Source organism: Hypanus sabinus, chromosome 19 (assembly GCF_030144855.1).
Source record: "Hypanus sabinus isolate sHypSab1 chromosome 19, sHypSab1.hap1, whole genome shotgun sequence".
Classification (NCBI taxonomy): Eukaryota; Metazoa; Chordata; class Chondrichthyes; order Myliobatiformes; family Dasyatidae; genus Hypanus; species Hypanus sabinus.
Window position 1 is genome coordinate 60,834,710 of NC_082724.1, and position 955,987 is coordinate 61,790,696.

General features: G+C 42.4%; 8 protein-coding genes and 2 long non-coding RNA genes across 33 annotated transcripts; 3 read left to right on the plus strand and 7 right to left on the minus strand.

Moving 5' to 3' along the window:
• Positions 1 to 15,774: 15,774 nt before the first annotated feature.
• Positions 15,775 to 71,440, minus strand: LOC132377963 (aminoacylase-1-like). Of its 3 annotated transcripts, none has more exons than XM_059944512.1 (15): positions 71,257 to 71,440; positions 70,930 to 71,021; positions 67,137 to 67,201; positions 54,398 to 54,502; positions 54,218 to 54,312; positions 52,635 to 52,711; positions 47,743 to 47,832; positions 46,411 to 46,467; positions 37,055 to 37,128; positions 36,436 to 36,485; positions 28,947 to 29,091; positions 28,711 to 28,779; positions 27,213 to 27,292; positions 25,166 to 25,226; positions 15,775 to 17,236 (listed from the first exon to the last, which is right to left on the minus strand). In XM_059944512.1, the coding sequence occupies exons 2-15, from the start codon at positions 71,018 to 71,020 to the stop codon at positions 17,072 to 17,074; spliced, it is 1,224 nt and encodes a 407-aa protein (XP_059800495.1). In that variant the 5' UTR covers position 71,021; positions 71,257 to 71,440; the 3' UTR covers positions 15,775 to 17,071. The 3 variants fall into 3 exon arrangements, with proteins under 3 accessions (XP_059800495.1, XP_059800496.1, XP_059800494.1); XM_059944513.1 differs by having other exon boundaries at positions 71,253 to 71,390; XM_059944511.1 differs by lacking the exon at positions 28,711 to 28,779 and having other exon boundaries at positions 71,257 to 71,409.
• A 36,794-nt stretch (positions 71,441 to 108,234) lies between these two features.
• ip6k1 (inositol hexakisphosphate kinase 1) lies at positions 108,235 to 225,288 on the plus strand. 2 transcript variants are annotated; one of them, XM_059944527.1, is made up of 6 exons: positions 108,235 to 108,369; positions 152,767 to 153,148; positions 181,763 to 181,967; positions 198,936 to 199,117; positions 209,803 to 209,978; positions 223,686 to 225,288. In XM_059944527.1, exons 2-6 carry the CDS (start codon positions 152,926 to 152,928, stop codon positions 224,190 to 224,192), a joined length of 1,293 nt encoding a protein of 430 aa, XP_059800510.1. In that variant the 5' UTR covers positions 108,235 to 108,369; positions 152,767 to 152,925; the 3' UTR covers positions 224,193 to 225,288. The 2 variants fall into 2 exon arrangements, 1 of the variants encoding a protein (XP_059800510.1); XR_009506857.1 differs by lacking the exons at positions 108,235 to 108,369; positions 152,767 to 153,148; positions 181,763 to 181,967; positions 198,936 to 199,117; positions 209,803 to 209,978 and adding exons at positions 214,314 to 222,291; positions 223,142 to 223,362 and having other exon boundaries at positions 223,686 to 223,822.
• Positions 225,289 to 253,129: 27,841 nt separating this feature from the next.
• LOC132377967 (E3 ubiquitin-protein ligase RNF123) lies at positions 253,130 to 682,016 on the plus strand. Of its 2 annotated transcripts, XM_059944516.1 has the most exons (39): positions 253,130 to 253,272; positions 253,818 to 253,924; positions 258,843 to 258,927; positions 279,303 to 279,382; positions 297,223 to 297,320; positions 300,490 to 300,544; positions 306,583 to 306,668; positions 318,632 to 318,718; positions 319,707 to 319,774; positions 343,268 to 343,393; positions 346,063 to 346,177; positions 348,203 to 348,307; positions 349,088 to 349,213; positions 349,717 to 349,809; positions 350,005 to 350,078; positions 355,792 to 355,909; positions 356,024 to 356,114; positions 370,765 to 370,826; positions 379,615 to 379,686; positions 386,832 to 386,952; positions 388,920 to 389,021; positions 412,706 to 412,806; positions 416,841 to 417,033; positions 423,450 to 423,595; positions 429,452 to 429,535; positions 436,267 to 436,374; positions 436,744 to 436,921; positions 449,321 to 449,395; positions 453,185 to 453,272; positions 455,218 to 455,305; positions 466,715 to 466,799; positions 490,598 to 490,737; positions 502,166 to 502,354; positions 514,128 to 514,203; positions 528,302 to 528,386; positions 639,968 to 640,104; positions 651,223 to 651,317; positions 673,444 to 673,529; positions 676,800 to 682,016. In XM_059944516.1, exons 2-39 carry the CDS (start codon positions 253,840 to 253,842, stop codon positions 676,897 to 676,899), a joined length of 3,903 nt encoding a protein of 1,300 aa, XP_059800499.1. In that variant the 5' UTR covers positions 253,130 to 253,272; positions 253,818 to 253,839; the 3' UTR covers positions 676,900 to 682,016. The 2 variants fall into 2 exon arrangements, with proteins under 2 accessions (XP_059800499.1, XP_059800498.1); XM_059944515.1 differs by lacking the exon at positions 253,130 to 253,272 and having other exon boundaries at positions 253,568 to 253,924.
• amigo3 (adhesion molecule with Ig-like domain 3) lies at positions 596,598 to 598,891 on the minus strand. The gene has a single exon (XM_059944514.1). It carries the CDS (start codon positions 598,618 to 598,620, stop codon positions 597,118 to 597,120), a length of 1,503 nt encoding a protein of 500 aa, XP_059800497.1. The 5' UTR covers positions 598,621 to 598,891; the 3' UTR covers positions 596,598 to 597,117.
• Positions 596,598 to 600,377, minus strand: LOC132377966 (uncharacterized). The gene is made up of 2 exons (XR_009506856.1): positions 598,881 to 600,377; positions 596,598 to 596,885 (listed from the first exon to the last, which is right to left on the minus strand). It is a non-coding gene; the product is annotated as an uncharacterized LOC132377966 (long non-coding RNA).
• Positions 682,017 to 682,169: 153 nt separating the features above from the next.
• On the minus strand, positions 682,170 to 709,938 carry gmppb (GDP-mannose pyrophosphorylase B). Of its 12 annotated transcripts, none has more exons than XM_059944529.1 (12): positions 709,859 to 709,938; positions 707,316 to 707,401; positions 706,336 to 706,470; positions 705,269 to 705,349; positions 704,359 to 704,407; positions 703,637 to 703,779; positions 702,613 to 702,771; positions 695,705 to 695,800; positions 694,230 to 694,308; positions 690,903 to 691,030; positions 685,645 to 685,827; positions 682,170 to 683,311 (listed from the first exon to the last, which is right to left on the minus strand). In XM_059944529.1, exons 3-12 carry the CDS (start codon positions 706,462 to 706,464, stop codon positions 683,180 to 683,182), a joined length of 1,179 nt encoding a protein of 392 aa, XP_059800512.1. In that variant the 5' UTR covers positions 706,465 to 706,470; positions 707,316 to 707,401; positions 709,859 to 709,938; the 3' UTR covers positions 682,170 to 683,179. The 12 variants fall into 12 exon arrangements, with proteins under 12 accessions (XP_059800512.1, XP_059800514.1, XP_059800516.1 ...); XM_059944531.1 differs by lacking the exon at positions 709,859 to 709,938 and adding an exon at positions 709,813 to 709,837; XM_059944533.1 differs by lacking the exon at positions 709,859 to 709,938 and adding an exon at positions 709,745 to 709,767.
• A 3,955-nt stretch (positions 709,939 to 713,893) lies between these two features.
• abhd14b (abhydrolase domain containing 14B) lies at positions 713,894 to 745,207 on the minus strand. 4 transcript variants are annotated; one of them, XM_059944544.1, is made up of 6 exons: positions 745,081 to 745,156; positions 725,814 to 725,929; positions 725,079 to 725,255; positions 723,750 to 723,984; positions 717,709 to 717,950; positions 713,894 to 715,737 (listed from the first exon to the last, which is right to left on the minus strand). In XM_059944544.1, the coding sequence occupies exons 4-6, from the start codon at positions 723,958 to 723,960 to the stop codon at positions 715,555 to 715,557; spliced, it is 636 nt and encodes a 211-aa protein (XP_059800527.1). In that variant the 5' UTR covers positions 723,961 to 723,984; positions 725,079 to 725,255; positions 725,814 to 725,929; positions 745,081 to 745,156; the 3' UTR covers positions 713,894 to 715,554. The 4 variants fall into 4 exon arrangements, with proteins under 4 accessions (XP_059800527.1, XP_059800526.1, XP_059800528.1 ...); XM_059944543.1 differs by lacking the exon at positions 725,814 to 725,929 and having other exon boundaries at positions 745,081 to 745,183; XM_059944545.1 differs by lacking the exon at positions 725,079 to 725,255.
• Positions 745,208 to 775,980: 30,773 nt separating this feature from the next.
• mst1 (macrophage stimulating 1) lies at positions 775,981 to 948,126 on the plus strand. Of its 6 annotated transcripts, none has more exons than XM_059944517.1 (20): positions 775,981 to 776,893; positions 782,367 to 782,451; positions 784,900 to 785,003; positions 842,975 to 843,107; positions 848,910 to 849,022; positions 852,764 to 852,878; positions 865,761 to 865,903; positions 883,826 to 883,946; positions 888,616 to 888,734; positions 893,790 to 893,958; positions 895,708 to 895,838; positions 896,297 to 896,399; positions 904,629 to 904,765; positions 907,230 to 907,265; positions 917,078 to 917,192; positions 918,635 to 918,712; positions 920,361 to 920,507; positions 939,933 to 940,039; positions 941,931 to 942,070; positions 945,716 to 948,126. In XM_059944517.1, exons 1-20 carry the CDS (start codon positions 776,884 to 776,886, stop codon positions 945,872 to 945,874), a joined length of 2,265 nt encoding a protein of 754 aa, XP_059800500.1. In that variant the 5' UTR covers positions 775,981 to 776,883; the 3' UTR covers positions 945,875 to 948,126. The 6 variants fall into 6 exon arrangements, with proteins under 6 accessions (XP_059800500.1, XP_059800505.1, XP_059800502.1 ...); XM_059944519.1 differs by lacking the exon at positions 775,981 to 776,893 and adding an exon at positions 783,564 to 783,738; XM_059944522.1 differs by lacking the exon at positions 784,900 to 785,003 and having other exon boundaries at positions 945,716 to 948,107.
• Positions 788,466 to 811,772, minus strand: terf2ip (telomeric repeat binding factor 2, interacting protein). The gene is made up of 3 exons (XM_059944526.1): positions 810,618 to 811,772; positions 805,751 to 805,893; positions 788,466 to 797,495 (listed from the first exon to the last, which is right to left on the minus strand). Exons 1-3 carry the CDS (start codon positions 811,315 to 811,317, stop codon positions 796,809 to 796,811), a joined length of 1,530 nt encoding a protein of 509 aa, XP_059800509.1. The 5' UTR covers positions 811,318 to 811,772; the 3' UTR covers positions 788,466 to 796,808.
• Positions 893,161 to 895,825, minus strand: LOC132377978 (uncharacterized). The gene is made up of 3 exons (XR_009506859.1): positions 895,696 to 895,825; positions 894,164 to 894,249; positions 893,161 to 893,326 (listed from the first exon to the last, which is right to left on the minus strand). It is a non-coding gene; the product is annotated as an uncharacterized LOC132377978 (long non-coding RNA).
• Positions 948,127 to 955,987: the final 7,861 nt, after the last annotated feature.

Consider the following 955,987-nt stretch of genomic DNA (forward strand, 5'->3'; position numbering starts at 1 on the left):
GTGGGAAGGCCCATTCCAGGTGCTACTGACCACCGAAGCCGCAGTAAGGACAAAAGAAAAAGGGTGGACCCACGCCGCGAGAATCAAGGGACCCGTAAAGCCCGAAGAAGGTGCAGAATGGACTTGCGTCCAGGGAGAAGACCCGATGGTGCTAAAGCTCAAAAGACGGACAGAATGAACTTTGGGACTGTAATGTATATACTGCTATTGTTGAGAAGCGCTGAAGGGGGATGTGATAAGTGCAGGACGACGGTAAGGGTGGGCATGACGGTTTTTCCAGGGTCCTTTGTATCACACTCGCATGTAAACGAGAAATGTTATGACTACAACAAAAAGGAGGATAATGTGGAAAGTTTAATCTAACCAACTGCTGCTTAAAGATAGATGACAACGGAAAGGTGGTTCAAAAAATATCAGATAAAATAAGGAAACTGGCCCACGTGCCGGTACAGACCTGGAAGCCGCTGGGGTATTGGGACTGGCTGGACGGATGGTTGAAAGGAGGCTGGTGGCGAACCGCTTTAGGGGTTATAGGAGGGGGATTGATGGTCCTCCTTCTGCTACCATGTCTGATCCCCTGCTTGCGGGAGCTAGTAGCTCGGGTGGCAAGACAAGTCATGCAACCAGGGGCCCCAGCTGATCCTGTTCAGGTACTCCTACAAAGGGAAATAGAGCTAGAGGAAGAAGCCTATGTAAACCCGTGGCAAAAGCCCAACTGATAGCACATTCTAAAAAGAAAAAGGGTGGATTGAGAGAAATGATTCTTAAGGAGTCCATTTAGAATGTGCTGACACAGAAAGAACGTGCAAAGCAACTTGCAGGGCAACGTATAAACCAATTTGCAAAATCAGGATGAAACAATAGCTTGCTGATTAAAGAAGCGATACAGGTAACGGGAAGACATGCTTAACGATTGAACAATAACGGTGTTAATGCGCTGAGGCTGATAAGTGGGCCAAAGGGTAGTCACATTTGTAATTTTGTAATGAGATTAAGGAAGAATGTCTGCACCTCACATGGGTGCAACTCACAAAATTGTAAACAAGTAGGGTATAAAAAACTGTGCAAAGTGTAATTCGGCACTCAATCTAGCAGGAGCTGGTTGGGTCCGACTCTGCAGACTCGAAAAATAAAGTTTACCGTTCTGCAAATTGCTGAGACTCAGTGTGTTTCTGACAGTTATCATGCTACCCCCGGTCACCTCGCTTAATGTAAACTCAAAGTTAGATCCACGTTTCGGACTCCCTAGTCTTCATTTGAATTAGTTTAATGCTTTGAAGTTACAAACCATAACAGCGAGAGAGTGGAACGGACTTGATGGGCCAGAAGGCCTAATTCTGCTCCTAGGTCTTAAGGTCTTATGGAATGATCGGAATTGGTGGATGTAGGCTTGACTTGAACTCTGAAGAGAAATTTGGATTATTAACACATACAAAATGCTGAAGGAACTCGGCAGGTTAGGCAGCATCTCTGGAGAGGAATAAACAGACAACGTTTCAAGCTGAGACGCTTCATCAGGACTGTTGACTCTCCCAAGATGCTTCTGAAGCCACGGAGGACACACCTAGAAAACATTTATGCTGATTCTGAATTACAATTTGGTATTTAACACTATGGTCTCACAGACCTTGGTGAACAAACTCCTACTCCAGTGCTCCACAGTGCAACCGGGGATTTGATTTCCTAAGCAGGAGACCTCAGATAGCCAGGATGCACAACTGCTTCTTCCGCCCCATCGCATGCCCCCACCTGTTGCTGTGTGCTGAGTCCACTGTTTGTACATGACTGCACAGCCAAACACCCAAGTAATCACAGAGTCAAGTGTGCCGCCGATGATACACCAGTGGTGGGGCTCATCACCAACAACAATGAAATGGTCTCCCATGCAGGACCTTGTCAAATGCTTTACTAAAGTCCATGTAGACAGCATCCACTGCTTCCACACTTGTTTTTATCCACTTTCCTGCTAACTTCCTTGAAAAACTCTGTAAGATTGGCTAGACATGACCAACCACCCACGAAGCCATGCAAAGGGTTTGAGGCTTGGTGGAAGGCAAATAACCTCTTGCTCAATGTCAACAGGTCCAAGGAGATAGTTATTGACTTCAGGAGAACTCGTACCACTACCACCTCATTGCTGGCGCAGCAGTTTCAAACTTCTGGGAGTGTACATCTTATGGTCCCGGGAAAAGGTCAGCAGTACCATGAAGGCCCCTGCCCACCTTGTTGGTCCCAGTCCTATCAGGGAGGAAGCTACATAGCTTCTGCACCAGGACCACCAGACTCAGAAACAGTTACTTTCCCCAAGCATTAAGACAGATCATCTCCATTATCCTATCCCTCCCACCCTAACCATGACTATCCGATTTTAGCAGTTTTCTGTAAAAACAGTATGTTCTGCTGGTAAGAGTGCTTTGGCTAAAGATAAGGAGTCATGTTGTGCAAGTTAGGAATGTTGCGTCAGCAAATTAGGAAGGGAACATTCTGGAGAGTGGGGTGGGAAGAGTTTTCTGAAGGACAGAAGTCTGATTTGGAGAGACGCCTGGAGGCTCTCATCTGAAGGGGAGTGCTGCACGAGGCGGAGGATTCCAAAAAGGGAAGTTCTTCCTGCAGCTGACGATGAGAACTCAGCACCGTGAGTGAAGTGATACACCCAACTGCTACAGAAATGAGTTCCAATGTTTATGTGCACATTTAGACTGGTTTAACTGTAATGGGCCCTTTTATCTTTCTCTGTTAGCTGTTTGATTACATTGGGCCCTTTTATCTTTCTCTGTTAGCTGTTTGATTACATTGAAAATTGGCAAATATATTTCCTCTATAGTTCTATGCTGGTGTACAATCTGTCAGTTCTGGGCTACTGATAACTGTGTATGAGCAGTATTTACACAGCATTTGCTCAAATCGAGGTTCCTATATTTGGATGTTCCTGTCTGTTTGAACCCCAAATCATTCCGAGCCATTGCTCATGAAAGATGTCCTTCTCACTGCTGAGTCACATGGCTGTCGACGGAGTCGGCTAACGAGCTACGTTGGTGTATGAGCCTCAGTGTGAGGGTTTCAATGAGATCTACTCTTATGCTTCTAAACTCCAGTGGGTACAGGTCCAAAGGCATCAAAGCTTCTTCATATGTTATCTCTTCCATTCCCAGAATCAGTCTCATGAACCTCCTCTGGACCCTCTCCAATGCCAGTACATCCTTCCTTAGATAAAGGGTTCAAACTGCTTACAATGCTCCATTCCAGGTCTGACCAATGCCTTATAAAGACTCAGCATTACATCTGTACTTTTATATTCTAATCCTCTGGAAACGAATGCTAACATTGCATTTGTCTTTCTTACCACCAACTCAACCTGCAAGTTAACTTTTGGGGAATCCTGCACTAGGAATCCCAAGTCTTTTTGCACCTCTGATTTCTAATTTGTTCCTGTTAAGTTTTGTAACTCCAAAACATAAAAGGTGTCTGAAATGTGTGTATGTTAGTTTAAGCAAGGCACATTGGTGTGATGACATGTGCCATTCACATACTTTTACATATAACCTGGAATTAACTATTTAAATATACCAGAATGCTTAATCATACAATATATTTACAATATTTCTCAAACATTAGCTATGAACTCCAGCTCAATATAGAAAGTATCACAACTCTAAATATCTATACAGTAAACAAGATAATGCAACTTACTACATAGACATCCACATCATATAAATTTGAAATTGTCCCATTCAGGCCTAAAGATTTAATCACTGTGGAGGATTTCTTAGTCTTGTGTGATAACATCTTTCCTGATGGTGGGGGAGAAGGGATCACTCTGCTTGGCCTGTGAGACTTATGGCTGTGAAACAATCTCAGGTTCTGGGGCTGGTAGGAATTCTGACTGCAAGAAGTGGTTCTGACAGTTCTGGATACCTTTCTTCTGGATTTATAGGCATCTCAAACAGCTCCACTGACAAGCCTAACTGGACAATGTGAGTACAGAGTCTGACATCACAATTTCCTTTGTCTTGGAAAGCCACCCCACACTGCTTTGTCCATTGCCATTTATTCCCAATCTGTAGCAATGAGTTCAAGGGAGGAACAAAGTAACCAAGGTTGACAGAACTCTGTTATAGTAATTGACAAATCCTATATATGATGCACTGCGACACATCCTTCGGCCTTGGGGCATCCACCACTGTGGAATGACTGAAACAGCCAAGGCAGTGTCCAATTCCATTTTAATTAACTTGCAGTTCACTTCTGATATAAACCACATTGCTTGGCTATCATTAGTTTTCATGTTGCAAATCTCAAGGCCACTCAGTCCTGTGTCACTCTCATCATTACCAGATTTTTCATCAAAAATATGTAGTTTAGTGCTCTTTTTGAAACTGCAACTTGACTTACTATTGTTCGGCCAGGCTGGTTTGTGTTTAGACTTACACCTGTGTAATCCCTGTGTGTTGCTGTTTGATCACAATAAGTGTGGCTTGGTTTAAAGAATTCACACTTGTGTCATGCTTTGAGCTCAAAATCTTTTTATCTTTTTTGTCTTTCTATGTTAACACTGTTCTGAGATTTTGGATATGTTTCTTGTCATACAGTAAAAATGATCTCATTCAGGTAACACTGACTGCCTGGGCAGCCTTGCAGCACCTGGTCCATGGCTTTCTGCCAGAGTGCAGGTGCAGATGCTACTCCAAAAATAATCCTATTATAGTGATAAAGCCCTTTTTTAATCATTAGACAGGAGTGTCTGTACATAATGTGACTGACAGGAACTGATAAAATAGTCATGGTTAGGGCTTTGAGGGGTAGGTTAAGGGTGGCCAATTTTGTTCACATGTACTTTCATTCCTGGCTGCTACTCAATTGTGTCTGTACCTGCTGTTTCCATTGATACAGCTATTTCAACTGCTCTTTAAAATGTAAGTTGTGCTTCAGTTAGGAGCTGGTGCTTTTGTGTAAGATAACACAAACTAAACAATCTCTCAATGCATCATTAATCCCATTACCAAACTAACAATGCTCAGGCAACTTCTTCAATGCAGCCATGTATGGTGAAACAGATTTCCATTCCCTTTGATTCTGCTATTCCAGCCCCTGAGGAAAACCACTAGTCACTGGTAGCCAACAAGACCTTTATTCCCACTCTTTGCCTCCTGCCAATCAGCCTCGTGTGTGGCACCTTGTCAAAGGCCTTCTGAAAATCCAAGTAAATGACATGCACTAACTGTCTATCCTGCCTGTTATTTCCTCAAAAATTTCCAACATATTTGTCCATCAGGATGTCCCTTTAAGGAAACCATGCTGACTTTGATGTGTTTTATCATGCACCCCTAAATAACCTGAAACCTTATCCTTAATGATGGACTCCAACATCTTACCAACCACTGAGGTCAGGCTAACTGGCTTATAATTTGCTGTCTTTTGCCTCCCTCCCTTCTTAAAGAGTGGAGTGAATCTGCAATTTTCCAGTCCTCCAGAAAGTAGTGATTCTTGAAAGATCATTATTAAAGCCTCCACAGTCTCATCATTTTTTTGTGTGTGCCATACTCTGCCAGAGCCTCGGCAACCACTTTTTTTTCAAGTTGTTGTCTTGGAGGAAAGATTCTGTGAGTGGTCCCCCACGTCCTTCTCACAGCACAGTGTTGCTGTTTTTTTACGAGGCCGAGTTGCGAGCTCAACACTCAACCTGGCACAAATGGAAAGCGTGTCTGGGACCAGTCCTACTGGATTCGAACTTGGGAACCTTCGCATCGGAGTCCAGCGCTGATGTCACCGCGCCACCAGCTGGCCTTCATCTCATCATTACCTCTTTTAAAACCCTGGTGTGTAGTTCATCTGGTGCAGACCTCTCAGCTTCCCAAACACCTTCTCCTTAGTAATAGCAACTACACTCAATTCTGCCCCCAACACAAAGTACTTATTGAGTTTGTCCTCCATTTCTTTGTCCCCCATTACTACCTCTCCAGTGTCATTTTCCAACGGTCCGCGTTTAAGGTAAGGGGTGAAGGATTTAAAAGGGACCTGAAAGCTAACTTTTTCATGCAGAGGGTGGTACGCCTATGGAACAAGATGGCAGAGTATATGGTGGAGGCAAGGACAATGATGACATGTGAGAGATATAGATAGGAAAATTTTAGGTCATATTAGGTTGACCAGTTCAAGAAGAGGGCCGAGGAGTGGCAAATGGATTTCAATACAGGTAAGTGTGTGGTGAGGCACTTTGGGAAGGCAAACCAGTGTAGGACTTTTACTATGAATGGTAGAGCACTAGGGGCTACAATGAACAGAGGGACTGAGGTGGAGTAGTCGTTAGTTCATTGAATGTAGTGTCACGGGTAGACAAGGTGGTGACTAAGTCATTTAGCAATTCAGCAGTCAGGATACTGAGTGTAGGAGTTAAGACATAATCTTTCAATCTTACAGTCAATGGCAAGGCTACAGTTGGAGGACTGTGTATAGTTATGGTCCATAAGACCAAAAGGTGCAGGAGCAGAATTAGGCCATTCAGCCCATCAGTTCTGCTCCACCATTCTATCATGGCTGATCCTGGATCCTGCTCAACCCCATACACCTGCCTTCTCACCATATCTTTTGATACCCTGACTGATCAGGAAATGATTAAATTCCACCTTAAATACACCTACAGACTTAGCCTCCACCACAGTCTGTGGCAGAGCATTCCACAGATTCACCACTCTCTGGCTAAAAAAAATTCCTCCTTGCCTCTGTTCTAAAGGGTCACCCCTCAGTTTTGAAGCTGTACCCTCTAGTTCTGGACACCCCCACCATATGAAACATCCTCTCCACATCCACCCTATCTTGTCCTTTCAACATTTGGAAGGTTTCAATGAGATCCCCATACATTCTAAACTCCAGTGAGTACAGGCCCAAAGCTGCCAAACGCTACTCATATGTTAACCCCTTCATTACCAGAGTCATCCTCATGAACCTCCTCTGGACTCTCTCCAATGACAACACATCCTTGCTGAGATATGGGGTCTAAAACTGTTGACAATACTCCAAGTGTGGCCTAACTAGTGTCTTATAAAACCCCAGCATTATCTCCTTATTTTATATTCTATTCTCCCTGAAATAAATGTCAACATAGCATTTGCCTTCTTTACCACAGACTCAAATAAATTAACCTTCTGGAAGTCTTGCATGAAGACTCCCAAGTCCTTCTGCACAGCTGATGTTCGAACCTTCTCCCCATTTAAATAATAGTCTGCACTATTGTTCCTTTTACGAGAGGACATGGCTTTAAGGTAAGGGGAGGGAAGTGCAAGGGGGATATTAGAGGAAGGTTTTTTACTCAGAGAGTGGTCGGTGTGTGGAATACACTGCCTGAGTCAGTGGTGGAGGCAGATACACTAGTGAAGTTTAAGAGACTACTAGACAGGTATATGGAGGAATTTAAGGTGGGGGTTATATGGGAGGCAGGGTTTGAGGGTCGGTATAACATTGTGGGCCGAAGGGCCTGTAATGCGCTGTACTATTCTATGTATGTTCTGTGTATGTTCTTCTTTATCCACCCTGCTTGTTACTTCTTCGAAGAACTCTAAAAGATTTGTCAGGCAAGATTTCCCTTCACAGAAACTATGCTGACCTTGGCTTATTTTATCATTGGTCTCCATGTGCCTCGAAACCTCATCCTTAATAATAGACTCCAACATTTTCCAACCACTGGGGTCAGGCTGACTGGCCAATAATTTCCTTTCTTTTGCTTTCCTCCCTTCTTAAAGTGTGGGGTGACATTTGGAAATTTCCAGTCCTCCAGGACCATGCCAGAATCAAGTGATTCTTGAAAGATCATGACCAATGTATCAACTATCTCTTCAGCAACCTCTCTCAGGACTCTGGGATGTAGTCCATCGGTCCAGGTGACTTATCCACCTTAAGACCAGCACTTTCTTAAGGTCCTAGTTAGCCTCGCACTTTCTCCTTTGCAATAGCAGTGGCACTTGGGGAGGCGGAGTGAAGTTAAGATGGCGCTAAGTGGCAACTCCTTTGTTTGCATCTTCAGAAACAGCTCTATTTCCATCTTTAATTTCTCTATTTTTCCCTTTCAGGGTTATTTTGAAGACCCTGACCTGGAGTTACACACTGACTACGGTTCTTTGCGAGAATGGGACCAGTTCTCAGGACTGGCCGTTGTTCGGCACGCCGAGGGTTCGGCCTGAGGGTCTGGCTTGGGTTCAGAAGCCTAGGATCTCGGAGCTCTGGAGACAGGTGGATCGAGGGTCAGTGTCACGGCAGGAGACCCGTGTGTCATTGGGACAGTCGGAAAATCCACTGCTGTGGGCCTGAAGACCCGGGATCTTTGCGATTTTCAGGCACAGAGCTTGAGAAAAGTGATGTAATGGACTTTTAACATTGTAAACCAGCGAGTTGTTTGTTATGTCTCTCCACTCGCTGGGAAAATGGAGACTTCTCCTTCTCTTTTATTAAGGAGAGAGAACCTGCGGTATGTTGAATACCAGGTGAAACACTAAGTCTCCGTGGTAACTGCAAGTCTGTGTCTTTGCTATAGCTTTGCCCATGCTGAGTGCTCAGTGGCAGTGCTGATGCTTGTTTCTTTTGCCAGTGGGGGAGGGGGGGGATTGTTGCTCGCTGCCGCCTATGCACGAGAGGGAGGGGAACTGGAGGGACTTCCCTGTTTTTACATTTAACTGTCATTCATTCTTTGGGGCACCCCTCTGTTTTCGTGGATGTTTGCGAAGAAAAAGCATTTCAGGATGTATATAGTATACATTTCTCTGACATTAAATTGGATCTTTGACCTTTGAACTTACTCCTGCTCCCTGACACACAGACCTCTGGTACACTGCTAGTGTCTTCCACAGTGAAGATAGATGCAAAGCACCCATTAAGTTCATTTGCCATATCTTTGTCCTCCATTACTACCTCACTTGCATTATTTTCCAGTATCACCACCCTTTTATTCATTACATAACTGAAAAAAACTTTTAGATCCTGCTATTTTATTATTGGCTAGGCTGCCCTCATATTTTACCTTTTCCCTTTTTTAGTTTTTTAGTTGCCTTTTGTTGGATTTTAAAAGCTTCCCAATCATCCACCTTCCTACTCACTTTTGCTACCTTTATATGTGCTTTCCTTGGCTTTTACACAGTCCTTAACTTCCTTTGTCAGCTGCAGATGTCTACCCCTGCCAATTGAGAAATTCTCTGGGACATATCTATCTCGCATCTTGTGAACTATTCCCAGAATCTTCAGGCTCCTCTACTTTGCTGTCATCTCTGCTGGTATCCTCCTCCAATCCACCTGGGCAAGCTCCTCTCTCATGCCTCTGTAATTCCCTTTGTTCCATCGTGATACTGACACATGTGTTATGCTCCTCCCTCTCAAATTGCAGTATGAATTCAATGATATTATGGTCACTGCCTCCTAAGGGTTGTTTTACATTAAGTTCCCTAATAAGATCTGGATTATTACACAACACGCAATCTAAGATAGTCTTTCTCCGAGTAAGCTCAAGCACAAGCTGCTCTAAGTGCTATCTCATAGGCATTCAACACCAGCTTGATTTTCCCAACCCCCTTGCGTATTGAACTCCCCCATTACAATTGTGGCATTATTCTTATTAATGCCTTTTCCAGCTCCATTTGCGATCTCACCCTGACATCTTGGCTACTATTTGGAGGCCTATATATGATTCCCACATTGTTTATTTTTAACCCTCGCAGTTTCTTAACTCCACCCACAAAGATTCAACATTCTCTGACCCTGTCACCTCTTTCTAACTCCATCTCTTAACAACAGAGCCACACCACCTTGCTCATCATTTTAAATTGAAAAAAATGTTCACGAGCATGTTTCCAGGACTAAAGGTCTTGAGTTAAGGGAGAGGTTGGCTGGGCTCGGTCTTTACTCCTTGGAGTGGATGTTGTCTGAAGGAGGTGTCGAGTTTAGTGTCATGTGCATAAGCACATATATGCACAGGTGCAATGTAAAATTTACTTCACCTACAAATACCATCACAACAGCAACATTTACAAAAAAGGCATCAATTAAACATAAATTAGACATAATTTTTACCAGAAAAAACACAATGAGAACAAAAAATCAATGTCCATTTTGGTGCAAATTGTTCAAAGTGGTCAAAGTTCTGCTAAACTGGAATGATTAGGTTTGTGCCTGTTGGTTCATGAGCCAAATGGTGAAAGAGAAGCTGCTGGCGGTGTCAGATGGTGGCTATGCAAAGGTGACGTGACCCAGATGATGGGGATCTTTGATGATCAATGTTGCCTTCCTGTGGCCATGCCTCATACAGATACTACCGACATGTCCACCACTTTCTGCAACTTCTTATGCTCCTGTAGATTTGAATTGTGTGTGAGACCTACGTTTAATAAGGTTGTACAGTGGTGTCCATGGCTTTACCATCTATGTCCTGGCTAATGAAGTCAAATATCACATGTGCCTTATTCAGCAGATTACCTATCTATCTATCTATCTATACTGTCAGGGAAATGTGCATCAAGCCCCCTCGATGCTTCTAGGGACCTACCGTTCTTATTGTAGTCCTCCCACATCCAATTCTCAGGATTAAACTGCATCTACCATTTCAATTGTTCTATCTGATTTCTCCAATTCATTGATAACATCCTGTAGCCTAAGACTACACTCCTTGTTATCAACAACATCAGGCAACACATGTAAAATGCTGGTGGAACGCAGCAGGCCAGGCGGTATCTATAGGGAGGAGCACTGTCAACGTTTCGGGCCGAGACCCTTCGCCAGGACTGACAACATCATCATCTTTTTATCATAATTAGACAATAAGGGATAGGAGCAGAACGAGGCCATTGAGCCCATCATGTCTTCTTTACTGTCTCATCATGGTTGATTTATTGTTCCTCACAACCTGATTCTCCAGCCTTCTCCACATAACATTTGAAGCCCTTACTAATCAAGAACCTACAGACCTCCATTTTAAATTCACCCAATGACTTGGTGTAATGTTGAACCAGGATTGCAGGTCCAGCAAGTGAAAATGAAAACACTGACTGCGAATAAGTATATTAATCATTTATTTACAAACAGTAAAATTTCGACCAAACATTCATGTTCACCAAGTTAGAGAAGTATACCAGAGCATACCTTCCACCGCTTGCCTTATACCTCCCACACGAGCTGTCTACATACCCAGGGTATTTGAAACCACTCTACCCTCCAGGCAGCCAACCAATGGGGAAAGCAGCTGCAGTGTCTAAACTAACCAATCACAAGAGAAGTGATCTTTGACAATCAGAATAAGCCACTCCCCCCGCAGGACACTTGGCCGACACTTACATCCACGTTGTTAATATGTATCATCAACATCAGGGATGCCAACACCAATCCTTGTGGAACCTCACAGGTTTTCAATCAGAAAGGCAACCACCAGCCTCCTATGACCAAGCATATTTTGGATCTAGTTTGCTTGGAATTCATCAGCTCTAACCTGGAGTTCTGTCAAAGTCTGTACTATGAATTGCATCAACCACTCTACCCTCATCACTACAAAATGAGAGGTGACCACTACATTGCTGCCTCTTCAAAATGTTCATTCAGGTGAGTCAAACTGGATCTTCTCCTAACAGACCCGTTGACTACCAAGTGTGATCTTGTTCCTCAGAAACTTTCATGGTACGTGAGTGATCTGCTTGAGGTTGAAACACCCACAGTATGACGATGTCTCATGAAAAACTCGCCCCACCCAGGACATGGCTCATTACTACCATCAGAGCTCCTCACGAGTAAAGCCCTCCTTACCACTGAGCATATCTACAAGGAGTGCAGCATCCATTATCAAGGACCCCCACCATCCAGGCCAGGCTCTCTTCTCGCTGCTGCATTGGGAAGGGGGTACAGGAGTCTCAGGTCCCACTCCACCAGGTTCAGGAGCAGGTAACCATCAGGCTCCTGAACCAGCATGGATAAATTCACTCACCTCAACGCTGAACTGATTCCACAACCTACAAACTCACTTTCAAGAACTGTACAACTCACACCCTCAGTGTTATTTATCTGTTTTCTTTCATATTTGCACCATTCGTCTTTATTTGCATGTTGGTCAGTCTCTGAGTGGATTTTTCATTGCTTCTGTTGTATTCTTTATTCTACTGTGAATGACAGCAAGAAAGTGTATCTTGGGGTAGTATTTGGTGACACCTACGTACTTTGATAATTAATTTACTTTGAGAGAGGAGGTACAGGAAGCTGAAGGCATACTCTCAACGTTTTCAAATCAGCTTCTTCCCCTCCGCCATCAAGTGTCTGTTCAGAAGATGAGCTCCAGAACATGGTCTCACTATTTCTGCTCTTTAGATATACAGTGTGTGTACTATAGACACTCGGTGGCCACTTCATTAGGTACCTCAGAGATGCTCTTCTGCACACCACTGTTGTAACATGGTTATCTGAGTCACTGTCCCTTCCTGTCAGTTTGAACCAGTTTGGCCATTCTCCTCTCACCTCTCTCATTAACAAGGCATTTTTGCTCACAGAACAGCTGCTCACTGGATTTTTTTTTGTTGTTTTTCATGTAATTCTCTGGTTAAGAACTTGTTTTATTGTATTACTAGAGTTATGCTGTTGGTTATTTTATTTTCTTCAGCTTTTCTATTAGTCAGACTTTACAATCCTGAATCCGGGTTTCTGTTAAGATAAGCAGTCATTTGATCAGTTTAGGAATGCAGTATCAGCCAATCAGGTTTGTCTTGATAACATTCTGTCCAGTGGGATGCCATGGAGCATTCAAGAGAAATTGGTTGCATCAAATTTCTAGGAGAACGTGGGTTTCTTTCGGCTCTTTTGCTCGGGTTGGAGAAGTGAAGTGCGGCAAGGAGCACAATTGGAAGGCGCTCGCTGAACCCTGCCCAATGGACAGACACCGTTGTAAGAAGTTCTTTATGCAGACAAATGGTTCCATGCAGGAAGTGTAAATACTTCTGAGTTAGCCAGTTAGTTTGTAACAGAATTTGAGGAAAGCTTGAATTGTGATTGGTGTCTTTCACACAGAACATGGGTTCAACACTGTGAATAGTTAAAGCAAAGCACCCAACTACTTTGATGTTATGTGTACATTATAGACTGGTCGAACTTTTTTTGTTAACCGTGTTGAAGTTGAACTATTTGTAAATACACTTCCACTTTGTGTAAGCTCCATTATTTCCTGATGAATGATAAGTTTTTCATAGGGCTGTATTTATACAGCTTTCACCATAACTTCCGGTCCCTCAATGGAGTATCCCAACTTTCCTGTTCAGTTGCACCCAAATCATACTGATCCCAGATGTATGTTGTTGATTGGAGATGCCCATCTCACCATTACCCATGCATTGCTGAGTCACATGGCTGTTAGGCAGAGGTAGCTAGCGAGCCTAATTTGTTATGAGCCATGGTGACAGAATTACATTCACACATTTCTCTGTAAGCTCCAGAGCTGGGGTTCCTCACCTGGGGTCCACAGAGCCCTCACTCAATGGCGTTGGTCCATGGCATCAAAAGGTTGGGAAACCCTGCACTAGACTGTTGTGCGTGAAAATCACAAGAGATCAGCAATTTCCAAGATACTCAAACCACTCCGTCCGGCACCAACGATCATTCCACGGTCAAAGTCACTTCAACCACATTTCTTCCCCATTCTGGTGTTTGGTCTGGATGATGACTGAACCTCTTGACCATGTCTGCATGCTTTTATGCACTGAGTTGCTGGCACATGATTGGCTGATTAGATACTTGCATTACCAAGCAGGTTTAAGGTGTAACAAAGAAAATGCCCATGAGTGCATAATCTAAGTAATAGATTTACTTAGAAACTTTGTAACCATAAACTTCCTATCTCCAGTCATTTCATTCTTTTAATCTCACTCACCATTTGACATCTGGTCCTTGTCCATCTACATAAAGTATTTTTAATCACAATTGGTAGTATGTTTTATGTATTGGACTGTACTGCTGTGCAAAACAACAAACTTTACGGCAATGTCAGTGATAAAGTAAAACCTGGTCCCGATTCTGATGCAGACAGACTGTGTTTCACAGCAGTGCTCTGTCCACTCGGTCTGCCAGTGCCTGTGCGCCCCCTGCTGGGGTTGCAGTAACATGCAGGCTTGCTGCTCTAAGGACTGCAGACTGGCTGCTCCTGTTCTTGGGGTGTCAGTTCCCTTCACCCTGTGCTCAATGCCAGGACAGTGCACTGCACGCTGCCTTCTCACAGTGACAGCAGGATCTATAGGATCCACTGGGCAAAGCAAAGTAATACTGCCACCTTCTGTGACACAGTACACATTTCCTCTGATTCTGTAAAACAGCACCGTTGAAAGAGAGATGGAATTTGACACCCTGCTGTAAATAGTACAACATACTCCTGGAGCTGGCAGCTGCTGGATATCGAGACTGCACAGCTGGGCAAGTCCCTTTGTGATTTTATATACATACCTCAATAAGGCCATCCCTCGGTCCCATCGCGGGAGGCATTGTTTCAGACCGAGTTAAGTCCCTTTGTGATTTTATATACATACCTCAATAAGGCCATCCCTCGGTCCCATCGCGGGAGGCATTGTTTCAGACCGAGTTAAGTCCCTTTGTGATTTTATATACATACCTCAATAAGGCCATCCCTCGGTCCCATCGCGGGAGGCATTGTTTCAGACCGAGATAAGGATGATGAAAGCCTTTTCCCTGGGACCGGGGGAGTCCAAAGCTAAGGGGGCATAGGCAGAGGGTAAAGGTTTCAAAGGGACCCTGAGGGCATTGCTTTTTTACGTGGTGAGTATATGGAATGGTTGAGAAAGGTACGGTTGCATCAAATAAGAAGCAACACACACAAACTGGAGGAACTCAGTAGGTCAGGCAACACTTTCAGAGGGAACTGAACAGTAAACACCTGGGGCCAAGAGGGTTGGGGTACCCAGGCTGGGCATTTAAGGACTTGCACAGGTACATGGAGGAGTAGGGCTTAGAGGGATATGGGCTGAAGAGGAAATTGGGACACGGTGGGAGGTCAGTCTGGACTGGTTGGGCCGAAGGGCCTGTATCCTTTGTGAAGAGATTTCCTGTCAGAGCCGGCACTACACCTTTGGAATTCCCATCCTCAGAAAACTGAGGGTATGGAGCCAGTGAACATGCTCATTGTGAATAAATAGGCATCTGTTAGTCTCGAGAGACCATGGATTTGCACCTTGGATAGTTTCCAGGGTGTAGGCCTGGGCAGGGTTGCATGGGAGACCAGCAGCTGGCTATGCTGCAAGTCTCCCCTCTCACGCCACTGATGTTGACTGAGGGAAGCCCACTAGGCCGATACAGCTCGGCACTGGTGTCATAGCAGAGCAATGTGTGGTTAAGTGCCTTGTTCAAGGACACAACATGCTGCCTTAGCTGAGGCTTGAACTAGCAACTGTTAGGTCACTAGACCAATGCTTTAACCACTTGCTAGAACTAGGCAACACACACAAACAAAATGCTGGAGGAGCTCAGCAGGCCAGGCAGCATCTAGGGAAAAGAGTACAGGCGACATTTTGGGCCGGGACCCTTTCTGGCATCTGCAGATCTTGTTCTAGACTTTAGAACTACAAGTGATTTGAGAGTTTTGGAGAGAGAGAGTGGGGAAGTGGTACAGAGGGCAAGATTGGACTGGCAGATCATGGTCCAAGGAAAGAAGAGCCTCCTGTTCCTCTTCCTTATGATCTTCTGTTTAGTCACATTCTGTGCTATAAATATTTTATACTTCTTCAGTAACATCAGAGCAATAACAACCAAGAGACAGCCAGGCTATATGGTGTATACGCTGCATAATGCTTCATTTTGGAAGAACACAATGTTTATTTATTTCCACGGCCTTGAGAACATACATTTATCCTTCAGAGTTTTGCAACTCCACTCGTCTCTGGGAGCCACCCCTTTCCCTCCAGGCACTGTCAGCGGGACCTGCATCCCGGCTCTCTGCGAGGGACTCTTTGGGAACCACCGCTGCCCTCTGGCTGAAGGTATTCCCAGTGCTGTCAGGGAGGGAAACCCAGGAGCGTGTGACAAGGACGGGTCCTGCAGGGGTGGACGGGAATCCCACAAGCTGGGTTTGCGAGGCGCAGTCGGACTAGCTAGGGTGAACAATTCCACTGCAAGCTGAAAATGGTGCCCATTGCAGTCTTGGTGGAGGGAGGGAACGTGAAGGTTAGTGGATGGGGAGTCACTCGAATGACTGTTGAGCCTGAATGGTGTTGAGCGTTTTGGGTACGCAAGTGGGGAGTGTCCAGTCCCATTCCTGACGTGCCTAGTGGATGGAGGAGAGGCCTAAGGCATCAACTCAGTCATTGACAATGATGCACCTGCCTCCATTGGCTGAATTGTGAGGGTCCAAGAATCCCATAGACCCAGCCCTCTTCCTCTCCGGGAGGGGGGAACACAGACCCAGCCCTCTTCCTCTCCAGGGGGAGGGGACACAGACCCAGCCCTCTTCTCTGGGAGGTTCACAAATTCCTCTCTCCCCAGACACGGTCCTCCCTTCAGGAATGTATAAAAAGATGGGGTAGGGATGGCTATAGACCAGTTACACCAACCCCACCTGCAAAATGTGGAGTAGCCCCAATTCTTGGGGTTTTCCTGGCACTCCACCCCGATCCAGAGCCCTCACTGGACTAGGAGGGTGGCTGCTCTGCCAGAGAGGGAGCCTGTGGTAAAGGCACAGCCTCTTGCGCCAAGCTAGGGCCTTGGCACCTGTTGGAGGCCTGGTGTTACCTGGGTCACGTGAAAACTTGCTGGAGGAGCCTGGTGGTAGTTTCAGCTTCAAAATGTATAAAGGTATCCCTGAGCTCAAGGCAGCCGACTGGACAGAGGGAAAAAGTTGGAGACAAGTCATGGGCCAGAGGAGGGCCTAAAGGTAAATCTAATCAGCCTGAGAGTGTCAAAGTGAGGTAATAGAGTGTGCAGCGTTTGCTCAGGAGAATGGGGTAGTAGGAGGGGAGGAGGAGTGGGGTAGGAGGAGGAGGAGGAGCAGTGGGATAGGAGACTAGGGGGAGGAGGAGGAGGGGTGAACAGCAAGGGTGGAGCAGAGTGTGTAGTGGCCCTTGCTCCCTCAGGCCTCCCCTGCGAGGGTTGGGACCTGGGCAAGGGCAGAGATGAGGTTGGAGTAGATGTCGACCCCTTTGAGGAAGACCTTCTCATTGAGGTGCTCGTTGTGGTCATGCAGCAGGATCGGCGTGTGGTTCATGGGTGAGAATCCAATCACTGGGTACCCCATCTGTGAGAGAGAGACCAGGGTCACAGATAACCTCCACACCATCCAGCTCACCACACACACAGCCAGTGGAAGCAATCTCAGTTAATCAGGATAGCCAGAAAGGAAAACTCAATTAAACTGCATGAGGCATGACAGCTCAGGCTGATGAACACAGTGTGGATTGATTCTGAGGGCTGGGATGTGGTAACCATAACAGAAACATGGCTGAAAGACGGGATACTGATGTTACAGGCACGGCAGAGGGACAGATAAGCGAGGAGCGGGTTGATAAGGGTGGAAGTAACAGCAGTGACATTCTTGGGGGATCGTCCAGTGAGGCCAAATGGATAGAAATTAGAAAGAAGAAAAATGGAGTTGCTCCAGAGGGGCTGCATTATAGACCCCCTACCCCTCTCACCAAACAGTGGCAATTTAAAGAGCAGGTGTGTAGAAAAAAATTACTAATAATTTTAAGAATAACAGTATTAGTATTAGTGAGAGATTTTAATTTCCCCAGGAAGCCACCCAGAGAGTTGAGGTCTTATTGGGTCCGAGTTTATGAAATGTGTCCAGGACATTCCCCTGAGTCAATATCTGGACAGCTCCGTTCATGAGGGCCCAAAACAGGGCCTTCTCTAACAGGGCGAGGCAGAGACAGTGACAGTCAGGGACACTTCAGAGCACCATAATTCTATCAGTTTCAAGGTAGTGATGGAGAAAGATAGACCCAATCCACAGGTTAGGGTGAAGGCTAAACTTGGCAAGTTTAGAGAAGGGTGAATGATGAGAGATATTGAAGCTCTGGTCAAAAAAAGGTTAAGAATAAATTTAAGAGAGAAATCAGGAGGGCAAAGAAAGGGCATGAGATGGATCTGGCAGGTAAGGTTAAGGAAAAGCTCAAGAGGTTCAATAGCAATATTACAAGTAAAAAGCTAGCTAAGGAGAGAGTAGGCACCCTTAAGATCAGTAGGGCAGCCCATGTCTCCAGCTGCATATTTCTTATTGGCATTGGAGAAAATCCTGGTTGCTCAAGACATAAGACAAACAAGGGCAGATGTTTTGAAGGATACATCATATCTATTACCAGGAAGGAGTTATTCACAACCTTACAGTGCATTAAGGTGGATAAATCCCAGGGCCTGGCTGAGTGCATCCCCAGAATTTGTGGGTAGCTAGAGAGGAAGTTGCAGAGGTCCTTGCAGAGATATTGGAAGACAGTATACAATGTACTGTGCATGTTAATCAAAATGGCTTCTTTGATTTGCTAGAGTAGGAATGCTTTTATGTTTGATAAGTGTTTTCTCTCGCAGTTGTTTAGCTTTGGACTTGCTGATATGGGGATTGTATTCATTTTTTAACCAATGGGAAATGTTATTTTGTCTTGTGAGGCTGGGAGCTTGGGGTTTTCGCGGTCTTTTGAGGGGAGTCGGGAAGAAGATGCCGAGGAAGGTGGACATGTGCTGCACTGCTCGGTCGACCACCCGGGTGGTCCCAGGTGCGAGGACGTGGAGGTCGGAGGAAAGTGACGAGGGGTCGAATGGTTCGATGGTTGAGCTCCAACGATGTGCACTAAACTGACTGAACTCTGATAAGTTGGCGCCTTTTACTTTATTTTCTTTTCTTTCATATATACTGCATTGCATAGTACTCCTTTAGTTTTAGTAAAATCTTTAAAGTGTATTCCATAACGATATCTGGTGTGAGTTTGATATTGTGTGCGGGCACGCAGCATAAACTTGATTCTCACAGCACCTGCGTATACGGGAGGTGGGGTTGGTGAGTGGCTGGATCTCCTCTTCCCCTAGACATATACCAGCCTGTTGGGTAAGTGTTACAACAGCTGATGTTGTTCTGCTGTTTAGAAAAGGCTCTAAACATAAACCAGGAAATTATAGATCGGTGAGTCTGACATCGGTTGTGGGAAAGTTATTGGAAGGTGTTCTAAGAGACTGATATACTGTATAAGTATTTGGACAGACATGGACTGAATAAAGATAGTCAGCATGGTAGACTAAATCTTGCAGTTTTTCAAGGAAGTTAGCAGGAAAGTGGATAAAGGCAAGGCAGCAGATGTTGTCTACATGGACTTTTAAGGCATTTGACAAGGTCCCACATGGGAGGTTGGTCAATAAGGTTCAGTCGCTTGGCATTCAAGAAGGGACAGTAAACTGGATTAGACATTGGCTTTGTGGGAGAAGCCAGAGAGCGGCAGTAGATGGTGGGCTCTCTGACTGAAGGCCTGTGATTAGTGAAGTGCCTCAGGGATCGGTGCTGGGTCCACTGTTGTTTGTCATCTGCAGCAATGATCTTGATGATAATATGGTTAACTGGATCAGTAAATTTGCAGATGACACCAAGGTTTGGGGTGTACTGGACAGCAAGGAAGACTTGCAGCGGGATCTGGATCAGATGGAAAAGTAGGCTGAAACATGACAGATGGAATTTAATGCAGACAAACGTGAGGTGTTGCACTTCAGTAGGACCAACCAGGGTAGGTCATGCACAGTGAATGGTGGCCCTGAGGAGTGTCGTAGAACAAAGGGATCTGGAAATACAGATCCATAATTCATTGAGAGTGGCATCACAGGTAGATAGGATCATATAAAGAACTTTCGGCACATGGGCCTTCATAAATCAAAGTACTGCGTACAAGAGTTGGGGCTTTATGTTGAAGTTGTATGAGACACTGGTAAAGCCTAATTTGGAGTATTTTGTGCAGTTTTGGTCACCTACCTACAGGAAAGATGTAAACAAGGTTGAAAGAGCACAGAGAAAATTTACAAGGATGTTGCTGGGTCTGGAGAACCTGCGTTATAAGGAAAGATTGGATAGGTTAGGATTGTGTTCTTTAGAATGTAGACGATTGAGAGGAGATTTGATTGAGATTACAAAATTATGAGGGGTATAGACAGGGTAAATGCAAGCAGGCTTTTTCCACTGAGGTAGGGTGGGACTACAGCCAGAGGTCCTGGGTTAAGTGTGAAAGGTGAAAAGTTTAAGGGGAACATGAGGGGAAACTTCGCCCAGAGGGTTCTGAGAGTGCGGAATGAACTGCCAGCACAAGAGGTGCATGCAAGCTCAATTTCAGTGTTTAAGAGAAGTTTGGATAGGTACATGGATGGTGGAGGTATTATGGAGGGCTATGGTCCCAGTGCAGGTTGATGGGAGTAGGCAGTTTAAATGGTTTCAGCATGGACTAGATGGGCTGGCCTGTTTGTGTGCTATACTACTCTATGAGTGTATTCGCTTCAACATTAGCACTGGAAAGGTTCCTGAAGACTGGAATATGGGTCCTGTTGCTCTGTTGTTTACAACCAGACCGGGTGTTGCAATGACAACCACGCACTCTGTCAGCAAGACCAAGCAATTGATCGTGGGAGACAAAGGGGAAGTTGGGAGAAGGCACGTCTATCCTCATCGGTGGAAAAGCTGAGCAGCTTCTAGTTCCTGGGTGCCAGCATCTCAGTAAATCTACCACAACAATGCAATCATGAAGGAGACACAGCAGAGGCTCTTCGTTAGGAGCTGGTACGCCACCAAAGACTCTATGCATGGTTAGAGGTGACCGGTTGCTCCACCATCGGGTATGGAGGCTCCGACGCACAGGGATGCAGGAAGTAGCAAACTCGGCCAGTAGAAGCATCCCCACCGTGAAGATATCTTCAAAGGTCAGTGCCTCAAGACGGCCCCTTCTCATTACTACTGTCAGGGAGGAGGTAGGGGAGCCCGAAGACCCAAATTTAATGATTCTGAAATCGCTTTTACACTCAGCCATCAGATTTCTGACAGACTATAAACCCATGAACACTACCTCATTATTACTGTTTCTACACTATTCATTACTTTGTGATATTTGGGTCATTTTATGTCTTTACACTGTACTGCTGCTGCAAGACTACTGATTTCACAACACACCATATGTCGCTGTTAATAAACCAGATCTTGTTCTGCCCATTCACATCAAGCAGAAGATCTGAAAACCTGACGGCACATACCTCCAGGTTCAAGGACAGCATCTATCCCACTGTTATAAGACAATTGAACACCTCACTAGGGCAACAAGATGAACTTTGACCTCACCCTTCACCTTGATTATGACCTTGCACCTTCTTTGTAATGTAACACTTTCCTCTGCGCCTGTTACTGCAATAGCCAGAAAGCATGAAGCACAGAAATAGGCAAGGTGTCCACCTCGTCCATGGTGACCTATTATCCTGCCTTGTCCTATCAGCCCTCCATTCCCCTCCCTTCCACGTACACACTTCACTTAAATGTTGAACCAAACCCGAATCAACCACTTCTGCGGGCAGCTCGTTCCACCCTGAGTGAGGAAACTCCCCTTGGGTTCTCCTTAAATAGCTAACATCTTGTATCAATGCCCTACTGAACTAATTTGATATGTATGAACAGATTTCTCACTGTACCTCTCTGCATTTGATAATAATAAACTAACTTACACACACACACTCACATACACACACACGTACCATGCCTATAAAAAGTATTTAGCCCCCCCCCCCCTTAGAATTTTTCATGTTTTATTGTTTTACAACATTGAATCACAGTGAATTTAATTTGGCTTTTATGACATTGATCAACAGAAAAAGACTCTTTTGTGTCAAAGTGAAAACAAATCTCTACAAACTAGAGAAAATCTACAGATGCTGGAAATCCGAGCAACACACACAAAATGCTGGAGGAACTCAACAGGCTGGGCAGCATCTATGGAAAAGAGCATCAATGTTTTGGGTCGAAACTCTTTAGCAGGACTCACTGACAGATTTCTACAAAGTGATCTAAATTAATCACAAATATAAAACACAAAATAAATGATTGCATAAGTATTCACCCCCTTTAATACTCCACACCAAATCATCACTGTGCAGCTGATTGGTTTTAGAAGCCACATAATTAGTTAAATGGGAGATCACCTGTGTGCAGTTGAGGTGTTTCCATTGTCGTAAGAATACTCCTATATCTGGAAGGTCCAATTAGAGAGTCAGTATCCTGGCAAAAACTATACCATGAAGACTAAAGAACACTCCAAGCCTCTCTGTGTAAAGGTTATTGAAAAGCACAGGTCAGGAGATGGATACAAGAACATTTCCAAGTCACTGAATATCCCTTGGAGTTAAGTCAATCATCAAGAAATGGCTCAGCTGTAAATCTGTCCAGAGCAAGCTGTCCTCAAAAACTGAGTGACCGTGCAAGAAGGGGACTAGTGAGGGAGGCCAACAAGAGACCTATAACAACTCTGGAGGAGTTACAAGCTTCAGTGACTGAGATGGGAGAGACTGTGCGTACAACTGTTGTCCGGGTGCTTCACCAATCACAGCTTTATGACAGAGTGGCAAAGAGAAAGCCACTGTTGGGGAAAAAAAACTCACATGAAATCCCAGCTAGAGTTTGCCGGAAAAAGAGACTGAAGTCAGCTGGATGAAGGTTCAATAATGTGATTAAACAAATTTGAGCTTTTTGGCTATCAGTCTAAATGCTATGTTTGGCATAAGCCAAAACACCACATGCACATCATCAAAAACACACCATCTCTACTGTGAAACATGGTGGTGGCTGCATCATGCTGTGGGGATGTTTCACTGCAGAAGCCCCTGGAAGGCTTGTGAAGGTAGAGGGAAAAATGAATGCAGCAAAATACAGGGAAATCCTGGAGGAAAACCTGATGCAGTCTGCAAGAGAACTGCAAACTGGGAGAAGATTTGTTTTCCAGCAAGACAATGACCCCCAAGTACAAAGCCAAAGCTACACAGGAATGGCTTAAAAACAACAAAGTTAATGTCCTGGAGTGGCCAAGTCAGAGTCCAGACCTCAATCCAATTGAGAATTTGTGGTTGGACTTGCAAATGGGTGTTTATTCACAATCCCCATGCAATCTGACAGAACTTGAGCAGTTTTGTAAAGAAGAATGGGAAGAAATTTGCAGTGTCCAGATGTACAAAGCTGATAGAGACCTATCCACATGGACTCGGCTGTAATTGCTGCCAAAGGTGCATCTACTAAATACTGACTTGGAGGGGGTGAATACTTATGCAATCAATTATTTTGTGTTTTACATTTCTAATTAATTTAGATCACTTGTAAAGATCTGTTTTCATTTTGACACAAAATTGTCTTTTTCTGTTGATCAGTGTCACAAAAAGCCAAATTATTTAATAGTCAAGTTATTCAATGGCGTAAAACAATAAAACATGAAAAATTCCAAGGGGGTTGAATACTTCTTATAGGTACTGTATATGTACACTACATACACGCTATTTATGCCCTTTGCACACCCTATATATGGGAACACCAATACTCTGGGCAAAAAATCCTACAAATGGTAGTGAATTCAGCCCAGTACATCACAGGTAAAACCCTCCCAACCATTAAGCACATCTACATGAAACATTGCCATAAAAAATGCAGCATCCATCATGAAAGATCCTCATCACCCAGGCCATTCTCTTTTCTCACTGCTGCCAACAGGTCAAAGGTACAAGAGCGTCAGGACTTGCACCACCAGGTTCAAGAACAGTTACTACCCCTCAACCATCAGGCCCTTGAACAAAAAGAGATAACTACACTCAAAGGCAACACGAGTAAATCTGCAGATGCTGGAAATAAATACAAAATACAAAATGCTGGCTGAACTCAGCAGGCCAGACAGCATCTATGGAGGAGGTAGTGACGATGTTTCGGGCCGAAACCCTTCATCAGGAATCATTACCTCCTCCCATAGATGCTCTCTGGCCTGCTGAGTTCTGCCAGCATTTTGTGTTTTGTATAACTACACTCATTCTAATTCTGATGTTCCCACAACCAATAATCTCACATTAATGCCTCTTTATCTCATTATTTATTTACATTTGCATTTGCAGCTTGTAGTTTTCTATGCTCTACTCGCTCTTTCATTGATCCCGTGGAGATGGGGCAAAGTCAAGATGGCGCTAAACGACGACTCCTTTGCTTGCATCTTTGGAAACAGCTCTATTTCTATCTCTTTTTTCCATTTTCAGGATTCTTTTGAAGATCCTGTCCTGGAGTTACACAGTGACTTCAATTCTTTGCAGGAATGGGACCATTCTCAGGGCCTCACGACCAGCCGCTTTTTGATATCCCAAGGACACGGCCTGGAAGACTAACCTTCAGGGTGCCAGATTTTCATGGCTCTGGAGACGGGCTGATTCAAGGCTGGTGCCCCTGACTGAGGCATCGTGGGAGAACACGGAACATCGGGAGCAGAGTGTTAGCTGCCGGGGGCTGTGTGTCCAGGGACCAGAGCCCTGGGTCAGACTCTCTGGCGCAGAGCTCGAGAAAAGTAGCGCAACAGACTTTTAACATCATAAATCAGTGAGTTGTTTGTTATGTCCCCCCCCCCTCACTGTGAAATGGGGCACCTCTTTCTCCCTTATTAGGGAGAGAGAGCCTGTGGTATGTCAAATTACCGGGTGAATGAGTAGTCTTTGGGGTACTGCAAGTCTGAGTCTTTATTGATGCTTTGCTGCACGCTGGAGTGCTCGGTGGGGGGTGCTGATGCTTTTTTTTTGCTGGTGGGGAAGGGGTTTGTTGCTTTGCTGCTGCTTACGTGTGGGGGGGGAAGCTGGGGGTGGAATCTGGTGTTCTAACATTTAATTGTCATTCATTCTTTGGAGCACTCTGTTTTCGTGGATGTCAGTGAAGAAAAAGAATTTCAGGATGTGTATTGTAAACATTTCTCTGACATTAAATGTACCTATTGCCACATATTGATCCTGCTTATAGCTACTGTTCTCCTGATTTGTTGAGTATGTCCTCAGGAAAAAGAATCTCAGGGTGGCATGTATGTACTCTGGTAATAAATTTTACTTTGGGTTTTGATCCCATGACACATACACACGCCCCACACAATGGTGGTACACTTTATCCATGTTCCCCAGCGATGGGTGAATTCTGGGCTGCCACAATGGCACTTACCTCCCGAATAAATCGGCTGTCGGTGCCTGCAGAGAAGATCTCAGTCTGCACAGTCATGCCCCTGGAACAGAGGAAGTGTGAGTGAATGTGGGCTCACGATCAGCAGGTGAGGACATCCCTGACCCAGGCACAGGAACCCATAGCTCGCCACACACCCAGACACAGGAACCCACAGCTCGCCACACACCCAGACACAGGAACCCATAGCTCGCCACACACCCAGACACAGGAACCCATAGCTCGCCACACACCCAGACACAGGAACCCACAGCTCGCCACACACCCAGACACAGGAACCCACAGCTCGCCACACACCCAGACACAGGAACACATAGCTCGCCACACACCCAGACACAGGAACCCACAGCTCGCCACACACCCAGACACAGGAACCCACAGCTCGCCACACACCCAGACACAGGAACACATAGCTCGCCACACACCCAGACACAGGAACCCACAGCTCGCCATACACCCAGACACAGGAACCCATAGCTCGCCATACACCCAGACACAGGAACCCATAGCTCGCCACACACCCAGACACAGGAACCCACAGCTCGCCACACACCCAGACACAGGAACCCACAGCTCGCCATACACCCAGACACAGGAACCCATAGCTCGCCACACACCCAGACACAGGAACCCATAGCTCGCCATACACCCAGACACAGGAACCCATAGCTCGCCACACACCCAGACACAGGAACCCATAGCTCGCCACACACCCAGACACAGGAACCCACAGCTCGCCACACACCCAGACACAGGAACCCACAGCTCGCCACACACCCAGACACAGGAACCCACAGCTCGCCACACACCCAGACACAGGAACCCACAGCTCGCCACACACCCAGACACAGGAACCCACAGCTCGCCACACACCCAGACACAGGAACACACAGCTCGCCACACACCCAGACACAGGAACCCACAGCTCGCCACACACCCAGACACAGGAACCCATAGCTCGCCACACACCCAGACACAGGAACCCACAGCTCGCCACACACCCAGACACAGGAACCCACAGCTCGCCACACACCCAGACACAGGAACCCATATCTCGCCACACACCCAGACACAGGAACCCACAGCTCGCCACACACCCAGACACAGGAACCCACAGCTCGCCACACACCCAGACACAGGAACCCACAGCTCGCCACACACCCAGACACAGGAACCCACAGCTCGCCACACACCCAGACACAGGAACCCATATCTCGCCACACACCCAGACACAGGAACCCATAGCTCGCCACACACCCATACACAGGAACCCATAGCTCGCCATACACCCAGACACAGGAACCCATAGCTCGCCACACACCCAGACACAGGAACCCATAGCTCGCCACACACCCAGACACAGGAACCCATATCTTGCCATACACCCAGACACAGGAACCCATATCTCGCCACACACCCAGACACAGGAACCCACAGCTCACCACACACCCAGACACAGGAACTCATAGCTCGCCATACACCCAGACACAGGTCAATATGCAGACCCCTACTGGAACGCAGATCTGAGACTGTATACAGCCCCTACAGTGCCAAAGAGTTCAGCAGTGCATACCCTCAGGGTCAGGGGTCAGAGGGCACGAGGCAGTTACCCAAATATGCAGAACAATGGGGCTGGATCTGAGTACATCCTCCTCAGTGAGGGGATGAGTGGGGTGAGGGGAGTGAGTGAAGAGGGCTTGTGGAGGGACAAGGGATTAAGAAGCTGGGAATGAGGGGTGGGAGTAAGTGCAAAACGGATGTGGTATGAGGGCAGTGTGAGAGGTGGACTGTGTTAGAGGAGTGGATTCAGGCAAGAGTGAGAGGGTCACGTCAAAGGTAGAGGAAGGGGAAACACAAAAAAGCTGAGGGAGGGAGAGTGGGAGGAAGGCAGCCAGAAAGTAGAGATAGGGGGGGACAAGAGTGACGGGAAGGAGAGGGAAGATGATGCGGCACGGTGCTGCGTCGAAGGAATGCCGAGATCCGGACTTTGCCCCCCACTCCCCCCCCCCCCCCCCGTACACCCACGCACATCTGGACACAGGCATTACTGAAGGTGCTCCACCACGGATCCGACTGGTCGATAGAAGTCAGCTCCTTGTTCATGCTTTTCTGGGAGGGAAATTCAGAGCAGTGAGTATCCAAAAACACAGCCCGGTACACAGACCAGTATGCAAACTCAGTACACACACTCAGTACACGGTCCACATTGCTACACAACACAGACCCATCACTAAGCACAGTACAATACCTCTGTTACTAACCCCAGTGTACACCGTCCCCATCAGTGACTCCCATTCCAAACCCAGCTACTGAATGTAACTCATTGCAAACATCCTGAGTGGTTTCTGGGCCCAAACTTCTGATTCCTCCCCCCCTCAAATCAAACTTCCTCAGTTGTGGAAGTGACCCTGCTGGCATTGTGAAGCCAACCACCAGCTCTCTGTTGCCTCAGACATCAACATATCAAGCTTTCGTCATCTCCTGCAGGGTATCTGCTGATCGGCTCTTGGTGTTTTGTTGTATTGTTGACCTGTTGTTGTTTTGCTCAACACTGTGGTCATGCTCTGTTGGTGCCCGAATGTGTGGCGACACTTGTGGGCTGCCCCTTGCTGGCCATTAATGCAAACGGCATGTCTCTCTGTACGTTTCGATGTAACCTAATAAATGAATCTGAATCTGTACCTGGGCTCATGGGGAGTGGAACAACACGAGGGCCAGTCCAGACACCCCAGTAATATCCAGCATCACAGTCTAGACAAGAGCCAGTCCAGACACCCCAGTGATGTCCAGCATCACAGTCTAGACAAGAGCCAGTCCAGACACCCCAGTAATGTCCAGCATCACAGTCTAGACAAGAGCCAGTCCAGACACCCCAGTGATGTCCAGCATCACAGTCTAGACAAGAGCCAGTCCAGACACCCCAGTAATGTCCAGCATCACAGTCTAGACAAAAGCCAGTCCAGACACCCCAGTAATGACCAGCATCACAGTCTAGACAAGAGCCAGTCCAGACACCCCAGTAATGTGCAGCATCACAGTCTAGACAAGAGCCAGTCCAGACACCCCAGTAATGTGCAGCGTCACAGTCTAGACAAGAGCCAGTCCAGACACCCCTGTAATGTGCAGCATCACAGTCTAGACAAGAGCCAGTCCAGACACCCCAGTAATGTGCAGCATCACAGTCTAGACAAAAGCCAGTCCAGATACCCCAGTAATGTGCAGCATCACAGTCTAGATAGAGGAGTGACTAGGCTGACAAACTGCGTTAGTACAGGAGGCAATATTTGTAGACACGTCACCCAGAGCAATGTAGGTGTGTGTGTGTGTCATACAGAGTGGGATCAGTCCTAACATACTGTCTCTGCATGTACAGACGGCTGTCTAGACACATCACTCAGCAGAGCAGCAGTGGGGAGAGTTACACAGTACACAAGTTCCGAGCTGAAAGATGCACTCCACACAAACCACCATGTTGTTCTAGGTGACCACATGCCATCAGAGTAATAAACACAGATGTCAACCATTACCTGTATAAACTCACAGTAAACGCCTTCCCCTGCGTTCTGACACCACTCCATCATCTGCTCCTCAAATGCCTAAAACAAGACAGAAGGTGACATTGCTCTCATCCACGGACGTACAAGATTAGACTCTCCATCACAGGCCAGTGAAGAACAGGTCTTTCTCTGCCCTCTAATAGACACACGCACAGCACTTCCCTTTCCTTCTGGTATTGTAGACCACTTAACAGACCACGACATACCTTGAGGTCTACACTAGGAGGAATCCGGATGTCAAAGCTGGCCGTTAGCTCATCAGGGACAACGTTGTAGGCCACGCCTCCTTTTAAGGAGGTCAGGTTGATGGTGGTGACATCTCCCAGGGTCAGGCACACACTCTGATTGAGCCTAGAAACACACAACAGTATGGTTACACTCAGAGCCAGGGCCTGTGTCGATGCAGCCACTTTCTCCACTCTCGGTGCCATGCCGAGCCCCATTAGCCGGAGCTCTCTGTGCTGCTGCCATTGGCTGGCTGGGTAGTTCACCCTGGTTGTTCACTGGCCAGTGCTGCAGCTGTCAGCACAACGTCCCGCCCACAGTGCTGACTCACCTTTCATTACCATTACCGTGCGCTTTTCGTTCCTTTATTTGTGGCCACACAGTGACCATCCTCCGGTCTCTGTCCTCTGACCTTGTGTTTATCTCTCAGTGGTGAATCATTGCCACAGACGGCTGTGAAGGCCAAGTCACTGGATATATTTAAAGCAGAGGTTGATATGTTGTTGATTAGTAAAGGGTTATGTGGAAAAGCGGGAGAATATGGGGTTGGAAGTGATAACAGCCATAATGGAATGGCAGAGTAGACTCGATGGGCTGATTCTACTCCCATATCTTACGATCTTCTCCTGTGTCTTCTCTGCATGTCTCTTGGTCCTGTGGTTGACTCCTGTGACCCTGCACCTATTGTCAGGTGTGATTATAAAAACGTCACTCCTTGAGCCCGAATGAGCAATCAATCCTACCCTGGGTTTGTACAACTTCGACAGGGGTCGGATAGATTGCTGTGAGTTCTCTTCACAAACTACCGTCCTCTGCACCTGTCACCTACTCTAGGCCCACCTCCCTAAATCTAGAGAATGCCTTTTTGTGTTGTTAACCTCCTTTCTCAGTATGTTACAATCATTCATTATTCCAGTTGTACAAGATATCAACAGAACACCCATTTGGAGTGCAGCAGACTGTGCTGCTCGTCCTGCAATAGGAAGAGTACATAATACTGGAGAGGGCACGAGAAAAGTTTCGGGAGGATGTGCCAGGGACTGGGTTACAAAGAAGAACAAATAGGCTGAGACTTTTTTCTCTCCTGAAGTGGAGGACGCTAGAGAGGCTTATAAAATCATGAGGGGCTTTATCTCATCTCTGGTCAGTCTTTTCTCCAGGGTAGGAGGGTCCAAGCCTAGAGAGCATAGATCGAGGGTGAGAGGAAAAGAGGGAAAGACTGAAGATGGTGGGCAGGTGGAACCTGTTGCCAGAGGAGGGTGCAATTACAACAGTTTGTACAGATCCATGGATCTGAAAGGTTTACAGGGATATGGGCCACACGCAGTCAAATGAAACTAGTTCAAATGGGCAAGCATGGCCGAGTTGGGCCAAAAGGCCTGAGTCCCTGTTAGATCACTCTACAGCCAGAGCACGGACAGGCTGATCAGAGTTAAATTACATTCATTACAAAGCGATGAAGGGACTCGGCCCGAAATGGCAACTGTTTGTTCCTTTCCATAGGCGCAGCCCGACCTGCTGAGTTACTCCAGCACTGTGTTCAGGTGTGGTGCTTCATTACCAGGAGGGACATCTACTCTAAAATGCTAAAGCATACTGAAACCCTTTTGCTTGGCATTCATCTCTACACAACGGCACAAGGTTAGCAAGATGGCTTTGGCAGTCAGAGTGGTTGCTCTGGGTCGATGGCACTCTTCAGCATCTCGCAGATACATACAGAGCAATATAGCATCGAGACAGGCTCTGTGGCCCAATGAGAGCATGCTGACTACAAATCCCACCCAGCCCGTCCCAATTTCCTTCCTTCGGCCCATGCCCCTCTGTGCCTTGTACTGGACAGTGAGAAAAACTATCGAAGCTGCAGCAAGGTCTGGACCAGCCGGAAAAATGGGCTGATCAATGGTAGATGGAACTTAATGCAGGCAAGTGCCAGTCTCAACTACTTTCCCTGCAATCTCATTCTACATGCCCTTTAATTTTACCAGCTGTCACAAGAAGTCCATTCTCTGCCGAGCCTTTTTGTTAACGAGGGGTTATGAGGTCCTGAGAAGTAACAATGCTCAGCAAACTGAATGTTGAAACAATGCTAGCTGCAGAGTTGTTTGTTAACGATGAGTATGTAGACATACCCCTCAAGTCGATACGCACCTCCACAGTTTTGAGGGCATTTAGCTCCTTGACACAAACTTGCTTACTTCCTAGTGCTATTTGCATTTGTCATCTGCAGCCTTCACTGATGGATCACTGGAGGTGCTGTCATAGGTATATAGAGACCACACCAGGATATAGAGATGTGCTTCCCACTCTCACACTCTGCCTCTTGTCAGAGAAGTTGTTTGTATGGAACCTGGTACATCATGTTTCTGTTGCAGAGCTCAGATGATGGTATTGAATGCAGAACTGAAAGGGAATCGAGCAGCTGTAGTATGAAGCCCAGACCGATGTTAACTGCATCATCTACACCTCTGCTGGTTCTGTAGGTGAACTGCCACTGATGTAGAAAATCTGTGAGTAATGGATTTGAGACACGGCATGACCAGCCTTTCAAGAAGTCTTCATTATGTGAGTGCATCTGGCCGGTAGTCACTGAGCACAGTAATCGTAGATATTTTTAGGAATTAATAATATCAGGTTGTTTGAGCTGCGCGTAGTTTAAAATACTGATAGGGAACGTCTGTAAAGACTGTAGACAGTTGGTTAGCACAGTGTTTAAGGCTGGCAGGGGAGAAAGAGTAAGGTTCAGCTCCCTGCTTGATATTTTGCTTCCTGCACAGCTTCCTCACCTCCTCTTCCTTGACAACAAAGGTGTGGGGTACTGGCAAAGGTATGGCTGAATGGGTCTTTGACATGTGATCTGTGAGTCACATCTGCAGTCAAGCTCATTTAGGGAGGTGGGGGGTGTGCCTTCTTTATGTGGCTGGTGTTGGCCTTTCCAGACTGAAGAACAGCCATCTGCAGAAAACCGGCTTTCCAGTTTGACTGAACAATGGTAATCGGCAGCTCTGAATGGTTCCTCCAGCATGTACATAGAACCTGGAATCTACGGCACATTCCAGCCCTTCGGCCCACAATGTTGTGCCTACTATGTAACCTACTCTAGAAACTGCCTAGAATTCCCTTACTGGATAGCCGTCTAAGCTCCATGTACCTATCTAAGACCCTATCGTATCCAGCTCCACCACCATCACTGGCAGTGCATTCCACACACTCACCACTCTGTGTGAAAAAACTTACCCCTGACAAACCCTCGGTACTTATGTCCAAACACCTTAAAACTATGCCCCCTCATGTTAGCCACCAGCCCTGGGAAAAGCCTCTGGCTATCCACACGATCAATGCCTCTCATCATCTTGTACACCTCTATCAGGTCACCTCTCATCCTCTGTCACTCCAAGGAGAAAAGGCCAAGTTCACCTAACCTATTCTCATAAGGTACACCCTCCAATCCAGGCAACATCCTTGTAAATCTCCTCTGCACCCTCTCTATAGCATCCATATCCTTCCTGTAGTGAGGTGACCAGAACTGAGCACAGTGGGGTCTGACCAAGGTGTACTTGACCTTTCTGAATTCCCCTTTACACTCCTGTTGGCCTCCTCCTCCTTCAAACAAAGTTGTCCAAGCTCTGCGTTGAACCAGGGTTTATTATTGCAGAAGTGGGGATGCAGGCACATTCAACAAAAGCTGATATAGGAGGTAACTATGTCAGTGCTTTCATCAAAGGTGTCGATACTAGTTCAAATCAGTGGAATCAGAGCGGTCTCCTAGAATCTCAAGCAACTCACACAAACTGCTGGGGGAACGCAGCAGGCCATGCAGCATCTACAGGAATGTTCAACTGTCGACGTTTCAACAGCGCTTCTTCCTATAGATGCTGCCAGGCCTGCTGTGTTCCACCAGCATTCTGTGTGTGCTTGAATTTCCAGCACCTGCAGATTGCCTCGTGTTTGCTCCTAGAATCTCTGTGGCTCTAATATTTTACATGGTATGTGCCCTCTAATCCAGTCAAATCAAACAGGGCCCTTGGGGATTTTAAGGAAGTTAAAAATGAAGTTGGGAAGGGAATTCAGAAAGCCCATTAAGAATCGTTGGCTCATAGGATTAAAGGAAATTCCATAGCATTTCACACCTACATTAAGTGCAAAAGGAAAACTATGGAAAGGGGAAACCACTGAGGGATAAAAGAGGGGACGTGTAGCTGGAGGAGCAAGGTCCTAAATAAGTACTTGGCATCCAAGGAGAAGGACTGGAGGGTAGTGATATCAGTGTGGAGGATGCCAATATGTAGGGCTTTTGAGACGAAGGAAGAGCTAGTGTTGGGTCTCACTAAGGTAAACAGGCCTGACGGGATATACTCCACATTACTGAGAGGCAAGACTGTCGGGTCGGGCCCGTAACCACACAGGTTTCCTCCCAACAGTGAAACAAGTCCCAGATTGGTAATAACATCTCCTGGCTGACAACCAACACAGGTGCAACGGATGTGCTGTTAGCACTCTGCTCTACTCTCTCTACACTCGTGACTGTGTGGCTGAGAACAGCTCAACTGGCATTTATAAATCCATTGATGACACCACAGTCGTTGCACAAGTCTCAGGAGAGGTACAGGGGCGAGTTAGGTGGGCTGATGGAGTAGTGTGACAACTGCAATTTCACAGCCGATGTTAGGGAGGAACTGATTCAGGAAGAGGAATTCATGGGAACACACACCAGCCTTTACAGACCACACACAAGCAAGTATACAGTTTAAATCTGGTAACTGCTCTGCCCAAGATCGCAAGAGTTTGCAGAATTGTGACTGTGACCCAGTCTATCACAGAAATCAGTCTACACCTCCCACTGCCTTGGTAAAGCAGCCAAGGGCCCCTCCCACCCTGGTCATTCTCTGATTTCCCCTCCCGTCAGACAGAAGGTACAAAAGCTTGAAAGCACGAAACACTGGGCTCAAGGACAGCTTCTGAACAGACTTTGTATGCCTTGAGATGAACATTGATCTCCAGATATGTCTCACTTTGCACCATGCACTTCACTTGCCGGTAACTTTCTCTGTAAATTTCATACTACCATACAAGGACAATGGGAGAAAGGGGAGAAGGAGGGGCAGGGGAGGAGGCAAGAGGCCAGGGTGGGGAATAGGAGAAGAGAGAAGGGGGAGGTAAAAAGAAAGAGGATAAAAATTACCAGAAGGAGAAACTGATGTTCTTGTCATCAGGTTGGAGGCTGCTTAGATGGAATATGAGGTGTTGCTTCTTCACCGTGAGAGAGGCACAACAGGAAGCTGTGGACCAACATGTCGGTACAGGGATGGGACAGGAATCAAAATGGTTGGCCACCAGGATTTTGGCGGGAGGAGTGGAGGTGCTTGACAAAGAGGTCCCCCAATTTACATCAAGCCTCATCAATGTGGAGGAGGCTGCATCAGGAGCATCGGACACAGTAGACAACCACTGCAGATTCCCAAGTGAAGTGTTGCCTCACCTGGAAGGACTGTTTGCAGGTGAGAGAGAAGGTGAATGGGCAGGTGTAGCATTTCTCTCACTTGCAGGGACATGTGGCAGGAGGAAGATTAGTGGGGAGGGACAATCAAGGGAATCAGAGAGGGAATGATGCCTGCAGAAAGCAGAGAGGGGAGGGGACGAGTCTGGTGGCAGGACCCCTTTGGAGATGGCGAAAGTTGTGGAGAAAGATGTGTTGGATGCGGAGGCTCATTGGGTGGTAGGTAAGGGCACGAGGAATTATGTTACTGTTAAGGCAGTGGAAAGATAGAGTGAAGGTGGATGTTGAGGAAATGGAGGAGATGCTGGTGAAGGAAAGGAAACCCCATCTTTTGAAAAAGGACATTGCTGATATTCTGGAAAGGAAAGCCTCATCCTGGTTTCTGATGTGGTGGAGTAAAGGGACTGAGAAAAGGGAATGGCATTTTTACAGTTATCAGGATGTGAAGAGATAATCAAGGTTGCCATGGGGATCGGTAGGTTTATAAAAGATGTCAGTAGGCAGTTTGTCACCAGAGATGGAGACAGAGAGCTTGATGAAACCGACAAGCTCAGGGTGGGTGCATGAAGCAGCACCAATGCAGTCATCAATCTAGCAGAGGAGGAGTTGGAGGCATTACCAGGAAAGGCTGGAAACAATCTGTTCTGCACAGCCAATGAAAAGACAGGCATAGCTGAGCCCCATGGCTACCCCGTCAGCAGGGTTAGTGAGTTGTGGCCGTGTTACATTGGTGCCAGAAACATGGCAACATTGGCAGCCTGTCCCAGCACATTCTCAGGCTGTGATGGTCATTAATGCAAAAACAAGACATTCCACAGTTAGCTTTGATGATAAATCAAGCTAATCTTTAAGTATTCTAAACTCTCGGTGAACCAACAAGTGACCTATTTTCTCAGATTATGAAGGACAATTAACAATCACTTGAGAGTACTTTTAAAGAATTACAACAGAAACATCCCCTCTACTATTCAACCCTGTCCTTATCTCCCACCCCTGCCCAACAGCCTGAAGCAGTTCCACCAGGGCAGCACATCCATGAAGGGTCTTGTCTTGAGACATCGACTCATTATTCCTCTCCATAGATGCTGACCGACCTGCTGTGTCCCTCCAGCATTTTGTGTGTGTTAATCTGGATTTCCACCATCTGCAGAATCTTATATCCATTTTTAAACGTGCTGTTTGTTTTAAGACCCTCCTTTCTATCTCCTCCATCCCATCAGTTCTACACTCTTCACACTCTTTCTATCTCCTCCATCCCATCAGTTCTACACTCTTCACACTCTTTCTATCTCCTCCATCCCATCAGTTCTACACTCTTCACACTCTTTCTATCTCCTCCATCCCATCAGTTCTACACTCTTCACACCCTTTCTATCTCCTCCATCCCATCAGTTCTACACTCTTCACACTCTTTCTATCTCCTCCATCCCATCAGTTCTACACTCTTCACACTCTTTCTATCTCCTCCATCCCATCAGTTCTACACTCTTCACACTCTTTCCTGTGCTTTTGGTCACTGTCTCTCTGCATAGCTCAGTGTCAGCCAGGTTGGAGGGTCTTGGCTTAAACGTCAACCAGTTATTCCTCTTCATGGGCGCTACCTGAGTTCCTCCATTTTGTGTGTGTGTTGCTCTGGAATTCCAGCATCTGCAAAACTTCTTGTGTTTTTTTCAGTTCCTTGAAAGAGATGCCCATTAATTTAGCTCCAAGATCCTTAACAAGAGTCTACTTTTGTGGCTTAATAGCCAGCTAAGTCCCAGAATAACTCACTGTTCACCTTGAAACATATCTGATGTTACCAAGATCGGCAGGTGCTTTGTAATTTGGCATCTCCCAAAAGATGACACACTCACCCCTACACAAGCATGCCAGTCGTATCGATGCAATGTCTGGGGTGAATGGCCAGAAGGAGATACATTTTGTTCTGGATAAAAAGCAATATTTGCTCCAAACTAAACAGAGATACAGAGCCTCACCTCTTCTTCTCTTTCTCCCGGAAGTCCAAGAACGAATTGAGAACTCGACGCTTTGATGTTTAAAAATAAGAGAAAGAATTAATCTTAAACTTGTTTATGTTCAGCTACCCAACATGAAATCCATGCCCTCCACATCCCTAGCCCTTCTCCTTAACCCTTGGAATCATATTTCCAGATGACCTAGTCCACACCCACTGAGTCTGGAGACTCTCACCTTCCCAATCTATGATCTCACCAAACTCTTGCCTTGGGGATCCTCACACATCCTCACTGTAACATTTCATCTCTCCTTTATCCCCATAAACCACCCCAACTTCACCCTTACCAACAACCCGCACTGCAACACTGTCTTTGTCCTCTCAGAAGGATGCGAAGGAATAGGCATGGAGACAACAAATGGATGGTCATAAAGAGTCTAAAGATCTGCAGGTGAGGGGACAGGTTAGGAAGGAATGATGGAAAGGTCAGGCGGGGAGGACTCAAGAGGAACAGAAGGTTATAAAATTGAAGAGGATTTGGCTGCAGGGATGAAGCAGGAGGTTTAAGCAGGTGGAAAAGGAGGTGTCTCTGAAGGTACAGAGAGAGGCCTGGAGACCTTCTGCTTTAATGCAACACTTACCAACTTTTCTCCTGCTGTGTTCTCGATGAAGCGAGACCCATGTCCTGGACTACCTGAACACCTCACTGTCACCCCTGAGCAGACAAACACAAGATGGTGCAGATTAACAATCAGTTCTCCTTTGCTTGCACCCTATCCTTCAGGGTTCCAGCTCAGTCACAATGCATTACCTCTGGCAGCTGATCCCCTAATCCAGATACCGGGCCCGTACTCTTTTCCACAGATGCTGCCTGGCCTGCTGAGTTCCCCCGGCATTTCAAGTGTGTTGCTTTGGATTTCAATCATCTGCAGACTTTCTCGTGTTTGTGGACCTAATCCAGATATCTAGATACCATATCTAGTGCACGGTACAACTTCTGCTGTAGCAGGCCAAAGTGTTTGCCACACAGTGTGTTCGAGGGTCTGTGTTGAGGAATCTCCATAGATCAAAGTACAGAGGAGGCACAACACACTGTAGATGTTGTAAACTGAAGCAAAAAATAAGGAGGTGGAAGACCTCATCAGGTCAGGCAGCATCTGTGTGGGGAGGGAATGGGCAGTCAACATGTTGGGTCAAGACATTTCATCGCAGCTGAAAGAGAAACAAAAGATAGCCGGTGATAAAGCCTAGCACCCCACCTCACTTGGATCCACCTATTACCTGCCACCTTTTCCTCCACCTCTTCTTTTTACCAATTTATACCGGCTATATCTCTCAGTGCTGATGAAGGAGCTTGACCCGAAGGGTCAACTGTCCATTTCCCTGCATAGATGCTGCCTGACCTGTTGATTGCTCTACTTCCCTGATTATTGCTACACATTGGAATACCGTCCACATTTACGGAAGATACAGATCGGAATACTGTCCATGTTTATGGGAATATCCTCCCCATTTACAGAAGATACTGATCGGAATACCATCCACATTTACAGAAGATACAGATTGGAATACCCTCCATGTTTGTGGGAATACCCTCCACAATTACAGAAGATGCAGATCGGAATACTGTCCATGTTTATGGAAGATGCTTCCTGATCTGCTGAATATTTCCAACATTTTCTACTGTAGAAGGCAGAATAGTACAGCACAAAAAAAGGCTATTCAACCCACAATGTTGTGTTGAAATAATTAAATTAGTAATCAAGTACAGTTATAGAAAAGCACCACACAGTAACAGACCCTTCGGCCCAGCTCATCCATGCCAAACCATTTAAACTGTCTACTCCCACTGACCTGCACCGGGACCAGAGCCCTCCATAACCCTACCACCCACGTACCAACCCAAACTTCTCTTAAACATTGACATCAAGCTCACATGCATGCACCACTTGCATTGGAAGCTTGTTCCAAACTCTCAAGACCCTCTGGGTGAAGAAGTTTTCCCTCATGCTCCCCTTAAACTTTTCACCTTTCACCCATAACCCATAACCTCTAGTTGTAGTCCCACCCAACCTCAGTGGAAAAAACCTATTTGCATTTACCCTACCTATACCCTTCATAATTTTGTACATCTCAATCAAAACTCCCCTCAATCTTTGATGTTCTGAAGAATAAAGTCCTAATCTATTCAATCTTTCCTGATAACCCAGGTTCTCAAGTCCCAGCAACGTTCTTGCAAATTTCCTCAGAACTCCTTCAACCTTATTTACGTCTTTCTTGTAGGAAGGTGACCAAAACTGCACACAATATCAAAATTAGACCTCACCAATGTCTTATACAACTTCAACATAACATCCCATCTCCTGCACTCCGTACTTCGATTTATGAAGGCCAATGAACTAGATGAACTGCACCCTAGGGTTCCGAAAGAACCACAAAGCAATGTCAACAACAACCACCGTTTACCTTCTGTGGGCAAGCCAGTTCTGGATCCACAAAGCAATGTCCCCTTGGATCCCATGCATCCTTACTTTCTCAATAAACCTTGCATGGGATACCTTATCAAATGCCTTGCTGAAATCCATATACACTACATCTACTGCTCTACCTTCATCAATGTGTTTAGTCACATCCTCAAAAAATATAAGGATGTATTGGATAGGCTGGGTTTATTCTCATAGGAACATAGGAGGATGAGGGCTGACGTTATGGAGAGTTATACAATTATGACGAGCTCTGGTCAGATAGATGTTTGGAATCTATTTCCCAGGACGAAAGGGTCTGGAACCAGAGTGTACAGGTTTAAAATAAGAGGTGATTAAAGATTAAAGATGAAAGATTTGTTTTATTTTGCACTTGCGCATCGAAACACAGTGAAATATTTTGTTTGTATCAAATCAAATCAGCGAGGATTGTGCTGGGCAGCCCACAAGTGTCTCCACACTTCCAGTGTCAGTGTAGTGTGCCCACAACTCACTGATCTTACCAGTACACCTTTAGAATGTGGGAGGAAACCAGAGCACCCAAAGATGCTCACAGGGAGCGCATATAAACTCCTTACGGACAGCGGCAGAAATCAAACTCTTGATTTACTGTTGGTGCTGTAACTATCCTAAGGAGATCTGAGGGGTAAGGTTTTCATACAGGCAGTGGTGGATATCTACAACAAGCTGCCAGAGGAGGTGGTGGGGATGAATATAATTACAATACTTAGAAGGTGTTGGGACAGATACATAAATAGAAATTGAGTAGGGGGACGTATGCCTAGCCTGATCAAATGGGGTTAACAGACCAAGGCGTCACTGTCTACGTGGATGAGACAGGCCTGCTCTGTATGATTCTGTGATTACAATGAACATTGACAAATGCTTGGAACCCTTCCACCTGCATTTTGGTGTCAAGAGGAAGGGGATGTATCAAGATCAAAATCATGACTTCTTATCATGTGTACATCAAAAACTACTTGGGCTGGGTAACAACACCTTATATTCCATTTGGGTACCCTCCAACCTGATAGCATGAACATTGATTTCTCAAGCTTCCGGTAATGCCTCCACCCCCTCCTCTCTTCACCATTTCCCATCTCCTTATCCTTCTCTTATTTTATCTCCTTGCCTGGCCATCACTTCCCTGTCTGAACTCACTAGTCTGAACTGCGGTACAGGAAGTAGGTAGAATAAATTATTCAGGAAACGGTCTTGGAAAATCAAAGGAGAATTAAGTAGAATCAGCCTGGGTGAGCAATAGGGAAATTAACTATGGGGATGCATGTGGTGCATTTAGTTTCCAAGAGGCATTTGATTATTGGTAATTGGTTCGACATTGTCACATGTACCAAGGTAGAGTGAAAACTTTGGGTTTGCATGCCATCCCCACAGATCATTTCACAACATGGATACATTGAGATAGCACATTCTTCCACTCACTGACACATCAGCACCTCTTTAGTGTGTGAGAGGAAACTCGTATCACATGCAAGCTCCACAGAGAGAGCTCCTGGGCTTCGGCTTGAAGCCAAGTTTCTGGCACCGTGGTTCCAACAGAATGCAGCAAACAGTGTCACAGTTCCAGGAAAATGCAGTGCAACCAACAGTAATGTACAAGTGCCATCAGGTAGATTGTGAAGTTTTGAGCTCATCTTTATTGTACATGAGATCTATTCGATAGACATAATAACGTGATAGAAGCCCATAAGGTACTAGATCTGGATGAGTGTGATGGCTCACTACAGTTAACTAAAATGAAATAGCAAGGTTAACCTGGGTACTGTGATTTTGAAAGATGTAACTGTTTGAGTGCCTTTTAAACATGTATTTAATGATGGCATGCAGTAAATTCAGATTCAGAGATTGGGAGGCCTTGGAGTGGCTTCAAATCAGCTAAAAGAAGAGCAGATACAGTATGAAGAGGGCAATTTAAAATAATTTGGGTGGGCAAATGGATAGGAAAGACTTAGAGGGTGGAATAAAGGCAGATGGACAAACTCGGATAAGCATCTCGGTCAGCATGGAAGGGCCAGTTTCTTTGTAGTATAACCAAATGACCATAAAATATAGGAGCAGAATTAGATCATTCAACCCACTGAGTCTACTCCACCTTTTTATTATGGCTGATCCATTTTCCCTCTCAACCCCATTTTCCTGCCTCTTCTCCATAAGCTTTCCTTATTAACCGCCACCTTAAATACACCCAATGACCTGGCCTCCACAGCTGCCTGTGGCAGTGAATTCCACAGATTCTCCACCCCCGACTGAAGAAATTCCTCCTCATCTCTGTTCTTAGTTGGCATCCCAAAATTCTAAGGCTGTGCCCTCTGGTCCTAGAGTCCCTTATTATAGGAATCATCCTCTCCACACCTGCCCTATCACAGCCTTTCGACATTTAATAGGTTTCAAGATCCAACCTAATTCTACTTAACTGAATAAATACAGGCCTAAAGCTCCTCATATGATAAACCTTACATTCCTGGTGAACCTCCTCTAAACCCTCTCCACATCCTCTCTTGGATAACTGCTCCCAATACTCCAAATGAAGCCTCACCAGTGCCTTATAAAACCTCAGCATGACATCCTTGTTTTTAGGTTCTAGTCCTTTCAAAATGAATGCTAACATTGCATTTGCCTTCCACACCACTGACTTAACTTACAAGCTAACATTTACAGAATCCTGCACGAGGACACCCAAGTCCCATTGCATCTTGGGTTTTTATTTTTCTGCCTGCTAAGAAAATAGTCTACACTGTTGTTCCTTCTACGAAAGCTCATGACCATACACTTCCCAACACTGTATTCTATCTGCCATTTCTTTGTCCATTCTCCTAATCAACCTGAATCCTTCCTCAACACTACCTGTTCTTTTACTGATCTTCGTATCATCAGCAAACTTGGCCACAAAGTCATCAATTCCATCATGCAAATTATTGACATACAATGGAAAAAGAAGCAGTCCCAACACCAATCCCTGCAGAACACCACTGGTCACAGGCAGCCGACCAGAAAAGGCTCCCTTTATTCCCAATCTTTGCTTCCTGTCAATCACCCAATGCTCTATCCATGCTAGTATCCTATCTTGTTAAACAGCCTCATGTGCAGCAAAAGCCTCTGAGAACCCAAGTACAAATTGTCCTTTTCTCTCTCCTATTTCATATATCCTTAAATAATTACAACAGATTTGTCCGTCAAGATGTTCCCTAAAGGAAACCATACTGACTTTGGTCTATATTATCATGTGCCTCCAAGTGCCCCAAAATCTCATCCTTAACAGTTGACTCTGAGGTTAGACTAACTGGCCTATAATTTCCTTTCTTCTGTCTCCCTCCCTTCTTGAAGAGTGGAGTGACATTTGCAATTTTCCAGTCTTCTGGAACCATTCCAGAATCTAGTGATTCTTGAAAGATCATTACCAATGCCCCCACAATCTCTACCCCCATCTCTTTCAGAACCCTGGGGTGTAATCCACCTGATCCAGGTGACTTATCTACCTTCAGACCTTTCAGCTTCCCAAGCACCTTCTCCCCAGGACTAGTAACTGCACTCACTTCTGCTCCTTGACACTCTCAAACTTGCAGCATACTCTGCTCATGACTTCCACAGTGAAGATGGATGCAGCACACTTCTATTTAGTTCATCCACCATTCCCCATTACTTCCTCTCCAGCATCATTTTCCAGCCTCTGATATCTACTCTCACCTCTTTTACTCTTTACATATCTGAAAAAAAACTGTTGGTATCCTTTTTTGGTATTTTGGCTAGCTTACCTTCATATTTCATCTTTTTCTCCTTATGGTTTTTTAGTTGACGTCTGTTGGTTTTTAAAAGCTTCCCGATCCTCTCCCTTCCTAGTAATTTTTGCTCTATTTTGCTTTTCTGTTGTTTTTGACTTCCCTTGTCAACACAGTTGCATCAATCTTCAATTAGAATACTTTCTGTTTAGGCTGCTTAACAAGATAAAATCCTACAGCATTACAGGAAAGATACTGACATGGATAGAGGAATGGCTGACAGGCAGGAGACTGTGAGTAAGAATAAAGGGGGCCTTTTCTGCATGGCTGCCAGTGACTAGTGGTGTTCCTCAGGGGTCGGTATTGGGATCGCTGCTTTTCACATTGTTTGTCAATGATTTACATAATGGAATTGATGGCCTGTGGCACAGTTTGCAGATGATACAAAGATAGGTGGAGGGGTAGGTAGTGCTGAGGAAGTAATGCGATTGTAGCAGAACTTAGACAAATTGGAAGAATGGGCAAAAAAGTGGCAGATGGAATACAGTGTTAGGAAATGTATAATAATGCATTCTGGTAAAAGGAACAAAAGTGCAGACTGTTGACTAAATGGGGGGAAGGTTCAAACATAAGAGGTGCAGAGGGACTGAGGAGTCCTTGTGCAAGACTCCCAGAAGGTTAATTTACAGGTTGAGTCTGCGGTGAAAAAGACAAATGCAACGTTGGCATTTATTTCAAGGGGAATAGAATATAAAGGCAAGGAGATAATGCTGAGGCTTTATAAGACACTAGTCAGGCCGCACTTGGAGTATTGTCAATAGTGGAGCATGCCTTATGAGAATAGGTTGAGTGAACGCAGCCTTCTCTCCTTGGAGTGACAGACACCTTGGACACCTCCTTGGAGGTGACCTGATAGAGGTGGACAAGATGATGAGAGGCATTGATCGTGTGGATAGTCAGAGGCTTTTTCCCAGGGCTGAAATGGCTAGACAAGAGGGTATAGTTTTCAGGTACTTGGAAGTAGGTACAGAGGAGATGTCAGGAGTAAGATTGTTTGTTTGTGTTTTTTTTTGTTTACACAGAGAGTGGTGAGTGCATGGAATGGGCTGCCGGTGGCGGTGGTGGAGGTGGATATGATAGGGTCTTTTAAGAGACTCCTGGATGGCTACGTGGAGCTTAGGAAAGTAGAGGGTTATGGGTAAAGCCTAGGTAGTTCTAAGGTTAAGACATGTTTGGCACAGCTTTGTGGGCTGAAGGGCCTGTATTGTGCTGTAGGTTTTCTATGTTTCTACCTACAGCCCTCCATTCCAGGTGATACCCCGGTGAATCTCTTCTGCATTGTCTCTTGTTACCGAGTGCTTCCCACAGTGCAGCAAGAAGAACTGTACACAATACTCTATGTCCATCCTAGCCACTGTGTTGTAAAGCTGCATCATGATATCCCAAGTCTTAGACTCAATACATTGGCCTACAAAGACAAGCAGCATGGTGAATGCCTTCAGTCTGCCCGTGTCATCTTAGTTAGCAAGCTCATTGGTTTGCCGTAGAACATTTGACCTGGCTTGTCTTTATATCTACTATTTTTAATACAGCTGTAGTTTTTTGTACTGCCTTTCCTACTTTTCCAATCTTTCTTTTAGAAGTTTTCCAGTTACAGACCCCGAGTCAATCAATTTGCAGGAGACTGTGAAAACGGCCAAATATCTTCTGCCCTGACAAAGAGCCACTGTTCAGTATCTCAAAGAAAGTGGCATCGAGCTTGAAGGACCCCTCAACCGAGGACATACCCTCTTCCCATTACTGCCATCAGGGAGGAGGTACAGAAGCCTGAAGACACACACTCAATATTTCAGGAGCAGTTTCTTTTCCTCCGCCATCAGATTTCTGAACGTACAATGAACCCATGAACACTACCCTACTATTTTTGCTCTCTTTTGCACTGATATAATTCTTTATAAATATTTCATATTGTGAGTGAGTGAGGCGTCCACCTCCATCGGTCAGGGTTGACTGTGGATGTCACGTCCTAGCTGTCTAAATACGCAAGCCTGGGCAGTATGATTTGGAGAGCAAGCTGTTGCCCGTGTAACAGGCTCCCCCCTCTTCATGCATCTGATGAATCCAAAGGAATGACAGAGACTGACACAGTTTGGTACCTGAAGTGTTGCAGGAGTTGCCACCGGCATTGCACTCAATGTCGGACTGCCTTACGGACTTCAGCTCTGGATTTTCCCTCAGGGTTTACTCCTGAAGATTCCCCATGAGTAGGTAGAGCCGCAAGGCAGTGGTGGTTTGAGATCAGAGTTTTCCTTCTCCTAGATGAGCTGCCAACCTCAGCTGATGAGCCCCATCTGCCTGAAGCGACTGGTTTTAAGGTGCCAATAACCTGCCTTTGCCCCTTCTCCTGTCAGTAGAAACAGTGCTAGTGGGCTAAGCCCCACGTGAAGGCCAGGAGCTGGACCCGGTTGTCAGAGGCTATTTGAGATGTACAGCATATTGTAAATCATAGAATGTTTTATGTATTGCAAAGTACTGCTACAAAGCAACATACTTCATGACATTTGTCAGTGATAGTGGTCGGCTCAGCCTTATTACAGAGTTCAATTCCAGTGCTGTTCTGTGGATTTCCTGTACATTCTCCCCATGGAATGTGTGGCTTTTCCCTGGATGCTCTGCTTCCCTCCCAGATGTACTGGGTAGGTTAATTGGTCGATATAAATTGTCCCGTGATGAGGTGAGTGTAATTAGGGTTGGTGGTTTAGTTGACTCTACGTTGTATTGTTAAATAAATTCATCATGAGCCCGATTCTGACAACCATCTCTTGCCCTTATGAAGGAGCCGCAGTTTTGTCCATCTCTCTTCCTACAGAAAACCCCCAACGCAGTGAAATCTCCTTCGCTCTTGGGCTGAAACTCACTCCCTCCTTTCCTCCCCACATCTGCTGTCTGGCCCACTGAGTACTTTTACCACAGCCTGAAGTATTTTCCTTTCTTGCTCCCCACGCGCCCCCCCCCCCGGTAGTTTGCCATCCTTTGGAAAGTCAAGTACTGGACAGACCACTGGGCACAACATCAGCGATCTCAGTCACAGGGAATGGGTGCAGCGTGATACTGAACTGTCCCAACCCCTCGACTACAGTTCAGCATTCAACACGAGTGGCATTACGGGGTAACATAGTGACTGACAGTCAGCGTTCAATACGAGTGGTATTATGTGGTAACAGGGTGACTGACAATCAGCGTTCAACGCGAGTGGCGTTACGGGGTAACATAGTGACTGACGGTCAATGTTCAATACGAGTGGTATTATGGAGTAACATAGTGACTGACGGTCAGTGGTCAACGCGAGTGGCGTTACGGGGTAACGTAATGACTGACGGTCAGCGTGCAACGCGAGTGGCGTTACGGGGTAACGTAGTGACTGACGGTCAGTGGTCAACACTTTATAGCAGCCAGCTGTAAGATTAGGGTTTGATTCACAACAGCCTGTAATGGCTTTGTATGTTCTCCCAGTGACCATGTTGGTTTCCTCAGGGTGCTCTGGTCTCTTCCCACATTCCAAAGGTTAGGGTTAGGGCTAGCGGGTTGTTGGCATGTTATGTTGGCGGTGGAAGCGTGGCGACTCGTGGGCTGCCCCGCACAGTCCTCGCTGATTTCATTTGACACAAAACAACACAGTACACTGTACGTTTCAATGTACATGTGACAAATAAAGCTGATCTTTAATCAACAGCTACTATAACAAGCAGCCAATGCCAAAAGTGCACAGTTACTCACACCACACCCTTCTTTCGCCGTAGAATGCTGTGAAGGCATCACCAGGGTTGGCCAAACCTGTAGACACAAAGGTCAGAATTCCAGTGACAGTGCTCAGAATTCCATAATTAAATGTGGTTTAGATGTTTGAGGCAGAGGGGCACGTGGGTAAATCTGTGGCAGGAATGAATAAACAAGGGGTACAAAATCGATGTCTGGCCTGCACTATGGGGCTCAAATGAAGAAAGATCCTAAGAAGCACGAGTGTAAGAGAGCGAAATAATGTTAATGCACTGAACTGCAGCCCAGCAAACGGAGACATGACTTCTGGATCATCAGAGGCCTAAAAAGCAGCTTAATCCAGCACAGACCTTTACGTTTTAAATAGATTACATGCAGCCTTTGAGGATAGTGCAGCCACAGTCCTAAGGCCTGAGAAACAGAGCAGCCACAAGCCCAGGGGCTCTACTGACAGGCAACGCACAGAGAATCTTGAGGCCTCCAAGATCTGTCTGCAGTGAGGTAAAGTTCAAGGGTCAACACTGCTACTGGACAAAATAAAACCCCTCCCTTGCTAATCCTGTGGTAGACAGTTTGGGTGAGGCAACAAGGGAGATGGGTAACAAGGGAAGGATTGAGATTTAGATTTATTTATCACGCCAGACGAACTTCAGGTTCAAACTCCATGTGCGCAGACCGACTAGACCTTGTGCTTCCCACTCCCATGGACTCCTAGTTGTAGAGCAGAGGACTGCGGATGTCCTGTGGGGTTGAGGACTACGTGACAGGGATTGAGAGGGAGTGACCGGAGGAGGAACTAGCATGTATTTGACAAGTACAGAAGGCAGGCAGTGTGGGGTAGGTGAAGATGACACAGGTGAGTGAACCAGGATACCTCAGGGTAGAGCAGAGTGTGCTGTGGGAGAGGACCACCATCACTGAGGTGTGATTTGTTGGGCCCCAGTCAGTGCTGGTGCAGACATGTGCAAAGGTCTGGCACCAGGGCTGGGCTGGCAAAGAGAGAATGATTAACTCCAGCCTGGAGGAACCTGAGGGGTCACAAAGGAGGGGCTGGTTTCCTCGCCATGCCGTGTGATGGGAGCAATGAGCAGCTAGTCCTTTAAAGCTGCATCTCCCAAAGGAAAAAGAGACACAGGTACTTCATGGAGAAGTGGAATAGCCTGGATTCTGGTTGGAAGGGATTTCTGCTTACAAGCAGACAAGCGCAGGGAGATGGCTAGATGATGGCGGGGAGGTGTGTACAGAGAACATAGAGAGGTCTTGATGAAACGCCCAAGAGTTTAAAAACAGAATGATAAACAGAAATCTGAAGCGGAAAGAAACAGTTCTTACCTTCATCAAGCGCAAACCCAATATTCAACGCCTGGAACTCTTCACGCTTAACCAACTTTTCCATTCCAGTGTAACCCCCAATCTCCTCATCTAAAGCAAAGGAAACTTTTGTCAACAAAGTGCTCTACCACCAACTAACCCCCCACCCCCCCACCAAGCTCTTAGAATGCCTAATCCTATTTCCTACCCATCCCTGTCAGGGGGTACAGTGGTGGGGAGGGGAGGTGCCCTTCTGATCCCGATCTCTCCTGTTCACCCCACCAAAAGGTTGTGGGTTCAAGACCTGGCCCTGGAACCAGCACCTAATGCAGTCACTGTGTGCTGAGGGAGTGCTGTCTTCCAGACGGCACATTGAACCAACCTCCAACATGTGAATCAACCCAGGACATCATCTGAAGATGAATGGTGGAGGGTAATCTCCTGAAGTACAGCAGTGATGCCGATTTATTAATCTGTTTTGTCTGCACAAGCTCCATATACAGTACCTCCATTCTCTCCAAGATTCTCGTGCCTCCAGCACTGGCCTTTCAGCCTGTTCTAGGTACCCACCACCCTCTGCATAAAAACACTTGCCTCTGTATATCTCCTTTGAACTACCCCTCTGGCATTGAACAGTTCAACCTTAGGAAGAGGATACTGAAGCTACATCCACACTACACCAGATAAATCCATAACCGAAGCTTTTTCTCTTCGTTTTTACCCTCCGTACACACTAAAGCGGCGTTTTCCTCCCCCAAAAATGGAGCTTTGCAGAAACACTCTCCAAAGTGTGTAATTTTGAATATGTCCCTCAGGCAGATCAGTGTGGATGGAGTAACCAGAGAAATCTGAAAACACTGTCATGACAGATGGTGACGGCAGCGCGGCATTTCATTGTTTTCCTGAACGCAACCTAACAATTTCAGAACAGACAGCAACGAGACTGAAGCCAGAAGAGTTAGAAATGTACTCACCAAATACTTTAACCCATAACTTACTGAATAAATAAGTATACTCACTTTGCCCTGTTTTCTGTCCTTGCTCGTATGTAGGTAGTTTACCTATTTATGCAAGTACTTCTCTGACAATAGATGTGTAACAGCCAAATGTAACATTGTTTAGAAATACAAGATAACACTGATGCAGACATGTTTTATACATTTAACAAGCTGCTTTGTTAATGCAACAGATTTAGTCAGTTTCTCAATGCTCGTCGTCAGCCGAGTCGTACTGTCCGTGAACTCCCTGTCGGTTGCCTCTGTACCCTCCAGTATTTGTTTTTTTATTTCACTTTTAAGTTCTCCTGCGCGACAGCCAACAGCTGTCTGTCCTTTAAGTTTTTCTAGTCTGTAACTACACAAACGCACACTTTTACAGCGAGATTCAACACCAAACATGTTGCTTGTTTTCGGTAGATATGTCCTGTGTATGTGTAGTAGGAGGAGATTCGCCGAAATCTCCGTTTCAATGTGGACGGAGATATTTTTAATAACGCATAGTGTGGACGCCTATCATTTTTACGTGAAACTGGCATTTTCAAAATTATGCGGTCTAGTGTGGACGTAGCCTGACTGTCTTCTGTATCTGTGACTGAACAGTCTCATGACTCTAGTTTAGTAGTCAGAAGAGCATCTGGTAACCCAGGCAACACTCCCTGCTGAAGCTGCAGGCCGTGCTAACAACCTGCTCAGAGACTACGGTCATGGATTGAAAAATTAACTTCAGTGCCTCAGGAAAGCAGCCAACATAATGAAGGATATCTTCTCCCTCTCCTCTTCTCCCCTTTCCATCAGGCAAAAGCTAGAAAACACACACCACCAAGGTGACTACAGGACAAATCATTGTGGACCCTACCCACCCTGCAAATTGCCTTTTCCAAAACCTCCCTTCTGCCCCCTGGTTAAAGATGCTCAAACATTCCTATTGCAAATTAAAGACAAAGTCCTGATCTCCCAATCTACTTGATGATAGCTCTTGCCCCTCTTTGTCTGCCTGCACGGAACCAGTAACGACGTTTTATATTTGTTACTGCCTCCCCTTCTCTCTACTGCAATGTGCTTCTGTTTGTAGTGACTGTCTGGATGACACAAATACAGGCAAAAGGTTTTCACTGCAGCTCGGGACATGTGACAATAATAAACCAATTACCAGTTATCCATTAATCACACTGAGCTGAGCTGAGAGAGAAAAATAAATATAAATCATACAAACAGACATCAGGTGAAAACGGGGACAACCACATCAATGAAATCATTATAATCGTGCACCTTATTGTCTATCTGCACTGCACTTGCTCTGCGGCTGGCACTCTTTATTCCACATTCTGTATTGTTCGACCTTGCGTAATGAGTTGATCTGCATGAACAGCATGCAAGGAAACCTTTCCACTGTACAATAAGCCAGTTCCAGTTCCAGTTCCAGCCTCACATGAAGCAACAAGCTATGGTGTTGTGCTTTTGGAAGTCAGTCAGTGCCCCAGGACTGATAGATGGAAAGGAAGGCACTCCTTCACAAATACAAACAGCAAACTCTGGAAACTCTCCCTCGGTCACAGTAATGACTTTGGAAAGAGAAACAGAATCAATGATCCAGTCAGGGACCCTTTGTCAGACTTCCGATGAAGGGTTTTCAACTCAAAACCTTATCTGTTTCCATGTCAGACGCAGCCTTTTTTTTATTTTTGGCTTTCCTCCATGGCTCTCGCAAACAGCTTGATAACATTTAGATTATTTATTTCAATGACACTGTATCTTGACAGACTGCAGGGTATACTATCTCTTTTCTTCCAAAAGAATGCTGCAGAGGTTTTCAAATCCAGATAGAGCCTTAGTATGATGACACCAAAACATAGGCAGCAAACTCTAACTACTGCACAGGTTTGTGCCACGCCACTCCCGACACAGTCTGACCGCCATCACCGAGACCTCACTGATCTCTCTGGCAGCTCATTTCAGTGAACAGAGACAAGGTTACATGGACAGGCAGCATCTCATCCAATGGCAGGATAAAGTCTGAAGCTGTAAAACAGTTCGAGGTATTTGAGAGAAGCCGTTGCCCAAACTCACAGCATTCCAGAGCCTCTGTTGTGTAATCCTGTTCACCCCGGTCTATGCTTCACAACTCTACAGTTAGCTCCGTTTCAACATGTTCCATGTGGGAAAAGCATATCTCTTTCCTTAACAAAAAGGCTCGGCAGAAAACGTACTTCTTGCGTCAGTGGATAAAATCCCAACTTCCCCAGAACATACTGGTGTAATTCTACACTGCCATCATAGAGAGCATCCTCACATCAGCCATTACTGTCTGCTTTCGTGCAATATACAACACACAAAAACTACAACAAATTGTCCGGTCAGCAGAAAAGGTCATCGGTTACAGTCTACTATCACTACGGGGCTTTTACGTGTCCAGGACAAAAAAAATATTGTAGACTCTACCCACTCTGCAAACTGCCTTTTCCAAAAGCTCCCTTCTGTAAAATGCTATTGGGCTATTAAAACAAAATCTTCACACCATCTTTCTACCCCCAGTCAATCTGATTAACCATTCTAGTTAGACCAGCCCCCACTCCCCTCTGTCTATTACACCCACCCCTGCACTGTCAACACTTTAAATTGATGTTATTTACATTGTAAGCACACACTGCTATTTATGTATTTATTCCAAATCTGTTTAACCTCTAACTTTATTTTTATATAATTGTTTATTCTTTGTATTTGTTGCAAGTTGTTTTTTGTTGCATGTCGCAGCCTGACCAACACACCACAGTAAATTTCTAATGCATCTAAATGTACATGGCAAATGAGTCAACATTTGCTTTCACTCTTGAATTTCCACTCAAATTTTAAATTTCAACTCACCTGAGGGAACAAAATGAAATAATCTTTTCACAGGAACAGGACTTGCTCTTGGGTTTATCTTCCTCTGTTTCTCCTCTCTGGTTTTTCACTAAACTCAGATTTAGCAAGCGGGAACAACGAGTGCACTTCCAATCCCAGCCGCATCCTCCACCTGTAATCCTTCTGCCCACCATCACTTCCAGTTCAACTCCTGAATTTCTCCTACATCCTTCTCCAGCTCACCTCTCCCTCTTCTACCTCTCTTCAACTGCTCCTTGGAAATATCTACCCAAGCTTTTGTCCAGGTCTTAAAATTTTGTTCTGTCCAATAGTGAGATAAAGTCATACCACATGGAAACCGGCCCTTCGGCCCAACTCATTCATGCTAACAAAGGTGCCTACATCCTTCCTATAATGAGGTGACCAGAAGTGAGCACAATATTCCCAGTCTGGTCTAACCAAGGCATTACCTCACGGCTCCTGAACTCAGTCCCTGACTAATGAAGACCAACTTGCACAGCAATTTTGAGGTCTATGGAGGTGGACACCTAGATCCCTCTGTTCCTCCACACTGTTAATAATCCTGCCATTAACCCTGCATTCTACCTTCCAAAGTAAATAACTTCACACTTTTCCAGGTTGAACCATTTCTCAGCCCAGCTCTTCACTCTGTCAGTGTCCCATTGTAACCTACAACATTCTAACCACAACTCCAACAACCTTACTGTGACCATTCACTTTATCTTATCCAGGTCCCCAATGTCCAGTTATGTCTGTTCATTCAACAAAACGTTCTAGAACATTTTGTCAAAGTGCTGCTAGATAGAAAACAGTTGGAATAAGTGGTGAGATTACTCCTGGAATCAAAGGTTCCTGATGTAACTAAAGCAACATCTTTGCCATTTTAGGATGGCTACAGATTCAGGCAGAAACTCTTCGAGACTCCAAATCTGCTGTCACAGAATTCTGGGAGCACCACATTCCACAATCAGACAGCATGTTTTATCATTTTCAGATTCACCATCACAATTATTAGAAATCATGGCATCAGAAATTCTGAACTATATCTCGTACCAGGAACCATCGACAGGTGAATTGTCCGTGGAAACCTTCTGCCCTCTGATTTCAACCTTCGAATGGCCTCAATGTACCTGGAAGAAACAGGTGATAAGTGATTCAGAAATCTACTGGACTTGAAGCAAGATCAGAGTATTGTCTAAGCCACAACAAATGATGCCAGGGGTACCGCTGTACGAATTTGGTGTGGGAAGGTGAAGGCATCAAAGTGGGAGGGGCCAGTGTACCTAAGGTCCATCATCATTCCCGGGACAGGTAGAGTTTGGACTAGATGCCCATGCACTCTCCCTCCCACTCCTGTCCAATCTTGTCAACATACTCAGGTCAAAGGACATTCTAACTGGATGCATTGTCCTTAGGTGTGAAGGAGTCACAGCACAAGATCAGAAAAAGCTACAGAGGATTGGAAACCCAACCAGCTCCATCACAGGCACCATTGAGGACATCTTCAAAAGACGATGCCTCAAAAAAGCAACATCCGTCATGAAGAAACCCACCCACCCAGAACGTACCTTCTTCTCATTACTACCATCAGGGAGGAGGCACAGGAGCCTCAAGACACACACTCAACATTTTAGGAACAGCTTCTTCCCCTCTGACACGAGATTTCTGAATGGACTAGGAGCCTATGAACACTACCTCAATTTTTTGTTCTTTTTGCACTATTATTTTTTTTAATATATTTCTTATTATAATTTATAGTAAATTTTATGTATTCCATTGTACTGGTGCTCCAAAACAACAAATTTCATGACATATGTCAGTGATAATAAACCTGATTCTAATTCAAGGGTCCCAAAAGACAGCAGTAACCTTCATCCTATCCGTCCATCTCTTCCATGGCTTTTCAGTTATACTGTATGTTGAAAAGGCTGTGGAAAATGCCTGTATTCAAACCGGATCACCACTGACCAATAAGCCAACAGCAGCTTAGCCCAAAATTAACATTGAAAACACTGAAAAGCTCTGGAGAAAGAAACAGACTGTTCTGATGAAAGGTATTCAACATGAAACATTGTTTCTTGCTCTACAGATGCTGCCTAACCTTTTGAGTATTTAGAGCATGATCAGTTTTACATCAGGTTTGCAGCATTTACAGCTGAGGTTTGAATTCTCAAGTTGCTTTATCCAACTTCATTGCACGTTACAGAACTGGATCACAGCTGCTTACCAAACAGCTCAGAACTCATTTCCCATTTACAACCATGAATCAGCAATCAAGACTCGGAGGCCCAGCTGATTTTGCCCTCCTACCAATACAGCAACTTGATCTGCTCATTAGACAGAAAGGTTTGCATGAGCTCAGTCTGAGAATCCAACAAGGAGCCCCAAGAACGGAGAATGCTTGACTTGAATTACTCAGCAAGTGGGACAGCGCCCATTCTAATGAAACATCACTGACCTTAAACATTAATTGCTTCTCTTCCCACAGCTGCAGACTACCCTGATGAACTATTCCAGCATTTTCTATTTTAATTTCAGATGTCCATCATCTGCAGCTTTTTGCTTCTCCACTACGAGGGACCCCTTCGTTTGCTTACATCACTACTAGTGCAGAGCAGTCTGGTTGCTGAACTCACTGAATGGTCACACACTTCATGTCCTGAGTTCCTCGGCCATATATATTCCCTTCTTCATCCTTCTGGGCTGAAAACGGATCAAACTTCCAGTGCTCCTGTACATACAAGAGAGGAATAAGGTCAGCTCGTCACACCTTCCCACCCCCGCGCAGACCCTATCTCTCTTCCCAGGTCATTCACCTCGAACACTGGAACCACGTCCATGTGGGAGTTGAGGAGGATAGATTTCAGCTTGGGGTCAGTCCCTTCCCAGGTAAGAATGAGGACTCTGCGGCCAGGACTAACCTGCGGAAGAAGAACAAGAACATTAGTGCTGGCTGTGCCCAGTAACAAGAACTTAACATAGCACCTCTGACATAATCAAACAGAATAGGAACTTTGTCAAGAGTTCGGTAAGGTGGCAGTGGCTTCTCTGGAGTCAACAAAAGGAGCCATCGTCCCTCTTATGGTCACATGATCCTGCTAGGCACTAGAACTTAAAAGTATCAGGTCTACCCCCATCAGCAAGTTGCTCATTGGTGGAGAAAATGAAGCAGGTGCACGTCATGCTACTGCCTGCATTGAAGGAGGTGTACAGTCCAATATCAAGTGACCATCTTGGCTGCTTTTCTTGTGCTTGCAAGACTCCTTTGGACATTGTTAATGTGGTTCGATTCACTGACGTATTGGCAGTGTGCAGGGGTGGATGGCAGGGGAGCTGCGAGGCCTCGGTCGTACCAATGACTAGGCCTCAAGCCACTGTGTAGCCTGTTTACAGCTGCCAGGACAGAAGCATCAAAGTCAGTGTGCACCACGGGGGGCAATGTGGTGTGGTATCCGGGCTGGAGAGAGTGCTGCCCCCCCCCCCAGTGTTTGCTTGGCAGAAGACAAGCTAGATTAGGGTCAACTGCGGATTTCTGTGGTTCAGGTCTGGACTATTTTCTTGTGTGGCTCTATCTTATTGATATCTTACATGTGCTTACTACCTTGTCTGTGCTGTGTGTTCTTTGTACTGTGTGATTGTTCGTCCTGTGTCTTACACCTTGGTCCCAGAGTAACACTGTCTCGTTTGGCTGTTTTCATGGATATTCGTGTCCAGTTGAATGACAACTAAATTTGAATTGAATTGAAGAAAGGTACAGAGGTTTTGATGTACAGAGGGATCCCGAGGTCCGAGTCCATAGCTCCCTACAAGTGGTTGTACGGAAGGGGTGATAAAAAAGGCACGAAGTGGAGACGATTGGCAGGTAAGGAGAAGTGATAAGGGGGAGCTTGAGTAGGTAATTGAAGAAGAGGGATAGGGAGGGGTAAGGAGGAAAATTTACTGGACTTTGGAAAAATCAATGTTCATGCCATCAGGTTGGAAACAATATGAGGTGTTGCTTCTCCAACATGAGAGTGGACTCATCATGGCAGAAGAGAAGGCCATGGACCAACTTCCTGCAAGTGGAAGAGGTGTTACACCTGCCCGTTCACCTTCTCCCTCAGCTCATTCAGAGCCCCAGACAGTCCTTCCTAGTAAGGCAACACTTCACCTGGGAATCTGTTGGGGCCATCTACTGTATGCGGAGCTCCTCTTCCCTGGCATCCTCTCTGCTTCCCCCTGGTGTCCCAACCCTTCCCTTTCTCCCATTGTTCACATTCCTCTCCTATCAGATTCCTTCTTCTCCAGCCTTTGAGTTTTTCCACCTATCACCTCCAAAATTAATATTTCACACCTCCCCCTCACCTATCACCTTTTAATTTGTACTCTATTCCCTCCACCCAGCTCTAAATGCCTCTAATATATCTGACTCTACCACCACTCCCGGAGGGCATTTCACACACCAACCAATATCTCTATAAGGAACTTACCTCTAACATTCCCCCCTATATTTTCCTCCAGTCACCTTAAAATATGGCCCCTTTGATAACTCATTTCCACCCTGGGGAAGGGTCTCAGGCTATCCACTCTATCCATGTCTCTATCATCTTGTATGCCTCTATCAGGTCACCTCTCATCTTCTTTCACTCTAAAGAGAAAAGTCCTTGCTCACTCAACCAATCTGACTGACTGGCAGGAGGCAAAGAGTGGGAAAAAAAGGGACTTTTTCTAGTTGGCTGCCGGTGACTAGTGGTGTTCCGCAGGGGTTGGGATTGTTTCTTTTCACACTATCTGTCGATAGTGGGGATCATAGAATTGATGACTTTGTGGCCAAGCTTGTAGACGAGGAAGCAGAAGGACTTGGACAGATTAGGAGAATGGTGGAAGGTGGAACACAGTCCCGGGAAGAGTACGGTCATGTACTTTGGTTCCTCACTTCCTCCCTTGTGGAGTCAGTGCAGATTGGCAACAACATTTTCTTCAGAGGATCAGAGTCAGCAACTTTACATTCTTCAGTGTTATCATTTCAGAGACCTGTCCCAGGCCCAGACATAAGTGCAACTACGAAGAAAGCATGACAGCACCTCTACTTCCTCGGGAATTATGAAGATTTGGCATGACATCTAAAACTCTGACAAACTTCTACAGATGTGTGGTGGAGAGTACATTGACTGGCTGCATCACAGCCTGGTATGGAAACACCAATGCCCTTGAATGGAAAATCTTACAAAAGTTGTGGATACAGTCCAGTCCATCATGGGTAAAGCCCTTCCCACCATTGAGCACACCTACACAGAGCCTTGTCACAGAAAAGCAGTGTCCACCAGTCGGGACCCTCACCACACAGGGCATGCTCCCTTCTTGCAGCTGCCATCAGGAAGATGGTACAGGGTCCTCAAGAACACCAGGTTCAGGAACAGTTATCACCCCCCAACCAAAGGGGATAACTTCACTCAACTTCACTTGCCCCATCATTGAACTGTTCCCACAACCTATGGACTCACTTTCAAAGACTTTAAATCTCATGTTCTCAATATTTATTGCATATTTATTAATTATTATTATTTATTTTTGTATTTGTACAGTTTTACACATTGGTTGAAAGCTCAAGTTGTTGTGGTGTTTCATAGATTCTGGTTAATTGTTATGCTATTATGGATTTATCAGGTATGCCCACAAGTAAACGAATCTCAGGGCTGTGTATGTACTTTGAATATAAATTTAAGGGGGGGACGTCATGTGATGACGTAGGATCGAGATGCTGGAACCCAGCCCTCCCGTAAAAAAATCAATAAATTAATGTTTAAGTGAAGAAAAGTTAGTCAATATTTTCTTAAGGTTACTTATAAACTACTCCGGATTGTTTTAAGCTATGCCTCATAAACAGAGGATGAAGAAAATTACTACCGCGAAGACAACTCAGGTTGGAACAGAATCAAGGCCTACTTCTACTGAAGAACCGCGGACTCAGGTACAACACACCACCGGTGAAACAGAACAGGAGACTGCGACAGCATCGGCCATTTCTAAAGGAAAAGATCAACGAGAACTGCGCAAGCGTAAAGGAACGAGCATGCGCAAAAGAGAGCAACCAGAACTACAAAACCCAGCAGCGACTGAAACCGACAGTGAAAGTGAATCTGAGAGAGAGCCGGACTCTCTGGAAAAATCAGACGAAGATGGAGATGAAAGTTCCTCTGAAAATACAAAAAAACTTTGAGGCAAATAATGCATAAATTAGAAAAATTAAATGCATTAAAAGTAATTAAAGAAAAAATAATAAATATGGAGACTATGTTTGATAAAATGACAAAGAAACAAGAAAAAATGGAAAAGAAAATTACAGATTTGGAAACTAAAATGGAAGAAATGGATGGAAGAATGAAGGAAATGGAAGATGATAATAATGCCTGAACATCAGAAAGAAAACAACTCGTGGAAAAAATTGATAAGCTTGAAAATTTTAGTAGACGCAATAATATTAAAATTGTTGGACTTAAAGAAGATACTGAAGGAGAAGACCCAACAAATTTTTTTCAAAAATGGATTCTGAAAAATTGGAAATGGGAGAAGAAACTTCAATTGAGATTGAAAGGGTGCACAGAGCCTTAAGGCCAAGATCTCAAGATGATCAAAATCTGCGATCAATTTTGATAAGATGTTTAAGATACCAGGATAAAGAAAAGATTCTGAGGGCGGCTGCCCAAGGTGCCAAAAGAAGAAAGGGTCCATTGATGATAGCAGAGAAACCAGTTCTTTTTTATCCTGATATAAGTTATAACCTTTTGAAGAGGAAGAAAGAATTTAATTCAGCTAAAAAATTCTTACGGGAAAAAGGTTATAAATTTTTAATGCGTCACCCAGCAACACTGATAATTTTTTTGGAGGAGGGAAAAAGATTTTATTCCGATTATCAAGATGCGGAGGTGTTCGCACAAAAACTTCCATCTATCCGCTAATTAAACTTAGAGACTTCTAAATGTAATGGTTAAAGACGAAGACAGAGATAGCGAATGGAACTGATGGACATTTAAGGATGATACAAGGGAGAAAAGTAAAATTTTAGAAATATTAATTGAGAATAATATGTTTTTTTCTTTTCTTATATATGCTTTTTATGTTGCGGGGGGGCTGGGGAGCTTTGAATCGGTTACTACGGGATTCACCTGTGTAATCATGGCGATTGCCATGACCCGTACAATAGAGGGGGGTAATGTTGTGTTCTTTTTTCACAACAGTAGTAGGGGGGTATTTTGTTTTTTTTCTTTCTATTCTATTTTTCTTCTATTCTTTTGCCTGGATGATTGGTGGGGACACACATAGCAACATGGAGACTTCTAAAAAGATTTCCCAGGATACCACAAAAGTTGAAAGATTAGGCATTATTATAGATTGGAGTAACGTAATTAAAAACAATGACTAATATATTGAATTTTTTAAGTTTTAATGTTAATGGGCTTAATGGACCAGTAAAAAGAAAAAGAATTTTAACATATATTAAAAAAATGAAAATAGATATAGCTTTCTTACAAGAAACTCATTTAACGGACATAGAACATCAGAAATTAAAAAGAGATTGGGTTGGAAATGTTATTGCAGCTTCATTTAACTCAAAGGTGAGAGGAGTTGCAATTTTGGTTAATAAAAATTTACCAATTAAAATACAAAATGTATTAATTGATTCAGCAGGAAGATATTTAATTATACATTGTCAAATTTTTTCAGAACTATGGACTGTTATGAATATTTATGCACCAAATGAAAATGATGTAAAATTTATACAGGAGGTCTTTTTGAATTTAGCTAATGCACTTGACAAAATATTAATAGGTGGAGATTTTAATTTTTGTCTAGATCCAGTTTTAGATAGATCAACAACGTCTGTTACAAAATCAAAAGTAGTAAAATTAACTCTATCATTGATGAAAGATTTAAATTTGATTGATATATGGGGAAGAATCAATCCAAAAGAAAGAGATTATTCATTTTATTCAAATAGACATAAAACATACTCAAGGATAGTTTTCCTATCATCAACGAATATACAAGATAGAGTGAAAAATGTGGAATATAAAGCAAGAATATTGTCTGATCACTCTCCTTTAATAATGACAATGACAGATAAAGAAGAATCAATTTATAGATGGAGATTTAATTCAATTCTACTAAAACATCAAGATTTTTGTGATTTTATGAAAAAACAGATTCAGTTCTTTTTAGATACAAATTTACATTCAGTTGATGATAAATTTATATTGTGGGAAGCAATGAAGGCATATTTGAGAGGTCAGATAATAAGTTATACTTCTAAAATTAAGAAGGAATATATGATAGAAGTAGTTCAATTGGAAAAAGAGATTATAAAATTAGAAAAAGAATCTCAAAGAAATATGACAGAAGAAAAAGGAAGACAACTTATTAACAAGAAGTTAAAATATAATACACTCCAGACATATCGAACAGAAAAAGCAATTATGAGAACTAAACAGAGATATTATGAACTAGGTGAAAGATCACATAAGGTCCTTGCATGGCAGTTGAAAACAGATCAGACTTCTAAAGCAATAAATGCAATTCGAACAAAAGTAAATAAAATTACTTATAAGCCTCTAGAAATTAATGAAGCTTTTAATAATTTTTATTCTGAGTTGTATAAATCAGAATCAAAAAATGATGACATCAAGATAGAAAGATTTTTATCACAAATAACTCTTCCAAAATTAAATACGGAAGAACAGAAGGGATTAGGTATGCCTTTTACATTGAAGGAGGTTGAAGAAGCTCTGGGATCACTTCAAAGTAATAAATCTCCAGGAGAAGATGGTTTTCCGCCTGAATTTTATTTAAAAATTAAAGATTTATTAATTCCTCCTTTTATGGAGTTAATACATCAAGCGGAAAGAATGCATAAACTTCCAGAATCTTTTTCAACAGCTATTTTAATAGTATTGCCAAAAAAAGATAGAGACCTTTTAAAACCAGCATCATATAGACCCATTTCTTTATTAAACACTGATTATAAAATAATAGCAAAACTCTTATCTAATAGATTATCTAAATGCTTACCAAAATTAGTACATATGGATCAAACAGGATTTATTAAAAATAGACAATCGGCAGATAATGTAACCCGGTTACTTAGTATAATCCATTTAGCGCAAAAGAGGGAGGAAACGAGTGTGGCAGTTGCTTTAGATGCAGAAAAAGCATTTGATAGATTGGAATGGGATTTTTTATTTAAGGTATTGGAAAAATATGGATTAGGAACATCATTTAGAAAATGGATTAAAACCTTAAATACTAATCCCAAAGCTAAAGTAGAGACAAATGGTCAAATTTCAACATCATTTCAGTTAACAAGGTCAACTAGGCAAGGTTGTCCATTATCACCTGCTTTATTTGTGTTGGCAATAGAGCCATTAGCTGAATTAATTAGAATGGACCCAGATATTAAGGGTTTCAGAGTTAATCAGGAAGAATACAAGATTAACTTATTTGTTGATGATGTTTTACTTTATTTAACAGATCCATTACATTCATTACACAAATTATCTTATAGATTAGAAGAATATGGGAAAATATCAGGTTATAAAATAAATTGGGATAAAAGTGAAATTTTACCTCTTACTAATGGAGACTATAGTCAATGTTGATTAATAACTCAATTTAGATGGCCGGCAAATGGTATAGAATATTTAGGTATAAGAGTTGATAATGACATAAAAAACTTATACAAATTAAATTATTCACTTTTAAAAAAATTCAGGAAGATCTTGATAAATGGATGGCACTACCAATAACATTAGTAGGTAGAGTAAATACTATAAAAATGAATATATTCCCTAGACTACAATATTTATTTCAATCATTGCCAATACAATTACCCAAGAAGTTTTTTCAAGAGTTAAACAAATATGTGAGAAAGTTTCTCTGGAAAGGTAAAATGTCAAGAATATCGTTGGAAAAATTGACATGGAAATTTGATCTAGAAGGGTTACAACTTCCAAATTTTAAGAATTATTATAAAGCAAATCAACTTAGATTTATTGCATCTTTTTTCGAGAAAGATAAACCGGCATGGATTAGAATAGAACTAGATAAAATAGGAGAAAATGTACCAGAAGATTTTATATATAAATGGGAATCTAAATGGATACGGGAAAAGAAAGAATCTCTTATATTAAAACATTTGATTGACCTATGGAATAAGATAAATGCTGATGATGAGACAAAAAAATCTTTACTAGCAAAGAGATCTTTAATTCAAAATAGACTTATTCCTTTTACAATGGACAATCAACTTTTATATAATTGGTTTCAAAAAGGGATTAGATATATAGGAGATTGTTTTGAAGGAGGTATATTAATGTCATTTGATCAATTAAAGAATAACTGTAAAGTATCAAATAACACTTTATTTTGTTACTTTCAACTAAGGGCTTATTTAAGAGAAAAATTAGGTCAAACAACGTTATTGCCGAAATCTAATGAAATAGAAATTTTAATTCAAAAAGGAAAGATTAAAAAATTTATATCTTGTATGTATAATTTGATTCAAAAACAGGCAATTAAACAAGGAGTCCATAAGTCAAGACAAAAATGGGAAAGTGAGTTGAATATTAAAATTGAAGAAACAAATTGGTCAAGACTATGTCTTGATAGTATGACAAATACAATAAATGTTCAGTTAAGATTAGTGCAATATAATTTTCTACATCAATTATATATTACACCACAAAAAAATAAATAAATTAAACCCAAATTTATCTGATCAGTGTTTTCGATGTAACCAAGAAACTGGTACTTTTTTACATTCTACATGGTCTTGTTCTAAAATTCAACCTTTTTGGACAAATTTAAGACTTTTACTGGAATAAATTACAGGAACACAACTTCCTCATAATCTAATATTACTCTTACTAGAAGATATTGAAGGGATAAAACCGAAATTCAAACTAAATAAATATCAGAAAGAATTCATAAAAATTGCACTGGCAGTAGCCAAAAAGGCTATTGCAGTTACTTGGAAATCGGATACATACTTAAGTATAGATCGTTGGAAGAAGGAAATTTATGGCTGTATTCCACTTGAAAAAATTACTTACAATTTAAGAGATAAATATGAAACATTTTTGAAAATTTGGCGCCCTTATTTACAAAAGACAGGATTAAATATATAGGTGCTCCGAAGATGAAATAATTGGTTATTTGGGGAAATAAATAAATATATATACTTAAGTTATTACGAACTCCATGGAGCATGTGGGGATCTTCCGATATCCAGGCACTCCTTTTTTTTCCCTTTCTTTCTTTTTTTTATATATAGGGATGTTGGGGGGGAAGGGGTTAAGGGGAGGGGGGAAGGGTATTTATATTTTTTTCATATATTTCTGTAACTATTTGAAAACTCAATAAAAAAAGTTTATATAAAAAAGTCTGGCAACCCTTTATTCAATATTTTCAAAAGATTTAATATATTTTTATTTATTTATTTTCTTTATCCTCTTTGGGGAAAATCCTGATCCGCGAAGGTTCGGAGGTGACTGGAGGGATGTTTTCTCTTCCAATTTTATCCTCAAATGGACTGCCCAATCTTTCTTTCTTTTTTTCCCCAATTTAGTTTAGGGTTTTTTTTTCCTTCATATAACTAAAATTTTTCTATCTTTTTTTTACAACTTGTTAAGAAGAGTTGTGATATTTTGATTATACTGTATATACAACAGCGTAACATTATACCTATTTGATTTTGACAATATATACTTTTCTTTATTGCTGTTTATATGTCTTCTGTATTATCTGTCTGGTAAACTTCTCCTCTGACTTTTATTTTTGACTGGAAATCAATAAAAAGATTTAAAAAACGAATATAAATTTAATTTGAACTTTGGTAGAAGGAATGGCAACTGTAGAACCTACTACCAGTCTTTAACACAAAACATCCAAATTCCTTTGCCCACAGATGCTACTTTACCTCTGAGTTCCTTTGGCAGATTGTTTGTTCCACTAGTCTTTTAAGATTCTGTGTGTGATCAGCACTGTTCACCTGTTTAGGATTCTTTAAGTATATGGAGCACTGCAACTGATAGTGTAGCCATTTGTGGCAGGTATATTGTGCCAGGACTGGACGGCATGCTAACAGACAGACAGACAGACAGACATACTTTACTGATCCCGAGGGAAATTGACCGAAGACCATGGGACATGGGCAGGATCAGCACGCGGTGGGTTTTGGGTTATTCAAAACCCAGTGGTGTCAGAAAGTAGCTGCTTCTGAACCTGGTGGTGTGGCACCTTAAGACTTCTGTACCTCACACCCAACGACAGCAGTGATAACAGGACATGACCCAGAACGAGAAGACCCACCCAGAGCTGACAGCCAGGTAGCCGAAGGCACTTGTTTGTGTTTTACTGAGCAGGAGGCCATTCAGCACCTCAGAGTAATGCCAGCTCTCAGCTGAGCAATTCCATCAGTGCTGTTCCCCTCTCCTTATTTCTTTTCACACCTTCCCATCAATTCCCTTTTGATCCCTTTGCTACTTAATCTACAATAACCAACCCGGAGGTCTTTGGGATGTGGGAGGAGACCGAAGCACCCTGAATTGTCACAGGAAAGCAATGCAAATTCCAGATAGACAGCACTGGAGGCTGGTACTGAACCCGGGTCAGTGGACCTGGGGCTGTGAGGGCTGCAGTTGTACTAGCTGCACCCCTCTGTTATTCACCATCAACAGAAGACAGGTGAAAATCAGTAACTACCAGAAAGGAAACAACAGAAAGAATTATCAGGAAGTCACGGAGATTGTGGAGATAAATCTATGTTGGCCAGGTGATGAAAAGTTTTAAACGTCAGGAGGACAATTTAGAGTTGGAGATGCTGATAGACTCCGTGCCGCATTCAAAGCCCAGGAATCGTAAGACATAGAGTGACATGGACGGGTGAGGAAGTCCAGGCCTCCGCACTGTGCTCAAAGGCCACATGAGACCAGATAATTGGCACACTCGGAGTTTGTCTGGAGTCACAGTTTCATCATTATCTAGACCGGGAGTTGATCCTACAGACCAGAGCCTGACGGTTGATCTGAAGTCCGTAAACCCAATTGCGATGTCTAAAGCCTGGAGGCCTGTCCTGGAGTTGGAAGTCTGCCACATGTGCGTACGCAGGAGGGAGGAAACGGGCTGATTTTGCTACTGCTCATTGCGTTCTGTGTTGTTCTGCCAAGAATTGTAGGTATGTTATGTTGGCACTGGAATGTGTGGCAAAACTCGCAGGCTGCCCTAGCACACCCGAGGTTCTGCTGATTGTTAATGTAAATGATGTATTTGACTGTGTGTTCCAACGTGCACGTAACAAACAAAATCCAAATCTGAACCTGGCTGGACTGGGTAAAGATAGTAGAGTTTCCTCTCCTCAGGAAGTTAACGGGCCCGATGAAATTTATCTCTATCAGATCATCATTTCTAATGGAATTTAAATTCTACAGCTGCCTTGGTGGAATTTGAACACAAATTTGCAGATTGTTAGTTCAGGTTTCTAAGTTATTGGTGTAAAAAGTGATTGGTATTCCTGAGGAGAACAGAAAGTTGTATTTTACACAATTATACGTGGTTATATAATTATGCATAATAATACATAACCCTCGGGAAGCCACGTCTAAAGTACTGACTAAGGTTGAGGTGATAGGCACATTGTGATAAAAATGACTTATACTGAAGTATCTTTCCTAAAAAAGTATGTATTGGCTACGGTAGAAGTCCAGCAAAGATTAACCAGACTGGTTCCTGGAGTGGCAGGCCTATCAATAGAGAAGTTGAGTGGAGTCGGTTTCTAAACTGAAAGGTATAGAACGTTGAGAGGTAACCTCACTGAAGGTGGCACCATGGTACATAACTTTTGGCATGTTGGTCACCATCAGTCTGGGCTTTACATATAGGAGTTCAAAGTAACATATGTGTCAGCATATACAACCCTGAGATTAAGTTGGGACGTTACAGTTACACAAGATGTTGGTGAGGCATATTGTGTTCAGTTTTTGTTATGTTGCTATTGTGAAAATGTTATTAAACGAGAAAGAATACAGAAAAACTTTACCAGGAAGTTGCTAGGATTCAAGGGACCAATTGATGGCAAGACGTTGAGCAGGCTAGGACTAATCCTGAGCAAAGAGTGGGCAGTGATCTTCTAAATGTATAAACTCATGAAGGGCATAGATAGGGTTAATGCACAGTCTTCTCTCTCCAGTTGAAGTGTTACATACCTCGTGGGTATCTTGTGACTGTCTCATGACCATGATGTAATTGAGTATCTGGTGAGCATGATGTAATGGTCTTGTGGTGGTGGGGTGACGTAATTTCCTGCCAGTGTGAGGTCACGTGATGTAATTTTCCCACCAGTGAGAGGTCGTGTGATGGCCTGTTTTCAACAGGTATAAAACGGGAAAGCCTTGCTGTGATGCAGATTAGTTCGTTGTTTAATTCATTAGTTACTCCATTATGCTGCGTATTTGTCTCATGACGCATTTTTGTTTTAAAGTGGAGTTTTACTTTCTATCTTAAGTCTCAAAGGTTATTGACGGCAGTTTCGCCACAACGCTGCCAGTTTTAGTCCAGTTGGAGAGTGAAGAATTTACTGAAGTACGAAAACCCGAAGGATCGAGAAAAGTTGGTGTTGTCGGCAGTAATACAGGATCGACCTTATTTCATCTTCGTTCAAGGAGGTAGTAACCTGCATCCGAGATAGCCCGTGCATTGTGAAAGCAGAAAGGGCTGGGCACAGCGTTATTCACCAAGACAAAGGTCGGTGCCTTTAAGCCGTTTTTATTTCCTTCGGGCAAGGCATATTTCAGCTGGGATCAGCAGTAATGTCACGTCATCGAGGAATTCATTACTTCAGGAAAGTTTCTCCTAATTCACTTCGTAAATCACTTGGACTTTTGCATTTACCACTTTAAGAACTGTTCGAGATGTCATATAGCAGTTAACTTCCGGTTTAGTCATTTGTTTACTTTTCATTTTTAATGAGCAGAGTTTAATAAATGTTTTATTTGTTTATAAAAAAACATGTCTCAATTCTATATTCATTGTTACCATATCATAACAGAAGAATCAACAACTAGAAGCCACGGGTTAAAGGGGAGGAGAGCTTTAACAGGAACCTGAGAGGTAACTTTTTCACTCAGTGGTCTGAATATGGAACGAGCTGACAGAAGAAGCGGCTGAGTGGTAGAGTACTACAGCACAAAAACTTCAGCCCATCCGGTCTGTGCTAATCTACTAATCCCATCAACCTGCATCTGAACCATAGCCTGCCATACCCATCCCATCTATGCATTCCTCTTAAATGTTGAAATCAAACCCATAACCCCGACTTCTGCTGAGGCAGATTGGTGACTGACGGTGGAGAAAGCTCAAAGAGCAGATGGATTACTCCTGCTCCTATTCCATATGTTACCTCCAATAGTTGTAACACATCACCTTTCCCTTCCCTTCCCAAAATACGTGCATGAACACAATCAAAATTCAGTCTTGTAAATCTGCTTTACAGTGATGGGTGGGGACAGTTAAAGAAAAATCTCTCACCCCAATCTTCGTACAGGGAAGACCCAGCTCTGTACCAAGCTTCTCAAGGAATTCAATGGCACCATCTGGAAAAAAACAGAGTACACAGTCTGTCCGGCAGTGCTCACAGACACAGTGCTTAACATGAAATGAGCTGCTCAGATGCTGACTATCCTGACCCACCTCCTGACAGTCCAAGGTCGTGTCAACACCTACAAAGACAGGAATACTCTCCTGTAAGGTGAAGCTCGAAACCAAGGCACAGCACTGCACTGAACGTTCACTCTGCAACATCTACAAGTTCAGTACATTCACTTATACAACACCAGCAGCCTGACCACCCGGAACAAAAGCAGCTTCATCCTCCAGTGTCCAACAACCCACACTCGGAATATCGTGTTCAGTTCTGGCTGCCGCATTACAAGAAGGATGTGGAAATTTTAGAGAGAGTGCAAAGGCTATTTACCAGGGAGTTGCTTGGAACAGCATGCATATCTTTTGAGGATAGGTTAAGCAAGCTAGAGTTCTGCTCTCTGGAGTAAAGGAGAATGAGAGGTGACATGATAGAGCTGTACATGAATGATAGATCACTGGGTAGCTGGAGACTTTTTCCCAAGGTGGAAATGGCCAATACAAGGGGCATAACTTTGAGGTGATCAGAGGAAAGTAAACGGCTGGGGGGGGAGGGGAATGTCAGAGGTATGTTTTTTTTGGTGTTTTTTTTTACACAGAGAACACATTACCAGGGGTTTTGGTAGAGGCAGACACGTGCGTGTTTGATAGAAAAATGGAGGGTTACGTAGGAGGGAAGTGTTAGAGTGGGTTAAAAGCTTGGCACAACGTGGTGGACCAAAGTACCTTTACTGGGCAGTAATGTTCAGTCAGCTCAAGCTGGATCTAGAGGCTGGGCTTCTGTAAAAACCATCAGCCACAATGATTCACAGAGTGTGAGAGTGAGTGTGAGAGAGCGAGAGCAAGAGCGTGAGTGAATGAGTGAGTGTGAGAGTGCGAGAGAGTGCAAGAGAGCGTGAGACAGAGACAGAGCATTTGGAATCAGCAGTCTGCTGCTGTTCACAGTCAAAGGATGGCATCCATGCCAAATGCCACTTTTGTCAACAAAAGTGAAAGATTATTTCAGACAGGGACACTGTGAATTTGGCCCAAACATTTCCAGCAAATAAATCTGGGCCATCAGATCCTAAACAAATTCAAAGTACATTTATTATCAAAGAACATATAATGCTGACTTCGAATAAAAACAAGGAGGAGTGCCAATGTTTAATTGCATTTGGCTGCCAGCACTGAGCTCTTACACAACTCATCCATTAATGTTCCACTACTAGCTTTGGTACATCTTGCATGAATTTGACCATTTGCCAGTTAACAAACAGAGCCAAAAATGAAAGTTCGAGCTGTGACTAAGCCTCTTTCCTCTTCAATGGCTTAACATGCTCCCCTTACTCCCAGGCAGGGTCAATTCTTGCCACAGAGCCTCACTGCTTCCTTCGAAGACTTCAGTCACACCTGAACCTCTCGACATTCGAACTCCATCCAACACAACAATTTTCCAACCTCATTCATACTTGCTTCTTGAACACAATACGCTTGTACTCTTTCCCTACACCACTGCCAGTGTCCAAATGCACCCCTCACTCCTGCTCCACCAACTCTAATGGATGCAAGCTTAAACTAAAGTGGCAGACAATGGCTTTACCAATCCACATCAGATCTGACGACTATGACAGTGAAGCTGCAGATGCTGAAAATAAACTGAGCAGAGTACATGGAACAGTACAGGCCCTTCAGCCCACAATGCTGTGCCAACCTTTTAACCTACTCTAAGATCAATCTAACACTTCCCTCCTACGTAGCCCACCATTTTTCTATCATCCATGTGCCTAAGAACTCCTTAAATGCCTGTAATATATTTGATCATGTCTATAAGATATAGGAGCAGAATCAGGCCATTTGGTCCATCGAGTCTGCTCTGCCATTTCATTACAGCTGATCCATTTCCCTCAGCCCCAATCTCCTGCCTGCTCCCCGTATGCATGTCCCGGCCAATCAAGAGTCTATCAACCACTGCCTTAGATGTACCCAATGACGGCCTCCACAACCGCCTGTGGCAATGACTTCCACAGGCCCTCTAACACCTTGTCCATACTGCACCAACCTCCGCCACTGCGCCATAAAAACATGCAGGAGCAGTGTGTGGTTAAGTGCTGGACACACACGCTGCCTCGGCTGAGGCTCGAACTAATGACCTTCAGATCGCTAGCCCAAAGCCTTAACCACTTGGCCACGCACCATCACCCTTGATGGGGCATTCCACTCACTGCTGGTCAGATAGTATCTGTGGAGATAGAAGTTCAGGGGGATGGTAATTAGCTCAGGTCAAGATCCTGAATCAGACTGAGAGTGTAGGAGCCTTTGTGTGCTTCCATCTACCACTTCCACCTGCCATGACCCACAGCTCCAGCCACTCCCCTCCCCTACTGTAATCCAAGCTGTCTGTCACCCTTCAATTCCAACCTCTGCTTCCCAGGTCACCAACCTCCTCTTGTCCCTGTCCCACTCCAACAAGCTCTCCTCATTGTACCGTTTTTCTCTGAATCCAAGCTCTCAACCCTGACAAAGGGGTTCCATCCTAAAGGTAGATAACATCTTTAACCTGACAGACACTCCACCTGGTGGGTTTCTCTCAGTCCCACCATCTGGAGTCTCTTGTGCCTCCCTCCTCTGAAGAGAATGTTCCAGACTCCAGGTAAATCCTTCCCATCACCCCCACCCACTTTGAATCTTGGATATCTCGGCTTAATTTAATGCTAGCAGGATCCCTCTGCTGAAGTTAAAACACCCTGCAGATTTGCTACATCGACTCTGAAGTTCTGTTTGGAAAGGCCACTGCTGAAGGCTCTCTCCAGTTGCACAGGCTGAAACTAGAACATGCAAAAAAATCCCTCAGACTAATCAGGGATGTAAACCAACTAATGTTTTGCTGTAAATAGAAGAGAATATTTTTCACTATAAATTAATTCAGAAAAACTGCAAACACTTTGCCAGAGTAAGTAAAAGAAGGATAATACACACAAAATCCTGGAGGGACTCAGCAAGTCTGGTGGCATCTATGGAGGGGATACAGAGACTCTTCATCAGAACTGCAAAGGAAGGAGGCAAAAGCCAGAAGAAGCAGGTAGGTGGAGGGGTAGGAGCACACGCTGTCAGGTGATGGGGTAGGTGGAGGGGTAGGAGCACACGCTGTCAGGTGATGGGGTAGGTGGAGGGATAGGAGCACACGCTGTCAGGTGATGGGGTAGGTGGAGGGGTAGGAGCACACGCTGTCAGGTGATGGGGTAGGTGGAGGGGTAGGAGCACACGCTGTCAGGTGATGGGGTAGGTGGAGGGGTAGGAGCACACGCTGTCAGGTGATGGGGTAGGTGGAGGGGTAGGAGCACACGCTGTCAGGTGATGGGGTAGGTGGAGGGGTAGGAGCACACGCTGTCAGGTGATGGGTGAAACCAGGGGAGAGAGAAGGTGGGTGAATGGCGGGGCTGGAGGGTGAAGTACCAAGCTGGGAGGGGGCGGTTGGAAGTGGTGAAGGGGTGAAGAAGGAATCTAATAGGAGACGGCAGTGGAAGAACCGCAGGGAGATGAGGGGTGAGAGGGGAATAGAATGGAAAAGGGGGCAATATTACGTTTAGTTGGAGAAATCAATGTTCATGCCATCAGTAAAAGGGTAGTTGGGCAGGAGGCGGGCACGTTTGCAGGGTGCGCTTGGACCTGTGACATTCTAGAGCTGCAGGCTAGTCCTTACTGTAATCCGGCTGAGGGTGCACCGTCCTGATCCTCAGATACTCCCGGAACAAACCAACAGCGGGATGCTCCTCGTCCTGTGCGCCACCCATCCTGCAGACAGACAACAGGTGCGGGTTACAGCAGCACAAACTCAACAGCCGCGACCGACCAAACTACAAACAATATTATCCCTCTCCCCCACTCCCCACATCCCTCACCCCCACTCCCCACATCCCTCACCCCCACTCCCCACGTCCCTCACCCCCACTCCCCACGTCCCTCACCCCCACTCCCCACGTCCCTCACCCCCATTCCCGACCCTTCACTACTTAGCTGCCTCACTCACTCAGCCGGTCCTCTCCGCTGCTCGGCTCCCGTGCACTGGGCCCGACCCAGACTGCGATCGAACAGAAATAGACACTTAAGGCGGAAGCGTCCGGATTTTCGCTCCGCCCCGAGGTGGAGCGGGGAAGGGGAAGTTCCTATAGACCTCGAACTGTGAGCACCGTGACTATGTGCAATAATCCCGGGCTATGACACTCACTATCCGGTACCCAACTATCACACATAAGCGGTCTGAATGCTGGCATGACAGAGATTGAGTGTTCCACAAGTAACATCTTGTCGGTGACCGGTTTCTGCAACACCCTGAATAATGGTCTCTCAACCCAAAAACAATTTCTTTATTGCCACTGTTTGCTTTCGGTTCAGAACTAGTTCTCAGTCGCTGTGAGTATATTACCTGAGCGCTGTATGCTCTAACTCAGATGAGTGTGACACCTGGGGAGTGTAATACCTGAGTGTGTGACACCTGGGGAGTGTAATACCTGAGTGTGTGACACCTGGAGAGTGTAATACCTGAGTGTGTGACACCTGGGGAGTGTAATACCTGAGTGTGTGACACCTGGGGAGTGTAATACCTGAGTGTGTGACACCTGGGGAGTGTAATACCTGAGTGTGTGACACCTGGGGAGTGTAATACCTGACTGTGTGACACCTGGGGAGTGTAATACCTGAGAGTGTGACACCTGGGGAGTGTAATACCTGAGTGTGTGACACCTGGGGAGTGTAATACCTGACTGTGTGACACCTGGGGAGTGTAATACCTGAGTGTGTGACACCTGGAGAGTGTAATACCTGAGTGTGTGACACCTGGGGAGTGTAATACCTGAGTGTGTGACACCTGGAGAGTGTAATACCTGAGTGTGTGACACCTGGGGAGTGTAATACCTGAGTGTGTGACACCTGGGTACCACACACCACCTCCACAAGACGCACTGCCGGAGGAAAGCAGCACCATCATCAGCGACCCCCACCATCCAGGCCACAGTCCCTTCTCGTTACTGTTACGTACCCCGTAACTGGGTGTCTAACCAGCAGAGAAAGAAGAATCCATTGGAGTCTGGTGATACTATATTTATAAGTGTTTATTAATAAAATAAGCAAATCAATATCAATAATGCAAATATATAGATAATACACATTAGTAATAATAAACCTAAAAGTGTGGGAATAATAATAAGCAATAATAAACAAGCTCTATCGATGTCTAGGGGATAATGAATTGTCATAGAAAAGTATAAAGTTCAGTTCAGTTCATACATGCTGAGGTAGATATGGTTGTGGCGTTGTAATCAGTGGAGAGAGAGAGAGAGAGAGAGAGAGAGAGCAGTAACAGCTACAGTCAGGCAAACCTTCCTTTGCGTTCTTGATCCGTCGTGTCGTTGTTGTGGCCATTCAGTTTATGACCCCTCTGTCCTTCAGCTAGACCGTTCTTCTGTAGTGGACTCGTCACTCTGGCATGAGTGGACACACACACAAGTCCCCACCGGCCCTGCTATAACACTGTGAGTTTAACTGACCGATCTCCGATGCCCCACACCTTCCCGTGGGTTCCAACAGTCAATCAGTGTCCACTAGTGTGTCTCCTGGTGTGTCTGAAGGGTGTCTCTCCAGACCTCACTATAATCCCTACTCACGGGGTCTCAGTTGTCAATCAATTTTGAATGGCTGTGTCTATCAAACCAGCCCACTCCGGCTGTCCACTGAGGAATGTTAATGAACAGAATGGTATAAGATGAATAACCCTCTCAGAAGTCATAATACAGTGAATCAACAAGTCTCTCTTCTCTCTCTTATCTCTCTCTGATCTGTAGCAGATGTTCTTGCATCTCTCTCTCATGAGCAGCATAGCAACAGTAACAGTTTTTGATTCTCCCGGGGGGGGGGGGGGACACATGGGCAACTCTGCACCCTTCTGCCCATCAGAGCTGTTCATCCTTCATAACACTGCCATCATCGGGCAGGAAGTACAGCAGTCTCAGGCCCCACGCTACCAGCCTTTAGGAAAAAATATTAGAAACATAGAAAACCTACAGCACAATACAGGCCCTTCAGCTCACAAAGTTGTGCCGAACATGTCCCTACCTTAGAAATTACTAGGCTTACACATAGCCCTCTCTTTTTCTAAGCTCCATGTACCTATCCAAAAGTCTCTTAAAAGATCCTGTCGTATCCGCCACCACCACCGCCAGCAGCCCATTCCATGCACTCACCACTCTCTGCGTAAAAAACTTACCCCTGACATCTCCTCTGTACCTACTCCCCAGCACCTTAAAACTGTGCCCTCTTGTGGCAGCCATTTCGGCCCTGGGAAAAAGCCTCTGACTATCCACACGATCAATGCCTCTCATCATCTTATGCACCTCTATCAGGTCACCTCTCATCCTCCATCGCTCCAAGGAGAAAAGGCCGAGTTCACTCAACCTATTCTCATAAGGCATGCTCCCCAATCCAGGCAACATCCTTGTAAATCTCCTCTGCACCCTTTCTATGGCTTCCACATCTTTCCTGTAGTGAGGTGACCAGAACTGAGCACAGTACTCCAAGTGGGGTCTGACCAGGGTCCCATATAGCCGTAACATTACCTCTTGGTTCCTAAATTCAAATCCATGATTGTTGAAGGCCAATACACCGTACGACTTCTTAACTACAGAGTCAACCAGCGCAGCTGCTTTGAGTGTCCTATGGACTCAGACCCCAAAATCCATCTGATCCTTCACACTGCCAAGAGTCTTACCATTAATACTATATTGTGCCATCATATTTGACCTACCAAAATGAACCACTTCACATTTATCTGCATTGAACACCATGGTGCCACTTCTCAGCCCAGTTTTGCATCCTATCAATGTCCCACTGTAACCTCTGACAGCCCTCCACACTATCCACAACTTCTCCAACCTTTGTGTCATCAGCAAACTCACTAACCCATTCCTCCACTTCCTCATCCAGGTCATTTATAAAAATTACGAAGAGTAAGGGTCCCAGAACAAATCCCTGAGGGACACCACTGGTCACCAACCTTCATGCAGAATATGACCCGTCTACAACCACTCTTTGCCTTCTGTGGGCAAGCCAGTTTTGGATCCACAAAGCAATGTCCCCCTGGATCCCATGCCTCCTTACTTTCTCAATAAGCCTTGCATGGGGCACCTTATCAAATGCCTTGCTGAAATCCATATACACTACACCTACTGCTTTTCCTTCATCAATATATTTAGTCACATCCTCAAAAAGTTCAATCAGGCTTGTAAGGCACAACCTGCCCTTGACAAAGCCATGCTGACTACTCCTAATCATATTATACCTCTCCAAATGTTCATAAATCCTGCCTTTCAGGATCTTCTCCATCAACTTACCAACCACTGAGATAAAACTCACTGGTCTATAATTTACTGGGCTATCTCTGTGCCCTTTCTTGAATAAAGGAACAACACTCACAACACTCCAATGCTTCAGAACCTCTCCTGTCCCCATTGATGATGCAAAGATCATTGCCAGAGGCTCAGCAATCTCCTCCCTCACCTCCCTTAGTAGCCTGGGGTACATCTCATCCGGGCCTAGTGACTTATCCAACTTGATGCTTTCCAAAAGCTCCAGCACATCCTATTTCTTAATAACTACATGCTCAAGCTTTTCAATCTGCTGCAAGTCATCACTATTATCACCAAGAGCCTTTTCCATAGTGAATACTGAAGTAAAGTATTCATAAAGTACCTCTGCTATTTCCTCCGGTTCCATACACACTTTCCCACTGTCACACTTGATAGGTCCTATTCTTTCACGTCTTATCCTCTTGCTCTTCACATACTTGTAGAATGCCTTGGGGTTTTCCTTAATCCTGCCCGCCAAGGCCTTCTCATGGCCCCTTCTGGCTCTCCTGATTTCCTTCTTAAGCTCCTTCCTGTTAGCCCTATAATCTTCTAGTTCTCTAACATTACCTAGCTCTCTGAATCTTTTGTAAGTTTTTCTTTTCTTCTTGACCAGATTTATTACAGCCTTTGTACACCATGGTTCCTGTACCCTATCATAACTTCCCTGTTTCATTGGAACATACCTATGCAGAACTTCACACAAATATTAACTGAACATTCACCACATTTCTTCCGTACTTTTCATTGAGTACATCTGTTTCCAATTTAAGCTTCCAATTTCCTGCCTGATAGCCTCATAATTCCCCTTACTCCAATTAAACGCTTTTCTAACTTGTCTGTTCCTATCTCTCTCCAATGCTATTGTAAAGGAGATAGAATTATGATCACTATCTCCAAAATTCTCCCCCACTGAGAGATCTGACACCTGACCAGGTTCATTTCCCAATACCAAATCAAGTACAGCCTCTCCTCTTGTAGGCTTATCTACATTTTGTGTCAAGAAACCTTCCTGTCACACCTAACAAATTCCACCCCATCTAAACCGCTTGCTCTACGGAGATGCCAATCTATATTTGGGAAATTAAAATCTCCCATCACAACAACTCTTATTATTACACCTTTCCACGATCTGTTTCCCTATCTGCTCCTCAAAAAACACCCAGTAAAGTTATTGACCCCTTCCTGTTCCTAACCTCCACACACAGAGATTCTGTAGACAATCCCTCCATGATGTCCATCTTTTCTGCAGCCGTGACACTATCTCTGATCAACAGTGCCACGCTCCCACCTCTTTTGCCTCCCTCCCTGTCCTTCCTGAAACATTTAAAACCCAGCACTTGAAGTAACCATTCCTGTCCCTGAGCCATTGAAGTCTCTGTAATGGGCACCACATCATATTTCCAAGTACTGATCCACGCTCTAAGCTCATCCGCTTTGTTCACAACACTCCTTGCATTAAAATAGACACATCTCAAATCTTCGGTCTGAGCGCATCCCTTCTCTATCACCTGCCTATCCTCCCTCAACACGCTGTCTCCTATCTTTCTCTATTTGAGAGCCAGACGCCTCTTCCACAGTCTCTTCAGTTTGGCACCTGAGAACATTTCTATCACATACAAACCTTTGATTTCTGTCCACACAAGCAGTGCTTGCATGACCTTTATCCTCCTCCACCTCACTATCTGCTCTAACACTCTACAAATCTAGTTTTAACCCCCGGATCAGCACTAGCAAACCTACCCGCAAGGATGTTCGTCCCTCTCCAGTTCAGGTGCAAACCGTTCCATCAGAACAGGTCCCACCTCCCCTGGAACAAGGCCCAATTGTCCAGAAACATGAAGCCCTCCCTCCTGCACCAACTCCTTAGCCACGTATTTAGCTGCAGTATCTTCCTATTTCTAGCCTCACTGGCACGTGGCACAGGTAGCAATCCTGAATTGCAACCCTGGAGGTCCTGTCCTTCAACTTTGCACCTAACTCCCTAAAATCTCTTTGCAGAACCTCCTCCTTCTGCCTATCCACGTCGTTGGTCCCTACATGACATCTGGGTGTTCACCCTCCATCCTGAGAATACTGAGAACTGGATCCGAGATAACGCAGACCCTGGCACCAGGGAGGCAACAGACCATCCGAGATTCTCAATCTCTCCAACAGAACCTCTTATTTGTCCCCCTAACTATCGAATTCCCTATCACTACTGCTCTCTTCTTTTCCCTCCTTCCTTTCTGAGCTGAGGGTCCAGACTCGGTGCCAGAGACATGACCACTACAACTTGTCCCTGGTAGGTTGTCCCCACCAACGGTATCCAAAATGGTATACTTACTGATGATGGGAATGGCCACAGGGGTGCTCTGCTCTTCCTGTCTATTCCCCTTCCCTTTCTTGACAGTCACCCAACTACTTGCCTCCTGACTTTTAGTGGTGACTATCTCCCTGAAGCTCCTGTCTATTTCTGCATCTGCCTCCGGAATGATCCGAAATTCATCCAGCTCCAGCTCCAGTTCCCTAACATGGTTTGTCAGGAGCTGCAGCTGGATGCACTTTTTGCAGGTGTAGTCATCAGGGACAACAGTGCTGTCCCTGCCCTCCCACAGACTGCAAACAGAGCCTGCTCTAACTGCTGCCTCCATTACCTACTTCTAAGTTGATTAAATTAATTAAAGGAACTTACCCGGCCTTACCTCACTTGGAGCAAACTCATCCTCAGCCTCTGCTCACTGAAGCCTTTCGAGCCAAAGCCTCAAGACTCCTCTCCTACCCTAAGCCACTCACACCACTGGCTGCTCCTCTTCAGTTACCCATCTTTTGATTTGTCCCTGCCAATTACCTCACGAGACCTTCACTCATCCTGTTCCTGCTGCAGTGGTTTCTCGATCACACTGTCCCGAGTACCCACTACGCGCGTCTTTTTAAAATACTGCTTCCCAGTGCTCAGCGCTCAGCACTATCATGAGCCTTTCGCTCATCCTCTTCGTCCTGCAATGGTTTCTCAATCACATTGCCCTAAATCCATCAGGCTCCTGAACCAGTGAGGATAACATCATTCACCACAACCTACAAGTTCACTTTCAAGGACTCTACATCTCATGTTCTCTGTATTATTTATTTATTTATACACCTGGTCTTCTTTTGAACATTAGTTGCTTGTTAGTCTTGGTTTATCTATAGTTTTCTCATGAATGTTATTGCATTCCTTTATTTTCCTGTAAACACCCGCAAGAAAATGAATCTCAAGGCAGTCAATGGTGACATGACATATATACACACTTTGATAATAAATTTCACCGTACCACCTGCACCTTGGCGGGTCCAATAATTTGACTGAACTGTTTCTGACATATGGCCAGAGACAGAAGCCTGCAGCCCAGTGGTGATGACGGTGAAGGAGTATTTACTGTACTGCTTTGAATTGGTAAACTGGCCATATTCCAGTATTCATCATCAAAGCCATCAACAACTTCAACAAGAACTGTGTGTATGACTGTTTGCCTTCTGGAACATTCAAAGTCTTCCCAAATCATTGCCCTGGATGAACCAGAAGATTTGCAGTCTGCTGAGGGCTAGCCCTGTGGCATTCAATACTGGCAATCTAGAACCTTCAGGAAGTCCAGTTACAATGTACAGAAGTCCGTAATGAAAGTGGAATTGGTGTGTTCTTCTTACATACATTTCTGGCCACTCTATTCACAGGATTGGAATCTGTTCTGGTCTTCTGCTGCTGTAGCCCATCCACTTCAAGATTTGACATGTTGTGCATTCAGAGATGCTCTTCTAAACAGCACTGCTGTTATTTGAGTTACTGTGCTTTCCTGTCAGATTGAACCAATCTGGCCACTCTGCTCTGACTGCTCTCATTAACAAGGTATTTTTGCCCACAGAACCCCTGCTCATTGGATGGTTTTTGTTTTTCTCACTATTAACTGTAAATTATAGAGACTTTTGCATGTGAAAATGCCAGGATCAGCAGACTCTGAAATCCTCGAAACCCATCTGGCACCAACAATCATGGCACTATCAAAGTAACTTAGATCAAATTTCTTCCCTGATTCGGTGTTTGGTCTGAACAACTGAACCTCTTGACCATGTCAACATGCTTTTATGCATTGAGTTGCAGCCACATGATTGGCTGATTAGAAACATGCATTAATGAGCAAGTACACAGTGACCAATTGGTATTTGGGATTGATAAGCAAGATCAAGTTAAAGGAAGGCAGGGGCAAGTGCAGTCTGAGTGGACAGAGTCAGAGTGGCGATCTTGAGGCTTTAGCTCTTCGAGACTTCAGTGAAGAGAGGCTTCAGTCAGAGAAAGCAAAGGAAATAAAAGCTCAAGTTTGTTTTCCTTCCCTTCTTTATATCTGCTCAATTAGGACAGTAGCAATGGCAGGCAGGATGGTTGAATGCTCCTCGTGTGGGATGTGAGAAGGCAGCGGGACCTCCAGTGTCCCTGATGGCTACAACTTTGAGAAGTTCATCAAGCTGCAGCTTCTAACAATCCGTGTTCAGGAGCTGGAGAAGGAACTGGATGAAATCCAGATCATTCGGGAGGCAGAGGGGTGACCAATAGGACATATACTGAGATAGTAACACCCAAGGTGCAGAGCATAGGAAACTGGGTGACAGTCCAGAAGGGGAACGGGGTTAAGGAGCCAGTGCTATGAAGAAAAGTCAAAGACAGCATAAAAGCTAAAGAGTAATAGAGCAATGTAATAGAGCAAAAATCAGGGGGAAGTTAGAGAACTAAATAAATCATTGAGATGGAATAAGTTAGCCAATAATATTAAAGAGCACGCCAGAAGTTTCTTAAGATACATAAAGTGTAAAAGAGAGGTGAGAGTGGATCTCGGACCACTGGAAAACAATGCTGGAGAGGTAGTAATGGGGGACAACAAAATGGCTGATGAACTGATTAAGTATTTAGCATCATTCTTCACTGTGGAAGACACTAGTAGTATGATGGAAATTCCAGGTGTCAGGGGTCATGAAGTGTGTAATATTACCATAGCTAGAGAGAAGGTTCTTGGGAAACTGAAAGGTCTGAAGGTAGATAAGTTACCTGGACCAAATGGTATACACAGCAGAGTTCTGAAAGAGGTGGCTAAAGAGATTGTGGGGGCATTAGTAATGATCTTCAAAGAATCATTAGATCCTGGAATGGTTCTGGAAGACTGGAAAATAGCAAATGTCACTCCGTTCTTCAAGAAGGGAGAGGCTGAAGAGGAGACTATAGGCCAGTTAATCTGACTTCAGTGGATGTTGGAGTCAATTATTAAGGATGAGGTCTCAGGGTATTTGGAGGCACACAATAAAATAAGCCACAGTCAGCATGGGAAAACCTTGCCTGACAAATCTATTGGAATTCTTTGAAGAAATAACAAGCGTGATAAACGAAAGAGAATTGGTTGATGTTCTGTACTTGGATTTTCAGAAGGTCTTTGACTAAGTGCCACACATGAAGCTGTTCAACAAGCTATGAGCCCATGGTATTACAGGGAAAGATTCTAGCATGGATAAAGCAGTGGGTGATTGGCAAGAGGCAAAGAGTAGGAATAAAAAGAGCCTTTTCTTATTGGCTGCCAGTGACTAGTGATGTTCCACAGGGGTCTGTGTTGGGATTGATTCTTTTTACAGTATATGTCAATGATCTGGATTTTGGAATTGATGGCTTTGTAGACGATTTTTACGGTGACGTCATCGTCGAGAACAGCAGCTTAAGTCACTAGCTCCTCCGGAAAAACGCGTATTAAGCCCCGTTAACCCATCGAATATAGTATTTTTTGAAAAATATTTGAACTGAGAAGAGGGGCAAGAATGGGGAAAAGGAATGGAAATAAAAAAAGTGACAATGCGGAGCCTGCAGCCAAGAGGAGTGCAGCAAGCGGCTCTCCTACCCAACCACGTGCTAGCGAGGCGGACACTGGGCCTCGTTCAGGTGAAGCGGTGAATATGATCGAAATCCTGAAAGAGATAAGGGAGTTCCAGAAAGAAATAAAGCAGCAGCTCCGTGATATTGAGTCACAGCTCACCAGCGTCAATCAAAAAATAGCGGTGGCAGAGACTTGAATTGATAAGGTGGAAGATCATGTTCAAAACGTGGAACGGATACAGAGCAAGACAATAAAAATATTAAATCACCAAGAAGGTAAACTGCTTGACCTGGAGGGAAGATCACAGTGGAAAAATATCCGAATCTACAACGTTCCCGAAGGAGCTGAGGGCTCGTCTATGACGGAGTTTGTCGGAAAGTTACTGAGGGACGTGCTGGAGCTTCCCTTGGATATGGAGCTGGAAGTCGAAAGAGCCCACCGCGTGTTAGTCCTGAAGTCTACCCAAGATAAGCCACGTTCAATAACAATTACACACAAAATGCTGGTGGAACACAGCAGGCCAGGCAGCATCTATAGGAAGAAGCACTGTCGACGTTTCGGGCCGAGTCCCTTAGTCAGGATTTTGGCCCGAAACGTCGACAGTGCTTCTTCCTATAGATGCTGCCTGGCCTGCTGTGTTCCACCAGCATTTTGTGTGTGTTGTTTGTATTTCCAGCATCTGCAGATTTCCTCATGTTTGTTCAATAATAATTAAATTCCTTTGGTACAGCACCAAGGCGGAGATTCTACGAAGGACCTGGGGTAAGAAGAGAGTGTTTTTAGATGATAAATTAATATATTTCGACCAAGATTACCCCCCCCCCGTGGTCCTGCAGAAATGCAAAGAATGCTCTGAAGTAAAGTGAGTACTAAAGTAAAAAAGATTAGATTTCAAACTCTGTACCCTGCAAAACTTTGAGTGTTTTATGACGATGGGACGCGGTTGTACCAGGCAGTGGAAGAGGCGACTACAGACATGAAGGTCAGAGGGTTGCCGTCAGCGTGACCAAAACGAGGGAAAGCCTGGCTGAGGAATTATCCTGCTCCGTTTGGGAAATAGCATGAGAATCGAGAAGGCAGGAGACGGGAGGAGGCCGAGAGAAATATATCAGGAAGAGACCGGGAGTTTCCCAAAGACAGTCCTCACCCCCTTCAGAAGAGCCATAAGGTTTGGCTAACTGTAAAAATGTTGAGAAGCAAAATGGAAGCAAAAGTAGATGGTGATATACCTATCTCAAGAAATACTTATTATAATGTGGATTTTATATTACTTAGTTGTTATTCTTTATTCACTCACTTACTCCCTTTTCCCCACCAAAATAAGAATATATATATATATATGTGTGTGTGTGTGCATATATTTGTATGTATGTAATATATATATATATATATATATATATATATATATATATATTTGTGTGTGTGTGTGTGTGTGTGTGTGTGTGTGTATAGGAGTACATAGGGAAATCTTTTCTGTGTACTGACTTTTATGAATACTGCAATGGGGGCCCTCAACTCACAAGTAGGAGGGGTTATCCCCCACAGCTAGACCTTTCCTCTAGCTCAACGCAGGGTCATCTACTCAAGACCTCAGCCTTGGAATCACATGTCCTTTGCCATTTTTGATCTTATTTGCTCAGGGAGTAGATCGATTAAGTTTTATTCTAATTTCAATGATACATTGACAGATAAATACAGATGGCTAAGGACAAGGTAAAATTCATTTCTTTTAATGTCAAAGGACTATTAAATCCAATCAAACGTAAGAGAATTTTATCCAAAATGAAAAAACAACAAGCCCATGTAGTATATTTACAGGAAACTCATTTAAGCGATAATGAGCATAAAAAACTAAAGAGAATGGGCTTCACTAATTTGTTTTTCTCCTCATATAAATCAGGACATAGGAAAGGAGTTGCTATTCTTATCACAAGTAAGCTAAATTTTAAAAAGTATTCGAAATGGGAGATAAAGAGGGCAGATATATTCTGGTAAGGGGGAATATAGACAGAAATTCAGTTACTCTATTGAATATATATGCACCCCTGGGAAGTGATATTGGTTTCTTTCAGAAAATTACTGATATGGTAATGGAAACAGAATGTCTTCTGATATGTGGGGGAGACTTAAATTTACAATTACAACCAAACTTAGACTCTTCCAATAGAAAAATCTATGAAAAAAAATCTTTACCTAAGAAAGTTAATACACTTTTTGAGGATGTTGGTTTAATTGATATATGAAGGGTCCTTTTCCCCAACAGAAGGGATTACACTCATTATTCTGCTCCCAATTTTGTATATAGAAGAATAGACTATTTCATAACATTTGGAAAAGACAGAGACAAAATAAACACCTGTGGAATTGGGACAATAGATGTAAGTGACCATGCACCTTTATATTTATCTGTTGATTTTGACCTACAACCAAAGAATACTATTTGGAAATTAAATTCAAGTCTACTCAATGATCTGTACTTTAAGGAACAAATTAAAAAAGAAATTGGTCTCTGCTTAGAATTTAATGATAATGGAGAGGTTTCACCTCCCATTTTATGGGATACTCTGAAGGTGGTCTTAAGAGGGAAAATTATAGCGATATCTTCATATAAGAAAAAATAAGGAATAAAACATTAGAGGAATTACAAAATAGGCTGAAGGAACTAGAAAAAAACACAAATTGAATTTGGCACAGGATACATTAGGGGAAATTAAAAGAATTAGGAATGAAATAAATAATTTGCTATGCAGGAAATCAGGAAAAGCTTAATGTTTCTGAAACAGAGACATTATGAAAGTGGATCGAAATCTATGAAAATACTGGCGTGGAAACTGAAAAAAAAGATAGCAGAAAATACAATTCATAGAATTAGGGACCCAAGACAGAAAATGATAAAAAATAAGCTAAGTGAAATTCAAGAAGCTTTTGAAGTGCTTTGCAAACTCTATATTCCAAAGTTCCAGGGGGAAGCATAACCCAAATTGACACCTTCTTGAATTCTCTACAGTTACCCACTTTAAGTGAAGAACAAAATAGAAGGATGACTGCTGACATAACTGATGTTGAATTAAAAGCTGCAATTAGTAGGCTTAAATTAAGCAAGTCACCAGGATCAGAGTGGTACAAAGAATTTAAAAATGAGTTAATTCCTGTTTTTCTCCCCACACTGAACTGGGCTCTAAAAAAGGCACAAATGCCACTCAGTTGGAAGGAAGCGATAATCTCAGCTATACTGAAAGAAGGCAAGGATAAAATGGAATGCAGGTCATTTAGACCAATATCCATTCTTAATGTAGATTATAGATTATTTACCTCCATCATGGCCAGACGATTAGAGGAGTTTCTACCCATACTGATATGTAATGATCAGACAGGTTTTATACGACAATGCCAGTCACTAGACAATATACAAAGGACGCTTCACATTATGGATCATATACAAAAAAATAAAATGGAAGCAATAGTGATTAAAAAAAAGCTGAAAAAGCATTTGATTCAGTTAATTGGAATTTTCTTTACAGAGTTTTACATAGATTTGGTTTCCAAGACACAATTATTAAAACTATACAGACACTATATGACAATCCTACTGCTAGGATTAAAATCAATGGATATTTATCAAATAGTCTTACCCTAGAAAGGGACATGAGACAGGGTTGTGCATGGTCACCACTACTCTTCGCGTTATACCTGGAACCATTAGCTCAATCCATCAGACAAAATGAAGATATCAGGGGAATTACTATTAAAGGGACAGAGCATAAATTGGCTTGTTATGCGGATGACATTTTGATCTATCTAGGGCAACCAACTACTCTTTACCTAAATTGATGCATTCCTTTGAACAATATGGTCAATTATCAGAATACAAGATCAACATAGATAAAACCCAATTACTTTCATATTACAATAGCCCACCAAGAGAAATTGAAAGTCAACACCCCTGGGCATGGCACACAGGGTCTTTCAAATATTTGGGCATCATTATGCCAAAAGATCTGGCAAAATTATCAGAACGTAATTATCAGCTTTTATATAAAAAAATTAAGGAAGATGTGGCAAGATGGAAACTGATTCCTTTTTTCAGTCTCAGTTCAAGGATTGAGTCTATTAAAATGAATATATTGCCCAGACTGTTATATCTCTTTCAGACCCTACCAATAGAGATTAATCAAAATCAATTCAATGAATGGAACAAGATGCTATTAAGGTATATTTGGCAGGATAAAAGGGCTAGAGTTTGTCTCAAAACTTTGCAATTAGCAAAGGAAAGGGGGGGAATGGGGCCTACCTTCTCTTAAAGATTATTATTTTGCAGCACAGTTGAGAGCTGTGATATGTTGGTGCAACCCATCATATGATGCTCAATGGAAAAACATTGAGGAGCGGGTACTTCCCATCCCCATACAAGCAATTTTGGCTGATAACAACTTGCAAAGGTACATAAATACTATTGATAACCCATGGATGAAATTGACTCTTAAAATATGGAAAACTACTATAAAAGAATATAATCTAGAGGGAGATATTGCAATTCTTAAATGGTGTGCATATGACTCGGATTTTACACCAAATAAATCGGATGCCAGATTTAAGGATTGGACAGCTAAAGGAATTACAGTTCTTTGCAACATAATGAAAGAAGGAACACTGTTCAGTTTTGAAATGCTTAAAGAGAAACACTTATTAGAAAAACAAGATTTTTATCAGTATTTACAGATGAGACAATATGTTAATAAGACGCTTAAAAATGTAACCAAGGCAAGTACATGCTTGATAGAGCTCTTTAAAAAAGCATATAATTCAGATAATGGTGGTAGAATAATTTCAAGCACGTATAAGGGATTGTCAATTCTTAAAACACATTCTACTTCATACATTATAACAAAATGGGAGAAGGAAGGAGGGATAATTATATCTGAGGAAGAATGGACAACAATATGGAGGTATCAATGGAAGTGTACCAGTTCACAGAAATGGAGGGAGTTTGGATGGAAAAACTTGATAAGATATTTTATTACACCCTCTCAGAAATCCCATTATGATAGTAACCTCCCTGTTTGCTAGAGAAATTGCGGAAATCAAAATGCAAATCATCATATTTTTTGGGACTGCCTTGTTATCAAAAACTATTGGAGGGGGATACACAATGTCCTACAAGACATCTTTAAATGCAAAATACCCTTAGAGAGTGAGACCATATATTTTGGATATATACCTCAAGAATGGTTGAAAAGAGATAAATATTTAATGAATATACTGTTGGTGGCTGGTAAAAAGACTCTTACTAGGAAATGGTTATCACAGGAGAGCCCAACTTTAAATACATGGATGGAAATTACAATGGACATTTACAAAATGGAGAAGATAACAGCATCTGTTAATCATAAGCTGGAACAATTTGATTCATACTGGGGAAAATGGTTTAACTACATAATGCCTCATAGGCCTGATTTTATTCTCACAAATCAATGGATCTGTTGTAAAAAGAGATCACTCCCTACTTGTACATAGTTCTTTCCTTTTGTTTGGTTTCTCTTTCCGCTCTTTTCTATGTGTATACCTCAGATAAATACTTTGTGGAGATTTGTGATATATACGATTATATGATACATATGTACAATGTCTGAAATACATCTTATGGAAATGTTTGTTTGATGATGAACTTCAATAAAAAAAATTACAAAAAAAAAGAAAAGTTTGTAGACGATATGAAGCTAGGTGGAGGGACAGATAGTTTTGAGGAAGTAGAGAGGCTACAGAAGAACTGGTACAGATTAGGAGAATGGGCAAAGAAACAGCAGATAGAATAGAATGTCGGGAAATGTACGGTCATGCAGTTTGGTATAAGAAATTAAATGGTTGACTATTTTCTAAATAATGAGAAATATTTCAAAAAACTGAAGCACAGAAGGACTTGGATTGGATCCTTGTACAGGATTCTCTAAAGGTTAATTTGCAGATTGAGTCTGTGATGAGGAAGCCAAATGTGATGTTAGGATTCATTTCAAGAGGACTAGAATATAAATGCAAGAATGTAATGTTGTGATGTTGAGACTCTATAAAGCATTGGTGAGGCCTCACTTGGAGTATTGTGAACAGTTTTGGGCCCCATATCTTAGAAAGGTTGTGCTGAAACTGGAGAGGGTTCAAGGGGGGTTCATGAAAATTATTTCAGGATTGGATGGCTTGTCATGTGAAGACCATTTTTTAAATGGCTCTGGGCCTATATTCACTAGAATTTAGAAGAATGAGGGATGACCTCATTGAAATCTATCAAATAGTGAAAGGCCTTGATAGAGTGGATGTGGAGAGGATGTTTCCTGTGGTAGGAGAGTCTAAGACCAGAAGACACAGCCTCAGAATAGAGGGGCGTCCTTTTAGCCAGGAAGTGGTGAATCTGTGGAATTCTTTGCCACAGGCAGCTGTGGAGGCAAAGTTTTTATGTACAGTTAAGGCAGAAATTGATAGATCCTTGATTGGTCAGGGCATGAAGAGATACAGGGAGAAGATAGGAGATTGAGGATGAGAGGAAAATTGGATCAGCCATAATGAAATGGTGGAGCAGACTTGATGAGCGATATGACTTAATTCTGCTCCTATACCTCATGGTCTTGTAACATGGCCACTGACTGTACACTGATTGGAAAGATTGTCTTCCATATTCTTCATGCTGATGAAATCATTACATAGTGCACCAAGGTAGTCGAAGGTAAAACAATATGAATACATAATAAAACGTAACAGCTTAGGAGGAAGAGCAATGCAGGTAAACAATAAGCGCAAGGTCATGACAAGATAGATTGTGAGGTCAAGGGTTCATCTCTTCATCCTAGGGAATTATTGAGTAGTGCTAGATCAGGGTAGAAGCTGTGCTCGAGCATGGTGCTCTCAGGATTCTGTATCTTCTACTCAAAGAAAGAAGGGGGAGAATGTCTGGGGTAGGTGGGGGTATTTTATTACACTGGCTGCTTTCCTGAGGTAACAAGAAGTTTAGAAAGAGTCCATGGAGGGGAGGCTGGTTCCTGTGATGTGCTGAGCTGTATCTACAGCTCTCTGAAATTTATTGTGGTCACGCGCAGATCAGTTGCTATACCAAGGTGTTATGCATCCAGATAGGATGTTTTCTATGGTGCACAGATAAAAATGATAAAGGTTGATGGAGGCATGGCAAATTTCATTAGTCTCCTGAGGATGTAGAGGCATGGGTGAGCTTTCTCGTCCACGGCACCTACATGGATAGACCAGGAAAGGCTACTGATGATTTTCACTTCTAGGAACTTGAAACTCTCAACCCTCTTAACCTCAACAGCTTGGATATAGATAGGAGCTGGTACACTCCCCCCCTTACTGAAGTCAATGACCTGCTCTTTTGTTTTGCTTAAATTGAGAGAATTATCTTTGTCATGACATGCTATCACGAAGCCCCCAGTCTCCTTCCTGTACTCTGACTCATTGTTATTTGAGATATGGCCCTCTACAGAGGTATAATCTGCGGATGGAGATGGAGCAGAATCTGGCCATGCAATCATGAGTGTACATAGTGTTATTAGGACATAGCCCATAGTAACAATGATCAGAGAAGCACAGAGGGAATCTGTATTTACTGACAAGTAACCTTAATTATCCCAACTAAAGGCACATGGATTCACAAACAAACTACCTGTGTGCACCCCGTTAGAGTCCCTGACCCTGCATGAATTGTCAATGAAAAGAAAAGGTATTCCCTGGGAAAGGAGTCTATACCGGCCAGGTGTTCCTTGTGATCCCGATCTCCACGTGTCCATGGATTTTTCCCATCCACAATATTTGCTGAGGAGTAATCACTGCTACATACTTGGAGCTCCTGACTCTTATGATGTTCCTGATCAGTTGAACTGATCTCCATTTCACATTGGCTCAAGATCACCTTACTGGTTCTGGTCCAGGGCTACAACCGGCATTGTTCCATGTTTCTGCCCTGCCCCCATCCTTGTACATTTCTTCTTTTCAATTCTGACTGGTTCAAACCCCTTAAACTATGTGACCCAGACACTGAGTCTAATGAGATTACAGATTGCTTCTCTGGTAGGTCTGTCACTTTAATAATAAATAGCTGCTCACCTGAGAATGGTCTCAGGTTTAGCAGGTCATTAGTTGAAGCCCCCTGTGTCCACATTCAATTGCTCTGATTAGATTACCCCAGAGGAAAAATGTTGAAAAAATGGGGGGGGGGGAATGAACTGCAAGGACAAAGTCTCACAAAATACCTATGTCCATCTCCTTTGACCTCATGGCAAGAACAAAGACAATTGGTTTGTCTACTCCACTGTCCTTGAGTCATCTGAAACCACTGACTGCAGTTCTTTCTGGCCAACAACAGAGTAGAGCAGTGGGGCCGACAAGTGTGGACCACCAGTGTTTAAAGTAATTGTGGCAGACATGGTGCTGTCTATGCTAACTGATTGTGGTCTATTGCTCAGAAAGTCAGGGATCCGGTTACAGAGGGAGCTTGTGACTTCCAGGGTCCGGATTTTGGTAATGAGTCTGTTTGGAATTATGGTATTGAAAGTGGAAATATAAACTATACGCTAACATAGATATCTTTGTCTTTACTGTTCAGATGTTCCAGAGGAGAATGTGAAGCTGAGGAGATGGCATCTGCTCTCTGGTTAAAGCAACTCAAGTCAAGTCAACTTTTATTGTCATTTTGACCATAATTGCTAGTACAGTGCACAGTAAAAATGAGTCAACGTTTTTCAGGACCATGGTTTACATGACACAGTACAAAAAACAAGACTGAACTACGTAATAAAAAAAAACATAGAGAAAGCTACACAGGACTGCATAAAGTGCACAAAAACAGTACCGGCATTACAATAAATAATAAACAGGACAGTAGGGCAAGGTGTCAGTCCAGGCTTCGGGTATTGAGGAGTCTGATAGCTTGGGGGAAGAAACTGTTATATGATCTGGTCGTAAGAGCCCGAATGTCTCGGAGCCTTTTCCCAGACAGCAGGAGGGAGAAGAGATTGTATGAGGGGTGCATGGGGTCCTTCATAATGCTGTTTCCTTTGCGGATGCAGTGTGTAGTGTAAATGTCCGTGATGGCAGGAAGAGAGACCCCGATGATCTTCTCAGCTGACCTCACTATCCGCTGCAGGGTCTTACGATCCAAGATGGTACAATTTCCGAACCAGGCAGTGATGCTGTTGCTCAGGATGCTCTCAATACAACCCCTGTAGAATGTGATGAGGATGGGGGGTGGGAGATGGACTTTCCTCAGCCTTCGCAAAAAGTAGAGACGCTGCTGGGCTTTCTTTGCTATGGAGCTGGTGTTGAGGGACTAGGTGAGATTTTCCGTCAGGTGAACACCAAGAAATTTGGTGCTCTTTACGATCTCTACCGAGGAGTCTTCGATGTTCAGAGGGGAGTGGTTGCTCCGTGCCCTCCTGAAGTCAACCATCTCTTTTGTTTTGTTCACATTAAGAGACAGGTTGTTGGCTCTGCACCAGTCCGTTAGCCGCTGCACCTCCTCTCTGTAAGCTGACTCGTCATTCTTGCTGATGAGACCAACCACAGTCGTGTCATCGGCGAACTTGATGATGTGGTTCGAGCTGTGAGTTGCAGCACAGTCGTGGGTCAGCAGAGTGAACAGCAGTGGACTGAGCACGCAACCCTGGGGAGCCCCCGTGCTCAGTGTGATGGTGTTGGAGATGCTGCTCCCAATCCGGACTGACTGAGATCTCCCAATCAGGAAGTCTAGGATCCAGTTGCAGAGGGAGGTGTTCAGGCCCAGTAGGCCCAGCTTTCTAATCAGTTTCTGAGGGATGATTGTGTTGAATGCTGAACTAAAGTCTATGAACACCATCCGAACATATATGTCTTTTTTGTCCAGGTGGGTTTGGGCCAGGTGGAGGGTGGTGGCAATGGCGTCATCTGGGATGGTACGCAAACTGCAGGGGTACAGTGAGGGGGGCAGCAGGGTCTTGATATGCCTCATGACGAGCCTCTCGAAACACTTCATGATGATGGATGTAAGTGCATTTAGGCAGGACACTGAAGACTTCTTCGGCACAGGGACAATGGTGGCGGCCTTGAAGCACATTGGAATGGTGGTGCTGCTCAGGGAGATGTTGAAGATATCAGTGAGAACATCTGCTAGCTGATCTGCACATCCTCTGAGCACTCTACCAGGGATGTTGTCTGGTCCAGCAGCCTTCCATGGATTGACCCTGCACATGGTTCTTCTCATGTCAGCCACGGTGAGACACAGCACCTGGTCATTCGTAGGAGGGGTGGACTTCCTCGCCACCACGTCATTTTCTACCTCAAACCGGGCGTAGAAGTTACTCAGTGCATCTGGGAGGGAGGCATCACCCACACAGTCAGGTGATGTTGTCCTGTAATTGGTGATGTCCTGGATGCCCTTCCATATGCGCGGCGTGTCGCTGCTGTCCTGGAAGTGGCTGTGGATTCACTGGGCATGTGCACGCTTTGCCCCTCTGATGGCCCAGGACAGTTTGACCCTTGCTGTTGTTAGAACTGCCTTGTCGCCTGTTCTGAAGGCGGAGTCACGGGACCTCAGCAGCGCACACACCTCCGCGGTCATCCATGGCTTCTGGTTCGCACGTATAGTGATGGTCTTGGACAGAGTAACATCATCAATGCACTTGCTGATGTAGATGGTCACTGATGCTGTGTACTCCTCTAAGTTGGTAGAGTCGCCATCGGTTGCAGCCTCCCTGAACATGTGCCAGTCAGTGTGCTCAAAGCAGTCTTGAAGAGCAGAGATGTCTCCTGTTGGCCAGGTTTTCAGCTGCTTCTGAACTGGTCTGGAGCACCTGACGAGAGGTCTGTATGCTGGGATTAGCATAACAGAGATACGGTCTGAGTAATCGAGGTGGGGCGGGGCTCTGCCCCGGTACGCGTCGGGAATGTTTGTGTAAACCAGGTCCAATGTGTTCTCCCCTCTTTCTCCTTCTCTATTCTAAACGTATGTCCTTGTTCTGAGGCTGTGACCTCTGATCTTATACTCCCCCCCCCCCCGCAGGAAACATCTTCATCCATCTAGGGCTTTCAATATTTGTTAGGTTTTGATGAGAATCTCCCCTCATTCTTCTAAACTCCCAGAGCACAAACCCAGGGCCCTCATTTGTTAACTCTTTTGGTCACAGGATTATTGTTGTGAACCTCCTCTTGACCTTCTCCACTGCTGGCTCATCTGTTCTTGGATAAGGAGCCAAAACTGCTCACAAGACTCCCGGCTCAGAGTTACATCATAGAAACACAGAAATCTACCAACATATTACAGACCCTTCACCCCAAAATGTTGTACCAACCACGTAACCTACTCTAGAAACTGCCTAGAATTTCCCTACTGCATAGCCCTCTATTTTTCTAAGCTCCATCTTCCTATCTAAGAGTCTCTTAAAAGACCCTATTGTATCCGGCTCCACCACCATCACCAGCAGTGTATTCCACGCACCCACCACTCTCTTTGTGAAAAACTTATCCCTGACATCCCCCTTGTACCCACTTCCAAGCACCTTAAAACTATGCCCCCTTGTGTTAGCCACTTCAGCCTTGGGAAAAAGCCTCTGGGTATCCACACGATCAATGCCCCTCATCATCTTATACACCTCTATCAGGTCAGCTCTCATCTTCCACCACTCTAAGGAGAAAAGGCCAAGTTCACTCAACCTGTTCTCATAAGGCATGCTCCCCAATCCAGACAACATCCTTGTAAATCTCCTCTGTACTCTCACTATAGTATCCACATCCTTCCTTTAATGAGGTGACCAGAACTGAAAGCAGTATTCCAAGTGGGGTCTAAGATCTTATATAGCTGCAACATTACCTCACAGCTCTTGAACTCAATCCCATGATTGATGAAGGCCAACGCACCATACCCCTTCTTAACAACACGTCAACCTGTTCAGCAGCTTTGAGTGTCCTATGGACACAGACCCCAAGATCTCATTGACCCTCCACACTGCCAAGAGCCTTACCATTAATATTATATTCTGTCTTCAAATCTGACCTACCAAAATGAAGCACTTCACATTTATCTAGATTGAACTCCATCTGCCCCTTCTCAGCCCAGTTCTGCATCCTATCAATGTCATGCTGTACCCCCTGACAACCCTCCAGTCTATTGACAAACCCCCCAACTTTTATGTCATCAGCAAACTTACTAACCCACCCTTCTACTTCCTCATCCAGATCTTTTATAAGAATCACAAAGAGGAGGGGTCCCAGAATAGATCCCTGTGGAACATCACTGGTCATTGTCCTCCATGCAGAAAACAGACCATCTTCAACCATCCTTTGCCTTCTGTAGGTAAGCTAATTCTGGATCCACAAAGCAAGGTCTCCTTGAATCCTATGGCTCATTACTTTCTGAATGAGCCTTGCATGGGGAACCTTATCAAAAGCCTTACTGAAATCCATGTACACTACATCCACTGCTCTAACTTCATCAATGTGCTTTGTTATATCCTCAAAGAATTCAATCAGGTTTGTAAGGCATGAACTGCCCTTGACAAAGCCATGTTGACTATCCCTAATCAGATTATGTCTCTCCAAATGCTCATAAATCTTGCCTCTTAGAATCTACTCCAACAACTTCCCTACCACTGAAGTAAGACTCACTGGTCTATAATTTCCTGGGTTATCTCTACTCCCTTACTTGAACAAGGAAACAACGTTTGCAACCTTCCAATCCTCTGATACTTCTCCTGCCCCTATTGATGATGCAAAGATCATTGCCAGAGGCTCAGCAATCTCCTCCCTTGCTTCGCACAGTAGCCTGGGGTATATCTCATCTGGTCCTGGTGACATATCTAAATTAATACCTTTCAAAAGCTCCAGCACATCCTCTTTTTTAATTTTTATGCACTGAAACGTTTCAGTCCACTGTAAATCATCCCCACAATTGCCAAGGTCCTTTTCTCTAGTGAATACTGAAGCAAAGTATTCATTAAGTACTTCCACTACCTCCTCCAGCTCTATGCACATGTTTCCACTCTCAGTCCTATTCTCACACAACTCATCCTCTTATTCTTCACTTGTAAAATGCCTTGGAACTTTCCTTAATCCTGTTCATCAAGGCCTTCTCATAGCCCCTTCTAGTTCTCCTAATTTCATTCTTGAGCTTCTTCCTGGCATCCTTGAAATTCTCTAGACCTCTAGCATTACCTAGTTTCTTGAATCTTCAATAAAGTTTTCTTTTCTTCTTATCTAGATTTTCCACATCCTTTGTACACTATGGTTGTTTTACCCTCCCATCCTTTCCCTGCCTCAATGGAACATACCGATACAGAACTCCATGCAAATGTTCCCTGAACATTTGCCACACTTCTGTCGTGTGTTTCCCTGAGAACATCTGCTCCCAATTTATGTTCCCAAGTTCCTGCCTAATATTTCCCCCTACCCAAATTGTCTGCTCCTATCCCTCTCCAGCGCTATGGTAAAGGAGATAGAGTTGTAATCACTATTTCCAAAATGCTCTCCCACCAGGAGATCTGACACCTGACCAGGTTCATTTCCCATCAAGCACATCAATCATTTCCCAATCAACCAGATCAAGCACATCCTTTCTTTTACACTCTTGTCCTTTTGAAGTGAATGCTAAAATTGAATTTGCCTTCCTTACCACAGAGTACATGCAAATATAAGTATTGTTTGCATATTGAAGCTCAATAATGGAGGAGATATTTATGTCATTCGCGTCAGACTATAGCTGATCAGTCTACAATCAAACCCTCAGTTCTAATCAACAAGCTCCAAAACCTGGGCCTCTGAACCTCCCTCGGCTTCCACATCAGGAGACCTCAGTCAGTGCAGAATGTAATAGCATCCTCCTTGCTGATGGTTAACACAGGTGAGCCTTAATGATGTGTGTTTAGCCCACTGCTCTACTCTGTCATCACTCATGAGTGTGTGGCCAGGCTCAGGTCAAATGCCATCTACAAATTTGCTGATACAACCACCATTGTTAAAATCTCAAAGGTGACAAAGAGGCATATAGGAGTGAGAGAGATCAGCTGGTTGAGTGATGCTGCAACACCAACCTCATACTCAATGTCAGCAGACCAAGGAATTGATTGTGGACGTCAGGAAGGGGAAATCGGAGAACACATCAGTTCTCACTGAAGGTTCAGCAGTTTCAAGTTCTGAGGATCAACATCTCAGAGGATCTACCCTGAACCAAACAAATAGATGTGATCACCAGTGGCTGTACTTCATTAGGAGTTGGGGGAGATTTATTATGTCACCAAAAGATGTACTGTGATGAGCGTTTAGACTGCTTGGAGCCTCTAACGTACAGGTTTGCAAGAGGCTGTGGTGGATTGCAGACCAACATTCTCTCTCATTCTCTTTTACAGCTGCACAGTCCAGCCATTGTACTGAGTTGGAAATACCTACACAGCCTGAAAACTGCACAGCACCATAAATGCTTTTTTTTGTAATATGTAAACCATGAATATTTATAATGAAAATTGGAAAAACTGCATACTTTTGATTTTGTTTATTAATTGAAGGGTATAATGAAATATATTACAATAAAGAAAATCTTCCAAGTTATAATTTTTTTTCATGTCTTCGTTACAAATCCACTGTCTATAAACACTGTCCAGATTAATTTCATATCCAAATGAAAGATGCATCATAATCCTCATTAGATCATCCAAATATTCCACTTCTAGTCTGTTTCTGGATTTATTTTGATTTAATTCATGAGACTGAATCTATGTTTGCAGTCAGAATTAGAAGCTTGAAATGTTCCAATGATGCCAAGAAGTCACAAATTTTTCACATCGAACAAACACAAACCATAACTAACACAAGTAAACAATATCATACAGTAAAAGCAACTGAGAGGCATAATGGCAAAAGTAAAATGTTTTGACTAGATTGTATCAGCATTCAGCAGGCCGGCGGTTTATTAACAATAAGCTACCAACTTTCGTTCTGTGTTTATTGTTATGATTTGTAACAATGTTGTAGCTTGAAATACTAACACTGTAAATAGATTGAAGCTCTAAAATGTTTCAAAGTAAAGGTACCTTACCAAAGTAAAGTACATTTATTATTTTGAAAATTTACAGATTATATTAATTAACATAATTAATTACAGGGTGTTTCACATTTATATTTAAATAAATGTCATAATTATATTAACATTATATAAAAGAAAGTTCCAGCCGAGTGGCAACAAAGGATGTGTGTACAGGAATGTTTCATTTACTGCACCACCATGCACCTACACAGCTTGGAGGAAACAGTGTTGCAGACTTAGCCAACTCCATTATAAGTACAACCCTCCCTGTCATCTAACACATCATCAAGAGACAATGACTCAAGAAAAAAACACCACTCATGATAGATCCTCGTCATCTGGAAACAGATAGGAAAGACAAATAGAGCAAGGGTCAACCCATCAGAATGTATTAACATTTCTATCAGAGAGAAGTGGTTGAAACAAGAAGGGGACGGGCAGCTTAGGGCTCCAGGACATAGAGAGTTTAGCATGTAATTTAGGAGGGAGTATCACAATGCTGCTTAGAAGAACACTGGAGAACATAGAGAGTACAGAACAGGCAGCTTGGCCCATGATATCTGGCCGTCAATTTAAACTGCACATGGCCAAGATCCCTCCATTTCTTGTCTGTTCAGATGCTTGTCTCCTCACCTTTTAGACCTTGTTATCTCTTATCCACTTTGACAACCACACTCCATGTAAAAAAGTTTCCCCACTCATCTTCTTTAAACTTTCCCCCTCTGATATCCTCTAGTATATGATATTTCTACACTGGGAAAAAGACTCTGACTGTCTACCATATCTGTACCTCTCATAGTTTTAGATAAAGTACACATGGATTTGCTATGTTTGCACTGGAAGCATAGCAACACTTGTGGGCTGCCCCAACACATCACAAACAATGATGCAAACAATGTGTTTTACTGCGTCTTTTCTACATGTGACAAGTGAAGCTAATCTAATCTCTTTTGTTAATCAATAATGCCCTCATTTCAGATGTGTCAACATTACTTTTGAACTTATATAAAGTCTATCATATTGTCATCATTCTATCTAGGGGCCTTCTTTACAACAAAATGAATTAACTCTTACTCCATACAGTTTTAGATCTTAAACACTCCATTCCCAAGTACATTCCTGAACTGTAGTTGAGCCAGCGCTCACTGTATTTTCTCCACTTCTCAAACTCCTGATCTTGTCCTCATTTCCCCCAGACAGAACAGAGATACAGTTCACTCCACTGGAAACCACATCTAGAAAATCATCCTTTGTCATTTACGCCTACTGAAACGCGATCGAATTATCACGCAACCTTTCCCCATGCTCCCCCTGCCTTTCTGCTTTCCGTGCGGACCACTCTGTCTGACCCCCTGGTTCACTAATCCCTGAACACTGGCACTTTTCCTTAAAACTGTAGGAGGTGTAAAGCTAGGCCTCCTAGTTCCTCCCTCACCACCATTCGGGGAATTAGACAGCCCTTGCAGAGAGACAAAGATTCGTGTTCACCTCCTTCAACGTTATCTATTGAATTCAGTGCTGATGATGTGAAGTTTGGATGGGTACATGGATGGGAAGAGCAAGGAGGGCCATGGTCCCAGTGCAGATCAATGGAAGAAAGCAGTTTAATTGGTTTTGGTGTGGACTTGATGGGCTGAAGGGCCTGTATCTGTGCTGTACTTGTCTATGACTCTATGTGGCCTCCTCTACATTAGTGTGCAAGTGTAGGCTGAGTGACTGGCTCACAACAGCCATCTTGAGCTTCCAGTTGCATTCCATCTCCCCTTCCCATTCTCACACCACCCTGTCTATAATTGTCCCTCTCTACTGCCAGGGTGAGGTCAAATTTAAGTTAAAAGAACAGCACCACATATTCCACTTGGGTAGCCAACAACTCAATAGTGAGAACAATTAATTTATGAATTTTCAGCAGCCCTGTGTTCCCTGCCCACCTCCACCAGTTCACCCAATGTCTCTTTCCCTTTGTTCATCTTTTCCATCCATCCCTCCACATTACCTAGATCGCTACTTGTCCACACCTGGTTCCATTTGCCAATCACCCTGTTGGATCCTGATAATGTTTTAATCATGTTCTCATTTCACTGCTGCCATCAGGAAAAAGGTTGAGAGTATTGGGACTCACCCCATCAGGTCCAAGAACAGTTTAACCCCTCAATCATCAGGCTCTTGCCCCATTACTGAAATGTATCCACAACCAAGGGCTCACTTTCAAGGACTCTTCATCTCATGTTCTTGATATTTATGGCTTAATTATTTATTATTACATTGTAATTTTTTTTCTCAGCTTAAGCTTGTAAAACCTGAGGTATGAGCATAGCCGAACACACTCATTTCTCAATTGCTAGGAATTTTCTGGCTATTCTAGTGGTGTTTAGTATTGTGGCTTTCTGAAGGTTTACACAGATATTACTGTGTAGCCATAATTGTTTAATGCTGTTGTGTAGTGACTTTGGGATGCTACCAGTTGTAGACATTACTATTGGGACATGTTCATGTTCCATAGTTTTTCAATTTCCTCTTTTAACTCAGCTTATTTCAGGTGTTTTTTCATTTATTGATTTCTGGATGTTATGTGTGTTTGGGATGACTATATCCATTAAATAACTTCTTGCTTATTTACCCTGTAATATTATATCCAGATATTTATTATGGATTGTCCTATTTCTAATAATATAATTTGTGTCACTCTGTCCCTAAAGCTGGATCCAACTTGCAAGGTGTGGTTTATTTTATGAGTTTGTATTTTAAAGAAAGATTTTGATGAATGATGTTTGCAACTTGATTGTGCCTATGTAAGTGTAACCCCCTGGGTCACCTCAGGCTCACTCAGCTCGTTCTCGTCTAGGGGGAGCCGCCTTCGGCCCCGCCAAACTGGGTAATCAGCTGGTGTGGATGCTGCGTGATGTCCCCGCCTCGCCCAAAAACAGACAATACACCATAAGCGATTAAATGAGTACAATTTATAAAGGTTACTATAACAAAGTGATTAGTAACGATACAGTATATATGAAGAGAAAAAAATAAAGAAAAGGCGCTAAACTTATCAAAATCCAAACCACTTCATGCACAACCGTTGGAGCTCAATTACTGAAGTCTTCTGGCCACCATTCGATCACCTCCGAACTCCTCGACTCGCAGCTCAGGACCCTCCGACTGGTCAACCAAGCACATCTAGCTTCATCCCCCCCCCTCCTCAGAGTACCTCCTGGCCTCAGACCCCCGCTTGGGGTCCGTTCCTCGCCCAGCTTACAGCATTGCGTCCTCTCTCTCTCCCCCTCGCGCCGATCTGCCCAAGAGCCCGTCAACAAAAGCTTACAGACTCAGAAGAAAGAACATTAATCCCCATTTGGTTTACAAAGGAATACAATTCTCCCAGCACTCTCTCGCAACAAAGAAACATTCCTGCTTTTAACAAAACAAAGAAGCCCTTTCCCAACAGTAACAAAGAAAAAAGAAGAAACCCCCTTTATACTCTCCCCCCACCAAATAAAAGTCATGTCCTCATGACTATTAAATAACTCGCCACCTTTCCTGCCAACACACCGTAACCCAAGCACAAACAGTGACATCTCCTCCCCACATAGTAAACCTCACGCCCTGTTCCTCAGGCGCTACTTAGGCCAACTATCTGGGAGTTCCCTAACCCTTCTGAGACCTCCGTACCCCCTTACCTAAACCCTTCAGGCTCGGACACAACTGGGGATACCTTGGGCCCACTACCAACTCCTCTCTCAACCTCTCACTCATGCCCCACACTGCACACAGCTATCCCTCCCCGCTACACCTGATTCAGTGGGAGAAGGGCCAAAGGTCTCTTCCTCAATCGAGGGAAAGTCAGCAAGAGGCAGCATGTACCACACATCCAGCACATCATCCATCGAATCTGTATTCTTCCTCATTTCTGCGATCGGTAGCTGCTGTTTGATCTTCTCCAAATGGAAACATGTGGCCTGCACTGCTCCTGCAGTCTCTTCAGCCTTCTGTTCAGTATTCACTGCACTTCATTTGAACTGTCGATGGTCATCTTCAGGTTCCCTTCAAGCTTCCACTTCTCTCTTCTGAGATTTGTCTGTAATTTCTTCACCTCTGCAAACTCCCCTCTCCAGGTTCTCAGTTTGCTATTGCCCCCAGTCAGACAACTTTCTTCATTCTCTCCAACTTGTAAGTCTTCCGAATGGTTCCAGATCACTTTCTCCAGTCTCTCCGTCTTCATTTCAAACTTGATTCCGTAGAGACAGTCTCTCACGAGCTGCGACCTTCGCCAGCCCTGGCACGTGTCCAGAAAACACTTTAACTCTGAAATTCTCAGCCGCTCCTGCAACGACCTCTCTTCATATTCTCCTGAGGCAAATCCAAATACCAAGAGATCATCCACATACACCAAAACTCCAAACGCCTCCACATCCCCTATGGTCTTCCACCTGCCCAGCAGGAAGGTTCCAAGGGCTCCAGATATGCCCTGTGGCATCTTTTCGGACCCGAAGACTCCTAGGGAATGTATAACGGCCATCTTCTCCTTGTCGGCCCCACTCATCGGGATCTGGCAACATCCACTCCTCAGATCCAGCACCTTAAACCACATCACACCACTCAGATAGGCCATCGCCTCTTCGGCCCTCAGGGCCATATTCTGGTCACTGACAGTGCGCCTCTTCAGCGCAATATAATCCACACACACGCTGCCTACGTCTTCCACGGCTTCAGGGGCCAGTCGCCGCAACCTCTCTCTCCCCGAGGTGTCTTCAGCAGTCAACTCCCCTCCCTCGTAGTATTTCACAGCGTCCACTAAGAGGGTCTCACCCTCAGATACTTTCCCTAGGCCGTACCACCACTGGCTTTTGTTTGAATTCGGTATCGGCCCAATGCTGCTACACACGTCCGCACAAGCAGCTCGAAACTCTGGGTGCATCGACAATGCCTCCAAACAGCGCTCACCCGCCTCCTCCGAGCAGGCCCCCAAGCTCACCAGCAGGATATTGGTTCTCTCTAGAACAGAAACGCTGCCCGTCTCAACAGGGTCCGGACACATCAGCATTAACGATTCATGAACCTCAGTCTCCTCCACATTTGCCTCTAAGAACTCCATTTTCACTGACCAACAACCGTCGTCTGGATAATCACCGGCACTGGTACCCCGAAACTCCAGTGTCCTCAATGTCGTCAAGGGTAAATGCTTCCAATAACGGTTATAAAACAAACTGTACAGCAACTTAACTGACACCCCGGTGCCGAGGATGGCTTTAACTTGACTTCCATCCATCCGTAACAACACCTGTGCGCTTGGTCCCTCTAAGCCTTCAGGAATAGGGTCTGTTGCTTTCGGGAGTTCCTTAGTACATTGCTGGGAACGTGCTCCCCCAGAGACCCCAAGCCGTTCCCCCACTGGGCCTCCTCTAAGTTTCCCAACACCTCTCGAATCAACGGAACAACTGATCCCTTTGGCACCACAAGCAATTTATCTGCCCCCCTAGGCAAAAGGGATACCCTAAAAACTTTCCACCAATCTCCTGCCACGGATGTGGTAAGCCCCCCAGCTGCGGCATTTGACTTCCAGTCGAACCACATGCATTCTTCCACACTCCCAGAACTGGCAGCTGTCACTTCGAGGTAATTGTGCCCGACAGTTCTAACAACGTCACCAGCCCGCCTACTCAAACTTTCAACCCGTCCCTGTCGCTTTTCCTCAGCCAAGCACTGCCACTCACCCAACAACTGAGGGGTCTGCTCCGCCCACGCCTCCGCCCCTTTAGGGCTGGACATTATTCCAACAACCGGGCGGAGCCCACCACTGCTGAAGCATCCCAACCTGTCACTCCTCACTCTCCAAACAGTATGGACAACCCATGGTCCCACCACCATTTCGTCAGCACTAGTCGGAACTCGAACAACGACCTCCAGGCTACCAACAGCAGCCACCCCACCCAACACACATGCAGTGATAACCAGCAATCGCACACCCACAAAGGCACACCAGCTCTTCGCCGCAGACACAATCCAAAGAGGGTGATCACACAGCTTCCACAGAAATCAATCCCGGACGAGCACCTCACAATGTAACCCCCTGGGTCACCTCAGGCTCGCTCAGCTCGTTCTCGTCTAGGGGGAGCAGCCTTCGGCCCCGCCAAACTGGGTAATCAGCTGGTGTGGATGCTGTGTGATGTCCCCGCCTCGCCCAAAAACAGACAGTACACCATATGCGATTAAATGAGTACAATTTATAAAGGTTACTATAACTAAGTGATTAATAACGATAAGTATATATGAAGAGAAAAAAATAAAGAAAAGGCGCCAAACTTATCAAAGTCCAAACCACTTCGTGCACAACCATTGGAGCTCAATTACTGAAGTCTTCTGGCCACCATTTGATCCCCTCCGAACTCCTCGACTCGCAGCTCAGGACCCTCCGACTGGTCAACCAAGCACATCTAGCTTCATCCCCTCCCTCCTCGGAGTACCTCCTGGCCTCGGACCCCCGCTTGGGGTCCGTTCCTCGCCCAGCTTACAGCATTGCGTCCTCTCTCTCTCACCCCCTCGCGCCGATCTGCCCAAAAGCCCGTCAACAAAAGCTTACAGACTCAGAAGAAAGAACATTAATCCCCATTTGGTTTACAATGGAATACAATTCTCCCAGCACTCTCTCGCAACAAAGAAGCATTCCTGCTTTTAACAAAACAAAGAAGCCCTTTCCCAACAGTAACAAAGAAAAAAGAAGAAACCCCCTTTACATAAGTAATCAGATTGAGTTAAACCGCTGCAGAGACAAGGAACCCTTCTGTTTCAGGGAAGAGGTCTCCAACTCTGAGCCAGGCATTCAACACCTCCTTGCTGACATCTAGACTGCTTCTGTTTGTGAGCTATTTTTATTCCTTTCCTCATTTCCACACCAACATGCCTGTCCTCTGCCTTTTCCACCGCAATGGTGAAGCTAAACATGAACTAGAGGAATGGCACCTCACATTCTGCCTGAGTAGTCTACAATATTGAATTCCGCAACATCTGCTAAACTGCTCTCCCTTTCCATTTTGCTTCTCCTCCTATTTACCGAGTTCCTCATACCCCCGCACTAGTCCCATCACTCTATCTCTTCTATCTCCTTTACCCACACTCCTCCCTCATCTCCACTGTTGCCATCTGCCTCCTCGCTGACAGGTGCACCTCAAGGACGTGTGCTTATCCCACTGCTCTACTTTTTCAGCAGCCATGATGGTGTGGATAGGCACACACAAACACGATCTATAAATTTGTTGATGACACCACTGTTGTCAGCACAATCTCAGGAGGCAACAAGAAGGTGTACAGGAGTGTTACAGATCAGCTACTTGAGTGGTGTTGCAACAACAATGTCAGTAAGACTAAGGAACTGATTGTGGACTTCAGGAAAGAGAAGTCACACCAGTCCTCATGGAGGGATCAGCAGTGGAAAGGGTGAGCAGTTTCACGTTATTGAGGATCCATCCTGGGCCCAGCATATCGATGGCAAACCAGCGGCTATATTTCATTAGGAGTTTGAGGACATTTGTTTCGTCACCAAAGACTCTACGGATGTACTGTGGAGAGCATTCTGAATGGTTGCATCACCACCTGGTATGGAGGGGCCATTTCACAGGATTGGAAAAAGATACAGAGAGATGTAAACTCAGACCGCTCCATCATGGGCATTAGCCTCCCCACCATTGAGGACATCTTCAAAAGGTGATGCCTCAGAAAGGTGGCATCCATCATTAAGAACTCCCACCATCCAGGCCATGGCCTCTTCTCATTACTATGATCAGGAGCCTGAAGACATACACTCAAGATTTTAGGAACAGCTTCTTCCCCTCCACCGTCAGATTTCTGAACAGACAATGAATCCATAAACAATACCTCACTATCTTTTACTCTCTTTTTGTACCTCTTATTTTATTTTTTGCATATATTTTTATTATAATTTATAGTATATTTTATGTATTGCTCTGTACTGCTGCTGCAACACAACAAATTTCATGACATATGTCAGTGATAATAAACCTGATTTGCTCACCACTCCTCCCTTATTTGATACCATGCTCCACCTTCCTCTCATAGTAGATTGCATCATCTTCATTCCTTTGTAGCCTCCATCCAACACCTCCCAATCTCTATCACTCCTCCCTCCTCACAAGGGATCCACCAATTGCTTTCCAGCTTTTGCTCTTCTCCTTCCTCTCAGCTCACTCTACCACCTCCGTTCTACCTTTCAGTCGAGATGAAGGCTCGTGATCTGAAATTCCTCCAGTAGTGGGGAGGGACCACTGAATCAGGATCTACTGCTGCCGGAGAGGGTGAGGAAGCCCTTCCATTATTGTAGTAGACTACCACTGGCAGCAGTCCTCACTGACTATGAATCTAAGAATGAAAAGGCATTGTGCAGTTTTTTTGTGTGTAAATAATGGTGTAATTATATAAAAAGTTTATACTTACAGTGGATTGTATTTAATCAGGACACATCTGAACCAGATATTTGACCCAAATAAGCAGTTGCTCCAATTTGCCCAAGTTTCGTGGAAATCATTAAAAAGTTACAAAAAAGACAAACTACTGTTTAACCTAATAACATATTACGTATTTAAATTAAATACAGAACAAATTAGAACACTACCAGTATTTCTGGTGATGGTCTATCGTATCTGATGATGACAGAAACCTGTGCAGGAGAGTTTTTAAAGTGGAAAAGCTGTTGCATTGGGGCAGTTCCACTCTCTCGTCCTCAGAAGTCTGGGTCTAGTGGGATGAGTAGACATCACAACTGGGTCTTCCCTGGTTGCAGTGGATAACCATGACTACTCCTGTGCCTTGTCATGTCCTTCACTCCCCACACAGTGCTGCAGAACCGCCTTCCTGGCTGATGGATCTCACTATAGATCTCATCTGCCCAGTCTGCTGGAGCTAACTTTGCATGCTAGGACCGGCATGTTCCCATCTTATGAGACCTGTTATGAACCCACAGGTTTTGTTTACTGTGGACTGTCGCTTTAAGTGCCTGAGTGAGGCGGGACTATGATGTCATTCATGGGCTGAAGCAGTTTGTTTTGGAATTTTACACAGATAGAGAGAGAGGGGGACCTTCAGTCATAGTAGAGGAAGAGAGAGGAGACCAGCTGCCGGAATTTCGGCTGGTCACTGCAATGGTTTGGAACCCTTTTAAGCTCAAAAGATTAGGTTAAACATCGGCACACGGTGCACAATGAATGTGTGACTATCACTTCACATAATCCATAGAGCAGATTTTGGGGATATCTTTTGGGACCACTTGGGTAGCCCTTGCCTGGGTATGTTGTATGTTAATCATTGGAAGATGATATTCCTGCGACAGGTCACTTTCAGTGATAATTCATATGTGTATTTGGAACGTCGTGATGGACAAGATCTACGGTGACTATTACCTCGTTTTACCAAGTGGAACCTGTGGAATACTTCGTGCTTACCTTCTCTCTCCATTACAACGTGGATTACAGATAATTTATTTCGTGGATTACTGAACTTTCCTACTTTACCGTCTCAAGACTCTAAGCCTTGTTCCCCCAAGCTCAATAGTTTGGGAGTTATATTTACGCACATAATACTGTTAAATTTTGTTTATCTTGGTTGACTTACTATATTATAAGTAGATACTAATAAAGACAGTGGTTTTAACATCAAAACCAGACTCCATGTGAAATCTATTGCTGCTGGTTCATTTCTAAAACGTTGCAGTTCATAACAGACCCACCGGCTACCCTATCGTGGTTTAGCCCACTTGTTGAAATGGTGTACCAAAGTGTGGCCAAAGTCACATGCTAACAGATAACTTGGAGCCATTGGTAAGAGCTGAGAGTCTGGTGGGGACCGAGAGTAACATTCAATATGATTGTCAATGCCTTACAATTCTTTGTACAATAATTCTTAACTTGTTGAAGCAGTGAAATAATTTTATTTTCGTCCCAGCTAGTTTTGTCATTTCCAAGTCTGAATCCCAGAAAACGGTGAGCAAAACAGTTCCAAATTGTCTTACTGCTTATTTCTCTTCGACTATCAGTGAGAAAAATCACTACTTTTTCAACACAAACACATTCAACTGGTGCAATTTAAAAACTGTTCACTTTAAACTCATTGTAGTGTTTAATGGCCACATGTGCATGTGACTGACCAGTTAGAGAATGTTCAGCAACAGTCTCCAGCCTCAATTAAGTGGCATAGTGTCCCAAATAAACAAAGGCTTTTCATTCTAGAATGAAGGAGATGTCCCCCTTCTTCAAAGAAAGATGGTTTCCCTTCCTCCACCATCAACGCTGCCCTCAACTGCATCTCTTCCACTTCATGAACATCACCCCATCCTCCTGCCAACGTACCAGGGATTGGCTTCCTCTTGTCCTCACCCCACCAGCCTCCAGGTCCAGCACATAATTCTCCGAAACCTCTGCCACCTCCAACAGGATCCCACCACAACTTTCTGCTGTCTGCAGGGATTTCTCCCTACGTGACTCCCTTGTCTATTCGTCCCTCCCCACTGATCTCCCTCCTGGCACGTAACCTCGCAAGTGGAACAAATGTTGCATTTGCCCCTGCATTTTCTCCCTCACTACCATTCAGGGCTCCAAACAGTCCTTCCAGGTGAGGTGATATTTCACCTGTGAGTCTGTTGGGATCATCTACTGCATCCGGTGCTCCCGGTGTGGCCTCCTGTATATCAGTGAGACCGGATTGGGAGACCACTTCACTGAGCACCTACACTCCGTCCACCAGAAAAAAGTGGGATCTCCTGGTGGCCACTCATTTTATTTCCACTTCCCATTCCGACAAGTCAGTCCATGGTCTCCTCTGCTGTCATGATGAGGCCACTCTCAGGTTGGAGGAACAACACCTTATATTCCATTTGGGTAGCCTCCAGCCTGATGGCATGAACATCGATTTCTCAAACTTCTGGTAATGCTCCCCTCCCTTTGCCATTCCCCATCCCCTTCACCCTCTCTCACCTTATCTCCTTACCTGCCTGTCTTCCCCCTCTGCTCCTACCCTTTTCTTTCTTCCATGGCCTCTGTCCTCTCCTATCAGACTCCCCCTTCTCCAGCCCTGTACCTCTTCCTCCAGTCAATTTCCCAGCTCTTTACTTCACCCCTCCCTCTCCCAGTTTCACCTATCACCTTATGGTTCTTCCTCCCCTCCTCCACTTTCTTACTCTGATTCCTCATGTTTTTTCTCCCATCCTGATGAGGGGACTCAGCCTGAAGCCACGACTGTACTCTTTTCCACAGAAGCTGCCTGGCCTGCCGAGTTCCTCCAGCCATTTTGTGTGTTGCTTGGATTTACAGCATCTGCGGATTTTCTCTTGTTTGTGGAGGGAATCCTGATTATTTTCTCAATTAGTTTTTGATCCTTAAGAGTTGTCCCAAATAAGTGACTGTCCCGATTGACTGATGGCCCAATTCACCAGACTATATACTGTTTCGTTAAGGTTGTCGTATCCAGGGCCCGTAGTGGTGATAAGCTCCAACTACGTGTTCAAAGCTCCTAATAACTTCTGTCTCAAATAGCCTCTGGCAACCAAGTCCAGCTCCTGACTTTCGCTTGTGGCTTTGCTACTAGGACTGGCAGAACCGTTTCAGGACAGAAGGGGCAAGGGCAGGTTACGGGCAGCTGAAAACCAGTCACTTCGGGAAGACCGCAACTCATCTAGGAGAAGGAAAACTCTGATCTCAAACCTCCCCTGCCTTGAGGCTGTACCCTCTCATGGGGAAGGTGTTTGGGAGTAAACCCAGGGATAAAATCCAGAGGCTGTGTCCCCTATATCGAGTTCAACACAGACCGGCAATGTTCGCAACGTCGCTGGTGCCAAACTGTATCGGTCTCTGCCGTTCCTTTGGATTTATCAGTTGTGAGAAGAGGGGGAACCTGCCGCGTGGGCAACAGCTTGCTCTCCGTATTGTGCTGCCACGGCTGGCGTATCCATGGTCGACCTCTGTACAAGTATCCCAAAAATGGTGTTATACTTTTAAAAGTGGTAACACGACTGAATAACACCAAATGACACCAAGAATGTAAAGGTTTTTGCACTGTATTTTTCTACATGTATTTTATTATGAACAAAGTTTATTTTCGAAATTAAAAGTTTCCTTTCATATTGGCAAAAACGTTGAATTCCCCCGGCAGCTTGTTTTTGCTCTAGTTTACAGCATTTGCAGTCTCCACGTACTGATTAAAAAACCCATCTCCGTTGTTAGCAAAGTTTGATTTGCAGAGCCTGCAGGTAGTTGGCCCGCGAGTCGTGTATAACGTGAACAATTCTTGTTGAATTCTTCACCCGAGCTCAAACCTTTCACCGGCAGGCATTCCCTGGAATGGAGGTGCACTGAACTCCTAGTATAGCAAACGGAGCCTTCTCTAGGAAAACACAGTTCTGCCAGCATTTTGTGTTTTTATTTATTTCCAGCATCTGCAGATTCATTCGTGTTGCCTTCTCTAGGAAGTATGAGAGAAGCAAAGGTGGGAGGGGAAGAGACTTGGAACAGAGAATAAATAGACTCATTCAGGACTGGAATGAATGGGGTTAGACTCGTTTAGGGACTGCGGTGTGGAGGCGGTACCATAGGGCCAGCCTATGAATATTCATAACAGTAAAGCGATTTCCCCCTCTCTCCTCCAATCAGAGGACGTCTGACTGCATATTGATGAACGTGATTACGTCAGGAGGAAGCATGCGCGGGTCGTTGAACGTGATGAGGTGGCCGCGCGGATTTGGCCACCATCTTGTTTGTTTGTGTCTGGGTTTCCAGGCGGCGGTGGGCGGGCGCCCGTTGTCCTGTGGCCGAGTGAGGGAGGCCGGGAGCCGGCCCCTCGGCACGGTAAGTGCACCTGGCATGGTTCCACCCCGGTCTCGGCAGTAATGGAGTTACCGTTGGGGGAAGAGTCAGTGAGAGCCTTGCGGCCTGTTCGGGGTGGAGGTCCTTTGGGGAGTAGGGTTTATCCCGGGGACAGGGGTTTGGCTGGAATGGGCGGGGGGGGGGGAGGTGAACCGAGAGAGGGACATTAAGTTTGGATTGTACCGGAGAGGGGTGAGCAGATGGAGGATAGGGAGGGAGTAGGGGAGGTTGGGGAATGTGGATATCGCGGGGTCCCTCGGGAAGATGGGGTTAAGGGGGTGGGTGCCCCGGGTAGAGGTTGCGTGATGGCTAGGGAATGAGGGTTTGGGTGAGTGTGGCTGGTATCCGGGTGAGGGACGCTTAGTGAGGGGATAGTGGATGGTGTTCCAGGAAAGGGCCGGGGGGGGGGCGGGTTGTGGCTACAGTCTAGGGAACAGGGGGTTTGGGATAGAGGGAGTGGATAGCATCCTGGGTAGAAGGAATTTGTGGGCTGGGAAGTGGATGGTGTCTCGGGTAGAGGGGTTTTGTGGGGGTGGCTTGGGGCTGGGCGAGTGGCTGTGTCCTGGCGGTTTGGGTGGAGAGCTTCCGGGACAGCGAGGGGAATGGAAAACGGCCAGGGAGCAAGGCCAGTGGTCCCACGCAGAGGAGGAGTATGGTGAAAAGTGTGGTCTTCGTGAGAGTCGTCCTTCTGGCTAGCCCACGAGGAACATCCTTTAAGTAGAAGGAAGAGATTGCAGCGACAACACTGGTGTTTATGGCCTTACTAGCTGCTAATAAGCATTTGGATACTTGGATTTTGAGGCACGTGGAGTTACTTCAGAAAAGTGACGCTCAGATGAAAGACTGGCTATGTATGATCTTATTGAATAGTAGAGAATGTATAGTGGAGCAATAAAATTTGAGGATACTTAAAAGACAAATTTGCGGTAAAAAGTGATGGGATGTAGTGGCAAGAAACCATTTGACAATTTTAGCAATAATTTTTCAGCCCAGACATTTGTTTTGCAGGGAATAGAGCATTAATAGTAGTTGTAGGAGTATGTTCGTCAGTTCCTGTGGCCGTCTGCCTTTCAGATGGGTCCTGACTAGTCCAGTCTTGAACTCTTAATGTTGTCCCCCTGATCCTATCCTAATTTAAGTCTCTGTTAATGTAACGCAGTAATACATAGTTTCACTCTTTAAATAGTTTTTCATTATTTCTTCCAAAGTGGATAGTCTCATATTGTCCCACATACTCCATTTGCCAACTTTTGCGACCCCCCCCCCCACTTTGAGTCATCAGCAAATTTGGTTCTTCATTCTAATCATCAGTGTAGATTCTAAATAATTAAGACCCTACAATGCCCTATTAGTTACTGTTACATTGACATGAGTTTAATGTCAGACATGTGAGATTTAAAAGGGACAGCTTCATGCAAAGCATAGTTGGTATTTGGAAACAGTTGCTGGAAATAGTTGCTTGCAGTGGGCACGTGAGCAACATTTAGAAGCCATCTAGGTAAGTACAGTGGATAGGAGATCGGCCAAATGCGGGGACATGGAACAACTCGGTGTGTAATACAACATGATGAGTTGTGCCAAAGGGCTCTTACTCTGATTACTAATATGGTGTCAACCCATTTATTCCAACTCTTCTGTTTGTTAGCCCCTCCCCCTTCCATGCCAAGATATATTCACCCCAGCCTTGTGTTCATGAGCAGTAATCTTTGACATAGCACCTTGTGCCTTCTGAGAAACCAAACACAAAAATGCTTTCTTCTAGTTTATTCTATTTTCAACTATTTCTATCTTCAACTTTGATGGCGGGGGGGGGGGGGGGGGGGAAGCAGTGATGAGCTGATACAAAGCCATTCTGGCCATGTTGCATTTGTGACATTTTGGATATGAACTCTAAATTTAACATTGTAAAATATGGCAGTGATTACATGCATAGTTTGGATCAGTGTCAAGATACAGATTGGTTAAACATTTTGGCAGAGGAATAGCTGATGGAAATTAATCCCACAAGTAAAAATGTATTTTGGGGATGCAGGTGCAACAGGAAATTATACAGCAAATGGCAGAGTCTTAGGAACTTTCTACAGAGGGATCTTGGGTTGACAAGTAGTTTCAGCTGTAATGATAGGAAATGGAGGACTATGTAGGAGGGGAGAGTTAGATTGATAAGAGTAGGTCATAGGATTGGGAGATGTAGAATCCTTCTTAGAGTTAAGAAACTGTAAAGGGTAAAAAAAAAACCCTGATGGGAGTTATATACAGGCCTCTGAAGAGAAGCCAGGATATGGGATACAAGTTATGACAGAAGATAGAAAATGCAGGTTAAAAAAAGTTATGATAAGCATGGGAATTTCAATTTGCAGGTTGATTGGGAAAATCAGTTTGCTGGGTGCCGAGAGGGAATTTGTAGAATGCCAACAAGATAGCTTTTTAGGGTAGCTTGTGGTTAAGCCCGCTAGAGGAATGGCAATTCTGTTAGGGTATGACCCAGTTTCGATTAGGACGCTTAAGGTAAAGGAGACCTTAGGAGATAGTGATCCTAACATAGAATTCACTCTGCAGTTTAAGAAGGAGAAACTAAAATTTAATGTATCAGTATTACAGTGGAGTAAAGGGAACTACAATGGCTGGAGTTTCTAGGACAATTAGAAGGTGCAGGAAAGATGCACTCTAAAGATGAAGTATTCTAAAGAGAAGATGAGACAACATGGCTGACAAAGGAAGTCAAAGAGAGGGCATGTATAGCAAATATTAGTGGGAAGGTAGAGGATTGGGAAGCCTTTAAAAATCAACAGAAGGCAACTAAAAAGTCTTAAAGAGACGAAATATGGTAAGCTATCCAATAACATAAGAGGATGCGAACAGCTTTTTCAGATATATAAAGACTGAAACAGAGACAACAGTGAACAACACCGGACTGCTGGAAAATGATGCTGAAGAGGTAGTCACGGGGGAACAAAGAAATGGCAGAGGAACTTAGGAGGTATCTTCTGTCAGTGTTCACTGTGGAAGACTATAGCAGAATGTGAGAATGTCAGGAGGCAGAAGTGAATGTCATTGGTACAACCAAGGAGAAGGTACTTAGGAAACTGAACTGTCTGAAGGTAGATAAGTCACCTGGTGGACCAGATGGACTATGAAAGAGGTAGCTGGAGAGATTGTGCAAGCATTAATAATGATCTTTTAAGAATTGCGAGGTTCAGGAGGACTGGAGAATTGCAGATGTGACACCACTCCTCAAAGGGAGGGAGGCAGAAGAAAGGAAATTGTAACATAGGCCAGTTAGCCTGACTTCAGTAACTGGAAAGGTTTTAGAGTCTATTGTTGAGGATAAAGTTTCAATGTACCTTGAGGCACATGATAAAGTAGACCAAAGTCAGCATGGTTTTCTAAAGGGGAAATCTTGCCTGACAAACCTTCTGGAATTCTTTTGAGAAAATAACAGGCATATTAGACAAAGGAAAGTCAGTGACTTCTTATTTTAAGTTTTCACAAAGATGCTGCATGTGAGGCTGCCTAACAAAATAGGAGCCCATGATATTATGGAAAATGTACTAGAGTCGATAGCAGATTGGCTAACTGGCAGGAAGCAAAGAGTGGGAATAAAGGGGTCTTTTCTGATTGGCTGCTGGTGACTTGTGGTGTTCCACAGGGGTCAGTGTTGGGACTGCTTGTTCTGCATTTATGTCAATGATTTGGATGAAGGATTTAATGGATGGTGGATGATATGAAGATGGGTGGAAGGTCAAGTGTTGAAGAAGCAGGGTGTCCTCAGAAGGACTTGGATTGGAGAAATGAACAAAGAAGTGGCAAATGGAATATAATGTAAGGAGGTGCATGGTCATGCACTTTGGCAGAAGGAATAAAGGCATGGACTATTTTGTAAATGGGGAGAAAATTCTAGTAAGGAAGGCAAGTGCAATGTTGGCATCATTTCGAGAGGACTAGAATATAAAAGGGAGGATGTAATGCTAAGGCATTGACCAGACCATATTTGTAGAGAGCAGTGTTGAGTCCCTTATCTAAGAAAGGATGTTCTGGCATTGGAGAAATCCAGAGGAGGTTCTCAAGAATGATCCCAGAAATTAAATAGTTAACATATGAGGAGTGTTTGATAGCTCTGGCTGAAGTTTAGAAGACTGAGGAGCATCTCATTGAAACCTGTTGAATACACTGGACAGCAAATTTTTTTGGAAGTGTTGCTTCCTCAAAAATTTCTTGTTTATTATAAATCACTTGAAGCTGAACACATCATTTCAGACTACTTGTATCACACAGGAATTTGGAGAAATAAGGAATGAATTTTTATTGCATATAGTGCATTTAATTGCATAACGGTATTGACGCTTTGCAATACCTGTAGTTCAACTAAGCTAAAAGTTATTCAATTACAGTTAGTTATAGCTATGTTGCCAGATTGTGTCGTAAACCTGAGGATTGAGTTTAGTTGATTTTCATTTGTTCTCCATGTCTGAGGCTTCTCGCAGAATTCAGCCAGCATTGATGGATTCTAGTTGCATGAAAAACCATTCAGTAACCATGATGTCCTGGTGCTCGTCACTGACAGCGCCAGAATTTGCAGGGAAGGATTCTAAATAACAATCTTTCTACAGTCAAAGACATTTGGATCACATTTCTTCCTCATTTTGGTGTTTGATCTGAACAGCAATTGAACCTCTTGAGCATACCTATGTACTTTGATGTATTCAGTTGCTGCTGCATGATTAGCTGAAAAAATATTTGCATTAACAAGTGGTTATACCTAATAAAGTGGCCACACAGTGTACATGATAGTGTCTTTATTTCCTCTGGATCTGGACTCAGCTGCACATGAAAGTACTTCGCTACAACCTAAGTGGCAAATAGGAATGCACTAATACACTAATCCCTTACATTGATTTTACTACAAACTGGGGGTGATTGTGGCTAGATCCATGTAGAACACTAGAGTGCATGAAGCGAAGCCATTGCTTTGTGTCTGGGTACATCTGGTCACAGGGCTAGCTACTGGAGAGCCTCTTACTGTCTTTCAGTTAGTCCTGACGAAGGGTCTCTGCCCAAAACGTCGATTGTGCTTCTTCCTATAAATGCTGCCTGGCCTGTTGCGTTCCACCAGCATTTTGTGTTATGTTGCTTGAACTTCCAGCATCTGCAGATTTCCTCGTGTTTATTGGAGAGCAATGCTGGGACCATTTTCTGAAAGAGTATGTTGTGGAAACGAGTTAAATTGCTAAGCTTATTGTAAGGAATCCTCTGGGAAAATATGGAATAATTTTATATGCATTTTGAGAGCTGAAGAATTTAAGGATATTATTCAATTGCAGTTAGCTATAGCTATGTTGCCAGATTGTGTTGTAAGGCTGAGGATTGAGATAAACAAGCTGCTGAATAACTCATCAGGGTAGAGCTGCATCTATTGGGAGTGAAGGTTGGGAGGGAGTTGTTAACATTTTGGGTCAAAACACTGCATGAAGAGGAGAGATAGCCAGTACAAAGAGGAGAGTAACTGTGTTGAGACAGGAACCAGGGTGATTGATGACTGAGAAGAAGTGAAATATGTGGATTGGATGCTTTAGGAAGCACGATTGCGGCTTCAGTAGAACAGAGTGATCTAGGAATGATGGTGCATTGTTCCCTGAAGGTGGAATCTCATGTGGACAGGGTGGTGGTGAAAGCTTTTGGTATGCTGGCCTTTATAAATCAGAGCATTGAGTATAGGAGTTGGGATGTAATGTTAAAATTGTACAAGGCATTGGTAGGGCTGAATTTGGAGTATTGTGTACAGTTCTGGTCACTGAATTATAGGAAAGATGTCAACAAAATAGAGAGAGTACACAGAAGATTTACTAGAATGTTACCTGGGTTTCAGCACCCTAAGTTACAGGGAAAGGTTGAACAAGTTAGGTCTTTATTCTTTGGAGATCAGAAGGTTGAAAGGGGACTTGATAGAGATATTTAAAATTATGAGGGGGATAGATAGAGTTGACGTGGATAGGCTTTTTCAATTGAGAGTAGGGGAGATTCAAACAAGAGGACATGAGTTGAGAGGGGGCAAAAGTTTAAGGGTAACACGAGGGGGAATTTCTTTACTCAAGAGTGGTAGCTGTGTGGAATGAGCTTCCAGTAGAAGTGGTAGAGGCAGGTTCGATATTGTTATTTAGTGTAAAATTGGATAGGTATATGGACAGGAAAGGAATGGAGGGTTATGGGCTGAGTGCGGGCCAGTGGGACTAGGTGAGAGTAAGAGTTCGGCACGGACTAGAAGGGCCGAGATGGCCTGTTTCCATGCTGTAATTGTTATATGGTTATATATGGCTTAGCTGAAATCATGTACATCAGGGTTCTAAAACAGGTTTGCAAGGTCAAGATGCCACAGTTAGGCTGCTGCCTCATAGTCAAGTTTGGTATTGACCTAGGGCGCAGTGTTTGTACATTAATAACAAGGAGAACCAAAGAGGAATTGGTAGGCATTTGTGTGAGAAAATTGATTACAGGGATACAGAGAATAATGCACAGGGAATTGGCTTGAGGGGATTTCATGCCAGGCTCTGGCAAGGAGACTGCGGGGAAAAATTAACCACCTTCAGTAAAATTATGTAATAATTCAACAGTTTTTTGGATTCTGATCAGTCCTGGTACATTGGATGTTGGAAACTGTAATGCATTAAGAAAAGGGGACAAAAAGGACCATCAGGTGGCTTGACATTAGCTGTTGGAAGGTGCTGAGCCATTTTTAATGAACTGGTAATGACATTTCATAATATGATTAGGTAGAATCAAAGGGAAAATTGCATTTGACAAATTTAATAGCTTTTGATAGATAACGGCTGCTACATCGTGCTCAGGAGTTGTGTATTGTTAGAAGATGAGTTAAATCAACAATAGGAATAAAGGGTTGTGGTACAACAGTCAAGGTTTTGCTTCTCAACTGTCAATTGATACTAATAATTTAGATGAAAAGGTAGTGTAGTGCATACAAGTTTGCAGATGATACGTTGCTTAAATGGATGCATGAGCTGAGGAAGACACAGCACATAAAGTGACTTAGATGAGTAACCAATAGGGCAGGACAATGGCAGATGGATAAAATGGAGGAAAATAATAAGTATAATTGAGAGAATGGAAAGCAATGCTTTATTAATAATATGCAAAGGTGTATTAGTTCATAAGATGTAGAAAGTCAATTTCTAAGTAAGGTAATTAGTTTAGGAAGTTAAGAAAATGTTGGATTTTCCATACCAAGGAGGTTGCATGGTAGAAGTATAGAAATTGCTAATATTGTACAAGTCTTTGAACTGGAGAGCTGAGTGTGGCTTTGATCTCTAAAAGTGATTAGGAGTCAGTGCAGCACAGATTCATGAGATTGGTTTAAGAGCTGAGGGGTCTGTCCTGTGAAGGACAAGTAAGTTTATAAGAATGAGATGATATCATTGAAGTGCAAAATGTTTTGGCGGATTGATAGGTGAAATGTAAAGCAATTTTCTTTTTTCAGCCCTGAAATTAGGGGCTGAGAAGTTGGCTGTTTTTGGTAAGGATAAGAAGGGTTTTTTTTAACAAAAGATTAGAAACGTTCAAAATATTCTACCTTGGATGCCTCAGTTGAGTATATTCAGTTTAGAATTTTGACTTGTTTCACCTGTTTCCTTTGATTCCCATCAGGAGTATGATACAGTGATTGTCTGTTTCACTGTGTTCAATTCCAAGTTTATATTTTGCAGAGGTACTGCGTGTCAACAGGCCTTTCTGGCCCATCGAGCCTGTGCTATCCAATTACACCTATGTGACCAGTTAACCTCCTCATCTGTGGGAGGAAACCAGAGCGCCCAGAGAAAATCCACGCAGTCATGGTGAAACTCCTTAGAGATAGTGGCAGAATTGAACCCGGGTCATTGGTGCTATAATAGTGTCACACTATTAATTACTCTACTGTGCTGTCTAAATATTGTATATTATTTGCTACATACTTGAAATAACTTGTATAGGCTAAAGGACTGATAGGCCAGCTGTTCACTCCACTCAGTTAATAATGGAGGACTGAGAAATGCTGCATGAGCTCCCAGTACATTGTGACATTCTGTAACTGCCACACGGTAGCATAGCATGATACTATTCCAGTACCAACGACCTGTGTTCAACTCAGCCACTACCTGCAAGGAGTTTATAGATTTTCCTTTGACTCTGTGCTTTTAAGATTTTAAATAATGATGATGAGAAATTTCAGAGTTAATCCAGGAATTTAACCTTTATATCTCCTGTATTTGAGGACAGATGATACAGTTTAATGTTCACATTCTCAATCAGTAGTGTGCCTGAGGATAAACTATAAAAGTTTATTTATAACACATGCACAAAGGTACAGACAAACAATATAAGATAGTAGTTACACTCAAATTGCAATATGGCTACTACAGTCAATACTGTGGACTGCTCACAGAAATCCCCTGATGTGCCCATCGAGGCCACATTCTCTGTCCAAGATCAGCCTGCCAGGGACATATCCTCGGAAAAGGGGCAGGCATTTGGCCTGGGCAGCACCCTCCACTTTCTGCTGCCTTGACCCGTGGATAGCCATCTTGGCCAGGCCCAGGACCAAGCCCACCAGGGTTCTCCTCATGTTCCGAGCTGGGTGCCTGTAGATGAGGAGCGCGGGGCTAAAGTGCAGCCAGAACCTCAGCAGCAGCCCCTTGAGAAATTCAAAGAGCGGCTGCAACCTCTTGCACTCTGTGTATGTGTGGTATACAGTCTCCTCCCACCCGCAGAATGGACAGGTGGACAATGAACCTGCTCAGGAATTTGCTATACGGGATTGCCTGGTGCAACACATCCCACTCCAGGTCCCCAATGTACGGGGGAGGGGGGGGGGAAATCCCTGCGTAAAGTGACTTCCACTGGGGACCTCCTCCGCTGCCAGACGGTAACACGAGCTGCCTAGGTGAGTCCAGTCGGCAGACGAAGGTGAGGAAGGGAAAGGTGTGCAGGAGCAGCCACACAAGAAATGTTTCGGAGCATCATGGTGGGCAACCCTGCGAGATGGCTCACGTTATGTGGGACCCTCTCTTGTGTGGTCTCCCAAGGCCTGGGTCCGAGGAACACCTCCAGTGATGGTGCAGCCAGAACCCCTCCACTTCCCCGTGCCCTCCCGACATCCACTGTAATAGGATCGGGACCAGTCCGTCCAGCAGCCAGAGCACCCTGCCTGGATGAGGCCAGACCCCAAAACCTCCACATTTCCTAGTAGAAGCAGGGTAGGTCCCACAGAGTGGCACGGCCAATGCCATCTGCCGGGATCCACTTGCCCTCCTGTAGGTGGCGTCCCCAGCGGAGAAAGTGCATCGCCAGCATGTTATCTCGGTGGCTGGTCGCAGTACATGCGTCTCTGCAGGGTCCTGAGGCAGAGCTGCTAGCTGGGTGTGCACACACACTAAGGACTGGCTGCCCTCTGCGATTGTAAGACTCAGGACTGCTGCGGGGACCCAACGCCTCCTATTTTGCCAGAAGTCGTCCACCAGCTTCTTCTGGGTCCTGGACATGAATGCCATGGGTGGGATCAATGCAGACTGCAGGTACCACACCATGGAGGTGACCAGCTGATTAATGACTAAAGCCCTCCCCGGAATGAGATTGCACGAAGGAGGCCCAACCAGCGCCCCAGACGGGCAGAGATATGCAACTCCAAATCCTGACAGTTCACCAGTCAGGCTTCCTCAGTTGAGCTCGGGCAGACCCCCAAGTAGGAGGTGTGTGGTGTTCCACGCAAGTGACCTTAACCCTTCTGGTAGGGAGTCCAGCAAGAGGCCCACACTCTTCTCCCTGTTGACCCTTGCAGAGGACGCTGCTGAGAAGACCTGTTGGCATTCTCGCATCCTCTGCAGGTCAACTGGGTTGGTGAGCATAAGGAGAGTGTTGTCAGCATAAGTCAAGAGGATGACCATGTCAGGTTTGCACAGAACCAAACCCATTAACCTGTTGCAGAGAAGACACAGGGATGGCTCCACCCAAACTGAATAAACTGTGCCGACATGAGCAGTGACGCCCCTCTCCCCCCCCCCCCCCCCCCCAAATCACGAGGTGCTGTCAAGGACCCGTTGACCTTCACTGGGCTCTCTGCAGCAGTCGGATGCAGGCCAAAAAATGTGTTCTGTGCCTGAATGCTCGCACAGTCCGAGAAAGGTAATTGTCCACCCTATCAAACGCCTTCTCAGCATAGTAACACTAGTAAGGAGGATCGACATGAAATTTCTCAGCAGTGAACCTCATGTATGTTACCTTTGCACTGAACAGTTACATTGTTGGAAGAGCTTACTACACAGAGGTTATAGAGAAACGTCTCCAATCGGAGCACCCCAAGTAACCTATATTAAAAAAGAGCAAGGTAGCTTTACCTATTACACAAATCTATATACAGCATTCTTAAAACAATATAACTGAAATTATTTTAATGCAGTTTGTGAGGGCTTGCTGTCTGCAACATGGTGTCACATTTGTTTGAAAACAACATGGGCCAAACAAGTACTTCATTGAATGTGAAAGATATTCTGTAAACATTAAAGGCTACAGGTGGTACCTGGACTTCCAAAGCTGAGTACCCAATATTTCTTGCCACTTAACTACCCTGTATTTTGCTTGCCAGCCTTGGACCTAATATGATCATTGACTTAGTAGCCATTGTGGTTATGTTTTGTATGATTTTTTTTAAAGATGGCTTTGTTCAATGCTAGCCTTTGGAAGCATTGCAACAGAATTTGCATTTTCAATGTTCCATGGCATAGTTACCTTTCCATTTTTGAGGTCACATCTTGCAGTATAGCTGAATGAATGATGGTCTTGTATATTTTCCCACAAAAGCTGTTGGGAGGCTCAGCTTCTAGTTCCTAAGAGCTTGAGGAATTCTGCCCCCAGGCTACGGCCATACTAGACCGGATAAATCTGTAACCGAAGCTTTTTCTCTTCGTTTTAACTCTCCGTCCACATTGAAACAGCGTTTTTCTCCTCCGAAAATGGAGCTTTTCTAAAACGCCCTCCAGAGTGTGTAAATTTGAAAACGCCAGTTGGGCAGAGTAATATGGTCAGGGTAGCCGGATATTTTAAAAAATGTGGTCATGACATGCTAGAACAGATGGTGACGGCAGTGCGGCATTTCGTTGTTTTCCTGAACGCAACCTAACAGTTTCAGAACAGACGACAACGAGACTGAAGCCAGATGAGTTAGAAATATACTCACCAAATGCTTTGACCCATAGCTTACTGAATAAATAAGTATACTCACTTTGCCCTGTTTTCTGTCCTTGCTCGTATGAAGGTGGTTTACCTATTTATGCAAGTACTTCTCTGACAATAGATGTGTAACAGCCAAATGTAACATTGTTTAGAAATACAAGGTAACACAGATGCAGACATGTTTTATACATTTAACAAGGTGCTTTATTAAAACAACAGAGTTAGTCAGTTTTTCAGTGTTCGTTGTCAGCTGGTTCATACTGTCCGTGAACTCCCTGTCGGTTGCCTCAGTAAGCTCCAGTATTTTAATTTTAAGTCCTTCTGCGCAAGAGCTGGTCCATCACGTGGTAATTTCCTTTTAAGTTTTAAGTTTTTCTAGTCTGGAACTGCACAAATGAATACTTTCACAGTGAGATGCGACTCCAAGCTTGTTTTCTATAGATGTGTCCTGCACATGCCCAGTAGGAGGAGATTTGCCCAAATACCTGTTTTACTATGGAGGGAGGTATTTTCAAAAACGCTTGGTGTGGATGCCTATCGTTTTTATGCAAAACCAGCGTTTTCAAAATTACCCGGTTTAGTGTGGACGTAGCCCCAGCTACATTGAATAATAATGGAAGGTGGCATTTTATAAACATTTTGGATTTTTTCCTTAGTTTGCAAAATACTAAAAGTCTTTTACAGGATTTTATGTAAAGCTGACTTCTAGATCAAATAGTACCTGGATGAAGATTATTAAATGTTGCCCTTTCCAGTTTCATGTGGGAGTTGTAATGGGCAATTACTAATCATGCATGTGGATTATTCAGCCAATCCTCTCACATCTGAAATGGCATCTACCTTTCAACACTGCCTGAATTTACAACATAAAATATATAAAGAATGTGACTTTGTTAAATGTACCCTTATAGAATTCAGTCATGTGTTTGTGACAGAATCTGTTTCACTTTTTCTTTTAATTTTCTTCTCTGTGCTTAAAGAAATGTTGACAAATGCAGGTCTTTGCTGTTGAATTATTATCTGTTTCTGCTAATGCTTCCTTTCCTGTCTCCCCTACACCCCACAAGTTCCCAGAGGGGTGTGCAGTACTTGAAAGTTCCTTCTATGCCTGTTGCCTTTTGATCAACAATGCACTGATTTTTCTTGCTAAACATCAGATTAGATGGAGACAAATTGATGTGGGTAGAAGGGGAGGAAAGAAATTGGTCAGTATGTTGATGGGGTAACTTGAAGGAAGAATGCTAAGTATAAACACCATCTCTGTTCACAATGTACAAATTGGCCAGAGTAGAATGGTTTTCCTTTTTTTCTTGTAGATGGGTCATACCTGGGCAATTCTCCATTATGTTGGTCTCATGTCGGTGTTCTATCTGTACAGGAAGGAACCTGAACATACCCATCTTTGATGTTGAGAATGTTTCCCGAGTTGCCTACTTATCAACTGTTCAATTGTACATGACCATTCATGGCAGGTTTGCAGAGTTGCAGTTGGATTCATTGATAGTGACCCTTAGTGAGTTACGTGCTGTTCCCATGGTATTGATCGTGGCCATTAGTGGGTTACGTGCTGTTCCCATGGTACTGATTGTGGCCTTTAGTGGGTTACGTGCTGTTCCCATGGTGTTGATAGTGACCCGTGGTGGGTTACGTGCTGTTCCCATGGTATTGATCGTGGCCTTTAGTGGGTTACGTGCTGTTCCCATGGTGTTGATAGTGACCCGTGGTGGGTTATGTGCTGTACCTATGGTATTGATCGTACCCTTTAGTGGGTTACGTGCTGTTCCCATGGTATTGATCGTGGCCCTTAGTGGGTTACGTGCTGATCCCATGGTATTGACCGTGGCCATTAGTGGGTTACGTGCTGTTCCCATGGTATTGATAGTGACCCTTAGTGGGTTACGTGCTGTTCCCATGGTATTGATCATTGCCTTTAGTGGGTTACATGCTGTTCCCATGGTATTGATAGTGACCTGTGGTGGGTTACATGCTGTTCCCATGGTATTGATAGTTACCCTTAGTGGATTACGTGCTGTTCCCATAGTATTGATCGTGGCATTGAGTGGGTTACGTGCTGTTCCCATGATATTGATCGTGGCCTTTAGTGGGTTACGTGCTGTTCCCATGGTATTGACCGTGGCCCTTCGTGGGTTACATGCTGTTCCGATGGTATTGATCGTGGCCTTTAGTGGGTTACGTGTTGTTCCCATGGTATTGATCGTGGCCTTTAGTGGGTTACGTGCTGTTCCCATGGTATTGATCGTGGCACTAAGTCGGTTACGTGCTGTTCCCATGGTATTGATCGTGGCCTTTAGTGGGTTACATGCTGTTAGCATGGTATTGATAGTGACCCTTAGTGGGTTACGTGCTGTTCCCATGGTATTGATAGTGACCTTTAGTGGGTTACATGCTGTTCCCATGGTATTGATAGTGACCCGTGGCGGGTGACTTGCTGTTCCCATGGTATTGATCGTGGCCCTTAATTGGTTACGTGCTGTTCCCATGGTATTGATGGTGTCCTTTAGTGGGTTACATGCTGTTGCCATGGTATTGATAGTGACCTGTGGTGGGTTACATACTGTTCCCATGGTATTGACCGTGGCCCTTAGTGGGTTACGTGCTGTTCCCATGGTATTGATCGTGGCCTTTAGTGGGTTACATGCTGTTCCCATGCTATTGATCATGGCCTTTAGTGTGCTACGTGCTGTTCCCATGGTATTGATCGTGGCCCTTAGTGGGTTACGTGCTGTTCCCATGGTATTGATCATGGCCTTTAGTGGTTTACATGCTGTTCCCATGGTATTGATAGTGACCCGTGGCGGGTGACTTGCTGTTCCCATGGTATTGATCGTGGCCCTTAATTGGTTACGTGCTGTTCCCATGGTATTGATTGTGGCCTTTAGTGGGTTACGTGCTGTTCCCATGGTATTGATGGTGGCCTTTAGTGGGTTACATGCTGTTGCCATGGTATTGATAGTGACCTGTGGTGGGTTACATACTGTTCCCATGGTATTGACCGTGGCCCTTAGTGGGTTACGTGCTGTTCCCATGGTATTGATCGTGGCCTTTAGTGGGTTACGTGCTGTTCCCATGGTATCGATGGTGACCCTTAGTGGGTTACGTGCTGTTCCCATGGTATTGATCGTGGCCTTTAGTGGGTTACGTGCTGTTCCCATGGTATCGATGGTGACCCTTAGTGGGTTACGTGCTGGTCCCATGGTATTGATCATGGCCTTTAGTGGGTTACGTGCTGTTCCCATGGTATTGATTGTGGCCGTTAGTGGGTTACCTGTTGTTCCCATGGTATTGATCGTGGCCTTTAGTGGTTTACGTGCTGTTCCCATGGTATTGATCATGGCCTTTAGTGGATTACGTGCTGTTCCCATGGTATTGATCGTGGCCTTTAGTGGGTTACGTGCTGTTCCCATGGTATTGATTGTGGCCTTTAGTGGGTTACAAGCTGTTCCCATGGTATTGATCGTGGCTTTTAGTGGGTTACCTGTTGTTCCCATGGTATTGATCGTGGCATTTAGTGGTTTACGTGCTGTTCCCATGGTATTGATCGTGGCCTTTAGTGGGTTACGTGTTGTTCCCATGGTATTGATCGTGGTCTTTAGTAGGTTACATGCTGTTCCCATGGTATTGATAGTGACCTGTGGTGGGTTACGTGCTGTTCCCATGGTATTGATTGTGGCCTTTAGTTGGTTACGTGCTGTTCCCATGGTATTGATTGTTACCCTTAGTGGGTTACGTGCTGTTCCCATGGTATTGATCGTGGCCTTTAGTGGGTTACGTGCTGTTCCCATGGTGTTGATAGTGACCCGTGGTGGGTTATGTGCTGTACCTATGGTATTGATCGTACCCTTTAGTGGGTTACGTGCTGTTCCCATGGTATTGATCGTGGCCCTTAGTGGGTTACGTGCTGATCCCATGGTATTGACCGTGGCCATTAGTGGGTTACGTGCTGTTCCCATGGTATTGATAGTGACCCTTAGTGGGTTACGTGCTGTTCCCATGGTATTGATCATTGCCTTTAGTGGGTTACATGCTGTTCCCATGGTATTGATAGTGACCTGTGGTGGGTTACGTGCTGTTCCCATGGTATTGATTGTGGCCTTTAGTTGGTTACGTGCTGTTCCCATGGTATTGATGGTGGCCTTTAGTGGGTTACATGCTGTTGCCATGGTATTGACAGTGACCTGTGGTGGGTTACATACTGTTCCCATGGTATTGACCGTGGCCCTTAGTGGGTTACGTGCTGTTCCCATGGTATTGATCGTGGCCTTTAGTGGGTTACGTGCTGTTCCCATGGTATCGATGGTGACCCTTAGTGGGTTACGTGCTGGTCCCATGGTATTGATCATGGCCTTTAGTGGGTTACGTGCTGTTCCCATGGTATTGATTGTGGCCGTTAGTGGGTTACGTGCTGTTCCCATGGTATTGTTAGTGACCTGTGGTGGGTTATGTGCTGTTCCCATGGTATTGATCATGGCCTTTAGTGGGTTACATGCTGTTCCCATGGTATTGATAGTGACCCGTGGCGGGTGACTTGCTGTTCCCATGGTATTGATCGTGGCCTTTAGTGGGTTACGTGCTGTTCCCATGGTATTGATCGTGGCACTAAGTCGGTTACGTGCTGTTCCCATGGTATTGATCGTGGCCTTTAGTGGGTTACATGCTGTTAGCATGGTATTGATAGTGACCCTTAGTGGGTTACGTGCTGTTCCCATGGTATTGATAGTGACCTTTAGTGGGTTACATGCTGTTCCCATGGTATTGATAGTGACCCGTGGCGGGTGACTTGCTGTTCCCATGGTATTGATCGTGGCCCTTAATTGGTTACGTGCTGTTCCCATGGTATTGATTGTGGCCTTTAGTGGGTTACGTGCTGTTCCCATGGTATTGATGGTGGCCTTTAGTGGGTTACATGCTGTTGCCATGGTATTGATAGTGACCTGTGGTGGGTTACATACTGTTCCCATGGTATTGACCGTGGCCCTTAGTGGGTTACGTGCTGTTCCCATGGTATTGATCGTGGCCTTTAGTGGGTTACATGCTGTTCCCATGCTATTGATCATGGCCTTTAGTGTGCTACGTGCTGTTCCCATGGTATTGATCGTGGCCCTTAGTGGGTTACGTGCTGTTCCCATGGTATTGATCGTGGCCTTTAGTGGTTTACATGCTGTTCCCATGGTATTGATAGTGACCCGTGGCGGGTGACTTGCTGTTCCCATGGTATTGATCGTGGCCCTTAATTGGTTACGTGCTGTTCCCATGGTATTGATTGTGGCCTTTAGTGGGTTACGTGCTGTTCCCATGGTATTGATGGTGGCCTTTAGTGGGTTACATGCTGTTGCCATGGTATTGATAGTGACCTGTGGTGGGTTACATACTGTTCCCATGGTATTGACCGTGGCCCTTAGTGGGTTACGTGCTGTTCCCATGGTATTGATCGTGGCTTTCAGTGGGTTACGTGCTGTTCCCATGGCATTGATCGTGGCCTTTAGTGGGTTACTTGCTGTTCCCATTGTTTTGATCATGGCCTTTAGTGGGTTACATGCTGTTCCCATGGTATTGATCGTGGCCTTTAGTGGGTTACCTGTTGTTCCCATGGTATTGATCGTGGCCTTTAGTGGTTTACGTGCTGTTCCATGGTATTGATCATGGCCTTTAGTGGATTACGTGCTGTTCCCATGGTATTGATCGTGGCCTTTAGTGGGTTACGTGCTGTTCCCATTGTTTTGATCATGGCCTTTAGTGGGTTACATGCTGTTCCCATGGTATTGATCGTGGCCTTTAGTGGGTTACCTGTTGTTCCCATGGTATTGATCGTGGCCTTTAGTGGTTTACGTGCTGTTCCCATGGTATTGATCATGGCCTTTAGTGGATTACGTGCTGTTCCCATGGTATTGATCGTGGCCTTTAGTGGGTTACGTGCTGTTCCCATGGTATTGATCGTGGCCTTTAGTGGGTTACAAGCTGTTCCCATGGTATTGATCGTGGCCTTTAGTGGGTTACCTGTTGTTCCCATGGTATTGATCGTGGCATTTAGTGGTTTACGTGCTGTTCCCATGGTATTGATCGTGGCCTTTAGTGGGTTACGTGTTGTTCCCATGGTATTGATCGTGGTCTTTAGTAGGTTACATGCTGTTCCCATGGTATTGATAGTGACCTGTGGTGGGTTACGTGCTGTTCCCATGGTATTGATTGTGGCCTTTAGTTGGTTACGTGCTGTTCCCATGGTATTGATTGTTACCCTTAGTGGATTACGTGCTGTTCCCATGGTATTGATCGTGGCCCTTAGTGGGTTACGTGCTGTTCCCATGGTATTGACCGTGGCCCTTCGTGGGTCACATGCTGTTCCGATGGTATTGATCGTGACCTTTAGTGGGTTACGTGTTGTTCCCATGGTATTGATCGTGGCCTTTAGTGGGTTACGTGCTGTTCCCATGGTATTGATTGTGGCCCTAAGTCGGTTACGTGCTGTTCCCATGGTATTGATCGTGGCCTTTAGTGGGTTACGTGCTGTTCCCATGGTTTTGATTGTGACCCTTAGTGGGTTACGTGCTGTTCCCATGGTTTTGATTGTGACCCTTAGTGGGTTACGTGCTGTTCCCATGGTATTGATCGTGGCCCTTAGCTGGTTACGTGCTGTTCCCATGGTATTGATAGAGACCCTTAGTGGGTTACGTGCTGTTCCCATGGTATTGATAGTGACCCTTAATGGGTTACGTGCTGTTCCCATGGTATTGATCGTGGCCTTTAGTGGGTTATGTGCTGTTCCCATGGTATCGATGGTGACCCTTAGTGGGTTACGTGCTGGTCCCATGGTATTGATCATGGCCTTTAGTGGGTTACGTGCTGTTCCCATGGTATTGATTGTGGCCGTTAGTGGGTTACGTGCTGTTCCCAAGGTATTGTTAGTGACCTGTGGTGGGTTATGTGCTGTTCCCATGGTATTGATCATGGCCTTTAGTGGGTTACATGCTGTTCCCATGGTATTGATAGTGACCCGTGGCGGGTGACTTGCTGTTCCCATGGTATTGATCGTGGCCTTTAGTGGGTTATGTGCTGTTCCCATTGTTTTGATCATGGCCTTTAGTGGGTGACATGCAGTTCCCATGCTATTGATCATGGCCTTTAGTGTGCTACGTGCTGTTCCCATGGTGTTGATAGTGACCCGTGGTGGGTTACGTGCTGTTCCCATGGTATTGATCATGGCCTTTAGTGGATTATGTGCTGTTCCCATGGTATTGATCGTGGCCTTTAGTGGGTTACGTGCTGTTCCCATGGTATTGATCGTGGCCTTTAGTGGGTTACATGCTGTTCCCATGGTATTGATCGTGGCCTTTAGTGGGTTACCTGTTGTTCCCATGGTATTGATCGTGGCCCTTAGTGGTTTACGTGCTGTTCCCATGGTATTGATCATGGCCGTTAGAGGGTTACATGCTGTTCCCATGGTATTGATCGTGGCATTTAGTTGATTACGTGTTGTTCCCATGGTATTGATCGTGGTCTTTAGTAGGTTACATGCTGTTCCCATGGTATTGATAGTGACCTGTGGTGGGTTACGTGCTGTTCCCATGGTATTGATTGTGGCCTTTAGTTGGTTACGTGCTGTTCCCATGGTATTGATAGTTACCCTTAGTGGATTACGTGCTGTTCCCATGGTATAGATCGTGGCCCTTAGTGGGTTACGTGCTGTTCCCATGGTATTGATCGTGGCCTTTAGTGGGTTACGTGCTGTTCCCATGGTATTGACCGTGGCCCTTCGTGGGTCACATGCTGTTCCGATGGTACTGATCGTGACCTTTAGTGGGTTACGTGTTGTTCCCTTGGTATTGATCGTGGCCTTTAGTGGGTTACGTGCTGTTCCCATGGTATTGATAGTGACCCTTAATGGGTTACGTGCTGTTCCCATGGTATTGATCGTGGCCTTTAGTGGGTTACGTGTTGTTCCCATGGTATTGATCGTGGTCTTTAGTAGGTTACATGCTGTTCCCATGGTATTGATAGTGACCTGTGGTGGGTTACGTGCTGTTCCCATGGTATTGATTGTGGCCTTTAGTTGGTTACGTGCTGTTCCCATGGTATTGATCGTGGCCTTTAGTGGGTTACCTGTTGTTCCCATGGTATTGATCGTGGCCTTTAGTGGTTTACGTGCTGTTCCCATGGTATTGATCATGGCCTTTAGTGGTTTACGTGCTGTTCCCATGGTATTGATCATGGCCTTTAGTGGATTACGTGCTGTTCCCATGGTATTGATCGTGGCCTTTAGTGGGTTACGTGCTGTTCCCATGGTATTGATCGTGGCCTTTAGTGGGTTTCAAGCTGTTCCCATGGTATTGATCGTGGCCTTTAGTGGGTTACCTGTTGTTCCGATGGTATTGATCGTGGCATTTAGTGGTTTACGTGCTGTTCCCATGGTATTGATCGTGGCCTTTAGTGGGTTACGTGTTGTTCCCATGGTATTGATCGTGGTCTTTAGTAGGTTACATGCTGTTCCCATGGTATTGATAGTGACTTGTGGTGGGTTACGTGCTGTTCCCATGGTATTGATAGTTACCCTTAGTGGATTACGTGCTGTTCCCATGGTATTGATCGTGGCCCTTAGTGGGTTACGTGCTGTTCCCATGGTATTGACCGTGGCCCTTCGTGGGTCACATGCTGTTCCGATGGTATTGATCGTGACCTTTAGTGGGTTACGTGTTGTTCCCATGGTATTGATCGTGGCCTTTAGTGGGTTACGTGTTGTTCCCATGGTATTGATCGTGGCCTTTAGTGGGTTACGTGCTGTTCCCATGGTATTGATTGTGGTCCTAAGTCGGTTACGTGCTGTTCCCATGGTATTGATCGTGGCCTTTAGTGGGTTACGTGCTGTTCCCATGGTTTTGATTGTGACCCTTAGTGGGTTACGTGCTGTTCCCATGGTATTGATCGTGGCCCTTAGCTGGTTACGTGCTGTTCCCATGGTATTGATAGTGACCCTTAGTGGGTTACGTGCTGTTCCCATGGTATTGATAGTGACCCGTGGCGGGTGACTTGCTGTTCCCATGGTATTGATCGTGGCCTTTAGTGGGTTACGTGCTGTTCCCATTGTTTTGATCATGGCCTTTAGTGGGTGACATGCAGTTCCCATGCTATTGATCATGGCCTTTAGTGTGCTACGTGCTGTTCCCATGGTGTTGATAGTGACCCGTGGTGGGTTACGTGCTGTTCCCATGGTATTGATCGTGGCCTTTAGTGGGTTACGTGCTGTTCCCATGGTATTGATCGTGGCCTTTAGTGGGTTACATGCTGTTCCCATGGTATTGATCGTGGCCCTTAGTGGTTTACGTGCTGTTCCCATGGTATTGATCATGGCCGTTAGTGGGTTACATGCTGTTCCCATGGTATTGATCGTGGCATTTAGTGGGTTACGTGTTGTTCCCATGGTATTGATCGTGGTCTTTAGTAGGTTACATGCTGTTCCCATGGTATTGATAGTGACCTGTGGTGGGTTACGTGCTGTTCCCATGGTATTGATTGTGGCCTTTAGTTGGTTACGTGCTGTTCCCATGGTATTGATAGTTACCCTTAGTGGATTACGTGCTGTTCCCATGGTATTGATCGTGGCCCTTAGTGGGTTACGTGCTGTTCCCATGGTATTGATCGTGGCCTTTAGTGGGTTACGTGCTGTTCCCATGGTATTGACCGTGGCCCTTCGTGGGTCACATGCTGTTCCGATGGTACTGATCGTGACCTTTAGTGGGTTACGTGTTGTTCCCATGGTATTGATCGTGGCCTTTAGTGGGTTACGTGCTGTTCCCATGGTATTGATAGTGACCCTTAATGGGTTACGTGCTGTTCCCATGGTATTGATCGTGGCCTTTAGTGGGTTATGTGCTGTTCCCATGGTATCGATGGTGACCCTTAGTGGGTTACGTGCTGGTCCCATGGTATTGATCATGGCCTTTAGTGGGTTACGTGCTGTTCCCATGGTATTGATTGTGGCCGTTAGTGGGTTACGTGCTGTTCCCATGGTATTGACCGTGGCCCTTCGTGGGTCACATGCTGTTCCGATGGTACTGATTGTGACCTTTAGTGGGTTACGTGTTGTTCCCATGGTATTGATCGTGGCCTTTAGTGGGTTACGTGCTGTTCCCATGGTATTGATAGTGACCCTTAATGGGTTACGTGCTGTTCCCATGGTATTGATCGTGGCCTTTAGTGGGTTATGTGCTGTTCCCATGGTATCGATGGTGACCCTTAGTGGGTTACGTGCTGGTCCCATGGTATTGATCATGGCCTTTAGTGAGTTACGTGCTGTTCCCATGGTATTGATTGTGGCCGTTAGTGGGTTACGTGCTGTTCCCATGGTATTGTTAGTGACCTGTGGTAGGTTATGTGCTGTTCCCATGGTATTGATCATGGCCTTTAGTGGGTTACATGCTGTTCCCATGGTATTGATCATGGCCTTTAGTGGGTTACATGCTGTTCCCATGGTATTGATAGTGACCCGTGGCGGGTGACTTGCTGTTCCCATGGTATTGATCGTGGCATTTAGTGGGTTACGTGTTGTTCCCATGGTATTGATCGTGGTCTTTAGTAGGTTACATGCTGTTCCCATGGTATTGATAGTGACCTGTGGTGGGTTACGTGCTGTTCCCATGGTATTGATCGTGGCCTTTAGTGGGTTACATGCTGTTCCCATGGTATTGATCGTGGCCTTTAGTGGGTTACCTGTTGTTCCCATGGTATTGATCGTGGCCCTTAGTGGTTTACGTGCTGTTCCCATGGTATTGATCATGGCCGTTAGAGGGTTACATGCTGTTCCCATGGTATTGATCGTGGCATTTAGTTGATTACGTGTTGTTCCCATGGTATTGATCGTGGTCTTTAGTAGGTTACATGCTGTTCCCATGGTATTGATAGTGACCTGTGGTGGGTTACGTGCTGTTCCCATGGTATTGATTGTGGCCTTTAGTTGGTTACGTGCTGTTCCCATGGTATTGATAGTTACCCTTAGTGGATTACGTGCTGTTCCCATGGTATTGATCGTGGCCCTTAGTGGGTTACGTGCTGTTCCCATGGTATTGATCGTGGCCTTTAGTGGGTTACGTGCTGTTCCCATGGTATTGACCGTGGCCCTTCGTGGGTCACATGCTGTTCCGATGGTACTGATCGTGACCTTTAGTGGGTTACGTGTTGTTCCCTTGGTATTGATCGTGGCCTTTAGTGGGTTACGTGCTGTTCCCATGGTATTGATAGTGACCCTTAATGGGTTACGTGCTGTTCCCATGGTATTGATCGTGGCCTTTAGTGGGTTACGTGTTGTTCCCATGGTATTGATCGTGGTCTTTAGTAGGTTACATGCTGTTCCCATGGTATTGATAGTGACCTGTGGTGGGTTACGTGCTGTTCCCATGGTATTGATTGTGGCCTTTAGTTGGTTACGTGCTGTTCCCATGGTATTGATCGTGGCCTTTAGTGGGTTACCTGTTGTTCCCATGGTATTGATCGTGGCCTTTAGTGGTTTACGTGCTGTTCCCATGGTATTGATCATGGCCTTTAGTGGTTTACGTGCTGTTCCCATGGTATTGATCATGGCCTTTAGTGGATTACGTGCTGTTCCCATGGTATTGATCGTGGCCTTTAGTGGGTTACGTGCTGTTCCCATGGTATTGATCGTGGCCTTTAGTGGGTTTCAAGCTGTTCCCATGGTATTGATCGTGGCCTTTAGTGGGTTACCTGTTGTTCCGATGGTATTGATCGTGGCATTTAGTGGTTTACGTGCTGTTCCCATGGTATTGATCGTGGCCTTTAGTGGGTTACGTGTTGTTCCCATGGTATTGATCGTGGTCTTTAGTAGGTTACATGCTGTTCCCATGGTATTGATAGTGACCTGTGGTGGGTTACGTGCTGTTCCCATGGTATTGATTGTGGCCTTTAGTTGGTTACGTGCTGTTCCCATGGTATTGATAGTTACCCTTAGTGGATTACGTGCTGTTCCCATGGTATTGATCGTGGCCCTTAGTGGGTTACGTGCTGTTCCCATGGTATTGACCGTGGCCCTTCGTGGGTCACATGCTGTTCCGATGGTATTGATCGTGACCTTTAGTGGGTTACGTGTTGTTCCCATGGTATTGATCGTGGCCTTTAGTGGGTTACGTGTTGTTCCCATGGTATTGATCGTGGCCTTTAGTGGGTTACGTGCTGTTCCCATGGTATTGATTGTGGTCCTAAGTCGGTTACGTGCTGTTCCCATGGTATTGATCGTGGCCTTTAGTGGGTTACGTGCTGTTCCCATGGTTTTGATTGTGACCCTTAGTGGGTTACGTGCTGTTCCCATGGTATTGATCGTGGCCCTTAGCTGGTTACGTGCTGTTCCCATGGTATTGATAGTGACCCTTAGTGGGTTACGTGCTGTTCCCATGGTATTGATAGTGACCCGTGGCGGGTGACTTGCTGTTCCCATGGTATTGATCGTGGCCTTTAGTGGGTTACGTGCTGTTCCCATTGTTTTGATCATGGCCTTTAGTGGGTGACATGCAGTTCCCATGCTATTGATCATGGCCTTTAGTGTGCTACGTGCTGTTCCCATGGTGTTGATAGTGACCCGTGGTGGGTTACGTGCTGTTCCCATGGTATTGATCGTGGCCTTTAGTGGGTTACGTGCTGTTCCCATGGTATTGATCGTGGCCTTTAGTGGGTTACATGCTGTTCCCATGGTATTGATCGTGGCCCTTAGTGGTTTACGTGCTGTTCCCATGGTATTGATCATGGCCGTTAGTGGGTTACATGCTGTTCCCATGGTATTGATCGTGGCATTTAGTGGGTTACGTGTTGTTCCCATGGTATTGATCGTGGTCTTTAGTAGGTTACATGCTGTTCCCATGGTATTGATAGTGACCTGTGGTGGGTTACGTGCTGTTCCCATGGTATTGATTGTGGCCTTTAGTTGGTTACGTGCTGTTCCCATGGTATTGATAGTTACCCTTAGTGGATTACGTGCTGTTCCCATGGTATTGATCGTGGCCCTTAGTGGGTTACGTGCTGTTCCCATGGTATTGATCGTGGCCTTTAGTGGGTTACGTGCTGTTCCCATGGTATTGACCGTGGCCCTTCGTGGGTCACATGCTGTTCCGATGGTACTGATCGTGACCTTTAGTGGGTTACGTGTTGTTCCCATGGTATTGATCATGGCCTTTAGTGGGTTACGTGCTGTTCCCATGGTATTGATAGTGACCCTTAATGGGTTACGTGCTGTTCCCATGGTATTGATCGTGGCCTTTAGTGGGTTATGTGCTGTTCCCATGGTATCGATGGTGACCCTTAGTGGGTTACGTGCTGGTCCCATGGTATTGATCATGGCCTTTAGTGAGTTACGTGCTGTTCCCATGGTATTGATTGTGGCCGTTAGTGGGTTACGTGCTGTTCCCATGGTATTGTTAGTGACCTGTGGTAGGTTATGTGCTGTTCCCATGGTATTGATCATGGCCTTTAGTGGGTTACATGCTGTTCCCATGGTATTGATCATGGCCTTTAGTGGGTTACATGCTGTTCCCATGGTATTGATAGTGACCCGTGGCGGGTGACTTGCTGTTCCCATGGTATTGATCGTGGCCTTTAGTGGCTTACGTGGTGTTGCCATGGTATTGATAGTTACCCTTAGTGGGTTACGTGCTGTTCCCATGGTATTGATCGTGGCCCTTAATTGGTTACGTGCTGTTCCCATGGTATTGATTGTGGCCTTTAGTGGGTTACGTGCTGTTCCCATGGTATTGATCGTGGCCCTTAATTGGTTACGTGCTGTTCCCATGGTATTGATTGTGACCTTTAGTGGGTTACGTGTTCCAATGGTATTGATCATTGCTTTAGTGGGTTACGTGTTGTTCCCATGGTATTGATCGTGGCCCTTAGTTGGTTATGTGCTGTTCCCATGGCATTGATAGTGACCTGTGGTGGGTTACATACTGTTCCCATGGTATTGACTGTGGCCCTTAGTGGATTACGTGCTGTTCCGATGGTATTGATCGTGGCCTTTAGTGGGTTACGTGCTGTTCCCATGGTATTGATCGTGGCCTTCAGTGGGTTACGTGTTCCAATGGTATTGATCATTGCTTTAGTGGGTTACGTGTTGTTCCCATGGTATTGATCGTGGCCTTTAGTGGGTTACGTGTTCCAATGGTATTGATCATTGCTTTAGTGGGTTACGTGTTGTTCCCATGGTATTGATCGTGGCCTTTAGTGGGTTACGTGTTCCAATGGTATTGATCATTGCTTTAGTGGGTTACGTGTTGTTCCCATGGTATTGATCGTGGCCTTTAGTGGGTTACGTGCTGTTCCCATGGTATTGATCGTGGCCTTTAGTGGGTTACGTGTTCCAATGGTATTGATCATTGCTTTAGTGGGTTACGTGTTGTTCCCATGGTATTGAACGTGGCCCTTAGTTGGTTATGTGCTGTTCCCATGGTATTGATCGTGGCCTTTAGTGGGTTACCTGTTGTTCCCATGGTATTGATCGTGGCCTTTAGTGGGTTACGTTACATTACAGTATAACAACTATTTACATAGCATTTACATTGTATTAGGTATTATAAATAATCTAGAGATGATTTAAAGCATACGGGAGGATGTGCGTAGCTTATATGCAAATATTATGCCATTTTATATAAGGGACTTGAGCATCCACGGAATTTGGTATCTGTGGGGGGGAGGGGTCCCGGAACCAAACTCCCTCCGATATTGAGGGCCAACTGTACAACGTATGCCTTCATAACACTGTCAACCTGCACAGCAGCTTTGAGTGTCCTATGGATATGGACCGCAAGATCTCTCTGATCCTCCACGCTACCAAGAATGTTAGCATTCAAATTTGACCTATCAAAATGAACCACTTCGCACTTATCTGGATTGAAGTCCATCTCTCACTTCTCAGCCCAGTTCTGCATCCTATTGATGACCCACTGTAACCTCTGATAATCCTCCAGACTATCCACAACACCCCCAACCTTTGTGTCATCAGCAAACTTACTAACTCACCCCCACTTCTAGTTCTTCATCCAGATCATTTATAAAAATCACAGAGGAGAGATCCCAAAACAGATCCCTGAGGCACACCACTGGTCACCGACCTCTGTGCAGAATACGAACCATCTACAACCACCCTTTGCCTTCTGTGGGCAAACCAATTCTGGATCTACAAAGCAAGGTCTTGGATCCCTTGCCGCCTCACTTTCTGAAGGAGCCTTACATGGGGAACCTTATCAAATACCTTACTGAATTCCGTATACAGTTGTCCCTCAGTATCCGCGGGGTATTGGTTCCAGGACCCCCCCCCCCCCCCCTGGATTCCAAAATCTGTGGATGCTCAAGTCCCTTATATAAAATGGCATAGTATTTCCATATAACCTACGCACATCCTCCCGTATACTTGTTAAGTCATCTCTAGGTTACTTATAATACCTAATACAATGTTATACTGTATTGTTTAGAGAATAATAACAAGAAAAAAAATGCCTGTACATGTTCAGTACAGACTCAACCATCGTAGCTCTTCTGGGAACACTGATGCTGGATCGGCATTAGCCGATGCTGATTCTCCCATGATCTTTAAATTCTTGAGGCTGTAGTGCTTTACATAGCTAGCCAGCCATCCCTTACTAGCTTTAAACTCCTTCCTCTCACTCACAACACAAATAGCAAATGAACAATGCTCAAAAATGCTCAAACTATGAATGCTGGAGAGAGACTTGAGGATCTGTGAAATGGCAGGAGGCTACAGTAGGGTATTCCTACACATCACTTCATTCGCGTGGATTCAGCATGGTGTTTGGCACGCGGCAAATTCAAGTTCTGCTTTTTGGAATTTTTTTTGAATGTTTTCGATCCGCTGATGCAGAACCCGTGGATACAGAGGGCTGACTGTACACTACATCCACTGCTCTACCTTCATCAATGTGTTTTGTAACATCCTGAAAGATTCTGGCATTGTACCAGATGACTGGAAAATTGCAAATGATACTCTGCTATTTAAGAAGGGTGGGAGGCAGCAGAAAGGAAACTATAGAACTATTAGCCTGACATCAGTGGTTGGGAAGTTGTTGAAAACGATTGTTAGGAATAAGATTGCGGAATACCTGGAGGCACATGACAAGATAGGCCAAAGCCAGCATGGTTTCCTGAAAGGAAAATCCTGCCTGACTAACCTACTGCAATTGTTTTTGGAATTTACAAGCAGAGTAGACAAAGGAGTTGCAGTAGATGTGGTGTACTTGGATTTTCAGAAGTCCTTTGACAAGGTGTCGCACATGAGGCTGCTTAGCAAGATGACAGCCCATGGAGTTACTAGCATGGGTGGAACATTAGCTGATCGGCAAAAAGCAGAGAGTGGGAATAAAGGGATCTTATTCTGGCTGGCTACCAGTTACCAGTTGAGTTCCACAGGGGTTGGTGTTGGAACTGCACGGTATGTAAATGATTTGGACTATGGGATTAATGAATTTATAGCTAAATTTGCCAATGGTACAAAGACAGGTGGAGGAGCAGGTAGTGTTGAGGAAACAGAGACTTAGGTAGTTTAGGGGAATGGGCAAAGAACTGGCAAATGAAATACAATGTTGGAAAATGTATGGTCATGCACTTTGGTGGAAGAAATAAACGAGCAGACTATTACTTAGATGGGGAGAGAATTTAAAATGCAGAGATGCAAAGGGTCTTGGGAGTTGTGCAGGATACCCTGAAGGTTAACCTCCAGCTTGAGTTGGTGAAAAAGACAAATGCAATGATGGCATTGTTTCTAGAGGTATAGAATATAAGAGCGGGGAAGTGATGTTGAGGCTCTATAAGGCACTCATGAGACTGTAGCGGTGTGCTACACGCAGCGCTAAAATTACGACACAGAGTCGGTAACTGCAGTCGAAGGAAAAAACTTTATTCGAAATCTTCAGCCTCACTTTTAAGCCTCCCTCAACCTGCCCCCCATGGCGCAGAGGCTCCAAAGCTCTGTGCTCGCAAACCCCCGTAGGCTATCTAATTGTGAGTCGGTTCGGATGTGCCAGGAAATGGGTCGCCACATAACCCCCCCCCCCAGAACCAATGTCCACAGTCTGGGCCAGAACCTGCTTGGGAGGTCGGCCTCTGCGCCGAGGTGCCGGAAACTCGGCCGGTTGCGCCAGGTCCACATGGGCCGGTTTGAGGCGGTCCACTGTGAAAACCTCCTCTTTCCCCCCAACGTCCAGCACGAACGTGGACCCGTTGTTCCAGAGCACCATAAACGGCCCCTCGTATGGCCGCTGCAGCGGTGGCCGATGCCCGCCCCTTCGTACAAACACAAACTTACAGTTCTGTAGGTCTTTGGGTACGCAGGTCGGGTGCCGCCCGTGCTGTGAAGTGGGTATGGGGGCCAGGTTACCGAGCTTCTCGCGTAGTCTGCCCAGGACTGCTGCGGGATCTTCCTCTTGCCCCCTTGGGGCTGGTAGGAACTCCCCGGGGACGACCAGGGGCGCTCTGTATACCAACTCGGCCGACGAGGCGTGCAGGTCGTCCTTGGGCGCTGTGCGGATGCCGAGTAGGACCCAGGGAAGCTCGTCCGCCCAGTTGGCTCCTCGCAGGCGGGCCATGAGGGCCGACTTCAGGTGACGGTGGAAACGCTCCACTAGCCCGTGGGTGGTAGGCAGTGGTGTGGTGTGGTGCAGCTGAGTCCCCAAAAGGCTGGCCACAGCTGACCATAGGCTGGAGGTGAACTGGGCGCCTCTGTCGGAGGTAATGTGGGCTGGTACACCAAAGCGAGATATCCAGGTGGCGATCAGGGCTTGACGCAAGATTCGGAGGTGGTGTCGGTGAGCGGGACCGCCTCTGGCCATCTTGTGAACCGGTCCACAATAGTCAGGAGGTGCCGCGCTCTGCGCGACACTGGCAGGGGGCCCACAATATCCACATGAATGTGGTCGAAACGCCGGTGGGCGGGATGGAACTGCTGCGGTGGGGCTTTGGTGTGCCGCTGCACCTTGGCCGTCTGGCAGTGCATGCACGTTTTGGCCCATTCACTGACCTGTTTGCGGAGTCCGTGCCAAACGAACCTGCTGGAAACCATCCGGACAGTCGTCCGGATGGAGGGATGCGCCAAGTTATGAATGGAGTCGAAAACGCGGCGGCGCCAGGCTGTCGGGACGACGGGACGGGGCTGGCCGGTGGCGACGTCACAGAGTAGGGTCCTCTCACCCGGGCCCACGGGGAGGTCCTGGAGCTGCAAACCGGAGACTGCGGTTCTGTAACTCGGAATCTCCTCATCCGCCTGCTGTGCCTCTGCCAGTGCCTCAAAGTCTGCCCCTTGGGAAAGGGCATGAACGGTGGGGTGAGAGAGCGCATCCGCCACAACATTGTCCTTACCCGAGACGTGCCGGATATCCGTCGTGTATTCAGAGATGTAGGACAGGTGGCGTTGCTGGCGGGACGACCAGGGGTCGGATGCTTTCGTAAACGCAAAGGTAAGCGGTTTGTGGTCCGTGAACGTGGTGAAGGGCCGACCTTCTAGGAAGTACCTGAAATGCCGGATTGCCAGGTAGAGCGCCAACAGTTCCCGGTCGAAAGCACTGTATTTGAGCTCGGGTGGTCGCAGGTGTTTGCTGAAAAACGCCAGGGGTTGCCAGCGACCTGCGATGAGTTGCTCCAGCACCCCACCGACTGCCGTGTTTGATGTGTCCACTGTGAGGGCGTTAGGGGCGTCCATTCAGGGATGTACTAGCATTGCGGCGTTCGCCAAAGCTTCCAAAGCGGCGGCGGACTCCTCGTCCCAGGTAATGTCCTTGATCGGACCCGACATCAGGGCGAACAGGGGGCGCATGATCCGGGCAGCTGAAGGGAGGAAGCGGCGGTAGAAATTGACCATACCTACGAATTCCTGAAGGCCTTTGATCGTGGTGGGTCGGGGAAAGAGGCGGACCGCATCTACCTTAGCGGGCAGAGGGATTGCCCTGTCTTTAGTAATCCTGTGGCCCAGGAAGTCAATGGTATCGAGTCCGAACTGGCATTTGGCAGGGTTGATTGTAAGACCGTACTCACTCAGTCGGGCGCAGAGTTGACGGAAGTGGGACAGATGCTCCTGATGACTGCTGCTGGCTATGAGGATGTCATCCAAATAGATGAATGTGAAGTCCAGGTCCCGTCCCACCGCGTCCATTAACCGCTGGAACGTCTGTGCGGCATTCTTCAGGCCGAATGGCTTGCGGAGGAACTCGAAAAGGCCAAACGGGGTGATGAGAGCCGTTTTGGGGACGTCGTCAGGATGCATCGGGATTTGATGGTACCCTCGGACGAGGTCTACCTTGGAGAAGATCCGTGCGCCGTGCAGGTTTGCTGCGAAGTCCTGAATGTGCGGCACAGGGTAGCGGTCCGGTGTGGTAGCCTCGTTCAGCCTGCGGTAGTCGCCGCACGGTCTCCAGCCCCCCGTCGCTTTGGGCACCATGTGCAGGGGGGAGGCCCATGGGCTGTCGGACCGCCGGATGATCCCCAATTCCTCCATCCTCTGGAACTCCTCCTTCGCCAGTCGGAGCTTATCCGGGGGAAGCCGCCGAGCGCGGGCGTGGAGGGGTGGTCCCTGGATCGGGATGTGGTGCTGTACGCCGTGCCTGGGCATGGCCGCTGTGAACTGCGGTGCCAGAACCGATGGGAAATCCGCCAGTCATTGTCGGACAGCGTGATGGAGCCGAGGTGAGGGGCTGGCAACTGGGCTGCACCCAGGGAGAACGTCTGAAACGTCTCGGCGTGGACCAGTCTCTTCCTGGGCAGGTTGACCAGTAGGCTGTGAGCCCGCAAAAAATCCGCACCCAGAAGCGGTTGGGCTACGGCGGCCAGTGTGAAGTCCCACGTGAACTGGCTGGAGCCGAACTGTAGCTGCACCTGACGGGTGCCATAGGTCCTTACTGTGCTGCCATTCACGGCCCTCGGGGGGGGCCCGGTGCCCTGCTGCGGGTGTCGTAACTCGTCGGGGGTAAAACGCTGATCTCAGCCCCAGTATTATCCAAAAACCGGCGTCCCGACCTTCTATCCCACACATACAGGAGGCTATCCCGATGGCCAGCCGCTGTAGCCATCAGCGGCGGCTGGCCCTGGCGTTTCCCGGGAACTTGCAGGGCGGGCGACAACGGCGGGCTTCTGCGCCCCACCGCTGGTGGTAGAAGCACCAGTGTTCATTGGGCCGGGGGTTGGCGGGCTCTGCGGCCGGGCCTGGACTGGTTTGCTGCCGGGAGCGTGGCTGGGAGATCTGTGCGATGGACGCCCCGCTCACCTTTTTGGCGTTCCACAGCAAGTCCGCCCGGGCTGCCACCTTCCGGGGGTCACTGAAATCCGCGTCGGACAGCAGCAGGCGTATGTCCTCGGGCAGCTGCTCCAGGAATGCCTGCTCAAACATGAGGCAGGGTGTGTGTTCGTCGGCGAGAGACAACATCTCATTCATTAAAGCCGATGGAGGTCTGTCGCCCAAGCCATCCAGGTGCAGTAAACGGGCAGCCCGCTCGCGCCGTGAGAGTCCGAAAGTCCTGAGGAGCAGGGCTTTGAATTCCGTGTACTTGCCGTCTGCCGGGGGCGACTGTACGAACTCCGTGACCTGGGCCGCTGTGTCCTGGTCGAGGGAGCTCACCACATAGTAGTAGCGGGAGTCTTCTGAGGTGATCTGGCGAACGTGGAATTGGGCTTCGGCTTGCTGGAACCATAGGTTCGGGCGCTGTGTCCAGAAACCCGGCAGTTTCAACGAAACCGCATGAACAGAGGCGGCGTCGGTCATTTCTGGTCCAAAAATCGTTTGGACTGTCGGGGTCACCAATTGTAGCGGTGTGCTACACGCAGCGCTAAAATTACGACACGGAGTCGGTAACTGCAGTCGAAGGAAAAAACTTTATTCGAAATCTTCAGCCTCACTTTTAAGCCTCCCTCAACCTGCCCCCATGGCGCAGAGGCTCCAAAGCTCTGTGCTCGCAAACCCCCGTAGGCTATCTAATTGTGAGTCGGTTCGGATGTGCCAGGAAATGGGTCGCCACAAGACCACACTTGCAGTATTGTGTGCAGTTTTGGGTTCCTTAGTTTAGAAAGGATATACTGACATTGTAGAGGGTTCAGCGAAGATTCATGAGAATGATTAAGGAATGAAAGAGTTACTGTATGAAGAATGTCTGGCAGCTCTTGGGCTGTATTCCCTGGCGTTCAGGAGAATGGGGGGGTGGGGGGAATCTCATAGAAACATTTCAAATGTTAAAAGTCCTGAACAGATTAGATATGGCAAAGTTATTTCCCATGGTAGGAGAGTCTTGGAGAAGAGGGCACGACTTCAGGACTGAAGGACGTCCATTTAGAACAGAGATACGGAGAAATTACTTTAGTCAGAGGGTGGTAAATCTGTGAATTTGTTGCCACAAGCGGCTGTGGAGGCCAAATCATTGGATACATTTCAGGCAAAGATAGATAGGTTCTTGATTAGCCAGAGCATTAAAGGGTATGGGGTGAGGGCAGGGGAGTGGGGATGACTGGACGAATTGCATCAGCCCATCATGATTGAATGGCAGAGCAAACTCTTATTAATACCGAATGGCCTACTGCTGCTCCTATATCTTATGGAATTCAATCAGGTTCCTAAGGCATGACTTGCTCTTGACAAATCCATGCTGACTATCCAGAATCAGATTATGTCTCTCCAAGTGCTCATAAGTCCTACCTCTTAGGATCTTCTCCAACAAACTTGTCCACCACATGAAATCAGACTCACTGGCCAACATTTCCTGGGTTACCTCTGCTCCCTTTCTTGAACAAGGGAACAACATTTGCAACTCTCCAATCCTTCGGTATTTCTCCCATCCCTATTGATATGAAGATCGTCACCAGTCGTTCAGCAGTCTCCTTCGTCGCTTCCCATGCTAGCCTGGGGTATATCTCGTCTGGCTCCAGTGAGTTATCTAACTTAGTGCTTTTCAAAAACTCCAGCACATCCTCTTCCATAATGTCTATATGCTCAAGTGTTTCACTCTGCTGAGATAGAGTGGATGTGGGAGGATGCTTCCTATGGTGGGGTAGTCTAGGACCACAGGGCACAATCTCAGAATAGAGAACATTTGTTTGGAATGGAGATGAATGTGGAATTTGTTGCTGCAAGGGCTGTAAGAGCCAGCTCATTGGGTATATTTAATTTGGAGGCCAGTGGGTTCTTGATCAGTCAGGGCATGAAAGGTTACAAGGAGAATGGGGCATAGAGGGAAGTGTATCGACCATGGTGAAAGGGCAGAGCAGACTCGATTGGCCACATGGGACTAATTTTGCCCCTATTTCTGGTCTTCTCTGAGGAGGATGAGATGTACATACACAGGCCTTGTGGTTTCTGTGTGTATTGAATATAATGTGACTGGTAGTGGCCTGCAGTGTCAGATGGCATATGTGGGAAGAGGAAAATGCTTGTTTCAGCTTGAAGACTTCATCTTTCTACAGATTTTACCTGATCTTGTTTTACTTCAGGTTTCTGGTATCTGCATTTTTAAAATGTTTTCTATTAAATGGAGATCAGCTGATGTTGAGAAACACTTAAGTCACTTTGTACATCATGTAATATGCATGTACGGAAAGAAATTAGGATAGTGTATATAATAATGTTGGACTTCATTGCAAAAGGTTTAGATGACAAGATTAAGAAGTTACTGCAATGTGACCAACTTGGAAGTGGTGCATTAAAGGTTCCAAGTGCTAATTACTGGGGTGAGAATAATTAAATGAGCTCATGTTCTTCAAAGTTTGAGAGTTGAAAGTAAAGTACAAAGTTAAAACAACTTTGTAGTATGAATATTGAAAGGTTTCAATCAGCCAGAGAGTATATAACTGAGGAGGAGTAGAAATTTATCACTGTGGTTATAGAATGACTTCGTTCATTGGTTAACAAATCTTGCCTTTTTCTACCCCCAAAGAGGTTAGCACATTCAAGTTTCAGATTGAGAGACATTAGAATGCAAGGGAGTAGAGTTAAGGGGATCAAACAGGGAAGCTGTGTTGGTAAATCAGCCATATTATGAATGCTATGAAGGTCAAAGTGGCATGATAACTAGTCCTGCTATTTATTTTGCACTCGTGTTTCCTAGAATCTATGAAACACGTTGTAAGAGATAAGGGGATCGACTGACAAATTATTTTCTGGGGTAAACTTGGGCGGTTGTGAAATATTTTGGCCACGCTACAGTAGATGCATGTTCACTCACTTGCTTACTCAAGATTTCATTTTCATCAAGCCCTACATAGTCAGGAGCATGTGTATCCTTCCAGAAGTGGGTAGGGAGATGAAACAGGAAATATATTGGCAGTTGTCATTTTATTTATAAGCTTGTCTTGTGATCTGACCATCAGTCTTGAGATATCAATGCTCTTTACCTGTTCCGAAATTTTACATTTGAAGGCCTTCAATGTCAAAATTCCATCCTAAAACCTCTCCAACTTTTGCCTTTATAATCACCTCTTCCTCACCAAGTTTATGTTCACCTGTTCTGATATATTTTTTCATTTGATAGCTGTCTTATGAAGCCCATTGGGGTGTTTTTGCTATGATTAAGACACTATACAAATCAAAAATATTGTTGAGCAAGGGAAGGCATTGAAAAGTAGAAGGATCAGCAGTAATGGAAAAGATTTAAAGTGGGTAGAGCTTCTTCAGCAAAGCACTTAATCTATAGCAGCTAGTTTATCTGAGCAATAAAGCCTCTCAATCAGGTCACCTTTGTATTCTTTTGAATCAAGTGATTGATTCAATGGGCATGTTTTCCTTGAGTCGATTTGTATTATTTCCAAGCAATGGACATGCCTAATTAGAGAGGTGGTCTTTTAGTGTGTGTTTATGACTGGCGTGCTCAATACCACAGTTGAAATGAGTTCATTGTAGTAGTCACCTTCACAGTGACAGCTTCACTCTGAAGTGGCCTGATTGACTGTTTCGATCTGTCAACAGCTGCTGTATCTGGATGCATCTGCAAGTAAGTAGATTGTGGTCTTACTGACATTTCATGAAAGTAACTTGTAATAATAGCCTATTACTCAGCTGAAATTTTCTCTGGAATCAGAAGCAGTGTTAGCATTGTAGTTATGTTGGGACCCAGAGTGGTTTGAAGGTTCTTGGATAGTATTGCCTGGTGTATTTATAGTGTTATGGAGCAGTATGGCAAAGAAACAGGCCCTTTAGCTTATCAAGTCCGTGCTGACCTATTCTGCTTAGATTCTGAAGAAGACATCGGGATGCTACTAAGAATATAGAGTTAATGTGAGAAAACTCAAACTCTTTTAAAACTCTTTTTAAAAGAAAAATTAAAAACAAAATGAAGGATTGTAGAGCTGAAAAATCTGGGGCAGGGCAGGGCAGCACAGTTAGTAGAGCTGCAGTCTCACAGCACTATTAAACGGGTTCAGTTCTGACCTTCATTGGTGTTTTTGTGGAATAGTGATCCCTCTGACCTGGTGAGTTTTCTGAGTGCTTTGAGTTCCTCCCAAGTTCTAGTTTGGTAGGTAAATTGGCCACTGTATGTTTCCCATGGGAATATAGTTGGTGATCAGTAGAATGTGGGGCTGGAGGGGGAAAATTGATTGGAATATGGAAAAAATGAGCTACGGGGGGCAAATTTATAGGGGACTATAATTGCTGTGAATCAATATAGACTTTGGCTGAATGTGGTATATAGAATGGAAGTCTGAAGTATGGGCTAAATGCACAAAGGGATCAAGGTATCCTGCGATGCCCTGATCATGATTTGCCAAAGACCAGTAATCAGTGCAAGTAATTAGGCAAGCTGACTATATATTGTTTTCATCATTCATCAAAGGACATAGATGTGTTGTCAGCAGTTCAGTGATAGTTTCTTAATCTATTACGTGGAATAAGCAGGTTGTCTTACAAAGATTGAGCAGACTAGGCTTGTATCTGCTAGAGTTTAATGTAATTAGTTCTATTGTTTCTCAGCTCTGGACACCCAACTTGATCCTGACCTTGGGAGCTACCTGTGTGTTTCCTTTCTGAATGTTTCTCTGGGTGCACTCCAACATCCCAAGACATGGGTGGCATGTTAATTACCACTTAGATTAATGGCAAAAAGATTCAAAGGGGTGTTGCCCAATATGTGAGAGTGAATAATTTGCAGGAGATCAGTGAACTACATGAAAGTATGGCTCTTCCTGATGAAAGGGTTAGGCCTAAAATGTTGGCTGTTTATTTCCTTCCATAGATACTGCCTTACCAGCTGAGTTCTTCCAACATTTTGTGTGTGTGTTGCTTAAGTTGCAGTGATACAGTAATGTAATGATGACTAATAGGATTGTTTCTTTGGTCCTGATGGGTTCAGCAGATTCCTTCCATGTCATTAGAAGTATAAAATAAGATTAGAGGGGTGAAAGACACCTTGATCTGGTCATGCCTTGTTCTCATTGCTGCCATCAGGAAGGATGTAATTGAATTGTTGAATGAGTGCCTTCAGGCTTCTGTACCTGTTCCTTCCCCTCTGCCATCCAGTTTCTGAATGGACATTGAATCCATGAGCACTAACTCACTATTTCTATGTTTGCTCTTTTTTAAATTGAACTATTTATCTAAGAATGTATAAATTATGCAACTTTGAGACTTGTCTGCTTGAGGCCACTGCAAAGCAAAAAAACCCAAATAACCCAATTATATTAAAAGATAAAGACCAGTACCTAATGTTCAGAGAAAGAGGGGAAAAATACAAATGATGCAAATGATGTGTGCCTGTTAAATAAAAAGTGACGTTAACGGACTTTTAACATCATAAACCAGCAAGTTGTTATGTCTCCCTGCTTGCTGGGAGAATGGAGACACCTCCTTCTCCCTTATTAGGGAGAGAGAGAACCTGTGGTATGTCGAATGCTGGGTGAAATGCGAAGTCTTAGTGGTCTGCTGATGCTTTGCTCGCGCTTGAGTGCTTTTTTTGCCAGTGGGGGGAGGGATGATTGTTGTTCGCTGCTGTTTACAAGCTGTGGGGGGGACTTTGGGGTTCTAACATTTAACTGTCATTCATTCTTTGGGATACTCCTCTGTTTTTGTGGATGGTTGCAAAGAAAAAGCATTTCAGAATGTATATTGTATACATTCCTCAGACGTTAAATTGTACCTTTGAACAGTAGAAGCGAGTGAGCAGCAACATCAGCATTCTGAACCAAATGGAGTCCTTAAATCTAAATCCCTAGAGCAGCCCAGAGTAGGCCCAAAGCCTTGGTATCAGTTCATTATATTAGCAGAGCAAATTGTCACAAAGTTTTGCAGACATAAAGCACAGCAGCCGAGGGCAGTCTCACAGCCTCACCGTTCAGAGAGAGGAGTCCCTAGTCTATCAGGGCCAGCATTTAAATTGTCTTAACCAGTGGATTGTGACTCACATTAGGACTGGGCTGTGCCACGGCGAATTGCTGCAGGCCTGGAACATGCCAGCTAGTGATTCATTTTGGGCCTAAGTTTCACTGCCGAAGAACCCATTCTCGACCTCTCCAAAACAGCCTGACTCATCGTGATCCACCCTCAGACCTGTGTTAGTTGAACAGGCATGGGAAATCCACTGCCTCACCTTCTCTCCAAATCCTTCACTTCAATCAGCACTGCTTCAGCTCCAAGTGCATCGGGTTTGCAGCGCACCAGCATGGCACGTCTCTTGAATTCACTTCATCTTCGCTCACCTCTTCATTGTTTGCGATAATAGTGTACCACAATTTACTTCCTTCAAAAAATTATTTATGTTTTTAATTGAATTTTGGAAGAAGACAGCGAGGCTTTGAGAAGAAGTGTGGCAGCGGCCATTTTCAAATTGCTTCTCAGATCGGAGTTCTGAGAGGCGGGACTGCGCAGGCGCGCGAAGGAGGCCTGGGAAGGAGGGAAGGTATAAAAAGAACGCAGCCCTAAGAAGCGGGCAGCGGAGTGAGCCGGGAGCAGAGTGTAGGGCTTGGGCTCAGAGGGCTTAGGCGGATGAGGGCACAGTAGGCTTATCTTTTAGTTCTCCTTGTTATTTTCAGTTATTTGGGAAGTATGAGTGTGAGGGCAGCTTGTTGTTCTCGGTTTCGGATGTGGGAGACTCTGGAGTCTCCGAGCCTCCCGGACGTCCACATCTGCGCCAGGTGCGCCGAACTGCAGCTCCTGAGGGACCGAGTTAGGGAACTGGAGCTGCATGCAGCTCAATGACCTTCGCCTGGTCAGGGAGAGTGAGGAAGTGATAGGGAGGGGTTACAGGCAGGTGGTCACTCCGGGGCCACGGGAGGCAGATAGGTGGGTCACGGTCCGGAAGGGGAAGAGGCAGGTACTAGAGAGTACCCCAGTGGCTGTACCCCTTGACAATAAGTACTCATGTTTGAGTACTGTTGGGGGGGGGGGGGGGGGGGACAGCCTACCTGGAGGAAGTGACAGTGGCCGGGCCTCCGGCACAGAGGACGGCCTTGTAGCTCAGAAGGGTAGGGATAGAAAAAAGAGGACCATAGTAATAGGGGATTCGATAGTCAGGGGTTCAGACAGGCAGTTCTGTGGAGGTGATTGGGAGTCCCGGATGGTAGTTTGCCTCCCTGGTGCCAGGGTTCGGGATGTTTCTGATCGCGTCCAAGATATCCTGAAGTGTGACGGTGAGGAGCCAGAGGTCGTGGTACATGTAGGTACCAATGACATAGGTAGGAAAGGGGAAGAGGTCCTGAAACGAGAGTACAGGGAGTTAGGAAGGCAGTTAAGAAGAAGGACCGCAAAGATAGTAATCTCGGGATTACTGCCTGTGCCACGCGACAGTGAGAGTGGGAATGGAATTAGGTGGAGGATGAATGTGTGGCTGAGGGATTGGAGCAGGGGGCAGGGATTCAAGTTTCTGGATCATTGGGACCTATTCAGGGGCAGGCGTGACCTGTTCAAGAAGGACGGGTTACACTTGAATCCTGGGGGGACCAATATCCTAGCAGGGAGGCTTGCTAGGGCTACAGGGCAGACTTTAAATTAGTAAGATGGGAGGGCGGGAATCAATTTAAGGAAACTTTGGGAGAGGAGGTTAGTTCACCAGTCGAGCAAGTAAGTAGACTGTGTGTGAGGGAGGAAAGGCAGGTGATGGAGAAGGGATGCACTCAGCCCAAAGATGTAGGGGAGAAGAAAGAAAAGGATAATAAATTTGAATGCATTGTTAGGGATAAAAAGAGAGGAGGAGGTGGAGAATATCTTAAACGTATCTATCTTAATGCTCGGAGCATTGTAAGAAAGGTGGATGAGCTTGAAGCGTGGATTGATACCTGGAATTATGATGTTGTAGCTATTAGTGAAACATGGTTGCAGGAAGGGTGTGATTGGCAACTAAATATTCCTGGATTTAGTTGCTTCAGGTGTGATAGAGTAGGAGGGGCTAGAGGAGGAGGTGTTGCATTGCTTGTCCGAGAAAATCTTATGGCGGTGCTTTGGAAGGATAGATTAGAGAGCTCCTCTAGGGAGACTATTTGGGTGGAATTGAGGAATGGGAAAGGTGTAGTAACACTGATAGGAGTGTTTTATAGGCCACCTAATGGGGAGCGTGAGTTGGAAGAGCAAATGTGTAAGGAGATAGCAGATATTTGTAGTAAACACAAGGTGGTGATTTTGGGAGATTTTAATTTTCCACACGTAGATTGGGAAGCTCATTCTGTAAAAGGGCTGGATGGTTTAGAGTTTGTGGAATGTGTGCAGGATAGGTTTTTTGCAACAATACATGGAAGTACCGACAAGAGATGGGGCAATGTTGGATCTCCTGTTAGGGAATGCGATAGGTCAGCTGACAGATGTATGTGTTGGGGAGCACTTTGGGTCCAGTGATCACAATAGCATTAGCTTCAATATAATTATGGAGAAGGACAGGACTGGACCTGGAGTTGAGATTTTTGATTGGAGAAAGGCTAACTTTGAGGAGATGCGAAGGGATTTAGAGAGAGTGGATTGGGTCAAGTTGTTTTATGGGAAGGATGTAATAAAGAAATGGACGTCATTTAAGGGTGAAATTATGAGGGTACAGAATCTTTATGTTGCTGTTAGGTTGAAAGGAAAGGTTAAAGGTTTGAAAGCACCATGGTTTTCAAGGGATATTAGAAATTTGGTTTGGAAAAAGAGGGATGTCTACAATAGATATAGGCAGCATGGAGTAAAGGAATTGCTCGAGGAGTATAAAGAATGTAAAAGGAATCTTAAGAAAGAGATTAGAAAAGCTAAGAGAAGATACGAGGTTGGTTTGGCAAATAAGGTGAAAGTAAATCCGAAAGGTTTCTACAGTTATATTAAAAGCAAGAGGATCATGAGGGATAAAATTGGTCCCTTAGAGAATCAGGGTGGTCAGCTATGTGTGGAGCCGAGGGAGATGGAGAGATTTTGAACGATTTCTTCTCTTCGGTATTCACTAAGGAGAAGGATATTGAATTGTGTAAGGTGTGGGAAACAAGTAAGGAAGTTATGGAACCTATGGCAATTAAAGAGGTGGAAGTACTGGTGCTTTTAAGAATTTAAAAGTCGATATATCTCTGGGTCCTGACAGGATATTCCCCAGGACCTTGAGGGAAGTTTGTGTAGAGATAGCAGGAGCTCTGATGGAGATCTTTCGGATGTCATTAGAAACGGGGATTGTGCCGGAGGATTGGCGTATTGCTCATGTGATTCCATTGTTTAAAAGGGGTTCTAGAAGTAAGCCTAGCAATTATAGACCTGTCAGTTTGACATCAGTGGTGGGTAAATTAATGGAAAGTATTCTTAGAGATAGTATTAATAATTATCTGGATAGACAGGATCTGATTAGGAGTAGCCAGCATGGATTTGTGCGTGGAAGGTCATGTTTGACAAACCTTATTGAATTTTTTGAAGAAGTTACGAGGAATGTTGACGAGGGTAAGGCAGTGGATGTAGTCTGTATGGACTTCAGCAAGGCCTTTGACAAAGTTCCACATGGAAGGTTAGTTAAGAAGTTTCAGTCGTTAGGTATTAATGCTGGAGTAATAAAATGGATTCAACAGTGGCTGGATGGGAGATGCCAGAGAGTAGTGGTGGATAATTGTTTATCAGGATGGAGGCCGGTGACTAGCGGGGTGCCTCAGGGATCTGTTTTGGGCCCAATGTTGTTTGTAATATACATAAATGATCTGGATGATGGGGTGGTAAATTGGATTAGTAAGTATGCCGATGATACTAAGGTAGGAGGTGTTGTGGATAATGAGGTGGGTTTTCAAAGCTTGTAGGGAGATTTATGCCGGTTAGAAGAATGGGCTGAATGTTGGCAGATGGAGTTTAATGCTGAGAAGTGTGAGGTTCTACAGTTTGGCAGGAATAATCCAAATAGAACATACAGGGTAAATGGTAGGGCATTGAGGAATGCAGAGGAACAGTGAGATCTAGGAATAACAGTGCATAGTTCCCTGAAGGTGGAATCTCATGTAGATAGGGTGATGAAGAAGGCTTTTGGAACGCTGGCCTTTATAAATCAGAGTATTGAGTACAGAAGTTGGGATGTAATGTTAAAATTGTACAAGGCATTGGTAAGGCCAAATTTGGAACATTGTGTACAGTTCTGGTCACCGAATTATAGGAAAGATATCAATAAATTAGAGAGAGTGCAGAGACGATTTACTAGGATGTTACCTCGGTTTCAGCACTTAAGTTACAGAGAAAGGTTGAACAAGTTATGTCTCTATTCATTGGAGTGTAGAAGGTTGAGGGGGGATTTGATCGAGGTATTTAAAATTTTGAGAGGGATAGATAGAGTTGACGTGAATAGGCTGTTTCCATTGAGAGTAGGGGAGATTCAAACGAGAGGACATGATTTGAGAGTTAGGGGGCAAAAGTTTAAGGGAAACACGAGGGGGTATTTCTTTACTCAGAGAGTGATAGCTGTGTGGAATGAGCTTCCTGGAGAAGCAGTAGAGGCCAGTTCAGTTGTGTCATTTAAGGTAAAATTGGATAGGTATATGGACAGGAAAGGAGTGGAGGGTTATGGGCTGAGTGCGGGTAGGTGGGACTAGGTGAGATTAAGAGTTCGGCACGGACTAGGAGGGCCAAGATGACCTGTTTCCGTGCTGTGATTGTTATATGGTTATATATGGAATTCCTTTGCTTTTGAACTACTAGTAGGCTGTTGCACACCTTCAGTAGCACCATCTTAAATGGGAAGATTCTGTATGTTCATACAGATGGATGTGGCCCGGGAATTATAAAGAGCTGAAGCGTGTAACAGCCAAGAGCGCATTGTGAACAGCGCCACACACCATAGAATGTGTGAGTGTAGCTGCCAATGTCTGTCATAATAATCATCTGTCTACCTTAATCATTATAGCATCGAAAGCCTGCATTCTAACCCACCAAGTGACCCTTCCATTAAGTAAATACACAGGAGTCATTGTAATTCAGTGATTTGAGAGAGATGAATGGCAAAGCAAAACTGCAGTTCCTGACTGCTTATATGTTCAATCTATGCACCACAAAGGCAGTTGCTAGTTCATATTCTGGACTCTGCCAGTTTGATTAACCTCAACCACAGCAGCATTTGGAAAGTTCTGTTGAAGAAACTGATCAGAAATCAGGTAATTTTGGTTGGAATATGGGGCTTTTGTAATATTGAAACATCCAAGATTGAATTTTCTAGTGATATTTGGATTTTCTAAAGGAAACTTTTGGTTAACCACATTACCCTACAGTTTCTACTTTTTCTCGTCCAAGTTTCATTTAACCCTTCGTTCCTTTGTTCTCGTAACTGGTTCTCATAAGCTTTTGCACTCTCTTGAATTTTTTTTCTCTTTGCCAGTCTGGTACACTGTCTGTTCAACCTTGTCAGTAAGCATTGGTATGAACTTGATCAGTTCTCAGCTGAATTTTGCAGTCTTTGACCTGAATAGCAATTAGATTCAGAATGACTCCTCTGGTTTTCATTTCCTCCTCCATGGTCAGAAGCTTTAACAAATACAGTATGTGGTTTCACAGCACCCAGTTTTTTTGGACCTTTTTATCCTACTACTGTAATCTCAATAGCATTTTGCTCAATAATACATTTTTCAACAGTTTAATGAATTGTGCTTGGTAATAATTTCTGAAAATACATACCACATCTTGGTTCTGAAGAACATCAAGTGGCCTCACACTTAGGAATATGGAAAACTGTGGGCAGGCTAGGTGTGCCATTCCTTAAATGTTGCTCGTTAAAAATGGACTACCTAGCACATTGAATCAGAACCGAAGTTCCAGCAACTGATTAGTGATGAGGAGTGAGCTGAGAGCTCTTCCAGCAAGATTCAGGATTTCAAGTTTAATTTATTGAGCAAAAGCTGATGGAGGAGGATTTTTTGTTTTAAAAAAAGCACTGATTTCAAGAAACAATGATATTTTATGTTAAGCTGGAGAAAATTGCTTCGTTGAAGACTTGGAATGCAATTTAATTGGACCACTTAATTGCAACATCCATCAGTCCCTCCTCAGAATAAATCTCATACCACTCTCACTATTTTAAGCTGTTGCATTATCTGCCTTTCTATAGGAGAGTTCCTGTTTGTAAAAATAGACGACTTGTTTGTTTGAAGAGCTGTTGTATTTTCAGTAGTCTTTCTAAGGAGCTTACATCATCACTTGCCTTGCTAGTCACAATGTCCTGCTTGTCATTTTCAGGCCTTCATACACTAGCTGCTTTAAAATTCTGTTAGAAATGGAAACATTGCCACAAGAGGAACAGATCGAATATTCCTAATGTGCATTGGGCGGAACTTCTGTTTGGTTTAAGCGAGTGACTTTTCAAATAGTACATGTGTTGCAGGGTTAATGGTGATTGCACTGATTTCTTGTTCATATCCTTTTGTTGTCTGCCTACTTGTACTAGTATTGACTTTTGTATGAAAATGTTTAGAAAAAGCTAGAGATATTGAATGTTCATTTTCCATTTCAAAAATTAGAATTTAAGCATCTTGGTATTCTGAGTAAAATTAGAATTTAAGTTGCTTGGTATTCTGAGTAAAATTCATTTTACTTCATCAGTTCCAAATTTATGAAAGGTATGAGGCTGTCTTGCAGCCTCTCTGAGGATTGTATTAGTTTTAGGGCTGCTGGAAGCTGATTAAGACTTTTCAGTGACTAGTTAGTTGAAGGCAATGCAAACACTTTAGAAGTGAGGTTCCAGACAGTGGTATCTGAGTTTATATTTTTAATTTTCCTTTTCTTTTTAGAAGCAAACGCTGAGCAGGACTTCTGTGGAATTTGGAACTGCTCATCCCTGAAGATATTGGTCCTGGCTGCTGGTCCTGTGACCTATACATCTGCAGCCAGTGTAGCCAGGCCTATGTGCTGTGCTCCATGTCTCCTCTGAGTAGTGGCTCAGTAACGCAATGTGCCTTTTGGACACCATGGAAGTGGGGAAATATAGTAACAACGCAGTTCCAGAGAGAAGCAAAGGAGTTCTCTTGGAGCCCTTCAATCATCAGGTTGGTGGGCATACCAGTATGATGCGCTATGATGACCATACTGTTTGTAAGCCCCTCATCAGCCGGGAGCAGCGCTTCTATGAGTCACTGCCACCAGAAATGAAAGAATTTACTCCAGAGTACAAAGGTGAGATGTCAAAATTCCTTTAACATAAATTAATAGTAATCCTGTGGAGTTTTTCTAATTCTTTTTTATCTGTCAAATGATTTTAAGTGCAAATCCCAAGGTAAGATTGAATGATATTTGCTACTCAGATGAAAGAACAATTTGGCAGGATTTTTGGCTGTTCTTACATCTTCGATTGAAAATCAATTAATGAAAACCAGATGTGATTTTTATATACATAGTGATAAATCGGGTAAACTGTTAGCTAACCAATTGAAGAATGCTTCGGTTAAATGTCAGATTATTAAGATTCGTCAACAGAATGGTGAATTGACAGTTAACCATGATGAGATAAACAAATCTTTTCAAGATTTTTGTACCTCCCTGTATCATTCTGAATTCCCTCATGATCATAATATCATGCATGATTTTCTTGGGAAATTGAATTTTCCAAAATTATCATTAGATGATCTTTCAATATTAGAAACTTTTATTGCAGATGCAGAAATTAAAGGGGTTGTTTCCTCTATGAATTCTGGGAAAGCACCAGGTCCAGATGGGTTTACAGTGGAATTTTTAAAGTGTTTTTCCTCTACTCTTTCTCCTTGGTTATGCAGGGTTTTTGAAGAAACAATTAGATTAGGTAAACTGCCACAATCTTTTTATAGAGCTTCCATTTCTTTAATATTGAAAAAAGATAGACCCCACTGACTGTGCATCCTATAGACCAATATCCTTATTGAATGTGGATTCCAAGATCTTTTACAAGTTACTGGCGTCCAGGCTGGAGAAGGTATTACCTCAAATTATCTTGGAAGATTAAACTGGTTTTATTAAAAATCGCTATTCTTTTTTCAATATTAGGAGATTATTGAATATTGTTTATACTCCTTCACCTAACACCTCAGAAGGTGTCATTTCATTAGGTGCGGAAAAAGCATTTGATAGAGTTGAATGGCCATACTTATTTGCGGTGCTTGAGAAGTTTAATTTTAGTTCGACATTCATATCCTGAATTAAACTGATATATCATACTCCAGTAGCCTCAGTCTTTACTAACAATCAAAGATCTCCCTTTTTTCGTTTATTTCAGTGTACCAGGCAAGGCTGTCCTCTTAGTCCATTATTATTTGATATTGCTTTAGAACCTTTGGCAATTGCTATTAGAGACTCACCGAACATTTTTGGCATTACTCGTGGGATGGATACACATAAGTTATCATTATACGCAGATAACTTGTTGTTATATATTTCTGATCCTGAGATATCCATTCCTGTAGTTATATCATTGTTGGCTCAATTTAGTAATTTTTCCGGGTATAAATTAAATCTTAATAAGAGTGAATTGTTTCCGTTAAATAGACAGGTTCCAATTTATGAAAATTTACCTTTTAAATTAGTTAATGATTCTTTTATATACTTAGGGATTAAAATTACAAAAAATCATAAGGAGTTATTTAAGGTTAATTTTTTACCCTTAATTGATCAGATTAAATGTTTGTTCACTAAATGGTCACCATTATCTTTATCTCTGATAGGTCGGATTAATGCTATTAAGATGATTATTTTACCTAAGTTTTTATATATATTTCAAGCGGTACCAATTTTTATTCTGAAATCTTTTTTTGACAATGTTGATTCAAAAATTTCCTCATATATATGGCAGAATAAAAATCCTAGATTAGGTAAAAAAAAATATTTACAGAAGGCAAGGAGGGAAGGTGGATTGGCATTGCCTAATTTTAGATTTTATTATTGGGCAATTAATATCTGATATTTGATATGTTGGTTAAAGGATTGGTATTTATCTTTTAGCCCTCATTGGGTAAACCTGGAAACTAAATCTGTACAAGGATTTTCATTGGCTTCCATTTTAGGGACTTCCCTTCGCTCTTTCTAAATTGCAGAAACGAATTGACAATCCGATAGTTAAACATACTTTATGTATATGGTTTCAATTTCAGAAATTTTTTGGGTTGAATCAATTTGTTTTAACTATTCCTATTGTATCCAATTTCTTTTTTCATCCTTCTATTATAGACCAAGCTTATTCAGCTTGGAAGACCAAAGGATTACTACGATTTTCAGACTTATTTTTGGATAATTGTTTTATGTCTTTTGAACAATTATCTAATAAATATAATTTGCCTAGATTTAATTTTTTTTAGATATTTACAGATTAGGAATTTCTTAAATACTGTACTTCCTACCTTTCCAAATCTTGAGTCTTTGGGTATTTTGGAGAATTTGTTAGAACTAAATCCTTCTCAGAGAGAAACTTTATAATATAATTAGGAAAATACGTTCAGAGGCCTTTTATAGGATTAAAGATGATTGGGAAAGAGAACTTAACCTTACTATCCCTATTGAGAATTGGGATAAAATTCTTCAATTAGTTAACTTATCATCTATATGTGCTAAACATTCATTAATATAGTTTAAAGTTGTGCACAGGGCTCATATGTTCAAGGATAAATTGGCTCGTTTTTATTCCCATATAAATCCTATATGTGACAGATGTCATTCTGAGATAGCGTCTTTAACTCATATGTTTTGGTCATGTCCGCTTTTGAAAAAGTATTGGAAAGACATGTTCGATATTATTTCCACGGTACTGAACGTTGATTTACAACCTCATCCTATTACTGCAATCTTTTGTTTACCAATGATGGACTCATCCATTTATCTTCTTCTGCTTGTCGAATGATTGCATTTCTTACATTAATGGCTAGAAGGCCTATTTTGTTGAATTGGAAAGAAATTAATCCCCCTACCGTATTTCATTGGCTTTCTCAAACTATGTTATGTCTAAATTTGGAGAAAATTAGAAGTGTTGTATTTGACCCTTCTATTAAATTTGAAAAGACATGGAGACCATTTATTCAATATTTTCATATGATGTAATTTGACCCTGTTCCAAGCCTATTCGTTTTTTCCGATTTTGATTTTGTATATATGTGTTGAGAGGATCAGAGTTGGCGACACTGATGATTTTGTACTTTTTTTTATATACACTATAAACAGCCCTTTATTCAATTTTTTTTTCTTTTTTTCTCTTTAATAGTTAGTGTTAGGTTGTTAGATTAGTTTTTCTTAGGGTTAATTTTTTTTTCTTTTTCTTTTCTTTTTTTAAATAAATATATATGATACACCTAGTTTTGTTTTGTTTATATGATATTTGTATCATTCATGATTTGGGAAGACTTAACTACATTGTAACTACTGCTTGTGTATCCTTTTATGTTCAGTTTAACTTTGTAAGTTTGTAATCCCACTATTTATGTACTAATCTTATGTTGATAATAATAAAAAGATTGAAAAGATGAGGATTTTTGACTGTTCAATGAATCTGTTGATCTCAGAAGTATTAAATGGATGTATGTATGACCACATAAAGTAGTCTTAACACTAGAGAACAGGATTGTTAAAAAACTCATCCTTAAAGTTTAAGTCAAGCTCCAGGTTTTATTAGTGGATGTATATTGTACTCACCAAACTTGTAATATTGGTTCTAGCATATTCTCCATAAAAATAAGAAATGTAGTCCAGAGTAGAGCATTGAGCTTGTCGTGCCTGCGCTGCCATTCAACATGATCAATATTGAAAGGCCATGGATTCAGTGCCACCTACCTGCCTTTCCCCTTTTACCTTTGTTTTCTTTACTGTGCAAAAATGCCTTAAATATATTTAATGAACTAAACTTTACTGCTTCCCTGGGCAGAGAATTCCATAGATTCTTTGCAAAAGCAGTCCATTCTCATCTGCATATAAAATCTATCCCCTCAATCCTAATGCTAAGTTACCTACCAGTGGAAACAGCTTTCCTGCCTCTATTACTTATGACTTACATAATTTTATGTTTCTATATGATTGCTTCTCATTTCTCTGAATTCTTCTGAGTATAGTGCCATGTACTCAGCCTCTTCCCTTACCTCAACGTGGTAAACCTCCTCTGCACCACCTCCAAAGCTGGTATAGGTTGACTACCATTTATCCAAAATCCAAAAGTTGCTGAAATCTGACCTCACATGTAATGAACAGAGATGAATGAAAAATAGAATAACACTGCATAAAGTGAGAAATGAAGATCTTGATCATGTATCATTAGTGTCAGAGTGAAGGGTGCGCTGATCATGAAATAAGCAAAAATCTATCACAATGAGCTGAAAATTGAAGGTACACTGTGAATGTTCTGCAGGCTGGTTGCAGAAATTTATGAAAAGGCATGGCATTAAATTTTTAAATAATCTACTGATCATCTGTCATCAGAACAAGTCTACGATGCTGATTGTTTTTATGCCTTGCATAAAACATAAGAAAAATAAAATGCAGATACAGTGTACCATAACCTTTTAATCAAAACACAGCATTGTACGTGGAGACTGAAAGCCTGCCATTATTTGTTGTTCAAGAGCTGATTCAGGTATTCTCCCAATGTTGCTGTGCTGCTTCTGTTACCCTACACACATTATACTTTCATTATTTTAATGGTATGTAATTTTTACTAAGTGCATATATGTGATAAACAAGTGTAAGACAAAGACTGCTTACTGGGAGCACGTAAATTCCAAGTCAGAATGGATAGCAATTCCAAGCTATCTCAATATATATTCCAAAATCCGAAACACTTTCGCCCCCAAACATTTTGTATGAGGTACTCAAACTGTACGTCTTTTCTCAAGAAGTCGACCAGGTATGTCGTCACCAATATTCTCTACAATTACAGCATGACCTCCTGCTCTCTCTAGTAAAGAAGGATAGTATTCCATTTGTCTTGATAACCTGCTGCACCTGCTAGCCAATCTTTTGTAATTCATTCACCAGCATTTCTGACTCCCTTAGCACAATAGCATGCTGCAGTCTTTCACATTTTAAATTAGTGGTCACCAACCTTTTTAAGCCCAAGATCTCCTACCTTGGCCTAAGTGAAAGGCAAGATCGACCCCAAATCAATTAGTTATACGCATGCGCACCGGGGCAGAATAGACCAGGAGTAAAACCCTGCAACCCGGAAGTAGAAATAATGTACAAACCCCATTTCCAGAAAAGTTGGGATATTTTCCAAAATGCAATAAAAACAAAAATCTGTGATATGTTAATTCACGTGAACCTTTATTTAACTGACAAAAGTACAAAGAAAAGATTTTCAATAGTTTTATTGACCAACTTAATTGTATTTTGTAAATATACACAAATTTAGAATTTGATGGCTGCAACACATTCAACAAAAGTTAGGACAGAGGTATGTTTACCATTGTGTTACATCACCTTTCCTTTTAATAACACTTTTTAATCATTTTGGAACTGAGGATACTAATTGTCGTAGATTTGCAATTGGAAATTTTGTCCATTCTTGCTTGATATAAGACTTCAGCTGCTCAATAGTCCGTGGTCTCCGTTGTCTGATTCTCCTCTTCATGATGTGCCATACATTTTCAATAAGAGATAGATCTGGACTGACAGCAGGCCGGTCAAGCACACGCACTCTGTGCCTACAAAGCCATGCTGTTGTAGCCTGTGCAGGATGTCTGCCATTGTCCTGCTGAAATAAGCATGGACGTCCCAGCAAGAGACATCGCCTTGATGGCAACATATGTCTCTCTAAAATCCTAATATACGCCTTAGAGTCAATGGTACCTTCACATACATGCAACTCACCCATGCTGTGGGCACTGATGCACCCTCATACCATCACAGATGCTGGCTTTTGCATCTTTTGCTGATAACAATCAGGATGGTCATTTTCATCTTTGGCACGGAGAACTCAACACCCGTTTTTTCCGAAAACCAGCTGAAACGTGGACTCATCTGACCACAGCACACAGTTCCACAGTCTTTCAGTCCATCTGAGATGAGCTCGGGCCCAGAGAACTCGCCGGCGTTTCTGCATAGAGTTGATGTGTGGCTTCCTCCTTACGTAATACAGTTTCAAGCTGCATTTCTGGATGCAGCGACGGACTGTGTTAAGTGACAATGGTTTTCCGAAGTACTCCTGAGCCCAGGTGGCTATAATTGTCACAGTAGCATGACAGTTTCTTAGGAAATGCCGCCTGAGGGCTCGAAGATCACGCACGTTCAACAGTGGTTTCCGATCTTGCCCTTTATGCACTGAGATGTCTCTGAATTCTCTGAATCTTTTCATAATATTATGTACTGTAGATGTTGAAAGACCTAAATTCTCTGTAATCTTGCGTTGGGAAATGTTCCTTTTGAACTGACTAACAATTCTCTCACGAATTTTGGCACAAAGGGGTGAGCCACAACCCATCCTTGCTTGCAAAGACTGAGCCTTTGATGGACGCTGCTTTTATACCCAGTCATGATACCTCACCTGCTACCAATTAGCCTGCTTAATGTGGAGTCTTCCAAAATGGTGTTACTTGAATATTCTGTGCACTTTTCAATCTTATTTTAACTCTGTCCCAACTTTTGTTGAGTGTGTTGCAGCCATCAAATTCTAAATTTGTGTATATTTACAAAATACGGTTAAGTTGGTCAGTAAAACTATTGTAAATCTTTTCTTTGTACTTTTGTCAGTTAAATAAAGGTTCACGTGAATTAACATATCACAGATTTTTGTTTTTATTGCATTTTGGAAAATATCCCAACTTTTCTGGAAATGGGGTTTGTATGAACACTAGGGGTCGCCACCCATTTTTGCACCACGGACCGGTTTAATATTGACAATATTCTTGCGGTCCGGCTGAGAGTGGAGGGTATTAAACACGATCGGAATAGACTCAAAGCGATACTCGAAGCAGGTTCCTTATGTCCAGTCTATTCCGCAATTTAGTTTTCGTGGCTCTCAGCACTTCGCTGCTGTCCTGCTTGCTCACGTTTTTTCCGCTTGGAAAAAACTCAAACGGGTTTGTTTTTAATGCAGGGTGCTTGGACTCAAGGTTCCGAAGCAGTTTTGAGTGCTTCATTGCCTCATTAGACAGCCGCCCTTTGCCAGATGCCTTGGCCAGGTGCGGCTGTTCCCATGCCGGGGCAGTGGCAATCGCAATCCGGAGAGTGCGACAGGGCGTGTGCCTGCACCCCCCTTTTAGGATCTATCGGCTGACAAAAGTTCGTCTCAGGATGACTTTCAGTAGATCGCAGTGAGGTAGTGGCTCTGCTACTTATGAAACCCTGAGTCCAAATTAGGTTGTCTGTGAATATTTTAGCACCGTGTTCCCCACGAACATTCGGTGTGCTAAACAGGTTTAGAGGCAGCACCCTAGTCCGCGCTCTAGTTCAGAAGTAACGGCACTTCCCGTCAGCTGTGTGAGGTGGCCAGTTACCCGAGGCCAACCAGTGATCCCTGGCGCTAGGGTATCATTGCGTTTAGGCAACTGATGACCTTGCATGTATTCAAGTTCACCAGTGGGCGTGACGGGGAATGAGGAAAAGTACAGCTGTCTCATATTGTTTCATATTGCCAAATCATCGTTTCCTCACTGAAGTAAGGGACCACTGAAGTAACCATATAACAATCACAGCACAGAAACAGGTCATCTCGGCCCTCCTAGTCCGTGCCGAACTCTTAATCTCACCTAGTCCCACTTACCCGCACTCAGCCCATAACCCTCCACTCCTTTCCTGTCCATATACCTATCCAATTTTAACTTAAATGACACAACTGAAATGGCCTCTACTACTTCTACAGGAAGCTCATTCCACACAACTAGCACTCTCTGAGTAAAGAAATACCCCCTCGTGTTTCCCTTAAACTTCTGCTTCCTAACTCTCAAATCATGTCCTCTCGTTGAGTACACTCTGTAGTGCGTGGCAGAGGAGCTACACGCATGCGCACTGGGCAGAATGAATGGAACTAAAACCCCACAATCCGGAAACAATCTCTCAAAATTATTTGTATATTTTCATTTTTTCCCAGGATCTACTGGGAAAATCTCAAAGACAGACCAGTTGATCGCAATCGACGGGTTGGCGACTATTTTAAATAATAGCTTGCTATGCTTGGTTTCCTGTTCTGAAGTAATACAATAATCCAATCGTGCTTGCAGCATTCTGGTTTGAGTAAGTGTACGCAAGTGTAAGGCTGTCTTTCATTAATGTGGAAAATGCTGGTTTTGGCTACTAGTTAAAATTCGGAATTTAAAAGTTTGAAATAACTCATCAAAGTACATATGTCACCATTTACAACCCAAGATTAATTTTCTTGTGGACATTCACAGTAAATACAAAGAATCAATGAACAAAATACAACAGTGGACAGGCAACCAATGTGCAAAAGACGACAAACTGCAAACACAAAAAGAAAAAAGAAAAATAATAGATAAGCAATAACTATCGGACATGAGATGAGGAGCCCTTGGAAGTGAGTCCATAGGTTGTGGGAATAGTCCATTGATGGGGTGATGATTTGAAGTTGAGTGAAGTGATCTCCTCTGGTTCAAGAGGAGTAATAACTGTTCCTGAACCTGGGGATGTGGATCCTGAGGCTTCTGAACCTCCTTCCTGAAGGCAGCAGCAAGAAGAAAACATGGACTGTATGGTTAGGTCCTTGATGTTGCTTTCCTGTGACAGCATTCCTTGTAGATGTGCTCAGTTTTGGTGAGGGCTTTACGCGTGATGGGCTGGGCTGTATCCACTACTTTTTGTGGGCTTTTATTGAGAAGTCAGATAAGCAGGCCCCAGAACTAAGACCCACATGGCACCTAGCAATGGAGTTTGCTTGTACTGTGGTGTGGGGTGGAAAAGCTGTGTGTTTGGGATTCATGGCAATTAGGTTTCAGAGTTTGTCATTTTTACATTTATTTTAATAACTTGCATAATTTTTTAGTATTTCACTTTTTAATTCTTGTAGTTTGTTAATTTTTACTTCATTTAAATATATCTAAATTTAAAATGTCACATTAGATTCATTTAAATGTTTTACAAAGCAACTGGCTGTTACCCAGATTTGCATCTTCTCAAACGCTGTTCCCTGAGCTTACTTGCTTCTGAGGCTTTATTGAATATTTCCTGGGTGCTTGATTGGTCTTTGGCATCCAAACAAATGAGAAAAAAATTACAAGTGTTGTGTCCTGGCAGTGGATTAATCCAGCTTCCTTTGGTCCACTAAAGTAATTGATACTAGCACGATTGGGATTCCTGATCACGAAATCAGGTATTCTTTGAATTATGGGTGTGACACACCGTCTAGTATCTAATGAAAATGGCTGCTCCTCGTCTGAGTTTTTATCTTGATTTTTTTTAACTGAATTACTATGTCTAGAAGGTGATGAGATTTGGTTGTCATGCTATTCTGGAATAGACTTTTATCAAAATATGCATTGCACAAGGAATGGAATGGAGAGGCCATGGCTGTTTGTGGTACTATGTGTATAATTGGTGAACACAGACCCACCAGCCTGAGATGTTGGCAGCACTCACTATATTTGCTGGTTTGAAAGCTCAAGAATGTACTTGTATTATAGAAACAGGAACTTGGGTTTGTGTTCCACAAGCGTCAAAGATAGAGGCTATCTAAAGGCAATGGGCAAATCATCTTGATGGGGTAGATTTGACTAAAGACTTCCTTAATCTGAGGATTCAAGAAATCTCAAATTCTACCCAAAATGTTATGGTGCTGAAAATCAACTGAAATATTCAAAGTAGGTTAGAGCTGAGAGCATGATCAGATTGATGGCTTAATAATTAAGAGGTTAACTGACCAACCATTGGTCCAGTAAGCAAATATTATCTCTGGTTGCACATCCAATGGCTTATCAGTCACCATTGTGTGCTCGATGGTCATCTTTTGTAATTCCCACTTAAATGAGGTTTTTTTTTATATACATTCAGTCATCATGAGCTTTTCAGGCTGAGCCAGTATTTAATTGCACATCCCAAGCTGTCCTGAGAAGGTAGTGTGTTGCCTTCTTAAATTACTGCAGTCCTTGAGGTGTGCGAAAACTCACTGATATGGTAGCTGTTATATATATCCACAGCAATATATTTCCAAGTCAGGATGGTGTTGGCTTGGGCGATTTCCAAGTAAAGGTGTTCTGTTTTTTGATTTCAGATTTCCAACGTCTGCATTTTTAAAATTGTAAAACACTACTTAGTGTTTCTAAGTCTGTACTGTGCTCAGTAATATCAAATGTGCTAACAGTCTGACATTTGTAATGAATGCATTATTTCATTTATTTGTTCGTACAATCACAAGGAAATTAATCAGTCCCTTGGTGCTGCTCCATAATTTAATTCATAATGAATCAACATCTTAACTCCACTTAACTCTATTTGTTTTTGTAACCTTTAATACCCATGCTTAACAAAATTCTTAACAAATTTCAGTTTATAAATTTTCATTTGACTGACAACCTCAAAATCTACTTGTGGATATTTCCGAATTTACACCCATGTTTTGTGGATAGTGCTTGATATTGCAATCAAATGACCTAACTCTAAATTTAGGGTTTTGGTTCCCAGTTCTCAGTCCTTCCATAAGAGGAAATTTTTCAGCTACAAAAACAAGTGGCTGGGAACACTCAAGTACTGTGCATGGTGGAAGGGAGTAGAGAGGGAGAAAAACAGGCAATCTTTCAAATCAATGAACATTGATAAGAACTGTAGTAGTAAGAAAGCAACCCTGGTTTATGTTGAGAGATATGGGATGGGTGATACCTTGGTTGCCTTTATGAAACTTCTTAATAATCTCAAATATACTCATTCTATCATTTTTTTTCTGAAGACAAGGTAAGTCTTGCAAATCTGCAGCTTTATTATTTATCATTTTGGTCTAAGTATCATTCCTGTTCCAAGAATAGAGGTTATTTTCTGAATTCAGTGTGATTCTCTGTATGGTAGGGTGGGTGCAGAGGGAGTTGAACTGAAAGCTCTAGTAACCATGATATAAAACATAGGACAATGCAGATATGAACAGGCCTTTTGGCTCTCAATATTCTGATGTATGATTAAACCAGTTGTTCCTGTCTGAACATGTTCCATATCCGCACATTCTCTTAATTGTCTAGCTTTGTTTTCTCTCTGCTCCTTCTTTCTTATTCCCTCTTTCTCCTTTCTCCCACCTGTTTGTTCTACTCCCCTAAGTGGTCCACCATAGTTAATGAAGTGCAAGTTTGAATTTGGAAAAGTATTTACTCTATTTCCTACTTATACTGGCCTTTTGCACTCAGTTTCTGTAACTCCTTTGAATCTTGATTATGCTTAGTACTATTTCATTGTGTTGATAATTATTTTATATTGATACTGAAAATATTAGACTATAGAATTAAGACTCTTCGCAGAGTTAAGCCATTGAAAGCTTTTGAACTTATAGTCCTTTAACGTCTTTTGACTATTTTTACTGTGCCCATAGACTTTTTTTTATCAATTATGCTATTGTTTGCACTGTTGTAACTGTGTGGTTTTGTGCAGGTCTTGTAGCTTTAGTTTTTGGTCTTGTTTGTCTGGTGGATTTGGAGCTCCTTTCCGGGGAAAGTGCTAAGACGGTGGCGTGATATTAATATGCAGCAGCCTTTCTGGACTCTGGATTGGGGATTGCTAAACGTTATGTGGATTTTCTAGTGTAGTCTGTTTTGTCATATGCTTTTGTGATATCATTCTGGAGGAACGTTGTCTCATTTTTTAACTGCATTGCATTTGTGGTTTCTAAATGACAATAAACTGAATCTGAATCTGAGTCTGCTCTGCCATTCCACCATGACTGATCTTTTATTCCTCTCAACCCCATTCTTCTGTCCTCTCCCTGTAATCTTTGATACCCTTACTAATCAAGAAACTATTATTCTCTGCTTTAAATTTGCTCAATCATTTGACCATGGCAATGAATTTTCATCACTTACTGGCTAAAGAAATTCCTCTATTCTAAAGGGGCATCTTCTATTCTGAGGCTGTGCCCTCTGGTCCTAAACTCTCCTACTATAGGAAACATATCTCCACGTCAACTGTATCTCGGCCTTTAAATATTAAATAAGTTTAAGTGAGATTTTGCGCCCGCATCCCATTTTTATAAATTCCAGTGATTACGGGCTCAGAGCAATCAAAAACTTTTCATACAATACTTTAACCCCTTCACTCCTGGACTAATTCTTGTGGATGTCCTCTAGACCTTCTCCAGTGCTTTCTCTGAACTATTCTTTCTTAGATGAGGGGCCCATAACTGCACACAAAACTCCAAAGATGATCTGACCAATGCCAAAAAAGTGCTTCAGCATTACATCATTGCTTTTATATTCCAGTCCTCTTGAAATTAATTCTAACATTGCATTTATCTCCAGCTATTCTGGCATGGATATTGTGTAATGATCCTGAATTGGTTAGGGAGTTTAAGTTAAAATAATTCTTAGGGGCAAGTTTCACCCTGAAATATGAGAAGGAGGAGCTAAAGTGAGATGTTTCAGTATTACAGTGGAGTAAGGGAATTGCAGAGGCATGAGAGAGTAGTTGGTCAGAATTGATTGGAAAAGAACACTGGCAGGGATGATGGCAGACCAGCAACAACTGAAATTTCTGGAAGTAATTCGGAAAGCACAGGATATATACATCCCAAAGAGGAAGTGGTATTATAAAGGAAAGACGACATAACAGTAGCTAACAAGACAAGTCAAAGCCAACATAAAATCCAAAAAGAGGACATTAGAGCAAAAGTTAGTGGGAAGTTAGAACATTTGGGAGCTTTTTAAAAACCAACTGAACACAATTTTAAAAAATCATTAAGAAGTTCAAGATGGAATGTGAAAGTAAGCTAGCCAATAATATTAGAGGATACCAAAAGTTTCTTCAGGTACCTAAAGTTTAAGAGAGGTGAGAGTGGATATCGGACTGCTGGAAAACAAATAATGGGAGACAAGGAAGTGGCAGACCAACTGAGTAAGTATTTTGCATCTGTTTTCACTGTGCAGGATATGGTGGAAGTTCCACCTGTCATGGGTCATGAAGTGTGTGAAGTTACCATAACTAGTGAGAAGATTCTTGAAAAACTGAAAGGTCTGAAGGTAGACAAGTCACCTGTTCCAGATGGTGTACACCACAGAGTTCTGAAAGAGGTGGCTGAGTTCACTAGATTTTGGAATGGTTCTGGAAGACTGGAAAATTGCAAATGTCACTCAGCTTTTCAAGAAGGGAGAGAGGCAGAAGAAAGGAAACTATATGGTTAGTCTGACCTCAGTGTTTGGGAAAATGTTGGAGTCGATTATTAAGGATGAGGTCTCAGTTCTTGGAGGCATATAATAAATAGGTTGTAGTCAGCATGTTTTCCTCGACGGAAAATCTTCTCTGACAAATCTATTGGAATTCTATTAAGAAATAGCATGCAGGATAGACAAAGGAGAATCAGTGGAAATTGTGTACTTGGATTTCCAGAAGGCCTTTGACAAGGTGCTACACATGAGGCTGCTTAACAAGCCCCAAGCATAGAGTGTTACAGAAAAGATTCTAGCATGGATAAAACAGTGGCTGTTTGGCAGGAGGCAAAGAGTGGGAATGAAAGGAGCCTTGTTGGCTTCCGGTGACTGTTCTGTGTTGGAAGCAATTCTTTTTATGTTATATGTCAGTGATTTGGATGATGGAATTGATTGCCTTGTGGCCAAATTTGCAGACAATATGAAGTAGAGAGGCAAGTAGTTTTGAGGAAGTGGAGTGAGTACAAAAATATTAGGAGAATGGGCAAAGAAGTGACAGATGGAATGCAGTGTCTGACATGCACTTTGGTAGAAGAAATTAAAGGGTTCACTATTTTCAAACTGGAGAGACAATACGTAAAGAGACTGGGGATTCCTTGTGCAGATTTCCCTAAAGATTAATTTGCAGGTTGAGTGGGTGGCAAAGAAGGCAAGTACACTGTTAGCATTCATTTCAAGAGAACTAGAATATAAATTAAGAATGTAATGTTGAGACTTTATAGCACTGGTGAGGCCTCACTTGGAATATTGTGAGCAGTTTTGGGCCCCTTAGAAAGGATGTGCTGAAACTGGAGTGGGTTCAAAGGAGGTTTACGGAAATTATTCCAGGATTGAATAGCTTGTTAAATGAAGGGCATTTGATGGCTGTGGACCTGAATTCACTGGAGTAGAGAAGAATGAGGGGTGACCTGATTGAAACCTGTCGAATGGTGAAAGGCTTTGAGAACGTGAGTGGGGAAAAGATATTTCCTATGGTGGGAGAGTCTAAGACCAGAGGACGTAGCCTCAGAATAGAGGTGTGTCCTTTTAGAACAGAATTGAGGAGGAATTTCTTTAGCCAGAGAGTGGTGAATCTATGGAATTCTTTGCCACAGGCAGCTGTGAAGGCAAAGTCGTTGGTTATATTTGAAGCTTTCTTGACAATACCTGCCCCTCCTGCAGTTTTTGTGTTATCTGCGAAGTTGGCCACAAACCTATTAATTCATTCATCCAAATCATTAATGTATAATGTGAAAAGAAGCAATCCTAAAGCCGACCCTGTGCACTCATCACCTGCAGCCAACCAGAAATTGACCCTTTATTCCTACTCTTTGCCTCGTCAGACAGCTAATCTTCAATACATGATAGTATCTTTCCTGCAAAACAAAGTGCTCTTATTGTTGCAACTAAGAGTCAGTCCAGCAACAATTTGCATAACTCATAAAGGATAATTTTGTATTAGCTTTGAGTCAAAGTCCAGTATCTGCAGATGCTACAATCTGAAATAGAAATTGGAAATATTGGGAATGCACCTTCAACTTGAAATGTTAAGCTTCCACAGCAGCTGCTTGGCTTGCAGAGTGGTTCCAGCATTCTCTGTATATATTCAATTTACATGTTAATTAGTCAGCATGTGTTTTCACACATTTCATTGGAGCAGCTATTAAATGAAAATATGCTGGGCTGGCTAATAGCAGGTTAAGTAAACTAAAACTGAGTGAGCTGCAACATGTTCCCAATGTCCCTATGTAGATGCAGCTTAATACAAGTGAGATAATTTCCAAAGTGGTGACGGTGCTACTGCAATCAAACAGTAGTCTTCTCTGGGTTCTGATACCTGTATCACATTCTAATGCTAAAATAAGACGGCCTATATTTACTTTGAAAGCTTGATGGATTTAGTAATGTTATTTTAAGAACATTTATGCTAGTTACTCAGCCATATGGAGACGTTTGTAGCATTGATTCTCCCTGAGGGCAGAGGTTGTCCCTATTCTCAATTTCTCAAGAGTTAAAGTAGGAAAGTCAAAACTTATTTTTTTTATCTCCTCTTGTGCTATCACCTCCCCCAGTCCCCCAAAGATTAAGGATGTCTAGCATTTGGGTTCTGCAGGAATTTGAGGCCACTATGGGAATGATATTGATGGGTTTGAGAGATAGAAACTTATAATGCTTCATATGATTACTTCTGTGTGCTCCTCATTTGAGGTTTTCAATATTATTCCAAATTGTTTAATTTGAGTGTTCATGGGGGAGATGTTCCCAGGAGTCGGTAGAAGTTGTATTTAAAAGGAGCATGTAAATTGAGTATATTGAGTATATATCATCCCTGTCCACCGTGACAGCTTGGAATGAAGTGTCTGCTTCAGGGATCTGGGGTCAGGCATGCAAATCATGCAACTTTTGAACATGCCAGGCATGGAAAAGAGTCACAGTCAACATTTTGGGCAGAGACCCTTCATAGAACTCTGCCTGAAACGTTGACTATAGATGCTTCCTCCAGCATTTTGTGTGTATTGCTTGGATTTACAGCATCTGCAGATTTTCTCTTGTTTGTGGAAGGACAACCAATGTCAGCTGCTTCTCTCAAGCCAATACACCCAAATACATTGGTTATCCTTTCATTGGATTTGAAAGATTTTGGAGCAGTGGGATTTATATTTTTCCAGAATGTCTCTGCAGTAAGTTATCTTGGTCTCTGAAGCATGCGGGAGGACAGAATCACTGCTACTTGGGTTTTGTATTACATATGAGGTGTTTATAGTCCTCCTCAATCCCAATTGAAGGTCCAGGTAAATTCCGTCATTGACATTTGCCTTTGCTGAGAGTTGGCTCCTAAGAATGTGTTGAGATGGGCGTTTTCCAGATCCTCGCTGTGAGCCTTAATTGCTCAGTGATGCAGTAAGAGCAGGTTGGAAGTTTATCTGTGCTTTGGTGAAGGAGTTGATAATGCTTTGATGTCTGTTCTCTGAATAAAACCGTAGGAGCAGAGTTAAGCCTTTTGACCCATCAAGTCTGCTTTGCCATTTCATCAAGGCTGATTTATTTCCCCCAACCCCATTTTCCTGCCTTCTCATAATGTTTGACTCTGACAAATCAACCTCCCCTTTAAATATACCCATTACATGTTCTCAATAGCTACCTGTGGTAATGAATTCCACAGATTTCCCTCCCTCTGGTTAAAGAAATTCTTCCTCTCTTTCTAAAGATACGTCCTTGTATTCGGAGGCTGTGCCCTCTAGTCCTGTGCTCCCCTCCCCACACACACAAAAGGAAACCACATCTACCCTATCTAGGCCTTTCAATATTTGCTAGTTTTCAATGAGATCCCATCCCCCTTCATTCTTCTAAACTCCAGTGAGTACAAGCCCAGAGGCCTCAAAAACTCTTCATATGTTAACCCTTTATTCCCTGGATCATTCTTGTGAACCACCTCTAGACTGTCTCTAATGCATCAGATAATTTGGATAAGAGGCCAAAACTGCTATTGGTACTCCAAGTGTGTTTTGACCGCTGCCTTGGCTCAGAATTACATCCTTGCTTTTATGTTCTCGTTGTCTTGAAATGAATGCTAACTTTGTATTTGCCTTCCTTGCCACCAAGTACATACAAATATAAGTATTCTTTACATCATTCTCATCAGACCAGATGAGTTCAGAATCATGCCGTCAGTTCTAATCAACAAGCTCCAAAACCTGGGCTTCTGTAGCTTCCTCTGCAACTGGATTTTTGACTTCCTCAGTCTGTACGGATGAAAAATTACATTTTCTCTTTGCTGACAATCAGCACTGGCGCACCTTAAGGATGTGTGCTCAGCCCACTGCTCTATTCCTTCTACAACCATGATTATGTGGCTAGGCACAGCTCAAATGCCATCTATTTATTTGCTGATGACACAACTATTATTGGCAGAATTTCAGATGATAGCAAGGAGGCCTACAGGAGCACGATAGATAGCTAGTTGAGTGGTGTCACAGCAACAACCTTCCACACAACATCAGTAAGACCAAAGAATTGATTGTGGACCTCAGGAAGAGGAAGTCAAGAGAACACACACCAGTTCTCATCGAGGAATTGGAAGTGGAATGAGTAAGTGGTTTCAAGTTCCTGGTGTCAACATCTGACGATCTAGCCTGGGCTCAACATATTGATGCATAGAACATAGAAATCTACAGCATATTACAGGCCCCCTAGCCCACAATGTTGTGTCGACCATGTAACCTACTCTAAAATTGCCTAGAATTTCCCTACCACATAGCCCTCTACTAAGTTCCATGTACTTATCTAAGAGTCTCTTAAAAGACCCTATTGTATCTGCTTCCACCACCGTTGCCAGCAGTGCATTCTATGCATCCAGCACTCTGTGTGTGGAAAAACTTGCCCCTGACATCCCGTCCTGTACCTGCTTCCAAGTATCTTAAAGCTATCTTCCCTCAGGTTAGCCATTTCAGTTTTGGGACTGCCATAGGGTCTCTGCCCTAAATGTCGACTGTACTCTTTTTTATAGATATTGCCTAGCCTGTTGAGCCCCTCCAGCATTTTGTGTGTATTGCCACAGATGAGATACCTTCCTTCTAAACTGGAAGATGTCTGTCACTGCTCTCAGCTCTAAATTCACAGAAACCACTGCACTTAAATGCTCCCCTCTACAGTTAAAGTCTTGTCAGAAGTGCTGTTCATGGAAGAGTTGCTGTGAAAAGGCCATCCCTTTAAGGTGGCAACAAAGCCAATTGACTCACCTACAAACAAAATCGAGGACTGGGGTGCTAAGCAATGTCAATAAGTGCTCAGGACTAATGAGTCAAAATTTGAAAGTTTTGGCTCAAACAGGAGGCAGTTTGTTCATAGAAGAGCTGGAGAGTGCTACATGGAAGAGTGTCTACAGCCAGTAGTGAAGCATAGCAGAGGTTCCATGAAGGTTTGGAGTTGCATTTTTGCAAATGGAGTTGGTGATCTGGCCAGAATTAATGGAATCTCCAATACCGAGAAGTACAAGCATATACTCATCCATCACGCGAAACCATCAGGAAGGCATCTGATCAGTCCCAACTTCATCCTGCAGCAGGACAATGACCCCATGCACATGGTCAAGGTCATAAAGGGCCATCTTCAGCAGAAAGAACAAGGAGTTCTGCAACAGGTGGTACGGCCTCCACAGAGCCCTGATCTCAACATCATTGAGGCTGTTTGGGATTACCTGGAGAGGCAGAAGCAATGTCTACAGAACTGTGACAAGTTCTTCATGCTTGGAGCAACCTACCAGCCAATTTTCTTATAAAACTGCACAACAGTGAACCTGTGAGTTTGAAGCAGTTTTAAAGGCAAAGGGACAGGACTGTGTATATATGTGATATTAAAACTGATTTTATTTCATTTGTTTGGTAGAGGAGGTGAGAGTCTCTTCATGGGTGCCAATTATAATATACTTCAGAGTAGTCCATTATCTGTAGGCACTGCTGCACCTATTGGCTCTTGAAGAAATCTGTGAGGTGCTGTCTGAGAAGAGCTGTTTTTGTGAACTTTGACATAGAACTATTTGCTGCATTGTTTCTGATGTTTTTGGACTTGGTTGATGGCAATGATTGTGTAGTCAGTGTTCAGTCTGGGAGTGACGTCATCCTGATGGCATGATGTGCACACCTTGCATCATTAGACCACAAAATAAAGGAGCAGAATTAGGCCACTTGGCCCATCAAGTCTGCTCTGCCATTTCATCATGGCTGATCCAATTTTTCTCTCAGCCCCCATTTCCTGGTTTCTTCTCACTTCCCTTCATGCTCTGACCATTCAAGAATCCATTAACCTCTGCTTTAAATATACATATAGACTTGGCCTCCACAGCTGCCTGTGGCAAAGAATTCCACAGATTCTCCACTCTCTTGTTAAAGAAATTCCTCCTCATCTCTGTTCTGAAAGGATGCCCCTCTATTCTGAGGCTGTGTCTTCTGGTCTTAAACTCTTCCACCATAGAAAACATCTGCTCTATACAGTCAGCCCTCCTTATCTGAGGGGGATTGGTTCTGGGACCCCTCACATATACCAAAATTTGCAGATGCTCAAGTCCCTTATGCAACCTGTCTCTATCCAGTGGACCTTAGGACCCAGCGGAACCCCAGACCTTACTTAACCTGTCTCAGTGAGTTGGACATTAGGACCAAGTGCCAGTGCTCTGAATGCGCAGTGTTTCTGTTCACGAAAATAATCATGATCACGACTGAAAATAAATTGGAAATAATAAAGCGTTTGGAAAGAGTAAAACACCATCGGTCATTGGAAAAGCATTAGGCTACAGTTGGTCAACGATTGGAACAATTTTAAAGATAAAGTGAGAAAGGCCCTGCCCCAATGAAAGCTACAATTATTACTAAGCGAAGTAGTGGTTTAATTATTGGGTTTTGGGTTTTTGATCCTCCACATCAACCCTGCACAGTGGAAAGCACACTCGGGAGCGATTTGTCCCGAGTCCCGAGAATTTCTGTTACCAAGCCCGGCACTGAAACATGCGCTCTTAAGTGTTTTATATGCATAGAAAGGTAAAATATATACCATATACTAAGACAGACGTTTGACTAACTGACGCTAAATAATACCGGATGTACCTGCTCCGACTTAGTAAGAGAACTTCCTATTTTTTTTTATCCTGATCCACAATAACCCACACAAGTCCTCCCATATACTTTAAATCATGTCTAGATTACTTATATTACCTAATACAATGTAAATGCTATGTAAAATAGTTGTTATGCTGCATTGTTTAGGGAATAATAACAAGAAAAAAAAGTCTGTACATGCTGGAACAACAATTGTTGGAAGAGCACTTCTGGGTTTTCGCGATCCGCGGTTGGTTGAATTCGCGCGTGCGGAATCTGCAGATAAGGAGGGCCGACTGTAATTCGATAGGTTGCTATTAGGTCACCCCTCTTCCTTCTGAATTCTAGTGAATGCAATCCAAGAGACATCAAATGTTCTTTGTATGACAAGCCATTTACTCCTGGAATCATTTTCATGAATCTCTTGAACCCTCTGCAGTTTCAGCACGCCCTTTCTAAGACAAGGGGCCTAAAACTTCCCTCAATACTCTGTGAGGCATCACTAGTGCTTTATAAATTCTCACAATTATATCCTTTTATGTTCTGGTCCTCTTGAAATGAATGCTAACATTGTATTTGCCTTCCTCACCTCAGATTCAATCTGCAAATTAATCTTTAGGGAATCCTCCACAAGGACTCCTGAGTCCCTGTGTGGCTCTGTTTTTTTTGTATTTTCTCACCATTTAGATAATTGTCAACCCTTTTATTTCTTCTACCAAAGAACATGACCATATACTTCCTGACACTGTGTTCCATCTGCCACTACTTTACCCATTCTCCCAATCTAAGTCTTTCTGTAGTCTTTTTTACTTCCTCAAAACTACCTGCCCCTTAGCCTATCTTCATATTGTCTGCAAATTTAGCCACAAAGCCATTGATTCCATCATCCAAATCATTGATGTGTAAAAAGAAGCACTCCCAGCATAGAACCCTGTGGAATACCACTAGTCTCTGGCAGAAAATGCTGCCTTTATTCCCACTTTTTGCCTCTTGTTAAACAGCCTCATGTGTGACACCTTGTTAAAAGCCTTCTGAAAACCCAAATACAGAGCATCAACTGATTCGCCTTGTCTATGCTGCTTGTTATTTCTTCAAAGAATTCCAACAGATTTGTGAGGAAAGATTTTCCCTTAAAGAAACTATGCAGACTTCGGCCTGTTTTAGCTTTTGCCTCCAAATACTCTGAGACCTCATCTTTTAATAATCGACTACAACATCTTCCCAACCATTGAGGTCAGACTAACTAGCCTATGGTTTCCTTCTGCCTCTCTCCCTTCTTGAGGAGGAGTAAAATGAGCAATTTTCAAGTCTTCTGGGACCATACCGGAATCTAGTGATTCTTGAAAGATCTTTACTAATACCCCCACGATCTCCTCAGCCAACTCTTTCAGAACCCTAGGATGTACACCATCTGGTCCTAGTGATTTTATCTATCTTCAGACCTTTCAGTTTCCCAAGAACCTTCTCTCTAGTAATGGTAACTTCACACATCTCGTGACCCCTGACACCTGGAGCTTCCACCAAACTGCTAATGTCTTCCATAGTGAAGCCTGATGAAAAATGCTTATTCAATTCATCTGCCATTTCCTTGCCCCTCATTATTACCTCCAGCATTGTTTTCAATGGTCTGATATCCACTCTTGCCTCTTTTATACTTTATGTATCTGAAGAAACTTTTGCCATCCTCTTTAATATTATCACCCAGCTTTCACATTGCATCTTTACCTCAATGATTTTTTAATTGTCTTCTGTTGGCTTATAATTGCTTCCCATCCCCTAACTTCCCCTAACTTTTGCTCTATTATTTCCCCTTTCTTTGGCTTTTATGTTTGCTTAGAATTTTCTTGTTTGCCATGGTTGTGTCATCTTTCCTTTAGAAACTTCCTCTTTAGAATGTTTATATCCTTTGCCTTCCGAATTTCTTCCAGAAATTCTAACCATTACTGCTCTGCTGTCATCCCTGCCAGTGTTCTTTTCCAATCAATTCTGGCCAACTGCTCTCACAGAGCTCTGTAGTTCCCTTATCCACTGACCTTAGCTTCTCCTCCTCAAATTTCAGGGTGAATTAGATCATGTTATGATCACTTACCCCTCACTGTTCTTTTACCTTAAGCTTTTGCATCAGTCTGGTTCATTGCACAACACCCAATCCAGAATAGCTGGTCCCCTAATAGGCTCAATCATGAGCTATTCTACAAAGCCATCTTGTAGGCATTCTCGAAATTCCCCTCCTTGTAATCCAGCATCATCATTATTTTTCCAATCTATTTGCACCGTAAAATCCCCCATGACAATTGTAATGTTGCCCTTTTGACATGCATTTTCTATCCTCTGGTGTAATTTGTAGACCACATCCTTACTGCTGTTTGGGAGTGTCGATACAACTCTCATTAGCATCTTTTTACCTTTGCAGTTCCTTAGCTTCATCCTCAATGATTCAACACCTTCTGACTCTATCTCACCTCTTTCTAATGATTTGATTTCATTTTTTTAACCAATGGAGCAAAGCCACTCCCTCTGCCTTCTGCCTGACCTTTTGATACAATGCGTATCCTTGGACATTAAGCTCCCAGTTACAATTTTCTTTCAGACATGATTCAGTGATGCCTACATCATACATGCCTATCTCTAACTGTGCTACAAGTTCATCTACCTTATTCCATATACTGCACGTATTAAGATATAACACATTCAGTCCTGTACTCGTTCTTTTCGATTTTGTTCACCTTATACGTTGCATCTCATCTTGTTGACTGCAATTTTGCCATTTCAAAAGCCTCTTCTCACCGCACATTGTCCCTATTCGTAAAGCAGCTACCTCTTCAGCTCTAGCTCTTTGGTTCCCATTCCTCTGCCAAATTAGTTTTAAACCCCCGCCCCCCCCCCCCAATAACTCTAGCCAAGTATATTAGAACCCCCATTAGTTCAGATGTAGCCTGTATCTTTTGTGTAAGTTATATCTTCCCCAGAAGAGACCCCACTGATCCATAAATCTGTACCCCTGTACCAGGTCCTCAGCCATGCATTCACCTGCCAAATCATCCTATTCCTACCCTCACTGGCACATGGCACAGGCAGCAGTCCAGAGGTTACTACTCTGGAAGTCCTATTTCTTAGCTTGCTACCTACCTCCCTCAGATCTCTCTTCCGAACCTCCTTACTTTGTCTACTTATGTATGCCCTTGGTGCCAATATACAGCAAGACTTATTGCTCACCCTCACTCTTGAGAATGCCATGGATCCGAGATGTCTCTGATCTAGGAAACAGGTAGGCTACATACTATTCAGGTGTTTCTGTCGCACCCACAGATGCTCGCCTATGTTCCTCTAACTAGGGAATCTCCTATCAACACTGCTGTCCTCTTCACTTCTGTGCTCGCCTGAGCCACAACACCAGACTCAGTACCAGAGATCTTTTCATTGTGGATCCTCCCGATAGGTCATGCCTCTCGATAGTATCTAAAGTTATACATTTATTATTGAGGGGAACAGCCACAGGTATACTCTGCACTGCCTGTGCAATTCTTCTCCCCCTCTTGACAGTCACCCAATTACCTGTCCCCTGCAATTTAGGGGTGACTTCCTCCCTGTAGCCCCAGTCTTTCACCACCTCATTCTCCCGAATGAGTCGAAGGTCACTGAGCTGCAGCTCCAGTTCTGTGATAGATTCTTTCAGGAGCTATAGCTCATTGCACTTGGTACAGATGTGTTTATCTGGGGACTGGAGGTCTCCTAGACTTCCCACATCCCCCACACAGTATAAAACACTGCCCTTGCAGCCATGCACACTACACCACTGTGACCTATAAACAAATAAATACAGAGAAGGCGAAAGTAACTTTCAAGACAATTTACCCCTCCCAAGCCTGATAGCCAAAGCCACTCTTAAGACTGGCACACTCAAAGGAAAGGCTGCTTCAAGACTGACTGCTCCACTTGCACAAATTATTTTTATTGGTCTTTTCTAATAAATCTCTCTTGCTGATGGTTATCTTGTGCACAAATGATGGGACAATACAGCAGCTGCCTGTGCTTGGTCCTGGTATGTTGCCATGTTGTCCTGTGCTTTACATCTGACAAAATGGGCTCATCATGACACAGCAACATTACAATAATTTTGTCAAGAGCCTTTGCCAAAAACAGCCTGCCAGAGGGTTAGATCCCTTCTCAGCCTAAGCACTGAGGTGCTTAGGATGAATTCTCCTCCCTCCGTTTTCTCAAGGTTTATGTAGTGGTCCAAGCAGCACACAAAGTGCTGGAGGAATTCAACAGGCCAGGCAGCATCTATGGAAAAGAATAAATTGCTGATATTTTGGTCTAAGATCCTTCAGATGAAAGCCATGTTGGCAGAGTCTAATGAAGACACATTTAAAAAGACTTTCAAAAGTGGAGGGAAATTATTGTGCTGTGCAATTTCATCCTTGCAGGTAAATGATGAAGAAATGCCTGAGGAGTCAGGCACTGAAGCCTGGCAAATGAAGGCAAAGTCTTTGAAAATGCCCTTAATGTGTTACCCAATCAGTGTGAGGGTAACTTTCTATGACATCAAGGCAACATTTGGCAGTATGTCAATAGTGGAACAGATCATTTGAAAATGCGGGTCAGAAGCACACCATTGACTGGAGTTTTACCTAGCAGTAGTTCAAGGGAGTCCATATTTCAATATGATGTAGAAGGAAGCATCAAGTGGATGTTCAGGAGGGTTTAAACTAGTTTGGCAAGGGGCAGCACCACGTCAGGAAAGTGGAGGAGTTGAAAGGAAGGTAGATATCATGACTGGTTGAAACATGTAGGAGCAGGATTATATACACAATAGGATGGACAGATGAAGTGTGTATATATTAATGTTAAGAGTATTATAGGTAAGGCTGATGAACTTGGAGCTTATGTCAGTGTATGGTACTATTATGTTGTGGCCATAACAAAGACTTGGTTAGAGAGGGGCAAGAATTCTAGTATTTTGATGGTTTGGAAATGTTAGTGGAGGTAAGGGGGATGGGGTAGAGGAGAGTTGTGCTGTTAATCAGGGACAATAGCATGTCTGCACTTATGAGGGGCTTGCTCATCCACTAAGAACTCAAAAATAAGGTGTAATAATTCTATGTTTATACTACAGATCCCCCAACAGCCTCCAGGATATTGTAGCACGCAGGCAGGTTAGGGACAGGTGTAGTAACAACAGGGTTATTGGAGGGGGTGACTTCAAATTTCCCCATGCAAGCTCAGTCAACCTTAGTGCAAGAGGTTTAGACAGCAGAATTTGTTAGGTCCATCCAGGATGGACAGACAACATGTCTTTGTGCAGGGCAAGTTGTGTCTTACTAACTTGATTGAGTATTTCTAGCAAGTGATGAAGGTAGATTGGGTCTACCTTGAGGTCGGTTCATCCAGAAGATTAAGATGTATTGGATCTAAGGTGAATTGGTCGTTGTGGTTCAGAATTGGCTTCTTCTTAAAAGACAGGACTTATTCTGGCTGGATATTTGTGACTAGTCTTGTTCCACAGAGACCTGTACTAGAACCTCAGCTGTTTGTGATAAATATAAATGACCTAGATGAAAATGTAGTTGAGTGATCAGTAAGTTTACAGATAATATGAAGATTGGTGGTGGTGTGGATAGCATGGAAGACTGCCAAAAAAGCAGATATAGATCAGTTGCAAATATGGGCAGAGAAATGGCAGATGGAGTTTAATCTGGTCAAACGTGCGGTATTGCATTTTGGCAGAACAAATATAAAGGGACAGTATGCTATTAATGGCAGACTGTTAGGAGTGTTGCTATACCGAGCAATCTTGGGGTCCAAGTCCATAGCTCCCTGAAAGCAGAGAGTTAGGATGTGATGTTTCACCTTTATAGAACTCTCTAGGATGCATCTGTTATAGGAAGAATGTGGAGGTTTTGATTGCCCCATTATAGGAAGAATGTGGGGTTTTGGAAGGATGCAGAAATGGTTTACCAGGATGCTGCCTGGATTAAAGGGTATGTTCTACAAGGACAAGCTTGGATTTTCTCCGGAGTGGTGGAGGCTGAGACAAGAACTGACAGTTGTATAAGATTATGATAAGCATAGATGGGGTAGATGACTGGTATCTTTTTCCCAACGTTGAAATGTCTTACAGCAGATGACATGCATTTAAGGTGAGAGAGAGCCAGTAAGACAAAGCAGATGTGCAGGGAATGTGTTGCATGGAGTGGTGGTGGAGACAAATATGATAGAGGTATTCAAGAGCCTCTTAGAAAGGCACATGAATGTGCAAGAAATTGTAACTGTCCAGCCTATCACTGGCACCATTCTACCTGCTATCAGGGGCATGTATACAGAAAGGTGCTGGAACAGGGTTAGTAACATTATGAAGGATCTTACAAACTGTTCCTCCCATTCCCATCAGGGAGGGGGCTACATAGCATCCATGCCAGGACCACCAGACTCAAGAATAGTTAATTTCCCCAAGCAGCAGGGCTGATCAACATTTCTACCCACAACCCATCCCACCATACCTCAACCAGCACTACTTTATCATTTCCTGTCAGTTACCTTATGCACAGACACTCCTGTACCTACAATCAATCCGTGTATGTAATCTATCCTGTGTATATACATATATATATAAACACATATATATGTATTGTTTTTAATTGTGTTCTTTATTGTTGTTTTGTGCTGCATTGGATCTGGAGTAACAATTATTTTGTTCTTTGCAGTTGTGTACAGGAAATAATATTAAACAATCTTGAATATCCCAAGTCTAGAAAAATGAGATCGGAGAAAATGCGATTGAATACTCTCCACTTACCTGGAAGAGTGCAGCTCCAATGATGCTTGTGAATGTGCACATCATGGGGATGAAGTAGCCTGCTTGATTGGCAAGCTATTCACAACATTTTCTGTGTTCTCTCGTTGGCTGTTTTATGTACCTTTTCTAAAATGTGCTGCATAATATCCTTTTCCCAAAAATGCATTGCAGTTTAGCCACTTTCAACAAAACAATGGTATTACCCAATGGAAAAGTAATTATTTCCAAATGGTACAAAAGCAGAATGCTGGAAGAACTTAGGTCAAGCAACAGCTATGGAAGCAAAATGTTTCATGTTGAGGCCCTGCATCTGATCCTGATGCAGAGTTAGAGCCAGAAATGTCAAAATGCAGATGCTATTTTGCCTGTCTTGTTTCTGTAGAGTTCTAGATTGCAGCATCTGCAATCGATTTTTGTCATCTCCACATGATACTATAACCTAACTTGGGAAGGGATTGCAGTTCTTTCATCATGGCAAAATCCTGTAGCCGCCTTCCTTAATAAGCATATAGTACTAGTTTACCACAGGAATCGAAGCAATTCAAGGCTGCTGTTCACATATGCGAATGAGTAATACAAAAGGTATTGATCTTATCTCAAACAACATGCTGCTTATTTATTATATCAGTCAGTATTATGAAAATTCCGATCAGCACAGCTTTGCAGAATTTGTGCCAATTTCTAGCCTCTAATTCCTTTGGGTTTCATAATTCATTACTGCCTGCAGGGCTTCAAGACTAAGATAAAAATAGTGGAAAGAATCAACACCACGTGATGTTATCAGTTGTTTACACCCTTCCCACCTCCCTCCCCACCTGAACTAGTTGTTGACATTACTGTGTGTGTTGATGAATGATTTTGGGAGTTAGGTGGATGAACTGAGACTGATAAAACTGTGACCTTTCCAGTCCAGACTCTGTCTGTGAATGCTAAAGCCTTGTATAAACTGTGGTATTAATAGCTCTCTTTATGCATGGGATTGATAATAACAGTAACTCTTCAGATCATGCAGCTACCCATGACTGCATAGAGCATTATCAGAAAATGTCAGGTTGTTCATGCCATACAATTGCTTTTGCAATATCCAATAGCAGAGAGTAAACATCTCTCCCTGACATTCAAAAGCAAAACTGTTCAGTGCCCTCACTGAAAAGTCATAATTAGCCCGCCATCATAACTACTGTAATGCTGAGTCATGTTTTAATTTCCCTGAAGTCTTTTCATTTACAAAACTCTACTTAGAATAGTAGCATGATTTATTTCCCTAGAAGATTGCAGCTCCAACAACATGTAATCTCAAAGTTATCCAAGCAAAGCAGCCAGTTTGATTGCCACCCGATGCACCATTCCGAGCTTTCATTTCCTCCATTCCACTCAGCTTTATCTACAGTTAGTGGCAAACACACCATGTAGAAGAGTTATTCACCAAACATCTTTTGACATTAATCTGCATAGAATCTTCTCTAACTTCCTCTAAGATTTATACAATCCTAATTTGGAATCTATTGTGAATTCCTAATTGTCACGAGATTAAAAGCTTGGCAATCCTTGACTATATTTAGTCAGCCGGTGTTGTTGTAGCATTAGCACCAGACTTTGAGTTGAATGGTCCTGAATTCAAATCTGGCTGGCTCCTTGCACGTTTTCCATCGTGCTGGGTTGTGCGTTAAGCTAGGAACTCTGCCGCCTACAAAAAAAAAGTCAAATGCTACAGAAATAGCAAAAGTGCTGCCCGAAACACCACAAGGCGCAAAAAGGAACAACAATCCTTGCCAATAGTTCAGGAAGTCAGATAGCTACTGTCTTTAGAGCAATTAGGATGTGTCTATATTTAATAAATCAAATAACCTGTTATTAATATATTTTTATAGCAACTGTCCAATTTGAATCAGAATCAACTTTATCACTTATACGATGTGAAATTTTTCTCTTTATGGGTGCTGATTGACCCAAGTGTTTAATAGCAATTTTTAAGTTTCAGATTTGAGATTACTATCTTGTGCTTTAGTAATGCGAGGACCATCTGCTGTTGCAAATACATACATGTACTTAATTTACAATGAGTTTCTCAAGAAAATTAAGAAACAAAATTCACTTAAAGCAAATTTGCTAGTTTTTTAATGTTCTTCCCGTCCAGGTGTTGTGTCAGTGTGTTTCGAAGGAGGTCGTGATGGTTACATCAACTTAGTCGCATACCCATACATGGAAAGTGAAAATTTGGAGCAGGAAGACATTCAAGAGAGAGAACAACCTCGCAGGAAACATTCACGAAGAAGCCTTTACCGGTCAGCTAGTAGCAATGAACATCTGATCCAGATAGACAATTCTGACAGCGCAGAGAGGTAGGTGGAGTGGTTTCAGGATGTTTGAGTATGCTACTTTTGGATTGTGTTAGTGATCATATCAAGAGCCCAAATTCCATCAAAAGCTTTGCTCAGAGTACTCCAAATAAGCTCTAAAACTAATCTAAGGCCAGACCTGTACTTGTTATTTATTCATAAGTTGTGCTTCTGGTCTCAGCCAGATCACAGAGTAAATTTGTCATGAGGCAATGCAGAAAGGTGACAGCAGGACTAACAGTGACAATTTCAGTGGCCTGTTGTATTTATGTAATGGATGTTAGGAAGAGCTTGGATTCTCAAAAGCCTATCCTAGAGTGAGTAATTCAGAGTGAGCAATGAACTGACTTGAAGTATATCAAGAGGGCAACTGGATCCAGGCTGCATTTGAGTGTCTCTATTATGTAAACCTTATCATATTTGGTTATTTAAATGTGTGATATATCAACCTTCTGAAGGTTCAGGCCTAGAGGTCTGACCAGGACTTACTTGAGGTTGTAACGGGCAGTACAGATTTGAAGCAAGTGGGTGCATGTATTTGAACGTTAGAAAGCCTTTAGTAAATATCGTGTATCAAATAAAGATTTGGGAACCATTTATAGACAGTAACGAAAGCAGGAATCATTTATGATCAATGCTTCCTAAGGGTTAGTGGATAACATTATAATGGATGCACTGGTCATTACTTCTCTTTAAGAGTTTCTCAGCTTTGACAAGATGCTGCACATAAGGCTGTTTCACAAGATAAGAGCCCATGCTATTACAGGAAAGGTACTAGAACTGTGAGAAGATTGATTGACTGGTAGAAGACAGAATGGAAATAAAAGAGGCCTTTTCTGGTTGGTTGCTCAGGTCCAGAGGTATTCTTCAAGGGTCTGTGTTGAGAATGCCTTTTTTTATGGTGTATGAGATGCTTGGATAACAGAATTGATGGTTTTGGGGCCAAGTTGCAGATGATACAAAAGATTGTGGAGGAACAAATAGGGTTGAGGAAACGGAGTCTGCTAAAGGACATAACAGGTTGGAGGAATTGGCAAAGAAGTGGTAGATGGAATGTAGTGTAGGGAAGTGTATGGCCATGCACTTTAGTTGAAGGAATAAAGGTGTAGACTAGTTTCTAAATATAGAAAATTTTAAAATCGGACTCCCAAGTCCCTTTTCATTTTAAAATGAAAAGGGACTTGGGAATCATTGTGCAGGTTTCCCTAAAGGTCAGTTTGCAGATTGAGTTGGTGGTAAGGAAGGCAAATGCAACGTTAACATTCATTTCAAGAGGGCTAGAATACAAGAACAAGGATGTAATACTGAGGCTTTATAAGGCATTGGTCAGACTGCACTTGGAGTATTAAGCACAGTTTTGAGCCCCTTATCTAAGAAAAGATGCACTGGCATTGGAGAGAGTCCAGAGGAGGTTCACAAGAATCATAGGGTTAATGTATGAGGAGTGTCAGATAGCACTGGGTCTTTACTCGCCAGAGTTCAGAAGAATAATTGGAGGGATCTCATTGAAACCTATTGAATACCGAAAGGTTTGGATAAAGTGGATGTTGGGAGGATGTTTGTTATATTGAGTGAGTATAAAACTTTAGGGCACAGCCTCAGACTACAGGGGCATCCATTTAGAGCAGATGAAGAGTTTCTTTAGCCAGAATCTGTGGAATTCATTGTGGAGGCCAAGTTGGAGTATATTTAAAGTAGAGGTTGATCGGTTCTTGATCAGTCAGGGTGTCAAAAGTTACAGCAAGGAGATTGGGGTTGAGAGGGATAATAAATCAGCCTTGATGGAATTGCAGAGTAGATTCAATGGGTTAGATGGCTTAGTTGTGCTCCTATTATCTCTGCAGCCAATCCTTTTAACAATCTTGGATACAAATCACTAGGTCCAAGGGACTTGTCTATTTTTAGTTCCATTAATTTTCTTTGTAGAGATGGATAAAGCATAGATCCTTTAGCCAATCAGGTCTACGCTGATTACCAGCCAACCACGCCAATCTTGCATTAGTCCTGTAAACTCACCCCAGCCCGCTCTCAATTAGATTCTGATTTTACTGTTCATCTATACACTAGGGATAACTTACAGTGACTATCCTGCAAACTGGCTTGCTTTTGGATGAGGGAAGGAAGTGGAGCACCCAAAGGAAATCTGCATGGTCACGAGAGCTTGTGCAGATTTTACATGGGGAGTACGTGAAGTCAGGTTTGAGGCAGGTCTTTGGTGTTGTGAAGAAGCTCTTCTAGCTGTACCACGGTGCCACCCACTGTTTTCCTCTTGTAGAAATTTGTAGAGTATTTCCCGTTAACTCTAGCTTCATCCTCCCAGGGACCAATAACTATTCTTTACATACTTTTAGAAACTGTTGTCAGTATTTTGCATTTATTCTTACACTCATGATCTAATTTCTCCCTGTTTATTATTTTTAATCATTTGCAAGTGCCTAGTATTCAATAGCAGCTTTGTTTCTTCAGTTATGGATGGATTCTCCTCGTGGAGTTTTTATTTCCAGTGGATTGTATCTGGGGATTCTTAAGTGCCTGTTACAGCTTTTAATTTAACTTTTAATCTATTTTTTTTCTCAATCAGCTTTAACCAACTTAGTTGACCGTAGATTCCGGACTAGAGAGCGCACCTGATTAAAAGCCGCACGCTCTAATTTTAGAAAGAAAATCAATTATGTACTTGTACAGGCCGCACCGGATTTTAAGCCGCAGGTGTCCCACGTTGTAATATGAGATACTTACACAGAAAGATATTACTCGTGAGGATTTTTTAACTTTTAATTAAATCCGTATGGTAACATAAACAAACACATATTGCAAATGCTTTTTTTCGAACAGTGCCTGTAACACAGCTATTTTTAAATATACATACGTTTCGGTAACACACAAATTACGTTGCGTATACTTTTTTACTGAACAGTGCACGAACAACATTCCAATATCTCCTAACGACTGGTAAAAAAAATATATATATACTGCAGCCTACCAGGAAAAGTTATTGATCGCCTTCTTCATCTTCCTCCTGCGCACTAAAACCATCAAAGTCCTCTTCTTCAGTGTCCGAATTGAACAACCTCAGGATCTCGTCACTCACTTCAGTCTCTTCGTTGTCGCTCTCACTTGAGCGCATGCGGTCCTCTTCATCATGCAGCAGTCCAGCCTTTCGAAACCCGTTGGTGATGGTGGATGTTATGAAACGGCTCCACGCATTTAGGATCCACTGGCAGACTTGAGTTAAAGATGCTCTTCGCATGCGTCCTGTTTTGGTAAAGGATTTCTCACCGCTCGTCATCCAAGCCTCCCACTCAACGCGCAGCGCCGTTTTTTTCTGTGAAAAAATCCCCCTGGTCGCTTGGCGTAGCACTCTCTCAGCAAATCCTTCATTAGACTCTCCATCATCCAACCTTTCTTATTGACTTTCACCATGATTTCTTTTGGGAATTTTTCCTTTGGCGTTGTCAGCCGCTTAAAAATCACCATTAGTGGAAGCTTTAGTCCGGATGCTGTGCAGCTCAGAACACAAAGTAAAATGCGTTCTCTCATGGCCACTTGTTTTTAGTGTGATGGACGAGTCACCTTTTTTATTAACAGTCCGAGTGAGAGGCAGGTCAAACGTCAAAGGTACTTCATCCATATTTATGATATCATCTGGCCCGATGGAATTCTCCGCTATCTTTGTTTGAGTGAATGTGCGGAAGTTAGCAAGTTTTTCCTCGTGGTCGGGAGGGAGCTGCTGACACAGAGTCGTGCGTACCCTGACGGACAGGCCTTTTCGTCTCATAAATCTAAAACACCACAATGGCCCACCTCTAAAATTTTCGATTTTCATTTTGGTGGCGATTGCTTTAGCCTTCAATCTGATCTGCACGGTGGAAACACCACGACCGCCTGCTCTCTGTATGTTAACCCAGTCTTCAAGAAAGTTTTCAAGTTCGGGCCATCTGCTTTGATTACCTCTGAAAGCTTTTGTCGGCTTTTTGCATTGACTCAGTTCTTCACGCTGGTGTCTCCACCGTCTCACCATCGATTTATTTATACCAAGATTATGTGCAGCAGCTCGATTTCCTTCTTCAACTGCCAGATTGATCGCCTTTAACTTAAAAGCTGCATCATATGCTTTTCTTCGAGTGTTTTCCATGTTGATGAAGGTGAGTACAAATAACTGATTTACAATAATTTAATTGTGAAAGTGCGCTTGATTTATCATACAATTTCATTGGACCTCTGTTAACTACTCATCAATTTTATTGGTCTACTGTTACGAGGCAAAATGTTTTTGGCGGCATGAAAAAAAAACATGCATTAGTATAGGCCGCAGTGTTCAAAGCGTGGGAAAAAAGTAGCGGCTTATAGTCCGGAATTTACGGTAGTTGTCTTCATTTCTTTTTAAACTGCACTGAAGCTCAATTTTGAGCAAGGCCCAAATTAAACCATAACATTATAAGACACGAGCAGAATATGTTTTTTTTCCCTGAGTGAATGTGCTTCTTTGCTTGCTATTTTGAATCGTGTTACTCACTATTTTGAATGTTTTGCACCTTGGTCTTGTGGAATGCTGTCTTGTTTGGCTGTATCTATGTATGGTTGGAATGATTAAACTTGATTTGATTTTGATTTGGTTTGGCCCATTTAGTCTGCTCCACCATTCCATCACGGCTGATTTATTATCTCTATTAACCCCATTCTTGTGCCTTCCTATAGCCTTTGATGCCCTGATTAATCAAGAACCTATCATTCTCCTGAAATGTATGTAATGACTGGGCCTGCACAGCAGTCTGTGGCAATGAATTGCAGGGATTTGTCATCCTCTGGCTAAAGAAATTTTTCCTCATACCTGTTTTACATGGGCGTCTCTCAATTCTGAGGGTGTGCCCTCTGGTCCTAGACACCCCTGCTATAGGAAACATACTCTCCACATCCATTCAGTGAGAGGTGAGGGGAGTAATGAATTAAAAGTATTATATATGAATGCACAAAGTATAAGAAATAAAGTGGATGAGCTTGAGGCTCAGTTGGAAGTTGGTAAGTATGATGTCGCAGGAATAAGAGACATGGCTGCAAGAGGACTAGGGCTGAGAAATGAATATTCATGGGTGTACATCCTATCGAAAGGACAGAAAAGTGGGCAGAGGGGGTGGGGTGGCTCTGTTGGTGAGGAATGAAATTCAGTCCCTTGTGGGGTGTAACATAGAATCAGGAGATGTAGTTAGTATGGATAGAACTGAGAAATTATAAGGGCAAAAAGAACCAAATGGGAGTTATCTACAGGCCCCTAAGTAGTAGCCTGGATATAGGGTGCAAGTTGAATCAAGAGTTAAAATTGGCATGTCACAAAGGTAATGCTACAGTTGTAATGGGGGATTTCAACATGCAGGTAGACTGGAAAAATTAGGTCAGTACTGGACCCCCAAGAAAGGGAGTTTGTGGAGTGTCTCCGAGATGGATTCTTAGAACAGCTTGTACTGGAGCCTACCAGGGAGAAGGCAATACTGGATTTATTGTTGTGCAATGAACCGGGTTTGATAAGGGAACTCGAGGTAAAGGAGCCATTAGGAGATAGTGACCATAATATGATAAGCTTTATTCTACAATTTGAGAGGGAGAAGGGAAAATTGGAAGTGTCAGTATTACAGTTGAACAAAGGGGACATTGGAGCCATGAGGGAGGAGCTGGCCAAAGTTGACTGGAAGGATACCCTAGCAGGGATGACAGTGGAACAACAATGGCTGGTATTTCTGGGAATAATACAGAAGATGCAGGATCTGTTCATTCCAAAGAGGAAGGAAGATTCTCAGGGGAGTAAGGGGTGCCTGTGGCTGACAAGGGAAGTCAAGGACAGTATAAAAATAAAAGAGAAGTATAACTTAGCAAAGATAAGTGGGAAACCAGAGGATTGGGAAACTTTTAAAGAGCAACAGAAGATAACTAAAAAAGCAATACGGGGTCAAAAGGTGAGGTACGAAGGTAAGCTCGCCAAGAATATAAAGGAGGATAGTAAAAGCTTTAGGTATGTGAAGAGGAAAAAAATAGTTAAGACCAAAGTTGGGCCCTTGAAGGCAGAAACAGGTGAATTTATTATGGGGAACAAGGAATGGCAGACGATTTGAACAGGGACTTTGGATCTGTCTTCACTAGGGAAGACACAGACATTCTCCCAGATGTAATAGTGGCCAGAGGACCTAGGGTAATGGAGGAACTGAAGGAAATTCACATTAGGCAGAAAATGATGTTGGGTAGACTGAAGGCTGATAAATCCCCAGGACCTGATGGTCTGCATCCCAGGGTCCTTAAGGAGGTGGCTCTAGAAATCGTGGACGCATTGGTAATCATTTTCCAGTGTTTTGTAGATTCAGGATCAGTTCCTGAGGTTTGGAGGGTAGTTAATGTTATCCCACTTTTTAAGAAAGAAAACAGAGAATTATAGACCAGTTAGCCTGACATCAATGATGGGAAGATGCTGGAGTCAATTATAAAAGATGAAATAGCGGCACACTTATATAGCAGTAACAGGATCGGTCTGAGTCAGCATGGATTTACAAAGGGGGAAATCATGCTTAACTAATCTGGAATTTTTTGAGGATGTAACTTTGAAAGTGGACAAGGGAGACCCAGTGGATGTTGTGTACCTGGATTTTCAGAAAGCCTTTTATAAGGTCCCACATAGGAGATTAGTGGGCAAAATTAGAGACATGGTTTTGGGGGTAGGGTACTGACATGGATAGAAAATTGGTTGGCAGACAGAAAACAAAGTAGGGATTAACAGGTCCTTTTCAGAATGGTAGTCAGTGACTAGTGGGGTACCGCAAGGTTCAGTGCTAGGACCGCAGTTGTTTACAATATATATTAATGATTTAGATGAAGGGATTAAAAGTAACACTAGCAAATTTGCAGATGACACAAAGCTGGGTGGCAGTGTGAAATGTGAGGAGGATGCTATGAGAATGCAGGATGACTTGGACAGGTTGGGTGAGTGGGCAGATGCAGTTTAATGTGGATTAATGTGAGGCTATCCACTTTGGTGGCAAGAACAGGAAGGCAGATTACTATCTGAATGGTGTCAAGTTAGGAAAAGGGGAAGTACATTGAGATCTAGGTGTCCTTGTTCATCAGTCACTGAAAGTAAGCATGCAGGTACAGCAGGCAGTGAAGAAAGCTAATGGCATGTTGGCCTTCATAACAAGGGAAGTTGAGTATAGGAGCAAAGAGGTCCTTCTGCAGTTGTACAAGGCCCTGGTGAGACCACACCTGGAGTATTGTGTGCAGTTTTGGTCTCCAAATTTGAGGAAGGATATTCGTACTATTGAGGGAGTGCAGCGTAGGTTCACAAGGTTAATTCCCAGAATGGCGGGACTGTCATATGTTGAAAGATTGGAGCTTGTATACTCTGGAATTTAGAAGGATGGGAGGGGATCTGATTGAAACATATAAGATGATTAAGGGAGCAGTCACGCTAGAGGCAGAAAACATGTTCCCGACGTTGGGGGAGTCCAGAACCAGAGGCCACAGTTTAAGAATAAGGGGTAGGCCATTTAGAATGGAGTTGAGGAAAAACATTTTCACCCGGAGTTGTGGATCTGTGGAATGCTCTGCCTCAGAAGGCAGTGGAGGCCAATTCTCTGGATGCTTTCAAGAAAGAGTTAAATAGAGCTCTTATAGATAGTGGAGTCGAGGGATATGGGGAGAAGGCAGGAACGGGTTACCGATTGTGGATGATCAGCCATGATCACAGTGAATGGCGGTGCTGGCTTGAATGGCCTCCTGCACCTATTGTCTATTGTCTATAGGTCTTTCAATATTTGATAGGTTTTAATGAGATACCCCCCCCCCCCCCCCATTCTGCTAAACTCCAGTGAGTACAGGCCCGTAGCCATCAAATGGTCCTCATGTTAGCTCTTTCATTCCTGGGATCATTCTCATGAACCTCCTCTGGACCCTCTCCAATGCCAGCACATCTTTTGGTAGATAAATGGCCATACATCCTTGCTTTTATATTCTAGTTCTCTTGAAATGAAGCTTTGCCTCTCTTTCCACCTGCAAGTTAATCCTGAATGTGAATTCCATATTCTCCTCATTTAGAAAATAGTCAATGCTTTTATTCCTTCTGGTAAAGTGCATGACCATACACTTCCCTACACTAATATTCTATCTGCCACTTCTTTACCCATTTCCCCCAGTCTGTGTAAGTCCTTCTGCAGACACCCAGATTCCTCAACACTACCTGCCCCTTTACCTTATTCATATCTTCCACAAACTTGGCATCAATTACTTCATCCAAATCATTGACATATAATGTTGAAAAGAAGCAGTCCTAACACTAACCCCTAAGACAGACAAACATACTTTATTGATCCCGAGGGAAATTGAGTACCACTACTTACTGGTAGCTAACCTGAAAAGCCCCCTTTATTCACACACTTGGTCTCCTGCCAGTCAGCTGGCCTTCTATCCATGTTAGTGCTTTTCTGTAATACCCCATTGGTTCTTATCTTATTAAGCAGCCTCGTGTTGCACTTTTTTAAAGTCCTTCTGAAAATCCAAATAAACAGCATCCACTGACCCTTCTTTATCTCTGTTATTTCCTTAAAAAATTCCAACAGATTTGTCAGGCAAGATTACCCCTTTTGAAAGCCTTGCTGACTTTGGCCTATTTTATCATGTGCCTCCAAGTACTCCAAAACCTCATCCTTAATAATAAACTCCAGTTTCTTTCCAACCTCTGAGGTTAGGCTTACTGGCATATAATTTCCTTTCTTCTACCTTCCTCCCTTCTTAAAGAGTGGAGTGACATTTGTAATTTTTTGTCCCTGGAACCACTCCTGAATTTAGTGATTCTTGAAAGATTATTAAGCGATGCTTCCACAATCTCTTCAGCTACCTTTTTTCCAAACCCTAGGGTATAGTCCATCTGGTCCAGGTGATTTACCTACCTTCCTTCCAACTTTTCAGCTTCCCAAGCACCACCGTCTTAATAATATTGACATATAATGTTGACATTCATTTCCACCTCCTGATATACTCGTATTTCTGGCATTCTGTTTGTCTTCCAGAGTGTAGGCTAATGCCAAATACTTAATCAGCTTGTCTGCCACTTCTTTGTCCCCATTACCACCTCTTCAGCACCATTTTCCCTCGGTCTAATATCCACTCTCTTTCACTCTTTATATATCTATTGTTTTGTACCTTTTATGGTATTGACTAGCTTACCTTCATATTTCATTTTTTTTAAGTTGCCTTCTGTTAGTCTTTAAAAGCTTCCCACTCCTCCACTTTCCCACTAATTTTTGCTATATTAGATGTCCTCTGTTTAGCTTTTATGCTGTCATTGACTTGACAGCCATGGTTGCCTCATCCTCCCTTTATTTTACTGCATCTTCTGAATTTCCCCAGAAATGCCACATAATTTAGAACTGTTGTTCTGATAGTGGGCTCAACCATAAATTGCTCCAAAAAGCAAATACATAGGCATTCTAAGTTCCCTCTCTTAGAATCCAGCACCAACCTGATTTTTCTAATCTATCTATATAGTGAAATCCCCCATGATTATCATTATATTGCCCTTTTTACATGCCTTTTCTATCTACCCATTGTAATTCTATAGCCCACATCCTGGCTACTGTTCAAAGGCCTGAATCATTGTACCTTTGCAGTTTCTCAACTTTACCCACAAGGATTCTACATCTTTAGAATTTACAGTGTCTATAAGAGGTATTCACCCACCCCCCCCCCTCAAGTTTTCATGTTTTATTGTTTTATGACATTGAGTCACAGTGGATTTAATTTAGCTTTTTTAACACTGATCAACAGAAAAAGACTTTTTTTGTGTCAAAGTGAAAACAGATCTCTACGAAGTTTGCCAAAAGGCATGTGGGAGACTCTAAAGTCAGCTGGAAGAAGGTTCTATGGCCTGATGAAACCAAAAATTGTGGCCATTAGACTAAACACTGTTTGGGATAAGCCAAACACTGCACATCATCAAAAACACACCATCCCTACTGTGAAGTATGATGGTGAATGCATCATGCTGTGGGGATGCTTCAAAGCCCTGGAAAGCCTGTAAGGGTAAAAAAGAGAACTGTGACTTGGGAGAATTGTTTTCCAGCAAACGTGACTCCAAGCATAATCCAAAGCTGCACAGGAATGGCTTAAAACAAAGTTAACGTCCAGGAGTGGCTACGTTAGAGTCTGAACTTCAATCCAATTGAGAATTTGTGGCTGGACTTGAAAAAGACTGTTCACTCACAATCCCCCATGCAATCTGACAGAGCTTGAGCAGCTTTGTAAAGAAGGATAGGGAAATATTGCAGTGTCCAGATGTGCAAGCCTGTTGGAGACCTATCCACACAGACTCAAGGCTGTAATTGCCTCAAAAGGTGCATCTGCTAAATACTGACTTGAAAGGGGTGAATGTTTGTAGTGTCAATTATTTTGTTTTATATTTGTAACTAATGTCACCTTTCTAAGTATTTGGTTTCGTTTTTTTTTAATCAACATAGCTACACCATCCCTTCTGCCTACCTGCCTGTCCTTTTAATACTAGAATATAAAAAGCAAAGAGACTTTATAAAGCAATGTTGAAGCCCCACTTTGAGTATCATGAGTAGTTCTGGACCCTTTATTTTAGAAAGTATATGCTGAAAATGGAGATGGTTCAAAGGAGGTTCACAAAATGATTAGAGGATTGAACTGCTTGTTATAGGAAGAGTGTTTGATGGTTCTGGACCAGTATTCACTAGAATTCAGAAGAATGAGGGGTGACCTAATCAAAAACTATTGAATGGTAAAAGGCCTTGATAGAGTGAATGTGGAGCGGGTGTTGCCTGTGGTTGCTTATGGACACGGCCTCAGAATAGAGCGTAGTCCTTTTGGAGCAGTGATGAAGAGGAATTTCTTTAGCCAGAGAGTGCTGAATCTGTGGAATTTGTTACCACAGGCAGCTATGGAGGCCAGATCTGTTTGTTTAGGCAGAGGTTGATAGATTCTTGATTGGTTGATTGATGAGGACATGAATGGATACATTGGGTTGGGGGTGGGGGAGAGGAGATTGGGGCTGAGAGAAATGATGGATCAGCCACAATGAAATAGTGGAGCAGTATTGATGGACCAAATTTCCTAATTCTGCTCCTATATATTATCATGTTAATACAATGTGTATCCTTGGATGTTAAGCTCCCAACTATTATCTTCTTTCAGCCACAACTCACTGATGCTCACAACGTGATATTTACCAATCTCTAACCGCACTGCAAGATCATCTACCTTATTCCATTTACTGCATGCATTCAAATATAACACTTTCAGTCCTGTATTCATCACTCTTAGATTTTGCCCCCCTGTTATGCTGTAGCTTGTGCCACTAACTGCAATTTTCCCCTGTCATCTGCCTGTCCTTCCTCACAGTTTCACTACATACTGCATCTTGTTGTACACCAACTACCCCATCCTCAGCCCTTTCACTCCAGTTCCTATATCCTTGCCAAATTAGTTTAAGTCCTTCCTAACTGATCTAGGAAACTTGTCTGCAAGGATACAGGTCATCTCTGGTTCAGGTATAATCCATCCTCTAAGTATAGGTCATAGCTTCCCCTGAAGGGATCTCAGTGATGCAGAAATCTGAAACCCAGTCCCCAGCACCAATATTTCAGCCATGCATTTATCTGCCAAATCATATTCACTGGCACTTAGCACAGGCAGTACTCTGGAGATTACTACTCTGCTGGTCTTGCTTTTTGTCTTTCTACCTAACTCCCTATATTATTTCTTCAGTACCTCCTACCGTTTCCTACCTATGTCATTAGAACCAATATGTACCATGACTTCTAGCTGTTCACCCTGCCCCCCCCCCACCCCTTTAGAATGACTTAGACCCAATCAAGTCATCCCTGACCTTGGCACCTGGGGAACAGTGTACCAGCTGGGTGTCTCTTTCTCATCCACAAAATTTCTTCCTTTTAAACACAAAGTATACTGCAGATGCTGTGGTCAGATCAACACGTACAAACAAGCTGGATGAACTCAGCAGGTCGGGCAGCATCAACTGAGATGAGCAGTCAACGTTTCAGGCTGAGACCCTTCGTTAGATTTCTTCCCTGTGTTCCTTTAATTATGGAATCTCCTATCTCCTATCACTATTGCACTCTTCTCTCCCCTTCCCTTTTGAGCCACAGCCAGACTCTGTTCCAGAGATCTGGTTGCTGCATCTTCCCCCAGTAGGTCATTAACCCACTCTCAACAGGGTCCAAAGCAGGATGCTAAATGGCCTCAGAGTTGCTCTGCACTAACTGCCTATTTCCTTTCCCTCTTCTGACAGTCACCCAAGTACCTGCCTCCTACAACGTGGGGGTGACTATCTCCTGTAGCTCCAATCTAATACGACCTCATCTTCCAGTATGAGCCAAAGGCTAGTGAGGTACAGCACCAGTTCCCTAATGGTCTCTAAGGAATTGCAGCTTGATGCACGGTGCTGATTTAGTTACCAGGGAGACTGGAGTTCTCCCAGAGTTGCTACATTTCATACAAAAAACATACCACTACCTCCATTCTCAGTACACTAGCCACCTATTAACAAAAAACAACTTTGTAGAAGTTTGTTTAACCTCTGCCTGTGCTTGGCCCAAGTTTGTTCTCGCCTAAGTCTGTTGGGCAAAAGCTGAACCACTAACACTATCCGCTCACTCAATGGCCGGCCCACAATTACAGCCTGCTGAGAAAGAGTAAAAAAAGCACCTTATGCTGCGTCAACTACGGATGATGCCTCACGTTGATTGAGGCTCACCTATTAAGTTGTCTCTCAAATGTTTTTATGGGGGGGGGGGGAGACACAAAATTTTGTAAAAACAATATGATTCTACTTTTGTGTTCTGGGAAAAATTGGTCTGAGCCCGATCTTGTGGAGGCAGCTGAATTCAATTGCAGTGCAAACGGTAATACCCTAAGAACAAATTGCATGGAGAGGGTTCAGGGAAAGCAATTCCTTGCTAATAATGATGACTGAACTTGATTTGTAGTGCTCATTGCCATCTCCAAGAACTCTGCATCTTGAACATGAAGATGCAACATTAAGCATTTTCTTAGATTCATTTGTTGCCAAATGCTTTACATGCTTGTTTGGCTCTGCTATGTTTAGTTCCAACCTTTAAATAGCTGTCTTCTGATTTGTCATTGTTTATCATCACCATTTTTGCAACTTACCTGTAGTGAATGCTATTTCATAAATCACTTTTGTCCCATTGATTTCTTTCAGTTCCATTGTACTCCCAAAGTCCCTTTATAACAAAAAGAAAAATGATTAATATAAAGCAGGCATTGTGCTAGGTCAGAGCTCAATCATGCCTAAACAAGAACACTTTTGTCTAAGATAACTCCCTCATTATTGAGTTCAGGTAACAGAAAGTTACCCTTGGGGAATTCAGAAATCACTAACAAAAAATTTGGGTGCACATTTAAAGTATTACTCCTACAAAATTAATGAGAGGAGGGAAAAGAAGTACATAATTCCTTAATTTACATTTCCTGATGCAAGTGCAGATGGCATAGCTTCTATTACAGAAAGTGGCAATATGGACAGTTTTCTAGAATGTAACATTGGGTTGCTATATTTAGTTTCTTTTAATATTTGTAGAATGAAGTTTTAATACCGATTTTAATAGCCACATGAAATATGAAAGCTATTTTGTTACATTGCTGAGAGATTCACAAAACTTATTTTTTTAAAGTTTATAACAAAACGTTTTTAGCTAGGCAACAGTTATGTTGCTGAATATGATAGGTTTGCACTTCAGTTTGAATCATTATTGCCAATTGGGGCGCGAAGCTAGCATAGTGATCAGTGCAATGCTATTACAGCTTGGGGTGTTAGAGTTCAGAGTTCGATTTTCAGCATCCTCTGTAAGAAAGTTTATACCTTCTTACTGTTTGCGCATGGATTTTCTGCACGTGATCCGGTTTCCTCCAATAGTCCAAAGTGGTACAGGTTAAGTAGGTTAATTGATCATTGTAAATTGTTCCAAATATTCCAAAATCCGAAAAAATTCGAAACACCTCTGGCCCCAAGCATTTACAATAGGAGTACTCAACCGGTAGTATATCCAGTTCTGTTTGCTTGACTATAGGGAAGACATGATTGCCCTAGAGAGGATGCAGAAGAGATTCGCCAAGATGTTGCATGGGTAAGCTGGGCTTGTTTCAGAGCTGAGAAGTTTGAGGGGAACCTGAGGTAAACAAAATTGAGGGGCATAGATGAGATGGAAACACTCACTTTAAGTGTTTCTGCATCCATCATCGTAACATTGATTCTCTCTCCCATTGGTACACTCTGGCTGAAGTGCACCATTTATAAAATGCCACTAGGTGCCTAGGCTAATTCAGCTGTACCTTCCAAATCCAAGCTATTTTCAGCAAGAAGACAAGCACAGCAATTCCATGGGAACATAAACAATCTCCACACTTTGCTATATCATAAACCATCCCAACTTGGTAAAATATAAGTATTCTTTTTCTAATCTTGAAAGTATCTGCATAACAAAAACAAGATAACAGAAGGGCTTGAGCTGTTGAAGGTGTTTTGCCACTACGTTACCGAGAGCATTTTCGATAGCAGCAAAAGTTGGTCTTGCCAGTGATGCTCATACCCCAAACCAAGTTTTTAAAAGTGTGAAAAAAGTGATGTATGAAGATAGGTCATTAAAGGACACGATTAAAAGCTTAACAGTATCGGGGAGTCTGTTACAGAGGGACATTGTGGTAAAATGGTGGAGGCCATCAGGCTGTTATTTGTACCAGGTTGCGTTACTGTCACTATGATATTAGTAGGGTACAGTGTGGATGCAGACATAAGGCTCAGTAGAAGCTGCTACTAACACTGGGATTACTTAGGTGGTACTGTATTAATATTTATGAGGTTAATGAAATATGTTTGTAACGTTGCATTGATTTGTGATTGTCCTGCGCATTCTCCAGTATTTAATATTTGTTAATCCTTTTATAGTTCCTCTATGACTGTATCTATAGTACTTCTGACACACAAGAATGGTGGGGCAATTGGCTTTCAATGCAATGAATGTTCCTTTGTATTTCTTCATATATGAAGAAATGAGCTATTTAGTGAAGAGAGGTTTTAAATCTGTTAGTTGTTAATTGGTGCACTTTAGAGAAATGCTAGGAACACTAGACTGAAGTTTGAGGAGGATGATGGTATTCCATTTGTGAAAGAATGTCTGTACTTAGTATCTCCAATTGAGACAGGTGGTGCAGATACACTCAGTGGCCATTTTATTGGGTACATGAGTGGAACCCAGTATCATCTTTTACTGCAGTAGCCCATCCACTTCAAAGGTCAACTTGTTTTGTATTCAGAGATGCTCCTCTGCACAACATTGTTGGAATGCATGGTTATTTGAGTTGCTGTTGCTCTCTTGTCAGCTTGAATCAGTCTGGCCTCTCTCCTCTGACCTGTCATTCATGAGTTATTTTTGCCCACAGAACTGCCACTTGATTTTTTGGGGGGATTTTTTCACTATTCCCTGTAAACTGTTGTGCGTGAAAGTCTCAGGAGAGAGCAGTTTCTGAGGTACTCAAACCCCATCAGGCACAGTCAGTCCCTTAGTTTACGTTTCCTCCCCATTCTGTTTGGCCTGAACAGCAACTGAACCTTTTGACCATGTTTTTTTTTGCATTGAGTTGCTGTGATATTTTGGGCTGATTAGATAGTTGTATTTATGAGCAGGTGTACCAAATAAAGTGACCACAGTGTGTATTTAAAGGATCTAGGTAAGCAGATGGAGAAGGCAGTCCAAGGGAATACCATAACATACAGCTTGGCCAGAGGGCTATATGACATTTCTGTGCCTTAGCCACAATAGTTAAAACTCTCAGTACAGAAAACCCCAGCTGTTAGAGCAAATCTGCTAGTAGGCATTGGCTTTGAGAATTTGGGGTTGATGGGAAGTGAATTTGCATGTCATGGGGCAGCATGGCTTGTGGTCATTGCTCAGAAAGACAGCAAAGTTTCTGCTTTAATGAAAAGAATTCTGACAGTGGTTGCATGAATAAGTAATAGAATCAAGGTGTTGTTCTGAATTCTGTTTGAAATTGTTTACTTCCACAGCTGCATGTGGACAGTAACTTTCAGCATGTGACACCATTTGCTATCATTGTGAAGGTAATTGAAACTTAAGGCAAACATTTGAAGAAATTAAGACTCCCATAGCATACTTGACAGTGTGTTGGTATTGTCCTGAACACATGAAGATGAGTTGCAAAGATTATGTAAGTAGTTGCAAGGCATGTAAATTAGTTCAATTCAGCTGCCTTGATGCACAGTAAGTAAGGCAGCAGGCCTTACAGTTAAGGAGGCTGACATGAAGTGAATACTACTCAGGCATTGGGTGTGACCAATTCGAGTTGCCATTAACTTGGCATTTAAGATGCACATTCTTCACAGAGCAGCTAAAGTATTTAAACTTTTGGTGCAATAAATGTGCATTTAATAAAGAAAAACAGTAATCCAAGTATGGAATGATGTGAATTATTGTAGTGTGGGATGTCATTTCTTATCTAGGATGCCACAGTAGCATAATGGTTAGTGCAACGCTATTATAGCTCGGGGCATCGGAGTTCAGGGTTCAATCCTGGCATCTTCTGTAAGGAGTTAATACCTCACTGTGGAATATATGTGGTTTTCTCCCACAATCCAGACATACTAGTTACTAGGTTAATTAGTCTTTTTTTTAATTGTTTTGTGATTAGGCTGGGGTTGCTGGGCAATGTAGCTTAAAGGGCCAAAAGGCCCAATTCAATGCTGTATCATTTAAGTTAAAAATTAATAACTCATTGCAGTGATTCCATTAGATCAACATATCTAGAAAGATCCCAGTCCCATGTTTAATTAATGTGTAGAAGTGTTGGTTAAATTGTCGGATAAATGAATCACTGTCTCCTCACTTTACGATGTTAATAGCTCTCTGGTTTTTCCCATAGCTCTCAGGAGATGAAGAGTCCAAAGATGGAATTACAGATTTCATCTGACATTCCCTTCCAGATGCTGGACAGCAATAGTACACTGATTTCAGAGAAGATCAGCTTCAACCCTTGGAGCTTGCGCTGCCACAAACAACAGCTAAATCGCATGCGATCTGAATCCAAGGAACGGAAATTGTATAGTATCCTCTGCTCAAATACACGTGTGTAATATGCCAGGGTCAATGTTGTGATATCCTAGTTACCATTCCATGCAAATTCCTCTTGCTACAACTTAATATAACTGCAGTACCTCAAAAGGTCTAGTCATTCAAGCACACTACATCTACATCTGAATGCACTTAAGGTACTAGTGCAACAATTCCAAGACATGATAAAAGTTTGCATCAATGTAATGTACATTAACAGAAAGTGTCCAATGGCTAAAGACAGTTGGCAGGTCAAGACAGTAACCAGAGGTCTGGTGAACAAGATGAGTTTTGAAGAAGAGGCATAAAGGTGTAAGGAGGAATACCAGAGTGTGGTGCAGGAAACAGAAGGCATGGTGGCTATCGATCCACAAGAGGGAAGTCATGTGAGAGGAAGATGGGGTGGATAAATGTTGCTGAATGTGCTAAATGTGTTCCCTCCAAGAAAGGAATAGGGATGAAAGGATAATTGGAGATTCAAGCAGGTCAACATGGGTGGGTGATTGACAGGTTAAGTATAGGGTTAACTCATGGGGAATAGCATTTTGGATATTGAAACCTGTGAAGGATGAGAAGCTGCTGGGCAAATTTTGGAATTGTTGGGTTCAGAGATGATGTTATTTAGTTTTGGAAAGGGATGTCCCATGCAGAGAATACTGAAGAAATATTCCTTTAAGATGTTGGAAAAGATCTGTAGCTCGGGTTGAGGATGTTACTGTTGAGTGCCTTGCGAGCTGGCTTTTTAGCTTGCAGACGTTTCATTACCCAGCTAGGCAACTTCATCAGTGCAACTTCGAATGAAATATAGGTGGTCTACATTGCTCGTCTTTTATGTGTCCTGTTATGAGTCCATTTGTGTGTGTGTGTATATGGGTATATGTGCCATTTCTGTTGGTTACTGATTATGTAATCTACGATTGGTTTGTTAAAAATTCAGTTAGGAGATCATTGTTAGTTGACAGTGTTAACTATTAACATTGTTAGTTGTGTTAGTTGACCATTATGTAGGATTAACGTCGTTCTCATTGACAGACACGTGTAATCAGGTGCGAATAGGCACTTGGCTCTAGACTGACAACTTGACACCGAAGTGGGATGTAAACTGGGTTCATTTCAACATGCTTGTTGATAGATTTCTGTGTGGACAACAAAACCTGAAAGAATTCTTGGGCTTGGCCTAGGATAGGCAATAGGTGCAGGAGTAGGCCATTCGGCCCTTTGAGCCAGCACTGCCATTCACTGTGGTCATGGCTGATCATCCACAATCAGTACCCCGTTCCTGCCTGCTCCCCATATACCTTGACTCCGCTATCTTTAAGAGCTCTATCTAACTCTTTCTTGAAAGCATCCAGAGAATTGGCCTCCACTGCCTTCTGAGGCAGAGCATTCCACAGATCCACAACTCTCTGGGTGAAAAAGTTTTTCTTCAACTCTGTTCTAAAAATAGCCTACCCCTTATTCTTAAACTATGGCCTCTGGTTCTGGACTCCCCCAACATCGGGAACATGTTTCCTGCCTCTAGCGTGTCCAATCCCTTAATAATCTTATGTTTCAATCAGATTCCCTCTCATCCTTCCAAATTCCAGTGTATACAAGCCCAGTCACTCCAATTTTTCAACATATGACAGTCCTGCCATCCCGGGAATTAACCTTGTGAATCTACGCTGCACCTCCTCAATAGTAAGAATGTCCTTCCTCAAATTTGGAGACCAAAACTGCACACAGTACTCCAGGTGTGGTCTCACCAGGGCCTTGTACATCTGCAGAAGGACCTCTTTGCTCCTATACTCAACTTCCCTTGTTATGAAGGCCCACATGCCATTAGCTTTTTTCATTGCCTGCTGTACCTGCATGCTTACTTTCAGTGACTGATGAACAAGGACACCTAGATCTCATTGTACTTCTCCCTTTCCTAGCTTGACTCTATTCAGATAGTAATCTGCCTTCCTGTTCTTGCCACCAAAGTGGATAACCTCACATTAATCCACAGTAAACTGCATCTGCCATGCATCTGCCCACTTACCCAACCTGTCAAAGTCACCCTGCATTCTCAAACATCCTCCTCACATTTCACACTGCTACCCAGCTGTGTGTCAGGATAGTGACATTGGTCCAGTCAAATTGATGCGCTTTGCTGTCGCAATGTTTTTCGAACATTCACTTTATGACACCTCGTTGTTATGAAAGACCTACATTAGTTACCTGTTTTCACCAACAGAAGGTGTTTTCACTGTTACGAAAAAACGTAGTGTGCGAAAAGGGGCAGCATGCACGCCGAGCAGCCAACCTCCTCCCCCGGAGCTGCATTCTGGCCGGCATTGCTTAAACACAGCCTGAGCGGCATCTGTGCTTTATGTCGATTTATTTTGTACATCCATTAGCAAGATGAGTTCTAAGGTATCAGAAAAGCCTAAAAGAGCGTGTAAGGGTGTTACACTTAGTGTAAAACCAAACATAATAAAATGTTTTGATTGTGGTGAACAAAGTAAGGATACAGTGAGTTTGGCTAAGGGTTTGTGGAAGTTGACAAAGATGATGTTGAAGGGGTTTTGGCATCCCATGACCAAGAACTGACAAATGAAGAGCTGATGAAGAGGAAAGGATAACAATTGAAACCAAACGCAGTAGCAAACGGCCCGAAAGTGAAGTCATCCAGGAACTGAACGTGAAGCAATTTTGTGAGATTTTCGCTGCGATTGACAATGCTCCAATGATTGCAGAAAAATGTGACTTTAATTTTGAAAGGGTATGTAGGTTTAGGGCAGGTTTGCAGGATGGTTTGAGTGCTTACAAAGAACTGTATGATAGAAAAATGAGCGAGGCTAAGCAGTCAAGCATACTGTCATTTTTCAAGCCTTCCACATCAGCCACAGCAGACAACGAAAGTCGACCTTCAACATCGAGGCAGGCAGACATAGAAGGAGATGACCTGCCTGCCCTGATGGAAACAGACAACGATGAGATCACACCCCAGTCTCCCATCACCCCAACCTCCGATGACTCAGCCTAACATACCATCAGTGTGCTCACTGTCTTCCCAATTCTGGTAAGTGAAACTGCACTGGACGTACATTATTTCTAGTTTATATAGGCTGTGTATTTTTATGTTATTTGGTATGATTTGGCAGCTTCATAGCTTAAAGGTTACTGGAAAGAGTGCTTCTGCCGAGAGCACTTGCGCCGAGTGTTTTTGCCGCGAGCACTGCTGAGAGCGCTTGCGTGAGATTTTCACTATGGTGGACAGTGCAGCAATAATTGCAGAAAAGTATTCCTACTTTATGTAGGCTGTGTATTTATCAGAACATTCCTGCTTTTACTATATATTACTATTATTTTAGGTTTTATGTGTTATTTGGCATGATTTGGTAGGTTATTTTTTGGGTTTGCGAACGCTCACAAATTTTTGCCATATAAATAAATGGTAATTGCTTCTTCACTTTACGACATTCCGGCTTACAAACCATTTCATAGGAATGCTCTACCTTCGAATAGTGGGGGAAACCGGTATAGATATAAGGGAAAGTTGATCATGACGGTTTACAGCCAGTTGGTGTTCATGTACCCTTGTTGATAGCTTCCTACCAGTCTGTCCAATATAATACTTGTTGCAGTTGGCGCATAGAATTTTGTATATGGTGTTCATTCTGTGCGTTGTAGGTAAAGGGGGGGATCTTTTATTACTGATAGACACTGGCGTAGTGTGGCTGTAGGTTTGTGTGCTACTATGATGTAATATTCCTTATTACCATTTCTGCAGAGCCACAAACTGCGTCTACCTGAAGATTACAAAGCAAGGTTGGTTAATGGTATGTAAGAATGGTGTGAGATTAATTATGACATGCAAATTGGGTTGTAAAATCAGTGTTTTGTTATAGCCAGTATATTTCTATTTGACGAACATAAGAGTTCAAGGTTCATGTGATAGGGGAGGTCCCTTAGAATGAAGGCGAAGGATGATGACCTGGGGCTTAGTACTTATCTGGAATAACTGTCCAGTTCTCTAATACCCTTAAGATGCCGTGGTTTTCTTTTCTCCTTTCCTCTTGTCTGCCTGTGTACCTGAGAAATGAAGTTGGCAGTTTGCTGCTCTGTAGTTTACATTTTAGAACATTATTCATATCCCTTTCAGGGCATTATTAAGTAGTTTTAAAGTGCAGTTGTTAATGCATAGGAAATACAGCAGGCAATTTGCACACAAGCTTCCACAAACAGAGTTAATCTCCTCCATGATTGTAATTCGCAGATCTCTGAAGCAGTAATCTCTGCTTCAGTGGAGGCAGTCCAGTTTTCTTGTTTGTCACCTGGCTCCATTGTGAAATGAATGAGCATTTAGTTATTGCTGGACTTCAGACTGGGATTCTAATGCAGCAAGTAGGCCAAAATTATACTGGTTTAGACAAATTCACTTAGTCATAATGAATTCTTTAAGGACCCAAGTTCAACTTTTGTTGAGTGTGTTGCAGCCATCAAATTCTAAATTTGTGTATATTTACAAAATACAGTTAAGTTGGTCAGTAAAACTATTGAAAATCTTTTCTTTGTACTTTTGTCAGTTAAATAAAGGTTCACGTGAATTAACATATCACAGATTTTTTTAATTGCATTTTGGAAAATATCCCAACTTTTCTGGAAATGGGGTTTGTAGATTAAAAATCATGCAAAAACAAATAATATATTTTTTTCAAAAAGTTCACGGATTCAATGGCCACTTAGGAATCAGATGGCAGAGGGGAAGAAGCTGTTACTGAATCGCTGAGTGTGTGCCTTTAGGCTTCTGTACCTCCTACCTGATGGTAACAGTGAGTAAAGGGCATGCCCTGGGTGCTGGAGGTCTTTAATAATGGACACTGCCTTTCTGAGACACCACTCCTTGAAGATGTCCTGGCTGCATTGTAGGCTAGTACCCAAGATGGAGCCGACTAAATTTGCGACCCTCTGCAGCTTCTTTTGGTCCTGTACAGTAGGCACCCTCCCCGCCCCCATACCAGACAGTGATGCATCCTGTCAGGATGTTCTCTACGGTACATCTATGGAAGTTTTTGAATGTATTTGTTGACAGGTCATATCTCTTCAAGCTCCTAATGAAGTATAGTTGCTGTCTTGCCTTTTTTTATAACTGAGTTGATACATTGGGACCAGGTTAGGTCCTCAGAGATCTTGACACCTAGGAACTTGAAGCTGCACAGTACAGGCCCTTCTGTCCTCCATGTTGTGCTGACCCATATAATCCTTTTTTAAAAAAAAAGTACTAAACCCACACTACCCCATAACCCTCCATTTTTCTTTCATCCATGTGCCTGCCCAAGAGGTTCTTAAATACCCCTAATGTTTTAGCCTCCACCACCATCCCTGGCAAGTCATTCCAGGCACTCAGAACCCTTTGTGTTTTTTAAAAAAAACCCTGATGTCTCCCCTAAACTTCCCTCTAATTCTGAAATGTTAGTTCATTGGTACTTAGCTTGCAACAAAAGTAGAAAGCTATGATGAAAAGTTATTTGAAAATTATTTACTTGATTATAAGGACATAAGAAGTAAGAGTGATAGCACCCATCCCAGCCCCTTAATCGAATAATCGGGGGAGCAGACAGAGAGAGAAGAGCACCCCTGTGGCTGTTCCCATCAAAAATAAGTATACCGTTTTTGATACTGTTGGTGGGGATGACCTACCAGGAACAAGCTGCAGTGATCCTGTCTCTGGCACTGAGGTTGGACCCTCGACTAGGAAGGGGAGGAGGGAAGAGAAGAGAGCAGTATTGATAGGGGATTCTATAGTCAGGAGGGCGGATAGGAGATTTTGTGGGGAAGATCGGGAGTCTCGGATGGTATGTTGCTTCCCTGGTGCCAGGGTCCGAGACATCTCAGATCGGGTGCAGGTTATTCTCGAGAGGGAGGGCAAGAATCCAGATGTTGTGGTCCATGTAGGGACCAATGACATGGATAGGATGAGTGAGGGGGTCCTGCGTAGGGAGTTCAGGGAGTTAGGTGCGAAGCTGAAGAGCAGGACCTCCAGGGTAACAATCTCAGGATTGCTACCTGTGCCACGTGCGAGTGAGGCAAGGAACAGAAAAATTATAAAGATTAATACGTGGCTGAGAGGATGGTGCAGGAGGGAGGGCTTCAGGTTTGTAGATAATTGGGCTTTGTTCCAGGGAAGGTGGGATCTGTTCCGAAGGGATGGTTTATACCTGAACTGGAGCGGTACTAACATTTGTTTGCTAGTGTTTGCTAGTGTTTCTTGGGGGTGGGGGGGGGGTTAAACTAAATTTTCAGGGGGCGGGGATCCAGAATGTGAGAGAGGATAGTAAGATGAAGAATAAAGGACAGGTGGGGACTACATGGTTCCAGAATATTAAGTGTGTAGTAGAGAAAGGTGAGGCAGAACAAGTGATAAGGAGGACTCCTGTACAGAGGGATGGTCTGACGGAACATGGAGTTAAATGTATTGAAAGAATAAGTAAATTTAGGAAGGACAACAAAATTCTAGGGGCGTATAGCCTGATGGGAGTTCGGGGAGCTGGGTTAAGCACAATAGGCAGCGATTCAAACAGAGAGAGGAGAAATGGGCTAAAAATTCTATATCTGAATGCACTAAGTGTCAGAAATAAGGCGGATGAGCTTGAAGCCCAGGTGCGAATGGGTAACTATGATGTTGGGATAACGGAGACATGGCTGCATGGAGATCAGACCTGGGAAATGAATGTACAAGGTTATACGTGCTATCGTAGGGACAGAAATGTGGGCAGAGGGGGTGGGGTGGCCCTGTTGGTGTGGAATGAGATTCAGTCCTTTGCAAAGGGGGACATAGGGTCAGGAGAAGTAGAGTCTGTGTGGATAGAACTGAGGAACAGTAAGGGCAAAAGGACCCAAATGGGTGTTGTCTACAGGCCACCAGACAGTAGCATGGATATTGGGTGCAAGTTGAATAGGGAGTTAACATTGGCATGTGGCAAAGGTAATGTCGCAGTAGTTATGGGGGATTTCAACATGCAGGTGAACTGGGAGAATCAGGTTGGTGCTGGACCCCAGGATAGGGAGTTTGTAGAGTGCCTACGGGATGCATTCTTGGAACAGCTTGTATGAGAGCAGACCAGGGACAAGACTATTCTGGATTTAGTGTTATGTAATGAACAGGATTTGATAAGCGATCTTGCAGTAAAGGAGCCATTAGGAGGTAGTGATCATAATATGATAAGTTTTTATCTGCAATTTGAGAAGGATAAGGGCAGCTCGGAGGTGTCAGTGTTGCAGTTGAACAGGGGGAGCTATGGAGCCATGAGGGGGGAGCTGGCCAAAGTTGACTGGACAGATAGCCTAGCAGAAAAGACAGTGGAACAGCAATGTATTCTTGGGAATAATGCACAAGGTGCAATATCGGTTCATCCCCCAGAGAAGGAAAGATTTGGGGGGGGAGGGGCCACAGTGGTTGACAAAGGAAGTCAGAGATTGCATAGTATTAAAAAAAAGGAAGTATGACAGAGCTAAGGTGAGTGGGAGGACAGATGATTGGGAAGTTTTTAAGTAACAACAGAACTTAACTAAAAAGACATTACGGGGAGAAAAAATGAGGTACGAACGCAAGCTGGCCAGGAATATAAAGGAAGATAGCAAAAGCTTTTTTAGGTATGTGAAGAGAAAGAAAATAGTTAAGAACAATGTTGGGCCCTTGAAGAATGAATTGGGTGAAATTGTTATGGGAAACAGAGAAATGGCAGAAGAACTTAATGAGTACTTTAGATCTGTTTTCATGAAGGAAGACACGAGCAATCTCGCAGATGTATGGATGGGCAAAGGACATGAAAGGAGATGAGCAAATGGGCAAATGGGAGATGGGCAAAGGAGATGAAACAGATTGACATTAGGAAGGAAACGGTGATGAGAAGACTGATGGGACTGAAGGCTGACAAATCCTCAGGTCCAGATGGTCTGTATCCTAGGGTACTAAAGGAGGTGGCCCTGGAAATTGCGGATGCATTGGTAATCATTTTCCAATGTTCCTTAGATTCAGGATCAGTTCCTGAGGATTGGAGAATGGCTAATGTTATCCCACTTTTTAAGAAAGGAGGGAGGGAGAAAACAATTGACCTGTCAGCCTGACATCGGTGGTGGGGAAGATGCTAGAGTCCATTATTAAGGATGAAATAGTGGCATATCTAGATAGCAGTGATAGGATTGGGCCGAGCTAGCATGGATTTACCAAGGGTAAATCATGCTTGACTATTATGTTGGGAGTTTTTCGAGGATGTAACCAGGAAGTTAGACGGGGGAGATCCAGTGGATGTAGTGTACCTCGATTTTCAGAAGGCATTTGAAAAGGTCCCACATAGGAGATTGGTGGGTAAAATCAAAGCTCATGGCATTGGGGGGAAGACATTGACATGGATAGAAAACTGTTTGGCAGATAGAAAGCAAAGGGTGGTGGTGAATGGGTGTTTCTCGGGTGGTGACTAGTGGGGTGCCACAGGGCTCGGTATTGGGACCACAGCTGTTTACAGTTTGGATGAAAGCATTGAAAAATTGCTGATGATACTAAGCTGGGTGGCAGTGTGACATGTGATGAGGATGTTAGGAGAATTCAGGGTGACTTGGATAGGCTGGGTGAGTGGGCAGATACTTGGCAGATGATGTTTAATGTGAATAAGTGTGAGGTTATCCACTTTGGGAGTAAGAACAGGAAGGCAGATTATTATCTGAACGGTGTAGAGTTAGGTAAGAGAGAAATACAAAGATCTAGGAGTCCTTGTTCATCAGTCACTGAAGGTGAATGAGCAAGTGCAGTAAGTAGGCAGTGAAGAAGGCTAATGGAATGTTGGCCTTTATTACAAAGGGAATTGAGTACAAGAGCAAGGAAATCCTCTTGCATTTGTACAGGGCCCTGGTAAGACCACACCTGGAGTATTGTGTACAGTTTTGGTCTCCAGGGTTAAGGAAGGACATCCTGGCTGTAGAAGAAGTGCAGCGTAGATTCACAAGTTTAATTCCTGGGATGTCCGGACTGTCTTATGCAGAGAGGTTAGAGAGACTGGGCTTGTACACACTGGAATTAAGGAGATTGAGAGGGGATCTGATTGAAACATCTAAGATTATTAAGGGATTGGACCAGATAGAGGCAGGAAATAAGTTCCAGATGCTGGGAGAGTCCAGTACCAGAGGGCATGGTTTGAGAATAAGGGGTAGGTCATTTAGGACAGAGTTAAGGAGAAACTTCTCCCAGAGAGTTGTGGGGGTCTGGAATGCACTGCCTCGGAAGGTAGTGGAGGCCAATTCTCTGGAAGCTTTCAAGAAGGAGGTAGATAGGTATCTTATGGATAGGGGAATCAAGGGATATGGGGACAAGGCGGGAACCGGGTATTGATAGTAGATGATCAGCCATGATCTCAAAATGGCGGTGCAGGCTCGAAGGGCTGAATGGTCTACTTCTGCACCAATTGTCTATTGAATAAGGCCTCAGTGAATCCAATTTTGGCCTTGACTCTCCTTCCCTGCCTTTTCCTCAGAGTTCTCAACTGTATAGGCCAAAACACAGCCTGCATTAGTGTGAATGTATTCATTAATTTTGCCTCCACAGCTCTCGAGGTTGAGAACTCCAGTCTGATCGACAAAGAATTTCTCCTCATCTGAAATGGGCAACACATTCTGAATCTTTCCTCATTCCAACCCAATTTTGAGATTTCTCAACTATCACTTGTTGATAGTTAATTCATTAAGCTTCCTCAAAATCTTGCATGTTTTAGTTCATATCTTATAAATGCTCAGCCTTTCTGCATTGTCAGCTTTATCTCAAAAATCAACCTAACAAAACTTTCTGAACTGCATCCCACATGAGCATATTCTTTATAAAAGGGGGGAAATTGTGTACAGGTGTGCTCTTACCACACAACTAATTATTTACTTCATCTCCATTCCAGTAAAGACCACATTGTTTTCCCTTTATGTATGCAGACTTTGTTTTATGTGCAAGGAACCCAGATTCTGTCTAGAGCATCATTCTGTAATCTCATTGTACATTATGCCCATTGGGTTACAGAAATTTACTTTTATAGAATTCACAAATCAGTCCCCAAAGAATTAAAGTGCAGAATAAAATTCAGTCTTATAGAATTTATCGGGGGTGGGGGGGGAGGAATGTAAATATAAAATTTGTTCTTAGCTCTCATTTCTTGATGTGTACTAGTGATGTAGCTTCACATTACAGAGTAATGTTATACTATTTTCTAGGAAGCCTCCTCTCCCCAATCACTAATGTTGGCGGTCATCTGTATATAACCAATGTTCTACTCATTGATTCTTTATTCCGAAGTAGATAACCTTGAACCTCCCCACATATTTTATCATGTAGTTTGACCTTTTGTAAATTATTTATCATTGCATTTTTTTCAGAAACTTTCAGTGCAACTTACAAATGAATTAAAAAAAAATATTTGGTGTTTCTGAAGATCAGATGAGTTTATATATCACAACGTTTCTACTAAGATAGAAAGAGTTTCCAGTTTCTCTGAGATCAGTTCAGGAGTAATAGTTCAGGGTTGCTACTTGTAGTTTGATGTTTTAAAAACATACGTGTATTTTTTTTTGGTTGATGAGTAGTATCCTAATAAGAACCGTGGTTTTTGGGATATCTTGTAATAGAATAAGCTCAAACTTCCTTGTCAGGGATTTTCCTTAACAAAGCTTCCTCCTAGAGTTCCTGCTGTTGGAGAATGTGGTTCATCACTTTGGGTATCCTTGCATTCTTGATCTAAAGATGGGGACCAGGCAGCATGGAGATGATGCATCCGAGGAAAAAGCAGCACGTCAGATAAAGAAGTGTGAACTGAGCACATCAGGAGCACTGGGTGTGCGTGTCTGTGGGATGCAGGTCAGTGGCTGATTTAAGCTTTAAAATCCCTGCCATTCACTTCAACCTAGTCTTCTCAAGCAAGGTGAATTATTTTTTTTTTAAATCTACTAAAAATAATTCTAACTATTGTAGTCATTCTTTTGGTTATGACAGTCTTCCAAATAGATCCAAATTATCATGTTATTCAAGGAGACCAAAACCCGAAAGAATTTCCCACAATGGAACTTAATTTTGGTTACAGTGGGGATGGGTGAGAAAGCCATTCAAATTTGATGTAGAATCCTGCTATTGAATTGATTTCATTATTCACAAAATGGACACATTTTGCGCATTTTGCTTCAGTTCAAAACCTGAGGGTCGGACACCTGGCCTAAGAATGAGAAGAGCCAATTACTTAAGGAAGTTGCAATAGATTTGATTGGGGTGGAGGCTGCTGGGAAGAGGATATGCCAAATGAGGTACTGCAGAGTTTTGCTCTTCAGACCTCTGCCACCTTTCTGTACTTCTGGGCAAATTAAGATGGTTAATAATGCAAACTTGTCAAATCTGCAGCCTCTACTAAAAAAGTGAACTTTAATTTTCAGCTCAGTCATGACTTGACTTCAGCATCAATTTCCTGCTCTTTACTAATGTTCTTGTGATTCCTCTAATATCTAGAAGCATATTCTGTATTTTGACTACAGTAATTGATAACTTTAGCCCTTTGTGTAGAGAATTACAAAAACTCTCTCCTAATCTCATATTTAAATTGCCAGTTTTGGAATTGTGACCTCTGGTACCTGTGTTTGCTATATAAGCCCTTCATTACAACCCTGGAAGCAATCTGGTGAACCTTGGCTGCACTTCTAGAAACATAGAAAACCTACAGGACAATACAGGCCCTTCAGCTGACAAAGTTGTGCCAAGCATGTCCTTTCCTTTAGAAATTACCTAGGGTTACCCAGAGCCCTCTATTTTTTTGTGCTCCATGTACCTGTCCAGGAGTCTCTTAAAAGACTCTATCGTATCCACCTCCACGACAGTCACCGGCAGCCTAGTCCATACACTCACCAATCTCTGCGTTTTTTTTATAAAAACAACTTACCCCTGACATCTCTGTACCTACTTCCAAGCACCTTAAAACTGTGTCTTCTTGTGCTAGTCATTTCCGCCCTGGGAAAAAGCCTCTGACTATCTGCATGATGAATGCCTCTCATCATCTTGTACACCTCTATCAGGTCACCGCTCATCCTCTGTCACTCCAAGGAAAAAAGGCCGAGTTCACTCAACCTATTCTCATAAGGCATGCTCCCCAATCCAGGTAACATCTTGTAAATCTCCTCTGAACCCTTTCTATGGTTTTCACATCCTTCCTGAAGTGAGCACAGTACTCCCAAGTGAGGTCTGACCACGGCCCTATATAGCTGCAACATTACCTCTCGGCTCCTAAACTCAATCCCACGATGGATGAAGGCTAATGCACCATATGCTGCCTTAACCACAAGAGTCAACCTGCATAGCAGCTTTGAGTGTCCTATGGACTAGGACCCCAAGATCCCTCTTATCCTTCAAACTGCCAAGAGACTTACCATTAATATTATATTCTGCCATCATATTTGACCTACCAAAATGAACCACCTCACTCTTATCTGGTTTGAACTCCATCTGCTACTTCTCAAACCAGTTTTACATCCTAGTAAAATCTCACTGTAACCTCAGACAGCCCTCCACAATATCCACAACACCTCCAACCTTTGTGTCATCAGCAAATTTACTAACCCATCTCTCCATTTCCTTATCTGGTCATTTATAAAAATCATGAAGAGTATGGGTCCCAGAACAGATCTGAGGCTCACCACTGGTCATTGACCGCCATGCAGAATATGACCTGTCTGCAGCTACTCTTTGCCTTCTGTGGGCAAGCCAGTTCTGGATCCACAAAGCAATGTCCCCTTAGATCCTATGCCTTCTTACTTTCTCAATAAGCATTGCATGGAGTACCTTGTCAAATGCCTCACTGAAATCCATATACACTACATCTACTGCTCTACCTTCATCAATGTGTTTAGTCACATTCTCAAAAAATTCAGTCAAGCTTGTCAGGCATTACCTGCCTTTGACAAAGCCATGCTGACTATTCCTAATCATATTATGCCTCTCCAAATGTTCATAAATTCTGCCTCTCAGGATCTTCTCCAACAACTTAGCAACCACTTGAAGTAAGACTCACTGGTCTATAATTTCCTGGGCTATCTCTACTCCCTTTCTTGAATATTGGAAAAACATCCGCAACCCTCCAATCCTCTGGAACCTCTCCAGTCCCCATTGATGCAGCAAAGATCATTGCCAGAGGCTTAGCAATCACCTCTCTTGCCTCCCACAGTAGCCTGGGGTACATCTTGACCAGTCCCAGTGACTTATCCAGCTTGATGCTTTCCAAAAGCTCCAGCACATCCTCTTTCTTAATATTTTAATACATGCTCAAGCTTTTCACTCCACTGTAAGTCATCTCTACAATTGCCAAGATATTTTTCTGTAGTGAATACTGAAGCAAAGTATTCGTTAAGTACCTCTGCTATCTCCTCCGGTTCCATACACACTTTTCCACTGTCACACTTGATTGGTCCTCTTCTCTCACATCTTATTCTCTTGCTCTTCACATACTTGTAAAATATCTTGGTTTTCTTTAATCCTACTTGCCAAGGTACCCTTCCTGGTAGCCTTGTCTTCTAGCTCTCTATTGTTACCTAGCTTTTTGAACCATTCGTAAGCTCTTTTCTTCTTGACTAGATTTACAACAGTCTTTGTACACCATGTTTTTGTACACCATGGGTACCCTCCCATCCTTACCCTGTCTCATTGGAACTATGCTGAACTCCACACAAATATCCCCTGAACATTTGCCACATTTCTTCCGTACATTTCCCAGAGAGCGTTTGTTCCCAGTTTATCCTTCCAAGTTCCTCCCTGATAGCCTCATATTTCCCCTTACTCCAATTAAATGCTTTAAAAACTTTTCTGTTCCTATCCCTCTCCAATGCTATGGTAAAGGAGATAGGAAGTTATTCTCGACACTGAACAATAACAGGTGTGGTCTCACCAAGGCATTGTGTAATTGTTGGAAGGTATTTTTACCGTCATCCTCAAATCCTTTTGCAATAAAGGCCAGTATATAATTTGTCTTCTGTAGTACTTGATGTAACTTAGATTTCAGTAATTCACGTACAAGTGCATCCACTGTGTCCCTGAATGTCAACTCTTAGACATGTAAATATGACTCAGTACATCTGTATTTTTCTGCCAGTGATGACTGCACTTTTCCACATTGTTCTCATTTGTTATATCATTGCCAAGGATTCAACCCATCTGCTCCTCTCAAAGCCTCTTTGTATCTTTATCACTCTGACCCCATTTAGTTTTGTGCCATCAGTAACCCTGGGAATGTTTTATTTGTTACCCTCTGCCAAGTTATTGATATCAGTGGTTGGGGCCCAAGCACCAATCCCTATTCAAAGCTGTACTATCCTGGCAAGTTCTTGTTTGTTTCTCTTTTCTTTCTGTTAATAAATTTCAATCTACTAAAATAATTGCCCTCAATTCCATATGCTCTAATGTCATTTGCCAAGCTAGAAAGGATCTTAGAGAAATTTTGTGACGGTCCAAAGCCACATCAGGTGATTTCCATTAAGAATATAGAAAAGTACAACACAGAAACAGGCCATTTAGCCCATGATGTATGGTGACCATGGTGCCAAATTAAATTAATTGCATATTAAATTAATTTAATATCCCTCTATCCGTATGCCTGTTCATGTGCCTCTTAAATGTCACTACTGTGAGTGTCCATCACCATCCTTAGCAGTGCATTTCAGGCATCTGCCATCTCAAAGTTGAAATAAAACTTGCCCCATACCTTACATTATTGAAACTTTTCCCTCTTTAAACTTGTGTCCTCTGGCATTTGACATTTCTGTCTACCTAGTGAGTGTGAATTTTATACTCGCACCCATCCAATGAAGGCGAGCCTCTCATTTTATAACCTCCAATCAGGAATCCCCTCAGACTCTGACATTCCGGAGAAAACTATCCAAGTTTGTCTAAACTCTTCTTAAGCTAGGCCACATCTTGATGAACCTGTTCTTTACCTTCTCCAAAGCCTGGATATCTTTTCTGTAATACGGCAACCAGAAAAATACACAATACTCGGAATATGGCTGAACCATATTTTTTTACAGTTCCAACATGACTTCCTGACCTTTATAACTCATACCCCATCCAGTGAAGGTAAGCATGCTGTATGCCTTTACCATCCTATCTACTGTTGCTACTTTAATGGAGCAGGAACTTGCACCCCAACTGTACACCCCACTCTGTACATCAATTCTCCTATTTACTGTATACAGGTAGTCCCCGAGTTACGAACGTCCGACTTACAGACAACTCGTACTTATGAACCAAAGAGGAGAATGTCCTCTTTTGGAAGAGGACAGCGAGGCTTTGAGAGGAAGTGCGGCGGCGGCCATTTTCAAATTGTCCAATTGCGTCTCAGATCGGAGTTCTGAGAGACGGGACTGCGCAGGCGCATGAAGGAGGCCTGGGAAGGAGGGAAGATATAAAAAGAACACAGCCTTAAGAAGCGGGCAGCTTCGTTTGCGGGCAGCGGAGTGCGCTGGGAGCAGAGTGTAGGGCTTGGGCTCGGGGCTTAGGCGGAAGAGGGCACAGTAGGCTTATCTTTTAGTTGTTATTTTCAGTTATTCGGGAAGTATGAGTGTGAGGGCAGGTTGCTGTTCTCGGTGTCGGATGTGGGAGGTCCTGGAGTCTCCGAGCTTCCCAGACGTTCACATCTGCACCAGGTGCACCGAACTGCAGCTCCTGACGGACCGAGTTAGGGAACTGGAGCTGCAGCTCGATGGCCTTCGCCTGGTCAGGGAGAGTGAGGAGGTGATAGCGGGGAGTTGCAGGCAGGTGGTCACTCCGGGGCCACGGGAGGCAGATAGGTGGGTCACGGTCAGGAAGGGGAAGAGGCAGGTACTAGAGAGTACCCCAGTGGCTGTACCCCTTGACAATTAGTACTCATGTTTGAGTACTGTTGGGTGGAACAGCCTACCTGGTGGAAGTGACAGTGGCCGGGCTTCTGGCACAGAGGACAACCCTGTAGCTCAGAAGGGTAGGGATAGAAAAAAGAGGATCATAGTAATAGGGGACTTGATAGTCAGGGGTTCAGACAGGCGGTTCTGTGGAGGTGATTGGGAGTGCCGGATGGTAATTTGCCTTCCTGGTGTCAGGGTTCGGGACGTTTCTGATCGCGTCCAAGATATCCTGAAGTGGGATGGTGAGGAGCCAGAGGTCGTGGTACATGTGGGTACCAATGACATAGGTAGTAAAGGGGAAGAGGTCCTGAAATGAGAGTACAGGGAGTTAGGAAGGCAGTTAAGAAGAAGGACTGCAAAGGTAGTAATCTCGGGATTACTGCCTGTGCCACGCGACAATGAGAGTAGGAATGGAATTAGGTGGAGGATGAATGCGTGGCTGTGGGATTGGAGCAGGGGGCAGGGATTCAAGTTTCTGGATCATTGGGACCTATTCTGGGGCAGGCGTGACCTGTTCAAGAAGGACAGGTTACACTTGAATCCTGGGGGGACCAATATCCTAGCGGGGAGGTTTGCTAGGGCTACAGGGCAGACTTTAAACTAGTAAGATGGGGGGGGAATCAATTTGAGGAAACTATGGGAGAGGAAGTTAGTTCACCAGTAGAGCAAGTAAATAGACAGTGTGTGAGGGAGGAAAGGCAGGTGATGGAGAAGGGATGCGCTCAGCCTGAAGATGTAGGGGAGAAGAAAGAAAAGGATAATAAATTTGAATGCATTGTTAAGGATGAAAAGAGAGGAGGAGGTGGAGAGTATCTTAAATGTATCTATTTTAATGCTAGGAGCATTGTAAGAAAGGTGGATGAGCTTAAAGCGTGGATTGATACCTGGTATTATGATGTTGTAGCTATTAGTGAAACATGGTTGCAGGAAGGGTGTGATTGGCAAGTAAATATTCCTGGATTTAGTTGCTTCAGGTGTGATAGAGTAGGAGGGGCCAGAGGAGGAGGTGTTGCATTGCTTGTCCGAGAAAATCTTATGGCAGTGCTTTGGAAGGATAGATTAGAGAGCTCCTCTAGGGAGACTATTTGGGTGGAATTGAGGAATGGGAAAGGTGTAGTAACACTGATAGGAGTGTATTATAGGCCACATAATGGGGAGCGTGAGTTGGAAGAGCAAATGTGTAAGGAGATAGCAGATATTTGTAGTAAAAACAAGGTGGTGATTGTGGGAGATTTTAATTTTCCACACGTAGATTGGGAAGCTCATTCTGTAAAAGGGCTGGATGGTTTAGAGTTTGTGAAATGTGTGCAGGATAGTTTTTTGCAACAATACATAGAAGTACCGATAAGAGATGGGGCAGTGTTGGATCTCCTGTTAGGGAATGCGATAGGTCAGCTGACAGATGTATGTGTTGGGGAGCACTTTGGGTCCAGTGATCACAATAGCATTAGCTTCAATATAATTATGGAGAAGGACAGGACTGGACCTGGAGTTGAGATTTTTGATTGGAGAAAGGCAAACTTTGAGGAGATGCGAAGGGATTTAGAGAGAGTGGATTGGGTCAAGTTGTTTTATGGGAAGGATGTAATAGAGAAATGGAGGTCATTTAAGGGTGAAATTATGAGGGTACAGAATCTTTATGTTGCTGTTAGGTTGAAAGGAAAGGTTAAAGGTTTAAAAGCACCATGGTTTTCAAGGGATATTAGAAACTTGGTTCGGAAAAAGAGGGATGTCTACAATAGATATAGGCAGCATGGAGTAAAGGAATTGCTCGAAGAATATAAAGAATGTAAAAGGAATCTTAAGAAAGAGATTAGAAAAGCTAAGAGAAGATACGAGGTTGGTTTGGCAAATAAGGTGAAAGTAAATCCGAAAGGTTTCTACAGTTATATTAAAAGCAAGAGGATAGTGAGGGATAAAATTGGCCCCTTAGAGAATCAGTGGTCAGCTATGTGTGGAGCCGAGGGAGATGGGAGAGATTTTGAATGATTTCTTCTCTTCAGTATTCACTAAGGAGAAGGATATTGAATTGTGTAAGGTGTGGGAAACAAGTAAGGAAGTTATGGAATCTATGACAATTAAAGAGGTGGAAGTACTGGCGCTTTTAAGAAATTTAAAAATGGATAAATCTCTGGGTCCTGACAGGATATTTCCCAGGACCTTGAGGGAAGTTTGTGTAGAAATAGCAGGAGCTCTGATGGAGATCTTTAAGATGTCATTAGAAACGGGGATTGTGCCGGAGGATTGGCGTATTGCTCATGTGGTTCCATTGTTTAAAAAGGGTTCTAGAAGTAAGCCTAGCAATTATAGACCTGTCAGTTTGACATCAGTGGTGGGTAAATTAATGGAAAGTATTCTTAGAGATAGTATTAATAATTATCTGGATAGACAGGAACTGATTAGGAGTAGCCAGCATGGATTTGTGCGTGGAAGGTCATGTTTGACAAACCTTATTGAATTTTTTGAAGAAGTTACGAGGAATGTTGACGAGGGTAAGGCAGTGGATGTAGTCTATAAAGACTTCAAGCAAAGCCTTTGACAAAGTTCCACATGGAAGGTTAGTTAAGAAACTTCAGTCGTTAGGTATTAATGCTGGAGTAATAAAATAGATTCAACAGTGGCTAGATGGGAGATGCCAGAGAGTAGTGGTGGATAATTGTTTATCAGGATGGAGGCCGGTGACTAGCGGGGTGCCTCAGGGATCTGTTTTGGGCCCAATGTTGTTTGTAATATACATAAATGATCTGGATGATGGGGTGGTAAATTGGATTAGTAAGTATGCCGATGATACTAAGGTAGGAGGTGTTGTGGATAATGAGATGGGTTTTCAAAGCTTGCAGGGAGATTTATGCCGGTTAGAAGAATGGGCTGAACGTTGGCAGATGGAGTTTAATGCTGAGAAGCGTGAGGTTCTACATTTTGGCAGGAATAATCCAAATAGAACATACAGGGTAAATGGTAGGGAATTGAGGAATGCAGAGGAACAGAGAGATCTAGGAATAACAGTGCATAGTTCCCTGAAGGTGAAGTCTCATGTAGATAGGGTGGTGAAGAAGGCTTTTAGAACACTGGCCTTTATAAATCAAAGTATTGAATACAGAAGTTGGGATGTAATGTTAAAATTGTACAAGGCATTGGTAAGGCCAAATTTGGAATATTGTGTACAGTTCTGGTCACCGAATTATAGGAAAGATATCAATAAATTAGAGTGCAGAGACGATTTACTAGGATGTTACCTGGGTTTCAGCACTAAGTTACAGAGAAAGGTTGAACAAGTTATGTCTCTATTCATTGGAGCGTAGAAGGTTGAGGGGGGATTTGATCGAGATATTTAAAATTTTGAGAGGGATAGATAGAGTTGATGTGAATAGGCTGTGTCCATTGAGAGTAGGGGAGATTCAAACGAGAGGACATGATTTGAGAGTTAGGGGGCAGAAGTTTAAGGGAAATACGAGGGGGTATTTCTTTACTCAGAGAGTGATAGCTGTGTGGAATGAGCTTCCTGTAGAAGTAGTAGGGGCCAGTTCAGTTGTGTCATTTAAGGTAAAATTGGATAGGTATATGGACAGGAAAGGAGTGGAGGGTTATGGGCTGAGTGCGGGTAGGTGGGACTAGGTGAGATTAAGAGTTCGGCACGGACTAGGAGGGCCGAGATGGCCTGTTTCCGTGCTGTGATTGTTAAATGGTTATATGGTTATAATGCCATCCGCCATTTTAAGTTGTTGCCGTTGACACTGTGTTGAGTGTTTAACTTTGTATTTGGCTTAAATTTTTCTTAGTAAAATTTACCCTACCCCCCCACCCCAGTCTGGTCGGCTGATAGTGCAGTCAGATCAGCACCGGGCTAGAGAACGGAGGTTCCCGAGTTCAATTTAGTGACAGATCGCTCCCGTGCCGGGTTGATGTCAATCCAGTGACTCCCGTACCATCCGTACCGGGTTGATGTTGACCTCACAATTCAACCTCGTTTAAAAAAAAACATTGCTACCTCCAGTTTAAATTCCCACGTGGAATATTGTGGAGGATCAAATACCCAAACCCAGCACAACCCCGACTTGTCCCATTTAACCTGTCTCAGTGTGGCACAGTTCAGGACCTGGGGAATTCAGTGTTGTGGTCCTTGGGACCCAGCGGACCTCAGGAGGTGGCGCAGGTAAGGACCTGCTGCCCGCAGTGTTTCTGTTCCATTGGTGTGAAGCGATCGCGATTGAAAATAAAATGGAAATAATAAAGCGTTTGGAAAGAGGTGAAATGCCATTGGTCATTGGAAAGGCATTAGGCTACAGTCGGTCAACAATCGGAACAATTTTAAAGGATAACGGGTAAAGTGAGAATAATGGAGCATGTGAAAGTTCCTGCCCCGATGAAAGCTACAATTATTACTAAGCAATGTAATGGTTTAATTATTGGAATACATGTTTCTTAAGTGTTTTATATGCATAGAAAGGTAAAATATATACTATATACTAAGACAAACATTTGACTAACTGATGCTAAATAATACCGGATGTACTTGTTCCGACTTAAAGACGACTCCGGAACGGAACTCGTACATAACCCGGGGACTGCCTGAACTTCCCCTTGACGTTTGACCTCCCACAGTTCATTCTCTTACATTTGTCTGGTTTAAACTCTTGTCATTTCTCCACCTACAAATCTGTTACATTCTTTGACAACCTTTATAGTCAACAACTCCTCCAATTTTCCTTCATTTAATCTGCTAATTACGTCCCTGAAGAACTCAATAGATTGTCCAAAGCTGATTTCCTTAAGTCAGTGTTGACTCTGAGTCATTTCTACCTTTTCTAGTTAACTTTAATCTATTCTTTAACATCAATTACAGCATTTTCTCAGCTACCAGTATCTGGTGAACGTGTGGTAGTTCTCCATTATCTCTGCCCTTTTGCTGTCCTCCAATCTGCCAGTAAAACCATATTGTTATTTAAATGGTAAAAATTGCAGCATGCTGCTGTGCAGAGGGACTTTGGAGTGCTTGTGCATGAATCACAAAAGTTTGGTTTGCAGGTGCAGCATGCTATCAAGAAAGCAAATGGATAGTTGGCCTTCATTGCTAAAGGGATTGAATTTAAGAGCAGGGAAGTTATGCTGCAACTGTACAGGGTACTGGTGAGGCCACACCTGGAGAACTGCTTGCAATTCTGATCTCCTTACTTGAGGAGGTTCAGTAAATATATTTAAGACAAGGTTAGATAGATTTTTGCATTGTAGGGGAATTAAGGGCTATGGGGAAAAGGAAGGTAGGTGGAGATGAGTCCTTGGCCAGATAATGGTGGAACAGGCTCGATGGACCAGATGGCCTACTCCTACTCTATTTCTTATGTTCTTATAAGAACCATTCTAGAATAGGTGTTGTATGAGGGTCTGGGAGGCTGTCATAGTTTGGAATGCTATGTTCAAAAACTGAGATTTAGGCCCGATTTGTAACAAATATACATTGCTTTTAAGGCTTAAAGACCAAACAGGAAAAAAATTTCAACCATGATTTAGAGTATTAAATCTCAAGGAAAAAGCTTATAAAATGATTGGAAGTCTCAGAATTGGATAACAGATGATCAATAATTTGATAAAGGAAAAGGATATGGGAATAAACTAGCAACAAACCAAAAACAGACTAAAAGTTCTGATAGGGATGTATAAAGGAAAAGATCATCAAGGTGAAATGTAGGTTCCTTATGCAAATGGAAAATTTTTTAGCAGGGATGTGTAAATGGCAGAGGAATTAAATACATTGTCTTCAGGTAAGACATGAAAGTCCTGCCAGAACCGGGGTCCTGGAGAGCTGATAGTGTAGTACAAATGTGCAAGTGGTGCAGAAATCTAACATAAAAACAGAAAATACTGAAACATTCAGCAAGATGAGGTAGCATCTGCAGAGAGAGATATAGTTAATGTTTCCAGTGTGACCATTCTCATGAGTCTCAGGCCTGGAGCATCAACTATATTTCTCATACGGATAAGAATGTCTGCAATTGACAATATAATTAAACACCACTTATCCTATTCATTCCATCTAGAGTTTGTGGAAATGTGTATCTGCACAGCTGGTTTGACAAGCATATTTGTTCTGTACCTAACCAGCCAGATTGTAGTTTGCATCCAATTTGGTAATTAATGCAGTAATGACACAGCTAGGAAAAAGTGTGTACTGACTTTTAAGTGATATCTACCTTCCACACTCTGTGTCACTCACTAACATCTCTATGTTACTGCCTCTGCCTTCACTGATATTCCAGTTACCTTACATTGTCCGCCCTAAATTATACAGAATGATATTGCATAGGAAACCATGTTTGAAAAGTGGATCAGAATCAGATTTATTATCACCTGCATGCGACATGAAATTTTTTAACAGTAGCAGCAGTTAAATGCAATACATAATATAGAAGAAAAAAATAAATCAGTATACATTACGCAGCATATATATATTGAATAGATTAAAAATCGTGCAAAAAAACAGAAATACTGTATATTTTTTAAAAAGTGAGGTAGTATCCAAAGCTTCAATGTCCACTTAGGAATCGGGTGGCAGGGGGAAAGAAGCTGTTCCTGAATCACTGAGTGTGTGCTTTCGGGCTTCTGTACCTCCTACCTCATAGTAACAGTGAGAAAAGGGCATGCCCTGGGTGCTGGAGGTCCTTAATCATGGACACTGCCTTTCTGAGACACCGCTCCCTGAAGATGTCCTTTGTAGGTTTTTGTAGGTTTTTTTTTGTAGGTTTTTGTAAGTTATTGCCCAAGATGGAGCCGACTAAATTTACAACCCTCTGCAGCTTTTGGTCCTGTGCAGTAGCGCCCCTCCCCTCACCCCCATACCAGACAGTGATACAGTCTGCTCCACGTTGTTCCATCATCCTCTGCCCATTGCATGCAAATACTTCCCTGAAATGTTCCCATTTGCAGCAAACCATTAAATTTGCTTAAACACATTTTTAAGGCACATGTTCCAGGTAATTCTAAGTGCACTTAAAAATATTATCCCCTCATGACAGTAGTGAATCTTCTGATAATTCAGCACCTGTCAAGGCTCTTAGTAAACACCCTGTTACTGCCTGTGTCTCTACCAAATCTTAACCTTTGAATTTACAGCAGTGGAGACCATTCAGCCCATTGTACTTTTGCATTCAAAAATGGAGCAATTCCCATTATTTATACATTCACTGTATAACTTTTTCAGTTCTTCATCTCATCCAGGTACCTTTTAGAGTGACTCAGGACTTCTGCTTCCATCATATTTTCAAATGGTTAGTCTCAGATCCGTTCTTTGATTAAAATATTTCCTCAACTTCCTTTTAATCAATCCACCAATTAATGTCCCCTAATGGACACCCACTTTGCCAAAGTAAATATGTCTTTTCTGTTTCTCACTCTCACATTTGTATATTTTTGTCCACCTCAATAAATTGCCTTTCCTCGAAACAGCCCTGATGTAGTTTGACTTTTCTTAATAACTCAACGTCTTAATTTTCTTATTTTCTCAACGTCCTTGGAAATCTCCCCTGCGGCTACTTTAATGTTGTAACATCCTTTCTATAGTGCATCACCCTAAGCTGCTGAGAGCTCCATCTGTGATTTAATTGATTATTCTTACCTTTCTGTTGGATGTTCTTCCAAATGCTCCCTTAACCATGTCATTTATTTATCCCACTACCTTAAGTGACCTATGAGTTTCTTTCTTTGCACTGGATGGTATTCTTCTATTTATTGTTTATTCCTTTGTCTTGTTTGTCCTCTTCAATTGATAATTTCATGGTTCTCTAGTTAGAACTCCTTTTGATACTTCCATGCCCACCTAACCAGTCTGTTACTTCCTGCTGCCAAGAATTTGCTTCACTTTTAGCTACGTTCCCTATCTTGGTATTATCAGCAAATATTCAAATTAGTTATAAATACTAAAACCAATAAATACTCTAACTTTTGTTTTCTTGTACTGAACCAATTTTTTTTCCTTTTACTTGCAATTTTTCCTTGGATCCCATTCCTGATTAATCTAGTTTACAGATTTCATCAAGTGCCTTGCTAAAGTCTTTTTGTAAGTTGCAGGTCTTTGTTGATGGACTCCTTTCTCATACCATTTGTGGAATTGCTCATTAGCTCCAACTTGCCTGATGCCAAGGAGAACTGGAAAATGATAGGAGTTCGTCTCCTCCTTTGCACTGTCATTCCAAAGAGGATTTGGATTACATCTGCTACTTGTGCAGTTACTGCCCTGAACATTTCTTTATATGAAGTGCTTGCTTCCTCACTCAGAAACTACTTCCTAACAATATCACTTAACCTTGTAAGAACAGAAGGAACTGGAATTATTTCAGTAGGTCAGGTCAAAACTCATTCATTGTTATGCCTCTGAAATTATCCAAACTAATTGTAATCATCAGAACTAACATTCTTCCCCACTCTTCTCCTTAAATCAGCAGAACTCCTAAAAATCATTGGAGTAAATTGTAATTCTTTGCAGCTAATTTATTTTTAATGTTGTGAAATTTATAGCTATGTATAATTCACTGTGGTGGGAATTTGCTCATCCTGAATGCAAATGTTAAAATCAAATATAGAGTATTTAAAGTTGCCATTTGTTTGTGTTAATAATTGGTCATCTCAAATGCCAAACTGAGCAGTATTTTTTGTTTTTTTTCAGGTATATCAGTTAGACTCAGGGCATTATGTGTGTAGGAACAAGTACTATGGTCGTAGCCTTTCTATTGAAGGGTTTGGGAATGCTCTGTACGAGTTCCTGCACAATGGCAGGTACCTGCGAAAAGACTTGTTTGATCCAATTCTGCAGAAACTTCGAAGTCTGAAAGAGGTTCTAGAGAAGCAGGCTTCTTATCGCTTCTACTCCAGCTCCTTACTGATCATCTACGATGGAAAGGAAGAGAATCTGGAAATGCAGCAGAACTCTGCAGAGGTACTGAGCCAGGGCAACATCCAGGAAGACAGCAGCTCCTTGCCATCTTCATCTTTCTCCTCGCCAAATACTGGGAGCCTGCCCAAAGTCGATGTGAGGATGATAGACTTTGCCCACAGTACATACAAGGGGTTCCGGGACGACCAAACTGTGCATGACGGCCCAGACCGAGGCTACATCTTTGGACTAGAGAATCTCATTAATATCCTAGAAAATATTCAACTTCAGAATCAGTAGCATATTCGATATCTTTCCTATTTCTTTATCTTTTACTCTGGGGAGGGGTGTGACCTTGCCTCTTAAGCACACTTTGCTCATCGTAGCGATGAGATAACATCACAGAAAAAAAAACAACTCCTGTCGATTTCTGGCAGGTTATTAGACAAAAAATGGAGTTTGTTGTTTGAGCTGTTTGTTATACCCCAGTGTATAAATAAAATTGTTATATAGTCGTGTGAAGCAGCACTGCCTGTATTGACACTAGTGCAAGGGAGCAATGCCATCGCCGAGTCTTGCAGTAGAGTTGCCTGTGTGAGGGTAGCCACTCAGTACCAAAGTAGCAAGCAGGCCAGGTAATTCCTGTATGGTTCCCAAAGACTGAGGCTGCATGAATAGCTGTATATTTGTAAATGCTGGGACAAACTTCCTCATTTACGACCACCTGAATGTGAGAAAAGAACTCCATAATCTAGCACTCAGGTTCTTTAGCTGACAGGTGTGTGGGTTTGTTTCGTCTTTTACTTTTCCCTTGAATATATTATTCCCTTCAGTACTTTGCCAGGGGTTAATGTTTAATTTGCCTGTAATTTAATGCATAGAGCCTGTGGCTCACCTGCTTTTTCAAAGACGTTGCATGTTCTTCAGAAGACAGATCAGAGTATCGTTCCAAGAGTTGGATCATGGACCAACATCATTTTACTGCAAAGGACTGTTTGTGTCACAATGTCAGAGCTTTACAGTGGTTATATAAATGTTCCAATGCAAGAGATTTTTGCTGATTAGCACAAACTTGTCAATACTGGCTATGTAAACAGACAAAAATAAACTCAATTCTGTTGCAGGTTTCCTGTGAATCTTACTGGGTGTGGTATAAATGTAGATATACTTCCCATTGTTCATTACATGGAATTAACTTTCACCTGTTATTTGTGTTACTGTATTTATACATCTCGATGTTATAGAGGAAACATCTAGTCATTTGACAGAAAGCACATTGCCCTGTACCTTAATATAAAGCACTTGTCATCCTCTTGTTTAGAGTATGTTTATTTTATACATCTTTGTGTACAAATATTTCCAATATTTAATGAATTTTGCTGTGTAATTTTTAAAATGCTGTTATTGCTATATTATCCTAGATCTTTATTTTTGTCTTTGTGCATGTTTCAGAGTTTAGATCATGGTGTACTGAAGAGCCCTGCCTTGCAGAATGCTGTCCATCCCCTTGCTGTGGTGTGTATAAGAACGGTTGAGGGTGGGAGAGTGGCAGTGGCTTGTTCCAGAATGAGGCATGGATTGGCTCAGCTCAGTTTGCTCCAGTATTAAAGTCCTGATGCCTGACAGCTAAGAACACTGCCCAAGTAGCTGAGGTGGGAGAGCATACTGTGAAACAAGTCTGATGAAGATGGATAACTGCCTGCTTAAATTCTAGGCCCATGAGTGTTTTGCCCTAAGTCCAGGGCAGGTTCAGACCTGTTTAAATGTCTATTGTACTCAAGAATGTCATTACTTTTTGGATCTGCCTGTTTAGCTCTTTCCCATCATTGGGCTACTTCATGTCACCAAAGGGAAAGCTGTGTTAACTTCACAATCCTATTTCTTGGGTTGCTTGTGACCAATGTTTTACTGCAAACTTATGAGACTTTTCTAGCTCTGCCATTTGCTCAGGTTTGATAGGTTTCTACCTACAACCAATCTCATTTTGGGGTTATATTCTGTGATAGGGACTGAATTGTCCCTTTGTATGGAGCGTCCCTTTGTAAGGATAATGGAACAGGTATGGATGAGTCTGCACCATTTGCTAGGGAGAGCTATGGACAGTTCTAAACAGTTGACACATTTTTGCTGACTTGTTTGAGCAGGTGATACCTCCAGTGAATTCAGTAACTATGAGTTGGTCTCTTGGGCTTGCGGTTAGAATGGAGCATGAGTCATGGACCATTATGTTGTACATAACAACATGAATATTAGTTTGACTGTTTACATCCCCTTTGCCCTATAGACAGATTAGATGGTTTCCCATATTTTGCAAGCACATAATCAAAGATTTGTCCTTTTGATGTTCAATAGGGAACATAATCCTAGATTCTGAGATGTCTTTGAATGCTGCTCAGCAACTCAACATGAATTTCAGTTTGACTCATAGATCAGTTTGTCTTTCCTTGTGCCTGTCCCATATCAGAGTTTCTACTTTCCGCAGGAATTAATACTCAGGAGCATAACTGTCATTGTAGTGTCTAGGTCAATTTGATAAGAGCTGACAGAAAAGGCATGGTGACCCAATTTCAGGGAAAATGACACTGTCTTACATCAGTGGAGCCCCAAAAGAAGCAAGGAACGAAGGAAACTTAATCCATTGCCCTCAAGATGTGTAACCCACTGCATTCAGCAACAGCACTGTATTCAGTGCTGAGAAGTTAAAACCTTGTTTGGGATCTTTGTATGTAGTGATATGCTGGAAGCATTTCTGAGGTTAGGACTGAGCACTGATGCAGAGGTCTCAATTCACTGAGGCACAGGAAACCAACGATCCAAAAGCTGGAAATGGGTGATAAACTGGAGAGCATGGAAAAGAGCAAAGATCCTTTTCTAGGCTACTGGTGATTTCTAAAACCTAGCACTGCTTTTCCAGTATATTTTACTTTCAGGTGTAACTGGATATGTCTGGGCCAGTGCAACCACCGGAAGTTTGGTAACATCTGAGGCATCTTTGGCTTTCTTCAGAAGCAACTGCTGGTTGCTATACTTGGCTGATTATTGGAAGTCTTTTATTGTGCAGCATAGAAGACAGGCACAACTTATTGGTAAGGTCATAATGCTGAGTCACTACTTTGACCTCCTGTAGGAAAAATTACATTATGTTGTTAAAATGGTGTTGCAATCCTCAGGACAATTAACGCACAGACAATATATCGGTTAAGAAACCTTACACAAATCTACATCTGGCAGGTGGATTTGAACAGGCCTGGAACCAAGTCATAGGCAGTGAATGAAATATGTTGGAATAGTGTAGCCTGTATGTTAGCTTAAATCATTTCTTTAAAAGAATTGCAAGTAAGCTAGAAGTGCTTGACTTACGAGCTGTGCCCACCTTTCTGATTTAGAAGCTGTGTGTTATAGAAGGGAAAGCACGCAAGTGTTAACGTGGCATTGTACATATGACATCCTCATCACCCACAACCATCTTTAAAAAAAAAAGTCAATTTTTCTTATCAGTTACTCGCTCAAGGAAGAAATGAAGGTAGATTAGCTCTCTGACCAAAAAAAAAACATCAATTTAAACTCGGGAAGTGAAGGAATACAATATCATAAGGCTTGATTTTGGAACAGTGTTGTGGATTGCTGTCTTTTCTCATCCTGGAACAATTGCCAAGGAAGAACTGGTTATTCCAAGATTTGTAAGTGCCAGAGTTGAAGTTTCATGTATGAGTGTGTGTGTGTACTTAGCTCGAAGGTAAAGTATGGTTAAATGTCTTTGAGGTTTGCAGATGTAATCGTTGTGACAGTACAGCCCAATCCAGGTATTCTGTCCAGCTCAATTAGGTTTCTCAGACTTGGGTGTGTTTTCAGTTGTTTCAAGCAAAAGCGACAAATGTAGAGAATCGAAGAGCTGAGAAGCACTGGTAGAATTTCGCAGTACCTGGTTATTAATCATTTCCAAACCAGGTGGGTTTCAAAGTGCACACATCTATTACTTGAAAGCTGATGTTTTCCCCAGACTCTGCTGGCAAATACATTTTCTTAATCAGTATAAAATTTACCTTTTGTGACATTGCAACAGGTAACTTTCTCTTAATATTCACTGTTATCCCTGGAGACTGACATTTAAATCACTGCACTGAGAAAAGGTGGGGCTAGCTGTGATATCTTTGCCTTTTTCTTTACCCAACTAAGACCTGAACCTGCCTAACAAGAAGGGATGCTGTTTTAATATAATGCTTGCTATTGATAAGTGGAGAGAATGTGGGAAAGACGAGGCTAAAAAACATTATTCTTGTCCCATAAAGTTGCTAAAGTTAAGGCTTCTGAAAGTCATGCTAAATCATTTGTTGATATAGGGAAATGTTAATATTCTGCAACCCAAGGTAAAGCCCCTCGATGCCAGCAAGGTATGGGATTTGTTTTATACGTGACTAATTTATTCAGTGTTTCTCTAGTTTCTTACGTTGTATTTCTGTTGCGCATCTATATCTTTAACGCTAATCTATCTTCAGGAATCCGTGAGCATGAGCATACTGTATTCCTGTGATCTGTGTTTGATAGTATTACCTCCAAGTTGTCACTGTATGAAATAAATACATTTAGGAGTCATATAATTCTGCCTGATTTTTCATTGGTTATTTTGTCTGGTAGATAGATAATTCCAGGAAAAGATGGGTAATATATAGGTTCTGGCTAACAAATAAGTATCGTATATGCAGCATAAGCAATGTAATGACCATTTTAACATGGAATATAGCTTGATAGTCATGAGGAAGGACAGGAGATCAGGTAAGCTCTTCTGCACAGTCGCTGAAACTAGTGATGTTCCATAGGTAGTTAGGAATGGAGTGTTGAGTAAGGAGGCTGTTGGTCTCTAGGTTCCAATTGGGCCTGACCCTGGTATCACTGAGGTTCCAATCTCTTTCAGTGGGAGAGAAGGTTAAAGTACATTCACCTATACAATGTCAGTCCTGCAATTTTTACTTTAAGATGGGGGGATTTCCTTGAGATATACAGTGCTGTGCAAAAGCTTTAGACGCATATACAGAATATAGCTAGGGTGCTAATACTTTTGCACAGTACTGTAGTAATTGTATGTGTTGCACTATATCACTGCCACAAAAAAAACAATTTCATGACATGAGTGTTTTTTTTTCTTAAACATAGCAGAAATTAGGCCATTTGGCTCATCAAGTCTGCTCCACCATTCAATCAAGGCTGATCCTTTTCTTTCCCCCTCCTTAGCCGCACTCCCCAGCTTTCTCCCTATAATCTTTGATGCTGTGTCCAATCAAGAACCTATTAAGCAAGCTCTTCCTTAAATACACCCAACGACCTGGCCTCCACAGCTGCCTGTAGTAATAAATTCCACAATTTCACCTCCCTCTGGCTGAAGAAATTTCTCTGTATATTTGTTGTTCCTTTATTCTGAGGCTGTGCCCTCTTGTGCTAGACTCTCCCACTGTGGGAAACATCCTTTCCACATCAACTGTCTAGGTCTTTCAACATTCGAAAGGTTTCAATGTGATTCTTCCCTCATCATTCTAGATTCCAGTGAGTACAGACCCAGAGCCATCAAACATTCCTCGTTTGATAACCCTTTCATTCCTGGAATCATCTTTGTGAACCTCCTCTGAACCCTCTCTAATGCCAGCACATCTTCTCTTAAATGAGGAACCCAAAACTGTACACAATACTCAAGGTGAGGCCTCATCAGTGCCTTATAAACCCTCAGCAACACATCCATGCTCTCGTATTCTAGACCTCATGGCATTTGAATTCCACATCACTGACTCCACCTGCAAGTTAACTTTTAGGGTGTTCTGCACATGGACTCCCAAGTCCCTTTGCATCTCAGATTTTTGGATTTTCTCCCCACTTAGAAAACAGTCTGCACATTTATTTCTACTGCAAAAGTGCATGACCATGCATTTTCCAACATAGTATTTCATTGTACAGTCGACATTTCAGGCAAAATCCCTTTATCAGGACTAACTGAAGGAATACAACACCTTATATTCCGTTTGGGTAGCCTCTAACCTGATGGCATGAACATTGATTTCTCTAACTTCTGTTAAAGCCCCTCCTTCCCTTCTTATCCCATCCCTTATTTATTATTTTTTCTTTTTTCTCTCTGTCCCTCTCACAATCACTCCTTGCCTGCTCTCCATCTTCCTCTGGTGCTCCTCTCCCCCTTTCTTTCTCCCTAGGAACCATAGAACATTACAGCATAGAAACAGGCCTTTTGGCCTTTCTTGGCTGTGCTGAACTATTTTTCTGCCTAGTCCCACTGACCTGCACCCCCCCCCCATCCCATGATCCTCTCCCTTCTCCTGGTCTGTATCCCTTTTGCCAATCAACTTTCCAGTTCTTAGCTTCATCCCTCCCCCTCCTGTCTTCTATCATTTCGGATCTCCCACTTTCAAATCTCTTACTGTCTCTTCTTTCAGTTAGCCCTGACAAAGGGTCTTGGCCTGAAACGTCAACTGTACTACCTATAGATGCTGCCTGGCTTGCTGCATTCCACCGGCATTTTGTGTGTGTTGTTTGAATTTCCAGCATCTGCAGATTTCCTCGTAATTGTATTTCATTTGCCACTTTTTCCTAATCTGTCTAAGTGCCCCTACAACTGATCTGTTTCCTCAACACTACATGCCCCTTCACCAGTCTTTGTATCATCTGCAAAATTGGCAACAAAGCCATCTATTCCATTATCTAAATCATTGATATACAGCATAAAAAGAAGTGGTCCCAACACTGACCCCTGCAGAACATCAGTAGTCACTGGCAGCAAACTAGAAAAGGATCATTTTATTCCCACTCGCTGCCCCTTACCAATCAGCCAATACTCTATAACTATGCTAGTAAATTTTCTTGAACGTAATGGGCTGTTAACTTGATAAGCTGCCTCTTGTGTGGCAGCTTGTTAAAAGCCTTCTGAAAGTCCAAATATACAACATCCACTGCATCCCCTTTATCTATCCTATGTGTAATGTCAACGGTTTCTAATAGGTTTGTCAGGCAAGATTTTTCCTTAAGTAAACCATGATGTTCTATCTTGTCCTGTGTCACAAAGTACTCTATAACCTCATCCTTAACGTTGACTCCAACATTTTCCCAACAACTGAGGTCAGGCTGACAGCTCTATAATTTCCATTCTGCTGCCTTTCTCCTTTCTTAGAGTGGAGTGACATTTGGAATTTTTCAGTCCTCTGGCACTATGCCAGAGTCCAATGATTTTTGAAAGATCATTACTAATGCCTTGTGTTGGCGCGTGGCCTAGTGGATAAGGCATCGGTCTAGTGATCTGAAGGTCACTGGTTCAAGCCTCAGCTGAGGCAGCGTGTTGTGTCCTTGAGCACTTAACAACATTATTCTGCGATGACACCGGTGCCAAGCTGCTTGGGCCCTTGGGTGACTGCTGGTCTCCCACACAACCCTGCCCAGGCCTGTGCCCTGGAAACCTTCCAAGGTGCAAATCCATGGTCTCACGAGACTAACAGATGCCTATGAGACTAATATCTCCACAATCTACTGCTACATCTTTCAGAACCTTTGGGTGCATTCATCTGGCAGGTCTTTCAGCTTTTTGAGCATCTTCTCCCTTGTAATAGTAGCTGAACTCACTTCTCTTCCCTCACACCCTTCAACATCTGGCACACTGTTGGTGTCTTCCGCAGTGAAGACTGATGCTAAATACTCTTAGTTTATCTGCCATCTCCTTGTGCCCCCCCCCCCCATTATTTCTCTGGACTCATTTTCTAGCAGTCCTATATCCACTCTCATCTCTTTTATTTTTTACATACTTAAAAAAAGCTTTTACTATCCACTTTGATATAGTTTGCAAAATTTTCCTCCTTTTCCCTCCTAATAATTACTTTAGTTACTCTCTAAAAGCTTTCTAATCCCCTTTCTTCCCACTGATTTTTGCTTTGTTGTATGCCCTCTCTTTTGCTTCTACATTAGCTTTGACTTCCTTTGTCAGCCATGGTGTACTATTTTGCCACCTGAGTTTGTTTTTGGAATGCATCTATACTCCACCTTCCTTATTTTTCTTAGAAACTCATGCTATTGCTTCTCTGCTGTCACCCCTGCCAGCATCTTCCAATTTATTTTAGCCATCTCCTCTTTCATACTATTGTAATTTCCTTCAATACTGCTACATCACACTTTCTCCCTATCAAATTTCAGGTTGAACTCAATCATACTGTGATCACTGTGTCCTAAGGTCTCTTTTACCTTAAGCTCCCTAATCACCTCCAGTTCATTACAATCCAGTATAAATTATCCCCGACTAGGCTCAACGACAAACTGCTCTAAAAAGCCGTCTCACAGGCATTCAACAAACTCTCTCTCTTGTGATCCATTTCCAACCTGGTTTTCCCAATCGACCTGCATGTTGAAATCTCACATGACTGACTAAGGTGTGCCCTTTTGACACATTTTCTTTTTCTCTGTTGTAATCTGTGGTCCACATCCCAGCCAGTGTTGAGAGGCCTGTATATAACGGCCATAAACGTCCTTTTACTTTTGCAGTTTTTTAACTCAAGCAACAAGGATTCAACATCTTCTGGTGCTTTGATACATCTTTCTATTGATTTGATGCTATTCTTTACTAGCAGAGATAAATCTGGTTCCTATACGGGTCTCTATTGTGGACTGAGAGTGGACATGGCTGGGAAAAGGGAGTGGGAAGTAACAGAAACTTTGTAATGATCAATAAACCAATTGTTTGGAATCAATTGTCTCGGGGCTGGCTGTATCAGCAAGCTTGCCACCCCTCACCCTTGGCACTCCGCTGCCATCTGTTCCGTACCCCTCCCACCCACACCATTTAAAACTTGCTTTGTTCTCACCAGATTTACAAACACGTTGACATGTACAAGGATCGGAAGATCGTCCGCATACAGACCACCGAACCTGCTGATTCTGGAAGACTGCCATCCCTGCTGCTGACCTCAACGCCTCTAACAATCCAGATGAGAATCAAAACGCGGACTCCACCGCCATCGATGCAGTTTCCAACTACCTCGGACAGCGCCAGGGTGCCGATGGCGCAATCTCCAGGCTAGGTTCTCACTCGCAGCCGCTGGAAACCCCGTCTCCGATTCCCCCACCACCACTCCACGATTTCTTCCCCACACTCCCACCCCAAATCAGCCGTGATTGAATGGTGGACCGGACTTGATGAGCCAAATTAACAAATTTTTGCATCTATGTTTAAGAAAAAAATCACGTCATGAAATTTTTTTTGTGGCAGTAATATAGTGCAATACATAGAATTACTACCACACTGCGCAAAATAGCAAAGACGGGTACCAGTTAAACAGTACGTACTTAAACCCACAAAATATATTCAACAACCTGCCACTTTTGAGCACCAGAACTCATGGTGCCTGCTGTATTCCTTTGCATCACACTTGTAAAACGTACACCCCCGTACTCTGGCGTCTCGATCCCGAACCATCGGTTACCACCTTTCGCAACTGGTGGCTCCGTCTCCCCACGTTAACACGCAGTTTCCACACTTGTATAAAGACACTTGCACACGCACACACCACTTTCATATCTAGCAGTTCAGTTCTCCGCGTTCGTGATACCTCGTGTTCCCGTGTGATCTAAGTGTGAGTGCTATTTTAGAAAAAGTACTCACCCATTGAGACTACTAGAATTGCTGGCCACACGATGGGTCACGAAGGTATCCCTTTCCTGACACCGAATGCTGTACCGTGAATGAAGTCACCTGACAGACAGTTACTGGTAGGTACAAAGCAGCAGCTTTATTCGACACAACAAGGTACAGCAAGCATCATACGGAGACCCTTTGGTGGAAAAGGTCTGCTAGCCCAATGTGGGCTCGATATTTATTTGCTGAATACAAAGGTCAATTCATATTTACAAGTATAGACAATCCATTCTTTTGAAGCCTTACGCTTTCTGACTTCATCCATTCCTCCCGACGCCCACATGTCCGGGCTGGTATTCACGGCCTTTAGGAATACAAGTTAAATCCACAATACATTTATTTGGTATTTTACCTGCTAATATAAAGGAGAATTCATATTTACAATCTTCAAAACTACCTGTAAACTACACACTTCCATCCGCAGCATCTGGGCTAGTATTCCAGTATTCACAGCTTTTAGGAAATGTATTGTTATGAACTCAATCCGCAGTGACGGGAGCCATTTACTAAGTGTGAATGTCCTAAACCCAAAAATTCTCACTAACATCCAAATCTTTCCGGTAGTGAGGTAACCAGAACTGAGTGCAGTACTCCAAGTGGGGTCTGACCAGGGTCCTATATAGCTGCAACATTACCTCTCGGCTCCTAAATTCAATTCCACGATTGATGAAGGCCAACATACCATATGCCTTCTTAACCACAGAGTCAACCTGCGCAGCTGCTTTGAGCGTCCTATGGACTCGGATCCAAGGTCCTTCTGATCCTCCACACTGCCAAGAGTCTTACCATAGAACTGAGAAATTGTAAGGGCAAAAAGATCCTAATGGGAGTTATCTACAGGCCCCCAAGCAGTAGCCTGGATATAGGGTGCAAGTAGAATCAAGAGTTAAAATTGGCATGTCGTAAAAGTAATGCTATGGTTGTTATGGGGGATTTCAACATGCAGGTAGACTGGGAAAATCAGGTTGGTACTGGACCCCCAGAAAGGGAAGTTTGTGGAGTGTCTCCGAGATGGATTCTTAGAGCAGCTTGTACTGGAGCCTACCAGGGAGAAGGCAATTCTGGATTTAGTGTTGTGCAATGAACCGGGTTTGATAAGGGAACTCGAGGTAAAACAGCCATTAGGAGATAGTGACCATAATATAAGCTTTAATCTACAATTTGAGAGGGAGAAGGGAAAATTGGAAGTGTCAGTATTGCAGTTGAACAAAGGGGACTGTGCAGCCATGAGGGAGGAGCTGGCCAAAGTTGACTGGAAGGATACCCTAGCAGTGGAACAACAATGGCAAGTATTTCTGGGAATAATACAGAAGATGCAGGATCAGTTCATTCCAAAGAGGAAGAAAGATTCTCAGGGGAGTAGGGGCAGACCATGGCTGACAAGGGAAGTCAAGGACAGTATAAAAATAAAAGAGAAGTATAACATAGCAAAGATGTGCAGGAAGCTAGAGAATTGGGATACTTTTAAGGAGCAACAGAAGATAACTAAAAAGGCAATAAGAGGAGAAAAGATGAGGTATGAAGGTAAGTTAGCTAAGAATATAAAGGATAGTAAAAGCTTCTTTAGGTATGTGAAGAGGAAAAAATTAGTCAAGACCAAAGTTGGGCCCTTGTAGGCAGAAATGGGTGAATTTATTATGGGGAACAAGGAATGGCAGACAAGTTGAACAGGGACTTTGGATCTGTCTTCACTAGGGAAGACACAGACATTCTCCCAGATGTAATAGTGGCCAGAGGACCTAGGGTAACAGAGGAAATGAAGGAAATTCACATTGGGCAGAAAATGCTGGTGGGTAGACTGATGGGACTGAAGGTTGATAAATCCCCAGGGCCTGATGGTCTGCATCCCAGGGTACTTAAGGAGGTGGCTCTAGAAATTGTGGACTCATAGTTGTGAAATCATAGTCATTTTTCAATGTTCTAAAGATTCAGGATCAGTTCTTGAGGATTGGAGGGTAGCTAATGTTATCCCACTTTTTAAGAAAGGAGGGAGAGAGAAAACAGGGAATTATAACCAGTTAGCCTGACATCAGTGGTGGGGAAGATGCTGGAGTCAATTATATAAGTTGAAATAACGGCACATTTAGATAGCAGTAACAGGAACGGTCCCAGTCAGCATGGATTTACGAAGGTGGAAATCATGCTTGACTAATCTTATGGAATTTTTTGAGGATGTAACTTTGAAAGTGGACAAGGGAGAGCCAGTGGATGTTGTGTGCCTGAATTTTCAGAAAGCCTTTGATAAGATCCCACATAGGAGATTAGTGGGCAAAATTAGAGCACATGGTTTTGAGGGTAGGGCACTGACATGGATAGAAAATTGGTTGGCAGACAGGAAACAAAGAGTAGGGATTAACAGATCCCTTTCAGAATGGCAGGCAGTGACTAGTGGGGTACCACAAGGCTCGGTACTGGGACCATAGCTACTTACATTATAAATTAATGATTTAGATGAAGGGATTAAAAGTAACACTAGCAAATTTGCAGATGATACAAAGCTGGGTGGCAGTGTGAAATGTGAGGAGGATGTTATGAGAATACAGGGTGACTTTGACCAGTTGGGTGAGTGGGCAAATGCATAGCAGATGCAGTTTAATGTGGATAAATGTGAGGTTATCCACTTTGGTGGCAAGAACAGGAAGGCAGATTACTATCTGAATGGTGTCAAGTTAGGCAGTACAATGAGGTCTACGTGTCCTTGTTCATTAGTCACTGAAAGTGAGCATGCAGGTACAGCAGGTAGTGAAGAAAGCTAATGTCATGTTGGCCTTCATAACAAGGGGAGTTGAGTATAGGAGCAAAGAGGTCCTTCTGCAGTTGTACAAGGCCCTGGTGAGACCACACCTGGAGTACTGCGTGCAGTTTTGGTCTCCAAATTTGAGGATGGACATTCTTGCTATTCAGCGTAGGTTCGCGAGGTTAATTCCCAGGATGGCAGGACTGTCATATGTTGAAAGATTGGAGTGACTGGGCTTGTATATGCTGGAATTTAGAAGGATGAGAGGGGATCTGATTGAAACATATATTAAGGGATTGGACATGCTAGAGGCAGGAAACATGTTCCCGATGTTGGGAGAGTCCAGAACCAGAGGCCACAGTTTAAGGGGTAGGCCATTTAGAAGATAGCTAAGGAAAAATGTTTTCACCCAGAGAGTTGTGGCTCTGCCTCAGAAGGCAGTGGAGACCAATTCTCTGGATGTTTTCAAAAAAGAGTTAGATAGAGCTCTTAAAGATAGTGGAGTCAAGGGATATGGGAAGAAGGCAGGAATGGGGCACTGATTGTGGATGATTAGCCATGATCACAGTAAATGGTGGTGCTGGCTCGAAGGGCCAAATGTCCTCCTTCTGCACCTATTGTCTGTTAATACTATATTCTGCCATCATACTTGACCTACCAAAATGAACCACTTTACACTTATCTGGGTTGAACTCCATCTGCCACTTCTCAGCCCAGTTTTGCATCCCATCAATGTCCCGCGGTAACCTCTGTCAGCCTTCCACACTATCCACAACACCCCCAACCTTTGTGTCATCAGCAAACTTACTAACCCATCCCTCCATTTCCTCATCCAGGTCATTTTGCTGTGGATGTCCAGCCCCTACACACCTCCATCCCCCAGCAGCAAGACCTGAAATCTCTCAATTTTTTTCTAGAAACCAGACCCAACCAACTTCCCCCCCCCCACCACCGCCTAGCAGAACCTATCCCAATTCTAAATAATTTCTCCTTTGGCTCCCCCCCACTTCCTTCAAAAAGGGGTAGCCATGGGCACTCGCATGGGTCCTAGTTATGCCTGCCTATATGTTGGCTACGTGGAACAGTCTATGTTCCAAGCCTACATTGGTGACCGTCCTGCACTTTTCCTATACTTCATCGATGACTGCATTGGTGGCCTCCTGTAGATTGGGAGACTGCTTCACTGAGCCTGTACACTCTGTCAGCTGGAACAAGCGGGATCTCCCGGTGGCCACCCATTTTAATTCCACTTCCTATTCCCATTCCGATATGTCCATGCATGACCTCCTCCACTGTCAGAATAAGGCCACACTCAGGTTGGAGGGACAATGCCTTATATAAGCCCCCAGCCTGATGGCATGAATGTCGATTTCTCAGACTTCTGGTAATGCTCCCCCACTCTCTCTCTCACCTCATCTCCTTGGCCGCCCATCACCTCCCTATGGTGCACCTTCCCGCTTTTTCTTTCTCTCAATCAACCTCCAGCACTTTACTTCATCCCTCCCCTTCCAGGGTTCACCTATCACCGGGTGGTTCTCTCTCCTCTCTCCCTTAACTGTTAAATCTACTCCTCAGCCTATTTTTTTCCAGTCCTGCCAAAGGGTTTCTGCCCGAAGCGTTGACTGTACTCTTTCCCAGAGATGCTGCCTGGCCTGCTGAGTTCCTCCAGCATGTTGTGTGTGATTCTTGACAAGTACAGTACTGTATTAAAGTCTTGAGCACCCTCACCGTATAAATATGCTTAAGACTTTTGCACAGTACCATACTGCTTAAATCTTACGTCTAAATATTGTTTCCACTGGGTGAATTGTTTTTTTTTCCATTCCTTGTGAAGGGTTGGACATTTTCCTTCATGTTTTATTGAAGGTAAACTAGTAGAGAAATGGCGCAGACAATAAAAATGTAAATAAATGTCTTGAACCGCAGAGTCTGTGAAATTAAGTCCTCAGTCACACAGCCGATCCAGGGCTGAGGTGAGCGAAGCCTGTCCAGAAGCCCAGTGAACCAGTTCAGCGCTGAAACGTGTTCTTCTCACAGTTGAATATAGGCTCAAATCGCTCAGATTGTAAGGAAAAAAAAACAAAAACACGCTGAACTGCAGAGTCCTGAAAGTGAGTCCACAGCTGCGGAGCCCGCTCAAGGCTGAGACGAGTGAAGCCCGCCCGGGAGCCTGGTGGTTGCAGGGTGACAACTGCTCCAGAAGACCAAGACTTCCGCTCCTTCCGCCTGACAGTAGTAGCGAGAAGAGAGGCAGTCCGGTCAAAACCAGACAGATTGTACTGAATACCGCTCTCATCCTCGAACATTTTAATCTTGTTCAGTGTGGAGTAATAGAGGTGACCAGGGGTTGGTCTGCCGTCAGGCCTTGATGCAGTACACACCCCCAGGGATGGTCACCGCACTCACACCTCCACTCCTGAGAGTCTAATTCACGAAAATGCAAGATTGTTTTGTCAGTTCAAAAGTACCTCCTTGAAAGAAATTACAAAGCACAGCGATCATAATTCAGTAATATATCTACCGGATTATTGACTAGCTATTTACCACTGTTTTGATTACAGCAGATCTCACAATACTAGACAAATTTCTACATAACTAGTGCTGGAAGTACATATAACACTCAAAATGGATGATTGAATTGGTGCTTAGCAGGACTATGTGATGACATACAATAGTCAAAGGATATTTGAAGTACAACACTGGGGGAAATGAGCCTTCTGAATCTCTCTCTCTCTGGGTCCTTCATAATTTTATGTACCTCAGTTACGTTTCTCCCCCTCCAAAATAACACAATCTTTAATAATATGTTTTTCATTCCAGCCAACACTTGTAAATCCCTTCTACAACCTCCCCTGTGCATCTTGTATACCGTTCATGCAATGGCCTAACTGGTGTTGTTCCAACATAAACTCAGCCTCTGTGCCTCAATTAAAAGCAACAATCCCCATGCCTTCCGACTGACTGTTTCAACCTTTTACAAGCTGACATCATTTACAGCTGGTGCCCCTCCCCTTTCCCTTTCTCTATTGGTCTACTCTTCTGGTGAAGGGTTTTGTCCTGAAATGTCAACTCTTCATTCCTCTCCACAGATGCTGCCTGATGTGCTGGGTTCCTCCAAGCATATTTTGTGTGTTACTCTGGATTTCCAGCATTTGCAAAATCTCTTGTGTTTATCCTCTCCCATCAGTTTCCTTCTGGAGAGCTGGAATGATATGAGGCTCCACTTCTGCCACAATAAGGCCAAATTCAGGTTAGAGGACAACAGGTTTGGGTAGCCTCCAACTTGATGGTATGAAGTTGATTTTTGTAACTTCTGGTAATCACTCCCCCCACCTCCCCTTCACTCTTCTAGTCACAGTGAGGTAACAACTGAGCAATTTTATTGCCCATTTTAGGGAATCAAGCTGGGAGGTAGAAGGAACATCAAAAAGAGAGCAATGAAAGAGATCATAATTTAGTAACACCTTATTTACCAATAGGTAGCTATCCTCTCAGCCCTTCTCATCTCCTCGCCTGCCCATCACTTCCCTCTGGTTCTCCCCCTCCTTCCTTTCTTCCATGGTCCATTCTCCTCCCCTATTAGATTCTTTCTTCTTCAGCTCTTCACCTCTTCCACCTTTCACCTCCCAACTTCTCACTTCATTCCCCACCTTCCCACTCACATGGTTTCACCAATTACCTTCCAGCTTATTATTCTGGCTTCTGCCTCCTTTCTTTCCAGTCCTGATGTAGTGTCTCGGCCTGAAACATTGCTTATTTCCCTCCATAGATGTTGCCTGCCCTGCTGAGTTCTTCCAGCATTTTGTGTGTGCTGCTCTTCCTCTGGTAGCTGGTTCCATTTATCTACCACCTGCTGTGTGTAAAAAAAAAACAGGCTCTTCATTCAACCCTGGAATATTTGGACAACAAAAATGACATACAGTACTTCAGGATGCTCCTTATTGACTACATGCAATACCATCATCCCCTCAAAACTAATCAATAAGCTTTAAGACCTTGGCCTCAATACCTCCTTGTACAACTGGATCCTCAATTGCAGACCCTGGGTGGTTCAAATTGGCAACAATATCTCCATTTACACAGATGCAGTACAAGGCTCTGTGCTTAGCCCCCTGCTCTACTCGCTTCACACTGTGTATCTAAGCACAGCTACAATGCCATATTCAGGTTTGCTATCAACACCATTGTTGTAGCCTGAATCAAAGGTGGTGATGAATCAGCATGTAGGAGGGAGATTGAAAATCTGTCTGTGTGGTGTCACAATAACCTCTCAATGTCAGCAAGACCAAGGGGCTGGTTATTGACTTCAGGAGAAGGAAACCAGAGGTCCGTGAGCCAGTCCTCACTGGAGGATCAAAGGTGAAGAGGGTCAGCAACTTTAAATCCCTCAGTGTCATCATTTCAGAGGACCTGTCCTGGGCCCAGCAAGTAAGGACAATTACAGAGAAAGCACAACAGCACCCCTACTTCCTTGGGAGTTTGTAAGGATTTGGCATGACATCTAAAACTTTGACAACTTCTTTAAATGTGTGTTGGAGAGTATATTGACTGGCTACATCACTGTATGGAAACACCAATGCCCTCGAATGGAAAATCTTACAGAAAGTAGTGGATACAGCCCAGTCCATCACGGGTAAAGCCCTCCCCACCATTAAGCACATCTACACAGAGCATTATCACATGAAAGCAGCATCTGTCATCAGGGATCCACACCAGCAGGTCATGCTCTCTTCTTGCTGCTGCCATCAGGGAGAAGCTACAAGAGTCTCAAAACCCACACTACCAGGTTCAGGAACAGTTAATACCCCACAACCATCAGCATCCAGAACCAGAGGGGATAGCTTCACTTGCCCCATCATTAGAATGTTCCCACAACCAATAAGGACTCACTTCCAATGACTCTTCCTTTCATGTTCTCTACCTATAGCTTATTTATTTATTATTATTCTTCCTTTCTTTATATATGTACTTTGATGATAACTTTACTTTGAACTTTGAAAGGCTGCCTGGGCATCACACTGATCTGGAGAACTGTAGCACTCAACTGCCATCTGGTGGCTCTGAGACTGTCAATTTCCCCATAAGATTGCCAGGCTGAGTACTCCGACGTCAACACTTCCCTCATCTAGGCTGCAGTCCCTACATCAGCCACCATCAACACTGTACCAAAGTAATAGGTATGAGGGAATGGAGAGTTTGAAATGTGTGTATTTTAATGCTAGGTGTATCATGGGTAAAGGTGATGTACTTAGAGCATGGATCAGTCCATGGAACAATGATATTGTGGCCATTATTGGTTAAGAGTGGGACAGGAATGGGTGCTTCATGTTCCAGGGTTTTGACGTTTTAGAAAAGATAGGGAGGTAAAGGGGGGAGAGGTGTGAGTTTCACTGCTCAGGGACAATACCACAGCTGCAGTTTGAGGGGACATATTGGAGGGCTTGTCTAATGAGTCTATGGGTAGAACTCAAAAATCAGGAAGGGTGCAATCACACTGATGGATTGTACTACCAGGACACTAGGACACTGAAGAACAAATAAGCAGGCAGATTAAGGAAAGGTGTAAAAACAATAAGGTTTTGTCATGGAGTCTTCAACTTTTCTAATATAAACCGGGACCCTCTTACTGCAAATGGATTAGATGGGGCAGAATTTGTTAGGTGCATCCAGGGGTGTTTCTCTAATCAAAATGTAGACAGTCCAACAAGAGGAGGGTCTGTACTGGACCTGGTGTTGAATAATGAGCCTGGACAGATGACCGACCTTTCAGTGGGTGAGCAGTTAGGGAACAGTGACCACAACTCCTTACATTTTAAGATAGCTGTCGATAAGGAGAAGCATGGATCCTGAAGGAGAGTATTAAACTGGAGCAGGGCAGATTATGAGAGCATTAGGCAGGAAGCAGGGAGAGCCAATTGGAAACAGCAGTTTTTGGACAGGTCCACTTCAGACATGTGGAGGCTTTTTTTTTAGATCAGCTGCTCAGTACAGGACAGGTATGTTCCCGACAGAACGAAGGACGAGCATGGCAAGGTTAGAGAACTTTAGATGTCGAGAGAGGTAATGAGTTAAGTCAATTAGAGAAAGGAAAAGTATGTAAAGCTAAAGAAAGTAAAATCAAACACAGCCCTGGAGAATCATAAAGAAGCCAGGGAATTAGGAATTAGGAAAGCCAGGAGGGGCCATGAAAAGCCCTTGGCAAGGATTAAAGAGAATCCAAGGCATTCTATACATCCATCAAGAGCAAGAAGATAACAAGGGAGGGGGAACCACTCAAGAATAAAGGGGGGAATATTTGCTTGGATGTGGGTGAAGTCTTTAGTAAGTACTTTATATCAGTCTTTACCTAGGAGAAGGGCTTGGAGGATAGGAGATCAATGCTAAGAGTATTAATATTCTAAGGAATTTTGAGATAAAGGAGGAGGTAGCATTGGGTCTCTTAAAGAGCATTAAGATGGATAAGCCCCCAGGGGCTGATAGGGTATACCCGAGGTTATTGAGAGACACGTGAGGAGATTGCAAGTACCTTGACCAAGATGTTTATGCCCTCTCGAGCTACAGATGAAGTCCTGGAGGACTGATGAGTACCTAATGTTGTTCAATTATTCAAGAAGGGAACCAGGGATAATCCTGGAAATTATAGACCAGTGAAACTCATGTCAGTGGTAGGAAGTTATTAGAGAGAATTCCTGGGGGATAGGATTTACGAACATTTGGAAAACCATGACCTAATTAGGGAGAGCCAACATGGCTTCGTACAGGGCAAGTCGTGTTTGACTAACTTGATTGAGTTTTTGATGAGGTTGATTTAGGTAGAACTGTGGATGTTGGCTACATGGGTTTTAGAAAGGTCCCTCATGAGAGGTTCATCCAAAGGCAGACGGAGATTAACTCAGCCAAATGTGAAGTATTGTACCTTGGTAGGTCCAATGTAAAGAGACAGTACACTGAAGGCAGGATCCTTAATAGTGTTGATGAGGAGAGGGATCTTGGGGTCCAAGTTCACAGCTCCCTGAAAGTGGCTATGCAGATTGATGGGGTGGTTAAGAAGCCTTTACTAGTTGAGGCATTGAGTTCAAAAGTCAGGAAGCTATGTTGCAGCTTCATAAAACTTGAGTTAGGTTGCATCTGGGGTATTGCCTACAGTTCTGCACACCCAATTACAAGGACGCCGAGGCTTTGGAGAGGGTGCAGAAAAGTTTTACTAGGATGTTGCCTAGATTAGAGGACATGTGTTATAATGACAGATTGGACAAACTTGTGTTCTTTTCTCTGGAGTGGGGGAGAGTGGTGGGAGATCTGATAGAAGTTTATAAGATTACGAGAGGCATAGATGGAGTAGACAGACAGTATCTTCCCCTGAGGATTGGCCCTAAATAGTGACTATGGCACTAAATGGCAACTCCTTTGCTTGTATCTTCAGAAACAGCTCTACTTCCAACTTTAATATCTTTATTTTTCCCTTTCAGGGTTCTTTTGAAGACCCTGACCTGGAGTTGACCTGGCTGATGGCATAGTGGTAACAGTGCTGGACTTTGGGACGAAAGATCTGGAGTTCAAATCCAGCCGGCTCCCCTGCATGCTTTCCATCCGTACTGGGTTACGAGCTGGTGATCTCTTTGGAAACTCACCCAGCAGAAGGCAATGGCAAGCCACTGCTGTAACTTTCCTTGTATGTGACGTTTGTCTACATCAGCAGAAGTCATCCGCTAACTGGAGAAATTCCGGATGCGACGTACCTTTCTTTCTGACCTGGAGCTACTTGCTGACTTTGGTTCTTTGCGGGAATGGGACCCGTTCTTGGGATTCCATAACTGGCCGTTGTTCAGCACACCAAAGGCTTGGCCTAAGAGTCCATCTTGAATTCGAAAGCCTAGGATCTCGGGGCTTTGGAGATGGGCGGATCGAGGGTCGGTGTCACGGCAGGAGACCCGTGTGTCGTTGGGAGAGTTGGAATACCTGCTGTGTGCTTGGAGACCTGGGATCTTTGCAATCTTCAGGCAGAGCTTGAAAAAGTGACATAACGGACTTTTAACATCGTAAATCAACAAGTTGTTTGTTATGTCTCCCTGCTCACTGTGAAAATGGAGACATCTCTTTCTCCCTTATTAGGGAGAGAGAACCTGTGGTATGTGAAACATGAAGTCTGGGATAACTGAAAGTCTGTGTCTTTGCTACTGCTTTGCTCACACTTGAGTGCTTGGTGGTGGGTGCTGATGTTTTTTTTTGCCAGTGGGGGGAGGGAGGATTGTTGCTCGCTGCCGCTTATGCGCGGGGGGGGGAGAGCTGGGGGGGACTTTGGGGTTCTAACATTTGACTGTTGTTCATTCTTTGGGGCACTTCTGTTTTTGTGGATGGTTGTGAAGAAAAAGCATTTCAGTGTATATTGTATATGTTTCTCTGACATTAAATTGTACCTTTGAACCTTTGAAATGCCATATAACAGAGGCATGTATTTAAAGTGAGCAGGGGTAATTCTAAAGGAGATGTGAGAGACAAGATTTTTAATTGGTTTGGCCCAATATTATAGGCTAAAAGGCCTATTCCTGTGCTGTACTGGTCCATGTTCTATGTTCTAAAGAACTCTACACCTTCAGAACTAAACAACTATTGCCCAGTGGTACATCATGAAGTGATTTGAACGGCTGGCAATGGCATATATCAAAAACTCCAATTCCTGCCACATTGGACTCTCACCCAAAATGCTTACTGGCAGAACTGTTCTACAACAGATGCCAAAGCATTTATAATGAACCCAGTCCTGATACACCCAGAAAACAAGGATGCTTATGTCAGAATGCTGTTTCTGGATTTCAGTTCACCTTCAACACTGTTGTCCCACAGACCTTGGTGAACCAAACACAAAATACTCTGCAGATGCTGGGGTCAAAGCAACATGCACAACACGCTGGAGGAACTCAGCAGGTCGGGCGGCATCTGTGGAAATGACCAGTCAACGTTTTGGGCCGAGACCTGACGAAGGGACTTCCTAACCAACAGACCTCAGATAATCAGGATGCACCACTGCTCCTCCTTCCCCATCAGCCTCAACACTGAGCCCACTGCTGCTTATACCTGTTTGCTCAGCTAAGCAATCACATTGTCCAGTTGACTGATGGTGGTGGGGCTCATCAACAATGATGAGATTGTCTACAGAGAGCAGGGGGAAGAACTCAAGGCCTGGTGCCAGGGAAGTAACCTCTTCCTCAACGTGAACAAGACCAAGGAGATGGTTATTGACTTCAGGAGAACTCACACCTCTTTTCAAATCAGTGGCACAGCAGCGGAAACTGCAGGCAGTTTCAAATTCCTTGGGGTGCACATCACACACAGCCTCTCATGGTCCCAGAACACACACAATCAGGAAAGCTCATCCATGCTTCTACTTTCTGAGGAGGCTGGAGAGAGCTGGACTGTGCACATCCATACTTGTGACATTCTACAGATGCACAGAGGAGAGCATCCTGACAAGCTGCATCACTGCATAGTACAGAAAATGTATTGCGGCAGGCTGGAAGGCTCTACAATGTGTAATCAAAACTATCCAATGCATCACGGCACCAGCCTACCCATCATTAAGGATATATACAGAAAAGGGCAAATAACATTGTGTAAGATCCCACCCACCCTGCTCATGGACTGTTTGTCCCACTCCCATCACAGAGGAGGCTCCACAGCATCTACACCAGGACCACCAGACTCAAAAACAGTTACTCTCCCCAAGCAGTAAGGCCGATCAACAACCCCGCCCACCCCTCCACAACTACCTTACCACTTCCTGTCAGTCACCTTAATTACAGACACTCCAGTGCCTAGAGTCACTTTATGTACACAAATTCAATCTCCATATGTAAGCTAAAGTATCTTTTGTATTTATATTCATTGTTTTTCTATTATTGTGTTCCTTATCTTATTGTGTTTCTTTTTGTGCTGCATTGGATCCAGAGTAACAATTTCCCATTACATTTGTGTCCTGGAAATGACATCGAATGATTTTGAATCCTCTGCTCAAGGTTGTCAAAGTCATTGATGGTCACACATTAAAGAGATTTAGATGTAACAATTCTACATGGATTCCCTAATTTCACTGCAAATCCAGCACATCAGCAAGTACAAGCAGATGTTAAAGTGCAATAATTTTATCCTTCTGAAAAAGTAGGTGTAATTTACAGACAGAAGCACCACATCCAGCCCCAAATGATTACCAGACCTGGTGAAGGGTGAGTTGGAGTGTCAGGTAAGGGAAATGTACCTTTCTCAAAAAAGGATACAGGAAATTACAATCTTTAGTTTGGGACCCATCCACTGAGGTGGAACCAAAGCTTCAGTGATATCGCCCTTCAGGTGGTGAAAAAAAAACTGTTGGAGGAACTCAGTGGGTTGAGCTGCATCTGTGAGGGAAGAGGAGTTGTTGGTATTTCAGAACTGAGTGCGGAGGGGTGAAACGGGCTGAATGAACAACGAACAAGGGTTAAAAATGAAGGTGGAGATAGCTAGATAGGTGATTAGAGGGTCACAAAGAACTACCTGTGGTGGAATCTAATCAGTAAGGAAGAGGATAATGGGAACAATTAGGGTAGAGAGGAAGAACAGGGGATAGGACCCATTCAGTGAGGGGTCCGGGTGTAGGTGGATGGAGCCAGCAAGTGGGGGAAAACATGAAATCAAAAAAGAAAATACTTAGCAGACCAGGCAGCATCCATGGTGAAACAAAGTTTATACTGTATTTCAGTTTAAAGACCTTGGTCAGGACTGAGAAAGAGGGAGGAACATTCAATTTAAGAAGGTAAATTGGGGGGAGGGGTGTGAACGTTTGGAGGAGGATGTACAGCTGGACAAAGGGAATTTCATTGGTAGGTCAAGGCAAATCTACCATCACCGTTGATAAAGTAATCGATTGGGATAAGGACACTTCATCCAGTTCATTCAGCTTGTTGTATGGTAGTAGGCTGCTTAGCTTTTTAAGCTATTTCAAACCAATTGGTTCACAACTAAACTCTACCACTAAGTCAATTATTTATCCTCTATGGCCTTACTTATAAAAATCTCTTGATTTCACAATGGACGAGTCCAGTGTCTCCCCGCCACCCTCCAGCCACTCCAGCTTCTGCAGAGATTCAGACTAGAGCCCCAACTTCTGACAGACTGTGAAATATTCTTCCTGCTTTCACTGCTGAAAGCAGAAATGCATGTTGAGAATGTTGCCCCTTCATGTGGATTCCACAACAGAAGGAAGTCACATTCAGATCAATTTGTCTTTCAGATTACAAACGATTCATTGAGAAAATCTCAATTCTTAAAAAAGTCATGTTTGAATACCAGGGGAGACTCAATGGACTGAAAGGCTTAATTCTGTTCCTACATCTTGTGGATTTAATACTTCTCGGCCTCCTAAATCCAAATTAATACAGCCCAAATTATGTTTGTACCTGCAAGCCAAGGTCCTCCTGACCCTTCACCTCACCTACAGGCCTTCCATTCACTGCTCAAAAGTGAAATCTTCATTGTTTTCTACTTCGCATCTCTCCCTATAGATAGGAATGAGGAAAGACAGCACAAGAATTTAGGAACAAATTTTGTCCTTCAAACCTGTCCTGCCATTCAATTAGATGATACATCTCTGTATTATAAATTCAGCTGTAGGGTCTGGGTGTAGGTGGATGGAACCAACTGAGAAAGACTTGACTATTTCCACTGAACTTCATGTGAAGAACTATTTCTATTTCTCGGGGAGTCTAGGGCCAAATGGCACAGATTCAGAATAGAGGGATGTCCCTTTGGAACGGAGATGAGGAGGAATTTCTTTAGCCAGAAGGTGGTGAATCTGTGGAATCAACTGCCACAGATGGCTGTGGAGGGCAAGTCATCTGGTATATTTAAAGCACAGCTTGATGGGTTCTCAATTAGTAAAAGTTATGGGGAGAAGGCAGAAGGATGGGTTTGAGAGGGATAATAAATCATGATGGAATGGCAGAGAAGATTCGATGGGCTGGTTAGCCTAATTTTGCCTCTGCCTTATGGTTTTACAACATCCCTTTTCAAGGTTATGTCATCAAAGAGTGAGTGTGGGTATAAGAACTGAGTAGATCAGGAGGTAAAAGGGATTGGTGGGGTTGGGGGGAGGGGGAGATAAAGATCAGCTTTATTTGTCAAAACATACAGTGAAATAGGTCCCTTGTGTCGAGGATGTGCAGAGGGCAGCCCACAAGTGTCACTGTGCTTATGGAGTTGTATGTCCACAACTCCATAACCCTAACCCATCATCTTTGGAAATGGGAGCACCTGGGGGAAACACGTGGACATGGAGAGAACATACAAAATTCCTTATGGACAGCGGTGGGAGTAGAACCACAGGTCACTGCCACTTTGACAGCATTCTGCTAACCTTTCAGGAAGTAGATTACCACAATTATCCAGTTTGCCACAGTTCAAAGCAAGGGCTGTAGAAACAGCGGAGTCCATTGCTCAATGATCTGGTATTTGCTGTTCAAAGTGAGGTGGCCGATCCCTCATCAGCTTCAAATTGAAAGGTCAACAGACTGTCAGGAAAGTAACGTTGATTCACAGACTATTATCTGAGGGAAATAAAAAAGCAAATTTCTGACCAATGCAAAAGTATTCATGTAGTATTAATAAGGAATTTAAATTACCCATATTAACTATTCAAATTTATTCAGAAGAGAACTCTTTTAACCAGTATAGAGCAGATCTAACACCATAGTGGTGTGAATTTGTTCATTTATTATGCGCCATGTCATATGATGTGGGCGATCGTGGTCTTTCCGTGACCATGATTGTTCTTGGCAAATTTTTCTACAGAAGTGGTTTCCCATTGCCTTTTTCTGGGCAGTATCTTTACAAGGTTCAAAGGTTATTGTCGCTGTTTTCTTCTGTGAGTAAGTGGGTCGGGGACTGTTATTGTTACTTTTTTCCTGTGGGGAAGGGGGGATTTTGGGGCCTGTGAGTTTTGTTTCTTTTCTTTTTTGTGCCAGTGGGGGGGTCAGAGTTGATGTCTTTTCTTTCACCAATGCCCATGGTCTTTCTGTATTTAATGGCTACCTGGAGAAGACAAGTATCAGAGCTGTATTGTACATGCAAACTTTGACAATAAAATGAACCTTTGAGTTTGTGCTGATGTCACGTGCATCAATCCCATGTTATCCTCCTCATGCTCTCATCAACCCTCTCCAACTTCCAACACCCACTTTCACACCAGAGGCAATTTACATCACTTTGTTAAGCTACCAACCTGCAAGCTTTGGGGAACCCCAGGATGAACGTGCAAACTCTGAACAGGTGGTGAGGACTGAAGATGGACACAGTTCTATCAGCTGCAGGCCCTGTTGGGCAACCCAGCTGGGACATGGAAGGATCATCAATGGGAGTGCAGCAGCGGTCTCAGCTACTCTCAAGGAGCTGGTTCCGACTTGTGCTTTGTAAATTCATTTTGCTGTCCTTAGCCTAATTTAGAACTTTTCAAACTACCTTACAGCATTAGTTGTTCTAAGTTTCAGACCAGTGTCAGTCATTTGAGGAAAAGATTCAGAGGGTCGGGGTAGAAGTTCCCACAAAGGACAGAACTGTCAAATCTAATGCCCCAGATGACAAGATGCACAGTAGGTAGGATAAGGCAAGATGGGGAAGCTTCCCTCTCATGACAACAATTTCAGTGCCAGAGACCCCAATTCAGGCTCGACCTCTGATGTTGTCTGTGCAGAGTCTGTACATTTTCCCTGTGAATGTATTTTCTCCCATGCCAAAGATATGTTGATTGGTGTGTGGGCGATAGAATTTCAAAGCTTTCAAAGTACATTTATCATCAAAGAATGTAAAAATTGTACAGCCTTGAGGTTGTTTGCTCACAGCAGCCACAAAACAAGAAACTGGAAATAACCCAATGGAAAAAAAAGATAAAGACCAATACGCAATGTGCAGAGAAAGAGGAAAAACAAACACAAATTATGTAAACAAAAGAAGTGAGCAACAACAACAGCATTCCAAACCAAAATGAGCCCTTAGCTCTGAACCCCGGAGTAGGCCCAAAGCCTCAGTATTAGTTCATCATGTTAGCAGGCATGGAGCACAGCGGCTGGGGCCAGCCTCAGCGCCACAGAGAGAGCAGTGAGAGAACGAGTGAAATCAGCTCTCGCCTCTGGTCCTGATGCCCTGTCTTTCCAGTCTATTGTTTAAATCGTCCCAACAGTGTATTGTACCTCACAGTAGGAGCCGAGCTCCACTACCGTGAAAAAGTTTGGGCCTAGAGCAGGCTGCACGGTGACTTGCTCCGTGCCCAGATTTTGCCGCCCAACCCAAAGCTGCTCTTGATTTCTCCAAATTGGCTTGGCGCCCACAGCAATCCAACATCGCTCGCAGGGGCATCGGGATTCCACTGCTTCGGCTTCTGCTATCCGAATGGCTCACTCCATCTGTGTCAATTCTGCAACGTACCAGCACGGTTCAATAGACAGTAGTTGCAGGAGTAGGCCATTTGGCCCTTCTAGCCAGCACCGCCATTCACTGTGATCATGGCTGATCATACACAATCAGTACCCTGTCCCTGCCCTCTCCCCATATCACTTGACCCCACTATCTATAAGAGCTCTATCTAATTCTCTCTTGAAAGCATCCAGAGACTTGGCCTCCACTGCCTTCTGGGGCAGAGCATTCCACTCTCTGGGTGAAAACATTTTTCCGCATCTCTGTTCTAAATGGCCTACCCCTTATTCTTAAACTGTGGCCTCTAGTGCTGGACTCACCCATCAGCGGAAACATGTTTCCTGCCTCCAGCATGTCCAATCCCTTAATAATCTTATATGTTTCAATCAGATCCCCTCTCATCCTTCTAAATTCCAGTGTATACAAGCCCAGTCACTCCAATCTTTCAACATATGACAGTCCCGCCATTCCGGGAATTAACCTTGTGAACCTACGCTGCACTCCCTCAATAGCAAGAATGTCCTTCCTCAAATTTGGAGATGAAAACTGCACACAATACTCCAGGTGGGGTCTCACCAGGGCCCTGTACAGCTGCAGAAGGACCTCTTTACTCCTATACTCAATTCATCCCTTGAATGAGTTTCGCCTTCCCTCGCCTCCTCATTGTTTGTGTGATAATTTACCACAATTTACTTCAGAAAAGGTGTTATTAGTAATGTTTTTAGCGAGCTGTCACACACGTTTGATAGCACCATCTTAAACGGGAATCCCAGGGGAATCAACAGGAATCCGGGGGTGGGGGGGTAGGAATAAAATGGGATTGGAGTCAATGGGTAGTAGATGGTTGGTGTGGATTCAGTGGGCTAAAGGACCAGATTCAATATTGAATAACTATGGCATGGCAGAAAGCCTGGAAGTAATGAGAATTTACAGGGATAACTTCAAAAGGCAAATTAGGAAAGCAAAGGGGAGATATAGGCTGATAAATGAAAATGTATAGATGGTTCATGTACATAAAGATCCAAGGAAAGAGCAGAGCTTTTAGGGGATAAAATTGTAATGTGTTTGTGCAGGAGGAGGATGTGAGTTGAGTTTTGATAAATAGACTGTTGCTGTTTCACTAAGGGGATAAAGATAACATTGCAGTGAGTACTGGTCACTAGATATGATAAAGAACAAACAAGCAGGGGTTTTCAGCTATGAAATCACATCCCAGGCTATTAAGAAGGCAAGAAGTGGCAAAAACTCAAGTACAATTTTTTGACCATCTTTGACTACACCTGGAATGGCAGAAAATTGGAGAATTTCTCATATTGTACCATGATTTGAAAAGAGAGGACATAAACAAAGTAATTGGTTCAGCTTCAGTGGTGAGAAAATTATTGGAGTCAATTCTAAGTGACAGGAAGTTACAGACAGAAGTAGGACCTTCACACAAAATGCTTGAAGAACTCAGCTGACCAGGCAGCATGCAGAAGTGTTGCTTGTGTTACCCCAGGTTCCAGCATCTGCAGCCTCTCGAGGCTCAAAGGTAGGACTTCCACAGTGAACAGAGGAGTGTTGGACACGGCTCACAGGTGCATAAGATGGTGAATTAATCTCTTATTGTAACTCAAGCTCTCCAGTTTTGGCAATACCCTTGTGAACCTTTTCCACACCCTTTTCATCCCTCACTTTTGTTATCTTCATTAATAATACTGAAGTGCAGGAGATGGTACAACATTTTACAGGTGAAACAAAAACTAAACGTAGAATACAGAACACTACAGTACAGGCCTTCGATGTTGTGCTGACCTTCAAACCTACTCCAAGATCAATCTAGCTCTTCCCTCCTCCATAGCCCTTATTCACGTGCCTATCTGAGTTTCTAAATAGCCCTAATGTATCTGTTTCTGACACTACACCAGGCCTCCACTCACCAACACACTCTATATCAAGAATTTACCCCGGCGTCCCCCTCTCATCATCTTAAACGGATGCCACCTTGTATTACTCACTTCGATCAATCAATTGGATTTACAGCACTTATCATCTTGTACAATTCTGTCAAATCACCTCTCATTCTCCTTTGTTCCAAAGATATAAACCCTAGCTCACTCAACTGATAAGACGTGATTTCTATTTCAGACAGCATCCCGGTAAATCTCTGCACCACATCCTTTCACCGAGGCGACCAAAACTAAAGACAATATCCCTGATAGCCAGAGGTGTAACATTGACTCACGGCTCTTGAAGTCAGTGACCAACATTAATGAAGGGTAACGCACTATACACATTCTTAACAACGCTATCAGCTCGCTTCTGGCATGAGAATCAGTGACTCTTGGATGCGCACGCATGCTCGTGGTCGAAGCTGCGCGCCCACGGCTACAGCAGTGCGCGCGCGGTGGCTGATCGCGTTTTGAATTTACGGCCAAGGCGGCCACCGTACGGCATCATGGCGGTGCAGCCGGCGCCTTGAGTCGAGCGGGTGGGACGTTACCTGGGAGACGAGCGGGTGCGGGATCGGGACTGGGACTGGTCGGCCGGCGAGGCAGGTAAGGAGACCAGGACACGGGCAGAAAGAGAGTGGGACCCACGGTTGGGGCCGCAGCTGGGCGCTTGGTGGGGCAGATGTGGGGGCCGATACATGAACAAGAAGTGTGCGGTTGTCGAGATCTCCCCTAAACGGTACCAACCCCCTCCCACCCCATTCTCCCATTTCCCTCCACCCACACCCTACTGCCCTCCTCCCATCCACTCTCCTACAACTTCCCACAACCACCTCCACTCACTCTCCCCTCCTCCCCGTCTCCTCCTCACCTCTCAACCACCTTCCTCAAACCCCCCCTCTTCAACCTCCTCACACCTCATCCCCCTCACCGCCAATCCCCCCCCCACAGCCAACCCCCCCTCCTCACCGGCGCCACACCCCCCTCACACTCACCCCTCCATCTCAACACCCCCAATCTCACCAACCCCTCCCTCTTACACACACTTTTCCGTTTTATTGTTTGTTGCTCAGTGTAATTTGTCATCCGGAATTGCGTCCACCTATCACAGTACAATACTTGTAGTTGCCCCTCATGCTCCATTTGTTCAGTCTAGAGTCGTCTAGGTGGAAAATGACATCGAAAGGAGGAACCAGTGCAGCATACTCCCGGAAGAGTTATCGGCTGCCCACCGACAATGAAAAGTCAAAGGTCACGGGTATGTTTGGGTCCATATACTGTTGTTGGTTGAGAGAGTGAAGATGCTGTTTGGAGTGTGCATTGCTGTTTTGTATAAAATTTTTTCCTTAATGGGATGAAGTTTTGACTGTCTGGTGCCCAAAAAAGGATATCAAGTTCTCTCAAAATGCTGGTGGAGCACAGCAGGTTAGGCAGCATCTACAGGAAAAAGTACAGTCAATGTTTCAGGCTGAGACCTTTCGTCAGGACTAAGTTAGTCCTGACGAAGGGTCTCGGCATGAAATGTTGACTGTACTTCTTCCTATAGATGTTGCCTGACCTGCTGTGTTCCACCAGCATTTTGTGTGTGTTGCTTGAATTTCCAGTATCTGCAGATTTCTTCGTGTTGGCAAATTCTCTTTCCAATTTAGTAAAAGACTGAAATGTAGGTAGCACCAAGTGTATTTACACTTCATCAGGATGAAGGGTCTTGGCCCGAAGCGTCGACAGTGCTTCTGCTTATAGATGCTGCCTGGCCTGCTGTGTTCCACCAGCATTTTGTGTGTGTTGTTTGAATTTCCAGCATCTGCAGATTTCCTCGTGTTTGACCTTTTGGGTATGTCAGTTTCCAAGAAGCTTAAGTCACGAATTGAGATGTAAATCATGCAAGACCTGTTAAACTTTAGTAGCTGAAGTGCTGATGTACTTGTGTGGTATGATATGACTGTAAGTTTCCTGAATCATTGATTTGAATATTACTATAGGACGGTGTTCACAGTTGGTTTCTGTAATTCGAGTATAATGCTGAGGTTGTTACAAGAATGGGACCTCTGTCCTTGTCTCACTTATCCGTGATTCCACTCAGTTAATAGCCCTGCAGTAAGGTGTTCAATGCATTTTCCATGGGCAGTCAGCACATTTTGGTGCTCTGATGTCCTTGTTCAAATTCAGATAGATTTCTTCCTCTTTTAATTATGCTTTTTGTTACTAGGAATTTTTAGTGATTCTGAGAGCTGTTAAATTGCAAAAAGGCATGCAGCCCAGATGCAGGCCTTTAAGCCCAACCAATCCATGTTACTGACCATGCTCTTGGTGGAAAAAGTTATCCCAAAGGTTCCTATTTAAACTCTCTCCTCTCAACTTAAATATTATAATGGGACATTGATAGGATGCAAAATTGGGCTGAGAAGTGGCAGATGGAGTTCAACCCAGATAAGTGCGAGATGGTTCATTTTGGTAGGTGAAATATGATGGCATAATATAGCTATAATGGTAAGACTCTTGACAGTGTGGAGGATCAGAGGGATCTTGGGGTCCGAGTCCATAGGACGCCCAAAGCCACTACGCAGATTGACTCTGTGGTTAAGAAGGCATACGGTGCATTGGCCTTCATCAATCGTAGGACTGAGTTTAAGAGCTAAGAGGTAATGTTGCAGCTATATAGGATCCTGGTCAGACCCCACTTGGAGTACTGTGCTCAACTTTGGTCGCCTCACTATAGAAAAGACAGGGAAACCATAGAAAGGGTGCAGAGGAGATTTACAAGGATGTTGCCTGGATTAGCATGCCTTATGAGAATAGGTTGAGTTAACTTGGTCTTTTCTTCTTGGAGTGACAGAGGATGAGAGGTGACCTGATAGAGGTGTACAAGATAATGAGAGATTTTGATCGTGTGGATAGTCAGAGGCTATTTTCCCAGGGCTGAAATGGCTAGAATGAGAGGGCATAGTTTTCAGTTGCTTGGAAGAAGGTACAGGGGAGATGTCAGGGGTAAGTTTTTTTTACGCTGAGAGTGGTGAGTGTGTGGAATGGGCTGCTGGCGGTGGAGGTGGAAATGATAGGGTCTTTTAAGAGACTCCTGGATAGCTACGTGGAGCTTAGGAAAATAGAGGGCTATGGGTAAAGCCTAGGTGGTTCTAAGGTGGGGACATGTTCGGCACAGCATTGTGGGACGAAGGGCCTGTATTATGCTGTATGTTTTCTGTGTTTCTGTTTGTCCTTTAGTTCTTAATTCCCTCATGCCAGGAAAATGATGTGCACATTTACCCCATCTATGCCCTTTTGTAAGACCACCTCTCTAAAAGTCCCAACCTACTCAATCTGCCTCCATAATTCAGTCCCACAGTCTTGTCAACATCCTTGTAAATATTCTCCACACTCTTTCCATTTAATGGCATCTTTCCTATAAGAGTTACCAAAACGAAACACAATATTGCAAATGCAGTATGACCAATGTCTTGTATAACTGCAACATAACATCACAACTTCTGTACTCAATGTCCTGCCCAGTGAAGATCATCATGCTAAACCCATATTAATCACTCTCTGATGCCATTTTCAGGAATCCATGTACTTGAATTCCCATCATTTCTCAGGGGCCTACTATTCATTGTAAATTAAACTATTTGCCATTTCTCAGCCCACTTACCAACTGATCAAGATCCCTCTGTAAATTACGATAACCATAACACTACCTATTATCTGCAAACATACTAACTGTGCTTTGTACATTCCCATTCACAGGTCTATATCAAATATCACATTTCATCACATCTCACAACTCATCCACATCAAATTCAAGCTAGTGCTGGGAAACACAGCAATGCAGAATTAGTACTTGTAATTGTTTTCAATAAAGGGATCAAAACATTAGTTATTCAAGTGGAAGTGTGGACAGATTGGGAAGAGAGGTTTGTGGATTTGGTGCAAGGCTGGTGCAACCTTTCACCCCGTCACCCAAATATCGTGGTTACAGTGAGTCACCTCCTGCACCCTAAAATCTTTCCATCAACACAATTCAAGAATATGAGGAGATCTCTCCCCACTTGTCCAGCTGAGTCCACCTTGCTAACTCTCAAACATGAAATTCTGCAGATGCTGAAAAGCTTGAGTAACACACAAAAGTGCTGGAGGTGGTCAGTAAGTCAGGCAGCATCAACGAGGTGAATAAACAGCTGAGACCTCTCATCAGGACTGGAAAAGAAGGGGGGCAGAAGCCATAATAAGAAGGTGGCAGGTGATAGGTGATGGGAAAGGTGGGTGAGGTAGGGGCATGACATAAGGAGCTGAGAGGTGATAGGTGGAAAAGGTAAAAGGCTGAATAAGAAAGAATCTGATAGGAGAGGAGAGTGGACAATATGAGAAAGGGAAGGAGGGGGGCCACTGGAGGGAGGTGATAGGGAAGGAGAAGGATTGAGAGGATAACCAGAATGTGGAATAAAAAAAAGAAGAGGAAGTATTTATCAGAAGTTAAAGAAATTGATGCTCATGCTATCAGGTTGGAGGCCACACAGACAGAAAATGAGGTGTTGCTCCTTGTGTTTGGCCTCATCATACCAGATCTTGATACTGTTCAGGCAGAATTTTTGGCTTGATTGGCAACCCATCCAGCAACCCCCTCTCTACCATGAGTACACAATGGCTTTAGGGCATACCATCGCTGTTATTCTCACAGGGCTATTCCAACACACTTCCCAAACCAGTCAGATATACCATCAAAGGTAGCAGGGGTGAGCAGCATCATCTCCTGGTTTGACTGCACATTGCACATAATTCTGATTTGGAAATTAATTTATTTAGCGATACAGCATGAGTAGGCCTTTCTGGTCATTCAAGGCATGCTGCTCCAGCAACTCCCAACAAACCCTGTTAACACGAACCTAATCATGGGGCAATTTATAATGACTAATTCACCTGCCCAGTATATCTTTTGGGCTGGGAGGAAACCCGAGAACCTGGAGAATACCTGTGCATGGGGAGGATGTACAGAGGCTCCTCACAGAATCGTGCTGGAATTGAATCCTGAACTCCAGCACACCCTGAGCTGTAATAGCATCACACTAACTTCTATACTATAGTGGCGCCCAAATATGAGATGTGTAAAACATAGAAATATAATGCTCATCTTTCACTGCCAGGTCTAATTCTGGAACTCTTTCAACATTATGGGAGTATCTCATAGGCTCAAGGTGTTGGCTCACCATCACTTTTTCAAGTATAGGTAGGGATGGGCAATAAATGCTGGATTTGATAGTGACTCCCACATTCTTGGAAGATGAATAAATGAGAAAAGAGAACCATTAGCTGGATGGTTGTAGAGATGAGCATCAGCTCTCCCACTTCGTTACCTGTGCTGAGGTCATCTTGCACTGTGCTACTGCAAAAATGAGAGCTAGCAATGTGCTGGTGTTCACATGAGGTCCTTCGTTGGTTGGGGTCAGCTGTGGATATTGTGTCCATAGAGGGGAGGTTGGTTTCCAGTGTGGTACACACAACTCTCTGCAGTTTCTTGCGGTCACATGTAGAGCAGTTACCACAGCATGCCGTTGTGCTTTCTGTAGTGCATCATAAAAATTGATTAGGTTTGACAGCCTCCTGGGGAATTAGAGGCATTGGTGAAACTTGCTTTCTGTGGCTAGATTTATTGCTTTGTTCTTGGGTGAAATCTTCACACGTTGTGTTCCTGAGTCACATGGGCTAATGGGAAAGCACTTTAATTTGCAAGCTGTTCCTATTTCATCTAACCTTGAGGGATAGTGAAGATGATGGTATATTGACATTGATGTCCCTCGTGCCAGAGAATGATCAAGAACTTAATTCTGATCATTGTCAATGAATGAAGTTAAAAAGAGTACATCAGAATGAGCAGTCTGTCGATAATTAAATAGCTCTTAAGGATTTGGGTATGTAGTGAGTTATTGGTTAGTAGTCAGCATTTATCATACTGTCCACTTCTGATTGGGCACAATAAAGTAGAAACATCAAAAATATTACATTTAGGGAATTGAGATTGAGGGGTTGAAAGACAAGGAGCTGATTTCGAATGGAATGGAAAATGACTTTTTTATACAAAAAGTGCATTTAAGTAACACAACAGAAATGAATATTATTAGAATGAATAGTATTAGGTATCATAATTCAGGAGAATGTATCTGATTTAATAATTTTATTTTTGGCAGGATTTGTGAATGACAGATTCCTCAGCAACTACCTCCACCATGTATTCCCTTCCTCTGAGAATGCTCAGTTGTCTGCTACATCCAGGTACACAATGTTTGATAAAGTGCTTCTGTACACTGTTTCGACAGACTTGGCTACTGAGGTGTGTAGATGTGTGATGTCCAATTTCTGGCTGCAATTTGCAGTTTCTGACTAAGGTGGCCTAAAGGTTCCTGTTAGCTTGCAATCTTGTGCTCTGTTCGATGGCTAATTTTGTTGAGACTCTCCAATGTTGACCCTGTACATCAGTGTTTCCCAACCTGTTTTAGCCTAACACCCCCACCAAAGTGCTTTTGTACTTACCAATGCTCCTACTTTCTGACATCCCCCATACTGTAAAAACATGTCTACCATATGCTAACATGAGAAAAATGATTCTGCTTTAAATTTTTATTTGTCTTTAAACCTAGCTTACACAGTACCTGTGTGCTTTATAGCAGCTTCGATATCAATGTGATCCTTGAGCTTGTTGGTCTTTAGCAAGAGTTGGTTCGAGTCGTGATAGCAAAAACCTTAAGTCCCCATGTGTAACAATATTCAGGCTGTTTCTGTTTTTTGTATGTTGTTCACTGCACTGAGTCTCTCTCAACAAGGTAGGAGAATGGAAATACAACGAAGAGCAGTTTGACTCTTCTCCAAAGACCAGGAAACTTTTTTATGACTGTGTAGCTACACACCACAAAAGCCGACAGTTTTGAAAAGCATTTTTGCTTCATCATCATTCTGAATTTTGATAATTTCCTCTTGCAATCTCTCTTCCTTGCAAAGGAATGGGTTAATTAACCAGTCTGGAATTTCCAGATCATTTAAATCCTTGAATTGATTCTGAAAATCTTTTTTCAATGACTGAAGTACTCTTGCAAATCACTGACTATGAAAGTGAGTGCCATACTTTTCATGCAGGAAAACTGAGAACATTCTTATCCCAATGTTTTGCTTATCTATTTCCAATTTTCTGATTAAAAGTAGAGACTGCACTTTTTGCTTGGATTAAACAGAAATTTTCACCATGTAGTTTCATATTTAGAATGTTCATTTTGTCACACTGATTGGCTAAGTATGCTACATCTCCACGTAGAAGTTCAATCTTGTTTCCCAAGCTCTTGTCGACTTTGAGCAAAAATTCAACCACAGTGTCAAAAAGATCAAATAAACATTTTAAGCAGCAGCCTTTTGACAGCCAATACGTTTCAATGTGAAGAAGCAAGTGTGCAATCTCTTCATCATTATCTTGGCATTACTGAGGAAATATTCTGCTTTTAATAGATGAGCTTTAATTTTGTTGATAGCAGATATTACAAGAATCATGCTTGAAAAAAGTTGCTGGCTGAGGTTTTTGGCTGCGAAATGTTGACAATGTATTACACAATGGATTGCAAACAGACTTGGAATTTCTTTTTTCATAAATGCCACTAAACCAGCATGGCAATCTGTCATATATGGTGCTCCATCTGTTGCACAAGAAATCATATTCCTAATCAGAATACTTTTATTGTCAATATTCATTTTGAGATTGTTGTAGATGGATTCACCATTGATATTTGTTTTTAACTTTTTACAAAAGAAAATCTCTTCATAAGCTTTTCCATTTTTGATTAACTGTACACATGTCATTAGCAATGCCTGTCTCGCACAGTTGACTCATCCAGTTGTATCCCAAATTCTGCTTTTTGTATTTCTGTGCAGAGTTGATATTCAGTATCTTCACTCATTTTGTCAGTACGACAAGCTACAGAGTTATTACTCGGAGGAATTGATTTTAAAATACTGGTATCTACTTTGAGAACACTGGTGAGCACTTCTGATACAGCAAGCATTATTAATCTTTTGCCAGTTATATGAGGTTTTCCACACTTTGCTGTCATTTTGGAAATGTGATAAGGAGCAATGAGACTATTATCAACAAACAGGAGAAAATCTGCAGATGCTGGAAATCCAAACAACACACACAAAATGCTGGAGGAACTCAGCAGGTCAGACAGCATCTATGGAAAAGAGTACAGTCGACGTTTCGGGCCGAGACCCTTCAGCAGGACTGGAGAAAAAAAGATGAGTAGATTTAATAGGTGGGGTGAGCAGAGGGAGAAACACAAGGTGATAGGTGAAACTGGAGGGGGAGGGGTGAAGTAAGGAGTTGGGAAGTGGATTGGTGAAAGAGATACAGGGCTGGAGAAGGGAGAATCTAGTAGGAGAGGACAGAAGGCCGTGGAAGAAAAAAAAGGGGGGGTGAGGAGCACCAGTGGGAGGCGATGGGCAGGCAAGGAGTTAAGGTGAGAGAGGGAAAAGGGGATGGGAAATGGTGAAGGGGGTGGGTGCAGGGCATTACTGGAAGTTTGAGAATTGATGTTCATGCCGACATCTGGAGGCTATCCAGACAGAATATAAGGTGTTGTTCCTCCAAACTGATTGTGGCCTCATCGTGACAGTATAGGAAGCCATGGATGGACAAATCAGAATGGGAATGAGAAGTGGAACTGAAATGGATGGCCATTGGGAGATCCCGCATCTACTGACGGACAGAGTATAGGTGCTTGGCTAAGCAATCTCCCAATCTACGTCAGATCTGACCGATACACAGGAGGCCTCACCAGGAGCATCAGATGCACTATATGACTCCAGCAGACTCGCAAGTGAATCACTTCACCTGGAGGGACTGTTTCGGGTCTGAATGGTAGTGATGGAGGAGGTGTAGGGGCAGGTGTAGCACATGTTCCACTTGCAGGAGGGAGATCAGTGGAGAGGGATGAATGGACGAGGGAATAGTGTAGGGAGCGATCTCTGAAGAAAGTGGGAGGAGGGAAAGATGTGCTTGGTGGTGGGATCCTGTTGGAGATGTTAGAAGTTGCAGAGAATTATGTGCTGGATCTATCAAGGTCAATTTAGTTTTCTTGGCAAATGAATCTAATGTATAACACTTTTCAAATGTTTCTTTTATCTACTGGAACTGAGTAATACCATAAATAGCCTTTTGAGGGTGTCTTTTATGGAAATGTTCTGGAATCTTGATGGCTTCATGTCTTCATTAGATGGTACAGTATTACAAATAAGACACACAGGGTGTCACTTATCTGACGGGAACGGAATAAAACCATACTCCATGTATGTAAGATAGTAATGACACATTTTCTGTAGTTTCTATTTCTTAGCAGGATTAGAATTCAAAGCTTCACCGCCTTCAGACTCTGAGATCAAGGCATATATATTTATCCATCATTAATGGGGCTAAATTAAAATTAAAAATTAACACAAACTGGGATTGCCTGTCGGATGTTGACAATGGCAGCGAGTTGGCACAGTTGGTCAGGTCTCATGCCTCGAGTTAGCGTGCTGCCTACTGCCCCCTCCCCCCAAGAAACTTGAATGCCACCCCCCCCCCCCCCGACTTCTGTTTCACCTGGTGCCCCCTTAGGACACACAACCGCCCCTGCTGGGAATAACTGTTGTACATTATTTTGGGGATAAAGTGCGTGATCAGTTTTGGAGTTTGTGTTTGGATGCACTCCATTGTGCACTATGATCACCTAGTTTCATGTAGTAGATAGATATTTCATTGATCCCAAAAGAAATTAATGCCTCAGTTGATGTGAGACATTGACTAATGCTTCCGTACTTTATTCCATTGAAACTCAATGAAATTGTATTATAGCAAAACAATTCAAGTTCCCTATCTAGACTAGCTGTAGTAGTACCTGCAAAAGGACTCTGGTAAACACAGAGTACACGGCAGATGCTGTGGTCAAAGCAACGTGTACAACACGCTGGAGGAACTCAGCAGGTTGGGCAGAAATGTGGCTCGTTTCCACGGATGCTGCCTGACCTGCTGAGTTCCTCCAGCGTGTTGTACGTGTTGCAAAGGACTCTGGTATTTGTTTAAAACAGCCTCAAATCGTGGCAAAATTGATCTCAAGTAGTAAAATTTAAAAGACCAAATGGCTTATTGTCACTGAGCTGGAGAGCACCCTGTGTGTGAACAACAGACTTGAAAAGGACAAGATTAGGACTGTTTGAACTTGCAGGTGATAGCTGTTGGTTAGATTTGCCCATTATACTTGGGCATGAGCTCAAAGGCTGTTAATATCTTTGAGTCATTTCTAGAGGGAATTGTGAATGTACAGTTCAGCATATTGATGAATCTTTTAATCAATATAAACATTTGTTCTGAATGTAACATAGTGTATCTATGCACTATGGATGTTAAGCTAACATTCTCTGATTTAAGTCTGTTTCTCAGTATTCAGATTTTAGTCTGTATGATGGAAGATCATAAGGTGTCAGGGTGTATGTATAAGGAAGCTAATGTATCCTGTGAACATCTTACAGAGTGTGTAAACTGCTTGACTTTTCTGTGTACCTGCCTCGGACTTTGTGAGTCTACATTCACTAATAATAGCTTGACAGTGCAACTGGATGATCCAGCTCACATTACAAAGCACTGACGGTGCAGATCTTTTCCAGTGAGATTCCAATCAATCCCTTAGCTTGATCTATTTGTGTTTTTCAAGTTGACATTTATTAAAGTTTAAAATACAAACCTAGATGGTAATTTTGTTTAAAAAGATGAATAAAAAAATACCCTTTTTGTTATGTGTTAGTAGTGGCAACTAAGGCAATTCCTGTAGAATGTTGAATGCAATATTTTCCTTACATTTTAACTCTTTCTTTAACTCTATGCTCCTTTTATTTCAATTTCATTCTAATTTTTTTTCTTGTTAGCATCCCTAATTCTCTTGGACCTGCATACTACTCAATCATCTGCAAACTAGGAACAAAGCTTTGGAATTCCCTTTCTAAGAATCGTACCTTTGTATCCTTCTGTTATTTATGGCCTACTTTTTTTTCCAAACCTTTGGTCATTTGTTCAAAAATCTTCTCTTGTGACTCTCATATTTTGCCTGAAGTTCCTGGGGGTACCTTGGGATGATTTGCTATGTAGTTGGCACAGACATTGTGGGCTTGTTCCTGTCTAGTACTGTTCTATTTCTTTCCTATTTAAGACAATTTATAAATGTAAGTGTTACTTTCCGTATTTCTGTGAGGCTTAGGAGTACCCCTATGAGATCAGAAGTCCCAGAATTGAATTGCATATTGTGGATGGGTAGGTAGTAGCTTCTGGATGTAAGGCTGAGAAGTTGAAGGGTGAATTCAATATGGGTGGTGGAAGTTAGATTGGGTTGAGGAGGTTGGATTGGCCTCAAGCAAAGAAGATGTAGGAAACTGGGTGATTTCAAAAGCAAAATTGTATGTTACTTGAAACAAAAGTATAAGCTGATGTACTGCATAGGTCAGACAGCATCTATGGAGGCAGAGGAATGATTGATGTTTCTGCATTGGAGTGATCACCAGTATAAAGAAATGAGAGGAAGGGGTGAGGTGAGATAGGAGCTGCCGGTTGATAGTTGGGACTAGTTGAAGTGGCGGATGATGGACGGATGGAGCTGATGGGGGAGAGAGGTGGAGTCAGGGGACTGGCTGTTGGAGGCAGACTTTGAGAGAGAAAATGGAGCATTTGGGGTCAGGTAGGGGTGGAGGAGAGGTAGAGAGAAGCTGGGAAAAGATGTAGAGACGAGGCTGCTGAGGTTGGAATCAGGTAAGGAAGGAAGTTAATAACTGGATCCAGACAAGGGAGGGATAATGGGCTTATGATAATGAGATAATGGGATCTTATGATAATGAGATAATGGGATCTTATGATAATGGGATAATGAGTTAGTTGGAGGAGGAGAACAGAACTGGCTGATGGAGACCTTGTGGAGGATTTGGAAACAAGTGGAGTGGGGGAGGTAAAAGAACCTGGGTGGATCAGAGCGAGAGAGCTTGGAACACAGAGAATCTGGTTACCTGGAATCAGTGAAATCCGTGTTCTTCCCACTGGGTTAGAGACTACCCAGGTGGAAATAAGCTGCTCTTCCTGAAGTGTGTTTCTGGTGTTCGTGTGGCAGTGGAGATAGCTGAGGACTGATAGGTCAGAGTTGAAGTGGGAAAGGGAGTTGAAATGACATGCAACTTGGAGTTCAAGATGACCTTGGTGTTTGTCATAAGCATAAACTGCACTTGATCTTGCTGATGTAGAGGAGGCTGCACCAAGAGCACTGAATATTCTAGGTAGGGTGGGAGGAGGGCCATGTGAATCTTTGCCTTACCTAAAAGAATTTATTAGCTCCCTGGATAGTGGGGGAGGAGGAGGAGACCATAAGATAAAAGAGCAAATTTAGGCCATTCAGCCTATCAAGTCTGCTCTGACATTCCTCCTTGGCTGACTTTATCCCTCTCAACCCCATTCTTTAGCTTTCTCTCGTTAACCTTTGATTCGCTGATTAATCAAGAACCTATCAACTTCCACTCTAAATATATCCAATGACTTGCCTCCACAGTTGTCTGTGGCAATGAATTCCACAGATTCGCCACCCTCTGGCTAAAGAAATTCCTCCTCTTTGTTCTAAATGGGCGTCCCTCTATTTTGACTATAGGAAACATCCTTTCTGCATGCACTCTATCTAGGTCTTTCAGTCTTTGAGATCAATGAGATCGCCCCCCCCCCCCGTTCTTCTAAACCCCAGCAAATACAGGTCCAGAGCCAATAAATGATGCTGATATATTAATCCTTTCATTCCCAGAATTGTTCTTGTGAATCTCCTGTAGATCCTCTCCAATGCCAGTATGTCTTTTCTTAGATAAAGGGCCCAGAACTGCTCACAATGCTACCAAGTTCACTCTGACCAATGCCGTATAAAGCCTCTGCATTACATCTTTGCTTTTATATTCTGGTCCCCTCAAAATGAATGCTAACATTGCTTTTCCCATCCTTACCACCAACTTGCTCTGCAAGTTTACCTTAGGGCAGGAATTTCCAACCTTTTTTATGCCATGGACCAATACCATTAAGCAAGGGGTCTGTATACCCCAGGTGGGGAACCCCTGCATGAGGACTTCCAAGTCCACTTTGTGCATCAGCTTTTTAAATTTTCTCCTTGTTTATTCTTTCTAACGAAGTGCAAGATCATATACTTCTCAACACAATCTGCTCTATCTTCCCTACACATCTTTGCCCATTCTCCTAATCTGTCTGTACTTCTACAGGCCCCTCAATAATACCTGCCCCTCTGCCTATTTTCATATCATCTGCAAGCTTGGCGGCAAAGCCATCAATTCTATCATCTAAAGCATTGACGTATAATGTGAAAAGAAGTGGCTTCAACACTGGCCCTTGTGGAACTCCACTAGTTGCTGGCAGCCAACCAGAAAAGGTCCCTTTTTTTTCACACTCTGCCTTCTACCAGAATGCCAATCTTTTATCCATGCTAGTATCTTTCTTGTAATACAATGGGCTCCTGTCATGTTAAGCAGCATCATGTTTTGCACCTCGTCAAAGGCCTTCTGAAAATCAAGTAAACAATATCCACTGACTCGCCTTTGTCTATCTTGTCTGTTTCAACAGGTTTGTCAGGCAAGATTTTTCTTTAAGGACACCATGCTGGCTGAAGCCTACTGTATCATTTGCTTCCAAGTACTCCAAAACCTCATCCTTAATAATGGATTCCAAGATCTTCCCAACCACTAAAGTCAGACTATAATTTCCTTTCTTCAGCCTCCCTACATTCTTAAAGATTGGGGTAACATTTGCAATTTTCCAGTCCTCTGGAACTATTCCAGAATCTAGTTGAAGGACCATTACCAATGCTTCAACAATTCAGCTATCTATTTCAGAAACCTGTGGTGTAGCCCATCTGGTTCAGTCCTTTCAGGTTCCTAAGCACCTTCTCCTAAGTAATAGAGGCTGCATTCACTTCTGGCTCCTGACACTCCTGAATTTCTGGCATACTACTAGTTTCTTCCACAGTGAAGTCTGATGCAAGATATTTATTAAGTTCGTATGTCATTATTTTGTTCTCCATTACTACCTCTCCAGCATCACTTTACAGTGGTCCGATATCCACTCTTCCCTCTTCTTTACTTCATATCTTTGGAAAAAAAACTTGTATTATGCCCCTGGTGTCATAGAAAAGTACAGCACAGAAATAGGCCCTTTGGCCTATGTAGGCCATACAGAACCATTCCAACTACCTATTACAGCTGACCTGCAGCGGGTCCATAGTATCTTTAGAACATAGAACAGCACAAAACAGTGTTGTGGCGAACCAGCAAAAAAAGCAAATCAAAAACACCCCAACTTTAATCCCTCCTACCTACACTATGTCCATATCCACCTTACATCTGCCTATCTAAGCATCCCTTAAAAGCCTCTAATGTAATAATTCTTTGATATAACTGGCTAGTTTACTTTAACATTTCACCTTTTCTCTCCTTATGTTTTTTTTCAGTTATCTTAAATTGTTTTTTAAAAGCTTCCCAGTCTCTTACTTCCCACTAATTTTAGCTCTATTATACGCCCTCTGTTTTGCTTTTATGCTGTCTTTGACTTTCCTTTTTTGCCATGGTTGCCTCAGCTTCACATTAGAATACTAATACTTTGGGATGTGTCTATTCTGTGCCTTCTGAATGCTCGCAGAATCTCCAGCCATTGGTGTCTGCTGTCATCCCTGCTAGTGCCTCCTTCCAGTCAACTTTGGCACGCTGCTCTCATGCCCCTGTAATTTCCCTTACTTCACTGATTTACTGATAAATCTGACTTTAGCTTCTTCCTCTAAAACTGCAGAGCGAATCCGATCATGTTAAGATCCCTGACTCCTAAAGTTTCTTTTACCTTAAGCTTTCTAATCAAATCTGTTTCATTACACAATCCCCAATCCAGAATTGTTTTTTTCCTAGTGGGCTTAAATAGAAGCTGCTCTAAAAAGTCATTTCACAGGCATTCTACAAATTCCCTCTCTTGGGAAGCAACACCAACATGATTTTCCCAATTTATCTGCATATTGAAATCTCCCACGGCTATTGGAATTTTGTCCTTTTTACATGCCTTTTCTATTTCCCATTGTAATTTGTACCCACATCTTGGATCTTGTTTGGATTCTTAACTTCACCATTGGGAGACCACGGTAATTGCAGATCGGATCTAACACCTCTTCCTTGCTGACAAAAACACTGGTGCACCTCAAGTATGTGTGTTAACCCACTGCTGTATCTACACCCACAACTCTGTGGTTGGGCAGAACTCAAATTTCATCTATAAATTTGCCCATGATGCAACTATTGTTGGCAGAATTTCAGGTGGTGATGAAGGTATACAGGAGTGAGATAGATCAGCTGGTTGATGTCAAAAGAATAACCTTACACTCAACATCAGTAAGACCAGGGGATTGTTTGTGAACTTCAGGAAGGGGAAGTCAAGGGAATGCACATCAGTCCTCACCGAGGGTTCAACAGTGGAAAGGGAGGGCAGTTTCAAGTTCCTGGGTGCCAACATCTCTGAAGATCTAACCTGGGCCCAACATATTGACACAGTTACAAAGAAGGGACAACAGTGGCTATATTTCATCAGGAGTTTGAGGAGACTTGGTATGTCACCAAAAACTCTCGCAAATTTATACAGATGTACAGTGGAAAGCATTCTGATTGGTTGCATCACTGATTGGTATGGAGAGGGCACTGTGCATGATTGCAAAAAGCTGCAGAAAGTTTCAAATTCAGCCAGCTCCATCATGGGGACTAACCACCTCAGCATTGAGGACACATTCAAAAGCAGCTGCCAATAAAAACTCTCATCATACCCCCTTCTCATTGCTACCATCAAGAAGGAGGTACAAGACCTTAAAAGAGACACTCAACATTTTTAGGAGCAGCTTCTCCTCCTCCCCCCCAACCCCCCAAACAATCCGTCATCAGATTTCTGAATGGACAATGAATCTATGTACACTACAGCACCATTTTTTTTGCTCTTTTTGCACTATTAATTTATAGATGTTGTAAATTATATTTTTTTATTGTTATGCATTGTAAAGTACTGCTGCCACAAAACAATATATTTCACAACATATTTCACAACAGTGATATTAAACTTGATTCTGACTTGTTTACAACTCCCATCTGGGTCTTTCACACTCTCAATTTCTCTCTGTGCTACAAGGTCATTTACCTCATTCTGTATACAGCGTTAATTTAAATATAACACCCTCAGTCCTGTTTTCATCACTGTTTTCGATTTTGCCCCCCCCCATGACTACAATTTTACATTGTCATCTGTTTGTCCTTTCTCACAGTCTCACTACACACTGCATCTACTTGTATACCAACTGCCCATCCTCAGCCCTATGATTCCAGTTCCCATCCCTCTACCGATGCATTGGTGGATTATTTTTCCAGTCAGTTTCAATACGGTGTCAATATTCTTGTGTAGTATTATCAAAACATATTGAAAAAAATTTAGCAGGTCTGTCTGTGGCTATAGAGAGAAGCAAAATTGTTTCAGATTGAAGACCATTTTTCACTAATGTGTGTTAGGATTAGGCCTACAATAGATTAATTTAGAGTGAGTTCTGCTTTGAGACAGAATTTAAATTCACACTGCACCACTTGAGTTCATATTAAAAATCTCAAGGTTCTATTGAAACTTCTTTTTAATTAATGCAATATTCAACATTCAGCTGAAGTTGGCCAGTGCTGACAATACAAGCACTCAGAAGGAAGTATCTATCTCCCTCTTCCTTTCTCTTGATTGCATAAGTGAAAAAGATATCCATCCCAGCTATTTTCCATACTAGGAAAGCATTGTGCTGACACTTGTATACAAAACAGGAGATACAAGTGTAAAATCCTTGCACTTTTCTGCAATCAGAAGTTTGGTGAATGATGAAAATTTGGATTACACTGATGAAAGCAGAAAAGTCGTCAACTATAAAAGAGAAAGTGGTAAGCTATTTTGATAGAAACGGCTAATATATCTCAGTGCATGAATTGATATTTAAACACTAATTTACGTTACTCCAATTTAACTTTAATTAGTGGGATCAGAACTGATTGAAATAATAAAACATTAGAATAGCTAGAAATAGGAAATATTGTTAAGTGAGTATATGATAAAATACATACACATTAAGGTGATTCACAGGGAGGTGTAAGAATAAGTGTTGCGTCTCCTGCGGTTGCAGGGTAAATATCAGGAGATTTGGAGGGGTGAGGAAACCAGGAGTCACAGAAAATGTGGTTCTTGTGGAAGGCAGAAAGGAATGGGAGGAGACGATGTGACTGCTGGTGGGATCCATTTGCTGTTGGTTAAAATGATGAAGAATGACTTGCCAGATGAGAAGGCTAATGGGGTGAAAGCTAAAGATTAAGGTAACTCTATTTATGTTCTGTTGGCAAGGTGGTAGATGGGTTGAGAGCAGACATATGCGAAACAGAAGAAAGATGAGAGAGGTGTCTATTAATGATCAACTTTATTCATCATTTACGTTTACATGTATTAGGAAATTGCATTCAGCACTTAATTATAAAGAATTATATAAAAAATAAAGTTAGGGTTTAAAATATGAATATGAAATAAAATGTGCGTATTTGCATAAATACCAGCATGTTTTTACAATGTAAACAGCTTGGGACATCGGAGTTCGGTGTTCAATTCTGGCGTTCTCTATAGGAAAGTTTGTACGTTCTTCCTCTGTGCGTGTGGATTTCCTTCGGGTGCTCCAGTTTCCTCCCACAGTGCAAAGAGGTATGGATTAAGTAGGTTAATTGGTTATAGAGTCATAGAACACTACAGCACAGAAACAGGTCCTACAGCCCATCTAGTCTCTGCTGAACCATTGATTTGCCTAGTCCCATTGACCTACACCTGGGCCATAGCTTTTCATACCACTCTCATCCAGGTACCAATACAAATTTCTCTTAGGTATTGAAATTGAACCCTTATTTGCTACTTATGCTGGCAGCTCATTCCACACTCTGAGTGGGAAAAGTTCCCCTTAAAGTTCCTGTTAAAATTTCGCCTTCCCTCCCTTAACCCATGACCTCTAATTGTTGTCTCACCCAATCTCAGTGGAAAAAGCCTGCTTGCATTTACCTTATCTATGCCCCTCATAATTTTATATTCCTCTATCAAATCTCCCCTCAATCTTCTATGTTCTAGGGTCCTAATTTATTCAATCCTTAGTTAAAACTCAGGTCCTGGCAACGTCCTTGTACATTTTCTCTGCGTATTTTCAATCTTATTTACATTTTTCCTATAGGTAGATGACCAAAACTGCACACAATATTCCAGGTTAGGCCTCATCAACATCTTATACACTTCAGCATAACATCCCAACTCCTAAACTTAATACATTGATTTATGAAGGCCAATGTGCCTTCATATGGTTCCTGTACAACCATATCTACCTGTGATATCTCTTTCAAGATGGATCTGTATTCCCAGATTTCTTTGTTCTTCCGCACTCCTCAGTACCCTGACACTCACCATGTAAGACTTACTCTGCTTGGTTCTCCCAAAGTGCATCGCCTCACATGCCTGCATTAAATTCCATCTGCCATTTTTCAACCCATTTTTCCAACTGGTTCAAATTCCATTACAGGCTTTCACAGTCTTCCTTGATGTATGCTACACCCCCAATCTTGGTGTCATCCACAAATTTGCTAATCCAGTTAACAGCAATGCACCCAGGATCGATCTCTGCGGCACAGTTGTACTTACAGACTTCCAGTCAGAGAGGCAATAATCTACAATAACTCTCTGGCTTCTCCTGTGAAGTCAATGTCTAATCCAATTTATTATGAATGCCAAGAGACTGGACCTTCTTGGCCAACCTCCCACATGGGATTTTGTCAAAGCTTTTGCTAAAAGTTTTCCTTGTAGACACCATCTACTGCCTTGCCTTCATCAACTTTCCTGGTAACCTTTTCAGAAACTCTTATGAGATTATTTAGACATGACCTACCATGCACAAAGTCGTGCTGACTATCCCTTATCAGTCCCTGTCTACCCAAATACTCGTATATCCAGTCCCTTCGAACACTTCCAATAACTTTCCCACTGCTGATGTCAGGCTCACTAGCCAATGTTTTACAGGTTTATTCTGAACACCTTTCTTGAACAGCAGAGCAACATTAGCTATCCTGCAATCCTCTGGCACCTCACCTGTGGCTAAGGATTTTTAAATATTTCTGCTAGGGCCCTGCAATTTATGCACAAGCCTCCCACAGGCTTCAAGTGAACACCTTTTCAGGCTCTGGGAATTTATCCATAGAACATTACAGCACAGAAACAGGCCTTTTGGCCCTTCTTGGCTGTGCCGAACCGTTCTTCTGCTTAGTCCCGCTGACCTGCACCTGGCCCATATCCCTCCATACACCTCTCATCCATGTACCTGTCCAAGTTTTTCTTAAATGTTAAAAGTGAGCCTGCATTTACAACTTCATCTGGCAGCTCATTCCACACTCCCACCACTGTCTGTGTGAAGAAGCACCCCCTAATGTTCCCTTTAAACTTTTCCCCCTTCACCCTTAACCCATGTCCTCTGGTTTTTTTTCTCCCCTAGCCTCAGTGGAAAAAGCCTGCTTGCATTCACTCTATCTATACCCATCATAATTTTATATACCTCTATCAAGTCTCCCCTCATTCTTCAACCTTTCTCTGTAACTCAGTTTCTCAAGTCCCGGCAACATCCTTATAAACCTTCTCTGCACTCTTTCAACCTTATTAATATCCTTCCTGTAATTCAGTGACCAAAACTTCACACAATACTCCAAATCTGGCCTCACTAATGCCTTATACAACCTCACCATAACATTCCAACTCTTATACTCAATACTTTGATTTATAAAGGCCAATGTACCAAAAGCTCCCTTTACTACCCTATCTACTTGTGACACCACTTTTAGGAAATTATGTATCCGTACTCCCAGATCCCTCTGTTCTACTGCACTCCTCAGTGTCCTACCATTTACCTTGTATGTTCTACCTTGGTTTGACCTTCCGAAGTGCAATACCTCACACTTGTCCGCATTAAACTCCATCTGCCATTTTTCAGCCCATTCCTCCAACTGGTCCAAATCCCTCTGCAAGCTTTGAAAACCTTCCTCACTGTCCACTACACCTCCAATCTTATTTTTGTAATTTTTTTTATTGAAGTTCATCATCAAACAAACATTTCCATAAGATGTATTTTAGGCATTGGACATGTATATCATATAATCATATATATCACAAATCTCCACAAAGTATTTATCTTTGTATCATCAACAAATTTGCTGATCCAATTTGCCACATTATAATGCAGATCATTGATATAGATGACAAATAACAATGGACCCAGCACTGATCCCTGTGGCACACCACTAGTCACAGGCCTCCACTCAGAGAAGCAATCCTCCTCTACCACTCTCTGACTTCTCCCATTGAGCCAATGTCTAATCCAATTTACTATCTCACCATGTATACCTAGCGACTGAATCTTCCTAACTAACCTCCCATGTGGGACCTTGTCAAAGGCCTTGCTGAAGTCCATGTAAGGGCCTTCCCTTCATCCACTTTCCTGGTAACTTCCTCAAAAAACTCTAATAGATTGGTTAAACATGACCTACCACGCACAAAGCCATGCTGACTTTTTCCAATAAGTCCCTGTCTGTCCAAGTACTTGTAGATCCTATCTCTTAGTATTCCTTCCAATAATTTACCTACTACCAATGTCAAACTTACCGGCCTATAATTTCCTGGCTTTTTGAGCCTTTTTTAAACAACGGAACTACATGAGCTATCCTCCAATCCTCTGGCACCTGACCCATGGATATTGACATTTTAAAAATCTCTGTCGGGGCCCCTGCAATTTCAACACTAGTCTCCTTCAAGGTTTGAGGGAATACCATGTCAGTTCCTGGGGATTTATCTACTCTGATATGCCTCAAGACAGTAAGCACCTCCTCCTCTTTAATCTGTATAAGTTCCATGACCTCCCTACTTGTTTGCCTTGTTTCCATAAGATCCATTCTAGTTTCCTTAGTAAATACAGATGCAAAAATCCATTTAATATCTCTCGCATTTCTTTTGCTTCCATTAATAGCTGACCACTCTGATCTTCAAGAGGACCTATTTTATCCCTCACTATCCTTTTGCTCTTCACATACCTGTAGAAGCTCTTTGGATTATCCTTCACCCTGACTGCCAAAGCAACCTCATGTCTTCTTTTAGCCTTCCTGATTTCTTTCTTATCTTCTTACTCTTTTTATACTCCTTAAGCATCTTATTTCCTCCCTGTTGCCTATATGTGTTATACATCTCTCTCTCTCCTTCTTTATCAGAGTTCCAATATCCCTCGAGAACCAGGGTTCCTTGTTCTTATTCATTTTGCCTTTAACCCTGACAGGAACATACAAACTCTGCACTCTCAAGATTTCTCCTTTGAAGGCCTCCCACTTACCAATCACATCCTTGCCAGAGAAAAACCTGTCCCAATTTACACTTTTTATATCCTTCCTCATTTCTTCAAATTTGGCCTTTTTCCGGTTTAGAACTTCAACCCGAGGACCAAATCTATCTTTATCCATGATCAAGTTGAAACTAATGGTGTTATAATCACTGGAACCAAAGTGTTCCCCTACACACACTTCCATCACCTGCCCTAACTCATTTCCTAATAAGAGATCTAATATTGCATCCTCCCTAGTTGGTACATTAATATATTGATTTAGAAAACTTTCCTGAACACATTTTACATATTCTAACCCATCTAGACCTTTAACAGTATGGGAGTCTCAATCAATGTGTGGAAAATTAAAATCCCCTACAATCACAACTTTGTGTCTCCTGCAGTTGTCTGTTATCTCTCTGCAGATTTGCTCCTCCAATTCTCACTGACTATTGGGTGGTCTATAATACAACCCTATTAATGTGGTCATACCTTTCCTGTTTCTCAGCTCCACCGATATGGCCTCAGTAGACAAGCTCTCTAATCTGTCCTGCCGAAGCACTGCTGTAGTATTTTCCCTGACTAGCAAAGCCATCCCTCACCTATAATACTGCATTGAAATATATACAGCTCAGAATATTAATCCCATCGTACTCAAATTTTTGATTCCTGTCCTACTGTGTAGCTTTAAAAACACCTTTCTCCACAACCATTCCACTATTTGTTTTTGCACTCTTGATTCCCATCCTAGTAAACTCTAGTAAACTGGTCACTGTAAATTGTCGTGTAATCAGGCTAGGGTTAAAAAAGTGCATTAGTTACTGTGCTGGAAGGGCCTGTTCCATGCTGTATCAGTAAATAAAAATAAATAAAATAAATTATAAAAAGTGATTAGAAGTGTTTACAGTGTAGTGATATGGGTAATACAGGGTGGTGGCAGAGGAGCTAAAATGAATGATTGATCAGATTAACTGCCTGGTGGAAGCATTATAATGCTCTCTTGAATGGAGCTTTTGGTAAAAGCAGCTTTTAGGGTGGGTATTATTCGCAATCAGCCACAGTAGGGGGGAAGCTACATTTCTTGAAAAAGGAGGATATTTGAGCTGCCCTGGAATAGAAGGCCTCATTCTGAGTGTAGACATGGTGGAGATGGAGAAACTGAGAGAGGGCTGACAGGATGGGGGATTCAGTCGGTGTATTTAAAGTAAATGTTAGTGGATCGTTTGTCTTCTGAGATGGAGTAAGAGATACAGAAAATGGAGAAAACTATCAGAAACGGTCCAAGTGATTAGAATGAAGGTGATAAAATTGAGTTCTGTGTGAATTAAGGAGGCTGCACCAATGCAGTAGTTGATGTTGTCGGGTAGTGCCAGTGTTGGTTTGGAACGAGGATTTTCCCACATAGCCAGTGAAATGATGAGAGAAGTTATGGCCTACTCCCATTCTTTCTCTCCCTCGATGTTTTAACCTAGCACCTACCAGCTGTTGTCTCCCAGCTTCAACCCTCACTGCTACCTGATTCCATCTGCCCATCATCTTCCTAATCACCTAGTTCTATGCATGACCCACCAGCTCCTCCTTCACTCCTTCCCTTTCTCCCATGTTTTTAAATTGCACACAAGGCAGAAAATGATGGAACAGTAGTTGGGTCCTGGAAGGTCAGATTTGAAGGCATATGGTGGTATTGAAGGAACAGTAGTTGGGTCCTGGAAGGTCAGATTTGAAGGCATATGGTGGCATTGAGGGAACAGTAGTTGGGTCCTGGAAGGTCAGATTTGAAGGCATATGGTGGTATTGAGGGAACAGTAGTTGGGTCCTGGAAGGTCAGATTTGAAGGCATATGGTGGTATTGAGGGAACAGTAGTTGGGTCCTGGAAGGTCAGATTTGAAGGCATATGGTGGTATTGAGGGCAGTGAAACTAAAAACAGACATTAGCAACAAGCCATCTGTTGGAGGAACTCAACGGACTGAACAGCATGTATTGCTGAGACAGAATCATTGTGCTTTGGGTCAAAATTCTTTATAGGACCTCTAGAGCATTGTTCCCAAGTTCCTGAAAAACAGCCAGGCCAGTAAGAGTAGCAAAGCAGTAAGGATGGATGGGCATTTTCCCTCCAAAAGATTTGTGCTCACACAATGCAGAAAATGATTGTGGAGGATGATAGTGATGTCAGGGCAGCAACATGTATCCTTTTGCACCAGGTTTAATACATCATTGTTTTGATGGCTTTTTTGGCAATTCAGTCAGTTTGCAGTAGTAAAATACATTTTAGTGTGCCATTTTAATGCTTTGTTGTCTTCGAACAATGTATAGTTCCCTCCTATTCTCACACGTGGAGCAATTTGAAGCAAATAGCATGTGAAAGTTGCATAGAAACTTGAAGGAAAAAAGAACACCCCTTAAGAGAAATTAAGGGAGGAAATATCCAGAGAATAATCAACAGCACAGACTACTTGGCTAAATGTCTTTTTTAAAAAATTATATTTTGCTAAGTAGAGTTGAAATAGACAAAATATTTGGATCTCTTTGAGCAATTTTTCATTACCTCTCTTTTCCAACCGACTGGTTACCTTTGTCACATTCCTTATGTTTGCTTGGTTTTTTAAGCATGCCCTCCCAAGCTGCTGTGTGTTGAATTATTGCTATCGTGCCAATGCAGTTTTGGATTTATTTTCTGTGTGTAACCCCCTGGGTCACCTCAGGCTCGCTCAACTCATTCTCGTCTAGGGGGAGCCGCCTTCGGCCCCGCCAAACTGGGTAATCAGCTGGTGTGGATGCTGTGTGATGTCCCCGCCTCGCCCAAAAACAGACAGTACACCATATGCGATTAAATGAGTACAATTTATAAAGGTTACTAAAACTAAGTGATTAATAACAATACAGTACATATGAAGAAAAAAACTAAAGAAAAAGGTGCCAAACTTATCAAAGTCCAAACCACTTTGTGCACAACCGTTGGAGCTCAATTACTGAAGTCTTCTGGTCACCATTCGATCCCCTCTGAACTCCTCGACTCGTAGCTTAGGACCATCTGAAGTGGTCATCCAAGCACATTTAGCTTCATCTCCTCTCCTCGGAGTACCTCCTGGCCTCGGACCCCCGCTTGGGGTCCGTTCCTCACCCAGCTTACAGCATTACGTCCTCTCTCTCTCAACTCCTCGCGCCGATCTCCCCAAAAGCCCGCCAACAATAGCTTATAGACTCAGAAGAAAGAACAACATTAATCCCAATTGGTTTACAAAGGAATACAATTCTCATTGTCAGTAAATTTTAACCCAAACAAGTTTCCAGCACTCTCTCGCAACAAAGAAGCATTCCTGCTTTTAACAAAACAAAGAAGCCATTTTGATTACATACACTGTAATAAAGAAAAAAGAAGAAACCCCCTTTACATGTGTTTTATGTAGTATTTATTATTTCTGATGTACTGGGCATTGAATGATTAAATCTTTGGGAATCAGTGTCTGAATTCAGTTCTGTTCCTCAAATAGCTGTGTCTCAAAAGTTGAAACCTTTTGTTTTTCTTTTCCTGTTCTCATCAGGTGATGGCTCAGACTGCCTCACTATATCTGTGTTGCTTCATAGTGTTCCATCACTCACTTCTTCAAAACCAGGCTGAACTCCATGAATTTCTGTTTGACCCTGGGACACCTTTTTTTTAAATTCCGGAACACTTTTTTCCCTCTGGAACACTGATGCCAATTATATGGAATCCAGAAAACTGGAGTACAAACAAGTCCTCCTCGATCCTGAAGGACTGCTGGAGGAAGATACACTGCTGCAATCTCATGGACCAGACTCTGTTGTCAAAATCCAGCCAAAAGTCTACACTGGTTCAATGAGGGATGTGACTTTCTCCACAAATCCCCACTGTCACAGTAACAACCAGTTGAGCTCATTCCAGGTGGTATCAAGAAAAAGCTGAACGTATTCGATGCAGCAAGAAAATATACTGTCTGAAGTAATTAAGACCTGCTCTCCAGAGACAGCCACATCTCCCACAAGCTGATAGAACTTTGGAATCTACAGGGCATTGTGGAATATTGCCAAGTTGTATCTGTTCACAGGAAATAGGGCAAATCCAGTCCAGCTAATTACTATTCAATATGTCACTAGTGCTGGTAATATCTTTCCCGAGCAGTGGAAAGATATTACCAACACTGTCCCTGCATAATCCTCAAAATCCACAGGCAGAATCAGTGAATCTTTGTCAGTGTCTTGTCCCAGGCTGACATCTCTAGCAGTGAGTCCCACATTACATTGGTTTGGCTCTGTTGGACAGTTCCCGTCTTTTATGGGTCTGACACCAGACTCCTGAAACAGACACTTTATTCAAAGCTCCAACACAGCAAAAAATTTCCAGACAGACAGAGGAAATGTTTCAAGGATGTTCTCACTAGGTCACATGATCCCTGGCCTTTTGAAGCAGAGAAGAAACATCCAGGATAAAATTGAGAATGTCAAATCATGTAGGAGCACACAGAAGCTTAGCATAAGCACTGGAAGGAGTACACTACCTCCAAAAATGCCCACCCATCTTTCCCACTTTTGCCTCAATGTTCACCTTGGAACCCACAGAACTGTTGTGGAACAGAGTCATCCTCGACCTGCTTTAAGGCGGTGCTGGAGAGACACAGCGACGCCTTACTGGCAGCAAACTGCTAACTACTCTATTTAATCACACTTTCTCTGGGAAAAAGATCACAGCAATCAATAGCCTGTAACTTCCCTTTCAAAGTTATGAACTTTTGAACTGCCAGTACATGGGAACACCACCAGCAATGGATTCCCCTCTAACTTCCTGACTTGGAAACACAGTCATTCCTTCTTCTTTGCTGGGTCTTAAATTTTGAACCCCTCCCCAACAATACTGTGGGAGCATCTTCACCAAAAGGGTGTAAGAGGCTCAGCCCTATTCTCATGGGGTAATTAGGGGAAGTGCAAGGATAAGAAATACTGTTTTTCACCCCCTGATTGGGATCTGGTACAAACCGTGTATCTAAAATAAAACTGAGTTACTTAAAAGGTTTTAAGGTTACAAATTTATTCTGTAGTTTAGTTTAAACTAGAGGAAATACTATTTTTGTTATTTTTATTCTATTGTCATTATTTTGTACATTTGTTTCAGAAAGCCATTGAACTTTCAGAATCTGAATGAACATTTGGATCGACTACTGACTGAAGGACTGGACACTCAGGCAGACAAGGGTAGGAAAATTGTGTCAATGAAGTGGCATCATGTTTTTTGAGAGTGAGGTTGATAAATCCAGGCTTGTGTGCTGGTGAGGTTATTTATTTTACTGAATGCTGCTGTATTTCATAACCATTTATCATCTTGGAATAATATGGCGTGATGCCTCATTCTCTTCCTCCTCTTGTCTACAGTCTTTGACATAGTTGAAGTTACTATTGTATAATAAAGCCTCTCCTCCGTTGTTTAGCTGCCTTCATCATTTCCATTCTTACCTGATCCATTATGGCTATAGTATCTCCTGCAAAGGTTTTTCTGCTGCTCCTGCTCTGCACTTCTCTGATCCTCAAGCATCTGTCCATGGAGCTCTCATATTTTTCATCTATCCTTTAGGAAAAGCTGAGTGTATCATGCTGACTTCCATCTGTATACTGAGGCCATACAACCCTTCTAGATGAAAATATCTTTTCTCATCTCTGTTTTTACTTCTTGCATGAATTAGTTTAAATATTCCCCCACCCCCAATTCCCATGGTTTTCTCATCTGGTATGAGAAAAAATTCTACCCTTTTTTCTCCATCTAGGCCTTTCACAGTTTTATACACTTAAATTTTCCCTGAGCCTCATTGTTTCAAATAAATTGGCCTGTCCATCTTTCCTTAGAGTTATAATTTTCTGGTCCTGTCAGCAGCATCTTCCACCTATCCACTCCCACCTTCTTACTTCATTTCCCTCCTTCCCCTTCACCTGGTCTCGCCTATCATCTGCCAACTTGTACTTCTTCCCCTCCCCACCTTATTCTGGGTTCTGCACTGGAACTGCACTATCTCCTGTCAATCAATCCTTCGGCCTTCTAAATGGTTCAGAGTTCATCTGATTCCATGTCCAGTTATCTATCGTCTGTAAGAAGCTTGCTGCATGTAGTTGTCAGGGACCCTGGAGATCTCCCCACCTTCCAACATCCTGCAAGAAAAGCAATCCACTATCCTGCCTGGCATTCCCACTCCTCTAATTTTACAATAAGAATTCTTTCTTATTAACAAAACTTAAACAAAACTTAACAAAAACCTACCTTAGCCTCCACCTCTCCTTGCCGAAGCCTTATGCTCTCCAGGCTAACACTGACCATTCATACAATTGCCACAGAGCCAGACTCAGTGCCAAGGACCCAACTGCTGTGGCTTTCTTCTGCTTGATCACCAACCTCCCCCCCCCTCAACTGCATCCAAAGTGATATACTTGTTATTGAGGGACACAACCTCAGGGTTATCCTGTACTGACTGCCTATCCCCTTTCCTTCTCCTAATGGTCACCCTGTTACCCATATCCTGCACCATTAGGTGGAATTTGTAAGTTTGATCACTTTGTAGAGATCAGTTTTGACTTTGACATGAAAGAGTCTTTTTCCTTTGATCAGTCTCAAAAAAAAGCCAAATTAAATCCACTGTGATTCAATATTGCAAAACAATAAAACATAATAACTTACAAAGGGGGTGAATACACTTTATAGGCACTGTATATGGAGTTCTTAACTAAAGAAAATGTGTACTGGATCTCTTATTAGGGAACAAGAAAGAACAGGTGACAGAAGTTTGTGTAGGGGAACACTTGCATCTAGTGATCATAATGCCATTAGTTTCAAAGTTCAGAGTAAATTTATTATCAAAGTACATGTATGTCTTGTGGGTATACTCAATTATGAAAAAGGAAATGTCTGATCCTTGGGTTGTAGTTCTAAATTGGTGAATTGTGTGATGGTAAGTATGTATTGGGGTGGGTTGCTTTCTGTCAAACGAATGACCGATAGGTGGGAGTGAAATTTTGTGTGTAGAGTTTGTATGTTTTTGTCAGAATAAAGACAAGGCTAACAGGTTAGGAAACCTTGGTTTTTGAGAGATATTGAGAACCTGGTTTAAAAAAAAGTGTATAGCAGGTATAGGCAGCAAGGAACAAATGAGGTACCTGAACATAAAAAGTGTAAGAGAACAGTTAATAAGGAAACCAGGAGAGCAAAAAGAGGCATGAGGTTGCTCTGGCAGAAAAGATGAAGGAGAATCTCGAGGGCTTCTACAGATATATTTAGAGCAAAAGAAGAGCAAAGAACAAAATTGGTCCTTCTGAAGATGAACATGGTCATCTATGCATGGAGCCGAAAGAGGTGGGGGAGATTTTAAACGGATTTTATTGCATGTGTAATTACTTGGGAGATGGACACAGTCTATACAACTGAAGCAAAACAGTATTGAGATCATGGATCATATGCAGATTACAGAGGAGAAAGTGCTTGTTGTCTTGAGGCAAACTAGGGTAGATAAATCCCCAAGGCCTGACAGGGTGCTATCTCAGACCTTGTGGAAGCCCCAGCAAAACATCCTTAGCTGTGGGTGAGGTCTAGAGGATTGGAGAATAACTATTGTTGCTTAAGAAAGGTTTTAAGAATAAGACGGGAAATTAGAGGCCAGTGAGACTGACATCAATAGTGGGTAAGTTATTGGCAGGTATTCTAAGGGACAGGATATATAAGTATTTGGATATACAGGTCTGATGAAGGATAGTCTATTATAATTTTTCAAGGAGGTTGCCAGGAACGTTAATGAAGAGAAGGCAATGGATGTTGTTCACATGGATTTTAGCAAGGCCTTTGACAAAACAGTACATGGTAATTGGTCTGTCACTTGGCATCCAGGATGCGATAGTAAATTAGATTTAACATTGGCTTCGTAGGGGAAGACAGAGTGATAGTAGATGGTTACAGTTCTGAATGGAGGCCTGTTTTGTGGTGTGCCGCAGGGATCAGTGTTTGCTACTCAGTATCCTGCATTTTTGTATTAATAGTGCAAGCCTTATGCTGAAGGTTCTTTGACTTCCATAGGTGATGCTTGAAGTAATGCACTGCAGTCCTGCAGGTTCTGTATCCTGTAACTTTGTCGTAGTGGCTGTACTCAGGTCCAGATATTTAGATTAATTCTGAGCAAGTCCAAGCATGTCTTCCACAGACTGACCTGACCTGCTTGTATTTGATATAGTCAGTACATCGTAATTGAGAAGCAAGTGAATGTTGGTGTAAAGAATCTGGTCATGAAATGCAGGAACAGAAAAAAATTAGGAAAACATGCTGTAAAGGCATTGCAGTATAGAAGGAACAAAATCTAACTTCAAGGACATTGATGGGGCTAGACCTGGAGCACTGGCTGTGTTTCAGCCTTGACCTGAAGAAGACTATACCTGTGGGGAATCCACTGAGGCTTTACTAGATTGATTCCTAACTGATGTTCTAAAAGGAACAATGAACTACACTCACTGATGTTTCAAAGAATGAGACAATATTATTGAAATACCTGATTCTGAAAGGGACTGACAGTAAATGCTAAGAGTCTAGATTGGAGACAAGATCTCAAGAAGAGAGAGGAACATTTTTTGGATTAAGTAGAGCAGTTCCCCCACTCGGTGTTTAAATCATCGGAATTCCCTGCCTCTTTAGGCTCTGAATGTTTAACACAAGAACATGTTGCACCAAGATAGCGTAGTGTTTAGCATGACGCTGTTACAAGAGGAGTTTGCACATTCTCCCCATGGAATGCTGAGGTTTTCTCTGCATTGTCTGGTTTCCTCCCACAGTCCAAAGATGTACCAGGTAGATTAACTGGTCGTTGTAAATTGTCCCATGGTTAGGTTAGGGTTAAGTTGAGGTTGTCAGGTTTTGCTGGGCCAGATGGGCTGTATCACTAAATTAAAAATAGAATGTTTGGCACGAATTCCAAGAGATAAGAAAGGAATGTTGGAGAATATATCAATCAAGAGAGTGAGTTTGAAATTTCAGGTAATTCAAGATATTCAATGACAACACAGATTTAGAAGTTCACGTCTAACTCTATCATTTACTTTTAAAAGATTGCTATATTTCCATTCTGGCCTGTTCTGTGATGCCCGTATGAAGTACTGCATTAGTGAATTTTTTTTTACCAGCACTGAACTCTAGAAATCCCTGCTCAGGTATTTCTTCCTCTCATTTTCTACTATGTATCTATATAACCATATAACAATTACAGCACGAAAACAGGCCATCTCGGCCCTTCTAGTCCGTGCCGACGCTTACACTCACGTAGTCCCATTGGCCCACACTCAGCCCATAACCCTCCATTCGTTTCCTATCTATATACCTATCCAATTTTACTTTAAATGTCAATACCAAACCTGCCTCTACCACTTCTACTGGAAGCTCATTCCACACAGCTACCACTCTCTGAGTAAAGAAATTACCCCTCATGTTACCCTTAAACTTGTGCCCCCAACTCTCAAATCATGTCCTCTTGTTTGAATCTCCCCTACTCTCAATGGAAAAAGCCTATCCACGTCAACTCGTTCTATCCCCCTCATTATTTTAAATACCTCTATCAAGTCTACTCTCAACCTTCTACGCTCCAAAGAATAATGACCTAACTTGTTCAACCTTTCCCTGTAACTTAGGTGCTGAAACTCAGCTAACATTCTAGTAAATCTTCTCTGTACTCTCTCTATTTTGTTGATATCTTTCCTATAATTTGGTGACCAGAACTGTACACAACACTCCAAATTTGGCCTTACCAATGCCTTGTACAATTTTAACATTACATCCCAACTCCTATACTCAATGCTCTGGTTTATAAAGACCAGCATACCAAAAGCTTTCTTCACCACCCTATCCAAATGAGATTCCACCTTCAGGGAACTACGCACCATTATTCCTAGATCACTCTGTTCTACTGCATTCTTCAATGCCCTACCATTTACCATGTATGTCCTATTTGGATTATTCTTACCAAAATGTAGCACCTCACACTTATCAGCATTAAACTCCATCTGCCTTTGTTCAGCCCACTCTTCTAACTGGCCTAAATCTCTCTGCAAGCTTTGAAAACCTACTTCATTATCCACAACGCCTCCTGCCTTAGTATCATCTGCATACTTACTAATCCAATTTACCACTCCATCATCCAGATCATTAACGTATATAACAAACAACATTGGACCCAATACAAATCCCTGAGGCACAACCCTAGTCACTGGCTTCGAACCTGACAAACAGTTATCCACCACTACTCTCTGGCATCTCCCATCTGGGCACTGCTGAATCCAATTTACTACTGTTCAAATCTGCCCTTAACCATTACTTTGGTTACTTGCTATAATGGTGCCAGTCTTTCTGTGAGCAGTGAGTGGTCTGAGCATTCTGTTTTTCTGCCCTTGGAGCACAATGTGTCTTCTAGCATGGCCTGGTGCTTGAGCTTTCCTTTGGAGGGAGCTGCCAGCTGTTTGGTGAGGACCTGTACAGTGCAGGAAGTCTTTAAGTGCAGCAAGCTGGCTCCTCTCTTGAATGATCTTTGATAGTTGCTGCGGGTCTGCCTGTAATCTCATTGGCTGCCAAACTGCTGCTGGCTTGTGATGAGGTGCACACTTTTGATTGGGCTTCTAAAATTAACCCAAGTTTTCTTGGCAAAGAAATTGGAATTCTAAAATTAAATCGAAAATCAGTTGTAGCTCTCAGTCCTAACTGTGAATTCCAAGTCCTTTGCCATAAAGTATCAACACGTCATTGGTGAGTGTGACCAGATCTGCTTTTGACTGTGTTATCCCCCAGTGTTTGTGTACATTTTGACCCATGTGATAATTATCCCAGTGCTTCAAATTCAGATTTATTTATTTATCACGTGTTCATGGAAATGTATACTGTAGTGAAATGCGCTGTTTGCATTAACAACCAGCCCAACTACGGATGTGCTGGAGGCAGCCCACAGGTATCGCCACACATTCCAATGCCTACAGAGCATGGCCACTGTGTTCAGCGGTGAGTGCTTTTCTTAAAGACATTGGAAAAGCAATTGAGTTTCATTTTACAAAAGAGGCAACATCAATCAAAAACAAGGAAATCGTATGCAGTTTTGAAATTCAAACTAAATTTATTGTCACTGTATCCAACTCTGAGATCCATTTTCTTGTGGGTATTCACTGTAAATACAAGAACCCCAACAGAATCAATGAAAGACCGCCCAGCCAATGTGCAAAGAACAACAAACTGTCCAAATACAACAAGAAAAAAAGAAATAATGATAAATAAGCATTAGTTATTGAGAACGAGATGAAGAGTCTTTGAAAGTGAATCCATAGGTTATGGGACAGTTAAGTGATGGGGTGAGTGAAGTGATCGCCTCTGGTTGAAGAGCCTGATGGTTGAGGGATAATAACCTAGTGGTACAGGTCCTGAGGGTGCAGCCTTCCTCGTGGCATCAGGAAGAAGAGAGCACAGCGTGGATGGTGGGGGTCCTTGATGGATGTTACTTTCCTGCCACAGTGCTCGTGCTTAATGGTTGGGAGGGCTTTACCCCTGATGGACTGGGTCGTATCCGCAACTTTTTGCAAGCTCTTCTGTTTAAGGGCATTAGTGTTTCCATACCACGCCATGATGCAACCAGTCAATATACTCTCCACCATACATCCATAGACATTTGTCAAAGTTTTAGATGCTCATTGGCGGAGGAACTGGACTTGTTGCAGAATGTGTTGCTGCTTGCTACAGAAAGCCATTGGAGATGGTGCTCAAAAGCAGAGTGCAGTCTAACAGCGAGTAATTGTCTAGGATGTTGTTGTTGCGATCGCAAGGCTTGGTTGGACATTAGGAATGTAAAGTACTGCAAGTCCAGTTCGCTGGTTTATTGGCGAGACCGATGGTGGGAGAGCTGGATAGTCGAGGTTTTAGCCTTATGCCTTCGGATTGCCTGTGGCAGCGGACCAGGAGGGGAGACAGCTGGAGGCGGTGTGGCGCAGTGTCCATGCTGGATTGGGGGCTGGCCTGCTCTCTATTGTTTGCTCGGTGGAGGGTGAGCTGAATTATGTCTGTGCGTACATTTGTCTGCAGACTGCTGAGATGCTTGTTCTTGCTGAGAACACCTTTGCACCATCAATTTGCAGGATATGTCACTCAGGGACTTGGGGTATACTGTGTGACCGTATGTTTACTGCATTCTACCAGTGCTTTATGTGCCTTGTGCTGTGTGTGACTGCAGGTACTGTATTTTGCACCTTGGCCCTGGAGGAACATTATTTTGTTTGGCTGTATTCATCAGTATTCATAGACATAATAAGCCAGAGTCATAGAACACTACAGCATAGAAACAGGCCCATTGACCCAACTAGTTTGTGCTGAACTGTTAACTCCATCTCTTTTGACTTCATGCATAGAAGATCTGGTGATTCCAGAGGACAAATTTTGTTACTTGCTATCCTTTTGCTTTTTATATATCTGTAGAAGCTCTTTGGTTTTTGCTTCATCTTGTCTGCTTGAGCACCCTGATGCTGCCTTTTCGCCCTCATAATTTTCTTCTCAAGTGTTCTCTTGCATTTCATATACTCTGCAAGTATCTAATTTGTTCCTGTTTGCCTAGGCCACAGTTGGAGCTTAACATCAAAGGATATACTTTGTATAGAAAGGACAGGCAGGAAGGCATAGGCAGTGATGTGGTTCTATTGGTAAGAGATGGAATTACATTTTTTGAAAGAGGTAAGATAGGGTGAGATACTGTCAAATCTTTGAGGGTGGAGTTAAGCAACTGCAAGGGCAAAAAAATACCATTATAGGTATCCAATTATCCAAAAAGTAGCCAGGATGTGGTGTTTTGATTGCAAAGGGAGCTGAAAAGGTTATATAATAAGGTTAATGATACAATTGTAATGGGGGACTTTAATATGGAAGGGATTGGAAAAAACCAGGTTGGTGTAAGATTGCAAGAGGGGGAATTTGTTGAATGCCTACAAGATGGCTGTTCAGTGCAGTTTGCGCTCGACCCTACGAGGGGAAAGGCTATCTTAGATTGGGTGCTATGTAATAATTCAGATCTTATTAGGGAGTTTAACATAAAGGAACCCTTAGGAGGCAGTGATCATCAAATAATTGAATTCATACTGCAAATTGAGAGAAAGAAGCACAAGTCACATGTATCAGTATCGCAGTGGAACAAAGGGAATTACAGAGGCATGAGAGAGGAGCTTGTCCAGGTGGATTGGAGGAGGATACTGGCAGGGATGACGGCAGAACAGAGGTGGCAGAAGTTTCTGGGAATAGTTCACAAGGCGCAGGAAAGATATGTCCCACAGAAGTTGTTGCAGGAGTGGGCACCTGTGGTTGATAAGGAAAGTTAAGCACTGTATAAAAGCCAAGGAAAGGGCTTATAAGGTAGCAAAAGTGAGTGGGAAGCTTTTAAAATCCAACAAAAGGCAACTAAAAAAGCTGTAAGAAGGGAAAAGATGAAATATGAGGGCAAACTAACTGATAATATAAAGTAGGATCTGAAAGATTTTTCGGTTACAAAAGGGAGTTGAGAGTTGATATTAGACCACTAGAAAATTATGCTGGTGAGGTCGTAATGGGGGCAAAGAAATGGCAGATGAACTTTGCTTCAGTCTTTACTGTGTAGACACTAGCTTTATGCCAGAGGTCTGTGAGTGTCAGGGAGCAGGAGTGAGTGCCATTGCTATTACAAAGGAAAAATTGTGAGACAAGCTCTTAACGTGGATAAGTAACCTAGAATGGAGGGACTGGAGTGTTCTGAGAGAGGCTGCTGAAGAGCTAATGATGCATTGGTCGTGTTCTTTAAAGAATTACTTGAAATTATGGTCCCAGGGTACTAGAAGATTGCAAATGTCATTCCACTCTTTAAGAAGTGGGGGGAAGGAAAAGAAAGGAAATTATAGGCCAGTTAGCTTGACCTCAGTGGTTGGGGAAGAGTTGGAGTCCATTATTAAGGATGAGGTTTCGAGGTAGGTTGGAGACTAGTGATAAAATAAGTCAAAGTCAGCGTGGTTTCTGTAAAGGGAAATCTTATCTGACAAATCTGTTAGAGGACTTTGCAGAAGTAACAAGCAGGGTGGACAAAAAAGAGGAAGTGGATGTAATTTACTAGGATTTTCAGAAGGCATTTGAGAATGTGCCACACATGAGACTGCTTAACAAGATAAACTCCTATGGTGTCACAGGAAATATACTGGCATGGATAAGAGGAATGGCTGCCAGTGACACGTGGTGTTCCATTGGGGTCAGTTTTGTCAATGATTTAGATGATGCAATTGATGGCTTTGTGACAAAGTTTGAAGATACGAAGATAGGTGGAAGGGTAAGTAATGCTGAGGAAGCAATGAGATTGCAGCAGGACTTAGACAAATTGGAAGAATAGGCAAAAAATTGGCAGATGGAATTCAGTGTTGGGAAATGTATGATAATGCATTTTAGTAAAAGGAACAAAAGAGCAGTTGATTATCTAAATGGGGAGAAAATTCAAGCATCAGAGGTGCAAAGAGACTTAGGAATCCTAATGCAAGACTCCCAGAAGGTTAGTTCCCAGGTTGAGTCTGTGGTAAAGAAGGCAAATGCAATGTTGGCCTTTATTTCAAGGGGAATAGAATATAAAAGCAAGCAGATAATGCTGAAGCTTTACAAGGCACTTGTCAGGCTGCACTTGGAAGTATTGTCAACTGTTTTGGGCCCCATATCACAGAAAGGATGTATTGTCATTGGAGAGAGTCCAGAGAAGGTTCACGAGGATGATTCTGGGAATGAATGGGTTAACATATGAGGAATGTTTAGTAGCTTTGGGCCTGTACTCACTGGAGTTTAGAAGAATGTACAGTGATCTAATTGAAACCTACCGATTGTTGAAAGGATGTTTCCTATGGTGGATGTGCCCAGAACTAAAGGGCACAGCCTCAAAATTGAGGGGCAAGTCTGTGAGTATATTTAAAGTGCAAGTTGATAGATTCCTGATTGGTCAGGGCATCAAGGGATATGATGAGAGGGCAGGTGTATGGGGTTGAATGGGATCTGCAATCATCCATGATGAAATGGCGGAGCAGACTCAATGGGCTGAATGACCTAATTCTGCTCCAATGTCTTATGGTCTTGTACCTGTGCACATCTTTTTCTTAACCAGGGCCTCAATATCTTTTGAAAATCCAGGTGCCCTAAACAACATACAAACTCTGAATTCTCAGAATTTCACAAGCTTCTGCCACCTACTCTATCATTCAGAGTCTTCCCCAATCAGAAGGTCCTGGATCCGCAATCTGCTGAGATCCAGATCAGAGGCATTCAAGTCTGGTAACCAAGAAAGTTACAAGAGGTGCAGGTACAATCTTTGGAAAGCCATCTTAAGGGTGAAGTCGCAATTCCTGACCAAACTTGAATCAATGAAGGATGCTTGACATTCGTGGCAGGGCTTGAATACTATCACCTCTTATAAAGTTAAATCAACCGACATAGGGGACAGCAGGGCTTCACTTCCAGATAAGCTCAATGCCTTCTCTTCAAGTGTCTTATGTGCCACAATTTTCTGCCCTGGAACCAATTGTTTATGGAGTGGCCAATCCTTTTTAATGTAATGAGATTCCTTAGCACTCTGAAGTCAATGCCATTTGCTGTCCTGACAATATGGCAAGAGCAGGATTATGTGACAGACTACCACTTCTTTCTGACCAGTGAGTCTGTTTGCTCTGCTAAAGCCAAGAATCCATTGAATACCCCAATATCCCTTCAGGCATGAGACCTGTGCTGCATGACCATCGTCTTTCTGTACCAAGACCACCAGACACATGGAGTCTAGAGGAGGCAGACGAAGATGCCATGATTCCTACCAGGTATCACCTGCTGTTTCATTTACAAATGGGGCAGCCAGTGATGTATTGCTTTGAGATTTGCACTATTTGCCAATGACACAACTGTGGTTGGCAAAATCTCAGACGGTGATGAGGAAGTGTATACGGGTGAGATAGATCGGGTGATTGAGTAGTGTTGCAACAACGATGTTGCATTCAACATCAGTTAGACCAAAGAATTGGTTGTGGTCTTCAAGAAGAGGAAATCTAGGAAATATAAGTCCTTACTGAGGACTGCAGCTGGAAGAGTGAGCAGTTTCAAGTTCCTGGGTGTCAACTTCTCTGAAGATCTATATCCTAAGCCCAATATATTGATGCAATTACAAAGAAGGCACACCAGTGGCTATGTCTTGCTAGGGACGAGGAGATTTGGTATGTCACCAAAGACACTAGAAAATTTCTAGATATATCATGGAGAGTATTCTAACTGGTTGCATCATCATCTGGTATGGAGGAGCCACTGCACAGGATTGGAGAAAGCTGCAGAGGGGTGTAAACTCAGCCAGCTCCATCATGGGTGCAAGCCTCTACACCAATGAGGACATCTTCAAGGCGATGCCTCAAATAGGTGGCATCCATCATTAAGGACCCACACCACCCAGGATATGTCCTCTACTCATTCCTACCTTAAGGGAGGAGGTCCAGCAGTAAGAAGAGACCCACTCAATGTTTTAGGAATAACTTGTTGAATTGAATTGAATTTCGGTTTATTGTCATTTAGAAACCACAACTGCAATGCAATTAAAAAATGAATCAACGTTCCTCCAGAATGATATCACAAAAGCACATGATAAAACAGACTATACCAGAAAATCCACATAACGTTTGGCAATCCCCAAATCCAGAGTCCGGAGAGGCTGCTGCGTATTAACATTGTGCTACCATCTTAGCGCGTTTCCCAGAAAGGAGGTCCAAACCCACCAGACAAAACAAGACTACCCAGACACACCAAGTCAGGAGACCAACTCTACCACCCAACAAACCAAAAACTAAAGCTACAAGGCCTACACAAAACTACATAGTTACAACATATAGTTACAACAGTGCAAACAATACCATAATTGATAAAAAATGGGCACAGTAAAAATAGTTGAAAGATGTTAAAAGACTATAAGTTCGAAAGAAACCACCACACAGTTTCCACAAGTCCTCAGGGTCCCTATAGACTCATCATCCCATGCAGGTGGCAGAAGGGAATACCCCTGCTATGGACTTCCACAGCGCCGCCAGACTCAGCCTCGCAGACGCAGCACACAGTGAAAGCACCCCAATTACAGCGGACTCTGAGTCCATCGAACCTCCGACCATCCCCTCCTGCACAGCCTCTCTGAGTACCATCCTCTGCCAAGTGCACTACGACGCCCCCGCCACCGACAACGCGACCCCGAGGACTGGGGGCCTGTTCTTCCCAGCAGAGACAACAGTAGCAGCAACGAAGAAGGCCTTCCTGGAGATTTCCAGATGTTCCTCCATGCTCCCACGTTCATTTTTCATCAGATTAAGATTGTGCATGGCACCTGGCTTGACAAATAACAGATATCAACACTGGAGAGGCCGCTGCAAACTGCGTTGTGCCACCATCTTGAAGCACTATATTGTATGGACAATATCTCTTAAAATATATATAATATTTTAAGTATTGCTCTGCACTGCTGCTGAAAACCAACAGATTTCATGACATATATTACTGATAATTATCCTGATTCTGATGTGGATATTTGTTAACTTCATTGCTGTTGGATCAAAAGCCTGGACCTTTGTACTGTACCTGATAGAGTTGTAGAAACTGATGAGTTGAAAAGGTATTTGCCTTGCTCAAAACCCCTAAATTCTAGGATTAAATAATAAAAAAGTGAGCAAATTTACTGGAAAAATATACTGGAGGAACAGTAGATGACATTACATGCATACTAGGATAGTTGGGAGTGTTTTTCACCAGTGCTGTATAATCCTATGCATCTTGAAACATTCTTCTCTTAACCATCACTCACTGCAAGTGGATTTTCACTCTGCTTTTCTGTCTCCTGTGTGGCTGAGTTGTGTTGTTCTTCAACCACAAATCTAAGACCAAAGCTATTGTTTTCAGCTTCTTCCCCAACCTCCTGCTACTGATTCTGTTTCCATTATTTGCTGTTGTCTCAGATGAAATCAGATTCTTCGGAAGTGTCAGCATTCTGCAGTCCTCCGCTTTTAGTCCCATATTTTCTCCATGACGAATTTCAACTGTTACTCTAATCCAACCTTAATCAATTAAGCCCTGAATTTGAATGTTCTATGTATGCTTGTAAACTGTCACTGTAACCCAACAATTACTGGTGCATAAACTTGGAGGTGGTGTTGTGGATAGTGAGGCAGGTTGTCAAAGGTTACAGTAGATCATTTAGAAAGCTGGGTGGAAAGATGGAATTTAATCCTAACAAGTGCAAAGTAACTTTCAGGAAGCCTTTGATAAGGTCCCGCATAGGAGATTAATGGGCAAAATTAGAGCACATGGTATTGGGAGTAGGATATTAACATGGATAGAAAATTGGTTGGCAGACAGGAAACAAAGAGTAGGGATTAACGGGTCCTTTTCAGAATGGCAAGCAGTCACTAGTGGGGTACCGCAAGGCTCAGTGCTAGGACCGCAGCTATTTACAATATACATTAATGATTTAGATGAAGGGATTAAAAGTAACATTAGCAAATTTGCAGATGACGCAAAACTGGGTGGCAGTGTGAAATGTGAGGAGGATGTTATGAGAATGCAGGGTGACTTGGACACGTTGGGTGAGCGCGCAGATGCATGACAGATGCAGTTTAATGTGGATAAATGTGAGGTTATCCACTTTGGTGGCAAGAACAGGAAGGCAGATTACTATCTGAATGGTGTCAAGTTAGGAAAAGGGGAAGTACAACGAGATCTAGGTGTCCTTGTTCATCAGTCACTGAAAGTAAGCATGCAGGTACAGCAGGCAGTGAAGCAAGCTAATGGCATGTTGGCCTTCATAACAAGGGGAGTTGAGTATAGGAGCAAAGAGGTCCTTCTGCAGTTGTACAAGGCCCTGGTGAGACCACACCTGGAGTATTGTGTTCAGTTTTGGTCTCCAAATTTGAGGAAGGACATTCTTGCTATTGAGGGAGTGCAGTGTAAGTTCATGAGGTTAAATCCCAGGATGGCGGGACTGTCATATGTTGAAAGATTGGAGCGACTGGACTTGTATACTCTGGAATTTGGAAGGATGGGAGGGGATCTGATTGAAACATATAAGATGATTAAGGGAGCGGTCACGCTAGAGGCAGAAAACATGTTCCCGATGTTGGGGGAGTCCAGAACCAGAGGCCACAGTTTAAGAATAAGGGCTAGGCCATTTAGAATGGAGTTGAGGAAAAACATTTTCACCCAGAATTGTGGATCTGTGGATTGCTCTGCCTCAGAAGGCAGTGGAGGCCAATTCTCTGGATGCTTTCAAGAAAGAGTTAGATAGAGCTCTTAAAGATAGCGATGTCAAGGGATATGGGGAGAAGGCAGGAACGGGGCACTGATTGTGGATAATCAGTCATGATCACATTGAATAGCGGTGCTGGCTCAAAGGGCGGAATGGCCTACTCCTGCACCTATTGTATATTGTCTATTGTAACTAATGCACTTTGGGAAATTCAATTGGTCTAGAACATATACAGGAAATGATAGCTTCCTAAGACATATTGAGACAGCTAGGAGTTCAAGTCCACAGTTTTCTAAAAATGACATTTCAGATGAAGAAGTCATGTGGCATGCCTGCCTTTGTAAACTAAGGATTCTGTGAATTACGAGTATTTAGTGGCTGCAACACTAAAAGACACATGTGTTTGTGCAAAAGACCATGCTGAGGAGAATTGCCAGGGTGTTTTCTGGATTGAAGGACTTTGGTTATGGCAAGAGATTGGATAGACTGGGCTTGTACTAGAAGACTGAGGTGTAATCTGATAGAAATATTTCAGTTTATAGTAAACATAGATAGGGTGAGTAATCAAAATCATTTTCCTGCAATAGGGGTATCAAACACAACAAGGCATAGTTTTAAGGTGAGAGACAAGACTTCGAGGGGATCTGAGTGGTAAGCTTTTTTAAATGCTGTTTTAATATCTGGAACTCATTACCAAAGGAGGTGCTGGAATCTATGTTTCAGAAGCGTTTAGATAGACGCTTAAATTGGCAAGGCATAGAAGGATGTGGTCTTAATGGAAGCAAATAGGTTTGTATATGGCAGATCCCTCAGAGTTATAGTCAGTATTTTTTTGTGTTTGTCTGCCATTTCCTACTTCCCTATACCTCACTTTCTTCAGTTTATAAAGAACCCCTCCCTGACCTCTGTGACTTGTTGCCTGCAGTCCATGCACTGGTTCTTAAATCAATCTTTCTCTTCGTGAGTCCATGCTGACTACAGTGTGCGTTCAGCTAGCCCCAATTTCCTGTGTTTGGCCCTTATTCCTTTAAAGCCCTGCCCTTCCATGTACCTATCCAAGTGCTTCTTAAATGACACTATTGTACCTGTCTCAACCACTTCCGCTAGCATACTTTCCACCCCCTGCATGAAAGTGTTTCTCCTCAGGTCTCTTTTAAACCTTTTCTTCTCTCACCCTGAGCCTATGCTCCCCTACCCTTGGGGAAAAGACTGTTATCATCCACCTTTCATTATCTTAAATATTCCTCTAAGGTTGCTGCATTCACCCAAGTTCCCAGGAATAAAGACAGCCTACCAAACTCTCCTTACAATCAGGCCCTCTAGTCCTGGCAACATCTTGTAAATCTTTTATTCCATTCTTTCCAGTTTAACCGCATCTTTCCTGTAACAGTATTCCAAGTGCAGCATTACCAAAGACTCATAGACTGTAGCATAATGTCCCAACTCTGAGCCCTGACTGATGGAGTCCAATGTGCTAAATGCCGTTGTCAACCTATGATGTCGCTTTCGACTAACTTTGCACACATGCTTCTAGGTCTCTCTGTTCCTTTACGCTCCCTAGTGCCCTACTATTCATGGTATATGGTTTGACTTTCCAAAATGCATCTAGTCACACTTAACTTCATTAAAATTTATTTGCCGCTCCTTGGGCTACTTTCCTGACCTGCTCAATATCCCTCTGTAAACTACAATAATATTCACTATGCAGGACATCTAATTTCATGTCATCTGCAAAGTTGCTGATCAAGCCTTGTATATTTGAATCCAAATCATTAATATAAATGACAAATAACAGGGTCCCACACTGACCCCTATGGCACATCACTAGTCACCAGCCTCCATTCCAAGAAACAAACCTCCACCACCACCCTCTGTTTCTTAGCTCTGAGCCAATTAACTGCCGTTTCAGTTACCTGTCCTGCCTCCTTCCCTAAACTCTCCTGAGTAGGGCCCTGTGTATGTTGATTCAGAAAACTACTGAACACATTTTACATATTTCACCTCATTCAGGCCTTTAACACTCTGGGCAGTCCAGTCAATGCTGAGGAAATTGAAATCTCTGACTAATACAATCCTATTATTCTTACAATTGAGCAACTTCTCAAGCACATCTGCTTGTCAGGTTCCCACTGACTATTGGGGGTTCTATAATATAGCTGCATGAGGGTGACCCTTCCCTTTTTGTTTCTAATACTCTCCTTAAACTTTATCTTCTTTTCTTCAGCAATTCTAAGAAGACAACCGCTCTGCTGAAGGACAGATTCCTGAATGAATGATCTCTATTAAAATTTAACCCCCAACATGACAACTGTGAAATTAAATTCAACTCATTAAATAAATCTGGAATGAATTGCTATTATCAGTAGTGGTGATAAAAGTGAATGTAGTGAAAGTCCATCTGTTTTAGTATTGTCCTTCAAGCGAGGAAATATGCAGTCCTGAACAGAGTTTGGCTCAGTGTGACTCTGGGTTGAGAGCAAGCTGGTTGAGTATTAATGATTATTTGAAGTGCATTAGTAAAGTTGGTTAAAGATGGGTAAACATTATGACCTTGTCAATAGTGGAAAAAAAATCTTATTTCGCCCTATTCATTTTTTATTACACTTTCCCATTGTAATTAAAAGCAGTTCTTTCTTGAAGGCTATCTGTGGACAATAAAATCTCAGTTACCATTTTGATAGTTGTCTGGTTCTTTCTTTCCCATGTATCTCAGCCAAAACTAGACTGACTTTTGATATTAAAAAAATAAGTGGTCACCTGTTGAAGAGAGTCAGTTTCAGGGTAGAAAGGTTGGTTAATCTTGATTTGAAACAGTTTCCCAAATGTGTGCCAGGATTAGGTTAGTACATTAAAAGCCAAATGAGCACAAACTTCCTATTCCTTAACAATTGGTTTGTTGGACAGGGCGTCAGCAGCTGTTACTGGAGGCAATGTAATTGGCATGGAAAGCTGCTTCAGTTTAGCTTACAGAATGGTGGAGCACACACAATGGGCTGATAGCCTAATTCTGCTCATATATTTTGGTATCTTTGATCTAGTTTCTTGAGTTTATCTATTCTTGAGCAACCAGGCTTAGAAAGATGGAGTGCCAACTTGGAAGACAAGCTCATGAGATGAGAAATTTTGATGAGCCAGAATTATGACATGGATTTAGTGAAGCCTTCTAATGACGAGTGGTCCTCCACTCCCTAGCAGCAGAGTAATTCACAGATCTCACATGGTATTGTACTTAATAATCAAAGTTACTGTGAAGCCTGTATACACAGCCGACTAAAAGGAATCAAGCGCATTTTAAAGCCAGTGACTGATGCCAGAGATGTACAGATATTTCTAAATCATTCAGTCAGCACAATCCTGCCTTTCTCCGCCTTAGTTAGAATGAGGAATCTCTTTGACTGTAATTAGGTATGTAAGTAATCTCTGTGTCTGGTACATCAGGAAGCGAGGTTTTTTGGGAATGCCAAGAATTGAGTTATTATCCTTTTGTTTTAATTATTGCTTATCTTGAGTATAATTTTAAATATTTTCAGGGTCAGATTTTATGGTCCCTACTACATGTGCATGACCAGAATCCCAAAAGACTGGACCCATCCCTGAGTATTTGTTCTACCTTGCACTCAAACTGCTTATCAGATAGCAATGCTAATTCATTTTCAGATATCTATGCTCTACCCATCTCTATATTTTGTATTTTTGTAATTAGTGTCAATTGACTGAATTGCTGACAGTTGGATTGTTGGTTCTATATTTCAGATCAAAATGTGGACGGGCGTCTTGGCCCAGACACAGTGGTCCTGGATCACACCAGTGGGTTTGAGGGATTGCTGCTTGTGGATGATGATTTGCTCGGGGTAAGTACTCAAAAGAATTATTTCAAGAATACTTCCTAATTTTAAGTACAAGTTATGAAGCCAATTTCTTCCATTTCATCATGTTTTCTTCTTTAAATTCTACATGAACATGATGGGCCAAGAGGCCCAATTCTATGTTCTGTGGGAGAGAGGAAAGGTGTTTGTTTTATTTTTGTTTTGCTGAACATGTTATGTTGGCACTGGAATGTATGATGACACATAAGGGCTGCCCTCAGCAAATCCTTGAGTATGTTGGTCAAGTGACACGTTTCACTATTTTTCAATAAACACATCTGAATTGTAAGCATAGAAGCGTGCCCTTTGGGCCCACCATGTCTGAGCTTACCATTATGCCTGTCTATACCAATCCTATTTGTCTACGTATCCTCTATGTCCTGTCCAGGTACCTCATATGTTGGCGTTCCCTCCACTAGCTGCAAGTCATTCCAAGTTCTAGCTACTCTGTGAAAAATTAATCTTCTTTAAAGATGGTCTTTAAACCCATGATCTTAAGTTTAAAACATCCATATCATGTGAAACAGACATTGGCTGTCTACCCCATCTATAATTTTTATAAATTTATATACTTCTATCACATCACTTCACAGCTTCCTTCCCTTTAGTGAAAACATTTTCTCCTGATATTCAAGCAATACCCTGTGAATCATTTCTCCATCTTCTAAAATGGGTTTTCTTATACGTTCCTGAAAGCAGTTTTATTGAGTAGTTTAATTATTAGAAATTGCATTCCCCTTTTTGGTTTGGGGATTAAAATAAATAAACAGACACCTGTGTTATAATTATCTATCAAATACTGTTTTCTGTGATCTAATATTGGTTACTGAGCTTGACAGGTGATTTGCATCCATTATGTTTTCCATAAGATCATATAACTCTCCCTAACTAAAATCCTTGCCCATATTTTCATTACCCCAAAGCTTGGTCATGTCTTTCTTCTAATATGGTGATCAGAGCAACATACCTTAAATGGGCCCAACCAACATATTGTGCAAATGGAGCTGGACGTTGCTATTCTTGTATTTCGTGCTTTGAAACACGCCATATGCCTTCTTTATCACCCTGTCTACCTGTGTTTCCATCTTCAAGGAATATGCATTTGTACCCCCAAGATCTCTTTGTTCTATGGAATTCCCCAGGCCCCCAATATATACGCCCTGCTGTAGCTTAACTTCCAAAATGCATAAATGCATTAGTGCACACTTGCCTGAGTTAAATTCTTTCTGCCATTCCTTTGCCTACTTTGCCAGTTGATCTGTTATACATTAGATAATTTCATCAATGTTCATCCCCCCCCCATCCAAATTTGAGTGCATTTGCAAACTTACAAACCAAATCACTTACTTTCTCATCCAAATCATTAATATACATGACAAACCTCAAAGAACCCTGCACTGATTTTGTGGCATACCATTGATCACAGGCCTCCAATCTGAAAAAATGACCTTTCACTATCACCCCCTGACTCCTTCCACTAAACTAAGTTTGTAACTAGTTAGCTAGCTGACCCTGGATCACCTTGCCATGCAAAATCTTATCAAAAGCCTTGTTAAACTTCAAGTAGTTGATGTGGACAGTCTTGCCCTGATCAATCCTCTTGATAAGCTCTTCAAAAACAAACTTGATCCAACTTCTGAGACACCATTTCCCAGGCACAAGCCCAATAATTTTGTATCCGTCCTAGCCTTTCCAAATGCAAATTAATCCTGTCTGTCAAAATTCCCTGCCGTAACTTCCCCATTACCCATGATAATGGCTCTCTGGCCTGTAGTTCTTTGGCTTAAAAGAGGCAGAGCATTAGTTATGCAATGATTTGTTAATTTTCCCTCTGATGGACTTGAATTTCTTGTTGAGGTCATGTGCAGCAGCATGGTGGTGTGGCAGGTATTGCTGCTGCCTCAACTATATTGACCTATCTGACCTGATCTACTGTCTTGTGGAAATTGCATGCTCCCCTTATGGAGGCAGGAATTTCATCTGGGTGCTCTGGTTTCCTCCCCAATCCTGAAGATGTGTGCGTTACTAGTTCAACACACACAAAATGCTGGAGGAGATCAGCAGGCCAGGCAACATCTATGGGGAAAAAAGTATATTTTTCATAGATGCTGCCTGGCTTGCTGAGTTCCTCCAGCATTTTGTTTGTGTGTTGCTCGGATTTCCAGCATCTGCAGATTTTCTCTTGATTGTGGGTTACTAGATCAATTGGTTACATAAATTACAATTACTGTACATGGCTGGTAGGAGAATCAGGCTGGAGGCAGTGGGAATATGAGGTAGAATAGGTTACAGAGAAATAAGTTGTGGAGCGAGACTGATAGCATTGGTCTGACCACCAGTGCATACTTGTACAGCTGTCTCCCCTGTCATGAGAAAAAATAAGTTTCACAGGTAGTGAATGTGCCTGTTATTCCTCCATCCGATTTGGCAGCAAATGGTATGCTCTTTGAATATGCTGCAGATCATGTTGAGTAAAATCTGGCTCTCCTCCAGGGTTCACATGCTTGTGTTTTGGGGAGGATGCGGAGGAGAGGTTTATAGTTGCTGAGTAGAAATGGCACTGGCACTGGCTGAGATTAGCTGACTCAACATGGAGTGACTTTGAAGATGTTTTTCATGGTCTGAGCTAATAACATAGCTCAGATGAGACCTTTATTTAAATTTTACTGCATTTGATGGCCTTGGTCATTCTTGGTCATGCTTGCTGAGATTTCTACCTCCCATTCTTTTGCACTGAATCTTTGAAGGAGCAGAATTAGGCCATTTTGACCAATTGAGTCTGCTCCACCATTCAAACATGACTGATGTTTTCTATAACCCCATTTTTCTGCCTTCTCCCCATAACCCTTAACCCTCTTACCAATTAAGAACCTGTCTGCTTTAAATGCACCTAATGATTGTCCTCCATAGCCCTCTATAGCAATGATTTCCACTGATTCACCACCCTCTGGCTGAAGGAATCCCTTTATTCTGAGGCCATGCCCTCTGATCCAGACTGGCCACACTGCTACTCCTTCACTGCCACTTTCGATGTTTCCCTGAGTGTTCCTGCATTTTATTTCATGAATGTGAAGTTACTTTGAGATTACTGTAACCCTCCCTTTTGTAGCTGAGGAATAATTATGGCACTCACTCTGCTTTTCTCCCTTTTTAGGTTGTTGGCCACAGTAATTTTAGCTCAATCAGAGCCACCTCGTGTGTGTACAAAGGTGAGTGATGGTTCTGCCTTGCTGTCAAAATGATGTGACACTGGATTACTGTAGTGAGTCCATAGGTTGTGGGTTGTGAGTATACAGAATGAGTTACCAGATACAGTGTTTGAGGCAAATACAATAACAATGCTTAAAAGACATTTGGAAAAGTACAGGAGTAAGAGCGGCTTAGAGGGATAGGGCCAAATACAAACAAATTGGACTGACTTGAAGGCTGGTATGGACAAATTGGGCCAAAGGGCCTGTTTGCATGCTGTGTTACACAATGACCATAAACTCAGCTACCTAGCTAGAGTGGCTAATTACTCTGTTCCAATTTCGATGTTCTTATCTGATTCTGAAGAGAGTTCAACAGATCCATGATATTGCTGAGACCTCCAATCTCCACCACTATAAGACCATTTAATTCCCCCCTCCCCCCCAACTCATCAGCTGCTAAAATTCTTGCCCATACTTTAATTACCTCAGGTTGATTTTATCTAATGTATCTCTGGCCAAAAAAATCCCTTTCTACAAACTAGATGATCTTTAAACAATATCATCCAAGTTCTGCTATCCATGTCCATACTACCCATCGTACTCACTCGTTAAGACTTCCCTTTGCCGATTTACACTGTTTCTCATTTAAATAGTATTTTGGTTGTAAAATTCTCGTCCTTCTTTTCCATTGCCTTGCCCTCATCTACTGCAGTAAAATGTACCAACATTATAACTCACTGCGATAAATACTTCCTCAGTCTGTCCTCTGAGCATCTCTGAATTTACTGGCTGATGACATAAGAGATGTGAGTATCTGGTCTGGCACTCATCAAGATCATATTGGATAATTCTCCTCAGTTCCACTTTCTATTCTAATTCTCACATGTTCTTAAATTAAAAACAACTGTCATTATATGCATTTCTCAAGGATTCCCAAGACTAGCAGTCTTTTAGTATGTTCATGTTCCTTGTGGGCCCAGCAGGAGTGCAGTTACAAAGAAAGCATGGCAGCGCCTTGATTTCTTTTGGAGTTTGCGAAGATTCAGCATGTCATCTAAAACCTTGTTAAACTTCAACAGATATGTGTTGGAGAGTATATTGACCGGCTGCATAACAGCCTAGTATGGAAACACTAATGCCCTTGAACGGAAAATCTTACATATAAAGTAGAGATACAGCCTAGTTCACCACTGGTAAAGGCCTCATCTACACAACGTGTTGTTGCAGGAAAGCAGCATCCATCATCAGGGACGTCCACCATGCTCTCTTCTTGCTGCTGTCATTAGGAAGAAGGTACAGGAGCCTCAGCACTCACACCACCAGGTTCAAGAATAGTTATTACCCCTCAGCCATCATGTTTGGAACCAAAGGAGATAATTTCACTTGTCCTCATCATTGAAACGTTCCCACAACCTATGGACTCACTTCCAAGGACTCATCTCATATTCTCAATATTTATTGCTTACATATTTATTATTATTATTATTTCTTTTTGTATTTACAGTCTGTTGTCATTTGCTCACTGATTGAACATCCAAATTAGTGTGCTCTTTCAGTAGTTCTATTATGGATTTATCGAGTATGTTTCGCAAGAAAATGAATGTCAGAGTTGTGTATGGTGACATATATGTACTTTGATAATAAATTTACTTTGAACTTTGAGTCTTAGACCTGAAAGACCTCTTGAAACTCTATGGCCCTTATTTCTGGAATACAATTTAAGGAAAATTATATTGTAGTACAGACCCAGTATAGCCCCTTAGTTATATCTTTCTTTCTTCTAAGACCCAGCCACATTTTCCTTTGTACTTGATTGTTCTTAATTGGCTTTTCTACTCCCCAGAAATCAACCTAATAAATCTTACCTCTGCCTCAGAGTAAATATGTATTCCCAAGTGTAGTCTCACATAAGTCCTGTATAACAGGGTTTCCTTCATCTTGTTTATTTGCTCCTTGCATTAAAAACTGCAGCTGTATTTGTGGTGTGTATGCAGGGAGCACTTGAAACTCATTCAATGCCAATGTTTAATAGTTGCCCTTTAATAGAGTCTTTCTGTTCTTCCTCCCAATATGAGTGTATTGTCCATAAGCAACATTATATTTGTGTGTCAATTCCTTGCCTTTTTTCTTAATCTCCCTTTACCCCTTTGTATCCTCTGTAATTTCTAATTCATTTAAGTCTGGATGGCAGGACAACAGCACATCAAAATTATAAATATAGATTTTAAATAATCACAAGTTTCCAACCATCTTGGAAACCAGTCGCCGTTCAATTTTATTCACTCCCTGTGAATTCAGTATAAAGTTGTTAGCACCAATGCTGCAAAGATTATGAAGCATCCTAGCCGTGGTAATGAAGATTTGTATTCCAGATCTGGCTGCATTTTCACCTAGGCTGTTCTAGTACAGATATAGTGTTGACATCCACTTGACAATGTGCAGAATTGCCGAGGTACATCTTGTTCACACAAAGCAGGACAAATCCATTCCAGCTCCCCACCATCAATGTCCTGTGAGTTATTACTTACTAGGAACTCAACTGGATGTTGGTATTCCACAGGGGTTGGTGTTGGGACTGCTTCTTTTTATGCCGTATATCAATGATTTAGATTATTGAATAGATGGCTTTGTTACCAAGTTTGCAGATGATACGACAAGTGGTGGAGGGGCAGGTAGTGTTGAGGAACCAGGTAGGCTGCAGAAGGACTTAGACAGATTAGGAGAATGGGTAAGAAAATGGCAAATGAAATACAATGTTGGAAAATGCATGGTCAAGCACTTTGGTAGTAGAAATAAATGTGCAGACTATTTTCTAAATGGGGAGAAAATCCAAAAATCTGAGATGCAAAGGGTCCTGGGAGTCCTTGTGCAGAACACGCTAAAGGTTAACCTGCAAGTTGAGTCGGTAGTGAGGAAGGCAGCTGCAATGTTAGGATTCATTTCAAGAGGTCCTGAATATGAGCAAGGATGTGATGCTGAGGCTTTATAAGGCACTGGCGAGGCTTCACCTTGAGTATTGTGAACAGTTTTGGGCTCCTCATCTCAGAAATGATGTGCTGGCATTGGAGAAGGTTCAGAGGAGGTTCACAAGGATGATAAGAAACGCTTGATAGCTCTGGGTCTGTACTCGCTGGAAATTAGAAGGATAAGGAGGGAATCTCATTGAAACCTTTCAAATGTTGAATGGCCTAGACAGAGTAAAGATGAAAGGATGTTTCCCATGCTTGGGGAGTCTAGGACAAGATTTACAGCTTCAGGATGCAGCAAGTGGGAATAAAAGGGGCCTTTTTTGGTTGTAAACACAAAGTACACTGTAGATGCTGTGGTCAAAGCAACACGTACGACACGCTGGAGGAACTCAGCAGGTCGGGCAGCATTCGTGGAAACGAACAGTCAACATCTCAGCCTGAAACGTTGCCCGACCTGCTGAGTTCCTCCAGCGTGTTGTACGTGTTCCTTTTCTGGTTGGCTGCCTGTGACAAGTGGTGTTCCTCAGGGGTCAGTATTGAGACTGCTGCTTTTCACATGGTTTGTCAATGTTTTAGATAATGGAATTGATGGCTTTGTAGCAAAGTTTGCAGGTGATACAAAGGTAGGTGGAGGGGTAGATAGGACTGAGGGAGCAATATGATTGCAACAAGATTTAGACAAATTGGAAGAATGGACAAAAAAGTGGCAGATGGAAACAGTGTTGGGAAATGTACAATAAAACATTTTGGTGCAAACTATTATCTAAATGGGAAGAAGCTTCAAATATCAGAGGTGCAAAGGGACTTGGGAGTCCTTGTGCAAGACTCCCAGAAGATTAATTTGCAGGTTGAGTCTGTGATAAAGAAGGCAAATGCTGTAGTATTTCAAGGGGAATAGAATATAAAAGGAAGCAGGTAATGCTGAGGCTTTACAAGACACTAGTCAGGCCACACTTGAAGTATTGTCAACAGTTTTGAGCCCCTATCTCCGAAAGGATGTGTTGTCATCAGTGGATGACTCTGGGAACGAAGGGATTAACGTGTGAGGAGCGTTTGGCAGCTTTGGGCCTGTACTCACTGGAACTTAGAAGAATATGGGGGATCTCATTGAAACCTACGGAATGTTGAAAGGACAAGATAGGGTTGATGTGGAGAAGATGTTTCATATGGTGGGGGTATTCAGAACTAGAAAGCACAGCCTCAGAATTGAAGGGCAACCCTTTAGAACAGAGGTAAGGAGGAATATTTTTAGCCAGAGAGTGGTGAATCTGTGCAATGCTCTGCCACAGACTGTGTTGGAGGCTAAGTCTGTGTGTATATTTAAGGTGGAAGTTGATCGTTTTCTGATCATTCGGGGTATCAAAGGATATGGGGAAATGGCAGGTAAATAGAGTTGAATGGGATCTGGGATCAGCATGATGGAATGGTGGAGCAGACTTGATGGCTGAATGGCCTAATTCTGCTCCTACATCTTATGGAGGGGTGTCCATTTAAAACAGAGATGTAGTGAAATATCTTTAGCCAGAGGCTGGTGAAATTGTGGAATTTGTTACCACAGGCAGTTGTGGAGGCCAGATCATTGGGTGTATTTAGGGCAGAGTTTGATGGGTTCTTGATTGGACATGGCATCAAAGGTTATGGGGAGGCCGGGGAGTGGGGCTGAGGAGGGGAAAAATGGATCAGCCATGATTGAATGGCAGAGCAGACTCGATGGACCAAGTGGCCTCATTCTCTTCCTATGCCTTATGGTCTTGTGGATCAATCTCACTGTGGCTGCAAAAGCAGGTTGAGATCTCCATCATCCCCAAGCCTTTTCACCATCAACAACACAAACCAGGTACTCAGAGGAACATGCTTCTTTAATGAATGCAGTTCCAATAGTACTCAAAGGTTGATGCCATCAACAACGAATCAACTTCTCGATTGGTACAAATGTGCTAGAAGTAGTTGGGCAGTTAAGCAAAATCTATGAAATGAGAAACCAGTCAATACTTTGGGATCAGTGACTTTCTTCAAACTGTGGGAAAAGTGTAGGAGTTACAGTTCTCATTGTAGAGCTAAAGGGGAGGGGTAATGTGCAAGGTAAAGACTATATGGCAGTAAGTTAAGACAGATCAGCTAATAAGACCCATGAGTAATGAGTAAGGCATTTAAAAGAATGGGGTGAGAATTGGTTGGAGAGCAGTTTGCCTGAAGTCAGAGAATTAAAAGTTTGTTGCAAAAAGTTTCAATTGCCAAGATAGAAAACAGGACATTTTTTTCTTGTTGGGCCTGATTATGGCAGTGGAAAAGACCACAGACAGACAGACAGATAGAAGGGGAGTGAGACTGAGAACTAAGGTGGCACGTAACAGGAAGCTCTGCATCACCCCTGCGGACTGAACTCAGGTGCTCTGTGAAGTGATCCCGTAATTTGTGTTTGGCTTCTCCAGTGTAGAGGTGATCCTACTGTGTACAGTGACTGCAGTACACTAGGTTGGAAGAAGTGCTAGTGCATCACTGTTGTAACTGGAGTGATTGTTGGGCTCATTGGATGGTCCGAAAGGAAGAACTGAAAGGGCAGGTGTTACATCTCCTCCAGCTACATGGGAAAGTGCTGTGGGTTTCAGGAAGTGGTGGGGGAATGCAGGCCAGGGAGTCACAAAGTGAGTGGTTTCCGCATAAAGTGATGGCAAGAGGAAGGTATGGCTGATGGTTTTTAGGTCAGTGAACTTTAATCAGCACAGGGAAATAGAGAGTGAACTGCAGCGAGCTAAATAAAAATGAATATCATTTGTTTTGAATCAAATTTTTCATTTTTACCTGCTATTACCCTACATTGTAACTTCGTGTTAGGAAAATAAAGAAATTAATTGTCTAGATAGGAATTCAGTTTATCAATTTTCTCGTTCCAGTTTTCAGTTACAACATCTACATTGATTCCACGTTTTTGAGTCATTTACAGACAGCTGTTATTCTACGGTTTGAGATTATGATGCAAAGGTCTGATACATATGTGTGACTTGTGAGAAGATGTAAATCCTGCATGCTTTATTTGCTGATGTTATGATATCCAGCTCACCTTGTCCTTTGATTTTTGTATCACAGGCAAGTGGATGTATGAAGTTCTGATCTCCTCTCAGGGGCTTATGCAGATCGGTTGGTGTACCTTGAACTGCAAGTTCAATCAGGAGGTGAGGCGATATTTTACTCTCATGTCAATGCAAGGTGGGTGGTGATATCGTTTGACACACTTGCCTCTATGTAGTTACTTCAACACCAAATGTACTGGAGTCCTTTGCAGGAGATTTAACAAGTAAATTTGACATTGAGCTACATAAGCATGATGTGGTTGGGTGAACAAAAATGTAGTCAGAGATTAGTTTGAGTGATCATTTCAAAAACAGCTGGAGAGATTAGGGGAGCAATTCCAGAGCTCTTGAGGTCAGCCAAAGGCTCAGTGCTAATTTTAGGGCACGCAGACTTTGTGAGGCAGAGGAGAACAGGTTCTGAGGTTTATGGGTCTGTGCAGAATACAGAGGGGAAGGACTGGGCTTGAACATTTTTAACAAATCAAATATGAATAAAGCACCCTGAGGGCCTACTTTGAAAATAAGTTTAGATTTTTTCTCCCACTGTTAAAGCTCCCTACCTGGAGTATATGTCAACCATGCAGACCTCACGTTTTGCTTTAAAATGTTGAATATGCCTTATGAGACATGCACAGAGACTTCTCACCATTCCCATTTGGCTGTGTGATGTGCTAGGTGGTTACCTGAAGATGATGGGGGTGGTGGGAAAGCATGGGCAGAAATGGAGCAGAAACCAAAAGATGTGTGGAGTATGTGAAAGAAAGTAAAGATTTTGCAGAGGAATTGAAGATGACATTGAACACTACAGCACACTACAAGTTGTTTGAATGACAGTATCAACATTTTAACCTAGTAACCAGATTAATCTAACACTTCCCTCCTGCATAGCTCTCCTTTTTCAGTCCATAAGACCATTAGGTCCCTCAAATTTGTTCCATCATTCCATCATGACTGATCTATTATTCCCATCAACCCCATTCTCCTGCCTTCTCCCTATAACTTTTGATGCCCTGACTAATCAGGAACCTATCAACTTCTGCTTTAAGTATATCCAATGACTTTCCTCCACAGATGTCTGTGGCAATAAATTCCATAAATTCACCATCGTCTGGCTAAAAAAATTATTCCTCATCTCTGTTCTAAATGGTGGCTCCTCTATTTCTGAGGCTGTGCTCTCTGGTCCTAGACTCACCCACTATAGGAAACATCCTCTCAGCACCCACTCTACCTAGGCCTTTTAATATTTGATTGGTTTCAGTGAGATTCCCCCTCATTCTGCTAAACTCCAGGGAGTAGAGGCCCAGATCTGTTAATCTCTAAATATGTTAACCCTTTCATTCACAGAATCATTCTTGTGAATCTCTTCTGGACCCTCTCCAATGCTGGCACATGTTTTCTAAGACAAGGGACCCAAAACTCCAAGTGCAGTCTGACCAATGCCTTATAAAGTCTTAGCATTACAGCCTTGCTTTTACAATTTAGTTCTGTCAACATTTTATTTGCCTTCCTTATCAGACAGACAGACAGACATACTTTATTGATCCTGAGGGAAATTGAGTTTTGTTACAGCTGCACCAACCAAGAATAGTGAAAAAATATAGCAATATAAACCCATAAATAATTAAATAATAATATAATCATGCCAAGTGGAAATAAAGTCCAGGACCAGCCTATTGGCTCAGGGTGTCTGACACTCCGAGGGAGGAGTTGTAAACTTTGATGGCCACAGGTAGGAATGACTTCCTATGACACTTAGTGTTACATCTCGGTGGAATGAGTCTGGCCGAATGTACTCCTGTGCCTAACCAGTACATTATGGAGTGGATGGGAGTCATTGTCCAAGATGGCATGCAACTTGGACAGCATCCTCTTTTCAGATTCAACCTGCCCTTTTGGAGAAAAACAGGACTGGTCCTTGGATTGAGATTCTAGCTTGGAGAAAGGCTAATTTTGATGGCATCTTGGTAAGTGGGAGGCTTTCAAAAGTGAAATTTTGAGAGTTCAAAGTTTGTATGTTCCTGTCAGAATAAAAGGCTAACAGGTTCAGGTATAGACAGGGAGGAACAAGTGAGATCCTTGAGGAGTATAAGAAATGCAAGAGAATACTTAAGAGGGAAATCAAGAACTCTAAAAGAAGGCATGAGGGGCTCGAGCAGATAAGGGGAAGGAGAATCCCAAGGGCTTCTACAGACATATTACAAGCAAAAGGGCAGAAAGGGACAACATTGGTCCTCCTGAAACAGAATGATCATCTATGCATGATGCTGAAAGAGATGGGGGAGATCTTAAAGGATTTTTTTTGCATCTGTATTTACTTGGGAGATGGCACAGAGTCTAAGAACTGAGGCAAAGCAGCATTAGGGTCATGAACCATATATGGAATACAGAAGAAGAGGTGCTTACGTTCTTGAAGCAAATTAAGGTGGATACATCACAGGACCTAATAAGGTGACCCCTTGAAGCTTGTGGGAAGCTGGTACAGAAATTGCAGTGGTATTTAAAATGTCCTAGTCCATGGGAGAGGTGGCAGAGGATTGCAGCATGGCTAGTGTTGTTTCATTGTTCAACAAAGGCTCTAAGAATAGGCCAGTGAGCCTGGCATCAGTAGTGGGAAAGTTATTGGAAGGTATATTTAGGAACTGGATGTACAAGTACAGTGGATTCTGGTTAATTGGGCCATTGGTAAATCGGGGGCAGCCACTTAATTGAGTTAATGTTTAAAGAACAATACTGATTAGAAAGTAGACAGGATCCCCTTCATTTATTTGGAACACTGGGACAGGAGACTGTTATTAGATAGTTTCTAACCAGCATCAGTTGTGTGGCCTTTAGATACTACACATGTTTAGAGTGAATAATTTTTAAATAGCGTTAGTTGCATGTGTTAGTGTTCAAAAAGCAGTGATTTTTGTCACTGGTAGTTAATAAATAAGCAGAGAGACAATTCAGAACTGTTTTGCATACTGCAATTTCAAGCATTCAGGTTTGGAGATGCTAGAAATGAGCGAGAGTGAAAATAAAACAATTTCACCTATTCAGCAAGTTAGGAACCATGACAAATATGAAGGTAATGACAATCATCTTGACTGTTACAATGAAAATGAAAATTTGGAGGATGCAATCATCGAAAGCATTGTATGAATGTAGTCATTATCTGCACCAGTCAGTCAAATGAACGCTGCAGTGTACCCTGTGGCTAAGCACAGCTCCAACACCATATACAAATTTTTTGTTGACACCACTGTTGTGGACTGTATCAAAGGTGGTGATGAATCAGCATACAGGAGTGAGATTGAAAACCTGTCTCAGTGGAGTAATAACAACAATGTGTCAATAAGACTAAGGATCTGATTGTAGACTTCAGGAGAGGGAAACCAGAGGTCCATGAGCCAGTAATCATCAGAGATGGAGAGGGTCAGTAACTTTAAATTCCTGGGTGTCACTGTCTCAAAGAACCTGTCCTGGACCCATCATATAAATATTGTTGCGAAGCAACCTGACAACACCTCTACTTCCTCAGGAGTCTACGGAGGTTTGGCATGTCATTGAAAACCGTGGCCAATTTTAATAGATGTGTGGTGGAAAGTGTCCTTGGTGGCTGCATCACGGCCTGGTATGGGAACCCCAATGCCTTTGAGCTGAAAATCCTACAAAATGTAGTGGATTTGGCTCAGCACATCACAAGTAAAGCTCTCCCAACCACTGAGCACATCTTCATGAAATAGTTCCATAGGCAAGCAACATCCATCATCAAAGATCCTCACCACCCAGGCCATGCTTGTTTTTCGCTGCTGCCATCAGGTAGAAGGAACAGGTACCTCAGGACTTGCAGAAGCAGGTTCGAGAGCAGTTACAACCCCTCAATCATCAAGGTCATGAACAAAAGGGGATAGCTACTCTCATTTAAAGACTCAGTTATATTGTTATTTCATGCTCGTTATTTATTGCTATTTATTTATTATCTGCATTTGCACAGTTTGTTTACAGTTACTAATCTATAGATTTGTTAAGTATGCCTACAGGAAAAAGAATCTCAGTGTTGTATGTGGTAACATGTAAGTACTCTGATAATAAATTTTACTTTAAAACTTGAACTTTGAATTCCATAGTTGATAGCTATTTGAAACAAATACACATTTTTATACTGTAGTGATATTGGTAGTGTTCTAATTGTTCTGTTTTTCATTTAAGTATAGTTAAATGGTAGTTTGTATTTTTATACCCTTTTAACTATTTCCATGAATCTCTAGCTAATTGGGGCAGCCACTTAATTGGTTCAGAATGTACTGACCCCCATGTGTCCCAGTTAATTGGAATCCACTGTATTTCAATACAGGGTTTGATTAAGGATAGTCATTGTGACTTTGTACATTTTCGGTTATGTCTAGCCAATCTTATAGAGTTTTTCAAAGAGATTACCAGGAGAGTTGATGAAGGAAAGGCAGTGGATGTTGTCTACAAATTCTTTAAAAAGGCCTTTGACCAAATCCCACGTGGGAGGTTGGTCAAGAAGGTACAGTCATTTGCCATTCAGGATGAGGTAATATATTTGATTCAACATTGGCTTTGTGGGAGAATCTAGCAAGTGGTAGGAGATAGTTCCCTCTCTGACTTGAAGCTTGTGACTAATAGTGTGTTGCAGAGAGCTGTCCTGCATGCCTATTGTTGTTAATCATCTGTATCAACAATCTAGATGATTATGTTTTTATTTTGTTTTATTTAGTGATTTCTATTGATCAGTAAAATTTCCCCAAATTGTAGTAAAAAGTACTTTAAATTAAAGCCCATTTTATACTTCAATAATTTTAAATTTTATATGTTGAAGAATAGAAATAAGATTAGATTGGCATTACAGGACTGGCATGCACGTCAGTGAGGTAGGCCATGGAAGGCAGTTTTGATGCCTGTTAATTCAGTTAATTAATTTTCTTTTCCAGAAGATGTCTCTGGATGTCCATGCTGTTGATGTTCATTAGAACATAATTGTGCAGATGTGATTAAAAACAATTATTAATCTGTGGAAGGGGCACATCAGGGTCAGATCTGTTGTTTGAACAGTTCCGAATACAGCTTGGAGATCATCGTAGCTTAATATGGACTTCCCATGATGCTGTGCTTCCCCCGCTTCATTAATCTGGATGTTACTGACATCGTCGACCTCCAGCTGAAAATTTGCTTACCCAGGCAATCACAGTATCTATTTCAGTAGAGCAGTTGGTGTTTGCACTGAGAGCCCAACCCAGCAAAGTATGTTTGCTTGAACTTTCACCAAACCAGTGTGAAGCAGTAATAGAACTGCAGTTGGGAAAGTAAATTACCATGATAGCTGCCCAGGTTGACTTGTAAGTGCACTGGCTCTGAGCTTCACGTATGTGGGGACTGTTGCTAGAAAATTGTAAGACCCAACATAAATAAGCTACCTGGTATTAGGGATACAGAGATTACACATTATGTGCAGTTGAGGTTGATAGGTTCTTGATTAGTAAAGTCATCAAAGGCAGGAGAACAGGGTAGAGGGGGAAAAGAAATCAGCCATGATCAAATGCAGGAGCAGACACAATGGACCAAAATGCCTAACTCTGCTCCTACATCTTATGGATTGACTTGGCAGGTTGTTATTTCAACATAATAACGATAGGGACAAACCTAGCGTGGGTTTGTTGTGTACAGTTTCTGTTATATTTATATTAAGATGGCATTTGAGGCAAGGGACATTTACATGCACCAATAACCATCAGCTGTAAGCCTCAGCACAAGCAAGACCAGATGTATTGTGTCATTTAACTGGATGACAACCAGAAATGTAGAGAGGCTGCTGGCTGAACTGTCAACTGTATTCAGCTGCTGAAAATGCAAGCATCAGCACAACTGCCCATAATGTCTGCTCCTGCATTTGATCATGGCTGATTTCTTTTCCCCCTCTATCCTGTTCTCCTGCTTTTGATGCCTTTACTAATTAAGAACCTATCAACCTCCAATTTAAATATACCAAATGCTTGGCATCCACAGCCATGTGTGGCAATGAATTCCACAGAAACACCATCTTCTAGCTATAGAAATTCTTCCTTTGTTCTAAAGGGATGTTTTTATATTTTGAGGCTGTGAACTTATATAGGGAACAGATCAAAAGCTGCTAGCTGAAAATCTTCACCACAAGTGGAGAAGCCACATCTCTCTGGCTTCTTTGTCTAGCATTGAGTTACATCAACTTCATATGGATAACCTTACGTACACAGTGGGAGATTATGGATACAACTGCAGAATGGAAAATCAAATATTTCAAAACTTTATGTAGAATTCCCCTATTCATGGGATACAGCTAATAATTTTAATATTTTGTTATACATGTAGAATCTGGATTAGTGGGCATGTGCTATAAGGAAAAATTAGGTAAATTGGTTGTTTCCTGAAGTGATGGTGGCTGAGCAGTGATTTGATAGAAGTTATAAGGTTATGAGAGGCATATAATAGAGTCAGTATATTTTTCTTAGGGCTGAAATGCATTTAAGGTGAAAGGGGCTAAATTCAAATAGATGAGTGGGGCAAGAATTTTTATTTTTACAGAGACTGGTGGGTGTCTGGAATGCGCTGCCAGGGAGGTAATGGAGGCAAATATGATAGAAGCAGTTAAGAAGCTCTAAAGTAGGCACAGAATGTGCAGAAAGCAGAGGAATAGGCACAATGTGTAAGCAGATGGAATAGTTTATTTAATTAGGCATTTAGTTACTAGTTTAATTAGTTTGGCACAATATTGTAGGCCAAAGGGCCTGTTCCTGTGGTGTACTGTTGTATATTCTACATTTGATCGTTTGCTGACAAGAATCAAATATTCAATGCTTGTTCTCACTGAGTTGAAGGATAGAAAACTTCATTTCAATTTATGCTACCCTCATTAATTTAGCTTGGGAAATGTGGGAGGAAGTGGAATTTCTCCTTGGGTATTCAGAATCAGGTTTATTATCACCGGCATGTGACATGAAATTTGTTAACTTAGCAGCAGCAGTTCAATTCAATACGTAATCTAGCAGAGAGAAAAAAATAATAATATATAAAATAAAACATAATAATAAATAAACAAGTAACTCAATTACATATATTGAATAGATTTAAAAAATCGTGCAAAAACAAATACTCTATATTTTAAAAAAATGAGCTAGTGTCCAAAGCTTCACTGTCCATTTATAAATTGGATGGAAGAGGTGAAGAAGCTATTCCTGAATCGCTGAGTGTGTGCCTTCAGGCTTCTGTACCTCCTACCTGAAGGTAACAGTGAGAAAAGGGCATACCCTGGGTTCTGGAGATTCTTCATAATGGATGCTGCTTTTCTGAGACACCACTCCCTGAAGATGTCCTGGGTACTTTGTAGGCTAGTGCCCAAGATGGAGCTGACTAGATTTACAACCTTCTTCAGCTTGCTTTGGTCCTGTGCAGTAGCCTCTCCATACCAGACAGTGATGCAGTCTGTCAGAATGCTCTCCACAGTACAACTTTAGAAGTTTTTGAGTGCATTTGTTGACATGCCAAATCTCCTTAAACTCCTATTAAAGTATAGCCACTGTCTTGCCTTCTTTATAACTACATTGACATGATGGGACCAGGTTAGATCCACAGAGATCTTATCACCCAAGAACTTGAAGCTGCTCACTCTCTCCACTTCTGCTCCCTCTATGAGGATTGGTATGTGTTCCTTCATCTTACCCTTCCTGAAGTCCACAATCAGCTCTTTGGTCTTACTGACTTTGAGTGCTAGGTTGTTGCTGCAACTCCACTCCACTAGTTGGCATATCTCACTCCTGTACGCCCTTTTGTCACCACCTGAGATTCTGCCAACAATGGTTGTATCGTCAGCAAATTTATAGATGATATTTGAGCTATGCCTAGCCACACAGTCATGGGTATAGAGAGAGTATACATAGGCATATATTTATTGTTGAATAGTTGCAAATGAGTTTCTGTGAGTAACATGAGTTGCTGTGTTTGACTTCGATTAACTCTGTTTTTGCAGGCATCACTGGGATAAATGTATTACAGAAAATTGAGAGATGTGGCTGATTGTGGCTAATGTAGAGGTGATTGATGAGGGTGATTAATTCATGGGGGAACAGCAGCGTAATTATTAAAGAATTGAATAGGTACTCAAAGACTTGTCTGGTAGCAATAGTTCATAGGCATCTGGCACCGTACTGAACCAAATTAGGGCCACGTTTGAAGACGGGCTGGGCGGTGCATCACAAAGCCAGGACCAACGTGTTCAAGATGGGTTTGCAGGTGGAGTTGGTGCTGCTCTTGGAGATGGAGAGAGTGATTTGGAGAGGAGTCGATGTGGAAGAGTTTCAATGCCTGTCCACCTAACCCAGGTGTAAGGTTGGATCACTCCAAGCACTGAGCCGATTTGGTTTGATCGAGAATGGCTTAAGGCTGTGCAGCCCAAACGTGTCGCTGCTCTGGGATCTGGGTCCTAGAGTGAGAGACTGCCTGATGCTTGGACAATTTAAATGCTGGTCCAGCTAGACTGGGAAGCTTGGATGTTAGGACCAGAGGCGAGGATCAGGTTGTTTTTGCTTGCTCTCCAGCAATGTTCATTCCTCTCTCTGCGGTGCCAAGGCTGTGAACTGCTCCAGTGGCTGTCGTCTCTGCGGGTTTTGTGAACTGAGATTGAGGCTTGAGCCTACTCTGGCTGCTCTGGGAGCAAATCTAAGGACTCATTCTAGTTCAGAATAATCTTATTTGCTCCTTTTGTTTGCATGATGTGTGTGTAGCTTGTTTCCCTCTATCCCTGTGCAGTGGTTATGGTTTTTTTTAAAAATTGGGTTCTTTTGGGTTTCTTGCTTTGTGGCTGCCTGTAAGAAACACAAAAAACTCCAGCACATTACAGGCCCTCGGCCCACAATGTTGTGCTGACCATGTAACCTATTCCAGAAACTGCCTAGGATTTCCATACCTGTATAGCTCTCTATTTTTCTAAGCTCCATGTACCTATCTAAGAATCTCTTAAAAGACCCTATCGTATCCGCCTCCACCACCACCACCAGCTGTGGAAAAACTTGCCCTTGACATCTCCTTGGTATCTGTTTCCAAGTACCTTAAAACTACATGCCCTCATGTTAGCCATTTCGGCCCTGGGAGAAAGCCTCTGGCTATCCAGATGATCAATACCCCTCATCATCTTATACAACTTTATCAGGTCACCTCTCATTCTCCATCGCTCCAAGGAGAAAAGGCCAAGTTCACTCAACCTATTTTCATAAGGTACACCCTCCAATCCAGGCAACATCCTTGTAAATCTCCTCTGCAATCTCTCTATAGTATTCACATCCTTTCTGTAGTGAGGACCTGCAGTGTAGTAATAAATCTCAGGGTATATAATTTATACATTCCTTGATAATAAATGTACTTTGTATCCTTGTAAGTGTATTAGTGAGTACGTCTGTGAGAACAACAGACAATTTAAAAATAATTACTCGAGGAAAGCGGTCAAAATAGCAAAGATGTAGTAAACCAAGCACAGACAATGGTGAAGAGAAAGCTATTAATATGGGAAATGATAAAATGGAATAGGTAGAGAGCAAAAGTCTGAGTAATATTTTGGGTGGCATGGTAGTACAGCAGTTAGTGTAACTCTATTGCAGTGCCAGCAACCTCAGTTCGATTACCACTGCCTTTTTTGAGGAGTTTGTTCATTCTGCCCTTAACCACATATGTTTACGTACCACCAAAGGCTGATGTTAGGCATGCACTTGAGTTATTGAATGCAACGATTAGCAAACAAGAAACCACCTACTCTGATGCCTTTCAGATCATTGTAGAAGACTTCAATCAGGCTTGTTGGAAGAAATATATGCCCAGTTGTCATCTGCATATCACCTGCAGCACCAGGGCCCCAACACATTTGACTACAATTAGGAATGCCTACCATTCCATCCCTAGACTGCGTTTCAGAAAATCTGACATCTGGCTGTCCTCCTCCTACCTGCATACAGGCAGAAGCTGAAGAGCAAGACTCCAGAAATAAGGGCAACAAAGAAGGTGGTCACAGGAGGCAGAGGAGTAGCTACGGGATTGCTTTCAGTTGGTGGACTGGACCCTATTCAAGGGCTCGTCATAGGATTGAATGAATGCGCCACAGTTGTCATGGACTTTATAAAAGCAGTTATAGACTAATCCACGTGTGAAAGTATCATGATATCTACCCTGTCAAGCTCCGTTGGTTTCTTTCATCTTTCAATAAGATCACCCTTCATTTGTCTAAATTCCAAAGACCTATCCTCTCATCCCAGGAATTAGCCTGGTGAATCTCTAAAGTGAATAAGGTGACCAGAGTTGTGTGCGGTACTTCAGACCTCAACAACACCCTGAGCAGTTGTGACAAAGCTTTCCTATTTCTAAGCTCTATCCTTTTTTACTATAAAGGTCAATATACCATTTGGCCTCTTGTTTCTGTACCTGCCTGATAATCTTTTACAATTCATGCAGAAGAACAACTAGATCCCTCTGTGCTTCAATAATTTGCAGTCTTCTTCCACTTATTCGATCTGCCTTTTGATTTGTCGAGTGCCAGATAATGTTAAGATCCTACAAGAGGGATTTTAGCCACTACCCCTGGACAGACAATGATGTTACCACCATTAGCTTCCTGACCACCATTGTCCTAGGAATAGAAACTTATTGGATTAGCCATGTTAATGTTAAGATATCAGGAACATCTGAGAGACTAAGAAGCCTGTAGTACCTGTTTTGCTTGACTCCTCAAATTCTGTCCACCATCTGCATGGTGTAATTTGCCTGGATGTGTGTAAGTAACAACATGAAGTGCAGTGCCAAGAAGCACAAAGTGACCCACTTAACTGCTACCGGATCCACTTTCTTAAGTATACTCAACCGCAAGTACAGGTGTATTGTGGTGGCAGTTAAAGCACTGGAATACCTTAATCACAGAGAAAGCAGTGGAATGTGTCCAGCACACATCATCCTTCTCAAGGACAATCAGGGATGGATGTTACATTCTGGCCTTTCCAGCCAAGCTCATGTGTTGAGAATGAAGTGTTACTGAAACAAAAAATTTTAAAAAACACTAAAAAACCTCAGCAGACCAGGCAGTTGTAGAAGGAGAAGCTGTTAACATGCTGGGTCTGCAGCTCTTTGTCAGACCATAGACTTGAATTGTTGACTGTTTCTCTTTCTACAGATGCTGTCTGACTGGCTGTGGTTTTGAGCCAGGTTCCAGGTTGTTTGTTTTTGTTCCAGGTTTCCAGCCTCTGCAGTATTTTTGAAGTTTAAAGATTATTGAAATCGATGAGATTAATTTTCACACTGTTTTACAGAGGTTGTTCATAGCTATTTGACTATGGTTAATTTATTTCATTTTATTTATTTAGGAATTCAGCACAATAACAGGCCCTTTGGGCCTAATGAGCCTACATCACCCAATTACACCCATATGAGCAATTACTGTACTAAATTGTACATCTTTTTTGAAATGTGGGAGAAGCCAGAACATGCAGACGAAACTCACAGTCATGGGTAGAATGTACAAACTCCTTACAGACAGTGGCACAATTGAACTGTGTCATTAGCGCTGTTATGCTAACTGCTATGCTACTGTGCTTCTATTATTTCACAACAACCACTGGGGAATGTGTTTGATTATGATTAAAGCACACACGTACTAATTAATTAACAATTGAATTGCACTGTTGTGAGATTTGCTTGACTGACATATGCGATGCATCTGGAAATATATAAATGCCGCTGATAGGTGTAGCATTCCTGGAACACTAAGCTATGGTAAGTAAATCAGAGGAAATTTCAGGTACTTCACAATATGGTTATGGGTAATTCAGTGTAAAATCTGGAATTAAAGGTGGGAACTGAAAGGTTAGTGGCAGTATTTGCAAGCTTTACTCTGTACTCTTTCTGTAGTCAGGATGCTTATTTATTTGTCACAGTACATTAAGATGCTCAGACTACAACAAAATGTGTGTATAAAGCAGTTTTGTTTGACAGTTTTCTTGCTGCTTCAGAAATTGCCAGTATATGTTGTTGATGCTTGCTTGTCTACTCAACAGGAGGGGGTCGGTGACACCTCAGATTCTTATGCATATGATGGAAATAGAGTTCGCAAGTGGAATGTTACCACCACTAATTATGGGAAAGTAAGTGACTTGTGGATTTAGAGTTCAGTATGTGTCAGCGTTAAGATAAATAAATTTGTCATATTTTTTGTTTTTTTACTTCCATAAATGTGCATGCTATCTCTTTCTACTTCTGCAGGTGTGCACTCTTGTGCTCACTCTATCTTCTTTTCTACATCCAATCCTTTTACTTTCTTTTAGTTACCAAATATTGTCTATTCTCTCTTCATCCTCATTTTTGCCTTCATCTTTCTCCAGGTTCTGGAAGCTTATGGGAGGGTGGGAGTGTGTTGACCATTGCTGCCCAGTAGACAATGAGTTTGCTGTCATAATCTCTAAACATTTCCACCCCCCCCCCCCCCCAAGATTGGCAGAGATTGTGCTTGGTGTACTGAAGAATGTGGTGAATTGTTTTCAGGGTTACATTGCTTGCTTGATAAAATATTTGTTTTACAGATATTCTCTGTGATGCACACTCTCTTGTAAACTACAGAGGAGGAGTCAATGATCACTTGCAGCTCAGACTCTGAGTGTGCTTATGTGCTTCACATACTGCACCTCACTACTGTAGCGTAGTGGTTAGTGTGACACTACTACAGTTCGTGGCATTGGAGTTTGGAGTTCCTTCTCAGTGTCTTCTGTAACCTTCTCCCGGTGGAATGCCTGGGTTTTCTCTGGGCCCTCCACTGTCCTTCCCCAGTCTAAAGGTGTACCAAATAGGTTAACTGGTCATTGTAAATTGTCTCTTGATTAGGTTATGGTTAAATTGGGGTTGTCGGGGGTTGCTGGATGTTGGGGTTCAAAGAGCCGGATAAATGACTGAGCTTGGCGTGACCTTGGTTCTAGTGTGCTGATGACCAAGGCTGAGCAATTTCCTGCTCAGCCTGTACCTTTGCCACACTCAATCATGATATGGCGAGATGATTGACATCTAGTATCTGACAATGGAATGTTAAAGCAAATTTAGTTTTCTTTGCAAACTATTGTCTATACTTCATTTTTTTTTCAGGCTTGGGCAGCTGGAGATATTGTGACTTGTGTGATAGACCTGGACGAAGGGAAGATTGGCTTTTGCCTGTGAGTAGAGTGTTTAATATTCATTGCTTAATTGGGTACTGAATCTGAAGCCGGTATTCAAGAACAACAAGGAACCCTGTTCCAAAATGTTGATATTCAATGGTTTTTGCAGATGATGTTCAGGAATGGGTATTTTGGGTATGGTCCCTTATTCTTGCACTCGTCAGTTATTCTGATGAAGGCGATGAAGTTGATGAAAATGGCATTAAAATAAATTGTCTAAGATTGTTGCTTCCTAAGGATCCAGTGGTTTCTGTTGAATTTTATTGCACCAAAGTACTGTCACTTTTAATATTTGTGAGAACCATGCAATTGCAGACAACTATTTGACATAAATATTCTCCAGTACTTAGATATGCTACTCTGGATGGAAATGCCAATCCTTTTTGTTTGTGTATTAATGTCATGTTTGATGCCAATGCATGTTGAACTCCTTTAAGTTAAGGTGATAATTTTCTGAAGAGCCACCAAACTTCTCACCCTTTAATTTTTTTCATATCAAGATTGCCAACAAGGTCGTCAACTTTGGAACTGCCTCTCACATAAGACCAGTGTCCACATGGTTTCATCTTTTCCTGCTTTGACTCACTTCAAATCCATAGAAATTAGATACAACACGTCAAGTACAAGGAATTGTTGTTGAACTAACTCAATGCATTCACATTATTCACAATTCCTGTTGTCTGCATTTAAAGCAATGCACTGAAATTCTGAAATCAAAAGCAGAAGCTGAATGTACGCAGTAGGTCAGTATAAGACCATAGGATATAGGGGCAGAATTAGGCTATTTGGTCCATTGAGTCTGCTCGGCCATTTCATCATGGCTGATCCTTTTTCCTCTCAGCCCCAATTTCCTGCCTTCTCCCCATATCCCTTCATGCCTTGACCAATCAGTAATCTATCATCTTCTGCCTAAATATTCTGAAAGACTTGACCTTCACAGCTGCCCATGGCAACGAATTCCACAGATTCACCACTCTCTGGCTAAAGAAATTCCTTTCCAACATTCTAAAAGGACATCTTTGTATTCTTCCTTTGCTCCTGTCACTTTCTTACTCCGACTCCTCATCTTTTAGCTAGTCCTGATGAATGGTTTCAACCCGGAAAGTCAACTCTACTCTTTTTCATAGATGCTACCTGGCCTGCTGAATTCCTCCAGCATTTTCTGTGTGTCCCCTGTGTTCTGAGGCTGTGTCCTCTGGTCCTAGATTCTCTCACCATAGGAAGTAACCTCTCCACATCCATTTTATCAAGCCCTTTCACTATTTGTTAAGTTTCAATGAGGTCACCTCTCATTCTATTGAATTCTAGCGAATACAGGCCCAGAGCCATCAATTGCTGTATATATGCAAACTGTTCAATCCTGGAATCATTTTTGTGAACCCTTTAGAACTCTCTCCAGTGTCAGCACATCCTTTCTAAGATTAGAGGCCCAAAACTGCTCACAATACTCTAAAGAGAGGCCTCACTTGTCATTTATAAAGCCTCAACCCTCATCTTTGCATTTATATTTTTAGTCTTCTTGAAATGAATACAAACATCGCACTTGCCTTCCTCACCACAGACTCAGCCCGCAAATTAACCATTAGGGAGTCTTGCATGAGAACTCCCAAGTCCATTTGCACCTCAACTTTTTGAATTTTTTCTTCTTTTGGAAAATAGTCTTGCCTTTTATTTCTTCTACCAAACTGCATGACCATACACTTCCCGACACTGTATTCCATCTGCCACTTTTTTGCCAATTCTCCTTATCTGTTTAAGCCCTTCTGTAGTCTCTCTACTTCCTCATAACTACCTGTCCTTCCACTGAAAACCTTGCCACAAAGCTATCAATCCATCATCCAAGGCAGTGACATGTAATGTAAAAAGAAGTGGTCCCAACATCACTGGTTACTGGCAGCCAACCAAAAAAGGCTCCTGCCAATCAACCACTGCTTTATCCTTGCTGGGATCTTTCCTGTAATACCATGGGCTCTTAACTTGTTAAGCAGCCTCATGTGTGGCACCTTGTCAAAAGTCTTCTGAAAATCCAAGTGCTCTACATCAACTGATTCTCCTTTGTCCTACATAGAACATAGAACAATTCAGCACAGTAAAGTCCCTTTGGCCCACAATGTTGTGCTGACCCTTAAACCCTGCCTCCCATATATCACCCACTTTAAATTCCTCCATATACCTGTCTAGTAGTCTCTTAAATTTCACTGGTGTATCTGCCTCCACCAGTGACTCAGGCAGTACATTCCACGCATCAAACACTCTCTGAGTAAAAAACATTCCTCTAATATCCCCCTTGAACTTTCCACCCCTGACCTTAAAGCCATGTCCTCTTGTATTCAGCAGTGGTGCCCTGGGGAAGAGGCGCTGGCTGTCCACTCTATCTATTCCTCTTAATATCTTGTATACCTCTATCATGTCTCCCCTCATCCTCCTCACCAGAGAGTAAAGTCCTAGCTCCCTTAATCTCTGATTATAATGCACACTCTCTAAACCAGGCAGCATCCTGGTAAATCTCCTCTGTACCCTTTCCAGTGCTTCCATATCCTTCCTATAGTGAGGCGACCAGAACTGGGCACAGTACTCCAAGTGTGGCCTGAACAAACTTTTATAGAGCTGCATCATTACCCCGCGACTCTTAAACTCTATCCCTCGACTTATGAAAGCTAACACTCCATAAGCTTTCTTAACCACCCTATCTACCTGTGAGGCAACTTTCAGTGATCTGTGGACATATACCCCCAGATCCCTCTGCTCCTCCCCGCTCCCAAGTATCCTGCCATTTACTTTGTATTCTGCCTTGTAGATTGTCCTTCCAAAGTGTACCATCTCACACTTCTCCGGGTTGAACTCCATCTGCCACTTCTCAGCCCACTTCTGCATCCTATCAATGTCTCTCTGCAAACTTAGACAATCCTCTACACCATCCACAACACCACCAACCTTTGTGTCGTCTGCAAACTTGCCATTCCACCCTTCCACCCCCACATCCAGGGCATTACTAAAAATCACGAAAATTAGAGGTCCCAGAACCGATCCTTGTGGACACCACTAGTCACAACCCTCCAATCTGAATGTACTCCCTCTGCCACGATCCTCTGCTTTCTGCAGGCAAGCCAATTCTGAATCCACCTGGACAAACCTCCCTGGATCCCATGCCTTCTGACTTTCTTAATAAGCCTACCGTGTGGAACCTTATCAAATGCCTTACTAAAATCCATGTAGGTCACATACACTGCACAACCCTCATCTATATGCCTGGTCAGCTCCTCAAAGCACTCTATCAGGCTTGTTAGACATGATCTGCCCTTCACAAAGCCATGCTGACTGTCCCTGATCAGACCATGATTCTCTAAATGTCCATGGATTCTATCTCTAAGAATGTTTTCCAACAGCTTTCCCACCACAGACATAAGGCTCACTGGTCTATAGTTACCCAGACTATCCCTGCTACCTTTTTTGAACAAGGGGACAACATTCATCTCCCTCCATTCCTCCAGTACCATTCCCGTGGACAACAAGGACATAAAAATCCTAGCCAGAGGCTCAGCAGTCTCTTCCCTCACCTCGTGGAGCAGCCTGGGAAATATTCCGTCAGCCCCGGGGACTTATCTGTCTTAATGTATTTTAACAACTCTAACACCTCTTCGGCCTTAATATCAACATGCTCCAGAACATCAACCTCACTCATATTGTCCTCACCATCATCAAGTTCCCTCTCAGTGGTGAATACCGAAGAGAAGCATTCATTGAGGACCTTGCTCACTTCCACAGCCTCCAGGCACATCTTACCATCTTTATCTTTAATCAGTCCTATCTTAACTCCTGCCAACCTTTTGTTCTCCACATAATTGAAGAATGTCTTGGGGTTTTCCTTTATCCTGCTCGCCAAGGCCTTCTCATGCCCCCTTCTTGCTCTCCTCAGCCCCTTCTTAAGCTCCTTTCTTGCTACCCTATATTCCTCAATAGACCCATCTGATCCTTGCTTCCTAAACCTCACGTATGCTGCCTTCTTCCATCTGACTAGATTCTCCATCTCACCTGTCACCCATGGTTCCTTCACCCTACCATTCTTTATCTTCCTCACCGGGACAAATTTATCCCTAACATCCTGCAAGAGATCCCTAAACATCGACCATATGTCCATAGTACATCTCCTTGCAAAAACATCATCCCAATTCACACCCGCAAGTTCTAGTCTTATAGCCTCATAATTTGCCCTTCTCCAGTTAAAAATTTTCCTGTCCTCTCTGATTCCATCCTTTTCCATGATGGTCACTGTCCCCCAGATGCTCACCCACTGAGAGATCTGTGACCTGACCCGGTTCGTTATCTAATACTAGATCTAGTATGGCATTCCTCCTAGTCAGCCTGTCAACATATTGTGACAGGAATCCGTCCTGGACGCACTTAACAAACTCTGCCCCGTCTAAACCATTGGGACTAATCAGGTGCCAGTCAATATTAGGGACGTTAAAGTCACCCATGATAACAACTCTGTTATTTTTGCACCTTTCCAAAATCTGCCTCCCAATGTGCTCCTCAGTATCTCTGCTGCTACCAGGGGGCCTATAGAATACTCCCAATAGAGTAACTGCTCCCTTCCTGTTCCTGACTTCCACCCATACTGACTCAAAAGAGAATCCTGCTACATTACCCAACCTTTCTGTAGCTGTAATAGTATCCCTGACCAGTAATGCCACCCTCCTCCCCCTCCCCCCCGTCTCTATCCCTTTTAAAGCACTGAAATCCAGGAATATTGAGAATCCATTCCTGCTCAGGTGCCAGCCATGTCTCTGTAGTGGCCACTACATCATAATTCTATGTATGTATCCAAGCTCTCAGTTCATCATCTTTGTTCCTAATGCTTCTTGCATTGAAGTACACACACTTTAGCCCTTCTACCTTACTACCTTTACACCCTTTATTCTGTTTCTCTTTCCTCAAAGCCTCCTTATATGTTAGATTGGGCTTTACTCCATGCACTATACTTGCAGCTCTTACATGACCTTTATCCTCCTCCACTTCACCATCTGCTCTAACACTCTGGTTCCCCTCCCCCTGCAGAACTAGTTTAACCCCCCCCCCCCCCCCCCCCCGGAGCAGCACTAACAAACCTTCCTGCAAGGACGTTTGTTGCCCTCCAGTTCAGGTGCAACCTGTCCCGTCGGAAAAGGTCCCGCCTTCCCGGGAACAAAAGACTAGTGTCTTTTCTGTTTGTTGTTTCTTCGAAGAATTCCAAAAGATTTGTCAGGCAAGATTTTCTCTTGAGAAACCATCCTGACTATGGCCTATTTTATCATATGCCTCCAAATACACTGAAACCAGATCTTTGATAATTGACTCCAGCATCTTCTCAACCACTGAGGTCAGACTTGCTGGCCTATAGTTTCCTTTCTCTTGCCCCTCTCCCTGCTTGAAGAGTGGAGTCACGTACACAATTTTCTAGTCTTTTGCAACCATTCCAGAATCCAGTCTTTCTTGAAAGATTATTAATACCTCCACAATCTCTTCAGCCACCTCTTTCAAAATTCTGAGGTGTACACCTTCTCGTCCTGGTATTTATGTACAAACGTTTGTACCTGCAGACCTTTCAGTTTTCCAAGAACCTTCTTTCTAGTAATGGTAACTTTACATTCAGTCTGACCCTTGATACCTGGAGATTCCACCATACTGCTAGTGTCTTAAGACACTAGTGTGAATAAGAGACAAACTACTTATTCAGTTTGTCCAATATTTCCTTATCCCCTATTACTACCTCTCCAGCATCGTTTTCCAGTGGTCTGATTTCCACTCTCGCCTCTCTTTTATATTTTATGTATCTGAAGAAACTTTGGGTATCTTCTTTAATATTATTGGCCAGCTTACTTTTGTATTCCATCTTTTCTTAATTAGTTTTTTTGTTGCCTTCCATTGGTGTTTAAAATCTTCCCAGTACTCTAACTTTCTAGTAATTTTCGCTCTATTTTATGCCCTCTGTTTGGCTTTTATGTTGGCTTTGACTTCTCTTCTTTGCCATGGTTGTGTCATCTTGCCTTTTGAATACTCCTTCCTTTTTGGGATGCAATACTTCTTCCGAATTGTTTCCAGGAATTTCAGCCATAGCTCCTCCGCCATCATCCCTGCTGGTGTTCTTTTCCAATTGTTCGTGCCTCTGTAATTCCCTTTACTCCATTGCAATATGGATAAATCTGACTTAAGCTTCTCCTTCTCAATTTTCAGGGTGAATTTGATCATATTATGATCACTTTCCCCAAGGGTTCTTTTACCTTGAGCTTTCTAATCGATTCTGCTTCATTGCACAACACCCAATCCAGAGCAGCTGGTCCACCAGTGGGCTCAACCTCAATGTTCTAAAAAGCCATCTTGTAGGCATTCTAGAAACAACCCCTTTTGGGATCCAGCAACAACCTTTTTTTTTCCCCCAATCTACCTGCATATTGAAAACCCTCATGACTATTGTAACATTGCAACTTTTGTAACTATTTGATATGTATTTTCTAACTCCCATTGTAATTTGTAAGCCACATCCTTGTTATTGTTTGAAGTTTGTATACCACTCCCATCAGGCTCTTTTTGTCCTTGCAGTTCCTTTGATCTACTCACGATTCAATATCCTCTAACCCATCTCTTACTAATGATTTGATGTAACTTTTTACCAACAGGGCCATGCCACCCCCGCTACATACCTGTTGTCCTTTCGATACAGTATGTGTCCTTGGACGTTAAGCCTCCGGTTATGGTTTTCCTTCAGTCGTGATTCAGTGATGCCTACAACGTCATGCATGCCAATCCTCAACTGTGTCACGAGTTCATTTACCTCGTTCTGTATACTGTGTGCATTCAAATGTAGCACATTCAGTCCTGTATTCACTCTTTTTGATTTTTGTCTGTCCTGTTGACTGCAATGTTGCCTTACCAGACACTCCTTGCCAGGAGTCTCCCTGTAGACTGCTTTTGTTTGTAAACCAACTACCTCCTTCCTCAGCACTATCACTCCAGTTCCAGTAAATTAAAAAGCAGAACCAAAAGGTGGTAATTTCTGGATTACTACCTGAGCCACATGCAAATTGGCTTACGGTCAAGAAAATTAGGGAGTTAAATGCGTAGCTCAAGGATTGATGTGGGAGAAGTGGGTTTGAGTTCATGAGAAATTGGCACCAGGAAGGAGCTGTACCAGTGGGACGGGCTCCACCTGAACTGTGATGGGATCTGGATCCTAGTGAATCACAAAATTAAGGCTGTGGATAGGGCTTTAAACTAAATAGTAGGAGGTGGGTTCAACAGATTGGAGAAGTATGGTTAAAATAAAAAAGTGTGGATAGAGGTAAAATAAAAGCAAAAGATAAAAAAGAGAAAATTAAGAGCGGAGTGAAGTAAAGTCAAGTGCAAAAGAGTAAAAGATTACAAGATTTTAAAAGCACAATGAGTGTAAGATCACATTATCTGAATGCCTGTGGTATTTGAAACAAGGTCAGTGAAATTGTGGCACAAATCAGTACAAAAAGGGGTATGATTTTAAAGAGACGTCGTTGCAGGATCGAGAGGTTTGGGTACTAAATATCCAAGTATATCAGGTAGTACAGAAGGATAGGCAGGAAGGTAAGGGAGGTGGGGTTGTGCTCTGAAATAAAGGTGACATCAGGGTGATAGTGAGAGACAGTATAAGATCTAAGGAGCAGAATGTTGAATCCATCTGGGTAGCGATCAGGAATAGTAAAGGGAAAAAAAATCACTGTTGGGAGTTCAAGCAACACACACAAAAACCTGGTGGAATGGGGCAGGCCAGGCAGCATCTATAAGAAGAAGTACAGTTGAGGTTTCGGGCTGAGACTCTTCGTCAGGACTAACTGAAAGAAGAGATAGTAAGAGATTTGAAAGTGGGAGGGAGAGATCCGAAATGATAGGCGAAGACAGGAGGGGGAGGGATGAAGCTAAGAGCTGGAAAGTTGATTGGCAAAAGGGAATCACAGCTGGAGAAGGGAGAGAGTCATGGGACGGGAGGCCTTGGGAGAAAGAAAAGCGGAGGAGAGCACCAGAGGGAGATGGAGAGCAGGCAAGGAATGATTGTGAGGTGGACAGAGAGAGAAAAGAACAAAAAGGGGAAATAAATAAATAAATAAATGAGGGATGGGGTAAGAAGGGGAGGGGGTCATTAACAGGAGTTAGAGAAATCAATGTTCATGCCATCAGGTTGGAGGCTACCCAGACGGAATATAAGGTGGTGTTCCTCCAACCTGAGTGTGGCTTCATCTTGACAGTAGAGGAGGCAATGGATAGACATATCAGAATGGGAATGAGACATGGAATTAAAATATGTGGCCACTGGGAGATCCTGCTTTCTCTGGCGGACAGAGCATAGGTGTTCAGCGAAACGCTCCCAGTGTGTGTCGGGTCTCACCAATATATAAAAGGCCACACCGGGAGCACCAGCTGACTCACAGGTGAAGTGTTGCCTCATCTGGAAGGACTGTCTGGGGCCCTGAATGGTGGTGAGGGAGGAAGTGTAAGGGCAGGTATAGCACTTGTTCCACTTACAAGGATAAGTGCCAGGAAGGAGATCGGTGGGAAGGGATGGGGGGGTTGAATGGACGAGGGAGTCGCGTAGGGAGCGATCCCTGTGGAATGCAGAAAGAAGGGTGGAGGGAAAGATGTGCTTGGTGGTGGGATCCTGTTGGAGGTGGCGGAAGTTACGGAGAATTGTATGTTGGACCTGGAGGCTGGTGGGGTGGTAGGTGAGGACAAGGGGAACCCTATCCCAAGTGGGGTGACGGGAGGATGGGGTGAGAGCAGATGTGTGTGAAATGGGAGAGATGCATTTGACAGCGGAGTTGATGGTGGAGGAAGGGAAGCTCCTTTCTTTAAGAAAGGAAGACATCTCCTTCGTCCTGGAATGAAAAGCCTCAACCTGAGAGCAGATGCGATAGAGACAGAGGAACTGCGAGAAGGGGATGGCATTTTTACAAGAGAAAGGGTGGGAAGAGGAATAGTCCAGATAGCTGTGAGAGTCCGTAGGCTTATAGTAGGTATCAGTAAATAAGCTGTCTCCAGAGATAGAGACAGAAAGATCAAGAAAGGGGAGGGAGGTGTCGGAGATGGACCAGATAAATTTGAGGGCAGGGTGAAAGTTGGAGGCAACGTTAATGAAGTCAACGAGCTCAGCATGCGTGCAGGAAGCAGCGCCAAAGCAGTTGTCGATGTAGCGAAGGAAAAGTGGGGGACAGATACCCGTATAGGCTTGGAACGTGGACTGTTCCACGAAGCCAACAAAAAGGCTGACATAGCTGGGACCCATATGGGTACCCATGGCTATACCTTTGGTTTGGAGGAAGTGGGAGGAGCCAAAAGAGAAATTATTAAGAGTAAGGACTAATTCCACTAGACGGAGGAGAGACTAGGTGGTAGAGCGGAACTGGAATCCAAAAAGAAGTGGAGAGCTTCCTGGTGGGGGATGGAGGTATATAGGGACTGGCCACCAAATAATAACATTACAGTGGCGCAGGCAATAAACAAAAATATTTGAGGCATGTAAAAATGGAAAAGCAGTTATCATGGGGGACTTTAACTTGCTCATAAATTGGGTGAATCAAGTTGGTCAGGCCAGTCTTAAGGAGGACTTCATAGAATGCATCCGTGATGGCTTTCTTGAACATGTTACTGAACCTACAAGGAAATGTGCTGTCTTAGATTTGGTCCTGTGTAATGAGACTGGTAAAATTAGTGATCTTGTAGTTAGGGATCCTCTTGGAAAGATTGATTACAGTATGATTTAGTTTAAACCACTCCCAACAGCTCTAGCATTGCAGAGAGAGATCAAACAAATCAGTTTTCCAGAACTATACTTGCTGGGGTGAGGTCATATGACTTCACCCCATCAAGTCATATGACTTGCATTTAGATTGTGCCTCTTCTGTTTGATTTACGTGGTGTTAGTAGCAAGGCTCTAGGTCATGCTTAACTGACCAGGCTCTTTTGATAGCAAGTAAAAAAGACTGAGCTAGTATTACAGATGAATGACTGGTAGAAATGACCAGGTATGATACTGACAGAAAGAAAGAAAAAGACTTTGCAGTTAAAATCTATTCTGATATAGTCCCTTTGTATCTCTGTAATCTCTTCCATCTTAAATCCTTTGAGATATCTGCTATCTTAATATCTTACTGGCATTATGGTATCATTTTCAACTGACATGATAATGTCAGTTTCTCTAATCTGTGTAATTTCATCCTGAAACCTTTATGCTTGTCAACCTCTCAATTGTCCTTAAATCTACTTCTGAACAAACCTTTGGTCATCTGCCTTCTACATAGCTCAGTCTGCAGCTAATATGTTAATATTCTCACGAAGTACCCGATGGCAAAGATGTTAATGGAGGCATTGTTGCTGTTTGTTTTCTCACAGATTATGAAAAGTAGAAAGTGCTCATTCTGCTGACCTTCCCACCATTTTCCTCTGCCCCACCCCCACGACCTGCTCACCATCACCCTCCAGTTTCTCACTTACTTCCTTATAACTCCACTGTCCTATCAGATTCCTTCTTTGCACTGTCTACCTCTTCCACCTCTCAAATCCCAGTTATTCACATCATGCAGTCCTCCCCTAGTTAACTACCCACCTATCTCTTAATTGGTGTCACCTATCACCTGCCAACTTGTACTCCTCCCCCCACCCCATTTTTAAAATTCTGGCTTCTGCCCCCTTTCTTTCCGGTTCTGATAAGGGGTCTCAGCCTGAAACGTAGACTGTTTCTTCGTCTTCATAGATGCTGCCTGACCTGCCAAGTTTCTCCAGCATTTGTGTGTTGCTCAAAATTTACACCTGCAGAATCTCTTGTGTTTAAAATGTTTTTCAGTTATTTTCTGATTACTTTGGGTGTGGATGATCAATTTCACAGGAAATTTAAAAGGAAAAATACATTGAAAGCATTTCAGTGCTTTCATAGCTTCTGAATTTTGGATTGTGTATTATGACAGTTCTATACCTAGACATTGCAATAATGATTGGATCGTACCCCTACCAATCAAATTTTGCTGCCACTTTGCCACAAATAACTGAGATTTTATTTCATTATACAGTTTTAAAAAAACATTCCTCACTCAATGCAGTTTCAAAGGTACATTTAGTATCAGAGAAATGTATACAAAATATACATGCTGAAATGTTTTTTCTTTGCAACCATCCACAAAACAAGAGGAGTGCCCCCAAAATGAGTGATAGTTAAATGTTAGATCCCCAAAGACCCTCCCCCCAGCTGCCCTCCCTCCTGCATGTATGTGGCAGCTGAGAAGCATCGGCACCCACCACCCGAGCACTCAAGTGTGAGCAAAGCAACATCAAAGACACAGACTTGCAGTACTCCAAAGACTACTCATTCACCTGGTATTCGACACACTACAAGCTCTGTCTCTCTCCCTGATAAGGGTAAAAGAACTCACTTAACAAATAACTCACTGGTTTACGATGTTAAAAGTCTGTTGTGTTGCTTTTTCCGAGCTCTGTGCCCAAAGATCTTGGGTCTCTGGGCACACAGCCTTAGATCTTCCATTTCCCACAACACATCGATCTCCTGCAACCTCTGATTCTCCCCATCTCCAGAGCCCAAAATCTTGGACCTCCAAAGGCAAGAAAAGCTCTTAGGCTGCACTCTTGGCATACTAAATAGCAGCAGTTGTGAAACCCCGACAACGGGTCCCATTCCTGCAAAGAACCGTAGTCAGCGTATATGCAGGTCAAGGTCTTCAAAAGAACTCTGAAAGGGGGGAAAAAGGGAAAAATAGAGATACTAAAGGTGGATGTAGAGCAGTTTCTGAAGATTCAAACAAAGGAGTTGCCGTTCGGCGCCATTGATTCTCCTAAGCTCTTCTAACTCTTCTAAGCTTCTGGTGATATTAGCCAAGTAAATTATATTCTTTCTCATTTGGAGAGGCTGTTTGTTCTCAACGTGTTTAGACAGAATTTGTTTTATGAGTAGATTGGCTTTACGCAATCAGCTATTTACTGTGTGTCCAGACATACACTTTGTTTTATTTACAGTTTATTGACTGACAGTAAATTGTAGACCCTCTGTAATTTTTAAAACTTTTTTCAGAGATTTCCAAGTAAGTGCAATTAGTAAAAACAACCAGTGATTATAAAGTCACCTGAGGTAATGTCTGGTATTGTAGGCCTGTTTCTTGTATAATGTCTTTAAAACCATTTCAAGAGGTTATGGAAAATATAGTACCAGTAAATACAATTTTCTCTTAAAATCTATTATCAGTTGATTTTGAATAGATTATGATGGAATCATGAGGTAAGGTATATTCTTTGGAGAAGGCATGCAATATAGCAAAAATTAATGGGAAGTTAGACGATTGGGAAGTATTTAAAAACAGCAAAGGGCAACTGAAAATGCAACAAGGAGAAAAAAGATAAAATATGAAGGTAAGCTAGCCAACAATATAAAAAAGGATATCAACATTTTTTTCAGGTACATAAAGTGTAGAAGAGAGCTGAGAGTATGGTCAGTGTTAAGGATGGCAAATGCAGTGTGAGCATTCATTTTGGGAGGATTTGAATATAACTGCAAGGATATAATGCTGAGACTTTATAAGGTATTGGTCTGACTGCATTTTGAGCAATTTTGTGTCCGTATCTACGAAAGAATATGCTGGCAATGGAGGGATCCAGAGGAGGTTCACGAGAATGATCTCAGGAATGAAAGGGTTTATGCCTGAGGAGCGTTTGATTTCTCTGGGCCTGTGCTCTCTGGAATTTGGAGGAATGATTGGGGGGGGGGGGGATCTCCTTGAAACATATTGAATATGGAAAATGCTAATTAGTTTGGACATGGAGTGGATGTTTCCTTTTGTGGGTAAATCTAGGTGTAGAGGGCACAGCAGAATAGAAGAACATCTCTTTAGAATGGAGATGAGGAGGAATTTCTTTAGCCAGAGTGTGCTGAATCTGTTGAATTAATTGCCGCAGATGGAAGTGAGAGAGAGGCCAAGTTAGTGGTATATATTTAAAGCGGAGGTTGATAGGTTCTTGATTTGTTGGGGTGTTAATGGTTATGGGGAGAGGGCAGGAGAATGTTTTGAAAGCAATAATAAATCATCTCTGATTGAAGGAGTGGACTCGTTGGGCCAAATGGCCTGATTCTGCTCCTGTGTCTTCTGATCTCTCGTATTTTTAGTTCAGACCTTAATGTATGTGCGACAGAGCTGAAAATCTTGATTATTTTCCTTTATGTGTAAAACCATTCAGGGAAGTACGCAGACCTTCCTGGCAATCTAGTTATATAGCAAAATTGCATAATGAAAATATAACATAAGGAATACCATTGGGATTTTAGGACTAATCAAAATAAATCAGGACTAAATCAGAACATTGAGTTTAGGAGTTGGGATGCAATGTTAAAATTGTACAAGTCATTGGTAAGACCAAATTTGGAGTATTGTGTACAGTTCTGGTTACCGAATTATAGGAAAGATGTCAACAAAATGCAGAGAGTACAGAGGAGATTTACTAGAATGTTACCTGGGTTTCAGCACCTAAGTTACAGAGAAAGGTTGAACAAGTTAGGTCTTTATTCTTTGGAGCGTAGAAGGTATGAGGGGGATAGATTGAGTTGATGTGGATAGGCTTTTTCCATTGAGAGTAGGGGAGATTCAAACAAGAGGACATGAGTTGAGAGTTAGGGGGCAAAAGTTTAAGGGTAACATGAGGGGGAATTTCTTTACTCAGAGAGTGGTAGCTTTGTGGAACGAGCTTCCGGTAGAAGTGGTAGAGGCAGGTTCGAAATTGTCATTTAAAAAAAAATTGGATAGGTATATGGACAGGAAAGGAATGGAGGGTTATGGGCTGAGTGCAGGTCGGTGGGACTAGGTGAGAGTAAGTGTTCGGCAAGGACTAGAAGGGCCGAGATGGCCTGTTTCCGTGCTGTAATTGTTATATGGGATGCTGACATTGTTGTTCAGTTCCATTGCGTGTGGAAGAATATGCCTGCTAGAAGAATTGCTGTTCACCGTGGCTGGCAGTACATGACGAGTGAAGAGGCAGCATAGTGATTGTGATATGAGAGGTAGGTCCTTGTATATTTGGGAGGGGCCATCTGGGAAGAAGTAGTATATGAATGTCTGTCCACAGTCTGCTTTGAGGAGATTCATTCAGATACTGGTTCAGAGAGCAGCTGTTGTCAATGTGCAGCAGCATTACCGCTAACTTGCAGTGGCAACTAACGTGTATTTTGAGTCAGTATGAGACTGTGAAGCTACTGGATTGTTATTGGTTCACTGATATTCTTCGGGGAAGGAATCATCTACATGTCACTCTAAATATATACTGTGGCTGACGCTTATTTAGCTGTTTTCAGGAGGTACCAGAGATCAACATTAAATTCCAGACAAAGATGGCCTTATCTATAAAATCTCACAGAGACATACCGTATAGCACAGAAACGGACTCTTGACAAGCCATTGTTGGATTAGAGTGTAGGATTATTACTTTTCTTGTAGTTTACCTTTCTTATGTTTGTTTGTATTTTTATGTAATTACTTATATATGTAACTTCAGTGAATTTCACCATTGAGATTCATTTTCTTGCAGGCTTTTACAGGAAAATAAAGAAATACAATAGAATTTATGAAAAACTATGCACGAAGACTGACAACCAAGCAAAAGAAACGAGGAGAAACAAACACAATGGTTTCTGCAATTTAATCAGAAAACATTTTTCTTTTAGCCCTACTTTTCCTTTGTTGATTGAATGAGATTACCTGAATGAACACTTATTTATGTTCAGTTCATGGTCAATAATAGCATCCATTTTTGCCTGTGTTCTTAAATTGCTTCCAAATTTTGATTTCAATTACAAATCTTGTAGCTTGTTTAGTTCCAAAGGTAAATCCACAATGACGCTTTCTAGTTATTTACCAACCATCTGTGAAGTAATGTTTGGTGTTTCAAAGTGCAGTGAAGTTGTGGATTAAGATTAAAACAATTTCAGTGGCAGCTGGATGATTTTTGGCTTTTCAATCAGTGGTGAATGTATGTGAAAGCCATTTCCTCAATGTCATACCTAGGTTGTGGTCCATTTAAAGCAAGTTATTTGATTATCTTTATGATTTAAATGGCATAGTGCAGGAGTACTTTCATTAAATATACTGCATGTTAATAAGGAAAACAGAGAAACCATAAGATAAATGATGCGCAGAATCCTTACTGGAGATGTACTCTATACTCATTAAAAGTGCAGCATCATTCAAATAAACTGTAGTATGAAATATAAGATGCAGGCAGTCATAAAGTTTAACTCTTGGCAAACCAGGAAAAAGTATATTGGTGTATATATCATTCCAAGGAATATTAGGAGCAGCTTAGGCAAATTACACCACACAAGTCTCAGGCAATAACAATATCCAATAAGAGAGAATCTAGCTATCATTCCCAGACATTTAACGGTATTAACACTGAATTCCCTCACGGGGTAGGAAACTGGACTGGAGTAGCCATATACACAAATGGCTGCAAGAACAGTTTAGAGATTATGAATCCTGTGGTGAGTAACTCACCTCCTACTTCCCAAAGCCTCTCCCTTCCTCTTTTCCCAACCATGATTCCCCTCTCCTGCTGTCAGTCCACAATAGAGACACGTTTATCATCACTCACACATCATAAAATTTGTTTTATTTTGCGGCAGCAGAACAGTACAATACATAAAATTACTACAGTATTGTGTGAAAGTCTTAGGCACCTTCGCTACATATATGTGCCTTAGACTTTTGCACAGTACTGTATGTGCTAGTCCCAGGGCAGATCCTCTGATATAATAATTTCAAGAATTTAAAGCCATCGACCCTCTCCACTTCTGATCCCCTAATGAAGGTGGCTCATGGATCTCTAGCAGCTTCATCCTGTAATTGGTAATCAACCCTTTGGTTTTGAGTGAGAGGTTGTTGTGGCACCGTTCAACCAGATTTTCAACCTTCCTCCTATTTGCCATTTGTCACCAGCCTTGATTCAGGCAATAACATTTGTGTTGTCAGCAAGCTTAAATATGGCATTGATGCTTTACTTAGATTCACAGTCTTAAGTATTAAGTGAGTACAGCAGGGGACTAAGCACACAGCCTGTGCTAATGGTGATTGTGAAGGAGATGTTGTCAATCTGTACTAACTGGGGTCTGCCAGTAAGGAAATTGAGGATCCAGTTGCACAGGGAGGTATCGAGCCTAGAACTTGGAGCTCAGTGATGTGTTTTGATTGGATTATAGTGATAAATGCTGAGCTGTAAACAATGAGGAGCATCCTGGTGAATGCATCTTCGTTGTCCAGGTGTTTCAGAACTGAATGAAGAGCAAATCAAATTCAAGATCCAAGATTGTTTATGTCAGTCTTCAGTACACAAGTGTAAAGGAGAAGGAAAGGATTGTTGCTCTGGATCCAATGCAGCATAAAAAAAAGCACAGTAAGCATTAAAAACATATTAAGTATAAATGTAAAAACTATCCTGTAAAACACTATGTACAATTAACTGATCAGTTTGGCTGTATATTCATAAAGTTAGCTTATATTCATAGAATGATTGTATGTACATAGGTTTGTTAGCTGTAAAAGTATCTAATCATAAAGTGACTCTGACAGGAAATGATAATGTGACAAAGTTACTCTTGGCAAGAGGAACACTTCTAGGTAGCAGCAGGACATATGTAAACAAGGATATGAAATCACATCTGCTGTTAACTTATTGTGAAGGTAGGCACATTAAAGTGGATCCAGGTCACTCCTCAGGTAGGAGTTGATATAAGATGAAATAAGTGTTACTAGACAATAGTCATTAAGGCAGGTTACCACGTTCTTCTTGGGCATCAGTATGCTTGATGTCTGCTTGAAGCAGCTGGGTACCTCTTAATGCTGAAGTTAGACATTGAAGATGTCTGAAAACTCAACAAGTTGTTTCGCACAGGACTTCACTACTTGGCCAGGTACACGGTCTGGGTTAGATGCTTTCACCTCAGAGACCGCAATCACAGGGTTGTTGGGGCTGTGGGGGTTCGTGAGGGTTCTTCAATGTTCTGTTGGTCAATATGAGCGTAAAAGTCTTTGAGAGAAACCTTGTTGCCATTTATATTGCTTGGTTTTGCTTTGTAGGAGGTGATGGCATTCAAGCCCTGCCAGAGTTGTTGAGCGTATCTGTATGATTCAAGTTTAGTCTGGAATAGCATGTGAGATCCAGAAATCATGCTTGGACCTTTTGTACTATCCTGGATCGCAGTGTAAACTTAAATTTGCCAACCTCTCTCCCCCTCTCTCTCTCCCCCCCCCCCTCCCTAATTTATAGGACTAGTGAAACAAAAAGCACTTACAGAAACTGGTATTCTTCACCAGGCCTTAATTACTTAGATAAGAGAGTCCACTAAATCAGAGCTTTAATTAAAAAAGGAATGTTCTGTCCAGTCTTTATCAGTTATTTCCTTTCGTTAGAAACAAGGAGGGAGCTTAGATCAGTGGTGCAAACTGTGAGACATGGTGAGAGTGACCTTGTGAACTCAGCCCTCATGTCCCAAAGGGACAGCTGTGAGTCATTAATCTAAACAAGCTGAAGGCAGATTTCTCAGGGAAGGACAAACTCTGCACACTATCCAGAACAGAGGACACATAAGCTGCCACTTAATTTTACCTGTTATTTACAAGAGTCCAAGAATCATTTCTTACGTCCCCCAATTCCCTTAGAACTTCATCAGCAGTCCTAAACATCACTAATCTAGCACTCAGCAGATGGTAAATCCTTTGGTTCATCCAGGGCATCTGGTTGGGGAGGATTCTGAATAATTTTGTGGAGACACTCATGTTCATGCATATCTGTATAAATTCCGTGACAACTCATATTATTGTTATCTACGTGCGTGGAATATGACAACTGCATCTTTCCATTCCTCAGATCTTTTCCAGCCTTGAGTAAATTCTGTCAGCCTTAGGGCTGAGACGCACAGCAGTAGAAAACAATGGCAAATAAGATTAAGGAAAACTCCAAAAGGCAATCTCAACATTTATAAAGAACAGGAGAATGATTGAGTAAGGGTAGGACCAATTTGGATTAATGACAATGTGTCTGGAGTCAGAGGAGTAGGGAGGTCCTTAATGAATACTTTGCTTCAGTATTCATCAGTGAGAGGGACCTTGACAAATGAGAGGACAGCTAAAAACAGGCTAATATGCTGGCACATGTCAACATTAAGGAAGAAGATGTGCTGACCTTTTGCACAACATTAGGATAGATATGTCCCCAGGGCCAGACAGGATATATTCCAGGTTACTATGGGAACCAAGGAGAGATTGCTGTGCCTTTGGCATGGTCATTGTGTCCGCATTAGATGCAGGAGTAGCACCAGAAGATTGGAGGATGGCAAATGTATACCTTTGTTCAAGAAATGTAACAGGGATAATCCTGAAAATTATAGACCAGTCAGTCTTACATCAGTGGTGGGTTAACTACTGGAGAGGATAATGAGCACTTGAAGAAACATTGTCTGATTAGGGATAATCAGCATGGATTTGTTAGGGGCAGGTCATGCCTCACAAATCCAATTGAATTATTTGAGGAAGTGACAAAACTAATTGAAAATAGTGTATGGAGGTGGTGTTTATGGATTTTAGTAAGATGTTTGATGAGATCCCCTCAGGCTCATTCATAATCTCAGCAGAGGGATCCAAGGAAACATGACTGCGTGGATTCGGATTTGGCTTGCCCACAGAAGGCAGAGAGTCATACTAGATGGTGCATATTTTTTCCCAGGAGGTTTGTGATCTGTTCTGGTACCCTGCTCTTTGGAACTTTTATAAAGGATTTGTATTAGGAAGTGGAAGGATGCATTAGTAAGTTTGCAGATGACATGAAAGTTGATGGTATTGTGGATAGTATAGAAGGTTATTGTAGGTGTAACCCTCAGTTTTGGCTAATGGCTTAATCTAGGGGAAGACGGCCTCCAGCCAGGCCAAACTTGAGAAATCTTGTTTGGGTGGATGCTGCATGATGTGTTCCACTGTTACTAATAAGTACCATGAAATAACAAACAGTACATGAATGCAATTAAACAATTGAGCTTTATAATTCTTAGTTTGACTATAGGGTTAGTAATAAAACAAAATGAAAAAGGGCCTATTCTCATGAAACACTGTAATGCGCAACATTGGAGCTCACTGTTTTCCTGTCTGCTTGTTCTCCATCGATTTCCCCCCAGGAGTCAACTCCTGACCCCATTCCAAGTCCACTCTGTCCTGCAGTCTACGACTTCCCTGTTCTGGCATTTTCTCTCTCCATCTTCCTCCAAACAAAAGACCGTGAAACCTTCTTTTGGGCACACAAGAAAGAAAACCATCTCCCCTCATTGGCCAGAGCACATTCCAAAGTCCCCGGTATCTCTTGTCATAACCCAAACACTTCGCTACAGAGAAACCATTACATTAGCAGTGAAACCTTTCCCAGGTCATTACGTAGGTTTCAGTTGATAGGATGCAGAGATGAACTGAGAAGTGGGAGATGTTCAATCCAGAAAAGAGTGAAGTGATATTGCTTGGAAGGCAGAGTGCAGGGTTCTGAGGAGTTAGAGGAACAGGGATCTTGTCATTACACTCTCCCCCCCACCCCCCACCAAACTTAGTCATATCCTCGTGACTTTGAGATAATTTGCCAATCCTTCCCTCAAAACACAAAGTCCAACCCAGGTGTAAAAGGCAGTGACATAGCACCCCAAAATGGTAGGGGACACACTCTGTTCCCCCAGTGCTACATAGGCCAGCCTATCCAGTGGTCTGATTCTGTGAGACCTCCATACCCCTTCATCTACCGCTTCATGTTCCGACACTACTGGGGATACTTCTGGTCTACTGGGCGAGGCTTCTCCTGGTCCATCACTCTTGCCCAACTGCAACTTGGACCCCTCTGTCCCTTGGCTAACCCTGCTTCATCCCTTGCGGGGTCCCGCTGCAACCCAGGCTGTCCACAGATAGCCCCCCTGATTTCACGTGACTCAGCGGGAAAAGGGCTCTTCTTCAATCTCTTCTTCAATCAATGGGCAGTTAGCAAAAGGCAGCTCCTCCAGGTCCTCATCCTCCGAATAAGCATACCTGTCAGGGGTGGGGGTCGGTCTAATCTCTCCTGCTGCTGGTCCTGCAGTCGCCCTGCATCGGGCTCTGAGTCAACCTGCACCTCTTGACCCTGAGGCAGAAGGTGGTTCCGATGGAGAATCTTGACAAGCCCATTCCCATCCTCTGATCAGCCAACTTATGCTTCCCAGGTAGCCCCAAATGACTTATGAGGATTCAGTCTCCCGGCAGGAGTTGGCAGAACCTCACTTTTTGATCATACTCCTCTTATTTCCTTGATTCTGCTTGGCAGATGTGACCTCAGTTAATTCATAAACCCTTTTCAACTCTGGTCTCAAATCAGACATGTACTTCAGATAAGTCTTCGGAGTTAAGTCACCCTTGTCAGTCCCAAAACAAAGGTCACTGGGCAACCTCGCTTCATGCCCAAACATCAGATAGTATGGTAAGTACCCAATAGCTTCATTTTGGGTACAGTTGTAACTGTTGAACAGATGTCCAATATGTTGACTCCACCTGCTCCTGACGTATGTTCTGAAATCCTGCCATGAGCTCCATTGTGCTTCCTAGTCGTGCCAATGGCATTTTCCAGTGCTTTCATGTAATCAACAGCTTTAGCTACGGGGTTGCATAATCTGACGGCTCTCACAATGTCAGCAGCCCGTCCACTCAAACTTTCAACCAGTCTCTGTCACTTTATGTCATCAGAGCATTGCCACTCATCTAACAACTGAGAGGTCTGCTCTGCCCAAGTCTCATGCTCCTCTTCCCCTTTAGGGGTGGCATTGTTCCAGAGAATAGGCGGAGCTTGTCATAGCTGGGACTTTGGACTGGGGCATTTTTGCATTTACTCGCCAAAGAGGTAAGGGCATATACTACCTCAGAATTTTCACTCTCCCCTGGAGATGGGGACTAATTAGACATTCCAGATCCAGAATTCATTCCAGAATTAGACACTCCTTCCCCTCATTTCTTGGAAACAATAGAACCCTGTCTTTGGGAAACCCGACTTGTGATTGGCCTGCCCTGCTGCCGCTACATCAGTGCTACATTAAAACGAGAGCTGTGCCTGTGCCTGCCATTTTATCAAACCTCCGCCTCGCAATTGCCACTTTAACAGTACTTAACACTTCATCTGGAGTACGAGTATCTACCCTACTGGTTCAATGCTCAGGATAATCACACAGCATCCAACAGAATCAATCCCGGACATGCACCCACAATTGTAACCCTCAGGTTCAGCTAGCGGCTTAATCGAGGGGAAGACAACCTCTGGCTTGGCCCAACTTGAGAAATTTTGTTTGGGTGGATGCTGCGTGATGTGTTTCCCTGTTAGAAATCAGTACCACAAGATAACAAACAGTACACAATATGCAATTAACAATTGAGCTTTACAATTGTTAATTTGACTATAGGGTTAGTAAGGAAAACAAAAAAGAAAAAGGGCCCATTCTCATGAAACACTGTAATGCACAATGTTGGAGCTCACTGTTTTCCCATCTCTTTGTTCTCCCATCGATTTTCTGTCCCCCACCCCACCCAGGCATCATTGACTTCTGACCCCATTCCAAGTCCACTCTGTCCTGCAGTCTACGACTTACCTGTTCTGGCATCTTCTCTCTCCATCTTCTGCTGAACAAAAGACCGTGAAACCTTTTGGGCACACAAGAAAGAAAAACACCTCTCCTCATTGGCCAGTGCACATTCCAAAGTCCCCAGTATCTCTAGTCATAACCCAAACACTTCGCTACAGAGAAACTATTACATTATCAGTGAAACCTTTCCCAGGTCGTTACGTAGGTTTCAATTTTTAGGATGCAGAGATGAACTGAGAAGTGGGAGATGTTCAATCCAGAAAAGTGTGAAGTGATATTGCTTGGAAGGCAGAGTGTAGAGTTCTGAAGAGTTAGAGGAACAGAGGGATCTTGGGGTCTACATGCATAGATCCCTCAATGTTGTTAAGAAGGCATATGGTGTACTAGCCTTCATTAGTCAGTGAATTGAGTTCAAGACTCATGAGGTAATGTTCTTCTTCTTGCCCTCATAACCCCTGGTGGAGTTGTTGGGCTGCCATCATGACAAGCTTTCTGGTGTGCTCATCATGCGACGTGTCTTGAGCATCTGAAACCTGGTGGAGCCCATCCCTCTCCAGGTTTGACCACGGCCGATTTCCTCCAACTAGGTGGCTCACCTTGGTCGTGAACATGTGGCTGTTATAGTTCATCTGAGAACCTTTCCGCCCCGGCCAGTGACTTCATCATGGAAGTTATTCGCCCAGTGGTGTCGTGTTAGCAACACCCCCTCACGTGGTTTAGCCCGCCAGCTGAAGTGATTCACCAGGCTATGGTGCTTGGAGCCAACACGTGAGAAATTTAGGGGATGGGTGAGGACCAGTGCTGCCTGTCCACCCTGTCTGGTAGGGTGCATGCCAGACATCAAGGTTGCTACCTCTATCCAGAGCCCCTATACCCCTATCCAGGTAATGTTGCAACACTATAAAAGCCTGGTGAGATCACAATTGGAGTATTCAGTTCAATCCTGGTGTTCTAATTTATAGAAAGGATGTGGAAGCTTTAGAAAGGGTGCAGAGGAGATTTATCAGGATGCTGAGTGGATTAGAGAGCATATTTATTGAGGAAAGGTTGAGTAAGTTAAGACTTTTCTCTTTGGAGCGAAGGGGAATGAGAGGAGAGTTGATAGAGGTGCATAAGATAATGAGGCATAAATAGATTGGATAGCCAGTGCCTTTTTCGCAGGGCGGAAATGGCTAACGCCAGACGGCATAATTTTTGAATGATTGGAGGAAAATATGAGGGGGAGGATGTCCAGAGGTAGGATTTTTACACAGAGAATGGTGGGTGTGAGGAACATTCTGCCTGGGGTGATAGTAAAGACAGATACATTAGGAATAGTTAAAAGACTCTTGGATAAGCACATGGATGGAAGGAAATGGAGGACTAAGTGAAAGGGAAGGATTGGACTAATCTTGGAGTAGGTGTAAAGGTCGGCACAATATCGTGGGACGAAGGGCTTGTACTGTGCTGTAGTATTCTACATTCAAACCTTCTCACTCTGGTTGCTCTTCCTCTACCACCCATTCTGCTCTGTTTCTCCCAGGTGCTCCTTCCCGTGATATATTCTCACCTTCCGCAATGTTACTCTGTTACTGATGTATCTAACTTCAATTTTAAACCAGCCTATGTGTTTGCCCAGGTCACCATTGTGGTGGGTATTGGAATACAGGTTATCATTTTAACCTCTTGAGCATTGCTGTGGAAATTTTGTTTGCTTAATTTTTCTGAAATGGACTGCAACTTTGTGTAATTCATAACTGTAGACCACAACATTAAGTTATGCTAATCAGATGGAATCAGTGGTGTCCCACTGAGAATAATCAGTGTTTTTCCTTTTCCAGAAATGGAATATCCTTGGGAATTGCGTTCGAAGACATAAGATCAGGCCCTGGTGTAGCCTACTTCCCAGCAATCAGCTTATCCTTCAAAGAGTCAGTGGCTTTCAACTTTGGCAGCCGGCCTATTCGATATCCTTTTTAGGTTGTCCAGCATAGATGTAGAACCCATATTATTGGTAACTGTGTGGAATGTGACAACTCGATTTTTTTCTTGTTGCTACCATTGAGAAGGAGGTATAGGAGCTTTAGGTCCCACACCACCTGGTTCAGGTAGAGTTATTATTCTTCAACTATCATTCTCCTCAACCACTGCAGATAACTACACTTACCTCAATACTAAGCTGATTCCACAACCTCTGGACTCACTTTCAAGGGCTCTTTGGGGGGGTCCTTGATGATGGGGAGGGCTTTTCCTGTTTTGTACTGGTTTGTACCACTTCTTGTGGGCTTTTCTGTTCTCGGGCTTGATGTTTCCATGCTAGGACATAATGCATCCACTGTACATCTATAGAAGTTTGGCAACATTTTAAATGACATGCATAATCTGTGCAAACTTCTGAGACAGTACAGGCATTGTCTCGTCTTCTGTGTAATCGCACTTGCTTGCTGGAGCTGAGACAGAACCTCTGAAATGATACTGATGCTCTCCACCTTCAATCCCCTTAAGATGGACTGGCTTATGGACCTCTGATTTTTTCCTCAATAATCAGCTCCTTGGTTTTGCTGACATTGAGAGTTTATTTATGTGGCACTATTGAACCAGATTTTCAGTCTCCCTCCTATATGCCAGTTCAGACCAGAGTGAGGTGTGCAAATCAGTGCAACTTCAAAGTTCCTCATTTGTGATTCAAGGTCAAAGTTGAATTTGTTGCCATATGCACAGGTGTGACAAAAAGAATATCTGCAGCAGCATCACAGGTACAGAGCATCAGATCAGCAGCATTCACAAAATGCAAATTCAACATAAATTTGTTAAATGGAATAATTTATGGCAAAGTGATTAGAGTGGTCATAGTGTTGCTAAAGTTTAGTGATTAATGTTATGCTAGTTTGTTCGAGAACAGAATGCCTGATGGGGCGTAGCTGTTCTTGAACCTGGGACTTCAGGCTTCTGTACCTCCTGCCCGATGGTAGCTAGAAGAAGATGGTATGATCCAGATGATGGGGATCTTTGATAGATCTTGCTTCCCTGAGGCAATGCCTCCTATGCATGCTACAGGTGGTGGGAGGGATGTGCTTGTGATGTATTGGGCAGAGAGTCCACTACACTCTGCAACTTCTTGTGTTCCTGCGCATTTGAATTGCTTGCAGCACACCATAATGTAAAACATTCAGGGTGCTTTCAACAGTACATCCATTGAAGTGATTAGCTGAACCACCTTAACCTCCTAAGGATCAGAATCAGGTTTGATATCACTAGCATATATCTTGAAATTTGTTGTTATGCAGCAGTACAATGCAATACATAATGATAAAACATGTAAATTTCCATTAGTATATATATTTAACAAGTTAAATAAATAGTGCAAAAAGAGAAAAAAGAAGTAGTGAGGTAGTATTCATGGGTCCATTGTTCATTCAGAAATCTGATGACAGATGGAAAGAATCTATTCCTGAATTGTTGAGTGTATGCCTTCAGGCTTCTGTGCCTCTTTCCTGATGGTAGCAATGAGAAGAGGGCATGTCCTGGGTGATGGGGGTCCTTAATGATGCATGCCATCCTTTTGAGGCACCGCTCCTTGAAGATGTCCAGGATGCTGGAGAGACTAGTGCCCATGATGGAGCTGGCTGAGTTCACAACTTTCTGAAGCTTATTTCAGTCCAGTGCAGCAAGATGATTGCTGCGACACCACTCTACTAGCTGATCTATCTCGCTCCTGTATGCCTTTTTGTCACCTTCTGAAATTCTGCCAACAATAGTTGTGTCATCAGCAAATTTATAGATGGCATTTGAACTGTATCTAGCCACGTAGACGTGGGTGTAGAGTCAGTAGAATGGTGGTCAGGCACACATGCCTGTGTTGATCAGAGAGGTAGAGACGTTATTAACAATTTGAACAGACTGTGATCTTCCAGTGAGGAAGTCATGGATCGATTTGCAGAGGGAGGTACAGAAGCTCAGGGTTCTGATCAGACCTGTAAGAATGATTGTGTTAAGTGCTGAGCTGTAGTTAATAAACAGCATCCTGACACAAGTATTAATATTGTTCAGGTGATCCAAGGCCACACAAAGAGCCATGGAAGTTGCATCCACTGTCGACATATTGTGGTGATAGGCAAAATGCAGTGGGTCCAGGTCCTTGATCAAGCAGGAGTTGACTCTAGCTGTAACCACTCTACTCATGTGAATGCTACTGGATGAGAGTCATTAAGACAGCTCACCCTGCTCTTCTCGAACACTGGCATGATTGTAAAGTAAAGATGCTAGTGCAATTTCCTTGTGCTGAGTCCAAGACATATCACCCTGATATGTTAAAACTGCTGATTCCACTGTCAATCCCCCAATGTAGAATGGCATACTTTTGTCTTCCTTCCCCATCCAAAAATTAATAATCAGCTCTTTAGTTTTGCTGAAGTTGTCCAATAGGTAATTTTTGTTGTAGTACTCAACCAGTTGTTGCTTGGGTTAACTAACTCATTGCTTCTGAAATTGCATACTAATCCTGATACAGCAAATTGAGATTGCATTATGTCACACTGGTTCTACCATCAGTCATGCCAGCAGCCTGCGGTTTGCCAAAGCTCTACCATTTACTGTTTGAACAAATTGGCATTATTTTCTTTTAACCTATTTACACATACCCAATAGAAGGCTATCGCCCCATGCAAGACCCACCAGAGGCAGATCTTGTGAAGGCACACAAGCTGTTGGGGTACCTGAAGAATGTGTTCACAATCGGCTTAGATATCCAAGTAAGGAAATTGGTTTTACTTCATTAATATTTTGCTTAGTTTTACCACTGTGAGCCATGATTATCTATGTGCCTGGAGTCCTGGAAAGGCAATGTGTTAGGTGTCGGAATGGATATTATGATATCTCCACTGTGTTTGAATGCACTATGCATAATCCTTCACGAGGAAATCTGCAGATGCTGGAAATTCAAACATCACGCACAAAATGCTGGTGGAACACAGCAGGCACGGCAGCATCTCTAAGGAGAACCACTGTCGACGTTTCGGGCCGAGACCCTTTGTCAGGACTAACTAAAAGGAAAGATACTAAGAGATTTGAAAGTAGTGGGAGGAAAGGGAAATGTGAAATGATAGGAGAAGACCGGAGGGGGTGGGATGAAGCTAAGAGCTGGAAAGGTGATTGGCGAAAGTGATACAGAGCTGGAGAAGGGAAAGGATCGTGGGATGGGAGGCTTTGGGAGAAAGAAAGGGGGGGGGAGCACCAGAGGGAGATGGAGAACAGGTAGAGTGATGGGCAGAGAGAGAGAAAAAAAACAAACAACTGAATATGTCAGGGATGGAGTAAGAAGGGGAGGAGGGGCATTAACGGAAGTTAGAGAAGTCAGTGTTCATGCCATCAGGTTGGAGGCTACCCAGTCGGTATATAAGGTGTTGTTCCTCCAACCTGAGTGTGGCTTCATCTTGACAATAGAGGAGGCCATGGATAGACATATTAGAAAGGGAATGGGACGTGGAATTAAAATGTGTGGCCACTGGGAGATCCTGCTTTCTCTGGCAGACCGAGCGTAGGTGTTCAGCGAAACGGTTTCCCAGTCTGCATCGGGTCTCACCAATATATAAAAGTCCGGACGCAGTATACCCCACTAGCCAACTCACAGGTGAAGTGTTGCCTCACCTGGAAGGACTGTCTGGGGCCCTGAATGGTGATGAGGGAGGAAGTGTAAGGGCAGGTGTAGCACTTGTTCCGCTTACAAGGATAAGTGCCAGGAGGGAGATTGGTGGGAAGGGATGGGGGGGACGAGTGGACAAGGGAGTCGCGTAGGGAGTGATCCCTGCGGAAAGCAGAAAGATGGGGGAGGGAATGATGTGCTTGGTAGTGGGATCCCGTTGGAGGTGGCGGAAGTTACGGAGAATTATACGTTGGACCTGGAGGCTGGTGGGGTGATAGGTGAGGTCAAGGGGAACCCTATCCCGAGTGGGGTGAGGACAGATGTGCGGGAAATGGAAGAGATGCGTTTGAGAGTAGAGTTGATGGTGGAAGAAGGGAAGCCCCATTGTTTAAAAAAGGAAAACATCTCCTTTGTCCTGGAATGAAAAGCCTCATCCTGAGAGCAGATGTGGCGAAGACGGAGGAATTGTGAGAAGGGGATAGCATTTTTGCAAGAGACAGGGTGGGAAGAGGAATAGTTCAGGTAGCTGTGAGAGTCTGTAGGCTTATAGTAGATATCAGTAGATAAGCCATCTCCAGAGATGGAGACAGAAAGATCAAGAAAGGGGAGGGAGGTGTCGGAAGTGGGCCAGGTAAATTTGAGGGCAGGGTGAAAGTTGGAGATAATGTTAATGAAGTCAATGAGCTCAGCATGCGTGCAGGAGGCAGCGCCAATGCAGTCATTGATGTAGCGAAGGAAAAGAGGGGGACGGATGCATAATCCTTAGTGGAGGATTTGGTAAATCTTCCTGGTGCTAGCCTGTATTTGCAAAAGGGCTTCACGTTCACCTTTTGAGTTAGTGTGTTAGATTTGTAACCTGGAGATAGTCAAAGGAAAATTAAGTTTGAGAAAACAATTGGGTATATTGCCAGCCTGTGAGCAGTAACCACACTTCATTCATTCATGGGATCTGGGCTTTGATAGAAAGACCATCATTATTGCTCATCTGTAGTTGCTGTTGAGAATATGGTAGTGACTTGGAGGGGGAGTAAATGCTCGGAAGATGCTCAGTATAGAATTGCTGCAGAGCACCTAGCAGCTAGTACATCATGGAGCAACAGTGGAGGAGGTGATAACATTGCTCATTTATTTAAAGGAAGGAAAGCTGATGGAGAAGGACCCTGCATCGTGGCAAGCTGAGGGAGAACCGACTGTGCTTGTTACTCTTGCACACATCTTCAACTACTTCGCACCCCTAATGGCAAGTACCAGTTAGGAATTCATAGCTGTCAAACGTGTTGGAGAGAGTTAATAACCCTTGGATGACCAAGGTCAACCATACTGACTCTAGCATGATATGCTGAAGGATAGTATCTTCACATTTCAGAGAAACCCAGAGAACCTGCCAACACAGATGTCAATCAGGGATTGCACTGTATTTTCATCAAATATTAAAGTAATGTGTAGTGATCTTTGAGTGAAGATGATTTTGACATATAATCATAGTATAGGCACAATACTATTATGGCACAATACAGCCCCTTTGGCCAATGGTGTTGTGCTGACTTTTTAATCTACAGTGTAAGATCAATTTTAACCCTTCCCTCCTACATAATCCTTTATTTTTCAATTGTTCACATACCTATCTAAGAATCCCTTAAAAGTCCCTGGTGTATTTGCTGGTGTTCCATGCATCCAGCACACTCTGTGCAAAAACTTATCTCTGGTATTCCCCCTTTACTTCCCTCTAATCACCTTAAAATTCTGCCCCCCCCCCCCCCCCCCCGTGTATTAGCCATTTCCACCCTGGCTTATTTTCTGCAATTATGTTATATAAATTATTCTTGCCATTTTTCACTGTTGATTCTTTTTTTTCCATCCCCGCTTTGGCCACTGATCTCTTACGTTGCCATCTCTATCCTCCTTGTATCTATCATTGCTGTCTCTGGAAGTACTTTCACAACTCACAGTAGATGTTCATAGTACTGACAAGGTCAGAGGTGTTTTTTCTCTTTAATTCATATTTCCTTGTTATAAACAGTGTAAAGTTTACCTTGTGGAAGAAGTACTGATGTCCTATTTTCTGACTATGTTGGAGAAGGGTGGGTCAATAGATGAGCACCCATTGATCCAACGCTTGCTGGACCTGATGTGGCTTCTTATGGAGGTGAGTGTGAATAATGAAAGACTTACCAAATGGTTCAAACAAAAGTTGGGAGGGCAGATGGGATGGGCTGTATGGAGCAGAGTGCAATACAGCTTGTCCATTTTGTTGTGCTAAGTGCACAGTAACAATTTGTGGCCTCCATTGGATTAATGCAGAGTGTGCAATTTCACTCACCATGGGGATATATGCACCTGTCATTAGTAAGTTGCCTTGTTTGTATCTGCTGTTCTCTATGAGATCAGTGTACCAATCTGTGTTGTTCTATCTAATTAGTGGTTTGACCAGTCTGCATTTGAATCATGTAGTGTATTGCTAGGTCTATACTGCTGCTTTTTCATTGGCTATTGGTACTCCTGAGACTGTATTGTGTCTTAACTACCATTAAGTTAATAGACTGTATTTGGGCTCTTTCAAGAGGTAAATCATTGTGATGTGTTTTATTCATCATCTTTCTTGTTTGTTGCCTGGACCCAATTTTGAGTATATTTTATCATCTGTTGCAGGACTATGAAGTACAGGAATGTTTGAAACAGCTGATGATGTCACTACTTCGTGCCTACAGGTTTTCTCCAATTATTCCTGACTTAGGGCTGCAGGTGAGGCCTTCCCGTCCTGTATGGCAATACCATCTGAACTTAATAGAACACTACTGATTGCATTGACTGTGAATGTAGAAATGAAAAGGCTTGCATGGTTTATTCTTGAAAATAACTTTTTATTATGAATAAAGTTTATTTTGTTATAAAAGGAACTTTGTTGTACTAACTTTCTTCATTTGTATTTCTTTTCAGATCCACTACTTGCGCCTTACCATAGCTATTCTGAAGCACGAGAAAACCAGGAAATATTTGCTCAGCAATGTCTTATATCCTTTGAACATCTCCTGTGGTTAATAAGTGCTAGGCTAGAACCTCTGCTCAATTATCCCATGATGTGAGGTCTAATCGTTCTAGTGGAAGGTTATATTGTATTCAGGCCTTTGCTCGTGTTATAATGGCAAATAGAAGACGTAAAATGTCATTGCCTGTTTTTTCAGGAAATGTTTGGCTACCCTCCAATGAAGTGGCTACAGTCCATTCAAATCTGAGAGGATTTGGTGGTGTTGATTGTGGTGAGTTAATGTTTCTGCATTACCATGCAACTGCTGCTGGGATTTGGGTCTATCGAGGATGGGGAGAAAGTTTATATAATTGTCTTCCGTTGATTCCTCTATATTGTTCACTGCAACTGTTGATCATTGAAAGTATTGCAGCTTTCCATCAGAAGTTATACTTAGAAAAAAAATTAAAATGTGTTCCTTTTTCAGAACGTGAGTATTGTTAGCAAGGTAAGCATTTATTGCCCATCCGTAATTGCCCTAGAGAAGACAGTGACCTACCACCTCAAACAGTTATGGTTCTGGAGAAGTGTTTCCACAGTACTCTTGGGTAAGGAGTTCTTAAATTGTGATCTAACAACATTGAAGTACTGCAGTATATCATCAATAGATGGAAATGTGAGTAAACCCAGGATTATAAATGGATTGGTTAGACGAGATTTATTATTTGTTTAGTTTTAGACTTGTTGACAATCCACTTCTCTCCATGGAGGTGGGGTAGGGTGGCACAGTGGCTGTTGTTTTTAATATTAGAATGTGGAGAGTGGGACCTGCGAGTAGGGGTGTTTTCATGCACTTACTATTCTTCACCCGTTTCAAGTTCCTGGCTGTCAAGATCTCTGAGGATCTAACCTGGTCCCAACTTATTGATGTAATCATATACTTTATTAGGAGTTTGAAGAGATTTGGCATGTCAACAAATACACTCAAAAGCTTCTATAGTTGTACCGTGGAGAGAATTCTGACAGGCTGCATCACTGTCTGGTATGGAGGAACCGAAAGCATAGGACCGAAAGAAGCTGAAGAAGGTTGTAAATCTAGTCAGCTCTATCTTGGGTACCAGCCTACAAAGTAGCCAGGACATCTTCAGGGAGTGGTGTCTCAGAAAGGCAGCATCCATTATTAAGGACCTCCAGCACCTAGGGCATGACCTTTTCTCATTGTTACTATCAGGTAGGAGGTACAGAAGCCTGAAGGCACACACTCAACAATTCAGGAAGAGGTTCTTCCCCTCTGCCATCCGATTCCTAAATGAACTGAATCTTTGGACACTACCTCACTTTTTTTAATATACAGTATTTCTGTTTTTGTACTTTTTAAAAATCTATTCAATATGCGTACAACATAATTGATTTACTTATTATTTCTTTTCTCTGCTAAATAATGTATGGCATGGAACTGCTGCTGCTAAGTTAACAAATTTCATGTCTTGTGCTGGTGATAATAAACCTGATTCTGATACCTTTCTGGTGACTGAAGCAGGTGATTTGGGAGTTGCTTAGATGAGCAACTGAATTGCATTTTACAGATGGATTATTCTGCATGTACAGTATGTCAGTGTTGGAGGAAGTTAATGTTCAAGTTGGTAAACTGGTTTATTATTGTTAGATATACAGAGGTACAGTCAAAAGACTTTTCTCGCAGATCAATTCATTGTGATAGTGCACTGAGGTAGTACAAGTTAAAGCAATAACAAAATGGAAAATAAAGTGTTATCGTTACAGAGAAAGTGCAATGCAGACAGATAATGTGGTGAAAGGTCATAACGAGGTAGATTGTAAGGTCAGGAGTCCATCTCATTGTAACTGTCCAATAGTCTTGTGCAAGCGGATAGAAGCCATCCTTGAGCCTGATTGTATGTCCATTCAGGTTTTTGTATCTTTTGCCCATTGGGAATGGGCGAGAAGAGAGAATTCTAATGGGTAGCAAACTATCATCAACATGTCCCCTGCAGAATCAGAGGAGCCAACAGGCTCGATCAAGAACACTTACCATGTCATAAGGTAAGAAAGAAAATCACCTGGCTGTAATTCTGCACTTATGGTGAAGGCGGTGGAGGGGCATTTACATAATGCTTTGATTTGGTCAACTGGACTGTATTCAGGGATGCATCTTGGGATTTGAATCAGTCTACCACAATCGTCATTGACTTCATAAAGGTCTGTGTGGATAAGAGTATGCTGCCTTATTGATGGCTAGATCAGTAGTGTCAAGACTGCTGATCCAGAACAAGGCCAAAGTGAAAACAAAAGGGCAATTCCGTGTGAAGTTAGATGCACAATCAGATGCATAACAGCTGTGAGTGTATGCATGCTGTTACTTCCTTTATCCATACTTTGAAAGAGAGAATTCAATATGCCTGTGCAAATCCCCACTGTGAGCTCTGTTTCAGAAGCCAACATCAGAACATCCTTCAAAAAGGAGAATCCTTGTCGGACCCTGATGGTGTACCCGGTAGGGTACTGAAAACCTGGGCTAACTAATTGGCTGGTGTTCATGGACATCTTTAACCTCTCATTGTTGCAATTCCATTTACTTCAAAAAAGAAGAGCAGGGTGAGCTGCCACAACGACTATTGGCCTGTAGCACTCACATCTATTGTGATGAAGTGCTTTGAGAGTTTGGTCACAGCTAGTATTAACTCCTGCCTGAGCAATGACCTGGGGCCGTTGCAGTTTGCCTGCTGCCACAAGAAGTTTACAGCGGATGCAATCTCACTGGCTTTTCATTTGGCCTTGGACCACCTGGATAGCAGCAAATTGTGTCAGGCTGTTGTTTGTCGATTCGAGTAGTTGAGTCCGCTAGGGATCAGCAATTCTGGATTGGGCGTTATGTAATAAACCGGGTATGATTCAGGAGCTTAAAGTAAAGGAACCGTTAGGAAACAGTGATCATAATATTGGAAATGAGAAATTAGAAAAGGGGAAGCTAAAGTCAGCTGTATCAGTATTACAGAGGCATGAGAGAGGAGCTGGCCAAAGTAGATTGGAGGGGGACACTAGAGGGATGATCAAAGAATAGTAATGGCTAGAGTTTCTGGGAGTAATTCGGAAGGTGCAGGATAGATACATCTCAAAGAGGTATCTTAAAGGCAAGATGTTGCAGCTATGTCTGACAAGGGAAGTCAAAGCCACCATGAAAGCAAAAGAGAAGCCATATAATAGAGCAAGAATTAGGGTGAAGTTAGAGGATTGGAAAATGTTTAAAAACTACAGAATGCAACTAATAAAACAATAAGTGGGTGGGGACAAGATGAAATATGAAGGTAAACTTGCCAATAATATCAAAATTTATCCTAAAGTTTTTCTTTCAGATATTTACAGTGTAAAAGAAAGATGAAAGAAGTTATTGGACCATTGGAAAATGGTGCTGGAGAGATAGTAATGGGGGACCAGGAAATGTTGGACGAAATGAATAAGTATTTTGCCTCAGTCTTCTCTGTGGAAAACACTAGCAATATGGTGGAAGTTCATGAGTGTCAAGCAGCAGAAGTGAGTGCTGTTGCTATTACTATGGAGATGTTGCATAGGAAACTGAAAGGTCTGAAGGTAGATAAGTCACCTGGATCAAATGGAGCTCTGTGTTTTAAAGAGGTAGCTGAAGAGGTTGTGGAGGCATTAGTAATGATCTTCGTTAGTAATGAGGACTGGAAAATTGCAAATGTCAGTGCCTGGGAAGATGTTGGAGTCGATTGTTAAGGATGCTATTTCTGGGTAATTGGATGCATATGACAAAATAGGCCAAAGTCAGCATGGTTTCCTTAAGGGAAAATCTAGTGTGACAAAGAAAAACCGGTGGATGTTGTGTAATTGGATTTTCAGAAAGCCCTTGACAAGGTGCTGTACATGAGACTGCTAAAAAAGATAAGGGTCCAGGGTATTACAGAGAGTGGGAAATCTGTGGAATTTGTTGCTGTGAGTGGCTGTGGAGGCCAAGTCTGCCATTTAAGGCAGAGATAGATATGTTCTTGTTTAGCCAGGGCACCAAAGGGTATGGGGAGAAGTTAGGGGAGTGGGGATGACTGGATGAATTGATTGAATGGCAGAGCAGACTTGATGGGCTGAATAGCCTACTTTTGCTCCTATTTCTTATGATTTTCGAAATCCCCTCGCACATTGAAGTCCCCCATTACAATTGTATCATTATTGTTATTACATGCCTTTTGCAGCTACCTTTGCAATCTCAACCCCACATCTTGGCTACTATTTGGAGGCCTATATATGATTCCCATAATTTTTTTTACCCTTGCAGTTTCTTAACTCCACCCACAAAGGTTCAACATTCTCTGACCCTATGCCACCTCTTTCTAAAGATGTAATTCCATCTCTTATCAACAGATCCACATCACCACTTATGCCTTCCTTCCTGCCTGTCCTTTCTACCCAACGTATATCCTTTGAGATTAAACCCCCAAATATGGCCTTCTTTCAGCCATGATTCAGTGATGCCCACAATGTCAGTCTCTAATTGCGCCAGGAGTTTGTCCATCTTATTCCGAATACTATGTGCATTTAAATACAGCACCTTCAGTTCTGCATTCTTTGCCCTTTTGAATTTTGTGTCTGTGGTACAATTTAACTCTTTGCTCAGTGTGCATTTGTATCCAAGCATTGGCTTGTCAGAAGGGTCGGTTACCATGCTGTATCTCGAAATGAAAATAAATAAAATTACAAAGCCTCAGCATGACAGCATTGTTTTTATATTCTAGTCCTTTCGAAATGAATATTAACATTGCATTGGCCTTTCCTTACTATCAGTTCAGCCTGTTAGTTAACCTTTCAGGAATCCTGCACTAGGACTCAAGTCCCTTTGCACTTCTGATTTCTGAATTTGGTCCCTATTTAGAAAGCAGTCTACACCTTTATTCCTTCTACCAAAGTGCATGACTATACGCTTCCCTATACTGGATTCCATCTGCCAATTGTCTGAATTTACACAAGTCCTTCTGCAACTTCCTGCCTTCTCAACACTACCTGACCCAGCAACTATTTTTATATCATCCACAAACTTGGCCACAAAACCATCAATTCATTCATCCAAATCATTAATCTTTCACGGGAAAATTAGTGGATCTAACACCAACCCCTGCAGAATACCACTAGACACCGGAAGCCAACCAGAAAAGCCCCCATTATTCATTCTCTTTGTTTGCCTCCTGCCAGTCAGCCAATTCTCTATCTCTGCTAGTGTTTTTCCAGTAATAGGATGGATTCTTGTTTGGTGGTCTCATGTGTGGTACCTTGTCAAAGGCCTTCTGAAAATCCAAGCAAACAACATTCAATAATTTACATTTGTCTTTTGGAGTTGGACAAAGAGTTGTATGGCTGCTCTGGATTTGGAAATGATCTAGACTCTTGTCATTCTTCACAGTCTGTTTGCTGTGATGTAATGTTCAGCAACAGATGAATTCGCCACTGGAAAATGCTTCCACAGTCAGTTCTAGCTGAGTAGCAGAACTGAGGTCAAGTGCTCTTTTTGTGCTCTTCTTGTTCTTTTTAAAGATTGACCCTTTGCTTTTAACCTTGTCTCTAAAAACCTGGCAAGACTGCAATATTCTTTCCCTTTTTCTGTTTGAGATGAGTGAAATAAATTAGGAAAATGTTGGGGTATTGGAGTTGGAGATATTGTAAACAATAGGGAAGATGGTTGAAAATTTTTAAAGTAATAATCATTGTCCTAATGACCCTTAACTTGAAACTACATTTGATGTGCTTCGATCAGTTGTGTTTTTTTATATTAAAACTCCTCTTCGAGTGGAAGAAGCAGGATTAGAGGAGCTCATTCCCACTACTTGGTGGCCAACCAGGTTTGATAAAGAGGTAGGATCCTTTGTTTAACCTTCATGCTCTTTGTGAATGAGGAGAAGTTGGGGACAGCAAAAATTTCCAAATAATTTTATCATTTTAACAGAAGCTGGATTTATTTCACTTCAGGGCAAGGAGATAAAGGAAGAAAGTGCTGAGGAGCGACTGAGACGACGTGCTTATGAACGTGGTTGTCAGCGATTGAAGAAGCGAATTGAAGGTAAATACTTACTGACTGAAGGATTCTGATGGCTGGAGTTGTATCCTTTATTGAGCCTGCTAGGGGATCAGCTATACTGGATTGAGTGTTACGTATTGAACCAGAGGTGATTAGGGAGCTTAAGGTAAAAGAGCCTTTAGAAGGCAATGATCACAATATAATTGAGTTCAACTTGAAATGTGATAGGGAGAAAGTAAAGTCTGATGTAGCAGTATTTCAGTGGAGTAAAGGGAATTACAGTGGTATGAGAGAGGAAAATTGGAAGGAACTGCTGTCAGGGATGACAGCAGGGCAGCAATGGTGTGAGTTTCTGGGAAAAATGAGGAAGGTGCAGGATAGATGTGTTCCAAAAACAAAGAAATGCTCAAATGCAAAATTGTACGAATATGGCTGACAAGGGAAGTCAAAGCAAATGTAAAAGCAAAAGAGAGGGCATACAACAAAGCAAAATTTAGCAGGAAGATAGAGGTTTTGGAAGATTTTAAAAACCTACAGAGAGCAACTGAAGAAATCATTAGGAGTGAAAAGATAAAAAATGAAAGCAAGCTACCAAACAATATCAAGGTGAATAGTAAAAGCTTTTTCAAACATGTAAAAATACTTGAGAAGTAACTTTGAGAGATGAAAGTGGATGTAGGACGGCTAGAAAAAAGGGCAGAGAAATAATAATGGGGCACAAGGAGATGGCAGAGGAACTAAATGAATATTTTGCATTATTCTTGTTACGAACCCCGTAACTGGGTCACTTACCAGCAAAGATAGGAGTGTCCGTTGAAGTCTGATGGTACTATTTTTAACAGTATTTATTGATAAAAATACACAAAAATAATATCAATGCAAACATACAGATAATATACGTTGTCAATACTAAATCTAAAAGTGCAGGTATAATAATAATCAATAAGAAATAAGGTCTATCATTGTCTAGGGCAGGGGTCAGCAACCTTTACCACTGAAAGAGCCACTTGGACCCGTTTCCCACAGAAAAGAAAACACTGGGAGCCGCAAAACCCGCTTGACATTTAAAATGAAATAACACTGCATACAACGTTTTGTTTTGCCTTTATGCTATGTATAAACAAACTATAATGTGTTGCATTTATGAAATTGATGAACTCCTGCAGAGAAAATGAAATTACATTTCTGCATGCAACAAAAACATTTTGAACTCCGAAAAAAAGACGTTGGGTTGAAGGTTACTTTTAAGTAAAATACTCAACGTCTATTTGAGTCCTTCTTGTATTTATGAAAAACGCCAAACTTAAATTTGCCGCCAGCAGCAAACCAAAAATAACGTCAGCCAGCTGTCAACCTGAAAAATAAAAGGACTATTTCACTGAACAATGAAAACATATGAATATACGTAAAATAATAGGCAATTAAAATATTTATCATACTTGTTCAGGTTGACTCACACCTGACAATGCAGTCGTATTTAGTAGGGATGGATCGATGCTTAGGGGAGTGACCGGGAAGGATAATGTGTTTTTTTCCTCTCTGAACTCACAGAAGCGTTTCCCAAACGATGTTTGCATTGCGATGATTGCAGAATGTAAATACTCCGAATTTATCATGTCGTGACCTTGTTTGAACTCTCTCAAATTGGGGAAGTGAGACAATGTGCCTTTCTGTAAATCTCTGGCAAGCAACGTCAACTTGCGCTCGAATGCCAAAACATCCTCCAACATGTGCAGGGCTGTACGTCCTTACCCCGTTGAAGAGCTGTGTTCAGCGTGTTCAGGTGCGCTGTCATGTCTACCATGAAGTGTAGCTTTTCCAGCCACTCTGGCTGTTCCAGCTCAGGAAAGTTGAGCCCTTTGCTGCCCAGGAAAGTTTTCACTTCTTCCAGACACGCGACAAAGCGTTTCAGCACCTCCCCTTTGGACAGCCACCGGACTTTGTTGTGCAGCAGGAGATCAGAATATGCGCTTTCCAGCTCGTCCAGTAACAAACGGAATTGACGGTGATTTAAACTTTTTGCCATTATTTTATTGACAATCTGAATGACAACATCCATTACTTCTGTGCATTCCGGAGGAAATGTTTGAGCGCACAGTGCCTCTTGGTGCAAGATGCAGTGAAAAGTCAGCAGCTTTCTGTCCAGCGACTTCTGCAGTAAAGCCACAAATCCCTTGTGCGTTCCCGTCATATTCGGTGCCCCATCAGTAGCTACTGACACCAGATGGGTGGTCTTTATTCCTTTGGCTCTTAAACAATTCAAGACAGCCTCACAGATGTCCTCCCCCCGTGTTTGGTCTTTTAGAGGTATCAACTCAATCAGTTCTTCCTGTGGCCCGGCAGAGTTTACATACCGGCAGAACAACGCTATTTGTTCAATATCACCTTTGTCTTTAGACTCGTCACAGGCAATCGAGTAGGCCACAGCTGAATTGATGTCTTTAATTTGCTGTCTTGTGATGTCTTCTGCCATTTTTATGGTTCTGTCTTTGACAGTCTTTGCAGAGAGGGGCATATCCCTGATTTTCTGCACAATTTCACTCTTGTTTTTAAAGTCCGTGAATAGATGTTCTGAAATCTTAATGAAAGATTCTTTTATATATTCACCATCTGTAAACTGCTTCCCGTGCCTGACTATTTCCTGAGCGGCAATATAACTGGCGTATGTCGTTGATTTTCCAGACTTCATCCATTTCTGGAAATGATTTTTGCTCAGATCAACCTTCCGCATCAGTTCCGAAACGGCTTTTTTTCTCTCATCTCCATCCGGATATTTTTGAGCAAAGGCTGCGTGTTTATTCTGGAAATGCCTTGCGACATTTGACTTTTTGTTGTTTGCTAGTTTCTCATTGCATATTAAGCATACCGGTAAACCAGTCTCGTCAACAGTGAAAGCAAATGAATCTGTCCACATATCATTAAACGTTCTGTTTTCTTCAGTCACTTTTCTTTTTTTAGAATTCTCCATAGTTGGCTTACCTTGGATCGAAAAATTAAAGAAATCGCGCACTGGCGGGTGTCAGGTATTGGCAGTGGTGACGTATATTAATAGCGATAAAAACACGTTGTAGCGGTGTGCTCAGGCAGTCAGTAAACTGCAGTCGAATAACTTTATTCGAACTAAACAGCCTTGCTTTTAAGCCTCCCTCAACCCAGCCCCCATGGACGCAGATGCTGCAAAAGACGCGTACTCACAAACCCCCGTAGGCTATCTCCCTTAGCCTGAATGCTGGCTAATTGTGAGCCGTTTCGGATGTGCCAGGAAATGTGTCGCCACACTTAGATTGTACAAGATCACCATAATCTTCAAATTTAGAATTACATTTCAAAAGCTAACAAACTAACATAAAATACATTTTAATTAAATACTGACCAATTATTTCCCAAAGCCACAGGGAGCCGCAGCACAGAGGTGAAAGAGCCACAAATGGCTCGGGAGCCGCAGGTTGCCGACCCCCGGTCTAGGGGATAATGTATTGTCTGATGGAAATATAAAAGTCACTCAGTTCATTCAGGCTGCAGCTTTTTGGTTGGGGAGAGAGAGAGAGAGATTTTTGAAACTTGCCGGCTTTTCCTTTCATCCGATCTTGATCCGCATTCACCCTTTAGCGAGGCCATTCCGTGGAAGACCTGTCATCCAGGCAAGGATGGACACACACAAGTCCCCACCGGTCTCATACATTTCTCCTGGTGCGTCTGAAGGGCTTGTTCCCCAGACCCTCTTTTATCCTTACTCCCGGGGTCTCAGATGTCAATCAGGTTGGGATGATACAAACCCTCAACCAGCCCACTCTGGTCATGGCCTGAGGGCTTCAATGAATAGTACAGTACTCAATACACAATTCCGTCTCCAAGAGACAATGGCCGTTATCCGTGTCTTTGTATCACTGAGGCCAGGACCCACATTCCAAACCCTTGTGGATCCTGCATGTCTCTCTCTCATTTTCTGGGACCCAGACCCGAATTAATAGCGATCTTGCGATTCTCACAAAGGAGGGGGCTACTTTGTACCCTTCGGCCCCTCAGAGTTGTGGCACATTCGTAACACCCCCTTCCTTCAACACAATATAAAAGTTTTTTTTTCACTACAGAGTAATACAGTTATACCTTAAATTCAGCATCTAAACAGTTAACGATTACATTGTCACTTCCTTTAATATCTCAACATCTTGTACCTTACTAAAGTCTTGTAGCATCAGGCTTCAGTTTAATAACCACCTATTTGTATTTCTTTCCGCAAACAAAAACTAAAGAGTTGTGATCTTAGCTTACGTGTATACTACAAAAGTTCATGCAAAGACTAATCTTTATTTTACTTTCAAACTGAACAGTCAAACTTCATGGGGGTTGTCTTTATTATTCACATGCTTTGTTGAAATCCCTTAAAACCGGATCCTGCTATTTAAAATGGCAGCCTGTCAACCCTCGCCCCTTTTCCAGTTAACTCCCACATGATGAGCTTGTGCAACCATGGTGAAATAGGCTTTCGCCCGCTCCTTTCATGGAAGTTATTTTATCAACAATGTGTTCCAAACTTAGACCATTTTCCGAAGTTCCACACAATTCTTTAAGTTTAAGCAAGTTGCTAGTTTTCTCTTCAGGACCCTTCATGCTATTAGTTCTCAATTTAAGATCTGAAAGCAATCCCCCTTTATTCAAACAGCATTTCGAATTCTGCTTTTTCACACCACACTCTTGAATAACAATAGCGTGTGGGGTACCTTTACATTCCAACCCAACCTGTAATTGATTCGCAGGCACTGCGTTACCAAGCCATTGTCTCTGTAGCCTGGTGGCTGCTTCTGACATCAATCCAGACTTTAAATTTTCTTCATTCAATTTGGGAACTACACTTTTCCCTTTTCCTTCAATAATAATATTCACCTCACCACCTTTTATCTCCTCACTAACTTTTTAACACACCTTCGAGCACAAACAACTGGGAATTCTCACTTCCCACTATTACCAAGGTTAACCCTTTCTTCACTGAACCAAGTCCATCTGACCCACAAGGACTGCATTCCTTTTCAACTGAATCAAATACCTCAGTCTTTTTCTGAGCTCCATTACTAAGTTCAGTACCACGTGCATCCACATCTTGGACACACTCAAACGGGACATTTGCCTCTTCCAGGCTTTCAATACCTGTACCCTTTTCAAATTCTAAATTCCCCTGATCCTCTCAGTTACTCTCTGGGCAACTCCCTTCCAGAGTAAACTCAACCCCGGGGGCTGAAACAACCTCATCTGCCAACCCAGCAGACTTCTTCAAGGTAATGGCATCCTTTTCATCTAGGGCTGCCCTCATTTCATTATTGGGAACACCTTTAGAATTTTCAACTTCTTCAAACAGTTCTGCCAAACCAGACAGATCATCCATGTCCAACCCTGGACCTTTTAACAGCTTTATCTGTTTCTCATATTTACTTCGTGCCTCTATAAATTTTCTCCTGGCTAAGGGCAGGTCTACCTCCTCTCCCTTACTCTCTTTCACTTTACTACTCTCCGTTTTACCACCCTTTAAACCCTTGTGGTACAGGGTCGGTAAAAATGTCTCAGCCAAATCGATACTGGCATTTAAACTGCTCTCGTTCTCAGCTGCCTTTCTCGACATGCTGTGAGTGATCATGCATGTGGGATAGATCTTGGAATCTGGGGCGGGACTTCAACACTCACAGGCTGGCTCGTCAGCTTCATTGCTGACCAAACCTTACCGTTGGCTAAATCGTTACCAAGAAGGACGTCCGCGTCAGTTCTCGGGAATTCTGATCACATCCCTATTTCAACTGGTCCAGATACCAGCTCACAATTTATAATGATCCTATGCAAGGGCACCGTTTCTTTCCCTTTTCCTATTCCTTTCAAAGCTACCATTCCCGTCTTGCGACCAAAATCCAGTACCTTACTGCTAATCAATGACAGTTCAGCTTCCGTGTCTCTCCAGATCCACACTGGAACTGGTGTGTCTCCCTCTCTCACAGACACAGTTCCTTTTGACATACATGTCTCAGACCCTTCTCATACTCTGTCTACCTGGGACTCTCTTGTCGATTTTCTGATTACCACAGCACATCCTATAGGGACTGCTGCTTTCCATTTCCCTGTCTCCTTCCTCGGAGCAAGGCACCTAGATGCAATATGTCCCCCCTTTCCACAATTAAAACAGGTCAAGCCAGGAACTCTCCTGGCTTCTTGCCTCTTCTCCTCAATCTTACCACTAGCTCCCAGTGGGATCTCTGACTCAGCCGGCAGGCTTTCTCTACCATTCCCATGGTCTCTCTGGTAACTTTTATTCGAGGAAAACTTTGTCTTGTGGGTTAGGGCGTATTCATCTGCGAACCTAGCAAATTCGGAGATGGACTTATTCGGCTTCTCATTCAAATACATTCGGATATCCTCCGAAACACAACCTTTAAATTCCTCAATCAGAATTAACTCCCTGAGATGCCAAAAATCTTCTTCCACTATTTCTGCTGCACACCAACGATCCAAGAGCACACCCTTCTCATAGGCAAACTCGGTATACGTCTGATTCCACCCTTTCTTTAAATCTCTGAACTTTTGTCTATACGCTTCAGGTACCAATTCGTATGTCCGGAGAATGGCCTCCTTTACTTTTTCATAATTCTCAGACTCTTCCTCCTCCATGGACAACGCCGTATATGCCTGTTGTGCCTTCCCTTTTAACACACTTTGTAACAACGCCACCCACTGCTCTTTGGGCCACTTCTGATTCACTGCCACCTTTTCAAAATGCAAGAAATATCTATCAACATCCGTTTCCTCGAACAGAGGTACTAACCTCAACTCCCGACTAACATTAAACCGCTCCTCTCGGTCTGACCCTTGAACTCTTTGCTCCTTCCTTAACTTCTCCATATCCAAGTCATGTTGCCTCTGTTTCTCTTTCTCCTCATACTCTCTCTCCTTCTCGGCTCTCTCCTCTTTCTTGGCCCTTTCTCTCTCCTTTTCAGCTGCTTCCAGCTGTTTTAACTGAATTTCATGCTCCCTTTGTTTCTCAGCTCTTTCCTGCTCTTTTTCTTTCTCAGCTCTTTCTTCTTCCTTTTCAGCTGCTTCCAGCTGCTTTAGCTGGAGCTCATGCTCCCTCTTCCTCTGTTCCACGTCCAGCCTCAATTTCTCCAACTCTAACTGAGCCGTCCCACTAGCTGGTACCTTTTCAGGGATATTTTCCAATACCTCAGCTGAAAACACATTCTTCACAATATAATACTGAGTTATGGCCCTCCGCACCTCCCGCTTTTTCATTGACAACCTCACCTCTGCGAGGTTTAGTCCTTTTGCGATATTTATCAAGTCCGACTTTGTGGACCCCTCTAGCGCCTCCAGAGTCGGGTTTTCTATAAATTCCTCCAAGTCCATCTTTGCTGGTTTCCCGTCTGGCTACCCGCGCAACCAGATCCAAGTTTGGACTTACAAGCCCGATTCACTGGCCCTCCAATTTGGTATCAGATCTCGAGACGAGATCCCCAAGTTGTTACGAACCCCATAACTGGGTCACTTACCAGCAAAGATAGAGAGGTCCGCTGAAGTCTGATGGTACTATTTTTAACAGTATTTATTGATAAAAATGCACAAAAATAATATCAATGCAAACATACAGATAATATACGTTGTCAATACTAAATCTAAAAGTGCAGGTATAATAATAATCAATAAGAAATAGGTTCTATTGTTGTCTAGGGCAAGGTTCGGCAACCCGCTGCTCCGGAGCCGCAAGCGACTCTTTGATCTCTGTGCTGCGGCTCCCCGTAGTTTGTTAGTTTTTGAAATGTAATTCGAAATTTGAAGATTATGGTGATCTTGTACAATCTAAAAACGTTGTGGAGACCCCATTTCCTGGCACATCCGAACCGGCTCACAATTAGGCACCGTTCCGGCTAAGGGAGATAGCCTACGGGGGTTTGTGAGTACGTGTCTTTTGGAGCATCCGCGCCCACTGGGACGGGTTGAGGGAGGCTTTAAATCAAGGCTGTTTAGTTCGAATAAAGTTACCTTTGACTGCAGTGTCTTTATTTTAGACACCGCTACAACGTGTTTTTTATCGCTATTAATATACATCACCACTGCCAATGCCTGACACCTGCCAGTGCGCGCTTTCTTTTAATTCTTCAATCCAAGGTAGGCTACCTATGGAGTAACCTTCAACCCAACGTCTTTTTTTCGGAGTTCAAAATGTTTTTGTTGCATGCAGAAATGTAATTTCGTTTTCGCTGCAGGAGTTCATCAATTTCATAAATGCAACACATTATAGTTTGTTTATACATAGCATAAAGGCAAAAACAACCGTTGTATGCAGTGTTATTTCATTTTAAATGTCAAACGGGTTTTGTGGCTCCCAGTGTTTTCTTTTCTGTGGGAAATGGGTCCATATTGGCTCTTTCAGTGGTAAACGTTGCCGACCCCTGGTCTAGGGGATAATGTATTGTCCGATGGAAATATAAAAGTCACTCAGTTCATTCAGGCTGCAGCTTTTTGGTTGGGGGGAGAGAGAGAGAGATTTTTGAAATTTGCCGGCTTTTCCTTTCATCCGATCTTGATCCGCATTCGTCCTTTAGCGAGGCCATTCAGTGGAAGACCTGTCATCCGGGCAAGGATGGACACACACAAGTCCCCACCGGTCTCATACGTTTCTCCTGGTGTGTCTGAAGGGCTTGTTCCCCAGACCCTCTTTTATCCTTACTCCCGGGGTCTCAGGTTGGAATGATACAATCCCTCAACCAGCCCACTCTGGTCATTCCCTGAGGGCTTCAATGAATAGTACAGTACTCAATACACAATTCCGTCTCCAAGAGACAATGGCAGTTATCCGTGGCTTTGTATCGCTGAGGCCAGGACCGACATTCCAAACCCTTGTGGATCCTGCGTGTCTCTCTCTCATTTCCTGGGACCCAGACCCAAATTAATAGCGATCTTGTGATTCTCAAAAAGGAGGGGGCTACTTTGTACCCTTTGGCCCCTCAGAGTGGTGGGACATTCGTAACATTCTTCACTGTGGAAGGCATGAGCATTGTGCCAAAAGTTGAGGGGTGTTAGGGAAGAGAAGTGGGTGCAGCTACTATTAGAAGGGAGAAGGTGCTCAAAAAGCTGAAAGATCTAAGTGTATATAAGTCACCTGGACCAGATGAACTGCACCTTTGGGCTCTGAAAGAGGTAGTGGTGGAGATTGTGGAGACATTAGTTATGTTCTTTCAAAATTCATTTGGAGCCATGAGTTGACAATGATCTGGAGCTCAGCCTTCCAGTCTGTGCAAGCATGTGGATTGACTGCATTCTGCAGCTCATTCACTAAGGTTTGGATGACCTTGGTTTTGGAAGGTAGTTGCTGTAGGTTGCACCTTCCTATTAGTTCTGAATGTCTTTGGTGCTGCTAGAATGTTGGGGGCAAAGCAAAATAATGCAGCAAAAAGGTTAAGTTGCAATACAGTAATGACAGAGTCAGTTTTTGCTGAGAGTAGCTCTGTGGTAGAGCTGTTTGTAAATATTACAGTCTCTCCTGATTCATGGACTCAAAGGCTTTGGTGAGCTTGAAAGAGATCATGGTGGTGATTCCTGTACTCTAAAGAGTTGCTGGTCAGTGAAAATCATGTCCACTGAACCTGCAGGTGGATAGAACTCATACGGTGTAGTTATTCAGCCACTGAGTCAGGAAGATTTAGAAGGACCCTGGGGATGACTTTGCTGTGGTAGATAGATATAACTCTCTCTAGTTATAACAGCCTGATATTTTCTTGCTTGAAGATGATCATGATTACATCATCACTAAGGTTTCCTGGTATGCTTTGCTTGTCCTAGACATAACTGATGATTTGTGAGTGGAGCTTTTCACCTCTGAGTATGTTGCTGTGAGATGGAGTCAAGAGTACTCACTTTAAGGGCAGGGGATCCTGAGGTCTTCAAAATGTTCTTTCCAGCATTCTTTAACTGCGTCACTGTTCCTGATCTGTTCACCTCCGCTCTCATAGCTTGGTCGGGTAGGGTCTTGAGTGTTGGGTTTATAGATTGCTGTTACAGCTCTGAAAACTCATGCTTGTCATTAGCCTCTCCTGTTTCCTTGACAGAATGTCTGTCCCTTCCAACTTCTACATTTTCATATTATTTACATTTTCTCGGGTTATGGAAAGATATCATTCGGAGTATTGTCTCAATGTTAGTCTCAAAGCCTCCCTATTAGTTTAATTCCTCCTCTTCCCTTTAACCTATTGTTTCACGTATGCCCATCAACTAGACTAGACTGAATTCCTGCCTCAGCAAAGTCCTGGACCTATTGCAATTTTCCTATCACCACAATAGGTCAATGGCAGATGCAATCTCAACAACTCTTCACACAGCTTTAGACCACCCGGAGAACACAAACACCTATGTCAGGATACTGTTCATTGACTATAGCTCAGTATTTAATACCATCATTCCCACAATCCTGATTGAGAAATTGCAGAACCTGGGCCTCTGTATCTCCCTCTGCAGTTGGATCCTCGACTTCCTAACCAGAAGACCACAATCTGTGTGGATTGGTGATATCATCTCCCTCTCACTGATGATCAACACTGGTGCACCCCGGGTGTGTGCATAGCCCTCTCTCTATATACACGTGACTGTGTGGCTAGGCATAGCTCAAATACCATCTATAAACTTGCTGATGATACAGCCATTGTTGGTAGAATCTCAGGTGGTGACGAGAGGGCGTACTGGAGTGAGATATGCCAACTAGTGGAGTGGTGTCGTAGCAACAACCTGGCACTCAACATCAGTAAGCTGAAAGAGCTGATTGTGGATTTCAGGAAGGGTAAGACAAAGGAACACGTACCAATCCTCAAAAAGGGATCAGAAGTGGAAAGAGTGAGCAGCTTCAAGTTTCTGGGTGTCAAGATCACTGAGGATCTAACCTGGATATTAGTTAGGGACAGATCCATGGATACTGGAGATTGGTGAGGGATAAATCCATGGACACTGGATGTTGGTGAGGGTTAGATCCATGGACACTGGATATTGTTGAGGGATAAATCCACGGACACTGGATGTTGGTGAGGGATAGATCCACGGACACTGGAGATTGGTGAGGGATAGATCCAGGGACACTGGAGATTGTTGAGGGATAAATCTATGGACACTGGATATTGGTGAGAGATAGATCCACGGACACTGGAGATTGGTGAGGGATAGATCCAGGGACACTGGATGTTGGTGAGGGATACATCCACGGACATGGATGTTGGTGAGGGATAGATCCACGGACACTGGAGATTGGTGAGGGATAGATCCACGGACACTGGATGTTGGTGAGGGATAGATCCACGGACACTGGAGATTGGTGAGGGATAGATCCACGGACACTGGATGTTGGTGAGGGATAGATCCACGGACACTGGAGATTGGTGAGGGATAAATCTACGGACACTGGATATTGGTGAGAGATAAATCCACAGACACTGGATGTTGGTGAGGGATAGATCCACGGACACTGGAGATTGGTGAGGGATAGATCCACGGACACTGGAGATTGGTGAGGGATAGATCCACGGACACTGGATGTTGGTGAGGGATAGATCCACGGACACTGGATATTGGTGAGGGATAAATCCACGGACACTGGATGTTGGTGAGGGATAGATCCACGGACACTGGATATTGGTGAGGGATAGATCCACGGACACTGGAGATTGGTGAGGGATAAATCTACGGACACTGGATATTGGTGAGGGATAGATCCACGGACACTGGATGTTGGTGAGGGATAAATCTACGGACACTGGAGATTGGTGAGGGATAGATCCACGGACACTGGATGTTGGTGAGGGATAAATCTACGGACACTGGAGATTGGTGAGGGATAGATCCACGGACACTGGATATTGGTGAGGGATAAATCCACCGACACTGGAGATTGGTGAGGGATAGATCCAGGGACACTGGATGTTGGTGAGGGATAGATCCACGGACACTGGAGATTGGTGAGGGATAAATCCACGGACACTGGATATTGGTGAGAGATAGATCCACGGACACTGGATATTGGTGAGGGATAGATCCACGGACACTGGAGATTGGTGAGGGATAGATCCATGGTTACGAGATTGGTGAGGGATAGATTCACGGACACTGGATATTGGTGAGGGATAGATCCACGGACACTGGAGATTGGTGAGGGATAGATCCATGGTTACGAGATTGGTGAGGGATAAATCCACGGGTATTGGTGAGGGATAGATCCACGGACACTGGATATTGGTGAGAGATAGATCCACGGACACTGGAGATTGGTGAGGGATAGATCCACGGGTATTGGTGAGAGATAGATCCACAGACACTGGATGTTGGTGAGGGATAGATCCACGGACACTGGATATTGGTGAGAGATAGATCCACCGACACTGGAGATTGGTGAGGGATAGATCCACTGACACTGGATGTTGGTGAGGGATAGATCCACGGACACTGGATGTTGGTGAGGGTTAGATCCACCGACACTGGAGATTGGTGAGGGATAGATCCACGGACACTGGAGATTGGTGAGGGATAGATCCACGGACACTGGATGTTGGTGAGGGATAGATCCACTGACACTGGATGTTGGTGAGGGATAGATCCACGGACACTGGATGTTGGTGAGGGTTAGATCCACCGACACTGGAGATTGGTGAGGGATAGATCCACGGACACTGGAGATTGGTGAGGGATAGATCCACGGACACTGGATGTTGGTGAGGGTTAGATCCATGGACACTGGATATTGGTGAGGGATAGATCCACGGACACTGGAGATTGGTGAGGGATAGATCCAGGGACACTGGATATTGGTGAGGGTTAGATCCATGGACACTGGATATTGGTGAGGGATAGATCCACGGACACTGGATGTTGGTGAGGGTTAGATCCATGGACACTGGATATTGGTGAGGGATAGATCCACGGACACTGGAGATTGGTGAGGGATAGATCCATGGTTACGAAATTGGTGAGAGATAGATCCACCGACACTGGATATTGGTGAGGGATAGATCCACGGACAGGAGATTGGTGAGGGATAGATTCATGGGCACTGGATATTGGTGAGGCACAGATCCAATGATAATGGATATTGTTGAAGGACAGTTAATATTGGCATTGGTGATTGGTTAAGTTCAGTTTGCTAGGCACTGGTTATTGGTAAAGTACAGCTCCAATGTGCTCCATTTATATTGGATATGGAGAGAATAAGAATCAGGTTTATTATAATTGCCTTCTAAGATGTGAAATTTATTGTTTTGTGATAGTATAGTGCTAAGACATACATTTCTAAATAAACAAAGTGAAATGAAGGAATGATGACATAGGGCTCATGGACCATTCAGATATGTATCCGCTGGAGGCACCAGAGAATGCAGATGCTGGAATCTGGAGTTAAACACAATCTGCTGCAAGAACCCTGCAGTTAAGCAGCATCTGTGGGGTGGTGGGGGGAAGGAGTTGTCGATATTTCATTCCCCTTCCTCAGGACTGAGGGTGAAGAGGTGAAATGGTTAGCATGGAGAAGGGAAGGGGAGTGGTGGCTGGTAAACTGAGGAGTGGTGATAGATGACAGGCAGGTTGTGCCAGGTAGGGGAGTGGAGCTTGGAGACCGTGACATGTGGGTGATGATGGAGGCAGACAAAGACAGAGCGAAAATTGTTTGGGAGTCAGTGGGAGCAAGTGTGGGGAAAGGAATGTGAAGATATGAGATAGCTGCTGGAGAAAGATAAGCAGGAATACAAAGGGCTACCAGTGTTGGACTCTTAAAGCAAGGAGGTGATCATGAAAATCATTAGGGGAGAAGTGAATGGCAGGTGAGTCCAAAACCAGATAGGGGAGGGAGTCTGGTGGGGTAAAACCATGAGGGGATTGGGGACAAAGCTAGGCGATGGGGAGCTGTAGAGGTGGTGGAAGATTTGAGGAAAAGAGAGCAAAATGGGGAGGACTGAAGGAAGATCAGAAGGAGAGGGGGGGAAGGGAGGATGGAAATAACCCACGGAAATCCCAGTATCCATGCTATTGGGATGCAGAATATGAGGAACTTTTCCTCAGTGCCACTTGCACTGGCTGTTGGTGATGGACAACTCCACAAAGGTTGATAACTGATAAGATACAAATCTACTGCCACTGATCATTCTGATCTTTACCTCAGGAATGGTTTCTTCTTTAGGATTCTGCTACAAAAGAATGGTGATAAAGTTCTATTTGAATGAGTGTCACTCAGAGGCTTTTCCCTGAGTAACACGCATAAAATGCTGGAGAAACTCAGCAGATCAGGCAGCATCTGTGGAAAGGTTTGAACAGTCAGTGTTTTGGTAGAGACCCTTTATCAGTCTTGGTGATGCTGCCTGACCTGCTGAGTTCCTCCAGCATTTTGTATGTGTACCTCAAGACTTCCAGCATTTGCAAAACCTCTTGTATTTATGATGTGCCTTTGCTGGCTCACTCTATACCTGTTTCTGTGCCCATTTTTGCCCTGGCTGGCAGATAGTTGAATACAAAGTCGGGCTTTGTACCTTGTAATGGGCAATGTCATCAGTCAGTTGATGTCCTTTTGATACAAGTTTCATGTTGTGCAGTTTATTGTGAAATTCTGTGAGAATGCAATTGAAGGATTGGTGTGAAATATAGAACTACATTGTGATGGGCAGAAATCATTGATAACCTGCAATGTTTTGTTTTGTAGTTGTGGAAGAACTACAGATTCAAATACTGAAATTACTTCTCAACAACAGAGACAGGGGAGTGGTGAGTAAACCTACAGGAAGAGCTTACACTATTGACTACTAACTGCATTCTTGATTAAGAAATCACCACAGAGGGTCTTATCTTAAGTGCAAAATCATACTCCCCATATTGCAGTTTCGGATACACTATGAACTGTCTGGAACTCACGGCATGTTTCCACATTTTTGTATCGAACTTCATGCATGATATCTATATTTACGTCTGAATCTCGCTTTCTTCAGCTCTTCAAAAGGTGACGCCTCAAAAATGTGCCATCTATCATTAAGGACCCCCATCACCCAAGACATCTGTCTTCCTACTATAACCATCAGAAAGGAGGTACAGGAGCCTAAAGACAGACATGCACACACCATTTCAGAAACAGCTACTTTCCCCTCCCCCCTGCCATTTCTGAACTGACAATCAACCAACCCATGAACATTACCTCACTACTTTTGCTCTTTTTACACTACTTATTTAATTTAATTTTTAAAATATATTTCTTAGTGTAATTTATAGTTTTTAATGTATTGCACTGGACTACTGCCACAAAACAACAAATTCCAAGACGTATCAGTTATATTACAGACAGACAGACTTTATTGATCCCAAGGGAAATTGGGTTTCGTTACAGCCGCACCAACAAAGAATAGTGAAGAAATATAGCAATATAAAACTATAAATAATTAAATAATAATAAATTAGTCATGCCATGTGGAAACAAGTCCAGAACCAGCCTATTGGCTCAAGGTGTCTGACACTCCGAGGGAGGAGTTGTAACGTTTGATGGCTACAGGCAGGAATGACTTCCTATGACGCTCAGTGTTACATCTCGGTGGAATGAGTCTGGCTGAATGTACTCCTGTGCCTAACCAGTACATTATGGAGTGGATGGGAGTCATTGTCTAAGATGGCATGAAACTTGGACAGCATCCTCTTTTCAGACACCACCGTCAGAGAGTCCAGTTCCACCCCCACAACATCACTGGCTTTACGAATGAGTTTGTTGATTCTGTTGGTGTCTGCTACCCTCAGCCTGCTGCCCCAGCACACAACAGCAAACATGATGACACTGACCACCACAGCCTCGTAGAACATCCTCAGCATCATCCGGCAGATGTTAAAGGACGTCAGTCTCCTCAGGAAATAGAGACGACTCTGATCTTTCTTGTATACAGCCTCAGTGTTCTTTGACCAGTCCAGTTTATTGTCCATTCGTATCCCCAGTTATTTGTAATCCTCCACTATGTCCACACTGACCCTTTGGATGGAAACAGGGGTCACCGGTGCCTTAGCCCTCCTCAGGTCAACCACCAGCTCCTTAGTCTTTTTCACATTAAGTGGCGGATGATTCTGCTCGCACCATGTGACAAAATTTCCCACCGCAGCCCTGTACTCAGCCTCATCTCCCTTGCTGATGCATCCAACTTCTGAAGATGGCAGGACTCTGTGTTGTAGTTGAAGTCCAAGGTGTAGAAGGTGAAGAGAAAGGGAGACAGGACAGTCCCCTGTGGAGCCCCAGTGCTGTTGATCACTCTGTCTGACACACAGTGTTGCAAGTGCACGTACTGTGGTCTGCCAGTCAGGTAATCAATAATCCATAACACCAGGGAAGCATCCACCTGCATCACTGAAAACTTCAACTGTCAACTTAATCTGATTCAAATTCTATATTTCTGTGTAGAACATAATGCCTGCTCTGTAAATTCCTATCTGAAACTCACTGCACTGTTTTTATATTGGTGTGTAGAACAGGCCAACCACTGTCAGTACTATATTTGGAATCCACTGTACTATCTCTATTCTTTCTAAGCACAACTGCAGACTCTTTGCATGCATGATATTTTTCTTCCCTCTCCCCTTTTATAATGTACGGATTTCTTCTGTCTCCTCCCAAATAACACCTGGTTTAGACACAGCTTAGTTAATGCGCTAGCTTTTATAGCCACCTCTCTCATTTCATCTCTCTAGACTGCTGACCTATTGGACACCTTCCTGCCTCTCCCCAATTTCTGTCAACTTAAAACTACCTTTTTAACTAAATACACCCAATTTTGTTGGAAGGTATTTGACCTGAAAAGTTAACTGTTTCTTTCTGACTGGTGCTACCTAAGCTGCACAGTATTTCTAGCAGTTTCTGCTTTTATATCCTATGTCAATAAACATATGTCAGTGAAGTACCTGCTGTAGATATAGTGGTAGCAAAAGCAGGACTGTAGACAATTCCTACTCTAAATGCATATGATTTCAGATTCATTTCCAGCTCCTGCTCTAAACTCAAATTGGAACTGATTACTCTTGATTCTGTTCATTCTTTTCCCATTTTGGTAGATTATGGTTTAGTGCTTTGCATCTTAATATTGCTTTCTAAGTGCTATGTGCTTTGTTACAGGTTAATGTTCTTAGTGTTATGAATGTTCTTCTCTGAGTTTGCACTGTGTTTGAGCTAGAATGGCCAGTATTCTCTGATTTAAATAAGCTGTGTTTACATGTTTTTTGTTGATGCTCCTCAGGAGTTTGTGATAAAGTGTTGCACGTTCATTACATTTTTATTTTTGGTACTTGGCTTTGCACTGTAGCACTTAAACTGACAGATAAGTTGCCTTTGTCTCTGTAAAATTCTGCAAAGTGTACTAGAGGCCCAAGTTGAACTGCACTTGGCAGCAGAAAAAGCATTGGGTGAGGTGACCAAAATGCAGAATCAAATTCAGAATCAAGTTTATCATCACTGACATATGTCGTGAATTTTGTTGCTTTGTGGCAGCTGTACAGTGGAAGACATAAAAACTGCTATATGTTACAATAAGAAATATTTCAAAAAAGCAGTGCTAAAAGGGAGCAAAATAGTAAGGTAAGAGGCTAAAGCAGTGAGGTCACTTTTCAGAGAGCTTCTTTATGAATAGATTTTTAAAGGAAGAGGAAAATTTATTAATGAGTTTGAGTGAAAGGACAAACGTTATTAACTCTTGGGATCTCCCATCTATTGCTACCAACCTCATAGTTCCCTCACCCTGCACCTCCCATTTCTACCTCCTACACAAGATTCACAAACCTACCTGTCCAGGTAGACCCATTGTTTCTGCTTGTTCGTGTCTCACTGAACTCAAATCTGCATACCTTGACTCAGTTTTATCCCCCCGGTTCAGTCCCTTTCTACCTACATCTGTCTCACTTCACACACTCTTGATCTTTTCAATGATTTCAAGCTCCCTGGCCCCGAGCATCTTATTTTCACTATGGATGTCTAGTCCCTGTGAACCTCCATCCCCACCAGAACATAAGAACATAAGAAATAGGAGCAGGAGTAGGCCATCTGGCCCATTGAGCCTGCCCCGCCATTCAATAAGATCCGGCATTCAATAAGATACGGCTGATCTGTCCGTAAACTCAGCTCCATCTACCTGCCTTTTCCCCATAACCCTTAACTCCCTTACTATGTAAAAACCTATCTTAATTGTTTCTTAAATATATTTAGTGAGGAGGCCTCAACTGCCTCCCTGGACAGAGAATTCCACAGATTCACCACTCTCTGGGAAAAACAGTTTCTCCTCATCTCCATCCTAAATCTTCTCCCCTGAATCTTGAGACAATGTCCATTAGTTCTTTCCTACTTCTATCTTATCTATCCCTTTCAAAATTTTGTATGTTTCTATAAGATCCCCTCTCATTCTTCTGAATTCCAGAGAGTATAGTCCCAGGCGACTCAATCTCTCCTCATAGGTTAACCCCTTCATCCGTGGTATCAACCTGGTGAACCTCCACAGCCCTGCCTCCAAAGCCAGTATATCCTTCCTCGAGTACGGGGACCAGAACTGCACACAGTACTCCAGGTGCGGCCTCACCAGTACCCTGTATAGTTGCAGCATGACCTCCCTGCTCTTGAATTCAATCCCTCTCGCAATGAAGGCCAACATTCCGTTTGCCTTCTTAATAACCTGTTGTACCTGCAAGCCAAACTTTCGCGATTCATGAACCACTCCCAAGTGCCTCTGCATGCTGCAATTTTTCACTAGTTAAATAATAATCTGCTCTTCTATTACTCCTTCTAAAGTGGATGATCTCACATTTGCCAACATTGTATTCCATCTGCCAGACCTTGGCTACTCACTTAACCTATCTATATCCCTCTGCTGACTCTCCACATCCTCTGTACAATTTGCTTTTCCACACAGTTTAGTGTCGTCAGCAAATTTTGCTACGCTACACTCAGTCCCCCTCTTCCAAATCATCAATGTAAATGGTAAACAGCTGCCAGCATCAACCCCTGCAGCACCCCACTCACCACGGACTGCCAACCAGAGAAACACTCATTTATACCAGCTCTCTGCCATCTATTGGTTAACCAATCCTCTATCCATGCCAATACACTTCCTCCGACTCCATGCATCAGTATCTTATTTATAAGTCTCTTGTGCAGCACCTTATCAAATGCCTTCTGGAAATCCAAGTATACAACATCCACTTGTTCCCCCCTATCCACTGCACTCATCATGTCCTCAAAGAACTCCAGTAAGTTTGTCAAACAGGACCTGCCCTTTCTGAATCAATGCTGTGTCTGTCTAATGTCTCCTTTCTAAATGTTTCACTATTTCTTTCTTAATGACAGCTTCAAGCATTTTTCCGACTACAGATGTTAAGCCTATAGTTGCCTGTCTTTTGCCTACATCCTTTTTTAAAAAGTGGCATAACATTTGCTGTCTTCCAATCTGCTGGGACCTGCCCAGAGACTAGAGAGTTTTGATAAATGATTACCAATGCATCTACTGTAACCTCCGCCAGTTCCTTCAGCACCCTTGGATGCATCCCATTAGGACCAGGGAACTTATCTACCTTCAGGCCCTCTAGTTTGCTCATCACTATATCTTTAGTGACAGTGATTTTATCAAGGTCCTCACCTCCCATTTCGTCTATAACATCTTTTTTTGGCATGTTAGACGTGTCCTCCACTGTGAAAACCGACACAAAATAATCGTTAAATGCCTCAGCCATTTCCTTAATCACCCAATTTCCAGGGTGGCCTCAAAGCTCTCCTTTCTTTCTAGACACCAGATTCAGCCAGATCCCCTCCACTACCACTCTCCTACATTTGCCAGAACTTGTCCTCACTCTCAATGATTTCTCCTTTGGTTCCTCCCACTTCCTTTAAACAAAAGGTGTAGCCATGGGCACTCGCATGGGTCCCAGCTATGTCTGACTTTTTGTCAGCTATGTTTTAAGCCTACACTGGTGACCATCCTGCACTTTTCCTACACTACATCAATGACTGCATTGTTGCTTCTTCCTGCACCCATGCAGAGCTCATTGATTTCATCCACTTTGCTTCCAACTTCCATCCTGTCCTCTTATTTACCTGGTCCATTTCTAACACTTCCTCCCTCTTTTTTGTTCTGTCTCTTTCTTTAGAGACAGCTTATCTACTGATTTCTATTATAGATGTACTGACGTTACCTGAACTATACCTCTTCCCACCCTGGTATTTGTAGAACTGCCATCCCCTTCTCTCAATTCTTCTGTCTTTGCCACGTCTGCTCTCAGGATGAAGCTTTTCATTCTGGAACGAAGGAGATGTCCTCCTCCTTCAAAGAAAGGATAGGAAGTATGAGCATTTGGAGAAGTACAGTCTACTCATGGATAGTCAACATGGCTTTGTGAAGGGAAGATCGTGCCTCAAGAGCCTGATAGAGTTTTTTGAAGAGGTAACAAAAGAAATTGATGAGAGTAGGGCAGTGGATGTGGTCTACATGGACTTTAGCAAAACATTTGGCAAGGTCCCTCATGAGAGACTCATCCAGAAAGTCATGAGGCATGGGATAAGTGGAACCTTGGCTGTTTGGATAAAAAAAAATTGGCTTAAAGGAAAAAAGCAGAGCGTAGTTGTGGAAGGAAAGTATTCTGCCTGGAGGTTGGTGACTAGTGGAGTGACGCAGGGATCTGTCCTGGGACCCCTGCTGTTTGTGATTTTTATAAATGACCTGGATGTAGAGGCGGAAGGATAGGTGAGTACGTTTATGAATGACACGAAGATTGGAGGAGTTTTGGATGGAACTATAGGTGGTCGAAGGTTAGAAGAGGATATAGTCAGGCTGCAGAGTTGGGCAGAAAAATGGCAGATGGAGTTAAATCCGGACAAGTGTGAGGTGATGCATTGTGGAAGGACAAACCAAAAGACTGAGTACAGGATTAATAGTCAGTTACTTAAGAGTGTGAATGAACAAAGGGACCTTGGGGTTCAAATCCATATATCCTTCAAGGTCACTGCACAGGTTGATAGGGTAGTTAAGAAGGCCTATGGGATGCTAGGCTTCATTAACAGGGGGATTGAGTTCAAGAGTAGAGAGGTCATGTTGCAACTCTACAAATCTCTGGTGAGCCCGCACTTAGAGTATTGTGTTCAATTCTGGTCACCTCATTATAGGAAGGATGTGGAAGCTGTGGAGAGGGTGCAGAGGAGATTTACCAGGATGTTGCCTGGATTGGAAAACAAGTCATATGAAGCAAAGTTAGCAGAGCTGGGACTTTTCTCTTTGGAGTGTAGAAGAATGAGAGGGGACATGATGGAGGTCTACAAGATTATGAGAGGCATAGATAGGGTGGATAGTCAGTACCTGTTTCCCAGGGCACCAATAGCAAACACCAGAGGGCATATGTACAAAATTAAGGGAGGTAAGTTTAGGGGAGACATCAGGGATAAGTTTTTTACACAGAGGGTTGTGAGCGCCTAGAATGACTTGCCAGGGATGATGGTGGAGGCTAAAACATTAGGGGTATTTAAGAGCCTCTTGGACAGGCACATGGATGGAAGAAAAATGGAAGGTTATGGGGTAGTGTGGGTTTAGTACTTTTTAAAAAGGATTATATGGGCAGCACAACATGGAGGGCTGAAGGGCCTGTACTGTGCTGTAGTGTTCTATGGTTCTGAAGCGGCCTGTCTTCCACCACCATCAACGCTGCCTTCAACCGTATTTCTTCCATTTTGTCCATGTCTGCCCTCACCATGTCTTCCCACCACCAACGTCCCTAGGGATAGGGTTCTTCTTGTCCTCACCTATCATCCCACCAACCTCTGTGTCCAGCACTTAATTTTCCACAATCTCCACCATCTCCAATGGGATGCCACCACCAAGCGCATCTTCCACTCTGTTCCCCCCCCCACCCCCGGCTTTCTGCAGGGATCGCACCCTTTGCATCTCCCTAGACCATTCATCCCTCCCCACTGATCTCCCTCCTGGCACTTATCCATGCAAGCGGAACAAGTGCTACACTTGCTTCTACACCACCTTCCTCACTACCATTCAGGGCCCCAAGCAGTCCTTCCAGGTGAGGTGACACTTCACTTGTGAGTCTTTTGGGGTCATCTAGTGCATCTGGTGAGCGGGCTGGTGGCGTAGCGGCATCAGCGCCAGACTTCGGAGCAAAGGCTCCCAAGTGCGAATCCAGTATGCTCCCTTGCACACTTTCCATCCGTGCTGGGTTGAGCATTGAACTTGCAACTCAGCCTTGTAAAAGCAAGAAAGCTTGCTAAAAAATCGCTGTCACGACGGCGTCTCGGTGACTCCACTTAGAATTAGGGCTTTCTTCTACTTCTCAGTGCATCTGGTTTTCCCGGTGTGACCTCCTGTATATCAGTGAGACCCAACGTAGACTGGGAGATTGCTTCGACGAGCACCTACACTCCATCCACCAGAAAAGGCGGATTCTCCCAGTGGCCACCTATTTTAATACCACTTCCCATTCCCATTCCTATGTGAATGTCCATGGCCTCCTTTACTGTCGTGATGAGGCCACACTCAGATTGGAGGAGCAATACCTTATATTCAGTTTGGGTAGCCTCCAACCTAATGGCATGAACATTGATTTCAGGAACTTTCAATAATGTCCCCTTGTCCACTCTACAACATTCCCCATCTCCTCTCACCTTATCTCCTTACCTGCCTGCCTCTGGTGCTTCTCCACCTTTTCTTTCTTCCATGGCCTTCTATCCTCTCCTATCAGATTCCCCCTTCCCCAGCCCTTTATTTCTTTCACTAATCAACTTTCCAGCTCTTTTCTTCACCCCTACTCTCCTCCTGGTTTCACCTATCACCTTGCGTTCTTCTTTCCCTCCCTCCCCCTAACCCCCACCTTCTTACTCTGACTCTTCATTTTTTTTCCCCTCCAGTCCTGATGAACCTGAAACGTTGACTATACTCCTTTCCATGGATGATGTCTGGCCTGATGAGTTTCTCCAACATTTTGTGTGTTGTCTACATTATTAAGGATTCCTATTCCAGTCAAAACAATTCCCTCTTCCTTATTAAATATTTTCTTCATTTTAAACATTTTATTTGAAACAATGTTATTCAACAACCCCTCAACCTTTTAAGAAGCTGATATTAATCTTAAAAGTCTTTACTGTACCAAAAAACTTAATATCTCCCACTTGAAGTCTGGTACCTAAACTGCTTGTGTCAGAAGCATGTCTTATCCTTGTATTTAAGCTTATTGCAATGCAGGTCAACAATAGCTTAGTCTCTTCTATCTGGCCGCTAGTCTTTAATGTTAGTTTTTAATGCTGTTAGTAGGATGCAGGTCGGGTTTTACTGTTGATAGGTCCACCTCAGTTGTAGGAAGTGCTGGTGGTGGACAAGTTGCAGAGAAGCAAAGAGGCTTTAGTGGTGATTGTTAACAGGTTGAGTCTGAAACTTTCAATGAAAATCTCCCATCATGGAATCTGATGTTCCATCTAATTGGAAGATGAGACTATAGCCAAATGTTCAAATGATAAATGACAAATTCAACACTCAAACATGTTTAACTCTTTTCATTTCAGGGCGAAGCATCCAGATACATTTTTCTGAATAAATTCAGAAAATTTTTACAGGAGAATGCCAGCAATCGTGGAGTGAGTACTCATTAGCACCTTGTTGTTTGTCCGAGATTTCTAACCAAATCTGTATAAGGTGTTCTGTGATATTTTAGTGTTACTTCTGGAGTCCGTTAAAGATCCATCCTTCCTGTTTCTAATCTTAAATCCTGATCTTCCACAGCATCAATAATACTTATTACTTGCTTTGAGTCCTAAGCTCCTTGTTTGGTGTTTCAGATTGGATGAGCACAAATTTCCACCATCTGGAAGACAAAGGGAAATACAAGTCCTGTTTCTAGCCACTATATTACTGCATTGTTATCCTAAGCTAACATCTAGGTCTGAACCAGGCCACTCACAGTCTTGGTTCCCCATGTAACATTGAGCCAAGTTCTGACCATGTATTCTCTTTATCATTCTACATTCATTTCCACAATACTGACCAAGTCTAATGTTGCTCCTTTCTGAGTTTATCTCAGAATCACATTCTAGTTGGCATGGGGTGAGTAAGATCAAGGAGTTGAATCCGTGGTTCAAAGACTGTGCCTAGGTTTCAATTCATAGGATGCTGACGATAGTATCAGGGAAAGAGGAAAATTCATGGTTGTTTATCTGAATCCATACAGCATTTGATACAGGGTAAGTGGATTAATTGTGTGTGTGGAAATGAATGTATATGAGCCATTATTAGCCAAGGTTTTAAATGATCAAATTGGGAAACAAATATTCCATGACTCTTAGCTTTCACGCATGTTATAAAAATAAAAAGAGGAAATTTGGTCTTGATAGGGTATTGATAATGACAAATGGAATAAACACGGTTGTGAAAGAAGATCTTTCCCTGGAAAATCAAAAAGTAGAGTTAGTTTTGGGTGGAGCTAAGAACTATAATGAGGCATTGGTGAAATATAACATTAGATCAAAGGAACCTGGTTAAAATGAACAAGAAGCCTGCGGATAGAAAAGAATTCCAGAATTCACCAAAGGATCATGACTTTGATAAGAAATGGGAAAGCAGAGTATCTGATGAGAAGAGTTAGAGGGTGTGCATTTAAAGCAAGAGGAGAGAGGTCAAAGGTGTGCAGGTCAATTATCTTTACGCAGAGTGGTGAGTGCCCAAAATGAACTGCAAGAGGCAGATAGGAAACCCAAAGCATTGAAACTTCCTCTTTAAATTCTTCTGCCTCTCTTTCTTGCCCTTTCAAACAATTTTTATGAACTCTCATCTACCTCTGAAACCAAGGTTCTGCTATCCTGTCTTAAAGTTTCTCAGTGTTGATCATCTTTAATGAGTCTACAGCAAAGTCAGAGAGTCCTAACGTAATACAGCACAGAAACAGGCTCTTCGGCTTAACTCATTCAAGCTGATCAAGCTGTCCATTTAAGCGAGTCACATTCGCCCATTTCCCTCTAAGCTTATATGCATGTATATATCCAAATGTCTTGTGTCTTGCGACCATTCTTTTGTCCTGAAAGTATTAAATAAATTCAAGTTTCAGCAGCACATTGGCATAGCTGGTAGAGTCCCTGCCTAGCAGCACCAGAGGCTTGGGTTCATTCCTGACCCGGGGTGCTGCCTACATGGAGACTGTACATTCTCCTCGTGACTGATTTAGTTTCCTCCAGCTGCTTCGGTTTTGCTCTAAATCTCAAAGGTGTGTGCTTGGTAGTTAATTGGTCTTTGTAAAGTTCTAGTGTAGTAGAATCATGGGGGAGTTCAAGTCAAGTCAAATTTATTGTCATTTAACCATATGCATGTATATAACGTATATAACCATATAATGTATATAGAAATGAGACAACATTTCTTTGAACTAGGTTGTACAGCATAGTAGTACACATAACACACGATAACTTATGAAGGTAAAGATAAAATCTACAGGTGAATCACAATAATTAACAAACTGAAGTCCATTAATATTAAATATTGTAAGGCATGGAACAGATTAACCAGTGATACTTTGAATATGATGTGCAGGGAGCTCAGAGGCCCAGTGGCCTGGGGGAAGAAACCATTTATCATCCTGACCATTCTTGTTTTCTATGATTTATACTGTCCTGCCTGATGGTAGAAAGTCAAAGAGGATGCTGGATGAATGGCTGGGATCCTTAATGGTACTAATGGCCCTGCGTATACAGCGCTCCTGAAAAATGTCCCTGATGGATGGTAGGGTGACCCTATGATCCTTTCAGTTGTTCTTACAATCCTTTGGAGGGACTTCTGGTCCGATGCTCAACTGGTCTCTTACCAGATAGAGGTGGAACTTGTCAGGATGCTCTCAATGGTGCTCCTTTACAACACAGTTAAGATGGGGTGGGTGGGGAGTGTGGGGGAAGCCTCGTTTGCCTCAATCTTCTTAGAAAGTGGTGGTGCTGCTGCTGTGCATTCTTGCTCAAGGGGGTGATATTAAGCTGTTGTTGGCATTAGCCTTCCTACCTCTACACAGACATTCAATTCCATGGGGAGGGGACAGACTGAGTAGGATATACTGAAAGAAGGTAGCATGAATATGAGGTCAGAGTTTGAGACTTAGCTGGCAAGTGAATGGGTAGGTCAAATATTGCTGGACATTTGATTGAGGGCTTGATTGCAGGACTCCTGCTGCTGGTGGTGGGGGCCGGGGAAGTATGATGCAATATTCTTAAAGTTATTGGGTTGGAGAGGATGAAAGTTTGTAATTTACAGAATCTCTCCTGGTTTTGAATGATCTGAGATAAGGAAATCCAACTTCATAAATTCTCCCAAGCATTTTTTAAAACATTTTCAAGCTACTAATAACAATAAAGATAAAAGGTTTCATAGTGTTCATTACTGAATGGATATAGTATATGCTGTATTAGTTTACTCATGCATAGCATTTATAATGAAAAGAAAGAGTTTTGGCAATTATATGATATGGTATTCATAAAAATCAGATTTCTACCATGGATAAATCGGCAAGGACTGTTCTCAGATAAGAACTCTCACATGAATCAGGAACTATTTGTATTTAAATTCTGAGGAGATTTGGGGGTGTTGGAAGATGGAAGTTAATGAATTGATGACTGAAAACTGGAATTTTAGGGTAAAGGCGGAATCTGAATTCATAAGACCATTGGTAGGCTGGTGAGTGTGTGGTAATGGGTGAAGTTCAAGGAGGAAGAGAATATTGGGGATGAAGATACCTGGATAGAAGGAAACCAGAAGCAGAAGTAATGTAGTGGTCATTCCCTTGGAGAACCACGCTTAGAAACTCAGAATTATGAAGAGTGGAGGAAAGGGAGATTAGGTTGTTAGGTGTCTCTTTTCAATTTAGAAGCATGAGGGGGGAGATCTTATTGAAGTCTATTGAATAATTAAAGGCTTAGGTAGAATAGATGAGCCCTATTCTCACTGGAGTATGGAAGAGTAGGGAGTGACCTTCAAGGGGCTATTAGTTGCAAATGTGGAGTGGAAGCAGCTAGTTGAGTGTGAGTCTTACAGCAAAGGGAGATAGATAAGAAGAAGATTTATTGAGATTAGTATAGACAGGGAAAGGTATGCATCATAAAGGAGGTACTAACAGAGAAGCTTATGGTACTTTCTTCAGTGCAAACTGAGGGATTATGACTGCATTTCCAAGGTGAATATCAGTGGGTTGTAGGATTATTGATGGCTTAAATGAGAAAATTGTGGTATCAGGCACTTCCTACCAGTTGGTTGTAAATTATTTATCTAGTTTTGTATTGCACTTTGACATGCAAGGAATTCAAGTTACCAGCAGTTACTGTTGGAAGTTTCTCCTCTCCTGGTCCCCAGTCACTCAACTGTCAAGGTTTCTGCCAACACTCTTCTTCACCTCCCACTTCCAATGCCTTGGCTGGACCTTTTACTCTTTTGTTTAATCCTTCACTACCCAGCTGGTCTTCCATCTGATTGAGTTTATTCACAGTAAATACAAGAAATGCAATAGAATCAATGAAAGGTTGCCCCAACAGGACAGACAAGCAATCAATGTGCCAAAGCAAAAAAACTATCCAAATACAAAATGAGTAAATAAATAAATATGCAGTAAATTCGAGAAAGTGAGTTACAGAGTCCTTGAAAGTGAGTCCATAGGTTGTGGGAGCAATACGATGCTGGGACAAGTGAAGTTGAATGAAGTTATCCCATCTAGTTCAAGAGCCTGACAGTTGTGGGTAATAACTGTTTCTGAACCTAGTAGTGTGGGTCCTGAGGGTCCTGTACCACTTTCCTGATGCCATCCGATTCCTACATGGACATTGAACCCCTGAACACTACCTCATTTTTCCAAGATGGCGGTGTGATGCAGCTTGCAGCGGCCACTCTGGAGCTGATTATCTGTTATTTGTGAAGTGGGGAGCCATGCGCAATCATAATTGATTGAAAACGGATGTGGGAGCATGGAGGAACATCGAGAAATCTCCAGGAAGATCTTCTTCGTTGCTGCTGCTGCTGTGAGGTCCGGGACTCTGCTGGGAAGAACAGGCCCCCAGTCCTCGGGGTCGTGTTGCCGAAGGCCGTTGGTGGTGCTGTCTTAATACGCTCGGCAGAGGATGGTGCTCGGAGAAGCTGTGCCAGAGGGAATGGTTGTCAGCTCGGAGGCTTGACGGACTCAGAGTCCGCTGCGGTCAGGTCACTTTTGGTGTATGTTGCGTCTGTGAGGCTGGGTTCGACAGAGCTTTCATTGTGTGCTGCGTCTGCGAGGCTGAGTTGGGCGGCGCTGTGGAAGTCCATAGCAGGGGTATTCCCTTCTGCTGCCGGCATGGGATGGCGAGTCTGTCGGGACCCTGGGGACTTGTGGAAACTGTGTGGTGATTTCTTTTGAACTTATAGTCCTTTAACATCTTTGGACTATTTTTACTGTGCCCATGGTCTGTTTTTTATCCATTATGCTATTGTTTGAACTGTTGTAACTATATGTTGTAACTATGTGGTTTTGTGCAGGTCTTGTAGCTTTAGTTTTTGGTCTTGTTTGTCTGGTGGATTTGGAGCTCCTTTCCGGGGAACATGCTAAGACGGTAGTGCGATATTAATACGCAGCAGCCTCTCCGGACTCTGGATTGGTGATTGCCAAACATTATGTGGATTTTCTGGTGTAGTCTGTTTTGTCATATGCTTTTGTGATATCATTCTGGAGGAATATTGTCTCATTTTTTAATTGCATTGCATTTGTGGTTTCTAAATGACAATAAACTGAATCTGAACTTTTTAATATATATTATTTCTGTTTTTGCATGGTTTTTAATCTATTCAATATACATACAGGTAGTCACTGAGTTAGGAACGTCCGACTCGTACTTACGAGCCGAGGAAGGAGAACGTCGTCCGTCATTTTAAATCATTGCTGTTGACACTGTGTCAAGTGTTTAACTTTGTATTTGGCTTAAATTTTTCTTAGCAAGATTCGCCCTGACCCCCCCCCCCCCCCTTTTAATGGTTGGCTGATGGCGCAGTGAGATCAGTGCCGGGCTTGAGAAGGAGGTTCCCCAGTTCAATCCAGTGACAGACTTCTCCTGAGCATGCCGGGTTGATGTTGAGCTCGCAACTCGACCTCGTTTAAAAAAAACACTGCCACCTCCAGTTTAAATTCCCACGCGGAATATTGAGGAGGATTAAATACCCAAACTGAGCATAGGCCCCACTTGTCCCATTTAACCTGTGGTGGAGTTTAGGGCCCGGGGAATTCAGTCCCAGTAGACCTCGGAAGCTGGCGGAGGTTGGGACCTGCCGCCTGCAGTGTTTCTGTTCCATTGACGGGAAGCAATCGCAATTGAAAATAAAGTGGAAATAATAAAGCATTTGGAAAGAGATGAAACGTTATTGGTCATTGAAAAAGCGTTGGGCTGCAGTCAGTCAACGATCGGAACAATTTTAAAGGATAAAGTGAGAGTAATGGAGCATGTGAAAGGCCCTGCCCGGATGAAAGCTACAATTATTACTAAGCAATGCAGTGGTTTAATTATTGGAATGCATACATTTTTTAAGTGTTTTATATGCATAGAAAGGTTAAATATATACTATATGCTAACTGACGCTAAATAACACTGATGTACTTGTTCTGACTTACGTACAAATCCGACTTAAAGATGGACTCAGGAACGGAACTTGTTCGTAACCCGGGGACTGCCTGTATACTGTAATTGATTTACTTATTTATTTATACACTAGAAGACACTAGAATACTACAGCACAGTACAGGCCCTTCAGCCCTTGATGCTGTGCTGACCCATATATTCCTTAAAAGAAGTACTAAACCCACACTACACTGTAACTCTCTATTTTTCTTTCATCCAGGTGGCTGTCCAAGAGGCTCTTAAATACCCCTAATGTTTTAGCCTCCACCACCATCCCTGCCTCTGCCACCCGCAACCCTCTGTGTAAATAAAAAACTTACCCCTGATGTCTCCCCTAAATTTCCCTCCCTTAACTTTGTACATATGCCCTCTGGTGTTTGCTATTCATGCCTTGGGAAATAGGTACTGGCTATCCACCATATCTATGCCTCTCATAATCTTGTAGACCTCTATAAAGTCCCGTCTCATCCATCTACGCTCCAAAGAGAAAAGTCCCAGCTCTGCTAACCTTGCCTCATAAGACTTGTTTTCCAATCCAGGCAACGTCCTGGTAAATCTCCTCTGCACCCTCTCCATAGCTTCCACATCCTTCCTACAATGAGGTGACCAGAACTGAACACAGTGTGATCTCACTAGAGATTTGTAGAGTTGCAACATGACCTCTCTACTCTTGAACTCTATCCCCCTATTAATGAAGCCTAGCATCCCATAGGCCTTCTTAACTATCTTATCAAGCTGTGCAGCAACCTTGAGGGATGTATGGATTTGAACCCCAAGGTCCCTTTGTTCATCCACACTTTTAAGTAACCAACCATTAACTCTGTACTCAGCCTTCTGGTTGAACTGCTGCTACTAAGTTTACAAATTTCATGACACATATCAGTGATAATAAATCTGATTCTGAATGTTCCTGTCTGTCTCCAAGCCCTACTCTGCCCACCTTTGGTCTCAATCTTGCTGGATCTCTGGAATGGCTTGCTGGATCTCTGTTTGCGATCCAATGTTATGAAGAAAATGTAGCAATATTTTCACTTCAGGAGGTCATCTTGCCTTCATTTTGCTAGCTATCATTTGTTGCTCAAATGCTACTGTACTAAGTCAGAAACATTTCTCTGCCTTTACAGAATCCAACAATTCTTTGTCCTCCTGAATATATGGTCTGCTTCTTGCACCGACTAATTGCTGCTTTGCGAAGTTACTGGGATGAGTACAGATTGAGAAGTTCATCAGCAATCCCCAGTGAAGGTATAGATCAGTGTTTAATCGTGTGTGCATTTGGGTCAGTAACTGACTTATATGTGGGAAATAAGGCAACTGAAATTTATCCTGAAACATGAACTTCCTTCTAAAACCTGTTAAATGTTTCTTCTGTGATACAAGAATAATGAAAGGATCCAGAGAAGATTCTTGAGAATGGTCCCAGAAATATAAGGGTTTGGGCCTGCACTTAATAGAGTTTAGAAGAATGAGGGAGGATCTTATTGAAACCTATCCAATATTGAATGGTCAAGGTAGAGTGGATGTGGAGAGGATGTTTCTTATAGTTGGAGTAGGGCACAGCTTCAGAGTAGAAGGACATCTCTTTAGAACAGAGATGAGGAGATATTTCTATAGCCATAAAGTGGTGCAACTGTGGAATTCATTGTCACAGACAGCTTTGGAGGGCAAGTCATTAGGTATTTTTATAGCCAAGGTTGATAGGTTTCTGATTTGTAAAGATGTCAACGGTGACGGAGATATAGGGACAATAAGTCATCAGCCATGATGGAATGGAAGAGCAGACTCAATGGGCTGAATGACCCAGTTCTGCTCCTATGTCTTATGGATCTAGATGAGCCTATTCTCACTGGAGTATGGAAGAGTGGGGAGTGACTATACAGGGGCATAATGTTCTGAACCTGTTGACCATTTGGCTGCTAGGAATATATTTCTTGTGGGGGAGAGTCTAATTTTAGAGTATACTCTCAGAATAAGGGTTGTCGTTTAACACTGTTGTGAATTTTTGGAATTGTCCAGCCTGGAGTTCTGTGACTGCTGATTAACTATTTGTATTCAAGAATATGATGGACTATTGGATTTTAAGGGAATTAAGTGCAATGGGAACTGGATGGGAACATGAAGCTGAAATCAAAGTTCAAGCCAGCCATGACTTCATTGAGTGGTGACCTGAATCATTGACTACACGTGTTAAATGAATAGTGTCCCATTGACTGGGGTGTGTGCTGGCTGAATGACAATCCACTAAAAACAGGTGTATGATGACTCGTGACCCCTTGAGTGAGGCGTCTGTGATAAACAGAAGCTATTTAACTGGGTAGTGTGTTGAATTATCATTTGGTATGTGTTATTGAATGTGGTTGTGTGCTGAGCACTGGCCCATCGATTGTGAGTGTGTGCTGAGCAGTGACCCATTGATTGAGGGTGTGTTCTAATCACTGAGCCGTTGATTATGGGTACACAAACAAATATTCTTGATTCTTTGTTTGATACGTAGAAAATTTTAATTATAAATAGATTTTCCAGCTCTGTGAGAATTGGGCAGTTAGCTGCTCTAGTTGGAGATGTTTGGTGCTCTTTTGTTTTGCAGAGGTGGGATGTTTGATAGGAGTGGAAAGCAGTTCAATTTTCCTGAACACTTTTAATTGCTTTATTGAGTTGTGGGTTAAGCAGTTTAAACTCCTTGGAGACCATGAGTACAAGGTTTCAGCAGCTAGGAAATTTCTTGTTTATAGATTGCAGATGAGACACTTGTCAACTGCTCTTTTAGTGTCCATGGAAAGATAAGCTGAGGTAGCTTTATTGTCACTTACATTGGAATGTTTGAAATAAAGGGTCCACCAGACTGTTTACGCTCCTAATTGAAGTAAAAAGTCACCACCACAAAACCAGAAGATGGCTGTTTCCTTGTGTGATGTAACCCATTATCCATAAGTTGTGACCCCTTTTCCATGATTGGTGATCCATTGAAAGGGTTTGTTCAGATGAGATCTACTGACTGTGTGCTTGTGTGTCTGGAGTGGTGATCTGTTGACAGGGTGTGTATGGAGCAATGATTCATTGTGTGTGTGTGTGTGTGTGTGTGTGTGTGTGTGTGTGTGTGTGTTCACATACAGTGATGATCCATTGACTGTGTCTGCGTGTGGAATGGCATTTCATTGTTCCAAGGTGAACCGTTATCCATGTTGTTGGTTACTCTGTTCTTGTGCTTGCAGATGCATACGTCCCCCCTCAGCTCTTCTTCAATGGGAAGGTGGATTACTTCGACCAGCAGAGACTTGGTGGTCTTCTTTCCCATTTAAAGAAAACTCTAAAAGGTGAGGCAACAGTCTGCATCCTTCTTGGCATTCAGTTACCAGTGCTAACAGATACTTTATCAGAAATGGAACTCATCATGGTTTAAAAAAACATCATGTCTGCTTGGTGCAGTGTGATATCTCTTATTTATTATACATGGGACATCTATCCAGATTCCAATGGTACTTTTGTTGAACAAATTAGTTGATAGGTTGAATGTACTGGATGTATTTGTATTGCAACAAGTTAATCCTGTCCTTTACTGCATAAATTCTCAATGTTCTTTGCACAACAAAGTAGCCATGCACGAGAGTGCAAAACGATCACAAATACTGTTGAATGCAAGCATGGAAAAGCTCGCCACCACATCACCTTATATCAACATCAAATGAACTGTTCTAAGTTATGAGGGGAATTAAGTGAAAAAAACAATTGCAACCACTATAAGCACACAAAGAAGGGTGAGCCAAAGCTAAAGACCAGAGAAGGGATAGGGATGAGGCAAGTCATCTGGATTTACTTAAATACCTATAAATTCTATCTGACCTATAAGCTGAGGCAGTAAAATGCTGCAGTGTGACTGATGGCTTGCAAGAAGGCTGGAAAAAAACAAGTTCATCAGAGAAATATCAAACCACTTTTCCTTCAGAGTGGAAGATGAAATACAGAGTTGGGAAATATATGATAATGCAGTTTGGTAAAAAGAACAATAGTGCGAACTGTTATCTAAATGGGGAGAAGGTTCAAACATCAGAAGTGCAGAAGGACTTGGGAGTCCTTATGCAAGACTCCCAAAAGGTTAATTTACAGGTTGAGTCTGTAGTAAAGAAGGCAAATGCAATGTTGGCATTTATTTCAAGGGAAATAGAATATAAAAGCTGGGAGGTGAAGCCGAGCCTTTATAAGACACTAGCCAGGCTGCGCATGAAATATTGTCAACAGTTTTGGGTCGCATATCTCAAAGGATAGAACCATAGAACGCTACAGCACATAAAAGCTTTATTCTGCTATCCCATTGACCTGTACCTAGTCCATAACCCTCCAGACCTCTCCCATCCATGTATCTATCTAATTTATTCTTAAACCTTAAGAGTGAGCCTGCATTTCTATGTCAGATTGCAGCTCGTTCCACACTCCCACCACTCTCTGAGTGAAGCTCCCCCTAATGTCCCCCCTAAACCTTTCCCCTTTCACCCTAAAGCCATGTCCTCTCGTACTTATCTCTCCTAATCTAAGTGGAAAGAGTCTACTCACATGTACTCTGTCTATACCCCTCATAATTTTGTAAATCTCTATCAAATCCCCCCTCATTCTTTTACGCTCCAAAGAATAAAGTCCTAACCTGTTCAATCTTTCCCTGTAACTCAACTCCTGAAGACCCAGCAACATCTTAGTAAATCTTGTTACACTCTTTCAATCTTACTGATATCCTTCCTGTAATTCAGTGACCAGAACTGCGCACAATAGTCCAAATTTGGCCTCACCAATGTCTTATACAACCTCACCATAACATCCAACTCCTATACTCAATACTTTGATTTATGAATGCCAGGATGCCACAAGCCTTCTTTACAACCCTGTCTACCTGTGATGCCACTTTCAGGGAATTATGTATCTGAACTCCCATATCCCTTTGTTCCTCCGCACCATTCAGTACCCTATCATTTACTGTGTATGTCCTACCTTGATTTGTCCTTCCAAAGTACAACACCTCAAACTTGACTGTATTAAATGCCATTTTCTGGCCTATTTTTCCAGTTGGTCCAGATCCCTCTGCAAGCTTTGAAAGCATTGCTTGCTGATCCAATTTACCACATTATCACCTAGATCATTGATTTAGACAGCAAACAAGAATGGTCCCAGCAGAAATCCCTGAGACACACCACTAGTCACAGTCTGAGAAACAATCATCCACTACCGCTCTCTGTCTTCTCCCACAGAGCCAATTTTGAATCCAGTTTACAATCTCTCCATGGATACTTAGTGTCTAAACCTTCTGAACTAACCTCCCATGTGGGACCTTGTTAGATGCCTTAATAAAGTCCATGTATACAACATCTACAGCCTTTCCTTCATCTACTTTCTTGGTAACCACCTCAAAAAACTCTACAAGATTCGTTAAACCTGATCTACCACGCACAAAGCCATGCTGATTATCCTTAATCACCCCTTGGCTGTCCAAATATTTGTATATCCGATCTCTCAGAACACCGTCTAATAATTTACCTACTACTGATGTCAGGCTCAGCAGCCTGTAATTGCCTGGTTTACTTTTGGTGCCTTTTTTAAACAACGGAACAATATGAGCAACCCTCCAATCCTCCGGCACCGCACCCGTGGCTAAGGACATTTTAAGTACTTCTGCCAGGGCCCCTGCAGTTTCTACACTAGTCTCTCTTAAGGACCAAGGAAATATCATGTCAGGCCCGGGGGAATTTATCTACCTTTATTCGCTGTAAGGCAGCAAGCACCTCCTCCTCTTTAATCTCTGTATGTTCCATGACACTATTGTTTGTTTCTGTTCCTTCCATTTATGCTATGCCAGTTTCCTGAGTAAATACTGATGCGAAAAAACTGTTTAAGATCTCCCCCATCTCATGAGGCTCCACGCATAGATGTGATCTTCTGATCTTCTAGGGGACCAATTTTGTCCCTTACTATCTTTTTACTCTTAATATACTTGTAGAAACCCTTTGGGTTTATCTTCACATTATCTGCCAAAGCAACCTCATGTCTTCTTTTTGCCTTCCTGATTTCCTTCTTTAGTATTTTCTTACATCTTTTATACTCTTCAAGTACCTCACTTGTTCCTTGTTGCCTATACCTGCTATACACCTTTCTCTTTTTCTTAACCAGGTTGGCAATATCCCTTGAAAAGCAAGGTATCCTATACCTGTTAACTTTGCCTTTAATCCTGGCAGGAACATGAAAACTGCACTCTCAAAATTTCACCTTTGAAGGCCTTCCACTTACTGAACACATCCTTGCCAGAAAACAACTTATCCCAATCCACTCTTCCTCGAACCTTTTTCATTTCCACAAAATTGGCCCTTCTCCAATTTAGAACCTCAACTCACTAGACCTATCCTTATCCATAATTAACTTGAAACTGATGACATTATGGTCACTGGACCCAAAATGTTCACCTACACATACCTCTGTCACCTGAACTGTCTGGTTCCCTAATAGGAGATCAAGTATTCCATCCTCTCTCGTAGGTACCTCTATATATAGATTTAGAAGACTTTCCTGAACACATTTGACAAACTCCAAGCCATCTAGCCCTTTCACAGTGTGGGAGTCCCAGTCAATATGTGGAAAGTTAAAATCCCCTACTATTACAACTTTCTGTTTCTTATATTGATCTGCTATCTCTCTACAGTTTTGCTCCTCCAATTCTCTCTGACTATTGGGCGGTCTATAATACAACTCTATTAGTGTGGTCCACCTTTCCTGTTCCTCAGCTCCACCCATATGACCTCTGTAGACAAGCCCTCCGGGCTGTCCTATGTATGCACAGCTGTGATATTTTCCCTGACTAGTAATGCCATTCCTCTCCCTTTTATCCCTCCCCCTGTATCACATCTGAAACAGTGGAACCCTGGAACATTAAACTGCCCCTCCTGCAACCAAGTCTCACTAATAGCAATAATGTTGTAATCCCATGTGCCAATCCACACCCTAAACTCATCTGCCTTACCTACAATACTCCTTGCATTGAAATAGATGTACCTGAGAACATTTTTATAATGTACAAACCTTTGATTTCTGTCTATACATGCAGTCCTCGCATGACCTTTATCCTCCTCCACCTTACTACCTGCTCTAACACGCTGGTTCCCCTCTCCCTGCAAATCTAGTTTAAACCCCCTGGAGCAGCACTAGCAAATCTACCCGCAAGGATGTCAGTCCCCCTCCAGTTCAGGTGCAAACCGTCCCGTCGGAAAAGGTCCCACCTTCCCTGGAAGAAGCCCCATTTGTCCAGAAACATGAAGCCCTCACTCCTGCACCATCTCTTTAGCCACGTATTTAGCTGCATTATCTTCCTATTTCTAGCCTCACTGGCACGTGGCACGGGTAGCAATCCTGAAATTGCAACCCTGGAGGTCTTGTCCTTCAACTTCGCACCAACTCCCTAAACTCTCTTTGCAGGACCTCCTCCTCCTTCCTATCCATGTCATTGGTTCCTACATGGACCACGACTCTTGCTGCTCACCCTCCCTCCTGAGAATACTGAGAACTCTATCTGAGATATCGCGGACCCTGGCACCAGGGACGCAACAGACCATACGGGATTCTCGATCTCTCCCACAGAACCTCTTATCTATCCCCCTAACTATTGAATCCCCTATCACTACTACTTTCCTCTTTTCCCTCCTCCCTTTCTGAGCTGAGGGTCCAGTCTCGGTGCCAGAGACATGACCACTACAACTTGTCCCTGGTAGGTTGTCCCCACCAACAGTATCCAAAATGGTATACTTATTGTTGATGGGGACAGCCACAGGGGTGCTCTGCTCTTTCTGTCTATTCCCCTTCCCTGTCCTGACAGTCACCCAGCTACCTGCCTCATGATTTTTCTCCCTGAAACTCCTGTCTATTTCTATTTCTGCGTCTGCCTCACAAATGATCCGAAGTTCATCCAGCTCCAGCTCCAGTTCCCTAACTCAGTTTGTTAGAGCTGCAGCTGGATGCACCTTTTGCAGGTGTAGTCATCAGGGACAACAGTGCTATCCCTGACTTCCCACATACTGCATATAGAGCACTCTACTGCCCTAACTGCTGCCTCCATTACCTACTCCTAAGTTAATTAAATTAATTAAAGGAACTTACCTGGATTTGCCTCACTGGGTGCAAGCTTGTCCTCAGCCTCTGCTTGCCGAAGCCTCTCGAGCCAAAGCCTCAAATCACCACTCCTACCCTGAGCCAGTCACACACCGGCCGATACAGAGCTAGAGAAGGGAAAGGATCATGGGACAGGAGGCCTAGGGAGAAAGAAAGTGGGAGGGGAGCACCAGAGGGAGATGGAGAACAGGCAGAGAGGGAAAAAAAACTATATATATCAGGGATGGGGGTAAGAATGGGAGGAGGGGCATTAACGGAAGTTAGAGAAGTCAATGTTCATACCATCAAGTTGGAGGCTACCCAGCCAGTATATAAGGTAGTGTTCCTCCAACCTGAGTGCGGCTTCATCTTGACAGTAGAGGAGGTCATGGATAGACATATCAGAATGGGAATGGGATGTGGAATTAAAATGTGTGGCCACTGGGAGATCCTGCTTTCTCTGGCGAACAGAGCGTAGGTGTTCAGCGAAACGGTTTCTGGCTCGCAGCTTCACCCCACCCCCTCCGGTCTTCTCCTATCATTTTGCATTTCCCCTCCCCCTCCTACTTCCAAAAATCTTACTCTCTTACCTTTCAGTTAGTCCTGACGAAGGGTCTCGGCCTGAAACGTCGACAGTGCTTCTTCCTATAGATGCTGCCTGGCCTGCAGCGTTCCATCAGCATTTTGTGTGTGTTGCTTGAATTTCCAGCATCTGCAGATTTCCTAGTGTTTGCCTTAAAGAAAAGGGTGACAGTTTGTGAAGAGTGTATATTTATATTCTCTAATGTGGGTACAGGGGCCGATGCTGTGTAGTCAGTTCAGTGGGAAAGGAATTGTGAAGTAGGTGAGTGTTTTTGTGAAGTTTTGGGGGGAAGTTTGGGTCGTGCCTTTAGCGTAAGGGAATGGAGGTCATCGGTAATTCCATTCTTTATACAAAAGAAGTCCATGAGCTCCTTGTTCTTGTAGGCAGGGGAAGAGGTTGGCTTGCATTTTAACAAGGGAAAGAAAACTAAGTTACTTTTGAATTCATATTGGAAAGTAGATGGAATTATAAGTGATGAAGTATAAAAGGAAGGAAGTTATTTAGAATAGATAGTTCTTTCCCCCGGGGTAGAGGGCCTAGAAAGAGGTTTAATGTAAGAGAAGAGAAATTAAAGATTTGGCAGGTAAGTTTTTCATATAGTGTGTGGTGATTATCTTGAACAAGCTGCCAAACAGCGAGGTATAGTCGATACACTTACAGTATTTAGAAGGTATTTGGATGGGCACTTAGATAAGAAAATAAAGGGATATGGGGCTAATACAGGCAAATGGGATAAGTGTAGTTCAGCAATATTGTCAACACAAAACATTGGGCTGAAAGGACTTGTTTCTGTGCTATATGATTCAATGAAATCTTGCTTCAACTTTATAGGACATTGATAAGAACATGTCTTGAGCATGTACAGTTTTGGTCTCTGGTTTGTGGCGCTGGGGAGGGAACAATACACTTGCTTTGGACACAGGCAGTGGATTGATTCCCGGAATTAAAGCATTGTCATATGAAGAATGATTGAGGTGTGTGTGTGTGTGTGTATATGCATTGAAATGTAGAAGAAGTGCTTTCATTGAAGAATAAAGGATTCTGGGGGTGGGGTGGTACTGGAAAGGATAGATGCTTAGAAGACATTCTACCTCAAAGGAATCTAGAACTTGGGATCTAGTTTCAAAATAAGGGTTTATCTATTTCAGACAGATAAGGAATTTATGCTTATTTAAGATTATTGTGAATCTTTGGGATATATAACCCAGAGAGCTGTGAAGACAAATATATTTAATATGTTTACAATTGTGATCCGGCTTTAGTATTACAGGGGGTTCAGGATCATTGGGAACAAACAGGAAAGTGAAGTTGACACTCATATGAGGCTGTGATCAAAATAAATTATTGTGTGCAATTTTGGTCTCCCTTTTTAAGGAAGATTGTGGAAATTTTGGAAATGGTGCAGAAATAGTTTACCAGGTTGTTGTCTGGAATAGAGGATATGAGCTATAAAATGAGGTGGGATAAATTTGGATTGTTTTTGGAAGCAGATATGGTAGTGGCTTTTAAGATAGACATGAATATACAGGGAGTGGAGGGCTATGAATCATGTACAGATGTAGTGTGATTCAGCTTCATGTCCAGTGAAGATACTGTGGTTTGAAGGGCTGTTCCTGTGCTGCGCTGTTCTACGTTCTATGGCTGGAGGGGCAACACTGGGCCTGTCTTTTCTATGCTTGTGTAGAGAAATGTTCTGTGGAATATTGTGTCCAGAAACTGATTAGAATCTGGTTTTCTAAAATGGAACGTATTTAAAAGTTAAATCAAGGCCTTCCTGTGTTGTTTTTTTAATGTTTCTTTCTCTCCTGTACTCCCTTCTCTTTACACATCCACCAGGCGCGTTAGCTGGCATTAACAAGGCTTTGCCAGCTTCTTTCAGTGGACAACAGCTTGTGTCATTTGCTCTCCATCACTGATGTCCCCACTGTTCTCCCTATCCCTCCCACTTCTCTGAATCTGAACACATTCCTCTTTTCCAATTTTCATAGCACTTCTCTTGACACAGGTATTGCTTCACCTGTTGGGAACATTGTTTTTGGTTCAGATTTATAGCATTTACTTTTTTATTGCTTTTTGAATGCTTTAAGATGAGTTTAGATAGCTGCTTGACAATTGAAGAATGGGAATAGCTGGTTCTTGTGATTTAAAAAAAACTCTGAGACTGGATTGATCTAAAAACATTAGATTCAATGGGGCAATTTTAACTAAGCAAAGTTCTTTGATTTTTGTTTTATGAAGGCTGATAGCCTCACTAGACAGTCATCAACAGTTACTTATTATTTTTGTCACAATTAATCCCAAAGGGAATTTTAAAGCAAACCTTTTCCCCATTTAATGTGTGGATTTTGAACTCGTATGAATTGTACCACTGTCAGTAGGGGCCACTGTAGCAGCGGGAGCAATCCATAATATTCAGTACTGAGTTCAAAATAAATTTATTATCAAAAGTACATTAATGTCACCATATACAACCTAGCAATTCATTTTCTTGCAGACAATTGCAGTAAATCCACATTAACTACAAGAAACAGACTAGAATCAATGAAAGATCACACCTAACAGGATGGATATCTGTTTAAAACCTGTCCCAAGCCTTTTAAAATGTATGCTTCAAATAAAATTATATGAATGGCTAAACCAATCAGATTTTTATGATGGTAGCAATTTTGTGTAGCCACTGAGTGAATGATGATATGTGGAGCAACACACATAACATTCTGGAGGAGTTCAGCAGCTCATCTATGGAAACAAGCTGTTGATGTTTGGGGTTGATACCTTCTTCAGGACTGAAGTGGAAGGGGGAAGATGCCAAAATAAGAAGGTGAAGGGAGGGGAAGGAGGACAAGCTAGAGGGTGATAGGTGAAGCCCGGTAGGTGGGAAGGGGGGATGAAGTAAGAAGCTGGGAGATAAGTGGAAAAGGCAAAAGGCAAGAGACAAAGGAATCCGATAGGAGAGGAGAGTATTTCATGGGAGTAAGGGAAGGATGAGAGACACCATGTGGAGGTGATAGGTGAGGGGAAAAAGGTAAGAGACTAGAGTGAGGAAAGGAGGAGTGGGTTGGAGAAATCAATGTTGGTGCCATCAGCTTGGGTGTTACCTGGTCAGAATATAAAGTGTTGCTCCTCCAACCTGAGAGTGGCCTCATCATGGCAGTAGTGGAAGTCCTGGACTGACCTGATGGAACGGGAATGGGGATCAGAATTGAAATAGTTGGCCACTGGGAAATTCATCTTTTGCAGATGGAGCTGAAGTACTCAACAAAGCAGTCCCTCAGTCTAGGTTTGTACGTCTACTGTATGCTGCCTCCTCTACATTGGAGAGATCCATATAGATTGGGGGAATCAAGCTAGATTCAGATTCAGTTTATTGTCATTTAAAAACCACAAATGCAATGCAGTTAAAAAAAATGAGACAACATTCCTCCAGAATGATATCAACAAAGCACATGACAAAATAAACTACACCAGAAAATCCACATAACGTTTGGCAATCCCGATCCAGAGTCCGGAGAGGCTGCTGCTTATTAATATCGTGCTACCATCTTAGCGCGTTCCCCGGAAAGGAGCTCCAAACTTACCAGACAAACAAGACCAAAATCTAAAGCTACAAGACCTGCACAAAAACCACATAGTTACAACATATAGTAACAACAGTGCAAACAATACCGTCAATGATAAAAAAACAGATCACGGGGCACGGTAAAAATAGTCCAAAGATGTTAAAAGACTATAAGTTCGAAAGAAACCACCACACAGTTTCCACAAGTCCTCAGGGTCCCGACAGACCCGTCATTCCACGCTGGCGGCAGAAGGGAATACCCCTGCTATGGACTTCCATGGCGCTGCCCGACTCAGCCTCGCAAACGCAGCACACAATGAAAGCTCTGTCGAACCCAGCCTTGCAGACACAGCACACATTGAAAGCGACCTGACCACAGCGGACTCTGAGTTCGTCGAACCTCTGAGCCGACAACCATCCCCTCCGGCACAGCTTCTGCGAGCACCATCCTCTGCCGAGCGTATTAAGATGCCCCCGCCACCAGCCACTGGCAATGCGACCCCGAGGACTGGGGGCCTGTTCTTCTCAGTAGGGACCCGGACCGCACAGCAGCAGCAGCAGCAACAACAAAGAAGGCCTTCCTGGAGATTTCCAGATTTCAAGATGTTCCTCCGTGCTCCCACGTCTGTTTTTCATCAGATTAGGATTGTGCACGGCACTCTGCTTGACAAATAACAGATATCAACTCCAGAGAGGCCGCTGCAGACTGCGTCGCGCCGCCATCTTGAACAACAACAAGAATGTTGTTGGGACTGGAGAGTTTGAGTTATAAAGAGTAACTAGACTGGCTGGGACTGTTTTCCCTGTAGAAGAGGTGAATGGTGACAGTATTTTTTTTTCCTGGTAGAGGGGGGTATCCAAAACTAGAGGTCATAGGTTTGTGTGAGAGGAAAGTTTTAAGGAGAACCTGTGGGCTGAGGTTTTCATACTGAGGGTGGAGGGCATAGGGGAATGGTAGAGACAGACACAATTAAATGTTTAGAAGACATTTGGATAGGTTTGTGGCTTGGAGGGAGGGACATGGCCCAAATGCAAGCAAATGGGACTAGCTCAAGGTGGTGCCTTGGTTAGCAAAATAGATGAGTTGGGCCAACGAGCCAGTTTCTATGCTGTATATATTCATGCATGGTTCAGGAATCATTAGTTCTTAATCAGGACCTAAAATTACATCATCTTTCTATGCAACTTTTAGTAGTATACTCAAGCAACTGCATATGCTGAACTAACTCTGTATAGTGCCAAGACCAGTGCTAGGAATGTCTGGAATATTCTTTTCCATACCACCTGGGAGCTGTTCCCTGTGTTTCACCTCCCATATTTTAGCATCTCTGCTTTTGTTAGTTGCATTCTCTGCACATTAGAAAGTGGAGTGTTTATTGAAGCTGAACCTCTAGTATTTCAAAAAAGATACAGCCAAAATTATTGGAAATTGTGGTTAGGCAGCATCTGTGGAGAATGAAATAAACATATACAATAGTTTCTAGTTGGTGAGAGAAAGCAGCTATTTAAGTTTTAACCTCTTACAAGAATGTCAGCACCATGATGATCATTTAGGCTATCGTAACTGTGGTGAATATGTCAACACAAGCTATTCTTAAGTGCTTCTCTGTAAACTTCCTTTTAAATGTTCACATCACATAACAACTTGAAATGAAACAGCAGGAAATCCCTAAGGAATATAAGAGAGGTAGGAGTACACTTAAGAAGGAAATCAGGAGGGTATACAAAAGGGAGATGAGAGATATCCTTGGTAGACAAGGTAAAGGAGAATTTTAAAAGATTCTATAATTATATGTTAAGAGTAAAAGGATAACCAGAGAGAGAATAGACCCTCTTGAAGATCATTGTGGTCATCTGTGTGGAGCCATGGAAGATGTGTGAGATCTTAAATAAATAGTTCTGGTCTGTATTTAGACTAAAAGAAGGCATGGAAATCAGAGAAAAGAACAGTGATATTCTGAAACGTATTAATATTCTGAAGGAGTTATTGGTGGTCTGAGGCATATGAAATGTGGATGAGACTTAACCAAGTGTATCACTGGATGTTGTGGCAAAAACAGGAACAAGTTCCAGGGCCCTGTTGAGAGATTTTTGTGTCTTTTTTAGTGACTGGAGTGTGGCTGATGTTGTGCCTTTATTCAGAAAAGGCTCAAGGACAAGCCAAAGAACTACAGGCTGGTTAGCCTAACATCAGTGGTGGAAGAGTTAATAGACATGGTTCTAAATCTACCTGCATTTGGAAAGGCAAGGAATAATTAGGGGTAGTCAGCATGCCCTTTGTGTGTGGGAAATTGTGTCTGACCAATTTGATTGAGATTTTTGAAGAGGTAACCAAGGAGATTGCTGAGAACAAAGCAGTAACAAGGCTTTTGACAAGATCCTGCATGGTAGACTGGCCTGGTAGGTAACATGAGATGTGATCCATGGATTGAAAATTAGTTGATGGAACGAGACAGAGGATAGTAGTGGAGGATTTTACAAATTGGAGGTCTATGACCAGTATTGTGCAGATGACAAACAACAGGGTCCCTGTTGTTTGTCATCTATGTTAATGATGTGGATGTGAATGGTTAGTAAGTTTGTGGATGACACCAAAATTGGTGATCTGGTGGTGAGTGAAGAAAGTTGTGTAAGGGTCTGGAATCTCGATCAATTGGGAAAATGGACAAAGGAACAACAAATAGATTTAAACTTAGACTCATGTGAAGTGTTGCATGTTGGGAAATTAAAACAGGGTAGGATATGCACAGAGCCTTGGGAGGTGTCAGAGAACAGAGAGATCTAGGTGTGCAAATACATAGTTCCCTGAAGGTGATAGTTTAGGTAGAATGGTAAAGAAGGCATACAGCAGTGCACTGAGTACAAGTGTTGAGATGTCATGTTGCAGCTATACAAGATGTTGGTGAAACCACATTTGGAGTATTTTGTGCAATTCTTGTTGCCATGTTATAGGAAGGATGTGGTTAAACTGGAGAGTGTGCAGAAAAATTCACAAAGCTGTTACTGAGAATGGAGGACTTGAGTTATAAGGAGAAACTAGATAGGCAGGGAGTGGAGCAAAGGAGACTGAGGGGTGACCTTTTAGAAGTTTCTAATCCATGAGGGGCATAGATAAGGTGGATGTTGAAGTCTTTGCCCCAGGTAGGGGATTCTAAGACTTAAAAAGCATATGTTTAATGTGAGAAGAGAAAAATGTAAAAGGAACCTGAGGGGAAGCACTTTTCCACAGAGCAGAAGATGGGTATATGGAATGAGCTGCCAGAAGAAGTGCTAGAGGCAGTTACAATTATAATGTTTGAAAAGCATGTGGACAGCTGCATGGGTAGGAAGGGTTTGAAAGATACTGGCCAAATGAAGGCAATTGTGACTAGCTCAGGTAGGCAATGTTGTTGATGTGGGCAAATCAAGCCAAAGAGCTGCACAACTCTGAGTAATGAAAGGTTTGCTCGGTTTCCCTCTCCATGGATGCTGTATGACTTTTCAAATATACATTTTCTTTTTTTTTTCAGATTTCAAGCAGCTATATATATTTTTTTCTTTTTGAGCATTATGAGCCTTGGTTAAATAACAGTACAAGCTATATTCTAAATTTTAATGTAATAATTATTCCATTTGAGGATAACAAATTCAATGTTGTTGATGGTTTCTGTTTTTGGCTAAATAAATACCTAATTTGGTGTGGTGGTATTTTACCGCATTTTGCCCTTAGTTGTGGCAATGCAGCATAGACAGCAGGATACAATAATAGCTTAATAAATGCTAACTTAGGGTAGACTGAGAGAAGGCTCCCGAGTCAAGAGAAACATTGAAAATGGAAAAAAATGAAATGATTTTTAATATATTTTCTTATCGTAACTTATATGTTTTATGTATTACACTGTACTGCTGCTGCAAAACAACAAACTTCAGGACAAATGTCAGTGATAATAAACTTGATTCTGATTTATATGACTGGCAAGCAACTTTTCCAATATTGCAAATTGTTATAATTGTGGCAGATACAGTCAATCTGACCATTTAAGTAGCCTCAGTGGTTCTAGGGGTGATTCAAGTTGCATGGTCATTGGATATGGCCATTGGGAAGTTTATTATAACATCTAGGGAACATTATAATACTTGGGAAGTTTATTATAATAAACTTTCCTAAGCACTTAACCATTTGTCTTGATATTAAACCTTGAAAATATGAGCGGGGTAGATAACCAAGAGCTTGGTTAAAGTTATAGGTACTTAGATAGTGGTACTGAGAAGCTGAAGAAACAGGGAACAAAGAAGCTGATGTACAGCCTTTATTGGTGGAACAGTTAAATTAATTATTTGTCTTGATGTTGGCAAGTCTGAAGGCCTATCTCCACCACATGCTGTTCCTTACTCCTGCCGTAGATATTCAATCTGAAAAAAAGCAATGTCCAATCTGTCATCAAGATCAACTGTTTTCACCATGAAAATCAAATTCTCATCTCTACCTCTTTCCAATGAAGTCTTCTTTTGTATCATGACACCACATTATCATTGTTCTAAATCTTATCCCACAAACCCAACACACAAAATGTCACCTCCCTGTTCTTGCCAGAATCCAATAGCTGCCTTTACAAAGCTGAAACTATCTACAAAGGTTAAACGTAGAAACATAGAAAGCCTACAGCACAATACAGGTCTTTCAGCCCACAATGTTGTGCCGAACTTGTCCCTACCTTAGAAATTACTAGGCTTACCTATAGCCCTCTATTTTATTAAGCGCCATGTACCTACCTAAAAATCTCTTAAAAGACCCTATCATCCGCCTCCACCACTGTTGCTGGCAGCCCATTCCACGCACTCACCACTCTCTGAGTAAAAAACATACCCCTGACATCTCCTCTGTACCTATTCCCCAGCACCTTAAACCTGTGTCCTCTTGTGGCAACCACTTCAGCCCTGGGAAAAAGCCTCTGACTATCCACACGATCAATGCCTGTCATCATCTTGTACACCTCTATCAGATCACCTCTCATCCTCCATCGCTCCAAGGAGAAAAGGCCGAGTTCACTCAACCTGTTCTCATAAGGCATGCTCCCCAATCCAGGCAACATCCTTGTAAATCTCCTCTATGGCTTCCACATCCTTCCTGTAGTTAGGCGACCAGAACTGAGCACAGTGGGGTCTGACCAGAGTCCTACATAGCTGCAACATTACCTCTCGGGTCCTAAACTCAATTCCACGATTGATGAAGGCCAATACACCACATGCCTTCTTAACAACAGAGTCAACCTGCACAGGTGCTTTGAGTGTCCTATGGACTCGGACCCCAAGATCCCTCTGATCCTCCACACTGCCAAGAGTCTTACCATTAATAATATATTCTGCCATCATATTTGACCTACCAAAATGAACCAGTTAATTTTGGATTGAACTCTACTATTTCTCAACCCAGTTTTGTATCCTTTCCTCATTATTACCATCAGAGAGGGGATATAGGAGTCTGTAGACACACAGTTAGCATTTTTGAAACAGCTTCTTCCCCTCTTATCAGACTTCTGAATGGACAATGAACTCATGAACAGAACCTCATTATTTTTGTTCTTTTTTGTACTACTTATTTGATTTTATATATATATATACACACACACACACACACACACATACATATATATATACACACACACAATATATGTATATATACTATATTTCTTACTGTAATTTATAGTATTTTTTATGTATTGCACTGTACTTGTGCCGCAAAAGAGCAAATTTCATGGTGTACAGTATGTCAGTGACAATAAACCTGCTTCTGAAGGGATACTTTTCCCTAGTACATTTGATGACTATTTCCATAAACAGGCTCATTGGCATTTGCCTGGCTCTGGTTCAGTTTACCAATATTGATGATTAGGAGTGCAAGCGCCCTGGTGAATTTGAGCTTTTAAGTCGTTTAGTCTGCTGGACTGTTAGTGAATCTAATTTTGCCGAGTTGCAGCTATTTTGCTGGAACTCTGTATAATTTGGAAAGATTTCACAGCCTATTTTTATTTTATTAGGCTGACATATTTGAGTCCATTTGGGAACAAGAGGCACTTTGCAAAATAAGCCATAAATTTGAGGTAATTAAAAGGCAAATGAAGTTATGTCTTGACATACACTCTGCTTTTCAATGGAGCAAGATGAACTTTGCTTAGGCTACCTGACTTCTACTAATTTTTACCTGCTGCAAATAAAATGTTTTCTTTAGTTGTTTGCCCTCCATCTTAACCATTAACCATCTTTTCTCCGCAACCCCACTCATGCGGAAAAGCACACGCACACAAATACATGCACAAAAATTGAATTTTTTGAAGAGGTTACCAGAAAAGTTGTCGAGTGTAAAGCAGTGTATGTTGTCTCTATCAACTTCAGTAAGGTCTTTGACAAGATTCAGCACGGAATGTTAGTTAGGAAGGTTCATTTGTTAGGTATTAATATTGAAGTAGTAAAATAGATTCAACAGTGGCTGGTTGGGAAATGCCAGAGAGTAGTGGTGAATAACTGTTTGTCAGGTTGGAGGCAGGTGACTAGTGGTGTACCTCAAAGATCTGTATTGGGTCCACTGTTGTTTGTCATATACATTAATGATCTGGATGATGGGGTGGTAAATTGGATTAGTAAGTATGCAGATGATACTTAGGAGGCGTTGTGGATAATGAAGTAGGTTTTCAAAGCTTGCAGAGAGATTTAGGCCAGTTAGAAGAGTGGGCTGAACTATGGCAGATGGAGTTTAATGCTGATAAGTGTGAGGTGCTAGCTTTTGGTAGGAATAATCCAAATAGGACATACATGGTAAATGGTAGGGCATTGAAGAATGCAGTAGGACAGAGTGATCTAGGAATAATGGTGCATAGTTCCCTGAAGGTGGAATCTCAAGTGGATAGGGTGGTGAAGACAGCTTTCGGTATGCTGGCCTTTATAAATCAGAGCATTGAGTATAGGAGTTGGGATGTGATGTTAAAATTGTACAAGGCATTGGTAAGGCCGAATTTGGAGTATTGTGTACAGTTCTGGTCACCAAATTATAGGAAAGATATCAACAGAATAGAGAGAGTACAGAGAAGATTTACTAGAATGTTACCTGGGTTTCAGCACCTAAGTTACAGAGAAAGGTTAAACAAGTTAGGTCTTTATTTTTTGGAGTGTAGAAGGTTGAGGGGGCACTTGATAGAGATATTTAAAATAATGAGAGGGATAGATCGAGTTGACGTGGATAGGCATTTTTCATTGAGAGTAGGGGAGATTCAAACAAGAGGACATGAGTTGAGGGTTAGGGGGCAAAGGTTTAAGGGTAACACGAGGAGGAATTTCTTTACTCAGAGAGTGGTCGCTGTGTGGAATGAACTTTCAGTAGAAGTGGTAGAGGCAGGTTTGGTATTGTCATTTAAAGTAAAATTGGATAGGTATATGGATAGGAAACGAATGGAGGGTTATGGGCTGAGTGCGGGTCAGTGGGACTAGGTGAGTGTAAGCGTCGGCACGGACTAGAAGGGCCGAGATGGCCTGTTTTCGTGCTGTAATTGTTATATGGTTATATAGATACATAGTAGAAAATGAGAGGAAGAAATACTTGAGCAGGGATTTCTAGAGTTCAGTGCAGGTAAAAAAAAATTCACTAACGCAGTACTTCATACGGGCATCACAGAACAGGCCAGAATGGAAATATAGCAATCTTTTAAAAGTAAATGAGAGTTAGACGTGAACTTCTAAATCTGTGTTGTCATTGAATATCTTGAATTACCTGAAATTTCAAACTCACTCTCTTGATTGATTTATTCTCCAACATTCCTTTCTTATCTCTTGGAATTCGTGCCAAACATTCTATTTTTAATTTAGTGATACTGCCCATCTGGCCCAGCAAAACCTGACAACCTCAACTTAACCCTAACCTAACCATGGGACAATTTACAATGACCAGTTAATCTACCTGGTACATCTTTGGACTGTGGGAGGAAACCAGACAATGCAGAGAAAACCTCAGCATTCCATGGGGAGAATGTGCAAACTCCTCTTGTAACAGCGTCATGCTAAACACTACGCTATCTTGGTGCAACATGTTCTTGTGTTAAACATTCAGAGCCTAAAGAGGCAGGGAATTCCGATGATTTAAACACCGAGTGGGGGAACTGCTCTACTTAATCCAAAAAATGTTCCTCTCTCTTCTTGAGATCTTGTCTCCAATCTAGACTCTTAGCATTTACTGTCAGTCCCTTTCAGAATCAGGTATTTCAATAATATTGTCTCATTTTTTGAAACATCAGTGAGTGTAGTTCATTGTTCCTTTTAGAACATCAGTTAGGAATCAATCTAGTAAAGCCTCAGTGGATTCCCCACAGGTATAGTCTTCTTCAGGTCAAGGCTGAAACACAGCCAGTGCTCCAGGTCTAGCCTCATCAATGTCCTTGAAGTTAGATTTTGTTCCTTCTATACTGCAATGCCTTTACAGCATGTTTTCCTAATTTTTTTCTGTTCCTACATTTCATGAACCAGATTCTTTACACCAACATTCACTTGCTTCTCAATTACGATGTACTGACTATATCAAATACAAGCAGGTCAGGTCAGTCTATGGAAGAGATGCATATACTTGCTCAGAATTAATCTAAATATCTGGACCTGAGTACAGCCACTACGACAAAGTTACAGGATACAGAACCTGCAGGACTGCAGTGCATTACTTCAAGCATCACCTATGGATGTCAAAGAACCTTCAGCATGAGGCTTGCACTATTAATACAAAAATGCAGGATACTGAGTAGCAAACACTGATTCCTGCAGCACACCACAAAACAGGCCTCCATTCAGAACTGTAACCATCTACTATCACGCTGTCTTCCCCCACAAAGCCAATGTTAAATCTAATTTACTTTCGCATCCTGATTGCCAAGTGACAGACCAATTACCATGTACTGTTTTGTCAAAGGCCTTGCTAAAATCCATGTGAACAACATTCATTGCCTTCTCTTCATTAACGTTCCTGGCAACCTCCTTGAAAAATTATAATAGACTATCCTTCATCAGGCCTGTATATCCAAATACTTATATATCCTGTCCCTTAGAATACCTGCCAATAATTTACCCACTATTGATGTCAGTCTCACTGGCCTCTAATTTCCCATCTTATTCTTAAAACCTTTCTTGAACAACAATAGTTATTCTCCAATCCTCTAGACCTCACCCACAGCTAAGGATGTTTTGCAGGGGCTTCCACAAGGTCTGAGATAGCACCCTGTCAGGCTTTAGGGATTTATCTACCCTAGTTTGCCTCAAGACAACAAGCACTTTCTCCTCTGTAATCTGCATATGATCCATGATCTCAATACTGTTTTGCTTCAGTTGTATAGACTGTGTCCATCTCCCAAATAATTACACATGCAATAAAATCCGTTTAAAATCTCCCCCACCTCTTTCGGCTCCATGCATAGATGACCATGTTCATCTTCAGAAGGACCAATTTTGTTCTTTGCTCTTCTTTTGCTCTAAATATATCTGTAGAAGCCCTCGAGATTCTCCATCTTTTCTGCCAGAGCAACCTCATGCCTCTTTTTGCTCTCCTGGTTTCCTTATTAACTGTTCTCTTACACTTTTTATGCTCAGGTACCTCATTTGTTCCTTGCTGCCTATACCTGCTATACACTTTTTTTTAAACCAGGTTCTCAATATCTCTCAAAAACCAAGGTTTCCTAACCTGTTAGCCTTGTCTTTATTCTGACAAAAACATACAAACTCTATACGCAAAATTTCACTCCCACCTATCGGTCATTCGTTTGACAGAAAGCAACCCACCCCAATACATACTTACCATCACACAATTCACCAATTTAGAATTTCAACCCAAGGATCAGACATTTCCTTTTTCATAATTGAGTATACCCACAAGACATACATGTACTTTGATAATAAATTTACTCTGAACTTTGAAACTAATGGCATTATGATCACTAGATGCAAGTGTTCCCCTACACAAACTTCTGTCACCTGTTCTTTCTTGTTCCCTAATAAGAGATCCAGTACACACTTTCTTTAGTTAAGAACTCCATATACAGTGCCTATAAAGAGTATTCACCCCCTTTGTAAGTTATTATGTTTTATTGTTTTGCAATATTGAATCACAGTGGATTTAATTTGGCTTTTTTTTGAGACTGATCAAAAGAAAAAGACTCTTTCATGTCAAAGTAAAAACTGATCTCTACAATGTGATCAAACTTACAAATTCCACCTAATGGTGCAGGATATGGGTATCAGGGTGACCATTAGGAGAATTAAAGGGGATAGGCAGTCAGTACAGGATAACCCTGAGGTTGTGCCCCTCAATAACAAGTATATCACTTTGGATGCAGTTGACGGGGGGAGGTTGGTGATCAAGCAGAAGAAAGCCACAGCAGTCAGGTCCTTGGCACTGAGTCTGGCTCTGTGGCAATTGTATGAATGGTCAGTGTTAGCCTGGAGAGCATAAGGCTTCGGCAAGGAGAGGTGGAGGCTAAGGTAGGTTTTTGGTAACATTGAGAGTAGGGGAGATTCAAACAAGAGGACATGAGTTGAGAGTTAGGGGGCAAAAGTTTAAGGGTAACACGAGGGGGAATTTCTTTACTCAGAGAGTGGTAGCTGTGTGGAATGAGCTTCCAGTAGAAGTGGCAGAGGCAGGTTTGGTATTGACATTTAAAGTAAAATTGGATAGGTATATGGACAGGAAAGGAATGGAAGGTTATGGGCTGAGTGTGGGTCAGTGGGATTAGGTGAGAGAAAGCGTTCGTCCACAGATGATATCTCCTTCGGAACACTTTGGGACACTTTTAAAGCGTATATACGTGGACAGATTATCTCTTACTCTGTCAGTTTGAGAAAACGTACTAAGATGGAAACTCTTTTATTGGTCGATAAAATTAAAGAGATTGATAAGAAATATTCGATTGCTCCTAGTAAGGAGCTTTACAAACAAAGGGTTGAACTTCAAATGGAACATAGTTTATTACTTACATCTTCTATTGAAAATCAATTAATGAAAACTAGATCTGATTTTTACATACATAGTGATAAATCTGGTAAACTGTTAGCTAGTCAATTGAAGAATGCTTTGGTTAAACGTCAAATCACTAAGATTTGTCAGCAGAATGGGAATTTGACAGTTAATCGTGATGAGATAAATAAGGCATTTCAAGACTTCTATACCTCCCTGTATCAATCTGAATTTCCTCAGGATCGTAATACCATGTGTGATTTTCTTGGGAAATTAAATTTTCCAAGATTATCATCTGATGATCTTTCAATATTGGATACTCCTATTCCTGATGTAGAAATTAAAAGGGCTATTTCCTCAATGAATTCTGGGAAAGCACTGGGTCCAGATGGTTATACAGTTGAATTTTTAAAAAATTTTTCCGCTACTCTTTCCCCTTGGTTATCTAAGGTTTTTGAGGAAGCAATTAGATTGGAGAATTTGCCACAATCTTTTTATAGAGCTTCCATTTCTCTAATATTGAAGAAAGATAACTAACTATGCATACTAACTATGCATACTAACTATGCATCCTATAGACCAATATCTTTATTGAATGTAGACTCCAAAATTTTTTCCAAGTTACTGGCATCCAGATTGGAGAAGGTATTACCCAAAATTATTTCAGAAGATCAAACCGGTTTTATTAAAAATCGCTATTCTTTTTTCAACATTAGGAGATTATTGAATATTGTTTATACTCCCTCACATGACATTTCAGAATGCGTGATTTCATTAGATGCGGAGAAAGCATTTGATAGAGTTGAATGGCCTTACTTGTTTAATGTGTTGGAGAAGTTTAATTTTAGTCCGATATTCATATCGTGGATTAAATTGATTTATCATACTCCAGTAGCCTCAGTGTTTACCAATAATCAAAGATCACCCTTTTTTCGCCTATTTCGGGGCACTAGACAAGGATGTCCTCCTAGTCCATTACTACCTAACATTGCCTTAGAACCTTTGGCAGTTGCCATCAGACAATCACAGGATATTTTGGGTATTAATCGTGGGACAGACATTCATAAGTTATCTTTGTATGCAGATGATTTATTACTATTCATTTCTAACCCTGAGAAATCTATCCCAGCAGTTTTATCATTATTGGCTCAATTTAGTGAGTTTTCTGGGTATGTTAAATCTTAATAAAAGTGAATTGTTTCCTTTGAATAGACAGGTCCCAATTTATGGAAATTTACCTTTTAAATTAGTTAATGATTCTTTTATTTATTTAGGGATCAAAATCACAAAAAAACCATAAAGATTTGTTTAGATTTAATTTTTTACCCTTAATTGATCAGATTAAAGTTTTGTTTACTAAGTGGTCACCATTATCTTTATCTCTAATAGGTAGGATTAATGCTATTAAGATGGTTATTTTACCTAAGTTTTTATATATTTTTCAAGCAATACCAATTTTTATTCCGAAATCTTTTTTTACTAATGTTGATTCAAAAATTTCCTCCTATATATGGCAGAATGAAAATCCCAGGTTAGGTAAAATATATTTATAGAAGACAAAGAAGGAAGGTGGGCTAGCATTACCTAATTTCAGATTTTATTATTGGGCAGTTAATGTTAGATACTTGTTATGTTGGTTGAAAGATTGGTGTGGATTTTTCGGCCCTCGGGTGAGTTTAGAAATTAAATCTGTATCAGCTTATGGTCTGGGTTCTATTTTAGGGACTTCTCTCCCTTTTGCTCTTTCTAAATTGCCGAAACGAATTGACAACCCGATAGTTAAACATACTTTACGTATATGGTTTCAATTTCGGAAATTTTTCGGGTTGACTCAATTCGTTTTAAATAGTCCTATTGTATCTAATTGTTTTTTCCACCCTTCCATTATAGATCAAGCTTATTCGACTTGGAAAACTAAGGGATTACTAAGATTTTCTGATCTATTTTTGGACAATTGTTTTATGTCTTTTGAGCAATTATCCAACAAATATAACTTGCCTAGATTTCATTTTTTTAGATATTTACAGATTAGACATTTTTTTAAGTTCTGTACTCCCTACGTTTCCAAATTTTGTGCCTTCAGATATTTTGGAGAGTTTGTTTGAATTAGACCCTTTTCAAAAAGGGCTTATTTCAAAACTTTATAATATAATTATGAAGATACGTTCAGAACCCCTTTATAAGACCAAAAAGGATTGGGAAAGAGAGCTTAACCTTATTATTTCTAGTGAGAATTGGGATAGAATTCTTCAATTAGTTAATACATCATCGATATGTGCCAAACATTCATTAATACAATTTAAGGTCGTACATAGGGCCCATATGTCCAAGGATAAATTAGCTCATTTTTATTCTTATATTAATCCTATCTGTGATAGATGTTAATCTGAAATCGCGTCTTTAACTCATATGTTTTGATCTTGTTCATTTTTGAAAAAATATTGGAAAGATATTTTTGATATTATTTCTGCAGTTTTGAATATTGATTTACAACCTCATCCTATTACCACAATTTTTGGTTTACCAATGTTAGACTCACTGCATTTATCTTCTTCTGCCCGTCGAATGATTGCATTTCTAACTCTGATGGCTAGAAGATCTATATTGTTGAATTGGAAGGAAATTAATCCTCCCACTGTTTTTAATTGGTTCTCTCAAACTATGTTATGTTTAAATTTAGAAAAAATTAGAAGTGGTGTTTTTGAGACTTCTATTAAATTTGAAAAGTTATGGAGACCATTTATTCAACATTTTCATATGATGTAATATGACCCTGTTCCAAGTTCATTTGATTTCCCAGCTTTTAGCTTATGTATGTTGAGAGGACCGGAAGTGACAGCATTGATGAATATTTATTCTTGTGAGATATTTTTTTTCTTTCTTTTTCCAATGTTTCTTTTTTTTCTTTTTTTGCTTCTTTTTTTCTTCTTTATTAGTTATTAGATTAGTAGATTAGCTAATTTTGCATTATATTTTTTTCTTTTTTTCTTTTTTCTGTTTTTTTTATATCATATATTATGAAATATTTAGACATACCATGTTCATACATATACTGTATGGTTTATGTCTTGGTAAACTCATTTATATTGTAACTATTGTTTATGTCTTTTTTCATCTGTAATGGAATTTGTATGTTTGTAATTTCTTTATTAATATATCATTTGTATTCTGTCCATATTACTAATAATAATAAAAAGATTTAAAAAGAAAGAAAGAAAGCGTTCGGCCCAGACTAGAAGGGCTGAGATGGCCTGTTTCCATGCTGTAATTGTTAAATGGGTTATAAAAAAATACACGTACAGACACAGACTGTTGCAACAAACATAAGGTTGTTATATAAGGTTATTTTAACTTTGCACATATTGACTGGGAAAAGGACTAGATGGGATGGAGTATGTCATGTCAGGGATTCAGGTTTCTGGATCATTGGGACCTCTTTTGAGGCAGGGAGATGGGATGAGGTGTGTGCCTTACTTGGGGGAAGGAAATGACAAATGAAGAATGTGTTGGGTTATTGTTTAGATAGTTTTGCAGATATTCACCTGAGTGTGTTAGACACATGGGCTCATTCAGACTCAGCTCTAATCATACGGCAAACTTAGAAGGAGTGATAGAGTGGTTCTCAGCATAATAATAGGAAGGGAATACAGATGGTTGAGGAAGGGAGATATGATGAGCTATAATAATAAGGCACCACAGCAGTTTCAATTGCCTAATGTCTGTTATTGGGGCATTAGCGCATGCGTGACATTGCAGGCTCTAACATTTGCTGTATTTTTCATAGATGATCTTGCATCAAAGGCCAACATTATCATTGATCCTGCAGAGATCTCCGCCATCTCAATGGATGACTTGGATGAGGATGATGAGAGTTTAACTCAACAGGTACAGAACTATTGTGTAGCTTTGTTTGATTTTGCACAGTTTGCTGTAGTTGTTAGATTCCAAAGGAAGTGGTGATGTAATTACTACTAACTAAGAATACCGTAAAAAATGTGGACAATCTATTGTTGATATTCTGACATCAACTGAGTGAAAAGTAATACATTAGCTGATATTCTAGTGGGTACAACATCTTATTCTTAGATTCACAAATACTCTTTGTGACTTATATTGATTGCAGAATCTGAAGCCACTCATCATGTTAAGTAGCTTTTTCTGGAAATTATGCTATCTTTATATGGTTGTGCTTCACTTAAGCTTTGTGATAACAAGAATATTTTAATACTACGCAATGTTTACATAGAACATAGAATAGTACAGCACAGTACAGACCCTTCGGCCCACAATTTTGTGCCAACCCTCAAACCCTGCCTCCCATATAAGCCTCAACTTAAATTCCTCCATATGCCTGTCTAGCAGTCTCTTAAATTTCACTAGTGTATCTGCCTCCACCACTGATTCAAGCAGTGGATTCCACGCACCAACCACTCTCTGAGTAAAAAACCTTCCTCTAATATCCCCCTTGCACTTCCCACCCCTTACCTTAAAGCCATGTCCTCTTGTTTTGAGCAGTGATGCCCTGGGGAAGAGGCGCTGGTTGTCCACTCTATCTGTTCCTCTTAATATCTTGTATACCTCTATCATGTCTCTTCTCATCCTCCTTCTCTCCGAAGAGTAAAGCCCTAGATCCCTTAATCTCTGATCGTAATGCATACTCTCTAAACCAGGCAGCATCCTGGTAAATCTCCTCTGAACCCTTTCCAATGCTTCCACATCCTTCCTACAGTGAGGCGACCAGAACAAATGTGGCCTAACCAGAATTTTATAGAGCTGCATCATTACCTCGTGACTCCTAAACTCTATCCCTTGACTTATGAAAACTAACACCCTATAAACTTTCTTAACTACCCTATCTACCTGTGAGGCAACTTTCAGGGATCTGGGACATGTACCCCCCCCCCCCCCCCAGATCCCTCTGCTCCTCCACACTACCAAGTATTCTGCCATTTACTTTGTACTCTGCCTTGGAGTTTGTCCTTTCAAAGTGTGCCACCTCACACTTCTCTGGGTTGAATTCAGCATCTGCCACATCTCAGCCCACTTCTGCATCCTATCAATATCTCTCTGCAATCTTTGACAATCTGTTACAGTATCCACAACACCACCAAACTTTGTGTTGTCTGAAAATTTGCTAACCCACCCTTCTACCCCCACATTCAGGTCGTTAATAAAAATCACAAAAAGTAGAGGTCCCAGAACCAATCCTTGTGGGACACCACTACTCACAACCCTCCAATCTGAATGTATTCCCTCCACCACAAGCCTCTGCCTTCTGCAGGCAAACTAATTCTGAATCCACCTGGTCAAACTTCCCTGGATCCCATGCCTTCTGACTTTCTGAATAAGCCTACCGTGTGGAACCTCATCAAATGCCTTACTAAAATCCATATAGATCACATCCACTGCACTACCCTCATCTATATGCCTGGACACGATCTGCCCTTCACAAAGCCATCTCCCTGATCAGACCATAGTTCTCTAAATGCCCATAGATCTTATCTCTAAGAATCTTTTCCATCAGCTTTCCCATCACAGATGTAAGGCTCACTGTCTATAATTACTTGGACTATCCCTACTACCTTTTTTGAACAAGGAGACAACATTTGCCGCCCTCCAATCCTCTGGTATCATTCCCATGGACAAGTAGGGCATAAAGATCCTAGCCAAAGGCTCAACAATCTCGTCCCTCACCTCATGGAGCAGCCTGAGGAATATTCCATCAGGCCCTGGGGACTTATCCGTCCTAATGTATTTTAACAACTCCAACACCTCCTCTCCCTTAATATCAACATGCTCCAGAACATCAGCCTCACTCATATTGTCCTCACTGTTACCAAGTTCCGTCTCATTGGTGATTACCGAAGATAAGTATTCATTAAGGACCTCGCTCACTTCCACAGCCTCCAGGCACATCTTCCCACCTCCTAAAGTAGTTTATTGCTACTCTAGGAGGATTCTGTAGGGAAGAAGACCTCATAGAGTATTAATCCAGCCATATGAACAGTATTCAAACTGAAATACATAGATGCTATCTTCATGATCCAGCAAGTCATGGAAGCCCGGAGAGATCTTGCAAGAACATTTCAAACATACATGATTCATATTATTGATTGCTGAAATACTAAATTATCAATTTTAACAAAGACCAATAATAACTAAAAACAAAATATTAAGGGAATGTCAAAAGCATATAAGCCAGAGTAGAAGAAAGTGATTGAAACACCTTTTAAAAGAAACATTGCCAAGCATGTAGGGCAGACATTTAAACAAAGTCAGTAAGTTCATTCTAAACAAGAGTAACTCTAGAGGTTTAATAACAATATAAAGAGGAAAACATTACTTTCAAACATCCTGTGAGGGCAAAAACAAAGGTGAATTTAATTCAATTCAAGATTAATTGTCATTCAACCATATGTGAATACCCCTGAATACAGCAAAACGAGACAGCGTTACTTTGGGGCCAAGGTGCAAAACACAGTACCAACAATCACACGGAGCACATACAAGATAGGAAAATCCAGGTGTGTCCACAAATATGTTGTAAGACACAAGAGGAGAGCTATGATAAATCTAGAAAAGTACATAGGAATGGAGGAAAAGTGTAACTATTTCACAGTGAAAGCTATGAAAAATGTGAAAGTACTAAATCAAAATGAAAACAAAATCAGAAATATTTTGAATGTTGTTCATATGTTCTTTAGGGAAGGCAATAAGAAGAGGTAAATAAAGTGGCAATCTCTTTAAGATGAGAATCTTACCAAACTAAATATTTTTTTCAGTGGTAGTCTGATACAACGCAGTTTTGAGAAGGATGTTGGTGAGGTGAGGTGCTGGATAGAAGTGAGGTATTTGTTAATTAGAACTGTTCATTATGGTATCCATATTCTGAATGGGAGACTAAATAAAACCAGACAGCTATTAACATTGGTCTTCTTCCAATTCCATGTGTACTAATGGAATTTCATAAGTAAACTTGTATGTTTTCTGTAAGAATAACCCTTTGGTAATCCAGTTTAAATTTTGGGAATGAACAGCAAATCTGTAGTTGTGAAGTTAATCAACTTTTTTCAGAGCAGCTTCTTTCCTTCAGCCATCGGATTTCTGAATGGTCCATGAACACTACCTCACTATTTTTGCTCTTTTTTTGTACTACTTTTTGCACTAATTTTGAAGCATATTTTTATTGTAATTTATAGTGTATTTTATGCCTTGCACTGCTGCTACAAAACAACAAATTTCATGATAATAAGCCTGATTTTTATTCTGATTCTAAAGTCATCTGGGCATACTGTGAGGCCACTGCTGCAACTCATATAAACCAATGACTTAGATTCTGGACAATAAAAGTTAGTTACATTTTAAAATAGTGATACTAATGGAATTGAAGAGAGTAGTTCAGAGATTACATGGTCTTTTCACAAGATTTCAAAGAATTAATCTATCAACCTTGTGACTGCCAGATTTTCTGGACCGTGTGATCAAACTAGTATCAATGCACAAATAATTCACTTTTGTTCAGACCAAACATCAGAATGGGGAAGCAAAGCAATCTGCGTGACTTTATTTTTTTTTGCACCCTTCTTTGTAAACTCTGGAGGCTGTTGTGTGTGAAAACCCCAGGGGATCTACAGTTTCTGAGACACTCAAACCACCACCACAATTGTTCCACAGTCAAAGTCACTTAAATCGCTTTTCTTCCCCATTCTGATGTATGGTCTGAACAATAACAGAACCTCTTGACCATGTTTGCATGCTTTTTATGCATTGAGTTGCTGCCACATGATTGGCCAATTATATATATTTGCATTAATGAGCAGATGTACAGGTGTACCTAATACAGTGGTTGTTGAGGGTCATGCTTTGCATGTAACTTCAGTCTCTTGTTCCATTTTTGAATTTGGATTCTGCCTTGACAGAGGTTGGGTGGTGCTACCGCTGGAGGTGGAGCTCTTGCCAGGCCAAGCTGGTTGAGTTCTCCAACATTAGGCCGAGCCAATAGGTTCCTAAGTACAGCAGCAGTGAGTCTGATGAATCCCCGCCGATCCCTGGCTACTGTGGAAAAGGTGAAGGTTCGTACTCTGAGTGTGGAGCAGAGGACAGAGGAAGACAGTAAGTATTCATTCAGTAGGTAGTTAGTTGCATATACATAGAAAAACTGTAGTTTTTGCATCAAAATGATAACATATCCTGATTGATTTTAAATCTGCAAAGTATTAGCTTGTGAAAAGTAAGTGATTTTGGGGAATAAAACGACAAAATGCGGTAAAACATTTGTTAGATTGGGCAGTTTTCTAGTGGGATAAATAAAGTTTTCTGAAGATGACAGAGCGGGAGGGATTAAAGTCACTAGTCAGGGAAAATTTCACAGCAGAGCTCCATCAGGACAAACTGGAGAAATCGATTACTGAGGTGTTATGTGTGGAACTGAGAAATAAGAAAGGTATGACCACGTTAATAGGGATGTATTATAGACCCCACCCAACAGACCATGGGATTCAGAGGAACAAATTTGTAAAGAGATCGCAGACTGTTGCAAGAAACATAAGGTCGTTATAGTAGGTGATTTTAACTTCCCAGCTATTGACTGGGAAAAGGACTAGATGGGATAGTGTATGTCATGGATCGTTGGGATCTCTTTTGGGGCAAGCATGACCTGTACAAAAAGAATGGGTTGCCCTTGAATCCGAGGGGGACCAATATCCTGGCAGGTAGGTTTGCTAAGGCTGTTGGGGAGAGTTTAAATTAGAATTGCTGGGGAGTGGGAACCGAATTAAAGAGATGGAGGAAGGGGTGGTTGGCTCAAAAATAGAGAAAGCTTGGAGACAATGCGAGAGGGAGGATAGGCAGGTGATAGAGAAGGGATATGCTCCGAATGATGGTTTGAGATGTGTCTATTTTAATGCAAGAAGCATCATGAACAAAGCGGATGAGCTTAGAGCATGGATCAATACTTGGAGCTATGACATTGTGGCCATTACAGAGACTTGGATGGCTCAATGGTTACTTCGAGTACCAGGCTTTAGATGTTTCAGAAAGAACAGGGAGAGAGGCAAAAGAGGTGGGGACGTGGCACTGTTGATCAGAAATAGTGTCACGTCTGCAGTAAAGGAGGAAGTCATGGAGGGATTGTCTACTGAGTCTCTGTGGGTGGAAGTTAGAAACAGGAAGGGGTTAATAACTGTACTGGGTGTTTTTTTTATAGACCATCCAATAGTAACAGGGACATCGAGGAGCAGATAGGGAGACAGATTCTGGAAAGGTGTGATAATAACAGGGTAGTTGTTTCCCAAATATTTCCCAGATATTGATTGGCATCTTCCTAGAGCAAAGAGTTTAGATGGGGCAGGGTTTGTTAAGTGTGTTCAGGAAGGTTTCCTGACACAATATGTAGATAAGCCTACAAGAGGAGAGGCTGTACTTGATCTGGTATTGGGAAATGAACCTGGTCAGGTGTTAGGTCTCTCAGTGGGAGAGCATTTTGGAGATAGTGATCATAATTCTTTCTTATTTACCATACTATTGGAGAGGGATAGGAACAGACAAGTTAGGAAAGCGTTTAGTTGGAGTAAGGGGAAATATGAGGCTATCAGGCAGGAACTTGGAACATAAATTGGGAACAGATGTTCTTAGGGAAATATACGGCAGAAATGTGGCAAATGTTCAGGGGATATTTGCATGGTGTTCTACATAAGTTTGTTCCAATGAGACAGGGAAAGGATGGTAGGGTACAGGAACCATGGTGTACAAAGGCTGTTGTAAATCTATCAATAAGAAAAAAGCTTACAAAAGGTTCAAAAAAACTAAGTAATGTTAGAGATCTAGAAGATTATAAGGCTAGCAGGAAGGAGCTTAAGAATGAAATTAGGAGAGCCGGAAGGGGCCATGAGAAGGCCTTGGCAAGCAGGATTAAAGAAAACCCTCAGGCATTCTAGAGTCACGTGAGGAGCACAGGGATAGGACATGAGAGCATAGGACCAAACATCAGGTTAGATAAGTCTCCAGGTCCGGATGAGATGTACCCCAGGCTACTGTGAGAGGTGAGGGAGGAGATTGCTGAGCCTCTGGCATCATCTTTGCATCATCAATGGGACAAGAGAGGTTCCAGAGGATTGGAGAGTTGCAGATGTTGTTCCCTTATTCAAGATAGGGAGTAGAGATAGCGCAGGAAATTATAGACCAATGAGTCTTACTTCAGTGGTTGGTAAGTTGATGGAAAAGATCTTGTGAGGCAGGATTACTGAACATTTGGAGAGGCATGATATGATTAGGAATAGTCAGCATGGCTTTATCAAAGGCAGGTCGTGCCTTAGGAGTCTGATTTAATTTTTTGAGGATGTGACTAAACATGTTGATGAAGGTAGAACAGTAGATGTAGTGTTTATGGATTTCAGCAAGGCATTTGATAAGGTATCCCACACAAGGCTTATTGAGTAGGTAAGGAGACATGGGATCCATGGGAGTCTTGCTTTGTAGATCCAGAATTAACTTGCCCAAAGAAGGCAAAGGTGGGCCATATTCTGCATGGAGGTCAGTGACCAGTGGGGTGCCTCAGGGATGTGTTCTGGGACCCCTGCTCCTCGTGATTTTTATAAATGACCTGGATGAGGAAGTGGTGGGATGGGTAGTAAATTTGCTGATGACACTAAGTTTGGGATGTTGTGGATAGTGTGGAGGGCTGTCAGAAGTTACAGCAGGATATTGATAGGATGCAAAACTGGGCTGCGAAGTGGCAGATGGAGTTCAACCCAGATAAGAGTGAGGTGGTTCATTTTGGTAGGACAAATATGATGGCAAAATATAATATTAATGGTAAGACTCTTGGCAGTGTGGAGGATCAGTGGGATCTTGGGGTCTGAGTCCCTAGGACACTCAAAGCTGCTATGCAGGTTGACTCTGTGGCTAAGAAGGCATATGGTGCATTAACTTTCATTAAGTGTGGGATTGAGTTTAAGAGCCAAGAGGTAATGTTACAGCTACGTAGGACCCTGGTCAGATCCCACTTGGAGTACTGTGCTTAATTGTGGTTGCCTCACTACAGGAAGGACGTGAAAACTATAGAAAGGGTACAGAGGAGATTTACAAGAATGTTGCCTGGATTGGAAGGCATGCCTTATGAGAATAGGTTGAGTGAACTCGACCTTTTCTCCTTGAAGTGGTGGAGGATGACAGGTGACCTAATCTGTGTATAAGATGATGAGATGCATTGATCATGTGGACGGCCAGAGGCTTTTTCCCAGGGCTGAAATGGTTAACATGAGAGGACACAGTTTTAAGGTGCTTGGAAGTAGGTACAGAGGAGATGTTGGGGTAAGTTTTTTACGCAGAGTGGTGAGTGCATGAAATAGGCTGCCAGCAACAGTGTTGGGGGCGGATATGATAAGGCCTTTTAAGGGACTCCTGGACAGTTTCATGGAGCTTAGAAAAATAGAGGCCTATGGGTAAGCCTAGTAATTTCTAAGGTTGGGACAAAGTTGTGCCGAAGGTCCTGGATTGTGCTGTAGGTTTTCTGTGTTTCTATGTGTTCAGGGAAGTTTCCTTCATCTGTTCGTAGAAGTCTCAAAAAGAGAGTGTGCAAGACTGGATCTGCTGTTAGGGAATGAGACAGGGCATGTGATAGAAGTCTGTGTAGGGGAGCACTTTGCATTGAATGACCACAATGCAATTAGTTTCAAAGTAAATAAACAAAGAGAAAGGTCTGGTCTGTGGGTTGGGATTGTAAATTGAAGAAAGGCCAATTTTAATGTTATCGGAAATAATCTGGCAAGTGTGGACGGGGACCAGTCATTTCTTGGCAAAGGTGTACTTTCAAAGTGGAAGACCTTCAAAAATGAAATTTTGAGAGTACAGGCAGTCCCCAGGTTACGAACGGGTTCCGTTCCTGAGTCCGTCTTTAAGTCGGATTTGTACACAAGTCAGAACAGGTACATCTGGTATTATTTAGCGCCAGTTAGTCAAATGTTTGTCTTAGTATACAGTATATATTTTACCTTTCTATGCATATAAAACACTTAAGAAACGTATGTATTTCAATAATTAAACCACTGCTTTGCTTAGTAATAATTGTAGCTTTCATCTGGGCAGGGCCTTTCACATGCTCCATTGTTCTTTACCTGTATCCTTTAAAATTGTTCCGATCGTTGACTGATTGTAGCCTAACGCTTTTTCAATGACTGATGGCGTTTCACCTCTTTCCGATCGCTTTATTGTTTCACTTCATTTTCAATCGCGATCGTTTTCTGTCAACAGAACAGAAAACTGTAGGTTCAGCTGCAGCCGTGGGTCCTCTGCTCCTCCAGGTCCTAAAGTCCACCCGCACTGAGATAGGTTAAATGGGACAAGGGGGGGCCGTGCTGACTGGAAAAGCGGGGGGATCAGGGTGAATCTTGCTAAGAAATATTTAAGCCAAATACAAAGTTACACACTCAACACAGTGTTAATGGCAACGACTTAAAACGGCGCCGTGATCTGACTTAAAATGGTGGACGGAGTCATGATCTGACTTGAAATGGTGGACGCCGTTCTCCTCCCTCCATTCGTAGGTACGAGTTGTTCGTAAGTCAGACATTCATAACTCGGGACTGCCTGTACAAAGCTTGTATATGCCTGTCATAAAAAGCAAAGTTAACATTTATCGGGAACCTTGGTTTTCAAGAGATGTTGAGGCCCTGGTTAAGAGAATAGCATAGCAAGTCTAGGCAGGTAGGAACAAATGAGGTGATAAGAGTGCAAGAGGTCACTTAAGAAACAAATTGGGCTAAAAGAAGGCATGAAGTTGCTCAAGTGGACAAGGTGAAGGAGTATCCTGAGCAATATGTGAAAAACAAAAGGATTGCTAGAGACAAAATTGGTCCTCTGGAAGATCGGAATGGTAATCTATGTGTGGAGCCAAAACAAGTGAGATCTTAAGTGCATTCTTTGCATCTGTATTTACTCGGGAGACTGATACAGATTCTATGGAAGTGAGGCAAAGTGGCATCAACTGCATGGACCCTGTACAGAAGCGTTTGCTACCCTGAGGTGTGTAGTGAGCAGTGAGGGATAGAGCTCATGGCTTGCAGAGGGTTAGAGCTGAGCTGCATCAACTGGAAAAACAGACTGAAAAATAGCAGATGGAACTTAATATTGACAAGTGTGAGATTTTGCACTTTGGTAGGACCAACCAGGATAGGTCTTACACAGTGAGCAATGTAAGAGTGTGGAGTGTGGTAGAACAAAGGGATCTGGGAATACAGGACTATAATTCATTGAAAGTGACAGCACAGGTAGATTCATAAAGAAAGCATTTGGCACATTGGCCATCATACATCAATGTGTTGAGTACAACGGATGTGATGTTGAAGTTGTAAAAGTTGTTGTTATGACCTAATTTGGAGGATTTTGTACAGTTTTGGTCACCTACCTACAAGAAAGATGTAAATAAAATTGAAAGAATACAGAGGAAGTTTACAAGGGTTGCTGGGTCTGGAGGACCTGAGTTATAAGGAAAGGTTTAATAGATAAGGACTGTATTCTTTAGAACGTAGAAGATTGAGAGGAGATTTAATAGAGGTATACAAAATTATGAGTGTTATAGATAGGGTAAATGCCAGCAGGTTTTTTCCACTGAGGTTGTGGTACTACAAGCAGAGGTCATGGCTTAATGTTGAAAGGTGAAATGTTTAAGGGGAACATGAGGAGAAACGTCTTCATTCAGAGGGTTGTGAGAGTGTGGGATGAGCTGCCAGCACAAGTGGTCCACGCGAGCTCGGTTTCAACCTTTGTGAGAAATTTGGATAGCTACATGAATAGTAGGGATATGGAGGCTATGGTCCCTATGCAGGTCATTGGGTATATGCAGCTTAAATGGTTTTGGCATGAACTGATCTGTATTTCTTTATCACTTTAAGACTTTATGACCTTTAAGGTTGGGGCAGTAAGGGACAATTAAGGCTCACAATGAGACAGATCAGAACTGGAATGGTGAAGAAGGCATGAAGTGACAGTATTAGACTACATGAGGGGAAGAATGGTCCATCCCATGTAAGTGGTTTCAGCGGACTCTGGATAAATTACAGAATCTAAAGCTGCAACAATATTGTGTGCCATTTTCTCCTTACAGAATACCTACAGTGATCCCTGCACTAACTCCATCTAAATAAATCCTTTCATAAAACTATACTTGTGCACTGTATTTTTACAGTATGGAAACCTCCTTAAGGATTTAAAAACACAAGGTCATTGCCAATTGATGAGAATGTTTAAGTAGCTGCAATATAGTCACCATTCATAAATATAATACATGTGATATTTTGTACTCTGTGCAGTTGAGCAATGGAATGATTATTAATATGTTTGTAATATTGTTATCTAAAATATTTAGGCAGTTACAGGTGAGTTACAGTGACATGTTAACATCCATATAACACTTGTAGAGGTAACTTTGTATTTTGCTGGACTCTCTTCAGCATTTGTACTCAAATGGATGATAGTACCTTTTCCATCAAGAGTGATGGGATGTGATGTAATGTGGTAACTTCTCATTGCAGTTGAAGGAACACACGGAAGTGATGGATTGTTATTAGGGCGCCCTCCTGATGAACCAGAGCACCCAATCACAGAGAAATCTCTGCTGGAAATCCTAGATGGAGCTATCATGATGTACAACCTCAGTGTGCACCAGCAGCTTGGCAAGGTAACACCATAGTTAGTTGGAGAATTGTTGTGAGTGCCCAGAACAGTCCTGCTCCTCTTAAAAGTATCATCATTTAACTTAACATTTGGAAAGCAAATTGGTTGATTCAGCACTCTTCCAGAGCCAATACTTCCAACATACAGCACTGTCCAGTACTCAGCTGAGGCCGTAGCTTTATTTGTTCTCTCCCTGTCATTCAGCCAGTGTATGCTGGGATTTCAAAGCATCACAGTCTGCTATGGTTCAAGCAATCCTGAGAAGTCCTCTCACTCTATAGTAAAAGTAGAAGGAGCTGAAACCAGCCTGCATTCAAAGTATTACCAAAAGCTAACAGAAATATTAGAAATACCTTGTTTGGCATTCTGAAATTGTGGATGTGTCAATTTCTGTACAATTTTATATTATTCCTGCATAGCTTTTTCTTTTAACAATAAAATAAGTGTTACAATCCAGTGAGCAGTCCAAGGATTTTATTCTTTTTCTTTGCTCTTACTTTTCTCCTGACATTGATTTGAGATTGTCTTTCAGTGTCATGCTCTGTAATATACAGATAGTTAAAATTAAAACTATTTAGTTGAAAACTGACTGCATTTAGTAACAAATTTGAATAGTTACCACTTCAGCACTCTATGGCACAATGAAACCTTGTTGTTTTGTAATCCTGAGACTTGGCAGCTTCTTTGCAAGTAATTAAATTTTAATTTATTTGCTAGTTGATTATCCTTGAAATTAGTCATGATAGAATCAAAACCATATGTAGTACTAAAGTGATCTGGAGTTGGATGATGGGAATACCGGCACCAGATGTACTGTACGTACTTAATTTAATCTCTATTTTTAAAGGTGTTCCGACCATACTTTTTGATTATTACCACTATTATTATTACATGTCTAGTGGGAATGACCTTGTGAAATTATTAGCAGTAACAACACCCACTCACTCACCGGTAACCTCACTGGAATCGTGGGTCCATCTTCAACTGATGCTTACATGCAACTTCATTATTAATAGAAACAAACAAGATATAACCTAAAAAAATTTGTAGGAACTGCATGCAGATACAAGATTCCTAATATTGAGAAATTTCTCTGCATCACTGCAATTTTCAGTTATTATTGGGTTATATTTTTAATAGGAAACAAAGTTCAAAGAAAATTTACTATCAACATATTACAGAGATTCATTTTCTTGCAAATATTTACAGGGAAAAAAGAAATAAGTAGAATTTTATATTAAAAAAGTATACATAAACAAAGACTTCCAAACAGTGCAAATAAAAATAATACTGAGAACATGAGTTGCAAAGAGTCCTTGAAAGTGAGTCTAGATTGTAGGATGAGTTCAAAGTAATAGTGAATGGAGGTATCCATGTTGGTTCAGGAACTTTGATGGTTGTAGGGTAATAACTGTCCTTAAAGCTGGTGGTGCGGGACCTAAGGCTTCTGTGCCTCTTGCCTGATGTTAGTAGAGAGAAGAGGGTATGGCCTGGATGGTGGAGATCTTTGTTTTTGGATTCCGCTTTGTTGTGGCAGTGCTCCATGTAAATGTGCTCAGTGGTGGAGAGAGTTTTGCATATTATAGACCCCCTTAAAGATCAACATGGCTGTCTTGAGTTTGAAATCAAAGGAAAAAAGCAGGATTTTTAATGCACAATTCTCTTAAATTTTTACTATGGAATAAACAATTGAAATTAAGGAAATAGAGGAAATGAGTGGTGTTGTCTTGTGCCACATACGAATCAGTTGAAAGGAGGTATTGGAGGCCGTAGAGTACATTAGGCTTTATTAGAAGCTAGAGAAGAGTTTGCAGAGGCCCTTTCAGAGATTTTTCCGTCACTCTGATAAGGTCCAGAGGACTGGAGAGTGGCTAATATGGTACCAATGTTTAAAAAGGGCAGCAAATACAAGCTATGAATCTAAAGGCTACTGAGACTAACATCAATGGTTGATCATATGCTAGAGGGGATTCTGAGGGACGTGATCTACATTTGGAGAGGCAGGGAGATTCTTTTTCTGGAGATTCAGAAAAGTCAGCATGACTGTGCATGGTGGGAAGTCGTGTTTGACATATCTCCTGCTTTTTTCAGATGGTAACAAACAGGATAGATGAGGGTAAGGTGGTAGATGTTATATATATGAACTTGACAAGGTCCTCCTTTATGGCAGGCTAGGTTACATGGAATCCATGGGTAGATAGATTGGATTGTATTGGATTGGATTCATAATTGACTTGCTGGTAGGAAGCAGATGGCAGTGGTCAAGGATTCTTTCTCGGGCTGAAGGCCTGTGACTAGTGGTGTGCCATAGGAGTGTGCTGGGACCTTTGTTTGCAATTTAAATGATTTGGATGTGAGTATACAAGGCATTTAGTAAGTTTGTGGATGAAAGTAAAATAGGTGATGTTGTAGGTAGCATAGGAGGTTATGAAAAGTTGCAAGGGGATTTTGAAATGCTGGGTATGTGGACAGAGGAGTGAAAAATAGTTTTTAATCCAGATATCTGAGGTTTGAGCTTTGGAAGATGAAACCAGGTTAGGACATATGAGTGTTATGGAGCAGAGGACCTGGGAGTGGGAGTGCAGAATTCGCTGAAAGCAGTATCTCAGGTAAATAGGGCGGTGAAGACTGGCCTTCATCAGTCAGATTACTGAGTATAGTAGATGGGAGTTATGTTGCAGTTATATAAAGGCATTGGTGAGGCTACACTTACAGTGTTGTGTACAGTTTGGTCACCCTGTTATAGGAAAGATGTTATAAGAAAAAGAATGCAGAAAAGATTTATCAGGATTTTATCTGGACTTGGCTGCCTGAGATGTTATGGGAAGCTTGAGTAGACTGCAACTTTATTTTCTGAAGCATAGCGGAACGATGGGGTGATCTGATAGTGGTAAATAAGATCTTGAGGGGCATATACAGGGTGAAAATATGTAGTCTTTTCCCCAGTGAGGTGTTACTAAAAACAAGAAGGCATAGGTGTAAGATAAGAGGCATGTAATTTAAAAGAGGCATTAGGGCAGTTTCGTTCCACAAAGCGTGCTGAGTATTTGTAATGAGCTGCCAGAAATAGGCAGGGGGTGGGTGGTGGGAATATTTAAAAGCCATCCAGGTAAGTACACGGACAGGAGAGGTTTAGAGGGCTATAGGCCAAAAGCGGACAAATGGGATTAGCTCCCTGAGCAACACAATGGATGTGTTGGGCCAAAGGACCTGTTTCCTTGCTTGTGTGTTGTTATGACCTTACCAATGTTATGTCCGTGGCCTCCTCCTTTTTGAGAATCGCAAGATCACTATTAAGTCAGGTCAGGAAGACCCAGGAAATGAGAGAAAGACATGCAGAATCCACAAAGAGTTTGGAATGTGTCCTGGCCTCCAAAAGGCAGAACCATTGATAACGGCTATTTTCTCTTGGAGACGGAATTGTGTATTGAATACTGTACGATGCATCGGCCCCCAGGCAATGAACCGGGGGGGGGGGGGGTTGGTGGAGTGATTGCATCATCCCAACCTGATTGACATCTGAGACCCTGTGAGTCAGGATAAAAGAGGGTCTGGGGAACAGCCCCTTTAGACACACCAGAAGAAACGCTAGAACTCCTGTAACAGCGTAATAGCGAAAGCCGGTGGAAAAGCCCACGTGCATCCTTTCCATTTGCCTCGGAAATTGGTGAGTCTTTACCACTGAAGCACGGCTTTAGCTAACCACAAAAGGGGAAATCCGCCCCCAACGACTCTGGAAGGATTGACATCATAAAAGGAATGGGCAAGTTAAACCTCCGTCTTTCTCTCCAACCAAAAAGCTGCAGCTTGAATGAACTTGAGTGACTTTTATATTTCCATCGGACAATACATTATCCCCTAGACAACGATAGAGCTATTTCTTATTATTATTATACCTGCGCTTTTAGATTTAGTATTGACAACGTATATTATCTGTATGTTTGCATTGATATTATTTTTGTGTATTTTTATCAATAAATACTGTTAAAAATAGTACCATCAGACTTCAATGGACCTCTCTATCTTTGCTGGTAAGTGACCCAGTTACGGGGTACGTAACACTAATCAGAAGATTTTTTTTTATTTAGTGATACAGTGTGGAACAGGCCCTTCGAGCCACACTGCCCCAGCAGCCTCTCAACCCCGGTTAACCCTAATCTGATTTACTATGACTAATTAGCCTAATCAGTACACCTTTGGACTGTGGGAGGAAACCGGAGCACCGGGGAAAAACCAAGCATTCAACAGGGAGGACATGCAGAGACTCCTCATAGAATGGTGCAGGAGTTGTAGGCTCAGTTCCATTCTAAACAATGAAGTACAGATAAACAGCATGACATATAGGTACACATCTGCACCTGCTTATTAATTCAAATTTAAATAATCGGCCTATCAGGTAGACATGGTCAAGAGGTTCATTTGTTGTTCAGACCAAATATCAGGATGGGGACGAAATGTGATCTAAGTGACTTTTACTGTGGAATGATTTTTGATGGGGTGGTTGAGTATCAAATTGCTAATCTCTTGGCTTTTCCACACACAACGGTCTCTAGAGTTAGAGAGTGGTGTGAAAAACAAAATATATCCAGTGAGCGGTGGTGCTGTAATGAGAGAGATCAGAGGAGAATGGCCAGACTGGTTTAAGCTGACAGGAAGACAACAGTAACCCAAATAACCACGAGCTACAATAGTGTAATACAACAGAATGAATCTTGAAGTGGCTGAGCTACAGCAGCACGAGAACACAAACATGCACTCAGTGGCCACTTCATTAGGTACTGGAGGTACGTTCTCCCTGTGATCATGTGAGTTCCCCTGGGTACTCTAGTTTCCTCCTACAGTCCAAAGATGTACCAGTTAGTAGATTAGTTGATCATTGTAAATTGTCCTGTGATCAGGCTAGCATTAAATGGGTAAGTTGCAGTGCAGTGCATCTTATTGGGCCAGAAGGGCCTGTTGAAGTTCCAAGTACATTTATTATCAGTATATAAACTAGATACAACTTTGAGGTTCATCTTCTTGCAGGCAGCCAGAAAACAAAGGAACAATAGAACCCATTAAAAAAAATCCACATAGCAAAGACCATCAAACACCCAATGTGTGGAAAAAAAGAACAAATTATGCAGACAATAAAAAAGTAAACAAATGACAGAGAATCCCTGAATGCAAGTCCACAGTTACGGAGCCAGTTCAGTGTTAATGTGAGTGAGGCCAGTCCAAGAGTCCAGTGGCTTCAGGGCAACAACTGCTCCTGAACCTGGTGACCACTGATATATAACCATTCCTCAATACGTGATCCTGTCAAGATGAATAAGGCAGATGATCTAGTTATTTATGGTGTTATCTGCTGTGTGATGCAAGGCTCATCAATTATTGTTTTCCTACTTTATCTTTAATGCAGCAAAATCTCTTAAAATTGTACCTGCAAATAGACAGAGAGAGGAAAGCAGAGAATTTGGCAATATCTCAAAACATGTTTGTAATAGAACGTTTTTTTAAGGGAGGAAGTGAAGTTGCAAAGTAGAAAGTTCAAGGAGATACTTCTTCCTTCGAATGAAGTGCAAGAGGAACCTATCAGTTATAAGGACTGGAGAACAGTATGAAATGGAATGGTGAATGGGGCTATCAGATCCAAAGCTCAGCAAATACCAAGCAAGGCTCTGGCATGTGGTTCAGCGAAAATTGACTGATGAGTAGCTGGTTGAAGTCAAAGAGACGATGGGATTTTTATTAATTAAACTCCTGATAAGTTTGGTGTGATTTTTTTTTTGGTGTAGCATGTTCTTATGCAAACCTTGATTTTGTGTCTGTTGCTTGGTTGGTTAAGTCGTGCTCAGCTCAACTTTCTCTCTGTTTGCAGATGGTGGGTGTGTCCGATGATGTCCATGAGTATGCAGTGGCCTTGAAAGACACTGAAGATAAAATTGCACGCTGCCCTGCAAAGGTAAATAAATGAACCGTTTTTTCTAGTGACACACAGTGATCTGTGATGATGCACATATGACTAAAGAAATTACTCCTCGTATTTGTTCTAAATGTATGTCCCTCTATGCTGAGGTTATGCTCTCTGGTCCTAGACTTCCCCAACATAGGAAACATCCTCTCCACATCCCTCTATCTAGGTCTTCCAACATTTGATAGGTTTTGATGAGATCATCTTTCATTCTTAATTCTAGCAAGTAAAGATCCAGACTCATCAATCTCTCCTCATGCAATAAGCCTTTCATTTCTGGAATCATTCTTGTGAACCTCCTCTGAAACCTCTTCGATGTCAGCATATCCTTTCTTAAATAAGAGGCCCAAAACTGCTCACAATACTCCAAGTGAGGCCTCACCAGTGCCTTATAAAGCCTCAGCATTACATCCTTGCTTCTATATACTAGTCTCTCTCTTGAAATGAATCCTAACATTGTCTTCCTCACCACCAATTCAACCTGCAAATTAATGTCAGGGAATCTTGCAAGAGAGCTCCCAAGACCCTGTTCTCCCCATTTACAAAATGGCTTATGCTTTTATTCCTTCTACAAAGTGCATGACCATACACTTCTTAACACTGAATTCCATTTGCTTCTTCTTTTCCCATTCTCCTAATCTGTCCAAGTCCTCCTACAGCTTCCCTGCTTCCTCAACACTACCAGCCCCTCCACCTATCTTTGTATTGTCTGTAACCTTAGTCACAGAGCCATCTATCCCATCATCCAAATCATTGATATACAAATTAAAAAGAAGTGGTCCCAGCACTGACCCCTGTGGAACACCATTAATCACTGACAGCCAGTCAGAAAAGGCTCCTTTTATTCCCCCTCTTTGCCTGCTGTCAATCAGCAAATGTTTTATCCATGCTAGTATCTTTCCTGTAATACCATGGGCTCTTATCCTCTCTATGCAGCCTCATGTATGGCATCTTGTCAAAGGCCTCTGAAAATCCAGGTACAAAACATCCACTCATTACCTTTTGTCTATCCTGCTTGTTATTCCCTCAAAGAATTCTTACAGATTTGACAGGCAAAATTTTCCCTTAAAGAGGCCATGCTGACTTTGGCCTATTTTGTCATGTGCCACCAAGTACTCTGAAACCACACCCTTAAATGACTCCAAAATCTTCCCATCCACTAAAGTCAGGGTAACTAGCCAATAATTTTGTTTCTTCTCCCTCTCTCAATTCTTGAAGTGTCGAGTGACATTTGCAATTTTACAGTCCTCCAGAACCCATGGATTCTAGAAGGAGAATCACTAATGTCTCCACAATCTCTTCAGCGGCCTCTTTCAAAATCATCTGGTCCAGGTGACTTATCTACCTTCAGACCTTTGAGTTTCTAAGGCATCTTCTCTCGAGTAATGGCAACTGCACTCATTTCTGCCACTTGACAATCTCGAACTTATGGCATGCTACTGGTATCTTCTACAGTGAAGACTAATGATTCAGTTCATCTGTGTCCTCCATTACTATCTCGCCAACGTCATTTTCCAGTGGTCCAATATCTACTCTCACCTCTCTTTTTACACTTCATACATTTGAAAAAACTTTTGGTATGCTCTTTGATATTATTGGTTAGCTTATCTTCATACCTTGACTCTGTTTTATACCCCCTAGTTCAGTCCCTTTCTACTTATATCCGTGACACTTCACATGCTCTCGATCTTTTCAATGATTTCAGGTTCCCTGGCCCCCTTCATCTTTTTTTCACTATTGATGTCCAGGCCCTGTACACCTCCATCCCCCACCAGGATGGCCTCAAAGCTCTCCGTTTTCTTCGGGACACCAGACCTAATCAGTTACCCTCCGCCGCCACACTCCACTGCCTAGCAGAACTTCTCCTCATTTCAGCCTCAAGTCAGTGCCCCCCAAATTCCATCAGTATGTGGACTTTGCAACAAGAGGGGAGAACGCGTTGGACCTTGTTTACACAAATGTCCCTGACGCATACTGGGTGGAGCCCTGCCCCCACCTCGGTTGCTCAGACCACATCTCTGTTATGCTAATCCCAGCATATAGACTGCTTGCAGGCACTCCAGACCAGTTCAGAAGAGGACATTTAGGCAGGACACTGAAGACTTCTTTGGCACGGGGACGATGGTGGTGCCCTTGAAGCACGTTGGAACGATGGAAGTTTGCGTACCGTCCCGACCGTTCAACAGACGACGCCATTGCCATCGCCCTCCACCTGGCCCTAACCCACCTGGACAAAAAAGACACATACATTCGAATGCTGTTCATAGACTTCAGTTCAGCATTCAACACAATTATCCCTCAGAAACTGATTGGAAAGCTGAGCCTACTGGGCCTGAATACCTCCCTCTGCAACTGGATCCTAGACTTCCTGACTGGGAGACCTCAGTCAGTCCGGGTTGGGAGCAGCATCTCCAACACCATCACACTGAGCACGGGGGCCCCACAGGGCTGTGTGCTCAGTCCACTGCTGTTCACTCTGCTGACCCACGACTGTGCTGCAACACACAGCTGGAACCACATCATCAAGTTCACTGATGGCATGACCATGGTGGGTTTCATCAGTAAGAATGCCGAGTCAGCATACAGAAAGTAGGTGCAGTGGCTAATGGACTGGTGCAGAGCCAACAACCTGTCTCTGAATGTGAACAAAACAAAGGAGATGGTTGTTGACTTCAGGAGGGCACGGAGCGACCACTCTCCGCTGAACATCGATGGCTCCTCCATAGAGATCGTTAAGAGCAGCAAATTTCTTGGTGTTCACCTGGCAGAGAATCTCACCTGGTCCCTCAACACCAGCTCCATAGCAAAGAAAGCCCAGCAGTGTCTCTACTTTCTGCGAAGGGTGAGGAGAGTTCATCTCCCACACCCCCTCATCCTCATCACATTCTACAGGGGTTGTGTTGAGAGCATCCTGAGCAGCTGCATCACTGCCTGGTTCGGAAATTGCACCATCTCAGATCGCAAGATCCTGCAGCGGATGGTGAGGTCAGCTGAGAAGATCATCGGGGTCTCCCTTCCCACCATTACAGACATTTACACTACACGCTGCATACGCAAATCAAACAGCATTATGAAGGACCCCACACACCCCTCATACAAACTCTTCTCCCTCCTGCCATCTGGGAAAAGGCACTGAAGCATTCGGGCTCTCACGACCAGACTATGTAACAGTTTCGTCCCCCAAGCCATCAGACTCCTCAATACCCATAGCCTGGACTGGCAGCAACTTACTGCCCTCTACTGTGCCTATTGTCTTGCTTATTATTTATTGTAATGCCGGCACTAGGTCTGTAATCTAGTGTAGTTTTTTCTGTGTTTTATGTAGTTCAGTGTAGTTTTTGTATTGTTTCATGTAGCACCATAGTCCATGGTCTCATTTTTACTGTGTACTGTACCAGCAGTTATGGTCGAAATGACAATAAAAAGTGACTTGACTTGAAATAATTTCTCATTGGCTCCTCCCACTTCTTTCAAACAAAAGGGGTAGCCAAGGGTATTTGTCTGAGTCCCAGCTATGCCTGCCTGTTTGTTGGCTACATGGAACAGACTATGTTCCAAGCCTACACTGGTGACCATCCCGCATTTTTCCTATGCTTCATCGAAGACTGGGTTGGTGTTGCTTCCCGCACCCAGGCTAAACTTGTCGACTTTATCCACATTACCACCAACTTCCACCCTGCCCTAAAATTTACCTAGTCCATTTCCAATATCTCCCTTTCTCGATCTCACTGTCTCTATCTTCGGAGACAGCTTATCCACCAATATCTATTATAAACCCACAGACTCTCACAGCTACCTGGACTATACTTCGTCCTACCCCTATCACTTTGCCAAGCATCTACACTCCTTCTGCCAGAAAAAGCAGATTCTCCCAGTGGCTACTTATTTTAGTTCCACATCCCATTCCCATTCCAATATGTCCATCCATGGCTTTCTCCCCTGTCGTGATGGAGCCGTACTTAGGCTGGAGGGTGGCCTCCAACCCGATGGTATGAACATTAATTTCTCAAACTTCTAGTAATGCTGCCCACCCTCCCCCCTGCACCCACTTCACCATTTCCCATACTTTCTTTATCTACTTACCCGCCTATTGCCTCCCTGTGGTCTGGTGCACCTCCCCCCAGCTCTTTACTTCATCCCTCCCCTTCCAGGTTTAACCTGTCACCTTGTCTGTCTCTTTCCCCTTCCCCCACCTTTAAAATCTACTCCTTAGGTTTTTTTTCTCCAGACCCACCAAAGGGTTTCAGCCGAAACATCGACTGTACTCTTCTAGTTGCTGCCTGGCCTGCTGAATTCCTCCTGCATTTTGTGTGTGTTGCTTGCATTTCCCACATCTGCAGATTTTCTTTTGTTTACCTTGCCTTATCTTTTCCCCTCTTATGGGTTTTTTAGTTCCCTTATGTTTTTTTTTAAAGTTTCTCAATCCTCTAACTTCCCTTTAATTTTTGCTCTTTTATATGCCCTCTCTTTTGCTTTATGTTGGTTTTGACTTCCTTGTCAGCCACAGTTGCATCATCCTGTCTTTAGAATACTTATTTGGGATGTATCTATATGTACCCTCAAATTAAAGTAAAGTCAAATCAAATCACGTTAAATTATCATTCAACCATACATGGATATAGCTGAACGACGCACTGTTTCTCTGGGGCAAAGGTGCAAAACATTCAAAATAGCAAGCAAATATTCAAAATACTGAGCAAAGAAACATATTCACTCGGGAAAAAAAAATATGTATATAGTCCAGGACCCTGAGTGCCAGTGTCCAAGAATTGATAGTACAATCTCCCAGTAGTGTGCAGACACAGTACATACACACCAGTCTGTCATTCCACCACTCGAACACTGGGGGGCAGCACCAACAGGAGAGGCCAGCCCCCACCAAGTGTGGATGCCATGTTGTAACATTTCACTATCTTCTCACCTGGTCTGCTGCAACAGGCAAGCTTGAGGCTTAGTCCTAACTAGAACCGAAGCTACACAGCTACCATGTGATCTGTCCCTCTACCAGGCAAGAGTAACAGGCCTGCAGCAAGTGAAATGTCCGAGACAATCTCCCATGGTTATTCTGCACAAACTCCGATGTTTCTGAGTAGTGAGCAGCAACACTGTCTGCAGCCAGGTCTGCTCCTCCGAACCCAAACCAGCTTCTCCGAGATCCCGACCACCTCCTTTCCTGATATCCCTCTAACACCCCAGCCAGTCTCTTCAATACCTTGGCTGGCTTCTTCTCCAACATTCTGGCTGACCGCTTACCTAGCTCCCTAAATTCTGTCTTCAGGACCTCCTCATTTTTCCTTATCGGTGTCAGTAAAACTTCATGGACACAGTCTGAGACATTTCTGTCCCTGGCACCTGGGAGGCAATGTTCCATTTGGGTGTTTCTATCACATCCATGTCTCGTATGGAATCCCCTATCATTACTCTTCCTCTTTTTCTCTCTCTTCCCCCCCCCCCCCACTTCTGAGCCACAGCACCAGACTCAATACCAGAGACCCAGTCGCTTCCCCCCCCAAGGGAAGTCATCCTCTTCAGCAGTATCCAAAGCAGTGTACTTACTATTGAGGGGAATGTCCATAGTACTAGTTGCCCATTTCCCTTCCCCCTCCTGACAGTCACCCATTTTCCAGCCTTCCTGTAACTTTGAGGTTACTCACTGTAGCTACTATCTGTCATCTCCTCAGCTTCCTATATGAGCCAGTCATTGAGCTGCTGCTCCAGTTCCTTAACAAGTTCCTTGAAGAGTAGCAGCTCAGTCCACCTGTTGCAGATGTGGTCGTCTGGGAGATCTCCCAGAATTCCCACACCTCTCAGGAAAAAAAACATAATACAGCCTCTGGAGCCAATCTTACTGCTCGAACTATGTACTGACAGACAAAGATTGAAGAATGAATAAGAAGACACTTAGCAGATACTTACCTTGCACAAACCTGTTTCTACCAAAGCTTAATGTGCCAAGGCCTCCCCACTCTAACCCTGGTCCACTCACACAGTGGCCCCTCTACTTTTTCCTGCCTTATTTTTATTTGCTGTTGCTAACAAATCATGACTTCACTGCCGAAAAAGGCCAAAATGCCCCAAAAGCTCCTTTATTTGAATCTTTTTCTCCCTGATCTGTGTGAAGACTACTGCACATATTTGACTGTGATTGCACCACTGAGAAAAGCCCAGTTATAATTATAAAATTATAATATCAGTTATAATCCTTTTGAATGGCAGAGCAGAAATGTTGGACATGGTGTTGCTCATTCTTCATATGCTCTAGTGCATGTGAGGTTGCTGTGTTATACAAGGGTTGGAAAGTCAGGTAGAGATTTGTGTCAGTGAACCAACTCTATATTAAGGGTGGATTTAGTGGGCAAGCGATCAATGAGTGTGGATGGCAAGCTTTTTCTGCAGAAGATCTGGGCTTTCTTATAAAATGGAGACTAGTTCTGTTGGTTTATCACAAGTTGAATCAGAAGGAGAGAAATATACACAAAATGCAGGAACAACTCGGGTCAGGCTGCATCTATTGAAAGGAATAAAGATTTGACATTTTGGGCTGAGGCTCTTCATTGGGACATCAGGAGAGAATACCTTCAGCACAGAAGGAAGCCATTCTACCATCAGGATGTTGTTATGTTAACATAAATCCCTTTTATGTCCTTGAGCTTTTTTTCCTTTTGTATCCCATTCAGTTAGTCAATTCCAGTATTAATTTGTACCTTTTTTCTTCCTTTCAGAGGAAGGATATTCTAGATGAATTAACAAAGAGTCAGAAGGTTTTCTCTGAGAAGCTGAATCATCTGAGCCGCCGGCTAGCTTGGATAAATGCCACTATCTACTCCAAGGTAAAGTGAGTCTTAGAGTTGTGAATGTTGATGCAAAGAGCCATTCTCCTTTTGCATGAAGTCTTGACTTGGGTAACACCAGTCGCTGGTTTGATTTGAGTTGGTCAGAGTGAAATGCTCAACTACACATAACTGGATGATTTTTTTTGTTTGCGGAAGTGCTGTCAGTGGGAAAGAGAACCCCACTGGAACACTCGTAACTTCAGTATATTGTCACCGCCAAATGAGTCACATTAACTTTAATAGTTTTATTTAAAACAAAAGTCGAGCAAATAATTTGCCAAAAGATTAGGCTAGGTAGAATTTAGGCAGTTTTCAAAATGTTAACTTTCTTTGTCCGTGGTTGAATGAAATTATTACTTGTTTCAGGAGAAGATGTTGGACATCTACTGGCTACTGCAGGTGTGCATAAGAGTAATTGAACACAGCGACCAGACTAAGACATTATTTGCATTCATGCCAGAGTTCTACATGAATGTTGCCATGAACAGCTACAGTGCTCTGAAAAATTACTTCAGTCCAGTCAACAGCATGGATGAGCTGCCTGGTAAGTGCAGTGGGTAGCACCACTGGCTTTGTTCTACGACTTGGAAAAGAGTGCCTGTCCTTGGAGGATTTGTCTAAGTTCACTATAAACTTCCTTGCACAGTTGGATATTTTTCGGACATTAGAACATGGAAAATAAAATACTACAGCGCAGTACAAGCCCTTCAGTTCACAATGTTGTTAACTTTTTCATCTTTTGACCTACTCTAAGATCAATCAACCCTTCCCTCCTATATAGCCCTTTATATTTTGATCATCCATGTGCCGAAGAGTTTATTACAGTGCCTATAAAAAGTATTCCCCGCCCCCCTCCCCCCCCCCCCCACCTTGGATATTTTCCTGTTTTACTGTTTTACATACGAATCACAGTGGATTTAATTTGGCTTTTTTGAGACTGATCAACAGAAAAGACTTTTGTGTTCAAACAAATCTCTACAAATTGAGTTTATTACAATTATTAAACACAAAATAACTGATTGCATAATTACTCATCCCCTTCAAGTCAGTGTTTAGTAGGTGCACCTTTGGCAGCAATTACAGTTTTGAGTCTGTGTGGATAGCTCTCTATCAGCTATGCACATCTGCAATTTTTCCCCATTCTTTCTTACAAACCTACTCACTCTCTGTCAGATTGCATGGGGATTGTGAGTGAACAGCCCTTTTCAAGTCCAGCCACAAATTCTCAATTGGATTGAGGTCTGGCCTATGACTTGGCCATTCCAGGACATTAACATTGTTGTTTTTAAGCCATTCCTGTATAGCTTTGACTTTATGCTTGGTGTCATTGTCTTGCTGGAAAAGAAATCTTCCTAGTCCTGACGAAGGGTCTCGGCCCAAAACGTCGACAGTGCTTCTCCTTATAGATGCTGCCAGGCCTGCTGTGTTCCACCAGCATTTTGTGTGTGTTGTTTGAATTTCCAGCATCTGCAGATTTCCTCGTGTCTTCTCCCAAGTTGCCATTCTCTTGTAGACTGCATCAGGTTTTCCACCACGATTTCCCTGTATTTGTTGCATTCATTTTAACCTCTACCTTCACAAGCCTTCTGACTGCAGTGAAGCATCCGCACACCACTGTGTTCCACGGTAGGGATGGTGCGGTTTTGATAATGTGCAGCATTTGGTCTGATGGCCAGTTTGTTTTCATCAGACCATAGATTCACCTTCTAGCTGACTTCAGAGTCTCCCACATGCTTTCTGGCAAACTCTAGCTGAGATTTCATGTGTATTTTTTCCAATATTGGATTCTCTTTGCCACTTTCCAATAAAGCTGCGACTGATGAAGCACCTGGGCAATAGTTGTTGTATGCGCAGTCTCTCCCATCTCAGCCATTGAACCTTGTAACTCCTCCAAAGTTGTCATAAGTCCCTACTATAGTCAAAACTGTTGACTATAGTCCAGGTGTGGCCTGACTGGTGTCTTATAAAGGCTCAGCATTATCTCCTTGCTTTTATATTCTATTCCCCTGAAATAAATGGCAAACTTGCATTTGCTTTCTTTGCCACAGACTCAACTTGTAACGTAACCTTCTGGGAGTCTTGCACTCCATTGCATTCTCCATTGCAGCCATTGCATATTAAACTAAATGGAGTTGCTGAACATAAGGCAGCTGTAACTCAACACTAGTTCAGAAGACATGTACCCCAGTCTCAGTGCTCTTCAATACTGGATACCAGTGCTTCTCTTTGGTCTACATATGCTACCTAGTGGCAATGCATGGTAGCAAAGCACAGCAACAAGTACAAACTTTGTACATCAAACACATTTCTGAGAAAACCTCAAGATTCCAGACAATTGTGTAGATAAGTCATAGATTCCATGTGTATTTTTGGAGTTAGGTGTGAAGCTGAAGGGCAGGACCTCCAGGGTAACAATCTCAGGATTGCTACCTGTGCCACGTGCGAGTGAGGCAAGGAACAGAAGGATTATACAGATTAATACGTGGCTGAGAGGATGGTGCAGGAGGGAGGGCTTCAGGTTTTTAGATAATTGGGCTTTGTTCCAGGGAAGGTGGGATCTGTTCCGATGGGACGGTTTACACCTGAACTGGAGCGGTACTAACACTCTTGCAGGAAAGTTTGCCAGTGCTGCTCGGGGGGAGGGTTTAAACTAAATTTGCAGGAGGCAGGGATCCAGAATGTGAGAGAGGATAGCGAAATGAAGAATAAAGGACAGGTGGGGACTACACAATTCCGGAATATTAAGTGTGTAGTAGAGAAAAGTGAGGTGGAACAAGTGATAAGGAGGACTCATGTACAGAGGGATGGTCTGACGGAACATGGAGTTAAATGTATTGAAAGAATAAGTAAATTTAGGAAGGACAACAAAATTCAAGGGGCATATAGCCCGATGGGAGTTCGGGGAGCTGGGTTAAGCACAATAGGCAGCGATTTAAACAGAGAGAGGAGAAATGGGCTAAAAGTTCTATACCTGAATGCACGAAGTGTCAGAAATAAGGCAGATGAGCTTGAAGCTCAGGTGCGAATGGGTAACTATGATGTTGTTGGGATAACAGAGACATGGCTGCAGGGAGATCAGACCTGGGAAATGAATGTACAAGGGTATACGTGCTATCGTAGGGCAGAGGGGGTGGGGAGGCCCTGTTGGTGAGGAATGAGATTCAGTCCTTTGCAAGGGGGGGCATAGGATCAGGAGAAGTAGAGTCTGTGTGGCTTGAACTGAGGAACAGTACGGGCAAAAGGACCCTAATGGGTGTTGTCTACAGGCCCCCAAACAGTAGCATGGCTATTGGGTGCAAGTTGAATTGGGAGTTAACATTGGCATGTGGCAATGTCGCAGTAGTTATGGGGGATTTCAACATGCAGGTGAACTGGGAGAATCAGGTTGGTGCTGGACCCCAGGATAGGGAGTTTGTAGAGTGCCTACGGGATGCATTCTTGGAACAGCTTGTACGAGAGCCGACCAGGGACAAGACTATTCTGGATTTAGTGTTATGTAATGAACAGGATTTGATAAGCGACCTTGCAGTAAAGGAGCTATTAGGAGGTAGTGATCATAATATGGTAAGTTTTTGTCTGCAATTTGGGAAGGATAAGGGCAGCTCGGAGGTGTCAGTGTTGCAGTTGAGCAAAGGAGACTATGGAGCCATGAGGGAGGAGCTGGCCAAAGTTGACTGGACGGATAGCCTAGCAGAAAAGACAGTGGAACAGCAATGGCAGGTATTCTTGGGAATAATGCACAAGGTGCAAAATCAGTTCATCCCCCGGAGAAGGAAGGATTCAAAAGGGGGAAAGGGGCCACAGTGGTTGACAAAGGAAGTCAGAGATTGCATAGCATTTAAAAAAAAAGAAGTATGACAGCTAAGGTGATTGGGAAGACAGATGATTGGGAAATTTTTAAGGAACAACAGAACTTAACTAAAAAGGCAATACAGGGAGAAAAAATGAGATAAGAACGCAAGCTAGCCAGGAATATAAGGGAGGATAGCAAAAGCTTTTTTAGGTATGTGAAGAGAAAGAAGATAGTTAAGAACAATGTTGGGCCCTTGAAGAATGAATTGGGTGAAATTGTTATGGGAAACAGAGAAATGGCAGAAGAATTTAATAAGTACTTTAAATCTGTCTTCACTAGGGATGACACAAGCAATCTCCCAGATGAATGGATGGGCCAAGGACATAGGGTAACAGAGGAAATGAAACAGATTGACATTAGGAAGGAAACGGTGATGAGTAGACTATGGGACTGAAGGCTAACAAATCCCCAGGTCCAGATGGTCTGCATCCTAGGGTACTAAGGGAGGTGGCTCTGGAAATTGCGGATGCATTGGTAATCATTTTCCAATGTTCCTTAGATTCAGGATCAGTTCCTGAGGATTGGAGAATGGCTAATGTTATCCCACTTTTTAAGAAAGGAGGGAGGGAGAAAACAGAGAACTATCGTCCTGTCAGCCTAACATCAGTAGTGGAGAAGATGCTAGAGTCCATTATTAAAGATGAAATAGTGGCATATCTAGATAGCAGTGATAGGATTGGGCCAAGCCAGCATGGATTTACCAAGGGCAAATCATGCTTGACTAATCTATTGGAGTTTTTTGAGGATGTAACCAGGAAGTTAGACAAGGGAGATCCAGTGGATGTAGTGTACCTCGATTTTCAGAAGGCATTTGATAAGGTCCCACATAGGAGATTGGTGGATAAAATCAAAGCTCATGGCATTGGGGGGAAGACATTGACATGGATAGAAAACTGTTTGGCAGATAGAAAGCAAAGGGTAGCGGTGAATGGGTGTTTCTCAGAATGGCAGGTTGTGACTAGTGGGGTGCCACGGGGCTCGGTATTGGGACCACAGCTGTTTACAATTTACATCAATGATTTAGATGAAGGCATTGAGAATAACATCAGCAAGTTTGCTGATGATACAAAGCTGGGTGACAGTGTGACATGTGATGAGGATGTTAGGAGAATTCAGGGTGACTTGGATAGGCTGGGTGTGTGGGCAGATACTTGGCAGATGATGTTTAATGTGAATAAGTGTGAGGTTATCCACTTTGGGAGTAAGAACAGGAAGGCAAATTATTATTTAAACAATGTAGAGTTAGGTAAGGGAGAAATACAAAGAGATCTAGGAGTCCTTGTTCATCAGTCACTGAAGGTGAATGAGCAAGTGCAGCAGGCAGTGAAGAAGGCTAATGGAATGTTGGCCTTTATTACAAAGGGAATTGAGTACAAGAGCAAGGAAATTCTTTTGCATTTGTACAGGGCCCTGGTGAGACCACACCTGGAGTATTGTGTACAGTTTTGGTCTCCAGGGTTAAGGAAGGACATCCTGGCTGTAGAGGAAGTGCAGCGTAGATTCACAAGGTTAATTCCTGGGATGTCCGGACTGTCTTATGCAGAGAGGTTAGAGAGACTGGGCTTGTACATGCTGGAATTAAGGAGATTGAGAGGGGATCTGATTGCAACATATAAGATTATTAAGGGATTGGACAAGATAGAGGCAGGAAATATGTTCCAGATGCTGGGGGAGTCCAGTACCAGAGGGCAAGGTTTGAGAATAAGGGGTTGGTCATTTAGGACAGAGTTAAGGAAAAACTTCTTCTCCCAGAGAGTTGTGGGGGTGTGGAATGCATTGCCTCAGAAGGCAGTGGAGGCCAATTCTCTGGATGCTTTCAAGAAGGAGCTAGATAGGTATCTTATGGATAGGGGAATCAAGGGATATGGGGACAAGGCAGGAACCGGGCATTGATAGTAGATGATCAGCCATGATCTCAGAATGGCAGTGCAGGCTCGAAGGGCTGAATGGTCTACTTCTGCACCTATTGTCTATTGAAAGTTCAGTATATTATGTTCATATTGGTCAAGTGCAGTAGCTGATTGTATGAAATAGATGGGTCATGCAGGCCATGCTCTCTTCTCATTACTACCGGCAAGAACATACAAGGTAAATGGTAGGACACTGAGGAGTGCAGTAGAACAGAGGAATCTGGGAGTACAGATACATAATTCCCTAAAAGTGGCGTCACAGGTGGATAGGGTCGTAAAGAGAGCTTTTGGTACATTGGCCTTTATAAATCAAGGTATTGAGTGTAAGAGTTGGAATGTAATGGTGAGGTTGTGTAAGACAATGGTGAGACTGAATTTGGAGAATTGTGTGCAGTTTTGCTCACCTAATTACAGGAAGGATATTAATGAGGTTGAAAGAGTGCAGAGAAGCTTTACAAGGATGTTGCCAGGACTTGAAAAACTGAGTTACAGAGAAAAGTTGAATAGGTTAGGACTTTATTCCCTGGAGTGTAGGAGAATGAGGGGTGATTTGATAGAAGTATATAAAATTATGATGGGTATAGATAGAGTGAATGCAAGCAGACTTTTTCCACTGAGGCCAGGGGAGAAAAAAACCAGAGGTAATGTGTTAAGGGTGAAGGGGGAAAAGTTTAAAGGGAACATTGGGGGGGCTTCTTCATTCAGAGAGTGGTGGGAGTGTGGAATGAGCTGCCAGATGAAGTTGTGAATGTGGGACATTTAAGAAAAACTTGGACAGGTATATGAATGAGAGGGGTTTGGAGGGATATGGCCCAGGTGCAGGTTAGTGGGACTAGGCAGAAAAATGGTTCGGCACAGCCAAGAAGGGCCAAAAGGCCTGTTTCTGTGCTGTAATATTCTATGGTTCTATGGTGATAAACCTGATTTTGATGTAATTTGATGATGTTATCAAAGTTGCTTCATAGTGATCAGAGTATTGCTTGTTCAGATAGACAATAGACAATAGGTGCAAAAGTAGACCATTCGGCCCTTCGAGCCTGCACCGCAATTCTGAGATCATGGCTGATCATCTACTATCAATACCCAGTTCCTGCCTTGTCCCCATATCCCTTGATTCACTTATCCATAAGATACCTATCTAGCTCCTTCTTGAAAGCATCCAGAGAATTGGCCTCCACTGCCTTCTGAGGCAATGCATTCCACACCCCCACAACTCTCTGGGAGAAGAAGTTTTTCCTTAACTCTGTCCTAAATGACCTACCCCTTATTCTCAAACCATGCCCTCTGGTACTGGACTCCCCCTGCATCTGGAACATATTTCCTGCCTCTATCTTGTCCAATCCCTTAATAATCTTATATGTTGCAATCAGATCCCCTCTCAATCTTCTTAAGGATAAGGATAGGTTACAGTGAGCAAGATCTGGAAAAATCAAGACAGTCAGTGTTATATCTTCAATAACAGATTTTAAGCTGGATAATATGATTGGTAGCATTCTAGATGGCTCTCATCCCCTCTACTGGACAGAGTAAGAGAAGAGTTCCTTGGGCCTCATTTTCCAACCATTCAGCCTCTGGATTCAGTGGATCACCCTTTGCAATTTGGTGAAACTTGATATCTGATTTTTTGGAATGCCTCTTCAATCCATTGGGATGACTCAATACTTCCTGGTGCTTACCACTTTAAATCTCCACCCCATATGCCCTCTGATGCCTTTGTGACCTCCTGTCCAATGTAAGCTGGAAGGATAGCATCTTGAATTTTGTCTGAGCTTGATACCCAAACCTCCAGAAACAATAACAAATCCAAGAGTTTCAAATAACTTGCCTTTTCAGTTGTATTAGATCCTGCAATTCTGCTAAAGGCCATCCATTTGTAACATTGGCTCACTTTTTCTCTCTTACTAGCATGGATTGACCTGGGCCTTTCCTACAACCAGCATTTCACAGTTTTTACATTACTTTATGTTCTCTCCTTCTAATGGCCCCAAGTAACTTAGCAATAAAATAACTTTGTGTTTATCCCAGCAGCCAGAGTCCTTAACTCTCTCCACCACGCTCTTTGCATCATAAAACTAACTTGCTTCATCTCTTAACCAATAAAGTATTGAATAAAGTTTTTCTCCCCAAATGATTGAATTCATTCTGCAGTTTGAGAGGGAGAAGCTTAAGTCACATGAATCAGCATCACAATGGTATAAAAGGAATTACAGAGGCATGAGAAAGGAGTTTACAGGGGGATTGCAGGAGGATACTGGCAGGGTTGACGGCAGAGCAGAGATGGCTGGTTTCTGAGAATAGTTCACAAGGGACAGGATAGATATGACCCACAGAGGAAGAAGTTCTCAAATGGTAGGAGTAGGCAACTGTGGCTGACAAAGGGTATACAGTATCAAAAGAAGTGGTCCCAACACTGACCCCTGTGGAACATCACCAGTAGCTGGTAGACAACCAGAAAAGGATCCTTTTATTCCCTCTCACTGCCTCCTACCAATCAGCCAATGTACTAACCATGTTAGTAACTTTCCTATAATACCATGGGCTCTTGGTAAGCAGTCTCTTATGTGGCACCTTGTCATAAGGCCTTCTGAAAGTCCAAATATACAACATCCACTGTATCCCCTTTATCTATCCTACTTGTAATCTCCTCAAAGAATTCGAACATCTGGCAAGATTTTCCCTTAAGAAAACCATGCTGACATTGTCCTATCTTGTCCTGTGTCACCATGTACTCCATCACCTCATCCTTAACAATTGACTCTTAACATCTTCCCAACCACTGAGATCAGGCTAACTGGTCTATAGTTTTCTTTCTGCTGCCTTCCTTCATTCTTAAAGAGTGGAGTGGGATTTGCAATTTTCCAGTGCCATGGCATGATGTCAAATTTCAATGACTTTTGAAAGACCATTACTAATGCCTCCACAATCTCTACAGCTACTTCTTTCAGAACCCTAGGGTGCAGTTAATCTGGTCTGGGTGACTTATGTACCCTGAGGTCTTTCAGCTTTTTGAGCATCTTCTCCCCGTAATAATAATTGAACTCACTTCTCTTCCCTCATACCCTTCAATATCTGGCACACTGCTAATGTCTTCCATAGTAAAGACTGATGCAAAATGCTCATTTAGTTCATCTGCCATCTCCTTGTCCCCTGTTATTATTTCTCTGGTCTCATTTTCCAGTGATCCTATATCCTCTTCAATCTTTATTTTTTTTACATACTTGAAAAAACTTTTACTATCCACTTTGATATTGTTTGCTAGCTTACTTTCATATATCAGCTTTTCCCTCCTATTGATTCTTTTAGATTCTTTCTGTAGGTTTTTAAAAGCTTCCCAAACCTCTATATTGCCATTTTTTTTATATACTCTCTCTTTTGCTTTTACATTAGGTTTGACTTCCCTTGTCAGCCACAGTTATACTATTTTGTCGTTGGAGTATTTCTTTGTTTTTGGAATACATCTGTCCTGCATCTTCCTCACTTTTCCCAGAAGCTCACATCGTTGCTCTCTGCTGTCATCCCTGTTGATTTACTTTGGCCAACTCCTCTCTCATATCACTGTAATTTCCTTTACTTCGCTGAAATGCTGCTACATCAGACTTTACTCTCTGCCTTTTAAATTTCAAGTTGAACTCAATCATATTGTGATCACTGCTTGTTCTTTTACCTTAAGTTCCTTAATCACCTCCGGCTTATTACATAACACCCAATCCAGCATAGCTCATCCCTGAGTAGACTCAATGATGAACTGCTTCAAAAAGCCATCTCATAGGTATTCAACAAATTCACTTTATTGAGATCCATTTTGAACCTGATTTTTCCAATCAATCTGCATGTTGAAATTGCCCTTCTGACATGCCTTTTCTATTTCCTGTTGGAGTCTGTGGTTCACATCTAGCTACTGTTGAGAGGCCTGTATGTAACTGCCATCAGGGTCCTTTTACCCTTGCAGTTTTTTAACTCAACCCACAAGGATTCAAATCTTCTGATCCTATGTCACATCTTTCTACTGATTTGATGCCATTCTTTACCAACAGAAACACGCCAGCCCTTCTGCCTACCTTCCTATCCCTCTGATATAATGTGTAACCTAACTACAGCCATTCTTCAGCCATGATTTACTGATGGCCACAACATCATACCTGCCAATCTGTAATAGTGCAACAAAATCATCCGCCTTATTTCTTATATCTCTGTGCATTGAGATATAACACTGAGTATTGTATTTGCTACCCTTTTTGATTCTGCATCCATGCTGCACTGGTACACACCCTGCTGGCTGCAATTATGTTCTATCATCTGCCTGCCTTTGCTGATAGTCTGACTGCATGGTGTCTCTGCTTTTTTACCATCCGTCCTATTCTCTTGAGAGGTTATCCCCCTTAACAGTATCCAAAATGGTATACTTATTATTGGAGGGGTATGACCACAGGAGTGCTTGCGCTAACTGCTTATTCAAATTTCCATTTTTCATGGCAGTCGCCCAGCTATTAGCCTCCTGCAACTTCTGGGTGACTACTTCCCTGTAACTCTGATTGATTATCTCCTCACTCTCCCATACAAGCCAAAGGTCATCCAGCTGCAGCTGTTTGCACTTGACACAGATCAGTTTGCTGGGAGACTCTGGGTCTCCGAGGACTCCAACATCTGGCATGAAGAACATACAACAGGCATTTACTACACTAAGTACAGCAAGAGAAAGCCAAAAGAGAACCTTAACAGAAATGTACCCAGAGCCAATGTGTCTTTTGAGCTGAAGCCTCCTTTGATCCAATGCCTAGCTCTCCTACTCTAACCGCTGGCCTACAACCAACAATGGCCGCCTCATCAACGGCTTTTAAACAAGCATCACTGACCTGTGAGAAACCTTGTCGCTGTGGCATGCTCCTGCCACTGATTGGACTGCCAGAATGAGCCGGAAGGTTAAAGTAGGTAATGCCCTGTGTCCAGAGGAGGTTGTGATGGGGCAAATGCTGAGCTGATGCTTCAGTCTTTCTCCAGAAAGGATCTTTTATTTTATTTGCCATATTCTGTACATTTACATATATTAGGAATTGCTGTGGTGAGTTGTTGAGGATGTAACATGCAACTGTCACGTACACACAACCCTGTAAAAGTATCAGCAGCAATGGAACACACCTGGAGTCTGGTGTTGCTGTTAATAAAACACTCTTTTATTAGTAACTACCAAATATAGAAACTTAAACCAAGCAAACCAAGAGTTAGCAGCATATATAGGTGTAAAAAATAAAGTTCCCAAGATTATTCAAGTTCAGGTGGCAAGAGTTACAATCTTACGATGGTATGTAAGAAAGTTCAGTTCAATCCACAGAACTGAAGTGAGAGAGAGAAGTTTGTAATCCAAATAAACAGGTGTGGTCGATTTTCCCGTTGTCCACCGAATTCTTCAAGTTAGCCAAATGTGACTCCACTAAGGCTACCATCTTCAAGTGGTAGAACTACCAACCCAGGCAAGAGTTTAACACACCAGTGGTTCCTATCGGGTCACCCTTACACACACTGTGACAGCCACTGATCCAGTTCCACGACATTTGAAGTAACTCCAACAGTGATTTGCCAGAGGGGTATCTTCTTCAGTGAAATACCACACCAACACAAAGGGTAAACACACAGATGGTATTCACAAAGGTTTTCCCCCTCACCAGAGAACCCATTCTTGTGGATTGACTATGTGACATTTCGTATTTGAATGGAACCAAACTCACATTTATGGGCTACTTGGAGAGAGTCCAAACAGTGATCTCTTTGTCACTAGGTTTCCTCTGTTTCAAGCCTTCCTCTCCTCTCTTCAAACTTCTTCCAATTGCAGCACTTGTGAGAGTTATTTGTCAATACTCTGGATCGATCTGAACTCACCCCTTTGGGCTACTGAAGGTTTAAACCACTGGTGTCTTTCATTGACCAAATCCATCTCAACTCAGACTGTGTGTGTCTCTGTATCCTTGTAACAAGCCGCAGAAAAAATGTAAACATTCATTGTCCATCAAATAACTCCACCTCTCTCAGCATAGTAACCGAACAATTTTGTAGTCAGTAGAAATCCAACAGTGTCCAAAAGTCAGTCTCATTCTCTCGGCGTTTTAAAGTGCCAATCCACAGAAAAAATTAACCCTGGGGGTATAAAAAACAACAAAAAAACTACCCTCAACAATTATATAGAATAAAGAATTATATAAAAAATAAATTTAATTTAAAGTTCAGGTATGCAATAAAATGTGCATAAGTAATAAATCCCAGCATGTATTTACAATGTAAACAGTGTTATAGAAGTTGGGTTGAAGTGTTTGCAGTGCAGTGATGGGAGAAAATAGAGAGGTTTGGGATGGAGCTAACTAGAATGGTTGATTAGATTGACTGCCTGGTGGAAGAAAACTTTAAGATTGCATTAAGTTTTTGTTTTAATAGTTTTGTAGTGCTTTTCAGAAGGGAACTTCTGGAAAATGTAGTTTTTCAGGGTGGGTGGTGCTCACAGTGGTTTTTTTTTTGCTTGCTTCTTTGTCCTGGACACATACAAGTTCTGTGGTAATGGTAGATTGCAGTCAAGTGAGCTGTAGTTTTTGTATAGTGAGAGGATCATACACCAAACCTGACAGAAATATTGTAAAAAAACCAATAATCCAATGGAGCGCTCTTATTTCAGTGAAACTTATTCATGTGAGATGCCCTTAAATAGTGTTGCCAGAGATCTGATAGAAGGCTATCTTCAAACAGAGGGAGTTTTCTCAGCATCAGCAGTCAGATTAGGAGAGAAAATATCTTTCCTGTTTATTTTTACTGTTTCAGCAATACAAGATTGAAGGAATAGTATCACCAGTTTCTAGTATATCACTGTGAGGCTGTAGTGAGGAATTACCCAATTGAGATGGCACGCCAGCATTCTGGAGACATTGATATTTTGTACTGGTTGGCCCAGTACCTGGGAACAGGGCTGGCGACACTGTTCAGATGAAAAGTAAACAAGGACGCAAGTTGGCATGTCCAAAACTATACCGGAGAGGAGGGGGGAATGCATTTTCAAAATAAGAAACCAGCACAGAACAAATGTTTTGAGTTGAGTCTTTAGTTAGTTGTACATTTCTTGCTGATATTTGTGATGTGTCTGGCTAGAAGAATCTGGTTTTGTTCAGATGCAACAGGCCTAAAGTAATTTCTTTCTCCACAGGGTATCAGGAGACACTGAGCCGATTAGCTGCAATCCTCGCCAAGCACTTTGCTGACTCTCGAATCATTGGAACAGGTGAGACATTGTGGGTCAGCTCTTACTTGATTCAGGTCAGTCTTTTGGGTGAAGTTCACTATGGCTGCTGGAATGAAGGTGATCAAGTTGTACAAGCCAATTGCCTAGTCTTTTAATATGTTCTGTCTACATGACATGTTTGATGCAGATTTAGAAATGCTTTACTCTGGTTGCAGGCTGAGGGATGAGGAACTTGTGGTCATCTGAGGATGTTGCTAAGGCATTTCTTTGGAGGAGACCAATGAGTGGCTCTGCTCAGCTCAAATGCGAGTTGTTGCTTGTATTGAATAGTGTTTAATTTCCCAGCCCGTATACCCTTTACCTTCTAAAACAAAAATGATCTTTTTAAGGTAATGAGGTAGACTTTAATGGGTTTTGACTTGGAAGTTAAAGGTCAATGTCTGTTGCTCCAACTCAGCAACAGTTAGGAAATTTTGGAGCTACAGGTTTGCTATTGGGTGTAGCTTTTGATTCAGTTGAGATGAACAAAGTGTTGAAGGTCCCAGGTCTGTGTGCAGGTAGTTTGAACCCACCAATACTTTGGGTGGTTGTACAGGCAGATATATTAGGCTTTTAAGAAATTCTTAGATGGGCATGTGGATGTTAGTCAAATGGAGGGAAGGGTTAGATTGATCTCGGAGTAGACTATAAGATTGACACAACATTGTGTTAATTCCATTATTATTTATTTATGTTTGTTTTAATGATTTAATTTGATTATTGTATCTGTAATTTTAAGGATACACAATATTTCTGATTTAAAACGAAGTTTATTTTGTAAGATGATCGAATTGTTACTGAATATTTGTGAATGTTAAACATTCCCCAAATATATGGTTAGCTTTTTCAGTCCATTAGACTGGTGGGGACACAGAGACTCCTCTCTATCCAGGCCATTCCAGAGTCCATCAGACTAGTTTTGTTGAAGCAGCCACAAGGCTCCAAGTTATGCTGCAGTGTTTGGAGCTAAATGAGCAGCAGAAGATTGAGCTGGGTACACAGTGGAACAAGTTTTGTAGTGTAGTGTGGTTTTGGTGTTCATTGTTTTGAGGCTGCTGGTATTACCTTGTGTTGTGCTGAATTCACTAACATCTAGTAAAAGTATTTTTTGTATTATTCGTTCTTAATTGCTTCACAAATAAAGATGCAAGGCAATCATTTCCAGCTTTCTCTGAATCCCATATTCAGCACTTCACCTTTCTGAGTGTTGGTTTTAGATTCTCATACTGTTCTAGGTTTCCAGGACCCATCTCCCACTTACTCTTCCTGTTCCTCGTGAATTGGATGGTACTCTTACCATTTTTGTCCACCATCATCCCTTTGCAGATGGACGTTAGTTGTCACAGTACCACCCCATTACTGATTTCACCAGTTGTGTATCACTCTAGTTATTGGTACTAACCAAGTCAGGTATAGAACATGGAATCAATTGCTCCTGGAAGTTCATATAAAGGTCCCATTCCCCACATCAGTATCTTGACCAGTTCCAATTGCTTCAAAGTACATTTATTATCAAAGTATGTATGCGGTTTTGCCCAGGCCTGCGCCCTGGAGAAGACTTTCCAGGCACAGATTCATGGTCTCGCAAGACTAATGGATGCCATACATACATGTATTCAGTATAAAACCCTGAGGTTTGTCTTCTCCACAACCATGAAACAAAGAATACCATGGAGTCCATTCAAAGAAAAACATCAACTTGGTCCCCCACCAAAAAACAACAAATTTGTGCAAAAGGCAACAAGAATTTTGGACCTTCATATGGATAGGGTGGTGAAGAAAGCTTTTGCTGGCCTTTATAAATCAGAGCATTGAATATAGGAGTTGGGATGTAATGTTAAAATTGTACAAGGCAAAATTTGGAGTGTCGTGTACAGTTCTGGTCACCGATTTATAGGAAAGATGCCAACAAAATAGAGAGAGTACAGAGGAGATTTACTAGAATGTTATCTAGGTTTCAGCACCTAAGTTACAGAGAAAGGTTGAACAAGTTAGGTCTTTATTCTTTGGAGCATAGAAGGTTGAGGGAGGACTTGATAGAGGTATTTAAAATTATGAGGGGGCTAGATAGAGTTGACGTGGATAGGCTTTTTCCATTGAGAGTATGGGAGATTCAAACAAGAGGACATGAGTTGAGCGTTAAGGGGAAAAACTTTAGGGGTAACACGAGGGGAAACTTTACTCAGAGAGTGGTAGCTGTGTGGAATGAGCTTCTGGTAGAAGTGGTAGAGGCAGGTTCGATATTGTCATTTAAAAAAAATTGGATAGGTATATGGACAGGAAAGGAATGGAGGGTTATGGGCTGAGTGCAGGTCAGGGACTAGGTGAGAGTAAGCGTTTGGCATGGACTAGAAGGGCCGAGATGGCCTGTTTGCATGCTGTAATTGTCATGTGGTTATAAGAACATTAACCAAACCATGTGCAAAAAACAAATTGCGAAAATGTTAGCAAGAACATTGGCCTCCCCCACACGTAAAAAAACAAATCATGCAAATGGCAACAAGAAAGGATGAGCAAAAATACAGAATATAAAAATACAAAATCAAACTACAGTCCAATCTGCAAACCGTAGACCCTGAACTTCGAAACCATCCTCCGACAGCATCGCGGGCGAGAGAGAGACCACCACACACAGACATATTTCTCTGGCAGCAGCGAGTGAGGCTGGTAGACAGAATTGAACATTCATTTGCCTTTTGCACTCACCTTAAATGTTTCAGTCTTCAACACTTTAATCGTGATTTCGGCAAGAAATGGAGTCAATTGTGGGCTCGTACCCAGTCTTGACCCTAAGGTCGCTTGTCTCCTGGAATCTCTCGGAGACAGCAAAAGGCCAGTTGATTCAGTCGGCCTGAAAACTTACCATCAAAACTGTCGATCATAGGCTCCAACATCACCAGAAACACATTTAAAAGAAAAAGATGTAAAAGAAAGAAAAGAAACAGTTTACTGTCTAGAAGATGTCACCCATGGTAGCATTGTTTGCTGGAGCCATCTTGACTGGGTCCCTAGGCCTCTAGCTATTTATTGTTACTATAGTAGCAGCCAGCTCTTCTGTCATTTAGGCCCTTCATGCCAATAAGGATGCATTAGAGGAAAAACTTTGTTTTATATTTTGCTACAACCAGATGTCCACTTCCCAATTAATTAGTCGTTTTAGTCCTTGGGTTTTAATAAAGTGAGCTGTCTTCCCAATTTATAGCTGCAGCTTAGTGGAGCGAAGACAATGTTACTTTGGGGTATGTTCATTATCTCATGCCAGATTAGTTCATCCAGTAATTAATCAATCCTGAAGATAATTTTGTTAATTAAGTTATCAATCTCCTTGTGTTTATTTTCTGATCTTCACAAGACATTAACTCCTTGCATGTGGCAACCTTGAAACTTTGGTTCACACTAAAACATTGCATGTCCCTCTATTTGGGGGCTGGCTGTTTTAACTCCTTGGCTACCAAATAAGCTACCATCTCCACTGCTTTCACCAATACATCCATAAGCAGAAATCAACTGGTGTTTCATGACTGCGTAGATAACCACAAACACTGAACAGTTCTCATGTACTGAGGAGGTTGAATTGAATGATGTCCTCTTGGCTTAATCTGTAACTTCTACTATCAGTTACTTCAATTATGTCAATCCATCCCTGATTAATGAGATTGACATCTCCTCCCTAGGATGTAGTGTACAGTACTGAGTAAGTTTTGAATGCATTGGTAGAAATTATTCACCCATTAATTAAGTTAATAAAAAGCTTTGATCCTCTCTCATTCTCTTTCTCTCCCCGTTTAGATATTAAGGATTCTCTGATGCAGGCTCTTGCCAGCTATGTCTGCTATCCACACTCTCTGCGAGCTGTTGAGCGCATCCCAGAGGATCAGTAAGTACAAACACCATTGGTTACTGCATCTGCGATCGACACACACTGAACACATTCTGACCAATGGGTAGATTTGCGTTGGTTGTTGTCTAGTGCAGGTGAAATCTTAATTCGTATTGCTGATGCTGGAAAACAATTTAACTTCAATATGGTGGGAGCTTTTGACTAAGGTGACACATTCTTGCAGTGTGAGTAAAAGAGAAATTAGGGTTAGGGTTAAGTCCGGTGAGGAAGGCAAATGCAATGTTAGCATTCATTTCAAGAGGACTAGAATATAAAAGCAAGGATGTAATGTTGAAAGTTTATAAAGCACCGGTGAGGCCTCACTTGGAGTATTGTAAGCAGTTTTGTGTCCTTTATCTTAGAAACGATGTACTGAAACTGGATAAGGGTCAAAGGAGGTCTGTGAAAATGATCCCAGGATTGAATGGCTTGTCATATGAACAGCGTTTGATGGCTTTGGGCCTGTATTGACAAGAATTCAGAAGAATGAGGGGTGATCTCACTGAAACTATCGAATGGTGAAAGGCCTTGTTAGAGTTGATGTGTAGGAGATTTTTCCTATGGTAGGAGAGTCTTAAGACAAGAAGACACAGTTTCAAAATAGAGGGGCATCCATTTAGAATGGAGGTGAAGAGGTATTTCTTTAGCCAGAGTGATGAATCTGTGAAATTTGTTGCCACAGGCAGTTGTGAAGGCCAAAGTATATTTAAGACAGAGTTTGATAGATTCTTGATTGGTCTGGGCATGAAGGAATATGAGAAGGTAGGAGATTGGACCTAAAAAGAAAATTAAATATTCCTTTAAACATTTCCCTCTTCACCCTTAATCAATGACCACGGATTCTAGTTGTAGTGTCATCCAACTTCAGGGGATAAAGCCTGCTTGCATTTGCCATATCAAAACCCTTCTTAATTTTTTTTTGCCTCTATCAAATCTCCCCTCAATCTTTTGAGTTCTAGAAAATAAAGTCTTAACCTATTCAACCTTTCCCTATAACTTAGGGAATTTAACAAGTCCTGTTAAATTTTCTCTGTACTCTTTCATCTTATTTACACATTTACTGTAGGTAGGTGACCAAAACTGGACACAATATTCCAAATTAGGCCTCACCAACATCTTGTATAATTTCAATATAACATCTCATCTCTTGTACTCAATATATTGATTTATGAAGGCCAATGTACCAAAAGCTTTCTTTATGACCCTATCTATCTGCACTGCCACTTTCAAAGAACTATGGTCCTCTATTCCCAGATCCCTCTGTTCTACTGCACTCCACAGTGCCCCATTGCTCATCATGCTCTGGTGGACCTCCCAAAGTACATTAAATTACATTCTCTGCATTAAATTCCACTTGCCATTTTCAAGATGGTCCAGATCCTGCTGCAAGCTTTCATAGTCTTAAGTTAGCAAACTTTAATAGTGTGAGCCAGAAACTTCAGTTGTTACAAACTTTGAAGGTAACAGTCACTCATGTGGTGAACCTTTGTTTAATAAACCTGGTAAGTTCCATTCCAAAATAAACTGAAGCACAAGCTGAACTTTGGAAACCTGAAGAATAGAAGTAGTGACCCAAAGAATACTAAACTCTAATGTGTTGTTTTATAACTATGCTGGTACATGAAAGTATGGTGAATCTGTTAAAATATTGTTCTTTTGTTTATTAGCTGCAGTTTGTGCTTTTTAGTTTGTTGTTGCTTTCTGTTCAGAAGACAGCACTGATCCAGAAACATGCCACATTTTCCATTGGGATTTCTTTCTGATGGATGAAGATGTAACACTAGCAATACGAGTTTGTTGTTCTATCAACATCGCACAGTCGGCAGCCTTTCATTTCTACAAATACATTGTCACATTCACTCATATTCAAAGGCAAGGATGGTCTTTGCAAGTTGTTAAGAAATATTGTTACTTCTGGAGCCTTGTGCCTTTGCTTTTACAGACGTATAGCCATGATGAAGAATCTCTTGGCTCCCTATGAACAGCGACCATGGGCACAGACCAACTGGATTCTTGTGCGACTCTGGCGGGTAGGCTTATTGCACAGAGATTTTACTTACAGTTTTAAAGCAAAATAACTCAATACAATTAAGTTTTTTTTTATTTTTCCTGTTTTCAATTTGACAATCAACTTAATAAATTGGAATATTGTTGTTGGAGAGGGTTCCATTAAAAATATTTCTAAGCCCTGCCTTTTCCTCATAGCTCCCCAGTTGTTTTATAGTTATTATTAAAACTCAGACAATTACTAGATTCTGGCATGGTTCTGGAGGACTGGAAAATTGTAAATGGCACTCCACTCTTCAAAAAGGGAGAGACACAGAAAGGAAATTGTAGGCCAGTTAGTCTGACTTCAGTGGTTGGGAAGATGTTTGAGTTGATTGCTAAGATGTTGGAGAATGATTCTGGGAATGAAAGGGTTACTATATAATGACCGATTGACAACTCTGTGTCTGTACTCACTGGAATTCAGAAGAACTGGGAGACCTCAGTGAAACCTGTTGTATATTGAAAGGCCTCAATAGAGTGGATGTGGAAAGGACACGGTCTCAGAATAGAGTGATGTCCATTTAGAACATGGAACATGATTCTGATTCTGATTTCTTTAATCAGAGAGTGGTGAATCTGTGTAACTCGTTGTCACAGGCAGATGTGGAGTGCAAGTTATTGAGCATATTTAAGGCAAACATTGATAGATTCTTGATTAATCAAAGCATGGAAAGATGCAGGATGAAGGTGGGGGATTGGGACTGAGAGGGAAAATGGATCAGCTTTGATGAAATGGTGAAGCAGATGTGATGGGCCAAATGGCCTAATTCTGCTCTTATTTTGGTCTAATCTGGAGCTGTTGTCATATCTGCTCAATGGCTAAATTCATCGACAGTGTAAAGCTAGGGAGGTGGTGACTTCTAACAGTGGTACCCAGACATTAAATGCAGTGAGCCTCATCTGTGGACAAAGTCATGCATAATTGTTTCAAGAGGGATCTGGAGTTTGGCATGATCTTGCAACTGTCACAATGATACTCAGTGATAAGGAAAGAAGATCAGATGTTAGGGTAGATTAACTGGTCAATATTGAACTCCGAGTAAGGTATTCTGTTCTCTAACTGCAGCACCACCATTGTGGTACTGCCTTACTCAGAGTATTGTCTGCATTTTCCATTATCATGGTACAATAAATGTTGCAGCTTTTGAAAAAATATAGAAGAATGAGGCGGGCATGAAGGATTTTAAAATATGAGAAATAACTGTAAATGGAGCATATTCTCTCGAGAAAGGCAAAGACTTGAATGGTGTTGGTTTTGCTGCAGTTAGAATCCTAAATAGACCAGATGATAAGGATCATAAAAAACTATTTCACCTTGATGTTAAGGACATAGCCTGTGTTGGAAATAAAGGCAGAAAGGTAAATTCAGAACAGATCTGTAAGAGCATAATTTATTCAGTGAGTGAGTAAGCAAAAGGAGAGGCTCCTAAATAAGATGATGGAAGAAGTCAGTATTGATCCATTCAAAACCGGGTTTGATTTCTATCAGGCACATTGAATGTGCAGATGTCACTCCCAAGACTTTTGGAAAATTCTGAGTTGAGTTTCCAGACAAAATAATTTGGATATTGTTGATATTGCAATTCACTGTGTCCATTGTTTATTTCAATCATGTTACATGGAAATAATTTCATCTCTTGGAATTCATGTGGTCATTGTAGGGAACTTGAGAGGAACGGATTATTTGCATGAGTTACTCTTGCATCACCTCCAGTTTTGCCATTAGACATTGATAGAGTTTGACTGCCATGATTAGTCAGTATAACTCTTCTGTATAATTTAATCAGGATGGTAGGATATATGATTGTTTCTTTATATTCCAGCTGAACACCCACCCATGTGAAACTATTCAAATTTCCCAACAAAGTTTCATCCAGTGCAGTCTTGATAGCAGTCCCAAAGTGTTGACATCTCCTGTCCCTGTACAGGTGCTGTTCGATGTAATGAGTTCCTCCAGTAAATTGCTTGTTGCTCCAGATTCCAGCATCTGCAGTCTCTTGTTTGTATTCATTGTTCCTGGCGTTGGCCTGAATGTGACTCTTAGGGACTCCCACGGGAGGTATTCAGTGTTGACTGGTCTCATTCTTATTTTGGTTACATGGTAATGGGTGAAAAACAACAGTTGGTGCTTCTGATTCCACCTGACCTGACTTCAGTCCCAATCTCAGGTTATCCATCAGTGGAGTTGCATATTCTACATTTCACAGAGAGAAGCAGTATGGAAATAGACTTGCAGTCATGTTGACCGTCAGTCATCCATTTATACAATCCCTATATTAACCTATTTTATTCTTATCAAATCTTTGCAGATTCCTATTTACTAGTGATGATTACAATGGGTAATTAACTTACCAAGCATCACATCTTTGGGAGCTATTTGTTTATTTAGCGACGCAGCATAGTAACAGGCCTTTCCAGCCCAACAAGCCTCCGCCGCCCAATTAACCTATATTACTAACTCATGCATCTTTGGAATATGGGAGGAACCAGATCACCCAGAGGAAACTCGGTAGTCATGAGTGAATGTACAAACTCCTTACAGATAGTGCCAAAAATGAACCTTGATTGCTGGCACTGTAACAGCATTACACTATGTGAGAAGAATGCATACATTCATAGAGGGAATGTGCAAACTGTATGCAGACAGCACACCAAAGTTGTATTGAACTCAGGAGTCTGGCAGAATCTCCACTAGCTGCACCTCTGTATTTCCCTTCCAGTTTCCTTCCAATATACAAAGACCACTATAATTTACACCATAATGTAGATATAAAGCAAAAGAATCAAAGGGGAGTTGATGGGTATGTGTGAGCAAGAATAAACTGTGGGTATGTTACTGAGCTGGTTTGTCTGTTAAGAGCCAGAATGAACCTGATAAGCCGAATAGCCTCCTCATTTACTGTCACAGTGGATGAACAGAGAACCAGAAATTTGAAAAAATTCATTTTGGAGGATATTTGCAAAATAGTGAGCATCCCATCTTGTAGAGAATTGAACATGGTTCATTACAGCACAGGAACAGGCCCTTCGTCCCTCAATATCCCTGCAGAGCGCCATCCCGATTTAAACTAAATTGCTCTGCCTACACACAATCCATGTCCCTCCATTTTTTGCATATTCATGTTTGTGTAAAAGCCTCTTAAATATCACTATAATATGTGCTTCCACCGCTCCCCAAAGCAGCTCATTGTAGGCATTTATCAACCTGTTGCAAACAAGAAACAACTCGCCTTGTAGATTTTCCTTAAGCTGTCCCCTCTCAACTTAAATGCATGACTTCCTAGTGTTTGACATTTCTACCCTGGGGAAGAAGGATTTGAATTGTTTACGCTATCTATACCTTTTTAAAACTGATATCAAGTCTCCTCTCAGTCTCTGCTCCAGAGAAAACAACCCAAATTCATCTAATCTCTGGCTGTGCTTGACCCTCTAATCCAGGCAGCATCCTAGTACACCCCTTCTGTACCCTTTCCAAATGTTCCTCATCCTTCCTGTAATGAGGCGACCAGAATTGCACACAATATACTGTGTGGCATAACCGAAGTTTTATATACAGTGGCATGCAAAAGTTTGGGCACCCCGGTCAAAATTTCTGTTACTGTGAATAACTGACCTGATTTCCAAAAGGCTTAAAGTTAAAAGATGACACATTTCTTTAATATTTTAAGTAAGATTACTTTTTTATTTCCATCCTTTACAGTTTCAAAATAACAAAAAAGGAAAAGGGCCCGAAGCAAAAGTTTGGGCAAACCTGCATGGTCAGTCCTTAATAACACCCCTTTGGCAAGTATCACAGCTTGTAAACTCTTTCTGTAGCCAGCTAAGAGTCTTTCAATTCTTCTTTGTGGGATTTTCGCCCAATCTTCCCTGTAAAAGGCTTCTAGTTCTGTGAGATTCTTGGGCCATCTTGCATGCATTGCTCTTTTGAGGTCTATCCACAGATTTTCGATGATGTTTAGGTCAGGGGACTGTGAGGTCCATTGCAAAACTTTTGGCTTGTGCCTCTTGAGGTAGTCCGTTGTGGATTTAGAGGTGTGTTTAGGATTATTATCCTGTTGTAGAAGTTATCCTCTTTTCATCTTAAGCTTTTTTATAGACAGTGTGACGTTTGCTTCCAGAATTTGCTGGTATTTAATTGAATTCATTCTTCCCTGTACCAGTGAAATGTTCCCCTTGCCACTGGCTGCAACACAAGCCCAAAGCATGATCGATCCACCCTTGTGCTTAACAGTTGGAGAGCTGTTCTTGGCAACCAGAAAGTTCTATTTTAACTTCATCAGGAGGACTTGTTTCCAAAATGCACCAGGCTTGTTTAGATGTTCCTTTGCAAACTTCAGACGCTGAATTTTGTGGTGAGGACGCAGGAAAGGTTTTCTTCTGATGACTCTTCCATGAAGGTCACATTTGTGCGGGTGTCGCTGCACAGTAGAACAGTGCACCACCACTCCAGAGTCTGCTAAATCTTCCTGAAGGTCTTTTGCAGTCAAACAGGGGTTTTGATTTGCCTTTCAAGCAATCCTACGAGTAGTTCTTTCGGAAAGTTTTCTTGGTCTTCCAGACCTCAACTTGACCTCCACCATTCCTGTTAACTGCCATTTCTTAATTACATTACGAACTGAGGAAATGGCTACTTGAAACTGCTTTGCTATCTTGTTATAGCCTTCTCCTGCTTTGTGGGCATCATTTATTTTAATTTTAGAGTACTAGGCAGCTGCTTAGAGGAGCCCATGGCTGCTGATTGTTGGGACAAGGTTTGAGGAGTCGGTATTTATAAAGCTTTGAAATTTGCATTACCTGGACTTTCCTAACGATGACTGTGAACAAGCCATAGCCTTTACAAGCTAATTAAGATCTGAGACCTTGGTAAAAGTTATCTGAGAGCTCAAATCTCTTGGGGTGCCCAAACCTTTGCATGTTGATCCTTTCCTTTTTACACTCTAAAATTGTATGAAACAAAAATAATACACTAATCTTGCTTAAAATGTTGAAAAGAATGTTTCATTTTTAACTCTTACTTTTGGAGATCAGTTCATCTTCTACTCACTGAACTATTCACAGTAACAGAAATTTTGACCAGGGGTGCCCAAACTTTTGCATGCCACTGTAGCTGCAACATGACTTCATTACTCTTATGCCCTAACCAATGAAGGCAAATATGGCTTATTTATCACTCTGTTATTTGCTGGGTGTGACCACTTTCTGTAAGCTACGTATTTGGACTCCAAGATCTCTCAGTACAGCAGTGTGTTTTTAAAGTATTGTCACTATCCGTGTACTCTTCCCTTACATGTGGCCTCTCACAATGTAGCACCTGCTTGGATTAATTTTCACCTGCACTTTCTCCACCCATATTTGTCTCTGATCTATAATCCACTATTTTCTTTGACAACCTTTAAGCCTTTTATTTGAAATTGTAAACTTTTCTATTTTATTTTGCGGATTTGAGATTCAATGATGTGATGTCATTTTCATTGAAGCTGAGGATCTTTGGATGTCCTATATATAGTGCTTATTTAGTTCAGACTTATTTAGCTAAACACTGCTTGAAAGATGTAAGTAAATACAAATAAACATAGTCATTTTTTTATCCTTGAGATGTACCAAAGTGCTTTATAGCCAATTAGTTATATTAGGGGAACAGATAGGTGTAAATTTATACACAAAATCCAATGTATACCAAAATTGTTGGTTGTGGTTTAAAGGATAGTTATGACATAGTGTTCTTAGGATGTCATCAGGTACTTTGCAGTGAATAAATGTCTTGTAGGGCATGAGTTTTTTTTGGAGATTAATTTATTAATGTTAGTACAAGTTGGTTAACATATCTGAGAACTTCCCCATTCCCTCGGGTTTGGAATTGTTTCTGTCTATCTGAGAGGATGATTTCTAATTTACTTACTAATTGATAGTTCATAATTGATAATCTGGAAAACAAGGGCACTGACTCAGTGACTCACTAAAAGTGACCATATTGCCATTAAAATAATCCTGGTTGTTTAGTTAACAACTGTATTTACTGCTCTGGTTTTCGTATGATGTGGTCCAGAGATGTGAAATTATAACCTCTTCACAGCTTTTGACAAGATGTTAAGTAGGAGGGTTACCCCTGTTATTTTGTAGTGTCTTCTTGTGGATACTTTTGCATAGTTAGTGATCTCCAGCTATTTTCAACCTCACATGAGCGCATTTAGGAAATTTGCCTCTAATGCTGGAGGTATTTGTCAAATCAGTGTAGGAAAAAGTGGGACACTTCAGGACAGTAATTTTTCAAATGGTCATCAATGTGAATCATTCTGTTTTTATTCTTTCCATATTTTCTGTCTGACAGTGTTTCCTCAGTCTTCTGCTTTAATTTTACATTTTTAGAATTTGCAGTTTTTGCTTTTGCAAGCATATAAGTGCGGAAGACCATGGCATGTAGGGAGGGAGAGTGTGTACTACACTTCAATAAGCACAAATTCTCCAGATTCCATTTCTTTCTCAGTATTTTGACTGTGAAAATCTTAGAGGATAGTGGATTACTTGTGGTGAAAATCAAGATAATGGCTTCCCTTCGGCCCTTTATTCCAAAACTTTCATGCACATTCACCTTCAGAAATAATATCTCTAAAGCAGAAATATAAACTTTATTATTTCATTAAAAAATGGAAACTTGAGCTATACAGTTGCAAGAAAAAGTTTGTGAACCCTTTGTAATTACCTGGTTTTCTGCATTAATTACTCAGAAAATATGGTTGAATCTTCATCTAAGCCACAATAATGGGCAAACACAATCTGCCTAAACTAATAACACAAATAATTGTACTACTTTTCATCAATACAGCATCAGTATAGCATCTAAACAATTACAGTCTAGATTGAGAAAAATAGTAGGGATCCATGCACAATCCTGATTTGATGGAGGCAGACGTGAGAGCGTGGAGGAACATCTGGAGAAACTTCTGAAATGCCCGCTTCGCTGCCGCTGCTACTGTGTGGTCCGGAATCTTCGGAGAATGCCTCTGAGACCTCGGTTTAGCTTGTTTTGGCAGCCGAGACGAGATTGAAGGCGCTCGGCAGAGGATGGCGCTCGGGAGGCTGTATTGGAGGGGCTGGTCGGATGTTCGAAGTTTTCGGGCTACTTTAGTGTTTCGGTGTTTACACTACTTATAGTGTTTCCATGAGAAGGCCTTGGCAGGCAGGATTAAGGAAGACCCAGAGACATTCAACAAGTATGTGAACAGAAGGAAAATAAGACGTGAAAGAATAGGACCTATCAAGTGTGACAGTGGGAAAGTGTGTATGGAACCGGAGGTAAGAGTAGAGGTACTTAATCAATACTTCCGTATTCAGTGTGGAAAAGGATCTTGGTGATTGTAGTGATGACTTTCAGCCGACTGAAAAGCTTGAGCATGTAGGTATTAAGAAAGAGAATTTGCTGGAGCTTTTGGAAAGCCTGAAGTTGGATAAGTCAACAGGACTGGATGAGATGTACCCCAGGCTATTGTGGGAGGCCAGGGAGGAGATGATCTGAGCCTATGGTGATGATCTTTGCATCATCAATGGGGACAGGAGAAGTTCCAGAGGATTGGAGGGTTGCGAATGTTGTTCCTTTAATCAAGAAAGGGCGTAGAGATAGCCCAAGAAATTATAGACCAGTGAGTCTTACCTCAGTGGTTGTTAAGTTGATGGAGAAGATCCTGAGAGGCAGGATTTATGAACATTTGGAGAGGTATAATATGATTAGGAGTAGTCAGCATGGCTTTGTCAAGGGCAGGTCGTGCCTTAAGAGCCTGATTGAATTTTTTGAGGATGTGACTAAACAACTGGATGTAGAGCAGTAGATGTAGTGTATATGTATTTAAGCAAGACATTTGATAAGGTACCCCATGCAAGGCGTATTGAGATAATAAAGAGGCATGGGATCCAAGGGGACATTGCTTTGTGGATCTAGAACTGGCTTGCCCACAGAAGGCAAAGAGTGGTTGTAGATAGGTCATATTCTGTATGGAGGCTGGTCACCAGTGGAGTGCCTCAGGGATCTGTTCTGGGACCCTTACTCTTTGTGATTTTCATAAATGACCTGGATGAGGAAGTGGAGGGATGGGTTAGTAAGTTTGCTGATGACACAAAGGTTGGAGGTGTTGTGGATAGTGTGGAGGGCTGTCAGAGGTTACAATGGGACATTGATAGGATGCAAAACTGGGCTGAGAAGTGGCATATGGAGTTCAACCCAGATAAGTGTGAAGTGGTTCATTTTGGTAGGAAAAATATGATGGCAGAATATAGTATTAATGGTAAAGACTCTTGGCAGTGTGGAGGATCAGAGGGATCTTGGGGTCTGAGTCCATAGGACACTCAAAGCAGCTGTGCAGGTTGACTCTGTAGTTACGAAGGCATACGATGTATTGGCCTTCATCAATCGTGGAACTGGATTTAGGAGCCGAGAGGTAATGTTGCAACTATATCGGACACTGGTCAGACCCCACTTGGAGTACTGTGCTTGGTTCTGGTCACCTCACTACAGGAAGGATGTGGAAACCATAGAAAGGGTGTAGAGGAGATTTACAAGGATGTTGCCTGGATTGGGGAGCGTGCCTCATGGGAATAGGTTGAGTGAACTTGGCCTTTTCTCCTTGGAGCGACAGAGGATGAGAGGTGACCTGATAGAGGTGAGATAAGATGATGAGAGGCATGGATTGTGTGGATAGTCAGAGGCTTTTTCCTGGAAATGGTTGCTACAAGAGGACACAGGTTTAAGGTGCTGGGGAGTAGGTGCAGAGGAGATGTCAGGGGTAAGTTTTTTACTCAGAGTGGTGAGTGTGTGGAATGGGCTGCCGGCAACGGTGGTGGAGGCGGATACAATAGGGTCTTTTAGGAGACTTTTGGATAGGTACATGGAGCTTAGAAAAATAGAGGGCTATGGGTAAGCCTAGTAATTTCTAAGGTAAGGACATGTTCTGCACAACTTTTTGGGCTGAGGGGCTTGTATTGTGCTGTAGGTTTTCTATGTTTGTTTCAACAAATTAATAACTATGAAGAATTTGAAGGTATCAGCAATCTTCTTGAAGGTTACAATGAAAATGAATATTTGGAGGATGCAATGTTGAAAATGTTGCTTGAAGACAGTCCATTATTTGCACTAGGTGGCTGAACCAAATTTGTTCATTTGCAGTCAATCAAAAGAACACAGCAGTGTCTTGGTTGTCTGATGTACTTGATAATGACAGTGAAACCTGTATGGGAGAGTTTTTAAGTAAAAAAGCTATTGCACTGATACAGTTTCACTCTCTCCACCTCAGAACTCCAGGTCCAGTGGTATAAGCAGTCACAAACTGAAATCTTCCTTGGTTGCAGTGGATAACCATGGCTTCTTCTGTGCCATACCATACCCTTTGTCCCAGAACTGCCTTCTTAGCTGTAAAATCTCACTTATCTGTCCAGTCTGCCAGAGCTGACTTCACGTGTTAGGACAGGCCTGTCTGTATTTCACTAGGGTACGAGACCCGTCAGCTACCCTCACCTGCTTTATCCTACATGTCAGAAGTGGTGAAACAGGGTGCTGTCATATGTAAGCAGGTACTTGGGGCCACAAGTGAGAGCTGAGTGCCTCTAAAGGTAATGCACTGATGGCATTCAAATTGGAGATCAATAGATGGTTGCAGAAAGAATTAACTGAAATGTAAATTGTACAGTTAACCGCGCTTTTTAAGGATTGAAGCAGGCTCAAGGAGCCAAATAGTCCCTTCCTCTTCCCAGTTGTTAAGTTCTAGTTGATACAGGAATGTTAAAATGTGTGTTTTATAATTTGGAATATCATTTGATTACTGATTAATTTGCCACATGTTCATTTAATTGGAATATGCTTTCGAAATTTAAAAACTACTTCTGCACACATCTGTCCCTGATAGTTATAAACAAATTCTACCTCATTGTTACTACTGTACTTTGAATTCTTGTTAATAATTTCAAACAGTTTCCATTTCTTGAATTTTAATGTAACTAAATTGTCCTGTTTTGTTGATATCGAAGTAATTTTAAAATTGAAGTTAATTGTTTGTAAGTTGATGCACACTCGAGGTGATGGCAGTGAGCTGGAGAAGATGGATAGGTGGTGAGATGTCTGGTCTGTTTATTGTCCTATCATCCATTCCCACTCTTGTTTTTGGTTTTTTAGAGTTGCCATTGCCTTTTTAAAGTATGAGTTCCTAACTGACCTATTCACATTTTAAAAGGGGCGATCTTACATTTAGATTTAGGGTTTTTAGGTCTAATAATAAATTTGCTTACATTTTTGTGTCATTTATTTGATAATTAGTACTGGCACTTGGGTGGCTAAAGGTATTTTATAATGTAATCATTTTCTACCAAGCTAATCTCTCACGCAGGATAAGACATGAGTGCATGCCTCATTCAGATCCTGTCAGGTGATATCATGCCAAATACTGCTAACGTAGGTGAGTGATAGAGTTCACATCAGTATTCCCAATCTGGAGCACGTAACCTGTGTCCCGATAAAGGGTCTTGGCTTGAAATATCAACTGTTAGTTCTCCTCCACAGATGCTGCCTGACCTGCTGAGTTTCTCAAGCATTTTGTGTGTTGCCGTCATCTGCAGAATTCCTTGTGTTTGCCCAGCTGTTGTCAACCTTCTTTAATACTTAGTAATTTTTCTTTGACTTTCTTTGCAATATAATTTGTAGCCAACACGAAGGTAGGTTGATGTTAAAAAGACTGACATTTTGTTTGTTTGAGCAACATGTCAGTTTCTGAATCAAGGAAGCATGGACTATTCCCATGCAAAACAGAGTATTTAGAGGTTAACTGGCCATGAACTGAGATGACTTTGACCGTCTGGAGGGATCAAAACATTGAGCCAGCCTGCAAAGAAGCAGATTAGTTGTCATGTTCAGTGAAGCAGTGGCTAACTGCAAAATCTCATTCACCCCTACAGACGATTGCTGTGAATTTGGAGCCTTATTGTAGTCATCAGTTTAAATACCTGAGTAAGAAAGCTAAAAGTAGATTTATTATCAAAGTATATAAATGTCACCATACACCAGATTTGTTTTGTTGTAGACATTTACAGGAAAATGAAGAAATACAATAGAATTGAACAAAAACTAGATAACAAAGAGTGCCAACCATCCAATGTGCAAAAGAAGACAAATCATACAAATAATAAAGTAAATAAATAATACTGAGAATCAGAATTGCAGAGTTCTTGGAAGTGAGTCTGTAGATTGTGAAATCAGTTCAGAGTTGAGGTGAGTGAAGTTATCCTCAATTCTTCAGGAGCTTGAGGGTTGTGGAGTAATAACTGAAGCTGGAAGTGATGTGGTGTTCATGACTAATGATGTGAAACAAATGCTTAGGGGCTTTGGTTTGATGTAATTATCTGTTCATTTCTAGGGATGTGGGTTTGGATACAGATACACACGGCTCCCTCACTTGTTGAAAAGCAAACCAGAAGATGCCAACATGCCAAGCCTGCAGAGTGAGTATAAGCCAAACTGTAACTTCACTGGCAACTTATTCTGTGACTGTTTTATCTGGTGACACTGTCTCCAGCCAGCAGTTTCCCTATTTTTCTTTTACATACAAATGAAGTGAAGCAAAATTACTTCCCTTACTCTACTTTAAAAAAATGTTTTTCTCTGAGTTTAAAGTCATCCTTTAGTCCACCATGCTCTCAGTAGTCTTACTACTTTGTAGTTGCATTTCTTTACATGAGTGTGCTTAACTGCAGCAAGGTAACTTTAAATCCATGGCTATTATTAAGCTAGCTAGTAGTGGAAATTTCTTACATATATTGTTTTTTTTTGTTCTGGGGACAGAATAAATGGATGAATTGGAGCTGGTGTGAGTCGGGACGATGGCTGTAGAGTTTAGATAACATCTTACAAAGGAGCAGGTCAAGAGTAGGTTGGAATAATTGAATCTAGAGGTAATAAAGATTGGTTAAAGATTTCTGTGGTAGAGGAGTTTAGACAGGTGTGTTTTCAGCTTTTGAATTGCGGTAGGAATAGAACATAGAACAGTAAAACACAAGAACAGATCCTTTGTTCCACTATATTTGTGCTGACCATGATGCCAATTTAAGCTGCACATCTGACTGCACATGCCGCATATCCTTCATTTCCCTGCCTTGCTTATGTCTAAGTGCCACTTAAACTTCATAAGAACGTATGGCCATTTGGATCATCGAGTCTGCTCTGCCATTTCATCATGGCTGATCCAATTTTCCTCTCCACCCCAATCTTCGGCCTTCTGCCTGTATCCCTACGTGCCCTGAGCAATCAAGAATCTATCAACCTTTGCCTTAAGTATACATACTGACCTAGCCTCCACAGCTGCCTGTGGCAAAGAATTCCACAGATTCACTATTCTCTGGCTAAAGAAATTCCTCATCTCCATTCTAAAAGGACACCCCTCTATTCGGAGGCTGTGTCACTGGTCTTAGACTCTCCCACCATAGGAAACATCCTCTCCACCTTCACTCTGTCATGGCCTTTCACCATTTAATAGATTTCAATGAGCTCACCCCTCATTCTTCTGAATTCTAGTGAATACAGGCCCAGAGGTATCAAATGCTCTTAATATGACAAGCCATTCAATCCTGGAATCATTTTTGTGAACCTACCTTGAACCCTCTCCAGTTTCAGCACATCCTTTCTAAGATAAGGGACCCAAAACTGCTGACAGTACTCCATCTGAGACCTGACCAGTGCTTTATAAAGTTTCAGCATTACAGCCTTCATTTTAGTCCTCTTGAAATCAATGCTAACATTGCATTTGCCTTCCTCACCATCGAATCTATCTGCAAATTAACATTTGAGGAATCGTGCACACGGACTCTCAAGTCCCTTTGCACATCAGTTTTTTGTATTATATCTCCATTTAGAAAATAGTCAGCCATTCCATTTCTTCTCCAAAGTGCATGACCATACACTTCCCGATACTGTATTCCATCTGCCATTTCTTTGTCTATTCTCTTAATCTGTCTAAGTCCCTCTGTAGCCTCTCTACTTCCTCAAAACTACCAGCCCCTCCACCTGTCTTCATATCGTCTGCAAACTTTGCAACAAAGCCATCAATCCATCTTCCAAATCATTGACATATAATGTAAAAAGGATCGGTCCCAACACAGATGCCTGTGGAACAGCATTAGTCATTGGAAACCAACCAGAAAAGGATCCCTTTATTCCCACTCTACCTCCTGCCAATCAGCCAATGTTATCTCCATGCTAGTATCTTTCCTGTAATACCATAGACTCTTAACTTGTTAAGCAGCCTCATGTGGCACCCCGTCAAAGACCTTCTGAAAATCCAAGTACAGAACATTAACTGATTCTCCTTTGCCTATCCTGTTGGTTATTTTTTCAAAGAATTCCAACAGATTTGTCAGGCAAGATTTTCCCTTGAGGAAACCGTGCTGACTACAGCCTGTTTTATCATGTGCCTCCAAGTATCCTGAGACCTCATCCTTAATAATTGACTCCAACATCTTCCCAAACACTAAGGTCAGACTAACTAGCCAATAGTTTCCTTTCTTCAGCCTCTCTTCCTTTTTGAAGAGTGAAGTGACATTTGTAATTTTCCAGTCCTTTGGAACCATGCCAGAATCTAGTGGTTGTCTGAGTTTTATTAATAACTATAAAACAACTAGTCAGCTATGAGGAATAGACAAGGCTTAGAAATATTTTTAGTGGAACCCTTCCCAACAACAGTATTCCAATTTAATAAGTATTTGAATGTTGAATAAAAAAGATTGTTGAAAGATCATTACTGATGTCTCCACAATCTCTTCAGCCACCTCTTTCAGAACACTGAGGTGTACACCATCTGGAACAGGTGACATATCTATCTGTAGTCCTTTCAGTTTTCCAATAACCTTCTCTCTAGTAATAGTAACTTCACACATTTCATGACCCCTGACTCTTGGAACATCCACCATACTGCCAGTGTCTTTCACATTGAAGACTAATGAAAAATATTTATTCAATTCATCTGCCATTTCCTTGTTCTCTATTACTACCTCTCCAGCATCATTTTCCGGAGGTCCAATATTCACTCTCACCTCTCTTTTACACTTTATGTATCTGAAGAAACTTCTGGTATCCATTTTAATATTATTGGCTAGCTTACTTTCGTATTCCACCTTTCCTTCTTTATGACATTTTTAGTTGCCTTCTGTTGATTTTTAAAAGCTTCCACATTCTCTAACTTCCCAATAATTTTTGCTCTATTATATGTCCTCTCTTTAGCTTTTATGTTGGCTTGATTTCTGCATCATTTCTGCTTCTCCTACTTCCAGGCATCTATTGCTGTGTAAAGAAACTTGCATCATAAATATCCTTAGAACTCCTCTCACCTTAAAGCTATGGCATTTGTACCCTGGGAGAAAGACTCTGACCAGTGGCCACTTCATTAGGTACACCTGTACACCTGCTCATATCTAATCAGCCAACCATGTAGCAGCAACTCGATGCATAAAAGAATGCAGACGTAGTCAAATCGTTATTCAGACCAAATATCAAAATAGGGAAGAAATGTAATCTTAATAACTTTGACAGTGAGATGATTGTTGGTGCCAGACAAGGTGATTCGAGTATCTCAGAAATTGCTGATCTGTGATTTGCATGCATCACATTTTCTGGAGTTTGCAGAGAATGGTGCTAAAAACATAAAAAACATCCAGTGAGCAGCAGTTCTGTGGGTGAAATTGTCTTGTTAATGAGAGAGGTCAGAGAAAAATGGCCAGACTGGTTCAACTGAAAAGAAGATAACAGTAACTCAAATAACCACATATTACAATCGTGGTGTGTAAAAGAGCATCTCTGAATGCACAGCACATCGAATCTTGAAGTGGATGGGCTACAGCAGCAGAAAACCATGAGTATACACGCAGTGGCCACTTTATTAGATACAGGAGGTATCTAATAAAGTGACCACTGAATGTATATGGAGAGATGGCTTTCTGACTACATTAAACATAGAACATAGAATAGTACAGCACATTACAGGTCCTTCAGCTCACAATGTTGTGCCGACCCTCAAACCCTGCCTCCAATATAACCCCCCACCTTAAATTCCTCCATATACCCATCTAACAGTCTCTTAAGCTTCACTAGTGTATCTGCCTCCACCACTGACTCAAGCATTGCATTCCACGCACCAACCACTCTCTGAGTGAAAAACCTTCCTCTAATATCCCCCTTGAACTTCCCTCCCCTTACCTTAAAGCCATGTCCTCTTGTACTGAGCAGTGGTGCCCTGGGGAAGAGGTGCTGGCTATCCACTCTGTCTATTCCTCTTAATATCTTGTACACCTCTATCATATCTCCTCTCAACTTCCTTCTCTCCAAAGAGTAAAGCCCTAGCTCCCTTAATCTCTGATCATAATCCATACTCTCTAAAAAAGGCAGCATCCTGGTAAATCTCCTTTGTACCCTTTCCAATGCTTCCACATCCTTCTTATAGTGAGGTGACCAGAACTGGACACAGTACTCCCAAGTGTGGCCTATCTAGAGTTTTATAGAGCTGCATCATTACATTGCGTCTCCTAAACTCAATCCCTCGACTTATGAAAGCTAACACCCCATAAGCTTTCTTAACTACCCTATCTACCTGTGAGGCAACTTTCAGGGATCTGTGGACATGTACCCCCAGATCCCTCTGCTCCTCCACACTGCCAAGTATCCTGCCATTTACTTTGTACTCTGCCTTGGAGTTTGTCCTTCCAAAGTGTACCACCTCTCACTTCTCCGGATTGAACTCCATCTGCTACTTCTCAGCCCACTTCTGCATCCTATCAATGTCTCTCTGCAATCTTTGACAATCCTCTACACTATCTACAACACCACCAACCTTTGTGTCGTCTGCAAACTTGCCAACCCACCCTTCTACCCCCACATCCAGGTCGTTAACAAAAAGTAGAGGTCCCAGAACAGATCCTTGTGGGACACCACTAGTCACACCCCTCCAATCTGAATGTATTCCCTTCACCATGACCCTCTGCCTTCTGCAGGTAAGCCAATTCTGAATCCACCTGGCCAAACTTCCCTGGATCCCATGCCTTCTGACTTTCTGAATAAGCCTACCATGTGGAACATTGATGTGTAATTCACACAAAGTATGAGCATACATCAGTATTTTCATGAATGACCTGGAACGCCTGACCCACTATTTGAAGTTGCATGGCAGAAAATAAAATGTTGGTGGTTGTGGAGAATGATATTTTAGCTCAGAGACATTTTCAGCTTGGACTAGGTTGTAGCCGAAGTTGGGAAACTAAATATTAAGTCAACCACAGTAGAATAACAACGGAAAGTACACATACGTTTAATTTAAAATTCACAAATCTGAGCATCAGGTAAATGCCAGAGCAGCTATTGAAGGACTAGAATTTGGAGTCCGTGTTGGAGAAAAGATCATGTGCTCATTGAAGAAATCTTTGAGTGTAGAAGACAGGGCTCGGGCAGTGATGGTTACAAATAAGTTAAATATTTTGGGCAGTGAGGGGATATCGACAGTGGAAGAAAGGAGACCAGAGAAGGCAGTGGAAATAAATTTTACTTGTTTTAATGATTACCATGTTCTCTTATCAATGAATACTACTTCTGGTGAACAGACCATCCAATATGCACACAGCAAATAACTAGGTTAACTCTTTGTTGAGATATTGATTAAAATGTGAATAGTTAATGATCTGAAGAGAAATTCCTAGCTTTTTACCTTTTAAACTAATTTTTAAACACATTTAAACTAATGTGGCGGGGGATGGGAACAAGTGCAGAGAGACAGAGGGGTGTAAAATGAGGGGAGAAGCAAAAAGTAGTAAGGTGAAAAGTAAAAGTGGCAGGCAGGCAAATCCAGGGCAAAAAGCAAAAAGGGCCACTTTTCAACATAATTGTATAAGGGCTAAGAGTGTTGTAAAAACAAGCCTGAAGGCTTTGTGTGTCAATGTGAGGAGCATTCGTAACAAGGTGGATGAATTGAATGTGCAGATAGTTATGAATGAATATGATATAGTTGGGATCACAGAGTCATGGCTCTAGGGTGACCAAGGATGGGAGCTCAACATTCAGGAATATTCAATATTCAGGAGGGATAGACAGGAAAGAAAAAGAGGTGGGGTAGCATTGCTGGTTAGAGAGGAGATTAATGCAATAGAAAGGAAGGACATTAGCCTGGAGGATGTGGAATCGATGTGGGTAAAGCTGCATAACACTAAGGGGCAGAAAACACTGGTGGGAGTTGTGTACAGGCCACCTAACAGTAGTAGTGAGGTTGGGGATGTCATTAAACAGGAAATTAGAAATGTGTACAATAAAGGAACAGTAGTTATAATGGGTGACTTCAATCTACATATAGATTGGGTGAACCAAATTGGTAAGGATGCTGAGAAAGAGGATTTCTTGGAATGTATGTGGGATGGTTTTCTGAACCAACATGTCGAGGAACCAATGAGAGAGCAGGCCATTCTAGATTGGGTATTGAGCAATGAGAAAGGGTTAGTTAGCAATCTTGTCATGTGAGGCCCCTTGGGTAAGAGTGACCATAATATGGTGGAATTCTTCATTAAGATGGAGAGTGACATAGTTAATTCAGAAACAAAGGTTCTGAACTTAAAGAAGGGTAACTTTGAAGGTATGAGACGTGAATTAGCTAAGATAGACTGGCAAATGATACTTCAAGGGTTGACGGTGGATATGCAATGGCAAGCATTTAAAGATTGCATGGATGAACAACAACAATTGTTCATCCCAGTTTGGCAAAAGAATAAACCAGGGAAGGTAGTGCACCCGTGGCTGACAAGGGAAATTAGGGATAGTATCAAGACCAAAGAAGAAACATAAATTAGCAAAAAAAAGCAGCACACCTGAGGACTGGGAGAAATTCAGAGACCAGCAGAGGAGGACAAAGGGCTTAATTAGGAAAGGGAAAAAAGATGATGAGAGAAAGCTGGCAGGGAACATAAAAACTGACTGGAAAATCTTTTATAGATATGTGAAAAGAAAAAGATTAAGTTTGCACACTAATCTCCTGTGTGGGACCTTGTCAAAAGCCTTTTGAAAATCTAAATGTACCACACCCACTGGCTCTCCCCTATCCATTCTACTAGTTACATCTTCAAAAAATTCTATAAGATTCGTCAGACATGATTTTCCTTTCACAAATCCATGCTGATTTTGTCCAGTGATTTCACCTCTTTCTTTGCGGATGACACGAAGCTGGGTGGCAGTGTTAGCTGAGAGGAGGATGCTAAGAGGATGCAGGGTGACTTGGACAGGTTAGGTGAGTGGGCAAATTCATGGCAGATGCAAATTAATGTGGATAAATGTGAGGTTATCCTCTTTGGTTGCAAGAACAGGAAAACAGATTGCTATCTGAATGGTGGCCGATTAGGAAAAGGGGAGGTGCAATGAGACCTGGATGTCATTGTACACCAGTCATTGAAGGTGGGCATGCAGGTACAGCAGGCAGTGAAAAGGGCAAATGGTATGTTGGCATTCATAGCAAAAGGATTTGAGTACAGGAGCAGGGAGGTTCTACTGCAGTTGTACAAGGCCTTGGTGAGACCGCACCTAGAGTATTGTGTGCAGTTTTGGTCCCCTAATCTGAGGAAAGACACTCTTGCCATGGAGGGAGTACAGAGAAGGTTCATCAGATTGATTTCTGGGATGGCAGGACTTTCATATGAAGAAAGACTGGATCGACTAGGCTTATACTTGCTGAAATTTAGAAGATTGAGGGGGGATCTTATTGAGACGTATAAAATTCTAAAGGGATTGGACAGGCTAGATGCAGAAAGATTGTTTCCAATGTTGGGGAAGTTCAGAACGAGGGGTCACAGTTTAAGGATAAAGTGGAAGCCTTTTAGGACCGAGATGAGGAAAAACTTCTTCACACAGAGAGTGGTGAATCTGTGGAATTCTCTGCCACAGGAAACAGTTGAGGCCGGTTCATTGGCTATATTTAAGAGGAAGTTAGATATGGCCCTTGTGGCTAAAGGGATCAGGGGGTATGGAGAGAAAGCAGGTACAGGGTTTTGAGTTGGATGATCAGCCATGATCATACTGAATGGTGGTGCAGGCTCAAAGGGCTGAATGGCCTACTCCTGCACCTATTTTCTGTGTTTCTATGTTTCTACCTTCTTTATCCATTTTAATAGGCAGGTGGGAGCTTGGATGCATGTCTCATTAGAATGACAATTCCACTGATAATGGAGCATTCCCTTGGTATCATACTGCTGTAGCAGCCAGATAGGAGAATAAAAAATGCAATCTATGTGTAATGTGTGTAGTTGGATAGCTGCTGTTTGGCACAGAGTTAGTGGACTGTAGTGCCTGTTTCCGTTTTGTATCTCTGTAACGTAATCATGGCCCTGAACTCACTTCAAAATCTGGTATATTTTCCATAGATGTTGGCCTGCTGAGTTCCTCCAGCATTTCATTGCTTGGATTTACAGCATCTGCAGATTTTCTGTTGTTTCTGGTATATTGTGAGTTGAATGAACTCCAGGAAAATATGATGCGGGGTCTGCGTTCTTCTAGCAGTTGTTTTCTTTTTGTATTTGATTACAGCATCTACATCTCTTATGTCTCCACCAAATATTGACTTGCTGTTTGTTAACCAATGGTTTCCCACTTGTGCTTAGTATATGACCACTCATGTCCAATCCCAGAAGCATTGACAGAATGTGACCTGAGTTTTACCTCTTGTATACTTTTTTTGTTTTTTTATGATCTATTACTGTCACATGTATCAAGATACAGTGAATTGCTTGTATTGCACATTGTTTATGTCTGCGCATGATAACTGCTTAATGTTACTGAGTCTGGTTAAGGAACATAAGTACACCACAATCAACAGGGCAATTAGTGGTATTAAGAAAATTACTGTGGGTTATTGGGAAAATCTTTTCTCCGTTTTCATAAACAGCTCTCAGATCTGAATATATGAGTTTTTTATTCCTAGGAGGCCTTGGATTTTAATGTTTCTAAAATTACAGCCTGGACGAAGTACCTTCAGGCATACAGATTGTTAGTCCAAAGTCAAGCTAGGCAAGGTACTATAGAAAATAGTTAGAGCATAGAATATTACAGCATAGTACAGGCCCTTTGGCCCGTGATGTGCCTACCTCTTAACCTACTTCCAAATCAAACTCACCTTTCCATTCTACATAGCCTGCCATTTTTCTGTTATCTTTGTGCCTGGGTCTTTTAAATGCCCCTAATGTATCTGCCTTTACCACCACCCCATGTCAGAGCAGTCCACACACCCACCACTCTCTTTAAAACTTACATTGGACGTTTCCCTAAACCTTCCTCCTATCACCTTAAAATTATATTCCCTTGTATTAGTCATTTTCACCCTTGGAAAAAGTATCTTGTCTATTCATTTGATATATGCCTTTATATCATCTTATACACCTCTATCAAGTTAGCTCTCATTCTCCTTTGCTCCAAAGAGAAAAGCTCTAGCTTGTTCAACCTATCCTCATAAGTAAGTGTCTCTAATTCAGGCAGTATCCTGGTAAATCTCCTCTGCACGCTCTAAAGCTTCCACATCCTTCCTATAATTCCACAGTGAACATGCGGTATGTTAGACAAAAGAGCGGAGAGGAAAATACAGGGTTGTTCATTCAGTATTCCCCATACTGTTGTGATGCCTCGGGTATCATGTCTCACAGATTCCCTGCTCACTGGGTCATGTAAAGGTTGACTCAGTGACCTTGTTGATTGTTAGTGCAGACTCAGTACCCCATTCAATGAAACATTTTTGATTTCTTGAATCATATAATGAACTGTAATCAATTTTATAGCAAAAATCTCCAGTCCCAGCAAAGTTAGAAGCACAGCTGTTCAGCTAACGGATCACATTTACCTGCTATTCTTATTGCACTTTTGGAAGAAAAGGTTATACAATGAATATTTGGAGAACAAACGTCACATTATTAAAGCAGACTACCAGCTCACCAGTTGATTGCTGTAATGACGTGGAAGAAAAGATCATTCTGCTTTCAAGCCTATCTGGACATTTGGTAAAACCCTACCTTATTTCAGTTTTCTTCCCGTAGCCCTTCATTACTTTTATGTCTGCAAAGCTAAAATCCTCCTTAAATATATTCAGTGACTTGGCCTCCCGTATATCCTTTGGATGCTATTTCATAAGTTCACTACCTTCTGGATAAAGAAATTTATTGCTGCCTCAGTCTATGTCTTGCCCTGGGTTCTGAGAGTGTGACTCTTTATCCTGCACCCATCCCCAATCCCAATCCCCTGGGTCAGGGCAACATCCTCACCAAGTCTTGTACATCTGTTACTCGTTTGTACATTTCAGTGAAATACCTTTTTATTTCTCCAAGCTCTTATGGACTAGTTGAACCAGTGCTACAATCCTGTTGTCCCAGGAATCAGTCTGGTGAATCTTCACTGCATTCTCTCTGTTTTTTAAAGTAATGAGATCCAGCTACATACAATGCTCCAAGTGTGATTCCATCAAGCTACTACAGAATTGTAACAAGATATCCTTGTACTTATGCTCAAAAGCACTTGCAATGAAGGCCAACATACCATTAGTCTTCTTAACAGGTATGCTATACCTGCATGTTTGTTTTCAATGAGTGGTATACAAAGACATCCAGATCCCTTCATATATCAACACTACCCAATTTATTATCATTTGGGTATTATTTAGTCTTTCTCCAAAAATGTGATAACTTGCCTGAGTTGCTTTGAAATTTCTATGCATACTTGTCACAGCTTTCAATCCTGTGTAGTTTTATGTCACTGGCAAGCTTAGTAACATTACATTGAATTCCTTTTCCCAATGCATTTATGTATATTGTGAGCAGCATGTGCCCAAGCAATATTTCCTGCAGTACCTCACTAGTTACTACTTACCACCAAACACCAATGCCCTTCAAAGTGTAATCCTACAAAAAGTAGTGAATATGGCCCAGTCCATCTTGGGTAAAGCCTTTCCCACCATTTCTCTTCTTGCTGCTGCCATCAGGAAGAATGTACAGGAGCCTCAGGACCCACACTACCAGGTTCAGGAACAGTTATTACCCCTCCACCATAAAGCTCTTGAATCAATGGGGATAACCGCTCATCTTCACTTGCCCCATCACTGAACTGCTCCCACAGCCTATGTACTCATTTTCAAGGACTCTTTATCTCATGTCCTTGATATTTATTGCTTATTCATTTTTTTCTCTTTTATATTTGCATATTTTATTGTTTGTCCTGTTGGGTACAGTCTTTCATCGATTCTTGGATTTACCGAGTTTGCCTGTAAGAAAACAAATCTCAGTCTTGTACAAAGTGACATTTATGTACTTTGATAAAGTGTGCACTTTTAACTTTGAGCCCTGAGAAACCTCCATTTATTTCTGCCCTTTTTTGTCAGCCAGATACTAATCTGTCAGCTCTGATCCCATGTGTTTTAATTTCATATGCTCTCTATTGAAGGCCTTCTAAAACCCAAATTCACCACATCCACTTGAAATATTTTATGTGTCCTCTTGTCATACTTTCCTGTAATATAAGGCTCAGATCACCAGATTCCAATTTTGACGATGTTGAATTATATGGCATGAAAATTTAACTAAATGGTATCAAGAAGTTTTCTTGGATTTTATCAAATTTTTTGTGAATTTCCCATAATCATTTCATCTGCAGCCAGGTAACTTCTAAGAGTTAGGTTGATGCTACAGAGACTTCTCTGCCTTATTAGTATCTTCCAGAAAATTGACAAGACTGCAGAGCAAGTTATTAGTGGTTTGTTGAAGGGAGGGGACACATTGGGATAAAGAGCAGATTTTTTTCTTTCCATGCCATCTTGGATCTTATCTGACACTTTCTTCGATGTTATGGGGTGGGAATACTGATTATTTTAAAGATATAGATTTATAGATTAGCTTTATTTGTGACACGTCCATCAAAACATACAGTGAAATGCATTGTTAATGTCAAATCAAATCAGCAAGGATTGTGCTGAACAGCCTGCAAGTGTCACCACGCTTCTGACACAAACAAAGCATGTTTACAATTTAGTAACCCGAATCAGTATGTCTATGGAATGTAGGAGAAAACCAGAGCTCCCAGAGGAAACTCACACAGTCATGGAAAGAATGTACAAACTCCTTACAGACAGCAGTGGGAATTGAACCTTGACCACTGTAATAGGTGCCACCTCCCGTGTTACTGTGCCACTCAGAATCGCTACAAATTTCTAAAGTTGTACCTTGCCTTGAATAGAAAGAAATTATTCATAATAAACAGATTGTGGTGCAGCATATGCATCTTATCAACAAGGATGAAGGTTCATCTAGATGTACAGAGTGGATAATCTATCATGGCTCCTTCTGAGAACCACTGCACAGAATATCAAGTGACAACTGAGAGTTCTAGATTAAAATAAAGCCATGGAACTCAACAAGAAGGAGGATTGAGGATTTATGGTCCAGAACTACACTCAGTAGCCACTTTATTATGTATATCTGTATTTCTGCTTGTTTATGTAGATATCTAATCATCTAATCTGTGGCAGTAACTCAATGCATAAAAGCATGGTCTAGAGGTTCAATTGTTGTTCAAACCAAACATCAGAATAGGGACGAAATGTGATCTAAGTGATTTTGATCATGGAATGGTGCAAATAACAAAAGCACATCCAGTGAGTGGCAGTTCTATGGGCGAAAACACCTTGTTAATGAGGGTGGTCGGAGGAGAATGGCCAGACTGGTTCAAGCTGGCAGGAAAGTGGCAGTAACTCAACTAACCACATAGTACAACAGTGGTGTGCAGAAGAGCATCTCTGAATGCACAGCATGTTGAACCTTGAAGGGAATGAGCTATAGCAGCAGAAGACCACAGACATACAAAAGTATACACAGTGGCTATTTTTTTTTAGGTAGCTCCTGTACCTAATAAAGTGGCCACTGACTGTAGCTTTATCTTTATCCATGCTTTTCCAGTGAATTGACAACTTTGGCTCCTACAAGACAACATGGAAGATTAGGGAGGGTAAATATTATTGGCCTTCACAGCAATGCCCAAGTCGTAAAGACGAATTGAAAAAAACGTGTAGACAACAGGTTTGGTTTGTACTCTTGTTCATAGTGCATTAACGATCAGTTAAAGCAAGTTAATTGAAAATCACATCCATCTTTTCACCATTAACATTGCTGCTCTGCCCTCAAATAAAGGGGTTTCTTCGACCTAATTTGCCAGATTAATTTGAAAGTTGTGACACTCGGTGCAGGGTGCCCAAGTATGTGCCATGTCAATGTGTAGTTAAATTTTGCTCATCAGGGGTTAAGTGAAATGAATACCCACATCTACTGCACTGCTCTTCACACTGTGTGATCCTGCAGAGATGTCATCATGTTGATGCAGTGTGCAGTCTGATCTCCCTTCATCCTAATCATTCATTGTATAAAATTGCTTGACGGTTTGAGGACTCAATGTTTTATTTGTGGTGTTGTCAGCATCTTTCAAGGATAGTTGTAATGTTCTGATAAAGTTTGTACAATGCCATGCTATGCCTAGATGGAACACTGTGTGGATATTTACTCTAAACTGATTAAACTGATTGGCATAGCTACATATGCTTAATAAGATCCATTAGTTCACGGATTGCATATTGAAAGCTGCATTTTGCTGTTTAGCACAGGAACGATGGTAATTGCATTAAGTATGTATTATTGTTTTTCTCCTGTACTGCTCACTGAACCGAAGTTGATTCCCGGGCTTGATATTAAGTGCAGAATGAGGGATGTCCTGGGTCATGAGCCTGCAGATTGTATTTGTATGTGATTCTGGCTCCACAGGTTTTAGCTGCCCAGTCTGTTCTGAGTGCATCCAATTTTCATTGCTGGTGCTCCCACACAGTAGGATGGGCAGTGTCCTCAGTGTGAGGAATGGCTTTGTTTCTTTGGGCCCTTGTTGGTCATTCCTTTAAACTGACATGAACAGATTTATGTTAATCTGTTATGTAAATAAATAGATTGGTGAGGATTGTGGGTTTGTCTGTTGTGTTGCTTTGTGCACTCACTTGCCACAGACCTAGTTTTGCAGATAAGTCCTTTGTCCAGCTTGATCATTTGTATTGCTGAGCTGCTTGATCTTTGGGCATTGAAACTGCCCCTCTGTCCCCTATCTATTCCCACTGCAACATGCAAACATAGTAAAACAGAGGGCCACTGATTCATCTGTTGGAACAAAGCAACAGAGTGATCAGCAGGAAGCTTTCTTGTCCCTATTTAGTCTGTTGGTGTGGGATTTCTCAGACTGGAGTCATTGTTAACGCATTCCCAGAGCTATTTCCTCTCTTTTCTACTGCTACCTTTGGTGGTTCTTTTTGTTGGTAATCTTTTTGTCGATTCGGAACAAGAAGGCAGCGGGAGAGCACCTAAGGATTTCCAGCAGGAAGACATTTTGAGTTCTCAGAGGAAGAGAGAGGCCAGGCTGCGCAGACGCGTGACATCCGCCAGTTGAGCGCGAACAGTTTAAAAAGAAGGCGCCATATTCAGTGGGCAGTAAAGTGAGAGGTAGCAAAGTGAAAGGGCTTTGCTTCCACGGGCTTCGGCGGTAACTGGACGAGGTGAGGCAGTTGTTGATTGCAAAAGGAAGTAGTATGTGTGTGAGGCCAGTTTTCTGTGGTCGGTGTCAGATGTGGGAGGTCCTGGAGTCTCCTGGCATCCCGGATGGCCACATCTGCACCTGGTGCATCAAGACGCAACTACTGAGGGACCGTGTTAGGGAACTGGAGCTGCAGCTTGATGACCTTCGTATGGTCAGGGAGAGTGAGGAGGTGATAGACAGGTGGCCACTCCGGGGCCACGGGGGACAGAGAAATGGGTTACAGTCAGGAGAGGGAAGGAGAAGAGTCAGGTACTAGAGAGTACTCCTTGACAATAAATACTCCTGTTTGAGTATTGTTGGGGGGGAGGCCTACCTGGGGGAAGTGACAGTGGCCATGCCTCTGGCACAGAGTCTGGCCCTGTGGCTCAAAAGGGTAGGGAAAGGAAGAGGAAGGCAGTAGTGATAGGGGACTCTATAGTCAGGGGTTCAGACAGACGATTCTGTGGACGCAGGAAAGAAACTGGGATGGTAGTTTGCCTCCCAGGTGCCAGGGTCCGGGATGTTTCTGATCGCGTCCAAGATATCCTGCGGTGGGAGGGAGACAGCCAGAGGTCGTGGTACATATTAGTACCAATGACATAGGAAAAGGGAAGAGGTCCTGAAAGAAGACTACAGGGAGTTAGAAAGGAAGTTGAAAAGCAGGACCTCAAAGGTAGTAATCTCAGGATTACTGCCTGTGCCACATGACAGTGAGAATAGGAAAAGAATGAGGTGGAGGATAAATGCGTGGCTGAGGGATTGGAGCAGGGGGCAGGGATTCAGATTTCTGGATCATTGGGACATCTTTTGGGGCAGGTGTGACCTGTACAAAAAGGACAGGTTGCACTCGATCCCGGGCAACCAATATCCTGGCGGGCAGGTTTGATAGAGCTGTTGGGGAGGGTTTAAACTAGTTTGGCAGGGGTGTGGGAATCAGAATATGAGTGCAGGGATTAAGGTAGAAGGACAAGGGCATGATGCTAAGAGTTCTGAGTTGATGAGGAAGGACAGGCAGGGGACAGAACATAATTGTAGCCAGTTAAAGGGGTTGAAATGTGTCTATTTCAATGCTAGGAGTATTAGGAACAAGGAGGATGAACTTAAGAGCATGGATTAGTATGTGGAACTACGATGTTGTGGCTGTTATTGAAACTTGGTTGGAGGAAGGGCAGGATTGGATGATGCAGGTCCTGGGGTTCAGGTGTTTTAAAAGGAATAGGATGGGAGATAGAAAAGGGGGGGGGGTGGTGGGAGTGGCACTGCAGATAGTATCACGGCTATAGAAAGGGAGGATGCTGCAGAAGGAGTGTCCAAGGAGTCAGTCTGGGTGGAAGTCAGAAATAGGAAGGGATCAATCACTGTGCTGAGAGTAGTCTATAGGCCCCCAAGTAGCCCTCGGGACACCGAAGAGCAGATAAGCAGGCAGATTTTAGAATGGTGCAGGAAATACAGGGTAGTAATTATGGGTGATTTCAACTTCCCTCATATTGACTGGCACCTCCTGAGTGCAAGGGGGATAGATGGGGCTGAATTTGTCAGGTGTGTTCAAGAAGGATTCCTGACACAGTATGTCGACCGGCTGATGAGAGGAGGGGCTATACTGGATCTTGTTCTGGGTAATGAACCTGGTCAGGTAGACCTCTTGGTGGGGGAGCATTTTGGTGAGAGTGACCACAACTCCCAGAGCTTCAGCATAGCTATGGAAAGGGATCAAATCAGACAAAATGGTAAAGTGCTTAACTGGGGAAGGGGTTACTTTGAAGGGATGAGGCAGGAACTAGCGAGAGTAAATTGGAAACAGATGTTCAAAGGGAAAAGCACAGAAGTAATGTGGGAAAGTTTAGGGACCACTTGAGCTGGGTTCAGGATAGGTTTGTACCACTGAGCGAAGGAAAAAATGGTTGGAAAAGGGAACCGTGGCTGACGAAACATGTGAGGCAACTCGTCAAGAGGAAAAAGGAAGCATGTGTTAGATATAAGAAGCAGGAAGTAGGAGGGGCTTATGAGAAATATAGGGTAGCCAGAAAGGATCTAAATAAAGGACTTAGGAGAGCTCGAAGGGGGCATGAGAAGGCCTTGGCATGTAGGATTAAGGAGAACCCCAAGGCGTTCTATGTGTATGTGAAGAATAGGAGGATCATGAGAACGAAGGTGGGACCACTGAAGGATAAAGAGGGCAACATGTGTCTGGAAGTGGAGGTGGTTGGGGAGGTCCTAAATGAATACTTTGCTTCAGTATTCACAAGTGAAAAGGATCTTGATCAGGATGAGGTCAAAGTAGAGCAGGCCTGTGTGCTGGACAATGTGGAGATTAAGGAAGAAGAAGGGTTGGATCTTCTTAAAAACATTAAGATTGATAATTCCCCAGGGCCGGATATGATACACCCCAGGTTGTTGTGGGAATTGAGAGAAGAGATCGCAGGATCATTAGCCATGATCTTTGAATCCTCTTTGGCTGCAGGGGAAGTGCCAGAGGACTGGAGAATGGCAAATGTAGTTCCCTTGTTTAAAAAAGATAATAGGGAGAAACCTGGGAACTATAGACTGGTGAGTCTTATGTCGGTGGTCTGCAAACTACTGGAAAGGATTCTTAAGGATAGGATCTACGAGCATTTGGAGAAGTACAGTCTACTGATGGATAGTCAACATAGCTTTGTGAAGGGAAGATCGTCCCTCACGAGCCTGATAGAGTTTTTTGAAGAGGTAACAAAAGTAATTGATGAAGGTAGGTCAGTGGATGTGGTCTACATGGACTTTAGCAAAGCATTTGACAAGGTCCCTCATGAGAGACTCATCCAGAAAGTCATGGGGCATGGGATAAGTGGAACCTTGGCTGTTTGGATAAAAAATTGGCTTACAGGAAGAAAGCAGAGTGTAGTTGTGGAAGGAAAGTATTCTGCCTGGAGGTTAGTGACTAGTGGAGTGCCATAGGGATCTGTCCTGGGACCCCTGCTATTTATGATTTTTATAAATGACCTGGATGTAGAGGTGGAAGGATTGGTGAGTAAGTTTGCGGATGACACGAAGATTGGAGGAGTTGTGGATGGAGTTGTAGGTTGTTGAAGGTTAGAAGAGGATATAGACAGGCTGCAGAGTTGGGCAGGAAAATGGCAGATGGAGTTCAATCCGAACAAGTCTGAGGTGATGCATTTTGGAAGGACAAACCAGAAGACTGAGTACAGGATTAATGGTCAGTTACTTAAGAGTGTGGCTGAACAAAGGGACCTTGGGGTTCAAATCCATACATCCCTCAAGGTCGCTGCGCAGGTTGATAGGGTAGTTAAGAAGGCCTGTGAGATGCTAGGCTTCATTAATAGGGGGATTGAGTTCAAGAGTAGAGAGGTCATTTTGCAACTCTACAAATCTCTGGTGAGACCGCACTTAGAGTATTGTGTTCAATTCTGGTCACCTCATTATAGGAAGGATGTGGAAGCTATGCAGGGGGTGCGGAGGAGATTTACCAGGATGTTGCCTGGTTTGGAGAACAAGTCATATGAAGCAAGGTTAGCAGAGCTGGGACTTTTCTTTTTGGAGTGTAGAAGAATGAGAGGGGACTTGACAGAGGTCTACAAGATAATGAGAGGCATAGATAGGGTGGATAGTCAGTACCTGTTTCCCAGGGCACCAATAGCAAACACCAGAGGGCATATGTACAAAATTAAGGGAGGGAAGTTTAGGGGAGACATCAGGGGTAAGTTTTTTACACAGAGGGTTGTGAGGGCCTGGAATGACTTGCCAGGGATGGTGGTGGCTAAAACATTAGGGGTATTTAAGAGCCTCTTGGACAGGCACATGGATGAAAGAAAAATGGAGGGTTATGGGGTAGTGTGAGTTTAGTACTTTTTTTTAAGGATTGTATGGGTCAGCACAACATGGAGGGCTGAAGGGCCTGTACTGTGCTGTAGTGTTCTATGGTTCTATGGTTAACTTGCTCTTCTTCCAACATTGTAATCAATTCCCTTCTGCCTCCCTACCACTCACCTACACTTGGGCAATTTACAGTGGTTGACTGACAATGGACCCACACATATTTGGGATGTGGGAGAAAACAAACACCCTATAGAAGAATATGCAAACAGCAATACGTTATTGGCACCAGACTATCTGCCATCAAGGACATATATACAGAAAGGTGCCAGAAAATGGCCAGAAACGCCCTCCTCATGGACCACTTCCCCCACTCCCATCAGGGAGAAGGCTACGAAGCATCCACTAGACTCCAAAGCTGTTACTTTCCCCAAGCAGTAAGGCTGATCAACACCTCCATCCACTAACTGCACCACTAGTTTATTATTTCCCACTGGTCACTTTATGTACAAGCCAGAGTCATTTCATGGAACGTTGTCTATGTACAAAGTATATAAGCTATTTTACATACTTACATTTTTGTGTGTTTTTCTTATTGTTGTTGTGTTCTTGATCTTTCATGGTTTTTTTTGTGCTGCATCAGATCCAGAGTAACAACTATTTCATTCTCTTTACATTTGTGTACAAGAATTGACATTAAACAATCTTCCTGACAATTGCTGTACCTGAGGTCAGGATTAAACTTGGGTCCCTGGCACTGAGGCTGCACCACTGTGCCCACTCCCCCAGTCTGAGGAACACAGAGCTCAAACCTGCCCCATTATTCACTGTGGGTGAATTTGTACAACTCCACTTTCTAGACCTAACCCCATATTTATTGCACAAAATCTTGGACCACAGTTTTGTGATATTGAAAGCTGTGGAGTGGGAATGAGAATGCTCTTATCCAAGAGGGCCATGGGTGGGTCAATGAGGATATTCCGCTTGCCATGGGTTCCACTTTCTCAGCATGGTCTCAGCAATTTTATTGTTCTGAGTTGAGAATCTGAAAACATATCCTCTTTTTACACTTTTTGGTCACTTCTGCTCTTGTTTAATTCCATTAATTTAAGCTAACTGAATCGTTTAATTATATCTCTAGGTTAGTTTATGAGCAACAGAACCTAATGTGCAGTATAAAGCAGTGGTTCTTAACCTTTTTCTGCTTATGGCCCACTTATGACTTTCATTTAACTCTGTGGGCCCCACCCTTCAATTTCTCCATTTGTTGCTAAAGTTTTTTTTTGGTCAGCTGTACTAATTATTCTAATATGCAGCCAATACTTATGTTTTAACAGATAATAGGTATTATATGTTAAATATAATATTACAGGAAAAATAGAAAAGCTCTGAATAGAATACTTTGTTTATAATACGTATAAATTCTTCCAACCAGCAATGGAAAAACACTGAATATTTGATTGCAACTAGGTTAAAGATAATCAAAGACAATCTCTTTTCACAATATCAGGATGATTATGAGCTTTTGCTAGCAGTTGAAGAGCTTGACTAAAGCCACATTCAACTAGATAAGAGATGGGAAATCCAATTAAAACCAATTTTACTTTCTCTAAGAGTTGTGGAAACTTACTTTGAATATCACTAGTTATCCAGAAATTTTGCTTACTGTGCATGAGTTTTGTTCGAATGATTATATCACTGCAATCTCGATATGACATTCTTATAATGTGGTGTCAACATCATTCACATTTACCACAGATGTATCCACCACCCAATCAGGAATATATATCTCCAGCAGGTCTCAAAATCGAAATTCCATATCAGTGTGCAGTTGTTTCACATGATCAAGATCATCATCTTGCAATTCTGTTTTAAGAGAAATAAGAGAAGGAAATTTCGTGAACTCGTGACATCTAATATTGTTGCTGAAAAGTTTTGAGTTATTCAAGGGAAGTGGTAATAGTCTCTTTGAGTGATATGAGATTGCACTTTTTCCTTGTAACTGTTTGTTTAATAAACAGATTTTCAAATATATCTGACAGGTAAAATTTGTCCTTGCAGCTTGTTCTACAAGCTACTTATCACTTAGAAATGCTACAATACTATCTCAAAGTGCAACAAAGCGACGAAGACAATTTTCTTTTGATAGCTGTCGGACTTCTGTATACATTAGTAGCTATTCAGAATCATCTTCATTTTCCTCAGAAAATTGTTAAAGATGATTATCTTGAAGTGCATTTGATTTGCTAAAGTTGACTGCCATTAGTACAGCAGGAAGGGTGTCGTGCAAACATCCTCTCAATTTTTTTTGCAACCAAGTGCTGACCTGATGTCATAGTGTATGTGAAAAAATGTCAGAAACAGCATTTTTTAAATGAGGAATGAACCCTCTGTATCTTTCTACCATTGAAGTAGCAACATCAGTTGCTTAAACCATTATATTTTCCAGCAGAATATTGTTTTCCATGAAATAGGTCTTGACTTCAAAAATAGTTTCATTTTTGGTAGCTTTCTTGAGCTTTTGGGCAAAAATCATTCCCTCAAAAATTAAAACTAGGGTTTTAGGCAGTATTTTTTAAATATAATTTTTTTAGGCAAATACTTTTTAAAATGTTTTTATATAAGCAAATTCCATGTGGCAATAAAGAGCATGTACTCAGCTAGAAAATTGAATTGAACTTCCTTTCAAACTAAGATAAATATCAGGAATTTAGTGGAAATTGTGGTGATAGATAGTGCTGATATGGTAGAGAGTCTTGCCTATCTACAGTGTAGCCGTTTCTGGTAGGTGACCCCTCTGCAGTAACTGCAGCCTTTGTGTCACGTTTTATAAGTATTATAACATGCGTGGGTGAGTGAAGGCAAGCAGAACCTGCCTCCTGCTCAGTACTCACTGATCAGCCTTGCTGCAGACATCTCTGCCTAATCTGCAGTCCCCTCATACAGATTAAACTGTTCTGCTGTCTCATTTGCAACATCTGGCATATTTTCCCACTCATTTCATTCAGGGTTCCGATACATATACTGTATTCATTTCTTTTTAATTTAAAAATACTTTATTTTACCAGTAAACTTTCAGAAACTCCTGTGGCTGCCAGTTTCTTGTTTTTTTTTACTTATGGCTGTACAAAATTTTGTGTTTCTGAAGGGGAGGAAAGTCATAGAGCACTACAGTACAGAAATAGGCCCTTCGGCCTGTCTAGTCCATGCCGAACTGTTATTCCCCCAATCCCAATGACCTGCGCCTAGAGCTTAGCCCTCAATACCCCTCCCATTCACGTATTTCCCCAACCTTAAATGTTGCACTCAAACCTGCATTTACCATTTCTGCTGGCAGCTCATTCCACACCTGCACCACGCTCTGAATGAAGAAGCTCCCCCTCAGATTCCCCGTAAATATTTCACTTTTTACACTTAACCTTTGACTTTTAATTGTAGTCTCACCCAAACTCAGTGGAAAAAGCCTGATTGCATTTATCCAATCTATACCTCTCTGTGCTGCCTTTATGGCAGTTATTTAGTTTATAATATATTCGCTTAGTAATTCGTTCGTTAGCATTCTAGTTAAAGTTAGGATTGTTTAAAGTTGTCTGTGAGAGGTCGCGGCATGCGATGACGTCACATCTGGTTTCACCGCGTCCTGTGGGAAAATACCGGTTTGGAGAAACGGGAAGGTGGGGGTCGAGACATGTGCGAGCAAGCGCCAGCAAAGTTTTCTCTCTACGCACCAGGAACATTGTGAAAGCAACGCTGTGAGTTATGAGATAATCGATATGTTGAATTAAAATGTTAACGTCAATCCTGTTAAAAGTAACGACGGTCGATAATGTTTATGTTTTCGTTAGTTAAAGAGTTGCGGATAGTTTGCGTTGAAGTGTATTTAAAGCAGTCAATGGCGTAGGTAGAGTCTGACTGTATGCTGCACTTTAATGTAATGTAGTTGTTGTAGTTTTACTTTTGCAAGTATTTACGATGTAATTGTGATATCAAGAAGGAAACAAATGCTGTACAAATCTTGTATTGTTTTATCAACAGTTTTCACCATACGTCAATGTGGAAGAGTGAACAGTAAACGGTTAATCTTACTGTGATCCTGTCGTTATTGACAAAGGTTTAACTTGGTGTTTAGCTCGGCGTTCCGTTACACCCGAGCGAGAACACTACACTCTCATAATTTTGTATTTTTTATTACGTTGGTCTTCTACATACTAGGGAGTAAAAGTCCTAATCTATTCAGTCTTTCCCTACAACTCAGGTCCTTAAGTCGCAGCACACCTTTGTAACTTTTTTCTGCACTCTTTCAATGTTATTGACATCTTTCCTGTAGGTAGCTGGCTAGAACAGCTCATAGTACTCCAAATTTGACCTTACAAATGTCCTATACAGTACAATTTCAATATAACATCCCAACTCCTGTACTCAGTACTTTGTTTTATGAAGGCCAATGTACCAAAAGTGCTCTTTACGAATCTATCTACTTATGACGCCATTTTCAAGGAAACATGGATCTGTATTCTCAGATCTCTATTCTAACACAGTCCTTAGTGTGTTACGTACTCGTGACACGTGACAGTGGTACCCTTGTCACGTGACTGGGGTTGAAGCTATACTGGACTTGAGGTAATGGTCTTATGATGGTGGAGTGACATCATTTTCCTGCCAGTAGAGGTCATGTGACAGTTTTTTTTTACAGGGTATAAAAGGAGGACCCCTCCCTGTGAGGAGGGGCAGTTCATGGCTGGATTTGCCATGTTGACTTCATGCCACTGCGTGATTTAATGTGATGATGCAGTTTAGTTGAAAGATGAAGTTTTATTTAATGCCTGAAGTTTAAAAGGTCATTGCCAGTAGTTTCTTTACAATACTGCAAGTTAAGAATCAGTGGAGAGTGAAGATTGGAGTTTGGGAGATAGAAGATCAAGGAGAATCGATTTTGACGGTGAAACGGATTCGACCTTGTTTGATCCTTATTCGGAAGGAATTCGTTGACTGTTCTCGTGTTAATCCCTGCGAAATAGTAGAAAGGATTGAGAACAGTGTTTTAAAGGAAAGGTCAGTGCCTTTAAACCGTTTCGTTACGTAAATTCTTTGTGGGAAAAAGTTCGATTTGGGAACCGAAGCAACACGACGTGAAACAGAATTCAAATCGTCTTAAAAAGTCTCTCCCTTAAATGGACTGTGAACATTTTGAACTTTTGGCAATACCGCTTTGAAGAACCGTTTTTACAATATCGCTTTAAGAACTGTTTAAGCTTCCTTGCTTTAAGAACTGTGTAATCAGCCGCACAGTAGCTGATTTCCAGTTACGTTAGTGTTTTGTTTACTTTTGGGGGGGTTTGTTTTCAGTGTTTAATAAACATGTTATTTGTTATAAAAAACCCTTGCCTGACTCATATATTTATTGTTGCCTGAATCCGTAACAAGTGGCCTACTGGTCACTGTGTTAAGTCCTATCTTGGTTTGTCCTCCCAAAATACAAAACCTCACACTTGTCTGCATTAAATTGCATCTGCCACTTTTCAGCCCATTTTTCTCAGCAGGTCCAGATCCCACTAGAGAGCTTTGATAATCTTCCTTGTTCTCCCCTACGTCAACAATCTTGGTGCCATCGTCAAGTTTGCTGAGCCAGTTTACCACATTAAGTCTTCCTGTTCTGAATCATAACTGTCCACCCAACTTCACCCTTCTGAGTCAGTGTAGCATGGGTACCCAAAGAGCTGGGCAAAGTGACTACTGGAACATACCCCTCAGAGATCTTGTGCTTGGGTGAATGCTGTTGATCCTCTGATTATGTTTGTTTCTTCAGTAACTTTACATTCACTACCAACTTTGTAGTTCTGCTTCCTTTCAGAGCCTTGTCCTTCTAGTCTGCTACAACAACACATGGCGGACCTGCTGCGATCTGACTGTGAAATGGCAGCCAGTTTTCTCAACAGTGTGCTCAACCAGCTGAACTGGGCCTTCTCCGAGTTCATAGGCATGATCCAGGAGGTAAGGACCAGGGGTAACCTTGCAATAAAAAATCTAACAGTGCACTTGTCCACTCTTAACTGCTCATTCTTCTCCTTAAACAGCTCTTTGGGATGGAGGAGGACTTGCTCTTTGGAATTAATTTGCCAATCTGAGATCTGGAGATGCTTGCACAGATGGGGCAGGAGGGTGCCTACAGTGTTGGTGGTTGGATGGGTAACTTGTGTGGTGATACACTCCTTTAGTTTATGCAGAGGTGCTGTATGTCCTGATGCACAGGTCCAGATTCTCATTGCCATCCAAATATATATTCTCTGTTTTGAGCAGCTGTGGACCAGGGGTTGGTGGAAATGTTGCATTTTTTGTCAAAGAGTTTTCTGGACACATCCTTGAACCTATTCATCTGTCCACCTGGTAATCTCTCTGGTGACAGAATGCAGGACAGAACTTTGAGAGTACAATGCTGGACAAGTGACTGATACGGACTTGATAAAGTTTCAGTGCTGCAGTCTTGACTGTAAGACAAATAAATATTACCAGATGTACCACATCCATTTTTACTATTTAACTGGTCTCATCAAACACATCTACATTTCTTCTTTTGGATGTTTTTTGTTTTGTGAATAAAACACTTTAATCAAAATACTTCCTCTGGCTGTGCAAAGGAAAGTTATTTAATTTCCTTCCTTTGAAGTCAGATTTTTTTTGTATGTATTTACAGAATGTGGACGTAAGCTAGTTGTGATCCAGCTCTTTAGGTTGCAGCAGACTATTTTCATTTACCTCTGATGTAAGGTACCAACATTTGCCTGTCGTGATGGGGGAAGTCAACGAATCCACTGATCCCCACGTGTATCAGGCTAATACGTATAGCTCTCATAATGCAACTGAAGATTTCACCTTATAGCAATGAGCCCTTGCTGGGTATTCTATAGTGTTTTATCTCCTATGAAGTGGGAAGCAGCAAACTTTGGTGATTGTTGCACACAATTCAGCTGGACAACTGACTGGCAACGCTGCAATAAAAACAACACACACAAAATGCTGGTGGAACACAGCAGGCCAGGCAGCATCTGTAAGGAGAAGCACTGTTGACTTTTCGGGCTGAGACCCTTCGTCAGGACTAACTGAAAGGAAAGATAGTAAGAGATTTGAAAGTAGTGGGGGGAAGGGGAAATGCGCAATGATAGGAGAAGACTGGAGGGGGTGGGATGAAGCTGAGAGCTGGAAAGGTGATTGGCAAAAGGGATACAGAGCTGGAGAAGGGAAAGGACCATGGGATGGGAGACCTCGGGAGAAAGAAAGGTGGAGGGGGGGGGGAGCACCAGAGGGAGATGGAGAACAGGCAGAGTGATGGGCAGAGAGAGAGAAAAAAATACAAACAACTAAATATGCCAGCGATGGGGTAAGAAGGGGAGGAGGGGCATTAACGGAAGTTAGAGAAGTCAATGTTCATGCCATTAGGTTGGAGGCTACCCAGCCGGTATATAAGGTTTTGTTCCTCCAGCCTGAGTTTGGATTCATTTTGACAGTAGAGGAGGCCATGGATAGACATATCAGAATGGGAATGGGACGTGGAATTAAAATGTTTGGCCACTGGGAGATCCTGCTTTCTCTGGCGGACAGAACGTAGGTGTTCAGCGAAACGGTCTCCCGATCTGCGTCGGGTCTCACCAATATATAAAAGGCCGCACCGGGAGCACCGGACGCAGAGTACCACACCAGCTGACTCACAGGTGAAGTGTCACCTCACTTGGAAGGACTGTCTGGGGCCCTGAATGGTGGTGAGGGAGGAAGTGTAAGGGCAGGTGTAGCACTTGTTTTGCTTACAAGGATAAGTGCCAGGAAGTAGATCGTTGGGAAGGGATTGGGGGGGGGGGGGGAACGAGTGGACAAGGGATTCACGTAGGGAGCGATCCCTGCAGAAAGCAGGAAGAGGGGGGAGGGAAAGATGTGCTTGGTAGTGGGATCCAGTTGGAGGTGGCGGAAGTTACGGAGAATTATACGTTGGACCTGGAGGCTGGTGAGGACAAGGGGAACCCTATCCTGAGTGGGGTGGCGGGCGGATGGGGTGAGGCCAGATGTGTGGGAAATGGGAGAGATGCGTTTGAGAGCAGAGTTGATGGTGGAAGCCCCTTTGTTCAAAAAAGGAAAACATCTCCTTTGTCCTGGAATGAAAAGCCTCATCCTGAGAGCAGATGCGGCAGAGATGGAGGAAATGTGAGAAGGGGATAGCTTTTTGCAAGTGACAGGGTGGGAAGAGGAATAGTCCAGGTAGCTGTGAGAGTCTGTAGGCTTATAGTAGATATCAGTAGATAAGCCGTCTCCAGAAATGGAGACAGAAAGATCAAGAAGGGGGAGGGAGGTGTCGGAAATGGACCAGGTAAATTTGAGGGCAGGGTGAAAGTTGGAGGCAAAGTTAATGAAGTCAATGAGCTCAGCATGCATGCAGGAGTCAGCGCCAATGCAGTTGTCAATGTAGCAAAGGAAAAGAGGGGTACGGATACCCGTATAGACTTGGAACATGGACTGTTCCACAAAGCCAACAAAAAGGCAGGCATAACTGGGACCCATACGGGTGCCCATGGCTACATCCTTGGTTTGGAGGAAGTGGGAGGAGCCAAAGGAGAAATTATTGAGAGTAAGAACTAATTTCACTAGACAGAGGAGAGTGGTGGTAGAGGGGAATTGGTTAGGTCTGGAATCCGAAAAGAAGCGAAGAGCTTTGAGACCGTCTGGGTGGGGTTGGAGGTATTTAGGGACTGGACATCCATGATGAAAATAAGACGGTGGGGGCCAGGGAACTTAAAATCATTGAAAAAATTCAAAGCATGGGAATTGTCATGAACATAGGTGGGAAGGGATTGAACAAGGGGGATAAGACAGTGTCAAGGTATGCAGAAATGAGTTTGGTGGGGCAGGAGCAAGCTGAGACAATGGGTCTACCTGGACAGGCAGGTTGGTGGATCTTGGGTAGGAGGTAGAAATGGGAAGTGCGGGGTGTGGGAACTATGAGGTTGGTGGCAGTGGATGGGAGATCCCCAGAGCTGTTAAGGTCGGTGATGGTATAGGAGACAGTGGCCTGGTGCTCCTTAGTGGGGTCATGATCAAGGGATAAATAAGAGGAGGTATCAGAGAGTTGTCGCTGTGCCTCGACCATGTAGAGGTCAGTACGCCTGACAACCTTAACTTCCGTTAATACCCCTCCTCCCCTTCTTACCCCATCCCTGGCATATTTAGTTGTTTGTTTGTATTTTTTTTCTCTCTCTCTGCCCATCACTCTGCCTGTTCTCCATCTCCCTCTGGTGCTCCCCCCTCCCCTTTCTATCTCCCGAGGCCTCCTGTCCCATGATCCTTTCCCTTCTCCAGCTCTGTATCACTTTAACCAATCACCTTTCCAGCTCTCAGCTTCATCCCACCCCCTCCAGTCTTCTCCTATCATTTTGCATTTCCCCCTCCCCCCACTACTTTCAAATCTCTTAGTATCTTTCCTTTCAGTTAGTCCTGACGAAGGGTCTCAGCCCGAAACGTCGACAGTGCTTCTTCTTATAGATGCTGCCTGGCCTGTTGTGTTCCACCAGCATTTTGTGTGTGTTGTTCAAATTTCCAGCATCTGCAGATTTCCTAGTGTTTGCTCTGCAATAAAAACAAATTATTTTGTTTTGAACCGAATGTACTTCAGCGTAATTAGTTATCCATTGTTGAGGGAGTCTTTGGCAGCAGCCACTCTTGTAATTGTCTATCCTTGCTCCTGTTTTTCATTTAGCAAACAACCCCTTTCCTTGCTCTGGTTCCATCTTGTATATTAAGACCAATTGAGAATAAGAGATAGAAAAAAATCCGATGAGTGCAAAACACCTAACACCACTGCTTCTAAAAACACACATTACTCAGTGCAAATACACTACTAAAATAACAATCCAAATGCTGTCAGATTTTAAGTGGTTTTCTGGTATAGTTATGAAATCAATGATCTTCATTGTGATGGATATTTTTTTGTTCCCTCCCAATTGATTACTTCATTGAGTGGTGAATGGGATTGGTCTTGGAACTGACATGGACTTAATAGCCTGAAAGGCTGTCCTATATCAAAGCAAATATGAAATGAATGGAATAAATTATGTGAAGTGATGGTTGAGAAGGAGAAGCATAAGCACATGTATCTATATCACAATGGAATGAAGGGAATTACAGGGGCATGCGAGAGGAACTTGCCCAGGTTGATTGGAGGGAGATGATGGCAGAACAGAAGTGACTAAAGTTTCTGGGAATAGTTCACAATGTGCAGGATAGATATGTCCCACAGAAGAGGTAGTTCTCAAATGGCAATAGCTGACGAGGGAAGTTAAGGACTGCATAAAAGCCAAGATAAGGTAGCAAAAGTGAGTAGGAAGTTGGATGATTGGGAAGCTCTTAAAATGCAACAAAAGGCAACTAAAAAAACCATAAGAAGGGAAAAGATGAAATATGAATATGTATGTGTTGGGGACCACTTCGGGTCCAGTGATCACAATAGCATTAGCTTCAATATAATTATGGAGAAGGACAGGACAGGACCTAGAGTTGAGATTTTTGATTGGAGAAAGGCTAATTTTGAGGAGATGTGAAGGGATTTAGAGAGAGTGGATTGGGTCAAGTTGTTTTATGGGAAGGATGTAATAGAGAAATGGAGGTCATTTAAGGGTGAAATTATGAGGGTACAGAATCTTTATGTTCCTGTTAGGTTGAAAGGAAAGGTTAAAGGTTTGAAAGCACCATGGTTTTCAAGGGATATTAGAAATTTGGTTTGGAAAAAGAGGGATGTCTACAATAGATATAGGCAGCATGGAGTAAAGGAATTGCTCGAGGAGTATAAAGAATGTAAAAGGAATCTTAAGAAAGAGATTAGAAAAGCTAAAAGAAGATACGAGGTTGGTTTGGCAAATAAGGTGAAAGTAAATCCGAAAGGTTTCTACAGTTATATTAAAAGCAAGAGGATAGTGAGGGATAAAATTGGCCCCTTAGAGAATCAGAGTGGTCAGCTATGTGTGGAGCCGAGGGAGATGGGAGAGATTTTGAACGATTTCTTCTCTTCAGTATTCACTAAGGAGAAGGATATTGAATTGTGTAAGGTGTGGGAAACAAGTAAGGAAGTTATGGAACCTATGACAATTAAAGAGGTGGAAGTACTGGCGCTTTTAAGAAATTTAAAAGTGGATAAATTTCCGGGTCCTGACAGGATATTCCCCAGGACCTTGAGGGAAGTTTGTGAAGAAATAGCAGGAACTCTGACGGAGATCTTTAAGATGTCATTAGAAACGGGGATTGTGCCGGAGGATTGGCGTATTGCTCATGTGGTTCCATTGTTTAAAAAGGGTTCTAGAAGTAAGCCTAGCAATTATAGACCTGTCAGTTTGACATCAGTGGTGGGTAAATTAATGGAAAGTATTCTTAGAGATAGTATTAATAATTATCTGGATAGACAGGATCTGATTAGGAGTAGCCAGCATGGATTTGTGCATGGAAGGTCATGTTTGACAAACCTTATTGAATTTTTTGAAGAAGTTACGAGGAATGTTGACGAGGGTAAGGCAGTGGATGTAGTCTATATGGACTTCAGCAAAGCCTTTGACAAAGTTCCACATGGAAGGTTAGTTAAGAAGGTTCAGTCGTTAGGTATTAATGCTGGAGTAATAAAATGGATTCAACAGTGGCTAGATGGGAGATGCCAGAGAGTAGTGGTGGATAATTGTTTATCGGGATGGAGGCCGGTGACTAGCGGGGTGCCTCAGGGATCTGTTTTGGGCCCAATGTTGTTTGTAATGTACATAAATGATCTGGATGATGGGGTGGTAAATTGGATTAGTAAGTATGCCGATGATACTAAGGTAGGAGGTGTTGTGGATAATGAGGTGGGTTTTCAAAGCTTGCAGGGAGATTTATGCCGGTTAGAAGAATGGGCTGAACGTTGGCAGATGGAGTTTAATGCTGAGAAGTGTGAGGTTCTACATTTTGGCAGGAATCATCCATATAGAACATACAGGGTAAATGGTAGGGCATTGAGGAATGCAGAGGAACAGAGAGATCTAGGAATAACAGTGCATAGTTCCCTGAAGGTGGAGTCTCATGTAGATAGGGTGGTGAAGAAGGCTTTTGGAACGCTGGCCTTTATAAATCAAAGCATTGAGTACAGACGTTGGGATGTAATGTTAAAATTGTACAAGGCATTGGTAAGGCCAAATTTGGAATATTGTGTACAGTTCTGGTCACCGAATTATAGGAAAGATATCAATAAATTAGAGAGAGTGCAGAGACGATTTACTAGGATGTTACCTGGGTTTCAGCACTTAAGTTACAGAGAAAGGTTGAACAAGTTAGGTCTCTATTGATTGGAGCGTAGAAGGTTGAGGGGGGATTTGATCGAGGTATTTAAGATTTTGAGAGGGATAGATAGAGTTGACCTGAATAGGCTGTTTCCATTGAGAGTTGGGGAGATTCAAATGAGAGGACATGATTTGAGAGTTAGGGGGCAGAAGTTTAAGGGAAACACGAGGGGGTATTTCTTTACTCAGAGAGTGATAGCTGTGTGGAATGAGCTTCCTGTAGAAGTAGTAGAGGCCAGTTCAGTTGTGTCATTTAAGGTAAAATTGGATAGGTATATGGACAGGAAAGGAGTGGAGGGTTATGGGCTGAGTGCGGGTAGGTGGGACCAGGTGAGATTAAGACTTCAGCATGGACTAGGAGGGCCAAGATGGCCTGTTTCCGTGCTGTGATTGTTATATGGTTATATGAAGGCAAACAAGCCAATAATATAAAGCAGGATAAACAGAAGTTTTTTCTGTTACATAAAAAGAATAAAAGGGAGCTGAAAGTTGGTATTGAACCACTGGAAAATGATGCTGGTGAGGTAGTAACGGGGGACAAAGAAATGGCAAATGAACTTAGTAAATACTTTGCTTCAGTCTTTACTGTGGAAGACAGTAGCTGTATACCAGAGGCCCATGAGTATCGGGACAGGAGTGAGTGCCATTGCTATTACAAAGGAAAATGTGCTAGGCAACCTGCCTGAAAGGTCTTAAGGTGGATAAATCACCTGGAGCAGATGGACTACATTCCAGAGTTCTGAGAGAGTTTGCTGAAGAGATAATGGATGTGTTGGTCATGATCTTTCAAGAATCACTTGATTCTGGCATGGTCCCGGAGGACTGGAAAACTGCAAATGTCACTTCCTTCTTTAAGAAGGGAGGATGTCAAAAGAAAGGAAATTATGGGCCAGTTAGCCTAACCTCAGTAGCTGGGAAAGTGTTGGAATTTATTATTAAGGGTGAGTTTTTAGGGTACTTGGAGATTAATGATAAAATAAGTCAAAGTCAGCATGGTTTCTGTAAAGGGAAATGTTGCCTGACAAATCTGTTAGAGTTCTTCGAGGAAGTAACAAGCAAAGTGGACAAAGGAGAGGCAGTGGATGTCATTTACTTGGATTTTCAGATGGCATTTGATAAGGTGCTACACATGAGCCTGTTTAACAAGATGCTGCTGTGGATAGAGGAATGGCTGACAGGCAGGATACGGTGAGTGGGAATAAAAGGGGTCTTTTCTGGTTGACTGCCGGTAACTATCAGTGTCCCTCAGGGATCAGTAATGGGACTGCTCCTTTTCGCATTGTTTGTCAGTGATTTAGATAGTGGAGTTGATAGCCTAATGGCAAAGTTTGCAGATGATTCAAAGATAGGTGAAGGGGTAGATAGTGCTGAGGAAGCAATGCAATTGCAGCAGTACTTAGACAACTTGGAAGAATGGGCCAAAAAATGGCAGATGGAATACAGTGTTGAGAAATGTATGATAATGCATTTTCATAAAAGGAACAACAGTGCAGGCTATTATCTAAATGGGGAGAAGATTCAACCATCAGAGGTGCAAAGGGCCTTAGGAGTCCTCATTGTAAGTCTCCCAGAAGGTTAATCCACAGGTTGAGTCTGTGGTAAAGAAGACAAATGCAACTTAGCATTTATTTCAAGGGAATATAAAAACAAGGAGATAATGCTGAAGCTTTATAAGACACTAGTCAGGCCACACTTGGAGTATTGTCAACAGTTGTGGGCCCTTTATATCAGAAAGGATGTATCATTGAAGAAAGTCCAGAGGAGGTTCATGAGGATGATTCTGGGAATGGTGGGGTTAATATATGAGGAGCGTTTGGCAGCTTTGGGCCTGTACTCACTGGAATTAGGGAGAGTGCGCAGTGAGATGTCATTGAAAAAGACTGAATGTTGAAAGGACTAGATATGGAGAGGATGTTTCCTTTGGTGGAGGTATCCAGATTGAGAGGGCACAGCCTCAAAATTGAGGGATGACTTTTTAGAGCAGAGGTAAGGAGGAATTTTTTAGCCAAAGAGTGGAGAATCTGTGGAATGCTCTGCCACAGACTGTGGTGGAGGCCAAATCAGTGAGTATAAAGTGGAAGTTGATAGATTCCTGATTGGTCAGGACATCAAGGGATATGGTATGAGGGTAAGTTATGGGGTTGAATGGGATCCGGGATTAGCCATGATGAAATGGCGGAGCAGACATGGTAGGCTAAATGGCCTAATTCTGCTCATATGTCTTATACTGACATTGATTAGATCAATGTTGGAAAGGGCAAGTGAAATAGGAAGAAAGGTGCTATCACAGGAAAAAGTATCCATCATCGAGGACACCCCAACAACCAGGCTATGCTCTCTTCTCACTGCTGCCATCAGGAAGAATATACAGGAGCCTCAAGACCCACACCACCAGGTTCAGGAACAATTATTACCCCTCAGCCATTGGCCTCTTCAACCAGAAGGAATAACTTTACTTGCCCTATCACTGAACTGTTGCCAAAAGCTATGAACTCACTTTCAAGGACTCTTCAACTCATTTTCTTGATGTTTATTTCTTTTCTTTTGTATTTGCACAGCCTGTTTCTTTTCCACATTGATTGCTTGTCTGTCTTGTTGGTGCAGTCTTTCATGGATTCTGTTGTGCCTCTTGTAGTTACTGAGATTGCACATAAGAAAACAAATCTCAGGGTTGCATATGGACATTTATGTACTTTGATAACAAGTTTGTTTTCTGAACTTTGAAATGAATCAACTTCTGCATGTGTACCAAGTGTGAATGTGGGCAAGGAAGTGATCTGGGAGAGTTGGGACCACTGCTCTTGATAGGTTCTGTAAGGATGGCAGAAGAGATAAAGGTATTTCATGATATTGGTCACTGTGGGTTAGTGGCAGGAAAGTACTCTGGTTGAGCAGAAAGGCAGACTTGTGTCACGGTTCTGTTCAGTACATGAGAGTGAAAGGGACAGAAAGGCCTAAGAAACGAGAAAATCATTGTGGGGAAGATGGAGTAGAAGTGGGGTGTTGGTATGGTTTCAATAACATAGCAAGGAAGGACATGGAGAATAAGCACAGGCAAGCTACTCAGACTAACTAAGGACAACATTAATACTCATTCTCACTGCCCTGTCTACAAAAAACAGCATTTATTGTTAATTGTGTATTTTTGCATTTTGGTCTATGAATCCCTGAACATATGTCTTAAAAATAACACACACAAAATGTTAGAGCATCTCGGCAGGTCAGGCAGCATTTATGGAGAGAAATAAGCAGTCAACATTTTGAGCCACGACCCTTCATCAGGACTGGAAAGAAAGGGAGAAGAAACCAGAATAAGAAGATGGGGAGAGGGGTAAGAGTACAAGCTGGCAGGCGATAGGTGAAGCCAGGTGAGGGAGAAGGTAAGGGGAGGAGAAATAAAGTGAGAAGCTGGGAGGTAATAGGTAAAAAGGTAATGGGCTGAAGAATAAGGAATCTGATAGGAGAAGAGGGTGGACCGTGGGAGAAGGAGAAGAAGATAGAGCACCACGGGGCCATGATAGGCAGGTGATAATCTTTCTCAACCTTCTCCTCAGTTGTTAGTAGGTTGTTGTTACCTGTAGGATGTTAAATGGTACTTAAATAGTAATTTATAGTGATCTTTGACAATACTGGTGATGTAAAGCATCAGATTTCTCATCATGTGAGACTGTGATAATAAACTTGATTCTGATTTGTCCTTTGGTACTATCACTTGCACTTCATAAACTATTAAATTAATATAATAGTGGTCCTGCCATCTCTAAAACAAGGGTTTAATATTCTCCAGTTAATATTTAATTATAAATATGGTTAAGTCATTTTGAGTCTCATCCTCTAGTGTAATATGCATCCTAGATCTGTTCCCCAGATAAATAGGCAATTATTTAATAATTTTTCCACTCTTCAATCTCTGCCTTTTATTTGCAAGGTTTATGACCCTCTCTAAGGTGGTCAACACATACCTTATGTATGCATGAATTTGCACTGTTAGGATCATCATTATGTGTATTTACAGTTTGATACTTGCTGAAATAGCATTGTCTCTAGAAACATAGAAAGCCTACAAAACAATACAGGCCCTTCAGCCCACAAATTTGTGCCGAACTTAGAAATTACTTACCTATAGCACCTCTATTTTCTAAGCTCCATGTACCCATCCAAAAGCCTCTTAAAAGGCCCTATCGTATCCGCCTTCACCACCATTGCTGGCAGCCCATTCCATGCACTCACCACTCTCTGCATAAAAAACTTACGCCTGACATCTCATCTGTACCTACTCCCCAGCACCTTAAACCTGTGTCCTCTTGTGGCAACCATTTCAGCCCTGGGAAAAAGCCTCTTGACTATCCACACGATCAATGCCTCTCATCATCTTGTACACAATCTATCAGGTCACCTCTCATCATCCGTTACTCTAAGGAGAAAAAGCTGAGTTCACTTAACCTGTTTTCATAAGGCATGCTCCCCAATCCAGGCAACATCATTGTAAATCTCCTCTGCACCCTTTCTGTGGTTTCCACATCTTTTCTGTAGTGAGGCAACCAGAACTGAGCACAGTACTCCAAGTGAGGTCTGACCAAGGTCCTATATAGCTGCAACATTACCTTTTGGCTCCTAAGTTCAAGTCCACAATTAATAAAGGCCAATGCGCCCTCTGCCTTTTTAACAACAGAGTCAACCTGAGCAGCTGCTTTGAGTGTCCTGTGGACTCGGACCCCAAGATCCCTCTGTTCCTTCACACTGCCAAGAGTCTTACCATTAATACTCTAATCTGCCATCATATTTGACCTACCAAAATGAACCACCTCACACTTATCTGGGTTGAACTCCATCTGCTACTTCTCAGCCCAGTTTTGCATCCTATCAATGTCCTGCTGTAACTTCTGACAGTCCTCCACACTATCCACAACATCTCCAACCTTTGCGTCATCAGCAAATTTACTAACTTTTCCCTCCACCTCTATTAAGTTTTGCTGTAAATTCCTTGTCCTATCACAGCCAGGTGTAAGAACAGTTTAATTGTAGTTTTGTTGGTGATAAGGAAGCCTTCTGTGTTAGTTCATGCTGCCTATCCCTTGCCCTGGCAGATACAACAGGCTGCTGAGCGACCAGAACGGAACTTTGTCGATAGTCGCCAGCTGAAAGTTTGTGCTACCTGCTTTGACCTTTCTGTAAGCCTGCTGAGAGTTCTGGAAATGACCGTCACTCTTGTCCCCGAGATCTTTCTGAACTGGACCAGACAGTCTGCAGAACTGCTGTTGAGACGTCTTGCACAGGTAAGCTCCAGACCTATTCCCTGCTTGTACGTTCACCTTTGCTGGTTACTGATGTGCATTTCACTCAAAATCAAGTCCGTTTTCTCAGTTCTATGCTTTTAGAATTGTTATGGTTTCAGAAAATCTGTTTGCCCAGAAATTATAGAACTAAGTTTTGTTACAGTACATGAACCAATCATGATTTGATATTTCTGATGATCATTTTCAGTACCTTGGGGATTAGTTCTGTGTGTCTCTGATGGTAGACTTAATTTCCATGTCTCTTGTGAGCCAGACAATCATTTCTGCTTATTTTGAATCACTGTCTTCCTAGGTCTCAATATATGGGCTTGTTACTCACCCAGACCTTATGAGCAGAATGTGTTTCTGCTTGTAATAAAGTTGTGCCTTAGAGTCAAATCCTGTACATAGGCTTTGATATAGCCCATCAGTAAGTTTCCTAAAATAAATCATAACTCAATGTTTTTTGCAATAATTATAAACTGCAGTAATGTTTAATTGCATTCGGTACCATTTTAGTACAAGGAAACAAGGGAGTCTTATACTGTGTCTTCACCACTGGGAATAATGTTTGCTCCAATTTGCTCCACAGTACTGTGAAAATTATCTTTCACAGTTGTTGAACTCTTCATCTCCCTCAAGTTTTCATACTCCCTGCAACCTAAAGGCTTTGAAATCTTATATAATCTTTTCACTTCCTCCTGATGTATCACAACTCATTTTTACTGAGCCTTTAATAGCTTATAGATACAGATTGGTGCATTGCTCAAAGCACTGAGCATAATGGCAGTCTGTAATCTTTCAATTGGAAATTGGTCAGCAGTTTTATTGCATCTGTGCAGTACCTGTGATAAAGGTACTTCTGCAATGGTGTTCTGATACTTGAATGAATGAGATTGTATTTGTGATCAGGTGGTGCTTGCTGTACTTGTCCCTCCAGGTGGTAGATATCACAGGTATGCAAGATGCTGCTAAAGAAACCCTGTTTTTCCTCAGTGGCTCCAGACCCATAGGACTTCGTTGACTCCACAATCTCCTCTGAAGTGACCAAGCAAGCCACTTGGTCATGTAGAAGTTGCATGAAAAGGCACAAAAATATAAAATTGTGTGCACCACTAGCATTGAATTCAGATGCAGTCACCTCCTCTCTACATCTGAGGACTAGTGGCCAAAAGACTTGACATTATCTTGCTTACAGAATCACATGTCAGAGTCTGCCTCAGTTCCTCTGTACAGATACAGTGGCATGCAAAATTTTGGGCACCCCTGGTCAAAATTTCTGTTACTGTGAATAGCTAAGTGAGTAAAAGATGACCTGATTTCCAAAAGGCATAAAGTTAAAGATGAATCATTTCTTTAATATTTTAAGCAAGATTACTTTTTTATTTTCATCTTCTACAGTTTCAATATAGCAAAAAAGGAAAAGGGCCCGAAGCAAAAGTTTGGGCACCCTGCATGGTCAGTACTTAGTAAAACCCCCTCTGGCAAGTATCACAGCGTCTAAATGCTTTCTGTAGCCAGCTAAGAGTCTTTCTTTTTTTTATGATTTAAATTTTATTGAATTATTTTACAAATTTTCCCCAAACCCTTGAGTCAGTGTTGAAATTATGTAAATCATAGCTTACAAAACTTAAAATTATCCATAAAATAAAAAACATGGCAGAAATAAATATCAATATAATAACTATTATATTGGACCGGAGTGCATGTACTTAGTCCCCTTTATCCGCCTCACACCACCAACATTCAGGGGTGTTTTTCAACCCTAATCTATGTAACCTTGCTGCAGTCCAATAAAAACGGTGTAGAATCTTAAACTGAATTAAGGTCTCTTGATATTGTTTTGACATTTTTGCAAATGTTGTCCCACTCCTTTGTCTCAAAAGTCACACCCAGGTCTTTTTCCCATGCTCTTTTAAGACCCAATGGAAATTTGTCCCCAGAGATTTGTGTTAAAGCTGAATAAGAAGCTGAGGCTTTGTGACCTTTACCATCTGCAGCCAGTACAGAAGACAGTATCGTAGCAACTTGTGGGGGTTGCTGAGTACAACCAAAAGATGTATATAGCAAATGACGCAGTTGAAGATATCTCCAAAATTGTGACCTAGAGATATCATACTGTTGGGTTAATTGATTAAAAGATTTAATAGAGGTCTCCCAATTTAATTATACCTTTCCCATGCCATTCCTTCAAGAAGAAAGGCGCACATTTTGGGTTTATCCAGATACTCGAGGCTTCATTCAAATATAGATTAAATTTAAATAATCTGGCTAGTTTATTCCAGAACAAATGCATATGCGATATAATTGGGTGAGACTTTGCCTCAGGAGGTAACTTAATAGACAAACTCTGTAATGGAGGGATGGGAAGAAGAGCAGAACACTCAATATGATACCAATGTGGTATCTCTCTTTAGAGGGAGAGACCAATGTGCTAAATGCTTAAGAGTAAAGTAATAGTATATTAACTTCAGCAAACCTAAGCCCCCCACTTTCAACTGGCAATTGTAATTTGTTAAAGTTTAAGTGTGGGTGTTTACCATTCCAAATGAAAGCCTTAATTATTTTATCAAATTACTTAAAATATGTTAATAGGATTTGAACTGGTAACGATTGGAACAGATAATTAATCTTGGAATGCTATTCATCTTCAAGGCATTTACTTTTCCTGACATTGACAAATGAAATGATGACCATCTGTCTACATCACATGAAATTTTCTGCAATAATGGATCAAAATTTACCTTTACTAAATCCTTTAGTTGACAGGGAAAATTAATACCTAAATATTGTATACTCTTCTTTCGCCAGTGAAATTGGCCTGGGTAAAAAGCAGGTGCAGGGCAATATGCAGTCAACAGTAGTGCTTCTGATTTTGTCCAATTAACCTTATAACCTGAGAATCTAGAGTAAGACTTTTTAATGTTAAAAAGACATGGCACCGACCGACTAGGGTCCGACACAAATAATAAAATATCTGCATAAAGCATCATTTTTTTAACCTGTCCTCCCACAGATATCCCTATAAAGTTCTCATTCTCTCTGATAGCTGCTGCCAGGGGCTCCAAAGTCAGACAGAACAACATTGGGGAAAGTGGGGAGCCCTGTCGGGTACCCCTTCTGAGAGAGAAGTAAGGTGAAATGTAAGCACTAGTTTGAACTGCTCTTCAGGGTTATTATATAACCGTCTAATCCATTTTAAAAAGATGGGTCCAAATCCAAAAAAATTGAAGAATCTTGAACAGATAGCCCTATTCCACCTGATCAAATGCTTTTTCAGCATTCAGTGAGATAGCTGCTATAGGTGACTGATTATCAGCCACTGACCACATAATATTCACAAGACGCCTTATGTTATCAGATGAGCTGCTGTCCCCGATAACTCCCACCTGATCACTATGTATCAACCTTGTTATTACTGTATCTAAACGGTTTGCAAGGATCTTTGATAAAATTTTCACATCTATTGGAATTAGGGTCTATAATTCTTACATTCACACGGATCTTTACCCTCTTTGAGTCAATGTAATTAACGCTTGTGATAAAGTAGGGGGTAAATTACTCCATTCTATAGACTCATTGTACATATTCAGCAGTACAGGAGCTAGCTCCTCCACATAGCATTTAAAAAATTCTGCTGTAAACCCATCTGGGCCAGGAGCTATCCCAGTAGGTAAGGTCTTAATCACTGATATAATTTCTTCCAATGTTACAGCGGAATCAAGATTTTGTTGTTGTTCTTTCGTCAACTTAGGTAACCCTAATGGCCTCAGAAAGCTAACAATTTCTTCCTCACCAGAATTGGATGTTGATGTATATAAGTCCTTATAAAACTCTTGGAATGCATCATTAACATCTTTAGGTGTCGTCAAAATATCCCCTGTTGCTGATCTAATAGCTGGGATGATAGATATTGATTCTCTCTGTTTTATACACCTTGCCAGCTTTCTCCCCCGATTCAAATTGCCTTTGTCTTGCCATGAAAAGCCAAAATTCTACTTTCTGGGTTAATATTAGATTGTATTGATATTTCAGCCGTATTAGTTCTCTGAAATCTTTGGATGACATCCGCTGCTTCAATTTTGTCTCAATCTCTTTGATTTTATTTTCTAAGTTTGTAATTTACTGATTATTCTATTTTATATAAGAAGTATGTTGAATAGTATATCCCCTCAAAACTGCCTTCAGGGCTTCCCAGTTATTCCCTGTTGAGGTGCCATAGGTGCATTTATCTCTAAATACTCCTTGATTTGTGGTCTCATAGCTTGCCTAAATATTGGATCTTGTAACAAGAAAGAATTAAATTTCCATCTATGTGACTGCATTCCCTTATACTGAGGTATTGTCTCTAGACAAACCCAAGCATGATCTGATATTATAATATTACCATTTGCACATTGAGAGACAGAGTGAATAAGTGACTTGGATATTAGGAAGAAATCAATCCTTGTGTACGTTTTATGAACTGCAGAAAAAAATGTGTAATCCCTCCCATTGGGATTCATAAGGCGCCAAACATCCACAAGCCCGAGGGCTTTACATATTTTTGCACCATCACAGTGAGTTTTGAGGTTCTATATGACAACATCTTACTACGGTCAGTGATTAGATCCATTACCAAGTTAAAATCTCCCCCAAGTATGATATCATAAGCTCCATTAGAATGTAACTTTGATTCAAGATCAACAAAAAATCCTGCATCTTCTATATATATGTTTGCTAAAATAATATGTTGCTTCTGTACTTCTGCCAAAATAATAAGAATTCTCCCTGCTTCATCTTTGATCTGTTTCTCACATCTAAACTGCAGCCGCCTATTGGTAAGAGTTATAACGCCCCTGTTCTTAGTTGACCCTGCACTATAAAAAAAAACATGATCTGTAAAACCCCCCCCAATAGCTTTAGTGATTCCTCTGCTGATAAATGTGTTTCCTGTAGAAATACCACTTCCCATTTTTGTCTCTTAGGCTTATTCATTACTTTTCTCCTTTTTATAGGATTCCCCAGTCCGTTAACATGCCATGTGTTGAAACATATTTTATCTGAATTAAGAGAATTCATAGTTAGGACAATCAAACAAATACACTGCAACATTTTGACACTGACTCATAAACCCCCGTTTAAACTGGAAAGTAACAAAATGGCGCGTAAAACTCTCCTGCGCGCAACAGTGGCCACAGAACACAGCCAAACGTCCCTTCCACAAAGGATTCTGTTCCATGAAAAGCCCAGACCAGTTTTAACTGCTCAGAAACAACAATGCAATTTCACAGTCAACATAGCACACTTAACAGCATGTCAGCCCTAGTGAGAATAAGGTAGCTTCAGTACAATACAATCCGGCAAGATTTAAAAAAAATAACAAACACAATCCAACTCACATCTTGCTCAATTTAACTTGTGTAGTTAAACTACCCCATCTCCTCAATAAATTTTCTTGCACTCAAAAAAACCTGAAACCATCCTTAGTCTCTATTCTTAGCTTGGCTGGGTAAAGCAGCGCAAAGCTCACGTTCCACTCCCGAAGCATCTTCTTACATCCTTTAAACTTTCCTTGGTTTACTTGCGTGGGTCTGGAGAAGTCAGGAAAGATCATAACATGATTGTTGTCCCAGGAAAACTTAGCCTTGACCCTCGCCACTCGCAGAACAAAATCTCAATCCTTTGACCTGAGGAACCTTGCGAGGATAGGCTGAGGCCTATCTCCGGTACTGGGTCTAGGGCCCAGTGCTCTGTGTGTGCATTCTATTCCAAACTTTTCCTCCTGATTGCTGACAAGCTCCAAGATTAGTTTATCCATGAACGTGATAATATCCTGCCCCTCTTTTCCCTCTGAAATGCCGATGAATCAGAGATTGTTGTGCCAATTATGGTTCTCCATGTCCTCCAATTTGTCTGTTAGCTGGTCAATATCTGCTTTGGTAGCCAATGGGTTGACTTCTCGTTTCCTATCTGCCGCTTCTAGATAGTCAACCCGCTTCTCGACATCTGCGAGCCTGGCTATCAGCGATGACAGCTTTGACTCCAATAATGATATAGATCAGCATATATCTTCAAGGCCTACCAGGCCGTCCGAGATTATTTTCAAAGCCGCATATATGTCAGCCAAGTCATGCCTCACCTCTTGTTGGTCTCCCTCAGATAATGGTCCTTGGCCATTTTGATCAGACGCTGTCAGCCCGGAGCGCTTCGACCTCAAATGCCTCTTAATATCTCCGGAAGCCTTTGTTTTAAGTTGTTCTGACATTGTACATGGACAGTAACACTTTAGAGCTGCAATGGTGATTAAATAGACTGTGAAAGTGAATTTTTAAAGAATAATTATATACTGCCAGCGCAGAGCACTATTCTAAGCAGCCATCTCTGCCATTGTGTCACATGACTACCCGGCAGCTAACAATTCTTGTTTGGAGGATTTTCGCCTATTTGTCCTTGCAAAAGGCTTTTAGTTCTGTGAGATTCTTGGGCCGTCTTGTATGTACTGCTCTTTTGAGGTCTACCAAAGATTTTCGATGATGTTGAGGTCGGGGGACTGTGAGGGGCATGGCAAAACCTGCAGCTTGCGCCACTTAAGGTAGTCCATTGTGGATTTTGATGTGTGTTTGGGATTATTATCCTGTTGTAGAAGCCATCCTCTTCATCTTCAGCTCTTTTACAGACGGTGTGACGTTTGCTTCCAGAATTTGCTGGTATTTAATTGAATTCATTCTTCCCTCTACCAGTGAAATGTTCCCCGTGCCACTGGCTGCAACACAAGCCCAAAGCATGATCGATCCACCCCCATGCTTAACAGTTGGAGAGGTGTTCTTTGCAGCCAGAAAATTCTATTTTAACTTCATCAGTCCACAGGACTTGTTTATAAAATGCATCAGGCTTGTGTAGATGTTCCTTTGCAAACTTCTGACGCTGAATATTGTGGTGAGGACACAGGAAAGGTTTTCTTCTGATGACTCTTCCATGAAGGTCACATTTGTGTGGGTGTCGCTGCACAGTAGAACAGTGCACCACCACTCCAGAGTCTGCTAAACCTTCCTGAAGGTCTTTTGCAGTCGAACAGGGGTTTTGATTTGTCCTTCTAGCAATCCTACGAGTAGTTCTCTCGGAAAGTTTTCTTGGTCTTCCAGACCTCAACTTGATCTCTACCATTCCTGTTAACTGCTATTTCTTAATTACATTATGAACTGAGGAAACGGCTACCTGAAAATGATTTGCTATCTTCTTATAGCCTTCTCCTGCTTTGTGGCCATCATTTATTTTAATTTTCGGAGTGCTAGGCAGCTGCTTAGAGAAGCCCATGACTGCTGATCGTTGGGACAAGGTTTGAGGAGTCAGGGTATTTATAAAGCTTTGAAATTTGCATCACCAGGCCTTTCCTAATGATGACTGTGAACAAGCCATAGCCCTTACAAGCTAATTAAGGTCTGAGACCTTGGTAAGTTATTTGAGAGCTCAAATCCCTTGGGGTGCCCAAACCTTTGCATGGTCCTCCTTTCCTTTTTTTCACTCTAAAATTGTGCAAAACAAAAATAATATACTGATCTTGTTTAAAATGTTGAAAAGAATGTTTCATCTTTAACTTTTGGAGATCAGTTTATCTTCTACTCACTTAACTATACACAGTAACAGAAATTCTGACCAGGGGTGCCCAAGCTTTTACATGCCGCTGTATGAGAGTGTGTTCCTCTGAATCTTCAGCATTAGCTCCAGGTGCCTAGACTCGTGGCATAGGTGAAATGTGAGCAAAGAGTACCACCTGCCACCCTCCCTCAGATGATGAGTCAGGGCTGCTCCATGCCTGGGTTTGTCGCAGATAGTGTTTGAATAAACACAGGGGTAGTTGGGGGGGGGGGGGTGGCGGCATATTTACTTTTACTCACAGATTTACCTGCAACTGTTGCATCTGCCTATGATTTTCATCAAAGAAAGAAGTAACTGTTTCACAGCCCTTGAGGAGACAAGGTTTTGTTTTCACAATGAGAATTGTAAAGACTCAGAGCAGACCTGGCAGGTCATTTCTGGGCATCCATGAAGGTAATGTAATTAAAATATAATTATCCCACTCCTTCATTGCTGCATCTAAATCCCAGTACCCTTATCCAGGACCATTGTGGAAGTCCCTTCATCAGGATCTGCAGTGTTCAAGAAGGCAATTTGCTATCTTCTTGTGGTTAGAAATGGAAACTCAATTCTAGCCTTGCTGCCATATCCAAATCTTGAAAAATCATTTGCTTGGGCTAAGAGTGGCACGATAGTGTAGCAGTTCAATTCCACCACTGTTGGTAAGGAGTTTATATGTTGTCCACGTGACCATCTGGGCTATCTCCCACATTCTAAGGTTATACAGGTTAGTAAGTTAAACTGGTCGCATGAATGTAATTGGTGCTGTGAGCTTATTGAATCAGAAGGGCCTGTATTTCTAAATAAAATAATTTGATCTGAGTAAAAGAAAAGTAATGGTTTTAATTAGGGAGAGGAGAGAATATCACGACAAATCAGTGGCTAAGTAAACAGCAAGGTGAAATCGTATTTTCAAAGGATTTGGGTGAGTTATTTTGCAAGCACCTACACTGAAAGTTGGATTTGTTTGGAGATGAGGAGTAAGAGGTGAGTGGGAAAAAAATATTGGATTCTGCCTTGTTAGTGAAGTCTAAAGTTATCATCTGAATTGAAAGGCCATGAAAAACAGCATGGTTTTTTGAGGAGAGGGGATTTATAAAGGAAGACAGCAATGAACACAAAAGAAATACACAAAATGCTGGAGGAACTCAGCAGGTCAGGCAACAATTATGAAAAAGAACCTGAATGACTTGGTGGACTCTCAAGCATGCAGGTACAGCACCTTTAAACAGAAGAAGGTACATTGGCATGGCCGAAAGAGAGGGGGAAGGGGAGGGCTCCAAGCCAGACTGAAAGGCCAAGGAATAAAACTTTCTCTACCCAGCATCTTGTTAGCAAATGTACAGTCGCTGGAGAACAAGACTGAGGACCTAAGGTCAAGGTTGCTGTATGGGAAAGAAATGAGGACTTGCTGCTTTCAGTTTTTCATGGAAATATTGCTCACTCCAGACAGGTTGGATACATTGGTAAGACTAAAGGCTTCTCAATTCACAAGATGGAGTGGACTGCTGATTCAGAGAAGGCAAAAGGGTTGGAGGGAGGGGTCCGTGTTTTGGATATAGTGGGCTTGTCACTCTGTTGTTCTCCCTGACTTGGAACTTTTAACACTTAAATATTGACTATTCTACTTACCTAGAGAGTTTTCCTCTCTGATTCTGACCACAGTTTATATACTGCCAAAAGCCAACGTTAATCAGGCACTCGATATTGAATGCTGCCATCGCTAAACAAACCAGCCTACTGCAACATCTTTCAAATGATTGTCAGGAACTTCATTCAGATTCGCCTGAAGAAATCTCTACCCAATTATCATCATCATAACACCTGCAGCATCAGAGGTCCCAACACACTTGATCACTGCTGTTCTGCAATTAGGAATGCCTACCATTCCATCCCAGATTTCGGGAAATCTGATCACATGGTTGTCTTTCACCTACTTGCTTACAGGCAGAGATTAAAGAGCAAGGTTCCAGAGATAAGAACAGCAAAGAGGTGGTTGCGAGAGACAGAGGAGTGGCTACGGGATTGCTTCGGGTTGGTAAACCGCGCTGTGTTCAAGTATTCATCAGATAATCTGAATGAACAAGCCACAGTTGTCATGGACTTTATTCAAACGTGAATGTGTTCCCACAAAATCATTAAGAATCTTCTCCAACCAGAGGTCCTGGATAAACCATTACACTGCGGTCTGCTGAGAGTCAGATCAGTGGCATTCAGGTTTGGTGACTAAGTAAAGTACAAGGGGTCCAGGTACAATCTCCAGAAAGCCATCTCACATGTGAAAAGACAATTCTGGACCAAACTTCAATCACTGAAGGGATACTCAACAACTGTGGCAGGGCTTGAATGCTATCACCTACAGAGTGAAACCAAGCAACATAAGTGACAATGAGACTTTGCTCACAAAAGAGTTCAATGCCTTTTATGCTTGCTTTGACCGACAGAACATGGAGGCATCTTCACAAATTCCCATGGTCTGATGAGCCTGTGATTTCAGTCTGAGGACGATGTATGAGCACCTTTCAGGAGGGTGAATGCACAGAAAGCTTCTAGCCCAGATACGGTACTTGGCCGAGTACTTAAGACCGTGCTGATCAACTGGCTGGAGTGTTTACCAATATTTGTAACCCCTCACTTTCAACCTGCTTCCAGCAGGCTTCGATTATATCCATGCTTAAGAAGAACGTGACAACCTACCTCAATGACTATTGTTCTGTAGCATTTACGTCCACAGTGACGAAGTGTTTTCGGAAGTTGGTGATGAAGCATATCAATTCCTTTCTGAGAAGTGACTTGGATCCACTCCAATTTGCCTATGGTCACAACAGGTCAACAGCAGGTGCCATTTCAATAGCTCTTCACTCAACCTTGGAACATCTGGACAGCAAAGATGCATATATCAGGATGCTTTTTATTGACTACAACTTGGCATTCAGTACTATCATCCCATCAAAACTAATCAATAAGCTTCAAGACCTCAGTTTCTTCACTTACAGACCCCAGCCAGTTCAGATTGGCAAAAACATCTCTACAATCTTCATCAGGACAGGTGCATTATGAGACTGTGTGCTTAGCTCCCATGCTGTACTTTCTTTATACTTATGACCGTGAGGCTAAGCACATCTCCAATGCCATATTTAACTTTGCTGAATCAACAGTGATGATGAATCGGCATATAGGAGGGAGATTGAAAATCTGGCTGAGAGAAGCCACAACAACAACCTCTCACTCAATGTCAGCAAGACCAAAGAGCTGATTATTGATGAGCTGGTCCTTATTGGGGGATTAGAGGTGGAGAGGGTTAGCAATTTTAAATTCCTTGGTGTTATCGTTTCAGTGGATCTGTCCTGGGCTCAGCATGCAAGTGCTATTATGAAGAAAGTGCTGGCAGCAGCTCTAGTTCCTTAAAAGCTTGCAAGGATCCAGCGTGGCATCTAAAACTTTGGCAAACTTCTATAGATGTGTGGTGGAGAGTATTATCTGGTTGCATCATGACCTGATATGGAAAGTCCTGGATAAAGTAGTGGATACTGTTCAGTCCATCATGAGTAAAATCCTTCCCATTATTGAGCACATCTACATGAAGGAAAACAGCATCCATCATCAAGGACCCCACCATCTAGGCCATGCTCCCTTCTCAGTGCTGCCATCAGCAAGAAAGGTACAGGAGTTTCAGGACCCACACCACCAACTCCAGGAACAGTTATTACCCCTCAACCATTAGGCTCTTGAACTAGAGGAGAGAACTTCATTCAACCACTCACCCCATCACTGATCTGTTCCCACAATCTATGGACTCACTTTTAAGGACTCTGCATCTCATGTTCTCGATATTTATTGTTTATTTTTTAAATTATTACCTCTTTTTTTTCTTTTTGCATTTGCGCAATTTGTTGCCTTTTGCACATTAATTGTTTGTCAGTAGTTTTCAGCTGTACCTTTAAATGTTCCAAGCTAGCCTGAAAAGATATCTTGGTACGAAGGTATTAAATATAAGTGCACGTTTAGGGGATTACTATGGGTTTGTGTTAATTCTTGCATAATAATTGGGGAAGCAGAGCCACGAAGAAATGTTAAAAGTGATAGAAGTCACTTGACTTCATTCAATAAAGGAGTTTGTTTCCTGCTGATCCATTCTCATTTGTTTCTTCCTCAGTTGATAAACCAAGTACTGAATCGAGTGACAGCAGAGAAGAATCTCTTTGACCGTGTGGTTAATCTGCGTTTGCCTGGTGAGTGGTATCCTCCTTGACCCTTTCTCAGAAATGCTTTTAGTAAGACCCATGAAGGATACTTGTGTAGCCTGCCAACTTGTGAGCTACCTTCAATTTGTTAGAATTTGAAGGTAAATCTACCTTTCAAAATCTAACAACTAGTTGTGCATGATACATAGCATATACTTCCTCTGTTTCTTCCTTGGAGCTAACCATGACTTGTTTCCAATTCAGCTGTGGGTTCTGAAGTGGCTGATGAAGCTAATGTGGGAACTGCAGTGGAACAGGAAGTGCTTTGGCAGGTAGCTGAGTGCTTTGGGAGATGTGTTGTTTGCTATAAAAGTTCTCAGTGCCATTTTGAATGCTTCTCCATTCTGAGCAGCCAAGCTGAAGAAGATTTCCACAGGTCAGTATGGCTATCACAAGTTTTCAAGGATTCTTGAGAATATCTTGAATTGTTTATCCACAAGGCGGTCTCAGGCCATGACAGAGCAATGTGGAACAATGTGCCTTCCTTGCAGGTCTGGTGGAGAGTGATGTGACCTGCCTGCTGGAGATGACTGAGTGTAACTGGAGACCTTGTGTTGGGGATACTGGTATAGGAAAGGATGTTAAAGTTCACTTATTCTGCCAGTGGATTCAAAGTTTTATAAAGGGAGTATTGGTGTTATCTCTCCAGTGCTTTGACTTGCCTGTTGTAGATATCGATATTGATATCTCAGGAATTTTCAATACATTAGAGCAGAGGGCAATGTTACCAAATGGATGGTGAGCTTTGTACCAGGTTTGAAGTCTCTGCTTTTGAATAGTCTTCTCCCCAGGAGGCTAAAGGTTGTACTAATACACTAAACCTGATGATCAATTTTCATCTTCAATATCTGTTTTGGTTGAGACTTGGAAAATGGGCCATAATTTCAACGTTCTTATTGTCAACCATTGATGTTGCTGGGTGATGTTCTACAGCAGGAGAGGCATGATCCATAGGGCCATTATTTAATCAGCTATGATTTAGTGTTAAGGTTTGGAAAATGGAATACATAACCGTTATGCATGCACTACACTCAATGACTGAAGTTCAGATATCCTTGTTTCATAGTGAAGACAATATGGGTTGAACAGCTTCCCATTTGATATGTGGTTTAGCTCTTTTCCATTGAGAAACTTGTTAAGATGTAGTGCCAACTTTAAGCAAAAAGGGTTGCTATATAGCAAAAAAAAGTTTTAGGGCAATGATGCAGCCTTGTCTGACTCTGGTCTGCACCAAAATTGTGTCTATTGTTGATGCATTAGTTGGAATCAGAATCGGGTTTATTATCACTGACATCAGTCATGAAATTTTTTATTCTGTAACAGCGCAGGCATAACAAATCACTATAAGTTACAATAAGAAAATAAATAAATGAATAGTGCAAAAGAGGAATAGCAGGGTATGTTTCTGTGTCATTCAGAAAGCTGATGGCAGAGGGAAAGAAGCTGTTCATAAGTGTTGAGAGTGGGTCTTTGGCTACTGTACCTCCATGCTGATGGTATTAACGAGAAGAGCACATGTCCATATGGTGAACCTCCAAATGATGGATGCCACATTATTGTGGCACACTGCCTTTTGAAGATGTCCTCAATGGTGGCGAGGCTTGTGCTCTTGATGGAGCTGGATGAGTCTACCACCCTCAGAAATCTCTTACAATCCTGTGCATTGGCCCCTAAGTACTAGACAGTGATGCAATCAGTCAGAATTATGCCCACACTACATCTACAGAAATTTGCTAGTCTTTGGTGACAAATTTCCAAAAATCCTAATGACATATAGACACTGGTGTGCCTTTATTGTGTTTGCATCAAAATGGTGAGCCTAGGTAGATACTCTTGAGCTGTTGACACCCAGGAGCTTGAAACCACTCACCCTTTCCATCGCTGACCCGTCAATGAGGACTGATGTGTGTTCTCCTGACTTGCCCTTCTTGACGTCCACAATCAGTTGAATGCAGGATTGTTGGTGTGACACTATTCAGCCAGCTTACCAATTTGCTTCAGTACGCCTCCTCATCGCCATCTGAGATGACATTTGAGCTGTGCTTAGCCACACAGTCATGAGTGTAGAGAGAATAGAGCGGTCGGCTAAGTACACATCTTTAAGGCATGCCTGTGTTAAGATCATGGCTTGCATGTCATTATGTAGTAGCTATAAATGGTGGTGAGGTTTTTCAGACAGGCAAATTTAGGAAGATGTGCCACAGTTCTTTCCAATGGTGGATTTAATTGTTGTTGTCAAGGCCCAAATTGGCAGGTTTAGTGGTGAAAGCTGTCCGCCTGCATATCTCTTGAAGCTGACACTGCAGAGGAAGTTACGTTCAATGTGACTCTGGTGTGCAGGGTCCATGCCGTACTTAGAGGAGGAGCTCCGGCAATAGGAGGTGACTGAGAATGATCCTGACCAAGGTTTACCCTGTGGCAGAGAGCAGAGAAATCTTACTAGATTTCTGTTTCTTGACTGACTATTTCAGAATATATAGTACAAAATAAAAAATTATTGAATTATTATGAAGGAATTGAAAAGCAAAAGCTTAATATGCCTCTGAATCCAAAGCCCTGTAAATCCCTTGTATGTGTATATGATCATGGATCTGGGGTGAAATTCTCCAGCTTAGTTCTGGGGAATGTTGACAAGGCTGGTTTTATCTTGGTTTGGTAGTCCAAAACTGGGTTGGAGGGGAGTGTTGGCAGGCATGCTGTAAAATTAGTCAATGAGTAAAGAAACCTCTGTATCAACTAGTGCTTGAAGAGTAGCCCAGGAACTACGTCTGTGTGAAGTGCATCCAGCAGCAGCTCTTTGAAGACCCTGTTAGGGATCTGGAGCAATAGCTGAATGACCTTCGGCTTGTATGGGAGATTGAGGAGATAGACACGTCAGATTTGCAGGAGGCGAGTAGCTGGGTAGCTGTCAGGAGAAATGGAAATGTGAATGGGCAGTTAGTGCAGAGCACCCCTGTGACCATTCCCCTCAATAATATGAATACTATTTTGGATACTGTTATGGGGGATAACTTCCTAGGGGAATGCCACGGAGACCGGGTTCCTGGCACTGAACAGAGGTGTGTGGTGCATAAGGGAAAGAGGAAGAAAAGGGAGTGATAGTGATAGGGGAATCAATAGTCACGGGATCAGACAGGAGGTTCTGTAGATGTGAGTGGGACACCTGAATGGTATGTTGCCTCCCAGGTGCCAAGGTCAGGGAGGTCTTGGATCAGGTCCACAATATGTCGGAGAGGGAGGGAGAGCAGCCAGATGTCTTGGTACATATTGGTACCAATGACATAGGGACGAAAAGCAAAGAGGTCCTGAAAAGAGAATTTCGAGAGCTAGGTAGAAGGCCTAAAAGCAGAACCTCCTGGATGGTAATTTCTGGATTGCGGTCTGTGCCACACACCAGTGAGGGTAGAAACAGGATGTTTTGGCAGATTGATGCATGGCTGAGAAGCTGGTACAGGGGGCAGGAGTTCAGGTTCTTAGATCATTGGGATCTCTTCTGGAGGTGATATGACCTGTTCAAAAGTGATAGATTGCACCTGAATCTAAGGGGAACTAATATTATCACAGGCAGGTATGTGAGAGCTGTTGGGGAAGGTTTAGACTAATTTGTTGGGGGGTGGGGGGGGGAATCTGCGTGAAGAGACTCCGGATAGGACATATGGTAAAAAAGTAAAGGTAACGAGCAGACAGACTGTCAGGAAGGGCAGGCAGATGATAGGATGTAATTGCAGCTAGCAGAGTGAGTATCAGTACATTGGGGATGCAGAATCAAAAAGGAGAGCAAATACAGTATTCAAAGTGTTATATCTCAATGGAAGGAGTATAAGAAATAAAGTGGATGAACTTGTTGCACTATTATAGATGGTCAGGGTTGATGTTACAGCCATCAGCAGTTGGGAGTTGGGAGCAAGGTCAGAGCGATAGGAAGGTAGACAGAGAGAGTGGCATGGCTCTGCTGGCAAAGAATGGCATCAAATCAGTAGAAAGATGTGACATAGGATGTTGAATCCTTGCAGGTTGAGTTAAGAAGCTGTAAGATTAAAAGGTCCGTGATGGCAGTTAAATGCAGGCCTCCCAACAGTGGCTGGGATGTGGACCACAGATTAAATGGGAAATAGAAAAGGCATGTCAAAAGGGCAATGTTATGATAGTCATGGGAGGTTTCAGCATGCAGATTGATTGGGAACATCAGGTTGGTAATAGATGTCAAGAGAATGAGTTTGTTGAATGCCTGCGAGGTGGCTTTTTAGAGCAGTTTGTCATTGAGACTACCAGAGGATCAGCTTTACTAGATTGGGTGTTGTGTAATGAACCAGAGGTGATTAGGGAGCTTAAGGTAAAAGAACCCTTAGGAGGCAGTGATCACGATATGATTGAGTTCAACTTGAAATTTGATAGGGAGAAAGTAAAGTCTGATGTAGCAATATTTCAGTGGAATAAAGGAAATTACAGTGGTATGAGAGAGGAATTGGCCAAAGTAAATTGGAAGGAGATGCTGGCTGGAATGACAGCAGAACAGCAATGGCATGAATTTCTGTGAAAACTGAGGAAAGTGTCGGATAGATTGTTATGTGCCCCTAAGGTTCATATTTTCTGTGGACTGACACTTTAAAACACTGGGAGAATGACTGACTTTTGGACACTGTTTGAGCTGCTCCAGAGAGCGAGAGAGAGGTGGAGTTATTTGATGGACAATCGATGTTATGGTTTCTCTGCAGCTTGTTTTGAATACACAAGAACAGTCAGACACATACTACACAGTTAGAGTCATTTAATTAATTAATTTAGTTAATCTGCAGGAGTGAGTTCTCTGGTGAGGTGAAAACCTTTGTGAATATCATGTGTGTGTTTACCCTTTGGGTGTGGTAGTTCACTGAAGAAAGGCACCCCGTGGCAAATCACTGTTGGATTTATTTCGTATGTCATGGAGCTGGATAAGTGGCTATCACCTTGTGAGAGATTGGAGTAACATTGTGGAATCTACCAGTGTGTCTACCCTTGCCTGGGTGGTGGTTCCCTTGAAGATGATCCCCTTTGTGATAATCCATATGTGGATTCTGTTTGAGTATCCTGTGGCAATCACTTTGGGATGTCCCGTAGCTGTATTCAGGTGTGGTACCACTTGTGTTGAAAGGATATTTGTTGAAGATCACTGTTGGTGATACTTCGTGTGTGGAGTGGAACAACTTCGGAGATAAAACCTACTGCTATTGTTATTTTGTATTGCTGTCATGGAATATCGACGTAATTGCCTTCTCACAACATTCGCCTTTGGATTACAAACATCTCGCATTAATTAACTTCCTTCCTTCCTTCCTTCCTTCCTTCCTTCCTACCCACCTACCTACCCACCCACCCAAATACAGAGTTCATAAGGATACTTATTATATAATATCAAAATAAGATAGCACAAAATGCATTATATATAAATCATAGTGATACAATCACAGTATCCCATATTGATGATCTATCAAATAAAATAAATTGAGTAATGAAATACATTGGTATGATTAATTATATTATTTTAAAAATGTATACCCCTACCAAGACAAAGCTGGTTGAAGAAAGAAAAACAAGAAAAAAAGAAATGAGTACTTTACCATATAGCATTTTATAGTGATAGCCCAGATCTATATTTTAATAACAATTCAAAGATCTTTTAAATAGTTCAGAAAAGGTCCCCATAACGTTTGAAAACCTTAGTTAGAATAGGAAATCGAACAACAAATCTTTAAATTTAAACATGACACAACATCACATAACCATTGAGCATGTGTGGGGGGGGGGAATCTCCTTCCATTTAAGCAAGATCGCCCTCCTAGCCATAAGAGAAATAAAAGCCAGTACCCGCGAATGAGAAGGCTCCAAAATTAAGTTCTTTCCTCAACAATACCAAATAAGGCAGTTAAAGGATTGGGCTTAAAACTAACTTTAAAAAGTACAGAAAAAGTTTGGAATACATCTTTCCAATATTTTTCAGGGCTCGAACATGACCCAAACATGTGAATTAATGAAGCGTCTCCTTTATTGCATATGTCACAGTAAGGAGATATATCTGCAATATAGCAAGAGAGCTTGTCTTTAGACATATGAGCCCTATGTACTACTTTAAATTGTAGAAGGGAAGGACAAGCACGTAATGATGAAGAATTAACTATTTCGAAAATAACCCTCCAGGTCTCATCAGATAATGAGATCTGTAAGTCCTTTTCCCAATCTTTTTTAAATTTTATCTAAAGGAGCTATTCCCAATCCCAATAACAGACCATTAATATAAGAAATTCAGCCATTTTCAAAAGGTTTCAAATTAAAAATTATAACTATTATGTTCTTATCCGAGCTAGTAGGAAATGTATGTAATTTAGATCTTTAAAAAATCTCTAATCTGTAGATATCAAAAAAAGTGGGTATTAAATAGGTTATATTTCACTGAGAGCTGCTCAAAAGAAGAAAGATTCCCTCCAACAAACAGATCCTGAAATCGTTTAATGCCTAATCTATCCCATTCTCTAAAACACAGATCGGTCTTAGATGGTTTAAAAAAAATTAGAAAAAATAGGACTGGAAAGAGAAAATCTCAATAAACCAAAATGTTTTCTAAACTGTAGCCAGATCCTCAAAGTGTGTTTAACCACTAAACTGTCAGTTAATCTATATACAGATAAAGGAAGAGAGGATCCAAGAAGAGAAATAATAGAAAATTCCATAACAGAATTGGCTTCCAAAAAGACCCATATTGGACAATCCTCACAATTAATATAATATAACCTAAAGTTAGGTAAAGCAAAACCACCATTCTTTTTGCTATTTTGAAGGTGGGCTTTATTTAATCGAGATTTTGTGTTCTTCCGTATGTAGGAAGAAAGAATCAAATCTACAGAATTAAAAAAAGACTTGGGAATAAAAACAGGTACGGCTTGAAAGAGGTATATAAATTTAGGTAAAATATTCATTTTAATAGAATTAATTCAATCAATTAGTGATAAAGAGAGAGGTGACCAATTAGAGAGCGTCTTTTTCACATAATTCATTAAAGTTAAAACATTTTCTTTAAATAAATCTTTGTAATTCGTAATGATGGTTATGCCCAAATATGTAAATTGTTTTCTTACAATTTTGAAAGGAAGGTTAATATCATTTGGTAAGGAAACAATTCACTCTTATGTGAATTCAATTTATATTCTGAAAACTGACTAAAATTAGTCAGTAAACGAAACACAGAGGGTAAAGAAGTTGTAACATTAGATATAAAAAGCAATAGGTCATCAGCATAAAGCGAGACTTTATGAATAGTACCTTTCCTTAAGATACCGGTGATATCTTTAGACTCTTGAAAGGCAATTGCTTAAGGTTCTAGCACCAAACCAAAAAGCAAAGGACTCAACGGACATCCTTGTCTGGTTCCATGTTGAAGTTTATTTGGTTTAGAAGTCTGAAAATTAGTAAGGACCTGAGCAGAGGGAGATAAATAAAGTAATTTAATCCGATGAATAAAATTGGGCCGAAAATTAAATTTTTCTAAGGATTTAAATAGTTAATTCGATTTGGCTCGATCAAAAGCCTTCTCTGCATCTAAAGAAATCACACATTCTGTTATTTCCTTGGATGGAGAATGCATAACATTTAACAGTTGCTGTATATTAAAATGGGAATATCGATTTTTAATAGATCCTGTCTGATCATCAGATATTATAGAAGGTACAATATATTTGAGTCTACGGACCAGATAGGATCTTAGCATCAACATTGAGTAAAGAGATTGGTCTATATGAGGAGCATTCAGTGGGATTTATATTCTTTTTAAGAATAAGTGAAATGGAAGCTTCATAAAAAGACTGGCAACCTACAGACCTTGCAAGACTCAGTGAGGGTAGAACATAAGTAAGTTATAAGCAATGAGGGGAAGGCCTTATAAAATTCTCCAGAAAAACTGTCAGGTCTTGGAGATTTCCCAGGATGAAATGAACGTATAGCCTCAGTAATTTCCTCCTGAGAAATAGGTTGATTCAACTGCTTTCGATAATCAACCAAAAGACCCAGAATATTCAATTGATCTAAAAAATTGTTCATTAACCATATAACAATTACAGCACGGAAACAGGCCATCTCGGCCCTTCTAGTCCATGCCAAACGCTTACTCTCACCTGGTCCCACCGACCTGCACTCAGCCCATAACTCTCCATTCCTTTTCTGTTCATATACCTATCCAATTTTACTTTGAATGACAATACAGAAGCTGCTTTTACCACTTCTACTAGAAGCTCATTCCACACAGCTACCACTCTCTGAGTAAAGAAGTTCCCCCTCGTGTTACCCCTAAACCTTTGCCCCCTAACTCTCAACTCATGTTCTCTTGTTTGATTCTCCCCCACTCCCCTATCTACATCAACTGTCTATCCCCCTCAAAATTTTAAATAACTCGATCAAATCCCCCCTCAACCTTCTACGCTCCAATCAATAGAGACCTAACTTGTTCAACCTTTTTGTGTAACTTAAGTGCTAAAACCCAGGTAACATCCTAGTAAATCGTCTCTGCACTCTCTCTAATTTATTGATATCTTTCCTATAATTCAGTGACCAGAACTGTACACAATATTCCAAATTTGGCCTTACCAATGCCTTGTACAATTTTAACATTACATCCCAACTTCTGTACTCAATGCTTTCATTTATAAAGGCCAACGTTTCAAAAGCCTTCTTCACCACCCTATCTACATGAGACTCCACCTTCAGGGAACTATGCACTGTTATTCCTAGATCTCTCTGTTCCTCTGCATTCCTCAATGCCCTACCATTTACCCTGTATGTTCTATTTGGATTATTCCTGCCAAAATGTAGAACTTCACACTTCTCAGCATTAAACTCCATCTGCCAACGTTCAGCCTATTCTTCTAACCGGCATAAATCTCCCTGCAAGCTTTGAAAACCCACCTCATTATCCACAACACCTCCTACCTTAGTATCATCGGCATACTTACTAATCCAATTTACCACCCCATCATCCAGATCATTTATGTACATTACAAACAACATTGGGCCCAAAATAGATCCCTGAGGCACCCCGCCAGTCACTGGCCTCCATCCCGATAAACAATTATCCACCACTACTCTCTGGCTTCTCCCATCTAGCCACTGTTGAATCCATTTTATTACTCCAGCATTAATACCTAACGACTGAACCTTCTTAACTAACCTTCCATGTGGAACTTTGTCAAAGGCTTTGCTGAAGTCCATATAGACTACATCCACTGCCTTACCCTCGTCAACATTCCTCGTAACTTCAAAAAATTCGGTAAGGTTTGTGAAACATGACCTTCCACATGACCTCCCAAAAGGTTAACTTGCAGCTAGAGTCAGTGGTGAGGAAGGCAAATGCAATGTTGGCATTAATTTCAAAAGGTCTAGAATACAAGAACAGGGATGTGATGCTGAGGGTCTATAAGGCTCTAGTGAGTCCTCACCTTGAGCATTGTGAACAGTGTTGGGCTCCTCATCTAAGAAAAGATGTGCTGGCAATGGAGAGTGTTGAGAGGAAGTTCACAAGGATAATCCAGGAATGAAAGGGTTATCATACGAGGAACGTTTGATAGCTCTTGGTCTGTACTCACTGGAATTTAGAAGGATGAGGGGGAGATCTCATTGAAACCTTTCAAATGGTGAAAGGCCAAGTCAGAAGAAGTGGAAAGGGTGTTTCCCAAGGTGGGGGAATCTAGGACAAGAGTGCACAGCCTCAGGATAGAGGGGTATCAATTTAAAATAGGTGCAGAGAAATTTCTTTAGCCAGTGGGTAGTGAATTTGTGGAATTTATTACCACAGGCAACTGTGGAGGCCAGGTCGTTGCGTGCATTTAAGGCAGAGCTTGATAGATTTTTGGTTAGACATGCCATGGAAGGTTACGGGGAAAAGAGCAGGGAGTGGGTCTGAGGAGGGGAGAAAAGTATTAGCCATGATTGAATGGAGAAGCAGACTTGATGGTCCAAATGGTTTAATTCTGCTCCTGTGTCTTATCGTCTCACGGGTGATCCCATTGGGAAAGACATACTGACCATGGAGATCTTGGCTTCTATGGATCAATGCAGGAAAATAATGGAAAAAAAGCTGAACTTGTTTTACACATAAAGGATGGGTGTACAAGGGAGACTCTACGAAGTCTTTATCAGATAATGCATTGGCAACAGTTATGGGCATCATAGCTTAGGAAGCACATGATGCTCTTGGAGGGAGTGAAATGTTGAATAATGCTACATTTGAAAGTTGAGGTCTGAGGAGAAGGTGCATAAAGTTCAGTGCTATGATTTGGAACTTTGAAAGCTCAGGATGATTTAATCTTTTAGAAAGTGTTAAGTGGAACCGATTGGATGGTTGGAGAGAAATATTTTCTACTCATTGGCGAGTCTAGGACTAGAAAGATTGGTCTAACTAGTAGAGGATTTCTGAAGGGCTAGTAACCTTACTCTACAAATGCCAATGGCTGAAAGATTAGTCATTTAACTGAAATTGATAAACTATTGCCAAAGGCATTGAAATACATATATATTATGAAATGGCTTCTACTTGTTCTACATAACTACATCTAAGGTTAAAGTGCCTGAGGAATTAAGTAGTTTCTGTGTTTGAGAATGAGTGCTTTTGGAGCATTGTTCCACTGTGTAGGATTGTACACATTAACCACCGAATTCCTATTTAAGTTGGAGCAACTGTAGAAACCGTTACTAGCGTTTAACACAAAACATCCAAATTCCTTTGTCCGCAGATGCTACTTGACCTCTGAGTTTCTTTGACAGATTGTTTGTTCCACTAGTCTTTAAGATTCTATGTGTGATCAGCACTGTTCACCTGTTTAGGATTCTCTATGTATATGGAACACTGTCATTTGATACTGTAGCCATTTGTGGCAGGTATATTGCACCAGGACTGGATGGCATCCCATAATACTGGAAGAAGTGTTACGAAATCACGTAACTGGATCACTTACCAGCAAAGATAGAGAGGTCCGTTGAAGTTTGATGGTACTATTTTTTAAAAATCTTTATTTATGAAGCGGCACAAAAATAAGATTAATACAAACATTCAGATAATATACGTCGTCACTACTCAATCTAAAAGCAAGTGTCTAATAATAACCATCAATAAGAAACAGCTCGATCGTTTGTCTAGGGGATAATATATTGTCCGATGGAAATATAAAAGTCACTCAGTTCCGGCAGGCTTCAGCCTTTTGGGGGACCGCTGGGCTTTCACTTGTTGGAGAGAGAGAGAGAGATTGGTGAGAAAAGAAACTTGCCCGGGTCTTTATGAAGCGAATCCGTTGAGTCAGGGGAGCAGGCTTCCTCGTTGTTAGCTAAAAGCTGGTTTCCATGGTTCCAGTCACCGATTCCAGCAACGGAATCGAACGCACGTGACTTCCTTCAAATGGCTTCCCGCTACTACGAGATCGTTAGCGGTTCTTCTGGTGCGTCTGAAGGGGGTGTTCCCCTAGACCCTCTTTTATACTTCCTCACAGGGTCTCAGATGTCAATCAGGTTGGGATGATGCAATTAAAAAAGAAAAAGGTAAAGAGAAGAACAATGGCACCATTGAAAATTTCATCAACTTTACAGTGAGGGTGAGAAAATCCCTTAGATAAAAGTAAACCAATCAATGGTTGCACAATTACATCACGTGGATAATGTTGCTAACACTTAACCAATGAAAAATGAAAAGGTGTGGGTAACTCCTATACCACTTTCTGCCAGTAAGTGGAGACGAACCACCATATAGTCTGTGAAAAATACACGAGTTTGTTAAAAAAGTACAAATCATGATTAAACTACGACTTTAGTCTTACATTAATTCCTCTAATATCTTATAAAAAGTATTAAAACCAGCGGAAACCCCATATATTTGTCTAATCTAGCTATGTTCAGAATAATCAGTTTGCTTATCACTCAGTTCGGTCAATGGCATGTTTAGTCTGCCACTCATCAAGATCATGACGGATAATCCACCTCACTTCCATTTTCCGTTCTAATTCTCACATATTCTTGGATTACAAACATCTGTAATTATTTGCATTTCTCTGAGGGAAAGGATTCCCAAGACTAGCAGTCTTTTAGTATGTGGGCCTGGCACGAGTGCAGTTATGAAGAAAACATGGCAGCACCTCTTACTTCCTTTGGAGTTTGTGAAGGTTCAGCATGACATATAAAACTTTGACAGACTTCTATAGATGTGTGGTGGAGAGTATATTGACTGGATGCATCACTGCCTGATATAGAAACACCAATCCCCTTGAATGGAAAACCTTACAAAAAGTTGTGGATATGGCCCAGTCCATTACAGGTAAAGCCCTTCCCACCATTGAGCACATCTACATGAAGCATTGTCACAAGGAAGCAACATCCATCATCAGGGACCCCCACCCCCCAGGTAAAGCTTTTTTTTCTCACTGCTGCTATCAGGAAGAAGGTACAGGAACCTCAAGACTCACACCAAAAGGTTCAGGAAGTTGCTACTCTTAAACCATCAGGGTCTTAAACCAAAAAGGATAACTTCTCTCAACTTCACTTACCCCATCACTGAAATGTTCCACAACCCATGGACTCACTTTCAAGGACTCATCTTATGTTCTTGATATTTATTGTTTATTTATTTTTTTATTATTTATTTCTTTTTGTATTTGCACAGTTGTACTTTGCACATTGGTTGAACACCCAGTTGGTGTGGTCTTTCATTGATTCAATGATGGCTATTGTTCTGTTATGGATTTACTGAGTATGCCCACAAGGAAATTAATATCAGGATTGTATATGCTGACATCTGTGTACTTTAATAATAAATTTACTTTGAAAACTAGCCCATTTCCCAGTTCTGACAAAGGTTTTTGGCCCAGAAATATTAACTGTGCCTGTCTTTTCACAATTACTGTCTGACTTGCCGAATGTTTCCAGCATTTTCTGTTTTTATTCCAAATTTTCAACAGCTTTCCATTGAGATTATCCAGAATTTTGTTGCCTCCATCCCTGCCTCCTGAGCCTCACTCTCCTCTCACCTATGCTCATCAGCTGCACCAGCTTTCAGTTTTGCTAATGCTTCAGATTTAAAATTTTTCATCTCTTTTAGTCCCTCAAATTATTTTGATGAGTTGTGTTTATAAATCATTTTTTTTACTGTATCAGTTCATCTTGGTGTTAATGAGCTTGCCTGGCGTGTTTGGGCATAACCTCTGGAAATCCCTTCCTAAACCTTTTTGTTTCCTGTCATTAAGGTGCTCTTTATTGTCTAACTTTGAGCAGTGTTTGGCTGTCTCTTCTCTACATAGCTAATTGTTGGATTTAATCTGATTATATTACTGTGATCACATTACAGTGAGTAATTGATACCTGGAACACACTAGTGGAGGAAGTGGTTACATTTGCTATATTCACTTAGAAAGGCAAAGCATAAAAGGATTATGTACTAATGCAGGCAAATGGGATCAGTGTAGATATGCAGAAAGGTCTGCAAGGACATGATGGGCCATTTCAGTGCTGTTCAGCTCAATGACACCTGTGGACTGCAATAAGTGCATGTGTTGTTATTGCAGTGTATAGGTGTCATAAGCACCAGAATGCTCTCTATGACAAAAATGTGTTATTTTGCTCTAGTGAACATTCCAGTGCTGAAGTGGATTGCATTAGTGTCTTAGTGGTACATGGGCATAGGTGCTACTTAAAACACAGTGGAGGAAGTGGTCAGACTGACCCATAGATAGTCATGAGTAAAATTCTGGAAAATACCATGTGACCTAAGCATGTGAGTAGCCCAAGGTTATATTGTAGTTCAATAGGTTGGAGGGTTTTATACCCCAGTCCTGCAAAATCAAGAAAAGCAGAGAGTAACTAAATGGTGTGCACTCAAGTCATGACTCAACCCTACATTCCTGTTTAATCCCCATATTCCTTAATTCTCTTCAAATCCAAAAGTCTAAAGCTTGGCTATGAAAACACACACACATTTCATACTTCATTGCACACTTGATTTAATATTGATCAATGTGGCATGCTAGAAATTGTATTTTTTAAAAAACAATGTACTAATGATGTTATTTCTTCACTCCTACTTCCTCAGGTTTGGAAAGCGTGGACCATTATCCAATATTGGTAGCTGTGACAGGAATTCTTGTCCGCATCCTAGTTGACTCTGATGCTCAGGGGTAAGAAACTGTTTGCTAAGTGTTGAACAGAAGGATTGTTAAGCTATAATATAATGATTTATGTACAAACATTTGTATATTGGCTGTCACTCGGTTAGACAGTGTATTTGATGTGGGAAATTACAAAATGCTATTTTTAACAGAGTAAAGTATCTTTTTGGAGGTACATTTTACACTGTGATATAATGTTAGATAAATATTAGTGTGCATGATTGAAAGAAAGTTTTGACCATTTTTCTTAGTTCTTTATTTAAGCATGATAACAAAATAGTCTGTGAAGTTTTGGTTAAAGAACCATTTGGATAACTTGAATTGTGTCAGTTCTCAGGTTTGGACTTATTGTTCACAGTATATGGTTAGAATTACTTCTAAAGATCGATCCAAACTTCAGAGCTGCACAGAACCCCAATAAAAGCAATGTTAAGTTCAGCTATATTCCTCCATTTTAACTGGCTACAAAACTTGTTAGAATCACAGAAACATTACAACACTGAAAGACACCATTCAGCCCATTCAGCAGGTTTATACCAGCTTTGCCAGGGCATCTCGTCAGTCTAATTTACCTGCTCTACTTTAATACTTTGTCCCTCATGATTTTATCTGTTCCCTTTTGTAAGCCTCAATTATATAGATACCCTCCACACTTTCAGAATTCTAGATCATAACTACCTGCTGTGTCACGGAGATTTTATTCTTGTTAGCCTGGGTCTTTAGCAGTTATTTTAAATCTGTATACTTGGCCTTTTACAAATGGGAACAGTTTCTGTCTCTTTTTGCGTACTTAAACCCATCATGGTATTGTCTTCCTAACCTGCTCAGCTTTAAGAACAATATAAGCCTTGTTCTTGCAATTGACATTGGTTATCTCTCTGTTCATATTCTCTGGGATTTTATATTCCTTTTTACATGGTGATGAATAAAATGGGATGTTAAACTCTTGTTTTATAAAGTTTCTAAGTAACTTTTTTGCCTTTCACGAGGCTACAGTTATTGCTGAGATTTTTTTAAATTCAAGGTCTATTTTTTTATTTAGTTTAAGTTCCCCGGCTACCTTAAATTGCCAGTGGAACAATAGTCCAGAACTCTGGCTGCTTGTCTAGTAAGAACCCACACCATTGTTTATCTCTCACCAGTTTGAAAAGTAGCCATTTGCAATGGTTCTCTGCTTACAATCCTTGAGCCAACCTCTTACCAATGCCATCAGTGATTCTTTGTTTCCATCAGTTTCAGTTTTAGAACAACCTCTTTTGAGAGATGTTTTTGGATGCCACCTGAAAGTTAATTCTGTGATATTTACTGCATTATACTTATTAGCCTCCTTCATTACTTTGTCAATAATTTCAACTAAGTTAGTCAAACACGGTTCTCTGTTCTCTGTTAATAATTCACACCTCTCCAAATTACTATTATTTTTCTTCTTGTTGGTTATTATTTGTAAAAGCTGATGTATTCGTGAAGTTACCAGCCTGCACCTGTTGAGTTTATTTATGTCGTCGTGAACAAAATTGTAATGTTTCCCATTCAACCATGTTTAGTACCAACCCTGACCCTAGTGAAGACTCCAAGATTCTACACAATATTTTTGAAATATCCATCTGCAGTTGATTGGCAAAGTGCGATGCATCCAAACTTGACCATGTGATTTTTCATATCTAAGTATAGTCAGTTTTCTGGTATTTCCTCCCAATGTTGATCCCATCTATGCTAAGACTGTGGCAGCAATGCCTTTTTTGACCAAGGTAGATACAGAATAAGCATTTTATGTTTCAGCTATGCCTTTGGAAGGTGGTGAATATGTTGAATTCATTGCCACAGACAGCTGTGGAGGCCAAGTCATTGGGTATATTTAAAGTAGAGGTTGATAGGTTTTTGATTAGTCAGAGCACCAAAAGTTGTAGGGGAAAAGCAGGAGAATGGAGTTGACAAGGATAATAAATCAGCCACGATTGGATGGCAGAGCGGATTGATGGGCGGAATGGCCTGATTGTGTTCTTTATTATGTGGTTTTATGGTCTTCTGCCTCATGTTAACTGTCAGTCAGTTCTTATACCTGCATCTAACAGCTGACTTTCTGACCTCTGTGGGCCCTGAAGCAAACTGCAAAGATGTAGGTGAATATTAATATATAAAAGTTCACTGATCCATTTCAACACTGCACTGAGACTAACAGTGGGTTTTGAGGGCTGCAAGAGCATTCATACATGAGGTTCAAGATAGCTCTGCAGAAATATAGAGAAGCAAAAACACCACAGTAAGAAACAACAGATGAAGGTGGAGGGGGGGAAATATAGCATTACCAGCCCAGCAGTCCCTGGGTGTTCTGCGCAGAAACAGAATTCTGCTAATTGAGGCTGAGAAACCAATTCATGAAATGGCTTATGGGCTGCACTCTTTCTGTGAATGGAAGGAGCGACACAGCTGGTAGAACAATTCAAGTGATCTTGGTTTGAAACTGCCCTTTGGCGTTGTCCTTCTGGACTCTGCCTGCTCCATCTTCCATCTTCCTGCAGCTGTTCTGACTGTGGAGAGCAATAGGTTACCAGGGGAAGAGTTAGCAGCGAATAGGAGGGTTCTGTCAGCTGGCATAGATTTAATGGGACAAATTGACCTCCTCTGTTGTATGGAAACAGTGCAAAACTGATGGCAGTGTAATGACACAGATACATCATTGCAGAAAGGGGAGAGACTCGTGAAGAGAATGATCTCTTGTGGTCTAGAAACACTTTGTAGCAAATCCTCCCAGGAAATATTAACAGCACATGCCTTTCTCAAGGGAGAAAATCAGCAAGCAAACACTGGGAGACCATAAAAACAGGCCCGGAGCCATCAGTTTCCATTACATGCTGGTTTATTTATTGGGGTGGAACAATAGATTTAATGACTGAATGCTCTCTCATGAGAGCTTTGTGAAACACTCTTCCCAGTTTTCCATTTTTATACTTGAATGTCATTTCATGCTGAAGTGATTTCCTTGTCCTGAGGTTAGTGGTGCTGCCATGAATTGTTCTGACAGCTAAATGCCTCACACATCCCAAGGCATTATCAGACTCTATCATGTCATGTTGTGGGGTGTTGTAAAGTGGTAGTGCTGCTGCATCACAAATCTGGTGACCTAGGTTCAAATCTGATCTCTGGTGCAGTCTGTGTGAAGTTTGCACATTCTCCATTAGTTTCTCTTTCCTCCCAGGTTTCCTCCCAGGTTAATTGGTTACTGTAAATTGTCCCTAGTGTGTAGTGAGTGGTAGATTTGGCAGAGTTGATGGGAATTTGGAAAATAAATGGGATAGATATAAATGTGTAATTGGTGGTCAGTGTAAGCTCAATGGGCCAAAGGGCCTGTTTCCTCACTGTATGATTCTATGACATACTCTCAATTTGCATTTATTTCTTTTCCATCTCTTCTCCCTTATTCACTGTTTTGGATATATCCCTGGACATACTACTGCACACAGTGCTGAATGCACCATTGAATATATGTAAAAATTTTGTCCAGTCAGCTGAACAGGATCTCACAGCAAAGGTGACACATATGGGGCTGACTTCAGAATAATTAACATACCAAACTCTATTTGCTGCCTTTGGCTTACCAGCCTGCAGTGTGGGTCTGATTGTGCTTGGCCTGCACGTGGCATTGCCCGCACTAACCTGCAGCCATGTAGCACCCAGTCTGCTGAGGTCTTGCTGCCGGACTTAAAGATAAAGATTAGCTTTATTTGTAACAAGCACATTGAAACATACAGTGAAATTTATCATTGCATGAAATCGAAACAATGATTCTGCTGAGCAGCCCACAAGTGGTTCCACGCTTCCAGCATGTCCAAAACTCACTATCCTTAATCCTATGTCTATGGGAGGAAACCGGAGTGAGAGCCTGAAGGAAACTCACACAGTTATGAGAAGAACATATAAACTCCTAACGAATAATGGCAGCAATTGAACCCTGATCTTACAGCTGGCTCTGAAATAGCATTACACTAACAATCTGGCTCAATCATCAGGGTTTTCCCTAGACTACCTGGCTACCTGGAGAAGTGTGCTGTTAGAGTGCTGCTTCTGAATAACTTCAAAGATTAGAGGTGCTTAAAGAAAATTAAAATGCACTTAAATAATTAAAAATTTTCATAATTACTTTAAAATTAAAGTATAATAAATTTATATAAAATACTATTACCTTTTGCAAAGTAATTGAAAACTTTAAAATTGATTTAGGAATGAAAAAGATAACTAATCTGTCTAACATCACATCCCTCCTTAATGAAGGGTGAGAAGTACATTCCTGTGGTCAGCATAATGATATGGAAACATCAATGCTGAGGAACAGAAAATTCTGCAGAAAGTGGTGGATAAAGTCCAATCCAACAAAGCCCTCCCAGTCATTGATTACATTTACAAGGAGCGTTGCCACAAGAAAGCAACATTTATTATCAAGAATCCCCCATCATCTAGGCCATGCTCTTTTCTTATTGCTACCATTAGGCAGGAGTTACAGGAGCCTTAGGTCCCACACCATTGTGGTCGGCAGCTCATCAAGGAAAAGGAGAACTCTGATCTCAAACCTCTGTTGCCTTGTGGCTGTACTCACTCATGAGGAAAGCTTCAAGAGTAAGAGGAAAAATCTGGAGATGGAACCCTAAGATGAGTTCAACACTGACTGACAGCTCCTGCTCACTACTGGTGCCAAACTGTACCAATCTCTGCCATTCCTTTGAACTCAACCTCTGCATAGTGGAGAGAGCCTGCTGTATGGGCAACAGCTTGCCCTCCATATTGTACTGTCCTGGCTTGCATATCAACTTTGTCAAGTTGCTCACAACATCCATGGTCAACCCCAATTGGTGGAGGGCCACCATGGTTATCTTACAGCCATCAAACTCCTGAACCAGTGTGATAACTTCACTCACCTCAACTCTGTGCTGATTCCACAACTTCTGAACTGACTCACTTTCAAAGACTCTACAGCTCTGGTTCTTAGTGTTGTTTATTTACTTTTGTATTATTTCTATGATTTGTCGTCTTTTGCACATTGATTGTCAGTCTTTGTAACGTATGCTTCTTCCTAAATTCTATTGAATTTCTTATTTTCCTGTAAATGCCTGCAAGAAAATGAATCTCAAGGTAGTATATGGTGACATACATATATATACTTTAATAATAAATTTACTTCAAACTTTGGATGTTGAGGAATCAGCTGTAAAGTGTATTTGTTGGGTGTGGAGGGAGTTAAAGTGATCCAGAGAACGATGGTCAAACTAGCTGCTTTGCCCTGAGTCTCTCACAACTTCTTGTGTGTACAGACAGTTCCCAGGTTACATACAGTTCCATTCCTGAGTCTGTCTTTAAGTCGGATTTGTGCGAAGCCGGAACAAGTACATCCGGTATTATTTAGCGTCAGTTAGTCAAATGTTTGTCTTAGTATATAGTATATATTTTACCTTTCTATTCATATAAAACACTTAAGAAACGTATTTATTCCAATAATTAAACCACTGCGTTGCTTAGTAATAATTGTAGCTTTCATCGGGGCAGGGCCTTTCACATGCTCCATTATTCTCACTTTATCCTTTAAAATTGTTCTGATCGTAAACCGACTGTAACCTAATACTTTTCCAATGACCAATGGCGTTTCATCTCTTTCCAAACGCTTTGTTATTTCCACTTAATTTTCAATCGTGATCGCTTCCTGTCAATGGAACTGAAACACTGTGGGCGGCGGGTCCCGAGCTCTGCCGGCTCCCAAGGTCCGCTGGGTCCTAAGCACCCCACCGCACTGAGACAGGCTAAATAGGACAAGTGGGGGCTGTGCTGGGTTTGGGTATTTGATCCTCCTGAATATTCCGCGTGGGAGTTTAAACTGGAGGTGGCAGTGTTTCTTTTTATGAGGTCAAGTTGCGAGCTCAACATCAATCCGGCAGGGATGGTACGGGAGTCACTGGATCGACATCAACCCGGCACAGGAGTGGTCTGTCACTGAATCAAAGTCGGGAACCTCCGTTCTCCAGCACGGCGCTGATCTCACTGCGCCACCAGCTGACCAGAACTGGGGTGGAGGGGGGGGGGGGGGAGGGTGTCAAGGTGAATCTTACCAAGAATAATTTCAGCCAAATACAAAGTTAAACACTCAACACAATGTCAATGGCAACAACTTAAAATGGTGGACGGCGTCGCAATCCAACTTAAAATGGCAAATGGCATTCTCCTTCCTCGGTTCGTAAGTATGAGTTGTCCATAAGTCGGACGTTCGTAACTCGGGGACTTCCTGTAGTTGGAACTGTACTGCTCAAGCAAGTGTTTTGGGGATATTTCACTGCACTCCTGCTGTATGCCTTGGTGATAAATAGGCTTTGGGATTCCAAAGATGAGCATGCACATCTGCTCCACTCTTATCAATGTATCTGAGCAGCAGTACATGTTATTTTATGGTTGATGTTTTGGGAGTCAGCTGGACAGAGGAGAATCTAAGGAAATCACCATTCACTACCTTGATAGGACTTTTGAGTGCTAAATGAAGGCAAAAATAGTTGCAGCTATCTTTAGCTAGTAATGCAAAATGGTTAAATCATTTTGGCCATCTAGAGAAAATATCTATGAAGGTTCTCAATCATCCAGGTCATTGTATCTCAAGCAGTAGTAAATCAAGGCAACTGGACTTGCTGTGTTGTCCAGAAGACATTTCGCCACTCAACCGAGAGGCTTCTTCAACTCTGATCCATGGTGGGTAGTTTTCCAGCATACAAACCCTGTGAGTTGTTTAAAGGTATTGCAATCACATCAGGGTCGTTAAGAGTCATAGAGGAAGATGAGGATCAATTAGTCTTACCTTTGCATGAATGGAGCTGTGAACTGTAGTGGAAATGCAGGGGTAGAGGTGTTAGAACCACATTGTAAGTAGCTGATCGGTGCTGTCTTTGTCCAGTTTGACAAAGATGGCTACTTTAACCCATCTTTCAAACTACCAGTTCTGCTGTCCAAAAAATGCACATAGTTATCATTAAAGGAGTGAGGTACAAGATCAATCTCACCCTTTCCTTCTTACATATCCCTCCATTTTTCTGTCATCTGTGTGCCTATCCGAGTTTATTAAATGTCCCTAATGTATCTGCCTCTACCACCTTTCCATGCACTCACCACTCTGTAGAAAATAAAATTACCTCTGACGTCCTCCATACTTCTCTCCAGTCACCTTAAAATTATGCCCTCTTGTATGAGCCATTTCCTCTCTGGAAGAAAGTGTCTGGCTATCTCCTCAATCTACACCTCTTATCATCTTGCACACAAAGAGCAGAAGCTAGACATCCTTGATACTAGGGATTGCATTGAAAAAAGCAGTAATTGCTTATATAAAGAACCTCCTTCACATTATCAGGAGCCAGCTGCATAAACAGTGACAAGTGCTGCATAAGAATTCTAGCTGCAATGTCATTGGGAGAAGAGTAATACCACAAGGTTGTTAGTGAGAGTACATGTGACAGTGAATCTTGTTGTAATTCATCCGCAGGCATTCAGCACAGATGAGGGTATACTCCACAATTGAAATTACATCAGAGCCTCTCATCTTAATTTATATAGCACTGTTGATACATTTCCCATCAATGATAGCCTGATGAAGGGTCCCGGCCTGAAACATTGTGTTTTTATTCCCCTCCAAAGATACTGCCTGACCTGCTGAGTTCCTCCAATGTTTTATGTGCGTTGCTCTCACTTTTGATTGTTATTTACAGATTTTTCACTGTATAACAATTGTATACATGCTCCAGGGTGTTAAGTTAAACTCTCCTTTCAGATTTATCATTTTATTAAGTTTTGGGATATGCAGATAACCATAACCATGACCAACCAACTAGCTGACTGAGCAAACAATAAATAAGAATCTTTTTCTCATGTTTTGTTTTTGTGGAGAGAGAGGCAGCATCCTGAAAAGGTTTGCTCTGTCACTTCAATAGCACACAAACTTACTCCATTGACCTGGGGTGAAGAGGCAAATGACCATTGTACTGGAGCTGTCAGTCAGCTGGGAACTTTCAATGAGAAACTCATCTGCCCCTTTCGTCACTTCCCTATTGCTGAAGGACTTTATTCGTCAACAGCTGAGACCTTACAATAAGTTGATTTAAGTCCCACACTCTGTTTCCTTACAAATTAGTGCACACAATCACTTGAGATTGTAATTTGTATGCTGATGAGCTCAGGTGCAGACTGTTGGCAGCTGGAACTGCACTTGAGAAATTGTCACAGTGACTTGAAAATGCAGCGTGTGATTTACTGACAGCAAATCTCCTGTGTCTCTTCCTTCCAGCAAGACAGTGAGACTGCCTGACCTATAGCAGGGACAATTCTTGAAGCATCCAGATGTGTTAGTGCACAATGGCTGTGTGTGCGATGATTTTCACAATCTTAATGCTCCCAAAACAGGCATTGTATTCCAAGGTTTGTCACAGAAATGGATTACTTGGTGAGCAGAGGAAAAGGTTCAAGAATGTGCTTAAAGAAATTAAACATATCTCATTGAAATTGCTGTTCTGACAGGAATACAAAGTCATTAGAGTGGTAGGTGTGGCTTCCTTTTTAAACACAAATGCATTAAGTCTTGTAAGGCAATCAAAGACTCAGTTTTTTTCTCCATTAATAGTGCATGTATAGATATAGAGCCTGGACTCAAAATTCATGAAAATAAGCAAATTATTAAATTCAAGCCCCAAAACATCTGATTGCATGGCACTGAAGAAATGCAGAATGGAGGTGAAAGTTGGCTTAACCTAGAGTGGAGCACTGAAGTAACTCTTCCTGGGTCCCATCACACCACACTGCAAGCATGTTCTGGGACTTCCTGTCAGAATTTAGATTTTCAGCAACAAAAAGACAAACAGTAATTACCACAATCATGCTAATATGTTTTAATTTTAAGCTACATTGGTCCAGAAATGTGTGGTTGGTGATCACCCGTGGACCTGAATCGGAATCAGGTGTATGTTATAGAACTTGTAATTTTGTGGCAGCAGTACAGTGAAATGCATCAAAACTACTAAAAGTTGCAATAACAAGCATATATAAAGGAATAGTGGAAAAAGAGAGTAAAATAATGAAGTAGCTTTCATGGACCTTTCAGAAATCTGATGGCAGAGTGGATGAAGCTGGTCCAAAATCATTGACTTTGGGTCTTCAGGCTCCTGAACCTCACTCCCAATGACAGGAATGGGAAGAGAGCATAAGCTGGAAGGTGCTTTTTAAGATTTAGGGTTGAACTGTACGTTTTATCCTTTATCTGATAAACAACAAGGTTAGGATCTGAATATTGGTAATAGTTAATGAGAAACAACCAAATAGTTGTTGTGCTCTGTACGAATCAAGAAATTAGAGGTGTTTGTTTCAGATGTAAGCTTGGTTGTAAAGGGCAATTTAAATAACTACATTTAGTTATAAAGAGTGTTCCTTATAAATATTATGCAGAACATTAATGTACATATAGACTGGACAAGTCAAATTAGTAGTATAATGAAATTCAAATTAATTGAATATATTTCTGGTTATTTTCTGATAAATTTGTTAAGGAGCCAAGTAGGGAAGAGGGTATTGTATGTCTTGTGCAGTGAGAAAGGTTCAATTGATGATCTGGAAACACAGGAGACTGCAGATGCTGGAGCCTGAAGCAATCCACAAAACGCTGTGGAGCGAAATGGACAGTTGACATTTCAAGCAGACCAAATAAAGGTTCTTGGCTATTCCCCTCCATAGATGCTACATTTCCTACTGAGTTCTCTGCATTTTTGTGTGTCAATTGTTGCTTTTGAAAAGAATAACCAAAATATTATAGAATTTTGCATTAAGTTTGAGGTGATGTAGTTCAATCTGGAACTAAAAGAAAACTGAAGGCATGAGAGGAATGGTTGATTGGACAAATATTTACAGATAAATTTGTGGACAGACAATGCCTAGATTTTAAAGCAATATTAATTTCCAGTTAAGATCTAATAAGTCAAAGCACTAAAAACCAACAGGACAGGTGGTCAATCCATGACTGAGTTCTAAATCAAAGGATGAGGGTTATACAGTTACCAAAAATCACAGTGGATGAGGAAAATTTTAGAACTCTGTAAGTAGACCAGGAAATTGACGAAAGGAAAGGTGGAATATAAGACTATGTTAAGAAACAAAACAAAACATACTACGAGAGTCTCAATAGCTATATAAAGAGGAAACAACAAAGCCAAGTGAAATGTGAATGCCTTAATGACAGAGCCAGGAAGGATTCATTATGGAATGAGGAAATGGCAACTACCTTGTGTCTGTCTTCATAGAAGACACGAAGGTGTCAGATAATCAAAAGTTTAGAGGGAATAAGGAAGAAGCACTGGTAAACTAAATAGTACTCTGGAAGTAGATAAGACTAAAAGCCAATAATTCCGATAATGGCATGCATCCCAAAGTTTTGACTTTATAATTAGAAATACACCCAACGGCCACCTTTTTAGGTATCACTTCAAGGTTTGACATATGCTTTAAGCAATGCTCTTCTGCATCCACTGTTGTAACACTTGGTTATTTGAGTTACTGACAGCGTGAACTAAGCTAGCCATTCTCCTCTGACTTCTCATTAACAAGGTGAGTTTGCCCATAGAACTGACCCTCACTGGGTTTTTGTTTTTTGCACAATTCTCTGTAAACTCTAGAGACTGTTGTGTGTGAAAATCTCAGGAGATCAGTTTCTAAGATAGTCAAACCACCCTGTCTTGGCAACCAAGTCAAACCACCCTGTCTTGGCAACAATGATCATTCCACAGTTAAAGTCACATAGATCACATTTCTTCCCCAATATGATATTTGGTCGAAACAACAACTGAATCTCTTGACCATGTCTGACCATTGGTGCCACATGATTGGCTGATTAGATATTTGTAATAAGGAGAAGGTGTACAGGTGTAGCTAATAAAGTGGCCACTGAATATATAGCAAACACTGTGGACATCAGCTTCTAAAATTCTAGACATTCTGAGATAGTTTCTATGAATCGAAGGGCAACAAATGTAACCTACCCTTGAAGAAAAAAAAAGAGGAAACCTGTCAGCCTAATGTCAATGGTGAGGAAAATGCTGTAATCTGTAATGAAGGATTTATAACAGAACCCTTTGAAATGAGTTGAACAGAGTCAGCATGAACTTACGGAATAAAATCATATTTGACAGATCTTCTGGAACTCTTTGAGGATGTAATGAGTAGTCTTGACAAGGGGCTACATAGAAAGGATGTATTGTAGCGGTATGCTACATGCAGCGCTAAAATTACGACACGGAGTCGGTAACTGCAGTCGAAGGAAAAACTTTATTCGAAATCTTCAGCCTCACTTTTAAGCCTCCCTCAACCTGCCTCCCGTGGCGCAGACTCCAAAGCTCTGTGCTCGCAAACCCCCGTAGGCTATCTAATTGTGAGCTGGTTCGGATGTGCCAGGAAATGGGTCGCCACATAACCCCCCCCCCCCAGAACCGGCAATACACCCCCCAATGTCCACAGTCTGGGCCGGAACCTGCTTGGGAGGTCGGCCTCTGCGCCGAGGTGCCGGAAACTCGGCTGGTTGCGCCAGGTCCACATGGGCAGGTTTGAGGCGGTCCACCATGAAAACCTCCTCTTTCCCCCCAACGTCCAGCACGAACGTGGACCCGTTGTTCCGGAGCACCATAAACGGCCCCTCGTATGGCCGCTGCAGCGGTGGCCAATGCCCGCCCCTTCGTACAAACACAAACTTACAGTTCTGCAGGTCTTTGGGTACGCAGGTCGGGTTCCGCCCGTGCTGTGAAGTGGGTATGGGGGCCAGAATACCGAGCTTCTCGCGTAGTCTGCCCAGGACTGCTGCGGGATCTTCCTCTTGCCCCCTTGGGGCTGGTAGGAACTCCCCGGGGACGGCCAGGGGCGCGCGGTATACCAACTCGGCCGACGAGGCGTGCAGGTCGTCCTTGGGCGCTGTGCGGATGCCGAGTAGGACCCAGGGAAGCTCGTCCGCCCAGTTGGCTCCTCGCAGGCGGGCCATGAGGGCCGACTTCAGGTGACGGTGGAAACGCTCCACTAGCCCGTTGGACTGTGGGTGGTAGGCAGTTGTGTGGTGCAGCTGAGTCCCCAAAAGGCTAGCCATAGCTGACCACAGGCTGGAGGTGAACTGGGTGCCTCTGTCGGAGATAATGTGGGCCGGTACACCAAAGCGAGATATCCAGGTGGTGATCAGGGCTCGGGCGCAAGATTCAGAGGTGGTGTCGGTGAGCGGGACTGCCTCTGGCCATCTTGTGAACCGGTCCACGATAGTCAGGAGGTGCCACGCTCTGCGCGACACTGGCAGGGGGCCCACGATATCCACATGAATGTGGTCGAAACGCCGGTGGGCGAGATGGAACTGCTGCGGTGGGGCTTTGGTGTGCCGCTGCACCTTGGCCGTCTGGCAGTGCATGCACGTTTTGGCCCATTCACTGACCTGTTTGCGGAGTCCGTGCCAAACGAACCTGCTGGAAACCATCCGGACAGTCGTCCGGATGGAGGGATGCGCCAAGTTATGAATGGAGTCAAAAACACGGCGCCGCCAGGCTGTCGGGACGACGGGACGGGGCTGGCCGGTGGCGAAGTCACAGAGTAGGGTCCTCTCACCCGGGCCCACCGGGAGGTCCTGGAGCTGCAAACCGGAGACTGCGGTTCTGTAACTCGGAATCTCCTCATCCGCCTGCTGTGCCTCTGCCAGTGCCTCAAAGTCTACCCCTTGGGAAAGGGCATGAACGGTAGGGCGAGAGAGCGCATCAGCCACGACATTGTCCTTACCCGAGACGTGCTGGTCATCCGTTGTGTATTCAGAGATGTAGGACAGGTGGCGTTGCTGGCGGGACGACCAGGGGTCGGACGCTTTTGTAAACGCAAAGGTAAGCGGTTTGTGGTCTGTGAACGCGGTGAAGTGCCGACCTTCTAGGAAGTACCTGAAATGCCGGATTGCCAGGTAGAGCGCCAACAGTTCCCAGTCGAAAGCACTGTACTTGAGCTCGGGTGGCCGCAGGTGTTTGCTGAAAAACGCCAGGGGTTGCCAGCGACCTGCGATGAGTTGCTTCAGCACCCCACCGACTGCCGTGTTAGATGCGTCCACTGTGAGGGCGGTAGGGGCGTCCATTCTGGGATGTACTAGCATTGCGGCATTCGCCAAAGCTTCCTTCGTTTGAACGAAAGCGACGGCGGACTCCTCGTCCCAGGTAATGTCCTTGCTCGGACCCAACAGCTGAAGGGAGGAAGCGGTGGTAGAAATTGACCATACCTACGAATTCCTGAAGGCCTTTGATCGTGGTGGGTCGGGGGAAGTGGCGGACCGCATCTATCTTAGCGGGCAGAGGGGTTGCCCCGTCTTTAGTAATCCTGTGGCCCAGGAAGTCAATGGTATCGAGTCTGAACTGGCATTTGGCGGGGTTGATTGTAAGACCGTACTCACTCAGTCGGGTGCAGAGTTGACGGAGGTGGGACAGATGCTCCTGACGACTGCTGCTGGCTATGAGGATGTCCTCCAAATAGATGAACGTGAAGTCCAGGTCCCGTCCCACCGCGTCCGTTAGCAGTTGGAACGTCTGTGCAGCATTCTTCAGGCCGAACGGCATGTGGAGGAACTCGAAAAGGCCAAACGGGGTGATGAGAGCCGTTTTGGAGACATCATCAGGATGCATCAGGATTTGATGGTACTCTCAGACGAGGTCTACCTTGGAGAAGATCCGTGCGCCATGCAGGTTTGCTGTAAAGTCCTGAATGTGCGGCACAGGGTAGCGGTCTGGTGTGGTAGCCTCGTTCAGCCTGCGGTAGTCACCGCATGGTCTCCAGCCTCCCGTCGCTTTGGGCACCATGTGCAGGGGGGAGGCCCATGGGCTGTTGGACCGCCGGATGATCCCCAATTCCTCCATCCTCTGGAACTCCTCCTTCGCCAGTCGGAGCTTGTCCGGGGGAAGCCACCGAGCGCGGGAGTGGAGGGGTGGTCCCTGAGTCGGGATGTGGTGCTGTACGCCGTGTCGGGGCATGGCCGCTGTGAACTGCGGTGCCAGAACCGATGGGAAATCCGCCAGGACCCTGGTGAAGTCGTTGTTGGACAGCGTGATGGAGCGGAGGTGAGGGGCTGGCAACTGGGCTGCACCCAGGGAGAACGTCTGAAAGGTCTCGGTGTGTACCAGTCTCTTCCTGGGCAGGTCGACCAGTAGGCTGTGAGCCCACAAAAAATCCGCGCCCAGAAGCTGTTGGGCTACGGCGACCAGTGTAAAGTCCCACGTGAACTGGCTGGAGTCGAACTGTAGCTGCACCTGACGGATGCCATAGGTCCTTACTGTGCTGCTGTTCACGGCCCTCGGGGGGGACCCGGTGCCCTGCTGCGGGTGTCGTAACTTGTCGGAGGTAAAACGCTGATCTCGGCACCAGTATCGACCAAAAACCGGCGTCCCGACCTTCTATCCCACACATACAGGAGGCTATCCCGATGGCCAGCTGCCATAGCCATCAGTGGCGGCTGGCCCTGGTGTTTCCCGGGAACTTGAATTCCGTGTACTTGCCGTCTACCGGGGGCGACTGTACGAACTCCGCGACCTGGGCCGCTGTGTCCTGGTCGAGGGAGCTCACCACGTAGTAGTAGCGGGTGTCTTCTGAGGTGATCTGGCGAACGTGGAATTGGGCTTTGGCTTGCAGGAACCATAGGTTCGGTCGCTGTGTCCAGAAACCCGGCAGTTTCAACGAAACCGCATGAACAGAGGCGGCGTCGGTCATTTCTGGTCCAAACATCGTTTGGACCGTTGGGGTCACCAATTGTAGCGGTATGCTACATGCAGCGCTAAGATTACGACACGGAGTCGGTAACTGCAGTCGAAAGAAAAACTTTATTTGAAATCTTCAGCCTCACTTTTAAGCCTCCCTCAACCTGCCCCCCGTGGCGCAGAGGCTCCAAAGCTCTGTGCTCGCAAACCCCCGTAGGCTATCTAATTGTGAGCCGGTTCGGATGTGCCAGGAAATGGGTCGCCGCAGTATTTTGATTTTCAGAAGGCTTTTGATAAGGTCCCACACAGGAGGTTTCTCTCTTTTGCACATAAACGACTAAGTCACTTACATAGTTGTCGTTTTCTGACAACCAGTTGACAGAGGAGCTACACTACACTGCATTGATTTGTTGTCCTTATTCTGATCTCAGCTGACTGTGTCCAATTCCATAAAGGTTATTTGAAATTACAGCCATCCACTCACATCGAGATTGTGCACATCACCTGCTGATTATATTATTAATCTTATCAGAGAGAAGAACGCTTACTTTTTTAAATTGACTTATAGATGTGGGCATTGCTAGCAAGGCCAGTATTTGCCCAAACCTAGTTCATTGTGATGAGCTGGTAGTGAGCTACTTCTTGAATCACTTCAGTTTCTTCTGTTAGGTAAGAGATTCCGGAATTTAGATTTTGACACGGTGGCAAAGATGAACCAGCAGAACATTTACAAGTCTGGACAATATATAATTTGGAGGAGAGTTTGCAGATCTGAGTGATGTCATATGCCTGCTGCCCTTGTAATTGCTGCTGGTGGAGGTCATGGGTTAAAGTGCTAATGGTGGAGTAGCCCAAGTACTTAACTACATCTCATTTTATAGACTGTTGATGCTGTGCTCCTGTGCACTGATAATGGGTGGAATGAATATTTAGTGTGAGCCAATAAATCTGTGTGTTACTCATCTCAATATCTCCCGTCTCTGACCCATTCTAGCAACATCATGGTTGCTTCAGTTAAGCTTCCAGACAATGGTAAATCACCTCCCCCTCTCCCAACTCTGATCTTGATGTGGTGAGAACTCGGCATTGATAACGTCAAGAGTTGGTGGTTACACTATGTCTCATTGGAGATGGCCATTGACTGGTACTTTTATGACTTGTCAAAAATATTGCTCATCAGAAATATTGCTTGTGTCAAATCAACATAAGCCAAATTATGTCTTGCTGCTTGCAGTCATGGACTGCTTTATTTGTTGAGAAGTTGTGAATGAAGTTGAATACTGCGCAATCATCAACAAATGTCTTAAGTCCTAACCTCATGTTGAATATACTCTGAAAAACTCCTGCAACAGTGTCCTGGGACCAGGATGATTGGCCTACAAAAAACACCGTCAGATTTTACTTATATGAGCTTTTCACCAGCCATTGAAATGATCTCCCTTTTATAATTGCCTGGTGGCATCAGTTTTACCAGGCTTCCTGATGCTCTGACAGTGCTTATCTTGAAGTCAAGGGAGATCCCTCTCACCCACAGCACTTCGACTCATGCTTGGACCAAGGTTGTAATGAGGTCTGAAACCAAGTGGCCCTGGCAAAACCCAGATTGATAAGAAGGCTCACTTAAGAAAACTTGTAAGAAAATGCCTAATGGATCTTGTGGCAGACTGCAACACAAAACAACAGGGCTACTTAGTGAGTTCTGAAATAGTGGCATTTGGTAACTCATTGAGATGTCATGCCATAGTGAGGCACCATAACAAATGCTGATTGTTCCATATGTTCGAAGCTCATATTCATTAACCTTGTGACATTATTTATAGGTGGTGGAAGAATTTTCAGCCTATAATATTAATCTGTTTGTAGATTCATAGAAGAAAGTTAACACATGATACTTTATACATAGGTAATAATGCCCCAACACCAGTACTGGGGAAGAGTGGATATTGTAGCTCTGAACTTTGTACTCCAAGAATGTATGTGTCTTCTTTAGAGATACTTCACAGTAATAGGCCCCTCCGACCCATGAGCTCATGCCATCCAATCACACCCATGTGACCAATTAAACTACTGACCCATATGTTTGGAATGTAGGAGGAAACCGGAGAACTTGGAGGAAACCTATGAGGTTGTGGGGAGAACATGCAAACTCCTTACGGACAACGGTGTAAATGGAACCTTCTGTGAGCCATTCTACCAACAATAGACATTTCAACCCTGAGAAGGCATTAGGAATGACGTGTTGGAGTGTTTGATATATTGTGGTGTGATGTGGCACTGAATATGATTGTTGTATTTGCAAAGCAATTTTCAGAATAACAGTTTAGTCTTTGCTAAAGCCTCTCTTTTCATTAAATCCTCTCCTACTATTTTATGGCCTTACCCCTGTGGCTGTTGTCAGATTGCTGGAAGGCTGGTCTCCTCCAGACTGGGAATTTTTGATGTCTTCCATGGGTGCTTATGCCCCATGATATAGTTCTGCCCTTGATGCAGCAGCTGCAGAATACAACATCCCAACTGAGAAGTGAGCTCTGGTGTATAGGCTAGAGAGTATTATCTCAGAGCCTGTGGCATCAGGACAGATCCACACATCCTGTGAGAGGAGAAATGTTTACTCGCTGCAATGTCTGGGCTGGGCCATTATGACAGTTAACTGTGCATGCATCAGCTGTTGCCAAAGCGTGCTACCAACCAGGCTACCCTTGAAAATACATCATGGAAAATATAGGTCTTCTCCAAGTGAGCTACACTAAGCAGTTCACAAAGAATGATTCTTGCTGAAGTGCAGCTTGTCCTTGAGAATCATAGAATTGTACACTATGTGGCTCAACATATCCACTCTGATCTTTAGACACCTTCCCAAATACCCCATTCCCAGTTCTTGGTACAAAGGTGATTCAAGTGCTTATCTCGACACTTCTTAAATACTGTCAATCCACAGTATCTGTGATGTAAAAATGAGGGAAACTGTACGGTGGGAATATAAAAAAGCATGACAGCAATTTTTTAAACTGTCAGGACAGCATTACTCAGTTCTGTTTTCCCTGAAGTATTCTAGAAACACAGTAGGGTTAAGCACATGATGATCATGAATCAGAACTTTTATAATGTAGAAGAAGTGCATTTAGCCCATTGATTATTCATTGGATCAATGCAAGAGCAATCAAGCTATCTATTCTCATGCCCAGTTCCCTTTTAAGCACGACTCTCCGTAGCAGTTCTAGGCACTGTATCACTGTTTAAAACAAAATACTTTCATTTGTGACCTTTGATTTTTCAGTCAATTACTCTCATTCTATATCCCTTTTGTTCTTGAGCCCTCTTCGAATTGGTTAAGTTTCTGTCTAATACACTGTCTATGCCCTTGATTTAAATAATGCTCTGTTCCGAAGAGGACAACCCTTGTTTTTCCAGTCTGTCCACATAACAAAAGTCCTTCTTCCTTGCAACTGTCTCTGTAAATACCTTATGCACTTTATCATCAAAAGGCAATGCCTCAAAAAGGTGGCAATAATCCTTGATGATCCCCACCATCCAGGGCATGGCCTCTTTTCAGTACGATCATCAGGGAAGAAGTACAGGAGCCCAAAGAAACAGCTTCTGCCCCTCTATCATCAGATTTCTGAACAGTCAATAAACCCATGAATGCTACTGCACTGTTTTTGCTCTCTTTTTGTACCACTTGCTTAATTTTTTTCCATCTATTTCTTATTGTAATTTATAGTATATTTTATGTATTGCACTGTACTGCCACTGCAAAACGAGTAGTTGCCAGAGTAACCTAGGCAAGTAAATACAGTGCAGCCATGGGTTACTTGTAGATAAAAGAGTCAAAGTTTAGAATGGTGAATAGAGTACCAATTAAGCAAGCTGTGTTGTATTAGATGGTGTTATACTGGTTGAGTGTTGTTGGAGCAGCTGAGGTAGTTGTACCCATGACACTGTCATGAAGAACTTCTGCAGTGATGCTCTGCGGCTGAGACAATCAATTAGTGATCAAAACCTTCTTCCTTTGTATGAGGTACTCCCCATGATTCCCATTGACCAGTTCGACAAGAAATACTCATGCCAAGCATATGAAAGTAGGTAGAAGGAGTACAATGAAGATGTAAGAGATTAGTTATTTAATGGCAGCTTTACTCACTGAAATTTTAGAAGGATGAGGGGTATCTCATTAAAACTGTTTGAATGCGGAAAGGCCTAAACAGAGTAGATGTGGAAAGGATGTTTCCCATGATTGGGGAATCTACGACAAGAGAGCACTGCTTCAGGATACAGTGGCGTCCATTTACAACAGAGATGCAGAGAAATTTCTTTAGCCAGGGGTGGTGAATTTGTGGATTTTTTTACCACAGGCAACTGTGGAGCCTAAGTTTTTGGGTGTATTTAAGGCAGAGATTGATAGGTTCTTGATTGGACACAGCATGAAAGGTTACAGGGAGAAGGCCAGGGAATGGGGTTGAGGAGGGGGAAAAAGGATTTGCTATGATTGAATGGCAGAGCAGACTCGATAGCCTAATTCTGCTCCTGTGTCTTATGGTCTTAAGGAGACAAATGTCTCCTTTTCTTATGGTGGGTGACATCCACTTGAAGTACTATCAGCTTTCTGCCAATGCCCCTTTATCTAATTGTATTTCATTGGATATTCCAGTGGCCTACTTATGTCAAAGTGCTGATTTAATACCTCTGCCATGCCTGCTGTTGCTTTTTTGTCTGTTATCAGCTCTGATAACTGTCTGACAGCCTTCTTGATATCCTGGAGAAGATCATCAGATTGCCTTACTTTTAGCTGCCTGTTTATTTTTGCTCTGTATCTTTGCTTCTCTTACTTTCTTTTTAATGCGATTTCATTTGTCCCATGCATTTTTATATTCAGCAGATTCTGCTGCTGAATCTGTTATTTGTTGTGTTGAATGGGTCAGAACAGAGGAATTTTGCTGTGTACAGGAGCATTTTCTGATGAGATTTTTTGTTTCATTCTACTGTTTAACTCTTTATTCAAAGCTTCAAAAAGTTGATTTATTATCAAAGTATGTATGCAGTTTACAACCCTGAGGTTTGCTCCCCTTGCAGACAGCCACGAAACAAAGAAACACCATAGAACATGTTCAAAGAAAACATCAAACACCCAATGTACAAAAAAAAATTGCGCAGAGTGAAAAATAGAATATAAAACATCAAGCTATTGAAACAGTCCAGTAATGTTTACCATCCAGGAGGCATTGATTGCATGTGTTTCTCCCCCAGAAAGAATATCTAGATTATAAAGCAGCTCATGATTCCAGCCTGTCTCAGTATATGGTAACAATTTTCCCAGGATATATCACTTTTTAATTCAGTAAATTAAGTTCACCGGCTGTTGAACATTGTAGGCTGTTCCTTGTCCTCGATAATTAGTCCAGATTTTTCATTACTGTTCCGAAGATGCTTTCTGATTGTGACAGTGCAATCTACTTTATTGCACTGGACTAAATCCAGAAATGTCTTACCTTCTTTCATGGCCCCATCCAATATATCAGCTACTAATATTTCAGCAATTGTTACGCTGTAGATTTCAAACGCTTAGCTTTTTGCTGATCTACTTACCGGTCCAATTGCTGCTCACCTCAGTTCTCAAGTATAAGGAGTATAGATATTGTAAATGCAAGCAGGCTTTTTCCATTGAAGTTGGGTGAGACTCGAGCCAGAGGTCATAGGTTAAGGGTGAAAGGTTTAAGGGGAACATGTGGGAGAACTTTTTCACGGAGGTTGGTGAGAGTGTGGATCAAGCTGCCAGCGGAAGAGGTGGGTGCGGGTTCAAATTCAACATTTAAGAGAGGTTGGATAAGTACATGGATGGGAGTGTTATGGAAGGCCATGGTCTAGGTGCGAGTGACGCAAAGTAGTATAACAGATTGGCAGGTGGGTCAAAGGGCCTGTTCTGTGACTTGAACTTCAACGAAGCACAATTCCAATCATTTGCTTTGTTCAAGATAATGACTTATTTTTGAAGGATTTCATTCTTAACTATAAGAAGTATTCTGTAATGGGTTTACTGATTTCACTCCACTGCTGGGTTCAGAGTTAGTCTACTGACTTTCTTTAGTGGAATATAACTTAGTTGGCAATCATTTAGTTCAACGTTCAGTTTCAGTTGGAGAATAGTTTAAATATACGTTTAAAGAAACTAGGTGGTGGTGGAAGCCTATTAGCCAGAAGCTGCTCTGGGTTTGCTCTTCACTCCTGATTCAGTTGGAAGTATATTTAATCACATGCCCAGTGTACTGAACTGTGGACGCTGTTGCTGCAGCACGATGGATGCATTTATCACACATGATGTGTCTCTGTGTATCTGTCTTGTCTGTCTGTATTTCCAAAACCCAAAGCAGTGGCTGTAAGGATGCCGTTAATTTTATTTAGACTGTTAATCCTGGAGCAGGCATGCATCAAGTATTAGTCACAGTACTAAGAGAATTGTCTAAAGCCCAAATTGACTTTGCCAGATATTTCACAATATTCTAGATGTCCTGCTATTAATAATGAAATCAGGAGTTTTTCCAGTGGGAGGTGTAATGAGGAGCATTGATCATGTGGATAGTCAGAGGCTTTTTCTCAGGGCTGAAATAGTTTTAAGGTGCTTGGATGTAGGTACAAGGGGGATGTCAGAGGTAAGTATTTCACACAGAGTGGTGGGTGCATGAAGTGCACTGCCAGCAATGGTGGTAGAGGTGGATACAATAAGGTATTTTAAGAAACTTTTAGATAGGTACATTGAGCTTAGAAAAATAGAGGGCTGTCCAATCGGGTAATTCTAAGCAGTTTCTAGAGTAGATAACATGGTTGGCATTTCTATGTTCTATGACAGGTTAGCTGCCCAATGGTTATGAGCTTTTTATCTCCATCCCTTCTTAGAAAGGGTAGGCAAGAGTCTGGCAGATAGAATATAATGCAGAAAATTATGAGGTTATTTATTTTGATGAATATAACAGAAAGGCAGTATTTTATAAAATACCCTATTTGGAGAGGTTGATTGTTAGAACCAACCTGGTGTACTTGTATGCAAGTCAAAAAATGCTAACGTGAAGTTGTGACCAGTAATTTAGAAGACAAGCAAACAAACAAGCAATCCTGAAATGGGGTTTCGACCTGAAATATCAGCAGTTCCTATACCCTCTCCGATGTTTTGAGTACACAATTTCATAGCTTACTGCATTTATATGGGGCCGTGATGAGATTGTACTTGGAGTAAAATATACAGTTTTGGTCACCTTGCATAAAAAAGTAAATGTTTATTGTAGGAGTACAATGAAGGTATAGGAGATTAGTTCTTTGCTGGCAGCTTTGCTTGCTGGAAATTTAGAAAGGTGAGGGGGATTTCATTGAAACCTTTTGAATGTTGAAAGGCCTAGACAGAGTAGATGTGGAAAGGAAGTTTCCCATGTTGGGGGAGTCTAGGACAAGAGGGCACAGCCTCAGGATAGAGGGGCTACCTTTTAAAACAGAGATGCAGAGAAATTTCTTTAGCCAGAGGGTGGTGAATTTGTGGATTTTGTACCACAGGCAGTTGTGGAGGCCAGGTTATTGGGTGTATTTAAGGCAGAGATTGATAGGTTCTTGATTGGACACAGCATCAAAGATTACAGGGAATGGGTCAGGGAATGAGGTTGAGGAGGGGAAGAAAGGATTTGCAGTATATCAAATGTGGAGCAGACTCAATTGGCCAAATAGCCTAATTTACTCCTATATTTTATGGTTTTATGGTGTATTCAGGGTATAGAAGAATGAGAGGTGGACTTTTGCATAATTGGAGAGGGTTCAAAAGAGGTTCATGAAAAAAATTCCAGGATCAAATGGCTTGTGGTATACAGGGCCTATATTCACTAGAATTCAGAAAAATTAGGGGTGACCTAATCGATACCAGTCAAATGGTGAAAGACCTTCATAGAGTGAATGTGGAGAGTATATTTCCTATGGTGGGAGTGTCTAAGACCAGAGGACACATCCTTAGAATAGAGGGGTGTCCTTTTAGAATAGAGATGAGGAGGAATTTCTTTAGCCAGAAGTGGTAAATCTGTGGAATTCGATGCCTCAGGCAGCTGTGGAAGGCTGCTGGACCAGACAATATTCCTGGTAGAGTGCTCAGAGGATGTGCAGACCAGCTAGCAGATGTTCTCACTTCAACATCTCCTTGAGCAGCGCCACCGTTTCAACGTGCTTCAAGGCCGCCACCATCGTCCCCATGCCGAAGAAGTCTTCAGTGTCCTGCCTAAATGACCACTGTCCCATTGCACTCTCATCCATCATCATGAAGTGTTTCGAGAGGTTTGTCATGAGGCATATCAAGACCCTGCTGCCCCCCTCACTGGACCCCTGCAGTTTGTGTACCGTCCCAACTGCTCAACAGACAACGCCATTGCCACCACCCTCCACCTGGCCCTAACCCACCTGGACAAAAAATTCACATACATTTGAATGCTGTTCATAGACTTCAGTGCAGCATTCAACACAATCATCCCTCAGTGACTGGAAAGCTGAGCCTACTGGGCCTGAACACCTCCCTCTGCAACTGGATCCTAGACTTCCTAACTGGGAGACCTCAGTCAGTCCGGGTTGGGAGCAGCATCTCCAAAACCATCACACTGAGCATGGGGGCCCCCCAGGGCTGTGTGCTCAGTCCACTGCTGTTCACTCTGCTGACCCACGACTGTGCTGCAACACACAGTTCAAACCACATCATCAAGTTCGCCGATTACTCAACCGTGGTGGGTCTCATCAGCAGGAGCGACAAATCAGCTTACTGAGAGGAGGTGCAGCAGCTAACAGACTGGTGCAGGGCCAACAACCTGTCTCTGAATGTAAACAAAAGAGATGTTTGTTGACTTCAGGAGGGCATGGAGCAACCACTCTCTGCTGAACATCGACAGCTCCTCGGTAGAGATTGTTAAGAGCACCAAATTTCTTGGTGTTCACCTGACGGAGAATCTCACCTGGTCCCTCAACACCAGCCCCATAGCAAGGAAAGCCCAACGGCGTCTCTACTTTCTGCGAAGGCTGAGGAAAGTCCATCTCCCACCCCCCATCCTCATCACATTCTACAGGGGTTGTATTGAGAGCATCCTGAGCAGCTGCATCACTGCCTGGTTTGGAAATTGCACCATCTCAGATCGCCCCTCATACAAACTCTTCTTCCTGCTACCGTCTGAGAAAAGGCAGTGAAGCATTTGGGCTCTCACAACCAAACTATGTAACAGTTTCTTCCCCCAAGCTATCAGACTCCTCAATACCCAGAGCCTGGACAGACACCTTACTGCCCTATTGTCCTGTTTATTATTTATCGTAATGCCAGCACTGTTTTGTGCACTTTATGCATTCCTGGATAGGTCTGTAGTCGTGTAGTTTTTTTCTGTGTTTTTTACATAGTTCAATCTAGTTTTTGTACTGTATCACGTAACACCATGGTCCTGAAAAAAAACGTTGTCTCATTTTTACTATGTACTGTACCAGCAGTTATGGTCGAAATGACAATAAGAATGACTTGACTTGACTGTGGTGGCCCTTTATATATATTTAAGGCAGAATTTTATATATTCTTAATTGATAAGAGTACGAAGGGATATGGAGGTGGGGGAAGGCAGGAGATTGGGGCTAAGAGGAAAAATGGATCAGCCATGATGAAATGGGGTAGACTCAATGGGCCAAATGGCCTAATTCTGGTCCTATATCTTATAGGTTTTATAATTGTTACAGGATTTCACAGGGTGAATGTGTGGAGGATATTTCTCCTGACTGAAATGCCTAAGAAATGATTTCACAGTCTCAGACAAAAAAGGATCTCTACAGGTTTGAGATGAAGAGAAATTCCTTCACATAGTGGGTCGTTAAAGTTTGGAATTCTCTACTCCAGACCTGGTCATCGAGATCATTCAAAACAAGTTGTAGGATTTTGAAATATTGAGGACATTGAGGGATATGCGGATAATGTTGGGAAATGGAGCTGAGTTTGACACATCATAGTTTTGATGAACGGTGGAGCAGGCTGAAAGGCATGGGTGACCTACTCCTGCGCTTGTTTGTTTTTAATAAAGCTAAATTAATTTACAAGATTGTTCAATAATTCTTTAGCTATCCAGCACCAGTAGTGCATGGCTATAATCTGGCCTTTCTCTATGGTCCACATGCACAAAAATTTACTCTCCTGGTGTTTTAATAAGTGTCAGAAGTGACTGCAAAACCTGTGTTTTCCATTATCAGATTTAGAGACTTCTTGGAACTTAGGCTGATCACTCAATTGTAAAAATCATGAAAGAGGATGTTGAGAGAAATTAATGAATTATAACTGAATTTCCATTCTTGTACTGGTTTGCTTAGCTCATGCAGTGACTGCTTATCTAACTTTTCGTTTCAAGATTGACTGCTGCTCTCTTCTGTGTCCTATATTATTGAAGCCTCAACCAACTGTACAAAAATAGTTTAATTAGACATTTTATTCATCGGCTTTTGGGAGACCATGCTGTGTAAACATTGTCCACCATCTTTCTCTGCAAAACCAATGACAGCTCTTAAGAAGCACTTCATTGGTTTTATAGTGTGGCCTTTGGCTGGCTCACACTCTTCTGGGGATCCAGCAAGCTGGCATTTTCTGCGATAAGAAAGATTGTGTACTTTTATAGAATCTTTCCTGAATATCTAGTCTCTCAAAGCAATTCACAGCCAGTTAATTACTTTTGAAATGTATTCACTGGTGTAATGTAGGAATCAAGCCAGCTAATTTGCGCACACCAGGGTTCAACAAATCACAATTTTCGTAGGAACTGTTTTCATCTTCAGTTTCAGCGGTGGTACAGTTTCTGCAGAGTTCTGGCTGAAGTTACAGCTGGAGATAAGGGAACTCTTACAGAAAATCTACTCCAATTTCAAAGGCACCCATCTATCCACTTGAAATGGATGGAAATTTATTAAGTAAAGCAGATAATCACTTCACTGAGGGTACAGATCTTTCTTTGGATTGTCCATTTAAATGAATATAGATGTTGGTATTTACGTACTTCTTCTGTGTGCGTGTCTCACCAGGCTGTTTTTAAGGTTTTCCCTATATCGACAGTGCTACTATAATGGAGAGCTGCTAGGATATCCATCAGGGTGTACCCAATCATCTGTAAGATTTAAAATAATCTTCCAACAAATTCCAGGAATGTGTGGTACCTGCAAGTATTAAATCAAAATCAGTAAATATTGAATATCAAACAGGGTTCCATTCTCTTCAGGAATTTTATTTTACTGAGCATTCCTTACAGTTCCAGGATGTTGGCAAGGCAAGGGAATGCATTGTACCTAGTGCAGAGGAGCAAGGACTTCTCAAGTTCATGTGCACACAACCTTGTAGTTGGAGGGACAGTTAGATCAGATGGTTGAGAAGCTATACATATGTCTATCTTTATTGGCCAAGATGTAAACTAATTGAGTAGGCAGGTCATTCTAGAACTGTATAAAACACCAGTTAGGTCACAGCTACAGCGTCATGTACAGTACCAATTGTCATACAACAAGAATGTGATCTCACCACAGAGGGTGTGGGGAAGACTTACAAAATATGTGAAAAGGTACATCACACTAGTTGATGTTGGATAACATGTACATGATGGACTGAATAGTGTTATAATTTATTACAGTTCCTTTTTTTAAAACAGTGTATTCATGAAAGTACGAAAAACAAATAACACCTGATGCTACATTTTGTGTTGCTTATAATAAAGTGACTTGCAACACTTTCCTCTGTTAAATATTATGTATAAATGAAAGTTATTTTGAGTTTCATGAACTTAAGAAATGTGTTGAGCTATGGAGGAAGAAGATGGTTATAGTGGGTGCAATAGGAGATGATATTGATGCTAATACAGATTGCAACTTTCTAGTACAGCACCCTTGGGACCTGACTGGTGCTGGACCACAGGAAATCCAAACCACAGCCATTACCCCATAATCATCTTCCTTGAGAAGTTATTTTTTAGTATGAACACTGCACTGAGGGTTTCAAGACCTGACCTCTCTGTGATCTGAAATTTCTGTACGTCAGAAACGCAGTCAGCTGAATTTGTAGAAGTGGCACTGGAAGTTTAGTTCGATTGATTGTACAGATTAACTCATTTTAGATTTTAGCTATTAGTTACTTACTTACAGATCTATACTTACAGATGGAGAGCATGCTGAAGCACAGGAAAACCAGAACACAGAAGTTTCAACCTGTAGTAAATAAATACAAGAGTTTAAATTTGATGAAAGCCAATTATCTCAATAGAGTTGCCTTGAGACAGCCGGACAGACATGAGGAGTCATTCAAAGTTAATTTCAGTTTTCAAGAAAGATGCATGTAGATTGCAAACATTTAAAGGAATCTTTAGGAAGGGATGAAGAAATCAAACTTGTGACAATGCCACCAGGGCTGTGTGGTAAGCAGTGCACTATGGTAGGCAACTTTTTGAAGAGGTGGTGGATGAATAATCTGCCACCAAGATGCGCAAGAAGGTCCAAAGTTTTTCTGTTACAATGTAACAGAAAACACCAATTGTAGAACAATAAACAGAAGGATGATAAGGTGTATCACCAGCCACCAGACCAAACAACTTGAGCAAGTCCTCCTACATCATCCCTTAGCGCTCATAGCTACGAAAGGCAGGTGTACAGACCTAAACTAATAGAAAATAAAAAAACAGAGATCAGGCAGTATTTGTAGAAAGAGAAACAGAGTTAATGTTTCAGGTCAGAGGCAGAGTCTTTGACCTCAGGTGTTAACCCTTCACTTCATTCAGCAAATGCGGCCTGTCCTGTTGAATATTCCCATATTTACAGCTATTATTTCAGATTTCCAGCATCTGTAGTTTTGTTTTTTTATTTACATTTTTTATTTAATTTATTTTTATATTTGGAGATGCATGATGGTAAGCAGCCCTTTGTCCCAATGAGACTGCGGCACTGGATTACACCAATGTGCCATTTAACCTACTAACCTGTACGTCTTTGGAATGTGGGAGGAAATTGGAGCACCCAAAGGAGACTCACATCATCATGGGGTGAATGTACAAACTCCTTACAGACAGTGTGACAATTGAACCCATGTTGCTGGCACAGTAATAGTGTTACGCTAGTTGCTACACTACTATGCTGGAGGGGTTCAGCCCGAAACGTTGACTGTACTCTTTTCCTAGATGCTGCCTGGCCTGTTGAGTTCCTCCAGAATTTTGTGTGTGTTGCTCAGATTTTCAGCATCTGCAGATTTTCTCTTGTTTGTGATTGGAACACTACTATGCCAGCCCTTTTAAAGAGAATTAAGTTAACTGTGATCATACAGATCTCCGCAACTTATGAACCCAATTATGTACAGAACCTTGCATATAAGAAAACATTTGAAAGACTGGTGGGATGGATGTGCTGGCTGCTGTGGGACTGCCATTGTCTTCTGCCACGTGGAGACTCGTTTCGCGACCGTATTTACAACTTGCATACTATTTGGTTAGCTACAAACAGTTCAAAGTTAAAATAAAAAATTATTATCAGAGTACATTCATGTCACCACATACACCCCTGAGATTCTTTTTCTGTAGGCATACTTAGCAAATCTATAGAACAGTAACCCTCCCAGGTGTCAGGGTCCAGGATGTTTCTGATTGCGTTCACGATATCCTGAAGTGGGAAGGTGAACAGCCAGTGGTTGTGGTACATATTGGTACCAACAACATAGGTAGGAAAAGGGAGGAGGTCCTGAGAAAAGACTACAGGTAGTTAGGAAGGAAGTTCAGTAGCAGGACCTCAAAGGTAGTAATCTCAGGATTACTGCCTGTACCACGTGACAGTGAGTATAGGAATAGAGTGAGGTAGAGGATAAATGTGTGGCTAAGGGATTGGAGCAGAGGACAGGAATTCAGATTTCTGGATCATTGGTACCTCTTTTGGGGCAGGCGTGACCTGTACAAAAAGGATGAGTTGCACTTGAATCTGAGAGGGACCAATACCCTGGCAGGGAGGTTTACTAAGGTTATTGGGGAGAGTTTAAACTAGAATTGCTGGGGGGGAGGGGGGTGGGAACCGAACTAAAGTAACGGAGAAAGAGGAGGTTGGCTCACAAATAGAGAAAGTTTGGAGACAATGCCAGAGGGAGGATAGGCAGGTGATAGAGAAGGGATACATTCATTCCGATGGTTTGAGATGTCTATTTTAATACAAGAAGCATCATGAACAAAGTGGATGAGCTTAGAGTGTGGATCAGTTCTTGGAGCTGTGATGTTGTGACCATTACAGAGACTTGGATGGCTCAGGGGCAGGAATGGTTACCAGGCTGTAGATGTTTCAAAAAGGAAAGGGAGGGAGGCAAAAGAGGTGGGGGCGTGGCACTGCTGATCAGAGATGGTGTCATGGTTGTAGAAAAGGAAGAAGTCATGGAGGGATTGTCTACTGAGTCTCTGTGGGTGGAAGTTAGAAACAGGAAGGGGTCAATAACTCTACTGGCTGTTTTATAAACCACCCAATAGTAACAGGGACATCGAGGAGAAAATAGGGAGACAGATTCTAGAAAGGTGTAATAATAACAAGGTTGTTGTTTCCCAAATATTTCCCAAATATTGATTGGTATCTCCCTGGAGCAAGACGTTTAAATGGGATGGAGTTTGTTAGGTGTGTTCAGGAAGGTTTCCTGACACAATATGTAGACAAACCTCCAAGAGGAGAGGCTGTACATGATCTGGTGTTGGGAAATGAACCTGGTCAGGTGTTGGGTCTCTTAGTGGGAGAGCATTTTGGAGATAGTGATCACAATTTTATCTCCTTTACCATAGCATTGGAGAGGGATTGGACAAGTTAGGAAAGTGTTTAATTGGAGTAAGGGGAAATATGAGGCTATCAGGCAGGAACTTGGAAGCATAAATTGGGAACAGGTGTTCTCAGGGAAATGTACGGCAGAAATGTGGCAAATGTTCAGATGATATTTGTGTGGCGTTATGCATATATACATTCCAATGAGACAGGGAAAGGATGGTAGGGTACAGGAACCATGGTGTACAAAGGCTGTTGTAAATCCAGTGAAGAAGAAAAGCAAAGCTTACGAAAGGTTCAAAAACTAGTAATGATAAAGATCCAGAAGATTGTATAAGGTTGGCAGGATGGAGCTTAAGAAAGAAATTAGGAGAGCCAGAAGGGGCCATGAGCAGCCCTTGGCAAGTAGGATTAAAGAAAACCCCAAGACATTCTACAAGTATGTGAAGAGCAAGAGGATAAGATGTGAGAGAATAGGACCAATCAAGTGTGACAGTGGAAAAGTGTGTATGGAACTGGAGGAGATATCAGAGGTACTTAATGAGTACTTTGCTTCAGTATTCACTACAGAAAAGAATCTTGGCAATTGTAGGGATGACTTGCAGCAGATTGAAAAACTTGAGCACATAGATATTAAGAAAGAGGATGTGCTGGAGCTTTTGGAAAGCATCAAGTTGGGTAAGTCACTGGAACCAGATGAGATGTATCCCGGGCTACTGTGGGAGGCGAGGGAGGAGATTGCTGAGCCTCTGGCAATGATCTTTGCATCATAAGTGGGGACATAGAAACATAGAAAATAGGTGCAGGAGTAGGCCATTCAACCCTTTAAGCCTGCACCGCCATTCAGTATGATCATGGCTCAGAACCCTGTACCTGCTTTCTCTCCATACCCCCTGATCCCTTTAGCCACAAGGGCTATATCTAACTCCCTCTTAAATATAGCCAATGAACTGGCCTCATCTGTTTGCTGTGGCAGAGAATTCCACAGATTCACCACTCTGTGTGAAGAAGTTTCTCCTCATCTCGGTCCTAAAAGGCTTCCCTTTTATCCTTAAACTGTGACCCCTCATTCTGGACTTCCCCAACATCAGGAACAATCTTCCTGCATCTAGCCTGTCCAATTCCTTTAGAATTTTATACGTTTCAATAAGATCCCACCTCAATCTTCTAAATTCCACCAAGTATAAGCCTAGTCGATCCAGTCTTTCTTCATATGAAAGTCCTGCCATCCCAGGAATCAATCTGGTGAACCTTCTTTGTACTCTCTCTATGGCAAGAATGCCTTTCCTCAGATTAGGGGACTAAAACTGCACACAATACTCCAGGTGTGGTCTCACCAAGGCCTTGTACAACTGCAGTAGAACCTCCCTGCTCCTGTACTTGAATCCACTTGCTATGAATGCCAACATACCATTCACCTTTTTCACCGCCTGCTGTACCTGCATGCCCACTTTCAATGACTGGTGTATAATAACACCCAGGTCTCGTTGCACCTCCCCTTTTCCTAATTGGCCACCATTCAGATAATAATCTGTTTTCCTGTTCTTACCATTCGGATAACAATCTATTTTCCTGTTCTTACCATTCAGGTTACCATTCAGATAATAATCTGTTTTCCTGTTCCTACCATTCAGACGGGAATGGTTCTGGAGGATTGGAGGGTTTTGGATTTTGTTCCCTTATTCAAGAAAGGGCTATAGTGTGCTGTAGTTTTTCTGTGTTTCTATGTAACCATAAACAATAGACAGCAAACCGCAAGTACAGATACAAAAAAATAGTCATAAATAACAAGCATCAAATAACAGATAAAAGAGTTTCTAAGTGAGTACAGATATCCTCTTTTTTTCAAGAGCCTGACAGCTGAGGGTTAGTAACTGTTCTTGATCTGGTGGTACAAGTCCTGAGCTTCCTGTACCACCTTCCTGATGGCATCAGTGAGAAAAGAGCATGGCCTAGGTGGTGAGGATCTTTGATGATGGATGCTGCTTTTCTATGGCAATGTTTCATGTAGATGTGCTCAATAGTTTGGAGGGCTTTACCTGTGATGTACTGGGCAGAATCCACTGCTGTTTGTAGGATTTTCTGCTCAAAGGCATTGGTGTTCCCATACCAGGCTGTAATGCAGCCAGTCAGCACACTTTCCATCACATATCTATAGAAATTTGCCAAGGTTTCCCTCTCCTAGTCTAAAATCAGATCCTTGGTCTTACTAATTTTGATTGAGAAGTAGAGCAGGGGGATAAGTACACATCCTTGCAGTGCTCCTTGTTGGTGGAGATTGTGAAGGAGATGTTTTTGCTAATCCAGACTGACTGGGGTCTACAAATAAGGAAATCCAGGATCCAATTGCACAAGGGGGTATTAAGGCCCAGGTCTTGGAGTTTACTGATAGGTTTTGAAGGAATGATGGTCTTAAATGCTGCACTGTAATTGATAAAGAGCATCCTGATGTATGCATCACAGGAACACAACACAACAAGTTCACAGGACCATATCCTTACCGTAACGTGGGAAGGGCTTGACTTAGTAACGTGACATAATTTTTCACATTTTCTTACAGTATAGAAAAATCCCTTTACCCCATCAACTTATATATATATATATAAAAATACAGCACAGAACAGGCCCTATGGCCCATCTAATCCACACTAAGCCATTTAAACTGCCTACTCCCATCAACCTACACCATAGCCCTCCAAACCCCTACCATCCATGTACCTGTCCAAACTTCTTTTAAACTTTGAAATCTGTTCTGACTTCTGAAGCAATGCACCAGCGCTGCTGCTGCAAGAAGGTTTTGTTATATTTCTTTATATGACAATTGTCTCAGCTTGACTTAATGTGGTCATTGGAGAATTCCCACAAGTCCAATTTCCCCATTTATTTCTTGTCATATGGCAAGGAAACTGGGTGTTTGACCCATTGCGTCCACACCTACCCTAAACATCCATGTAATCCTATATTATTGCCATTTTTCCTCTTGCATCCTCATCAACTCTCCCCCGCCCTGATTCTTCTGCAACCAAATTATGTGTGATCAATTCATCATCCTGGATGATAGACAAGAAAATCTGGCGATGGGTATTCCCAGCTGCAGAATGTTACAAAACTCAAAAAGGAACTTCAAGGGAACCACAACAGGTCAACTTCTTATTTTCGTTTTTGTGCCTATGCTGAAATATAGCAAAGTTTTTCAGATGTGGAAAAAAATAATAGATTGAATCATCTTCCATTACTCGTCTGCAATTTTTTTTTGGTCTTCAACTAACGGTAATGTATTTTAATTAATGAAATACAATAGCTTTGCCACTGCTATTTTCAAATATAGGATTTAGTTGCATGTCAAGTTGGAAACTTGTTTTTATGCTACAATGCAACAGCACATTTTTGTACTTTTTGCCTTGTATTCTTAGTACTGAAAAACATCTGAACAATTTATGTGAAGGGAGAGCCTCATCAATCTCTTTAGCTATGCACCTCATTTTTCAACTAAAGTTCTTCGAGCAGCGACCAATCAGTGATCCAGAGTGTGAAAATATGTAGCTCTCACAAATTTGTCGATTGAGTACATAAGGCATCGATTTGTGGCAGTTCAGCATATTAGAACAGCTGCAATCAGGAAAGTGAGGAAATGCAGATCACTCAGATTTGCTGATTCAGGACATAGGCATCATTTTGCAGCAGTTTGGTGTCAGCAATTGGGATTGATTGGCAAAAACAAATAAAAATAAGGTGGGGCAAGTAGACTGGCCATTGTTGGAGTGGACACTGTTAGAGTTACTTGAGACTTCAGCTCTTTGAGGCTTCAGCGAGGAGAGGCTTGAGTGAGCGAAAGTAAAAAGCTGTAGGTAATATTTTTTCCAGTTTATTTATTGTTTCCTTTAATTTGCACAATTAGAACAGGAAGGATGCTAGGCAGGATAGCTGAATGTTCCTCTTCTGGTTTGTGGGAAGGCTGAGAGACTTCGAGAGTCTCTGACAACTTCACCTGCAAAAACTGAATCCAGCTGCTGCTTCTAACAGGACTTGGAGTTGGAACTGGGTGAACTCTGGATCATTCAGGAAGCTAATGGGGTGATAGATAGGACATATAGAGAGATAGTTACACCTAAGGTGCAGGACACAGGAAACTGGGTAACAGTCAGGATAAGGAAAGAGGTTAAACAGCCAGTACAGGGTACCCCTGTGGCTATTCCCTTCGACAACAGGTATACTTTGGATACTGTTGAGGGGAATGACCTTGCAGAGGAAAGTCGCAATGGCCAGGTCTCTGGCACTGAGACTAATTCTGTCTCAGAAGGAAAGCAGGGGAGAAGAGGCGAGCTGTTGTTACAGGAGATTTGTTAGTTAAGGGAACAGAAAGGAGGTTCTGTGGGTGTGAACGAGATTCCCAGATGGTATGTTGCCTCCTGGGTGCCAGGTTCGGGATATCAAATTGAGTCTTCAGCATTCTTAACTGGGAGGGTGAGCAGCCAGAGGTCATGGTCCATGTAGGTAACAATGACATAGGTAGAAAGAGTTAAGAGGTTCTGCAAAGTGAGTTCAGGGAGTAAAGTACGAAGTTAAAGAACAGGATCTCCAGGGTTGTGATCTCAGGATTGCTACCCATGCCACATGCTGGTGAGGCTGGAAGTAGTAAGATCATACAGTTTAACACATGGCTAAGGAATTGGTGAAACAGAGAGGGAGGGCATCAGATTTTTAGATCATTGGTCTCTCTTCCAGGGAAGGTGGGACCCGTACAGAAGAAACAGCTTGCATCTGAACTGGAGGGGGACTAATATCTTAGTAGGAAGGTTTGCCTGTGCTGTATGGGGAGGAGTTTAAACCAGAATTGCAGGGATGTGGGAACCAGAGCACCAGAACTGATAGTGGAGAGGTTGTGGAGGCAGATGTTAGGACCTCAGGCAAAGTCTGAAATCAAAAGGTTGAGTACGATGTGAATGATGCTCTGAGCTGTGTATATTTCAATGCAAGAAGTCTTGTAGAAAAGGCAGATGAGCTCAGGGCATGGATCAACATATGGAATTATGATGTTGTAGCCACTAGTGAGACTTGGCTGCAGGAGGGGCAGGACAGGAAGCTCAATGTTCCAGAGCTCAGTTGTTTTAGATACAACAGAGCAGCGGGGTGGTGTTACTAGTCAGGGAAAGTATCACGGCAGTGCTCAATCAGGACAGACTGGAAAACCTGTCTAGTGAGACCTTGTGGGCAGAACTGGGATGGGAGAAAAGCTACAACCATGTTAATGGCACCAACAGCATCGTGAGATTTAGCAGAACAAATTTATAGAGAGATTGCTGACTGTTGCAGGAAACACAATGTTGTTGCAATTGGTGACTTTAACTTTCCGTGTATTGACTGAGACGCCCATACTTTAAAAGGACTAGATGGGAAAGAGTTTGTCAGATGTGTTCAAGAAAGTTTACTTAATCAGTACATAGAAGTCCCAATGAGAGAGTGTGAGATACTTGATCATAAGAGAGCACAGGTGACAGAAGTCTGTGTAGGGGAACACCTCACATTTAGTGATGATAATGTCATTAATTTCAAGGTAATTATGGAAAAGATAGGTTTGGTATGTAGTTTGAGATTCTAAATTGGAGAAGGACCAATTTTGCTGGTATCAGAAAGGATCTGAAATGTGTGGATTGGGACAAGCTATTTTCTGGCAAAGATGTACTTGGTAACTGGGAGGCCTTCAGAAATGAAATTTTGAGAGTACAAAGCTTGTATGTGCCTACATAAAAGGTATAATATATATATAAAGATATAACTATGTGCCGTAGTTTTCATGAGATATTGAAGCCCTGGTTAAAAAGGAGGAAGTGCATAGCATGTCAGAGGTGCTTATGGTGTATAGGAGATGCAAGAGAACACCGAAGAAAGAAATCATGAAGGCTAAAAGATGGCATGAGGTTGCCCAAGAAATAATGTGAAGGAGAACCCTAAGGGATTTTACAGATACATTAACAGCAAAAGGATTGCAAGGGACAGACTTGTTCCTCTGGAAGATCAGAAAGGTGATCTATGCATGGATCCAAAAGAGATGGGGGAAGATCTAAAATGGATTTTTTGCATCTTTATTTACTTGGGAGGCAGACACAGAGTCTATAGAAGTGAGGCAAATCAGCAGTGAGGTCATGGACACAACAAATCACAGAGGAGGAAGTGTTTGCTATCCTTAGGCAAATTAGGGTGGATGAATGTCCAAGGCCTGGCAAGGTGTTGCCTCAGATCCCCTGGGTAGCCAGTGGAGAAATTGCAGGGGCCCCAGCAGAGACATTTAAATCATCCTTAGTGGCAGGTGAGGTACTGGAGGTTCGGAGGATAACAGCATTCCAGTAGGAAATTAATTGGAAGGTATTCCACGGGGCCAGATATGAGTATTTGGATAGATAGGGATGTCAAAGAACACTGAGGCTGTTTACAAGAAGGGTCAGAGCCGTCTCTACTTCCTGAGGAGACTGAGGTCCTTTAACATCTGCCGGTCGATGCTGAGGATGCTTTACGAGGCTGTGGTGGTCAGTGCCATCATGTTTGCTGTTGTGTGCTGGGGCAGCAGGCTGAGCGTAGCAGACACCAACAGAATCAACAAACTCATTCGTAAGGCCAGTGATGTTGTGGGGGTGGAACTGGACTCTCTGACGGTGGTGTCTGCAAAGAGGATGCTGTCCAAGTTGCATGCCACCTTGGACAATGTCTCCCATCCACTCCATAATGTACTCATTAGGCACAGGAGAACATTCAGCCAGAGACTCATTCCACCGAGATGCAACACTGAGCGTCATAGGAAGTCATTCCTGCCTGTGGCCATCAAACTTTATAACTCCTCCCTCGGAGTGTCAGACACCCTGAGCCAATAGGCTGGTCCTGGACTTATTTCCACTTGACATAATTTACTTATTATTTAATTATTTATGTTTTTATATTGCTATATTTCTACACGATTCTTGGTTGGTGCAACTGTAACAAAACCCAATTTCCCTCGGGATCAATAAAGTATGTCTGTCAAGACGTACAAAAAAGCTGGATGAACTCAGCAGGTCGGGCAGCATCCATTGAAAGAAGCAGTCAATGTTTCAGGTCAAGGGTCCTGATGAAGGGTCTCAACCCGAAACGTTGACTGCTTCTTTCAACGGTTGCTGCCCGACCTACTTAGTTCATCCAGCCTTTTTGTGTGTCTTGATTTGACCAAAGCATCTGCAGTGTACTTTGTGTATGTCTGTCTGTCTGTCTATATTAGGGATAGCCAGCATGGCTTTGTGCGTGGTAAGTCGTGCCTAACCAATCTTATGGAGTTTTTAGGGGAAGTTACCAGACAGAGGGTGTTGTCTACATGGACTTTATGAAGGCACTTGACAAGGTCTCGCATGAGAGTTTGATCTGGAAGATTCAGTTGCTCGACATTCAAGATGAGATAGTAAATTGGATTAGACATTGGTTTGTGGGTGAAGCCAGAGAGTGGTTGCCTCTCTGACTGGAGGCCTGGGACTCATGGAGTGCTGCAGGGATTGAACCATAGAACCATAGAACATTACAGCACAGAAACAGGCCTTCTGGCCCTTCATGGCTGTGCCGAACCATTTCTCTGCCTAGTCCCACTGACCTGCACCTGGGCCATATCCCTCCAAACCCCTCTTATCCATATACCTGTCCAAGTTTTTCTTCAATGTCAAAAGTGAGCCCGCATTCACCACTTCATCTGGCAGCTCATTCCACACTCCCACCACTCTCTGCGTGAAGAAACCCCACCCCAATGTTCCCTTTAAACTTTTTCCCCTTCACCCTTAACCCATGACCTCTGGTTTTTTTCTCCCCTGGCCTCAGTGGAAAAAGCCTGCTTGCATTCACCCTATCTATACCCATCATAATTTTATACACCTCTATCAAATCACCCCTCTTTCTCTGTAACTCAGCTTCTCAAGTCCCGGCAACATCCTTGTAAAGCTTCTCTGCACTCTTTCAACCTCATTAATATCCTTCCTGTAATTCAGTGACCAAAACTGCACACAATACTCCAAATTCGGTCTCACCAATGTCTTATACAACCTCACCATTACATTCCAACTCATACTCAATACTTTGATTTATAAAGGCCAATGTACCAAAAGCTCTCTTTATAACCCTATCTACTTGTAATGTCACTTTTAGGGAATTATGTATCTGTACTCCCAGATCCCTCTGTTTTACTGCACTCCTCAGTGTCCTACCATTTACCTTGTATGTTCTACCTTGGTTTGACCTTCCGAAGTGCAATACCTCACACTTGTTCGCTTTAAACTCCATCTGCCATTTTTCTGCCCATTCCTCCAACTGATCTAAATCCCTCTGCAAGCTTTGAAAACCTTCCTCACTGTCCACTACACCTCCAATCTATGTATCATCAGCAAATTTGCTGATCCAGTTTGCCACATTATCATCCAGATCATTGATATAGATGACAAATAACAATGGACCCAGCACTGATCCCTGTGGCACACCACTAGTCACAGGTCTCCACTCAGAGTAGCAATCCTCCACTACCACTCTCTGACTTCTTCCATTGAGCCAATGTCTAATCCAATTTACTACCTCTCCATGTATACCTAGCATCTGAATCTTCCTAACTAACCTCCCATGCAGGACCTTGTCAAAGACCTTACTGAAGTCCATGGACATAGATGGACATAGATAAAGATATGGACATAGACAAAGGAAGACATCTACTGCCTTCCCTTCATCCACTTTCCTGGTAACTTCCTCGAAAAACTCTTAATAGATTGGTTAAACATGATCTACCATGCACAAAGCCATGCTGACTGTTTCTAATAAGTCCCTGTCTATCCAAATACTTGTATATCCTATCTTTTAGTATTCCTTCCAATAATTTGCCTATTACCGATGTCAAATTTACCAGCCTATAATTTCCCGGCTTACTTTTTGAGCCTTTTTTAAACAATTGGTGCTGGGTCCATTGTTGTTTGTCATCTAGATCTAGATGATAATGTGGTTAACTAGATAGCAAATTTGCAGATAACACCAAAGCTGAAGGTGTAGTGGACAGAGAAGAAAGACTAACAGAGCTTGCAACGAGATCTGGACCAACTGGAAAAGCGGCTGAAAAGTGCCAGATGGAATTTTGTGCAGACAAGTGTGAGGTGTACTTCGGTAGAGCCAACCAGGGTAGGTTGAAAAATAGGGCATGGACGAGTGTGATAGAACAAAGTAATCTGGGAATACTGGTCCATAGTTCATGGCAGCACAGGTAGATAGGATTGTAAAGAAAGCTTCTCACACATTGGCCTTTATAAATCAAAGTATTAGGTACAGGAGATGGGATGTTGGTGAGTCCTACTTTGTAATTTAGAGTATTTTGTGCAGTTTTGGTCATCTACCTACAGGAAAGATGTAAATAAGGTTGAAAAAATGCAGAGAAAATTTTCAAGGGTGTTGCCAGGGCTGGAGGACCTGAGTTATAAGGAACAATTGAATAGGTTAGGACTTTGAAGCATAAAAGATTGAGAGGTGATTTGATAGGGATAAACAAAATTATGAGTGGTATGGATAAGTTAATGCAAGCAGGCTTTTTACAAGTAACAGGCACAAAATGGTGGAGGAACTCAGCAGTCCAGGCAGCATCTGTAAAAAAAAAGTACAGTCGACTTTTCAGGCCAAAACCCTTCGTCATGACTGGAGAAAAAAAGATGTGGAGTCAGAGTAAAAAAGTGGGGGGAAGGGAGGAAAAACACAAGGTGATAGGTGAAACCAGGAGGGGAGGGAGGGGTGAAATAAAGAGCTGGGAATTTGATTGGTGAAAGAAGTATAGGGTTGGGGAAGGGGGAATCTGATAGGAGAGAGTGGAATGCCATGGAAGAATGAAAAGGGGCCGAAGCACCAAAGGGAGGTGATGGGCAGGTGAGAGAGGGAAATGGGAATGTGGGCGAGGCTTTACCAGAAGTTTGAGAAATCAATGTTCATACCATCAGGTTGGAGGCTACCCAGACAGAATATAAGGTGTTGCTCCTCCAACGTGAGTATGGCTTCATTGCAACAGTAGAGGAGGCCATGGATAGACATATCAGAATGTGAATGGGAAGTGGAATTAAAATAGGAGGCCACTGGGAGATCCTGCCTTCTCTGGTGCTCGATGAAGTGGACTCCCAATCTACATCAGATTTCACCTATATACAGGAGACCACACCAGGAACTGCAGATACACTAGATGACCACAACAGATAAAGTGTCACCTCACCTGGAAGGACTGTTTGGGGCTTTGAATGGTAGTGGGGTAAGAGGTGTAGGGGCAGGTGTAGCACTTGTTCCATTTGCAAGGATAAGTGTCAGGAAGGAGATCAGTGGGGAAGGATGAATGGACAACGGAGTTGGGCAGGAAATATTCCCTGCAGAAAGTGAGAAAGAGGGAAAAATGTGCTTGGTGGTGGGGTACTGTTGGAGATGGCAGGTGTTACGGAGAATTATGTGCTGTACCTGGAGGCTGATGGGGTGGTGGGTGAGGACAAGAGGAACCCTATTCCTGGTAAGATGGTGAAAGGAAGATGGGGTGAGGGTAGGTGTGCACGAAATGAAAGAGTTGTAGTTGAGGGCAGCATTGATGGTGGAGGAATGGAAGCCCCTTTCTTTGAAGGAGGAGGACACCTCCTTAGTTCTGAAATGAAAAGCCTCATCCTGAGAGCAGATGCGGCAGAGGTGGAGGAATTGGAAGTTGGATGGGACTACAACTAGGTGTCTTGGGTTAAGGGTGAAAGGTGAAATATTTAAGGGAAACATGAGGGGAAACTTCTTCATTCAGAGATTCATGAGTGTGGAGTGAGCTGCCAGCACAAGTGGTGTTTCTGAGCTCAGTTTTAATGTTTAAGAGAAGTTTGAATAGATGCATGGATGGGAGGGGTACAGAGAGCCGTGGTCCGGGTGCAGGTCAATGGGACTAGGCAGTTTAAATGGTTTAAACTAGATGGGCCAAAGGTCCTGTTCCTGTGCTGTACTTCTCTATGACTCTATGAGTAAGCATTATTTGAGGAACCTGCAGTGTACATTTAAAAATTGTTGTCCCTCAGCAAGCTGAAGGCCACCATATTACTTACTCTATGATCTCTACGGTGACAACTAACTTTAAAGAGTGATGCCACAAGCTCTAGCTGACTGCCAGCACAATGATTCTGTTATCCTCTAGACCAGAGGTCGGCAACCTGCGGCTCCAGAGCCACATGCGGCTCTTTGATCTCTGTGATGCGGCTCCCCGTGGTTTGTTAGCTTTTGAAATGTAATTCGAAATTTGAAGATTATGGTGATCTTGTACAATCTGAAAACTTTGCGAAGACACCGTTTCCTGGCACATCCGAACCAGCTCACAATTAGCCACCGTTCCGGCTAAGGGAGATAGCCTACGGGGGTTTGTGAGTACGTGTCTTTTGGAGCATCCGCGCCCACGGGGACGGGTTGAGGGAGGCTTTAAAGCAAGGCTGTTTAGTTCGAATAAAGTTACCTTTGACTGCAGTCTTTATTTTAGTGCTGCGTGTAGCACACCGCTACAACGTGTTTTTTTATCGCTATTAATATACATCACAACTGCCAATGCCTGACACCCGCCAGTGCGCGCATTCTTTTAATTCTTCGATCCAAGGTAGGCTAACTATGGAGTAACCTTCAACCCAACGTCTTTTTTTTCGGAGTTCAAAATGTTTTTGTTGCATGCAGAAATGTAATTTCGTTTTCTCTGCAGGAGTTCATCAATTTCATAAATGCAACACATTATAGTTTGTTTATACATAGCGTAAAGGCAAAAAAAAACCCGTTGTATGCAGTGTTATTTCATTTTGTGGCTCCCAGTGTTTTCTTTTCTGTGGGAAATGGGTCCATATTGGCTCTTTCAGTGGTAAACGTTGCCGACCCCTGCTCTATACCCTTCGTGTTTATAGTCAAAGATCCTTAGGGCACTTGCATTCCCTGAACAAGCTTGCTTGGGCAGGCAGGCTGCTGCATTATAATGAAAACAGACAAAACAGCTCAACCCCCACTTGGTACGCAGGGTAAGAATGCCAAATACTGTATTCATCCATGTTTTCAAAGTGTTATCATCTTCATTCTGCGTGATCTGTGAGCTTTTATTGCTTCTGATGTGACTATTTAAAATCTGAGGAAGATTGAACCCAGGGAATTTTCTATTTTTTTGTTGTTTGTGGCCCTCAAAGATGAGGGAAGGTTGCTGGCTTGGAGTCTTCTGATTACCTTAATGCAATATCACATGGGACAGAAAGTGTCAGTGTGAGCATCTGTAGCCTCCTATTTATAATGAGAACTGCTTCGGTGAGCTTCTCAGCATAGTTACAGCTTCTGCCAGAACTGGTAATGCCGGGGAGCTGCATAAATAAATATGGGATCAGAATATTTCAATTTTCTATGTATTAGGTACATATGTGGAAAATTGCCCTGGAGATTTAGGACAGGATTCAGTCTTGGTGGTGTTAAACATACTCAAACTCTCTAGTCATTAAAAAGTAGCAATTAAGAGGGCATCAGAGAACAGGTAGATAGCTCATACTAAATTCTTTAGTTTGCAAGGATTGCAAACTGTTATTCAGCAACTTTTAAGTACATTTCCAGCTAAAGTTCTTGAAACAAGAGTTGAAGTTCAGCACGCAAATACAAGGAAATCTGCAGATGCTGGAAATTCAAGCAACAGACACAAAATGCTGGTGGAACACAGCAGGCCAAACAGCGTCTGTAGGAAGAAGCGCAGTTGACATTTCGGGCCAAGAGCGTTCGTCAGGACTAACTGAAAGAAAAGATAGTAAGAGATTTGAAAGTGGGAAGGGGAGGGAGAGATCCGAAGTGATAGGAGAAGATAGGAGGGGGAGGGATGAAGCCATGAGCTCGAAAGTTGATTGGCAAAGGCCACACTTGGGTTAGAGGAACGACACCTTCTATTCTGTCTGGGTAGTCTCCAACCTGATGGCATGAACATTGATTTCTCTAACTTCTGTTAACACCCCACTTTCCCTTCTTAGCCCATTCCTTATTTATTTATTCACCCCCTTTTTTTCCTCTCTCTCTTGCCCCTCTCGCAATCACTCCTTGCCTGCTCTCCGTCTCCCTCTGGTGCTCCCCTCCCCCTTTCTTTCTCTTTAGGCCTCCTGTCCATGATACTTTCCCTTTTCCAGCTGTGTATCCCTTTTGTCAATCAAATTTCCAGCTCTTGGCTTCATCCCTCCCCCTCCTTTTTTTCCTATCATTTTGGATCTCCCCCTCCCACTTTCAAATCTCTTATTATCTTTCCTTTCAGTTAGTCCTGACGAAGGGTCTCGGCACAAAACATCAACTGTTCTTCTTCCTATAGATGCTGCCTGGCCTGCTGCGTTCCACCAGCATTTTGTTGAAGTTCAGCAGATGGTTTTTAATTTACATGCTACTTCACTATAAATGGTCATTATAGCAGTTAGAGAAGTACCTCTTTGTCAAGAAATTGGTGTAAATGCCTGCTCTCTGGTGGTACCTGTGAACTAATGAAAGGCCCATGAAGCATGCTCCGCACCCCAACCCCCCCCCCCCCCCCCCCCAGACAGTATGCCTGTGAGGGCTGGAATTGAGTCAGTTCACTCCAGTGTACAACTGCTCAATGCTGAGACGGAGGGCTGAGTACTGCACTCTGATCATGATACGTGCAACTATTTCTAAATGCCTGTACTCTGTTGGTTGGGCAAATGGCCTAATTCTGCTCCTATATTTTAATGCTCAGTGGTAACATTTGCAAAGCCTATATTGTATTGGTTAGGTGACTCACAAGTGATCGGTACAATGCCTATACTGTTTTAGTTGTGCAGAAACTAAGCATGTAAATATCATACAGAAAACCCCACCGAAATAATGGAGAACTATATGTTTAGAGTAACAAGCAGCTGAAAGAAATTGGCCTTAGTTAAAAAGCAATGAATTAATTGATTGGACAGAAAGCTGATACATCTGCAGGATCTGAAGACCTGGGTGCTAGGGCCTTGAAGGAACAGGCTACAGAAAAAGTAAGTGCATTAATTTTTATTTTCTACAACATTCTCAAATGGTTCTTACAGATTTGAAGGTAGCAATGTAACCATATTATTTAAGAGGGCAGGGTAAGAAAAATTAGGGAATACTTAGCCTGACATCAGCTGCAATCTGTTAAATAAGGGTACTTAAAAGTAAGAATAGAATTTATGTAGAGATGCAGCGTGGAGTGGGCTCTTCTGGCCCTTTGAGTGAGGCACTCCCAATTTAACCCTAACCTAATCACAGGACGATTTACAATCACCAATTAACCTACCTGGTACATTTTGGACTGTGGGAGGAAACCGGAGCACCCGAGCAAACCCCACATATTCCACTGGGAAGACATAAAGAAACTCCTTACAGACAATGCCGGAATTCAACTCTGAACGCAGAAATCCTGAGCTGTGATAGCATCGTGCTAACCGCTGCAGTACCATGGCATCCAGTTGGGCAGCATCTGCATGGAGCTCCTGTTCAGCAAATCCTATGGAATTCTGTGGGCTTGCAGCTGGCAAGTAGATTAACAATGAGTGATTTTATATAGTGTATTTGGATCTTCACATGATCTTCAAAAGTAAACAAAATTAAAGTTCTTAGTATCATGGCTAATATAATGGCATGAATAGATAATGTTAACAAACAGAACAGAATAAATTGGATGATAGATATAATGTGGGAGAGAAAAGTGGGTTCATCCACTTTAGTGAAAAGCTTTTAGAAAGTGGAATTTTATTTTAAATAGTAAGTAAGTGAACTGCAGGGGGTCCAGTGAGGGAGGCAGCAGGGTCTTGACATGCCTCATGACAAGCCTCTTGAAACACTTCATGAGAATAGATGTAAGTGCAATGGGACGGTTGTCATTTAGGCAGGACACTGAAGACTACTTCAGCACTGGGACGATGGTGGTGGCCTTGAAGCACATTGGAACGGTGACACTGCTCAGGGGGATGTTGAAGATGTCAGTGAGAACATCTGTTAGCTGGTCTGCACATCCTCTGAGCACTCTACCAGGGATGTTGTCTGGTCCAGCAGCCTTCCGTAGGTTGACCCTGCACAGGGTTCTTCTCACATCGGCCATGGTGAGACACAGCACTTGGTCATTTGTAGGAGGGGTGGACTTCTTCGCCGTCACATCATTTTCCGCCTCAAACCGAGCGTAGAAGTTATTCAGCGCATCTGGGAGGGAGGCATCATTGGGATGTCAGTTACAAAGGATCTGGTTACTTAAGACAGGGGACTGCAGTAGTGATTGGAGGTTCTATTAAGGATAATATAAAGCAATAGGGACAAGATTCTGTGGGCACAATAGGGACACCTGGAATGTATGTTGCCTCTCAGGAGCCAAGGTCAGAGATGTCTCAAATAGAATCCATGGCATTCTAAAGGGAAAGGATGAGTAGCCAGAAGTCTTGGTACGTAATGGCATCAGTGATATAGATAGGAGAGATGAGGAGGTCCTGAAGAGAGATTTTAGATAGCTTGGTAGAAAACTGAATAGCAGGACCTCCAGTGTAGTAATCTGGCAGATGAATACTTAGCTGAGGAACTGGTGCAGAGGGCAGGGGTTCAGATTACTGGATCATTAGGATCTCTTCTGGGAAAGGTACGACCTATACAAAAAGGAGGGTTACACCTGAACCTCTAGCAGGTTTGCTAGAGCTGTTCAAGAGGGTTAAACTAATTTGGCAGGGAGATGGAAACTCGTGTGATAGGGCTAAGTATGGGGTGATTGGTTTACAAACAGAGGCAATGAGTAGTGAGACTTCTAGCTAGGAGAGGCTGATGACAGGGCAAAAGTGCAGTCAACAGGCTGAGTTGCAATGTAAAAGGGGAACAAAGTCGAAAAGGGTAAATACAGGACTGAAGGTCCTGTTACTCAGTTACAGATTGGCATATATGACCTCTTGGGCATCTCTGAATCATGGCTAAAAGAATATTTTAGCTGAAAGCTTCATGTCCAAGGATACACATTGTATCAAAGGGACAGGCTAGTAAGTAGAGGGATGGCGTGGCTCTGTTGGTAAAAACTAAAATCTAATCACTCGAAAGTGGGCACATAGGATCAGAAGGTGTAAAATCATTGTGGATAGAACTAAGAAACTTCAAGAGTAGAGAGGCCTTGATGAGAGCTACAAGGACCTCCAAACAGTAGCAAAGATATGGTCTACAAATTACAATGGGAGATAGAAAATTTATGTCAAAAGGGCAATGTTACAATAGGCATGAAGGAATTTCAGTATGCAGGTAGATTGGGAAAATCAGGTTGGTGCTGGATCCCAAGAGGGGGAGTTTGTGGAATGCCTATGAGATAGCTTTTTAGAGCAGCTTGTGGTAGAACCTACTAGGGGATCAGCTGTTCTGGATTGGATGTTGCACAATGAATCAGAATTAATTATGGAGCATAAGGTAAAGGAACCATTAGGGGACACAAAGTATATTGCAGATGTTGTGGTCAAATCAAGAAGTGCAAACAAGCTGGATGAACTCAGCAGGTCGGGCAGCATCCATTGAAATGAGCAGTCAACGTTTTGGGCCGAGACCCTTCGTCAGGACTGAAGAAGGAGGGGGCAGGGACCCTATAAAGAAGGTGGAAGGTACCAGGTGAAAAACCAATCAGAGGAAAGATCAAGGGGTGGGGGGGGGGGGAATAGGCCAGAGAGGTGAAGAAGGAATGAAAGGGGAAAGCACTATGGGTAGTAGAAGAAGGCAGAATCATGAGAGAGGTGGTAGGCAGCTAGAAGAGGAGACAGAGTGAAGGTGGGATGGGGGAAGGGAGAGGGAGGGAATTACCGGAAGTTGGAGAATTCAATGTTCATACTGTTATGTACCCCATAACTGGGTCACTTACCAGCAAAGATAGAGAGGTCCGTTGAAGTCTGATGGCACTATTTTTAACAGTATTTATTGATAAAAGTACACAAAATAATATCAATGCAAACATACAGATAATATACGTCGTCAATACTAAATCTAAAAGCGTGGGTATAATAATAATCAATAAGAAATAGCTCTATCGTTGTCTAGGGGGTAATGTATTGTCCGATGGAAATGTAAGAGTCACTTTTAGTTCGTTCAAGCTGCAGCGTTTTGGTTTGAGAGAAAGATGGGTTAAAACTTGCCCAGTCCTTTTATGATGTCAATCCTTCGAGAGTCGTTGGGAGTTGATTTCCCCGTTGTTAGCTAAAAACCGTTCTTCAGTGGTAAAGGCACACCGATTCCAGGGCAAATGGAACCGAACGCACGTGGCCTTCCCACCGGCTTTCGCTATTACGGGATCGCTAGCGTTTCTTCTGGTGCGTCTCAGGGGCTGTTCCCACAGACCCTCTTTTATCCTGACTCACAGGGTCTCAGATGTCAATCAGGTAGGGCTGATGCAATCCCTCCACCAACCACCCCACTTTGCCTGAGGGCTTCCACGAAGCACAGTATTTTAATACACAATTCCGTCTCCAAGAGACAATGGCCGTTTCCCATAGCTTTATATCGCCGGAGGGGTCAAGACATTCCAAATGTCTTTCTCTCATTTCCTGGGTCTCCTGAACTGACTCAATAGTGATCTTGTGATTCTCACAAAGGAAGGGGCTACCCCACACCCTTCGGCCCCTCAGAGCTGTGGTACATTCATAACAATACCAAGGGACTGAAGGCTACCCAGACGGTAGATGAGGTGTTGCTCCTCCAACCTGAGTTTGGCCTCATCATGGCAGTAGAGGAGGCCATGTATGGACATATCCGAATAGGAATGTGAAGTAGAGTTGAAGTGGGTGGCAACCGGGAGAACCTGTCTGTTGTGGCAGACGGAGTGGAGGTGCTTGACGAAATGGTCCCCAAATATGCATCGGGTCTCGCTGATGTAGAGGAGGCCGCACGGGGAGCACCGGATGCAATAGATTTCCCCAACACTTGCCTCACAAGTGAAGTGTTGCCTCACTTGGAAAGACTGTTTGGAGTCCTGAATGGTGGTAAGGGAGGAGGTGTAGGGACAAGTGTAGCACTTATGCTTGCAGGGATATCCATAGTGCTTTCCCCTATCTTTCCTCTGATAGGTTTTTCACCTGGCACCTTCCACCCCACCTTCTTTATAGAGCCCCTGCCCCTACCTTCTTCAGTCCTGACGAAGGGTCTCGGCCCAAAACGTTGACTACTCATTTCAACAGATGCTGCCCAAAGCATTAGGGGACAATGTTCATAGAATTCACCCTATAATTTGGGAAGGAGAAGCTAAAGTCAGATGTATCAGTGGAGTAAAGGGAATTGCAGAGGCATGAGAGAGGAGCTAGCCAGAATTGATTGGAAAGAAACACTAGCAAGGATGACAGCAAAGAGGCAATGGCTGGAGTTTCTGGGAGCAATTTAGAAGATGAAAGATAGATATATCCCAAGGAAGAAGTAGTTTTCTAAAGGTAGGGTGTCACAATCATGGCTGACAAGAGAAATCAAAGCCAACATAAATGCCAAAGAGAGGGCATATAATAGAGCAAAAATTAAGTTAAAGGATTGGGAAGCTTTTAAAAACCAACAGAAGGCATAAAAAAGTCATAAAGAAGGAAAAGATGGTATATGAAGGTAAGTTAGCCAATAATATTTAAAGACAATACAAAAATTTCTTCAGATATATTTAGTGTGGAAGAGAGGCAAGAAAAGATATCAGACTGCTGGAAAATGATGCTGGATAAGTAGTACTGGTGAATATTATTTTAATCAATTTTTTAATTTTACTTTAATCAATCTTCACTGTTGAATACGCCAGCAGTATGCTGGAAGTTCAAGAGTGTCAGGGGGCAGAAATGAGTGAAGCTGCCATTACTAGAGAGAGACTGAAGAGATGGTGGGGGCATTAGTAATGATCTTTCAGGAATCAATGGATTCTGCATGGATCCGGAGGACTAGAAAATTGCAAATGTCACTCCACACTTAAAGAATTGAGAGAAGCAGAAGAAAGGAAATTAAAGGCCAGTTAGTCTGATCTCAGTGGTTGGAAAAATGTTGGAGTCAATTGTAAAGGATGTTGTTTTGTGGTACTTAAAGGCACATGATAAAATAGGCCAAGTTCAGCATATTTCCTGAAAAAAAAAATCCTGCCTGACAAATCTGTTGGAATACTTTGAGGAAATAACAAGCAGCATAGACAAAGGAGAATCGATGAATGTTCTGTACTTAAAGTTTCAGAAGGCCTTTGATAAGGTACCACACATTAAGAGCCCTTCATATTACAGGAAGGATACTAGCATGGATTGGCAGGATGCAAAGATTTGGAATAAAGGGAGCCTTTTCAACTTAGCTGCCAGTGACCAGTGGTGTTCCACAATTGATGTTGGGACTGCTTGTTTTTATGTTATACGTCAATGATATGAAGATGGAATTGATGGCTTTGTGGCCAAGTGTATGGACAATACGAAGATTGGAGGGGCAGGTAACGTTGAGGAAGAAGAGAGACTACAGAAGGACCTAGACGGATTAGGAGAACGGCAAAGAAGTAGCAGATTGAATACAGTCGGGAAGTTTAGTAGAAGAAATAAAACTGTCAACTATTTTCTAAATGCTGAGAAAATTCAAAAATCTGTGGTGCAAAGGGACATGGGAGTCCTCATGCAGGGCTCCCTAAAGGTTAATTTGCAAGTTGAGTCTGTGGTGAGGAAGTCAAATGCAATGTTAGCATTCATTTTGAGGGGACGAGAATATAAAAGCAGGGATGTAATGTTGAGGCTTTATAAGGCAATGGTGAGGCCTCACATGGAGCATTGTGAGCAGTTTTGAGCCCTGTATCTAAGAAAATTTGTGCTGACATTGTGAACTTTCTTTGAACCCTCTCAAAAAATTGTTCTGGGATTGAAAGGCTTATCATATGAGGAGTTGTTTGATAACTCTGGACATGTACTCACTGGAATTCAGAAAAATGAGGGGAGATCTCATTGAAACCTATCAAATGTTGAAAGGCCTTGATACAGTGGATGTGGAGAAGATATTTGATCTGATGGGGGAGTCTTAAGACCGGTAGACACAGCCTCAGAATAGAGGGATGTCCATTTAGAACAGAGATGAGGAAGAATTTCTTTAGCCAGAGAGTGGTGAACTTATGGAATTTGTTGCCACAAGCAGCTGTTGAGGGTGATTCATTGAGTATAGTTAAGGCAGAGGTTGATAGATTTTTGATTAGTCAGGGCATAAAGGGATATGGCGAGAAGCATGGGATTGGGGCTGAAAAGGAATTGGAATGACTGAGCAGGCTCGATGGGCCAAATAGCTTAATTCTACTCTTATATCTTATGGTCGTGTATAAGAAGAAATCTCTTCTCTCAGGGATGGTCAGTGCTAAGAATTCTTTACCCAAAAAAGCTGATATGAATCAGTTACTAAGCTTATTCAAGATACAGACCGATTGATTTTTAGGTATTCTGGGAATCACAGGGTCAATGCTGGAAAATGGCACCACAGGAAAAGAACAGAGATTATGGACTAATGAAATAGGCAAAGGGGGCCGAGTGGTCTGTTCTTGCCTCTTTAAGTACAGGCAGTCCATGGGTTCAGAATGAGTTCCGCCCCTGAGTCCGTCTTTAAGTTAGATTTGTATGTCAGTTGGAACAGGTACATCCGGTATTATTTAACATCAGTTAGTCAAACGTTTGTCTTAGTATATAGTATATTTTCCCTTTCTACACATATAAAACACTTAAGAAACTTAAGTATTTCAATAATTAAACCACTGTGTTGTTTAGTAATAATTGTAGCTTTCACTGGGGCAGGGCCTTTCACATGCTCCATTATTCTCACTTTATCCTTTATCCTTTAAAATTGTTCCAATCGTTGACCGACTGTAGCCTAACACTTTTCCAATGACCTTTATTTCAATCATAATTGTTTTCCGTCAACGGAACAGAAACACTGTGGATACAGCAGCAGCTGTGGGCGGCGGGTCCTGAGCTGCCCCGGGTCCTAAAGTCCACCCGCACTGAGACAGGTTAAATGGGACAAGTGGGGGCCGTGCTGACTAGAAAAGGAGGGTCAGAGTGAAACAGAGAGAAAAATTTAAGCCAAATACAAATCCTAAATCAACTTCACCAAACCTGATCATGCTAGGTTTTCCGGAATACAATTTAGCTGCCATGCGTTACATCAGTGACAATGCTTCCACAATGACTCTGAAGTTCTTATTACAGCTTAGATTACTGAAACACAGAAATGACATTTCGAAATGATGCATCACAACTTGTATCATCCATCTCCAGTTACATACATTAAACTCTTATCATTAAAATAATACGCAAATGCACTGAATCTATAGCCTAAGCTCAGTCCTTCCCTGAATTGGGTTACATTAAAGACCTTCCTTACCCTCTGTTAACATCAGGTGCAAGGAACTAAAGTGTTGCAACAGGATGCTTTTGGAGTTCAAACTTAAATTGCTCCCAGATCACAAATTATTCAGTATAAGGCATTGGTGAAGTCACACTTGAAGTATTGTGTATACTTATGGTCACCCTTCTGTAGAAAAGATGTCATTAAGCTGAAAAGACTGCAAAGAAGATTTACCAGTGTTGTCAAGACTAGTAGGCCTGAGGGAGAGGTTGGGCAGGCTAGGACTTTATATACTAGAGGATAGGAGACTGAGGGGTGATCTTACAGAGGTATATAAAATCATGAGGAGTATAGATAGGTGAATACACTGTCTTTCCCAAGTAAAGGAAATCAAAAACTAGGGCTTAGGTTTACGGTGAGGGAAAAAGATTGAAAAGGGACCTGAGGGGTGACTTCTTCAAGCAAAGGGAAGTGCATATGTGGAATGAACTACCAGAGAAAGTGGTGAGAAAAATTTCAAGGACAGTCGGACAGGTTCTTGGATAGAAAGGGTTTAGACATGGGCCAAATGCAAGCAAATGGGACTAGCTTAGATGGACTACTTGATAGACGTGAATGAGTTGGGCCAAAGGGCTTGTTTCCATGTGGTATGACTGTATGTCGGCATGAGAGTAGTCAAGGCAGTACAGTTGTGCATTTATTACAGCTGCACTTTGCACTTGAACAACCATTTGCCAGGCAATAAATAAATAACCATGGTGGCTCCACATAAATCCACAAGGTTCTTCATCAGTCGCCTCTCCAAAAATGGGATATTGCACTCTCCAGCAGTAACACCGCTGGTCTCTTAGCTGCTTGGCCCTGACTATTGTCATGTCATTTCTGTGTGAGGGAAAGTGTTCCAATATGTGTAAAAGAGAAGCCAGGTCTGTGAATGATTACATCAAAACAGTTTTACTGCTAAGTGACAAACTTACCTCAATTGAACCTTGCCTGTTAACACCAAGAGTGAAGAGTGTACTATTAAACAGGCCATAGGTATAAAAGTTAGGAGTATCATTGCACAAACTGGTGCCTCTCAGTTATTTGATCCTGTAAGTAAAACTTACAAACTACAGATGGAATCAGACATTGTATGTGGAAGATCATCTCTGCTGAATTTGTTTAAAGGAGGTAATCAGTGTATACTGGTGCAAAGTTTCTAAGGAACATCATAGAAACTAAACAAAGCAAAAGTTTAATAACTTTTTATGTAGGTTTTTGTGCAATCAAAATGCTAAAGAGATTATTGAACACAAACTCTTTGTGTGTCTGCTACTATGTATGAACACTCACTTTATTAGGTATACCTGCTCACCAATGCAAATATCTAATCAGCTAATCATGTGGCAGCAACTCAAAGCATAAAAGAATGCAGACATGGCCAAGAAGCTCAGAATGATGAAGAAATTTTATCTAAGTGACTGACTGTGGAATGGTCTTTGGTGCCATATGGGTGGTTTGAGTATCTCAGGATCTGCTGATCTCCTGGGATTTTCATGCACAATAGTCTCCACAGTTTACAGAGAATGATGCAAAAAATAAAAGGCATCCAGTTAGTGGCAGTTCAGTGGGCAAAAATATCTTGTTAATGAGAGAAGACAGAAGAATGGCCAGACTGGTTCAAGCTGACTGGAAGATAACAGTAACTCAAATTACCATGCGTTACAACAATGGTGTGCAGCAGGGTATCACTGAATGCACAACACATCAAACCTTGATGTGAACAGACTATAGCAGCAGAAGACCATGAACACGAGGTACCTTGTGAAGTGAACACTGAGTGTACATACACATCTACTTTGGAAAGTAGGTCTCAGCCTGATTTATGCAGAAAAGATTCAATGCTATAGCTAGGGAACAGACACATTGATGTTAGAGAAACCAAAGCTGATTTAGTTAGAACAAAGTTTTAAAGACCATGAAAATTTCTTTACTCTTATGGAGGGATTTGATCAAATGGATGCAGCAGAACTATCTCCTCTTGATGGTTCGTCCAGAACAAGGGGATATAAATATAAATGGAACAAGTAAAACAAGTGGCAATTTGTTTACATGATGTGAGTGCCAAATTAGTTCAGTATGGGTTTGTTGAAGCAAAGGGTGCTAATTCGCTCAGTGAGATGATTGGTACAGACATAAAGAAGATAAAAGTTGGATACTGGAGATATTTTGGGATGAGGCATTTAAACTGGGAGAAATCTCATGGAGTATAAGCACTCACAGACCAGATACATTAGAGAGTCCTTTTCTGTGCTTTAGATTTGACATTCAGGTTCAAGTAGCTGATAAATGGTTGCCAATAGAGAAATCATGTATACCATGACTCTATCTTTGAGAGAGAACTTTGCATTTCCCAGGTCCTTCACAAAGCATTGATGTTTTCAGCCACTTTGGTTGAGAGAGAGTTATTCTTCCATGTAATTTCTGCAAGGATCTTAGTATAGTTTACATAAATTATTAGTGTCTTACAAAATGTAATTTGTAAAAAGACATTCACAAAGTTGCAACAGACAATGGTGTAATAGAGAGAGAGAGAGAGGAAAACTATAGAATAGTTAGCTCCCCATGATCACAGTGAGTAGTGAGATGTCCAGTCATACCATGCGTCGTGAGATGGCTAGAAACATTGCGAGTAGTGAGGTACCCAGAGTCACACCAGGCATGTAACGTTAGACTGTGGAATACCTTGACTGTACCTCACCAGCTTTGTATCTGAGAATAACATGCCTAGGTTCAGATGTCACTCCCTCTGGCAAATCCCAGGTTGCACTGATCTGAGTAGTATGTCTGGTAGGTTTCTGGACTGCTGCTCATGTGCTGGTGATGCCTTTATTAAAGACATCTTAACTCTTCCACAGAATCACTCTCCTCCCCAAAACTTATTTTCAAGTTAAGTGGTTCTATTAATTTTTCAAACTCACTATTATGACATAAATCATCATCAACATTATTATGGAAACAGTTATGATGTGGGCGACCATGATTGTTCTTGGCAATTGTTTCTACAAATGTGATTTGCCATTGCCTTCTTCTGGGTAGTGTCTTTACTAGATAAGTGATGCCAGCCATTATCAATGCTCTTCAAAGATTGTGTACCGTGGTTGCATAACTAGGATTTGTGATATGCACCAGCTGCTTATATGGCCATCCACCATCTGCTCCCATGGCTTCATGATACCTTAATACATGGGGTGGGTTAAGCAGGTGCTAGGTTAGTGGAGGAAAGGAGCACCTTATACCTCCTTCAGTAGAGATATATCACCACCTTGCCACCCATTACCCTAACTATACCCCTCATAATTTTATATACCTTTATCAAATCTCCCCTTAATCTTCTATATTCTAGGGATTGGGGTTCTAACCTATCCAACCTTTCCCTATAACTCAGATCTTCATGTCTCATATGTTCATGCATCTTAATAGAATAATAATATAGATTTGGTTAAACATGATTTTCTTTTCATAAAACCATGTTAACTCTGCTTAATTGTATTATGATTTCTAAATATCCTGCTATTACTTCAAAGCTGATTGTGACTTGACTGGGTCCAAATACCTTTGAATCCTTGCTTTCTTGAATGGGGTGGGGGGAGGCTGTTAGTAGTTGCATTGTGTTTTTCCAATCCTCTACAAACAAGGTTTTTTGGAAGATTATACTCTCAAAGATGCATTGCTCATTGTTAATTCAAGTAATAGTTTAACCATGGGGTGAGCTGAACGGAGTCTTTTTTAAAAAACTTTTTTTATTGAGTTTTCAAATAATTACAGAAAGGAAAAATATGTAAAAAAATATATATATACCCTTCCCCCCCTCCCCCCCTAACATCCCTATAGAAAAAGAAAGAAAGAAAGAAAGAAAGAAAGAAAGAAAGAAAGAAAGAAAGAGTGCCTGGATATCAGGAGATCCCCACATGCTCCATGGAGTTCGTAATAACTTTAATATATATATTTATTTCTTTCCCCAAATAACCAATTATTTTATCTTCAGAGCGCCTATATATTTAATCCTGTCTTTTGTAAATAAGGGCGCCAAATTTATCTCTTAAATTATAAGTAATTTTCTCAAGTGGAATACAGCTGTAAATTTCATTCTTCCGACGATCTATACTTAAGTATGCATTCGATTTCCAAGTAACTGCAATAGCCTTTTTGGCTACTGCCAGTGCAATTTTTATAAATTCTTTCTGATATTTATTCAATTTGGGTTTCGATTTTATCCCTTCAATGTCACCTAATAAAAATAATATTGGATTATGTGGAAGTTGTGTTCCAATAATTTGTTCCAATAAAACTCTTAAATTTGTCCAAAAAAGGTTAAATTTTAGAACAAGACCAAGTAGAATGCAAAAAAAGTACCAATTTCTTGCTTACATCGGAAACACTGATCGGATAAATTTGGGTTTAATTTATTTATTTTTTGTGGTGTAATATATAATTGATGTAAAAAATTATATTGCACTAATCTTAACCGAACATTTATTGTATTTGTCATACTATCAAGACATAGTCTTGACCAATTTGTTTCTTCAATTTTAATATTCAAATCACTTTCCCATTTTTGTCTTGACTTATGGACTCCTTGTTTAATTGCCTGTTTTTGAATCAAACTATACATACAAGAAATAAATTCTTTAGTCTTTCCTTTTTGAATTAAAGTTTCTATTTCATTAGATTTCGGCAATAACATTGTTTGTCCTAATTTTTCTCTTAAATAAGCCCTTAATTGGAAGTAACAAAAAAGTGCTGTTTGATACTTTATATTTATTCTTAGTTGTCTTCGTTTTTCTTCTGTCATATTTCTTTGAGATTCTTTTTCTAATTTTGTAATCTCTTTTTCCAATTGATCTATTTCTATCATATATTCCTTCTTAATTTTAGAAGTATAACTTATTATCTGACCTCTCAAATAATGCCTTAATTGCTTCCCACAATATAAATTTATCATCAACTGAATGTGAATTTGTATCCAAAAAGAACTGAATCTGCTTTTTCATAAAATCACAAAAATCTTGACGTTTTAGTGATATTGAATTAAATCTCCATCTATAAATTGGTTCCTCTTTATCTATCATTGTCATTGTCATTATCAAAGGAGAATGATCTGACAATATTCTCGCTTTAATTTCCATATTTTTCACTCTATCTTGAATATTCATTGATAATAGGAAAAAATCTATCCTTGAATGTCTTTTATGTCTTTTGAATAAAATAAAATAAAATCTCTTTCTTTTGGATTAATTCTTCTCCATATATCAATCAAATTTAAGTCTTTCATCAATGATAGAGTTAATTTTACTACTTTTGATTTTGTGACAACCTTTGTTGATCTATCTAAAACTGGATCTAAACAAAAGTTAAAATCTCCACCTATTAATATTTTGTCATGTGCGTTAGCCAAATTCAAAAAGATCTCTTGTATAAAATTTACATCATTTTCATTTGGTGCATAAATATTCATAAGAGTCCATAGTTCTGAAAAAATTTGACAATGTATAATTACATATCTCCCCGCTAAATCAATTAATACATTTTGTATTTTAATTGGTAAATTTTTATTAACCAAAATTGCAACTCCTCTCGCCTTTGAATTAAATGAAGCTGCAATAACATTTCCAACCCAGTCTCTTTTTAATTTCTGATGTTCTATGTCTGTTAAATGTGTTTCTTGTAAAAAAAGCTATGTCTGTTTTCAATTTTTTCAAATATGTTAAAGTTCTTTTTCTTTTCACCGGTCCATTAAGCCCATTAACATTAAAACTTAAAAAATTAAGTAAATTAGTCATTATTTTTAATTATGTTACTCCAATCTATAATAATACCTAATCTTTCAACTTTCATGGTATCTTTGGAAATCTTTTTTAAGATTCTCCATGTTGCTATGTATGTCCCCACCGATCATCCAGGCAGAAAGATAGAAGAAAAATAGAGTATAAACAAAAAAACTAAATACCCCCCTACTAATGTTGTGAAAAAAAAAGAACACAACATTACCCCCCTCTGTTGTACGGGTCATGGCAATCACCATGATTACACATGTGAATCCCACAGTAATTGATCCAAAGCTCCCCAGCCCGCCCGCAACATAAAAAAGTACATATATAAGAAGAAAAGAAAAATACTATTCTCAATTAGTATTTCTGAAATTTTGCTTTTCTCCCCTGTATCATCCTTAAATGTCCATCACTTCCATTCACTGTCTCCATCTTCATCTTTAATCCATTACTCTTGGAAATCTCTATGTATAATTAGCGAATAGATGGAAGTTTTTGTGCGAACTCCTCCGCTTCTCGATAATCGGTAAAATATCTTCTTTTTCCTCCAAAAAAATTATTAGTGTAGCTGGGTGACGCATTATAAATTTATAACCCTTTTCCCATAAAACTTTTTTTGCTGGGTTAAATTCCTTCTTTCTCTTCAAAAGGTTATAACTTATATCAGGATAAAAAAAACCTGCCTTCCCTGCTATCATCAATGGCCCGTTTCTCTTTTTGGCACATTGGGCAGCCACCTTCAGGATCTTTTCTTTATCTTGGTATCTTAAGCATTTTATCAAAATTGATCGTGGATTTTGATCAGCTTGAGGTCTTGACCTTAAGGCTCTATGAGCCCTTTCAATCTCAATTAGAGTTTCTCCTTCCATTTCCAATTTTTCAGGGATCCATTTTTGAAAAAAATTTATTTGGATCTTTTCCTTCTATATCTCCTTTAAGTCCAACAATTTTAATATTGTTTTGTCTACTAAAATTTTCAAGCTTATCAATTTTTCCATGAACTGTTTTCTTTCTGATGTCCAGGCAGTAATATCATCTTCCATTTTATTCATTCTTTCAACCATGTCTTCCGTTGTAGTTTCCAAATCTATCATTCTCTTTTCCATTTTTTCCTGTCTTTTTGTCATTTTATCAAACATAATCTCCATACTTATCACTTTTTTTGATTACTTTTAATGCATTTAATTTTTCTAATTTACGCATTATTTGCATCAAAGTCTTATGTATATTTCCAGAAAAACTTTTACCTCCATCTTTGTCTGATTTTTCCAGAGAATCTGACTCTCTCTCAGATTCACTTTCACTTTTGGTTTCAGTCGTAACTGGGATTTGTAGTTCTGGTTGCTCCCGTTTGCGCATGCTCCTTCCTTCACGTTTGCACAGTTCTCGTTGGTCTTTCTCTTTAGAAATGGTCGATGTTGCTGCAGTTTCCTGTTCTGTATCGCCGGAGGTAAAATGTACCTGAGCCCGCGGTTCTTTGGCAGAAGTGGGCCTTGATTCTGTTCCAACTTGCGTTTTCTTCATCTTCTGTTTGTGAGGCATAACTTGAAACAATCCGGAGTAGTTTATAAGTAACTTTTAGAAAGTATTGACTAACTTTCCTTCACCTTAACATTAATTTATTGATTTTTTACGGGAGAGCTGTGTTCCAGCGTCTCGATCCTACGTCATCACGTGACGTCCCCCAGCTGAACGGAGTCTTGATGGGTGCAAGTGAGTTGCATACTAGGCATTGTGTACTTAGAGTCTGAGCTACCCAGCAGGTGTGCATATCATGTCAACAGGTAAGTTACCCAGAGGAACATTGGGCTACAGCATCATTAGTGAGTGTGTAGCTGGGGTCACTGAGTAATCTGTTCAAAGCTGTAATGGTTAGTAGCTTAATCAGAAACTAAGCTGTGCTGTATCACTCAGAATCACACCAATGGAACTTGGATAACCTGCTATCCCACTATCTGGAAATGCCAATGGTTCAGCATCTGGCTCCGCAGGTGATGTTTCCTGCTCACTGGAGCTCTGGTTCTCACACTCTTCTGTAGATGTACAGTGGAGAATATCCTGACTGGTTGCATCAGAGCTTGGTATGGAAGCACCCACCCCCAAGAATGGAAAAGCCTAGAGAAAGTGGTGGATACAGCCCAGTCCATCACAGGAAAAACCCTCCCCACCATTGACAAGGAGGGCTGCCACAAGAAAGCATCATCTATTATAAAGGGCACACACCATTCAAGCCATGCTGTCTTCTCATTGCTGTCATTGTGAAGGAGCTACAGGAGCCTTAGGTCCCAAATTACTAGGTTCAGGAACAATTATTACCCCTGAACCAGCGGGGAGAACTTCACTCACCTCAACGCTGAACTGATCACTGAACTCAATCTATGGATTCACTTTGAAGGACTCTGCAACTCATGTTCTCATGTTCTCAGCATTGTCGGTTTTTATTTATTTATTTGTATAGTTTGCCTTTTGCACTTTGGTTGCTTGTCAATCTTTTTGTGTATAGTTTTTCACTGATTCCATTGTATTTCTTGGTTCTACTGTGAATGCCTGCAAGAAAATGGATCTCAGGGCAGTATATGATGGCATTTACTTATACTTTTTAAATTTTGAACTGTTTAAGTTCAGGTGATTCTGTTGTCTGCACTCCCTTGACACTTAACTGGTTTTGTTTCCAAAGGCATTTCAGTGTGATTCCATCAAACTCAATCCTCAGATGCATTCTTAACTTGGTGTAAAGGACATCATTATTATACCTATATTTAGTGTGACTTTGTAAACACACACCTTTCTCCTATTTATAACCAATGTGACTGCACGGTTCATTTACTGGTGCTATTGCTGCCAAGTTGTCGATTTAGAATAACCTTGGCGCCTTAACACCTGTGGCCAGAGAGCTTGCTCCCTATGTTTGTATTCATGTGTACACTCGTTCCTCAAGTTCATTCCCTTGTTATGCCTACACCTGGTGCTGCATGCTTTTTGATTCCATTAATAAGAGGCATGAGCCCATGTGGCTCACTCCTACTGGACCATAGCAAATCAATTTCTGATTAAGTTATTGTCTGCTGTCGCTCAGTACATCACACTCTCAATAACATTATTCAGTGCGAACTACACATATACTACAGGGCAGTGTGATATTGTGCAGTTCACCCTTGGCTATAATAGAGACTCCGGAACTTCCTTTCCAATTCTGATTGCTAATTGAGACGGTGTATTTCACTCTGTGGTAATACTGTTGTGGAGATTTATTCTGTGCGGTTGACTCTAATCACACTACAGTAAAACTCCATTAAACAAACACACTCAAGGCTTAGGTGGTTAAAAACCAGTAGATTTTCCAGACTATAACACACATTTAAATCACTTTTCCTTAAATTTCACATTGCAAAATAATAATTCTTCCAGAGAAACTAGTGTTTAGAGTTACACTGGCTACAAATGCAAACAATACTTGGAACTGAGAGTGTTTTAAATTTTAGTGCATCAACAGATCAAGTCTGGTAGAAAAATTCCTGTCCACATTACATTGTGTAAGTACCTGTGAGGAAGAAACTGGGAGAAAATTGACTTGGATTCTTTTTATGAGTAACCAGTTGGGTGAGCAAAGGGTTAATCTAATTTGCAGATTTCTGTGCTGATGGATGTTTGTGTCAGAATTGCTTATTATCTCTGTTGACAGCTGCCTATGATTAAATGATGTTAATATTCAGAGGTTGGTGGAAATAGGCTTGTATAATTTAACTGTGCTGTGCCTTTGCCTTTAGAGCACAGAGTATTACTGCCTACTAAACATAACTGAGAATATTGTTGTATCTAGGATCAATTTGAAATGGGAGGAAAGATAAATGAATGGTTCATCATATATATAAAAATGATTAGACCATTAAAAAGGGTAATTGGACACCAGAGTTTCTGTGGGGCTCTAATTTAGAGCTTTTGAAGCTGTAAGTCATGACCGCAAGTGGGATTACAACATCAAAACATAGAATATTACAGCACTGTACAGGCCTTTTTGCCCACATGTTGTGCCGACCTTCTAACCTACTCTAAGAACATTCTAACCCCTCTCTCCTATCTAGCCCTCCATTTTTCTATCATCCATGTGCCGAAATTTTTCTTAAATATCCCTAATATACCTGCCTCTAACACCACCCCTGGCAGGGCATTCCTTGCACCACCACTCTGTTAAAACTTATCTCTGACATCCCCCTTTACTTTCCTCCCAAATTCTTCAAATTGCACAGCCTTATATTAGCTTTTTCTGCATTGGGATAAAGTAAATTGCTGACTTAGCTGGGTCATGATCTGGAGCATCATGTGAGCTGTCATGTTGCCTCATACAACGGTTACAGGACTTTTGGACCTCATGTTCCATCTGTCATATTGTTTAGCAGCCTCTCTTCACCCCTTTTTGCTGTGTTAATCTTGAGGTGTGGACATTAATGCCTACCTAAACACCTGAGCATTCTGACTCGTGCTTGTGATCGGTTTGACAGCCGGAAATTCCACAATGGGGGAGAGAAGGAGCACAGGCTTTCCTTTCTGCAGCAAGACCCGGGCAGGGTAGGAGAAAGACAGAGAAATAATATCACTGCATTATCTCCATCTCCTGTGCGTTGGCTGGAAGTCAGGTGCCCCATCAGGCAGGAGTGTTCATTGCCAGTAATGTCAGTGCCCAGGCCTGTGAGTGAACTCTGCATGTGAATCTTGAAGTTGGCTAACTACCACTCAGAATCAGAATTAGGTTTATTATCACCCCAATGTGTTGTGAAATTTGTTAACTTAGCAGCAATCGTTCAATGCACTACATAATATAGAAAAAGAGGGGGAAAAGTAATAAGTAAATGAACAAAGCGGATGAGCTTAGACCGTGGATCAGTACTTGGAGCGATGATGTTGCAGCCATTATAGAGACTTGGATGGTTCAGGGACAGGAATGGTTACTTATAGTGCCAGGCTTTAGATGTTTCAGAATGGACAGAGAGAAAGACAAAAGAGGCGGGGGTGTGGCACTGCTGATCAGAGATAGTGTCATGGCTATAGAAAAGGAGGAAGGGGTCAATAACTCTACTGGTTTTTTTTTATAGACCACCCAGTAGTAACAGGGACATCGAGGAGCAGATAGGGAGACAGATTCAGGAAAGGTGTAATAATAATAGTTGTCATGGTGCGAGATTTTAATTTCCCAAATATTGATTGGCATGTCCCTAGAGCAAGGGGTTTAGATGGGGTGGAGTTTGTTAGGTGTGTTCAGGAAGGTTTCTTGACACAATATGTAGATAAGCCTAAAGAGGAGAGGCTGTACTTGATCTGGTATTGGGAAATGAACCTGGTCAGGTATCAGATCTCTCAGTCGGAGAGCATTTTGGAAATAGTGATCACAATTCTCCTCCTTCACCATAGCATTAGAGAGGGATAGGAACAGACACGTTAGGAAAGTATTTAATTGGAGTAGGGTGAAATATGAGGCTATCAAGCAGGAACTTGGAAGCATAAATTGGGAACAGATGTTCTTAGGGAAATGTACGGCAGAAATGTGGCAAACGTTTAGGGGATATTTACATGGCGTTCTGCATAGGTATGTTCAATGAGACAGGGAAGGGACAGCAGGGTACAGGAACTGTGGTGTACAAAGACTGTTGTAAATGTAGTCAAGAAGAAAAGAAAAGCTTACGAAAGGTCCAAAAAAACTAGGTATGCTAGGGTACAGGAACCGTGGTGTACAAAGATTGTTGTAACTCTAGTCAAGAAGATGAGGAAAGCTTACAAAAAACTAGGTAATGATAGAGATCAAGAAGATTATAAGGCTAGCAGGAAGGAGCTTAAGAATGAAATTAGGAGAGCCAGAAAGGGCCATGAGAAGGCCTTGGTGGGCAGGATTAAGGAAAATCCCAAGGCATTCTACAAATATGTGAAGAGCAAGAGGATAAGATGTGAGAGAATAGGACCAAATTATGTGTAACAGTGGAAAAGTGTGTATGGAACCAGAGTAGATAGCAGAGGTACTTAATGAATACTTTGCTTCAGTATTCACTATGGAAAAGGATCTTGGTGATTGTAGGAATGACATACAGAGGACTGAAGAACTTGAGCATATAGATATTAAGAAATTGGATGTGCTGGAGCTTTTGGAAAGCATCAGATTGGATAAGTTACTGCGACCGGATGAGATGTGCCCCAGGCTACTGTGAGAGACAAGGGAGGAGATTGCTGAGCCTCTGACGATGATCTTTGCATCATAAGTGGGGATGGGGGAGGTTCTGGAAGATTGGAGGATTGTGGATGTTGTTCCATTATTCAAAAAGGGAGTAGCACTAGCCCAGGAAATTATAGACCAGTAATTCTTACTTCAGTGGTTGGTAATTTGATGGAAAAGATCCTGAGAGGCAGGATTTATGAACATTTGGAGAGGCATAATATGATTAGGAATAGTCAGCATGCCTTTGTCAAAGGCTGGTCATGGCTTACGAGCCTGACTGAATTTTTTGAGGATGTGACTAAACGCATTGATGAAGGTAGAACAGTAGATGTAGTGTATATGGATTTCAGCAAGGCATTTGGTAAGGTACCCCATGCAAGGCTTATTGAGAATGTAAGGAAGCATGGGATCCAAGGGAACATTGCTTTGTGGATCAAGAACTGGCTTGCCCACAGGAGGCAAAGAGTCGTTGTTGACAGGTCATATTCTGCATGGAGATTGGTCACCAGTGGTGTGCCTCAGGGATCTGTTCTGGGACCCTTACACTTATGATTTTTATAAATGACCTGGATAAGGAAGTGGAGGGATGGGTTAGTAAATTTGCTAATGACACCATGGTTGGAGATGTTGTGGATAGTGTGGAGGGCTGTCAGAGGTTACTGTGGGACATTGATAGGATGCTAAAATGGGTTGAGAAGTGGCAGATGGAGTTCAAACCAGATAAGTGTGAGGTGGTTCATTTTGGTAGGTCAAATATGATGGCAGAATAGAGTATTAATGGTAAGACTCTTGGCAGTGTGGAGGATCAAAAGGATCTTGGGGTCCGAGTCCATAGGGCACTCAAAGCTGCTGCACAGGTTGACTCTGTGGTTAAGAAAGTACATGGTACAATGGCCTTCATCAATTGTGGGATTGAGTTTAAGAGCCAAGAGGTAATGTTGCAGCTATATAGGACCTGGTCAGACCCCACTTGGAGTACTGTGCTCAGTTCTGGTCACCTCACTACAGGAAGGATGTGGAAGCCATAGAAAGGGTGCAGAGGAGATTTACAAGGATGTTGCCTGGATAGGGGAGCATGCTTTATGAGAATAGGTTGAATGAACTTGGCCTTTTCTCCTTGGAATGACGGAGGATGAGAGGTGACCTGATAAAGGTGTATAAGATGATGAGAGGCATCGATTGTGTGGATAGTCAGAGGCTTTTCCCCAGTGCTGAAATAGCTAACATGAGAGGGCACAGTTTTAAAGTGCTTAGAAGTAGGTACAGAGGAGATGTCAGGGGAAAGTTTTTAAAGCAGAGAGTGGTGAGTGTGTGGAATGGGCTGCCGGCAATGGTGGTGAAGGTGGATATGATAGGCTCTTTTAAGAGACTCCTGGATAGGTACATGGAGCTTAGAAAAATAAAGGGCTATGGGTAACCCTAGGTAATTTCTAGATTAAGTACATGTTCGGCACAGCGTTGTGGACCGAAGGGCCTATACTGTGCTGTAGATTTTCTGTGTTTCTAATTAGTCTACATATACTGAATAGATTAAAACTCATGCAAAAACAGAAATAACATATATTTAAAAAGTGAGATAGGGTTCATGGGTTCAATGTCCATTTAGGAATCGGATGGCAGAGGGGAAGAAACTGTTCCTGAATCACTGAGTATGTGCCTTCAGGCTTCTGATTCTCCTACCTGATGATAACAATGAGAAAAGGGCATACCCTGAATGCTGGGGGCTTTACTAATGGATGCTGCCTTTCTGAGACACTGCTCCTTGAAGATGTCCTGTGTACTTTGTAGCTGGTACCCAAGATGTACTAGCAGCCGGCTGGTGGCGTAGTGGCGCTCTTCAGAGCGAATGCTCCCGAGTTCAAGTCCAGCTGACTCCAAAAAAACCTGGGGAGGGATGGGCTCTGCCAGGTTTCAGATGCCCAAAACACACTATATGATGATCAATCACCAAAAAGATGAGTGCAAAAATTCTACCGGGAGTTGAGTGCACGTGCGCGTACACACACACACACCCCCCCCCCCCCCCCAATGGAGCTGTCCAAATTTATAATCCTCTGCAGCTTCTTTCAGTCCTGTGCAGCAGCCATTCCCCCATACCAGACAGTGATGCAGCCTGTCATAATGTTCTCTATGGTACATCTACAGAGGTTTTTGAGTGTATTTGTTGACATACCAGATCTCTTCAAACTCCCAATGCGGTATAGCTGCTATCTTGACACCCAGGAAACTGAAATTGCTCACTCGCTCCACTTCTGATATCTCTATGAGAATTGGTATGTGTTCCTTAGTCTTACCCTTCCTGAAGTCCATATTCAGCTCTTTTGTCTTACTGATTTTGAGTGCAAGGTTATTGCTGTGGCACCATTCCACTAGTTGGCATATCTCACTCCTGTACACCCTCTTGTCTCCATCTGAGATTCTACCAACAATGGGTGTGTCATCAGCAAATTTATAGATGGTATTTGAGCTCTGCTTAGCCATACAGTCATAGGTAGAGCAGTGGGCTAAGCACACACCCCTGAGGTGCACCAGTGGAAAAAGTAATGGTTTGTCACATTTCAAAGATTTGAATACAGAGATTCTAGTTAAGATTCCAGTACTGAAGGCATGGTGCACGGTCAGAGCTCCCATCTTCAAACCAGAACCTTGACTTCCCTCTCAGACACGGGTAACTGATCCTAAAACAATAACTGTAGAATTCTAACTAGTTGCATCACCATCTGGTATGGAGGGGCCATTGGACCATAAAACATAGGAGCAGAATTAGGCCATTCAGCCCATCAAGTCTGCTCCTCCGTTCCATCATGGCTGATCCTGAATCTCACTCAACCCCATACACCTGCCTTCTCACCATATCCTTTGTTGTCCTGACAGATCAGGAAACGATCAACTTCCACCTTAAATATATGCACGGACTTGGCCTCCACCACAGCCTGTGACAGAGCATTCCACAGATTCATTACTGGGATCATCCTCGTGAACCTCCTCTAGACTCTCTCCAATGACAACACATCCTTTCTGAGATATGGGGCCCAAAACTGTTGACAATACTCCAAGTGCAGCCTGACTAGTGTCTTATAAAGTCTCAACATTATCTCCTTGCTTTTATGTTCTTTTTCCCTTGAAATAAATGCCAACATTGCTTTTGCCTTCTTTACCACAGACTCAACCTGCAAAATAACCTTCTGGGAGACTTGCATGAGGACTCCTAAGTCCCTCTGTGTCCCTGATGTTTGAACCTTCTCCCCATTTAGATAATAGTCCGCGCTATTATTCTTTTTACCAAAATGCATTATCATACATTTCCCAAAACTATATTCCATCTGCTACTTTTTTGCCCATTCTTCCAAGTTGTTTGACCCGCTGCAATTGTTTTGCTTCCTCAGCACTACCTAACCCTCCACCTATCTTCGTATCATCCGCAAGCTTTGTCACAAAGCCATCAGTTCCATTATCTAAATCATTGACAAACAATATGAAAAACAGTGGTCCCTGAGGAACACCACCAGTCATCGGCTGCCAACCAGAAAGGCCCCTTTTATTCTCACACACTGCCTCCTGCCTGTCAGCCATACTGCTATCCATGTCAGTACCTTTCCTGTAACGCCACTGCACAGGATTGGAAAAAGCTGCAAAGGGTTGTAGACTCAGCCAGCTCCATCATGGGCCCTAGCCTCCCCACCATCAAGGACATCTTCAAAAGACAGTGGCTCCAAAAGGTAGCATCTATCAGTAAGGACCCACACCACTTAGGACATACCTCCTTCTCATTACTACAATTAGAGAGGAGGTACAGAAACCTAAAGAGACACACTATAGCATTTAGGAAGTTTCTACCATTTAGGACAATACTATATTGATTGGTGTTCTCTCAAACAATAACAAGGTAGCCTACAGCGAAGAAGTCATCTCTCCAACACAGTGGTGTCAAGAAAACAACCTCTCCCTCAATATCGCAAAAACAAAGGAGCTGGTTGTGGATTACAGGAGGAATGGAGACAGGCTAACTCCTGTTGACATCAGTGGATCTGATGTCAGGGATTGAGAGGATAAACAGCTTGAAGTTCCTCAGCATCCACATCACGTGGTCTGTACACACCAGCTGTGTGGTGAAAAAGGCACAACAGCGCCTCTTTCACCATAGACAGTTGAAGTTTGGCATGGGCCCCCAAATCCTAAAAACTTCCTACAGGGTACAATTGAGAGCATCCTGACTGGCTGCATCACTGCCTGGTATGGGAACTGTACCTCCCTTAATCGCAGGACTCTGCAGAGTAGTGCGGACGCTGTAGTTGTGAACTTCCCATGATTCAGGGCATTTACAAAGACAGGTGTGTAAAAAGAGCGCACAGGATCATTGGGGACCCGAGTCACCCCAAAACAATCTGTTCCAACTCCTACCATCTGGGAAATGGTACCACAGTATAAAAGCCAGGAATAGTCTCCTGGACAGCTTCTTCCACCAGGCCATCAGACTCATTAACTCACACTGATTTGAGTATATTTCTATGTTAAATTGATTGTCCTATTTCTTATAAATTATTATAAATTACTATGATTGCACATTTAGACGGAGATGTAACGTAAAGATTTTTACTCCTCGTGTATTTGAAGGATGTAAGAAATAAAGTCAATTCAATTCAATTCCCCTCCACCATCAAATTTCTGAATAGACAATGAATTCATGAGCACTGCCTCACTATTTTTGCTCCCTTTTTACACTACTTATATATAGCAAAACAACAAATTTCACAACATGTGTCAGTGATAATAAACCTGATTCTGTTTCTGATATCCAGAAGATTTTTAGTATCTGGACTAATAATAATCATTCTATATCATTATAATCTGATCATCACATCTGTGCAATGTAACATGTTGCTGTCTTACAGTTACATGATATTTCGAGAGTTAAAATCAGATTATATTGGAAAATAGTGATGCAGCAGTCTGCTTGTAAACCAGTATCAAAGTTCTGATGTGTTTCCTTCAAGTACTATTAATAATATTGCTGTCTTTAAAAACAGAAAACCCTGTGTTTATTTCTTTCCCTATTTTCCATGTCCACTTTTTTTTCTACCTTTCTGTGGGTAGTTTACAACATGTTTTGAGAACACCTGATGCCTGAGGTGACCTCTTCCCTTCCAATAAGTTCCATCAAGCTGTTCAGCAAAAAAAAAAGAGATAGAAGAGTTGATAGAAAATTATAACAAATCAATTTTGCAGCTCTTTCTAAACTTTTCCCTTTCTAAAGATAGGCTAAAATGAAGCTAAGATCGCCTCCATATTTTGTAACAGCAGCACCAATAACATGCATCCTTTGTTAATCTCTTTCCATTCATCTGATCTATGAGATATACAGGGGTAGAAACGAATCATATTATTTATTATAAATCAGGCCCTATTAAGGATTACATCATTGCAGAGGACATGGAATACATGATATAATACAATGCTTTGTTAAATACTCTATGTATGCAATTAGGACAATATATTTGATATAGTTCCTTAATTTAGCATCAGTTAAAAAGTTCTGGTCAGTGTCTGACTTCCCTTATCCCATATCTTTCCTGTTGTTGTTCCCGTCACTGGCTGGAGGGAGACTTCTGCCGAAGACAAGGCACCAGGATGAGCGGTGAGATCCACTCCAACCCTGTGAGGAGCGCAAAGAGCTGTAATTTGCACAATACCATTACCTACATTTCCCGACACTGTTAAATGACCTGTGCAGAACTACTCGTAAACTTATTGAAGTGCATTTTGGTGTATGATATCGAGTGCTGGTGCACAACATCACTTGGGTACTTGACTCACACCAGCAATGCTCAGTGAGTAGATTGGGTTACTCAGCAGTGCATGGAAAACCTTTCTATCCTTGCAAGAACCTAGGGCATAATGGGAGTGTCTGAAAAGACTGAACTGATGGAGTCTGAGTCTGATTTCAGTTGGAGGATTTTTGGGTTTTTGATGTCTGGGAAATCCTCACTGATAGCAAGCCGTATCTTGCCGTTCTGGCAGTCCTTTATGGGCTCTAAGAACACCACATGCTTTCCGCCAGCTTTGCGGCCAGCTTCATCATTGCAGGGCGGGGTGGCACTTAGTATCGAGGAGTGGGCACTGCACTCGTTTGGCGGGGTGGGATTCTGCGGTGGCCTGCAGCGGCAATGGCATGGAGTCAGAAATAAATATATGAGCACCAAGACGAGGCTCACTACACACCCTAGGAGAGTGGTGAGCCCTGTGTTGAAGCCTTCGCTATTGTGCTTTCCATGGTGCACAGTGACATTGACCTCATGGGTGTCATTGCGCATCAGCCACTTGTTGGTTGCTATGCATGTGTAGATACCAGAGTCCTCTTTACGGGCCTTGCGGATCTCCAGACTCCCGTTGGAGTGGAGTTTGATCATCTGGTTGAAGTTGTTTGTGATAAGTTCTTTGTTTGGTGAAATCCACAGGTAAGTTGTCTGCTTACCCCGCAAGCTGGTCTCGCAGGTGATCAACACTGGCTTCCCCACCTCCCCCACGAAGTTGGCATCTCCCATGCTGATCACTTCTTTGCCAACAAAGGTACAGTTCTCAAACATTTTGCGGTGCTTCAGGAAGCGCAGTGAGGCTGCGGGCCGCCTAAGGACCAGGCAGGTGTGCTCCTCCCGGAAGTCCTGAACAGAGTTAAATCCGCTTTTCTCCCAGTGCAAGAACATGCTGTATAGAGTACAGTCACATGTGAAAGGGTTGTTGTGAAGGTAGAGTCCATTCTTAATAGTCTGAGGCAATGCAATCACCTCATCAATGGGAATGGAAGAGAGCTTGTTGGAGGAGATGTCCATTATTTTCAGCTGAGGCAGGCTGTTGTCCAGCATTGCACTGAAAGGAAAATCGGTCAGCTGGTTCCAGCTAAGGTACACCTTCTGCACGTTGCTGAGGGCAGGCAAGGCGTCGCTGTCCACCCGCTGTATCTTGTTGTTGTAAAGCAGCAGCTCTTGCAGATTGGTCAGTTCCTGGAAGAAGTGTTTCTCCACTGAGTGCAGCCTGTTGGAGGACAGGTCCAGGTGGGTAAGCCGGGAGGCATTACGGAAGGCCCCTACTGCAATGTGACTGATGTGGTTGTTCCCAACTCGGAGCGTGTGCAAACGAGGTAGCTGAGCCAGCCATCTGTCCTGCAGCTGATGGAAGCTGTTGTGACTTAGGTCCAAGCTAGTTGCAGTGTTGGGGAGTCCAGGAGGTAGCATGGACAGACTCCGACTAACACAGCTCAGTAGGTCCGAGGCACAAATGCATGCCCCAGGACAAGCATGGAGGCTGGCTTCTACTCCTTTGGAGATTGAATCCGATAACAACTCTGCTATTAGCCACCACAGAGCCAGAATCACCAATCCGGGGCTACTCATGGTGTAACTTTAGTGGTCCACTCTTGAGAGCTGTGACGAAGTTTACCAGGAGTTAATCATACTCTTTCATTTCACATCAGGTTCGGCATTGAACAATGGACCGCGAACTACACAGGGATCCGCATATTGCGGGGCTGCTGGTTTTTAGAGTTCGGTTGCTGCATGTCTAACTACACAGACTGTGGCTATATTAATGTGATGGCATAATATCAATTCACACAGGACATTTTCCTGCATTGCCTTTTAATGAAAGTACTTACAGCTGATAATTTTCTTCATACCAGTTAATATCCGTCTTTCATCTTGGCAGAGTTGCGACTGCTGCTGACTCGGGAGCACATCTGCACATATACAGTGTCATCAAGTGTTAAATTCCCTTCTCTGTAGTCTCTAGGCAAATGAAGTTGCACAGAACATGCAGGTAGCAAGCGCAAAATAAATGATGAAGTCTCTTATCCCTTGATGCTTTTGCTTCAGTCACTTGTTTCCCTCTGGACGGATCTTTAAACCTCGACACATCATCCCTCGGCAGCAATTCATAACTTTCTGCTTTGGCTCATGACGACTATGAAGCTCTGTGCGATCCCACAGCCTGTATATAATTGATCTCTCTCAATTTAAACTGGCGTGGATAGGAGGCTCGCTGAGAGTGAGGCTTGATACTGATTGGTGGCCAGTAGTTGGGGCAATGTTTTAAATAGGTCTCAATGCAGTGGTGCACAACCACTGTGCACCACTAGTCGGTGGGAGTGAGCTGCAAACAGCACCCATTTTTCTCAGCAATGTAAAGTCAAAGGCAGCCTAAAGCTGCTATCATACCCTGGGATTTAAAAGGAATAGGAATGTATAAAGGTTCAAGGACAAAAAAGGATTGAGACTAACTCCTGAATGAAAGAAAGTCATTGTGAAGGCACCATAACAAGAGAAGTAGAAACATGCTTCCTATTTCATGACGATGATTGTGGAGTTTGCATACTTTTCCACGATGTGTTGCCATTAAGACTTGTAAACAACATTAGGTGTGAGATCCAGTGCTCGGTGCTTCTTACTGAATGGGTGACCATCTGATTGTGCTGTGCAGAACTCCCAGACAGAGCAGACAATCCTCAGATATCTGTTGATGCTGTCCTTGATCCAGGTCCCAAATGAAACAGAGAGGAGTACCATTGTTGAGTTCTGGTTCACTCACTCTGGAATACATTGCTTCAAATGTACTATTGGGCTCATATTGTGGGCTCAAATCCCAGTCCCTTTCTTCCTGATTCATCACACTGGAGTATAAATGCATTAGCTCCTTCTGTCCTTCTACTGGTTGGTAATATGTTGCATTTCTGCTTATTACACAGCATGTACATCTGCCCCGGTGATAGAATGATCACAGCGATATGAAAAGTTTAGACACTGCTGTCTCCAGAGCACCAGGAGACATATCTGGTTCCTCTGCATCAGAATTTATTGTTTTTCCCTGGAAAACTGTTGTTTCAGCAAGTCAGGATTCCACTGCAGCAAATTGGCATCTGCTGCAGCAATGACTTTGATCTGCTTGTTGCAGGCTGCTGGTGTGTTCTCTTACTTAAAACTTCTGTCTTTGAAGTGAGTGGCAAGATAAGGCCCAGTCTGCTTGTTTGTATAAAATGTTCCTGTGGCAATATTTTGAAGTTCTTGCCAGTCAAAGCTGTATCCCTCAGGAAAATCATTATCAGGATTATCAAATCATTATCACTTTGTTCTTAGGATTTTGTTACAAACATGTTGGTTCCGAGATTTCTCCTTGCAGCAGAAACTGTACCTGAAAATAAAACTTAATTGACTGTGAAGCATTTGGAGAGCCCTCTTTGCATTGGGGAATTCAGCTTATTAAGTAACACATGGCACTCATGGGCAGGTCTGCCAGCATACAACACTCCTCTATTTATAGAAATGCCAAGAAAATGGAAAATTCTCGTCATAGTTGTTACAAGGTGGAGTTCAGAAACACTTAAGCTGCCCTCCAAGAGCTAACATGAAACATTTGGATAACCTGTATGGGCACAAATGTCCCTTGATCCAATTATGTGAAACCCAAATGGAATTGCACAGTGCAAACACTGCAGGTAATCGGCACCTAATGAGAAGGGGCTTTTGCATCTTTCACCACTTAACAATTAACAATTTGCTTTTTGACTTGCCTTGTTCATTTCCAATGCTACTTTATTTCAGTCTGACTACTGAAGTTATCTGTGGGATTGGATTAGGAAAGTTCCTAATGTATGTAAAAGCTTATTCCCTAGTCATAGCTTTGCAATACGTTATTACATAATGAGGAGCCTGTCCCTACGTATTGAATTGAGTTGTTTAGTTGAGTAATTTAGATTGACTACCAATCAATACAAAATGGATCCTCTCCTGGAGAAAGAGAAAATATATTTACCTACCATCTTAATGGCTTATAAGTATCATTGTAGTTGTGTTATTCTCTCTAGCAACTGCTGAGTTCTGTACTGTATCAGTGAAATGTATCCCGTAATATGAAACCAGCAGTAACCTCTGCTGCCAATGTTACGTCTGCTCACTACATAATACATTCCAAGTGACATTCAGAGGAATGTAATGGGGCATCAGCAAGGACAGACAGGATAATAGTTTTTCTGCTCTTTTTTTTACCTTTGCATCATTTGTGGAGAAGCTATTATTGGTGCACAGTTATATAGGTACCCTTCAACTTGTCATACTGCAGCCACATGTGAGCCCAGTACAAGCAGGATATTCATCTCCAGGCTTCTAGCTATAATGCCCATTATTTGCATGGTCCAGCACTTGAACTAGGAGAGGCAATTCTAAAGAATGCAATTGGAGCTGAGCCCGAAATGAGAGTGCAGATTACACTAGGGATCTTGTGGTCCAAATAGCTCAATAATACATTGCTGAGTCCTGAAAAACTGGAAGGGTTATAACTAAGTTAACTTTTTTTTTAATAGTGATTCAGCTGGTATAGCTGTTGCCTCATAGCTCCAAGCAACCTGTGTTTAATCTTAACGTCTGCGCTCAGTTTGCACATTCTGTCTGTGATTACTTTCTCCTGCAAAACAAAATCTGCTGATTGTAGGTTAATTGAATAAAGTCAGTTGCCCTAACACATACTGGTCGAATCTGTGTGGAGTTTCACAATTTGGGGAGAATAGGTTACAGGGAAATTAAGTGGGGGATTCAGATCCCTCCGTCAGCTGCTTATCTGATGGGCCAAATAGCCTCCTATATGAATAATTCAAGCAAACAGAGCAACAAGATTCTGTCAGTGGTATTGCATTGAGTATTTAGACACCTGCTTATTAATAATCTACAACAGAATTTAATTTTGAGAAGATTAAGAGATTTTGAGCATATGCTCAAAAGAGCATATGAGCATATGCTCATGAGAGCCACTCATCATCATTCTCCTCGAGGATGCAAATGAACTAGGATTTCTCACTATGAACTCCTTATTCACTCTTCACATATTTTCCTCTATTTCCTGAATGTTTTTTATATCTTCCACGAAGTTGGAGACAAAATATTTGTTTAATTTCCTTGCTACTTACTTGTTTCCCAATATATTATCTCTTGTCTCATTCTACTAGCGACCCAGATTAACTTACTCTTTTTAAATATCTATAAAAAACTTTTACTCTTTGTTTCTGTTTCTGTTTATGGCTAGTTTGCTCCCATATTCTGCCTATTCTCCTTAATTATGCTTTTGACTTTCTTTATTGAATTCTGAAATAATTCCACTCCTCGGCTTCTTTTAGCAATATCTACAGCCCTTTTCTTTTATCTGATATTAACTTTAATGTTTCTTCTTGGCACCAACATTGGGCAAGCTAGCAGGTTTTGGGCTCGTGCAGCATTATGCTCATATCAGTACCCACACTAGAGTACCACCTTGTTAAACAGTGATAGATCAAAGATGAGAAAATCTGCAGATTCTGGAAATCCAAGCAACACACACGAAATGCTGGAGGAACTCAGCAGGCCGGGAAACATCAATGGAAAAGAGTAAACAGTTGATGTTTTGGGCTGAGACCCTTCATCAGAACTAGTGTAGCTCCTAGAGATGCTGCAAAACCTCCAGAGTGTTTCTAGAATTTTCCATTTTTATTTCAGAGAGTCATGCATCTTGGAAACAGGCCCTTATGCCCAACTGGTCCATGCTGATGAAGATTTCCGGCATCTGCAATTTATTGATGTTTAGTGATAGATCTAGGTGTATCATCATACACTGCAGTCAAATATTTTAGTGTGACTTCTTACCGTAACTGATTGTACTTTCCAATGTGGTATCCCAGATCTAGGACGGGATATGGTCTTGTATCAGCACTTTGGCAAAGGAGGTCAGCCTGAATAGAACACGGTCTCTTGGTTCTTAATTTATTATGTTCTTAAATTCTAACTTATAACACAGTAAATTAACCAAATAAATTACTGAACAACGTTTAAGTTCTGACACTGTTATGTCAGGTCTCCACACCTTTCCACTCAGCTTCTTGTTAGTTTGACGGGAAAGATGGCTTCCCTGTCAAGATCAAATACAGCATTCAGATTTGCTTTCACACATGCAACTGTTTCTCATGGCTTGGTAGCTAGTACGGAGAAGATCCAAAAGCAAAATTGTGTATCTGAAGTTAAGGGCTGGATGACTGAAAAATTCATCTAACTTTACCATGAGAAGTTAGAAACAATTTTCTTCAGCTCCCAACCAAACCTCCTCAACATTGCCCTTGACACAACGTCCACCCCACTTGCTCTCTCTGGTCCAGTTCACCAGCAGCCTGGAAACACCAATGCCCAGGAATACAGAAGTCTACAGAAAGTGATGGACGTAGCCCAGTCTAACACCAGCAAAACCCTTGCACCATTGAACTCATTTATATAGAGTACTGTCGCATGAAAACAGCATCCATCATCCAGGCCTGTCACCATCTGGCCATGTTCTCTGCTTGCTGTTGCCATTCGGAATAAGGTTCTGGAGCCTTAGTCGGACTCCACCAGGTTCAGGAACAGTTATTTAGGCTCCTGAACCAAAAGTTTGTTATGGAGACCAAGGCTGTCCCTCCTCTGACCACACATTATTGTGGTGAGGAGAAAAATAACCGTTTGCCAACAGCTTGTTGCCCTCATAAAACCCACATAACATCCTTAGTGTCTGAATCTCAGACTTTCTGTTTTATAAACTTGTTGATACTCTTAACAACCTCCTCACCTATTCTTTCAAAGGTTTGTGTGCTTGTGTTCCAGATCTTTATTTCTCCTCCTCCATTGCTGCTTCTCATTGATTCTGCCAAAACATACCACTTGTATTAAATGTCATCTGGCACATGTCAGTGCTTTCCACCAGTTCTTCCTCTCATTTTTGGGGTTTTCTTAAACAAATATACCCTCATTACTCCATCCAAGTAAACAACTGGAGATAATAGTAATTTTGTACTGGATACATATATAAATACAAGGTAAGAAACTTGCATTTCTTTGTGTAAAATGCGTTGTTCACTGCTACTATTTGCTTTCTATCCCTTGGCCCTTTTTATAATTCATGCAGCTTATTTCTCTTTAATCCCATAATTTCACTCATGCCAGACAGTTGATTGGGGTTGTTTGTCAAAGTCTTTTGAAAGTCTGCCTGCATGGTATCAGTCGTGTTAAACTCAACAAACCTTTCAAAGTGTAGATACTCACAATTTACCTTTAACTAAAAGCAGATTACTTCCGTTTGTCAGACCATTATGCAGCCTTTATAAATGCATTTATTTAGGACATTTCTCAACCATTAGCATTGGGGCTTTGGGTGTATAAGATGAAGAGCATAAGACATAGGAGCAGAATTAGGCCATTTGACCTGTCAAGTCTGCTCCACCAATCCATCATATTTGATTTATTATCTCCCTTAACTCCATGCTCCAGCCTTCTCCCAGTGATTTGGTTTCCACTGCTATCTGTGGTAATGAATTCCACAGATTCACCACCTTCCGGCTAAACAATGGTGAGGTTTTGACAAACTTGCAGTGTTGTGGATAGGATGGAAGCTGGACCTCAGAAAGAAAGTGTAGTAGGGGTAAGCACAGCACATTTTGGAATTTTATAGGGAAGGAGAAAATTTAACAGAGATGCATAACAGATGTTTGAAAAAAATGTGCCAATTGTATCGAGGGAGTTGGGAATGATTTCAAAGAATAAAGATTGGAATTAAATGAGGAAATGAAACTGGATAATGATGGGAAACATTTGGAAAGAAGAAGCAGGGGATTAGAATCTGAGTAGGAGGTTAACAACTAATTGTAATGGAGTAGAACTGAGGTGTTAGTGAGGATAGAAACTTGGAAGTTGGACTCTGCTCTCCAAGGCACAGAAAACAAAGCAAAGACCGTTTGATTTTAAGTTGTTAAGGAATGCCAGCCCCATTACTATATTCAAGCTTGAAAAGGCTTTTATTGCTGTTACAACAGGCCTAAGAACCCTTCAGAAACTTTTACTTTTAAAGAGAGGTGCTGCCAACATGACAATTTTTATGGCTTAGTTTTATTAACAATAGTGTTGAGAGCATTCTCGCCTCTGAATTAAAAGTTTCTAGATTTATGTCCCACATTAAAGCTTTGAGTATAATATTAACTGTGCACAAATCAATTGCCACATCTGCTGCACTGGAAATTTTCAAAACTAACTTTTTGCTTGTTATATGCTATGGGATGCCCTGCAAAAGAGCTGAAATCCTGGGCATTATTTCATCCTTAATGGGGAAGTTCTAAGCCATGGAATAATATCTGTTGAAGATGGAGCAGGAGGCAATACTTGAGAAGCAAATGTTCTTTTACCCAGGACCTACTGAGACCATGTTCCACCAAGATAGACAGATACTGTTGAATCTTCACTGGTTCATAGGGTGGCTTGTTTTTATGTTCTTATCAGGTTGAAGAAAGTGCTGATTATATTTAAGGTGAGTTTGGAGACTTAGTAACAGAATACAAGAAGATGGCAGTTGAATTAAACAGAAATACCACATCAGTGTTACAAATAACATCCCAGAAATGGTGTAGATTAGGTCTTTGAAAGAAAGAAGAGCTCAAGAGGATTGCAATCACCAGGGCAGTAAGAATGAGCAAATGTTTGGAGCTGTGGGCTGGCAGGTCCCTGACTTCAGGTGGATTTTGTCCTGCCATCAAAAATATAGCTCATGAGATTCCCATGATTCAGGTAATGCTCCTTTAGACTGGAAAAAAGAAAATCTAAGACAAAAAGCACAAAACTTCATGTTGTTAGTTATATATCAAATATTATAAGCACAAAAGCACAATAAAATTGAGCAGGAGGACGTCACTAGGCCCTCAATCCTGTCTCACTAATCAGTATAATTTAGGCTCATCTGTACAGGCTTCAATTCCTCTTCTGTGCTAGTTCCCTGGTCATTAAAATATTAATCTACTTTTGCTTTAAACATTTCTACTAATTTATCCTCCATCATTCTGTTGGTTAGAGAATTACAGAGATTCAGTACCTCCAAAAGGAAATGACTTCTCTGCATTCTGGTTTTAACTGAATGGCTTCTAATCCAGAATCTATCTCCCTTTGAGATTCTCCTAACTAAACATCTTAGCATTTACCCACTCAAGGTCCCTCAGGACCATAAGATCACCCCTCCCCCATTCATTCAAGCTCAAAAGAACGCAGACCAAATTTGTTTAACCTTTCTTCTTTTCCCTGTAATTAATCTGGTGAGTATCCTTTGGACTGCTTCCAAAGCCAATATATCCTTTCTTAGGCAAGGGGACTGAAACTGTGCGATATTCCAGTGCGCCTTCACTAACACCTTGAACTCGTAGTTATTTCTAAACTTTACTTTGGAGTTCAGAGAAGATTTATTAAATTAATGTTGAGTGGATGGAGTAAATTATGAGGAAATGTTACAATGTTGAACCTATATTCAGTGAAGTGTAGAACATTGAAACATTTAAGATCCTGAGATGTTTTGCCAATCTAGATATAGACAATGAATACTTTTTAAGTAGAATCTAGCATTCGGGGTCACATGGGCAGAAAGCAATACCAAGTTGAAATTATAGTCAGCTCTGGCAAGACTTTTCTTTGAATAGCAGAGCAGGTATAAAGAGCTGAGTAGCCTACTTCTGCTCTGAACTTGTTTGCTTCTATTGAATCAACTGGGAAACTATGGTTAAACCTCAGTAATACTTCTGCAGCAAACAATAATCCTTAGCTATTTTTGTTTGTATGACTCTTTAGGGGAAGCAAGCATGCACACCCCACATTACACTGACAAACTGTCAGGTGTAATTTGTAGCGGTCCAGCTTCAAATCAGGCAGTTGTTGATTCAGGTCCTTATCTAGAGCTTTGAATGCAGCATCTGGGCTGACATTTCAGTACTGCATTGACTTCTGGATGAGGTAAGGGACAAAGGTCCCATCTGTCTTAATCGTTTGAATGTAATGATCACAGAGGAACAGGAGTTTTCCCTGCTATCCCTCAGCTATTAACACTAAAGCAGCTATCATGTCATTATCACTTTTTTCTTGGGATGTGTGGTACCTGGCTGTGTGCAAGCTGGCGGCCTTGTTTCCAATGTAACCAACTGGTTGCATTTCAAAAGCATTTCATGAAAGTCCATACTGACATGAAAAAAAACATGTCATACTAATGCAGTGTTTTCTTTCCTACCTGGTATGTGCATTTTTTAGGAAACTGGTTAAGAAGTTTTTGAATAAGGCAGTTATTTTTCCTTGCAGTTACTCAGCTGACAAAAAAAAACTATGTTTAAAAAGGAATGTAACTGTCTGAAGATTTTGTGAACTAATAGAGCACAGCAGCACTTCAGCCTATCTTGTCCATGCCAAATTGTTATTCTGCCTATTCTCATTGACCTGAACCTAGACTATAGTCCTCCCATCCATGTACTTATCCACTTCCTCTTGGTGACTCATTGCATGCTCCCACCACCTTTTGAGTGAAAAAGCTCCCCATTAGGTTCTCCTTAAATATTTTAGCTTTCACTGTGGCATCTAGTTCTAGTCTCACCCATCCATAGTGGAAAAAGCCTGCTTGCATTTGTCCTATATATACTCCTCTTATACCATATGCAACCTCGAGATTCGTTTTCTTGCAGACACCCACAGGAAAATAAAGAAATGCAATAGGACCATGAAGAAACACAAGTAACAAAGGCCAACAAGCATTCAAATGTGTAAAAAAAAAGGACAAATCATGCAAATAAGAAAAAAATAAACAATTAATTCTGAGAACATGAGCTCCAGAGTTTCTGAAAGTGTGTCCACAGGCTGTGGGATCCGTTCAGCGCTGAAGCAAGTGAAGCCATGTCAGTTCAGGAGCCCAATGGTTGAAGAGCAATGACAGTTCCTGAACCTTGTGGCATTGGACCAAAGACTACTGCACCTTCCACCCCATGGCAGTAGCAAGAATTAGGGAACCTTTCCCTATAACTCAGGTCCTTAAGCCCTAGAAAACACCCTTGTATGTAAATTTTCTTTGTATTCTTTCAATGCAAGATATGCAAGTAGATGACCAGAATTGCATAGAATACTCTAAATTGGGCTTCACAAACTTTAATAGAAACAGTTCAAGGCAGATGGATTAACAGCATTTCCAAATTGTTAAAAATTCAAGGGTTAGAGCATTACAATATAGTAACAGACCCATCTAGTCCATGCTGTTCTATTTTTCTGTCTATTTCCATTGCAAAAAGCACCTGGGCTTTACCCTCCCATCTATGTACTTATCCAAACTTCTCTTAAATGTTGAAATCATTCTTAGTTATTTCAAGTATTGTGCTGTAGTCACAGAGATAGTCCTGAGACTGTGGTTCTCTCTTTAACATCAAACTGGTGATTGTTCAGCAGGGTAAGGATTGTGATTTTTTTTATCATTCACAGTTTTTCTTAGTTCTTCATATAGTATTAAATAAGCAGTTCAGAGACTGGGCAGTCAGCCAAATATTCCACACTATTCCATTTCATTTCTCTTAACTCCAGGGTGTATTGTCCCAGTCTGCTTATTCTCTCCTCAAAGGGCACCAACCTATCTCAAGAATCAATCTGCTTTATTGCACTCCTTCTATCACGAGGTCTGAATTTCCTAGGCAAGGGAGAGTAAATCTGTACATGTGCTCTCAGCTGTGGCCTTACCCAGACCTGTAAAATTTCAGTCAGATCTTCCCCTTCCCATTCCCCTTCCTTAAATTCAATGTTCTGCTTTGAATGCTTTGTGCCACTACATTCCTAAAATTTTCTCTGCACTCACTTAATGCTAGCTCTTTCATCAGCTCCAAATCTGTTGGTGATAATCCTAGTTTTGCACACTGGAAACCATGAATTTCTCTTCTGAAACCTATCTTCCTCTATACTTTTCTCATCCCCTTAAGTTCTATCATGTTGATCAAGCCTTTGATGCGTGCCCTAATGTTCCCTTTTGGTTTTGTTTCAAATTTCGATTATGCTTTTGCTATATTCCCTCGGACTTCAGATAATTGTAACTTGCTTTAGAGTTGCAAGTTGTAATTATTCATCCATAGAATCTCATCAATGTTTGTTTTCTCTTGCTTGTTTGAGCAGTATTGAGTCATGGAGTCCTAGAGGGTCTTCAGCCCATCTAATCCATGCCAAACTAGTCCCATCGACCTGCACCCGGACCATTGCCCTCCACACCCCTCTCACCCATGTAGTTATCAAAACTTCTTTTAAATGTTAAAATCAAACTTGCATCCACCACTTCCACCAGCAACTTGTTCCACACTCTCACCACCCTCAGAGTAAAGAAATTCCCCCTTGTGTTTCCCTTAAGCATTTCACCTTTGAACCTTAAACTATGACCACTGGTTCTGGTCTCAAACAACTCAATGGAAAAAACCTGATGGCATTTACCCTATCTATACCCCTCATAATTTTGTATACCTCTATCAAATCTCACTTCATTATCCTGTGCTCCAGGGAAAGAAATCCTAACTTATTCAACCTTTCCCTGTAACTCAGGCCCTCAGGTCCTGGCAATATATTTGTAAATTTTCTTTTAAATAAAATAGGCCAAATACTATTGGCCTGAGATCACTGTCTGTCATCTTCCACACATGTACTTTGCTAACTGAAAGTATTGCAGAATGTAGGCTCAGTAAAAGTCGGGTGTCTGGTGGCACATTGACCAAGTCTGTCCCGCAATGCTTTGACCTCTGGCAGAGCTACGCCTATACTTTGCAGCTATAAAACCTAGAATTATTATTGAAAACTTAGAGAGATTTTAAAACTATTAAAATGCAGTAAATGCTTTTAAACATGAAAAATCAATATCTTAAAACCACTGTTCCCTCTAAGCTGCATAGCTGTGCAGTAACAGAAATGCTTCTGTGCTCAAAGCCTTTGTTGCCACACAGCTGGAATTGGATGCAACCAGAAAAAGTTCATGAAGCTTGAAAGGTTTTCTTTGTTGTGCTGTTTTTCATTACACCCTTCAATTAATAAATATAATCAAAAGTATGTAATTTTTCAATTTTCATTCTAAGTTGTACACATATTATAAAAAAGTCATTTAAAATGCTATACAAGTTTCAGGTTGTTTAAAAGCAATGGCTGATCCTCAAAACAACAGATGGGGTGTTGATTAAAACAGTAGCTACAAAGTTGTACATAATTGCAGCCATTAAACCTGATCTAAATAATAAAAGAAATCTCCTTGTATTTGAAGGCAACACGAATGAATCTGCAGATGCTGGAAATAAATAAAAACACAAAATGCTGGCAGAACTCAGCAGGCCAGACAACATCTATGGGAGGAAGTAGTGACGATGTTTCGGGCCGAAACCCTTCATCAGAAACCTTCCTGATGAAGGGTTTCAGCCCGAAATGTTGTCACTACCTCCTCCCATAGATGTTGTCTGGCCTGCTGAGTTCTGCCAGCATTTTGTGTTTTTATTTCCTTGTATTTGACTTTGTTTTCTAGCTGCGGTACTCCAGCCGGAGTGGACTGCTGTTCTATCTTTGATAATCATCTGTGTTCTTGGCTTTCTGGAGTGGGGCTTGGGTTTTGGGCCATTGATTTAGTATCCATACAACAGAGCCTGACAAACTGTATTTCATGAAATTTGTTGTTTTGTGCCAGCAGCATATTGCAGTACAAAATAATAAAAGGCTATAAATTACAATAAGAAATATATATAAAAAATTAAATTTAAGTAGTGCAAAAAGATTGCAAAATAAAATATTGATGTAGTGTTCATGGGTTCATTGTTCAAAAAATCTGATGGCAGAGGAGAAGAAGCTGTTCCCGAAGTGTTGAGTGTGTGGCTTCAGGCTCTAGTACCTCCTCCTTCATGGTAGCAATGAGCATGTCCTGAATGATGGGGGTCCTCGTTGATGAGGCACATTCTGTTGAAGGTGTTCTTCATGCTGAGGAGGCTGGTGCTCATGATGGAGCTGGCTAAATTTACAACTTTCTGCAGCTTTTTCTGATCCTGTGCAGAGGCTCCTCCATAGCAGACAGTAATGCAACCAGATAGAATGCTCTCCATGGTGCACCTGTAGAAATTTGCGAGTGTCCTTGGCAACATACCAAGACTTCTCAAACTTCTAATGAAATATAGCTGCACCGAGCTTACTTTGTAATTGTATCATTATGTTGGACCCAGGATAGATCTTCAAAGTTGTTGACACTCAGGACTTTGAAACTGCCAACCTTTTCCACTGCTGATCACTCAATGAGGACCTGTCCGTGTTCCTTTGACTTCCCTTTCCTGATGTCTACGATCAATTCCTTGGTCTTACTGATGTTGAGTGCAAGGTTGTTGTTGCATACAGTAGGTGATCTGTCATGCTCCTGTATACCTCCTGCCATCACTATTCACAGAGTAAACCTTTTAGGGTGTAAAGAGGAGAATCCAAACTAAATTAGCAAGAAGAAGTTCTATGAATGTTGGAAATTCAAAATAAAATATTTAGAATGCTAATTACTTGAAATGATTTAATTTATTGCTGCTTCCAAAAGGCAGTTTGCCTCTTTAGAAGATGAGCTGCTGTTCCTTGAGTTAACATTGAGGTTTCTTGGTACAGTGGAAGAGAATTGTTAAAGAATTGTTGATCTTCTGGTTAAAATGGCGCTGATAAGTGTTGACTCTCTGGGAATCATTAAGTATTCCCGTTTAGGATTACTACAGCTGAAATCTCTTAAGATATTTTTAAAGTCTATTGATACTTTAAATTGATGGATCCTGGCCTGCAGACTCAGGTTGCAAGTGCATTTCCCCTTTAGTAAAGTGGAAGCTTGAACAGCGTGTTGGTTTACAGGTATGATTGAAACATCTTAGACACACCGCTCCCCCGCTGCCCACACCTGACTATCCTGTTGGCGAATGTATATCTTTGGAAAATAGAATTGAAGATCCTGGAGCAAGATTGCTGCTCCAGCGAGACCTCGGGCTGCTTTGTACTTTGCTTCATGGAAACATGGCTATCCCCTGCCATTTCAGACACAGCTTGGTTTCACAGAATGGCTTCACCATTCTCCACAAATATAGGACAGCTCAGTCTCTTCAAGGCAGAGGACATGGGTATGCTTTATGATTAATTCATCATGGTGCACAGATGTGGCAGTTCTGCCTCAGTCCAGCTAACCCGACCTGGAGCATTGAACAGTCAAATGTCATCCATTTTATCTGCTAAGGGAAATTTTCTCCATTGTTCTCATAGTGGTACATTCCACTTCAGGCCAACGTCAGCCAGACTTCAAAGGTTCAAAAGTACAATTTAATGTCAGAGAAATGTATACAATATACATCCTGAAATGCTTTTTCTTTGCAACCATCCATGAAAACAGAGGAGTTCCCCAAACAATGAACGTCAGTTAAATGTTAGAACCCCAAGCTTCCCCCTGCCACGCGTAAATGGCAATGAGCAACAACCCCTCCCACCCCACCACTGGCAAAAAAAAAGCATTGGCACAGTTATGGAGCGCTTAAGTGTGAGCAAAGCTATAGCAAAGACACAGACTTGCATTTACCCCAGAGACTTCACCTTTCACACGGTATTCGACATACCACAGGTTCTCTCTCTCCCTAATAAGGGAGAAAGAGGCATCTCCATTTTCACAGTGAGCGAGGAGACATAACAAACAACTCCTAGCTTACAATGTTAAAAGTCTGCCACATTGCTTTTTTCGAGCTCTGTGCCCAAAATACTGGGCACAGAACTGCAGGTATTCTGACTCCCCCGGCGAAACACAGGTCTCCTGTCATGACACCGACCCTCGATCCGCCCGTCTCCAGAGCCCCGAGATCCTAGGCGTCCGAATCCAAGTCGGCAGCTTAGGCCAGTTGAATAACAATGGCCGGTGGTGGAACCCCCTGAGCTGGTCCCATTACCGCAAAGAACAGTAGTCAGCATGTAACTCCAGGTCATGGTCTTCAAAAGAATCCTGAAAGGGAAAAGTAGAGATATTAAAGATGGAAATAGAGCTGTTTCTGAAGATGCAAGTAAAAGAGTTGCCGTTAGGCGCCATTAAATCTCCTAAGCTCCACCTTCATACCTTGAAGAAGTTCCTGAAACCAGGGGAGCCAATACACTTGACCACTGTTGTACCATCATCAAGAATGCTCTGTGCCATCCCTTGCCCATACTTTGATAAGTGCGCACACCTGGCTGTACTTCTATTCCCAATGTATAGACAGAGGCTAAAGACCGCAACACCACTGGTGAGGAGGAAGAAGGTATGGTCAAGGGAGGTGCAAAGGAGCACTTACAGGACTGGGCAATATTTGGGGATTCATCTTTGAATCTGATTGAGTATGCCACAGTTGTCACCGACTTCACGAAGACCTATGTTGATGAGTGTGTGCCTTTGAGAACATACCAGACATACCAAGCCAAAAGCCGTGGATAAACAAGGATATTCATAGTCTGCTGAGGGCTAGGTCTGTGGTATTCAAGACCAATGATCCAGGACTATACAAGAAATCTAAGTACGACCTATGAAATGCTATTTTAAAAGCAATAAAACAATTCCTATTGAGGTTAGAGAGTGACTCAGATACATGTCAGCTTTGGCAGGCATTGCAGACCATTACTTCCTACATAGTGAAACCTAACATTGTGAAATGGCCATGATGCTTCATTTCCAGATGAGCTCAACACTTTTTATCCACACTTTGAAAGGGAGAATAAAACTACACCTATGCGAATCCTTGCAGCATCTGGTGACCTTGTGATCTCTGTCTCAGAGGCTAACGTCAGAACATCTTTCAAGAGGGTGAACTGTCGCAAGGCATCAGGCCCTGATGGTGTACCTGGTAGGGCTCTGAAAACCTGTGCCAACCAACTGGCAGGAGTGTTCAAGGACATCTTCAGTTTCTCATTGCTGCACTCAGAGGTTTCCACCTGTTTCAAAAGGGCAACAATCATACCAGTGCCCAAGAAGAGCTGGGTGAGCTGCCTCAATGACTCTTGCCCAGTGGGCATTGATGAAGGGCTTTGAGAGGTTGGTCTTGACTAGTATCAACTCCCGGCTAAGCAAGGAGCTGGATCCACTGCAGTTTTTCTATCACCGCAATGTGTCTACAGCGGATGCAGTCTCACTGGTTCTCCACTCAGCATTAGAGCATCTGGACAAAAGTAATTCCTTCTTCAGGCTGCTGTTTATTGATTACAGTTCTGTATTCAACACAATCATACCCTTTGTTCTAATCAGCAAGCTCCAAATCCTGGGCCTTTGCACCTCCATCTGCAACTGAACCCTATACTTCCTCACTAGGAAACTACAGTCTATGTGTATCAGAAATGACAACCCCTCCTCACTGACAGTGAACACTGGTTCACCTCAAGGATGTGTGCTTAGTCCACTGCTCTACTCTTTCTACACCCATAACTGTGTGACAAAACACAACTCAAATGCTTTCTATAAGTTTGCCAATTACACAGCTATTGTTGGCAAAATTTCTGATGGTAATGAGGAGGCATTCAGGAACAAGGTAGATCAGCTGGTTGAGTGGTATTGCAACAACAGCTTTGCACTCAACATCAGTAAGATCAAGGAATTGATTGTGGACTTCAGGAAGGGGAAGTCAAGAGAATGCATACCAGTCCTCATTGCAGGATTTGCAGTGGAAAGTGTGAGCAGTTTCAATTTCCTGAACTAACCTGGGCCCAACATAATGATGCAATTACAAAGAAGGCATGACAGTGGCTACATTTCATTAGAAGTTTGAGGAGAATTGGTATGTCACCAAAAACACTTAAAAATTTCTACAGATGTACTCTGGAGAGCATTCTAACTGGTTGCATCACCATCTGTCCAGGATTGGGAAAAGCTGTTGAAAGTAATAAACTCAGCCGGCTCCATCATTGGCACCAGCCTCCCCGGCATCAAGAACTGCTTCTAAAGGTGATGCCTTGAAAAGGTGAAATCCATCATTGAGGACCTCCATCACCCAGGGCATGCTCTCTTCACGTTGCTATCATCATGAAGGATGTACTGAACTTGAAGGCATACACTCAATGTTTCAGGAAGCGCTTCATTGCTTCTGCCATCAGATTTCTGAATGTGCAATGAACCTATGTACACTACCTCATTATTTTTTCCTGTCTTTTTGCACTCCTTATTTAATTTATTTTTTATATATGCTTTTGTACCTTATAGTTTTTTTTATTATTATGTTTTGCAATGTACTGCTGCTGCAAAGCAACAAATTTCACAGCATAGGCCACTGATGCTGAACCTGATTCTGAGATTTAAAGTGGCAGGGAATTGAAAGCTTGAAGTCACACTTGAGGAATGAACCAAAATATAGCACACGGCAGTCACCAAATCTGAGGTTAATCACCCAATATGAATTGGACCATATTGTGCACAGTAGATACTGTGTGCTAAATTGGAAGAGGCATAGTTGCTTCATCTGGAAAAGAGTGTGTGGGTACCTGGCTGGTGGGAAGGGAGCAGTCCAAAGGATAGCTTTTGTAACTCCTGTGGTTGCACAGGCAGGTGTTATGGGAATGGAGTATATTATTATTGGAAACGGAAGAGTAAATCATTGTGCCTGGAGATAAAAGACACCAAAATATAAACATTTGTTGAAATCTAATGTATAAAGAGAGAGTAGCTTTCTTTGTTACACATACATCAAAACACACAGCAAAATGTGTTGTTTGCATCAAATCAACTCTGCAAGGATTGTGTTTCATGCTGCACTTCAAGCACCAACGTAGCATGCCCACAACTCACTAACCCTAATCCGCAGATCTTTGAAATGTGAGAGGAGACTGAAGCATCTGGAGGAAACTCACGCAGTCATGTGAGAACATACAAACTCCATACAAAACACAGTGGGAATTGAACCGTGACCTTTCATTAACCACTACTCTGTCATGATGCTTCATTTCCATGGTGAATTGTGAACATTGTGAATGGCCCTAAGATGCTATGTTGTCTTTCACATCCAGATAATTGCACATCTTCTTTTCCTCAAACAGTAGATTTAAAACAGGCATCTGGTGGCTTTGTGTATGTTGCACTGCTACATTTTTATCAGAGTGCCCTGATCTGATTATAGACTTTCTTTGAGCCAATAGTTTACCAGTTTGATGATATATCTAGAATATATTGTATTTGCTCACATATAAACTGAGATTCATTTCCAAGGTTGTGTTTCTTATTCATCTACAGATGATAGTAATGCTGGTCACGCCTGCTAGCTGCTCCTTATTTGATAGTGAATGAATAAACTGGGTGTATATATTTAATTTATGGGCAATATATACAATTGACCTTTAACTAGTATTTTTGTTCTAATATACAGAAACATGGCATCATACACAAGCCCATCAATTAATGAATGATAAGCAGGAGGTGCTAATATGTTAAAAAGTTAGCCAAATCAAATGAATGATGGGGAGGTTGTGGAGGAGGAAAGAATAATAGTATTAAAACCATAAGCCATAGGAGTAGAATTAGGCCTTTTGGGCCATTGATTCTGCTCTGTCATTCCATCATAGCTGATTTATTATCTCTCTCAACCACCCCGACTGATGAAGAATTTATCAACCTCTGCTTTAAATATAAGCAATGACTTGGCATCCACAGCCATCTGTGGCAATGAATTCTGTGACAGATACATTACCCTCTGGCTAAAGAAATCCCTTATCCTATTGGCAAATAAAACCTATACGGCAGCATATTTTTGATACACTAGTTCCTATTCTATGTAACCGTTGTCTACTTTGGCACGATGAATAAAAAGCAGAACACTATTTAATTGGTGAGCATCTATAGAATGCTGCTTTGGAAGAAGAGTCAAAAGTAGCACAAAGATATGACAAGTAATTGCATGGGCAAATGGATAATTGCTTTCATTGCAAAGGACATGGCGAGTGAAGGTAGGAAGTTTTGCTGCAGCTGTATGGGATGTCAGTGGAATTATGGCCAGAGTACTGTGGACAGTTTTGGTATCCTTATTTAAGGAAGGGTCTATTAGGGATATATTTGCATTGGAGGGAATTCAGAGAAAGTTCACTGGGGCTTATTCCTGGGATTAAAAGGGTGTCTGATGAGGAGAAGAGGTTGAGCTGATTGGGAGCTTAGAATAATGTAATGGTGCCTTTTGATTTTAAGTGGATATTCTGAGAGGGTGTTTCTCATTTAAGGAAATTGTTTCTGAATAAGAGCTTGCCCATTTTAGATGGAGATATGGAGGAATTTCTTTTCTCAGAGAGCTACAACTCTTTGGAATTCTCTAACACAGACAGTTGCAGAGAAAGTGTCATTGATTCAAGACCAAGCTTGGCAGATTTTTAAGTTATACGTCCAAATGGATCATGCATATCTGTCAAAGAAGTGGAGTTGAGGTCAGGATCAGATGAGTCAAGACGTAAGGGATCATTGAGAGCCATTTGGCCTCTTACTATCTCTAATGTTCCACGATGTTCCACACTCCATTCAGTGTAGTCCTGCCACACTGTCTAATATGTGGGTTGTACCTGAAAGCTAGACTCGAACGTATTGGTAGCAAATGTGATATTGCCTGTGTGCAATATTAGGTTTTATCTGTGCCTCCTTGAACTTTGAGAAATGCAGTTATAAATTTATTTCTTGCAGATTTGGGTTACACCTGGGCAACTGGAATGCTGTGCTGCTGAGCACTGGTCTCATACATTTGTCAGCAGTGCAAACTTCCCAAAATTCAGTTAGCAAAGGTTGTGTTTTATCGTCCTTCATCTTGGAAATTAAAAATATAATGATATAATTAACTGAAACTGTACAAAGATAATACGTTTTGACTTTACTTCAAGATTCAAATGTTAGAAGAGTTGTTATTCAAATCTTTAACGAAAGCACTGGATGCTCATTATAGCCATCAGACCATAAGACATAGGAACAAATGAGGCCATTCAGCCCATTGAATTTGATACACCATTCCATCATGGCTGATCCCAATCCCACTCAACACCATACACCTGCCTTCTCACCATATCCTTTGATGCCCTGACCAATCAAGAAGCTTATCAGCTTTCACCTTAAATATACCCATGGACTTGGCCTGCACCGCAGTATGTGGTAGAGCACCTAGGCTGAATCATTCAGGAGTAGGTCATTCAATTCCCCATGCCTTTTCTGCCACTTAACAAGAGGATGGCTTATCCTATAACCCAATCTCTATTTTCCAGAACAGCCCCATTTTCTTAATACTTCGGTTTATCAGTTGAATGCACTAAATAACTAAAGCTCCATGACCATTTGCAGTAGAAAGTTCCAAAGCTTGGTCATCCTCCTGTGAAGAAATTTCTCCTCACCGCCATCCTAAATGCTAAATCCTAAATCCTACTCTTACTCACAACACAGAACAAACACTTTATGAGATTCTGTCAGCAGCAAGAATGTATGTATGTACGTAACAGCCTAAACTGCAGTATAATAAACACAAGAGACTGCAGATGCTGGAAATCCAGAGAAATGAAACACACAAAATGCTGAAGATCAGGTCATGCAGCATATGAATAAATGAATAAACAGTCAATGTTTTGGGTTGAGGCCATTCATCAGGACTGGAAGATGCCAGAATAAGAAGGTGAAGGGAGAGGAAGGAGGACAAGCTAGAAGATGATAGATGAAGCCAGGTGGGTGGGGAGGGGAATGAAGTAAGAAGCTGCACGTTGATAGGTAAAAAAGGCAAAGGATTGGAGAAGAAGGATTCAGATAGGAGAGGAGAGTGGACCATGATAGAAAAGGAAGGAGGAGGGGCACCAGGGGAGGTGAAAGGCAGGTGAGGAGAAGAGTCAAGAGGCCAGAGGGGAGAATAGAAGAAGGGCGAGGATAAAATTAGTGAAAGGTGAAATCAATGTTCATGTTATCAGATTGGAGGCTATCTAATCAGAACATGAGTTATTGCTCCTCCAACTTGAAAGTGGCCTCATCATGGCAGAAGAGGAGGTCATGGACTGGCATGTTGGAAAGGGAATGGGAATAAGAATTAAAATGGTTCACCACCAGTAAATTACACTTTTTGTGGATGGAACAATATGTATAAACAAGAGATTCTGCAGATGTAGCACAAAATGCTGGAGGAACTCTGCAGGTCAGACAGCATCTGTGGAGGAAAATAAAGAGTTGAGGTTTCAGGCTGACACCCTTCATTTGGACTATTAATTTCCCTCCATAGATGCTGCCTGACCTCCTGACTTCCTCTAGTATTTTGTGTGTGTTGCAAGTATATACATTTATGCTGTTGACCCATTATTCCACTGCTCTTCAGTTCAGTCAGCTGTTCAGTCACCAGACTACCATCTAGTAGCACTGACCAGTGCTTTGAGTGGCTGGTTATGGACTGCATTAGATCCCATTTTACTTCTACATTAGGCCTTTTCCAGTTCGCTTATCGGTCCACTGATAATGCCACAGCCTCTGCCCTCCACTCGGCCCTGTCCCATCTGGAAAATGGTGTCTCATATGCTAGGATGCTAGTTTTTGATTTCATCTTAGCATTTAGTACGATAAACCCTGAGAACCCTCAGAGTCTCAGCACATCTCTCTGTAACTGGACCATGGATATCTTGACAGAAAGTCCACAGTCAGTCTGTGTAGGCAGCAACATCTCTAGCTCTATCACGCTGACTACTCTTAGATTCAGCTCAAATCGAATCTTTTAAATTTATTGATGACCCAACTGTCATTGGCCTAATCAACAACAAGGATGAGACTGCGTACTGAGAGGAGGTAGAGTAGCTTGTAGAATGGTGCAAGCACAACAACTTGAGTCTCAATGTGGATAAGGTTAAAGAGCTGATTGTGGACTTTAGGAAGGTGCAAACTAGCTACCCACTGCACATAAACGACTTCTTTGTGGAGAGAGTTAGGAGCACCAAGTTTCTGGGAGTGCACATAACAGGCAATATTACCTGGCCCATCAACACCTTCTCTTGAGTCAAGAAAGTACAGCAGTGTCTCTAATTCCTGAGAAGATTGAGGAGAGCAGGGCTCCTCTTTCCCTCCCCTGCCCTACCCACATTCTAACCAGCTTTTGGAGGAGCACCATTGAGAGTGCCCTGACTGTCTGATACAGGAATTACAAGACATCTGACCACAAGACAATATAAAAGATTGTGAGAACTGGCGAGAGGATCATCACCCACCCAAGATATTTATCAGGAGCGCTCATATGCAGGATCTTTAGCATTGTCAAGGATCCCTCCCACCCTTCCTACAATCTCTTTGAACTTCTACCATCACACAGGAGGTACTGTAGCATTAGGTCAAGGAATGTTAGGATGGGAAATTACTCCTTCCCCCAGGCCTTCAGCCTACTGATCACCACCCTGGTCTCATCACTTTTGAAGTGCCAGTAGTGTTATACTGTTTACTTTTTAAACTTGTGTTGTAAATGCATCTTATGCTAAATGTCAATCTGCTGGAATGTATTTTGTTATTAATTTATTTGTGATAATAATACTTTTTGTGATGTGTGAGAGTTATATGTACTGTCTTGGGTTCCTTGGTCCGGAAGAATATTGTTTTGTTTGGCAATATACATGTATACAGTTGAATGATAATGAACTTGAACAGGAACTTGTTGGTGAACTCCACGGTACAGAGTGAAGTTTTGTGAATGACCAGAGGCAGAGCCACCTTGTTATATTTTATAATACATTGGGACCAATTAAGGCCACAAGCCAAAAGAAGAGAACAGGGAGGTACTCTATCATTCACAAACAAGAGAAAATCTGCAGATGATGGAAATCCAAGCAACACCCACAAAATGCTGGAGGAACTCAGCAGGTCAGGCAGCATCTATGGAAAAGATTTTGTATGTGTTGCTATGTACTCTACCATAGTGGTTACTAAAGTGGAGGAACCTTCCAAGTATGAGGTGGTCATATATGAAGAAGAGATTGGGTGGATACACCACTTTATGAAGAAACTTCAAGTGTTCGTGTCAAACAAAATCAATGCAGGAATGTACATCTTCAGCTCCTCAGCTTTGAACAGGATACGCGTATAATCATCTTCACAAGAAGGAAATTCTCTGGTCCAAAGTGCAGTGGAGACCACAATGCTTCATTTTCAAAGTCACTTGTATGCTGAAGGTTATAATACTTTATTGATCCCAAGTGTGAATTTGGGTTTTACTGCCAAATGACCAGGACAGCTGGAAAACCCTTAGTTCATCATGAGAAATTTTTAGTGCTGATAAATGAACAACAAATCATATCAGGACTGATGTTGTCATGATGGAAGGTGGAATAAGGCTTCCACCATTCTGTCCTGTAAAGATCCCAGTAGAGGTACAGCAAGGATTAGATACAGCAGTTCACCATATTACCCCAACTGTGAACATCACCTCCAGCAGCCTGTTTCTGCATAGTTAATTGGTTCTGAATGACTAGACTTCTGCTTACAGGAACCTGTTGTATTATATCTCTAGTCTGAAAGCTGACCTAGTATGAAGGACACTTCCTGGTTCAAAGAGCAATGGACCCTATAATGCTTTGGTTTAGTTGCTGCTGGATATTGCTTCTGTTCAAGCCTCTTTTTGTTGGTTCACCAGACAACCCTGCAATGGGCAAATGGACATGGTTTAATGTTACATTTTTAACGTTTAACATATTGCCTGCTGTGTGGTTCAAGGTATAGAATGATGTATTAGTACTGGAGATGAGGGATTTTAGATCCAAAGTTAGATTAAATTTGCTTGGATAGTGTTCCTTGAGATAAAGAAGGTTGAGAGAAAATTTGATAGATTTGAAGATGTACAAGACCACAATAGTTATAGACACTGTAGCCATATGGAATAATGTGGAATTTGCAGCCTGTAAGAATGATGGCTTCAGAATCAATATGGCATTTCAAAAGATAATTTATTTGCTTTCTTGCAAGATAACTTGGATGGCTGCAGGAGAATGGAAGTAACTGAGAGCTGTTGTGGATATATTGGGGCACATGGCCAGCTGTGATTGTAAGGTGCAACCTTAAAATGACATTTGTTCTTATGGACAAGTAGCTGTCAAGTGAAAACAACACATTCAAAAGATAGTGCATTGTGGATATTTGGAACTATAAAGCAAGATATAGATAGGTTGAGTGAGTAGTTAATTACTTGGCAAAGGGGTAGCTGAAGAGTTTGTGGATGCATTATTAATTATTTTTAAAGAAGCATTAGATTCTGGAATGGTTCCGGAGGCCTGCAGAACTGTAATTGGCACTGCACTCTTTAACAAGTTATGGAAGCAAAAGACTGGAAATTATAGGCTGGTTAGCCTGACTTCAGTGATTGACAAGATGTTGGAGTCAATTGTTAAAGATGTGGTTTTAGAAACATAGAAACACAGAAAACCTACAGCACAATACAGGCCCTTCAACCCACAAAGTTGTGCCGAACTTGTCCTTACCTTAGAAATTACCTAGAGTTACCCATAGCCCTCTATTTTTCTAAGCTCCACATACTTGCCTAAGAGTCTCTTAAAAGATTCTATTGTATCTGCCTCCACCAAATACAAATACTTTATTGTCACCAAACAATTGATACTAGAGCGTACAATCATCACAGTGATATTTGTTTCTGCACTTCGCACTCCCTGAAGTACAAATCAAAGTAAATATAATAAAAATTTAAATTATAAATCATAATTAGAAAATAGAAAAGGGAAAGTATGGTAGTGCAAGTCAGGTCCGGATATTTGGAAGGTATGGCCCAGATCCGGGTCAGGATCTGTTCAGCAGTCTTATCACAGTTGGAAAGAAGCTGTTCCCAAATCTGGCCGTTCGTATCTTCATGCTCCTGAACCTTCTCCCAGTGGGAAGTGGGACAAAAAGTGTGTTGGCTGGTGTAAAGTAAGTCCAAGGATGGAAGATTAGTTTATGTGATGTGCTGGACTAGGTTCATGATCTTCTGCAGCTTCTTCCGGTCTTGGACAGGACAACTTCTATACCAGGTTGTGATGCACCCTAGAAGAATGCTTTCTACGGTGCACCTATAAAAATTAGTGAGGGTTTTAGGTGACAGGCCATATTTCTTCAGCTTTCTCAGGAAGTAAAGGCGCTGGTGGGCCTTCTTGACAGTGGACTCTGGTGGGTTAAACCACCATCACTGGCCGCCCATTCCACGCACGCACCACTCTGTGTAAAAAACTTACCCCTGACATCCCCTCTGTATCTTCACTCCACTCTCCCTCTTGTCTAGCCATTTCAGCCCTGGGAAAAGGCCTCTGACTATCCACACAATCAATGCCTCTCATCATCTTATACATCTCTATCAGGTCACCTCTCATCCTCCCCCGCTCCAAGGAGAAAAGACCGAGAACACTCACCCTATTCTCATAAGACATGCTCTCCAATCAAGGCAACATCCCTTAGATCTCCTCTGCACCCTTTCTATAGTTTCCACATCCTTCCTGTAGTGAGGCAACCAGAGTACTCCAAGTGGGGTCTGATCAGGCTCCTATATAGCTGCAACATTACCTCTCGACTCTTAAACTCAATCCCATGATTGATGAAGGCCAATGCACCATATGCCTTCTTAACCACAGAGTCGACCTGTGCAGCAGCTTTGAGTGTCCTATAGACTCGGACCCCAAGATCCCTCTGATCCTCCACACTGCCAAGAGTCTTTACCATTAATACTATATTTTGCCATCATATTTGACCTATCAAAATGAACCACCTCACCTGGATTGAACTCCATCTGCCACTTCTCAGCCCAGTTTTGCATTCAATCATTGTCCCACCTGTAACCTCTGACCACCCTGCACTCTATCCACAACACCCCAAACCTTTGTGTCATCAGCAAATTTACTAACCCATCCCTCCACTTCATCATCCAGGTCATTTATAAAGATCACATAGTGTAAGGGTCTCAGAACAGATCCCCGAGGCACACCACTGGTGACCGACCTCCATGCAGAATATGACCTGTCTACAACCACTCTTTGCCTTCTGTGGGCAAGCCAGTTCTCAATCCACAAAGTAATGTCCCCTTGGATCCCATGCCTACTTACTTTCTCAATAAGCCTTGCATGGGGTATCTTGTCAAACGCCTTGCTGAAATCCATATACAGTACATCTACTGCTCTACCTTCATCAATATGTTTAGTCACATCCTCAAAAAATTCAATCAGGCTTGTAAGGCACGACCTGCCTTTCGTAAAGCCATGCCAACTATTCCTAATCATATTATGCCTCTCCAAATGTTCTTAAATCCTGCCTCTCAGGATCTTCTCCATCAACTTACCAACCACTGAAGTAAGACTCACAGGTCTATAATTTCCTGGGATATCTCTGCTCCCTTTCTTGAATAGGGGAACAACATCCACAACCCTCCAATCCTCTGGAACCTCTCCTGTCCCCATTGATGATGCAAGGTTCATTGCCAGAGGCTCAACAACCTCTTACCTCGCCTCCCACAGTAGCCTGGGGTACATTTCATCCAGTCCCAGTGACTTATCCAACTTGATGTTTTCCAAAATCTCCAGCATATCCTCTTTCTTAATATCTACAAACTCAAACTTTTCAGCCCACTCTAAGTCATCCCTACAATCGCCACGATCCTTTCCCTTAGTGAATACTGAAGCAAAGTACTCATTAAGTACTTCTGCTATCTCCTCTGGTTCCAGACACTCTTTTCCACTGTCACCCTTGATTGGTCCTGTTCTCTCACGTCTTATCCTCTTGCTCTTCACATACTTGTAGAAAGCCTTGGGATTTTCCTTAATCCTGTAGGTCAAGGCCTTCTCATGGCCCCTTCTGACTTTACTAATTTTTTTCTTAAGCTACTTCCTGTTAGCCTTATAATCTTCCAGATCTACTTGACTAGATTTACAGCAGCCTTTGTATACCACGGTTCTATCCTTTCCCTGTATCATTGGAACGTACCTATGCAAAACTCCACGCAAATATCCCCTTGAACATCCCCTCATTTCTTCCGTACATTTCTATCTTGGATACTAGCCTACAAAGTACCCAGGACATCTTCAAGGAGCAGTTTCTCAGAAAGGCAGTGTCCATTATTAAGGAGCCCCAGCCCTTTCCTCATTGTTGCCATCAAGTCAAAGGTAGTGAAGCCTGAAGGCTCTCACTCAGCATTTCAGGAACAGCTTCTTCCCCTCTGCCATCCGATTCCTAAATGGACATTGAACCCAAGAACACTACCTCATTTTTTGAGCATATATTATTTCTGTCTGTACACAATTTTTAATCTATTCAATATACATATACTGTAATTAGAAACATAGAAAATCTACAGCACAATATAGGCCCTTCAGCCCAGAATGCTGTGCTGAACATGTACCTACTTTAGAAATTACCTAGGGTTACCCATAGCCCTCTATTTTCCTAAGCTCCATGTACCTATCCAGGAGTCTCTTAAGAGACCCTATCATATTTGCCTCCACCACTGTCACCGGCAGCCCCTTCCATGCACTCACCACTCTCTGCATAAAAATACTTACCCCTGACGTCTCCTCTGTACCTACTTCCACGCATTGTAAAAACTATGCCCTCTCATGTTAGCTATTTCAGCCCAGGGGAAAATCCTCTCGACTATTCACACAATCAATGCCTGTCATCATTTTATACACCTCTATCAGGTCACCTCTCATCCTCCACCACTCCAAGGAGAAAAGGCTGAGTTCACTCAACCTATTCTCATAAGGCATGCTCCCCAATCCAGGCAACATCCTTGTAAATCTCTTCTGCACCCTTTCTATGGTTTTCACATCCTTCCTGTAGTGAGGTGACCAGAACTGAGCACAGTATTCCAAATGGGGTCTGACCAAGGTAATATATAGCTGCAACATTGCCCCTCAATTCCACAGTTGAAGAAGGCCAATGTGCCATATGCCTTCTTAACCACATTGTCAGTTTTGAGTGTCCTCTGGACTCAGACCCCAAGATTCCTCTGATCCTCCACACTGTCAAGAGTCTTACCATTAATACTATATCCTGCGATCATATTTGATCTACCAAAATGAACCACCTCATACTTAGCTGGGTTGAACTCCATCTGCCACTTCTCAGCCCAGTTTTGCATCCTATTGATGTCCTGCTGTAACCTCTGACTGCACTCCACACTATCCACAACACCCCCAACCTTTGTGTCATCAGCAAGTTTACAAACCCATCCCTCCACTTCCTCATCCAGGTCATTTATAAAAATCATGAAGAGGGGGGGTTCCCAGAACAGATCCCTGATGCACACCACTGGTCAGCGAACTCCATGCAGAATATGACCCGTCTACAATGACTTTTTGCCTTCTGTGGGCAAGCCAGTTCTGGGCCCTTAAAGCAATATCCCTTGAATCCCATATCTCCTTACTTTCTCAATAAGCCTTGCAAGGGGTACCTTACCAAATGCCCTGATGAAATTCATATAGACTACATCTACTGCTCTACCTTCATCAATGTGTTTAGTCACATCCTCAAAAAATTCAATCAGGCTTGTAAGGCACGACCTGCCTTTCACAAAGCCATACCAACTATTCCTAATCATATTATGCCCTCCAAATGTTCATAAATCCTGCATCTCAGGATCATTTCCATCAACTTACCAGCCACTGAAGTATGACTCACTTGTCTATAATTTCCTGGGCTATCTCTACTCTTTTTCTTGAATGACGGAACAGCATCCAGAACCCTCCAATCTTCTGGAACTTCTCCCATCCCCATTGATGATGCAAAGATCATTACTAGAGTTGCATCAATTTCCTTCCTCACCTCACAAAGTAGCCTGGGCTACATCTCATCCAGTCCTGGTGACTTATCCAACTTGATGCTTTCTCAAAGCTCCAGCACATCCTCTTTCTTAGTATCTACATACTCAATTTTTTCAGCCCACTGTAAGTCATCCCTACAATCACCAAGATCCTTTTCCATACTGAATACTGAAGCAATGTATTCATTAAGAACCTCTGCTCTCTCCTCCGGTTCCATACACACTTTTCCATTGTTACACTTGAGTTGGTCCTATTCTTTCATTTCTTATCCTCTTGCTCTTCACATATTTGAAGAATGCCTTGGAGGTTTTCCTTAATCCTGTCCACCACGGCCTTCTCATGGTCCCTTCTGGCTCTCCTAATTTCATTCTTAAGCTCCTTCCTGCTAGCTTTATAATCTTCTAGATGTCTATCATTACCTAGCTCTTACCTTTTGTAAGCTTTTCTTTTCTTCTTGAACTCCATGCAAATATCTCGTGAACATTTACCACATTTCCGCCTCACATTTCTCTGAGAACATGTGTCCTAATTTATGCGTCCAAGTTCCTGCCTGATAGCCTCTTACTTCCACTCTACTCCTATTAAACACTTTCCTAACTTGTCTATTCCTATCCTCTCCAATGCTATGTCAAAGGAGAGAGAATTGTGATCACTATCTCCAAAGTGTTCTTTCACTGAGAGATCTGACATCTGACCAGATTCATTTCCCAATACCAGATGAAGTACAGCCTCTCCTCTTGTAAGCTTATCTATATATTGTGTCAGGAAACCTTCCTGAACACACCTAACAAACTCCACCCCATCTAAACCCCTCGCTCTAGTGATATGCTAGTTGATATTTGGGAAATTAAAATCTCCCTTAATGACAACCCTGTTATTATTACACTAACAGAATCTATCTCCCTATCTGTTCCTCGATGTCCCTGTTGCTATTGGGTGGTCTATAAAAAAACACCCAGTAGAATTATTGACCCCTTCCTGTTCCTAACCTACACCCACAGAGATTCCGTAGACAATCCCTCCATGTCTCCCTCCTTTTCTGCAGCTGTGACACTGTCTCTGATCAACAGTGCCTCTTCACCTCTTTTGCCTCTCTCACTATACTTTCTGAAACATTTGAAGCCTGGCACTCGAAGTAACCATTCCTGCTCCTGAGCCATCCAAGTCTCTGTAATGGCCACAACATCATAGCTCCAAGTACTGATCCACGCTCTAAGCTCATCCGCTTTGTTCATAATACTCCTTGCATTATAATAGACACATCTCAAACCATTGGTATGAGTGCATCCCTTCTCTATCACCTGCCTAACCTCCCTCCCGCACTGTCTCTACGTTTTCTCTATTTGTGAGCCAATCTCCGTCTCTTCAGTCTGGTTCCCACCCCCCATGCAATCCTAGTTTAAACTCTCCCCAATAACCTTAACAAACCTCCCTGCCAGGATATTGGTCCCCCGGGGTAATTGGAGGCACATGATAAAATAGGCTGAAGTCAGCATGATTTCTTTAATGAGAAATCTTGCCTAATAAATCTGTTGGAATTCTTTCAGGAGATAACAAGCAGGATTGACAAAGCAGAGTCAGTGGATGTTGTCTACTTGGATTTCAAGAAGGCCTTTGATAAGGTGCCATGTCTAAGGCTGCTTAACAAGATAAGAATCCATGTTATTACTGGAAAGGTACGAGTATTGGCTGATTGGCAGGAGTCTAAGAGTGGGAATAAAGGGGGCCTTTTCTGATTAATTCCTAGTGATTAATGGTGTTCCGCAGGAGTTGGTGTTGGGACCACATTATATATCAATGAACTGGATGATAGAATTGATGGCTTTGTGGTCAGGTTGTGGACGATACAAAGATAGGTGAAGGGGTAGGTAGTTTTGAAGAAGGACAGGCAGATTAAGAGAATGTGCAAGGAAATAGCAGATGAAATATAGTATAGGGAAGTATATGGTCATGCACCTTTATAGAAGCAATAAAGGCATAGATTATTTTCTCAAATGCAGAAATTGGAGGTGCAAATGGACTTGAGAGCCTTGTGCACATTTCCCTAAAGGCTAACTTGTAGGTTAAGTTGGTAGTAAGGAAGGCCAATGCAATGTTAGCATTCATTTTGAGAGGACTAGAATATAAAAGCAAGGATGTAATGTGGCATTGGTCAGATCGCATTTGGAGTACTGTGAGCAGTTTATAGCCCCCTATCTTAAAAAGGATGTGCTGGCATTGGAGACGGTCCAGAGAAGGTTCATGAGAATGATCCTGGGAATGAAAGGGTCAGCACATGAGGTGTGTTTAATGGCTCTGGGCCTGGTCTTGCTGGACTTTAAAAGAATGAGAGAGATCTCTTTGAACCCTATCAAAAGACCTATGTAGAGTGGACATGTAAAGGATGTTTTCTATTGTGAGAGGGTCTAGAATATGATGGCACAGACTTGGAATACAAGGACATCCCTTTAGAACAGAGAAGAGGAGAATTTTCTTTAACCAGAGAGAGTGGTGAATCTGTGGTACTCCTTGCCACAGACAGCTGTGGAGGCCAAGTCATTGGGCTTATTTAAAGCGCAAGGTTAACAGGTTCATGATTAGTACTGTGTCAAAGGTTATTGGGAGAAGGCAGCAGAAAGGGGTTGAGAAGAATAAAAAATCAGCCAATGGCAGAGCAAACTCAATGGGTTGAGTGGCTTAATTCTGCTCCTATGTGTTAATGGTCTTATGGCATTAGTTTGGAATGTTCAGGTGCTAATGCAGATGCTCTCTGTTCTGTGAACTTCTAGTGCTTGAACTGCAAACCAATTTTCATATTGGTATAAATACAGTACTGACAAAATACACTGAGTGCTATGCAGCCACAGTTCATTATAAGCTTCTTAGATATATTGGATAGAGAGAAAGAGTTGAACAAATGGAATTTTATTTATTCCCAGCTGACTGCTTGTTGAGTGCTCTCTTTGTGTATAGGACCATTTCCCTTTTGTCTTCAAATCTTTATCCATGTCATTCCACAAACTTAATATTTTGAGGAACAAATTTAATTAAATAAAATTGCTAATTTATTTATGTATTTGAGGATTATCAAGCAGTAAATGAGCCAGATTAATAAGTGTATTGTTAGGAAACAACACAGGTTATAAGAAATGCTATATTCTGTACTTCACTGGACATAATTCTATTGGCATATCTTTCTGTTGGTTGCAAATAAATGAAAACTTGTCCACTTGTCCACTTGAGACACCATTGTGTGTTATAATCAAGGGAAAAGTATCAACTTTATCCCATTTCTCTCCTGGACCTGAATATACTTAATAATAATATATGGTAGAAACAGGGGGTGTAATTTTAAGGTGATTAGAGGAAAGTATAGGGGTGGGATCTCAGAGGTATATTTTTCTACGCAGAGAAGTGGGTACTAGAAACAGATACATAAGGGTATTTAAGAAACTCTTAAGTACATGGATGATAGGAAAAAGTGAAGAGCTATGTAGGAGGGAATGGTTAGTTGGATCTTAGAGTAGGTTAAAAAGTCGGCAAAACATCTATGCTGTAATGTTCTATGTTCTACTTTTTGACCTAGAATTAATAACAAGTCAACTTTCTAGCTTTAAAGTTTACACAAGCATTCATCTTTAATATATTTTACCTGAGAATTCTGTTGTTACCATAGTATAATATCAAACTTATGAGTTGCTTCTTGTTCATAATCCTGATGGTGGGAAGTCACGTACAGGCTAATTGCATCTGTATTTTAATATAACAGAATGTACAGCATAATCTGAATATTTGTGGAACAGATCTTTGAATAATTGATGTAGCGATTGTTAAGGAAGTACTGAAAACAACCCTGAGTAGCTTTACACTTGATGCAGAGTACTCGCTTCAACTTCAATATTACTTGCATAAATATTCAATATTTATTTCACTTCAATATTACTTGAATAAATAATGATCTACTTTATAAAAGATCAAGACAGAGTTCTTTGTGCAACCAATTTCATAAGAGGAAATGATTTTATACCGATAATAAATGTGTACCATGTCTTATCAAAGCTTATAAAACTCTCTTCTTGAATTTGGAACTGAGGTTTAAGTTTGCTGAAACATGCTATTCCAACTCCATGAGCATTTGCACCTGTGAAAGCTTACCTCTAATCTTAAAACAACTCCAGCTCCAGTTCCCTCTGTGCAACACATGGCCATGTTTCTGGAGCTGCTGCCTGCTCGGTAATGACTGAGCAAGGGGTATGTTTTATTAAACTGGGAGAAGACAATATTGAATTGCTTTTCCCACCTTCCTCTTCACAGTGAACAGGGAAGTCAGTCTAACTGGCATTAGTAGCTTGTTGGTTCCATGGAATTTATGAATCCTCAGTGTGGTTGTGCCATTCCTTCGTGGCTAATTTATTATTCCTCACAACCCCATTGTTCTGCCTTCTCCCTGTAACCTTTGACACCCTGACTAATTAAGAACCTATCAACCTCTGCTTAAATATACCCAATGACTTGTCATCCGCAGCCATCTGTGGTAACGAATTCCACAGGTTCACTACCCTCTGGCTAAAGAAATTTCTCCTCATCTTTGTTCTAAATGGACATCTCTCTATTCTGAGTCTGTACCCTCTGGTCCTAGGGTCCCCACTATAGGAAACATTCGCTCCATGCCTGTGCAGTACTCATAGGTTTCAATGAGATCCCTCCTTATTCTTTGAAACTCCAGCAAGTTCAGACCCAGAGCCATCAAACTCTACTCATACATACTGGAGGAACTCAGGCGGTCAGGCAGCATCTATGGAAAAAAGCAAACAGTTAATGTTTTGGGCCAAGATCCTTCATCAAGATTGGGAGAAAAGATAAGACATCAGTAAGAAGGTGGGGGATGGGAGGAAGAAGTAGGTGATAGGTGAAACTCGGGGAGGTGGGGTAAAGTAAAGAGCTAGGAAGTTGATTGGTGAAAGAGATAAAGGACTGGAGAAGGAGGAATCTGATAGGAGAGGGTAGAAGACAATGGAAGAAAGGGAAGGGGGATGGGCACCAGTGGGAGGCAATGGGCAGGTAAGGAGATAAGGTAAGAGAGAAACAGGAATGATGAAGGGGAGGGCAGCAATTACCAGAAGTTAGAGAAATCAGAATTCATGCTATCAGATTGGAGGCTACCCAGACGGAATATAAATTATTGCTTCTCCAACCTGAGTGTGGCCACATTGCAGCAACAGAGGAGGCCATGGAATAACATGTCAGAATGGGAATGGGAAGTAGAATTGAAATGGGTGGCTACCAGGAGATCCTACTTTTTCTGGCAAAAATGATCTCCCATTTATCGTTTAGGTGCTTGGCAAAGTAATCTAACAATCTATGTCAGGTCTTACCAATATACAGGCCACACCGGGAACATCAAATACAGTAAATGGCCCAAGGAGACTCACAGGTGATGTGTTGCTTCACCTGGAAGGACTGTTTGGGGCCCTAAATGGTAGTGAGGGAAGAGGTGTAAGGGCAGGTGTGGCACTTATTCTGCTTGCAAGGATAGGTACCAGGAGGGAGATTAGTGGGGAGGGATGAATGGAGAAGGGAGCGATTCCTGAGCAAAGTGGAAAGTAGGGGGGAGGAGGGAAAGATGTGCTTGGTGGTGGGATCCCATTGGAGATGGCAGAAGTTGCAGAGCATTATGTGCTCTCCACTCTCAGTACTAACCCTAACCTCACCATCAAACCCATAGATAAAGAGGGGTGCTGCAGTAGTGTGGTCGACTGACCTCTACCTTGCTGAGGCCAGGCAACAACTCTCAGACACCTTCTTGTACCCCTCAAGCAGGACTCCGCAAAGGAGCACCAAGCCATTATCACCCACACCATCACTGACTTATTAACTCTGGGGATCTCCCATTCACTGCCACCAATCTCATAGTTCCCTTACCTCGCACCTCCTGTTTCTATCTCCAACCCAAGATCCACAAACCTGCCTGTTCAGTAGGACCCATTGTCCATTGTCATTCCTCCTGGTTCAGTCCCTTCCTACCTGCATCTGTGACACCACACACACACGCACACGCACATGCACACGCACACACACACACACTCACACTCTCTCTCTCTCACTCTTTTCAATGACTTCATGTTCCCTGGTCCTGCTCATCTCATTTTCACCATAGATGTCCATCCCCCATCAGGTGGGCCATAAAGTTCTCTTGTTTCTTCTGGACAACAGACCCCATCTGTTCCCCTCCATCACCACTCTCCTCCATCTGGCGGAACTGGATCTCTCTCTCAATAATTTCTCCTTCGGCTCTTCCCACTTCCTTCAAACCAAAAGTGTAACCATGGGCACTCACGTGGGTTCCAGCTTTGCCTGCCTTTTTATCTGCTATATGGAGCAGTCTATGTTCCAAGCCTACACCAATATCACTCCCTAATTTCTCCTATGCTACATCAGTGACTGCATTGGTGCTGATTCCTGCACCCATGCTGAGCTTGTCAATTTCACCCACTTTTTCTCCAACTTCCACCCTGCCCTCAAATTTACCTGGTTCATTTCTGACACCTTCCTCCCCCTGCATGATCTCTCTGTCTCCTTCTCTGGAGATTGTTTATCTACTGATATCTTTTATAAACCCACTGATTCTCACAACTTCCTGGACTACACCTCTTCCAACACTGTCAATTGTAAAAATGCCATCCACTTCTCTCAGTTCTTCTGACTCCCCACATCTGCTCTCAGGATGAAACTTTTATTCCAGAGCTAATAAGATGTCCTCCTTCTTCAAAGAAAGGGGCTTTCCTTCCTCCACCATCAATGCTGTTGTCAACCGCATCTCTTCCATTTCATGCACATCTGCCTTCACCCCATCCTCCCGCCACCCCACCAGGGATAGAGTTTCTCTTGTCCTCACCTACCACCCCACTAGCTTCACATTCAGCACATAATTCTTTGCAACTTCTGTCATCTCCAACATTTTTCTCTCCTCCCCCCCCAACTTCCCACTTTCCAAAGGATCGCTATCTATGCGACCCTTCTCCATTCATCCCTCCCCACTGATCTCCCTTCTGGTACTTAACCTTGAAAGTAGAACAAGTGCCACACCTGCCCCTACAACTTCTCCCTCACTACCATTCAGGGCCTCAAACAGTCCTTCCAGATGAGGTGACACTTCATCTGTGATTCTGTTGAGGTCATTTACTTCCTCTGGTGCTCTTGGTGTGGTCTGCTGTATATTGGAGAGACCTGACGTAAATTAGGAGCTTGCTTTGCCAAGTCTGCCAGAAAAAGCGGGATATCTCAGTGGCTACCCATTTCAATTCTATTTCTCATTTCCATTCTAACAAGTCAGTCCATGGCCTCCTCTACTGTCGTGACGAGGCAACACTCAGGTTGGAGGAGCAACACCTTGTATTCCATCTGGGCAGTCTCCAAGCTGATGGCATGAACATCGATTTCTCTAACTTATGGTAATTGCCACTCCCCCCCACCCACCACCTTCATCACTTTTCATTCCTGTTTCCCTCTCTTGCCTTGTTTCCTTACCTGTCCATCACCTCCCTCTGGTGCTCCTCCCCCTTTTCTTTCTTCCATGGTCTTCTGACCTCTCCTATCAGATTCCCCCTTCTCCAGCCGTGTGTCTCTTTCACCAATCAACTTTCCAGTTTGTTGCTTAGCCCCTCCTCCCTCCCAATTTCACCATCACCTACTCACTTTCTTACTCTGACTTCTCATCTTTTTTCCAGTCCTGATGAAGGGTCTCAGCCCAAAATGTCAACTGTTTTCTCTTTATCATAGATGCTTCCTGTCCCGCTGAGTTACTCCAGCATTTTGTGTGTGTTACTTGGATTATCAGCATCTACAGATTTTCTCCTGGTTGTGATTGGTGTCACCCCACGCCTTCCCCACCCCTTTTAGAGGGTGGATTCATACTGTAGCTACGGTGTTGGCAATTACCAATTTGAGTTCAAATCCCACCGCTGTCCTTAAAAAATGTGTTTATTCTCCCCATAATTATGTGAGTTTCCTCTGGGCGCTCTGATGGAAGAGTTTAATACTACCAAGCTGTAGAAATCGTATTTTGTGTGACACTATAATCAACCCAAGCAAGAGATTGGATATCAGTAGTATAATTCACATGCACTCACCTTTTTCTAGTTTTGCTGCATTCTCCCCACATTCACCCAGTCCCCAATTTCTACCTCTAACCCACACACTGGGAGCAATTTACAGTGGCCAGTTAATCTCCCAACCCATATGGCTTTGAATCTTTGGGTTGTGTAGGGAAACTGGAGCACCCAAAGGAAAACAAATGCACACAGTCGCTGGAGAACATGCAACATGAGATTAGGATTGAAGATGTGCCTCTTGCACTGTGAGGCACTCTTGCACTAGTTACATCATTGTGCCATTTCATCTCTGGATTTTTAGAGGGTTTTGATCAAGAGGTTGGCTATCAGTAACAGAAAATTGATTATTGGACAGAGATCAAAGAGTGGGAATAAGTGGATGGTTCTTCAGTTGATTGGAGATGATTATGATACTACAGGGATCAGTGCTCAGCTCTGAGCTTTTCATGATCAATGTCATCATTTTGGCCAAGGCAGCAAGTATCAAATTTCCAAGAATGCTGATGGTGCAAAGCCAAGTGGGGCTGTCAGCAGAGAGTAGGGTGTGAGATAATTTCACTCACCTCAACTCTGAACTTATTCCACAACCTATAGACTCATTTTCAAGGACCCTACAACTCATGTTCTCAGTGTTATTTATTTATTTGCACATTAGGTTGTTTTGTACAGTTCTTCATAAGTTTTGTTAAATTCAACTTCCTGCATGAAAATCAATCTTAAGGGAGTATATGGTAACATATATATTCAGTACACTGATTTGCTAATACAAATATCTAATCGGCCAATGGTGTGGCAGCAACTCAATGCATAAAAGCATGCAAATATGGTCAAGAGGTTCAGTTGTTGATCAGACCCAACATCAGAAAGGGCAAGAAATGTGATCTAAGTGACTTTGACTGTGGAATAATTGGTGGTGCTAAACAGGGTGATTTGAGTATCTCAGAAACTGCTGATTTCATGGGATTTTCATGTACACTAGTCTCTAGAGTTTAATCTTGAGTTTAAACAGTCTAATGGCAGGACTGGTTCAAGTTGACAGGAAGGCAACAGTAACTCAAATAACCATGCATTACAACAGTGGTGTGCAGACTGTCATCTCTAAACACACAACACATCAAAACAAGTACAGGGGGTACTTAATAAAGTGGCCACAGTGTGTACATATTTGGATAATAAATTGACTTTGACTTTCTAGGTGATATAGACAAACTGAGTGAGTGGATGCAACATACAGTGAAAAAGTATGAAGCTATCCACTTGGTGCAATAATTTTTAAATGGTGAGGGATTGGGTCAAAAGCAAGATATCATTGAACACACATCACTGAAAGCCAATAAGCAGAAACAATAAGTAGTTAGGAAGGTAAATACAGGAATAAAAATAATGATTTAATGTGGCTGAAGGACACAGTATAGAATTTAGGTTTAAAAACACAAAATGCTGGCAGAACTCAGCAGGCCAGACAGCCTCTATGGGAGGAGGTAGAATTTAGGTTTGCTCAGTATCAGTTTCACTGTGCCCATTCCAAGGTTGGAGAAATTGCATTTTGAAATGAGATTTAGCAGAATAGGCCTATTTTCTCTGTCGTTTAGAAACATGAGAGGAGATTTCTTTGAAGCATAAACAATTCTCATGGGGCTTGGCAATATGGATGCAGAGAGTATAGATCTCCTCACTGGAGAGTCTAAAGTTGGGGTTTGCAGTCTCTGAAATAAGGTAGGCATTTTAGGAATGAAATGAGAAGCTATTTCTTCCCATAGAAGATGATGAAACTATGGAACTCTTTAACCCTGAGGGCTGGCTAAGTCATTCAAACTAGTTGGCTAGATCTCTGGATGTCAATAGAATGACAGTGTGGGAAATCAGCACTGGGATAGAGGATCAGCCACGATTTTAATGAATGATGGGACATACTCCTTTTCCAATATCTTATGTTGTTAGTCAATTGCACTTAACCTTTATTCTAATTCTGGTAACTGCTGCATTGATTTTAACTCTTGTTTCTTGTGGCTCATTCTTTCCTTCAAAAAAACTTGTTAATTTTGCCAGAATAAGCTTTCATATTTTTATATATTTGTGAGAATTGTCATTGCAGACCCTGAGGCATGACCTAGCTCTGTGTTCTATTGTTCCCACCTCATAACGATAGGTATTTTCAGTTATTTTGTATATTAATCAGATTTTACACAACTGCTTTATTAAAGATGCTGCATGTTTTTTCACTGTAAAGTTTAAGTCCGTACTGACTAGAAGATAAATTCATGGACATTTGTGGCTATGTTTGACCATGGTGTATTAAGGTACTGTATTTAGTAACTTAAACAGTTGACTAAAGTTGGATGGCTTTGCTCATTTATGTCTTGTGGGAGCACCTAAGATCACAGAGGGACTAATGCAAAATTTTCACAGGGCATAGTATTTAGAAAAGTTGTGGTAGGTAAGAAGTTTTGGAAACAATCCATTTCATAGTCTGCCTTAGGCCTTCAGGATTTACGGCACAGCACATAGTAGGAGCCCAGAGGTCATGGTCTCCCTCAATTCCATGCACAATCTTTGTATCATGTGCTTCATTGGCACAGACATCTGTTACCTGAAAAGTTAAATCTACCATTATGAGAGGTGTGTGTGTGGGGGGGGGGGGGGGGGGAGGGAGGTGGTGTTATAGTAGTCATACATTACCTAGGCTTTCTTCTCAAAGTCAAGATTAAGTTTACTATCAAATGCAAAAGTACATGTACGCACAGGTGCAATGAAAGTCTTACTTGCAGCATTATCACAGGCTCAGCGCATCATATAGGCAACATCCAGAAGAAGAACAAAATACAATTTTTACAGTAAAGAGCACAAATAAAACAAAAAATGTCCATTTGTGCAAAGTAATCAAAGTGGTCATAGTCACAAAAGATTCTGCAGATGCTGAAAATCCAGAGTAACACACGAAGTGCTGCAGGTACTCTGCAGGTCAGGCATCATCAATGGAAAGAAATAATGTGTCGGTGTTTTGGGCCAAAGGTCTCAGCTTTTTATTCTTTCCCATAGATGCTGTCTGACCTGCTCAGTTCCTCCGGCATTTTTCATGTGTTAAGGTAATCAACACACAAAACAGTGTTGCTAAACTCTAGTGATGATGGCTGTACCAGTTGGTTCAAGAACCGAGTGGTTGAAGGGAAGTAGCTGTTCTTGAACCTGTGGGACTTCAGGCTGCCTGATGGTAGCTGTGAGAAGATGACACCTCTGCTCTCAAGCACTTCATCTGAATTACAAGACTGTTGAAGTTTCAGAGAGCCCTGATCTCAAAGCCTTCTGACACAAATATATGAGAAAATCTGCAAATGCTGGAAATCCAAGCAATGCACACAAAATGCTGGAGGAACTCAGCAGGGCAGGCAGCATCTATGGAAAAAAAATACAGTTGATTGCACAAAAATGTTGCAGGTTTAATTTATACAGTATAGTATAGTAGTGGTACAATAATATGCTGATTATATTATCGGACAAAGAACCAGATCCCAGGCCATGAGCCAGAGACAATTTATCAGTAAACTTGGACATACAGTATGTCCATTTGGTGTGTAACCATCCACTTCATTGGATGAGTGTTCTAATGATTTAAGTGTTATAAGGAGGTTGTCTGTCATGAACCTAAGTGAAAGAATAGACATTAAACTTCAAATTCGGTATTCACCACATAAAAGTCAGCAGTGATATGTGTCCTATTGTATTTTGTGCAAATGAATGGCCAAAATTGCATTCTCATTCCCAAGGATTTGCTTCTTTGCTGGTGTGAAGTATAGTCAGTGACACTTGTAAATCACTGGAGGACTTTCAACAATTTCCAACGTTAATATAAATATAAATTGAACCTATCACAATACTTTTGCTCCTAATACCAGGGTAGTTTTATGACACCAGTGCTGGATGGCTGCTCAATTTGGTCTTTACTGAATACTGCTGGATCCTGATGTTTTTGAGATCCAAAGATTCTTCAGAAGCCAAGAATGAAACATAAAACTTGTTACTTATGTTCATTTTATTAAATGTTACAAGAGCAAAGAAGAACAAGAAAAAGCATTGAGAGAACAAAAAAAAGACCAGACTAAAAATAGTCATGGTCTTCTCCTACCAGACTAGATACGTATAACAGAAATTCCAGTGATTACTCTTAATCTATAAAATAGCTAGATTCAAGTAGCTTTCTAAAAAACTACAGAAGCAACTGTACCATAATTACTAAAAAATTGACAACGTGCGCACACACACGCGCACACACGCGCACACACACACACACACGCACACACGCGCACACGCACACGCACACGCACACACACACACACACACACACACACACACCTGTTTTTTCCCAGACAGTGGTAAATCTGTGGAATTCTCTGCCCAGGGAGGCAGTTGAGGCTTCCTCACTAAATATATTTAAGAAACAGTTAGATAGGTTTTTACATAGTAGGAGAATTAAGGGTTATGGGGAAAAGGCAGGTATGGAGTTGAGTTTATGGACAGATCAGCCATGATCTTATTGAATAGTAGGGCAGGCTCGATGGGCCAGATGGCCTACTCCTGCTCCTATTTCTTATATTCTTACGTTCTTATATAGGTGATTACATAAAAATATAAGCATGCATAGCAAAGTTAAATTATAGGAAAAATAACAATTCTACACTGCATCCGACAGTACCTTGTCAGCACAAGGCTCTTGTTCCCTTGAGCTGATGACAAACAGATGATACTTGAGAAGCCATTAGCCCCAGTAAACCCAAGTCATCAATCGCACTTTCATATCTCTTCTCCCTCCAGGAATACATTTAATTGATTTTGATCCTATTTTTACCTCACATTTTAGCTCACTATACTGACCATTACATACTCCCTGACAACTTAGGAGCTAAAATGCTTCTGTTGGCTGGCTTCCTTTACATACTTGACAGCTAATGTGTTTGAACTGAAATGCTTGAAAGGTGAGTGATGTGTCTAATATAGTTGATATCTGTTCCTTCTTTTATCACTTCAAGGTCTTGTACAATGTTTCATCTCTTGCTTCTTTCCAGGGTCCAACGAGGAACAGCTGTGCTCCTGGCTGACCCTTGCTTTCAGTTGCGATCAATACAGTACCTTCTCGGAGAAAATGAGCTCTCTGCTCTGGGAGCAACACCGACTGTGAAGAAACACTTCTCACTCCAAGCATGTGAGTATGAGTTCTTGCACATTAAGTACTAGACTTGTTACAACATAGAAAGTAGAAGTTCTACTCCATATATCCTTCTGGAGAATCTGTAGGTATTTCTAGTTTATCTGTTTGAGAGAGGATATATGGAAACTCTTTGCATTTTCATTGATGTTAATTTCCAAACTCCTTTCTATCACCATCAAGGCACCAATTGGCAGCAGAAGTGGTCCATCGATGGTTATCAGAGGATTATATTAGATCAAAGTTATATGAAGTTGCCAAAGTCGAACAGTGAACCTCTGATTGTGGAAAATGTCAGAACATGCAAAGAAACACAAAGGCTTACCAAATGCATATGTTAACACAAAAAAAACTAATTATGTTATAGGTCCCTTATTGACTGACGTAGGAGAAATTATATTGAGAAATAAAGTAATACCAGAGAAATTAAATGTTTATTTTGTATCACAGAAAATGTAATAGAATTGATGAAGCACTGCAGGTTTAGAGTGAATGGAAGATGAAAGAATTTAGCACTAGTTAAAAAAAAATTAACACTGGAGAAGTTAATGAACTAAATGTTGCTATATCCCCAAATCCTGATGATCTGAATCCTCAGGTTTTGAAGGAATTTTTTTTATTGGATTCACTGATTGTCATCTTTCAAAATGTCATTGATTTTGGATTAGTTCCTACAGTTTGGAGAAAAGCAGATGTTATCTTATGATTTTAAAAAACAAAAGAGAGAAAATGGAGACCAGCAGAAGCTAGCCCAACATCAAGACTAGGGAAAATGTTGAAATCAATTATTAAAGATTGTTTACAGAGCATTTATAAAACAACAATAATACATTAAGCAAGGTCAACATGAATTTATGAAAGGGTAGTCACATCTGACAAGCCTATTAATTTAGTTGTGATGAGCAGAATAGACGAGAATAAACCAGTTGACACAATACCTTTGGACTTCCAAAAGACCTTTGCCACACAAGTGGGGTAATACAAGTGGGATTGGTATCCATTGAAAACAAATTAGCAATAATTTGTAATAATAAAACGAGTTAGTAATGGGTCTTTTTTTTGTGGATTAAGAGTCTGTGACCAATCAGGTGTATTGGGGATCTGTGCTCGGGCTTACACTGTTCACCAGCTATATCAGAGTAATAATGAGTAAGATGTAACATAGCTAAGTGACCTTACAAAATGGATACTGAGAGGCTTCTGGGGAATATGGGCAGGACTGGTACTTGGGATATAATTTCGGGGGAAAAAATCACTTTGTCGGAAAACTATAAAGTTTTGAAAAGTGGGAGATTGAAAGCTGCTGTTCCGAGGGACCGGCTTTTCTAACATATCAATCCCTGAAAGATAGCATTTTGTTAGGGGGGAAAACAATATGTCAATCTTTACTGCAAGAGGATTCAAATATCTAAACCAGAACATCTCAATACCAGATACATAAAGCTCAGGAGAGATCACATCTGGAATATTATTTATAGCCATGTTCTTGTTATCTAAGGATTTACTCTCATTAAAGATTCACCAGATTAATTCTAGTGATGGTGGCTTGGTCATATCAGTGGAGAGTAAGCAGACTGTGATGACGCTGTCTGGAGTTTAGAAGAATGGGAGACAATCTCATTGAAATGTAGAAAATTGTCATGGTGATTAACAGAGTAGATATGAAGTTGAGGTATCTCTACGTGATGATTCTAGAACCAGGGCTTCACTCTTAGAGTTAGGGGTAAGCCATTGAGAACAGAGATAAAAGGAGATTACTTAACCTAAAGAATAGTGAATTAGCATTCACCACCCAACGCAGCTGTGGAGGCTCAATGGCTATGCATATTCAATACCAAGATGTTTATGTATTAAGGTATCAAGAGCTGTAGGATTATATAGAACATAGAACATTACAGTATAGTACAGATACCTTGGCCCATGATGGGCCGACCTTTTAACTTATCTGAATTTCTTAAATGCCCCGAATTTATCTGCCAATGCCACCACTCCTGGCATGGCGTTCCACACACTCACCACTTGCTGTGTAAAGATCTTACCTCTGACATCCCCCCTATTCTTTCCTCCAATCTGCTTAACATTATGCCTCCTGGTATTAGCCATTTCCACCCTGGGAAAAAGGTCTGTGGCTATCTGTTCGATCTGTGTCTCTTATCATCTTGTACACCTCTATCAAGTCACTTCGCATCCTCCTAACTTGCTCAACCTATCATCATAAGACAAGGGGTTAGCAAGAGGAGTGCTGTTGAGGCAAAACATCATCCATGATCTTACAGAATGGTAGTGCATTCATGAGGGACTGAATGGCATAGTCCTGCTTCTATTCTTATGTTGTATTGTGATGAAATGGTCTCCACTTACAGTTCTGGCAGCACTCACAGAACAGCCCACTTGATTGACATCTGATCTACTACCTTCATTCCACCAAGTGTTCTCCATAGCTGAAGAGTATCTCAGGTACAAATTGGATCATGTTGCTCACTCTGACAGCATCTCTCCTCTGCATTTTGAGTTCGACAGCATCTGATTCAGCCTTTCCATAATCAAGCACTTTGCTTGATGAATGACTGCCAACACTCGGTTGGAATGATAGCCTCTAGAAAAATCTTTTGTCACCCTTATGTCACTATCTTTTTCATGAAAAGTGGGGCATAAACAATTTAAAACAATGTAGAACATTGTCTAGTCAGTTTTACAAGCAGGGTTTGTTTGAACCTTGTGTATGGGTTTTTTTTCTGGGAGGTTGAGAGATGATTTTACAGAGGTCCATAAGAATCATGAGGTGCCTGGAGAGGGTGAGTGCCCTCAGTCTTTTTCCCAAGGATAGGAATCAGCAGGAACTTGTGGAACAGCTTTTTTTATACTAATGGTGGTATGTATGTGGAATGAACTGCCGGAGGAAGCAGCTGAGGCAGGTACAATAACAATTTAGATAGGTAGGTACATGAATAGGAAAAGGTTTAGAAGATTATGGGCTAAACATGAACAAATGGGGGGGGGGGGGTAGGTTGGATTGGATGGATATGGACCTATTGAGCTGAAGGACCTGTTTCTGTTATGTATGACTGTGATTCTTGCACCAGACTTCAAGGCAAGTGGTCCCAATTTTGAATCCGGCCAGATCCTTGCACGCTTTCCATTCGTGCTGGGTTGAGTGTCAAAAATGCTACAGGAACAGCAAGGTGGCCACCCAATGCGCCACAAGGCACGGAAAGGATGGTTTTCTGACATAGAAGGTAGTGAGAACAGGAAGGTCCTTTGCCTTAGGATCAAGCCTGGTTTAGACTGCTTTCTCTAATAAGAAGTGATTTATTCTTGCAAGTAAAAGTTTCTTGTTTGTACACAAGGCCTGGTTCCTGGTGTTGGTAATGAGTGAATGGGCCCTGCCATTTGTGCGGCAGAAAAGCTTCTGCCAAGTGTCGGGCACAGTAGCTCTTAATGAAAGCAGGCAGGAAACTTAAACAAGAAATTACAGTTGATCTGAGCTGGCTGATGAAGGAACCTGTGATTTCTGTTCTTACCGCAGCAGTCTCCAGCCCCTAACACATCCCCACCAGCACCACAATGTAAATGCAAGTCTTTTTTTTACAGCAGTTGAGAACAGCTCTATCTATTAACAAAAAGGCAACACAGGGATGTTTATTCATTGTGATTATGCAATACTGCATTAAACCTGACCTGCTATTGGACTAGAATGTAGTGAACCTCTCTTAAATGCTCTCTCTCAGTAGACAGCATGAGTACCAAATTCAGTACACAATCCTGCCACTGCCATCTTCAGGATTCCATTACCTAAACTAGTGAAAATGCATCCAAGCCACTACCACTGCCTGCACGGCTCCATGGCCACCACAGTTTTTGGGACCTCTGCACCACCTCCTGCACCCCAGTCCTGCTTCGGGGAGTCAACTGCAGACACAGTGCTATTCTTCAGTGGGCTGGTAGAAGTGAAGTGTCTGTCATTGCTCAGATGTCTATGGGACAAACGGTATCCTGTAGACATTCATCCTAGGCCTGACTGCTCGTATATGTCTGCACTGTCCTGACCAAGTAGGGTCAAATGATCACCTATGGCATTATTGCCATGTAAATGTAGCAACGATAAAACACATTTTGCCTAGTATCAATACTACTTCAATAATTGTGATTAGATTAAACAACGCAATGAGTCACTGGTGTTCAGTTCTTTAACTCTTTCATTTGAGAACCCTGAAACTCAACTTTATATTTACACAATTCTTTACAAAACTCACTCCCTGTATTCAGATATAACTCACTCTTGATGAGCCAGGCAAGGGCTCAGTCTTTTCAAGTTCTTCTCCAAGTCTTTAACTCTGGGTCTTCCTGACAGGTTGATCTCTGGAGTCACTGTTATCTCATAAAGCAGATTTTTAAACATTTCCTCACATACCTTCCAGAATTGCTTAAATCTTTATAGCCAGTCATACAATTATAATTTTATTCTTAAGCATATAAATTTGTCTTTTGCTAACTGCCTAAAAGTGAGATAAATTTATTATTATCAAAGTACATATATGTCACAACGTACAACCCTGTGGTTCATTTTCTTCCAAGCATACGCAGTAAATCCAAGACTCTTAACAGAATTAATGAAAGGAAGCACCAAACAGGATGGACAAACAGCAAATATGCAAAAGACAACAAATTGTGCAAATATAAAAGAAAAGTAATAATAATAAATAAATAATAAATATTGACAACATTCAATGGAGAGTCTTTGAAAGTGAATTTGCAGGTTGTGGGAATATTTCAATGATGGGGCAAGTGAAGTTATCCCCACTGGTTCAGGAGCCTGATGATTGAGGGGTAATAACTGTTCCTGAACCTGGTAGTGTGGATCCTGAGGCTCCTGTACCACCTTCCTGATGATGGCAGAGAGAAGGGAATGTGGCCTGGGTCCTTGATGTTGGATGCTGCTTTCCCATGACAGCACTTCATGTAGATGTGTTCAGTGGTGGGAAGGCCTTTAAACATGATGAACTGGGCCATATCCACTACTTTTCGTAGGATTCCTAATATTCTTGCTAGCATCGTTCCTTGGTTACTTCAATCATCAGTTCCTGCCTTTGCAGTCTCCTCCACAAAATGTCAGTTTCCAAAACATTATTATTTACTTATTCTGTACCCAAAACCTCTCTACCCCTCTCCTCCCTCTCCCCATTCCTCCTCTACCCCGTACCCTCTATCCCCTCTTACCCCTTACCTCCCTCTTCCCCCTCCCCTCCTATTTCTCTCCTTCTCTTCCCAGTGCCTGTTGGGATACTCAAACTCACTCTGGCTGATACAGCACCCTGAAGTTTTTTAGAGTTAATCTTAAGACTTGAAGTCATTATCCAAATTCATGCTCCCTTTCAGGATCTACAGATGTGCTGTACTACCACTGTTGCTCGGCCAGTTTGGTAGCCGTGAAGGATTAATACCCCTCATTGAATACCTAAAACATGTATAATGATAGTTTTCTCAGTTCTCTTTGAGGTGCTTTGAGGTGTTCAAATTGGGTGCTTTATGATGTATCACAGTAACGATCATAAAATTTACTTGAATGGTTTGGAATGTCCTGTTGTTGTGACATACGTCTTGAAAAGATGAGAAATGATTTTAAAATGTTGCATGTATCATCTGAGCAAGAAGAAAGGTGTGCAGCTTCTTTGAAGTGTCCATACTGACTGTTGCTAGCTTGTGAAATTCCTTAGGAACCACTTGATATTCAGTTTTCTCTGTGTGTTATTCAATGGGCAGGAATTGGTTGAGCAAGCCAGGGCTTTTCTCTTTAGAGTGAAAAGAATGAGAGCTGACTTGATGGACATGTACAAGATGATAAGAGGCATATTATAGATCAAGTAAATATTCAGAGATCTTTTCCCGGAGTGGAATGATTAACTGGAGTATAATTTTAAGGTGATTGGAGGAAAGTACAAGGGGATGTCAGAGGTAAGTTTTTTTGCACAGAGTGATGAATGTGTGAACTGTCCTGCCAGGGGTGGGAGTAGAGGCAGATACATTAGGGATATTTAATAAACTCTTAGACAGGTACACAGATGATAGAATAATGGAGGGTTATGTAGGAGAGAAGGGTTGGATTGATCCTAAAAGGTTGGTATAACATCATGGGCTGAAATGCCTGTGCTGTGCTATAATGTTCTGTGTTCTAAGTTTGTTGTGAGGAAAATGCAGGGGTATAGGATGTGCCAGTATCTGCTGACTAATTTCTAAATTTTGTTGGGAAATGCTCCTAGAACTGTGTCCCTAGAACAGTCCAGTCCTGCTGAAGGGTTTTGGCCTGAAATGTCGACTGTACTCTTTTCCATAGATGCTACCTGGCCTGCTAAGTTCCTCCAACATTTTGTGTGTGTTGCTCAGATTTCCAGCACCTGCAGATTTTCCTTGTTTGAGATTAGAACCGTGCCCAGCATTTTTTGCTCCAGGAGGAATTGCTGTATGTTGCACATGACACTCTGATTCACAGCCACCTTGGAGCCCAGCAAGATTGGGCAAGGAGGAGCCAGAACACTTATATAAAAAGAAACACTCGAGCTCAGTAAACTTCTTTCACCTGTTTAAAGATTTATCAGGGTAAGATAAGAGGCAAAAGCTGAACAAAATAAATTGGTCAAATTGTATAACTGCAACAAGACATCTAGGAGGCAGCAGAAATACAAGGCATTAATCAAGGGTATTACCAATCATATATTGATGCCAAGTCACAGGGATCTGTTAGGAAAGCTGAACATAAGCGTGGTGAAAGAGTTAGGCTTTGCGTGGGATCTTAAAACAGGAGAAATGAGGCAGGAGGAGCATATTGGGAATCCAACACTTGGGAATAAAAGCCTAGAAGACTGTGCTAGAGGATTAATCAGGGTGCCGCAGTTTGTCAGACATTGGCTGCTTAATGTAGTCATTGGGTCATAGAGGTATTTGAAAAAAAGGATGACGATTTTAAAATGGAGCCAGTGTGTGTCAGAAAGCAAAGATGAATAAGTCATTATGCCAGTTAAAGTTTGGAGAGCAGTTTGTCTAATTTGGAAGATGGGAGGCTAGCCAGGAGAGTACAGAAACAGAGGAGAGGAAATAAAGGCATGGATAACATTTCAGCAGTGATAAGCTGAGGCAAGGTCAGGGTAGAGAGATGCTACAGGGGAAGACAGAAAGCAGTCTGAGGAATGAAATGGATCTGTGGCTGGAGGCTTACCTCAGGTCAGCTATGGTACCAAGGTCACAGACAATCTAATTCCACATCAGCGATGTGGATCTAATTCCAGCGATGGAACCAGCGGTTAGGCAATGGAGAGTGTGTTTGGAGAAAATTCCTGTTCATCTGGAGTTAATGTCAGCAAGAAGGGTGTCCAATTTGAGATGCTAGCTAATGCTCCAGAGCAATCATATCTAGATAAGTGACAGGATAAGCCTGAGTATAGATTTCTGGGGACACCAGAGTCAGATATGTGTGAAGCTATGCCATTGCAGGTCATTCTGTGGTTAAACCAGACAGATAACACTATAAACCAGGGAAGAAGATCACTTTCATCCAGCTAAATGAGAAAAAAACTACAGAATCTTAGAATCAATCTGCTCAGGAATGGACCTTTGTCTGTTTTGTGCCAACGGTTTTGCCAATCTATGCTAATCCCATTTTCCCGCATTAGACTTGTATCCCTCTTTAGCTTTCACATCCAAGTATGGTATATGTCCAAATTTGTTTTAAGCACTTATTATATTTGCCTCTACCACCAGATAACCATTATTTTTGGTGTGAGAAACGTTGCCTACCCAAATTAGCTCCAAAATCCTCAGTCAAGGATAACATCTTCCCTGCACTTAGCCTGGTCAAGCCTGTAAGAATTTAGTATCAAGTTTGTATGAATTTGTTTCAGTGTTCAAAAACATACAGATTGGGTGGTAATGTGTCAGATGTAGTTTTTCCTACTTTAATAGACAAAGCATACCCAAATTCTGATACATTGTTCAGTAGATCCTCATGGTATAACTGTACTGGAACACCTTGGCTAAAGGCACACCTGGATGCAGGATGGTGAGAGTGTGGAACAAGTTGCCAATGGAAACTGTTTCAATTTCAGTGTTTACGGTGTTCTGTAATGCAGCTGGCATGTTGTCTGGTCTCATGGGCTTTGCTGCATCCAGCTCTTACTTTATTTCACATGGAGTGAACTGGAGTGAAGACAGGCTTCTATGATGGTGGGGATTTCAGTGAATGGTGGTACGCTGCGGACTGCGTAGAACAGGGAATACAGTGTCACAGTGAAAATGGTGTCACAGGTAGAGAGGCTCATAAAGAGAACTTTTGCCAGATTGGCCTTCATAAATCAAAATGCTGAGTACAGGAGTTGATATGTTATTATGAAGTTGTATAAGACAGTGAGGCCTAATTTGAAATATTTTGTGCCTTTCTGGTCACCTACCTACAGGAAAGATATCAATAAGATTGAAATAGTACAGGGAAAATTTACAAGCCACAAATTGAGGACCTGAGTTATATGAAAAGGCTGAATAAGTTAGGACTTAATGCCCTGGAGCATAGGAGAATGAGGGTAGACTTGAGAGAGGTATACAAAATTATCCTTAAGGATTTGGCCTGCTTAACCCATTGTTGTCCCACTAAGCACTGCTCAGTAATGATCTTTGAAGTCTTCTCACTCAATGCATCTGTGTCCTCGCCTTGCTCAGAACAACTTCTAAGTGGTATCCAGCGTGAAGGAGTACTGATTCATCAGATGTGGGAATTAAAAGAAGAGTTTCTACCCATGCTGAACCTGTTACCTTGAAATCTCTTCTGTGTGTCAATTCTGCACTGTTCATCATTGAAGACCACAGTCTATGCGGATTGGTGATAATATCTCCTCCCTCTGTACTCATGACTGTGTGACTAGTATAGCTCAAATACCATCTATCAATTTGCAACCATTGCTGGTAATTGCTGGTCATCTCAGATGGAGATGAGAGGGTGTGCAGGGACAAGCTATACCAGCTTGTTGAGTGGTGTTGCAGTAGAAACCTTGCATTAAGTGTCAGTAAGACAAAAGAGCTGATTGTGGACTTCAGGAAGGGTAAGACAAGGGAACACAAACCAATCCTCACAGAGGGATCAGAAGTGGAGAGAGTGAGCAATTTTAAGTTCCTGGGTGTCAAGATCTCTAAGAAACTAACCCTGGTCCGAACATAACGATGCAGCTATAAAGAAGACAAGACAGCAGCTATAATTCATTAGGAATTTGAAGAGGTTCTGTAGATGTACCATGGAGATCCTTCTGACAGGATACATCTCTGTGTGGTGGGGGCTACTGGCAGGATCAAAAGAAGATACTGCAAGTTGTAAAATTAGTCAGCTCCATCTTATGGCCACTATTGAGGACCCCCATCAGCCAGCCCTCCATTCCTTTGTCTGTGTTCTCGCTCTCTTCTCATTGCTACCAGGTGAAACTGGGGTGAAATAAAGAGCTGGGAAGTTGATTGGTGAAAGAGCTGGGGAGATAGGCTGGGGAAGGGGGAATCCAATAGAAGGCCATGGAAGAAAGAAAAGGGGGAGGAGCACCTGAGGGAGATGATGGTCAGGCAAAGAGGTAAAGTGAGAGAGGGAAAGGCAGATGAGTGTTCCCCTCGCCCCTTTCCATCCCACTTTCACCTCTCACCTTGTGTTTCTCCCTCCCTTCCCCCCACATTCTAACGCTGACTCCTCAACTTTATTTTCTCCTGTCTCGGCCCAAAACGTTGACTGTACTCTTTTCAATAGATGAGGTTGAGGTTGACATGTTCCAGTTTAGTAAGGGTGTCAAAGGTTATGGGAGAAGGCAGGAGAATGGAGTTAAGAGGGATAATAAATCTGCCATGATAGAATGGTGGAGCAGGCTCAATGGGTCAAATGACCCAATTCTGCTCCTGTATCTTATGGAATAGGGACAAAGGAGCAAGAAGGAGAAGGAGAATGAATAATGAAATGAATAGAGGAAAGAAACGATGATTATTCTGAAAGAAGCAATTGTGTTAGAAAAATATGAAATGTTAAAATTTGAGAGCAAAGTGAAGTAGGCAGACAACCACACCAAGCAGCAGGGAAAATACTAGATCAGTTATTAATGAAGTGGGAAAGTGTGCTTAGAAAATACCAACAGCATTTTGCAAAGTCAATGTGGATTTACAAACCAAAACTTCTGACAAATCAGTGAGAAATATTTGAGATTGTAAGTAGAAAGAAAGAGTGGAATCAATAAATTGACACCATGTGGAGCATGGTGCATACTGTGGAGCATACTATTACTAGTATCTGTTACTAGTTGTAGTAACATACTAGTTACTTTCTCTTTGCTAAGCTTAGATCAACATCAACTTTCTTATTTGCACCCCCACCCCCACTTGACAGGTATTCAATAGGGTATTTAATTGTGTATTGGGTGATGGAGTGATAGGAAGTGGTGAAAAAACTGGCTTTGAGGGTGGTTACTGCTATACCATCCCATCATACCAATGTACACTTGGCTATTTTCAGTCAAGGTGCACTGTATGTTTAAGTCATCACTGAAATTCTTTCTTGGGAACATCATTGCTGTTCAAGTTACTCTGATTCTCTTCTTTGAAGTTCCAACAGCAGTGAGTGTTTTTTTAATCTCTGTATGAGCTTAAGGTTCTATTAGTGCAAGGAGACCTGCATTTATATCTTGGGATGAACAGTTTCTCTTTGCTGAAGGTGAAATCATCTCCAGTGGTTAGCCTTTCAGCTCTGAGGGGTAGGATGCCAGAGTCTGATCATACCATTGCCTCCTGTGCTTGAATCAGAAGTAGGTTTACTATTACTGACATATGTCATGAAGTTTGTCATGTTTTGACAGCAGTACAGTACAATACATAAGATATCACCATTAATTACAATAAGAAATGTGTATATTAAAAATTAGTAGTGAAAAAAGAGCAGAAATAGTGAGGTAATGTTCATGGGTTCATAGACTATTCAGGGATCTGCATAAAAATTTACCTCTGACATCCCACCTATACTTTCCTCCAATGACATTAAAATTATGCAGATTTAAAATAAATTGATTTTGGTTATTTGTGTAACTGTATGTCCCTCTGATTCTTCCTGTAAAGACCCCGATTATATCAGCCTGGAAGAGCTAATGAAGGTTGAAAATTTACTCTCTCATCTTACGCGTGAGTCGAAGCAGGCTGCCGCCACTGCACTGGTGAGTACCACAGACTGCAGCACACCACAGCATTGCTCTTCTTTATTAACTTTACATTTGTAAGTAGTCTTTGTATTACACTTGTTCATCACTCATATGTATTTAGTAAAGATTACATACCATTAATGTAATGAAAGTTAATGTGTGTAGGGTAACAGAAGCAGCACAGCAACTACGGGAGAATACCTGAATCAGCTCTTGAACAACAAACAATGGCAGGCTTTCAGTCTCCACCTACAATCCTGTGTTCTGATTAAAGGTTACAGTACACTGTATTTGTATTTTACTCCTTTTTAGGTTTTATGTAAGGTATAAAAACAATCAGCATTGTAGGCTTGTTCTGGTGTTAGATTTTCATCAGCAAACTCATCAATGAATTTCTCTGTTGCTTCATGATTTGCAGATGCTTTATCTTTAAAATGTTTTTAATCTTTAAAAATGTAATGCCGTGCCCTTTCTGCAACTAGCCTGGTGAATATTTACAATTACCTTCAACTTTCAGTTTGTTGTGATAGATCCTTCGTTGTTTCATGATCAGCATACTATATATATTCACTCCAACGCTGACGAATCCACTCTTTCAATACACAATAAATTTCACTTTATGTAGTGTTTTTCTATTTTCATTAACTGTTCATTTCATCTGTGAGGTAACTTCTCAGAATTGACAGTTGTACGCAGAGATCTGCGCATTACCTGGGAACCTTTGCCTTGTGGAAATTTCCATTTGTGATGTTATTTCAGCAGTTTTCAGATAAGGGGTACGCAACCTGTATCTGCTTTAGATGGCCATGGAGGAATGCTGCCATTGCAGGCTGCAGGAATACAAGCTGATGGGCGCACTCAAATTTGGTGCAGCCACTGCAAAGGCTTGGTGCAGAAGGACCACAGGATAGGATATTTCTGCCACTGGACAGGGAAGGAATGGGTTAGATGAGGAAGTAGGGGGACTTCCGGTAAGATGGCGATTAGTTAGTCGCTCCGAACTTTTGCTCCGTTATTCTTCTTTGCACTATATGTCTCCCTTCTTAAACCTTAGTTAGGTATTTCATTAGTTCTCTTTTACCTGCCTGCGAACACATCTATCTTATAATGGCTACCAAAAGTACTAAAACCGGGAAAAAGGAAACTTCTACGGCTTTGCCGGCTGACATTCTCGCTGTTTTGGAACAACATCGACAAGATACTTCAATGGATTTTAGAACTGAATTTAGAACTTCTTTCAACCTGCTGAATTTCAAATTGGATCAGATTAATGCTAGAGTGGATGAACTAGCTGAACATTTATCTCGCATTGACTTAACTTCTGAAGATTTAAAACGCCATGTTCAATATCTTGAAACTCTCTGCTCCAACCTAGAGGAGAAGAACAGTAAACTTTTTTCCAAAATGGTGGATCTTGAAAATCGGAGCAGACTTTGCAATCTACGAATTCTTGATTTGCCAGAGGCCACCGAAAAGAGCTCTCCCGTTGAATTTTTTTCTGATTTTCTCTGTGAGATTTTCGGGAAAGAATTTCTTCCGACTCCACCTGAGCTTGAAAGGGTTCCTCGTGCAACTCTGGGTTCCCGCCCACGGCTGGTTATTTTATGCTTTCATCAATACCACGTGAAAAACCGTTTGATTATGGAGGCACGCCGCAGAGGTACTTCTGCTTTTCAAAATACGGTCATTCGTTTTGTGGAGGATTATGCCCCCCAGGTTCTGAAGATGCATGCTGAGTTTAAAGGTGTAATGAAAGTGCTTTTTGATCGCGGATTCAGACCCTCTCTCCGAAATCCAGCCGATCTTCGAATTATGCTTACTACTGGAGATTATAAGTGGTTTAAATCAATGAAAGAGGCTGAGGGGTTTGTTGGAAGTCTTCTGGCCACCTCGTCTTCTTCAGAACCGGCCTGACCTTCTAAAATGGTTGATAAGTACTCTCTTTGAATTTATAATTTCCCCCTTTTCTCCCTCCTTTTTTTTCTTATAATCTTTTATAATTTTTCGCGGATAGGTTAGTTTTAGTTTTCTTCTGATTTTCTTTGTATTAAGCTTTATACTTCTGTTGAAGTTGTTCCTATCTGTAATTCCGTTTTCTAGTGCATAAATTAGTTATTATTTGCTATATTATTTATATGGAACTTTTGTTAACGACACAGAACTGGCAGTCATATTTGGGTTAATTTTTTTGGTAGAGCTAGCTGCTTTTTTAGGTAGTCATCTAGTTTTGGGTTGCGAGGGTGGGGTGGGTTCTCCAGTTCCAACACTACTCACTGTTTCTTTTGTTTTCCTTTGTTGTTCAGGACATGTCTCTGTTTTGATTCTATGGATCTATGGTTCCATTTTTGCTCCCAGACTGTTATTGTACTGCTTGATTTTTTATATGCCTGCTACCATCTATGCACTAACAATTGATAATGATTAATACACTTAAATTTATGAGCTGGAATGTAAAGGGATTGAATCATCCTGTTAAAAGAAGGAAGGTCTTCTCGCATATAAACAACTCAAAGATGACATTGCTTTCCTTCAAGAAACTCATATTCGTAGATTTGATAATTCTCGGCTTTTGTCAAAGTGGGCGGGTCAGCATTTTCATTCATCCTTTGCCGCCAAAGCTAGGGGGGGTCTCCATCCTTTTTAATTCAAATATTCCTTTTGAACTCCATAATAAGCTATCTGATACGAATGGCCATTTTATTATTGTTTCTGGTAAATTATATAATACTAAAGTTGAACTAGCAAACCTGTATGCTCCCAATTTTGATTATGTTAATTTTTTGAACGTTTTTTCTCCTCACTACCAGATTTAAACTCATACTCTCTTATACTGGGTGGCGATTTCAATTGTTGGTTGGATCCTAATTTGGGTCGATCGTCCTCTGTTACTAGACTACCTACTAAATCTGCCTTAGCTATTCACTCTTTTCTCTCTAATTATGGTATCTCTGATATATGGCGTTTCCCTCATCCTACTGAGAGAGATTATTCTTTTTTTTCCACATGTTCACCATACCTTTACTAGAATTGACTTTTTACTTTTTACTCGATAATCAACTTATTCCATTTGTCTATTCTTGTGATTATCAGAGTATACTGATTTCTGACCATGCCCCAATTACTTTGTCTTTAAATTTTCCTGGTCTCCCTCAGAGGCGTTTTGACTCGACTTTATTATCGGATGATGATTTTCTAAAATTTATTAAGGATCAGATAACCTTTTATTTTAGCACCAATACATCATCTGAAATGTCATCCCAGATTGTCTGGGATGCCATGAAAGCATATTTGAGGGGTCAAATAATCTACAGCAAATCTTAATAGAAAGTCCTGTGCAGATCGATTAGACCTCATTAATCAGATTAAAGAATTGGATCAACTGTATGCTCAAACTAAGAATCCTGAATTATACAAGAAGCGTGTAGAACAAACTAAATTTAATCTTCTGTCTACTCAACCTGTCGAATGCCAACTTCTTGAAAGTAAGAGTCGCTTTTATATTCATGGTGACAAATCTGGTAAATTTCTAGCCAATCAGCTGAGGCGTTCCAAAGCCAAACAACATATTACAAAGATCCGGAAGGAGAATGGAGACTTTACATCGGATCACTTAGAAATCAATGATGCATTTAAAAAATTTTATTCTCGACTTTATTCCTCTGGATCTCTGAATGAGAATATCTCTGTTGGTCATTTTTTAAATAATCTGAATATTCCTTCGCTTTCATCTGATTTTAAAGCCAAACTTAATGCACCTATATCATCAGAAGAAATATCTTTTGCAATTTCTGCATTGTCTTCAGGGAAATCTCCTGGACCTGATGGGTTCCCCGTAGAATTTTATAAATTATTCTCTTCACTTCTTTCTCCTCAGTTATTCTCAGTATTATCTGACTCGTTTAATTACGGTAAATTGCCACCCTCTTTTAATGAGGCATCTATTATTCTTTTATTAAAAAAGGGTAAAGACCCAACAGAGTGTTCCTCGTATAGGCCGATTTCTTTGCTTAATGTTGATGTTAAAATCTTGGCCAAAGTTTTGGCTTATAGATTAGAAACTGTTATTCCCTCTATTATTTCTGATGATCAAACTGGTTTTATTAAAAACCATCTTCCTTTTTTTAACATTTGGCATTTATTTAACATTTTATATTCACTTCCGACTGGGATTCCTGGATGTGTTATTTCCCTCGATGCGGAGAAAGCATTTGATCGTATAGAGTGGAACTACCTTTTTGCAGTTTTAGAAAAATTTGACTTTGGTCAAAGTTTTATCTCTTGGATCAAATTGCTGTGTCTGTGTCTTACTGCCTCTGTTTTGACAAATTTTCAGAAATCCCAGTTATTTAACCTCAAATGCGGCACCCGTCAGGGATGCCCTTTAAGTCCCTTTCTCTTTGATTTGGCTATAGAACCTTTGGTGATAGCATTTCGAAATTGTCCTGAATTGACCGGGATTTGGAGAAGGGGTGTTGAGCATAAAGTTTCTTTTTATGCTGGTGACTTATTACTTTTTCTTTCAAATCCGTCTACATCCTTACTTCCAATGTTTTCACTTCTTGATCAGTTTCGCCAGATCTCTGGCTATAAACTTAATTTACATAAGAGTGAACTTTTCCCAATTAATAAAGAAGCACAAGAATTAACATTCCATGATCTCCCTTTTAAAGTAGTTCATAATCAATTTACTTGTCTTGGGATTACAGTCACAAGGAAGTTTAAAGATCTCTTTCGTGAAAATTTTGCCAATCTTTCATATACTATAAAACAGAGACTGTTACAATGGTCACCTCTATCTATGTCTTTGGTAGGTCATATTAATGTTGTTAAAATGTATGTTCTCCCTCAACTTTTATATTTATTTCAATCAATCCCAATTTTCATTCCTAAATCTTTTTTTGATTCCTTAGACTCTATTATTTTGTCATATCTGTGGGAGAATAAGTGCTCTAGAATTAATAAAGTTTATCTCCAAAAATTTAAAAAGAGGGTGGCATGGCTTTACCTAACTTTCATTTATATTATTGGGTAGCCAATATACGTTGTGCTACCTTTTGGTCTTTTTCCCATAGCCAACCCGAGTGCCCTAATTGGGTGGCAATGGAGTTGAGTTCCACTAAAGATTTATCTATTTCTGCACTTCTTGGCTGTGGACTCCCTAGTAGTTTGTCCAGAATAATTGTTAATCCTCTTGTTAGACACACTTTGCGTATATGGGCTCAGTTTAGGAAATTTTATGGTTTCCATGCTTTTTCCTTTTCTAGTCCTATCTTACATAATCACCTTTTTTTACCTACTACGTATGATTCAGCATTGCATGACTGGTATAGGAAGGGCATTAGACATTTTGAAAATCTTTTTATTGATAACCGCTTCGCATCTTTTCAACAGCTCTCTGCTAAGTTCAATCTGCCCAATGCTCATTTTTTAGATATCTCCAAATTAGACACTTTATTAATCCTTTAATTCTTAACTTCCCTGAAATGCCTGAGAAAAATGTTATGGATTTATTTCTTTCTATTAATCCACTAGGTAAAGGTTCAATATCATTTATTCATGATAAATTAGCATCCTTACGACGTGCCCCTGTGGATAAAATTATAATGACTTAGGAGCATGATTTAAATATCTCCTTATCTGATGAGACTTGGGACTCGATTCTCAAATAGGTTATGTTATGAAATTCCCGTAACTGGATCACTTACCAGCAAGGATAGAGAGGTCCGTTGAAGTCTGATGGTACTATTTTTAAAAGTCCTTATTCATAAAGGGGCACAAAAATAAGATTAATACAGACATTCAGATAAAATACGTCATCAATACTCAATCTAAAAACGCAGGTATAATAATAATCATCAATTAAGCAATAGCTCTATCGTTTATCTAGGGGATATTGTATTGTCCGATGGAAAGATAAAAGTCACCGTCCTTTCAAGCTGCAGCTCTTTGGGTTTTAAGAGAGAGACGGTTTGAAACTTGCCCGGGTCTTTATGAGGCTAATCCGTTGAGTGGGGGGAGTTGGTTTCCCCGTTGTTAGTTCCAAGTCGTTTTCCGTGGTACCAGCCACCAGCCCCCAGGCAAGGGAACCGAACGCATGTGGCTTCCTTCAAATGGCTTCCCGCTATTACAGGATCGCTAGCGTTTCTTCTGGTGCATCTGAGGGGCTGTCCCTACAGCCCCCCCCCCCCCTTTTATCTTAACTCGCCGGGTAGTAGATGTCAATCAGTTGGGGTGATGCAATCTCTCTCTCAACCAGCCCACTTTGCCCGAGGGCTTGCACGTAGCATAGTCCCCAGTGCACAAACGTGGTCTCCAGGAGACAATGGCCAGGTCTCTCTCTCTCATTTCCTGGGTCCTCTGAGCCAACCCAATAATGCTCTTGTGATTCTCACAAAGGAGGGGGCTCCCCCGCACCCTTCAGCCCCTCAGAGCTGTGGTACATTCATAACACCCCCTTTCTTCAAAGCGTTTTCACCAGCGGTGAAACGAAGTAGTACAGAGTCTTACAGGGTTTTAGAATCTAACACAATACAAAAGTTTTTTTATTCTACAGAGTAATACAGTGATACATTCAATTCATCATCCAAACGGTTAACAATTACAGTGGCATTTCCTTTAATATTTTAACATCTTGTACCTTAAAGTCTTGTAGCATCAGACTTCAACTTAATAACCACCTTTTTTTTTCAGCAACAAAACTAAGGAGTTATGATCTTAGTTTATGTGCATCTACAAAAGTTTATGTGAATACTAATCGTTTCGGTCATTTTCACTTGACAGGCAGGCTTCCAAGGGGGCTGTCTTTATTATTCACAGGCTGTGGCGAAATCCCGTACAACCGGCTTTGCTATTTAAAATGGCATCCCCATTAACCATCACCTCTTTTCCGGTGAGTTCCCACGTGGGAAACTTCAGTGATCTGGCGAGGTAAACTCCCGCCCGTCTTTTCCATAGGGGTTTTTTTACCAACACCGTGTCCCAAACTTAGACCATTTCCACCCAATTCTTTAATTTTACACAGGTGACTAGCCCTCTTGTCAGGACCCTTCAGGCTATACCCTTCGTTCAAGTAGCATTTCGAATTCGGCCTCTTCACACCCCATCCTGGCATAACAATAGAGTGGGGGGCCCCGCTATCTCCCGGCTCACTCTGTAAGCGATCTGCCGGGTTTAAAATTTCTTCATTCGACTTGGGAACTACAGACTTTCTGTTTCCTTCATTAATAATTCTTATCTCCCCATTCTTAAATTCTGCATTAACTTTGAACACACCTTCGAGTACAAACACCGGGGAACTCACACTTCCCCCGGTTACCAAGGTTAACCCTTTTTCCACTGAACCAAGTCTATCTGACCCACAAGGACGGCCGCCCTGTACCACTGGATCAAATACCTCAAACTTTTTCTGAGCTCCGTTACTAGGTTCAGTACCACGTGCATCCCCATCTTGGACACTCAAACAGGACATTGGCCTCTTCCAGGCTTTCAATACCCGTACCCTTTTCAAATTCTAAGTTCCCCGTTTCTCCCAGGTACTCTCTGGGCAACTCCCTTCCGGAGTAAACTCAACCCCGCCGGCTGAAACAACCTCATCTGCCAACCCAGCAGACTTCTTCGAGGTAAGGGCACCCTTTTCATCTAGGGCTGCCCTCATTTCATTATCGGGAACACCTTTAGAAGTTTCAACTTCCTCAAACAGTTCTGCCAAACCAGACAGATCATCCCTGTCCAACTCTGGACCTCTTAACCACTCTATCGGTTCCTCATCTTTATTTTCTGCTTCTAGGACCTTTCTCCTCGCTAAGGGCAGATCTACCTCCGCTCCCTTCCCCTCTTTCACTTTACTACTCTTCGTTTTACCACCCTCTAAACCCTCATGGTACAGGGTCGGTAGAAACGTCTCGGGCAAATCAAAATTGGCCAGATTTAAACTGCACTCATTCTCAGCTGCCTGTCTCGACATGCTGCAAGTAACCGCACATGCGGGATAAATCTGAGACTCTAGGGGCGGGGCCTCAACACTCACCGGCCGGCCGGTCCTCGTCATGGCTGCCCAAACCTTACCACCTGCTAAATCGTTACCGAGAAGGACGTCCGCGTCAGTTCTCGGGAATTCTGATGGCACCCCTATTTCAACGGGTTCAGACACCAGCTCACCAGCTATATCCATAATGACCTCATGTAAGGTCACCATTTCTGTCCTTTTACTTATTCCCCTCACTGCTACCATTCCCGTTTTCCGACCAAATTCTAGTACCTTACTGCTGATCAACGACAGCTCAGCCCCCGTGTTTCTTCAGATTCGTACGGAAATTGGTGGGTCCCCCTTCCTCAAAGACACGGTTCTGTGTGACAGACAAGTCTCAGACCCTTCTCATACTCTGTCTACCCAGGGCTCTCTTGTCGATTTACTGATTACCATGGCACATCCGAGAGGGACTGCTGCTTTCCCTTTTCCCCTCTCCCTCCTCGGAGCAAAGCAACATGCCCGCTCTTCCCACAATTAAAACAGGTCAAGCCCTGAAATCTCTGGCCGTCTGGCCTTTCCCCCTCAACCTTACCACTAGCTCCCGGCAGGACCTCTGCCTCAGCTGGCGGACTTTCTCGATCGCTCCCGCGGTCTCTCGGGGAACTTTTATTCGAGGAAAACTTTGTCTTGTGGGTTAGGGCATATTCATCCGCAAACCTAGCAAATTCTGAGATGGACTTAGTCGGCTTCTCATTCAAATACATCCGGATCTCCTCCGGAACACAACCTTTAAATTCCTCAATCAAAATTAACTCCCTGAGACGCCCATAATCCTCGCCCACTATTTCTGCGGTGCACCAACGGTCCAAGAGCACACCCTTCTCATGGGCAAACTCGGTATACGTCTGATTCCACCCTTTCCGTAAATTTCTGAACTTTTGTCTATAGGCTTCAGGTACTAGCTCGTAACCCCGGAGAATGGCTGCCTTTACTTTGTCATACCTCTCCTCCTCCATGGACAACACCGCATATGCCCGCTGTGCCTTCCCTTTTAACACACTTTGTAACAATGCCACCCACTGTGCCCTGGGCCACTCCTGATTCACTGCCACCTTTTCAAAAAGCAAGAAATAACTATCAACATCTGTCTTCTCGAATGGGGTACTAACCTCAACGCCCGACTAACATCAAACCGCTCCTCTTGGTCCGACCCCTGACCGCGTTGCTCTTGCTTTAACTTCTCCATCTCCAAGTCTTGTTTTCTCTGTCTCTCTGCCTCCCTCTCCCTCTCAGCTGCTTCCAGTTTTTTTTAACTGAAGTTCATGCTCCCTTTGCTTCTCCACTCTTTCCTGCTCCCTTTTCACCTCTAACCCCTTTAGCTGGAGCTCCTGATCCCGTTTCACCTCTAACTCCTTTAGCTGGAGCGCATGCTCCCTTTGTTTGTTGGCCCTTTCTCTCTCTCTCTCTCTCTCTCTCTCTTTCTTGGCTCTTTCTCTCTCTCTCTCTCTTTCTCGGTTCTTTCTCTTTCTCTCTCTCTCTTGGCTCTCTCTCTCTCTCTCTCTCTCTCTCTCTCTCTCTTTCTCAGCTGCTTCCAGCTGCTTTAACTTAATTTCATGTTCCAACCTTAATTTCTCCAACTCTAACTGAGCCGTCCCACTAGCTGGTACCTTTTCAGGGATATTTTCCAATATCTCAGCTGCAAACACATTCTTCTCGATGTAATACTGAGTTATGGCCCTTCGCACCTCCTGCTTTTTCATTGACGACCTCACCTCTGCGAGGTTTAACCCCTTCGCCAAATTTACCAAGTCTGATTTGGTAGCCGCCTCTAGCGCCTCCAGAGTAGGGTTTTCTATAAATTCATCCACGTCCATCTTTGCTGGTTTCCCGTCTGGCTACCTGCATACTAGATCAAAGTTTGGACTTACAAGCCCGATTCACTGGCTCCCCAATTTGGTTTCAAATCGCGAGACGAGAACCCCAATTTTGTTACGAAATTCCCGTAACTGGATCACTTACCAGCAAAGATAGAGAGGTCCGTTGAAGTCTGATGGTACTATTTTTAAAAGTCTTTATTTATAAAGGGGCACAAAAATAAGATTAATACAGACATTCAGATAAAGTACGTTGTCAATACTCAATCTAAAAATGCAGGTATAATAATAATCATCAATTAAGCAATAGCTCTATCGTTTGTCTAGGGGATATGGTATTGTCTGATGGAAAGATAAAAGTCACTGTCCTTTCAAGCTGCAGCTCTTTGGGTTTTAAGAGAGAGACGGTTTGAAACTTGCCCGGGTCTTTATGAGACCAATCCGTTGAGTCGGGGGAGTTGGTTCCCCGTTGTTAGTTCCAGGTCATTTTCCGTGGTACCAGCCACCAGTCCCCAGGCAAGGGAACCAAACGCACGTGGTTTCCTTCAAATGGCTTCCCACTATTACGGGATCGCTAGCGTTTCTTCTGGTGAATTAATTACAATTCAATTAATTACCCTCAAGTGAATTACCCTCTTATTCAATGAAGTTCACAGTCAGGACACTGCAGTGGGCATCAGACACATAGTGTGTGGCACAGGCAGTGTGTCTCACTGTGTCCTAGTATCTGATAAAATCTGACAATATCTGATTCAGTAGTTGAAGCAGTTTTTCCTGTGAATTTTGTTTTAAGCTGGTGCCTTGATTTGTGTGATCCTCACTTGAATCATGGCAGTATTTTGCACGCTGATTTTTTTTTGATGAATGTCGCAGTCTTTGTATAGCACAGAGGTGAGTCACCTTCCCATGATTTGCCTGAAAGTGATAGTGCAGCTTGAAGTGATGTGAACACAAACTGCGCAGTGCCTGACCTAGAAGGACGCTGGCTTGATGAATAATTGACAGCACAGCAGGCATTCAGTGGTTTCCACATTTCTGAATGGAACTGAGTCAGCATGTCTTAGTCCCACTGCAGCCTGTGTCCTGGCTGCCTTACTGTGAAGATACTGTTTGGGCTCGCACTGATGCCTCAAGTGCAAGCAAGTGATTTCATTAACATGTCCTGCTATCAATGATCAGTACAATGTCAGTTGACCATGCTTGATCAACTTCCAACAAAGATTAGAATCAGGCTTTTTAGCACTGACATAATGTGTGTTGTGATTTTTTTTGTGTGTTCTGCCAGCAGGACAGGGCAATACATCAAGAAATTACTATAGATTACAATAGGAAATATAACAATAAGTAAAGAGCGCAAGAAGAGAGTGAAACAGTGAGGTAGTGCTCATGCTCTCGTCTCCTTGCTATCAACAGGGAGGAGGTACAGGTGCCTGAAGACACACACTCAAGGTTGTAATTACTGCCAAAGGTGCATCTATTAAATACTGACTTGAAAGGACTGAATACTTATGCAATCAATTATTTTGTGTTTTATATTTGTAATTAATTTAGATTAATTTGCAGAGATCTGTTTTCACTTTGACATGAAAGAGTCTTTTTCCGTTGATCGTATCAAAAAAGCCAGATTAAATCCATTGTGATTCATTGTTGTAAAACAATAAAACATGAAATCTTCCAAGGTTTTGTAGGAGTTCCTGTGCCAGGCTGTGATGCGACCAATCAGAATACTTTCCACTGTGCACCCGTGGTAGTTTATCAGTATCTCTGATATCATGCAGAACCTCCTTAAACTTCTAAGAAAAGAAAGAGGCTGGTGTTTACCACATACTCTTGCAACATATATCCCCTCACATAAACCCATCAATTGTCCTTATTGTTGTATCTATTTGCCACAAAGCTTGACCAAGGCAATTTGTGGTAAACATTTAGCCAGCCAATCCACATATCATTGCAAGGAGGGAGGTCAATGCTTTAGGAAAAGCTTCTTCCCTTTGCCATCAGATTTCTGAGCAGTCCATGACCACTACCTCACTGTTTTGCTCCCTTTCTTAACCTTATTTATTTTTTATATATTTCTTATTGTAACTTATATTATGTTTTATGTATTGCACTATATTTCAGCTGCAAAACAACAAATTGCATGATACATATCAGTGATAATAAACCTAACTCAGATTCAAGACCATTCAGAAATCAGGCGTAACTGTTACCATCAGGAAGGAGGTACAGAAGCCTGAAGTCAGGGGATGAAGCTGTTCCTAAAATGTTGAAAGTGCGCCTTCAGGCTCCTGTACCTCCTCCCTGATGGTAATAATGAGAAGAGGGCATGACTGTGTGGCTAGGCTTAGCTCAAATACCATCTATAAATTTGCTGATGATTGTTGGTAGAACCTCAGATGGTGACAAGAGGGTGCAAGATATGCCAGCCAGTTCAGAGGTGTTGCAGCAACAATCTTGCACTTGATGTCATTAAGACTAAAGAGCTGATTGTGGTCTTTAGAAAGGGTAAGATGAGGGAAGACACACCAATCATGATAGAGGAATCAGAATTGGAAAGGGTGAGCAATTTCAAGTTCCTGGGTGTTAATATCACTGAAGACCTAACATGGTCCTAACATATTGATGCAGCTATAGAGAAGGCAAGACAGCAGCTATATTTCATTAAGAGTTTGAGGAGATTTGGTTTGTCACCTGAAACACTCATAAACATATTCAAATGCAGCAGGGAGGGCATTCTGACTGGCTCTGTCATGGTCTGGTATGTGGGGGGGTGGGGGATGGAATGCTACTGTAGAACCATAGAACACTACAGCACAGTACAGGCCCTTCAGCCCTCCATGTTGTGCCGACCCATATAATCCTTTTTAAAAAGTACTAAACCCACACTACCCCATAACCTTCCATTTTTCTTTCATCCATGTGCCTGTCCAAGAGGCTCTTAAATACCCCTAATGTTTTAGCTTCCACCACCATCTCTGACAAGTCATTCCAGGCAGTCAAAACCCTCTGTGTAAAAAAAACTTACCCCTGATGTCTCCCCTAAACTTACCTCCCTTAATTTTCTACATATGCCCTCTGGTGTTTGCTATTGGTGCCCTGGGAAACAGGTACTGACTATCCACCCTATCTATGCCTCTCATAATCTTGTAGACCTCTATCAAGTCCCCTCTCATTCTTCTACACTCCAAAGAGAAAAGTCCCAGCTCTGCTAACTTTGCTTCATATGACTTGTTCTCCAAACCAGGCAACATTCTCGTAAATCTCCTCTGCACCCTCTCCATAGCTTCCACATCCTTTCTATAATGAGGTGACCAGAATTGAACGCAATACTCTAAGTGCGGGCTCACTAGAGATTTGTAGAGTTGCAACATGACCCCTCTACTCCTGAACTCAATCCCCCTGTTAATGAAGTTTAGCATCCCATAGGCCTTCTTAACTACCCAATCAACCTGTGCAGAGACCTTGAGGGATGTATGGATTTGAATCCCAAGGTCCCTTTGTTCATCCACACTCTTAAGTAATTGACCATTAATCCTGTACTCAGTTTCCTGGTTTGTCCTTCCAAAATGCATCATCTCACACTTGTCCGGATTGAACTCCCATCTGCCATTTTTCTGCCCAACTCTGCAGCCCGTCTATATCCTCTTGTAACCTTCGACCACTTACAGCTCCATCCACGACTCCTCCAATCTTCATGTCATCCGCAAACTTACTCACCCATCCTTCCACCTCTACATCCAGGTCATTTATAAAAACCACAAATAACAAGGGTCACAGGACAGATCCCTGAGGCACTCCACTAATCACCGACCTCCAGGCAGAATACTTTCCTTCCACAACTACCCTCTGCTTTCTTCCTTTAAGCCAATTTTTTATCCAAACAGCCAAGGTTCCACTTATCCTGTGCCTCATGACTTTCTGGATGAGTCTCTCATGAGGGACCTTGTCAAATATTTTGCTAAAGTCCATGTAGACCACATCCACTGCCCTACCCTCATCAATTTCTTTTGTTACCTCTTCAAAAAACTCTATCAGTCTCATGAGGCGCGATCTTCTCTTCACAAAGCCATGTTGACTATCCATCAGTAGACTGTACTTCTCCAAATTCTCGTAGATCCTATCCTTAAGAACCCTTTCCAGTAGTTTGCAGACCACTGACGTAAGAGTCACCGGTCTATAGTTCCCAGGTTTCTCCCTATTACCTTTTTTAAACAAGGGAACTACATTTGCCATTCTCCAGTCCTCTGGCACTTCCCCGCAGCCAAAGAGGACTCAAAGATCATGGCTAATGCTCCTGCGATCTCTTCTCTCAATTCCCACAACAACCTGGGGTGTATCATATCCGGCCCTGGGGATTTATCAATCTTAATGTTTTTAAGAAGATCCAGCACTTCTTCTTCCTTAATCTCCACATTGTCCAGCACACAGGCCTGGTCTACTTCGACCTCATCCTGATCAAGATCCTTTTCACTGAAGCAAAGTATTCATTTAGGACCTCCCCAACCTCCTCTGCCTCCAGGCACATGTTGCCCTCTTTATCCTTTAGTGGTCCCACCTTTGTTCTCGTCATCCTCCTATTCTTCACATACACATAGAACGCCTTGGGGTTCTCCTTAGTCCTACATGCCAAGGCCTCCTCATGCCCCTTCGAGCTCTCCTAAGTCCTTTCTTTAGCTCCTTCCTGGCTACCCCATATTTCTCATAAGCCCTTCCTACTTCCTGCTTCGTATATCTAACATATGCTTCCTTTTTCCTCTTGACGAGTTACCTCACATGTTTCGTCAGCCATGGTTCCCTTTTCCTACCATTTTTTCTTTGCCGCAGTTGGACAAACCTATCCTGAACCCAGCTCAAGTGGTCCCTAAACTTCTCCCACATTACTTCTGTGCTTTCCCCTTTGAACATCTGTTTCCAATTTACTCTCGCTAGTTCCTGCCACATCCCTTCAAAGTAACCCCTTCCCCAGTTAAGCACTTTACCATTTCGTCTGATTTGATCCCTTTCCATAGCTATGCTGAAGCTAAGAGAGTTGTGGTCACTCTCACCAAAATGCTCCCCCACCAAGAGGTCTGTCACCTGACCAGGTTCATTACCCAGAACTAGATCCAGTATGGCCTCTCCTCTTGTCGGCCGGTCCACATACTGTGTCAGGAATCCTTCTTGAACACACCTAACAAATTCAGCCCCATCTATCCCCCTTGCACTCAGGAGGTGCCAGTCAATATGAGGGAAGTTGAAATCACCCATAATTACTACCCTGTATTTCCTGCACCATTCTAAAATCTGCCTGCTTATCTGCTCTTCGGTGTCCTGAGGGCTACTTGGGGGCCTATAGACTACTCTCAGCACAGTGATTGATCCCTTCCTATTTCTGACTTCCACCCAGACTGACTCCGTGGACACTCCCTCTGGAGCGTTCTCCTTTTCTATAGCCGTGATACTGTCCCTGACCAGCAATACCACTCCCCCCACCTTTCTACCTCCCATCCTATTCCTTTTAAAACACTTGAACCCTGGGACCTGCATCATCCAATCGTTCCCTTCCTCCAACCAAGTTTCAATAACAGCCACAACATCGTAGTTCCACATACTAATCCATGCTCTTAAGTTCATCCTCCTTGTTCCTAATACTCCTAGCATTGAAATAGAGACATTTCAACCCCTTTAACTGGCTACAATTATGTTCTGTTCCCTGCCTGTCCTTCCTCATCAACTCAGAACTCTTAGCATCGTGCCCTTGTCCTTCTACCTTAATCCCTATACAGGATTGAAGTAAGCTGCAGAGAGTTGCAAAATTAGTCAGCTCCATCATAGGTACTAGCCTCCATAGTTTCCAAGATATCTTCAAGAAATGGTGCATCCATCATTGAGGACCGCCACCACTCAGGACCTGCTCTCTTCTCACTGTTACCATCAGGAAGGAGGTACACAAGTCTGAAGGCACATGACGTATGCTGGTGATGTTAAAACTGACTGATTCTGGATGGTGATGGTCCTTCATGATTCAAAGGATTCATTTCTTATCAAAGCATACAGCTCTGAGAGTCTTCACCAGATGGCCACAAAACCAGGAAATAAAAAAACAGCAACATGATCATCAGCCCCCAAACCCCCTCCTCCACACAAAATGCAAAAAGAACGTCAGTCTCCAAACCCTCCTCATTCTGCACAAAGAAACTAACAAAAAAACAAAATCGAGACCCAGTCATCCCCTCTCCCCACACCACAAGAATATCGACCCCCAAATCTAAGTCCCCCTCTCCACACTAGAAAACACAGCTGATAAACACAGAATACAAAAAAAAACCGAAAGGCTGGAAAAAAAAAGTCTGTAGACTATAGTCCAAATCCATATCAATATCACAAATGCAGAAAATCTTGGTAATGTCCTCCGGGCACAGCGCCAGGCCACACAGGCTCCCCTGTACGGCAACAGAGTGATCCCACCAGCGATCAGAATGCAGGCACTTTGCCTTCCACATTCACCTCGATGTTTCAGTCTCCCTTGTCGCTTTAATCAGCGAACATGGGAAGTTTAACGGAGGTGAACATCACTTCCACCCACTGCAGTCTCCTCGCCTCGAGGCCCATGCTCGCTGCCGCTGCCTCCCAGAATCCTCTCTGAGAAGGCAGTGCACTGGATCACCAGACGATCTCCAAACTGCAAATCACAGGCTCCAGCAGCTCCAGAAACACATTCAAGATGAAAAATAAATTAAATTAAAAGACATAAAAGAAATGAAATAAATAGTTCTGTGGTCTATCCAGATGAGTGTGTTGTATGCAGGCACTATCTTATGGAATTCATAGATGGAATAATGATGGACAATAATAATATTTACACACAATGTTAAATTATTTAACGACTGGTTAGAGAACATTCTTCCTCTTTCCTAAACCCCTAGACCTGGCCATTACCCTCATATACAGCCTGATTTCTGCTCCTATTTTAGTCTTACCTAATCATCTGATTAAAAAGAAAATGCAACAGGATTTACTAGACTGTCATCCGCAAAACCTAATTACCTCTCTGATCCAAGTCACCAGCTCATCTCACACTTATAACAATGCACAAGCCCCATGTGTCCACACCAGTGGAGCAACCCCATCGTTCCCATTCCTCCTCTCCTTATCACTGTCATCCTGAAGCTTACTTACTTTCTCACATCCCCTTTGATCCTTTTTGTCACCAGCCTACACTAGTCGTCATTTACAGTAACCTCTTAACCCACTGGCCTTCTCTGAGATGTGGAGCACCCAAAGAAAACTAATGCAGTCACAGAGAGAATGTGACGACTCCTCACAGGCGGCACCCAAAGGTATGGTTGAATCCAGGTCAGCAGAGTTCTAAGGCATCACAAATCCACTATGTTTTGGCAGACTTATGTTTATAGGCTCTTTGCAAATTAACTCATTGTGAATGTATAAGGTAGGAGTCACTCACTGTGCAAATGTTCTGATAAGTTGGTGTGGTAAGGATTACACACTGTGTGTGAGTGCTCATAATTCCTGCTTATTCAATGGGGTCATTCTCTGTAACGTTAGATTTCCTGTTTGTCCAGCAGGCCAGGTTATTTTTAAATCTCTCTCCATTAAGATGTCCTTTAATGATTGTTTCAAATTATTCAATCTTTACTGATGTCATCAGTAAAACAATAGCGATGCAAGTTATTGATTTTGATATGTCGGATTGAAGTAGTTGTCATTCATGTTCTTCCGGTATCAGTACGGAATGATATCACTGATCACACATTCTCTTCTGGCCCTATCAGCACACTTCGGAGCCCTGGGATCCAAGGCTGTAGCACAACGGGAACACATCACCCCACTTTGTTGTGTTGTCTTTGTTTAGAGGGACACTCTGCTGCAGTGGAAACTTCCCATTCAGCTTCAGATGTGACTGCAGGCTACTTAAAACACTTTCCAATGCCCTCAGTGTTATAACTTACTTTAGCCAGAGGGTGGTGAATCTTTGGAACTCATTGCCACAAATTGCTGTAGAGACTGTCATTGGGTACATTTAAAGTGGAGATTGATATGTTATTCGTTAGTAAGGACATCAAAGGTTACAGGGAGAAGGCAGGAAAGTGGGGTTGAGAGGGATAATAAATCAGCCATGATGCAATGGCAGAGCAGGCTCAATGGGCTGAATGACCCAGTTCAGCTCCTATGTTTTGTAGTCTTACTGAAACTGGAGCACTTAAGGAAAGCCCTTGGGGTTGTACGGAGAACATGGAAATTCTACAGACAGCACCAAAAGTCACAGTTCAAGCTGGCTCTCTGACATTGTGAGGCAGCAGCTTTCCTTTGTGTCTGTTGGTGGTGTTAGTCTGACTGGAGTGTTGAGGGTGTCATGTAAGCTGTGCCTAAGGAACAAAGTTTGGCCCAATGCATTTTTTTAGTTAAAATGTATCTCTCTGTATGAACAGGGAATGTGCTGGCAGATTTAGAGCAAAATGGTGTCCCATGTTCAAAATTTAAAGTAAGTTTATTATAAAACTATGTATGTGTTATAATATACGTACTACCTTGATAGTAAGTCTTTAGGCTGTAGAATCAAGTCAGAAGTGAGTTAACTTATCCATGCCAGTTCAGAAATCTTATGGTTGTAGGGTAGTAATTGTTTCTGAACCTAATGGTTTGTCTTCTGTATCTCCTGCCAGATTGTGGTAGTAAGAAGAGAGCACAGCCTGCATGGTGATTGTGTTTGATGTCAGATGCTGCTTTCTTGTGGCAGGACTCAGCACTTATTGTAGATGTGCTCAATGGTATTGAGGGCTTCACTTGCTGATAGAATGGGTTGTATTACACCACTTTTTCTAGCCTTTTCCATTTCTGGGTATTGGTGTTTCTGTAACAGACAATGATGCAAGCAGTTTGGATACTCTCCACTGGGCATCCATAGAAGTTTGTCAAAGTTAAACATGTCATGCTGAATCTACGCAAACTTCTAAGAAAGTCTTTCTTTCTTGTGATGATATCTATGTGCTGGTCCCGGGATAGATGCTCTGATATGTTGATGCCAAGGAATCTAAAGCTACTGACCTGCTCCACCTCCATTCCCTTGATGAGGACTGGCTCATGGATCTCTGGCTGCTTCTTTCTGTAGTTTTTCTTTCCTTGGTTTTTCTGATCAGAATCTGAATCAGATTACTGCTGCTACTCGAGCTGCCCCTAGGCACCCCAGGTGATGTTATTATTTATTTAGATATTATTATTTAGAGATACAGCACAGAACAGGCCCTTCTGGCCCATGAATTTCCATATGCTCATATATCCTTTCACTAAGAATTTTCTCCAGCAATTTCCCTACAATTGTCATGAGACTCACTGGTCTAAAATTTTCCCTTGTACCTTTCTTAAATAGAGGGCCGACATTAGCCATTGGCCAGTCCTCTGGGCCCTCACCTGTGGCTAGAGAGGAGATGAAGATACTAGTGAAGGGCCCAGCAACTTTGTCTCTTGCCTCCTTCAGTAACCTGAGGTAAATCCCATCAGGGCCTGGGGACATACCCACCTTGATACTGATTAAGGGGCCCAACAATTCCTCCTCCTCGATCTCTAAATGCCCTAATGTACTTATGCACTCGACACTCATCTCCAAGTCCTTTTCCTTGAACCAAAGTACTCATAAAGTACCTCACTCATTATCTCCGCAGCCAAGGAAATGTTCCCCCTTTATCTTTGAGTGGTCACATACTCACCGGTTATCCTCTTGTACTTGATGTATGTACTGAGTGCCTTGGGATTCACCTTAAGCCTACTTGCCAGGCACTTTTCATGGCCCCTCCTGACTTACTTGATTCCCTTCCTTTTCTGGCTTCTTTATACTCCTCGTGTTTCATTTGATCCTAACTTCCGAAGCTTTACATACTTTTTCTTCTTGACTAAATCCATTACAACTCTAGGCATCCACATTAAGGTGGATATATCCCCAGGGCCTGACAAGGTGTTCCCCTTGTTTAGAAATCACAGGGGTCTAGTAGAGATATTTAAAACATCCTTAAAAATAGGTGAGGGGCTAGAGGATTGGAAGTGGCTAATGTTCTGTTGTTTAAGAAAGGCTCTAAGAATATGTTGGGAAATTATAGACCAGTGAGTCTGACTTCATTAATGTGTAAATTATTGGAAAATTACATAATTATTGCCATTTTACATAATAAAAATCATCAGCAGAAAACTCATTGTGGCCATGTTCAGTTGCTCTGATTAAGCTATCCCTGAGCAGCAAAGAGTTCACCAAATAGTTTTCAAAATGACGGCTGCAGACTGTCTTACAAAATGGCTGCCTCCATTCCTGCAACCATGTGACAAGAACAGAGACTTTTGTTTTGTCTGTTTCCATTGTTCTTTCCTCATTCCTGTAAACTGATTTGTAGATCTTATACCAATCTTAATAAGATTAACTAATCTTATAGAGTTTTTTTGAGGAAGTTACCAGGAAAGTTGATGAAGGCAAGACAGTGGATATTGTCTACATGGACTTTAGCAAGGTCCCACATGGGAGGTTGGGCAAGAAGGTTCAGTCACTTGGCTTTCAGGATCCAGTAGTAAAGTGGATTAGACATTGGCTTTGTGGGAGAAGCCAGGGAGTGGTAGTAGATGGTTGCCTTCTGACTGGAAGCCACAGGGATCGGGGCTGGGTCTGTTGTTGTTTGTCATCTATATCAACAATCAAGATAAGTAAACTGATAGTAAACTGGATCAGCAAATTTGCAGTTGACATCAAGATTGGGGGCTTAGTGGACAGCAATGTTGGTTGTCAAAGCTTGCAGCAGAATCTAAAGTGCGAGGTGTTGCATGTTGGGAGGGCCAACTAGGGTAAATCTTGCATGGGGAGCAGTAGAGTACTGGGGAGTGCGGTAGAACAGAAGGATCTGCGAATACAGATCCATAATTCCTTGAAAGTGGCATCACAAGGAGAATAGAAACCTAGGAGGCCATTAACCCTATTAGCTTGCCTGGACCAATCAAAGAAAATAACTGCTGACTCAAGCCCAAACTTGGGCAGTCAGTCTGTCACCTTGTAGCAAGTGATAGGTGAGTATTTATCAGGATTCTGCTCCATTCTGTTGAAGGTTTTATTAGCTCATTCACCTTTCCAGAAAGTGCATTCTAAGCCCTCACTACTTTGGGTGTTGAATTCAATGTTTCCAAAACTCAGGAGCATCCTTTCATCACAAGGTCAGATTACTAACCCTACTTGGAATGTGTCAGGAGATGGAGGTGAAAAACATTCAGGCCTGGATTGATCAGGCTGAATAATGCCTGTACTCACAAGAGTGAGAGACCATCTCACTTTTCTAAAATGTGAGACATTTGGAGACTGTCGATAACAAGATGGGAATCACCTTCCCGTGACATTATTGCCATCACCAAGTGCCCTTGTGTCAACACCTGGGGCAGGGTGAAGATGGTGCCTCTGATATAAATAATGAGGCTATGACAGCAGGTCAGGGATATTCTGCAGTAAATGACTTACTTTCTGATTTCCCAAAATCTTTGAACTGACTACAGGCTATTCCAGGAACAAGATCAATGAATCCAGCTCCAACCACTTTCAAGAAACTTAACATCATCCAGCACACATCAGCCCACTTAATTGGCTCCTGTACAACCATCCTAAACTTTCATTCCTTCCACCCTGGCCCAGCAGAGCCTGCAGTGTGTACCATCTACACAATGTGCTGGGGTTACTCACACAGACTACTCTGACAGCACCTCCCAAAAACACCAACCTATGCAAACAAGAAGAGCCATGCCCATGGAAACACCAACTCGTGCAGATTCCTGTCTTGGAAACAAATTGCGACTGAATCTAAATATTGGAACATCCTATCCAGCAGCATCTTCACTGGATAGAAGGCAGCGGTTAAAGCACTTACTGTAGAAGATTAAGGAGGTGGTTAGAGTCTTTTGTTGACAGTAACTATTGTTTGCCTCAAAGACTTGAAAACTTGGCACATTGCCCTTTATCTTGAGTCCTGATCAGAAGCGGCAGCTTCCCACCTTTCATGTGATGAAAATGGTTTAGTAGCAATTCAAAAATCAACCTAAAGGAAGGACTGCCATTTTTATAGTTTACCTTAGCATCTCCTCTCTGGTTGGTATGTTTAAATTAGTTTCTTTTGTTAGTACCAAGTTTTAACAGTGAGGTTCCTCAAAACTAGCAGATCTTTCCCAGGGAAATCCTTCACTACATTCCGAATGTTGCAAAAGCTTTGACAGGAGGGTTGGGGTGGGGACTGTATGCACCGCTGCAAGCTGATTATTATAATATCTTTCTGTTTTCTTGCAGCCCACCAGTGAGGAAGATCTGTGCCCCATCTGTTACGCACATCCAATCTCTGCCATCTTCATGCCGTGTTCTCACAAATCTTGCAAGTAAGTCCAACTTGACTTATGCATGACCACATTATGCCACAGTGGCCTTGGTCTTGTCTGTAATCCTTACCAAGAATATTCGGCTCATTAACAAGTCAAATGTCTCAGAATCATGCTGCCCTTATGCATTTCCTGTTAACTTAGTCACCGCTCTTTCTCTATATAACATTTCTCTATTTCTCCTAAGTGCATGAAACCCGCAGCTCACATAATGTACTAATATCTCCTGCAGTGGATCCACAATATACCCATTCAGTACAGTACGGTATGGTAATCCCATTTTGCTCATTTCACTTGTTTATTGACTGTCGTGTAATTTCCTCCAACTCCATTTCTAAACGAGTTCAAATTGTGCTCGTTTGTGCATTCCCTGTTTCTTTCGATTCCCCATGGATGGCTGTACCCTCAGCTATACTGGAACTTGCACATTGTAAACATTCACTTTGACTAAAATGTTCACTAAAATGCCCGGTGTTAGGTTTCTCTTTGATATCTTCCCTGTGAAACACTTCTGGGATATGTTGTTTGTTTAAAGCGGTTATGACTGTTTTAACTTTAATGCCTGTTTTCATCATTAAGTCTGGTATTCATTAGCCTAACTAAAACTATCAGTCTTTCTGCATTGGTCTGTGCCTCATTCATTAGAATCCTTTCCATTTCAAGACTTTCTGCAAACTTGAAGCTCCTCTCTAAAGTATCGTTAGCTTATGAACTGCATCCTTAAGACACAGGAGCAGAATTAGGCCATTCAGCCCATCAAGGAGCATTCATCTCATGTTCTCCATGTTTGTTTATTTATTATTCAATTATTTTTTGTACTTGTATGTTGCTTCACCATTCACACTAAACCCCATTCTGCTGTTTTCTTCCCATAACTATTGACACTCTTAGTAATCAAGAACATAATAACCTCAGCTTTATACCCAATGACTGTCTCCATTCCACAGATTCAACGCCCTCTCGCTAAAGAAATTACTTTTCACCTCTGTTACTAAAGGGACATCCTTGTATTCTGAGGCTGTGCCCTCTGGTCCTAGACTCCCTCACTCGAAAACATCCTCTGCACACATCTACTCAATCTAGACCTTTCAATATTAGATAAGTTTCAGTAAGATTTCCCCCCCCCCCCCACCACCATTCTTCTAAACCTCAGTGAGTACAGTCCCAGAGCCATTGAACACTCCTCATACAGTAACCCTGTCATTCCGGGGATCACTCTCATGAACTTCTTCTGGACCCTCTTCAATGCCAGCACATCTGTTCTTAGTTAAGGGTCCAAAATTGCTCACAATACTCCAAGTGCAGTCTGACCAATGTCTTATAAAACTGCAGAATTATATCCTTGATTTTATATTCAATTTGATTCAAAATGAATGCTAACATTGCATTTGCCTTCCTTACCAAAGTTCAAAATAAATTTTATTATTGAAGTACATAAATATCACCATACACAACCCTGAGGTTCAGTTTCTTGTGGGCATACTCCATAAATCTATAGAAAAGTTACCATAACAGAATTAATCAATGGAAGTTTACCCAACTAGAGCATTCAAGCAGAGTGAAGAAGACAAAATGCAAATATTTAAAAAATGAATGAATGAATAGATAGATAAATAAACATGCAAGCAATAAATATTGAGAGAATGAGATGAAGAATCCTTGAAAGTGAGTCCATTGGCTGTGATTGTGGATGGAGCAAGTGAAGTTGAGTGCAGATATCCCTTTGGTTCAAGAGTCTGATGGTTGAGGGGCAGTCACTGTTCCTGAGCTTGGTGGTGTGAGTCCTGAGGCTCCTGTACCTTCTTCCTGATGACAGGAGCGAGAAGAGAGTATGACCTGGATGGTGGGTGTCTCTGCTGTTTCCTGCAACAGCATTTCATGTGGATGTGCTCAATGGTTGGAAGGGCTTTACCCATGATAGCCTGAGCCATATCCACTACTTTTTGGAGGATTTTCTGTTCCAGGGCATTGATGATTCCATACCAGGCTGTGCTGCGGCCAGTCAATATACTCTCCACTACACTCCACTATTGAAGTCTGACAAAGTTTTGGATGTCATGCTTTATCTCCACAACACAGACTTGACATACAAGTTAACTTTTAGGGAATCCTGCACAAGGACTCACAAGTCCCTTGGCAGCTCTAATTTTTGGATTTTCTCTCCATTCAGTAAAAAGCCTGTACCTTTATTCCTTCTACCAAAGTGCAACACCATACACTTCCATACATTGCCCATTTTGCTGATCCGTTTGCCTTTCTGCAGTCTCCCTGCTTTCTCGACACTACATGCTCCTCCATCCACAAGCATGGCCACAAAGTCATCAATTCTGCCATCATCCAGAAAATGTGAGAAGAAGCGGTCCCAACACGGACAGACCCCTGCACATTGTATTGATACGTCTAACACCTCCATTAATGTATCTCACACTTTCCCAGGTTCACTTTGTTTTAAAATGTTATATCATCTATGTGCCTATGTAAGAGTTTCTTAAATGCCCCTAATGTATCTGTCACTACCACCACCCCTAGCAGGGCATTCCACACACTCAGCACTCTCAGTGTAAAAAAAACTTGCAATCCCTCTCGTACTTTCCTCCAACCACCTTAAAATTCTGTCCCCTCATATTTGCTAATTCTGCCCTGGGGATTTTTACCCCAGGGCTGTCTACTCTATCCATGTCTCTTATCGTCTTGTACGCCTCTATCCTTCTCACTTCTCATCCTCCTTCACTCCAAAGAGAAAAGACCTAGCTCATGCCTTCCCAGATTATACCAGTATTCTACATGGCAAAAATTAGTGACCAGTTAACTGATGTGGGTGGGATGTGGGGGGAAACTGAAGCACCCAGTGGAAACCCACATGGTCATAGAGAGAATGTGCAAGCTCCCAACTGACAGCACCTAAGGATATTCAATCTGTTTTACTCCCCTCACTTTTTGAATGCCAAGTACTGATTGATGTATCTCGTCCTTCAGTTGGAACAGCATAAACTGATCAGAAAGATGCTCACTTTTATACACTATATGGATAGCTGTGTGGTAAATAATGTTGGAAACACTCAGCCAGTCAGGCAACATCTGTGGAGAAAGAAACAGTTAATATTTCATGTCAGAATTCTTTCCACAGGCGGTTCCTGAACTGCTGTAGCATTTTCGTTATTAGTGAATTAGGATACTGTTTGTGGAATTAACTGGCTATTCTCACAAGCAGAAAAAGATATTTCTTGAGTCAATGCTTGAGGACTTTAACTGTTACTCTTGCCATTTCAGGGCCTGCATCAACCAGCACCTGATGAACAACAAAGACTGCTTCTTCTGCAAGGCCACCATCACTGCTGTGGATGACTACACAAAACCATCCTCCTCCTAGTTGTCACTGATCCACCAACCTTGCAATTTCCCTGCTTCCAAAGATAGGGTAAAGGAAAAGATACTCTTCAGGACATTAGCAACTGTGTACATGCAGAGATTGGAATGTTCAATATCCAATGTTTACAAAAGGGAATGATCCTTGGTGCTTCATCAAGCAATGATGCACTTGTTACATTGCTATTTAATTTCATATATTGATTGCTAGACTGAGGCAAACATGTTCTGAAGGGCAAATTACAGATTGAATTTCACCCTGTCCCTGACACACTAATCTTGTGTCTTGGCTTTGATTCCCTTCTTGGGTCCTAATCCCTACCTTTATTAACTGCAATTTGATATTGTGAGATTTAAAATCTTTTTGCAGAAATGGGAAAGGAAGTGTATATCTGTGTAACTCCAGCTGTTTGAACTAGAGTCTGGCAGGAGCTCGGAGCGACCCATGAGAAGATACATACTTGTCTTCGGCAGGTGGTTTTAGGCCCCTGTGGAAATTGTTCAAAGCTACCCAGATCCCTTTTTGCCATACATTGAGACTTTTAGTGGGAACGTTTTAATCAACAGCAGAACTCAAACAGTGCCAGATTGTCTGATACCCTGCACCTTGACATGACTTTTACAAACCAACCTATGTCAAAATGATGGGAGCATTTTCTACTAATCCACAGGCCCTGCCAATGTCCTAAAGCTTTTCTAAAGACTCCTACTTGGAAACAGTGTTTTCGTGCACTTACTGTCTGATTGCCTGGTTTCATTTCCCCCTTGAATTGATGTCCCTTGATGTCTAGGAACTAGTGCAGCCGCTGACAATGGAAGGCTGGAATGAAGAACAGAGTGACTCCACTTTATCATGGTGAGAACAATAACTCGTTGTACTTCAACCATACCCGAATTCCCCCCCGTGCCAGGTTCATGTCCTCTGACCCAATAGCTCCAGGCATCAGGAGTGTTTCTTACCAATTATCTAATCCTCAATTTTAAGTCTAAGAAATTTTCCCAACGCTTAATTCATTAATTGGTACTAACATTGTATAACAATCAAATTGAGATCATATCTGTCCATACCTGGTTTAATACTGGAAGACATACCACTCAGTATCCTGTGTGTGTCCACAGCCAGCCTGATGCTGGAGAAGGCAGAATTAGGGTTCATTGTCCATAGTTAAACACCGGCCCTTTGTGAATCTGAGTCTCATGTTTACATCCTGACCAATATTGTGAGACAGTCCTGCTGTGACTTTGGATAACATCAGTCTATACATGCAGAGCAAGTCCATGTGACCTCCAATGCTATGACACCTGCTTGGTGTGAATCTGTTGTCATATCAGGATGCCAGGTGTGAACATGCTGATGGCTGGACTGGTACTGGCACTGGCTAACATAGTACTAATGTTGCATGTTGAATATTGCCCAAAACCATACTGTCCATCTGGTAATATGAGCCAGTATCCCATGAGTCTGTACCTCAAATGAAACATGATCAGCCAACATGTCCATGCCAGGCAGAATCACATGTGTCTCTATCTGTAATGACACTGCATAATGCATGAATTAGTGCCTTTGTGTCTTCAATTTCCTATCCTACTTTCAAAACCTGATGTTACTGTGTTGGTCATTGACACTATAAACCACACTACAGAACAATGTCATCGGTAGTGAGAAGATCCACTTTCTCACAATTTAATGCCACTTGTGAGTTCTCATGGCACTACTGATTCAAAGCTTTACTATATGACTTGCACTAAAATGGTGCTTGATGCAGGAGTCCAGAGTTTGTGAGGTGGCCATCAGACTTAACCAGTGAGAAGTAACAAATTACCAAAGTTTAAAAAGGGCATGGGAAAAGTAGACAGAGAGAATTAGCATCCAGTTCTCAAGGAACTGGCTAACTTGTCCCTTTCTCTGCTTACAGCTCTGTGTGAGATGTATTTTCATTTGAGAGCTGATTTTCCTGCATTTCGATTATATTTTTTTCCTTTCCACTAATAAAACTCAGTACCTGAGTACTGTTCATTCTTGGTGATCAGTGCACAACATGCATTTTGCCAAAAAACAATCACCTGCCAGTGCACCAGCATATGTGTATTGCAACTAGTGCTGCTGGGCTTGTGTAAAGCTGGAACTTAGTGACCTTGTTAGTGCCATCATCATCTTTTTACAACCGCACCAGTTCTGGTTGTTGAGTACTAACCTCTGCTGCCTGAGTTACTGTTGAACCCTTGGCTGCTATAAAGAGTGTGTGAAGATGCTGGTTTTTCACTATCTGATCTTGTATCTTAACACGTGTTAAAAACTGAAGATTTAGCATTTATAAATTAATATTGTAACTTGCTCTCTGGCCCTGATATATCATTATAGTCCCTGCCAAGGAGGTTAGGAACTACAGGTTTATATTTACAAAATGTATTTCACAATTATTATAAGTGACTGGTCTAATCAGTTGGTAGAGCACTAGGACCCTGTTCCCTATGTTAAAGGTGAGGGGGTTAGCAGCAGTGGAGAACCTTTGTCTATCCACCAGGAAGCTGCATGCAGTGAGAGCTGCCAATTTCTGCTTTTAGTTCTTTGGGATTCCCTTTTGTTGGGGACAATGGAGTGCGTGTGAGAAACTGCTGCTTGTGTTATTGAATTTGATAAACTGTTCTTACATGCGAGTTTACTTGCAGATGTGAACAATAAAAATGAGTTACCCATTACATCTGAGGGCTGTTTCATGAAACTCTTCTACAACATCTGATCTAGTACCCTGACTAGCAACACCACCTCCAACTCAGCACTTAATAAATACCATCAAAGGTCCCAAATTAAAATGTAAACTGACATTCAGAGCACTCAAACACAAGAGGCAGCTGCTGCCTCTATCTACATAGTTACCAGATGTCAGTCTAACATGCTAAAATTCAGGACAGGACTTCATCTCCAACCAACCCTTAGACCCAGTAAGTGCCACCATTAAATTTTGCTCTGGTCACAGCTTTGAGGTCTCCGAAGTTAGAAACATAGAAAACCTACAGCACAAGCTGTGCCGAACATGTCCTTACCTTAGAACTACCTAGGCTTACCCATAGCCATATATTTTTTTAAGCTCCATTTACCTATCCAGGAGTCTCTTAAAAGACCCCATCGTTTCCGCCTCCACCACCGCCACCAGCAGCCCATTCCACGCACTCAACGCTTTCTGCGTTAAAAAGAACTTACCCGACATCTACTCTGTACCTACTGCCAAGCACCTTAAAACTAGGCCCTCTCATGCTAGCCATTTCAGCCCTTGGAAAAAGCCTCTGACTATCCATACGATCAATGCCTCTCATTATCTTGTACACCTCTATCAGGTCACCTCTCATCCTCCGTCACTCCAAGGAGAAAAGACTGAGTTTACTCTATCTATTCTCATAAGGCATGCTCCCCAATCCAGGCAACATCCTTGTAAATATCCTTTGCACCCTTTTTATAGTTTCCACGTCCTTCCAGTATTGCGGGCGACCAGAATTGAGTACAGTACTCCAAGTGGGGTCTGACCAGGCTCCTATATACCTGCAACATTACCTCTTGGCTCATAAACTGAATCCCACGATTGATGAAGGCCAATCCACAGTATGCCTTCTTAACCACAAGGTCAACCTGCGTAGCAGTTTGGAGTGTCCCTATGGACTCAGATCCCAAGATCCCTCTGATCCTCCACACTGCCAAGAGTCTTACCATTAATACTATATTCTGCATTCATATTTGACCTACCAAAATGAACCACCTCACACTTATCTGGATACAACTCCATCTGCCACTTCTCACCCCAGTTTTGCATCCTATCAATTCCCGCTGTAACCTCTTGACAGCCCTCCACACTATCCACAACACTCCCAGCCTTTGTGTCATCAGCAAATATACTAACTCATCCCGTCACTTCCTCATCCAGGTCAAATATCAAAAGTAGGGGTCCCAGAACAGATCCCTGAGGCACACCACTGGTCACCAGCCTCCATGCAGAATATGACCCATCTACAACCACCCTTTGCCTCCTGTGGCAAGTCAGTTCTGGATCCACAAAGAAATGTCCCCTTGGATCCCATGCCTCCATACTTTCTCAATAAGCCTTGCATGCTTTGCTAAAATCCATATACACTACATCTGTGGCTCTACCTTCATCAATGTGTTTAGTCACAACCTCAAAAAATTCAATCAGGCTCATACAGCACAACCTGCCCTTAACAAAGCCATGCTGACTATTCCTAATCATATTATGCCTCTCCAAATGTTCATAAATCCTGCCTCTCAGGATCTTCTCCATCAGCTTACCAACCACTGAAGTAAGACTCATTGGTCTATAATTTCCTGAGCTATCCCTACTCCCTTTCTTGAATAAGGGAACAACATCCGCAACCCTCCAATCCTCCGGAACCTCTCCCATCCTCATTGATGATGCAAAGATCATTGCCAGAGGATCAGCAATCTCCTCCTCCGCCTTCCACAGTACCCTGGGGTACATCCCATCCTGACCCGGTAACTTATCCAACTTGATGCTTTCCAAAAACTCCGGGACAACCTCTTCCTTAATACCTACATGTTCAAATTTTTCCTGCAAGTCATCCCTACAATCCTTTTCTGTACTGAATACTGAAGCAAAGTATTAAGTACCTCTGCCATTTCCTTCAGTTCCATACACACTTTTCCACTGTGACTTATTTATTGCCCTCTTGTCGGCTTATCAGCATATTGTGTCAGGAAACCTTCCTGAACACACAAGTAAACTCCACCCCATCTAAACCCCTCGCTCTAGGGAGATGCCAATCAATATTCGGGAAATTGAAATCTCCCACCACAACAACCCTGTTATTATTATTCCTTTCCAGAATTAAATGAATGTTATTACTTTAACTGCAATTTAATTGTTTAAATGTTTTGGAATATTAATACTACAGGCACTATAGTCTTTTTTTTTGAATAGCCAACCATAAAATGTGACAAAAGCAAATAAGTGGATATAACTTCCACTTTTCATTTAAAATATTCAAAAAGTATTTGATTAAAAAATAATTTGGTGCAACCAGGAATCGATGACAATGTCATCATGTTACCTCTTGAATATACAACAAGGACATGTTGCATTCATTCATTGTGATTATCCATTAACCACTTTCTATTAATTTTCAAATATTGTAATAATCTGTTTTGTACAACATTTGTGGCCACAGGCCATGATTAATGATGAGACTAACACATTAAGAGCCTTTGGATTGGATTACATTTAACATAGAGTACTGCTAGAGCCGGTATGATTCTTTTAAAGTATATTTGCACAAAAATTCAGGATTTATCATGTTAAAATAGAACAAGAGGCCCCAATCATTTACAGGCACTTCAATGGCCAATTTCACAACTACTCCAACTAAAGAAATTAAATGTTGCCTTCTGATAGCAAGAAATCTTCCATTTCCAAATAAATGACATTGTATTGAAACTGTGTACAAATTAATAAAAATAATTCACATTAAGAAACCCATCAGGAATTAAATTTGAACTCCCACAATTAGTATTGGTCTTTGTTTTACCACATGGGGTAAATGCTTACATATCTAAACATTCTAGCCTGTACAGGCACATGCATGTAGGGAAACTGCAGGGTACCAAGTAAACTGCATTAATCTCATATTAGTCAGCACAGTGCAATAATGTCTGAGCCCACATCATGTGGATCTACAGTTAAGGTGCTGGCTGTCACCTGCAGCCAGAACAGCTTGAAAACTGGGTGTGACTCGATTTTAATTCTGTAACATGTGAAGGCTGTAGACTTCAAGGCTGTTTTATAGGACTCACTATTTCTTCAAGTGGACAAGAGTGGAACCCCATCGATAAGTTACCCACGTAGTGACCAAAGACCTTGGTTTATTTTGATATTGTTAGTAAGATGTTGCAGAGTTAACATAGTTTGCTTTGCCTTTGAGGATCCATCTTTCCCATGTAATATTTCAAAAGCTACCCTCCCTAGGAAATGATTTACTGGATCTAATCTTGCATAAGAGCTACTCCCTTCACAGAGCCATCTGAAATAATTACAAGCTGCAAGTACTTCAAGGCAAATCATATTTTAAGCTGAACTCCTCTGACACAGTTGGTAGGATGAAGCAGCATAAATAAAAGCATCTTCAGTGATTTGTCAGTCTGAATCCAGCCTGAATGCAAGGGGAGTTGTCCAAGTACCCAACCCTTATTCGTTACTCTGATCCATCCATTGGCAAGTTAGAGTGCTCTGCCTTTTAGCTTGGGTGTGGGTAACAGCCACAACCTACATGATGATCTTGGGCTCTGGCACAGAGTCAGCGATAGACTTGTGAGGTAGGACGTTAGCTCCATTCAAGTACAGTTCATCTTTTACAATCACGTCCTCTCCCAGGACTGCAACGTTCTCCATCCGCACCTGGAGACAAATAAAGACACCGGTCAAACCCAACAATGCCGGTGGCAAACCTGTACCTCACCACCTGTGACAGCCTTACCAGGTACAACACAATCATGATGGAAGAAACGAAGGCATCCCAGTGCACAGGCAAAGAGCTCACTAAACAGCTGTAACACCTTCTCATTCAACGTTTAAATGTGTTATGCACTAATAACTAGCCCTTCTATTATCCCTGCTCTAACTTCCTGAGCCAGCAAACTCTCCAAATCACTGAAAGCTTTTGTTGGACTGTGCCTAATTAGAATGTTATTGATTGTCGGCAGTGGCTCATCCAGCTGATGACTGCCCAGTGCTGCCATTTCCTGGCAGGAGTCCTTAAAAAATATATCAATTGGACTCTTTATTGATGTAAAATGTAATGTATGCATTTGAGGCATCCTTGTGAGAAATAGAGACAATACAGTACAGGCCCTTCAGCCCACAATTTTATGCTGACCCTAACTTACTCTACTCTAAGGTCACTCTCTCTAACCCTTTTCTTCCACATTACCCTTTATTGTTCTATCAGCCATGTGCCTAAGAGTTTCTTAAATGTCTCTAATGTATCTGCCTCTATCACACCCCTCTCACAAGATGTTCCACACACACCCCAACATTATGTAAAAAAACTCAACACTAACAAGCACCTATACTTTCCTCCAAACACCTTAAAATTCTGCCCCCTCGCAATAGCTATTTCTGCTATGGGAAATAGTCTCTGACTATCCACTCGATCTATTCCTCAATCAAGTCACCTCTCATCCTTTGCTCCAAAGAGAAAAGCCCTAGCTCGCTCAACCTATAAGACATGTCCTCTAATTCAGGCAGCATTTTGGCATATCTCCTCTGCATCCTCTCTAAAGATTCCACATGCTTCCTATTATGAGGTGACAAGAACAGATTACAATATTTCAATTGTGTTCTAACCAGAGCTGCAACATTGCAGCTCTTGAACTCAATCCCCCAACTAGTGAAGACCAACACACCATACACCTTTTTAAACAACCCTGTCAACTTACACAGCAACTTTGAGGGATCTGTGTATATGGACTCTTAAGATCTCACTGTACCTCTACCCGGCTAAGAATCTTGCTGTTAACCCTGTATTCTTCTCTTCTCTTATAACTCAGTTCCTCCAGAACTGGCAACATCCTTGGAAATTTCTCTATACTCTTTCAACCTTATTTTCATTTTTCCTGCAGGTAGCTGACTAAAACTGCACACAATACTCCAAATTAGGCCTTACCAGTGTCTTATACAACTTCAACATAACAATCCATCTCCTGAACTCAATACTTTGATTTCTGAAGGCTAATGTGTCAAAAGCTTTCTTTACAGCGTTATCTAACTGTAACACCACTTTCAATGAATTATAGACCTTTGTTCTACCACAATCCTCACTGCCCTGTTGTTCATTGTGTAAGACCTGCCCTACTTGGTCCTACCAAAGTGCAACATCTCACACTGTCTGAATTAAATTCCATCTGCCATTTTCCAGCTGGTCTAGATCCTGCTGCAAGCTCTGACAGTCTGCTTTGCTGTCCACTACACCCTCAGTCTTGGTGTCACCTGCAAATTTGCTGATCCATATAATATACAACAATTACAGCATGGAAACAGGCCATCTCGGCCCTTCTAATCCGTGCCATCCAGTTAACCACATTATCATCCAGATCTTTGATATGAATGACAATCAGCAACAGGCCCAGCACTGTTCCCTGCTGCACTCCACTAGTCACAGGCCTCCAGTCAGAGAGGCAGCCATCTACTACCACTCACTGGCTTCTCCCACAAAATCATTGTCTAATCCAATTTACTACCTCATCTTGAATGTGAAGTGACTGAAACTTCTTGACCTACCTCCCATGTGGGACCTTGTCAAATTCATTGCTAAAGTCCACGTGGACAACATCCACTGCATTGCCTTCATCCACTTTCCTGGTAACTTTCTCAAAAAACTCTATAAGGTTGGTTAGATACGATCTACCATGCACAAAGTCATGCTGACTATACCTAGTCAGTCCACACCTATCCAAATAACTATAATTTTCCCTCTACTGATGACCAGCCCACCAGCCAATGATTTCCTGGTTTATTTTTAGAGCTTTTCTTAAAAGTAGTTCATCATCTCCAGGTACTCCAGCTGTCCATGACTGAACAGCACTTCTCCAAGGACAATAGTGAACATTGCCCTGAAACACTGGGCAGTGAATACAGGCAGAGAAGGGGAAGAACACTTCAATCTCATGTTTTCCCTCGATTGCTCCTCAGAATCCTCTTTCTTCCCCACCCTTTCCCCTCCCCTAACTTACCCACTGACCCACATCAGAGTTCCAGCCAATGATACAGGACTCCAGCCAGGAATGGGAGCGAATCCGTGAGCCCTTCAGCACTGTACAACGCTTTATCCGCACTCCATCCTCAATTACCACTCCAGGGCCGATGGTCACATTGGGACCAATGGAGCATTTTTCTCCAATTTGTGCACTTGGGTCCTGAGAGACAGAATAACACATTGATGATGAGTCTCAGAGTCTGTGACAGACAAAATCAAAAACTGCAAAGGCTGAAGTATGTAGATTGGGCTGGACCACACAGAAAATCTAGCATATATCTGACCTAAATGCAACCGTCATGTCTAAAGGCTTCAAAGATCTATGTGAAATAACTAGTCTGTCCCAACCCTATTCCTACTCTGCTTCACCCTGAAGTCAGTATATCAATGTCACTCAGAGAGGCCTGAATGGGACTCAAAGAGGATGTGGGAGAATATGGCAGAGTTCAGCTGAGGCACAAGATAGATAGTTTAGGCAGGAGGATGGTGCTTAATACTGCATCTATACGAGCTTAGGAAGGGTTTGGCATTTGAAGTAGTTGTCCAAAAGCAAGAATATATCTACAGTGGCATGCAAAAGTTTGGGCACCCCTGGTCAAAATTTCTGTTACTGTGAATAGCTAAGCAAGTAAAAGATGACCTGATTTCCAAAAGGCATAAAGTTAAAGATGACACATTTCTTTAATATCTTAAGCAAGATTACTTTTTTTTTTATTTCCATCCTTTACAGTTTCAAAATAGCAAAAAAAGAAAAGGGCCCAAAGCAAAAGTTTGGGCACCTTGCATAGTCAGTACTTAGTAACATCCCCTTTGGCAAGTATCTGTAGTATCTAAGTATCTAAGTCTTTAAGTTCTTTTTTGAGGGATTTCACCCATTCTTCCTTGCAAAAGGCTTCTAGTTCTATGAGATTCTTGGGCCGTCTTGCATGCACTACTCTTTTGAGGTCTATCCACAGATTTTCAATGATGTTTAGGTCAGGGGACTGTGAGGGCCATGGCAAAACCTTCAGCTTGCACCTCGTGAGGTAGTCCATTGTGGATTTTGAGGTGTGTTTAGGATCATTATCCTGTTGCAGAAGCCATCCTCTTTTCATCTTCAGCTTTTTTACAGACGATGTGATGTTTGCTTCCAGAATTTGATGATATTTAATTGAATTCATTCTTCCCTCTACCAGTGAAATGTTCCCATGCCACTGGCTGCAACACAAGCCCAAAGCATGATCGATCCACCCCCGTGCTTAGCAGTTGGAGAGGTGTTCTTTGCAGCCAGAAAGTTCTATTTTAACTTCATCAGTCCACAGGACTTGTTTCCAAAATGCATCAGGCTTGTTTAGATGTTCTTATGCAAACTTCTGGCGCTGAACATTATGGTGAGGATGCAGAAAAGGTTTTGTTCTGATGACTCTTCCATGAAGGTCATATTTGGGCGGGTGTCGCTGCACAGTAGAACAGTGCACCCCCACTCCAGAGTCTGCTAAACCTTCCTGAAGGTCTTTTGTAGTCAAATGGGGGTTTCCATTTGCCTTTCTAGCAATCCTACGAGCAGTTCTTTCAGAAAGTTTTCTCGGTCTTCCAGACCTCAACTAGATCTCCACCATTCCTGCTATTCCTGCTATTTCTTAATTACATTACAAACTGAGGAAACGGCTACCTGAAAACACTTTGTTATCTTCTTATAGCCTTCTCCTGCTTTGTGGGCATAATTTATTTTAATTTTAGAGTGCTAGGCAGCTGCTTAGAGGAGCCCATGGCTGCTGATTGTTGGGACAAGGTTTGAGGAGTCAGGGTATTTATAAAGCTTTGAAATTTGCATCACCTGGCCTTTCCTAATGATGACTGTGAACAAGCCATAGCCCTAACAAGCTAATTAAGGTCTGAGACCTTGGTAAAGGTTATCTGATAGCTCAATTTTTTTCCAAATGTTTGCATGATGCTCCTTTCCTTTTTTTTCACTCTAAAATTGTATAAAACAAAAATAATACACTAATCTTGCTTAAAATGTTGAAAAGAATGTTTCATCTTTAACTTTATGACTTTTGGAGATCAGGTCATCTTCTACTCACTGAACTATTCACAGTAACTGAAAATTTTGACCAGGGGTGCCCAATGTCACTGTAGATAACTTCCAGAGGCCCTCGCTTCTGGTCTTTGGAAGATGCAGCAGTCCTGCCTCAACCAACCTCACATCCCCACCCTACCCCAATGCAGATGAAGTGAAAGTAATGGCACGGGAAAGATGTTGCTTCAGTGAATCTGTTTTCACTGGACTGGTGGGGGGGGGGGGGGGGGTGAACCAGAGGTGAACAAAGCAATAAGAGGGACAGACGGGGTAAATAGCTCGAAACTTTTCCCTGTAGCAGAGGTGTCTAAAAGCAGATGTCCTAGGTAAGGAATAAAAGGCTTAAGAGGGATCTGAGGAAGAACTTCTCCACACAGAGGCAGACAGGATTGAATCGTCACAGTGAACTGTGAACAAAGAGCTGGTAACAGGATCAGTATAAGTGGGTTCTTCATGGTCAACATAAACACGGTGGGCTGAAAGGCCTGTGTCTGTGACCATCATGAAACAGAACCACTCAATAGAACCACAAAACTCAGACTGTGATTATAAACCCAACCAATTGATTGCCATCACTACAGGAAGAAATCACTGACCTTGTCTGCTCAAGTCCCACAAACATACGTGCAATTCGAGGACCCTGAGAAATGCCCTAGGCCAAGCTGCAGCTTTAGTTCATTACATTATTAAAATTGGTCAGATACTGCCATCTGCTGGGGAAGGGAACAATTAACCAATACCTGTAACCCCATCCTGTTACTCTCAATGTTTACAATACCAGCATCTCAAACACACACAAATCACACAGAACAGGGCAAAACCAGTAAGACCCAGCTGAAACATTATTGTCTGTATTTAGTTATAATTGTACAGGGAAGGCTAATTAACCAAACTTAATCAATTTGCAGTGAAATTACAGAGAATACAAATAGCTTTAGGCTTTCTGGCCAATCACAATTGATCACTATGATCACATGCTCACAAAGGAAACCCTTAATTGAAGTAGGTACGTGACCGAACTTGGGGCAGCCTGGAACTTGTATTCTGCAGCAAAGGCTCCTCCTCCCAAGAGTGCAGTTAGTTTAGCAAGGCCTTTGACGAGATCCTACATGGCAGGATGGTCAAGAAGGTTCAGTTGCTTGGCATTCAGATGTGGTAGTAAACCGGATTCAACACTGGCTTTGTGGGAGAAGCCAGATGGTTGCCTCTCTGACTGGAGACCTGTGGCTAGTGGGGTGCTACAGGGATCGGTGCTGAGTTCATTGTTGTTTGTCATCTATATCGACAAACTGAATGATAATGTGGTAAACAGGATAAGTAAATTTGCAGATGGGGATGTACTGGACAAAGAGGAAGGCTATCAAAACATGCAGCAGGATCTGGACCAACTGGAAGAATGAGCTAAAAAATGGCAGATGGAGTTTAATACAGGTAAGTGTGAGATGTTGCACCTTGGGAGGGTAATTTCAAAACTTAAGAGAAACTTCAGTAGGTACACAGATGGGAGGGGTATGGAAGTCCAGGTGCAAATCAATAGGACTAGGCAGCATGAACTAGATGGGCTGAAGGGCTTGTTTCTGTGCTGTGATGATCTATGACTGTGAGTGCAGTTACAAGCTCAAAGCAGTGGCTTCTGTGGTCTGTTTCAGTGTGACTTCTCAAATCAGCCCACTACCAAACCGGCAGTTCTCCCTTCACTCTCCTTCATGAAGACTAGACTAGAGGTATCTAGGCCCTGGGGTTAGAGCAAGCAGTGGTGCATTTACTGAAATCATTGTCACATAATAATATTGTCACATGTATCAAGAGACAGTGAATCATGCCAAACGTAAATACTTTAAGGCATTGGTCAGAACAGACTTGGGAGTTTTGAGCTCCTCATCCAAGAAAGGATGTGCTGGCATTGGAGAGGGTCCGGGAGAGGTTTACGAGAAATAATAGGGTTTATGTCCAAGAAGTGTTCAATGGCTCTAGGTCTGTACTCACTGGAGTTTAGAAGAATGAGAGGGTATCTCATTGAAACCTACCAAAAATTGAAAGGCAACACTAGTGAATCTGCAGATGCTGGAAATAAATAAAAACACAAAATGCTGGCAGAACTCAGTAGGCCAAACAGCATCTATGGGAGGAGGTAGTGACGACGTTTCAGGCTGAAACCCTTCATCAGGAGTGAAATAACATGGGATGGTCGAGGGAGGGGGATAAGAAGTGGGGGGATGGAGAGCTGGGAAGTTATAGGCTGAAGGAAAATGGGGTAGGGGGAAGGTAGAGAGACACGCACCAAGGAAGGATATGTGACTATAATACCGGGTCTGGGTTAGCGTGTGGTCCAAAAGTTTCAGGGCCGAAGATATAGTAGGTTGGGAGCAGAGAGAGAGGCTCTCGCTGAACTCCCGTCAGAGAGAAGATCTGAACTTCTTCAGTGTAGGCATCACTGGAAGAGGCTTCGCAGTAGTGAATTCAAAGGTAACACGAGTGAATCTGCAGATGAAGACCAAGGTAGAGTGGAAGTGGAGAGAATATTTCTAATAGTGAGGGAATCTAGTACCAGAGTAGAAGGATGTCCCTTTAAAACACAGATGGGGTGGGATTTTAGCCAGAAAAAAAAGCCAGGCTTATCGCTGTGGAGGCCAAGTCATTGACTATTATTTGAAAATGAGGTTGATAGGTTCTTGACTAGTAAAGGTGTCAAAGGTTACAATAGAAGGCAAGAAAATGGGGTTGAGGGGGAAAATAAATCAGCCATGATGGAATGTTGGAGCAGACTTGATGGGTTGAATGGCCTGATTCTGCTCCTATGTCTAAGTAATAACAGAATACAGGTAGACAAATAAGGTGAAGGACCATGAGCATGTAGACAGAGAGATCAAGAGGTCATCTTTATGGTGCACAAGGTCTGTTCAAGATTCTAATAACGGAGACAAAAGCTGTATGGACTTAGTGGGCCTTGCACAAGGTCCAGTATTCTGCCTGGGGGCCACATCTGACCCAACCCAAAACATAACAAACATGCTGCTGCAAAAAGCCAAGACCACTGACTGCTGCTGTAAAGATTGGACAGGGAGCAAAGTACAAGTCAAAAGCTTGTACGAAACCAGGCCCCCAGGACAGGAACCAGGAAATAAAGCTCACAAACGTGAGTGAAAGGTGTGAAACCCACCAGGACTGCAACTTACCACTAGCACATTTCCAACAATACCAGGCCCTTGGTGCAATCTGTCCGGTGCTTTATGTCGGAGGGACTGCAAGTACATGCACATCCCAGTCAGGAAGTCTTTGGGCTGCCCGATGTCCATCCAGAATCCTAGACACAAAAGATGTTTGCGTGAGCTGCCAAGGCCAGAGATTCAGGACCAGTTTCAAGTGGGGTCAGCAGGAATTACTTATCAATCATGGGAATTACATTTGGGTCAGAACAGCCTATGAGACTGTGATTGTGCTAACACTCAGTCAACATTCTCCATTCACCTTCTTCCTGAGAGCCTGTGACAAGCCATAAAGGCTGGCAGATGAGCAGGTACAGAAGATAGAACATACACAGTACAGCACAGGAACAGCCCCTCAACACGCAATGTTGTGCCGAACCAGCTAAAAAGTAAATCAAAAATCTCCAAAAACTAATAACCCTCCATCTTCCTCCTAGTCATGCACCAATCTAAATGTCTCTTAAAAGCCTAATATATTTGCCTCCACCATTCTCTGCGTAAAAAAAACTTAACCCTCACATCTCCCTTTCACTTTCAATGCATGCATTCTGGTAGATATTTCTACCCTGGGAAAAAGATACTCCCCTGTCTTTTAAACCTCCATCAGATCTCCCCTCAGCCTCCACCGCTCCAGAGAAAACAACCCAAGTTTATCCAGCCTCTCATTAGAAGGCACATGCCTTCTAAAACAGGCAACATCCTAATAAACCACGTCTGCACCCTCTCAAAAGCCTCAATATCCTTCCTATGGTGAGGTGACCTGAACTGTATCTAATACTCCAGATTTGGCCTAACTAGAGTTTTGTAAAGTTGCTATATAACATCTTGACTTTTGAACTCTATGCTTCGACTAATAAAAGCAAGCTTTCCATAAGCCTTTAACCACTCTATTGACCCATGTAGCCACTTTCATAGAGCTGTGAACTTGATCTCTCTGCTCAGCAACACTGTTCTTGCCCTTAACAGTGTACTGTCTCCTTGTATTTGCCCTACCAAGGTGCAACACCTCACATTTATCTGGGTTAATCTCCATCTGCCATTTCTCTGCCCTTATCTGCAACCGATCTATATCGCATTGTGTTCTTTGCCAGTTTTCTACACTATCCACAACTCCACCAATCTTGGTATCATCCACAAATTTACTAACCCACCCATCTACATTTTCATCCAGATCATTTATATACATCACAAGCAGCAGAGACCCTGTGGAACACCACTAATCATAGACCTCCAGCTTAAGTAGCTTCGACCACTACCCTGTGTCTTCCATGTGCAAGCCAGTTCTGGATCCAAACAGCCAATTCACCGCAAATCCCATGCATTTTAATCTTCAGGATTAACCTCCCATGAGGGACTTCATCAAACATCTTACTAAAATCCATTAGACAACGTCCACTGTCCTACCTCATTAATCTCTCGTCACCTTGTCAAAGCACTTAAATAAAGTTGGTAAGACATGACTCGTCCCTAATCAGGCCATGGATTTCCAAATGCTCATACATCCAATCCCTAAGAAACTTCTCCAGCAATTTCCCTACAACTGATGAAAACTCACCAGTGTATAGTTCCCAGGATTTGCCTTTGTTCCCTTAGTAAATACAGGTACAGAATTAGCTACTCGCCAGTACACCAGGATCTCACCTGTGGTTGGAATGGTAAATGAAATCTAATGGAGATATGAGGTAGATGGTAGGTAGAATAAGAAAGAACATTGATCAAGTGACACAGATCCAAGCTGTGTTCAAGAACAGAGACACTTGAGCGTCACTATGTTTAAATTATGCAAAAAGGCAGGACAGGTGGAAACAGGACCATGAGAATGATGTGCAGACAAAGAGTTCTGCCATAACACATGTTGGTTATAATGGGATTGATGGATTATGGAAACCTATTTGCACTAATGTGCCTCATTGGTTATAGTGCAACAGCAATAAGAATAAACCGTTTAAATTTGTGCTTTGAAGGCAACTACTGCCTGTTCTGCTGTATCACAATTTTTCTATAACATGAGAGTTCTCAGGAATGTAACTTGCATGATAGCAGAACTACCTGTACAAATGCAGAGAACTGAGGATAAGCCTGTTTAATATCTGGTTAGTCTTCTGTATCCGGTTCCAGTAACCCTAAGGTTACAAAGATCCTTGAGAGGATGCAGAAAAACTTTACCAGGATTGTTCCGTGGATGAGGAACCTTAGATCAGAGAACCTGGCACAAAAGCAGATGAGAAGTGTACGAGAAGGGATACTGCTACCACTTATTCAACCAGAGTGCTTAGATTAAAAATCATGGACAAAACATACAGTCATGAGGGGAAACATATTCTCTGTTATGCACAGGCATGACCTTCTCAAATTTACTGGCTGTAGCTGATGGGAACAGAATTGGTATCCTTAAAACTAAATATTCACAAGATGGAATAACCTGTGTGACTATGGGTGGAGATTGAAACTGGACAGATTTAAATGCTTCTGTCAATCTTCTCAGTGCAGCAAACCCCTGCATCCTCATCACCACCTTGACAACTTCCCTATGCTGCTTAGATCTGCACCAAGAATCTTATACATGCTTTGTATGTATCTTATACATGTTTGAATCCAATAATTCACATCTTTCATTGTCCTTTTCCAAAATTCAATCTCCAAAAGAAAGCTCCAATTAATGAACATGCTCAGCTTTTTTTTGGGAAGAGACTTCCAGATTTGGCTCTGTTAAAGCTTTCTTCTGGATTTCTATCTCAGCCTGCTTTCCACAGCCGAACCAGAAGCATCACTGATGAGTGTGCTGCTGAAAATGACAGAAGATAGTGTAACAGTGAAAGTGACTCCTTTGCAGGTTATGAGTGAATCAATGGAGGGAAAGTGCAAGAGGGAGACAGAGATAATTAAGATTCCAATGTACGAATATCCTTCAGGAACATCAACCCTACAGGTAGAAGCAGAAACAACGCTTAATTAAAAAAATGACTTAAGTTACCAGTTCAACCCCTGGCCAATCCTGAGATGCAGCTACTAAAATGGTAGATTTGGTAAAAGGCCTGTCCCAAATGTCCTCTCCTCTCGGGTCCTCCAATTAGTAAGAGAGTGCCCAAGAGTGGAGGAGGACAACCTCTACCAAGCCAAACAGTTCACAGACATTCACCACTCAACTTCAGAGAGACAATGAGCTTGACTAGTGGGAATAAAGAAGGATTATCATTACAGCAGAACAAAGTGACCCAACTTGAAGCCCAGTGATGTTGCATTGTGATAAAGAATCTGAATGCCATACTTCAGACCTGTTCTGGGCAAATTCCTCACCTTGCAACTCCATGGCATACAGCTGCCCGTCCTGTGCCATGACAGGAAAAATCTCCTTCTCTATTGATGTTGGCCTGAGCTGCAGAAAAATAAACAACATGCAGAGTCAATGCCACTGACTTCACCTCACATGAATGCAGCCTAAAGCTAACAAATTCCCTGACCTGAAGGTCTATGTTTAAGCAGCAGATTGTGCAGACAGTAACTGCAAGTAGGAGATCTAAAAAGATTCTCCAATGACCCCAGCAATTTAGGGAAACAACAAATATAGCACCCTATTCAAGAAATAAGGGAATGAAGGAAGAAAAGAGAACTGGGGCCAACAGCATTTGCTGGCACTTACTGTAGCAAAGAGAGGTGCTTTCTAAAAGCCCCAGTGACCTAGATTCCATTCTGACCTCTGGTGCTGTTTGTGTGAAGTTCGCATGTTCTGTCTGAGATGGTGGGTGCCCTGGATTCCTCAAAGATATGGAAGTTGGTAAGTTAATGTTCCACTATTAATTGACCTAAATATGCAAGGCAAGTGGTAGAATCATGGGATGGGGCATTTGATGGAAATGTGGGGAAAATAGGGTATATCATCAGGAAAATAAGATTGTTCTGTTATTTGACATGGACACAACAACATGAAGTGACCCCCTCTACATTCCAAAGAAATATGAAGAATTTGAATATGAAATAGATTAGACAGAGTCAATATGGCCTAATTAAAGGGAATTTGGGGTTGCCAAAGATTTTGCATCAAAAAAAATACCTCAATAGCAAAAGAATAAGCAGTAGAAGTGGCATATTTAGACTATCAAAGAATTTCTGATAAAGACTGACAAAAGCTCACACAATTGGTGTTAGGTGGAATAGTGATACTGGGAACATACAGAAATACCAATACTTGGGTCAGTTCAGATTGGCAGCTGGTAACCAGTTCAGAGTTCCAGTCTCAATATATTTGCATTTATGGGTCAAACCTTTGGACTTGATGAAATCAATTGGAACCGGGACTTTCAACAACTGACTTTAAAATTTGTCTCACACTTCTTCACAGACAGTGGCACATACTGTCTTTCAATATTCTGGGACCTGCCCAGAATCCTGCATACTTTGGTAATTATCACAAACACTGTTAATATAACTTCCGACATTTCTTTCAATACCCAGATGTACATTCCAACAGGTCCAGGAGACTTAACTACCTTGAAGCAAATTTGTTTGCTTAGCACTATCTCTTCAGTGAATGTATTGAGTTCCTCACCTCCCACTGCACTCATTACATCTCTTTGGCAATTTGGGCACGTCCTCTACCATGAAGACTGACCCAAAATGACACAGGATGAACATTCAACTGGACTCAACACTGACTTAGCAGAAGGCGGCAAGAGTGGTAGTAGATGGTTGTCTCCCAGACTGGAGGCAGAGATCAGTGCTGCTATTTAACACTTATATTAATGATTTATTGATAATGTGGTAAACATGATTACCAAGTTTGCCAGATGACACCAAGATTGGGTACATAGTGGACAGCAAGGAAGACGGTCAAAGCTTACAGAGTGATCTGGACCAACTTCAGAAAAAGGCTGCAAAATGGAAGACAGAATTCAATACCGACAAGTCTAACATGTTGCATTTCAGGAGGACAAACCAGGGTAAAACCAACAGAGTTAAATTTACACACAGAGGTGAGTGGTAAAACAAAGTTACTTCATAAGTCAGAGTACTGAGTACAAGACCTGGGATGTTATGTTGAAGTTGTACAAGATGTTGGTGAGGCCAAATATGAAGTATTATGTGCAGTTCCAGTCATCTACCTATGGAAAAAATAGCAATAATTGAAAGGGAGCAGCGACTTGAGGACCTGAGTTATAGGGAAAAGGTTGAAAAGATTAGGATTTTATTCTTAGCAGCACAGGAAAATGAAGGGAGATCTTTTAGAGGAATACTAAATTATGAGGGGTATAAATAGGACACTTTACTTTCAGGTCAGGTGAGACTGGAACCTGCAGTCATAGGGTAAAGGTATTAGTTTACTGTATACATGGGAAATCTGAAGGGGAACTTCTTCAGTCAGAGAGTGGTGCAAGTGTGGAACCAGCTGCCAGCTGAAGTGATGGATGTGGGTTCGACTTCAACATCTAAGAGAAACTTGAATAATATAGGGGTGGGAGGGGTATGGAGGGCTCTAGTTTAGGTGCAGGCAGATGGGATTAAGCTGAAGACCAGGTTGACATTGGCTAGATAGGCCAAAGTGCCTCTTTTTGTGCTGTAGTGCTCTATGATTGTGCTAAAATGGTTCACTTCAGAGGCACAAAATACATCAAAAGTTGACCTTAAAAAGGCACAAAAGTTGACCGTGCTCCTCCAATTCTTACTCTGTGATGGGACCAAACTTGCTTGATTCAATTCTTACCAATCTAGAGAACCAGGTTGCAACAGCTTCTACCCAGGCATCCCCAATTATATTGGGTATCCCCCACAGATCTATGAACGCCTTGTTCTTATCTCCATGTTTGCACTTTATCAAAGGCATGAGAGACTGCAGATGCCAAACTATATGGACAGGTGACTATGCGTGGGAGGAGAATATTGGGTGTGGGTTATTTGAAAATGGAAAATTCAATCATTGGGATGCAATCACCCAAGCAGAATACAAGATAAGGCTCATCCAGTTTACATTTGTCCTCTCCCTAGCAGTGCGGAAGGCCAAGGATAGGTAGGTTGCTATGGTGATAGGAAAATAGAATTAAAAATGACAAGCAAAGGCCTACCTATTACCAACCAGCCTCTGTCCCAACACATCCTCCATTTGGTTCCATCTCCCCATCAGGTTCCACCTGTCATCTAACAACCCGAATCCCAGCAGCCCTCGTACTGTTTTTACTGAAAATCCTTCCCCCCACTCTCTCAGTTCTGATGCACTTTCTTGACCCGATATGTCGAATTATACCTTTTGTCTCCATAGATGTACTTAGCCTGCTGAGTTCTACTACTGTGCTCTTTTTCTGTACCATCAGATATATTGTGGTATCATCTGATATTTCGTACCACCACATGCAAACATACGCTGAAGATACCAAATCTAGCTCGCCAGTAATTCATGATTCATCCACCATCTCAAAGTTATCACATTAGTTTTCCAACTCTCAATTCTGAATATGCAGAAATTTCCTTTAGTTATTACTGGGAAAACCAAAGCCAGAGGCTTCAACCCTTACTTGAATCCATTCCTTGCCCATCAAGTGGATATTCAGCTTCTTGGCGGAGACCGACAAGGCAACAGCCTACACTGGTGTGACATCCCACCTCAAATTAAGACCAGAATCATACTGATACCATTACTTTCCACTTCCCTAATATTGTCTTTTGTTTCCTCTAGACTTAATGATTCCAATACATTCATGAAAAATTTATCATCCAAAACTCTGCTCTCTGTGCACACGAGTCCTGTTCATTTATCATCTTAATGCTCATTCACAATATGGCTACTGCTTAAGCATTTTTAAAATGTTTATTGATGTTTTCAAACTTGTCCATCACCTCCCCAATCTTATTCACTCTAATACTTCATATCAACTCAATAATGTCCACAAATGTCGGTCCTATTGCAACTCCACCACCCCTCCCAACTTTAAGAGCTCCATCATGGAATATATCATCAGCCGTTGGGACTTCAGCTCTGAAACTCACATTCATAGAATCACAGAGCAATACAGCACAGAAATAGGCCCTTCAGTCCAATTAATCCAACCCAACTCGATTCAAGACATCCCTGACCTTGGCATCTGGGAGGTAAAATACCATCCAGGTATCTCTTTCACATCCACAGAATCCACAGCCTGTTCCTCCGATTATGGAAACCCCTGTCACTATTGCACTCCTCTTCTCCCCCCCTTCCCTTCTCAGCCTCAGAGCCAGAGCCAGACCCAGTACCGGAGATCAGGTTGCTGCTTCTTCTCTCCCACCCCAACCCCAACAGCATCCAAAGCAGTATACTTACTATTGAGGGGGACAGCCACGGTGCTACTCTGCAATGGCTGTGTATTCCCTTTTCCTCCCCTGACAGTCACACAGGTATCTGCTTTTTGCAACCTTGGAGTGACTATCTCTCTGTAGCTCCTACCTATCCCCTCATTTTCCTGAATGAGCCAAAGGAGCTGCAGCTCGTTGCACGTGGTGCAGATGGAGTTATCAGGGAGACTAGGAATCTTCTAAACTTCCCACATCTCACACAAGGAACATACCACTAACTCTGGACCCACATTCTCAGCACATTAGCTATATACTTACAGAAAGAAAAACTAGAAACTTACTGAGACCCTCCACCTGTGCTTGCCCAAATTTGACCACTCACTCACACCTCACTTCATTCTATTGGCTCCTGCTGTTTGATAGATCATTATGATTGCAGCCCGATGAAAAGTCGCAAAAGCACCAGAGCTCTTTTTAAACTTCGCGCTATATCACCAACGATCCACTCGTGCCAATTGCAGGTTGCCAAAAAAAAAATCCAAATCCTTTAGATAACTTATATATATATATTAAAAAAAAGGTCCCAGCTCTGACCCCTGTGGCACACCACTGGACACAGGCCTCCAGTCCGAGAAACAATTCTTGACCATCACCTCTGCTGCTTCTGAGCCAATTATAAATCCAATCCATGATCTTCTCTGGATCCCATGTGATCTTATCTCCCAGACCAGCCTGCCATGAGGCAACTCGCCAAAGGCTTTTCTAAAGTCCATACTGTCAACATCTACCACCCTACCCTCATGTTCTCTCATTCTCCTCAAAGAACAAGAGATCTTTTAGATATGACTGCTCATGAACAAAGCCATACTGATTGTCATAGAGAGAGAACAGGGGCCCTCAAAGACCAAAGAGAACACCTTTGTGTGGAGCTGCACAAGATGGACAAGGTAATTAAAGAATATTTCTTCTTTTATTTACTGTAGAAGACAATGAACATTTCAGAAAAAGTTAAATGTAAAGGTCTTGGGATAGTAAGCATTACAGTAGAGGAGGTGCAGAGCCAGTTGTCTTAAAAGATATAAAGGTGGACAAATTCTAGGGCTTTACCAAGTTTGTCCAAGGACACTGTGGGAGGCTGGAGAAGGAAATTAGGAAGTACTGGCTGAGATACTTGCATCATCATTAGTCACAGGTGAAGTGCTGGTGAACGTCGTGCTTTTATTTAAGAAGGGCTGCAAAGAGAAACCTAGGAGCTATAGATCAATAAGTATAATATCTGTCGTTGGTAAGTTACTAGAGCATTCCAAGGAATCTGTATCTGGAAAGACAGGTTGATTAGAGATAGTTTGCACAGCTTTGTGCATAGGAGATCAGGTCTTAAACACCTGATTCGAGCTTTTGGTAATGTGACCAAGAAAGTCAATGAGGACAGGGCAATGTATGTGGTTTATGTGGATTCAGTAAGGCCTTTCTAATAAGGTTCCACATGGTAGGCTACTCTAGAAGGTTAGATGGCATGGAATCCAAAAAGAGATGGCTAATTGAATACACAGCTGGCTTGGTGACAGGAAGCAGAGGGCGATGATGGTTGCTGCTTGGATTAGAGGCCTGTGTTCATCAGGTGTCAGTGCTGAGCCCACTGTTGGAAGAACGTACAAAATGGTTAGTAAGTCTTCAGATGGCACAAAAATTGGTGGTACAGTGAACGATGAAGAAGGGGGGAATCTTGATCAGCTGAGCAAGTGAGCAGAGAAATGGCAAATAGAGATTAATTCAGATAAGTGCAAGACGCCCTAACTTTGAAAGTTGAGCTGGAACTTTCATAATGAACAGTAGGGATCAGAGAGTGTTGTAAAGCAGAAGCGCCTAGAATACAAGTACATGATTCAATAAAAGTGGAGTTATTGGGTGATGAAGAAGGGTATTGGCACGCTGGCACTCCCAGTCAAGGGCACTGAGTATAAAAGTTGGGAGGCAGGTGCAGTTGTAGGTGACTATCCCAGGTGTGGTGGTGAGGCTGCACTTGGGAGTACTATATTCAGTTTTGGTCACCCTGCTACAGCAAGGTTACTAAACTGGAAAGAGTGCAGAAAAGACTTGCAAGCATGTTGCCAGGTGTTGAGGGATTGAGCTACAGGGAGAGTTGGACAAGCTAGGAATTTATTCCTTGGAGTGTAGGAGATGGAAAGGCGATCTCATTGTGGTGTTAAAATCATGAAGTACATAGATAAGGTGAATGTAACCAGTTCTTTATCCCTGGGTTGGGGTATCAAGAACATGAGGGCATAGGTTTAAGGTGAGAGGGGAAGATTTAACAAGAATTTGAGGGGTAACTTTTTTATTAGTGGCATGTATTTTCTTCATTTCCCTCCCCCCCCCCTTGGATTTCACCTATTACCTTGTGTTTCTCTCTCCCCTCCCCGCACCTTTTAAATCTACTCCTCAGCTTCTTTCCCCCAGCCCAAAACATCAACTGTACTCTTTTCCAGAGATGCTGCCTTGCCTGCTGAGTTCCTCCAGCATTTTGTGTGTTTTGCTTTGGATTTCCAGAATCTGCAGATTTTCTCTTGTTTATACGTGGAATGAACTGCCAAAGGAAATGGTTAAGAAAGGTACAATAACTATTTTAAAAAGACAAGATGGATAGGAAAGGTTTAGAAAGTTATGGGACAAGCACTGGCAAATGGGTGGAGCATCTTGGTTGGGATGGACCTGTTGAGCTGAAGAATCTGTTTCAGCGTTGGATAACTTATTTCTAACCTCCAAATTTCTCATATCCATAACACTATTGTAGTGAATACTAGAGATTCACCACCCTCTGCAAGGGAGGAATTCCTCCATACCTCATCTTTAAATGACGACCCCCAAATCTTGAAACTATGTCCCCATATTAAAGGCTCTCCCACTTGTGAAAACCTTTTATACCTCTAACGATCTTTATGCTTCAGTATTCCTCTGAACCAAGTATTCCTTCATCCCTATTCCTCTGAAAGAATCTAAATGATTTACTGTTTGTGACAAAACAATCCTCTCAACTCAGGAAGTAGCCTAGTCAATCTCTTTTGGACAGCCTTTATAATGGACTTAAGACTATACACTGTACCCTAGGTGTGATTCCAGCAATATTCTGCATTGGTGTAATTAATTTCCTTATTTCCAAACTCCCGCATCCAACGTCTAACATCAAACTTATCTTCCTAACCTGCTAACTGATTTGTGACTCCATACATTAAAGCACCTTGATCTCTCTGTACTCCACTCATTTGTAGTCTCACTCTTTAGTCTGCTTTAGATTCCTCACACTTAACCCACACTAAACTACATTTCCAAATAATTAACCACTCTCTTAATCTATCTACGAGTCCAAATATCCTCATTGCACAATGTCTTGTGAACACATTTTGACAGCTATTCATCCATGAGAACAAATGCCAGTTTTAAGATTGCTGCTTACAATCACAACCAATATATCACACCAGCTCCCAGTTACTTTCATTCTCCTGCATTATTTTGCAAGAACACAGAAAAATTCCCTTTTGAAGTGCCATATTGACTCTGTAGCCATCATTCTTACAGGCAGTGAGTTCCACATTATCATCATACTCCAAAAAAACATTTATCCTTGCATCTGCTTGTATCCTTTAATCACTTTAAACCTGATCCCTGAACTACCTGCAATGGGGAGCAGATCCCATATGGCTACACTGTCTAAATCCATCACGATCTTGTATAACTCCGTTAAAGTTCCTCTTAACCATCTTTATACCAGCAATTCCAATCTAATTTTGGATCTCCAGTACTAGTACGTCAACCAATACCTAGAACCAGTCAGTAGGCAAACTGTTACATGCTAAATGCAACATCAAACCATATCCATTTTCCCATTGCTGGGTCATTTGGTGGAACACCAAACAGACACTTAACAGAAGTGATATCCAGCAGCAACTACACCAAAGCATTATAGGCCCCAGTGCACTCCAGACCACGCTGAAAGCTCACTAGGACAGCTTTCAGACTGAGGATATAATACGCAGCTTCCTGTAACAGTGTCCAGTCAATCAGCACACATTAACCATGCAGAAACAGGAGGGTGGAAGTAATGTTCACAGTTGGGGTAATATGGTGAACTGCTGTATCTAATCCTTGCTGTACCTCCCCTGGGATCTTCACAGGACAAAATAGTGGAAGCCTTACTCCACCTTCAGTCATGACAACATCAGTCCTGATATGATTTGATGTTCATTCATTAGCATTAAGTTTCTCACAATTAACCACGGGTTCCCCAGATGTCCTGGTCATCTGGTACAGTAATAGGACCCAAATTCACATCACCTTCAGCATACAAGTGACTTTGAACACAAAGCATTGTAGTCTCCACTGCACTTTGAACCAGAGATTTCCCTTCTGGTGAAGATGATCATACCTGTATCCTGTTCAAAACTGAGGGACTGAAGATGTACATTCCCGCATTGATTTTATTTGACACAAACACCTGAGGTTTCTCCACAAATCGGTGTATCCGCCCAATCTCTGCTTCATATATGACCACCCCATATTTGGAAGGTTCCTCCACTTTAGTAACCTGTCAAATAAAGGGGCAGATGACACGTTCATTAAAATACTCCAAGGGCAGCAAGAACCTTTAAAAGACAGATTTTCCTCTCAGTCTTCTCAGTTCATTTGTCACAATTGCAATTGCTCACACTACTCTATGCGTGGTAGAAGATCCCTGTTTCCCTCAGTTCTGGAATTGGTGGTAGGGAGATTGGAGTCTCACTCAGTCGTGAGACTGGTGGCAGTGATGGCTGAGAAAAAAGGCTTGTAATCTTGTATTACACACACACACTTAGCCTTAAAGCAGTAACTATGGCGACACTGAGGAGGTACATTCCTCAATGGATATTATAGCAATCATTCCACCATGGGACAAAGCCTATTGGTTTTATTCATCTTTTGTGAACTAGGCGTCTTTGTCAAAGGCAACATTTATTGGCATTCTTAACTGCCCTTTAGAAGCAATTTCTCTAACTGGTGAAGGTGCTTCCGAGGTACTGTTTGGGGAGGGAGTTCTAGATCCATCGGTAATAAAAGACCAGGGCTGTAGTTGGAAGTCAGGATGATGCATGAGTTTGCAGGGAAACAGCAGGTAGTGGTGCTCCCAGACACTCACTGCCTTTCTTTTTCTTACTGGTAGAAGTCACTGGTTTTGGAGGTCTGCCCAAGTGACCTGTGTCAGGAGTTCAAGTCACTTACTGTAGCAGACCTAGCCTCTATCCATTTCTTGCAATATTTATGTGGTTCATCAAGGCAAGTTTCTAGTCGGGGTGACCCCAGCTGGGTGACTCTAAAATGGTTGACTCTCCCTTCTTGGAGATGGTTATTCCTCTGCTGTGATGCAAAATTGATGTACTACTTATCAACCCAATGTTACTGGGTGTTATACTTACCACTATGGTACCTTCCTTCCCATGATGCTTGTGAAAGCGGACCATCTCCTGGAAGGGAAAGTCGCAGATGACATCACTATTTAGGACAAAGAAAGGCTCCGAACTGTCAGCGAACAACTCACGGGCCAGAGCCAGAGGTCCAGCTACAAACAAGAGTGAGGAAAGAATGGCAGTGTGTTACTACCCACGAGAACAGTCAATGACTCAGCCTGTAAAACAACCCTCTTTCAAAATTTATCTGAACCCTACATTCTCTCCCCTTGCTACAGACAAGCTAACATCAAACATAGCAAACAGCTAATCTGTGATCCAGGTTTCCAACTGGAATTTATAAACAAGAGACTAACACTTTTTTCCATGAAGAAAGAATATACCAGAGGAAAGGAGTTAAGTTAATCATATGCACAAGAGTCTAAGTTGCCCATACCTGTTGCTATAACTAATCAAGCACAATATAAACAGCCTTTGAAGGGGTACATTTTATCTCTTACTGAACTGTATCTCTGAATAGAAGGGAATATTATTGAAATTTCAGAAAATTCTTGTTTCCTGAAACATTTAGTGGACAAAATGAAACACTAAGAACTACAAAAGAAACAAAATACTTCAGTCCAGAAGAGAACATTAATTGTTTGATTGGATCTAACTATAATAAATTCAATCCAGATTATAGTGCTAATAAACAAATGAGTTGCTGCCACTGACATGTAGAGATATTTTACCTGTTCCCAAGGGCTCCTTTTCGTGAGACAGTGAGATACGAATATTCAGCTAAAGGAAATAATGAAGTATACAGTTACTTCACCTTTTCTCTTGTAAGACTCTGATCCTTCACTGCTACCTTGTTAGAGCCATTTAGTCTATACAGAACTAATTGGAAGGGGTGGGTTGGACACATGATCAGTGATCTGACCTGATCAGGTGCTCATCCAACCTGTGGTAGAAGGCACATGGGAACATTATGCATACAAACACTTCCTGGGCAACACTTGGAGCATGCTACACCATTAAAATTCCTTCCTTCATTTCAGGTATTAAGCAGAGTTCTCATTTGTAGACTCAGCTGGACTTGAGATATTTCTTACAGAGAAGTCCGTCCAACATTTGATCCCTTTAACAACATTACAAAAAGATTTCCCAGAAAATATCACAGTTCCCTTTTGTGGATACGGCACATGGCCAATGCATTTCCTATCTTACAGCATGACTGTCCTTCATAGGTATGCACACTGAGGTTGTGACAGGCAATTTATGATTGCAAGCTCATGAATTCTCTTTTACACACAAAAGTAAACAGAGAACCTTTTCTGTTTTGTGACTCATTGGAACACAGCTCCCTTATTGATTTTAGCTGCGGAATATTATACTTTTCACTGGAGCAATTTTCGACATGATTCTTGGTTATTCTCTTGAACTCAAATATTTTCTACCCACTTTGTTTGAAAGTATGCACTAGATTTAGGCTGAAGAACAAATCAAATACATTTGAAAGCAAAATAGACACATTTATCCTGCATAGAATTAGGCTGTGTCACATAGTTTTTGAAACAGGGGATTTCAGTTCTGCCTATAATTACCACAGGAATAACTGTTAATGTACCGAAGCATCCCTGTTCATCTTCATGGTCTTACCCTCTGTTCCTGTTCTTTCATTTCCTTCTCCAGCATCTCGGACATATAGCTGACGGCAAGAATCACATGTGATACTCCAGCCTATTCAAAGCAGAACACACAGTTAAACACAAGAAAGAACTGTAAAAACATTCTTCTTACTGGTTGCATGTTTGGCTGAATAATACAGGTCATCCCCAGGTTATAACAAGGCTCCATTCCTGTGAACTATTTGAACTTGGACCATTCTCAGGCTGGAAGTGTGATTGTGAACCAGATGCCTGCAATTCTGCAGCAGCTGGAAAACCCATTACAAACACTTGCTCATGCGTACAGGCTGTCTGTAAGACAGGTGCTTGTAATGTGGGGAGGACCTGTACCAAACTCCTGAAATACACATGCAACACACACAAAATGCGGGAGGAACTCAGCAGGTCAGGCAGCATCTACGGAAAGAAATAAAAAGTCGACATTTCAGGCTAAGACCATTCATCATTTCCAGCATCTGCAGAATTTCTTGTGTTTATGATAAACACATGCACCAATTATGGCAACAAATATCAGTTATTACCTACATTTCTTCTGGCACGGCATTAAATAAGTGAATGCATGAATATTACACCGTTTTTAAAAATTGCACAATTACTCCAGATTTTGCTGGATACAGCATATATAATGCAGAGATAGTCATACCAACCACATGTGTTACTCCTCAAAAGGGACAGCCTGAGCTGCTCTATTTCCAATTCAAAGTTACCAGTCACTCTAAGCAGTCCCTGTAGTGTTGATGCTAACACATTTGAAATGGGAATATCTGACACTGTATTATATTGATATATCTGTAATAATCCCTGATACGTGTTAGCACCCACAGAGGGGAATTAGCTTGTGCAATACTGAAAGCTTGCAAGGTTGTGCCAGAAAGAGGTAAATGATGAAAGGATAATTGGGGAACAATTCCCCTATAGACAACCAATCACTTTACACTCTCACATTTCCACAAGTTGCTTGAATTCATGCCTTGGTAATAATGTGCACTGTTCTCTCACATTCGGGTCTCCATCCTGCCATTGAGATGGTGAGTGTACCTTTACTAAAGCCTCCACTTGATGCAGGAGAATTGGCTTGTTGCAAAAGTCCACCAGTGGCTTTGGAACACTAAGCGTCAAAGGTCGTAACCGTGTACCATAGCCTCCAACCAAAATTAATGCTTTCATCTTCACCTGTAAAACAAAATTGGAAATCTGACCTCGCACTCATTATTTCAGAGGTAACAGTGACACAATACAGCTGCAACAACAGGTATATGACAACCCATATATGAAGCGTTGCCCCACAAAGATGCCTAGAAATACATATCCTCAACCCCTTCCCATTAGACTGTTGGACATCCAACTTCCAATTGTGACCCTCATGTTAATGGCTCTCCACTTCAAATCTTTCATTATCATTATTAACAAAAACAAACACCCATCAACATTCACCCCACCTTTATCTATTTACTGAGACAGTGAAAAATAATCCCTCCAGCTGCACCATCCAGCGATCGAACCCTAGCCTAATCACAGGACAACTTACAATAACCAATTAAACTACTGACAGGTAGTTTTGGACCGTGGGACAAAACCGGAACACCCAGAGAAAACCCACGCATTCCGCAAGCAGGACACAGACTCCTTACTGGTGATGTTGAAATTAAACTCCGAGCTCTGACGGCCTGAGCTGTACTGGTGTCATACTATCCACTACGCTACTGTTCCCTGCTGTTCCCTGCTACACCCCAGAGGTTAATTAGCCTCTGCACAATGCCCCTGATTTGTAGGTGAGTGGCTGGATCTGAAGGAAGTTGACAGAATGCACGGAGAATGAGAAGAATGTAGGATTAGTATAACTGGGTGGCTGATGGACTTAATAAGGCAGAGGGCCCGTTTCTATACTGTGTCAGACTCACAAATTACATTCTAGAGAATTCCATTCTTAGCACCTCATATTTACTGTTCTCCTTGATGAAAGCATCAGAACCTACATTACAAAAAAAAGACAGAACCAACTCAAGTCAGAGACTAACCTGATTTTAACTGGTGCATTAACTAGCAAAAAAAAATCACAGCAGTTTTCTGGATAACTTGCGAGCTGTGACTTGGAATGTATTCCCTGAAAAGGTAATAGGAGATGATTTAATAATTTCATCACAAAATTAGAAAAAGCATTGAAAGGCAACAACCTGCAGGACTCTGGGCTAAGAGCGTAAGGGAACCATAACCAAATCTGAAATGACCGATACGATACGCACACAAAATGCTGGTGGAACGCAACAGGCCAGGCAGCATCTATAGGAAGAAGCACAGTCCATGTTTCGGGCCGAGACCCTTCATCAGGACTAACTGAAAGAAAAGATAGTGAGAGTTTTGATCTGTCACACTGCTTCTCCAGCTTTGAATGATGGATGGACAATAATTTCCACCAAATAAACACTAGGGAGACCAAATGTATTGTCATCAACAACTCTCACTTCCTAGTCAATGTCGCTATACTCTCCCCAACCCACAAAGAATGTTCACAACGCTGTGTTATATTATTCAAAGAGGAAGACAGAACCACATTTTCCCAATCAAGCTCATCTATTAGTCAAACCATCTCCAAACCTACCTTCACTCCAAACTCAACTTTTCCAACACCTCCATAATCTTGACTTCATCTCCAAAACTCACCTGGCCAAACTCTAACCTGCAACAACTTCCAACTGCCGAAGCTCTGAGATCTGTGCTGTCCAGCAGCAACTCAATGTCAGAATATAAATTCCACCATGGTTAGACACAACCTACTCAACTGCAGCAGCTCCGGTTTCTGCCACCCCTCTCCACTGTTAGGATGTCAGTGCAATAATCTGCCTGGGGAGTCTGCAACTAAAAGGCATGAATGTGTAACTTTCCATCTTCAGGTAACCCATATTTCCTGTGCTCTTTTCCCCCTCCTTCTGTTGCCCCAGCCCTTTATTTCCCCCCACCATTGCTTTCATCTGCCCATCATCCTTCACGAATCTCATTCCTCATAGGACATTTGGCCCATCAAGTTTTCACCACCTGGTTGTTATTTTTAACCCTACTTCCAGCTTTCTCCCCATAACCATCTTATCAATCAAGAGCAAAGCACACAAAGTGCTGAAGGAACTCAATAGGCCAGGCAACATCTATGGAAACAAGTACAGTCGGCATTTCAGCCAAAACCCTTCATCAGGACTGATCAAGAATCTATCAAGAACCTATCAATCTTTGCCTCAAATATACCTAATGTTTTGGCCTCCACAATGCTCTAATATAACTATCCATATACCAAGTGATGCCTCACAAAGAACACATATCCTCAACTCCTTCCCATTAAACTGTTGAGCACCCAGCTTCCCATTGCAGCCCTAACTTTAATGGTTCTCCAAAAGAATTCCACTGATTCACCAGGCTTTGGTTGAAGAAATTCCTCCTCTGATTCCAGCATCTAGATTCTAAAGTCTCCACTAGTCATCTTCCAGCCTATCTACCTCCATCCTACCCTCACCTGGTTCCACCAACCACCTCCTAACTCCTCCCTTTCACCCTATCTCAGTAGAGGCTATCTCCCCGTCTCCCCGTTACACTATCAGAATCTCCCATTCATTCCTCAACCCGCCCCCCTATTGGAACTCATGGACCCCAGGTCACAGCACCTCCAGTCTCCCTCCTGATGGCCAGCGACACCTGGAGCAGGCCTGGGAGCAAAGCACAGGGCAGCGGCCCCCACACTCACCTGCGGATGACCGCTGACTCACGCACACCGAGTACAGTCAATGCCCGAGAGCAGCCGCCGCCCGCGGCCTCCCAAACACACGAGACGTGGCACTGCCGCCGCGCCGTAGCGTGGCAACGGCCACGTCAGCCGACCAATCAGAAGCGGAGCGTGAGCTTTTCCTCACCCCGCGCCCAATGAAAGAACGGCTGCATCGACCAATCAGGGAGCGACAGCAGCTTTCGGACGTGACGGGGTCTGGAGGCCTTGGCCTCCCGAGGAAGTCACTTGGGAGCCTGTTGCGGCCTACTCGACATCGGTGACATCCGACGTACCCGCTTCATCCAGCAGCTTGGTCCCGTTTCTGGCTACTCTTACTCCCTCTGGGTCGCCTCCAAGCTAATGGCTTAAATATTCTGTAACTTCCGGTAATTTTCTTTCTCTCTCTCTCTCTCTTCCCCTCACCTCCTTCCCTTTCTCAGCCCTTTATATCTGCTACCTATCACTCCCAGATTCTCACTTGGTTCCATCTATCACCTACCAGCTTTCCCACCACCCACCTTATTATGATGTTTTCCCTCTGCCTTTCCAGTCCTGGTGAAGGGTCTCGGTCCGAAATATCGCCCCCATCGCTGCTGCCTAACCTCCAGCATTTTACACCTGTTGCTCTGGATTTCCAGCACCTGCGGTATCTCTTGTTTTAATGGTGTGTGAAAGGAGCTCATGACAGCTGCTGACCATAAATCTCCTAAGATTTCCCGACAGAGACGGTGACTTGATAGAAAATAACCGCTAATGCTGAAAACCTGAAATGAAACCAGGAGGTGTTATTGAAGACTTGATCCACGGCACCTGATTTTAGCATTCTTCTAGTTGTTAATGATACTGGAAAAGAAACGGGGCCTCCTCTCAGCTGCCCTAGTCACTCCCACCCTTTCTAAAACTTTAAACCAGCTCTACAAAAATTCTTAATAAAATAAAGCAGGCACGAGGAATAGACTGAGGGTAAATGATTTTGGGATATAACTGGGTGAGACCAGAGTTCACTTCTGATCTTGTTACAGCAGTAAGTTTGGTTTACATGTGTTTACTTTATCCCTATGTTTCTATATAGTTAATAATTAATTCAGAAGTAATTTTTGCACAACATTAACTCCAGATTCTTCTATGACTGGTGTATGACACTTACACTTAATTGGAGTTTATGCTGTCCTTTCAGGTTGAACTAAACTTGTTTCAACTATATTTCTTCCAATTTCCTGTGATTAAAAATCTTGGCTTTAAGTCCTGGTCTATTTATCAAGGCCTCTGGAATGTTATAAACCAGGGTTCACAAACTCCCTGGTTAATGGCATTGGTCTATAAAAAGTGTTGCTCTAAACTTTTCCTATTCAGGGAGCTGTCTAAATACCTTTCAACCTTATAATTGGACCCACCACCTGTGTATGGGAGAAATCTTCTGCTTGAGCCCCTTTAACTCTTTCCCCCCTCACCTTAAACCTATTCCTATTTTAGATGGCAAATCTTTTTTTCACCCCTCTCTAGTTGTCAGCAAGTCAGAACACACACTAGTGGGAGAGGAGAGGTGGAAGTGTTAAAGGACTGAAGAAGAAAGCTAGTAGGAGAGGACAGTGGACCATTGGAAAAAGCAGAAGGTGAAGGACCACCAGGAGGAGATAATGGATAGAGAAGTTCCTGGGTATCAACATCTTTGAGGACCTAACTTGTATCCAACACATTGATGCAATCATACGAAACCACAGCAGCTTCTTTCATTAGGAGTTTGAGAAAATTTGGTAGGTCACCATAACTCTGGCAAGTTTGTACAGGTGTACTGTGGAGAGCATTCTGACTGGTTGCATCAGTCTGGTATGGAGCCTCCAATGCTCACAATTGTTAGAGACTGCACAGTGTTGTAAACTCAGCCAGTTCCATCATGGGTACCACCCTCCATACCATCAAGGTAATCTTCAAGAGGTAGTGCCTCAAGAAGCAGCATTCATTTCTAAGTGTCCTCACCATCTGGCACATGCATTACTAAAATCCGTAAGGAGGTACCAGAGCCAGAAGATCTTCACTCAACATTTTAAGAACAGCTCCTTTCCCTCTATCATCAGATTTCTGAAGTCCATGAACACCACCTTATTATTTGTCTTTTGTACTATTTATTTTTATAACAGTAATTTGTGGAATATGTTCTTTTGTGAGACCATGTATATTAATAATAATAAACCTGATTCTCACTCCAAAGGTGTGCAACCAGAACTGTACACAATGTTCTCGTTGCAGTCTCACTAAAATCTTGTACAGGGTATGGATCAACTCCTAGAATTATGATGATGTAGGCATTAGTGAGACTTGGTTGCAGGATTGGCAGCTCAGTATTGGGGGTTTTTAGACATAACAGAGCAGGAGGAAGGGTGACATTACTAGTCAGGGAAAAGGTCACTCTAGTGCTCTGACAGGACTGACTGGAGAATTTGACTAGTGAGATGTTATGGGTGAAACTGAGAAGTAAGAAAGGTAATAGGGGCTATGTTACAGACCACCCAATAGTCTTCGGGATTTAGAGGAACAAATTTGTAAAGAGATTGCAGACTGTTGCAAGGAATACAAGGTTGTTATAATAGATAATCTTAACTTTCCACACCAGTTTTGATGGTGTCAGAAATGTGTGGATTGGAACAAGTTGTTTTCTGGCAAAAGTGTACTTGAAAAGTGAGAGGCCTTCAAAAACAAAATTTTGAGAGTACAAAGCTTGTTCTTGTCAGAATAAATTGTCAAGATAACAAGTGTAGGGAACCTTAGTTTTCAAGAGATATTGAGGTGCCGGTTAAGAGAAAAAATGTAGGTGCCTAGCAAGTACAGGCAGGTAGGAACAAATGATCTGTCTATGGAATACAAGAAAGAAATCAGGAAGACTAGAAGAAGGCATGAAGTTGCTCTAGCAGACAAGGTGAAGGAGAATCCAAAGGGATTCTACAGGTTTGTTAAGGGCAAAGTATTTCAAGGAACAAAATTGGACCAGAATAGTAATCCATGTGTGGAGGTCCAAAACGGATGGGGGAGATCTTAAATGCATTCTGTGCATGGATAAAGTCTATAGAAGAGATGCAAAGCAGCATCAACTTCATGAACCCTGTACAGATTACAGAGGAGGTGTTTGCAAATCAGGGTGATAAGGTGTCCTCTTGGACTCTACGGAGGCAAGCACAGAAACTGCTGAGGCCCTAGCAGAGATATTTAAAACATCCTTAACAACAGGAGAGGTACCAGAGGATTGGAGGATAGCCAGTGTTGTTCCTCTGTTTAAATGAGGCTCTTAACAGAAACCAGGAAATTATAGGCTGGTGAGTGATACCATTTGTAGGAAAGTCATTGGAAGGTATTCTAAGGGACCACATATTCAGGTATTTGGCAGACATGGACTGATTAAGGTAATCAGCATGGCTTCATGCATGGTAGATCACATCTAACTGATCTTTTGAGTTTTTTGAGCAAGTTACCAGGAAAGTGGATGAAGGCAAGGCAGTGGATGTTGTCTACGTAGACTTTTAGTAAGACATTTAACAAGGTCCCACATGGGAGTCTGGGCAAGAAGATTCAGTCACTCGGCATTCAGGATGAGGTAGGAAATTGGATTTGACATTGGCTTTGTGGGAGAAGCCAAGGAGTGGTAGTAGATGGTTGCCTCTTTGACTGGAGACCTGTGGCTAGTGTGCAGCAGGGAATGATGCTACGTCCATTGTTGTTTGTCATCTATATCAATGGTCTGGATGATAATGTGAATAATTGAATCAGCAAATTTGTGAATGACACCAAGATTTGGGGTATATTGGCTATAATGGTTTGCTGAGGGATCTGCATCAGGCAGAAAAATGAAAGATGGAATGTAATGCAGACAAGTGCAAGGTTTTGCACTTTGGTAGGACCAACTAGGGTAGGTCTTACAGAGTGAATGGTAGGGCCCTGAGGAGTGTGGTGGAACAAAGAGATCTGGAAATATAGGTACGTAGTTTGTTGAAAGTTCCCAAGAATCTGATCTTGGATCCCTGTTAAGGATATTCTTGATCTGCTCAACTAGCTTTGGTCTTATTAACAACATTATTCATTCTCATCTCAGCCATTTCCCCTGATATTGTTATTTCTGTTCTTTTGGCCAATGAATATGGATTTGAACAAATGTAGTGAATAAATGGTTTATTCCTTCACCAGTGAATCAAGTTGGTCGATGTAACCCATGTTCTGATCCTAATCACTTCCAATAGTTGGGATGTTGTGTTACATCTATACATGACTGACAGATTGCATCTGGAATATTGTGTGCAGTTGTGCTTGCACACTGTTGGAATTGGATTCAGGTATATCATTGATATACATCATGGAATTTGTTGCAGCAGCAGTACACTGCAAGACAAAAATTACTGCAGTGTAAAAAAACACTTCCAGCATCTTATCATAAAATTAACGAAAATCGTGATTTTCCTAAAAGTACAAAACAGATCTTTCATCATCTGCAAATCTGAAATAAAATGAGTAATGCTGGAAACACAGCAGACTATCTATAAAGAGGATACTGTATATTGTGTTTTGGGTGGATGATCATCATTCAGAACTACAATGAGGGAGGGAGGAGGTTAAATGTGTTTAATGTTGCAGGAAGGGTGTGAGTAGAACAAAGATGAGTAGCAGGTGAATCCATGTGACGTAAGTGAAACACCCCGGTTTCCTTGGCTGCTAAGTCTAGGGAAGACAACCTCCGGCCCCACCAAACTCGTGAGATTGAGATGTGCTCGATTCCACCCCAAACCCCGGTTTGTGTGGATGCTGTGTCATTTACTACCCTGTTACAAATTAATGCTACAAAATAACAGACAGTACACTGTCTACAAGTAAAGGAATTATATTTATGAATCTTAACTAAAGGGTTAGTAAAGAATAACAAAAAGAAAACAGCTCATTCTAATTAAACAGTCAAATGTGCACAAGTTGGAGCTCATCTTGAACGTCTCGGTCACTCATGTGCTGGGCCCTCGGTCAACATGAAAGCACACTCCACCTTTCAAACGTCACTCACAATCCATCTCCAACAAACGGGTCTCCCACCGGATCGTATGCTATGACCGGTTCTCCCCAGCGTCTTCTCTCTCCATCTCCTCTTGAACAAAAGCACCAAGCCCAGCCTTAGTGTCCCTCACCAGAGAAACCTCCCATTAATCTGACCATCTTAAATGGATGGCACCCATTTCTCCTCTCCCTCATCTTCAACTGTAACCCAAACAAGCATGAAAACAGAACAGACTGCTCTAACAGAACTGCCAAAATGAAATACATACAGCATAACAGTAAAATATTAACCAGGGCATTACATAAGTGTTGTCAAAGAGCATGGGAGCACTGGTCAATCACACTTCTGAAGGATGTGCTGAGTGGAGGGACAGAAGGAATGGGGGAAATGTTGTACTGAGAAGCAGTGCACAGCAGTTGTTTGGTTACCTAACATAAATGAGAATAATGGAAATACTCAGCAGCCCAATTAGCATCTCCCAAGAAAGAAAAATATGAGCTTATGGGTTTATATCAGAACTGTGCAGATGAAACTGTTGCATTACCAGTTTGCCCAGATAGAATACAAGGCCCCATGCCTCAAGCCTATGGTAGATTTGGAGCTGTGAAAGGCCAAAGACAAGCAGAAGTGACCAGACAGTTAAATCCTTTTTACAATCCATGTATATCCAACTACCTTCTAAAGGCTGTTGTTCCTGCCACAACCACTTCCTCTGGCAGCCCATTTCACATAGATATCACTCTTCCTCTCTAAAAGAACAAGTTGTCCAAATTCATTTTTAATCTTTTCCCTCTCACCTTAAACTCATGCCCTCTAGATACTATCTCTATCAAATCTCTCCTCATTCTGCTAAACTCCAAGGAATAAAGTCCTTACCTATTCTACCTTTCACTGTAACTTCAAGTCCCGGCAAGATACTTGTATATTTTATCTGTACCCTTTCAATCTTAATGATATCTTTCTGTAGGAAGGTGACCACAGCTGCATGTAATACTCCATTCTAGATGACGTATGCCAAAAAGCAATCAAGTGGGGTGATTTGAAAAGTGATTAAAGAACAGATGGATCAAATGTGCAAGTTATAAGAATGTTGATTCCCACTGTAAATAGACTTAGTGTTCCCCTGTAATGACCTACATACCCCTCTCATCCAGGCCAGTTCTGGACTGAAAAATAAACATTTCTTCCTGATTAATTTACATAATCTGACCAGAGCAGACAAATGAAAACAAAGTTCTGTGGAAGGTTCCAAGTCCTCTGTGTGAACATACACACGGGACAGCTGAATGTCCAAAGTGGTGAGAAGCTCAGGTAGTTCAGCATGAAGGTCTGAAGCTGTAACAAATCTATATTATTTTTAAGGGAAAGATATCAGGGATCAAACAAGCAGTATTCTGATTGTTGTAATAATAAATGATTGACATTAACAATTAATTCAATAATAGAATGTTCTGTTGCTGTGATCAATGTCCAAGGGGGTTTAGGACAGATTCTGTAGAAACTCCAACACTGTCTGATGCCACTCCTTGGGATTGCTGAGGTAGCAGGCATGTGGTGCCCCATTCATTACATGCACCTTGTTGTTAGAAAGGTGTTTAAGATTGTTAAACGACTCCTCTCCCATTGGTTTATCATTGCTACCGTACACTATCAACGTCGGGGTCTGTGAAAAACAAAACGGATCAGTAACTGGATCAGTACAGTCATTCAGTTAAAGTGCCGGTGAAGTCCACCACAGCATCTGCTATCACTCATATGTTGCCCACTGTTTAGTTTTACAAAAATTTCCAAAAGCTGATAAAGAGGTCATGACTCACTGGGCCACAAGGACCAGTGTCAACATATTGGGTGTTGAATGTAGAAACACATCAAAGCATTTCACAAGATTAACTCAAAGCAAGAGATGGTGGGAACAAGTGAGCAAGTTCTTAATTACAATAGTTTTAAGGTGGGAATATACAAGGAAGGGCAAGAGATTGGATTTGGAGGAATGATGTGAGTGGGTGGGTAGAAGGGAGGAAGGTGATCATTTTTGCTGCTGTTTTGTTGTGTTGTTCTGAGCATGGTGGGCATGCTATGTTGGCGCTGGAATGTACGTCAACACGAACAGGCTGCCCCAGCATACCCTAGGTTGTGTTGGTTGTTAATTTCAATGTACGTGTGATAAACAAATATATGAATCTGAATCTGAGATCTTCTAGAAGTGAATCTCAGAAGTTAGGGTTAGAGTGAAGGGAAGGTAAAGGAAAGATATGGGCCAGAAAGGGAGAGAGATTATTGACAAACTGTGGAACTGGAGATTTCAGCAATAATGGAATAATGAAAGTGGCTTGGAAGGGGGTTTGGAGGGAAGTTGTGAAATTATTTAAAACACGAGGATGACAAGAAGTTGGTCATCTTTAAACATGAACTCAGTTCCACCTCTGAAATGCAGTATGTTTCTATCTTGGTTATAGGCTCTTCGACCACCTAGTCCATGCTGAACTAGTAATCTGATTACTCCCATTGACCTGCACCTGGACCCCACAACTCCCATCCAAACTTCTCTTAAATGCTGAAATCAAACCCGCATATGCTGGCAGCTCGTTCCACACTCACACTACCCTCTGAGTGAAGAAGCTCCCCTTCAACATTTCACTCTTCATCCTTAACCCATGACCTATAGTTCTAGTCTCATCCCACCTCAGTGGAAAGAGCCTCCAGGTTGTTAAATATCATTGCTTTATCTGACATCTCCTCTGCTCTGAGAGGTTTAACTGCCCACACTCTACCCAGCTGACTGCTTGCTGCCCAAGCTTGGTTCCCAACATCTCTCAACCCCTTAGATGTAAAATTCTTGTCCTTGAGATTCAGTAGAGTTGAAAGCTCAGCTTGGGTGAAATTAGATCTAAGTCAAAGTAAATCTATTATCAAAGTAGATATAATGTAACCATATACTATCTTGTGATTCATTTTCTTGCAGACATTTACAGGAAGATAAAGAAACAGAATTTATGAAAAGCTAGAAATCAACAAAGACTGAAAAACAACCAATATGGAAAAGATGACAAATTGTGCAAATAAATAAATAAATAATACTGAGAACATGATATGTAAGCTCCTTGAAAGTGGGTGCAAAGGTTGTGAAATCAGTCGTGTTGAGGTGAGTGAACTTATCCACATCGGCTGTTCCTGAACCTGGTGGCGTGGGGCCTCCTGGTAAGTTTTAGTTCAACCCCAGGCATTTGCCTTGGAGGCTACTGATGGCATGTGATAAGTCTGTGACAGGGAGCCAAAGTGGAGTTAGTTAGAGATACGTGATAACTGGGTGCCAGACAAAGATAAAGCAGAAAGGTAGAGTGGAGTTTTAAAGTGAGTGGCGTCAGTCCCTTCAATGTAGATGTCTTTACCAAGAGTAATATGGGTGAGAAGAATTGGGCTCAGTACAGAGCTGTTAGCTCTGTTATAATAAAGGTACAAGGGCAGGAGGAGCAGACATCGCTGGTATCATTGGAGAGTGCTACCATTGATCAGTGGTAGCAAGTGGCATAATATGGCCAACTTTCTCAGTGTTTCATTGGTTGTCTCACATGCTGGAGCATCCCGAGAACGTTAAGAGCACTCTGCTGTAATCTGTGTGATAGAGACAGGTTACCTGTATGTTCCCGTACTGCTCAGCGGAGAACTTCTCGGTGCAGATGGGGGCCACAGGGATGAACCCCTTTACCATATCACTGTGGCTAAACAGGAACGGCAGTGAATACATTCCACTCAGTGATGGGCTGATTATCACCACTGCATCCAACTGCAAACCCTTCAGCACATTCAAGAGGAAACTGTCGGGAGCAAGATCCCCCACTTTGGCTGGAGCAGTGAATTCTTTAGAGTTACCCAGGCCTAAGAGGGGAGGAAACAGCAGAAGGAAAATTGGCCAGAGCTCTGTAAATATTCATCAGTAAACCACATTGCACCAGAACACTAAGAGTGCTCCATTAGTAACAACTCAGCCAGTGCAATCAAACAAAGCAGAATAATGCAGCTCAATTACTAGCCTTTGTAGGTGTCACTGATATCGATGAATTCCCAGCATCTCTGCAATCTAGAAATAGTCATAAAGCACTAAAACACAAAAACAGGCCCTTCAGCCCATCATCTGTGCTAAACGGTTATTCTGCCTTATCCCATAAACCTATACATGAGCCATATCTCTTCATACCCCTCCCCTCCATGTACTTAACCAAACTCCTCTTAAATGTTGAAAAGCGAACCTACATCCAGCATTTCTACTGGCACATAATTGACTGGAAGGGAACACTAGCAGGGATGATGGCAGAGCAGCAATGGCTGGAGTTTCTGGGAGCAATTCATAAAGTGCAGGATAGATACATCCCAAAGGAAAAGTATACTAAAGGCAGGATGTCACAACTATGGTTGACAAGAGAAGTAAAATCCAACACAAAATCCAAAGGGAGAGCATATAATAGATCAAAAAGTAGTGGGAAGTTAGAGGATTGGAAAGCTTTTAAAAACCAACAGAAGGCAACTAAAAATGTTAAGAAAGAAAGATGGACTACAAAGGTAAGCTGGCCAATAACACTAAAGAGGATACCAAAAGTTTCTTCAAATGTAAAAGAGAGGTGAGAATAGATGGCGGACAGCTGGAAAATGATGTTGGAAAGATAATAATGGGGGACAAGGAAAGTATCTTGTGTCACTCTTCACTGTGGAAGACATTAGCAGTATGTCAGAAGCTTGAGAGTGTCAGGGGGCAGAAGTGAGTGAAGTTGCCATTACCAGGGAGAAGGTGCTTGAGAAACTGAAAGGTCTTAAGGTAGATAAGTCACCTGGACCAGATGATCTACATCCCAGGGTTCGGAAGGAGGTGGCTGAAGAGATTGTAGAGATATTAGTCATGACTTTTCAAGAATCAATGAATTCTGGCATGGTTCCAGAACACTGGAAAATTGCAAATGTCACTCCTCACTTCAAGAAGGGAGAGAGGCAGAAGAAAAGAAATTACAGGCCAGTCAATCTGACCTCAGTATTTGGGAAGATGTTGGAGTCGATTCTTAAGGATGTGGTTTCGGGATACTTGGACACAAATGATAAAGTAGGCCAAAGTCTGCATGGATTCTTTAAGGGAAAATCTTGTCTGACAAGATCTGTTGGAATTCTTTGAAGAAACAACAAGCAGGATAGGCAAAAAAGAATCAGTTGTGTACTTGAATCTTCAGAAGGCCTTTGACAAGGTACCAGACATGAGGCTGCCTAACAGGAGACTATGGTATTACAGGAAAGATACTAGCATGGACAGAGCATTGCATGACTGGCGGGGGTAAAGAGTGGGAATAAAAGGAGCCTTTTCTGGTTGAGTGCTAGTGACTAGTGGTGTTCCACAGAGATCTGTGGTGGAACAGCTTTTTACATTATATGTCAATGATTTGGATGAAGGCATTGATGGCTTTGAGGCCAAGCTTGCAGAACATTATAAAGATAGGTGGAGGGGCAGGAAGCAGAGATGCTACAGAGGACTTAAACAGATTAGGAGAATGGACAAAGAAGTGACAGATAGAATACAGTATCAGGAAGTGTATGGTTATGCATTTTGGTCGATGAAATAAAAGCATAAACTATTTTCTAAATGGAGAGAAAATTGAAAAATCTGAGGTGCAAAGGGACTTGGGAGTCCTTGTACAGGATTCCCTAAAGGATAATTTGCAGGTTGAGTCAGTGGTGAGGAAGGCAAATGCAATGTTAGCATTCATTTTGACAGGATTAGAATAGAAATAGGAGAGGAAGGGGAGGGGGCACCAGAGGGAGGTGTTGGGCAGGTGAGGAGAAGGAAAGGATTAAGAAGGAAGCAAAAATGGGAACTTGAAAAAGGGAGAAGCAAAGAGGGAAGAAATTACCAATAGTTAGAAAGAGCAATGTTCATGCTGTCAGGTTGTTGGAGGCTACCCAGATGGAAAATGAAGTGTTGCTCTTCCAAACTGAGAGTGGCCTCGTCGTGGCAATCGAGGAGGCCGTGGACACAATATGTTGGAATGGGAATCAGAAGTAGAATTAAATAAGTGGTCATGGGGGCTAAATTCTCTCTCTTTCAATATTTTTATTAATTTTATTTAAACTAAATGGATATAAATACAAAGTTCATAAGGATACAATATGAAATACATTACATTTATAATATGATCACAGTATCCCATATTCCAAATCAATCATGTAGAAAAAAGAATGAATTATGAAATGAAATAAAGTAGAATGATTATATTTTATTATAAAAAATCTACCCCCACTACCAAAATGAGCTGGTTGGTGAAAAAGAAAAGAGAAAACAAAATACCTTACTGTATAATATTATAATAGTGATGGCTCAGAACCATATTTCAATAAAAGTTCAAAGATTATGAAAATAACTCAGAAAGGGTCCCCATAACATTAGAAAATCATGTTTAGAATCAGAAATCGAACAACGAATCTTTTCTAAATCAAGGCACAACATAACGTCAGATAGCCATTGAACATGAGTGGGCGGGGCAACCTCCTTCCACTTGAGCAAGATCGCCCTCCTGGCCATAAGAGACATAAAGGCTAATACCCGCAAATTAGATGGCTTCAGTTTTGTAATACTATCCTCAACAATATCAAACATGGCATTCAAGGGACTGGGCTTAAAAGTAACATTGAAGAGTACAGAAAAAGTTTGAAATACACCTTTCCAAAAATTTTCAAGGCTCAGACATGTCCAAAACATATGAATTAGTGTGGCCACTCTATTAGTACATTTATTACAGTAGGGGGAAATATCTGTGTAGAAACAAGAGAGCTTGTCTTTAGACACATAAACTCTATGTACCACTTTGAATTGTAATAAAGAATGACGAGCACAAAATGATGGAGAATTAATCAATTTTAAAATAGTCTTCCAGTTCTCTTCAGATATGAGAACCTGTAAATCCTTTTCCCAGTCTCCTTTAATTTTATCTAAAAGGGGCCTTTTTCAGTCCCAACAGCAGACCGTAAATGTAAGATATTGAACTGTTGTCAAAGGGTTTCAGATTAAAAATTGTATCTATTATATTCTTATCTGGGCTTGTAGGAAATGTATGTAGTTGGGATCTTAAAAAATCTCTAATCTGTAAATATCGAAAAACATGAGTACTGGAGAGGTGAAATTTCGTTGGAAGTTGCACAAGAGAAGAAAAATTCCCTCCATCAAACAAATCCTGAAATCCCATTCTATCCCATTCTTTAAAAGATAGGTTCATTAAAGATGGTTTAAAAAAGCAATTAGAGAAGATGGGACTTGAGAGGGAGAATCTCAATAAACCAAAATGTTTTCTAAACTGTAACCAAATCCTCACAGTATGTTTGACCACCACATTGTCAGTTAGTTTATTTAAAGATAGAGGAAGTGAGGATCAAAGTAAAGAAGTAATGGAAAATTTCATTACAGAGTTGACTTCCAAAGAAACCCACATAAGGCAATTCTCATGGTCAATATAATCTATCCAGAACGGACTATAGGTGCTCCAGAGTTAACAGTTGAACCCCACAAAACCTTTCCTTGGGGAATGTTTTTCATGATTCAGATGGATGTTTTATAAAAGGAACAGTCACAAAACCAAAATGGAACATGACTGAACAGTAATTATGAGCCAATCAGCATTTTACATTCACTCTTAATGTAATCCAATTTGCTGATATTACCACCACATTGGGATTTAAACTTGTGCTCTGTCATGATGACATTAGGAGGAACAATGGAGCTACAATACGCACATAATGATTATGTTACTGATTAATAATCCAAAAAGAATTAATTCTCAAAGCACCACAGCAATTTCAAAGTCTTTATTTGGTTTAATAATCTGGGGTCATGAGGAGTGATAGCAAACCCATTGGTTTACAGTAGTGGTCACCAACCTTATTAAGCCCAAGATCTCCTACCTCGGCCTTGGTGAAAGGCAAGATCACCCCAGATCGATTAGTTACACGCATGCGCACCGGGCAGAAAAGACCGGAAGTAAAACCCCGCAACCCGGAATTAGAAATAATGTATAAACACCAGAGGTACCCGCCCTTTTTTGCACCACAGACCGGTTTAATATTGACAATATTCTTGTGGACTGGCTGGCAGGAGGGGGGGGGGGGGTCTTAAACACAACGGGAATACAGCGATACTCGAAGCAGGTTCCTTATGTCCAGTCTATTCCGCAAATTAGTTTTTGCGACTCTCGGCACTTAGCTTCTGTCCCGCTTGCTCACGTTTTTTTCCGCTGAGAAAACTCAGTGGGTTTATTTTTAAGTGGGGGATGCTTGGACTCAAGGTGCTGAAGCAATTTTGAGTGCTTCATTGCCTGATTAGACAGCCTCCAGGCCCCAACTCCATCCTCCCACCTGCTCACCACCAGACGCCTTGGCCAGGTGGGGGGGGGGTGCGGGGAGAGGACAAGGTAGGGCCAGAGGTCCCTGTACCGGGGCCACGGCGGTTGCAGTCTGGAGACAGCGACTGACCAAGTGAGGAGTGCAACAGACCGCCCCCCCCCCCCCCCCCGCCATCAGCAGGATCTATCACCGACAAAAGTTTGTTTCAGTAGATCGCAGTGAGGTAGCTGCTCTGCTACTTACAAAACCCTGAGCCCCAATTAGGTTTGCGAATATTTTAGCACCGGGTTCCCCACAGACATTCGGTGTGGTAAACAGGTTTAAAGGCTGTGCCCATCTGTCCACGCTCCAGGCCAGAAGCAACGGCACTTCCCGCCTGCCGCGCAAGGCCAACCAGTGATCCCTGGCACAAGGGTATCTCTGCGTTTAGGCGACTGATGACCTCGCATGCGTTCAAGTTCAACAGTGGGTGTGACCGATAAGGAAAGGTGCAGCTGATTCATATCGTTTCCAGTGGTTGGGGACCACTGAAGTACACTGTAGTGCGGGGGGGGGAGCTACACGCATGTGCACTGGGCAGGAAGAACAGAACTAAAACCCCGCAACTCAGAAACAATCTCTCAACAGTACTTGTGTATTTATTTTTCATTTTTTTGGGATCCACTGGGAAAGTCTCAAAGATTGGCCAGTCGTGATCAACGGGTTGGCGACCACTAGTTTACAGTAACACACACAAAATGCTGCAGGAACTCAGCAGGCCAGGCAGCATCAATAGAAAAGAATACAGTCAGTGTTTTGGGCTGAGTCCTGCAAAGGGTTTCAGCCCGAAATGTTGACTGTACTCTTTTGCATAAATGCTGCATGGCTTGCTGAGTTTCTCCAGCATTTTGTGTGTGTTACTCGAATTTCCAGCATCTACAGATTTTCTCGTTTGTGGCTTACAGTAACGACTCATCTGGGGAACAAATGCCCTTCAGGGAAGAACTACTATTCATGCAATTCAGACAATCAACTGCTCCCTGAAGTGGCCATATGGTTACACAGGAGGACCGGTCAACATCCTGAGAATTGATCAGGAGATAAAAGCTGCCAGTGTCTGTGGAAGTGAAGGCAGTGGGTGTTGCAATAGGTACATTTAATGTATACAATATACATCATGAAATTCCTTTTCTTCACAAACACCCACAAAAACAGAGGAGTGCCCCAAAGAACAAATGACAGTTAAACGTTAGAACCCCAAAGCCCCCCCCCCCAATATGTAGCCAAACTCTGATGCTGTGCCTGTTTAACAGTGATCAGCCACCTTACCTGGTAGATCGATGGCTACTGCCTGGTACCCTGCCTCTGCCAGCTCCTGGAGTGTTCCAAGGTTCAGCCAGGTCTCAGAGGAGAACCGGATGCCATGGAGCAACAGGACAGACAACCTGGGGAGCTGTTCGGTGGGGCTCGCCCATCTGTAAAACAGCTCCTGTCCTTCAAGCTTCAGCTTGCCTTCCTTTATCTCAGCAGCAGCAGCCATAATCACCAGCTACACACACAGATCCTACAGAAGGATGAAATGGCACAGAGTAAACTCCCCATACAGTACACCCGAGGATTCGCATTTATTTTTCACTTGTACATTGAAAGACAGTGAAGAAATTAGTCATTTGCATTAACAACCAACACAACCTAGGGATGTGCAAGTGTCACCACACACTCTGATGCTAACATAGCATACCCACATTGATCACAGCAACCCACATTCAGCAACAAAACAAGCCACTTTCCTCCCTCCCACCCACACCTACGGATAGTCCTCCAACTGCAGGACACAAACATCTCACCCTCCAGTCTTCAGTCATTGGGCCTCAACTTCCAGACAGACTGCAAGATCTGGTCTTCGTAATCTCCAACATCTCTCAACAAACGCTCCCAGCATAGATGACATGCATATTCAATAACCTCTATCCTGACCCACCACCCACTCCAGGGCCAGCTAAAGCTCTGGTTAAATATTAAAGATCCCCCTCTCACTGCAGAAATAGATAATGGCAGGCTAGGTATAACAGAGCTCAGATACTGAGTGAAACACTCTCCACGATAGGACAACGTGTGATTAGGTATTTCAGTGAAGGTTCCTCCTCTCTCTGATGGGAGTTCTGTGAGACTCCCTCACATTGTTCCCTCACTATAATTTATACAGCTCTTCAGCCTTGTTCTCTCAAACCCACAAACACCACCACATGGCTTTCCTCAATACTTTCTCCTCCAGCTCTTTTATCTTACTAATCACCTCACAACTTCTACCTGCTCATCAACCCCTCCTCACTGTGGCTCCACCTATTGCTTGCAAGCTCCTGCTTCATCCCTACCCCTCAGCTCTTGATACTAATTTTACCCCTTTACATACTCAGTCCTGATGAATGGCCTCAACCTGAAATGATGACTTTGCCTCCACAGACGCTGCTAGAGGTGCAAAGTTTCTCTGCAGTTTGGTGTTGTTTTGCCCTTGGTATGCCTCTATAACTGTTCGGTCAAACACTCCCAGGACAAGTAGGGTGCAGGTTATATACAGAGTAACTATCAGCTGGATCTCCCCATCAACAATACTTGGATATATAAACCACACAGTTGCAAAGTTACGAGAGGGGTTACCTCACAGATCCAGTGACGGAGTCTGTGGGGACTTGCTGCATTCTCCATCTGCATTCTCCTGGGTGCTCTCACATCCAGACTTGTGTCAGTTTTATGGTGAATTGGCCACTGTAAATTGTCAAGAGCCTCTTATCTCTGGCGTGGGCCACTGTAAGTTGTCCTAGAAGTGTAGTTGAACTTGGGGAAAATAAGATGGGATTTGTATAAACAGTGTAAACGGATGCTTGGTAGGTACATAATAGGCTGAAGAATCTGTTCCATGCTGCATCTCCCCATCACTCAAAATATCCCATCAAACACATAGGACAGATGGAGCACAGTAGACGAATTGTGAAAACCACAGTAAATCCCATACAGGAATATCTTCCATTAGGTACAGAGTAAAGTTCTGTTAAACTGGACTGCACTCATAAACAGCCCAAGGGCTAGAACACAAAACATTACAGCACCGTACGGACCTGCTATAAGATGAATCTAAACCTTCTTTTACATAGCTCTCCATTTTTCAATCAGCCAGGTGCCTAAGAATTTATTAAATGCCCCTGATGTATCTTCCTCTACCACCACTCCTGCCAGGGTGTTCCACACCCCACCATGCTCCTACCTCTGACATCTCCCTTATACTTTCCTCCAATCACTTTAAAATGATGCCTCTTCGTACTTGCCATTTCCACCCTGGCTCTGAGTGTCCAGAGTCTATACCCATCATCATGTTGTACCCCTCCACTGAGTCACCTCTCATCCTCCTTCGCTCCAGCTCGCTCAACATCTCCTCATAAGACACGCTCTCCAATCCAGGCAGCGCGCTGGTAAATCTCCTCTGCATCCTCTCTACTGCTTCCGCATCCTTCCTACAATAAGACTGAAAGTAAATGCAAAGAAAAGCTCCTCCACACTCTAAGCAAAAGGTTCTAAGTGGGCTTAGTACGGTACAATGGAGACACTAGAAATGGCGGATTCTGGAACTTGGAGCAAAAAGACAAACTGCTTGAGGAGCTCAGCGGGGCAGGCATCAGGACTGAGATAACAAAGTGGAGATGGCTAGTACAAAGAGATGAAGCACAATCTGCTCCCTGCCAGGTTGGGTTTGACCACCTTGAACAACATTCATACACACACAACCGGACCAAATTTTTCTCATTTAAGCATAAATGGATATGTAATCCAGAAAATTGGGCAACCAGCCAGCAATGCATTTGGCAGTAATTAAGATTTTATATTATTCAAATTTTCAATGAAGGGGATTGAAAGATTGGGGTCCAATCTCCATTGGTGTCTGTGGCGAGTTTGCACTTTCTCCCTGTTTCCTCCGGATACTCCAGTCTCATCCCATGTTCCAAAGACATACAGGTTAGGGTTAGTAAGTTATAGGCGTGCTATGTTGGTATGGTGACACTTGTGGGCTGCCCCCCAGCACCTCTTTGGCACAAATGACGCATTCCACTGTATGTTAAATGTACATCTAACAAATAAAGCTAATCTCCCTTTAGATTCTCAGAGCTGATAGGTGGAACCAGGTGAGGAGAGGCCCACCGGCCCATCAATCCCTTCTCAGCTGGATCTGCCTATCACTTGCCAGCTCCTGTCTCACCTATCTACAATCCCTATCCCTCCACAGATGCTACCTGATGTGCAGAGATCCCCCTGCAGCTAACTTTTAGCACAGTAAAACTCCCTTCACTTTCTTTAAGCAAATAATTTCATGGTATGTTAAAGAGAGGTTAACATGGGTAAAATTTCCATATCTCAACCAACTATTCCAGGGCAGATATAGACGTAGGGAAAGGTCTACACTGCTGCATCATGCCTCTTTGTGGAAGTTACGCATAGTGCATGGCTTCCCTTACATCGTCTCAGCCTTCAACCAGAACATCACAGCTTCTTCTAGATCAGCTCAGACATCTTCAAGCAGGTACACCATGGTTAGATAGTGAGTAAAGAACCCACTACATTAGTCTGGCATTCTCATTGGGCTGATACACAGGGTGTTGCACATCTACCCATCCATTCCAGCAACAATAGCACCAGCTACAAACAGAATGAAATAAAAATAAGCAACACACAAAATGCTGGAGGAACTCAGCAGGCCAGGCAGCATCCATGGAGAAGAGTAAGCAGTCAACGTTTCATGCGAAGATCCTTCATCGTGAAGAGTCCTCCAGCATTTTGAGTATGTTGCTTGGATTTCCAGAGTCTGCAGATTTTCTCTTGTTTGAAATAAAAACATATAAGTGTTACAGAACGTCAAGTGGCATCTACAAAGAGAGGAACGGAGATGATCTTCCAGTTCCTCGGTGACCTTCTGGCTGAACGTGGCATCCTCTACCACGATGGACACAGCCCTTGACCCCATCTCATCTATTTCCTGTATCTCTGTTCTTGCTCTGTCCAGGAGGAGGAGGAGGGTGAAAGCAGCGTTCCCTTGGTCCTCACCCTCCATAACACCAGCTGCTGGATTTAACAGATCATCCTCCTGCATTTTTGCAGTTCTAACAAGATCCTAACACCAGGAACATTTTGCTCCCCTCTCCTTTCAGCATTGTCCCCTAGACCACTCATGCCTCCACCATCTTAATCAGAATCAGAATTAATATCACCAACATTTCTTGTTTTGCAGCAGTACAACGCAATACATAAAATACTGTAAATTACAATACGGAATACATATTAAAAAATGAAACAAGTCGTGCAAAAAGAAAGCAAAATTCTGAGGTAGTGTTCATGGATTAATTCATTATAGCATGGATTATAGATGGAAATAGAGAGAGACTCCCTCCACATTGATGTGAGATATTAACTGGTAGAAGATAAAGCAAGGTAAAATAATGTAGATGTTGGATTGTCAATATCATCAAGAACGAAGCGGACCACAAAAGATCCAGATTGGAAGTAATCAAAAATAAGAGAGGAGCAAATGAAGATTAGCTGAAATGTAGGAGGAGAGTCAAAGCTGTTTGATCAACATATAGATAATAAAAGCTTTCTATGTGAAGGAGTAAGCCCACTCAAGACCATGACAGGAACTTGCACATGGACACTGAGGGCAGAGCTCAGGTACTAAATAAGTACTTGGTGCATCTTCACCAGGGAGACGGTGCTTTCCAAATTAACAGCTGTGATACTGGATATGATAAATATAGATAGAATAGAGGACTAGAAAAGTTGGTTGAAGTAAGGAAGTCATCAAGGGCACATCCTAGGATTTTGTGGGAAGTATGCAAGTAAATCATGGGACCATCAGACAACCCTAGAGCAGATTGAGTACTGACATGATACGGACTCTCCAGCTCCTGCTAAACTGCTCATGGCAGATAGTGTTAATATGGAAACGTCCTTCCACACATCCTCTTCGAATGGTTTCAGGTCAGGCAATATCATGGGTTTGATGCAAAATTAAGCTCTCTCTATAATTATCATCAAAATGAATAAAGATAATTTTAAATAGCTGTGTGCTTAGTTGCAGTGACCTCTCTGGGTCCCACAAATGGTGCAAATGTTTGTCTTACACATTTTCTTATGAATACAAGACCCTGTTAGACATTATTATAATAGTGCAAATAACACTAAAAAAGCACGTCATACTTTATGTCAACCTGTCCATCTTCAGGCCATTCCATTCAGAGATTTGCGTATTATTTGGTGGCTGGATTGTGTTTTGCAACTTAACCCCAGCTGTGTATATGTATATGTATATGGCTGTGTATGTGTGTATGGCTGAATGACAATAAACTTGAACCTGAACAGAATACAAGGAAAATACATTTTTGGACATCATATACAGAGATTTTAATGTGCAAGGTCATAGCTCCTGAAAATAGTGACACGGTTAGCGGGATAGTGACGATGGCAACTGGCATGCTTTCCTTCATGGATCGAGTCATTGAGTTGGGATGTCATGTTGCAGCAGTACACACTATTGGTTAGGCCACAGTACTAGGCACAATCCTGGTCACTGCACTACACAGAACGTAAAAAGCAGCACTTCACAGGAACAGGCCCTTCAACGCACAATGCCTGTACTGAACACAATGCCAAACTAAACTAAATCTCTTGGTCAAGAGACTTTTTCCAAAAACAGGCAGATGGCACAGGTTTAAAATGAGAGGGAAGAAATGTAAAATAGTTCTAGAACACAGGCAAGACCTTCGGCCCTCAATGTTGTACTGACCTTTTAACCCATTCTCAGAACAACCCTTCGACGTAGCCCTCCATTTTTCTATTATCCATGTGCCTAAGGGTTTCTTAAATGTCCCAAATTTATCTGTCTCTACCACCACCCCTGCAGGGTGTTCCATACACTCACCCTCTCAATGTAAATAATTTACTTATGACATCCCCCACTATACTTTCCTCCAATCACCTTAAAATTATTCACCCTTGTATTAGCCATTTCCGCCCTGGGAAAAACTCTTCGCCTATCCGCTCAATCTATGCCTCTTATCATCTTATACCATTCTAAAAGCCCTCTTTTGCACCAAAGAGAAAAAGCCTTAGCTCACTTAACCTAAGCTCAGAAGACATAAGATTTGAGAGAAGTTTTTCCAAAAGAGGGAGGTAGCTATTTGAAACAGGCCACACAGGAGCTGGTACAGGCAGATACAATTAAAATGTTTAAATACAGGCAGTCCCTGGGTTACATACAGGTTCCGTTCCTGAGTCCATCTTTAAGTCGGATTTGTACGTAAGTCAGAACAAATATATCTGGTATTATTTAGCGTCAGTTAGTCAAACTGTATATAGTTAGTCTTAGTATATAGCATATATTTTACCTTTCTATGCATATAAAATACTTAAGAAACGTATGTATTCCATTAATTAAACCACTGCGTTGCTTAGTATTAATTGTAGCTTTCATTGGGGCAGGGCCTTTCACATGCTCCATTATCCTCACTTGATCCGTTATCCTTTAAAATTGTTCCAATCATTGACCGACTGTAGCCTAACGCTTTTCCACTGACCAATGGTGTTTCACCTCTTTCCAAACGCTTTATTATTTCCACTTTATTTTCAATCACGATTGCTTCCTGTTAATGGAACAGAAACACTGCGGGCAGCAGGTCCCGAGCTCCGCTGGCTCCCGCGGTCCGCTGGGTCAATAGACAATAGACAGTAGGTGCAGGAGTAGGCCATTCAGCCCTTCTAGCCAGCACCGCCATTCACTGTGATCATGGCTGATCATACACAATCAGTACCTCGTTCCTGCCCTCTCCCCATATCCCTTGACTCTGCTATCTATAAGAGCTCTATCTAACTCTCTCTTGAAAGCATCCAGAGACTTGGCCTCCACTGCCTTCTGGGGCAGAGCATTCCACATATCCACCACTCTCTGGGTGAAAAAGTTTTTCTGCATCACTATTTTAAATGGCCTACCCCTTATTCTTAAACTGTGGCCTCCAGTTCTGGACTCACCCATCAGCAGGAACATGCTTCCTGCCTCCAGCATATCCAATCCCTTAATAATCTTATATGTTTCAATCAGATCCCCTCTCATCCTTCTAAATTCCAGTGTATACAAGCCCAGTTGCTCCAATCTTTCAACATATGACAGTCCCGCCATTCCGGGAATTAACCTTGTAAACCTACGCTGCACTCCCTCAATAGCAAGAATGTCCTTCCTCAAATTTGGAGACGAAAACTGCATACAATACTCCAGGTGGGGTCTCACCAGGGCCCTGTACAGCTGCAGAAGGACCTATACTCAATTCCTCTTGTTATAAAGGCCAGCATGCCATTAGCTTTCTTCACTGCCTGCTGTACCTGCATGCTTGCTTTCATTGACTGATGTACAAGAACACCTAGATCTCGGTGTACTTCCCCTTTTCCTAACTTGACTCCATTTAGATAGTAATCTGCCTTCCTGTTCTTGCCACCAAAGTGGATAACCTCACATTTATCCGCATTAAACTGCATCTGTCATACATTCGCCCACTCACCTAGCCTGTCCAAGTCACCCTGCATTCTCATAACATCCTCCTGACATTTCACACTGCCACCCGGCTTTGTGTCATCAGTAAATTGGCTAATGTTATTTTTAATCCCTTCATCTAAATCCTTAATGTAAATTGTAAACAGCTGCGGTCCCAGCACTGAACCTTGCGGTACCCCACTGGTCAGAGCCTGCCATTCCGAAAGGAACCCATTTCCTGTCAGCCAGCCAATTTTCAATCCATGTTAGTACTCTGTCCCCAATACCATGTGTCCTAATTTTGCCCACTAATCTCCTATGTGGGACTTTATCAAAGGCTTTCTGAAAATCCAGGTATACTACATCCACTAGCTCTCCCTTGTCCATTTTCATAGTTACATTCTCAAAAAAAAAACTCCAGAAGATTAGTCAAGCATGATTTTCCCTTCCTAAATCCATGCTGACTAGGACTGATCCTTCTACTGCTATCCAAATGTGTCGTAATTTCCTCTTTTATAATTGACTTCAGCATCTTTCCCACCACTGACGTCAGGCTAACTGGTCTATAATTCCCTGTTCTCTCTCTCCCTCCTTTCTTAAAAAGTGGGACAACATTAGCCACCCTCCAATCCACAGGAACTGTTCCTGAATCTATAGAACATTGGAAAATGATTACCAATGCATCCACGATTTCTAGAGCCACCTCCTTAAGTACCCTGGGATGCAGACGATCAGGTCCCGGGGACTTATCAGCCTTCAGACCCAAAAGTCTATCCAACACCATATCTTGCCTAACATAAATTTCCTTCAGTTCATCCATTACCCTAGTTCCTTTGGCCACTATTACATCTGGAAGATTGTTTGTGTCTTCCCTAGTGAAGGTAGATCCAAAGTACCTGTTCAACTCATCTGTCATTTCCTTGTTCCCCATAACAAATTCACCCGTTTGTCTTCAATGGCCCAATTTTGGTCTTAACTATTTTTTTTTCTTTTCACATACGTAAAGAAGCTTTTACTATCCTCCTTTATATTCTTGGCTAGTTTACCATCGTACCTCATTTTTTTCTCCGCGTATTGCCTTTTTTGTTATCTTCTGTTGCTCTTTAAAAGCTTCCCAGTCCTCCGGATTCCCGCTTATCTTTGCTATGTTACACTTCTTCTCTTTTATTTTTATACTGTCCTTTACTTCCCTCGTCAGCCATGGGCACCCCTTACTCCCCTTAGGATCTTACTTCCTCTTTGGAATGAACCAATCCTGCACCTTCTGCATTATTCCCAGAAATACCTGCCATTGTTGTTCCACTGTTTTCCCTGCTAGGGTATTGTTCCATTGAACTTTGGCCAGCTCCTCCCTCATAGCTCCATAGTTCCCTTTGTTCAACTGTAATACTGACACATCCGATTTTCCCTTCTCCTTCTCAAATTGTAGGTTAAAACATATCATATTATGGTCAATACCTCCTAATGGCTCCTTTACTTCGAGGTCCCTGATCAAATCCGGTTCATTGCACAACACTAATTCTAGAATTGCATTCTCCCTGGTGGGCTCCAGTACAAGCTGTTCTAAGAATCCATCTCGGAGACACTCCACAAACACCCTTTCTTGGGGTCCAGTACCACCCTGATTCTCCCAGTCTACCTGCATGTTGAAATCCCCCATGACAACTGTATCATTACCTTTGTGACATACCAATTTTAACTCTTCATTCAACTTACACCATACATCCAGACTACTGTTTGGGGGCCTGTAGATAACTCCCATTAGGGTCTTTCTACCCTTAGAATTTCTCAGTTCTATCCATACTGACTCTACATCCCCTGATTCTATGTCCCCCCTCGCAAGGGACTGAATATCATTCCTCACCAAGAGCCACCCCACCCCCTCTGCCAGTCAGTCTGCCCTTTCGATAAGATGTATATCCTTGAATACTCATTTCCCAGGCCCTGTCCACTTGAAGCCATGTCTGTTATTCCCACATCGTACTTGCCAATTTCCAACTGAGCCTCAAGCTCATCTACTTTATTCCTTGTACTTCGTGCATTCATATATAATACTTTTAATTCGTTACTCCCCTCACCTTTCATATCAATTCCTATTTCACTTGGCCATACTTAATGATCTCTTCTTGAGCTTACTGCTCCATTGATTCTGTTGTCCTTTTTAACTTTTCTTATTTTCACTTTCCCTTTAACTCCATCTTTATATTTCCAGTTCATCCCCTCCCCCCCATTACTTAGAATAAACACATCTGTGATGCAGTGGCAAACCTGCCTGCCAGAATGCTGGTCCCCCACCTATTAAGGTGCAACCCGTCCCTTTTGTACAATTTCCTAAGGACCACCGCACTGAGACAGGTTAAATGGGACAAGTGGGGGCTGTGCTGGGTTTGGGTATTTGATCCTCCACAATATTCCACGTGGGAATTTAAACTGGAGGTGGCAGTGGATTTTTTTTTTATGAAGTTGAGTTGCGAGCTTAACATCAACCCGGCACAGATGGTACAGGAGTAACTGGATCAACATCAACCCTCCAGCTAAAAAAATTGCTTCTTACTTCTGTTCTAAAGGTTCACCCCTCAATTTTGAGGCTGTGCCCTCTAGTTCTGGATACCCCCACCATAGGAAACATCCTCCACACATCCAACCTATCTAGTCCTTTCAATATTTGATAGGTTTCAATGAGAACCCCCACATTCTTCTAAATTCTAGTGAGTTAAGGACCAAAGCTGCCAAACATTCCTCATAGGTTAAACTATTCCCAGATTTATCCTTGTGAACTTCCTCTGGACTCTCTCCAATGACAACATATCCTTTCTGAGATATGGGGTCCAAAACTGTTGACAATGTTCTAAGTGCGGTCTGACTAGTAAAGGCTCAGCATTATCTCCTTGCTTTTATATTCTATTCCCTTTGAAATAAATGCCAACGTGCATTTGCCTTCTTCACCATAGACTCAACCTGTAAATTAACCTTCTGGGAGTTTTGCGCAAGGACTCATAAATCCCTTTGCACCTCTGATGTTTGAACCTTCTCCCCATTTAGATAATAGTCCATACTATTGTTCCTTTTACCAAAATGCATTATCATACATTTCCCAACACTGTATTCCATCTGCCACTTTTTGCCCGTTCTTCCGATTTGTCTAGGTCCTGCTACAACACCCTGCTCCCTCAGCTCTACCTACCCCTCCACCTATCTTCAAATCATCTGCAAACACTGCCAAAAAGCCATCAATTCAATTAACTAAATCAATGACAAACAATGTGACAAGTAGTGGTCCCAGTACTGACCCTTGAGGAACACCACTAGTCATTGGCAGTCAACTAGAAAGGGCCCTTTTATTTCCACTCACTATCTCCTCCTGTCAGCCATTCCTCTATCTATGCCAGTATCTTTCCTGTAACGCCATAGGATTTTATCTTATTAAGCAGCCTCATGTGTGGCACCTTGTCAAATGCCTTATGAAAATCCAAGTAAATGATATCCACTACCTCTCCTTTGTTATCCTGCTGTTACTTCCTCGAAGAACTCTTTAACAGATTTATCAGGCAAGATTTCACTTTACAGAAACCATATTGCCTTTGACTTAGTTTATCAGTAGTCTCCAAGTACCTCAAAACCTCATCATTAATAATAGATTCCAACACTTTCCCAAACACTGAGGTTGGGCTAAATGGCCTATAATTTCCTTTCTTTTGCCTTCCTCCCTTTTTGAAAAGTGGAGTGACATTTGCAATCTTCCAGTCCTCTGAGACCATACCAGAATTGAGCGATTCTTTAAAGATCATGACCAATGCATCCATGATCTCTTCAGCAACCTCTCTCAGGACTCTAGGAAGTAGTCCATCTGGCCTAGGTGACTTACCCACCTGAAGAGCACTTTTTCCTTTTGTAATAGGAATGGCACTCACTCCTGCTGACACTCATGGACCTCTGGCAAACTGCTAGTGTCTTCCACAATGAGACAAATGCAAAGTATCCATTAAGTTCATCTGCCATTTCTTTGTCCCCCATTACTACCTCATCATTATCTTTTTCCAGTGGACCAATATCAACTCTCACCTCCCTTTTATTCTTTATATAACTGAAAAAAAATTTGGTATCCTGCTTTATATTATTGGCTAGTCTGCCCTCATATTTCTTTTCCTTTCTTATAGCTTTTTTAGTTGCCTTTTGTTGGATTTTAAAAGTTTCCCAATCATCCAACTTCCCACTCACTTTTGCTATCTTATATGCCCTTTCCTTGGCTTTTATACAGTCCTTAACTTCCTTTATCAGCCATGGTTACCTATCCCTGCCATTTGAGAACTTCTTCCTCTGTGGGACATATCTATCTTGCACCTTGTGAACTATTCCCAGAAACTTCAGCCACCTCTGCTCTGCCATCATTCCTGCCAGTATCCTCCTCCAATCCCCCTGGACAAGCTCTTCACCTATGCCCCTGTAATTCTTTTTGTTCCACTGCGATAATGATAAATGTGAGTTATGCTTCTCCCTCTCAAATTGCAATAAGAATTCAATCATATTATGATCACTGTCTCATAAGGGTTCCTTTACGTTAAGCTCATTATAAGATTTGGGTTATTACACAAGACCCAATCTAGACAAGACTTTTCCCAAGTAGGCTCAAGCACAAGATGTTCCAAAAAGCCATTTCATAGGCATTCATCAAATTTCCTCTCTTGCGATCCAACAGCAACCTGATTTTCCCAATCCCCTTGCATATTGAAGTCCCCCATTACAATTGTGTCATTACATTTTTGTTTGTCATCTACAGGTATATCAATAATCTGGATGATAATGCGATTAACCAGATCAGCAAATTTGTTGATTACACCAAGATTGGGGATGTTGTGAACAGTGAGAAAGGCAATCATGACTTGCAGAGTCATGGGCATGCTATTTTGACACGACTCTGCAAGTCACGATAGCCAGCACAATCCTCACTGACTTAATTTGACGCAAAAGATCTGAATGTTGCATGAAGGGCATCATATAAGTGCAGGTCCATCTGTTTTTGTTTTAACTACAGCCATCCATTGCCAGAAGTGCTTGATGTGGCAACGTAGAGGAAACTTTACTGGCATGGCACTCTGGGGAGTGTTTAACCTGGGTTGCACTCGTCTAATGGTGAAGTGTAAAGTGAACTTTGAATGCTAGCTATCTGGTACTCCTCCCATCTCCATAGCAGTTATAAGATTAGAAACTTAGTGAAACAGTAAAAGATCACCTGAAAACACTTCACAACCAATGAAATACTTTTCAATTTTTTGAAAATATAACCCCCTCTCCTCTCCTATCAGATTTCTTCTTCATTGTTGGGGAAAAGCTCCATTAAATTCAGGTTGGCACTTCCATTGTATCCTGGATAGGAGACTACCCGACAGGCAGACCACAGTATGTGCAGCTTCAGAGCTGTGTGACAGATATGGCTATAAGCAGCACCAGGGCCCCACGAGAGAACTACAGTGGCACCCCTCCTGTTTACTCTGTGTACCTCGGACTTTAGATACAACACTGAGGTCATATCATCTGCAGAAATGCTCTTATGACTCAGCAATAGTTGGGTGTATAAAGGGAGGACAGGAATTCAGGGCCCTGGTGAAGGACTTTATCAAATGATGCAAGCTGAGTCATCAGTAAGACAAAGGAGATGGTGATGGGCTTTAGGAAGACTAACCCTGCATTGCTCCGTTACTATTGATGGTGAGGACATGGATTTGGTGAAGACCTACAAGTACCTGAGGTGCACCTGGATGACAGACTGATTAGAAAGGCTGGCTCTATTATAGGAGACAAGCTGGACACACTGGAGGCTCTGGTAGAACAAAGGACCCTACAGAAAATCCTGGCAAACCTGAACAATGCTTCTCACCCTCTGCATGCCACCTTGGCTGAACAGAGCAGCATTTTCATTAATAGGCTAAGACAACTGGGTGCTGCTCCAGAGAGACATTAGGCTCTATAATGTGTCAACCTATAGCCAGGGAAGTGATGACTCCCTCCTGTTAGACCATTTGTAGTAACTTATTTTTTATTCTTTCAACTAACTTGGCCTTTTCTCCTTGGAGTGACGAAGGATGAGAGGTGACCTAACAGAGGTGTATAAGATGGTGAGAGGCATTGATCGTGTGGATAGCCAGAGGCTTTTTCTCAGGGCTGAAATGGCTAACATGAGGGGGCATAGTTTAAAGGTACTTGCAAGTACGTACAGAAGGCAGATCAGGGGTTAGTTTAACACAGAGTTGCAAGTGTGTGGAATGCACTAGTGGTGGATACAATAAGGTCTTCTAAGAGACTCTTAGATAGGTACATGGAGCTTAGAAAAATAAAGGGCCATGCAGTAGGGCAATTCTAAGCAGTTTGTAGAGTAGGTTACACAGTCAGCACAACATTGTGGGCCAAAGGGCCTGTAATGTGCTGTCGACTTCTATGTTCTATGTTCTCTTCTAATATTTATACCTGTGCACTTATAATGCTACTGTGATTTCTATGACACTGTAATTTCCTTTGGGATCAATAAAGTATCTATCTCTCTATTCTCCATCCATCACCTCCTGGCTTCTCACTTCATCCCTAGCCACCTACCCTCCCCCTCACCTGGTTTCACCTATCACATGCCAGTGAATACTCCTTTCCTCCCCCACCACATCCTATTCTGGCTTCTTTCCTTTCCAATCCTGATGAAGACCTCAACTCTTGGTTCCCCTCCATGACACTGCTGACCTGCTGAGTTCCTGCAGCATTTCCAGCATCTGCAGAGCTTCTTGTGTTTCAAATGTAGCCATTGCTTTAAGAAGGGCAATAGCTTGTTTGCAACTGTAACTCTTGCTTTGCCTAGCAGCTTAATACAGGGGGTGATAACCCCCTGTCCAGCCAAACTTAAGGTGGATGGATGCTGCACTATGTGTCCCCTGTTCCTCAGTCTATTTGTTCTGGCCGGGGTGTGTGGTGTCTCAGGTTATGCTGATTGCTTTCCTCCTGAGTCTGCTGGAATAGATGGTGTCCAGTCCTGGGAGCTCCATCCTGACAATTCGCTGGGCCGCCTTCACCATGCGATGCAGGTCTTGTCGCTCAGCAGCTGTGCAACTGGCACACCACACTGTGGCGCTGTTGGTCAGGGTGGTTTCAATTGTGCTTCTGTAGAAGTTAAGCAACTTTATCTTCTCAATACTTGCTTGTATTTTTATATAATCACCTTTATACATGTAATTATTCAGTGAATTTTCTAGTAATTATTGTACAGTTGCTTTTCTAGAAACTTCTTAGTTTTCTGTGGCATGTATCACATCGCTTGAAACTGGGTATTTAACAGGTTAATTGTAATCACTGTAAATCACTGTTATCGCTAGTCTGATTATGACATAGCAACGGCTGTTTCTCCTATTTCATTTCTTTGTTTTCTCACTCCTCGTTCTTGTCCATTTTCCACTCTTGTAACACACTTAATAAAATTATCAACAAGATTTATGCCCCATTCATGACTTCCCAAGAGCCTTTGGATAGCAAAAGCACCAGGATCAAAGAGAAGATCAAACATAGCCTGAAGCAGCAAAGCTGAGTAGAGATTTAATCCACATTTACATTCCCATCTCAAATCCGCCTGGGATTTATTTATTGAGATACAATGCGGAGAAAGCCCTTCTGGCCCTTTGAGCCAGCAAATCCCTGATTTAATCCGAGCCTAGTCACAGGACAATTTACAATCACCAATTAACATACTAACCAGTACACTTTAGACTACGGGAGAAAACCCATGTGGCCACTGGGAGAATGTACAAACAGGGAGCAGCGGGAATGAAACCCAGGTCACCTGTACTGTAAAGCATTCTGCTAAACACTATGCTACCATACTGCCCTGTTTGTAAGAGTTACTAACGCTCCTTCAATATACCCAGTTAAATAATTCATATACTTACATAGATTAGATGCAGATTAAGGCAAGGGATTGGAGTCAGGATGATAGAACTGAGGATGAGCCAGCAGGTTTAGAAATAGATGATGGGTGTAACATGAATGTAAGGAAGAAGTCATTGATTGGGTACAAACGTAGACAGAGCACAATGTTAAATTGTACCACAGAGGCAAAATTCAAAGGGTGAAGAATGCAGGCCTGAAGATGCTGTATTTAAATGCCCATAAGTAATCAGAACAAGGTGGATGAACTCGTGGTGCATTTAGAGATTGGTCAGTATGATGTTGACGTCATGGTTGAGAAAAGGCCATAGTTGGGAGCTTAATATCAAAGAGTATACTTTGTATTGAAACTGTGGACATGGTGGAGGATTACAAATACCTGGGGATACAAATTGACAATAAACTGGACTAGTCAAGGAACACTGAGGCTGTCTACAAGAAGGGTCAGAGTCGTCTCTATTTCCTGAGGAGACTGAGGTCCTTTAACATCTGCCGGACAATGTTCGCTGTTCGATGTTCTATGAGTCTGTGGTGGCCAGTGCTATCATGTTTGCTGTTGTGTGCTGGGGCAGCAGGCTGAGGGTAGCAGACACCAACAGAATCAACAAACTCATTCGTAAGGCCAGTGATGTTGTGGGGATGGAATTGGACTCTCTGACGGTGGTATCTGAAAAGAGGATGCTGTCCAAGTTGCATGCCATCTTGGACAATGACTCACATCCACTCCATAATGTACTGGTTAGGCACAGGAGTACATTCAGCCAGAGACTCATTCCACCGAGATGTAACACTGAGCGTCATAGGAAGCCATTCCTGCCTGTGGCCATCAAACTTTACAACTCCTCCCTCGGAGTGTCAGACACCCTGAGCCAATAGGCTGGTCCTGGACTTACTTCCACTTGGCATGATCAACTTATTATTTAATTATTTATGATTTTATATTGCTATATTTCTACACAATTCTTGGTAACGAAACACAATTTCCCTCAGGATCAATAAAGTATGTCTGTCTGTCTGACAGGCAGGAAGGCATAGGTGGTGATGTGGCTCTGTTGATAAGGGATGGAATTACATCTTTAGAAAGAGGTGACATAGGGTCAGAGAATACTGATTAAAGCACTCCCCAGAGTGCCATGCCAATAAAGTTTCCTCTACGTTGCCACATCAAGCACTTCCATAAGGAACATAAAGGAACCCAGACGAGACAGTGATCATAATATAATTGAATTCATACTGCAGTTTGAGAGGGAGAAGCATAACTAACGTGTATCAATATCACAATGGTATAAAGGGAAGTACAGAGGCATGAGAGAGGAGCTTGCCCAAGTGGATTGGGGGAGGATACTGCCAGGAATGACGGCAGAACAGAGATGACTGAAGTTTCTGGGAATAGTTCACAAGATGCTTCCTTCTTCGGTTGTCCATCAGAATCCGATGACGACGTCCACTCCTTTAATGGTGAGATCTTTGAAGACTATACAGTCCTATCCTGGACCCACAAGTTCTATTGCAGGTGGGACATGTATATGTGGTAGTGATGGTCGTGATGGCAACCATGGCTGCATTTCTCCTGGCTCTCTTCTGGTTGTTCTTTCTATCTCCAGAATACTGACCCCATCCCTACACAGCCGTCGCCAAGTGTTACGGTCAGCAGCAACATCCTCCTGGTCCTCAGGTCTGATCTTGCACTTCCTTAAAGCATTCTTCATCTGATCATTATAGCGCCTCTTCAGCCCTCCAGCTGAGCGTCGACCAAGATGTAGCTGGCCGTATAACACTCTGCGGGGTAGCCAACATGGGGGCATCCTTATCACGTGCCCCTCCCACTACAGTTGACTCTGGGTGATCATGGCCTCAATACTTCTGCAGTTGGTCTTTACAAGCATTTCAGTATGAGGCACCCGCTCACAGCAAGCACCCCAGGATGCGCTGAAGGCAGCTTATGTGGAAGTGCTCAAGGACTTGATGTGATGGCTGTAGGGTAACCTACATAAAGGAGGTATAAAGGAGCCATACAGCCATAAAGGAGGGTGGTGACACAGACCGCTTGGTATACAGCGACCTTTCTGGAGGGACGAAGGCTCCTGTTCTGAAAGACTCTATGCCAGAGTCTCCCAAAAGCAGCCGATGCCAGTTTAATGCAGCTCTGGATGTCGTTGTCAATGCCGCTATCCTCAGAGAGAATGCTCCCCAGATATTTGAGAGATGGCACTACTGACAGCTTTTCATCACCAACAGTGAAGGCAGGTAGGGTGGGTGGGACACTGGTACTCCATTGGCAAACCGCTTCTGTCTTGGTGGTATTGACAATCAGCCCCATCCTGCTGTACGGGTCTCACCGCCACAGCAAGGACAGTCTGAAGATGCTCCGGAGTATGGGCCGCAAGAGCACGGTCATCTGCAAACTGCAGCTCCAGGACCCGCTCTCTATGGAGTTTGGTGGTTGCGTGGATCCTCCTGATGTCAAAGAGGTTGCCATCTACTCTGACGTCCACTGCCTCACCACTGCTGTCTTGTTGTGGAGAAGCTTGCTAACACAGAAGAGGAAGACGTTAAAGAGCACTGTCGCTAGCACACACCTCTGCCTCACCCCTGTGTGTACAAGGAAGGGCTCGGACTCTTGTCCTCCTATGGTCACCCGAGCAGTTATCCCATCGTGGTACTGGCGGAGGATGTTAACAAATTTATTTGGACAGCCAAACCTGAGGAGGACATCCCATAAGAGCTCTCTTTGCACAGTGTTGAATGCTTTGGAGAGGTCAACAAAGGCCATAAAGGGGTCTTGATGTTGCTCCCGGCACTTTTCCTGAAGCTGCCGGGCTGTGAAGATCATGTTGATCGAGCTCCTGTTCTTCCTAAATCCACACTGCGATTCAGGCAGCATTGACTCGGTGATGTTGCTGATGAGCCTCTGAAGCATCACCTTAGCCAGGACCTTTCCAGCAACAGAAAGGAGTGATACGCCCCTACTACTGCTGCAGATGGCCTTTTGTGTGTGTGGAGTATTTGCTCACAGGGTGTGTGTGAAGCGTCGAGTGCAGTAGTGTCGTAGTGCCTGTAGCTAGTGCATGTAGCATGATGCATGGTGCTCTCTGCTTACAGCTATTGCCGCTGGCTAGCCTTCTCAACAGAGGGTATAAAGAGGAGCCTCCTCCCGCCAGTCCAGAGCCTCTCCACCACCAAGACTCCTGCAGTGCCTCCTCGGGGCCACGCACAAAAACTGAGTATCTTACGGATAAACTACAGGGGATCTCAGAGCAGCAGTGGGATCCAGCGATGTGGCGTGCAGGCCCACCACTGTGTGGATACGCCCTGACAACCATCAACCACTGTCCCAGCTATGGGTATGTAGCCCCACTGCCTTGTGGTAAGTCTGTTGAGACAAGGCTGAGGGAGTACACCCTGACAGAAAAGCAATGCGCTGGCGATGTGCAATAGGCAGGCCTTAACGGACCAAGGACCCGGCAGCCTCCTGCAGCCAAGACGTGGGATCGGTTGTCCTCGGATCTCCCTCGCCACCAGGATTTACCTCATCACAAGATGCAGGATAGATGTGTCCCATAGAGGAAGAAGATCTCAAATGGCAGAGGTAGGCAACCATGGCTGACAACGGAAATTAAGGAATGTATAAAAGCCAGGGGAAGGATCTATAAAATAGCAAGAGTGAGTGGGAAGTTGGATGATTGGGAAGCTTTTAAAATATGAGGGCAGACAAGTCAATAATACAAAGCAAGATACCAAAAGTTTTTCTAGTTATATAAAGAGTGAAAGTTGATATCGGACCACTGGAAAATGATGCCGGTGAGGTAGTAATGGGGAACAAAGAAATGGCAGATGAACTTAATGGGTACTTTGCATCTGTCTTTACTATGGAAGACATGAGCAGTGTGTCAGAGGTCTGTGAGTGTCAGGGATCAGGAGTGAGTGCCATTGCTCTTACAAAGTGGATAAGTCACCTGGACCAGATGGACTACATCCCAGAGTCCTGAGAGAGGTTGCTGAAGAAATAACGGATGCATTGGTCATGATCTTTCTAGAATACCTTGATTCTGGAGGACTGGGAGATTACAAATATCACTCCACTCTTTCAGAAGGCAAAAAGAAAGAAAATTATTGGACAATTAGCCTAAGCTCAGTGGTTGGGGAAGTGTTGGACTATTATTAAGGACGAGATTTCAGAGCACAGATTAATGATAAAATAGGTCAAAGTCAGCATGGTTTCTGTCAAGGGAAATCTTGCCGGACAAATCTATTAGAGTTCTTTGAGGAAGTAACAAGCAGGGTGGATAAAGAAGCAGTGGATGTCACTTACCTGGATTTTCATAATGTGTTTGATAAGATCCCACACATGAGGCTGCTTACAGGAAAGGTACTGGCATGGATAGCGGATTGGTTGACAGACAGGAGGTAGTGAGTGGGAATAAAAGGGGCCTTTTCTGGTTGGCCACTGGTGACTAGTGTTGTTTCTCAGAGGTCAGTATTGTGAACGTTGCTTTTCACATTGTTTGTCAATGATTTAGATAATGGAATTGATTACTTTGTAGCAAAGTTTGCAAGTGGAACATAGACAGAGAGGTAGTGCTAAGGAAACAATGTAACTACGATAGGACTTAGACAAATTGGAAGAACGGGCAAAACAGTGGCAGATGGAATACAGTGTTGGGAAATGTATGATAATGCATTTTGGTAATAAAAACAACAGTGCAGACTATTATCTAGATGGGGAGAAGGTTCAAACATCAGAGGTGCAGAGGGACTGAGGAGTCCTCATGCAAGACTCCTAGAAGGTTAATTTACAGGTTGAGTCTGTGGTAAAGAAGGCAAATACAATGTTGGCATTTATTTTAAGGGGAATAGAATATAAAAGCAAGTAGATAATTCTGAGCCTTTTTTTAGATACTTGTTAGGCCACACTTGAAGTATTGTCAACAGTTTTGGGCCCCATATCTCAGAAAGGATGTGTTGTCATTGAAGAGAGTCCAGAGGAGATTCACAAGGATGATTCCAGGAATAAAGAGATTAGGATATTAAGTGTGTTTGGCAACTTTGAGCCTGTACTCACTGGAATTTAAAAGAATGCATGGGGATCTCATTGAAACCTACTGAATGTTGAAAGGACAAAATAGGGTGGATGTGGAGAGGATGCTTCCTCTGGTGGGGGGTATCCACAACTAGAGAGCACAGACTCAAAATTGAGGAGTGACCCTTTAGTACAGAGGTAAAGAGTAACTTTTTTAGCCAGAAGTGGTGAATCTGTGGAATACAACACACACAAAATGCTGGTGGAACACAGCAAGCCAGGCAGCATCTAGGAGAAAAAGTACAGTGGACGTTTCGGGCCGAGACCCTTCATCAGGAGTCCTGACAAAGGGTCTCGGCCCGAAACATCGACTGTACTTCTTCCTATAGATGCTGCCTGGTCTGCTGCGTTCCACCAGCATTGTGTGTGTGTTGCTTTAATTTCCAGCATCTGCAGATTTCCCCGTGTTTGTGAATCTGTGGATTGCGCTGCCTTTGACTGTGGTGGAAGCCAAGTCTGTGGGTATATTTAAGGCGAAAGTTGATTGTTTCCTGATCAGTCAGGGCATCAAAGGATATGGCGAGAAGACAGGTGTATGGGGTTGAGTGGGATCCAGGCTCAGCCGTGGAGCAGACCTGATGGGCTGATTGTGCTCCTATGTCTTATGGTCTAAGGCTTATCAAGCAAATGTTAATACACACACACAGGTTAGCTATTGCATAAAGTTACACACACACTCACAGGTTAGATAGTGCATAAAGTTCACACACACTCACAGGTTAGATAGTGCATAAAGTTCACACACACGCATAGGTTAGATAGTGCATAAAGTTCACACACACGCATAGGTTAGATATGTAATTCCGAAAAGTATCTGTAGGAATTTGGAGAACTTTAGGGAGAGTGGGACTAGCTGGATTACGTTTACCTATCTATAACCAGTCTAGACCCGGGGCGGCGTGGTACAATTCTCAGAAACCGAGGCTTCAATGAGGCATAGGGCGAATCGGTTGCAGCAGCGTCCGTTCAAACTCCGAGGGCCGACACGCATGCGAAATCCCCACAAATTGCAAGTTTAAAGCGAAAAGACAAAGGAAAGGAACTACTTGGAATGCTGAAGTGACGAGAGATTAGAGTAACGAGGAAGAGGTTGCACCAACCTAAGTCCTTTTGGCAAAGCGTTGAAGTCGCCACTCGGCATAGACGGCGTTCCCGAGGATCGCCAGCTCGTTCCCGGACCGGGAATGAAGAAAGCGATTGTCAGCGCCCTCTACTGCTCGCGAGCACCACTGCCAGGTTAACCCTGCAAATCCACCCAATTTACTTACCGTTTCATCCTGTGTGATCCAGATCTCAGAAAGAATAATAGCAAACACGAGGAGATCTGCAGATGCTGGAAATTCAAACAACAACACACACAAAATGCTGGTGGAACACAGCAGGCCAGGCAGCAACTGTAGGGAGAAGCGATGTCGACGTTTCGGGCCGAGACCCTTCTTCAGGACTAACCGAAAGCACTGTCGACATTTTGGGGCGTCGATATTTATTTGGCAATTGCCATATTTTCTGATTCACAAGTCACAGGAAACAAATTCTTCCTATTCCAAACTTTTCATGTTTTTGGATAGTTCTCTCTACTCCAAACTTCCCATGATTTTGAGAAGTTCCCGTAAGATGGCGGTACACTCAGACACAGTGGCCTCTATGGAGCCAACTAAAGATGATATTGTCCTTTTATGATCAGAAGATGCTGCTGGACATTAAGAACTGCAGGTATACCGCATCAATAGTGGCAGAGCTATACTGAGTGTGACGGTATTGCTGCCTGCTACAGAAAGGGTCAGAGGCAGTGCCCGAATGCAGTGTACCGTCTAACAGTGAGTGATTGTCTTAGTCGTTTTTCTTGTGATCGCAAGACCCTGGTAGTGTGGAATGCTGCAGCTCTGGTTCACTGGTGGGTGAACTACAACTACATTCCTGATGGGTCGGGTAACATCACTGACTGGTTAAGTGGGGAGGACCAGCTTTTTGGCTATTACATTCCAGGGTGCGACTCGTGGCCTTTTGGGACAAAGAGGGGGCTGGTGGACTACTGTGGTGTATTGGGAGGTGACTATTGGGTTTACAGTGCTCTTGTATGTTATGGGCAACTTAATTGGGAGTTTTTGAGAGTTATACAAGTCTGAGGGTTGGATCATCACATTTGCAACTTTCAAGGGGTGGAATATCTTGTGGGGGAATGTCTGTTCTGATTGTCGAACATTGCTTCCATTGTGATTGGTTAGTTTAGAAACTGCAGTTCTTTTGTCATTGAGTAGTTAGTTGCCTAGTTCCAGTTTCAAGTATCTGGGTACATAAAATAGCACATGGAAGGAGCTTGCTCTCTCTTCCTTTATTTAAGGCAAGGACCCACATGACAATTGGGAAGGTATGTTCATTGAATGTTCATGTATGTATTCAACTTGGTAGTGTCTCTAACTTGGGGAACATGAATGTTTGGTCCAATTTTAAATGTTTGTAAATAAATGATTAATATTGCTATTCAAAGTCAGTGCATTTACTGTCTCACTCGCCAGACCTGCGAACCTGATTCAATATTGCATGCCGCTGGGATGGGTGTGCAGGTAGACCATCTCCTTGCCAGATTGAGTTCACCCAGGCCACACCCAGCCTTTTCTTAATCACTTCAAACAGCAGCAGAGTGAGAGTTGATTGAGGTGAAGGTGTGGCTGAGGCTGAGACTGAGGGCTGATGGAGCAGTACATTCACTTAAGCACAGTGAATGCTAGAGGCTGCAGAATCCCAGCAGCAGCAGGTAATCTTACAGCCACCACAATAGCTTGCACCACTGCCAAGGGAAAAGAAAATGGAGGTGCTCAGGAATCTCCAAGAAGAAATTAGTGAGAAAATGTGTGAATTACTCAAAGATCTCAGTAGCTTCCTTCAGCTCCCAGGAGAGGACATGGCTAAGAAAGCATGTTTGTCTCTCATATCCCTAACCAGTCACCATCTGGGAAGAGAGGAACTGGGTGATCTGGAGAAGAGTGGCATGTCTGAACTTCTGCAGGTTAGAGCTAAGTTAGTGGTTGCTACAACTGCTGTTGTTGATGCAACGAAGGAAGAAAACGGCAATTACAATAACCCACAATTCAATATAAAGGTCAGCTCCTAACAGGATGAACTCTAGTGATCTACAGCAGTTAGTTCAGAGGGAAATTGTCCCACCAGCATGGCACAAAGACTTTAAAATATCAGGTTGGTGAGCCTGGTCATTTTCTAGCCTTGTTCGCCAGATAGGAAAGGCTGTCCTGAGGAGATAAGCGATGCAGTGATGAGTGATTATGCCTGGGCTCCAGTTGCACAGTTATCAATCGGACTTGAACTTACCTACCCTTAGACAGATCGTTTCCTCACATCATCTGGAGAATGGGGCGACTGAACCATACAGGCAGCTGAAAAAAGAAGTCCAATGCAGCACAGAGACGCCACATAAATTTCTTGGTACGTGGTCTTGATCTGAAGCAAACAATACTGTTTGCCTCACAGTAAGTGGAGCCTGGTCTGAAATATGATCCAGTTTTAGCGCAGAGTATGTTTTTACGTACTGTACTCATTGGTTTAGGAAGTGATTGTATTCAAAAGGACCTCCAGTCATACTTTTTAGATCCCAAAACTTCAGCTGAGGTACTATTGGAGAAGCTAAACATTACTTTAGGAGAGGGAAACCAGAGGACCATGAGCCAGTAATCAGAGAATCAGAATCTTTAAATTCCTGGGTGTCACTATTTCAGAGGACCTGTCCTGGACCCATCATATAAATAATTGCAAAGAAAACAGGACAGCACCTCTACTTCTTCAGGAGTCTGCGGTAATTCAGCATGTCATTAACGTAAACAGCTCGTATAAATAGACAGGTAAACATGACCCCCATACCTTTTCACTGTACTCCTTTTGCTCTTCATCCCAAGAGGTCCAAGGTAGTCCACTCCTACATGTGTAAACAGAGGTTCTTCTGGAAAGACCCTGTCCAGCGGTAGATCTGACATGCACTGGTATCCTGAAATTGCATGCAACGTTGACAAAAAATTCACAGGATTCTTCTTTTGGCTGTGCTAGCACTGGGAATCCGGTATTTTGGTGCTACCTCAATAATGTGGTTATGGCCACCAGGTCCCACCTCTTGATGTACATGCCTCAGGATGTGGTCTGAAATAAGAAATCATTTCCCAGTATAACAAAGTTTTGACTCTTCAGGAATGGCTACCCGACCAAGCAGTCCACCAGCTCTCAAGACACCATCTTCAAGCACTGGATTGAGTTTGAAAATATGGCTGTTCCTTTTCACACTTTCTCCCCTTTGCAAATGAGAATTCATCTAGAAATCTGTATCTGGCAAAACCCAATGGTCTCCATTTCAGCATTTCTGAGCTCCTCCACTGAGAGTGATCTGACCTTTGGTCTTCTCATCTCTCTCCAAAGAACACCCTTGTTCTTCACCCAATTCAGACTGAGCAAGAGTGATGTTCACTTGCTTCCTCTTTTGACTAGAAACAAGAACAGGTTCTTAAATTTAATAATCCAGGCCATTGTCTTCCTCAAACAGGTCGACAACAAGAGGAGAGGGACTGTATGTGTTACCATATCCACTTCCTCTTCAATCAGCATGCATTCATTGCAACACTCCTCTTGCTTCCAAATCACCTGACAGAAGTTCTCCAGAGCAATTGGTGTTCACAGGCTGAAGATACTGAGGCCTGACACCCATGTCTCATTCTTCAGGAATGCTGACATTCAAACCTCTAGAGGCCATATCTGCCAGGTTGCTTGAAGTGTTTACATACCTCCATTAAGATGCTTGTCAGACCTTAAGAATTTCTGAAATACTGTTTGCAACAAAGGTTTGGAATCTGAAGTTTCATTTTTGATATACTTCAGCACAGAAGTACTATCAATACAAAACACTGAGTCCTGAAGCTGCATGTGCAACTCCTTCCTTCACATTGTGTCCTTACAGCTTGCCATACGAGGGATGGAAACTGACTTCAATGGAGCTGCCTTAGATTATCCCATGATAAAAGCACTGTGCACCAGAGAATGTGTGTTGTGCAACAATAGGTAGGCCACTGCTCCATAGTCATCTCCACTGCATCTGTAAAGCAGCAGTAACTTCCACAAAATCCAGGGGTTTCAAACATCTAACAACCTTGAAGTCTTCCAGCTAGCTTGTCCACTTATGAGCAACTGATGTTGATATAGTGTCATCCTAACCAAGCTCTTTCTTACATAGATCTTGTAGGATCTTCTTAGTAGATAACACCATTGGACTCAAGATTCCTTTTTTAAATCTTTTTATTAATTTTAAGCAAACATAAATGAAACATGAATACAGAGAGCTTGAGAGTACATAATTAATAGGTTAAGGTATAAATACAAATAGATGATAATCCATATATAATAACTTCCCAAACTCATAGTAATTATAAAAAATGGAGTAAATGAGAAAAACCCCTCCAAAACAAAGAAAAAAAAACCAAACCAACATGGGTCATTGCATTATGTCAAATATACACAGTAGCGTCAATAACTCCGAACCTCCATCCAAATAATTAAGGATAATAAAAGTAAGGTTTAGGAAAAGTCAGTTTAGCTCATATGAAAATGTTGAATAAATGGTCTCCAGGTTTCTTCAAATTTAACCGAAGGGTCAAAGATAACACTTCTGATTTTTTCTAAACTCAAACAAGAGATAGTTTGGGAAAACCACTGAAATATAGTTGGAGGATTAATTTCTTTACAGTTCAATAGGATAGATCTTCTAGCCATTAATGTAACAAATGCAATCATCCGCTGGGCTGAGGGGGATAAACAACTATTATCCACCATTGTTAAACCAAAAATTGCAGTAATAGGTTACGGTTGCAATTTGATATTGATTGATATTTAACTGTTGAAATAGTACCAAAAATATCTTTCCAATAATTTTGCAAGCAGGGGCAGGATCAAAACATGTGGGTCAATGAAGCAACTTCAGAATGACATCTGTCACAGGTTGGATTAACATAAGAATAAAATCGAGCAAGTTTATCCTTGGACATGTGAGCCCTATGTACAACCTTAAATTGTATTAGGGCATGTTTAGCACAAATAGAAGAAGAATTGACTAATTGTAAAATTTTCTCCCACTGCTCAGTGGATATAAGACAAAAAAGTTCTTTTTCACATCCCTTCTTAATTTTTTCTGATACTCTTGGCTGTATTTTCATGATCATATTATAAATGATGGCTACTAAACCCTTCTGGCAAGGATTCAGAGCTAAAAAATTCACAGCCATAAAAGAGGGCTGAAAAGAAAAGTTAGATAAACTTATTCAAGCCAAATAATTTACGAAATTGAAACCATATTCGTAATGTATGTTTAACTATGGGATTAGTTACTTGTTTAATCAATTTAGATAAAGCAAAAGGAAGCGAAGATCCTAAAATTGAAAACAATGAAAAATCTTGTACAGATTTACAGTCCAAATTTACCCATTGTAGGCAAGATGCTATAATCGATTCTTGTGTCCAAAATATTAAATATCGAATATTAACTGCCCAGTAGTAAAATCTTAGGTTTGGCAAAGCCAAACCACCTTCCTTCTTAAGCTTCTGTAAATATGTTTTACTTAATCTAAGATTTTTATTCTGCCACACATACAAGGATATCTTGGAGTCAATAATATCAAAAAAAAATAGGAATAAAAATTGGTAATGCTTGGAATAAGTATAAATATTTGGGTAATACTATCATCCTAATAGCATTAATTCAACCAATCAATGACAAAGACTCAAGATTCCCGAAGGATCATAGATGGAACTAATTGTGGAGAGGATCCCCCTTCTGGTCTGTCTTGAATCATGGTCTTAAACTTGAAGTATCAGACTGAATGCACCATTGCACACCCAGTACTTTCTCCACTGAAGGTACATCTTGTTCTAAACCCTCCACTTATTTCTCTCTTTGCTCTTCTAGTATCACAGCTCACACACTATCTCTGTTGCTTATCCATTTTGTGAGTCAAAAGCCACCTTTAGCATAAATGGATACAAGGTCATGATAGAGAGACACCACTTCTTCCTCAGAGGACACTGTCACAAGGCAGTCATCAACACAGAAACAATGCAAAACCTTATCCACTATCTTGTGGTTGAACTATTCTTCACTGCCCTCTGCATATTTTCTGAGTGAAGTTGGCACAGCTCAGTGGTGAAGTTGCTCCAGAGAGATGTATCACCATTCTTTGTTCACCATATCTTGGCTGAGGTCACTATCAAGCCAGCAGAGAAACCTCAGCAGATCTACATTTTAGCCTGATGAAAAATTGATTTGAGTCATAACCAGATTTAGAAAAGAACCAGTGGTGATCAATGGCAGATATTGAATCAGTGAGCTCGTAAGATCTGGTCCCTGTGAAAGCAGAGCATTAAGTGACATTTCCTGAAAAGTCACTCCATGGCCAAACGCAACATAAAGTTTCCGTTTTCCAGGGTGATAAACACAATGATGTGGAATATACTAGACTTGCCCATCACTGCATTCCAGATCCTCTGCTAGCATTCTATTAACATAACCTTTGGAAATGACATCCTTTATGAAGCTATATAGTTAGTGCAAAATGACCAATCCTTCTCTAGTCTCTTTCTTAGATTGAGAGCACACTGTTCTGAAATCTTCCTGTTATTTGCCATCTCTTTCTTTCTCAAAGGTAAACAAATCTGGCAGTGACCATCCACCAGTTTTGTGAAATAGGTAACCAGCTCCATGAACTTGTGATCTCTTGACAAGCTAGGTCGATCATCCTGTTTGCATTCAGGGAACTCTGCTTTGAACTACCACCGCCAAAGCTCATCCAAGTTCAAAACAGATCCTATTAACTGTAGGCTCTGGCTGTGCACAGTATCTTCCATGATCATGGGCTCCTTTCAGTGGTCCATTCACAGTCCAACCCAAAATTGTTCTAATTGCATAAGGACCACTATTAACACTGAATTACTTGTAACAACTCTAAAGGGGAACTGGCCTACTGGGGGGAGTCACAGCAACCAAGTCTCTGGCACTGAGGCTCGGAACGGAAGGGGGGCAGAGGAATGTAGTAGTGATAGCGGCTTTCACAGTTAGAGGAGTAGATAGGAGTCTGTGGACACAAGAGAGACTCAGATGGTATGTTGCATCCCAGGTGCCAGGATCAGGGGCATCTCACATGTCTACGACATTCTAAAGGGGGAAGGAGAGCAGCTGGATGTCTTGATACATATTGATACCAATGACATAGGAAGGAAAAGAGGAGGTCCTAAAGAGAATTTCAAGGGCTAGGTAGAAAGCTGAAAAGCAGGACCTCCAGGGTAACAACCTTTGGATTGCTGTCTGTGCAATGTGCCAGTGAGAGCAAGAACAGGATGATTTGGAAGATGTATGGCTGAGGGACTGGTGCCAGGGCCAGGGTTTCAGATTTATAGATCATTAGGATCTCTTCTGGGGGAGGTACAACCTGTACAAAACGGACTGGCTACACCTGAACCCGAGGGTGACCAATATCCTTGTGGGCAGTGTTATGATCCCAGCCCCCTCCTTTGTGAGAATCGCAAGAGCACCCGTCGAAGGGGGGGGGGGGGTCAGTAGACCCAGTAGGAGAGAGAGAGAGAGAAATGTGCCAAATTGCACGTCCCACCCAGGATACAGAATAAGACGACAGCGACTATTGTCTCATGGAGACCACGTGAAAAGCCCTCGGGCAAGGTGGGCTGATTGAGAGAGAGATTGCATTGTAGTGGTGTGCTACACGCAGCGCTAAAATTACGACACGGAGTCGGTAACTGCAGTCGAAGGAAAAACTTTATTCGAAATCCTCAGCCTCACTTTTAAGCCTCCCTCAACCTGCCCCCCGTGGCGCAGAGGCTCCAAAGCTCTGTGCTCGCAAACCCCCGTAGGCTATCTAATTGTGAGCCGGTTCCGATGTGCCAGGAAATGGGTCGCCACATAACACCCCCCCCCCCCAGAACCGGTGATACACCCCCCAATGTCCACAGTCTGGGCCAGAACCTGCTTGGGAGGTCGGCCTCTGCGCCGAGGTGCTGGAAACTCGGCCGGTTGCGCCAGGTCCACATGGGCTGGTTTGAGGCGGTCCACCGTGAAAACCTCCTCTTTCCCCCCAACATCCAGCACGAGCGTGGACCCGTTGTTCCGGAGCACCATAAACGGCCCCTCGTATGGCCGCTGCAGCGGTGGCCGATGCCCGCCCTTTCGTACAAACACAAACTTACAGTTCTGCAGGTCTTTGGGTACGCAGGTCGGGTTCCGCCTGTGCTGTGAAGTGGGTATGGGGGCCAGGTTACTGAGCTTCTCGCGTAGTCTGCCCAGGACTGCTGCGGGATCTTCCTCTTGCCCCCGTGGGGCTGGTAGGAACTCCCCGGGGACGACCAGGGGCGCGCGGTATACCAACTCGGCCGACGAGGCGTGCAGGTCGTCCTTGGGCGCTGTGCGGATGCCGAGTAGGACCCAGGGAAGCTCGTCCGCCCAGTTGGCACCTCGCAGGCGGGCCATGAGGGCCGACTTCAGGTGACGGTGGAAACGCTCCACTAGCCCGTTCGACTGTGGGTGGTAGGCAGTTGTGTGGTGCAGCTGAGTCCCCAAAAGGCTGGCCATAGCTGACCACAGGCTGGAGGTGAACTGGGTGCCTCTGTCGGAGGTAATGTGGGCCGGTACACCAAAGCGAGATATCCAGGTGGTGATCAGGGCTCGGGCGCAAGATTCGGAGGTGGTGTCAGTGAGCGGGACCGCCTCTGGCCATCTTGTGAACCGGTCCACGATAGTCAGGAGGTGCCACGCTCTGCGCAACACTGGCAGGGGGCCCACGATATCCACATGAATGTGGTCGAAACGCCGGTGGGCGGGATGGAACTGCTGCGGTGGGGCTTTGGTGTGCCGCTGCACCTTGGCCGTCTGGCAGTGCATGCACGTTTTGGCCCATTCACTGACCTGTTTGCGGAGTCCGTGCCAAACGAACCTGCTGGAAACCATCCGGACAGTCGTCCGGATGGAGGGATGCGTCAAGTTATGAATGGAGTCGAAAACACGGCGCCGCCAGGCTGTCGGGACGACGGGACGGGGCTGGCCGGTGGCGACGTCACAGAGTAGGGTCCTCTCACCCGGGCCTACGGGGAGGTCCTGGAGCTGCAAACCGGAGACTGCGGTTCTGTAACTCGGAATCTCCTCATCTGCCTGCTGCGCCTCTGCCAGTGCCTCAAAGTCTACCCCTTGGGAAAGGGCATGAACGGTAGAGCGAAAGAGTGCATCCGCTACGACATTGTCCTTACCCGAGACGTGCCGGACATCCGTCGTGTATTCAGAGATGTAGGACAGGTGGCGTTGCTGGCAGGACGACCAGGGGTCGGACGCTTTCGTAAACGCAAAGGTAAGCGGTTTGTGGTCCGTGAACGCGGTGAAGGGCCGACCTTCTAGGAAGTACCTGAAATGCCGGATTGCCAGGTAGAGCGCCAACAGTTCCCGGTCGAAAGCACTGTATTTGAGCTCGGGTGGTCGCAGGTGTTTGCTGAAAAACGCCAGGGGTTGCCAGCGACCTGCGATGAGTTGCTCCAGCACCCCACCGACTGCCGTGTTAGATGCGTCCACTGTGAGGGTGGTAGGGGCGTCCATTCTGGGATGTACTAGCATTGCAGCGTTCGCCAAAGCTTCCTTCGTTTGAACGAAAGCGGCGGCGGACTCCTCGTCCCAGGTAATATCCTTGCTCAGACCTGACATCAGGGCGAACAGGGGGCGCATGATCCAGGCAGCTGAAGGGAGGAAGCGGTGGTAGAAATTGACCATACCTACGAATTCCTGAAGGCCTTTGATCGTGGTGGGTTGGGGGAAGTGGCGGACCGCATCTACCTTAGCGGGCAGAGGGGTTGCCCCGTCTTTAGTAATTCTGTGGCCACATTAGTTTAAATCCTCCTGAACAGCAGTAGCAAACGCTCCCCCTAGGACATTGGGTCCAGTCCTGCCCAGGTGCAGACCATCCTGTTTATACTGGTCCCACCTCCCCCAGAACTGGTTCCAATGCCCCAGAAATTTGAATCCCTCCCCCTTGCACCAGTTTTCAAGCCACGTATTCATCTGAAATATCCTCCTATTTCTACTCTGACTAGCACGTGGCACCGGTAGTAATCCAGAGATTATTACCTTTGTGGTCCTACTTTTTAGTTTATCTCCTAACTCCCTAAATTCACCTTGTGGGACCTCATCCCGTTTTTTACCTATATCGTTGGTACCTATGTGCACCATGACCACTGGCTGTTCACCCTCCCATTCCAAAATGTCCTGCAGCCGCTCAGAGACATCCTTGACCCTTGCACCAGGGAGGCAACATACCATCCTGGAGTCTCGTTTGCAGCCGCAGTAATGCTTATCTATTCCCCTTACAATCGAATCCCCTATCACTATAGCTCTCCCACTCCTTTTCCTTCCCTCCTGTGCTGCAGAGCCACCCATGGTGCAATGAAATCCAATATAGTACATCTGTTTAGGAGGGAGATGACCTCAGGGGACTCCTGCACTACCTGCCTACTGCTACGCTGTCTGGTGGCCACCCCTTCCCTTTCTGCCTGTGTAGCCTCTACCTGCGGTGTGGCCAACTCACTGAACATGTTATTCACGACTTTCTCAGCATCACGGATGGTCCCGTATGAATCCAATCACAGCTCCATATGCTCAATGCGGTCTGCTAGAAGCTGCAGTTCGACACACTTCCTGCACACATAGTCATCAGGGACACTGGAAGTATCCCTGATTTCCCACATGCTGCAGAATGAACAAACCACAGGGCTCTGCTGCCATGACCTACCCAATACTTGCCTCAACTTTTGAAACTTTCTCCTTCAAAAGGAACTTACCCAGCCTTACCTCACTTGGAATGAAGCTCATCCTCAGCCTCTTCTCGTCGAAGCCTCCCGAGTCAAATCCTCAAATCTCCACTCCTTCACTGGCCGCTTTCCACAGGCCGCTCCACTTGAGGTAACCCTCTATTTATTTGTTTGAGCTTTTCAAACTGCTTGGTCACCTGACCTCAATTGCCCAATCAGCTGCTTTCTGCTGAGTCTGAGCTATTTAAATCTTGATTGTCTAATCAATGGCTTTCTGCTGAGCTTTTCAAATCTTGATTGACTTGATTGCACAGTCCAACTGCCAAAACTGCCAGAATCTCTCGAGTCAAAGCCTCAAATCTCAACTCCTTCACTGGCCCACTCACTCACTGGCCGCTTTCTCCATGTCTCCAGTGCGGAACACGAGCTGTCCATCATATAGCTCCACCATTCAGTTTCCAAGGCAATTCACAGACTTTCTGTCCCTGCTGCTGAATTAGCTCACAAGCTGTTCACTTCCTCTCTCTCTTGTTTAAAGGAACAGTCCACTTTAGAATAATCCTTCAGATCTCGTCACACCTCTCTCCTTTTAAGAAAAATTTTGTTGAAACAGCAAAATTTTTGTCTTAACTATTGATTATACAGCTTAAAGCAATACGTGTGTAATTATCAGGTAACATAGCAAAGCATTACAAACTTAAACTTAACATAAGGGAAAGGTGGGAGTCTTCATTTAGAAGATGTACAGTGGGGTTCATTGGTAATTGTACCCCTGTTAGTTCTGTAAGAGTACTGATCGAACGCTTTTTCAGCATCTAGAAATAGCAGCCACAGGCAGGCGGGACTTTATGTGTTGCACTCAGTATGTGTAAGAGCTGGCAAATAGTATCAAATGCGAGATGTCCCCTGATAAAGCCTGTTTGATCTGGGCCAATTATTTTCCCAACTACTGCCTCAAGTCTACTGGCTAAGACTTTGGAAAATATCTTGAGGCCGGCATTTATCAAGGAGATTGGACGGTGATTGGCACACTCCAAGGGGTCCTTACCGGGCTTGAGTATAACTGTGATCAGGGCTGTGTTTAGAAATCTAATGGAAAGAGCCATTTCCAATAGCATAATTTAATGTTTCTAACCATACTGGTCCATGAATATCTCAAAGTGCTGGGTAAAGTTCCACAGGTATGCTGTTTATACCTGGCGTACAGCCCTTATTTGGAGCTTTGACTGCTCTGAGTAGCTCATCCCGTGTAATAGGAGAGTCTAGAGTTTTGGTGTCCTCTAATGACAATGTAGGGAGGTCTAATCCACTAAAAAAATTGGTGAAGTCATTCTCAGAAGGAACTGAGCCACTTGTATACAGTTCTTTAAAGTAATTCTTGAATGTCTCATTTATTTCCTCTGTTGTAGATACTACTCCACGTTTAGCACATCTAATTGCTGGTAAAGACCTTTTAGCTTCCTGTTGTTTGAGCGTAAGGGCCATAAGATGGCTCGGTCTGCTGCCTTCTGCATAATACTTACGTTTGGTTATATGGATCGTATATTCTGCCCTGCTTCTTAATAAATCATTTAATTCTGCTTGTTTTGTTTTGAGCTTGTTTTCTTTTGTTATGGTGTATCTCCTTTTGAGATCATTCTCCAAAACCTTACGTTGTCCTTCTAGGGTGGAAATCTTTTGAAGCCGGCTTTTATGTAGGTGGGAACTGAACTATATGGTGTTATTTCATAAGAAACCCTTGATGGAGGCCCAAATCACTGTCACATCCGAGACACTATTTTTATTTAAATTTATAAATTCCGTCAGTTTTGTTCTCAGTTGTGATAGAAATTTGTTGTTTTTTAGAAGGGTGGAGTTAAACCTCCACCTAGTAGCCTTATTTTTGATTTTGCCATAATTAAAAGTAGATATAACTGGGTTGTGATCAGATAGATGTCTGAGCCAAAATTCTATTGAGTGTAGCAAAGGCAGCAAACCAGAGGATATAAGAATGTAATCCATCTGAGAGAAAATTTTATGTCTTGTGGAGAAGAAGGTATAGTCTTTAGCAGATGGATTATGCGCCTGTGGTGAACTACATATACCTGTCTGGACATGCCCCCTGTTGACTGTGGTGAACTACATATACCTGTCTGGACATGCGCCCTGCTGACTGTGGTGAACTACATATACCTGTCTGGACATGCCCCCCTGCTGACTGTGGTGAACTACATATACCTGTCTGGACATGCCCCCTGCTGACTGTGGTGAACTACATATACCTGTCTGGACATGCCCCCTGCTGACTGTGGTGAACTACATATACCTGTCTGGACATGCCCCCTGCTGACTGTGGTGAACTACATATACCTGTCTGGACATGCCCCCTGCTGACTGTGGTGAACTACATATACCTGTCTGGACACGTCCCCCCCCCCCCACCGCTGACTGTGGTGAACTACATATACCTGTCTGGACATGCCCCCTGCTGACTGTGGTGAACTACATATACCTGTCTGGACATGCCCCCTGCTGACTGTGGTGAACTACATATACCTGTCTGGACACGCCCCCTGCTGACTGTGGTGAACTACATATACCTGTCTGGACATGCGCCCTGCTGACTGTGGTGAACTACATATACCTGTCTGGACTCGCCCCCCCCCCCCCCACTGACTGCTCCTGTGGCTCCTCCCACAGACCCCGGTATAAAGGCGATTGAGGTCTGAGCCCGGCCTCTCAGTCTCCAGGATGTAGTATGGTGGTCAACCACTGCTTGTTCCTTCTTCCAGTCAATAAAAGCCAATATCTCGCCTTTAGGTCTCAGAGAGGGTTATTGATGGTGCATCAGCACCCTCTACACATCAGTTAAATTTAAATCCATTAGAAAAAGGTTAAGTGCTTTGGAAGCAGGTTCTTGAGAGCTCGATATAGTTGAGGAAGATTTATCGAGGTTATTGTTTACCAAAGCATTCATGTCTGAAACAACGTATAGTTGGTAATCACTTAACTTCAATAATTGTGAGGTAATTGAGGGGAAAAATTCAACCTCGAATATAGTTGGGGCATATAGGCTAATGAATGCAACTTTTTTACCCTGAATGGATGTACAGCAAAAAGCTAGACGCCCTTCATTGTTGGAGTCTGTCCTTTCAATTGATACTATGGCTCATTAATATCATAACTCCTTTCGTATGAGTACCATCAGCTGATGCCACAATGGGTTTATAAAAGCGGTTTTGAACCCTGGGAATGCCACTAGGTTTAAGATGTGTGTCCTGTAAAGGTGTGATATCTATTTTCTTCATGAGTAAGAAATCCAAAACCTTTGAATGCTTGTAGGGAGAGTTTAATCCTTTAACATTAAATGAGACAATAGTAAGATTTTCTAATTTATCTGTGTTGCTCATCTTCCCCTGGATCAGTGTTGTGGATCAGGGTGGTGGACCCCTGAGTTACCCCCTTCCCACCCTCCTCCCATCACCCCCACATACAACCCTTTACTTTATAACGTCTGTGAGTGTCACTTAGCAATGTCAGACACTGAACATTAACCGCAGCCCACCCCAACACCAACACATTAGAAAGGTCATATCAAAGAGACAAGAAAAAAACCTGGTCAATCCTGTTAACCTACATAATTAAAACCATTCCCGTCTCAAATATAGTATAACATATAATCAAGATGCCAACAGCAAGTAAAAGTATATTCTTTGCGAACTTATATATCACCTTACAATGTTATCATTATACTAACAAGTTAGCTGAGCCATTACTTTAAAACTCTGACATGCAATACTCAGAAACAAACTGGCCGCTTAATTAGCCAAATATAAATGTGCATCAAATTACTTTCCAATACAAGAATAAGCAAAAGACTTCACACCAGGGACGTTAACTTGCTCGTGCCTGTTACATTGCGCATACAGGCTGGTCCGAGCTCTTAATGCAGTTCCATCTCCTCCTGAGGGACGTGTGGACTTTGCCCAGGGTCTTCTTCCATATCGCCCAGCACCGATGATTTCAGAGCTTCTTTTGCTTCCTCTGCCGAGTTAAACGACATCTTCATGCCCTTGATATTCACTCTCAAAATCGCCGGGTATATGAGGAACAAGACAATTCCCTTCTCTCGAAGCTTAGCGTGGATCTCCTTATATCCCTGCCATTTCTGCGCCGTACCGGGGCTGTAGTCGGTGAAGAACTGCATCTGGGTGCCATCAGAGAGAGCAGGTTTGGCTTTCCTCACGCCCTCCAGGATAGCCTATCAGCCAGTGTACCGTAGAAGCCTAAAGACCATGGTCCGTAGTCTTGAGGTGTCGTTGGAAAAGATCCTATGTGCCCTATCGATCTCCAATTGAGTGCTGTGGGAGTTGTTGAACGCTGGAATCCAGTTAGGCAGCCACTCCTGGAGGTAACCTCTCAGATCGTCGCCCTCAGTGCCCATTGGTAAGTTGACCAACTGCATTGTTTCTCCTGTATCTGTCCTTCAAGTTGCCTAGCTTCTTCTGTAACTTAGTCACCTCCATGAGACAGGAGCTAGTATCTCTCACATTTTTGCGTAAGCTAACCTGAAAATTGTCTATTTTGTTGAAGGACCATGCTAAATTTTTTAGCATGAATATCCGCTTGCTCCTTTAATGACCGAAGAATGTTACCATTCTCTGCCATATACTTCTGGATGGGGACTCCTTTAGCGTGTGGGCTACCATTTCTTGCAACAATTCCATCTCTGTTGCCATTGTTTGCTTAACTAGCATAGCTATTTCCTCGGATGAATTACTAGCTTGGTGTCATCTGCTGGTATCTTGTTTCTTGGTTGAATTTGGATCTTTTCTTGATGTCATGTCTTTAGTTAGATCTTTCTCTAACTCAACCTTGGATTAAGACCGTCTATGAGCCCTAAAGAAAGCGAAAAAGGAGGGTTATATGTCAGCGCTCTGTGCTGTGCTGCCGTCTTGCACTACCTCATCGGAAGTACAAGACGGTGTTCTTGTGGGCTGGGGAATTCAGAGCAGGGATCCCACTGTAAGGATAGTGGGTAGGAGATGTGGAATTGAGATGAGGGAAGATTGCTTCTCCAAAGAAAGTGGTGAACTTGTGGAATTCTCCATCACAAACAAAAGTTGAAACTGGAAAGATGAAGGAATGAGGAAAGAAGCTGGAAAGGGCTGGAACAAGCTGGAACATTGAATGGAGGAAAAGTCTCCTCTACTACTTCCCTGAGATCTCACCCAGAGGCCGTGTGGAACCTGGAACTCACGGCCTGAAGGGGTGGCAGAGGAGGACAGACTTACTAAAATGACAATCTGTGTACTGTACCTAGACAAACTCTGTGTTTGTTTCAATAGCTGATATATAGGATTTGTGAAGTTGAGTATTTGACCATAAGCCTGGATGTTGATCTAAAAGGCCTGTCTCTCTGGCTCAGGGAGCTGCCCCCTTTTCTTCACATGATGTTGCTGGGTATGACATGGCTGCTGGTGTGATTGTCTTGGAACAGTTAATGTTTCCTTGGTGGGCTGTTCTTTCTCACTTTGTAAACTTAAATCCACCGGACCAGTAACCACACAGTAAATAATTTATAACTTTATCCCTGGCTTCATTTTATTTTCTCAAGCTCAGCCGGCGAGAGGTGTGGAGCCACACAACAGAGGGACAGTGTTCCTCTCCTATGGGTGGCTCATTTCAGACCTCTAACTTAGTTAGTACAGCATTGGCCTTGAAACCATTCAAAGAGTTGTTAATAATTACAGAATATATGCAAACTGAAGGAAGTTGTCTTCTTTCTGGTTTCACAGGTATGCAGAAGTCAGCTGTCACGCAGAGCGAGTATTACACAAATCATCCTGACAAAGTGCAAAGTTCTAAAAATCATTCCCTACCTCCCCCACACCCTTAAAAATTCATCATTCCCTCCTTTTTATCATTACATGATAATCTTTCACAACAGATGATCGCTTCTACAACATGATACAAAACATGGCCAAGGCACTGTAGGATACAAACAATAATTAAAGTTAATATAATCAGACTTCTGAAATGCAAAAACACCCCTTAGAAGTCCCTGAATATATTAAAGTGCCAGGGCCATCCCCTTGCCCTAATAGTCCCAAGACCGTGCAGCTAACTGCTAACATCTTGGATTTTGTGAATCTCTTGGGTTATGTCTTGAGATAGGGTCTAATTTGGAGAAGAAAGTCTGAGAATCAGAACGGGGGAGCTGAGTGAGCCATTTTGATGTTTTCTTCTCGTCGGTGTTAAGAGAGGCGGAACTGCGCAGGCGTGTGACGTCCGGCAGTGAAGCGCGGGAGATCTAAAAGGAACACAGCCTTATACTTTGTTTGCGGGCAGTGGAGTGAGCCAGGAGCAGAGTGAAGGCTTAAGGGCTTGGGCTCAACGGGTTTAGGCAAAAACAGGCGAGGCAAGGTAGGTTTGTTTTCAATTTTTCTTGTTATTTGAGGAAAGGGGGATTTATGAGTGTGAGGGCAACTTGTTCTCAGTGCAAACACGAGGAAATCTGCAGATGCTGGAAATTCAAACAACACACACAAAATGCTGGTGGAACACAGCAGGCCAGGCAGCATCTATAAGAGAAGCACTGTCGAAGTTTCGGGCCGAGACCCTTCGTCAGGACTAACTGAAAGGAAAGACACTAAGAGATTTAAAAGTAGTGGGGGGAGAGGGAAATGCGAAATAATAGGAGAAGACCAGAGGGGGTGGGATGAAGCTAAGAGTTGGAAAGGGGATTGGCGAAAGTGATGCAGAGCTGGAGAAGGGAAAGAATCATGGGACAGGAGGCCTCGGGAGAAAGAAAGGGGGGGAGCACCAGAGGGAGATGGAGAACAGGCAGAGTGATGGGCAGAGAGAGAGAAAAAAAAACAACTATGTCAGGGATGGGGTAAGAAGGTGAGGAGGGGCATTGACGAAAGTTAGAGAAGTCAATGTTCAAGCCATCAGGTTGGAGGCTACCCAGCCGGTATATAAGGTGTTGTTCCTCCAACCTGAGTGTGGATTCATCACACTCATTCGTCATTGTTGCTCTCAGTGTTGGATGTGGGAGGTCCTGGAGTCTCCTAGCTTCCGGACATCCACATCTGCACCAGGGGCAGGGAGTCAAGTTTCTGGATCTTTGGGATGTCTTTTGGGGCAGGTGTGACCTGTACAAAAGGGACCAGTTGCACTTGAATCCTTGGGGGACCAATATCCTGGCGGGGAGATTGTGAAGGTTACTGGGGAGACTTTAAACTAGATTGGCTGCAGGGGTGGGAATCAAACTGAAGAGCCTAGGGGAGAGGAGGTTAGTTCACAAATAGAGAAAGTTTGCAGAAAGTGTGTGAGGGAGGATAGGCAGGTGATAGAAAAGGGGAGTGCTCAGAAGGAAGATGTAGGGGAGAAGGAAGAAAAAGATAGCAAAGTTGTTTGCACCATTAGGGATAAACAGAGAGTAAGACGTGGAGTATTCCTTAAATGCACTTATTTTAATGCTAGGAGCATTGAAAGAAAGGTGAATGAGCTTAGAGCATGGATTGATACCTGGAAATATGATGTTGCAGATATTAGTGAAACATGGTTGCAGGAGGGGTGTGATTGGCAACTAAATATTCCTGGATTTTGTTGCTTCAGGTGTGATAGAATCGGAGAGGCAAGGGGGGAGGTGTTGCATTGCTTGTCAGAGAAAATATTACAGCGATGCTCTGGCAGGATAGATTAGAGGGCTCATCTAGGGAGGCTATTTAGGTGGAATTGAGGAATGGAAAAAGTGTAGTAACACTTATAGGGGTGTATTATAGACTACCTAATGGGCAGCGAGAATTGGAGGAGCAAATTTGTAGGGAGATAGCAGATATTTGTAGTCAGCACAAGGTTGTGATTGTGGGAGATGTTAATTTTCCACACATAGACTGGGAAGCCCATTCTGTAAAAGGGCTGTATGGTTTGGAGTTTGTAAAATGTGTGCAGGATAGTTTTTTGCAGCAATACATAAAGGCACCAACTAGAGAAGGGGCAATGGAGGATCTCCTGTTAGGGAATGAGATAGGCCAGTTGACGGAGGTATGTGTTGGGGAGCACTTTGGGTTCAGTGATCACAAGGTCATTAGTTTCAACATAAATATGGAGAAGGATAGGACTGGACCCAGGGTTGAGATTTTTGTTTGGAGAAAGGATAACTTAGAGGAGATGCGAAAGGATTTAGAAGGAGTGGATTGGGACAATTTGTTTTATGGGAAGGATGTAATAGAGAAATGGAGGTCATTTAAAAGTGAAATTTTGAGGGAACAGAATCTTTATGTTCCTGTTAGGTTGAAAGGAAAGGTTAAAAGTTAGAGACAACCATAATTTTCAAGTGATCTTGGAAACTTGGTTCAGAAAAAGAGAGAGATCCACAATAAATATAGGAAGCATGGAATAAATGAGGTGCTCGAGGAATATGAAAAATGTAAAAAGAATCTTAAGAAAGAAATTAGAAAAGCTAAAAGAAGATATGAGGTTGCTTTGGCAAGTAAGGTGAAAATAAATCCAAAGGGTTTCTATAGTTATATTAATAGCAAAAGGATAGTGAGGGATGAAATTGGTCCCTTAGAGAATCAGAGTGGACAGGTATTTGTGGAGCCAAAAGAGATGGGGGAGATTTTAAACAATTTCTTTTCATTGGTATTCACTAAGGAGAAGGATATTGAATTGTGTAAGGTAAGGGAAACAAGTAGGGTAGTCATGGAAACTATGGCGATTAAAGAAGAGGAAATACTGGCACTTTTAAGGAATATAAAAGTGGATAAATCTCTGAGTCCTGACAGGATATTCCTTAGGACCTTGAGGGAAGTTAGTGCAAAAACAGCAGGGGCTCTGACAGAAATAATTCAAATGTCATTAGATATGGGGATTGTGCTGGAGGATTGATTTATTGCTCATGTGGTTCCATCGTTTGAAAAGGGTTCTAAGAGTAAACCTAGCAATTAAGAGTAAGTTTGACATCAGTGGTAGGTAAATTAATGTAAAGTATTCTTAGAGATGGTATATATAATTATATGGATAGACAGAGTCTGATTAGGAACAGTCAACATGGATTTGTGCATGGAAGGTCATGTTTGACAAATCTCATTGAATTTTTTGAAGAGGTTATGAGGAAAGTTGACGAGGATAAAGCAGCAGATGTTGTCTATATGGACTTCAGTAAGGCCTTTGACAACGTTCCGCACAGAAGGTTAGTTAGGAAGGTTCAATCGTTAGGTATTAATATTGAAGTAGTAAAATGGATTCAACAGTGTCTGGATGGGAGATGCCAGAGAGTAGTGGTGGATAACTGTTTGTCAGGTTGGAGGCCGGTGACTAGTGGTGTGCCTCAGGGATCTGTACTGGATTCAATGTTGTTTGTCATATACATTAATAATCTGGATGATGGGGCGGTAAATTAGATTAGTAAGTATGCAGATGATACTAAGATAGGTGGCATTGTGGATAATGAAGTAGGTTTTCAAAGCTTGCAGAGAGATTTAGGCCAGTTAGAAGAGTGGGCTGAAAGATGGCAGATGGAGTTTAATGCTGATAAGTGTAAGGTGCTACATTTTGGTGGGACTAATCAAAATAGGACATACATGGTAAATGGTAGGGCATTGAGGAATGCAATAGAACAGAGTGATCTAGGAACAATGGTGCATTGTTCTCCGAAGGTGGAATCTCATGTGGATAGGGCGGTGAAGAAAGCTTTTGGTATGCTGGTCTTTATAAATCAGAGCGTTGAGTATAGGAGTTGGGATGTAATGTTAAAATTATTACAAGGCATTGGTGAGGCCAAATTTGGAGTATTGTGTACAGTTCTGGTCACTGAATTATAGGAAATATGTCAACAAAATAGAGGGAGTACAGAGGAGATGTACTAGAATGTTACCTGGGTTTCAGCACCTAAGTTACAGAGAAAGGTTGAACAAGTTAGGTCTTTATTCTTTAGAGCGTAGAAGGTTGAGGGGGATAGATTGAGTTGATGTGGATAGGCTTTTTCCATTGAGAGTGGGGGAGATTCAAACAAGAGGACATGAGTTGAGAGTTAAGGGGCAAAAGTTTGGGGGTAACACAAGGGGGAACTTCTTTACTCAGAGAGTGGTAGCTGTGTGGAACGAGCTTCCAGTAGAAGTGGTAGAGGAAGGTTCAATATTGTCATTTAAAAAAATTTGGATAGATATATGGACAGGAAAGGAATGGAGGGTTATGGGTTGAGTGCAGGTCGGTGGGACTAGGTGAGAATAAGCATTCAGCAAGGACTAGAAGGGCCGAGATGGCCTATTTCCATGCTGTAATTCTCATATGGTTATATAAGTCATGACCTGCCTTTGACAAAGCCATGCTGACTATTCTTAATCATATTATGCCTCTCCAAATATTCATAAATCCTGCCTCTCAGGATCTTCTCCATCAACTTACCAACCATTGAAGTAAGACGCACTGGCCTATAATTTCCTGGCTATCCCTCCTCCCTTTCTTGAATAAGGGAACAACATCCGCAACCCTCCAATCCTCCAGAACCTCTCCCATCCTCATTGATGATGCAAAGATCATCACCAGAGGCTCAGCAATCTCCTCCCTCACTTCCCATAATAGCCTGGGGTACACCCCATCTGGTCCCGGTAACTTATCCAACTTGATGCTTTCCAAAAGCTCCAGCACATCCTCTTCCTTAATATCTACATTCTGGAGCTTTTCAGTCCACTGCAAGTCACCCTTACAATCACTAAGATCCCTTTCCATAGTGAATACTGAAGCATTCATTAAGTACCTCTGCTATCTCCTCCGGTTGCATACACACTTTTCCACTGTCACACTTGGTTGGTCCTATTCTCTCATGTCTTATCCTCTTGCTCTTCACATACTTGTAGAATGCCTTGGGGTTTTCCTTATTCCTTTCTGCCAAGGCCTTCTCATGGCCCCTTCTGGCTCTCCTAATTTCATTCTTAAGCTCCTTCCTGCTAGCCTTATAATTTTCTAGATTCCTATCATTACCTACTTTTTTGAACCTTTCGTAAGCTCTCCTTTTCTTCTTGACTAGATTTACAACAGCCTTTGTACACCACGGATCTTGTACCCTACCATCCTTTCCATGTCTCATTGGAACTTACCTACACTGAACCTCATGCAAATATCCCCTGAACGTTTGCTACATTTCTTCCATACGTTTCCCTGAGAACATCTGTTCCTGATTTATGCTTCCAAGTTCCTGCCTGATAGCCTCATATTTCTCCTTTCTCGAATTAAACGTTTGCCTAATTTGTCTGTTCCTATCCCTCTTCAGTGCTATGGTAAAAGAGATAGAATTGTGATCACTATCTCCAAAATGCTCTCCCTCTGAGAGACCTGATACCTGACCAGGTTCATTTCCCAATACCAGATCAAGTACAGTCTCTCCTCTTGTCGACTTATCTACATATTGTGTCAAGAAGCCTTCCTGAACACACCTAACAAACTCTACCCCATCTAAACCCCTCACTCTAGGGAGATGCCAATTAATATTTGGGAAATCAAATTCTCCCACCACAACAACCCTGTTATTATTCCTCCTTTCCAGAATCTGGCTCCCTATCTGCTCCTCGATGTCCCTGTTACTATTGGATGGTCCTTAAAAAACAGCAGAAGAGTTATTGACCCCCTTCCTATTCCTAACTTCCACCCACAGAGACTCTGTAGACAACCATTCCATGACTTACTCATTTTCTGCAGCTGTGACTACCTCTGATCAACAGTGCCACGCTCCCACCTCTTTTGCCTCCCTTTTCTATCCTTCCTAAAACATTTAAAGCCTGGCACTTGAAGTAGCCATTCTTGGCAGTCCTGCACCATCCAAGTCTCTGTAATGGCCACAACATCATAGTTCCAAGTGCTGATCCATATTCTAAGCTTATCTGCTTTATTCATGATACCCCTCGCAATAAAATAGACACATCTCAAACCATTGGACTGAGCACATCCTTTCTCCATCACCTGCCTATCCTCCCTTTCCACTGTCTCCAAGCTTTCTCTATTTGTGAGCCAACCTCCCTTTCATCCATGTTAGGGTGCTGGAGATGCAACTCGATGACCTTCGTCTGGTCAGGGAGAGTGAGAAGGTGATAGAGAGGAGTTACAGGCAGGTGGTCACTCCGGGGCCATGGGAGACAGAGAAATGGGTCACAGTCAGGAGAGGGAAGGGGAAGAGACAGGTACTAGAGAGTACCCCGTAGCTGAACCCCTTGACAATAAATTCTTGTTAACAGTACTGTTTGAGTACTGTGGGGGGGGGAGGGGAAGGACAGCCTACCCGGGGGAAGCGACAGTGGTTGTGCCTATGGTGATGAGAGGCATTGATCGTGTGGATAGTCAGAGGCTTTTTCCCTGGGCTGAAATGGCTAACATGAGAGGGCACAGTTTTACGGTCCTTGGAAGCAGGTACAGAGGAGATTTCAGGGGTAAGTTTTCTACACAGAGAGTGGTGAGTGCATAGAATAGGCTGCCAGCTAGAGGGGTATGGGCAGCCCTAGGTAATTTCTAGAGTATGTACATGTTCAGCACAGTATTGTGGGCCGAAGGGCCTGTATTGTGCTGTAGGTTTTCTATGTTTTCAGTTCAGTTCCACCCCCCCCCCCCCCGTAATTCTAGTTTAAAGTCTCCCCAATACCCTTAGCAATCTTTCATGTAATTCCACTCTTCAAGGAGGGAAGGAGGCAGAAGAAAGAAAATTATAGGCCGATCAGCCTGATCTCAGTGCTTTGGAAGATGTTGAAGTAAGTTGTTAAGGATGTGGTTTTGGGATACTTGGAGGCACAAATAGGCCAAAGTCAGCATGATTTCCTTAAAGAAAAATCTTACCTGATAATCTGTTGGAATTCTTCAAAGACAGAGGAGAATTGGTGGATGTTGAGTACTCTGATTTTCAGAAGGACTTTGACAAGGTGCCACACGTGAGGCTGCTAAACAACATAAGAGCCCAGGGTATCACAGGCAAGATACTAGTATGGATGGAGCATTGGCTGATCAGCAGGAGTGGGAATAAAGGGAACCTTTTCAGATTGGCCGCCAGTGATTAGTGCTGTTCTACAGGGGTCTGTGTTGGGACTGGTTCTTTTCACATTCCATATTAATGATTTGGATTTTGGAAGTGATGGCTTTGTGGCCAAGTTTGTGGACAATGCAAAAATAGACAGAGGGGGAGGTAGTGATGAAGAAGCAGAGAGGCTGCAGGACTTAGATGAATCAGGAGAATGGGCAAAGAGGTGGCAGATGAAACACAGTGTGAGGAAGGGTAGGGTCATGTACTTTGGTAGAAGGAATAAAATCACAGGCTGTTTTCTAAATGGGGAAAAAAGTTGAAAAAAATTCAAGGTGCAAAGGGATTTGGGAGTCATCATGCAGGATTCCCTAAAGGTTAATTTGCAGGTTGAATCTGATGAGGAAGCAAGGATGTAATGTTCACTGTATAAGTCACTGGTGAAACCTCTCTTGGGAGTATTGTGAGCAGTTTGGGGCTCCTTATTTAAGAAAGGGTTCAGATGAGGTTCAGGAGAATGATCCTGGGAATGAAAGGGCTATCATATGAGCAGTGATTGAAGGCTCTCAGCTACACTCCCTAGAATTTAGAAGAATGGGAGGGGGAAGAATCTCATTGAAAGGCCTAGATAGTGGACATGGAGGTGATATTTCCTTTGGTGGGAGGAGTCTAGGAACAAAGGGCACAGCCTCAAAGTAGAGGGACGACTATTGAGAATGTAGATGAGGAGTAATTTCTTTAACCAGAGGGTGGAGAATCTGTGGATTTTGTTGCTACAGGCAGTAGGGGAGGCTAAGTCACTGGGTGCAGTTAAAGCAGAGGTTGATAGGTTCTTGAATAGTCAGGGCATGAAAGGATATGGGGAGAAGGCAATAAAGTGAGGAAATGTGGGAGGACATTGCCCAAACACTAAGATTGTAGACATGATTGTTTTGTATATGCATATGCACAGTCAAATACAATATACAATACAACATATTGACAAATCTGTTGGCCTGGTGAAAGAAGCTGTCCTGATGGTCCTGGCCTTAAATGTTGCGGTACCATTTGCCAGAAGGAAGCAGCTGAAACAGTTTGTGATTGGGGTGGCTGGAGTCCCTGATGATCCTCCAGGAGCTTTTTATGCACCTGCTGCTGTAGATGTCCTGAATAGAGGAAAGTTCACATCCATAGATCTACTGGGCTGTCCGCACCAGTCTATGTAGTACCCTGCAATTGAGGGTAGTACAGTTCCCGTACCAGGTGGTGACACGGCCAGTCAGGATGCTGTTGATGGTGTCCCTGCTGAAATTCCCAAGGATATGGGGACTCATGTTGAACTTCTTCAGCCATCTGAGGTGAAAGAGGTGCTGTTGTACTTTTATCACCACACAGTCTGGGTGAGATCCTCGGTGATGTGTACACCAAGAAACTTGGAACTATTCACCCTCTCAACTACAGTCCCATTGGCATCAATAGGGGTTAGCCTGTCTCTGTTCATCCCGTGATCCATGATCAACTCCTTCATTTTTTCAAAATTGAGGGAGAGGTTGTTTTCTTGGCACCACTGTGGCAGGGTGTTGGCTTCTCCTCTGTAGGCTGTCTCATCATTGTTGGAATGAGGACTATCAATGTCATGTCATCCACAAGTTTGATCAGTAGAGTGGAGCCGTACGTGGCCACACAGTCATGGGTATATAGGGAGTCGAGGAGAGGGCTCAGGACACAGCCTTGGGGAGGCTCCTGTGTTGAGGATCAGAAGAGCATAAGTGAGGAAGCCCATCCTTCCCACCTGCTGGCAATCTGACAGGAAGTCCAGGATCCAGCTGCACAAGGGGGAGTGCAGGCCAAGGTATCTGAGCTTCTTGTCAAGCCGGTGGGGGGGGGGGGGCATGTGTAGTGCTGAATGCTGAACTGTAGTCCAAGAACAGCATTCTAACACAAGCATCTCTCTTCAGGTGAGTGAGGATTGTGGCTATGGCACTCTGTTGATCAGTTGTGTTGGTAGTCGAATTGTAGGGGGGCCAGTGTGGGTGGTAACGTGCTGCAGATGTAGCCCTTGACCAGTGTCTCAAAGCATTTGCTTATGATTGAGATGAAAGCTACAGAACGCCAATCATTCAGACATGTTCCTTCAGTTTTCTTTGCTACAGGGACAATGGTGGATGTTTTGAAGCAAGATGGCACTTCAAACTGGGAGAGGGAGAGATTAAAAATGTCTGCAAACATACCAGCCAGCTGTGCCATGCACACTTTAAGTAGTCGCCCTGGGATACCGCTCGAACCCGCTGCCTTGCGGCTATTGACGCGTTGGAATGACCTATGCACTTCAGCCACAGCTGCTGTTGTGTGAGCAGCTCTCATCAGGGGTTCAGTGTTAACCACTTCAAAATGAGCATAAAAAAGATTTAGCTCATCCAGGAGAGAGGCAATGATGTTGGCTGCACCACTGTGTTTCCCCTTGAAGTCTAAAATGGTGTGCAGACCTTGCCATATGCTGTGTGTGTCATTGGTGCAGAGTTGTGTCTGGATTTTGTCCCTGTATTAATGTTTTGCTTAATACAAACATGATGGCTCCTCATAAATCGTAGTGACATTCCTTGAGCTCGTCGGTTTTCAGTGGCGACAGCTTTGTCTTGCCCGGTGAGACATGCACGGAACTATCAATCCAAGGTTTCCGCTTTGGGTAGACCTGGACCAATTATTGGGAACAAAGTTCTCAATGCACTTCTGGATGAAGTCTGTGACCACTTCCATGTACCTGGAGACATCCTCAGCTGATGTCATCAAAGCATTCCCGTAATCTGATTGGTCAGACCACTACGACTTTGGTCTATACATGGGCAGAAGCAAGATGGAGGAGTGATCAGACTTCCCAAATGTCAGAGGAGCACTTTGTAGATGTTGCGTTAGGGAGAGTAGCAGTGGTTGAGTACGCTTCCTCCCCATGTGTTCACCTGGATGCGTTGGCAGAACTTTGGATAAGCTTTAGTCAGCGATGCTTGATTAAATTCTCTGGTGATGATGAAAGCAGCCTCCGGGTGTGTAGTTTCCTGGAGGCAAATGGTCTTGTATAGTTCAAGAGCCAGGTCAGTATCGGCCTGTGGCAGAATATACACAGGCAGTGATAATGACAGCCATGAATTCTCTAGGTAGCTAGAATGGCCAACATAACAGCATAAGATACTCCAGATTGAGGAAGCAAAATGATTTGAGGGTGTGCATGTTAAATGTGGGTCGCATCAAGCATTGTTGACCATGAAACATACCCCTTCCCTTTCCTTTTCCCAGATGGGTCTTTAGACCTGTCCACTTTAAACACTGAGAGTCCAGTAGGATTGATGGTTTGGCCCAGTATCTCCTTCAATAACCAGGTCTCAGTGACGGATAAGACATTGCAGTCCTTTGTTTCCGCTGCTAGGAGATTCTGGCTGTCAGCCAACACAGCTTGTTGTCCAGGGACTGTACATTAGCCAGGAGAGCGGTGACCAATTAGCACATTGTCTCAACCCAAGAGTCCTGCTGGCTCTTCTTCCTTGCCTCCAACACTACCACAGAAATGGCGTCGTTGTAATGAATAAACCTCCCATGCTTTGTAAGAGCAGGGGGTCCCTGGGGAAGAAAGCCAGCTCATTGTAAATGAATGCTGTCTTTCAGATGTTCAGTAGAGTCAGGCAATTGTACCTGATGTGACTTTCAGCTTCTTGTAGGAGAAGTGCTGAAAAAATAGAGAAATAAGCAGAGAACAACAATGGCGATTTGGAACACATTACACAGCTGCTGTACCCGGTGCCATCTTCCGGGAATATGCACTCATAAGGCACTTCCTTTTAATTTTCATAAGTTCATGAATTAATGGTATTAATTTTGTTCACATTTGTTTCATACTTTTAAAATTAGATTAGCCTTAGCTCTAGCTTTAATTTGTGCTTTACAAGCCCCAACTGCGGGGTTGTAGGCGCCAATTGCACACTTTGATACCATAAGACCATAAGACATAGGAGATGTAAGCCATTTGGCCCATTGAGTATGCAGCACCTTTCAGTCATACCCACTCCCCTGTCTTCTCCCCATACCCTTTGATGTCTTGGCTAATCAGGAACCTATCAATTTCTGCCTTAAATGCACCCAATGACTTGGCCTCCACAGCCACTCGTGGCAACTAATTCCAGATTTACCACCCTCTGACTAAAGTAATTTCTCCACATCTCTGTTCTAAATGGATGTCCTTCAATCCTGAAGTTATGTCCTCTTGTCCAAGAATCCCCATGGGAAATAACTTTGCCACATCTAATCTGCTCAGGTCTTTTAAAATTTGGAATATTTCTATGAGATCCCACCCCCCCCCCCCATTCTCCTGAACTCCAGGGAATACAGCCCAAGAGCTGCCAGATGTTCCTCATACGGTAACCCTTTCATTCCTGGAATCATTCTCTGAACTCTCTCCAATGTCTGTATATCCTTTCTAAAATAAGGAACCCAAAACTGCATACAATACTCCAAGTGTGGTCTCACCAGTGCCTTATAGAGCCTCAAGATCACATCCCTGCTCTTATATTCTATACCTCTAGAAATGAATGTCAACATTACATTTGCCTTCTTCACCTCAGACTCAACATGGATGTTAACCTTTAGGGTATCCTGCGCAAGGACTCCCAAGTCCCTTTGCAACTCTGTATTTTGAATTCTCTCCTCATCTGGCTGCCCGTTTATTTCTTCCACCAAAGTGCATGACCATACACTTTCCAACATTGTATTTCATTTGCCACTTCTTTGCCCATTCCCCTACCTAAACTGTCTAAGTCTTTCTGCAGGCTCTCTGTTCCCTCAACACTGCCTGCAACAAAACCTTAGGCAAACACTGAACAGTCCCCCATGGATGAGCAGTGCTGACCATTCAAAACTGTGCTCAAACCACAAACACACATGAATAAAAGAAAGGGTTGGAGATTATGCTACCACAAAGTGCTCGAGTTTCTGTGTGTTGTTGTCGTCAATGTTGCAATTCTAATTTTGCCAACAGGTCTGTTGCAATCCTTAACTGGTGTTGGTATAACTTTTTTTTGTTGACAAAATGTGGCAGTCACTTGAAAACAAACCAAAACCATTGAGAGACTAAGCCAGGGTACTTGACACTGTATGATGTGCTTCCAAATTGAGAAAGGTATGTTCAACCCTTTTCTTATGAAACCAAAGCCAAACTATCTTGTAGTAATAAAAAAACTAGATGAAACTAGATTAACAATACAGCGGTTTTAGCACTCAAAGTAGTGTAACTAAGCCTTCTAATTAGCAACATAACTAAGTGTAATTAGCGGTGAATTAAATTATCATTCCAATTAGTGAAGTTAGCATCTTTAAGTGATTCAATAACATTCCAATTAATAGTCAACAAGAAATATAATTCCTTCTGGTTTATTCACTAAACAATTAGCAAAGTGTGAATACATAACTCTGCTCATTTACTTCTACCATGCCCCAACCCACTTGACAGATTACCTTAATAAAACACCACAAAATACAATACAGATGGAAAATGAATACGACTCCCACAAACCCTAGAAAGCATCTATCCAGATGCATTTTACCTTGGTATGGCAATTGCTCTATCTGTAACCACAAGAAACAGCAGAATTCTGGATGCAGCTCAGCAAATCACAGAAACCGACCTCCCCCTCCTTGGATTCTCTCCAAAAAGCAGCCAGCATAACCAGCAATATTCCCCCCACCACCAAATATAAAGATACAAAAGCTTGAAAGCACGTAGCTGCAGGCTCAAGGACAGCTTCAATCCCCATCATACTGAGCAGTCCCCAAGGATGAGATTGACTGTTGACCTCAATCTACCTCATTATGTCCTTGCACCTTGCTCATAACTGCACTTTCAATGTAAATGTAACACTATTTTCTCTTGCACTACCTCAATGTACTGTTGTAATGAATTGATCTGTATGAACAGTACCTCAGTAAATGTGAGAGTAACAAACCAATTTACCTATGGACGAACAGTTCTGAGGGACTGAAGTTGTTTCCCTTAGCCAGAGAGCCTAGAACTAAGGATCAGATTCAAGAAATTGCATGCACCACTTGAGCTGGCAGCTCATTCCACACTCATAACCCTGAGTGAAGTTTCCCCTCATCTTCCCCTTAAATTTCTGTCCTTTCACTCTTAACCCATGACCTCTGGTTGTAGTCCCACCCAACCTCATTGGAAAAAGCCTGCTTGCATTTACCCTTTCTATACCTCTCATAATTTTGTATACCTCTATCAAATCTCCTGTCAATCTTCTACATTCTAAAGAATACAGTCCTAATCTACTCAATTTTTCCTTATAACTCAGTTCCTCCAGACCCGGCAACATCCTTGTGAATTTTCTCAATACTCTTTCAACCTTGGTCACCTACCTACTGGGAAGATGTAAGCAATCTTCCAAATCTGGCCTCACCAGCATCTTATACAACTTCAACATAGCATCCCATCTCCTGTACTCAATACATTGATTTATGTAGGCCAATGTGCCAGAAGCTTTCTTTATGACCCTATCTACCTGTGACAGCACTTTTACCAAATTATGTACCTGTATTCCCAGATACCTTTGTTCTACCACACTCCTCAGTGCCTTACCATTCACTGTAAAACCTACCCTGGTTGGTCCTACCAAAATGCAAAACCTCACTTGTCTGCATTAAATTCTATTTTGATAAAGGATGCACACTTTATCATTTGCCCAAGAAACAAATTTACATAATGGTTAAAAGACCGAGTTTACAAACAGATTGCTTTTTCTTTAAACAAAAGGCAATTTCACCAGCTTTAAGGTTGTTTTGTCTCACCATTGCAGAAGTAACAATGATTCGTAATTCTAAATTGTAACAGAAAAAAATACAGCCAGTGACATCACTGCTTCAAAATGTGGATTTAATAACAGATAAAACATTGAATGAACACCTATTCTGTCCTTGGACTTTGCCATCTAGATTTCCAGAAGTTTCAGTTAATCTTAAAAATAAGTGGGGTAATGTTTTTGTAATACGTATTCATTCCAGTAAATAATACTCAATGTTTCATAAGATGGAACACATGTATTGTTGAAGTAGTGAAACATGCTTGTGAAATAGTGATTAACCTTTAATCAAGGGTCATTCCCTCGGTTAGTTCTTCTGAGCCTGGGGGAGGAGGCTGAAGTTAGGGCAGTAACCGGAAATAACTTATTTACTTTCAGTAACTACCTAGTTTGCTTCATTATATTACAAAATCAAGGACCAAGAGGTGGGAAGTCTTTTTAGGGGAAGCTGAAAATTACAAAGGAACTGGGCAATACAGCAAGCCATTGAAGACCTGCTTAAATAAAACAGAATTGCTTTTCACTTTTCACTCCATTTCTCACACAGTTATCAAAATGGATAACATGGACAGTGTGCAGGAGACGCTTCAATAATAAAAGACTGAAATGGCAAATGCTTCTGGGATGATCGTCTCTGGCAGTCAAGTTAGTCAATCACAGTTGGATATATATGGGAGTCTCTTTCTCGGCAGCTCATGCAGTAAGACGCATGTTGGCTCTGCTCCTCTCTTTTACAACTTACTTTCCACTGCTAGTTTTGTTTAAACTTTGAAGATTTATTACTTTTAGTGAAGGATTTATGATTTAATTACGATGACTGGAACCCGAACTGGAATCAAATTAAGAGGTGACAAAATTGTTTCTGAAACTGAACAAACAAAGGAGGCAGAGGATGTCTCTACTTCAGAAAGAATGTTTTCTTTGATGCAAGATATTAACACCAAAATCAGAATGGCGGACACTAAAACTGACCAACGCTAATGAAAAGCTTGAATAAACTGTCTCTGCTGTCCAGGAATCTTAGAGGAATCTGGAATTTCAATATCAGACGCTTAAAAAGGACACCAACATAATCAGAAGAGAACAGGAGACAATGCATCAAGTGATTAAAGAACAAGAATTAAAGATTTCTACTATAGAAAAAAAAATTGTGCAGGTTTCTTCGGAATTATTAAGAATTAAGAAGAAAACGATTGATCTGTAAAGCAGAAGTCGTTAGGAGGAATTTACACATACTGGGTTTGCCTGAAAACATGGAAACCGGTGAGCCACTAAAGTTTTTTATGAATATGCTATAGTCACATTTTAGTGAGATACTCAAAACTCCTCCGTTGATAGATCGAGCTCACTGAATCCCCGCCCAAAGCCTTCAGTGGAGATGAAACCGCGTCTGGTGATTTGATGTCTGCATTACTTTGCTACTAAAGAAGCAATTCTTTGAGATGCTAGGAAGTGGAGGAAGCTAATTTATAATGGAATAGAGATTCGTATAGTTGAAGATTTTGTCCCTGAGGTTTATGCAGAAAGATTTAAATATCGGGAAATAATGGCTGAACTTTATAACAAGAATTGTCATCTCTCTCTGTGTTATCCAGCTCGTTTGATAATTTTTCTGCCTAATGCTTGCCCAAAACAGCTTGACTCCCCAAAAGAGGCTTTAAAATTTATAAAGGAGTATAAGCCTGTCCTGCAAGCAACTCCACCACTTAATCCTTAGTTGACAGTTGTTTGTAGCTGAATCGTTGAAAGTTTAATCTACGTTTTATGTCTGCCAGACATCATTTTGGCTGTTTTATTTTTTTCTTTAGGTCTTGTAAGAGTTTAACACCATTTGTAACATATTATTTGGTTGAATCTATCTTTTTTGAATATATGATCAATTTTTATTAAATGAATTTAAGATGGCCACTGTTAACTACGTTTCAACCTCTGTTAGACATATCAAAATATTTGGAATTTGTTTATTTCTTTATGTATCTGTTGCTATGTCTTTAGTCAGTGGTATCAGCGTATAACTTTAAAAAAAAGAGTCTGCCTATTAGAGACAAAGGGTTTAGGGTGTTTAGTTTAGCAAGCTGTCCGCCTATTGCATGGTATTTTTCAGGCTTTGGGGGGGAGAGGGGTGGGGCTATTAGCTTAGGCTTTTTCGACTGGGCAGTCCTGAGAAGTTTACCTGTCATTCAGGTTGTTTTTTCTTTTTGATCGAATCCATAATTTGTTCTTCCCTGTGGGTTTGGTCTGTGTCGGTGCACCAACTTATTTTATAAAACTTTAAATTAAAGCCTTATTATGGATGTTAATAAAATTAATATAATTTCTTTCTTGGAACAGAATGGCTTGAACCAACCTATTAAGTGTAGAAAGATCTTTCAGAAATTAAAAACACTCCAAGCTTGTGGTGACCCACTTTCTGCGCAGGCGAACCGGCTCACAAATAGCCAGACTTTGGTAATGCACCCTCTGACGTCATTAGGGATTAAATGCCAGCACCGCGAAGTTTGAATAAACTAGTCTCAAAACGACTTACCGACTGCGTGTTGTTATTTCAGTGCTGTGTGTAGCACATCACTGCATTGGTGACCCCGACGGTCCAGATGGGATTTGGACCAAAGATGACCGACTCTTCATCTGTTCACGCAGTTTCGCTAAAACTGCCGACTTTCTGGACGCTGCGATCACGCGTGTGGTTTAGCCAAGCAGAAGTCCAGTTCCAGATTCAGCAGATATCCTCTGATTCTGTGCGTTACTACCACGTGGTGAGCGCCCTTGACCAGGAGATGGCTGCCCAGGTTGTGGATTTCATACATTCGCCCCCGGAAGAAGGCAAATATGAAGCATTCAAAGCACTGCTCATTGGGACCTTTGGCCTCTCACGGCGTGAGCAGGGTGCCCGCCTGCTTCACCTGGACAGTTTGGGAGACAGGCCGCCATCAGCATTAATGAATGAGATGCTGGCCCTGCCTCATGTTCGAGCAAGTGTTCCTACAGCAACTTCCCGAGGACATACATCTGTTGCTGGCCGACGCAGATTTCAGCGACCCCCGGAAGGTGGCGGCCCGGGCAGACGTGCTGTGGAAAGCCAAGAGGGAGAGCATGGCATCCATTGGTCAGATTACCAAGCCACGCATCCAACAGCAGACCAGACCTGGCCCGGCAGAGGGGCGCACACAACACAGAGACAGGAGTGAGGAGGCCAGTGAACAGTGGTGTTTCTACCACCAGCGGTGGGGCACAAAAGCCCGCTGTTGTCATCCGCCCTGCAAGGGCCAGGGCCAGCTGCCGCTAATGACTATGGCGGCTGGCCACCAGGACAGCCTCTTGTACGTCAGGGACAGTCAGGACACCACTTCTTGGTCGACACCGGAGCGGAAATCAGCGTCTTGCCCCCAACAGGGTACGACACCTGCAACAGGAAGCCAGGACCCACCCTGAGGGCTACAAACGGCAGCATGATACAGACCTACGGCACCCGCACAGTGCAGCTGCAGTTCGGTGCCAGCCGGTTCACATGGGACTTCACACTGGCCGCCGTGGCCCAACCACTCCAGGGGGCGGATTTCTTGCGAGCTCACAGCCTGCTGGTCGACTTGCAAGGGAAAAGACTGGTACATGCGGAGACGTTCCAGGCATTTTCCCTGGGTGAAGCCAAGTTGCCGGCCCCACACCTGGACTCCATCACGCTGTCGGACAATGAATTCACCAGGATCCTGATGGACTTTCCATCGATTCTGGCACCGCAGTTCACGGCAGCCATGCTCAGACATGGGGTACAGCACCACATTCCGACCCAGGAACCACCCCTCCATGCCCGCGCACGAAGGCTCCCCCCGGAAAAGCTCCGCCTGATGAAGGAGGAGTTCAAGAGGATGGAGGAATTGGGGATCATACAGAGGTCCGACAGCCCATGGGCCTCCCCCTTGCACACGGTGCCCAAAGCAGCCGGGGGTTGGAGACCATGTGGCGACTACCGCAGACTGAACGAGGCTACAACTCCAGACCGCTACCCTGTGCTGCACATGCAGGATTTTGCAGCAAACCTGCACAAGGCAAGAATATTTTCCAAAGTAGACCTCGTCCGGGGACACCATCAAATCCATCACACTGAAGACATCCCCAAAACAGCACTCATCACCCCGTTCGGCCTGTTCGAGTTCCTCCGAATGCCATTCAGCCTGAAGAATGCCGCACAGACGTTCCAGCAATTAATGGATGCGGTGGGACGTGACCTGGACTTTGTGTTCATCTATTTGGACGACATCCTCATAGCCAGCAGTTGTCATCAGGAGCATCTGTCCCACCTCTGCCAGCTCTACTCCCGCCTGAGTGATCTCGGCCAAATGCCAGTTCGGTCTCGATACCATCGACTTCCTGGGCCACAGGATTACCAAAGACAGGGCAACACCTCTGCCCGCCAAGGTAGACGCGATCCGCCACTTTGCTCAGCCCAAGGCCTGCAGGAGTTCGTTGGTATGGTGAACTTCTACCACCGTTTCCTCCCCTCAGCAGCCCGTATCATGCACCCTTTGAACACCCTGATGTCGGGTAAAGGCAAGGACATTACTTGGGACGAAGAGGCCGCGGCTGCTTTCGTTAAAGCCAAGGAAGCCTTGGCAGATGTCGCGATGCTGGTGCACCCCAGAACGGACGTTCCAACCGCACTCATAGTGGACGCATCCGACACAGCAGTCGGTGGGGTGCTGGAGCAGCTCATCAAGGGGCACTGGCAACCCCTGGCATTCTTCAGCAGGCACTTACGGCCACACGAACTCAAGTACAGTGCCTTCGACCGGGAGCTGTTGGCACTGTATCTGGCAATCTGGCATTTCAGGTACTTCTTAGAAGGCAGGCCATTCACCGCGTTCACAGACCACAAACCGTTGACCTTCGTGTTCATGAAGGTGTCCGATCCCTGGTTGGCTCACCAGCAGCGACATCTGTCCTACATCTCCGAGTACACGACGGATATCCAGCATGTCTTGGGAAAGGACAACGTTGTGGCGGACGCACTCTCCAGACCAGCTGTCCAGGCCCTGTCCCTGGGGGTGGACTATGCAGCACTGGCGGAGGCGCAGCAGGCAGATGACGAGATGCCCAGCTACAGGACCGCAGTCTCGGGTTTGCAGCTGCAGGACTTTCTCGTAGGCCCAGGTGAGAGGACCCTCCTGTGCGACGTGGCTACCAGCCAAACTCGCCCCATCGTCCCGGCAGCCTGGAGGCGGCGAGTTTTCGACTCCATATACGGTTTGGCGCACCCATCTATCAGGACAACCATCCGGCTGGTCTCCAGCAAGTTTGCGTGGCACGGACTTCGCAAGCAGGTCAGTGAATGGGCCAGAACATGTGCGTAGTGCCAAACAGCCAAGGTGCAGCAGCACACTAAAGCCCCACCGCAGCAGTTCGAACCCACCCACCGGAGATTCGACCACGTTCATGTGGATATCGTGGGCCCCCTACCAGAGTCCTGTGGAGCGCAGTACCTCATAACTATGGTAGACCGGTTCACGAGGTGGCCAGAGGCGGCCCCGCTCACCGACACAACTGTCGATTCCTGCGCCTGAGCACTGATTGCAACCTGGGTAGCACGCTTCGGGGTACCGGCCCACATTACCTCCGACAGAGGTGCCCAGTTCACCTCCAGCCTGTGGTCGGCTGTGGCCAGCCTGTTGGGAACGCAGCTACACCACACGACTGCCTACCATCCACAGTCGAACGAACTAGAGGAACATTTCCACCGTCACTTGAAGTCGGCTCTCATGGCCCACCTGACAGGACCTAACTGGGCGGATGAGCTTCCCTGGGTCCTGCTTGGAATTTGCACAGCGCCCAAAGAGGATCTGCACGCCTCGTCGGCCGAGTTGGTGTACGGCGCAACCCTGGCCATCCCAGGAGAGTTCATATCAGCCCCAAGAGGGCAAGAAGAAGAACCCGCAGCAGTCCTGGACAGACTACGCGAGAGGCTCGGCAACCTGGCCCCTGTACCGACTTCACAGCACGGATGGACCCTGACCCATGTACCCAAAGACCTGCAGAACTGTAAGTTTGTGTTTGTACGAAGGGGCGCACACCGGGCACCGCTACAGCAGCCGTACGAGGGGCCGTTCAAAGTGATCAACAACAACAGGTCCACGTACGTTCTGGACACTGGAGGGAAAGAGGAGGTTTTCACGGTGGACCGACTCAAACCAGCCCGTGTGGACTTGGTGCAGCCGGTCCAGGTTCAGGCACCGCGGCACAGAGGCAGACCTCCCAAACAGAGGCTGATCCAGACTGTGGACATTGGGGGGTGTATCATCGGTTCTGGAGGGGGTGGTGTTATGTGGCGACCTACCTTGTGCACAGGTGAACCGGTTCACAAATCGCCAGCGCACGGGGGGAGACTTTGGTAATGCACCTCTGAAGTCATTTCCGCCCGGAGAGGGCGGGCACTAGGGATTAAATGCCAGCGCCGCAAAATTTGAATAAACTAGTCTCGAAACGACTTACCGACTGCGTGTTGTGGAAGAATTTGCACAAGAACTCACAAATATTCACTAACCATAGCCAAAGATTTAAAAGTGAAATGGATTAACGGTGGAAACAGGGACAGTGAATGGAGTTGATGGATGTTTAAGGGCAAAAGAATATTTAAATATATTCTTAATTATATGATACAGGGGGAGAAAGATAAAAATTGAGAAATATTAATCGAGAGTAGTGATATTTTTTCTTCTCTTATATATAATTTTTTATGTTACAGGAGAGCTGGGAGAACTTCGGATCGATTGCTACGGGATTCACGTGTGTAATCATGGCGATTGCCATGACCCGCTCAACGGAGGGGGGTAATGTTGTGTTTTTTCTTTATTCACAACATTAGTAGGGGGGTATTTTGTTTTTTTTTCTTTATAATCTGTTTTTCTTTAATCTTTCTTTCTTTGCCTGGACAATCGGGGGGAGACACATAGCAACACGGGGAATTTTAAAAAAGGTTCCCCAAGGTACTACGAAAGTTGAAAAGTTAGTTATTACTATAGACTAGAGTAACCCTGTTAAAAATAATGACTAATTTACTGAATTTTTAAAGTTTTAATGTTAATGGGCTTAATGGACCGGTGAAAAGAAAAAGAATTTTAATGTACATTAAGAAAATGAAAATAGATATAGCTTTTAGCTGCATTCCATTTGAAAAAATTACTTATAATTTAAGAGATAAATACAAAATATTTCTGAAAATTTGGCACCCTTATTTACAAAAGATAGGATTAAATATATAGGTGCTCCAAAGATAAAACTATTGTTTATTTGGGGAAAGAAAGAAATATATATATTAAAGCTATTATGAACTCAGTGGAGCATGTGGGGATCTTCTGATATCCAGGCAATCTTTCTTTTTTCTTTCTTTTTTTTTCTCTTTCTACAGGGATATGTTAGGGGGAAGGGTTGATAATTTTTTTTCCTTCTGTAACCATTTGAAAATTCGATTTAAAAAAAGACCCATATCCGTAGGGAGGATGAAAACCGTTTTTTTAAATTTTGGAGGGGATTCATTCTTCATCAGTAACTAAAATTAGAGGGGTGTCTATTTTTATTAATTTTGAAGTCTCTTTTATACATTTTAATACTGTCACTGATTCAATTGGAAGATACTTAATTGTTACTGGTTTGTTATGTGGTCAAAAGGTGGCTTTGGTGTGTGTGTACGCACCAAATGTAGCTAGCCCTGAATTTTTTAAGAGGTTATTCTCTGCACTGCCGATTTTAAATGAATATAAGTTGATTATGGGCGGTGACTTTAACTGTTGTCTCAATCCTTTGATTGATTGGCTCCCTATAAGGCTGTGTCCTGTATTAATTCCTTTTTACTAGAATACGGTTTGGTCGATATTTGGAAATTTCTACATCCTAAAGATAAGGATTTTTCTTTTTTCTCACATGTACATCATAAATATTCAAGAATTGGTTATTTTCTCTTGGATACGCGATTGGTGCCTTTTGTTGCTGATTGTGCATATGACGCTATTGCGTTGTTGGATTATGCACCCACAAAACTAATAATGAAGTTTCCTGATAATATACGGAATGCATCTCAGTGGAGATTTAATGCTACACTACTGCATGATTCAACATTTGTAAGTTTTATTAAAGAGCAAATTTCTTTATTTTTTGAATTAAATACAACTGAGGGAATGTCAAATTTGGATATTTGGGATGCAATGAAATCTTTTCTTAGGGGACAGATAATCTCATAGTAGCTTTAAGAAGGAAAACTAAAGTGAAACTTTTAATGATTACTAACAGGATTAAATAAATAGATAAAAGTTTATTCAGTATCACCTATTGAAGATTTATATAAGGAAAGGGTGAAACTTCAAACACTGCATGATCTGCTTTTGGCCTGTCACATTGAGCAGCAACTTTTGAAATCTAAAAGTCAATTTTATATTCATGGAGATAAGTCAGGTAAATTGTTGGCGACTCAACTTAAAGCAACTATGGCTAGAAGCCAAATTTTGAAAATACAAAGAACTGATAGAACTGAAACGTCAGATTGTCAGGAAATTAATAAGGTATTTTTGGATTTTTACTCTAACCTTTATAAATCTGATTTTCCAGACAACACTACTTTTATGAATAGATTCTTGCAAAGATTGAAAATACCCAAAATTTCTATTCAAGATATGAATACATTTGATGCACCTATTAAATGAGAGGAAATAGCAAGGGCTATATCCTCTTTTCAATCAGGTAAAGCTCTGGGACCGGATGGATTTACAGTGGAATTTTTTAAGACATTTACTGAAATACTTACACCTCATTTATGCCAAATTTTCAGTGGTTCTATATCTTCTGGGACTCTCCTGAAAACTTTCTATGAGGCATCAATTTCATTAATTCCCAAAATAGAAAAAGGTTTACCTGAATGTGCCTCTTACAGACCAATTTTCCTTATTAAATGTGGATTCTAAAATTATTTCTAAGATTTTGGCTAACAGGCTCAAGAATATTTTACCTAAGGTTATTTCTAAGGATCAAACTGGATTTATTAAGAATAGATATTCATATTTTATTATTCAGAGATTATTGAACATTATTCATTCCTCTCCACCTGAATGTGAATGTGTTGTTCCCTTTGAGGTAGAGAAAGCCTTTGATAGGGTAGAATGGTCCTATTTATTCGAGGTTTTAGAGAGATTTAGTTTTGGTCCAGGCTTTATTTCCTGGATTAAGCTGATCTATCAAGCTCCTATGGTGGCAGTTATAACTAACAATCAAAAATCTCCTTATTTTAGGCTATACAGAGGTACCTGGCAGGGTTGTCCTCTTAGCCCACTGTTATTCAACCTGGCTTTAGAACCTCTTGCTATTGCTCTTCTGGAGTCCAACAAGGTTCAAGGTATTAAGAGCGAAGATAAAGTGCATAAGGTTTCGTTGTATGCAAATGACTTGTTAGTTTATATTTCAGGTCCTAAAATAATCTATTCCTGCTATGGTATCTATATTTTCTGAATTTAGTAGTTTTTCTGGATATAAATTAAATTTGCACAAAAGTGAATTATTACCTATTAATAACTAATTGAATCAAAATGTTCAAATTCCTTTTAGTATTGCTAAAATTAACTTTACTTATTTTTGTATTAAAATTACCAAAAATTTTAAGGATCTGTATAAATATAACTTTCTTCCATTAATTGAATACATGCAACAAGTACTTTCTAAATGGTTGCCTTTGACATTATCATTAATTGGTGGAATTAATGCTATTAAAATGATAGTGTTACCGAAGTTCTTATGTATTCCAAGCAATCCCTTCTTTTGTTCTTAAACTGTTTTTTGATAGAATAGACTCTAAAATTTTATCTGTTTGGAATATGTAATAAAAATCCTAGACTGAGTGAACCTTTATTGCAGAAATTAAAGAAGTATGGTGGTACGGCTTTGCCAAATTTTAGAATGTAGTACTGGGCAATTAATATTCAAAATATTTATTTTTGGATTTATTACTCAGACATACATGATTGTGCTTTATGGGTGGATTTGGAGAAAAACTCAGTGAAGGGGTATTGTTTGACCCCTTTACTGAGAACTCCTCTTCCTTTTTTGCTTTCAAAGATTGGTAGTCAAGACCTCAATCCCATTATTAAACATACATTAAAAATTTGGTTTCAGTTTCGTAGATTCTTTGAGTTTAATAACTTTGTTCTTTCTAGTAAAATCCACCTTAATTATTTTTTTAAACCATCAATCTCTGATCAGCCCTTTTTAATTTGGAAAACCAAAGGAATAATAACTTTTAGACTTGTTTATGGGGGATTGTTTAATGTCTTTCACTCAGTTAGTGGACAAATATGACTTAACTAATGCACACTTCTTTAGATATTTACAAATTAGTAATTTTCTACGTAGTTTACTTCCAAATTTTCCCTCTGTTTATTCACACAATATAATAGACACTCTTTTTCAGGTTAAGCCATTTCAAAAGGACTGATAGCTATAATTTATAAATGGTTATTGAATTTGCTAATGTTATCTAATGATAAAATTAAAGCTGCGTGGGAATTGAAATTTCAAGAGTCACTTTCAGATAATCAATGGGACAAAATTTTTCATTTGGTAAATACTTCATCTATTTGTGCCCATCATTCCTTGATACAGGTAGAACATTGGGTGCATATGTCAAAGGATAAGTAGCCCATATCTATTCCAATATTAATCCTATTTGTGACAGATGTAATATTGAGGTGGCTACTTAAACACATATGTTTTGGTCTTGTATCAAGATAGAAAATTTTTGAGAAGATATCTTTAAAACTTTTTCAAAAGTCTTGAATTTGGACCTACAACCGAATTTACTTAGCAATTTTTGGGATCACTCCACCGGAACCAGGATATATTCCTGTTTCTGCTCAACAGATGATAGCTTTTACAACTTTATTGGCTAGGAGAGCCATTTTGTTTAAATGGGAGGACTGTAATCCACCTACTGCTTTTTATTGGCTTACTCCATTATGTCCTGTCTAAGTTTAGAGAAAATAAGATCCTTTAAATTTGAAGAAACCTGGTGATTTTTTATTCAATATTTTTATATGATTTGATTTATTGCTCTTCCAGTTACTTTCTCAAAACATTGGATTTGATCAAGTAGTTTCTCTTTTTTCTTGCTTTCACTCTCAGTATGATCTGCCCAGTCCCTTGTTTTTCTCCTTTATTTTGTTTAGTGGGATTTTTTAATATATATAAAAATTATAAAAGTTTCTTTATCTTTTTTTCTTCTTTTCATGGAATGATAAGAGGAGAATCAATTATCTTATTTTTATTGTGTACTATTAGATTAATACTATGTACGATCTTGATAATCCTTATTTTACCTTTTATATGAACTGTTATCAATATAGATATTTCAGATAATTCTCCCGTCTATATATATGTACTTTTTTAATTAATAAAAAATTGATAAATAAATAAAGATACATGTGGTTGCAGACAAGTGAATCAAATCTCTCAAGTGAACATAGTTACTTCCACAGGCTCCTAGTTAAGCAAAGGCTATTTAAAAACAGAACATTTCCAAATCTCTCTATTAACTGCCACAACCTGATTTTCTCCAATCTTATAACTGTCACTTATAAAAGAATCTCAAATTCTGTTCTCCTACTCATTCCAGACTACAAACACCTCACTATTGCCAGTTGAAGCACAATTGCCCTTGATTGTTGCAGGAACCCATGCTCCAAAGTAGAGCAAATGCTGCAAATCCCAAAGCATGTGTAATTCTTAAAAGCTTTTTATTCATGTGTTCTGGGGGGGGGAAAAACATTTTAAAAAAACACTGAAGAATATAACTGAAGGATGGAAGTCGAAGGACTTTCATTTACAAATTAAATTTTATTTCCATGTGAACCAATATGCTATATTAGTTAGTGCATTCCCTTTTTATTGAACATCATCTTAGTGTACCACAATATACTAGTCTGATAAATATAGTGTTGGTAGTTAATAGGTGGTACGTTATCCCACAGGCTTCATTGTGCAGCCATATGCCATCACCAATAGTTAGCTTTAGAATAGAAAATTACATTCCATGTACAAGCAACTGTCACATTATAGCCATTTAGCCAATAGATATCCACCCGTATGAAATTCAGAAATCACTACCCAAAAATTTGAGTTAAGTAATAACATATGCCTATATAATTGACGGGGAAATAAATAAACAAATGTGAAAGAAAAACTGACAATTTAAATCACTCAATACCACGAACCTTGCACTCAATGTCAACAAGACCATGGAAATGATTATGACCTTTGGGAAAGGAAGTTGAGGGAACATACACTCAAATGGGTCGCTAGTGGAAAGAATGAACAGTTTCAAGTTCCTCTGTGTCAACATCCTGGGCCCAATATATTGATGCAATTACGAAAAAGGAATAACAGCAGCTAAATTTCATTAGTAGTTTGAGAAGATTTGCTATATCACCTGGAATCACTGCCTGTGCGATGTGACAGTCAGTATGGGAATAGAATGAGGTGGAGGATAAATGTGTGGCTGAGGGATTGGAGCAGAGGGCAGGGATTCAGACTTCTAGATCATTGGGACCTCTTTTGGGGCAGGTGTGACCTGTACAAAAAAGATGGGTTACACTTGAATCTGAGGGGAACCGATATCCTGGCAGGTAGGTTTGCTCGGGCTATTGGAGAGAGTTTAAACTACAAACCCCATTTCCAGAAAAGTTGGGATATTTTCCAAAATGCAATAAAAACAAAAATCTGTGATATGTTAATTCACGTGAACTTTTATTTAACTGACAAAAGTACAAAGAAAAGATTTTCAATAGTTTTACTGACCAGCTTAATTGTATTTTGTAAATATACACAAATTTAGAATTTGATGGCTGCAACACACTCAACAAAAGTTGGGACAGAGTTAAAATAAGATTGAAAAGTGCACAGAATATTCAAGTAACACCGGTTTGGAAAACTCCACATTAAGCAGGCTAATTGGTAGCAGGTGAGGTATCATGATTGGGTATAAAAGTAGCGTCCATCAAAGGCTCAGTCTTTGCAAGCAAGGATGGGTCGTGGCTCACCCCTTTGTGCCAAAATTCGTGAGAGAATTGTTAGTCAGTTCAAAAGGAACATTTCCCAACTCAAGATTGCAGAGAATTTAGGTTTTTCAACATCTACAGTACATAATATTGTGAAAAGATTCAGAGAATTCAGAGGCATCTCAGTGCGTAAAAGGCAAGGTCAGAAACCACTGTTGAATGCGTGTGATCTTCGAGCCCTCAGGTGGCACTGCCTAAGAAACTGTCATGCTACTGTGACAATTATAGCCACCTGAGCTTGGGAGTACTTCAGAAAACCATTGTCACTTAACAGTCTGTCGCTGCATCCAGAAATGCAACTTGAAACTGTATTACGCAAGGAAGAAGCCATACATCAACTCTACGCAGAAACACTGGCGAGTTCTCTGGGCCCGAGCTCATCTCAGATGGACTGAAAGACTGTGGAACCATGTGCTGTGGTCAGATGAGTCCACATTTCAGCTAGTTTTTGGAAAAAAACGGGCGTCGAGTTCTCCATGCCAAAGATGAAAACGACCATCCTGATTGTTATCAGCGAAAGGTACAAAAGCCAGCATCTGTGATGGGGGCGCATCAGTGCCCATGGCATGGGTGAGTTGCATGTATGTGAAGGTACCGTTGACTCTGAGGCATATATTAGGATTTTAGAGAGACATATGTTGCCTTCAAGGCGACGTCTCTTCCTGGGACGTCTATGCTTATTTCAGCAGGACAATGCCAGACTACATTCTGCACGGAATACAACAGCATGGCTTTGAGGACACAGAGTGCGTGTGCTTGACTGGCCTGCTGCCAGTCCAGATCTATCTCCTACTGAAAATGTATGGCGCATCATGAAGAGGAGAATCAGACAACGGAGACCACGGACTGCTGAGCAGCTTAAGTCTTATATCAAGCAAGAATGGACAAAATTTCCAATTGCAAATCTACTACAATTAGTATCCTCAGTTCCAAAACAATTAAAAAGTGTTATTAAAAGGAAAGGTTATGTAACACAATGGTACACATGCCTCTGTCCCAACTTTTGTTGAGTGTGTTGCAACCATCAAATTCTAAATTTGTGTATATTTACAAAATTCAATTAAGTTGGTCAGTAAAACTATTGAAAATCTTTTCTTTGTACTTTTGTCAGTTAAATAAAGGTTCACATGAATTAACATATCACAGATTTTTGTTTTTATTGCATTTTGGAAAATATTCCAACTTTTCTGGAAATGGTGTTTGTAGAATTGCTGGGGGGGTGGTAGTAACTGAACTGAAGTGATGGAGGAAAGGGAGGTTGGCTCACAAATAAAGAAAGCTTCGAGGCAATGCAAAAGCGAGGACAGGCAGGTGATGGAGAAGGGACGTGCTCAGTCTGATGGTTGGAGGTATGTCTATTTCATTGCAAGGTGTATCATGAACAAAGTGGATGAGCTTAGAGTACAGATCAGCACTTGGAGCTATGATGTTGTGGCCTTTTTCAGAGACTTGGATGGTGCAGGGGCAGGAATGGCTACTTCAAGTGCCAGGCTTTAGATGTTCGTGGCACTGCTGATCAGAGATAGTGTCAGGACTGCAGAAAAGGAAGAGGACATGGAGGGATTGTCTACAGAGTCTCTGTTGGGAAGTTGGGAACAGGAAGGGGTCAATAACTCAACTGAGTGTTTTTTTTATAGACCACCCAGTAGCAACAGGGACATTTCTGGAAAGGTGTAATAATAACTGCGTTGTTGTGGTGGAGATTTTAATTTCCCAAATATCGATTGGCATCTACCTAGAGCAAGGTGTTTGGATGGGGTGGAGTTTGTTAGGTGTGTTCAGGAAGGTTCCTTGATACAATATGTAGATAAGTCTACAAGAGAGGCTGTACTTGATCTGGTATTGGGAAATGAACCTGGTCAGGTATCAGGTCTCTCAGAGGGAGAGCATTTTGCAGATAGTGATCACAATTCTATCTCCTTTACCATAGAATTGGAGTAGGATAGGAACAGACAAGTTAGGAAAGTGTTTAATTGGAGTAAGGGGAAATATGAGGTTATTAGGCAGGAACTTGGAAGCATAAGTTGGAAACAGATGTTCTCAGGGATAAGTACAGACGAAATGTAGCAAATGTTCAGAGGATATTTGCGTGGGGTTCTGCATTGGTACGTTTCAATGCAACAGGGAAAGGATGGTGAGTACAGGAACTGTGGTAATATAAAGGCTGTTGTGAATCAGATCAAGAAGAGCTTATGAAAGGTTCAAAGAACTAGGTAATGAGAGTGATCTAATAGATTATAAGGCTAGCAGGAAGGAGCTTAAGAATGAAATTTGGACAGCCAGAAGGGGCCATGAGAAGGCATTGGCAGACAGGATTAAGGAAAACCCCAAGGCATTCTACATGTATGTGAAGAGCAAGAGGATAAAATGTGAAAGAATAGGACCAATCAACTGTGACAGTGGAAGAGCGTGTATGGAACCGGAGGAGATAGCAGGGGTACTCAATGAATAATTTGCTTCAGTGTTCACTATGGAAAAGGATCTTAGCAATTGCAGGGATGACTTTCAGCAGACTGAAAAGCTTGAGCATGTAGATATTAAGGAAGAGGATGTGCTGGAGCTTTTGGAAAGAATCAAGTTGGATGAGTCAGTGGGACTGGACAAGATGTACCCCAGGCTACAGTAGGAGGCAAGGGCGGAAATTGCTGAGCCTCTGATGGTGATCTTTTCATCATCAATAGGGACGAGAGAGGGTCCGGAGAATTGGACGGCTGCGGATGTTGTTCCCTTATTCAAGAAAGGGAGTAGAGATAGCACAGGAAATTTTAAACCAATGAGTCTTACTTCAGTGGTTGGGAAGTTGATGGAGAAGATCCTGAGAGGCAGGATTTATGAATATTTGGAGAGGCATAATATGATTAGGAGTAGTCAGCATGGCTTTGGCAAGGGCATGTTGTACCTTACGAGCCTGATTGGATTTTTTGAGGATGTGACTAAACATAGTGATGAAGGAAGAGCAGTAGATGTAGCGTACATGGATTTTAGCAAGGCATTTGATAAGGTACCCCATGTAAGGCTTATTGAGAAAGTAAGGAAGCATGAGATCCAGGGGGACCTTGCTTTGTAGACCCAGAACTGGCTTGCCCACAGAAGGCAAAGAGTGGTTGTAGATGGGTCATATTCTGCATGGAGGTCAGTCACCAGTGGTCTGCCTCAGGTATCTGTTCTGGTATCCCTACTCTTTGTGATTTTTATGAATGACCTGGATGAGGAAGTGAAGGGATGTGTTAGTAAATTTGCTGATGACACAAAGGTTGGGGGTGCTGTGGATAGTATGGAGGGTTGTCAGTGATTACAACAGGACATTGATAGGATGCAAAATTGGACTGAGAAGTGGCAGACAGAGTTCAATCCAGATAAGTGTGACGTGGTCCATTTTGGTAGGTCAAACTTGATGGCAGAATACAGTGTTAATGGCAAATCTCTTGGCAATGTGGAGGATCAGAGGGATCTTAGGGGTCCGAGTCCATAGGACACTCAAATCTTCTGTGCAGGTTAAGAAGGCATATTGGCCTTCATCAATCATGGTATTGAGTTTAAGAGGCAAGAAGTAATGATGCAACCATATAGGTCCATGGTCGGATCCCATTTGGAGTACAGCGCTCAGTTCTGGTTGCCTCACTATAGGAAGGACGTAGAAAACCTAGAAAGGGTGCAGAGAAAATTTACAAGGATGTTGCCTGGATTGTGGAGCATGCTTTATGAAAACAGGTTGAATAAACTTGGCCTTTTCTCTTTGGAGCAATGAAGGATGAGAGGTGACCTGATAGAGGTGTACAAGATGATGAGAGGCATTGATCGTGTGGATAGTCAGAGGCTTTTTCCCAGGGCTGAAATGGCTAGCATGAGAGGGCAGTTTTAAGGTGCTTGGAAGTAGGTACAGAGATGCCAGGGGTAAGTTTGTTTGTTTTTACACAGAGTGGTGAGTGCGTGGAATAGGCTGCCAGTGACAGTGGTGGAGGCGGATATGATAGGGTCTTTTAAGAGATGTTTGGATAGGTACATGGAGCTTAGAAAAATAGAGGGACATGGGTAACCTTAGAAATTTCTAAGGTAAGGACGTGTTTGGCACAGCTTTGTGGGCTGAAGGGCCTGTATTGTGCTGTAGATTTTCTATGTTTCTATAAAGGTAAGATAGGTGGGACAAGGCATTAAAGATGAGATCAGGGCAATGGTGAGACACAATATAAGATCTAGGGAGCAGAATGTTGAATCCATCTAGGATGAGCTTAGGAATAGTAAAGGAAAAAAAATCACTGGTGGAGTTGTCTATCGACCACCGAATAATAACATTACAGTGGCATAGGCAATAAACAGAAATATTTGAGACATACAAGAATGGAACGGCAGTTATCATGATGGACTTTAAATGGCACATAGATTGGGTGAATCATGTTGGTTGAGGCAGTCTTGAGGACTTCATCGAATGCATCCATAATGGCCTTCTTGAACAGCATGTTAGTGAATGTAATATCTTGGATCTGGTCCTGTGAAATGAGACAAGTAAAATTAGTGATCTTGTAGTTAGGGATTCTCTTAGAAAGAGTGATGTCAGAGTTTCTCATAGAAATGGAGGGTGCAATAATAGTTTAATATGCCAAAATAGAGACTGCAATGGGAAGAGGGAGGATTTTGGTAACGTAGACTGGGAACACAGGCTATATGGTGGGAGACTTTCAAAGACATTTTTCATGGTGCTCAACAAAAGTATGTTCCAGTTGAAAGCAAGGGCAGTAAGGGTGGGGTGAGCCAGCCTTACTGCAAGGTGGTACACTTTGGAAGGACAAACTCCAAGGCAGAGTACGAAGTAAATGGCAGGATACTTGGTAGTGTGGAGGAGCAGAGGGATCTGGGGGTACATATCCACAGATCCCTGAAAGTTACCTCACAGGTAGATAGAGTAGTTAAGAAAGCTTATGGGGTGTTAGCTTTCATAAGTCGAGGGATAGAGTTTAGGAGGTTCGATGTAATGATGCAGCTCTATAAAACTCTAGATAAGCTACACTTGGAGTACTGTGTCCAGTTCCGGTTCCTTCACTATAGGAATGATGTGGAAGCATTGGAAAGAGTACAGAGATTTACCAGGATGCTGCCTGGTTTCGAGAGTATGGATTATGATCAGAGATTAAGGGAGCTAGGCCTTTACTCTCTGGAGAGGAGGAGGCTGAGAGGACACATGATAGAGGTATACAAGATATTAAGAGGAATAGACAGAGTGGACAGTCAGCGCCTCTTCCCCAGGGTACCACTGCTCAGTACAAGAGGACATGGCTTTAAGGTAAGGGGAAGGAAGTTCAAGGGGGATATTAGAGAAAGGTTTTTCACTCAGAGAGTGGTTGGTGCGTGGAATGCACTGCCTGAGTCAGTGGTGGAGGCAGATACACTAGTGAAGTTTAAGAGACTACTAGACAGGTATATGGAGGAATTTAAGGTGGGGGGTTATATGGGAGGCAGGATTTGAGGGTCGGCACAACATTGTGGGCTGAAGGGCCTGTAGTGTGCTGTGCTATTCTATGTTCTATGAAATAAAAGGTGGCATCAAACTAAAAGCATGTGCATACAGTCATCAAGAGTAGTGGGAAACTGGAAGATCGGGAAATCTTTAAAAAAAAGCCAAAAAAAGAACCACTAAGTGAGCAATAAAGAAAGGTAAGTTGGATTATGGAAATAAAGTAGCACAAAATACAAAAACAGATAGTAAAATTTTTTATAATTATATAAAGCAAAAAAGGGTAGCTAAAGTGAATGTAGGTCCCTTGGAGGACAAGAAGGGGGAATTGATATTGGGTAATGAGGAAATGGCAGAGGCTTTGAATGACTATTTTGTGTCAGTCTTAATGGTGGAGGACATGTCTATGATGCCAAAGAGATGTTCAGGATGTGATGGGAGATGAGGACCTTGATACAATAACTATCACTAAAGAGGTAGTGCTGAGCAAACTTGTGGGCCTGAAGATAGACAAATCCTCTGGCCCTGATGGAATGCATCCCAGAGTACCGAAAGAAATGGCAGAAGTTATGGTAGAGGCATTGGAGATAATTTACCAAAATTCTCTGGACTCTGGGCAGGTCCCAGTGGATTAGAAGATGGTGAATGTCACGCTACTGTTCAAAAAAGGATGTAGACAAAAGGCAGGTTAGTTTAACATCTGTGGTTGGGAAAATGCTTGAGCTATCATTAAAGAAATAGCAAGGCATCTGGAAAGAAATAGATCCAGCAGGCAGATGCAGTATGGATTCAGCAAAGGCAGGTCCTGTTTGACAAACTTACTGGAGTTCTTTGAGGATTCAACCCATCATGGAGATCAATAAATATTTATATCAACATAAAGGTAATCGTATAAAATCCAGCTGTAAATGCACAAACAATCCATTTGAGGGTAGTTAGTTCATTAGTTTTCTTCCTTCCATCTTCATGAGTTTCTCTGGATTTTGTAAAATACATATCATACATTATTCACAAAGTTGATTTACAGATTGCAGTAAACCAGTGGCATACCATGTTTGATTTATACAATCTACCAATCCCTTCTTCAGACTCCAGGGAAAGAGGCTAGTGTGCCCTGCAGGGCAGTGGAGCAGCTGGTTTGATGGTCATTTTTTGTGACTCAGCTATGAGCATCTTACCAGTTTCATTTGGCAGGAGGGCCCAAAGTTGTGGTGAGACTTTGAAGAGTAAAGGTTCCACATCAGTACAGAACAACAATCCTCCTACAACTTCCTATTCAAAGGTTGCCTCTGCTTCTAATGTACTAGGGAGCAATAAAAGATGATACCCCATGCAAAGTTTATTGAGTAAATAAGGAGGCATGGGATCCAAGTGGACATTGCTTTGTGGATCGAGAACTGGCTTGCCCACAGAAGGCAAAGAGTGGTTGTAGACTGGTCATATTTTGCATGGAGGCCGACGACCAGTAGTGTGCCTCAGGGATCTATTCTAGGACCCCTACTCTTCGTGATTTTTATAAGTGACCTGGATGAGGAAGTGGAGGGATGGGTTAGTAAATTTGCTGATGGCACAAAGATTGGGGGTATTGTGGATAGTGTGGAGGGCTGTCAGAGATTACTGTGGGACATTGATAGGATGCAAAACTGGGCTGAGAAGTGGCAGATGGAGTTCAACCCAGGTAAGTGTGGGGTGGTTTATTTTGGTAGGAAAAATATGATGGCAGAATATAGTATTAATTGTAAGACTCTTGGCTGTGTGGAGGATCAGAGGGATTTTGGGGTCCAAATCCATAGGACACTCAAAGCTGCTACACAGGTTGACTCTGTGGTTAAGAAGGCCTTCATCAATTGTGGGATTGAGTTTAAGAGCCGAGAGGTAATGTTGCAACTACTTAGGACCCTGGTCAGACCCCAATTGGAGTACTGTGCTCAATTCTGGTTGCCTCACTCTAGAAAGGACAGAGAAACCATAGAAAGGGTGCAGAGGAAATTTACAACACTATTGCCTGGATTGGGGAGCATGCCTTATGAGAATAGTTTGAGTGAACTTGGCCTTTTCTCCTTGGAGCGATGGAGGATGAGAGATGGCTTGATAGGTGTACAAGATAAGAGGCATTGACCATGTGGATAGTCAGAGGCTTTTCACCAAGGCTTAAATGACTAGAATGAGAGGGCATAGTTTTAAGGTGTTTTAAGTAGGTACAGAGATGTCAAGGGTTAAATTTTATTTTTACTTAGAGTGGTGAGTGCGTGGAATGGGCTGCCCACGGCAGTGATGGAGGCAGAAATGATAGTCTTTTAAAAGACTCCTGGATGGGTACATGGAGCTTAGAAAAATAGCGGGCTATGGGTAAAGCCTAGGGACATGTTTGGCACAGCTTTGCGGGCCGAAGGGCCTGTATTGTTATAGATGGACATTATTTACTTGGATTTTCAGAAGGCATTTGATAAGGTGCCGCAAGAGACTAATCCATAAGATAAGGATGCAAACAGTTGGGGTGTTGTATTAGCATGGATAGAGGATTGCATTTTTTTTTATAGCTTATGGATTTTTATTCAGCAAAGCAACTGTAAATTCAAGTCTTAGGAAACAGAGGAAGCAGGACTCAATGATATAGTCACTCCTCAAATCCTATCTCCCTTTATTGTTAACTTTTTCTAAAGGCAATGCGTTTTGCGAGGTTCTCGGAGCCAAACTTCTGGGTTAGCTTCTCCTGCACTTTTCTATCAACATTCTCAAGGTCAAGGTCATCTTGGTGTGTCCAGATAGGATAACCATCTGGACGGTGGCCAGTTTCCATGAAATGTAATGCTGCTGCCAGTTCTCCATTGTTCTTCAATAGCAACTGTGTGGCTGTAGAGAGATCTAAATTATGAGTCTGCATCAGTGTACTGATAGCCATGGTTGCACATTCCACTTCATCCTGTGAAGTTGTGGGCAAGGACAACTCATCTATTAATGCTTGAGCGCCTGAGTCTGACTGCTTCTTGTTGTTCATGACAAATTCTGATAATGCTTTCTTTTTAGTACAGTGGTCCTCAATGCTCACGTGTGGAGGATTGGCAGCTTCCATCTGCTTATTGTCCACAATTAATTTTGCTGTAGGTCTTTTCATTTTAATACAAGGCTGATCAAGGGTAACTTCTTGTGGTTTGTCTGTTTCCATTTCGTCACTGTCTGCACTTAATTCTTCCACAGTTCCTTTCCTTTTAGGATAATTTTCATCACTGCTCACTTCTGGTGGTTTGTCCTTTTCCATCTGTTGTTCTTGTGAGATATTTTTTACCTCTGAAGCATCACTAGTCTCCTTCAGCTGTTCAGATGTCTCATCAACCTAGGATTAAGAAAATTAAGATGCTTTAAAAAAAGGGCAAAAAGTATGCAGGACAGTTCAAGACTCTGCAAGAGACAAAACCTGTTATTATCCTACACCCTGACACCATATTCTCTCGTGTCCATCAATTCCATTTTGATCCATGGGACTCAGACTCAGTACCTCCAAGGACCAGTAACAAACAGCTTTCCAGCATCTCTCACATCTGAACAACAAAGCATGTTCAGCTGAGTCAGGTATGTATGAAACAACATTGGCAATTAAAATCTTACTAAATATAAATCACAATGTCCTTTGCTGATGGTAACAATCATAACAATTTGGATAACAATCTACAGGGCTCAACTCACAGCACTCTAGAGCAGTAATTCCCAAAGGGGATGGTAACATCTCCTAAGGGAGCATTAAGGGAAATAGAAGTCATCTGGGGCATTCAAGATTCTTGGGGGGGGGGGGCAGAGAAGAGAGGCAGTAAATGGTACCCAACTTGAGACATGAGACAGGCACGTCCTTTTTTTTTGGATGAGGCACTGGAACACAGGACGAGCCATAGCCCTGCAGGCAATGAGCACTCATCACCACAATGTGTCTGAAACTTGGCAATCTCAACCAAGCAGACATTAGTGGGGATGCACAAATTAGCAACTAGGGTACCCAACAGTTCCCCTTGACTCACGGCACAGAACCAGTTCATGCAATTTAACAGTTGGTAAGTACATCCTCTCAACTTTCCTTACAGATCTTTGGAAAACAAGTTACGCAACAATATAGCACTGGCCAGAACCAAATGGTGAAATACAGCCAGTTAGCCTGCCAACCCAAGGTTTCCTCTTGAGGTGTTCAAAGCGACCCCGGCTTCATATGTGCTGTCAAGAACCATCTTTGGGGATTATGGTCAATCACATTAACTGGAATAAAGGTAGCTTGCCAAACATCAGCTCTATTCCGACTAACATTCAGATTCCAATCTGAATCCTTGTCAACATGATTTTCACTGTTGTAATCATCATCTTCACCTTGCTGTTCCTTTGTGGGCTGCAACCATTGTTTCATCCATGACAACTCACTACCCTCATCAACATCCAATAGGCATTCCCAGTTTGTGTTAATTCTTTATTTTAATTTTAGCCCCATTATCGATGGATAAATATGAACAGTGCAATTTCTGAGTCTGCAGGCAGTGAACCTTGAATTTTAATCCTGCTAAGAAACAAAGTACAGAAAGTGTATCAATACAAAGTATCATACCTGGAATGTATTTCATTCCTGTCAGAGCAGTGACACCCCATGTCTCTCATTTCTAATACTGCACTGTCCAATGAAGCTATCAAGATTGCAGGAATACTTAAAAGATACCCTGAACAAGCTACTTATGATATTACTCTGTTCCAGAAGATGAAAGCAACATATAAATGACCTTAATAGTGGTCTCATTGCTTCTTATAACATTTCCAAAGTGATAGCAAAGTGTGGAAAATCTGATACAATTGGCTAAAGAGTAATAATACCTGCTGAATCATAAGTGCTCACCAGTTTTCAAAATGGATACCAGTATTTTAAAATTAATTCCTCTGAGTAATAACTCTATAGCTCATCGTATTAACAAAATGAGTGAAGACACCAAGTATCAACTACGCACAGAGCTACAAAACTCAGACTTCGGATGCATCAACTGTGCAAAACAAGGCACTGCTAATGGCACAAGTACCATTTATCAAAAATGAAAAAGTTTATGAAGTTTGTAAAAAGTTAGAAACAATTATCAATGGAGTATCAGTCTACGATGAGCTCAAAATGTATATTGAGGATTAAAATATACTGATTAGGAACATGATTTCTTTTGTAACAGATGGAGCATCATATATGACAGGTCGCCATGCTGGTTTAGTGGCATTTAGGAAAAAAAGAAATTCCAAGCCTGTTTGCAATTGCTTGTTTAATTAATCAACATCTTGCAGCCAAAAACCTCAGCCAGCAACTTATTTCAAGCATAATTCTTGTAATATGTGCTATCAACAAAATTAACTCATCCATTAAATGGATTATTTTGCCAGTTAAGATAACGATGGAAGGCTTGAAATGTTGCTTCTTCACACTGAAGAAGGCTGTCAAAAAGCTGCTGCTTAAAACATTTCTTTGATCTTTTTGACATTGTGGTTGAATTTACTGAACTTCTATGCAGCACACCTAGCTGATCCATATGACAAAATGAACATTCTAAAAATGAAACTGCAGATTGCAAATTTCAATTTAACTCAGGCAAAAAGTGTAGTGTCCACTTTTATTGGAAAATTAAAAACATATAAAGCAAAACACTGGGAGAAGAATGTTTTCAGTTTCCCTGCATGGAAAATGTTAGAACAATTTTTGGGTTTAGCACTTTCATCAAATCACTTTGTCTACCAGTCTTCACATCTGAATACGTATTGTGGATTTAATTTGGAATGCAACTCTGAGCAATGGGTTCCTAAAAGTCATGAAATTCAAACCAGACAATGCTGATAAAATTCATTTGAATGTCTGTGGTGTGCATGAGAATATGGTGTGAAGTTTCTTGTAGTTTCAAAGAAAGAAAGCAATGTGCATACTTTGTAAATATGGAATTGTACTTTGAATCTTAGCACATAAAATACCAAGCCCCACAATGGGCCAGCAAGACCTTTTGACCGAAAGTGTCTCTGTATCATGCCTTGTTTTGTATCGACCAGTATTTTTCTCTGGTAGCTTCATTCACACCAATAACATTTGGGTCAGGAGTGGGATACCTTTGTGACCCATCATGTGGCCAGCCATCTTAGCAGTCTAGGTGGGTGAGTATTTTTAAATGAGCACTCACACTTGGATCTGTTCCGGTCATTGGTACACGAGATACCACGAACACAGAGAGCATAGCTGGAAGATACAAAAGTGGTGTGTGCACGTGCATGGGTGTTTATGTGAGAGACAAAACTTTGCATGTTAATTTGGTGAGTCGGAGCCACTACTTGTGAAGGGTGGTTTCTGACGGTTCAGGACACCACAGTGGGAGCATGTATACTCATTCAGGGAACTGCATTCCAGCATTTGCGTTTTGCGAGCGTGATGCAAAGGCATACAGCAGGCATCAGGAGTTCAGATGCTCAAAAGAGGAAGACTGCAGAGTACATACTCTGCAGCTTTAAGTATGGGCTGTTCAACTCATACCTGTTATTTACATTTTGCATAGCGTAGGAATGAGTGTGGAGACAATTCAGGGAAAGGTTTTACCCAGATACATCTGTTAGGATGGCACCTCTTGAAGTAAGGCAACATCAGGCTAAGAACCCTGGTGATCCAAGCCAGCCTATGACTGATTACAACAATTCATAAGCCCCCAGGGAGAAACAAAGCATTTTATCAGAGTTTCCCTCACTTACAGCTGCATGTGGGAATTCAGAATTCTGGCACTAGCTCAAGGAAATGGTTGAAATTCATCTGATGCACCCTAAAGATATACACGTGTTGGTAATAGCAAAATGCCCAAGGAATATGTGGGACGGTATGGCCTGGGGATGCAGGATGGCACATGGGGAACTACCAGGAACACCAGAAATGAAGATAGATATCTCTCTTTTAAAGGGGAAGTAAAGCAGTGACTGGGGAGGGGTGAAACTAACTGGGGAATGATAATGGCAGTGTTTCACAGAGCCAATGAGGCAGTCAAGGATTATGTGGAACATAAATACCAAGCCCATGAGGAGTATTCCGAGTTGGATAATCCAGGGAGGGACAGTTCAGTCTTCCTGAAAATGATAAAGGAAAGCCTGAGCTCAGCCCACCAGGAAATTTTAGATTTAGGAATAACGGTGGGGTCGACCTACCCTGCAATACTTTCATGGGCCAGTGAGATAGACCAAAGAAAGTGCAAGAGAAATCATAAAATGGCTACAGTGGATGCAGCTGCTGTGATGTCCCTGAGGGTTTGTTTTATCTGCAGCAGCCAGGGCACAATACAAGGAGCTGCTGGAATATACATGGGAGGGTAAAGGTGCTACAGGTGTGGCCTAACTGGACATGGGTGAAGGCAGTGTCCAAAAATAGAGGGAAGAAAAACAGGTGAACATCACAGCAGACATGCAATCTCTCACCCCATTGAAACCCAATCTGACCATTCTTACTGTCAGTCAGATCACAGAGCTAGTGATACAGCTTCTAGGTCAGAAGATGTGGAGTACTGAAGTTGCTGTACAGTACACAGGTACTGTGTAAACTATGTTTAAAGACAAATAAAGCAGAATAATTTTTTTCATGTTAGCATATTGTAGACATGTTTTTACAGTATGGGGGTGCCAGAAAGTATATTGAGCCTAAGAGGTGTATTGGCAAGCACGAAGGTGCTTTGGAGGGGCATTGGGCGAAACAAAAAAGATTGGGAAACCCTGCTTCAGACAATTGTTGGTTAAAATCCCAATCTAGGCCAAGTGTGCTATGTACAGATAGCAATTTCAAATGACATTAAATAAGGTGCCACCTACTTTTTTCTTTAAATAAAGTCAGTGGCTAGCATTAGTCAGTCATTGAGTCAGAGCACTATAGCAAGATGTAGGTCTTTCAGCCCATCTAGTCCATGCCAAACTACTGATATACCCATTTCCATCGCCCTGTACCTGGAGCTCCATACCCCTCCCATCCTCGTACCTATCCAGATTTCTATTAAATGTTGAAATCGAACCAGCATTCACCACTTCATTCCATACCCACAATGAAGAAGTTCCCCTTAAACATTTCATCTTTCATCCTTAACCCATGACCTCCAGTTGCACTCAACAAACTTCAGTGAAAAAGCCTACTTGCAATTAGCCTTATCTATACCTCTATCAAATCGCCCCTCATTCTCCCATACTCTAAAGTCCTAACCTATTCAACCTTTCCTTATAGCTCAGGTACTCAACATTATTAAATGTACAGTTTGTGTAAAATGCTTTATCTTTACACGTGTTAAAATACTGACAGTTCCTGTGCCCACACTGTTAAGCACTTTTCTTGTGTAATATCCTCATTTAAACCGTGCTTTATTGTATCAATACAGTTATGCTGTTGGGCATTTTATTTCTGAAGGTTTTCTCAAAATGCAATGTGTTCCTTTAACTACATTGTAAAAACAAGTTTTTTTCTGTTTAAAATAATAATTCAGTTGATTAAGTTAGGCTTGTTATAATAGCCAGTAGGATTTATTTTGTTAACACTTTGTCCAACAAGATGCTGCAGAACATTCTAGAGGGATCAGAGTTAGCCATTTTTCTGGAGAGCAGAAGAAAGCAAGAGGGAGATGAAAGAGTGGAAAGAAATGACAAACATGAGTGAAGAACATGGTGAAGTGCGCACAGAACCCATTTCGAAGGACAGATATTGCTGCTGCAAAGTCCTCATGCAGACAATGGTCTCACAGAGAATGTACAAATAACTCTTAATTAGCTACTTATCACATGACTTTGGAGAATGTTTGAGACACCTTGTTGTTGGATATTTATGTTCCACTTGGACCATGTTTCAGGCAGTGACGCAAATCTGGATTGACTACACAACAATGAGCTCCAACGATTATGTGCACGCTTTAGGCTATCATGTGCGTAGTGGGCATTTTTCTTTACTTTGTTAGTTTAAAATATTTTGTCAATACAACTTTAATCTAAGCTTATACTGGTGTAAATTACTGCTTTCTGGCGAACAGCAAATTTGCATGGGTGTGTCAGTGTTCATACAAGTATCAATCCTACTTTCCCTTAAAGGAACATTCAAACTTTTATGTTTTGTATTTACCCTAGGCGTGTTTATTTATTGGAAAAGGCTTTCTCATTATTCCCATGCATTGTCAAATTATGTTGCTTTTAGCATGTATGCACAGTAATAGTGAACTCTTAACGACCCAATAGTGAGAGGGTTACACCTGCATTCCCCAATCTCAGTATCACTTAAATTCATTTATGACATGGGTTCTTTCTAGCCACTTTTGAGGGTGAAGGAGGCCACAATGCAGAAGATATGCCATTTCTACTCTACAAATGTTTTACACATGTCAAAGTTAAAGCATCAGAGGTCCGTGTGAGCTTGTTAACATTTCACTCTGCTAAACTTGCACACTGTTCTTCAATGCTGAATACAGTCCTGGTTGTCACAATACAAGGCAAGAGGCAATAATTATGTACATTAGACTAACAATGATGATACCAAAAATAAACAGCTATCCATAAATCAAGAAAATAAACATATTGGGACTTCTCTCTAAAAGAAAAAGAGGGTGACTAGTAAGAGGCCTGTGTAAGTGTGAGTGACTGAAAGGAGTGGATACAAAAAGCATGTTTGCAGAACAAAGGCCATCATTATAGTGCAATCACAAAATAAAAACTAACAGGAAACTCAAGAAACTATAGTGTGGAGAGAATGAGGAACTCAATTCACAGGAAGTGAATGAGGCTGAACAAGGGTACGGTGAGAAGGGACAAAGTATTGCATCAACAGGATTGGCTAATTGAGAGACAAAACAGTCAATAAATGGCAGAATCCGGCAGAGCAGTTATATTGACTGAGCAGGGAAGGTTTGGCAAGAAGAGGGTGGGTATGTAGCGGTGTGCTACACGCAGCGCTAAAATTACGACACGGAGTCGGTAACTGCAGTCGAAGGAAAAAACTTTATTCGAAAACTTCAGCCTCACTTTTAAGCCTCTGTCAACCGGCCCCCCATGGCGCAGAGGCTCCAAAGCTCTGTGCTCGCAAACCCCCGTAGGCTATCTAATTGTGAGTCGGTTCGGATACGCTAGGAAATGGGTCGCCACAGGTATACGAGTGCATGAGGTTCATTAACTTCCCTTTCCTGAACTTGGCAAGCCCCTTACTGTAATTTAAATAATATCAATGAGATAAAGTATTTTGATATTAAAAAAGATCATAACTAAATTAAGTGGAAATGCAGATAATGCGTTACAGCTGCATGATGTGGGAGCAGGTGGCCCCATTGTGGTCCCTGTTGTTGGTTTCTTGATGAGCAGGAATATGATCTTCAAGTGCTGTGACCCATCAGGGAGGAGAATTACCTGTGCAATGTGTTTCAGGAAGCCTCTGAGATTAACCATGTCAAACTTGGTCAGTGCTCAGGGACAGAATGGTGTGAGTATTACTGAGCAGCTAGGGAGATCCAGAAGATAGTGTTGAAGGAGCCTCCTTAGTTCTTGAGCTTTTCTAACAGGTTTGAGATTCTTGCTCTATATGTGGACAAGAACACTGTCTGTAAGAAATACAAGTAATCTAACAGGGTGCAGTGTCCTATTCAAGAGGCGGGGAAGAGAGTTTTAATATAGTCAGGAGAATAGACACTGTTATCAATAGCCAGAATACAGAGTCCCGACAGCTGTGTTGCCTGCTTGGTGCAGGGTATCTCATATGGCTTGCTGACTTAAACAGCTTACGAAGTGGCAGATGGAATACAGTATAGGATATATTGGGTTATGCTTTTTAATTGGAAGAATAAAGGTGTAAACTATTTTTTCTTAAGTGGGGAGCAAGTTCAGAAATCAGAGGTGCAAAGGGACATAGGAGTCTCAGTTCAAGATTCCCTTAAGATTACTTGCAGATTGTTAAGGAAGACAAATGCATTCATTTTGAGAGATCAAGAATATAAAAGCAAGGATATACTGCTGAGGTTTTACAAGGCATTGGTTAAGCCACATGTGGAATACTGTGAACAGTTCTGGAGTCCATATCCAAAAAAAAGGTGTTGTTCTTAGAAAAGCGATCATAAGAGTGATCTTGAGAATGAAAGGCTTTACATATGATGGTTCTGGTCCTGTACCCGTTCAGAAAAAATGGGGAGGTCTCACTAAAACCTTCCAAACCTAAATAGAGTGGACAAGAGAGGATGTCCCAATAAAGGGACTGAGATGAAGAACTGAGATGAAGAGGAATTTCTTCAGCAAGAGAATGATAAATCTGAAATTCATTGCCACAGAGCTGTGGAGGCCAAGTCATTTGATGTAGTTTAGGCAGAGATTGATAGGTTTTTGATTAGTAAAGGGGTTAACAGTTACAGGGAAAAGGTGGAAAAATGGGGTGGAAAAAAAATCAGCCAGACAAGATAGTCTGAATGGCCTATTTCTGCTCCTTTATCTATGGTCTTATGATGAAAAATAGGAGACAAACGAAGCATAATCTTCAACCTGGAATACTTGGTTGCTTTGCATCCTAAGAAAAGCTTTCAAACCTCAAAAAGAACAAAGTATGCATTAACAGGATAGCAAGCCTACCTCAAATTCCCGAATAGCAACTGGAAATATGTTGAAGAATTCCTCCTCTGAGTTTACACCATCAGATGCCTGCTCATCTGGGAAAGATGCACCCTCAACCGACTTTGGGTCAGCATGTTGGAGACTGTCAGTATTCTTTTTACCTATCAGATGCATTTAACCACAGGAGAAACTATTAAAGACAAGTGGTATAATGCTAATTCAATAATCATTGAAATATCACCTCAATAGGTTACTTAGATCTTTAGAAGTCACTGCAATTTTTGACAAATATAAAGTTGCATCTAATGCTTATAAGCAAGCACACACATACAGTGAAATGTGGAATGAGCTGCCAAAGGCAATAGACAGGTAAATAGTAATGTTTAAAATACATAGGTACACCAATAGAAATGGCTTAGAGGGATATAGGTCAAACACAAACAACTAGGACTAGCTCAGGTAGGCATCATGGGGTCAGCAAAATCAAGTTACACTGAAGGGCCTGTTTCCAGTTGCTTAACAAGCAAGTCTAAGGCAATCCTTAATAAATCTTCCCACCTTGGATGAACCAATGCGAGCAGGAAATGTGGCCTCTAACCATTGCATAGAGATGATAAGCATAAGCACAGTTTGTTAGTAAAGCACTCTTCAAGTCCCACTTCGGACATCCAAAAGTAAAAAATTCAGGTTGAAACCGTATAGAGGTAGTGCTTTTAAGAATGAGATGTTAAACTGTAGGTCCTGCAGCTCCACAAAGAATAATTAACTGGTTATTTAAGTCATAAATGAGAGCCTATCTTTAGCATTTAAAAGAGGCAACTTCAATGAAATACACAAGAGTATTTGATGAGACAATGCTAGGGTCCAGTCTGACAAAACATCTTCTAATTGACTAGCAAATAGCAATAGAAAGTAAATAAGGAAACTTTCTTTTCTGCCTACATTCATGTGTCTTAATCCAGTGTCAGCCATTAGTCAAGTCAAGTCACTTTTTATTGTCATTTCGACCATAAACTGCTGGTACAGTACACAGTTAAAATTAAACAATGTTCCTCAAAGACCATGGTGCTACATGACGCAACACAAAACTACACTAGACTACAGACCTACACAGGACTACATAAAGTGCACAAAACAGTGCAGGGCAGTACAATAATAAACAAACAAATAAATAATAAACAAGACAATAGGCATGGTAGCAGACAAATTTCAATAGAATAAGTGATGTAGATGTCAGTCTAGACTCTGGGTATTAAGGAATCTGATGGCTTGGGGGAAAGAAACTGTTGCACAGTCTGGTCATGACAGCCTGAATGTTTCAGTACCTTTTGCCAGATGGCAGGAGGGAGAAGAGTTTGTATGAGGGTGCGTGGGGTCCTTCACAATGCTGTTAGCTTTGCGGGTGCAGCGTGCGGTGTAAATATCTGTAATGGTGGGAACAGGGACCCCGATGATCTTCTCAACTGACCTCACTATCCGCTGCAGAGTCTTACAATCCGAGATGGTGCAATTCCCAAATCAGGCAGTGAAGCTGCTGCTCAGGATGCTCTCAATACATCATCTGTCGAATGTGGTGAGGATGTGTGGGGGGAGGGGGGGGTGGGAGATGGACTTTTCTCAGCCTTCGCAGAAAGTAGAGACGCTGCTGGGTTTTCTTGGTTATGGAGCTGGTGTTGAGGGGCCAGGTGAGATTCTCCACCAGCATTTAAACATACGTGTCTTTTTTTATGTATCATTATCAATATCAACTGCAGTATCACTGCAATTTTCTGGTTTTACTCATTTGATTCAAAAATCTGAATAAGTCTTGTTTCAATTACAAGACTTTCAAAGAGATTGGGATTATTTTACAGAAAATAATGTCAATGTATTAAATTGAAATATTCTAGTGATTCTTTAGTTGAAGTATGCTACCTGTGCAGTAACAAAGGAAAAGCTACCTTGTTTTAATAATGAGTTTTTTGAAACAAATTTCCCATTTCCCTGGCTGAAATTGCCTCCGAGCTAGAGTAACTAAAAATCTTCTAGTTTCAGAATTCTATAACCTGCAAGCTGTATGCCCAGAATCAGCTTGTGTACAGAATGTCCGATAAATACTTTTCCCAGGTGTCATCTGTATTTCAGAAATTGAAGGAATAGACAAGTTTGCTTGACATAGGTACTGCAAAAGTTGGAAGGCAGTAATCAATAGGTGCCACAGCATTTGGTTTTTGGATTGAGCTCTTTACAATATATTACTGATTTACAAAAACAAATTAATTGAAGTTATCTCCAGATGGCATTAAACTGTAAACGAGAGTTGGAAGGAGGTTGCAGAAAGGCTCCAGCACACATGCAATATAAAACTGATAAATGATGGAAGCTTTCTACCTCAGTGGCGTACAAAACTAGACAAATTCCCTGAGCAACGAGGGATTAAGAAAAGTCAATGAAAGCAAGCACTCAGGTGATGTTATCTATATCAATAATGTATTATCCATAGCACATATAGACTGTGATGACTTTGTATTCTCCAGCTTTTTGAAGAATGATAAGGGACCTCACTAAAAGTTAAAATTATAATAGAATTGGACAGTCTAGAGATGCAATGAGTTCCCATGGTGGGGAAATCCAGAACTAAGGATACGAGGGTCTCAAGTCCTGGGAGGGGGATTCTCGCTTTCAATTTTGCAAACACTCTGTGTAGGAAACCAGTTGTATATACAGCTAAGTGGGGAGGAGAAATACAAAAGCTGGGATAGGCCATTTGTCCCTTCAAACCCATTCCATAATTCAATATGTTTTAGCTTATCGTACAGATTCCCCTTTCTCATTATATTTTTTGATTCATTTAACCCTAGAAGTATTTGTAACTATTTTAATATGTTTAAGCATTTGGCTTCAACTGCCTTCTGTGGTAAGAATTCCAAACATTCATCACATAGGAGTTAATATCAGGATATGACCCCAAAGTTGGAAACATGAACAAATGATCCAATACCCACAACATACAAGAGTGCAGATGCTGAAGTCCAGAACGAGAGACACAAAGAGGAAAGGGCAAGTCGGGAGCTGGCAGACAATAACTGGAACCAGGTGAGAAGGGCTGGAATCAGGGCACAGTTGCAGGTGTCTAATAAGTAGAGACAGGTGACAGATGAGAAGGCTCAGATGGAGCCAGACTGGAGTACGGGAGGGGGATGGAGGCAAACAGGTGGAAGATGGAATCTGATGTTGAATAAGACAAAGGCTGACGATAGAATTTGGTACGAGAATAGGAAAGGAAATTGAAACAGCATACCACTGCAGCTCACTAGACTATTATAGACAAAGCACAGGAGTTCAGCAAAACAGTTTCTACTCTATGTCACAGAGAACACCAAATGCAATAGACAAGATTGAGATCAGCACGGTTCACTTATCACTCATCAGATTCCAGACTCTTGCCTCCAAATCACTTTCCAGGCTCTCTCTGTCTCTACCTTCCCTCTCCCATCTCCTTCATCTATCACCTTTCTCTACCTATCACTCACCAACCAGTCTCCCAGTTACACCCCATCACTTCCTCCTTCTCACCTGTCAGCACATTTCTCTCCTGTATCTTGACCGAAAGTATCAACTGTTCCTTTATCTACAAACTATCACCAACTCAGTTTGAAATAACTTACATAGATCATAATCAGTTCTGGTCATCTCACTACAGGAGGGATGTGGAAACCATAAAAAGGGTGCAGGGGAGATTTACAAGGATGTTGCATGGTTTGGGGAGCATGCCTTATGAGAATAGGTCGAGTAAACTCGGCCTTTTCTCCTTGGAGCGAAGCAGAATGAGAAGCGACCTAATAGAGGTGTATAAGACGATGAGAGGCATTGATCGTGTTGATAGTCAGAGGCTTTTTCCCAGGGTTGAAATGGCTAGCATGAGAAGGCACAGTTTTAAGGTGCTTGGAAGTAGGTACAGAGGAGATGTCAGGGGTAAGTTTTTTTATGCAGCAAGTGGTGAGAGCATGGAATGGGCTGCCAGAAGCAGTGGTGGAGGCGAAAACGATAGGGTCTTTTAAGAGCCTCCTGGATAGGTACATGGAGCTTATAAAAATAGAGGGCTATGGATTACTCTAGGTAATTTCTAAGATAAGGACATGTTTGGCACAGCATTGTGGGCCAAAGGGCCTGTATTGTGCTGTAGGTTTTTTGTTACTACTATAATGACAATATCACTGTGAAGCAACCAACAATCTGCTGCAGGAATTCAGCAGGTTAATTTAAGCAGCACTTATGGGAGGAAAGGGAATGATTGTTGCTCCATACTCCCAACAGATACAGTCTCTTCTCTCCAACGTCATCATGAATATGCTTTTAGTAGACTATCTTTGCAACGTGCAATTTATACAAGGGACTTAGAAAATTTAACAGCTAATTGCTTCCATTACCATCAGACCTTACAAGACTTGAGCAAGGTCTTCTTTCCAGTGATATTTTCCTTTCAAACTTTGAGCCAGCTTACAATAAATGGTTGAGAGAACTAATGATCTACCGATATTATTTGGAAGAGGGTAGACAACCACATTAGTACAATTATGTTAGAGGTTAGATTATTTAGTGATTAGAAAATAGTGATCCTCCACACTATTTTTCAGACTCTGCTCTCCTATGAATTGACACTTCAATCAATCGTCTGAAACCATGGAATTCACAGCAAATATGGAGCAGAATGACATTAAGTGCTTTCTTTAAAAATAAAAAGCAATAATGGCGATTAAGAAAAGACGAAGATAACAGAAAAAACTGGTTACTATGCGGGAGGGATCTGCGCACGCGCAAGATCGTGTAGTTTGGCTGCTCTCCCCACCGGCAGTCTGTAACTACCACCACACACAGCGAGACTCGGGGCGGCCCTCTCCCTTACCCGCTTCTGGTTTGGGCGGCGGCCCGTCCAGCACTTGGTGGACGACGACGGTGGGGATGACGGAGCGGCTGTCGATCTGGTAGAGATGCTGGCGGCCGCGCAGCTGCTGCAGGTAGCGGGTCCGCATGGACTGCCAGCTATGACGTGTCAGCCGTGCGCGCTCCATCTCGCGCCAGAGCGCGTTGCCGCACGTCGAGTTCGCGCCGCCGTGGTCGCGCACGTACATCAGGATCGCCACGTCTTCCGCCTTGGAGTAGGCAACCCTGCTCGGTCGCCGCTTTCGCGGCGGTGGCATCCCGACTGCCATGTAATCCTCTATGGCTAACTGCTGGTTCCTCTGCACGCAGTCTAACACATACTGTGTCGGAACGTAGCCACTCGGCCTCTCCTCCCCTTCCGCCGACTCCATTAATAGAATGGCGCCCGGCTCCTGCACTCGACACATCACCCCGCCCCCGTGCAATATTAGCGGCAGTAGCGAACGCTTGGCAGCCCCCGGCCTGATATAAAAGCGCAGTGGTACGCCATCGCTTCTCAGGAAGAGTGTCCTGGAGTGAGACAGAAGGCCAGATGTTCCGGCCTTCTCGCTGGCCGCCATCTCGCTCGAACTTGACACCATCGAGAGAAAACCCGCGCGCTCACATGGTGACGCTGTCTTGTCATATGATAGGCCGAGATGAACAAGGATTCTACTTCTCATTGGATAGTCCAAAGCGGTGTGAAGGAACGGAGCTCCTGATAGGATAATGCCCCGATGCCGGCTTTCGGTTGGTGACGCACCATGCGCAAACAAAGCCGCAGGGCACGTGAACAAGTTAGCCGCGGAGTGATGGTAGAAGGCGAGCTACCTCTCGGGCATAAGTGTCTCAAACTGATGATCTGCTTAAGATTGTTCTAGAAGCCTGCCACCACCTTCCCACAGCCTAAACCCTACCAATTCAAATTCTGGATACTTGATTGTTTTTGACCACTTTCTCAGGCAGTGCGTGCCAAATACTTAAGTAAAATAAAAGTCTTCCTTAATTCCCTGTATACCCATACATCTTTGCCATAAGCACAATTGCAAACACTTATGATAAAGTGGCCAAAGTCTGCGGAAAGAGATGGCTCCCGAAATGGACTACATTCTCAAAGTCTTGATTTGGATCATTGCTGTCAGCAGGCAGTGTTGCACAGTGGAGGCAGTTCGGTTGAAGATCTTGTTTTGCAGATGTTGAATGTTGTCCTCTTGCATGTTCTGGTGTACTGGTGTAATGACTGAAAATGGCCGGAGATAAGCTTTGTCTACATACTGGTAGCTGGTCAGTAGTGGAGGTGATGTAAGTTGGATACTTTCCTGTAAGTTCCACTCCACCTAGAAACTTTTCAGAGGTGAGATGTGAACTTAAGGTGAGAAAGATTAAAAAATTGCAATGGTATTGACTTGCCTTCACCAATCTTTTTTATTTTATTTATTTAGAGATAGAGTGCAGAACAGGCCCTTCAAGCTGTGCCCTTCAAGCTGTGCCACTCAGCAACCCACCAATTTAACCCGAGCCTAATTTACAATGATTAATTAACCTACTAACGGGTTCATCTTTAGACAGTGGAGCACAATGCATAGAAGTTGCACTAGGTTCATTTTTGTGACGTTAGGGTTCATTAGAATTGGCCTAAACGTTGGTGTTTAGCAATTTGACAGATAATATTTTTTAAATGATATGAGATTCTGAGGGAGATCGATGGGATGGTGATGAGAGGGTATTTCTTCTAGGTACCTGGAACTAGGGAACATACTGTCAGAATAAGAGGTTGACCATTTAAAATGGTGATGAGGAAAGTTCTCACTGGAGATCAGGGGAAATTGATATTGAGCAGAGGTGAGGAGCATCTTGGACTATTGTAATGAATTAAACAACGGCATCTTTTCCTATTCCTTATGTTATTACTCCAATTGTTAGGTATTTGAGTTATCAACATTATATAAAACATGCAAAAAATCATGTTACAACAGAATACAAATCAATGTTCTATGCTTCAATGTCAAAATAAATTTCTAGGCTTAGTATGCATAGTTATGTTCTTGATACTCATTACCACATCGTAAATCTATCTAATTGAATCTTGAACAAAAACAGCAGGGGAACCAGCATCAGAGGCATAAACCTACATTTTGGTGTTGCATCAGAACAGAGGGAACAGTAAAGAGTTTCAGTAATTAGTAGTATGAAATGTGTGGGAGTGATAGGTGGAACCAGATGGGGAAGAGTTGATGGGCAGATGGAACCTGATGGCGGAGTGATGGTAGGACAGAGGCTGATTAATGCTTCTTGGATCCAGATAGCAAGGAGATGATGGGCAAGTGGAACCAGGGTGATGGAGGACAAACAAAGAGAAGAAAACAAGGTGAACAAAGAAGTGTGTAAAAGAAGAACACCAAAGGTATAGGAAAATTCAATATATATAATATTCAATAATGTATTTGAGTTGGAAGCTACCCATGAATATGTGAGGTTGTTACTCACATTTGTGGAAGAGAGATCTCCTGATATAATGAGATCTGTAACAGCCTGTAGATCGTGGCTGATGTTTATTAGGAGTGTTACGTACCCCGTAACTGGGTGTCTGACCAGCAGAGAAAGAAGAATTCGTTGGAGTCTGGTGGTACTATATTTAAAAGTGTTTATTAGTAAAATAAGCAAATCAATATTAATAATGCAAATATATAGATAATACATGTTAGTAATAATAAACCTAAAAGTGTGGGAATAATAATAATCAATAATAAACAAGCTCTATCGATGTCTAGGGGATAATGAATTGTCATAGAAAAGTATAAAGTTCAGTTCATACGTGCTGAGGAAGCTATTGGTTGTTGTGTTGTAATCGTTGGAGAGAGAGAGAGAGAGAGAGCAGTAACAGCTACAGTCAGGCAAACCTTCCTTTGCGTTCTTGATCCGTAGTGTCGTTGTTGTGGCCATTCAGTTTATGACCCCTCTGTCCTTCAGCTAGACCGTTCTTCTGTAGTGGACTCGTCACTCTGGCATGAGTGGACACACACACAAGTCCCCACCGGCCCTGCTATAACACTGTGAGTTTAACTGACCGATCCTTTGTTCGGTCTCCGATGCCCCACACCTTACCGTGGGTTCCAACACTCAATCAGTGTCCACTAGTGTCTCCTGGTGTGTCTGAAGGATGTCTCTCCAGACCTCACTTTTATCCCTACTCACGGGGTCTCAGTTGTCAATCAATTTTGAATGGCTGTGTCTATCAAACCAGCCCACTCCGGCTGTCCACTGAGGAATGTTAATGAACAGAATGGTACAAGATAAATAACCCTCAGAAGTCATAATACGGTGAATCAACAAGTCTCTCTTCTCTCTCTTATCTGTAGCAGATGTTCTTGCATGTTTTCTTTTCCATCTCTCTCTCTCATGAGCAGCATAGCAACATTAATGATTTTTGATTCTCCCAGGGGGGGGGACATGGGCAACTCTGCACCCTTCTGCCCATCAGAACTGTTCATCCTTCATAACAGTAGGATTGTGGTCTAGAGAGAGTTATGCATGGTAAAGATTAATGCACTAGATTACAACAGAACCAGCCTTCTGTGGGATTGGGGTTGGATGAAGTGAGAGGAGTAGTATGTGTTCAGTGGAGGTGAGATTGGAGTGGGTGAGGGCATTGGAGAAGTCAATGCCTCATCATCTATTGGAAATGAAATGATCAAAAGATGTATAGAGTCCAACTTGAGGGGATTACAGAAGATGCGTAATTACTGAAGCAGGGAGTGGTGGAGGAGGTTCCTTGCTGAAGAAGTAACCATGGAGACAGATGCTATAGAAGAAGAGCTCAGCATCTGGCCAAGACATCACTAAGGTGTAGGGATGATTAAAAACATAGCAGGGCTTAGAGCAGAAGAGGGGAAGAGAATAGAGGGCATGGGGTGGGGTATTGGAATGCAAGAAATCTCTCCATTCCCCACCTCTTCCCAATTGGTTCTATTTCATTTCAGCCTCTATCCCACACATCTGTCACCACCTGTCACCACCCCATCTCATCACCATGTGACTTTTGTCTCCACAGATGTGACCTGCTGAATTCTTATTTGTTCTGGAATCTAGCATCTGAAGTCTCTTGTCATCATAAACTGGATCTTGTCTAGATCATTTTTACCTTTCTACACTCTTGTAAAATCAGAATAATGACTCATTTCTTGGCACCAAGTCCACCATTTTTCATTAAATTCTGTTGCGATCCAGATAATATAATTACCATTTTGTATATTACAAGCTCCCACAAATAGCATTGTGAATATCAGTTGAGCTATGTTGCTAATATTGACTGAGAGACTAAATATGGTAGGTTATCAGAGAATAACTTTCACATTCTTCTTTGAAACAGTTCTTTAGAATCTTTCAAGTCCATCTGAGAGAAGACAGGACTTACTTTGGTCTCAGCCAAAAAATGACAGCGAGTATAAGGCCAGAAGGGAATCCAAGTGGAGGGACTTTCAAGAGTTGGGTCATTAGTGCAATATTTCCTGACTTCTGTGCTGAAATGTTAAACACAAGAGATTCTGCAGTAACACACACAGATGTTGGAGGAACTCAGCAGGTCAGGTAGCATCTATGGATTGGTCGAGTGTCTCAGCATTGGTTGTGTGTGCTGAAATGTTAGCCTAGTTTCTTTGATCAAGTCTCAAGTTGGGTTTGAAACCGTTACCTTCCAATGCTAAAAATGTTCATGGATGCACATTAGAAAAGTTTAGTTAAACCTCTAATGTAGATTAAGTTAAATTTTATTTACATATTTCATATTTACTCTTATTTCCTTTCTGGCACAGGTGGAGGTTTATTTGACCCACTTAGTCTATGCTGCTCACAAAACAATTCCATTTTACCACTAAGTTTCCCTGCAACATTTCTCTTTCCATGACATTCCCATCAACTCCCCTAGATTCTACCAATCACCTGCACACCAGAGGAAATCTCCACCAGGCAATTTCCTACCAACTTGTATTCAGATTCAGTTTATTGTCATTTAGAAGCCACAAATGCAATGCAGTTAAAAAATGAGACAACGTTCCTCCAGAATGATATCACAAAAGCTTATGACAAAACAGACTACACCAGGAAATCCACATAACGTTTGGCAATCCCCAATCCAGAGTCCGGAGAGGCTGCTGCGTATTAATATTGCACTACCGTCTAGCACGTTCCCCAGAAAGGAGCTCCAAATCCACCAGACAAAAACAAGACCAAAAAACTAAAGCTACAAGACCTGCACAAAACCACATAATTACAACATATAGTTACAACAGTGCAAACAATAGCATAATTGATAAAAAAAAAACAGACTATGGTCACAGTAAAAATAGTCCAAGATGTTAAAGGACTGTAAGTTCAAAAGAAATCACTACAGTTTCCACAAGTCCCCAGGGTCTCAACAGACTCGCCATCCCATGCCGGCGGCAGAAGAGAATACCCCTGCTATGGACTTCCATGGCGCCGCCCAACTCAGCCTCGCAGACGCAGCAGACAATGAAAGCTTCGTCGAAACCAGCCTTGCATCGCAGCACACACCGAAAGCAACCTGAGTATGTATGTCTTTTCATGTGGGAGAAAACCACAGCACATGAAGGAAACTCTAAGTCATAGGGAGAACATGCAAACTCCACATAGACAGCCCAAGAGGTCAAGGACAAACCTGGATTACTGAAACTGAGGCCAGCTCTGATGCTAATTTGCAAGGTATGGCCCTCTAAGTGATTTCCCAGTTCCCTGACTCAGAGCCGAGAATATGCAAACTGAGCAGCCCACAGCATCAACTAAGAGAGGGATAGGAACACTGGTAGTAATCAGTGATTGGTGGCTACAGAAAAGGACATAATACATATTGGCAACTATAGGTTTATCAACGTAACTTCATTTTCTAATTATGACTGCACTGATTGAATGGTTGTCCCTTGTATCTGACTAGGGCAGTTAGATTTGCATAGTTTTTTGTTGTGTATTCAAAGGTGACTGTTGAGTCCAAGATATGAGCAACATGACACTGACATCCACAATAAAGACATAGAAGCTGTCCTGGATCTGGTAGTGGAATCACTGCTATAGCTTTCCTTCTTTGCTGTTGCGGTGACTTGTTTTGTTTGGTGCCTCTCCACAAGGTTATTGTGACTGATTTTACTTGAGGCTCACCATCCACTCTGGTCTTGCACATTCTGCTCTAGCCATTTGGGAACAAGTTTAAACTTTTATCATTAAAGGTTATGAGCTACAGAGAAGATTTGGTTGTCTCATTGATTAGTGAATAATTAAGGACAGCCATTAAGTAATTGATCAAGTAATGCTAGCTTTCCTGCAGATAAAGAGCCATGTAGTCAAACACCTGCAAGGGAAGACATGGAAGGAAGGCACTTATACATTTTTGTTGTCTAGACAGCAGCACATGCCTTGAAGTTATTCATAGCATCCACACACAAAAAAATAAGAAGGCCATCTGATTTAATTATCAATTAAAAAGAAATCTCACACTCTTCTTTAGTTGGTGGTATAGGATTTGATACACTCCCCCCCCCCCCCGAAGGGCCAGTGTAACACTCCCTCATCAGTACTTCAAATGACATCTTAGATTCTGTCCCTAAACTATGAAGTTGGATTTGAGTCAAGTGTTTCATAGTGGTAACAGGGAGTAAAGGCTACCTGCCTTAGAGAGATGGTTTGGTATGGTCAGATATCTTAAAAATAAGACCACTTATGGGAGCTCCAGGAAAGAGTGAAGTGAGATAACGTGAATTGAGATAGACCTGAATTGATCTTTATATTCTCAGAGGAGGGAAGCGAGTGAGACATACCAGCTGTATGTCTTTGCATCAGGAAGTTGGTTAGTAACTTTTGTATATTTCAGCATTGGTTATTAGATGTGGTGCACTTCCTGTGATGCCTGGTGTTCTTCTGATTTCTGCTGTTCCTCTTCATCCAACAAATGAAGGTTCTAAGAAAGCCAGTTTGGAAAAACATTTACATTTCTGGAACTACAAAGAACAGAAGTCTATAGCAGAATACAGAAATCAATTAATTGACTTTGTTTCCAGCTAAAGCACATGAGAATATAAGAAAGTACAGCAGTATTAGGCCAGTAAGCCCCTCAACTCTGATCCACCATTCAATATGATCATGGCTTATCTCTGCAGCACTCAATACTTCTTCTGAGCCAGTTCCCTTTAATGCTTAATACCTCAAACCCTCAACTATATGTCCATGTCTATTTTAATATATCTAATAATTTGGCCTTTACTATTCTTGGAGACAAAGAATTCAACACCTTTTGTGAGAAGAAATTTCTCTGCACCTCAGTTACAAATCATCAGCCCCTTATTTTGTAGCAATGCAATGACTGACCAGTAGAAATGTTCCCTTTGACTCTTACCAATTTTCATTGTTGCACCATTGAATGCATCTTATCTGGATGCATCACAGCTTGGTATGGCAGCTGCTCTGTGTGTGATTGCAAGAAACTGCAGAGTTGTGGCCACAGTGCATCATGGAAACCAGCTTCTTCCAACACCCCCCCCCCCCCATGGATTCTGACTACACATCGCCCTGACTCAGTAAAGCAGCTAGAATCATCAAAGCTCCTGCTGGACATCTTCTCTCATCTCCCGTTAGGCTGAAGATACAAAAGCCTAAAAGCACATACAAGCCAGGTACTGTGCTGCTGTTATAGACTTGAATGTTTCCCTTGTGTGACAAGATAGACTCTTGACTTCACAATCTAACTTGTTATAAACTTTCACCTTACAGTGCATTTTCTCTGAAATATAATACTTTATTCTGCACCCTTTTATTGCTTACCCCAATACACTATTGTAAAGAATTTATCTGAATGGATGATATTGCAAGACAGATTTTTCACTGTACCTAAGAACGTGATAATAATAAACTGATTTGCTAATGTATTTAAACCTTTATTGAATTCATCATATAAAGGACAAGAATAGAGTTCTCATGGTCCTTACTTTCCATTCAACCATCTGCCACATTCAATAGAATGTCCTATGCAATTTCCACCAGCTCCAGGATTCCACCTTCAGACACATAGTCTCTTGTCCTCCTCTTTCAGCATTTCAGAAGGATTGGTCCTTTGGTGATTCCCTAATTCACACTCTGTCCCCTGCCTGCCATTCCCCATTGTACATCATTATAACCACAGGAGGAGTGATACCTTTCCTTTCACCTCTTCTCATCAGTCAGGGACCCATACGGGTTTTCCAAGTGAAGCAGTGATTCGCTTGCACTTCTTCCAATCTAGTGTGATGCATTTGGTGTTCACAATGTGGTCTTTGTCTGTATTGGAGGAACTTAATGTAGACTGCATGGTTGCTTTGTGCAGTATCAGTGCCTGTCCAGGCAGATGACCCTGAGCTTCTGATTTCCTGCCAGTTTAATTCACTATTCCACTCTCACTCTGGTCTGTCTGTCTGTGACCTCCTGTACTATTACAACATTGCATGCTTGAGAAATAGCATCATGTTATTGCAGCCTGCAGGACTTGATAACAAATTAACCAGCATTAGATTATTTATTATTTCCTTCTGGTTGTAAAAGAGCTGGCCATATTTATCTGCCGTATTTTTTCTTTTACGTGTAACCTATCCTGCTGAACATGTCTAAAGAGGCCATGATGCTGGAAAATGGGACAGGTGCAAAAAATGATCAAGATTGTTTAGTATCTCAAAATATGATGGATCTTATGTAATAGTACCTGTACAATGACATAGAACACTGCAGCACAGTACAGGCTCTTTGGCCCACAATGTTGTGCTGACCTTCAAATCTACTCTGAGATCAATCTAACCCTTCCCATCCATGTTTTTATTGTGTTACGTACCCGTGGGTATCTTGTACTTGTCATGTGACAGTGGTGTTGAAGCTATACTGGACTTAAGGTAGTGGTCTTGTGATGGTGGAGTGATGTCATTTTCCCGCCAGTAGAGGTCATGTGACAGGTTTTTTTTACAGGGTATAAAAGGAGAACCCCTCCCTGTGAGGAGGGGCAGTTTGTGGCTGGATTTGCCATTTTGACTCCATGCCACTGCATGGTCCAATAATATGATGCAGTTTGGTTGGAAGGTGGAGTTTTATTTAATGCCTAAAGTTTAAAAGGTCATTGCCAGCGGAGATCAGGAGCTAAAAGATCGAGGAAAGTCGATTTCGACTGTGAAACAGGTTCGACCTTGTTTGATCCTCATTCGGAAGGAATTCATTGGCTGTCCCTGTGGTAACCCCTACAAATAATAGCAGAAAGGGTTGGGTACAGTTTTGTAAAGGAAAGGTCAGTGCCTTTAAGCCGTTTCATTTTCATCTTCGTAAATTCCCTGGGAAAAGTATAGTTCAACTGGGAACCGCAGCAACACGACGTGAAAGAGAATTTAAATCATCTAAAAAGTCTCTCCTTTAATGGACTGTAAGCATTTTGAACTTTTGCAGTACTACTTTGAAGAACTGTTTTTGCAACATCGCTTTAAGAACTGTTTTCGCTTTATTCCTTTAAGAACTGTTTAAGCTGCCGCACAGCAGCTGATTTCCGGTTACGTTAGTGGTTTGTTTACCTTTGGGGGGTTTGTTTTTCAGTGTTTAATAAGTGTTTTATTTGTTATTAAAAAAAAACCCTGCCTCACTTACATTTTTATTGTTGCTGAATCTGTAACATAAATCTGGGGGCTCGTCCGGGATCAACCATTTTTGAGTTTAAATGCTTGTTCAAGAGGAATACTTAATTCTTTTGTTTGATTGGTTTTTGAGTGGTATTCAACAACAATGAATATTGATGAGTTTCTGGCTTCGCCAGATGCGGAGTTGTTAGCGAAGGCGAAAAAAAACTGAGGTGTCTGAGATAGCTAGTAGATTAGAACTTAAAGGTATTTTGAGGTCTACATCAAAGGTCTAATACAGAGAAAAATCGTGTCACACTATGTAGATTTGGGTGATTTTGATAAATCGATTTTAGAGTCGTTTCCAATAAGTAATCTGGAGATGCAGTTGCAAAACGAACAAATGAAGTTCGAGCGTTGTAGGTTAGAAGCTGAAAGTAAACAGAGGGAATTTGAATATGCAATGGCAGAATTAAGGTCTGAGAATCAGTCTTCTGGTTTTAGAAAACCGTTTGTTGCTAGTCAAGAAATTAAAATGGTCCCTCCATTTAGTGAAACAGAAGTGGAAAGATATTTCCAACATTTTGAAATGATTGCTCAGATTTCAGAGTGGCCGAAAGATAAATAGTCAGTGTTGTTACAGAGTGTAATTAAAGGCAAAGCGCAACAAGTTTATACAGCTTTAACTGCTGCGCAAGCACTTGATTATGATACTGTGAAACAGCAGATTTTGAAAGCATACGAATTGGTCCCAGAAGCGTATAGAAAAAGATTCAGAAGTTTGAAGAAGTCTGTGGAAAAAACTTATGTGGAATTTGCCTATGATAAAGCTGTGTGTTTTGAGAAATGGGTTTCTTCTAAAAATGTAAATGGGGACTATAATACATTGAAAGAGCTGAGGACTTCCGGTAAGATGGCGATTGTTTATTCGCTCCGAACTTTTGCTCCGTCATTCTTCCTATCTTTGCACTATATGTCTCCCTGCTTAAACCTTAGTTAGGTATTTTATTAGCTCTCTTTTACCTGCCTGCGAACACATCTATCTTATAATGACTACCAGAAGTGCTAAAACCGGGAAGAAGGAAACCTACGGCTTTGCTGGCTGACATTCTCGCTGTTTTGGAACAACATTGACAAGATACTTTAATGGATTTTAGAAATGAATTTAGAACTTCTTTCAACCAGTTGGATTTCAAATTGGATCAGATCAATGCTAGAGTGGATGAACATGCTGAACATTTATCTCGCATGGACTTAACTTCTGAAGATTTAGCGCGTTCAATATCTTGAAACTCTCTGCTCCAACCTAGAGGAGAACAGTAAACTTTTTTCCAAAATGGTGGATCTTGAAAATTGGAGCAGATGTTGCAATCTATGAATTCTTGGCTTGCCAGAGGCCACCAAAAAGGGCTCTCCCATTGAATTTTTTAATGATTTTCTCTGTGAGATTTTCGGGAAAGAATTTCTTCCAACTCCACCTGAGCTTGAAAGGGCTCACAGGATGTATGTTCCTCGTGCAACTCTGGGTTCCCATCCACGGCCGGTTATTTTATGCTTTCATCAATACCACGTGAAAAACCGTTTGATTATGGAGGCACGCCGCAGAGGTACTTCTGCTTTTCAAAATTCCGTCATTCGTTTAGTGGAGGATTATGCCCCCCAGGTTCTGAAGATGCATGCTGAGTTAAAAGATGTAATGAAAGTGCTTTTTGATCGTGGATTCAGACCCTCTCTCCGAAATCCAGCCGATCTTCGAATTATGCTTACTACTGGAGATTATCAGTGGTTTAAATCAGTGAAGGAGGCTGAGGCGTTTGTTGGAAGTCTTCTGGCCACCTCGTCTTCTTCGGAACCGGCCTGACCTTCTAAAATGGTTGATAAGTACTTCTCGAAGTAAAACTACTTTTTCCGAACTCAGACTTTACTTGAATAATTCAGACATTATCTATTGAAACTCTAAGGGCTGTAGTCAATCTCTCCCTGGACTTGGTGCGTTTTTTCTAAATAGATACTCTAAGTTTAATGCCTCCCTGTGGACTTTTAGATTTTACTTGTGTAATCTATTTTATTTTTGTATAACTTTATCTATAGAGAACTACAATTGACTTTAACTTGTTTTTGGAGGTTTGGAGTTTTTATTGAAGGCCTCCCTGCTGGTTGATTCATAGTTTAAGTTTTGCTTTTTTTTTCTGTAAATGGTTGATAAGTACTCTCTTTGAATTTATAATTTCCCCCTTTTCTCCCTCCTTTTTTTTTCTTATAATCTTTTATAATTTTTCGCGGGTAGGTTAGTTTTAGTTTTCTTCTGATTTTCTTTGTATTAAGCTTTATACTTCTGTTGAAGTTGTTCCTATCTGTAATTCTGTTTTCTAGTGCATAAATTAGTTATTATTTGCTATGTTATTTATACAGATCTTTTGTTAACGACACAGAACTGGAAGTCATATTTGGGTTAATTTTTTTGGTAGAGCTAGCTGCTTTTTTAGGTAGCCATCTAGTTTTGGGTTGCGAGGGTGGGGTGGGTTCTCCAGTTCCAACACTACTCACTGTTTCTTTTGTTTTCCTTTGTTGTTCAGGACATGTCTCTGTTTTGATTCTACGGATCTATGTTTACATTTTTGCTCCCAGACTGTTATTGTACTGCTTGATTTTTTATATGCCTGCTACCTTCTATGCACTAACAATTGACAATGGTTAATACACTTAAATTTGTGAGCTGGAATGTAAAGGGATTGAATCATCCTGTTAAAAGAAGGAAGGTCTTCTCGCATATTAAACAACTCAAAGCTGACATTGCTTTCCTTCAAGAAACTCATATTCGTAGTTTTGATAATTCTCGGCTTTTGTCAAAGTGGGTGGGTCAGCATTTTCATTCATCCTTTGCCGCCAAAGCTGGGTGGGGGAGGGGTCTCCATCCTTATTAATTCAAATATTCCTTTTGAACATAATAAGATACCTGATACAAATGGCCATTTTATTATTGTTTCTGGTAAATTATATAATACTAAAGTTGTACTAGCAAACCTGTATGCTCCCAATTTTGATGATGTTAATTTTTTTGAACGTTTTTTCTCCTCACTACCAGATTTAAACTCATACTCTCTTATACTGGGTGGCGATTTCAATTGTTGGTTAGATCCTAATTTGGATTGATCGTCCTCTGTTACTAGACTACCTACTAAATCTGCCTTAGCTATTCACTCTTTTCTCTCTAATTATGGTATCTCTGATATATGGTGTTTCCCTCATCCTACTGAGAGAGATTATTCTTTTTTTTACATGTTCACCATACCTTTACTAGAATTGACTACTTTTTACTCGATAATCAACTTATTCCATTTGTCTATTCTTGTGATTATCAGAGTATACTGATTTCTGACCATGCCCCAATTACTTTGTCTTTAAGTTTTCCTGGTCCCCCTCAGAGGAATAATCACTGGCGTTTTGACTCGACTTTATTATCAGATGATGATTTTCTAAAATTTATTAAGGATCAGATAGCCTTTTATTTTAACACCAATACATCATCTGAAATGTCATCCCAGATTGTCTGGGATGCCATGAAAGCATATTTGAGGGGTCAAATAATCTCCTATACAGCAAATCTTAATAGAAAGTCCTGTGCAGATCGATTAGACCTCATTAATCAGATTAAAGAATTGGATCAACTGTATGCTCAAACTAAGAATCCTGAATTATACAAGAAGCGTGTAGAACTTCAAACTAAATTTAATCTTCTGTCTACTCAACCTGTCGAACGCCAACTTCTTGAAAGTAAGAGTCACTTTTATATTCATGGTGATAAATCTGGTAAATTTCTAGCCAATCAGCTGAGGCGTTCCAAAGCCAAACAACATATTACAAAGATCCGGAAGGAGAATGGACACTTTACATCGGATCACTTAGAAATCAATGATGCAATTAAAAATTTTTATTCTCGACTTTATTCCTCTGAATCTCTGAATGAGAATATCTCTGTTGATCATTTTTTAAATAATCTGAATATTCCTTCGCTTTCATCTGATTTTAAAGCTAAACTTAATGCGCCTATATCATCAGAAGAAATATCTTTTGCAATTTCTGCATTGTCTTCAGGGAAATCTCCTGGACCTGATGGGTTCCCCGTAGAATTTTATAAATCATTCGCTTCACTTCTTTCTCCTCAGTTATTCTCAGTATTATCTGACTCATTTAATTACGGTAAATTGCCACCCTCTTTTAATGAGGCATCTATTATTCTTTTATTAAAAAAAGGTAAAGACCCAACAGAGTGTTCCTCGTATAGGCCGATTTCTTTGCTTAATGTTGATGTTAAAATCTTGGCCAAAGTTTTGGCTTATAGATTAGAAACTGTTATTCCCTCTATTATTTCTGATGATCAAACTGGTTTTATTAAAAATCATCTTCCTTTTTTTAACATTTGGCATTTATTTAACATTTTATATTCACCTCCAAATGGGATTCCTGAATGTGTTATTTCCCTCGATGCGGAGAAAGCATTTGATCGTATAGAGTGGAACTACCTTTTTGCAGTTTTAGAAAAATTTGACTTTGGTCAAAGTTTTATCTCTTGGATCAAATTGCTGTATCTGTGTCCTACTGCCTCTGTTTTGACAAATTTTCAGAAATCCCAGTTATTTAACCTCAAATGTGGCACCCATCAGGGATGCCCTTTAAGTCCCTTTCTCTTTGATTTGGCTATAGAACCTTTGGCGATAGCATTTCGAAATTGTCCTGAATTGGCCGGGATTTGGAGAAGGGGTGTTGAGCATAAAGTTTCTTTTTATGCTGATGACTTATTACTTTTTTCTTTCAAATCCATCTACATCCTTACCTCCAATGTTTTCACTTCTTGATCAGTTTAGCCAGGTCTCTGGCTATAAACTTAATTTACATAAGAGTGAACTTTTCCCAATTAATAAAGAAGCACAAGAATTAACATTCCGTGATCTCCCTTTTAAAGTAGTTCATAATCAATTTACTTATCTTGTGATTACAGTCACAAGGAAGTTTAAAGATCTTTTTTCTGAAAATTTTGCCAATCTTTCATATACTATAAAACAGAGTCTGTTACAATGATCACCTCTATCTATGTCTTTGGTAGGTCGTATTAATGTTGTTAAAATGTATATTCTCCCTAAACTTTTATATTTATTTCAATCAATCCCAATTTTTATTCCTAAATCTTTTTTTTGATTCCTTAGACTCTATTATTTTGTCATATCTGTGGAAGAATAAGCGCTCTAGAATTAATAAAGTTTATCTCCAAAAATCTAAAAAAGAGGGTGGCATGGCTTTACCTAACTTTCGTTTATATTATTGGTCAGCCAATATACGTTGTGCTACCTTTTGGTCTTTTTTCCATGGCCAACCCGAGTGCCCTAATTGGGTGGCAATGGAGTTGAGTTCCACTAAAGATTTATCTATTTCTGCACTTCTTGGCTCTGTACTCCCTAGTAGTTTGTCCAGAATAATTGTTAATCCTCTTGTTAGACACACTTTGTGTATATAGACTCAGTTTAGGAAATTTTATGGTTTCCATGGTTTTTCCTTTTCTAGCCCTATCCTACATAATCACCTTTTTTTACCTACTACGTATGATTCAGCATTCCATGATTGGTATAGGAAGGGCATTAGACATTTTGAAGATCTTTTTATTGATAATCGCTTCGCATCTTTTCAACAGCTCTCTGCTAAGTTCAATCTGCCCAATGCTCATTTTTTTAGATATCTCCAAATTAGACACTTTATTAATCCTTTAATTCCTAACTTCCCTGAAATGCCTGAGAAAAATTTTATGGATTTATTTCTTTCTATTAATCCACTAGGTAAAGGTTTAATATCATTTATTCGTGATAAGTTAGCATCCTTATGGCGTGCCCCTGTGGATAAAATTAGAATGGCTTGGGAGCATGATTTAAATATCTCCTTATCTAATGAGACTTGGGACTCGATTCTCAAATGGGTTAATTCAACCTCTGTGTGCTCGCCATTGCCTCTTACAGTTTAAGATTGTTCATAGAGCCCATGTGTCCAAATCTAAACTATCTCGATTTTACCCTAATATTAGTCCTCTTTGTGATAAATGCAAAAAGGACGAGGCCTCTCTCATTCATATGTACTGGTTTTGTCCTAGCTTGGAGAAATTTTGGAAAGATGTCTTCATAACATTATCGTATATTCTGAATCACCACCTAGAACCTAACCCTTTAATTGCTTTGTTCGGTTTTTTGGGTGAGACAGATTTACGTCTGAGTTCGACTAAGTGTCGAATATTATCTTTTGCTTCTCTCCTGGCTAGACGTTTAATCCTCTTTAGATGGAGAGATGTTGCCCCACCCACGCATGCTCAATGGCTTAATGATATTATGTCCTGCTTAGACCTTGAAAAAATTCATTAATCAGTTCTTAATTTGGATATAAAGTTCCATAAGGTCTGGGGACTTTTATTGAGTACTTTCATAACCTTCCTCCTAACTAAGGTTTTTTTTTCGGTCCCTTGCTTTCAGCTCCTTTTTTTTTTAGTAGTAGGCATTAATATCTTCTGTTGCTAAGTGTATTTACAGTTTTGGGGTTTGAATGTCCTGATTTATATTCTCTATATTGTGTTGTGGTTGGTCTGGAGTTCTTTTTTTGTTGCGGGGCTTGGGGAGGATACTAATTTTACATGTCTTCAATTTGGGTGCTTTCTCAATTATCCTTTTTTGTATTATATTATTATTGTATGTTTATTTTTGCACTGTATTAATGTTCTTCATTTTGATCTGAGTTTTTTTTTATCTGTAGCAATGTAGAAAATGTATTAAAAAACTAATAAAAAAAGAAAGAGCTGATTTTAATGGAGGAATTTAAAAGAAACATCCCTGTTGAAGTAAGGACCTACTTAAATGAGAGGGATACTGTTACATTGCAGGACTCTGCTAGATTAGCTGATGAGCATGTTTTAATCCATAAGGATAAATTTCCTCAGGGCAGAATTTTTAAGAAGGAAAATAACACAGAGACTCAAGATAAATCAGAAATTAAATCAGAAGTTAATGAGAAAGGTAAGGAGGAAGGAAAACCTATGAAGGAAAGACAGTTTGGTCCTATTTGTAACTATTGTAAGAAACCTGGCCATGTAATAGCTAACTGTTTCCGATTGAAAAAGAAAGAGAAGGAAGCAGTCCCAGATGCTTGTGTGCAACATACTGAAGCACCTGTACAATTACAGGGTTCAATAAACACAAATGAGGTTTTATTAGAGTCTGATCAAGTTAAAAAGGGATATGATCATTTTATAACTGAAGGGTTTGTATCCTTGAAAGAAGGATCTACTCCGGTGCAAATAAAAATCCTTAGGGATACTGGAGCTTCTCAATCACTGATGTTAGACAGTGTATTGAAGTTTAATGAAGAGTCTGATACTGGTGAGGTAAATTATATACGAGGTGTTGGGAGTGCCTTTATGCCTGTACATTTGCATAAAGTAAGTTTAAAGTTTAAAGTCAGGGTTAGTTACAGGATTTGTTAAAGTAGGATTACAGCATAGCTTATCTGTGAAGGCTATTTCTTTATTGTTAGGTAATGACTTGGCAGGTGGACAAGTTTTTCCTGAAGTGCATTTGACAATGGAGTCAGAGGAACTAGAGATGAATTCTAACACAGATTCTTCCTGTGTTGTGACTAGAGCTATGGCTAAAAAGATTGATGCGCAGAATGAGGTTGTTACTCATGACTGTTCAACTCAGGATTCGAGTTTTGAGGATGTGTCAGAGACTTTCTTACCTTCATTGTTTGAACAAGATTCTGGGAGTAAGTCTGACTATGAAGATTTATCACTGTCTCGGAAGGAGATGATAGCAGAGCAGAATAGAGACTCTGAGATTGTAAAATTAAGAGAACAAGCTCTACCAGATAGTGAAATTGAGAAGGTGCCAGTAGGATATTACTTGGAAAAAGGAGTGTTGATGAGGAAGTGGAGATCACCTACAATTCCTGCAAGTGAGGAATGGAATGTTGTTTACCAGGTAATTATCCCTAAAATTTATCGAAATGAGATTTTGACTTTAGCTCATAGTGTGCCCTTAGGTGGATATCAAGGGGTAAGGAAAACTGTGGACAAGATTTTAAAACATTTTTACTGGCCTGGTCTAAGAAAAGATGTGGCAATGTTTTGTAAAACGTACCATACTTGTCAAATTGTGGGTAAACCAAATCAAGTTACACCAGTGGCTCCATTACAACCTATTCCAGCATTTGGTGAACCGTTTTCTAAAGTTATTATAGATTATGTCGGTCCATTACCAAAGACAAAAACTGGTTATCAGTATTTGTTGACTATCATGTGTACTTCATCTAGGTTTTTAGAGGCAGTGCCACTTAGGAATATAACAGCTAAAACTGTGACAAAGGCTCTTATAAAATTCTTTAATTATTTTGGACTACCTAAGGAAATACAAACTGATCAAGGCAGTAATTTTATGTTTGGATTGTTTCAACAGATAGTTTATAAACTGGGAGCTAAGCAAATCACTTTGTCTGCATACCATCTGGAATCGCAAGGTGCCTTGGAGAGGTTTCATTCTACCCTCAAGAATATGATTAGAACATATTGTGTGGAAAATGAAAGTGATTGGGATGAGGGTATAAACTTACTTTTATTTGCAGTAAGGGAATCGGTACAAGAATCTATAGGTTTCAGTCCATTTGAACGTATTTGGGCATAGAGTTAGAGGACCTTTAGCTTTATTAAAAGAACAGTGGATTAGTAAGGAAGTACACACTAATTTGTTGGACTGTGTTTTGAAATTTAAGGACAGGTTACATAAAGCTTGTAGCTTAGCCAAGGAAAATTTAAAATTGGCTCAGGAGAAAATGAAAACTTGGTACGATAAAGAAGCTAGGATGGGGATCCTTAAGCCTGGAGATAAGGTGCTGGTTTTTTTCCCCAGTGCAAATGAATCCTTTACAAGCTAGATTTCATGGTCCTTATGAAATTGTGTCTAAAATCAATGATGTGGATTACGTGATAAAAACTCCAGATCGTAGAAGGTCAACCCAACTTTGCCATATAAATATGATAAAACCATATTATGAGAAACAATCTGATACTGTGACTGTTGTGGTTAATGATAATGAATTTGATTTAACTAGGAACATGATAAATGATTCATCTGAATTTCATTCTAAATCCAACATTGTTTCTGTCAGGTTACCAAATTCAACCATTCTGGAAAATATTGATGAGAAACTAGCACATTTACAGCCAGAGCAGAAACAGCAGATGAAGAAATTAATTTTTAAATATAAGGATTTGTTTCCAGAAGTTCCGAGAAGGACTACTATAGCTTCACATGATGTAGACGTTGGAGATGCCAAACCCATTAAACAACACCCATATAGGATGAACATAGAAAAGTGTGAACTTGCTGAGAAAGAAATTAAATATATGTTAGAGAATAATATTATTAGACCTTCTAACTCGAATTGGAGTTCACCCTGTGTTATGGTGCCAAAACCAGATGGTAGTATTAAGTTTTGTATGGACTATAGGAAGGTGAATGCTGTAATGAAAACAGATGCATATCCAATTCCTAGAGTAGATGATTGTGTAGATAAAGTTGGAAAAGCAAAGTTCCTTACAAAGATTGATTTATTGAAAGGGTATTGATGTGTTCCACTAACGGACAGAGGTAGAGAGATTTCTGCATTTGTAACTCCATCTGGGCTATATGAATATACTGTTCTTCCATTTGGGATGAAGAATGCCCCAGGTACTTTCCAGAGGGTGATTAACTCTGTGATTCAGGGATTGAAAGATACAGATGCTTATATTGATGATTTGGTGATAGGAAATGATACTTGGGAAGCACACATTATTGAGGTGGAGAAATTGTTTGAAAGGCTTTCAAAAGCTAACTTAACTATTTATTTAGCTAAGAGTGAATTCGGACATGCCACTGTGACTTACCTTGGTTATGTTGTGGGTCAAGGTAAGGTAGCTCCTGTTCAGGCAAAAGTTCGGGCAATTTTAGAGATTCCCAACCCAACGGGGAGAAAAACTTTCAGGAGATTCTTGTGAATGGTAGGAAATTATCGAAAATTTTGTAAGAATTTTGCTAATGTTGCCCTTCCATTAACTAACCTTTTGCAGAAGAATGTGAAGTTTGTGTGGACAGTGCCTTGTCAAGAAGCATTTGAAAAACTGAAAACTATGATATGTCAACAACCTGTGCTTAAGGCACCTGACTTTGAAAAACCTTTTTCATTGGCTGTGGATGCTAGTGATGAGGCTGCAGGAGCAGTATTAATGCAAAGGAATGTGGGTGATGAGGTTGATCATCCAGTAGCTTACTTTTCTAAGAAATTTAATAAGCATCAAAGAAACTATTCGACAATAGAGAAGGAATTGTTATCTCTTGTTTTAGCTTTAGAACATTTTGACGTATATGTTGATACAACTCAAAAACCACTTATCGTTTACACTGATCATAATCCATTAGTGTTTCTGAGTAAGATGAAAAACAAAAACAGAAGGTTATTAAATTGGAGTTTGATGTTACAAGAGTACAATATTGTGATGACTCATATTAAAGGTAAAGATAATGCAGTTGCTGATTGTCTATCTCGATGTTGAATGTACAATGTAATTTTTTTAATGGAGTTTTTTTTTACAATTGTAACACTCCTACTGTATTGTAAGTTGTAAGATGTTATATGATGATACTATGTATACTGTGTATGTTATAAAATTTATACATTTGTTTTTTTTCTTGTAAATAATTGTTAAAATTTTGTTCTTGACAGACCAAGTTTTTTTTGGAGGCAGGTATTACGTACCCGTGGGTATCTTGTACTTGTCATGTGACGGTGGTGTTGAAGCTATACTGGACTTAAGGTAGTGGTCTTGTGATGGTGGAGTGATGTCACTTTCCCACCAGTAGATGTCATGTGACAGGTTTTTTTTACAGGGTATAAAAGGGGGACCCCTCCCTGTGAGGAGGGGCAGTTTGTGGCTGGATTTGCCATTTTGACTCCATGCCACTGCGTGGTCCAATATTATGACACAGTTTGGTTGAAAGGTGGAGTTTTATTTAATGCCTAAAGTTTAAAAGGTCATTGCCAGCAGTTTCTTTATAATACTGCCAGTTAAAAATCAGTGGAGAGTGAAGATCAGAGATCGGGAGCTAAAAGATCGAGGAAAGTCGATTTCGACTGTGAAACAGGTTCGACCTTGTTTGATCCTCATTCGGAAGGAATTCGTTAGCTGTCCCTGTGGTAACCCCTATGAATAATAGCAGAAAGGGTTGGGTACAGTTTTGTAAAGAAAAGAAAAAAAGCCTTTAAGCTATTTCATTTTCATCTTCGTAAATTCTCTGGGAAAAGTATAGTTCGACTGGGAACCGCAACAACACGAGGTGAAAGAGAATTTAAATCATCTAAAAAGTCTCTCCTTTAATGGACTGTAAGCATTTTGAACTTTTGCAGTACTACTTTGAAGAACTGTTTTTGCAACATCGATTTAAGAACTGTTTCGCTTTATTCCTTTAAGAACTGTTTAAGCTGCCGCACAGCAGCTGATTTCCGGTTACGTTAGTGGTTTGTTTACTTTTGGGGGTTTGTTTTTCAGTGTTCAATAAATGTTTTATTTGTTATAAAAAAAACCCTGCCTCACTTATATATTTATTGTTGCTGAATCCATAACAATTGTCCTTGTTGTATCTAAGAGTTTTTAAATGACCCTAGTGCATCTACCTCTACCCAACCCTGGCAGCATGTCTCAGTTAATAAATAAACCACAGATAAATATTAGAGAAATGTCGCAAGGGAATTGTGAAAAGAGGCATTCGTTAATATCTCATTTCTAAGTCCAGTGTAAACAGCAGAGTATCAGTGTCCAGTGGGGCAGCCGCATCAATGATTGCTAAGCTGAACAAAATGAAGTCTCTGTATGTACTGATCTTCATTTTAAGCGACAAAGTTGTAGTTGGTAAGTAAGATATGGGTAACTGGCTTGCCCACAAAAGGCAGCAGGCAGTAGCAGATGGAGCATATTCTGCCTGCAGGTTGGAGATCAGCAGCGTACCACAAAGGGAAAGCAGTTTTAATGGGATCCCTGCTCTTAGTGATTTTTTATAGATGACTTGGATATCAGAGGTAGTTTCTTTTTACGCAGTAAGGGGTAGGTGCATGGAATGTGTTGCCAGGGGTGGTGGTAGAGGGACATTGAAGAGATTTTCAGATAGGTACATGGATGAAAGAAAAATGGAGGCTTATGTGTGGAGGGTAGGCTTACATTATTCAACACTGTGGGCTAATGAGCCCGTACTGTGCTATACTGTTCTCTTCAACTGATCAATGGATGTTTGATTCTGGTAAAGAGCAGTTAGACAACCATGCCGTGTTAACTTTTCTCTTTATATTGTGGATTTTAGCCCATATCTTATGGCAAAGTGATAATTTGCATTAGACGGTTTCACAATCATGTCTCTATAACACATAATGTAAAGACTTGGGTATTCTTTTTGGTGCTATCCTGCCTATGGAATTGAAAATCCAGTCAGAGGTTATTATCTGTGCAGGTTGGACGTGTTGATACCATTTGATACCACAGAGAACCTGACAAAGCCACACTACTTACTGTCATAGGACAACAGCAGCTCATAAAAAGTTAGGATCTATGAACCTTAGCTAGGTATCTGAAAGCATCCAGGAGAGAAGGGATGTCTCCATTAAAGTCTTACAGAGGATATTAATAATTCTCATTGCCCCCCCCCCCCCAATCTCTGGAAGCCACCAATCATTTTCCAGCAGGCTGTCCTAAAGAATGTGTATTGGAAGTTGCATGAAAAAAGGGATGGGAGGACAGATCCTCAGTTAGATTTTATACAGGATAAACTAGTGAGGGAGAAAATGGAGCATTATTGTTGACTTTGCTGGGTTTTTTTGCTACTATTCCACAAGACAGTGAATGAAGGAAAATGGTGTACTATACAGCTACTGAGAGAAAGTTGCTTTGAATGACACCTGTTTGTTTAAGGCCAGAGTCCATGTTATTTGTTGTCTTATGCTTGGTCAATCACAGTTTACTGTTGATTCGCATTTTCTGTCATCAGATGGAATGACTAATGTGTGTTTCTTGGATGCGAACTCTGGGTGAGAGGCAAAGGCTGCCAAAGTTCATGTAGCTTTCAAGCTATGCATGGAGTCAACACAAGTGCCATCTGTGAAGAACAACTTAATATTTATAAAACTTCTTTAACTTAGCAAAATCTGTCGAGACACAGGAACGATATAGGAAGATAATAGTCAGGTTCTACAGATTCTAAGGTGTGTTTTAAGGAAAAGAATGATATTGGAACTGATTCTTTGGGACATGGGACTTGATGAACTGTACTGGGAAAGACTGGGACCAATGTCCTTTCCAGTACTGTTGGGGAGGGTTGGATTTCAAGTTCCAGACATTTTGCAATCTATGCAAAATGAAGAATGTGAAACAGGATAGATACAAAGGAAAGAAAGGGAGAAGCAGAAGTGGAAGACAGAGAAATTAAGGGCAAAAAAAGAAAAATGGCCACGGTGCAAAATAATGCCAAGGCAATGAAGAATGTTAAAAATGCAAGCCTAATGGCTTTAAGGGTTAGTACTGGAAGCATACACAATAGGAGGATAAACGGGTATGTTATAAGAACTTAAGAAATAGGAGCAAGAGAAGACCATCGAGTCTGCTCCGCTATTCAATAAGATCATGGCTGATCTGTTTGTGGATTAAACTCTACCTACCTGCCTTTCCCCAGAACCCTTAATTTCCCTATTATGCAAACATCTAACTGTGTCTTAAATGCATTTAATGAGGTAGCCTCTGCTGTTTTGGTAGAATTTATACGCAAACTTCCGAACAATAGTCAAGACATGAGGTTCAGATTATAACTGGAGATAGAAAAGGCATGTAAAAAGGGCAATGTTATGATGGGTCTTGGTGGATCTCAATCTGCAGGTAGATTGGGAAAATCAGATTGGTGCTGGATCACAAGAGAAATCATTTGTCGAGTGTGTACAAGATGGCATTTTAGAACAGCCTGTAGTTGAGCTCACTGGGGAAAAGACAATTCTGGATTGAGTAGTAAACCAGATTTGATTAGGGAGCTTAAAGTAAAGGAAACCTTAGGAGGCAGTGATCATGATATGATCTAATTCACACTGCAGTTTGAGAAGGAGAAGCTACAATCAGATGTATTGGTATTACAGAGGAGTAAAAGGAACTACAGAGGCATGAGAGAGGGCTGGCTGAAGTTGATTTGAAGGGAACACTTACAGGGATGACAGCAGAGCAGCAATGGTTGGGGTTTCTGGGAGTAATTTAGAGGCAAAGTATCTGTTCATTCCAAAGAACAAGAAAAAGCATTCTAGAGGGAGTATTAGGCAACCATGGCTGACAAGGGAAGTCAAAGACAACATAAAAGCAAAAGAAATGCAAAAATTAGTAAGGAGCTAAAGGATTGGAAAGTCTTTAAAAAAACAACAATTTAGGGAGAGAAAGGATGAAATATGCAGGTAAGCTGGCCACTAATATAAAATAGAATATCAAAAGTATTTTCAGATATATTAAGAGTAAAAGAGAGGTGACAGTAGATAACAGACCACTGGAAAATGACACCAAAGAGGTAGTAATGGGTAACAAAAAAAATGGCAGATGAACTCGATAAGATTTCTTTTCTCAGTCCTCATCGTGGAAGATACCAGCAATATGCCAGAAATTCAAGAGTGTAAGGGGCATAAGTGAGTGCAGTCACTGCTGCTATATAGAAGGTTCTAGGGAAGCTGAATAAGTAAATAAGTCACCTGGACTAGAGGAACTACACCCCATGGTTCCGAAAGATTTAACTGAAGAGCTGTGGGGCATTAATAGCGATCTTTCAAGAATCACTAGATTTTAGAATGATTCCAATAGACTGAAAATCGCTTTTGTTACTCCACTCTTTAAAATGGGGGAGAGGTAGAGACAGTAAATTGTAGGTCAGTTAGCCTGACTTCAATGGTTGGCAAGATGTTAAGAGACCATTCTAAGGGATGGGGTTTCAAGGTACTTTGAGGCACATGATAAAATAGATTGAGTCAGCATGGTTTCCTTAAGGGAAAATCTTGCCTGACAAATCTGTTCGAATTTGTTGAAGAACTAACAAGCAGGATAGACAAAGGAGAGTCAGTGGATGTTGTTGCTTGGATTTCAGAAGGCCTTTGACAAGGTGCTGCACACGAGACTGCTAAAAAAAATAAGAACCATTGGTACTACAGGAAAGGTACTAGCATGGACAGTAGATTAGCTGACTGGCAGGAGGCAAAGAGTTGGAATAAAGGGGCCATTTCTCTTTGGCTACCTGTGTCTAGTGGTGTTCTGCAGGGTTTGGTGTTGGGTCCAATACTTCTCATATTATATGCTAATGATCTGGACGACGGAATTGATGGCTTTGTGGTCAAGTTTGTGGGTGGGTAGTGTAGAGGAAGCATGGAGTCTGCAGAAGTTCTTGGACAGATATGAAGAACAGGCAAGGAAGTGGCAGGTGGAATAGTGTAGAGAAGTGAATGGTCATGCACTTTGGTAGAAGGAATAAATGTGTGGACCATTTGCTAAACAGAGAGTGAATTCAGAAATGGCAGATGCAGAGGGACTTTGGAGTCTTAGTGCAGAATTCCCTAAAGGATAAAGGTTGAGTTGGTAGTAAGTTAGGCAAGTACAACATTAGCATTTATTTTGAGAAGACTAGAATATAAAAGCATGGATGTAACACTGAATCTTTATAAGGCATTGGTTAGACCCCATTTTGAGTATTGTGAGTAGGCTATGGCCCCTCATCTAAGGAAGGATGTGCAGGCATTTGAGAGGGTCAAGAGTAAGTTCACAAGAATGATCCTGAAATGAAAGGGTTGACATAGGAGGAGAGTTTGATGACTGTGGGATTGTACTCAATCGTGTTTAGAAGAATGAAGAGGGTTGCATTGAAACCTACCAAATATTGGAAGTCTAGATTGAGTGAATGTGGAGAAGATGTTTTCAGTGGTAAAAGAGTCTAGGACCAGAGGGAATACCTTCAGAATCCAAGGACATCTCTTTAGAACTGAGATGAGAAGGTATTTCTTTAGTCAGAGAGTGGTGAATCTGTGGAATTCATTGCCACAGATGGCTGTGGAGGCCAAGTCATTGGTTATACTTAAAGTGGAGATTGATAGGTTCTTGATTAGTAATGCTAACAAAGGTTATGGGGGGGGGGAGCAAAGCAAGAGAATGGGGTTGAGTGGGATAATAAATCAACCATGATGGAATGGTGGAGCAGACTCGATGGGTGAATGGCCTAACTCTATTCCTGTGTTGTCTTTCTCTGATATTGGTGTTCTCATCATTCCACTGAACTTGAAGGATTTTACAGAGACAACAGTGTTTTTATCAAAATGTATTAGGCAGGTTAGGGGCATGAAAAGGTGGAATATTAAAGGGAAGAAATAAAACAATTAGGCAGGAAGTTAGAACCTAATTATTAGAGATTCCAACTTTTGGACAGGATATTAACTGAGACCCCTTTAGATCTCTCAGGCCAGTGCTTTATTTTGAAGAAGACAACCTGAGGTGTCTCCAGCATCAATATTCATCCCTCCAACTAATTTGTTAAAAAAAATGCTCATTGCATCTTTGCTGTATGCCTGCAACATTTCCTACAATAAGTCAGTGATTAAACTTCAATATCTATGTGAGGTCACTGGGAAATAGGCTGAAGTCAGTACGGTTTCCTTAAGGGGAAATCTTGCCTGACAAATCTGTTGGAATTCTACCAGGTAGCATAAACAAAGGAGAATCAGTGAATGTTGTTAACTTGGATTTTCAGAAGATCTATGACAAGACGCTGCACATGAAACTGCTAAAAAAGATAAGGGCCTAATTCTTCTCTTGTGTCTTATGGTCTTAGGAGACCATAAGACATAGGAGAAGAATTAGGCCATTCAGCCCAATGAGTCTACTCTGTCATTCCATCATGGCTGATCCCAGATCCCGCTCAACTCCATTCACCTGCTTTCTCGCCATATCCTTTGATCCCCTGATCGATCAGGAAACGATCAACTTCCAGCTTAAATACACCCAAGAACTTGGCCTCCACCATAGTCTGTGGCAGAGCATTGCACAGATTTACTACACTCCGGCTGAAAAAAAATCCCTCCTTACTTCAGTTCTAAAGGATCACCTCTCAATTTTGAGGCTGTGTCCTCTAGTTCTGGATAGCCAAACCATAGGAAACATCCTCCACACATCCACCCTATCTAGTCCTTTCAACATTAGGTAGGCTTCAATGAGCTCCCCCGCCCCCCACATTACTCTAAATTCCAGTGAGTACAGGCCCAAAGCTGCCAAATGCTCCTCATCTGTTAACCCCTTCATTCCCGGATTAATCCTTGTGAACCTCCTCTGGACTCTCCAATGACAACACATCCTTTCTGAGATATTCTTCGTGTGGCTTGACTAGTATCTTATAAAGGCTCAGCATTATCTCCTTGCTTTTTTATTCTGTTCCCCTTGACATAAATGCCAACATTGCATTTGCCTTCTTTACCACAGACTCAACCTGTAAATTAACCTTCTGGGAGTTTTGCATAAGTCCCTCTGCACCACTGATGTTTGAACCTTCTCCCCATTTAGATAATAGTCTGCACTGTTGTTCCTTTTACCAAAATGCATTATCATACATTTCCCAACATTGTATTACATCTGCCACTTTTTTTGCCCATTCTTCCAATTAGTCAGAGTCCTGCTGCAATTGCATTCCTTCCTCAGCACTACCTACTCCTCCACCTATCTTTGTATCATATCATCCACAACAGTTGCCTATCCCTGCCATTTGAGAACTTCTTCCTCTGTGGGACATATCTATCCTGCATCTTGTGAACTATTCCCAGAAACTTCAGCCATCTCTACTCTGCTGTCATCCCCACCAGTATCCTCCTCCAATCCACCTGGGCAAGCTTCTCCCTCATGGCTTTGTAATTCACTTTAATCCATTGCAATATTGATTCATGTGAGCTATGCTTCTCTCTCACAAATGGCAGTATGAATTCAATCATGTTATGATCAATGTCTCCTAAGCATTCCTTTACATTAAACTCCCTAATAAGATCTGGGTTATTACACAGCACCCAATCTAAGATAGCCTTTACTTGAGTAAGCTCAAGCACAAGTTGCTCAAAAAAGCCATCTCGTAGGCATTCAACAAATTCTCTCCCATACGATCCGATACTGACCTGGTTTTTCCAATACAGAAATCCCCCATTACAATTGTGTTATTACCCTTATTATATGCCCTTTCCAGCTCCCTTTGTAATCTCAATTCCACATTTTGGCTACTATTTGGAGGCCTATATATGATTCCCATAATGGAAATTTTATTCTTAACAATTTCAAAGATTTAGCATTCTCTGACCCTATGTTATCACTTTCTGAAGATGTAATTCCATCTCTTATCAACAGGGCTACACCGCCACCTTGTCCTTTTGATTCAAAGTATATCCTCTGATGTTAAGTTCCCTTCTTATGGCCTTCCTTCAGCCATAACTCAGTGATTCCCACATCATCATACCAACCAAACTCTAATTGCGCCACAAGTTCATCCACCTTATTCCGAATGTTACACACATTTAAATACAGCACCTTCAGTCCTGCATTCTCTGCCTTTTTGAATTTTGCCTCTGTGGTACAATTTAACTCTTTGTCTGCATTTGTACCCAATCACATTGGCTTGTCCTTCTTTACATTCATGTTACACCCATCATCTACTTGTAAACCTGCTGGCTCATCCTCAGCTCTATCATCCTGGTTCCACCTCCCTGCCATATTAGTTTAAACCACTCCCAACTGCTCTAGTAAATCTGCCCACAAGAATATTGCTTCCCTTCGGATTCAATTGCAACCCATCCCTTTTGTACAGGTCCCACCTTCTCCTGAAGAGGTCCAAATTATCCAGAGATCTGAATCCCTGACCCCAGCTCCAATTCTTCAGCCACACATTTATCTGCTACCTTATACTATTTCTATCCTCACCGTTGCATGGCAGAGACAGCAATCCCGAAATTACTACCTTTGAGGTCCTGCTTCTCAGCTTCCTTCCTAACTCCCTATATTTTTTTTTCATGATCTCCTCCCTTTTTCTTCCTACATCGTTGGTACCAACATGTACCATGAATTCTGGCTGTGCACCTCCCACTTCAGGATATTGTGGGCGCGTCCAGAAGCATCTCGGACCCTGGCACCTAGGAGGCATGTTTCCTTTTTACGTCCACAGAGTCACCTTATCTGTCCCCCTGTCTATAGAGTCCCCTAGTACTCCTGCCATCCTCTTCAGTTCCCAACCCATTTGAGCCACAGGGCCAGACTCAGTGCCAGAGCCATGGCCGCTGTTGCTTCCCTCAGGTAGATCATCTCTCCCTCCCCCCCCCCACCCCATAGTAGTCTTCTGTAGCCTTGGGATGGCTACCTCTCTGTAGCTCCTGTCTATCACTGCTTCACTTTCCCTAACAAGCTGAAGGTCATCGAGCCGCAGTTCCAGTTTCCTAACACGGCCTCTAAGGAGCTGCAGCTCAATGCACCTGGCATAGATATGGCCATCAGGGAGGCTGGGAGTCTCCTGGAAAATTCCCCATCTGACACCCAGAACAGAACGCTGGCTCCGTAGACATTGTCTCTAGACTTAAATAAGAAGTAAAGAATGAACCTACCTACTTGCCTTGCTTCTGTCTGTTCTCGCAGATGCCTTGTTGAGCCAAAACCTTACTACTCTGACGACCATGATGACCGCTCTGCTAAGTGGTACCTTTCCTTTATAGAAACTGGTTTCCCCATCAAAAATCTTTGTCGGACCTGTGCGGGAATGCTCCAGTTGCTTCTGCGCAGTACTCCAATCAATGGGAAAGGCCCAATATCTGCTAATCCATCAGGAGCCAAAGAAGACAGCCTGTCTTGGGGTTGGAGGACTGTGTATGTTCATTGGTGGGTGGGAAAGAGGAATGGTGCTTGTTTTGACATTTAAAGAGGAGACTCTGCAGATGCTGGAAAGCCAGAGTGACACAGACAAATTACTAGAGGAACTCAATGGGTCACACAGCAAATATGGGAAGGAGTAAACTATTAACGTTCTGTTATAGAGCCTTCATCAGGACTGGAAAGGAAAGGCAAAATAAGCTAGAGTAAGAAGGTAGAAGGAGGGGAAACAGTACAAGTTAGAAGGTGATAAGTGAAGCAGGTGGATAGCAGAGAGGAGGTGAAGTGTGAAACTGGCAGATAATATGTGCAAAAGGTAAAGGGCAGAAGAAGAAGGAATTTCATAGGAGAGGAGAGTGGACCCTGGGAGAAAGGGAAGGAATAGGGAGGTGATACGCAGACGAGGAGAAGAAAAGAGGTAAGTGTGGAGCTAGAGTAGGGAATGGAAGAAGAAGGGAGGAGAGGGGAAAAATTACCAGAAGTTAGAAAAATCGATATTCATTCCATCAGGTTGGAGCTCACACAGACTGAATACTGTATCAGGTGTTGCTCCTCTAACCTGAAAATGGACTCAACGTGGAAATAGAAGAGGCCATGAACCGACGTGGCAGAATGGGAATGAGGATTGGAATTAAAATGGCTGGCCACCAGGAAATCCTGCTTGTTGTGGATGGAGCAAAGGTGCTTAACAAAGCGGTCTCCCAATATACGTCAGGTCTCACTGATGTAGAGGAAGCAATGGATACAGTAGGTGACTCCCAACAAACTTGCAGGGGAAGTGTTGCCCTGAATGGAGGTGTGGGAGGAGATAAATGGGCAGCTGCAGCACTTCTTCCACTTGCCAGTAAGTGGCAGGAGGGTGATTAATGGGAAGGGATGAATGGACTAGGGAATCATGGCGATCCTTACAGAAAATAGGAAGGTTTGGTGGTAGAATACCATGGAAGATGACAGAAGTTGTGGAGAATGATGTGGATGCTCACAGGGTGGTATGAAGAACTCCAACCCTATTAAGGCGGCGGAAAGATGGAATGAGTGCAGATGTCCAGGAAATAGAGAAAATGCAGGCATGGTGCCATCAATGGTGGAGGAAGGGAAACCCTGTACTTTGAAGAAGCAGGACATCTCTAATGTCCTGAAAAGGAAAGCTTCATCCTGTGAACAGATGTGGTGGAGACAAAGAAACTAAGAGAAGGGACTTTTACAGTAGACAAGGTGGAAAGAGGTATAATCAAGAAGGAGGGGACCATGGGAATTGGTAGGTTTATAAAAGATGTTGGTAGACAGTTTCACTCCAGAGATGGAGACAGAGAGATTGAGAAAGGGCAGGGTGGTGTCAGAAATGTACCAAGTGTATTTAAGGACAGGGTGGAAGCTGGAAGAAAAGTTGATGAAATTGACAAGCTCAGCATGGGTTCATGAAGCAGCACCAATGCAGTCATCGATGTAGTGGATGAAGAATTGGGGACCATTAGCAGTGAAAGCTTGGAACATGGGCTGTTCCACGTAGCCAACAAAAAGGCAGGCACAGGTGGGGGTCATGCAGGTGCCTATGACTACACGTTGGGTTTGGAGCTGAAAGAGAAATTGTTGAGTGTGATGATCAGTTCTACCAGACAGATGCAGGTGGTGATGGGGGGGGGGGGGGAGGAGTGGGGAAACTGGTTAGATTTATTGTCTAGAAAGAAGTATAGAGCTTTAAGATTTTCTTGATGGGGGTAGAAATGTTAATGTACTGGGCATCCATGGTGAAAATGAGGCAATCAGGGCCAGTAAACTACAAGTTATTGAAGACATCAAGAACATGTGAAGTGCCATGGATGTAGATGGGAAGGGACTGAACCAAGGGGGATAAAATGGAGTCAAGGTACGTGGACACGTTCAATGAGGCATTTGCTTGCAGAAGCAATGGGCCTACCCCAACAGTCAGGTTTATGGATCTTGGGTAGGAAGTAGAATAGAACAGTTTGGGTAAGAGAACTATGTGGTTGGTGACAGTGGATGGGAGCTCTCCAGAGTTGATGATGGTCCTGAGTGCAGTTCTTTGCAAGGGGTAAGTAAGAGGAGGTGTCTGAGAGTTGCCACCTGGCCTCAGCATGATAGGGGTCGATTTGCCACACCACAACAGCACCCCCTTTGTCTGCAGTTTGATGATAAGGTTGGGATTGCAGTGGACAGAAAGGAGGGCAGTGCACACAGACAGAGTGGATGGCAGTCTTATCCCACATTGTACCCAAATGCTATCAAATCTATGTGAACGTAGTGATCTTGTAGATAATACTTTAATTAATACTGTGGAGGCTTGGTCACAGTATATTTAAGATGGGACAATAGATTTTCTTGCTGTGAAGGGGATCACAATGGGATTAGTGTCAGAGAACAGTCCTGAGGCAAAAGTTCAGCTGAGATGTTATGAAATGGCAGAGCTGGCACAAGAACGGAATACATACTCCTGCTTAAATTCCTCATGCTCTTACAGTCACTGGACTGTAAATGGTCTTTTTTCACCTTTCATTTTCAGTGATGGATGAGTTTTTACGTTTTTTAGATATTGGCACTGCCAGCAGCCATTCTTTTTCACTGGTCCTGATGTCTGCATTACCTGTAATCTGAGATTAAAGGTGATTCCAATTTAGAGTGTTGATGTTTCTTTTCCCTTTCAGCCCTTGATGGGCAGGCAATTTCTGATAAGGCTGAAGAATAATATGTCCTCTTTTCCAGGACAGCGGAGTCCTCTGAATGACTACCACCGTTCCAAGGGAGTGCAGCTTCAGTTTGGATTGATTCGCATAGAGGCCGTGCCTATGTCCGAGGAAGAATGTGCACATCAATGTACCAGTGAGCTTCAGTGCAGGTACAACCCTCTCCAATTAACCAGTGTGTAGAGTCAGTCATAGAGCACTACTGCATAGACACAGGCCCTTCAGCCCATCTAGTCCATGCCGAACAATTATTCTACCTAGTCCCATCAACCCACTCCTGGACCATGGCCCTCCAGACTCTGCATCTATATACATACCACTTAAAAGTTGAAATCTAACCCACATCCACCACTTCCACTGGCAACTTGTTCCGCAATCTCTCCACCCTCTGAATGAAGAAGATTCCTCCTCAAGTTCCTATTAAATATTTATTTCACCTTTCACACTTAATTTATGACCTCTAGTACTAGTCCCACCCAACCTCAGTAGAAAAAAACCTGGTTGCATTTACCCTATTTATACCCTTCATAATTTTATATGCCTCTATCAAATCTCCCCTCATTCTGCTATGCTGCAGGGAATGATGTCCTAACCTATTCAAGCTTTACCCTATAACTCAAGCCCTTAGGTCCCAGTAACATCCTTGTAAAATTTCTCTGTACTCCATCAATCTTATTGGTGTATTTCCTGTAGGAAAGTGATCAAACCAGCACACAATACTCCAAATTAAGCTTCACCAATGTCTTATACAACTTCATAGTAATTTCCACACATTCTCTCTGTGACTCCCTTGTCCATTCGCCCTTCCCCACTGATCTCCCTCCTGAGACTTATCCAAGCAGCACAAGTGCTACAGCTGCCCACTCACCTCTCCCTCACCACCATTCAGGGACCCTTCATCTGCTGTATCCAGTGCTTCCAGTATGGCCTCCTCTATATTGGTGAGACCTGATGTAGATTGGGGGACTGCTTTATCAAGTGTCTTTTCTCCACCTGCAATGGGCAGGATTTCCTGGTGGACAACCATCTTAATTCCACTCCCTATTCCAATTTTAACATATCAGTTCATGGCCTCCTCCACTGCCATGATGAGGCCATTCTTAGGTTGGAGGAGCAACACCTCATATTCTGTCTGGGTAGCCTCCTTCCTGACAGCATGAACATCAATTTCTTTAACTTCTGGGAAATACCCCCCTCCCCTTTCTCCTTTTCCATTCCCCATTCTGGCTTCCCTCTTACCCCTTCTATTCTCCTCAACTGCCCATCACATCCCTCTGATGCCCTTCCTCCTTTCCTTCTCCCATAGTTTACTCTCCTTTCTTATCAGATTCTTTCTTCTTCAGCTCTTTTTCCACCTATCATCTCCCAGATTCTCACTTCAACCCCCCCATCCACCTACCATTCCCCTTTTTCACCTATCACCTGCCAGCTTCTCACTTCAACCCTTCTCCCCATCTACCTACCATTCTCCTTTTTCACATATCACCTGCCAGCTTGTGCTCCTTTGCCTCCCCACCTTCTTATTCTAGCATCTTCCCTTCCTTTCCAGTCCTTATGAAGGTTCACAGCCTATTTAAATGCTGCATGTTTAGTCTCCTCCATAGATACTGCCTGACCTGCCTAGTTCCTCCACTATTTTGCATGTGTTACTCAATGTAACATCCCAACTTTATTGCTTATTGTATAATAACCATATAACCATATATAACCATATAACAATCACAGCACGGAAACAGGCCATCTCGGCCCTCCTAGTCAATGCCGAACTCTTAATCTCACCTAGTCCCACCTACCCGCACTCAGCCCATAACCCTCCACTCCTTTCCTGTCCATATACCTATCCAATTTTACCTTAAATGACACAACTGAACTGGCCTCTACTACTTCTACAGGAAGCTCATTCCACACAGCTATCACTCTCTGAGTAAAGAAATACCCCCTCGTGTTTCCCTTAAACTTCTGCCCCCTAACTCTCAAATCATGTCCTCTCGTTTGAATCTCCCCTACTCTCAATGGAAACAGCCTATTCACGTCAACTCTATCTATCCCTCTCAAAATTTTAAATACCTCGATCAAATCCCCCCTCAACCTTCTACGCTCCAATGAATAGAGACATAACTTGTTCAACCTTTCTCTGTAACTTAAGTGCTGAAACCCAGGTAACATCCTAGTAAATCGTCTCTGCACTCTCTCTAATTTATTGATATCTTTCCTATAATTCGGTGACCAGAACTGTACACAATATTCCAAATTTGGCCTTACCAATGCCTTGTACAATTTTAACATAACATCCCAACTTCTGTACTCAATGCTCTGATTTATAAAGGCCAGCGTTCCAAAAGCCTGCTTCACCACCCTATCTACATGAGACTCCACCTTCAGGGAACTATGCACTGTTATTCCTAGATCTCTCTGTTCCTCTGCATTCCTCAATGCCCTACCATTTACCTTGTATGTTCTATTTGGATTATTCCTACCAAAATGTAGAACCTCACACTCCTCAGCATTAAACTCCATCTGCCAACGTTCAGCCCATTCTTCTAACCGGCATAAATCTCCCTGCAAGCTTTGAAAACCCACCTCATTATCCACAACACCTCCTACCTTAGTATCATCGGCATACTTACTAATCCAATTTACCACCCTATCATCCAGATCATTTATGTATATTACAAACAACATTGGGCCCAAAATAGATCCCTGAGGCACCCCGCTAGTCACCGGTCTCCATCCCAATAAACAATTATCCACCACTACTCTCTGGCATCTCCCATCTAGCCACTGTTGAATCCATTTTATTACTCCAGCATTAATACCTAACGACTGAACCTTCTTAACTAACCTTCCATGTGGAACTTTGTCAAAGGCCTTGCTGAAGTCCATATAGACTACATCCACTGCCTTACCCTCGTCAACATTTCTCGTAACTTCTTCAAAAAATTCAATAAGGTTTGTCAAACATAATAAAGTTTACTTTGTGATGAAAATAGTATCTCTGGAGACAGAGTTGAGTTTCCCACTTTTGGAATAGGGATTTCAATTTCTAGAGTTTGAGGCTTGGAGCTGACCTCTGAAGTGACAGGACCTCAGTTTGCAGCAGGTATACATCCCCTGACCTGGACAACTGTTTCAGCCTGTGAAGCTTTCATGTGGGTATACCTAGAGGAAGGGTGGGTGTGGGTTATGTTTGGCTACATAGGCTGCTGGGAATGGCACAGCTATTGCTGCCTGTGTTGCATGTTGAAAACTCAAACAGAATTAGAAACTTCTGAAAATGTAAAACCCTAAAGTCCTTTACACATCTTCCAACCTTGAGTTTTGCCCAAGATCTACAGGCCAATTTCTAACTGTCATGTGTTATTCACCCATTATTGCTTGCTGAATTACATGAGTTACTGGTGTGGCAATATTTTGAACTAGCTACTCATGCCCTCTTTTCAAAACAAAAGAAAGATAGGTCTTATTTCCTCATTGGTCTAACTATTCTCTTTCCTGCGATATCATGAGTTCATTAACTCTTTGAGATCTCTGGCCCAATGGCAATTCTTCTTTCCTTTTCACCAATACTGGTGGTGGTTTCTTTAACACCCAAAAACATAAAGAATGGAATTCCTTCTTTAACCTTCCCTCCCCTTTCTCTAATATCTCCTGATGTGATTTGATGACAGCTTATTGGTCTGAATGTGGGGCTAATAAAGGACAGACGTTATCTGATTGCACGGTAACTGCTTTGCGCGTGACTGCAAGAAACTGCAGAGAAATGAGGACATCACAAAAACCAACCTCCCCTTCATTTCTCACTGCCTCAGTAAAGCAGCCAGTATAATTAAAGACCCCCACCTCCCTGGACATTCTTTCTTCTCCCATCCTCCATTGGGTGAATGATACAAAAGCCTGAAAGCACATACCACAAGGCTCAAGGATGGTTTCTATCATGCTGTAATACAGTAAGACTACTAAATCGTTTCCTGATACCTGTTGGACTCCTGAGTTCACAATCTACCTCATTATACATTATTGTTTACCTGCACTGTACTTTCTCTCCAGCTGTTACAGGCATTCTACTTTGTTGTTATTTTACCTTGTACTATCCAAGTGCATTGTGTAATGATCTGATCGGTATGAACAGTGTGCAAGACAAGCCTTTCACCATATATTGGAATTCGGGACGATAATAAACCACTACCAATTCCAATGGAAAAGGAGATTTTTCAAAGGCTTTGATATCAGGGCCGTGAAGTGAGATGGATTAGATATGTCTTTCAAAGAACCGCCCAAAGCACTGTTAGTAGATGACCTCTGTGTTCTGAAACTACCTGAGATGTTTTACCATAAAGAGTGTCTCATCGGTATGTGGGTGCACTTTCAGTGGGATTGGTACATTGTGATAGTAAAGGCTCTGTTAATGTGAGGTTATCTCACCAATTCCATAAGAGCTCAATGAGAGGTCATGCAATCATAAGGCAGCCCACAAAAAAAGCTCAGAAGAGGAAAGCACAGTAGAAAAAAAAATTAACGTAACCTGTGGAAGAAAATTAAGCCTGAGAATTAAGGGTAAATAAGATCATGAGAATAGCAGGGTGAAAGCAGATGGGGTCTATCTACTCATACTAATTAGCAATAAATCCTGATAAAATGAAGAAATGATAACACACAGAAGTACTACGTCTTGTTGGTGATGAAGGACTGATAACACATGGATGTAGTAAGGAGGATCCCTTAGCCCTCAAGTCTACACGACTAATGACTTGGTTTCTTCTAATTAATGGGGAACTCATTGTGTACATGGGGACATTATGTCTAATCTTGTGTAAGGTATGGAAGCAGCCTGAACCTTGTCGATAAGGTCTAAGCAGGAACTCTAGACCCCTGAAAACTGCTGAACTGCTTGTATTTTAATCTATAAAAGGCCATGATTGTGCTCTCTTTAGCAGAGTCTCTTCATGGGCTCTCCATAATCACTTAATAAAGTAATTAAACTGAATACTGGGGTCTGGGTCTTTGTTTAAGTCTAGTTGGCAATAGTAAATTTCTCTGACTTGACCTTTCCATCCAGCGAGATCTTGTAGAATTCATTGCCACAGACAGCAGTGGAGGCCAAGTCACTGGGCATATTTAAAGCAGAGGTTGGTCAGTTCTTGATTAGTCATGGCATCAAAAGTTATGGGGAGAAGAAAGGAGAAAGGAGTTGAGATGGATAGTGAATGAGTCATGACGGAATTTGTGAAGAAACCCTCTTATCCATCCCACAATCTCTTTAATCTCTATTATCAGGCAGGAGGTACCATAGCATTAGGACAAGGACTGTTGGGATAGGAAACAGTTTCTTTCAGATAAATACTTTGTGGAGATTTGTGATATATATGATTAAATGATATATATGTACAATGTCTGAAATACATCTTATGGAAATGTTTGTTTGATGATGAACTTCAATAAAAAAAATACAAAAAAAAGGAACAGTTTCTTCTCCCAGGCTGTGAGACTATTGAACTCCCTGCCACCATGCAAGTCTCATTGTATATGAAGTGCCACTAGCATAATACTGTTTACCTTTTAACTAGTGTTGTAAGTGCATCTTATGCTAAATGTCAGTATCCTGGAATAAAATTATTTGTTAATTTATTTATGGTAATATTACTTTATGTGTTGAATGTGAGTTATATGTACTGTGTTGTGCACCTTGGTTCAGAGGAACTTTGTCTTGGTTGGCGGTATACATGCATATGATTGAATGACAATAAACTTGAACTCACATTTTGCATTTGGCATTACATAGAAAGAAAAGATTCACTGAAGTTCTTTAAGGAGGGATACTGCCACATCATCCAATCCAGTTTATTTATATCTACGGCCCTTTGAAATAGGCTAACATTCAGGGACAGTTTGGAATGTCAACAAGTACAGGCCTAGTGAATGAATAGTTTAAAAAAATACTCTCTTTTTCACTTTAGGTCCTTTAATTATGACTTGCAGAACAAGGAGTGCCAACTTCTGCCTTGGACCAGTCATACTGCAGGCACAGAGCGAAGAAGACACAACCATGTTGATCTGTATGAGAAGAAAGGTGGGACTTTTTTCCCCTCTTACAAAATATACATTTGTTTCCAGAAGGTGTGAGAATTGCAGTGAATTCCAAACTTGCCCATCCACCACCACATCTTGAATGAGAAATTACTTACTTATCCCTTGCCTATTCTGTCATGTTAGTATAACAAAATGAGCCTAGCCAATCTCTCTTCACTTACACTCCCCTACAGTGTCCACCATCCCATCCCCATGTTTGTTGACATGAATCAAAGAGCTATGAAAAAAATACTTTTGGAATAGCATTATCTAAATATAACTAAGCTGTTAGAAGCAAAAATAATTCCAGTTACATGTAAGTCAAATGTGGGTAACGTTAAAACCAAGTTTACAGTGAAATTGTAAGAAGAAGGTTTAACTGTTCATGATTAGCGAAGATTTGGTCACTGTCATGTCAGTCAACCTAAAACAGAACTACACATTAAAATAACATTCAAAATAGGGCAGCTGTCACAATTTTTTTAAACTATGGACAGTATTACTCAGAGAGCAGCCCAGGGAGTCTAGTGCTCACACATGTATTTTGTCCTTATTTCTCTTAATAATTTTAATCCTTTGATGTTGTAATTACCTCTGGCAATATTGTAAAATACTCACAATTTTACTGAACTCTTTTCACCTCACACAAGTAACATACATATTTCCTTTAACCTGTGCTGCAACTCATTTACAGTAACATGGGATGGGTGACCCTGCCTCTAGGGTTAATCTGGAATACTTTTGAAATATACTATGTCTGCATTCCACATGTTCATTAACATCCTCATCTGCTTTTTGTACAGTACTGTGTATCTTATACCAACACACAGTGCGAGGGAAACACTTCCTTAAAGCTTCTATTGGATTAGTTCAGGGTACATTTAAATCAACATATCACTCATCCCCTCTGCAGCCCTCCCCCCACTGTCGCCTTTGGTACTAGAGGGGGCCTCCGACTGTGGTAGGCACAGGCCTCACTGTGAATTCAGAAGGTGCCACTTGATGTAATTGTGCTTGTGATAGTCAGGGTTAGAGTAGGTAATAGTTATCTTGTCCATCCTCAGACTTTGGTGCCATTGCTTTCTCTTTAAACACCGAAGTACACACTGTTATCCTTTGATGTTCTTCTTCTGCCTTTCCCTTCTCTAACTTTTGTTTACTTTCTCTACTCTTTCTGCAGGATTCATCTAACCATCCATTTTTGTATTTCACCCTTCCTGCAAACAAACCCAGACTCCCTCACAGTTTATTCTCATTTCTCTTTTTCTGTTAATACCTCCTTCTGCAAGTACTCCAGATGTTCTGCATAAAACGTCTACATTCAAATTAATGTATGTGTTCAAATTCAAAGAAGCTATGCTCATCAAAGGCTTTTGTAGCCTGAGGTGACTGAAAACTATCCTTGCCCGGACATTACCTTAACTCTTGCCATGCTGCAACTTCTACACTCCAGAGCAGGGGGTCCCAACCTTTTTTATGCCATGGACCATAAAGCAAGGGGTCCATGGACTTCAGGTTGGGCACCTGTTCTAGAGGAACTATTTGTTAGCACCTGAAAAGAAACTTTGTGTGGAAGATCAGACAATGCATACATCCCTCCATTCCCCTCACAAGCAAAGATCTCTGAAAGATTAATTTAAAATTGCAAATGTGTCAACAAGCTGAACATAGGGATTCTGTCACCTAGTTTGTGACCTCTGGTCATAAATGTAGAAACACTGTATCAGATCCACCAAAATAAAAAAGGATGTGATAAAAGGTTTATTTGCCTCATAGTTGTTATTTTCTATGGGCTTCTCTTGATGGCTACTCTTGATAGCATGGATTCATAATAACGTGGGCTTCTCATGCCTGTTGTAAGTACTATACTGTATCCCTGCTGACAGGGGCAGTCTCATTATCCTGATACTTTTCCATCAGCTATGATACTTAAAGGGGTGAAGCAGAGTCAATTGATTCAATAGATACAATTATAAGAACTACTTCAACAGTATGATTGGAACTAGCAAGATGTTTCATAACCTTAAAGTCAGTCTGCAGCTATTGTCGTCAATACCTCTATGGAATCAGTTAATTCCAGAGGAAACATCATAAGATTTGTTTAAAGAATTACCTTCCTTTTCAAAATTGGAGTTTGCCTGTTTGTGGCTGAAAGGCAGTAACAGAATATTGCGCTCATCTCCAAGAAATGAAAGCAGTACAACGATATTTAAAGGCTGTGTTTAAAGGTGACCTGGTAATGGCTACAGAACTGGGGAAGCAGAGCAGTAACAAGTGCCTGACTACCCTTTAAGGATAACCCAGCATTAGAGTGAAGCCAGTGTGGTGACTGATGGACCATTGATTTTGAGAGTTTATTCTCCCTAAAAACCTTGTTGTAAAAATAAAGGGAACTAGTAAACTTAACCTGTGGCACCACAGCAATGATTCCCTCTCAGTGAGTAATATAGCAATGTCAGACTTAAAGTAATTTTTGCCTTTCTAATATTGAGGTTAGTGGTACTACATTGATTATCATACAGCACACAGGTATCCATGTTGGAATCCTCATTGTCTATCAGACAAAAGGCAGTACCTGCTTCTGGGCTTTGCTGAAGGGATGCTGTATGATCATGATCAGCTTGTGACCTGGAAGGGTTGGTTCATCGGTTCATCTGTTCTAACATACTTCACTGGAATAATATCCATCTAGGCTGTGAGCTAAGGTCTATTTCCCTACATCTTCTGAGCAGGCCTGACAGCCTAGACAAATACTGTTCCTCTGACTAGAACAGGTTTTTGGACCATATGCAAGAAATTGCTTCTACATCAGCCCATCCTCAACAGCCATGTTGCAGTGTGTAGATGATATGTTTGCCAAACCAAGCTCAGTAATCATCGAAACAGACTGCTTCAATGTACCAGCACAGCCTTTGACTAACAGCAGACAAGAGTGTCATAAAGTCATGCAGCGTGGAAATAGCTTGGGCTCAGCTTGTTCACGCTGACTACGTCCAGAGTGCAAGTCCCATCTATCTGCATTTGGCCGATAGTCCTCTAGGCTTCTCCTATGTATGCACTTGCTACATATGCGCAGGGCAAGTATGGCATGGAGTAGGAGGATTTAATGTATTTACCAAGTCAACTTGGGCCTGCTGAGATGAAGAAACATGTGTATTCAAAAGCCCACACCGAAACAGAGAGCCATCCATGCGTATGATTCACCACGTGATCTCTCGGCTACGTGTGTTCTTGCCACATCCAGTACGGTTCAGTACATAACTATATGGCTTTTCAAACATTGCTAATGTGCCCTTCTCAACCACTATTTCTGGCAGCTCATTCTGAATATGTGCCACCCTATGCATGAAGATGCTACCCCTAATATCCCTTTTAAATCTCTCGTCCACAACTGATCTTTAGGCTCTCTTGTTTTACCATCCCCTCTTGGAAGAAAAGGCTACATGCTTTCACCCTGTCTATGCCCTGATCTATTGGAGGTTAAAATCTCTAGTTTAGTTAGGTTACTAGGCAGCAGTAATTCCTTATCACACTGGAATATCTAAATATCCTCTGAGTGTTTGGATGGTTCTGGTTAAAATCTGCCCTCTTCTTAGGTCCTTGCCCTTTGATATGCAGAAGATTCAACCTTAATATAATCATGACTAGTAGTTATCTCAATGTAGCGTTACTAATCGTATCTAACTAATGTGTGTATTTTACCTCGTTCTCTCTCTTGTGTCATCCGATGTTGTCTTTTTAGATTATATGCGAGAATGCATTGTGAACAAAGGAGTCTCATACAGGGGCACCGTCTCCAGGACCAAAAGTGGGAAACCTTGCCAACACTGGAGCTCCAATGTCCCTCACGAGCACAGGTAACAATATTAATTGGCACTCCTTTGACCTTTACTTTTCTTCTGTTTTGTAATGTAATTGTTATCAGCGGCATTGCTCCTCACAGCTGTGTTCAATCCTGACCGCTGGTGCTGTGTGTGTGGAGTTTCTCTCTGTGTGACCAAGTCAGTTTCCTCTGGGTGCTCTGCTGTATCCTAAAAGCGTGCAGGTTGGCAAAAACAATATTGTTTGCGTGTTTCTAATTGCACTGGAGAAACACACAAAGGGGCTGGTGGAAGTCAATGGGTCAGGCCCTGGGGAAAGACTGAGTGTATTCACTTTATCTATGTTCCTCGTCATTTTATATATCTCTGTAAAGCCACCTCTTAGCCTCTATATTCTTAGGAATAAAGTCCTGGCCTGTCCAACCTCTCTCTGTAACTCAGGCCCTCAAGTCCTGGCAACATCTGCATAAACATTACTGAGAGGGCACAGCCTCAGAATACAAGGACATCCCTTTCAAACGGAGATGAGGAGGAATTTCTTCAGTCAGAGGATGATGAATCTGTGGAATTCATTGTTACAGACGGCTCCGGAGGCCAGGTCATTGGGTATATTTAGAGTGTTCTTGACTAGAAAGGGCATCAAAGGGTAAGTGGAAAAGCAGGAGAATGGGGTTAATAATAAATCAGCCAGGATGGAATGGTGGAGCAGGCTCGATGGGTTGAATGTCTGATTCTGTTCAAGTCAAGTCGTCACTTTTAGTGTCATTTTGACCATATCTACTGGTACAGTACACAGTAAAAATGAGACAATGTTTTTCAGGACCATGGTGTTACATGACACAGTACAAAAACTAGACTGAACTAGTGAAAAACAACACAGAGAAAGCTACACTAGACTACAGACCTACGCAGGACTGCGTAAAGTGCACAAAAACAGTGCAGGCATTACAATAAATAATAAACAGGACAGTAGGGCAAGGTGTCAGGCCAGTCTCCGGGTATTGAGGAGTCTAATAGCTCGGGGGAAGAAATTATTACATAGTCTGGTCGTGAGATCCCGAATGCTTCGGAGCCTTTTCCCAGACGGCAGGAGGGAGAAGAAATTGTATGAGGGGTGCGTGGGGTCCTTCATAATGCTGTTTGCTTTGCGGATGCAGCGTGTAGTATAAATGTCCACGATGGCGGGAAGAGAGACCCCAATGACCTTCTCAGCTGACCTCACTGTCCGCTGCAGGGTCTTATGATCCGAGATGGTGCAATTTCTGAACCAGGCAGTGATGCAGCTGCTCAGGATGCTCTCAATACAACCCCTGTAGAATGTGATGAGGATGTGGGGGAAGGACTTTCCTCAGCCTTCGCAGAAAGTAGAGGTGCTGCTGGGCTTTCTTTGCTATGGAGCTGGTGTTGAGGGACCAGGTGAGATTCTTCGTCAGGTGAACACCAAGAAATTTGGTGCTCTTTACGATCTCTACCGAGGAGCCATCGATGTTCAGTGGGGAGTGGTCACTCCGTGCCCTCCTGAAATCAACAACCATCTCTTTTGTTTTGTTCACATTCAGAGACAGGTTGTTGGCTCTGCACCAGTCCGTTAGCCGCTGCACCTCCTCTCTGTAAGCTGACTCATCATTCTTGCTGATGAGGCCCACCACGGTCGTGTCATTGGCGAACTTGATGATGTGGTTCGAGCTGTGTGTTGCAGCACAGTCGTGGGTCAGCAGAGTGAACAGCAATGGACTGAGCACACAGCCCTTTATGTTTTTATGGTTTTATGTGTAAGACAGTGGTAGTATCTGAGTGAAGTCGATAGACATAAGAGGGGGAATAGGAGATAAGAGAGAGAATGGGATTGATTGCTCTGTGGACTGGCATAGATTTGATAGGCCCAATTTCTTCTTTTAAGAATATATGGAAATCAGGTGCATAGTGATCTTGGTGGTTTTGATGTTGAAAACCATAATGTTTTATTCATTTGTGCAGGTTAAGGAGGTGGTATTTTTAACCTCAGTTACAAAGGGTGAGCTAGAAAGAGAAGAGCTGAAATTTTTCTGATCTTCCTAGGACTGAGGCATGTGTTCACAGGGTCGACTTGTGTAAACAATGTATTAATGAGCGCAGATTTTTCTATAAGGCACCAAGTGGATTCCTTAGAGCTACTCCTGGAGAGGAGTGGAACATTTACTCTGGAACATTTATGCCTTTGAAGTATTTTTCAGGCAAGCTCCTGGGATTTACAACCATGTAATGGGGGAAAAGTTATATTTCCCCATGGTGTTGTCGTTTACTGACTATTCTCCTTCAATTCTCATGGCCTTTTAATTGTCTAGTTCTGTAGGGAGGACATAATAAAGATTGAAAATTTACTTGATACAGCTCTGGCCTGATGCTGGTATTTACAAGGATCCACTTCTTCTCACTGTCCTTCTGTTGTGGAAAAAATCTCAGGAGCAGCAGACAGAATAGATCAGGCCGACTCAGAGAATTGTTTCAGACTAAAGGGTTTTATTACATGATATCATGGAGAGCCCAGACTCCTAAAGTGGAGCTCCGCAGCCGGCAGGCAGAGTAACTTTTAAGCTGATTGGTGCTTCGGGTTATCGCCTATTCTATTTGTGTGAGGAAGTGCTTTTTGTCACGTATACGTTGACTATAAATACGAGAGTAATCTTTTGTTGAGCAGAGCTGCGGAGCTCCGTTCTTAAAGTACAAGCAAGAATGAGAATCAGTTGCTTACAGCTAGGTATGGTTAGTTAGTTGGCAATTTACCAAGAATAGACAGTACTGCTGTTATGGCAGAAATGGCTCCCTAATCGATAATAATGCTTTAACTTTTCTTCCACAGTTCCCTCCTTGTTGATCTTTTAGATCACCATTCCTCATATGGTATTTCCTCCTCTTCCTTGTAAAGGGGGGTCATATCCATAGGGGAAGGGTCTTTCTTTCTCGGGGTACACCTCTTCACCCCACCAGTGTTCCTTGCTAGATTTATCTCTTACCATTTGGGGTACCATAGGGACTTCAGGGCCAGACAAAACTTACTTCATTATCGGACTGCAGCATAACCTCAATGCTCCACGTGTGCAACACCCTAAAACACATATCATTACCACTGCTATTACTCCATGGGTGATCCAGCTTCCCCAGCCAGAATACCATCCCTCTATTATTTCCCACTATTTCGGTTTTTGAACCAAAGTTCTTAAACTGTTTTCCTGTCCTCCTGATCTCCTCAATCTTTCCCCTTATGTGTTGACTAAGGTCAGTTATGTTTTCTGTGGCATCGGGAATATAAGTACAACATTCCTCTTCATCGTAACTGTCCTCTTTTCTCCCGTCTCCTGTGATGTGTGACTGCGCATAGAGTAATGCTACTGCCTCCCCTGACTTTGACTTTGTACGGGCGCAGACCTAGCGAATGCATAGTTGTATGACACAATGAACTCCCACTGCTAAGCAGACCAGGGCAATGAGGCTGTAAAAGAGGGGCTGTAGCCAGCAAAATATTCCCTCTGCTAAAACTGATTTAACCCACCTAAAGAAATCCCAGCCTTCTGGAGGGGCTTGAGAGTTCTGTCTACGCATTCCATCTCGCAACTGGGTCATATGTTCTAACACATGGGTCATATTTTCTGACGCATCGGGTATGTAGGTGTAACATTCTTTCCCTACTAATGCACAGACCCCTCCTTCCCAGGCTAATACTTCTCCACTTTCCTGTTTCTTTGTATTTGCCCTTTGACACTGTTAGGTAATCAATCAATCCCACCCCCTATATGATTATTACCACTACTTCCTTCATGTTAGTCCTCTATTGAGTATATATTTTGTTAATAATCAGTCACTATGTATACAACATGAGGTGCAGGTTAGAACAGATTTATCTTCCAGTCTCTCAGTAACACTTTGTTCTTGGTTCTCAACACCGTTCCTCTCTCAGGGAAGATGTCACTTGTTCAGCGTTTCATTTCGTCCTCGTTGTGGTGCAACTTGCACCTGCTGGCATGTATTCAATCAGGTTTCTCCTTCATCTTAATGCTGTATGGGTCCTCAGCAGCAGTAGGTAGGGGCCCTTCCACCTGGGAGAGAAAGAATCTGTATTCATTGATCTTACATATATTCTATCTCCCGGCCTAAACGGATGCATGTTACCTTCAGTTAAAGGTGCCTGGGCTTGCCAGACCCTCTCATACAATTTCCCTGCCTCCTGACACAATGCTTGTGCATATTTCGGTGTCTTCTCATCACATCATATTAGCGCTACCTTTTCAGGGGTCATGGGAGGCTTAGTTCCTATTGTCATAGGCCGCCCCATCAAAATTTCATGAGGGGTAAGTCCTGTATGTCTATTCTTCTGATTTTGCAGAGTGTACATTACTAAGGGCATTGCCTCTGGCCGTCTGAGACCGTTTTGCTGACAAACTTTTGTCAAAGCTGCTTTTATTTCTCTGTTCGCTCTTCCCACCATACCTGAGGACTGAGGCTGGTAGGGGATATGCAATTTCTACTGGAACCCCAAGGCTTCCTTCAGTCCCTGCACTAATTTATTTGTAAAACAGGTTCCCCTGTCGCTATTTATCCCTAGCGGAATTCCAAACCCAGATATAATTTCTTTCATCAATATGATCACCACAGTTTCTGCATCCTTCCTCCTAGTTGGATCGGCCTCCGCCCATCTGGAAAACATGTCTGCTATTACCAATATATACTTAAACTTCCTTTCAGCAGGCATATGTACAAAGTCAATTTGCAGAGACACACTATTGTTGAGTGATGGCATGCTGCATCCCTCCTTTGCCCATATGAGCCTGGCCATGTGCCAAGCGAGCTGAGGGCAAAGGTAAACTATGCGGGCACGCTATTCGGCCGTCTGGGTGATGCCATAGCCCGGTACTCTGGTAACATGCAGATTTGCTCCAGGCACACTTCTCTTGCTGTGAGGCAAGATTTTGGGCTTTCTGCAACTGCTGGACATCAATACACACAGGGAGCTCCTTCCCTCCCGATTCAACCCCAGGGGTCTGTAGCACAGACGGGCCACCTGTTTTGCTACCATGTCTGCAAACCGATTCCCCTTGGAGACCTCATTCTCGGCTGAGGTGTGTGCCTCGCACTTCATTATTACTAAAGTCTGTGGCAACAGTATAGCTTCTAAAAGGTTCAGTATGAATGAGGAGTGTTTAATCACTTTCACCGAGGAGGTGATAAATCCTCTATTTTTCCACAATTGCCCAAAGTCATGTGCTATCCCAAATGCATAACATGTGTCGGAATAAGCATTGGCAGCTTTTCCTTAGGCCAAAAGGCAAGCAGGCTCGGGTAGCGGCATAGATTTCTGCCACCTGCACTGATGTTCCTATTGTCAAGGCGTAAGCTTCTACTACCTAGTGGGGAGCTACTATAGCACACTCTGCCAGCAACAGATAATCTCTTGGGCGGTACAAAGAGCCATCTGTAAAAAGAATTAAATGAAGGTTATCAATAGGTTCGCTTCTCCGATCTGGTGGGGGAGTAGTAGTGGCTTCCACTGAGAGCAGACAGTCATGGTCATCCCCATCCTGCTGTGCAGGTGGTAACGGAACAAAAGTAGCTGGATTAATAACCGGAGATCTTTTGGATGGAGAGAGAAGAATCACCTCATAACTTGTCCTTCTAGCCATGGTAAAATGCTGAGTAGCAGCTGAATTCAACAGTAGCATTACAGCATGGGGTACTATCACAGTACACGGGTGATCCAATGCAATAGGATTAGATTTTTCTGCCATTACATTTAGGTCATGGAAGGCTTTCTCCCTTTCGGGTGTCTATTCCACGATGAGGGGCTGCGTTTTCAGTGTAGCAGAACGCATTACTACATCCCTCTCCCAGTGTTTGGGAATCCACTGTAGACAGTGCCCTACCATGCCCAGGAAAGAAAGAACGTCATTTTTTGTTTTGGGGACTGGGATCTTCTTTATTGCTTTTATTCGATCCCTTCCCAAACTTCGCCAGCCTTTACTGAGCTGGAATCCAAGGTACTAAACAGTCTCTTGGCAAAGCAGCATTTTCTCCAGAGACACCTGTACCCTCTTCTCGCCAAAAGTTCAAGGAGTGTTAAAGAATCGATCAGACATTATGGCCCGGTAGCAGAAGCTATCAGGATGTTGTCTGCATACTGAATCAGCGTGGAATATTCAGCGACAGCTGGCATTCAGCCAAATCATTTTTAACTGGGGCAGCATAAACTGCGGGGATTTCGGTATATCCCCGGGGAAGACGTGTCCACGTATATTGCTCATTCTTATAAGTAAAGGCAAATAAATACTGGCTATCCTCGTGCAAAGGTGTGGAGAAAAAGGCTGAGCACCGATCGACTACAGTAAAGGTACTCGCTCCAGCGGAGCAATAGGGATGACTATTTTGTTAATGGCTCCTGGGTCCTGCACAAACTGCCACTCATTTCTCCAGCCCGTTTTTGAGATAGGTAATATAGGTGTACACAGGCTTTGTGTCCTCACCAGCACTCCTTGCCACAATGAGTCAATTACTGGAGCGATACCTACTTCTGCTTCAGTAGCCATACTGTTTAATACAGCGCAGTGGCACTTTTTTTTAAGAGTAACTTTATGCTCCAGAGCTGTTTGGGCCTTTCCTACATGATTTTTATGTTGGGCCCATAGGTGCCCTGGTACCCGCGCTAAAGCTCTGGCAGAAGTAGAGGGTCTTCAGCTGGTGGTTGTTGCTTTTCAAAGGATGTTTCCATTCTCTCAGACTTTAATATATTTCTGTCCTCCTTTTCATTACAGAATTCTGTTCGGTCTTCTTGTCCCAGTACCAGCAGAGTTATAGTATAGGCAGCCTTGGTTTCTTTCGCCAATCGTTTTATCATCGTCCCGATATCTTTAGGCTTTGCCGGTGGTTTTATGGCCACTGTCAAATGAGGCATTGAGGAGTCCCCTAGTTGGAATCCTGTTTTTTTTATGTTCTTCCACTAAGTCTACCAGGAGCCCTAATCCCTCGGGACCGAAATACACAGACAGTGTTGCCTTCAGCGTTACCGTTTAAATCAGGGTGTGCAGGCTGATTATAGTGCGGGTCGGCTTGTAAAGTGTAATAGACTGCGCAATGGAGCTGCTTCTTTTTCTCGGCTGCTATTAATCAAGTATTGCGGATTTTGCACGTAGAGGTTGGTTCATCCTATCAGTCTCCGAACCTGCCAAGCATAGAGATTACTATCCAACTGCCGGCAGTACAGAATGGGTCCTTTTCTCACCCATTCATTAATTTTAGCATTTGAGGGATCCTAATTTGAGGAAACTCCACGTATATACATTCAGTTGTACAGTGCAGTGTTGCTCTTAATTTACAGAGGGTCTGCGGACCCAGCAGGGGAAGCGGGGCTGTTTTAGATAATAATGAAGGTGTCCGTTAAAAGCTTATCCTCCATTCTGTTTTTCTCTTTTCCTGCCTCTTTTTCCTCTGCCTTTTCCGTATTTTTAAAAAAATCATTTCTAGTACTGTTAACACTTCCTTCCACTCCCTCAGCTCCAGTTCCTCTTCCCTGAGTCCCTTCAGTCGTTACAGTGATGTCTGCTCCCCTGGGGGTATCAGCTCCCTCAGCTCCAGTTCCTCTTCCCTGAGTCCCTTCACTCGTTACAGTGATGTCTGCTCCCCTGGGGGTATCAGCTCCCTCAGCTCCAGTTCCTCTTCCCTGAGTCCCTTCACTCGTTACAGTGATGTCTGCTCCCCTGGGGGTATCAGCTCCCTCAGCTCCAGTTCCTCTTCCCTGAGTCCCTTCACTCGTTACAGTGATGTCTGCTCCCCTGGGGGTATCAGCTCCCTCAGCTCCAGTTCCTCTTCCCTGAGTCCCTTCACTCGTTACAGTGATGTCTGCTCCCCTGGGGGTATCAGCTCCCTCAGCTCCAGTTCCTCTTCCCTGAGTCCCTTCACTCGTTACAGTGATGTCTGCTCCCCTGGGGGGTATCAGCTCCCTCAGCTCCAGTTCCTCTTCCCTGAGTCCCTTCACTCGTTACAGTGATGTCTGCTCCCCTGGGGGTATCAGCTCCCTCAGCTCCAGTTCCTCTTCCCTGAGTCCCTTCACTCGTTACAGTGATGTCTGCTCCCCTGGGGGAATCAGCTCCCTCAGCTCCAGTTCCTCTTCCCTGAGTCCCTTCACTCGTTACAGTGATGTCTGCTCCCCTGGGGGTATCAGCTCCCTCAGCTCCAGTTCCTCTTCCCTGAGTCCCTTCACTCGTTACAGTGATGTCTGCTCCCCTGGGGGTATCAGCTCCCTCAGCTCCAGTTCCTCTTCCCTGAGTCCCTTCACTCGTTACAGTGATGTCTGCTCCCCTGGGGGTATCAGCTCCCTCAGCTCCAGTTCCTCTTCCCTGAGTCCCTTCACTCGTTACAGTGATGTCTGCTCCCCTGGGGGTATCAGCTCCCTCAGCTCCAGTTCCTCTTCCCTGAGTCCCTTCACTCGTTACAGTGATGTCTGCTCCCCTGGGGGTATCAGCTCCCTCAGCTCCAGTTCCTCTTCCCTGAGTCCCTTCACTCGTTACAGTGATGTCTGCTCCCCTGGGGGGTATCAGCTCCCTCAGCTCCAGTTCCTCTTCCCTGAGTCCCTTCACTCGTTACAGTGATGTCTGCTCCCCTGGGGGTATCAGCTCCCTCAGCTCCAGTTCCTCTTCCCTGAGTCCCTTCACTCGTTACAGTGATGTCTGCTCCCCTGGGGGAATCAGCTCCCTCAGCTCCAGTTCCTCTTCCCTGAGTCCCTTCACTCGTTACAGTGATGTCTGCTCCCCTGGGGGTATCAGCTCCCTCAGCTCCAGTTCCTCTTCCCTGAGTCCCTTCACTCGTTACAGTGATGTCTGCTACCCTGGGGGTATCAGCTCCCCCAGCTTCAGTTCCTCTTCCCTGAGTCCCTTCACTCGTTACAGTGATGTCTGCTCCCCTGGGGGTATCAGCTCCCTCGGCTCCAGTTCCTCTTCCCTGAGTCCCTTCACTCGTTACAGTGATATCTGCTCCCCTGGGGGTATCAGGTGCCTGAACTTCTGGCATGGGGGGTTATAAGGAGTGGGTGTGGGTTGTCCCAAGGCAGTTGTTGTCATTACTAAGTTGTCTACTTTACTATTGGGTACCAATGGGGCACTGAATGGTACGGGGAGTTGTGGATAAAGACCCGTGGCAGGTTTTGTTTCAACCCCAGCCTTCCCCAGCAGTTTCAGGCTGCTTAATCTCCTTTTTCTTTAGAGGTTGGTGTCTTTTAGCCACCTCCTACATCGTCTAAAATGTCTACATGTAACCAGCATCCCAATTTGGGTCGCCATCCCCATTTTGGGTGGCGTCCTCCCAATGCTGGATATGTCTCAAATTAAAACTTTCCCAATATAGCCAATCCCCATGTGACCACTCATGCAAATCACTGCTGAATGTTACCGCGTAACAACCATCTCCAGTCTCTCTGATTATCATATCCGCTGGGTATCCAGGCGGGACTAAGGGGTCTCCTATTTGCTGGTGGTGCCGTTTTATCTTTTTAATCTTTTTTGGCAGTCTTTTTCCTACCTGCAGTTGAGTGTTCAAAGCCTTCGCCTTACGTCTGGAACTCTTCAGTTTATTAGCAGGATCAGCGCCAGCCGGTTGACTGCTTGCACTTCCCGTTTTTCCTGTTTAGGATTTTAATTTCAGTTAAGACAGCACAAAGTTTCTTTATTCACACTATGTACAAAATGAGTGCTCACTAGTGTGTTTCCTCTGTCTTTCCACAAGTCTCTGAGTTAGGTCACGGAATAAATCGGTAGCTACCTTGGTACTCCCACAAGCACCCCCTTTCAGCTAGGAGACAGGCCACCAGTTTCCCCCTTTCAGCTAGGAGACTGATTCTCCTTCCCAACTTGGAAGGCGCAAACACCCCACTGCTGTCACCCTTTCAGCTAGGAGACAGGCCACCAGTTTCCCCCTTTCAGCTAGGGAACTGATTCTCCTTCTCAACTTGGAAGGCACCTTTCTGGCTTAACAAGCTTCTTTATGGGGCCCCTGCCCCCCCTCCTTCAGTCCTGATGAAGGGTCTCGGCCCGAAACGTTGACTGGTCCTTTCACTAGATGCTGCCTGACCTGCTGAGTTCATCCAGCTTGTTTGTACGTGTTGATTTGACCACAGCATCTGCAAAGTACTTTGTGTTCACCTTTCTGTCTTACTTCTCCTTTTCCGCCTTGGGTTCTTTTTTGGATCCTGCTGTTATTGAGGATCCCATCCTCATTGCCAACCTGTTGTGACAAAAGCACTTTCAACTGTGGAAGAAAATTTAAAGCATTATTACTGATTCAGGAGCCATTTCTGCCATGACAGCAGTACTGTCTGTTCTTTGTAAATTGCCAACTAACTAACCCTACCTAGCTATTAGTAACTGACTCCCATGCTTGCTTGTACTTTAAGAAGGATTTGGGAACTTGTTTTTCTCTGAACTCATATTTCTGTAATCTGCCCTAACACAGCAGGCAGAATAACTTTTAAACTGATTAGTGCTTTGTGTTATCGCTTAGAACATGTTGTGAAATTTCTCTACTCTATTTGTGTGAGAAAGTGCTTTTGTCATGTATATTTTGACTATAAATATGAGTGTAATCGTTTGTTGAGCAGAGCTGTGGAGTTCTGCTTTAGGAGTCTGAACTCTCCATGATATCATGTAATAAATCCCTTTAGTCTGAAGCAATTCTCTGAGTCGGCCTGATCTATTCTGTCTGCTGCTCCTGAGATTTTTTTCCCACAACACCTTCCAATCTCTCCTCCCCTCTGTTACACAAATCTGCAATACTCCATGTCCTGACACGCCATTGCAACTCTAGGTAGGGCACTGTACAGGTCTCCCTATCCAGATCCAAACTTTATGTATGTTCTAAAAGAGGACAGATTGGTCTAGGACTTAAACAAAGGAGAGATTTGGTATGATTCAGTCAGTTTTACTACACGTACAGGGCCTAAGGTTGTCACAAAAAAATAGTTTGTTGAAAGAAATGCAGAACCGGGTGGTACGGGTGCAGTGACAAACCTTGCTGACCACACTCCTGACCCTCTCCTGAATTCTTATCCCAGTTTCCCCACTCCTACCATTCTGAATCAGCACAGGCACTTGGCCTGGGAGTCACATCTGTACTTGATGAACTCCTTCAGCCTACAACTCAGTGGTGCCTCTCTGTAAAGTGAGAGGTCCACTGCTGCACATTTCTGGTATTTTCAGTTTTGCAGGGAATGCAAAACTGAAAACATAAGAAATTTGTCTTTTGCGCATGGGGAAGGTCACAGTGTTGATGTCTTTCTTTGATCGGGTTCCATGGCTTTCATTGTTTTGTGGCTGTTTGTGGGATTGTATACTGCATACATACTTTGCTAATAAATGTACTTCGAATTGTTTGAATGGGAAAGTGAGCCAGAAGGTGTAGGGTTTGAACCCTGGTCCACGCTAACTGGTGACTAGAGGCAGGAGAACTAACTTACAATTCTACATTACTCCTCACCAGCGGGGTTATGGATGGCCTCACCTCATCCAGTTCATCATTGAAATCTCTTGCTGCAGAGCTTTAGTCATATGGTGTAGGGACGGAAACAGCATTTACATCTGACTGTTGAGCACCCATGAGCTGAGGTGTTGTCCTACTTCCTTCATATCATTGCCTGAAAGCAATAACACCTGCTCACCCCCCACCCCACTCTCTGACCCCCCAGATCATTTTGCGCATCCTCAAGGACATAATATGAATGTTCAAAATGATGACGATGGTGAAAAGGCAGCAGTTATTGTTTACATTGTAAATACTGTATTTAAGCACTTTTTATTTATGATTCATTGTTAAACTAACATTATAAGCTTTTTAATATACCTTGATATTTTATAACATTCTTTATTGATAACTGTTGAAAGTTGTTTTTTGTTGCATGTTGCGCCCTGACCAACTCACCACAGTGAATTCCCAATACACGTAAATACAATATATACACGGGGGATTCTGCTTAATTGGGACACATTGGGACCAGTACATTTTGGCAGAAATATGCGGCTGCCCCTATCAGACGAATTTTCATAGAAATAATTAAAAGGTATAAAAAAGACAAACTGACAAAAATGACAAAAAGACAAAATTATATATTTAAAATGAAAAACAGAATAAATTAGAACACTACCAATAGTACTACAGGACTATAAACTATGTGATAATTCCTAAAAGTTATTGACAGAGGAATCATCCAGTGTAATGAAGAAAATCAGCACAGATACCTTGTGCAGATAATGGACTACATTCATATAATATTATCAACAATTGCATACTCCAAATCTTCATTTTTATTGTAACATTCAAGATGATTGATACCTTCAAATTCTTTATAGTTCCTAACTTGTTGAAGTTGTGAAATTGTTTTATTTTCACTCCCGGCCATTTCTTGCATCTCCAAATCTGAATGCTTGAAACTGCAGTAAACCAGACTGTTCTGAATTGTCTTACCGCTTATTTCTTGCCAACTATCAGTGGCAAAAATCACTGCTTTTTGAACACAAACACATGCAACTGACACTATTCAAAAACTGTTCACTAACAGCCACAGAAGTGCACTTGACTGACGCTAGTTAGAACCTGTTCAGCAACAGTCTCCTGCCTCAATTTACTGGCATAATGTCTCAAATAAGCAAAGGAAATATTGGCAATTTTCTCGATTAGTTTTTGTTCTTTAAGGGTTGTTTCAAATAAGTGGCTGCCCTGATTAACCATTGGCCCAAATAACCCGAATCCACTATACACGTAAATGTATATGGTGAATTAACTTGTCCTCCCATGATCCTTGAAAAAGAAGCCCAGAGTTTCCTTAGCTAACTTGACCTAACTATTCCACTGAGTTTCTAACGGCACTTGTTGGATCGGGCTGATGTGTGACTGGAATTTTGCTCTTTACAGAAATTCACCCAGTCAATTCCCAGAGAAAGGCTTGGATCTTAATTACTGCCGCAACCCTGACAATGATTTGGCTGGCCCCTGGTGCTACACTATGGACTGGAACACTCGACTGGAGGACTGTGGCATCGCAAGATGTGACCAGGGTAAACTGCTCCTAACAGAATTGAAAGCGTTGATGCAGAGCACTCCTCGACTCTTTTAGCTATTTCAGTGGAGAAAGGGGCTGAGAGGGATAATAAATCAGCCATGATGGAATGGTGGAGCAGGCTCAATGGTCCGAATGGCCTAATTCTGCCTTATGGTCTTACAGATTTATGCGTTCATGCAGAGCAACTTTCTGATCATTGCTGTCCTTGAATATGAATTTACTGTACACAGAGTTAAGAATGGTGCAGACTGACCTGAGGGATTTAATTGCAATTACAGAACAGAAGCATAACCATCTGGCTGACGGAATCTTTAAGAGTAGTTTATCTTTTCCTCAACATTAAGAATGTGTCAAGCTGGGAACAGTTTTTTTGAATCTCTAAATGAAACCTCTCTGCAGAGTCTGCCTTGTGCTTCCACTGTGATATTGAGAAGAGTGCTGTGTTGTCAAAAGCATTATCTTTCAGATGCGATATTGTCTTGTTCAATACTTATGCCCCAATGCACATGGTCCTAGTGATTAATTCTGTTACTTTTTGTAGAACCATATCAATTGGCACCATAGTAGCATAGTGGTTTGTGCAACAGAGGATACTGGACTTCACAGTTCAATTTTGATGGCATCTATAAGAAGTTTGCACATCTTCCCCGTGAACACGTGGGTTTCCTCCAGGCACTCAGGTTTCCTCCCAGATTCCAAAATGTACCAGTTAATAGGTTAATTGGTGATTGTAAATTGTTCTGTGATTAGGCTAGGGTTATTTAGGTGGGTTGCTGGGCCACGTGCCTCATTGCACCTGAAGGGCCTGTTCCACACTGGCTCTCTAAATAACACTAAATAAATAAGTGCAAATTCACTGATGTAGTTTGATATTACAACAGTATTTTAGTGCTTAATGTAATGTTAGGCACAATGAACATCTGAGGCCATGAAAGCACTTTTAGTAATGTAAGTTAACTCTCTTTTATTGCCTGAACACTATAGCATAATGTTCCATATACGTTTCAAAGGTACATTTAATGGCAGAGAAATGTATACAATATACATCCTGAAATTCTTTTTCTTTGCAGCCATTCTTCACAAACAGAAGAGTGCCCCAAAGGATGAATGACAGTTAAATGTTAGAACCCCAAAGCGCCCCCCAGCTCCCCCTCCCACTCATAAGCAGCAACAAAGCAATGATCCCTCCCACCAGCAAAAAAAATATCGGTGGCCCCCATCGAGCACTCCAGCGTGCAGCAAAGCATCAATAAAGACACAGACTTGCAGACTACCCATTACTACCAAAGACTACCCATTCACCCAGTATTCAGCACACCACAGGCTCTCTCTCTCCCCAATAAGGGAAAAAGAGGTGTCCCCATTTTCTATCATATATCATTCATTCATGACCTTCTAAGCAGAACTGTTACTTTGAATGAGAATCAGGTTTATTATCCCTGACAACTGTGAAAGTTGTTATTTTGCAGCAAGAGTACAGTGCAATATATAAAATATATTGTAAGTTACAAAAGAAATATATAAAAAAATAAATCAGTAGTGCAAAAATGGAGCAAACTAGTGAGATAGTGTTTATGGGTTCATGGACAGTTTAGAAATCTGATGGTGGGAGGGAAGAAGCTATTCCTAAACCTTTCTCTTTATAAATAACAGTTAGACATTAATATTGTATCCAATTCTGACTATTGTGCTTTAAGAATGATATCAAGGCTTCAGAGATGTTTAACAGACTCACTCAACAGGTTCTGTTTCCAATCATTAGTTTTGATGAAGGGTCTTTTCAGTTTACTATACAGTTTACTCTGTTTCACTTTACTGACCTGCTAAATGTTTCCAGCATTCTCCAGTTTTATTTCAGTTGAAAAGTACTATGATTGGGGGAGGTTTGGAGAGCACAGGTCATCCCCAGGTGACAGTTTGCAAATCAGAAATGTGGTTGCTGAGTTCCCAGGTGGTAGAAGATGCCTGCAACCCTCAGCAGCTGACAATTCCATTCTTTCCGTCTCCCACACACTTGTTATTGTACAGGCTGTACATGTGTTGGCTGTTTGTAATCTGGAGAGGACGTATGTAGAGAGGCAGTGTTGTTCTTGTTAGAGCTAAGAGAGTAAAGGGAGACTTAGTGTTCAGAAATATGAAATTAAATAAAAAGTGTTTTCAAATTTGAGAAAATCAGTAGAACTGGAGGATAGACAAGGAGGTGTTACTGAGAACCAGAGTGTCACATCCGAAAAGGTGGTGAGAGCAAATTCCGTGGAAACTTCCAGAAGGATTTTTCTTGAAAAGCAGACCAAATTGCCTGGCTGTAGGAAAGTGTTGGAATGTGGAATTAATCATGGGCCCTCTTAGGTAGCAGCATAGGCCCAAAGGGCCAAGTGACCATCTGTGTTACACAATAATATGTGCTGTGAATAATCAATGAAATGTTTGGGTTAATCAGTCAACATTTGAGTTTATTGACATATGCATGAGGACTGGTCAGCAGAAGTTCAATGAAAACGTACTTGCTGAAGCTGCAGACATAGCATCAGATAAATAGCTTTCACAAGTGAAACATAAGCTACTCTAAGATCAATTCAGCTCTTGCCTCTTACACCGCTCTCCATATTTTTGGCTTCCATGTGCCTAAAATGAGCTTCTTAAATATCCTTAACACATCTGCCTCTACTACCATCTGTCCCAGAGCGTTCCGTGCACTAACTACTCTCAGTGTAAAAAACACTTATCACTGATCCTCCAATCACTTTAAATTATTCCCCCCGGTATTAGTCATTTCCACCCAAGGAAAAAATCTCTGGCTATCCACTCGATCTATGCCTCTTATGATTTTGTACACCTCTATCAAGTTTCATCCTCCTCCACTCTAAAGAGCAAAGCCCTCGCCTACTCAACCTGTCCTCATAATACATACTCTCTAATCCAGGCAGCATTCTGGTAAATCTCCTCTGCACCCTCTCTAAAGCTTCTACATCCCTCCTACAATGAGGCAACCAAAACTGAACACAATATTCCAAATGTGCCTAACCAGGGTTTTATAGAACTGTAACATTACCTCACACCTCTTCCCTCCTACCTTTTATACAATATGGAATGTATTAAGTATACACTCTTTCACAGCAACATCAAAGTCATTCAACCACTCTTTATTGTCCATCTATCATCATTCATTCTCAGCTTGGAAAGGTGATAGAATTTAATGACCAGGTCATTGATGGAAAGCATTGGACCTCTGATAACTAAGAGGATCTTAGAAGTAGACATTTTCAACTCAGAGTTTTACTTCTTTTCTGAAGGTTTATCTCCTTGCAGCCAGTGACACTATGTTAAGTGACCATGAGTTATGGTAGTGCCATTTGGTGGCAGTGTCTCAGGGATGGACGAAGTAGTTGATCGAAGTGAAACTATAATTGGAAACACAAGAGATTCTGCAGAGTTAATCCAGAGCAACACACACAAAATGTTGGTGGAACTCAGCAGGTCGGCCACCATCAATGTAAGCAATAAACAGTTGAGGTTTCAAGCTGAAGCTCTTCATCGGGACCTGAGAAAACAACCCAAGTTTGTCCAAGCTCTCATTAAAGCACATGCCTTCTAGTCTAGGCAACATCCTGGCAAAACTCTTCTGTACCCTCATCAAAGCCTTGACATCCTTCCTATAATGGGACAGCCAGAACTCTGAGCAATATTCCAGATGTGGCCTAACTAGAGTTTTATAAAGCTGCAACATAACTTCCTAACTTTTGAACTCAATACCTTCTCTAATAAAGGCAAGCATGTCATATGACTTAAAGAAAGTGAGAAACTTAGAAAAAATATTATTTGAGAAAAGGCAGTCATTTTGTATCCTAAGATTTTAAACTAAGGTGGATGCATTGGTAAGTACCTTCCAAAATTAACTCCATTCTGGAAAGCTCATAGTAGTTTTGAAACAGTAATTAAAATGCTACAATTCAAGAAATGAGGGAGAGAGGAATCTATGAATTACAGGCTATTTCACCTGAAATCAGTTGCTGAAATCCAAAATTAACTTAGTGAGCAGAGATGACTTTGAAAATCTCACGTGATTAGACTGAGTCTGCATAGTTCTATGCAAAGGAAATCATGTTTAACAAATCTATTTTGTTGCAAGGACGAGGCTGAGTGCAGGACACCAGCACAGAGGTAGAGTCCTGAGGCGTTAGCACCATCATAAATGGGGAACCGGTATCCAGGAGAGTCTTTATACAGAGATTAAGTTTAAGTAGAGTATCCAGGAAATGATGCAGAGCTTAGAACTGACAGTCCTATAGAATCAGGAAATAAGGTTTACTCACATTAGAGTCGACCAATGAACTGGCACAGCATGGCTGTTACGCCCAAATTTTATCCTATGTTCGTTAATGGGAACCAGTTGTGCAGTAATTAATAGGACTAGCAATCATAGAGAATCAGCTGACAGGAATTAAGGCACAATCCATGAGATAATGGCAAGATGGAGAATTGCCAATCCGGACCATGACAGTACCCTCCCCTGAACGGGAGCCTGGTAGCCCTCCAGGCTTGTCTGGATGGTACCGATGGATGTCCTGGATGAGGGAGGGGTCCAGGATGAAGGAACAGGGAACCAAGGAATGCTCCTTTGGGCCGTACCCTTCCCAGTCGACCAGGTATTGGAAGCCCCTGCCCTGACTGTACATATCCAGTAGCCGCTGGACTGTGTATGCCGGATGGTCATTAATGATTCGGGCGAGTGGAGGGCTTTCGGTCGGAGGACACAAGGTGCTGACGGAAACGGGTTTTATTTGGGAAACGTGAAATATAGGGTGGATGTGCATAGACTTTTGGTAGTTTAGGTGGGACTGCTGTAGGGTTGATGATAGTTTCGACCTTGAAAGGTCCCAGGAAGCAAGGGGTGAGTTTCTTAGGCTCGTTTTTGAGAGGAACGTCTTTGGATGACAGCCACACTTCCTGCCCAGGTCGATATTCAGGTGCCGGAGTCCGATGGCGATCGGCAATCCTCTGGTTGTGATTGGCTGATCGGAGTAGGGCCATGCATGTGTCCTCCTAAACTTTGCGGCATCAACTGATATGGGCCTGAACCGACAGTACCTCAATCTCCTCTTCTTCTGTGGGAAACAGTGGGGGTTAGTACCCAAGGGAGCATTTAAAGGGAGATCATCTGGTGGCAGTACTAACCAGAGAGTTGTGGGCATACTCAACCCACGAGAGGTGGTCACTCTGGGTAGCCGGGTTGTTGGTTGTTATGCAACATAGCGCCGCCTCCAAGTCCTGGTTGACCTGTTCTGTTTGCCCGTTCGTCTGGGAGTGGAAGCTGGATGACAGGGTAACGGAGGCACCCGGGGCTTGGCAGAAGGCCTTCCATACCTACGAGATGAATTGGGGACCCCGAATGGAGACGATATCTGCAGGAATTCCGTGGAGGCATTGGACATGGCGGACGAGAAGGTCTGTGGTCTCTCGTGCCGAAGGGAGTTTAGGGAGGGCTACAAAGTGCACCATCTTGGAGAACCGGTCTACCATGGTGAGTACGATGGTGTTTCCGTGTGAAGGGGGTAGACAGGTGGCGAAATCTAGGGTGATGTGTGACCAAGGACAACCAGGAACAGGTAGGGGACGAAGTAATCCAGCAGGAGGCTGGTGGGAGGCTTTTCTGTGGGCACAGGCGGAACATGCAGAGACATAGGAACGGGTATCCGCCTCCATGGAAGGCCACCAGAAGTGCCTTTTCAGGAGAGACAGTGTCCGATCACTCTCAGGGTGGCAGGCGAACTGAGATGTGTTCCTCCAGTGGAGGACCTGAGACCTGACGGAATCGGGCACAGAAAGGCAATCGGCGGGTCCATTGCTGGGATCAGGGTCATCCGGTTGGGCCTCAGGATGGTGGGAGGATGGTCTCCAGGCTGGAAATGTCCTTCTTGGAATTGTACTGTCGGGAGAGTGTGTCAGGCTTCCCGTTCTTGGACCCCAGACAATCGGTGAGGACAAACTTGAATCATCCAAAAAACAATGCCCAATGGGCTTGGCGGGAGTTCAAGCATTTGGCGGTCTGGATATATCCAAGTTTCTTATGATCAATCCAAACAATTAATGGGTGTTCCGCCCCCTCCAGCCAGTGCCTCCATTCCTCCAATGCTAGCTTGATCGCCAGTAATTCCTGATTCCCCACGTCATAATTTCATTCAGTGGGGAATAGCCGGCGAGACAAGGTGACACAGGGATGAAGCTTCTGGTCTGGACTTGATCATTGGGACAGAACTGCTCCCACCTCAGAGTCAGAGGCGTCAACCTCTACAATGAACTGGCGGGAAGGGTCCGGTTGGACCAGGATGGGAGCGGTCGTGAAAGGTCTCTTCAGGTCAGTGAATGCTGAATCCGTTTCGGAGTCCCAACAAAACAGTGTTGTAGGCAAGGTAAGTCAGGTAAGGGGTGCTGCCACCCTACAGTAGTCCCCAATAAATCAGCAAAAGAAGTTAGCAAACCCCAGGAACTGCTGAAGTCACGGGCCTAGGCCATTCTTCCACCGCCTGTATCTTCTCGGGGTTTGCCCTCATTTGCCCACTCTCGATGATGTAGCCCAGGAAGCTGACCGAGGGGACGTGGAACTCACATTTCTCCACCTTCACAAATAACTTGTTCTCTCACAGTCTCTGCAGGACTTGATGGACATGCTGAATGCGTTTCTGGAGGCTGGTGGAGAATATTAAGATGTCATCTAAGTTAATAAACACAAAGTGGTTAATAAAGTCCCTCGTTGATTAGGGCTTGAAAAATGACAGGGGCATTGGTGAGGCCAAACGGCATGACCAAGTATTTGAAGTGGCCTAATAGTGTATTAAGTGCCGTCTTCCACTCGTCCCCCTCTGTTATCCTGACTAGATGGTAGATGCTACGAAGATCCAACCTTGAGAAGATGGTGGCTCCTTGAAGTGGTTCAACTGCCCAGTTAATGAGGGGCAGGAGGTACTTGTTTTTGACAGTTAAGTTGTTTAGGCCTTGGTAATCGATACAGGGATGAAGTGACCCATTCTTTTTCTCTACAAAGAGGAAAGCGGCGCCCACTGGGGAAGATGAGGGTTGAATAATGCCCACTGCGCGAGATTCACGAATGTATTTCTCCATGGCCTCTCTCTCACGTCAGGACAAGTTATATAGGCGACTGGTGGGCAGCGAAGCCCGGGGTGAAGGTCGATAGTGCAGTCATACGGGTACTGCAGAGTTTGCTGAATACCCGTTCCAGGTTGTGGTATTCTGCGGGAACTCTGGATAAGTCGAGGGGTTCCAAGGCAGGCGAGGTCGCGGTAGCCTCCCTAGGGGATGGAGCCGACCGCAGAGAGGTGGCGTGGCAAAATGGGCTCCAGCTGGCTATCCTCCCGGTAGACCAGTCGATGTGGGGGGTTGTGGTGGTTCAACCAGCGGTTACCCAGAACTATAGGGTCTTGAGGTGAATGGATGACATTAAATCATACCTTCTCTCAATGATTTCTGGACAGAATCAAGGTCAGGGTGGCGTACAGTGGGTAACCCGAGCCAGAAGTTTTCCGTCCAACGCCCAGGCCTCCAGAGGGGTACTTAACGGCTCCCAAGGGTGGCTATGTCCTTGTCCAGCAGATTTCCCTCGGCACTGGAACCCACCAAGGCAGAGAGAAGCAGGGACTCTTTTTGGTAATTCACGGTAGCTGGGATCTGCATCCAGGTTTGGGGACTGAAGGGAGTGTCGTCTGACTCACCAGAAAGGTTGGAGCAGGAGCTATGCTAGGAGCAGAAGGGAGAGGGAGGTTAGGGCTGGTTGCAGATTGTAAAGCAGGCTGTGGGATGACCCAAGGAGTGGGGTGACTTGTCTTTTCTCTCAGACACTCTTAAAGTTGATTATCTAGCCTGGTGGTTAGTGAGATCAGAGAGTCCAGGCTCTCCATGTCATCCCTCACTGCCAATTCATCTTTTATTTTATCTGAGAAGCCCTGTCAAAACACTTCCCATAGTGCCTCATCATTCCACCCAGTGCTGGCTGCTAATGTACAGAACTCGACGGAGTATTTGGCTATGATTCACGAACCCTGACAAAGATTTAGCAAGTGCTTAGTGGCATCCTTACCATGAATGGGCCGTTCAAAGACCTTCAGAGACGAAGCAGGACAAGGAGGAACAGAGCTCTGGTCAGTTGTTCCAGATCGCGGTGGCCCATGCCAAGGCATCCCCTCGTAACAGCCCCAGGATGTATGCAATTTTTGATCTGTCCAAGGTGTCCGTACGTGGCTATTGCTCAAAAACCAAGGAGTGTTGTAGCAGGAAGGCTCGGCACTTCCCTAGGTCCCCAGCGTAGGGTGCTGGTTCTGGTACGTACAGCTCTCGAGGTGATGGTATTGCCAACCCAAGGGGCATAGCCAACCCAGGTTGTGTGGTTTGGTCAGACTGGGTTCTTGGAAGGGAAGGAGTAAGGGGAGTGGCTACCCGGACAACCTGCTCACTGACCTTCTTTACATCCTCCGACAGGGCACGAAGATCTCTCATGACATTTTACAGACAGGATTGGTGGACTGCACTTGATTGGAAATTATATGGTCGGACTCCTTGGGAGGTGTCAGTGGTGGGATTTCCGGACGTGTGGATGGATGGTGGGCTGATATGGAGGCACTGGATCGGAGAATGGTTGATAGATGTGGGGAAGCATTGGATATTCTTGGTTATCTCTGTGGGCATTCTGGGGTGTTGCATGGGGATATTTGTTGACTGGTTTTGTTTGTTTGATTGGATCTGTTCTTGATTGTGGTTGTAGTTTATAGATCAGCTTCACAAACACTTAGAGGGTGTATGTACAAAATTAAGGGAGGGAAATTTAGAGGAGACATAAGCAGTAAGTTTTTTTACACAGTGGGTTGTGAATGCCTGGAATGACTTGCCAGGGATGGTGGTGGAGGTTAAAACATTAGGGATATTTAAGAGCCTCTTGGACAGGCACACGGATGAAAGAAAAATAGAGGGTTATGGGGTAGTGTGGGTTTAGTACTTTTTTTAAGGATTATATAGGTTGGCACAACATGGAGGGTTGAAGGGCCTGTACTGTGCTGTAGTGTTCTATGGTTCTCCAAGCAGTTGATCATGTACGCCCAGTAGGGAGCCCTGGCTGATGAGGGCTTGTCGCACGGGGTCTGTGTCCACTGTGTTCATTCTTGGCCAGTTCATTCTGTTGCAAGGACGAGGCTGAGGATGAACCCAAATGCAGGACACAGGCGCAGAGGCAGAGACGTGAGGCGTTAGCACCGTCACAAAGGGGGAACCGGTATCCAGGAGAGTCTTTACACAGAGATAAGGTTTATGTAGAGTATCCAGGAAATGATGTCAAGCTTAGAACTGACAGTCCTAAGGCATCAAGAAACAAGGTTTACTCCCACTAGAGTCAACCAACAAACTGGCAAAGCACGGCTGTGAAGCCCGAGTTCTATCCTATGTTCGCTAATGGGAGGCAGGTGTGCGGTCATTAATAGGACTAGCAATCATAGGGAATCAGCCGACAGGAATTAAGGCACAATCCATGAGATAATGGCAAGGTGGGGAATTGCCAGTTGGGACCATGACACTATTAGCACTAAGGATGTCAGTAGATAATGGGACCTAGCAGATATCCAAAAGTGCCACATGAAAATTACAGCACAAGTTCAGGGCACATGAAATTGAGGAAAATATTGAACTATAAAGGGAAGATTTGCTAATAGACAAAAAAAAGAAAGGCCACTTCAAATGATAAGTTGTAACAAGTAGTGAGCAAGAGGGATCAGCAATTTATAATCTAATGATTTGAACCAAGAGCAATGTTGTATATCCAAGTTTTGCCAATTAATCTTTTTAAGATGTGAGAAGAGTGCAACGTTTCTGCAAAGAAATACAACCATTTTAGTAAATGGACAAAAATATGGGAGCTGACATTTAATAAGGTTGTCTATGTTGGAGCAAGGGACGGAAAAACTCAGTATTATGGTATGGGACTATTGAATGCTGACATTCAAAAAGATATATGTTTGAGAAACAGAGAAAGTTAGCAAGCATGAACAGCAAGTAATTAAGAATTAAGTGGATGTTAGGCTTTACAGTTAGTACAATGATATGGAAAGCTCAGAAAATACTGCTGCATTGATGAGATTACACCTGGAGTACTCTTCACAGGTGGATTGGTGCATTGGTGAGATTACACCTGGAGTACTCGTCACAGGTGGATTGGTGCATTGGTGAGATTACACCTGGATTACTCTTCACAGGTGGATTGGTGCATTGGTGAGATTACACCTGGAGTACTCGTCACAGATGGATTAGTGCATTGGTGAGATTACACCTGGATTACTCTTCACAGGTGGATTGGTGCATTGGTGAGATTACACCTGGAGTACTCCACAGGTGGATTGGTGCATTGGTGAGATTACACCTGGATTACTCCACAGGTGGATTGGTGCATTGGTGAGATTACACCTGGAGTACTCCACAGGTGGATTGGTGCATTGGTGAGATTACACCTGGATTACTCTTCACAGGTGGATTGGTGCATTGGTGAGATTACACCTGGAGTACTCTTCACAGGTGGATTGGTGCATTGGTGAGATTACACCTGGATTACTCCACAGGTGGATTGGTGTATTGGTGAGATTACACCTGGAGTACTCTTCACAGGTGGATTGGTGCATTGGTGAGATTACAACTGGAGTACTCTTCACAGGTGGATTGGTGCATTGGTGAGATTACACCTGGAGTACTCGTCACAGGTGGATTAGTGCATTGGTGAGATTACACCTGGATTACTCCACAGGTGGATTGGTGCATTGGTGAGATTACACCTGGAGTACTCCACAGGTGGATTGGTGCATTGGTGAGATTACACCTGGAGTACTCGTCACAGGTGGATTGGTGCATTGGTGAGATTACACCTGGATTACTTCACAGGTGGATTGGTGCATTGGTGAGATTACACCTGGAGTACTCGTCACAGGTGGATTGGTGCAATGGTGAGATTACACCTGGAGTACTCGTCACAGGTGGATTGGTGCATTGGTGAGATTACACCTGGAGTACTCGTCACAGGTGGATTGGTGCATTGGTGAGATTACACCTGGAGTACTCGTCACAGGTGGATTGGTGCATTGGTGAGATTACACCTGGATTACTCCACAGGTGGATTGGTGCATTGGTGAGATTACACCTGGAGTACTCTTCACAGGTGGATTGGTGCATTGGTGAGATTACACCTGGATTACTCCACAGGTGGATTGGTGCATTGGTGAGATTACACCTGGAGTACTCTTCACAGGTGGATTGGTGCATTGGTGAGATTACACCTGGATTACTCCACAGGTGGATTGGTGCATTGGTGAGATTACACCTGGATTACTCCACAGGTGGATTGGTGCATTGGTGAGATTACACCTGGAGTACTCGTCACAGGTGGATTGGTGCATTGGTGAGATTACACCTGGAGTACTCCACAGGTGGATTGGTGCATTGGTGAGATTACACCTGGAGTACTCCACAGGTGGATTGGTGCATTGGTGAGATTACACCTGGAGTACTCGTCACAGGTGGATTGGTGCATTGGTGAGATTACACCTGGATTACTCCACAGGTGGATTGGTGCATTGGTGTGATTACACCTGGAGTACTCTTCACAGGTGGATTGGTGCATTGGTGAGATTACACCTGGATTACTCCACAGGTGGATTGGTGCATTGGTGAGATTACACCTGGAGTACTCTTCACAGGTGGATTGGTGCATTGGTGAGATTACACCTGGATTACTCCACAGGTGGATTGGTGCATTGGTGAGATTACACCTGGATTACTCCACAGGTGGATTGGTGCATTGGTGAGATTACACCTGGATTACTCCACAGGTGGATTGGTGCATTGGTGAGATTACACCTGGATTACTCCACAGGTGGATTGGTGCATTGGTGAGATTACACCTGGAGTACTCTTCACAGGTGGATTGGTGCATTGGTGAGATTACACCTGGAGTACTCTTCACAGGTGGATTGGTGCATTGGTGAGATATCACCTGGAGTACTCTTCACAGGTGGATTGGTGCATTGGTGAGATTACACCTGGAGTACTCTTCACAGGTGGATTGGTGCATTGGTGAGATTACACCTGGAGTACTCGTCACAGGTGGATTGGTGCATTGGTGAGATTACACCTGGAGTACTCCACAGGTGGATTGGTGCAATGGTGAGATTACACCTGGATTACTCTTCACAGGTGTATTGGTGCATTGGTGAGATTACACCTGGAGTACTCGTCACAGGTGGATTGGTGCATTGGTGAGATTACACCTGGAGTACTCTTCACAGGTGGATTGGTGCATTGGTGAGATTACACCTGGATTACTCCACAGGTGGATTGGTGCATTGGTGAGATTACACCTGGAGTACTCGTCACAGGTGGATTGGTGCATTGGTGAGATTACACCTGGATTACTCCACAGGTGGATTGGTGCATTGGTGAGATTACACCTGGAGTACTCTTCACAGGTGGATTGGTTCATTGGTGAGATTACACCTGGATTACTCCACAGGTGGATTGGTGCATTGGTGAGATTACACCTGGAGTACTCGTCACAGGTGGATTGGTGCATTGGTGAGATTACATCTGGATTACTCTTCACAGGTGGATTGGTGCATTGGTGAGATTACACCTGGATTACTCCACAGGTGGATTGGTGCATTGGTGAGATTACACCTGGAGTACTCGTCACAGGTGGATTGGTGCATTGGTGAGATTACACCTGGATTACTCCACAGGTGGATTGGTGCATTGGTGAGATTACACCTGGAGTACTCTTCACAGGTGGATTGGTGCATTGGTGAGATTACACCTGGAGTACTCGTCACAGGTGGATTGGTGCATTGGTGAGATTACACCTGGATTACTCCACAGGTGGATTGGTGCATTGGTGAGATTACACCTGGATTACTCTTCACAGGTGGATTGGTGCATTGGTGAGATTACACCTGGAGTACTCGTCACAGGTGGATTGGTGCATTGGTGAGATTACACCTGGAGTACTCTTCACAGGTGGATTGGTGCATTGGTGAGATTACACCTGGATTACTCCACAGGTGGATTGGTGCATTGGTGAGATTACACCTGGAGTACTCGTCACAGGTGGATTGGTGCATTGGTGAGATTACACCTGGATTACTCCACAGGTGGATTGGTGCATTGGTGAGATTACACCTGGAGTACTCTTCACAGGTGGATTGGTGCATTGGTGAGATTACACCTGGAGTACTCTCCACAGGTGGATTGGTGCATTGGTGTGATTACACCTGGAGTACTCGTCACAGGTGGATTGGTGCATTGATGAGATTACACCTGGAGTACTCTTCACAGGTGGATTGGTGCATTGGTGAGATTACACCTGGAGTACTCGTCACAGGTGGATTGGTGCATTGGTGAGATTACACCTGGAGTACTCTTCACAGGTGGATTGGTGCATTGGTGAGATTACACCTGGATTACTCCACAGGTGGATTGGTGCATTGGTGAGATTACACCTGGAGTACTCGTCACAGGTGGATTGGTGCATTGGTGAGATTACACCTGGATTACTCCACAGGTGGATTGGTGCATTGGTGAGATTACACCTGGAGTACTCTTCACAGGTGGATTGGTTCATTGGTGAGATTACACCTGGATTACTCCACAGGTGGATTGGTGCATTGGTGAGATTACACCTGGAGTACTCGTCACAGGTGGATTGGTGCATTGGTGAGATTACACCTGGAGTACTCTTCACAGGTGGATTGGTGCATTGGTGAGATTACACCTGGAGTACTCTTCACAGATGGATTGGTGCATTGGTGAGATTACACCTGGAGTACTCTCCACAGGTGGATTGGTGCATTGGTGAGATTACACCTGGAGTACTCGTCACAGGTGGATTGGTGCATTGGTGAGATTACACCTGGATTACTCCACAGGTGGATTGGTGCATTGGTGAGATTACACCTGGAGTACTCTTCACAGGTGGATTGGTGCATTGGTGAGATTACACCTGGAGTACTCTTCACAGATGGATTGGTGCATTGGTGAGATTACACCTGGAGTACTCTCCACAGGTGGATTGGTGCATTGGTGTGATTACACCTGGAGTACTCGTCACAGGTGGATTGGTGCATTGGTGAGATTACACCTGGATTACTCCACAGGTGGATTGGTGCATTGGTGAGATTACACCTGGAGTACTCTTCACAGGTGGATTGGTTCATTGGTGAGATTACACCTGGATTACTGCACAGGTGGATTGGTGCATTGGTGAGATTACACCTGGATTACTCTTCACAGGTGGATTGGTGCATTGGTGAGATTACACCTGGAGTACTCGTCACAGGTGGATTGGTGCATTGGTGAGATTACACCTGGAGTACTCTTCACAGGTGGATTGGTGCATTGGTGAGATTACACCTGGATTACTCCACAGGTGGATTGGTGCATTGGTGAGATTACACCTGGAGTACTCGTCACAGGTGGATTGGTGCATTGGTGAGATTACACCTGGATTACTCCACAGGTGGATTGGTGCATTGGTGAGATTACACCTGGAGTACTCTTCACAGGTGGATTGGTGCATTGGTGAGATTACACCTGGAGTACTCTCCACAGGTGGATTGGTGCATTGGTGTGATTACACCTGGAGTACTCGTCACAGGTGGATTGGTGCATTGGTGAGATTACACCTGGATTACTCTTCACAGGTGGATTGGTGCATTGGTGAGATTACACCTGGAGTACTCGTCACAGGTGGATTGGTGCATTGGTGAGATTACACCTGGATTACTCTTCACAGGTGGATTGGTGCATTGGTGAGATTACACCTGGAGTACTCGTCACAGGTGGATTGGTGCATTGGTGAGATTACACCTGGAGTACTCTTCACAGGTGGATTGGTGCATTGGTGAGATTACACCTGGATTACTCCACAGGTGGATTGGTGCATTGGTGAGATTACACCTGGAGTACTCGTCACAGGTGGATTGGTGCATTGGTGAGATTACACCTGGATTACTCCACAGGTGGATTGGTGCATTGGTGAGATTACACCTGGAGTACTCTTCACAGGTGGATTGGTTCATTGGTGAGATTACACCTGGATTACTCCACAGGTGGATTGGTGCATTGGTGAGATTACACCTGGAGTACTCGTCACAGGTGGATTGGTGCATTGGTGAGATTACACCTGGAGTACTCTTCACAGGTGGATTGGTGCATTGGTGAGATTACACCTGGAGTACTCTTCACAGATGGATTGGTGCATTGGTGAGATTACACCTGGAGTACTCTCCACAGGTGGATTGGTGCATTGGTGAGATTACACCTGGAGTACTCGTCACAGGTGGATTGGTGCATTGGTGAGATTACACCTGGATTACTCCACAGGTGGATTGGTGCATTGGTGAGATTACACCTGGAGTACTCTTCACAGGTGGATTGGTGCATTGGTGAGATTACACCTGGAGTACTCTTCACAGATGGATTGGTGCATTGGTGAGATTACACCTGGAGTACTCTCCACAGGTGGATTGGTGCATTGGTGTGATTACACCTGGAGTACTCGTCACAGGTGGATTGGTGCATTGGTGAGATTACACCTGGAGTACTCGTCACAGGTGGATTGGTGCATTGGTGAGATTACACCTGGATTACTCCACAGGTGGATTGGTGCATTGGTGAGATTACACCTGGAGTACTCTTCACAGGTGGATTGGTGCATTGGTGAGATTACACCTGGAGTACTCTTCACAGGTGGATTGGTGCATTGGTGAGATTACACCTGGATTACTCCACAGGTGGATTGGTGCATTGGTGAGATTACACCTGGAGTACTCTTCACAGGTGGATTGGTGCATTGGTGAGATTACACCTGGATTACTCCACAGGTGGATTGGTGCATTGGTGAGATTACACCTGGATTACTCCACAGGTGGATTGGTGCATTGGTGAGATTACACCTGGAGTACTCTTCATAGGTGGATTGGTTCATTGGTGAGATTACACCTGGATTACTCCACAGGTGGATTGGTGCATTGGTGAGATTACACCTGGAGTACTCGTCACAGGTGGATTGGTGCATTGGTGAGATTACACCTGGAGTACTCGTCACAGGTGGATTGGTGCATTGGTGAGATTACACCTGGAGTCCTCGTCACAGGTGGATTGGTGCATTGGTGAGATTACACCTGGAGTACTCTTCACAGGTTTGGCCTCCTATTTCAATGGAATATATAATTACCAGCATCAGAATCAAAATCTGGTTTAACATCACTGCCATATGTTGTGAAATTTGTTGTTTTGCAGCAGCAGTAAATTACAATACATAGTAATAAATCCATAAATTACAATAAGAAGTATATATTAACATTAATTAAATAAATACTTAAATACTGAGGACGTGTTCATGGGTTCACTTTCCATTCAGAAATTTAATGGCAGAGGGGAAGAAGCTGTTCCTGAAATGTTGAACGTGTATCTTCAGGTTCCTGTACCACCTCCTTAATGGTAGCAATGAGCAAAAGAGCATGTTCTGGGTGATGAGTTTCTGTTCCCTAATGATGGATGCTGCCTTTTGGAGGCATCACCTTTTGAAGAGGTCCAGGATGATGGAGATGGTTGAGTTTACAACTTTTTCCAGCCCTGTGCAGTGGCCCCACCATACCAGACAATGAAGCAACCAGTTAGGATGCTTTCCATGGTACATCTGTAGAGATTTGTGAGTGTCTTTGGTGACATACCAATTTTCCTCAAACTCTTAATGAAAGAGCCTTCCTTCCTTCTTTGTAGTTGGATCAATATGCTGGGTCCAGGATAGATCCTCAAAGATGTTGGCACTCAGGAACTTGAAACTGCTCACCCTTTCCATTTCTGATTCCTCGATGAGGACTGATATATGTTCCCTCAACTTCCCCTTCCTGAAGTCCATGATCAATTTATTGGTCGTACTGATGTTGAGTGCAAGGTTGTTGCAATGACACACCTGAACCAGCTGATCTATCTTGCTCCTGTATGTCTCCTCGTCACCATCTGAATTCTGCCAAAAATGGTGACATCAGCAAACTTATATTTTTAAAAGAATAGCAGAATAGATTCACTAGATAGATCCACTGGATGGAAGTATTGTCTAATGAGGAAACAAGTGGCCAGATCAGGCCTATACTCCTGAGAGATTTAGAAGAATTAGAAGAGATCTCATTCAGAGGAGGCTTGATGCTCTAAACATTTTTACTTTGTTGCAGGAGCCTACAACTAGATGGGATAGGCTTAACGGTATGCTACTTAAGTTGGGGAGGAATTAGAGATTTTTTTTCAGAATCTGAAATTATCTCCTTCAGGCATCTGAAAAATTCAGATCCATATATTCAAGCCTGAAACGGATGTTTGGATGACAGGGTTATGGAATCAGTTAGACTACAGGTAAGGCCACAGGTCAGATAATCTATGATTTTATAGAGTGGTGGATGAAGAACGGGGGTCTTAAGCCCTGATCAAAATAAAAAGAAATTGCTGGAAGCATCCAGCAGATTAGGCAGCATCTTTGGACAAAGAGACAGAATCAATATTTCTCCTCAGTGACTCTATTGGAGACGAAAAGTGAAAAAAATCATGTTTAAATAACAGAATATGAAGGGTGGAGTGAGTAGAGGAACCATCCTATTACTTTTTCATTGCTCCATATTCCTGCTTCAATTATTCAATGATTCACATGGTGAGTCCCCTATCTTGTTGGGTGATAGGAAATGCAGGTCAAAGCAGAACCTTGATTGGAGACATCTGCTGTCTCTTTGCCAAGTCAGTGCAATGGGAATGATGAGAGGAAGGTCACAAGGAGGTTGCGTGAAGCTCCTAAATGAATGCTCATCAGCGTGTTTCTTGTTTTTCTGCTCAGATGTTTGTGTGACGTGCAACGGTGAGGATTATGCTGGCTTCATGGATCACACAGCAAGTGGACGAGAGTGTCAGCGCTGGGATCTCAATTATCCTCATGAACACAAGTACCAGCCAGAGAAGTGCGTGACACAAAGTTCAGATTCAAAACAAGAACATGATTATCACAGAGAAGTGTGGATATTATTGGATTCACCATCTTCAATCTATTGATCTACCACATACACAATGTATTGTGGAGGAACAGAGTGACTGGGGTCCACATTGATAAATTCCTCAAAGTTGCCTCACAAGTTGATAGGGTTTCTAAGATGCATATGGTGTGTTGGCCTTCGTTAGTTGGGGGATTGAGTTCAAAATCAGTGAGGTAATGTTGCAGCTCTATAAAATCCTGGGTTAGACCACATTTGGAATATTGTGTTCAGTTCTGGTCACCTCATTATAGAAAGCGTATAGAAACTTAGGAGATGATGCAGAGGAGATTTACCAGGAAGCTCTCTGGACTAGAGAGCATGTCTTATGAGGATATGTTGAATGAACTAGGGTTTTTCACTTTGTAGCAAAGGAGGATGAAAGGTGATTTTATAGAGCTGTACAAGATGATAAGAGGCACAGATTGAGTGGATAGTCAGAGACAATTTCCTTGAGTGGAAATGGCTAATAAGAGGGGACATAATTGTAAAGTGATTGGAGGAAAGTATGGGGGTTGTCAGAGGTAACTTTTTAGACAGAGAGTGGTGGGTGTGTGGAATGCCCTGCCAGGGTGGTGTAGAGGCAAATACATTCAAGGCACTTAAGAAACACTTAGGCACATGGATATTAGAAAAATGGAGGGTTATACAGGAGGGAAGAGTTAGATTGATCTTAGAATAGGTTAAAAGGTCGGCTCAACATCATGGGCCATAGGGCCTGTACTGTGCTGTAATGTTCTGTGTTTTAATCAATGTCAGGTTGCAATCAATATCCTTACATCCACTGATGCCATGGCCTATTTCCAAAGCTGTCTTGAAAAAGTGGCAGAAAGTGCAGTGGAGGGAGGGAGTCTAGTATCACCTTCTTTCCCTTCCTTATCAGACCCATGTTACCTTTGTTTGGACTTCAATTTTAGCTGATGTGTGCAAGGCAGCACACCATGGGATCTTGTCTTCTTCTAATGTTCTCACCTGGTACTGGAGTTTCCCAGCTGAGAATTGGTGCTTCCTCTACATGTTGTGAATCTCAACAGGATCTCTCTTGTATCTTATGTGATTGTTGATTCCAAGAAATGGTGATGGTTTTGTTGGTGTTGAAAGTTCAAGTAGAAGCTCTGCTTTCTATTGGAGCAGGGCCACTTAGGGCCAACTTCACCATCAATCACCTTCGGCTCACTGGTGGGAAGACTGGATACAAAGCAGAATCCTTCTTCTTCCAATGTGTCTGGCTATAGCCTCAATATTCTACACCAACCTGTGCTACATCTTCCATTCCCAACACTAATCATGAATGTAAGGTGATTGGTAGAAGGTGCAGTGAGCAGCAGGGAACTGGTAGGGTGTAGAATATTGCTGGAAAGGATTGTGGAGGATAATAAAGATATTAGCTACAGCATATTGTAAAGGTTGATGAACAGAGTTGAAGTACTTGATCCTGGTAAACAGCTGAACAGGCTTGTGAGGCTGAAAGACCTGTGATTGAGAGATGAGTTGTCATAGGAAACTTTAAGCAGTAGCCTTTCGAGTGACAATCCTTCCCTGACAAACTCATATTGGCAAACTACTGCACTGTTCAGATTTTAGAAACAGACAGTAGTGGGTAGTATTCTTACAGATCTGGTTTCCCTATCTGAGAAAGGATGCACCTGTAACAGAGTGCAGCAAACATTCACCTGATCCCAGGTTGAGGATTTCTTGTAATGAGAAGAGATTAGAGTTGTACTGTCTACAGTTTAGAAGATTATTTAATGTATCATTTGGAGTTGATCTCACTGAAATATTTTATGATCTTACTGAGTTGGACAGGCCATATGCAGCAATGATGGAGTATCTAGAATCAAGGGTCCCAATATCAAAATACCTCCTCCCTCACCACCATTCAGGGTCCTAAACCGTCCTTCCAGGTAAGGCGACACTTCACCTGTGAGTCTATTGGTGTCATCTACTGTATCTGGTGCTCCCCGTGTGGCCTCCTGAATATCGGTGAGACCTGACATAGATTGAGAGACCACTTCACCAAGCACTTACGCTCCATCTGCCAGAAAGAGTGGGATCTCCCAGTGGCCACCCATTTTAATTCCACCTCCCATTCCTATTCCGATATGTCCATCCACGGCCCTCACTGTCACGATGAGGCTACACTTGGGTTGGAGGAACAACACCTTATATTCCGTATGGGTAGCCTCCAACCTGATGGCATGAACATTGATTTCTCAAACTGCCGGTAATGCCCCCACCCTCCCTCCTTCACTATTTCCCATTCTCTTTTTCCTCTCTCACCTTATCTCCTTGCCCACCCATCACCTCCCTCTGGTGCTCCTACCCCTTTTTTTTCTTCCATGGCCTTCTGTCTCTTTCACCAACCAACTTCCCAGCTCTTTACTTCAACCTCCCCCTTCAGGTTTCACCATCACCTGGTGTTTCTCTCTCCTCTCCCCCACCTTTGAAATGTATTCCCTAGCTTTTTTCTCCAGTCCTGCGGAAAGGTTTTGGCCGGAAATGTCGACTGTACTCTTTTCCTAGATGCTGCCTGGCCTGCTGAGTTCCTCCAGCATTTTGTGTGTGTTGATCAAAATAAGTAGCTGCCATTCAGGGTGGAGATGAGAGACGATTCCTTCTCCCAGATGATGGTAGATCTTTGGATAGTCTCTGCATTCCAAAGACTATGGGGAGGGGTCGCAGAGTATATTCAGGACAGAAACAGATAGTTATTTGGATAATATAGGATTCAAAGAGGTATGTGATTAGTGCAGGAGGTGTGAGGTAAAAAATGATATTGGATGCTGGAGCAGTGTAAGGAGCTGACTAGTTCAACTACGTGTATTCCTTATGTTTTTAATGTTGAAGCATGTTCTCCATATTAGCCGCTTTATACTAGAGGACTGGTGCTACACAATTTATTATTAAGAGTTTTCTCTAACCCTGGAATTAACACATCATCCTACATGAGCAGTTAACTCTAGAACAGATTGGTATATTGGCTAGTCTAGAGTTTAGATTCATTGAGTTCTTTTGCAACAAAGACATTATTATCCAAGATGGCGGCACGATGCTGCTTGCTGCTGCCACTCCAGAGCTGATTATCTGTTATTTGTGAAGTGGGGGGCCGTGCGCAATCATAATCGATTGAAAACGGACGTGGGAGCATGGAGGAACATCTGGAAATCTCCAGGAAGACCTTCTTCGTTGCTGCTGCTGCTGTGAGGTCCAGGACTCTGCTGAGAAGAACAGGCCCCCAGTCCTTGGGGTCGCGTTGCCAATGGCCATTGGCGGGGCCGTCTTAATAAGCTCGGCAGAGGATGGTGCTCAGAGAAGCTGTGCCGGAGGGGATGGTCGTCATCTTAGAGGTTCGACGGACTCAGAGTCCACTGCGGTCAGGTTGCTTACGGTGTGTGCTGCGTCTGCGAGGCTGGGTTCGATGGAGCTTTCGTTGTGTGCTGCGTCTGCGAGGCTGAGTCAGGCGGCGCCCTGGAAGTCCACAGCGGGGGTATTCCCTTCTGCCGCCGGCGTGGGATGACGAGTCTGTTGGAACCCCGGGGACTTGTGGAAACTCTGTGGTGATTTCTTTTGAACTTCTAGTCCTTTAACATCTTTGGACTATTTTTACTGTGCCCATAGTCCGTTTTTTTTTAATCAATTATGCTAATGTATGAACTGTTGTAACTATATGTTGTAACTATGTGGTTTTGTGCAGGTCTTGTAGCTTTAGTTTTTGGTCTTGTTTGTCTGATGGATTTGGAGCTCCTTTCCGGGGAACGCGCTAGGACGGTAGTGCGATATTAATACACAGCAGCCTCTCCGGACTCTGGATTGGGGATTGCCAAACGTTATGTGGATTTTCTGGTGTAGTCTGTTTTGTGATATCATTCTGGGGGAACGTTGTCTCATTTTTTAACTGCATTGCATTTGTGGTTTCTAAATGACAATAAACTGAATCTGAATTATCTGTACAAGTCAATGGCCTGAATCTGTAGTTCCACTCCATATCAGCTGATGAAGGAGGCTAAGAGTTTACCTCATAGATACATAAAGTGATTAAAGGTATAAATATGTTAGGTGCTGTAAATGAAGTCTTTTTCCTGTAGTAGGGTTGTCAAAAGCAAGAGGGTGTTGGTTTGAGTTATGAGGAAGGATTTTCAAAGGGGTTCTGGGGAGAAAGTTTTCCATACAGAGAGTTGTTGATTTCTGGAGAAAGCTGCCAGAGGAGGTGGTAGGGGCAGATACAATGACAATATTTAAGGGGCATTTAGACAGGCACTTGGATAGACAAAGCATAGAAGGACACAATGAATGCAACAGGGACTAGTGTACAAAGGCAAAGTGGCTGGAATTCTGGGTTGTCCTCCTTGGTATCAGGATAGCTCCGACATTCATTAGAGTAACTTGCTTGTCCACCACATTAAGGAACAGTGCCAGGGAAAGGGCCACACAACAGGCTTTCAATGTGGACTGATTTCAAATCCAGGTAAAAGTCAAGCAGGTTAATCCTTCCATCCCAGCTCAAGTTTGCAGTAGTAGGGTTATGGTAAATCATCTCCTTGCAGCACAGATAGGATACAATTGGTAATATCTGTTATATCTCCTTTCTTGTTGATTTAAGGTATCCTGAAAAGAACTTGGATGACAATTACTGTCGGAATCCCGATGGCTCACCCTTACCCTGGTGTTATACGACTGATCCTGACGTGGAGCGTGAATACTGCAACATACGGAAGTGTAGTAAGTAACCTATAAGGAATTAGACTGATCAATCTATTTTTCTGATGGTGCTTATTCTTAATGGGTTAAAGATGGGGGTGTGGATGGGAAGTTTGGTGGGATGGAATGCAAAACCAGAAACCATTGGCCTTCAAGAAATTATTCTTAATATCTACTGAGTTCTAAACCCTTGTTAACTATAGAGGGCTTCCTTGCATGCCTGATCCATTCTGGCCCTGTGGCTCAGAAGTGTAGGGAACTGAAGATGATGGCAGCAGTTATAGGGGTCTCTATAGTCAGGGGGACAGATAGGCGATTCTGTAGATGCAAAAGGAAACATGGATGGTAGTTTGCCTCCCAGGTGCCAGGGTCTGAGATGTTTCTGAACATGTCTACAATATCCTGAAAAGGGAGGGTGAGCAGCCAGAAGCTGTAGTACATATTGGTACCAATGACATAGTATGAAAAAGGGAGGAAGTCCTGAAAACAGAATACAGGGAGGTAGGAAGGAAGCTGAGAAGCAGGACCTCAAGGGTAGTAATACCAGAATGGCTTCCTGTGCTACATGACAGTGAGGACAGGAATAGAATGGTATGTCAGATAAATGCATGGCTGAAGAATTGGAGCAGAGAGCAGGGATTCAAATTTTTGAATAATTGGGAACTCTTCTGGGGCAGGTGTGACATATACAAAAGGGATTAATTGCACTTAATCTGAGAGGGACCAATATTCTTGCAGGCAGATTTACTAGAGCTGTTGGGAGTGGTTTAACCTAATACAGCAGGGGCATGGGAACCAGCAGGTTTACAAGTAGATGATGGGTGTAACATGAATGTAAGGAAGGACAAGCCAATGATTGGGTACAAATGCAAATAGCAAAGAGTTAAGTTGTACCATAGAGGCAAAATTCAAAAGGGTGAAGAATGTAGGAATGAAGGTGCTGTATTTAAATGTGTGTAGCATTTGGAATAAGGTGGAGGAACTTGTGGCGCAATTAGAGATAGGTCGGTATGACGTTGTGGGCAACCCTGAGTCATGGCAGAAAGATGGCCAAAATTGGGAGCTTAACAACTTTGTATTGAAAGGACAGGCAGGAAGGCATAGATGGTGGTGTGGCTCTGTTGGTAAGAGATGGAATTACTTCTTTAGACAGAGGTGACACAGGGTCAGTGAATATTGAATATTTGTGGGTGGAGTTAAGAAATTGCAAGGGTAAAAAATCCATTATTGGAATCATACATAGGCCTCCAAATAGTAGCCAAAATGTGGGGTTGAGATTGCAAAGGGAGCTGGAAAGGGCATGTAATAAGGATATTGACACAATTGTAATGGGGGATTTCAAGATTGGGAAAATCAGGTTGGTGTTGGATTGCAAGAGAGGGGATTTATTGAATGCCTATGAGATAGCTTTTCAGAGTAGCTTGTGCTTGAGCCTACTCGGGGTAAGGCTATCTTAGATTGGGTGTTGCACAATAACCCAGATCTTATTAGGGAGCTTAATGTAAAGGCACCCTGAGAAGGCAGTGATCATAATATGATTGAATTCACACTGCAATTTGAGAGGAGAAGCATAACTCGCATGTATTTGTATTGCAATGGGATAAAGGGAATTACAGAGGCTTGAGAGGGGAGCTTGCCTAGGTGGATTGAATTGAACTGAATTGACTTTATTACTTACATCCTTCACGTACATGAGGAGTAAAAATCTTTACATTACGTCTCCATCTAAATGTGCAATTTATAGTCATTTGTACAACTTTGTAATACGTAAATAGTATGTACAACAGGACAGTCAATATAACATAGAAATACAATCAGTATGAATTAATCAGTCTTATGGCCTGGTGGAAGAAGCTGTCCTGGAGCCTGTTGGTCCTGGCTTTTATGCTGCAGTACCGTTTCCCAGATGGTGGCAGCTGGAACAGTTTGTAGTTGGGGTGACTCGGGTCCCCAATGATCCTTCTTTTCTCACACCTGTCATTGTAAATGTCCTGAATCACGGGAATTTCACATCTACAGATGCACTGGGCTGTCCACACCACTCTGCAGAGTCCTGCAATTAAGGCAGGTACAATTCCTATACCAGGCAGTGATGCAGCCAGTCAGGATGCTCTCAGTTGTACCCCAATAGAAAGTTCTTAGGATTTGGGGGCCTGTACAAAACTTCTTCAACCATCTGAGGTGAAAGAGGCGCTGTTCTGCCTTTATCACCACACAGCCTTTATGTACAGACCACGTGAGATCCTCGGTGATGTGGATGCCGAGGAACGTAAAGCTGATCACTCTCTCAACCCCAGATCCATTGATGTCAATAGGGGTTAGTCTGTCTCCACTCCTCCTGTAATCCACAACCAGCTCCTTTGTTTTTGTGACATTGAGGGAGAAGTTGTCTTCTGTGTCAGAGTGATGACTTCTTCTCTGTCGGCTCCCTCTTTATTATTTGAGATTAGGCCAATCAGTGTAATTTGTTACGTATCCTGTAACTGGATAGCTCACCAGCAAAGATACAGAGTCCGTTGGAGTCTGATGGCACTATTTTCGAACGTTTTATTCATAAAGGGGGCACAAAATTCAGGTTAAACCAAACATTCAGATACATATACATCGGCCAAACTCAATCTAAAGCGCGGGTATAGCAATAATCATCATTAAGAAATAATCTCGACTGTTGTCTAGGGGATAATATATTGTCTGTTGGGAATATAAAAGTCACTCAGAAGTCTGCAGCCTTCAGTCTTTTTGGGGAATCGCTGGGTTTCACGTTTTTCAGAGAGAGTGAGGAGAAACGACAAAACTTGCCCGGGTCTTTGACGAAGCAACTCCGTTGAATCAGGGGAGCGTTGTTTCCCTGTTATTAGTTCGAAGTCCTTCTCGGTATTATCAGCCACCCGCTCCCCAGGCAGAGAAGTTACGGAGCGCACGTGGCTTTTGACTGGCTTCCAGATATCACGGGAGCGTTGAGCGATCGAGTCCTTCTGGTGCGTCTCTCTCTGGGGTTCCGCCTTCTGCAGTCCCCTTTTATCTTGACTTGCAGAGTTGTAGATGTCCATCAAAGTAGGGTGATGCAATCCCCACCCCCACATTGCCCGAGGGTGTCCATATCCGTGGTAGCTGTCACGTAGCAGGGTCATGCCCTCAGCACAGGTGTCTCTAAGAGCCCTGGCCAGAACCATTACATTGTCTCTCATTTGCCTGGGTCCGAGACCGAATTAATAGTGCTCTTGCGATTCTCCGGAAGGAGGGGGCTGCTCCCGCCCCTTCGGCCCCTCAGAGCTGTGGTACATTCATAACAAATTTAATTAGCAGGTTGGAGTTATGAGTGGCGACACAGTCATGGGTAGGTAGGCCTCTGTTAATCTCAATAACTAGTCATGGATTAGTCGTTAGTCATGGATTTGCACCTTAGAAAGTTTCCAGGGTGCAAGCCTGGGTAAGGTGCAAGTCCCCTCTCCACACCACCGATGTTGTCCAAGGGAAGGGCATTAGGACCCATGCAGCTTGGCACCGAGGAATGTTGCAGAGCAATTTGTGGTTAAGTGCCTTGCTCAAGGAAACACACACAGCCTTAGCCAAAGCTCGAACACTTGGCCACGCGCCAACATGGGTATACAGGGAGTAAAGAGTAGGGGAGTCCAAAGACAAGGGGGCTTAGATTTAGGGTGAGAAGGGAAAGATTTAAAGGAGACATAAGGGGCAACTTTTTCCTGCAGAGCATGAGATTGTATGGAATAAGCTGCAGGAGGAAGTAGTTGAAGCAGGTACAATAGTATCATTTGAGAAGCACTTTGATAAGTACATGGAGGAAGAGGCCTGGAGGGATATGGGCCAAACACAGGAAATTGGGACTAGCTAGATGGATAACATAGTCTGCAGGAACTTGTTGGGCTGAAAGGTCTGTATCTGTACTGTATACTCCATGACGATGCCGACAATGCTAATCCCATCTGCTGGTATTAGGCCTGTATCTCACTATGGATATCAGCCAAAAATAAGCAATGGTTTTGGCAAGCCTAGTTTGTTGAGGTGCAGATGCAGAGCAAGGCTTTACTGAGGAAGAATTGTTTGGAGGTCAGAGAAGACAAGGTGAAAGTACAGATAGGGTGAAATTGGAAGAAAAGGTTGGTACTAAGATTTGCAGGGGAGCAGGAAAAAGCTAGTACCCAAGATTTCTTGAAGAAAGATAATCCTTAAAATTATCCAGGACTATTCTAAAAGTCTAAATTTTTTAATCAAAGTACATACATGTCACCATATACTACTTGAGATTCATTTTCTTGTAGGCATCTACAAGAAAATAAAGAAATACAATAGAATATATGAAAATTATACATAAAAAAGACAAATTGAGAAAATAAAAAAAACATGGAGAACATGAGTTGTAGAATCCTTGAAACTGAGCCTGACGGTTGTGGAATCAGTTCAGAGTGAGCTGAGTGACATTATCCATACCGGTTCAGGAGCTTGATGGTTGCAGGGTAATAACTGTTTCTGAATCTCGCAGTGTGGGTTCTAAAGCTTCTGTGCCTCCTACAAGGAGTAACAAGAAAAGAGCATGATGGATGATGTTTTCTTGTAGCAGCCTCCTTGTAAATGTGCTCAGTGATAGGGAGAGCCTGGGAAATAAATGAGATAACAATATTGGAGAATTGTGGGGGATAATCTGAAATAGGGTGACATCTGAGAACAGATTGAAATGATGATGAGTACAAAGAAGTGCACAATCAGGTACAAAAGAGGAAAGAGAAAACAAAGAACAAAAGAAATATAGAAACAGGAAGAGGAGTAGGTTAAATGACTTCTTCAGGGTGCTCCTAGGTTGAATAAGATAATGGACAATCTGATCTTGGCCTCAAATGAGCCAATCAGAAATCATGCGGTCGGGACAAACAGAACTTTATCAAATGAAGTGGCCTGAAGAAATAACTTGTATTTATTTAGTGTTTTACACATTCTAGGGGTACAAAAGCCAAATGATATGACATTTAAAGTTATAACATAGGACGTGAAAGGACAGTGAATTAAAATATTAGATAAAAATATATTTCTAATTTTTGTCCTTTTGTTTTGAATTCAAAGGTGAGACACACAAGCTGAAAGATGTGGAGATCACAAAAAGCTGTTTCAAACATCATGGAATAGGATACAGAGGGAGGGTGAACCAAACCACTTCAAGAACCCCCTGCCAGCGTTGGGATGCACAATTCCCACATGCACATGAATTCACACCAGAAAATTATCGGTGCAAGTATGTAATAATGCAGGCTTCAAGTGTTTAAAACTTGTTAATTAGAGAAAAAGCAGCAAATGATTTAAAATGTTTGTGATCCTTAATTACAAAAGTAATATATCGTGTAGATTTTGGAAGTTTGCATTAATAGCAGGGAATGTAAACCAGTCAGGCAGAATCAGCAGATGAATTTAACAATCTGAATTTAAATATTTTTGATTACCTGGGTTTGACTACAGAAATTGTAGAGGTTCTTGCTACAAAGGTTCAATTCTTCATGCCTGAGGACTGGAGGACTGTTAAAGTTTACTGTGATTTAAAAGGAAGAAAAATTAATCCAAGTAATCACAGCTTGTTAGGTTAACCCAGTTATTGGCATATTACTGAATCATTTCTGAGATTGTATGAACCAATTTAGAAAGCCACAGAATGACAATCGGCATGGATTTGTTAATGGAAATTTCTTAATAATACACAAGGAAGGTCAATAAAGCTAATGCATTTTTGAAGTCTATGTGGGTTTGCAGTAGGCTGTTGACAAGATCCCACATGAGTGGATGATTAAAAACAGGAGAGTGGTAAATTGAATCTGAACTTGGCTTGGTAGGCAGAAGCAGAGGGTATCGTTGAATGCTTCTGTAGACACAAGGCTGAGTGTTTGCTCCCTTATTTTTGGTTTAGTTATAAACTAAACTGGGAGCACTGTAAAAAATTTTGCAGATTGACAAATGGAATTCCATCCAATGAAGGTTGAGGCAATGCTTTTCATGTGGAGAAATGAAGTAATAAATTGGAGCATATTGAATGGTGATGAAGAGTAAAGAGGCTTTGAAGGACAAGGGTAGTGGGGCAATTCATTATTCTAGTTAAAGAAGCATGTGGGATGCTTTTCTTGTTTAGTCAAGGTATAGAATATAGCAGTAGGGTGGTTATGCTTGAACTAGTTTAGAAAAATGGGGGGGGGGGAATCTCATTGAAACATATCAAATAATGCAAGGCCTAGATAGAGTGGACATGGAAAGAATGTTTCCTAGAGTGAGGAGTCTAGGACTAAAGGGCACAGCATCAGAATAGAAGGACATCCCTTTAAAACAGAGATCAGGAAGAATTTCTTTAGCTAGGTGGTGAATCTGTGGAATTCATTGCCACAGGTGGCTGTGGGGCCAAGTCATTGGGTATATTTAAAGCGGAGGTTGATAAGTTCTTAATTAGTAAGGGCATCAAAGGTTATGGGGAGAAGACAGGAAAATAGGGTTGAGAGGGATAATAAATCGGTCATTGTGAAGAGTGGATAAGATGGGTTGTTTTCTTTGTAAAAGTGGACCTGAGGTGTATAAAGTTACAAGGAGCCTAGAAAGAAAAAAATATTGATAGAGGGGTCTAGAAACAGTGGGCATAAACCGAACACTGAGACAAAATTGCTGGGGAAAACTGGACATACGCGACTTCTGATTTAAACTTTTTGATAGAAACATTATTGGGTAACTGAACAAAACATTTATTACCTAGATGGGAAGAGGAGTCTGGAACTCACTGTTGGAAAGGATGACTGGAGAAAAGCTCTCAATACATTAAAACTTGGATGTGAACTTATAAAGTTGTGATCTGTGGGGTGCAGACAACATAATGGGAGGTGTGCTTAGGCTTGGTTGCTCTTTTTCAACTGGCATGGATACAATGGTTTGAATACCTCTTTCTGCACAGTAAATTTCCTTTAATTTTGTTGTGGGAAAGTTCCGTCCTAGTATATCCCACCTGTTGTTACAGAGGGCTACAGGAGAATTACTGTCGGAATCCTGATGGCTCAGAGGCCCCTTGGTGTTTCACAACTGATCCCAGAGTCAGGACGGCATTTTGTCTGCAGATCAAACGCTGTGAGGATGATATTGAACCTGAAGGTAAGATGAACAACATGCACAACATTGCCAACAGCAGTGAAACATTTATGGTCACTTATTGTGACAAAATCCTTGTGTTATTAGTGGGCCTTCGTAGGCAATTCACTCCTTACTTAATGTCCCCATTTCATTTTTTAGAGGAGACAATTTCTCCTCTGTACTTTCTTGAAGGAGCAAGTGCTGCCTCACTGCTGCTGCATTAGCAGAGGCATCTGAAAAAGCTGGGAATATTACAAAGTAGAGAATGAAGACCTAACAGAGAGAAATGTGCCTTCAAGGGGAAATCCTTACACGTTTACTGAGAACATACTGAAACTTTCTATACTGACTTAGTGTTCTTTTTCTTTTAAAGTTAGTGCAGATTCTTTATCAGGAACTGCATTCACGCAATCAATCTCTGTACGTTCCTATGTACAAGCAAGATAAAGTGGTTAATACTGAGCCTTGTCACTTCTCAGACTGCTATAATGGAAATGGGACAACCTATCGAGGATTAGTCAATAAAACAAGAAAGGGGATTTCATGTCAAAGGTGGACCTCAAATAGACCTCACACCCCACGGTATGTTGCCTTCATTTTGCTTTGTGAGACTGAGAGCCAGTAGCAGGAAATAGAGAATAGGTATCATTGAGAAGTATAGAACCGTTCAGCCAGATAACTGTATTTCTGAGGCTGATATTAGTACTTATAAATTGCAGTAATTAAAGTTAATTTCTGTATCTGTCATTGCTGATTAACTGTACCCTGACAATTTGCACTTGGTTCAATTACACCTTGTTTGAACAAAGTAATGTTATTTTTATACAGAATTGACTAATTGGTAACCTTGTGGATGTTCAAATTCCTTATTTGTATGATCAGTAATCAATCACACATCAATCGCGCTACAGGGGAGAAGGCTGGGGAGTAGGGATGACTGGAAGAATTGGATCAGCCCATGATTGAATGGCAGAGCAGACTCAATGGGCTGAATGGCCTACTTCTGCTCCTATATCTTATGGTCTAATAATACAGGTGTTAATATCCTTTATGTTAAAGGCCAATAACACTTTAGTTAGTAAAAGTAACTGACTAATAGAAAAATTCAGCCTGGAATCCTTTGTTTGCATTCTTGTCTTGGTATGTGAAATGCTCTGGACCCATGCTGTGCAAAGGGAAACAAAGACTCTCTTTGCCTGCGTTGACTGCATACCGTCTGGAAATTGTTCTTCCCTGACAATACCTTAACCCTTGCCTTGCTGCAGCTTCCATAGATCCACATGTATTACTGAGATTGTAGGGTTTCTATATACCGGTGATATTTTTTTATCAGGATGTCTGCACGTGCTATGATTATTGTTAATTTTAGAGAATCTATTACTTTTCAAATGTATGTTAATATCTAAAAAGATGTACATTATTCAATCTGTTGTTATTCTTAGGGTATCTGGATATGACGTTAGAATACCAAGCACTAGATATTATATTAGGTAATTAGGGTTAGTATTAGCATTATTATAAGGCATCAGAGCTGTAATGGACTGGTTGTTCTTGACTCAGGACCTCCTATAGCACCCCCAATAACATTGTGTTGCCTTTATGGCAGTTATTTAGATTATAATATTTTCGCTTAGTAATTAATTTGTTAGCATTTTAGTTAAAGTTAGGATTGTTTAAAGTAAATTTGTTGTCTGTGATATATCGCGGCATGCGATGATGTCACATCCGGTTTCGCTGCGTCCTGTGGGAAAATACCAGTTTGGAGAAACGGGAAGGTGGGGGCCACACATGTGCGAGCCCAGCGCAATAAAGGTTGTCTTTCTATGCACTAGGAACATAGTGAGAGCAACGCCGTAAGTTATCAGATAATAAAATGTTAACGCTGATCCTGTTAAAAGTAACGACGGTCGATAAGGTTTATGTTTTCGTTAGTTAAAGAGTTGCGGATAGTTTGCGTTGAAGTGTATTTAAAGCAGTCAATGGCGTAGGTAGATTCTGACTGTATGCTGCACTTTAATGTAATGTAGTAGTAGTAGTTTTACTTTTGCAAGTATTTAAGATGTAAATGTAATATCAAGAAGGAAACAAATGCTGTACAAATCTTGTATTGTTTTGTCAACAGTTTTCACCATACGTTAATGAGGAAGAGCAAATAGTAAATGGTTAATATTACTGCGACCCTGTTTTCATTGACTACGGTTTATCTCGGTGTTTAGTTCAGTGTTATCTTACACGCCGGGCGAGAACACTACAAACATACTCACCTTTAGTAGTTGTGCTCCTCCCAGCAAAGGGCCCTTGATTCCAGATCCATACTGTGAGCTAGAGTGAGCCACAGTGGTGGGTGGGCCGAGGCAGTGAATCCTGAGGAAGGGTTTTGACATGAAACCTTTGTCACTTTATAAATAAATTTATATTTTACATTTTGTATGTGTTACTCTGAAAACAGCTCATAGCCATGGACTGCATCCTTAAAGTGTGCTGTTTAAAGGCCTTCACTGACATTTAGAATCAGAGGAAATCATATCATTTTTGAAGAAAATATAAAATATACATTTATTTTGAAATGCATTCAATTTACATAAATTAGTTGAAATCCTTAATGCTAATTATTTGAAAAAGAAGTGCAGAATGTTTTCCTTAACTTTTTAATGAAGGTTGCCTTAATCATTCAAATGAAAGAGGTTGCTCATGTAAAACCGAGGGTCAGATGTAAAGTGCAGCCATTCCTCCAACTCACTGGAAATAGCAACCACTTCTACAATTTAGTGTTAACTTAAAGGCAGCTGTATCTTTCTATATTGATGTTTAATAGGATCTGTATATATTCCTGGTGTGTCCATTAATTCCAGTGCTGAATAGGACTGACATTATCATTATTCACAGAGCTATATTGCTGCGATTAGTATTAACATCACATGAATTAGTGTAAACTTTGAGATGACTTATTGCCTGCGCTAATGGTAATCTCAACATGACTGCATTTTAATATGAGTGGTGTTAATTTTAGCTGTGCTTTATTGGATGATTTCTGGCATTTTCAGACTGAAATATAAGGGAATTAGTCTTAATCTTGGGTTTATTTATGTCATTGGAATTATAGGATATGACTTAAGTATAAGAAATCAAGTTTATTATCACTGACATGTTATACAATTTGTTGCTTTATGGCAGCAGTGCAGTGCAAGAATTAAAAATTGCTACAAGTTGCAAAATAAATACAGAGCAAAGGACGAATAACAAAGTAATGTTCATGGGTTCATAGACCATTCAGAAATTTGATGGTGAAGGGGAAGAAGCTGCTCTTAAAAAGCTGAGTGTGGGTCTTCAGACTGGTGTACTTCCTTCCTGTTAGTACATTCAGTGGTGACACCAGAGGGCAAGCCCAGATAGTAACTCTTTAATGATGGATACTGCCTTCTTGAGAATATTCTCAAAGGTTGTGCCTGTGATTGAATTGGCTGAGTCTACAACCCTCTGCAACCTCTTGCCATCATGTGCATTGGAGCCTCCACACCAGGTTGTGATGCAGCCAGTCAGAATTCTCCTTGCTGTACATCTGTAGAAATTTGCAGGAGATTTTAGTGACATACAAGATCTCCTCAAACTGCTGATGAAGTACAGTCACTTGTGTGCCTTCTTCATTTTTGCATCAATGTGTTGGATCAAGGACAGATCCTCAGAGATGCTGATGCTCAGGAATTTGAAGCTGTTCTTCCTTTCCGCTGCTGCCCCTCTGGTGTGTTCTCACAACTTTCCCTTCCTGGAGTCTGCCATCAATTACTTGAGCTTGCTGATGTTGAGTGCAAGGTTGTTGTAGCAGGTGGGAACTTAGAACTGTGCTGTGAGAGGTTGAAAATGACCTTGAACTCTCCAGCCGGTTAGTTGATACACATTTTCAATATCTTGTCAGGTACACCACCAGGGCCTGACACCTTTTGAGGGTTCACCCTCTCAAAAGATGTTCAGATATTGTCCTCTGAGACAGTAATCATAGATGCTGTGGAGATTTGCAAAGTCATAGTCTTATTTTTCCCTTTCAAAACATGTATAAAAGGCATTGAGCTTATTGGGGAATGAAACGCCACTGCCACTTAATGCTGCTAGGTTTTGACATAGGAAATAATAATATGCAAACCCTGCCACAGCTGTCATATACTGAAATTACATTTTTGGTCTCACATTGGCCTTCTGTTCATTGTACCTGGACTTCTGTAGGAATCTGGATCACTGCTCTTGAACATCACAGATCTTGATATATATATATATGATATATGGGGATATGACAATAACATCAATCCCTAGAGCAAAATATTCTCAGTGTCAGCGTGAGTGGTCTATTATGTGGATTAGCGTTAATCTCAAGGAATCTGTTTATTACTATGATCAATGTTAAATACCCTTCTCCATACATCAATGGATTTACTATCATTGTCAAGAACTACAGGTTGTGCACCCCTTATCTGAAAATCCAAAATCCAAAAACCTCCGAAATCCAAACTTTTTTTGATTGCTGACCTGACGCCACAAGTTCAAAATTCCACAAGGGTTCCCAGGTGATGTGCAGGTCTCTGTGCACCACAGACCCTGACAAGTGACCTCACATACCCTGAGTGGAGCCTGTTGGTACCAGTTTGTTTTCAGCAGTCATCATAGCCAGACCGTTGTGCATTACTTGCAGTGTTTTACACTCATTCTCTGGCCTGTGCTATGAAGGTATTGTTGAAAATGTCAATAAGGCCTATGGGTAACAGTGAAAAAAAGAACAAATGATTATATATTTATCACAGGAAGTCAACTTATTGGAAAAACTTGACAACAGTGTAAGTGTAAAATATCTGACAGAGGACTATCGTGTTGGAACAACCACAATCTATGACATGAAGAAACAGAAGGACAAACTACTAAAGTTATATGCTGAAAGAAATGAACAGAAGTTAATGAAAAATAGAAAAACACTGCATAAAGTGAAACATGAAGATCTTGAACTTGTGTTGAAAGAGTGGATTTGCCAATGTCAGAGGGAGCATATACTGCTTAATGGAATGCTGATCATGAAACAAGCAAAGATCTACCACAATGAACTGAAAATTGAAGGTAATTGTGAATATTCACCAGACTGGTTATAGGAATTTAAGAAAGGACACAGCATTAATTTTTTAAAAATTTAAAAAATTTTAAAGTTAAGATGTCTGCTAATCATGTATCAGCTGATAAATTCAGTGATGAGTTTGCCAAAATCATCTTTGATGATAATCTAACACTAGAACAAGTTTACAGTGCTGACAAGACATCATTCTTCTTGCATTACACTGGACAACAAAGATTTTGCTTCCTGAATACCTTTAGGTGTACCTTATGAATTTCAGGCAACTGATCATGAAAATCACCATGAAATTTTCCTATCACACACCATTTTTTGAAATCACTTATGTTTATTATTTCAATTCATAATTCAAGTCAATTACAATGTTGCCTACAATGTAAGCTGGGAAGTTTCCTATCTTGTCCAGGCATGCTTAGGCGGCATGGCTGCTGCATGGCAGGACAGGTTTTAGTAATAATTATTGGGTTCAGGACTGTAAGGATGGAATTTGTTATCACCAGGCACAAAAATTTCTCTGAAAGATTTTGATATTTGAGATAGATGCTTCCCAGAATAATTGATGCCAAGATTAAGGAAAACATTTTTGAAGAATTTCTAGTGGGACCGGAGAAAATCACATGGCAGGCATTCAAGGAAGTTGTTGAAATTTTTCTCGGCATCTACAGAGCACCAAACTACATGCAGTTGGTTGAAAGCATGCTTCAAGCATATAAAACCATGAAATGCAACATGTCACTAAAGATTCAGTTTCTGCATTCCCATTTAGACTTCTTCCCTGCAAATCTTGGTGCTGTCAGTGACAAGCATGGTGAAAGGTTTCACCAGGACATTGCAGTCATGGAGAAGAGATACCAGTGCATCTGGAATCCATCAATGCTGGTGAATTATTGTTGGACACTTAAGTGAGAAACCTCAGACCCGAGTACAAATGAAAATCATTAACAAAGTATTTTTAACTTAGTTGAACTATTGCAAAACATCAGCACCATTATGCAATTAAACACATTATATTCAATAAAAGTTAATTTATTTAATTCACCATATTTCTTAATACCCTGACCAATCAGGAATCTATCAACTTCTGCTTTAAATATACACACGGACTTGGCCTCCACCACAGTCTGTGGCAAAGCATTCCACAGATTTACCACGCTTTGGCTAAAATAATTTTTCCTTACTTCTGTTCTAAAAGGTCGCCTCTCAATTTTGAGGCTGTGCCCTTGAGTTCTGGATTCCCCCACCATAGGAAACATCCTCTCCTCATCCACCCTATCTAGTTCTTTCAACATTTGGTAGGTTTCAATGAGATCCCCATGCATTCTTCTAAATTCCAGTGAGTACAGGCCCAAAGCTACCAAACTGCCCATATGTTAAACCCTTCATTCCTGGAATCATCCTCGGGAACCTCCTCTGGACTCTTTCCTATGATGATGCATCCCTTCTGAGATAAGGAGACCAAAACTGTTGACAATACTCCAAGTGCGGCTTGATTAGTGTCTTATAAAGCTTCAGCATTATCTCCTTGTTTTTATATTCTATTCCTCTTGAAATAAATGCCATCATTGCATTTGCCTTCTTTACCACAGACTCGACCTGTGAATTAATCTTCTGGGAGTCTTGTACGAGGACTCCCAAATCCCTCTGCACCACTGATGTTTTAACCTTTTCCCCTTTTAGATAATAGTCTGCCCTATTATTCCTTTTACCAACACACATTCTCATGTATTTCCCAACACTGTTCCATCTGCCTCTTTTTTGCCCATTCTTCCAATTTGTCTAAGTCCTGCTGCAATTGCATTGCTTCCTCAGCACTATCTACCTGTCCATCTATCTTCGTATCATCCACAAACTTTGCCACAAAGCCATCAATTCCACTATCTAGATCATTGACAAACAATGTGAAAAGTAGCGGTCCCAATATTGACGCCCTGAGGAACACCACTCTTCACTGGCAGCCAACCAGAAAAGGCCCCTTTTATTCCGACTTGCTGCCTCCTGTCTGTCAGCCATTCCTTAATCCATGCCTGTGTCTTTTCTGTAACGTCAAAGGATTTTATCTTGTTAAGCAGTCTCATGTGAGGCACTTTAAGAAATGCTTCTGAAAATCTAAGTAAATGACGTCCACTGCCTCCTCTTTGTCCAACCTGCTTGTTACTTCCTGGAAGTACTCTAACAGATTTGCTAGGCAACATTTCCCTTTACAGAACCCATGCTGACTTTGACTTAGTCTCCAAGTACCCCGAAACCTTGTCTTTAATAATAGACTCCAGCACTCTCCCAATCACTGAGGTTAGGCTAACTGGCCTATAATTTCCTCTCTTTTGTCTTCATCCATTCTTAAAGAGTGTAGTGACATTTGTAATTTTCCAGACTTCCAGAACCATGCCAGAATCAGGTGATTCTTGAAAGATCATGACCAGTGCATCCATTTATTTGTGATATCTTTAGAAAAAAACATAGAAAACACAGAAAACCTACAGCACAATACAGGCCCTTCGGCCCACAAAGTTGTGCCAAACATGTCCCTACCTTAGAAATTACTAGGCTTACCTATAGCCCTCTATTTTTCTAAGCTCCAAGTACCTATCCAAAAGTACCTTAAAAGACACTATCGTTTCGCTTCCACCACCGTTGCCGATGGCCCATTCCACGCAGTCGGCACTCTCTGAGTAAAAAACTTACCCCTGACATCTCCTCTGTATCTGCTCCCCAGCACCTTAAACCTGTGTCCTCTTGTGGCAACCAGTACAGCCCTGGGAAAAAGCCTCTGACTATCCACACGATCAATGCCTCTCATCATCTTATACACCTCTATCAGGTCACCTCTCATCCTTCATTGCTCAAGGAGAAAAGGCCGAGTTCACTCAACCTATTCTCATAAGGTACACCCTCCAACCCAGGCAACATCCTTGTAAATCTCCCCTGCACTCTCTCTATAGCATCCATATCCTTCCTGTAGTGAGGCAACCAGAACTGAACACAGTACTCCAAGTGGGGTCTGACCAGGGTCCTATATAGCTGCAGCATTACCTCTCGGCTCCTAAATTCATTTCCATGATTGATGAAGGCCAATACACCGTATGCCTTTATATCACAAATACAGGTTTTTGATAAGTTTATGGAAGTAGCATCTGTTAACATCTGAGTGGTTGTGTGATGGAGAATAATTTTAATCTTGGAGTGTTGTGTAATATAGGCAGAATATTATAATATTGGGAAATTAATGTTATTTGTTGTTGTATAGTACTGGGATAAATGAAAGATATTCAGAAGTAAGATTTGCTGCCGCATACTTGGTGAAGTGATGAACAAATAAGTTTTTACTGTATATTATTGGGATTTTAGTCTCTGGGTATTTGGAATGTGCATTCACATTTGTGCCTGTGTATGTGACTGAAACGTGTGCATTTACAGTATGTTGTTAAGTTTATACAGGTATTTCTGGAACTGGTATACAGTATGTTTGGAATTAACAATGATTTCAGTACCTATAGATTTTGTGTGCTTTGCATTGCTCTATATTGTTGGGGGATTTTTGTTAATCTCAGGTTTGTACATTGCTGTTGTTTGTGTAGTATCAAGGGTACTGTATACTACCGGAAATGGGAGTCCTATGGTAGATATGCATGACTCAAATTGACATTTGTGACTCAAATTGAAGCAGATGTAAAGGGTAATGAGACCTCTAACTTTTTTCCCCACAGAGTCACTCCTCAGACACATCCTAACGCTGGTCTTGAGAAAAACTACTGTCGAAATCCTGATGGGGACAGTCATGGGCCTTGGTGTTACACTTTGGATCCCAAAGTGCAGTGGGATTACTGTGCCATCAGTACTTGCAGTATGAGACCAACTATTGCTACTTAAAAGCTGAATGTGGATCAGTCATTCACATACTTTTATTTTACAGATGAGGAAGTTGTAACCATGTGTTGTCCACCATTATGTATTTACATTTTAGAAAAAATGTCATTCACAATAGTTTAATCTACCAGGCAGCAATTTTCTTCCTGTAGTGAACTACATACACAATGAACAGAAATCTAAACTCCAATCTAAAAACCACATTTCTGATTGTAGAAGGAACAAAGTTGAGGAACAGGTAGAAAATATAAGAGAGAACCAGGGGAAGTGGGCGTGGCTGGGAAGGGGTGATGGGTTATCTAGCAAGCCAAAGAAATTTAGATACCGTGTGTGAGTCATTTACAGAGATACATATGAACACACACACACAAACGGATCTGGTGAGAAAGAGAAAAGTGGAGAGATGGAGAGAGAGTGACAAAGGAATAACGATAGAGAAAGGAACAGGACAGGTCATTCCGTACCTTGGATAAATCCCATTAGATCATGTCAATTTGTTTTACGCAATCTGGCTTTGTAACTGGTATAGCTATTTCACAACAGTAAGAGCTTCAAAATTCTCAGTTGTCTCTTTATGCAAAAATAAGTTGGTGGGGGAATGCTCCAGAATTTCAAAACTCTGGAGTGTGCCAGCTATCACCAAACAAACAGCTTTGATGTCTCACCTAAGAAAATGGCTTCTTTCAATCTATTCTATCAGTTCTGTCATCTCAAGCAGATCTAAACAAGACAATTATTTGTCTGTATTCACACCAACAGAATTGTAATATTTGCAAGTTGTCCTCCAGCTTTAACCCCATTATAATTCTGCAAATTAATGTCAATATTAAGGGTGTTTTTCAGGGGAAATTGCAGTGCTCTTGCTGTAATAGAACTTCCACTACTTCCCATTCTAACTCTAACAGATAATGGTGACAAGGAAGATTGCTTCCCAGGGTTGATATGCCTAATAGCAGAGGGCATGCATTGAAGGTGGGGGGACCAACGTGAGGGGTAAGTTTAGAGTGATGGATGTCTGTATGGTGGTAGAGGCAAATAGATTAGAGACTTTTAAGAGATGTCTGGATAGACACATGGGTATAAGGCAGATGGAGAAGATAGAGGCATATGAGCATGGTGTAGGTAGCAGGGATTGGTGTTTGGGTGTTTTTGATTTGCTTTTTAGCTAGTTCAGCACAACATTGTGGGCCGAATGGCCTGTTCCTGCGCTGTACTCGTCTATGTTCTAAATTCTATACACACAGAAATCAATGGCCAATGGTAGTCAAACCAGAGACCAGGGAAGGCTTTATTTACTTCTGTTCAAGCAATAGGGAACATAGAAAGTAAAAAGGGAAATATTTCCAGCTGCACAATGTTAAGCACTTGGATGTGAGAAAATGCTGTTAACTTTCTTTTGTTTCATAGAATGGCATGATTTATCAGTTCACACCACATGTCTGTAGTGCCTTCCTTGGCTTTATGTTGCTTCATATTACAAACATTGAGAGTGTCCTACATTAAAGACACGATTATTTTCACAGATTACATATATAAAGACAACTCTGTGTGTGTGTGTGCTGAATGACTATATACAATCATTTAGCACATAGATAGGTATTTCAGCTCACCATCCCATTTAATTTACCTATCTACACTAATCTATTTTCTCACATTAGCACGTTACAGATAATTAATGGATTATTACAGCCACAACCTATAATTGCTCCATATTATAGGCACAAATACACTCTCACTAAGATATAACAAACTTTTAAAACAGATCAAAATTCAAAGTTCTATGTAAATGTATGTATTATCAAAGTACATATATGTCACAGTAGAACAATAACAAACTACTGTACACACAAAGACTGACAAATGAGCAATGTACAAAAGACATACAGTGCAAATACAAAAAAACACAAATAGTAAATAAATAAATATTACTGAGAACAAGAGTCATTGGAAGTGAGTCCATTGATTGTGGAATAAGTTCAGTGTCATCGTGAGTAAAGTTATCCATGCTGGCCTCATGAGCCATGGAATGAGTTGACATCTCATTCCGCAGAAACAGAGACAATGACCAGTTTTATGTGCAAAGATGAACTATTCCGTATTTCCATACAAAATATATTTTATCCTTAAGAGCCTGTCTCTGGTTTTTACATGTTCATGTTTCAAATCTCACACTTACTTCATGTACCAGCAACCCACCCTTCATGAATGACTCAGTGAAGTGGAAAGTGAGTGAAGATATCAAGTTGCAGCTTCTTGAATCACAGTACCTGGGAACCAGTGATGGTGGTCAGAGGAGAATAGAGTCATCCAATCACCTCACAACATAGACATACATGTTTAGGAATATTCAGCATGCATTTGTGGAGAATTTCAATCACATTGTGACATGATTCCCAATTACTCTCCTTTAATTTTGTTCTTGTTCTCTGTTTCAATTGCAGAAGGGAATGATATCTCAGGACAGAGGGAAGATCCAGGTATATACTTAGAACACCTTTTCTGCAGTTCAATTTCCTTTTACAAAAGGGAAAGGAAGCATATGTAAGATTAAGGAAGCTGAAAACGGACATGAACTTTGAATAATGTAAAGCAAGCAGGAAAGGAATTAAACAGGGGTTTATGAAATGTCCTTGGTGAATTGGATTAAGGAGAATTTTATGCATTTTATGCATACCTTAAAATGAGAGTAGATTTGAAGAGGGTAGCAGAACTCAATAACAAAAGTGGGAGTTTATGCCTGGAACTAGAGGAGATGAGTGAGGTATTAAATGAGTAATTTAATTTAGCAAGGGGAAGGACATTGAACAGTCCTTTATTAAGAAGGGCAATAGGGACAAACCAGGGAATAGGGATATGCTAATGAACCTTACCTCAGTAGTTGGAGAAGATTCTCAGGGACAGTAATTACTCACATGTCAAAAAGCATGGCTTTGTACAGGGGATGTCATGTCTTACCAACGTGACTGAATTTTTTTCGGGAGGTAACAGAGATGGTTGGTGAAGGTGGGGTATTAGATGTTGTCCATATTTACTTTACTAATGACTAGGCTCTCTGAAGGTAGGTTCATCCAGAAGATTAAATCACATGGAACCCTCAGTGATTTGGTACTGAAATCAAGATTGTCTTGGCCATAGAAAATAGAGCATAGTGGTGGAGGTGTGTGTCCTCACACACACACACACACACACACACACACACACACACACACAATGCTGGAAGTGAGTTAGTATTCATGGAGAGGAAGAATTGACATTTCAGGCTGAAACCCTTCATCAGGACTGGAAAGGGAGGAGAAGCCAAAAAAAGGAGGCATGGGGGAGGGGGGAAGGTAAGGGGTACAAGCTGGAAGGTGATAGGTGGCTGGTTGGGGGAGGCTGAATGAATTGAGAAGCATGGAGGTGAGAGGAAGCGGAGGTAAAGGGCCATGGGAAAAAGGGAAGGAGGAGGGGCACCCGAGGGAAGTGATGGATAGGTGAGGAGAGAAGAGGTATGAGGGGAGCCAGAGTGGGGAATGGAAAAAGAAAAGGGGGGGGGGTGAGATTACTGGAAGTTAGAGAAATCAAAGTTCATTCCATCAGATTGGAGGCTACCTAAGTAGAGTTTGAGGCATGGCTTCTCCAACCTCAGAATTGCCTTAAGGCAGTAGAGAGCATAACCAATGTGTCAGAATGGAAATGGGGAGTGGACTTAAAATGATTGGCCACCAAGAAATCCTGCCAATTGAGGATGGAGCATGGTCAACAGAGTTTAATTGGGGCAAGTGTGAGGTGTTGCTCTTTGGGAGGTCAATACAAGAGGAAAGAGTACAGTAAATGGCAGGATTCTTAGGGGCATTGACATACAGTGATCATAGGGTGCAAGTACATAGCTCCCTGAAAATGGGCACACAAAGAGAATGGTGGTAAATAAGGCATATAGTATGCTTGCCTTTATCAGCTGTGTCATAGGGTATAAAAGTTGGGAAACCATATTTCAGTTGCATAAAAACTTTGGTTTAGTCACATTTGGATCAGTTCTGGTCACCACAATACAGGAAACGTGGAGGCTTGGGAACAATGCAAGATAGGTCCACCTGTGGTCTGGATTAGAAGAGAGTATTAAGTATAAGGAGTGGTTGAACAAATTTGGATTGTTTTTTCTGGAGTATTGAAAGCTGAGGGGTGACCTGAAAAAAACCCCCATAAAATTATGAAACATAGACAGGGTAAATGTTGCCTTTCTCCAAGGGTGAAAATATGAGAGGGCCTGAAGAGTGAGTACAGGGAGCTTGGTAGGAAGTTAAAAAGCAGGACCTCGAGGGTGGTAATCTCAGGATTGCTACCTGTGCCACGTGCCAGTGAGGGTAAGAATAGGATGCTCTGGAGGATGAACACATGGCTGAGGAACTGGTGTAGGGGGCAGTGTTTCAGATTTCAGGATCATTGGGACCTCTTCTGGGGCAGGTGGGACCTGTACAAGAGAGACAGGTTACACCTGAACCACAGGGGGACCAATATCCTTGCAGTGAGGTTTGTTAGTGCTATTGGGGGGTGAGGTTTAAACTAGATTTGCAGGGTGATGGGAACCAGAGTGACAGAGTAGATAGTGGAGTGGGGTGAAAGTAAATGATGTTAAAGGTTCATGCAAAGTCACAAATAGAAGGATTGTGTATGGTGGTAATAATCTTCTGAGGTGTGTCTATTTCAATGCGAGGAGTATTGTGGGGAAGGCTGACGAGCTGAGGGCGTGGATTGACACATGGAATTATGACATTGTAGCCATTAGTGAAACTTGGCTACAGGAGGGGCAGGTCTGGCAGCTCAATGTTCCAGGGTTCCGATGTTCCAGATGTGATAGAGGCAGAGGGATGAAGGGTGGGGAGTGTGGCATTGCTAGTCAGGGAAAATATTACAGCAGTGCTCAGGCAGGATGGATTAGAGTGCTTGTCTACTGAGGCCATATGGGTGGAGCTGAGAAACAGGAAAGGTGTGACCACATTAATGGGGTTGTATTATAGACCATCCAATAGTCAGCGAGAATTGGAGGAGCAAATCTGCAGAGAGATAACAGACAACTGCAGGAAACATAAAGTTGTGATAGTAGGGGATTTTAATCTTCCACGTATTGATTGGGACTCCCATACTGTTAAAGAGTTAGAATTTGTAACATTTGTTCAGAAAAGTTTTCTAAATCAATATATAGAGGTATCAACTAGAGAGGATGCAATATTAGATCTATTAGGAAATGAGTTAGGACAGGTGACAGAAGTGTGTGTAGGTGAACACTTTGGTTCCAGTGATCACAACACCATTAGTTTCAACTTGATCATGGATAAGGATAGATGTGGTCCTCGGGTTGAGGTAAAATTTTTTTTGCATCTGTTTTTACTAAGGAAACTGGCATGGAGTCAATGGAAATAAGGCAAACAAGTAGTGAGGTCATGGAACCTATACAGATTGAAGAGGAGGAGGTGCTTGCTATCTTGAGGCAAATCAGAGCAGATAAATTCCCAGGACCTGACAGGATATTCCTTCGGACCTTGAAGGAGACTAGTGTTGAAATTGCAGGGGCCCTGGCAGATATATTTAAAATGTCGGTATCTACGGGTGAGGTGCTGGAGGATTGGAGGATTGCTCATGTTGTTCCATTGTTTAAAAAAGGCTCTAAAAGTAATCCAGGAAATTATAGGCCGATAAGTTTGACGTTGGTAGTAGTTAAATTATTGGAAGGAGTACTAAGAGATAGGATCTACAAGTATTTAGATAGACAGGGACTTATTAGGGAGAGTCAACACAGCTTTGTGCATGATAGGTCATGTTTAACAAATCTATTAGAGTTTTTCAAGGAAGTTACAAGGAAAATGGATGAAGGGAAGGCAGTGGATGTTGTCTACATGGACTTCAGTAAGGCCTTTAACAAAGTCCCGCTTGGGAGGTTAGTTAGGAATATTCAGTCGCTAGGTATACATGGAGAGGTAGTAAACTGGATTAGACATTGGCTCAATGGGAGAAGTCAGAGAGTGCTAGTGGAGGATTGCTTCTCTGAGTGGAGGCCTGTGACTAGTGGTGTGCCACAGGGATCAGTGCTGGGTCCATTGTTATTTGTAATCTATATCAATGATTTGGATGATAATGTAGTAAATTGGATCAGCAAATTTGCTGATGATACAAAGATTGGAGGTGTAGTGGACAGTGAGGAAAGTTTTCAAAGCTTGCAGCGGGATTTAGACCAGCGGGAAAAATGGCTGAAAAATGGTAGGTGGAGTTTAATATAGACAAGTGTGAGGTATTGCACTTTGGAAGGAAAAACCAAGGTAGAACATACAAGGTAAATGGTAGGGCACTGAGGAGTGCAGTTGAACAGAGGAATCTGGGAATACAGATACAAAATTCCCTAAAAGTGGCGTCACAGGTAGATAGGGTAGTAAAGAGAGCTTTTGGTACATTGGCCTTTATAAATCAAAGTATTGAGTATAAGAGTTGGAATGTTACACTGAGGTTGCATAAAGCATTGGTGAGGTCAGATTTGGAGTATGGTGTGCAGTTTTGGTCACCGAATTACAGGAAGGATATTAATAAGGTTGAAAGAGGGCAGAGAAGGTTTACAAGGATGTTGCCGGGACTTGAGAAACTAAGTTACAGTGAAAGGTCGAATAGGTTAGGACTTTATTCCCTGGAGCGTAGAAAGATGAGGGAAGATTTGATAGAGGTAAATAAAATTATGATGGGTATAGATCGAGTGAATGCAAGCAGGCTTTTTCCACTGAGGCTAGGAGAGAAAAAAAACTGGAGGACATGGGTTAAGGGTGAAGGGGGAAAAGTTTAAAGGGAACATTAGGGGGGCTTCTTCACACAGAGAGTGGTGGGAGTGTGGAATGAGCTGCCAGATGAAGTGGTAAATGCAGACTCACTTATAAGTAAAACTTGGACAGGTACATGGATGAGAGGTGTATGGAGGGATATGGTCCAGGTGCAGGTCAGTGGGACTAGGCAGAAAAATGGTTCAGCACAGCCACGAAGGGCCAGAAGGCCTGTTTCAGTGCTGTAATGTTCTATGGTTCTAGATTTAAGGTGAGAAGGGGAAAATATTTGATGGAAATATGCAAGGCCAGTTATTTTTTACAGAGTGTGGTAGGTGCTTGGAGCACATTCTCAGAAGAAGTGGTAGAAGCAGATATGATATTAACATTTCAGAAGCATTTAGATACCCATATGAACAGGCATGTAATAGAGGATTGTAACCTATATGCGGTCAGGTGAGATTAGTTTAACTTGGTATTATAGTTGGCACAGTATTGTGGGACAAAGGGTATGTTCCTGTTCTGTTCTCATCTATGTTGTAAAAGGAAAGATCAGAGGACAGTAACAGAGAAGCAGAGAGAAAACTGAACATATTGCCAGTGTCATTACAATAGTTTGATTTTCACCTAGTCAGATTTAATAAATGTTTTGGAAGAGATTAAGAGATTATTCTCATTAAAATATGAGAAATTTGAGGGGAAATTGTGATTGTTCTTTTTTTAATGTGAATATTTAATAATCAAAAATTCAGGTGATTTGACAGAGAGAAATTGTTTCATAAGTGGGATTAATAAACACAAAGTTAAGATCATTTATGACAGATTTAGGGGGAAGGTGGAGTCTTTTTTCCCAGTGTGCAGTTCAATCTGATGTGCATTATCTGAATAAATTTCAAATGGCAATTCCCTATAGATATTTGGTGAATGAAACAAATCTAGTGGATGTGGTGTAAATGGGATTTTATGGCTCAGTTTCTGTTCCTCCAAATTCCCCTTTTATTCATTGTGTGTATCCTCACATATCAGAATTCTAATTGCCATTACTCTTCCCATTATGCCAATTGATCGATATCATCTTGTAGCCTATGATTACCCCCTTTGTCGTCAGAAACATCAGCAAATTTTGGGTAATCTGTGAACTATCTCCGATATTCATCATCCCTCTTTGCCTCCTATTACCAAACCAGTTATGGATCCATTTGACAACTTGCCTTGGATTGCATGGTCTCTAATCTTTTAAACTAGTAATTAAATGGGACCTTGCTAAAGACCTTACTAAAGTCCAATTAGAACATATAAACTGTATTGTCCTAGACCATAAAATCATAAGACACAGGAGCAGAATTAGGCCCATTGAGTCTGCTCTGCCATTCAATCGTGGCTAATTTAAGACAATAAGAATTGGGACCTTCAGCCCATCAAGTCCATTTGGCCATAGCTGATGGAACATTTAAACCCATTCTTCCGTCTTCTCCTTGTAATCTTTGGTGCCCTGACAAATAAAGAACCTATAAAACTCTGTATTAAATATAATCAATTGCTTTGCCTTCCTTCCACAGTCATCTGTGGCAAAGAACTCCATAGGTTCACTACCCTCTGGCTAAAGAAATTACTCCCCATCCTTGTTCTAAATGGACAACCCTCTACTCTGAAGCTGTGCCCTTTGGTCCTGGTCTCACCCACTATAGGAAACATCCTTTCCACATCCACTCTATTTAGATCTTTCAATATTCAATAGGTTTCATTGAGATCCCCCCTCATTCTTCTAAACTCCAGTGAGTACATACCCCCAGTTCCATCAAACTCTCATCATACATCATTCCAGGAATCATTCTTGTGAAATTCCTTTGGATCTTCTCCAATGCTAGCACATCTTTTCTTTGATAAAGGGCCCAAAGCTGCTCACAATTCTCCTGTTACGGACTGACCAATGCCTTATAAAGTCTTGGCATTAGTATCAGAGGGCATAGCCTCAGAATACAAGGATAACCCTTTCAAACAGAGATGAGGAGGAATTTAGCTAGAGGGTGGTGAATCTGTGGAATTCATTGCCAGAGTTGCCTGCAGAGGCTAAGTCATTGGATATATTTGAAGCGGAGGTGATAGGTTCTTGATTAGTAAGGGTGTCAAAGGTTTCAGCGTAGGCAAGAGAATAGGGTTGAGGGGAATAATAAATATTAACTAACCTCTCTAATTTATTATCCAGACTGCTGTTTTGATCTATAGTGGGCCATACTCTTTCTCTGGTTAAGTTCTTGTTTTTAACATACTTTTAACAAACCTTTTGGGATTTTCTTTAATGTCTGACACATTAATGTTCTGTTCCTGGACTTATCATCTTCCATCAAAAGCTCTCCATTGGTGCAGTGAGCAAAGGAAATGCTTCACCCTCTGGTGGGCACATCTGATGGTTTAGGAATTCCTGCATCTATGGCCCAATTTGACAGCTGAGGGGTTGACGATGTTATAGATTCATAGAGTTATACAGTATGGAAACAAGCTCTTTGACCTAACTCATTTACATTGACCAAGGTGCCATTGATACTAATTCCGTTTGCCCGGTTTTGACTCGTATCCCCCTAAACCTTTCACGTTCCATGTATTTGCTCAAATGTCTTTTAAGCATTATTATCATGCCTGCCTTAACCATTTTCTTTGGCATCTTGTTCCATATACCCACCACCCTCTGAGTGGAAAAACTTATAAATATTTCCTCTCTCATCTTAAAGTGATGCATTCTAATTTTAGATGCCTATCCTGAAAAAAAGATTGTGATTATTCGCCCTATCTATAATTGTCATGATTTTATAAATCTCTATAAGGTTACCTTTCAGCCTCATAAACTTTGAGGGAAACAACTCCAGCCTAGCCAGTCTCTCCTTATAATTCAAGACTTCTAGTTCTGGCAACACCCAGCTGAATTTCTTCTGCACCCTTTCTGACTTATTCTGACATCTTTCCTATAGCATGGTAACCAGAACTGCACACAATATTCCAGGTCATACCAATTTCTTGTACAGCTGTAACATGGTGTCCCAACTTTTCTACTCATTGCCTTGACTGATGAAGGCAGTCATACCATGTCTTCTTCACCATTGTGTCTAATTGTGGCAATGCTTTACAGGAACTATGTATTTGTGCCCCTAGGTCTCTCTGTTCTGCAATACTTCTTAGGTCCTTGTTGTTCACCGTATATGCCCTGGCTTGGGTTAACTTGTATTCCAATACCACTTGCCCAGTTGATCTAGGTTCCTGTTGTAACCATAGAACCTTCTTCATTGTCCAAAAGACTATCACCTTAGTAATTACGATGAACAGTAAAGGACCTCATCAGTCCCCATAGCAAACCACTGGTTACAGTTGATGGTTGCTGAAAGCAACCCTCTACTGCCACCTTTTGCCTCCTACCACCAAGTCAATTTTATATCCAATTTGTTAACTTACCTTGGATCCCATGTGTTCTAACCTCATTGATCAGGTGACCATTTAGGACTTGTCAAAAGTCCTTTCTAAAGTCGATATAGACAATGTCCATCACCATCATAGATCTTCTTGGTCACCTCCGCAAAAAATTTAAATTTGTAAGATATTATCTCCCAAGATCCCCAAAAGAGATGGGGGAGATTTTGAACAATTTCTTTTCTTTGGTATTCACTAAGGAGAAAGATATTGAATTGTGTAAGGTAAGGGAAACAAGTAGGGTAGTTATGGAAACTATGATGATTAAAGAAGAGGAAATATTGGCGCATTTAAAGAATATAAAAGTGGATAAGTCTCCAGGTCCTGACAGGATATTCCCTAGGACCTTGAGGGCAGTTAGTGTAGAATAGGATTGGCATATTGCTCATGTGGTTCCATTGTTTAAAAAGGGTTCTAAGAGTGAACCTAGCAATTATCAGCCTGTAAGTTTGATGTCAGTGATGGGTAAATGAATGGAAAGTATTATTAGAGATGGTATATATAATTATCTGGATAGACAGGGTCTGATTAGGAACAGTCAATATGGATTTGTGCATGGAAGGTCATGTTTGACAAATCTTATTGAATTTTTGAAGAGGTTATGAGGAAAGTTGATGAGGGTAAAGCAGTGGATGTTGTCAATATGGACTTCAGTAAGGCCTTTGACAAGGTTCCACATGGAAGCTTAGTAGGAAGGTTCAATCATTAGGTATTAATATTGAAATAGTAAAATGGATTCAACAGTGGCTGGATGGGAGATGCCAGAGAGTAGAGTTGGATAACTGTTTGTCGGGTTGGAGGCCGGTGACTAATGGTGTGCGTCGGATATCTGTACTGGGTCCAATGTTGTTTGTCATATACATTATGGATGATGGGGTGGTGAATTGGATTAGTAAGTATGTAGAAGATACTAAGATAGGTGGCATTGTGGATAATGAAGTAGGTTTTCAAATCTTGCAGAGAGGTTTAGGCCAGTTAGAAGAGTGGGCTGAAAGATGGCCCATGGAGTTTAATGCTGATAAGTGTGAGGTGCTACATTTTGGTAGACTAATCAAAATAGGACATACATGGTAAATGGTAGGGCATTGAGGAATGCAGTAAAACAGAGTGATCTAGGAATAATGGTGCATCGTTCCCTGAAGGTGGAATCTCATGTGGACAGGGTGGTGAAGAAACCTTTGGGTATGCTGGTCTTTATAAATCAGAGCGTTGAGTATAGGAGTTGGGATGTAATGTTAGAATTGTTACAAGGCATTGGTGAGGCCAAATTTGGAGTATTGTGTACAGTTTTGGTCACTGAATTATAGGAAATATGTCAACAAAATAGAGAGAGTACAGAGGAGATTTACTAGAATGTTACCTGGGTTTCAGCACCTAAGTGACAGAGAAAGTTTGAACAAGTTAGGTCTTTATTCTTTGGAGCGTAGAAGGTTGAGGGGGGACTTGATAGAGGTATTTAAAATTATAAGGGGGATAGATAGAGTTGATGTGGATAGGCTTTTTCCATTGAGAGTAGGGGAGATTTAAACAAGAGGACATGAGTTGAGAGTTAGGGGGCAAAAATTTAGGGGTAACACGAGGGGGAACTTCTCTACTCAGAGAGTGGTAGGATGAGCTTCCAGTAGAAGTGGTAGAGGCAGGTTCGGTATTGTTATTTAAATTAAAATTGGATAGGTATATGGACAGGGAAGGAATGGAGGGATATGGGCTGAGTGCAGGTCGGTGGGACTAGGTGAGAGTAAGCGTTTGGCATGGACTAGAAGGGCCGAGATAGCCTGTTTCCATGCTGTAATTGTTATATGTTATATATATGTTTATTGCTGAACTGACCACGTTCCAAGCTGTGGGAATAAGCACAGAATACATGTGTGTATTTATTTAACTGCATTCAATGAGCAGAATCAGTTAAGTTAAAGGATAGAAAAGGTGGATGTGACTTGATTCAATTTGTCTATTTCTTTCAGAGAGTACACCTTGCCTGAATTCACTCTTTGCATCTGGATTCTTTGTCCACATTCTGTGTTGAATGGTGCCTTTTATTCCCTTTGCAGATTCAGTTGAATTTGACTCATGTGGTAAACGAGTTGACCGGATATTTCAGACAAAAAGTCGGATTCTAAGAGGTCAACCTGGAAACTCTCCTTGGACTGTCAGTCTTCGCACCAGGTAATCATCAGGTTCTGTCCGTATCAGCAGGATTCCTGGAGTTCCTGAGCCATTGTTTACACCCACAAGTTCTGTGTACTTTCTCACAAAGTGCTCAGCCTATGTGGTGAGATTCCAGTCCTGACAAATGGTCTCAGCCCGAAACGTCGACAGTGCTTCTCCTTATAGATGCTGCCTGGCCTGCTGTGTTCCACCAGTGTTCTGTATGTGTTGTCTGGATACCTCGCCCATTTGCAACCTTCATATCTGCGGAGTTATGCAAACCAGTGCTTCTACTTTCAAGGTATAGCTTTCGCCATGACAACAGAAAGATAAGAATTAGAGTGAGCTCCTTGTCCATGGCAGTTTCTCATGACACACATTTGCAGAAGCTATGAGAGTTTGGCACGTGCAGAATGAGTTCCGTTGTATTTAACTGGGCAATCTTCAAATGTAGATCTTACAGAAACAGAAAATTAATCTCCACAAGAGAGGTAAGAGGAAAAGTCATGGATATTATTAATAGAAATTAAAAATGTTTTAAGCACTTATTTATTAGTTTTAAAATGACAGAAGGTGGGGAGAAGGCGAAAGACATCCAAGATGCACAGTAGTAATGTACACAGAAAATGTTGGAGAAACTCAGCAGGTCATGCAGCATCTATGAAAGGAATAAACAGTCGAGTTTTCAAGCTGAGACCCTTCATCAAGACTACCATCTATACTCCTTCCCTTCCCTATGGCTTCATTTTCTGGCTTTCCCCGCTTCCTTTCCAGTCCTGATGAAGGGTCTTGGCATGAAATGTCAACTGTTTATTCCACTCCTTAGATGCTGCCTGATCTGCTGAGTTCCTCCAGCATTTTGTATGTGTACTCAGGATTTCCAGGATCTGAAGAACCTCTTGTGTTTATGTTAGTCATAACACAATGGCCAGAAGCAAAATACTGAATATGTTAGAAATCTGAAATAAAAAATAGAATACTGAAAGTATACAGCAGTCCAAGTAACATTTGTGGAGAGAGGAAAGCACTGTAAATATTGACCTTCATGGAAGGCCATAACCCTCAAACTGGTCCTCTCTCCACAGATGCTAAGAATTTCCAGCATTTTCTGCAATCAGGTAGAACAGCATGAGAACTGCAGTGGAAAGGTAGAAAATCATGAGAACTGGCATGTGAGCAGCCAATGATAGGAAAATCAAACAGAGTTCACAATCTCTGGACATGTCAAGAAGAAGAGTAGGAGCGGATAGCTGGTTAATATTACAGCATCCTCTTGAATACTAAGGCTACCTCTAGAGCAACAACCTGTCTATGAATCTTTTCATCATTTATTTTCCCAGTACCCTCCCTGCTATCCCACTCATAGATTTCATCCTACTAATGGGGAAAACTCAACCTTCATGAAGTCTTGTTGATTTTCTTCGATGTGTAATTTTGAATTTGTTTAATTTCTTTTTCAGGGAAGGGAGCCATTTTTGTGGTGGGACTCTTGTAAGCAGGAATTGGATCATCAGCTCAAAGCAATGTTTTCCCTCCTGGTATGATGCAACTTCATCTTGCCTTGAACTCTTGTAATGGTTATCTGAATGTATACCTGGTTTGCCCCATGCACAGAAACAGGGTATGGAATGTGCAAAACTGATCTGTAAAATAATGCCAAAGCATCAAAAAATACTTGCACTGGATGTGAGGTACTGTTGACCAAAATATCATAGCTGGAGAATGGAAGGAGAAATAAGCAACGGCCAGCTGGTTAACAATGCCAACAAGCCATCCAAATCTCTTTCCAGAGAGGCAAAATCCAGCAGGATGATCCTCACTGAAGCATGGTGGCTTGTGGATTCCTGTGAGAGAATGGTGGAGGGAATATTGGAATGGGGTGCAGTTTAAGACCCACAGTTCTATCCAGAACTGTTACATTGCCAGGTAGAAAGTTAGCCTGCAGACTGATGTCCTTTATCGATTTTCCACTTTTACTCCAACAGTGGTATTTTGATCATCTAGAGTTCCCAAACCTGGCTCAAACTATGAACTTTTTGGTTTCCTTGGCTCAATACCATACAACTTAGTAAAATTTGCAACTTCAATGTTGCTTACAAATGGTCAGCTAAATGGGTCATTTTAGGAGATTATTCAATGAAACAGTCCTCAATGTTAGCATCACTGATCTTGCATTATTTTGTAGGCTAGCATCTGAAGCACAAGGGGGTGGTAAGAAATATGAAAGGGCTTGTTCATGAGCCAGCCATATTCCCTTCAGATCTGTATGTTTCAGTGGCCAAAAAATCTTTCTCCTCACTATTGACATAGTTCACCTGCAAAGGGCATGTCCTTGTAAAGGATGAATCATAAATTTTTGAACCTAGGAAAGAGTCATCCCTGCACCTGTCCAATGAGAATTGAAGAATTTCACCAAGAAAATCCTTAACATTTTTGCCCCAGAATAAAATTAAGATTCTGGTAGAAAGGGAACAAGCAAATACGAGGTCTGCCTGTTTGCTGCATTGCTAAACCGATTTCTGTTTCAATCATGGAGAAATATATGAAGTTCAGAAGACCAGTCAGCCCATTCTAACTCTTTGAAAGAAATACTGAAATTAGCCTTGCTCTACTGCTCCTTCTTCATGGGCCAGACAATTTATCCTTTTTATGTTCTTGTGAATTTTCTTTACAAAGTTGTCACTGAGGCTGCTGTCTCAATCTGTTCAACTTGTGCATCCTAGATCACCATATTTCTCAAATGTTCATTTACATTTTGGCAATTACCTTTTGATCTATGCCCTTCTGTCTCTGAACCACTTGTTAGTAGAAATTGATTCTTACTCATTTATTAAAATCACTTCATTTTAGACCTATCTATTTAATTTGTTAGGTTAGACAAGGTCTCTGATTTGTTTATTCCCTTCAATGCCTAGTATCAATTATTGATTGTGAAGCTCTGCCGCATATCTAATGTATAACCTGTGGTTTGCTTGTTAACTATACAGGCAAAAATGGCTGAGTTTCCAACTTCTCATCATTTCCTAGGTGCAATAGATTTGGGTAACTTTAGTCTCAGGTACTTATGTTCAAATACTCAGTTTCAAATGATCAGAAGGATAAGAATATTGTCCTTTAATGAACAACTTAAACCATTCCATAGATAATACATAAAATGTAAAAATAATTTTGCATCTTATATTCTAGTTACACTGAGTTCAGGGGCTATACAGCCTGGATGGGAACTATCCTGAAAAATCCTGGGCCTAATGATCCAGACAAACAAGTAATTTCCATACAGAGAGCTGTCTGTGGACCAAAAGGATCTAATTTGATCATGTTGGAGTTAGAAAGGTAACCTGTGCAATAATTTCTTATTTCTTTGTTTAATTAATTCATTCTATATATATTAGCTCCTGAGAATGTGGATCAAGCCTTTTCCTTACATAACTAATCTGTCTGGTGAACTAGTATGACTGACTGGCTTGGTAGGCTACAAAGGGAGTTTAGAATCACCTCTATGCCAGTCCAAATAAGCTTAGCAGAATTCCTTTCCTGATTAATGAACAAGTTGAGTTTTAAATAAGTTGGTTATTCAGAGGACTGATTAGAAAATGCCCAGATGATTTGCTGAAAACAAATTGGGTTTATCAGGTAGATATTTTTGTTACATAATAGAGGAGGTTGAGAAGGGAAATACAGTTTGTATCAGTCCTGTCCCACATACTGTACATCAAATTATTCCATACAAAGGGTGGTAGATACATGAAAATTGCTGCCAAAGGAATTGGTAGAAACTGGTACAATTTAAGAGGCATTTAGATAGGTACAGGTGTTTCCCCCTCCCCCTCGTTACAAAGGTAGAGTGTTCCTATGAAACCTTTCTTGAGCCGAAGTGGCGTAAAGCAAACATTTGTAAAGCGGGGGACACCTGTACACAGATATGGGTCAAACAGTCAAAGTGAACAAGTTGAGCTGTTTCCATGCTGTATAACTTTATAATATGGTATATATCGAATTTCAAATGTTGTTTGTTTATGAGCTTTAAAAGTTGAGGATTGTGAATTAAAAGTGACTGAAGCAGTAACAGTAGCTACGCTGTGAACATTTGATAAAAAAAATAACAGAAGCTGTAAATTTGAAATAAAGACAAAACATCGGGGAAGTTTAGCAAATCAGGCAGTATCTCTGGAGCAAACATGAATTGTTTGTCTTTTCATTGACACTGAACACTTATTGTTTTGACTGAACACGGTGCTGTTTATATATACATATAATGATTTGAAATGGAGTGTTACCTATCAAGTATTTATTAATACACGAACACAACAGGAGCAGGAATAGGCTCCACATAGCCATGGAGCCTACTTTGCAATCAACAAGATTTTGGCTGATCTACCGCAAACACTATTTACCAGCCCCATCTTCATATCTTTAATATCGATAAATTGATTAACCTCTGTTTTGATTGCAGTCCTCTCTAATGGAGAATTCCAAAAATTTAGCACTTTTTCAGTTCCATTCTAAATGATTACCTGTTATTTGAGACAGTTGCCCATTGTTGTTGACTCGACAGCACAGGGAAAATCCTCCCCTGTTCTAACACGAGCCTTCTAAAACTTGCACTAATTTGATGGGGCTATGCCTCATTCTTCTAAATTGTAGGAGAGTTGAGACTTTATTTACTCAATGTTTCTTACATGACAGACCTGCTGCTTATGGAACTTTTTTCCCAGAATCTTAGTGATTTTTGAAGTAGGTGATAATCAAGCATCCAAAATCTCCATTTTCAAAAACTAATAAAAGCAGTAAATAAATCTACTTTCACCAACAAGTCCCTCTCATCGTCTTTCAGCAGTGTGTTTTTGTTTGGTTACTGAGTTAATCAAGGAATTTGGAGTTTGTACAAGAAAAAGATGATCTGATTGACAGATCAGGGATGATGGGGTGGGTGGGTTGTGAGGGATTTGCTCCTATTTCTCTCTTTCTTATGCTCATGTTCAAATTAATTCAACCAGGAGAAGTTAATTTAAGATGCAGTATTTGGGTATACCGTATTTACTTGTATCAATGTGTTTAGAACATAGAATAGTGCAGCACGTTACAGGCCCTTTGGCCCACAATGTTGTGCTGACCCCCAAACCCTGACTTATAACCCCCCACCTTAAATTCCTCCATATACCTGTCTAGTAGTCTCTTAAACTTCACTAGTGTATCTGCCTCCACCACTGACTCAGGCAGTGCATTCCACAGACCAACCACTCTCTGAGTGAAAAATCTTCCTCTAATATCCACCTTGAACTTCCCACCCCTTACCTTAAAGCCATGTCCTCTCGTACTGAGCGGTGGTGCCCTGGGTAAGAGGTGCTGGCAATTCACTCTATCTATTCCTCGTAATATCTTGTACACCTCTAACATGTCTCCTCTCATCCTCCTTCTCTCCAAAGAGTAAAGCCCTAGCTCCCTTAATCTCTGATCATAATCCATACTCTCTAAACCAGGCAGCATCCTGGTAAATCTCCTCTGTACCCTTTCCAATGCTTCCACATCCTTCCTATAGTGAGGCCATGTTAGATCATAATTCTCAATTATGATAGCTCAAATAATGCATGCAAAATATTGGATTAATTCCTTAATTCCTAAAATAGTTAAAATTCAAGCAATGAACAAGTGAGTGTAAAGAATTACCCAAATATTATAACAATGCAAAAACTAAAATTATATTCAACATAAGTTTATTTAAAATTTCTTGGGACAAATTTACTAAAACAAACTAACTGTCTTCTTGTAGTTGGAATCAGAATCAGGTTTATTATCACCAGCATGTGACATGAAATTTGTTAACTTGGCAGCAGCAGTTCATTGCAATATATAATCTAGCAGAGAAAAAAAAAAATAAATTAAAAAATAATAATAAATAAACAAGTAAATCAGTTATGTATATTGAATAGTTCTTTTTAAAAATGTGCTAAAACAGAAATACTGTATATTAAAAAAAAAGTGAGGTATTGTCCAAAGATTCAACGTCCATTTAGGAATCGGATGGCAGAGGGGAAGAAGCTGTTCCTGAATCACTGAGTGTGTGCTTTCATGCTTCTGTACCTCCTACCTGATGGTAACAGTGAGAAAAGGGCATGCCCTGGGTGCTGGAGGTCCTTAATAATGGATGCTGTCTTTCTGAGACACCGCTCCCTGAAGATGTCCTGAGTACTTTGTGGGCTAGTGCCCAAGATAGAGCTGACTAGATTTACAAACTTCTGCAGCTACTTTCAGTCCTGTACAGTAGCCCCTCTGTACCAGTGATGCAGCCTGTCAGAATGCTCTCCATGGTACAAATATATTAGTTTTTGAGAGTATTTGTTGACATGCCAAATCTCTTTAAACTCCTAATAAAGTATAGATGCTGTCTTGCCTTCTTTATAACTACATCGAAATGTTGGGACCAGGTTGGATCCTTAGAGATCTTGACATCCCAGGAATTTAAAGCTGCCCATAGTCTCCACCTCTGATCCCTCTAGGCAGGGGTCAGCAACCTTTACCACTGAAAGAGCCACTTGGACCCGTTTCCCACAGAAAAGAAAACACTGGGAGCCGCAAAACCCGTTTGACATTTAAAATGAAATAACACTGCATACAACGTTTTGTTTTGCCTTTATGCTATGTATAAACAAACTATAATGTGTTGCATTTATGAAATTGATGAACTCCTGCAGAGAAAACGAAATTACATTTCTGCATGCAACAAAAACATTTTGACCTCCGAAAAAAAGACGTTGGGTTGAAGGTTACTTTTAAGTAAAATACTCAATGTCTATTTGAGTCCTTCTTGTATTTATGAAAAACGCCAAACTTAAATTTGCCGCCAGCAGCAAACCAAAAATAACGTCAGCCAGCTGTCAACCTGAAAAATAAAAGGACTATTTCACTGAACAATGAAAACATATGAATATACGTAAAATAATAGGCAATTAAAATATTTATCATACTTGGTCAGGTTGACTCACACCTGACAATGCAGTCGTATTCAGTAGGGATGGATCGATGCTTAGGGGAGTGACCGGGAAGGATAATGTGTTTTTTTCCTCTCTGAACTCACAGAAGCGTTTCCCAAACGATGTTTGCATTGCGATGATTGCAGAATGTAAATACTCCGAATTTATCATGTCGTGACCTTGTTTGAACTCTCTCAAATTGGGGAAGTGAGACAATGTGCCTTTCTGTAAATCTCTGGCAAGCAACGTCAGCTTGCGCTCGAATGCCAAAACATCCTCCAACATGTGCAGGGCTGTACGTCCTTACCCCGTTGAAGAGCTGTGTTCAGCGTGTTCAGGTGCGCTGTCATGTCTACCATGAAGTGTAGCTTTTCCAGCCACTCTGGCTGTTCCAGCTCAGGAAAGGTGAGCCCTTTGCTGCCCAGGAAAGTTTTCACTTCTTCCATTCACGCGACAAAGCGTTTCAGCACCTCCCCTCTGGACAGCCAGCGATAAAAACACGTTGTAGCGGTGTGCTACACGCAGTCAGTAAACTGCAGTCAAAGATAGCTTTATTCGAACTAAACAGCCTTGCTTTTAAGCCTCCCTCAACCCGCCCCCCCATGGGCGCGGATGCTGCAAAAGACACGTACTCACAAACCCCCGTAGGCTATCTCCCTTAGCCTGAACGCTGGCTAATTGTGAGCCGGTTCGGATGTGTCAGGAAATGGGTCGCCACAACGTCTTATTTAGATTGTACAAGATCACCATAATCTTCAAATTTAGATTTACATTTCAAAAACTAACAAACTAACATAAAATACATTTTAATTAAATACTGACCATGTAGCGGTGTGCTACACGCAGCGCTAAAATTACGACACGGAGTCGGTAACTGCAGTCGAAGGAAAAAACTTTATTCGAAATCTTCAGCCTCACTTTTAAGCCTCCCTCAACCTGCCCCCCATGGCGCAGAGGCTCCAAAGCTCTGTGCTCGCAAACCCCCGTAGGCTATCTAATTGTGAGTCGGTTCGGATGTGCCAGGAAAAGGGTCGCCACAACCAATTATTTCCCAAAGCAACAGGGAGCCGCAGCACAGACGTAAAAGAGCCACATGTGGCTCCGGAGCCGCGGGTTGCCGACCCCCGCTCTAGGAGGATTGGTATGTGTTCCTTCGTCTTACCCTTCTTGAAGTCCACAATCTGCTCTTTTGTCTTACTGACATTGAGTGCAAGGTTGTTGCTGTGGGACTACTCCACTAGTTGGCATATCTCACTCCTGTACACCCTCTCGTCACCATCTGAGATTTTACCGATGTTGTATCATCAGCAAATTTATAGATGGTACTTGAGCTATGCCTAGTCACACAGTCATGAGTATAGAGAGAGTAGAGCAGTGGGCTAAGCACACACCTAAGGTTTACCAGGTGCAGAGGGAGGTACAGAGGCCCAGGTTCTGCAACTTCTCAATCAGGATTGTGGGAATGATGGTATTAAATGCTGAGCTATAGTTGATAAACAGCATCCTGACGTAGGTGTTTGTGTTGTCCAGGTGGTTTAAAGCCATGTGGAGAGCCATTGAGATTGTATCTGCCGTTGACCTATTGGGGCAACAGGCAAATTGCAGTGGATCCAGATTCTTGCTGAGGCAGGAGTTCAGTCTAGTCATGACCAACCTCTCAAAGCATTTCATCACTGTTGATGTGAGTGGTAATGCAGTTTTATAGATGCAATGCAGTACAAGGGGGATTGGACCTGGAGCGATAGAGCAGTGGAAGAAGTGCATGGAGTAAAGCGAGATCTAACATATAGAGAGGCTTTGAGGAAAGAAAAGCAGAATAAAGGGTGTAAAGGTAGTAAGGTAGAAAGTCTAAAGTGTGTGTACTTCAATGCAAGAAGCATCAGGAACAAAGCTGATGAACTGAGAGCTTGGATACATACATGGAATTATGATGTAATGACCATCACAGAGACTTGGCTGGCACCAGGACAGGAATGGATTCTCAATATTCCTGGATTTCAGTGTTTTAAAAGGGATAAAGGGGGGGACGGGGAGAAGGGGTGGTGTTACTGGTCAGGGATACTATTACAGCTACAGAAAGGGTAGGTAATGTAGCAGGATCCTCTTTTGAGTCAGTGTGGGTGGAAGTCAGGAACAGGAAGGGAGCAGTTACTCTATTGGGAGTATTGTATAGGCTCCCTGGTAGCAGCAGAGATACCAAGGAGCACATTGGGAGGCAGATTTTGGAAAGGTGCGAAAATAACCTGTTATTAAAGGGTTGTTATCATGGGTGACTTTAACTTCCCTAATACTGATTGGCAGCTGATTGGTTCCAATGGTTTAGATAAGGCAGAGTTCGTTAAGTGTGTCCAGAATGGATTCCTGTCACAGTATGTTGACAGGCCGACTAGGGGGAATGCCATACTGGATCTAGTACAAGGTAACGAACTGGGTCAGGTCACAGATCTGTCAGTGGGTGAGCATCTGTGGACAGTGATCACCTCTCCCTGGCCTTTAGTATTATCATGGAAAAGTATAGAATCAGAGAGGACAGGAAAATTTTTAATTGGGGAAGGGCAAATCATGAGGCTATAAGGCTAGAACTTGCGGGTGTGATGTTTTTGTAGGGAAGTGTACTATGGACATATGGTTGATGTTTAGGGATCTCTTGCAGGATGTTAGGGATAAATTTGTCCCGGTGAGGAAAATAAAGAATGGTAGGGTGAAGGAACCATAGGTGACAAATGAGGTAGAAAATCTAGTCAGGTGGAAGAAGGCAGCATACATGAGACTTAGGAAGCAAGGATCAGATGGGTCTATTGAGGAATATAGGGTAGCAAGAAAGGAGCTTAAGAAGGGGCTGAGGAGAGCAAGAAGGGGGCATGAGAAGGCCTTGGCAAGTAGGGTAAAGGAAAATCCCAGGGTATTCTTCAAATATGTGAAGAACAAAAGGATGACAGGAGTGAAGGTAGGACTGATTAGAGATAAAGGTGTGAAGATGTGCCTGGAAGGTGTGGAAGTGAGCGAGGTCCTCAATGAATACTTCTCTTCGGTATTCACCAATGAGAGGGAACTTGACGACGATGAGGACAATATCAGTGAGGTTGATGTTCTGGAGCATGTTGATATTAAGGGAGAGGAGGTGCTGGAGTTCTTAAAATACATTAGGATGGTTAAGTCCCCGGGGCCTGACGGAATATTCCCCAGGCTGCTCCATGAGGCAATGGAAGAGATTGCTGAGCCTCCGGCTAGGATCTTTATGTCATTGTCCACCGGAATGGTACTGGAAGATTGGAGGGAGGCGAATGTTGTCCCCTTGTTCAAAAAAGGTTGTAGGGATAGTCCGGGTAATTATAGACCAGTGAGCCTTACATTTATCATGGGAAGGCTGTTGGAAAAGATTTAGAGATAGGATCTATGGGTATTTAGAGAATCATGGTCTGATCAGGGACAGTCAGCATGGCTTTGTGAAGGGCAGATCATGTCTAACAAGCCTGATCCAGTTCTTTGAGGAGGTTACCAGCCATATAGATGAGGGTAGTGCAGTGGTTTACATGGATTTTAGTAAGGCATTTGATAAGGTTCCACACGGTAGGCTTATTCAGAAAGTCAGAAGGCATGGGATCCAGGGAAGTTTGGCCAGGTGGATTCAGAATTGGCTTGCCTGCAGAAAGCAGAGGTTCATGGCGGAGGGAGTACATTCAGTCTGGAGGGTTGTGGCTACTGGTGTCCCACAAGGATTGGTTCTGGGACCTCTACTTTTCATGATTTTTATTAATGACCTGGATGTGGGGGTAGAAGGGTGGGTTGGCAAGTTTGCAGACGACACAAAGTTTGGTGGTGTTGTGGATAGTGTTGAGGATTGTCGAAGATTGCAGAGAGACATTGATAGGATGCAGAAGTGGGCTGAGAAGTGGCAGATGGAGTTCAACTCGGAGAAGTGTGAGATGGTACACTTTGGAAAGACAAACTCCAAGGCAGAGTACAAAGTAAATGGCAGGATACTTGATAGTGTGGAGAAGCAGGGGGATCTGGGGGTACATGTCCACAGACCCCTGTAAGTTGCCACTCAGGTAGATAGGGTAGTTAAGAAAGCTTATGGGGTGTTAGCTTTCATAAATTAAGGAATAGAGTTTAAGAGTCACGAAGTGATGATGCAGCTCTATAAAACTCTGATTGGGCCACACTTGGAGTACTGTGTCCAGTTCTGGTCGCCTCACTATAGAAAGGATGTGGAAGCATTGGAAAGGGTTCAGAGGAGATTTACCAGGATGTTGCCTGGTTTAGAGAGTATGCATTATGATCAGAGATTAAGGGAGCTACGGCTTTACTCTTTGGAGAGAAGGAGAATGAGAGGAGACATGATAGAGGTATACAAGATATTAAGAGGAAAAGATAGAGTGGACAGCTAGCACCTCTTCCCCAGGGCGCCCCTGCTCAATACAAGAGGACCTGGCTTTAAGGTAAGGGGTGGGGAGTTCAAGGGTGATATTAGAGGAAGGTTTTTCACTCAAAGAGTGGTTGGTGTGTGGAATGCACTGCCTGAGTCAGTGGTGGAGGCAGATATACTAGTGAAATTTAAGAGACTACTAGACAGGTATATGGAGGAATTTAAGTTGGGGTTTATATAGGAGGCAGGGTTTAAGGGTCAGCACAACATTGTGGGCTGAAAGGCCTGTACTGTGCTGTACTATTCTATGTAGATCATTTCATCACTGTCGATGTGAGTGGTAGAGCAGTTGCAGAGTTTTACAGATGCAATATAGTACATGAGATAATCTTCTAACAGTGAGAGGCATTCCCTTGGGATAAATTACATGTCAGACAGGCAGAGGTTCTAACCCAAACCAAACACAACACAATATTTATCATAAGCAGTGTGAATGTTTAGCTTTATATTGCAGTCTACATTTATCATTTTAAGTATTTTCTGTTTCAATTTTTATGAAGTGATGGATTAGTACATTTCTTTGTACAACAATCTATTGAATTGAATGATCTTTATTGTCATTATACAGAGATACAATGAAACTCTATTTGGCTTCCTCTCAGGCAATTAAATAAAGCGGTAGATAAAAAAAAGACAGTAGTAGAAAAACAGTATTAAATAGATAAGTAGCAGAAAATAAGTTGCAGCAGCAGCACCAGAACATCTCAGTAATGCACAAAGTGCCATTCGTGCAAGTATTTGAGTCCTTGTGTGTGCACACAGTTTCAGTCATTGTTCTGTGGGAGTGGTGTGATGGAGGCCACAGCTCTGGGATAAAAGCTGTTCCTCAGCTTTGGATATGAATTCTTCTCCAGACAAGCTTCAGCTATGATGCCAGTATTTTACATATAAAGATAAATATAAAATATGTGCGCACATAAACCCGTACACATATCATGGAAATAAACAAAGACATAGTCCAGATTACAAGTCTTTGATCCAAACAGTAAGGAACCAGAAAATATAGATTTCTGTTGGGGTTGGGGAGAGGATTGGATCATTAATGAGAGTGAAGGAAGATGTCATATGACTCAGCCTGCCAAGATCAGTTATTGAACAACTGCTTGGTTAATCAAAATAAATCAAGTTTATTGTCCAATGCACAAGTACATGTGTGCACAGGTGCAATTTAAGACTTACCTGTAGCAGCGTCACTGTAGCACAAGTAAACAAAATTACATACAAATTATACAAGAAAGAACTTAATTAGAATAAATAGAACATCCATTGTAATGCAAAGTGGTTATAGTGTTGCTGTGATCAGCAGGGGTGTCAAAGATTACAGAGAGAAGATGGGAGAATGGGGTTGAGAGGGATAATAAATCAGCTATGATGGAATGGTGGTAACTCGATGGGCCAAGTGGCCTATTTCTGCTCCTATGTCTTATGCTCTTATACAGAGGTAGTGACCAGGGTTGTGCAGGTTGATTCAAGAACTGAATAGTTGAAGGAAAGAAACTGTTCTTGAGCCTAGTGGTGAGAGACTTCAGGCCTCTTGCCAATGGTAGCTACCAGAAGATACCCAAGATAGTAGGGATTTTGGATAATCTCTTCTTATGGGGAGGAATGTGCCATGATATTTTAGCTACTGTCTGCAGCTAATAATATTATGTGCATTGGATTTGCCACATAGAACAGGATGGAACCAGTCAAGACTCAACAGTGCATCTGTAAAAGGTAATTAGGAGGAAATCTTGATGACAAATCTGTTGGAATTCTTTGAGAAAATAACAGGTAGTATAGACAGAGGAGTCATGGATGTTGTTTACTTGTATTTTCAGAAGGCCTTTGACAAGGCTGCTAACCAAGATAAGAACACATGGTATTACATTAAAGATACTAGTGTGGATAGAAGTTGATAGGCAGGAGACAAAGAGTGGGAATAAAGGGGGCCTTTTCTGGTTGCCTGCTGATAACTAGTTGTGTTCCGCAGGGTTTAGTGTGAGATACCCTACTTTCATGTTAAATGTTAGTGATCTGGATGGCTGAATTAATAGCTTTCTGGTCAACTTTGCAGATGAAACAAAGATAAGTGGAGGGAGAGGCAGTGTTGAGGAAACTGTGTCTGCAGGACTTGGACAGATGAGAAGGGGTAAAGAAGTGGCAGATGGAATACAATGTATGTAAGTGTATTTTCATGCACTTTGGTAGAACGAATAAAAGTGTAGTCTATTTTCTAAATGGGCAAGTTCAGAAATCTGAGATGTAAAGGGATTTGGGAGTCCTAGTATAAGATTCGCTGAAGGTTAATTTGCACTCCATGCAGGAGAAAGGAAGGTCAATACAACGCTAGCATTCATGTCAAGAGGACCAGTATATAAAAGCAAGGATGTAATACCGAGTCTTTATATCACTTTGGTCAGACTGCATTTGGAGTATTGTGAGCAGTTTTGGGTCCCATATTTAAGAAAGGATGTGCGCCAGCATTGGAGGGTCCAGAGGGAGTTTATGAGAAATATCCTGGGAATGAAAGTATTTTATGGCTCTGATCCTATACTTGCTGGAGTTTCTTAGAATGGGAGATGGGATCTCATTGAAACTTATTCAATGTTGAAAGATCTAGATAGATTGGACATGGAGAGGATGTTTCCAGTAACATGAGAGTCTAGGACCAAAGGGCACAGCCTCAAAATACAAAGCTTATACAAAGAAATTTCTTCAACCAGTGAGTGGTGACTCTGTGGAATTCATTGCCTGAGATGGCTGTGGAGGCCAAGTCATTGAGTATATTTAAAACAAGGGGTTGATAGGTTCTTGATCGGTAAGGGCATTAAAGATTATGGGGAGAAGGCAGAATGGGTTTGAAAGGGATAATAAATCAGTCTTGCTGGAATGGCAGAGCAGACTCAATAGGTCAAATGTCCTAAGCTGTCCATAAGCTTTATAGTGTTTGGTGCCATGCCAAACATAAGCTGTCCAAGAGAGATGCTGGTGCTCCTTTTTTGTGTGCATCTATGTGCTGCATCTAGGCAGGTAATCCAGTATGTTAATGGCCAGGAATTTAAAGTTGTTGACCCTCTGTACTGCCAGTCTATGAATGCAGATCAGCACATGTTCATTCTCCTTCCCCTTACTGAAGTCAATGATGAGTTCTTCAGTTTTACTGATGTTGAGCAAGGGGCTGTTGCTGCAGCACCAACCAAATGTCCTGTCTCGCTACTATACGCTGACTCATCATCACCTATGATTGATCCAAAAACCATGGTGTCTTATGCAAATTTGTATATGGCACTGTATCTGTGCTCAGCCACAGCGCCATGTGTGTACAGGAAGCAGAGTAGGGGTTAAGCACTCACTTTTGAGGTGTCCCTTTGATGGTCAGCAGATGGTCACTAAGGACATCTTTCCCTCTCTGCTTTTCACATGGATCGTTCCCTCCACGACTGCCTGGTCCACATGTCTCTCCCCACAGATATTCCACCTGGCAATTATCCCTGCAAGCGTAAGTGCTACACCTGTCCCTACACCTCCTCTCTTACCACCATTCAGGGCCCCAAACAGTCCTTCCAGGTGAGGCAACACTTCACTTGTGAGTCTGTTGGGGTAATCTGTAATTTATTTTTTTATTGAAGTTCATCATCAAACAAACATTTCCATAAGCTGTATTTCAGACATTGTACATATATATCACAAATCTCCACAAAGTATTTATCTGAAGTATACACTTATAGAAAAGAGTGGAAAGAAAAAACAAGCAAAAGGAAAGAACTATGTACAAGTAGGGAGTGATTTTTTTTTACAACAGATTCATTGATTTGTGAGAATAAAATCAGGCCTATGAGGCATTATGTAGTTAAACCATTTTCCCCAGTATGAATCAAATTGCTCCAGTTTATGATTAACAGATGCTGTTATCTTCTCCATTTTGTAAATGTCCATTGTAATTATGGACAATTAACAAGTCAACCATTCTTGAGGTATGTATCCAAAATATATGGTCTTACTCTCTAAGGGTATTTCACATTTAAAGATGTCTTGTAGGACATTGTGTATCCCCCTCCAATAGTTTTTGATAACAAGGCAGTCCCAAAAAATATGATTTACATTTTGATTTCCACAATTTCTCAAGCAACCAGGGAGGTTACTATCATAATGGGATTTCTGAGAGGGTGTAATAAAATATCTTATCAAGTTTTTCCATCCAAACTCCCTCCATTTCTGTGAACTGGTACACTTCCACTGATACCTCCAATATTGTTGTCCATTCTTCTGTTGGGGTAATCTATTACATCCGGTGCAGCCTCCTCTACCTCGGTGAGACCCAACGCAGATTGGGGGACTGCTTCGTTGAGCACCTCTGCTCCGTCCGCCACAACAGACAGGATCTCCCAGTTGCCACTCACTTCAACTCTCCTTCACATTCCCATTCGGATATGTCCATACATGGCTTCCTCTACTGCCATGATGAGGCCAAACTTTGGTTGGAGGAACAACATCTCATATACTGTCTGGGTAGTCTCCAGCCCTTTGGTATGAACATCGAATACTCCAACTTCCGGTAATTCCCTCCCTCTTCCTTCCCCCATCCCACCTTCAGTCTGTGTCCTCTTCCAGCTGCCTATCATCTCACTCATGACTCTGCCTTCTTCTACTACCCATGGTGCTTTCCCCTTAGATTCCTTCTTCACCTCTCCTGCCTATCCCCTCCCTGCTTCCCTTCCCCCACCCCTTGATCTTTCCTCTGATTGGTTTTTCACCTGGCACATTCCACCCTCCCCCCACCTTCTTTATAGTGCCCCTGCCCCCTCCTTCTTTAGTCCTGACAAAGTGTCTTGGCCTGAAACGTTGACTGCTACTTTCAACGGATGCTGCCCGACCTGCTGAGTTAATCCGGCTTGTTTGTACATCTAGAATGGATGTAGTCACCAATCCTTACTGATTGAGGATCCAGGTACCAGGGATCCAGGTATGAACCCTGTCAATTCATACCAAGATTGGAAGTAGTGTGGTAATTAGCACATTGCTTTATAGTGCCAGTCATCTTTAGATCAGGATTCAATTCCTGTCACTCTCTGGAAGGAGTTTATATATTCTCCCTGTGACTTGGTGCTCCAGATTTTTCCCACATTTCAAAGATGTATGGGTTAGGGTTAGTGAGTGTGGGCATGCTACATTGGCGCTGGAAGCATGGCAACACTTATGGGCTGCCCAGCACAGTCCTCACGAATTCAATGCAAATGAATTTCATAACATTTCACTATATATTTTGATGTCTACATGACAAGTACAGTAAAGCTAATTTTTAAAGGCTATCTTTAAAAGGTATATAGGCCCAGTTCTTGAAGCTTGATGAGAGGTTTGTACAGGTTGATTGTATCGTACACTGAGTTGTAGCCTGAAGTATATATTCCTGTTGTTCAAATCTGCCTAAAATGCTGACTTTAATTATCTTCTTAACTCCCCATTTATGGAATCTATTCTAACATTAGAGTCATAAAAAACTACAACACAGAAATAGGCCCCTTGGCCCATCTAGTCAATCCCAACAATTTAAACTGCCTATTTCCATCAATCTGCGCCAGGACCATAGGCCTCCATATCCCTCCCATCCACGTATCTATCCAAACTTCTCTTAAACATTTAAGTTGAAATCTCATCCACTACTTGCACTGGCAGCTCATTCCACGTTTCCCTCATGTTCCCCTTAAACATTTCACCCATAACCCATAACCTCTTGTTGTAGTCTCATCCAACCTCAGTGGAAAAAGCCTGTTTGCATATATCCTATCTATACCCCTCATAATTTTGTATATCTCTATCATATATCCCCTCAATATTTTACATTCTAGGGAATGAAGTCCTAACCTATTCAATCTTTCCTTACAAATCCTCCAGTCCTGGCAAAGTCCTAGTAAATTTTCTCTGTACTCTTTCAACCTTACTTACATCTTTTCTGTAGGCAGGTGATAATACACCAAATTAGACCTCACCACTGTCTCATACAACTTCAACACAACATTCCATCTCCTTTACTCAATACTTTGATCCATGAAGGCCAATGTGCCAAAAGCTTTCTTTATGACCTGATCTACCTGTGGCACCACTTTCAATGAATTATGGACCTATATTCCCAAACGTTCTACCGCACTCCTCAGTGCCCTCCCTTGGTTGGTCCTCTCAAGGTGTAACACCTCACACTAGTCTACATTAAATTTCATCTGCCATTTTTCAAAATGGTCCAGATCCCACTGCAAGCTTTGATGGCCTTCTTAATTGTCCACTATGCCCCTGTCTTGGCATCATCCACAGATTTGCTGATCCAGTCTACTAGATTGTTATTCAGTTTGTTGATATAGATGATAAACAACAAAGGACCCAACATCAATCCCTGTGGCTTTCCACTAGTCACAGGCCTCTAGTCAGAGAGGCAACCATCTACTACCGTTCTCTGGCTTCTCCTACCAACCCAATCTCTAATCTAATTTTCTATCTCATTTTCAATGGCAGGTGACTAAACCTTCTTGACCAACCTCCCATGTAGGACTTTGTCAAATGCTTTACTGAAGTCTATGTAGACAGCACCCACTGTCTTGCCTTCATCAAAATTCCTGATAGCTTCCTCGAAAAACTCTATAAGGTTGGTTAAACATGACCTACCATGGACAAAGCCATGCTGACTATCCCTAGTCTCTCTCTATCCAAATACTTCTATATATGGTCCCTTAGAATACCCTCCAATAACTTTCCCACTGCTGATGTCAGGCTCACAGGCCTATAATTTCCTGGTTTATTCTTACAGATCTTTCTCAAACTAGGCTAATCAGCTATCCTCCAATCCTCCAGTACCCCACCTGCCAACTAGGATGACTTAAATATTGCTGCTAGGGCCCCTACAATTTCTGCACTTGCCTCCCACAGGGTCCAAGGGAACACTTAGTTAGGCCCTGGGGCTTTGTCTGCCCTAATTTGCCCAAAGACAGCAAACACCTCCTCCCCTGTAATCTGTAAAGGGTCCATGACCTCACTGCTGCTTTGCCTCACTTCTATGGATTTTGCATCCGCTCCCGAGTAAATACAGATGTAAAAAATCCATTTAAGATTGCTCTTTTAGCTCCATGCATAGGTTACCATTCTCATCTTCCAAAGGACCAATTTTGTCCCTTCCAATCCTTTGCTCTTAATATCTAAGGATTCTCCTTCATGTTGTCTGCTAGAACAATCTCAAGCCTTCTTTTAGCCCTCCTGATTTCTTTAGTATTTTTTTGCATTTCTTATACTCAAGAACCTAATTTGTTCCTAACTGTTATACCTGCTACGCACCTTTTTTTTGCTTAACCAGGGCCTCAATATCTCTCGAAAACCAAAACTTAATCCTGTGCCTTTTATTCTGACAAGCACATACAAGCATTGTACCCTCAAAATTTCAGATTTGAAGTCCTCCCACTTACCAAATACACCTTTGCCAGCAAACAGCCAGTCCCAATTCACACTTGCCAGATCCTTTCTGATACCAATAAATAGACAATAGACAATAGGTGCAGAAGTAGACCATTCTGAGATCATGGCTGATCATTCACTATCAATACCCAGTCCCTGCCTTGTCCCCATATCCCTTGATTCCCCTATCCATCAGATATCTAAATAGTTGGCCTTTCTCCAATTTTGAATCTCAACTTGAGAACCAGACCTATCCTTTCCCATAATCACCTTGAAACTAAAGGTATTATGATCATTAGATGCAAAGTGTTGCTCTACACAAAAGTCTGTCACCTGTTCTATCTCATTTCCCCGTAGGAGATTAAGTGTTGCACACTCTCTCATAAGGACTTCTATGTGCTGATTAACGAAACTTTCCTGAATACGTTTGACAAACTCTTTCCCATCCAGTACTTTTACAGTATGGGAGCCCCAGTCAATATGTAGAAAGTTGAAATCACCTACTATCATAATCCTACATTTCTTACAACCATCTGCAATCTTTCTACAAATTTGTTCCTCTAAATACCGCAGACTGTTTGGGAGTCTATAATACAGCCCTATTAAGGTAGTCATACCTTTCTTATTCCACATTTCCACCAATAAAGATCACTAGACTGAGTACTGCCATGATATTTTCTATAATAATGCTACCCCTCTCCCTTTCATCCCTCCCGCTCTATCACATGTAAAACAACAGAACCCCAGAATATTGAGCTGCCAGTCCTGCCCTTCCTAAAACCAAGTCTCATAAGAAATTGGAGCAGGAGTAGGCCATCTGGCCCGTCGAGCCTGCTCCGTTATTCAATAAGATCATTGCTGATCTGGCCACGGACTAATCTCCACCTGTTTTTTCCCTATAACCCTTAATTCTCCTGCTATGCGATAGATATATTGTCTTAGATATATTTACCAAGGTAGCCTCCACTGCTTCATTGGGCAGACAATTTCACAGACTCACCACCCTCTAAGAAAAACAGTTCCTCCTGATCTCTTTTGTAAATCTACTCCCCCAAACCTTGAAGCTATGTCCCCTAGTTCTAATCTCACCTACCGGTGGAAACAACTTTCCTGCCTCTATCTGCTCTATCCCTTTCATAATTTTATATGTTTCTATAAGATCTCCTCCCATTCTTCTGAATTCCAGTGAGTACGGTCCCAGGTGACTCAATCTCTCCTCATAGTCTACCCCCTCATCTCTGGAATCAACTTGGTGAACCTCGTCTGCAACACCCCCAAAGCCAGTATATCCATCCTCAAGTGAGGTGACCAAAACTGCATGCAGTACTCCAGTGTGGCCTCACCAGTAGCCTGTACAGTTGCAGCATAACCTCCCTGCCCTTAAATTCAATCCCTCTAGCAAAGCAGGCCAACATTCCGTTTGCTTTCTTGCTAGCCTGCTGCACCTGTAAACCAACCTTTTGTGATTCATGCACAAGCACTCCCAAGTCCCTCTGCACAGCAGCATGCTGCAATGTTTACTATTTAAATAATAATCCGCTCTTTCATTTTTCCTTCCAAAGTAGATGACCTCGCATTTACCAACATTGTACTCCATCTGTCAGACGCTTGCCCACTCACTTAACCTATCTATATCTCTCTGCAGACTCTCTGTATCTTCTGCACAATTTGCTTTCCCACTCAATTTTGTATCAGCAAACTTAGATGCACTACACTCAATCCCCTCTTCCACACCGTTAATGTATACCGTGAACAGTTGCAGGCCCAGCACTCACCACTGATTGTCAACCAGAGAAGCACCCATGTATCTCAAGTCTCTGCTTTCTGTTAGTTAACCAATCCTCCATCTATGCTAATACATCACCGCAACTCTATGCATCTTTATCTTATGGGTAAGACTTTTAAGCGGCACCTCATTAAACACATTCTGGAAATCCAAGTAAATAATGTCTATCTGTTCCCCTCTATCTACTATGGTTGTTATATCTTCAAAGAACTCCAGTAAATTTGTCAAACAGGACCTGCCTTGGCTGAATCCATGCTGTGTCTGCCTGATGGATCCATTGCTTTTCCAGATGCCTTGCTATTTCTTCTTTAATGATAGCTTTGAGCATTTTCCCAACTACAGATGTTAAACTAACTAGCCTATATTTACCTGCCTTTTGCCTACATTCTTTTTTGATCAGTGGCGTGACTCTCGCCATCTTCCAATCTCATTAATGGCTACAATGTCATAATTCCATGTGTTAATCCATGGCCTAACATTCTTGAGATCATGGGTTATTGTGACCCATCCCTTGAATATCCACTTTTGAACAAAAAAAAGCACCAACCTCTAATTTCAAATTAACAATTGACCTGGCATTGATTGCCTTTTGCAGGAGAGTGTTCAAAATTTCTACTTTTGAGAAAGCCCTCCTAACTTCACTCATGGAATAACTGGCTGCAACCTTACATTAGCCTCCTAGTCTTAGTCCCACTCCCATCAAGGTGGAGGCTATGTAGTATCCAAGCCAGGACCAAAAACAGTTACGTTCCTCAAGCAATAAGGCAGATCACCCACTAACCCGCTCTCCACCACCATTACTTTTATTGTTTTCTGTCAGTCACCTCATGTAGAGACTCTCCTGCACATAGCATCACTTTATGGATGTACAATCATTGTTTATAAGCTAACTTATGTATTTACAGTATATTGTGTTGTTTTATTATTGGGTTCTTTATCTTATTGTGTTTGGTGCTGGATCAGATCCAGAGTGACAAATATTTTGTTCTCCTTTACACTTGTATTCTGGAAATAACATTAAACAATCTTGAATTTGAATTTTAGGTTTGCTAATCCTAAAAATCCTTTAGCCGTCTAAATTGCAGGGATGGCATTTCTCTTTGTAATTCAACCTTCAGTCTAGGTATCATTCTGGAAAATCTACCTTATGCTCCTTACTCACAGAACTGTAGTTATTGTTTAATTATGGCTTTGTGCAGTTATTCCCTTCCATTATAATCAACTAGATCTTTCTGTGAGCCATGCATGACCTTCAGAGAACATTGTTCACCCACTCCTTTATGTTTGGGAGTGAAAAGTTGCAGCACAACTCACTGATGATGAAGTGTTTTGAAGTAGAGGTGTCTACTGAAGGCAGTCTTGCATTCCAGGGACTGAGGTAGTCATACAACATCCCATATAGTATCTTGATCTACTGAAAAATAAAATACAAGCTGCCACAAATACTTAACAGGTTAGTAGCATCGTGGATTGAAAGTGTTAAAATTTCAGTCTGAGATAAGGTTAACCATCTGAAATATTAACTGTTTCTCTCAGATATAACGGTACAGTAATTTGTGCTCCTGCTTCCGAGCCCTAGCAATCCATATTCAATCATGACCTCTGGTGGGATTTGTGTTAAGAGTTAACATGTTCTCCCTGTGATTTCCCCACATGGTGCTCCAGTTTGCTCCCAGATACCAAAGGCAGGTAGATTGGTGGTTCAATGGCCTCTGTAAATTGTCCCTAGTAGGTAGGTGAGTAGAAGTATTGATGGGAATGTGGGGGGAATAAAAATGGGAATTGTGTATGGCTAAGAATAAAAGGTGTGGACTTGATAAACCAAATAGCCCATTTCACTGTTATATGATTGACTCCATAAATGGTGTCAAGACTTCATTGTTTTCATTTTATAAGTCTATTATTATCTACTTTTTAGTCTCTAAATCTTTATCAGCTGACTAGCTAATTACTAAATACTGGATATTTTGCTTAATGCTCTAAAAGTTACACGAGCAATCAATATTACACAGAAAAGAAAGCAAAACAACTTCATCTCACTGCTCTGAATCTCCACTTTCCTCAAATTTTGAATTTCACTGTTTACAAACCACTCTATGTTTAAAAACCAGGTCAGTGTTCTCTCCAATAACTTACAGTGATTTCTATCTACACAGAGCAGCTGTCTTAAACAGCCGAGTTGCTGTGATCTGTCTGCCCCCTCAACGGTACATTATTCCTGAAGGGACCCAATGTGAGATAGCAGGATGGGGTGAGACACAAGGTAAGGGCAATTTCCACCTTTTGAGCAAGTGTTCAAATTTAACTCACATTTAGCATGCTTTAGATAAATACTTAGTAGTTGTTTGAAACCGTTCACAGTTTAAGTAAGAGGATTTACATCGGTCCAGTTTCTTCATTCAGACCGAGATGGTTAGTGATAATGGTACCTATTTAAATCCTAACAATGATTTCACTCCTTGATCTATAAACAACAGAAGCACAAGGCACCTTCACCAAATTGGCCACTTACTATACGTTTGCAAGTTTTTCATTGTACCTGTACATTATTGCACTTGTGCACATGACAATAAACTCTATGCCTTGAATACGTTGCCTTTAAAGCAACACATACAAAATGCTGGAGGAACTCAGCAGGCCAGGCAGCATTTATGGAAAATAGTGAACAGTCAATATTTCAGGCCAAGACCTTTCATAAGGACTGGAAAGAAAGAGGAGAAGTCAGAGTAAGAAGGTGTGGAGAGGGGAGGAAGAAGTACAAGATGATAGGTGATAGGTGAAACTGGGAGGTGGAGGGGTGAAGTAAAGAGCTGGGAAGTTGATTGTGAAGGGGGAATCTGATAGGAGAGGATGGAAGATCACGGAAGAAAGGGAAGGAGGAGCACCAGAGGATGGTGATGGGTAGGTAGGAGATGAGGTGAGAGAGGGAAATGGGAATAGGGGATAGTGAAGGAGAGGGGATGGGCAATTACCGGCAGTTTGAGAAATCAATGTTCACGTCAACAGGTTGGAGGCTACCCAGACAGAATATAAGATGTTGCTCCTCCAACCTGAGTGTGGCCCAATTGTGGCAGCAAAGGCAGTCACAGGCTGACATGCTGAAATGGGAATGGGAAGTAGAATTGAAATGGGTGACTACCAGGACATCCTGCTTGTTATGGTGGGAGGAGTGTAGGTGCTTGGCAAGGTGGTCTCCCAATTGGATCTCACCATTATCATTTAGGGCCCCATCAGTGCTTCCAGGTGAGGCGACACTTCACCTGTTGTGCTCCCGATGTGGCCTCTAATATATTAGTGAGACTTGATGTAGATCTATCCTCTTCTGTAAGATTCGCTGTTCTCTAGCCCTTTATCTCTTTATCCCCTCTCCTGGTTTCATCTATCACCTATCACCTTGTACTTCCTCTCCTCCCCCCACCTTCTTACTCTGACCTCTCTTTCTTTCCAGTCCTGATGAAGGGTTGAATGTTTACTTTTTTCTGAAGTAAACATGAAATGTTTAATGTTTGAGCCTGAAATGTCAAATGTTTACCTTTTCTATAGATGCTGCCTGTCCTGCTGAGCTCCTCAAAAATTATGTGTCTGCTGCTGCTTTGGATTTCCAACATATGCAGATTTTTCATGTTTGTGCTCTCTTTAACGTTGGAACAGGCAGTAACTGCAGCACTTTTCACATCAGGAAATTGAGATTAAAAACTGTAAAAAATACAAACAATAGAGCAATCTGGTGCTTTGAGGCAAAATGAAATGAGTCTGCGTATTCCTGCAAAGCTGGAAATACATGGACCTTTAATGAAACCTTTCTGGATAATGTTAGTGTATCCATGCAGAGCCTATGGGCTAAAACTTTCATTTACCCAACGTTCCATCTCCTTAGCTCTCTACACACACAAAATGCTGGTGGAACACAGCAGGTCAGGCAGCATCTATAAGAAGCACTGTTGACGTTTAGGACCGAGACCCTTCGTCAGATCATAGTCCTGACGAAGGATCTCGGCCCTAAATGTCGACAGTGCTTCTCCTTATAGATGCTGCCTGGCCTGCTGTGTTCCACCAGCATTTTGTGTGTGTTGTTTGAATTTCCAGCATCTGCAGATTTCCTCATGTTTGCTCCTTGGCTCTCTTACGTTTTTAAAATTATTTTTGATTTGAAGGCACAGGCAATGACGATGTCCTAAATATCTTGAAAATGCCAGTAATCAGTAACAAGGAATGCAATAAGTACTACAGAGGGCGCGTGGCTGAGACAGAGATCTGTGCTAGAACTGTTATACGGGGAGCTGGAGCTTGTGAGGTAAGCAAACTGCAGATAAAGACTTCTTAATGTTGAGCCAAACCGCAGCTCATGAAGGTGGCATTAGAGATTTAACTAAGTGTTTCAAAATCTCAGAATTCAGAGATTTGAAAAAATAGCACTGAGCAGAGTTCAGATATTTTATCAGTAGAATAAAGACCACATAGGAGCAGAATTAGGCTATTCAGTCCAGTGAGTCTGCTCTGCAATTCGATCATGGTTGATTTATTTTTCTTCTGAACCTCATTCTCCTGCCTCCTCTCTGTAACCTTTGACTCTTAAAAAATCAAGAACTTATCAACCTCTACATTAAATGTACTCAATGAATTACACAGATTAACCATCCTGTGGCTAAAGAAATTCCATCTCTTATCAGTTCTACTATCAGTTTCTGATTCTCTGGTCTCAGACTCTCCCTTCCTGGAGAGGATTCCTGAAGCTCACAAAAATGATTCCAGGATTGAATGGTTTGTCATATGAAGAATGTCTGATGGCTCTGGGCTGTATTCACTAGAATTCAAAAGAATGAGAGGTAACCTCATTGAAACCTATCGAATGGCAAAAGGCCTTGATAGAGTGGATGGGGAAAGGATGTTTCCTATGGTGGGAGAGTCTAAGACCAGAGGATACAGCCTCAGAATAGAGGGAGGGGTGTCCTTTTAGAACGAAGATGAGGATAAATTTCTTCAGCCAGAGGATGGTGAAGCTGTGGAATTCTTTGCCACAGGCAGCTATGGAGGCCGAGTCTTTATGTAAATTTAAGAAAGAGGTTGATAGATTCTTGGTTGGTCAGGGCATGAAAGGATATGGGGAATAGGCAGGAGAATGGAGCTGAGGGGGAAATTGGATCAGCCATGATGAAATGGCGGAGCAGAGTCAATGGGCCAAATGGCTTAATTCTGCTCCTACACCTTATGGTCTCCCACTATTGAAAACATCCTCTCCATGTGCACTTTATCCATACCTTTCAATATTCAGTAGGTTCAATGAGATATTCCCCCCCCCCACTGTTTTTCTAAACTTCAGTGAATATAAACTCAGAGCCATCAAATATGCCTCATATGTTAAAACTTTAATTCCCTGGTTCATTCTTGTAAAGTTCCCCTGGACCCTGTCCAATGCCAGCAAATCTTTTCTTAGATAAGAGGTTCAAAACTACCCACAATACTCTAAAAGTGGTCTGACCAATGCTTTATAAAATTTATGCATTATATTCTTGTTTTTATATTTTAATCCTCTTGAAATAAATCTAAAAATTGCATTTGCCTTCCTTACTAAGGACTCAACCAGCAAGTTAACCTTTAGGAATTCTGCACTGGGTCTCCTGATTTCTGAATTTGTTCCCTGTTTAGAAAAGAGCCTATGCCTTTATTCCTTCTACCAAAGTGCATGACCGTACACTTCCCTACACTGTCACTTCATTGCCCCTTCTCCCAATCTAAATCCTTCTGCAAACTCCCTGCTTCCTCAACATTACCTGCCCCTCCACCTACCTAGCTTTGTATCAACTGCATTCTTGGCCACAAAGTCAATGATTTCATCATCCAGATTATTAACATATAGTGTGAAAAGTAGTGGAACCAGCACTGACCTCTGCAGAACACCACTAGTCACTGGCAGACAACCAATAAAGGCTCATCTTATTCCCACTCTTCGCCTTCTGCTAGTCAGCCTATGTTCTATCCATACTGCTATCTTTCCAGTAATACCATGGTCTCCTATCTTGTTTAGAAACCTCATGTGCAGCACCTTGTCAAAAGCCTGAAAATCCAAGTAAACAACATCCATTGCCTTTGCTTTGCTTATGCTTCCCGTTATTTCCCCAAAGAATTCATTTTGTCAGGCAAGATTTCCCTTTACAGAAGCCTGCTGACTTCAGCCTATTTTACCATGTACCACCAAGTACACTGAAACTTCATCCTTGATAAAGGACTCTTAACATCTAACAAATGACTTAAGTTAGGCTAACTGGCCTATAATTTCTTGTCTTTTGCATCCCTCCCTTTTTAAAGATTGGAGTGACATTTACGATGTTTGGATCCTCTGGAACCATTCCAGAATATAATGTTTTTTAAGTTCACTATTAATGACTTCACAATCTTCTCAGCTACCTCTTTCAGTGTTCAGTGTACATTTGGTCCAGGTGACTTATCCACCTTCAGACCTTTCACTTCCCAAGCACCTTCTCTTAGTATAGCGATTATACTCACTTTTGCCCAACTCTCTTGAAATTTTGGCATGTTGTATTCCACAGTGAAGAACTTATTTAGTTTGTTTGTTATATCTTTGTTCCCTAATACTACCCTTACAGCAGTTCAATGCCCATTCTTGCCTCTTTTACTCTTTGTATACCTGAAAAACTTCTGGTATCCTCTTTTATATTATTGGCTAGCTTACCTTCATATTTCACCTTTGATATTGCTTTTTTGGTTGTCTTCTGTTGGCTTTTTAAAAGTTTCCCACTATTTTTTGCTGTATTGTACATTCATCCTCCCATTAAAATGCTTCTTCTTTGGGATGAACTGATCCTTTATCGTCAGAATTCCTAGAAATTCTCACCATTGCTGCTCCACTGTCATCCCTGCTCCTTTCACTTTGGTCAGCTCCTCTTTCATGCCTCGATAGTTAACTTTACTCAACCGTTATAACGATACTTCTGATTTTAGCTTCTTCCTCTTAAACTCCAGTGTGAATTCTATCATATTAAGGGTTTAAGGGTTAAGGGTTAAGGGTTTAAGGGTTGCCTCTTAAGGGTTTCTTCAGCTTAAACTAATTAAATCTGATTCATTGCACAACATCAAATCCAGAATTGCCTTTTCTCAAGTGGGTTCAACCACAAGCTGCTCCAAAAAGCCACCTTGTGGGCATTCTATTAATTCTTTCTCTTGAGATCCAGTACCAGGCTGATTTTTCCAATCTACCTATACATTGAAATCCCCCTTGACTATTGTAACAGTGCTCATTTTATATGCCCTTTCTATCTTGCGTTGTAACTTGAACCCCGTATCCTGGCTACTATTAAGCCTTAGCAGGCTTCTTCCATTCATGAATAGGATGAGATATCACCAGCAAAGCCTATTTTCATTCTCGATCTCCAATTGTGCTAATAGTGGTTCCTCTGAAGTATTTATCTAATTTTTGAAACAAGCAGAAATGATATTAATAATTTATTCAAGATGTATTTAACTACTTTGAGCTTCCCAGCTTGTATGATGGGATTTAAACTCTTGCCTGAGCCGGTAATTCCGACTCATTTATATAGAGACCTAAAGGAACAGTGCAATGATGCTTCTTTATTTCTAAGTTAACTTTGACATGCTTGATGGGGCTTAAGCCATACATGTCAACATTTAATATTCCACCTGAATAGTGTATCGAGGGCAGTAAGTGATCTGCAGAGTAGCTAGGTTATTGATTGTGAGAGACATAGGTATGCAGAATTAGTGGATTCTAGGTGTCACAATAGACACAGGGAATTGAATTTTGATTTGTCATAATTTTAACTTGAGAGGATGCTTCCCTAGGTAAACTGTGGGGGAATCATAACCCATATAAAAAGAACATTTTATCAGGTGTGAGTATTAACAAGTAGTAAACATTACATGATGCTCTCTGAAACCTGAAACTATTTCTTGTGTTTTTCAGCGTGATTATGGTGGGCCCCTTTCTTGCTTCACCAATGACTGCTGGGTACTTGAAGGAGTCATTATTCCAGGCCGTGGGTGTGGTCGGCTAAGTCATCCTGATATCTTTATCAGAGTTTCAATGTATGTAAACTGGATAAAAAAAGTCATGGAGCTGTAAGGCTTTAGGTCATGCTTACAATGGAAGATGCCAAAACCAGCAGCTGCGCTACCCAGCATTCCATCAATGCATTGTTAATAACAATAATCAGCTTTAACTATTTTGCAGTTAAAAACTAAAATGCAGTTTGATAGTTGAATCTCATCATGTTCAGAAGAACTTGCTGTTCAATAGATCTATTATTTTGGAGGAGGTATAATTAAGTAATGAATCAATTAATTTATGTGGGATACTTGTTCAATGAGAGATTTTCAATATTTACTGCTTTGCAAGAACAAATATAAAGATACAAAAACGCTAGGCAATAGAATCATTACAGGTTATTCAGCCCATCATTACTGACGTCAGGGTTTTTGTCAGTGTAGTTGCACTTTGTCTCTTTCCACGATTCTTTTCTTGCTGTTCATATTTTTAAACTTTCAAGTACATATCCAGTTTTATTTTGAAAGCCATGATTGAATCTGCTTCCATATCCATTCAAGCAGTGACTTGCTTCACCAAAAAGGAGGCACGAAGAAAAAGTTTTTTTTTACTAAGCAATTGAAATCTGTGCTGTTAGGTTATCAACCCTTTGGCAATAGGAATACCACCCCTTCACTCTATCTGAAACATGCATGATATTGAATACATCTGCAAAATTATATCTTGATCTTCCTTAGTCTATGCAGACATCACAAGCTTCTCCAGTCTATCATACCCAAATAATTCTAGTAAACCATTTGTGCACCATTTCAATGGATACTGCCCAGAAATGAACACCAGTTTGTGGCTGAATTGGTTTTATAGTTTCTCCAACACAACTTCCTTGCTTTTGTTCTCTATCTATAACCCCATGATCCTGCATGTTTTTCTGACTTTCTCAAAGTATCCTGAAGACTTCATTTATTTTATGCATACATAATTTCAGATGTTTAATAATGTGAGTCACACGATGTTCTAGTTATCCCTGGGATTGCTCATGACAGTTTTTATGGTACATTGTAAAAACTGCTATTTTGGTACACATCATTATTTGACATTGTTGATATTTAATCTTTCATGTTGTTACAGTTTAACCAAAGTGTCTCATGATATGTATCCACATAACAAATACAGTGTTTCCTGGATTAATGTACCTTATTTTGTTTGTTGCATTTAAAATTTAATTGTTTAATTTCCAAGCATCTTTAAAACACTGAAGTATTGTTATTAAACCTATTGCAGATGATGTACTGTAATTGTAATGATGAATTATTTAAGTATACCTTTTATTTGCACACATGATAACCGTTAACATACACTCAAAAATAAATATTTAGTCAGTCCATTTTGCAGCTACTTGGATGTCCTGGATCAACATAATCTGCTTTGTTTATTGACTGGCACAGTGAATAAATATTGGACTACACCATGCTTGTTCAACATGAAATTCATTATTGCACATCACTTTAACTGTTATCTTCTTGTTCTGTTTTGAGAAATAAAATCCAACACCAAAAATACCAACTTCTGAAATGATTTCAACAGAATCCATGCCAAACTTATTTTAAGTGTACAGCACTGAACTTGGAGAAAAGCCCATCTTCACTTTTTGTTCTGCTGTCAGGAAAGGGACTGGATAAACACCATGTAATGTAAATCATATCCCAGCAAAAGCATCAGTTAGTGACTAACTGAATCCACTCTTATTATAGATTGCACTTGTCGTGGACCATGATACTGTAGCGCCTCATTTCCTAGCGTATCCGAACCGACTCACAATTAGATAGCCTACGGGGGTTTGCGAGCACAGAGCTTTGGAGCCTCTTCGCCATGGGGGGCCGGTTGACAGAGGCTTAAAAGTGAGGCTGAAGTTTTCGAATAAAGTTTTTCCTTCGACTGCAGTTACCGACTCCGTGTCGTAATTTTAGCGCTGCTTGTAGCACACCGCTACAATTGGTGACCCCGACGGTCCAAACGATTTTTGGACCAGAAATGACCGACGCCGCCTCTGTTCATGCGGTTTCGTTGAAACTGCTGGGTTTCTGGAGACAGCGCCCGGACCTATGGTTCCAGCAAGCCGAAGCCCAATTCCACGTTCGCCGGATCACCTCAGAAGACACCCGCTACTACTACGTGGTGGGCTCCCTCGACCAGGACACAGCTGCCCAGGTCGCGGAGTTCGTACAGTCGCCCCCGGCAGACGGCAAGTACACGGAATTCAAAGCCCTGCTCCTCAGGACTTTCGGACTCTCACGGCGCGAGCGGGCTGCCCGTTTACTGCACCTGGATGGCTTGGGCGACAGACCTCCATCGGCTTTAATGAATGAGATGTTGTCTCTGGCCGAGGGACACACAGGCCTCATGTTTGAGCAGGCATTCCTGGAGCAGCTGCCCGAGGACATACGCCTGCTGCTGTCCGACGCGGATTTCAGTGACCCCCGGAAGGTGGCAGCCCGGGCGGACTTGCTGTGGAACGCCAAAAAGGTGAGCGGGGCGTCCATCGCACAGATCTCCCAGCCACGCTCCCGGCAGCAAACCAGTCCAGGCCCGGCCGCAGAGCCCACTAACCCCCGGCCCAATGACCACTGGTGCTTCTACCACCAGCGGTGGGGCGCAGAAGCCCGCCGTTGCCGCCCGCCCTGCAAGTTCCCGGGAAACGCCAGGGCCAGCCGCCGCTGATGGCTACGGCGGCTGGCCATCGGGATAGCCTCCTGTATGTGTGGGATAGAAGGTCGGGACGCCGGTTTTTGGTCGATACTGGGGCTGAGATCAGCGTTTTACCTCCGACGAGTTACGACACCCGCAGCAGGGCACCGGGTCCCCCCCTGAGGGCCGTGAATGGCAGCACAGTAAGGACCTATGGCACCCGTCAGGTGCAGCTACTGTTCGGCCCCAGCCAGTTCACGTGGGACTTCACACTGGCAGCCGTAGCCCAACCGCTTCTGGGTGCGGATTTTTTGCGAGCTCACAGCCTGCTGGTTGACCTGCCCAGGAAGAGACTGGTACACGCCGAGACCTTTCAGACGTTCTCCCTGGGCGCGGCCCAGTTGCCAGCCCCTCACCTCGGCTCCATCACGCTGTCCGACAACGACTTCACCAGGGTCCTGGCGGAGTTCCCATCGGTTCTGGCACCGCAGTTCACAGCAGCCATGCCCAGGCACGGCGTACAGCACCACATCCCGACATAGGGACCACCCCTCCATGCCCGTGCTCGGCAGCTTCCCCCGGACAAGCTCCGACTGGCGAAGGAGGAGTTCCAGAGAATGGAGGAATTGGGGATCATCCGGCGGTCCGACAGCCCCTGGGCTTCCCCCCTGCACATGGTGCCCAAAGCGACGGGGGGCTGGAGACCGTGCGGCGACTACCGCAGGCTGAACGAGGCTACCACACCGGACCGCTACCCTGTGCCGCACATTCAGGACTTTGCGGCAAACCTGCACGGCGCCCGGATCTTCTCCAAGGTCGACCTTGTCCGAGGGTACCATCAAATCCCGATGCATCCTGACGACGTCCCCAAAACGGCTCTCATCACCCCGTTTGGCCTCTTCGAGTTCCTCCGCATGCCGTTCGGCCTGAAGAATGCCGCACAGACGTACCAGCGGTTAATGGACGCGGTGGGACGGGACCTGGACTTCGCGTTCATCTATTTGGATGACATCCTCATAGCCAGCGGCAGTCGTCAGGAGCATCTGTCCCACCTCCGTCAACTCTGCGCCCGACTGAGTGAGTACGGTCTTACAATCAACCCTGCCAAATGCCAGTTCGGACTTGATACCATTGACTTCCTGGGCCACAGGATTACTAAAGACGGGGCAACCCCTCTGCCCGCTAAGGTAGATGCGGTCCGCCACTTCCCCCGACCCACCACGATCAAAGGCCTTCAGGAATTTGTAGGTATGGTCAATTTCTACCGCCGCTTCCTCCCTTCAGCTGCCCGGATCATGCGCCCCCTGTTCGCCCTGACGTCGGGTCCGAGCAAGAACATTACCTGGGACGAGGAGTCCGCCGCCTCTTTCGTTCAAACGAAGGAAGCTTTGGCTGACGCCGCAATGCTAGTACATCCCAGAATGGACACCCCTACCGCCCTCACAGTGGACGCATCAAACACGGCAGTCGGTGGGGTGCTGGAGCAGCTCATCGCAGGTCGCTGGCAACCCCTGGCGTTTTTCAGCAAACACCTGCGGCCACCCGAGCTCAAGTACAGTGCTTTTGACCGGGAACTGTTGGCGCTCTACCTGGCAATCCGGCATTTCAGGTACTTCCTAGAAGGTCGGCCCTTCACCGCGTTCACGGACCACAAACCGCTTACCTTTGCGTTTACGAAAGCATCCGACCCCTGGTCATCCCGCCAGCAACGCCACCTGTCCTACATCTCTGAATACACAACGGATGTCCGGCACGTCTCGGGTAAGGACAATGTCGTGGCGGATGCGCTCTCTCGCCCTGCCGTTCATGCCCTTTCCCAAGGGGTAGACTTTGAGGCACTGGCAGAGGCACAGCAGGTAGATGAGCAGATTCCGAGTTACAGGACTGCAGTCTCTGGTTTGCAGCTCCAGGACTTCCCCGTGGGCCCAGGTGAGAGGACCCTACTCTGTGACGTCGCCACCGGCCAGCCCCGTCCGGTCGTCCCCGCAGCCTGGCGGCGACGTGTTTTCGACTCCATTCATAACTTGGCGCATCCCTCCATCCGGACAACTGTCCGGCTGGTTTCCAGCAGGTTCGTTTGGCACGGTCTCCGCAAACAGGTCAGTGAATGGGCCAGAACGTGCATGCACTGCCAGACGGCCAAAGGTTCAGCGGCACACCAAAGCCCCACTGCAGCAGTTCCATCCCGCCCACCGGCGTTTCGACCACATTCATGTGGATATCGTGGGCCCCCTGCCAGTGTCGCGCGGAGCGCGTTACCTCCTGACTATCGTGGACCGGTTCACAAGATGGCCAGAGGCGGTCCCGCTCACCGACACCACCTCCGAATCTTGCGCCCGAGCCCTGCTCGCCACCTGGATATCCCGCTTTGGTGTACCAGCCCACATTACCTCCGACAGAGGCGCCCAGTTCACCTCCAGCCTGTGGTCAGCTATGGCCAGCCTTTTGGGGACTCAGCTGCACCACACCACTGCCTACCACCCACAGTCGAACGGGCTAGTGGAGCGTTTCCACCGTCACCTGAAGTCGGCCCTCATGGCCCGCCTGCGAGGAGCCAACTGGGCGGACGAGCTTCCCTGGGTCCTTCTCGGCATCCGCACAGCGCCCAAGGACGACCTGCACGCCTCGTCGGCCGAGTTGGTATACGGCGCGCCCCTGGCCGTCCCCGGAGAGTTCCTACCAGCCCCGAGGGGGCAAGAGGAAGAACCCGCTGCAGTCCTGGGCAGACTTCGCGAGAAGCTCCGTAACCTGGCCCCCATACCCACTTCACAGCATGGGCGGCACCCGACCTGCGTACCCAAAGACCTACGGAACTGTAAGTTTGTGTTTGTACGAAGGGGCGGGCATCGGCCACCGCTGCAGCGGCCATACGAGGGGCCGTTTACGGTGCTCCGGAACAACGGGTCCACGTTCGTGCTGGACGTTGGGGGGAAGGAGGAGGTTTTCACGGTGGACCGCCTCAAGCCGGCCCATGTGGACCTGGCGCAACCGGCCGAGTTTCCGGCGCCTCGGCGCAGAGGCCGACCTCCCAAGCAGGTTCTGGCCCAGGCTGTGGACATTGGGGGGTGTATCGCCGGTTCTGGGGGGGGGTTATGTAGCGCCTCATTTCCTAGCGTATCCGAACCGACTCACAATTAGATAGCCTACGGGGGTTTGCGAGCACAGAGCTTTGGAGCCTCTTCGCCATGGGGGGCCGGTTGACAGAGGCTTAAAAGTGAGGCTGAAGTTTTCGAATAAAGTTTTTCCTTCGACTGCAGTTACCGACTCCGTGTCGTAATTTTAGCGCTGCTTGTAGCACACCGCTACAATACCATGTTAATCAATTCTACCTTTCCGCTGCATGAAATAAAATGGCATTCTTAGCCGTATGAAATACAATGATCAAAGGCTCAGGAAACTTACCCAAAGTGAAGGAGGGAGGGGTGTGATAGAAAAGCTAAATGTTCAGCGATGGAAAGATCTGATGTGGGAAGAAGGAAGGGGAATGGTAAAACTGTGGGCTAACAGAGAAATAGGAAAGGGAATTAGAAAAGAAGTGGGGAGAAGTCACAGAGAAAAAAAGGTAAATGCAGCAGCACAGTGGTAATCTTACTAGGCCAGCTGTTAGACTTCTGGACCATTGATTCAGAGACACAAGTTCAAATCTACCATTGCAGCTAGGGAACTTAAATTCATGTACTCAAAATAAATACAGAATTTAAAAGACTAACTATGAAGTTACTGGTTTGTTGCAAACACGCAAGTTTACTGATGTCCCTTGGGCAAGAAATTGCCAGCTTTACCCAGTCTGGACACAAGATGCACCAGAGTAGTGTTTAGCGCAACACTATTACAGCTTGCCCGGTGTCAGAGTTTGGAGTTCAATTCTGATTGTCTCTGTATGTCCTCCCCATGGAATGCATGGGTTTTCTCCGGGTGCTCTGGTTTCTTCCCACCTTTCAAAGATGTACAGGTTAGTAGGTTAATCAGTCATTGTAAATTGTCCCGTGATTAGGGTAGGGTGAAATGGGGGGGGGGGTTGCTGGGCAGGGTGGCTCGAAGGGCCTATTCTGTGCTGTATCACTAAATTAAAAATAAATAAAATGCCTTACCAAAGATTAACACAGAAAAAAATAATAGGAGGTAACATATTGTTTGCTAACAGAAACAGGCATAAATTAGGTCTTTACTTGGTTGGCAAGATGTAACGATTGGTGCTGGGACCTCAACATTTTACAGTTTATATAAATATTGTGGATGAAGGGATCGTTGCTAAAATTGCTATTGAGAAAATGATTAGTAGGTGATATGTCATGAAAAGAATGCAAGACAAGGAACAAAGAGATACAAATTAACTTGTTAGGTAAAGATCTGAGAAATGGATCATAATTCAGAACTGAAATTTTCTATTTTGGCAACAATAAAAAGCATTCTTTAAATAAGAGATAACAGAGCTTTGAGATGCAGAAAAAAGTGGGTATCTTACTACATAATTTAGAAAAAGAAAACCTACAGCATAATACAAGACCTTTGGCCAACAAAGTTGTGCCAAACATGTCCCTACCTTAGAAATCACGAGGATCACCAATAGCCCTCTAGTTTTCTAAGCTCCATGTACCTATCCAAAAGTCTCTTAAAAGACCCTATCGTATCTGCCTCCACCACCGTTGCCGGCAGCCCATTCCATGCACTCACCACTCTCTGCGTAAAAAACTTACCCCTGACATCTTCTCTGTACCTACTCCCCAGCATCTTAATCCTGTGTTTTCTAGAGGCAACCATTTCAGCCCTGGCAAAAAGCCTCTGACTATCCACACGATCAATGCCTCTCATCATCTCATACACCTCTATCAGGTCACCTCTCATCCTCTGTCACTCCAAGGAGAAAAGGCCAAGTTCACTCAACCTGTTTTCATAAGGCATGCTCCCCAATCCTTGTAAATCTCCTCTGCACCCTTTCTATGGCTTCCACATCCTTCCTGTAGTGAGGCAATCAGTATTGAGCACAGTACTCCAAGTGGGGTCTGACCAGGGTCCTACATAGCTGCAACATTACCTCTCGGCTCCTAAATTCAATTCCATGATTAATGCAGGCCAGTACACCGTATGCCTTCTTAACAACAGCATCAACCTGCGCAGTTGCTTTGAGCGTCCTATGGACTCAGACCCCAAGATCCCTCTGATCCTCCACAATGCCATTAATACTGTATTCTGCCTTCATATTTGACCTACCAAAATGAACCACTTTACACTTATCTGGGATTAACTCCATCTGCCACTTCTCAGCCCAGTTTTGCATCCCATCAATGTCCCGCGGTAACCTCTGACAGCCTTCCACACTATCCACAACACCTCTAACCTTTGTGTCATTAGCAAACTTACTAACCCATCCCTCCATTTCCATGTCATTTATAAAAATCACGAAGAGTAAGGTTCCCAGAACAGATCCCTGCAGCACTGACCTCCATGCAGAATATGACCCGTCCACAACCACTCTGTGGGCAAGCCAGTTCTGGATCCACAAAGCAATGTCCCCTTGGATCCCATGCATCCTTACTTTCTCAATAAACCTTGCATGGGATACCTTGTCTAATGCCTTGCTGAAATCCATATACACTATATCTACTGCTCTTCCTTCATCAATGTGTTTAGTCACATCCTCAAAAAATTCAATCAGGCTCGTAAGGCATGACCTGCCCTTGACAAAGTCATGCTGCTTATTCCTAATCGTATTATACCTCTCCAAATGTTCATAAATCCTGCCTCTCAGGATCTTTTCCATCAACTTACCAACCACTGAAGTAAGACTCATTGGTCAATAATTTTCTGGGATATCTCTATTGCCTTTCTTGAATAAAGGAACAACATTCGCAATCCTCCAGTCCCCCAGAACCTCTCCTGCCCCCACTTATGATTTAAAGATCATCGCCAGATGCTCAGCAATCTCTTCCCTCGCCTCCCACAGTAGCCTGGGGTACATCTCATCCAGTCCCAGCGACTTATCCAACTTGATGCTTTCCAAAAGCTCCAGCACATCCTCTTTTTTAATATCTACATGCTCAAGCTTTTCAGTCTGCACTGCAATCACCAAGATCCTTTTCTATAGTGAATACTTAAGTATTCATTAAGTACCTCCACTATTTCCTCTGGTTCCATACACACTTTCCCACTATCACACTTGATAGGTCCTATTCTTTCATGTCTTATCCTCTTGCTCTTCACATACTTGTAGAATGCCTTGGGGTTTTCCTTCATCCTGCCCGCCAAGGCCTTCTCATGGCCCCTTCTGGTTCTCCTAAGCTCCTTCCTATTTGCCCTATAATCTTCTAGTTCTCTAACATTACCTAGCTCTCTGAACCTTTTGCAAGCTTTTCTTTTCTTCTTGACTAGGTTTATTACAGCCTTTGTACACCACGGTTCCTGCACCCTACCATAAGTTCCGTCTCACTGGAACGTACCTATACAGAACTCCACACAAATATCCCCTGAAGATTTGCCACATTTCTTCCGTACTTTTCCCTGAGAACATCTGTTCCCAATTTAAACTTCCAATTTCCTGCCTGGTAGCCTCATAACTCCCCTTACTCCAATTAAACGCTTTTCTAACTTGTCTGTTCCTATCTCTCTCCAATGCTATTGGAAAGAAGATAGAATTATCTCCAAAATGCTCTCCCACTGAGAGATCTGACACCTGACCAGGTTCATTTCCTAATACCAAACCAAGTACAGCCTCTCCTCTTGTAGGCTTATTTACATATTGTGTCATGAAACCTTTCTGAACACACCTAACAAACTCCACCCCATCTGAACCCCTTGCTCTAGGGAGATGCCAATCGATTTTTGGGAAATTAAAGTCTCCCATCATGACAATTCTGTTATTATTACACCTTTCCAGGATCTGTTTCCCTATCTATTCCTCGATATTCCTGTTACTATTGGGCGGCCTATAAAAAACACCCAGTAAACTTATTGACCTCTTCCTGTTCCTAACCGCCACCCACAGAGACTCCGTAGACAATCTCTCTATGGCGTCCACCTTTTCTGCAGCCGTGACACTATCTCTGATCAACATTGCCACGTCCCCACCTCTTTTGCCACCCTCCCTGTCCTTTCTGTAACATCCAAGACCCACTTGAAGTAACCATTCCTGTCCCTGAGCCATCCAAGTCTCTATAATGGCTACCAGATCATATCTCCAAGTACTGATCCACACTCTAAGCTCATCCACTTTGTTCACAATACTTCTTGTGTTAAAATAGACACATCTCAAACTGTCCATGTGAGCTCGTCCCTTCTCTATCACCTGCCTATCCTCCCTCAAACACTGTCTCCAAGCTTTCTCTATTTGTGAGCCAACTGCCTCTTCCCCAGTCTCTTCAGTTCGGTTCCCACCCCCCAACAATTCTAGTTTAAACTCTCCCCAGTAGCCTTAGCAAACCTCCCTGCCAGGATATTGGTTCCCCTGGGATTCAAGTGCAACCCATCCTTTATGTACAGGTCATACCTGCCCCAAAGACCCAGAAATCT

Coding starts and splice junctions, on each gene's coding strand:
- LOC132377963 (XM_059944512.1), bottom strand. CDS start 71,020: ATGGGTGGCGCACAGGACGAGGAGCATCCCGCTGTTGGTTTGTTCCGG. Junction 47,833..52,634: donor TCACCTGTCGATGGTTCCTG/GTACGAGATATA, acceptor CCTTTGCTTTAG/ATGAGGAGATTGGGGGTTAC. Junction 46,468..47,742: donor TGGGTTTGCGCTTGATGAAG/GTAAGAACTGTT, acceptor TTGTGTCTACAG/GTTTGGCCAACCCTGGTGAT.
- ip6k1 (XM_059944527.1), top strand. CDS start 152,926: ATGTGCCTTTTGGACACCATGGAAGTGGGGAAATATAGTAACAACGCA. Junction 199,118..209,802: donor CAAGGAACGGAAATTGTATA/GTATCCTCTGCT, acceptor GCTTCCTCCTAG/AGTTCCTGCTGTTGGAGAAT. Junction 209,979..223,685: donor TGCGTGTCTGTGGGATGCAG/GTCAGTGGCTGA, acceptor GTTTTTTTTCAG/GTATATCAGTTAGACTCAGG.
- LOC132377967 (XM_059944515.1), top strand. CDS start 253,801: ATGCTCCATTTGTTCAGTCTAGAGTCGTCTAGGTGGAAAATGACATCG. Junction 417,034..423,449: donor GCAGAGGACAGAGGAAGACA/GTAAGTATTCAT, acceptor TTCTCATTGCAG/TTGAAGGAACACACGGAAGT. Junction 429,536..436,266: donor TTGCACGCTGCCCTGCAAAG/GTAAATAAATGA, acceptor TCTTCCTTTCAG/AGGAAGGATATTCTAGATGA.
- amigo3 (XM_059944514.1), bottom strand. CDS start 598,620: ATGAGTAGCCCCGGATTGGTGATTCTGGCTCTGTGGTGGCTAATAGCA.
- gmppb (XM_059944529.1), bottom strand. CDS start 706,464: ATGAAAGCATTAATTTTGGTTGGAGGCTATGGTACACGGTTACGACCT. Junction 705,350..706,335: donor AAGTGGAGGCTTTAGTAAAG/GTACACTCACCA, acceptor TGCTTTGAATAG/GCTGGAGTATCACATGTGAT. Junction 685,828..690,902: donor TTGTTGGAAATGTGCTAGTG/GTAAGTTGCAGT, acceptor TCTGTCTCTCAG/GACCCAAGTGCACAAATTGG.
- abhd14b (XM_059944542.1), bottom strand. CDS start 723,960: ATGGCTGCTGCTGCTGAGATAAAGGAAGGCAAGCTGAAGCTTGAAGGA. Junction 717,951..723,749: donor AGTAGCCATCGATCTACCAG/GTAAGGTGGCTG, acceptor CTCCCCTCTTAG/GCCTGGGTAACTCTAAAGAA. Junction 715,738..717,708: donor AGCAGTACGGGAACATACAG/GTAACCTGTCTC, acceptor TGTTTTTCACAG/ACCCCGACGTTGATAGTGTA.
- mst1 (XM_059944517.1), top strand. Junction 849,023..852,763: donor TGATCTGTATGAGAAGAAAG/GTGGGACTTTTT, acceptor TTGTCTTTTTAG/ATTATATGCGAGAATGCATT. Junction 893,959..895,707: donor CCAGAAAATTATCGGTGCAA/GTATGTAATAAT, acceptor CTGTTGTTACAG/AGGGCTACAGGAGAATTACT.
- terf2ip (XM_059944526.1), bottom strand. CDS start 811,317: ATGAGAAGTAGAATCCTTGTTCATCTCGGCCTATCATATGACAAGACA. Junction 805,894..810,617: donor GCCGCCCAAACCAGAAGCGG/GTAAGGGAGAGG, acceptor TGCATCTGATAG/GTAAAAAGAATACTGACAGT. Junction 797,496..805,750: donor TTGCTATTCGGGAATTTGAG/GTAGGCTTGCTA, acceptor TCTTAATCCTAG/GTTGATGAGACATCTGAACA.